This window comes from Microcebus murinus, chromosome 16, assembly GCF_040939455.1.
Source record: "Microcebus murinus isolate Inina chromosome 16, M.murinus_Inina_mat1.0, whole genome shotgun sequence".
In the NCBI taxonomy this organism is placed as follows: Eukaryota; Metazoa; Chordata; class Mammalia; order Primates; family Cheirogaleidae; genus Microcebus; species Microcebus murinus.
Genome location: NC_134119.1, coordinates 22,004,399 through 23,157,831, shown reverse-complemented (window position 1 = coordinate 23,157,831; position 1,153,433 = coordinate 22,004,399). Strand labels below are relative to the sequence as shown.

The following is a 1,153,433-nucleotide window of genomic DNA, read 5'->3' as shown; positions in this document are numbered from 1 at the left end:
TCTTTGCTTTGGAAAGGTTGCTACTGATAAATGAAGTTTAGCCTAAAGCTGACTCCTTTCGTGTTTTAAGTATGACCTAAAGGTTACTCTGTACATAGTGAACTGTAGTGAACCTAACTGGATGTGTAAACAGGTTGTCACCTGCTCTTGCACCAATCACTGAGTTTCGGCCAATCAAAGGTGGCCAACTTTTCAAACCATGTTCAAATAAGCCAAATGCTGAGCTGTGACCGGTTCAGCTGTTTCTGTACTTCATTTCCATGTTCTGTACATTACTTTCCTTTTTCTGTCCATAAATCTTTGACCACATGGCAGTGCTAGAGTCTCTCTGAATCTATTCTGGTTCGGGGGCTCCCCCCATTCACGAATGTTCTTTGCTCAATTAAACTCCATTGCATTTAATTAGCTCTAAGGCTTTTCTTTTTACACTACCAAATTCTTTATGTCTTTCACTTGTCAGATCCTAAGTGATTTGGGGGGATTTTCCCGTCACATACCATGTTTCCCCCAAAATAAGACCTCCCCATAAAATAAGCCCTAGCAGGATTTTTAAGCATTTGTGCAATATAAGCCCTACCCCCAAAATAAGACCTAGTGATCAGCATGGCTATGCAGCAGATCTGCGCACCATGCATTTCATCATGGAGCAGGAAAGAAGATGAGCAACCCTTCTCATCTGCCCCATTGTGACAGCTACTATCCCAGAGGTGACCGGAAAGGTGCGGGCAGCCACACCAACAAGGTCGGCTCCCCCTGTCAGGTCCTGGCCATCCTGTGCATGCTGCAATCTGAGGCTTTGAGGGGAAAATAACACATCCCCTGAAAATAAGTCCTAGGATTTCTTCTTGAGGAAAAATAAATATAAGACCCTGTCTTATTTTCAGGGAAATATGGTATATAGTATGCACTGGACTTCAAACCCACAGAGAGGGATAGATAGCCCTGAGCCCTGCACTTATTTGAGTTTTTATTCCATATAGAGATATTTTTTAGAAAGAAGCTTTTATTTTTCCCTTCTGTGGCCTCATGGGTAAAGTTAGTTTATTTTTCCTTTTACCAAAGAGAAAGCTCTCCAGGGTCTTAGCTTACAGCAATGCTATAAGTTGCAAAGTGCTATGCCTTTTAACAAGTGCAAGAACAAATTACCTGTGCCTAGGGCACTTAAAGAGTCTTGCTTCTGGTTAAAAACCTGTATGTTATTTTTCAGGCCCAGACAGAGGCAATGACACAGGCTTTACTGGGCTGCCTCGGGGGAAGGCTGCTCTCCCCCACAGCAGACTTGGGGCGCACCCAGTGCTACAGAGTCTCCCAGGAAGTTGTAGTCAAGGATTCAGCCCCTCACTAGTTATGCTCTTTCACTTGTTATTTACATTCCTGGCCCTGGAGACTTTATTCCTGGCTGTCCACATCTGAGGCCGTGGGCAGAGGTCTGCAGGTAGCTCTGTGGAGGCCTCTCTGCTGGGAGAGGAGAGCATAACCCTGAAGACACTGTCCCCACTCTGATTCAGTACCCAGGACTTTGCACTCCCAGCTCTTCTTCCTCACCCTCCTCCTGCAACCTCAGGGTCCACAACACTGCTGCAGTCTTTTGTTGGGGGCTCGGTCACCCACTTCTGTGCCAATCCACCAGACCCTCCACCTGTGTGCTGTTCCATGGGAAAAAAAGAACAGGGGGGTCAGCACTTTCTCTGATTTGGGCCTTTTGTTTGTACCATTGCAGAAAGTGATTAAAGGCTTAACACTTTCATTTTTGGCTTATTGCTTTAATTGGCTCCTTTGACACCTGGCAGCTCAACTCTCTCTCCCAGGTCAGCTGAGCTCCTGACAACTCTACAACCCCCTCCCTAATCTTTATATATATATATAACCCCTAACTGCTTCAGGCTACCCAATTATTAGCTCATACCTTGCCATTCTAGTGTGAATTCCCTATGTGTTTTTAGAGCCTTTATTTTCTGCTGTTCAACTCAGATATTACAGTAGCATATTTTATCTAGAATATCTATGCATTTGTAATCAGAAGGAGGTCCAAGTGAGCCTTGTCCCTTTATTAGAGAAATGGGAGCCCTCATGTTATTTTTACCCAAAAAAGAAAGGAAGAAAAAAAATTCTGATCAAAGGAAAGGAAACGTTGCAATTTAGCAATTCCTCAAGTCTACACAGGGCAGATGAGAGAAAGAAAAATTTAAACTGGATGGCAAGCAATTGCATTAAGTTAAAATGAAGAATTTTTAGACTGTAAGAACCATTATTGAAATGAGTTGCTGAGTTAGTGAAAGGCCCAAACTAGCCTAACCAGCTTTTCGCTTCTGTAACTATGCTTGCTCTTAGGTAATTAAGACCCCTACCCCTCCCTTTTTCTTTCTTTTTTTCTTTTTTTCCCGTAAGTGTCGGTTGCAAGTTCTCGGAATTGGGTAGTGGTCGTGCAACTGGTTGTGCAAGATGGAGCTACTGGAATTTCCCCACCCTAAACTTCCCAGCCACCTGTGTGTGGTCTCGCCCCATAAAAGCCCTAAGCTTGAGAGCTTCGGCGCGGCAGCTTCCCCATCTCGGTGATGCTGCTAGCCCCTGCGCTGTGCTGGAAATAAATCCTCTTGCTCTTTTGCATCAAGCCTCTGGACTCTGAGTCTTTTTGGGCGGTCGTCTCTCTCCCAAACGGGCTGTACATTTCTACGGCCCAACATTAGTTATAAATGTTCTTCTCTCAGAATCTGTAGAAAGGAAAAACAACCAATTCTTAGGTATGTCTTGGGGCCTATCTGTAAAGAATCTCTAGGCTTCTTCCATACCATGCTTAACCATAATGCTTATTTTTGAAAGACTTCTGATTTTAAAAATTATTTGTAGCACACAAGGTCTATAAAATAGGTTTCCAGAGATAATATACTACCATAATGGTTAAATATCCAGAGCATTCTCTTCTTTAGAGTACTGGATAAGAAGTAACTTTATTTATCCCTTTGTATATTCAATATAACTTCTTTCTCTTTTCTTATCTGTCTCCGTCTACATGGAGATTTATTCCTCTCCTACTATGATTTCCTGATGGCTCTCAACAAGTATTCGTTTGGGTTAAGTTCCCTAGAAACAGAGCCTGATATATTTGTGTGTGTGTGTGTGTGTGTGTGTGTGTGTGTGTGTGTGTGTACATGAGTGTATGAAAATAATTTACTGAGGGAGTGCTCTTAGTAGAAACCCATAAGAGAATAAGGAAAGCAGAAGAAGAGGCTATGCAGACAGGCATTTCAGCTGAAGTCTAGCCTCAGTCTGATCCCCTGGGGAGCTTTGGAATGTGAATGGCACCATGGGGTTGCTTACAAGGGGCAGAGCTTTTGTACCCTCCCACCATTCAGCCTTTGGCTACCAGCTATCTTCTCCCATAAGAGTGTAACTCCCCAGGCATTGCTCATTGGCCAAAGGTAAGTTTTGAAAAGAGAAGACAGATGTGAGCCATGAGCAGCAAACTCTCAGAACAGCTGGGAGACAGTGTACTGGAAAGTCAATGAAATCTTGGCGAGACACTAGTATCTACTACACTATGATTCTTTTCTGTTTCACTGCAATGTAATAAAAATCAAGATATAATGAAGCCAACGGTTTGGTTCCTTTCTTTGGGCTTTGCTCCAGGTTGGGTACTCAGAAGTACCAATATTTAGATACATTTTTAAAATTGTATTTTAAAGGGCTCCATTTATTTAATCACTCCTGCATCTCTACTTCTCTGGCTTTACCATTTTTGATATTTACTAGAAGTAACTGAGACTGTGGCTATGAAGATAGGATGGGCTTGTGTAGCAACTATAGAAGCAGCAAAACCTGGCCTCCTGCTAGGTCCAGGTAGGACAGACACACTGCAAGGCCCAGAGGCAGCTCAGGAAGGAGTCCCTAAGACTGAGCTGTGACTCAGCTTAGGGAAGAAGTCTGAGTCCTGCTTTCTGAGCTATTTTACATATAGCAAAACTCTTTACTCTGCTTAATGAAGAGATACTGTGACAGAGGTCTGGATGCAGACAGAGTTGGGTATAAGTCATTTCTACTAGATCTCAGCCATATGACTCCAGGCATTAGATGTCAGCTGAACAAGCTGCAAGAAAAGGTTCTGATTGATATTCTATGTTCTTCAAACTTTTTGAAGCTGGTCTTCAAAAGAGGAGTGCATCAGATAAGTGTTTTGAAAACTAGCTTTTCATTAAGAGATTATTAAATTCTAGCAATTCTATATTTTCTTTCAATGAGAAATATCAAATATGAGCATTCTCCCATCTGCCTGGGACTACTAAATAAACAATTTTTAATCACAAAGAAAGCCATGGGAATGATAAAATGCCAAGCCTATAACTTCAAACTCAGAAAAGCAAAAACTATAAAGAAGGGCCACATGATTATTTATTTACTTACTCAACCTATATTTTTCATAGCCTCCTGAAATTCCTAAAACATCATGGTAGGTTTTCTCTGCATGAGCAATGATTTCTAATAGTTTCCACATTCCAAAGACAATGAGGGCAAGAAGCCAATATTCCATGCACAAGTTCTGTGACATGAAATAATGTACGGAAATTGCTACCATTCCTAATTAACACTCATTAAGTGCCAAAAACATGTGACTTTAATTTTCACATTTTTTTCTGGGTTACATTTCATTCACTTTACATTGTAAAACAAAGTTCAAACAAGTCCATTTTAGATTCATAATTTGCATATTGCTAAAAAATCTCCAATGTTCTTAAGTAAAGTATGCATCTAGAAGAAATGGAAAATGATAATAAATATATAAACTATAAATTTTTGTTTTATCTATTCCACATTAACTCATTTGAATTGTCATTTCATATCAAGATTCTTAAATACCAGCTTAATACACTTATGGCTGAATGAACATGGTAAAAGTGTTTTCAGTGCTTCTACCAGGAATCAAACTTGCGATTTTTCTATTTCAAAAAAACTTTAGTTGTAGTAGATATTGAGGCACAATTTCCTGAGGACATAAAGTTGCAGCATAGCATTTATAAGCACAGAATCTAAATCCAAACATCCTAGATTCAAATTCCTACTCTACCACTTACTAGCTGTATGACTTTAGGAAAGTACTTAAGTCTCTTTATGTCTCCATTCCCTAATTTGACAATAGGGTTAATCATAGCAAGTATTAACTCACAGAGCTGTCTTGAGGATTGATAGATGTGAAACACTGACAACAGTGCCTAAACAAAGTAAATGCACAGTAAATGTACCTTCTCTAGCATTACTTTTGTTGGATACATTGCAGGCTCTGACTGGAACAACTAAACTGGTTTTGTGACATTTCCCTTATGATAAGACATCATTAGAACCATTAGAACAGGTTAATATAACTTTATCATTTCTTCCATTTCCTCATTCTTCTCCCAGCTCATAGGCAAAGCCATGCTATGCTATCCTTCTTTTGGTAATTCCTATGTCTATGTTCCTCTTCTATGACATCTGGGACAAAAGAAAAAAAGAGGCAATTACTAAACAAACCCTAAGAATGAATCTGCAAGAAATAGTATCTCTTTTGGTTTCAGCAAGTAATTTTACTATCACCAACTGCACACCAGAAGTGCTAAATAAATATGTAAGGAAATTTTGAAAATACACAAAATAAGTTATTAGGTGTGCTTTCCACACAATGCTGAGTGTTCACTAGCAAATTCTCTAGGGATACTTAGATTTTAAAAGAGTAAGATCCTCTAACCATGTTTATGGACCAAGCTATTTTACAATTATGTAGGAGTAGAAGAGAGCTGGTAGAAAACTAATAAGAAAGCAATTATTCTTAAATGTATCAGTGCAAATGAAGTTTCTCCCCATGTGATTACAATTGTTTTCTGACATTCTATCATGTAATAAAGATAACAACAAAAATCACATTTATTTATTTATCTATAGAAGATTAATCAGTCTTATATGTATTCAAAAATTCACTTTGTCATTCATAATTGCCTATATGATTCTGTGTGTGTGTGTGTGTTCTTCAAGTTCTCCTTTGAGCCCATCTAGTATCTTACTGGTTTCTTCATTAATTAAAGAGCTACATAAAATATTTGATACAAGTTAATTGCATATTTGTATGAGAATCATACATTTAACTTATTTAAATTAACTTTTTACTTTGAGATTAATCTTATATTAATAAGTCACTGTAAGAATATAGAGACCCCATATACTATTTATTTGGTTTTTCTCATTTGCTAAATGTAGATACAATATCACAACCATGATATTGAAATTGATACAGTTCAGAGAGGGAAAAATACCACCACCAGTGGAATCCCTCTTGTTGCCCATTGAGAGTCACCTCCACCTCCCTCTCATCAACACTCCCAACCCTAAACCCTGGTAATCCTTCATTTCTACAATTTTGTCATTCCAAGAATGTTACATAAATGAAATCATATAACATGTTAGCTTTTGAGATTAGCTTTTTTATTCAGCATAATTCACTGGTCATCCATCCACACTATTGTGCATATCAGTAGTTTATTCTTTTTTGTTGTTGGGTAATTTTTCATGCTATGTATGCACCACTGTTTCTTCAACCATTCACTAGGTGAAAAACATATGTGCTATTTCCACTTATTAATAAAGCTGCTGTGAATATTATATACAGGTTTTGGTGTCAACATAGTTTTAATTTCTGCCCAAGAGTGCAAATGCTAGATTATATGGTAGGTGCATGTTCAGTTTTGTAAGCAACTGCCATATGCTTTTGAAGAGTAGCCATACAATTTTACATTGCTGCCAACAATATAAGAGTGATCCAGTTTCTCTGCATTTTCACCAGCTTTTGGTGTTATCACTGTTTTTTATTGTATCCATTCTGATAGATAGGTAGTAATATCTCATTGTGATTTCACTTTGCATTTCTATAATGGGTAACAATGTTGAACATATTTTCATGCGCTTATTTGCCCTCTGTATATTTTCTTTGGTGACATATTCAGGATTGTTTGTTTTTGAAGCAGAGTTTTGAGAGTTCTTTATACAATCTAGATAGTGGTCCTTTGTTGAATACATGGCTTGCAAATATTTTGTAATTTTCAGCATGCAGATTCTACAAATGTTTTGTTATGTGATTGTGAATGGTATTGTTCTCAATTTTGGTTTCCACATGTTCATGCTGTTTATTTTCATATAGAAATGTGATTGAGTTTTGTATGTATGTGCTGATATTGAACCCTGTAACCTTGCTGAACTCATTTATTAGTTATAGATATTTTTGTTTATTTGCTTGTTTGTTTATATCTCTGGGGATTGTTTTAGTAGATGATCATTACATTTGCAAATAGGGGCACTTATTTCTTCCTGTAAAATCCATGCTGTATATATTTCCTTTGTTATTTATTTATTTTCTTTATTTTATTTCATTTTTGCCTAGTTGCAGGAGCTACAATTTCCAGTACATATAGACGGCTCGTGTTTTCTTATCTAATCTGCTAATCTCTACATTTTAATTATTGTATTAAGACCATTTATGTTTAATGCTAAGCTTCAGTCCATAATTTTATTGCTTGTTTTCTGTTTGTTTCCTCTGTTGTTTCTGTTTCTCTTTCCTTATCTTCCTTTGATTTACTTGAACATTTTTTAAAGATTTAAACAACATTTACTTATATTGTTTTTGTGTTTTGTGTGTTTTCTCGGTGATTTTTCTCAGTGTTATTATATTCATATGTGACTTATCAAAGGCTACTGGTATCAGTGTTTTACCACTTCTGTGAAGTGTTGAAACTTACTTCTATGTAGGTCCTGCTACAGTTTGGACATTTGATCCCCAAAGTTGGAGGTATTTGGTTCATGAATGGCTTGGTGCTGTCTTCACAGTAATGCATGAGTTCTCTATAGCTCTTGCAAGAGTTTGCCTGAGTGTTGGTTGTTCAGAAGAGCCTGGAACCTCCTCTTCTTTCTCTCTTGCTCTTCTCTCACGAGGTAATCTGCACACACTGAGTCCCCTTCACCTTCCACCATGAGTGGAAGCTTCCTGAGGCCCTTGTTGGAAGCAGATGCTGGTACCATGCTTCTTATAGTCTGCAAAACTATGAACCAAATAATCTCCACTCTTTGTAAATTACTCAGCCTCAGGTTATAGCAACACATACAGACTAAGACTCACTCTCCACTTTTAAATATAATTGTTTTGAGTATTAGATAATGTTATAATTTGTATTTCATTTGTAACTTAAATATACATACGTTTATTAACATACATAAAGTTCTTATTTGTAGAGATACTATACCTGCATCATAGGGACATTTTAATCCTTAAATGAAAGAATGCATGCATGGGGCCTGGCATATTTTAAGAATTCATGAAATGGTAGTTATTTTATTATAGTCAAGGACCTATGCCACATGACCAGGTGATTAGGAATAAATTTCCTGTTGGCTCACAGCTAAGGAATAAGCCAAGTTGTAAGGGTGCCAAGATAATTTGCCTTCCTTTACAATTTGAGTGCTCTTCCAGAACTGAACTAGCCCTAGAAATTTGCAAGCTGAACTTTCATCTAAGAACATGGCTTGAAGTACTTGTCTAACTGCAATACAGAAGAAAGAAAGAAGATTGAGTAGTAAACATGACAGAAAGTAGATTAATTATAATTCCATTTCTGGTTAACTTGAAAAGATCAAATTAATTATTTTCATTTAGCATAATAGCAATTTTCACTCAGAGTATATGAAAAACAGTCTTACCTAAATCCAAAATGTTACTTTTATTTCTAAATAAACAGGCCAAGAAAATATTTGAGAGTATTATAATTAAAGTTTTTACTCTAATCAAAGAATGAATTTGGAATTAATGACCCCACAGAACGACCTCAATTAAAACATTCACTCTACAAGATAACCAGCAATATAAATTTGCTTAAGGGTTTAAGAGCTTGGACTATTGTTTTAGATTGGGTTCTACAAAAGCAGAGTCTGAGGCAGTGATTCAAATACTCTCAGGAAAAGGGAAACAAGGGAAGTTGATTGGGCAGGAGGTTACTGAGCAAGGACGTGGTTTCAGCTGGAGTTGAGCTTCAACCTGATCCCAAAGAATGCTCTGAAGTACGAAACTGCACTATGGACTTGGTGCCTCCCTGAAGCATTGGGGAAGGCTTCTGGTACTCCATGTCAGTGGTCATTAGTTATGGGCTCTTCCCATTTCTGTGAGCAAGACCTCACAGTTAGATGGAGGCTAACTCTTCAGAGAAGATGGTGGCCCTAAATGAATAGCTACCAATTTAGCTACTCATGACAGATCATGATAGCTACTTATGATAGCTAAGTGTTGGGTACACCTGCCTCTAAAGGAGATCCGTCCCAGCAAGGGAGGTGGGTATTTCTATTTGGAACCACAAAACTCTGTCCATTATTTAGAATATATTGGGTTTGTGGTAAGGCAAATGAAAAGAAAATATAATATCAAAATTTTTTCAAAGAGAATCTATGCTTGTAGTCCTTAAGCTGTGAGTGTTGGGGACAGATGGTATGAACATCTGAAAAGTTGTGATAAATGCTAGAGATCTACTTTCAAGAAAATGCACAAGTGTGTGTATACATATAATATTTGCATGGAATTCCAGGAGTACTTAAGATCCCTTGATGAAACTCACAGATCCATTGGAATAAAAAAATTGCTGTTCTGGCCCACCTGGCCTTGATTTGGCCTTAACACCAGCATTGGAATGGTGATTAGAGTCCAGAAGAAAAAAGAAAACCAGTGAAGAAGCAAGTTATAGTTTTGTATTACCAAGACAATGGAGAGACAATAATTGAAAGACATTACTCACAGCTCATAATGAAAAGTCCACCAGACTAGTTATCTCAAGGGACACATGGGGTGGGTGAAAGGATTTGAGAAGCAGTGAAAAAAGGGCTTCTAGATCTTATCTCCTACAGAATGTTTTTCTACAGCTGTCCACATCCTGTCCACACATAATAGTAGCATCTCCACCCTTCTAGAACAAGAGATAATATCAGTTCTTTACAGCTATGCAAGCAGTGACTGAAGGCAAGCACGATATATAATTGTTTTCATATTTATTACATTTGAATGTGTCTTTTTCATCATTCTCTGGCTCCTCAATATGTAAAAACAATGAAGTCTAACAATGTTCCTATGACCCATCTTCCTTTCTTGACCCATTCCCATTTTACCCAAAAAATCTTGCCAGAATTCTATGAATGGACACTACCCAGAGGACACTCCAAAACTTGATTTTAGGGGAAAGCTACTAAGGGACACAAGTGGGGAGTAGGTGTTGAGTGGGATGTAAAACATCCATTGTTTTAAAAAGTTGTTAGATGACTTCCTGTATTTTTCCCTAATAAATAGGTAGCAGATTTTTGTTTATTTTTATGGATCTATTATAACATTCATACCTAAAATTATGTGTATATGTCATAAATTTGATGAGTTTTCTCTAACTACTCATATCTGCATAACCTCTTTCAGATTGAGAAGCCAAAATTTACCTGTATTTTAAAGGTACTCTGAAGCCAAAATTCATGGTCACAGTTATATCTAATACCTTTTTGGAAGCAAGGCACAGCTGAACTGGAATTAATTCCAGAAGGCATTCCTTTCTCGTAGCTAATTTATTCTAACTCCACTGTATTATCTTTGAGTGCTTTTCCTGGTAGTTATCCTTCAGTTTAAGGGATGTGCCAGTCTTGCAATGATATCCTATGATAAGAAGTTTCTCACCTTCTTTTCCAAATAATTCGCTTTGTTATTTTAGCTTCTCAGCATCTGGACTTCTTACCATTAAAATGCTCTTCATGAGTAACAGCAAGGACACCTTTTCATCCTGACCTCTATTTTAAGGCTCAGTTAAGAGGCTCTTGTCTGGGTAGGAAGCAATATATCTACAAACAGGATGGGAAGTGCTGATCACACACTGATACCCGCACACTTGGACAGGCAAAGTGCAAATCTGGGAATATGACAGTAACTTGGGCAAGCAAACAAGCTGAGACGTTCATTGAATCTTCTTCATTGACTTAGAAACTAAGCGTAGATGTTGTTTCACTGCTGTGAAATGTAATGACAGGCAGGGCTTCAGATAACCATTCCCAAATCCGGATACTTATCTAAACTAAACCTGCCTGCCTGGAATCCTTTTGACTTTCAAAAATAGAGCCTGAATTCATGGGGAGCTCTGCTTTTCGGTCACTATGGGGCTGTTCCTGTGTTTAGTAAGGAATATTTCTTAAGAAGAGGTTTCGGCCGGGCGCTGTGGCTCACGCCTGTAATCCTAGCTCTTGGGAGGCCGAGGCGGGCGGATTGCTCAAGGTCAGGAGTTCAAAACCAGCCTGAGCAAGAGCGAGACCCCGTCTCTACTATAAATAGAAAGAAATTAATTGGCCAACTGATATATATATAAAAAATTAGCCGGGCATGGTGGCGCATGCCTGTAGTCCCAGCTACCCGGGAGGCTGAGGCAGAAGGATCACTCAAGCCCAGGAGTTTGAGGTTGCTGTGAGCTAGGCTGACGCCATGGCACTCACTCTAGCCTGGGCAACAAAGCGAGACTCTGTCTCCAAAAAAAAAAAAAAAAAAAAAAAAAAAAAAAAAAAGAAGAGGTTTCACTTCCTCCCCTTTCCCCCTCCAGGTTAAACTCAGACCATGATGACAAATATAGGTCAAGATTTAACAATCAATAAGGATGATATAAGTAATAGAGGGAAGGGGTGTTGTAAAAAGAGAGAAGTTGCAAATCTAGAGTTTCATTTAGGATTGCTCTATTTTCAAATATAACTACTTCTCCATGTTATACCTATACCAATATTCAATAAACCATTCCCTTTCATTTTGGTTAAATCAATTCATTTATTTCTATTCTTTGGGATACTTCTGATATCTGCTGGATAGAAGGTATTTTCACGTAGCAGGACTGGTCACCAGCAAGTCCCTGACAACATAGGAATTTAAGTTCAGATGTTCTCACTGTCTCTCTCAGGGGCAACTGCTGTTCCCACTAACATCCCCCACCCCCAACTTCCAAATATCCCTTTTAATTTATTCTTATATTCTCTTTATTTGTCCATTTATTCATTCCTTAAATATTAATTGAAAACCTGCTTTTTGTGTCATAACCTGAGTATTTGTATGCCCTTTTAGATATTCTCTTAAGGAATCTGGGGAATATTTTATTAACCTACTTTCTCAAGGCAAAAGATTGTAGTGTTACCTTAATTTTCAGAAAAAGTGAATTCTTAGTGTTGCAAAATGCTTCTTTGTCAGAAAGATATCAAAGCCCAGCACTGCTAAGAATGGGAGCTAAGTTTAGGGTGTCAGCTTCTCAGAATCCCTTAAACGTATCACACTAGGGAATAGAGTCCCTATTTTGCCTTTTTATAGGAGTGATCCTACTTAAGAGATCATTTTAACACACATATATATATTGGGACTGGAAACTTGATTTCAAATCTCTGACCTCCATGTTGCTTTCATCTAATTGAATCTCTACACTGCAACCAAAATGCCATCTACTCATCAATATATATTTTGTAATGAAAATATTATCATGAAAACACTACTTAAAATCTTTTAAGAGAAAGCTCCAATTCTCCAAATGCCCATTAGGAGAATTTAGGTACTGCCTACCTCCTGATTTCTCCTTATCCCCAGTCTCTTTGCTCCTTAATTTTTTAGCTGAGCTTTTGTTGATTTGGAGGGCAAAGTCAAGTGCAGTCCTGAAAAGTCCAGGAGACCAGGAGTCTTCAGGGAGAGGTCATCACATTTTAAAAGATAAAGATAAAGGAGGTTCAAGGTCTTATTACCAGTTTCTCTTTCCAATCAGAATTTGAGGAAATAAAAATATGCATTCCTGATAAATGCCATGTGAGAAGGCTGTATAATTATTTATCATTCCTCCTGCAGTAATAGTGAAACTTTTGTTTCACTATTTATCAATAAAATGTAATAAATATATTTGTAAAAACTTCAAGGATTAACAAAAAGCATACAATAATACTAATTTTCGAGTAGGGAGATTGGAGTAAGATGGCTGACAGGAGACACTGGTTTCTAGATCCTCCCAAAAAGAAAAAAAGATCCAGGTGAAAAAGCGTAGTCCAGGTAAAATACCGAGGGAAAGGTACCAGAACTTACCCTTAGCAGAGGTCCCACAGGAAGAAGTTTCAAAGCAGAACAAGGAGCAAAATTTTGACAGAGACCAACTCCCAAGGGACTTGGAGTCTGGCAGAAAAGGTAGATGGGGGCATTTACTTATCCTCCCCTCACACCTGAGGCAGTTGCCAGGTCTCAATCTGTCAGAGAGCCCTCCTGCCCTTACCAGGCCAAGTGCTGCTGCCATCAGCAGACTGAGAATATCTTAAGAACAAAGCACAAAGCTGCAAACCTGCACTTCCCCTTACCACAGACCAGAGCTGAGGTGGCGGGTGCCATATTTCTTCCTCACTCACTAAGTGCCCTATTCGGCTGGGAAAGTCACAGCCCCTCAGTCCCCTTGTCACTGCATCACACAAACATTCCCCAGCACCCACATGGACTATGGCAACCACAAAGAAACAGGGGGGATACAGGAAAGTAGCCGTATCCCCAGAGTTCTGATCTGTAAGGCAGGCTGCCCCAAGGGAATAAGGTAATACCATGAATACTTTTTAGGACCAAGGAAAGCTGACCACACACTCTCTGCATCTGAGAGCCCCTGGATTCTGATTCAAGCTGTCTGCACCCCTGCCAGTGGAGATGCAGGTGCAGAGCAGAGTCCTTAGGGTAGGAGAGTGTAACCACCCCAGAACAAAAGTAGCACCAGAGCCCAGGGAAGGATATGAAGACAGGGACTTCTCCTCCAACCACCTTCTGCTGCAGACATGGCTGCATCTGCTCCAAAGCATGAGCTTTGGGCACGAGTGTGCCAGAGGCAAGCCAGTTCTGGGCTTGTAGAGTGGGTACAGCCCCAATACTAATGTGCTTACCATGCCTGGTTTTTGCATAGAGTGCAGATCTTTTCCTTCCCTTCATGTCCAGGCAGCATTTTTGCAGCTGTCCCAACAAATAAATCTCAGCCCTTGGTCCTATACGTCTCTGAAGCCATAGCCAATCCTCCCCAGAACCCCCTCGGATCACAGCAGCTTTGGGGACTGGTGGGTCCCTGGGGAACTGTGAGACTTCTGGAGCTTAGGCATACTGTGTAGGCATCTTCCCACTGAGAGGAGAATGCAGCATGCCCAGAGGACCCCTTAGTACAAAAAGACCTCCCTATTTCAAGCCTTCTCCCCTCCCCACCCTCACCCACTACTGCCAAGGCAGCTGCAACTGTTTCCATTCAGGGCAGGGAAGGCTCCATAGGGGATGATCAAGCCACCGCAGGTGGGAGTGGCTGCCCCACCTCTGACAGGGCCCCTATCACATTCAGGCTTCCACAAAGAGTATGGTCACTCCATTTCCCTTTAAAAAGGCCTAGCAAGTGCTTTTGTGTGCCCCAAGGACAAACACTTCCAACCCTGCTGAAGGAGGGCAGGGCAAACAGAACTCCCTGAGCTGCCTGTCTCTTTTAGGAGGAGCCTACCATCCCTGCAGGCAAGTCATATGCACAACCACCCTTCCCCAGCCAGAGTATTCAGCAGCAGCCCCAGCCGTTCTGGGAGCCCAACATACAGGGCGATAAGCTTTCTCTGTGAGCTCTGCTTCAGCCAGGACAGGAAGGGAGCTGGAAATCCAGGCATTTTTGAACATCAAACACAAAAATAACCACCTCTGCCAAGGGAGGGTGAAGTAAGCAACCCTGGCCTCCAGCTGCCAGCCTCTCCCGGAAGAAGCCTGCCCTACCTGGAGACAAATTTGTGACACAATGACCTCCACCCAACCTCATCTTTTAAGCTGCAATTCACTGCGATTCAGGTAGCCCAGCAGTGGGTTAAGCTGCCTCTACCACCACTGCTGCAGCTGGGCCAGGGTGGGAGCTGGGCATCTTGGCATTTTTGTACTCACAAAGGATAGAGAACACTGTCACTGAAAAGAGAGACAGTGTTAGTGGCTTGTGCAGCCTACAGCTGCCTGCCTGCCTCTGCTAATCCTGTCAAGAGGGGCCTGCCCCTCCTGTCCAACAATGCATCCGCCTTTCTCTTGCCTGAACATTCTTCCAAACTGGGAGATCACATTGCCCCTCCCTATGACAGCCAGCACCTGAACTCAGGGAGGCCTGATGGCGAGTTCGCCTAGCCAGTCTTGGTCTGGTCCTCCCAGCGTGCTATCCAGGAACCTGTGGGTTAGTAATTACCTAACCCAGCCCACCTCTGTTAGCACCTGACCACTCTCCCAGGGGTGTGAGTTCCAGCCAACCCAAATTGCCAGCAACACCACAGTGCATACCCCCCTGTACAAACCAAAAGCCAGTGCACCTCTGCCTTTCTGCACTGAGCAGCAGATTTCCTGGCAGAGAAGAACAGGTAAACTGCAAAGCTTTCTGATTTGAGCTGAGGGAAGAGGTTCCAGATGAGAAGGAACCAATACAAGAACTCCCAAAATATGAAAAAAACAGGCTGTTTTCACACCCACAATGGATCTCACTAGATCTCTAGCAATGGACTCCAACCAAAAGGAAATTTTTGAAATATTAAATATGGAATTCAAAATATGGATCACAAGCAAACTCAATGAGATTGATGAGAATGTTGAAAAACAACACAAAGAAACCATAAAGATAATTCAGAATATGAATGAAAAATTCACTAAAAATATAGATTTAAAAAAGTAATAAAACCTGAAAGAGTCATTTAGGGAATTTCAAAATGCAGTGGAAAGTTTTAACAACAGACTAGACAAAGCATAGGAAAGAATTTCAGAGCTTGAAGACAAAGCTTTTGAATTAACCCAGTCAGCCAAAAGTAAAGAGAAAAAGAATCAAAAGAAATGAACAAATATAGAATTATGTAAAATGCCTGAACATAAAAATCACAGATATCTCTGAGGGAGAAGAAAAAGCAAAAAGCATGGAAAATCTATTTGAGGGAGGAATGGAGGAAAACTTCCCTGGTCTTGCTAGAGATTTAGACATCCAGACAGAAGAAACTAAACGAACTCCTGAAAGATTCATTGCAGAAAGGACATTACCAAGGCAAAAAGTCTTCAGACTGGCCAAAGTCAATGAGAAGGAGAAAAGCCTACCAGCTGGGAAATGAAAAGCAACAAGTAACTTACAGAGCAGAACCCATCAGACTAACAGCAGACTTCTCAATGGAAACCTTAGAAACCAAAGGGGATTGGAGTTCTATCTTTAATTTTCTTAATAAGAATAACTGTTAGCCAAGAATTTTTTTATCCTGCAAAATTAAGTTTCATAAAGAAGGAGAAATAAAGTGTTTCCCAGTCAAGCAAATGTTAAGGAAATTTGTCACCACCAGAACAGCAGTACAAGAAATGCTCAAAGGAGTTTTAAACATTGAAACCAAAGGTTGTTACTCACCAATATAAAAGTATCCAAATGTAAAAAAATTCACAGATTTTATAAAACAGTAACACAAAAGAGAACATAAAGCAACTAAGTAACAACCAACATAATGTCTGGAATAGTATCTCACATATCAATATTAATATTAAATGTAAATTGTCCAAAAGCCCCACTTAAGAGATATAGATTGACAGAATGAAGTTACAAAAAAAAAGTCCAAATATCGACTGTCTTCAAGGGACCCACTTAACTTAGAAAGGTTCTCATATATTCAAGGTAAAGGGGTGGAAAATAATATTCCATGCAAATGGAAAACAAAATCAAGCAAAAGTAGCTATTCTAACATCAGATGAAAAAGATATTATATCAATAACAATAAAAAAAAAACACAAAGAAGATCATTATATAATGATGAAAAGATCAATACAATGAGAAGATAATAATACAGCCCACCACCACCACCCCACCAGCCCCTGCTCTAGCAGAGGAAGTTGCCTGGGCTCCTTACTCATTTTTCCATACTATTCTTTTAGAATTACCTAATTACACATTTATTCCTCCTCTGGCCTGTAAAATTCTTAAGAGCAGCAACTTTGTCATTTGATTTTTGTATTTTTATCTCAACTGTGGCATGTACAGTCTGTAGTAGGTAGTGAAGATGGTAACATTAAAGATCATCTTTCATGCAAAAAGCATATACACTGATCCAATTTCATTAGAACACAAGCTCCACCCCTAGAAACCCTCTTTTTGATTAAGCTTTCTTTGCCCAGTGGTTTATTTCAGGAACTTTAGCACAACGAATTCATAAACTTTACCTCTCCGGTTTTCATGTAGTTGACCACATGAAGACATGTCTCTATTAGTTTCCTAGGGCTACTGTTACTAGTTTAACACAAACTCAGTACCTTAAAAACCAATCAAAATTTATTTTCTCACAATTCTGGAGGACAAAAGTTCAAAACCAAGGTATCACCAGGGTTTTACTCCCTCTGGAGGCTTTAAGGGAGATTCTGGTTCTTGCCCCTTCCAGCTACATCACTCCAATCCCCACTCACATGGTCACATTGTCTTCTCCTGATCTATCTGGACTATCTGCTTTATCTTCTGTTTCTTATAAGGACAAGCATCATTGGATTTAGGATGATCTCACCTCAAGAGCATCAACTTCATTACATCTGCAAAGACTCTTTCATAGGAGTCTGTCTTCATAGAAAAAAAAGACTCTTCAAAATAAGGTAATATTCATAGGTTTCAGATTTTGACACGGACTTATGTTTTAGGAGGATCCCCATTCAACTTACCATGATATCCATGTTAAGTCTCTGATCAACTTTTCATTACATTTTTAATGGCAAGTGGGAATTGCTGAGTCTAAATCCATTTTGCCTAATTTAGTTGCAGCCAACCCTCAGACCCTAAACATAAGAAAAAATTGATTTTAATTTGTTTGTCAAAGACTCATATAACCTTATTAAGCACATGTATAAAAAGAGGCCAGGCACGGTGGCTCAGACCTGTAATCCTAGCACTCTGAGAGGCCGAGGCGGGCGGATTGTTCAAGGTCAGGAGTTCAAAACCAGCCTGAGCAAGAGTGAGACCCATCTCTACTATAAATAGAAAGAAATTAATTGACCAACTAATATATATAGAAAAAATTAGCCGGGCATGGTGGTGCATGCCTGCAGTCCCAGCTACTCAGGAGGCTGAGGCAGAAGGATTGCTTGAGCCCAGGAGTTTGAGGTTGTTGTGAGCTAGTCTGACGCCATGGCACTCACTCTAGCCTGGGCAACAAAGCAAGACTCTGTCTCAAAATAAATAAATAAAAATAAATAAAACTATTCACAAAAAATTTCTTAGTTTGGGTTTTTCTCTTCTTCAAAGTTAGACAACTATTAAGAAAAGAGTGATGATTGCTTTTCACATATCTCTGGTGCTGAGGTATTTGTACCAGCCCCTCTTTTGTTCGGGAGCCTCTGTGAAGACTTTCCTGTTTTTAATTATACGTTAGCTATGTGAATTTGAAGGTCAGGTTTAGGGCTAGGGGTTAGGTTTATGGGTAGTGTTAAGGCTAGGAGTAGAATTAGGACTATAATTAGGAGTTGGGGTATGTTTAGAACTAGGATTAGGATTATTGTTCAGGTCAGGATTAGGGTTAGACCTAAGGCTAGAGCTGTGGTTAGGGCTAGGGCGAGAGCTGGCACTATGTTTAGCATTAAGTTTAAAGTTAAAGATAGGATCTGGTTTAAATATAGGGCTAAACCTAGGGTTAGGTGAGGGTGAGTTTTAAGCCTAGTGTTTGATTTGAACTTGGGCTATATTTGGAACAGAAATCCAAATCTTTGATGGTTCAGAGAACACTTCAAGGCCATGGATACACTCATATATTTTTGCTTGCAGTCCACATTTAGATTATACAAACTTTTTAAAATTAGGGTTAGGGCTAGGTTAGAGTATGATCTTAATCAAATCAAATTCTCTGAAACAGAGTTTTCTCTTCTCTAAAATGGTGATAACATTTACCTTATTATAGAGCTTCCATGTGATTAAAAGAAAATGTTCTACATTGTAAGAAAGTTCTTAGCAAACTCCAAATTAGTGGAAACTGATATAATTTTTTTTCAGTATTATTGCATACACAGATTAAAAACTCTATTTGTCTAGAACAAAGCTAAGTTTGAGATGGTTTGGATAATGTGATGTTTTTTATGAATATTAATATTCATATTTATCATCAATCTCAATTCATTCCAAAATAAGCATTAACTGAGTACAGTATGCTGTATATGGTATTATGGTAGTTGTTTTAGAGTTTCTGTGGGGAAATATATTCATATTGCATGGTCCTTTCCCTGAAAGAATTTTCAATCTCTAATTGAGCAGACAAACTCATCTGAAACTACAGCAAGCGTTTGAAAGCAATATGCACGTGTGTAATGTGTTTGACTAAAATTATTATTGGCGAAAAATTTAACACATAATTGAGAGTTGGCATAATCCTAGCAGGCTTTACAGAGCACTGAGTTTTATTTGTGGGCTTTCAAAACCGAATGGGAAACTATGGTGGGGAAAAACTAAGATTCTGGATATAGGTTGGTCATGAGAAGAAGCAAGGTAAGACCACTGACAAGAGATGAGGGACTTAGCTTGAATTCATCATATGTCCTCACCTGGAATCATTGATTTTAAGCTTGCAGCACACAATAGATTAGATTTAGAACTCAAACTACAGGAACAGAAATCCAAATCTTTGATGGTTCAGAGAACATTTCAAGGCCATGGATACACTCATATACTTTTGCTTACAGTCCACATTTAGATTATACAAACTTTTGGAGCAGATTATTTTATCAATTATTGTGTAGTATATATTTCTTCTTTACTCTGCATATGTGATATGGAATAACATATTATTTACCTATGTGTTCACGTGTACCTATAATAGTCACACAATCTTACACCAACTCCTTTGTATCAGTCCATGTGTTGACCATGTGTGCGTGTGCATGTAGCAAAGGGATAAACAAACAGCACACCCTGAGCGGGCTTCTATTTCCTTTGTGTATTAAAATGAATAGTAATTATGAGACATGACCTTTCCTTTATTCTGAGTCCAAATTAAAAGTCATTTGGGCCTTTCTCATCAAACTACCACCAAAAAACCTCACCCTGTCCTGGGTTTTGAGGTGTGGCATGGCCACCATGAATTTAAGCCACCTTCCCTCACTCTTAAGAGCCTCCCCATTCAAGGAAAAATCTTGAGGCTGGAACAATATTGTTCAGTCAACACCCTCTCAAACTCTGGTGAGGATGAAAGGGTCCATTGCTCCCTTTTCATTCTTTGTGACATTAAGCCCTGTTTTGCTTTTCTTTAATACAGATTTATCCTAGGGCCTGTTCTTTTTCAATGTGATCCACTTGGCCGCACCCATTTGGAAGAGCCTATTACTCTGGTCAGGGTTGGTTTGGCTTGCTTCAAGCTCTTGCTGCATTCTTTTTTTAGAGTCTGCCAAATGTGGGACAATGGGTGTGCCTTGTTGACATCCTGTGGTTCATCAGATATGTAGGATCACTCTGCAGTGCAACCTCTTTAGAAGCTTGCAGCTGTGCTGGGAGGCCCAGGTCAGCATGTCTAAGAGGAAGCACGAACTCTGATTCACATGAAGGGTTATTTAACCAAAATGCTTGTGGGAAATGGGAACACGAGCATGCCTTCCTTTATGAAATACATGGGGCCCTCCCCATACCCAGATTGGCGATTTGTTGTTGCAAATGACATTTGCCTATCTCTGCAAACCATAATTTATGCAAAAGAGATGATTATATTACTTAGGCATTTATAAAAAAGGAATCACACACAAAATGGATCTCCTGGGTCACTTATGATTTTCAAAGTCTATGTCCCATTTTTTATATGCCACATGCAGACCACAGAGCCACTTTCAAGAATAACTTAGGGACACAGGAAAAATTAGTGTGCAGTTAATTGTGTGGGAAAGATTCAAAGGACATAATTTTGGACTGGAAGAGGCAAGGATCACCAGAATTTTGTTATTCAGGTATATCTTCTAACATACCCACACCACATCCCCAATGACAAATTTAAGTTGATTAACAACTTCATCTTATTAAGTGCAAATACTCTATCAGGGGGTTAGACTTCATTCACCTTTTAGTATGAAGCACTTCAATGGGATTTATAGTCCTTTCTTTCTGAATATCTGGACTCCCAGGAGAGGGGAGTAAGGAGGGAAGAGGTGAGGGTGCGCTTCATCCCCAAATCGATTGCAGGAAGAATTATCAACATGCATTTGAATGAATAAAAATATAATCACAGTTTATCCATGATTAGGTTCCACCGAATATTTTTAAAATAAAGAAATGGACTGAGAGAGAGAGAGGAAGGTATAAATCAAATGTAAAGGCTTAAAAATTGGTGAGTCTTGGTTCAAGGTATATGGATGCATTTTACCACTTGTGCAACCATTCTGCAGATTTTTAAATTTTCAAAATAAATATTTTAAATAATGAAATCTCATACTTAAAGAATTTATTTTAAAATCATCAATCTTGCCAACTAATGGTTGATACCTTAATGCTCATTTTTCTTAGAGCAGGAAGAATGGCAGCTGTGTTTATGGCAGGGAAGAAGATGGTGACAGAGAACAAGAAAGTAAAATGAGAAGGGTATCTGGGGGCCAAAAATTGAGAGGTGGGAGTTAGGAGAAGAGATTGAAACTGAAAATGAGATTAGAGGAAAAGAGAATGTTTCTATACTATGTCAATTTCACCCAATTGGAATTGAATTTCTCAACTTTCCTGATTTATTTTATCTTTTACATTTAGTTTCTCTGAGATAGATCATTGTTTTCTCCATTCAGTACTTTTCTCCCCATTAAAAAGAGAACATTTGATTTGTCCCTCTTCCTTCCCTTTTTTCATCAATTCTGACCTGCATTTCTGAGATCATCCTATTTTTATATTATTAATGAGGATGATGATGAGAGCTACTTTTATGAGCACTGATTGTAGATAGGTTGCTATGCTAGGCATTTTTCATATAATTACTTTAATTTTTGACAATGAGACAACTGAGGTTCAAAGAAGTCAGGGAGCTCATCCAGATCCAGAGCTGTGATCACAATTCACAGTGACACCGTTCTAAAGCCCATTGTCTTGAAGTTATACCCCATATTTGGCAGGAAGAGCTTAAACTGAATGAATCAAAGGCCTGCAAACATGCATTGCCCACTAATTAAAAAAAAAAAACAACTTAAATTATCTATTAATTTTCATGATAACATTAATGACAATAACTTGACAGAAATCAAAAGGAAATTTTAAAGAGTTCAGTAAAGTAAAGCTTGAGAAGATTTTTACAGCTCACCCATGTTGAATTCTGGACTTAACTTTTTAAGGGTGGCAAAAGGGGTAGAAATCACCCCTCGAGACAGATGACCCAGCTCTGAGCTCTGTCTGATCTTGCTCTGTGACCTAGGAAAACTCTCTTCAACTATCCCAACTTTATCTCCCCTCTTTGTGAATTGGGTTTAGCAAACAGTTCCTGCCTTCCCTTCCTCTGAGGAGATGCCAGTGAGCATCCAGATAATGACTGTAAGACCTGCCCCTCACCTTCCTAAACAAAAGGTAGCAGGCTATCATTGCTGCTGTCATTATTAAATCTGGCAACAGAAATTGGCAACGTTTCCCACCATTTCATGATACTCCAAAGTTTCGTTCTTTCTTTTTTATAGCATAAATATCTCAAAATCATTAGAATTTCTCTCATGATTGTGGTTTCTTCATTCCTCGATTATAAAACCTTAGCTTACCTCTTGTTCAGTTCAACTATTTCCAAAACACAAGCAAAAACAGGAATTATTTATATACCAATCAATTTCCTAAGTGCCAGCTTTCCTTTCCGACTACAGAACATGAAAAATAAAGGAAAAAAAGTCGTCTCTGATATTTTAGCAGACATTATCATTGGGCAAATAGGGCAGGGTCCCCTAGAATTTTGGATTTCATAGACTACTAATTTTATTTATAATAAAATGTGTGTGTGTGTAATATCCTAGTTGGCCAAGCACACACAATCACATGCACAAACTCTCCACCAACCATCAATTATCAAAGCCACTTTCTAAAAGAAAGGTCAATTTAACCCATAAAATATTTTCAGAATCAAGGAGGAAAGTTCTTAAATTGAAGTAAACTTGATGTTATGAAAGATGACAATCTTTTTTTATTCTAATTTCACCATGGTTCCTTGGAAACTTTCCTACAGACACTAGTCATATATGAGTTATTGGAAGCATTGAACTTGTGGACATATTAAGAGTGAACTATCCTCACCCATGGGAGGTATTTGGCCACTACCCACTCAAGGTCCCAGTGCATTTCTTAAACTGCCTCCTCTGTGCCCTCCTTGCTTCCTTAAAGAGACTGTTTTTACCCTTGTGTGACTGTTTCCTTTCAAAGAACATCTTGCTCAACCCCAGCAGGTCCTGTCATGGACTTTATGACCTGTTAGTAAGTAAATGTGTGTCTCAGTTTAGCTGCACTTGTCTAAAATAAAAGAAGGAAACATGCCTTTCAGAGTTTTGTCTTTGTTTTTGCTTTTGTGATGTCTTCCTTTCTATTTAATATAACTGACAGAAGGCAATACTGATTCCTCTAAGGAAAAGACAATTTATCGAAAAAGAAATATCTTTAAAGTCCTGTGTCTTATTTTATTTCTCTCATTTGAAAAGATAAGATTTATTTAAAAGATGAAAATATATCTCATTATTTTGTCTTTTTTTCTTAATATTTACTCATATATTTTGGGAACACATTCTCTGAGAACCATGATGTGAAATATTCTTGAGATAAACACAATGACTCATCTAGCTATGCTATTGAAAACCTAGAAATTCAAAAGAATAAAAAAAAATAGATTAATTGGGAAGAGAATTTAGCTCTCCTTTAGAAAAAGAATTTAAAGAGGAAATCAAGTCTTTTTTGGAAGTTGAATAAATTCATCAGAATGAAAATATTCTTCAGTAAATGTAAGATATTAAAAATATAAGAACTGAGAGAATAGATCTAAAAATACACATAACTCCCCCACTTCACACATTACCTCAACCCACAGAATAGCATTCTTCTGTTTCTCTGAGCATGTTAAGAAGGATTCCACACTTGGACATTTCTTATCACATACATCCAGTCCACAAGGTCATGCCCTGCAGCCATTCTTCTCTGTCTCTAAAGTCATTTGCAGAATTGGGTGTAGTTTAGTGTATTCTAGTTCTTCATTATTCTCTATCCCAAAAGGTCAAGGCATGCTATATAAATTCTTGAACTTGAAAGAGGCACTGACCCAAGATATCCAGCTCTACCAAATGAAAACATTCAAAAATACCGTTTATCCCTCCAATAGCAAGGGCTGATATTAAACCCTGGGGAGTAGGAATATCCTCTAACAAGACTGAAATTGCTCTAATTCAGTCACTCAAAGTTCCCCAGATTTCCATGATTCCTTCGGAACTCAGAGAAAGGCATGTTTTGTTCTACAAATTCAGTGTCTGTAATCAGATAAATCCTTCTGGTCATGTCTAAACTTTCAGAAAGTTTCCTACTACTTAACTAAATAGGCTGGCAGGTCAGAGAACTGGGTTTTGTTCCTTGGCAAATGATCACAAATCTACATCTCCCGGTTTCACCACATTTTACCATTTGATAGCAAGAATATCCTCAATTCCTGTGAGAGTGAGATAAAACATGGGTACACAGAACAATCTGAGAAAAATTAGAAAGCATTGCTAATATTGTATGAATATGAGGAAACTTGTCCATTTTTACAAAAGCCTGCAACTGTTTGGGAAGTGGCATAGACTGTAGTCCAACACACATGATTTAAATACTTCAATAACTATAGCTTAAGGACTCTCACTTCAGATAACAACATGAATGAAGTCCTTCTGAAGTAGGATCTACTTCTATAAAGTTTCTGAATTTAGAATTATAATAAATAAAAATGATAATTTAGAAGTCTGGCAATTTTACTAATGTCTTCCAATGGGATATATAATTTTTGGGTTTCAGGGTAAAATTATAGAAGTTATCTTACATTTTTATCACCCAAGAGACTATTTAAAGTTGATGGACTTTGACACTGGTTTTAAATAAATCTAATCATTTCCCTTCTTTGAACAGGATTTGTTGGTATGAATATAGAAAAAATACCCATCATCAACATGATAAATCCTCATATGTAAGCAGTAGCATGTTAATATAATCCACAAATAACAGACCATAATTCATAGTATCAATAATCATTGGGTACAGGATTTCAATCCTGAGCACACTGCATAAGAACATGAGCCTATCTAAGTTCAGGCACACATCTTATTTAACTCAACCATCAAGCAATATGCCCAGCATATAGCAGAACCTTCATTACTGCTAAACTATAAGTTCTATGAAGATATGGATGTCTATCATATTGCCTATCATAGCAGACAATCCCCTGCAGACAATGGGATTTATTAAATATATGTAATATAAATGGATAATTGCATGAATTAATGGATGGTTTGAGTTAGCTAATCAATAAATAAATGCAAAGGTATTTCAAAGGGAGATAATGTTATGGAGGGAGTTGCTAGTAGGGTAAATATAATGGAAGGTAGGTAAGTTTATTCTTAGAGGCCATAGCAAGCCATTAAATATTCTTGAGGGAAAAGAAGTTGATAGAATTGCTATTTAAGAAATATTGCGGTGTTTTTCATATGATAAATTGAAGCAAGAAGAGAATAAAGGGAAAAAGTCAAATATATTCAGAAGCTTTAACACAAAAGGATGAGATACAGAATGTCACCTTCCAAATGTTTCCCTTTTCTCTACCTCTCAACCTCCTTTGAACCTTCTACAAAACTGTTTGGATAATTATTTAAATATCTTCTTAGATAACTTTCTTTTTCCTCCAGTCTATTCTACACCACTATATTTACATTAAATATTTGTAAATTTCAATTATTTTTTTCTCATGCATATAATCAGAAACCTTCAACTGTTCCCCACTTTCTAATTGATCATGTTGAGACAGGTCTTGAAGGCTACCAATATGGGCAGTAAAAAAAAAAAAAAAAGTTTTGTACGAATATTAGAAAAAGAAAAACATTTAAATCCACCAGCCTTAACCACTTACCAACCAATTTACTCAAACAAGTAGCAAACTAGATGTTCCTAAAGACCTTTCTAACCTCACATTTTATATTTCATTTGACTTTATCTTTGAGGATGTTCTTTATATAGCCTCAACCAGCGCTTCTCTAACCTCACTGTATGCATGAATCACCTGAGTATCTTGTTAAAAGGAAGATTCTGATGTAGTGGAACTAAAATGGGCTAGAGATTCTGCATTTCTAACCAGCTTTCAGCTTACTCTGATCCTTCTGCTCTGTGACCATTACCATGAGCCTCATCCCTAAGCCACAACCATGTCGTAGGACTTCAGGTTGATAAAACAACATCTATTTTTTCCTTTCAAACTATTTCAAATCTATTAGTCAACTTGGAGTGTCCTATTCATATTCATCTGTCAAAAACTGTTTCATCTTTTCCCTAATCTATCTTGTCATCTCAGTAAAGCTCTTCTTAATCCAATCCCTTACCCACAAAGGAAGCCATCTTGCTTTTCCTGACTTCCTGTAGTTTTTTGCATATTTCTTATAGCATCATAGAAACCTCGAGTTATAGTTATTTGTACATGTATATTGCCTCCTGCCCCTCTCTAGGTTGTAAGCTTCCTAAGAATGTAATGATAGCTGCCACTTTTGACTAAAGACTAGGAGGAAGAGCTTTCTAGGGGGAGGAGGGGAGGAGATATGGTCACACTAGTAAGTGTCAAAGAAATTTAAACCTAGTACATCTGATCTCAGCACATTTTCTTTTATCACACTTGGCACACATTGTAATATGCATGGCTGTATCACCAGAACACAACACCTGACACATTGCTGGATTTCCATCCTTGTTTACATTTGGCAATGGAGACATAGTAGAAGAAATGACAGTCCTATTTTTTGCATTCTCAACTTTAAGGTGTTGGAAAACAGCCCAGTGAAGAGGTTCTCCCTACATCTGGAATTTCAGAGGTTAGGAGACAGCCAGAGCAATGGAGCTTGGAGTGGTCCATTTGGGGAATAAGCTGCCTATTCTACCTATGGAGCTGCAAAATTAATTTATTCACCATCATTGTCTCAGGACATTTTTATTTCTTGAGATACAAGTATAGTAATGCAATATATACAAATGTCCTTTTAAATTACTGGGTCCTGGCCCTTTTATATCTGACATATTATATGAAAGCAAGAGGTCATTGCATATATGCTTTAGTATGATACCAGTTACAACTAAAATACTAAAACATTAATCAGGGCAGCATGATGTTTTACAAATCATGAAAAATATATTGCATGTGTAACTTGTCTTTATCCCATGATCTATCTCTTTTGCAGTGCATTTTATTGCTTGGGATTTATAGGGCCATTTCTCTGCATGGCTTATACAACAACACACATCAGTGTGTCTGCCTTCAATCATCAAAGGGCAAAAATTCCAGTCAGACATCAGTCATTTGCCACGCTCATCTGGATTAACAAAGGTCTAGAGCTTGCATTCAGCATACACAGAAAACAATGTAAGGTATGTCTGTAGTAACGTCAATTTACTCCTGAATTTATAATGCCAAGATTTATGTCTGCTGTGCTCTTAATTCAAAGAATTATTGACTGTTGTGATAAAAATATTTTTTCCCACTTGCTGCTGTTGTTCCTATACTTGTAGGGCTTGTATACTTGCCCTATACTTATAGTCCTGCTAGTTTTCACAAAATAAGCAATAAGCCTCTCCATGCTGCTTACTTAGTAATTTCTGATTGGAGTCTGAGGTAGGACTTCCTTGGGCAACTTTGAATGGAGTAAATATGCTCCTAAGTGGAAGATAATCTTGCCATTTCTGTTCGTCCCATCCTGAATACAACATATGGCCTGAGAAAATGAAAGCTATTGAAGACCTGCATAGGAACTCCCCAATGAAGTAAAATCATTGTACTCTCAAGCCCTTTTACTTTTCCCCAAAGCATACAGTTTATAGCATTTAATTCTCACAATCACATTGTGAGCTCTGCAGAGTAGATTGCACTGTCTAATTAGCAGGTATGTTAACTTTGCCTAAGATTCAAAAGATTAGGCACAAGAAAACAGAGGTAATGACAAAGACTGGTGTCTTCTCCCCTGGGGTAAGTCAAATGATAAATAAAGACCCAGAATGATCTCAAAAATTCCAGAAATGATTCAATGCTTGTAGAGGAATAGAGCTTTGTTAGCTGAATAGATAATTGTTAAAATGACTTAGTGAGTAAGCATTTATGAAATATTTATTGAAAACAAAGAGGAAGAAAAAGAAATGGCCAGCATCATTAAATCCCCCTCTGAGTATCTAAAACCTCAATTCACCCCTCAAACATTATTCAATATCTCAGAAGCTTCTAATAAGGGGCTTGAGAGGACAAAATACTCAGAATCTATACTTAATAAAAATACACTCAGATCATATTGCTCTCCAAGTAAATCACTCTTTCAATGTTTCCTCAAGTGATGTCCACATTGGTACTTTAAAAAACACATGCAATAACAAGAGGTAATATATCAAAGAGCTTAAGGACACAGACTTGGAGATTTGTTTATTGGAAAGGTATTTGCACTCAACTCTCTAGGTATACAAATTCTGATATTTAAAAAGGGGCTGGTATTAGTTTTAAACAAGTTAATACATGTCCAAATCTTGCATTTTGCCTGGTAGATAGTCAGTGCTCAATGAATGTTCACCATGCAGTCTTATTTGTACTCCTGGCTTTATTCAATGTGCCTCTGGAACTGAAGCAATGCTATCTATACTGTGACACAATATTGGATGAAGAGAACTAGATTTCAGTGGATTCTTTCCGCCCTGCATCGTCAGAAAATTGTCAGATAAGGAACACTGAAAGTCAGACCAAAAACCCCTGTGTGTGGTTTTTCTCCAAATGAATTGAGAAGTAGAGTCCACTCTAATCACCAAGGTAAATTAAATCTTGAATTGTGCCCAAGGCAGAAAAGGGCATCTGCCATAACTATTCATTGTAAATAATGCTGTCCTGCAGGAATCCTTTTTAATTGTTCATTTCCAGAATAAAGTAATTAAAAAAGAGGGATGGAAGAAAGAAGGAGGGAAAAAGGGAAAAGAAAGACAAGGCAAAGAAAGGAAAGGCAAGGGAAGAGAGAAAGTAAGTTTGGAAAATTGAATAGCATTCCATTAACTCTTCCAGGACAAGATCGGTGACTTTTCCATGAAAAGGAAAGGAATTTAGACAAAGCTAGAAATAAAAACAAAACATAAACAATGTTTTTAGAAGGGAAAGTATTTATAACATGTTAATTTTTCAAACATATTTTGTCATTTATTTTCCACTGCCACTAATAAAGTAAGTGGCAACAGGGGAAGACAACACTTTAGGGCCAACTATATTACTATGAAGTGGTCAAGGTTTTTGAAGTATAGGTAGACCTTGTGTTCTCTGGAGAAGTTAGCAATAGCACTGGCAGATGACATTTGTATCAGTTTGGAGGAAAGGATGGGGAAATGTTTGAGTTCTTTGCTCATGACATGGGATTTCATCCTTGAATGACTGGTTTTGGGACTCGGCTGAAGGCTCTTCTCAGGGTGATGTTCACAGTTTGTTCTTCCTTTAGAGACCTGACTCTTTGACATGTTTTTGAAAACACTTAATGCCATTACAGAGTAGAAAATGGAGAATGGAAATTAGAGCTAGAGCCATGAAGAATTCATCCCAAAACACCAGGAAATTCTGATCATTTGAGATCTTCTTCTTAAGCAAAGGGTGCTCATATTAAAGATATTTGATAAACTTTGCATATTTTTTCTAATGTCCTTTCACTTAGACTTTTATGGGAAGGATGCTGCAGGCAGGCATTAGGTTCTCCTAGCCAAGATATGGGAGCTATTTAATATATAATGTTTTCCCAGGTATGGAAAATTAAAATAATTCCTGTGTGCTCTATAAATCAGGGTCTTTTAGCAGTGGTGGTGAGGATAATGATGATCATGCTGATAATGACGACGATGATGAAGATACAGCATTTGCTAACTGCTTACTTTAAGCCAACTTTCATTTTCAGGGCTTTGCATGTGATATCTCATTTAAACCCATGACATAAAAGCCCCATGACATGGTGTTAACTTTAGCAGGTCTTTGCTAACTAAGATAGAACTATAAAAAGGAGAAACTTAGTCCATTATATATACTCCACAGCTTAACTCTCAGGGCTATTTTGGGTGTAGGGGAACTGAGAATATAGCAACAACTGAAATTGTGATTATCAATGACCCTGGCCATTCTGATCAAAGACATATCTTCCATGACTGAGTGGCTTCTTTACTAGCTGCCAATCACTATAATGACAATAACAAAATTATTCAAGTAATATTTACTGTTACCAGACTGTCTGCAGTTTTCCATTTCCCCTCTTTCCTCTCTCTTATGATGCCTCTTTTTTCCATTTTTCATTGCTAATGATCTATTAACTGTTCTTCCTTATTAGTATATTTGCAAATAGACAATTAATTAAAATTTTATAAGTTCTTTGATATGAGTCCATAGAATTTAAGTATCTTGCACCAGTCACACACACAGTAAGTAAGAGAATATGTATTTGAACCCAGGCAGTTTTATTTGTGCTACATAATCTCCTCCGAAAAAGGTCTGGTTTATGAGCTGACAATTAGGATACAAAAGGAAATTCCAAGTGAGAAAAATGGCAGCAACATTGTCCCTGAAGCCACAAAATCATTCTCCCTCTCTCTCTCTCACAGGCACACACACACACACACACACACACACACACACACACACTCCTCACAAAAAAACCCAGGCATCATGTGACAAACCTTTTGTGATTCCTATTCTATTTCAAAGATTCCTTTTATGTTATTTTTAGCAAGATTTGGCAAAGCCAAATATTTTTATAAAAAAAAGGAATTGTCCTGTAATAGCAGAGGACTGCAATGAGTCTTACAGTGTGTAGGGGTGACCTTGAGGGAGGGAGAGAGAGTGTCTGCAACCAGAGCTGAGGCAGTGTAGGTCGTGTAGATGTCCAACAAATAGAGGTACCAGCAGGCTCATTACGTCCACCCTTTCCCAGTGGTTCATCACATTCTCCCTGGTCACCTCCCAAGGCCTTTATCATTATCATGAAGCTCCTCTGGTGTCTTGCAAAAGCTATACGTTTACAACTACCAAAGTACTCTGCAGCCATCATATCATGAGTGAACTAGGTGCATGCTGCTTCCATATCCCCGCTAGTTTCAGAGCTTCCAGAGTGCAATGTCAGTATCTCATACCATAGCCGCTTTCTCCGCTGAGCCCTACATGTTGCATGTGCTTGATAAATATTTATAGATAATAGAAATCTGAGGCCTATGCCCACTGGTCTTGGAGCTAATTTAGTAACTCTTCCCATATTTCCTTGAACATAAACAAAGACAAGTCAGCAGGAAGCAGCCAGAAGTATGTGACCAAATCTATTTGATGGCAGAAGATGTTCTTTCCAAATGAGAAACTGTCTTGAATTTCTGCTAGTTATCTTTTCCACTTGCTATATGTGGCAATTATTTCTTCTGCTCACATGCATATTCTTAGTGACCTCTGAACAGATGTCAGGTAACATTCCCCAAAATAAAGAATTGCCAAGTTACTTTAAAGTGCCACAGAAGTTAAGAAAGAACATTGTATTAATGCAGAGAAGTTAGTGTAGGGCCTGCCAAAGTCATCTTTATTCACAAGGCTGAATATAGAGATTAAAAATCCTACCCAGGGAATGACTAATGCCTGGGTCAAATCAGAATAAAATTTTTTGCACCTATCCTAGACTTTTGCAATTAAACATACTCTTAGAGAAACCCAGCCCAATTCCATATATAATTCATTTCCAGGGTTATTCTCCAATCACAATAGCAACTCTTTTAAATCTAATTCAGTAATGATCTAAATATGGCAGGGTTCTCGAGATCTTCTAAAATGTGTGATGCAGACTTTTTTTTGCATTTAAAAGTAGAAGTGAATAAGGTAATCCAATGAATTAATTGTAAAGCTAGAAATGGAATTCGTGTTCTCAGAATCTACCACTGTGCATTACTCTTCATAGGGCTCTGTTCATATTTCTCAGCCCCTTGATCACAGCCCTCATGCCCTGATGTTTGTATCAGTCCACATTTTGAGAGCCCTATCTGGTGGGTCCCTCTAGTGCTCAATTCTGTCATTCTATCATTAGCTTGTTGGTATCCTTTTCTGAATTGAGATGTCCCTTTGCTCTGGGTGGCTTAGATAGCTTGATCTCACCCAATGAATCGATAGGAGCTTGTATGACCATATCTTTTTGCGTAGCAAGCATACTTACAATCATCTTCAAGATTAGCACTAATAATTAAAAATTTACTTGTTAAACTGTACCCTGAATTGATTTGTTGCCCAGGCTAGAGTGAGTGCCATGGTATCAGCCTAACTCACAGCAACCTCAAACTCCTGGGCTCAAGCAATCCTTCTGCTTCAGCGTCCCAAGTAGCTGGGACTACAAGCATGGGCCACCATGCCCGGCTAGTTTTTTCTATACATATTAGTTGGCCAATTAATTTTTTTCTATTTATAGTAGAGACGGGATCTTGCTCTTGCTCAGGCTGGTTTTGAACTCCTGACCTCGAGCAATCTGCCATTCTCGGCCTCCCAGAGTGCTAGGATTACAGGCATGAGCCACCGTGCCAGGCCCACTACATTAGACTTTTAATGCACCTTTTGTAGAAAAAATTTAAGGTCTAAGATACCAAGGTTTCAGGAAAATTATTTACAAAAACAAAACAAAACAAAACAAAACCAAAAAAAACCTCTGGGTTTTGAAATGGACAATTATTTTTAAATATCGCTAAAATATATTAGTTTTAAAAAAGGAGTAGTATTTCTCTATAGAAAGATAACCAACTGGGGTTTTACTAAGAAACAAAAAATGCAGCCAAGATATGTTAAGTTTGCTGCAAGTATTAGACTGCTCACTTAACTCTTAATCAATCAGGGGCTTGTGGGGGAGACACAAAGATCATAAAGACTTGTAATACACTCACAGGTATGTGGACTCAATCTGACTGCCCCTGAATCTAATTAAGCAACAAAATTACAGAAAATTACACACATGCACATACATGCACAGAATCAGATTTCTGGTTTCTTCTTTAAAACATCTGGCCACACATGGCTTACAGTTTTACAAAGCAATCAATTTATAGCTGATTAATTTTGGTAATGTGTAGGCTTTTGAGTATGCCACAGACCATACTACTCCCGACTATCTTAAACTCACCTGTTGGTTTAACCTGTCTAACCCAAATAGGCACTTGAACATGGGACCCTATCACTGTTCATATATGTAACATTTTTGTAATTTGAACATATAGCTAATTGTTGCCATTATTAATTTTCATGCCTGGGCAGTATAACTAACTCTCCTTTGTACTCAAAATACTCCACTTTTTCTGCTTTGTCCTAAACCTGAAAACAGCAAAGTAGATGTATAAAAGTAATGACAGCAGAAGGGTCAATTGCCTTTGAAGCAGCCCAGGACTGTTTACGCTGGCATCATTTCACCCTAGAGACTTTTCCTACTATATTTTCTGGAAGCATTCTAACGTAAAGCATTTTCCTGGTTTTCAGATTCAAACACATTCTAGTCTAACCACCTGCGTATGCGATTGATTCGGTTTTAACTTTGAGCTTCATCCCTGAACCAGACCTGGCACCTGCAGAAAAAAAAAAAAAATACCAAGGGCTAAAAAGAGCAGGCAGGGCCACAAAATAGTGTAATATCCTCCCACTGTGGTTCGTAGGGGATGCTGTTTCGGGGTGTGCATTTCATCTCACGAGACTCCAGACAACAGAAGAGCTAGACAAAAGGAAAACATGTGATGGAGCAGTATTTATATTGCAATCTTTCCAACATTTTAGGAGGGAATGGTTTACAGATGTATACCCTCCAATGACATTTACACATCTATTGTTTTCTTAACCTCCTTCCCCATCATATTACAAGATTCTTTTCATGAAAAAAAGGTTTCAAACTGCCCCAGTGCCTTCCTGGGATAAAGAACACATGTCCTCCTGATTACAAGGGAGGACATGTTGAGCTATATGATAGGCCAAGTGTTAATGTAAAATCAGCCTCAGAAAATGGAATACTTTTATGATTACTTAAGCATTTGTATTTTCATGCCATAAATTCTTCCCTGTCTGAAACAGACCACTTAACCCAGTCTTAGAACATCAAGCTGCTAATTTACACAGCATTTTGACAGGAAACCGTCTACAGCAATGAATGCACAGTAGGAGATTTTAACAGAAGCCCATCTGGACTTTCAGCTATTGAAGGCAATTTATTCTTAATCATCTATTAAAGAGAGATGCCATAAAAATGAGTTACCATCCCTTGATTATAAATTTCAAGAGAGGTTTTACCAAGAGCCTCTTATTTTATTTTTTCAACTTTTTCATCTATTTTCAGTGACTTAATTCATCAATGCTTAACTTGGTGTCTTTCTGCCTTATTATGATTCTTAAAGAGTTGAAAAGTGCTGTCAAGGTCACCATCGTTGCTTTGGCAAAAGGATATCTGTCTTGGACACGTGCTTTCTATTAATCTGGGCCTTTGGACTGCTGTAGGATGAACTATGTCTTCTTCAAAGTATTTGTGTTTGTTTTTTTCATTTCAAGATGTTTTTCTCAAAATAATTTTTCTTTGATCAGCCAATATTCAAAATATGAAAATGAAAATCTAATTATTTGCTAAATCTGGAACTTGGGGGTTTGAGAAGAATTATTTTTAAAAACTCAATAATATGAGCATCTGAATACTTTTTTCCTTCCCCTACCCCTTTGTTTCTTCAGTTCCATCAACTCTTTGCTCATATGACACCTTTCAGAAAGGCCTTCCTTGATGTACCCTATTTTATATCACAATCTCACCCCACTCCTGGATCTATCAATACCCCTGCACTACTTTATTTCATTCTGATATGTTATGTATTTATTTCATTCATTGTGTTTTTTCCACCTGTTAGAATGTGAGCTCTATGACAACAGGATTTTTCATTCATTCACCCACTTTTGTGTCCTTAAAACTATGTGGTATACACTAGGTGTTGAGAAAACATTTGTTGAATAAATGCATAGATAGGAGGAGATGACTCATTTGGCAGATACAGAAAAACAAAACAAAATAATGATGACCCACCTAGAATCAAGAACAGCGCATGACAGATAATAGGTGCTCAAATAAATGTTTCCTGAAAGATAAATCAATATGATAATAAGAGAAATTTAGAAAATAAAAACAGAATAACTAAAATAAAGGTAAAAGAGCTGGGATTAGTACATTCACAGTATCTGAAGAGAAGTTATTAGAGATAATTAAAATGTGGTTATGAACACAAAGTTTTATTTTGAAAGCAAACTTGCTAAAGAAGAAGAGAAGGACAATAGGAAATCAAATGGAAGAAATGTTTTAATGTTAAAGTAGTGTTTTCAAGTTTCTTAAAAACATTTTTAAATGTGATTGCTAATAAAGTATACTCATTAAAAATTATTAGGTATATATATATAAAGGACAAAGAAAAAAAATAAAATCACCATAGCCACATCCTTTAAATTCTAGCTCTTTAAATATTTAGATATATTTCTGGCATTTTTCTATGAAATTTAAATATGAATTTCAACAAACAGGCAGCAAATACTACATATGCTTACTAAATTTTTTTCTTACAAGGCAATATATTATTCTCTTTGGACAGTTTTGCATTTATCCTATCAATTAACTTTTGGTATTCCTTTTTACATAGATGCACCACAATTTTTTTTTTTAGGGGGGCCAAACCACGTGGCTTTATTATACACTCGTGGACGAGGTTCTGGGGCCCCAAGAGCGGGGGCCCCGGAAGTCGCCCGCACCACAATTTTTTAAAGCAGTTCTCTCTGGCTATTTTTGACTCTTCTAGATTAAGTTATGACCATTCTGCTTGATAAATCTTCACATATATCCATGATTGTTTTCTTAAGTTCTTAGAAAGGAAGCATAGAAAATTTAAATTTTGATAAAGATTGCTATACTTCTCCCCAATTATTGAACTTATAGCAACTTCCATTAGCAACATTTGAGAATGTCAAGTTCTTTACAACCTTTTAACTATAACTTAAAAAAAAAATCTTTGCCATTTTGATAGGTGAAATATAAAATGGAAATTTTGTTGGGCATGGAGATGGGCATTCAGGGAGAACAAATACCACAATTTGGGATGAAACTCTAAAACAGAACATTCAATTTGAATTATTCATTTGGTTACTTTATATCTTAAATAGACCATCAATGTTAACAACCCTTCCAGAGTGATTTGTAATCATAAACCATGTTAGCGCTACTATCAGTGACTTGTGTGTATACATCCATAGATTTTATGTAATAAATAGTACCCTACTTTTCCAAAAATCATCTAGGCAATTTATAAACATTAATTAAATCACAAGCTTACTTGTTTTTATAAACTCTTTGTAGAAGAACAGAGGGTACTCAAGAGTATGAAGATGCTAGTCAGATCCAAAATATAATACATCTATATTCTGAATTCAACATAATCTTCAATTTCTTACAGAAAACTGAAGCTGAACACAGAGAGTATATATTTTTTAGTGTGATATAATGATGAGCCTTGATATTTAAGGAATATGCCCAGTTCAGGAAGCATAGAAACTTGCAATGCTATATTGATTACTGGTAATGACCAATTTGATGTAGTACAATCTGACTCATGATAATCATTTCATCTGTTGGTGAATTACTTTTCCTTCAAGAGTAAAATTCATCTCTCTTTTAGTTGAATTTCTACTTTTCTTCAAGTTTGGGGTCTTCTAAGCCCACACTCATCAAAGTGGACCTGTAGCATCAGCATAGATATCACCTGGAAATATGAGAAGTACGGACTCTCAGGAACTACCTTAAGCCTACAAATCAGAATCTGTATTTTAACAAGATCCCCGGGCGAAAATATGTATATTGAAGCTTGAAAGCATGAAACATTAGAGTTTCTATTAAGCATGTAAACATGGTCACACCTCCCAACTCTAGAGTATATGTTGTTATGTATGAAACATTAAGCTTAGTTTCATCCTGAGTTCATCTTCAGAAGGCAAAGAAAGATCATCATTTGCATAAAGACCTCATGAGATATTTCATAAGAAAAATGGCCATATAAAGAATGATTTGAAAACTAAAATTTTCCTGGTTTGGAGTGTCTACAAACTTCTCGTTTAAAAAGATTTTCTAAGTTTTAGATAAAAAAATCAATTTGAAACCAAATCCTAAAGTTGCTTCTCTGTGTCAGTGGTAGGAGAAATAATCACTGGCTGTTTTCCTTGGACTTTCCAGAAATTATGAAACTATTGCCTTCAGGTTTTTAGTCACTTATCATTGCTAAGTAAAAGCCACCCCAACACTTAGTGGCTTAAAACTACAATTCATTACTATCTTTAATGATTCTGTGGGTTGACAGGGTTCAGCTGGGAAGTTATTATTTGAGACCTCCCAGGCAGTTACAGTTGGGCTACAGTGGTCGCAGTCACCTGAAGGCTCTACCAGTTAGATGTCCGAGATGACTGGTCCACCTGGCTGAGAGCTGCCATGGGCCGTCAACAGCTGAAAAGGTTGACTAGACCACCTATGTATGGGCTACACATGTGGCTGAGTTTTCTCAAAGTATGACAGCTGTGGTTGGAGAGGGAGTGTCCCAAGAGCAAATGTTCAGAGACCCACATGAAAGCTGCAAAGCTTCCTATGCCTGAGCCTCCAAAGTCCCAAACATTACTTCTGCAATGTTTTATTCGTCTTGCAAGTCACTAATTCCAGCCCAGATTCAAGGGGGTAGGGAAAAATCAATCCCACCTCTCAGTAGGAGAAATAGTAAATAATTTTCTTATACCTTCTTTAATTTACCACAAAGTTTTTAAAAGTTAAAACAACTTTTCTAACTTTTAAAGTTGCCCACCCAGATCTACCCCACAAGCGTTCGACACTGAAAAGTATGGGATAAAGTCAGAGCCTTGGTTCTACAAAGTCTACTTACAAAAATATCAAACCCTCCTTTATCCTATGTCATGCAAAGTGGGGCTCTGCCTGTATATTGATATTCGAGGAGAACTCAGAAGTGCCTTTTACCCTAAGAGACTTTACCTTCTCTGATGGTTTTCCTTGATTTCTCTCTTCCTCAAGACCCATTCCTCACTCCCCTCTGATCAGCTGTATGTCAGTGAGGCTGCAGGGTTTACTCTCTGGGCTCCTTTGCTCTTGGGCTTCCAACTGGGTTTGGCCAGTGGCAAGTACTTACCAGCCATTTCCTCCCCTTTTTCTCCCATTGTTAACAACCCATTTCTAGCAGTAGCTGCAACCTCTACTCCTGCCTGTCTTTCCTCCACAGTTGCTCATCCTAACTGACTTTGTTAATTCTTTTTATTCCCTTCTCTTCAGCTCTAGGAGTGATGATAGCTTTCTTCTGTTGCTAGTTTCTGAATGTTCCACAAATCAGATTTCAAAACATTTTTGATTTCAGTTTTTTTCGCAAAAGGATACATTTCTGGTCTGCTAATAGTCAAATAATAAAAATAAAAGACTAGTGACTTGGTTGACCAGCAATTTTTGGTGCTGGGAAAAGAATAATTTTTAATAATTTTGAGCCAACAAAATGCCACCTGTTATGAGAAGGGGCCAGAAAAATCACGGGAGACTGCATTCACTGTGTGTTTCACAGGCTCTCAGTTTCGTTACAGGACATTTGAAGAGAAGCATTTCCTTTCTGAAAACTTAGAAAGGGCCCATTGGTGGTCCAAAGAGACCAAATGTTGGTGTGACTAAGGAATTGCTGCATGCATCTCTTTAATTAGAAATTTTTTTGGGGGGGAATGGGCATTTATTGAAACCTTAAAATCTGTACCCCCATAATACGCTGAAATAAAAAAAAATAAAAATAAAAAATAAAGGAATTTGTTGCTTGACCATTTGACTATAAGGGAATGTTTAGTGCTACATTTTCTAGACTACCTTGCAACTAGATGTTCATGTAATGAAATGGAATATTTGCTTTCAAACACTCCCTTGCAGCTAGGTATTGATTCAACCTAAATCTGGCCCATGAGACAGGCAAAAAAGGCAGCATGTGGCATTGTGGAGGAGAGTCTGAAGATTTGTTCCACAGTCCATGTGAGAGGACACAAACACAGAAAAATCTTCAGCTGGTTGGAGGAGGGATCATGAGGGTAGCAGACAACACTGGTGTAGAGTTATTTTCCAGTAAGTATACTAATGCGGCCTTTTGCCTTAACAAGTTGGATATAAAAGGAAACTTTAGATTCATTTTGTAGTAATTTGTACACCTCAACTATGTACAGTTTGAGGGGTAGTGTGGTATAACAGTCATGATTGTTAACTCTGAATGAAACATTTTGGGTCTACATAACAATTCTCCCACCTAAGTTCTCTGATTTGTTGGGCTACTTACCAAGAATCTCTGAACTTCAGTCTCATCCACCATAAAATGAGGATAAGATGAATTCATTATAGAATTACAGTAAAGATTAACTAATAGAAGGAACAAGATTAACTAATGAGAAGCAATTAGTTCACTATCTGGCATATATTAACTGCTAATAAAACATTATCTATTTAAAATTATTATTTCATAGATAAAATGATCTAAATGTCTATCAACAGTGAAATAGCTAAATATGGCATAGAATATTTCTAGAACGTAATACTCTACAGCCATGATAAAGAATATTAAATATATTTACATAGTACATATGTATGTGTATATACATATATATCTTTATATATAGACAGAGAAAATGAAAATGATCAACATGTTAAATGATCATCAATTAAATGACAAAGGGAAGCATAGTAGAAAGAGCATATTAGCATACTACTTTTGTTTCAAGAAAAGAAAAATGAATACACACACATACAAATATACATTTTCTTCTAATAAGAATACCTATCGGCCTTATGGACTAGGAAGTCAAGGAAAAAGTAATGCCAGAAATTGGTTAGATGCTCACCAACACTGTTTCAACTTCTTTCATGTACAAAAAGATATTTTCCGCTCTTTCATCACTTAGATATGTGTTACATAGCAAGTTCTAGCCAAGGATGTATGAGCAGAAGCTAAGTGTGTCAGTTTCCAGTTGAAATGATTAAGAGACCAGAATGCCTTTTCCAACTTCTCTATCTTTGCTCATTAATTCAAGTGAAAGCAGGGAATCTGCTTTGGATTCTAAGGAGGCCTAAGAGAGAGCAGAGACACAAGAAAAAAGCCTGGATTGCTGAGCTGGAACTTGAAAAAAAAGCCAACAAGAAAAGCTACTTGTCCTATAGTAGGCCATAATACAGAAAGAAATAACATTTATTGTAATAACCATTGTAATTGGATTGTATGGACTTGTAATAATCATTGTAAGGATTTTTTGTTATAGCAACTAGCACTAATAATTTTTTTCTTTTAATATCATTTTGTATTGTCTAGATTTTTGTCTAATGAAATAGTTAAACTAAAATATGAGTGAACTAAGGTGCACCAACCAAACTGTCTTTATTTAGAAGATTTCATTTTCTAAGCAGCAGTTTATTTACATTGTTCTCTCTGGCAAGAAATAATACATGCAGTATAATACTCTTATATAGTGCACTGCTCTGCACATTTTTAAATGCTTTATCAGCTATCTCACCTGTTTATTTTAAAATATATTTTAACTTTAAAAAATACCTGACAGCTAAAGGCTCAAAGTGTCCAAGATACCTAGCCATGTCCCATTGGTCTGTTATGAATAGCTGTAGTGTAATTTCTAGGTAGAAAGTATTCCTTCTACAAGTTCTCCCTCTCCCTGCCCCAGATTACTTCAAGCACTTCTCGACTTAATCCAGTCAGTGTGTAAATTTAATACTTCGAGCCATAATTTTTTACAAGGCTGATTCATTTTTGATAATTCATATTTGTCATTAATGGGATATGCTAGTAATTACATCATTAAGCCCCTAATATTGTAAGCATAAAATAAGATACTATATAAAGGACATGGCACAGTAAAAGACTGAGCCCATTTTAATATGGAAGTTGAAATGGAAAACCATATATTTCCGACTTATTTTTCTTTGGCAAATTCTGAATTCACAGATGGTACAGATAACTTGGCTTTCTAAACTAAAGCATCTCTATTTATGATCTTGTCTTGGAAGTCTATTTCGTGGTTAGACCACATTTTGTATACTTCCGATGATGGACATATGATCTGAGCTGAGCCAAGGAAAGGGGCTGGCCACATGAAACATCATCAAGCCTGCAAGTAGCTGCTGCCAAAAAGTTGGAAAAGGCAATTTTACAGGTCACAAAGAAAATTGGGACCCAGATCAACCAAAAAGGATTCAGCGACTAGAAAAGTGATGCTCATATCGTGCCCATTTGGCCTCAAAGGAAAGTTATTTATATGGAACAGTGGGATAGGAATGGCATCTTTAACCATTATTTTACCAAGAGAGGAAAAGGCGGTTAGGCAAGAATTAACCTGTCTTTGGAACAAAAAACATCCCTACATTTTAAAAATAAATTTAAAATTTCATTAAGTGGCCATGTATTTGCATAACATTGCCAAAAAATTTATTCTTCTCTTTTAAAAAAATATTCCTCTTACACCAACGATAACCCTCTTGCTAAAACAATGCATAAAATATTATATATTTTCATTTTTCATTTTCAAGTGTTTGAGTTGCAAATTTATAAATGAGCTTACTGAAAATTCTTGAGCCAAAAATTGAAATTCTTCACAAAGATTTTTTTTAAAGGTATAGACATTCTTATAAAATTCACCTTGACTTTGGAAAATAGAAAGAAATATAGAAATTAGAAATAGAAATTAGAAATTAAGAAATAAATTATGACATAATTTGTGAAATTAATTTTGGTTAATCCACATCTTTCTTGAAAGGACCTAAAATAAAAGTCACTAGTTAGAATACAAAAATCTTCACTACTTTCCATGTTAAAGAGTCCAGACTGGATCTGAACTTGCCCTCCCAGTGGAAACAACTAGAAGATTGAACTATATATGTGTGTATACACACACACACACACACACACACACACACACACACACACACATGAGTGGCTTGCAGACATTGGACTACTATCAGTGCATAACTGTGATATATTACAGAAGGTAAAACAAATGACCTGAGCCCTAAAATCTACCGGCTTTTTACCTTGAGACTTACCACAGACTACATATTACACAGCAAGGAAAAGCCCAAAGCAGAGCTACAAGGTCCCATTGAGATAAGAAGACAGAAGTTAGGCTTGGAAAGATGGAGATAGCTTGATTTTGTGGGGCACAGTACCACAGGCAAAGGAGCTACACAGAGAAAGAGTTCCAGAAATCAGGATAGCAATCTCTTGGAGCCAGTTTCTAAGACCTGCATGAAGAGGATGGTATTTCCTGATGCTTGGCAAAGAATTTTCAGAAATATTTAACTTGAATAATTCTAAGAGCTTAGACAGGACTGGAAGATATTAAAGTTCTATCTAGCAGAATGCAGTGATTTCAGTGACGATGTAGAACATTCAGTAGGGAGCCAAGAAAAGTTAACTTTAGTAGTAAGGCTAAAGTAGCCCTATGGTAAAGGATAGTATCTACATGTCCTAACAAAATTTACAGTCATGGAAAGGAGCGACTGACTCAGAATTTACTTAACTGCCTTCCAAAACAAAGTTTGACATTTTTTAAAGGTAAAATAACAAAATTCAGACTTTCAAAAACATTAAATTTATAATACCTGTTGTCTAATAAAAATAATAAGACATAAAGTATCAAGAAATTGTGACAAATAAACAGAGGGAAAAATATCTGCCAATAGAAATAGTGGAAATAAAGATAACAGTATCAAGAGATGAAGATTTTAAAAGAGCCATTATGAATAAACCCAAGGATTTAAAGAAAAACATAAATATCTGATTGAAGACACAATATATAAAAATAAATCAAATAGAATATCTAAAGAAAAAAATTAATATATAAATTTTAAAAGTCATGAGATAAGTTTAATAGATGATTAGGCATTATAAAAGGAAAGATAAGTGAACTTCAAGAAATAGCCGTAGAAGAGCTATCAAACACAAAGCACAGAATTAAAAACACTGCAATAAAATGAAGAGAGTCACAATGACCTATGTCAAGCAGTCTAATATACATATGATTAGAGTCTGTATTAGTTTCCTATTGCTGCTGTAAGAAATTGTAACAAACTTAATGGTTGAAAAACCAAATTCATTATCTTAGCATCCTGGAGATCAGAAGTCTAAGAATGGGTCTTCCGGGCCAAAATTAATGAGCTGGCAGAGCTGCATTCCTTCTGGAGACTCTAGGAAAGAATCTAGTCCTTTGCCTTTCTCATCGTCTGGTAGTCACTGCATTCCTGAGTGTCTGGCCTCTTTTCCATTCTCAAAGCATAGCATTCCAACTTTTGCTTTCATTATCACATTTTCTTTTCATTTTGACCCTCCTGTCCACCCACTCTCTTATAGGGATCCTTGTGATTATACAGGACTTGTCCAGATAATCTAGGATAATTATCCTATTTTAACATTCTCAATGTAATCATATCTGTAAAGTCTATTTTATGATGCAAAGTAACGTACTCTTAGGTTCTGGGGATTAGGTCATGTACATCTTTGGGAAGGGCCACTATTTAGTCTACCAGGGAGCCCTAGAAGAAAAAGAAAGAGGGAAACAGCAGAAAAAAAATTAAAAACTTTGAATAAAAAGCGGCTGATGATTATCTAAATTTGATAAAAATTATAAACTCACAAATCCGATAAGGACAATAAAGTAGGAAGAATAAACTGCATCGAGAAACATCATAATCAAATTTCTGGAAAGTAATGATGAAAAGGAAATCTTAAAAGCAGCCAGAGGGAAGGGAAGAGGTGTGAGGAGGGAAGGTGTATTACTTATAGAGAAACAAAAATTAGAATGTCAGCAGCCTTTTGTCAGAAACAAGGCAAACCATTTTTTTTATATGTTTGCAGGCCATTATTCTGTCTTCTTTGGAGAAGTTTCTGTTCATTTCTGTTGCTCATTTCTTGATGGGGTTGTTTGATTTTTTCTTGTTAATTCTTCTGAGTTCTAGATAGATTCTTGTTATTAGACCTTTATCAGAAGTGTAGAGAGCAAATATTTTCTCTCATTCTGTGAGTTGTCTGTTTGCTTTAACGATAGTTTCCTTGGCTGTGCGGAAACTTTTTAATTTGATCAGATCCCATTTGTTTATTTTTGATGCTGTAGTTATTGCCTTAGGGGTCTTCCTCAAAAACTCTTTGCCTAGGTCAATGTCTGACAGGGTTTTCCCAACATCTTCTTCTAGGATTCTTAAGGTTTCATGCCTTAGGTTTAAATCTGTTATCCATCTCTAGTGAATTTTTGTGAGAGGTGAAAGGTAGAGATCCTGATTAAATTTTCTGCATGTAGCTATCCAGTTTTCCCAGCATCATTTATTGAAGAGAGATTCTTTTCACCATTGTATATTTTTGTCTGCTTTATCAAAGATTAGGTTAGTGTATGCTGATGGTCTCATCTCTGGAATCTCAGATCTATTCCAGATATTGATGCTTCTGTTCTTCCAGATATCGATGCTTCTGTTCTTGTGCCAGTACCAGGATGATTTAAACTATTATTGTTTTATAGTACAACTTGAAGTCAGGAAGACTGATGCCTCCCAATTTGTTATTTTTTCTTAAGATTGCTTTGGCTATATGAGTTTTTTTTCTGGTTTCATACAAAGTGAAGAATTATTTTTTCTAGATCTGTAAAGAAGGATAGTGGTACTTTGATGGGGATTGCATTAATTCTGTAGATCACTTTAGGTAGTATTGACATTTTAACAATACTGACTCTACCAATCCATGAACAAGGTAGATTTTTCCATCTGTTTACATTGTCTGTAATTTAAAATGCTCAACATCTCTAATCATTAGAGAAATGCAAATCAAAACCACGATGAGATACCACCTAACCTCAGTGAGAATGGCCTGTATCAAGAAATCTCAAAACAACAAATGCTGGCAAGGATGTGGAGAGACAGGAACACTCTTACGCTGCTGGTTGGACTGCAAATTAGTGCAACCTTTGTGGAAAAGAATTTGGAGATACCTCAAACAGCCAGAAATAGAAATATAATTTGACCCAGCAATAGCATTGTTAGGCATCTACCCCAAAAAGCATAAGACATTCTATTATAAAGACATCTGCACCTGAATGTTTATGGCAGCACAATTCACTATTGCAAAGACATAGAAACAACCCAAGTGTCCATCAATTCATGAGTGGATAATCAAAATTTGGTATATGTTTGCAATGGAAAATTACTCAATTCTAAGAAATGACAGCGAGCTAGCACTGTTTGTACTATCCTGGATTAAGCTTAAGCCCATTATCCAAAGTGAGGTGACACAAGATCAGGAAAATGGGCTCCACATGTACTTGCCATCAAATTAGTACTGACTGATTAAAACTATGGTGCTCAAAGGGTGGTAGTGTTCACCAGGGATTTGGGGGGGGAGGGTAGACCCACATCTTATGGATATGGTGAGCATTAAAGAGGGGAAGGGCATACCTCTAACCCTTCTTAGGGAGAGGCAATGATATAAAATGTAAACAAAATATAAAAAAAATAACTTTTATTGGATGGCGGGCAGGTGGGATGGGGAGGAAGGGATAGGTGTATACTTACATAATGAGTGTGATGCGCACTACCTGGAGGATGGACACGCTTGAAGTTCTGACTCAATGTGGAGGGAAGGGGTGGCAAGGGCAATATATGTAACCTTAACAATATTTGTACCCCTATAATATGATGAAATTAAAATAAAAAAGAAAAGAAACAAGGCAAACCAAAAATCAAAGGAATCTTTAAAATACGGAAAGAAAAAAATACTATTTTACAACATAAAAATATCTTTACCCCTGAAAATATCTTTTAAAAAACAAAATGAAATAAAATAATTTTAAACATATAAATGCTGAAAAGTTGTTATTTGTTTGCATTCTGAGGGGTTTTGTTTGTTTATTTGATCGTTTTACAGCACAATTGCAGGATAAGAAATATGAAAGAAAATTCTTCTTACAACAGGAAAATTGTATCAAACAGAAACTCAAATCCACTTAAAGAAATGAAAAGAGTCAAAAATGGTAAATATGTTTTGTTTTCTTAATGTTTTAATGTCAAGAAAAAAGAATTGATTGTTTAAGCAGAAATTAGAAGACTATAGAACAAAGGCTGATTATGGCTCCTTGCTTCTTTTTGTAAATAAAGTTTTATTGGAACACTGTTGCACTATTTGTGTATCATCTATGCCTGCTTTCACACTACAATGTCAGAGTTCAGTAGTTTTGATAGAGATAGTATGATCTGTACAGATTCAAATATATAGTATCTGGACCTTTAGGAAAAGAAACTTGCTGACACCTGATTTAAAGAACAATAACAACAATCTATTGTAGAGTTTACTACATATGTAGAAATAATATGTATGACAAGTCATACAAAGAAGAGGAGAAATGGAAGAATGTTATTTATAAGGTTATCACATTACACTTGAAGTAGTACAACATTATTTGAAGGAATTCTGTGCTAATTGTATACCCTATTAAAACCATTACTCAAAACCAGAGAAAAGATGTATAGCAAATAAGCCAATAGTAGAGACAAAATGAAACATGACACTTATTTAGCTAAAATAAGGTAGGACAAAAAGAAAAGAGAAACAAAAATATTATGACAATTAAAAATTAAAAGCAAGAAGCTAGATTTAAGCACATTCATGCCCATAGTTATAGTGAATGTAGATAGCCTAACACTCCATTTAAAAGGCAGAAATTTTCAGATTTGATTAAAAAAAGAAAGACATAATTCCTCTCTATGGCAAACACACTCAAATTAAAAAGACATAAATAGGTTAAAAGAATGAAAAAATATATCACACGAACACCAATCATAAGAAAGCTGGAGTAGCTGTATTACTATAAGACAAAATATACTTCAGGACAGGGAATATTATCAGAGATAAAAAAAAAGGGAACACTTCAAAATGATGAAAGGCTCAGTTCATCAAGAATACACAATAACCCTAAAGTTCATGTCTCTGACGACAATGTGTTGAAACGCATGGAGCAAAAATTAACATTACTAAAAGGAAAATAAAACTAAGCCACAAATATTAGTGATTGTCAGAAACAAGTGAACAGAAAATCAGTAAGAATACTGCAGATATGACCATTTTCAACTAATGTGAACAAATTGGTATTTGAAAAACACTCCCCTTGACAACAAGAAAACACACATTCTTTTCAAGTGTAAAGGGAGTACCAGTGAAGAGAGACCATATTCTGGACCATAAAGCCAGTCTCAAAAAATTGGAAAAATATTAAAATTATACAGAGTATATTCTTCTGCTACCCAGTAAAAGAGCAATTTTCAAACAAATCTAATCAAATAAGCATACATTAAAGTAAGTTCTAGATAATAAATACCCCATTTGGTTTGAAACATTTAGAAAAAAATAATAACCAGACTACTCGCTCTAAAACTTAACCTTAACCAACGACCTACATGCATTTAATTGATAAAAGTTTATGCTATCGGGTGGAAGTATTTACTGCATTTTTAAAAGCCCAGAATTATGTAATTAATGACTTGTGTTTTCCTTTTATTCTGATCAACTGGTAAGCATGTGTCTATGGCACATTGCCTCCTGATGCAACAGAATCTACCCAGTCACCAGCCAGCAGCCTGCGTTTTAGCCAGATGTGATACAGCCCAAATGTATTATTGCAAAGGCAGACAAAACTACCACCCCCAATTTCAGTTCAATTATTTTACAATATACAGACACTGCTGCAAATGCAGTTGGATCTTGAGAACCGTATTATTCTGTCAGGAACTATGTCATACTGAGAAATGAAGCCCATCAACAAATTATTCACATGTGTTTTCTCTCTATTTCTCTGTCTCTCTTTGTGTATAATTTCATGAGAATAAAGATATTGGGGGAAATAGAAAAAAAAATTAGTTCATGAGAGTTTAAATCTAAAGGAATCTAAGGTAGTTTACTTCACATATGCAAACTTTAGGAAAAGATAATAGAACCAAGTCCAGTCCTTTTAAAAAGCAACATCAAAATAGAAACATTTAAGGGAGATATTTAGAGTAATATTTGCAGCCCAAGAGTTTAAGTAGATGCAAATTTTAGGGAAAGAAAGTAGGATCCCAGACCAAAATCCGAACATACCAAGATGGCATCTATTTTAAAGCCCCTAAGGTCAAAATTAATATTGATGAAGCATCTTATCTATCTCCTTCCTCCAGGAATGGTCACATTAAAACTCAATAGAAAAAAAGTTTTACCAGCCTTAATTATGACCCTAATTTCTAGGAAATGCTGACTTGGACTTAACCAAAATTATTCTCAAGGACATTTTGAACATTTCCTCTTGTTATATATATATAATATAATATAATATAATATAATATAATATAATATATATAATATAGTATATATATTATATAGTTATATATTGTTATATATTGTTTATATATTGTTTTGTATATACACATATATGTATATACATATATATGTGTATATATACATATACATATATATGTATATGTATATATGTGTGTGTATATATATATATATATTATAGAAATTAAGTTACCCAACCTCTTCTCTAAATCTGGCACACCCTCATCAATCGATGTACCACTGAGTTGCTCGTCTATTATGAGAACTGTCATTCCCACAGTTGTTCCAATACATTGTCTAGGCATGAAAAATGTGAGCCGCCTGAGTTAAAATCCCAGCTCTTTCGCTTATGACGCGTGCGATCATTTTGAGCAAGCGATTTTATCTCTCTGCTTCAGTTTGCTTATGCTTTAAGTGGAGATGTCATACAGATATTATAAGGATTAAATAACACTGTATTTCTAAAATATCTAAGGCCATGCCTGGCTTGTATATGAGTTCTATACAATGCTCATTAAGTTTTTTTTTTTTTAAATACCTCGTTCAGAAAGATCCTCATTATTAAAATTTACAGAATGATCCTCTGTCATCTTCTCTCCCATGAAAAAAACAACTTATTTAAAATGGATATTAAAATAGAAAAACTCCAGTAACGATATAGGGAGGATTTTACTAAAATTAACTGTTTAAGGCAAGTTGAAGAAAAAAGATAGAAGATAAAAAAAATTTTAAGCAAATGCCCAGGTGGAAGTAAATCATCACATTGACGTCCATGTCAAAACATGTTAACTGGTAATTACGTAAAAAAGAGAGGAATATTTTTAAAATAACTTTTTAGAAATATCTGTACTTTTTGAAAATTTGGGGAATATTTCCTTCCTGTTCTTTAATGAAACACTGATTTTGAAGGTTCATTCTTATGGGATCATGGCAATAATGATTTCTGAGGTTTGTGGAGGGAAAAAATGCACATATTTTAATTTTATCAAGGAAAAGCATGAAGAGTTTCTCTGCCACCTCAACCACGAAGGCAGCTACTATACATTTAACTAAAATACTTGGTGTGAGCTCTAAGGTTAAATAACTATCAATTTATAGCATTTCCTGGCCTAGTTTACAGACATAAATAAAAGCCATCTACCCACATGCTTAAAATATCACCCCATTAGGTTTTTATGTGAGGATTCTGTATCTTCTTGTGTAATTTTTATACAACTTTTGACATTAAAATTGATGAAAGGATATTCCCAGATTAATAGGTATTTTCAGTTTTCCTTAGGTACTAAACTTGCTATAGAGTAATTACCAGTTAACATGTTTTGACATGGACGTCAATGTGATGATTTATTTCCACCTGGGCATTTGCTTAAATTTTTTTTTTTCTATCTTTTTTCTTCAACTTGCCTTAAACAGTTAATTTTAGTAAAATCCATATAGGGATGATTTTAAGCAACATACTGTTGAGGTTAGTGACAATGAGCTGGTGTGAAGTACTTAAAATGCTTGCACGAGAATATCCTTTACCACAATCCATTTCTCACCCACAGACAGAACATTTCGGATCTCATTCAGAAAAACATCACTGAACACTCACAAAGTCTTTATTCCTTCAAATGCTAAGGTCCAGCCATTCTTTTTCCTGTTGGTTCATTCAGATATATCATTTTATATTTTGAATTGTATTGTATTTTCTTTCTGAAAAAAAAATAAACCTGTGAGATGCTTTACAGTATAAATATATAGAGAAAAGTGAATTGGATTTTACATAATATCAAAAGTGATAAAAACACATTAGTATCAGACACCATGCTTTATTTTTAGGAGAATATAAAGTTCTGCATAGCAATGAAAATTTGAAACTGAATGTCTGTCAAAGGGGAAATGGATAAAGATACTGTTTTAAAATTATATAACACAATATTATAAAACACTTAAAGTAAATAAAAATATGCATTTATTAATTTACATATATATGATATATATGCAACTTGAGATCTCAAAAGCAAAATGCTTATTGAAAAAAGTAGTCACAAAACGATACACAACATGTGATAACATGTATGTACATTTAAAAATGCAATTTAATACCATGTCTTTTTATGAATAAATCATGAATCTCTCTAGGAAAAATATAAAAGCATGGACTTAAAGATGCATGCCACATTCATGTTTGCCTGTGAGAAAAGGACTAGGAAGGGAAAAATGAAAGCTTTATTTTTAAAGCCCTAATTATTTTATTTAAAAAACATGAATGAGACTAGTAACATTTGTTAAATCTGGGTATTTTACATGTGTCTTTGTTTCACTATTTTCTGTGGCTTTTTACATTTTCTAAACTTTAGGCATTAAACACAAAACTTATTAATAATTATTTAACAGTTTTCATGAGTTTTTCTTTTTTTTGTTTAAATGCATAAACATAAGGACCCAGAATTGTCACTGCTTAGATGCAACTTTGAAGAACACAAATTTAGTGAGTTCATGGACCACAAGTCACGGGAGCAACAACTTGCTCTTACTGGATGAGATGAGGTCATTGGCTCTCTTATTTCACCAAAAATAACTGTACATTGGAATAAGGATTTGTTAAGTGGCCTCTGTGGAGACTTTTCTTTAAAATAATTTTCTTACTGCCAAGAACATGCAGCAACACTTTCAGATTTCAATGAGAGTAATATTTATTCCTATTAACACCAGACTTAAAATTATAGTAACCTTTATCCTTGTCAGATGAAAATACTACATCTTAGATTCTGGTATGCTCTTGTTATCACCCCATCTGACTTGAACTCTCAGGTAGACATGGCAGTATCTAGCATTTAGCCTCTATTCAGAACTGACACTCCAGCCGCATACGATCAGTTACAGTAAGTCACATGGCCCCAAGACAATGGAGTGAGGAAGTATGTACTACCCACAGAGTGGGATATAAGAAAGAATTATGAAAAATATTATAATGACCACACCAATGTTCATTATATTGGGATGCATCTGTATCAGTTTTGTTATAAAAAAGTGTGGGGTACAAAGGTAGGGGAAATTTTGCAATACAACTTTATTTTCTGTGTTATAAATTACAGATAATAACTTACACCGCCTAACTTTGAACAATGCCCTTATTCTTTGAAAAAGTGTGGTTCAGAGATGTTCAATAACTTTCTTGGGGTTCCACAACTTGTAAAAGGCAAATGCTGGATTTGAACCCAAGTCTGCTACCATTAATAAACTTACCATTGATATGTAATAGGCTTCTAAGCTCTTACACATAAAATGTTGTGGTTTTAGAACATGGTCTCTCAGACCTCTTAAATGCTACACCATCCTTTAGTTTGGGTATAAAGCAGAGTTGCTTCATTGCTATTTCCAGACATGGAGGCTTGCTTTATAGTCTTTCAAAGCCTTTGCCTCAGAGCCCCAAGTTCAGCTGGGACCAGGCTCTTGCCATTGATAAATTTAGCACCAAGAGGCATTTAGCAAAGTTTGAAAATGTGTTTTGATAAAAAACCTTTAGTTAGGTCAGAAGTTTAGCCCCTGCCAGTGTTAGCTGAATAGTATTACAGTATTTTAGCATATTCAAAACACACAAATGATAGTTCAAGAGAAATGTGCTTAAGTATTAAAAGAAAATAAAGACGAAAACATTAGTGTGACACATAACTCCTCATATAGTACCTTTGGCACACACGGTCATAAGAGAACATCTAATAAAATTTTTATTTACGAAAAAGAAATCAAGAAAATAAGAATTTTTTTAGATAGATTAAAAAAATCTCAGGGTTCAAAGATATCAGCATGTTTTTTTCTGGGAATCACAATTTCAAGTCTCATCATTTACCTGGCCATCTTGCTGGAAAAAAATATATGACAGTTTATTTAAATAAATCAAAAAATAAAGTTGAAAAATAAATAAAATTCTGTTGCCAAAATAAATTTCACACAATGGTAACTTTTTGGTCATCACATTCAATTACCCTCTCTTCCTGTCAATATTATGGTAATTTTTGAGGGGAATATGTTTTACTATATATCTTACCCAAAGAAAATATATACTGAGGGAATTTTCTATTAATAGTATCCAGGTAATAAGGGGAAGAAGAAAGCAATGATGACGATCAGATGTCTTTCATGAGCTAGCATCGTGCTAGATGCGTTGTATATCTGTTATATAATACATATGAAAAATTCTAGAATAAAAGTCAAAATAATGTTTGGGAAGCTTAAAAAACTTATCCTGTGGTTGAGTGAAGAAATAAGGACTTAAACCCAACTGGTTGAACTCCAGAACTGAACCTCTGGTCAATGAGGACAGATCCACAAACCTTTTGAAAAAGCCTCCAACCCACTTTTTATGAAGCCTAGAAATATGATATCTAGAAATTATCACTACAAAGCACTCACTCTAAGAATAAAACAGTGACAAATAAAATATTACATACCCACTAGTATTAACTTGAGTCTTCAAACACTCTACAAAACCCATGACTTTGGGGCCACTGTGAAGGCTGTTAATTCAGAGAAAGGTGGGATAGTCACACTAAATCATTTCATGCTTCCAATTTTTCATGGGTATCCTGATGATCAATGGAAGAAATTAGCTTTGATATCTTAGTCTTAGGCATCAGATGGGAGAAATCAATTCATTTCATACATTAACCTACACAGATGTAGCTCTCACTCATACTGCATTTTTCTGTCATAAAAATGCTACAATGAATTTCAATGGAAAAGTCCTGAAACAAACCATGTTCTTTAAAATCAATGTTGTATATATTTGATAGTCCACAAGAAAGACTGGCTGTGATCTATACCTTACATGAGGCTCCAATCCAAACCTGAATTGATGCAGTTAGAGAAATGTCCTGCTCTGCAGGTGTTCTACTCCATCATTCACTGTAACACCAGGTTTAGGTACAGATGACGGTAGGATGCAGCTATTATAAAGCTGCTTGTAATTCAGCATCCTGTATCATGTGGCCTCATCCCTTCATTTATATGAGGAAGCAATGATTTTATGATGATTTTTTTTAAAATGTCAAAGAAAGAAGCTCCCTGGAAAAGAGCATGAAATCAGGTGTTTAGAGGGAATGATTCAGAATGTTCCAGCTGCAATGACATGAGGGGCTAGTCCAGCCCTTCATTGTACACATATGAACTCTGAGACCAAAAAGATTAAGTGGTTCAGGCATGGCGACACAGGAGGTCTACACAGCCATGACTACAGCCCACTACAGCAAACTCAGGACAGGATATAAAAGAGGATATTTGCTCTTGAATCTGTGCTACGACAATGGGTCATTCAAGTTATGCTCATGTATTAGCTAATATGCTGAAGTTAGAAGGAATACATTTATCCATGGATGTCATATGTCTTAACTACAATTTTATGTGATACAAATATAGATGCATGGATACATTTTCTTTTTATAAGATCCAAACCTTTTTTTTTAAGTAAATATACCAATGAGATAAATAAGCCCTGTGGCTCAAGTGGAGCAGTTATGAACCTGTGCTTTGCATTAGCTTCTAACCCATTTCTCATTTTCTGGCCCTTAGAAAAAAATCAAAGGTTAATCTGGAAACACCCTTTAGATAACAGTGGCTCAAATAACCTTCTTCCAAATGAAACAGAGACTCATTAAAACTTTCGTCAATCTACTCCGGCAAAGAAATTGGCCAATTACATAGAAGTTCCCATAAAATCACACCCAAGTGCAAGTTCAAGCTAACATTGGTGATGGTAGACGTTTGGTAGGATTACAGTCAGCCTGATGCTACAAAAGAATATTTAACCCTATCCATGAAGATGAATGTTCTGCAGACTGATCTGTATTTAATCAATCAACTAAAATCAGTTGCATATTTCCTGTGCCCAGTTGAGCATATAAAGAAATATGAGTTGTAGCCTGTATCGTCCAGGGTCTGGTCAAGCAAGTAAGTAGTTTAACAGAAGAAAGTTACTATCAGGAATTGGTTTTTTAAAAAAGGGTTAAAAGGTAAGTCAAGACATAGTCGCCAACTCAGAGATTAACAACAGCAGAAAGCTATGACTGCCCCTAGGATGAGAGTTGAAGGGAAAGGATATTCCCAGAGACCAGGAGCTGGCATCTCCAGGTAGTTTCTGAAACCATTTCAAGGGTAACCTGCCAGGAGCTGGAACCATTAAAAGATACAATTAACTCTCTGTGCCTGATACACAGAAAGAGGGAGAGAAAAAAATGCCTTGGTTTATCATCTCCTCTCACCCTAGAATCTACCACTAATAATTATTATACCTTCAAGCCAATGAGAAATGTAGTTTTTATGAGTTCTTCTCTTTCATTCCAGTTATCGATTGCTGCATAACAAATTACCTAAATACACGGTGCTGTAAAACCACAACCATTGCATATGCTCACAGAGAGATGTAGCAGCTCTGGCTCTTCTCTGCCGTATGATACATGAAGCCTCAGCTAGGATAAGTCTAAAGGCTGATGCTGGAGGACATTCTTCTAATATTCTTCCTTCTAATATTCAGACATTTCTTCCTGCACAGATATGTGCCTGCATTGGGGTAACTAAAGGACAGACCCAGCACAGACTATCAACTGGAATACCCAAATACACCTTTTACAGCATTATAGTTTCAAGTAGGTCAAACTTTGGATATCATATTTCAGGGTACCAAAAATGAATCTGACCAGAAAACAAGCCTGAATCTACATGGTCTTTCATGATATAAGATTGGAAGTAAGTTGTGTTTTTACATACAGCCCTGTGTTGTTTGTAATATGACACTTCTTTTTCTGTACTCCGTGCAGAACTCTGTACAACTCTGTTGATCGAAGCAGTCACAAGCTTACCCAGATTCAATGGAAGGGGGAATGTAGCCTGCCTCTAAGTAAGAACATAAAAGAATGCATAGCCATGCTTTAAAACAGACTCTCCTAGGCACAGAGAAAACCAACATAAATGAAGTAGACCAAAATGCAAATAAGAATGCAAGGACTGAGAAAAAAATACCAGAAAACAGTACAATGATGCATATCTGAATACATCTTGAATAACTGCCAAATAAGTAGCACAGGCAGTGAATGTTTCACAAGATCAATAGGGAGAAATCATGGAAGAGAGGTAATCATAACTTCCAGAACTTTCTGGAAGTGTAACTTCCAGAAACCATTTGCTACTTACCATAAAGATAAAGTAGGAAATTGTAGAAAAACTCTCTTTCCCCAAAACTTTAAAAGAGCGTATATACAAGCTAGGTACAAACCTAGCTGAATTCTGACTTCTTAGAGATCAATCCTTCTGTTTACCTAACATACATGCAATTTTACCTTCAGGAGCAGCAATTTGTACCAATATCTTGACTTTGATTCTTAATATGAAGTGAAGTCACTTTTCTACAGGTGTGCAGAACACAGCTGTTATTCATACATAAAGCTCTCTGGCTTTGTACTGGTCCATCCTCTCTACCCTTGATATTGGTTCTTCTTTTCTCTCCTTCCTCCTCCCTTTCAATCAACTCACACCCTGCCTTGCAGACCTTTTAGTTGTTGGCTTACTTTGTGTTCTTAGCCTCAAATTCCAGTGGAACCTCTCAGCCTAAAGCAGCTATTACAGTTTTTGTAGGATGTGGTGAGTCCAGCAGTCTTCAGTTACCACTTGTAGACCTCCAGACCTCTCTGTGGTGAGGGGAGGAGGACCCTGGCCATTCTCTGCCTGAGACAGATGACTAAAGCAAAGCACATGACCCAAATTAGCAAGGGAAGGAGCAGGGACACATGGAAAGAATTTCCTTCAAACAAATAAAAGTTTTTTTGGACTCTTCTTTTATGATTCAAATCTTCTGTTGTTCAGTTAGAAGCTGGGGTCATGGAAAAGGGAGAAATAGTTAGTGAGTGAATGACAAAAACTTAGAAACTGAAATTGACCATTTCTGTGTGAAGAAGATATAAAATCAATGCATCTTCAAGAGTTATTCACATAGCTTTACCATGTAACGATATATAATTAAACAGTCCCTGTGCTCTCTGTCCCATTTGGCTTTCTATTTTGGTTAGCAGAAAAGCAGTTATGACCACAAGGCTTTTATTTTATGTGTAAACGGAAGGGTCTGGTGAGTGTCCATTCATCCTCTGATTAACAACCACACAGAGATGCAGCAGTAAGCTGTGCTAGGAAGCAGATTTCCACTCCTTTATACCCTGGGCGAAAACTGCATATCTTAAAGCAGCTACTGACTTCCACAGTGAATTAGGAGGGGTGAAGACTGGTGTTAACAGCTTCCTTTAAATTCAATAATATTTGACAGGCCTCCATTGTTGGGAATAACTGTGAATTAAATTCTTGAACAAAAATATAAACAATTTTCAAATGATCATGTGTTTCAAAGAAACAGGACAAAGTCTGGTCAGTCTACACTCAGCTGTTGGAGACACACCCTCCCAGCACAGGATAAAGTGTATACATTCTAATTATTTGCAACTGAAACTCTCTGCTTCTGATCCAAAGGTATTTCAACCCAATTCCTATGCCTTAATGCTCTGCGGCTGGTGTCAGTGTCAGTGGATCCTTGTGGCCCTTACTTCATGAGACCAGGTGAAATTAAAGGGAAACATGTCAATGTCTTCTATTCCTTAGCTTTGGCTTTGAATATATGCTTTTTACTTTTTTATTTTTATGCTTTCTCTTCACATTGACAATCACACTTATTTAAATGTTTGTTCCTTTTGAATGACAGTCTCTTTGAATAGGAGCCTTCTGTTTCATTTAACCTGAGGATGCACATTTTATACCTATGCCTCTTCTCTCGGTAGTGTATCAGAAAGCCCATGTATTGGGCCTTGGCATAGACCACCAATTCCTCTGTGCAGTTATAAGCAAGAACAGCAAATATAGCTAAAGAAATCAAACATGCAACACCTCCCAATCCAGTGAAGCAACAGAGAAGAGCAACAGAGAAGAGATACTACCAGACTCTAACAGATAACCATAAATGTCATGAAGAAAATGATCTCTAGAGGAGTTTTCATAATACATAAATTCAGGCAAGTTTATTACAGCCAAGGACATTTACTCAACTTGACATTGCTGCACTGGCCCCCGAGGACAAATCAGACTCATAGATTCTGAGTGTCCTGAAAGCATTTCGTACACTCCTGCTGCAAGAACGCTTTATTTTTCTCTAAAACCTCACTTTACAGAGCATGGTTTGCGGACTAGCAGCAACAGCAGCAGCAGTAACACCTGATTAGAAATGCCTCATTCTAGACTTAACTGTTCAACAAGGTTTCCAGAAGATTCCGTGATCTCTGTGCACATGAAAGTTGGAGAAGCTCTCACATAAGCGATGCTCACCAAATGTGAAAGGTGAAACGCACAGACGTCCCCCACCTGCTGTTGAGAGAAAGAGTCTGCTCACCTGTTAGAAGGCAAGCTCCAAACCCATCAGCGTTACATAAACCAAGCCCCCCTGTTAGTAGTCACTTTGGAAATTCCCAAACTGTGAGTTGGATTAGTCCAGAAGCTGTGGTTACCAGGCAAGTCAAGGGCCCAAACCACCTCAGAAAGATTCCAAAAACACACTCTGTGTCACCGTTTCAAAACAAAGCTAGTAATATTTTAATCCCCTCACCACAAGGGCATGTCTAATATAGCTTGTCAGGAGGCCAGTGACTTAGAGAAAGGAATCTGGGTTTTCCCAATTCTATCAGCGCTCTGAGACTGAAAAAATAAACTGAAGTGAGTGTGCCTCGGAACTGGTAGCAAATGCGAGCAGTTCGAGCAGACAGCAGGTCTGCTCCAGCACTAATGATGGCTCAAGGTCCTTCCATGGGTTTTTAATGTTAGGCTTTCCAGATTGTTCACTTGATGATATCACCGCATACTTTAAAAATCCTTTTAAAAATTACCATAACATTCATGGAAAAAATAAATAAACAGAGTTGAAAATTCTCCTTTTCCAATGGATTTGAGGATTTTAAAACCCTTATTTCAGGTTCATAGGATACCAATCTTTTTCCGTGTGCCTTAGGGTCAGAAATATCAAAATTCTTCTCCAGAAACATGTCTCATTTTATCTGTAGCAAGAATATATGAAGAAAATATTTGCAGCAAGGCCTGATATAGTGATGATGCTCCAGGTTGACACTTACTAATTCAGTTGCTTCCCCAAAGCAACGGCAGAGATCCGGAAGAAGAGAATTCACAGCCTCGACTGCCCTGTTTGTAGTTGGCCCATGGGGTTGACAAACCAATGGAACAGTGACTTGGGTCTCCACTGTACCTGACTCGAGCCTGATTATCCTGGCACTCTGGTGTACATCTGTTCCTCACACTTAGGTGACAGTGGCTCTTTGGCCACAAGCCGGGGAGAGCTCCCCCTTCCATCTCCACGTCTCTTTTTATGGAAAATGATTTTGGCTTCCATTCTTAAGGGATTTACCATAACTTTTCCTTTTAGTATTAAGAAATGTTTTAATAACCAGTGGTTTGAGTTTCTGGACCCACTCTCCAAAACAGCCAGCTCATTGCCTTCTGATTTAGTTTCATGTTATTGAATTTGGCCCATTGCACTTCCATTCCACATAAGACAACCAACTCGCCTTGCTTACCACTCATTATCCTGCCTCCTGAGAAACCCCTCAGTCCCAGCAAACCAGGACTGTTGGTCACCCTGAGGGTCCTGAAAGCACTTGGTACCCTACTGCTACAAGCACACTTTATTTTTCTCTAAAGCCTTACTTTGCAAAGAGTGGTTTGCGGATGAGCTGCAGCAGCAGCAGCAGCAGCAGCAATATCACCTGATTGGAAATGCCTCGTCCTAGACTCAACTATTCACCTCCCTTTATTACTGCCAACTCGCACCTGCATCCCTAACTTCCACTACAAATATACACACTCTTTCTATTCAGCATCATGCTCATACTGTGTGGGTTCCTCTTCTCTTTCTCTTCCTTCCTCTCTCTCCCTCTCTCTCTCTTTCCACACTTTTCTTCTTTCATTTTCAATTATGTTTGCTAAACCCTTTTCTGTCCCTGGGAAACAGAGGGAAAGCAGTGTAGAGAGAGAGAAAGCATGAAGTCATTTAGGGATTTTATGCAAACTATACTAATTATCTTAATATAGTCAGGAATACGGTAATACCTGTAGTATGATCCAAGTTGTAAAGCAAAAGCTAATATGTATTCTCTCCAATCACAATGGTATATTTTGCACTGAATAAGACATAAAAATTTTAGTGGGGAGAGGGCCGAGGGGGTACAAGGAGGACATTTAAATATGATTTTTTAAATAACTGGACTAGGAGACTTTTATGCATGTTCTCATTTCATCTCCAGAGACATAAGGTAGATATTTATATTAATTTATAATAAAAATGGGGACCTTGAGCTGCAGAAAAGTTAATTTGCTAATTTGCTAATGCCCATCAAGCTAATAGGTGGCAGAATCGGGATTCTGGAACTAGAGCTCTTGAAGAATTACTAGTTTTATTCAGAAGATAGAGGGAAGAAGATATGAACAATTATGCATATGGAAAGTATTTGGTAAATTTTCAGATACATTAAACCGTTCCTTTAGATTAGATGCTGTAGGAGGAACTGGTTTGCAGACCAGTAGGCAGAATGAAGAACTGGCTGTTGTGAGATCCAAGTCTGCAGGGGTAGGCTGGGGTGCAGTGGCATGGAAATGGCACGTTCAGAAGTGTAGACACCTCCTGGACAGGGATATAGCAAGTTCAGTACATCTCTGGAGAAGCATTAAACATTACACTCTATATTTAACTATAATAAGAAATATATTTGTGAAAATGCTACAGATTAGTTGTAGCCACTTGGAACTAGTAAAAAGACCAACTACGATAGCTTGATTGTTCCCCCTCTACAAAACTCAGCTGTTGAAACTTAATGACCAATGTGATGGTATTAAAAGGTGGGGCCTTTAAGAGATGATTAGTTCACAAGGGCTCCTCCTCTCATAAATGGGATTGAGGCCTTTATCAAAGAGGCTTCACTTACCTGACCCCTCTGCTACCCTATGAGGATGCAGCCTTCCTCCCCTGCAGGGGTTGCAGCAACAAAGCACCCTCTTGGAAGCAGAGACCAGCCCTCAACAGACAACTGAACCCGCCAGCAGCTTGATCTTGGGCATCCCGGCCTCCAGAATTGTGAGAAAATAAATTTCTGTTCTTCATAAATTCCTCAGCCTGTGGTATATTCTATTAGAGTAGCACAAACAGACTAAGACACCAAATAATTCCAAAAAATTGATTCAAAATTTGTAAATATATTAAAGTTGTATAGCACAGTTTCTCATTGGCTTGCTTTGAGGAATCTATTTTAAGGGATTTATAACTATCTTGATAATGAATACACATTTGTTGAGTTTCTTTGTTCTCTGGTCTAGAACAAGGTATAGAGCCAGGGGGCTAGGACACAACAGAAGTATTAGATGTGAATTTGACAGCCCAGTTAAGAAATCAGAACACACATAGGAAACCAATAGAGAAAAGAGTAATAGATACTGACAGAATCTAAACATACTACTCAGGAAGTTACAGTCTCAGAAAGAGAAAAGAGAAGATGGATATAGTAGTCTAAAGAATCTTAGTACTTGAAGAAAATCTTATTTTCTTAAATATCATAAGCAAGTCTTCAATAATATTGTTTTAACTATCATAGAATTACAACATAATAATAAAATTTGAGTTCTTATTATCTGCTGAGAACTATGCCAAGGATTTTATGCACATTACTTAATTTACTCTTCCCAACAGTTCTATGAAACGGTGCCATTATATCCCCACTTTTAAAGGAGAAGAAGTTTAAGAATGAATAAAATAATAATTGAGAGATAGGGGCTAACTTGTCCAAGACTGACCCCTGCAGCCTGGCTTCTCAGAAAGGGAACTTTTCTTTGGCAGTGTCCTGTGGGAAACCTGTTGTGGCCATTGTTTAAGCCCATCAATGGTGGGCAACAGCACAGTTTAGACCCCAACTCCATCTCCCCCGACCCTCAATCTTGCCAGAAGAGGGGTTCATGCTTCACTAGCAAAGAACACCAATGTTGCTGCTAGCTCAGTAACCAAGGACACCCTTCTGGTTGCCCATGTAATCCTGCTGCAATTACAGATCATGGAATCCAGATTATACCACAACAGGATCTTGTGCCTCTCTCCACTCCCACTCACAACTACTGAACTGGCAGGACAGGGATGGAGCTCAGTTTCTGTCACCTCATTGTCATTATGCCATCATATCCTGGTCCCTGATCACACCAAGGAAGGCCAGTGCATTCCTAAGCATGGAGTTTCAGAGCTTCATAGCCTAAGAGTCAGAATCCCTCTGGCAAAGTCAGAAGTCAAGACCTGCCAAATTGAAGTCACTGCCCTACATAACGAGGGCTCAAGGACACCTGCTACTGGCCCCGGGGTGGTGAGTTTCTCCAAGTAGCACTGCTCTTGCAGGCCTGTGTGTGAGCACGGCTTCACTATTGTTTGCGCCGCCATTGTTTGCCAAGGGCCCACCTTTAGTAATGTCAGACCTAGAAGACAAACCTTTTAAATGGAGGATGGCTGAATGGATTATTGAATGTAATCCAGATTGGTGTTAATGAATGAGTTGACAATAAATGATGTCATTGAGTCAATATCATTTACATTATTTACATAAACTTCTAAATGTGATTTAAATGTCCAAAAACTATCAACAAACACAGTTTGTTAACAAACACGGTGATGACAAGTACAATTGAGGGCCTATTATACTTTTAAAAACATGATAAGCTGAAAACAGGTTCTATTTAATGCTACAGTTGTATATGAGGAACCTTCTCCTGGGTTTTGATATTGCAGAACGTGAGGACATAAAATAAAGACAGACCTGCCTTCATGAGACTTACGGCCTAGTGAGAGTTCTTAGATGATAAACAGACGGTTCCAATCCAGAGTGATATGCGCTGTAGAAGGAGTGGCTCTGGATGCCATGGAGGCAGAAAAAGAGTTTAGTAGAGGCTTTCAAGTCAGAAAGAGCAAGTGGAAATATCAGGGTTCTTCACCCAGGGTCATGAACTTGGATTAGAAAAAACATTTCATCTTTATTTCCACTAACTCTAACTGAAACTTAGCATTTCCTTCTGTAATGATTGTAGACAACAGACCACAGTAACATTAGTTGTACCTGTGATCACAGAATAGAAACCATAGATATTTTCATACCACATCACAATTATTGGAGATATCTCCAAATATCCTTTCTACTTGTCATCACTTCAAAACTACAAAGGTTGTTGGACTCACCACTACATTTTGTCACTTAAAACATTAATAAAGAAGCATATATATCAAATTCTATTTCCTCTAAGATTTTAATAGGTGTATTTCAATGGAACTCGATCCTTTTGCTTAGATTCTGTATTTTAGGCATTTAATACACTATACTGTGAAGAAGTCAATATCAGACTATATGCCAAATGGATCCATGGTACCAAAAGAGGAAGAACCTTTGAGAGCAGTGGGTAGATGTTTTTGGGGCCAAGGGGACACATGGGTTTGCAAGTGGAAGTGGGGACGAGCGAGGTTACCTGTCTATCAGGAGGAAACGAATGGCGTTCAAGGCAGAGGGACAGAGTGTGCAACACTGGGGCACTAAGCAATAGGACAGACAGACAAATGTTCTGACTCTCTGGATCCAGCATGAGTGGAAGAGCCTGGAGATAGCGGTTAATCAGGACAGGACCCTGCAAGGTCTGGAGGGGCATGCAAAGAAATGCAAATTTCATCTTGAGACACTGAGAGGTAAACAAAAGTTTCCAGCAAAATTTTTCCAAATGATTCATTCCTCAGTTTTTTAAAAAAACGCTCTTCCCAAATAACTTTTCTTTCTCGATCTTACTTCTTCAATATTTGAAATGGTCCTGTGCCAAAAAGTTACAAGTTTCCTTATACTGCATACAGATGGATAGAGACAATGTAGTATTTTAAGTGATTTTTTCCCCTTACAATTGGTCAAATATTTCTTGGATAAAAGTGTCAACTTAAATGTGATATAAAGGGGTATCTACTTCCCCTGTAATTTATAGCTGCTCCTATCTATTCAGCTTTTCTGTGTTCCATCTCCTCTTTTTCTCCTCCTCACAATGGGGAAGATTCTGTGTCCAACAGTGACATGAGGGTATTTGTGTGCTGTGTGTGTGTGTGCATGTGTGTTAGGGGAGGGGTCATGCTGTGTTAGGGGAGGGGATGCTGTCTGGATGTCCACGTGCCACTATGGCAATGGGGTCCTGCACCTGCCTTTTCGTTGCTTGCCTGGTTAGCATCACTGTGATGTTTATGCCTCCTAACCCTGTGCTCTGCCCTCACTAGTCCTTGTCAAAGAACGATGTCCCTTCCTGCTGAGTTAAGTCCCCTTGCCTCTTGCCGGCAATCTGTATCCCTTACTCCAATCTGTCTGGCTGTGGCTCCCACCCGACCCCCAGCCAGGCAGCCAGTGCTGAAACTCTCAGCTACAGAGGTTTCTGTGCCTACACCGCAGCCTTCCTCCTGTGTAACTGTCACTGACAACGATTTCCACTCCACAATAGGGCCAGTTGGGAAACTGCAGATGCTTCCATATCATCCTAGTTGTTCAATCATACACACACACACACACACACACACACACACACACACACACACACAGCCACACACAGCAGGTCACGTGGCTCATTAACCATATGCATCTCTCCATTGTTGGGATTTCCTGAGAGGCAGCATCTTCCCCAAATCCCAAACTGGAAAAGAGGCAGATGCACCTGTTTTCTCTCCCTTCCCTGATTTGAGAAAAGCACCCTGCAAGATTTAAGACAGGAATTTGAAGACATTGCTTGCATCTGACCTGCTTTCCCCTGTCCTCATCTGTTCCCTATGTCTTCCCACAACCCACACAAGGCAGATGTACTTAAGTGGACTCACTATCTACAGCCTGTGGGGCAGAGAACACTGAACTTCTTTTTTTCTCCTCCTGGATGGACATTCCTGCAAAAGCCCTTGTTTTGATGCTCTAATCTGTGAGGAGACAGAATTGAGGTAGGCAGGCAGGTACATTTTTGCCACACTTTGCCAAATCCATAGCCCACTTGTTGGGGATGGGGGGCCTTTCCAGCCAACTTTCCTCTCCTGTCTCTCTTCTTCTCCCTCTATTCCCCTCCCCTCCCCCTCACTCCCCACACTGTGACTTAACCTTCATGTTGTCCCTTAGTTCTTGTCCACACAGAAAACCTGGTTCTAGAAAACAGTATTCAAGCAGCCTCCATGTAAAATTCATTGCATGTGATAATTGAAAGAATTGTTAGAACAATTATGCCTTTTAAAATATGATTCTTACTGAATGCATTGGATTCCCTATCTTTGTGCCCCAGGCTAAATATTACTCAGATTTCTGCAAGGCTGGGTGCTTTCTCACCAATTATCTGGAAATCCCAGAGAATGGTACTTACATCAAAGCCAGACCTAATGACAAAGGACACCTGGCCACAGCAAACACAAGCATCTCTTAGCTCCTCGCTCCATTTGGCAAAAAGCTATTTCCATCTCAGTCACAACATAACAAAAGACTAATTGATGAGAGCATTTTTTTTCCATCTTTCAAAAAATAAATTGAGCCAACCCCACAAGCTCATCTAGGGGAATTAATTAGGGAATAGGAAATCTCCAAAGCCATCCTTAAATTGAGATTGAACAAAGCCCAGGGAACAGATGGCTTTTCATCTGAATTCTTTAAAACCTTTAACACACTGCTAATTCCCCCATAGGAATGAAAAAAAAATTGCTGAGTGAATTGGAGAAAACCATTTCACCAGGTGTTCAGTTCCCCTAAGGTTCCTTTTGCTCTACGAAAAGAAGGAAAAAAACCAACAGGTACCCTCTGCTGAATATTATTGTAATTTAATTTGTACATGTGAGTTTGTTCCCCAGGGCTCATTCTAAAGCTCCCCAGCATTTCTGACTGCCAAGCTAAGGGAGTGATGTGTTCAACTGGTCCAGCTGATCATGGACAACTGCTTAGGCAGCTGTCCCCAAACTTTTGGACACCAGGGACTGGTTTAGTTGAAGACGGTTTTTCCATGGACCAGGGAAGGAGAGGTCGCCGCCTGGGCTCCATCTCAGATCATCAGGCGTTAGATTCTCATGGGGAGTGCACACACAGCCTGGATCCCTCTAATGTCCAGTTTGCAGTGGGGTTTGTGCTACCATGAGGGTCTGATGCTGCAGCTGATCTGACAGGGAGTGGGGCTCCGGCGGTGATGCGAGTGATGGGAAGCGGCTGTGGGTGCAGGTGGGGCTTCACTCACCCACCCGCAGGCCGCTCATCTCCTGTTGTGAGGCCTGGAGGGGGTGGGGGACCACAGGCTTAGAGACAAGGACTATGTCAACACACACAAAATAAAGTCAAGAATGAGGTTATTTATCAAGCAGAATAGAAAAGTAGGAAGCACTTCTGTTATTTTGTTTCAAATATCTGGAGATTTCTGGGGCAAGGACGGGGGAAGAGGATTGTGTTATCCCAATAACTGAGTAGATTTTTTTCCCATACAAATTTGGCATGTACAAACATAAGGAGGGTGAAAGACAACCTCTCATTTGCAAAGTTAACAAGAAGTTTTTCTACTCAGGCCTCCAGAAGGGTCAACCGTTGGAATTTACTCTTTATTCCCAGGGTATCTAAATACTACCTCCCAAGAAAATCTGGTGGAAATTTTAAAAAATTCTGTTTTTAAAATGACAGTTAAAATTGTATATATCTATCATGTACAACAGGACATTTTGAAATTTGCAATATACATTGTGGAATAGCTAAATTAACCTAATTAACCTGTGTATTTCCTCACATAGTTGTCATTTTTGTGGTAAGAATACTTAAAATCTACTCTCTTAGAATTTTTCAAGAATACAATACATTGTTATTAACTCCAGTCACTATGTTGTGCAATAGATCTTTTGACCTTATTCCTCCTATTTAACTGAAGTTTTATAACCTTTGAGCAACATCTCCCCAATTCCCTCTGTGGTTATTGCCCCAGCCCACCATTCTACTTTCTACTTCTATGCAATCAACATTTTAAAACTCCCCATGTAAGTGATAGCAAGTGATATTTGTCCTTCTATGCCTTGCCTATTTTACTTAACATGATGTTTTCTAGGTTCATCCATACTGTTGCAATTGACAGGATTTCCTTCTTTTTTTATTGCTGATAGTATTCCATTGGGTATAAATACCACACTTTATTTGACCAGTCTATCTGTTGATAGACAGGCAGATTCCATATCATTGCTATTGTGAATAATACTGCAATAAAGATGGCAGTGCAGATATCTCTTGAATATATTGATTTCCTTTTCTTTGGATAGATATCCATTAGTGAGGTTGCTAGATATGACAATTCTATTTTAAATTTTTTAGGACTCTCTATATCGTTTTCCATAATGTGTGTATTAATTTACATTCCCAAAAACAGAGTGCAAGAGTTCTCTTTTCTCCATGTCCTTGCCAACACTTATCTTTTGTCTTTTTTATAACAGCCTGTCTAATAGAAGTGAGATGATATCCTATCATTAGAGTAAGAGACAGGGCTCAGACCAGATGCAGGGGCTTGCAGAAGGGGTGCAGGTGTCGAAATGAGCAGCCCTCAAGTGGAAGGTAACTAAACCACTAAGCTAGAAGGTGGATATGGGGGGATTGCATAGTGGGTACAGCTGTTAAAGTCTAACTAAGGGGGCATGATAATCATAGACAAGAACTTACTTCAACCAGCTTATCAGCTATCTAGGTCACCTTACATGAACTTTGGCTAATTACAATATTATTTGCATTGTGGTTTTCAAATTCCTCTGCCCTTAAAATTGCCATGACAGTTCGGAAACAACTATATAAAGTATGAAAATTAGAGGCAACCCAAATCCAGGGCTTATTACCCAAATTCTTAGTAAACATCAACCCCCTAGCCCCTTCCTTGAATATTCCTCCTCTCCATTGGTGAAACTTCATTAGACCAAAAACCCCTTCCTTTTGGTGCAAATGCTCTTTTCCAGCCTGCCATCTCTCTTCTCTTTAGAACATACTTTCACTTTCAGTACTACCTTTCAATTACAAAAACTGTCGCTTTGGCTTATCTGGTGCATCTTGAAATTCTTTCCTCCCAACAATCACCAAGAACCTGGAAAAACCTCCGTTTGGAGGCTGCTAACACCATGTGGTTTTAATTTGCATTTCCCTTATGGTTAGTGATATTGAGCATTTTTTCATATATCTTAAAACAGTATTCATTCAGGATACATTTTAATTCACATTTTAGACTGAATAATTTTATTTGGAATTTTGGTATTCCACTAAAATATTAGAACATTTTCATGTAGGTTCTTATGTGGTTTTAAATTTTTTTATTTTTAATTATTGTGGGTACATAATAGTTGTATATATTAATAGGGTCATGTGATGTTTTGATACAGGTATACAATATATCTTCTTCAAATCAGGATAGTTGGGATATCCATCATATCAAGAAATTATCATTTCTTTGTGTTAGGAACATTCCAATTCAACTCTTGTAGTTACTTAAAATGTATCATAACTTCTTGTTGACTATCAAATCAAATGTTGTTGTGCTATCAAATTTGTGCTGTGCTAATAAATGTCATCCATTCTAACTATCTAACTATATTTTTGCACCCTATCTAACTATCTAACTATACTTTTGAAGGTTATCAACCATCCCCACTTTATCCCCCTCTCCCCCTACCCTTTTCAGTTTCTGATAACCAGCATTCTACTCTCTGTTTCCATGAGATCAATATCCTTTAAACAGTCTATACATACAGACTGAACCATGCAAAGGAAGGGTCTGGTGGACCAAGGAAACTGTAAGATAACACAGTTCTCACATGGTTACATTCTGATACATGAATGAAAACATGTACTGAGTAATTCTAGGGTAATGAAGGGAAACTGATCCTCTAAAGGAAAGCATATGAAGCCACCAGAAAAATGGAAAAAGAGATTTTAGTTTCTAATGCTCAACCCCAACCACAAGCAACTCCACAAGCTGACCCAAAGACTGAATCCTTCACCAGCAACAGGTGTCTATGTCACTTCCTTCTCACCTGCCAGCCACCTGCCGACCATAGCTGCTATAACAGCTCCTGTCTCCAGGGCCCACAACCTACTGAGTCAGCTCTATCCTATACAAAGCTCTGCCCATAAAGAGGTTCATTTTTGTCACAATGCACATATGAGAATTTTAGACCCAAGAGTCTTTTGTTCTAAAAGGAAGGGCTACTAAGTGCAACATCCAGAAGCAGAATGTATGCTAAAATTAAATAAATAAATCAATACAGTGACACACACACACACACACACACACACACACATACATACAATCTATTGCTTATAATACTTATTCCTTCAATAAATAGTCAACAAATACTCTGCCAGGAAATAGGGGAAAATAGTGAGTAGGATAGAAATGATCTTTGTCCTCTTAGAGTTTAATGCTCCTGTTGGGGAGATAGTCAAATATCCCCGTATGCGCATAATTATAAACTATAATTATATTTATGAGAATACAAGGGCAAGACAGTATGTAAAACTGGAAACTCGTATAGGCTGGAATGTCAAGGAAAGGGTCCCTGAAAAATAAATGTGGGGGCCAACATAAGAAAAATGAGCAGCTGTTAACCATTGTGAGAGTGATCCAGGGCAGAACTCAGACCAATGAGGGGAAACAGTGTGTGCAAAGGCCTTGAGAGAGGTTTGGGTTGAATACACTGGGGGAATTGAAAGAAATCTGTGGTACTGAAAAGAAGTGAGCAAAGGCAGAGAGTGACACAGAAGGGTTTAAGCCTCCAGGGCTCGAGGGATAGTGGAAGTCTCTTGTCTTTGGGTGTCTCAAAAGTAGACCCTGAGACAAAGGTTCCACTGGGAGGTGAAAAAAAACACCAGCAGGAGAGATGTGACACAGGGAAGGGAAGACAGCTGATCAAGAAGGCGTTATCCAGCAAGTTACCACTGTGGGCAACTATAGCTTCATCAGCTGCCAGAACCAAGGGATACAGTGTAGAACACACACCTTGGAAGGATCTCACCCAAGGGGGCAACAGCTAATATCTTTATTCATTGATTCTCATTCACCTTTGATTGAGGGGTGCTGGGCAAAGGAGAGAGAAACATTAATGTCCCAGCACCTCATGACTGCTGTGCCTGTATTGGACCAATTGTGCTTGGGGCTCACTGGAGAAAGCCCTAGGGCAGCGGGAAGCTGGGCCACAGAGCACCACAGTGGTGAGACTGACGGAGCCCGGGCAGGTCACTCATGTTATCAGCTACATCACCACAAATCTACTTGTGTGCACCCCTTCCTGCTTACAGAGCAGCATTAGTAACATCACAAAGTAGCAGTATTTACATCTCCATTTTGACTACATTCTTCATATCCTTCTGCATGTAGGTAAGGATGCTGCACCTTACTTGTGTGACTATAAAATCTCAGTCACACCCATCTGATGCTCTTAGAAACACTCTGCAGTAGGTAGTGGTTGTCACTCCCATTTTACACTCTAGAACATTGGGAATTACTAAGACAGAACAAACTGTTCAGGGCCATATATCTAAAGGACAAGCACCTGCCATTCAAGTCCAGAGTATTAGTTGCCACAGTCATTTTTATTCACATCATATTGTGGTGACACAAGTGATGTATGACAAGAGAGTCTACAAATTTGACTAAAACTTCAATCATACAATTGACTGAAGGATCCACAGGAAATAAAAGAGCTTCCCATTATTTAACATCTAATTCTACAATGCATCATACATAATTTTGAATGATAAAAAGCAGCAATAGGATAAAAATAAATGGTCTAATTTTCCTCTCCAGTACATCAATATTTAATAGATTTTAAGTGCTGAGCAAGAAGACTAATTATGGCAAACAATGGAAAATAAGGAGAGGAGTCTGATATGTGGACTTCAACACCATCCGCAAGTGAAGGACAATTGCATAAGCCAACTCTTGTGGCACGAAGATAAAAGTCACAGGGAAGATATTATATTCCTCGAAGATTTAAAATTCTAGTTCTTGAGCTTTATCGGTGAGAATAAATGAAGGTGAACTGTGAGAGAAGCATGGCTTTCTGAAATTCTATCCATATATGAAAAGGTTCACCAATTCTCCTCAGATCAATTTCTGAAACACATGTTTAGGCAGCAGAAAATAATTTCTTATGTGCAAGTATTGCAGGTCAAATGTCAGCTTTGGGGACAGAGGTTGTGTTTTATAGATGCATGCTTTAACGTGATTCTCATACTCTGGATTATGATATTCCTTTTCAAAGTGAATATTTCCACTCCGTTGGCCAGAGAGCTGGTCTTACTGTTGATTATGTGTCGAGTCTTGAACATCATCCCACATTGTCTGAAAAATGAGCCCCGCCGTGGCTTTGCACTATGCAATGAGATGAGAACATAAAGAATAACATGGTCTGAGAATGTCCAGTATGAAAAAGGAAGAGGAGGAAACCTATAAGTAAGAAAGCAGATTTTTCTGAGTGCCTATTTTCTGGGGGAATTTCTGTTGACCTTGTAGCCCAGCTCTGTAGTTCCCAACACACCTAACTCCATTTCCTGCAGTGAACCATTCCTAGATAATTGTTGCCCCAGAAGGATGGGAAAGTATTTATTTATTTTTCTCAATATGGCAAAATATCGCTTTCAAAGGAGACACTGCAGTAATAAGAGTTGTTGCAGGTTCTCACAAGAGAAGTGTTTGGGGTTGGTGGAACATTCTTTACCATGTATTCACTCTAAATTTTGAAGCATAATCTATTTTCAATATTTTCTCCATCTGGCAGCTAAAACTAATGTCACCGTGGTAGGAGAAATCTTGTACCACTGATAAATTTCAAAAGCCTATTTCACTTCCTCAGAAACAACCTACACCTGTGTTAAAAATTCTAATTCTTGTTAAATAGTTTCACTCTAACTTCAAGAAAGCTCATGCACATAATGAAATGCACACTAATAATGGAGTCTAAATTTCTCTATCAAGCTCACATTAAGAATTTTACAATATGTGTATATTGGACCTATTAAAAACTCAGAAGGATGCCATCTTGGAATTTGTAGGCTTCCTAAGCCAAATCCATCAACAGCTTATTTATCTTGTCAAATGTAAAATAGTTCCTACCAGTGGTTCCCTTCCCTACTTTACCTTTGACACATTTCAGCATATTAAGTCAAATGATATTTATTTTAATTCCTCCAACATCAGTGATACATTGTGACTCTATATTTGTTTCCTTCAAAGTTTGTAGAAGACATGTTTGAGGGGAGTTTCATTTGATTCTGAGCACACATCAATTCCATTTTGTTAAATGAAATTAGAGAAGTAAGTGATGTCATATTTGGGGTGATGCCAACCATTTATTTAACAAGTTATCTCCAGAGATGCAGTTTGATGTTATGTTCTTGTCCTACAAAAGGCTAAAAGGTTCTTTAAAGATCTTATGTCCTAAATCCTTGAAATTAGCAGCAATTGAGTGTCTTTTCCATGGTTATAGGTGGTCTATCTTCTCTTCTTCACATTCCTGTCTGTGCCATGTCATAAAAGTGGATATAACAGATAGAACATCCATAATGCTAAAAACCAAAGATGATTAAGGTGCCTGTTTTGAAAATAAATAACAGTACCTGATATTTTTTAAATGTCCTTTTACCTGTTTCATATACAGATCAATTTTCAATGAACAATTACGGTTCCAGACATTCATAGATATTGTGTGGTTTTGCTACTGGCCACAAACCACATTTTAAAAAAATTCTTGAGACTTTCACTGTCACTGATTTGGCGAGACTTTCAGCAAACAAATTGTTTCAGAACATTGACGTCAATAAAGCATGGTGCGCTGGGTGATGCGATATTTCTTTCGTAAAGAGTACCCAACATATTGCTCACTCTTCAGTCATAGTTGATAATCATGTTTAATGTTCTTAGTAACAAAAGAATATATGAGAAAATTTTTTAAATCATGATTTTTAATATGATTATGGGCACTAACATTTTTCATTCATTGAAGATTTTAAGAAGAGGATATAAAATGTGAAATTAGAGGAAATAAAACTCAAACCTGTCTAAATGCTTTCAAATCATTAAAAATATCCATTGAAAGAAAATTAAGTTTGTAGAATTAAACTATTTTTCACTGAGCCCATAATTATATGATATTTAGAAATTTGTATTCACATCCCTCAATCCTGAAATCCACATTTTTGTAAATGTGTTATTACTTTTATTTTGCAAATAAGGAAACTAAATGCTAGATAAGAGTATTATATGTTAGAATAGTAGTTTCCACACTTACCTGCACATTGGAATCACCTGGAGGGCTTCAAAAATACTAATGCCTCTGGCTCAAGTCCAGAAATTATAGTTTATTTGGCTTAAGAATAGCTTAGCACCTGAGCTTTGGAATTTTTGAGAGATCCCTAGGTGGTTCTAATGTGAAGGCAAGTTTGAAACTCTTTGTAACAAATGAAAGCCACCATGCCCGGCTAATTTTTTCTATATATATTTAGTTGGCCAATTGATTTCTTTCTATTTATAGTAGAGACGGGGTCTCGCTCTTGCTCAGGTTGGTTTCAAACCCCTGACCTTGAGCAATCTGCCCGCCTCGGCCTCCTAGAGTGCTAGGATTACAGGCCTGAGCCACCGTGCCCGGCCATAAATTATTGTTAACTATAGTCACATTATTGTGCTACCAACTAGTAGATCTTATTTATTTTATATACCTATATTTTTGTATCCATCAACCATCCCCTCCCTATCCACTCCTTCCCACTGCACTTCCCAGCCTCTGGTAACCATGATACTATGATTCTACTTATTTTGTATTACTTTGAGTATAAAGAGAATATTCTAAAAGCATCTATGCAGAAAAGAATAAAGTGAGAACGATCATCATCATATACCATCAGACTTTTCTTCCTTGGCACTGCCTAAAATGGGGCATTGGAGAAGTGTTTTCAGAGTTTCAGGGGGAAGTTTGTGACCCAAGAATTCTAACCTCAGCCAAGTCAACTTTCATTAGTGAGGAAAAAACAAACTTTTCAGACATGAAATGACTCAGGAAGGAAGTATGCTACCCATTTATCTGTCTTGAAAAAATTACTCAAGGAAGTGCTTCATTCAACTAAGGAATGAATCAATACCAAGAAATTAACTCAATTTGAGGGGATGTGTAGTTCAAAAGAAATGGTAGTGAGTAATTAACTCAACACAGAGCTGGTATCTGAGTAACTGTTATAAACATAGTTATGAAACTTGACAAATATCAAAAAGCAATTCTTGGATGGGAAAGAACATACTGTTTAAAAATAAAGTAATGGAAACAATCAGTTTATTTAAAAAAAAATCGAGGTAACAGTGGGAGTGAGGAGGAGGGAAGAAGTGAAGTTATTCTTAAGCTTCTCTTCTTCTTTAGATACAGTAAATCAACTGTTGTATCAATGATATTTATTGATTTATTCATTAATTTAAGAAATAAATACACAATATTCTCCCCATGCAAAGACCTAGCTCAAAGTTGGCATAGCAGAGATAAAGCTACATCACAGTGTGTACAGTTCAATTAACAACATAGATTATTTTTAACTTGAAAATAATCAAAGAGAGTAAAGACAACACATAAAACTGAAAATCACTATAGGGAGAAAAGAGTTAAGAACATTTAAGCAACATTTCAACAAATAGAAGTTATGGTAAGATGAGAAATAATAACGGAGCAATAAATGCAAAAATCACAAAATGAAATTCACGAGAAAGCTAAGTAAATGTATATAGATTTAACATCAATTAAAAGAAAGTGATTTATAGATTACATTAATTTTTTTTAGATCTGTTTGAGCAAATGATAAAATGTGATGACACAATGTTTTTAAAACAGACGAGCGGGCAAACTGTGACAGGACACTATAGACAAATAAGTAACAAAGGCAGTGAGTGAACATAGGAAAATGTAGCATGCTACACAAAATTATTAAAGTTTTAAAAAGTGGGACATTTTACATTGATAAAGGTGTATTTCACAGTGAAGAAGTAATAATCAAACTGTTAGGCATCGGATAACATTCCAAACATATAAAACTCAAATGCTTAGAGTTAAGTAATATTAAAATACTGATACAAATATAATTGCAAGCCGGGCGCGGTGGCTCACGCCTGTAATCCTAGCTCTCTGGGAGGCTGAGGCGGGCGGATTGCTCAAGGTCAGGAGTTCAAAACCAGCCTGAGCAAGAGCGAGACCCCGTCTCTACTATAAATAGAAAGAAATTAATTGGCCAACTGATATATATATAAAAAATTAGCCGGGCATGGTGGCACATGCCTGTAGTCCCAGCTACTCGGGAGGCTGAGGCAGAAGGATCGCTTGAGCCCAGGAGTTTGAGGTTGCTGTGAGCTAGGCTGACGCCACGGCACTCACTCTAGCCTGGACAACAAAGCGAGACTCTGTCTCAAAAAAAAAAAAATATATATATATAATTGCAATGACTTGACATAGATCTAACTGCATCAATGCTAGATAAGGAAGACAAACATTATATAGAAAAGTCATATAAATTGAATAAGATGAAAAATGAGCTGATTAAATAGCTACATATATAAACATACCCACGTTCATGGAACATATATAATAACCAATTCGACTGCAGTAAAAAAATCATTCCCATATTCTGAAGTGTAAATCTTACTCAGGCCACATATTCTGATCATACTGAAATTAAACTAGAACTGAATAACAAAAGAATGACATTTAAGACTCAAACTACTTGGCAAGTAAAAAAAACATAATGAGTAACTGGGCAAACAAAAAATCAAAGTAAAAACTCTTTTAGAGTATTCAGAAAATAGTGATAATTATAAATGTTAAGGAGTACATTTAAAAAATTATTAAAAATTTTGGCCGGGTGCGGTGGCTCACGCCTGTAATCCTAGCTCTCTGGGAGGCCGAGGCGGGCGGATTACTCAAGGTCAGGAGTTCAAAACCAGCCTGAGCAAGAGCAAGACCCCGTCTCTACTATAAATAGAAAGAAATTAATTGGCCAACTGATATATATATAAAATTAGCCGGGCATGGTGGCTCATGCCTGTAGTCCCAGCTACTCGGGAGGCTGAGGCAGTAGGATCGCTTGAGCCCAGGAGTTTGAGGTTGCTGTGAGCTAGGCTGACGCCACGGCACTCACTCTAGCCTGGACAACAAAGCAAGACTCTGTCTCAAAAAAAAAAAAAAATTTTGTAAATGTATACTCAGTGGAAAATAATATTTTAATGATAACTAATATTAAAATAATCTAACCATTTAATTCAAGAAGCTATAAAAATAAAAGTTTTATATAGTGAAATATAATATTTTATAATCTCTAAAAATAAACGGTATAATGTACTTTAAAATATTATAACTTTAGCCTTTGTAAATTGCTCAAGAAATTGCCAATTTCAAAGGTGGATTTTATAATGCTAAAGAAAAAAATGTAGTTCTTTCTCAGTTCATTTGCAAGAAAATAGTTTTTTTCCCCTCAAATTTGTTGGTTTAGGGTTTTAAAATCAAATTTCTCTTTAAAGTTTGAGTTCAATTTATAGTTTATTTTAGTTTACTTCCCAGTATTTTCAGGTTTATCATCTATTTTGTACTATGTTTAATTTTTAAACCCATCCCAAATACAGTTAGTGGTGTAACAATGCTGTGCTTGTAAATATTTAACAACCAGTTCCCTGTGTGTTGGGAGTGGTAAAGGCTGGGGAGGAGAGGTGATGATTTATACCATTTGCTACTTTCTTGTGTAAATAGTCTCATCATGTCCAATTTCAAGCTACCACATTGGGACCACTGAAGGCAGAAGTGGGAAAAGATGTGCAGAATAAGATTTTGCTATCTAGTGCAAGCGGGCTCTAAGTACACCACTGCAGGCAGGCAGGCAGGCAGGCAGGCAGGCAGGCAGGCAGGCAGGCAGGCAGGCAGGCAGGCAGGCAGGCAGGCAGGAAGGGGTGAGCAGATAAAATTGTTACATGATAGGGATACCAAATCAATTAGCCAACATATTTTATTGATTAGTTTGTTTGTTTGTTTTTTAATTCTTCGGCCCCATTACTAAAAATGGATAGGAAGACAAGATGAGGGGGGTGGAAATATTTGTCTTGTAGTGCCATTGATTATCTAGTATGATATCTTGTTGAAAAACTTTAAACAACTGATGAAGACCATAAAAACATTAGTGTCAAAAATAAACAGAAAAATTTAGTTAAGACCAGATACGGATTTGAGATGGAATTGGAAATTTGTCTTAACTTTTCTGGTCAGTACCCTGCTCTTTTGTTCAATAACCACAATTCACTGTGCGCTCACAATTCTTACTAACACTTATGTGCTTGTGTAACCTTAACTTAGATTAGATGGTTATAGTTGATAGGCTGCCCGAAGTTCTAAAACATTATGGCTCTTTAATTGAAGTAAAACTATGTCTTTCATCAGCTCACTCTCTTCTTTCACTTATTAAAGATAAGGAAGGTAATGATTTGATTCTTAATACAGTTGTTTTTTTTTTAAGGAGTAGCCTATGAAACTTGAACTTTTAGTTAAGTGCTGTATATTTTACATTTTATCCTCTTTATGTTGACCAGAGAAATGAAGGTTTGGGAGAAAAATCTTGCCTAGTGAATAACTGGGTTCCTTGACTCACAATTGTGAGATGCTTAGCTCAGCACACATACTCCATAAATGTGTTTGAACTTATTGCTAAAATAAATTAATTAGTCTATGTTCTAGATTTATGAAAAATGAGTTCATATGTACATAAATATATGTAAATCTTACCACAGCTCAAAGATTATAGGCCACAATATGTATTTTATTTGTCAAGTTTGAAATTTTAAAACAGTAAAATATAATGAAACTCACATATTAATACAACTAAAATCTGTTAAGTTCAACAAGCTAACAAAAGTGCTCTTTGACTATAATACTATTCTTCATGAGAAGCAGAATTACCCATTCAGTGTAATTCCTATTACCTATATTTGCTCTTCTTAGATTTTTTTCCCTCAGATTTCCTCCTACCACTCTTACGATATTATTGTCAAATGTGAAAAGAAGGCAGTTTATGATCCAAAAATCAAGTCCCAAATGTAGTAAATCTCCCTACATCTTAAATATTTTTAAATACACTTCCAGCTATTAAACAGTTGATGATTTGCCTGCTTTACAGGCCATATGCAAATCTTCATGCAGATGGTTTCCAGATGATTTATAGCAGCTGCACTGTATTTTCAAACTCTATTTGCAAAGAAATGGAGGAGATGGTAGAATAGTTGCTTTGTTATCAAGATACACACATAACGTATAGTATGAATAGTACTATGATAAACATAGCAATGCAGATATCTCTTTGAGATCCTGATTTCATTTCTTTTGGATATACACCCAGAAGTGGGATTTCTTGATCATATAATAATTCTATTTTTTTTTTAATTTCAGAATGTTACAGGGGTACAAATGTTTTGGTTCCATGGATTGTTTTTATACTGCTTCAGTGAAAGTTATAAGTGTGTCCATCACTCAGATAATGTGCATTGTACCCGTTAGGTATGAGTTCAGGCATGCCCTCCTCCTCTCTCCCACCTGCTTGATTGCTGTTGAGAACTACTTCTATCTGTGCACATAAGTGCTGTTCAGTGAGCTCCAATTTAATAGTGAATACATGTGGTGTTTGTTTTTCCATTCTTGTAATACTTCACTTATAAGAATGGTTTTCAGTTCCATTCAGTTTGTTGCAAAAGAAATTATATTTTTACGGCTGAGTAGTACTCCATGCTATACATATACCACATTTTATTAATCCACTCTTGAACTGATGGGCACTTGGGTTTATTCTACATCTTTGCGATTGTGATTTGTGCTGCTATAAACATTTGAGGGTAATTGTCTTTTTGATAAAATGAATTTTTTTTCCTTTGGGTAAATACCCAGCAATGGAATTGCTGGATCAAATGGTAGTTCTTACCTTCAGTTCTTTGAGAAATCTCCATACTATTTTCCATAGAGATTGTACTAGTTTGCAGTCCCACCAGCAGTGTATAAATGTTCCTTTCTCTCCACATCCATGCTGACATCTACTGTTTTGGGACTTTCTGATAACAGCCATTGTCACTGGAGTTAGGTGATATCTCATTGTGGTTTTGATTTGCATTTCCCTGATGATTAGAGACATTGAGCATTTTTTCATATGTTTATTAGTTATTAGTCTATCTGCTTTTGAAAAGCTTCTGTTTCTGTCTTTTTGTCCACTTTTTCATGGGGTTCTTTGATATTTTTTCTTGTTGATTTGCTTGTGTTTCTTATAGATTCTGGCTATGAGCTTTATATCAGATGTGTAGCATGCAAATAGTTTCTCCCATTCTGCAGGTTGTTTATTCGCTCTGTTGATTGTTCCCTTGGCTGTGCAGAAGCTTTTTAATTTAATTAAGTCCCATTTATTAATTTTTGTTGTTGCTATTTCTTTAATTGAAGTAAAACCATGTCTTTAAGGTCTTCTTCATAAATTCTTTGCCTAGGCCAATATCTAGAAGAGTTTTTCCAACATTTTCTTCTATAATTCTTATGGTTTCATTTCTTAGGTTTAAGTCTGTTATCCACCATGAGTTGATTTGTGTGAGTGGTCAGAGATTTGAATCCTGTTTCAATCTTCTATATGTGGCTATCCAATTTTCCAGCACAATTTATTGAATAGGGATTTTTTTCTTTTTTGAGACAGAGTTTCACTCTGTTGCTCAGGCTTGAGTGCTGTGGCATCAGCCTAACTCACATCACCCTCAAACTCCTGGGCTTAAACTATCCTCCTGCCTCGGCCTCCCAAGTAGCTGGAAACTATAGGTGTGCTTCACAACACCCTGCTAATTTGTTATATTTTTAGTAGAGACAGGGTCTTGTTCTTGCTCAGGCTCATCTCAAACTCCTGAGCTCAAGCAATTCTCTCACCTCAGCCTCCCAGAGTGCTAGGATTACAGGCGTGAGCCACCATGCACAGCCTGAATAGGGATTCTTTTCACCAGGGTATATTGTTGTCTATTTTGTTAAAGATCAGATGGCTATATGTGGATGGTTTTATATCTGGGTTCTCTGTCCTGTTCTATTGGCCCATGTCTCTATTTTTGTGCCAATACTATGCTGATTTGGTTGCTATAGCCTTGTAGTATAGCTTAATGTCTGCTAAAGTGATGCCTCCAGGTTTGTTCCTTTTGCTTAAGTTTGCTTTGGCTATTTGGACTCTTTTCTGGTCACAAATGAAGTGTAGAATTATTTTTTCTAGATCTGGGAAAAATGACATTGGTATTTTAATGAGGATTGCATTGGCTCTATAAAGCACTTTGGGTAGTATGGACATTTTAGCAATGTTGAATCTGCCAATCCATGAATTTGTTATGTTTCTCCATTTGTTTACATTATCTTCAGTTTCCTTCCTCAGTGATTCATAGTTCTCTTTCTAGAGATCTTTTACATCCTTGGTTAAATATATTCCTAAGTATTTTCTTTTATTTATAGCTATTGTGAAAGGTATTGAGTCTTTGATTTGATTCTCAACTTGACTATTGTTGGTATCTAAGAATGCTACTGATCTGTGTATATTGATTTTGTAACCTCAGACTTTCTTGACTTTATTTATCATTTCCAGAAATCTCTTGGTAAAATCTTTGGGGTTTTCTAGATATAAGATCATATCATTAGCAAAGAGTGATAGTTTGACCTCCTCTTTTCCTGTTTGGATACTCTTAATTTCCTTTTTTCACTTGATTGCTCTGGCTAGGACTTCCAGATATTATGTAATTCTATTTTTAACTTTTTGAGGAAGTCCCATCCTTTCCATAGCTGCTGAATCATTTTACATTCCTGCTATATTGAACAACATGGATGAACCTGGAGGACATTATGCTACGGGAAATAAGCCAGTCAAAGAAGGACAAATACTGCATTATTCCACTTATATAAGGCATTTAAATAGTCAAACTCATAGAAACATAAAGTAAAATGGTACTTGCCTGAGGATGGGGCAACTTTCTGTTCAAAGGATATATAGTTTCAGTTATGTAAGATGAACACCTTCTAAAATCTTCTGTACAGCCTGTGCCTATAGCTTAACAATACTGTATTATGCACTTAAAATTTGTCAAGAGGATAGATCATATGCTAAGTATTTTTACTCCAATAAAAAATTCCAGTTAGAAAATGCTAAATAGAATACTAGCAAATTTTAAAAATAAAGAATTAGAATGTTGTCTGTGTATTTAAAGAGTTTCCAAGACTATAGGATGCATAGATTATTATTTTATGATCATTGTATGTGTGCTCCACTTAAACATGCCCAAGGAAGTTATTGCTTGATGAACATGTTAATAATTAGAATATTATGTTCAAGTTCTGCAAAAGAGGAATATATTTATTTGATAAAAGTCTTACAAATTTCCATGTATATTTAATGAAAATTGATGCCAGCAATGGAATAAAGTGACAGAACATGAAGAAGAAAAAACAAAAGCAAAAATAAATTTTATAGAGGGGAATGAGAATTCAGAATGGTCCAAGTAGGAAGGGGTGGAAAATTTCTGAAAGAACAGCTCTCTGGAAGAATGATAGAATAATTTGATGATTTATAGAAACTATATTGCAAATAATTAAAGAACAAATAGTTTAAAATAGTAAAAAATATAGGAAGAGCCTGAGTATCAGTGTAAGAATTGATTAATAACGTATGGAGTGATCTTTGCCTCTTCTCCACCAACTCCACATCCATCCCAAGCATCAGTATGTCTTAGGGATTCTCTATAATGTAAGAAGACAATTCAAATGCAACCACTTCCACCTTGATAGTGCTAAGAATATTTTATTCAAGATGCAACTCAGATATGAGCTTCCTGAAATCTCCTCAGTGAAAGCTGGGCCACCACTATTCCCTTTGTCAGTATGAATATTACTCCAAAAATGTGAGTGCAAAAAGTGAAACATTTCTTTCTTTTCCTTGTATCTTAGAGTATATACCATGCTGCCTAGCGGGTGAAAAATGTGATCAAGTCTTCTCAGTGCCCACTCTCTCCTCACGCCAATGATATTTGAAGGGCTCAGGGATTGTACATAGTGCAGAGTAGTCACACAGGCTCTCTAGGTCATCCTGTGGTCACCCCAACCATTACTAAATGGCTTACTGTCCAGGTGTTCATCTCTTTTGCAGCCCCCAATTAAGGTCCATGCTTGAGCTACATGCAAGCTCTGTCTCTAGGGATCCTTGGAATGTTTCAAATCAACCACCTGGATGGTTATCCTTCTGTCACTTTCCATGGATTCCCATCACTCATAAAAACCCCAAACTTTGTATGAGTTGTCTTGGGAAGTATCTTCTTGCCTCGCCTGATGATCTCACCTGCCCCTCACTTCATGCTGTCAATGGCCTTGGGCTAATGGGAAAAGAAGGTTGGTTGAGATGTGGAGGGCTGGTGGGAGGATGGACAGAGGGCAGATCCTGAGTGCAGGGGTACATAAAACTTACACTCAAATAAAACCAAGTTACAATTGTGATGTAAGCTAGGAAGAAGCAATTCACAGTGGCATGAGGGACTTTGCCAAGATTTCTTGAGAAATTGCCAGTCAGCAGGGACCTGAAGGAAATGAAGTGTTAAGAAAGTCCAGGAAGATGTAGAGGAGAGCATCCCAGGAAAGGGAAAAAGCCTGTGCAGTGGAACAAAGTGGGAAGAATATGGTACATGTGAACACCTACCATAGAGTAAGCACTCCGGAAATGCACATTATTATAATATAATAATTGTTGTTATCACTGTGCAGAGTGTGTGCTCAAACAAGGCATTTTTCTCAGTTCAGAACAGAGATAATTGGAAAGTTAAACATAAAAAGACCTGAAAACATATGAAAGAACACCCAATACAGGAAGTAGAAAGAGAGGATCAAAGCTGTGGATGTAAACCCGACAGGTGTCACCAGGCAGAGGGCAGCATTTGTGAGCAGCCAGATAAAAGGGGGGAAAATGTGCTTTCCAGGGAAGGCTGGATTTGTAAAGGGACACTAGGGAAAGAGAGGGACATGGGAAACTGCATTCTCACACATTTAAGATACAACCACCCACAAACACACACCAACTTCCCGGAGTTATTTGAAAGGAAACTGTTCTATTTCCTTAATTCCTGAAGTGGGAGTTAAATCAAACAAATCCTGTTTTCTTATTTTTATTTTTAAACTAGGTTAGAAGTTTTGACTGACCTGTTTCCGCCCAGTGATGCACTAAGTAGGGATATTTTAATTTTCTGTAATAAACACTGTCCACTTTTTTTCTTTTCTTTTTTTTTCTCTCTTATCTTCCCAAGCACACCCACAGGACTATGGAAAATTAGAAAGAAAATTTAAAATCACCAATAATGGGTGTGGTGTGCACCACCTGGGGGTTGGACACACTTGAAGCTCTGGCACGGCGGGGGTGGAGGGGTGGCAGGGGCAAAATATGTAACCCTAACAATATCTGAACCCACATAATATAATGAAATAAAAGAGAAAAAAATTAGATAATACAAAATACAAAAAAAAAAAATCCCCAATTAATGGAGCATCAGTCCATCCAATAGAAAACAGTTAAATGCTACAATGTATAGCATGATCTGGTTACTACAACTTTATTTTTCTTCAAGTAGACATTTGATTGCATTCAAGTACTCACTTCTTCTTCCACTTGAAACTTACAGAAGAGTAGGACATGATTTCTCCCTGTTTCCTACCCTCTTTTTCTTTTCTTTTTTTTGAGACAGAGTCTTACTCTGTTGCCCAGGCTGGAGTGCAATGGCATCAGCCTAGCTCACAGCAACCTCAAACTCCTGAGCTCAAGCAATCCTCCTGCCTCAGCCTCCCAAGAAGCTGGGACTACAGGCATGCACCCCCATGCCCAGCTAATTTTATATACATATATTTTTAGTTGGCCAATTAATTTCTTTCTATTTATAGTAGAGACGGGGTTTCACTCTTGCTCAGGCTGGTTTGGAACTCCTGACCTTGAGCAATCCTCCCGCCTCGGCCTCCCAGAGTGCTAGGATTACAGGAGTCCTTCCCTCTTTTCATTCCACTTCTTTTTCCTGCACACATTGATAGCAGTACTGCATGCAAAGGTGGGAAAGACCCATTTTTAAGGGTTGATGGAGACTGTTTCATTGGCAATTTGACTCCTACTTTTTGACCAGTTCCCTTAAAGTCTGTGCTTAATATAACCACAGAATATATGTTTGGTAACTTCTCCAGCAATTGTATTAGGTAACAATCTAAACAGGTAAGTACTTACTTACTTACTTAAGAATACAAGTTTGAAGATTTTCAAGATTCGCTTTGGATTAGATCAATTTGGCTATGAGAATATAGCTTGCCTTCTAGTGACCTCCAAACATCTCAAATGTTGTCCCCAAATAAAACCAGACCCCCAGCCCTAGGAAAAGATCAACATTTAAATAGAACATAGCATGATGTGTGTTTTCTCAAGACTTTTGTCTTCTTAATAAAATATTTTTTAGTCCCTTTCTCAGAAATTGGAAAGCACCATTGAAATAGCACAGGGTATATAATATTCTAAGCTTGCCCATGAAATGGATACTAAGGGCCATAATATTAGGATATTCTTTTGAGAATACAAAAATGCACCAAAAGGCCATAGAATGTTTTAATTTTATTAAACAAAAACGATTGTGTCACATTTTCTAAAAGTGATATTATCATCGTTTACCCCTCTCTGATAATAGTAGATGGGTGGATTATTTTAATATATTTTAAGTAAAAGGGTGGGCAGCCCTTATTTAAAATGGGGTGTATTGACCACCAGGCTGAATCACTCCTATCCTTTGTCTTGCCACCTATATCTGTCCCAAGAATGCTGCCAAAGGAAACAGTACTGGTGACTCCCAGTGTCCTGGAATGTCCCAAAAACATTTTTACAGAACTGTATTTCCAAGAATCTAATTTTTTGGAAAGTGATTGGCATGCTAATAATAGAATTACAACAGAGTCTATCTGCATTACACCTGAAATAAAAAATGGAAGCCTTTATTTATAGGATTTCAGTGAAACCTGAAAGTTGGGTCAAAGGCAGAAAATGTGATTACATTACCCCAAAGATTTTTCTTCCTATAAATACTTTCAGATAGTGATCCTACTAAATGACAAATGATAATTATAAACTCACTTTAATTGCCTTTCTAAAAGATTACAAAAATTTTCCACTATCCCTGAATATTATCAGTTTTATTTTTGACAGTCAGATAGGAAAATCAGTGGAACTTTTTATATAACCCTCTCTATGTGAGCTTCTTTTCATAGATTGAATAGCCATTTTTAACTTTTATCCAAATTATTTGCAATTCTGTTTGTTGTCAGTTAACTTTTTCCTTCCAATTTTTTGGAATTGGGTTATCTCTTTGCCTGATTAACTTATTAATTTATTCATTCTGCAGATATTTACTGAGTACCTACTATATACCAGAAAGTATTCCAGGTGCTGGGGACACACCTGTAAACCAAATAGATCAAAATCTTTGCCCTTATTGAGCTATGTTCATGTGTTAAGATCAACAATAAACTAATAAGTGCAAGCTCTAGAGAAAAGTAGGACAAGAAAGGGATATAGAGTTCTAGGATTTGGGAAGGATTGCAGTTTTAACTATGGTGGCCAGGGTAGGCATTACTGAGAAGGCCATTAGAGCAAAGATCTCAAGGAAGTAATGGAAGGAAGTATTCAGATCATGTCAGAAAGAACATTCCAGACAAAGCAACTATCAGATACAAATAAGATGAGAATTTGGCTGACATGTTTAAGAATAATTAGCAGGCCAGTGGTGCAAATAAGGAAACATGGGGTCAGAGAAGTCAGGAGGGGCAGATGGTTGGGTCGTTGCATGATATTATAAGTCCTTTGACTTTTATTTTGAGTAAGAGAGAAATAAATTGGATATTTTGCAACAGATTTTTACTACCTGACTTGCTTTTTAACAGGATCACTCTGTCTACTATCCTAACCATAGACTACTGAGGCAAGTACATAAGCAAGCAGACCAATTGACAATTATTATAATAATTCAGGCAAGAGATGATGGTGTCTTGGATTATGGTGGTAGCAGTAAAAATGTTAAAATGTAGTATATTATGGATAGGTAGAGAATTCAACAGAATTTATTAATAGACTAGATAGAGGGTATTAGAGAGATATCAAGGATGACTCCAAGGATTTTTGTCTGAACATTTGGAAAGACAGAATTTACATTTATACTGATGATAAATGCCATGGGAGGCATAGATTTTAGAGAGAATATGAGGAATTAAATTTTGAACATGTTAAGTTTAAGATGCTTATCAGATATCCAAACAGAAATACTGGGTGGGAAATTACATAAAACAGCTTGAATCTAGGGCAGAGGCCCAGGCTGGAAATGTGCATGTGAAAGTCAACCCATAGACGGTGCTTAGGCCAAGAGATTGGACTCTAAGGGAAAGGGTTTTATTGGTAGAGAAGAGAGCTTGAGGACAGCAAGCATCAAGCAATCCACTGTTCAAAGTTTAAGGAGAAAAAGTAGGAACAAGCAGAGGCAGTGGAGAAGGAGAAGCCAGTGAGCTAGGAGAAAACCCATGAGGGAGAAGTGACTTAGGAACCAAGTTAAGAACTATTTCAAGAAGAGAATGCCAATGCTGTTTATAGGCCCAGTCAGTTGAGGACTGAGAATCAACACTTGGACTTTTGAGATTAGAAGCCGTAGTGATCTGGATAAGAGAATTTCAGTGGAGTGGTGACAGCAAAGACTTGAATGGAGGGGATACAAGACAGAAGGGGAGAAGAAGAATTGAGACAGTGGGTAGACATCCATTTCCAGAGATTTTGCCCTAGTAGGTAGCAGAGTTATGATACAATAACTGGAGGGGGTATGGAATCAGTAGAAGATTTTTTTTTTAAATGGGAGAACTTAGAGCAGAAGTATTTTTGTGGGGGAAGGATCCAATAGACAGGGAATAACTGATGATGTAGGAGTGGGGTGGAAGAAACACTGGAGTTTTCCTGTTAGAAGTGAAAGATGGCATAATCTACTAAAAAAGTAGAAATGTTTGTTTTGGATGCAAAGAAAGAAAATTACTAGAAATAGAAGAGTAAAAAGGTACTGATGTTGATAGGTGGGTATTTGTGGGAAATTCCACAATTTCCCATCTGATTGCTTCTGTTTTCCCAAGGAAATAGGAAGCAACAGTTGTCAGCTGAGTGTAAAGCTTGAGCATACAGGAAAAGTTGTAAATAGAGAACTGTGTGAGTGGGAGAGTGAATGATCTAGGAAAATACAGAATTATCACTGAACAAATTGAAGACACATCTGAAGTTAGTGGTGATAAATTTGAAATGAAACCCATTATATATATATATATCTTGGTTTTTTTTTTCCCAGTGAATATTTCTTTGCATAGGTGCAGGTATGTAGTATGAGGAGAGATGGACTTAACAGAAAGTGGGGTTTTGAATAATAGAGCAAGAGAGGAGAATGAAGTTATGATTGGCCCCTGAATTTATCCGATAAAGGAGAGGAGTGACAAGATTGATAAATTACAGGTCCTAGTAGTTGTCCAGGGATGATTAATGTTTGGGCATTTTGCAGCTGTGAGATGGAAAGAATTGTGGATATTAGAGAGTAATACATACAAATAGTTCATTAATAGGTAACAAACTTCCCCAACATTTAGTAGTTTGAAATGAGCAGTTGATTATTATATCACATGATTTGTGGGTCAGAGATTTGAAAAAGACTTAGCTAGATGATTCTTCCACTTCATGAAGTGTTGACTGGGATAATTAGGTGGTGTTCATCTGATGGTTGTTCTGGTCTCAATGGTCCAAGGTAGCTCAGCTGACATGCCTGGTGCCTTAGTGGACACAGGTGGAAAGATGGGTTCAGCTAGACACTCTCCTTCCACTCAGTAGTAGATTCTTTGCTGTAGCAACTCCCACAGTTTTTGTACATTTTTCCTGGATATGTAGCTCTTATCTCTGACCATCTTGCCCTTTTGGAAATTTTCTAAGCTACCAAATATCCCACGTTAATAAATATCCTTTCCGTTTAAAACACTCAGAATGGGTTCTGTTTGCCAATAGAATCTCTGACTGATACAGCAAACACTGCTTAATAGTAAAATGTTGAAAGTTCTCTATTTGGGATTGACCCTGAAGCAAGATGACCACTGTGCTTGCAATAATTTTCTTCAACATGTTATATAGAAAACTTAGCCAAGAGGACAGCCAAAAGATAACACACAGGATTTGAAAGAAAGACACAAAATTGTCTTAATTTAAATAATATAATATATATGTGATATATAATATAATTTTAAATGCAGAAAAACAATTGGATCCAAAGATATATCAAGGAACTAATACAAGTGAAGTGAGGCAGAAGGCAGCTGCTTTATTATGAGGGATCTGTATTTCAGACCATGAGCAAAAGACAACAGAAATCCATCATGCCACGTCAATTCCAACACTATGTACTTTGAACTCAGCAAATAATTCAGATCACCATTTCTTATATTATTTTAGTGAAAAACAATTGTCTCTTCTAAAACTGTTACTTCCAGTTTTGCTTAGAGTGCTAAGCAATTATAAATGTGGGCAAGGGAAGGAAAAAAATAAGGCAGTACAGTTATGTGTGGCAGTAAGAGCTGTTGAGTTTAATCAAAGACATTTAAAGATCTTCCAGGAAAAGTTTTCTCAGCCTTAGCACTATTGATATTATTTTGGGTCAGATAATTCTTCATTGTGGGCAGCTGTCCTGTGCATGTGACATGGAGCTGCATCTCTGGACTCTATCCATTGCATGCCAGTAGAATGCTTACCCTAGTTGTGACAACCAAAAACATCTCCAAACATTAGCAACCTGAGAGGAGAGGTGGGGAATTGTTCCCATTGATAATCACTGACATAGGAACAAAGAATGGGAAATGTGTGATAAGAATGCTGCCCACTGCCTTTCCCATGTATATCAGAATTATTGATAGTTTTTCCCAGCACTGTTTTCTCTTGAGTCTAATTTGGCTCAGAATCCTTCTCAGCATAGCACTCTATGTAGCTACCGTTAATTAGAAAGAGTTGGGTTGTAAAACAAAACCCTGTTGTCATCTTCCTTGTGAATGCCTGACTTTCCTAACTCCCAATTCTACACACTGTACTCCTACTAAAACCACAGTTTGTCTTAGACTCAAATTTCTGAGTCAAGCTGGATTTATTGATGCTGCAGTGGTTTTGCCTACATATGTAGGTTTTGCCTACATACGTTTCTCTTACATATTCAGGTAATGAATTGGTCCTTCAGAGAAAACCTGCAACATAGTGGCAAAGGTAAGGACAAGTTAATTTAAGCTATGTAGCAACGGACTCACTGTAACTGAGGGCTGTTTCCTAGGGTGTGTTTGAAGAGTTTGGCAGTGGGGAATGATCAAGAAAGGATAACCAAGAAAGAATAATCAAGAAATGCTTGCAGGAGTAGCACTGGCAATTTTTGTCAACAGAGTGCCAATTCTTGTCATTACCACCTTATGTATTTAACTTTTAATCCATTAGTCAATTCCGTAATAGACATTAGTTAAAATGCATTTTAACATACTATATATGGACATTTTACAGTTTTCTGAAACAAAGACCTTCTTAAAGTGCATCGTCTTCAAATATTTTTTCTAGTATGCCTTTAGAACATCCAAATAGGTATTTTTGAAAGCTTGGAAAAATAGATGATATTTCTACAAGTTTACCTCCTCAAACTTTTAAATCATATGGCAAATTTGCCATTGGTGTGAACTATGAAAGCAGAGACATTTGGGCTACACTTTCATTCTAAGTTAGAATGAGGCTCAAATGTGGTTGTCAAATAAAACATCATACATACTACTTCTGTGGTTTAATTAGCAGAAATCATCATGTCCATTACTATTCTATTTTACAGGAATATTAATTGCTTATCTTAGTGAGACAGTTACATCATATTTCTTGAATAAATGTTTATAAAAATTGAAGTTTCTTTATTTCTTTTACTTACCACTTGGTTTACAGAGGACATTTTACATCTTTGTGCATATAATTCTTTGCTTTCTTTTCATTGTGATCAATGACCCAATATAAACTTCTATTTTTAATATCAACTAACTCAATGATTTGCAGAAATTATCAATGATTTTGCAAGAGCAGGATGGCAGAAACCTGGTCATAACAAGCATCACAAAATGATTATCACTTGTCACTACCTAAAAACTAAGTCAAATGTCCCGCTGCATTGAACAATAACCTGAAGGACCAAAAATTGACCTTGGACCAGGGAGAGAGAAGAGGTGAAGTTTCAATGGGTGATTGGGAAGCCAGCGACCTGCACTGCCTTCTGGTTTCTCACTAAACACTCCAGCCAAGAAGCCCACCTGAGGCTTAAAAGAGGATGAAAAAGAAGAGGAAAATTGACTGAGGATGGGCTTCTTTGGTCGCTGTCCCTGGTGTATCTATGACTGGTGAGGCTTACCCATGGGTGCTGACATTAATATGTTTTAGAAAAGGCCCTCAATAATCCATTCTATGTAAATGTATTGAGTTTTCACTATATGTCCAAAATACACACAAACACATTATATTTGCTGAAAGAGAAAGACATTTATTCCTGCTTTCTTGAAGGTAAAACACTTTGGAATGACCTTTGATTGCATTGATATGCATTGCTATAAATTGATATAAATTGCATTGATATGCATTGATATAAATCCATGAAGGGAAAGATAATTTTTCATATTATTTTATGTATGAAAATTTTTAGGAGAAAAATACAAAGGCTTGGGTGTCCATCGTAAATTCCCAGAAAAGAATAATTTCAAAAGATCCCGTGGACCCATATTCTTCAGTGTGTGCACCATAAGTTTTACTGCCTGAGAAAGTCTTCCAAGTGTGGGGAACAATTCTGGAGCCTTAGGTTTAAGAGAAAAGATGAAGATGAATAAGAATAAATAACTAAATATAATAAATACAATTAAACAAAAAAAAAACAAAATAAAACATGTAGAATCAAAATAGAACACTGAAGACAGTGAGTAGCATAATGCAATGATGTAAGAAGAAAAAAATGAAAGTCTGATTAATCAATAAATTAGACATGAGTCATTACCTATAAAGAATAAGGTGTCTGAATCTTTTGAAGAATAAAGGAAGAATTTCCCACCAATTAGCTATTCAGCGGTGGAACAATAGACCTCCTAAAATAGTGTGCTATAGTCAAGCAAAGTTTGATTAAAATGTGTCGGGGAAAAAGTTTATCATTTACACATTCTAAAATCCTTAACATAAAAATTATATTATTACAAAAAAATTTAAGTAGTCATACAAAATGTGGGGAAATTCACTACTGACCTCATGTCAGCAAAACATTTTCTAGGTTTTACCTTAACGTGAAATACATTTGACTTTTTAATCATTTTTCTCAATAATACCAAATCCATGAAGATGGATGATAAGTATCAGAGGGTTCCCTGAAGACAATTTTCCTAACAACTCATCTAAGTTAAACTCATTCCCTTGTGTAGAAAATGTCAGTATACTGAAAAATACACAAATTTATGTTGTAATTAATATATGAAAAAATAGATGGACAATGATTAAGGCAATAGGCATAACTAGAATATGAGGAGTCTCATTAATCATAGCCCAGCCAGATTTCAACATTAACAAAATGCATCATCTTTAATTTCATAGTTACCTTCCAATCCAAATAGAACAAAACATACAATTAAGCCATTTAAAATAGTTAGATTAGGTCATTGCCTTTTTGGTCAAACCCTTTCCTTTAAAAGACAATGGATTTCTTCATAGGAAACTACTGTTGGCAGGCTTACTTTTGAATACTGCCCATAGGTTTTCGGATCTTCCCTGGGGAAAAGTGCCCAACTGCCCTAAAATAGTCATTTCTCCTTGATATAGAGCTATTAGAATATAAAGCATAATATTTTCCACTGTTTCTGATCTTAGAAGGAAAACTTTCAACCTTTCATCACAGCATGGTTCCTTTTAGATTTGGGGATATTTTGGAGATACACCTTATTAGATTAAAGAGTGTTTTTTTTTTTTTTTTTTTTTTTTTTTTTTTTTTTTTTTGAGGCAGAGTCTCACTCTGTCACCCCAGCTAGATTACAGTGTGATCATAGCTCACTGGAGCCTCAAACTCCTGTGCTCAAGAGATCCTCTTTCTTAACAGCTTCCCCAGTAGCTGGAACTGCAGATGTGTGCACCACCATGCCTATCTGATTTTTTTTGTCTATTTTTAGTAGCGGGGAGTCTGGAAAAGTTGGGGTCTCACTCTTGCTTGGATTGCTCTAGAACTCCTAGCCTCTCTACCTCAGGCTTCCAGAGTGCTAGGATTACAGGCATGAGCCACCACACCCAGCCAGGAGTTTCTTTTGTATATGGATTTGAATTTAATCACACATATTTTCTCATCAAATGTTCATATGATTTTTCTCTTTTATTCTGTTAATGTGATGAATTGCATTTACTGATTTTTAAATCGTCAACCACCTATGCATCATTGGAACGAACCCAATCTGATCATGATATGCCTTTATTTCTATACATCACTGAATATTGTTTTCTAAAAATATTTTAAGATTTGAATCAGAGATGTTGGTCTATAGTTTCCCTATGCACATTATCCTTATCAGGAATTGGTGTCAAGATGATGCTGGCCACAGGAAGAAAGCTGGAAAGTGATGACTCTTTTCTATCCTCTGGAAGTCTATACAAGGTTTCTGTTATATTTTCTCTCCTTTAAATATTTGCTAAAAATTCACTAGTAAGATATCACTATTTGAGAAAGTTTGGCCGATGATATACAGGATTCTATTATTTTTGTTACTTCCTATAAGTCTATAATTAATTCAAAATTTAAAAATATAAATAAATTCACTGGGGAAATCATCTGAGTCCAGAGTTGTCTCCCACCTCTCCAGTAGGTTTGAATCGCAGAATCAGTTTCCTTAATTGATGTGGAAATATTCAAATGTTCTGTCTCTTCTATGTCAATTTTGGAAAATTTTGTTTTCCTATAAATATTTTTATTTTCTGTATATTTATATTTATTAGCATAGAGTTATTCATAATACTATTTTCTTATCTTTCCAATGTCTGTAGTATCCATAATGATGCTCCTCTTCATCCCTGATATTATTTACTTGTTTTTTCAATATCTCTTCTATTTACCTGTCTTGCCAATTGGGCCTCATTTTATTTGTCTTCACTGAGAGCTGTATTTTTGCTTTGTTGATACTTTCTATTATGTTTTTTAATTCCATTGATTTCGGCTCTTTTTTTCCCCCCTGATTTCCTCTATTGTATTTAGTTATTCTTTTCCCATCCTGGGTTTAATTGTTCTTTCTTCTCCAAAATCATGAAATGGGTCTTGGATTCATTTCAAGTGGTTCCTCATATCTAACAAATAAATATAAATTTCCCTTTAACTATGGTTTTATCTGGATCCCACAGGTTTTGTTATGTGATGTGTTCAGTATCAGTGAGTTCAAAATATTTTCTAACTTCCAATGGGATTATTTTTTAACACCTATGTTATTTAAAGAGTATTTCTTAATACTTACTTACTTTCTAGCTTAGTTCCACTACATTAAAAGAATATACTCTGTATGGTTGCATTATTTGAAATTTTTGAGACTTGTTTTATGATCCAGTGTTTGACTTATTTGGTGAATTTTTAATATGTGTAGGAAAACATGTTTATATCAGTTGTTGATACAGTATTCCACCTTTATTAATTTTGGTTGTCAAATTACATAATCAATTGTGTTATTTAGAGCTAATGTGTGCTTACTGATTTTTTTCTCCTTGTGTTACCTTGAGAGAGAGGTGGTAAGATCTCCAACTATCATTATGAATTTTTCTATTTCTCCTAATATTTTGGTTATTTTTTATATTAACTATTTTGATACTATGCTATTTGTATGTATACATTTAAAATTATTATCTCTTCCTGGTGATATCACTATTTTTTCTTAAATACCTTCCTTAATCTTTGCTTCTTGCTTTGTCTGATGCTAGTATGTCTATACTAACTTTATTTTAATGTTTGTATGATATACTTTTTATTAGATATTTTCTTTCACCCCTTCTGCATTCTTATATTTAAGGTTTATCCTCTTGTAAGCAGCATCTTTGTATTTAAACTGGAGTATTTAGAACATTCATATTTAATGCAATGCCTAATATATTTGGATTTAAATTTACCTGCTTACCGTTTGTTTTTAAATTGTGTCCCTTAAATAATATTCATTTTTATTTTCACTTTTAGCTTTTTATTCATTAATTGTTTTTATGCCAATAACTTTGACAATACAAATTAAAAATTAATAGCAAAAATAGAACTTACTAAAGTTGACTCTAAAAGAATATCTAAATAGACCTATAGCCATTACAGTATGTGAATTGTTTGTGTAAAAAAAATCACAAAAATAAACACCAGGCTCAGGGAGTTTATGAACAAATTTAACCCAAATTCATTTAGAAAGCAAAAATGGAAGACTACATCTCATTTGTTTTATGTGGTTTTTCTGCTAAAATCAGAAAATAAATATATGAGGAAGAAAAATACAAGCTAATTTTCACTTATTGGTGCAAATATAAAATCATAATAAAATATTAGCAAAATGTATACTAAATTATATCAATTTTTGTTATTTAAATTAAATGTTAGATGATTAATTAAATTATTTAACTATTTTAAATTAAATACAATATTAATCTATTTTACCAGTTTAACATTAACATATATAATATTATTTATCTCATTCACAGATTATGGAAAAAAAGTTGTTATAATCTCAGTAGATTCACAGAATGCATTTAATATTAATACAATTCAATACCCAGTTGTCTCAGTCCATTTGTGCTGCTATATAAATACCTTAGGCTTTGTAATTTATAAACAATAGAAATTTATTTCTCACAGTTCTGGAGGCTGGAAAGTCCAAGATTAAGGTGCCAGGAGGTTCTGTGTCTGATGAGGGCCCAGTCTCTGCTTCTAAGATGGTGTCTTGAAGGCTGTACTCCCACATGGCAGAGGGAAGAAAGAGCCTACAAGGGCCTAAACTAGTTTCCTATACCCCTCTTACAAGACCCTGATCCATAAGGCTCTGCTCTCATGACTGAATTACTTCCCAAAAGCCCCACCTATCACCACCACCATAATGGGGATTAAATTTCAATGTGAATTTTGGAGAAGAAACATTCAAACCATAGCTCCAGTCTTTATTAAAAAGCAAAAAGGCTTTTAGCAGATAACCTCCTTAACTAGATAACCATAAACTTAATCACAGGTAATGATAAACATTAAAACTATTCCATTGAAAATATAAACAAGATAAGGATATGTACTATCATCATTTCTATCAAGCATTGTCTGAAGATCCAAGGCAGTGAAGTAGGAAAAGAGAAAAAAATGAAAGGTAAGAAGATTGGAAAGAAATAACCAAAACTGTTTATTATTTACCATGTGATTGCTTACATGAAAAGTAAGTTGTCATCAAATTAGAACTAGTGAAAGACATTGACAAAAACCAATGCTCCAACAACAGTTAGAAAATATAACTTTTTAAAAAAATGATATTGTTTTCAATAGCAACAAAACATATAAAAACCTAAGAACCACTATAGCAAGAATTGTGCAATACCCTAAATTAAATCTTTATAAAGTTTTATTGAAAGACATTTGTTGAAACTTACACGAATGGAAACATACTCATAAGCTTGGAGACTTGATATCATAAATAAGGCAATTCTACTTAAATCAATGCAATTTAATTTAAAATCCTCTAAGAATTTTTGGTGAATTTTGTCAGGTATACTCTAATAGTCATGGAAAAATAACAGTCCAAGAATGCATAAGATTAATTTGAAGAAAAATGATTCACCTCAAAAACTCTATTTCAAGATTTACTAAAAATCTGCTTTATCACATTTCCTCATTTTATCATGTTTTAACATCTCTGAAATCAGAATCTATTCTATTATTAATGATAGTTTATGTTTAATTCACAACATTTTTCTTTGTTGCTGATACTTAAAATAATTGATCATTTAAAAAATGATGACACCTTGGAATCAGCAAACATGGACATTAAAAGGATGTCACATAAAAAATAAAAATAGCACAATGGGACATAGGAGAGTCTTGAAACAGACACTTTGGTAGCTTGATATTTGACAGAAATACCTAAAATGGTGTTTTTTAACAAGATCTCAGCAAGCCAAGATGTTTTCTTGCATACATTCTTGGCCTAAAAGAACTTCCAGAGCATGCCAGCCCTTGATGGGGAGGTGGCAGTAGAGAGGAGCTTGGAGAAGTGCTTGATTCTGGAGTGGGTCACAGCCAAGTGTTACTAAGCAAGTGTATTTTTACTTCATTATAGACTCACAAGCCACTTGTATTCTTGAAATTGGTAATCAGATCCAAAGCAACCAAGATCATGTACCCAGGTAGAACAAAATAAAAGGGCTCTCATATAAGCCTATATTCCAGGAAATGGACAGATTCAAGAAATGATGGAAATGATGCAGATTCAAGAGAAACTTTCACAGCCTCCCTCCAACCAACGCACAGGACCACTAGTGCTCTCTTTTCCATGAAGCACACTGACTGACGAACACATGTGGCTCATGAGCTACTCTATAATGCCCATGAACTTCTGCTCTCATCTGTCTTGTAATTTGCTTACCAAGAATCAGTGCTATTTGTTCCCACATTTAATTGGATCAATTGTTCTTATGCTGTGATTAAGTAATTTAATTAAATGTTACATTCAAAATGAAAAAGAATTGTTATAAAAACAAAGTTGAATGTTTTAGAATAATACAATTAAATTGAGACATCAAAAACTTGGTTGAAGTTGAAGCTTGTACAAAGAGCCATAATGATCTAAAAGGATTCTGCAGAGAGATTGCCCTCCAAGTGTTTTAAAAGGCTCATTCCTCTTCAATCAAACTGAAACTGTTAATCATGGATGCCGTATTTTGAGTGTGGTTTATGCTAAAAGATGACGTGAAACTCTAGCAGGAAAATCTATCCTCAAAGAAAGAGTTTAGGCCCTACCATGATAAAGTGACAAATGAGTACTCAAATTTGTATTAAGTTAAGATAAGATGTAGACGGTAGGCATTTTGCAATACCTAATGAAACAATGGATCTTGGTAATGATCATCAGTGGCTGCTATAACCACAAGAAATGTGGCAATTTAACTTTAATTTAAATTATATTAAAAATTCAATTCCTCAGTTTCACTAGCCATATTTTACATGATCAATAGCTACATAGGGCTCAGTGGCTACTGTGTTAGAACATATACAGAGTGTATTTCATAATTTATTTGACTCATAAGAAGTATACCTATGTCTTCTCTCTGAATATAAAGAGTTTAATCTTGGTATAAATCCAACATTTCTATATTCCTTTCTTCTTGGGACTATATAACCATTATAGATTTTAAGTTATACCTGATTAAACTATAAATATCTTGTACAGACTTTATGTGACAATTCAATGACAACTTACATGATCATTCTACTAATAAGAATCTACCATTATTAGCCTGAAGATAAATGGAGTTGTACCCTACTGAATCTTCTAAAATGAACATATCACTTCCACTATGTGAACTTATTATTATTGCCCAATTGAATTTACTTTGGTGCAGATAGTCACTAATATGATGACATTCACAACTATCTCTCTAAGTAAGCTTCAAAATTCTCTATTTTTTAACACCCAGATAGATGACAGCCAAATTCCCAACTTGCTTGCTCACTCAACAATTGTACAACTGGTGTAAACTCAAATATTGGGGAACCTAAATGCCATGATCACTATGGCTGTTTCTGGTATCCTCCGTTCAGAGTTCACATTTGAAAAATTAAGGCACATTTAAGCATTCTGACAATAGTGCATGATCACCACACTTTAGAGGCTATTCTATGTTTCCTTTGTTACATCATATTTTTATGATGATTTTTAAAAGAAAATGAATGTGGCATACGTGTTTACATAAATAGCATTATTTTAGAAAACACCTATAAGAACACACACTATTACTAGAAGAATACAAAGAAACTGGAAACAATGATTGCTTCTTAAGAGGAGCATTGGGTGACAATACTTTTCATCCTATATCATTTTCTACTTTTTGGGTTCTGAAATATAGGCATATTTTAACTATTTAAACACACAAAAATATAGTCTGTTTGTTAAAACTCAAGTTTGACATAAAATAAGATCAATTAGAAAAACGGTTCTAATTAATATTTTTCTTAAAGAAATGAATGAGAATAGTTTTCTAGCAGTGACAACGATAGTACCGCTAGTAATAATATTTGGTATCTGCAAGGGCACACTCAGTTGGGAAAAAAAGAACATGTTCCCAGGGATTTTTATTCTGTTACATTTTGGGAAAGCCAATGTTGTCTTGTCCCAGAGGTGTGGAAGTGGTAATTCTATTTTGTTAGAGAGCACGTTTCTGGTTTTTTTCTAGATTAAAATGTACTATTGGAACTACAATACAGATTTTGGAAAAGCAGGGATCAGCCAGTCTCAGTTTTATCTTCTAGAATTGGGCAGGCACATTGCCTCCCAAGTGGGTTGACTCTGAGCCTGAGTTCAGCATTTCTGTGGGCAGAAAATGTGGTTCATCTCCATGGCCATTTCTGAGAAGGGAGGTGCTGAGTGTTTGAGGAGCTGAAAACACAGGTCACTCTGGTCCCAAAGTAAATACAAATCTTAAAACAATGAGCCTCTGTCTGAGTAGGTCTTCTGGCTCCCAGAGTGACACCTTAGCCAACCCATTTTCTGTGGCTGTCCTGAGTTGCAGGGCTGGAGCAAGGAAATAATACCCATACTCTTAGCTTCAGCAGTATATACTCAGACCAGGTGCCTGAGGCAAAGATACAGACAGATCTCCCTCTTTCTCCTCTCTGCCCTCAACCCCCCTCCAACCAGAATATTCACAAGAAACTGGTATACTTGAAACAGAATCATAACTAGGATTCATGATGTGACCCCTGACCTTGCCCAAATTATACAGGTACTCTGGACTCTGCTGATTTTTGTGTTTTTTTTTTTTATTCTCATACTACAAGATTTCTATTGTCAATGTTTCCATTCCTTTCCCTTATTGAGAGAAATTATCTAAAATATACAAATAGGCAAAAGGACAATTTCATGTTCCTTGCTTCACAGTCCACCCAAAGATCATTTCATTCTCTATGTCAGGAGTCAAGAACTTTTTCTGTGAAGGGTCAGATGGTACACATTTTAGGCTCTGAGGACCACATGTGACTCTGTCATAACTCTTCAGCTCTGTAACCATAGCACAAACGCTATCATAGATAAGAAGTAAATGAATGGGCATAGCTTTCTTCCCCAAAATTTTATTTACAAAAACAAGTATCCAGTGAACAAACAAGTGTCCAGTGAATTTTGGTCTACTGTAATTTGCTGGCCTCTGGGCTAGTCTAGAAGAATAAACCTTGTTTGATTTGCTATTTGCACTTGATTAGGTGCCAGCCTCTGTGAGTTTACCAGGGTTAACTTAGTTAAGATATTGATCCTATAGAGTTGCAAAATGTTTTTTTTTTCTGATAGAAAAGACAACCTCACAATTATATAAAAATAAAACTTGTACTTTGAAAGTTTTGATCTTCAAAGCCTCTTTGAACCAATATAAAGCTCTGATATATTTATTTTCCAACTCTGCCATTCTATAGTAATGGCCTGCTTGTAGCAAAGATGATTTTCTTTCTCATCTACTCTATCCTCATATAAGACACTTCAATGCAATGTAGGAATAGTGGGTCCAATTAAGGAAAGGTACATATGCATGTTGTCTGTGATCCTTCAAGCTCAAGACACAAAATAACATTGTTTTAATGATTGCTTTAAAAACTAGGGGACTCCTCATATAAAAATGAGCTCCCAATTAGCTCTAACTTTTACATGCCACCAGGGATGGATCAGATTAATTTTAGAGAGCATTTCAAAGCTGTATTAGTACACTTTTTACTATTTTTCAACTGAGTAACCAAAATCTCACTCCCTCTGGTCCCTGCCATGTCTTCAAGCATGATTTCTATGCAGATAACTTCTCATGTCTTTTCTAGGATACTTCCTTCTTCTAAGCACCAGTCCCATAGTCACAAAGGCTTTTGACCATCTCCATTCTTCTCCTCTTCCTAACTTGCCAACGATATGGTACCACCGTCAGCTTGCCTTGTTGGCTCAAAACCTTTGAGACTTGTTTGACATTTCCTTCCTTCCTACCACCACCCTTGACACCCACTCAGCTGCTACAGCCCATGAGTTCTCCTCCCCTGTCACCAGCAGCTCTCTAGCACAGGTGTCATCAGCTCCATTGTCTTTCAGCTGCTCCTTTCTCTCAGAGCCCCACTAACCCCATTGACACCCCACATAGCCACAAAGGACTTTTCTTAAACATAAATTTTCTTGTTCTTCCCTTCTTTACCTCTGATGAAAAAGCATTGACTGTTTCCTATTTCTAAGCAAATACAATGCAAACTCAAGACCCCACCTAACTTACATAACCAGCACTTCTGTCATTGATGCATTTGAACTGCCCCTGAGCCCTTGTTCAGTCTTTTTCCCCCCTAAAATACATTTTTACCAAAGGCTTCACTTGGACTACTATTTTTCCCCAGGTCCCAATCTTGCCTGAAGATCTTCCCAGTTTCCCCAAAGAAAGTTTCTTTGACACCTACCGTCTTTCACTAATTCTCTCCCACATTTTTAAACTTCTTAGAAATGAGTAGGTGGAAATGTGTGTGGCAATTGAATCTGAGAGTTTTCAGCTTGCACCCCAGCATTGACATTGTTACTTCAGTGACCTTTGCCAACTGACAAAATGGCTTTGTGCCTTGATTTTTGCATTATCTTGTAAAAACTTAGGACAACAGCATTTACCTCTCCAGGCTTGCATGAGCATAAATGAGTGAAATTCGCCCACAGTAAATATCATTTACGTGGCTCTTATAAGATCACATCTTGTATATTTGTGCCTGCCTTCAAGTTTAAATTATTTAACGAGGACCTGGAGAAGAATTGCTTTTGGCTGTCCAGCATCCTTCTTTTGGTAACAGCCTCCTGGGGGAATTATTTCTCCTCATTAGGTCCAGTTTAGTGAGGCTATAAATCAAGGTGCCCGGCCTCCCTTGCCAATGTTGTGGGTGCATTACTTAAGCTCAACAAATTGAACTTTCTGTCCTGGGACTTTTGTGCCTTGAACTGAGTAATTAAAAGCTAAAAAAAAAAAAAAAAAAAAAATGGAGTATGTTTATTCCAAGACTGGAACCCAAATAAAACAGTTATATAGTTGCTCTTCCTGAGATCCCTGGAATGCCTGATTTCATCCTTTCTGAAATTTCTTCCTTTTCTTCTTTTACTTTCCTTTCATTCCCATACCTTCCCATCCACCCCCTAAGCTCTTTTAATAAATTTATTTTCTGCTTGAGTTACGAAAATTGAATTCTGTTGCTTGCAACCAAAGAAACCTAACACAGGATTATGTCATCTACTTTTGAACCTCAAATAGCCCAAACCTAATGTCTAGCACTTAAAGTTTTTAGTCAATTTTTGTGTTATAAAAGATTTTTTCAACTTCCATTAGCCTTGTCTATATCCACCTTAAGTTTATTCACTTGATTCCATTAGAAATCAGAATTCTTGAATATTTTATTTATTTCTACTCTAAAATTAAGCATTTATGCTCATTTTGTTCTAAAAATAATTTAAGGTGATTTTATTTACATTTACATAGAAAAGTAAAACAATGTAGGAGAAGTTAAAATGAAGTAAGTTTTTTCACCAATAGTTGTATAACAAAGTAAAAAGTATATTATCTTGACCATCAGATTAATTCATTTCAAACAGGTCATTTCTGGTCTGATGTTTCCTACCCTGGTTATCCCTTTGATTCACCTGGGAAGATTTGTTTTCTTTTAAATACATGTAGCTAGCTCTCACCAAAGACCAATTTGATCTGAAGTTCTGGGTGTGGGAATTGGGGTGCAGTAATTTTTAAATGTTCACTGTTAATTTTGATGCAAAATAAGAGTTAAGGGCTTGAGAACCTTGACTCCGATCAATTATGCATGATGCTTAAAATGTAATGTCAATCTTCACATGTCATTGTCAACTGTAGAAAAATTTGTCTAGATTTGAGAACAAAAGTGTGAGTGTGAAGATTCAGTAAAATAAACTCTCTTGAAAAACACTAATACTCTACAATTATTTTCACATCAAAATAAAATTGTGCCAAGTACATGGCCTCTTCCAGGTAACAAATCTTTAAAACCAGAGTGAAATTTTGAAACCACTCCTTCAAATAGCATCCGTCCGGTAGGCAGATGGCATGTTTTAGTTCATTTCCCGTTTCAACTTGGTGGAGTTCACGGGATATTTTGAGAATCAATGGGTAAATTAGGAATTGGGTGCCAATTTAGGTATTTAATTTGGAAATCGAGTCTGTGAAAACCATCAATTCCAAATATAGAGCAAGCCCTACCTATTATGCTATCCCAGAAACTAGTAATAAGAAAACTCTAAAATATTTACAAATACAGGAGCCAGTGTCTCTGGGCTGCAGGTGGAGGATAAACAGATGCCAGGAAAAGTAAGACACCTGCTATGTCCTTGAGTACCCCTGATGGGTAGAGAAAGGAGGACAGTAGAGTATGCTGTAGCATAAATCTATATAGGAGATAGTTATAAATAAAAGTGACTGAAGAGCATTGTTGGGAGTCCTTTCTGAATGAGCATGTACAGTGATCCTTGGTAGTAAGGAACCAAGGCCGGTAGCTCTAAGCAGCTGTTGTTAAACATACAGCACCGCTGGAAAAGTTACACACCTACCATAATCAGTCATTAACACCATAAGAGACACTACTTGAGCAGACGCATAATTAGCTGCTCCTTCTAGGAAGTTTAGCAGATGTCTGTGAAGTCTACCATCTATGTGGCATTGTGCTAGGCTGAGAGGCATCAATCTCAAACCTAGATACGAAAAAGGATCACTTGAAAATTTTGTTAAAAGGCAAATCTCTGAGACTTGATACCAAATATTCTGATGCACAAAAATTATAGAGGAATTGGGAATCTGCATTTTACCAGGCATTTCAGGGGTACATTTGATACAGGTGGTCTGCAGGCAACCCTTGGAGAAACTAATGGTGATTACTATCATGCCTCCATTGAGGGCCACTTAATTTGAGGGATAGGAGTATTTGAGAAACCTGAGTAATGTACGAATTTGGCAGGGGTTTCTGGCTGAAATAAAGAAGCCTCAAAAAGCAGGGAGTGATAGGTAGTCTTGAGTGCAAGATATTCCATAAAGAAAGGGAAGATGAAAAGGAAGTGGAGGCAAGCAGTTGCTAGAAACAAACCTCAGAATTACAAAACTTTATCTAAGACCCATTCTGGGAAGAAGAGTTTTGGAAAGTGTAAGAAAATTTCAAATTAGCAAACATTGACCATTGCACCAGGTGCTTTGGAAACTGCCTTCACTAGGAGGCAGCTGCAGCCTGTTGGTCAGGTGCATGGATTGTAGAACAGTGGTCACCAACCATGGTTAAAGCTGAGATCACCAGGGAGCTCTCATAGATACTGACACCAAGGCTCCGCAGAGAGAGAGAGTGTCTGATGGAATTGTCCTGGCTGTAAACTGTGCCTTTGTGTTTTATCAATTCTCCCTGCAAGAGTCAAGAACTAATGCTCTAGAACAGCACTTCTCAAACTCTGGAGAAGCTCAGAATCATCTGAGAGCTAATACAGCACACAGGGCAACTTTGAAGTAGGACAGAGCCTGGCCTTTTGTGTTTAGTAAGTACCCTAGGTGATTCTGATATCTGCCGACTTTGAGAACCATCGATCTAGAACGAGACTGTATGGGTTTGAATTGGGTTTGAATATGGGTTTGAATTCACCACCATCAACTGGGTACCTTGGTCAAGTTACACACCCATCTGTGTTTCATTTTCCATACCTGTAAAGCCAAGAGGGTAGGACACACATGATGAGGGATGATGACGATGGCTATGAAGACCCTTTTCCTTCTCCCTTTTTCGTCAGCTTAGCAGGGAGCTGACTCAGAAGCTCTTTGTTGGTTCAATAGAAGAACAGGCTAATACCAGCCCCAGCCTCATTCTACCCACTTCTCACATGGCCACGTGGTCATGTACCTAACTGGGAACTTCCATTGTTTCATAATCCCATAAACATTCCCTGCATATTCTCCCCCAAGCTCAACTCCCACCACACTAATGTACACTCATAATTTTTCAAACTCCAATGTGCACTGAACCATTTGGAGGACCTGATAAAGCACAGGTTTCTGGCCCTACCCCCAGATTTTCAGAGTCTGTTAGTCTGCCGTTGGCCAGACCAAATTTGCATTTCCAACAAGTTTTCAAGTAATACTGATGCCAACCTGTGATGTACCTTGGGAACTACTGATGCAGAGAACTTTGGGGACAGGACTCCTCTCGACAGAATCACTGGGTATCATGAGGGCCTGAGGATTATGCATACTTTACTACTTCTCTGACTATATGGGATCTGTCTGGAAAGTATCCAGCCATGTAATATGAAAAATATATACATTTACTTAAGAAGATACAAGATACAAGAAACGTTGTACATACAACAATGATGCCTCAGTTTCCTTCAAAGTAGGCACCTTGGGACCTCACACAGTTCTCCCAGTGTCTCTTAACCTAACCCATACACGTTCACCATTCTCAGATGTTCTGCTTGTTGCAGGCCTTCCAGAACGTGGATCACTTTCAGCAGATTCTCTACCACCTTTGAAGCATTTGTGCTACAGTTTTACTTGTGCTGCACTCATTGCATCATCCCTGAACCCTTCTGAATCATCCCCAATAGTTTTTATGGAAGATTGTTCAAGCGTAATGCAAAATTTGATGCAGATTCATTACTCGCTCAGTCATTTTGAGTGTGGCGGCCACACTGTACATACACTCGCTCAACAGTGTCTAGCGCCCCCCTGACTAGTATAGTAAAGTCATCATTGTTCACTCATGCACATCCCAGTCCACTCTCCTTGGCTGCCAGGATACATTGATGTCACACTAATCATTCTCGTTATATTCACAATGGCCCTCATATGTTTCCCCCCAATAATATGTCTTTTATATCTACACTGCATAATGGTGATGGTGAGCTTATCCATGACTATAGTGGGGGTTTCACATGCTATCACCTGTAAAATTGTTTAGAAATGTACCTAACAAATAGCCTGGGTTCTTACATGGAAGCCAACATTATTTTTCACTTGTCAAACCCATCTTGAGCATCTACTGTATGGAGGACATTTGGATAGATGCTGCAATCACTATGATGAACAAGGCATATTCCTTATATATTAATACCAGGAACAGTCGAGAAGAAAATAGGAGCATGTCCACATATAATCATAATTCTATAATAAACACAAGAATATAAAAGCCTCTGATATGGGCAGCATCCCATTAAGTGAGTTCTCATTAGGGAAAGGCAAAGGCCATGATGATATTTTTCCTACCATCCAACACCCATAGCATGTGTAAAAATCCAATCCCTCACTTCCCTAACTCTTTCTACCCCTGATTTCCAGGGCCACTGCAGATTTTGCTGCACGTGTGGAGGATTAGGCTGGATTAGATTCATCAGAGATAAATGTAGCACAGGAAATAGCTCTTAAGAAATCCCTATCAGATGTGGTTTCATCCTAAATTAATTTTGCCCATACACAGAATGCTTGAAGTTTTTATCATTATTATTATCACCTGGTGTTTACATAGAGCCTGTCTTCAAAGAGCCACCACCACTTCTTCAAGTGTCACCCTCAACTGTTACCTTTCTGAGAGACTGAAAAGAGTCACTGGCCACCTCATTTTGCTGGAGGAGACATGGGATGGAGAGACATTAAATGGTTCATCCAGAGCTGGGGCTGGAAACCAGAAGTTCTAAATGAGGAGAACAGGGCTCCACATTCTGTGTCATAGAGGTAAAAGACATATGCCACCCAGGGGTACGTGTCTCACGCATTAACCCCCTTCCTAAGCAATCTGATAGCACTCTGAGGGACAAAAATTTGGGGCAAAAATAAATAAATAAATGAAACCAGAGAAGAAGTATTATTTATTTTTCAGAAATCATGACATCATCTGAGAGAAACCTCTTGTCCTCTTCACAGGATCATTACAAACAGGCTATTTCAAATGAAGATATAAATATCCATTTTTATTTAAGGGCTATAGCAGCTTCCACTACCTGACTCCTGTTTCTGCCAAGAAGTGTTTATCCGTACTCAATGGCCTTCAGTAATGCTTAACAAATGGTCTGGACTGGACCACCCAGCTCCTGGTAAGAAGAAAGAAACAACCATTCTCAGGCTCCGTGTTTTTCTACACTGACAATGTTGGGAATGAATGAGAACTGTATGGTACAACATCAGGACTCTTCTCATTTAGAATAAAATGCATCCAGAGTCTTCCAACATTAATATGAAGAAGTCCAGAGAAGTTGGACAGACAAATGTTTGGGTTTTTCCTCTCAGATACTTTGATGTAGCAACTATTTACCAGATATACTGCTTAATCAGATGTAAAAAATAAGAGAGCCCAGGGCAGCCACCTTCCTGCTAGAACTTCCAGGGAAATCCAGCTCTCTTTCTCAGTTCCCAGTTCATCACCAAAGCAGCTAAAAATTCAACACTTCAGCCCTGCTGCCTAGGATATTTTCTTTCAAATTTGTTCATTTCCAGAAAATCCTGCAAAGATTTATAATCTGAGGTCACTTTGGAATAACATTTTCTAGATGCTGATGGAAAACACATCTGACTTGATTTGAATCCTATCAAATTCTATAGTGAGTCAGAACACCTTTACTCCAAGAGATTCTTATAAAACTCAAAAGTGAGAATCACTGGAAAGCTTGGACAGGGAGTGAGGAAAAAGCCCCTAATTCCTGGGGAAGTCCAGTGGAGTTTTATATGAATTTAGTTGTAGTAAGCTAAGATTATGGTAAAATTTTTCTAGCTTTGATCATCCCACATTTGAAGGAATTTGACAGAATTATATTAGCATAATTTCTGGATTGCTATAATAACTCCACTAAACATGTGAAGAGTGAGAAATTATATCTCTGAAACTTGGCATAATCACAGGCAGCCAATATCTGCTTATATAAATAATTCCATGACCACCAGTTTTGTAATTATGTAACTTATAAACATTCACAGAATGACTATGAGGCTCTCTGGTCAGAGAAAAACCACTACCCAGGTAAATCATGGCTGAATTTCCAATGGAGAAAACTAATGAAGACAGCTGTCCTGTTTCCTTAGATCCTCATCATTAATATAAGCAAAAAGAGATAATAGAACCCAGAAGAGAGAAATTCTCAAGGTGGTTGTCATTGGATCTTTTTGATCAAGATCCAGACTAGTTCTCTGATAGTTACACAAGACCAAAGTTATCATACACAGAGCAGGGCAATGGCATTCTGTTTCTCTGATTATCTGATATCACCCAGGGACTTAGCAGAGTTAGCTGTGTCCATTGTGAGTGAAGACATGAAGGGAGAGAAAGGAGAACGTGTTAACCCTTCAGAGTCTTAGGAAATCGTGTTGCTGTTGGGACAGAGATGTCAGACTCCTTTGAGTTGCAAAATTGTGGCTTGTAGCTACCTGGGAATGGCAACAATGTCCCAAGATTATCTCAGCAAAATATATATCTGTATAAAGCTCCTGTAAATTAGAGAAAAACTTCTTCCGTTACACTTGTTCACAACCCCTTCTCTTCACCTTAACAGGAGATATTATCAGGTTAAGAATGAACATATCTTTAGTTTGGCAAATTTCTCCCTTACTTCAGATAGGTTGTAGTTGGAGGTCTTCACCACTTTGTAAACTCTCAGCTGTTGTGTGACGTTAATATTAGCTGTGAATGGTTTGATACTAAAGTATCAACATTCCATTTAGCATTATATCAATGGGTTGATACTAAAGTATCAATACCTTCCTGCACATCTTGATTTTTAGAGTATCTATGGCTCCCCACCCCACCATGCTTCACAAATAAATAGCACCTCTAAAGCCAGGGGTTTATGAGAAAGCAAAACAACCAAAAAGAGAGGAATCCCAGGTTGTTATTGCAAGCGTCTTGGTTTAACACATTGCCACACAGGAAAAAAGTTTTTTTTCCCCCTTGGGACCATGGTGTTTTATTACAAAAATAGAATAAAAACTTCAAAAATAAAATGATCCTTTCCAATTTAATGAAAAGTTTGTTATTTTTTATTGTTTTCTGTGCGTGATTTATATGCAATTGTCAATATTAATTGTAACAATACGAATATCAGCAATTAAGATTTTCACAAAACAACTGCAGGTCATAGGCTCAAAACTAGCATGAATTCAACACAACTCATATATCAATTAATATGTTAAATGAAGGATTTGAGGATGAAATAGGCCCATAGCATGGTCTCACCTTGAAGAACAAGATGTAAAATTACAAACCAGAGTAGCACTCCCTCCAGATTCCCTCTACCTAGCAAAATCCAGAATTGATTCTCCTTGATGAAGCTCTTCATTAAGCCAAGAAGCTCATTTTACAATACTCTTTTTATACACACTACTGAATGAGCTACTTCTATTTCCTTAACTGAAGAGTTTTCTACTAAATGGGGATAAGAGAGCCACTTTTAACAATCAGTAGTCCCCTTGCTTTCTGGAGATACCACATTTTCTTAATCAGACTCAGAACTGTATCAAAGACCTATTTCAAAATGCAAAATGACAACTTCCAGCTCTTGTTCAACATGACCAAAAATTTGCAAACCTAAGATGCTATTTTTTTGGATCGGTTAAATGGATGGTTCTCAACCTTGGTTACATGTTAGAATCACCTCGGGTGGTTCCAAAAATCCAAAGGTCCATGCCACCTTAGATTGTTCCCATAGGACCCCTGGGGGTGGGGCTCAGACTCAGCATTTTCTGAGTCCCGCTGGTGACTCTGATGCACAACCAGGATTGAAAAATAATGACATAAGCTGGTGAGTCTCAAATTGTAATGTATATTCAAAACCACCTGGAGGACATGTTAAAATACAGATTTGGGGGCCCTCATCCTGGGGTTTTTGATTCCGTAGGTCTTGGGGGAGCCCCCCACATTGCATGTGTAACAAGCTCCCAGGTGATCCTGGAGCTGCAGCTTTCAGTACTGGGACACTACTTTGAGAACCAATGTCTTACATGACTACATTGATGTGACCATTTCAGGCAGAATAAATAAAGCATTTTACATGTTTACATCTTAGAGCAATTGGTTTAATACAACTAGCCATTTTAACAGCATTATATAATTTTTAATTTGACAAACTAATGGAAATACCAGTGACAGTGCCAAAGAGCAAGTCTTAATGGCTTCACTTCCCTCTCAAATACACATGAAGTCCAACTCATAAAATATAACTGAGATGTTTAAACAAACCACTTATGTGGCACTTAGGTGAAATTATAACCCTTGTAAAATGGTACAGATTATAATCAGTTTCGTGCAGTATCTGGTTCATTTCATACCACTCACTTGAAAATTTGAGCAGGTGGAGCATCAGGGAAAGAGAATTGCATGATCATACCTAGATTAGCAAGTGGGCAGTAATTCAAATTATTTATCAGGTTCATAATATTTTTTCTTCTATTTTTAGGCAATAGCTTTTTTCCAAATCTTTGAAAAGCCCAAACATTTCTGCTCTCCATGCCAGCTGGAAGACATCACACTAATTCCCTCATATGATAATCATATGTCTTAGTATCATTGTATCAAATCAATTTCTCTCTTCATGCTATTTTAATTTTTGTTAACTGGCTATATATATATACCAATGGTCTTATAAATATTTTTTTTAAACTTGCAGATAGATGTTTATGTAAGTTTTATGCATAATGGAAAAAAACTCTGAAAATAGCACATTCATCAACAACAAAATTATAAATTATAGCATATTTATACAAATAAGCATACAGCAATAAAAAATTAATTAGTGCACCACATAACAATATGATGAATCTCATAGATGTAATGTTGAATCAAAGAGGCCATGCACAAGAGTTCATACTATATGGCTTCATGCATATGGAGTCCAAGAAAAGCATAGCTAACATATAGCTATAAAATTTACATACATGTGTTTGAGAGAAGTATTACCTGGTAAGCATGCAGAGCCTTCTGTAATGCTATAAATGAATACATCTTATTCTGGGTAATAGAGTAGATGTCTGTGTATGTAATCATTAATCAGCCACATGATTTGTACACTTCTTATGTTACAACTTAATTGACAATTTTAATTTCAAAATGTCACTAATATAACAAATTACATTTTGTGAAATATTCCTCAACCCCAAATGCAAAAGCCATCTACATGCTGTAATTTAATAATTGTTAACAACAAACCTAATATAGAAAATAGCTCAAAAGTCTTGCTTATGGAGTCAAATATAAAAGACTTCTGTCTAAAAATGTTTTCTTTCCTCTTCTTTTAGAGAGAATCTTCATTAACAGATAAGAGATTTCAAAAAGTTGAAAGGCAGAAAGCAGATGAAGGATGGTAACTGAGTTACCAGATACAGAAAAAATGCAGCTATGTCACCATGAAGGAAATGGGGAAAACAAGAGGGATCATTTTCCCTGAAGAACCCTAGAAAAACATGGCAGTCAGAGATACCAATATGGTGGTTAAATTGAACAGAAGAGTCAAAGTGTGGAATTGAAAACTAAAATGTTTTTTAAAGTAAAAGTCTGTATACAGGATGATGCAGACCAGACTGCCAGGTCCCATGAAAGTGGTAAAAAAAAAGTTTCTTCTCTGAAGGAGCTTAATGTCCCTAGTAAAAAGTATTTCTTGCATACTAGCATGAGTCCCCAAGCTAAACGTTCTGCTCACAACTGAATAATCACTCAAATTCAAAGCCCACCAGCCTAAAAGCAAATAAAGATGGCAATAAATTTTAGCTCCTCACTTTCAATATGAAATAGACAACCAAGGACCACCAGAAATTGAAATACGCTCACAATTTAAAAGAGAGAGAGAGAGACCAAAGTAAGCAGGAGGAAGAAAGAAACTACAGGCAACCTAGCAAACATCAAGCAAAACTTTATAAGAAATGCTCATTGGTTTGCACAACAAAATATAAGAAATTATTATTTCACAAAACAGCAATAGCGTGTTGTTTTCAAAAAATAATGGGGGATAAATAATTTTTAGAAATTAAGTAAACAATCACCAAAATCAACTTTGATAACTTGAGAAGATAATATCAAGGAAATGTCTCAGGAGATGGAAAGACAAAGAAAGGAAACAAAAATGAGATAAATAGAAGGTGATGTGGGAAATTAGTATGAGAAATAGACATTTCAGATGGAGAGAAAAAGGCAAACAAAGGGAAACATTTTAAAAATCATATGAGAAATATTACTGGAGGTAAAGAATATGTGTTTCTAAATTGGAAAAGCCCACGAAATAAAAGGTAATAAAATACAATTTAAAAATCACATCAATGTACCCCAACATGAAGTTTTAAAATTCAGAATTGGATACGTGTAAAGAATGATGAAGTAAGAGGCTGTCTGTGAACCTGCTCCCATACAAAAACAATGAAAATATACTGAAAAAACTATTAATACCAATAATTTCATAACTCTTGAAATTAAAGAAAACCGCCAAACAAACATAATTGCTGTACAAAAGCAAAGGCTAAATCTCAGTAAGACAACAGATTGTGTGGCCTTTAACTTGAGGCTATTTCCCACCACACTCTCTCTCACCAGCTCAGCTGCACTGCAGCCATGAAAAGCCAACAGCCCCACAGCATAGGAGAGGATTGGCATCTTTTGGAGCTATAGTAAAAGTCCCAGCCTCAAAGCACAGTCAATATTTTGTCTTAATGAGTAGCTTCCTGGAAAATCTCCATTTCCAGACTTGTGTAGCTATTTTTTTTTTTTTAATGAAGAGCTCAGCTCAACAAAAAAACAAAAAGTCCTCACTATGGGAATCAGTGAAAAATAGCAATCTGCTAGCAACATTGCAGATGCCTCAGGCAGTGATTTGAATTAGGAAAAGCTAGATCCTATACACAAAAATTTTAAAGAACTCTTGGAGAACTTGAGAACCATAGGGAACTTTGAAAAGCTTCAACATATTCCTGGGGATTTAAAAGGGATTTGGCATGCACAGTCCTGTGTATAGTAAAAACATGGGAAAGTATAAGACCTTAGACATTCACCTCTGGCTGAACTTGAGGACTTGTAGAAGCAGGAAGTAAAACCTGTATCTGTCTTTTAAACCTCCTGAAATTTGAAGGTAGGCTTTCATTCATAGATCCCCTTAACAAAATCTGAAAGACATAAAGGAAGAGCATTTATGAAAATCTTTTGAAAAATCACTGTCTTATTACTAAATTGTACTGAACATATGGTGGTAATCCCTAGGAAGCCAAGCCTTAAAAATAAAAATAAAAATGAAAACTTAAAAAAAATAAAGCTAGCAGAAGATTCAGTGTTCTAACACTGTAGATAAAAAAGAATCAATATACTTAGTTCAGAAAAGTAGCAAAAAGAGAAAAAAAGAAAACAGCAACAATAGCAATAAACCCTGTGGGATATGAGTGATAAAGTATGGGATACCAGAGTTATATCCATATATAATTTTAAATGTTGACTTTTAAACAAATAATTATGAGAGATACAAAACAAATAGAAATGAGTGTTAAATACAAAGGAAAAAATGTAGCCATCAGAAAAAGTCCCCGAGGAAGGCCAGATATTGGGTGAGCAGACAAAAACTTTAAATAAGTTATTTAAAATACATTGACAGAACTAAGTAAGTCATGTATAAAGAATTAAAGGAAAGTTTGACAATAATGTATTACCAAATAGAGAATACTAATAAATAAATAGAAGTTATATTTTAAAAGAACCAAATAAAATTTCTGGAGTTGAAAAGAATAATAACTAAAATAAAATATTTTCTCAGAGGCTCAAAAACTGATTTGAGGTGTCAGAGAAAAAGAATTAATTAACTTGAATATATATCAATAGACATTGTATAGTCTGAGAAATTTAAAAAATAGAATAAAGGAAAAATGAACAGAGCTGCACACACCTGTAGGACAACATCAAGCATACCAACATACATATAACAAGAGACCCAGGAAAAGAGAATGAGAAAAGTGAAGAAAACTGTATTTAAAGAAATAATGGTCAAAACTCTACAAATTTAATGAAAATAATCTAATCATTAAAGAATTTCAATGAACTTCAAGAGATCCACACCCACATACATATTAATAATCGACAACTTGACAAAAGGCAAAAATTAAGAAAGAATCTTGAAAACAGCAAGAAAATGATGACTTATCATCAATAATTTTCAATAAAATTAACAGTTGACTTTTCATTGCAACCATGAAGGACACAAAAGACCAGAGTGGCATCATAAAAGTGCTGAAAGAAAAAAGGTTGTCAACAAAGAATTTTATATTCAGCAAAACTCTCTTTCAACAAAAGAGGGAAATTTAGGATATTCCAAGATGAATAAAAGCTGAGATAATTTGTTAGCAGACCTGCCCTAAATGAGATACTAGAGAGTTGTTCAGATTGAAATAAAAATAAATTAGATGGTAACTCCAATCCACATGAAATTAACTACATAATTACAGAAGTCAGTACTTTTGCTTGAACTCTTTTCTAAAGATACATAGCCAATTAAGAGTTTTTAAGTTAAAAAAAAGATTTCCTTTATTTTTTATTTTGTTTTATAGACAGGGTCTCACTCTGTCACCCAGGCTGTAGTGCAGTGGCCTGACCATAGCTCACTATATCCTTGAATTCCTGGGTTCAATTGATATTCTCACCTCAGCCTCTCAGATAGCTGTGACTACAGAGGTACACCACTATGCCTGGCTAAATTTCCAAAAATTTTTATAGAGACAGGGTCTCACTATGTTGCCCACACTGGTCTGAAACTCCTGGCCTTAAGTAATCCTCTCACCTCAGCTTTCCAAACTTCTGAAATTATAGGGGTGAACAACCATGCTTTGCTCACAGATTGGAAGGATCAATATTGTTAAAATGACCATACTGCCCACAGCAATCTACAGATTTAATATAATTCATATCAAAATACCAATGTCATTTACCACAGTATTAGAAAAAATAATCATAAAATTATATGAAACCAAAAAAGAGCAGGAATAGCCAAAGCAATCCTAAATAAAAAGAACAAAGCTAGAGGCATCACATTACCTAACTTCAAATTACACTACAAGTAACCAAAACAGGATAGTACTGACATAAAAGTACACTCACAGATCAATGAAACAGAATAGAGAACCCAGAAATAAAGCCATATACCTACAACCAGCTGATCTCTGACAAAGCAGATAAAACAGACACTGGGGAAAGAACAACCTATTCAATAAATGGTGCTGGGAAAATTGGATAGCCATATGCAGAAGAATGAAACTGGATCCCTAACTCTCATCATAAAAAGAAATTAACTCAACATGGATTAAAGACTTAAATGTAAGATCTGAAACCATAATAATTCTAGAAGAAAATCTAGGAAAAACTCTTCTGGACACTGGCACAGAATTTGTGACTAAGACCTCAAATGTAAGTGCAACAAAAACAAAAATAGAAAAACAATACTTAATTAAACTAAAACGCTCTGCACAGCAAAAGAAATAAACAAAAAAGTAAATAGACAACGTATGCAATGAAAGAAAGTATTCTTTGCATGGAAAGTATTCTTCCATGCAATGGAAGAAAGATATAAACTATATATCTGACAAAGAACTAATATTCACAATCTACAAGGAACTCAAACAACTCAGTAAGAAAAAAAACAAACAACCCCATTAAAAAGTGAGCAAATGACATGAACAGTAATTTTTCAAAAGAAGATATACAAATGTCCAACAAATATATGAAAAATGCTGATCACTAATCATCAGAGAAATGCAAATTAAATTGCAATCTTACTCCATATAGAATGGCTATTACTAAAAACTAAAAAAAAAATACATGCTGGCATGGATGTGGTAAAAAAGGAACATTTATACAATGTTGCTTATAATGTAAATTAGTACAACCTTTATGGAAATCAGTATGAAGATTTCTCAAAGAACTATTAATAAAAGTAGAGCTATCAATTGATCCTACAATCCCACTATTGGGTATCTATCCAAAGGAAAAGAAATTATTATATTGAAAAGATACCTGTCCTTGTATGTTTACCCCAGGACAATTCACAATTGCAAAGATATGGAATCAGCCTAAGTGCCCATCAACTGATAAGTAGTTTAAAAAACAAACAAACAATCAAACAAACAAAAACATGGAGTGCTATCAGCCATAAGAAAGAATGAAATATTTCCTTTCACAACAACTTAGATGGAACTGGAGGCCATTATCCTAAATAAAATAACTCAGGAACAGAACATTAAATGCCACATATTCTCTCACTTATAAGTGGGAGCTGAGCTATGGCTACACAAGGACACACAGAATAGTATAATGTATACTGGAGATTTAAAAGGGCGCATGATGAGGGGGTGAGGGATGAAAAATTACCTATTTGATACAAGGTACACTATTCAAGTGATGGGTACACTAAAATCCAATATTTCACCACTATACAATATAAACATGTAATGTATTCAATGTGTATTCCCTAAATCTGTTGAAATTTGAATTTAAAAAAGAGAAATTCTAGTTTACTGACTTTGATGTGAATTTCCAAGTGGATCTAAAATCTTAGATAATGTCAGAGCTTAGAAAGATTTCATTAGAGTTTAAGAGCACTTTCAAAATCATCACACTTTTTATGTCCAAAATGTAGTCCATAGGAAATTATTCTAAGGCAAACCAATAGGGGCTTTTATTGTATGAGGGAGATTGGGCAAATATTTCATAATTAAAGAGATCTGGGAAAGGCTATATTAAACACAGTTGAAAAGTTTCTTTTTTTACTGCAATTGTGCTGAGATACTTAAGTATATTGTCCAAAAATGAAATACGAAATGCAGGGATTCTCAAAATTATTTGACTAATAAATGAAACTTCTCAAAAAGCCTCCCATAAGCCATATTGCATGGATCTTCAGAAATGGCAAATCTTTTCAATTTGGTGTTGAGAAAACTGAAGTCCAAAGACATTAAATATCTCATACCAACTGACTTGATTTTCACTTACATGACTGTTTCTAGATTGCACATGAATTACTTCTTTTTCTTTTTCTTACCTTCTGCAGGATAGCACAGAAAGAGTTCAGTATGCTGGAGTGGAAAAGCAAGAGATGCAGCATCCAAAACCACAATTCCAATTCAAGCTTTAAGAAGATGAGCCATAAGACTTTATGTCCCTCAGCTTCACTTGTCCTCAGTTGGCTAAACTGTAAAATTGGGACCGTGAGACATGCTTCGCAGGGTTGTCATGAGTGTAAAAAGAGATAAAATGCATTGTGTGCTTCTCCACCCCTTAAGTTTTTCATGCTCTTTCTAGATTACATGATGCAGAATATTTCTTATACAGCTAATTTTGATTTACGATATCTGTGAAAGTTTTTGTTGTTGTTGTTGTTTTATACATGAGGACAAATTTAAACATCGGGACACTGGGACTCTTCTTATACAAAGGTGGAGTTTATATCCACTTACTTGCATCTGGATAGGCTTGTGAATGCTTCAACCAATAGATTAAGGGGGTAGGTGTGTTGCTGAATGGTAGGAATATGAAAGACCTCATGTCCACTAGAATACTCATGCTTGGAGTCCTAAATTACCCTGTTAGAAAATCAGTCATCCTGTGGCTTCCATACTTGAGGAAGCCAAGCTATGTGGAGAAGCCACTGATAGGCACTCCAATTGGCAGTCCTAGAGCCATCCCAGCCCATATGCCAGACATGTGAATAAAGGTGACTCTGCAAGTTTTCAGCTCCAGGTTGTGTAGTCATCCTCAGATATTAAGGAATGGAAATAAACCTCCCTAGCTGAATCCAGTCTAACTTTCTGACCAACAAAATCATGAGCCATAGACAGTTGTTGTCTTAAGTCACTAAATTTGGGGACAGTTTGTTATACATCCCTAGTAACCAAAAGAGTGCCCATGAAAAGAGGTCTCTACTTGCATTGAACACACTTGTTATAATGGCTTTGCCACTTGTCATTCTCAACTCACTGTTAAATAAACCATTGAGCCATAACATGGCACAATCATAGAGCAGCTACTAAGAGTTGTGCTATTTAGAGTAGAGTTCTAACCAATAATTTCCATCCTGTTCCTCACCTATTCATATCAAAATTACAATAGAATGAGGAGTAATTAAACCAGGGTGATTAAGCATTTAATTTTGAAGAATGTAAGAATGCCATGAAGACTTCTTTGCTTTTCTAGAGCCTAAATACATGTTTAACCTGTTCTCATAACATATAAAGAACTGTTTTATTACAGATTTACTATGTCTTTCTATTTTTATTATTTGTTTTTAGAGATTGAAGAGGCCATTCATGATTACCCATATGAACAAATCAGTTCCCAGCTCCTCTGGCAGATTTCTGAGCACTCTTGCTTGGAAAACACCTGGTAAAACACAGTTTCATTCAACTTCAGGCAATTCAAAAACAGCTGAAAGTCACTTAAGTGGAAACCCAACTATGATGCTGCTTTTCAAATCAAAAGCAAGATGTCGACTCCACAGGATGTGGCAGATTGCCAGGTGTTTCATATTTGAGGGACAAGTATACTGCAGGGAGCTTCTTTACATAATTGACAAACCAAAACCCAAAGCACCAAGGTTAACAATTCACTTCTCTTTGACCACAGAACTGGTATTGTGATATTCCTCCACTGCACATAAATCACTTTCATAGAGCCATTAGAGGGTTGTTTTGAGTCTCTACAAGACTAGCAACAAACCTCCAGGTAGCTGAGCAATGTCAGAACAAGGTATAGGGTAGGTTTAGGGTCACTTTGGAGCCACCATCAGTTTATTTTTTTTCTTGCTTCTGAATCTGCCAAATTATTTTGGCCCAAGGGCAGTGTATTTGAATTCTGTGCAGACGACAGCCCAGACTCATGGTTTCTCCACCAGGTCTTTGATGGATTGGATCAGGACATCAAACATCACCACATCTCCAGATGTCACAGAAAGCTTTGCAGAGGGTCTTCAGACTTTGTTTTGCCAACCACCTGGATTGTGTGACAGACACTTCAGACAGAGGATGTTACATGAGCTGACTACCACTGGCAAAAATTACTGGTGGTCAGAGGTTAAGGTGCCTCATTCTTTTGTGTGTGTGTGCCACAAGATACTCTAGTGATTATTAGAGGAATGATAGAATAGGAAACTAGGTCAGAAGTGAGTCATACTGAGTACATGGGATTTCTAAAGGAAAGATTACATTATAAGTTAATTTATGTTATTTTGCTTTCTTTCCTTTGAAAGAAGAGAAGGAATTGTAAGTTAACATTTCTGAATGCCTGTACTATGTCATTTGCCCTAAAAATTACACACACACATGTTAAAATAATTTATATTATTGTATATATGATTAGATGTCTCATTTAATTCTCACAATAAATATATAAAAAGATGGAAAAAATTACAGCCTTAGAAAGACCATAACCTAAGTTTACACAAATAATGAAGTGAAATTATCCTGATTTGAATGAAAGTTGTTGTATTGACTTCAAAATATATGATATTCCCACCCTTACTCCCAGTGCTATATGGGTTATCATCTAAACCCTAACTAAATATTCCTCTTCTGCAGATTTTCATTTTTAACTCATAAAAGAAATAAAAAAATTTTCAGTCTAGTTCATATTTTTACTACTTATTTCATCAATTGTATACCTCTTAACAAGGCCTTCTATTCATAAAATGAGCAATGCTCTTTTCAAGACTCTATTTGTCCAAAGCGCAATGGGTTATGCTGAGATGAAAGACACACTGATCCTACCTTTGATTTCTTGATTAGTATGCAGCATTGCATGCAAGTAATTATTATACATAGGGAGGGGTTGTACATGCTATTATTTCAACCAGACCTTAAAAGATTAATAGGAAGAGGGGAAAGAACACCCTAAGCAGAGGGAATAGCATGCAAGATTTCTAGGAAAGAGGTTGCCGGCAGTGGATTGTAAAAAAAAGAAAGGAATTGTAACCATATCAAACTGTTTCATAAAAAGTTAAGCAAGAAGTCTGGAGTAGAAGACTATTGAAGATTGAAAGGATTATCTAAATTTTTCACCCCTCTCTGTATCCACACTCTTTGCCATGTAACCTTGCTAGGACCTCCACCTATAGTTGCGGTGACCCATTCTGTCCCTGGACTATGGCTCAGTCCTATGACTTGCTCAGGCCAATGAGATGTTAGCAGGCATAACACAAGCAGAACCTTAAAATGGGCTTGTTCATTGGGTCTTGCTTTATACCACCTCCACCACTGCCATGGGAAAATGCCAGAGGTGGCATGTTGGAGGATAAAGACATGTGAAGTAGAGCCAAGTAGTTCCAGCTACACAGGTGCCTGGGCTAAAAGAGTCTAGATCATGCAACAGCCGGGCAACCCTAGACATGTAAGTACAGTATAGGTCAGCAAAGCCCCCCAAACAGCTCCTAAGTGGCTCCAGACATGTGATCAATAAACTCAAATAGTCATAGAACACTGAAGTTTTGTTGTGGTTTGTTACACAGCAATGGATAGATACAACTAACATAGGAAGTGGTGAGACAGAAGACAGATAAATGATGCAGGGAGTGATAAGAAATAGATAGATAGCCAATACAGGGAGTTTTAAGAATTCACAAGAAAATCCAACATCATCCACACAAGTGGTATAGGATTTTTAAAGGAAACACTTCAACAGCCTGCCCCCTAAATCGATGTAGGGCATTCAAACAACCGAGACTCAGAAGGAATTATCCCCAGTTCCTCCACACCATGACAGCTCTCCAAATCATATCCTGACACCTAGTAGATTTTTACACAGCCTGCAGTCTGATGACACTCTCCCTTTTTACCCTTCTCTCATTTTGCCCATATGACATTTCTATGCATGTCTATTTTTTCCTAAAAGAGAAAAAAAGAGCATCTTTGAAGAAAAGATAAACTTATCAAAAAGAAAAATGAAACTGTCTTCGGTTGCATTTGACCTGATTGTCTATGCAGAAAATTCAAAAAGATCAACAAAATTTCCTGGAACTAGTAAGTAATTATAACAACGTAATTGTTAGGATGCAAGGTTAGTATAAAAATGTAAAATTAAAAACACAATGCCAATTTCACTAGCACACACACAAAAAAGAAATACTTCGGTATAAATCTAAAAATGTGTATAGTTTCTATATGAAATAAATCAAAGAAGATGAAATAAATAAAAGAATAAATAAATGAAGATGTATTCCATGTGCATGGACAGGAAAACTCAAAGTTGTGAAGTTATCAGTTTTTCCCAACTTGATGTATAGAGTCAATTGAATCCAAATAAAAATCTCAGCAAGTTATTTTGTGGTTATTGACAAAATGATTCTAAAGTTTATATAGAAAGGCAAAAGACCCAGAATAGCCAACACATTATTGAAGAAGAACACAGTCAGAAGATTGAAATCGCCCAACTTCAAAACTTACTATAAAGTTATAGGAATCAGGATAGTATGATATTGACAAAAGGTAAACAAATAGATAAGTGGAATAGTATAGAGAACCCAGAAATAGACCCATGTAAATATAGTCTATTAATCTTTGACAAAGAAACAAAGGCAATTACAATGGTGTAAAGATAGCCTTTTCAACAAATGGTGCTAAAACGAACAGACAACCACATCCCGAAAGAAAAAAAAAAAAAAAAAAGAATCTGAACATAGACCGTATATGTGTCAAATAACTAAAATCAAACTAGATTATAGAAACCTAAATGTAAAATGGGAAGCTATAAATCTCCTAGAAAATAACATAGGAGAAAACCTAGAGGATTGTAGGTATGACAATGACTTTTTAGATAGGACATGAAAGACACAATCTATGAAAAAAAATAATTTACAAGTTGGATTTTATTAAAATTAAAAACTTCTGCTTTGTGAAAGACATGTCAAGAGAACAAGAAGACAAATCACAGGCTATGAGAAATTACTGGCAAAAGACATACCAGATAAAAGAAATTTGTCCAAAATATAAAAAGAACTCTTAAAACTCAACAATAAGAAAACTAACAACCTAATTTAAAAATGGACAAGAGACCTGAAGAGAGACCTTACCAAAGAAGACATACAAATGGCAAATAGGAATATGAAAAGATGCTCAAAATCATGTGTTGTTAGAGAATTGTAAATTAAAACATCAATAGGATACCTCTACACACCTATTAGAATGGTCAAAATCCAAATCACTGACAACAAATGCTGGTGAGTATGTAGAGCAACAAGAAGTCTCATTCATTGCTGGTGGGAATGCAAAATGGTACAGCCACTTTGGAAGACAGTTTGACTGGTTCTAACTGCCATAAAACTAAACATATTTTTACCATATGAACCAGCAATTGCACTCCTTGGTATTTACCTAAATGTGTTACACTCCATGCAAAAACTTTCACATAAATTTTTATAGCAGCTTTATTGATAATTGCCAAAAGTTGGAAGCAATCAAGATGCCCTTCAGTAGATGAATGGATAAATAAACCAGTACATCCAGACAATAGAATATTATTCAGTGCTAAAAAGAAATGAGCTATGAAGCCATGAAAAGAACAAGGGGAAAACTTAAATGCATATTATTGAAAGAAGCCAGTATGAGAAGGCTGTAGACCATATGATTCCAACTATACGTCCTGGAAAAGGCAAAACTATGGAGACAGTAAAAGAATCCGTGGTTTCCAGGGTTTGAAGGAAAGGAGGGATTAACAGACAGAGCACAGAAGATTTTTAGGGTGTTGAAACTACTCTGTGTGATACTGCAATAGTTGACATAAGCCATTACACATTTGTCAAAGCCCATATAATAATTTAAAAAACCAATATGAACGCTAATGTAAATGATGGACTATGGGTATTAATGACATGTGAACACAGGTTCATCTGTTATAACATACATATCACTCTGATGCAGGACCTTTGTACGCGGAGAATCTGTGCATGTGTGGGGGCAGACAATCTATGGGAAATCCCTGTGCTTTCTGCTTAATTTTGCTATGAGCCTAACACTCTTCCAAAAAATAAAGTCCATTAAAAAAAGAAACACCAGACAGCTTAGACTAAGATGACCTCTTCAGGAGACAATTCAACCCTTAAAATATTAAATAAATAAAGTTCCACTGGATGAGACAAATGTAGTTAGGTATATATCTCGTGTCCTTTAGTTGGTCCCTCAAATAAAACCCCAATTCCTCCCACTTTCCCTTCATCCAATTTGGGCTTGCAGATGGGGGATGGGAAATGAATTTTAGGTTGACTGTGTTGCTGGATTATGACTTGAAGTCCAGGTTTCCATGAGTTATCATGGATAGGTTTAGTCTGCTGAACTGAATGATTCAGTTAATCCTAAACCTCACATAAAACAGCAATTGCAGCCACCTCGGCCTCCTCCCGAATGTTTAGCCAAAACTAATAACAAATCACAAGGATTCTGCTGCTTTCTTGGGGTGGTACTAAGGAACCTGTGTATCAATTACCATAATTTCTCAAGACCTACTTATGTCCACCTTCTAAGATGAGTGCAATAACAACTAACATTTGTTGAGCAATTCGTATGTGCCAGCCATTGGGCTAAGTACTTTACTCTGTTATATAATGTTCTAGCAACACTGTGAAGTTCACATTAATATTCCTGTTTTACAAATGAAGAAGCTGAAGTTCAGACACGTTATATAATTGTTCCCAGGTCATGCTGCCTGATATTTGTGCTTTCTAATTCCAAAACCTACTTTCTAGATATGATGGACCGAGAGGGACTCAGCATTGATTTTGTGGTATTCCTGCCAGTCTGAATCCAATTATAAGGAAACAGCATGCTTGAATCAAGGGTATTTTGCAAAGCCACCAGCCTGTGCTTTCCAGAGATGTTGGGGTCATGATGGAATAGGAAGGGTCCCAAATGGTTTCAGATGAACTGTCACCAGAAAGCCATGATAGTGTGGGATCCTGAATTGAATCTTGGGCCAAAAAAATAACACTGCAGGCAGTCGGCATGATCTGAAGAGATCTGTAGAGTAGATGATATTACTGTACACATGTTGACTCCAAAGCTTTTGATAATTGTACTGTAGTTATAAGAGAATGTCCTTGTTTTTAGGGAACACACACATCAGTGTTTAGAAGTAAGGGAAAATCTTGTCTACAACTTACTCTCAAATACTGGAGGAAATAAGCATGCTTATAAGTACAAATGTACATGCACACACATGCAATGGCAATACATCTATTTCCCCTGACTTTGAAAGATCCTAAATCAAAGAGCAACACCAATTTAGTCTCCACATGACAGTTTTTAAATGTGTCAAATTGAAAATACAGAGTCAGGAATGTCATTCTAAAAGTAAGGAAAAAGATCCATTTTGTTTAATTTTGCCTAATGTTTATTTAATGCCTGCCCAGTATTAATATATTAGAAGCCTAAAAGGATTCATATTCAGAATTCCTACCCTTGAGTAATATACATATGTAGTGTTTCAATTTAAATTGAACATGACCTAAAACATAGAGGATCTATCTAAGGTTAAATGATTCTACACATCTCAAATAGAATTACCTTGTTGTGAAAGACTAAAATAAAAAATAAATAAATAACAAAGAGTTCTAATTTGGCACCTTATTCATAAGTTGCTGTTTCCTAAGTAATCATTAGACTCATAGCAATTAAGTCTGTACCACTTCACTAATACTTACAGTGTTGTCAATAAAGCCAATTATCTGAAACAACTAACTTAAAGGAGCCACCCTCATATTTAAGCCAAGACCATTGAATGTGTTCACTGTAATAGCCTCAATGCTTAAATTAGGAGGCAGGATATGTGAAACTTGATGGAAAAGTGTTGATTAAATGAAGGGTAAGACAGATGAGATCTTGTCAGGGCATCAAAACAGGCAGGAGTTCTAACGTTTGCGATCGTGAAAAACCAACTTGCATTCATCCCATCCCAGTGCCAGACAATCCTTATTTCCAGCCCCCTGAAGTCATCCTTGGGTAAATGATGTGGGACAATGCATTTCCCAATGTGACTTCATAGGTCAAGCCTAATTAGGCAGAAACAACTTTCCCAAACAGCACCCATCCCCTGACACTCGGCTCCACAGCTGTCTGGTGACAGGATGCTCACACAGCCTTGGTTTAATTGGTTATCCAAGACAATACCACACTCGTTTTGAGCCTAAATGAATGGCTTCCATTCCAGGTGCAAAGGTTGCCTCTACTATCTTACAGGATGGAATATAAAGCAATTCTGTTTTAAATATTTCAACTGTTGCTGAAATCCCTTTTCTCAGCTCAGCAGGCATGTTTGGACTGAGGTTTCATTGATCATCGTTCATCAGAACTCTGAGAATGTGGCTGGGCTGTTTGCAAAGGAACTCATTAAGGAATCACTCCAGCAGGTCTAGTTTCTCTATCTTCATGTAAGTAATATTTGCCATCACCTGGCATTTCAGATTATAAGTGTTATGTGACTCCCTGGTGTTGGAAGGAGGTTTGGAAGCAACTGTGTAGATCCTGTTAGTCATGTGTTTCTATGGTTATTTATAAATATTATGACCAACCTTAGTCAATATATGATGATTACAAATTATTATTTTCTTAATTGCCAGGAGCTGTTTTCTTCCAGAGGTCATTTAGGAGGACTTACAAATTCAGTTGACTCTGATGAATGTAACTTACCAGACAGAAAATATTAACAGGGCCAAGATTTCAGCAATTAGGTTGAGATTCAGACTCCAGCTTGCTGTGAAGAGTGAGAAAAGAATGAATAACAGCAAAAAGGGAGGCTCTTTTGACTATGCCTTGGAGGCGTTACTTATTTACAAGTATGAGCAAAATAACCCTCAAGATAAAAATCATCTATATACTTTGTGAATCCAGGGAAAGTCTATTGTAACATAACTCTCTCCTAGGTCTGAAATTACACAAGATAGAATTAGGAAGTTTCTCGTATCCCTATAAACTTCTACATCATTGGCAAAGACCACTCTACAGGCTAAAATGCAAACATGAAATGGGAAGGACATTCAGCAATGTGTGCTGAGAAATTCAGCCGATGCTTCCTGTAGAATATATAACATTTGCTTTGGACCTTTGGCCAGGCTCAACATAGCTCAAGACTTTAACAAGCAATCCTTGGAGTTTTAAGGATACTAATTGAATGGCTAACTAAGTATTGGAGTAAAAGACTTAGGAGCTAGGCTTGTTTGCACCATAAATATGAGGCAGAGGAAAATTATTTGGTTAAAATTGAACCACAGCAGTGGACAAGACTCTCACGTCTTTTCTGTATCTGTTTTTTTTTTTTTTTAGATCCCTCTTTTTGCTAAATAGAACAGGTGCAACCAAACTAAGTACTAACAACTTTAATAAGCACCTCTTTTAAACAGCCACAATGGCATTGCAATATTTTAAGGTCTTAATTGTTTGCTTTTGCACATGGAACATTTTTGATGAATCTGTTGGGCATTTGTTCAGTGAATGTCTTAACATGCTTTCCTGTAGGTATGGCAGAGTTTTTTTTGTCAGTTTGATTTTCTGCCCCAGACAATAAGCAGGGTTTAAAACACAAGAAGAAAGTGATTAACTCTGTATTCTCCTCTTTTGCCAGTTTAGCCCCTCTGTGGAATCAAGCTATAGCTATATGTATGTCTATATTCATCTATATTCCTATTTTGCTGCTGAAGAAGCTAAAGTTCAAAAATCTCCCAACTTGGATTTGTACCCAAGTCTGTGACTTTTAAAGTATGTTTTTCTATTATATGAGAATTCCAGGATAAAAATTATTATTAAAGCTATAAAAATAATTATTATACTTAGTTTTAACATGTTTTTATATTTTTTTAACTTTACTTTTAATTATGATGATTAATTCTGTTTCTTCATATATATCAGTGATATTGTAAGCAAAACAGAAGTGAGTCAGTTTAAAGAAAGATGTTGATCAGCTATAGATGGCAAGTGTATATGATAAGAAACTAGAGGACATATGTGCTTGAAAAAACTATGCTATACCTTAGTGCCTGCAACTTGTAGGCTAAAGGAAATAAATTTGTTTTCTGAAATCAGGGAACATTAGCATTAAAGGGAAACTGGGGAGAGATATATCCAAATTTCCCTCCCTCCATCATATTAAAGATAAGAAAATTAAAAGTTGGAAAGTCATTGAGTGCTAAAGTCACACAAATATTTTTTGGAAAAACTGAATTTTGAACTGTGTTTTGAATTTCATGCACAGGCTTGGAAGAGGGTCTTTATTTGAAATATAGATTTCAAGAACAGGATGAGGGACCAAGAATTCCTCTGAGAATATGCCAGCAAAGTATGAGCTGTCACTACTGATCTGGAATCCACTCCAATCAGCAGATAATGTACAGAAGGAGGTCTGATAATGGACTAAGATATATATTTTTTCTTCAGCTAAATTCTCTAATAATTATGCATCAAATTGAGAAGAATCTTCCAAGTAGTCAACTTCTGAAGATGTTATTCTCCATCCTGTGATCATGCCATGGTCAAAAATATATTTGAATCTCCTACCGGTTGAGGCCCCAGCTCACATATCTATGCATGCATTTGACAAAAACTTATCAAGTGTCTCTTATGAGCAAGGCACTGTGAAAGGGTTTTACATGCTGCAACGAAGGCAAAGTCCCTGTGTTCTTAGAGTATATATTCAACTGGAAGAGACTGGCCATTCACAGTTAAATAAATCAATAAACAGATAATAACTGATAGGTATTAGTACTATAAGAAAAATTAATGAGGCATTATGGAACAGAATGAGAAAGGTCCAATTTCCAATAGGTTGATCATTGGAAAAAGTGATCACCCTTTTGGATGAAATGAAATTTAAGCTGAATACTGGTAGAAAAGGCAAACCCCAGTAAGCTTTAATCCATGGGGGCAAAAGGGAGATGAAAGAGAGAGAATGGCCTTAAGCCTAAATAAGTGGGTGTGTTTTGAGACTTAAAAAGAAGTCAGACCTTGTAGACATTTCTAAAGAGAGAACGGTAGCTGGAGATGAGGAGAATGAAGCAGATCATAAGAACATTTGTAGGTCATGGGTAGGAGCATAGTTTTAATTCTAAGAACAATGGATTTAGGGTAGAGAAGTGGCCTAACTTGATTTTAAGTTTTTAAAAGATCCTTCTGGCTGTGATGTGGACAATAAATTCTTGAGACAAGCGTGGAAATGAAGAAACCCATCTCGAGACAATTGCAGAAGTCTGAGAGAAAATGGTGATGGTTTAGATAGACTGGGAGTTCTCAAGATTGAGAAAAATAGATGGGCATGAGGTATATTTTGGAGAGAGAATTGACAGGACTTGCTGATGGATTAGATGTGGGAGATGCTGGAAAGGGAGAAGTCAAGAATGACTCTCAGGCTGCTGGCTATGGTAACTGGGTTGACGGTAGTGCTGTTTTCAGAGATGGAAAAGGCTGGGGAGAGCCAGGCTTGAAGGGGAAACTAAGGACTTTATTTTGGCCATACTAAGCTTGAGATGACTATGAGACCTCAGAGTGGAAATGCTAAATGGATAATTGGATGTTTGAATCTCAGTCTTATAGGAAACACATGGCCTAAAGACAGAAAGTTGAACACTCTCAGCCCATAGATGGGTTTATGTTCTGGAAGACAATGTAGATGTATCTTTCTGAAAACATCTCCACACACAGAGCTTTCTATTTTCCTTCAGAGTCTAAGAATTTGGATCATTGACCTCTCAATCTGAGTGCTTTCTACCCACTTTACCTTCTAGCTTTGTCTTCTTCATAAAGTTGTGTCTGTTTGGGTAAATATCCATTTGTCCCTTCAAGCTGTCCAGAAAGCCACCAAACAGGCCCTTCTTGTTTTGGGTGTTTTTAACTATAGCAGAAAAAAAAAAAAACAAACACTAAGGGTAGTTTTTGGTATGAACTGAAAAGTTTTTCTTTTTCTATACTATAGATTTTCTATACTATAGATTTATAATATAAATCTATATTATAAATTTTTCTATACTATACTATAGAAATAGCATACTATTTCTATACTATAAATTGAGCTGCCCTGTGACTCTTTCCTCCTAGGGTGCTTCCTGGGACTTAAATTGAAGGTTCTCATTTACCCTTCATCTTTGAATCCATTATTCCTTGGAATAATGGAATTTGTATCAACTCAGGATCCCAGATATTGAGGTTTAGAGAAGTCTTAAAAGACTAGTCCAAACTTCCTATGTTACATGTAAGAAAACAACAATCTAAATAAAAAGTTTAAGTGACTGCCCAACACTCTTTATACTTGCTTAAAGTTATACAGAGCTGCCTGCAAGTTTACTTACTATGGGAACCAGAATTGTCTCTCATGGAAACTCGCCTTTTCCCTAAATCAAACTGGTATTTACAGAGACTTCAGAGGAAGAGGACTTCTAAAGCAAAACCTTATCTATTTATGAGGGAGTTTTGTGACTCCAATAGGGCAGTGCATGAGATAATGTATATAAAAAGTTTTAAAACATTAAACCGCTTTGCATGCTTGGAATCTACATTACTTTCTCCAACATTTTTCTTGTTCTTTGTAATTATTAAATCCACACATGCTCAACTAAGAAAGTTCTGAAAGGAAACCACAAAGTAAACAAAAATATCTTAATCCCACAAGTCTTTGATAGCACAATTTATATTTTGCTGCATTTCTTTCCAGACCTTATCTTATACATATACAGATATATGTGTTTTTGTGTGTCTATTTAGGTAGTGTTTACATATTTTCATGTATATGTATATTTTTTTATGTTTATATATGCAGTCAGCCCTCCATATCTGTGAGGTCTGTATCCATGGATTCAACCAACTGAAGATCAAAAATATTTGGAAAAAAAAATCACATCTGTATTGAACATGTCTAGGCTCATTTTTATTGTCATTATGTTGTAAACACTATAGTATAACAATTATTTACATAACATTTACATTGTAATTGGTATTATATGTAGCCTAGCAATGATTTAAAGTACATGGGAGGATATGCATAGATTATATGCAAATACTATGTCTTTTTATATCATGGACTTGAGCATTCATGGATTTTGATATTTGTGGGAGGTCCTGGAATGAATCCCTCCTGGATACCAAGGAATAACTGTACATTATATACATATACACATGTATATAATATATACACAGTTATATATTATATATACAGTTATATATTATATACACAGTTGTATATTTTTGTATTATATACCCTTCTTTAATTTTTCTATTATATGCATTTTACATACAAACACATTCTTGTTGCTGATTCTTTCTTCTACCCTAGGCTACATGAAGGCAGCAGGCCTATTTCACCTTGTAAGTAGGTCAAGAAAAGTCTATGATTTTACTTTTTTTCAACTAAATTTCAGGAAAAGCTAAAGGTGCCCTGCCAAGTCCCTTCACTGGACCAATGTGCCCTCCCCTAGATGCTATGAGAGCCAATGGCTCATTGGAGTCCCTCATACGCGCACGCACACACACACACACACACACACACACACACACACACAGGCAATTGCACGGGAGTGTTCCAGCCACCTGCCTCAAAGCAGAACCAGCGCTATAGTGCAATTCATTATCCAGAGCTCCCATAAGATCAGGCCAAAACTAGTATTCAGCTAAGACAACACATTTGCTTAGCTGTCTCCCTCGCCCCATCCTGCTTCCCTTACTTACCTTCCCCTAAAAGTCCTTCCTTAATAAGTTGTTTTAAAAAGTATTTTGGCTAGGTGCAATGGTTCCAGCCTGTAATCTAGGAGGATGAGGTGGAAGGATTGCTTGAGCTCAGGAGTTCGAGACCAGCCTGAGCAAGAATGAGACCCGATCTCTACAAAAATTGAAAAAATAGCTGGGAGTAGTGGTGCCTGCCTATAATCCTAGCTTCTCAGGAGGCTGAGGCAAGAGGATCACTTGAGCCCAGTAGCTTGAAATTGCAATGAGCTATGATGATGCCACTACACTCTAGCCCAGGTGGCAGAGTAAGACTCTATCCACAAAAAAAAAGTATTTCCATCTCAGACTTTGATTTTAAGGAACCAAATTTAACCAAATGTCTTTCGATGTTGGTGGCGGTGGAGAAGTACACATTGTAATTCCAATTTTACAATCAGATTATATTTCTGATTGTACGTAATGACCAAAAATGTCATATTAAGGATGACATTTTTGATATTATCTTAAAATTAGAAGCTAGCTTTATCTAAATCTATGCATAAAAACATTTTTATAAGAAAGAGGAGAGCTGCTCATTCAGTACAATGAGACAAGCAAAATTTGAGTACTTAATGCATGAGCAATGCACAGATACATAAGACAGAGGATTTATCTTCCAGAAATTTACATTCTAGCAAAGAGGATGGAGAAATTATATAAATAATAAAGATCAGAGACCCGTGACATTCAGAATAGATACAATTTGAGGCATTCAAATATTTCCTAATTTGATGAATATGTTCCTTGAGATTCAGATTCCAAAATTTGTACCAGATTTACACTTGGTTATGCAGTTTTGGTTCAATGTGATACTAGGATATTTTACACATATTATTTCAGATAATGCCCCGACAGCATTATAGAAGAATTATAGATATTACAGCATTGTCTGAGGTTTCATTATTTCAGATAGTTGAAATAAATATTAAATCCATGAGTTCCAAGAGTAATCTATAAGTTGCATAAAAAAAACTTATGGTATAAATAACATATTATTAGAGTAAAAGGATGTTAGGTAAAGGATTAAATCTAATTGGAGGGATTGAATGGGAGCTCAGTCATGTGACCCACTGACTTCAAGAATGATGCATCTGTTAACTTGGCTACATAATGAAACTCTCCAAAATACAACAGCCTAAAACAATATGTATTCATTATTGTTCTCTAGTTGTCAGTGGGAAGTTCAGGACTCTGCCAGGCTCATCCATGTACCTATAGTCACATGCAGGTTCATAAGGTTCTACTGGTCTAAGCTGGACCCTTTCACAGGGCTGATGCAGGCTGAGTAAGAACAGTCTTGGATGGGACAGCTGGGCTGTCTTCCACCATGTATCTCATTCTCTAGTGGGCTAATCTGGGCTTGTTCACTTGGCAACTAGGAAGGTCCCTAAGAGAAAGAGCAGAACCATATAAGATCTCTTGAGTTGTGGGCTTAAAACTACTACCCTGTTGACCAAAACCAATCATAAGGCCAGGAGAGTAGGGAAATTAAACCTATCTCTTAATGAAAGAAGCTACAATGTAACTTAGCAAAGGATGCACATACAGAGGTGGGTTAAAAATTGGGACCATTATTTATAATCAATCCATCACAAACAGGAAGAATTTAAATATCAGAAGGAAAGAAAAAGCTAAGGCTTCATGGCTGTGGATAAAACGAACATAGATTCAAAACTCAGCCTTGATAGTTTTTAGATGTTGACCTTGGGAAGGTTACTGAAGTTTCTATGTCTCAATTTTCTTTTCAGTTAAATATATGAAAAAACTAGTACCTACCTGGTAGCATTGTTGAGTGAATTAAATTATGTAATTGATGTAAGATCCTTAGAAAAATACATTACATATTATAAGCTCCCAATAAGTGTTTGTTCTGTTTTTATTATAAATAAAAATACAGAGTAAGTGTTTCAGGAAGCAAGGAGTGTTCTTTGGCCAGGGCTATAGGACACACTCACAGGGTAAGAGCTGAAGCCAGCAGATTTTATGACTCCAGCAATAATGTGCTGGAATCAGCAGTGGAAGGCCATGATGATTAGTGTTAGCATCACCAAAAACCCTGAACCAAGACCAGAAATGACCATAAACTCGATTATGTTTACACTCCTGTTTAGAGAATGATAGGCAGTGTAGAACAGGCTTGAGTCAAAGGCATGGAAAACCCACCATTGTTTTGATTCTCATTCTCAAGTCTTTAAATAATAAATCAATTTTCTTTTCTCCTAACAACTACCATCTTTCCTCAAATAACCGTACTACTCTGAACCCTTACTTTTCTAAATTTTGAGTTCTAGAAATGCTAGGTGTTGTTCTAGAGACCTAAAATGCAGTTTACTGAGGTAAGCAAAAAGAACATTAGCCTGTGAGTCAACAAACCTAAAGGTTAAACTCCTTTCCCAACAGTAAACCTTTGTTTTACAAAAATATAAGAATGTTCAAGATCACTAAGAAAGGATAAAAACAGATATATGTCAATCAAAGAAAGTGAAAGAACCTGAAATTAGTTTGTAAACCACCTGAGACAAAGGTGAAAGGGGCTTAATGGCCATAATTATAAGGTAACTAGATTTTTTCTCATCTCCACTAAGGCATAGTAGTGAACGCAGGCATAGCCTCGGACTCCACAGGCTAAGCACAAGGAAGAATTCCTTAACAAGCGGGAGTCGCTCCGTACAAGAATGAATGACTGCGTTTGCGAAATATTCTCCAGAGAGCTCTCAGAACAGGCATGGTTCTCATCTGTCTTTGGTTGACCAGTTAGATGTGGCTGTGGAAAAAATGGATTCACTAGTTGACACAGGGCTCTCCCAGGTCTCTGGCTCTGTGAAACAGACGTTGGTCCATGGATACTGGAAAAACACAATGATGTCTCCTAAATATGTACCTCCCAGGAACTACATTTGGGGCCAAGATTTTGACAAGCACCTAGCATTGTCCAGACTATGAATATAAGCTCATGGATGTTGATCTTTCTGATGCTACAAGTGAACACTAGACATGCTCACAAATCATCTGGTGGGAATTCTCAAAGTATGAGGTATAGTGCCCCAAAACTCCCTGGAAACCCTTGGCTATTTACACACTTAACTATGTAAAAGCTTTGGATATGAGTCTTTAATTCCTTTCTTTTAGTTGTTTGGGTAAATACACACACACATTTACCCACAATACTATAATCAGACGATTTTGGACTTTCAAATAGTCATGAAACAATTCAAGTGAGGGTAATTGATACCTTAGGACAGTTTTCAGCACATCTGTTGGCATTATTATGATAACCCAAATGTCCTTCAGGCATTGAATGGATTACTAAAATTTGTTATATCTATACAATTGTATACCATATTATTCTGCAATAAAAATAATGAAGTAGTGATATATTCTGTAACATGGATGAACATTGAAAACATACAAAGCAAAAGTGGTCAGGCATAAAAAATACAATAGACATATATATATATATATATATTAGATTATTTAGCTTATATGAAAAGTCCAAAATAGTCAAATCCACAGACACATAAAGTAAAGTAGAATTTGCCTAGATTTGGGATTGGTGGGTGTGGGAAAGAATGGTATCGACTCTTAATAGATACAGAAGTTTCTTTGTGGGGTGATAAAAGTGTTATGAATTTTGATAGTGGTGATGGTTATAAAACTGTGAATATGCTAAAAACTACTGAATTGTATACTTGAGATGGGTGAATTTTATGGTATGTGTATTAAATCTCAATAAAGTGGTTAGAAAAATCAAAAGTTTAAAAATCTGACTTTTCTTTACCCATCAGAGTACAAAACCCCACGAGCATATCCATGATCTTATAGTTCCTAACTCTGCATTTCCTTCCTGCCGCTGTCTAGAGGCTCCCTTTCTCTCCACATGCTTGGCCAGAGGTTGCCTCTTTCTATCTCATAATACCTTTTTTCTGGTTCTTAGAAGCAGGAGGAGCACAAGAATCCAAGCACCATAGACACCCAGCTACTCACATGCCGAGCAAGCCTCTATGTATATCTTGCTTACTCACATCCTATTGGCCAAAGCAAGCCATATGGGAGAGAACATTATACTTCACTCACCAGGAAGATGAAATGTGGTAAGACTAAGCAGAACATCAATATGGTGGGGAAATACCACAGGTAGAAGGCAGGGGTATAGGAATAAATATTTTCTGAATGATAATCTAATCTACCACAGTTCTTAATGTATGTTTAACTTGCACCCTCAAATCATGGTTGGTTGAAGTCAAGAAGCAGAAAGGCATCAATTGAGAGATTATAGAAACTATAGTAATCGTGTAAGCTTTTCTCAATACAATCAGTATCCGATCAGCACATTGAGTTCTTCTAATTATAATGCCTGCAGACCAAATTAGAATAGCTTTAGCTCTTGAAAAATCCATGATAAAAAAGGAAAAAAATAAAGCAGGAATTATATGCAATTTGGTTCTTCATGTAACATGAATGAAGAAGTTCCAGAGGGACCCTCTGTTTGAAAATAGAATACTAAGCCACTCTCTTAACACTTAGAAAAAACATATTACTCTAGAAAAAATAGACCAATTAACTTCTAATTCAAAATTATAATATTGAGAGAGAGAGAGATTTTAGTTTAAGAAACTGGTTCACATAATTGTAGGGATTATGTCTGAAACCTGTAGAATAAGTGGGCAGGCTGAAAATCCAGGTAAAAGTTGATGTTGCAGTCTTGACTCTGAAGACTGAAAACCCAGGCATAATTTCTGTGTTACAGGCTAGAGACAAAATTCCTTCTTCTTTGGGGAACCTCCATCTTTGTTCGTAAGGGCTTCGACTAATAGGAGGAGGCCCGCCTACATTTTAGTGGGTAATCTGCCTTATATAAAGTCAGCTAATTATAAATGTTAATCACATCTATAAAATACCTTTACAACATCTAGACTAGTTTGTGGCCAAACTATTGATTACCGTAGCCTAGCCAAGTTAACACTTAAATTAACAATTACAGATCATGAAAAGAAAAAAAAAATAACAAGTTCGCAGCTGAAGGATGGTGATATTTCAATTAATATTTAATGTGGGAAATCTAAGCATAATTAAAGGGCAAGGAGAAGGATACATGCTAAATATTCAAGGGATAATGGGATAAATAACCCAAGTTAAGCAGATGATTAGAAGAGATAAAATACAAAAGCCAGGTGGAGGGATAGGACTTAATTGGAGGTAATATCATTTGACACTAAGGGAGAGGAGAGGTTAGATATTAGAGAAGAGTGGAGATGGTCTGAAATGGTCCTCCTGGAGAGTAAAAGAGTGAGCTGATCATAAACTATAACACCATGGCCAGGAAAATGGAAGACTTATTGGGACAGATAACCAGGAATATGAAACTCATGAAATAGCATAACACATCTGCCATGCTTGTTTGTTCAAATATAAGCACTAAAAGGTAAATAAACAGGGTGAACAAGGATTAAGATTTAATCACACTTACCACTAGGTAAATGTGAATAAAAGAGCAAGTAGTTTGGCCTCTTGGCAAGAATGTTATTGCAATGATGAACTTGGGAATATAAGCTATAAGTGGAGAGAAATAAAGAATATAATGGATGGATTGAGAGCCAGCATGATGGTTCATGCCTGTAATTCCAGTGACTCAGGAGGCTGAATGAAGTGAGAGGACTGTTTGAGGCCAGGAATTCAAGACCAACCTGGGCAACAAAGTGAGACCCTCATCTCTAAAAAAATAAGAAAAATTAGCCAAGCATGATGGCACATGCCTGTAGTCCCAGCTCCTCCAGAGACTGAGACTGAAGGATCACTTGAACTGAGGAGTTCGAGGCTGCAGTGAGCTATGATCATGCCACTGCACTCCAGCCTGGTGACAGAAAAAGAACCCATCTCTAAAAAAAAAACAATGGATTGAAAGAAAAGATGAATGGATGTAAGTTTTGAAGATAAGAGAATAATGAGAGTGGGCCATGGCTCAGGTTAAACAGAAAATTGGGAAAGAGAGAGTGTTGTGCTTGACTGTATTACTGAGAAATCATGAAGGTTGAGCAGTTCTACATCCTGACAAAGTTCAAGGCATGACTATGGAAAGGGCAGTGAAGGCAACTTGAAAGGGAAAAGTATAAGCAAAGATATGTGGATGTCGAAGAATAATGATGAGGAAGAAATCTACGGGCCAGTTGCCAGAGTCTCTGATAAATGAGGGGAGTGGCCAAGAGTTGGGTAGATGAGAAAGTCAGAAGGTGGAGAAGGTTCCAGCCAGGACAGCATGACTTCCAAGTGGCAATGAGAAGCAACACAGACACCAATACCACTTCCTAACTCGGAGGCACATGGGGATTAGGGAAGAAATGTCTCTGCTTGAGAGTGTTACAGGGAAAGAAGTACACTCTGAGGAATTACAGATTACATTCCAGGCAAGGAGGGAGAAGAAATTCATAGTGAGAATGCCTTTTCCTAACCTAAATAATGTTCTTCTCAAAGTCCTCAGAGTTTATCTTTTCCTATAACCCTACTCATACCTACCTCACTTGGTCCTCAGTCTCCCTCTCTCACTCGCTCACATATCTAACAATCACAAATCAGTCTCGTGGGCTCTTTGTGATTGTTTTGTCCAATTGCATTGGTATTTTCCTATCACCTGCTACCTGAGGACATTGTCTTCTTTCTTTGCCTGAGTAAAGAAATCAGATTTCCCACTAAGCCTTGTATCATGCCCTCAATCCAGTGATTCCACTTGAATTGCTGCTACTGATTTGATTGCCTTCCACTGATTTGATAAAAAAAAAATTAAATAAAATAAGTAAAATAAATTCAGAGTCCAAATAATGGGCAAAAAGAAACCCAGGACCTACTCTGACTTACACAGCTATTAGTGTGTCTCCCAGAAAGGTCTGTTTTAACCAAATACCAAAACCCTGAGTTCCTTTGCACAGCCTGTAAGCGAATGTTAGCATATAAATTAGATTTACATCTCTTTCATTGAGAAAGGGAAAGGGTGAGGCTGAGGAGAAGGCATAACAAAGGTTTGTTTTGTAGCAATGGCATCACCATTGCCTGGTTAGAGATGAACTTGACTGATGGGTTTTCCATGATAGCCTCCCCACACTTAATCTTAGCCAAATACTAATGTGCTGAATTTATTACAGTTGAGTTCTGAAGTTACAAATGACCATCTGTGGCACATGTGTGTGGTATGTAGAACAGTAATATATTGTGGGCCAGCCCAACATGCAGCAAAGGATATAGTGATTGCTACAAGGCAGGCAAAGTCACTCACGCTCCAAGACAACTCAATGAATCCGGTGGACACTGGTGTTGGTCCTCTCTGCAGGTATCTGCTTTCTGAAACGAGGCACAATATATATGAGATATTTATTAATAATTCCTTCAACATACCTCTATAACAGACTGCACTGTCTAAATCTGGAAATGCAGTTTACTTTACTGAAACAGTGCAATCAATTGAACAAACCCAAATTCTTGAAGAGAAAGATCACAAGTGTTAGACAAAAGAAAAACTATTTTTTTTTCCTGGAGAGCAATGTTGCAATGAAGCTCAGCATTGCAGAGGCTGTGTTACATTGGGATTTTGAAGTAGAGGTGTGGGAATACATTTTGAGATTTTAAAAAAATAGCATTTTTACTAGGAAATATAATGCACCTAAAATTAAATTTCACTACAAATCCAAAGAGAACATGATTTATATTACAAGGCTGAAGATGTAAAAGCATAATAAAAAAAACTGATCTTTCTATGACTTTTACAGAGGGTACTCTTGTGGAAAGAAAGAATACAATTTGACAAGGACTGGGAACCACAGAGCATGGATGAAGTCGTTTATTTTGAATGAGTTTATTCATACTATGAATTGTCTAGGTCCAAAGAATACAAAACAATTAGGTTGAAATTAATTCTTGGAACACCATGTCTTAAGTATAATTGCAGAGATTGTGTTCTTATTTTGTGACTTTGGTTTGTACTTACATGACTGAGTTTATTTACTTTAGTTAATTCACAGCTAGACAAGACGTGTTGCATTAGCATTCTAAAGAATTAGTGAGGCCGGGCGCTGTGGCTCACGCCTGTAATCCTAGCTCTTGGGAGGCCGAGGCGGGCGGATTGCTCAAGGTCAGGAGTTCAAAACCAGCCTGAGCAAGAGCGAGACCCCCGTCTCTACTATAAATAGAAAGAAATTAATTGGCCAACTGATATATATATAAAAAATTAGCCAGGCATGGTGGCGCATGCCTGTAGTCCCAGCTACTCGGGAGGCTGAGGCAGAAGGATCACTGGAGCCCAGGAGTTTGAGGTTGCTGTGAGCTAGGCTGACGCCACGGCACTCACTCTAGCCTGGACAACAAAGCGAGACTCTGTCTCAAAAAAAAAAAAAAAAAAAAAAAAAAAAAAAAAAAAAAAAAAAAAAAAAAATAAAGAATTAGTGACTTAATTATGATTTCACAGATATAACCTATAGAACGTCCAGATATTGTCCTGTCAGTCATTTGGATCTCCTCATAGGATTCCTGAAGACACTCTGCAGAAGGAAAATTACTGGAATAGGAATTAAAATATAACCTTATTACTAGCTGCCCAATAGCCATAATGTTGTTAAATTCAGGGATTTGGGCCCTTAGAGAAAGTTCTGGAGAAAGACACAGAGGGCCAGAAGCCCAGAGAGAAGAGAGAATGCAACATCTACAGGGCAGATCAAAGCTGAATTTACCCACGATTTTACATTATTCAGTATCCTTTCAATTATAAGTTATAGAAACCCAATTCACATTGATCAAAGAATATTAATAGGCCATGAGAAATACAAAAATGGCCAGTGAAGCAATGAAAATATCGTATCCTTTTGAAAGAATTAAAACTAAAACAATCAGCAAGGAGATCTTTTTACCTCTAAAATAGGTGAGCTGTTAATAAAGGTTAAGAGAAATGGTTATGAAATGTTATGAAATCTTTCCAGAGATTAATTTGGCTAGAAAATGACAAAATTTAAAACTGTGTCTTGTCATTTATTCATTGATTAAGAAAATAATTTACTGAGTGTCTATTATGTGCCAAGCACTTTATAAAATATCTACCTTTCATAGTGGTTTTGATGCAAAAGTCAGATACATATTACAAAAGATAGGCACACTAATAAAGTAAACAATGTAAAACTGCAATTAAGCACTAAAGGAGATTTATGTGGGCTTATAAGTACCTATAATAAAGGTATATTGAGCAGTCCTAGAATTTTGGCCAAATCACCTAGGATGCACTGAGCTACAAAGAATTGAGTAAGTAAATGTTTACTGGAAAGGAAGGAAGTGTCAGGAAAATGTAGTAACATGTGCAAATAACATAAGGAAGGAAAAAGAATGCAGACTATTAAGGCCAGTGTATCAGTCAGGGTCAGCTACGCTATGCGGCAGTAACAAATAAGCCTCACATCACAGTGGTTTGAACTGTCAGAGTTATTCCTCACCCACATTTCATATTATAAAAATTGTGAATTGACATTGCTCTAATCAATTCTTCCCCTTTTTCTTCTTACTCTGGAACTCAGTCTTTTTTAAAGCAGCCACTCTGTAGAATATTATCAATCTCTATGATAAGGGGAGAAAACTAAAAGGCCAAACTAGTCACATAATCTCAATAAAAGGACCCAGGAAATGCACTCCTACCAGGTGCCCAGAGGGAAAAAAAATGAAATACTTATTGAATACACTAATCATGTGTCCAGTGTGACTAGAGCTAAGTCAGAAATGTATGAGCCAGAGGAAGAAAACTCATCTTTATCCCATAGCCAATGGGGAGTCATTGGATGCTTTATACTTTTAGGAATTTTTGCCAAGGAGAAAAATTATGTAGTTATGTCAAGCTTAACCTGCAAGCTTGTGTACCATAGTGGTGTTTATTAATTTTTTCAAATGCTAAAGAAACCAAAATATACAACTGTTCAAAAGATAGTCGCTGTGTTTTTATAATAAAATGAAATATAACCAATGGAAATAATGTGCTTAGAAAAATGTGGCATGAAAAATATTAACTGAAAAACTATGTACAAGATACAGTACACAATAAGATCTACCTAATATTTAAAAATATCATATATCCAGATACATACATAAAAACTCTTAGAAGTACATATAGTTTATAGATATTTTATCAGTAGTTACTTAATCTAGTATCATGGTTTGCTTGGTTTTTACTTGTATTGTGATTGGTTTCTTTGCTATTGTGTATGCTTTCTTTGTGTGCTTTTTCTGCAAAGAATATGTATTCCTTGTTAGAAGAATTCTTTTTTTTTTACCGGCCAGGAAGTTATTTGTCACTTTTGGAAAATAAATATCTTTTTCTTTTCTTTTCCATTAGTAAATATGACAACACTTCCTATAATCTCTTATAGGGTACATAAAAGTTATTAACATGCTGTTTTTGTTATGGTTGTTTCAATTCATCTGAGCATTCTGACAATTGTGTTTATGTTGCCACTAGTTCAGACGCAGTCTCCAGGAAGAGAAAGTCGAATGTTTGTTCTCTTCTTTTCAAATTACCTCTTGCCATAAGCAGGTCCACCACTCAAGTTCTGGATCCATGACTGCTACTCTGGGGCAATGAAACAGCAAGTTGTTATCTGTCCAAAGTAACCAAATAGTCTTCAGGTAGCAATTCTAGAGACCAGTTGAGGACCCCAAACTTATCAAACAATAATGACCTCACGAGAACCTGCTCTGCATCCTTTTTGCTTACATCCCTTAGGCTATGGTGATACGATGGTCACAGCCACAAGTGAGGAGTCAAGAACAACACAGCGTATGTGACACTGAGTTATAGTAGATCCCTGCAGAACGGGCTGCCTTATTTTACTTCCTTACTCCATCACTGGGCATTTTACAGCAGAAAATTCTCTGATGTTTCAAGAAAACATTAGGTGTAAAAACTCAAACCATACTTCAGCTCTGTTTCAGCTTCCAAAAAAGTGAATAATCTATTTGACTGGACTTTGCAGGCACTGGCCAAATGTTGGCCTCAGGTCTGCGCTTATACCTGGACAGGTTGATACCTCTGACACAATTGGGTTACTGCAAACTGGGCCTTACATGAAAGGCTGGAAAAAGTTTAAAATCAGCAAGGGGCGGAAATACTTCACCAGGAAGAGTGTTGGTGGAAGAGTAGATTTGCATTTCTTGCTGGAATTATTTTGTATCTTTGCTGTAAATAACTTTGTTTCTGTTCTTTAAAGGGAAAAAAGTGGTTAAAGAATGAGATAAGAGTCTCATTGTAATCCCTGGAAACCAGCACGTTATTTATCCAAATTACCATTTATGAGTTCTCATCCATGTGGCCGTTGATATGTCATTTTAGCTCTCATAACTCTTCAAAGCATCTTAGGTACCAAAAGGCAGTTCGACTGAACTAATATTTTATGAAGAAAAAACATTTGTTGTTATTTTTGTTTGCTAATGTCAAGCTATAGCTGGTGCTTCTTTTCACATAAGAGGGCTCCTATTTTGGTCTACTGAATGAAAGTGGGATTTGAAATAAAATAAAGGTCAAAATATGAAAAGTATTTACTAAACAAATGACAGATTACATTTTTGAAACAAGGTCTTTTTTAAAAGTCCTATCTAATCCTCTTTAGAGGTAGAGGTACAAGTAAGTGTTGACTTAGTCCTGCAGCAGTAAAGCAACAGCCAGGAATTCTGCATAATATTCTGCAAATATTTCCAAAAACACACACACACACAAAAAAAAAAAACCCACTAATCAATGTGAAAGGAGATAATGAAAGATTGAGTCTGTAGGAAAAATAAATGTTGAAAAAGGCAAGTCTTCAATTATTGCTTCTATTTTCTTTTCTCATAAGAGAGGAGAAAAAGAACAGGGGGAAACATGAAGAAAAGTTTAAAGTCTGATCAGCTTCATCAGATAATTGGTTGCTCACGGGCTACTCTATGAATACATAGATGTTCTTCCTCAACTGATGAAAAAACTGTAAGAAGGGAAGTCTTTTTACTCAAATTTCAAAAGGGTAATTTAAGGGTATGCACATCAGTCCGCACCTTTTAGGACACCAAGACAAATCCAGATTGGGTCAAGGGTCTGACGTCACTAAGTAGTAGGAAAAAATGCTAAAACCTAGTTATAGTAGCAGAAGTAGAGTTAGAGTATGTCCAGGTTCAGATGTCAGGAGAACCCAAAGGGCACATAAAACTCTAATGGGCAAATGAGAGTGATAGGTAGGTCTAGATCAAGGCCCTTAGGAGATAAAAAAAAAAAAAAAAAAGATGAGTAAGAAGAACCAGCACATGAACACTGTCTTCAGTAGCTATTGGAATCAAGATTCAGCTAAGGGTTAGGTCTACAGCTGGATGAACATAACTCCATATGCCTGTAAGACACAACACTCCAAGTTTATCTATCACCAAACACGGTGACTGAATTCAAACATTTTTATTTCCAGGAGATATTTCTACGTAACAAAGCAAGTGTAGAAGCTCCAAATTGTCTGAGCTCATCAACTGAATGCTTGTCTTATCATGACCTAAACTAGCTGCATGCTCCTCACTTATCATATTACTTTATGGCCTTATTTATTATTTATATTCATAATTTCCAATAAATTACTTGAGCGAACTGACAATTTTAGCTATGCCTTTCTCATAATATCCTGTGTGTGTGTGTGTGTGTGTGTGTGTGTGTGTGTGTGTGTGTGTGTGTAAAATCAAACTAAAAATCTTTTAAGTGATAGTACCAATAAATAATTTCAAAAAAACTCAGATATCAACCCTCAATTTTCATTTTTATTTTATTTAACTATTCATTTGTTTATTTATTTTTGAGACAGAATCTCACTCTGTTGCCCAGGCTACAGTGCAGTGGCGTGATCATACCTCACTGCAACCTCAAACTCCTGGGCTCAAGCAATACTCCCACCTCAGTCTCCTGAGTAGCTGGGACAACAGGCATGCACCACTGTGCCTGACTAATTTTTAAAAGTTTTTATAGAGACAGGGTCTCACTATGTTGCTCAAGCTGGTCTTGAACTACTAGCCTCAAGCTATCTACCCTCCCACTTTGGACTCCTAAAGTGCTAGGATTACAGGCATGAGCCACTGCATCACGCTAACCCCCAATTTTTAGAAGACACTATCAAAATTCCCTTAAAATCTTACCGTCAGCCAGTAAGTTTCATAAAATCAGAGATTTCGAATTGGAAGTTAATTAAGAGGTCATCTATGGCAGTTTTTTTAAATGTCCACAAATTTTGGATTCTTTTTCTACCAAAAGTGGGATCCATGTCCCTCTCTCATGCGTCTATATGCACTTCTGACTCACAAATACTATAATGCAAAAAAAGTAATATCACATGACTTCTGAGGCCACACCATAAGAGGAAATGCAGCTTCTGCCTTGTACACTGGGACATATACTTTATTATTATTATTTCAGGATATTATGAAGGTACAAACATTTTGGTTACATTTTATGTCTTTGCCTCTCCCTAGCGAGGGTTAGAGGCATGCCCTTCCCCTCTACAATGTTCACCACAACCCCCTAATCCCTGGAGAATATTACTACCATGTGAGCACCATAGTGTTGATCAGTCAGTACCAATTTGATGGCGAGTACAAGTGGAGCCTATTCTTCCGATTTTGTGTTACCTCACTTCGGATAATGTCCTCAAGCTCAATCCAGGACAATAGAAGAGGTGCTAGATCACTGTTATTTGCTATAAGTGAGTAATATTCCATTGTATACATGAGCTGCCATGTAAGAAGCACAGTGACCCTGGAGCAACCAAGGACACATAAAGAGGCCACATGTATATGCTCCAGTTGGCAGGCCCAGCAAAACTCTCATCCAGCTGCCAGGAAAACCTGCCAGCCAGGTAAGTGAGCTACCTTGGACGGTTGACCCAGTAAAGGCTTCATATGATCACACGTACAGTTGGTACATAACTGCAACTGCATGAGACACCCAAGTGAGGACTACGTAGGCAAGCCCTTTTGAGTTCCTGATCCATAAAAAATGAGTGAAATGAAATTGTTGTTTTAACCCTATAAATGCTGGGGTAATTTTATACAGGGATACATAACTGATAGACCATCTGATTCAAGTCCTCACTCTGGGATGAATCTTTTGGATTAAATGATTCTAGTAAAAGGAATTCCACCTCACATGTTAGCCATGTTTTAGATAATGCTATTTTATTCCTTGTGTTAGAGCAAAACATTTATCTCTTTAACTTCAAACCAATATTCTGGATTAACCTTCTCTGGCTTCCTAAACATGAAAGTTTGCCATATAAACAAAGGCATTCTAAAAATAACTTCTTGGTCTTTTTTCCTACAGGAAAACAATATCCTGATACTTTCGGCCTTGCCTAAAAAGATATGATTTTCAGAATTCTGTGTGCCTTCTTCTGAACATACTCAAACTGGAGAAGTCTTAAAATGTAATGCAAGGTGTTTGATACTTTATTTCATAAATCATCTTGCTAGAACAGGATTTGGTGAAATTGTCTTTTCTATTGCCTCCGTTGTGCTAGGCACAATATTTCATTAATGCAGCCTAAGATTGTGCTAGTCTATTTTTCTAACAGCAATCTCACACCATTGGCTTATTTTATGGTTGTCATCAAATGGAAATCCCAGAACACTGCCATCTGTACTGTGGCCAAACCAGCTCTCTCTCATACAGCTGATTTTCTGAACCTAAACAGAACTTCAAATTTTGTTTCTGCTTAATCTCATTTCACTGGTTTTGGCCCAGTTGACATCACTTTTATTCTTGAGTCTGTCACTTATAATTCTATCTATGCATCCACACTTCTAAAACTCCATCACAATTATCAATACAAATGTTGAGTTAACAGGGCCAAGAGTATGGCCTAGTCAAACTCCATTGGAAAACTATACAGCTATTTACCAACATATAGCAGGCATATGTTTAAGGCACTAAATATCAACAGCTCTACCATTTGATCCACTATCTAACCATGATATTCTTGCAAAAATATTTTCAGATGCAACAATGTCATTGAAATAATATAAATGTGTTGTATCTGTGGAATTTTCGATTCTCTAGACATTCTAACCAAATGGGAAATCCTGTGAATTTGGCATAATTTGTCTGGAATGAATGTATGTTAGCTCCTAGAGATTATCTATTTTATCTTCCAAAGGTTTATAAATTATATGCATTCTAATTCATTCTGGAATATTTTATTAACCTTAAAAAGAAAAGACAATAATCACCATGATAAGTCATCATTACCATTTCTGAAAGCCAATATATAATTTTCATAATTTAGACTCCTATCAGAAATTTTATTCTCTGATATTTCTTAAAAATTAAAATACAGTTATTTTATACTAGTAGATAATAACTATATATGGAATGAATGAACTAATTAAGAAATAAGTTTTAAAAGATGCATGAATCCATTATCTTGTTTTATTTTCTTATATAACATTTTAGTCTCTGGAGGTCATCTGCTTTTCAATTTATTTGTGGTTCTTCATCTACTCTTTCTCATGATATATAGACTTTGTCCGCCTTTCTCAATACGGTAACCAGAATGCCTAAAATAGAGTCCAAGGCATAATATACTCACTGCTTAGAGACATGTTAAATGAAGGAAAAAGATTTAATCAATCTAGGTTTTAGGTCTCAAACTCACTCAAACACTCTATAATCCCTTACTTTATTCAGTCTACTTTCACTTAGAAAAACCTTTTCCTTAATGAAGAAGACTAATTCACAATAGGAGTTCCATTTTCTTTCTGCCATTTGTGAACATATTTCCAAGAAACCCTTATAATTTGTTCTTATTCTTATGCCAAATATTCTTTCAAAACTGGATGCTTTCATGTAGGTTCCCATACAAGCAGTTTATTTTGGAGGTGACCCCAGACAGAAAACACTGGGAGGGAAGTTGGAGAAGCAAGACAGGCAAGAGAAGTATGAAGAGTTTAACTCTTCCATCCAGAGCATTCAAGAAAGCCTCCTTGAATCTTCAGAATTGCAATAGTCATTCAAATAGACATCAAGAACAGTGGAGTAACAAATGTTTCAGTCTCTTTACGTTTCAAGCATCTTCTCCACTTTTCCAAACAAAAGTTATGTTCTCTACCTCAGCACCCTAAGGAAGACTGATGCTTCAGTAATCAAATGCTCTAAAAAACTTGATAATTATAAATAACTATTTTAGTATTGTGTAAAATAAATATCAGACATTTAATGCCATGAAAATATGATTACTGGTCTTTTATTTAAAATGAAAAATAATTTCAAAGTAATATATAAGAGCCTATTTTCATAAAAATGTGTGTGCGCATGTGTGCCTCTGTGTGTGTGTATAAACATAATTGGTATAGGCGGTAGAATTTGGGTTGATTTTGTTCCTACTTTTACTTATCTATGTGTCTGATTTTTTTCTAAAATAAAATTACATATTATTTTTGTAATAAGCAAAAAAAAGTTGGTAATTGGTATAAAAAGTATCCAAAATAAGAAAAGAGATCAATTATAAAATATTATTTATAGATGCCTATGTGGCAACAAATATTTATAAAACAATAACCTCTTATGATTTTTCCTATTAAAATATCATTAGATAATCATAAACAGCACTATTTCATGTGCATTTTAAATAAAATTTATGTTGTAATATTTGGACTACCTACAATTTACCATGTATAACATCTTTGAAAATATTGAAAAGGTAGAAAACAAAAAAGGTACCAGGAATTTCTATTAACTTGGTTCTGATCCCCTAGTTTTGAGTGTTTGCTTTGCTCCTTTAAAAGAGAGGTGTTTCACTTTATTTCATCACGTCGTTAAACAGAGGAATTCCATGTATCTACCTTCATAGGCTTTTATTTTTTTTTCCTTTCTTTTTAATACTTCATATTATGGGGGTACAGATATTGTTAGGGTTACATATCTTGCCCTAAGATATGGGCACCCCACTCTGCCAGAGCTTCTAGCGTGTCCAGCCTCCGGGTGGCGTGCACCCAACCCACCGTGTAAGTGCATACCCTTCCCCTCCTCCCCCTTTCCCCCTGCCCACTTCCCGATTACAGATTTTTTTTCAGACATTTTGGTTATAATGTATATCTTCACCTCTCCCTAAAAAAGGATAGAGGTAATCCTTGCCCCCCACAATGCTCGCCACTTCCTTAAGATGTGGGTCTCCCTCGCCCAAATCCCTGTTGAACAGTACTGTTTTTTTTTTTTTAAAGCTCTATATTTCAGCAATTCTCAAAATTTAGCACACATATGAATTACCTGGAGATCTTGTTAAAATGTAAATTCTGAATCCGGGGTGGAAACTGAGATTCTGCATTTTGAACAAGCTCCTAGGTGATGTCTATGTTGCCCGTTCAGAGGCCACACTCTGAGTATCAAGGATCTAGATATTTATTGAAAAATTCAAATAATGACTACAAAGCACTTTTCACCTACCCTTTAATCTCACACTTATCTGTAGAAGTAAAATACTTTTATCTTGCCCCTCTTTTTTATTCACATCGTTTTTAATATTCAGAGAATTCTATTACTCTTATACTTTCCATTTAATTTGGATTTGTTGTGTAAACACTTCTTCTGAACTTATTTATGTTATAAGATTACTGATGATCTTATAAAAAATGATAGGAAACAAATTCGTAACATAATAAAATTTATTCTATTTCAAAAAGCATTGTTATATTCACTGCTGCAATTAGCCATATGAAGCCCAAATCCTAAATCCCACAAACTGTACTTAACTCTACTTTACCAACCAGACTAAATATTTCACAGATATGTGTTCTCCTAGAATTGGCATCATAAAGCATGCAGGACATAATACTTACAGTACCCAAATGACTCATGCCCGGTGCCATTGTGGTGACTTGTCAGTCGGTAGTTTACTAAGCTGTATTTCTCTGCTCTATCCTATTAGCCAACCTATTATTCAGGTCTCCAGGACACAAAATATGCTCATTAGAAACATATTATAGTACATCCTAGCTTTGCCTAAGAGGGATTGGGGGGATTTATATGTAGTCTAATTAGCTATAGAGATATAGGAATTATCCTCATTGTTCTATTTCTTTGAAGCATCCTTTGGCATTATGAGTACTTTGCCATTCCAATGTATTATCTACAATGATAAAACCAACTAAAAAATATTCTTGACATCTTCTTTAAAATAATGCCAGTTCAAGGTATTACAAAATTTTTATTTTATTACAAAAATAAAATTGTATTTTATTACAAAAATTACACAAATTACTGAGGTATTACAAATAGTAATTTCTCCAAGTTAATAATAAGGTTAATAACAATATAGTGAATAAAATTATGCCTTTCTTTTGTCTTTATAAGCATAAAGACAAAGTCTATCAAAAAAAAAGCAGAACAAAATATTGAAAACAACTGAAAGGACACAAAATGCATCTTTGTCATCTTGGGTACTCACTATAATCAAGTTAAGCTTTTCAAAATTCAACTTTTATCACAAAATTCTTTTATCTATAAAAAATTCACCAAGCAAATATGACTCAGTATCAAGTGAATTCTATCATTTTTGAAATTGTGAGGTTAGCATTATTCCAAAATGTTTCCATCTAATATTTCTTTAACTGATTCACATTTGGACACAAAGAGAAACATTTACCCCTAAAATGCTATAAAACTAGTTTTGTACACACTGTATTACCCTGAAGGAAAAAATATATGACTGTTTCTTTTGCCTCCAGTGTATCAGTCAGTCTAATCATACAATATTTCCAAACCTCACCCAGCCCAGAATAAATAAATGTATGAAATGACATTGCAACTTGTACGCCCAGTGTTCTCAAAGCTGACTCCTTCCTAGGAGTCACCCTTACCACAATCTTTACCTTGGAAATTACATCTGAAGAGGTTGGATCAATCCCTTCAAGCAGCATATGTTGAAATTTTAGTCTAACTCCATAGTAACTATAGCAATGTTTATTTCATTACTAACTAGTATAATGAACATAAAGAACTTTGGATATAAATATTTGGCAACAATAATGAAACTGTCTAAATCTGGTAGCTGTTGTTCTGTTGGCTCCTGGGAGACCATCGTGAAAATACAAAGATTAAGTAACTACATCCTCGATTAGACTCCGGAATTAAACTATAGTTTAATAGGATGATTTTCATTTGGCTGGAAGATAGAAGATGTGGATTCCGTCCTGCTTTGACACTGACCAATTCTTAAATTTGAATAAGACAATCAACTTGACTGAGCCTTAGTTAATTTACTTATAAAAGAAGATAATTACTTCTTTAGTCAATTTATCTATAAAATAAGTGGTGACTTTTTTCTATATATCTGAAGTCATTTTCATCAAAGATAAAAATATAAGTTGTCTAATTATATTTTATACGTAAGTTCAAAAATGCCTTACCCATTGACCCCTCTCCAACAGTCTCATTCTTGACATAAGGAATTTTGGAAAATTTCAGCCACTAACTCTGAATCACTAATTAAACTCCTGGCTTCCCATTCCAGATGAAGGAATATACAACTCTAACGAATGAGGCAAACTAATTGTTAGCCAGCAAATATTTACTGAAAAGCCACTAGAGACAAAATACTACATCAAACTGATTAGTATTACAGCCTCATTGAAAAGCAACGATGGAGTAAGTGCGTGGTGTTCCTTCCTATAACTGGGAATATTATGAAACAGTGAAGCTCACACAGGTATGGATCAAAGTAGAGATATATAGCATCATCTTAAAGAGGCAGAACCCCCTCCATCTAAGCCTGAAAAATATCTTCCCACATATCCATCTAAGCCTGAATAATACCCAGATGGATAGTGTTAGCTTACTTGAGAAAGAAATGTGTTTGGCTGGAGCAGCATTGGTCAGCCTTGGAAGCTCAGAAATAATGACCTTGAAAACTTGTCTCTAGCATAATTTAGATCCACAAGCACTCCTTGAGAAAGGTCCTCAATGATAGAAGAGATATAACCTTCTGGCTAAATTGTGACCAGAACTTAATTCTTTCAACTAACTACACTTTCAGAGTACCCATGCCCACTAATCCACCTTCTGACTCTAGTTTGACTTCCCAGGTCATGCATGGAAAACATGATCTCCCTCCAGAATGAAGGTAATACATTTTCTGACTGGGATTGACAGCTCTTGGTGCACTGATAAATCTATATTCTGAGCTTCTCCAAATGTTATAGGGAAAAGGGGGCTTCCTATGTTGAACTCCTTTAATAAAGGCCAGACTTTCCCAAGGAATACCACCCATCACAGCTGAGCTTCTTTTCCCTCAAACTTCAGTACTTCTATTCTATCTCTCCATCTACCTCTTGCTTCTAATTCTTATCTCCTCCACCCCCCAATTCCTTTTCCCCAATAAAGATAATGAACTGACATGGGCTTGAGTTTAAAAATGGTTGGGATTAGACAGAGGAAGGCATTTCAAAGAGAGGAGCGATTAAGCTGGGCTGGAGGATTAAGTAGACCAGCCCAGCCAATCTAATGGGGGGTGATGCCAAGGAAGAAGAGACGAGAAGCTTAAGTCGGTCGGATCCTGCTCAGGAAGACTTCCAAAGGGCATAAAGGCATCTGGTCCTATATGGTTGTCTATGAAACTTTTTAGAATGTCTTAAAAGATAATGACATAGATAAAAGTTGAATTTTAGGAAGACTGTATATGCTAAAGACAGCTATGCATGAAGGAGTCACACTATAAACTATATTTAACACAAAAGTATATAGTCTGGTGCTTTGAACTTCAATCAAAGAGATTACACATTCCTCTTCAGTGGATGGAGTTAAGGCACTTAGAGAAAAATGACTAATGTTTACTCACAAAAAGACAACTGGAAGGGGTGGGGGGATGTGGGTATGTCCATGAGTAATGGAAGGAGGAAGGAAAAGGCAGAATAGGGATCTCTCTAATTCATCCTGTACCTTCCCTCAGGGGTAGAGTTTGGCTTTCAAATGACCAGCAAGTCAACATTGGCAGCAACTCAGACACCACAGCAATATCCAGGAAGCTACTGGAATCACAGTGGACTTTGAAACCCATGTGTCTGGGTTTCGCTGTTATTCCCAACAAGTGTCTGTAGTCTTCCCCCAACATCTCTCTCTGGGAGGAATGGAAACTAGGGTGACACAAGGCAAGGAGGGACAAGTGAACACACCAGCTGAATCATAACATCTGGTGGAGACATTTTTGCTATCACAGAAACTGAGACATGTTTAGTAATCATGCCAGCTTCCCAGAGTAGTTTTTCCTACAGCAGGGAGAAACAGCCTCAGGATTTCAGTTCAGGGGGAAATACATCTGTATAAGTATGAGAAAAAGGGAGTTGGTACGTATGCAGACGTGTGTGTGTGCTCCAAGCAGAGGACAAGCACAGCATCACACAGCCTTCTGGTCTGATGGGTTTCCCTGAGTTGAATGTTTCAGTGATGCAGTTTGGCTCTGGAGCCTTCACCCGAGCTGAGGTTCCCTCCCTCTCTTTTTTGCTTCAGTTCAGTGTTTTGCTTGAATCTGAGTCATAAGCTCCTTAAGCTGGCAGGAAGCGGAGAGTCGGCTGGCAGCTCGCTCTGCCCCAAGCAGAGGGAGTGTCTTGGCTGACACCTAAGCAACCTTTTCCATCCCCAGATGCTGTAACAGAACCAATGAGCATTAGCAGAATGGAAGGCTGGGCTCCACTCACAGAGCAGAAGAGGGAAACCATCCTAGAGAAATCCACTAGCTCAAGCCATGGTTTTAAAAAAAATAAAAAAGGCTTATAGAAATACCTTAGCCACTCACCTGGTCCTTAGAATACTTTGAATTTATCCCCCAAAGCTAACCATAGACACTCTTTAGTCAGGCCCTCACCTGGACCCACAGATCTTTTTATTCTTCATCAAGCTTCTGATTGACTCTTCCCTCTAGCAAGCTCCATCCTTCCCTCTACTTCTCCTAAACACAGCTAATTCAAATAGCTAAATTCATACCCTCAGGGTTGGACCTGCTTGGGCTCAAAATGCCATATCACAAAGTATGGCCCCTTGGCCTGCAGAGTGCTTTGAACTGAAGGAGATTTTAAGGTCTCTCCTACCTTCTCCTACTCCCTCTTCTCCCAAAATCATATCATGGAAACCAGAATCCTTCTCTCTGAATGTGGGTCATAGAAAATAGAACTGTTTTCCCCCAAAGAAGCCATAAAACCTAGAGAAGTTGCTCTCTGACCTACCTCCCCTGAAAGTCAATCATAAGACCCTCATTCTAGAGGGTCCTGCACCATACCCAGGGGGGATGGAATGATACACAGAGAAGCCAAGAAGAATCTGAACAAATAGGCTTTGCTAGGCCCTCCCCACTCCCTCAGTCCATTCCCTCATTTTTCCTCAATCATGTTTCTCCACAATTGTCCACTTCTTTCATTAGACTTAGCACAAATGCACACAGCTTTCTCTGGGGCTTCAGATCTTCATTTCTTAAGGCTCTGCTACTATGTAAAACTTCATTCAATACGTTGATTATGCTTTTCTCTTGCTAACCCATCTTTTGTTATAGGAGTGTCAGCCATGACCCTTGTGATGGGTGAGGAAAAGGTAATACCTTTTTTGTCCCCACAGTCCTTACTTATGGGCAAGGTGATAAGATGCAGTCTGCCGGAATCAACAAAAGGCCTCTTTCCTGCCCAGTTCCAATGGAATCCCCTCTTTACTCTATGAAGAGCACAGATGGGCTCAGAAAGGAAGGAAACATTGAGACGTTATCAGTCGCTGTCATCTCATCTCCAATCAGTTGTCAAATTCACTCCAGCAAGGATCAAGGGCACAGTAAAGAGGGAACCAGATTTGGGGGAAGCAGAAAAACTAGAAGGGAAACGTTTGGTGTAGGAAGGGTGTCCAGTGATTACTACAATGTGGGCAACCTTGGAAGCTGCAGTTCAGGGGGAGGAAGGGTGGGGGTCTGAACACCTGGGTGGAGAGAATCTGCCAAAAGAGCTAAAGGGTGTTGAAAAGCAAAGGCAGAATGTTGGCAATAATCCTTACCTCCTTCATAGTTTTTCCTTAAACCAACCTGGTTACTTAAGTTTGGGACAGAGCCTTGGCAGGTTTTCTGCATGCAGACCCCAACAGAAAAAGTCTGTCTTACCCAAGACAGTTCCAAGACTCTGTATATCCCTTTCCCAGCTCCCTCTATACCCCTTGCAACCTCCCACCATCATGCACCTTCCATTGGCTTTCATCCACCTCCTCAAACCCTACCTCTGACATAGAGCAAGACTTCCAATCCCGGGGCCCAGGGCCTGCTCCTCCCTGATGTTTCTCTGTTTCGTCCTGTCTGCACCATTGTCTGATACCTTCTGATTGCTCAGACCAGAGTTCTGCTGTCAATCAAGTTCTTGACCTCCAGAAGGCAGTCTTTGGCCATCCAAGTTAAGGAAAGTAAAAACAAAACAGAACAAAATCTCTAAAATATTTGAAACAGGTCCTGTTTAGAAAGTTAAAACTGGTGAATGCTGAGTGTGTAAAATAACGTCTCCTACTGTCCTAGAGAGAACTTTGCACAGCAGCTATATTTCCTATATTAGGAATATATGCAGTTTTGTTATGAATTGAGCTCTTTCTTTCCACAAACACTAGCTCTTTGTTTATTTCAGATATGAGCAGCCACGCAGCTGCTCCCCAGCTCAATATTTGCAGCATATTCGTTATGAGAGATAACATTGAATTATTAATATAAATAATTTGTTAATACTGCCCACCTGTAACATGTAATGGGTCTTGGAAAAATAGTCTCTATATTTAGTTTTAAATGATATTCAGACACAAATTTTCATAGAGGAGATGAGGACACACTCATAACCACCAGGCTCAAGTAAGTCTGTTCCTCCCTTTTGAACTGGTTGGGATGAGATGTGCCCTCCAATCTTTCCCCATGTGTAGATTCTGAGCATTCAAATGCCATCCTCCCTGCAGACAGATTGATCTTAGAGTAACTCCGGCAAACCAAAGACCTTGTGGCACGGTGTTCGAGCACTGCAGGCCGATTATCTAACAGTCTCGGTTTAGGGATATAAAGGAAGTAATCAGGGAACAAAGAACTTAATAACAAAATCTACTAGGAAATGGAAGTGACTGCAGGAAAACTTCATTAATTCAATGAGTTAAGACTGAGTTGATGAAATGACTTACAGAAGAAAGAGATAAGTGAGAATCCCCTAAGAATCTAAATCCTTATCATAATTCTTTCTCTAATAAGATGTGTCACCTGAAGTAGAATTCAATGCTCTCTAAAAATCTCACAATATGGCATACTATATCCCATGAATTATATGCTCTTCTGAGTCCCTCTCTGATTTCAGCCTCAGAGAAGTGCTGTAATCAAATGGCCACAGTTGATGCAAAAATATGAACCCTTGAGTAACTGAAATTTTCTATTTGTATTTTTTGAACTCCTTTAGAGGACAGAGAATCTCTAGTAATACTTTTGTTTAAAAAATCCCTCTTTTTCTCTCATCCACTGACAAACATACAATCCACTCCCAAGTTATGTTCTTCAAAATAGCAAGAGAATATTCCCCTCTAAGCCTCCTACGCTCCAGACATTGTCCTGGCCCTTTCCCACTTCATGGCTTTGTTATGACAATGGATTGATTACCTTTTGCTAATCCTTTCCCTACTCTCACCTCCCAGGTACCTTCTAGGGTCATGGTCTCATTCTCCAACACAAATGCCAGGAGGACAGGAATCACCCTCCTCAGATGGCAGAACTGAAGGGGTCCAGAGTCCTATTTATGCCGCAGCAGATATGAGAGACTGAAACAGGCATAAAGGGATGCTTCTTAGTCATTACAATGATGGTTCATGCATGGTCTTAAGTAAAAGTGATATGAAAAAATATGTCATAGATTCCAAAGGATTTTTCAAATAGAAATCCCTAAACATTGAAAAATTACTATGAAGTATTGGACATAGAAGTAGACTATAGGACATTCCATGAAAATTAATGCACTGTAGCTACGTGCATGATGTGCATGGTTCTCATGTATGTATTCCTTTCTTCTCCAGCATTCTGTCCTTTTAACACCTTGGTCTCCCCAGACCTTCAGCTCTGTCTCCTCTACTCAAGTTGTCCACCAAGCTCAGCCCATGTTCTCCCTCCCTGACTGACAGCCTGGAAACTCTCATAAGGCAGTAAGCTGGGACAATTACAGGGCTTCCCACAATTGTTTGTCATCTCTCAAGTATCTTTGTTCTGTCATACCTGATGACCGATGTCTTAAAAACTCTTTTTTCCCTTGTATTGTGTCTCTCTTTTGTTGTTGTTGTTGTTGTTATTTCATGTATGCAGGTAAATACAGTTAGTCCTTAATCCATCTTAGCCAGAAGGAAAATTGTCGCCAACTATGGATTTAACAGAAACTCGGGCTGTATTTGGTAAATTAAATTGCTAAAGATTCACAGCTTCAGACACATTATGACCCTTCTACTACCAAAACCAGATCTCAAAGAAGAGCCCATAAACCTCATTATGCTTTGTGCTTTAAAAACAGTGCGTGACCTCTCTTAGGGTGAGCAACCTCTCCCTGGATGTATTAGATTCCAAGACCTGCTATAAAAAATTACCAGAAACATCACGCCTTAAAACAAGAGAAATTTATTCTTTCATAGTTCTGGAGGCCAGAAGTTCAAAATCATGGAGTCAAATCGTAGTTATCTTGAGGCTATTAGAGTATCTTCCTTTTATTCAAAATCATAGCACCCAACATTGTACTTTGCTCCTAAAGTAAGCTTTATAGTGTTTATATAATAATTAATTTAGATGTAATGGCTAAGAAGTTTTCTATGAAGGTAATTTCAGGCTCCAGTTTTTAGTTTGGGAATTCCTAAATACAGTGCCAGGTATGCAATTCTATTAATAACGTTCCTATAAGGGGCACTTGGCTAAGGAACAAACAGTATTTTTCCCACCTGTGCATAAGTTACTGGAATGCCAAACTAGAGAAGTTTCACTATTTTACAAGCCACAGAGAAAGAAAAAAATGGTCTGTGTAAAATCAAATACAAACAATATGAGCATGTGTTTTGCATGTGAGTGAAATGAGATTACTGTCCTGCAAATTACAATTCACCCTATCCAAAAACTTTCTATACTATGAGATTTGCCACCCCCTAAGCCCTTCACCCCCCAGACATCCAGCCACACTATAGTTCACTGGCCCAGTCTAGCTTGGCCAACCATATTTAACATTTAAAACAGAAATACCAGAGGCTGGGGATCTTTATAGCCAAGTCTCATTAATGGCAATTGTCTGACACATGGTGCTAGGATGTCTTGCAACTTTCCTTTAGATTACCCTTTCCAAAGGCTGAGGGGTTTAATCCTGCCTCAATTCCGCCAAACAGCCCAGCATCCTTCCAGTAAATTCTTTTTTGTGGCTTTAAGTCAGCCAGAGTTTATTTTTGTGGCCTGAAACCCAGAGAACCTTAACTAACACAATGCCCTGAAAATATCTTCAGAAAGATAAACAAGAAATTGACCTTAATTACCTCTGAGAAGTGAATGGGACCATGGGTCCTAAAGGTGTAGAAGGCAAATTCCACTATTACCTTATAATGCTCTGCATGATCGAATGTTATATTGTTATCATTTGATTTAGTGTGTCCATTTTTACATGAGCATGGAGTGATTGCATTCTTTTTTCGGCTGGGTTTCATGTGTTTATTTACTTTCATATTTCTAAGGGAGTAATATGATAATACCTTTCTAATACCTTAGAAAGATATTATCATATTACTTTCTAGCCCCCTTATTTTGAGATCCTACAAACTGAGCCTAGAATAGTTATAACGCAGCTAACAATTTCACAGCTACCATGATGTCATTGTTTTAGACTAGCTCAGAATTACTCTTACCTTGTCATAGGGTGATAGCAATCTTTCTCTTTTTTTCTTAATGCAATAGGCACTAAGTGATCATACATCTTCCTGTTAAGTAGCCTTATGTTCTTTCCTGCTATATAATACTCCAAAATTACTCAATTTTAGATTTTTTTCTGGTTAATAATCACTTACGTTGAAAGGAACATCAAACTTATATGGATTTGTTATTGATCATTTCATACTTTGATATGAAATGTCTTAACTGGATTAAATTCATCCAAATACTTGGATAAAATCACTCTCACTGAATGAATCAGGGTTCTTATGGAACTATAGTAAGTGTAGAATATTGGATGTTACATATTAACAGAAATACTCTTCTGACTCTCTCCTCCATCTTTTCCCACCACTTAAAAAGGAAAAGAAAATAATGTGATCAGAAAAATCTCATCTCTTGGAATGAAATTAGCACCAGTCAAGAGAAACAAACCAAGTTAGTCATCTGCAGAAATAATCCATCCTGGGAGATGACCTGTAAATACCTCCTCCATGGAGCAAAGGGTTTCTAGTCCAGAGAGGGTTCAGGAAAACCGGACAGGTGTGTCATAATTACAAAGCAGTAAACTTTGCAGTCATATTTTACCTTCCTTAAGATGATGTCATGGTGCTTTAGAAACTGATTTTAAAATAAGAATCTGAGAGTAGGAATGTATCATTGTTTGTCCAGGACTGTCTTGAGAATCAGAGCACCACCCAGGATCACTCTGATTCTACACGAGGGATCACAGTACTTAAGACATGCAGCAGGTGTTTCCTAGGCCACTGAACTTAGTGGAAATGGGGTCACAAAGAGAGCAAGAGAGAAAGGAAAAAGGGAGAAAAGGTGGAGGGAGGGAAAAGGAAGGGACAAATGAAGAAAGGAGAGGCAAGATAGGGAGAATATTGGGGCAAGGAAATGGGGCAGAAAGGAAGAAAAAGACTACTCTTCAAAAAAATCAATAAACATAATTTGGCCACTCAAAGTGTTAGAATGTTGTGGGCAGGTCTATTCCCCTGGTCTATTGTAATAACATTTTGAAACCACCCTTTATACATTTAATAAAAGACTGTGAAGTGAGAATGGTGGTAGGGGCCTGAACTCTGCAAAGGTACAAGCATAGTTAAAATATATTAATATATAACTAGGCATTGTTCCCTAGCTTGCTTTCCTATAATTGCTTACTACTCAGGAGTCATATCGCTGATGGTCAAGAAGATTCTTAGCTTTCTTCATTGCAACCATAGATAACATCATCCTTGTGAAACCTAAGGCTGGTCTTTGAGATATCGTCCAGACCCTGAAATCCAGTGGACCAACTGACTCAACCAGACCAATGGCCCATACCAAGGAACCAACTCAATTGGTCTTGTGACCTAGGAACTGACTGAGCATAAGGAGACAATTTCTGCTTTCCAGTCCTGTGACTTCATCCCCAGCCAATCAGCAGACCCAGTTCCCTAGCCCTTTACCCACCAAACTGTTCTTTCTCCCAAATTCTCAGGGAGGCAGATTTGAGGAATTCCTTCCATCTCTTCACGTGGTGCTTGCGATATTACACTCTTTCTCCACTGTAACCCCTGCTGTCTCAGCAGTCAATAAACTTGGTTGGGTGGTAACAATTTTAACTAATTTTTCTCATACACATTTACATTGTTTCATCATGTGAATCTGAATATGGAAGTAAATAGTCCACTCCTGCTTAAAATTCAGGACTAGTCCTCGACCTCCTTTAGCATAATGTGGTTTCTTAGTTAAGTCTGCCTTTCCTACCTCAGGACATCTACCTCCCAGCCACACCCCTCCTCAGTGCCCTGTTTTTTTAATGATACTTACAGTTCTCATAAATATGCCTTGCTTTTTCATACCTCTGAGTCTTTTCATATTCTATTCTCACTAGAGAGAATGAAAAGCCTGCCTTTCAACCCCCTAACCATCACCCCTTTTTTCTTGCTGTACCAACTGGTGAGACTTTGCTCAAACAATATTTCTTCTAGAGAAACTTGCATGCTTCTCCATAAGAGACTGATTCATTAAGATTCTATTGGCATGTAACAAATGGACTGTAGTGATCTGACAACATTCCTCCCTCCTACGTAAATACTGAGCTCCAAAACAGCAAGCCACCTTCTCAAGTTCACCTGCATACACTGGTCTTAAATATATGTTCATAATAAACCCTTAAAAATACTTGAATTAATGAAGAAGGCAATAGAAACTATTGTCAGGAAAATTTATCCAAGACATGAAAATGATTAAAAAAATATTTCTTGGCTATTTTAAAATTCTTTAGGGGTGGCTGTTAATTTGTAGGAAATGAATAGCAATGTGAACGATTCCTGTCCATAGCAACGCAAATATAAATCCCTGCAAGTCAAAATCTCATTTGAACCTGTTTTAACACCTTACTGGTTCCCTCATTTACTTATGAGTTATATAAAATCTTTGACATGCATTCATGTTATATTTACAAGGGAGTCATAATTTTATTGTTTTTGAAAATTATGCTTTAACACTATAATAGACCATTTTTATTTAATGTGTCTTTGCATAACTACCAAATAGCATAGGTTTGAGTGTGTGTTAATAGACTATAGAAAAGGATTTCTATTTAACTAAAATTATGGCTGTAAGGCAATATGGAAGTGAAATTAATATATCTGTTAAAATCATAACACTAAATTAAAATACGAACAGAATAATATAATAGAGCCCTTTAAAGCAGATGGTTACCAAGTTAGACACACATATATTGCATATATTAATATAATACATATACACATATGCACACATATGTGTTAAAATGTAACTGACACATTGTAGTCAGTATATTTTCCATACAATAATTTCAAATTTGTAGGTTTCTGTAACACAAGTATGTATCACACTCTATTAAACATGTGGTCATAAGGGCACAATGTTAACTCTGTTGCTTAACTCTTTTAATCATCGTTACTCACCCTTGCCTGTTATTTGCTTTTCCATCATTTTCCCTAACTAAAGCCTATGTATCATCCCCACTGCCAGACATAGTCCTACTCATTCAAGTAAAAATAAGAACCTTTCCCAATAAAGGCAGCTAAACAGACCACATTAAGCAAAAAGGTTCAAAATGTAATGTCCCATTACTCATAGTGAACTGATGATCCACTGAAATGACTGACCAGGTAAGTGGGTCAGCTAGCTCAAGGGAAGGGTTTACTATACAGCTCTCACTTTCCCAAACCCAAGGACCACAGCTTCAGCCTTTATGAACAAAGACAGGATGTGGTCCCAGAAGCCATGTGGCTCATTACCTGTGCAGCATGAGTTTCTCATGGAAACATGCATGCTTCATAGGACCAAGAGTACACTTCATCCCTAAGACTGAAGTTCAGATTCTCTCTAACACTAAGGAAAGGGCATTGGAAGTTCACCAATCTAGCGCTCAGGTTAAAAAAAAAAAAATAAAGCACTGCATCACTTCTTAAGATACCTATTAGATATGATTAAAACTTTATCCTATTCTTCTCCCTCTCTTAGCTGGCATTCCTTGGGAGTGGAAAAAAAAATCAAAGGCATTTCCACACAAAAGTCCACATTGAAGTATGTTTAAGTGTCAGATTAAAACTAACAAAAGACAGGAAATAGGGAGTTAAGACATTAACTCAGTCCTGAACTCACCCTATTGTGCCTAGGTACCAAGAGGTCAGGAAAAAAAAACCCTTAGGTTCAGAATTATCTGCTTCTGTTTCCTTTCATTGCTGAGATATTATACTTCAAAAAATATTAAATAGACAAGTAATCCCCAAGCGCCCATAACCCACAGAGAGTAATAATCTGTGCATATCTCTAGGTTTGAAAGGCATGTTTCCACCTTATACCTTTTCAAATTTATAAAAACATCTGTTACCTTTGGTAAATTCCCTTTCCTATGTATCTGTTTTCCGGCTATCCAGAGTCCTTTTCCTTTCAAAAATAAATGAATAAAAAGAAAAGAAAAGATGCCAGAAGCAGGAAAAAGCAGGAATTTCTAATCAGATACCCACCAGCACTTTTCTAAGGAGACCACTAAACTCATATTCAAACTTAATTTTCTAAGTTTCTAAATTTCTTAATTTTCTAAGGTCTAGGAGGACTTCCAATACCAGGTGTGATTCTGATTCTTCCTGGTCATTGTTCAAACCTGTCCTGGAGTAATAATCGAACATGTCTCCAGCTTGTCTGCATGGGGAGGGTGCACTCCTCTGCAAAAATAGACACAGACCCCCACTTGAGACCTAGATCATCCTCTACATCAGTGCTGGGGTAAACACTACTCAGGGATGCATGTAAGTCCACTGACTGGAACTGGGCGTGCATTTTGTACTTTGTATAATGATAAACCATAGTTAGCCTTCTGTGATTCATAATATTGTTGGGGAAATTGGCAGGGGTTATTAGGACTCCAAGTACTGCATGTAATAAGAGGCGTCCTTGGGGACGCCAGGGTTCCTATAACCTGGGTCCCTGAAACTTTTATCCTTGAATGCCTGTCATGCTCCATGACTTGAGACATATGTTTCAGCAGATTTATCTCTCTCAAGTATGAGAATAAGTGAGAGTTCCTGCTAGCAAAAATCTTCCAGGTGACTTTACAGAACAAGCCTGCACCTGCCACCCAAGAAAACCAGTAAAAAGATTCTCCTTTACCATTGTTTCTATCATGTTGTCTCCTTTTTGAACCTCCCAAAGAATTGAGCAAATAAGCACTCCTCCTTTGACCAAGAAACGTAGAGCCCTTCTTTATATCTAACAGTAGGAGCAACAAGTGGAGTAAAAATGGCAAACAGCAACCCAATCACAGTTTAAATAAGATGTAAGTGAGTGCACTGTCTCCCTCAGCGGGGTAAAAGTTTTAAAATTATTTCCTGCTTGCTGTTTCACGCCTCTCACCCCCTTCTCCCCACAAGCAAACACGCATCTTTCATCTTCACTTAAATCTTACAAGAGTGAAACTCAGGTATTGAGAAGAATATGCCGTATCTTTCAAAGAAATAGCTTGGTACCTTCAGAGAATGATAAAGACTGTGAAAAAGGAAATAGTTAAGGGTGTCATGTAATTTATTCTCTCAACTGGTTGAGCTTAGAGAGTGAAAGGGGTCAGGATCAATGCTACACTGGACAGAGCAACAAAATAAGAGGCTGAAACGAGGACTTTCCCAGGCTAACCTGGATGTGAGGGGGTCTCCCTAAAAGTAAAGTTACATAGGTTCCTGGAAGGACTTTCAGGCATTTGTACTTAGAGAGGCAGTGGAGAGACAGGTGGTTTCAAGCTATACAGTGCCTGGCTGAACTGAGCTTTTGAAGGAGCTACACAGAATTCATATGCAAGCTGGATTTCAGGGGCCCCAAGGAAACAGGCAGATGTTTAGCTTATTGCACTAGATCCTTGAAGGGTAATGGAGGTTTACACTGGTTGACTCCAATGGCATGAATGTGGGAGATTGCTTATGTGAAATGAACAGACTTCTGCAATTTAAGAGATGTAGGAAACCTTGTGTCTATAGACAGGGTGAATCAGAGGTGATTTTTCTGAGTAACTGAGTAATACCTTTAGTAGTATTTTAGGGGAAAAAAACTAAGGCTGAAAGGTTAAGTACTATGCACAAGTTCACCAGCTAATAACATTGTGGCCTTCAGGCACATCTTTTAGGAAAAAGATGACTATATTTCAATGTGATAAAGGTCAAAAAGGGGACATGAACAAGAAACTCTGAAATCCTAGGAATTCCCTCAAGTTTGCAAGGTGTGGCAAGACCCTGAACTACAGATCTAAAGATGTGCCTCTCCGTTCTGCTCATTTAATCTCTAACTTTTATTACCTTTGGCAAATACTTGCCCTTTTATGTGCCTCAGTTATAGATTCTGAATCTCTGAAATAGGTGTTTCTTCATTACTATGTACCTTGGTCTGTGTAGCTCCCCTCCCCTGAGGATGCCCTTCCCATCTTGTCTACCTGAGAAGACGTTTGTCATGCCCAAAGTCACTGCCTCTGTGAGGCTTTTCCTGAAAAATATCTCCCTGGGAACAGCCAATGGATCACCTATCTGTTGAATTCTTGTGCCTGACAGAACTTCTTCCTCCCTAAACACCTTCCAGCCAAGGGATAACCATGTAGCATGATTTAGTCCAATGGCACATAAGCACAAATCTTTTGAAATGGGAATTCAAGTAAACCCTTTACTTCTCCAGCAAATAGAGACAGCTGTCATACTCTTTTGCTCCATTTCCTTCCTTCTTCAAACCACCCTGAACATCATTGTAGTTTTAGAGATAAACTAGCCATTTTGCAACCATGTTGTTATCAACAAGAGAATGAAAGCCAGTAAACTAAGTTGTGGAAGATGTGATAAGTGGATTATTCGTGTCATTTTGACTCACTATACCAGCCCTGTACCTAATTTTATCCTTCCTTTTATATAAGAAAAATAAGTTCTTACTTCCCAAGCCCATATGATCAAGACATTTCTTACAACTAAAATCATGCCTGATCAACACACTATCAGTTAGCTATGGCTGAGTAACAAATGACCCCACAACTATGCAAGTCAGCTGGGCAGTCTTGCTGACCTGGACCAAGCTTATGCTGGGCTCTCCAAGCGTCTGGTGGCATGAGCAGGCTGGCCTTTTTAGGAGGGCCTTAACTGGGACAACTTCTCTCCACTCTATGTTCTCTCTCATTTTCCATCTAGCTAGCTAGCTATAGCTCAGGTTTTTGCACATGGGAGGAGCAGGGTTTTGAGAGAATGCAGAGTATGCAAGTCTCCACTATCACTTCCACCACATTCCATGGGCCAAAACAAGACATTTGTCTGGGCCAGATGCAAGGGAAGCAGTGGAGAATTGGAATCATTACTGCACTAAATCTAGCACACAATTGTACAATAGGAGAGTTTGAGGGCTGGGATTTCACAATCCTATCTAGGAAGCCTTCCCCAACTTTATTTTCAGCCAAATGTTTTCTCTGCTTAATTCATAGTTCTTCTGAAAGAATCCTTTATTTCTGAGTCCACATTAGGCTAAATGGGAGGCTTTTGGAGATGCAAGGAAAGATACTACAGATACTTTACCAAAAGCTAAATTATTGCCAGTATAATTAGATCTTTGGAAGCACACTTGTAGAGCAAGATTTTTACCCATCTCCAGAGACTTTGGAAAGAGTCAAGAGAGGAAAGCAATACATAGAAGAGCTTCAGCTCCCAGTTGATGTTTGAAGTTGAGTTAACACAGAGTAGTGGTCCTTATCCTTGCCATCCAGTAATGGCCACTTACTACCAGTAGACTACATATTGTAGTTAAGTCATCTACTTGGGATGATACTTAATCTTTGCCTGGAAATAAAGCCTCACACCTGATGTACATAGGATCTCCCAAGACCATTTTAACCAAACCACCCTCACCATTCCCCAGAATAAAGGATAAAGAAGCTTAGAAGGCTTGTGAGGTCATGTTTTGTAAAGGAATATTCTTGACCTGAACAAGTTGGAACTAGACAGCAGTGTGTCCACTATCTCAGAAAAAAAAAAAATCAATGAACACTCTACCCCTGATACAGGATACATCAGAGCCTGACTAGACACTCACCAGTTTCCTTGGGAACAGAGCCAAACTACATCCCCCATCATCCTCCATCTAGGTGGGAACCTGACAATGGTTTTTGCCTATAGAATGTGGATGGAAGACATCCTTTTTGGCTTAATGTCGAGGTCCACAAACTATAGCCTGCAGGCCAGATATAGCCAATCACCTGTCTTTGTAAATAAATTTTTCTTAGAACACAGCCACCCCCATTCACTTACATTTTTTTCTGTGGCTCCTTTGGAACTATGACAACAAAACTGAGTAGTTTTAACAGAGACTAGGTGGCTCACAAAGACTAAAATATGTAATGTCTGTTACTTTACAGAAAAAAAATGTGTTGACCCTTGATTTAAGAAATATTATATTTGAATGCCTGTTCCACTCTCTCCTCTTATCTGTTATCTAAAAGATATCAGGCCAATTTTGAAGTCCTGATTGGGTCAAGCAGGGGTCCATCATGAAAAAACTTGGATCTCTGAGTGGATACAGGAAGTAGAGGACCCTCCCCAAACAACAGGCCCATCCCACTCCCTTGGGACCCACACTGGACCATGACATGGACAAAAAATAAAACTTTATTGTGTTAAGGTAGAGATCTGGTGATTGTTTTTCATAGCAGCTAACAAAACTTACCTTGACTAAGATAAATAGGAAAAACACAGTACTCTATACAAATATGATATTAAAAAAATTGAGTAATTGCAGCACAGAAAAAATATAAAGGCAATCAGTTCAAGACCTATATCAAAACTTGGAATAGACAAGAGTGGTTATCATTTCCCCCAATACAGAGATCAACTGGCAGAGAATCATCAGATACCACTTCCAGCACTGACCTTCTGGTTCCCCCCATGTGATGGGACACAAGAAAAATTCTCCAATTTTAACCCAAATTTTTAATTTGGGTTAAATCCCAAAAGAATATCTCCCTGCTGGCTGGTTCACTGGTGCCTGCCTGATTGTTTTTATTATTAAAGCCTGCCTTGTTTTCGTTGAAATGTAAACAACCCAGAAAATCATTAGTTATTCCATATTAGGAAAGACTTTATCATACCCTTTTTTTAAAACAAGAAAACACAGATAAACAAGCCAGAAATATGTTTTTAGTATCTCATGACAGTTAGAATCCTAGACACCTGGAAGAGAGGGTTCTAAAAAGAAAAGTAGGTGCTTATTGGAAAGATGGAAGGCTGCCTAACTTTGCCCCCTTTGTTGGGCATAAGGCATGACCTTGAGACACTCTAAGCAGGTATCAGGAACCTAGCACCTGCCTTGAACTCAGAGGCCAAGATGTGCTCTGTGTCTCCAAGGCCCTCTGTCCCTTACCTGCTATCTCAACTCCTCTTCACCATGAGTCATTTCCTCTGAGAATTCTTTAGATCCATTCCAGATCTATTCTTCTTTTGTCTTCTGCAACCCCTGCAATTAGTAAATGCCTCAGGAAAACATTGATTTTGCTACATTGCAACTGTGATTTTCCACATCTGTCTCTCTGATCAGGCTTCAGTCTCGGGCCATTTCCTGGCATAATTTGTGAAATACAGAAGATGTTCAAAAAATATTCATTGAATTAAAGGTAAGCTGTTCTCCAGGCCCATGGGCCTCCAGATCTGGTTAAGACTAAACATTTCTTAAGGAATACATAAAATTATGGCTTCCTAGACTTATGGAATCAGAATACCCATGGGTGAAACTATTTTTCACAAAGTGACAGTAAAACATTAAGGTTTAAGCTCTAGTTTTTCTAACCAAAAGGTCTTCCATTGCAGGAATTCAGTTGGGCATTAGTCCTTTCCTTTGGTGGCTCTGCCACCAAAAGTACTTGGAGGTACCATGGAAGTAAGGTGGAGAACATCATTCATTCATTGATTTTTGTCCTCATTATTGAGTGCCTGCTATGTGGTGAATACTGCCATAGGCTTTGGAAATAGTGTCATGAATAAAATGGACAAGAAACCCTGCCCTCATGGAATTTATATTCTAGGAAGTTAAGTAAGATAAATGAGTACAAATTATGTTTGTAATAAGTGCTGGAGAAAAAAAATTAAACCAGGAAAGGTTAGGAAGAGTTAGAGAGTGTTAAAAAGGGTCCAATTTTATTAATAAGTACAGTAGCCAGGGAAGGCCACAATGGGAAGGTAACCTTGAGTAAAGATCTGAAGGAAATGAGAGTGAGAGTCATATCTGGGGGAAGAGCATTGAAGAAAAAGAGCAAGGGAATAAATCCTAAGAATGTTCCTGGCAAGTTTGAGAAGCAGGGAGGATATCGGGGTGGCTGAAGTGGAGTGAGGAGATGAGTGACATAAAACAGATTCCCAAACGATAGAAGGTGTCACACAACCCTGTGTGTCGCCTACACACAGGGTTGTGTAGGCCACTGTGAGGTCTTCAGTCTTCCTCTATGTGAGATGGAAAGCCATTAAATGGTTCTGGGCAAAAGATTGGCAAAGTCTAACTTACCTATGAACAGCATCACCATGACTAATATGCTTAAATTAGATCAAAGTGGGGACAAGGGTTGAGGCAGGGAAATCTATTAGAAAATTGTTGTCCTAGTTCATGCAAGAGATTATAGTGTATCAGATCAGGGTGAACCAAGGGAGGTGATGAGAAGTGTTCGGATTCTGAATACTCCGTATTTCAAACACTGAACCACCAGGTTTTGCTTGTAGATCAAGTGTAGAGTAAGAGGGGAGTAAAGGACAACTCCAAAGTTTGTGGGGGCTGCTGGCATTGTCATTTACCTGGATAGAGAAAACAGGAAACTGAGCTAATTGGGGATGAATATGGAAGCTCAATTTTGGATTTGTTAAGTCAAAATACTCAAGCAGAGACCTAAATGAGGATAGAGGCCATTGTTAACTAATGGTGTTTCTTTCTCACTGACCTTCTCCAGCTTTGACCTCAAATGCCCTAATGTGAATCAATCTCCTCTTTCTAAGGAAAGGAACATAGTTACCTATGTTTGTAGAATTACTTTGCAAAACCATAAAGCACTATCAGGTGAGCATTTTTACTATTTATAGGTGGAAGTCTCAGGACAATGCCATCAACTCCAAGATGGGCCTTTCAGTGGGCCTTTAGAAAACCAGGCTATAGGAAACATGAGTCCACAATACCCTCAGGGTTTGGGGGCCAGAGGAATACAGGCTGGATTTCTTTTTATAAGCAAACATAGAGCCCTTTCTGGAAACCTTCGCAGTTTGCTAAACTTAAAAAAGTGAAACATCCACCATTAAATCATAACCTAAGGGGACATGAAGTAACAACTGACCATGTACTCCCTCTTCTCACCCAGGAAGAGCTTTATGTACAGCTAGAAAAACTATGAGCTCAATTGGGAATATCTGAAACCCATAGATTTCCTTTTTAAAGAAACCAGAGTCCACTCTTGCAATCCATCTCCCACTTCCATCCCATCTCTCAACCACCAGCTCTGCCCTCGTTCCCACCCGACAAGTCTTGGTAGAAACAGCTGTCACCACAAAAGTCATACTGAGCCAGGACAGCCAACTGGCTCTGTGATTCACAAACAAATTAACCTTGGGATTTTATTTTGAGCAAAGGGGCTTCCTATTCTATGTTCTTCTCCTTGGCCATCCATATTTTTGCTCTTGGATAAACAAACACCAACTCAAATGTCACACAAGGCTGAACAACATTGTGGGTGTTCAGGGTCACTACCCACCATTGCTGTTTTAAAATTTTTCCTTCTTAATCAAAAGCATTTATCTCTTTTCCAATGAAGGAGTAGACCCAGTTTAAGTAGCCAGACCCATGCCTGGGATTCCACTTCTCAAAGAGGGAGTGGTGTGAACATCATTGTTTCATTAACAATCTAACGATCATTTCTCAAAGTGTAGTCATAAGGTGTAGAATTAACAGATGACATAATATTATATTTAAAAGTTTTAAGAACCTAGTAAATATATGTGTTGCAGCACAGCACCATCTACTGACCAGATAGGGGAAAAATTATGGGGGGAGGGAAGGAGAAAGAAAGGGTGAGAGGGCTGAGAAGGCTTGGGGTAGGGGGAAAGGAAAAAGAAAAAAAAGAGAAAAGAAAAGGAATTGAAATTTCTGTTGATAAAATTCCCCATTCCACAGGTAAAGAAACAGAGCTCAGAATGTTTAGTTGTTCACCAAGGGTGTAAAAGACTCTCAGTTCTCCTAACTATAAGGAAAATCATTTTTGCATTTGAAAAGTTTAAAAAATAACTAGCCTGATGTGAGATCTGAGAACAAATAGACATATAGACCAATGAAATAGAATAGAGAGTCCTCCACACAGACACCCACACATTGAGTCCGTTATATTTCTACAAAGGTACCACGGCAATGCAATAAAGTATAATCTTTTCATCAAATTATGTTGAAACAATTACTAAAAACATGTCGCTTCAACCTATATTTCATACCTGGTGTGATATCTTTATACACTTTGCATAAAGTTAACTAAATATGTATCATAAATCTAAATAAAAACATAAAACTAAAAAATTTCCAGGGGACAACATAGAAAGAAAATCTTTGTGATCATGGCTTAGGCAAAGAAATCTTGGATATGATATCAAAAGCACAATCACTACAGAAAAAAATGATAAATGGACACTAGCAAAAATTAAGAATTTCTGTTCTTTGACAGACATTGTTATGGGAATAACAAAACAAGCTATAAACTGAGAAAAAAATATTTGTAAATCCCATATCTGATAAAGAATTTATATCCAGCATATATACTGAACTTTTAAAATACAGTAATAAGAAAGTAAACAATTGAATTTAGAAATGCTCAAAAGACTTGAATAGAAAAAACACTTAACATTAGTACTCAAAAGGAAAATGGAAATTGAAACCACAATGAGGTACCACTGTACACCTATAAGAGTATTTACAATTTTTAAATTTTGCAAAATGATTGAAAATCATTTACTGGTAGGAATAAAAAATGGCACAATTGCTTTGGAAAACAGTTTGAAAATTTCTTTCTATAGCTAAGTATACACTTATTGTATTACACAGATATCCTACTTCTAGGTATTTAGCCAAGTTAAATGAAAAGTTATGCTTAAAATTAGTATGACTATTGACAGTGCCTTTATTTGTAATCATCACAACGTGTTCTCTCAAAGGGTAAACAGACAAACTCTGGCATATGGAATACTACTCAACACTGAAAATGAAGGAACTACTGATTCACCTAACAACATGAATGAATCTCAAATGCATTATGTTATGTTAAAAATGCCAGTTTCAAAGGGCTACATACTGTATTATTCCCTTTAATGGCATTCTGGAAAAGTAAAGCCTAAAGGGACAGAAAACAGATCAGTGGTTGCTAGGGCTGGCATAGTGGGACAGATTGACTACAAAGAACATAGGAAAATTTGGGGTGGGGAGAGGAAACTGTTTCATATCTTGATGGAGATGGTGATTAAATAGCTATATGAATTTGTCAAAACTCTCAGAACCATACACTAGAAAGAATGAATTTCATTATATGTAAATTATAACAATAAAAAATGTAAAAAGTAATTAGCTTATAATCTAGTATATGATTTATATTTTTAAAAATATGGAATTAAAAGTATTTTGTACACTTACACACTATTTGTTTATATTAATCAATTAATTCTTAAAAGAAAACACCTGCTAGATGAAATGAATACTGGCTCCTGCCTCAAATATCCTACATTTAAAAATAATAGAATCTTAATTGGTAAGTTTTGAGTGCAACCCGAACAGTTACATTAACCATATTTTAAAATATAATATATCCATTTATATTTTATTATAGATGTTGGATTGAGCTTGCATTTAATACAATTTTTGAGTACTTTTTTTTTTTATTTTGGCATATTATGGGGGTACAGATTTTAAGGTTTCAATAAATGCCCATTTCCCCCCTCCCCCCAAAAGTCTGAGTCTCCAGCATGACCATCCCCCAGATGCTGCACATCTCACTCATTATGTATGTATATACCCGCCCCCCTCCCCCCTCCCCCCTCCCACCTGCCCAATACCCTATTACTGTAGCACCTATGTGTCCACTTAGGTGCTACTCAGTTAATACCAGTTTGCTGGAGAATATATCTGGTGCTTGTTTTTCCATTCTTGGGATACTTCACTTAGTAGTATGGGTTCCAGCTCTAACCAGGAAAATATAAGATGTGCTATATCACCATTGTTTCTTAGAGCTGAATAGTACTTTTTGAGTACTTTTAATCTGAATTTTTATCCATGTGAAATGCCTCTAGAAATTATTTATAGTGGCTAACATAGCACAAATAAGTGAATACATGGTTCTGAATGGTTTCTCTATCTTTTCATGCTCTAAATTACATTCTTATCTGCCTTCATATAGCCATACATTTGTTCTTACAACCCAGGTGACATCTCTGCTGTAAAGAGAAGAGTTCAAACGTCGCCGCATATAGGCAAAACATTTATTGAATTGGATTTATGATGCCAGGAGTAAGGGCCAACCAAAGTAAGAGAAGGAAGACAAACTATGAAAACTTTTACAGTATCAAAAGCCCTTTTGCCACACCATTAATAACCTCATCAGGGATCTTACTGTTGCTTCTCTTTAGTGTCTTCATCCACTGGTGAGATTTTGGGCTATTAAAATTCATTTATTTAATAATTATTTTTTGTATGTCTGTTAGGTAAGGTCCTATGCTGGAAACAAACTCATGGTATTGTGGAGGACAGAAGGACAAAGAAACTGTCCTAAAGCAACCATTCTAGGTAGGGTATATACATGCATGAAATCAGAAATTATGGTACAATAGAAGCAGAATTATGATGGGAAGCTTCGGGCACACAAAAGAGAAAGGAAAGGTCACCAAAGCAGGGAAAGCATGGTTAGTAGGGGAAAAAAAATTATGAGGGCATGAGCATTAACCTGGTTGATGCCTATTAACTGTCTATTAACCAGATTTATTGGGGGAAATAAGCAGTAAGAGAAGAAAATATGAGCAAAGCCCTAAAGGTTTAGGAGTCTTTAGCTTTATATAATCTTATAACTAAAGCTTTACCACATGATAAAGATTATGCTTAGAAAATATGAAAACTCAGTAAAACTTTTAACAATTTCAAATCTCTGTTTAATTGATTTGTAGATATCCAATTGAGGTAACCCAAATGGTGCTAATCAAAAACAGAGGGGGCTAATCTTGTCTAGAGAAAATTCTATCCCAAAATGATAGAATTACTTTGTCTCTAACTGGGGATATATTCTAGACAACTTAGTTCTCGCAGAATGTTGTCAATTGAGTAAAAAGCAATGTTAGTCTTCATAAACTTTGTAAGTCCTGACACTAAGCATTTGGAGGTAGAATCTGACCAGACTGATTTCTGATAGATGTCGTTTTAGAAATAGATAGAAATCTCTTACTTTTTTATGAATTTCCGGTAACAGAAGCATCTTTAACATTTAGGCTTGCTATTTCTTTGCACTGAAGTTCATCATTCATAGAAAAACCATTCATTCATTCAACAAATCTAGTGCCCACAATGTGCCATACTCTCAAAATCCTCATTTATGTCATGCACTTGAGTAATTACTCTCATCAGTCATATAAAAGCCTGAAGATATACATAAAATTACTTAACCAGTAGCTTAAATGCTGAGGTAAGCTCTCCCTCAGACCTCAAAACCTATAATAAAACCAGGGCTAAAATGTTGCACACCTAGTCCTATTTTTGATCTGTGACATTTTTAAAAGATAGGGTTTCAATAAATATTATTCCTTTAGCATGCCATGAATTCACTTCTCTCTAACTTTTATAGCTTAGTCATAGTTTTATGGTTCTCAATTTTGGTGAATTTGTTCATCTTTAACCATCAACCATTGCCCTTCCAAAATATTCATGATAAATAACTCAGATATAGCATATTTTATTTGTTCCCTGATATTGTTCTCCTTGTTGCTCTTATTTTTTCCCCTCTTCTTTATTGCAAGTGTCATTCTCCTCTGATTTTCCAAAGACCGTTCTGATGTTTAATGGTGGAACTGACTTAAACAATGGGCTGAGGTACCATTTTTGAAGGAGTGTCCTGACCTTCAAAAATAGTCGTGAACAAAGAGCAACCTGGCTGACATTTAAGAGTTTAAGAATTACCAAAAAGCCAACGTCTTGATTGTTTTCTCAATGAACTAAGCAACAGTGGAAAGAAAATTTCTCTTCTTTGCATGCCCCTATAATATTCTGCCAGATGTTATTTAGTTGGATACTATTTCTTTGGGTCCTCATTTCTCTTAAGCAGTGACGCAGGGTGGGCTGTCTGAGATATTCTTTCATGTGGATAATGTATTGATTCAGGCAGAAGGAAACACTCCTATAATAAATCTTCCAAGTGAGCTTGCTCCATAAGGAGCTTGCAAAACTGAGCAAAACAGTGAAAAAGCCAAACGCGAAACATGAAGCAGTTGTCATTGCCGACATACAATGTTAAAGACACTCATTTACCAAGTATACCTGCCCAAGCTAGTCAATTGATGAGCTTCTCACTCTCTTTTATTTTTATGCACCAAGAAAGAAACCCTAGAAAACGTCTGGACTGTGTGTTTACAAGAACATGGTGAATTTTACAGATTATTCACTATTTACTTTGGGTCATTATTGTTAACTCCTAAAAGTTAAATCGAAAGAAATATGGGATTTCGCCAATCTTGGGCAGTACTAGGGATTGTTAACCCTCAATCTTTTCTACATCTGTGTCATGCACCTTCAAAACTAAACATCATAGCGGCCTGGGAAACATTCGGAAGGGAACTCACTGATGCTCATATGGTATCTATAGAGATTTTGTTCAAGTCCATTCTGTTAACTTCACACTTTTGGGTTGGTACCCAACTTCATCCAAGTGGTAATACCCTCTTCACAAATTTGCTTGTAAGTCTTGATGAGTCCTGAACCTGTACGCCATAGTCCTTAATTTCCCTATGACTAAGAGCTTGACGTGGAGGATGAAATGCATCCCACATCTGCAATTCCTGCCCTCAATCACACGTCAGCAATAGTCTCCATCCACACCAAGCTGTTTCTTAGAAAACCAAGTACAGGATAGTGCCTGCTACCGGAATATGGCTGAGCTCCATGCAGAAGCTCTTGAATTCCCTATGTCATGTCTGAGTGCCTATCCACAAGCTTCAGTGTGCTTTGTTTCATGTGCCCTGCCCCTGTGACTACATTTGGAAGGCTGGCCTTGGGCTACTGGAGAGCCAGAAGTGGCTGGGAATTTATAGTTCTTAAGAGTGACCAACCAGTGTAGTTTGCTTCAGACTGAAGGTTTTCTCGAGAATTGTAGTGCTAAAAGAGTCCCAGGCAATTCGGGATGGTTGGTCACTCAACACCAATAATGGACAACCATTAGCAAATATGAGACTGTGCAGGGTATGAAAAGCCCAGCTCGCTTGCTTCAAGTTGATGCAAACTCACAGGTAAAACTGCCCCAGAGCTCCTTGCAGGATCCAGCCAAGGCTGGAATTTTCCTTGCTTGGCATCTTCCACTCTGTGTCTGTTTTGTCCCTCTCACTGCCCCATGCCTCCTGGAAGTACCTCTTTCGTAAGTCACATGCATCCCATCCTCAACTCAGTGAAACACTCTTAGGGAATCCCCCTGAGGATACCCGCTTCTCCATGAGAATTAGAAAATTGCAGGATATGTTTCTCACTGAAATCCACAGAGGAGTTGTACATTTCATTTTAGCCAAATGTTTGAGCCTCATCTCCTGAACTGAAACTGATAATAGAGATATGGGCAGATAGAAAAATGCTCTGGTCTTGGTGGGTTCCATTTTCTTGTTTCCATAGCTTTAGGTCAACCTGGAGGTGGCACTGATCACAGCAGAGGGTGAAGGTAGCACTGATGGGCAAAGCAGCAGTAAAAGGAGGAGTAAGGAATTTAAATAATAAACCTCAAATGATCAAGATGTGATCATTCCTTCTACAGTGGGGCTCAAAGGGTATTTTTCCTGAAATAAGTCTACAATCTCTAGTACATTTGAAGAAAATAATTGGCTTTACTATAAATAATTGAGTTACATAATTATATTGTTTCTATATATTTTCAAATATTTTTCTAAAACAGTAACTCTATACAATATTAACCTAGACTGGAATTGCCCTGTTTTTAAAATATATGTGTGTGTGTGTATATATATATATATATATATACACACATATATATATGTATCCATACACACACACACACACACACACACACACACATATATATAGAAAGTTCTTTTCCAAGTTGCTCTTTCTTTGAATCACTGAAGTTACTATATCATGAGGAGCAATTTGCAAAAATTTACCAAAATAATAATAATAATAATAATAAGGTAGCTCTACATCCTGTGTGTTTGATTCAAGGAAAAAGATTTCCCTTTCAGGACCCCATGAATGTACAAGGTTCAAACAAAGTGCGGGGCGCTAATGAACAGACTCTGTTTTCCTGTGCCGGGCCCCTGCACAGAATGACTTCATTCAGGGCTACTGCTCGCGCATGGAAAGTGTTGGTAAAAAATCCCACAGAGTTCAGACGACCTTTTCCTAACTTTCGTTTTTTTTTCCCTTGTTTGTCTTTCGGGTCTAAGCCAGGGATAACATAAATATTCATCAGCTGATATTTGCAGTAGCTGTGAAGTTATGAATGAGGCCGTGCGGCTTGCCTCCTTTCCCATCTACGGAATGGCAGCTTCTCCACTCAACTCCCAGCCAAAGGACACTTTCCGAAATCCCCAATGTGTACTAGTAGGCTTTTCAAATTCAGTCTTTTTTTTTTTTTCCCTTTAATGCTCAAAGCAGAAATGCTGTCTGCTTAATGTTTACCCTGGGATTATAAAAGAAGAAAAAGAAAAACATTGCTTTGCCAAGCTTTAAACTTTCAGATGCCTTGACGTAACAGGGAAATTTGCTAGCAGCTCAAAATATTGGTAGTATATGTCAATGGACATGACTGTTGTAGGTTACTTTTTTATTTCCAATACTAGACAGATACCTGAGACATTTGTTGTGTGAAGTAGAGAGAAAATGAGCATAGCTTTTATCTGCTTCTACTGTTTTATTAATTATCTGGGCAGGTGTTAGAGAGAGAGGTTAGAAAACACTTTTGAAAAGAAAACTTCAAATAGGTCCTCAAGGTTGATACATAAAAAAATGAAAATTATGCCTGCCATAGGGTCTGGATGGCGTTGATCTTTCTGTAGTCCAGATTTACCATAAATCAATGGTTTAGAATCTGGAATCTTTTCATATTCCAGGGTCTTTTACTCAAATAAAACTTTAGTCGAAGGTGAGTTGTGAATGGAAGCAAGAAACTGTGTGGTAACAAACAGCCAACAGCTAATCAATCAGTCAATCCCCAGTGGTTTGTGAACAGAAACAAAACACGTTTTCATAGCTATGGGATAAATGTGTCAATGTACAGTATTCTCCTTTTGAGTTTGCTCATCAATGTGCTATATTCAAAGCTCAACATTTGGTCTTTTCTTGTCTCTGTAGAAATGTTATCTACATTATGAGTGAATTGGGTGATTTTAGGACATGAAGATCATTTGTAAGAAATATTACTACACGTGTCATACTTGGAAAAATCTTGTTGGGAATGTTCTCTGTTTCTGAATTTTTAAAATCACTATTGCAGATCATGATCTCTTATAATCACTGTTCTTTATGCTTTCTGGGTTTAGCCATCTTACCTGTACTTGACAGGGGAAATAATTGTCTAAACCACCAAACCAAAGAGATGAAGAGAAGAGTCTCAGGTGTTCAAATAAGGACCTGATCCCGAACTGGCAAGAATCCTGACTGGAACAGATACTCGTGGCTGGATTCTGTCTCTGTCTCTAACACGGAGTCTCGCCTTGCCAGGACCAGAATGGGAGTCAGAGCCAAGTAATGAGCTGCCCTCTTCCTGGCTCCCCAGAATAAAGCCTGATGAGGAGCTGTGGGCAGGAGTCAAAAGCAATGACTCTCTGCAGGAAAAGATAGACAGTCGACAGCAAAGATGGATTGTCATGAGTGACCAGAGACACTTGGGAGGCCAGCAGAGTTAGCAGAGGCAGGAAAACATTTCCTCTCCCTCTAATCCTTGCCCAGTACTGAGCATTCTGACCTAGAAGTAGCAGATAGCAGAATTAATGGTTGATCTTTTTCTATGAAACTCAATTTTTTTCAAATGACCTCAGATAACAATGTCAAAAGTACTCCAATTAGATACTCATTACTCTTACGTTATCAGGGGGCAAAGTAACTTGATTCAACAAAGGCCTGTAAAATCCTGTATACAAATGTCTACTTTTTGCGCTTGGACACGAGGAAGCAAAATGATTTATTTGCTCATTTTTGTTTGTTTTTAAAGGACTATTTACATGTTAAAGATTACTATCTGAAGTCTAGCCTTTGTTTCATCCCTCTGACTTCTCTAGACATACTGAATTTCCCTCTAAGAATACCTCATTGGTTCAAAAACAAAGCTAGAATATTCAACAGTACAAGAGAACTTCAGATCAGTGGATGCATACCACCATGGGTATAGTTCATATTACTTCATCAACGTGGTCCGTGTAATTTATAATTCAAATTGGGAGCTTTTGAGAGTAAACAGGCATTGTTAATTACGTTAAGAGAATGAGTACAAACCTGGGACAATAGTGGGCAAACTGGAGTATATGATCACCCTAACCTGGAGTCTTCTGGCTGATTCTCTCTACTTTTATCTTGGCTGCAGTTTTGTTCTCTAGATAATAATTTGCATTCCTATGAGGAGATTTAATGGCACCTTATTGACTGCTGCTCGTAGTTATACCAAATTATCATCAATATGCTTTACCTAGCCTGCATCTTCCTGAGGTTGTCTGGGAAATGTCATCTTCTTCCTGTCTCCTTGATGAATTTAGTGATTTCTAAAGCATATCACATAAACCACTGTGTGGTCTGCTTATATGCAGGGCCAACACTATCTCAAAAAAGAGAGAAGATTAGATGATTAGATTGTTTATTTCCATTACTTCTGAGATACTACTTGGTGAGTTCTGATTATCCAATGTTGGTTTTCTATACTGAAGCATGCGCAGTTCCTGATTGAATCAGGATGGTTAACAAAGCACAGAAGGGAATACTACTTTCATGTGGTCCATGTCCACAAATACTAGAGAAGAGCACCTTGGTAGAACAACAACTTTAACACATCAGGTATAGATTAGAGGTCCCCGTGATGCTAGCTGATTTCTAACTCCTCTGTGGTGAATTCTTTTCCACTGTTTGCTCACCTTGAAGAGCCATTGTATCTCTACAAAGTTGATAATTTCTTGAAGTAACAATTACCTGAAGTCTACAAATGCTATTTAAACTGATTAGGAGAATTCTCACAGGGATTTACATAAACACATTTTTACATTTCTTAGCATTAAACCTTGATGTATTTTGTTATTAAAATTTTATCAATTATCTCCAGCTCTGCTACTGTTAGTTAACTGACCTTGAGTGAGTCATAATTTTTCTGGGTCAATTCCCTAAACTATAGATGAAAGTGCTAGATTTTTAGTATTTCACATAGAATTCCACAGAACTTTAATTCTTTACTATATTAAGTGTACACATACACAAAGTATTTATGGAAAATACCTGGTTTAACAATGTAATTAGCTTTTTTTTTTACAATTAGACTTAAGATACATTAATAGGCAGATGTGTCTTAACAAATGATAAGACTCAACTTTAAGTTTACATGATTAATTTATGTACTTCAAGAATAAAGCCACCAAGAAGTTAAATTTGTAAGAATGAACTGGCAATGCTCACTTTGGAATAACATGTTAAACTTCCATCAAACATTCTGTGGTCTTAAACTGACAGTCTGGTTTTGGATCACTGATGGGTGGTCCAGCAAACGAAGTAAGATAATACTCACAGGGGGACTCGAGGCAATATCCCCGCCAGCATCTAGTTTCCCAGTTGTCATGTGGTGCTGGACCCATCAGGTGTTATAAGATTAAGGTCAAAGAACTAATGTTTCCCAAGTTCCTTTTTTTTAATGAAAATGAGACCATGAAGCACTAGTTGGTTTCTAAGGAGACCCACAGATAGGGTTGCTTGTTTAGCCACACATGAGAAAAAAAATACAGGGTGCCATGTTAAATATGAATTTCAGATAAGCAATAAGTAGTTTTATTTAAGTCAACTATATCTAAAATATTGCATGGGATATACTTATACTAAAAAATATTTCTTGTTTCCATAGGAGACACCTATTATTTTGTTTCCAATAAAACTTTCTTATTCTGGAAACGACAGTACCCCTTTTCATCCCTCTTGTCCACATTACAATATTTAGGACCCACAGTGGCCCCCATATCCATATTCATATAGTATCCTTTCTTCCTGACCACGTCTGATTGGTTAACGGATGGACAAGTGACCCACTTAGAGTTTTGCTCTCAGATAATCTTGAACTGAAGTTGGAACTAGACAGTGAATTCTTTTTGGGGGTAGAACCAGGAGATGCGACTCTGGGAGCTACAGGCAGTCATATGCCCTACTAAGAGGAGGATGCCAGTCTACACTGAAAAAGCACAAAGCCCATATTTTAGGGATGGTGGGGAGTGGAAAAAAAGTAGGAAGAGTCCTTGTTGCTTTCAAATCTTTTGTGCCAGGTTTCCCAAGGCCCAGTTGCATCCATACTCTTCCTGTGGCATAGTGGTTCAACACTCCCTATGATTCAGTGGGATACTAACAATTCCTCCTTTTCCTTGACCTAGTTCAACTTGTACTTTGTTCTTTCCAACACAGCATCATGAGTTATGAAATCTCAGTTAAACATTATCTGAGATGCTAAAATAAAAAAATAATTTTCTCAGAAGGACTAAAGGGCTATTAATTACTCACCACTTTTTAGGAACTAACTATTACACAATTGAGATGCAGCACAAACTTTCATCCAATGTATATGGCCACAGAATCTGTTTTTCAAAGAGTGGATTATCATATTGGTTCATAAAATACACATGAGTAACATCTGGCCACATGATCTGACATATTCCAAGCAACTTTAAAATTCTATGACTTTGTGACATTTCGATGATTTATGAATTTCAAGTAGATAGTTATTAGCTGTAAAAGTAGGATCGAAGAAATTTGATTCTATGGTGAAATCTACACTGGAGAAAATCATATACCTTTATATTATAATATTTCCTTTTAGTTTCTGTTTTGAAAATCAAACCCATTTTTATAATGGCTATTTATGATCATAAAATACATATAAAATTGATGTTCTTAGAATTTTCCATTAAATATTGTTATTTTGAATTTTTTCTATGGCATACTTTTAAGTGTTTGCTATATTTGATTCTGAAAAAAGTCTCTGTAATATCTGTCACAAATGTTCATCAATTAATTTAACAAATATTTATCGAACAACTACAATTTTTCATACAAGGTGCTAGTAATACAGCAACAAAGCACATTTTCTCCCCTCATGGACATGACAATTCAGCTACTACTATTGTTACATAATTTTTCCATACTGGTGTTTGCTATATTGTTAGGACAACATTGAATAAGTTTACCTGTATGTCTATTTAACAGCATGTAAGAAAATAAAGATCATCACATGTCAACCTCAAGACTGTGGTATATTCTATAAGCATGACTTGATTTCCAGGCATCTTTCCCAGGAACTTCTTCATCCTTGAATGGGCTCACAGTGGCCAGAACTGGAAGTAATGCTACGTGAATAGATAGAACACCAATGAGGGGCACTTGTTCTATTGTTCTGGACACTATGTTTCTTTTAATGCACTAAAGGATTAAGTTCATGGTAACGGAGCTCTGCCATCCCCAAAATAAATACTGAAAGCACCGAAGTACAGAGCAGAAAGCGACGTGCTGTAACAGAAAGAGCTCTCTGTCAGGAACCCAAAGACCTGGATGACCTCTTACTCCAGTACCCACCATGGCATGACCTCAATGCTCACAGAAATATCTAATGGCATCTGGACAACCTCTAGAAAATTAAAGGTTATATCCAAAATTTTCGCCCTCACTATCCCTTTCTCTCACCTTCCACTTGAAACTGTTTAAAAGGTTTTTAAAATACTATGTTTTAGTAACTGATGTGCTATGTGATAGCCAATCACAGACACTGTTATTCATTTTAGTATAATGCTTCAATAGTGTAGACAAAGTCTGGTTATGAACATTTTCTGACAAGGTCCAATATTTCTGAGTTTCATTCCCAACCCTTTGTTTTATGGAAGCAAAAATATAAATGAATCTACATTGAGAAATCAGGCTGGCTCTTACATTCGATAGACTACTAAGAATGCCTAATTTATGTTTTATATCTGAACAAGAGTCCAAAAGTCAGCAAGGTTAGGAGTACACAAAATTAACTGAAATTGATATGAAGTTCCATTCTTGCAGAGTGTGGGTCTTATTTTGTTGACGATGTTGCTATTTTTGCAGCTGTATCATCTCTCATTTCCCTCTATTGGGCAAGGTAAAAAGCATTGTAGGATCATTTGAACCTTCCTCATCAGGAAAGTTTGGATAAGCAATAAAAATGTGAATATTCATGAAAACTATTAGAGACCAAATAATTAAATTAATAAATCATATATCATTTTTAATTGTCATTAAAAAATATTTGATGTTATTTTTTATTTACCTGAAGACTTGAAACACTTTGGAAGTAAGATTGTTAACAAAGATGATGCTTTGTAGAAAGGGAAGAGATTCTTGTCCCTGAATTCTTGGGATAAGAACATCTCCAATGAGGAGACAGTTTGGATACTAACCTACTATGTCCCTTAACTCTGCGGTCCCCAACCCCCTCGGGGCCATGGATCATCAGTACCTGTCTGTGGCCTGGTAGGAGGCCGCACAGCAGGAGCAAGAGAAGTTTCATCTCTCTGTACAGCCACTCCCCATCACTGGCATCAACACATAAGCTCCACCTCCGTCAGATCAACCTCAGTATTAGATTCTACTGTAAACTGCGCATAGGAGGGATCTAGGTTGCCAGCTCCTTATTAGAATCTAATGCCTAGAAGAATCTAAGCTAGAACTGAGGCAGTGATGCTAGCACTGAGGAGCAGCTGCAAACACAGATTATCATTAGCAGAGAGGTTTGACTGCAAAATAATGTAATGAATGCGCTTGAATCATCTTGACACCATCCCCCTGCTCCTGGTCCATGGAAAAATTGTCTTCCATGAAACCAGTCCCTGGTGCCTAAAAGGTTGGGGGACTGCTGCTTTAACCACTCCCTTCCTGAAAAAGGCCCAAAACTGTGAGGAGTGTCTTGCTTTCTAAAAATCTTTCCTTCTGTTTATTTGTTTGCACTTGCATCATTTTATTTATCATTTGCCTGCCCAATAAAAAATGGATGAGAGGTAGCAATAGAGTTGAAAGCCCATCAAATGATTCTAGTTAAATTGTTAGCAGACCTGGAATAAGATTAGCCAAGAAACATTTAGCTAAAATAAGGTTTTGGGAGAATAAGATTAGCCAAGAAACATTTAGCTAAAATAAGGTTTTGGGAGAAATCTGTGGATTTCATTTAGATTGTGTTTACATGACAACAAAGCATTTGGTCAATTCTGTGGAAAGTAGGCAAATTGTTTATGCAGTTGTGTAGACAAAACAGTTGCTTCAATGACTGTCTTTTCAAATTTATGGATCTTGGCTTTTGTATACACTGCTCTGCCCATATTCATGAAATATTTAATAGTTGCATGAATTTTTTTTTCTTTTTATGATAGGTTAACAATTTACAAATGCTTAAGTCTTCAAATATTTTTTTGTTGCCTTGTCCATCTGTTGGTGGTGGTAGTGTTTATTTATTTTTTATCTTATATGTGGTTGGGAATCTGGAAAACAGTGAATTTTAGCTTTATTCAGTCAAATGATTAAAGAACTTTTAAAAAAGAGTTTCTTCCTGATTGCATTTTTATTGCATTAAAGCAGAAAGATCACTAAAACAAATTCACGCCATGATACATATTATTATACATTAAACTACTGTTATTCAGAAATCCTAAAAAAAAGGCTGATAGATATTGCTTTTTAATATTTAAACTAGATAGTATGGCTATAGTATCAACTAATATTCAAACAAAAATTTGAATGAACACTATAATTTTGACCAGAGGAAAGCTATTGCTTACTACAGTTCAGAAATTTTCAAAAAATCAGAGAGGTTTACTCATTAATATTGAAACTAGATTACATAATATCAAAAAATAAAGAAAATTTGGAACCAAAAACGTGCTCTTCATTTGGACAACCCTACTTGTTCATATGGTAAAGAAACCTATGCTCCTAGATCAAGAAGATGCCAAAATTCCTTAGAGAAAGACTCCTTATTGGTGCCTGTTTGCTATTTAGGATAAAGGGCTTTGTTCACTCTTCTGGACACATTTCACTATGTCTAACCAGCTTTGTTCATTCTTTCCAGATTTCCAAGATATAAGTCATCATATTACATTCTAAATATTATTACTATTATTTGTATAATAGCTTACACAAACATCATTTTTTATAGTTTGAAAGCACATCCCTATTTATTATTACATCTTATTGAGTAGTGATATTACTATTTCACCTAAAGAATGAAATCTAATGTTTGAGATTATTTTCTCAAGATGATGTGTCTATTCACTGGCCATTCGTGAATTTACAGTTCAAGAAATCTATACAACCAAAAGGTGATTCAAAGTTAAGAACCAGAGAAAGGGAAAGCTATGAAGATGATAATATGTACTCAACCCATTTAAATGACAGCAAGTATTAAATAATTTTGGAAGTCATTGATACAGAAGATAATATTTTATGCTTTGGTGATATTATAAAAATAATATATATTAACAAAAGTGGGAGAGGAGAGAAACAAAGAAAAGAGAGTAGATGTAAGAGGCTAATTACTTAATTTTCTAAAGCAATGTGTTAACTGATGCTAAAATTGAAACATATATATGCCATAAATCAACAATTACTCCAATTGTTTACATTTTCATAATTTTTAAAATACATTGCCAAGCACTTTTAAGCTATATCTCTTTCTGAAAAGAGGCATTTACCTTAATTTTAAGAATTTCCTCAATTTTATCTTCTCTTCTACTAAATTCAAGTAAAAATAAATTGAATATTTTAATTATATGTAACATTCAGGTAAACATTTATAGAGTCCTATTTTAGTAAAAATATTTCTATCTATCTAACTTCTATTGATCATATTTGTATATAGCAATGTCTGAGATGAAATTCACTTAATATAAATAACAGTTATCTCTATGTGATAAAATATAGGGTGATTTTTATTTTTACTCTGTTAAATTGATTGAAATTTTTAACCATATTTTTCAAAATAATTAACTTTTTCTAAATGAATACTAAAAAATAAAATATATATGGGAATTTGTTATATTATCACTCCTGATAATAATCATTGTTAATAAGATTTCCTTAATAACATTTTCCCTTGAACTCTCAAAATTATAAAATTGCTTAGAAATCAGACAACCTGTTCCTGAATGATCTTTGGGTCAATGATGAAATCAAGACAGAAATTTAAATATTTTTTGAAATGAATGAAAATGGAGACACAACATACCAAAACATCCGAGATATTGCAAAAGCAGTCCTAAAAGGGAAGATTATAGCATTAAATGCCACATCAAAAAGATACAAAGTCACAATTTAACAACCTAATATGGCATCTCAAGGAACTAGAAAAACAAGAACCAAACTCAAAACTATTAGAAGAAAACAAATAATAAAAATCAGAGCAGAACTACAAAGAAAAATTGAAACAAATGAATGAAAAGTTTATTCTTTGAAAAGATAAACAAAACTGATAGACCACTAGGTAGATTAAGCAAGAAGAGGGAAGATGCAAATAAGCACAATCAGAAATGAAAAAGGAGACATTACAACTGGTACCACAGAAATACAAAATATCATCAGAGACTACTAGGAACATCTTTATGCTCACAAACTACAAAACATAGTAGATAAATTTCTGGAAATATACAACCTCCCAAAGGAAGTCAAATTACTTTTGTTTGCTGACTATATGATCTTATACCTAGAAAACCCTAAAGACTTATCCAAAAGACTCCTAGATTTAATAAATGAATTCAATAAAATTTCAGGATACAAAACATACAAAAATGAATAGCATTTCTATACACCAGTAATGAACAAGCTGAGAACCAAATTAAAACTCAATTTCATTTCATATAGCTACAGCAAAAATACTTAGAAATACATTTAACCAAGGAAGTGAAAGATATCTACAAAGAAAACTATAAAACACTGGTGACAGAAATTTTAGCAGACATAAATGAATGTAAAAACATTCCATGCTCATGAACTGCAAGAATCAGTATTTTTTAAATGACAATACTACCCAAAGCAATCTACAGATTCAATGCAATTTTTATGAAAATACCAATGTAATTTTTTATAGAATGAGAAAAAACAATCCTAAAATTCATATTAAGCCAAAAAAAGAACCTGAAAAGTCAAAGTAATTCTTAGCAAAAAGTACATACAAAAATAAATCACATTACCTGACTTCAAACTGTACTACAAGGCTACAATAACCAAAACCTCATGATACTGAGATAAGAATAGACACATAGATCAATGGAACAGAATGGAGAACCCAGAAATAAAGCTACTTACCCACAACAAATTGATCTTCAACAAAGTAGCCAAAAACATATGCTGGTAAAAAGGCACCCTATTCAATAAATGTTGCTGCAAAAATTGGATAGCCATATGCAGAAGGATGAAACTGGAATATATCATTCACCATCTCCAAAAATGAACTCAAGATGAATTAAGGACTTAAATGTAATACTTGCAACTATAAAAAATTCCAGAAATAAAAACTAGGAAAAACTCTTCTGTATATTGTCCTGAGCAAAGAATTTATTACCAAGACCTCAAAAGCAAATGCAACAAAAACAAAAATAAATAAATGGTACTTAATTAAACTAAAAAGCTTCTGTCCAGCAAAAGAAATAATCAACAGAGTATAGACATCCTACAGGGAGAAAATATTTGCAGACTATGCATTAGACAAAGGACTAATATCCAGAATCTACAAGGAACTCAAACTACTCAATACAAAAAAACCAAATGACCCCATTAAAACCTGGACAAAGGACATAAACAGACATTTTTTTCCGAAGAAGACATACAAATGCCCAAAATATATGAAAAAATGCTCAATATCACTAATAATCAGAGAAATGCATATTAAAACCATTATGGGATACCATATTACACCAATCAGAATGGTTATTATTTAAAATAATAGATACTGGCAAGGATGCAGAGTTGGTGGAAATGTAAATTAGTACAATCTCGATGAAAAACAGTATGGAGATTTCTCAAAGAACTGAAAGTAGAACTACTATTTGATCCAGCAATCCCACTACTGAGTGTTACCCAAAGGAAAAGAAATCATTATATGCAAGGATATCAGCATTCAAATGTTTATCATAGCACTAGTCACAATAACAAAGGTATGGAATCAATTTAAGTGTTCATAATGGATAACTGGATAATAAAAATATGGCATATATCCACCATGGAATCCTATTCAGCCATAAAAAGAATGGAATTGCGTCTTTTGTAGCATCATGGTTGGAACTGGAGGCCACCGTCATAAGTGAAATAATTCAGAAACAAAAAGTTAAATACCTCATGTTCTCACTTCTAAGTGAGAGCTACATAATGTGTACACATGGACATAGAGAGTGGAATATTAAGCACTGAGGACTGGAAAGGGTGAGGGATGAGAAATTACCTAATAGGTCCTATGTACACTAGTACAAGTGATGATTACACAGAAAGCCCAGCCTTCACCACTACCCAATATACCCATGTAACAAAACTACTCTTTTACTCCTAAATCTATAAAATAATAATTAAAAAAAGAAAAATGAGTTTTTCCTTTGAATGTTGATTTACAATTCACCAGACATTCTAACGCATCTCACCATGCTATGTAATTCATAATGACGCCGGGAGGTAGGCAGACACTGCTGTGTTTCTTTTCACAGCTGAGAATCTGAGGGTCCTAAAGTTAAATAATGGTTCACAGGGCTAATCACTCAGAACTTCAGGCTCCTAATCCAGTGCTTTCCCACAGGGGTTAGCCTTGATCTTCATTGAGTGAGGTTAGTAAAGAACATCTAACATATAATGTTAAGGATCTTACCATAAATGACTCTATCAATAAGAAGATCCCACAACCAGAACCAGATTTGGGAGTTTGACTGTAATGGAAAACAAATCAGCTTTAAAGATAGATGATCTAACCAGTGAATGTAGGTAGGAAACCAAGCCAGGTTCTTTTCCCAAGTGATGCTGAATCAAAGGGAACCAACAAAATCAAATGCACACTCACTTGAATTCCAGCCTTATTCTGGCATCATTTGGGGTAACACAATTCTTGCTGTTTAGAAGTTCCTGGAAATTTTACAGTTCAACATATGCTCATTATCTACGCTCAGAAAAAATTAATGGAGAAGCAAACAGATAACTGAATTTTTAAAAAATGTATCTTTTTATTTTCCCTCACAAACTATGGGCAACCACATTTAAGGAGGAAAGAAGATGCCTATTGCTCAAGTTAGACTTGAGTAAGGACAGGAAATTGCATCTTTTAAAATAGATAAGATTTCCCATCATATAAACATAATAATAGCCTTCTATCATTTCCGTTAACATTTATATTACCTAAAATAAACTCTCATCCTGATGTTGTTCTATAATTGGCATGTGACAGAGTACACATTGAAGCAAATATAAGTTCAGAAAGCTTCCTCTTTCTTTAAAAGAAATCTTCAGACTTTCCTAAACAGACAAACTTTATTTTGTTGCTATGCAACTGACATGCAACATAGTCCATCAGACAGTAAATAAATTATGGATTTTACAATGAAGAGAAAAGTCTTTTCTCTCTGTTTGAGAACAAGCCACAACTTCCTTTCATGCTATCCTAATCCACCACAGCCTTCTAAAGCTGTTTCACAAACGCCAATGGTTTGGCAAGATAAACAAGCGAATGAATAACACAGCAATGACCCAAATGTAGTTTGCAAACTGCACGCTAAGAAGCATCAATACCATTCAATTTGTTCCTACAAGCCCAGGAACCTGTGCTCCCCAGGCCTGGTAGAGAGAAGAAAGTTTATTTCACATTCACATTCTTCCAGGTAGCAAACTATAAGCAAGCTTAAATACAGGAGATTCTGACAATTTCTGTTGGCAAGCACCCTTCGCTGGTACAGGTCTCGGGCATGATTCTGCATCAGGGCATAAGAGTGATTTTAGACATGAGGGAAACATCTGTGAGGATAAGACATTGCAGAGATTGAAAAGTTATAGCATGTGGCCCACACCCGTGTTTAACATGACCTGTTCAATGTTCAAAACATTAAATATTTGCCACCATTATAAACCTTCACATAAAAATCTAGATGTTGTGCCTTTTATGAAAAGTACTAAAATAACACTGAGTTTGCATTTTCCCCCAAATCAGTTAGAAACCGCTAACAGTAGAAAAACTGGAAACAACCCAAACATCAAACAATAGAAGAGAAAGATAAATTGTATTATATTCCTATAATGGATTACTACATTTATTTATTTTTCTTCAACAACATAAATGGATTTTTCTTCAACAACATAAATGGATTTCACATGTGTTAAGCAAAAGAAACCAAATACCAAAGCATATACTACATTGTTCCACATATATGAAGTTCAAGACCAGTCAAAACCAATCAATGACAATGAAAGTTAGCACAGGTTTACTTCTGGTGGAGGAGGTACTTGGAGGAATGATGGAAAAATGGTTCTATATTTTGATTTTGGTGATAGTCATATGGGTGTATATGTAAAGTTTATCCACCCTATGCACACAGGTTTGAGCACTCTACACACCTCACTGCATGCCTTTTATACTTCAATAAGAAATGAAATTTAACAAAAAGAATCAGCTGGCTAAGGCGCATCTGGCCTTTCAAGGTGAGGCATGGCCTCTGCCCATAGCCCACACCCAACAGCTGGCTCATTCGGCTGGCTGGTTCAGAATCTATGGGGGTGGGGCCCAGCAATCTGTTTCAACAAGCCCTCCAGGTAATTCTGGTACACTCTTACAGTTCGAGAAACACTACTCTAGAGCACTATATACATTAAATAACATACAAGAAAAGCAGACTCAGCCTATATTAAACCATTTGTTCCTATTACTGCTCCTCAACATATTTCAAGAAACTCAGAAACAGAAGAGTCCACTGGCTTCCTCAAAGTACATCTACCAAGTGTAAGTACTCCTGGGGAAGGGCATGTGCAAACAACACACCTTCATTCTGCTTTTAACCATTGAATACCTTTGATTTTAGTATTGTTACAACTACATGCATGCCACTCATTAAAAACAAAAGTAAATACAAACAGTTGTATATCTTTCTGATTGTAGGTAAAACAATCAGACAGAAAGCATTCAGATACATTCCAACTCTGAAGAAATAAATGAAAATCTACCTTGGGGGAGGTATGATGGCTCAGGAGAATCACAAAAATGAAAAATTCATAAATTAAGACCAATAATCCCCATTCTCATTGTAATTTGTATAAAACTTACATAAAACACCATGTATAGATATTTATTTTCTGGGAAGTTATCAACTTTTTTAGCAAGCTACCACCCAGCCACACACTATGATGTAGCCAAAATGGATATGTTGTGCCAACAGCAAAGTCATTTCTGAATCGGTTGGGGGAATCAAAAGGTGCTTATTGTATACCTATTCATTGGTTAATATTAATTAGAAAAGCATAAAACAATCACATGATATGATAATGATATTTCCTCTGTGCATTTGGAGAAAAAGTTAAGGGATAACTATTTTTCTCCTTTATCAGACTTAGATATAATTTCAAAAAGAAAATATATGTTTGTGTCCATGTTAGTATTTAGGAATGCCCTAGAATTTAGAAGGAAAGAGAGAGATCTGAGAATAAAGGAACATAATAATAATAAAATAAACCGTTAAAAAAACACACTTTAAAGTGGTGATTCTCTTAATTGTTTCACTCGGTATTTGAACAACCAGAGAAGTGATGAGAAATCCAACTTCAGAATTATTTTGCCTATGAATTTGACTTCCAATTTTCAAATGTTTGGTTTGGGAATAAATCTGAAAGCCACATATCCAGGGCTTCATGGGCAGTCAACAGGGATCCACACTTAGAAACGGGCCTCAGGCTTGGGGTTTGATGTGCTGTGGTTGTTGGCTTGAAATTCTTAAATAATTTTTATCACTGAGTTTGTGTTTTATAAGTGGAGCTCAATTTGACAATAGAACCTGTGCTGGGGGTTTGGAGCCTAGCATCACACATTGTCCCATCTGCCACCTCCTCACGTCCCCTGAGTGAGCCCTTAGCTACTGGCCCCTGCTCAGTGATGTTGTCTCTCCCCCCCTGGCATGGTTCTGGGCATGGGCACAGGTAGAGTTGAGGCAAGTCGCAGGGCAATACACCAGGCACCTGGGAGGGTACACTCTTGCCCTTTGGATTTCCCCATACCCACAGAAGCGTGACATGAAATAGCAAATAAAAGACATCATAACAGGTTGAGAGAAAAACTATGGAAAGACAGAAAAGGGTGTTGTCCTGCTTTCTGAACAAGGGGCACACATTTTCATTTAGCATAGCCCTCACACATTATGTAGCTGTCCCTTCATGGGCTACCAGCTAGAAAGAAACAAAAAAGAAAAGAAACAAGGAGGTATAGGAGAATTAATGGGATATGCAGAAGGAGAATGGGGAGGCAATTAGGATTTAGACATTAAATGGCTGAATTCCATATTTTTACAAATGGACTAGATATATTCTTTGCAAAACAATCCTTTATTTCTTTCTGATTAAGAAGCAATATATATCATAAAACAGTCAGACATTGAAGATGTGATTGGAAAGCTACATTCAAAGAAGTATCACAAATCACCACCATCCATTCTAGTTCCATCCAGTGATACCTTCTCCATGGTGTGAACCAGGCACTTGCAACACTTTGAACCTGAGCTTACAATTTAAGAACCACTGCCATAAAGAAGTCTAAACACAATGCCGGTTAACACACAGTGAGATCGTTATCTTTTTACCTAAGCATTCACTACCTCCAATTTTACCAAAGGCTATCTTTTGTTTTCCAGCACTTTAGCCTGCCAGGGGATGACGTTGTCTAAACACATTTTCAATGTTTTCTTTTTAACAGTTAATATATTTCCAGGATGCAAGTCCATTTCTTTCTAAAAGGTTCCTAGGACACCCATTGAAAAGTCAAAAGCAATGAACTAAAAGGGATTGCTATTTTGTGGGAGAAGAACGACACCCTTTGTATTGAAGTGGGGAATTACAGCCTGTGGTCACCCTCTGCACAGTGTCTCTTTGTCAAGTAATACATGCTGAAAAAAAAAATAATACAGATGGGAAAATATTGTGCACTGTCAGATCTTGGAAACGGCCAAAGGATTTTTCCTCACCAATGTCTTGTCGATGACTTTCACATTCTGGCACCCTGAAAAAATAATGCATACATTTAATATGAAATGAATGCAATAATAATCAGGCAGGTAATCATTTTCCCAAGGAATGTAAAATTTGACAAATGTAAGGTTTATGATTCAAGGTAGGCTTGCCAAATCTTATGTGGCATGAGACCATTTTTATTACCTAAACAGCCCTTAACACAAAATGACTGGCACATATTTTTATTAACACAAAGAGTATATTCTTTCTGCCACATTTAATAGAGAGTCAGTGGCTGAAAGCTCTCTTTTAGGATATGTCTGTAGCAAATTAAAATGCGTAGTGAGGATTCACAGAATGGCATTCTTCTCACTGAGGCTCTGTTTGCACGGGCCCCGCACAGTAGTGAGTAGACCATTTATCTCGGGAGTTCTATCTACGCAGACAATCCGGATCATAGGGATTACAGAAAAGGAAACCCTCTTTACCTTCAAAAATAGGGTAGCTGATAATTAACTCAATGCCATTCTTTGCAGCTAGAGGTTCATTCTGAGTAAAATTCAAAATATTCACTAGCAATAATGGCACAGCTGATTTATTTATTTTTTTTTGACAAATATTTATTGTTTGTGTGCCAGGCACTGTGTTAGGCACTGGAAATACTGTAGTGAAGGCAACAAAGAAAGGCATCTTACATTTTAAAGCAAAGACAGATAATACATAATGTATATATAATTTAAAAGATAAATTATATGATAGATGATATATAGAAGATGATAGGTGCTATGGACAAAGAATGAAATAAAATAGAGAAAGAAACTGAAAATTGAATAGCTGAGTGGAGGAATGATTGCTATATTAGATAGTCAGTGTGAGCCCCTTTGAGAAAGTACCTACAATACATGCAAAAGCTTGAAGGACATGAGGAAGTTACTCATGTAGCTATGAAGCGTGGGGAAGAGCATCCAGGCTGAGGGAACAGAGAATGCAAAAGCCCCAACGCTGAAACATGTCTGGTATAGTCATGGGAATTCAAGGAGGCACATGTGGCCTGGGGGTCGGGAGTGGGGGGGGAACGGTGACAGTAGCAGGAGTTGCAATCAGAAAAATAACTGGGCTCAAACCACAGATGGCCTTGTAAACCAGTGCAATGACTATGGCATTTACTCCGAGTAACCAAGAGCCATGGGAGGGCTCTGATCAGAAGAGTAACACGATCTGAATTCGTGTTTAAAAGGCTCATTCTGGCTGCCATGATCAGAATAGATCCAGGAGACAGGAGGCAGGCAAGAACAGAGGGGCAGACCCACGATATCCACAGGAAGAGAGCTAATGATGGCTCCAGTGTGGTCAGATTCTGATTATATTTTGAAGACAGAGCCCCTATGGATGTAAGGGTGTGAGAGCAAAGAAGAATCAAGAATGACTCAAGATTTTCCACCTGAGTGACTGAAACTACGGGCTTCACCTGATCAGAGACTGGAGAGCCTACAGGTGGAGCAGGTTGAATGGAGAATATTACCAGCTTACGTTTGAAAAGGTCAAGTTGGAGACACCACTTAGACATCCAAGTGAGGTGTTGATTAGCAGTAAGAGTTATGAGTTCATGTGTTATGAGATGAGAAAGAGCATGATGTACCATCTACCCTTAAGTACTTCTACTCACCAAAATATTCCTAATATGGCTATCAAAGATAGAGGCTAAGTGACTGCTCATAGATGTGCACATTGTAGAGTTTCTTAGTTCAAAAGAGCTCTGCACTGGAGCTATAAATACAGAGTCAACTTCAAATTTAATATGCCCCAAAGGATTCCATCCTCTTCCCTTTTCAATTCACTTTTCTCCAGCAAGGAGCCTAACTTACAGACCACAGAAGAAAAAGAAAGTTGTAAATGAGAATGACGAGCTTACCACTCAGAGCCATGGCCAACCGGAATTCCTCCTTTAGTATCTCAAGGACACCTTGGACACCTTTCTCTCCCTAACCAAGTAAAAGATAAAGAACTATTGGGTAAGTCAGCCGGACTTGTTTCATTCATTTGTTTCACTGTCCAATCATCCTGTTTTATACATTTATCTTTGTCTAATTACCTGGAAAGCCAAGCCCCATATGATCGGTCTCCCCACAAACACAGCCCTGGCACCCAGGGCCAGAGCCTTCAGAACATCAGTGCCTTTCCGCACACCCCCATCCAGGAAGACTTCCACCTTCCCATCCACAGCCTCCACAATTTCTGGCAGAGCATCAATCTGGGGAGAGAAGAGGTCAATACTGTAACACTATTAACATTGAATTGTTACTCAACTCTACCTCCTACACCACTGATGCATCTAACTAGTGCCTGGAGTTGAAGAAATTAAGTGGGTTTGGTGTCTGCAATAGAATTATTTCCTTCTGAAAGAAGAAAAGGTACAAAGGCTAGCACTAAAAAAAAAAAACAAAAACAAAAAAAGAAAAACTAAATTTGGAATTGAGTGGCTTATGTTTCTTTCAAAGTCCAATCCAAGGAATGTTTTTTCTGTTCCTGATATTCAAATTCAAAGATCATAGTAAAAAAAAATTAGAAACATAATTTTAAAACATTCTATCTTTTATAGCAATTTTTATAAAATGCATAAAAATAAATGAAGTATCTTGTTGATATAAATTATTCTTAACATTACTCATTGCAAATCAATTGTTAAGATTCATACTCAGAAAATAGTACAAGCAGTGATGTACAAAAAATGCAAACACAGCTAGTAATAAAAAACTTAGACTCTGACTTCCTCATCCAGTATACTTTGTATCCAGCCATATGTTAGAGAACTCTCTGCAAAAATACTTTTTTTGCTTTATTTTTTGTTTCATTTCAATGTATTAAGGGGGTATAAGTGTTTTTGGTTACACGGATCGCTTTTGTAATGCCTTGAATCACAGCTATAAGTGTACCCATCACTCAAATAGTGTTCATTGTACCAATTAGTTAGGTTTTTGACCCTTTCCTCTTCACCCCTTCCCCCCTTCCCCCCCGCAACCCCGGCTTAATTTCTTCTAAGTTTTACATTCCTCTGTGCACAAGTGGGCTCATCGTTAGTTCCACATGTGGTGTTTGTTTTTCCATTCTTGTGATACTTCACTTAGAATAATGGTCTCTAGTTCCATCCAAACTGTTGTGAAAGGCATTAATCCATCCCTTTTATGGCTGAGTAGTACTCCACGATATGTGTGTGTATGTGTATCAAATTTTGTTAATCCACTCATGAATTGATGGGCACAGGTTGATTCAACATCTTTGCAATTGTGATGTGATAAACCTTTGGATGCATGTGTCTTTTTTTATAAAATGACTTTTTTTTCCTTTGGGTAGATATCCAGTAATGGGTTGATGGACTGAATGGTAGGTCAACTTTTAGTTCTCTGAGGATTCTCCATATTGTTTTCCATAATGATTGTACTAATTTGCAGTCCCACCAACAGTGTGACTACATGCACCTTGAAGATCTTGGTTTTCATTGACAATTGATGATGGGCTCAGGTTAGCACTAGAGAATCAACATCCTCATAGAGGTGGATTTGGTGGATTGCATTATTGTTCCTGATCCTTCACGCATCTCAAAATCCACTCCCTTTCGAAGGCAACCTCACGGTTTCTCCCACTAACAGAAACAGAGCACATTTGCCCATTCCTTGGCTTTAACCTTGACCATGCCACCCACTTTGGCCAATAATATGTGAGCAGAGATGGCAGAATGCCATTTCTGAGCATGGGCCTTAAGCAACCTCATATATTTCTATTTACTCTTTTGCAACTTGCCACTTGCCATGAGAAGAGCATCCTCTAGGTAATGTTTCCTCTCCAGCTTGGGCCCAGGATAAATATTTAGGAAACACAGCTATCAAAGCCAAATGCAGCTGGATCTGAAACTTGGAGCACAGCCACCTAGCTAGCACCAAGCCTAGATCAGTAGACACTAGCTAACACAAACTTTCATGGGCATAAATGATTACTGATTTAAATCACTGAATTTGGGATCGTTTGTTTTATAGCATCATGTAGCAGTTGGTGACACAATTGGCTACTTTGATGTAGATCTTTGCATTTGAGAACAGAAACAATTCACAAGGTAACCTATATAGATCAAAATCTGTAGAAATGATCCACATTCATCCCAAAATGTTAAAATATAAAATTAAGTCTAGTTCTCATTTAAAATGTATACAGAAGAAGCTACCATACAATCGAGTACACTTTTTCCAGAAATAATTATGCTGAAATCACTCAAAGGCTTTCCCACTTCAGCTCTAAAATTTTAGAGGCTAAACTTAAAGAGAGTTTTATGTAAAAGGCTAAAGACCAAACACAAGTACAGATTTAGAGGAAGTGAAGGCAACACTTGGCATGTGCCCCTAAATGTTTGGCAGGTAATATGATTTTCCCCTTTTCCTTTTGGCTTCTCTGCCTTGCCAAACATGCTTTGGATCCATTTACATATGTCCCTTTACCTATACATAGTCCTCCTTTTACATTCAGGCAAGTTACATCAACATATAAATGCTACAATTTCCAAGCGATGATGCAAGCTATAATTAAGCATATTTCCCCATTTGAAACCAGAACCAAAGAAAAATATTAGGTAGCTTCGGTTCAATACACGTTTTCAAAGTCAGGCAAATCAAGTCTGTTTAGGTTATTTCCAATGCCTCACCTGACCTAAAAAGTAAACTAAAAGGATACTTAAAATGTGAATCCTGGATTGAAACACAGAGTTCAGGTTGGTGTTTCATAGGTCCATGGACAAGATCTTTTATCCACTGCTGAACATTTCTATCCTTCCCTTTTTCTTTCAGGGGCTACAGTGTTAGTAGGCATATGTTATGCAAAATAATTCTGATCAGAACAGATTAAATAAATATAGTAGACAAACCCATCACTTTATGGCTCTGTTTCTGTTTCCTTCTTTTCAGTTTGCTACATGTCTGTGAGATCATTCATTTCAGTTGTTATTTCTTTCTTTAGTGCTTCTTGAGAAAACTCATTAAACTCCGATGGAGTTAATCTTCAGAAAATATGGTAAGATCCTTATGTAGTGTGGCTCCTCTGTCGCTCTATTCACAGATTTATCAAACACTTGGTTGAGGGCCTGATATATTCAAGGCACTAATGCCAAGCAGGTTCAGGGACATGAGAAGAATCTCACAGCGATCTGACTCTCAAAGGGAATCCTCTCTCTCCTTCCTGTTGAAGTCACCCTCTTCCAGGATGCATTCCCACCCCCACCCCTAAACAAAATTTATACTCACAGGAAATTCTCACCTTTCCACCATCTCATAGCACCCATTGGTATACTCTTGATTTCTGACATTTTAGGTATGCAAACCTTTGTGCGAATGAAAGCAGTTAAACATAAACCAAAGCAGATAAATAAACAGAGCTGCTTAGCCAAGAATGAAGGAGACAGAGTCCGAACCACTGTTCATAAATCCTCCCCGGACTCTATCCCACCCCACCCATCGCACTTCACTAGGCAGACCTGGGGTGGTTTCTACTAAGCACACTTAGAAAAATCACTGGTTCATATACATTTAGCTGATTGTTTGCAATGGCAATCTTCATTTCCTCATAGCATCACCGGAGAGGGGTGTGTCGTGTAAGGGAGGAGGGTTCTGTTCCTTATTCCTGGAAGCTGAATTTGGCATGTGCCTTGCTTCCACCAATAGAATGTGAGAGAAGTGACAATGTGTCAGTCTCAAGAGGCCTTGCATACTTCTGCTCATGCTCTAGGAAACATGACACCTAAGAGAACAAGCCCACCTAGGTGCCAGGAGACATGTGACAATGCAGAACTGTCCCTGCTGAGCTCATCCAGCCCTAGCCTCTCCCAGTGGACACAGCAGCTGACTACAGACAGGTATGAGTGAGTCCATCCAAGATCAGAAAATCCCCCAGAAGATCTCAGCCCAAATCGCCAGTGCACAAAATCGCACAATGGATAAATGGCTATTGTTTTTTCAGCCAGTAAGTGTCAGAGCAGTATGTTGCACAGCAAAAGACAACTGAAAATTAAATGTTTCTCAAAGATGGAATTGCATTGAACCCTTTTTATGAAGACAAATAAAATCTCTTATAGCTCACAGAACATGCCAAAGGACTCAATTTGAGAAACAGTGACTGACTTAACAACACAAATGCTTATTTTGTGAAAATGTTTTGCAGTTGGAAATATTCACTGGAAAAGAACATCACATTTTTAAGCTTGAGGTAGTTTAGGTCCAGTTAGCATCCAAATAAAAATGTGAAATTGAACAAAAAAAAAATACTGCTGGGATTCAAACACTCCTGATAATGTCTTTAAACTCTAGTTTGAGAATATCTAGAAATCAATTTGATTCTATCTCATTATTCTCTAATTACTTCAAGGCCAATCTAGGTCACATTATTATCATGAGGACAAAGACCATGACATGATCTTATTTTTTAATTCCTTTTGGGTAGAGCAGAGGCCTGGCAGCAGTTTTCAGAAACTATGTATTAAGATGAACTGAAGTTAAATTCCTATTCTATAACTCTTAATGATAAGTATTTCCCCCATACAATGGAACTCGATGATTTATAGAAAAGGAGAAATCATATAATTCACTTTCTTTTTGAAACCAACACAGCACTTTGAAAAGGCTCAAGCTGAAAAGTCTGACTTGCTCACCTAGCTCTTACCCCTTAAGAGCGGTGAGACAAGGGCTCGAACCCAAGACAGTGCTCTTCCCATGACCTCATGCTGCCTCTGTGGCTCTGACTTATGATGTAACAGAATCTGCCGGACAGTGAGTCTTTCTGTGCAGCTACTGAAAAGCTTCACACCACAGGCTCCCTCAAGCCTTTTGCCACCCACTGCAAAACCCACACGCTGGGGGAAAGACACCCTTCACCATAAACCAAATCTGTTCTCACGTTTCTCTCATCATCGCAAGCCTAAAATTTGCTCTTAAGTGGGAGGCAAAATTCAAGCAAGTATCTCCTCCCATGCATACAGCACGCAAAGGGGAGGGTTATTGTTTTTTTAAAAACAGTCTCAGAGACCACAACTCAAAAAGCCCTTTTAGATGTTTCCATATCCCCTCAGCCAGAGGGAAATAAACCACACCATTTAGATATTTTTCCCTTAAAATTTAGTTAGATTTGATTTCAGTAGATTTATATTTTATTTTTAGAAAACAAACTTAATTTGGCCTGCACACTAAGTCTATGTCTTCATACACAAGTGAGGTATAAATTTGAGAAAAAGCCTTGAGCTGTGACCAACTTCTCCACCCTCCTCAGAGGAGGGCTTCACTTTCCACCTCTATTTACCTGCAGGCAACATTTAATATCACCTGAAAAGACGTGTCTCTGGGAGCAAAGCTGAGTTGGAAAGGGCTGACAACTTCCAGGTTCATGATGTTAAATTCTTGACTATATAATCCTACAGTGGACAAAGACTTGGTTGGTTCTTACCTTTAGTGTTTTAGAAAAAAACTGCATATGTAATATGCATACCCAACATTCCCTGCTTTGCCATAAGACCTACAAAACTGGTCTATGAATGTAGCTAAATCAACCTGCTAGTGAGTTCAATGAAATAATAATCCACTACTACTTGGCTAAATTATTTGTTCTACTCTTCTTCCAGTTGTTCAGATAAATTCAACTGGTCATCCCAATTACAGCCATCCATACAGTAACTATGACTGAATGGTTTTGATAAAAGGGGAGAAATATACACGCACACACACACACACACACACACATGATGATCCAGTTCAGAGAGAGGTGGTGGTTTGGGAAGTTCATCCACAGTATTTAGTAAGTATATATATATATATATATATATATATATATATATATATATATATATATTTTAAGTTTTGTTATATGATGCTACTTGACTTTGCCTATGTAAATCAAATTATAAAACATTATAGTTTAAAGCCACCAAAGAAATCATCACATTGTGACTTTAAAAGATGAGCAAACCAAGGTTCAGAGTGGAAATCAATTCCCCCGTCCCTCAGTGGTCCAGGCACTCCTTTTTAGTTTCCTTGATGGCTAAATTATGGTAATCATTAAGGCCCCCTAATTGGTCTTCCTGCCTCTTGTCATGCCAAAATCCAATTTAGGAGACTCATTGCTACTAAACCAAGGCTCTTCTGTTGCATAGCCAACAACTCATAGTATTCAAGAATCTCCTCCCTTATCTCTCCAGACAGATGTATTTCCCAGGACTCACTCCCACCAGATACTGCAAACAAAATGAATTGCTTGGTATTCCCCAAGCACATCTCACTCCTTCCTGTTTCACATTTTCTGTTCACACCCCTAAAGACAGGGGTCACATAGGGACAGAGCAGAGGTGAAAGGTAGCTACGGCATCATTGCCTCCTCTACAAGAATCTCGGCCAAATCTCCACAAGGGGAGAGCATGTAAGGGAACCACTTTTAAAACCCACCTATGCTCCTGGCCCTATCCTGGACCCTGGATGCATAAAACCTGTGTCTGTCTCCATGGGCTTTTGATTCACTTCTGGTCCACCAATTCTTGATCATAAAATCTGCCCCAGCACCTCTGCTGGTTTCCTTGGATTTGGGCCTTTTTAGGAGCTAATTGCTCTCCATCACAGTTCTAACTCAGTCCCACAACATCAGGCCAGTTTAGTTCCCTTTTATATCTAGGTTCTGGACCCTGATTTGCCCAGCACAGTGTATGCAAGTGTATAAAAACCATAGATGCTGTAATCTGAGCATTTCGGGAGGCTGACGCGGTTGGATAGCTCAAGGTCAGGAGTTCGAAACCAGCCTGAGCAAGAGTAAGACCCTGTCTCTACTAAAAATAAAAAGAAATTAATTGGACAGCTAAAAACATAAGTAAAAATTAGCCAGGCATGGTGGCACATGCCTGTGGTCCCAGCTACTCGGGAGGCTCAGGCAGGAGGATTGCTTGAGCCCAGGAGTTTGAGGTTGCTGTGAGCTAGGCTGATGCCACAGCACTCTAGCCCAGGCAAAAGAGTGAGACTCTGACTCAATAAAAAACCATAGATGCATGTTGGAATCCCCTGGATAACTTTATAAAAATATCAGTGTCTGTGTACGCCACTTCCCTGCCAGAGATCCTGATGAATTGATCTGGGACAGAGCCTGAGCATCAGGATTCTTGAAAGTTCCCCAAGGAATTCCAATGCACAGCCCAGATAGTTCACAACTCAACCAGAGTAGCCTAGTGCAGCCCTATTCTTTCCCTATTGCCACTATCCTCTCTCTGCAGCTTTGCAACCCCCAAATGCACAGGAAATTCCAATCTGTCCCTCCTCCTGACTTCTTGTCACAATTGTACCCTGATCCCAAACTTTACCAAAGCCTTTGGTAAGCCCCCAATTCTGTTAGTTCATCTTCTTTGGACTCCCATGGCATAATTTTTTCTTTCATACTCCAGTTTACATTATGTCTATTGGTGCACCTGTGAATACAAGAATAATCCCTGCCCACAGATGACTTATTTTTTAATAGGGACTTTTATATGTTTAAAAACAAATGTACTGGGCTAACTAAACATAAATATACTAGTTAATTTGGGTAGTTATGCCCTGCCAAACTCAAAATCCAAGATCTCCCATATATTGCAGCTTGAGTGATCACACAAAAATAGACACACACACAAGGCAGACACAGAGATAGAACTGCAATTGAAATGGGAACTACAAACAGAAATCCCAGCGTTTGCTGAAACTCACAGTGGCTGGCACCCCATCAAGTTGTCGAGCCCCATGATTTGACACCAAGATCCCATCCAAACCATGTTTAACTGCCTCCCTGGCGTCATCACCTGGAAAGAACAAAATAACAAGACGAACACCTTATAGGAACTGCATGTTAACTGAAGACTTGAGTTCAGAGGCCTCTGCATTCCAGACACAGGTACACCTTTCTCAATACTCTTAAGCATAAAAATATACCCCTGCGTTAGATCTAGAATATTAGTGGTAGTTTATTTGGCCATAAAAGTTAGCACTTGTAACAATTTAATTATGAAATAAAATTATCAGCAAATAGTAAATTGACATGAAGTTTAAACATTTATATTTATCTTTATAAGGTCGCTAAGTATTTTTTTTAATTAATATGATCATACCAATTTATCAGTTAGCAGAATTATTCCTCTGCAATACAGATGGCATGAAAGAATATATGAATGGCAAGTACTTTAAGTGTAACAGGCAAGGAACAAATCTATCTCAAAAACATTCTTTAGGCCGGGCGCGGTGGCTCACGCCTGTAATCCTAGCACTCTGGGAGGCCGAGGCGGGCGGATTGCTCGAGGTCAGGAGTTCGAAACCAGCCTGAGCAAGAGCAAGACCCCGTCTCTACTATAAATAGAAAGAAATTAATTGGCCAACTAATAAATATATATATTTAGCCGGGCATGGTGGCAGATGCCTGCAGTCCCAGCTACTTGGGAGGCTGAGGCAGGAGGATTGCTTGAGCCCAGGAGTTTGAGGTTGCTGTGAGCTAGGCTGACGCCACGGCACTCATTCTAGCCTGGGCAACAAAGTGAGACTCTGTCTCAAAAAAAAAAAAAAAAAAAAAACATTCTTTAATATGAAGTTGTTATAACTTCAGTAACTATTTTAAGTTATATTGTTCTATAATTGTACTTTGCCCACTGAAATATATAAAAATAATATTAAAATTCTACACTACATCTATAACCATGTTCCAAAATATATTGAGTTCCAAAAGTTCAATTTTAAAATAGATTAATAGTCTCTTAAATCAACATCCAAAATCTTAAAAAAAATTTTATATTCTAAAGTATTATTTTCACCATGCTCCCAGTAATAAACCATTTGCTAATAGAATCATGAAAACAACACTAGTTCTCAAGTTTATCACTCAAAATGCAATACTATGTAAAACCAACAGGTTCAAGTTTACAGTAAAAATCAAACTTTGGAAACTTAAGCAAATGCATACAGAATATTGTACATATCTATAAATTCAGCAATGGAGATCAAAGCAGACTTGAGGAAGAATAATTTAGAAATTTACAGAGGAAAACCTGTAATTCTTATTGTTTTTAAAATTTCATGTTAAAATACCATTTTCCAAACTGTGTTTCATGGAATATTGGTTTTGAAATATTCCCATTTAAAAAAATCATGATAATAATAATTTTCTTCTAAAATAATTGCTATATGAAAATGCTAAACCTATGTGTTATGGACTGTCTGTATCCTCCCAAAATTCCTATGTTGAAGCCCTAACCACCAACACGATGGTATCTGGAAATGGGATCTTTGGGAGGTAATTGGAATTAGATGAGTTCATGAGGGTGAGCCTCTCATGGTGGGGTTCATACCCTTATAAGAAGAGATACTATAGAGCACGCTCTTTCTCTCTCTGTGTGTGTTTTCACAAAGAAGAAATTATGTGCGCATACAGAGAGAAAGCAGCAGTCTGCAATCCAGGAGAAGAGCCCTCACCAGACACTGTCTATGCTGGCACCGTGAGCCCAAACTTCCAGGCTTCAGACAGTGAGAAAACACAGTTCTGTTGCTTAAGCCACCCAGTCTATGGTATTTTGTTATGGCAGCCTGAACTAACTAAGACACCATAATCTATTATTATCTGTACTACTATTTGAGAATCCACATTTAAGGAATGCCACAACAAATTCTAAAATGCAATGAAATGGTATGAAAGATTATCTGATAAATGAATTGCCAGCGTGTACCCACTGCTTTGTATTTCATCTATTTGTTTGTAGCCTGGTGTTTTGTTATACATTTTGTTATAGGTTCCATATGTAGTTGGCAATCTATATTTATTTTATATTGAATATAAGGGCTAATGTTCCCATGAGACTGTTTTGGCTGTCTGTTTTAATCCAAGCATGCATTACATTTTGTGAAATCTCATTGGTAACTTTTGAGCCATTCATGGGGAAAAGGCCCAAGCCTCTAGATTGAAAGATGACTTTTTCTCCCACCCCATTAATTGCTTAATACATTATATTTTATTGTTATTTCATATTTTATAACACATGTTTTATAACACGGCTTTCTTTTCCTGGATTTCTAATTGCCTTTTCTTTTCTTTTCTTTTCCATTCATTGTGAGACTTTTGAATATCCTCAAATTCTTCAAATATTTCTATCTTATTCACTCTAACCTATCTAACCTATTTAAGTTATCGTATTTTATTCCTAGGGACAAACCCTTGGAGCCCTCTCCCCTCCTGCTCTGCTCTCTTGCAGCTACTCTCAATACCTACTGTCTACCTTCATCTTATAGGATTGCTCCTGTTCTCTCTGGATTGAATATTTTGTAGCCTGACACATGCCCTCATTTGGTTTCTGTTACCATTCATTTGTAGTACATTCTTTTGTAACTTCCTAGAAAAGAATCCCAAAGAGGTGAACTTATAGAGCACTTGAATAGCTCCTCCTGTGTTTGAACGATAACTGGATTGGATAGAACATTCTGTTTTCCTCCGAACCTTAAAGATGTTACTCCATTGTCTTCTCACACCCACTGAGATTGTGAAGTCTACTGCTGCCAGTTTGACTCACATTCCTTTATAAGTAAAATGTTTTATGTTTATTTTTTCTCTTTATACACATTATGTTTCTGAAATTTCATAAGGAATGTGATAAATTGTAATTCGTTTTCTCAGTCTAATAACCTATATCAGCAGTATTCATATATTTCTAGTCTTTAACAATTGCCTCCCTGTCTCTTTCTTTTGTGTTCTGCCTGAAACCCTATCAGATGGATACTGGACATGTTAAAGTTGTCCTCATGTTCCTCATTCATTTACTCATATTCCCTTTCCATTTATCTTGTTGTTGATGTTTTGCATTTGGGGAAATGTCATTAACTTCACTGTTCAACCATTCAATCATTTCATTTTTAACTTCAGAAATCATGTCTTTAATCTTTGAGAGCTCCTTTTTATCCTCCAATTTTCCTTTTTAAAGAAATCAGAAGTCATATTTTCCCAGTGTCAATCATTGGAATCTCTTTTTTATATTCTAATTTTCTTTTCATGGCAGACTCTTCTTGTTTACATATATTTTCTACATCTTTGAAACAATCATCTGGATTTTTTTTTAAAGTTCTTTTCTCTTTTTTATCTCTTTTTTGGGGGATCAGCTTTTCTATAGATTTGTCTTGGTTTTTTTATGTTTTGGTGTTTCTGATATGACTTATGATGCTAAATTTTCCATTTAATATTTAAGGAAGAAAAGGGTTGAGAAGCTGCAATAAGATTCCTGGGCTGTTTTGTCAATCAGTTTCATGCCTGCCAACTCTTTGCCTGGAGTGGAAATTCCATGTGGGAAAAGGCAGGAAATGTCAACTAAGAGGGGATTGGGCTGTGAGGTACTCAAGTGTTAGAATGAGGACAGCATCATGTCATATTGGAAATACCACCCACCCTCATGTCATCCCAGCCATCCATTCATTTCTTTAGAAAGGATCATGCTGCTTCCTTATTGAGTGCTGACCACCAGGTTGCCCCTTGTTTCCAAAGCAGTGGGATGGGAAAGGATTGCTGGTTGTAGAAAAATTTCCCAAACAGATTTTCTATTAATCCTACTGCTTTCATTCTCCACCCCCCACCCTCTTCCACTTGCAGACTATACCCTGAGCCTCTCAGGTACTGCATTATATAATCTGCCCTTGCCTCCTCTATGGTTCTCCAAGAGCCCATCTTAACATTCAGTTTTCTTTGCATTTTCCTCCTATCAACATACTCCCACGCATTTTGTTTCTTTCATAAATTCTTCAAAACTTCTCTCCTGGTTGTGCCCCTCATTTGCCTTTGCTTTGCTGTCATTGGCTTAAATATATTTGAATTTCTGTGCTTTAATTTTAGTGTGGTCTTCAGTTTGATAAGAGGGTATCCATGAATTCACCCTATCATTTTGAAACAAAAGCTGTATACATTATCATTTACAACATATTTGAAGAATGTCTCTTTAAATGTATGGCCTTAATGCACTGCTGTCCAATAGAAATTTCTGTGATGATAAAATTTTCTAGATCTGTGCAGTTCCATACAGTGCTTACTAGCCATATGTAGCCATTGAGTAATTGAAATGTGGCGGTATTACTAAGAAACTGGAATTTTGCCCTTATTTAATTTTGATTAACTTATATAGCCACATGTGGCTTGTGGCTGCCATATTGTACAGCTCAGCTTCAGTGTTTACATGAGCTTATCTATTCTAATAAAGACATGTAGTATGATATTTTTTTAAAACTAAATACACCCATAAATAACCTTAATAAACAATATAAAATTATATCCTGAATTGGTGTTGTTATCTCTGGTTATCTAGTTGCATGCATGATTCTAAACATCAAGTCAAATGTTAAAAAAAATATCTTTAGTATGGTATTTATGAATCCCATAACTGAGCATGTGTGCAGTCCTCCAATTTATATTTGGATGTCTGCCACTATATAGCTGCAATCTGCATTTTGAGAAATCAAATATTATCAATAAATAAATCCTATACAGTATGAAGTGATTAACTGCTTAGGGTTAAGTCATCAGACTGCCTGGACTTAAATCCCACATTTGCTGTTTGCTTACTGTGCAAGCCACAAGTTACTTAACTTGCGCATCATTGTTCTAAACCATAAAATGAGGATAATATTAATAATACACATAAAATAAGCATGTGGATTAAATAAATTGGATAATTGTTTAGAAAGTGCCTAACACATGTCGAGTACTAAGATAAATATTAACTATTATTATTATTATTTTCCTCTGACAGTGCAGGTGGTATAAATAAGAAGAGGAGTAGGTAGAAGACAATGCATTTGCAGTATGATTTTGGCAAATCTATTTGAGTTCTGTTTGTAACAATAATATTTCAGCCTAGTCAGGATTTCAATTATAAAGGTCCTTCCGTTTGAAGTAATTGCTACTTAAGTAACAATTATCCTCCATCATTTCAAGTGGTTTTTCGTGTTCTCCAGGCAGTGCTGGGAATACAGAAGGAAATAACAGAATGACAGAATGGTCTACTTAGAGGATAGGATCCTGAGTTTCTAGAAAAGCAAAGCAAACACAATAAGAATAATTTGTGAACAGATATAAGTCCCTTTCATTAGCTAATTATGAAACCTTGTCCACAGTTTTTCATTTTATTTCAACCCAGAGAGAAAAGCAATTTTGCATTAATGAGAGAGCCAAAATGTTCTTACTTAGCACAATGTTCATGAATCTTTAATATTTTCATTATTCCCTAGCATTTACTGGTGTGACATTCCACATTGGTTAATTTGCCATTAAACATGTCAACCATTTGAGGAACTTAGTAGTCAACAGGCAATAGCACTGTTTGCTCTCTTATTAACATATTACTTCCATATTTAATGTAAAAGAACAAAGCAAAATCTAAGTACTCATGATTTATCCTCAAGTCCTTGGAGCTTTTGACCTATGACTCTGTTCTGACTTATAGTAGTTTAGTGACTAAATCCAAGATACATGGCAGCAGGTTTTGAACACAACCACTGAGCGAATATTCTACGAGAGTATCCTGAGCAAGTGTATACAGGCATTCCTTGTTTCATTGTGCTTTGCTTTAAAGAACTTCAAAGATATTGTTACTTTTACAAATTGGATGTTTGTGGCAACCAACCTTGAATCAAGCAAGTCTATTGGTGCCATTTTTACAACAGCCTGTGCTCATTTTGTGTCTCTGTCACATTTTGGTAATTCTCACAATATTCCAAACTTTTTCATTGTTATTGTATCTGTTATGTTTGATGTTACTGTTGTGATGGTTTTGGGATGCCACAAACCATGCCCACATGAGATAGTGAAATTAATTGATAAATGTGTATGTTCTCACTGCTCCATTGGCCATTCCCACATCTCTCTTTCTTTCCTCAGGCCTTCCTATTCCCTGAGACACAACAGTATTGAAATCAGGCCAACTAATGACCCCACAATGGCCTCTAAGTGTTCACGTGAAAGGAAGAGTCACACATCTCTCACTTTAAATCAAAAGCTAGACATGATTAAGCTTACTGAGGAAGGCATGTCAAACGCCAAGATAGGCTGAAAGCTAGGCATCTTGTGCCAGACAGCCAAGTGTGAATGCAAAGGAAAAGTTCTTGAAGGAAGTTAAAAGTGCTATTCCAGTAAACACACAAATGATAAGAAAGCAAAACAGCCTTATTGTTGATATGGAAAAAATTTTAGTGGTCTGGATAGATCAAACCAGCCACAACATTCTTTAAGCCAAAGCCTAACCCAGAGCAAGGCCCTAACTCTCTTCAATGAAGGCTGAGAGAGGCAAGGAAGCTGCAAATGAAAAGTTTGAGCTGCAGATGAAGTTGGAAGCCAGCAGATGTGCATTCATAAAGTTTAAGGAAAGAAGCCATCTCATCTCCAAACTAGAAAATGCAAAGTAGAGCAGCAATTACTGCTGGAGAAGCCGTAGCAAGTTATCTAGAAGATCTAGCTAAGATGATTGATGAAGGTGGCTACACTAAACAATAGATTTTTCAGCGTAGCTAAAAGAGCCTTATACTGGAAGAAGATGCCATCTAGGACTTTCATAGCCAGAGAAGATAAGTCAATGCCTGGTTTCAAAGCTTCAAAGGACAGGCTGATTTCACTCTTGTTAAGAGCTAAGACTGCTGGTGATTTTAAGTGGAAGCCAATGTGCATTTACCATTCCAAAAATCCCAGGGGCCTTAAGAATTATCCTAAATCTACTCTGCTTGTGCTCTATAAATGAAACAATAAAACCTGGATGACAGTGCATCTGTTTACAGCATAGTTTACTGACTATGTTAAACCCACTGTTGAGACTTACTGTTCAGAAAAAAAAAAAAAAAAAGATTGCTTTCCAAATATTACTGCTCATTGACAATGCACCTAGTCACCCAAGAGCTCTGATGGAGATATACAAGGAGATTAATGTTGTTTTCATGCTGTGAACACAACCCCTATTGTATAGCCAATGGATCAAAAAATAATTTTGAATTTCAAGTCTTATTATTTAAGAAATACATGTTATAAGGCTATAGCTGCCATAAATAGTAACTCTTCTGATGGTTCTGGGAAAAGTAAATTGAAAACCTTCTAGAAAGGATTTACCATTCTAGATGCCATTTAGGACACTTGTAATTCACGAGAGGAGGTCAAAATATAAACATTTACAGGAGTTCGGAAGACGTTGATTCCAACCCCCATGGATGACATTCAGGGGTTCAAGAATTCAATGGAAGAAAGCACTGCAAACATGGTGGGAATAATGAGAGAACTAGAATTAGAAGTGGAGCCAGGAGATGTGGCTGAATTGCTGCCATCTTACGATAAAACTTTAACATATGAGAAGTTGCTTTTTTTGGATGAGCAAAGAAAATGGTTTCTTGAGAGAGCGAGTCTATTCCTGGTGAAGATCCTGTGAACATTGTTGAAAAGACAGCGAAGAAGTTAATATATTACATTAACTTAGTCGATAAAAAAGTAGCAGAGTTTGAGAAAAGTAAATCATCAATACAGGAAATTTCACTGCTGTCTTACTTCAAGAAATTTCCACAGCCACCCCAACTTTCAGAAACCACCACACTGATCAGTCAGCAGTCATCAACACTGAGGCAAGGTCCTCCACTAGTAAAAAGATGAGGACTCATTGAAGTCTCAGATGATTGTTAACATTTTTTAGCAATGAAATATTATTTTAATTAAGGCATGTACGTTGTTTTTTAGACATAATGCTATTGCACACTTAACAGAGTATAATATAGTACAAACATAACTTTCATATGCACTGGGAAACCAAAACTTTTGTGTGACTTGCTTTATTGAGGCTGTCTGGAACTGAACCCACAATATCTCCAATACTAAAATTCTATATGCCTGTATATGAAAATAGCCAATTAGAGAACAATTTCTCAGAGCCAGAAAGCCACAATACAAGTGAGACAACATAGTTTTAAGATTAAAAAAAAATTAAAAGAAAAAGAAAAAAGAAACTCTAAAAAGCATTATACCTTTGCCCATAAAAGACATTTGTTTGTTAGTGTGAGTTCTGAGGAAGACCAAATCCTGTCTTAAGTACGTGTTTGAAGCTTGTGTCAAAAGCTCTTTGAGGGCAGTTTAACCACAGTGAGAGATTACATCTTGCATTCCAATCTGCATCCATACAAATTCAATTCTTAAAATGGTGATGAGGATGGGATGTTTCATCTAGGTCTTCCCAGGTGCTCATGATTTTATGTTTCTACAAACACAATCTGAACTTTTCTGGTAAAATGAAACTGAGACAGGATGAATGACTCTCAGTCAGAGCATGGGACTTCTTCGTGAAGACCTACGAAATGGTGAAGACTGGGTTTCCTAGAACTGTCCCTGTCACTCCTGCCCCCATATCCACATTGAGCATATGTGTTACTTGATGCAATTGTTGTCATAGAGATCATTCTTGTTTGTTAAATAAATGAAACAAATAGTTACAGAAAACTAGACAATGTAAACTGTACATGTATAAATAAGCTATTTCCTTTCAAATTCCAAATGTCTTTCTTTCTCTTGCTTTTTGCCTTTCCATCTAATTATATAGACTTAACATAGTTTTCACTGAGAATTTTTGTTGGTAAAGAGTTGGGCTATTGGTATATGTATACCATGGAGTACTATTCAGCTCTAAGAAACAACGGTGATATAGCACATCTTATATTTTCCTGGTTAGAGCTGGAACCCATACTACTAAGTGAAGTATCCCAAGAATGGAAAAACAAGAACCACATGTACTCACCAGCAAACTGGTATTAAATGAGCAGCACCTAAGTGGACACATAGGTGCTACAGTAATAGGGTATTGGGCAGGGGAGCGGGGGTGGGTATATACATACATAATGAGTGAGATGTGCACCATCTAGGGGATGGTCATGCTGGAGACTCAGACTTGTGGGGGGAGAGGGGAAAGGGCATTTATTGAAACCTTAAAATCTGTACCCCCATCATATGCCAAAATAAAAAAAATAAAAATAATTTTAAAAAAAGAGTTGGGCTATCTACTACGTGCAAAACATATGAAAACATATAGAAACAAGCCATATATTCCATTTGGATGAAAAGAAAAGGGAGGTGGTGGTGGTGGTGGTCCTAGGTAAGGTGATCACAGAATGAAGTTCTAGAAGCCAAAATATCCATGCCATAACCCATGATAGTAAATCTAATTCAATGGATTTGCTTCATATCCTAGAGGACAAAGTTGCAGAAAATGATATGAATCAGAAATCCTAATTTGAAAAGTTGGTTGAAAATGAAATCACTCCCTTCTTACATGTGTTCCCTATTAACTGACAATTATGGGACCACACTAAAATGTGTCCTTCCTTAGTGTTTCAAGCCAGTCCACCTGGGCCATCTCTGTCATTAACTGTCTTAATGTTCTAATTTAATTAGAATTAGATCTTCTCAGTCCCCTCCCTCCTTACCATTCCTCTAAGGCAGCCTACAATTGGCTCTTTCCTGGGCAGCAGCTCCTAAATGTCCTCCCTGACCACACTTTCTCCCCCTTCATCTTGTATTCTGAAATGAAAAATTTCCTAACCCACCCTTTTTTTTTTTTTTTTTTTTTTTTTTGAGACAGAGTTGCTGTCACCTGGGCTAGAATCCATAGAGTGCAGTGGCATCATCATAGCTCACTGCAACCTCAAACTCCTGGGCTTAAGCAATCCTCCCATCTCAGCCTCCTGAATAGCTGAGACTACAGGCCACGACACCTGGCTACTTTTTCTATTTTTTTGTAGAGATAGTGTCTTGCTCTTGCTCAGGCTGTTCTCAAACTCCTGACCTCAAGGGATCCTCCCATCTCGGCCTTCCAAAGTGCTAGGATTAGAGGTATGAGCCACCACACCAAGCTTAACCCACTCTTATAATTGTCTGCACCCTTTTTCTAAGCCACATCCTTATACAGATTTCTATCTCAGTGCCTTCAACATTGTATTGCACCTAGAATGCTTATTTATATGTCTGTCTCCTACTAGACTCTCCTTTTGGCCAAGGATTTCAAATGATTTTATTTCATAAAACAATTTTAGCATGCAGTGTGATGATTGTTTATGGAATAAATGAATGAGTGAATAAAAAGATGGGTGAATGAATGAATGGCACAGAACCTATAGGTTAATGTTTTTTAGTATATATGGTTGGGTGTGGCCACAAGAAATAGCATGAATAACCATGGGTGGTGACCATATGGATGCAAGGAAGGTAAGTGAAACGGTTGTTTAAAGGTGTCTGTAAACCAAAATGTACTCACCGAAGTTATAATCCACAGAATTTTGAATCACGACAATGATCAATAGGAAACGGTATAACAATGTTTTCTTAAAAGCACAGAATAATATTTGAGATGACGGATATGCTAATTACTCTCATCTGATCACTATACATTATATGTTATCGAAATGTCACTATGTGACCCATAAATGTGTACAATTATTATATGTCAACTAAAACAACTAAATTTAAAAAATCACATAATAAGATAGTTCTGGATTTAAACATATCTCCACTACTTAAAAAGACTGCACTAGGTCCATTCTTTTACTCTTATGACCTCATTTCTGCATATATAAGATTAAATAGTCAAAGTAGGCAGCATGCCTAGAACTATATAAATAGAGGCCACGTGACTCACACATGTTCAAGTAAAACCAAAAAGGTTTGATTCAAAGTTGTTGTTAGACCCTGAAATAAGTTAATAGATTGTCATCCCAGAGTCACTCACTGAAACACTTCAGTTTAAAAAAAAAAAAATGTTTTGGCAGTTATCTATATAACCATACTTATTTTAAAAAAAAGGTTTTTCAAAGGCAAGAAAACATTTTTGTGGGTAAACACTTTCACACTCCAAAATTATTATTGTCATCGGTACGTTCCCTGAGGGATTTGAATATATTTGGATGTTGGGGAAACAGTCAAGTTTCTTATTATCCGTGGCTTGATAATTGAGGATTTTACTATCCTAGTCAGCCATTCTCTACAGAGAGGCAATGTGGGTTTGACCACATTCAAAAATTAGTCCTAGCCATTGGTACTTGGAAGGAGCACAAGATAAAGAGAAAAAGCTCTTAAAACAGGTTGACTATCATAATACCATCCTTGGAACATGTCTTTGATCTGAAAGCATCTGTTGTAGCTTTTAGGTAAAACAAAGAACTCATAACATTCTACCAAGATCTTGCCAAGCTCCAAGATTCAGTAATAGCTATGAAATAAAGCAATGGCATCATAATACTTTGAAAAAGCTAACTTTCTATTTCATGAAAGTTATTCTATTTCAGAATATTGCCTAAGAAAGACGAGGTATTTACTCAATAACATGAAAAGACAGAATTGAGAGTTGGAAAGTCTCCTTTGATTTCCATGTTAAAATTTCCTGATTAGTTATTTTCCCTTAAAAATATCATGACCTTAACCACAAAGGATCATAAAATCAGTATGGATTCAAATAGAAAAATAAACAAACCTCTCAAAATTCCCTTTGCAACAATAGGCAGTGATGTCAGTCTTCTTAGCCATTTGATATCTTCCCAGCTGATAGATGGATCTATTTCTTTAGATACATATGCAGCAAGTCCACTGTTGTCTCCAAAATTTTTCTTAGGAGAAAATGCTAAATCACTGCTTTCGAAATTTTTCATCCTGAAATAAAGAGATGCATAAAATGAAAAATTTCCCAAAGTTAGAGATATGTTTACAATGATTCACTCAATGAAAAAAAGAAGTTACCCTTTTCAAATCAATTGGCTGTTCACTCCTCAATCATTTTTAAGTTGATTGCATGCATATTTTCCACATTTTGATACAGAATTCTAGGCTAAATGTAACAATATAGTGGTCTTAATTGGTCACCCACAGCTTATTTTATAATTCAGGCTGTGTTTATACAAACAAATCAATTCCAAGGAAAAATATGTGGCTAGATACAAATATCTCCTTTTTAAGCCATTTATAGATATAGATAATAGACTTGATGCTATTTTCTGCCATCATTGCAAATTAATCATTATGAAAAACATTTGTATGGCACCTTAAAATTTACAAAGGGCTTTCATATACCAAAATCATTATAACATTTTCTTCAAAAAAACTTGTAAAAAATTAATTTGATGCTCTACAATTCCCATTTTAAATAGAAAATAAAAACAGACTTGCACCACAAGTTGGTGCAATTTTAACAATAAAATTCACAACTGGCAGCATTTGGAAAAACCTCAGGAAACGTCCAATGCCCTTGTAGAAAATCCTAGAGGATGTTGAAACTTCAGTAACGTGTGTTAACATCTTCTGTCTGTTGCTACTGCAGTCGCTTTCCTGTCCTGCTCTTGTGGGGGTGTTGGCGGCCATGTTGCCTTTTCTTGCTCCTGGAGCCTGAGTCAACCCCCACACAGCAGACCGAAAGGGCCAGGGATGTTGAAGTGTAAATGCCCCAGCTCCCTCGCACCTAGGTAGACTGTCTCTAAGATGAATTCTACATAAACACCGGGAATCTTCTAGCAGGATCAAGCTGCAGTTGCCCACAGTTGTAGTTGTCTTGATAACATGCCCTTTGATCAATGCCTTCCCTCCTTTGTTCCATTTTTCGCCTTAAAATGAACTACTTACACTTAAATCACAGGTTCACAGTCTGCTTCTAGGGAAACCCAAACCCAGACACAACACCACTGAGTTGCTGCCTTCCCCTGTGTTTAACTCTGTGGACCCAGCTTAGCCCAGTGTTTCACTAACACACTTCTAAGATTCTGCTGCTGGCTGGCTCACCCTATGCCAGAAGTCTTTTCTCTTGGCCTAATATCCTGACTCAGTTTTGGCAATTCCCCCAACTAGGGCAAAGACTTTCCTGCCTACCCCTCTGACCGCTAGCTGGATGGATGGCTATCTGGACACAGAATGGAATCATCCCTGTGACTTGGCTGCCCTCAGCCCCAAATCCAGTTGGGAACTCTTTTCCTGAAATGGTGTCTTTGAATGATGACAATGACCTGGATTCGTGTTGCTCTTTTGCATGTTATTAATTACCCTGCCAGCCAATCTCTGTTTCGGTAAAAGCAGAGCTGTATACAGATGTCTGACTTAGTCCTAGTTCTACCTTCCCTGGCACCAGCTCTGCCGTTGAATGTTGAAAAGATCTTGGAGCCATAACTATACAAATGTATGCATAAACCTGGAAGTATCCAGGCATGCTATTTTTATTTTTTTATAATAGACGAGAGTCTCCTAATGTTGCCCAGGCTGGCCTCAAACTCATGACCTCAAGTAATCCTCCCACCTCAGCCTCCTGAGTGGCTGGGACTATCTACAGGCATGTGTCACTGCACCTGGTTTAGCCACCTTATTTTTTAAATATTTTTACACAATCATGACTTCCTTTAATAGGACCAAACAAAACTATGTTTGATGTTTTTATATTTTAGTGTATTTTAGCTAATGTAACAGACTGTATAGTTTAGGTGGCATATGTTATCATAAGGACATGAACATCCATATCCCACATTACTCAATTAAAGCTATTGACAAAGTTTTCTTAATGAGGATTGAATAGTTAGTCCTAGAGTTTCATGGACTCAGCTGGCCACTAAACATCATGGAAAGTTCCAGTGAGAGACATATGGATGGATACCCATCTAATTCGGGGGCTATGGTAGGGATTTCAGCTGACATGCTTCGGCATTTTCTTTTTCCAATCAAATCACTTAGGGTTGTACATTTTATCACAGGCTCTGGTCTTCTGTGGTCACTCTAACTTGAAGTGAATTAAGCTAATCTTCTGGTCAATAAATATATTCTTATTATGGAGACCTAGTTCATTACTTACAAATAATATTAGATGACATTAAATTCCAAGTTTTTAAATAATATTCTTAATAAGAAAAAGTCCAATCTGTCTATCTCATAACAAGACCAGAAAAAGAAAAAGAAAAACATCTGTATGTGCGTATACTCTGCATGGCACCCCACCCCCATCCCAAACAAGCTACAGTGTTTCAGCAGGGGTGGGGTGAAAGGGTGAAATGGATAGGAAAAAACAGAAACATGGATAAAATTATATAAATAACTGTTGTTATTCTTGGACGGTGAAATGCAGATCAACACTTGAATGAATGTTGCCTTACAGAAATTTCAGTGCACAATGAAGCCTTGTTGTGACTCTAAAACTTTGTTCAAAGCCAGAAGCCAAGAAAAAGTTTTCAGATATCCTGACAGAGACCCACGACGGAGTGTTTTACCAATGGCTCCGAAAGAAACCTCCATGAATGCTATTTTTATTTGGATTATGACATATATATAAAAAGTATTTAAAGCGGCTTCTGATAACCAAAGTATTCCATTTCGTAAGGAAGGAAAGGGGCGACATCAAAATAACAACATACTTAGGGTTTAATTCCCCGAATCCCGATCTGTTTAATGCTGCAACGGCACAGGACAAGATTTCCCCTCTGTAGGGCACTTATTTAGAACCTGAGTGGCCTTCAGATATGCTTTTTAATCAAATGAAGAAATTGGCTTAGCTTTTAGTAAGTTATCATCAAAAAAATAAAACAATAGTACAACTACTAAATAAAGTTTAACATTAATCAACCAGTAGTAACACTGAGTATTGAGTAATATGCAATATTATTTATTATAAATATTGATAACCTGGCATTAAAGATAAAGCCACACGTCTCTATATTGGGTAACTAAAAAATAAAGCAACCAGTAGAACCCACAATATCAACACATTATGAAAAGAAACAGAGATGTCCATAATCCATATAGGGATCGGTGCCTGGGCCACCAGCCTTTAATTCTGTTGTTAATTCTTGTGTTGAGAACATGGATCTGGTGATTTCTTCCTCAATGTGGCTAGACAGAAGAAAGATTCAGGGCACGAATTTCTTACTGGTCATGTTATATTAGGAAAATCTCACATGTTCCAGTACATTTTTATTGATTGATTCAACAATTACACATTGAACACCTATTCCATGCCAGTATTTCAGATATTTAGGGTATACTAGTAAATAAAAGTCAAAAATCTCCAACCCTAGGAAATATAATAAGTAAATTCTGAAGCATGGTAGAACATAAGTACTATGCCAACCATATTTTTCTTTATACAAGAAAAAAAAAAAAAAGAAATAAGGAATAAACAAAGAAAGAAAAAAATAGGACAGAATAAGAGGAAAGTGAGTTGCCAGAGCCTCAAGTTGAAATTTCAAATACGGTAACCAGGGCTGGGTTTACTGGGAAGCTACTTGGAAGAGGAAATAAGCAGAGTGGTGTTATTATGTTTGTTCCTTATTGCTGCTGTAACAAATGGCCCCAAATGTGGAAGCTTAAAATTACACAAATGTACTATATTACAGTTTTGCAGCTCAGAAATCCAAAATGGGTCTTATTGGACTAAACTCAAAGTGTCAACAGGGCTGCACTCCTTTTAGAGAATTCAGGTGAAGACCTGTTCCCTTGTCTCTTCCAGGTTCTAGAGACCATCTGCTTTTTCTGGCTTCTGGCCATCCCTGCAACCTCCACTTCTATCATTTCATCTCTCTCTGACTCTAACACTCACGCCTCCCTCTTATAAGGACTCTTTTAATTACATTAAGCCTACTTGGATAAAACAGGACAATTAACTCATCTCACGGTCCTTAACTTAATCACATCTGCATAGTCTGTTTTGCCATGTAAAGTAACAGGTTCCAGAGATTAGGAAATGGACATCTTTGTCCTACCGCAATTATCAATGTGAACGTTTTCCTAACCAAGGTGTTTCGAGGCTACTGGGCTACGTAACAAGTCCTCCATCAAGCTCTCTCTTCCAGCTACCAGCCCCTGCCCCACCCCTGATCATATTATGATGTCCCTGTCCTGGTCTGTATCATTGATTTTTATTGTGGTTCCCAACAGAGAGACATGTAGATCCACCTCTAACGTCTAGTCTTAAAGGAATTGAGGACGTTATGCTCACAACGATTTGGGAAAGGAATGTTACAGGCAGAGGGAACAGCCAAGGCTAAGGCCCCGGGGCTCAAGCATGTGGCATGTGGCAAGCACAGCACAGCCAGAGTGAAAGAGTGAGTGAGGATGGGAGTTGTGGGCAATAAGGCAGAGACACAATGGGGCCCACGCACATAGCACCGGGGAGGCCTGTTTTACCCTCAGAGACTTGGGAAGACAGTGACAGCCTGATGTGCTTTAGGGTGATCTATTAATAAATCACCTCTGGCCTTAAGAAAGCATGTCACTGGGCAAATTGTAGAAAGGGTAAGCACCGTAGTTTACCTTGATATTAGTCAATGATCAGAAATTACTTTTCTCCTCTTTAAACTGCCCTGGCACTGAACTAAAGAGCCGAACCTTAACCCTGAGAAGGGAGCCACCCGTCTCCATGGGGAAGGAAGAAAGAAAAGACCCCTGCCTCAAAGCCTCAGGAATCAGTCTGGTCAACTGGCTTCATTCCTTGCTTCTTCCGAGAGCAGATGAGAACTCTCCTCACTCCCTCTCAGTTTCAGGAACCTCCATGTCATTAATAATGTACACACACACATACATGTGTTTTGCATATGGGCCAAGCAGAGACTACTGAAACTCTGAACTCTTGCTGGTCACAGATGCCAAGAGTCGGGCAAGAGGAAGTAGCAAAAGCTGGAAGGAGCCACTGCATTACAGACTCATTCTCCTCTGGATTTCCTGCCTCTCTCGCCTGCCAAACCTCACTTCTGAAAAGCCAGGCTTCACCTTCTATGAGTCAGGTCGGTGGCGGAAAGAAACCAATTTCATATCAGAGTGTAACAGATGAGCTTTTTGGTGTATGTGGCCTCAGGCGGAAGCCTGGACCTCCCATTAGAGCGCTCTGCCTTCTCAAGCTGAATGCGGGCTGCTGGGGAACCGACCAGAAGGTGCTAGCCTGCTCCAGAGTCCACCAGGACAAACAGCGCCAGTGTGCACTCTGGGGGGCTGGGGTGCACCCTGCTGCGGGGTGTTTCCCATGTTCCCTATAACCTGGATATGTTGCTCATGATTTGATCATCTTCAGACCGGACATGTGACAAGCCAGGGAACCGCAGCAAGCCCTGTGCACACCTACAGCTGAAAAGGGTCTTTGTTTTATGGCCCTCCACGTCATCTGGGCAGGAGCCCAGGAGCAAAAGAAAAGGGGAAAAGCAAATCAACCTTCCCGCCACTCACCAGGTGACCTCGGCACTGAAGGGACAGGAGGTACCGGCTGCATTAACAGCGGTGCCATCTCACCCACCTAGGTAGATACCCCTCAAAACATTTTGCTGTCCCAAACAAAAAAGTGCTTCTTAGGTTTCAAAAAAAGCAAACAAACCAAAAAAACCTCCCTGTATTTATTATTGTTAGTAGTAATAGTATTAAGAGGACAAGGAAAAGGAAGAGCAAATTCCTTTTCAAATGGCCAAGGGGAAACAATGAGGAATGTTTCCTGTAAGAAGTCTAGATAGTGGGAAAATAATTATTTTAGAAAGTTGAAAAAAAAAAGTAAGGTAATCAAAATAGAGAAATAATGTAAATATAGATTTCATATAAGGGAAATTTGAAGTCATCAGCTTTCTGATGAATTTGGCAAGGTATAAGACTATGTCAGGGGCTTTCAAAAGCAATTTATGTAACCAAATCATTTTCCCCCCATAATATTCTGAAATAAATTTAAAAAAGAAAGATACCAGCATCAACAAATTAAACTTTTATATACTAAAAAAATAAATAAAATTTTAAAAACTAAAGACAGGGCTTTTGGGTAACCCTGCGTCTGGAATACGTGGGGCTGTGTTGGCACACCTGGCAGGAAAAAAACTTTCCCTTTTTTGTCATTGCCCCACTGCAGGTATATCCATGACAGAACTAATATGGCAATTACATGACATGCATACAAGACTATATACCAACTTCTGTGGCGGTTGAGATAAACCTCAAGCTGAATATAATATATATGAAATTCCTGGCATCCACTACTCTTCTTGCCTTTATGTAGAATGCTGATTTGATTTTGAATCTTTTAGTTTTCGAATCTTTTAGAAGGATACACAGCAGTATGTTTACATGTGGCTTCTTTTATCTTGTCTATCTTTTTTGAATCTTCTTAGCCCCAGTTTTTACAAGTACAATTAAAACACAAAGTATGTAATGGCCTATGGAATGAGGGCTGGGGGCCCAGGAAGGAATCCCTCATGGTTTCTCATACTCTTATGGGTGTTTTGGGGGTTCCAACACAAAAACATCCTTCCTTAAAACTAAGAGTTCAATCACTGTTCAAATACATATAGCCCTGAGGGCTACTGCATATCAAATCTGAATTGATATGAAAACCCCAAAGAGCACACTTGGGAAATGAAGGAAGAAAAAAAGTGATGGGGAAAAGAGTTGAATAGCTTAGGAAGGTTGAGATCTTTTTCAGCAAACTACACTGACTTCCCAGCTTTGACTGAAGATGATTCTAATCATAAAATACTACAAGGAAAGAGACAACAATTTACTGCTGATGGACAAGATGGATGAATGACCTGATAAAACCATCATAGTTCAGTTTTAGATTATTCAATACATTGTTTTTGGTAAGATGAATGAGTGAGTGAATGAATGAATCTTGACCCATGTATCAATGACAATGAAAGAAGAATATTGCTGAAAGAGGAAGTAGAAGACTAGGCATCAAAATTGCGGCTTCTTTCACCTCCACTCTTTTCTCTTTTTTCAATTTCTTTAGCCTTAGCTACTCCAAATGCAATTAAAAATAAAATTCAAAGGTGGATCTTTGATTTCAGCAAAGAAATGAAGTATCAGGATCTCAATAACAAATTGTTGCTTGGGTAAATATCTTCCATCTGCATGTCAACTAATCCTTCCCAAAACACTTAATGCACTCTGGTACAAAAATTTACTTGACTTTTACAAGTATATACACAATTACTATCTTTGCTTTTTAGCTCAAAGAAGTGTCACCCACAAAAGAACTGTAATTTGCCAGAGATTACCTGGATATTTAACAATGATGCCATCTGTAAGAACCAGATAACTCTCATTCCTAGACATGATCCCTTCCAACCCAAACCAGCTCAGGGCCAACGCGATCATGGTTACCTGAGTTGTGGTGGCAGCTTGAATCTGTTACGCACATCGTCAAAGCGGTTGCCCAGGTAAGGAGTGTCCACCGTCACGAATATGGCCTTGTAGCCCATCCGCTCTGCCCGCCGCACTAGCTGCTTGGTGATCTCACGGTCCTTGTAGATGTACAGTTGCAGCCAGCGAAGTGCCTCGGGACCAGCCTCTGCCACTTCTTCAATTGAGGAGGTGGCCCAGGTACTCAGCATCATGCCAATTCCCAGGGACCGACAGGCTGAGAAAGAGAGGACATGATCAAGGTGGATCTGGCATCATTCTCCCTCTTAAGACTTCAAGTTGCAGGTCAAAGGGTGAAGACTATAAGGGCCATTTGGCAGTATGAAGTTAAATCTTTTAAAAGTTAGAAATATGCATTCCTTTCCACACACTATGTATCTCTCCTAAAGGAAAAAAAAAATGAGTCAAATAGGCAAAGATAGGCTATATGCATGTAAAAATTATGAACAACCTGAATGTCCAGTCTTAGGGGATTGATTAAACTACAGCTCATCTATAAAATGGCATATGTATACCCATTAAAGGTAATTTATTGTGATGCTTAGTTTTATGGATCCACTTGGCTAGGTTGTGGTGCCCAGATATTTGGTAAAACACATCTGGATGTTGCTGTGAAGATATTTTTTAGATGAACTTAACATTTAAATCAGTAGACTTTGAGTAAATCAACTTTTCCTCATAATGAAGATGGGCCTCATCCAATCAATTGAAGCCCTTAAGAATAAGACTGGCCTCGTCTTAGGAAGAGAAAGAGGGAATTATGCCAGCAGATTGTGTTTAGATGGGAGCTGCAACATCAACTTTTCCCTGAGACTCTAGCCTGCATACCTAACCTGCAGATTTTGGATTTTCCAGCCTTCACAATTAGGTGAGCCAATTCCTGAAAATAAATATGTTCCTATTTATGGAGATATATATATAAAGATAGATACATACATACATACATACATACATACATAGATGTAGATATGTAATATAGATATAGACATGTGTGTGTATATATATGTGTGTGTTTGTGTGTGTATGTATGTATCTCCAGAGAGAAAGAGAAAGAGAGAGGGGAAGAGAGAGAGAGAGAGAGAGAAAGTGAGAGAGAGATCCTGCTGCTGCTTCTTTTCTGTAAAACTCTATTACAATTATAAAACAATATTTACAGGCATAGAAAGATGTATAAGATATATAGATATATTAAGGAAAGGAAAAATTCCGCAAAATGACAGGTATAACATGATTCCATGTTTATACAAATGTAATTATTAGTATATGAATGTAAACAAACTAAATGCCAATGATGGGTGGGAGAAATATGGCTGAGTTTAATTTTTTCTTCTTTTAATTTTTTTAATTTTATTTCCAAAGTTTTATTGAAGATACAGTCTGCCATTTATGTTGTCTGTCAAAATTTCATAAAATGTGCCTGCTATTAAATATCCCATACAGACTTGCATCCTTTTGAGGAAGGTAGCAGTTATATACTTTTGACGAAGGTAGCAAAAAGTGAGCAAATAAATGAAAAATTAAATGCAGTCATCTAACCAATATAGTTTTCCAGAATATTTGAAAGGACATGGGTGATAGGCTTTTCTCCAAAATTAGATGGTAAAATTGGAGTCGGATTTAGTGGAAGAGAAACCAATACAGTGTTTATGGGCCATATGCAGAATACGCCAAGAGATAAATTATCAGTGTATAAAACTGACCATGTAACTCCAGATCATTTAAAGTATCTGAGAGCTCACCATGTATCAAATGGAAGTAAACACAGTTGTCTAAGTGACACTCATAGAATAATGATGAAAATCAAGTTACTCGCTGTTTATAAAGCTACACTGAGAGGTTAAAAAGCTTCCCTGGTTCACAAATTTTAGAGGACAACCAAGTCCCCTGGAGGGTTTGTGAAATCACAGATGTCTGGGTCCCACCCACAGAGTTTTCTGGTTCAGTAGGTCTGAGATGAGGCCCAAGAATTTGCCTTTCTAACTTGCTTCCACATTTTACTGATACTGCCAGTGTTGGATTACACTCTGAAATTTAAAGAGCATCATAACCATTTGATAGTAAAAGCCTAAGTTCAAATAGTAACAAAATGAATTCAAAAATATATATATATATCACTTTTAAAAAAAAGAAAAAAAACACCTTTCAAGGTGTTTGTCATCCATTTTCTCCAGGTCACTGGTCAGATACTGCAGCTCTGAGCTGGAGAGCATGATGTCTGCAAGTCACTGATCTGTCCTCCCAACCCCAAGAGTTCCTTTGAGAACTTCTGCCATAGAGGCTCAGGACTTGCAAAATACTGTCCAAAAAATATTTTATTAAGTAACGACACATATTAACATCTGGACCATTATCTGATATTCATTGATTTGTAAATATGGACAATAATTCCAGGCCACCCACTGCTGTTTAGAGGGACCACCAGGGGACATTGATTACTTGGGTCACCATCCTCCATCAATTTAGCCAAAAGAAATTATGTCCCAAAAAGGATGTTACCTAACTAAGGTCCCACAGAGATGAGCAGCAAAGTAGGTCAGACAAGAACCCAGCATGTCTTACCACTCCCCCAGGGCAATGGCCTTTCTAGAATTCCCAGAGTCTTAAAAGACTCCCTGGTACCAAACATAGATAAATGTACTCCCTCACTATTTCAGGACCATGACACCCAAGAGAGTAGGTTGCCATGTGTCTAAGAGATACTACCTTGCCATCAGCTCTGGGAAGGCATAGAATCTTAGAATTCAGTGGGAAGGTCTGCCGCATAATGTTAGTGCAGAGTGTGGATGCACAAAAGGGCACCACTCAAAGAGAACCACTCAGATGACAGGGCATCTACTGTAGTTAATACAAAGGCCTTCATGCAAGCCAGCAGCAGCTCTACCAATAGGATATCAAAATCCACAAAAAAAATCTTGACTTCATAAGAAATATCTACAGGCATTCTACACAGATTGCATGAGTGCCACAAAACAATGTGCAAATAATACCTACTTCACCTTAACTGCCTAAGGTTGCAGGAATTGTCAACCATCACAGATATTCTATGCAAATCACTGGGATATGCATGTCCAGAGAGAAGCAAGGTCAATCTATTCCATCTATATCCTGAATCTACTCGTTCTGATATAAATAGCTTCAAGAGTCATTGCTCAGTGTTTATTTTCCAATGATTAAATCACATGTGGCTGCAAATTTGAATAGGTGTCCCCCAAATTCTAAGTTACCATTGTTCCCAGTTATAGGCATCCAATAAATCTTTGGTGATTTAATAAATTATCCCAAGAGAATTCTACTGGATGAAGGAAGAATATCAGAGTCTGTGCTGACATATTATCATTTGAGGCTAGGACAAAACAGAGGAGTAAAACTTAGAAGGCTTCATGCTCCCTGAAACAAATATCAGTGATCATTATGATCTCAATTCACTTGTGATTATTTGCTGTGATAAATGAAAATTATTGATGAATCATATCCACTATTTTCAACACAGTTTTATATTAAAATGAACTAAGGGAGCCTGGGATTTTAAAAATGTTATGAATGAGATAGCATGGTCAGTCTTCGTTTAAAAGTTCTAATTATATAAGAAACACTGGCAAGGTCTCAGGCATTGGTGCACCAAAGAGATAGGTACATAAATGACCTGGTTGATAATATTAATACTTATATCTCAGTACAACAACAAGGCATAATGGATTAAGAATCAAAAGGCCTTGGCTACAGTCCCAGCCTTGCCATCCAGGTAGCAAATTCCATCTGCAAAACAGCCACCTTTCCCACTCCATAGCATGACTAGATAATCCATTGAGGCAATGTTTGTGGATATTTCCTGTGTAAACTCTGAAGCCATGCAATCATAAAGGGTTAGATGAGAGAATGTCTAATTCTATTTGGAAAAAGAAGTCCTATATAGCTTTATACACTTCCACAATTTTGCCAAGGATTTGGGATTTTTAACATCATTGTTCATTAATGTTCTGCACATTCAGCTTTCCTCTGAAATTATTTTTTAGTTAACTTTTATTTACTTTAATTGACAAATAATAGTCGGATATATTTATGCCATACAATGTGATGTTTTGACCCATGTATACATTGTAGAAAGATTTAAACAAGCTAATTAACATATCCATCACTTTACCAACTTATCATTTTTTGTGTGTGTGGTGAGGACATTAAAAATATATTCTTCTAGCAATGTTGAAATATACAATATATTATCATTAACTGTAGTCACCATGAAGTACAATAGATCTCTAAAATTTATTCCTCCAGTCTAACTGAAACTCTGTACCCTTCATCAACATCTCTGTCTCTCCCCTCCCATCCTCTGGTAACCATACCACTCTGTGGTAACGTTTTAGATTCCACATATAAGTGAGATCATATAGTATTTGACTATTATGCCTGGATTATTCCACTAAGCATAATTTTCTCCAGGTTCATCCATGTTGTCACAAAAGACAAGATTTCCCTCTTTTTAAAGGCTGAATAGTATTCCATTGTGCATATATACCATGTTTTCTTTGTCCATTCATCTGTTGACAGACACTTAGTTTTGTTCCTTATCACAGCTATTGTGAATAATGCTGCAGTAAACATGGGTATGAGGTTATCTCTTCAATATACCTATTTCAATTCCTTTGGCTATGTAGCCAGAAGTGTCATTGCTGGATTGTGGATTAGTTCTATTTTTAGCTTTTTGAGGAATTATATCAAACTAAAAAGTTTCTGCACAAGCAAAAAAAAAAAAAAATTAACAAAGTGAAGATACAACCCATGGATTGGTAGAAAATACTTGTAAACCATACACCTAATAAGGGGATTATATCCGAAATATATAAAGAACTCAAACAACTCAATAGCAAGAAAATGGACAATCTGATTTTTTTTTAAATGGGCAAAAGGTCTGAACAAACGTTTCTCAAAAACAGAAATACAAATGATCAACAGATATATGAAAAAAAAATGCTCAACATCAGTAATCATCAAGTAAATCTAAATTAAAACCACAATGAGCTATCACCTCCCACCTATTAGAATGGTTATTACCAAAAAGATGGAATGATAACAAGTATTTGAGAGGATATAGAGAAAAGGTAACCCCAGTATACTGTTGGTGAGAATTGAAATGTAAATGTGCAACCATTTTGGAAAATGATATGAAGTTTCCTCTCCAATGTTTTTCTGTTCAAAAAATTAATTCCTCTTTTCCATTGAAAATATAGCATCAGATGCTCACTACCTATAGGGAGAAGGTTATTAAAGGAGAATGGAACCTTCTCCAGGCCAAGGACCTCCCTGCCAGGATCTATATAGGGAAAAATATATAAAGAGATAATTTCTGAATGCCCAAGGTGTGCCTTCCTTTAGAGATCCAGGAACAAGATAATAGCACATAATCCAGGAAGTACAACAAATATATGCCTTTCCCCACTCCCCACTTTCCCACCTGTTTACAGATTTCTATGAAGGGAAATGCAGAGTGTCAACATTTTCATAGTCCAGCCATCAATCAATAATACTGGCAAAAAATTTCAGAAGTTCTCAGTATATATTTTCTTGTTTCTTTACTCTTCCATTTGTAATACAACTATAAATATAATTATATGGAAATAAATGAAAGTAATATCATTGCTTACTGCCACCCCTACCTCCCCCTCAAAAAATGGGGTATGGGCTAATGGAAAACATGAATTCTTTCTGTATTACAGAATAAAAGTTACACTCAGACCCGTCCATAATAAAGTTCTTATTAGAGTTAAATCACGTGCACTAGGGTGAGGAAATCCTATAAGGGTCTGCAATGACCTAGTATAAATTAAATGTGGTTCTGACTTCTCAAACTGCCGTTCAGTAGAAGGTTAGCTGAATTTCCTATACTAGAGAACCTGTAATCAACTACTGAGGTTTGCATCAACTCATATCAAACATGAATGCAGCTACCCTTGGAATTGACACAAATCCTAGACTCTAACTTGCAGTCATTTATTAATAAATGGGCTAGAACAGGTAAATAGCTTTGCAAAATAGCATGAATTGGTATTGCCTTCCCTGTGGCTGAGAAATACAATTGTGCTTTCAGAGTTTGGCAGAATTTTTTGTTTTGTTTCATTTTTGTTTTGATTTTGGCATTGACCCTTCATGAAAACATTGATTTCTGATCCAGGTAATCTGGATGTGAAAGAGCAAAGAAAGAAAACCTTTTGAGTACTTAAATGTTAGGGACCTGGATAGGTCTGTCCTAGGTTTTTAAATGAAACCTACTCTGAATACATCACTCTCATTTGTCTAGAGTCTTCATATGACTTCCTGTTCATTTCAGGTGGTCAATTCTAAAATTGACAAGGTCTTTAGAAGGGGATTACATTCAGGCTACATCCAATACTGTTTCATGTTTGAGGATTTAAACTATACCTTTTGCTGGGAACCAACAGGCACTTTCATACAATGCTCTGTCCAGGGCTTCTCAAGATTTGGTGTGCACAGGGATCCTGTGGGATGTTAACATATTTCAGGCACTGACCCAGTAGATCTCAGTGGCACGACCTGAGATCTGCATTTCCAACAAGCCCCCTAAGGATGCTGATGCTGTTTGTTGTTCCATGGACCATACTTTGAGAATGAGGACGTAGATATTTTCTTGCACAAAAGCTCATCTGAGTTAATGGGCTACATGTGACAGGACCTCATAGAAAATAGGAGGGAGAGTCTAAGCAGTGGTGGTGGAGAGTGGGTTGTGGTGGTCACATGGCTTGCCACTTGCCACCCATGCCCCACTGATGTCTGTCTTCTCTGTTGGTTCCCCTCCGGAGAGGGCACAGGTACATGTGCCGTGTTTACTCATACATTCATCCCTTATTATTAAGTCAAGGAATTAAACTGTGTTAGAGTGGCAGCCCCTTAGTGCCCTTAACCATCAGCATATGTATTTTATAAGCTTTTATAAGGATTTGTCTAGATTTCAGATTTCAGAATAGAAACAAAAATAAATGAAAAAATAAAAATAAAATGGCAGAAGATACGATTAAGAGAGAGGTCACTCAAAGAAGAGAAGGCACATTTTACCAATTATAAAATAGCTTCCAAATGTTTAATGTGATTTCTAACAATCTTACACAAAGAAATAAGATGTTGAATCGTCAAGCAGAACTAAAATCCATTATACTGGGCTTGACAAGGAAGGGAATTACTACACATTTAAGAATGATGTTCATCTATTGCCACCACCACCTCCATCAAATGACAATAAAGAAAAATATAAAATATTAGTTATCCTTGAGAATAAATATCCATTATCTGGAATATTAATTCATGTGAGACAAATCATATACTCAGATTTGATGGGAACAATTAAGCTGCGTGTTACTTGGGTCCAAATGATTTCTTTGAAAATAATTCTCTTTCATGGAAAAGGAGAGTTGAGTTTCCAAAATTATGGTTTTAAAGGAAAACAGTGAAGGAAGAGAAAAGAGGTAATATGTTCAAAGGGCCTAAAATTGTTGTTGTTCTTTTTAGGTGCATTTGATTAAAAAGCTCCTGCATAACTTAGTCACCAAAACAGCTGCACTGAAAATAATTTTGTTGAGTAAACTCATTTTGTCATCTGCACAGGAAGTCATTACATAAAGGGGAAAATATGCAATGGCCAGTACCAAGCAGTTGTGTGGTTCTAAACTCAGGATCTGACATACTGAAGTGTTTGCATAACTGCACACCATTGCGTGTGTCAGCCTTTCTTCATAGAGGTACTACCTTTATACAGGTTTGTTAAATACGCAATTAATAGTGTTGTGTAAATCTCTGAAATTACAGTTGAGATTCCCCAGAAAAATGAGCTTCTGCAATCAGTGATGTAAGAGAAGAACAAAACTTCCACTATAATTATGGTTGAAATACTTAGAAGTGGTCAAACAAATCTTAATTTACAATTTATGCAAGTTAACCAATTTAAACCTTGCCAAGAAAGGTCGGGAAACCAGACTTAATCTTCCCAGTGTTTTCATGTTGGTCCATTATCTGAATCTGGAGTGGTATAATCTTGAGTTATCACACTGCTATACCTCTAGACATCTTTCCTACTGTATGCAAATATCTGTAGGGAACAATTAGCCCCAGTGATATCTTAGCTCTCTCTTCCTTGCTTCTATTTTATCTCTGGGGAAGAACTCTGCAATGGACTAAAACTTTAGCTCTACTGTAATGATTCTAAGGTTATTATTCTGTCCTCTTTTATGAATCATCAAGTTCTGGCACAATTGGCAGATCACATGAAGACCATACTGCAATGATAGGATTTGTAATGATGGTTTCAAGAAGTATCAAGTTTGCACACAACAACTTCAATCAACCTCTCAGAATTTAGCAGCCTTGGTGTTGGGATACACATATGAACCTCAGACTTTCCACTATCACATTTTAATGTCATCAATTACACTAACAATACAGAGAAGAAACAATCTCATGCTCTCAAGAAAGCCACCCAATAGCTTAACTTTTGGTGCAAAATCCTAGAAATCATACTATTTGATAATAGTCTTTATGTTTTTAGTTATTTATCTTTTTTTTTTTTTTTGAGACAGTCTCACTCTGTCACCCAGGTTAGAGTGCCATGGCTTCAGCCTAGCTCATAGCAACCTCAAACTCTAGGGCTCAAGCAATCCTCCTGCCTCAGCCTCCCAAGTAGCTGAGACTAGAGGCATGCCACCACACCTGGCTAATTTTTTCTATTTTTAGTAGAGATGGGGCTCTTACTCATGCTCAAGCTGGTCTTGAACTCCTAACCTCATGTGATCCTTCCATCTTGGCCTCCCAGCATGTAGGATTACAAGCATGAGCCATTGTACGGGCCCGATAATGATCTTTAATATAGCTAGATTCTAATTTTTAAATAGGTGTTTTTGATCAACAATGTTTGTCACACTGCAAAGGAATTTCACCCCGACGCTACCATTTTAATGAAAATATTTTAGAGATAAATTATATATTTTATAGACATACAATATAGTATATATGCATATATATGCAATATAGTATATATGCATATATATATTTATATGTATATATAAAAAGGAGGTTCATAATCTTTTAATGCAGATATATGTATATGGACTGAATGTTTGTGCATGCACACAGAAAGAGTATGACCACTGACTTTTTATTGTTGGAAAAGCAAGTCCCAAACAAAAAATTGAGCTGAAATTGTTTGGAATAAAGGTGAAACAAGATGTGAACTAATTTTTTTTTTTTTTACTACAATGACACCAAGGACACCTTGCAAATATTTTTCTAATGTAATTTGGACAAAGCTTTAGTGAATCCTTTCTCCTTTAGTTCTCCCTATTTTTGTTTCTTCTTAGTAAAAATGGACAAAATAATGGACAAAGACAAGTAACGTGGTCTCACTGTAGTGTAAAATAGACCTAGGTTCGAATTCATCTCCACCATTGACCGGCACTAGACTTTGGTCAAGGGCTTCCTTCTTCTCCACTGTCAAATGAGAATGAGAATTACCTCACAGGTCTATTGTAAGGATTAATCACAGGGACATAAAGTCTAAGCATTACACCTGGTACATAAAAGGCCCTCCACTTCAGAAAGAGTAAAAAAAAAAAAAAAAATTAAAGCAAGCTTTGCCTAGATTAGGTAAAATTGAGAGAGTAATGGGGATATTTTCCCAGTAGGTAGACTGAAATGTGTATCTACTTGGTCACCTAGCACAACACATAAATATATAAATCAATAAAGCTTTCAAAAGTACATCATTTGAGTTTGGAGCAAAGGACAGGACAATTTTTCCGGTTGAATGGTCTTTCAGTCAATGTTAAGGTTGATCATTTAATCTCGGAAAATCCAGAAAATCCAACAGCTAAATATCTCACCTACACCCTAATTCAGTTCTTTGGGGTCTGTGTGGCTCTTTGTGTTACTCTGCAATCTGTTCCACCTGCACCTTAATAGGTGGTCGAGGCAGAGCCGAGTCCCAAAACTTCACTTTGGAATGTTCTGCCCTTTTAGGCGCAAAAAGAAAGTGTTTAGATTTAATGGTTTTATGGCCCATCAAATCCTGTGTGGTAGCCTCTAATTGCATCCAGGAGCTGGAATTTCTTTTAAACTTTTTTTTTTGACAGTTTAATAAGAATTTGCTAATACGCTGAGCATTCCTGGAACGCATTAGGTAGGTTTTAATTTTTCTCTATATGAGGTCCCAGCACTCCCTCATGTGGTGTTTGTCTACATAACAAGTCAGAAGCCAAAGGATAGATGAATATTTAATCTCTTTTCCTCTTTATTTCTGATTTCTCATGTTTAAAAGGAGGAAAAAGAAGCTCATGTAGATTCATGGAAGATGAAGTAAAATTTTATTATAGTCACTATGCAAAAAACATGAAAGATTTCCAGGATAATGTTCTTAAAGCATCAATTGTCAGAGTAAAGCATTTTATTAATCAGTTCTTTGAGAAGTCAGAGATCCTATACTGGTCTTGCAAGATTGAAATTTAACATAATGACACCATTTATTTATATACTCCTAGTATTTACGTTTATCTTGTCACTTCCTTCAATATGTTATTTGTAGAAATGATTCTGTAGTCTCCCCCTGACGAATATAAAGAACACTCAAAAAAAATAATAATCTATTAGAGTTTCAAATGGGTATGCCATTATAAGTAGAGGCACTTATAAGATTGCATGACAAACTGCCCTTCATCTGGTGTTTTCCAGTTATTTTCCTTCCACTTTAAAAGAGCTTTAGGAATTTTAATTCTTGTTTGTTTGTAACTCAAGACTTTTTTAATGCTCCTAAATTTTCTAAACAGCTCATATTTCCTAATAATTTCATTTTCTGTAACTTATTTCATCTTTTCAAAGTTAAAAGGTTAAAACTATTAAAACATAGATGTTTGCAATTAATATTCTAAGACTATGGTATAGGGATTCCCTTAGGGTTCTTGCTGCAGTTAATGACTTTTGGAAATATCAGTAACTGTCATATTATAGACAGTATTGCCTACATGATTAATAATATGAGCAAGATATTTAACCTCTCCAAGGCTAAGTTTCCACACCCACAAGGCTTAGCGAAAGATCCTCAGGCTCTGGGCTCATTTTAAGTTGGTTGTAAGGGATAGATGAGATGAAAAAGTCAAATTGCCTGATGCACATTAACTACTTAATAAATGTTGATTATCATTATTTTTCACAAGATTTTGAAATATCATTTTCTAAGTTCATGCAGCATTTATTAAACACCTATTTGTGTTTTCAGCAAGATCCAGGGACTTTTCCTTCCTCTTCTATATTCCAAGATTGCAGTATGAGAAATGGAAATCAAATGAACACAAAGGCTGACATAAAGTGTAGTGGAAAGAAGTGGGATTTCAGAAACACAAGAAAGGTCAGCTCAGTGCTTAGAATTATTTGTCTCTCTTTCTGTATTTGACAAAATATTAAATGGGAACAAAACCATTTATTTATATACTAAAAAAATTGTAAAGGTCATCCACTCCTGTTGGGAATTTTCTGATTTTGTTTTTGGAGTTGCTTTCTCATTGTGGAGGGATTTTTTTCTTCTTTGTTTTTTGACTTAGCAGAAAACACTTTCTTTAAAGAGCTCTTCATCTGAAGCCCAACATAAGCAGCCGTATGCACAGTGTCACACCTAAATTCGCTAATATCCCTAGAAACAACCGCAGCCCCCTTGGCACATGGTATGCAAACCAATGATCTTGCTTAAGCAGCTCACTCTATCAATGAGGAAACATAATCCCAGAGAGTGACAATATCCTGCCATAAGAAGTGAAACTAGCTAGCAGTGAATTTCCACATAAATCAGATGTCCCAGCTGGACAGTCCAGGGGACACTTGCAGCCCACAAAAGTGTTTGCTTTGGCCCACATCTTGTTGCCCTAAACAATGTTTTAGGGAATTTTGATTTATTTGCCAACATTTAAAAACCAGAATATTGTACATAAAAATCAGGATGTCTGGCTTCTCTTAAAATTTGTGAAGCTTTAGAAAGCTCACATCCTCACTCCCTTGGGTGAGCAAGAGCTAAGATGTGTCCGTGCCCTTTGGATGGAACACGCCATCTCAGGCTTGCTGTAGTGTCCACCCTGAGCCTCCACTGTTATTTTCTTAACTGCATCCCTCTTTGGACATTCACATTACAAGCCTGGCCTTCAAAGGCATTTTTGAGATTCCTGCATAAAGCTTAAAACAAAAATATTTTTAGCAAAAAAAAACCAAAAAACTTTCATTTCCACTTAGGTAGACATGGAGTGTCCTTTTCTGAAGATGAGTTTTTATGTGAAAAAAAGATTGGGGGACTTTGGGCTCTGAGGGGGAGGGGGCAATAAAAGTGTGTATGTCCTATTTCTGTAAGCTTCGCTAACATTTATTTCATGAATCCTCACAAGAAACCCTGGAGGTAAGAGTTCCTATTCTTCTAGGGTTACCAGATTGAGCAAACATACAGAACACTGAGTTACAAATGATTTGTTGTTTACCTGAAATTCAACTATGACTGGCCCATTGCGTTTTATTTGGCAACCTTATATCCATCACCATTTTGAAAGGAAAATAGTGTAGCTTCATTGGTCTCTCTGCAACCACACAGTAGTGTAAAAGAGCGCAGTTCTGTCCTTTGGCCCAGTTCGTACAGGGCTTGTGCCTCATTATGGTGAAAGGAGAGGCAGAAGTGCCCATGAAGTCAGGCTCTGTGAGGAAATCTGGAGAGTCGACTGGGACTATGTGAGACTGTGTGAGATAAAGTGAGACTATGGTGCCATGGCCACTTTCGGAATTTTCTGGAGGCCCATTCTAATTACTCAGGCCAGACCATTGTCTGTGGACTCAAATGCCTTTCACTTACTCTCACTGACCGTGCTGATGGGGACACTTCTCCAGAGAGATTGCTAACCACCTTCTGTCTTCTGAACTTGGCCCCAACTTCTCTTCCTTTCTAGAGGCTAAGTCCCTAGAAATGGGAAAACACGGATGCCAGATAATTAGGAAGGTAGCAGCAACCACAACAACAAAAATGCTCCAGAACAACTTCCCTAGATTTTCCAAGGATCAGACTTGCTTGAGAGGATTTCCATATGCTTTCTGGGAATGATGCAATCAATCAAAAAATACCTTCATTTTCTGAAAGAAAAGTAATGTTTTCATGCTCTTGCTTAAATTTGCCTGTGGTTACCTCTACAGCCTTCAGTGAGCTATTTATTACCCTGGTTTGCACACCTCCAGAAGCCAACGATGACACAAAGATGTGAGAGCAAGTCCTTTTATTTGGAAATGATCTCAAGATGAGTGGAAGGAATGGAGAAGTGAGAGAGGCAGGAGAAGGCAGCCAATAAAGGAGCGCCTGTCAAGGGGAAGGTAAATCCTGTGGGCAACTGGGGCTCAACCCTTCTAGCAAACACTGGAAAAGGATTCAGTTACCCTGATCAAAGCGAGTTGAGGTATTTATCCTCCAACTACTGCACATCATTGGCTGAGGGACCCACTGCCACTTGCCCACTCCCAACTCACCTATATGTGGGCTCCTGTTGCCAGAGAAACTGTCAGGGGAAAAGTGGCAGGTTCTAACAGAAAGGGGAAGTGGCGAGGGGATATATCCAGGGTACCAATAGCATCTGTTCCAGACATTACTTCTTTCCTTCCACGTGACCCGTTATTCCACAACCAAACCCACCAACCAAGGACTACTCTTTGTTACGAGTTAATGGCCGTTGGCTCACAGGATACATCTAGATATTAAATAGGCAACAACCCATAGATAGTCATTGGAACATAGACAAAAAGCTCAAGAGTGTTGAAATCCTTGAGAGAGGTTCCTAGTACAAATGCGGAATATAAACTGATGTTGCTGCCATGAGCAGAACATGATAGAGGATTTGAGAGGCTTAACAGCAACGTGTGTAACCTTTCATTGCCATCCCCAGTTCCTCTGTCACCTGAATGTCACTACGACCTCCTTGTTCTGCCAGTTCCACGTTATCTATTGTGTATTTCACTTTCTGGGGGCCTATTTTGCTTGGACCTAAAACTATAAGTTAATTATTTCTAGGGGAGTGTCATGAGCTTCTCTTCATGACACTTTACAGGATTTCCTGGAAATTAAAGGCAGCACCAAGTGGTTGGGAGCCCAGATGCTAGAGACAGAATGCCTGGGTCTCTGTCATTTATGAATTGCTGCATGACCCCGGGCAAGCTACTCATCTGGCATGTTGTGCCTAAGTGTCTCATGTGTAAAATAGGCTCAATAATATGGCCTATCCCTTTGAGCCGCTCCGAGGATTCCATGCTTTAATGCTTATAATGAACATAGAATGGGTCCCAGAACACAGTCATTGCTTTGTAAGTGTTTGTTAAATAAATCTAAAGGGATGAGATCCTAATAGGCATTTAATATTCCCCCTTGGTTAGTGCTGGGAAAAACAATGCTGTATAAATGAGTCCTGCCTGGGCTATCACATCATAATTTCTAAGTAAGCGTCCTTCTCCTCTTTCTGCCCAGCCCAACACCACCAAGAATAAGCCGCAGTGGTCTCAAAACCATCAGAAGTGAGTTGGAGAGTAAACCTTGTCATTGACTAGCTAGGAAAACCTGCTTTCTCTGGAATGCTAGCCATTTGCCCACATAATGGGGATCTGTAAAATATAAAATAAACTAATATATGTAGAAATAATTTGCTTGCTGCATGGTGTCTTACCAGGTGAGCTCTGTTTACTGCCTTCTCTGCTTCCTTCCCTCATTTCCATTCAAAGAATAGTTCATAAATATGGACCAAAAATCAGAAGAATATAAAGCCAGGAATAATCTCATCGCACATAAAAAAGTTTGTAAACTGCAGTTAGCATCTTGGTCTTTAAAACTAAGTATATTTTAGGATCTATGAATATATATTATTTGTAATTGCTTTTTAAAAATATTATTGTAAAGTCTTTCTATGCCATTATACTCCTTCTATGATATAGTTTTTAAAATTTTATGCTATATTTAATGTACCCTACTTTTTGTAACCTATCTCCAATAATAGGACATTTGGTTGTTTCGGTTTTATTTCCTAATGTTTCTCCTGTTAAAAATAACAAAGGCATGAAAATCCTTGCAGAAAAGTCTTTCCTCAAAAATCATAATTATTTCTTTGGAAATTTTAGAAGAGATTTACAGCATCACATGAAATTCACAGTTTTAGAGCTTTGGTATAGGGTGCCAAATTATTTTTTAGAAAGATTGTTTCAATTTATACTTTACCCATAAGTGTTTGAAAAATGCACATTTCCCCCAATATAATCATACTATATAATCTTAAAATAATAATTTTATATCCACCAAATAAAATATGTCGTTATAATTTACATTTCTTTGCTTACTAATGAAACTGAATAATTTTCTTGTGTTTATTGGCCATTTTATGTATCCATTTGTGAATTTCCTATTTATATCTTTTTCTCACTTATATGTTTTTATCCCTTTTGGATCATATATTATTTTAATTCAAATATAAAGGCTTTTTACATAAAAAGGATATTAACTCTTTACAGTCTCATATATTTTTCAGTGTTTTTCAGTTTGTCATTTGCTTTCAATTTTTATAGAAATGTGAGAACACTTAAATTTTAGTGTTTTTTTATGTTCATTAGTTTGCTTTTATTTTAATCATTGTTGCCCTATAGCAACATGCCTATAAAGGCCTTTCTTATCCCAACTTTAAATAGATATATACCCACTTAGTATTTTCCTTGTTCTTCTTTTTCTTCTTTTTTTCTTCTCCTGCATATGTTTCAGGATTACCATAGACAGATGGCTGAAGACCCAAAGCTAAGTATCTGTGTATGGTCCTGGAATTAAAGAAGCTACCAGCCTCTGACCTAAGTCTATCCAGCAAAACCTCATTGTACCATTCTGATGTCCCTGGCAAAATTTTGTGTTAGACATTTCAAGAAGGAAGGCAAATTCACAAGATCCTTAATTCTTAAAACTGAAATACTTTAAAATAGTATTTAGTTCATGCTCTTTTGATCTGCATTTCCTGCCCTGCTTAGCATGAAAAGAATTCATTACTAACTGTAATAAGAGTTTCTGAAGCAGAATTCGGGGAGAGTTATTACTATGCATAACCTTTCAAATGCTCATAGTTGCTAGGAAACTGGAAAGTTAATAAATTAGCCCTAATAAGAGATTTCTTTCCATCATATTTGAGTTTCACATCACTCCTTACTAAGGCAGCTGGAAATGCTCTATTGGGAATATAACTCATCCATTAAAAAGAGTCATGATCCAAAACCATGGAAGAAAACAACCAACCAGGTTACTACATTTGCTCTTTCACTGTGGGAACACTTTGGCTTAGTAGAAGCAGAAAGGCTTTGTGATAAGGTGGTCATAAAGTTGAATCTGGTTTCTGTGACTACCTGGCTACCTTGGGTTCGTCCATTTTTCAGATCTCCATTTCTGGAGATGCTGATATTAATATTCATAATAGGACAGTTCCTGAGCCACTATTCTGTTCCAGGCACTTTGTATGTGTGAACTCATTCAATCCTCACAGTAACCCAATGAGGTAGGTACTATTTTTAATCCCCATTTTATAGCTGAGGAAATCAAGGCACAGAAAGAGTAGAAAGTAGAGAAGCAGGACATGAAATAGGCATTTCAATAGTAGAGTTAATGAGCTTAATTTTTCTGAGTGTACAAAGATCCAGGGAAGCATTTGCTTGGTGCGTACAGAGAAGGAAGTTGCTAAATGTTAGCCCCCTTCTGTCGCTTTGGCGAGGACCCTCTTCCTACCTCGCACAGTTGCAACTTCCCCATCCTCATGAGCCATGCACTGCATGGCAGTAGCCCCCACACATATGGGCATGCTGACCCTCTGTCCTAGAACAGAAGTGGACAGGTCTATTTCAGCAACATTCCGGAGCATCCGTGGATACAGCTTCCATCTAGAAGGAAAAAAAAAGTTTTAGAATTTCAAAAACATTATCAGAGCTTTAATATTATATTTTAGTTAAAAAGAAAAAAAGATACTGTTTTTTCCCATCAAGCAAATTATTTTTTAAAGCTAAAGAAAAAAGAGGCAATGTTAATGTTTGTTAGGATAGAAAGTTAAAATAAGATCACAATGATATTCTCAAGCAATTTATTTTATTAAACTACAATTAACATACAGTAGATGTCACTGCTTCTTAGTACCAAAAAAGAGAGAAAAAAAAAAAAAACATACAGTAGAATTCACCCACTTTAGCGTATAGCTTTGTAAGTTTTGACCAATGCATATGATGTTTTAACTGCCACAACAATCAAGATCAAGAAATGTTCAAACATACCCAAAAATGTCTTCATTTTCTTTTGTCGTGAAATTCTCCCCAGTTCAATCCCCTGACAACCACTGATATTTTTATTTATTTATTTTTTTTTTGGCCTGATAACTTTGCTTTGCAAGAATATTATTGAAACAGATACATGCAATATGCAACCTTTTGAGTCTGGCGTCTTTCACTTAGCATAATCCGTTGCATATTGTTGCATTTATCAGTAGTTTGTTTCCTTTGGTTGAGGAATTGTTACCATTGTACAAGGGTACCACCATTTGTTTGTCCATTCCCAGGCTAAAGAACATTTGGAATATTTCCAGTTTGGAGTGATTATAAATAAAGCTACTACAAACATTCACTTGCAGGTTTTTGTGTGGACATAGTTTTCATTTCAGTTCCCACAAGCCATTTTGAAGATGGTACACAAACACCCAGAGGGTAGATTACAGTTGAAGAAGAGAAGATATGTCTACTTTGTCTTCTTTTTATATGATAGGCAGTAGCTTAAGGCAATTACTTTGAAAATTACAATTTGGTTTCTTCAAAATCCTTGCGCTCTATGCTGTATTCATTGAAGTATGATAATAAATGAAGATTTTTTTTTAGTTTGATTGAACATTTTCCTCAAAAATGTTATTTAACAGGAACTGAATTTTTTAAAGAGTTTTTGACTCCTAAAAATTATTCTAAATGACTTTTTCTGTGATTCTTCTGTGGTGGAATGAAAAGTACCAGTAAACCAACAACCAAAAATTCAGTAGTAAAATTTACAGGAGAACTAATTCTCTTTCCTCACAGGAAAATTTATGTCTCCTATTTGTTGGAGTTTATTATTCTCCTCATTAGTGCTGTTTAAAACTGAAGAAAATACAACCTTATTTCTAATATGCATTAGTATAATAAACGTGTTGTATAGACACACATAGCATCCCTAACCAACACTCACCTTTCACCACCTAGATTTAACTCTGTTTCCAGAGAGATCAAAATTTTTTAGTAAATATAGTGATGTATTATTTAGTAATGGAGTAACCCAAAAAAAGTCCTTAATTGAAGCACACTTCCTGGAACAGAAGACGAAATTCTGCCTTCGTGTTGCTTTGTGGAGTAGCTCAGGGTCTGTAATCTAACCCCTCCTCGTATAATAAAGTAAAAACATCCAGTCCCTGAAAAGCATAATAAAGAAGTTTTACTGTGTGATTTCTATGCTATTCCTTTGAACATCATAATTGTCATTATTTTATGTCACACCACATGCTCCGTTGCTGGAAGTCTTTTCTTTTCGACTGACCCTCACAGCATGGTTCTTTGATCTCCATTTTGAAGGGAGAGAAGCAGAAGCCTTGAAGAGAGTTTTTATTACCAATCATCTCTAAGTGTGTTATTAGAACGAGAGAAAACGATTTTAATAGCAGCCATCGGCATGCCAGCCTTGGAAGGCATTAATATTTACTTAGAGCTGGAGGAACAATGAAAGCTTTTATGAAGAGAACACACAAAGCTACAGGGCCCCAGCTGTGTGTGTGTGTGTGTGTGTGCGTGTGTGCGTGTGTGTGTGCGTGTGTGTGTGTGTGTGTGTGTGTGTGTGTGTGTGTGTGTGTGTGTGCGCGCGCGCGCAATAACAGAGACATTTTTAAATCTCAAACTCTCATTTATAAGACAAGGCTGCATCCTTCTATCCCCAGACAGTAGTTTGACGTTTGTCCACGTGGTGGCGCAGTCACTTTACTATAAATTGTGCGCTCTTGCTTTCCCGTAAAACACTATTTTCTGCTCGGAGAATATTACAGAGACTTATCTACCAATGCACAAAATGGAATTCCTAGACAAAATTAGATAAAAAAAAATCAATGGCAGTAGAAAACGTATGTTCTCTAAAGAATCCTCCATGTTTTGATATTTTTCAAATAGCAATTACAATAACCTTATCAGATAATTCAATAGCAGCTTTTTACTCCAAATTTAAGTAACTTTCCCACAATCATACATAAAATAGTAGCTCACTTTAACTTTGGAGTGTGCTATAATGGAGCCTCCACTTTGGAAAAGGGATATGAAGATTGGCAAACACTTGAACCAATTAAATAATACACCTCAAATTTAACTTATCAAAAAATCAGGTGATAGGCACACTCCCTGTGAAGTAGCTACTCTGTTGAAGGAAGACACTCACACATCAGCCAGCTTTAAAACTTTGTGCTGTTTTTTAATCCCACCAACTGAACACAGTGAATTAAAGCTTTGTCAGTTTTTGTCCTGTCCCGAAGTTACTCAGTACACACGTAGGATGGGAATACTCACTCAAGTACCATGTAATTCACATAAGGCATGAGGCACTTTGCAGTTCACAACTTGGAAGTCACCAAGCCTTCTATACCTCAAGAAGTTTCTAGAATTTCTAGGTTTGCAGAGGTGGTCAGTCTGCTTTGCCTCACCCCTTCACTCCAATTTGCTCCAAATTGCATTCCAATATTCTCTACATTAATTTTTTATCCTAAATATTTAAAGCATATAAAACAAAGAGCACCTATTCACCTGTTATGGATACTAGCTGAATGATTTTGTAACATTTATGCCTATGAGAAGAGTACTGAAAATGTCACTAAAAGTTGATATTGCTTCTCAAATATTAAAGTGAGAGAATAATATCCCTTCTATCCATTGGTTGTTTAAAAGAAAACAACAAGGCCGGGCGCGGTGGCTCACGCCTGTAATCCTAGCACTTTGGGAGGCCGAGGCGGGCGGATTGCTCAAGGTCAGGAGTTCGAAACCAGCCTGAGCGAGACCCCGTCTCTACCAAAAATAGAAAGATATTAATTGACCAACTAAAAATATATATACAAAAAATTGGCCGGGCATGGTGGCACATGCCTGTAGTCCCAGCTACTCGGGAGGCTGAGGCAGGAGGATCGCTTGAGCCCAGGAGATTGAGGTTGCTGTGAGCGAGGCTGACGCCATGGCACTCACTCTAGCCTGGGCAACAAAGTGAGACTCTGTCTCAAAAAAAAAAAAATAAATAAAAATAAATAAATAAATAAATAAAAGAAAACAACACAATTTTCAGAGTCAGTGGGTGATGTGGCAGATGAGAGATGAGCTTCATTTTTTGAAATCATGGGGGCTTCTAAATACCTAAATTATAGAATTATTTTTCAGTAATAATTTCAGAAAAAAAAAAAACTCAAAACATGTGCAGACCATAGTTGAAAAGGCTACTTTGAGTTAAGGTGTAAGTAAAACAAAATACTGTTGCTTTTCAAATTAGCCTCAATCAGTTCAGGCCATGCAAAATGTAGCAAGCTGACATTTGCCCTATTTTGTCATATTTGAAACAAGAAATTTTGGTCTTATGGGTGGTTCCATGTTTTTGTCTTTTGGTAATTTTTTTCTTTTGCCACAATAATAATATTAGAGTCTTTAGTTTTATTCAGAAATGTTTCTGAGCAATTTCTGGTTCACATGATTGACTCATATCCCCAGAACTCTGAAATGTGGTTGTCAGAGCTGAGCACAGAGAGATAAAAGCTGTCACTGTGAATGACCTTTTGTTGTACTTGTGGGAAGGAGAGGTGTATACATTTCATTAATGTCTTTGAAAATACCCTGACCTTGTGTCACAATGGGTTAGCTGAGGTTTAGTTGAACTGTTCTTTTCATTTGGATCAGAATGAGAAATTTCAGGTTGATTTCCTTCATGCCAACAACCCAAAGCCAACACAACCCTGGCAGAAAGTCTATTCTTAGTTGCATGTGACCAGCTAGATGATATGGGGTGAGGAATCAAGGGTCAAGTAGCAAGTTACACAGTAAAAGAGGAATTGAGATGTTAGATAAGTAACAGCCCCTAACATTAGTTGCAATAAAATCTCAGGTAGTTGATAAAAACACAAACATACAAAAAAAAAAAAAAAAAAAAATCAGCTGTCTGCCAAAGAAAGTAGATTAATACATTTTTTTTCTTTTAAAGTTAAACAAAAAAGAAAGATCAAAGTTCATGGAAAAGGTAGCATTGCAAACTCATTCTCATTATCTGTGTCCTGTCCCTAAGTTACTCAGTACACACGTAGGATGGGAATACTCACTCTGGTCCCAAATTATTCACATAAGCATGAGGCACTTTGCCAGTTCACAACTTGAAAGTCATCAAGCCTTCTATGTCTCACAAAGCTTCTATTATAGAATTTCTAGGAATGCAGAGGTGGCCCATCTGCTTTGTTGCACCCGTTTGCTCCCTCTCTGAGACCTCCACTGGGCCAAGTGTTTTGAGTCCCTTTCATGCTGTTGGGTCAATCCAACACATTATGGAGGTCAATGTGCATCCAGTGGAATGTCAGCTCCTGTGGATAGGAACTTTGTCTGGTTCATGGTGCTCTCCTCAGCATGTAGTACAGAGTCTAGCCTGTAAGACCCCTAATCAGACTGAGTTAATCAACTAATAGGGAGTGGAGGGGGCACAGGAGTGAGGAAGACTCTATGTAAATGAAATAGGTAGTCACCTGAGCACTGTGACCTGAGCAATGTGGAGACACCAACCTGTAAATCTGTCCAGGGTCTGAAATTTCCTTCTTTCAAATGACCTCTTTGGGTTAAGGAGACCACTCAAAGGCAAACCACATTATTTGGTGAATACAGTTGAAATTGACCCAAGAAAGGGGCATCTCTCAAGAGCAGAAACTTTTAAATGAATCCAAAATATTAACTAATGATCGGAAAAGATCATGCAGAATCTGACACCCCTCTCCTCTTAGCCAACTTTTCCTTCCCATGACTTCCCCAGCATTTGATGAGCTCTTTTGGGTTCCAGGGAAAACCTAAGACAAAGTCAAGGCTCAAAGGGGTTGAGAGAGGTTCTACCCTTCACCCTGTTGCCATTCTCTGATTTGTGGGTGAACCAGTGCTGTCTTTGAGGAGCTGCCTTAGAGCAATTTCATTCCTCCTAATTTACATATAGAAAAGTGATTTGGGATAATTTTATTATAGACTAAAGCAGAAATCAGGAAGGAAAGCCAGTCCTCTCCTGATGCATATTTTCTGCCTTTTTAAAATTGTCCCCCATCAATGAGTACCCACAATAACCATTGCCTTTACTAAGAGCTATAATGTTAGATGGTTAAGGCTGCAAGAGGGTGGTGCAGTGAAGACACTCATCTCCTACTCCAGCAAATAAACCATCTTTATAACTGCTGAAAGACAAACATCTCTTAAAAGTTATTTTATTTCTTGTTTTTATTACAAACAGAAAACATAAACCATGACACCCACCATCTTGTGCTTTGAAGTATGAAAGTCAAGGGAAAACTAATTTAGGAAGAGAAATGAAGCGCTCTGGAGGAGAGATGAAACAGCAAGGTTGAAAGATTAATGCTACATAGACAAATTGAAATCTAAAGTGAAAGTTTAGACAACGGTAATCAAAATGAATGATAACACGCGGAAAGCCAGCAGGATGGGAACATTTGAAGCAACAATCCAATCTGCTTGAACCAGATAAGATGGTTATCTTGCATTTAATGTTGTTTCCTACACCGTGAACATAAACATTCACTGTCATGCTCAGAGAAAAAGAAAATGGAGTCATCAGAATTTATCTCTATGTAGTTAAATTAATTATCATCATATTTCCAAGTGAGGTAACATAGGGTCAGCTATTACAGTCAGTTGTTTAAGATTCCCAGGTTGGAATATTTTTAAACAACTTAAAAGCCAAGATTTCTCACAGCCCCAAGAATTTTTCTACTCTCTACCAAGCACAAAGATAGACAAATAATTCTTCATCAACGTAAAACTAGAATTTATTTTGGTAAATGTCTTTCTGTAATTTTACATCTACAATGTCTTTCTGTAATTTTAAACATAACTTTAAAAAATAGATTTTCTTACCTGGAAAATGCTGCCATATTATCAGCCAAGGTTTCCTGATCATTTGCCCCAGACCTATAATAGTCATAGATAGACTTTTGAAGAGTGGATTTAGCATGTTGCTCATAATCATTGATACAAAGTAGCCGGGGGAGCATTTTCAGTTTGTTGCAACCCCAGATGTTGTTTTGGTTATTTTTCTTCATGCATTGCCTTCTACACTTTGACTGTTCCGTTATTTGTCAATTATTAATAGACTTTTGCCAAAGTTCAGGTTTAGTTCTTTGTTTAGTCAAGTAAGCAAGCATTTTATGCCTAGACTTTTACATTTTATTTGCAGACTATCTGCCAAAGAACAAACAAGTCACAAGAAATTGGGGTTGGGGAGACAGTAGGTGGGGATTAGATGTCTGTCACATTTAAAAAGCAGAGGAATAAGTCAAAAATTAAGGATTTAGAGAAGGACTTGCATGAAACCAATCTTGCCTCAGTTCTGCCTAAGGCTGCTTCTTTCTCATCCTCTTTCCTACCAAGACTTTGATCTGTGCTTGGTACCCAGAAAGGGCTGCCCACTCATTTTCCTTTTATTTTTGGAACATGTACATGTCATGTGAAAAAAAAAACATATAGACTGAATGGGGCATCTAGTAAACACAAGGCTTTTACATCATATGAAATTTAGATGATTATAAACATTTGGCTTTCACAAAGAATATTTAGACCAAATTTTACAACTAATTCTTTTTTAAAAATAAATTGTATGTGTATATTTGAGGTTTACAACATGAAGTTCTGGGATACATATAGATAGTAAAATGATTTCAACAGTAAAGCAAATTAACACATCTGTCATCTCACATAGCTACCTTCTGTGTGACAAGAGCAGCTAAAATCTACTAAAATGATACAATTGTATTAACTATAGTCCTTATGTTGTACATTGGATCTGTAGACTTGTCCATATATATTTACTTTTTGCCTCCTTTGACCTACATCTCCCCATTTCCTCTTCTCCACCCCACCCCTTCCCACTGGTGGTAATCACTGTTTTATTCTCTGTCTCTGTGTACTTGAGCTCTTCTTTAAAAAAAAAATATTCCACCTATAAATGAGATCATGCAATATTTTTCTTACTGTGTCTGGCTTATTTCACTTAGCACAATGTTCTTCACGTTCTCTTGCAAATGGCAGGATCCTCTTCATTTTTAAATTTGGAAAATATTCCATTGCATGTATTTTATATTTTCTTTATGCATTTGTCTGTCCAGGCATTTAGTTTTACTGCTAATTCTTAAAGAGTCTTATCTTGCGCAGGATTGGATATAGAGAGGTGCTCTTCCAAAAGAACTTGTGGTCTCAATCTAAAATTTCACTCAATCATGCAACACTGGAGGAAGATTCATATTAATACGATGTGATTGAGACTTCAATGGCTTTTAGGCTTTTACTGCAGCCAGATTTGGGTTTCAATCCAGGAGCTTCTGCTCAAAACTGCTCGCCAGATTCATTCCAACAGCCTATACCTGTATGGGAACTTTCTTTTGAACTTGGGTCCTGCTTTTCCTTCCACTAGGTATGCTAAGTGTTATGGAATTAATACTTGTATAACAGCCCTCAACTAAGGCCTTAGAGGGGTTGGCACATAAATATCCCAAATCTCTTACTCGCCTGGTAGGATTAGCCCTGGGTTTTATGTTCCACGTTGCAGGCTCTGGTTGCCAACCACGTGAGCTGGTTGATACCCATCCTGTGTTGAGGGCTGCCCCTTTCGATCTCACTTTCCTGCCCCTCATAGGTGCTTCTTTCACCTCCCAAATAACGCCTTGTGCCCCTTGTACTTGAGTGCTTGTCTCACAGTTTTCTTTTGGTGAAACTCAAACAAGACTAAGAGAGATATTACCAACTGCCCTGAGGAGTGACTGTGAGGACCGAAGGATGTATCATCAGTGAAACACTCAGCACGTAGTAGGTAGAGTCGACCCTTGAACCACACAGGTTTGACCTGCATGAGTCCACTTATATGTGGATTTTCATTTGCCTCTGCCACCCCTGAGACAGTGAGACCAACCCCTCCTCTTCCTCCTCCTCCTCAGCCTTCTCAACAGGAAGACTGCAAACATGAAGACCTTTATGATCCACCTCCAGTTAATATATAGTAAATACGTTTTCTCTTCCTTGTGATTTCTTAATATTTTCTTTCTTTGTCTTTTCTTTTTCTTTGCCTCCTCTCCTACCCTTCCTCCTCTTCCTCCTCCTCCTCCTCTTCTCCTTCTTCTTCCTCTTCTTCCCTTTTCTCTTCCTCCTCTTCTTCATTTTCTTATTATTCCTCTGTTTTCTCTCTCTCTATTTCCATGCTGCAATTAGAGCCAAGTCCCAGGCAGGCCAGTTGCCTCTCGCCAGGTGGATTTTCTTTCTCCAGTTCGTCCTCTAAACATGTTGCCCTTTGAGGTCCTAGCTTTGGCCTGGGATGAAGGGTATGCCAGTGATCACAAATTCTTGGGAAGGATTCCTCTTTCATACTTTGCAACAACAACACAATTTGGCAAGCAGTCACCCGGAGATGGAGTGAAAATGGAAATGAGAGTGGGGTGTGTTTCTCCACTCCCTTGAGCATCCACCTTTAAAGTGATGTGCTTTCCCTGTGGTCCCCTCAAGGGCCATAGGCAGTTAAAAGTAGAGTTCCAATGCAGTGGGGGGTTCAGCACATAGCTTTGGGGGGAAAGTAGCCTTAGGATTCTGCTTACTTCTCTTAGATCTTGCTCCCACAGATTTTGGTCTGTTTATTCCCTATTATTTTATGAGCATTTTGATGCCTTTAGAAACATGTTTGTTATACTTGAAATAACTGATAATTATTTTCAGCAGGATAGTTGAACTGGAGTATTTAGATCACTCAGTAGGAATATGGGCAACAAATCATTTGACTACTAATTACTGATCATGAATTATCAGTGTTGTTTTGTTTTTTACCATTATCACGGATCCAGTGTGGAAACAAGTAATTTTTTCTTGGATATCCCCTTGCAGTGAAGGGTTCTTTCTCCCTCACTATTCTTTCACTAGGGACATCAGCCTGTGGGTTCCCATCTTTACATGGGTGTCACCATGACTTAGTCTCCTTGTGCCCATGCAGCTACAAACTCTCGAGAGACAACAGAGTCTTGCTCTGCCACCCCCAGTAGAGTATAGTGGCATCATCATAGCTCACTGTCATCTCAAATTCCTGGGCTCAAGTGATCCTCCTGCCTCAGGCTCCCGAGTAACTAGGACTACAGGCATGTACCATGAATGCCTAGCTTTTTTTTTTAAATTCATTTTTGGTAGAGATGGAGTCTCACTTCTGCTCAGAATGGTCTCACACTCCTGACCTCAAGCGATCCGATCATCCACCTAGGCCTCCCAGAGCGCTAGGATTACAGGTGTGAGCCCCTGCTCCCCGCCTGCATTACTTTCTTGACATTTCAGCAGCATATTGTAAAATACACTTATAATATTCTATCTCACATCTGTAGGTGTTTTATAAAAGACTTTTTAGTAAAGCTAGTCTACATATTTCCAAACGCTTTAATTGTGGTTCTTTAATTATGGGCCTATTATTGTATAGAAATGTAAATGTTTAATTTAGTCAAATGTATCAATAGTGTCACTGATGGTTTGGGCTTTTTAGTCTCATTTAGAAAATCCCTCAAAGAGCTTAAAAAACATTCTCCCATATTTTCTTTCATCTGGAACTAATCTTTGTGCACTGTGGTGGTCACTATTTTGTATCCGTAAGCAAAATGAGCCAAATATTTGGTTCAAAAAATATATCCAGTTCCTCCCTTCAAGGTACATAGTGAAATTGCATATTCTGGTTCCCCTATGCATGGGGCCATGCTGGTTCTGGCCCATATGACCGGTTCTGAATGGATTATTAATGTCTGGTGACCGTCAAATTGGGGTTGGAGCATTTAATTGCCAATGCTAGACCCTCCTATCTCTCCTCTCCTTGGCAGATCAGCAAGCTCTGTCCTCATGGTGGTGCTTTGTCAGCATGGGTGGTGATGAGAAGACCCCAAGGCACCATATGACTGGCACGTCGTGTGATCACACATTATATCTTTGTCATTCTAAGTCACATAATGTATCCCAAACTAACTGATACATACAAGGCCGAAGGTAGAAATTAATTTATTTTTTCCAAATAAATAACCAATTGTCTGACCATCACTGATCGAATAAACCAGATTTCCAAACTCATTAAATGATATTCATTAGAACATAAATATTTCATTCTATGAATGTAATAAATAGATCCTAAACCACATTCTTTTGATTAACAAAAAACTAATTTATGCCACAATATTTCCTATGTAGATGTAGGATATTCCCAAAGTTAATAATGAAAGAAGATAAATAATGGATGCCACAAAATATGTCCTCTGTGAGCAGTGTACAGAAATCTCCAAAGGGGGCTATTCTTAACCCGCAGTTGTGCTTGGAACCAGTGAGCAGGAGTAGATTAGCTAGTAATTGGATGTCATGCTCTCTGATTTTAGAGATTAGAAATCAAAATGAATTGATCTTAAACAGTATAGTTTAGAGTTAAACTATAGTTTTCTGCTAAGAGAATAATCTCTTGATGTTTAAAACAACACAATTTCTTCAGGTAGATCATTTGAATGTAGACAGGAAAGACAGCTCTACCTGAAAGGCGATGCTGAAAGGATATCACTGCACACTGGATGCACATCCCAGAATAGATTCTCATCCTGTAGGCACCTTGTGTTAGAGGGTGAGACACAGACACATGCAGTTTTCTGAAAGGCATTCAACTATTTGATCCTCTTATAAATGTTACAGATGATTATTAATAGTATGTTTCTTGAAAATTAAATCTGAAAGCCAAATATCCATGTCAGATGAAAACTCCTTTTAGCGTATTTGAAAACTAGAAAATTTGGGGGACCATCATATTTTGGAAATTAGTAAAATATGAGACTATTTATGTGAAATATATGTACAAACCATGCAAATTTCTCAAAAGCATATGGACCTAGGAAAAGAAGCAGACTGGATAAATTTCTATCCTTCTCCTCATTTTGTTGCTAAATATAAAAAATAAAAATAAAAGTCAGTCTTTTAAGATATGTAAAAATGCTTTTTTATATTCTGATACTTCAACTCAATTGCTGAGAATATCATTTGTGACAAGCAAAAGTGGCCGCCCATTCATAAGAGATAGCATAAGAGGAAAGAAGTATTTCTCTTCTAACTTATTACCATTGAGGGAACTGTTTGGCAGGAATGGTGTTTCTTTTATCTGCTCTGAGACCATTGGTAGTAAACGTTCCATATGAGATTTCAGACCAACATAAGTCAGTTTTGTGTGGATTGATGTTCAATTTTATAAACTCTTAAGAAAATCATGTAGGCTCTTATAACATGCTGATAGCCTCAATATAATCAGGAAGACGAAGACTTCTTTTCAACCTCTGTGCAGCACCTAAACAAAGTATATCAGTCAGCTAATTATGGGAAATAAAATCAGACCATTTTTCAGGTGTCTCGGGGCTATATACCTCTGTGCAGCCCCAGCACCAGGCAATCCCTTTAGTAAAAAGACAAATCACAGGTTTTCCATGGCCCCCTTTCTTTGGTTAGGTCGAGACAATATTATTATATAATGAAACCTTGTAGCTCTTTTCCTTTCTAAGCCATGCTTTATCCACTGTGGAATAACTCTTGAAAGTTAAGTACACATGTATTTAAGAGTCCTATTTTACTCTTCCTTGTTTAAGAGGAGAGAAGTCACCAAAAAGAGGGTAGGTTGAAATGTTGACAAGAACATGGTAAATTTGCAACAGAAAGACACATGGAAAGAATTTTCATTTTAATGTGCTCTGTATCAAGTGGCTGTCAAATTATTATCTAAGGCAATTGTCTCCTCCCAGCTGTTAGGTCACTTGTGAAAACAAAAACAATACATTAGCCTTGTTTTCGCACACGTACTCAGCACATCGGCTCCTACCCTTTCTGCTCTCTTAGTATCTACATTCATGTCTTCAGTTCGACAGTAGTCACACAACAGTGGTAAGCAGGCCAGTTCACAGCTCTTAGCCCTTTTACCTTAATGGGATTTTCCAGAAATCATGTGGATAGGGATCATACAAATTATTCTTCCCTTTCAACTTGGAGTAACGGGAAAGTGTCTGCTAATGAGATTTCAGCATTGATAGAGATCACTATTTTCCAGAAAGGAGATGGCATCATTTTCAATGTTCAGGAAACAACTTCCTAATGGATAATCAGGTTGAAAAAGCAAAGCAATTAAAAATTATAATCATATGGGCAGGTTTTTATTTTAACCAATTTTTCTAAGCATAAATAAAATGTGTTTTTTTGGTTCTTTCAGTCTGGAGTCAGTACCGACTGCTGCAAAATCAGCATTTAATAATGTTAAATAGTTCCTGCCCATAGAGGATACATAAGTTCTCAAAATGTTTGGATACATATAAAATGAGCAGTACCTAGAATTCAAATTTGACTAGTGAGACACACAATCTTTATATCTTCCTCTTTTCATTTCCCTTGATTGGCACAATTACAGAAAAGCAGCAGTTCCTAAAGTAGTTTCCCAAACTGGGTTCCATGGATAACTAACAAATATTCCTTCACAGAAAGTGTCTATATATAGGAAGAAAATATGTGGTTCAATGGAAAACTATGATTGTTTAGATCACAACCTCCTAGGTTATCTGATGCTAGTTGTCACTGTCCTTGAGCTATTTTACAACTGTATAAGTTATAGATGTCTGATGGAAATGCAAAATAACACATTCAATCCATAACAGCAATTTAACCCAATTAATTTCATCTTTCATAATCATTTATCCCTGGTGCTCAGGCCAAAACCTAGGAAACATTATTAATTCTTTTTCTCTTTTACCATCTACATCTAATCCAAAAACAAGTCCTACTGACTTTGACATTAAATTATATCCCAATTCCTACTACTAAACAAAACATGTATTCCAACCATCCTGGTCCATGCCACCAGCCTCTCTCACTTGAACTGTGGACCACGATGAAACTTAAAAACTTATGTCAACCCATGTTACTTCCTGGCTTTCAAGTCTCCAGTGGCTTTTCATTGCATTTGGAATAAAACCTGTATTCTTACCAGGTGACCTTCAGGGTGTTAAATAATCTGCCCCTCCCATCATACACATTTTTGCTTGAAGACATCAAACCTATTCTAACTCCAGAGCTTTTTATCTCCAAGAAACTCTTATTGTCTAGGCTTTTCTAGGGCTGACTCCTTCTCCTTCCAAAATTCTGGGCAAGTGGCACTTTTTCAGAGAAGCCTTCCTTGATTACCTTATTTAAAATTGCATCCTCCTTCCCTAGCCCTGCTCCTTATCCTGCTTTATTTTCTTCATAGCACATAGAAAAAGTCTGAAATTATATTATTTATCAATTTTTGTGTTTATTTATTACCATCAGTGTTTCCTACAAAAATGTAAGCTCCTCGAAGTCACAGGTTCATTTCTCTTTTTCACAGCTGAATCCCCAGGGTCCAGAACTGAGTGTGGTACACAGGCTGCTATGGCAGGTCGAATAATACCATCCCCCCATCCCTGCCTCCATCTGTTCTCATTCTAATCCCTGGAACCTGTGAATATGGTAGCTTAAATGGCCAAGAGACATTGCAGATGTGATTTAATGAAGGACCTTAAAATGGAGAGATTATCCTGAATTGGGCCCTCAATGTACTCACAAGGTTTTTTGTAAAAAGGAGGCAACAAGGCAGTGATGGGATGATGAAAGCAGAGATTGGTGTGATAAAACAGGAGCCAAAGAATGCTGGCAGGCTCTAGAAGCTGGAAGAGGAAAGGAACAGATTCTCCCCCTGAAGCCTCCAGAAGGAATGCAATCTGCTGACACTTCTGATTTTAGCTTCTTCAGACTCATAACTTCTGGCCTCCAGAAATGGAAGATAATAAATTTGTGTAGTTTTAAGCCACTAACTTTGTGATAATTTGTTACAGTAGTATTATAATTGCAAACTAATATAGATGTATTCCATAGATATTTGCTTAAGGAACCAGTTCCTCAACAGAGGCAATATACAGTCAGGCACTGAATAACAATGTCTTGGTCAACACATGTACGGATAGACTGCATAGTCAATGGTGGTCCCCTGAGATTATATCATCATATTTTTACTGTACCTTTAACATGTTTGGATATATTTAGATGCAAAAATACTTACCACCATGTTACAATTGCCTGCAGTATTGATCATAGTAACATGCAGTCCAGGTTTGCAGCCTAGAAGCAATAGGCCACATATAGCCTAGATGTGTAGCAGATTATCCACCTAGGTTTATGTGAATTCACTTTATGAAGTTCACAGAGGGATGAACTTGCCTAATGATGAATTTCCCAGACTATACGTCTATCATTAAGCAACATATGACTGTAACAATGATGTAGAACACTGTGAACTAAGATTTATTGGCTTCAAATCTTACCTTTTAGATTAACAAAATAGTACCTATAAAGCACTTTATACAATCACTCAATAAATTCCAACTTCATGTTGTGTCTCATAGTTCAAAGAGAAGTTCTATCCCTGTGTTTCTTAACCCTGGCTGCACATTAAAACCACTTGAAGAAGTATAAAATGCTCATGCTTCACCTCACCAAGGCAGGGCCAGCTACATAATTTGTAGGGCTCCGTGCAAAATGAAAATACAGGGCCCTTATTCACAAGCTATTAATAATTTCAAAAGTATAACAACAAGATAGCATTTAAACCCAGCACTAGGCCCTTTCTAGGCATGGGACCCCATGGGACTATACAGGTCATATTCCTGAAGTCCACAATCCTCAAAGGATTGTGAAATAATTTATGAAGAGTAGTGTGTCAGTATCTGTAATGTTTAAAAGCAAAGCTATTCTAGTTTACAACCACAGGTGGAAGTCACTGATGTCATCTAACAGTATCATTTAATAAATCAAAAACACTGATGCCTGTGTTTGATGCTGGCTTCCCACAGTATCTCCAAAACAACCTGTCAAGAAGACAAAGTTGAGCTTATTGTTTACTTGGTAACAGCACTACCTCAACAGAGTCTTAATTGCATCTTACTTGCGGGAATGGCAAAATTGGGATATTTATCAAAAACTGGAAGTCTCTTTTAAAGTACATTTTAGAGAGTGGCAGGAGGGGTTGTTAGGACTAGCTAAGGATCAGAAGGCAATATTACAGGATCAGTGAACATCGTAAAGCAACAAAACTCTGATGCCTTCTAATGAAGAATCTTCTGTTAGAAGGTCTCTAGAAATAACGGACCATAGTTATTTGTAATTTTGATCTTCCTGGGATAGTGTTTTCTGGAATAGTGAAGTTATGTTGATGAAGGCAGTGGAATACCAAAGTCAAGTTAATATAGACAGGAAGCTATGAGGATAGTTTGAATTCTCACTGGAAAAGTTAAAGGATTACACAAGTAGTGGTTGAGTTAGACCATAAAGGTTCTGACTCAGAGGTAATGCTCATACCAGGCTGCTGCTATGGAACACAGGGATATAAAAAACTCTCTCAAATTACGATCAGAATTTTCACAACATACATTTCAAAAGACAGTATCCCCAATAAGTATTGTACTTCCAGGAAAATTGTAAAAAAAGAAAACTTCAATTGGGGATTTATAAAAGAAAAACTAAAAGTGATGATTTTTTAATCATTAAAAAGATAATATTTGATCCAGCAATCCCACTACTGGGCATCTACCCAAAAGAACAAAGGACAACCTAAAAAAAAAGACACCTGCACTCGAATGTTTACAGCAGCACAATTCACAATTGCGAAGCTGTGAAAACAACCCAAGTGCCCATCAATACATGAGTGGATTAATGAAATGTGGTATATGTATACCATGGAGTACTATTCAGCTCTAAGAAACAATGGTGATCTAGCACATCTTGTATTTTCCTGGACAGAGCTGGAACCCATACTACCAAGTGCAGTATCCCAAGATTGGAAAAACAAGCACCACAAATACTCACCAGCAAATTAGTATTAACTGATCAGCACCTAAGTGGACACATAGGAATAACATTTAATGGGTGTTGGGCAGGTGGGAGGGGGGAGGAGGAGGCGGGTATATACATATATAAAGAGTGAGATGTGCACCATTTGGGGATGGTCACACTTGAAGCTCAAACTTGTGGGGAGAGGGCATTATATGCAACCTTAAAATTTGTACCCCCACAATATGCTGAAATAAAAAAAATTAAAGAAAAAAAATAAATAAAAAGATAATATTTTTGAATGTAAAGGTAAATTATGAGAAAGTTTGTAAGGAATTTAAAATTGTTATGCCACATATGTAATAGCATCTCTAAATCTTAAAATTAATTTTGTAGCAGAGAAGACTGAGTCATTTGAGGAATCAGAATTGAGAAGTATTCATAAATTATTATTTCATAGCAGTTACTGTAAGTTAAAACCTATCCCAGTCTTTCAGGATAAGTGTTTTTCTTTTCTTCAGATGATGCAGCTTTTCTTCAGGTGATGCAGCTAAAATTTTTAGAAATTTTTCCAAGAAATCCCTATCTTTGTGTGTTCACTGAGTTATGTCAGGAATAGAAGTCTTTGTTGAATTTTAACTAAACTAGAGAAGTTGTAGCTCCAAAAAATCAGCCCATATTTTTCCGAACTTTCCCAATAAGTTCTCTCTAATTTCCCATTGGTTTTAGCTTTTTATTTTTAAGAATACTAATTAATAATGCTTTATTTGACTGGGAGTAGAGCTCGAGTAGACAAGGGTATAATGCTGATAAGAAAATAGTTCCCTGGAGAGATTTTTACATTTAAATGAAATTGTAGACAGAAAAATAATACTTTAGCCATTGCACACTCCTAGTTGGGACCTTAGGATGGTGATATAGAGGGAAAGAGACAGGCAGAAGGAAAATGCCTTCCCCTGCTAGAGCAGCAAATGTGTAATTTTCTTTTTCTGCACCCTGAAGGCTCACTCACTTCTGGACAGACAGGAAAAACTGAATGGAATTAATAGCACTAATGTGAGAACTCAATATAACATCTTCCACTCACATGTGAAACCTGCTATAAGTAAATGTTGAGGAAGGAAGAACAGTTATTCTATTTCTGGTTTTATGTTGAAGACCCAAAGCACCCAACGCAGAGGAAAAAAGTCCAGAGAGTGGAAAGATGATGAGCAGAAATATACTCCACAGAGGAAACAGGTTATACCAGCTATAATTCATTATTATTCCATTGTAATGTGGCAACAACAATATGTCACTTTATGAGTATTTAATGATTCTCTCCTGCCCCAGCAAGGAATAACATAGTGTTGTCCTATTTCTTCCTTTGCTCTCTACACCCCCTTATACTTTATTATACAAATTCAGAGCAGACAGGTAAGGAGAGGAGAACAAAAGAAGATAAAAAAAAGTTTGTAGCAGAAAAGATTAAGACTTATAAAAAGAGAAAAATTGAGATATGGAAGGAAATGACAAGGATGAAAAAAGCAAGAGCATATGCAAAAATAATGCAAGATAAAGTCTTTGGGGGAAGAGAATGGGGAAGGAGAAAGGGGGTAGAAGTTGAAGGATGGCCCCTGTACCTATAATACAAGAAATGAGTAGAACTTTTAAGAAATGTTAATCTAGATAATGGGTTAATCTCTCTTTCCTATTTTTCTGGAGATAAAATTGTCTATGTTTCTGTCTCCTGACCTAGATTTTGTTGTTTTACAAGACTGAACCATGTAGAGTCACTGAATTTAGATGGGCTACATTCTGGAAGTGAACTTCAGGTCTTTGGATTTGTAATGTGATATTCACCTGCACCTTGAATTAAAGCATTACCTAAGTCAATAGTGCATTTTTAGCATGAAGATCAGACTCTTGGAACAATGGAATAAAGAAATGGGAACCGAAGACTGAGTTCTTGCAATAGCTCCAGAAAGTCAGAGCAATGTGGTTGAGGCTTTGATAAAATGAAAATTGTGATTTGGGGGTTGGGAAGAGATACATGGTTCCAATTTGAAAATCAGACTTATGAAGCAAATATAATGCAATAAAATTGAGATTGTCTTTCAAAGAAAAACTTCCCTTGTGAAATTGGAAAATGTGTGTTAACTTTAAGAAAGCTTCAATGACCATCCAATTTCTCAAGATATTATATTCCATTTTTAACAGAGAAAGGCCATCCATGTTGATTCTGCTTGGAGCAGTAAAAATGGCTGCTCACTCCACTCGTCTGAGCAGATTCATTCCAAAGGGATCTGGCTGCTGTCATGGAAGTCAACTTCAGGCAGACTTTGGAAGAGTGAGAACAAGCTAATAGCACCCAGAAACTTAGGAAATTTGTGGAAAACACCATGCTAAGAAAGGACCGAATCAAAAAACCTTGAGTTGTGATTTGAGCATTCCACTAAAATGATACAAAGATACACAGAAATAAAAATAAAGAGATGTCATATCTTATATCATCCACCAGAGGTGACTTATGGAGTAGAAACTAGAAAAGCCACCATTAATGTTATGAATGGTTTTGAGAGGATGTACTCACAAGAAGTAAGTGGCTGAAAGAATTCCTAAGGCGGACATCTGTCAGGAGTGATGGAATGAAGTTTGGACACTCTCCTGGTTGGAGCAGATAGGGGATCAAGCCATGATTTGCTGGGTTTTAATCCTGAAGCAAGAGCCACATGAACTCTCACTATTGGCAAAACTGACCTAACCCAAGGAGGAAAAAGAATGGATTGTAATGGCCTTCAGGACCACTTAATGACCTAATGGGACTCAGACCAGAGGCCTTGAGCAGATTTAGGGAGCTGGAAGTCAAAGAAAAGACACTCCATCCTATCAAAGTTTTCTTAGGTGAGCAACAACAAGGTCCAAATCCCAATCATGGACCCACAGAGACAGCCCTTCTTGGAGACTAGGCACCAATTTGCTTCCAGTGCAAGCAGGTTTTCTGTGATGAAGTATTTGGAGGAACTCAGCATGGATGAGTCCATATGAGGATCACCCTGGCTTGCCTAGCTAAACTTGGGGGGCTGGACATGGTCAATGTTAAGCATCTAGTGGTAGCTTCCACCCAGAGGGTGTATAACAGCTGGATGGTCTTTCTTCGTATCAGGAATGGGGACTGGAGGAGGGGACTAGAGATTCTCTGAATGGGGAGAGGGGAGAGAGTGTGATTAAATCCTAAATCTGATACGTTAGCTATCAAGGAGCTTTCCCATTCTCCACCTCCTATGTTTATTAGAAAGGACAATGATGAATTCTGGCAGAAGTAGCTGAGCCAGACAGCTCCCGCAGTGGGAGGTGCCCAACAGGAATTTTGATCTACCCAGCATACACTAGAGAAGCGGAGGGCAGCAGATGGAAAGTGCGATAGGCACACAGGCACAGTTCCTTCTGACACACAGATATTCATGGCCTCCCACCCACCTCCTCTCCCCATGAAGGAAAATCCTGGCAATGCCTGGCTTAATTGTGCACTGAGAAGAATCTTTTAAAGCAGTGATGGGTTAACTATATCAGAAAGGACTTGTGGAGAAGGTTCTTTCTATAGAAAGAGTAAAGATGGAGAAGTAGTAGGTAAGAGGAAAGTAGTTAGAGAAAGAGAACAATTGATATTCACACTTTGGGGACACTGTAGATAATTTTCAGGAATAAAGAATAAAAGGGGGGAATCACGCCAGCTTGTAGAGGAGATAGCTTTGGGAACTTAAAGAGGCAGAGAGAGACTGAAACGAATATATGGCATCAAGTTTAACTTTTGATTGCTAGACTATGGCCCTTTGGATGCAATGATACACAAATATGGGGCAGTATGATCCTTGGGATTTATTTAGACCCAGGCATTCTGTCTCATAATAAAATAAAAATGGCAAGAGAACTTCCTCATCCAAGTTAGAACTCAATTGTTACCAATGAACTTCCTCCCAGCACTCACACTTGCTGCCAGGATCACTTCATCCTGATTTCAGTAGTTGGATAGATCAAGGCTGAGCTTCAGTCTCCGTGGGGACCTGCTTACTTCTAGTTCATCCTTATTCGCACTGCGAGTTCTTCCAGAGATCCAACCCAAACAAGGGGGTTTTACAGCCCTGCCCCCATCCTTAGCTAATTCCTGTCCCCTTAGCAGGACCAAGTTCTCAATAGCATCACTCACCCTCTCAACACACCTCTCACACCTACTCCAGGAACAGTAAATGCCCTCAGGAGAAAAGTAGGCCCAAACATTAGAATCAATTTCCTGATCTTTCAATCTCCCCTAGATCTTGGCCTGATAATCATTTATTGTCTTATAAACTCTGATGCCTTCAAGTAATATATGAATATATGTCTAATGTAAAGTATATTAGATATTATACATATGCAATATTTTAAATGCAACTTTTCTAGTTGTCCTCATTAGGATTGGGTAAAATTGTCTAGATCTTCATGAATGGATATGAAAGTCTCATTATCCCCAGTGTAAAGAGGCACAGAGAAGTTAGGTAACTTGCTCAAGTTCATACCACCTGCAGGTAAGTAGAGGACCTGGGATTTAACCACAGGAAGAACATTTCCTCCTCCTCCTCCTCTATTACTATTACTACTACCACCACCACCACCATCACTGAAGGCAGTTTCAGTACCAGATCATATCTATTCCTCACTTTTTTTTTTTTTTTTTTAAAGACAATTCACTCTGTCAGAAGAAGGTAATTCCTACTTTCGCTGTCAGGAGAACAAATGGCTCTGAAGGTCAAATGACTTGAAGCCATATTATAATCATATGGTTTTACCCACTGCTGATTCTCATTTATGGAGTAGTCAAGGACATGAAAAGTCTTAGAATACTCTGTACAATATTATTAGTCAAAATAATTAAAAGTGAATGTTCAACCCATAACCTACTAGTTTTTAATGTTATTTATTAGATTGAGACTAATACTTAGAATTTACCGCACAGAGGGCTAGAGTTTGAAAGGCAATCCCATACAGTGATAGCTCTGTAATTCTGTGAACCTACCAGGACGTCCTGTTAGGGCACACATGTTCTCTGGATCTATCCTATGATCTATACCAAAGTAACTGATTATAATAAATAATTTTAGAAAAGGGTTCCACCAGTGACAACAGAACACAAGAGAATTTTGATGGCATAAAGCTTTTTAAAGAATAATGTGTAAGTTAACATGATTAATCAGATGTCTACTAATCAGAATTCAATTTGGGAAAATTTATGGAATCTACAAATTACTAAATGGATGTCAAAGATACTGAAATAAGAGGAAAAAACTAATGCAAAGATGAATAAAAAAGAAATCATGCCTCCCTCCATTACTCCCTTCATAAAAAATAAAATGAAGGTGAGAATTTACTCTGTTGGCTTAGCAAAGACCCTCTCTTTGAGATAAAACACTGGTCCTATGTTTCCATGTGAGCAGGTTAAAGGTTGCTTGTGTGCACCTGAGTGGTCGCAACACCCTCTGCTGCTGTAACTCCTAATCTTAGCCCCTGGTCACATACATAACATCTAAATCCTCGGGCTAGATCAGGTTTCTTTTTTATAAACTCACATAGCATTTCTTAACTTTTCCATTTGCAACTCTTATCCCACTTTTTAATGCCCATCTTCTCAAATTATCAACTCCAAGAGATCACAACACTCGTAGTTTGGAAACTCTGGTATCTCGAAGACTAATAATGAAGTCCAGAAGGAAGACAACCCACATTGGGCCCATATGTATTCTTTCCTCTCCTGATATACATGCATTCTTACTACCACTTATCAGGAGCTTACTGCATACGGGGCACTAGGGTTACAAAGGTAGGTAAGATAAAGTCAGAGATTGCTTGCTTTCACATTTCCCTTTGTTTTTAAGCACACAGCAAGATTACACATCTTAGCATTCCTTTCAGTTAGGTATGACCCTGTGACTAAGTCTTCTCATAGGAAATGTGACCGTCCATATGTGACACATGTATGCCCCTTAGCAACTTAGCTTTAAAATCTCTCAGAAGTGCTCCTCCATATTCTTACTCCTTCCTACTGGTCTGGGTGGAAATGATCACAGCCACCTTGGAAGCTACATGTTAGACAGCAAAGCAATCCTTGACCCAGACCCCAGGAAAACCTGCAGGAAGCAGAGCCACTACTGCCTGGGATGCCTGACTTGGATTGTGAAACAGCAATAACATTCTTGTTCTTAAAGACCCTAATATTTGGGGGTCTATTAGCACAGCCTAGACTAGCCTAGTATAGTTATCAATCTCAAGAAGTTCACATGTTCTAAGAAAATAATTCTTAATTTTCTAAAATATATTTCTTACAGAGCCTTCCAGGTTAGAGCAAAGTAGACGGTTGAATTTTATAAGTTAGCATTGTTGGCTTCAAAGCTACAGGCTTTGCTCCCACCAAGGATGGATAATCAAGATCATATAGGTGGATACAGCATAACACAAACATTTCTCTGCATAGACAAATAAGAATTCTGAGCTAGCTTCTCTGAGGGAGGAACTTGGTGGTATGCAAGTTTAATAACTGTCTTCTTACTACACATCCTCCAACATCTTTCAAAAGGAAAAATTAAATCTGCATTTTTCCATTCTCTGAGGGTGTTTAAAGAAGTCACCTCACCTCTTTTCTGCTGTTTCACTGTAATAGTGGCCAGGTTAGATGTAGAATGTTTTCTGAAAGCCCTAGGAGACCAGGTCAGCCCACGGTGTCTCGGAGGGTTAGCAGCACCCCTTGCTATCTGCTCCAGTCCTGGCACCCCCTAGAGCTCAGGACAGAGGGAGACTCAAGTGATCAGGACAAAGAGTTTCTACAGGCAACACAATGGGCTGTGATCCTTGAACTTGCCTTCGGTTTAGTGCACTTTCCAGAGCAGCAAAAGGGTACACAGTTTGGGTTTCACCAAGCCAAGCAGGGACAAAGACAGAGAGAGTATGAACAGACTGGAAGGACACAGAGAAAAATTATTTTAACAAATTAATATTTTTTACTGCCCAGGCAAATGGCTTTTGTGAAAATACTTATATGGAAAGCAATATGCCACTTTGTTTTTACTTATTCATCATTTTCATTAAGTTTTGATGCAAATGGGAATTTACAATAAAATGAAAACATTTAGGATCAAGGATAATGTACAATACTGAGATCAAATGAATCATGATTCAGGCAATGTACTTGAAACACAATATCTTGATTTCTCATTCCAGTTGCTGCAGATGCTGTTTGAGGAAGCAAAGAATACACGAAGAGAAAAATAAATATACTGGGCTAAATAATCAAGACTATCACAAAGAATATAAATAACAAATTTATAACATATTGCAGTACAAATAAGCAATATTTTTAGTATAAAAATTCTATTTCCATGAAGCTGCCTAATAAAAAATATGATCAAACTACTTTGGAAACATGTCAAAGTTGTATGAGTCACACATACAGAGTGTCACAGTCCACATAAACCTTTACTGAGAATAAGCCACCTGAAGGCCACATCCTGGGCTGAAGCTATCAAAACCCTCGCAAGTGACCTTCCTGCTTCAGAACAGCTATTCAGAAAGCTGCCCTATCAGGGTTCATCAGACTTGACACCACATTTGGCTTTTTCAAGACAAGCGATAATCTTCTCAAGAGAATCAAAACATAGGACTGAGGTAAAGAGATATTACACAAAAAGCAACTTTTCTGTTGGCACAAAAGATTACATGAATACCTTCCAAAATGTTGGCATATCTGACAGGATGGGTCAACCACACATTTATAATACTGGCAGAAATAACACTGCAACACCGGGATGAAGGATATAGATAACCTTCTGATAGACACTAGCAAAGCACCTGTCTTCCCCTTCTTTCTCACTTCACACTGAAGATTTTATGCTGAAATCTAAAGTTTACCCTATCTTTTCCACTTTTCTATTTTTTTGTAAATTTTTCTTTAGATTCTTCAATGTTTCCATCCTGTAAAACAACATTTTAATATAAGCTCTTCTCTGAGGGACTCGGCAATAAAAAGTCACATGGTAAGTACTTGCTTTAAAAATCATTTTTATCATCTACCCTGAAGGTGTTACAAGATTCAGCTTCTGCAGACTTAAGTATACCCAAATCATGTTGCAAAACTAGCAACAAAGGTTTTTGGCCATTAAAAGTCAAAATTTGGCTTTCTTCACTGTCAAAAGCCAACCCAGTTGAAGCTTATTTACTTTTTACTACAGTCGTTATTTTGAATTTATGCAGTTGAAGAGGCCTGTGGCTAACAGACAGGGCCCCTGTGTGGAAGGTGAGACTGTAAGTATGTGCCCATGCAGTGCAAGACCCTGGGAATTCCAAAGGCCCTCTCTTCCACCCCATCCAATGATTATACCTCAAAGGGAAAGAAAGTTGGATTGCTGGTATACTGATCGATATGAGATCTCTAAGCAAGCTGAATTGGTTTAGCAGGTATAGCAAGAGATGAATGATAAAAAAATAAAAAGGTAATCAGAACTTTCAAACTTTCCTTCTAACTGAAGAAAAGTCACCTGCTCCAGCTACCCAACACATAAAGCACTGCACATCCCCACTCCAAAATCCAGTTACTTTCATTTCATTCTCTTAATTTTAATTCATATAAACTACCATTCTGTAATTGAATATCTGGTATTGCAATAGAGGAAAGCCTGATTTTTATTTTTATTTTTTTAAATCATAAGCATGTTTCCAAGCACTTTTTTGTGCCTCACCCTTCAAGTTTTTTAAAGTATTGCTGAGAAAGAAAATGCATTTTTCTTATTACATAATTAGATACAGGTTGACCATCTCTTAACTGAAATACTTGGAACCAGAGATGTTTCAGATTTTTTTGTATTTTGGAATATGTTTGTACATAATGAGATTCTTGAGCATAGGATCCATGTCTAAATATGAAATTCATTTGTTTCATATATACTTTATACCTATAGCCTGAAGGTAATTTTGTACAAGATTTTAATAATCTTGTACATGAAACAAAATTTTGACTGTGTTTTTACTGCAACTTGTCATATGAGGTCAGATTTGAAATTTTCCACTTGAGCCATCACAGCACTCAAAAAGTTCCATATTTTGGAATATCTGGGACATCAGATTTTCAGATTCGGAATACTCATACTATTTGGAGTCCAGTTGGAAATTGGCCTTGCATTTAGAAAATCCAAGGTAGATTGTATTTCTGCATGCCTTCCCCTCTAGTCAAATACTCCATTAAAAATATATAAAAATATTTCAATTTTGGAGAAAAGAATTATACAGAAAAGCTAACCTATAAAACCTTTCTTACTCTGCACCTCAGAACTTGAACTTACTGTTCTCTGAAAACTTTGTTTCAGATGATTATGAGAGAAAGAAATCCAGGGACAGGAGGGAAGGCCGAGATCAGCTCTGATCCAGCGAAGATTCCTGGCATCAGAGAGATGGAAGTGCCATGACCAGAACTGTGGCACTTTGGGTGAGGATGTGTCAGAGACTGACATGGCAGGAGGGCAGAAATGGGTACCTGTCAAGGTTCTCCTAAGCCATCAGTTCTGTGATGTACTCAACCCTGAGGGCACACTGCTGAACGAACAGCACAGTAACTGGTGACCCTTAACAAACTTCACTGTGCTGGGCAAGGAAACTATTAAGTAACTGAGTTGGCAAGATGAAAAAATAACTGTTTCTAAAAATTGATACTGTCAGAAGAATAACCTCCTTTGTGCAAAGTTTGCAATAGCCTCATTCAACCACAGGAGGGCAGAGAGTTTCAGAACCTCTCCTCACCAGTGAGCCCCATGTTCATGGTTAATACAAGCAAAGGGTTATCTAAACAGCCAAATAGAAATAGACTGCATACTCCGTTTTAAAAATGACAGAAACTTTTAGAATTTCATATACCTGTACTCTTTATTTTTCCTGGACCCAAGGGGCATAGAATCAACTTTAGGCATCTTTCATATGCCTGGAATCTAAGTTCATGAATTTATTCTGAGACATAAATCAGGTAATAGAGAAGTAGGTGGATGGTTTTTTAAAAGAAACTGGGCTCCCTAGATACTTATAGTTGATTGAGTATTGAGAGATTTATAAAGATATAATTCTTCAGATTATGAAAGATGGAAACAAAATCAAATCTTTCATTTCCAGATATTGACTTTCATTAATTCTTTCACCAGAAGCACATCCCTGAAGGAAAACCAGAAATGGTTTTCCAGTTATTATTAAAGTGGTTCAAGAGTCAGGGAACCCCTTGAGATGGAAACAAAACAACACAGTATTCAAGTTTTCTTCACAAGACTACCTTGTACTGGCAAGACTTAGAGGGCTTCTGGCTTCAAAAAGAATATTGCTAAAGAAACTTTTTGGAAAAAAACTCCTACATTTTGGCCAAAAAATATAAAAGATCTGTCCTCTAAAATCCTTACTTCCTTTTGAATCTCTTACGGTTACAACATTTCGTTCTAGATGCTTGGCAGTCACAACTTCTTGGGCTGTGGTTACTGATTATCTAAACCCTTAAGTCAGAATAAACACGGTTGACGTAAACCTGGCTGCTAAGTCCTCTCACCAAGGAACAACTGTGCAGAGTGTGGGGAGCCTGCAGGCCTAGGGTGAAAGAGTTGAAAAACTTAAAGGTAAGGAACAAAATATCACAAAGGAGATTTAGAGGTTTGGGATGATTTCAGAGCTCTTTTCTAAATCCAGGGCCCTGTCAATTTCTAACTCTAGAAGTGTTCATGCACTATGGTGCCTGATGTTTCCCGCAGTCTGACGAAAATAAAAGCACAAGACAAGGAAGCAAGACTTCTGCTGCACAGTGAGGATGCTCAGAGCCAAGGCTCCTTGGATTTCATTTTATGAGGCCTGAGGCCTTGTCTCTAGAAGGGGCTAATGAGGGCTGGGGGTGGCCTCCATTAGTCAAGACTCTCTAGCCCCAAGTAAGTGAATTTATTCCCATGCCAAGTCCATGAACAGATCCTAACGTCACCATCATGTTTGTCTTTCCATATCATGATTGTCATACCTGAAAGATTCTCCTTAGTATGCATGAGGCTTACTGTCATGAGACCACATGACTAGAGATCATCTTTTAAGAGAGAAGCTTGCTTATTTAAAAAAAATTAAGGGTTTGGTTTAAACTGCAGACCAGAGGGAAGCTGACATATTCTTTCAGTCTGTCTTCTTGGAAACAATGTCATTAAACCTACGGTCCCTTATCAGTGTGCTGACTTTTGCGCTGCCTCAGCGAGTCCTCCCCCTGCTCTGTGTCAGCTGAACGGGGCTGCTCAGTGATATCTTCTTCAGTCTCCTCAGGCTCCACTTCCCCCTTGGCCACACTGCCCTCCCTCAGGGGTCCCTGGTCATTGGCATCACTTCTCTCCTCATCCAGCCCGGAAGCCGGGTTGTCTTCTTCCTCTTCTTCCTCTACTTCGTCATCATCACCAAGGTCTTCTTTCTCTTCTTCATCATCTACAAGGCTGTCCTTGTTTTCTTCTTCATTTGAGTCGTCTTTGTCCTCCTCTGCATCCTGCAACTGTTCAGCCCTTTGAGCCTCCTCTGACCTCTGATCCTGCTCTGTGGAGGGAAGAAAGGGGAACATCCTCTGAATAAACAATGGTAATTCACTAATCAGTTGAATGCGTTCAGCTATGAAATGAAAAAATGGAGGCAGTGAAAGTTTGTCCACGTTGGAGCTGTGCTATCACACAGGACAGAGGCTCCAACTGGCATCCTAGCCCCAGCTAGGGCTTCTCCGTCCCTCTCTGGAAATTTCACTGACCACGTGGATTTTGGCACACCATGTAGGCAGGGACAGTAAAAGTTCCTTTATGCTCTGTATTTTGTACCTTATAGAAGGCTCAGTGACCCCCACTGGTCATGGCAATTGGTTTAGAAATGAGACAAGATGAGCCAATCCAAGTGCTCCTCAGGCATTCTAGGCCAGAATAAGGAGGAAAAGCCTCTCTTTCTTCAAGGACAGTTAAACAGAGAAAATATGAGTTGGGACTGTGGACAGCCACTGCATGAGGCACATGGAGCAGAACTCTAACATCACTTGGGCTGTGCTTGAAGCTAGAACATCTCTGGACTTTTCAGGTATGTAAACTAATAAATTTTCATTTTTTTCCTGAAGATGCTGAGTTTCTGTCACTTTTAAGAATTCTAAGGATCATAATATATTTTCTAATAATCTATGGAAATCTCAAAGCCTCAAAAACTTCAAGAACTGAAAAGAAATATGAGAACTCCCACATAAAATTCAATAATTACAAAGTCTCATAAAAGTCCTTATGCAGCCTCAAAAAGAGTCAGGAACAAAAGACACGAGAATCTAGGGCCACTTGGTCCCAGAAACAGTGTCGAACAGTGTGAGGATTTGGGGAAACTGCTTTTAAAGGACTCAGGAGAGGAACTGGCACATGTGAGTTCCCCTCCCTCCTTTCTAGTTCTAGTTTGAATGAAGGAAATGATATCCCTGATGAATAAAGAGCACAAGCCTAAAGGGAAAAAACAATTGCCAGAATGAAATATCCCCTAATTTAAGAGAGGAAAAAAATATTTTTTTTCAAAAACATTTTATGTTGAATAAGGTCACAATCAAGTAAATAAAGTATGTGTTAGTTGTAAAAAAAAAAAAAAAAAAAAAAAGACAATATTTTTGTTCAAATCGACTACCTACAGAACATATTTTAAGGAATTTGGTAGTGGTGATGGTTTGGTCAGCTGGAAAATCCACTATCTATATAAGCACAAAAGGGCACATCACAGAATTCCAAAAATACTCTAAGTAGCATGAGGTTATCATACTTACCAGAACGTTCCGATGAATGCCTTGGAAGTGGCACATAGAAACATTCTGATATTATCACCAGGACCTAAAGGGGAAAAAATGATTTTACAGTGAGTAGATAGGACATTTATTACCAAATGGCCTCAAAATTAGGCCTTGCTTTATAACCAGATATTCTCAGACAAATAATTAGCAGCTGGTCAAAAATCTTCAACAAAGACAATGATATAATTAAGAATTTCCTACTTGTCAGATATGGCATAATGTAGAAAACTATTAATTTGGAATGGGGGTGGGTCACAAAGTCAAAAGTCTACGGAGAGCTCATTATAAATAGATGAATCAATCATGTATAAGAAAATAAACATCATCAGCCACATCTAAAACAAGTCTTTTTCAAAAACACTATTCTGGACAAACACAACTGCTCTGTACAGGAGGTGCTCCTCACCAATGGGTGACCCTCATTGAGTGGAAGGACATTTCAGGAATGTTACAACCAATGGTGGGGTGGGGAAGGATCAGACATGGCAGTTTGTTTGAAGACATTCAAGGCCCTGCTCATAGTCAGGAAAGGATGGGTAGCACCAGCTGCCTGGCTGCTAAAGCTACACCAAGTTGGGTCACCACTGGGGCTTGGATCCAGAAAAAGCCCTAAATGCCAGGCTGAGGAGACCAGGAGGTGGAGCAATGAAATGCAGGGAGCTTTTGTGGGTTGGGGAGAAACAAGCTCTAATTTGAATAGCAAAGAGAAAAACATTTCCATCTGAAAAAGCTGGTTGAAAACCTTACATTTTTAATGTGACAGTCACGCATTTATTAGCTATTCACAGGATATAATGTTTGTTACATTTTTCTTATTTTTTATTTATAATTGACACATAATAACTACATATTTATGTAAGTGTATATATTTATGTGGTGCAACGTGACATTTCAATGTATGTATACACAGTATAACAATCAAATCGGGGTAATTACCATACCCATCACATTAAACTTATTATTATTGTTTTGCTAAATAAAGTTATTGTCCCCACTTCTTATAAAGGAACTTTAAGATAACCTTACTTAAAGTTTGTTCTTTTATATAAATTTGTAGTAATCATCAATTATTCCTATCATATAATGTTTAGGAGCTCTACGGTTAGTACCTTCTTATCCTAATAGTAGTTTAAAATGTATTCAAATGGATCAAGAGGTTAAGAGAAAGACAAAAAATTATTCATAACAAAAAATAAAATATGCTAAAACATTCATAGTTGCCTATATAGTTACATAAATAAATGTATTATTCCAACTCTTATCTAAAACAGCCAGGGATAAAATGGACAGACACATACTAGATACTGATTTTTATGCCCAAAGAAGACATGATGATGTGCTTTGATTCTTAAATGTTTTTTCCACAGTAATGATTATGCTGTTTTATCTACATTATCTTACAAAATCCACCTCAAGTGTTTCCACCAGAGTGTATGTATAAGCAGTTGGTCAGGATTAGAGGTTCAATTGGAGGACATGCACAAGAAAAATATCTTGCATCTACCCAAACGAACAAATTCAAAACTTTGGCTTTGTCACCACAATATTCTAAACAAGTAAGCAAGGTGTGAAATCACAGCTGATTCAGTTGTCTTGGAAACTATCAATTCAAGTAGTGCCTCCATTTATTTTTTTATCACTGCATTCTGGGCAGTACATATCTTCAGAATATGCAAAGACTGTATTAGGGAACAATAATTTAATGAATTTTCCATTATATCTCACATTACAATTGAAAGCAGTATCAAACAAGCAAATGTGATTTAACTGCTTAGATGACACACAAAAGAATATTTGTTCATGTGCTTTTTCTTTCTTGGCTGCCTTTTAGTTTTACGTGAAATCCATTTTGCTTTAAAGACAGGAAAAAAGATTGGTTATCTCTTACCAGACCCATGAAAAGGCCCAAAACCAAGGTGGCTATGACGAAAAACACATAAGAACACCAAGCAGGAATCCCAAGGGTCCCTATGAAATAGTTGTGAAGATGCTGTAATCGGAAGAAAACAAAAATATTTACTTGCAATGAAAATTCCAGTGTAACATTTCAATTTCCTTCTCTAGCTATAACTCAAATCTTCAAATCACCTCTACACATATAAGTTCCCCAAAAGGTTTATATATCTAAAATCAGTCCTAGAGAATAAGTCAAATTTTATTATACTGGGAACTGAGACTAATAATCAAGGTCATATCTAGTAAGAGTTACTTCCTTAGAGATTTGGATAGAAATCTGATAGAACTGTTTTGCTAGTCCTCTTTTCAATTATGATAGATTTTTTTGGTCCCCTTCCGCTAATAATTATATATATTTCAATGTTCACTCATAATATAGCATGCATTAAAAAAAATTAAATTTCTTTGCCCTTTATCAATTTTCAGCTAAAACCAAATTCCTCTTCACAGAACACCACAATTTAGAATGCCTCCTTTTTCTAATCAGATTCTCTTGGCTCTACATCTATCCATCCTTTAAAAAGTTTACTAAATTACCAGAAAACATAAAATGTAACATTAGACAGCAGAACTTTTTTTTCTGGCTAATGTATTATGAGCAAATGAGATTCCATCAGTCTTTGAGGAGAGTGAACATCCCTTCGTGCTTACTGTTCACTGTTCCTCTGGACTCCATTTGATGGCAAACACTTTAAAAATGAGTGAAGAGGAACAAACAGTCTTAGCTAGAAAGTATTCACATACCAAATCAAACAGCAATTATATATATGAACCAGCTAGTTTACCGTCAAAGCCACTTAGATGTAGAGTTGCAGGAGCCATGCTTCCCTATGAGGAAGGATTTAGTGAGCTGTTTTAGACTTATATGGCTTCAAAAAATAGCCATTAACTATAATCCAAACAATTACTGGACACAGGATGAAATGGATCCAAGTTAAATATCATCAGCAAGAAGAGATAATGCTGAATTTCTTGCCTAAAACCAATAAGGCTAATGAAAATGAGTCTAAATTTTTATTTAATTTTCATATTTCTCAAAATCTAAATAATTCTCACTGGTTTCTTAGTTTATGTAATCTATACAGTTAAGTAATATATTTTATTCTGACTTAATTCTTGAGGCAGAGTCTTCCTATATCTCCAGGCTGGTCTCAAACTCCTGGGCTCAATAGATCCTCCGGCCTCAGCCTCTCAAGTAGCTTAGATTACAGGTCTGAGTCACTGCGCCTGGCTATTCTGGCTTAATTTTAAATGATAAATAAATAAGCAAAAAAGCTTGTTAACTGATCTAGAATAATCTGAGATCTCTCTCTACAATTTCTTACTTAGCAGAAGAGATAACTCTAAAGTATTTTCAACACTGACACATGTAATCCAAGTATCAATATTTGTTGAATAAAGAAAAGATGTATCAAATGCATGGACTATTCATAGGAAATACAAACAAACCCTTGATTTGTAAAACTGTCATCTGTTCTCTGTTGATAGCATTAATATTAGTCGTGCTCAGCCAGGAAATTGTTTTTGTTAAGCATAACCTAGTATTTTACAACCCAGTAGGTAAAAAGGGTATTTGAGATATCAAAAAATTGTTTCATTCAAACTCTTTTCAATAGAAGTTGTAAATATATTGCACAATTCCCTACTTTAGAAAACACTGTGAATTAAACACAGTTTATGCTTTTTTTGATAACTCAGTGACATCATCAGGATTAAACCCTGAAATATGCCAAAGAATTAGAAGATGTTGAAACCCAGTCTGCCTCAGTGCATTATGGAACTTGCTTTATAAGGATCTGGTGATTTACCTTATTCAAATGAATAACGTACAATTTGGAGATGAATAATATGCAGTTTTAAGTGTTCTTCTGTACAATGTCTTATGTACTTTCTGTAAAATAATTAAAGCAACCTTCAAGAAACTTTCTATTTTTAAGTTTTCATTAAATTACTTGCTTTTGAATCATTGTATTCTGAGTCAAACACTTCTTAGAAGTTTCATAACATCCTCTTATTTTAATAAACTCTACTTTAATTTTCTTGTATCAACGTACTCTTTAGGGGATTTAATTAAGTTTCTTAAAGAAACCCTGCCATCTTGTGGTCTTTTAGGTAATTATTACTAAAGACCCATTAGTCAAACTCTATTTTCAAAACTGCAAGCATAAATCTTTATCTGTTCACTTTGAGTCCATAATGGTTTTGGAGCCATTTACAATGTTAGTATTTGTGGTACTATGTACTTGAATTATACACACACATACACACACACACACACACACACACACACACACACACACACACACATACATATATATGTTTCCAAAGGAATAATTGATTAAAACAAATCTAATTCAGTTTTAGATTTTTGTGTTTCTCTGATTGGCAGGCAAAGTGACAGTTTTTACTTGTAGAAAATGCCGATCCTTGTTCAGTATTATATGTGTTCATTAAAAGGAATTATCCTACTCTGTTTACTGAAAATGCACTAAAATGTCACCTGATAGGCATGATACCTTAGACCAAACGTAACTCCTAAGTTCAAAGCAATTCAGCTACGTGGATGTCTCATCAATGGAAGATCCAAGAATACTAAGAACCAGCTTTTACCTCCAGAATGCTGGACCTGGCAAGTTGGCTTCACTCCTAAGGCAGAAACTCAAGGACTTTAAGGAATCACTAGTTCAGTAGGCTCTGATCTTCTAGATACTGCTACTGTTTTAATTGTGTCATCACACAAAAAAAATTAGAAATTACAGAAAAAGATAAAAGGTTTTTAAAAATCAGCCATAATTTCAATATCAGAGAAAACTACTGTTAATCTCTCTCTAATCATTTTCCTATATATTAATACATAGGAAAACTCCACACAAACATTAACACTGTATGTACTTGTTTTGTCTTTTCCTGTGGAAATACTTATATGTAACCAGTTACCCATGCAGGGAAAACTATTGCTGAAGAAAAACTGACTTCTATCTGTCTATGTATCCACAAAAACTCAATAGGGTAAAATAGACAGTAGGTAGGTATCAAAAATCCTGCCTCACTGGCATTAGCCATTCTATAAGCCTTTATTCATTTCTTTATATTCTGTCTCTGAGACTTTATAGTCTTTTGGTTCTATCCCCACCCCCACCCCCTGGTATCTATCTGTCTGTCTCTCTCACCATGTGCAGTGTTTCTTCTGTTCATTGTTTATATAGTTATATTGCAGTTTTATATTATCTAGGCATGAGTTAAAAACAGATTATATGCCCCATAGTTATACCATCAATATTGATTTGAGGATCTCAGACTAAAGGAAGAGCCAGCTAAATGAGCGAACTGAGTAAACTGGGTAGTTAGCTGGGAGGATTGGCTCAATAAGTGGCTCCATGAGGGCAACAAAGCAAAGCTGTATCTAGAAGCTGAAGTGGAACCAGAGGCCTGATGGGCAGCCAATGACTGGGTCTCACCAGGCCAGAAATCATAGACTTTATGAATAAGAGGACAAGAGCCAGAATCTAAAAACACACAGGTGGAAAGAGCCCCATCAATATATTTGATACAAGGATGGGGACTTATTTCTAAGAATAAAAGAAATGTCAAGAGGCTTGGGGAGGCTAGATGCTGATACAGAGGGCAATACCAGAATTTCTACTACAGATTATTAAGGTAATATACCTATATACAAGGAGATCAAAATAATCTACAAATCTACCATTTATGTTCTTTTATGTACACCTCTCCTGTGCACCCCTTAACACACATACACATACATAAACAGTATCTTTGAACAGAAAAAATGTACTAGTGGTTCCAATAAATATAAATGGATTAAATTCATCAGTTGAAAGAATTACTTCTTACTACATGCTTTTTACAAAACTCTCTTAAAACATAACAACATCAAGAAGGTTTAACATGGAAAAAAATATTCAAGAAAAATGCTAAACTAAACTAAAAAATATGGTATTCATACTAGACAAAATTGACCTTACAAAATATAAAATATAATTATTTGTGTGTCAAATTTTATAGTTTATCTTATAAAATGATCTATATTTGGTTCCTTTTTGAAATACCTGAAAATAAATTATAATATGTACATACCATATGTATTCTACTTGTCATCATTAAAAAGAACATCTTAATTAGTTATTCAGATATGAATCATATTCTATTCTCTAAATGGCCCTTTCTCTGCAGTTCAATGCATCCACACAGAATCCATATGTGCTACCCATGGCTAGGTGCTGTGTATGCAAAGATAAAACACCCTCTCCTGGCCCTGACACACCCTAAATGTCACACATTGTAATCGTTTGCATAACATAATGAAAAACTATAACTTCTAATTTAAACTCTTATTTATCTAAATCTGGCGTCCTCAAACTATGGCCCACGGGCCACATGCAGCCCGCCGAGGACATTTATCTGGCCTGCCGGGTGTTTTTGCCACTGCTGCCTGTCCTGCTTAGCAGCCCACTTGTCCTGGGTCCATAGTGCACACATGTGGAATGTGCGTCGCACTCTCCAACAGCCCTCCAACGGTCTGAGGGACAGTGAACTGGCCCCCTGTTTAAAAAGTTTGAGGACCCCTGATCCAAATGCTAATGACAAGCTATATGAGGTTAGAACAATGATGCATCTTCCGTAATACTGTCTTTGAAAATAAAACTTCTCTTTAACAATCAATCAAGGCCATGATCAATTTCTATCTAGGCTTTTCTTAACCTGAAGAACAAATTCATCTCTTGATCTGTACTTATTATAGGTCCTGTGCTAAGATCTTGCTGTCAGTGCTGCCTGATATCCCTCTATTATAATCATCCTATTGAAGTAGATATTATAATGTGACAAAGCTCAGACAGCTCTCAGGTTATATGATTTTGTCAACCTTGAATGTCAACATAATGCAGAAGGCAGAATCCCTTACTCTCAATTCCTAGTTTCCAATTCACAATTCTCAGCCCTTGATTACAATTCTCACAAATGTAAGAAAATAGTAGAAGAAAACCACATAAAACTCAAACTATCCTGAAAAAGGGAAAATACTAATTATCATTTAATGTGACAAATGCAAAAAAAATTATATTTTAGCCATAAAAAAGACTGAATCCAAAAATCCCATTAGCCGCTGTTGTAAAAAACAAAACAACCAACCAAAAAAACCTATAGTATATATTCTATATCACAAAGTAGAATATATACTATAACTGAGAAAGTGGGATATAAAAGGTTGTTCTTAAATTTCCCTCCACATGTATCACTGTGCATGAGAAAAACAGTTTTCATGAACTTCCTGATATTAAGTTCCAAACATGACACCATAAGCTACAAAGCATAGCTTAGAAAACATATGTAGGAAAACTTACTTCTAAGATTTTTTTAAAAAAATATTTTGAGCTATATTTAATTCCAGAGCAATTTTGTTAAATCTCATTGTATTTAGCGCCCCCTCCACAGAGAAGGAACAAAAAAATTATGGGATATATTCAACATTATATGATAGCTCAACATTTTTAGCTTAATAATGGTTCAAACCCATTGAAATCACTCAGTGAAATTACACGATCACATATAGTGAGGGTCTACAAACTTCTTCTTAAAGGCTGGGTTGTAAATATTTTAGGCTTGTAGGCCACAGCTCTGTGTCTCTGCCACAACTAATCAATTCTACCATTGTAACACAAAAGCAGTCATAGACAATGGGTAATGAATGAATGTGGCGGTCTTCCAATAAAACCTTATTTACAAAAATAGGTGGCACACCCACAGGCTGGAGTTTGCCAACTCATGATACACAGAACCACTTTCAGGCATAAACAATCTTTGATCTGTGTGGAGATATGCCAATGGGAAAATAAGATAAAGTAAAACCACATAACCCTTTTGCTTTGATGGAAGGACTTCATCATTGGTCTAAGAAAATACGACTTTGACAAAGTAGTTACAGGTCCCTATTCAATTACCACTGAGAAACCCACATGAAAGTAGTTGTGTGGCTTAAGAAGAAAAGGGAATCTATAAAAGTATTTATACAGGTTTATTCTCCAAAGCTTAAAAGCTACATTTTTATTCTTAAAAGCCTCTCTGAAAATACAACTATAAAATTTTATTTAAGATTACTCACCCATATCTTGCCAGAGATGCTAAAAAGGCCAGCCATACCAGACATCCTAAAAAAAGAAAAGAGAGTATCACTGATCATGTATACTAAGAAAAAACAAAACAAAACAAACAAAATTCAGGTCAGAAGGACTGCATCTCCACTGATTCCTCTACTTCTTGCTATATATATTGTCCTCGTTCCTGGATTTCACTTCTGTTCTTATAGAACTTAGCATCCATGGCCATCATTTGAAGCATTCTGCTGCAAATATATTCCAATTCCTTGGCACTTTCTCCCTCCATTGTACCTACCTAGCAAAAACTTCATCCCTAAGCAGCTGAATGTCTCAGGGGGGTGGGGGGAATCACATGACCAGTGACTACTCTCACTGCCCCAAATCCCAAACTAAAGCAAACTGTCAGTACTGCCCAGTCCTACTGCATTTTTTAGGCTCTGAGATAATATAGTAGCTCATATCCTTTTCTTCCAAATTTACACATCCTCTCCTCCTGTACTCTCTCTCACCTAATAAACACTCCTCATATGTCACTGCGAAATTAGAAGCCATTATGTGATCTCACTTATCTTCCCACCCCTAAATCTGAGCGTGGTGTACATCCACCTTCTCTTGTTACCACAGAGAAAGTCTATCTGCCCTACCACAGTCCAATTCCTTCCCCATGTGCCTTTGATCCTATCCCTTTTGTCTTGTTAATGACTTGGTTCTTTCTCCCAGCCCCTCTTCCTCCATGAACAATTGCTCCCTTTCTTCTGGAACAATCTCACTGGCCTGTTTGCTCTTTTCTATCTTTTAAAAAGAGCATCCTTGGATCTCACATGGTCCTCCAGCTTCATAGACAAATTTCTCCAAAGAATAGTCTACACATGCTGTTTCTTCTTCACCATGTCTCCAACTCATTCAATTCTGCCTTCCATCCTCACCACTGCACTAGCACTACTTTTCAAGGCCATGATGACCTCACCTTGCTTCATTCAATGTCCATGTCTTATATTTGATCTTCCTTCACTTCTTGGTAACATGGAACACAAAGGACCACTCCCTCCTTCTTGAACACCTATGGGGCTTCTGGAAAATGGCACATCCCAGGTTTTCATGCTGCCTCACCAGTACTCATTTTCAGTTTCCTCTTGCTGACCCCTTCTTAACCCAACTTCTTAATTTGGGAGTGGCTCGTGGCTCAGTCCCAAGCACTATTCTCTTTTTCCTTCTTTCTAGGTGTTCCCCTTACTTCTAAGGCTTTCGATGCTGCCCATGTTTTGTATTTGTGTTCCTGAATTTTCCATGAAGACCCACCCCCATACATTCAATCTGACAGCATTATAATATCTGCATGTCAAACTCAACATATCCAACACAGAACCCTGGATCTTCTCTTGCCCAAATCAGTAACTGGTACCAAGATGTACCCAATCAGACACCAAGAAGATTTTACTTGTGAATCCTTCCTATCCTTCACCTTGGCCAAGTCAACCTTCAAAATGTATTTTAAATCTACTCAGTCTCTCCTTCTCCACTGCTGCCACCTGATACAAGCTACAGTCCTGAGGTTGGACACTACGGCAGCCTTCTAACTCATCTCACCTTATCCATCCTTGCCCTCTCCAAGCCTTTCTCCTGAGAGTCAACTTTTCCAGGTTATTGATAACCTCCAAGCTCCTCACCATACCAGAGGCCCTACACGATCTGGCTTCGGGCCTGCCTCTCTTATTCAGTTTAGACTACTCCCCCTCCTTTTCACTGTACTCAACCCTGGCCACCACTCTACTCTTCAAACACACAAGCTCTTTTCCAAGTTGGGGCTTATGTGCATGCTATAGCCATTCCTGGGAATATTTTTCTCCCTACTCTTGACCTGGGCTAGTTCCTTATACTCTTTAGATGATACCTAGAGGCCTCTCCTCAGAGCAACCTCTCCTAACCCCTCCATCTAGAGCAGGTCTATGACCCCACAAGACCCCTGTCTTGGTAAAGTATGTTGTTTTGTTAACTGTCCTTCTCCAGACTATGATTCTTTGTATTCTCAAGTTTTTGCTTAATCTGTCTTACTTTAAGTTACCAGAGGAGAATGGAAGGACCATGTCTGTCTTATTCACTGTTGAATACCTAAGATCTAGCATGATATCTGATATAAAATCAGTGCTCAAATATTTTTAGGATGAAATGCCAGAGGTAAGCTGCTTTTAGAGTAAGCCATGAGTTTCCTGGGTATTAACATAGATGCCTAGATGATTTATTCCTAATAAATTGTATAATTTTTCCTCATTTTAGTAGGACAATTTCTTATATTTGTATATAAGAATATAAAATTAATTACAAATATGACAGTTCATTTAAAATTAAGTCTGTGGAAAAAATTATTATGGTTTGGCCTTATCTACCTCACCAAGTGTTAGACAGTTTGCCGTCACGGCCCGGCATCACCCCCAGCAGTATTCTTTTAGGCACCAAAGACACCATAGGTTTTATTTTCTGCATAAGAAGCAACAGCAATTCTGTCATGAACTATATTCAAGAGTTATTACTCCATCTTATCAATAATTATAGGAAGGAGAAAATGGTAAATGATATCCAATGTCACCTTCTGTAAAGAGAAAATAGTCAGCATGGCTTAGCGTAAAAGCTAACGAAGAGAGGTTTTCTATAACCCACCCAAATCTGGCTACTTAATTCCCAGTAAACGAAAAACTAACTGAAACAAATGTTCTGTGTGTCACAAAACTAGAAATACCACATGGTCCAAGAGTGGCCATATGTGGTACAGGTAATTAGAACTGATGTGAAGAAAAATACAGGCTTTCAAGCCCATACGCTATTAACCTGATATCTCCTTTTTATTAATAACACCGTGTTATTAAAAAAATTAACAAGTTACGTTAGAGAAGCTGGGGATTTCCATCCAGTCAGAGGCTCAACTGATTGCCATTTCTTCTCTAAGATATAATTCTGCAGGTCTTCAAAGATTCCTGGGCCACGGTAACGGCGGAATATCCCATCCTTTGCACTATAAATTATAAAAACAAGTAGAAAATAAATAAATTAAAATAACAGGTGTTACAGATAATAAAAGCCAAAATAACTACTGGTCAGATATGTGAACTGCACTTGAATTTTAAATTGGCTCAAATGAAGACAAAAGTATAGTTAGGCATAAATCAGAAAGCATGTATAAGTTTTCATCTATACAAATCAGAAATCCCTAAACTGAAAGCATTGAACAATTTATTTTATCACTGCACAATGTGTGACTAAAAGCACAATGTGTGACTAAAAGTTCTTGGCAGTGTTTACTTTGCTAAGTAACTTTTCATTATTTTTGCTAACAATTATTTTGTTTTTTTCTCTTATGATAACAAAATAGCCATTGTTATCAAGGTAAAAAAATTGTATCCACATTTCCAAATTCATGTTATTCAAGTCCCTCCCCTCAAAATCAACAAAAACCTCTTAGTCTCACATTTGCCTTCAGCCTTCCCTCCCTCTTGTTTTCTTGCCACAATCAAGTTTCTCAGGAGAAACTACACTTGCCGTTTTCTCCTCTGTTACTCATTCACTACTCAGTGCAGTCACAGGTCCTGCCCCAATGACTCCACTGAAACCGCTCATAGTGGAGTCTCTAATGACTATCAGTGCCATAATCCACAGAGCACTCTTATGCCATTTTCCCTTCACCTGTCATTGGCATTATCCACTACTGAATACCACTGTCTTCATCCTTTGAGTTGGCCTTTATGACACAGGCTCTCTGGACTCCCTCCTACTACTCTGATCATTCCAACTCAGGTTCCCTCACTAACTGTCTCCTTAATTTTAGTCAGCCCCAGGTTCAATCCTTGACCTGCTTCTCTTCCTAGGATATGTATTTTCTCTAGATACAATTCAATTGTTATCTTTCTCAATACTGAGGAATTTCCAATAGGTACCGTCAATCTTGATCTTTGTTCTGAGCTTTAGATCCTGACCTCAAACTATCACCTAAACTTCTCCATTTGGAATTAGCATAAGTACTTCATACTTATCTCTTCCATTTTTGCCTCTGTCTTTCAAACTTTATCTTATCCTAATGGCTCCTTATCTTGAAGGCAGGCAAGAGCTTTCACAAGTTACACATGGCCTGTTGGTAGTCATCACAGACTTTTCCTTCCCATGGCTACACCAGTCAGTAAGCCCCAGTGATCCCACCTCCTAAGTATCTCCGGAATCCATCCCTTCCTTTCTCTTTCCCCTGCCACTACCTGAGCCCAACTGTCCCTGTAGACCAGCCAAACAGAATGAGTTATAGTTCTCAAAAAACATCTCATTTTTTGTTGGGTTTTTGTATGTTGTCTCCTTTACCTGGAAAGACCTACTCAATTTGTTGGCTTAACCCATTCCTACTTATCTATTAAGAATCATCCTACCTTTGATATCATCGGAGAAAGTTTCTCTGACCACTCCTTCTCACTACACCCTGCTGAAATCATGTCCTCCTTTTCCATAACACTCCAGGCATCCTTCTCTTATCCTCAGAGCAGATCAGTCTTTTCCTCTCAAACATTAAGCTGAATGAGTGGTGGCCATGGAAAACAACTTAGACACATCTCAGATGTCCTGGCACACATCTACGCATTTCTAACCTTTGCAAGAGCAGAAGATTATTTAAACTTACTGAAAAAATGCTGGGAGAGTGGTGACAAAGAAGCGGCCACTCAAACCTACAAGAAGCATAAAGAAAAAAAAAAGATCACAAGTCAAGCCCAAGCACTTAAGTTCTAAGAAAAAGCATCCTTGAGATTGCTTTCATAATCACATGAAAATCACTGCAATTATTGAGTCAAATACACTATTTATTTTTGTATTAAAGAAAGTTCATTTTTACTCATTTGTACTAACACTTTCCAATCACTGACATAACCTGGTTATCTTCAATGTGTTACTCCAGAATTTCCTGGTTTGTGCATCACTTTGGGAGTGTGTGGAGGGTAAAAGAATAGGATTTAGAGTCATATAATATGGGTTAAATACTAACTTCCTCATTTAATTATTTAACCTTTTTGAGTCTCAGTCAACTCATCTGGAAAATAGGTCTATTAAAGCCTAAATATTCTGAAGTTAGATTAGATCACGTATAATAGAATTTAGCATAGTGCCTGGCACATAGTGAAGGACTCAATAAACTATCAGTATTATTATATCAGTTATCAGTTTCAAAAGAATGAAGAATGCAAAATACTAAAGATCACATACAGTCTTTGGACACTTAAAAAATTTGCAAGTACAATAGATGAAATATATGTACATAAACTATATTTTTTTCAAGTTGTCTTATCAAACTTTTACTGAACACAAAGTACCAAATGCTATGCTACATGCATGTAAAGACAAATAAAACCCTTGGTTACTTAGCATATATTAACTAAGCACCTACTTTGTTCCAGGGACTATGAAAAATGCTCAAAAATCATAGATGAGTAAAAACATGTACAGTCTTTGTTCTCACAGAGCTTATAGTCTAGTGGCAGAGGGAAAGAATTTAATCAAATAATCACAATCACAACTATAAATAGAGAACAATGATATCATGAAAAAGTGGCATGCAACAAAAACCTGAAAGAGACTAGGAGTAAAGAACAGATCCCTGTCCTTTAAATGTTTATAAATAAATAATATTGGCCGGGCGCGGTGGCTCATGCCTGTAATCCTAGCTCTCTGGGAGGCCGAGGCTGGCGGATTGCTCGAGGTCAGGAGTTCGAAACCAGCCTGAGCAAGAGCGAGACCCCGTCTCTACTATAAATAGAAAGAAATTAATTGGCCAACTAATATATATACAAAAAATTAGCCGGGCATGGTGGCGAATGCCTGTAGTCCCAGCTACTTGGGAGGCTGAGGCAGGAGGATTGCTTGAGCCAGGAGTTTGAGGTTGCTGTGAGCTAGGCTGACGCCACGGCACTCACTCTAGCCTGGGCAACAAAGCGAGACTCTGTCTCAAAAAAAAATAAATAAATAAATAAATAATATTTACAAATAAATATATTTATGTAGGTACCAAAAATGAGTAAAGAAAAGGACAGCTATAGGATCCTTCTGGCCAGCATGGAAAAATGACATTTTAACATTTCTCATCACTCTGCCTTTTCCACGGAAGAACAATCTAGACAAATCAAATATGTATTCAATTCAAGTTGCTCAAATTTTACTTTGAACAATTCTTTGGTAACTTGCAATTCAAAACACTGAAGCTGTACTTTTAATGACATGGGAAATTTGCTTTTACCCATTTTAGAAATTAAATCCATATTCAGTATAATAATGTATTAATTAATGATTAAGTCTTCTCAAAAAAGGATTCTCTATTTTATTTCATATCAGACCAAGTGGACTCTAAAAACATCCCTATGATACTTGAAAGGAAACACAGTACTCATGGTTAACTAAAATCAATATTATGAAAAGAAACATTTACTATATAAATTTGTCATTGTACATTGAAAATAACAGTTGCATTGGCAGTAACAAAAACACAAGTGACCTGAAATGAGGTTAACTGAAGATTGTTAACAAGTACCTCTGTCTAAGGACATTTTCACCTCTGACAATGCTTGGAATTCCACTTTAGTGGGGAACAAGGGATCCCACAGTATACTTCCAACTGTAAATTGCCAGGGAAAAATATATTGGTATTCCTAAGTGGTCAAAAATTATTATGTCTTTGGTTTAAAATAATTATTACAAAACAGCTTCCTATCTCCCTTCTTTCCTAGCTATAGATTCTTATAGATTCCAAAATTTTTATTTCAGGAGAGTTATGATTTTAGGGAAGTATTTTATTTCTATTGTCTTTTAAAATGGAATAAACAAAATAAATAACTCATCATTTCTTGAAGTGTTCTACTTAGATTTTATTTTTATTGGAATAAAAGGGTTTTTAATAAATGTTAGATAACACAAAGCATATTTTAAAATTTTCTCTCCAAAATCCTTCATATATTCTTAGTCATCATTGGCTATGGCAATAAATTAAAAAAAGAAAAAAAAAGAGGAAAAGATATTTCATTGCAAGAACTTCAAAAAGTGTGGAAAAACCAAGTATACTCCTACGCTTATAAATAAAAAAGACAAAAGTCTGACCACAAAGCCTCTCAAAATTTGTGCATGCCTTTTTTATTTTAAGGGTAATTTCCACTTTAAAATGAAGAGTGTAATACAACATGGGAAAGGTATAAATCCAGAATGTAAAAAAATTTAATTTCTTATCAGAAAACATAACTTAAACATACGTAGAAAAAGAGAATCAAAAGCTTAAAGAAAGTAAACAAATTATGGTAGGAAATTATATTTTGATATGCAAAAAACACAACAGAAATTATTTAATGACTAAGAAGACGGAGATAGCTAATAGTGTATGTTCTACTATTTATTAGTTGTGTTACTTTGGGCATGTTGCTAAACATCTCTGAGCCTCAGTTTTCTAAAATAGAGATAAACAGTTCTTCATAGGGTTGTTATGAAGCTAAAACACATGTAGGTGTGTAATATAATTATAGGCTGAAGTAAATGTTCACTGAATGTTAGTTATTATCACCAAATAGCAGAAGGAAAACAATGAAAAGAAAGAACTAAATTTATTTTGAGATTGAAATAAACCTGGCAATAGAATACAAAGGAGAGACTATTTTTATAATTATAAAATTAAAAATGTAACACTAACTGAAGTATAGCAAACTAAATTGTATTCTGTATTAAATTGGTGGTTTTAAACAGAATGCTTATTCTTGGCTGTGGCAGGGGTCCAGTTTATCTCTCATCTAGTGAAATAGCCATCACCAACAGGAGGTGATCTATGAGCAGATGCTGTTTTCCTGCCCTTGACCACTAAGCCCTTCTGCAGGGAACAGAAGGTTCAAGTATATACTCATTAAATTTAATTTCCTAAATTCAACTCAACTGAAACATCACCCAATCTATGCAATATTAAACAGGCAATGTAATGTAACCTAATATAAGGCCTGCCCTTTCCTTGGCTTGTACCTCTCAGCTGAAAAAAGCAAAATGCTTATAATTTCTTGATAATTCCGAAATTTTATTTTCTGTTTAAAATACCTAAAAGGATCTCTTAATTTAGACATACTGATGGAAGAGTTAATATACTCTTACTGATAGCTAAAGAGTATGCATGAACACTTCAAAAATTCTTGTATTTTCCTCTTTTTAAATTTTACTTTCAGGAAAAAGAATTCAAATTATTCCTTACTAGCACTCCTGTAGCAAGGCTATAAAGAATATACTTATGGAGATCAGTAATCAAAGGGAAATTTGTATACAGAAATATCAAGTAAAGGACTTAACCATAGAGAAATAATCAATGTCATTTTAATGGTTTTCTATTGCTCATTTAGGACATTAGATTTTGTAAAAATGAAGTAAATACTCAAATGGTTTCCAAGATGGGGCAAGCTGGCCTGGTGGCTCACCAGTGAGTTAGTACAACATAAGATACCTCTCCACCTTGGCTTCCACATGCTCCTACTTCTCCCTGTCCTCCTTCGTCACTGGCTACTCCTGTTCCTTTGCAGCAACTTCTTTTCTTCTTCTGAATAGAGTGCCCAGTTCTCACTTCTCTAGCACACAGCCCCTAGGTAATCTCAATTCTTCCCCTAGCTTCAAGTACCATCTACCCTGAAGACCATCAAATTTATATCACTAGTTCATCTCTACCTGGATGTCTATTTAACATCCCAACCAATCCAGCAAGAAGTCTAGTATCTCAAATCCATCCACTTACCACTACTGCTACAAGTCCAAGCCACCATATCCTCACTCTGGACTAACTGTTTCCATTTCTGACCTCCTGCAATCAATGTTTTCACAGAGTAGCCAATGGAATTATTTTAAAACATAAATCATATCATGTTATTTTCCTTGCTCAAAAACTCCAGTAGTTTCCTTTCAATCATACTTCATATAAAATCTAAACTCCTTGCTATGGCCAGTAAGACCCTACACAGTCTGGTCCCTAGCTACCTCTCCATTCCATTTATCTCGAGTACCCTACTGGTTGTCATATCATTCCTCAAGTACACCAAGGACACTCCCACCTGTACATGGTGTTTGCTCTGCCTGGAATGCTCCTCCCCCGAGACTTGCTAAAGTTCAATTTATCAAGAACTCTAGTTAAACAGTCCTCACCTAGCCATCATATTTTTAAAATTAGCTCCAATCACTTTCTACATTTTATCCTATTTTATTTTTCTTCATAGCTCTTGCCGCAATTTCACATTATCTGCCTATTTATTTCTGTTACTATTTATTTCCTTCACTAGAAAGTAAGCTTAACAAGGAGCCAGGCCTCTGTCTTCCTCATTCACCTCTGTATCACTGGTATCTAAAACAGGGCCTGGTATGTGGTAGGAACTCATATATTTGTTAAATAAACATGTTATTTCTAATTCCTATTAAAAGATTAATTGAAACCATTAGGTTTGTAATTCAAAGTAAAATTATAAACTTAAAACAAATATAATCTGAAGTGAAAAATTCTCTAGGCCATTCCAACAATTATGCACATAGAAGAATTTTGCCACCTAATTATTTTTATGAGTTGCACTTTTTAAGTTTTTATCATTTAAAAGAATTCTAAAGCTTCTGCCTTTCCTACAGAATACCAGATGGAAGTTTTTTCCTTCTTTAACGGGTATTTCAAGTATATATAGTTTAGATTCATTTAAATTATGAGCCAAAACAATGTTTTAAAAATATTTCTTTAATTTCTCTTACTTCATTATCAAAAATCCATTCCCAACAGAAAAAATAGTTATATCTATATTTTTAGATGAAAAGACTATATTTAATTAAACATTAGATTTGTGAACCTATCACAAAGCTGTTTAATCCTTTAAATTCAAATCATGCTGTAAATTCATGGCAGGTATATAAAATGACTGAAATATGAATAGGCCAGCTGCATTTTTAAGACCCCATCATAAAATGTGCCTGGTACCCACTAATTTACAAGTCTTACACCTGATTTTATTGGATTCAAAGGACTAAAAGATGAAAACAAGTTTTTAGCAAAAAGGTAATTGCAATGATTTCGTGTCTAAACAGAATAACTCATCACGATGGCCAAAACCATGAATTAATAACCATAATTGTCCATCTCTAAATAGAGGATGGGCAGAGATCGTTTTGTTTCAAATGCTTACAAATAAGGAGGCTCAAGGACTCATGCCTTTTAATAGATCTCTCCCCAATTTTATTTTTTTGATTTTTTAAAAATTATTTTTGAGCCAGGGTCTTGCTCTGTCACCCAGCCTAGATTACAGTGGTGTAATCATAGCTCACTTCACCCTCAAACTCCTGGCTTAAGTGATCCTCCTGCCTCAGCCTCCTGAGTAGCTGGGACTACAGCTGGGTGCCACCATGCCCGGCTGATTTTTCCTTATTTTTCATAGAGACAAGGTCTCACTATGTTGCCCCGGCTGGTCTCAAACTCCTGACCTCAAGTAATCCTCCTATCTTGGGCTCCCAAAGTGCTGGGATTAAAGGCATGAGCCACCGTGACCAGATGACACATCAATTTTAACATACACCACCCATTTTGTTGTCCAAGTAATTGGTCTTCATTGCTTTGTGATTTTCGGACTCACAGTAATTACAAAAAGGTGAATAATTATATTGGTATGTCTATCTTCTTTTTTTCCCTGATAAAGGATATAGTAGGTAGAAATTGAATGTCAATAAGAAAAGATGACTGTTAAAATTTGAAAATAGCCATATTTTAGACATTTAGATCACGGAAGGCCAACTTTTCTTCTCAATTTATATATAATACACAAAGTTATTTTAAAACTACAGATTGATTGTACATATTTTTTTCAGAATCGAAAACAGTCTCTTCTATCTCTCTCTACTCTTCAAGGTAAAAGCAATTCTTTCTTTCTCCTGAAAAATTACCTCATTGGCAGATGATAATAGTAAATTTAATGACAGAATTAGAAATTCATCATTCTGGAACCCATAATGGAATATCTGCTTCAGGCAAGATCATCGTGGATCTTAAAACCCAGAAGTATCACCTCACAGACTACTTGCTAATCACAAAGTGGGGTTATTTCTTTATAATGGAGATATTTAGTGTCACCATCTTAACCAAGTACTCAAATTAACATCACTAATGTGACTGCAGGTGCCTTCTGCTGAAATGCAATATGAAATTGCAGCATCATCTGTGAAGTAAGTACTCTTGCCATAAATGTTTAGTCTGATTCATGCCTCTAGATTTGAATTTCTAGTTTACATAGAAAATGCAGAAAATATTATATATATTCTTTTAAGCTAAATGTCACTATAAGGAAACACCTAAGAAAATCTTGGCTTGTTCTCTTCAGAATATCAATGTTATTTTAAAAAATGGGGGATAATTCTACATTGAGAGAGGCTAAAAAGATGTAATAACCAAATGCAAATTTATGAACCCTGACTAGATCCTGGTTCAAAAAACTATAAAAAGACACATGGGAAATAATTAGGAAGATTTTAACACGCTAAAGAATTGAAGGATAAATTATCATGATGTCTACAACTTACTTGGCTCAGTAAAATAAATAGCTCAGTAAAATATAAATATAAATATATATGCAGATCTCTATGTGCAAATACACACATAGATCCAGATATACCAAAATGTAATCCATTTACTAAATGTAGTCAGTTGGTAGGTAATCAGTATCCTAGTCTTTCAACTTTTCTATACACTTGAAAAAATTCAAACTAAAAATTTGTTAAACTTTCACATTTAATGTTGAACATTTATAGTACCTGGCTCCTGAATGACATCTATCTTCCCCACACTGATCTGAAGTATTTCACCATTCTTTGCAAAAGTCTCCCATTCTGAATCAGTCTGCTGGCAGGATGGACACCACGGGGCGTAACTATAAGAGAAGAATAGCTAATCAATATGAACATATGAAAAAATATGTAAAATAGAGAAATAGAGTATTTAAATTAAAAAAATAAACTCTTAACTAAAGAGAATTATAAAAGCAAGCTTTTCCAAAGGCATTTGATATAAAAAAAAACAGAAGCACCTTCCCCGCTAGGATTTAATGTATAAATGTAAGTTCCACAGGAAAAATTTAGCCAAAGTTTGAAAATATGTTGAAGGATTATTGTCATACATAAAACAGTTTATTTCAATGTTATTCTTACAATTTTGTCACTCACCAGATACCTTTTGATCTTTGAAGGGTGAGCAGTTTTTATTACTCCACTAAGTGGGACAATTTTTGCAAGGCTATCCCTAAACTAGCCAAACCAGTTTCAGATCTACTCAAACTAGAGATCTGATGGGCAGAGACCAAACATATTGCTTGAGAGTCATCAAGAATGTTTCCAAACATCAGAAGATCTATGGCACTACTGAAACATTGTGAAAAGGAAAGTAGAAACTATAGGCTAACCCAGTTCTACCCAACACTTTCTTAAATAGAAGAGGTGTTAGAAATACCTGGGCCTTCAGGCTAGAAACCTTGTTTTCAGTTATTTTTCATTCAATAAACATTAGCTCAGCATTATGCCAGAAGCTGAGGCTACAATTGTGAATGACACAGACTTGGTGCCTCCTTTCCTTGTGGATCATCAATTCCAGAGATGAATATAGATAAGCACAGGAGTAAACACAATCCAGGTGGCAAATGCTATGACTGAGCATGTGGAACAGATGCTATGGAGACACTGAGGAGCTGGGGTATCTCAGAAGGGCCCAGAGAGAGAGAAACCTCTGTACTAAGATCTCAGGTAGGAGTTAACAGTCAGAGAGGGGCCAAGGAATGCTCTAATCTAAGCACAGAGAAAAGATGTATAAAGGCTCAGAGCACTAAGAGGGCAGGGTGGCGACATCATCCATAGTCTTTAAAAAAGTTGTATAAGGAGTTAGGACCTCATTCGAGTCTCCATGGTAAGAATGATGATCAGATTTACATTTTGGAAAACTTTCTCTTATAGCCCTGTGGATAATCAATCAAGGAAGGACAAGATGGAAGCAAAGAGAACTAGAAGGCTGGACAGGCATCCTGGCAATAAGTCAGTGGCCTCACTTTGCCCTACCATGTCCTGGAAAACATCACAAATATTCAAACCATAAAGCTCTGAAGTTCTCCAGGATTGAATCTATAGTTGTTAAAATGATCCAGAGAAGTCTGCTGCTTAGAAAGTGTTCTGAACTAAATAGTAGTTCCTACAAAGATAAGTCTAAGCCCTGGTAGCTATGAAGGTGACCTTATTTAGAATAAGAGTCGGTACAGGTATAATTAAGTTAAGGATCTCAGGATGAGATCATCCTGGGTTTAAAGTGGGCCCTAAATCCAATAACAGCTGTTCTTATAAGAGAAAGAAGAGGAAGATTTGACAGAGAGACACAAGGAAAGGCCATGTAAAAATGGAGGCTGGGACTGGAGTTATGCAGCTACAAGCCAAGGATTGCCAACAGCCACCAGAAGCTAGGGGAGAGGCATGGAGTGAACGCTTCCATAAAGCCTCCAGAGAGAATCAACCCTGCCAACACCCTGAGTTTGGACTTCTGACCTCCAGAATTGTGAGAGAATAAATTTCAGTTATTTCAAGCCATCAAGTTTATAGTAATTTGTTACAGCAGCTTGAGAAAACTAGTACAGAAAGGAAGATATTATTTGCAATTAGAAGAAATCAAGATCGAATAAGCCTTATAGAGATTTAAACAGCTGGCAAGGGTATGATTAATGTGAAATATCACCAACAAACAACAACATATGCTGGAAATCCATTTTATAACACTAACATGACATAATTAAAAGGAAAATTAACATTTTTAGAACAATGTCACAAAAATACATTTGTACAAGTAGAAAAACATTTTGTTTTGCTTAATAATATCTAGAAGATTAAAACAGTAAATAAAATAAATTGATCAATGCACAAAATAGAACAGAAAAAAATTCAGCAGGCACTTTGAATAGTATTTCGGGATGCCACCGACAATTAAATATATTTTTAAAATCTGTTTAAATTAAAATTTTTAAAAATCCTTTAACTCAAGTCAAAATATTGAGGGAATAAATAAAACAGACATTTAAAAAAGACTTGATATCACTAAATTGTTCATGTACAATGGGTAAATGTTAAAGTGTATAACATAAATTATACCAAGGAAAAGAGGGCAAAAGGTAGAGATGAAACAAGAGTGGCAATATACTGATAACTGTGGAAACTTGATGATGGGTAATGGTGATTCACTATACTTACTCCTATTTTTGTGTCCATTTAACATTTTTTATAATAAGACTTGATTAAATAGAGAAATATACTAACTTGTGGATGAGTAAGGTGAGCAATGTAAAAATAACAATTCCCTATTTGTCACTTTTTCCATTCCTAAATTGTTTTTTACAAAATGTGGCGCCTATTATATCTATATTAAAGGAGGAAAGGGATAGTAGAAAAGATAGAAAAGAATTCCTGCCAATAAAACAACACACACACACACACACACACACACATACACACACACAAAATGCCTTAGCAAAGGAAACACAGTAAGGCAGAAGAGTATGAAACTAATCAAATTCTGTAGCAAGATTTAGGCTTAAAAGTATCTTTTAAGTCATCATTTACAATTTTTTTTATAATAAAATCTTGAACTGTGCAGAAAACAGGTTTATAAGTACCATTCAAATATCGATGCAATGATACACATAAACCAACTTTGCTACATAACAAAACAAATATAAAAAGCTGAAATCAGGCAAGATTTTGATCTTTCACATCATTAAAGGTGATGGGGTGGAGGGAATAAAAAGCCAAGACTCGGGAAAAGAAGGCATTTATTTGAGGACAACTATTGAAAATTAGGCAGAACCCAGAAGAGAAATGGCTGCCCAAAGCCAAAGCATGCATCTCTCTCTCCAGCCTGGCCCCAGAAGCAGCAACACGTAGAAAGCACAGGTGTTCACCCTCTCTAACTGCACCTCTAGAAAAGACTACTATATAGCCAATCTCAAGATCATTCTAAAAGCTCATCATCTTCCCATTACAGCTCACTGCCCAAGACCTGGGATCCAGGAGACACGCACCAGAGAATAATCTGTTGACATTTTTGAACAGAAATTTTTTAAAACATTTATGTCTCTACATTTCAAGGCAAAGTATATTCTTGGTTTACAGTGGGTGCTGTATAAACTTCTGCTAAATAAACAACTACATAAACGTCAATGAAAATTATATTCCTAGTCTGAGAAAATAATTATTTTCTACATATTTTCTAAATATCCAAATGGCAATGAGGTTCTGTCATATAGCTGACAAACTTTAAGAATAAAAAAAAGGGAAATGTTGAATTAAGTACATTTCAAGAGGTATTTTAGAATATGGGATAAGAGTTATGCCAGAGGAATCAGAAAGACCAACCAGGAATTAACCATGTGATTTGGGTTGATTAATAATCTCTCCATGCCTCAGCTTCCTCAACTGTAGCTACCTTAGAAGATTAAATGACACATGCAAAGCAGGCACATATTAGACCAATAGTTAATACTAATTAAATTTGCAACTTCTATTTGGTATCCAAAGCACTTTTAGGATGCATTAGCTCATCTGATTTTGCAACATCACTGCCAAACAGACAAAGGTTTAGAGACTTACTTAAGGTCATCTAAGACCGCTCAGAGAAGGAACCCAGACAAACGTATTTTTGTGATAAAAATCAAGGAAAATAAGACTTCACACCAACAACCAAAGGGAGGGAGAGGGAGGGAGAGAGAGAAAATAAGAGAGAAAGTAACAAAAATAAGGAAGAAATCTTGAAGTATGAAATAATGAACTTTAGATCTTCTTTATTTCCCTAGGACTCTGTTTTACATATAAGTCATGGACACATTTGCTACATCAGTAATTATTAAATCAGGCAAATTTCATAATTTTAAAAACTCCTAGTCCCTAATCTCTAGATAGGCTCTTATATAAATTGGGTTTTTGGTGAAACTGACCTTCAGAGATAAAATTATGATACACCCTCAGATATGCCATTGCGGTAATTTTAGATATGCCATTTTCTATGTAGCTGCTACCTGCTGGTATGCAGCATTGCTGATGCCATTATTTCAGAGATTTAATCAGAGCTGATTGTGTTGGAATGCACCAAGATGTTCTTTCAGTGATGGAGATAAGCCAGCTCTAAGTCTTCGGTGTGGGAGCTGGTCCATTGTTGCTGCAGCTTTTTAAATTATTAGTATTCTTTTGTATCTAAAAGATGGTAATTTAGACAGGAATTTAGAATCTACTGTAAGTAAAATACCTACAGGAGTGAAATAAATGCAGGGATAAATCATGAGACCTTCATGCTCTTCTTTTCTCTCTGTGAGAGTGTAGACATATATATGTATGTATACTTAATTTATGTGTGCATATATAATTTACATAAGCATACATGTATGCATGAATAAAACTCATCAGAAAGAACTGAACATGATCTTCATTTATATTACTTACAACTAATTCACAGTAGCAGTCGTCTCCTGAGAACTGTTTATATAAAAGATCTGACTGCCATAACTTTGTCTCCTATACATAGTCTTTCTTTGATTTAAGAGACTTCGGGGGAATTTAGCTCCATTATCATCCCAGAAACTATAAATCAGTATCTTTTCTATTTAAACTTTTTGGAAGGTCACAGTGGTATATAAAATTAGTACACTTCATAAAGACATTTGAAGTATATTCTAGATAGCCAAAATACTGTTAAATTATACCAACTTAGATATCAGTCCAAGATTTTTAACCATTTCTGAGAAAGAAAATTCAACAGGAAGCTTTTGTTGTCCTTGTTAGTATTCATGCACAAAGTTCACTGAGGCTCTGCTAGATGTAAGGTGGTTAGATGCCCTTGAAGCCTTTATTGTAAGAACTCACTGAATTTGGTAGGCTATTATATAAATCGGTGTATTAAACATTTCATTAGATACACTATACATTTCAAAGGAAGGACTTACTTAAATATATTGGGTAGAAAGAAATATTTACTAAAAATAACTTTTTATTGACCAGTAATGGGCAATTTTTCTTCTTCTGTCTTGGCTGTAATTTTACCAGTGTTTCTCAGGACTTTCTCTTTTCTCAATGCATTGCCCTGACTTCTTATCCTTGCAGAAATGAGATGGTCAATTTTCACTTAGTAAAACTTACTTTGATCAAAGTGCTCAAAATACTCTGTGACAGAGGGAAAAGGTACATTAGGTTCATCTTTCTACAACTTAATAAATAAAGCTAAATCAAAATATCAACAAAAGATGCCTCAACTACATCAAGTGTAATTCTTTCTTCTGGAAAATCTGGAAGGACTCAGGAATTGAAAGCTTTATGCCTAAGGTCCCCAACCTCCAATGACTCCTTAGGAAGCAGGTAGCACAGCAGGAGGTGAACAGCAGGTGAGTGAGCAAAGATTCATCTGTGTTTATAGCCATTCCCTATCACTCTGTCACCCCCTGAGCTCCACCTCCTGTCACATCAGCAGCAGCATTAGATTTCCATAGGAGCGCAAAGCTGACTGTAAACTGTACATACGAGGGATCTAGGTTGCATGCTCTTTATGAGAATCTAATGCCTGATGCTCTGAGGTGGAGCTGAAGTAATGATGCTAGCCCTAGGGAGCGACTGTAAATACAGATCATCATTAGCAGAGAGGTCTCCCTGCACAATAAATGTAATGTGCTTGAATCACCCCCAAACCATCCTCACATGTTACCCCCCATCAGTACAGAAAAATTGTCTTCCATGAAACCAGCCGCTGGTGCCAAAAACGTTGGGGACTGCTGCTTTATGCGAAAATGTACTTCTTTAGAAAATCATTGCTGGACCATGTCATCACAAAAAGTAGAGAAAAAATAAAAATTGAGAGCTCTGTAGAAATCATGACATCTGCTAGACAAAGTGGAATTCACTACTTTCACTAGAATGAACGCTCCATAACAGCAGTAACTACTGCATCCCTTGTACCTAGAGACGGGTCCTACCCCACAATAAATATATTACTGCAATGACCAAATAGGAGATGATAGTGATTATACTTAAAACTTAGGAAAATATATACAGACGTTCCTTCTAGGGATATACTTGTAAAATCTCTTAATTAAAGAAACAATTAAAGTCTATTATTCACTCATTACTTTAGTTAAAAAGTATTTATTGAACACCTACTACTTGTTATTAATAGGTATTAAGACTTTGGAAATAAACAGGGAAGAAGAAAAACTTTGTTCCTCTACTTAAAAGCTTGTAATGGAAGAGTCAAAGAAAAACTTAGCACTAAAGCATATAAATAAATTTATAACTACTAGTGGTAAGGACCATGTTAGACACAACCAGGTGTAGTGAGAAGGAATATTCCTGGGGTGTTGGGATGTAGGGAAGGCAGGGCACCTATCTAAGTGGTGAGCAGTGTCAGGAATAAACATGTAGTAAAAAGGCTCTTCATTTACAGACCTAGAGAGATACTAAAGCATGGATGGGCCTCTGAATCCCACAGGAACAAGGCCTCCTGTCGTGGGTCAGGGTGCTGGCCAGCTGAGACCTAAGCAAGGTCAGCCAGGCCCTGTGCCTTCCTCTAGGCTCCCCTACTACCCTCCCAGGATTGAATCCGGGCCTGCAAAGCTCAGGCCTGCATTCTAGTTCTGGCCTTGCCCACCTCCTACTAAGGATTTGACCTTGGCCAGAGCTTTAACCTTTTCAAGTTTTCATCTCCTCTAGTTGGAATGGGAATGATAATACTGCACCACATTTTTAAGATGAGCAAATAAGATAACATTTGGAATATGTGATGTAAGCAATGTAACTGTTTAATATGATTGTGATGATGATGATGATGATGATGATAGAGGTGATGTGGATGACAAGTTTTAATGAGGCTTTACACCCTCTGTAGAAACTATCTAAAATCAAGTATTGACATGTTTTTTAAATACCCATAACAGTGCCTAGAGAGCAGTGGTTGTCAATTAGATGTATATGGAAGTATGCACAGGGAATGGGGGTTGTGATAATTTTGCTGTCACAATACTACTGGAATGTAATGGGCAGGGATGCTAAAGGTTCTGCAATGTGTGGGCCATCCTCGTACACCAAAAAACCGTCCAACCCAAAATGCCCATAATGCCCTGTTGAGAACCACTGTTGAATGTCAAATACAGAGGAATCATTCAGCAAACGTTTGCTAGGTAAATGAGCATTGACTTATTTTATTTCCTTCAGACCACTCTTGAAATCAAGGCTGCAGCTCATTCACCTTCACCTTGCCAGATCCCCAACCCACATAACCAGCATTTAATGACTATCTCTTAAACATTCAATCAATAAATCAAGACAATCTATTAAACTACAAGAAAGTATAACTATTTGACATGGGAAAGTTAAGGGAATGATGTTCAACACAGTCTCTCCAGGTATAAGAAGGATATAGGAAGACAATACAAAAACTTAGATGTCCTAGGGAAATAAATGGGGCTCTGCTCCATCACCAGGTTTTTAATTTCAATTCTGAAACATAAATATCCTAAGAACAAAGAGAGAAAAAGCATGCTTTACAAAGATCTATATGCTTTACAGAGAGGTAAATTAATTTAACTCAAAGATATAATTTTCCTCTGGATGTCAATTCGAAAGTAGGTGGGTCAAAATTAAGCCACTTGATTTCTACTTATTTCTTTTAGGGGGAAAAGCCAACAGCACAGCACACAGAATGAATCATACTGCGTACTTTTGTGTTTCAAAAGAACAAAAGTAGTATTCTCAAGGAGATATATCAGGAGCCAAGCAAGGGTTTAAAATAGCAAAAGGTTTCAAAGTAACTGAAGCAGTGTATAAATAATGGAAATAGAGACAAATAAGCATCAAAAGGTATTTTAAAGATTAGATCACTTTTCCTAATTCAGATAAAGGGTAAACTTTGCATTCAGAAGTTAACGGAGTAGAAAATCACAGCAAGCCAAATTATAGGGACATGGCAGAAATAGGGCTAAATACTATAAAAACAATGTAAACAGTAAAAGTGAGTATACAATAAGGCCATAACATTAAAAAATGTAAGTAGTAATGGGAGAATTTTTAAGATTTTTAAACATTTCAGAATAGTAATAGAAATGGAGAATTACTGCATACATATTTTAACTGATACTGAACTGACTCCTTAATACACAAGTGCTTTTCTAAAACTGAAAATTCAATTGCAAGAATCCAAAATATTGATCGTTTGAAAGACAAAGAAAATGTAACCAAATAAATCTCCTAATAGGAGCTTTTCATGTCTCAGAGCTGCCAAACACTGCTAGGTCCTTAAAAATAAATTAAATTCTCTATACCAATATAACCAGGAATTACATTACATATTTATATGACATAGGATATAAAAAAAAAAAAAATCCCCAGAAGGTAGCATGTAAGCAAATGAACAAATAAAGAACTGCCATTCAAAGTAAAGTCAATTTTTCAATATCAGAAGCTTCCTAACTTGCTTCTTTGGAGAAAGAAATACATCCTCTGCAGACTCCTAAGTCTCCATTTATTATGAGCAGTTCACCTGAACAAGGTGTTAACATGGAACTAATTTCAACATATTTTGTTTTTCTGTTACATACATCAGGAAAAGAAATCTGTTAACTTTTTTTTTAATTTCAGCATATTATGGGAGTACAAATTTTAAGGTTTCGAATAATGCCCTTGCCCTGCTGCCACAAGTCTGAGCTTCAAGTGTGACCATCCCCCAGAGGGTACATATCTCACGCATTAAGTATGTATATACCCGCCCCCTCCTCCCACCTGCCCAATACCCATTTAATGTAATTTCTATGTATCCACTTAGGGGCTGATCAATTAATACCAATTTGCTGGTGAGTATATGTGGTGCTTGTTTTTCCATTCTTGGGATACTTCACTTAGTAGTATGGGTTCCAGCTCTGTCCAGGAAAATACAAGATGTGCTATTATCACCATTGTCTCTTAGAGCTGAATAGTACTCCATGGTATACATATACCACATTTTAGAAATCTGTCAACTTATTGTCGGTTTAATTAATTCTTAGAGGCTCACAGTAGGCCTACAATGGTACAGAATATAATGAACTTTATATTTTTTAAAGTTTTGGATTTTTTCACAGGGAGGAGAGGTAATAATGCAGAAAAATAGATCACAAATAGATAAGACCTATAATATTTCTTCAGGATGAGCACTTACGTTCTTAGGTACAAAGAAATTACACGTAATGGTTTAAATCATCTTTCCTTTATAGGCTTGCTTCCTATCTACCTATCCTAAAGTATACTTGATGAAAAAAGAACTTCAACTAAAATGACCTCAAGTGTCTACAGAGGTTATTTCCAGATTGTAAGACTCATCTTGCATCACAGCTCAAGTATATTCCATACAATGGGACACATAGCAAGCTTGGAGCAATTGAATACTGTGCCTAGGCCTGTGTATTTATAAAAAAGTAAAATTTGACCCATCAACATAGCCAAACATAGGAGCTGGTGTGGGCACTCATTTATAAACTTATTGCAGCCTTAGTGTTCTTAGTTCTTTTACTTTAGAAAAAAAAGAAAAATAGTGATTCTAAAAGGAGCCATAAAAAAGTTGACTTCATTAAATATAAGGAAAACTTTCTGATTTGATTGTCAGCATGAACATACACAAACTCTGTTTTAATCATAAAATTGACATCTAGAAAAAGTCCACTCTGTAAAAATCTACTGGTAAAAAGAACTTTCTGTAGTATTGGCTGACAAAATGCATAGTTTCTCTAAAACTCTTACAATTACAAACATGGCAGTCCTAACATAAAGCTCCACTTACTTACAAAGTTTCTGTCTTAAATGTAACATGACCTCCTCATTTCCATCCAAAGTATTAAGTTAAATAGGGTATTTTAATAAGTTGTTCATGTCTATACCTCTAATAATTTCATTGATTTATTATGAAAACAAGTGTATCTCATTTCAAGATCTTAAATATCCCCTTTGTGACCAAAAGGTAAATGCACATTTTAAGGGATACTACGCATTAAATTCTGTAAGCAATGTAATCTGCTAAGTGACATAACTTTTGGCCCTGATCTTACATTGAGGTTTTCACTCCATAGGCAACTGCTTGAAATCTAAACTGAAAGAACAGAAAATTGTTCTTGGGTAAATAAAAGAAAGATATAATTTTATGAGTGTATGTGCCCTCAATGCAAAATTAATTATAAAATAGTAGTGATCAAGTAAGTATACATATTGCCTGAGACCACAGGCTAAAGAGATGCTGTCTCAGTGATTATTTTTCCATTCTTCATTTTCCCTGCAAGCTCACTATGATGGTCTCTCAAGGCTATTCAGACACCTGCCCACTGTCAACATCAAGCCTCCTTTCAAATGATCGCTTCCCTACTATAAGAAGTTTAATTTTAAGCTGCAATCAACAAATCCCTGTCCTTCGCCTAACATAAAAATAGTTTCCCATCTCCTTCAAACAAAGACACTATCCACCATCTACCTTCTGTTGTTCAAAAGGGACAATTTTTAATGTCCAGTTTTTATGAAATCTTATTTTAAACTTAAAAAGGCACCGATGTGTATGTTTTATTTTCACAATGACATCTCAAGGTCTTCAAAAGGGAGACTAAGATATTTTACATTATACAAATGGTCTGCCTTCACTGTGCTGTAATTATTCACTGAACTAATAACTTGCCTAGCCTCTGCTACGTATTCATACCGTACATAAATGTCATTGATTGCGCTTTCTCTTCCACATACCTAGAAAAGCACACATTTTCTTGCAGATTTTCTCCCTCCCCCCGCTTCCCCTTGGCAAGCTGCTCCATCCCTAAAACACTTTCCCTCAAAGCAAGGGGCCAGCAAGGCAGGAGACACTTGGCACCCAAAGCTGTCACCAGGGAAGGCTGGGTGCGCATGCGCAGCGCGAGAGGCCCAACCCCGGCGCCGCAGGTCGTTCGCAGGGCGGGTCCGGGGCCCCAGGTCGAGTCAGGCGGCAGCGCGGGAGCCGGAGCTGCCCGCGCGGGTTTGCGGGAGGTGGCGCCCGCGAGGACAGTGTGGCGTGCGGGGCGGGCGGGCACACTCACAATTTTAGCATCCACTCGCCCTCCATCACCAGCGTCCAGTTGGAGGCGGTCATGGGCTGGACCCGGCTCTGCTCCGGCGGCAGCGCGGCCTGCTCGGGGCTCGCCGTAGCCGCCGCCGCCGCGACCCAGGCGGCCAGGAGCGCCGTCAGCAGCGGGCCGCAGCGCCCGCCCGCCATGTTGGGGCGCCGGGCGAGGCTCCTCGGCATGGGCTGTGAGGAACGGGAGCGGCCGGGACCGCAGCCTCGCTCGCCCGCCCGCCGGGGTCTTTCCAGGCTGTCGGAGGCACTCGGGCCGCCCCGCCTCCGCCCAGCCGCGCAGACCGACCCCACTCGCAACGCGACGGCGGGCGCCGCCTCTTATCGGCCCGTGCCGGGCGAGGCCACGCCCCCTCCCGCCTCGACTTGCCGTTGCCCTGGGTGTCGGTTGCCCTGGCAACGGCCACCCTTTCTTCCTGACCGCTAAACCCACAATAAACAGATGACCCAATGTTGCTTAAGTTAGAACATGCACCACTGGCGCTCAGGCTCCAGTCGGCGGAGGGTTGGCGCGTGTGGGCCTCTCTAAAGAGAAACATGGCCAGTAATTTAAAAATCCGTCCCCTCGTCAACGGCAGCACGAGCAACAGCAGCGGACTGCAGGGCAGACTTATGTTTACTGAAAAATGGAGGGACGTGGTGAGCATCTCTTGCTCAAAGGAAGAGGAAAATTTAAGTACTCTTTGCATGTGTATATTGAAGCATCGCTGCCCGATTGGGGATAATGATGAAATTAGGCTATGCAATTGCACTGTTTTGCAAAAAAATAATTTTAATTTCATAGAAACTTTTAGTACATGGGCAGTAACAGATAAAATGAATCAGTTAAGAATATTGCCACTTGCAATAAAATGGACCTCACATTTCTCTCAGCTACAGTTTTGTAAGATCTAAAGTGAGAGTAGCCTTAAATGATTTCCAAATTTCTTTCCAGGTACACATTAGATGAATCCGTACCTTGGGACCAGTGCGCCATTAGTATGCAAGACTGGATTACAATTAGACCGCGGCGAAGCCTTTTGAAAGGATGTTTTACATTCCTTTACTAGGTGTGCAAACCCATGAAACTGGGTAATGTGGTTAATAGACCATGACAACGATGTAATTTCGCTCCTGGACTTAAAACAGAGACAGCAATCTGAGAGTATTTTCAGGGCACATAAGATCAATCTTCCACCAGTACTTGTAGGAGAGGAAGATTAATTTTGCCTGCAGAGAAGATCTTGCCTGAATTAGGTGTTAATTAGCAATAGCTAAAAACTGTGGGCCAGCCCTTATCATCAAAATATAACACTCAAGGTTTTACAGAATATTGTAAATTAGGAAAATGTCTTCGTAATGAATGCTACTAAAATTCACTGTTATTATGTACATACACACAATCCTATAAATTCAATGGAAAACATTTTGCTGTGCCTATAAAAAGAAATGGTTCACAAACTGGAATTCTATCATTCTTTCCAGTACAGCTTTTTTTGTGTGCGTGTAAGATTTGTGATTTTTAAAAAGTTCTTAAAAATAACATGTGATAATAAGTAAGTATGTTAATTTTGTTGACTATGATGTGTGATAACTATATTTTTTAAATTCTTTATTGTTTACAAATAGTGAAATATTTATGGGTGAAATAACACGCTGCCTAAAATTTGCTTTAAAATACTCCAAAGATAAAATGTGGGGACTGGAGGGAAGATGCATGAAACAAGTATGGCACAACATTAGTCAATGTTGAAATCAAGTTCATTTTGCTCTCATATCTACTCTTGTGTGTGTTGGGAAATTTACAAAATGAAAAGTTAAAAAGAAAGAGAGCTTCTGAGGTGCAAAAGGAATTTCTTGCTGAAGAGCTTCCTATCTCTAACACAAATTGTGTGTTTGAGGATTCCATTCTTGGCCCTCAGACTGAGGACAGTAGGTAAGAAATACAGAAAGAATGTGTGGGAGGGTTTGTGGTGAGGAGGCACAGACCAGGATAAGGAAAGGGTTCCTCTCAGACCATGATAGGCATCTCAGCCCTGACATTTCCTAGCCATATGACTTGGGGGATTAAATTAGTTAACACCCAGTTTCTGTTGAAAAGCAGATAATAAACGAACCTGCTCCAAAAACCAGCTGTGAAGATTATAGGAGGCAAGCATAATGCCTAGCACATGGTATGGCTCAAAAGAGCTTATTTATTATTATTTGAAGACAAAAATATGCTATAATGTTCCCAAGCCTATTTTCCTATACTGAAGTCAAATTCACTTAGCATGATACACAGTGTCCTTCACAATCCAGCTTCAGTTTTGCCCACCTTACATTCCACCATTCTAAAATCTCTTGTGCTTCAAAAAGCTACTTGCCATTTCCTAAGCACACTATGAGCTTTTATGCTTCCTTGGCTCTTTGTTCTGCTTAGAACACTAATTGCCTAATGAATCATTATTCAGCCTCTATCACGTAGCTCACATTGTACCTCTTACAGCACGTGTAAAAGGAGCTGCTGTCTCTTCTCAGATCTTCTTTATAACTCTTCTGTATAATTCTAACATAACATAGTGTAATTCAATTACACGTAGTTATCATACTCTCTCTTCACTTCTGCAGCCCTTACTAGGAACTCTTCAAGGTTAAGGGCACTACCTTGTATATCTTTGTGTCTCTTGCTTGGCAGAATACCCATCCCAGAGCAGTACTTGGGGTAAGCAGCTCCAACGTGGTGTTCAGGCCCTCTTTTCTTGAATGTGAGTGGGGCCTAGTGATTCACTTCTAATAGAATATGGCAAAAGTTATGGGTTATTACTTCTGAGATAAGATTACAAAAAGCTGTGACTTCCACCTTTTTGGAACCCTTTTTTCTTCTTGCAGGCTCACTCGGAGACTCTGTATGGAAAGCTTCACATGACAGGGAACTAAGGACATCCTCCAGTCTATATCCTAAGAACCGAGGCCTCAGTCCAACAGCCCTCAAAAAACTGAATCCCGCAAACAACCACATGAATGACCTAGAAGCAGATCTTTCCCCAGTGCTCTTGAGTGAGCCTTACAAATGACACAGAATCAGGGCACACATCTTAGCTGAATCCTCTGCCCATAGAAACTGTGAGATAATCAATTTAGTTATATATTAAGCCACTAAGATTTGGGGCGTTTTGTTATGCAACAATAGGTCGGTGTGCAATAATTTTCATGTTTGAGGCATATATTTACAGTTTTAAGAAGATTGGTACCTGGTACTTAGAAAAAGAGCTTTTGTCCCCAGAGTAATTGGCAATAGTACCACTGTAGAGCAGCTATGGTTACACAGAAATACACAGATCCTAGTATGAAAAGGAATTTCTTGAACTCTGATGAGATAACAACATAGCAGGAGGGAGGGGGGGAGTTTGGTCAATGCATATTTACTTCCCCTCTCTTTCCCTACCGTGCAGAGGAGTGTGCTTCTACATATACACCCCCCTCCTTTTTTTTAAGTGACAGGGTCTAACTGTGTCACCGAGGCTAGAATGTAGTAGAGTGACCATAGCTCACTACAACCTTGAATTCCTGGGCTCAGCCTCCTCAGTAGCTAAAATTACAGGTATGTGCCACCATGTGCAGCTAATTTATTATTATTATGATCATCTGTAGAGTTGGGGCCTCACTGTGTTGCTCAGGCTGGTCTCCAACTCTTGGCCTCAAGCAACCCTTCCACCTTAGCCTGCCATTCCACACCCCTTTGAAGTTAGGTATAGCAATATGAATAGTTCTGGCCAATGGACTACAAACAAAAGCAGAGAGTGTGTATCTCTTCCTTGGTTGAAGCATTTAATCACTGGTGCAAGATGCTCCAGTGTTCCCTTCTCCAGCTGTGGAAATTTTAGAGAAAAGATTATGATCTAGGCATCTACAAGCCCAGAGTTGCCTAAATTGCTGAACTGCTCTATGAAGAACAGTTGCCCTGGGTGGTCCCCTGGAGTCTCAGTGGACTTCACATAGACAAGAGATAAATTTTCATTGGGATAGCCTATTCAGGTCAGCTACTGCTGCATAGACAACTACCCCAAAACACATTATACATGGTTCTGGGATTAACAAACTCAGCTAGTCTGTATTTGCTTGTATGCTTTCATATGGTGGCAGGCACCTGGAGGCTAAGGCTAAAGTTAGTTGAAGTCTTTTGCACTCACATCTGGCATCTGACATAGGCTGGCCAGAACAGAAGGGGACTGACCAGGCATATCTCTTATCTATATGGTCTCTCCATGTAACCAGCTTGGGCTTCCTTACAACATGGCAGTTCCAGGGCTGTCATACTTATTTTGTCTAGAGCAGGAGTTCCCAGAAGCCCAGGTAGAGCCTGCATTGCTTCCAATGTCTGAGAATGTGACTTCTATGGGATTCAGCTGATCAAACAAGGCACTAAAGGCCAGCCTAGACTAAAGGGGAGGGGAATTCTCTTATCCCTTAACAAGAAGCAGCAAAATAAATTGCAGACATATCTAATCTATCAAAAAGGCATTCTGACAGTTTGGAATTGTTTGTCACTGAAACATAATCCAATCTATTCTGACTAACTCACTGTCTTCCTTTGACAACTAATTCAGGAGTAGCCAAAAGGGGTTTTTATTGTTGTTGTTGTTGTTTTTTCTTTAAGGGAGTGATACTTCCAGGGAGCAGAGTAGGAGCTACCATTCCCCTTTTGCCTTCTGTAAGCAGGACCTCTGAGATGCATGTGCGGGCAAAGGTATTGCAGAGAAAGATTTTCCAGCCCTTGGCAGACAGATAGTCTGATCCCTTGGTACTTAAGTACTCATGGGACTTCATGGAATTTTTGTTAAACTTATTAAAAAAGATTCAAAAAAGTGTTTAGATTTGTGTAAACAGTTCTATAAAGATCAGATAACCATCTTTTATTTGAACCCTTTTTAGCCTTGAAGAGTAGATATAAGAAAACAATTTACCAAGAGAGATAAGAACTTATTTTTTAAGGGTAGAAATTTTAATACATAGTTATTAGCAAAGACTTTGATAAAATTGGCAACTCAGGACTTGATATTAAGAAGATAATCAATGAGAGATAAGGAGAGTGTATTCAAATTACAAACTCTATAGTAATAGGGTATAGAAATAATATACAATGATTTTCTTATTAAGGATTGTGAAACTGATATGGAAATATTAAATAACCTAAGCAATGCTGTAAAATTAGTCCATAAAGTAATAATAGTACAGGAATTTAATTACACAAACAGATTTGCTAAATGCCTTACAGGAACAAGAGGTGGAAGAGAAAATTTAAATAGGACACAGTAATATTTCCTAGAACAGATGGCAGAAGAAACCATGAAGAATGGAAATATACTGAATTACACTCAGGCTTGTGACTGGAAATGAATTCAGAAGGAAACTTGAGAAACCTCTAAGAAACAACCCCAGGACCATGTTGTGGTGAAAGAAAATCAACTAATTATTTTCAGAACTAACAAGTGAGTTCAGGAAAAGAGCAACTACCTGCAAGAGAAACATATACACATCAGATCTCTTCCTATACACTAGTTGGAATTAATTTTAAAATCTAATAAAGTTAAAAAGTCTATTCAATAGTAAAAAAAAAAACAAAAAAAAACCAATTTTTTAAAAGTCCTGATAGGAATATGCAAGGCATAGGAAAAAAGCCAGAAGGCTATATATGGCATGGATGTCATTTACTCCAAATTAGTCTGTACATTTATTGCAAAAATCATTGAAATTCCACCAAGGTCTTTTTTATAGAAGTCTAAAACATGTATCCTAAAAAGTTAATGCTTAAGCCTAACAAACAGGATTTCAAAAAGGAGCAATGATGTAGGTCCTCTTAGGACCAAAATCTGCTATAAAGTTACAATAAAAGAGGGAGATACTGGCATAAGAAGCAGCACATAGATAACTGGATCAGAGTAAAGACTGAAGAAATAAAACCATGTACATAGGTATTTATATATGTTAAAGGTGGTCAATTAGTAAGAATGAGGTAGACTTAGACTATAGTAACAAACAACCCCTAAAATCTTAGAGTCTTAATTTACAAAGCTCATTTCTAAGAGACTGTCCAGGGAAGCTGTGCATTGGGCAGTGTCTACACACACGTACTGCTTCTGTCTTACAGTTCTGCTATCTCAACGTGAGACCTCTTCCATGACCATATCAGGAAAAGAAATGTAAAGGGCTGCAAAGAGCTTTTTTGTTTCCTTAGTCCAGAAGTAACACAAAACAATTCAGCTCAGAGTCCATTGCCCAGAATAAAGCATAAGACCTTGCCTAGGTGAAAAGAGAAGGGATCTTCCGTGGTAACTAAATATTGTTGAACATAATAATGTCCACAAATGACATTTCATATCAACAGGGGAAATTGGACTAATACACAGCAGTGTTAGGACAATTTTCTCTTAGGACAATTTTCAGTTTGCCAAAAAGAAAAACTATATCTCTACCTCAAGCTATATCCAAAATAAGTTCTAGATCTATCTACTCAAGCTATATCCAAAATAAGTTCTACATCTACTAATAAAAAAAGCATAGAATTTAGAATGCCCTTAAAAAAGCTTTTGGAGAATAATTTTGTAATCATCTAGTGGGGAAAGCCTTCCTAAGTACCACATGAAATACGGAAGTCACAAAAAAAACTGTGAAATTTTCCACACAATGAGAAAAAAATTTATGCAAAGCCAAACTGGGTGAAATGAACTGAAATGCACACAGCACACAATGGTTTAATATATCTGAAAAATTCAAGAAGTTCTTCAAATAAATAAGAAAAAGACATATAACACAATGGGAAAGTAGAGATTATTATCAATATCTACAGAAGAAGAAATAACAAAAGGCAGATGACTATGAAAAGCAGCTCGTGCATATTGCTAATCAAGAAAATACATTTTGTAGTTACTAATACAGTTTATTTGATGATTGTCTTTGGCTCTACTTAAGGTTAAACCAATTATGATTAGGACTAAGCACCCCAATATTGTAAAACCGTCAGTGGACTCAAATTACAACAGCTTCCCTTTTGTAACTACTTCCCCCTGCCATTACTTTTTATATTATACACTATGATTACATGATATTTGGGAACACAGCTTATGTGTGTAGATTTTAAAGTAAGACTAAATGGAAACTGGGACAAAGGAGCATAACTTTTACTCTATAGCAAGTGTTTGCCTCAAATATGGCAAACTTTACAAAAGGGGGAAAAACTCAACTTCAATGTATAAAGATTACTGACAATGTTTGGTGCTCTGTAATAATCAGTAGGCCCTGTTCCAGGCTCTGTGAGATCAGGAAATATAGGAATCTCCACTCTTAATTAGGCAAGAGAACTGATAACATGTTCAATAATAAAGGTCAAATAATGTTTGGAAAATTGCAACACAAGTGATGTTATGAAAGACATGAAAATTGCTAAACAAATTTATTCTTATACTAGGTGTTTAGTGATTTAGAGCACTTCAGAATAAGAAAACGGATATATCATGGAAGATGTTAAACTTTAGAACTACTCAGTTATGTAAGTAGGAGTAGAACAGATGAAGAAAAGTGGCAGAGAAAATTTCAAGTGGAGAAAATGGCATGATAACAAGAAAGTGTAAAAACCTGAAAAAAAACGAAAACCAAAAAAATCTAAACCATGTTTATTATGAACAAACATCTGTTCTTGTCTTTGGCATTTGAAGGTTAGGAAATCAGGAACTGTATTTATGCTCTTACCACATTTAGTCAAGATTTATTTTTACTGAAGAGAAGAAACTGGAATGGAATAAAGATGTCCATTGAGTTTATTGCTTTGCTCCAAGGCAATAAAACAGGTTAACTAAACCATCAGTTCTTGTATGTCTACCAAGAATTCACTTTACTTTACAGATCTCATTTTAGGAAATATTTCTTGATATTTGAACCAAATATCTTTCAGCATACTTAAATCATGTTAGATCATTTTTTAAACTTTGTTTTGTTTACATTTCAATGAAGGTAGAAAACAACTGTTCACCATTTAGTGAACATAATTTTATAATCCTATCATAATCTTTGCCCTATTTCAGGCTCCTCTCCATTTGTCTTCAAGTAAAATTTTGAAATCCAAAAGTAGAGATAAGCATTAAAATATTAGATAATGCAAGCCATAAATTTGACAATTTGTATTTATCTAATAAAATAATTGGGATCATTGTTAGGCAGTAATTACTATGTTAAGATATATTCTGTAAGAGAAAACATAACTAAAATGTAACTAAAACAAAAGTCTATATTTTATATAAATCGGTAGTACAATTTACTGCCAAAGCATTAACATAATACCTGAAAATGTTCAATGTAGTGGAATAGAGTCTATGTAACACCATTTAGCCTAAACACCAGTGAGTGGAATGCTGGTAAATGTTTAACAACCCATATCCCTGAGGCTGTGCAGCTCTGATTTGTCTAGTTTGCTGATTTCCATGGTGTAAGTACACTCCCACTATGGCTGATTTCAAATGACCCACTCTATAGCCACCGGTATAGCCACCCACTCTATAGTAAATTTCTGAAATTTATCAATTAGTTCTTGCAGTATCCTATAAGGTGACTCCAGAACCACACTGTGGACACTAATCAAGATGTACTATCTCTTAACAAATGCTTACCTTTTACTTATTACACATATTAATGGGATGGATTAAAAACTCTAAAATATGTTCATAAAATATATGAATATAAGTGTGTGTTGCATATTTATGAACTTAAAAAATAGCACACTTGGCTCAATCCCTGTGCTTTCAGGCACTTTCAATTTCGTTTTAAAATATTTTTTAAAACATTACCAAAGAGCACATATGTTGTTAAGCCAATTTTTATGTTGTATATGAATGTTACTGGTGTTGAATTAGTGCTTGTGTCTGTTGCTGCACACACATACACACACACATACATACACATACACATACCCTTGACTTTTTAAATGACTTGATTTAGTACAGGTGGTTGGGCTGTGGCAATGATATTCTTTCCAGCATAACTAAATGACGCTTTTCCTATGTTCCATGGCAGATTTATGGCACTGCCTAAACCCTAATGAATTACAACATTAATTTTTTTCTTCTAAATGCACTTACATAAAAGACAACATGTACTTTAAGACATCTATAAAGTAAAACATGCCCTGTGTTTTCAACTGTTACCTCTTTTTTTACCAATAAAAATGAGACTAAATCTAACTAACTTAAAAATACTTATTTTCCCAGATCAAAGGGCCAGAAATATTAGGCTAATTTTAAGATGTTTAATTTGAAAATAGAAGTATTTTTAATTTCCATCTATCTTATTTTATGCTAGGCAAAAGGGAAATTTTTCATCAACTCATTGAAAGTGACTTAAAATTCTTCTTCTATAAAGTAGTGGCCTCTAAAACTCTCACTGAATAAAGGAACTAGGGAATAAAAGCAACCCCAAACCCAGGATTTGAGTAAGCATCAGAAAATGTTCCTGGGAGAAGGGACACAAATGTCCCATCATTTTTCACTTATGTAAAAGGTGGTAGGTTCAAGTTAAAATTGTGTTGCCTGTTGTGACAATAATTCTTGTAGAAGTGGAGGTTTTCCTAAGAAAACTGCTAATACCAGGTGCTCTCAGGGGATGGTGGGAGGTGACTTTGCTCCCCAGGGACCATTTGGTAATGTGTGGAGACATTTTGGTTGTCAGAACTTGGGGTGGATAGTGTTACTGGCATCTAGTGGGTAGAGACCAAGGATGCTGCCAAATGTCCTGCAATGCACAGGACAGCACTCCACAATAAAAAGCCAAAATGCCAACAGAAACCTTGCACTATACCCAAGCATTTGCACATGTGTAAATTACGCAAGTGAAGATATGGAGCTCCACCAGCACCCCTGAAGCCCCTCACATGGCCCTCTCCAGTTATACCCTCCATCCCCTCTGGAGGTGATCTCTGTCTCGACTTATGTGACAATTAGTTCTCTACCTATCATTACAGTTTTTTCTATTTATCTTTCTAGTATTAATGTCATACTGTTTTAATTAGCATATTTTATGACACATCTTCATATCTGTTAGAGAAACCCCTTTGAACCCCTTTGTCTATCTTTTTCATGAGTTCCTCAGATATTCTTGTTTTTCTATTTTGTCATGTATGTTTTATTACAGAATTATTTGATTTTAACCAATCCTAAAATCAACCAAGCAAACAAACAAAAACTGCTAGGATTTTTTAAATTGAGATTATGTTGGGTCTATGAATTAATTTATAAGAACTGACATTTAAATAATATGGAGTTTTTCAGTCAATCAACAAGGTAGAGTACTTCCTTAAATGCACCTTATGTATTGTCTTTCATTAAAATTTTATGATTTTCTCCATGTAGGCAATGCAATTTTTTTTGTCCTATTTACTACTAATGAATCCATGGTCTCCGTGTACATTTTTTTTCTAACTCTGTTTCTGGTGCATAAAAATACAAATGTCTTTGTATTTTAATTTTGCATATACTTAACTTGCTAAACTCTTGTTAACTAAAAAAAAAAAAAACAAGTCCAAGGTTTTGTGGAAGGAGAAGTTCTTAGATGTCCCCAAGATTTCTGCCCTCTGGTGCACATTCCCTTTGCACGTGGGCAGCGCCATTGAGAAGATGGGATCTTGTTTATTACGTGGCAAAGTTGAAGGGATTTTGCAGATGTCATTAAGTTCTTCGATCAGTCGATTTTGAGCTAACCAAAATGGAGCCTGAAAGATCTTATTCCGGATGGGCCTGAAAGATCTTAAGGAGAGACTAGGCATTTCCAGAAAGAAAAAGACTCTCCTGCTAACCTTGAAGAAGCAAGGCAGCGCCCTATGGACTGCCTATGGAAAGAGGTGCCCTCTAGCAGCTGAGGACCTCGGTTCTACAACCACGAGAAGCTGATTTCTGCCAACAGTTTGTATGAGCTTAAAAAAGAGCCCTGAGTTGCAGATGAGAACACCGAGGTCAACTGAGGAAATGAGCAGAGAACCCCCGCTATACCCTACCTTGGCTCCTGCCCTCGGAAACAATGAGGAAATAAATGTGCATTTTTTTTAACCCAGTAGATTTGTGGTAATTGGTTACACAAGCTTCTTTTGAGCTTTCTGATACACACAAATGTATTCTATTTGGTTTTCTTTTTTTTTTTTGAGACAGAGTCTCCCTTTGTTGCCCAGGCTAGAGTGTGGGCCGTGGCATCAGCCTAGCTCACAGCAACCTCAAACTCCTGGGCTCAAGCAATCCTTCTGCCTCAGCCTCCTGAGTAGCTGGGACTACAGGCATGCGCCACCATGCCCGGCTAATTTTTTCTCTATATATTAGTTGGCCAATTAATTTCTTTCTATTTATAGTAGAGATGGGGTCTCGCTCTTGCTCAGGCTGGTTTCAAACTCCTGATCTTGAGCAATCCACCCGCCTCGGCCTTCCAGAGTGCTAGGATTACAGGCTCGAGCCACCGTGCTTGGCCCACAAATGTATTCTAAATGCATAATGAGAGTTTTATGCCTTCTCTTCCCATCTTTATGCCATTTATGTCTTCCTCTTTTCTTATTGCTTTAAGATTCTAACACAAAGTTGGCTAGAAATGGTAGTGGCATTATTGTCTAGTTCTTTATAACAAAGGGAAAGTTTTAAATGTTTTGATGTTAAGTTTAATATTTACTGTAGGTTTTTTTTGTAGACACTTTTTAACCAGACTGAGCAATTCTTATCTATTTGCAATTTGCTAAGAATTTTTGTCAGGAATGAATATTGACTTCTATCAAACACTTTTTCTGGACCTTCTAAATATACCATATAATTTTTTTTCTTCAAATAGTTAATGTGTTGAATTATATTATCAGACAGTCTAATGTTAAAGCAGACTTTCATTCCAGGGGAAAGGAGGTGGGAGAAGTAGTTTAGTCATAGTGCGATATCCTTTTTATAAATGTCTGCATTCAGCTTACTAATATTTAGTTTACAATTTTTGCATCTATGTTAATGACTCAAAATGATTCTTAGGCTGGGCACGGTGGCTCACGCCTGTAATCCTAGCACTCTGGGAGGCCGAGGTGGGCGGATTGCTTGAGGTCAGGAGTTCGAAACCAGCCTGAGCAAGAGCGAGACCCCGTCTCTACTAAAAATAGAAAGAAATTAATTGGCTAACTAATATATATAGAAAATATTAGTTGGACATGGTGGCGCATGCCTGTAGTCCCAGCTACTCGGGAGGCTGAGGCAGAAGGATTGCTTGAGCCCAGGAGTTTGAGGTTGCTGTGAGCTAGACTGACACCATGGCACTCACTCTAGCCTGGGCAACAAAGCGAGACTCTGTCTAAAAAAAAAAGAAAGAAAGAATGAATGATTCTTAATTTTCTTTTATTTTTCTGTGTTTTTTGTGTTTTGGTATCAAGAATATGCCAGTCTCATGGAATGAATTCTATGGAAGAGTTGTGTAAGATTGCAATATTTTTTTTCTCCCATTTGTTATAGAAATGAGTGGTAAAATATCTAAATCTGGAGGACTCCTGAAGAATTGGATATAGTGTCTTCAGGTTGTAAGAATAGATGTGTTAAATATGCTAACACATAGAAACACCCAAATATAGCAGCTAAAAATGTTTAATCAGTTGATTACCGTTGTAGAAACATATTTGCAGAAATTGAATGAGACTATAAATTAATGCTTCCTGCACATATTTGACTACTTGAACACTTTATCAAGATTAATTTGTGAAATAGAGTTTATTTTGTTAATTTAAAACTTTCTTCTTTCATTCAAAGATCCAAGAGAAAGAACTGGTTTATTATAGTGTTTCATAAACACTAAATCCTGAATGATGTATCAAATACATGCTGAATTTAAATATTGAATTGGCATACATCAGTTAGTTAATAAATACTACTTATGTCATAAAGCTCCAGATTTTGCATTCATGACCATAGAAAAGTATAAGCCATGTGGTTCAGTTATGAAGCAAGAAGAGTACAATGCCATACTTAAAAGTAATGTCAAAATACTTGTATTTTTCAAGTCTTTTTGAAAATGACACTTAAGCCACATAGTGCTTCTTACAAAAGAACATGAAAATAAAATTCTATTTCTTCTCCTATTCAATACCTCCTACATCAAAGCTGTTCTTGAGTCTCTCTCTGGCACACACACACACACACACACACACCTGAAAGAACATAACCACTTTTCTTAGACCTTGGCCTCCTGCTCCTTTGTTCCTTCAACAAGAGCCCCCAAAGTTATAAACTCATTCAAGAATGGGACAGGAGGCCTGGTGACGTGGCTCATGCCTGTAATCCTATCACTTTGGCAGGCCGAGGCAGGAGAATTGCTTGAAGCAAGGAGTTCGAGAATAGCCTGAGAAAAAGCAAAACCCAGTCTCTACAAAACATAGAAAAAATTAGCAATGGTGGCATGCGCCTGTAGTCCCAGCTACTCAGAAGGCTGAGGCAGGTAGACCCCAGGAGTTTGAGATTGTAAAATTAGCAGTGGTGGCATGCGCCTGTAGTCCCAGCTACTCAGAAGGCTGAGGCAGGTAGACCCCAGGAGTTTGAGGTTGTAAAATTAGCAGTGGTGGCATGCGCCTGTAGTCCCAGCTACTCAGAAGGCTGAGGCAGGTAGACCCCAGGAGTTTGAGGTTGTAGTGAGCCATGATCATACCACTGCACTATAGCCCATGCAACAGAGCAAGAGTTGTCTGAAAACAACAACAACAGCAACGGCAACAAAAACCAATGGGAGAGGAGAAGAAACTACTGGAGGAGAGAAGGCTGACGTCACTTCAGCAGCCAAGGAGAAGGCTGGAAACTGATACACATGAGCCTCATGGATTTCCTGTCATACACTGATAGACCACACCATTTATACAGGCAAATGATGACATGCTAACAAGAGCAATTATAGATACATATTTGGTAATTTTAACTTATATTTCTGAAGTTTTGTCTAAGAAAAATGTTTTCATTTGACTGATTTTTTTCTTCAACAGAACATCTATCACTTTTCTATAGAATACTTGGTTTTTGAGAAACACAATTTTCAGAAAATTTAGTGTTTTTTAAAGCAGCATTTCATATTTAGATGCCATTCTTAATGACTTCTTCCAAATCACCATCTTTAAGGTGACTTACAAATGTCCTTGTTGAAAATTTACTAAAACATTAAATCTGTAGGTGGGCATATAGTTCAGTGTCAACCATATAAAAGATATTGGAAAATGTTTTCTGACTTTAGTCATGTGAGTTTAAATGGATAATTTTAGCTTTACATGTATCAAGTCATAGATACCTCACAAGCTCAGATCTGTAAATGATCAGCTGAGGTTTTAGTAAGAAGAGCTTAGTAAAAGAACTTCCAGAGGATTAATTGTCAGAAATTACACCCATAACTGACCCTATATTGCTAATGGAAAATATTTTGCAGTCTCTAAAATATAAAATTTAGAATTGATGTAGAATGCTTCCATTTGTTAATATGGGATTCTATTTCAAAGAGGACTGATTATGGATTCATGAACAAGTCAGGAGAGAGTAGTAGAGGTTGCCACAGGTGCTCTGAAGTGTGTTTGTTTACTTTGTGGTAAGTCATTGAGCTATATCCTTGTGGTTTGTATACTTTTCAGTATTTGTATGTTAACTTTAGAGCATTTCAAATTCATATTGTTGAAGCTTATTAATATGAGATTATTGTTGATCATATTGGAGAATATAATAAATTAAGTTATAAAATAACATGTTTAGTATGATATGATATTTGAAAATATGTGTGTTTGATCACAAAGAAAAAAAATCCTTGAAAGATATACACCAACAAATTCATAATGGTTAATAAAAGTGTTATAGTGTGTGCTGTAGCTAATATAGTTTGTAGATATTACTAAATCAGTACATACAGAGCTTCTTTAATGCTTTATGTATTTATGAATAATTAAATCAATTTTCCATTGATGGCATTTAGGTTATTTCTAAACTTTTACTCTTGTAAACAAGGTTGCAATCAATAACCTTGTACATACAGTGTATTGCTATATATAAGTACATCATCTATAGAATAGTTTTCTAGAAGTAGAATTGCTGACTTAAAGGAAATATGCATTTCTAATTTTGACAGCCTTGACCCTCCATAGCAATGGTCCTCCATAGAGATTGTCTCCATTTATGTTCCCATAAGCAATGTATGAAAGTGCCTGTTTCCACACATCCCTGCCAATACAGGTTGTATTTATTTCATTCCCCCCTCCACAAATCTTTGCTTAATGCAAAAAATGTAAAAACCAGAAAAACAAATATTGGTGGTATTATAAGTGATTCCCTCCCCCTTTGTCTTGTTTTCTTATCTTGGCTTCTTTAGATTTTGAAATTAACAGGAAAAAAATCAAGTTACAGAACAGTGTTCATAATATACATTGGTATAAAAACATTGGAAAAAGAACAAAAGTATGTATTTATGTATAAACATAGATGTCCTTTAGAAGTTGAGATAACACAGACACTGTCATGAATCAGAGAGATATTTCCCAGCATCAAGTGTTATTAAGAATGGCAAAGGCCTACAGGATTAAAATGCTCAGATGATACAGAGAAAGGCCTGCAAAGTCCCCGGTGGCTCCAAAGCTCACATCCTCTAGACAGACAGTCTCTAGGCGAAGTTCACAGGAATGTGAAGTATTTCTGTCTTACACTCAGGTATAGCCCAAGCCTAGCCTACCTGAACAGGCTGCTGAGAGCCCCACCTCAATGATTCAGGACTCTATTTACTACAGGCTATCCTTAGCCAGGGACAGACTCCTAATAGCCTTTCAGAGACAGTTCCTCTTCCTCCTACAGATATTAATGCCTATCTGGAAGTCCACAGGACTTGGAGGTTAGATCAGATCCCCTGAAGGCATATCCCCTATGAAAGAAGTGAGTAGATCTCAGGCAGTTAACTCTTTCCTCATAGAAGGATACTTGACAGTATTCTGGGGAAGCTGAAGAGGTGGGATCAGGGTAAATGTAGATTTTAAACTGAATATCCTTCTGTTCCATATGAGTGGACTAATTCAAAAAAGATTAAATAAATGCAATTAGCAAAAGTAATAAAGTAGAAGCATGCAATTTATAACCAATACAACACGATATTTCTGGATGCTAATTTTGTCCATATTCATGGAAAATGCTTCTATTCTATGCTTAACCATTGCCAATTTAATTTTGGTAATGGAATATTTGGCACAGGGAAGATTGGAACTGAGCAGGAGAATGTGACAAGATTAAAATCCTTTGGCTAAGAACATTACAGATTCTTGTTTGGTTTTGGAGCCTTGCCTAATAAAAGCCTTCCCCCCCCCCACCACCTCCTGAAATATATTAGTGGATTTCATAATTTTATGTGCTTTCTGAATGAATTAATGACATTACCATTTTTAAGTTTGACCATTTGTATTTTATTGTGCTTCCTGAATTAAAGCAGAGGCTTCAGGACAAAACCATCCTGTCTTTGTCACTTTATTGCCTTAAGCAAGACATCACGTTTTTTTGTCTTGGGTGCAGGTACAATATGGCACAGTGAAGAAAGCCAGACAGACCTAGGGTTTGGACTGGATTTGTCCTGCCGTTGCTATTTATGTGACTCAACTTCTCTGATTTTCACTAATGTTATCCTCATCTATAAAATGAGGATAACAGTGCCAATATATTTTAGTCCAGATTCCCCAGAAAACAAAACCTATGGCCAGGTTGAAAGCACTGGTACTAAATTTGAGGCATAGGGGTGAAAATCTGGAGCAGCAAGAGCAAGGGAAAGAGAGGTGAGTGAGGCACAAGACATCTAGAGCCATAACAATCAGCAGATGTGTCCACCTGGCACAAGATTTCCTGGATCACTGAAAAGAGAATCCATGCATCGGATCAGTCCATTAGAAGGAGGAGGAACAGGGAGCACACAGCTGGCTGAGCTTCACATGTCTCCTCTTTCCTGCTGACCCAAGTTTGCCTCAATGGACTTTACCTCCATGCACATCCTAGAGGTATCCTTTGGCTCCTTCCACTGCCTCTTGGAATGCCCTATGCCAAGTCCTGTGATGTGATGTTTCACTGAAGTTCTTAAGTGGCTGGAGGAGGCAGAACTCCAGATGGATCTGCCTGGCTACTTTGTGGTGGTCATGGGGGAGGTTCTAGCACTCGTGGGACAGGTGACCATCAGCCCCAGGACTTGAGCATGAGCCAAAGCAGAATTGGCATGGCATGGGGGGGGGGACTGAGACATGGCAGGTAGCTGAGCTTCTGGAAGGTGGCTCCCAGGGAATTGAGGACATGCCTAATAACATTTGCATCCCATATACTTATATTTGTGTCTGTGATGGCTAAATAAACAATGTTTCATACCTCATACATAGAGGTGCTCAACAGTGCTAGCTCTCACAAAGGGATTTAACAGCTATCCTATTTATCTCTTAGGGATATGATTAAAATTAATAATATATTAGGTATATTTATTCTTTGAATACTTAAAAATCTCCTTCAGTAATCACCTAGCTTTAATAATCAGCAATATTTTATGTATCCCATGTTTATTAGGGACTATTCACAAAATAGCCAAGATACAGAGTTCCCGTAAATGTCCATCAACATATGAATGGGTAAAGAAAATGTGACATATATACCCATTGGAATGTTATATTTAGCCTTAAAAAACAGTAAAATTCTGTCATTTGTGGCAACACAGATAAGTTTAGGGGATAGTATATTAAAGGAAATATTAAGAAGTCAGGCACAGAACGATAAATGCTACTTCTCACTCATATGCAGAAGCTAAAAAACACTGAGGTCATAGAAGTAGAGAGTAGAATTTTTGTTAAGGCTTTAAAGGGTAGAGGAGAGAGGAGATGGGAGAGGTTGGTTCATGGATACAAAATTAACAATATTGTGAATATAATTAATGGCACTGAGTTGCACACTTAAAAACTATTCAAGTGGCAAATTTTCTGTTATACATATTTTGCCACAATTGAAAAAGTGGTTATAAAAAATAAAAAATAGGTTACTGAGATAAATTTCGGTCAACTTTAGGAAGAGAATGAATAGAAAGAATTGTTCATGGACTGTGAGACTGTACTACCAAGACAGAACACAGATGAAAAAGAAGAAGAGGATTATGACAAGAAGTGGGAGATAGGTATGGAGTTTTGATAACATTGAGTTTGAGATGATCACAGGCTATTGGTAATGTGATTCCGAACAATGGAGAAACATATTCGGAAATCATTAGCCTTTAGTGGTAGCTGAAAAATTGGTATAGCGATAATTAAAAATTGAGACAATTTTAGGAAACCCTAAGTTCCTCTTAGGCTAATTTGGTTACATTGTACTAAAAACAGAGATGGAAAACAGCTTACTTATTAACAGTAGTAATAATTCTTCTTGTGACTTCTCTCACAATAGAAAAATTAGAGTGAACATTGTTGTGCCACTTCATAGCAACAATATAATTTAGTTTTCTTTTATTCACTGCCAAAAATTTAATTAGATACATAATCAAGGGTCATTAATGTTGGTCTATTTACTCCAGAGGACAATGGGCTTTTAAAGGCTGGTTCTGAGAATCAACTTACTTATGTGCCCTTTGCCCTCCGTGGGAGAAGGGATTGTTGCTGGGACCCCTAGATACTACAAGAATTTGGATATTACCAGAAAAGATTAATTGGCTTTATCCTGGAATGAACTCACTGTGATGGTGTCCTAAGCCAAGGTTCAAATGAGGTAATACATGAGAAAATCCTGATGTAGTTTAAATATCTATGTAAATGTTATTTACTGTTATTGTTATGATAAAAAAAGGCTGGGTCATTGGATCAGCTTGCATCACCAGGACAAACTTGTTAAAAGGGACCTTAGCAGTGTGTTATTTCTTTTTTCTTTTTGTAATACTAACAGATTTCCCTAAGTTTTAGGGGACTCTGATATAGTTTATTAACAATACCAAAAAACAAAAATCAAAAACAAACAAACAAAAAACTGTGTCATTACTGTATTTGGGAAATCTCAACCTCAGCAGTAATAGCATTTTGGACCTGACATTTCCTTTTGTGAAGGGTTGTCCATGCATTGTAAGATGTTTCTGGCATCCTTGGCCTCTACCCACTGGATGCCAGTTCCACCTCCCCAGTACTGACAGTCAAAAATATCTCCAAATGTTGTCAAATGTTCCTGGAGGAAGGGACAGGGGGCAAAATTGGGTCCTGTTGAAATACTCCTGTAGATATTTACATCCTTACTCTTTTATAACAGAGAGAAAATGTGTTCAAGAGCAATGCTCTAATTGTCACCCAGTTGGACTATTGCCCTCCAGAGATGCTAAGTGAGAGATGCTTAACTCCTGGAGAGCAAGGGAGTTATTCAAAGTGCTGCAGTTGACACCAGAATGCCTAACAGTACAGCAGGTAGTTGGAGCAAACCAAATGGAGCTATTATATGCGGTGATTAGGTAAAGATTTTCCCACCCACTGGAGGCCTCTGTCATCTCTGCATCTGTAGTTTCACTTTCTTAGCCTCAACCCTCTCCCAACAAGATCACCACAGCCCAAAAGGATGGAGTGTGTCCCATTTAGGGTGGGATGTGTAATGTTTTTCATCATATTTTTTATCAGTTTCTCAAAAACTGATAAAACATTAGAGCAACCGTAAAAATTCTAAACTGTAACCTCCTTCTTAGCTTTCTGGTGTGGGCAAGAAAACATGCTGCGTATTTAAAGATAATAGATAAGATATTTAGGAAGTTCCAGGGTTTTGTCGTTGTTGCTGTTGCTCTTGTTTTTAGAGTTCAAATGTGGAGTTCAGCTTAAGGTGCATGCAAAATTAAGCAGCCTTTTCTTTATTGATAAGTAAAGGAAATAAGAGTTCACTCCAGCATAGAGTGTAACTCAGAAAAAAAAAAAGCAATGTTTAATAAATGCACATATGTATAACTTTTATTTTTAAATAATTTTAGACTAAAAAAAATGTAAAAACAATTTATATAGTTTCCATATGGCCCCCCTCCAGGATCCTCTAATGTTAACATTTAACAATTTCCAAAACAAAGATATTAACATTGGTACACTGTTATTAACTAAGCTTTCTCATTTGAAGTTTACCAGTTGTTCCACTACTGTTCATTTTCCCGTTCCAAAATCTAATCCTAGATCCTACATCACAATTAGTTGTCATGTCTGCTTGGTCTTCTCCAATCTGCAAGAGTTCCACAGTCTTTCCTTGTTCCTTATGACCTTGGCAGGTAGACTATCCCTCAATATTGGTTGACGTGATGTTTTCTTGTGATTAGATTGAGGTTCTGCATTTTTGGCAAGAACAACACGGAAGTGATACTGTGTCCTTCTCAGCACATCCTATCAAGTGAAAATGTGTCTTATTACCAATGAATGTTATCCTTGTTCCTTTGGTAAAGGGGGTGCCTGCCAGGTTTTTGCACTGTAAAGTTATTGCTTTTGTACTTTTGTAAATACAAAATACTGTGTTTGTATTTAATTTATCTCTTGAGGAAAGCACTTTGAGACTAGGCACACATTCTGCTTCTCAAACATTTGCCTTCAAAGTTTAGTGTTTATTGGTCTATCTTGTCTGCAACAATTATTTTTCTGCTGCTGGCCTACTGGTGATGTTATATGTCCCTCAGTCCTTCTAATTGTATTAATAAGAATTCTTCTTTTGTGGAGCTTTTCATTCTCGCCCATTTATTAATTTATTCAAATATTCCCACTATATGAGCACATGGATATTTCTTTTATTCTCTGGGTTATAATACAAAACTATCATTTATTTAGTTGCTCAAATTGTCCTAGCTTTGGCTACAGAGAGCCTTTCAAATTGGTGCCTGTGTGCTGGTGACATGCCCACATCCTTCTCTGAGCATGTCCTTACTTCTGGCACCACAGGAGAGTCCAGGCACATCTTGTATTCTTTTAAATTAAAACTTCTCTTTTTTCTCATTTAAAAATGTAGGTTGGAAAGGCTTTTCATGCAGTCAATAAAAAAGAAGTAGGGTTTACAAAAAACAAGTATTGATCATTTAGCTCCCATCCAAGTACTAACCAGGCCCGACCCTGCTTAGCTTCCGAGATCAGACGAGATCAGGCGCATTCAGGGTGGTGTGGCCGTAGACTTGATCATTTAAAAAAAAAAAAACCACACCCAATATTTAATTTCTAAAGAGAAGGGAGGTGGTAGATTTCGGGAGGAAAACAAAAAGAGAGCATAGAGAAAAGCAATGTATATGGCACATTTAGGAAACAGGTGAATTCATGAAGAGGGAAAAGTGAGTGGGATCAGAAAAAAAAAGATTTTTAAAAAATGTAAATGACACTAAAGCACAGTAAATAAAAAAAACAATTTAAAAAGCGAAGTGCAGTGATGATTTAAAACAAGAAGTAATTTAAATCTGAGTTTATATGACATTTAGGCAATTTATAACATTAAAATTAAATACTTCGTGAGCACTATGATAACTTTTATGACCATTTGAGAAAACATCCAAGTTTGCAGTCTTTTATTGCACAGGGTCTTTTGGTGCTATTCCCTTAATAACCATGCATCTGTTGTTTGCACAGAAGCTCTGTTCTAGACAAGTTCTCCCCAGGATAGGAATCTGGGCTCTAGGTAAAATCCAACTTCAGCAGAAATGAAGACATGCTACACAGCCATAGTAATAAAAAATAGTCCTGGAACAAACCCATATACATATGGAAACTTGGTACAGGTTAGTGATGGCTCTTCTAATCAGCTGGGAAATGATGCCTTTTGTACTAGAAGTTATAACATTGCTAAAACTAGGCTGGGCGCGGTGGCTCACACCTGTAATCCTAGCACTCTGGGAGGCCGAGGCGAGCAGATTGCTCGAGGTCAGGAGTTCAAAACCAGCCTGATTAAGATCGAGACCCCGTCTCTATTATAAATAAAAAGAAATTAATTGACCAACATATATATATAGAAAAAAATTAGCCGGGCATGGTGGCGCATGCCTGTAGTCTCAGTTACTCGGGAGGCTGAGGCAGTAGGATTGCTTGAGCCCAAGAGTTTGTGGTTGCTGTGAGCTAGGCTGATGCCATAGCACTCACTCTAGCCTGGGCAACAAAGCGAGACTCTGTCTCAAAAAATAAAATAAAATAAAATAAAACTGGATGAACACATAGAAACAAAACTGGATTCCTTCCTCACAGTGCATGATCAACTGAGTTGGGGTGAGTTAAGGACTTCTTAAGAAATACTCAAAAAAAAAAAAAAGCCACACAAACCAAATTTGCAACAATAAAATTAAGAGTTCTTGTTCAATGTAGGACATGACAAAAGTGGCTAACAAGTTTATGAAGGGATATTTTGCCACACTGGCACTAAGAATAATGAAATGGAACAAGAAGGACCCTATCTTTTTGGCAAAGAAGATTTGCCACAGTCACATAATACTAAATGTTAGCAAGGCCATCGGGGAATAGGAGCTACCTGCACTCCAGGTAGAATTTGGGGCAGTGCAGTATTCTGAAGAGAAATCATTCCTTACTTTATGGAAATATATCTGTAAAATCCCTATGAAATGCCCCTGAAAATATAAATCAGGGAAATTCCTGCATGAGAGCCATAAGCAAAGATGCTTATGTGAGCATTACTCACGTACCAAAAGTAGGAGGCATCCTGGTTTTCTACTGCTAGAAAAAATGGAAACAAAAAAGTGGTAGATACTATGTATGTTGGATACAAATAAGTAGAAATAGAAACAGCAAAGGGAGGATCCTGAAAGGAGTTGGGGTGAAAATAAATAAGAAACAAAATGAAATCTAGAGTGAAGTAAAACAAGAGAGTAGTGTAGTATGAACTAGTGATAGTAGTATCCCAAGAATTGGGGTGTAAGATTATTTTAACTCTTGCGCCCAGCTAAACCAAATCAAACATTTCTGCATTTTTCTCTCAGTGCAGATACGCAATCTGTCTTATTTAACCTGTCCTTTAGCCAGGATCTATGTGATGTATGAGCATTAAGGACAAGTTAAAAATAAGTTGATATCCTATACAGTCTCTGTTTTATACTCAGCAAATTTATTTAAAAAATAATTTTTATTATAATGATCAACACATGTGCTTACATAAATTAGAAAACCTTAATATAAACTCATTTATCCTCTAACACGAAGGGCCTTTTCCACAAGGTCCAGTGAAGGCTTCTATGTCTTCAAAGTTTAACTGGCATGTCTTATGGCTATTATGCCAAAATAACCTTGAAAGAAAGAGTTAATTCTTATTTTATTTTTTCAGATTTCTGATTTTTACTAAATCTAGCTATCATTCTTCTAGTTGCTATCAAAATCAGGAAGACAAAGCTTAGAAAAAATTCTCTATGCCTTCAAATGGTTTAAAGAAAATAATCATAGATAATTTTCATATTTTTACTTAAAAGACAGTATTATAGAAATTATTTCTGAGGCAACAATTACCCTTGATGTGCTAAAAGGAAAGTGAAAATTGTTCCTAAAGTGATGATACATTAGGCTTTTTACCAAATGAAATGATGCATAAACACATTTTATATTCCATTGACATGATTTCCTTCCACATCCTTCTAGAGTTTAAATAAGGAAGTCATAACTAAAAAATTAATATTAACTCCCACACCATCCACTCTACTGTATACTGGCCAAGAACAAAGAGAGAAAATTGCATTCTACTGCATCCAATTCCTGAGAGTAAGATTGATTGCTCCTAGGCAGATGGGGTTCTGAAACTGTTCCTGCTGATTGGTTTTAGCTGGTTTTTAAGACTTTTGCCAGTAGATGGCAATAGAGTTTATAAATAGGCAGTCAATTCTTCCATGCTGTGGGATCTTTTTAGTATTCCATTATTCACACGTTGATTTGTATACTTTTAAATTATCCTTTTATTATGCAAATATAATTGTGAGTCAGATAACTGCAAAGTACTATGAATTCCTAGAAGACAGAAACCTTTTTCTCTATTTTTGTGTAATCTTTAATATCTCTATGTAGATTTAAAGTACTATAAACACACATTAAATGTATGAATTTTAAGTAATATAAAAGGCAAGTGTTAACAACATATATATCTTTGTTCACTGTAGAATATATTCATAATCTTAAGGTCAGCAGGCGTTTTATTTGTTTGCTTTTTATTTCTGTGTTATGTTTATGCTATGTCAAAAACACACTGTCATTTAAGTTCAAGACATTAATTAACAATGCAAACATCCTTCTGAGACAAGATTTCTCCTCCTTCTCTCTAGCTCTGTGCTGCATTTTGTGGGGCCCCAGCCTTTAGGGAAGGGGATTTGGTTGGCTTCTGTTTATTCTTTTATTTCTTCTTATCTCATATCCTTTTCTCAGCTGTGTTTTTTTTTTTTTTTGAGACAATAAAAACCAGACACCTCCCCCCCAAAAAAAAAACAGAGCCCACTCTATTGCCTGGGCTAGAGTGCCATGGCATCAGCCTAGCTCATAGCAACCTCAAACTCCTGGGCTCAAGCAATCCTTCTGCCTCAGCCTCCTGAGTAGCTGAGACTACAGGCATGCGCCACCATGCCTGGCTAATTTTTTCTATATCTTTATAGTTGGCCAATTAATTTCTTTCTATTTTTAGTAGAGATGGGGTCTCACTCTTGCTCAGGCTGGTTTTGAACTCCTGACCTTGAGCGATCAACAGGCCTCGACCTCCCAGAGTGCTAGGATTACAGGCGTGAGCCACCACGACCAGCCCTAGCTGTGGCTTTAAACCAGAGAATAGGGTGGGGAGAAGGAAGGGGAAGTAAAGGGTTAAAGTTGAAAAGTTCCCAGTTAGCTGGGGATGGGCTCTGTCATGTAGCTGATTGCTTGTGTTTTTTGCCTGGCTCAAGTTTAAGGGGACTCTGTCACATGGAAACTTGGTGTGGTCTTTAGAGGTCCCAGTGGTCTCTTCCAACCCTACCCACGGCATCTATGCCTCCCTGGTTCATGCCTCCAGTTCATAGGTAGACCATTCCTTTTACTATTGCTGTTAGAGTCTCCACATCCTCCCAGATGGTTTGGGGCACAGTTGGGAAAGATGCCCACATTCCTGGCCCCACTGTGAGTGGGAAAATTGCTACCTTCCAAATGTAGCCCTTTACACTCTCTCACTAGTCCATCTCTCTCCTTCTAGGCATCTTGAACAAGAGGCAGACAGCAGTCTGCTTTCCCCCAACTGTGACCCCATGGAGAATGTCACTTGTTAGGTATGAAGAGAAGGGAGACACCTTTCCTGTTTGCAATGAGACAGATGCTGGAGCAGGAGAACTCACACTGGGCAGAGCCTCCCTTAAGAAATCTCTTACAAATCCTTGCCCATATTTTCAACTTCTTGTGGATAAGGTTGTTTTTTGTTTGTTTGTTTTAGGTTCAAGTATATTCTTTTTGAAAACACCCATTCACAATATATAATAAAAATGTAATTAATATCCAGAACTTATAAAGAGCTTCTATAAATCAACAAGAAAAGGACAGAGCACAGTAGAGAAATGTATGAATGGTATATGTAGTTACTACAGAGAAGAAAAATACAGAAGAGAATTAAACAAAGAAAAGATGCTCACAGTCATCAATAATCACCAGGATAGAATTAAACTCAATGGGCATGTGGGTTGTCAAAATGAAAGTGATTCAAGGCATCTAGTTTGGCAAAGATGTGGGGAAATAGATATTCTCTTTCACTCAGTGAAAAGAGTGGGAGTGTGAATTGGTAATTTGACAAGATCTATGAAAATGTGGGAAGGTTATTTGGCTGTATAATAAAAAATGTACATCCCTCATATTCTTCAATTCACTAGGTGTGACTATATTAATTTTCCCAATGATTGGTGAAATGGATCATCAGCGAACAGAAAAATATGAACAATTGTAAAATAGAGATTTAATTCTGTGCACATTTGACTTGTGGGCTATTCCTGTATGTCCACAGTATATGTCTTACCTGAGTTTTTACGAGAATATATTCTTGCAATACTTATGCACTTAAATTAATTTTAAGATATCATTCTAGTTTTATTATCATTTTCCAATAACTTAGTTGCACAAATACAACATTTGTTTTATAAAACATAAAATGAGTTCAGCAACACACTCTCCTTTTGCCTTTCCCAAACTACTAGCTTTGGAGGAGATGAGCATCACCATCTTAACGATAATTTTATTGCAGTTTGGGAAGAATTTAAAAAATGGCAGAATTAGAAGGGCAACACATTTCTTTAATCCCTGTTTTCTCAATTTCACTGGGTCATTTCCTATATTCTTTTGAGACTATAAACATCAGATACAACCCCAATTTTCATAATTAAAATAATTTCCTTGGCCATGAAATGAAAATCATTTTATTTCCATAGCCAATCTGTATATTTAAATCATCATCTACTTAACCACTTCGGTACCAGTGTCAACTATAGTCGATAGCCACAGATGGACGCGCACGCCAACTTTAGCCTACAGCCGTGATATGACTTTTCTAATTTTTCATTTATCAAAATAAAATTGTGAACATTTAAAAATAATGTAATGAAAACATATATGTATATGTTACCTATTCTGATTTACATTACGAGTAAAACTGCCTGTAAAGTAAAACAAGCTTTCAGTGCTTTAAAGCTTTCCTCATCACACAAGAGCAAAACGGATTCGTCGTCAATGCACAGCACAAACTATCATGCAGACTATATGAGTGCCAGCTGTGGGCGAGGTTTCGTGGCCAGTGAGCGCTGTACCGAAGTGGTTAAGAAAGTGTCTGCCCGACCCCTCTCCCCTTCCTTAGAGCTGCCTTTCTAAGAGAGCTTGGGTTTCAACCACTGTGTTTCTATTACGGTAAGACCCTGTTCAGCCTGTTTCTAAAACTGATTGGATATGGGTTTTCAGATGACCTAAAATTTATTAATCAAAATCTCTCTCCTTGGTATTTGGGAGTGAGATTGAGAAACACTAAAGAGTCTGGACTGGTTGCCTGAAGAGAAAACACAAAAGTTCATGAGAATCTTGGCAGCAGGGTTAGACATGTGCAGGCAGAAGGAGGTCAAACCATTCTGCAGAGAGAGTGGGACATTAAAAGCAAATACAGAAGTTGGGAGGAAGACAAGGAGTGGCTGCCTGCTCCATAATTCCGTAATGGTTCATTCCATCATGATTCATAGTATTAATAGTTTTCTTTACATTGGAAATAATCATTATTAGTAATGGCATTTGCTGAGAATTTATTGTGTGCTAGGAACTGTTCTAACCACTTTATGTGTAGTATACTATCTCTTTTAATTCCTACAACAGCCTGATGACTAAAGACTCATAGCAATCCTATAAATGGAAGCAGAGTTTATCTACCAGTGACCTCAGAACTAGTAATGCAAAGAGCAACGGTCTGAACCCAGGCCGCATGAGTCCAGAGCGTAGGTTTGCTCTCTCCTTCTCTTCCAACTAACTTTTTAAAAAAAAATTGCTTCCCCCCACACACAAGTTTTTATTTTTAAAATTCCCTTTTTGTCCCCAATATTTTCTTTAGTGTCATCCCCATCTAGGATGAGATCAAGATCATGGTTTGCATCTAGTTTTCAGGTTCCTTTAGTCTCCTTCAATCTAAAATATCCCCTGATTATTTTGTTTTGGTTTGATTTTTGGCTTTTTGTCCTATGTGTGTTCATAGTTACCTACTGTTGCAAAACAAACTGTCCCAAAACTTAGTGACTTAATGCCATTGAACAATAACCACTTTATTATGGTTCTAGATACTGTAGGTCAGAATAAATGGACAGGACACAGTAGAGATGGCTTGTTTTTGCTCCGTGATGCCTGATGCCTCAGCACTTCAGTGCCTGCTGGTGACTTGAATGGCTGGGAGCTGGAATTATCTGGAGCCTTCTTCCTTGACATGTCTGGTGCTTGGACTGGGATGACCTTAGGGCTGGGTTCAGCTGTGATTATTAAGTCATTAAATATGAAATGTCCAATTTTGAATCAAAAGTGTAGTTTATTATATCTCAAACAAGAAGCAGTGCAATTAATCAAAGTATGTGCCTAAACTATCCACACAGTTTTGTCATCTTAATAGTAGCTTGTTTATGCCAGCAGGGAAGAAGCCTGGAGAGCCAGTGGCGATGAAATTACAAAAGGCGTTTTCCACAGCTTTTGGAGAACTGAATATTTTTCTTTGCAAGAAGTGGTCCAAAGCCTGGAAGAAGTGGGAGTCAGTCGGTGCAAGGTCTGGTGAATACAGTGGGTGACAAAGTTTCCAAGTCCAGCCTCTATAGTTTGAGCAGCATTGCATGAAATGTGGTCCTGCATTGTCTTGCAAGGGGATTGGCCTGTCTCTATTGACCAATCTCAGACTCCTTAATCTCAAGCATTCTCATCATTTCATCTAGTTGGTTGCAGTAGACATCCCCTGTAATGGATTGACCAGGTTTTATGAAGCGGTAGTGGATAATACCAGTGCTGGACCACCAAACGGACACCATTAGCTTTTTCTGATGGATATTTGGTTTTGGACGTACTTTGGCACTTCATCTGTATCCAACCATTGTGCCAAATGCTTGCAGTTGTCAAAAAGAATCCATTTCCATCACATGTAACAATATGGTGTAGAAATGGCTTGCCTTTATGTCATGACAACAAAGAAAGGCAAGCTTCCAGACAATTTCTCTTCTGATTCTCATTTAATTCATGCGGTACCCATCTGTACAGCTTTTATACCTTGCCTATTTGTTTCAAATAGTCCAATATTGTTGGAATAATAACATCAAACCATATTACAGGAAGAAAAAAAAGAACAACGTGCTATTCTTTTAACATAAAGAATGGTGTGCTATTCCTACCAATAAAAATTAGTAGGAAGTGTAATTCTCAATGAAAAAAAAATTTAACAAGGTTTATTGATCAATCATGTGTAATTTACATATAGTAAAATTTACCTTTTTTTCCTATCTCACTTTATGAGTTTTGACAAAATATAGTCAATAGTCATAATCACATGAACACTACCACAATTAAGATATAGAACAACTAATTCCTTTTACTTCAAATGATCCCCCATTGTGCTTTTATAGTCAACTCCCTTCACTTAGTCCCAGCCTCTGGCAACTATCAAAGTCTAAAAATTTTCCAGAAGGCCATATCTATGCAATCAAACAATATGCAGCTGTTCATGTTTGGCATCTTTCATTTATCGCAATACGTTTGAGATCCATTCACTTTGCTTCATTCCCTTTTATTCCTGAGTAGTATTCCATTTCATGAAAGCACCAACATTTTATCTGTTCACTCACCAAGGGAAATTTGGGTATATTTCAACAGAGAACATTTTAAAAATAGCAAAATAAGATACAAATGAATCTTGGAATAGAGTCTAATTTCCTAACTTCACATTTTCAGGTCACTCTGAGTTTCTTATAGTAAAATTGAGAAATCATCAATATGAAGGGAATGAGGCAAGTTTTGGGGGGAGCAATGATCTCTTTCTAATCAATCCTTTTCCCACTGAATTCCTCCTGGTCTGATACAATTGCTCTTGTTTCTCAACAAGTATGATTATGGAAAGTGGAGTGTGGAAAGAGAAGTATGTTCCCATCGGTGATAGGTGACTTCATAACAGTTGGATATCCAAAGGATTATCTAAGTGCATAACTTAAAAAAAATTGGGGGCAGGGGCTGGGTCAGAGGATGGAACAAACACCCTCTTTGGGTGACTTTTAAGCTTCAGTTTCTCAAATGATGCTGTTGCTTAGACAATTGTGGACCTGCTGCAGGATGGAGAGTGAGAGGTACCATAAAGAGCCTGGAAATTTCTATTTTTTCCATTATCCATCTCCGTCTGCAATAATCTGAGAAAGACATTGCACATGCTGTGCATGATTTCAAAAGGTTAGAAACTTATTTTAAATCCATTAAAAATGAGCCCATTTCAGCATTGTCTCCATGACCCCTGGCCTTTAAAACAACGGAGAACAATGCTGCCTTGCTGATTTCCTCATGCTATTGTATCATTTGACATAACACAGGTGTGCCACAGACGTTTCATTGTCAACGCAACATAATGTGCCTGCACAATTCCCTAATTTCACTGTCAATGCAGAAATCTTTTCTCCTTTGTTAAAAAGCTCTCAATACCATTGTGAGTAATACCAATGCATACTGAATTTAAGTCAAATAATACATGTGCCTTTCCCACTAACTTCGAGCCCTTAAAAAGCAAGATCTGAAAAATGTGCCCTGCAATGAGTCAATCTATATTAAGTTTTGTGACAGCCAATATTTCTAAAAAGAAAAAAAAATAGAATAGGAAAAGAAAATAATGTTATTTAGTATGCTTGAAGCCTCAAGTTATATGTGTTTTATTTCTAATCCTTTTCATTTTGTAATAGTTCTTTCCTTAAATGAGTTTCCATTGAAAAATGAAATGACTATCCATTTAGATTCATATGCTGAACATCTGCTGTCCTTTTCCTTTCCCACCTAGCTCCCCACTAATGCTGCTTTATTAATAACTCTCATCTGTAGTGTCTTGGTTAGCTATACAATGAGACACAGAGTTACTAATAGTTACCTCAATCGGGATCACAAAATACAAACTTATTTGTTTACACTGATCATTTGTGTGCAATAACTGAGAATGAAAACAGATTCCCTTATTTTCATTACCTGCTAAATTGGTGCATATAAATAAATGCATGTAAATAAAGTAAATACATATCTAGTTTATGAACTATATATCTAATAAATATACACATGAACACAGACATATATACGTGTATATATAATGTGTGTATAACTATTAAAATGCATATAGCTACCTAGAATTCCCATGATTGAACCCTAAGTGGCTTCTATCCCATGGCAGTACCACCTGCCCCAGCTCCTGTACCTGTCTGACTACACCCCTCACCTTCCTTTCTTGCTTCCTTCACTCTGGCTCCTCAAGCCTTCTCTTAGCTTCTCGAACACACTAACATAATTTCTGCATCCTGGTCTTTGCCCCGGAAGTTCTCTTGGCCCCAGAAAGCTCTTCCTCTGATGTGAGCAGTACCAAATGCCTCTTGTCTCGCACATCTCAGTTTAATATTGCACCTTTAAAATGACTTTTGTTGGCCAATTTAACATAGCTACCCAGTCATTCCTATTCTCTTATGTTTTTCACAGTTTTTAGTTTGTTAATCACTGGCGTATCACCTGCCTTCCTGTAGCAGAGTAGTAAGTGCTCTAATTTCTTCTCATTCCACATGGTTGCCTCACTATGTGGAATGAGGCCTGTGAGTTCCCAGGATAAGTAGGCACCTGCTCCTCCCTGCCTGGGGGCTTTCTCTGCCCACAGGGACACAAGATCTGCACAAGGGGCAGGCCAATCACCAGTGAGTTCACGTCCCAGGAGCAGCTTTCAAGCAATGATGGCTAGAAGGTGATGGACCCTGGGGCAGGATGACTCCAAGGTGTCATTTGTGAAATATCCCAGAGATCCACAGCAGCACTGGGCCCCAATTATCGTAGCAGTAACAGCTCTTTAACATACTTTTATTGTCTTCCTTCCCTTCCTTACTTTCCCTTCCCCTCGCCCCATTCCCATCACCTCCTGAATAAACCATTTGTGCCCGTAGACTTATTTCAGGATCTGCTTCTGAAACAATCTGACCTAAGACACTCTCTCCACTAGAATACAAGAAGCTTCTTTAAGAGCAGAAACATCTAACCTACTCATCATTAACCACCCCCTCCCCCAGAGCTGGGCATATGCTGAGCGCAAGATACATATTGAATAGGGAATAAGTGAATAGTAATAAATTGAATAAGTGATCACATGTGTATGCATATATACGTGGTAGGATATAATACAGATATCTTAAGAGGTCCTATCCCTGACTTGTTGCACTTTCTCTGTTGGTCTTAAAACCTGTCTATCTCCCAATATAGAAAAGCTTTTTATTGCTGTGGGTCCCAAGTTGCAAAGAGGAAACAAAAGCATCCAGAGGACATAAAAAAGAAAAAAAAAAACAATTTGAAACTATAGGAATACTAAATTGACCTAAGCTATGTCTGAAATTGAGGATTTGATTTCTGAGAGGGGGATTTTTCGAGCGAGAAAGGTCTGTTTGAACATTCACGTGTGAGAGAGGTCCTGGGTGAAGTTGCAGAGTGAGGAAGACTGGTTGGGGGACCTGATAAGGTCCATGAACTGCATTCACCCAGGAATATGTCTCCACCTACCTTTCTCTGCTTTACCTTAGCAGAAAAGAGGGACACTCAGATTCCTGGAGATTTTCAGTGGCTTTAATAAAGTCCTATGTTAGTATCATTCAATCTAAAATAGTTATCAAACATCCATGATATATTTCCAAGGACTATTTTAGGCATCGGGGTTGTCACTATGAGCTGAATAGCAGAAACTCCCTATCTCTACGGAGTATACAATTGAGTTGTCAGAGGAAATTAAATGAGCAAGTTTTTAAAATGACACAGACAATAATATCACTGGTGAAAATAAGAGAAAGAGGTGGAATGAAATACTATTTTATATAGGGAGGTGAGGGCAGGTCTCTCTGATGAGATGATACTTGAGCAAAGGCCTAAAGGAAATGAAGAAGTGAGCTCTGTAGATATCTCTGGAGGGAGAGCATCTGAAACAGATGAAATAGTCCAGGGAAGAGGCTCTGAGGTTGGTTGGTGCTTGGCGTGTTTGAGTAGCTGCAAGGGGATTCTGAGGCTGAGCTGGGTGACGGAGAGTAAGAATGGTGAAAGAAGGGACCAGAGACACAGCCAGGACATCTTGGCATGGAGTTTAAACTCTCCATTATTTCCAAACCTTCTTTATTTTAATGACAATCATGTGTTAAGTGAAGAGCTACTTTGTGATGAAGTTGCTTCATGGTTGCAAGATGGCTGGTGTGCTCCAGCCTTGGGTCACAATGTTGAGTCAGACAGCAAATATTACTTTTATATATATCATTTCAATTGAAGAACAACATGCATGTTGAAAAGTGCAAAAATCTTAAGTGTGAAGTTTGATAAATGTCTGCAAACTGAACACATCCATGTAACCAATATCCAGATCAAGAATTAAAACACTATTCTGTCTCAGAAGGATACCCACTATTCTAACTTCTACTATCATGCATTAAGTGTATCTCTGTTCAAGCTCTATATAAATGGATGTATTTATATAGCAAGTATTCTTTAGCATCTGACTTCTTTTGCTCAATATTGTGTTTATAAGATCCATCTATGTTATTGCACACAGTTATATTTTGTTCATGCTCTTTGCTGTGTATGAATTATGTTAAATATACCACAATTTATTTATCCATTCTGATATTGGTGGGCATTAGTATTTTTTCTGTTTGGGCTACTACAATAGTGCTGCTATGAATATCCGTGTCCACATTTTTTGGTGAACATATATGCACATTTTTGTGGGTATTTAACTAGGAGTCAAATTGACGAGTTAAAGGATATGGATTTGTTTAGCTTTAGTAGATTCTGCTGAACAGTTTTCCAAAGTTACTTAGCAATTTTTTTTACCTTTATTAGTGTATGAGAATTTCTATTAGTCCCTCTTAGACAACTGGTATTATGTGTTCTATGTAGAGATATAGGATTGTGGTTTAGTTCATAATGTCTTGATGATTAATAAAGGTGGTATCTTATTTTTTTGCCAGCAATTAAATGCTTATACTTGAAAAACAGCTTAAAAATCATTATAAAAGAGGTTATGGTATTACTGATAGTATCCACCTCACATGGTAGGAAATAACTACATAAAATATCCATGTGAGAACACTTCATATGATGCCAATCAGAGAGTAAGAACTTAATTAATATTATATATTATGAATTACTATCCTTATTTTATGAGAAAAAAGAAAGAAGAGCCTCAAAAATATGGTGATAATATTTGGTGCTAAATATTCCATTTGAAGATGAGATTCAGAAGCACTGCTGAGTGAAAACAAAAGTGAGTCACTTCCATAGAACTGATAGGAAAAAAACCAGCACTGGAACAGAAATAAACTGATCAAAATAACTTCAGAGGTTGCACAATTTTTATTTCAAATTATAAATACAGTCTTAAACGTCAAAGTGAGAGTCAAAATAATGACATTAAATAAAGGTTCATCTTTAACAGCTTATGTGCACTTTAAGTTTAATTGTTAATATATCTTATTGAGCTAGATATTTTCATCTTTATCTTGTGAATTCATGTTCTTTGAAGATATGAAATGGATTTGGTTATATTGAGTGCAATTCATCTGAAGTTTCCCATAAAAGGATAAACAAGGTGACCCTGAAATAATGGCATTCTCTGGAGAGTGCAAAGCAAACAATAGGGTGCGTGGGAGGGCACCGGCCCCGTGGGGCCAGGTGGTGAAGTGGGATCAGCCCCACAGGAGAACTCCTTGCTTCCCCATTGACCTCCACACCCACCCAGCCAGAGACCTGTCTGAAACTGGTGTGAAATCGCAGCAGGAGAAGAGGGTGCTAGAGGGTGCAGTTGATGGTGAGAGGCGGCAGCGTGGTTTCCCCTGAGCCCCGTGCTAGGACGGCTCCAAGACGGAAAGAAACTGATCAGCCCGGACCAGGAAGGCGGTTAGAGGTCTCACCTCTGGTAACCTGTGAGACTAAGAGGGGGCTCTAAGCTGGAACTCTCCCAGGCGAATAAAACCACACAGGGCGGGTCAGTAAAAGCCTGGGCTCCGACTGAACAGATGGGTGGGCAGGTGGCGGCGTGGAGGAACCTGTGGGGTATCCTATTGATCCAGGCCCCCAACCTGGCACCGGCTGCATCCTAATCAGTCGCCCCCAGTACTGGTGCCCTACAAGTGGGCTAGTGATCGCCATTGAGGGGGTCACTGCCTAGCTGGCAGTGGCCAAGCCCCCTGTCCTGCCCAGAGGAGAGTCTCTCCTGGCAAATCCCACCCCTACACAATCTGCAATCAGCTCATCAGGCCTGGCTCCATCAAGGATCTACTGAGAAGCCTAGCAACCGAGGGGACTTATAGCCACTGGGGCCTGCAGTGCAGGGCAGACTGGGGAGATACCGCCTCCCCTCAGCCTGCATCTCTCTTGCCCAAAGTGGTAGGCTCCACCCCTGGAGGCCGGGCGAGACAAGAAAACTCACTTTCCCCAAAAGCTACCCCTGTCAGGGGAACCTTCCTAGTGTGGTGGAAGAGCTCCCCCCCAGTGCTTGATCAAGAAACTACAAAAAGTAGTCGACTGAGCTCTAGCAATTGACCCAGGATGGGGAAGACCCAACGCAACTCAAAAAAATCAAGGCGAAAATACACCCCCCAGGAGATACACCAAATGTCATACACTAAAATGACAGAAGAAGAATTCCAAAATTGGATTGTTAAAAAGCTCAATGAAATGCAAGAAAAAATGAATAATTAACACAAAGAAACTACAAAGAAGATACAAGAATTGGAAGAAAGATTTACTAAGGAGATCGACATCTTGAAGAAGAATCAATCAGATATCCTCGATATGAAGAATTTATTCAGGGAAATTCAAAACACAGTGAAAAGCCTCAAAAATAGAGTAGACCAAACAGAAGAAAGAATCTCAGAGCTGGAAGACAACTCATTCAAATGAAATATGTTAATCACAGAGCTAGAGCAGAAAAATAAGAGACATGAGCAAAGCTTACAAGAATTGTGGGATTATACGAAGAAAAATAACCTTGGGGTCCACTGGATTCCCGAGAAGGAGGAAGAAAAAGCCCAAGGGTTAGATAAGCTTTTTGAAGAAATAATTGAGGAAAACTTCCCAGGTCTAACCAGTAACCTAGAATTAGAAATAGAAGAGGCCAAAAGGACTCCTGGGAGATACAATGCAAACAGAAAAACACCACGCCATGTAGTCATCAGACTGACCAAAATATCAACAAAAGAGACCCTCCTACAAGCTGTGAGACACAGGAAGGAAATTACATATAAAGGAAAACCAATCCGAATAACTCCAGATTTCTCAACTGAAACAATACAAGCAAGGAGGGAATGGGGACACACTTTCACTCTTTTAAAACAAAATAATGCCCAGCCTAGAATCTTGTACCCTGAAAAATTAAGCTTCATATATGAAGGAGAAATTAAGACATTCTCAGATAAGCAAAGTCTCAGAGAATTCATCAAGACAAGACCAGCCCTACAAGAAGTACTCGAAACAGTGTTACGCACGGAACACCATAATAAAAACTCACGAATATAAAAACAACCAAAACCCAAAGATTAAAGGCCAGATACTACAATGGCTCAAGAGAGAAATCAAAGCAACAACATCCAACCCAACAGAATGAACAGTAATTTACCTTACCTATCAGTTCTCTCAATAAATGTGAATGGCTTAAACTCTCCACTCAAGAGACATAGGCTGGCTGAATGGATAAGAAAATACAGGCCAAGTATATGCTGTCTTCAGGAAACACATCTAACCTGCAAGGATGCATATAGACTAAAAGTAAAAGGGTGGAGATCAGTATTCCAAGCAAGTGGAAGCCAAAAGAAGGCTGGTGTAGCAGTTCTAATTTCAGACGATTTAGTTTTTAAACCAACAAAAAATAGTGAAAGACAAAGATGGTCATTATATAATGGTGAAGGGCACAGTTCAACTAGAAGAGAGAACAATTTTAAATATATAAGCACCCAACTTAGGTGCACCCAGATTCATAAAGAAAACCTTACTGGATCTAAAAAAATGGATTAATAGCAACTCCATAATCACCGGAGATTTCAACACCCCACTGACGGCACAAGACGGATCCTCCAAACAGAAAACTAATAAAGAAATAATGGATTTAAACAAAACTCTAGAACAATTGCGTCTGACTGACATTTACAGGACATTCTACCCCAAATCCACTGAATATACGTTTTTCTCATCAGCTCATGGGACATTCTCTAAGATTGACCATATCCTAGGACACAAAGTAAACCTCAAGAAATTAAAAAAAATAGAAATCATACCATGTATCTTCTAAGATCACAGTGGAATAAAAGTAGAAATCAACCCTAACAGAAACTCACACTTCTACACAAAAACGTGGAAATTAAACAACCTCCTACTAAATGATTACTTCACAAATGAAGAAATCAAGATGGAAATAAAAAAATTCTATGAACAAAATGACAATGGAGAGACAAGTTATCAAATCCTCTGGGACACAACAAAAGCACTTCTGAGAGGAAGGTTTATTTCCATAAATGCCTATAACCAAAAGTCAAAAAGATCACAAATAGACAATCTAATGAAATGACTCAAAGAGCTGGGAAAAAAAGAACAGACCAACCCCAAACCCAGCAGAAGTGAAATCAACAAGATCAAATCAGAACTAAATGAAATTGAAAACAGGGAAGCTATTCAGGAGATTAATAAAACAAAAAGTTGGTTCTTTGAAAAAATAAACAAAATTGACACGCAATTGGCTACGTTGACAAAAAGCAAAAAAGAGAAATCTCTAATAAGCTCCATCAGGAACAAGAAAGGTGATATCACAACTGATTCCAAGGAAATACAAGATATAATTTATGAATACTACAAAAATATTTATGCACACAAACTGGAAAATGTGGAGGAAATGGACAAATCTCTCGAAACACACAGCCTCCGTAGACTCAACCAGGAAGAAATAGATTTCCTGAACAGACCAATCTCAAGAGCTGAAATAGAAAAAGCAATTAAAAATCTCTGTAAAAAGTCCCAGTCCAGATGGTTTCACACCTGAATTTTACCACACTTACAAAGAAGAACTAATACCTATCTTGCAGAAACTATTCCACAATATCGAGAAGAATGGAAACCTCCCCAACACCTTTTATGAAGCGAATATTACTCTGATACCAAAACCAGGAAAGGATGCAACAAAAAAAGAAAACTACAGACCAATTTCCCTAATGAATATAGATGCAAAAACTTTCAACAAAATCTTAGCTAACCGAATCCAGACACTTATCAAAAAAATAATCCACCACGACCAAGTGGGCTTCATCCCAGGGATGCAGGGATGGTTCAACATACGTAAATCTATAAATGCAATTCACCACATAAACAGAAGCAAAAACAAAGACCACATGATTCTTTCAATAGATGCAGAAAAAGCTTTTGACAAAATTCAACACCCTTTCATGATACGAACACTTAAGAAAATAGGCACAGAAGGGACATATCTAAAAATGATTCAAGCCATATATGACAGACCCATAGCCAACATCATACTGAATGGGGAAAAATTGAAATCATTCCCACTTAGAACTGGAACCAGACAAGGCTGCCCACTATCTCCACTTCTGTTCAACATAGTACTGGAAGTCTTGGCTACAGCAATCAGACAGGAAAATGGAATCAAAGGTATCCAAATAGGGGCAGAAGAGATCAAACTTTCACTGTTTGCTGATGATATGATATTGTATCTAGAAAACCCCAAGGATTCAACCAAGAAACTCCTGGAACTGATCAATGAATTTAGTAAAGTCTCAGGATACAAAATCAATACACAGAAATCAGAGGCATTCATATACGCCAACAACAATCTAATTGAGAACCAAATCAAAGACTCAATTCCCTTCACAATAGCAACAAAGAAATTAAAGTACCTAGGAATATACTTAACCAAGGATGTAAAAGACCTCTACAGGGAGAACTATGAAACACTGAGGAATGAAATAGCAGAGGATGTAAACAGATGGAAATCCATACCATGCTCATGGATCGGCAGACTCAATATCATCAAAATGTCTATACTACTCAAACTGATCTACATATTCAATGCAATACCTATTAAAATCCCATCAGCATTCTTCACAGATATAGAAAAAATAATTTTACGCTTCGTATGGAACCAAAGAAGACCCCGAATATCAAGAGCAATTCTAGGCAACAAAAACAAAATGGGAGGCATTAATATGCCAGATATCAAACTATACTACAAAGCTATAGTAATTAAAACAATATGGTATTGGCACAAAAATAGGAATATTGACCAGTGGAACAGATGTGAGAATCCTGATATAAAACCATCCTCATATAGCCATCTAATCTTTGACAAAGCAGACAAAAACATACGCTGGGGAAAAGAATCCCTCTTCAATAAGTGGTGCTGGGAAAACTGGATAGACACCTGTAGAAGGCTAAAACAGGACCCACACCTTTAACCTATCACAAAAATCAACTCACGCTGGATAACAGACTTAAACCTAAGGTATGAAATTATTAGAATTCTAGAGGAAAATGTTGGAAACACTCTCCTAGACATTGGCCTAGGCAAAGAGTTTATGAAGAAGTCCCCAAAGGCAATCACAGCAGCAACAAAAATAAATAAATGGGACATGATCAAACTGAAAAGCTTCTGCACAGCCAGAGAAATAGTCATGAAAGTAAACAGACAACCTACAGAATGGGAAAATTTTTTTCCATCCTACGCATCTGATAAGGGGCTGATAACTAGAATATACTTAGAACTCATGAAAATCAGCAAGAAAAAAATCAAATAACCCTATTGAAAAGTGGGCAAAGGACTTGAACAGAAACTTTTCTAAAGAAGACAGAAGAATGGCCAATAAACATATGAAAAAATGCTCAACATCTCTAATCATCAGGGAAATGCAAATCAAAACCACAATGAGATATCACTTAACTCCAGTGAGAATGGCCTTTATCAAAAAGTCTCCAAACAATAAATGCTGGTGTGGATGCAGAGAGAGAGGAGCACTCCTACACTGCTGGTGGGACTGCAAACTAGTTCAACCTCTGTGGAAAGCAATATGGAGATACCGTAAAGCGATACAAGTGGATCTACCATTTGATGCAGCAATACCATTACTGGGCATCTACCCAAAAGACCCAATGACACTCTACAAAAAGACACCTGGACCTGAATGTTTATAGCAGCATAATTCATAATTGCAAGGCTGTGGAAACAGCCCAAGTGCCCATCAATCCAAGAGTGGATTAATAAAATGTGGTATATGTATACCGTGGAGTACTATTCAGCTCTAAGAAACAACGGTGATATATCACATCTTATATTTTCCTGGTTAGAGCTGGAACCCATACTACTAAGTGAAGTATCCCAAGAATGGAAAAACAACAAACACCACATATACTCACCAGCAAACTGGTATTAACTGAGCAGCACCTAAGAGGACACATAGGAACTACAGTAATTGGGTATTGAGCAGATGGGAGGGGGGCGGGTACATACATGCATAATGAATGAGATGTGCACCATCTGGAGGATGGTCATGCTGGAAACTCAGACTTGTGGGAGGAGGGGGAGAAAGGGCACTTATTGAAACTTTAAATTTTGTACCCCCATAATATGCAGAAATAAAAAAAAAATTAGAGGAGGGGTCAAAAAGATAAACAGTATCAAGTGATACTGTTTATGAGGCAAATTTATGAGGCAAACATGTTTGGACTATGAAATTATAAATTAACATTATGTAAAGATGACATGATGTATTGTAGAAGATGAAAACATGATTTAATGCATAGGTTTTTCTATGTATACATAGATTCTCCTTCGTGCATCTTCATTTCAACCTAATCAATGGAAAATCATAAACACCATAACAAGAGAGTAATTAAGAGAAAACATAATAATAACTATATGCATATTTTTAATAATGTCAAAATTGAAAAAGAGATCCTCCAAATGAGTTAACTTATTCTTTTGTCAAATTTTTGTATTACTGTTATTCATTCATTAAAAAAAAATTTTTTTAATTTCTTACTATTTTCCAGGAACTATTTTAAGCGCTGGTTATCAGTGCACACAACAGACTACAAAACTCAGTCCTCCTCAAGAATGTTTTGATGGTTATCCAGAAAGTAATTTCTCCAAAATTCACAGCAATTTCTCTATTTGTTTACCTTCTCCCTCCCCTTGTCAAAGGCAACTATGGCTAAAACATATCCATGATTGTAATATACAACCTGCATTAGGCTTGGCAATTACCATGGCCAAGAAACACCTGTCTAATAGAGATAGGTGGGTATTATGATTTCAGCACAACGCTGCTAACTGTAAAATGCTAAATAAACATTTAATGTCCCTCACGTAATTCAGTAAGCAAGGCTTGTATTTTATGAATAGAATTTAATTCACATTCATAACTGTTCTAATTTTTCACATCATGAGAGCTTTTGACATTGCATAGTTCATTTTCCCAGAAAGGACAGTGAGTCCTTAAAATAATTATTTAACTAAACTTGGAGTGAACCAGCTCTTCTGTCCCTGCTAAAATTTAGATGTACTCATCATATTAATAGGTTTTGGCTCATTTCTGCTTCTTTACTTCCATCTTTTAAGAATAGATCTTGTTCTCAGTGGTGTACATTATGAAAAGATAAAAGACGTATTTTAAATAAATCCTACTGTTGCTTTTAACTATTATTTCCTCTTAGAATTTGGTTCTGGAATCTCACACAGTTAAATCATAAAATAGATGGCGTGGAGGATACTTCATCATCATGAGAAACTCTCTTATATAATGTTGGCTTACACTGCTAAAACTGGCTGATATTTTATAATAACTTAGTCACAGAAAAGTTCCCAGGATTAAAAATAAATACAATATGTCCTTTTCCTCAACTGGCCATTAAAACCTGAAATGTTTACTACCAACATATTAGCAAATACTTACTTGAAAATAAAATTTGGACATGTTTTGATTTTATTTGAACTATGATCTCCATGTATAATATTTTAACTCTTGCTTTGAAAATTCATTGTTATTGTTACTTATTTTCTGCTGCTTTAACTCCATTCTTCACTTTAATAAGATAATTCCTTCCAGAATATCGAGATTCACAGATATACAAGTTGTTTTAAATACAAAATTTCATTTCCTCATGTAAGTTGTTCAAAAGAAAAAAAAATAAATAAATACAAAATTTCACTGAAATAAAATAAAGCATTTCAAAATAGGCATCTGGAAGAAGTCCAGAATTTAAAAAAGATATTCTCACCTTAAATGAGCATCATTTCTGTTCAATAAAGTTCTGTTCCACTGTATTTATAGATTTTACAGATGCCTTGAAATATGTACTTTTCCTCTGAGAGAACATGAAGAAAGCTAAATCTCTACAGAAATTCCTGAGAAAGTATTTCTTAAACAAAACTATCTGTGTGGAGATAGGGAAAAAAAAAAAGAAAGAGAATAAATAGATTTTTGTTTTTCTCAACACTGATTAGTTTCTCTTGAAAAGGTTCCAGTAGGGGAAATCATAAAATAAAATTATAAATAAGGTAGCTTGATAAAATTATTATGCATGAAAAACTTCCTCTGCAGTGTGTTCCAGATGAAAGGAATTTATATCCATATTTCAATGTTAGTCATACGTTCACTACATAATCTGTTCCATTTCATTATGCATTCCACAACCTTCAGATTAGATCTTGAATCTTTTTATACACTATTTCTCCAAGATTTTATTCGCAGTATTGGCTTACTTAAAAAAAAAAAAAAGAACATGTGATTAAGATGGTTTGTAGGCACTTTTATTTTTAACTCTACACTGTGTAAATTATAGGTGCACCATGTCTATATTTGATGGTTGCATAGAAACATTGATGGTCATGCTTAAAGAAATGGAGTGCAGAGTTTTTTTTCCTCACTCTACTGAAGGTCAAAGTTTATTTCTCACTCTATTGTAGTTCAAAGTTTATTTCTCACTTTGCCGAAGTTCTAAATTTACTTCTCACTTTACTGAACACTGCGAGATATAAACAACTCTCTTTAAAAATAGACCACCAAGAGTGTAGTGGAGATGAGCTGTGCTGTGATATTTCTTTGAGTGAAAGTCAATCATGTGACTAGAGCTTCCACGGTCTTCAAAAACAACTTGATTGCATGTGTTGTTTAAAATAACTGAAAAATATTGAGGCATGCACATTTTAACCTTGGCTTTGGATTTTAAGAGTGAGCTAAAACCACCCAAATTGTGCAAACAATCACATGCTTCACTGAAGCTATGGGGAAGGTACTCAACAGTTTATGTCTCTTGCTAGGCTACCATATTTCCAGGCTGCAAGGTCTAGGTCAGCAACAATCTAGTTACTTGTTCCCACAGCACCTATTGTTGGAGAAGGTCATAGGCTTTTAGCTGGAGGTGAGAGACAGAGATCTTATATCACTTTCTTCTGAGAGCTACAATGTCACATGTTTAACTGTATCACATGAGACAGAGACATTCAGACTTCTTGTTTTGGAAACCAAAGCAAGAAAACCATCAAATGATACTGTAACTAAGGAGAATGACTTTAAAGAAAATGATTTCCTTTCAATAGGATATAAAATTTTAGAGGCAATAGTAAGATTTAAGTATAAAGACAATTTCTGTTTTTAACTGGCTACATACACAAAAATATTCAGCAAGTAGATTGCAGATGCATTATTTTAGAAGCCTTAAGTAGACAATGCATAGTTCAAAAACATATTTATGCATTCTTAATTTTTGAAAATTATCTTTCTTTTCATAGTAAAATTTATAAAGTTACTTGATGTTCATTTTATATTGGATTCCTTCTTATTTTCTAAAGACCCAAACTATATAAAAATTAAACACAAGTAAATGTGTAATTCTTATATGTTAAAGTTTATAAAACAACTATTTCCTTTATTTACAGTAAGATATGCAAAATGCTTTTCCATATCCACTAAGTGCTAGGCATTAGGTTGTAGAAATCTATATCAAATTTTTTAATTAAAGTAAGAAAATGGATGCCAAATATATAAATAATATTATAAGGTAAGATGTGCTTATTGCAGATAGCTAGAATAGACAGTAAGTACAATGTGAATTTAAAGAGAAGTTTCTTGAGATCAGGGAGGAAGAGAAGGTTTTATGAGAAAGTAAAGAAGGAGATAGTATTCTAAAGTAAAAAACCATTTATTCACTCAACAAACTTTTAATTTTTATTTTTTAATATTTTAATTGTGCAAATTTATGTAGCACATGAGAAATTTTGTTACATGTATATAATGCATAGTGATCAAGTCAGGTATTCAGGGTGTTCATCACCCTAGTACAATACATTTTTGTTAAGTATAGTTGCCCTACTCTGCAAAACTGAATAAAATACTGAATTTATTCCTTTTATCTTACTGTATGTTTGGACTCTTTAACCCACTTTTATTCATCCTTTCCCCTTGCCACCACACAGCCTTCCCAGGCTCCGTTACCTATTTTTCCACTCTGTAACTGCATATCTTCAAATTTTTTAGCTCTCACATATAAGTGAGAATATGCAATAGTTGTCTTTTTGTTCCTGGCTTATTTCACTTAAGATAATGATCTCTAGTTTTATTCTTATTGCTGCAAATGACATGCTTTAATTCTTTTTTTATAGCTAAATAGTATTCTACTGCATACACACACATATATATGTGTGTGTGTGTTTGTGTGTGTGTATATATACACACGACATTTTCTTTATTCATTTGTTGATGGATCTTTAGGTTGATTCCATATCTTTGCTATCGTGAATAGTGCCACAATAAGCATTTAAGTGCAAGTATTCCTTTGATATATTGATTTCTTCCCCTTTGAGTAAATACCCAGCATAGGATTACTAGATAGAATGGCAATTCTATTTTTAGTTTTTTGAGAATCTCCATACTGTTTTCCATAGTGGCTATACTAGTTTATGTTCCCAACAACAGTGTATAAGAGCTCCCTTTTCTCTGCAACCTTTTCAACATCTGTTATTTTTTGTCTTTTTAATGAAAGCTTGACTGGGGTGAGATGATTTCTCATATGGTTTCGATTTGCATTTCTCTGGTGATTAGTCCTGTTGAGTGTTTTTTCATATTCTTGTTGGTCATTTGTGTGTCTTCTTTTGAGAATAGTCTATTCATGTCCTTTGCTCACATTTTAATGAGATCATTTGTTTTTTTCCTGTTGAGTTGTTTAAGCTCCTCGTATATTCTGGATATTAGTCCTGTCAGATGAATAGTTTGCAAATATTTTCACCCAATCAACAGGCTGTCTCTTTACTCTGTTGATTATTTCTTTTGCTGTGCAGAAGCTTTTAAATTAATGAAGTCCCATTTGACTATTTTTACTTTTGTTACCTCTGCTTTTGAGGTCTTAGTTGTAAATTCTTTGCCTACATCAATGTCCAGGAGAGTTTTCTTCTAGCATTTTTATAGTTTCATGTCTTATAGTCAACAAAATTTTTAAAATATCTCATATATACAAGGAAATTCACAAAGTACTGTAGGAATAATAGTAAATGAAGTATGGTTGTGGCATGAAGACACTTAGAATTTGGTAGTTTCACAAATCATTTGTTGCCACAATAATGTTGCATAATAATAATAAAACTTTGGTGGCATACAGTAATAAATATTCATTGAGTTCATGAATTTATGGTTTCAAGTGATCCAGGCTGGGCTCAATTGCTCTCACCTGGGCTTGTTCATGTGTCTGAGGTCATCTATATATTGTTAAGGGTGCTCTGTTGATCTTGGTGGGGCTTGCTCATATTGATTGAGGTAAGGGAGAGCTGGATGTTGACTGATGCCTTCAGTGAATATGATTGGGACATATTTCATTCTTCAGCACACACGTTTCTGCTATGTCACTTCGATTAACATCCCACTGTTCAAAACAAGTCACATGATCAAGCCTGGAGTCAGACTAGGAGGATACAACAAGATTATAAGGCAGAGAGTATGGAAGCCAAAAAGGGCAAAGCTTTGGGGCCATCTATGCAATCCCTCTACTAAAGTGACTGAAATAAGAACTACAAGATTTGAGTGCTTAAGGAAGGGACACAACACATTGCTTTGGGAATTAAGAGCAGAACCAGGATAAATTCAAGCTCTGATGGGCTCATGAAAAATTTTCAAAGTAAATAGTATTTAAGTAGGATCTCAAAGAAAGAGTGAGATGAGGGAGAATTTCAATAAGAGATTTAGTGAAGCAAAGACACAGAGTAAAGGAGCAGTCAGCTGAGCTAGAAGACAAAATGGGCACCCATTTGACTCCAGCCTAGTTTGGGGTAGGGAAGTACTGAGAAGTAAGAGTTCCAAAGTGGGCTCAGTGGGCAGCCTGAACAGTTTGTCACACTTAGCTAAGGAGTCTGGGTTTCATCCTATAGTCAATAGGAGCCTTAAAGTTTGCAAGCAAAGGCACATGTTTTCTCAGGATAGCTGACTTCCAAAGTGGAACATGTATCCTCCAGTATAGATTTGCTACTGCTATGCCCAAACTATTTATTAGACCTAATCAGAGCACCAATACAGCATGGATTTTTAAAATAATGATATGGATGGAGGTAGAAAGAATTAGGATGTTAAAGGAAACTAATGTGTGTAATTCTGAAAATGACTTTTGAAGTACGTTGTGGCTTATTCTTGTTTCAGACACTGATTTCTCAAAGCCTTAACATTTGCTTTAAGGAAAATAGGAAAAATAAAGACTACTCCAGATAAATAGGACTTGTGACTACCAGTTAGAAAGTAGAAACTGGAATAAAATACAAAGGAATTTTAAAATAAGATGTTCTCTCCTACATAATATACAATCTAATGGGAGGGAACTGAAGAGTAAACAAATAGTTGTGATAATTGTATGTCTTAGAGGTATATGTGAGAGTTCTGGGATCACTAATAAGAGAGATCAAAGTCTTATGGGATTAAATTTTTAGTGAACCACATTGTAATTTCATATGTACTTATTCTTGGACAGCATTGGATAGGATTGTTTGGATTACAGAGTAAAAATGCCATCAATACCCTGTCTATAGCCCTCAGGTCCTATCACTTCTGTGCTTGCTGACTGCTTGGCACTGCAAGTACCTGCATCACTTCACTGGAAAGCATTCTCCAAACTGCTGATGTCCTTTCTGCTTCATTGTCCATGCACATGGCTGACTGAAAATGACAAGGCATTAACACCCTTCCGGAGCAGCCTTTAATCAATAACTGAAAGAATTGGTCTTCCTTGCCCCTCAGTTGGGGTAACTATTGGGTGTGTGTTCTCCACTGTCTCTTAGAGTTCCCCAGCAAGACTGAGTTTCAATAAATTCACAGTGGTGACTTGCTTGACAGCACCCTAATTATTGGCATCCTTCTCCTCCTTGTCTCACTTCCCTACTCCCCTACTTCTCTCCTAGATCACCTCCCAGATGAACTTCTTACACTCAAATGCTTGTCTTGGAGTCTGCTCATGCAGGAACCCAAACGAAGGCAGATGGAATATGTGTAATTGATTTAATGTTGGCCAATGAGCCGTGTTTGACTAGGATGTGTGTACATGGAAGTGACAGGAATAACTAGAGAACAGCCGACTGAAATGCAAAAACTCTACCAAGCCACATTTTTACTAATATTATCTCTTATGGTGCTTATGGCCCCCCTTTATCTTCATCAACAAATTCAGAATTGTATGTTTTATGGTCAATGATATTCCTTTCTAGCTCATTCTAATAAAATTGAAGCCTACTGAAAATAATTTTATAATAAAATGTAGAAAAATTTATTCTGAAAAAAACAGAGTTCACTTTGCATTGCTTTTGTTGTCCAGACATTACAAAACTTAAGGAGGAATATGATAACTTAAGGAGCTATGTTCCATAATTGGTAATGAGAGAGAACCATTAGCTTAAGTGAAAGACAATTTTATAGGCATTGGACACATTTTGTAAACTTTCTCTTTCAGCCACTAAATCTCCAGGGAGCATCACAAATTTGATTTTATAGAAATAATCTCAGAGTACACTGTTATTTTTTATACTTTTTTGTGAACTTATTTCTCCAATCTCATGTTAAAATTAACAGATACAGAAATAAAGGCAATAGACATTACAGAGGCATATATATGAGAAAGTGTATTCACTAGTCATAGTTAATTATAACTCGTGGAATCCAGATTACATAACTGGAAGAAAATAGCCTTTTAGTCCAATAATCAAATATGCTTATTTTATTTTATTATTTCAGAATATTATGGGAGTACAAACATTTAGGTTGCATATATTGCCTTTGCATTGCTCGAGTCAGAACTACATATGTGCTCATCCCCCAGACAGTGTGCACCTCACCTATTAGGTATGAATATACCCATCTTCTCTTCCCCCCTCCCACCTGCCTGACACCTGATGAATGTTACTTCCATATGTGCACATAGTGTTGATCAATTAGTACAAATTTGATGGTGAGTATATGTAGTGCTTTTTTTTTCCATTCTTTTGATACTTCACTTTGGAGAATGGGCTCCAGCTCTATCCTGGATAATGCAAGAAGTGTTAGTTTACCATTGTTTTTTTGCGGCTGAGTAGTATTCCATGGTATATATATAGAACATTTTACTAATTCACTCATGTATTGATGGGCACTTGGGTTGTTTCCACATCTTTGCAATTGTGAATTGTGCTGCTATAAACATTCTAGTGCAAATGTCTTTTTGTATATGATGTCTTTCTTTTCTTAGGGTACAAACCCAGTAGTGGGATTGCTGGATCAAATGGTAGTTCTACTTTTAGTTGTTTGAGGTATCTCCATATCACTTTCCATGGAGGTGTTACTAGTTTGCAGTCCCACCAGTAGTGTATGAATGTTCCTATCTCTCTGTATCCATGCCAACATTTGTTGTTTTGAGACTTTTTGATAAAAGCCATTTTCACTGGAATTAAGTGATATCTCATTGTGGTTTTGATTTGCATTTTCGTGATGATTAGAGATGTTGAGCATTGTTTCATATGTTTGTTGGCCATTAGTCTATCTTCATTTGAAAAGTTTCTGCCCACTTCCTTTGTCCACTTTTTAATAGGGTTGTTTGATTTTTTTCTTGCTGATTTTCCTGAGTTCTATATAGATTCTAGTTATCAGCCCTTTATCAGATGTGTAACATGGGAATATTTTCTCCCATTCTATACGTTGTCTATTCATAGTTTCTTTGGCTGTACAGAAGCTTTTTAATTTGGTCAGGTCCCATTTATTTATTTTTGTTGATGTTGTGATTGCTTTTGGAGTCTTCTTCAAATGGTTTTCTCAAAATGAATGACCTTTTAGAAAGAAATAAATGAATTAAAATTTTCCCCTATTTTAACTTATAAAATTACATTTTAAATTATATTTACTTACTAAATAGCTCACACACACTTTTCAAGTCACTTTATTACCAACACATTGCAGCTTCCTTCCCACAAGCACACTGAAGAGTAATAAGTAAAGACCTAGAAAGTACTGGAAAATGGACCTCCACTAAAATGACCAGGACACATAAAAAAGTATGACCCTGTCCTCAAAGGAGGGAGTGGAGATACGACCCATAAAAAGTGCAATGACTTCCTTCCTATCCCGAGAACATCAAGAGTATGCCTGTCAAAAATTAGATTGGTGTCTTCCTTAGCTGTAAAATATAATGGCTACATTAAATCAAGATTTGAAGAAACAATTTTCAAATATTGGTAATTCTTATGTAACATAACCTAATTAAACAAATTCCTTTGAAAAGTGAGCAGTGTCTGTCAGAGGTCCAATTTTCAAAGTTGCTATTATGAGTTGTATTTTACAGATAACAACATTGAGAAGTTAAGAAACTCTCCCAAAGCTGATAATTCTGGATCTAGAAACTGTCCCCTTTACCATTATGCAATAATTAGGGAGAAGCAGGACCCAAGAAGAATGTGGCATACCATCTGTTAATTTGAAAAGGAGATAGAGAGATTGGGAACATAAGGTACTGACTGCCTGGGCTGTGGCAACTCTTCTAAACAGAGAAGAAATCAGTCTTAATTTCATTAGATTAGGTTCAATTATTCATAATTTATGGTCAATTCTCAGATTTATGAAAAGGATAAAAATTCAAAACAGATATTGCCTTTGAAAATATAAGAATTATTTTTACATCATTTGTTATATCTGTGTTCTTTGGCCAATTTTATATATTTAGGAGGAAACACAAACAAGTGAGGGAAATCTCATTTCAGAAACCATTCAGTATTAATACTTTCCAAGCTTTCATTGCTCTAGGTCAATCTTGAAAGCAAAATATCTGATTGCATCAGAGTTTTTATGTTAATGAAATGACTGTGATAATATCTAACTAATCATCAAAAGGGACAGTAATTCATACTTTTATTTAGTTCCATTGTTATTATTCCCATTGTTTATTTGGCTATATCTTTGAAAGATAACTGGGAAAAAAACATAAGCCATGAACATATTGTAAATCCTTTAGTGATATTATTTACTTCCTATAAAAAGCAACATGCTGTCGATGTGCCAAATCTACTGATTAAACAGCATCAAAATTTTAAGAAACTCTGGTAACTTTGTCTAGTGGTAACTATACACTCATCAAAGAATGAAAAACATTAGGAAAAAATTCAGGACTTCTGGTACCATTTTTTTTTTTCCTAGTGACAGGAATACCATAGAGTTATCAAATGATCAAGGACCAACCAACTGGACACCGGAACTGAATCCTATCAGTTAGTGGCTCTTAGCATATATCTTAAATCTTAGATTGTGTTTCCCAGAAGCAAGTCCTGAGACTAGGGTGCATGTGCAAATGATGTATTAAGTGTTCCCAGAGTGAACCCATAAGGAAGGGTTAGAAACCCTATTTGGAAGGGGAGAAAGTTAAGCGAAACTGTAATTTCGACTGAAGTCCCAACCTTGGCCTGATCCAGAGGGGAGCTCTGGAGCATGAGTTCCACCTTAGAGTTGGTATCCCCTCAAGATGAAGGAAGTGAGCTTTCTTTACTCCTGTGACAATCAGTTATTGGCTACAGATTTTCTCTAGGGAAGCATGAAAATCTAAGTACTCCTGACACTTCAAGAACCTGATGAAATAGTCTCCTTGGTGGCCCTTTGATGAAGGTGTCTTGGTTAAATCTAAAACCCAGTGTGGCATCTTATTCCAGAAAGAGGTGAATTTGGTCCATGCTCTGATCTGGCCATAGTTTGATGACCCTTGATCAAGATTCATGGTATAAAATAAACTTTCTCCACAATGCTGCTGCTGTTAATAGTGAACTTCAGGTTTTCCTGCCTATTAGGGTAAAACAAGGCACATCTGCCATTTCACTCCAATGTCAAGGTGTTTCCCATTACACCAAAAATAGAAATTCAATCCATAAAGATCAAAATAATATATTTTTTTTAAGTTTCCTGTCCCCATTAACTCAGTATTTTCCACAGGTTCAACAAGATATTTTGCAGAAGAAAGAACAAGTGTTGGAGTCAAACTGGAAAGGAAAACATAATTAAATACACATATTTCTACTGTAGGACTTTTAAACTATTAATGCACATTCTGAATGCTCAAGAAGGGTGATGCTAAATATAAAATTGTCATACTAAAATGACTGTAAAACTCCTATCATGTGGGACATCTTTTACCATTACTATTTCATTGGCTTACTTTGATGGGTTCTGCTATGGATTATTAATATAGAAAAATTACAGACCCATTTAACTCGTTTTACAGATGCAAATACCCTAAACAACATATATGCAAATAAAATCAGTATATAAAAATAATATGATATAACCATGAAGTGTTTAAGCTATAACAATATATAAACATATTTCATATTAAGACATTAAAAATGAAAAAAACATAATCATTTTAATAGTTGTCACACTTGCAAATTTATATCCATTTATCATTTAAAAATTCATTAACCTAAGAGTAAAAGGAAATTTTAAGTTCTGCCAAAAATTTTTTTAAAACCCTAGATCAAACATAATTCTAAATCAAAAAACATTTCAAAATCTCCTTTTCAAAATTAATCATAATAAGGACTTCCACTATTATTACTTTTACTAATTATATTAGAGGTTTTGGCTAGTACAATAAGAGACAAGAAAGAAATGAGACATACAGGATTCTAAAGTAGGAATTATGGTACATCTCTCACAACTGCATGGATGTTTGTTGACATGGAAAGCATAATGAATTTGCAGACAAATTATTAGATTTAATAGAGTTTATGAAGGTGGCTAGTTATAAGATTAATAAACTAAGGTCATTTGCATATTTATACAACTGTGCAAACACCTAGAAAATATGATAAAAGAAAAAGATACCAAAGTTACTATAATCAATAATTAGTTATGGTATACTTTAAAATAACTAAGAGAGTGGAATTGGAATGTTCATAACACAAAGAAATGATAAATGCTTTAGGTAATGGACACTCCAATTACCCTGATTTGATTAAATACACATTGTTTGCTTGTATCAAAACATCACACATACCCTGTAAAGGTATACAATGATTATGTATTCATAAAAATAAAAATGTGTTTTTACAAAGAAAAAAAACATATACATAACATCAGAGATTATATCTAACAGAATATATACATGACCTCAATTGGGAAAATTATAAAAGTATATTAAGAGATATTAAATGAGACATAAATAAATGGAGAGATTTTCATGTTTAAGAAGAATTAATAGTATAAATATTCTCATTTTCCCCAATTGACCTACAGGGTCCATGAAATTCCAATCAAGAACCCAACAGAGCTTTACTTGGAAATTGATAAGATGGTGCTACAATCCACATAGAAATTTGATAGTCCTGGAATAGTCAGAACCCTTTTGAAGAAGTATGCAAGAGTAGACTTGCCATACCAGTAATCCAGATATATCATTAAACTATGGAATTTAGGACAGACAGGTGATGACATAAAAGGAGAAACATTAAACGAAGGAATTTGACAAAACAGAAAGGGAGCCCAGTAATAATGAACTTGGTCCTTAACAGAAGAGAAATGGATGGACTGTTCTATAGCAGAACTTGGAAAAGTGGTTAGTCATTTTGAAAAAAAATGAAATTGGATTTCATATCCCACACCATATTAAAAAATAACTCCTGGCCTGATTAAAATCTTAAAAGATTTAAAAGTTTAGGAAATATGAATAAACATCTTTCAGATATTGAGTCAGGAAAAGGAAACCAAGGGAAATTACGGACATAGGATTCAGAATGATGGTTATCTACAGTGATGAGTGACGAGGATGGTATGCAAAAGAACCATATTTAGATAGGTCATTATCACAATTTTATTATTTTTTGCAGAATCTATTTAATTGTTTTATTTTTAATTATTATGAGTAAATAATGGTTATATGTTGTTATAGCATACATGTGTTGTTTTAATTTACACATACAATATATATTAATCAAATCAGGGTAATTGGGGTACCCACCACCCCAGGCATTTATTATTCTTTTATAATTTTGGCTTTTGTGTTGGATAGTTGGCTGATGAATATAAACTATTTAAAATAACAAATTAAATAACTAAATAAATAAAGCCATAAAACAGGCTGTGTGTGAGAGTATCACAAACCAAGGGTTCTGATTGATACCTTTCTGTACAACTAAGATCCTAATACAAGAAAATGTACTATTGTTTTTTAACATATTTATGCTTTGCAATTCAGCATCGATGAGCAAAGGAAACAGCTTAACATAAAGGTTATGAGCATGGTCTTTGGGGTCAGGGGAACATGGTTTATATCCCAAATTTGCTGCTTAAAGCCAACTGGCTGTGTGCGAGTTTGTCAACAATTTTAAAGCCTTAATTTTCTCACCTGTGAAAAAAGTAACAACACCCTCACCTTGGAGAGGTTTGAGGTTTTAAAACAAGAACATCAAATCATTGATGCCAGTCACTCTCAGACATGTCACAGAAGTTTTCCAAATAGAAGCGGAGAGTGCCTGGATGTCTCTGGGTAGAAGCAGAAGTGGACTCTGCACTACCATCTCTAAAGTTTCATGCTAATTTTGACTATTTTTATGGCCTCTTTCTAAAATGTTTTAAATCACTTATCATCAGTTGGAATGGGCAAAAATATAGCTAACAGAAGGCACAGCGAGATTTCAATTTTTGAACTGTGTGTGTGTGTGTGTGTGTGTGTGCGTGCATGCGCACACGCATGCGTGTTAGTGCTATAGCAGTTTGCACTCAGCTCTGAGGGTGAGGGGTCACAAGTGGAGTGTGGAAATGTAAATCAACAGGAAGGATTTCACCTTTTGGAAAGGTGGACATGTCCTTGCTGTATCTGCAGGCAAGTTTGTTTACTTGGGCCATCAAATCATGTTTTGAAGTTTGATGGGATGCTAATGAACCGAATAAAGGAGAGCAGTGTCCCTTCTCCATGTCTTCCTGGAATAGATAAGGAAAGATGTTTTGAAATTTGTAAGAGGTGGATATATGCATCTCATCACATCTGTAGTAACAAGGCCTTGGGGAGCAGGGCTGGCTCCGATGGATTGAGTCCTTGGACACCTAAACCAAGAGTTCTTGTATTTAATCTTCAATCTGAGCACAGAGATGGTAGCAGGCCTCTGCAGGGCCAAAAGAATCCCAATCACAGCATGGCTCAGCAGAGAGAATAGAGCAGATCTCAGAAATGAGCACATTTGCATTAGGCGAGTGTCAAATTAAAGCTTAAGATGCCAGATTCCTACCCACAGAGGAGTGGAAGTCTGAGACCAGCTTTACGAATTAGCAAAGTCCCCATAAGCCCTGAATGCTCTGATGTGGGAGGCAGCATCCAGCCACAAGAATTTGATACTGGATCTCCATTAGGACCCAAAACAAATTCTACTTAATTTTAGCAGTAAATTAAAATGATACTCCTTGTACTCAGATTTTTATGGAACAATTCATATGTTCCTATCAAGTTAATATAGGACAAATTATGTTGAATTAAGTCTTGCTGTACCAGAAAATTGGGCAAGACTGAAGGAGGCTGCCAATTACACAGGCAATATCTCTTTTCTATTTTTTGTAACCCAATAGTAAAGAACCCAGCCTTGCCCCAATGGATCATTGGAATCAATTTTATATATAAGGATATAATTCAACATGTTAACAGAAACTACTAGTTACCTAAGAATAAATCTGAAAAAAGCTATGAAAGCCCATTTTTTGGAAAATAAATTATTTGAATAAGTTAGTAAAAGACCAAACTAAAGGCTTGAGTAAATGATGAGGGATATCCTATCTCAGATGAAGGAATTCAATATAAAAAGATGTCATTTCTATCCATTCTATCTATCATTGGGAATATATTCAATTCCAGTAACCAACAGAATTTATCAAAAAACTTCACAAACTCATCCTAAAAACTGTACAGAAGAGAAAAAGTGTAAGAATAACCAAGATGATTTTTAAAAAGTAGAAGAATGAAGGGTGACTTGCCTCCCAGTTAATCAGATTCATGATACAACTAGAACAATTGGGAGACTTTTTAAAAAAGATAGGGGAATAATGGTATCCAAATAGAGAAATAGACCAAAAGGGAAGATAAAGGAAATAAAATCATGCATGGGGTACTGATATATGAAAATGAAGGTACTTCAATTTTGCATGAGCAGGATGGTATTGGGATTTTTTTTTTTTTGTATAAAAAGGTAATTTGTATTTCACAACATAAAATAAAATAAAACCAGATGAAGGCTAGCTTTAAAACAAAACTACTAGATAAAAGCCTAGCCTATTATCTTTACTACTTCGGAATATAGAGTGACTTTTGAACAAAGAGATAAAGGAACATTTAAAACAGTAATCAGAGGTTATTATCATAAGTAAAAGACTAATACATTGAATTGCATGATAATTAAAAGCATCTGTATAAATAAGACACTGCAATGGGCAGGTTCTAGGAGAGTCACCTATTATACCTCTCTGTCTTGATATTCATGACTTTGAATAATCAGTCCCCTCCCCTGGAGTAACTTGCTTCCAACCAACAGAATACCTCCACATTGGGGCCACATCTTTGGGGTGATTAGATTACAAAGGATTCTAACTACCACCTTGCTAGCCCACTCTCTTTCTTGCTTGCTTTGATGAAGCAAGTCACCATATTGACTTGTTAATAGCCAGGTAGGAACTAAAGCCCTCAGTTCAGCACTCAATACTATCCAAAGCACATAAATGAGCTTGGAAACTCCTCTCTCAGTTAATCCTTCGGTGAGCCTCAGTCCTGGGTGGCACCCTGATTGCAGCCTCCTGAGACACCCGGAAGCATGGAACTCAGCGAAGTCATGTCCAGATTCCTGAGCCACAAGAACTGTGAAATAATAAATCTATGTAGTTTTAAGCTGTTTTGTTTGCGGTAATTTGCTTCTCAGCGATGGGTAAACTAATACAGAGACCATGAGCAGTGGAACAAGGCATTGCAACACATATCACACTCAAAGGCTTACTAGTATCAGGATTACATAAGAAATTCTAACAGATTAACATCAAATAACAACTCAACATAAAAATGGGCAAATGAAATGATCAGGCAACCCATAACAGAAACTTACCCTGACAATAAACATGAAATAATGGTTATTCTTCTAGCATTGAGGGGAACAAAACCTAAAGAACAAATAATATAATGTTTTTATTTAATTTAGCTTGATCAGGTTAAATGTGACCTGAGTATGTGAAAATAAGAACTCACATACACTGCTGATACAAATGTAAATTGTCACAACTGCTCTTCAATGCAATTTATCAGCATTTTGTAAATTAAAAGATGCATATTGATTACTCAGCCTTCCATTTCTAGGTATATGCTCAAGAATATATGAGCAAGAATATTTATTTTGATGTTTTTTTTGCAATAGTGAAAAAACCAGAAGCAGCCCGAGTATCTATCAGTATTAGAATGGCATAGTCAGGCTTTCAAGGTGGATATAGCAATTAAAATGAATAAATCGGGTCTGTGGTATTTAAATAGACCTCAAAAAAGAACATTGAAAGGAAGAAGAAAATTAAAGAACATGATTCATTGCATTATATTAAGTAATTAAAAAAACCCTTCAAAATTATTATGAATTAAGTATTAGTTGATAATATATAATAATAAAATTATTATATATAATAATATTATACAATTATAAATTACATAAATTTATAATTATATATTAATAATAATTATATATAATGATAATTTTATTATGATTATTAAAATCAACCAAATTTGTCATGGCTATGGCCTTAGGAAAAGAAAGAAGAGTGGTCCTGGGGGAAATCTAAATGTTAGTATTTTATTTTTATATCTATCTTTATGCTTTCAAATGAATCATAATTATCTATACAAAATGTCAACATGTCTAAATTTTGGTGGTCACAAAGATGTTTGTCATCCTTACCTTTTTGGGGGGGTATTATTTTCCAAAGTAAAATATATATAGATATTTCAAAATTAATATATTAAAGATAAAATGATTGTGTATGGCAATTACTTTCTCATTTTATGAGTGATACCCAAGAGAGCCACTGATAGGAGATTTCTAGAAAACTGCCTAAATTAATACATGACATTTTTAACTGCTGTCAGTGAAAATTGCTATGAGGAAATATCTGACTGAAGGTCTAATCACATACTATCACATGTCAGACTGGAAAGGTGGTATATGAGTATGTGCTTTTAACATTAATACAGTTATTTTCTTCACGCTAACAGATTCAAAGACAAATAATTCTCACTATCAACTCTCTTTAACTCACAATTCACATTTCATTGCTCTAATCTGATCACAAGCTTTATCACATGGCTCTGTTGATCTCGGCCAGGCTCATTCGTATATCTAATGTCAGTTTTGGGGTTGGCTGGGGTCTGGATGATCTAGCATGCTTCAATAGGACCATTTGGATCCAGTACACTTGTTTCTCACCCTCCCCCAGCTTAATCCAAATGTGTTATTATGGCAGTGGCAGGAGTCCAAGAAAGAAAGTGAAAATACCCAAGGGTTTTTCCAAAGCTCACTTGAGTCAGGCCACCTGTCCAAAGCCAGAATCAGTACAGAAGAGCACTACCAAAGTGAGTAAATACCAGGAGGTGTGAAAAATCTAGGACATCAACATAGCCAATTACCATACATACTTTAAAATAGTCATGACTTTTCTTGTAGCTCTTATAATAAGATTTACTAAGTGGCCAACTTTGGAAATAATCACATTGTTATTATTAGATAGGTAACACTATTATTTGTTGTACAAATAACACTCTTCATTCAGTCCCCAGATTACTATATTTTATTTCCCACTTATCAATAATAGAAGTTCTGAAGGTGAGTTTACTCCCCTCCACAATTGCAGTCCACTCCATTAGAGACTAGGAATCCATGAGTGCTCATAAATATAAGCAAAAACAATCCAGTCCATGTTGGCCTTAGAGCATTGTGAGGAGTTCCAGTTGCCAGCAGAGGTTGCCATCTCCTAATTTTGAAGCAAATTGCGGATGGTAGGATGGCACTTTGCCTAGTGCTAGATTTTTCTCAAGGTTAAACTGACCCAATGAGATGGGAGTTGGCATTCTTTTAGCCCCTTATGTAGACATTTTTCAGGTGCTATTGGACTCCAGAATCATGAAGAGAGCCCCAATTTGCTGTCAGTTGCCCTTTAATGGAAATCAAGACCACAGTGGAAGAAAGTTTCCAGGGGCCATGATAGCTTCCGTTGATACTATTCTGCAGAAGTATGTCCTGCAGGCAGGTGAGTTGCTATCCACACTAGTGAAAGGATCCTTGCTGGTCAGAGAAAAACATGGTGAGGGGAAACACAAGCTACCATCAAATCCATAGCTGAAAATATTCTTGGCTTTTTTAGGATCAATTGAGAAGAGACATATATCCTGGCCATTATAATTCTCAGTGTCCATCCCTTTTAGTTCATACACAGTGACTTCTCTGGCTTCAGGCAGACCTCGCTTTACTATTTAAATAATTCTTAGGTTGTCTATTAGCTCTGGTGATTGTTTGCTTGGCTGTGCAAAAGCTTTTTAATTTAATCAAGTCTCATTTATTTATTTTCATTGTTACTGTGATTGCCTTTAAGACCTTCTTCACAAATTCTTTGCCTAGGCCAATATTTAGAAGAGTTTTTCCAACATTTTCTTCTATGGTTTCATGTCTTAGATTTAAGTTCATTATTCATCTTGAGTTAATTTTTGTGAGTGGTGTGAGATACAGATTCTATTTCAATCTTCTACATGTGGCTATCCAATTTACCTAGCACCATTTATTGAATAGGGATTCTCTTCCCCAGTGTATATTGCTGTCTTCTTTGTCAGAGATCAGATGGCAATATGTGTATGCTTTTCTATCTGGGTTCTCTAGTGTGTTCTATTGGTCTATGGCTCTATTTTTGTGCCAGACACATGCTGTTTTGGTTATTATAGCCTTGTATGTAGTATAGCTTTAAGTCTGGTAAAGTGATGCCTCCAGATTTGTTCCTTTTGAGCATTACAAATTTGTCTAAATGATAAGCATTTAAAACACACTTTTAACATTTTTTAAAATTTATTAGTTCAGAATATTATGGGGGTACAAATTTTTTGGTTACATAAATTGCTTTTGTATCGTTTGATACAAATGTATAAGTTTATAAGTGTGCCCATTCCCCAGATAGTGAGCATTGTGCCCTTTAGGTGTGAATTTATCCATCTCCTCCTTCCCGCCTCCTACCTGCTTGATTTCCGACAAATGTTATTTTCATATGTTCACATAGGTGTTGATTGATTAGTTCCAATTTAATGGTGAGTATGTGTGGTGTTTGTTTTTCCATTCTTGTGATATTTCACTTAGAAAAATGGTCTCCAGTTCCATGCAGGTTAATACAAGAGGTATTTACCATTTTCTTTAGGGCTGAGTAGTACTCCATGGTATACATATACCACATTTTATTAATCCACTCATCTATTGATGGGCACTTGGGTTGTTTCCACAACTTTGCAATTGTGAATTGTGCTGTTGTAACATTCAAGTACAGGTGTCTTTTTTATAGAATGTCTTTTTTTCATTGGGTAAATATCTAGTAGTGGAATTGCTAGATCAAATGGTAGTTCTACTTGTGGTTCTTTGAGGTATCTTCATATCACTTTCCATAGAGGTTGTACTAGTTTGCAGCCCCACCAGCAGTGTATGAGTGTTCCTATCTCTCCATATCCACATCAACATTTGTTTTTGGGGGGGACTTTTTGATATAAGCCATTCTCAGCGGAGTTATTTGTTATCTCATTGTGGTTTTTGATTTGCATTTCCCTGATGATTAGATAAGTTGAACATTTTTTCATGTTTGTTGACCATTAGTCTATCTTCTTTTGAAAAGTTTCTGTTCATGTAAAACACTTTCAAGAAACATTTTTATCACACCAGTCATTGGATAGGCAGAGAAAAAATAAGTAGCAGGATCTTTGAGTTTAGCTGTACAACCTTCAGAGGATTCAAAGGGCTTGATTCAGGATCCCAAGTTAGTCTCATCATAGGTTTGGTCCCACATTTTCACACATAAATCTCAGTACATTTACACATGTAAATTCACACATGACAAATAATAACACACCTATATGAATACATATCAATAATATATATTGAGGATTAATCCATCCAGGAATAGTCATTTGCTCAGCACCTACTTTGTGCCAGACACAGTACTAAGGACTGGACACAGGATGACAAATACAACATAATTGATGTTCTTAAGCTCCTGTATGGTTTTTAGACAGGAATAACTATAGGAAAAAATGAGCATCTTGTCGTTGTAATTTTGCAGAAATAGAAACACATATTGTTCATTATCAGAGTTCAGAGTAAGAACATGGATAATTGTGGGCAATGCACAGAGCTAAAGCAATTTTTAGGCCTGAAAAGGTTCTTTAAATGGGAGTATCAGTATGGAATTTATCAGAGGCAGGACATTGCATACTTGGAAGTGATAACTAAGGTTAGTCAGCTTTGGCTTTTTCTTTTGACATAACTCAGATGACTGTGATTTTGCCAAGGTTATAAATGGCCTGCAGGCCCTTTGTGGAAACATATTTTATTTACTATGAAGTGTAAGTTTTGTATCTTCTACTTTGGTAAATTTTATGAATGTCAACTAGAAGAAGCCATTTTGGAGAAGAAGAATGGGTACATGTTGAGCAGCAATAGCCGTCTCTTTGGATCTTCATTGGTGGTGCCTTTTCTAAACTACATTTTTGGAAATTCTCCATATGGATAATTATTAACTGATAGAATATTCTTTCAATTGATGTCTACACTCAGGAATAAAAGGATTATTAAATAATCCTGCATTTTTTGCAATAATAATTTCACTTTGAGTCAGCTTTGCAAACTATGGAGCAGTGAGCATTTGCATATTATTTCACTTTCAATAATTTGAAACATAAGATGATAGCAATTTCAATGATTTATACTGAGACCTAAAGTTAAAGAGACAGGCAGAGATTGAGAGAGAGACAGAGAGAGAGAGAGAGACAAAGAGTCATGGGTGGAAGGAGAAGGAAGGTGGGGGAGAGAGAGAGAAGAAATGAATTTCCTATCTAGATTCTAGAGATATAAAAGGGCTTAATTCTTTAATGATATTAGAAGAAAATAACTTTTCTTCCCACTCACTAGAGTGACCCTTGAAATATGGAAAGAATCTATTATCATTATTTTAAAGGCCTGAAGCACAACATTATATTTAAAAGCATATGCCTGACACTTTTAGAAAGTATGAGACATTACAAAAGAATGCAAGTCATAAAGCAGAATCATTTTTCAACATTTAAGGAATGGATTTCATACACTTAAGGAACTGGGAACTGGTATAAATCAGTCCCCAATAATTAATAATATACTTGGCAAAAGTGATAAAAAAAAAATACCTGAAGACAGCCAACCAGGGGCAATCTTAACATGGTCAAGAAAAGCAATAACCTTTAGGAAGCCAACTGGTAGGTCTGGTATACATTTTTAAGAGGCTTTGTACACATGGTTTAGTATTTCATGTAAAAGTCTTCAAAAGTTAATATGGTCATTTTCCAGGATGAAAATAAAGCTAATCCTCCACTGAGTAAACATTTGTTTTTATATGTTTATTCTGATAAACAATAGGAACATTGGGAGTTGAGTCACTACACAGAATAAATTTTTGCCATTGATTGAAATGACATTTGTTTGTTATGCAAAGTTTTTAAAAATAGACCTTCAATTAAAAGGAGAGCATTCCCAGCCTATTTCTGAAAATGGTCAATTGTCTAGTTAATTACTGGATAAGATGTGTTCTGCTAGAGGACATTGGTCATGAACTCTCTTTGATTCTCAGAGAAGTCAAGCAGCCGCATTCCTCTGTCTGCCTCTCTGCTGGAAATCACCACTGAAGTCTTAAATGCTGGGAGTGAAAAAAATCTAATGTGTTAAGCATTTAAATCTTTCCTGCCTTCTGGAAATGCCTGTCTGATCTTCCATGAGCATGCCTAGGAGGAATATGAGCAATAGGGTTTTTTAAATGTGTTAGGTAGAAGTAATGCTTCCAGTTAATTATTCTTTTATAGTTCCCCCATGGCTTTTAAGTAATTTTTATTTTATTTATTTTAATTTCATGGACTCATCCATGAATTCTATTGTGAAATTTTGTTTCTAAAATAGTAAATAAAGCTAACGTGCTTTTGAATGGTCACCAATCCCAGCCCCTTCACACTGTATGTTTTTATTTATTTATTTATTTTTCTTTTTTTGAGACAGAGTCTCACTCTGTTGCCTGGGCTAGAGTGCCTTGGCATCGGCCTAGCTCACAGCAACCTCAAAATCCTGGGCTCAAGCAATCCTTCTGTCTCAGCCTCCTGAGTAGCTGGGACTACAGGCATGCACCACCATGCCCGGCTAATTTTTCTACATATATTTTTAGTCGGCCAATTAATTTCTTTCTATTTTTAGTAGAGACGGAGTCTTGCTCTTGCTCAGGCTGGTTTTGAACTCCTGACCTTGAGCAATCCGCTTGCCTCAGCCTCCCAGAGTGCTAGGATTATAGGCGTGAGCCACCGCACCCAGCCCATACTGTATGTTTTGAATTCTTTTTGCTGTGTGTATATGTGGGCACATGAGTCTATGTGGATGTGTGTGTATGCATTCACATATTTATAAAAATATAAGTAATAGGTGTAGTTAAAAGATATTTTCCATATAGTTTGGCCATTTGCATTTCTTCTCCATGAATTTATTATCTGTGAAATTAAAATAAAGAACTTATACAGAAATATCAATATATAGGGATTTTTGATATATGAATGGTTTCATATGGTGTATCACTGCATAAGTCACTTAGAAAAATTTTAGAGATCTTTTCTTGTCAGAATTAGAAGAACTACCAATTTGTTTTTAACTGCTGGATATATTCCGTGAAGGAGATTTAACAGGTTTTCTTTCAACGTTCCCTTTTTCTGCCTCTTTGCACATGTGTCAGATTTTTCTAGCATAACCAGAGGTAGAATTGTTAAGTCAAGGGGGATACATTTTTTAATTCTAATTTTAAAGGAATTCTGCCAAATTCCCCTTCAAAATGGCAGTGCCAAATTATTTCCACCAGTCATGCATGAAAGTTAATGTTTCTCCCACCTTTGCCAACACTTGAGGCTGACAAATTTTTAAATTTTTGTCCAACTGATGCAAATTATTGCATCAAATTTGTTAAAATTTTCAGTTCCCTGGGTAACAAGTGCATTCAACATATTTTCCATATAGTTATTTACCGGTTGGATTTCGTAGCTTGAATTTCCTATTTATGAAATTCAAGTGAAAAAATGTAATTACTATGTTGACGGATATTATAATATTAATTTTGTCTGCCTTTTAGCTATATTTTGTGAAAGTATTTTCGTGTCAAATTGAAGAAGACATTTATATACCCTGAATATCATTTAATTTGTGTTACAAATGACTTCCCCTATTTTAAGACTTGTCTTTTAACTTTAACAATAGCATATTTTATAAAATTTTAAAATTATGATATGATTTAAATTTATAAACTTTTTATTTCTAGCATCATCAGTCCTTTTCTAAAATCATACATATACTCTCATTTTTGTTAAAGTTTTTTATATATATATGTTGATTTTAATCCATCTGGAATGAATTTTTGTGAGTGGTGAGTGGGAGACAGGGTTTGAATGTTATTTTTTTCCAGATGGAAAATCTGTTGTCCCAATGTCATTTAGTGAATATTTCATTCCATTGCTGATAGGAGATGCCTCACTTATATAGGAAATTCTCATAGATATGCTTGTATTCGTGATTCTTTAATTTGTCCCATCTAATTTATTAAACTATGCCACTTACAAATATTAGAAATTTAAGTATTTTGGTAGCAATTAATTATGTTCTTCACTCATTTAACAATGTATTGAGTGTTTATTATGTGCCCGTCACACTATGCTAAGCTCTGAGAGAGCAATGAACAAAACTGGCCCAGTCCCTGCACTCATGGCTGTTATGGTCTGTAGGGGCTGGGTAGGGCCAGAGGGTAGCACACAACCAGCGGGTATGAGACAGCTGAACTGCAAAATGTCAAGTGTAAAAAATGTTCACCTTCTCTTACACAGTGTTAAAGAATATATATCCATTTTAATTCCACCAAATCTTTGGAAGGTATTTTTTTGTTTTGTTTTTGTTTGTTTTAACTGACTCATTTCTAAATTTCACATCAAAGACAATCAATATGCAAAACTCTGAAAGCAGAGAAACAGTAATGACAGGTCCTTTTCCCTCAAACAATTTAAAATGGATCTGAGGAAATGAGAGATCCATAATCAAAAAGATATGATATAAATAGACAAATGGAATAATGAATGAGAGACTTTGTGATAGTCTAGCACCAATTTTCAAGTTAATAGAATAAACCATAAAAACCATGCCAATCTGAGGTACCAGGTCATTTTGATGTGGAAAGATTGAGACTCTGACTCCAGTTATGAACATGCAAATAAGTGAACACAAAGGGCATGGCATTCTTCTTGATCAGGGGAATGTCCCAATTCCTTATATTAGTTTTACTAAAATGAAAAAAAGGACATGCATCATCAGAAAATAGGCTTAAAAAAAGTAGTATAGAGAGGGCTATGAGAGGGCCTTCAATAGCCAAAAAGTTTGATTGTATCTTGTATACACCAAGGGAAATCAAATGAAAACTTTACAGCAGGAGGTCATGGTTAATGTGTGGTTTCAATGAACCAGGGGTCCTGGAAACCTTGAAGGCAGGACTGTTCTAGATGAAAATCCGTCTTCTTCACCGTAACTTTCCCTTTATATTTTTCTCTTCTTCCCAAGGTGCTAAGTGACCTTGGGCTGACCTTCTCTGTGGTAGCATCCTTTGGTATTTGGGACACTCCAGAAATACTAAACGTTCTTCTCTACTTCTCAACCTCCATGGAAAAATTAAATAACCTCTGTCAAATGTATAATAAATCTAAAGAAAATCCATGTGCCTGGATTATCATGGCTGCTCTTGAACATGCCTGTTCTGTAAGATAGATTGCCATTTAACATAATTTGCTGAAGAAGGTCAGGAGATGAAGATCCCTTTACTCGAAAGTATGTAAGAATTTCAGTTTCTGGGGTAGTCTGGGAGGAGAGGAGCTTTGGTCTCAGGGAAAGCTTCAGGTCCTGTGGTAGCCTCTATAACAGCTCCCAACGATCCGTACCTCTGGGGTTTCATTTGTTTATGTCATCCCCTGTAGTGTAGGCTAGATTTAGTGGCTTGTCTCCGACAAACAGAATATGGCAAAGGAGATGGGATGTCACTTCCAAGATTAGGCTATAAAAGACTAGTTTCCATCTTACTCGTTCTCTCTGGCTCCCTCTCTTGTGATTTATGCAAGCGCACTGCCATATTGTCAACTGAGCTACAGAGAGGACCAGATGAAAAGGAACTAGAGGAGGATTCAGTCCAACAGCCAACGAGGAAATGACACCTGTCAACCACCATGTGAGTGAATTCTCCCCCAGCAAGCCGACTGCAGAGTTAGTTTGATTATCAGCCTTGTAAGAAACCTTGAGATGACACCCAGCTAAGCCACTCCCAAATTTCTGACCCACAGAATCTGCAAGATAATTTATAATTAGCTGTTTTGAGCCACTAAGTTTTGGGTGATTTTTTAATCCGGCCTACTAACTAATACAGGTTACCTCACAGCAAAACATTCTGTGGGTATTGTAGGAATCATAGAATCTTGGGATAGAAAGAAACTTTAAAATCAACTAGATCCATGGCCCATTAGATGTTTGAGACCCTTATAGTATTTCTGCTCATGAAGGTCAAGTCTCACTTGAGCACTTTCCATGTTGTGAACATTTTAACGCAATTTTCAGTTGGTTTTTCGAATTTCCCCTATAATAGTCACTTGCTAATGATGAACTTTCATGTTTTTAGGATCAGCTATCATTAATGTTGGCTTTTCATTTGGGATACAGAAAATCAAATTATTGGTTCAGACTGATGGGAAAGGAAAAGTGTGGTATTTAGGAGAAAGTCATCATTGGGCTTCGTCTAATGAGTCTATGGTCAAGTTTCCTGTGTAAAACATGTAAGTTCAGGAAATTGAAATGGAAAATGTCAACATAATTGTGCTCTGTGACCATGATAAAGAGTGAAAAATGAATTGTCATTCCAGTTGAATAAATAACCACAAGTATTAAAAAAAAAAAAAAGATAAAACACATCTGACTAATTGCATAGACACATCAGTGATTTGGTTTCTTTTGGAAGAAAACATACACCATGATAATCCAGCTCATAAAATTACATAAAATTATGAATCCAGTTCATAAACTGCTCTTCATTAATAACAAGGCCGAGACAGCTGCAGTGCATCTTGGAATCCCCACAGCATTTCCCAAGTACGTTGCTAACAAATTGAAGTCATACACCCAAATGTGGTGAGGCAATCCATTCAATAAATAGCAGCTGTGAAAGACTGGTCAGCCTAAACAGACTCTAAAGATAATTTAACTGGCAACGACAATTGGAAAACAATACTGCATTCCTGGATGATTTATGTATCTGAGGCTATTGATAGCCTGCTCTTACCCGCTTGGGACGTACCCCTACACTAGGAAGGCTGCTTATTGCAAACACCTGCTACTCTTTGCTTGTGAGCTTTAATTCCGACACATGCTCTGGGCAAATGAAACATGCCAGAGGGAGGATAATGTTCTGGATGCAAGCTTCAACCAATGTTGTAGCAGAAGTTAGAAGACAGATATACCATCTCTCTTGCAGGTCTGTTGGCATAACTCTAATGCATGTTTTACATTTCTCCCAGAGACTCCCCACTTCCCCTCCTACCCTCAAAATTTAAGGAGCAGTTGCCCACAGTGGCAACTGCTTGACAATGTGACCTTTACTGCCTGAATATACTTCCTTTTCTTGTTTTCCTACTCCACTACCAGTGTTTCCAGAGATCACTTGTAATAACTATTGCTGTTCCTGAGATCATCCAAATAAATCATGTGGACTTAAATCCATGTCTTGGGTTCAGCTGCTGAGGGGACTGAACCTAAAACCACTTACTTGGCCATTGCACATTTAAATCAGGTGTTGCATTTTGAAAGAATTTGGGAAGTTTTATACACAGTGAAATGGTCGCTATTAGACCACACAAAATGCAATAAGTTCTCCTGAGTGAGAAACCAAAACCACACTTGGAATGTTACCCTGTGAATTATTGTTACATTTTCTCTTTCCTATCTCAACTGTGAGGTAGTGCCAAAAGTCCTCCTGCTTTTATTGCAACAGAGATTTCCAATATAGTCTTCAAATCTTCATGAACAGGGTAAAATGTAGTATTCTTCAACCCAAGAAGACTGTGGATTTATAAAGAAAGGTTCACATATTAATGGTAATCATAACTTATGAAATACTTATTATGGGACAGGAAATGTGCTATGTGCTTTTTATATACTTATCCATTCTCTGTTCAAAATAACCTTAGGCTTTGTGTACGGTTCTTGCTGCATTTTTTTTTTTTTGTCTATTTGCAACAGCTTTATTGTTGACATAAAATCTTCACATATTTAAAGTACAATTTGGTAAGTCTAGACATATGCATATACCCATGAAACCATTATCACAATCAGAATAGTGAATATATCCATGACTCCCAGAGGTTTCCTTCATGATTTTCCTATGATTTACGGCTTCTTCCCACCTTCCTCAGGCAACAGCCAGTGTAGATTAACTTACATTTTCTAGCATCTAACAAAAATGAAATAATACAGACTGTACCCTTTTATTGCTTGACTTCCTTCATTCATAAGTATTTTGAGATCCATATTATACATATCCATAAGTCATTGATTTTTATTGCTGAATTTATTCTGTTGTATGGGCATACTGCAATTTGTTTATCCATTCATCTGTTAAAAGACTACAATTTATTTATCCATATACCTGTTGACTTATTCTTTCTAGCTTTTGATTACTGCAAATGAGAACATTAGTATATAAGATTTTGTATGTATATATGATTTCATTTGGGGGGTATAAATATTCAAAAGTTAAATGACTGTATTATATGGTAAGTGTATATATAATATTTTAAGAAATTGTCATTGTGCTATCTTATGTTCCCATCAGCAATATATGGCAATTTCCGTTCTTCCACATCCTCACCAACACTTGATATGGTTAGGCCTTTTATTTTTAGCAATTGTTATAGATGTGCAGTATTCTCATTTACTTTAATTTGCATTTCTCTCATGATTGATGTTGAGCATCTTTTCAGGTGTTTATTTGCCCTCTGTATTTTTTCTTGGGTGAAATGCCTGGTCAAATAATTTCCCCATGTTTATTTGGTTGGGTGCTTTTTTAATCATTTGAGAGTAATTTATTTATTCTAGATACAAATCTTTTATCTAATCTATGATTGGCAAATATTTTCTCACCATCTGAGGTTCAGTTTTTTTCATTCTTTTGTCACTGTTTTTTGAAGAGAAGAATTTTTTTAATTTTAATGAAGTCCAATTTGTCAATATTTTATTTTATGGATTATACTTTAGGCATCTTATCTAGGAACTTTTTGCCTAACCAAAGGTCACAAAGATTTTCTCCTAGAAGTTTTAATGTTTTATGTTTAACATTGAGATCTATAATTCATTTTGAGTTAATATGTATATATGGTAAGAGATATAGATCAAAGTTTATTGTTTTATTTAGATATCGTTTATCCAGCACCATTTGTTAGAGACCATCTTTTCTTCACTGAGATGCCTTTGCACCTGTTCCTAAAATCAGTTCTTGATATATGTGTGGGTCTATTTATTGAATGTTTATTCTGATCTATTGATCTCTTTATTTACCTTAACACAAATGTTACACTGCCTTGATCATTATGGCTTTATAAGTATTGAAATCCAGTAGTACTAGTACACTAAATGTGTTCTTTTTTTCCAATTATTTTGGCTATTTTGGGTCCTTAGAATTTTCATATGAATTTTTTAATAATCTTGTCAATTTCTACAAAAAATTCCTACTGAGATTTGATGAGATCTACTCATCAAATTAGAGAGAGTTGCCATCTTAACAATGTTGATTATTTTGATCCACAAGCACAAGGCGTCTTTCTATTTATTTAGGACTTCTTTACTTTATCTCAGGAATATGTTGTAGTAATTAAAACTTTAGCTTTCAGGATTAGGACTTCCACATCAATTTTCAGACTCATCCTTAAGTATTTCACATTTTGGGGGCTATTGTAAATAGTCTTATTTCAATTACTGGAAATTTATTCCTTATATATAGAAATATGATTGATTTTTGTGTATCGATCCTTTATCCTGCAATCTTGATAAACTCACTTATTAGTTCTAGAAGATATTTTTGTAGATTTCTTTGGATTTGCAATACATTTATCTAGTTGTCTTTCATGAAGATAGTTTTGCTTCTTCCTGTCCAATTTGAACAATTTTAATTTCTTTTTCTTGCTTTATTCAGTAGATGAAATCTCCAGCATAAGGGTGAATAGAGTGGTGGTAGTGGACATCCTTATCTTGCTTCTGATCTTAGGAAGAAAACATTTAGTCTTTCACCATTAACTATGATGTTAGCTATTAGTTTATGGTAGTTGTCTTTATCAGGTTAGGGAACTTCCCTTATATTTCTAGTTTGCTGAGAATTCACATTAGATGTTAGATTTTATCAAATCCTTTGTCTGCATCCATAGAAAAGATCATGAGGTTCTTCTTTTTCAGTCTATTAATATGATGGATCACGTTATTTTTATTTATTTATTTATTTTGAGACAGGGTCTCCCTCTGTTACCAGGGACTAGAGTGCAGTGGCATCATCCTAGCTCCCTGCAACCTCAAACTCCTGGGCTCAAGCAATCCTCCTACCTCAACCTCCCCAGTAGCTGGGACTATAAGTGCGTGCCAGGATCAAATCATTTACTAAAAATAGGTAATACATCATGACCAATTAAGGTTTAGCCCATGAATGCAGGCTTTATTTAACATTAAAAAGATCAATCAGGCTGGGCACTTCAAGAGGCAAAGGCAGGAGGATCACTTGAGGCCAGGAGTTTGATACCAGATTGAGCAAGACCCTGTGTCTACAAAAAATAGAAGAATTAGCTGAGGATGGTAGTACGTACCTGTAGTCCCAGCTGCCCAGGAGGCATGATGCCACTGCACTCTACTCAGGGCCAGAGTATGAGACTCTGTCTCAAAAACAAAAATTTCTTGTGGTATAAATCTGTTGGAGATGAATTCTCTCAGCTTCTATATTTCTGAAAAAAATACCATTATTTCAACTTTGTTTTTTTAAGACATTTCTCTGAGTATGGAACTCTGGGTTAATAGGTTTGGGAAGATGGGGCAGATTTCAGTATTTTCAAGACATTGCTCTATTATCTTCTCTCTTGCATTGCTTCTGAAAAGAAATTTGCTGTTATACTCCCCTTTGTTTATCTACATAGATATGTCTTTTCTGCTACTTTTAAGATTTTCTCCTTATTGATTTTGAGCAAGTTGATTATATTATACATGGGTATACTTTCTTCATTTTCCTTGTATTTGGTGTTCATTGAACTTGTGTTTGTGGGTTTTTAGTATTCATCAAATTCAGGAAAATATCAGTTTTATTGTTTTAAAAAACTCTCTCCTTTTTGGTCTCTTTTTCCATGTATAAGTAAGGCACGCGAAGCTGTTCCTTAGCTCTTGGTATTTCCTTTTGGACAGTTTCTATTGCTATGTCTTTAAATTCTCCAACAATTTATTCTGTAATGCTCAATCTACTATTAATCCTATCCAATGTATTTTTCACCTCAGACATTATAGTTTTCATTTCTTGTTGTTTCATTTGACCTTTTAAAAAATTTTCACTTCTCTAGTTATCTTTTTGAATGTATGAGAACTGCCTTAATGTCCTTATCTGCTAATTCTAATGTCTGTGTCAGTTCTGGATTGTTTTCAACTAATTGGTTTTTCTTTTCATTATAATATTATTTACTGTTTCTTTTCATGCCTAGTAATTTTTGGTTGGATGGCAGGCATTGGTTGCAACTTTTACTTTTTTGAGTGTAAATGTTTTTATATTGCTGTAAATATTCTTCACTTTTATTCTGGAAGAGAGATAAATTACTTGGAAACAGTGTAATCCTTTAAAGTCTTGCATTATAATTTGTTAGATGGCTCCTTAGAATATTTGGCCTAGGGTTAATTATTCCCCACTACTTAGGCTCACTATTGAGTACTTTCAAAGTATTGTATCTAATGTTCGGTAAATTGTGATGCTCTGTTTGTCTGGCTACAGCCACTATTCCCAGCCCTGTGTTAGTTACTGATAATGTTCTTTCTAATCCTTTCAGATGAGTCCTTTTCTGTTCTCAGACAATTTCTTTATATGCATGAATGCTGATCTGTGCTCTGCTGGATACTTAAGGGAAGCCTTCTGTGTATCTCTGAAGTTTGCTTTCAATTTAGCTCTCTCCTTTCAACACTATGTCAAGAGAACTCTAGCCAATTTGTTTTCCCTAGACGCTGTTCCCTCTCCTCAACTCATGGAATCCACTGGGCTCTCCCTGGGATTACCCTCCTCTGTGTCCTTGGTTTCATGTCTTCCATTCTTGATTGTCTCAAACCAGTGTCTTAAAAACCATAGTTTATATATTTCACACAATTGTTTTAATATTTCAGTTGGGGAGATAAAGCTGGTACCTATTATTCCATTGTTGCTAGAATCAGAAGTCCCCTGTAATTCCTTATTGCACTTAATAAATAAGTAAACTAAAACACAAGGAGTATCTTGCTTAAGTTCACACACTATTAAGTGGCAGAGTCAGAATTCAAACATAGAGTTTCAGAGCATTCATTCTTGACTGGTACACTCTACAGTTTATGTAAATCATATGCCACTCCTTGCTACTTAGTTAGTAGTCAACAGATATTACTCATTTTAATATTATTGGTAATAACAAGAAAACAAAGTAAAAAAAATTACATGGAACTAAATTTTTTTAAAAGATCAGATTACTTACAGACAGGCAAGGAATTCTAGCTCTCATAAACTAATTACCTAAAGGACAAAAGTAATTCAAGTATAGACATTAAAGAGCTGTTTTCAAATAGCTAAGGTTGAACAAGCAAAAATGGACCTAAATCTTAACAAGGTGTATTCAGATCAGGCTCTGAGAAGTTCTAATTGTGAAACATTTTAGAATCCTTTTCTTGGGTTACCCAAAAGTTGTGAATCAGATAAAAACATGTACATCTATAAAGGTGTTCTCCAATAAGAACTCCCCTGACAGTCACTGACTTAGACTTTATCAAGGCTGATTCATGGAAAATGTAATCAGCTCTCTTTCTGGAGATCATGTGAATGAGAGGCCCAGATGATTATGTAAAAATTGTATCAGAGTTAAGGGGGAGAGGAAATAAGGTAGATACTGCCAATAGTCTATCATCACATTTGTTTAATTTTTTAAAGTGGGCGTCATCATCATTTTGTTTCTGATGAATATATAAAAGTATGTATTAGACTAGTCTATACATATATACAGACTAACACATAAAAACACACACACATATATACACACATATATAAGGCTGAGAAACTCAAGAGTGACACATTTCAATCTCTCTTCTAGTCCTTTGATTCTAATTAATTCTAACCATTTTTCATAGATTGTCTTAGCTGGCAGGTACTTCTCCTCATTTGGCAGCTGAGAAAGTGATGTTTATTGCAAACCTTGATGTCAGAAAAAAATACTAAAATAGTTCCTCTTCTTCCCAATGTGCCTCCATGCAGCTAGAGATTAGGATTAATTTGTGTAAAACATCTAGCACAATGCCTAGCACAGAGTAGGGGCCTAATGACTGGCACCTTACATTCCCATAAATGAAAACTTTAGGGGAATATAAATATTATTGAGAGAGAAAATAAAGTATATTTAGAAAGAAAGAGAACAAAAGAATGGGGGAGGATATTGTAGCATGGCAGTCAGTAATTTTACTTCCACTCAGAAATAGGAAAATGGGTAGAAGGTATAAATCAGACAGTGAAGAACATAAACAATCCATTCTTCTGTTTGATACAACTTAGCCAAAGGCCCTAAAAGTGACAATGTGCTCAATAAACAAATCTAACCACTATCTCAATGGATTTGTGGGGCAATCTTTATTTTCAAGGAGATTGTGAGGCTGCTGAATCAAAAAGTGAAATGTGAAAGGGAAACTTTCAACAGGATTTGGGAAAGGAGGGAAGGAAGAATTAAATGTTAAAGTAGATATTTCTGGATACAGGATGTCAGGCATGGAGGACAAATGCCTTTCTCATTATAATATTTCCCCATGTTGACTGTCAGGGCTTTATTCTAATTTGCTTACTAATGCTTCACATTTAAAACAATGTTTTGTCAAATTAACATCATCACGACAGGACAGGTATTGAGTATATAAAATGTTACAAATATTTAATGGAATACTCACATAATTTTATCAGAAAATTTTATATAGTAAATATAAACTTCCTAATATTTTTTCCTTTAAAGAAATTACCTTCAAATATCTTGTATCGTATCTTGTATCACTATCACCATGCACTTTTTAAACTGAGATTTGCTCTCTTTTTCTGAAATTGATTAGTAGTTTTGTTTCCAAGTCTACACACTGAGTCACTCACATCTGTAGTGTCCTCATGTTTTTTCCTCACCTTTTCAGACAATAGAAATATGATCATTACAGGAGATGGGCTGTTATCTGCAACTCCCAGGAAACACAGTTCCTTCGATATTCTAAATATTTCATCACAGGCCACAGCATTGTACATTTAGGAAAGAATTGGAGAGAACCAAGTGCCCACCTGTGCAAGATATTTCTGTAGCTGCAAAAATTATTCTGGAGAAATTACATTTTTCCTCCTCTTTCTTATCATTTAATAGCATGCTTTGAAGTGCATACACCCACTGGGGAGATATGCTCTCTGCCCAATAGGGTTACTGCTAAGAAAGGGCCCTCGCTGACCCTTTCATCAAACCCACATCAACTACTCCTTTTTAGACCCTGTTTTTAATCATATATGTATTTAGCTCTGAATTGAAAAATAATGGTGTCCGGGACTGAGTGACTTAGCAAACAAATGATGCGTGGAAATTACATAGCCCTGTACTGTCTTGAATTTTCTCACAAAATTGGCTTAATGAGATGGAGATGACAATTAACTTTTTCCAATTATCATTTCTCTAATTCAACATCCAGTTGCTGAGTGTCAAAGAAAGCACTATACATCATGCAGGGGTCAACAAATAAATGCTATGACCAGAGTTTTAATGATCTCACTTTCTCTTTTTAAAATGAATCTTAATATTTCACTAATATGCCTCCTTCCATTTCAAAATATCAATCTGGTGTTCACTGCTTCTCCTTTGCTTCAAAAAATGCAGGGAAAACAGTATCTTTCAGACATCTGAGGACTTCAAAGAATGTCTTTATTTTTATCTAGATGAGAAGAACCACAACAGTCTAAAACCCTGGCATTTGGGGTCAAGGGAACTGTGTCTGATTCTTTACTCTTCTCTTCCTAGCTGAGGGGCACTCAGAAAATTGCACAGTCTCTGGTTCATTTTCTATAAAATGGGAGTCATTTTAGCTGTTTTTTACAGAGCTGTAATGAGGGTCAGATGCATGAACATATGTAAAATGCCTGACAATGAATATTAATTCCTTTTAATTTGATGATTAAGCACAATACTGTGAGTTCAAATCTTATTAACTGCCACAGTTAGAGGAATCAGGGTGGTATTAATATTTACCCGCCAGGATATACAGGTTCCAGTGACATGCAGGTCAATTTACTATTATGAGGAATCTTGTCCTCTCTGAGCAGATTTTCTCCAAGGAACTTTCACAATTCATCTTAATATTTCTCAAGCCATTACAGTCCTGAAGGCATCTAACTGCCATGAGATATATAGAAAAAAACATAGAAATACCTGATGGTTTAGCCAAAGCTTAGCAGATTCTTTGACTCCACTAAACTACCCTGTGGCATGCTCTGATTCAACTCTACTTTTAGTTTCTGGATGCCCTAAAACCATGCCTTATACTCTAAATCTGTGAAATCTAACATTTTAAACTAAATGTACTTCAGTAAAAAATAACTTGTACATACCATCTTTAAAATATATTTATTTATAAATGATGCATATACATTTCTATGCTAATGAAGCTCACCTATTTTAAAACACAGATTTTAAAAACATAGAAATAGAAGTCCTAATATTTTCTTGACATGTTACAATAGGTCATCTTGCACATTCCTTGGTGAGCATTTTCTTTGATACAGAGTGTTTTATCTGTTGAAACGTGTGATGGTGGGGAAGGAATTAGGCAGAGCAGTTTAATGCTAGAGACTAGCATTGCTTTGCTCTAAGTTGTGATAATATCGTTGTGAGGCTATACATTGTCCATATTTGTAGTGTAACAGATTCTCCTATTCTCATTTTATAAACAGCCAAGTCAGGTTTCTTTACTTTGCCAACAAGAACTGGAGGAAACTGGGCTCTTGGCTAAATGCCAGCCAAGGCTCTTTTACTAGCTTTATACTTTCGAAACCAAACATTACATCGTGTCCTTTGAGATTTACAAAATTGGCTTGAATCCCCACACTGAGTCCTGTGCAAATTTTCTTGCCCTCTCTAAGATTTCCACAAGTTCCATGGAGGATTTACATCCCCATGGCTCCCTCTCCCTTCACTTTCTTATTCTTGTGATATTCTCTATCTTATTTACTTCTTGCTACCTTGCAGTTTTCTCCTCTCTCCTTGTACCCACCCAGGGGAGGAAGATGGGGCACCAGTAGAGGAGACAATGATAACAGCTGGGGGAGGGGTGTTACATTACAGCACAGAAGAGCAGACATTTACATATAAATATTACTTACCCTTTGATTTTTATTTTTAGACTTTCTCCCACCCCAACACACACACGTATTTATTTGTCTCTCTAGTGAATTTTCCTGTGTTGAATCTTTTCTTAGATTTCTTTGGTCTTCCACTATGGGGATATGTCAATTTTTCCCAAGACTACCTATCCACCACTCACTATCTTGGGCAGGCTTTTTCAAGGAGGGAAATTCCAAGACAAGGGGCACCAGCATCTAAGTGCACAGCAGTACTTCAAATAACAATTGTTGATCCTGTGTCACTACACACAGATATGTCACAATCAGTTGTGAATTGTGATACAAGTAATTTACTCCTAATAGACTGTGAATAATATTTATTATTACTAAATGAGAATGCATTCAAGGTTACTGCTACAAAAAATGTCCTTTATACTTTTTTGAATTGTAATATACATTTATAGAGTAGGAAAAAAAGGGGTAGAGTTGCAACAAGCATGCCGGAGATTGTGCATGAAATTGGTATCTCTGAGTATGTGTCCGATATGTGAACATCAACCCCCCACCATTAAAGTTCCAGCAGGGATATGTTAAGTCACTTATTGGAACCAATGGTCCATAATCAAGTGAGAGGATTCAATGGGGCAAAAAGAAAATATTACAACTTACATTGATACTTATTTTTGTCTCATGCTTTAAAATCTTTAAAATTTATTTTTGTATGTATGTAATATACATATGCAGAGGTTTTAATATACAGCCATAAATTCTATGCCACTTCTCTCATCAAGAGGTGAATCTATGTCTCCTACCTGTGAATTTAAATTTACTTGCATCAATAGAGCATGGCAGAAGGAAGGCTATGTGATAGCCTTCCCAAGCTAGGTCATAAGAAGCCACACAGGCTTCATTTTGTTTGCTGGAACATTTGCTCTTGTAACCCTGAGCCACTATGTAAGGAGTCCAAGTACCCTGAGATCACCATGCCGTGAGAAAGCACAACCTAGAAGGTAAGTGCTCATGTAGGCATTCTGGTCCATCAAAAATCCCAGGTCCTAACTGATGAACACAGCTAGTACATACAAGAAAGTAAATCTCAATGGAAATCAAGCAGTGGGAAGGGGAAGGAGGGGATGGGCAAAAACCTACCTAATGGGTACAATGAACACTATCTGGGTGATGGGAACAATTTTAACCCTGACTCAAGCATGACAAAAGCAATCCATGTAGCCAAAAACACTTGTACTCCTGTAATACTTTGAAAAAAAATCCGAAGTGAACTCAGCCTAGGCACCAGACATGTGAGTGAAGGAGCCTTCAGATGATTCCAGACCTCAGCATTTTCAGTTACTTCTAGCAGGCAGTACGGAGCCCAGACAAACCATCCCCTGTCCAAACTTCTGACTCACAGACTACATGAGCATAAAAAAAAATCTGTTGTTTTATGCTATTAAGTTTTATGGTGGTTTTTAATGCAACAAAAGATAATCTAAAATCTAAACAATATAATATATTCATATATTAGTATATGTAAATAATGCATAGATATATCTATTTTGTGGTGGTATATAAACAATAATTTTACTGATGAGGTACAGGGTCAAGAGGTTTGGGGAGCACTGAGCTAGACAGTAGATAGTGCACATGGGGCATACAGAAACAAAATGTACGGACAGGAGGGTTATGTAACTGGATGGACTAATATGATGCAAGTATAGGGCCGAACAGCAGAGAGAAAATAGTGTTTTCAAGCCAGTGGTCATAAATCAAACTTGGAAAAATGCAAGAATCAAAGACTCCAGAGCAATCAGGTGAAACAAATCCAATTGCATAAGTGGAGAATTAGGTAAAAGGTCTCTGAGACTTTGAGGTGACCTAGAGACAAAGGCAAATTTTCAGTGCTATCAAGAGCTCTCATGTACTTTCTATTAGAGTAGAAATAAACTTTAGGCCAGTGAAGCAGTGGAAGTAGGTGAGTGAATGCACCAAACTGTGAAGGAAAACAGGAGAGACCTGTCACTTTCTCTTAGGACTTTGCATATTTCCTTCAAGGTGCTGAGACATAATTCACATATCACAAAATGTCACCCATTAAAGTGTACAGTTCCATTGAGTTTTGCTTTTTTTTTAGTGTATTCATAAAGTAATGCAACTTTCACCACTATCTAATTTCAGAATATCTCATCACCCCCAGAAGAAACTTTGTACTCACTAGCAGTCATTCCACATTTCCTCCTCCTCCCAAATACCAGAAATCACTAATTTAATTTGTCTCTAATGTTTTGCCTATTCTGGACATTTCCTGTAAATGGAATCATACAGCATGTGGCCTTTTGTGTCTGTCTTGTTTCACTTAGCATAAAGATTTCAAGGTTTACCCATACAATTGCAGATATTAGTATTTCACTCATTTGTATAGCTGAATAATATTCCATCGCATGTATATACCATATTTTGTTTATCTACTCATTGGTTGATGAACATTTCAATTATTTCCACTTTTTGGAAATAATTGGCTATCATGAATATTTATGGATATCATGAATATTTATGTACAAGTATTTGCATGAACATGTTTTCATTTATCTTGGATATATACCTAAGAGTAGAATCACAGGATATACAGTAACTCTACTTTTAATTTTTTGAGAAACTTTTTGTTTTCCAAAAAGGTTGAAAATTTTACATTCCCACCAGTAATGTATGAAGGTTCTAATTTATACACATTCTCACAAACATTTGTCACTTGTTATTATCTGTCTTTTTTACTATAGTCATTCTAGAGTTTGTGAGGTACTATCTCTTTGTGGTTTTAATTTGCGTTTCTCTGATTGGCTAATGATATTGACCATCTTCTTATGTGCTTATTGGGCATGATTAAGTTAAATTTAATTTATCTTCTTAAATGCATCTCTTCTGCAGTACATGATAAAACTCATGAAGGCAAAGACCATGTCTGTTTTGTTCACCTTTCTACCCTGGTGTGTGATTCACAGAAAGAGAGCTTCGTCTATTCACTGACTGAGCGATTGATTAGGCAAATGAGTGAATGGGCAAGACCTGGATGGCATCCTCTCTGCTACTGCTAAAAGAATTCAAAGTTGCTCAACATTAATGGTATGGGGGAAAAAACAATGGGTTTCATCATTCTGTCTAGATTCACTTTGTCTTGAAATTCTAACTCAGAGTTTCCTTCCAGTACAATGGATACAATCAATAGTAATTTCACAATGCTGTGTCTGTACTTAGGCTGGTCGGTTTTGCCCAACATATTTCAGCAAGGTGCGAGAAATTCATCTCATACATCATCAAATCAGACAGTGCTGTTTGCTGTGGCAAATGACACCCAGATGCAACACTATCATTGTGTGTTCACTCCAGGATCTGCCACACTTGGTCATACAGCCTAGAGATGGTGGTAGTCAAAGACTTCTCTATGTGATGCTGTTCAGCCAACATTGTTCATGCATCTGAAGCTGAATGCTATGCCACAGAAGATGCCTAATGTCACAGGGAGACAGCTGGTTTAAGTTTATGACTGATATGTCTCTATTATAGATCTCTTTCTTTTATTCCATAGCATGGATAATCCACACTATTTGTATTTTCAGCATGCCACTGAATAACTCAGGAATATTGAGGGTGATTCAGCCAAAATGGATGACCCGTTCTTTACCAGATGACCAATTTCCTTCCACTATGACTATTATAATAGATGAAATTCATATACACTCTTGGAGACAGGGGATTAGAAATAAGCTCTTCTTCGTTCCCAAAAGCACCAAGAGTTACCTGCTTGCCTTGCACTAAAACAACAATAGTGGATGAGACCGGAGTGTTCAGTCTTTTACTTTTACAATTTACTGCAGTTCCAAAAGCTTTTTAGTGCCAGTTCTTCCATAGACTCTCTAAATGTGATCATAACAGCTACCTTTGTGATAAAGTTCAGGCCTTGTCTTTCAAGATGTAGACCCAGCAGGATGGTAAAGCTAGATAATGATAGTTCTATTTTTGAAGAATTTAATGGGTGAGTTTGTTTCAATTGAGCAGTTGTGATATAAATCTGCTTTCCTCAGTCAGGAGCACTGGAAATACTGGTTTATTTTTGACTTTTGGGTATTGGGGAAGTTCCAGTTCCCCACAACTTTTAAATTTTCTATATAACAGATTTATAGAAAGTCAAGTTGTTCCATTACCACTCACAATATCATTATCTACAGATTATGAACCTGACTCCTCCAAACATTGCTTTTAAAAAGGATACCAGCACATTTAATTGAGGTGGAACTGGCTGCCTCTTATATTGTTTTCCTCAATAAATACAAGGAAAAGTTGATGCCTGTGCATTTTCCAATACCACCTAGTGAACTGCAAGGTGTCCTTTATATCATCTATCAGCAGTAAAACTTTCTGAAACATATAGTCATCTCTTAGGTCAAAGAATGTAATACACCTTTGACATGCTGAAAGAACCAAAGAAGCATCCTAACATTTTAGCAATACCCCAGTGGAAATACATTTCCACAAACTTCTGTTGAGGCCATATATGAATGGGTTCACCTATTGAGGAGATTGAGTTACATGCCATATATGTGGAGAAAAACATGAAGGTGTTGTGTGCTACTACTGTTACACGAACCTCTAAATCCTTCTCCAGTGGACCGTCACTGGAAAATCTCATGCTCACATTATCTTGTAGGGGAACCTAGCACTGGATTAGATCAATATCCTTAGGGTTAATTGGTTCATTAGCCTAGAGTTTTTGGATCATAAAAAGGCTTGTTCCCAAAGAAGTAGTTTTCTATCATGTGTATTGTGGCTAGGAAATTGCATTTGACTGTGAGAGTTTCTCTTTTTATGTTCTATAAAGTCAGCTGGCACTCAGTAATACTTTGGAACAATTCTCTGATGAAGTACTGGAGTCAGAACATCCTGAAATTCCTTTGTTGTTTGGGATTCATCTTGAAGCTTCATCAATCATTATGTAAAGAAAAAAAACCTGGAAATTCACATTTAGTGCCACACAATAGCTCAATTTCAACTAATTTATACTAGTGTCTGTTGGAATTTTTTAATAGTGTCTTATATCATCTCTCAAGAAGTGCTTATGTCAACAGTATGTTTGAAAAAACTCACACAAACTTGCAAGAGCTAATTGGGTGCATCTCTTCATGACTCGGCATTCAGTTGCTTCACGTTGGTAACTTGCAATCAGTAATGGGTAGAGTATTTCCACCATAGAAACTAGCAAATGAGTACTGGTTGTTAAACACTTAGCAATGCACCACTGGTTATATCATTCCTTTCTAAGAAAAAAGATTGGCAGTGGTGGCTCATGCCTATAATCCTAGCACTCCGGGAGGCTGAGGCGGGCCGATTGCTCGAGGTCAGGAGTTCGAAACCAGCCTGAGCAAGAGCGAGACCCTGTCTCTACTATAAATAGAAATAAATTAATTGGCCAACTAATATGTATAGAAAAAATTAGCCAGGGATGGTGGCGCATGTCTGCAGTCCCAGTTACTCAGTAGGCTGAGATAGCAGGATTGCTTGAACCCAGGAGTTTGAGGTTGCTGTGAGCTAGGCTGATACCACAGCACTCATTCTAGCCTGGGCAACAAAGCAAGACTCTGTCTCAAAAAGGGAAAAAAAGAAAAAAGATTGGCAGATATCCCTATGCATGACAATGTGATTTATGTCTTATGACCTTGCTAATCTACATTCTTAATTTTGATTTTCCTAGACATTAAGGCAAGTATTCAAGTATAAATAATTTTTTGGAAAGTTTAGAGACCAGTGGTTGGGAGTAGGGGTTTAGGGAACAGAAGGCAACCAATACAGGTGCATTATCAAGCCAACTACTAAGGCAGGCAACTCCCAAAACAAATAACTGAAGTCAGCAAAATCACAAGATATACGGTAAACATATGAAAATCAGTTATACTTACATACTAGCGATGAACACATGGATGCATATTAAAAATATAATACTAATTACAATTACTCAAAAAACAAAATTCTTAAGAGTATATCTAACAAAACATGTACAAGAGTTTGTAAGCTGAAACTTCACAATGATAATAAAATAAATCAAAGAAAATCTAAATGAATGAAGACACATACCATGTTAATAGATTATAAGATTCAAAATAGGAAAGGTGTCAATTCTCCCCAAATTTATATATATATATTTAAAAGCATTTCTATCAAAATCCCACTAATTTCTTAATATATGCACAAAACTATTCCAAAATTTATATGGAAAGGCAAAGGAACTTGAAGGAATCAGTCTACTTGATTTCAGGAAATTTTATACCACCACAGCAATCAAGCCTGTGTAGCTCTGACAGCAGAATGGACACATAGATCAATGAAACAGAACAGAGAATCCAGAAATAGATCCACACAAGTATGCCCAACTGATTTTCGACAAATTTGCAAAAGCAGTTCAATGGAGGAAAAATATCTTTGTCAAAAAATGGTAAGTGGTGTTGAAGCAATTAGACATCCATGGGAGATGAAGGGTAGGAAGAAAGAAAGAGAAAAAAGAAGAAAAAGAAAAAGAATCTCAACCTAAACCTCGTACTTTATCCTAAAATTACTCAAAATTGATCACAGATTTAAATATAATACATAAATCTACAAAATTTTCGAAAGAATCATAGGAGAAGATCTTTGGCATAGGAACTAGGTAAAACATTTTTAGACTTGACACCTCAAATAGCATCCAAAAAAGGAAAAAATTTATAAATTGGACTTCAAATATAAAACTTTAGCTCTGTGAAAACCCTGTTAAAAGGATGACAAGACAAGCTACAGAATGAGAAAAAATATTTGCTCACCATATATTGAATAAAGGACTAGTTTCTAGAATATGTATTTAAAAAAAGATCAAAACTCAACAATAGAAGACCAAACAATCCAATTAGAACACGGTCAAAAGACGTGAAGAGACATTTCACCAAAGAAGATATACAAGTGGCAAATAAGTACATAAAAGCTGTTCACCACCATTGGCCATTAGGGTAATACAAAGTAAAACTCTAATGAGGTATCACTACATACCTGTCATAATAGCTAAAATAAAAAAAAGTATTGATAACACCAAATGCTGGCAATGTTGCAGAGAAACCAGATCGCTCATACATTTCTGAATGGAATGCAAAATTGTACATCCACTCTAGAAAACTGTTTGGAAGTTTCTTAAAAAACTAAACATTTAACTGCCATATACTACCCTGAACTGTATTCCTGGCCATTTATTCCATAGAAAAGATTTATGTGTATACAAAAACATGTACATACATGTTCATAACAGCTTTATTTACAATAGCACAAAGCTGGAAACAAACTAGATGTTATTTAATAAGTAAATGGTTAAAGCATGTTATATAGTCATACCATGGAATAATACTCAGCAATAAAAACAAATGATTGATACACAAAACAACCTGGATGGATCTCCACAATATCATGCAGGGGTGGGGAGGAAAGGCCAATCCTAAAAGTTTATATACTAAATGATTCCATTATATAACATTCTTGAATTGACAAAATTAAAGAAATGGGGAACAGATTAGTGGTTGCTAGGGTTAAGGAGCGGATGGGGTAAAGAGGTAAGTGGTATAGCTACAAAAGTACCACAGGAGGGATTCCTGCAGTGAATTAACGATTCTGTATCTTCACTGTATCAATGTCAATATCCTGGTGGTGATATTGCACTGTTTTCCAAGACGTTATCTTTGGATAAATTAGGTAAAATTTACCTAATTTTAAAGGATTTGGTCTTATGGAGTTTGCACAAGCTATTCCCTCTGCCTGCAACACTATTCCTCCTGGAAACTCTCTTGAGCCCACTCCATCCTCTCTCTCAAGTCTTTGCTTATATCTTAATTTCACAATGACACTGACATTATACTCCCATTTAATTCCCAACCCTGCCCCCTCCCCCAGTATTTCCCATGTCCATTTCCCTGCTTTCTTATTTGTTGTCTACCATACTCTGATTTTCACTTGTTTATTCTGTTTGTATTTTTTGTCTATCTCTAACAGCTAGAAGATCAGCTCTGCAAGGATGCCATTCTTTATTTTATTTCTTAAAACTGGATGTGAATGTATTACATTATTAAGTATGAAATGTCTAATTTCCTTACATTACACAGTTGGTGTCTCTAACATTTCACTTCGACACTTCTTGTTTTATTTTTACTGTGAAGGTATCCTCATTCTTTCAAACACATGGTTTGGCTTGTGATTGTCTTTCAAAGTGTTTTAGAGCAATTTTTGTGGAACCATGGATAAGTCAAAAATTTGTGTTATTTTCAAATATGAGTTCCGTTGTGGAACCAATGCTGTGCGGACAGCTTGAAATATCAATGAGGTGTTTGGGAAGGATGTGGCTAATGAACACACAGTAAATAGACGTTTTGAGGAGTTCCATTCTGGTGATTTTAATCTTAAAAATGAGCCATGTGGGCAACCTGACACCACGGTGGATAAAGCTGTAGTGGAAGTGAATCCATCTCAACCTATGCATGAATTAGTACCAAGGTTTGATGTTACTAATTCAACAATATCGGACCATTTGAAACAAATCAGCAAGGTAAAGAAGCTGGATAGATGGGTATGACATAAATTAAATGAGTGTCAGAAGGGAAATCATCTCAAAGCTTGCCTTCCTTTGCTGTCATGACATAAAGGCAAACCATTTCTATACTGTATTGTTACGTGTGATGAACTATAGATTCTTTTTGACAAATTGCAAGCATTTGGTACAATGGCTGGAAAAAGATGAAATGCCAAAACACAGTATAAACCCGAATATTCATCACAAAAAGCTAATGGTGTCTCTTTGGGGGTCCAGCACTGGTATTATCCACCACAGCTTCATGAAACCTGGTCAATCCATTACAGTGGATGTCTACTGCAACCAACTGGATGAAATGATGAAGATGCTTGCGATTAAGCAGCCAAGGTTGGTCAACAGAGACAGGCCAATCCTCTTGCAAGACAACACTCAATCACATGTTGCACAAACAGTGCTGCTCAAACTACAGAGGCTGGACTTGGAAAATTTGTCACCCATTGTATTCACCAGACCTGCACCAACTACCACTTCTTCCAGACTTCGGACCACTTCTTGCAAGGAAAAACATTCAATTCTCAACAAACTGTGGAAAACACCTTTTGCGATTTCATCGCCACTCGCTCTGCAGGCTTCTTTGCTGTTGGCATAAACAAGCTACTGTTAAGATGGCAAAACTCTGTGGATAGTTTAGGTGCATAGTTTGATTAATTGTACTGCTTCTTGTTTGAGATATTACAAACTAAACTTTTGATTCAAAATCATTTTATATTTAATGTACTTATTCTTGGTTATTACAATTTTCTTGTTTCCAACGTCTTCAACATTCATAAATTTCCTCTGTATTCAGCTGAGTTACACTCTCAAGTAGAATTTTTAAAAAATATGGTCAAGTCTTTTCCCATGAGAAAACCTCTTTTTTTATATACTTACTTGATTGATAGTTGGACTGAGTATAGAATTCTTAGTTCAAAATAGTTTGCCCTCCAAACTTGGAAGGCATTGTTATATCATTGTCTGACATCTAATGTTACTGATGAGAAATCTGTTATGATTCTTATTCTAATTTCTTGGGAAATCACTTTATTAGTGTCTTTATTTTGGAAGCTACTAGGTAGCTCCAATGTCGTTTTTTTTGGTATTGATTTCAGATATGAATCTTTTGTTTTATTCAGATCTCAGTGAGCCTTTTGAGCAGAAGACTTGTGTTTTCATTTGGCAATGGGAAAATTTCTTATATGGCAGTGGAAAATTGTTGCAATGATTTCTGTACTTCACCAGCCCTCAATCCTCACTCTCCCCAATTTCTGTTTTCTCTTTCTGGAACTCCTATTATGTGGCTGCTTGCTGTAACTCCTCAACTGAACCTTGATGATTTTCACCATTTTTAAAAACAATTTTCCTCTTTTTTTCTTTATATCTGTGCTATTAGTCTCAGCATTTTATAGTCTGTTCCTAACACAATATCCAGAGTCAATTGAGTTTAACAAAAGTCAGATCATAACCTTCTTCACTTGAACCCTATTTCTCCCCATTTTTCTGAGAACAAAACCGAAAGTCCTTGCAATTGATATAAAAACATACATGATCTGCCTCTGGAACCTCTCTGGCTTCACTTCCCACTACTCTCACCATCACTCATCCCACTGCAGGTACACAGCCTCCTTGCTGGAGTTCCCAAGCTCACTCCTGCCTTATGGATTTTGCACAAGTTATTCCCTCTGCCTGCAACACTGTTCTCTCTCCCTGCAACACTATTCCCCCTGGAAACTCTGTTGAGCCCACTCTGTCATCTCTCTCAAGTCTTTGCTTATATCTTAATTTCACAATGACACTGACATTATACTCCCATTTAATTCCCAACCCTGCCCCCTCCCCCAGTATTTCCCATGTCCATTTCCCTGCTTTCTTATTTGTTGTCTACCATACTCTAATTTTCACTTGTTTATTCTGTTTGTATTTTTTATCAATCTCTAACAGCTAGAAGATCAGCTCTGCAAGGATGCCATTCTGTCTCTGTTTGTTTTTTTTTTGCTAGTATAACCCAAGCATCTAATATATAGTACCAGAACCAGGTACACAGTAGGTATTGAGTTAATATTCCTTGAATGAATGAGTACCTTTATGACCTTGAAAATGAAATGATTTGTTTTTCTTCCAGCTTCTCAATTAAATATTTTATTCAGTAATTCTATTTCAAATTTACATGAACACTTTCTTTTTGCAAATCATTCCTTAATCATAGTTTCTTGTTTTTGTTTTACAGTTGCAAAATCATCTCATACTATTCTGAAAATAGTAATTTGAATATTTCAAAGTTCTTTTTTTGAATTTTCTTAAGAGAAAAGGTGAATGCTAATTTCTAATTTATTAAGTCATTTTCATTTCAAGTTATAAGCAATATACAATAATCAAGACTTGATTGTCAGTGCCAGGTACTTATTAATAAATCAAATTAGCTTCAGCAAAGAAATAATTCTTTCTTTTCCTGCTGATGTGATTGAAAAGCCCCTGGGTATATGTGTCTTCATTCGTGGCTAAATCATGAATCTCACACTCCATTTTTGGATAGGCTCCATCCTCATGGTTGACAAGATGGCTACCAGCAGCCTAAGGTTTTCATGTGTCAGTTTACCAACCCCAATGGTACACAGAGTTTGGTAGTTACAGCAGAATAGTCTCAATGAAGATCCTGATTGGCCTGGTTTGAATCACATGACTAATCTTAAGCCAAACCTTGTGGCCAAGTGTTTGGGATTCTCTGATTTTTCAAACCTGAATCTCATGTTCCCAAGGTAGAAAGAAAGAAATATGAACAACTAAACAACCTCACTTAAACTACATGGATTAAGTTCCCCAAAAAGAAGAGAGACTTTTATTACTATAAGAAAAAACAAGGAAGCAAAAACTGTGTATCAGACATGATCCTTATGCAGTTTGAGAATTGAAAATGATTCTTATTTTTTGATCAGATTATCTTCAGCTGTAATGTTAGATAAAGATATAGAAGATCTTATTTTTAGGGATAGCCACCTGAATACACCCAGTTAACTATTTTATTAATTGCTTTTTGAAGTAGTAGAAGCAGAACATTATCTTTAATCCCCTATCCGGGCCGTTATTTATGATGCAATGGAATCACCGCTATTCCATTGACTCTATGACTAAATTTTTATAGTCTATCATAAATGCTGCTTGCTGAATATGAGATTAAATTCATATGATTAGATGTTCAAGATATTTATTTTTATTTATATAAACCCATGCTAGGCAAAATTTTTCCTGGATAGCAATAATATCTAAGTTTCTGATATTGCCAGAAAAGACCAAGCACTATAATTAATTCATTTTAAAGTAGTGAGGTTTAAAACAAGTAACAAAATAGTAACATTATAGTAACACTTCTACTAATAATAACTTTGCTGTTGAATATTCTTAAGTGTTTCCAAATATTTTCACCTATATTATCTAATCACTTGGTATTTCATCTCATAAAGTTGCCAGGATAGATAGCCCATTATGCTTATTTTAAAAACAGGAAAAGTGAATGTCACTATAGGTAAAAATAATATTTAGGCACACCATCACATAGTTTTTATCATATTGTATTAGAGATCTTTATTTGTTTCTATCTTACCTATTAGGATTAAGAACTACATGAGGGAAGATATCTTGTATTATTTATATTTGTATTTCCAGGTCCTAGCTGGTGCCTGACATATATCAATGACAAAAACCAAAATCTGCTAAGTAGAATTTAGCTGCCTATAGTCACAAAGCTAAGTCACATATGGCAGGGACTAAAAACAAGTTCTTGTACTTTTCAGGACAGCATGTAGGTTGAAAGGCAATCAACACATCACATGTGATTTTAAATCAGTGAACACAAAGCCCTTGAGTCTAGAGAGATGCCATCCAACTGAGTATGAGTCAAGAAGAGTTCTGGCAGGAAGCAGATGACACACTCAAGCAGGGTAATTGATGAAATTGATAAAGGGATTATTACAAAAGTTAGGGAGGAAAACAAGGGATCATGCATGTCCCTGGCCTAGTAATACATCAGGGAGCTTCTACCACTCCTAACCCTGAAGCAGTAAGGAGAAGTGGTTCTCAGAACCCCTGGAGAGAGCTGTGAGGGCAACTTGATAAGAGTTTGACAGTAGGTGGAACCACCAACCTTTCTGAGATCCGGCTGGCAGGAAGCCAGGAGAATAAGTACTTTGACTTCACCCTCCATCCTTCCCCCCATCGAATACTGATGCTCCTTCTATCAGAAGCCAACCAGAATACAGAGAGCAAGGAACGGCTGTTGAGAAACCCATCCAGGTTGGTATCCCAGAGGTCAGGGCAGAGAGCAGGGTAGACAAGGATAGGCATTGGATCTAGACAGGTCAACAGAAGACCATCCACATGGAGAGTTTGCTAACTTTAGCCTTTATTGATAGAAGTGAAAATTCACTTAACAACTTAGCCTATGCTTGATTGGAGACTAAGGAAGATTATTCACTTGGAAGGGCCTGGTGTGCTAACCGTGCTGCTGCCAGTCTTTGGAAGAGTAACTTATTCTTGTTAAGAGGCATAAACAGATGGGGTCCATAGTTTAACCCACCACTTACACTGCATGCAGCTGTCAGTTGTGGCTATAGTCCTGGGTTCCAGAGGGTTTCAAGCTATAATTTGTAACCAAGATCTTCCAGAGAACAACTGGCATTCTATTTGCACAATAAGTACAGGCTCAATCCTTCCACACTGTTAGTATCAAAGCATATTCTTCATTAATTGAATGTGACAGTACATTTACCCCTCCTTTTCCAGAGAACAAAATACTGATTCAAGGATTGTTCTGAGTATGAACTCCAAACAACACACAGAAGCCAATGAATCAATTTGGTCTATTTATTCATGAATAGATTCTTCTGTGCAGTGTATCACAGTGAGTACTAACTTGCAAAGTCTCAACACTTCTCACCCGGGCTAAGACAGGAGTAGTCTTCCCTTTAACGTACTTGGCATGGCTTTTCCTCTTGGGCCATGATGATCTCAGCTTCATCAGTGTGCAACTTGTGCAGACAGAATATTAAGGAAATGACCTGAATAAGTCCCTTTCAAGTAAAGGGTCAAACTCAGGCTTCTGGCATTGGCATCTAAAAACTGGGATGAACCACATCTGGTTCCATCATTGAATGACCCTGTGAACTCATTAATCCTTCTAAACTTTGAGATTTCCATCTATGGAAAAAGATACTTAACTTCCCTTCCTATATCCTCAGGGTTTTGAAATCTCTGATGTGCTACATAATTATGAGATATTATAACCATATAATATATAGTTATCAAACATAAACGTTAATATTAAATATCTGAAAGGGTATACACTTGCCTTTTGTTTTCTGCAGAATAGTTCATGGGGCTCGTGAGGGAGTGTGTCTTAACCAGACTAAAGGGAAGGTATTTTTATTTCAACTTATCATGAAAAGTTACAAATGAAATGAAATGAAAAAGTCCCTTACTGGTATTAAGATTCAGAATTCTTATGTGAGAAATGGAGATGATGAGAATATTTGCCTCCAGAATTTCTCTGGAGCTAAAAGAAAAGAATAAACACTTAAAAAAATCAAGTCACAAAAATGAAAGTTACTTCGGAAGTTAGTGTAAGTGATGAATCATAACATTTGATATGTCAATTTATTTTCATGTTACATAAATAGTGTTTGGTTACTCTTGACTAATATTAGAGTCAGAATTCTAGTCTGTGAAAATGGAATGTTTTAAGATTTCTGAAAGGAACATACAAAAATTATGACATGAATAACTCTGGTAAAGTGCAAGCAAACCCTGGATTTGCAAAAAGAAAGAACACTAAAGAACTGATTAAAAACAAACAAAAAAGCTTCTATAAGTTTAGTAAGATTTCAGTTCAGTAGTTAGGGATATCCATACTCCTATTATTTATGTACTGCCATAACAATGCTGTGTTGTAAACCACACCAAAACTTGGTAGTTTAAAACAACAGACATTTATTTCTGCTAATGAGTATGTAGGTCAGCCGGACAGGTCATTTGGCATTGGCTGGACACACTCATATGTCTGCAGTCTGATGGGGATTGGGAAAGGCAGCTCCATTGACGTTGGCTGGGCTTTCTCATGTTTGGGGGTGGGCTGGCTCTAAGCTGGTCTAGAATGGGCTCAGCTAGAGTGAGCTTTTTTCCATCGATTTCTCACATCCCTCCAGCAGGCTAACCCGGGTTTATCCTCATGGTGCCTGGGCATGGCTGAGGCTTAGGCTCAGAGCTGGCATATTTCACTTTGGCACCATGATTCTGAACTAATCAAGTCACTAGACCAGCCTAGATGAAAGGGGTGGGCAAAGAGACTGCACTCCTGGATGGGAGAAGCTAAAAATTACATGGAAAGGGTATAGATACAGAGAAAGGTGGAGAATTGGGGCCATTTTATATTCAGTCTACCACACCACTTGCATTTCCTTATGAGCAAGACTCAAAGGCTTATAAACATCTGGAAAGCTTCAGAAATTTCAACATTGCTACACCAGCATTGTACTACAACATGCAAACTACATAGAGCAAGCCAAATTTCTACTTAGAGGGATCTATGAGACATGCCAACTATTTTTATGAATGTATGAGTTTAGCTGACATACATTTTCTAGTATCTGAGACATCCCATTTGTGTCACTTGAGCAAACAGATCAGATGCATTTACTGGTGGTATGACCCCCTTCTGGGCCATCCTTGTAACAGAATTAAGTTGCTACTTATTTTACATATTGAATTTAATTTATGGAATAAACTTACGTCAATTTCTGAAAACTTTCATATTACTTGCTTATATTTTTAGAGAGAGGAAAGTTATTTTTACTTACTATGTTTGCACACATGGGCCTAATACAAAGGGAAATTGTATAGCACATTTGCTCGTATCTCTAAACACCAAAAAGTGTCTGCGAGGATGTATTTACAATTCTGTGCTTCTGTAGCTGTAGACATTTTCTTCAGTTAAACATGAAGCTCTAAAGGGGAATTTAGATCAATGACAGTATTATTTTATTGCTTGGCCTTGTTCATAACAAAGATTTTGCTTGCATAAGCTGAATATGGAGAAAATAGAATTAAAGGATATTATTGGGTAAGTAAAATAAGAGCATTACAATGCAATCACTTAAATCACTCCAGAAAATGTAAAACTATATAATTAAGAAAACTATCGCCACCCTCCCCCAATAGTTTTATATATTTCAGAATACAGCTGAGGGGGTTTCTCAGCCAGGGTCACTCCCAAGGCAAGATTTGAAGTTATTAATATAAAAGGTAGCAGTCATGCATTTAGAGGAGGTGACAGTTTTCTAATGGGTCATGAAGTGGGAAAGTGATCTTACATATTATGCTTCAACTTGCAATGTTTTTACTGGTTCTAGTCAGTCTTTAAAAGGTGAGAGTATTGTGTGTGTTCTGTAAACAGTAGGAGTTATGTGGGAAATCTGCTATTACTCCAATAGTTCATTGTCCAAAGTTCTAGATAGAATTCTTGTTTCTCTCAAGTGTTCATTCTCTTTAGACTGATGAACTACTTTTGAACCCAAAGGCCTGTGACAATTTGCATGCTATGTGTGGAGATTAAAATCTTGTGCAGCTTTGGGTTTAAAAGTTCAGTTTTGGCTTTTATTTGCCCAACATTACTGATTGTCTATCTTAACCTCTTGTTTATTGAACTTATTTATTTAAGTGGGATATTTATAACACTTGAAAATAATAATCATTTTTAAATCCCATACTGGAGAAAGCCAAGATTTGAGTTCAAATTCTGGCTCCTATATTACTAATTATATGACATTGGTAAGGGGTTAGTTCACCTCTCTGAGCCTCATTTTTCTCACCTTAATTGGAGATAGTCACTTTATTTATCTCATAAGATGGTTGTAATGATACAGTGAGGCAACGTGCATAAAGCAAACATGCATTAAGAATTTTGTAAATAATGATACTCAGATGGCACAATTGAAGATACACCAATATCCTAATCCATGAGAGAATATTGCTGGGGAAGATGACCAATATAAGAGGAAAAAACTAAAAATGTTGATATTGAAGTTCCCTACCTAATAGCCCAGCCTGATGGCTATACAGTATGAGCCACATTTCATAAGCCCTGTCTGTGCACTTACAACTTTCAATTAGAGTTTTTTTCTTGCCCATTCTTTAAAATACACTGGCAGCCAAAGATCATGAGATATTTGGGAGAAGAGTCTGAAATGAAAAACAGAGACAAGACAAGCAGGAGGAAGCAACCAGGTGGAACAGAAACTGCCACTGGAAGATGTTTAAAATAAAAAAAAGCAGACTAACCTTGTGAAGAGAATTGGAGATGAGACCAAGATGCTATAAAAATGATCATCCAGAGAACAAAAAGAGCTCTTTAAAATGAAAAATGATAGCAGATAGGAAAACTGAAGCAGAAGAGTTGGGAGGTCAATTTAGAAAATTCCATAGAAAGCAGAGCAAAAAGATAAAAACATGGAAGACAGGCAAGAAAAGATAAGGAAATTAGAGGACCAATTGTGGAGGCCCAGCATCCAAAACACAAGACCTTCTGGAAAGAAAGGAAATGGAAGAGAGGAAGGAATCAATGAAATAATTCTAGAAGAACACTAAGACATGATTTTCTAAATTAAAAGAGCCCAATTAAATTAAAAGAGTTAAGCATAGTGAATGAAAATAACTCAAACCACAGTCCAAAAGTCATATATATTCAGAACACCGGGCACAAAGAGGAGTTTCAACAAATGTCCAGAAAGGAAAACAAACAAATAAAAATAGACCAGGTTTTACATGGAAGATCGAGAAAGACAATCAGATTTCTCCAAAGCAACACTGCTAAAAGGCAAGGTGAGAAAGAAGGCCTTCCCAATTCTGAGAGAAGAGGATTTCTAAACTAGAATTTTTCTGTTCAATCTATCAATTAATCAAGAACGGCAGAGTAAAAAAATTTTCGCACATGTCAGCTGTCAATTAATTTACCTCCTTTGCATAATTTCTTAGGAAGCCACATAAAGATACAGTCCTTGAAAACAAGGGGGTTAAGCAAAAACCAGGAAGACAAGAATGAGGAGTTCTGACACAGCAATGAGGCGAGGGGAACTCCCAGCCTGATGGTGAAGGAGACATGCAGAAGATGGTGGCGCAGAGACCCAAAGGACACAGAATCCAGACTGGAGCAGGGCAGAAGTCTCCAGAAAAGATCTCTTCAAGAAGAAGAGATGGAGAGAATATTCAACTTGTTTGCACATATCACAAGGAACTTTCGACAATTGAGGCTATGTCCGTCTTGAAACAGCAGTGAGTACAGAGCAAATTGATCAAATGATAACATGAGACACACAGAACAAAACATTGTACAGGAAATGAAAAGTAATTATGGCAGTTGCATAACTCCGACTCAGCTGTGTATATGTGTATAGGCATTTTTATAATACTATATAATTATTACATTAGTATATAAATAATCATCATAATCATGTATTATGTACTACATATCATGTGCATTCTATATAATAATAACCATGTAAATGTGAAATAATGAGCTAACCAAAATTTAGATAAATCCATATTCATGATGAAACAATGAAAGCAGGGCAAAGGTGGAGAGAGGATGGTGAACAAAAAGCAATTTCCTCATTTTCTGTATTGAGAAGTCAATAAATAGTGAACAGAGTGAATCAGTAAATAGTAATATAAATATATAATTTAATGAGATGGAGCTAAATGCCAAAGACTCAACTGAAATAATTGAAAGTACTTACATGGGAAGAGAAGGAAGTTGGGTGGAGGTAGGACAGTGGACTACTTCTATTTATAAGAGTCTTTGTAGATTTATTTAATCCTTAAAAATCAAGTGTTTATACTATTTAATGAAAATAAAATCTAAGGGTCAAAAACTAGGTGTCTATGGCATTACTTTCATTGGTTCTCATTTTGAAAAATAAAGCCAAATATTTCCCAAAATAAACAGATTTGTAGGAACTTTTAAACATGAACACGTTTACACACACACACACACACACACACACACACACACACACACTTTTCATTATCACCATACTAAGCAACTATTTTCTAGACGTGACACATATTATTTTGTGTGAGTACTGCAATTCTTTGTCTAACCTTTATCTGTAGATTTTATCACACATTCTTGAGAATCCAAACCTGTTAAGCAACCTTACAGCAGAGACTGTAACAAGAAAACAGTGACTAAACTTTTCCTTCTGCAGCCTTCCCCTGAAATAAAAAGCAGAGTTCAAACATAGGATATGCCTTATTACTTAAAAAAAAATGCTTCCAACAATGGACCAAAATAATAATTGGTTTCATCAAAATTTATAAAAGCCTTTGATTAAATAAAGGATCAAAAATTAAATACATACAGAAGAGGCAAATAATTATGTAAATAGTTAATTTCAATATTTAAAAGTTCAACTATCAAGTATTAGCAATTTATAATCGTATAGTTCACTTCTTCTGAGTAGCACAGGTCATTGTACTATGATGATAAACATCAATTTTCTCAATGTTCAGGGACGAAAGAGGGGAAAGCATTAGTACAAATAAATTCTCTGAGTATAGAAATTAATTTGTTAGCATTCTCATGTGGTTAAATCTTGATTTTCTGCCACAGCACATAAAATCATATTCTAACATGAGTAATTAAGTGATCAGTGTGTTTCCCATGGAATATGGTATCAACATGGATTTTTCCCCCCAACTTTAGTAATCCATCAAAACTCAGCATGTTACTCCATTTTACAGAGTTGACCTCAGTTATTCTGTAAAGAATATACACCTCAGGTAATGAGGCTTAAGATAGATGCCTAGAGGGCACTGTGATTATTTTATGTATGATAAAACAGTGAAATTCTCTATGATGCCAAGATATTCCTTGATAAGAAATGAGTTCCTAAGGCAATGGGAACTAGGACTCCAAGACACTAGAGAATCATTTACCTGACTGTGGCACCAATAGATTGCACAGGTGTTTCTCAACTCCAATGTGTACGCCAATCTTCAGGGGCTTCTGGCTAAAATGTACCCTTTTATATAGTAGTTTTGGGGTGGGGTCCAAGATTCTGTACCTCTAAGAAGGTTCCAAACAATGCTCATGCTGCTGGCTTGTCAAGCACATTGAGTAGCAAGGTGCTAAATGGGTACCATAAACTTCACATTTACTAGATTGCTGGGTTTCATATGTTGGCACAAAAGAGAGAGATCTACTTACTGTGTCCAATAAATTGCCTACCTATCGTAGTAACTCAAATAACATATTCTGGGTGACTAAGCTATCCTTGGAAATATATGGGGCAGAAGAGAAATCCCAGAGAACAGGTCTAGGCCATATTTAATGAGAGCTAGACTATTATCTATATATGCTATTATCTATATATTTCATTTATAAAAATAATGCTTATGAGAAGTGCTATTTTTAATAACTGACTTTCTCAAATATTTACAGATAAGATTAATTTGCATAGTTTTAAATCAGACACCCCTAACAATATTTTATCAGGGACATGTATTTTGCAAGGTGAGTTCCTTAGATTTTTCTTTATTGTGGGTTTTGCTGTTGCCAGGCTATTATTGTTGCTATGTGGTTGTTATGGGCCAGAATTTTATATTTACTTATTTTTACCTAGTTCAGTCTGTTGCCTGTCTTCATATTTAAAACATATTCAGCTTCCTGTACTGTATTATGTGCGTTCATTTGTTTATTATATAATAGTGGAATTAATTAAAGCTACATATTACATACCACAGGGAAATAAAGAAACAAACATTCATTATTGTCTTACATTCATAAGGCAATAAATGCAAAATTATTGTAAAGAAGACAGTGAAAGTTTTAAGAAATCTTGAAATTATTTCTTCCTGTAGAACAGGAGTTTTTGAACTACAGCCCATGGGCCAAATCAAGTTTACCGCCTGTTTTTGTAAATAAAGTTTTATTGGAACACAGATACACTCGTTCATTTACATGTCTGTTTTCAGTCTACAATGGTCTAGACTTAAGTAGTTGTGACAGAGATCATATGGCCCACAAAGCCTAAAATATTTACCTCTGAACTTTGCTGAAAGTGTTTACCCATCCCTGCCATACAACTAAAGACTACATTGTAATATATTAATTTGAAAAAGTAATAGGAGACAGCATTATAATCTTCACTCGGTAAGATTAGAATTAGATTAGAGGATGATCACAAATCTTATCGTGTTTTACTCTTTGGAAGATGCAGCGGCAACATAGCTCAAATAACAGAATGTAATTTGTTAGGGAAGGGGGAAGATATTCTTTATTATTTATTTACAATTTAATATTTCTTTTTTTAACTTGCTCCCCCCAAAAGCAACTACTTGCTATTAAAGCATTTTAAATTTTTTTCTCTGTAGTCAAGTAAAAGGGGGTGTTTCATTCATCTTCATATTGATAATTTGAAATTTTACTAAAATTTTAAGTAAACCATTTTCTAAGTTATTTTTCTTTGTCTATTTGTAACATAATCATTGCCATCTGTTGCTTGGCTTAGCTGTTCTTTCCTGCTCTGTGTACATGTTTGCATATGTGCAACCTGATATTTAATATGTTCCAGTGTGGGTAATATATAGTAGGGAAATGCACATACATTTATAAATTATCTGTATTTATCCACCATACAGATATATGTACAAGCTGAATTCAACTTAATCGATTCAACAGTTGAGTGCGTTAAGCTGCTAACCTAGCACTTCTTCGTGTGAACGCAAAATCCCAGTTCAACATTATTCTTTATCTATATGATTCAGTGTGGCATTGCAAAACTGGGTCAACCATGAATGTGGGATTATCTATTTATTTCAGTCTTTAAAATATGAGAAAAACTGGAATATATTTCTTTCTTTTGAGTCATGCTATTGAGTTCAATGAAGAATGAACTTATCCAAAGCCTTGTTCTGTCAATTCCCTAACATGTTAAAATAGCAACATTAATGTAAAAGATGGTATTCAAGTGAGGAAAAAGTAAAAATTTATAATATAGTATCTGTAAATCATCATAAATTGGCATTCATGGTGACATCCACTCTAATTATGCAGCTGCTATAGTAGCATTGGGACCAATTTTTAATAAAACGGGACACTGCGCTAGCTCCCTTATTACCTACTCTCTCAAATACTTTGAGTACAACCCTTCTTCATGAAAACCATGTTTCTATACTGATCCTGGGGATACCAGGGCAAAATTATTTCAAATTTTGGTGGAATGAATGAGAACTAGTAATTTCTTCAGGACCAGAATCCTGCGGAAATACATGAAAAAAATGTGTGTGTGGGGGGCATTTTCCCCAACTTGCTGGTGCAGAGCTTTGAAAGGCAATTAGAGAACTGATGTGGAATGAAGCAATAGCACTGGAAGCTGCCAGTGTTTAGTGTTTGCTTCTACATCAGTGAGGGTAAGGTGTGGCTGCATAGGATTAAAAAAAAAAACCCAAATTATAGGGGCTTAAACAAGATAGAAGCTTATTTTTTCTCTCATTTAAAATCTAGGTGATCCAGGGCAGTGTGGGGGTTGGGAGAGCCAGAGACTTCTTTCTGCTCTGCTAGTCTAGCTCCTGGCTTTCATTCTCAAGGTCATCTCATGGCTGGTGCTTCAAGCTTCAAGTGGGCATTCCAGGCAACAGGAAGGAGGAAGGGGGAAAGTAAGCAAAGCGCATTGCTAGTCCAAGTTAGATTGGAGTCCTGCTACTAACAAACACTAGGAGAATGGACACTAACAGCATCTAGAAATCTCTAACAGAGCCTCTTCAAAAAGTCACTCTCACCCACCTCCTTTGTATGTGTGTTTTAAAGAATAATATGAATAATCTAACCAACAGCTCCACAGAAGGGTTTGTTTTCAGTTACCTAAGGTGGGCCAACTGTAATGGAATGAGATAAAGCCAGAAAGAGAAGTCCTGATCGTGCTGTTGTTTGCAAAGTCATATTGTTTGTTAAATTTCCTGGACAAATGTGATAGGATGGCTATCCATATTTTATAGCTGTCACTGTATCAGTAATGGTGATTGAAATCTTTGCATAAGAAGGAGAGGCATGGAATATAAATTTTAACTTCAGCTTAATTTGGAAGACGATGATTACGTCCAAAGCACCCAAAAGGAAAAATATATTTTTTAAATGAGAATTTTTTCATAGTGCTCAAAATCGTGAAAATATCACTTCTGGGCTTGTTTCTGTTACATATATCTTTGACTTTGTATCCTTCAAACTACATCTCTCCATTTCAAATGAATTTCCTATAGAGTCTGTTGCCTGCAACCATAGATATCACCAGCCCCATTTGTAGTGAGAAAGAATTGGGGGTGTGCTGATGTTTATTTTTATACAGCAGGGAAGATACATATCTGGAAGATAAACTGACTCATGAAGATTATGTTTTGAAACTCGTGTATCTCAGTCACTATGTCTGAGGGTCCAGAGATGGCAGGGAGGGAAATGGGATGAGGGGAATGCTTCTTTCAAGTCCTGAGGGATTATTTTGCAGTGCTCCCTTCTAACATCTGCATTTTCTGCGAAATCCAAATTCTGCTGAGAGTGTCTCTCCTTAACCATTTTTGGATCTGAGATTCCAAATTATTTTTCTTCCAAAATTGCCTTTAAGGCAATCAGCCAGATTTCAATGAAAGCTTTTCGCTTTAAATGAAGAATAACTTACAGCCTAAATGAATATAAGGTCATTTTTCTTGTTTCTCAAGAAGAGAAAAAAAACACTCACCATTTTTGTAACATAACTAAAGCAATCTGAAAGATTTTTTCTTTTGTGTGATAAAATTTAGAGAAATGTATTGTTCTATTAAGAACGGGTTCAAATAAGAGCCTCCAGGAAGGAAAACATGGCTCTTTTCCACATGTGGGTGATAATTTTAAATCATCTTCCTTTGAGTCTCTGCCCATTTCAGCGTTTGTCTTGATAAGAGACCTCCCTGAGTAAGAACTTGGCCGTTTCAGCATGATGCATTTTCATATTTACCATGTAAGATGTGTAAACCTTATGTCTTATATGAATGTGCAATGTAATGATAATAATAATGACAATGACATTTAAATTCTTGGCTCAAATACTCATAAATGTGTTTCTTTTCCCCATAATTGTACTGGGCAGGTGGACAAGTCATCAGAGTGACCTCCTTCCATAGAGTGATTCAGGGCCTCAGGCTAACAGAAGCTCTGCCTTCTTCAACACGTGGCTTCCAAAGTCACTTCTTCCAAGGAGCTTCTTTATCCTAGCCAGCTGGGAAGGGAGAGGGCATGGATCAGCACACATGGGGCGGGGAGGGTATTTGTCGAAGACTATTTACTGTAACCCAGACGTGGTTATTAATATAAAGCTGGTCCTGGGCAGTTTTTCCCCAGTATCTCTGTGTTATTTCAAAAGAGACAAAGTTAAAGGAATCCTGATGCTTAGATGCAATTAGAACTCATTTAGTCATGATGGAAAAGAGCTTTTCAATTCTAGAAGGTTAGAGATGAAAATGAATATGATTAAAGTTTATAGAATCAACGCAGCCACAAAGAATTAGACTAAATCACAGACCACAGAATTAGGATGCTATCTTTGAAGACTAAAAGAGTTACTCTAGGGCACATAAAGGCACTATAGTACAATTCTAGAATAACTGTAAGTGTGTTAACTACTATTAATTAACACTATGTGATAAAGACTTGAATACATGATTTCATTTGAGCTTTATAATAACTCTTTAAGATAGCTTAGTGTTGTGGTTAAATATACATCTCTAAGGCAAATCTAACCTATTTGAATTCTGGTTCTTTTACTTACTAGCTGGAAAATTTGGGACAACAATTTAACCCTTCTCTGACTCAATTTCCCCAACTATAAAATGGAGATAATAATAGTAACCCAGTTAATGTGGGTTACTGTGAGGATTAATGCATTATATGTGTAAAATTCTTAGAACAGAGCCTGGCACATAATAAGCTTTCATCATTTTTATTATCTCTCCATTTATATAGTAAGATATTGTATTCCCAGGGTCACATAGCTAGTAGTCAGTTGAACTGGCTATTAAAAGGTATATCTATTCAAATCAAAATACCTAGTTTTCCCACTGTGGCAGGCCTCAGGTCAGTTATAAACTGATATGAGACTGGACTACATTTAGTTTTTAGGGAGACTGGGACTATTTAAAATTACTTAAGGTGGTTAGAAGTAGAGAGAAACTACTTGGATCTGCCTTGTAAGTTCTAGAAATGCCAAGAGTCAAGGTTCTAAAGTCAGACTTTCTAGGTTTCAATCTCAGTTCCAAGTTGTGTGACCTTGAGGATGTTAATTCATCTCTCCAAGCCTCAGCTTTATAATAAGTAAAACAGGGGACACTAATATTATCTGCAAGATTAGCTGAGAGTAACAATAAGGCTTAAAGAATAAAGACATTTGTTATGTCACTTATCAAAAAGTCTAGAGATAGTACAAAGGGTTAGAAATCTTGGGAAGGACCACAGTTCTTCGTACCTCTCTACTTAGTGTAGAGACACTTTTTACATCACAATATGAGAGAGAGAGAGAGATTGAGAGAGAGAGAGAGAGAGAGAGAGAGAGAGAAAGAGAGAGAGAAATATTTCCCTGAACCTTCCCCCAACCCATTGATCAGAGCTGGGTCCTATATGCATCCCTCAAATCAGTCACAAAGGAGAATGGGATTATTGTAATTGATTTATATGAATCATACTTCATTCCCCAGAAAGAGGGAAGGATCACCTTTCCTAAGCATGGTTGTCACCTAAATTAAATCAGGGGTTTGCTTACAAGAGAAAGAGGGTGGAGAGTGCTATTGATTAGTAAAGATTATGTTATTGAGTGTCTTGGAAGTGCTTAGCTTGGTGCTCTGGCCTCCAGTGCATGCTCAATAAAGGTTAGGTTTGCCAACTCCCCGAGGCTGACATTCCGGAGGGCAACTCTGTACTCTCACAAAACACAGACTTTCCTATTGTTTCAAAAAACAGAACATAACACTGAACTTGATGGATCGCAGGCCTGGCTCACATAATTTGGGATATTCTTATAGGTCCTTTTGCATGGCAGAAATCCCCACCCTTTAAAAACAGTTCTGCCTTGTATCTTTAACAAATGGAGTGGAAAATGAGGGAGTTAAACCAAGCTGCTTCAGGCCTCATCCTTCCTGTTGAAGGGATTTATGCTGTGGTTCTCCTGTATCAAGCTGCATGATTTTGCTGGCAGAAGAAGCTTCTGCCACCCATGTTTGTGTTGAAGAGAAATCATATTCAGAATTCTACAGCTTCACTCTCTTTTTGACATTCATATTCACAGCAACATCTGGGAGGACTCAAAAATGCTAGATGAAATACTCAACCATCCATTGCTACAAAAATAGTGCATAACAAATGACCCCAATGCCAACTCAGTGGCATTCAACAATGAGCTTTTATTGTCATCCTTATGGGTTTGCAAGTTGGCAGGGTCCTGGCACATCTGGGATGGTTTCCATTGGATTTGTCTCCAAACTGGGCTTAGGTCTGTCCTGTATGTCTCCTTGTACCAGAAGTTTCCTGAGGCATATTTATCTCATGGCAATGATATGATACCCAAGAGGGCAAGCCCAACCTCACAAGCATATTTTGAGCATTTGCTCATGTCACATCTTCAAACATTCCATTGACTAAAGCAAGTCACATTATCCAACATTAATGGGGTGGATAAATACACAGGTTGTCTAATTGAAAACTACAAGGTCATAAGGCAAAATGTGTGGACATAGGGAGGGGCAAGAAGCAGAGAACAATAATGCAATAAGTCACCACAAGGAGGTGCAATCTCCCTTCTCATTTTGCTTACAGTCCATTTCTAACCCTCCAAACTCTTCTTTCAGTGGGCACAGCCCTAGTTTGTCTTGCCTTCTGAAGCCACTCGGATACATAAATCCTATTTGCCCAATAATCTTTCTAGTGGATAACAAAGAGATTGAGAGAAAGAAGAAAGGGGAAAAAAAAGGAAAAGAAAGAAGACATTCTGGTAAGATCAGTTGTAAGGACAATTGAGTCCTGCAAGCCAAGTTTTTTCTGCAGTTCTCCAAGTAAGGAAAATCAGTGTGATAATGTGATGTAACTAGCAAGAAGGACTGTGAGTAGCATATTCAGGTTTAGGGACATGTGATCAAAATGAAACAAGTCTGTCTTTCATGAAATTTTTTGTGGCAAATGGCTTCCAAGGATAGGGGAAGGATCCCCAAAGACAGTGAGAATCAATGGTCTTGTTTACTAGGTTATTCATGGTGATATAACAGTGCCTAGAATACAGTTGGTGATACATAAATATCTTTTAAGTGTAACAATTAATAAATATTTAAAAGCAGATTTACTCATTGGAGTTTTGGTAATCTTTGGACCAAATTTTTAAACACTGGGCCTTGGATACCCTAGGGGGCAGAAGACAGGGAGAATACAGACTTAAGAGACAGTCATGTTTATCTCTTTTCCCCCTGCTTCATATTGTTTGTTCTTTTCAAAAATCAACCTTTTTTGAGATACAATTTGGTTACAATAAAATTTACTCATTTTAGGCGTATAGTTCTATGAATTTTGACATATGTTTACACACATGATATAGAACATTTCCAACACCCCCAGAGCTCCCTTATGCCTCTTTCCTATCAATATCTGCCCACTCTTGGCCATAGGCAACCACCGATCTTTCTGTCGACATAGAATACCTTGCTTATTCTAGAATTCCTACAAGTGGAATCATGCAGCATGCAGTCTATTGTGTCTGGCTTCTCTCACTAAGCTTAAAGTCTGTACAATTCATCCATGTCCTAGCATGCCTCTTCCTTTTTATTATGGAATGGTACTCCATTGTTTGGGCACACCACAATTTGTTTATCCATTCACCTGCTGATTGTCATTTGTGATTTCCAGTTTGGGGCTCTTACGAAGAAAGGGATTAACATTGTTGGACAAGCCTGTGTGGAATATGTTTTCATATCTCTTGGGCAAATATCTAGGAGCGAATTTTCTGGGTTGTATGATAAGTAAATGTTTAACTTTATGAGAAGTTCTCCAAAGCGGCTTTTATACTCTCTCCAACAGTGGATGAGAGTTCCAGTTACTCCACATTCTCTCAAACACTTGGTATTAGTCTTTCCAATTTTATCCATTCCGGTCTTGGTCTTCTTTCCTTCCTTCCTTCCCTCCCTTTCTTATTTGAAATGAGAGATGTTTGCTGACTGAGTGAATACAAACATTTCTGGACCTATGTTCTAAATGAGCAAGTTTCTATCAATAAGACAGCGCTCTCTCTCTCTCTCTCTCTCTCTCTCTCTCTCTCTCTCTCTCTCTCTCTCTCTCTCTCTCTCTCTCTCTCTCTCTCACACACACACACACACACACACCACGCACTTAAGGAGAGGATGAGGAGAGAGGACCTTCTCTCTTCCTTAGGAAATAAAACCTTTGCTTCCCTTAGGATCACCTTTCTTTCTCAAAAGCGCAACTTAACCCTTTGCCCCGACTGACTTCAAGATCTGCGCGCTGCAAACTCTCAGGCGCGGCGAGGCTTCTCCAAAGAGCTCTCACTCCAAGTCTCTCAAATAGTAATTGTCTTTTCGCAAAGCTGGTTTGTGGTCGGCGCCGGAGAGCTCCGGCTAGAGCGGAAAGTTGTGGCTTGCCTCTCTGATCCCTCTAGACGACCCCCTCTTCCCACCCGGTTAAGATCCAAAGGCGCTCCCGGGCTGGCGCCCAAGTTCCTTAGAAAAGCCTAAGGAGCGAACGGCTCCCGGGCACCCTGGCACTCCCGCAACCAGGGCACCGGGCATGCTCAGAGGGCGCGCGGGAGGCAGGCGTTGCCTGCAGTGGGGCCGACGAGCCAGGAGGTGCCGCTGCGTCCCCGCTTCCCGGCGCCTGACCCAGCGCGCAAAGTTGGGCTGGGAACCGCGGGGGGAAGGCAGGACCGAGCGAGCGAGGGTGGCGGGGAAGGGGGGCGGGAGGAGGAGGGAGGAGGGGAAGGAGCGGGGGCGGGGGGCCGCCGGGCGTGTGTCACTCGCTCTCTCCCTCTGTGTATAGAGGATGTGCTGAATGGTGCGCTTTGAGGCGGCGGCAGAGGAGGAGCAGGATCCGGCGGCGGCTGGCAGCCTAGGCTGCCGGGCTCGGCTTGTCTTCGCCTTCCGAGGCTCCTCATCCACCGCGGGCTCCCGACCCCGCGTCCCGCCCGGGGCATGGCCCGGCGCTGCGCCCCTGAGCGCCCCGCCTGCTGAGGAGCAGCGCCTGAGGGAGGTGCGGAGGCCGGGAGGCCAGGGAGGCCGGCGAGGGAGCAGACTCGAGCGTCTCCGGAGCAGAGAAAGGAGCCCGCGCCCCGCGCCCTGTCCCTGCCGCACTCGCCCGGGCTGCCCGGAGCCCCGATGAGCCCAGATGGCCGGGGCTCAACCCGGAGTGCACGCCTTGCAACTCAAGCCCGTGTGCGTGTCCGACAGCCTCAAGAAGGGCACCAAATTCGTCAAGTGGGATGATGTAAGTATTGGGGCGGCCCGGCTTGGGGCGCTGGCACGGGCACTGGGCAGGGCAGGCGGCGTGGGGGTGGGGCGAGGGGCGCGTTATGCAATTGTCGCCCTGGGAGCGGGCAGGGGCAGCCTCGGGGCGCGCAGGTTGGCATATGCCAAGGGAGATGGCAAAGGACAGAAGCTTTGCGCGCGCTTCTGTATCCTCGGGGTTTAGTAGTTGACATCCTTTCCGGGGCTGGCAAGCGCCCCCTGAGGGTCTTAAATCTTTTGGGCCAGTGTAGCAAGAGGGCAGGCTTTACCTAGTGATAGGTCCTGAGAGTTTGGAAAGTGAGGAATGTGAAGTTGGGACCAGCCAGAAAGCGCTGGGTGTGAACAAGACGCGCCCTTTCTCCGCCCGCGGACGCACTCCCCGCCGCCCCGTTACTTCTTTTGCCCCTTTTCGGGGAGGAATGGCCTGGAAGTCCGAAACTGCTTAGTGACTGCTAACCCTCTTAGCGCTTTTGTGGGAGCCCACGCGGCAGAGGGCACAGCAGTCCAGCCGACAGGTGGTCGCTGATACCAAACTTCAGCGCCCAGCTCCGGAGCCAGGGGCCTTGAGAAGAGCTGCAGAGGGGGGCACACCTGAGGAGGCTAGTGAGCAGAAGGGGGGGTGGTTCGGAGTGGTCGTAGAGGGCTCAATGGACCTGTAGGCAAATGTAGAAGCTAGTTTTTGAGAACTGAGCTGTCTTTTGCTTGAAAGAGACACCAGATGTTCCCTCAAGATTTACCTTCACCTTTTGCCAGGTAGGTAAGAGCCTAGCCCAGTGCCAGGGTCTCCAGTGAGTGCTTCACGTGCGGTCCAGACCCAAGAACTTCAAATGACTTCTCCTTCTTCCTTACCTCAGTCGCCTTCAAAACACTTAAATTAGTAATCCTCTTGAAAACATTCGACTCTTCAGATGGAGAACATTATGGTGTCAATTTTATATCCTAGGTGTCATTCAAAAGGTTTGATAAGAATACCCCACTGAAATAAACCCGAGCTGCCAGGCTCTAAGGAAATTTAGGTACAAATGACTAATACATCTCTTAATCAGGAGGAATTATAGGAGAATGAGGCGTTCTTCTTGCTGAAAAGATTTTCCACCTAGTAAATTATAGCCTGTTATCCTCTAGGGTATTTTTCTTTAATCTTCTTAAGCCATTTTCCAGTGTCTGAAAACAATTTAAATATTCCAGGTAGCGAATCCAATTACTTAGCTGAGTGCATCTGTGTCTATATTTTGTCCAGCTGGAAGTGCAAACGGAACTTGGAGTATGAACTGCAGCTTCCTTGAAAGCGAATGCCAATTATTAAATGCTGTAGGCAAGGATGTAGACGAGCATCTTTTTACCATGGACTTCAGACTTTTCTTCTTTCAGTCCTAGTCTAATTGGACCGGATGTTTTTGTAAATGGAATACAATCTAAACAATAAATTCAGACACAGATGACATGCTTTGTGTCAAGGCAAAAAAAAAAAAAAGGTGAAACAAATCAACAATAAATATAACAGTCTTACCCATTTTGAGATCCTTGACTAGAGAGAAAATGTGATGACGAATTGACCAAGAAAGAGAATGAAGGGCAGAGGGAAAAGAGAGAAAGAGATTTCACAGGATTTAAAAAGGGAGTTTCAGCATAAGCTTTGGATTTCTATAAAGTGATGATTTTAAACCATGTTTTAAGTAATTCTTCATAATTTCTTGTTTGGGAGAAAATAGCCAATGTCACTTTGAGAGTGAAGGTCTTCTATGAAAACACATTTTGATATATCAAGGTAGATTGTTTTTATTATGTGCATTTATGTAACAAACATTTCTTGCTCACCTATTAGTGCCAGTTCTAGACTAGATCCTGGGATGATGAAGAAAGTAGACAAAATCTTTTTTGCAATGGATCTTACGAGCTAGGTGGAGGAGACAAAAATGATTAAAATACCTAATGAACGGTGCATTGAGAATAATGGGTAGGGCACTGGTCAAACACCACCCAACAAAGAAGGTGAAAAGAACTCCCTGTGAGTACTGCAGCAGTGAGTTTCTGAGGAAGCCCTATGGGAAAGATGTAGGGCAGGCATTAAGGAGAAGGCCAATAGAATCACAGCTCTTTTAAAAAAGAAACCCAGGCTGCACCCAGGAGTCAAGTTATCTGGAATATGATGAGCTGTCCTGCAAGTTCTTTGCCACTCTTGGCCTCCACTGTGATCTGTGGACTGCAGGGTACCCAGACTTTCTCCGAGTTGCCTTTATCCTCCCCAGGCATCACCTCCTTTATTCTTCCCAGCTCATCTGTGCCCTTCCAGAATCAAGCAGTTCAGGTTATCTGCCTATTGACATTGCATAATGATGAGATTGTGACAAAAAGAAGTAGATCTTGAGTCAAAGGGGTTTATCTGCTAGTTCTGTCCCCAGTAAGCTATGTGACTTTAGGTAAATCACTTACCCTCTCTGAAACTAGGCTGCTTCTTGTGCAAAACTGTTAATGTTACATTCCCTGCTTCATCTAATACTTGGTAGGTACCAACAGGATAAGGCAGCACTTCTCACATTGCAGCATGCATCAGAGCCATCTGGAGGGCTTGGTGACAGTTAGATTGCTGGGTCCCACCCTCTGTTTCTGACTGGGAAGGTCTGGGGTAGGGCCTGGGAATCTACATTTCTCATATAACCTAGGTGATGTTTATGCTACTGGTTGTGGGAAGCACACTGTGAAAACCACTGGGATATGACTTATAATCGAACTTGGGAAGATACAACAGACAGCACAATCTCCTTGTCCTGCCTAAATTTTCCCTGGTTTGTAAATTTAATTTTATCTCTCTGTTTGCATTTTGAGAAATTAATCCAATTTACCACCTAAGAGGTAGAATGACCTCAATGACATAATCATGGAGAATCTTTTTAGATCGTCTAGATTGTTTTATGAAGTATCCCTGATACCCAGATTGGCCTAAATCACATTCATACATTTCCTCTGAATTGTTTATATGCAATGAAAAAATTATTATTATTTTTTAAAAATTTTTACCTGCTTTTAGTAGGATTGTTAAAAAGGGAAAGTAAAGAGAGAAGCTTTATGAGAGGCCGCTTAGTCTGACTTTGTGTCTTTGGGCAGGGAGGCTGCTGTGTCCTTCCTCTTGGCACTTGTATTGGGAAATACCTGCTGTCCCTTGCCCCAGGGATACATCCCCATCTGCTTGTGTATAGGAAAAGTAAATGCTACAAACAACCTAAAAATCTCTCAAATATCTAATCTCATTTAAAAATTGTAGAACCTGCTTTCTGATCTGTAAGAGGAAGGCTGGGCAAACTCATAAAACATTCTCCATGTCCCTTTAGAAAGCATAACACATAGCAGGTTATTCAAAATGATGAGTTTGGGGTTACTTAGGATTGTGAAGAGATCATTTCTTATACCTTAATCAATTAAAGCACCATAATCACTGGTCCTGTTGTTCTGACCACTATATGGAATGGAAGATGTCACCCAGACAGTGCAGTGCCATGCATAATTTGCTGGCCACCTACCAACAAGTCACTTTGAGCCTGCAAATACTGCAAGGGTGGTAGTCAAAAGCTTTGACATAGGCACTAACCTATCACAACAGACAGCAGGTGTGTAAGAGAACAGGGCCCTGGAGATACCTTCTTGCACCAGGACCAGGCATTAACCCTTTTGCTGCCTGATCATGGGGATGTCTGGGGGTCCCTATGGTCTGTAGGTGAGTGAGTGGGGGATTTGGAATACTTCAATGTTTTAAAACTAGTGATGGTGTATGTAGTCTGAACATCAAGGCTAAAACTGTCCTTCTGAGCTTGGCAAGGAGATAAAGGACTGACCTATGATAGTTACCTCTTTTACTAATGATATTAAAAATGCCACTTTATATCCTTGCTTTTGTTTTACATTTGTGTATCTATCAGGCTCTGATGATGGGAGGTCGGTGTTATGGGAGAATTCTGGTGAGATAAACAGTAAAAGGAGAGTTACTTTCTACGTCTAAGCTAGGGAGCTTGGGAGATTGTGAGACTGGCCCCTCTCTCTTCTGGACCTTGGCCTTGCTCTATATTAGACAGGACATGGAGGGAGAAAGTGGAAGAACTAAAAACTGTACAGTAGGCCCCCTCACCCCTGAGTTGCCTCTGTTTTCCACACCTAAGGGTTCTGTCTATTTGTTCTACAACTTCTGGGAAATGGAAAGTTTTCATTTTTTGTTCTTTTGTTATTTTACTCTCACCTTCCAAATTCAGATCTTACTTAGGGCAAGTTGCTTAATGCATCTCATCTCAGTTTCTTCAACTGTAACTTACAACCTGTAATGTTTCCTACCTCACAGAACAGCTGTTAAGGTTAAATGAGCAAATGCATATGTATTGCTTTGTATAGTGCCTGACACACAGGCGACCCTCAGTAAAACATTCTTAATAAGTTATTGTCCCCTAATAGTAAAAGGGATGTGAATTTTATCAAGGTGGTTGGTATGTGTTATATGACTCTATTATTCTACAAGTGGAACGGTTCAGAGCTTACTCCCATTCCCTTTATGTGTGTGTTGATTTTATAATTTGGACAGGGAAAACAAATCAGATTTGTTTGCCCTTTTAAAAAATTTTAGGTGTTTCAGAGAAAATGAATCTCTATAATTCAAAGCAGGACCGACTCTCTCTAAAGCAAGTCAGTTTACAAATCATCTCAAAGTTTTATTTCTACTTAAATTCGTGTATATGTACACACACATACAGTCTCATATTGTACATCTTACAGGTATAATCTAACATTCAAAAGTTGTAATAGCTAGGCTAAGTGGTTTGAGAAGAAGTCTGAGGAAGCTCAGAGGTTTGAATTGGCATTAATATCCTGTGGATTTGAAATAAGTAACCCCCTTCTTTACCATCACAAACCCCCATGCCAAAAAATCCCACAGCTAAAACAGATAATTTAAAAAAAAACACACTAGTGTACATTATACATTTCTCAGCATCCTACACAAAAACTTAGAACTTTTGCATTATGTGGAAACTGCAGTTCCAGTTTCCAAAATGATGACAAGATGACACTTTGAAGATGGACGAGGGAGCAGAGGGGAAGGGTTTATGAAGTGGGGATGTAGTAACATTCACTTGGGAAAGGGTATGGGAAGAAACAACCCTGAGTTGGTAGCCATGGGATACAGATTGGGACACCCACAGAGTGCAAGGCAGATTCCAGACTGGAAGGCTAGCAGGTGCCCTCTAAAGTGCCACTTAAATATACCCAGATATGTCCACTTTTCATGTCAAGGGGCTTTGTGAATTTCTCATTGACAGTAATTACTATAATCTAAATGTTAAGACTATAACTTTTTTCGAGTGAGTGAATAAAGCTATTTTGAGGTTTTTCTCTATTAGTGTGTAACATGCATACAGTAAAATATGCAAATTGTATGTCCAGCTGGATAGGTTTTCACAAAGTGAACAGTTCCATGTCACCAGCACCAGATCAGAATAGTATCGCCGGCCCAGGAGTCCTGAGCACAGTCCTCCTGTCCCTACATCTCCTCCCAAGAGTAACCCTTATCCTGACTTTTAACTCTATAGATTGGTTTTGCTTGTTTTTAATCTAATAAAGCTATTTTTATTTTGAATGAAAACTAAACAAAACCTCTTTATCCTAAAGCACTTTTACTATTACTGAATTGACCCTCTAGAATAGTAACAACAAAAGTGACTTGTCTTTAGTTTCCATTGACCCTTAATTAGGTCCTTATCTGTTCCAAGGTGAAGTCTGGCAAGTGTAGCAGGTTTAGAAAATGCCCCCAAGGAGGAAACAGTTAAACAAAGCTCCAGTAATTTAGGGAGGAAATGTAATGCCTACAGGCTGTTATTGACTTAGCAAAGCAGACTAGTATAGTGCTACTGTTGCTAGAACATATTTTTCCCTCACAGGTTTTCTCTCTTATCTTGGCCTGACACTGATATTTCCCACCTATGGTCCATTAGGATAATTTGCTATGGCTATTAGCTTCCCTTGAAAGTTTAGCCTATCAATAAATAGCTTCAAATTATATTTACCTGCAATGATGTTTAAATGGGACAGGAACATTTTGCTTTTTTATGTTGAACTTCATAACCCATAGTTAAATGTTTCCTTATCAGAATTGTTTCATGTTATCATGAACAAGAAGTGCCAGCAAAAAAGAGAATGAGATTGATTGTGTATTGTTGACTACAGCTATGGGTCTCCACTTAAATAACATATCCTTGGTAACTGAAAATGTTAGTGTTCCTGTTAGCCAAGTTAGTAGTAGGTTCATGAAACCTTTCAGATCTTATCATAAATCCTATGTGCTCAGACAACTTTTTCGATCCATTCCATCTAATCCTTTCCCCATCTATTCTATGTCCCATCCCCTCATCAGAGCCATGTACCCTTATGCATCAGTAGCCAAAGGAACTAGAGTCATATTTCTAAGGTCATTTGCATGGACAACCCTAAAAGGAGCCATCAATTTTTGTAAAAATCTAGTAGAAATAGAATATTAAGAGTTCTTAGACTCTCTAAGAGTTTTTTTGGTTCCCCTCTGATATCTTTAAGGTCTGATATCCAATTTTATTATCTTTACTATGTGTTAACTTAAATTTTGGACATTTTTACTTTAATTTTCTGAAAAAAATGTTTCATTATATGTATTATTCACTCACTAAATCTATATATTTATCAGGAAACTAAATTATTATAAATTGGGAAACAGACTGTTATCATTAGGAAAATCTAGGTATTTAGTATTAGCATTAACAGCAGCCTACCTTTGTTTTTTTATTTCAAGAGCTTTGTTAGTTCATATTGTTTGGTTAATTTGTCTCTTTCTTTTTTTCCACTGCATTGACATTTCATGAACAAGTTCAGGGGAAATGGATTACTTAGCAAAGAAAACACCTGAACTAGTCATGGTGGCTATCAATGCATAACATTGGTATCTAAAAGATTAAGAGACTATTTTGCCTTTTTTTAAAAACCCAAATTTTTTGGAACTTGTCTATGAAATAGGTAAAGGAAAGCTAATTTTGATTAATTTTATAGAAGAGGCCATATGAGCTCAAAACTCGGGCAAACCACAGAGCAAATTAGTAATTGGTCTGCTGGATTGAAAAAAAAAAAAAACAACAACAACAATTAAGGAGCCTAATCATGATGCTCCCCAGGTGTGCTTTGCTGGATATAGTTGAATCTCACATAGCATCCATTCCTACATCCTCTTAGTAGGACTTCCTATAATACAAAGTTTGGACATCTAAAGCTACATTTACCAGACTCCTTTGAGGCTAATATTCTGGCTGAAAATTAAGTTCCACCAAATAGGTGCACACACATGAGATTTGGAGGGTGGAAATGTTAAAGAGGCCACCTTACTGCATCTTTTGGGTGGTTTCTACAGATATATGAGATGCTGAAAGAGGTGGCATCTCATGCAGTAGTTCTCCAATGTCTGCAAGAAGCAATGGTGGCAGTGGCCACTCCCTGTTCTCACTTTATGCCTCCTTGTCTTCCTCTTAGCTGGCTTGTTTGGGACCCCTGTAGTTCTTTCTTGATTCCTCACCTTCCTGCATGTGGTGGAAATTATAGCTATCCTCAAGGGTCAGTGCTACAGTGTTGTGGGGTCATTGGTGGCAACGCAGCCTGAAGCCTGCTTCTTCAACCCTTCCAGTGATTTTGTCAAGTGTTTACCTGCATTAAGTCCCTTTATCTTCAAAATTCCAGAGAAGTTTTTGTTTCTTGCACCAAATGCTGCCTGATATGGTCTTTTATGGCTCCGAGATCTGAACATCTTATGTAACTTTCTCCTTCAATGCTACAGTTGAGTAAAATGGAGTTTTGCTATGATATTGCCTGTGGAATTCAATATCAAGAGTGAGACCTAGTAGCATGTGCTTATACTTGGAAAGCACTGTTATGTATTTACATTTGCCCCTATTCAATTATGAAGTCCACCTTGGGTGGTGGGAAAAGAGCAAGTGTTCTTTTCCATTTTACATAGAAGTAAATCGAGGCTAGTTACTTGTGATTTGTCCAAGGACATACAGCTAGTTAGAGCCAGAATCAGAATTTAAAATAAGATCTTCTGGTTCAATCCAGGGTCCTTTCTGATCTACAATGATATCCCCAAACAGGATCCTTTTTCTAACAAAAAAAATTTTAATAAAGTCTAAAATGATTACAAGTTGAAAGAGATTCGTTGACTTTTCCAAATAATCTTTCTGATTCTAGGATTCATACATATGAAGCTTGGATCTCTACAAACTCATCCCTTTTGCCTAGTGTCTTCAAGATAGCTGTTTTTATAGTGTATGTGTAAAATCCATTTTTGTCTACACTATGCAAGATGTGTAAACATGTGAAAATGTCACCTCTGCTTTGAGGTCAGAGGCCAGTGTGTGCTCTAGAATCTTTACAGATGCTCTACTTCAGCAGAACATGTATATGGAAATGTAGAAACATGTATATGGAAAGATAGCTATTTCAGAATGTTGTTAAAACAAAGGTCATTTTTTTTTACACTGCCTAATAAGTGATACTTTTGTATCTAGCAGGACCCATTGCATCTGGTACTCTACCTTTTTTCTCTTCCCCAAATACTTGCAAATGTTGTATTTTGCTGGACTCCTATTAACACTAGTCTAATGGCTTCTCATGGAAATCAACGCATGTCACCTGCAAGATGTAGAATGGCTTGGAATGCAAGTTAGCATCAATTTGAGAGTCCAGATCTAGATTATCTGTGCAGGGAGGTGGATACGTCTTGCCTATATTACAGCTAGACCAAGGCTTCTGGAGGGCTATAGCTTTCTATTTATTATTTGTCTTTTTCCCCTAGGGGAGAGCATAGGCCTGGCACTGTGGCACAGGTAGGTGCCGGTGCTCAGAGAATATTTGTGGGATGAAATGTGTCTGGCTCACAGTGAGTTCACCCGGAGGAGTGTGCAGCCTTGAGGTCGATCTGGAGGGTGGTCATGCTCCCACTAGACCTTGTGACCTTTGCAGTGATGTGTGGTGTTGATGAGAAAACCCTGCTTTGTGTCCTTCCAGTCCATCTGAAATCTCCCAGAGTCCTAGGGGACTCTGTGGCCTTCTTAGATGGGGTTTCTCCAAGTGGGTTTTTGAAGGAAAATGTTATTGGTAATGTAGAGCTGACTGCTATCACAGTATTGATTTCCTTTAAGGTCTAAATATGGCTTAAGGTTGAATGTGTACTCCATAGCAATTCAATATTGGGTGAAAATTAGGATGCTTAATGTGTTGACATGTTGTCTTCTGAATGTTACCATTAGTTCCTGTTTTCTGAGAAACATGGTTATACATACAATGCTTATACATACATACACATATTGCAGTGAGAATGGCCATTAAAGAAATTCAGAAGTGTTTAGAGTGACAGAACAAAAGAATGATCATTGCAAAGATATTCCTTCCAACACAATGATGATTCATAGAAAGAAAAATGGATATATACACTTTATTGCTAAAGTGAGAAATTAGCAAGTAAAAGATATGGTGCTAAAATGTTATTTATAATGAAACTTCCACCCACATTATTCCCTTTGTACAGAGATAATGGAAGTCACTGGGACAGTGTTCTTAACTATCTCCCTTACCCACTCCCAGTTTAATATACTTGGGCCACTTCCATTCTTCCAGATGCCCTCCTGCCCCTGGAAAAGCACCTCTCCATTTATATTCTGAAGCCTGTCCTTCCTGGCCTCTCTGAGTCCTGGCTTCATTATTGTCTACCGCCACCCCTTCTCTTCTATTTGTGTACATTTCCCCTCTGTTGAAGCTCTTCTAAGAACATATCAATATGCCTTTACTCATAAAAATCCCAACATAAACACCAACACAATGCCCCCCAGCCCTCTTTAGTTACTGTACCCACCCTCATCCTCTTCCCTCCACTAGGAAAGTGCAAGTTATACTCATCATCTCCCTGTCCTCGCCTCCCACCCACTCCTTCTCAGCCCAGCGCTCCACAGCCTTTTCCTGCCCTCACCACTCCCCTGGAGATTCTCTTGCCATGCTATTCACAATTTGCCAAGTGCCAGCCTCCACTGGTATTTTTTGTAATCTACCTTTTTTTCCCTGCAGTGTTTTTCCACCCATGTATCCATTCATTCAATATTTATATTTTAAAAATGTGTTGATGCCTCTTCAAATCCAGATTTTGTAATCGTGTTGTGAATGTATGATGATAAATGATTTGGTACCTACCCTCATGGAGCTTGTGTTCCACTGGGAGAGATAAATGCTAAACAAAAAGAGGTATAATTATTTCATTAGAACTGTGGTAAGTGCTACAGGGGGAAAAAAGTATAAGTGAATAGAAGAAACATGGAAGATTCCCTGAAAAATTCTATATATGAAAAGACCCGAGTTGTAAGTAAGACTTAGGCCAACATGAGTAGGGGGAGTGTTTTGAGCAGAGGGACACCAAGTGTGGGCATTACAAAGAGGCAAGGAACATGGGACCTTGAAAGGCAGAAGTGGAATAAACAAGTAGAGAGTGTGGCTCAGATAATGCTGGATGGATGGCAAAGGCCTGCAATATACTGCATGGGTCCCTGCAAGATTTTAGATTTATGAAGTCAACAGGAAACCATTAAAGCCATGTTCTCAACTTGGCAGTATTGACATTTGGGTCTGGTAATTCTTTGTTGTGGGGTCTTGCCTGTGTACTGTAGAATATTTAATAGCATCCCTGGCCTCTACACAGTAGATATCAGTAGAAATCCATGGTTATGATAATGAAAATTGGAAAATTGTCTCCAGACATTTCCACATGTCCCCTGGTATATAAAGTTGCCCCCAGTTGAAAACCACTAGTTAAAATGAAATGCTATGCTCTTAATTGATTTTAAAAGTATAATTCACACACACACATACACACACACACACACACACATACACACACATGCAAAACACGCATGGCCAGTAAGCACATGAAAAGATGTTCAACGTCATTAGCTATCAGGGAAATGCAAATTAAAATCACAAGATGTCACTTCATACTCACCTGAGCTATGTCTTGCTGAAATTATCAGTTTTCTCATCTGATGCCCCCACTAAGCAATGAGTACCTGGTTTGATCGGGGATCTGGGCTTTCATTTTGATTCCTAATAGAGTATCTGAAGTAGCTAGCACGGTATTTGAAGAGCCATGTTTTCTACTTCCTATTTTTCCCTACCTTGTGTTAAAAGGGATTTTTATACTTGTTCATAAAAGGCGAGTGTCTTAATGGTGCTTCTCTTCACTGTTTTGCCTCCTCTATTCTGGACCTTCTTAACCTGCTCTGCTCATCTTTATTTGGAGGAATTTCAGACTGAACACATTCCTGGAGGAAAATTCTTACTAATGCTGATGCATGTGGAAGTTTTACTTCACTGTTCTTAATCTAACACTCTGGATCCAAGACTACCCTTACTGTGTTTTTATTTCATAGTCAGGGCTGCATTGCTCATGTTTGAGGGGCATCACATCTGATTTTCTGTGACCCTTAGAATTCATCTTTCCTCATGCAGCTGTTTTCCCCTGTTGTATATATCTACTGTATTTGGCTCTATGCTTCCTGTTGCAAGTCTTGGGCAATCCCTGTGAAACATCACTTATCATTTTTCCTGGTTGACTCTGTAATATTGATTAGGTTAGAAGTGCATGTCCCTGTTCATGAATGTTCACTTGTAATGGCATAAGAACCTGAGAATCACAGTGCATTCAGAATTGTGGTCAAGCCTTGGCCGATATACTTTCTGACAGTCGTGCTGAGGAATGTGCTGTGGGTCTGTGGACGGGTCCTGGACATTAGCCTTGGGAATTAGGGTTATGCTTTGCTGTGGTTTACTATAGCTGCCAACTAAAGTACTGCAGGTTGGATGCCTTCAACAGCAGAAATGAATTTTCTTACAGTTCTAGAAGCTACAAGTTGCAGATCAAGGTGTTAGCAGGGTGCTTCCTTCTGAGGGCCATGAGGGAAGGGTCTGTTCCAGGCCTCTTCTCTGTGTGTCTTCACATTGTCTTCCTTCTGTGCATGTTCATGTCCAAATGTCCTCTTCTTATACAGACACCAATCATATTGGTTTAGCGTCCATCCTTTTAACTTAATCACATCTTTAATGACCCTGTCTCCACATAAGGTCACATTTTGAGGTATTGGGGATTAAGACTTCAGCATATAAATTGGTGGGGGGACACAATGCAGTCTGTGACATACCTCAACCTGGTAAAGCGTAGCTCAGAAGGTGGCAGCATGATGGCTCTATTTAGCTATTTGAAGAATTGACACTTAGAGAGGCAACTAGATTTATTTTGCACTACCTCCATGCTAAAAATTAGATGGTAGCTGCATACCATAGAGAAAAACTAAAAATATGTAATAGGAATTATCTGACAAAAGAACCAAGATTGCTTTGTGAGAAAGATTTGCCTGTAAGGTGTGTCCAATAAAGGTTTGGAGCTGCACTGCCTAACAGAAATATGCTGTGAGCCACTAGGACACTTTTAAATTTTTCTAGTAGCCACATTAAAACAACTAAAGAAACAGATGGAATTCATTTTAATAATGTATTTTATTTAACCCAGTATATGAATTTTGATGTATAATTAATATAAAAAATTATTAGTGAGCCATTTTATATTCTTGTTTTCATTCTTAATCTTTGAAATCTTGCAGCACATCTCAGTCAGGGTAAGATGTAGCCACATTTCAAGTTCTCAGTAGCCACGGAGAGCTCTTGTGGTGGCTCTTGTATTGGATTTTGCAATTGTAGGATATGCATTCTCGGCGGGGTCATATCACCTCCAAGAAAATGAAAAGCAGTTCTCGGGGGACAAAAATATCTGCTTACTCTATTTTTCTTTTGTATAAGACATAGATATATACAGTGTGTAAACAGATATTTAGGATATCTATAATATTAGGTCATTAAATATGGAATGCCAGATTTCGAATCAAAAGCTTAGTTTATTATATCTCAAACAAAAAGCAGTACAATTAATCAAAGTATGCACCTACATTATCGACACAGTTTTGCCTTCTTAATGGTAGCTTGTTTATACCAGCAGTGAAGAAGCCTGGAGAGCAAGTGGCAATGAAATCATAAAAGGTGTTTTCCACAGCTTGTTAGGGAATTGAATATTTTTCCTTTTAAGAGGTGGTCCAAAGCCCGGAAGGAGTGGTAGTCAGTTGGTGCAAGGTCTGGTGAGTATGATGGATGACAGAGAGTTTCCAAGTTCAGCCTCTGCAATTTGAGCAGCTGTTTGTGCAACATGTGGTCCAGCACTGTCTTGCAGGAGGATTGGCCTGTCTCTATTGACCCATCTCGGCTGCTTAATTGCAAGCATCCTCATCATTTCATCCGGTAAAAATACACTGTAATGGATTGACCAGGTTTCATGAGGCTGTGGTGGATAATACCAGTGCTGGACAACCAAACAGACCCCATTAGCTTTTTTTGATGAATATCCAGGTTTGGACTGTGCTTTAGCACTTCATCTGTATCCAACAATTATGACGAACACTTGCAATTATCAGAATAATTCATTTTTCATCACACATAACAATATGATATAGAAATGGTATGCCTTTATGTCATGACAGCAAAGAAAGGCAAACTTCAAGCTGATTTCTCTTCTGATGCTTGTTTAATTCATGTGGAACCCGTCTATCCAGCTTCTTTACCTTGCCAGTTTGTTTCAAATGGTCCAATATTGTTGGAACAGTAACGTCAAACCTTACTGTTAATTCACACATAGGTTGAGATGGATTCGCTTCCAGTACAGCTTTTAGCTCATCATTATCCACCTTGGTCTCAGATCACCCATGCGGCTTATTTTCAAGATTAAAATCACCAGAACAGAACTTCTCATACCAACAATGTACTGTGTCACATCCTTCCTGAACATTTTGTTGATATTTTGAGCTGTCTGTGTTGCATTGGTTCCACGATGGAACGCATATTCAGAAACAACATGGATTTTTGATGTACCCATGGTTTCACAAAGATTGCTCTAAAAAAATTTGAAAGATAATCCCAAGCCAAGCCATGTGTTCGAAATAATAAGGATATACCTTCACAATAAACATAAAACACGAAGTGTCAAAGTGAAATGTCAAAGATACCAACTGTCAAACTTAGTATTTAAGGAAATCAGACATTTCATACTTAATATTAAAATTTCATGGTGGATAATTAGGAATATAAAGGTCTACAAAGGCTCCTTAGTAGGGCAATAATGGAAAAATATTGAGAATCACTGCTATAGAGCATTTTCTTAAAGGTTTAATTTCCAATGCTTGATTCCTTGGGCAAGTTAGTTAGCTGGGATTCTTTGGGCAAGCTAGTTAGCACAAGCCTTGATCTATTTATCTATAAAATTGGAATAGTTGCAATGTTTACCTCTTACCTTATTATAAGTATTAAAGGAGAAAATACAAGTGAAGTTCCCCACAGTGATCAGCTCAGAGCAAATGTTGAGAATGTATCAGTTATTTTTCTGCCAGGGATTCTGGTATTAGAAGGGAGTTTGGACTACTAGTACATTTGTTATTCCCTCTCAGTTTTTTATATTCATTTATATCAGTGAATTGATAAGAAAATCATTATAGTAAATAGTTATAGGACTTGGTAGTGTTAATGTTGATCCCAGTGACACTTTTTTCTTAATGAAATGTTTCTCATTCTTTTGGATGTTGAGGTTTTATTAAGGCCCTTTACTTTGTGCCTTGACTGTTCTTAATTTGGCCTATAGACTCTTTAGAGATTCATGTAAATTGCAAAACAACAGCTTCTTAATTATTGTATTAGTCTTCACTATTGATGATATAGGGGTGAGAGTAAAATGGTTTCTATCAAATAAAGGGGAATAAATAGAACTTTGCTGTGCATCATCTGCTATTACTAACTCAAAACAGGTATGTTTATTACTGTTCTCTCTTTTTGTAAAGGCAAATGTTCACTGGAAAAAATCTCTTATAACTTTAAGTAAATTAAAGTTGAATTCTTAATTTGAGGCAATGTACTTAGAAGATGCAGGTTTGCCTACACTCTAAGCTTATTGGTGCTTCTTGGAGCTTTACATCATTATTTTCCTCACCCAAAGCCTCATCCAGTGTAGGCAGGCCTGCATCAGTGATTTTCAAAGTGTGGTCCCTGGACCAGTGGCATCAGCATCACTGTGAAATTATTAGAAATGCAGATTCTTAGAGTCTTTCCCAGACCTACTGAATGAGAGACTCCAGGGAAAGGGCCCAGCAATCTGTTTTAGCAAGAACTCTCAGTGAATCTAATGTACCCAAGAGTTTCAAAACAACCATCTTATGGAGCACACATCTTAAAGATATTGTTCGAGATATAAAGAATAAAAAATAGTGTTGTCTTTATCATTCTACAGTAATATGTTCCAAGAGTCACAACCTATCTGCAGTTCCCTTGGAAATGAAGAATGAACATATATATCAAACTTCAAACCTGGGCATATGTTCTGACAATTAAGGATATTTGCGATCTGGGTTGAGTGGCTACTTTGGTGTAGGGAGAATATAGATACTTGCAGCTATGTGGGAGGTGGGAAAAAAAGCAGGTGGAATTGAAAATGGAGATTCATGTATTTCTGGGTCAAATCCTACTTTGCATGGCAAGAATGCCAAGTTCCAGCTGATCTTGGAATGTTTGAGGTGATTATGGAGGAAGCAGGCAGGGAGCCGAGATAAATGATCACTTAACAGAGGAACTGTAGCCGGAAGAGTGAAGTCAAGAAAATATTGAACAAAGGAGCTTTAATTTTGAAGGAGGAGAAGGAGTAAGCTAGAAATTGCAGTATCTGAAACAACTTTGCAGCCTACTACAGTGTTCCAAAATATAAATTTTGAGTAGTTTTGTTCTACTCACTTAAATATTTGATTACCTGGGATCCTTGCAGGGAACTGCCACCAAGATTTCTATTAGAATCTTGTCAGATGCTCTGATAAGAAGAGGAGGAACTAACCTGCAAATAATCAGTTACACCTACAGTTAATTCCAAAATCATCTGGAAGTGGGAATGTGTGCTGTGTGCAGCCTGTCAGAAACTTTTTATTTTGCTCACCTCTAGAAGAGTAGGTAATGAAACAGGATTGAAAATATTGCTATGATATATTGGAAATATTGCTGTGAACTGTTATGCATGTAATCTCATAGAAAAGGCCTGATTTTTTAAAAAAATCTTTGATTATATTATCATCTTGTTTCCAAATGTCTTCTTTTGACATTTAAAAGTAATTTTGAAATTTTAAAAGTCTAGCTGAAGTTCCATGCAACAACACAATTCTTATAAAAGGTATTTTTCAAACTGCATGTTAAGAATGTATGTTAAGAATATCAAGATAAAACAGCATGGCAGTTTCTCAAAAAATTAAACATTGTACTACTGTATGATACAGCACTTCCACTCCTGAGTGTATACTGAAAATAATTGAAAGTAGGGACTTAGAGATATTTGCATCACCTATGTTCATAGGGGTGTTATTCACAAATGCCAAAAGGTGGAAACAGCCCAAATGTCCATCAATAGATGGATGTATAAACAAAACATGGTATACATAAATGGAATATTATTCAGCCTTAAGAAGGAAGGAGGTCTGACACATGTTACAATATGGATGAAGTTTCATAACAATATGCTAAATAAAATAAAGGCAAAAGGACAGATATTGTATACATGACTACCTGGAGTAGTCAAATTCATAGACACAGAAAGTAAGAATGGGGTCTATATGGCTGAATCGAGGAGAGAATGGGGAGTGTTTAATGGGTGTGGAGTTTTACTTTGGGAAGATGAAAAATTTCTGGGAATGGATGGTGATGATGGTAGCATAACATCATGAATGTATTTAATACCACTGAACTGTATGCTTAAAAATGGTAAATTTTATGCTGTGTATACTTTATTACAATAAAAGAAGAATATCAGGATTTAATTTTTGATACGTAATTTTTTGATATAAAATTTAATGTTTTGATACATCTGTTTTTAAATATAATTCACTAGATTAATAATAAACATTTTTGGGTGGCAAAAATTTGTCCAGGTGCTTTACCTAAGTGATCCTATTTAATTCTCACAACAGCCCTTTGAGATAGGTATTATGATTATCACTCCCCCCCCTTTTTTTTTCAGTTATGTAAAATGATGTGGTGAGAAAGGACAGGCAGGAATTTGAACCGAAGAAGGGACAGCCTCCTTAGCCAGGCTACAGTAAAACTTAGCATGTAGATGAAAATCATTAATACAACTCTAGCCAGTAGGAAAATATACCGAATTCCAAAATTTTCTCTGCAAGTTCTAATTTTCATTATAAGTTCTTTTGATGAGATAGGAGATATGACATATGATAGTTATAATGTATATGAAAAAGTTTGAAAAAGCTAGCAATTTGTGTCTCTACAAAATGCAATTCCTGCAAAGGTCCGAGTATTTCAGTATAAAAATCTATATGTAGTGACATGTACTATCTTGTGCTGATGGTATGTCTTTATGAAAATTGCTAAAAGAAAAAAGCACATATTTTAGAAATGCTTAATATAATTACAGTGTATGCAATTTTTGCTTTATGCTATGTATGCTTTAAACTCAGAAGACTATGAAGTTTTATTTTAGCATGTGAAATTTAAATTCGCAACAAGTTTGTGTATATCTTTGTGAGTATGTAGAAGATGGCCTTATTTACTGTTACCTTGGAAACGACGTCCAAATGTTATGCTTACTCTCTTTAGTACAATTAAAAATTATTTTATGGAGCAAATGTAATTTAAAATATTATCCTTATGCATGAATTTTAATTAATATTAATCATATAATGTATGTAATGATATTTAGTGTTAAAATTATTTGGAAAGTTAAATAAAGGTTTTTAATAGAAAACATGTCAATGCCTTTAATAACTTGCCTTAATCAATAAATGCATCACTGACTTTTCCTTTATAAGTTATGTACAAATATTCTGATTATTGGGAAAGTACCTCAGTTAAATAATAATCTGTGAAGTTAAAAATGCCATGTCTAATTTTTTGGAAATCTTTCTTAATAATAGACAACCTTGTAGAATCCCTTAGCAATTATTAATTTTTAAATAACTCCTGGGTAGATTTTTTGACAGTGATATATGTTGATATGTATGTTTTTTCTTCCATTTCTAGGACTCAACTATTGTTACTCCAATTATTTTGAGGACTGACCCTCAGGGATTTTTCTTTTACTGGACAGATCAAAATAAGGTAAGAAATGAAATATATCTTTCTTACATTTTCCAGTTGGTTACTGCTTGGCAAAGTATTTATGTGTCTTATTTGTATGAGTATATCCATTTCACAGATGGCCCTTTGCAATTTAAAGATTCTACTTTAAAAGAATATCTAAGGCCAAATGTCTTGGGACTTTTCAAGGACAATTACTTTGAAATAGTAAATTTTTAAAATCCTAGGACACTTGATATTTTTCAGTTCTGCATATGTTATTTGTTAGGAGAAGAACATGGAAATGTGAATTACATTTGATGTGGAACGTAATTAGCTGGTGTTTGTTACTGACTTAAGTCCTCACCCATAAAGAATGAATAAAAGTGATGAGAAAATGACATTTGATCACAATAACCATACCCTTTGCTTTTCCTTTCTCTCCCTTCTCCCCTGTGTCATTCATTAAGGGCTCTCCCAGCATCAGCAGGAATTTGGCCTTATTAATTTGTTCATGTCAGAAAACCAAGAATAAAATTTCTTTAGTTTATTCCTGCAGTTTTCAGGAATTTCTTTCTAAATTAGCTTTCTGCCCACAATACCATGAATTTGATATCTCATTTATTATGAAACCAATTGATGATTCTGTGTTGAATTATTAAAAAGAAGACTGTCTGCCGATCATAAGATTTATTTGGAGTTTAATGGGCAGTTAGACAAGAATATTCATAGGAAGTGGTTATTATTTCAAGAACCATTGCCACAGTTCTACACTTGAACCTCAGAGGCCACAGAATATAGAATATTTTTATCCCGTAAGTTCTGATCTATGGAGAGATGGGATAGGGTTTATTAAGAATACAAAATACATGTTGAAACCAATAGAATAGCAATAGTAATATACCCTTAGATTACTTGGGACCTCAACAGTTACTAATGAAGGGAGAGCAAATTGTTAAATCTTTCAAAACTCTGCATTAGTCCTTATATCCAAAGTTCCCTTGGCCAGGTGTAGTGGCTCACATCTGTAATCTCTACATTTTGGGAGGACGAGGGGAGAGGATCACTTGAGGCTAGGAGTTCGAGACCAGCCTGGACAACATAGTGAGACCCCGTCTCTACAACTCTGTGTGATGTCACATGACTGTAGTCCCAGCTAATCTGGAGGCTGAGGCAGGAAAATTGCTCAAGCGCAGGAGTTTGAGCCTGCAGTGAGCTAGGATGGCGCGCCACTGCACTCCAGCCTGGGCAGGAGTTTGAGCCTGCAGTGAGCTAGGATGGCGCGCCACTGCACTCCAGCCTGGGCGACAGAATGAGACCCTATGCCTGGAGAGTTCAACCTCTCCTGCTGCTGCCTTTGGGACAACGTCAGCTAGACCTGTGAGGAGTAGTTTGGCACTGGCCTTGTGCAATGGCATGGTGGGGGCAGTGTGGAATCTAGATGTTGGAAAGTAATATCTGGTACCAGGGCTAGTCCTGGGCCTGTTTACAGATCATCCAAAAGGCAAATTTTAGCCTTGTGATACTAGAGTTGCTTTCTGAGTGTGTGTGTCCTGGAACAAGCTGTGGACACGATGTGGGGGGCAAACTATAAACCCTATGCTAATGTCAAAAATTGTCTTCGCGTAAGAGTTCATACTTAATGTTCATATTTATTATTGGGTGTGTTAATCACTTGGCTTAGACATTCTGTTTGGTTTCCTGCTGTTATGTGTAAAACAATGGCTTACAAGAGGTTTTGTTTTTTGTTTTTTTTCCTCCTCCTAAAGGCTAATTTTAGAACTGTTGAAGCTTTATTCATGAAGGATGTATTTATAATGCCTAGAGCATTTCTAAAGGTTGCGTATTTGTACAAGAGACCAAACTGTCAGTTTGATTTTTTAACTTGTAAATCAAGCTTCTATAAAAGCAACAGAAGATATTTTGGGGTTTTTAAATAATTCATGGCAACTCAGTTAAGCTCCCCTCTAAGACCAATCATAAATATTTCTTTGCTTAAGAAAGAGGTGTATGACTGAGGGATGTTTGTCGCATCTCTATTGTGAACCCAATATTTTGACCCATATTTATTTTTAAATCAAGGGTAATGTATTTCAAGTTCTTATGACAACCTTTTTCTCTTAGTTGTAATGCTATTTATGACCAGTTGAAACAGATGATTTGGTGGCAATTCCTTTTATCTCTTTATGACTTTTCTTTTCATGGATATGAATCTTACAGTTCTTGCCAAGAGATGGTGAATTTTATTTTTCACTTTTTAAATACCTAAGTCATCCCTCAGTCATTTATCAGAGTTTGGAGGCTTATTTTTTAGTCAATGATCATATATCTTAGAATCCAAAAGATGAGAAGATTTAAGCAAAAAAAATTAAACTTACTGTGCTTTCAAGTTTGTCATTTTCCTTCTGGCTTTAAGCCTAGTCTTGGAACCTAAATGAGTGATTCATCTGCTTTTAGGAGATGGGCGACTATAAGTGATGTATTAGACTAAGGGTATGCTAGAAGAAATGACTAGAATAAATGGCGCAAGTAAATGGAAGATGGCACTCCAAGCTTTTAGTCACTGTTTTTGCATAAAATCATTTGAAGGTACATGGCTGAATCTACATACAATCATGATGTTATTAAGAGGATTACATTCTTTAAAATGTTTTTTCTGGCCATTAGTCTTAAGAATCTGTCACATGTATAGTAGAGACCGTGTTTCAGAGAAAAATATATGATAACCTTTAAGTTTATCCCTTGATGTTGCACACTGTGTTTTGCAGTGGTGGGGAAGCGTGTGTTGGTATTTATTGTAATATGCCTTTCTTCTCCCTTGAGGCTTCCTCCCAACATGTTCTCCTTTGTTGCATGAAGCTTATACCAAAGCATTTTGATTAGCAGCCACCTGAAACCTAATCTGCTCACAGGCAAGCTGAGTGGCTCTAAGAAGCCCTTTGTAAAGAGCATTATTACAAGAGTTTTTGTTTTGTTTTTAACAGCATTGGAGGAAAATCCTCATGTTTTACAGTGTCTTGCACGTGTCTTTCTCTTGTCATGGCTACATCAGACCTTGTACCAGAGCCGCTAGTTTCAAGCCACTGCCTTTCTCTTCTGTAAACAATGACATGCTGATGTCCCCTCCTTTGATTTGTCACCATAGAAAGGATAGGTGACAAAGAAGACAGACAGCACAGCTGATGGATTTAGGAATTAAAAACTAAAGCTAGCAAGTAATTTTTAGGTAGTAGAAATGTGCTTTAGTGAAACACAGACAGAGTGTTTGGAGTTGGTGGAAGGAGATATATATGAATATCATTTTTAGGGATACGTGTTCATACTTTGTACCAGCTCTGGTCTTATTTTAATAATTCTTTCCTCTTTAGTGTTGGCTCTGTAAATCTTATTGAATATAATTAGCACAAACAAGTTTCTGAATATGACTATTTTAAAGCATGGTGGTTTTTCTTGTCTAAATGTTGATTATGTGAAGAGGATGCGTTTGTAAATCATGAGTGAGAAGGGACTTTAACATGGTCTGTGTATTTGAGAGAGTGCCTGTGTTAGGCTATGACTTTTTGTTGGATCTGTGCCTCGGGCACCAGAAGCCACACAGGAAGTGTTAGCCGTGAAAACCATGTGAACTCTAAGAATCTGAGCACAATTTTGAAAGAAAGGCTAAAGAAGAGAAAGGAGTCAATATTGAAGAGTTAACAAAAACCCATCTTGCTAGAATATGAAACAAAATAGGCCTTTGCCTTGAAACTCGATTCCCGGCTTCTGTGCCAAAGTTGGTGTAAAAATAAAACTAGTTGCTACTAGTTCGGATCCAAGAAATTTAATTTAGTTCAGTAAACCCTTCCTTGTATCCCGAAAACAGGAGCTTGGGGGAAGGGAGGAGGAACACATAATTAAATTTGAAAAGGAACGAGAGGAAAAAACACATTTTAAATGAAGAACTCCTACAACTTTCTTTTTTTTGTTACAATTTTTAAAAAAATTTTGCAGATAATGTACAAATATCTCCTTTTTGTAAAAGAGTAAAATGGTATAAATATCTTTAAACTATACTTTCTCATTAACCCCAGTCTTCCTCCTTTTTCCAGAGTCAACTACTAGTGAGAGCTTTATGGTTTCTTCCTAAGTCTCTTTGTAATGAATTTGTACATGCATAACTATGGAAATATTTCATTTTGTTTTGTTTATATCCATTTTTATCCCAAGTCACATCATATTATTTTTGTTGTTACACAACTACCCTTTCACTTTATGGTATATCTTAGAGAACTTTTCATGTTAGTACCTGTGTATCCATCTCATTCTTTTAAATTGCTCTATCATATCTCAAAGAATTGATTACCAATTTTATTTGAAAATAAAAAAATTCTCAGTGGCAGTTTTCAGCATGAGTCCAGAGTTCAAAAATATTTTTAATAATGCATCATAAACCTCAACAAGAAAATTTAGTAATTTACTATTAAAAAATAGTCGGCCTCTATAACGAACCACTGGGCACCACACATTTCATTGACTGTTTAGCAGTGGGGCTTCCTTTTTGGGACACAATTTTCTAGTGCATCCTAGAAATGTCAACTTTGACCTTTGTTGTATATGGTAAATGGGATCAGGTATCCAAGAGTCCACTTAGTGACTGAGTTCAATGATGTGGTTATAAATTTAGAAGACAGACTCTGTTCATTTGTATTTGGTATCTTCTCCTAATGGCTGAAACCATTACCTTAAAAACAGCAAAATTCATGTGGGGATTGCTTTGTGAGGGTTAAGATTATTGCTTGGCTTGGAGCAGCACACCAGCCAATCCTGACTAACCAGCAGAATTTCTGAAACAAGTCTTTTCCTTCATCTTCCCGGAATTGCCCTCACAGTTACTGATGATATTAATAGCTAGAGTAGACAGTGCTATGTCCCGACCTTCCCCCTCACCACTCTAGGGGACACAAATTAGACTCCGATAGCTGGCCAACACCTATGTTCTTTGGCTTTTTCTGGCCACTCGAGCTCTCTTTGCCACCCATGCGGCTGCCCAGAAGTTCCTAGCAATTAACACACACTCTGACCAGTGGGGTTTGGTGGATAAACACCGCAGCTTCCTCATCTCTTGGAGGGGGGATAACTCAAAAGTGCATGTTTTATATTATTTTCTGGAGCTCTCCAGTGGGATTAAGCCCAGTTAACTGGGTTGAAAACACACCGTTTATGGTCTTCCTTCCCTCTCTGTCTCACTTCTCCACTCATAATGTGTCCTGGAACCACCTCTAAAATAAACTACTTTTATTAGAATCCTCATCTGGGAGCTGCTTAATACAGATGTGTAATGTTTAATGACTTAATATAGATACCCTCTAATGGGGCGTTAAAAGGATTCCTTAGTTAAGAGACACTCACTGGAACATATTAGGTGTGAATACTTTTAATCCAGGGCTGGTTTTCCTAAAACAGTCCTAATTTGGGAAGCCCAAAGCTGGTTAAGAAAACCAGCTTTGAAGTTGTTGTGACAGATGTGGGTTTGAGTTCTGGCTCTGCTGTGTATTTAATGAGTCACTTCTGGTGAATCTCTTCCACAATCTAAGCCTCAGTTTTCTCATCTATAAGATGGGTATTTTTTACTTTCTTAGAGTTATTTTGAATGTTAAATGTGAAAAATGAAGTGCCTAGCATAATACCCAAACTCTCAATCCTTTGTGGTGGCTTTTGTTACTGCTATATTAGAAATAAATAGTTAATCTTTGACCAAACAATTGTCCCTAACTGTTAAGGGACTAGAGATTTGCTGTTTTGAAATCCAAGTGACCATTTATTATTGTGTATATATATATTTTTATGCCTTTCTTCTTTAAGGCAACAGTGACTTGTTTTCTGTTTAGACTCTGCTGTGGTCTTTTGATCTAAAGCATTGAAGCTTAAGTCTGTTTGGGCAAACAAGATGTTTATTTATATATCTGATAATGTTTTGGGAACAGAGCCATAGAAAGCAAAAGAAGGGATCTGTTGTTTAAAAGATTTTTCCTCTGTGGATAATTCACTAATAAATACTCCATCATAGGTGAAAGTTTCTTGGACCATTGGGAATTTGAGGCATCTGATGGAGTAACCTTTAAGATGATTTAAAGGACTTCGATAGGAGAAAATGGTATTCTACACAAGAAGAACTGGATACTACCGTAGTTATCTGTGTCCTTTTTCCTAAAATAATCATTTTAGGGTTATTGCAACTACATTGGCACTAGGCAGCTCCTCTACTCTATACTGACCAGGTCCTTAGAAATTAAACTTTTGTTGTTTTTTTAACATAGTTTAGATAGTCAGAGGTGGGTCAAAGTGCTGAGGAACCAGATTCTCCTCATGAAGTCAACTTTCAGGTTAAGTTCCATTTTTCTCAACGTTATCTTTTTTATCTCAACGTTATGATCCCAAAGGTTTTAATTCAGTGAACTCTGGCTAATATGGGATAGCCAAATGTTATGATTGCTTAGCCTATGTGAACACTTACATAAGAATAAATGTTATTGGAATGGAATCTTTTACAAATTCTTCTAGGAGGATGTGATTCATGATTTTTTTTTGTAGAATGTTTAACTGAAGTGTAGCCTCTTGAAGTGTATTTTAAAATCAGATTAGTCATGATGAGATGGCATCATTGCAGTTTCTTTGGAATCATTTTTAAGGTGTTAGGGCATTAATATTATTTTTATGTTCCCATCATAGCACTTCATCATGTGATGAACAACGACAGTGCTCATTTTAATACATTATAACCAAAGTTGAGAGACATATACTACTACCGTGGCTTCAATTCAAAATGCATTACTCCTAATATAATTTAATTACAAAATTATGCCTCAGTTTTATGAGTTGCTTATATTTAGCTCTTCCCAGTATTGTAGGAGAAATTAGAGTGGATATTTTCCACACTATGAAGCTGTGTATAATTATGATATTGGACTTTTTAATACCAAAAATGGTTTGAGATGTGGATTGAATGAATATGTAGAGGAAATACATTTTGTATATTGTTCATAATTTTATTTCCTGTCATGGAGAAAATCTATTTGCCTTTATTGTGAATACCATTCCCAGATACTTGGTATTGACATAATGCTGTGCTCCTTTGTTTGAATTACAGATGTGTAGACAGAGTGAGTGTTTTGGTTGTTCTCTGATTCATTTTCTTGCCAATTCAAGATAGTTTGGTCCTACTGATGGGGCTCTTGTCAAGCTGTTCCTATATTTAATCAGCAAGACAAGGTTATTTTTGCCTTTAAAATAAATTTAGATTAGTAGTTGAATCATTTAAGCATTTATCACACACGCAAAAAGACTAAAAGAAATAATACAATCAATTATTTTCTTCTATTTTTCATACTTTACCATTGTTTATTTTACTTAAATAATTTTAAAAGGCAAAAATGCAAGCCTTGATCTATTCATTTATTAGGAAGTTGGTACTCACATATTATAAACAAGTTTCCTGTGTAGGGACATATCTAATATTCAGTAATTCAGTTTGCTCATACCTTTTCATTATTGTTATTTTAATCATCAGTAACAAAAACAGCAAACACACATGTTGTGTTTTCTGCATGCCAGGATTATTCTAATACATACATATATACAGTATTAATTTGCATATTTATAGTATACATATATTTACTATATATATTTATATAGTCCAGGGGTCCTCAAACTCTTTAAACAGGGGGCCAGTTCACTGTCCCTCAGACCCTTGGAGAGTGCGCACTGTGGGCCCGAGATGAGTCAGCTGCTAAGCAGAACAGGCAGCTGCAGCAAAAACACCCAGAGGACCAGATAAATGTGCTTGGCAGCCCTCATGTGGTCCACGGGCCGTAGTTTGAGGACACCTGATATAGTCTATACATAGAATATATAGTGTATATGTTTATAGTATATACATAGTATGTATATGTTCAGGTATGTATACATACTACATATATACAGAGTGTTTTATATATGCATATATATGGTTGCATATATACACAAACACACTAATCATTTCCATAGCCTGTGAAGGACAGAGTCGCTATTATCCTCATTTAAAAGTGAGTAACTTGAAGTGGACACAGAGGTTAAGTAATAATACCGCCAGTTATACAGTTGGTTAATGGCAGAGTCAGGGCAGTTCTATATATCCCAGCTCTTAACTTTTTGTTTTTAAATAAACTGTTTAATGTATAAAGTTAAATTTACCTGCAGGATTTTTTTCTTAGATTTGTTTGAGAAAGAAACCTCAATAGACATAGTACATTTGCCAGGAAGAGTCAAACAGCTTGATCAAGCTGCTGCACATTGAAATCAATGGGGAGTTTCAAGAAAATGCTGCTGCCTGGGCCCCAGCCTCAGAGGGTCTGACTTCATTGTTCATTGATCTAGGGTGTAGTTGGGGGCTTGTTGTTGTTGTTTTGAAGCTCCTCATTTGATTCTAATGTGCAGCCAAGGTGAACACAGGGATAGAAAGCAAGCTGACATTGCAAATTAATTCAGTAAACTTCCTGAAAGGATGTGCTCACTCTGCCTTTCCTGTCTGTGGTGTGGCCTACTTTCTACCACGAGTAATACTTTATGTGAGCACCTACAGGCCCTACAAGATTCTGAGTTATTTTACTATGATTGGATCATACTCCCTTTATAGTACTTAGTAAGGCAGGAAATTACTAGCATTTCCTAGAATGATTCTAAATATTGAATATTCAATCACAATAGATTTTTTTGTTATATTCTGTTGATTAAAATTCATTTAAATTCCCATTCCCTGAATGTTTCAGGTATCAGACATTTGTTTTATTCTTACCAAAAGTGTCCTCGGCATTCAAGCCCATTCATTACCTTCTGTATTTTTCTAGATCCTCAATTAGATCAATGTGTCGTTTAAATTCCATACTCAATTAAATTAGCTGCACCCTTGAAAAAGTGAATCTGGTTATAAAAATGACCTTACTTAATTACTGCATTTTATATCAAGATTTCTATTTATGGATACAAAAGCAGATGTTATCTTATTAAATTGCAACATTATATCATTGTTTATCAATTAATAGGACTTTTATTGGCATATACACCCAACAAAGGAAACCAGACAGAGCCAGATAATTTCAGGTGTGACAGGAAGCTTGTCATTTAATCACCTCTACATAATACATTTAAGAGTAGTAAAATTCACATTTTTCCCTTTAGAATGTTCAGTTTTTACATGCTGTCTTCTGTAGGGAAGGACTGTGGTGAGAATGATTTTCTATGAGATTTCTCTCCAACATAGTGCAAAACTCCCCACTTACTTAGAGACTTTAATCTAGAAATTATATTGTGTCCTGGCAAACAATGCACCTGTTTGAAATGAATGCTTCAGTGAAAAGTTTTATGGGGCAGAACTAGTTGTTATGCTAAGAAACTAATGACTGTGCTCGTATACATAATGGAATCTATTTTTAGATGAACATTTGTTTCCTATGGCAGGGCTTCATTATGCAAGAGGACAGCAGTTTCAGCACCATATTATGAATATTGAGATGTTAGCCTACCAGAGTAGGCGTGTCCTTAGATATGTTGTGACTTTTTCATATATTTTAGCCCCGGCACAGCTCGTGACTGGAGGGAAAAAATTAAAGCAAAAACAAAATCAAAATTCCAAAGTGGTCTCAGGTTGTTGGTGTTTGTAGGTTGAGTTCTTCCAGCAGCTGACTGCAAGGCAAGGATTGAAGCTCAAGGGGTTTATTTAGGAGGTGGCCCCAAGAAACATGGACAGGGCAGTGGGGAAGGGTATAAGGGAAGGCAGCCAAGAAAGGGTGAGTTATCACATAAGTTGCCAGCGTGGACGAGTTAGGCTGCATTGCCCTGGGAAGCTCTGGGAGGCAGAGCACAGGGGTGAGGAAGCTGTGGTATTCACCCACCTGTTCCCACAAGTGGGTGATTAAGGGCAACTCTCCCACGAGTTATCTCCTCTGCCCTTCTGCCACCCTCTCCTGTTGGCTAAAGGGCCACCACATGAGCAGGTCCCAAGAGGCTATCAGCAGGCCTGCACAGGAACACAAGCACACCACCAGCAGCAGCCACTCTGGTGGCTTTAATTTCCAGTAAGTCAGACTTTATAAATCTATGTCACGGCATCCAAATTAGAGGCTAAACCCATTTGCAGATAGACCTTGCTTAGCCTGTGCAATACATTAAACACATAAATGTGAATTGCCAGCATTTATAAGTCTAGGGATTTCACGTACACATCTGGATTTCTCAACAAATCCAAGGCATGGCGACACTGGCCAACATACCCCATGGCAACATTTGGCTGGAGCAGAGCAGCAGCTGTCTGCTTTAGACAGGGCATGTGGTGTCCAATCTGCCACAGTCCCCACCAGGCCAGCCTACCCTAATTTGCATGACCTTTAAGGCTCATTTAGACATTTGAGTGTACATTTCGACTCTCAATGATAACATCCTATACCAGAAGCTTCATTGAGCTAATAATGGCAAAGCTTCATGTGGAATGAAGTTAATTCTGTCACAGTGGGCCTCTTGCAGTGTTGGAGCATAGAGCTGAGTTTTACAGTGTTAATGGTGGCTGAAGGTCAGTGTACCCACATCCTGCTCAGAATTGCCATAAGCAAAGTAATGATGCCCCGAACCCGCTTCTTCTTGGTGAAATATGGACCTGACATGTATGAGCCCCAGGGTCCCTCTCTGCTCTAAAAGGCTATTATTCTAAAGTGACTTTCACATGGCATTGTGCTAGGTAAGATTTATACATATGACTCCTCAGCAAAGGATTTCATGTTGAAATGGGCCATTAATCTCAGGGAAATAAGAATGGTGGGTTTGAGGACACCAGGCAGCATGACTTTCTTTTGTGGAATGGATGGGATTAACTTCACCTCCAGCGCAAGGCAGTGAGCACTGACTTGTTTAGCCCACCAGTGTAACCCACCCTTCCCTCACATAGAGCTGTGCTGTCAGACATGGTAGCCTCTACACATGTGTCCCTCTTGACATTTAAGTTTTAATTAATTATAATTAAATTAAATTAAAAAATTCAGTTCCTCAGTACCACTACCCACATTTCAATGGTTTCATAGCCACCTGTGCACAGGTGCAGTTATATAACATTTCCATCCATTTTCTTGTACAAAATTTTATTGTACATCACCGCATAGGGGTCAGATCAGGAATGACTCTTCAGAGTCAAGGCAGTCAAGATTATGAGCTGATACACAGGACAGTCATTTATTTGAAGGAAGGCAGGGGCTCAGATATTAAAGATCCAGCTACATCTGGTCCATAAACATGAAAGAGAAATAAAAGAGGGAATAGAATTTGTGAAATCTTTATATACTCATTGGCTACAGTTCCATGTACATTATTGTTGTTTTGTATATTTTTCTCATTTGGGTGTTAGCTCTCAAGGATAATTTTAGTGGCTTCTAGCCATCATGAGGGAAGAATATGTCTTGAGAAACATGGGGAAAAGTGAAAATTGTACAAAGAATGTGAACGTTTCTGGCAGCTTTGTATATTAACCTAATAGTCTTAATTGTACTAGGATGATTTCTGGGGAAAAAGAGTAGAATTTATTGATAAACTACTGTGTTGTAGACATTGTGCCAAGGTATCTTATATGGACTCTTATATTTAATTTATCATATGATTGATTTTTCCCATTTTGGCACTGAGAAAATTGAGGCTATGGGTAGGGTGGTTCTTTCCCTGGGAAAGTGTCTCTAATTTGCAAGTTCGGAATGAAAACACCTCTTGCACTCCTGGAATACCTCATGCTTCTCTTCACTTTAGCACTTTTAATGCTATGTTCATCCTATGGGACTCCTTTTATTTGCCCAACAGATGATGAAGTAAGTCCTGGAATTCAGGGACTTTACTGCACTTATTTGGCATTTCTAGTACACTGCTAGTATACAGTCATTGCTCAATCAATGTTTGTGAAAAGAATGAGACTTAGAAAGGCTCTGCATCTTCCCTAAGGTTACATACAGGTCACTAAGTGGTGGAAAGCCAGCTCTGGTAGGGTCCAAAGCCAATGCCCTTTCCTACTACCGCTCATTCACTAAAACCCTCTTTGTTTATAGCTCCAGCTGCCTTGCTCTTAGCAGTTTTTGTGAACTTTTCTTCCTGGAGAAGAGAGAAAGCATGGTAGGCTATCTCTGCCCACTTTCTGCTGCCAGCCCCCGAGGCCCAACCTGGTCTTCAGCTGCCCTTTTCTGCTGTCTCCCTCCTCCTTTCCCAGGCCATCCTACTTCTTTGGCCCTGGACCCTGGCTTCTCAGTGATTTTGCACTAACATTTATCCCTTCTCTTTACTGTGTTCTTAATATCTCCCCTGTAACCAGATTTATATTTCAGTATTGAACAAGACATGCCTCTCCTATCTTAGAAGAAAACCTTGTACCCCCTCTCAGCCCTCACTGGCTGCTTCTTTCCTTTCTCCTTTTCATTGAAAGCACATTTTTGGAAGATGTGCCTGTACTCTTTCCACTATTCTCACTTTTCATCCATTCTTCAATCCATATCGACCTCGATTCTGTACCTTTCACTCCTCCAAATTACTCTTTCTAAAGCCACTAATGATCTTCACATTTCAAAACATATGGGCCATTGTTTCTTCTTTTGGTGCTTGATCTTTTATCAGAATATTATATTGTTGATCACCCCGTTTTCTTTGAAATATTTTATCTTCTTGACTTTCTTGCTCTTATAATTTTTTCCACCTCCCTGACCACTCATCCTCATTCTACTTTGCTGGCTCTAAGTTTTGGTCCTTTTCTATTTACTTTTTTAGGGAATCTTACCTGCACCTACAGCTTCAGTTATCATCTGGACACATCGGCTCCTAGTTTTATACCATCATCCAATATCCTGTTCCAAGTGTCTCCAAGATTGGTACCATGATCTTCCCTCCTCTCATCCCTGACCTGGTCCTGCTACCTTATTGAACATACCATTCTTCATAGAGTTGCACAGTCCTGGACCCTAGAAGTCTTCCTTAACACCTTCTTCTCCACTTTCCCCTGAAGCTCTTGGCCCCTTGCCTTTTGTGCTCCAGTCACATCAGCCCATCTTCCATTTCCCTAAATGTGGCATATACCTTTCTGCTTAAAGTCTTCACATTGCTTTCGCTCTGCTTGGAATATATGTTGTCTCAGCAGTGCATTACACCCTCCCCTGCATCACCACATTTCTCACAGTTGCAATAAAATATATTTTACATAGTTATGTAATATTTAGCTCCCCTATTAGGACGTTGACTCAGTGAGAGCAGAGTCCAGTGTTGTCGCGGTCAATGTTTAACAACTGGCTGTCCCAGTGGGAAAAATGATTTGTAGTATTTGCTTATTCCCATGGTGTAAATACTTCCACCATGTCTGATTTCAAGCTGCCAACATATGGTCACTGAACACACATTTGGGAAGCGTTGGGCACTGTTGGCTCTCATAAGCTTACACACCCGCTCCAGCTCAGGGCAGATGCGTGTCGGTCTTTACTGATGTATTCTCAGTACTAAGGGCAGTGCTTGGCGCATTGCAGATGCTCAGTGACTATTAGTAGGAGGGATGAATGGAGTGTTTTTAGTCCAACTAGACATATGATAAAAAATGCTAATGTTTCAGACAAAAGTAACATAAAATCCTTCATTTTAGAATTGGACCAAGCCTTAATGTTTATCACGTTCAGTCCCTTCATTTTTTCTCTGTTAGAATTGGGAGTCAGGAAGCGGGATCGACTACAGTCAAAATAAAAGAGCTGAAGTTAAAATGTACCTCTCTTCCTAGCCAACCAGCACCCCTTCTACTGTACTACAATGTCATTTCTAAAAAGAAAGTAATTCCTTTTTTACTAGTGATTCAGTTCTGGTTGTATTATTAGATAATGATGTATTCATACATATAAATAAATCTGTTTTACAAAACAAATAGCAATATTTGATCCTTTTTAAATTATGAATTATCTGTCAAGATGGATATTTCTCTTTATCTCTCCCTCCTTAATATTCTGATGTAGTTGTTTATAGAACAAAGATATTAGTCAGCTTTCACTATGTGGCAAATCACCCTGAAACTCAATGTCTTAAAACAACAATCATTTATTTAGGTTTTCATTCTATGGGTTTACAATCTGGTATGGGGTCTGGGGGATCATTTTTCTGGTCTCAGCTGGGCTCCTTCTGGCGTTTTCAGTTATCTGTGGGATGAATGGATGGTTCTTCTGTTACGTCTGGCCTCCCCTGTCTGAGGCTTCAGCTGAGATGGCTGGGCTGACTTGTGTCTGGTCCATGTGGTCTCTCATCCTCCAACAGGCTAATCCAACTTTTTCTTGTAGTGTACTGACAGAGTTCTGAGAAAGAGTGGAACTGTAAGGTCCTAGAAACAGAATTGCCATACTGCCCATTGTGCCACATTTTCTATACCAAAGCAGATCATTCAAAGGGTGGGAAATAGAAATCACCTATTGATGACAAGGTCTGTATAGTCACCTTGCAAAGAGGCATGTATACACAGAGGGGAATAATTTTGTGAATGTTTTTGCAATCAATACAAAAAGTTTTTTTTTTTTTCTTCTTCAAATCAGTGGAAGATTCTCTATAATAATGGAGTGTTTCAGTGTGGCAGTACAGATCAATGGCTTTCTCCTCTTTCTGAAATATCGAGGCAATATAAAATACCTCACCCAGGGAATTGTGTTAATTGCGTACATCCAACATTAGAGCCCTTGCATTGCTGTGATGTGGAGGTCTCTCTCCATACACTAGAGTTGGAGGTCCTTGATTGATGTTCTAGTAGGGAAAGATCCCTGTGAGGTTATAGGAAAGTAAAGCCACTTTCCAACTTAGTGGTCAGCAGGCTGCATCCTCCTAGCAATAGTTCTTAAAACAAAATACTGTTTTCAGACATACTGAGGAATGAGGCAGGGTAGAGGCAATTGCAACAAGAGAGGGAAAACTTAAGTCATCTTTGAGGCTACCGGTTCATTGTTATCAATCTCTCACTTTGTTGTGTATCTTTTTTTTCTCTTCCTAAATGATTTTGAGATGAGTTTTCTTTGCCTGATACATTTTTACCCCTGGTATCCAGTTGGGAACATGGAAGTAATTCAAAATCTATAAAAACACTAGGAAATGGAAATTAAACCTCAGGATTCATCACTGTTGAAAAATGATCATGGGCAATTTTCCATGGTAGAGAGGTAGAAATCATTTCAGACCTCTTCTTCTAGCCTGGACCCACAACATGCATTTTTCTGGGATGAGAAACATGAGTGTGACAAGGGAAAGTTTAGTAAGTTTTGTCAATGAAGCATGGCAAGGGATCAGTCCTTACCCTGAGCTCATCTTTTTTTTAAGCTGAGTGTGCTCTGGGAAGATGCGGGCATCAGCATACTTATATCTGACGGAGCCAACAGGGCATGAGGTGAAAGAGAAGGAAGACCATTATCTAGAGAATGTATATTGGATGGGGAGCCACTGGGGTTAAAAAATTCAGTTTATTGCTATCTCTTCACTTCGTGTTTTATAGATGTGGTTCATGACCTCTATAATTGTTCTTTTGTAAGATACTCTGTGTAAGATCGTAGTCTCTGAAATCCAACTCCCTGGGCTCCAAACCTGGATCCAACATTGTATGTATCTCTGAGGAAGACATTTAATCACTCTGAGCTTCAGTTTTCCCTTTTGCAAAACAGTAATGATAAATGGAAATCTTTTATTAAAGGAAGAACACCTCTGAAATACCTGGCACGGCACATAAGTGTTTCACACTTGCTACCTATTTTCAGTAGACATTTTATTAAATTTGAATATATATTGTGTGAATTTGAACTATGACAGGTATTCAGATACTTCTGATTTGTATTCTGAGTCTCTTTGTACCCAATTTTATTGAAAAATTAGGGCCCCCAAGGAATGTCAATTCTCAGGTTGCAGATATACTGACAAGTTACAGATATAGTCCTTGATTAGAGAATGATCTAAGAGTATATCCACTCAGACTCCCAGGAAATCTGGAGTACAGATTTTGGTGCCTGAACTCAGAGAGAACATGGTGCTTGTTACCTATATCTGCAATTACTCTTGGCACATTGAAACTTAGAAATGGAAAGCTACAGGGGAGAAGATAGTTTGTCATCCAAACCAGGGTTCTGGAGAAAGCTGGAGGGCCTGATTGCTGGGCTGGCACTAGAGAATTAAATTCTCCAATGTTTTGAGAAAAGGTGCTATGTCTAATTTCTCTTTGTGGCAGCAAGGTATCTTCTATTAAAAGAGTGGCATTAGGGTCTTCATCAAGATGGCCCGAAGCAATCAATTCAAGGCACACTGATTTGTCCCTCTCCTGGCCAATGTCAAGGTTCTGTTCAGGTTCCCTTTGATTCCTATGCACCCAGCCTGTGCATTTTTGAGTGCCTGTGTTGTGCTCTTCCTTGCTGTATCTGAGAACTTTAGCTGGGGAGATCTGCTCAAGGTAACACATTATTTTATCTATCATAAGGACAAATGGAAAATCTTACTGACTCTGGGAAAAAATGGCATATATTTCTTTTTTGTTAAGCTTTTCTTCAAAGCTTAAAGTAGCTACACTTGGATATTTGCAGAGCACATGCAACAAACTCTGTTTAAAAACAGAGGTAAGAAGAGGGGAGCACATAAAAATGTAACTGGAGTAATCACAGTTTCATTCAAAATTTACGTGGGAGAATTAAAATAGGAAATAATGTCATTTGCAGATTTATTTTAAATCATATCTGAATTTTTAGGTTTGCAAGATCTGGGTAGAATAAAAAAAGCATCATCGCATAGGACTTCTTAGGAAAACAAATCAATAAATCACTAGGAAATAGGCCATGCAGTGAGCATTATTTGGTTTCTGCTGTTTGACCTAGAAGAAGCAGATTATATTAAAAGGGTATGTACTTGGTACATACAATCAAGGTAACCTTTAATCTCTGACTTTATATAAACATAAAAACCATGAATATAAAAGACTGATAAGAAAAGAAGAAAAAAAAAAGAAAAAGAAAGAAGAAAAAAAGGAGGCCTGAATCTATTAGGTTCAGCCATTTGAAATTGCCATAATTATAGGTCAAAAATGGTCCAACATGGGCAATTTCATATAATCCAACAATACAGTCATTCTGAAAGAGCATTAGTATTACTTTTGCTAAAATGACCATCTAATGATGGCAGTTTAGAACCTGACATTGAAGTGGCAAGTGAGTTAACCTCTTCACTTAATGGATATGATTGTATTCTAATACATTAGTATATTATGCAACATTTTATAAATAATGGGAGAGAGTATGCTACTTTCAAGAATATGTATAGGCTTCTCACATTTAATTATATACATTTAAGTGAGTGCAAATATAACTTTTGCTTAAGAGGTCAGTTTTGAATTGGAGTTTTGGGAAAATAACCTTCAAAAATTTCTCATATGTTTATCATTTTATTTGTTCATGATTTATGTTCTTTTATTGTTGTGTGAAAGAGGAACTGATTTAGGTTGCTTCTTTTGCAATATAGGGTGGTAGTTAAAAGGTCAGACTTTGAGCCTAAGTTTAATCCCAGCTCTGTGGCTTATGAGCTGTGTGACTTTGAGCAAGTGACTTAATCTCTCTACACCTTAGTTTTCACATATATAAAAAGAGGATAACAATAGTACTTCCTTGAAAGATTGGGATGGGGATTATGTGAATTAATACAATGTGCTTGGATCAGTGCTTATTATGTTGGCAGCACTATGTAGGTGTTATGGTCATTATTTTTCATTGTAGTCTCCTTTATGAAACTTGTGTACATGGGCTGTCTGGAGGATGACTCTTTGTCTTTTAAAATGAGAAGCTGTACTACTTCTCCTGTAGTACCAGAAATTCATCTGTGGGAGTGTCGCTTTTTCATCAGAAAGGCCACACAAGCCAGGTGAACTGACACTATGGAACTTCCTTAATCAGTTCCCATTTTGTGTGGGTGGTGGGTGGAAATAAACTACCTCTAACTGTTCACTTAGCTGGGAACTATCTCATCTGTTATTGCCTTTTGTATGTTCTAGTGCAGTTTCTTTTCAGGTGTTTTCTTTCTCACAAAGCAGTTTGGTATAACCATTCTAGACCACAGCAAGTGATGATTGGGTCTGTGTATATGAATGTGCACCCTAGGATCCATTAATTTATTCAGCACAGTTTTATTGAGCATATATATAAGTGTCAAGCACTCTTCTGTGTCAGATGTATTATAGGTAATAACCAGCCACCTAAGTGCATAGTGAGTTAGCTGGCCTGCTATTGAGAGTGGTGAGAGTGGTGTTAAGAGTTCAGGGAGGGAGTAGTAGTAAGTATTTCACATAGGTGTTCAAGGAAAGCATCTCTGATCAGCTGATCTTTGAGCAGAGAGTTAAAGGCTCTAGGGGGTCAGCCATGTGGGTATCTGGAGGGAGAATGTTCAAAGCAAAAGATTTAGTAGGTGTGAAGGTGTGTGATTCAGGGATAGTTTGCTGAACAGCAGAGGCCAGTTGGCTGGAACAGAGTAAATGGGGTTTGGTAGCAGTAATAAGAGAGGAAGTCAGAGATCTCCCTGGAAGGCAAGGGCAGATTATGTTGGGTTTTTACAAGGACTTTGGCTTTGCTCTGAATGAAATTTGAAGCTGTTGTAAGATTTCAAACAAAGCTGTGTTGTGAACAGACTTGTGTTTTTTAAAAAAAGGATCACCCAGACTTCTGATCTAGACAAGATGGCATAGACACATTTCTCTTTGTTCTTCTCTGCTAAGTACAACCGTAAATCCTGGAAATAAGTCCAAGAGACAGCCATCAGAGAACTCTGAAAGGTGCTAAGAGGAAGGAAGACTGGTTATGGCATTAGGACTAGAAAGACAGCATAGTGGCTGGGCATCTTATGTTTTCCCCAACTAATAGAAGAAGGTGATTCAAGTCTGGCATTTCACACCTTGACCTAGCAATAGAAGGTGGCCCGGGGAAGCTCCTTTCTGCTATGGATTTCATGGATGTCCTTCTAATGTCACCAGGGGAGCCCCACACCACTGGCGAGGGGATCCATTGGGAGCTCAGCTAACAGTAAGTAGCCAGGATAAATGCTTTCCTTCCTGGCCTCACCTGAAACTTCTTTCTTCATCAAGAGACACAACATGGAGGTGGCTGGCCAGGTTGTGCCAGAAAAGGGGAGGCCACCACAACACACAGCCTGGCCTGGGCCACCTCTTGTCCTCAAGGGCCTGAGATGCCTATATCCTACCCTGAGACACTAGGACTTCTGGATGGCAACAGTAAGAGGGATTTCACTGGAATAAGCACTTGACCCAAAAGCCTACTTGTTTTCATAGATCTGAGACTCCCCTCCCTCACTGAAAATTGCTGGAGGGCCATACTGAAGAAACCCCTCTGTTCCCTCTGCCACAAGGACCTCTAGAAGAACTACCAGTATCATATAAACCAAGCAGACCAAAATAACACAGCACAGACTCTGAAAATTAAGCAGTCATTATAGTGACAACCCACAAAAGTAGACAAGGACTCATTGATGAACTTAACTAGGGTTGATTGCCTGCTAAAATAGAAGATTTAAATGGGATTCAAAGTCTTTTAACATAATAAACAAAATGTCATGGGTACAACTGAAAATTGCCTGTACCAAGAACCAGGAAAACCCTACTTGAATGGGAAAAGTCAGTCAACTGATGCCAACACCAAAATGAATCAGATGGAATTATCTGACAAGGATTTTAAAGCAGCTGGGAAAATCAGCATATTTAAGCAGCTGCATAAAAATGATTCAACAATCAGTTTACAAATTCTTTAGAAACAAATGCAAAAATAGAAAACCTCAGCAAAGAAATAAATGGTTTGAAAAAGCACCAAATGGGAAGGACAAAACTGAAAAATACAATGGTCAAAATAAAAGCTGGACGGGCTCAATAGTAGAGTGGAAATGGCAGAAGATAAGGTCAGTGGTCTAAGGACAAATTAATAGAATTTACCCAATCTGAAGAACAGAAATAAAGTAGAATAAAAAACTGAACAAAAGCCCAAGGACCTGAGGGACAATAACAAAGTATTTAAAATTTCTATCAATGGAGTCTCAAAAGAGTCCCAAGAGAATTGGCCTGAAGAATATTCAAGGAAACAATGGCTGCAAATGTCTCAAATTTGGTGGAAGACATAAATTTGCAGATTCAAGAATCTGAGCAAATCTCAAACAGGATAAACCTAAGGAAATTTATACCAAGATACATAATATTGAAAGTTTTGAAGACAAAATGAAGAAAAAGTCTTGGAAGCAACCTACGAGAAATAATGCATTAACTATAGGGAAACACCAATTCAAATGACAGCAGATTTCTCATCAGAAAACATGGAGGCCAGAAGGCAGTGGCGCATTCTTCAATGGCTTAAAAGAAAAAGATCTGTCAACAGTGACATCTGTGCCTGGTGAAAATATCCTTCTGGAGTGAAGTGGAAATAAAGACACTATGAGATGAAGAAAAACTAGAAGAATTTGTCACTAGCAGACCTACCCCTTAAAGACTGACTAATGAAATTTCAAGAAACAGAAAGGAAATGATCAAGGAAGGAAACTTGTAGAATCAGGAAGAAAAAACAATGCAAATATGAGTGCAGGCAATAGGTCACCCTTTGCTTTGTCAGTTTTGTAAATAGTATTTTATGGTTGAAACAAAATTATATCACCATCTGATACCCAGTATAGTGCTATTTAAAGGCTGAGGAGGAAAAGGGGAACCAAATTGAAAGTGAGATGATTTCCACACTTTAACTGAAGTGGTTAAAATGTTGATATCCATAGCCTGTGGCAAGTCACATATGTACATTGCAAAAGCCAGAGCAAACACCATGAAAATTATAGTAAAAAGTACTTTTAAACACTATAAAGAAATCAAAATAGAATCTTAAAAAATGTTCTAGTAACCCCCAAGAAGGCAAGAAAAGGAAAACGGGAAGAAGAACCAGAATAAACAAACAGAAAACAATTGATAAAAATGCAGAGTTTAACTCTAACATGTCAATACTTATCTTAAAGGTAACAGCAGAGAGAACCCAGAAATAGATTCACTCAAATCTACCCAACTGATTTTTGAAAAATGTGCAAAATCAGTTCAGCCAGGGAAAGGATAGTAATTTGAACAGTTGATGCTAGAGAAATTGGATATGCATTGGCAAAAAATAAGTACAAATAAAAATGAACAAATAAATAAATAAAACAAATCTCTACATAAACCTCACACTTTATGTAAAAATGAATTCAAATGGATTACGGGTATTCAGGTAAAACATAAGACTATAAAACTTTTAGAAAAACGCATAGGAAAATCTTTGGAATATAGGACTAGACATAGTTCTTAGACTTGACATCAAAACCATGATCCATACAAAGAAAAATTGAATCTCATTAGAATTAAATTTTTTTCCTTGTGTAAGACCCTGATAAGAGGATTAAAAGACAAGCTACAGACTGAGAGAAAGTATTTGTAAACCGTGTATCTTGCAAAGGACTTGTGCCTAGAATACATGAAGCACCTTAAACTCAACAGCAAAACAAAACAAAACAAAACAAAACAAACATGCTGAAAACAGAAAGCCTAAACTAAACAATTCATTTAGAAAATAGGCAAAAGGTCTAGGTAGACAATAAGCCACAAAGGATATACAGATGACACGTAAGCATATGAAAAGATGTCAATATCATTAATCATTAGGGCAGGGGTCCTCAAACTTTTTAAACAGGGGACCAGTTCACTGTATCTCAGACTGTTGGAGGGCCGGACTATAGTTTAAAAAAAACTATGAACAAATTCCTATGCACACTGCGCATATCTTATTTTGAAGTAAAAAAACAAATGGGCAAAAACACCCACATGTGGTCCGTGGGTCATAGTTTGAGGACGTCTGCATTAGGGGAATGTAAGTTAAAACACCAATGAGATATCACTATACACCTGTCAGAATGGCTAAAATTAAAATAGTGATGTTACCAAATGCTGGCAAGGATGTGGAATACGCAGAGCACTGGTGCATTGCAGGTGGGGATGTGAAATGGTACAGGATTCTGGAAAAAAGTTTGGAAGTTGCTTATAAAACTAAACTTGCAGTTTCCATATGACACAACAATTGTACTCCTGAGAGTTTATTCCAGAAAAAATAAAAAGTATATTCACACAAAAATATGTACACAAATGTTCAAAGCAGTTGGAATATATTATTTTTTTACAACTGCATATGAATCTATAATTATTTCACTAAAAAATTCAATGAAATAAAAAGAACCCTGAAGGTAGGACCTAGGGGTTCTCATTAATAATATTTTTGACTTCAGAACATCTCTAGACAAAAAAGAGTGTATCACTTTCCTAGGGGTGTTTCACAATGTGATATTATCACTACTCCCTTCTCAATAATTGGTAGATTACATTTATAGGAAAAAATCTTAGGGTATATCAATGTTAGTTGGTGTTATAATGTGCAAATGTTCGGCATAGTTAACTCTTTGGAGGATGCATAAATAGGAATACTTTTAGCACAACTGGAATATATGATGCATGCTAATTTAATTAACATTTTTTAAATTTAACTTTACTTGAAATTTAGCATAGAAAAAGAAGCAGAATTTAATCTAAAGGGCTGAATTCCAGTAACAGTTTCATTGTAGAATAAAGTTGTTTCTAAAGGATCCCACTAAAGTTAAGAAAAAATGATTATGAAGAAATTGAAGTTCAAATCATTACTTAATGTAACTAAAATTTTTCCCTTTAGCCATATCTAATTCTTGCTAAGAAAGATGAAGAAATTAGATCATGCAGGATTCTTTTACACTTTACCCTCTGAGCTCCTAAATTATTAGTTATAATATTATTTTTACATTTTTAAGGCTTCTACCATGCCAAGATGCTCTGTGGTAATAATTCCTGAAATTGTTGAAGATTGATTTTGTCAGAAATATAGCAATTCAATTAAAATGGAAAATGCAAAAAGTCATTAAAATATAAAAAAGAAAACCTAATTCTATGCATAATAGTAGAAATGCAGATTATAACCACACTGATTTTCCATTTCTTACCTATCAGATTGTCAATAATCTAAAAGTTTGACAACGCCTTTTAATGGTAGGACTGTGGGGAAACAGGCCTTATCATGCATTGCTGGGAAAAGTGCAATTAACACTGCTCTTATGGAGAGTAATTTAGTATTATGTACCAGAACTATAAATACATTTAGCTTTGGACCCAGTCATTTTTCTTCTAGATGTCTGTATTTTTATGTATATGTGCACATGTACAAAACTAACACTTGTACAAAGTTAGTCATCTTGGAGTTGCTTATAAAATCTTAATTTAGAAACAACCTACGTGTCCATCAATAGGTGACTGGTTAATAAATTATGGAACATTCATATTTAACTACATATTTTGCAGCCGGGGAAACAGGGGAAAAATGTGGGGAAAGGATAAAGGAGAGATCATTGTATAGATGGAGAAAGTTCTCTAAAGTATATTGATCAATAAAATGTTCATGTCCAAAAAGTGTGACTACAGGAGATAAGAATATATTTGTTTGTGCTTGCATAGATAGGAGGATAGGTATTACATTAAAGAAAAGTGTTTACTTGGTGTGGGAGGGGACAGGACTGAAAGGGCACTGGTAGACTTGTCACTCTACCTCTTTAAATTGTTTTGATTTATTAATCAGTGACCATTACTTATTAAAAAAGAATGCTATTAAAATTTAGATAAGAAAATCAGTAAATGCATAGGACCACTACATATTTTGTCGTGGTGGTGGTGCTATGTGTGCCTTTGTACATATATGTATGTTTAAACTAGATGTGATAAAGCCTTACATAGTTCATTACTGTATGAATCAGTTATTTATGTAACCAACAACCACAGAATCTCTGTAGCACAGAACAGTGATCATTATGTCTAGCACTCTTGTTTGTGGCTTGGCTGGGATTTGGCTGATTTAGACTAGGCTCACATGGCTTCAGATCAAGCTTTGTACTAGGCCTGTTTTGCTCCAGGCTCTGGGAGTGGAGTAGGCTCTCATCTTCCCAACATATGTTTGTGTTGGGGCCCAGGCTTAAGAGCTAGCAGCCAACTGAAGAAGGATCTTCTCATGGATAGCAAAACACAAGAAAACAAGACCAACTGCACAAGTACATTTGAAGTCTTTGCTTGTGTTAATGTACACCTGCCTTTGGCCAAAGCAAGTTACATGGCCATGCCCAACATCAAATGGTCCAGTGGGAGGAACTGCAAAGGAAGTAGACACAAGGAGGGGAACAATAATGTAATCTGACACAATCACAATTGTTGATTTTCATTAAAATAAATATAAAAAAACCTGAGCTCTGTTGTGTGCACGTGCCTTCCATGTTTTATGTTTAATTCTAATTAGGAGGGAAGTTGCATTTTCCTGTTAAAATTAAATTGGAAACAAAAAGAAGGGTAATGTGGATATCTAGACAAAAGGAAATTTATGGCATGGTAATTCTCTGATAAGCGTAGCCACCAACTGATAAACAACTTCTAAAGTTTTTTCTCGAAGCTTCCTGGGAATTGTCCATTCTCATTCACATTTGCAATGTCTGACCTATTAAGAGGGAAGTGTACTTTGATGTTTTTCACTTTCAAAAATAGTCTTAACCAACTATGTTTTAGTGTTATAACATGAGCTAAATAGTCATAACATTAACACAGCAGCGATGAGTATATCAGGAAAAGGAATCTCAGGAAGAAAATATATAATTCTTAAAGTATTGTGTAGGTGACTGCTACAATTAGTATATGATGAATCAGATTATGATTTGATTCATAATTCAAATATTTTGTAAGTGTTTCAGAGGAAAAGAATTATGTAAAGCAAATGATTTAGAAATTAACATGAGAAGTGTCCCAAGAGGTGAGTAGTTGTAACATGTATTTGAAAATAATGTTGCCTATTCTTCTTGGTAACCACTATTTTATTCTCCATCTCTTTACATTTGTATATATTGTTTTAGGATTCCATATGTGAGATCATGTAATATTTTCTCTATGCCTGGCTTATTTCACTTAGCATAATGTCTTCCACATATTTTATTAGGGATTTTTGCTAAATGATTAGATTATAGCTGCTCTTGCCAAAGGGTGAAAAATGGGTAGCTACATGAGATGATGGCTATGCTAATTTGTTTTACTATAGTAACCATTTCACTATATATGTAAGATATAGCCTCTTGTTGTATACCTTAAATATACACAATAAAATTTATTTTAAATGTTGACTAGATGGATGTGATGTAAGATTTCCTTTATTAGTATTAGAAAGGGTTTTAATTGTACATGTAGACACAAGACATTTCCAGTTGAATTTTATGTAGAAGCAAAGATATTACACAAGGAAAATGTGTCTCTTTCCCTTCTACACCCTAGATGTTGGCAGTTACACTTTTATCCAATAATAGGAAACACAATGAGCTTGTGGTTGAACATACTAGAATTTTCTATCAAATTGTAAAATTTGTCAAAACCATAACATGTTTATCATCCATATCTTCTTAAGAAGCATGACTAGGACAATGTCTTTAATTTTCAATCACCAAACTTTTCTACAGTCTTATTATTCATGGTGAGATCCATCCAACAAATATATCTATTTTAAGTTGGAAGAATTTAAGAACTGACAACTTCCCACTTCTTTGGTATTTGTCATACTTAGAATCCCTTAGAAACCTCAACACTTAACCATTTCCCATGCTTCAAGGGAACGTTTTACTAGGAAAAAAAATTCCACAAGTGTGGAAGAGAAGGAAAAAGAAGCGTAGTTTTAATAGAATGTTCAAGATTCAAGGTCACAAAATGTGAAAACTAGGTAGCATGTCCCCAGCATGTTCTGAATTGATAGTGAACATGAGGCTTCACTGATTTTCTTTTTCCTATATTCCCTGATATATATAAATATATGGGAAATATAGATTCTACACTAACTACTAAAGTCAGAGTTCTTATATAAGTTTCGGTCACAGAAAAACAAAATTCAAATGACAGGTGAAACCAATACTACCATGTTATTGAAGTGTGGTCTGTGTTCTCCTGTTTTGTTCATAGTATATTTTCCTAATGCCCTTTTTGTGAACCTGGTTGATCATTAATGAGCCGGTCAGAGTGTATGAACTACCTGAAATTCTCAGATAAGTAGTTTCTTAATATCTCCTTTTGTATTTGCTGTTAAAAGCAGTTAGTGTTATTTTTGCTTGATTACGTGGAAATGTTCAATTATATACTTTCTTTTTAAACTAATTGTTCCTAAATACCCTACTGTGATTTTGAACTTTGAAATGCCTTAACCTTACCCATCTGGGACAAGTAATCTTTTGAAGTTAGTGAGCTTGATACTTGCATATAACTTCATGTTTATGATGGCATAACAAAGCGAAGATTTCAGACAATTATCTTGATGGTTAGGTGTCCAGATGGGCTGGCTGCTCTATTTACAGGCAAAGCAAGCCGGATGTTCGGATGTCTACAGACAACTTGTTAAGTACATAATGGTCCGGACTGCCTTCTATTCTCAACATCCAAGCCACTTGCTGGTGTAAGTTGGCTATTTAAGGGTGAGCATTAACTCTCATAGGTCACCAGGGAACCATTTAATAAGTAACTAGAGGCCTGGAGATGTTCATGTATTCCTCTAAATGCCCTGGTTTTGTTACTGGTGCAGTTCACTCAAGGTCACTTGGTGGTTTCAAATATTTAATGTCCTTCCCAAGTGACCTGGGTCCAGTGGAGAAGCTGGCTGATTTATTTGTAGTCGGCTAGTACATAGTAGGCTAATCGAGTTCATAATAATTATATTCTGGCAAGAAAAAGCTGATCAACAGATGCATTGGGAGTTTAGAGAAGCCAAAATAAATCTGAATTATGATAAAACAACCTCATTAGATAAGCATGTATACATTATATATTCATAAGGATTTTGAGCTGAATACCTTTGTGGGTATTTTTTCTGTAACTTTTATTTTGATATAATTTCAAACTTGCAAAAAATCAGTAATACAAGGAAAAACTATACATCCTTCACACAGATTCACTGATTGTTTTTAATTTTTCCCATCTGTTTTATCATTCTATTTACCAGGATACAATTCTACATAATAGGTTATTTTTCCTGAACCATTTGAGGGGAAGTTATAGACATGATACCTCTTAACCTCTAAATAATTTATTGTTTATATATTCTAAGAGCAAGGACATTTTTTTTTACATAACCTCAATGCATAATAATCAAAATGAGGAAATTTATAATGATACATACAATTAACTAATTTTAGTTATGCTTTTAATAAATTATATTATATGGAGAAAAGACAGGAAGATGAAAGTGAATGACACAATTCCAAAATGTCATAGTGTCAGTTGCTATTATTCTATGTAACGGTGAAATAAAGCTAATTTAATTATTTGACAATCACATGTTAGGCTGACAGAGAACTATTAACAACACACTTAGCTAGAGAGTCTGTGTAATAATGTAAAAATATGTATATGGCATACTATTTGAATTTTGGATTTTAAGAAAATATCATCAATTTTTCAGACTTTCTAATGGTTCACTTTTGTAGCAATAACTAAGAAGGTTAAATCCTTCTTCCCAAAGACTTTAGGGATGTGTGTTCATTAGAATTATCTGTTCTCACCTACCTTCTGTTTGTTTCTATAGTCTGTTTCAAGAGGAGATATTAGGTTTGGTAGAGTTCTCTTGCCCTAGAAGCTAATTCAGAAAACGCATTCACTGGATGAACTGCAGACTATTACATGGTGGGGTTAGCATGAACACTAAAGAACAACATAAAGGACAGATGAACCAGTAGCATCACCCACTACTGAGGATGATTAGAGGTGTGGGAAGAGAGCCCTCCTTTATTTCCACCTCCTGAGTATCTTAACATCAGCATCTCCATAATGGCATTGGGAGTTTTTTTAAAAAAAATGCAATTTCACCTGCACCCTCAAGTCAGTTATAGAGGTAGGATGCGCATCATTCCTAAGGCAATAATGGAGGTAAAACTGCACTCATATAATTTACAAGGTGTAAATGATACATTAGTGGCACCAGTGTATGCCCCTAAGAATTTAGGGGATGGACAGAGTATCTTAAAGACAAATAGAGAAGACTTATGGGAAATCATATTTGTAGAAAGGAAGAAAGAGCACATTCTAAAAAATGGTATAAATAAAAATATATAGTTGCAGGAAGCAGATAACTGCTGAGTGGTGGCCGAATATGATGGGGGGGGGGTAATGTGTATATCATGGATTTTCAGTTTGTTGCCAGTTCTCATGAAAGTAGGATGCCTGTTAAGGAAATCATCTCTAACATCTAATTTGTAGAATAGGATATACCTAAGGGGTGGATGCTTTTCAAATATCTGATTACACCTAAGACTTTGCTAAGACATTTATTCATGCACCTCTTACCATAGTGAAGTCCAGGCCAATAATTTCTGCCTTTGCATGTAAAATTTATGATATATGTAATAGAATATAATATGAGGCTGACAGAGAACATTCAGAACATAGAGGACTGTTAACTGGACACATATTTTGTAGGAGATGTCATGGGAAAACAGGCATGTTCACATATTGCCAGTGGGAGTATAAATCATTACAATACTCATGGAGGCCAACTTGGGGATATTTATCAAGGTTACAAATGCACCTTTTGACCTGGAAGTCCAGCTTCTATAATTTATCTTACAGAGTCACTTTTTCACAGTGCAACAAAAAGCAGAAGATTGAAACCCAAACCAAATATTTGAAAATGGAAACTGGTCAAATAAACCCTTGTAGATCAGCCATGGAATACTATGCAGCTGTAAAAGAAAAATTTAAGGAAGGAGAAGGAGGAGGAGGAAGAGGAAGATGTGCTCTATGTGCTGTTTTAGAAACATCTCCTGGAACAAATACAGGAATAATCTCATTTGCATAGATTTGCATAAAGAAACTAGAAGAAGATATAAAAAACTCAATAAAAGTGTTTTGTGGTGGGTGGAAACTGGCAGATGGGCATAGGGGTGGGTGTGAAAGTCTTCACTGTGGAAACTTTTTTGTACTTTAAAATTTTTGAACTGTGTTTATGTTGTAGTTAATGAAAAAAATTAAAGAGTTCTATTGTGTTCTTATAGGATTGGCAAGGACTACTAGTTTTCCACCCGAACAGCTAATTTCCCAATTATTTTGATTTTAAACCAGAACGTTATCCTCTGGACTTACAATAATATTTTCCTGGCTTCCCTTGCAGCTAGGTGAGGTTTTGAGATATAATGAGAAGTGTGGTGTAGTACATCTCAGTATTTTCTAAATGGATCTATTCAGCCATTAGGTTCTTTCTGTCTTGCTTTCTTCTTCCTAAATATGGATTTGATGTCTAGAATCTCAGCAAACATCTTGGACCATGAGGGGAACTTGATATTGGAGACCATGTGGAAAGAGGGCAGAGAAAGGCCCATGAATCCCTGGTGACACTATGGAACCACCATACTGGCTGCATCCTGGTTTCTCTCATATCAAAGAAGAAAAGCTCCTATCTTGTGTGCACCACTCTTATTTTGATCTTTGTGGTGTTGATTAGACATTGGAATCTAATCCAACATTTGCCCCCTATGTAGGAGAATAAAATTTTTCTTTAAGATCTTTTCTTTCATGAACTTTGCTGGGATCCTCTAACCTTCTGCCTTTACTAGAGATCTAGTTCCTCTTTCAGATAATATTAATTATGGCTTGAGATAAGTGTTTTTGGAGAATTATGAAATATGATTATTATCTGTCCATGTGTTTTGCAGTCCATATAGTCAATGTTGCAAAAACTCCTGTAAGTGCTTCCTGTCATTTTCTTTTTAATGTAGATGTACAGCTGAATTTTTAATATTTCATATGCAGTTAAAATAACCATACTTATGTCAAAGTAAATGTACAGATTCTCAATCATGGATTTAAAGATGTGGAAATACATCCATATTTAGGGATGGTACACAAACAAAAAAAGGGATGTTTTATGTTTTGTTTTTTGTGACAGAGTCTCACTGTGTTCCCTGGGCTAGAATGCAGTGGCATCAGTCTAGCTCACAGCAAACTCAGACTCCTGGGCTCAAGTGATCCTCCTTCCTTAGTCTCCTGAGTAGCTGGGAATACAGGCACATGTCACCATGCCTGGCTATATTTTTCTATTTTTAGTATACATGGAGTCTCACTCTTGCTCAGGCTGGTCTCAAGCTCCTGACCTCAAGAGATCCTCCTGCCTCAGCTGCCCCGAGTGCTGTAGGATTACAGGTGTGAGCCACTGCACCTGGCCTATATGTTTGTTTTATTATCACACCCATTAAGGCAAAAAAGTATGAAGAGTAAGTAATAGGGAAAAATATGGAAACATGGATGAAATTTATTTTGTAGATTTATGGGATGTTTACTTAGGTAGTAGTGGGGAAGACTGGTGTATTTTCAGCCAGACATCTATTAATGTGACTATAATAAATAAACTATAGTTACCAAATAAACATTAACCTTTTTATCAAAAAGATTTGGTAGTAAAACGATATGTCATTGTCTCATTACTGGAAGACTTGTACTTTCTCATATTAGAATGAGAAAGGAATTTCCATCAGTGGTCACACAAGTACCTCTGTCTTACATTAGCTATCTGTCAAACCATCTTTGCTCACTTAAAAGCAATGTATAAATATCATTAAAGTGCAATCTTGATAGTCTAAGGAGGCTAAAAAATTCAACTGGTGTTTCGTAATACCTAATTTATTTTATTTTTATTTTTATTTTTTTTACTGGGTGTTTTGTGTGTGTGTGTGTGTGTTTAATTTCAGCATATTATGGGGGTACAGATTTTAAGGTTTCAATAAATGCCCATTTCCGCTCCTCCCCCCACAAGTCTGAGTCTCCAGCATGACTATCCCCAAGATGGTGCACGTCTCACTCTTTATATATGTATATACCCACCCCCCCCTAATTTATTTTAGACCTGGGATCACTTCTTTGGGGCACCTTATACAAATTCTAAATTGCACACCTGATTCAGCAGGCTCTTTCTCTGCCTCAGTAGAAATAATATTCCAAAATAATTTTTACATGATTATTATACATTAAGGAGATGGGCTTTCTTACATGCTATTAGTAGAAAACATTTTAGGAAAGTAAAGAAGAAACCATGCAAAGGGAAGATGATTTTTTTAAAGAGGCTTAGAAGATATAGCAATAATTTGTCTTTATGTTATTCAAAATAAAGCACTGCCTTAGACTGAATGTTTGTGTCCCCTTTGTCCCCAAATCCATATAATGAAACCTAATCTCTGATGTGAGGGTATTTGGAATTGGGACTTTTGGGAGATGATTAGGTCATGAGGGCAGAGCCCCAGTGAATGAGAAGTACTCTTTGAAAAGAAGCCCCAGAGAACTCTTCAGCCCCCATCATGTGAAGACTTAGCAAAAGGGTGGCCTTATATGAACCAGACAGAAGTCTGTACCAGACACTGAATCTGCTGAGACTGTATTTCCCAGTCTCCATAAGCATGCAAAATAAATTTATGTTGTTTATAAGCTACCCAGTCTATGATATTTTTATTATGGCAGCCTAAACAGACTGAGACTGGCTCATTTTCCTCATCATAGATCTAACTATAATACATTAGTAATTAAATCACTAAGATAGAGATGATATGGCCTATATACTATATATATTCATTATCTATTATGTATTCATCATTCAAAAGATATTGACCATCTATTTTGTGTTAGAACCTTGGAGCTTGACATAATAGAGTTGGTCCCTGATGTCATAGAGCTTTGTAAGGGAGTCTTGTAATGAATGAATTCCTCAACAAATACTGTTAATTGCAAACTGAGATAGGTACTATGGAGGGAGAGCAGGCCATTCTGAGAGTGTGTTACAAAAGAGCCTGATCCAAGCTGTGGGCTCAGAGATCCCTGAGCAAGTGGGAGCTGAGGTCTAGGAAAGTGGGGGTGCACCATGGGTTCTAAGTATATGAGTCTTTTAGTGCTTTGCAACTTGAGGGAGCTTTTCCTTGTCCAACTGTATGTAGAGCTTTACAGTGTGAGGCCAATGAAGGTGGAACTTAGCTAGCAAGAGAAAGGGACAGGTGAGTTAAGAGGCAGGGCTAGGTGGGACAAGACCACTTAAGACCTTAGGGATTTCATTCTTTGTTATTTATCCTTCAGTCATAGGGAAATAATTGAAAAGTTTTGGAGAGACAGTGAGCTGGGGGGAGAGAAGCTTCAAAGCAGTCAGAGTGGATGCCACAGCTAGTAGGGAGAACAGACAGCTCCTTCAGAAGAAACTAGATATTTGACAGTGTTGCTAACACCTTATGCCTCAGCTAATCTACCTCTCCTTTACATCTGAAAAACTGAATGATAGTCTTTGTATTTTCCAAATGTAATTACAAATTATATTAAGTGAAAGTAACAGTGTTTTCTTTTATAATTATATGGTAAACGTGTGTGTGTGTGTGTGTGTGTGTGTGTGTGTGTGAGTGTGTGGAGTATATACTTGTTTTTAATAAGAAAATATTTTCTTGACAATGAATATGGAGCAGTACTATCGTTTTTAAAAATTGAACAATACACCCTTTTGTGGATGTTCTACACTTCATTTAATAGGTCCCATATTGATGAAAATTTTGCCATCGTCAACAATGTAGCAGTGAACATCTTTGTATGTTGATACTGCATTCTTTTTTTTTATTTCAATAGATTTAGGGCATACAAGAAATTGTATAGTGGTGAAATCAGGGCTTTTAGTGTACCCATCACCTAAATGGCGCACATTGTGCTCAATCTGCCCAGATGTTTCTCTTTCGATAAAAGTGTAAAATTGGAATTACTAAATTACGTATATAAACGTTTAAGTCTTTGGTTACATATAGTTAAATTGACATACAGAATAAGACTGCTTTAATTTCAGCTTCCACTCCTAATGCATGAAAATATTCGTTGCCATGAATATTTGCCAAAATAAGAAATTTTTGACAATATGAAAATATACCTTTGCCTCAATTTTATTTCTTTGATTATTTTGAAGTTAAACCTCCTCATATAAGTTGTTTTTCCTTTTATTTCATCATTTTGGTGATTTTTTGGTTATATTTTACTTATTTTTCTATTAGGTTGTATGTCCTATTCTTATTGATCTTATATGTCAAGGATGTTAATGACTTGTCAGGCATATTGCAAATAATTTTTCTAGTTTGTAATTTATCTTTTAACTTTAAAACATTACTTATGAAATAATTAAAAATAAATAACATAATGGAGATCTTTGTACTTACTATTCATATTTAATATAAATAATGAAACAAATACTTGTAAGTGATTAATGTGGTAGGTAATATCCCAAGCATTTACACATATTAATTTATTTGATCCTCATAAATATTATTTATGGTATGTCCTGATATCATCTCTGTTCTGCAAATGAGCATACCCAGGCACAGAGAGGTAGAATATATCACCTGAGCTCATATAACTATTGAATGGAGAAACTGCAATTCAAAGCTAGGCAATTCACTTTAGAATTTATGTTCTTGGCACTGCATTTTATTATAAGTTACAAAAATCTTTTTATTCTGGGTACTAATTATTTGTCAACTCATTTATATTGCAAATATTTTCTCCCTCTTGAAAGTCTCTCTTTTAATTTTGTTTATGTTGTCTTTTGATATATAGAAGTATGTGATAACCATTATATGGCCATAATAATGTGGTCAGTCATCAATTTTCTCCTTTCTGGGTTATGTTTTTTTTTTGCACACTTAAGAAATCCATTCTTACTCTTATGTCATAAAAATTGGCTCCAATATTTTTCCCCCAAATCTTGAATTTTTACTTATAACATCTAGAGCATTAATCTATATATAATTAATTTCTATGTATGATATGAGGTAGGAACTTAATTTTACCTATTTGTTATAGAAAGCTTATAACTTCAGTAATATTTATTAATATAAATTTATTAAGGCTTTGAACTTCTCAGTTTATTTATTTCTAGATGCTTTGAAAATGTCATTGTTACAGAAAATGAAATTGTTTTGTTTATTACCTTTTCAAGATTGGTTATTCTAGTGTGTAGGATTGTTATTGGATCTTAGAATATTGATCTAATAACCAGTATTCTTGCTCAACTATCTTTTGAATTTTAGTAGTTTTCCTGAAGATTCTCTTGGATTTCTTATGTAGAAAAGTAATCTATCTTTAATCTATACACAATCATGTATTTTTTCAAATGTTTTTATCATTTAATTTTTTTCTTGTCTGCTTGAAACATCTTGGGCCTCTGATAAAATTCTGAATAAAAGCAGAGCTAACTGGGCATGTATATTTCCCCTGATCTTAGAGGGTGAGCATATCTTAATATTAAGTATGATCTCAATGTTAGATTTTCAAAATATATTCTTTAACATATTAAAGAATTTTTTTAATACATGATTTGCTAAAGGCTTTGGGAAAATTAAAAATAGGTTATATCTTGTCAAATGACTTCTGTGTATATTGAAAGGAGCTTTTCTCCTCTCATATGTTAGATTAGACCCTACTTGCTCGTTGCTGAAAGCTGCTTGCTAATATTTTCTTTTGCATATATATTCATAAATGAGACAGACCTGGGATTATTCTTCCTTGCACTTTCCTTATTCAATATTAAGATAATATAGCTTCATAAAAGAAGCTGGATAAATTGTTTTGTTTCTTTATTAATTATCTAATATTTTTATGTTCACATTTCTTCTCAATAATTTACATTTAGTTCCTGTTTTTTGTGTTGTACTCATCAAGAAGAGGATCCCCCTCCACCAATATTATAAAAATAATCAACTCTCTTTTTTTATATTTTGGATATTGTGTATTTCTTTAACCTTTAAATCTTAAATTGATAACATAGAGTCGGCTCTTCCACATACATGATCAAGATGGAGTTATACAATTCTTATTTTAAAGCCAGTGGAAAAAAATCCAAAGATCTTTTTAGAAGAAGCCTCAAATGTATTCTTCGTGATACCAGCTGGGGTGCCCAGGAGAATTTCTGTAGGTTTCAGGCTTAAAATAAACCCGAGTCTCTACCTAATTCAACAATATGATTTGGTACTTAATGCAGAAGTGAGCCTTCATCTCAAAATATAACTAGAGAAGAAAAATTTAATTCCAGAAGCTTTCTAACTCATATAGGCTATTACTCAGTCAGAACTAAGGATTTACTTTAGCAAGCAGTTGGAATTCCCAAGCATACCAAAGCAAGGTATAGATAGGTAGCCTGAAAAGCAATATGTGATGTTTAAACAAGCATCCATCTCTGGAGCAAAATTTCTTCTTTCAGGTTTACAATCAATGATGCTATTGATGGCATGCTTTTTAAACAAATGTTGAATAAACTTAAAGAAAAATGCTAATTATTTTTAAATGAACAGAGACACAAAGAATAGTTTACCTACAGTGTGAATGAAGAAGCATAGAGTTTTTGCCTGTGTTGGGTTTTATGGGTCATTATTGATTCCTGCCTTTTTTGAATATATATGCTAGATTACCAACATAGTTAACCTTACTATTAATCTTATTCTCAGCCTGTATATTGAAAAGGAAGTATTTGGGAATGTTGTTCTTTACTTGTTGGCATTTACTTACTTATCTTTTTGTTTCTATTAATGTTGCTATTACACTGTTTGGAACTTTAGCCATTCTATGTGCTGTGTGTGCATGCCTCTGTGTGTACTTTCTGCATGGTCTGTTTCTACAGTGACATCTCTCTGTCTGTGGAGACTTGTAGCAGAAATGCAGACATGCAAATAAATGCAGAAGACATCATGGTATTTGTAGGACTAGTTAATATTGATGACACATAGAAGGTTGCTTATTTGTCTATTTAATTCAATAACATATATTGGGAGTACAGTGTGTACCAGGTAATACACTGTGTTCTGGGATATCACACAGGGATAAAGACCTCATGATAGAGAGAAGGAGATGATTTGTCTACAAAAATCACATCAGACAATATGATGACTAATATTCCAGTATCATAAAGGATGAGTTGAGGGAGCACAGAGAAGGAAACAACTTGTTTTGCAGGTGTTTGGGTGTGAATTCAGGAGCAGAGATGAGGAATAACGCACAGAGAAAGTATAATTTGGTCTAGGCTTTAAGGGGAGGTGCATTTCAGATAGAAGGGGACCAAAGCACTGAATCATGAGAGCCCTTTGCTTCTCTGGGGAATGCAAATAACAGAGGATGTGTGGTGAGCAGTGAGCAGTGATTATGGAGCAGGAAAGGTTAGGCTGGAAGGGCTGGGACCTGGAGAAAGTAAAGATCTCCACAGAGTTGAGGATGCTTTCAGAATCAGAACAATGGCTGTAGTAACAGGAACATGGGAGAGGCACAAGAAAGAGATGGGATCAATGACAAATTAATATGCAATGTAAGGAAGAGGAAGAAGCAAAGAAGAGGTGGAAGGGTCTGGTCTGGGTAACCAGATGGAAAGTGACTCATGAGTGGAATGGAGAATTAGGATGGAGGAAAGCTTGTTTTGTTTGTTTGTTTGTTTTTTAAAATGATTTTGAGTATGGTGATGAAAAGAAAAAGATAGTGAATTGGGTTTTGATCATACTGAGTTTGAGAAGCCTGCAGAACTCTTTAGGTGGAAATGTCATAAACATGGAGAAAATGAGTTAGGGTTTTGACAGAGTGAAAAATAAATGTCCCCAGGACAGGGGTGATGATTGAAGACAAAGGAGAGGAAGAGCTCGTATAGACAGAGATGCACACAAACCAGTTTCCTGACACATAGAAACTTTTAAGGAGTACCATGGGAAGAGTCTAGCCTCTTGCTGATGAATGATCAATGAGAGATGAAAAGAGAAAACTTAGAGAATATACCATAACTTACTGTATCAAAACATTACATGTACCCTATAAATATATAGAACTATTATGTATCCAAAATAATTAAAAATAAAAGATTAAAAAAAACCTTAAAGAATATTTTCTTGAAAATTGAGGGACAAGTGTTCCCATAGGGAATTGCCAATAAAATAGATTGGGATTATTTAATAAGGGCCCTAACCTCCTTGCCCTTCAATTGGCATAGCCCTAGAGCAAGTTCCACACAGTCTCCCAGAATTCCTTGGCAGGATTGAGCCCCATTTGCCCATAGTGGGCCACTTGTGCATTGTAACGTTTGTCATGGTCCTCCCTCCCCTCTGTGTCTCAGTTCTCACCTCCCTTCTGAGTGCTTTCTTGGGTCACCTCAGGATAATCTACCCATAATCAAGTCCTTGCATCAGGGTCTACTTCTGGGGGGAAACAAACCAAAGACAAAATAGAAGGTTTTCTTTTTGTTTTGATGCCTAGGAATGTATGAATGGAATGGGTTAGAAGGAAGATGAACTGTGGAGAGAATTTTTGAAGTGATTGGGTGGAGAAATAATTGGGTAAATAATAAATAGTCAGAAGCTATTGGAGTTGGAGTTAGAGCAGTAGGGGTCCTTCATCCCTGAACCACAAAGGAAGAGATCGGAGTAAATTCACATAATGTTTGAGGCGTGATCATTCTTAACCATTCTATCTATCATTTCTCATAAAAGAAGATAGAATTGATTATTGAGCATACACCTCTTCATAAGCACCCTGGGAATGACCATTCATCCTGAGTCTCCTGTCATTATTATTCATTCAACAACTATTTATAAAGCACATACTATGTGTCATACTTATGATTTTCTGTCTTAGACGATAGGGTCCCCTTCCATAATTTTTTTTCCCTTGCCACTTATTTGACAACACTGGTTGCTTCTACTTTTTTGACGTTGAACTCAGTTAATCTTACTCTGCTTTTGCCTCCTGTGGTAATAAATTATTATCCTACAAATCTGTTTTGAATTTAAACTGAATATCCATCTTGAAATTGCCTTAAATTCTTTATGGTAAAATTCATTGTGCATAATAATCAGGTAAGACAGAGTAAAATAGAAATAAATAAATTAGTCAGCTGAATCATGTTGCTGTGAAATATAGCAGGGCTCTTGAGAAGGTAATTAATGTTCTTATACTTGCTGAAATAGAGCACAATGAGTTCTTTTGTTGTCTTATTTTCTTATCTGCGTTCTAACTTTATTAGCATGCACATATTACATTTACATAATTATAAGTCTTCTTGGTATACATCCTATAAAGTAGTCTTGCCCCCCCCTCCACCAAATCAAACCTGAAATTTATCAAACCTCTAGATTCAGCTACTGATTTATTGGAAATACTGAGAAGAAAAACACATGACTAAATGATGGGGGTGGAAATCAACCTGTACTATACTATTGGAAATAGGAAACTCTACAGGACAATCAACCTGGTTTAGTCAACAACTCACAAGGAAAAAATTAAAAAAAAGAAACATTTGATGAAGGGAGAAATTGTAGTTTGGATTACTTACAGAAGATTTTAATCAATTGCAATGTGTAGCTTTCATTTAGATTGGGATTTTCAAAGAGAACTATGGTACAAATGAGACAGTTTGAATATTGAGTGTTAGATGATACTTAGAAATTACCATCAATTTATTTTAGGTATTTTGGTTATGATAAAAGGAGGGAAACCACATCTTTAGAAATATGTTCTAAATTATTTACAGTTCCAATTATATGATATCTAGGACTTGATTAATATAGAATAGGAGAGTAGGAGACAGGGGTGGGGTAGATATCAGAGGGCCAGGGGTAGATGGTTTTTGAAGCTGGTTTATGGGTTTGGACATTCATTATACTATTCTGTTTATTTTTGTGTATTTTAAAAAATATCTATGATAAAAAAAGAAAAATAATAATATATGTGCTAACAGAACATGGTTTATTTTTCTATTAAAAACTTTTGTTATGTAATAGCATGGTTTGTTAAATTCATCTATTTGATAGAAATAAGGTTAACCAAGTGCAAGAATCAATTAAAATCATCCTACAATAAGCTTCATTGCAAATCCAGTTTTAACTTTTGCTCAAAGAAGAGAATATGAAAAGAACACATTTGTGCATGTTCTTTTCCTCACCTATGAATTGTACAGATGTTAGCCAGTGAATTTGTTTTTAAGGTGGTGATTCTTCTAGCAGTTCTCATCCTTCTCCCATCTTGCTATTATCTTTCTTTATATTTTAATCATTAATGCATATTGCTAACATTTTAAATAAGATATGTAAGTCTTCTATAGTGTTCCTCAATTAAGTTTTCTTAGTTTCAGAACCGCAGGATTCAATAAAATGAGGCAGGAATGATGAGTAACTTAATAATGGAATATAAAAGCATTGTCAGTATTGTTATATTTTTAAAGGAAATGTCCTCAATCTAACTGTGAAATCATTATAGTTTCTCATATAATCATTTGGTAAATTTAATAAAATTCATTTTTGGAGCTGCATCTAGATTTGCTTCTGTCAAACTAATATGAACTATAAAATAAATAATTACTGTGCTTTAGCTAATATACTGAGTTTTTAATTATTTTTATTCCTATTCCAATGAGTGGTAAGTATTAAGAATTATTAGAATTGCTATGCTGAATCATAAAAGGTATTCCAAGAAAATATTTCAAAAAAGGAAAAAAAAGTGAATGTGCACAGAGATATTCACTATAGTATTTTCAGGACTAAAACAATTAGACATGAGTTGACTGCAATATAAAAAGTAAATACATAAATCATGATATTTCAGCAACATGAATTATTGAACTACTGTGAGAAATAAATTTTAAAATTGCTACAATATGGAAATATTTAGAGATGAAATTAGGGGAAAATACAAACAGAATAAAAAATTATGCCTTTACTCTGATAATAAATATGTAAAATATGCTAGTTATAGATAAAAGACTGAAAGAGGATAGTCAAAAATTAAGCCATCTGTTGCATTATAGTGTTGGTATTAAGAGTGATTTATTTTCTCTTTAAAATCCCCTTCTGCTGTTATAATGATATTTATAAAATGTTTTAAAAAAACTGCTGAAAACAAAAAATTCTGCTATGAAAAACTAATTATATTGAAAATACAGTCCTACAGGGAAGAAATTGCAAGATTACTTTTAAGTTAGCCCTAATAAATACAATGAATAATTTGCAATGAACTGCCACATATTTTAAAGTCTAGTTTGTATTATAAGAGACAATATCAGGGCATCTCATGGCTTTGTCCTCCTTAAATGGAAAGGACAAATGGTGCCATAAATCTTCTTTCTTCTTTCTTTTTTGTTTTTTTTGAGGCAGTGCCTCACTCTGACACCCAAGCTAGAGTGCAGTGGTGTCATCATAGCTCACTGCAACCTCAAACTCCTGGGCTGAAGCCATCCTCCTGTCTCAGCCTCCCAAGCAGTTGGGTTTGTGCCACCATACCAGGCTAATTTTTTTACTATTATTATTTTTCATAGAGATGAGATCTTGCCATGTAGCTTAGACTTGTCTTGAACTTGTGGCTTCAAGTGATCCTCTGGACTTGGCCTCCCAAAGTGTTAGGATTATAGGCATGAGCTACTGTACCTGGCCATCCTATATTCTTAATGAGTCATTTCATCACTAAGAAGATGAGCTATACTCAGTGTCCAGTACAGTGCTGGCCTCGGGTGGGCACTTGCAACTCTGAAAGGATGTTGTTGAATCCCTTTTCACGCATTCAGTGCCTCCCAGAAAGCGGCATTTTCTTTTACAGTATTACATTTTATTTCTCTATAATATTAAGTTATTTTTTCAATAACCGTCTCCTTTCTCCACCTGCATTACAACGTTTAAATTATAGGTAAATATTAATATTTAGAGGTGCTAACAGTGAATCTTACTGTTCCTATATTCTTGTGGAGTATTTGCATGCTGAAGGAAAGGGGACGTAGAGAAGGGAGTTGGTTTACTGTTTAGAGTTAGTGCACTGGGCAGCATTTTCAAAACATCTAAATATTTGCTTCCTATTGTCAGTATTTGCTTCCTATTGTCAGGATCCCAAAGAGTAGTCAGGTATTTTAATCAAACTGTAGATAACTGTTTTGTTTTTTTCTTTTTCTCTCATTTTTTAGAGACATTTTAGGTCCTATTAATGGGTCCCAGTGATTTGTTCCATACATAGACTTAATGAAATTCTTGGGATATGGGACCAGAAAGCAAAATCTTGTGACTAGATGGAGTTTTTCTTTAGATTAATCCTTTTCACTCCATAGTTAAGCTAAAATTAGAAACTCTGAAAAGCTGGCTGCTTTTTAAAAGGCGATAAAGGACACAATCTTTGATGAAGGCTGGCAATGAAAGGGGAGGGGAGGATATAGTCATTTTTCTATATATCAATAAACCCTAGACATGTTTGACTCATTCCACTACTAGGATATTGCTGCTGGGAAGCATATGTTACCCTGTCTCTTGTTTATAGAGTGCATTTTTTTCAAGTTAATTAAAGGGTTTATTATCTCACTAAACACACAGAAGTCTTAATAAAATGTAGAGCTATGTTTAGTATCATTACATCTGTTTCATAGATAACATGTGGAGTGCTCTTGGAATATGAAAATACAGTCTTTGCCCCAAGGAGTTTATATACACTTTTTGATGTATATGCACAAATATAAGGAAATTTGCAAATCAGTGATGGATAAGGACCAGAGCAATGTTTTTCACTCATTTCATGAGATTACTAAAAACAATTTAATAAAAATGAGCATTTAACATTTTTTTTTTTTTTTTTGAGACAGAGTCTCGCTTTGTTGTCCAGGCTAGAGTGAGTGCCGTGGCGTCAGCCTAGCTCACAGAAACCTCAAACTCCTGGGCTCAAGCGATCCTGCTGCCTCAGCCTCCTGAGTAGCTGGGACTACAGGCATGCACCACCATGCCCGGCTAATTTTTTATATATATATCAGTTGGCCAATTAATTTCTTTCTATTTATAGTAGAGACGGGGTCTCGCTCTTGCTCAGGCTGGTTTTGAACTCCTGACCTCGAGCAATCCGCCCGCCTCGGCCTCCCAGAGAGCTAGGATTACAGGCGTGAGCCACCGCGCCGGCCTTTATTTAACATTTTTTAACCAGAACAGCAGATCATTTAGTTAAGTAGAGGATGGAAGAAATTTTGATTCTGAATGATATTAAAATTTTGCTCAGTTTTTGTCTGGCTCTCTTAATGAAGATTAGGATAAGATGGTCAAGATAGTATTAATATGTTTGTTTCTAAAAAGGCTTTGCTGGCAGTTATCTTTGAAGAGGATGATTAATAGTGGTAGAGATAACAGTGAAGTAAAACCGGTTCCACAATCTGTACAGATGGTCTTCAACAGGCAGCCTCAGTGACCAAAGGAACTCTGGCTGCTATTTTAATTAAACTTGAAGGCATAAGAAGAGAGACTTTCTTTTCCCCCTGAAATAAGTATTGAGGTTACACAATGTGTTTAACCTTGGGATTTGTCGGCAGTTATAGAATAAAATGAACAGTTTAGAGGAACAAACCAGTATGCAGTTTTTCAGTTCAGTAACCTTATGACTTATTGTAAGCGAAAGTGGGAAACTTTTTTTGGCAAATGTAGAATTTGTTCTCAGAGGAGTTGGTTATTGTTTTCAAACAACGAGCATATGTAAAATGTAATTTAGGAAAAGAAAAGGAGTGTGTAATCTTTTGTTAATTTTATTGTGTTGTGTTATATTGTTTTAAAAAGTTATTTTACATCCCTAAATTTAAATTCTTTTCTTTGTTTCTTTAAATTAAAAAAGCAGTACTTCCTTGTGGAAAGTATTTGGCGATTTTCAATTCCAATGCCATAATCTTTGTTGGGGAAAAAAGAGCTAAATGATACAGAAATGTGTGAAATAGAAAGTATAGTTCTCTCTCCATTCCCTGACCGGCCAGGAAGAAGGTCATCATTATGATCAGTTTGATGTGTTGCCATACAGAGTTTTTATTCTAAGTAGAGGCAAATGTACAGATGTATATACTCATCACGTCTAACATTCAGTAGTGTTTATCTCAGCCCTGCCCCTGTTTAATTGCTTTTATGCACGTTAGCCATTTCAACTTTACAACCCTATAATACAGATGCTATTATCAAACCCCAATGTATGGATGAGGAAACAAGACAAGGAGGAGTTTAAAGTAATTTCTGCAATGTCACACAATTAGTAACTGTTAGCTTGAGTTGACATTTGAACACAGGAGTATAGACTCTAAGCTAACGTTCTTCATGACCACACATACCACTATATACATAAACTGAGTACCTTTATCTGTCTCTATGTATGATTTTGGCTTATTTGTAAAAAATAGGGTCATTCCATGTATCCTCTGCATTTTCCTTCTTTTTATTTAACAAGAAATCAAGCCCATCTTTCCATGTCTGTAGGTATAGTTGTATCTTAGTGTTACTAAAAAACTCTGTCTTATTGTTACTTACGGTTTTTAATAATTCCATAGTTTATATATGCTATCATTTGTTTTAGAGATCTCTTCACTGCAGGCATTTTGCTTGTTTCTCTTTTATTCCTATAAAAACAGTGCTATGATGGTCATTCTTTTGCACACATCTCCATGCTCATGTTGAGTTATTGCTCTAGTGTAGATGCTTAGATATACAGTTGTTGGGTCAAAAACTGTGTTGATTTAAAATTGTGAAAGGTACTGCTAAATACTGTACCAGTTTACATTGGCACCAAAAGGGCAGTTTATAATAAACAAGGCGACACAGGAGAAATAGAATCACTTAATCAATAAGTAATCGAATTATATACTGTGCATTTAGGAATATTATCAAAGATGGACAAAACACAATCTCAACTTCCTTAAGCTTTTAGTTCAGTTATGTAGGCCAGGAATACACAGTCAAAGGGACACAGGCAATTTCCACAAGTTCATAGTTACTGATGTTTTATACTTTCTTAACTTTGACCTTCTTCTTCCAGAATCACATATCTTATGTAGCAGAGGCTTGAATCCCACTTAGCCACATCTTTTAGGTCCAGGAAGTTCAAATGTTTTTTACTAATGTCCCCCCCAAAATAATTTTTTTAAAAATCTATATATCCCTTCACAAATGTTTAAGTTAGCATCTGCTTTTTTAAAAATCTGAAGTATAGATAGCCATGAAAGATGTAAATTCTGGTTATATTATAAGAATGAACATTAAAAAGGTAACTAGTTGATCAATCTTAATATATCTGATGGAATGCAAATAAGTCCTTCAACAACAGGCTTATAATTGTTTTTGCTTTGACTTGAACATTTGTACTACTTCTACCAGAGAATTTTAATCTAACATGATTTATTTTGTGCTTGAAATTCTTGTATTGGTTATTTTATCATAACTTTTCTGAAACAAAAGTATATATGTATGTATGTTTAGTTTATATGTGACTTAAAAAAAATCTATGACCATAAGGGTTTAAAGGTTAACGTTATTCTGGATGGAGTATTTCTATTACTAATTCACAATTGATAAAAACAATCATCTCTTAATAAATAATTATTAAATATTACATAATGTACTTACAAATATTCTAACATAAGACATATGATGTTATTGGAAATATATCTCTTAATGAGATGAATGAGGCTATCCTTTAAAGATTGATTCATGTGTCTGGGGTGAGAATTTTTATTACTGAAATGAAATAAGCTTCAACATCACTATTGTTCTTCTTCCTTTTTATAAATGAACATGCTAAAAAGTATGCTCACATCAGTGGATGGATAGTAATGGAAGTGTATTTTATAGCCATGCCTCTCAAATCATTGAACCTACTAAGTTATATACCAAAAATATCATCATTGCTCTATCACCAGAAACTATTTTATTAATTGATTGGTGGACAACTTATAAATAATTAGGCTTTCCTTCCATTTTGTTAAATCTAAAGAATTGGAAACAACCTGACTTGTAAAAGAATTTGTTTACCAGTATTGAGGTCTTTTACTTTCTTGATTCCTGGGAAAGGCATCAAAATATCATTCTCCACACCCATTGCTCTTTCACATGGAGGCATCCTGTATAACTTATTAAAGTTCAGACAATCAGAATATTGGTTATTTCAGTACAGTTTTGCGTATGTAATATTTTCTTTGAGAAAAGCTTTTATCATAAATTTATGTCTATCCATACTTTGGAGCTATATTTTTTAACTCATTCAATTTATGGGAAATGTTCTTCACATAATCTCATTGGAGAACCCATCCCTCATTGTCAGAAAAAGTCTGATTCCATTTTTCTATTCAAATAAACACGTTAATACATACTGTGTCCCAGGAGATTCTATCCCCTGAGATAATGCCCCTTAACAAGATTCTGGTTGGATGAGAGACATAACTTTCCTCTATAAGGGATGAGAAGGAGAAGGAGCAGCTAGCAGTCTCACAACATCTTCGTCTGGCTAGTCATACTGGAAAGTTGAAAGCCTATTGGAATCCTATTCCCTTAAAACTTTCCATGCCCATGTTTCTCTTGAGAAATCTTGATGTACACTCCTATCTCCCTTTGAATAACACCATTTTAGATCATTTACTTGAAAGATTTTGTTGGCTGACTATGAGAAAAATGCCAGTGATGAGCATTTACAAATTTTACCGAATTTGGGCTTTTAGGTTCTTTTCACATAATTATATTCCAATGAACTTGTAAGGGGTATGGACTGATCTTATAAGAGTCTTCAAGAAAAGGAAAAGATGCAGAACTGTGAGTATTAACAATGAAATAAAATAGGAAAATAGTAACCTTGTTGTTTGTGGTTGCTGAGAGTCTTTAAATTTTACTTGGGTTTGCATTTTAGAGTGGAAGATGTGTTCATTCCAATTCCTGTTGACATCTATCACTATTCTTTTGTGAATTATGGTTGGAACAGATTGTAAAATCTCTTGGTGTATCAGTTTTCCTAAAATAAATCTTTAAAAGCAGTTCATTATCTATAATTCTATCCTGGGTTAAAATAAAAATCTACTTTCTAGGTCATTCTTCATTAAGCTATTAATATCCTTTTCATATTATAAAACTTTTAATTTTCTTTATTAGCAACTGCAAGTAGCTGAAATATGAATGTCATTGTTTTGAGTCTTAATTGATATTTTAATTCTTTTTAGTGATTTAATGATTCTTTGTTCTGATACCAGCAACCTTCACCCTGGCACTCACAGGCTCAAGGAAATCCCCCAACATATCTGTATTCACTGAGCCATATTTATATTTTTGCTTTACTTCTGGTGATGGATGTGCCTGTTTTCTCTGATTTTCATTGCAGCAAAATTCAAGAGTTGTCACAGGGACACTTCACGGTATGTTTAGAAAAGCCTGAATTTTATCCTGCTTTATTTTTTTAAAAAAGAAAACCTCTTCAGCATAAATAAATGAGAACTCAATTTCCTAAGTTCAGAACAGCATCTGAATTTTTGGTTCATTTTATTAATTGATATATAGTACTATCAAAAATATTTAAGCATTTTAGATACATTTTATTCTAGATAAAATTCACATCAAGGAAATAAGATTAGTGGAAAGAGCTCTGGAGTAAGAGTCCTGCAACACTTTTTCTTTGTGCTTTATGCCTTTTGCCAAATAATTATGTTTCTGAGTCACTTTGTTACCATTTATAATATGAAGGGGTTGAATCATGGTGATTATTCTTAATGTTTACTGAGTTTTAGGATTATAAAAGTAATATAAAATTATAGGAAACACAAACTGTGTAGATATACATAACACACAAGGCACATCTCTGTAATTTCAAACCTTGGCCAAAAGCACTGTGCACTGTTTGCTGATGCCCAACTGATATACCCTTGCCTGAGTATACCATTGTTTATTTACCTGTTCAAGGACATTTGGTGTACTTTGAAGTTTCAGTTGCATTCCACCTGCAGAGATTACCAAAGGACATTTTTGTACACATTTTAGAATTTATATATGAAAATGTTACATCAAAGTTTGTGAAAATTTAAATTTTCGCTTTTGCTAAAGCTGTACCAAAAATGAACATTGTAGATTTTAAAATTTCTTTGCAGATCTGTTTGTTGAAAAACAAGGCCTCTCCCTTCTTGAGTCCCTTCCTCCACCATGTCTTTGTGAATAGCTCCTTCATTAAAACCTCTCCAAGTTCCTTTTAGATTGCAGGTCATGTTTCCTGCTGGGACTCTACAACTCTGTGGTCTCCAAGTTTGATGGTGATAAAAGTGTATTCACTAATTTATCCAAGAATTTTGGGGGGCTGGTATTATACCCGAGCCTAAGGCTACAGAGATAAACAAGAGCATTATCTTTCATAGTTGCTTTTATGGAGCATAAGGTTTAATGGCTCAGGGACAAAATGTTAATTAGATAATGGCAGGAATGTGTGTGTACTTCCAAACTGAGGAGAGAGTTTTGTGAATACAGAAGGACCTGACTCAGCCTGATGGGGGTGGCTGGCAGGGACAGGGGCTTCAGGGAACAGCTCACTGGGATGTGATCTTAGCTCTGAAGATGAGTAAGAGCTAAAGGCCCACAGGGATGGGGATAGGAAGTGGGCTGGGAAGCAGAGCTTGGTAATCAGAGGAGACTGAATGTGCAAAGGCCCTGTGGCAAGAGGTAGCAAAGCAGGTCTGATTTGCTGAAATAAGTCCATGTGGGTAAGCCTAGAACACAAGGTGAAGTTTGGTCAAAGGTAAAGCCAGGATGGGAAGTAAAGTCTGACCTGCTGGCCAGATTTGATTACATTTGAAATGCACTACAATGCCAGTGAAGAATTTAAGTAGAGGTGGGAATAAGGGTGGTGACAGTATATGTATGTGGGGGGTGGTGTGCACATGTGTATATATGTGTCCACAGGAGAGTAACATGAGTAAATTTGCATGAACACACCTTGTAATAAAATATGAAAAGAATACTTAGATTTCAAAACATTATGCTCTTGCTTATCTTGTGCCAGTACCCATGTAAGCAGGTAGTTCATAATTCTTTTGGAGATAACACCTCCACTAATCAATAGTGCAGGTATTTCCCAGCATTTAGCTAGGAAACACTAATAAAGTTATTTTCCTACAGGGAAGAGAGTCCCGCTCTAATTTAGCATCCACAACTAACAGTTTCCATATAACTTAATCCTTAACTACTCGACCAAAGCAGGGACATTATTAAATATGTTTTAAAAGTCCTTCTAATTAAGGTGACTAAAAAAAAAAAGAGGTCGAAGTAAAGAGTAATCTTACATGTAAGGTTTTAGCTTTGGAAACAATTTACGAATAATAACTTAGTAGAAATGGGACCAGTATATGCTGATGAAAGTAGCTGTGTCTTCATTCATTAAAAGGCTACTGAAATATGCCTAGTAATGCCTTTTGTACACTTGCTTTTTCTCCATTTGGAAGTAATGTCATTATTTCAAGGACTAAGGGCACCTCATTGCTTTTCCATGTGATAACATCCTCTGATGTGGCCTTTGAATTGTCTATTAAGCAATCATGGGCTTTGGGTTGGTGGTTTTGGGGCGAGTGTGCTATTTCACTTTCTTTTTTGACTCTGAAATATAAAAAGGATCCAGCCTCTACTCTCGAGTTATTTGGGGGACTGTTTGCACTTTCCTGTTTGAAAAGTTGTGTTTGTGGGGCAGGTAAGATAGAGAGAAAGAGAGAAAAAAACAAGCTAAATTGAAAATGGTATAGTTACTGCTGAAAAATGTCTCCCACTATTTAATTCCTTCATGTGCTACTGGCTGAAAAGTCTTTTTCCTTCCCAGTTCCACCCCAGTTTTTTCAGGACTCAGTCCGATTTACATAGCTGGGCAGAATGCAGGAGCTGTGTGTTTACCATGCGAATGTGAGGCCACTGAGAAGATTATTTTGTTTTTCTGATCTCTTGACCTCCTGGAAGCTCCCATCAACCCGTTCTCCTCCCACCTTCCACCACACTATAAATAAAAGCCAACCCATAGGCACTCCCTTGGACGTAGCTGCTTCTTAAATCTCTGAATCAATTTGTTAATCTCAAATGGCCGTAAAAAAAAAATCCTGAAAAGTAGCTAACAGAGAGGGAATAAAAATTGAAACAAATTATTGGATAGCTTTGAAGCTACGGTGGTTGAGGAACATTGTTGTTTGTTGAGGAATTAGAGTCAGCAACATCATGTCCCCCAGCAAGACAGAGGATAGTTTTGAATTATAGCCAGGAAGGAGCCATAGTGTGTTTTTGGAAGGTGGTGAAGGCCAGTTTTTTCCCTTTAAATAGCTGACAGTTCAGGGCCCCACCCCCCTTAGAGTACTACAGCCAGAAATTATGCAATTTATTTGGAATTCTCCCTCAACAGTTCTAGTTTGAGGCTAAAGCTAGGTTGTGGACAGTTAGAGCTTTTTGCATTGTCATTGGGTGTTCTGTGACCATCAACATTGTTTGGGTTATATAGACCAAGTGTTCTGGGCACAGATCCAAAACTTGTATAAGGAGATCAGCCTCAGAAGGCAGTCTGAGGATCTTTGAAGTACTGAAATAGGGCAAAATATTACAGAATCTGCCATATTTTAAATGTTATATGTGTATATATATATATTTACCTATATATTTAATTCACAGAAAGGAATGGTACAGACACCATAAATAAGACAGAAATCTACTTTATGCAGAATTAACTGGATGATACCCTAATTTGATGATACCCATACCACTCAATAATTCAGTCTGGGGCTTTCTCTACTTCTTATTCTTTTCATTTTAAAAATGCTATTTATATGGTTTTGAGGAGTTTGTTAAAATTAGCTGATATTTTAAGATCCTTTTGACATTTTACATGATTATAGGATGTGGGGACATAAGTTCAGAAAAACTGGAAGGCTCTCACAGTTGAAGAACTGCCATATTTGGGAGTGCTTGGCACAGTTTTATGTAAACTGTATGTTTTTTACTTAGGGAGTCTTTATAATAGATTTAAAAGCACCCACTCTACATGGACTTCTTGTACATGGACTTCTATTCACACAGTGAATTTAGCAAAGCTATTGAGCAATATAAAATTTTAGGTTAGAGAAAATATTGAGAGCACGAATATAGACCTAAGGTCATTGTGAACTCAGACTGAGCACGGGGCAGTAGCCTCCACTCGTGAAGCTAGATGCAAACCTGAATCTGGGACCATGCTAGAATCTGAAAATTCTCTTCCAAGGAGCTAAAGCAGAGTTTGTTGTGTTCTGTTTTGGTCTCCACAGTTTGAGAGAGGCTGCTAAAACAGAAACAGAGATGAATTTCAGTTTAAAAATATAATTCTAAGTAAAGATAGATAGTGGGTTTAGTTCAGTGGAAATAGAAATTGGATTGTGCTTCTTGGTGTCCGTTCAGCTAAAGGTAGTTTCTGGAGCCACAGAAGATTCTGGCTCTCAGAAAGGGTAGAGAAAAGGCCCCACAAATGCTCATATTTAAATATACATTATAGAGCCACACAAAAATTATGCAGCATATGAGAGAAATTCAGAGTATTTCCCTCACTACACATGGACACACAAAAAAATATTTGTCACCTGCAGTGGCTACATAGAAACCAAGTACTTAGAGTGCAAAATCTGCTACTTACAGAGCATTCGGAGCCTTGAACAAACTGAAATGTAATGCCAACCCATTTACCTGACAGGACCCAATTAGTAGCAGAGCCCTCCTGTTCTCCCCTTCCCCAAAGACACTCTTGCAAATGTTCCTTCTTGTGCACGGCTCACCAATGAAGTGCCTTGTCACTTTCCTTCTCTGTGTGATTTCAGTCTATCTGAGGGTTAGTGGCTACTATGAAGCCTTCATCCACCTTTCCAAAACCTTGTTTTAAACACACTTTACTGAAGGTGACATTATTCTCAGTTATTCCTTATCCACATCTTCTTTGTAAAACAACTGGAACGTACACAGCAGCCAAAGTGTGTGACAATTTTGAGTAGAGACCCCTTTAAGTATGAAGCGCAGGTTAGTGTCCAGATAGAATGTCCACAACAAGTGTGGCAAAGAGGCAGGGTCAGAGTCTTGGGAGATGGTTAGAGTTGAAGGGAAGATCAGCTGATTGATTAATTGACATGGAAGAAAGCTGAAGAGGAAAGCAAGAGATTAAGTGAAGAAGAAAGAAAAGAGATGAGATGAGGTACCACATCTCTCCCCGAGGATGGATGGAGGGAGGAATGAGGGAGAATGGTACAGAGGAACATCCTGGTGGAGAGAATGGTGGAGATGTACAATAACCTGATGGGAGAGATAGGAAGGAATTTGTGAGAATTTGATATTGATGACCTTAAACATCTTACCAAAGTAATAAATGCTGTGATCTGCCAGTAGAATGGTGCATAGAGCTGAGGATCTTGAGGAGAATTGGAAAGGGATAGTACTATGGGTTGAATATGTCTCCCAAATCTCACATGTTGGAAACTTAAACCCCAATGTAACAGTATTGATCTTTCAGATGTGATTAGGTCAGGAGGGGCTCTACCTTAAGAATGGATTAAAGCCTTCATCACGGGAGTGGGTTAGTTATCACGGGTGTGGCTTCCTGATAACAAGGATAAGTTTGGCCCCTTTCCTTTTTTGCTCTCTCTTCCCCATTTTCTTGACCTTTGGCCTCCTATCATGGGTTGATGCAGCAAGAAGGCCCTTGGCAGTGGACTTCCTAGCCTCCAGAACTATAACAGATAAATCTAAGTTCATTATAAATTATTCACTCTGTGGCATGCTATTATGGCAACACAAAGTGGACTAAGACAGATGGAATAACTATTGAAGTCAATTTTTAGTTAACATTTATTCATCCATCCATCCAATAATATTTATATTGCTCTTCATTATATACCAAAGGCTATATTAGGGACACGTGCAGTGAACATGGTAAATGTGGTCCCCTTTCTCAGCAAGAACGGAGTGTGTGTCTTGCTCTTCTGAGGCAAATTCATAAAGGAGCAGTATTGTGTCCCCTGGGAGAATGTTAGAGATAGTAGCCTTATGGACATTAAAAGCAAGAGGCATTGGTATATGGAAGAGTGCTGATTCTGGAGCCAGACTGCCTGGTTCAAATTCCAGCTTCTACCACTTACCAGCTCTGTGGCTTTGGACAAGTTATTTAATCTCTCAATTTCCTCTTGTGTAAACTGGGAATAATAATACTACCTACTTCAAAGAGCTATTTGAAGATTAGGTAAGCTAATATTTATAAAATGTATTGGCACATAGTAACTATTCAGTAAGTATTGGTAAATAAAAATAGGCACTTAGACAAAATTCAAAATGTAATAGGGAAGAGAGAACATGAACTAGTGGGTCTTAAGGGGGAGTAGTAACATTACGTAGAATATATTTTAGAATTTTGTGGGGTTTTGCTGTTCCATTGATTGGGAAATATGGTAGGAAAGATCTAGTTCATTCCTGCACACATTTCAGATTTTCTTTTTTAATTTTTTTTTATTTTGACATATTATGGGGGTACAGATTTTAAGGTTTCAATAAATGCCCATTTCCCCCCCCTCCCCCCAAAAGTCTGAGTCTCCATCATGACCATCCCCCAGATGGTGCACATCTCACTCATTATGTATGTATATACCCGTCCCCCTCCCCCCTCCCACCTGGCCAATACCCTATTACTGTAGTACCTATGTGTCCACTTAGGTGCAGATTTTCTAACAGACATTTATATAGGTGAAAATAACAAAAATTGATCTGAAGCTACGTATTGCACCATCTTACATGTGATTCGTTGTTTTAGAGTTTTACTGAGTTGTCTGATAAGCTTTTCAGATTTTTATTATACATTGGATTTCCAGACCCACAACTGCCTTGTAAATTGAAGGATGATTATACTTTGTTTTGTTCAAAATGTTACTAAGAATTACTCACCATTTCAGCATGTCACTGATACATTAGTCCTAGCATTCGATGCCTGATGTAGCACACCTCTGTGGGTGTGTGGCATTCACTCTGGTTCTCCTTATTTGTGCAGCCATCCAAAGACTTTGCTGTGTCTTCTAGTGAAGCTATGGCCAAGCACTGATATATTGAGATGCATATGCTGTTAGAATAATTTACTTTCCTTGTATTTCTTTAGATTCCAATGAGGGCATTATATTGATTTTTTTAAGAAGTATCAGTGGCTGGATAGATTACATTATCAATGAATTTTATTTTATTTTATTTTATTTATTTTAATTTGTTAGTGGCAGTATTAGGACTTATGTGAGTGGGATCTACTGGGATAATTAAAGGCCCTGGGGCAGATGTCAGTGAGTCAGAGATGTGGAACTTGGACTGTTGTAGAGGTTGGCTGCTGGCTGTTCTCTATAAGGAAAGTACTTGTTAAGTGGGTGCAAACTGTCACCTGAAGAATTGAATGTAGTCTTAGCTTGTTAAGCTCTGGTTTACAGGTACAAGATATTGACAATTCTCTTTAAACTTTTATATACAAGGTAAAGATAATGTCTTTCTAATAGAGAGCAGTCACTACACCAAAACCAGCAGTTCAGATTTATGTCCAAACCCAGTCACGTACTCACACACATCTGGAGTTAAGCTCACTTGCTAACACAAGAGTGTTTATTCCTTGACCCCTTCCTCTCAGAGATGAGAGAGACATTATTAGAGGGATAGACAAGAATTTGAAGTTAAGTATATATTAGAAACTTCCTGTTTCACGTTGATACATGGACACATTGTTATTCATAATTAGTATCTATGGCCCACAAACAATGTGAGGATTTCGTAAGTGATTTTTCTATTCTAGGTTGCAAACTACTGGCAGACAGAGAGTCAGATTTGAATGTCTTTGTGCCTCTGGTAACTAAAACAGAGTCTGGCATAGAATAAGAATGCAATACATCTTTAATAAATGAATGAACCCTTATTGTGGGGCTGGTGGATTTCAGAAAGTAAGCTGAGTTCTAGGTTCCACTTCCAGATCTGTCACTTAACTGAGTTTTGAACTTGGATAAATGACTCAAAATCCTGGTTTTTGGATCATCCAAAAACTGAGATTAATAGTATATGCTCAGATTATGTATAACATTGTTTTTAAGATCACAAGAGAGAAGACAGATCAAACCATTTGTAATTCACATAGTGCTAGTTAAATGCAAGGTTTAATAATTTCTACAAGAAGTGTAGAATCGGATTTGGGTTTATTCAGAGGAGTATAGAGGGTTGAATATTGTTTCCCCCAAATTCATACCCACCTGGACTCTCACAGTGTAACTTTATTTAGACATATGTTTTTATAGATGTAATTAATTAAGATGGGTCTATTGGATTAGGCTGGATCTGAAATTCAATGACCGGTATCCTCATCAGAAAAGGAAAGGACACGGGGTGGGGTGGGGGGGAGGGCAGAGAAGAAGGCCATATGATGACAGAGGCAGAGATGGCATGATGCAGCTACAGGCCAGGGAATGTCATGAACTGCCAGGAGCCACAAGGAGCTACCTGAAGTTAGGCAGAGGCAAGAAAAGATTCTTCCTTAGAGCCTAGAGAAAGAGCAAAATCCTGCTGACAACTTGATTTTGGACTTCTAGATTCCAAAACTGTGAGAGACTAAATTTCTGTTGTTCAAAGTCACTGAGTTTGTAGCACTTTGTTACAGCAGGCCTGGGAAGCTGATACAAGGGGTCATCATTTTTTCCTCTTATGAAAAAAGGGACAGGATCAGAGGTGAAATAATGTTTTTGGAAATTCACCTGGTTTCCTGGCGTCATTGCTGCTGGCCAGACCTTCTTTATGGAAAGAGAAGCAGCTAACACGAGGTTTAACAGCTGTGGCTTTTGAGACAAACATAGATAGGATCTAGGCTCCACCACTGGCAGCACTCTGAGAGGTTGGGCATACTCTACTTCCTACCTGTAAACTCCAGATGATAATAGCTGTATCTAGCCCATTGATTGACTTGAAGATTCAGTGACATAATATATGTAGCTTTAATATATGGATACATGTAACTTGGAATAATACCTTCTAAAAGTGACCATAAACTAGGTAACTCGAGGCAACCATCGTCCAATTCGCAATAGCTCTACTTCATAAGACTATGAGCCAAGAACTTAAAAAAGAAAAATGAAAAGGAGGAATTTTCCATTTTGATTTAGGATTCTTGATCATCTCTTAGTCAGAGCCTCTGAATTTGCCTTTGTTGCGATGACAATAACCAAAACTGATCAATTAACTTCATTTGGTTGCCTTGCATTCTAATTGTAGATATTTTTTAAAGTTATTGTGATTTTCTGCCACTATTTAGTAAGAACCAAGAAATGGAAAGTTATGAGGAGCTCAAAAACGTCCTTGAGTCCTGCAGTTGTTTTACAGATACTGTGTATGTTTCAGGATAAAGGCAAGGTTTTAAATGTCAGTTATCATGGGAAGATTCCAGATTGGTTCTTTGCCAGTGTGTTTCGTTGAGAGATGAATACACTAGATTGTCCTCATACACTGTCGCTGCTCTCTCTGAGCTCAGGCTGGGCTCTCCTGTACCCAATCAATAAATATTCTTCATTAGGGGTTTAACATCTAAAATAGCCATTAATGAAATAGGTATTATGAGAAATTTTCAGAGAAGAGTTGTTCAAGGTCAAAATTAGAATTTACACAGTTTCAATGTTTAAAAAGATCAGAAAACTTCATTTTCTATAGGCTTATACATTTAACTATACTTCTCAAATGTCTCCTTTCTTGGATTGGATTGAAGCGAAAATATCAAAAATCTCTGGAAATTTAGGTTAACTTTCCATTATTTTTTCAACAATTTATTATGAAAGTTTTCAAAGCAGCATTGATACTGTACCCCATGTAGAAATCATGCAACTGTGTAGGCTCATTTACCTATTCTTGGTTCCATAGTAGTTGTATGTTAATTACATCTATATATTCTGAATCTCACAAGAGTGTTATAATTTCACTTTAAATACTAATGTGTATTTTAAAGAAATTAAGAGGAAAAATAACCTTTAAAAATTATCCCTATATTTTCCACTTTGGGTGCTTGATATTTATTCTTGAAAATCCAAATTTCATTTCCCTTTAGTCTGAATATCTTCCTTTAGCATTTTTAGTACCACAGATCTGCTGGAGAAAATTCTCTTTAAATTTTATTCTGTTTGAAAATATCTCAATTTTACCTTCAGTTCTGACTTATATATTTCCTAGATATAGAATTCCAGAGTGATCTATTTGTTCCCTTTCAACACTTTAAAGATATCTGTCTGCTTCTTGTGCCCATTGTCAATAGTCATTTACATTCATGGTTCACAGGTAGGTAATATCTTATTTTACTTTAGTGGCTTTCAAGAGTTTCTCTTTGTATTTTCTTTTCAGAACTCATACTATGATGAGTCTAGACAACCTTCTTTGTATTTATTCTACTTGGGTTTTGCTGAGCTTCTTCAATCTGTAAATACATGTCTTTTCCCAAATTTTGCAAAATTTTGGCTGTTTCTTCAAATATCTTGCCCCACTCACTTTCTTTTCTTCTTCTGAGACTCCAATTACATGTACATTAGAGTTTTTTATATTGCCTCCCTTTACATTATTTTTAATAAATTTATTCACTATGCATCTTTTTTTTTTTTTTTTTTTGAGACAGAGTCTCGCTTTCTTGCCTAGGCTAGAGTGAGTGCCGTGGCGTCAGCCTAGCTCACAGCAACCTCAAACTCCTGGGCTCAAGCGATCCTCCTGCCTCAGCCTCCCGAGTAGCTGGGACTACAGGCACAAGCCACCATGCCCGGCTGATTTTTATATATATATATATTAGTTGGCCAATTAATTTCTTTCTATTTTTATGGTAGAGACGGGGTCTCGCTCAGGCTGGTTTTGAACTCCTGACCTTGAGTAATCCGCCCGCCTCGGCCTCCCAGAGTGCTAGGATTACAGGCGTGAGCCGCCGCGCCCGGCCAACCACTATGCATCTTTAGTGTTGTAATCAAATGCAAATTTGGCTTTCTCATACTTGATTTCTTTGGCAGTCCCTGTGAAATAAATCCAATCCTTCACTATATTCTTTTCATATAGGTTATTATTTTTATTTTAAAGGATTCTATTCAGCTATCCAACAAGTATATATGTCAGCCTTTATGTAAATCTGCTATGGCTATGTTACTTGATTAGCTAAATTACCATTTTATTTATGAGTGATGTAGTAATTTCCATATATCTATTGACTATCCTAAATCAAACAGCTTTGTCCAGTTACAATGATCAAGCTTCCACTGATAAGTAAATCTTCCAACCTTACTGTAGGCAATGCCTCTTTTAAGTGGAATTCTATTTCTGCCACAGCATCATTAAGCTTTCCTGTTTATGTCCCATATAAAGACTTGATTGCATTTCTATTTAGAAACCATAGTGTAGTGCTAAGGAGTCTTGGCACATTCCTTTCAGGGAATTTGTGCCTCAAAAAATTGCCAAAACCCAGGCCTTTTTGGATGTTTATATTGTCTAATAGCTCTAGTTAGAACAGGCTGTAAGACCTCTCTGTCATAAGCAGGACTTAAAGACTCATTCTTACCATCCCATTGGCAAATATACTGCAGACCAGCCATTTGAAGGAATCAAATTGAACAATCAAGCCTGAAGCCTTGATAGAGTTCCTTTTAGTCTTTCTTTCTTTCTTTCTTTCTTTCTTTCTTTCTTTCTTTCTTTCTTTCTTTCTTTCTTTCTTCCTTCCTTCCTTCCTTCCTTCCTTCCTTCCTTCCTTCCTTCCTTCCTTCCTTCCTTCCTTCCTTCCTTCCTTCCTTCCTTCCTTCCTTCCTTCTTTCTTTCTTTCTTTCTTTCTTTCTTTCTTTGTTTTTTCTTTCTCTTTCTCTCTCTTTCTTTCTTTCTTTCTTTCTTTCTTTCTTTCTTTCTTTCTTTCTTTCTTTCTTTCTTTCTTTCTTTCTTTCTTTCTTTCTTTCTTTCTAATAGAAGAATGGCTGTTTACTATTGATTGTGATGTGTTTCAACTTTTGAAATTCAGCATTAAACTTGTTTTACTGTGCACATTTGCTTTTGTTGAATTAAGTCCAGGTCTTTTCATTTCCCAGGGCATAAAATCTTGGTTAAATTCCATGGGAAAGGATTGTGTTCTGGGTATATAAACATCTAGCCAAATACTTGTAGAATTCAGAAAGAACATGCATTCTTAACAGTGACTCAGTTCATACACATGCATGTAAATTAAACCTCTTCTTCAAGGAGGCATATTGTGTTAATAATTTTGAAAATGAATTTTCCCAACCTAATTCAAATAACTACCATTTTTCCAGAATAAAATATATCTTAAGTTCAAGTGGGAGAATTGGCATCATCCTAAAGTGTTTGCTTGGGGAGAGGAAATTGTGCCCTAGAATACAAAAGGGAATACAATCAGTAAGTGAATTATAGTGAGATTTGGCATGTGTAAGGTTAATGGAATTTTTCAAAGTTGCTTACAGTTTCAAATTGTTTTCATTTTGAGTTATTTTGGTTAAAAACAGAAACCAAAATTTAAGCAAACAGTCTGCTTAATGTAAAATAAACATGTAACTTAATTTGCGCATTTGTTGGATGCTTATTTTGGAAATTATTGTGGTGAAGTAGAACTAGTCACAGAGATTTCTTAGCCAGGTAGGTCTGGATTTGAATCCTGGCTGACTAGCACTGGGGCTTTGGTTAAGTCCCTTAACTCTTCTGAGCCATGATTTCCTTTTCTATAAATCAGAAATGATCGTATCCATCTTTAAGGGTGGGTTTAGAGGATTTAGCAATTCAACCAGCACCCAGTGGGTCTTTGACTTTGTCTTTGATTCTCAAAAGTAAAAAAAAAAAAATACTTTTGACTTTTGAGAGTAGACAAAACCAAATTGTTAATGTATTTTTTTATGACTAAAAACTCTAGGTTATATAGTAAAATATATCTTAAGTTCAAGCGGGAGAATTGGCATCACCCTGTGATGTGTTGAGTTTTGCCTGGTTTTGAACTTTATATACTTGAAATCACATAGTATGTGCTCTCTTATGTCTAACTTCTTCATCTCAGTATGATGTTTGTGATATTCATTTTTTAAAATATGTTTCTTATGGACAATTTCAAGAATGCACAACAAATGAGAAAGTACATGAGGCCATGTCCATCATCCCTTTCAAACCATCCTTAACTCGTACATACTTTGTTCTAAACACTGACCTAATTCTCTGGTGTCCCCAAAGCAATGGATTATTTTTTCTTAAACATCCTATCATTTCATCCATAAATATTTTAGTGTATATCTCAACAAGAAAAGGATTCTTTTTGTCACATCTAAAAACTTAACAGTAATTACATGTTTTCAATATTCTGTCAGGGATCAGCATTTCCCTATTGTCTCATGAGAATTTTTTTTTTCTGTCGGATTGTTTACAACAGAGTCTGAATAAAGTGTGCAGATACCTTTTTTAATTGCCTAATTGTAAAGTTGGGGACTGTGTTCTGCTTATATAAACTGAATATTTGAGTAGGATTGCAGTTCTTCATGGCACATGTGAAGAGAGAAAAATTCTGCATATTTTCCAATTAAATCTGTTGGGGTTTACAATATTTTAGAGTATTAAAATTTGAGATAAACTTTTAGTTTCCGGATAACTTATGTCTTGGCATATTTCAAATCCCTTTTGTGCTTTGGAAATGAACTTTTGGCCTTATCTATTTTTTTTTTTTTTTTGCCTTTGGTATTATGGAGTCCATTTTTTGCTATTTTGCTCCTTTGATTTTGCTCCAAGTAACAAGCCCAATGGGCTATATTAGCTCAGCTTTTCTGCAGAATTCATCACTGAGACCTGAGAAATTTCTTTGAAAGGAACTGTGTAGAGAAAGCCAAAGTGTTTGCACCCTCAAGTTCTCACTCCTGCCAGTGGGGCTGGAGAGAGTGATTTTAAGTATATAACAGTAAAGCTGACACAATCAAGTATTTGTTTAAATGATTTTCCTTGTCAATTTTATCTTACTTTCTAGCTGACCACAGAGAACATTTGATGGTTCTAGTCTGATATCTCTCAGTCTTTTCCGGTTTGCAACTTTTCTAGTCTGAAGTTTCTGCTTCCTTACTTGTCACATGCATGGGAGTTTTTCTCTCTGTCCTCTTTATCACAAGATGGTACCAGGGTTATTAGGGAGGTCATCTTGTCCCTGCAATGTCACCGGTGGATTGAGGGCTCTCACATTGTTTGAAGTCAGGCCATGTCTCCATGGTCATGGAGAATCACATGTTTTTTAGAAGTCATTCTGGCATCTCTGTTGATGGCTTTCACCATGGCTTCTAGTCCTAAGCTCACCTCTCACTGCAGATTCTGCCCCAACACCAGAACACCAATCCTATAACTTCCCTAGGAAGCTTGTGCACTCCTAGCTGCTTTTCCTTCACTCTGTAGGGTGCCAGATTCTGCGAGGCCACCCTCTGCCTGGTCATCTCCCTCACCTTTGACATTCTATGATGCCCAGGCCATACGGTGCCCACTATCATGGGCAAGGTTGAGCTTAGACTACACACTCAGGGAGAAGCAGGGAGCCAGTAGTAATGGTTTTGGAATGCTTGATCCATACTTGGATGTTTTCCCCATATTTTCTGAGTATTCTCTGAAGGGATTACCAGGACCCTTTGTTTGAACTCTATCCTCTTACCTCCTTTATATAATAACCTCCTAGTTCCTTCCTCATGGCTTGTTTTGGTCTTCTAGGATGGATACAATGATTTCCTTTAAATTATTTAGGTAATGTTAAATATTCTAGTTGCCAAATTAAGGAGGAATAAAAAGAAGCAAGTGAAATGAACTTAAAAACCATTTTTATTTAACCAAACAAATCTAAAAGTATTACCATTTCAACATGGAATCAATATAAAAAAATGTGGAGATATTTTACATTACTTTTTCCCTTTCTTTTTTTCGAGGGTGGGTACAGAAGCTTTGAATTCCATTGTGTGTATTTTTCACCAACCACATATCTCAGTTTGGACCAGCCACATTTCAGGCTAGTGGCTGCCTTATTAGACAGCACAGGTGTAAGCAGTCCAAGGTCATAAGTGAGGAAGCCTCTAGATAATTTTAAAAGAACCAAAAACAATAAAAACCTGAATTCTTAGAATTGGTGCAGCTTTGTCTGCCTACCTGAGCATTCATTAATTTCAGGTATCTGATGACCAAGTCACTTGATGTATGTAAAAATTTGCTTCCACTGAAACAGTCAGCTTTTTGACCACAGGAATCAAGTCTCTAGTTTCTTTTCTATCTACCCAAACACCTACCCCAATGATGACCTCACAGCAGGTATTCAGCCAACTAATTTCCTGATTTAAGGAATGACTGCAGGCAGGCTGCATTGGTACCCATGCAACTTCCGTTCTCAGTAAGTCCATTTTAGTTATCTAACAAAAAAACCCGATTCTGTCTTTCCTTTTCCACAACCCACCCACTTTTAAATTGATTTTTAGTTTTAGGTCCATACAACCACACTTTAAAAACATGATTTCATTATGTAAGGTTTGGCAATCAAGAAAGAAAACTGGGAACTGTGTGTTAAAAGTGGGTACTATAGGACACAAATGAAGCTTATCTAAAAATTTAGGAACGAGTCTCAGAAATGGTTACCTGACTTTAATGCGCTCAATAATCCACATAAAATATGTGGAGTTAGCAAAGTTCCTTGAAAAAACCTACTCAAAGAGATGACGTATCAATAATATAGATGAACTAGAATGACTCTCAAATCTTATCTAATAATATATGAAAGTGATCATTCTAATTAAATATATTCTGATTAGTTAAACAGATCTAAGTAAGTCTGCTGTATCTCCCATAAACTCTAATAACAAAACTCTGAAGACTGAAAATATAAAAATTATAGATGAATAACTATTGGCCCACATTTTGCCCCAGAAAGAGGGTGTTTGGTTTAATGACCAGTGTTGATAAAAGCATGCACCTGCCCTCCCACCCACACACCCAGTCACCAAACTTTGTAGATTATATTTCTTAAATTCCTCTCAAAGCTGCACTTTCCTCTCCATCACCACTGTCCCCCTGGATTGCTGGGGTGGCCTCCTAAGCAGGTCTTCTTCCCTTCTCTCTGTAAATCCCCATCCCCATGTTTGTCTTCTAGGCTGGTGATTCAAATTCTCAATGGAAAAGACCAGTTTTTTTTCCAATTTTAAAATTTTTAAATGACACATAATCATTGTATATATTTATGGGGTACATAGTAAGTTTCAGTACACTCAATGTATAGTCATCAAATCAGTAACTACCACATCCATCACCCTAGACATTTATCATTCGCATTGTTGGGAACATTAAAAAATCATTTCTTCTATCTATTTGAAAATAAATAATAAGTTATTGTTGCTTATAGTCACCCTCCAGTGCTATAGAACACTAGAATTTATTCTTCCTATCTAGCTGTAACTTTGTATCTTTTGTATCCTATCCCTTTCTCTCCTCTCTCTCCCTTATCCTTCTCAGCCTCAAGTAACCCCTATTCTACTTTCTACTTCTATGAGAACTTTGTTAGCTTCCATAGATGAATGAGAACATACAATAGTAATTTTTCTGTTTTCCTGCAGAAGACCATTTATTTTCCTCTATCCATCACAGTCCAATATTATTATAATACATAAGACAAATGAATTCCTAGAAAAATTAAATGGGAAAAAAACCTAGACATGCAAAAATAAATCCACTTAAAAATTATTATTAGGTTAAATAGACCTAAGATTGTTCTCCCAGCTTGCTATGAAAGTTCCCAAATATTTACCCTCAGTTTCTGTATTTATCTTCTTGTGAATTGCTTCACAGACCACAATGTAGCAATGATACAGATCCTCAGGGTCCCAATGTGTAGCCAGTACCATATGGGACTTTTTACAATTTCAATTAGTCTAAATTAAATTGATTAATAACTCAATTCCTCAATTTCATTAGCCACATTTCAGGTATTCAGTAGCCACATGTGGCTAGGGGTTACTGTACCGGACACTACAGATATAGAACATTTCCAGCATCACATTTGTTCTGCTGCACAGTGCTGCCCTAAATCCTTGCTACTCACAGTGTTTTCCATAGACCAGGAGCACTTGTTTCACGTGGGAGCTTGTTAGAAATGTTGAGTCTTGAGCCTAAACCTGTTGAAACAGAATGTACATTTTAATAAGTTTCTTAGGTGATTCCTATGTCCTTAAAACTTAGCCCTACTCTAGGATGTTTCTAGGGCAATCTAAAATCCAAATCTTACCATTCTATCCACTAACTGTTTTTATTGACATATAATATTTGTACATTTGTATGGGATACATATAATATTTTGATACATGAATACAGTGTGAAATGGTCAAATAAGGGTATTTAGGATATTCATCACCTTGAACATTTGTCATTTGTGTGTGTTGGAAACATTTCAAGTCTTCTCTTCTAGCTATTTCAAAACATACACTACATTGGTGTTAACTACCGTCACCCTATGTTGTGCTATGGAACACTAGAACTTATTCCTTCCATCTAACTGTGTGTTTATACCCACTGCTAATACCTTCATAGCTATCTAGATCAGCTCTGTCTAAAATGGTAAGCACTAAGCTACATGTTGCTATTGAAATTTAAGTTAATTAAAATTAAATAAAATTGATAATCATTTTCTAGTCCTCTGAACCACAGTTCAAGGACTCTATTGTCACCTGTGGCTAGTGGCTACCATATTGGACAGTGCAGATAGAGAACATTTCCTTCATTGCAGGAATTTGATTGGACATTACTGATCTAGATGCTAGTTTAGCACCCAGAGCTCCGCATCATCTACTCCCTGCTTGCCTCTAAAGCCTGCAGTCCCATGGTGCCCCAGGTTGATCCTTGTCTCCAACATGAATGAGTTATGAAATTTAGCTCCTATGTGACTTCACACACATTGTTCCTTTGACTTGACATTGTTTTTTCCCTTTTCTCCTCCCTGCATATCTCCCTGTATTCTTCAACTAACCTCTATGTCAAAATTTACCCCATGAATCAGCTACTCCAAGAAGCTTTTCTAAAAACCATACCATACATTTCTCTCTCTCTCTCTCTCTCTCTCTCTCTCTCTCACGCACACACAAATACAAACACACTAGTACAATCTCTATGGAAAGTAATATGGAGATACCTCAAATAACTATAAGTAGAACTACCATTTGATCCAGCAATCCCACTACTGGGTATTTACCCAAAGGATAAGAACACATTCTATAAAAAAGACATCTGCATTTGAATGTTTATAGAAGCATAATTCGCAATTGCAAAGATGTGGAAACGACCCAAGTGCCCATCAGTACACGAGTGGATTAATAAAACGTGGTATATGTATACCATGAAGTTCTACTAATCCATAAAAAAAATGATGAGTGAATTCCTCTTGTATTATCCTGGGTGGAACAGGAGCCCATTCTTCTAAGTGAGGTATCACAAGAATGGAAAAACAAACATCACATGTACTCACCATGAAATGGTAGTAGTTGATCAACACTTACGTACGCATATGGAAGTAACATTCATTGGGGATTGGGCAGGCAGGAGGCAGGAGGAGAGAATGGGTAAATTCACACCTAATTGATGTGGTGCCTGCTGTCTGGGGGATGGGCCTGCTTGTAGCTTTGACTCAGGTGGTGCAAAGACGATTTATGTGACCAAAACATTTGTATCCCTGTAATGGTCTGAAATTAATAATAATAATAATATTTGTCCTTCTTGCTGGGCACCATTTCTGCCCAGATGTTCTGGACATGTCTTTCTATGCCTGACTCTAATTGCCATGATATTGCCTCTCTCTTGTTTTGAACTGGAGGGAAGATGGTTAAGTCTTCTTTCCTGTCTTGGTTTAGCACTTGTTCTAATGCTTTTGTAGAGCACAATCCACCTTTGATCCCAGCAGTCATGGTCTGATACCCTTCCAGCAGCTGGTTTTGGCATTTCAGTGTGACACTGCCTTATGCTGCAGGCTGGGTTTTAAGTGGAAGTGGGTATACGTTTCTTCATTACAGAGGGTCAGCTCCCTCTCCTAGTCCAGAGATACCTGCCTCAGCCCTGTCATGCTCTCAGCCCTGGGCAGCTTTTAGCTTCCTTCCTAATTCAACCACATGGTCAGTTAGATGGACTGGGAGAATGACTGTCAGATCATTGGGATCCTACTAATCCCAAAGTCATGAAGCTTTGTTACAGTCATTTATTCAGTCTCGTCTAATATTTATCAAATACCCACTCTGGGATAGCTCCTGTGGATACAAATAAGATGTCATGTTCTTCAAGCTGCCAGTCATCTAATGAGAATGGAAATGAAGCAAAAACATGATGACATTACCGTGGGGAACGAATATACAAAGTGATATGGTAACACAGATAAGGAGAGAGTCAGAGAATGATGATAAGAATAAATCCTCTTTAGTAATGGTGTACTTTATGCCAGGCAAAACCCTGGTCATTTTTAATATGGTTTACATTTCTATTTAAAGTCTCACAACCACTTGGCAAGGTGGATATGTATCCAAGATAGGGGAAGTCTTCTTTAGAAATTGACACTTGGTTGACCTAATTTTTTTCTTTCTTTTACTTTTTATTGAAGTATAGCATACAGTTAGTAAAGTATATAGTTCCAAATAGTACAGCTCAGTACATTTTTACAACCTGAGCACATTCATGTAACTAGCACTCTGGTACTTAGATTGAGAAACAGGACATATCCAGCATCCCAGAAGAACTCACATCCCCCTAAATGCACCCTCTTCCCACCAACCGGCTCCCTTCCAGATGATGCTGCTTCTCTGCCAAAGGCTAGTCTTCTGGCTTTAATAGCATGAATTAACTATGAATGTTTTTGTTCTTTACATGAATGGAAACATACGCATGTACTGTATATGTGTGTGAGTGTATTTTTTCACTCAACATGGTGTAAGTTTCATCCACATTGTTCCATGTAATTATAATTCTTGTTGCTATATAATATTCCACTGTATGAACCTTCCAACAGTTATTTATCCATTCTACTGTTTTGTGCACTTGGGTAGTTTCAATTTGGGGTCATTATTAATAGTGTTGTTATGCATATTCTAGTGCACATCTTTGTTTGCATATATGTAAGCGTTTCTGCTGGACATGTGTGTTTGAATATGGAGTGAGGAAGAGATGCACACAGTCAGCTCATCAGACATTGCAAACTGGCTCAGAACACTGTTGGGTAAAGGGAGTGCATGTGTCCAGCTTTATTAGATGCTGCCAAACAGTTTTCCAAAGTGGTTTGATCGAGTGTTGAGTTTTGAGGATCAGACAGGAGTTAACTAGAAATAAATAATAATAAATAACTAAAAATAAATAATAATGATGATGATGATGATAATAATAATAAAGAAGCCAGGAAAGGCGTTCCACAAGTGTGCAGTGTACGATTGTCAGAATTCGTTGTTACTGGCTTAGTCCGGTGCATGAATTTGAAATCCTGTCCTGTGTTTGCCTTGCTTATTCTTGCCTGAAATTTCCAGCCACTAATGGAATGTAACACTTTACCCTTTTTGAACTTCTTCCGTCTCAACACAGTACCACATTAAAGGTCAACTGTAAAATTTCCACATCCTTTTAAATCCCATACTTCAAAATGCTACTCCTATTCAAAGACATATTCATACTAATCCTGGAAGGATCTAGCGAACATGAAATTCTTTGTTTGAATATTCAGTTTTTTTGTTTTTTACCTCCATTGTCTTTCCTTTGACTTTGTGGATCTGGCACTGGTTGATAAATTGTTTTGGAATAGAGAATCACCAGATTAAAAACAGTATTTTACTAAAAATAGACCTCTTGGCTGATTATCAGTGTCTCAAGAGACAATGTGAGTGAGTGTCTGCTTCTTTTTACCACGATGTTAAATATCACCCAGAACATAAAGCCGATGAACTTAAGTCTTCTTTTATTTTTTTTCATGATACTATGTTTAGAATTCATTTGTCCCTTTGTAAGAAGCTAATTTTGGGGGTTCAGAACGACATAGTGAAGGTGCCTGATGAGTACTGATTTTTTAATGTAATCATTTTCAAAAAGTTATTTCTCCTTAAAGGTAATAACGGAGCACCATTTTACCCAAATTCATGTAACTTCTTTTTGGGATGAGGTGTTGTTTATTGGACATTTCTGAATTTATGCTCTCTATATGTGATTTTCTTGGAGAACATTCTTCTGAGATAATTTTCAGAGCCTTTGTTACAACCATGTAGAAATATATGTGGAGCTTGGAGAGAAGGAAAATGTGATACGTGTTATTTACTAGTAATTCAGATAATGTATTCCATTCCTAAACCATGCTGCAGAATTGTTTTACTGAGGGATTAAAATTGAATATGTCTATAGATAAAATCTATCAGTATAATAAAAATAAAACATAATAAAGCAAAGATTGATCCTGAAATGTAAGACTATTTTAATACCAGGAAACATACCCATATCATCATCACCTCTACAGATGAAAGGAAGAAAACCACGTAATCATACTGATAGTGACAAAAAAAGTGATAAAATTATACCCCTAATAATTTTTAAAATATCTTACAAATTAGAAACAATAGAATCCTGTCTCAAATCAACAACATCATCCATGATAGGAACATTCTGGGGCTAAATTGAGAAGGAGTCAAGGTTATTCACTATCAACCCTATTATTGAATGCTGTTCAATAGAATGAAATAAGCACTGTAAATATTAGAAAAGAGAAGTCATTTTATAATTTGCTTATGACATGATTGTCTACCCAGGAAACATAAGCTCAACTAAAATCCTAATAAAAAGTTTAATAAGATTTTTTCCCAAATATGTTTATGAAATGAGAAGTTTATTTATGTAATCAAAATTTCATGAAGTTGGCATTCAAAACCTCAAGCCCAAATATAAAATACCTACATTTGTTTGTTTGTTTGTTTGTTTTTGAGACAGAGTCTCCCTCTGTCCTTCGGGCTAGCATGCAGTGGTATGATCATAGCTTACTGCAACCTCAAACTTGTAGGCTAAAATGATCATCTCACCTCAGTCTTTCTATAGCTGAGACTACAGGAGAGCACCCTCATATCACACACCCGGTTAATTTTTAAAATTTTTTTGCAGAGGGGGTTCTCACTATGTTGCCCAGACTGGTCTAAAACTCATGACCTCAAATGAACCTCCCACCTCAGTCTCCCAAAGCACTGGGATTATTGGAATGAGCTACCATGCCTGATCATTATCTACATTTTAAAATACCTTAAAGAGTGTATAGTATCCATGTATTTTAAAAATTGAAGCATTCTCAAGGCAATCAAAAATAATTTTAAATAAATAAAAATATCATATTTCTGGAAGGAATAATAATCACATTTTAAAGATACATATTAATTCCAAATTAAATTAATGCAAATTCAGCCACAGTTAGAAATTTATTTTTCAAATTTGGAAAATGATTCAAGTTAATCTTAAATTTTTTGAAGCTACGTGAGGAACACTGAGAGGGATTTATTTATATCAACCAGAATTCAAATATAATGTTAAGACAACTGATATAGTATTTTATTGATATGGAAACCAACTCATCAGTAAAACAGAACAGAAAGTTCACAAATACCTAGAAAAATTAACATTGAAAGGTACTAAATCAGTTCAGTAAAGGTGGATTATTCAATGAGAGGCAGAATGTACAGAAGGAAAGACAAATCTGACAGCAGTATTTAAAAACACTTCTACATAAAACAATTCACAAATTAAAAGACAAAAATGCAACAGCAAAATAAAACAAGCTGGGAATATGTTTAGCAAAATAGATGACATTTAGAAGCTTTTAATCCTTATTCCATAACTAGTCTTTATAAATTAAATATAAGAAAAACAGAAAAATGGAAAAAGGATAACAACAACAACAAAATGAAACAAAGAAAGAGAGAAAAAAAAAGAAATACAAACATAAGTAAATATATTAAAAAAATTAACTCTATAGATAACCAAAGAAATACAAATTACATAATAGCAATAATTATTTTCATTCATAAAATTTCAATTTTTTTTCCCTAACCTAGGAGATCCAGTTGTTGGCAATGGGTAGGTGAGTGGTTGGCAATACCACACTAAGGTGTTTTGTGGAGAATTTAAATTGATTCAGCTTTTTTGTAGCTTTTGTCATATTTATCCAGAACTTAAAAGTCCTTGAGCCCTTTGATTCAACAATTTCATTTTTAATGTATTTTTCTATGGAAATTATTATGTAAGTGGGTAGATTTTACAAGGAAATTCATTGTAATACTGATCAATAATATAACAAATTGGAAAATAAGCTATAAATATTCAGCAATATGAAATAAATAATTAAGATATATGTCTACAGTGGAATCTTAGGCAGACATTAAAAATGCTGTTGCTGAATTAAATAACACATAAATATATATTCATGCAGTACTGCCAAGGGAATTATGAAGATTACAAAGGAAAATAAAAAATAAGATCTGATTTTTTTAAAAAGAGAAAATGCCTAGAAGCTATATGAATAAGCACCAAAATAACAGTGGTTTTCTCTGTCTGGTGGGATTATAAATGATTTTAATTTACTTGTAAGTGCTTGCCTCACATATGCAATTTTTCTACACTGAGCATATATTAATTTCATGACTTATCATGATAAAATCATTTTATTGTATTTTACAACAGATATATTTTGTTTTCTAAAAACAGAAAACAGAATTGAATGACTAGAACCATTTATTACTTCTAAGTTTGAAGGAGGAATCTCTATCCACCGGTTTCTCCATTACTACTTAATTGGAAAATCTAGCTTTTCATTTACCCTGATGTAGACACAAATAGAATCTGCAGTATAATCAGGCACCAACCATGGGATTAATTAGCTAACTAATTACATGAATCAGATCTCAGTTTTAACAACCATACCTCTGCAGAGAATGTCTTTTTCTTTGTAAAAACGACAAAGTACCAATTTTTAAAAATCCATCCTGTCAGTTTGTTGTAAAAAGATGTGTAATGTCCTCAGAAAAGATTTAGAATATACAAGTTAAAGATGGCTTTTAATGATGGACAGATTTAAATTCAATATTTAGCTTTTCTCTAAGCATTCAAAATTATTCTCAAAAAAGAAAATTAGTGGTCCGAAAATTCAACAAAATCTCTTCCATGTGAGTTATGCAGTCTTGGTGGCCCCATAAGGGTTAGAAAAATGAATAAGTTGAATAAGTAATGATTTGTACGCTTGAGGAACTTATCAGAAGGAGAGGTGGCTTGGAGGGTGTTGGTGAGAATGGGCCAGGTTAAGACTGTGATTTTAGGTAAGATAAGTTGAGGAGCTGGCAAGTTACCCAAGTGGAAATATCCAGCAGGCATTTGGGAATACGAAATTGGCCCTTGAATCATACATAAAATGGGGATGATACTGATGTAGGAGTCAGTTACCTAGAAGTGACAGCTTAGGCACTGTGCAGACATGAATTCCAGGTGAGTTCAGAGTCCGCTGGTTGTGCACCTCCAGATCCAGGACATGCTTTTCTCATTCTGTTGTCTGGTATTACATGCCAGGGCATATCACTCTCATAAACTACATCATGAATAGTGCCCTTCTATCCCCCCATTCTGCAAGGTAGCATATACTAGATGAGGTCTTTCAGGAAAGCTAAACAGAAGTACAAGGCTTCATGTTTGTATGCACAAAGTGAGGAGCACGACAGAAGATGTATAAAGACTCACATTAACACGGCCAAGATGAAAGGGGAATAAGGAGTTAACCAACTGGTAAAAAATGGGTGGATGAAATAGGGTAGCCTCAAGGAAAAATGATATGGAGTAAAATTTCAGGAAGTCTTTGGCCCATGGTGTCAAATATTATAGACAAACCTGAGGCAGTGAGCACTGAGACAGGCCACTGAGCCTGAAAGTAGATAGATGTAAATAACCTTGGAGACGGTGGATTCCATTGAGTAAATGCATGGGAAGAAGACATTAAGGCACCCGAAGGCAGAAGCAGGTGCCTGGGAAGGAATGGAGGACCGTGGGCTCACACTGTAGCATCATTGATTGAAGGACTTTTGTTTTTATTTGGGGAAACCTAAGCAAGTGTCTGTGTAGAACAAAAGGAACCAGGGGAAAAGGGAATATTGCAAGTATAGGAAAAAGAAGGGATGGTTGATTAAACAGAGAGAGAGAGAGCCCTAAGGAAAGCAGTATGGGGTTGGAGCAATATTCCAGAGACAGGATTGGTCCTTGAAAAGAGAAGAAACACCCATTTCTCAGATCAAGGATAATGAGGTGGGCAAGGAACTAACTCCTTCCAGAAGAGAAATGGGTGGTCTGAGGAGTCACTGAATCCAACACTATGGTTGGAGTGTGACATAAAGGGACAGACCCAAAGTCATCAATGAGCCTTCTAATGAGCTTACAGAGTCATTAATCTTCCTGTAGATGGAAAGAAATAGTTTTAACCCATCTTAAGCAAGGCAGTACTAATGATATGCTTTATCAAAGTCCCCATCAGATGTAAGGAATACAGGCCAACTTAGAGATGTTTGCAAAAAGGCCAGTGATGTGCTCGGATCAATTGGAGATAGTGCCAAATGCAGTTTACAAAAGTGTTAAGTTTTGTCTCTGGTAAATTTGGTTTAGTTTTGCCAACTAGTGCTTCAGTGTTCTGTGTTTACTCTTTCTGGTGCCTTAAAAAAAAAAACAAAAACAAAAACAAAACCCAAACAAAAACAAAAGGTAAAATCTGTTCATGTATACTTTTGTTATAGATAAATCCTGAGAAAAGAATATTAAGTAGAATACTGAATTTATTGGTTAACACTTCAGACAGATATTATGCTTGATAGAAGATCCTTTTTATTAAACACAAAGAATAGTGTTTTATTCTGAGCCTTAGAATTCTGTGGTAGAATTGGCAACAATTTAGTTCACAAAAAAACCACAGGGCTGAAGCCACTAATGCACTGTAAAACAAGTTCTTTGTTGATGGTGACTTGGAGGCTGTGTTAAATACCCTGCCCACAGCTGTGAGGATTTGGGTACAAGTCTATAAAGCTATTTCATGTTTATGTTACTTCCTTTTGAGATGATAGTTAAATCCCAATGATTTGCTTATAAATGAGATATGGTTTTACAAAATAGTAGACTAATGGGTATTAAGATTTCCAAATAACCAAATCATCCATAGTTTCCAATAAACATAGAGCTGGGAAAGAACTTGAAGATTATCCTGAATATGCCTCTAATTTTTAAAATTAATTATAATTGCAAATGAAATTTATGAATATCTTCTTCATGTAAAAACCAAAAGCAGTGTCAGTGAGGTCAGTATCCCTTTGACACCTCTAAACCTCCTAAAAAACCACATAGGTTAGCTATTAGCAGTTTGCTGTGCAATCTTCCAAACTTTTCATGTATAATTGACATGCAAGTATATATATATATATATATATATATATATATATATATGCTGAAAATAAGCAGTATTATATGGTGTATGTTCAATAAATAGAACCGTGTTTTCCTACAAGTTGCTTTTAATACTTAGTGGTATGTCTTAGAGTTCTTTACATATTAGTAGTCATGGAGCCACTTCACAATTTTTATCTAATGAGAGTATTTCATCATATGGGTGCCCCAGAGTTTGTTTCCCTTCATGTGGATATTTGGCTTATTTCTAAATTTTCCATATTACAAATAATACTGGACCTCCTTGTGCATATGCACTGCCTTTCTTTGGGATATACATAGAGAAATGTATATGCATTTTTTGTTTTAATATGCATTGCCAAATTATCCTCCAAAGTCATTGTACTAATTTTCTCTCCTACTAGCAACTGTTTAACTTTAGGAATCAGGAAGTTAAGGCATGGAGGTTTTATAGTCTGCCAAATATCATAAAAAATCAAGAACTAGAAATCAAGTATCTTGGCTCCCATATAGGTTTCTAGTGCCTACACCACATTTTTTCCAAATTTATAAAAGAGGAAAAGAATATTAAATTGACCCCAGAAAACTTTGCTTTGTACTTTTCCTATCCTTTATCAGCTTTGCAAAACTACTTCTGATTGGTCACCTAAATCAATCAGTCTAAAAATAGCAGAAGTATAGTTGTCAAATTATGGGTTAGGAGAAGCTATTGTGAACACAAGATTCTTTACTTGCCTGTTTTAAGTTATTTTTCCTGGGAACACACATCTGCTAAAGTTTTCATGGGTGAGGTATTTCCTATTATAATTGAAGTTCTCCTGGTTTAGAAATTACATTTTCGTGAGCTTATCAACAAAATCATCTTTATTTTTTCTCTTCATCTATTTCCAAATGTAAGAAAATATGCATAGTGAGCTGATAAAAATACAAGTAATCTACCTGAAAAATTAAGCCTTTACTTTCTAGAAAAATAATTTTAATGGGGTTGGGTTCACGCTCCACGAGTCCTTCCACATCCTGGGGCAAGGTTGGGTCACAGTTGTCTGACGATCCCAGCTAAACATTTGATTAACTTCATTTGGGTTCGGGTGGAAAAACACATCTCTTGGATTCCCTCATGTTTGAAGAGAACTGAGCTGACAGAGTATGTATTTTTGGGTAACTAATGTATTTGTAGCCACTTAATATCAGCTTAAATTCAAAGCAAAGTTCTATAGGAGTTAAAAAACACAAGAAATGCAATAAATATTCTCTGGGTGCCAAGTAGAGGCAAGGGACCAAGGTTGTTGTTATCTAATATATGCTCACCACAAACCCATGTGCTAAATCTTATTTTACTTGATTTCTGTATTGAGAAGTGGAGGCTGAGAGAGGGGAAGATAACACAACTAGTAAATACAGAGGTCCCCTAGTTTTCTCTGATTTTTTCCACCAACCTGCCTCCCATTTTGGCAGAATTAGTGAAAGCTGGATCAAAGAAACCCTCTTGGAAGAAGCGGAGCTTGAGTTAAATCCAAAAAGGTGGCCAAGATTTAGATGAAGACATAAGAGAGGCTCACATTTAAGGAGGAGGAGGAGGAGTTTGTGCAGAGGCACAGATGAAGACTCAAATGAGGTTTACTTGGATTAACTACAAAGAGCAGAGCCCTGACCAACTGGCTTTGGATAGTAAAATTTTGGAGGATAAAGGGCTTTTGCAAGAAACTTATTGGGGTATCGTGGAGAAAAGCAGCCAGTTATTAGGAGTCAAGGGGTAAGGTGACTTCCTGTATCTCTTTAGAGAATTTAGTGTGTCTTCTCTCCTTCTCTTGACCTTCTCACTATAAGCTTGTTTTGTCTCTCTGCAGAAGGGCTTGTTTGTTCTGCCCAGTGCATGGTCACAGCAGCTACAGCAGAGATTCTAGCTACTGGCATCACTGAGCCTCAGTGCCAGATTCCAAAGGCCAGACATCCTTCCCTGGTTCAGCCAGCTGTGATGAGGAGAATGGCCCCAATTGCTCACTTATCTTGATGTGGGGGAAGGTTCTTTGATAGCATGGCACAGGAAGCTCCTCTGAGAAGCAAATTATTGGTATTTGAATCCCAAGGAGCAAGAGAAGTGAGAAGTCAATGTAGTCAGACTTACTGTGGAGTATCTTGAAGGCCAGTGGAAACACAGACACTTGATCTTCTAATTGAGAGGAAAGGTTTGCAAGGGGCAGGGGTTTGGTGCAGGGCAAGTTGAAAGGGTGGAGAGACTGAGGCACAGAACAGAGATGAGCTGAGAGGTAATGGCAATAATATAGTCATAGAGCAGAATGACTAGACTTAGAGAGATGGGAGAGATATGGCAATTGCTGAGGTCACAAGGAGTTACTTTGAAAGAAGGGCAAGCAGGATGTATTGACTGGTTAATAAAGAGAAGGCAGCTTTCAGCCCCAGGGACAGTGACAAGATTGTGTGCCTTTGGAAGAAAAAGAAAGGAGGAGAAAGGACTTGGTTTTCAGGAGACAGAGAATGCATCTGGTTTGGGGACTGTTGTCTCAGGTTCATTTGTAGTATGGAAATACTTGCCACAAGGCTGCAAGTCGGGTGGGCAGAACGAATTGCATAAGATATGAAGCTATGTTCATTGGAAGTTAATGAGATGGAGGAAAACAGGAAGTCAGTGGCCAGTAGTCTTGCATCCAAATTTGCATCATTGCGGGACATTTTATCTAGACGTTCGTGACAGGATTTCACTCAACTTCCAGATGGCTTGGTCAAATGATTAGATGGTAAAACACTTAAACAATAACATAAACTAAGATAAAATTTTTGGATCTGCTGAAAGCATAGTGCTAATATATGAGCTACCTCCAGTAGGGAAAACTCTAGAACCAAGTTCAACACTTACTGTGGATAAGACTGATGCTGGGCTTTACAGCTTGTGCTTTAAAGCTTGTGCTGGGCTGGTGGCCCATGATTCCCCAAGCATGCCTTAGACTACAGATGCAAACAGGAAAATGTTAAATTTTCAAACAAAGGCTAAATATTTCTTCCTCTTGTACTAATAGGACCTAGCCATTCCTGAATGCAGGCAACATTGGTCTGAAAGAATGGTTGTGTTTTGGCCAAACCACGAACTTCTTTTTGAGCCCCTGCCAGTTCCTGGTGGAAGCCAGGAAATATATTTTTAGGCCTCTATAACTCTAGCTAAGGGAACTATGTACCTCCTAATGGTTGTCATCCAATGGATATAAATAGAACCTTTATAGAGACAAGCCATATGCTTTGTGGTGGTTACTTTATTTAACTCCAGATCTGATTTATAAGCACTTTAATTCCTAAAAACCACTCTGTTTTATTCATTAAGAATATGCAATGCACAAAGGAATGCTTTGTAACTTGGCTGTGGAATCACAAATCAAGAATACTTTCCTCTCCAAAACTTGTGATAAGGTCAAATGCTAAAGGCCTATAGTAATTGTTTTTAGATTTTCTCTTACAATTGAAAACAAATGTTTTTTAATACCCCAAAAGAGGTGGGCTATTAGTAATATATTTGCATAGTATGATTTCAGTTTCCTAATCATTTTTATGCAAAATTAAGTGTGATTCTCTAATTTTCAAATAATTAAAATAATTTGTTTTTACTAATTAAGATTTATACTCTTTTGTAGCAAAGAGTGCTACAGTAAAAATTAATAGAACAAGTTTTAATGACATATACATCAGACCAAATACATGCCCACCAGAAAGACAAACATTGAAAACACCAGCAGCACCAAATTTGGCACAGATGTAGATACTGGAACTCTCCTGCATTGCTAGTGGAAGTGTAAATTGGTTACAACCACTTTGCAAGACTGTTTATTAAGGTTTGTTAAAGCTATACACGTCTTCCTTATGAGCCTAAGAGAAAGGGACATATATGTCCATCAGAAGACAATAACAAGAAAGATCATAATAGCTTTCTTTGTAATAGTCCCAAACTATAAACAACACAGTTGTCTATCAATAAGAAAAGGGATAAACAAATTGTTCTATATTCACAAAATGTTATGCAATACTATCAAGCAGTAAAAAAATAAGGTGCTATTGAATGTATATTACACTATGGTTGAAATCTCATAAATGTAATGTTGAATGAAAGAAAGGGAACATAAAAGATAAATATGATTCTCTTTATATGAAATTCAAGAAAGGCAAAACTAATTGATGGTGATGGACATCAGACTAGTAATCAGCTCTCCACCTGGGGAGGATAATACTTGGAAAGGGGTACCTGACAATTTTGGGGTGGTGTGAAAATGATATGCATCTTATTCTAAGTGGTTGTTCCATGAGTGTATATATCTGTATACATATACAGATATATATATATATATATACATATATATACACACACATGGAAAAATTCATCCCAATGTGTACTTGAGGTTAGAGTGCTTCATCATGTGTGTGACATATTTCAGTAAAAGTATGAAATATGTGTTGTATCCCTCAAAATGATTCACAACAAATAATTTCTCCTTTCCAATTCCACAGAGAAGGGAAAGGCTAAATCTAGTACAAAGGGTTGATCCTGGGCCAAACTGTGGAAGAGATGATGTAATTTATGTATCCAAGCAAATACAAAAGGACTTTAACTTCCCTGTATTTATTGCAAAGAAGTAAATTTGGTCTATTTGTGAAAGTAGTAAAATAGTATGGTTTGAGAGAGGTCCTATTTTGGGAGGAAGTCTGTACATCAATTAATAATATTTTTATATTTTCTACTACTTCATATCAGACACATTGAAAATAAAAGAACATTAATTTTAATCTTAAGCAGATTTTTCTTTTACTTTAAAATTTTTATAACCATATAACTGTATAACCACTCATGTAAATGGGATTATATGCATGCTTGTGGGATTTTTTGATGTAGTCTTTTTTTAAAATATTTTTCCTGCTGCTTCTACCCCCTTTGCTTTATCTCTCTATTGTCACAATCTATGTGTGCCTTACATTATTTTTTAAGCTCATATAATAAGGCTTAATTATTATATAAGTATGTATGTGTGTTTGGGTGTCTGTGTGTACACATTCCCACACTCACATCCATAGATAAATACAGCTTTCTTTGTCTTTGTACTATAAAAATGGCATTATATTGTACAAACTGTCCTGAATCTTGCTTTTATTCACCTAGTGAAACTTCATTGAAACCTCTGTAAGTCAACTGGTCTGTTATGGTGGCCCAATGGTCCACAGTGTGGCTATACCATAATTTATTCAGCCAGTCCTTTGTTGATGGGATTTGGTTGGGCAAGGTCTTTAGTGTACTGCAGTGAGAAAGCTTTGGACTCAGGAGCAGCAATCAGGGCTTTTCACTTAAATTGTCTGAGCCCTTGTCTTCCTATCCATCAAATGGGGATATATTTATACCTGCTCACTCCCATTGTAGGGCAGTTATAAGAAGAAAAATGATGACATGTAAGAGTTTATGTGTTTAACACTATGGGAAGAGCTTTGCCATGTTTACAATCAAAGTTTACTTGTGTTTAATGCTTGCTGTGTATGAGGAACTGTTCTAAGGGCTTTTAGTATATTCATTTAATCCTCGCAATAATGAAATGAGTAACTGTGTATTATTATTTTTCCTTTTTCCCACTGAGGGAATTAAGAAAAATTGAAACAACTTGTGTGAATTAAGTAGGCAATCTCAGATTCAGATCCTGGGTTTCCCACTTGAGTGTCTGTGATTTTATCTACCATGCAATATTAACCTCTCAAATATGGTGTTCACTGTATCTTTTATTTTATACATAAGTATTCATTGGTAACATGAAATAGAGTAGTTCTCAGAAAATTAATGTAATTACATTGTCAATCATAAACAATACTGAAATTTAAAAATAAAAGTGGGTATGTGTATCAGATAGTTATTTTTGTATTAGAAACTATCCCAAAATGTAGTGGCTTTAAATGACAAACACATATTTAGGCCTTGATTCTGCAAATCATCAATCTGATCTGGGCTCAGCTGGATGGTTCTTCTGTCTCCTCTGGGCTCACTCAAGCATCTGTGATTAGCTGCTGAGTCAGCTAGGCAGCTCTGCTCTGGAATTAACTGTTGTCTAGGATAATAGGGGCAATGAACCATGAAGCTCTTATTCAGTAGGCTTTTTCAGGCTTAAGCAAATGGTGGTGGTATAATTTCAAGAGGAAGAATAGAAGCATCTAAGAATTTTTGAGGTCTATTGTTAGAATTGACAGAGCATGGTTTCCACCACGTTCTTCAAGTTAAAGCAAGTCACAAGGCTATCTCAGATTCAACCTCTTAATGGAAACTACTGCCAAGACACATGGCATGAGGAAAAAGGTAGAGAGTGATAAATAATTGCAGCTATTTCATTCAGGGTGGGAAGCAAAGATAAACATTTGGTTTTTACTATTTTATTTAATCCATCCCATAGAACCTTGACACTGATTCCTCATTATTACCATTCATGTATGTGTGTGCATGTGTGTATGTTTTGCTGAGAATGCCCCCTATATATTTTTTATCCTTTAGTTTACGAACAGCTGGTTTTCTTAACTTGGGACATGTCTTTCTGAGATAGTGGTTTGCTTTCTCTGAATGTCTAAGATGAATTTAATCCACACTTTTGAGCTACCTTCATGATCTTGAAGTCCCTTTGGAATGATTTTAATATCTATTTCTCAGATAGCCAGAGGACAGAACATTAGGTTTTGGCTTTTCAAAGCAGCAGGTCTTTTTGCCTACATAATCAAAGTATCAAAACCAAATTCTCTAACTCAGATGGCTTACAACATGTGCAAGTTGCACATATTCCAAGGAACACTATCATACTTTTTTTCTAAGTACGCCTCCTATACCTTCAGCCCTTCAGCATCCTCTCTCAGTACTATCAGTTCCCAAAATCCTTGCTCCAACATGCTAAGGGAAATATATTTACCAGATGAATAGACTGGGGCACAGGAAAATACCTATCAGTTCTGCACAGGGTTTATTGACTTAGATGCTTGGGTTTCTCATTTCATGGTCGTTAGCTACATAAATTATCTAATTTGATTTTCAGGTTGTTCAAGGTTTTTCTAGGAACTATCTCTTTTTTTTTCTCTTGAAAGCTTAAAATGATACATTCTTTAACTCATCTCTTCAACATGACTTTTTTTTAGGAAGCCTACCAGCGTAGAAATGATGATGTCTTTGTATAAGGAGCTTTAGGAAACCATGTTAAATTAGGGGCTTAGTGAATCTTACTCTTTTTTGTTTGCTTGTTTTCAGCCACATGGTATAGTAGATGCTTTTAGAAGTTGGCCATCCTGGGACTCAAATTCTAGTTCTCCTGAACATAACATGTATGAACTTAGATGATTTAATACAGTATACACACACACACACACACACACACACAAATAAGCCTACTACCTGTAGTATTGAAGACTGTAGTAAATGCTCAATAAATATTTATTATCATTATTATTGTTATTACTCTTGAAAACAAGGTACAGCATGAGAAATGACCTTAAGTCAGATCAGGAGTGGTGACTACAGGACAGAAGACCACTTGTGCGGATGTTCTGGTGTTTCTCCACCTTAGCTTTAGGGTGATCTTTCAAATGTCAGATGGCACCTGCGTTACCCTTGGGTAAGAGCCCATGAGATAATACATGCAAAGTTCAGGGTCTGGAAAGAGTAAGTGTTCTGTAATTCTTAGCTTTCTTCCTCTTCTACTTTCTCTCTTCCTGGACACTAAACGGCTCATAAACTAGCCCCTTATCTTAGTTGGGTTCTCCCAAAACAGACCCTGAGGTGAAGATTGTATATAGGTGATTTACTAGGGAAGGATCTCAGGAGAGACTGCCAAAGGAGTGATGGGAGCAGGGCAAGGAAGGGGAAGAACCCAGATATAGGTTGCATTTCAGGTAAAGTGCTGGCCATGGCATGACCCTATGGGATGCTCTGGACCATAAATGGCACCTCAGAATATGCCCTGTCTAGAGGCAAGGGAGCTGGCTCTCCACACTCCTGCACCAGTCTCTACTATGAACCATCCTGGGCAGATATAACTTTCCAGGCACTTCAGTTCTCCATAATGTTAGGACAATTGCAATAGCCCAATGGAAATTCCTGGAAAAGACTGCAGATGCAGTCAGTTGAAAACAAAGCATGTAGCGTGCACAGAATCTGCAAAAGGGATGGAAATGGCAGATCTGAGTGGCAACAGTGATGTCTTAGGGTTTATAGGGACTGGGTAAACACAAATATTTCTGATGGAAAGGGCAAGACTACTGCTTAGGTCAGTGTCACACATTATTTTTGTGAACAGCTACTGAAACAATCTCAATCAACAGAAGCAAGTCCATCTTTGAAGGCCATATACCCCCAAAATTTGTTTCAATCTTTATCCTCCCAGTCAATCTTCATCCTAGCAGTTAATCTTCTGCCAGACATGATCTGAATGTGCCTGTGAGTATTTGATTAGAGCATTAGTGAGTGAAGGAAGATGGTGTGCAAAAATCAGCTTTCATATTATCCCTATAGAAGGAAGTAAGTGATGATTAATTTTTAGCTATATGGGATTGTTCCTACTAAATGAATGGATAAACGGAGAGATTTACTTTTGAAATGGGATAGTATTTTCATATTAACTAGACCTTTTAGGAAAGAACAACTTAGAAAGCAAAGAAAGTTTCAGAAAGATCTCAGAACCCAGAGAAAATTCTGAAATTTACCTTTTGGGAAATGAAATACTAATAATTTCATGGGTATTTGTTAAAATCAAAATGAAATATCTTAGTTGCATAGATATTCAATTGTAGTTATAAACTGAGGACATGCAGTGAAACAAAACAACTGAGAATTAGATTTTAAATAAAAAATAGAGTTATTGGAAATAGCAAATTTCCAAAAAGCTGTTAATGTTTTTTGATATATTTAAAAAGGCATTTATATTCATGAAAGGATAATCTATTTTAATGCATAATTATTTCTAATGTGCCTCATCTTAGGATCTCTTGAGAAATTAGAAATTGCTGAAAAGCACTTTTGAATATTTTGGAGGTAAGTCAATAAAACACTTTATCTGTGATTCATGGCTTGTTATTCTTACATTATTCTTGTCTGGGTTAAGGACCTGTCCATCATTGGAAGTAATTGGAAAGAAAACTTTGCCTGAAGCTACATGAGAACTGGAACCAGAAATCTTAAATGGTGAATAGTGGCAAGATTCCAAAATTAATTATGAAGGCTACTGAAATAATATAGCATCTTTTAACCTATTTTGATTGACAGAAAGTATCATAAATGGACAACTCACTCTCCCTTCGCTCTTTACTTCCCTGTGATTTTAGGTCAGGTCTGTTCTGCAATCTGAGCCTCCATCAAAGTCATATCTTCATGTCTGTCTGTTGGAAGCAGCAAAGACAAGACAGCCTGTCTGTGTGTATGACTTCATAGTCAGAAGGCCCGGAGCCTCAATTTGTTTCTTTTGATTATTGGCAGATCGCTGTCTGTGCTGTTTCTCTGATGTGACTGTTTGAGCATATTAGCTGTGCCCTCCCCTAATTATCCATGCTTCCAGTGTTACCCATTTAGAATTTATGACCATAAGGATGGTGGATTAGAAGCCTAAGGAACTGAGGCTTAAGTCTGCTGCCAGAGATTTACTGCCATTGTTTTAGGTGCAAAACATTTACAGGCAGGCCAAGTCACTTCAATTCCTGGCCTCGTACACTGAGTGGAGAATTATCTGAGAATGAGTAGATTTTCTTTGACACAGCTGCAAAGTCAAACACACAAGGAGTTGTTCAAAACTGGGATTTGAGCTTAAACCTATCATTTCCATATCTGATGGGCATGATTCCCTATCTTTGAAAATCTGACACTGGGAATGTGAAATGCAGGCTTAGAAGAATGCTCTCAAAGTGTGTAGCAAAGGCAGTCTTCTTTATTTAATGTATCCCATTTAATACTTTTCAAATTTTAGTCAATTAATGAGAAAATCAACTGAATAATCATGCAGCTTAGATTGCTACTATAAATACCTATATCATCTATTACAATATCTCACTTATTTTACTTTATTATTTGTGGTCTTTTGAGTTTTGTGACCTTGTGCTTCTAAATGATTTTGCTTCTGCCAGGCATTTGGTAGTTAGATACCCTTCATCATATCTTTTGACATCTTTGAGTGGCTTTTTTAACCTTTTCTTTTTTTTTTTTTCTTCTAGATCCTTTAATCTACAGTCTAATAGAGTAAGAATAAAACTATGAATAAAGTATACTTACAAATGATCCATTTAAACTTTTAATGAACCGATGCATTTATTTTTCCTTTCTGTCTGTCAGTCAACAAATATTTATTAAAGCCAACAATATGCCAGGGACATTGCTGGCTGCTGGGTCAGGGGGGCAGGAGCCATGATGCATTTCATCTTAATTTGAAGCTGTCAGTCCACAAATATTTATTGAACCCAACAATAAGTGAGGGACATTGCTAGCTGCTGGGAATTCAGAGGTGGAAGGACATACATAGTTCAATTCATTTACATAATTTCCATAAGTGATACAAATAAAAACAATGTAGGAGACATAAGATATATACTCTGATTGTATTAATCTTTTCAGGTTGCTATTGCAAAAATTCCCTAAACTGGGTAATTTATTAAAAAAAAATAGAAAAACATTGCTCACAGTTCTGGAGGCCGGGTAGTCTGACATCAGGGCACCAGCAGATTCAGTGTCTGGTGAGGACTCATTCTTCAGAGGTGGCACCTTTGAACTATGTCTGTATATGACAGAAGGGCAAAGAGACAAACCAGCCCCCTCAAGCCTTTTCTATAAAGGCACTAATCCCATTCATGAGGAGATACCTTCATGACTTAATCACTTCCCAAAGGCCTCATTTCTTATTACTGTCACATTGGGAACTAAGTTTCAACATAGGGATTTGGGGGGATACAAACATTCAGACCACAGCCCTTCTAGGAGGCATCTGCTACGGTTAAGAAAATAGGAAAGGGACTTTTCCAATAGCACAGATTTCATAGTTGTAAGAGAGACACAAACCCAGGTCCGCTTGCCCCAAAAACCTTCAGAGTTGAGCAGATTTTGTGGTGACAAAGTTTTTGGTGACATCATTTGTTTGCTGCTGCAAAGACAACTGACATTGAGAATGCCCATGGATGAAAGATATTTATTGACATGGACTTAGGAATCTGGATGTGAATATTTTTTCATTGGTGGGGGAATACTGATAACTGCCTTTTTCAAGCTCTTTGAAAGGGTAGGCAATTCTGAATGGCCTGGGTGATGTTATTGTTTAAGGGTTCAAGCAGAACTCCAGATTTGTAACACATGAAAGATAGGTAGTAAGAGATATGAGTGGTGGAGGAGCAAGGTTAGAGTGGTACATCCATCATAGACTGGATAGGAAAGAGAGACACCCTGGGGGAGGGAGGAATCTTGGCAGGTTACAGATCCAGCTGTCCAAACAAACATGGAGGTCCTTTGCCAAGCTTGACTCCCAAAGGGCATTGATTGGCATCAGGCATCTGCTAGTCTCAGTGTCCACTGAGAGTGTGGCTCTTCCATTCTGTAATGAACAACCACCCACATCACTCAGATGGTGTGTAACTGCTGACTTCACTTGGGAAAAGGCAGCCTCAATGTTGGTGAATTGTCAATCCTGTGTTGGGGCCACACAGGGTCACGCAGGAAAACTTGATATTGCGTCTCCTTTCTCTTATCTCTGCAGAGTGTTGGGATGGAATAAGAAGGGATTAGAAGCAGTTATATGAATTGGCAGTGGCTAAGTCTAGTCCAGTGATCTCATCTAACATTAGAATAAATTAGAATAAATTTTGATGAAAACTTCCATTTTGTTAAGTAGCTGTTTTGTGCATAAGCAATGCATCTGGACCACACTGTTCCTAAGATTATTTTCAATAATACCCCATTAGCTCACCAAGGCAAATTGAATTCTCTCTTGCTTAACCCATCAGCCCTTATTCACCTCCTCTGAGAGCACTGAGCATAGAGTTTCACTATACAATCCACTTACTATTGGATGGGGAAGTATGTGGAGGGAATGACCTTTAAAATGTCTTCCTCTCATACCTGTAATTAGCATCACTTTGACAGGCTTGAGATAAAACAGTTTCTATGGAGCCACTATAGTTTTGTTTCACCATACTTATATTTAGGCAGCCACATGTCTTGGGACAGTCCTATTTTATGCCCAATTTCTCTGAATAATTCTTAATATTGCCCCTTTTTTCATTTTCTAAAATATTCCAGTTTGGACAAAAAATTATGTGGTCTTCTATAGCAGAAGCTGTAGTGTTCTACTCATATCCCTCAGACGTAACCATTCCAGAATATTCTTGTTGACAACAGCCTGTTGATATTCTGTGAGGAGTGCTCTACTGAAACAACAGAAACTCTTGGCCTACTCACCTGGCAGGCTGGAATTTTGGGTTATTAACTCCCCTAAGAGCACTCTTCAACCAATAACTAATAGGAAGTGGTGGTCAAGACTTATTTGTTTTTTCCTTAGGGATGTCCAGGTGCTCTAGCACTATTTATTTAGAAAATTTCCCTTTCCTATTACATTCAGTGGCACCTATGTCAAAAATTAAATGACTTTATATGTGTCAGTCTACTTCTGGACTTTCTTCTGATCCATTCATCTACCTGTGTGCCAATATCAGATGGCCATAATTATCCCCAGGTGACTTTAATTTGCCATCAGGGCTGAGACTCAACAGTGTAGACTAATCATGATTCATTGTTTGGAGCTGAATGCATTACTGGTATAACTGATTTGGGGATTTTCTTCACAGAGGAGAGGATGAATATTTAGTTGACAGCTAACAGTGTCTGCCATATATATGTTTAAATCATATATTATATTACTCTTAAGCAATATGTTTGTTATGAATAGTGCTTTATTCTACTCATTTCATAGAACCTTTTTTTTTCCCCAAAAAATCTTCACATGACATTGGATATCTTGTCTTTGTGGCCACTGTAGTATATTTTCAGTCATCTAATAGTTTTCCAGAACAGATATTTTTCACTTCTACTTATGTTGTTTGAAATGCTGCAATTTGAGAATTCATATATGATGCAACCACTGGAAATTTTAGCCCAAAGCCACAGTATCATTTGCATAAATTAGGATAGATTTGGGGTTTTTTTGCCATTAATCCTACATATATTAGGGTGTCTTTGGAAACACTTAACTGTATTGATTTTTAAAGTGATCCTTAAAAGGCCTCTTTAAAGTATATACACTTGAGATTGTTAGGCTATGCCTACCTGGGAATAATTACTCAGTCTATGTTAATTTTTGTTTAACTTTCTGATATACTTGTTCTATTTAAATTAAACCTCTAAAAGCATCCAAACTAGGATTAATGTAGGTAATTTCAGTATAATGTATCTTTCCTAAACATTGTTCTGTTGTTCAGAATAAAGTAATTACAAAGACACTGGTAACATGAGAGACTTTGTTAGGACTTGACTGTAAATCAGACCTTCTCTTTCTTGAGAGATGCTTATCAAGGGAAAAAAAATCTCTACTTCTATACCGGCTTATATAATTGTTTTCTGACTACCAATTTTGGGCTGTGTAACTGCTTTTGACTGGCTCAAAGTGGTAAGTTTTAAATAATTTGAAAACTGAAATCTAATATGGTTGACTTATTTTATATGGCTATGAGCCACTCTTTTGTTCAAATAATGTGTGCCTCTTCCAGAAGATCCTTGCGTATCACACATTCATAACAAACTAAATTACCAGGACATGGGAAAATGGTGTCATATGTCTTAGTTTCTGAAAGTTCACTTTATCTTGAATAATAAAATTACAGATCTGCCTAGAATTGAAGTTAATTGCACAATATTGCATTTCCTTTGCCAATTAACCCAATGGAGGTTTGAGGTAATATATATGAAAAATGCTTTGTAATCTGAAAAGCATTAGGCAGTTGTTAATCGTTGTCATTACTATATTGGAAAAACTACCTGTAGCTACTCATAATGGAGAAAAAATCTCAAGAGTGAGCAAAGAACAGCTCAACCCTTAGGCAAGTACTTTATCATCAAAACATTATCCAATGACTGTGATTCGTAGCAGATGAAGACTAACTCTAGTGTTTTTCAAACTTGAGTTCTTGACCATGAACAGGTGGTGAAATCATCATATAGATTGGAGATCAGCATTTTTAAAAAATGAACAGTAGAATACAACAGAATATACTAGAAAATATTGGAGATAGTAAAGATAAATGTTTTGAGAAGATTTCTACATACAAATATATGCACATATACAAACACTGGATGAAAATATAAAATATTCTAATTGTGACTCACTGCTCAAAATCAAAACAAATTAAATAACAATGTCATTACTCTAATCCTTACTTAAAAATTTTAAGATGTTACAATTGTCCTTCAGATTAGGAGTTATTATAGTATTTAAATTGTGACATAAAATGTTAAAGCTTTTATACATCATATGCATCTCATTCCTGAATCCATATAGAGTTTAAAGATTTTACCATTAATATTCTTCTCATAAAGGATTGAATTATTGAAGACAACCAGCTGTCTAGTTAAACCTAACACATTTATTGAGAATTGAGAATATATAAAAATATATCAAAGAAAATAAATTAAGACTATATAATTACACTTTATGTTAAATGCCAGTTTAGTTTCTTCTATGGGCTCTAAATATTTCATAAATACTTGATTTTTACTAGGTTATTAAATATGAAATATCCAATTTTGAATCAAAAGTTTAGTTTATTATATCTCAAACAAGAAATGGAACAATTAATCAAAGTATGTGCCTAAAATATTAGCACAGTTTTGCCATCATTGCCAGCAGCAAAAAGGCCTGGACAGTGAGTGGTGATCAAATCATGAAAGGCATTTTCCACGGCTTACTGAGAATTGAATATTTTTCCTTTCAAGAAGTGGTCCACAGCCTGGAAGAAGTGGAAGTCAGTTGGTGCAAAGTCTGGTGAATACGGTGGATGACAGAGAGTTTTCAATTCCAGCTGCTGTAGTTTGAGCAGTATTGTTTTTTGCAACATGTGATCTTGCAAGGGGATTATCTTGTCTCTGTTGACCTATCTTGGCTGCTTAATTGCAAGCATCTTCATTAGTTTATCCAACTGGTTGCAGTGGACATTTGCTATAATGGATTGACCAGGTTTCATGAAGCTGTAGTGGATAACACCAGCTCAGGACCACCAGACAGACACCATTAGCTTTTTTTTGATGAATATTTGGTTTTGGACTGTGTTTCAGCACTTCATGTTTATCCAACCATTTGCCTAATGCTTATGATTGTCAAAAAGAATCCATTTTTCATCACACGTAACAATACGGTGTAGAAATGGTTTTCCTTAATGTCGTGACAGCAAAGAAAGGCAAAGCTTCAAGATGATTTCTCTTCTGACACTCTTTTAATGCATGCAGAACCCATCTGTCCAGCTTCTTTAACTTGCCCATTTGTTTCAAATGGTCCAATAAATTGTTGGAATAGTAATGTCAAACCTTGTTGCTAATTTACACATAGGTTGAGATGAGTTCACTTCCACCACAGCTTTCAGCTCATCATTATCCACCTTGGTCTTCTTAGGTCAGCCACATGGCTCATTTTCAAGATTAAAATCACCAGAACGGCACTTTTCATACCATTGAGGTACTATGCATTCATTAGCCACATCCTTCCCAAACACTTTATTGATATTTTGAGCTGTCTGTGCTTCATTGTTTTCAGGACCGAACTCATATTCAAAAATAACACGAATTTTTGACTTATCCATGCTTTCACAAAAATTGCTCTAAAAAATTTTGAAAGATAATCACAAGCCAAAATGCACGTGTGAAAGAATGAGGACACACTTGCATAATAAGAAAAACAAGCGTTAAAGTGAAATGTTAGAAATATCAACTGTCAAACTTAGTACTTAAGAAAATCAGATATTCTACACTTAATAACCTAATAAAATGCAAATATATATTTAAAAATATTTTGGGGTTATTTTTACCTATGTAGTCATGCACCGCATAATGACATTTCAGTCAGTGATGGACCTCATATAAAATAGTGGTCCCATAAGATTATATACTATTTTTAGTGTACCTTTTCTGTTTTTAGATACACAAATACTTACCATTCTTTTACAGTTGCTTACAGTATTTAGTACAGTACCATGCTGTATAGGTTAGGAGCCTAAGAGCAACAGGATAGATCATATAGCCTAGGTGTGTAATAAGCTATACCATCTAGGTTTGTGTAAGTATAATACATTCAATGATGTTCGCACAATGAGGAAATCACCTAAGGACACATTTCTGAGAATATATCCCCTTTGTTAAGCGATGCATGACTGTATTTCCTGTAACAGAGACTATATCTGTTAACTATCGCTGCATAACAAACCACCCCAAATATAGTGACCTAAACAACAACATTTACTTATTGTGGATCAGCAATTTAAGCTGGCCTCTCCTAGGTGGTTCTTCCTGACTCCCTTGTGTGTATGGCCAGCCATTCTGCAAAGCCACTCTGGTTCTGAGAGTTGTGTGACTGCTGACTGGGATACTTCAGCTCTCCTCGCTACTCTGATTATTTCTCGTCACCAACAGACTAGCCCAGACCTCTTCAAAGGGCAGAGTCAGGGCTCCAAGATACAGTGGAAGTATGAACGGGATGTTGAGGCCTAAACTGGAATGGTCTGGTGTCACTTGGGCTGCATCCTGCTGGCTATAGCAAGTCACAGGCCAGTCCAGATTTAAGGGAAGGATAGATTCTACTTCTTGATGGTAGAAATGGCAAAGTCACAAGGCAAATGGTTGACATATAAGGAGGCTCTTAATTGGGGCCATTAATTCAATCAATCTACCAGATGCTCTTCTCCTTCCTGCCCTTTTCATTGGGTAGGAGTATAAAGAAATTCTTTAGTTTGATGTCCACAAAGTCCCTCTTTCCTGCTTCTGACTGAGCTCATAGTAAGAAGAAGATTAATGTGGAAATTAATCTAATTCATGCATTAATAAGTAGAACACTTACTTAAACTGGGCAATTTTTGTCTCAATTTGATTGTAATAAATATTTTGCTTTTAAGAGTCTAATATTACTGACAGAAGGATTGCATTTTCTCTGAGAACACAGTGAATTGCCTTAGTGAACAAATGCTTTCCTAAATGGGTGTGGGTAAATAGAATTGAAAATCAAACCAAGTTTTATATTTTGAGCCCACAATTTAAAGGGATCTTTTTATATGTGGTTCTCTCTCCACAGAGCTCTCTAAAAGTCCTGGTTTTTCAGTGGAGCATTCTCCCAAGCAACCTTTACCTGTAGAACATAGTTCCCATATTTAGCTCAATACTTGGGCCAGAAAGGCTAACAGCATTTAAAGCTTGCAGATAAAAATGAATATAATCTCCTGAGAATAGTTTCATCAACTGAGTCTAGAAATAACCAAGTACTAAAGTAATTTTTCTATTATCATTTGTTTCTTATTGAACAAGTTCAAAAGAAAATTAGAAAGGAAAATGTTAAATATCTACTCACATGATAACAATTTTATGAGGAAAAATTAAGCAAAATATACATCTGTGTATACTGACCTGCCCTGTGAATTTTTTGGTCTAGTATAATTAGGGAGGTAATATTACCAAGTAGTAAGGACGGCTGACTCAAAAAGACAGACTACTTGGGTTTGAATTTAAGCTCCATCATGTGTTACCTGTGTGTAATAAGTTAATCTTTTTACATTTCCTAGTAGAACAGGGATAATGATGGTTCCTACTTCATAAGTTGTTGTGAAGATCCAATAAGTCAGTATGTGTGGAATACACAGGACAGTGACCAGTGAGTGCATGGTAAGCAATGGCTGTTAACTCTCACTATCAATACTATAGTTGGGTTTTATTACAACCTTCATGCAGTTTCACGGATTCATCCCACACTTGTTTTTGTTTTTGTTTTTGACACAGAGCCTCACTTTGTTGCCCAGGCTAGAGTGAGTGCTATGGTGTCAGCCTACCTCACAGCAACCTCAATCTTCCGGGCTCAAGCGATCCTCCTGTCTCAGCCTCCTGAGTAGCTGGGACTATAGGCATGCACTAGTATGCCCGGCTAATTATTATTATTTTTTTGTATATATATTTTTTAGTTGGTCAATTAATTTCTTTCTGTTTTTAGTAGAGACGGGGTCTTGCTGGTTTTGAATTCCTGACCTCAACCAATCCACCCGCCTCAGCCTCCCAGAGTGCTAGGATTACAGGCGTGGGCCACTACGCCCGGCCTCATCCCACACTTGTTTAAACACACATGCTTTGAGCCTGTGACAGGGGTCTGGAAGACACAGGTAAATGACAAAGTCACTGTCCCCAAGTAGCTCCTAGTGTTGGGTGAGTACCCCCAGCACACTCCAATGCACAGGTGGTGATGCCACACATGAGTGGGATATCAGACTTGAAAGTCATTCAGAATGTCCATGAGACTTTTTTTTTTAAGATAGTTTCATGTATACAATTTCCTGAACTAAGGTACCTGCTTTTTAAGCTGTTAACTAAAATGTATTGGACTAGCTGGATTTACTCAAGTTTACATTCAACCTCCATGTTTCTCTAAATACAGAAATTTCCCAATATTATGTAAGGCATGTTTTTTTAAAAAGAAACATTGTGTACAAAGAGTACACAAGCCTAAAAGAAGAGTCATGTTCTTCACTGTTGTAATATCCAAGTATTTTAATCTTATTTTGGTGGTTTTTAATTGTCCTCCTGAAAATGTGCCAACCTTAATATTTATTGACTGAATTCTGCCACAAAGCCAAGAAAGTGATTATAATTCTTTTCATAGATCCTTGGACCCCATAAAAGGCATTGATTGGTTGTAGACCCTGCCTGGAGAACCGGCTGTGTCAGTACCATAAAATCTTTACTATGAACTTGGCTATTCTTGAGTTGGTCCCATCCCTTTTCCTGCCATGGATTTACATTTGCTCCCCAAGTGGTGAACTAGGTCATAGGAAAAAATCTGCTATATGAATTTCATTCATTCATTGAAGAAGTGGGACTTGAGTTTAGCCTTTCCCTACCAAGTGCTAGACTCTGACAATCTCATTGCATAGATTGAAATTAATTATGAAGATAAATGTTTCATAGATTAAAATTAATTACTTTGAAGCAAAAATAACACAAGGATTCTAATACTTATAAGTTAAAATGGCCAAGAATCTCACTGTAATCAATAAATACATTAATTATGTTTTTAAAACTTTAATGTTATTTTTGGCTTAGATTATAATATATTCATTGCTAAGCCATGAATTATTTTTTTCTGTTTTTAAAATGTAGGTATACTTTGCATAAAGTAAAATTTAGCTATATCAGTCTATAGTCCTCAAGTTTTTAACAATTGTATACAGTCATGCAGACATCCCCACACTCAAAACATGCAAGAGTTCTATCACCCCACCCCCAAAATTCCATGTATTACTTTGTGAGATGGAACCTAACAGGGCCATCTGCAGGATGGCCTGAGGCCAGTATCAGGTATCCTTAGATCCTGTCCAAGGGGACACCAGGAGGGACAAGCAAATCCTAGCAGAGATAAACTAGAACTATCTATGTCTAGGGCTAAAGAGGGAATAAGCAATGAGCTAGAGGGAAGTGCATCATCCCCATCAAAAGAGCTGCAGGCAAAAGAGCTCTGGTTGTGGGATTGGTGTTAGCAGATACTGTTAGTGCTCTCTGTGTATCTCCTTTACCCAGGGGAGGTGCATCCGTCCTCAAGCTGCTGTGGGTACCAGCTGCTAGAAACTCAGAGCCGCCCCCACTCTCTGGCAGACTGCCTTTGGGTGACAGTAGTCCCCTTGCCCCAGTTGCCTTGCAGTTTATGCCTTCTACCAATCTGGAGACTGCCCATGGCCAGTGACTGGAAAATGCAGAAGTATTGGTTGCCTCGAGGCCTGACAACCTTTGTGTTATAATTTATGCTCCAGACCTCTCCATGGGATCAGACTGAGACTAAACTTTAGCTGAAACGACATTTTAGCCAAGTTCCTTCTCCTGCAACATCCTGCTTTTCTTTGTTTGTTAGAGGTTTCTCCTGAGAGCTCTTCTTCAAAAATTTGCACAAGAAACCCTGTCTCAGGCACTACATTTAGGGAACCTAACCTGAGATAGGGGTCTCTGAGCAACTCACAAAAGCATGAAAGAAAGGAAGGTGGGATGGAGAGAGAGAGGGAGAGAGAGAGAGAGAGAGAGAGAGAGAGAGAGAGAGAGAGAGAGAGAGAGAGAGAGAGAGAGAGAGAGAGAAACTTCCTACACTTGCCAAGCATAGGGAATGTAATACCATCTTGCTATTATTACTGTATCAATCAGGTAAGAACTTCCCTACCTCCCTTATCTCTTTGCTAAGCTCCTTTAAGTGTTAGCAACCATGTTAGCAAGGTAAGGAAGGAGATGTCTAACCAAGCCATTTAGGGAAAGAAACTAAGAGAATCACATCCTTTTCCTTCTTCTAAGATTCCAGCTTTGTCATTGGCCTTGAACCCTATGGAGAGAAGCCTTTACGTTAACCATGTCATTACTTTCCCATGAGACATTAATTGCTGACCAGGGTACCTGGGAGAGTATAATCAGAATACTCGTGGAGACTTTCTTCTAGGAGCCAGAGAATAACCAAACCACGAGATCCATTTAAGGTGATAGTGTAGGAAAGAAAGTGCCTCATGATGTTATTTCATGAGTGTTACTTGTTTGATTACTTGTTGTTCTAAAATAATTGAAAGGATAAAAATATAATAAAATGCTGGATCATGACAAATGTAGATAGAAAACTAGCTTTTCTTCTTAAACCAAGGGCACCAGCAATAACTGTACTAATTAGAATAGTAATTCTAATTAGTATTGAGATTAATTCTCAATGAGAGATAACCTGTCAGACACACAGTCTCTATGTCACGGTCATTCTAGCAGCCCCACAGACATCCTCCACAGGGCACTCTTAGCTGCTTTATTCTTGATAGCAGCTGGATCTTGTCCTTCCCGTCTTAGTATAAGAAATTCCCAGATACCTGGAGGAAAGGAAGAGTGGGGAATGTATAATCCATGAAGTCCTGGTTTTATGAAAACCTCAATGAAGAAAGAGAAATAGGAGGACACAGCTTATAGCATGGGGCCAAGCAGAAAAGAAATGAACTTAGAATTACCTTTGATCTCTGGAAAGGCCTCAGTGTGACTGGCTCTTTTAAATATAAAAATGCCCAGTTTCATTTTTTTAAATTTCTTAGGTTCCCCCAAATTTGTGGTTTCACGTTTTAGGACTGGCTGCTATAACGAAACACCATACACTGTGCAGTTTAAACAACAGACATGTTTCTCACAGTTCTGGAAGCTGGAAAGTCTAAGATGAAGGTCCCAGCAGATTCACTTCCTGGTGAGCATCTACTTGATGACTTGCAGACAGCTGTCTTCTTGCTGTGTGCTCACCTGATCTTTCTTTTGTTTGTGTATGAGGAGAGAGAGAGAGAGAAAGAGAGAGAGAGAGAGAGAGAGAGAGAGAGAGAGAAAGGTTTTCCTCTTCTTAGAAGGACTCTCATCCCATCATGAGGGCCCCACCCTCATGATCCAGTCTAAACCTAATTACCACCCAAAGGCCTCACCTCCAAATATCATCGCATTGGGGTGTAGGGCGTCAGAGTGTGAATCTTGGGAAGATACTACTATTTGGCCTGTGGTCCTAATGCAGTATGGAGGAGACACAGTCAGCACTGGAAATTCACTAGTGTCCATTTCAGCTCGGCCACTGAGTGCCAGAGTCACCATGGACAAGTTACTTAACTTCCTAAGCCTCAGTTCCCTCATTTGTTAAGTGAGGATGGAATAGTCAACATCCAAAAAATGTGATAAGCACAGAGTCAATGTCCAGTGTTAATCGTGAGCTTGGGCTAGATCTGGAGTAGTTAAGGTATGAGGCGATTTTTCATTATCGGATGAGAAATCAAAATGACCTTATTAAGAAAGAGATACTGAGCATCATATCATCAACAAAGTTTGCAGCTGGTCTAATATTATTTCGAATTGTGATATTAAACAATCATCAGTTTTAAGTGCTGAGGTTATTTTCTCAAATATGACAACATCAGCTGACTCAATTCAATTCAGTAGAAATTTGTGTGCCTTCACTGTGTACATAAAAGTTGCATATTCAATTCTCATTATATGTATAGTCATGCATCACTTAACAGCAGAGATATGTTCTGAGAAATATGCTGTTGGGTGATTTCATTGCTGTGTGAACGGCATAGAGCGCACCTTCACAAACCTGGATGGTACAGCCTCCTACACACCTGGGCTATATGGTCTAGCCTAGTTCTCCTAGGCTACAAACCTGTACAGCATGTTACTGTGCTGAATACTGGAGGTGATTGTAACATAATAGTAAGTATTTTTGTATCTAAACATATCTAAATATAGAAAAGGTACGGTGAAATATGGTATAAAAAAGATAAAAGTAACAGATACAGTAAAAAATAAAAAGTGGGGCACCTGTATAGGGTGTTTACCATGAATGGAGCTTACAGGACTGAAAATTGCTCTGGGTGAGTCAGTGAGTGAGTGGTGAGTGAATGTGAAGGCCTAGGACATTACTGAACACTACTGTAGACTGTATAAACACTGTACACTTAGGCCATACTAAATTTATAAAAAAGACTTTTTTATTTCTTCAATGATAAATTAACGTTAGCTTACAGTAACATTTTTACTTTATAAACTTTCTATTTTTTAACTTTGTGACTCTTTTGTAATAATACTTAGCTTAAAACATAAACCCATTGTGCCACTGTAAAAATATTTTCTTTATTTATATCATTACTCTATGAGCTTTTTTTCTTTTTTAAAATTTTTATTTGTCTATTTTTACTTTTTAAATTTTTGTTAAAAACTAAGATATAAACACATTATTCTAGGCCTATACAGGGTCAGGATTATCAATATCACTGTCTTCCACCTCCCCATCTTGTCCCACTGGAATGTCTTTAAGGATCAGTAACAAACGTGGAGCTGTCATCTCCTATAATAACAGTGACTTCTTCTGGAATACCTCCTGAAGGACCTGCCTGAGACTGTTTTACAGTTAGTTAAAAACATAATAAATAGAAGGAATATACTCTAAAATAATAATAAAAAGTATAGTAAATGAATTAACCAGTAACATAGTTACTTGCCATTTGTTTGTCATTGTACATAATTCTAATGTTTAGGAGCATAGGCTCTGGTGGCAGACTATTGGGTTCAGTTCTAGCTCTACCAGTTATACCAGTCATCAGCTGTGTGAATTTTGAACAATCTCAGTTTTCTCATCCATAAAATGGGAATAACAGTATCTGTTCCTAAGGGCAGTTGTGAGGATTAAACGAGCGAATACATATAAAACATTTGGTCCTGAATCTGGCACATGATAGCACTAGAGTAATTATTATTGTTGGAATTGTCTAATTCAAAGCATTTTCATTACAAAAGGGAATGACGAAAGTATCATTTGAGAATTGCCAAAGGGTGGGAGAGCTATTTAATATCTAAATAATGATATCACTGATAACTTCTAACTAAGTTGAGGTTGCCACTTATTTTTAGCTACAAGGAAACTTTGATAGAATGTAAAAGCCGAACTTTCACAAGCATTTTCATTCTTTCATTTATGCTTTGAAAAAAAATGCTGGAGCCCCTTCTATTATGGGTGCGTATCTCAAATTTATCTTAATGTTGTCTTACACTTAACCTTACTTTGGGTTCTACACTGCATGAACTTCGGTAATTTCTAAAATAGAGAATTGTGCAACATAAATACATGTCTTTAGTTCCAACCAAGTTGGCTAAGTCATAATAATATTATTAACAAAATCATAGCCTTTCTACTGGCGACAGTCACTTGACAATAAAAGCAGGTACCAATATAGTAGGAATAGTATTTAGTGATTTGTGAACCATTGTTTTATTTTCTTTTAATTTTTTTCTACCATCACCCTTAGAAAATTATACAAGTGTCATTATAGAAGTCAGAATTAATTCTTATTATAAAAATAACCATTTTGACCTGGATATTTATTTAGAGTCTAAGTAAGATCGCCTGTGTTCTTAAGTCCCTTACTTTATTTAGCCAATGCTGTGTTAACTTGCTGCAGAGCCTCTGGGGTTTCTTGATCAGTCAATGCCAATGCTGAGAGGCTTTATGTGTTGGCAGCTTTGAACTATGTATCCATTAACCATTGCCACAATAATGCTATGTTAACAAGCCACTCCAAAACTTCAGGCTTAAAACCACTATTTTTTTTTTTTTTTGAGACAGAGTCTCCCTTTGTTGCCCAGGCTAGAGTGAGTGCCGTGGCGTCAGCCTAGCTCACAGCAACCTCAAACTCCTGGGCTCAAGTGATCCTTCTGCCTCAGCCTCCCGGGTAGCTGGGACTACAGGCATGCGCCACCATGCCCGGCTAATTTTTTATATATATATATCAGTTGGCCAATTAATTTCTTTCTATTTATAGTAGAGATGGGGTCTCGCTCTTGCTCAGGCTGGTTTCGAACTCCTGACCTTGAGCAATCCGCCCGCCTCGGCCTCCCAAGAGCTAGGATTACAGGCGTGAGCCACAGCGCCCGGCCTAAAACCACTATTTTTTATTTCTAGCAATACAGTTGCATTGGTTCTGCTAATCTGTGCATGTCTCAGCAGGGCTCATTCACCTCTCTGCAGTCAGCTCTGTCATTGAACTTGGATGGGCCAAGCCAAGAGCCAGAGTAGGAAGGAACCATAATGTTAAAGGGAAAAAAGTGTGGCTATAGGAGGCTATTAATTGGGCTATTCACAAAACCAATCTACTGCAGATGGGATGGATCCACTTCACATGGAAGTCACCACTTTTCAGGGAGATTTCCCCACCTGGACTTCTTTAATAGGCTCTCTCTCCAGATGCCCTGCCTATCTGCCTAAAATATACTATAAAAATGGGTCCACTTGATATGACCTGATAGGTATCCTGTTACTGCTACCTCAAATGAAAGGCATGACTTGTCGCCACTGCCAAAAAGAATCCAGGATACTGATGTTTGAGCCACCTCCCTTTACCCAGAAATGCTTCAGAAATAATTTCTAATGGCTGGGAGAGGTGACCTGTCAGTGCTCAGCAAGCAATAATCATGCCTTAGGGATGATGTTGATGCTCTGCTGTGCCCAGATCCTCTTGGGCTGCTGCTTCCCCATTTGCTGCTAAAGTTGTCTCTTTTTGGCCAAGTACTGACTTGGTCTTTGGAGAATTGTTCTTACTTAGCTCAAGGGTTGCTTCCCAACCCCCACCCCATCTGAGGGGTGCCCTGTCTGACGCAGTGCAGACATCCCAGCTACTTTGCCTCAAGATGGAGCTGTCTCTGTGGTACAGTCCATGCTCCAGAGGTTGGAATCAGCTCAGAGTAGACTCTAGTTGCAACCGCAGCCTGACTTCGCCCCATCCCTTCCCACTTCTGCTTCGTTTACTCCTGTGAGTCACCCTCAATAAATCACATGCATCCAAATCCCTATCTCAGACGTAATATACATGTGATAATGTTATTTTTTGATCATTTTCCTTATGTGTCTTTAAACTTCTCATTGATTAAAAAAAAATAGAGAAGATCTCCTAGATACAAAATAGGATTAAACTCAAAAATTTATGAGATACAGATTTTTAAAGGCCTTTTTACAAAATTGTCAGTGTGTATATGTGTCTTGAGGCCGTCTTGGGGAAAGGGCCATCAACTTAGTTTCAGAGAGAAAAAATTTATACCCTTGTTCTGCCTGGTTCTGGCCACTTACTGGTCCTGAGAACTTAGGAAGATCTTTTCATTTTCATTTTTTAGACAGGGTCTTGCCCTGTCACCTAGGCTGGATTGTGCTGGCATGATCATAGCTAACTGTCACCTCGAATTCTGGAATCAAGCTATCCTTCTACCTCAGCCACGCAAGTAGCTAATACTACAAATTTGTGCCACCATGCCTAGGCAATTTTTGTTTTATTTTCATTTCTTGTAGAGACAGGGTCTTGCTATGTTGCCCAGGCTGGTTTTGAATGCCTGGCCCCATGCGATCCTCCTGCCTGGGCCTCCCCAAATGCTGGGATTATAGACATGGGCCACAATGCCCCGTTTAGGAAGAATATTTTTAACTTTAATTTTCAATAACCTCATATGCAAAATGGGAATAATATTTACAATTGCAAGGTATTATTTTGAGAATGAAATTAAATGAGATAATGCATGTTAAAGGACTGTGTTAAGGGGCTACAGATACGTTAATTTTTTATTTGTAGACTGCATTTTCTTATAACTCAGGGCTTTAGAAAATCAAATGTAACAACCTAATGCTAGTAAAATGGAGTAGTGAAATAATAAAGAAAATTGATTTTCTTGCTTACTACTTTTTTCAAAGACTGATTTTCTAACTTCCTTTCCCCTCTGCCCCCCAACTGGTTTTGTTGCTTGCTGTTTTTATTATTTGGTCAAAATTAAAACATAAGTTTTGTATTTCTATCCAGGAGATAAAAAGACAGATTTTTGGCTTTCATCACATAAGCACAGTAAGATAAAAGAATGTTCACTTTATTTTAACATTATATTTTGACTTCCTCTTCTGAATGCTACTTCAGGCATATGGCAAAACAAAGTTTCAAAATTAGTAAGCTTTGAGAAATAAATAATGATTTAAACATTCTTGATTTGTGAAATGTAGATAATTTTCTTTAAAAAACACTCAGCTAACTTTATTTAATTCTACTGGGCTTTAGCAAATTTTTGATATTGTGATTGGCAGATTGTAGATTCAAGCTGAAAAATAACACTTTTCTTGGTACCCTGTCAATGTCACCTGTATTTTGGGTCAGTTTAGGGTTAAATTGAAAATAATGTTCTTTAGCATTTGTGGACAGAATGATTATAAACAATCTTTGCCCAAACAACCATTTTTTCCTAATGAATATCAAATTCTGGGGATTCTACACAGTACTGTGATCCAGATTCACACATTTGTGTTCTAAGTACCAGTGTGTGCAAAGACTCCTCTTGCAATCACTTTTCTAATTGTATTACATTGACTTTTTTCATTTCTTTGTCCTTCCCTTCTTCCCTGCCCCGCTTCAACTTGCTGGAAAACACACATCGTATTTCCTTCCTTAAAGACATATTTTTGTTGTTCAAATACACTTTCTTCATGAATTTGAAAATATCAAGGGAAGGGAAAAGAATTAGTAGACTTTGATTCAAATGAAGGTTGATACTGATTTATTATGTAATGTAAGCATGTATTAAATGGGAATGAAAATCTGCAAGATTGTTGATACTGGTCAAGGTTTTGGAGAATATTGGGCACAGATGTTCACATATGTGGTGGCACCTTCGTTTAATGAGGAAAAAGTATGTGTTTAGGTTGATAGGTAGCTTTTTTGATCAATCAACAGATTGTTTAATCTAGGAAAAATATAGAAGAGGATGGAGTTCTGCAAATAAAATCCAGTGATGAGAATTCTTAAGATTAAGATTCCTAAATTTCTATTCCTTGACATTTTACCTTCTAGTGTGTGTTGATTTTGATGTCTGCAATTAAAATCTGCTTCTGTTCTTCTTTTTTTTGAAAGTGAAAACTGGCAGTTTTTTGTTCATTTCTATCAATAGTGTTTGAAATAATTGTTCTGACTTTTGATTAAGTGCCTCTGTCCTATAGCAGCATTTAAAAGTTATAGAGCTGCTGTTGTATAATTGGCCTTGTATAATTTCACTTGTACCCCTTTTGCTGATATAGCAAAACAAACCTACGCAAATATGGAAGAAATTAGTTACCAACCCCCGTGCTGCTCAGTAGAATTCATTGTTGTACATAAACTCCAGCTGAAAATACTGAACATTCTTCAACCGGGGTTGTCTTTTAATTGCCATGCCATTGTGTTTTGTTTGCTATTTTTAAACTATTCTTTACAATAGGTTTCACTGAAAGTGGTAGACATCATTCCCTTAGATGCTTTTGGTGTGCGAAGAAATGTACAAATAGAAGGGAGATGACTACACTCTGGTTTCCTCCAGTTTTTCTTCCTGGGGTTTAGTGTAATCTCATCTTCTTTTGTTGTTTTTATGATATGAGAATTTAAACATTCGATAGTAGGTTATATGATTGAAACTGTTGGCTATTTGTCATTTCATGAAGTTTGTGTCCACATTGCTCTTCGGTATTATCTCAAAATCCCATTGTTTCATTTTTCACCCCTGATAGAATTAAGGGTCTATGTTGTAAAACTAAAGGAAACTTTAAAATCAGATTAAATTTATTTTATGCAAGACAATTTATATTACTTTAAATTCATGGTTATTCTTTGTTCCTTTCATTGTTTTTCCTTTCTGATTCTCTTTTGATCTCAAGTGGAAAAAAATCTCTGAATAAGTTCATCCAAGAAGTGCTGGGGCATAAGAGAAGAGAGTTTGACTTTTAAAATGTTTGATTAATAGAGAGAAGAGACAAGGCAAAGAGTCTTGTCTTCAAAAGTAAAGTTGTCCTTAAAAGTATGTAAAATTATAGCCTGAATCTCTTGGAATCAAACAAGACAGAAATAAAATTAATATTTATGTAGGTGTATGGGCTTAAGCATCCTACAATCCAATTACATAACAGAGACAAAATAAGGTAACCCTGGTATAACATCTTGTAAAAGAAGAAGCAAGCTTATATAATTAGACTGCATTTATCAAGTAGCACATTCCACCTACACAGGCTCTGAAGAGAGGAGGAGGAAGTGGGGAGGGAAAGATTTCTAAGGAATAATGACTGAGAACAGTTTGATATGTGCAGTGGTGTGTCCTTCCAAACTTTATTTTTTTTGTACTGTCATGTATAACATCACTCAAGTGCCTAATGCCCTACAGTTTTGTCCTTCAAAGACCTTGATCGAGCCAGCCTTTGGGGCAAAAATAAGAGCTCAGTTATTTGGGAAAAAACCAATACTTGCCTGTTAAGAATTACATCTAAGGAAAGAGGGTCAGAACAGCTAACTGAGATTGTGTTTATTTGGAAAGATTGTTTTCAGTATTGGTAAGTAGAGTTATTAGGTGTATAGAGAGCACGTCTTTTGTGCCTTGAGATATATGAGTGGGAGGATTAGATAAATGTAATATTATCACTGTTACAGGTAATGCAGATAACGCAGTACGTTTGTTCTGTTAGTCCAACAGTGTCGTGGGAAGGTACAAGAAAGAGAAAGAGAAAGCAAAGTGGTAATAAGGACTTTTATTATGGTGCTCAGTGGTTATAGGAAGGGTAATAAGGTAGAATCATTCCAACTACCGCCCTGACAGTGGTTTTGATTTCACTTGTTCAACCACAGTCTTGATAAGGCATTTCTAACTCCTATGCTATTTAAATCTGAAACAACAGCAATTCCTGCTGCAGAAGTGTATTTTGCTAACCGTCCTTCAGTACACCCACATTGGAAAATGAAACTCCAAACCAATTTCCCAGATTGTTTTCTGCTATTTTCTTCAATGTTGGAGTTTGTTGAAATAGCATAGGGAAATGTCCTTATACCAATTCTATCAGACATCAGAAGTATAGTACCTTTTGCTTGTCTCAAATGGCAACTTCTGGCTAAAGAAATAAAAAAAAAAAAATTAAAGTCTCTACTAAATTAAATGTAATGGCTGAAACTGCCAACATTACAATCAACATGTGGCTACGCTGCTACTGTTTGTGTTTATGCTCCCTCCGAGTGCCAGACGTCTGGTGATGGAAATACAGTGTATGTGTGACATCCGTGTTTTCAATGGGAGGATTCGCAAATGATACATAGGAGAGCAGGTGAAAGCAAAGCAGTGACAATAAATGCGTAATAATTCCCCAAACACAGGCTGAACCCAGTTAAAAGCGACAGCAATGAATGGAAAACAAAGATTGTCAAATAGTTGAGAAAAATGGTCTCAAATTCTACTCTTTGGACATAACCATCATTAATGTTGGATAAACTGTATTGTAACACAAGTTGGCAAATAACCAAATACATATTTAAAGAGAGTTGTTGGGAAAAAATAATCGTTTCATAGTATTTAATTCTTATTTTATGACTTGGCTTTTTATTTCATTAATATTAACCAACAATGACTTACTCTTGTCTCTGATGGACTTTAATCAAAATGTCTCAAAATTGAAATTGACAAGAATGAATTGCTATTTAAACTCTGCTCCGGGGTTGTTAATTTTACTTGTTTTAAGACAGAGGCTATATTTTACATATACGTCATTTGGCAACAGTAATTCATTTCTAAACTTTTACCGTGGAAAGCAATCGCCAATTTGGTGATAACGTAGGCAGGCGCTAAATCAGGGAAATGGCGCTGGTTTGCTGCGTCAAATCATCCAGCCTGGGAACTTTCGTAAGCAGGAAACCTAACCCCACGGACTGAGCTGACGTAAAGAAGAGCCTCTCGTGTGCTCCCTTAGATTTGAATTTTTCAAAGCTCCTTCAACATGTTAGATTTTAGGGGCAGTAACAGTTTTCATTTATTTTAAGAAATTGATTCTCAGTAGACTTCAGAGGCATTATTCTTCTGCATGGATTAGTTTTAAAAAACAGCATGCGAAAATAAATTCTTCCTAAAATGTTATGGTGTAACTATCACAGTCACTGACATGAGATGGAGCTATAATATAGATGGAAGTACAGAAAAATAATGTTCATTTTCATATTTTTGATTTTAATAAAAATCATTCTAGAGATATTATTTTATCATAAATCCTTAAAATTGTGTTTTAATATCTATTGCCTCTTTATGAGGCGTGAGAACATTCATTGCCTAGTGTGTGCCCCCTGCTCTGCCTGACTCCATATCTCTATGTTTGTTACTGGTGTCATTATTTTTACATTTTATGTCCTTAAAGCGTTCATGGTGTCCTAGAACCATGATTTCCATATTTGGTTAGTACTAGCACTATGTTCAAATGAGGTCAATGTTCTCCATCCACCATTTACCATGGCTTTGCATTTCTAAATCATTTATTTTGCTCCTCTAAGTTAGCTCTATTTCACTGTCAAGGTTTATGTAAAAAATAATTTTAGGAAGGAATCACAGGTGTGTACATTTTATGAGTTTTCCCATGCTTGTCGATGTCAGTCTCTTGCCTTAAAAATGAATGATACTTTATCTCCATGTAATATTCTTGGGTCACATCTGTAGCCATTGCTCCCTGACCACCGAGCACTAAATATTGCTGTGCAGAAGTCTAAGGAGAAGCTGTTCTTTCCCTGCAATGAGTTATTTGCTTTTTATGCCTTGATGCTTGAAAAATTCTTTCCTTTATTTTCCTCTGGATGAGGATATTTTGCATAGTTGTTTTGCCCTTTTTTTTTTCATCTTGCTCGGATGGCGTTTTTCAAATACTCTCTTTTCTAATAAAGTATTGGTGACTTCTTGACTTTTCGTGCTTCATCTGAGACTGGAGTGTTTTCCTCTCACAGGCTATGGTTTGAGAGCTGGGTATTTCAAGTTCTTTCTGTTTCAATTGAGAAGGGAAGCTGGAGGGGGTACTGATGCCATATACGTTCTTGCTTAGAATGCCAGGTCTATTTTCTCTCCTGACATGTTGATAAATGTCTTGTACCAGGTTTACATTATCCTGTGTGTGGGAGTGGGGGGTGAGGGGTGGGTGCAAGGCAAAGGGGTTTGTCTTCATACTTTATTAGCTTTCCCAGTTCATTCTGAAGCACTGGATGGATTCGTCCTTTACTGCAAACAAATCATTCTCTGCTATTTTCCTCACTCAGGAACATTTTTGCTATTTCTCAGACAAAGGAAACTATTAGAACACCTATTCAACTCGTTTCTCTCTCAATTTGTGGTTACTAACAAGACTTCTCATTAAATTTAGACTCAACCATTGGCTTGGAGGAGGGACAAGTGTTGAGAGTCAAACAGTGACTTCCTCTGCCCCAGAAACTTCTATTATTTTCCTAGCTGTGTCCGAGTTATTGCATTGGGTCAAACTTTGTTTCTTGTTTGTTTTATGTTGTTTACAACTATTTTCCCCTTTTTAAAATGTATGCTGCAAGGTAGTTTTTATCCTCGGTCTTAACCTAAAAATCGGTACAGGATTTTGACCTGAGCCCAGAAAGTTGCTCCTTTGCCTTTGAAAATGTTGTGTTTTCCCTGTAGGGAAGCTGTCTAGAAGGGCATAACTGCCTGTGTGAGCTAGGCTTATCAAAGGGATAGTTAACTGAACACCCACTGGCTTTTTTTGTTTTTTTTTTACTTTATCTCTTGTCAGTGTCAAACATACCATATTCCACTCCCCCTCCACTTTTTTTTTGGTCACCACTGACAAGCTGCATAAGAAAGAACATTCACACCTCACTGACTTTCTTTTTACTGGGAAATTCTTATTTTTCTTCTTGATTTATTTTTCTTTGCTCTGAGGAGGTCTACAAAACTAAAGAGAGCAGGGAATGTCCAGATACAATGCACTATCAAGATTATTTTTAAAATCCAGCATCTTTTAATGTTTTGAAAACAAAATTTCAAAAAACAAAAAAGAGTAACTAGAATCAAATAGTCTTAAAATTTCAAGGTATTTTCATTTCAAAAATGTGTTTCTGCATGAAATCTCACTGATTTGAAAGACAAAACTGTATCAGATCAACCTGCCCAGATAAAGAGTTAGTTTTCCATGTTTGGCTTCCAAATGCTATTAATTGAATAAGATTGAAAATTATTTTCTGTACATACATACTGTTCACATGTGAGGTTAGCAAAGTATTACAGTAGACTTTTCTATTGTATCTTTCACTGCATGTAAAGTGATGCTTGGGAAATGTGCCATGGTGTGGTTGTGAGAATTTAATGGAAAAATATATAGGAAGCACTTGATAAGCACTTAATAAATATGATCTGTGGCTGTTGCTGCTATTGCTGTTATATCATCCAACAGAAATTTCCTCATGTGGGTTTCTTATTGAATGCGCTCTTTGAAGTCATTAATGCCTTAAGTGATATTTTTGCATAATACAAACTTGATTGGTTTTACATTTGAACTTTCCCATCAGAACATGTTGTTTTGTTGGTTAAAATAGGATGTAAGTGAAGCCAATGGGCTATGATGGGGGCAGGTCTCAAATGCGTCTTTTGTACCAGTGTCCAGCAACACTCTTCTCAGCCTGTGTCAGCAGAGTGACAGTAAGGAAACCATACATACAACATCACGTCTATAGCCCCTGCATGAGAAATGCCACTGGAACTGAGGATTTAGATTGTTATATCCTTGATTTCAATCTTGACCACACTCCTGTGTAGCTCATTATTTTTACATTGCATTTCTCTGAGAATCTGATTCCTTTTGTACACACAAAAAATATCTGTGGAGTCATTTTTATTTAAAGACACCATCAAACCAAGCCACCACAAAAAGAAGGTATTTTGAGCATAACATCCTATACCTGGATCATTCTAAATAAATGGTTATTTCACTTGATGATTTGTTTCAAATGTATTCTTTAAGTTGCTGCAGATGTTTCATACCATTGCTTCTATTCAAGTATATTCCTTAGGCTTGCAGCTTTGCCACTCTCTGTGAGTTTGTTAGAAATACAGATTCTCAGGCCCCAGCTCAGACCTACTGAATCAGAATTTGCATTTTACCAAGATCTGATGGAAAGTCATTTGCAGTTAATGTTTAATGTTACAGTATTGATGTAGCTGAGCTCTTCTTTGATAAGGGAAACCATAATGCTCAAGACAAACATGGATTTAAAAGGCCTTTATACATATGAAACAGAAGCTCACCATTCATAAGAAAAAAACTGCAATTTTAAACTACAATCAAATGCCAATTTTCTCCTCATAGATTGGCAAAAATGCAAAGGGATGACAATATGCTGTGGTTTGTTGAGAAATAGGCACCATCATTGCTGGGAGTTGGGGGATGGGTTTTGACATATCTATCCAAAGTCTATGTTTTAATACAACAATTCTACTTCTGGGAATTTATCCGACAGATATGCTTGCAAAATGATATATGTTCAAAGGTATTCATTGCAGCATTATTTATAAATGAGGAGTCACATAAAGTGCAGTTAGCCACTAGTGCAATAAACACAACCATGGGATATTATACAGCTATGCAAAAGAATAAGAAAGTACACCTTGTACTGACTGGGAAAACTCTTCAAAATACATTGGTAAGAGAAAGTGCATGGTACAGACACATGTGTAAAAGACACATGGTACAGACACATGTTTTATTTTTTGTGTAAACAAAAAACAAAACCAAAAATGTTTATTTGAAAATGTCTATATGGGCATTAATTCCGCAAACACACATAAGAAGCAAATTAGGTATTTGCAACACTTGTAACTAACAAAAAGCTCACCAGGACATAAATGGAACTTCTAAAATCCTATAAGAAAATGACAGATAACAGACTAGGAAAAAAAGGAGATAAAGTTTTCCCACTAACCAGTTCATTATTGAACAGGCTGTTCATAAAGGAGGAAATCAAATAGCCAATAAATGTTGAAAAAGTGTTCAATGTCATTAAGAATAATGCAAATTCATAACAAGAAAAGCTATCATTATACACCTACCAGATGGCCAAAATTAACATTCCTTACATTAGCAAGCACATCAGGGACTTAGATACATGCTGGTGGGGTGAAAATTGGTGCAAACACTCTGAAATGTTGTTTGATATTTTCTACTAAAGTTGAACATGCACGTCCCATGACTGAGCAATCCTGATTCGAGATAGGTGTCCATTGGAAGTGTGTTCTCATATACACTAGGAGACAGGCACAAGAGTGTTCTTATTGGCACTATTTGCAATAGCTCCAGACTAGAAAGAATCCATATATCCAACAACAGTAAAATAAACATTCGTATTAAACAAACAAACAAAAAACAAAACTAGCAAGTGTTGACGAGAATGTGGAGAAATTAGCAACTGTGCATTGCTGGTGGGAATGTAAAAATGGTGTAGATGCTATGGAAAAAGAGTTTGGCCATCCCTCAAAAACAAACATAGGGTTACTACATGATCCAGCAATTCCACCCCTGCATATATTTGCGAGATAATTGAAAGCAGAGACTCTAACAAATACTTGTATGCCAGTGTTCCTATTCAAACTATTTACAATAGATAAAATGTGGAAACTCAAGTCTCCATCCACAGATAAATGGATAAGCAAAACGTGATATATATATAATAAAATATTATTCATTTTTAAAAAGGAATGAAGTTCTGATATTTGCTAGAATGTAGATGATCTTTGAAAACATTATAGTAAGTGAAATAAGCCAGCCAAAAAGGACAAATATTGTATGATTCCACTTACATGAGTTACCTAGCATGGGCAAATTTATAGAGACAGAAAGTAGAGGTTATGAGAGACTGGGGGGAAGGAAGATTAGGAAATTATTATTTAACGGGTAGAAAATTTCTGTTTGGGAGATGAAAATGTTCTGGAAATAGATAATGGTGATGGTTATATAACATTTTGAGTCTACTTAATGCCACTGAATTGTACACTTAAAATGGTTAAAATAGTAGATTTTATATTCTTTATACTTTACCATAATAAAAAATCAAATTATTGTGTGTAGAAAAGAATACTATGTAGTGATGGAAATGAATATACTGTAGGTACACACCACAGGATAAATCTCTCAAATATAGTGTTGAGTGAAGGAAACCGTGCACAAAATAATGCATGCTGTTATTAATCGTGTGCAGGTTCACTTATATGAAGGACACAGAGGCAAAACTAAACGAGAGTGTAGGGGGATGCAAGAAAGCAATTAAAGTAAAACAGAAAGCCAGGAAAGATTCGCTCCCGAAAGTAGGCTAATGATCATCTTTAGTGAGGGGCAGGAAAGGACCAAGATGGGACAAGAAGTCTCTTCCGGGATGCTGTTAGTGTTCTGTCACTTGATCTGGGTATTCACTTTACGGCAATTTGTTCAACTATACATTTCTTAATGCATTTGTGTGTGTGTGTGTTATACATCACTATAAAGTATTTTTTTTAATAAATGAAAAAAGTGCTTCTGTGGTGAGGATGGTAATGGGAGAATTGGAGAGGATAGGCTAGAGTCTTTAATCATACCATTTCCTATTTGGATTATAAGGCTTATGACATTTAATTGTTTCAATTTGAATTACTGAATCAGTAAACTATCAAATGACCTGGATTGGATAATTGCAAGAAATTTTGATTTTGCATATTCAACCTATATAACCTTCCAAAAAAATACAAAGCCTTCTTTTATATAAACATAAAAACAAATATATATCTTAAATGTATTAATAAATATTAGACTTCATTTATCTTCAGAATCCAACATATCTATCAGAATAAACATTCTGTATTAGGTACTACTCTGAAACCCCTTTTGACTTAAGTCATTAAATATTAAGCATTTAATTATTACAAATAAAAAAGAACATATAAAGGAAGATGGATTTATGTGTTTCTTTTTTTCTTAGACTGAAAACTGTTTGGCTGAGGCCTGATCAGGGTAGCAGTTCTCCCCAAAGAGGGGCCCACAGAAAGCCAAATTAACTTTCTCATTTGAATCACACATTAAACTTCTGAATAAAGCCATTTTCCCAGGAAGAATAGGGAAGCATTAGTGCACAAGAACATTAAGCTTCCATATTGAGAATATCACCGGTACCATTGGCCCATTGGACAACTAGCTCTTTCCTGGTCTGTGTGTCTTGTTCAGGTGTCTGTTTTCATGGCTACAAAAAAATAAATACCCTTTCTAAAACTAAGAATCCTGTTTGGGGGTAAGATGGCATTGCAAATTGAATAAGAATCAGACTAAACAACTTTAGCATGTCTCTTTCAAAACTATGTGTTTGACACTCAAAGCAATGTCAAGTGGGAAATCTTTAAAACAGCTTATTAAGCATTTGCAGCTTGGGAAAAAGCTACATGTTTTGGGGATGTCATGGTTTATATTTAGGTAGTCTTTTTTTCATGTAAAATCACTTGGAATTTTTATTTGTGAAAAAAATCATGTAAGTAAAGTTATTGCTCTTTTTAAAGTAATTTATCTTATTTTTTTCCTCTTTTGCTGTTGTCTGACTAAGTTATTTTAAAAATCTTTTTAAGATAGACACCATGGACTCTGTTCAGTAAATAATTCAGCAGCAAAGAGCAGAATTTTTTAAGGTGCATACAAAATGAAGGCATTTGTTTACTAGAGCCCTTTAAATTTTCAGACTTATTTTACCAGTAAACCTAGATCTACACGAATAGTTCAATTAGTTAGCCCTTCTCTCTGCTCCGTATTAATTTGTTTCCAGAAAGATTTTGTGACTTTGGCCTCAAAAAATTCTCCAAAGTATAGGTAGAGTTTATATGAAGATGTTATCGAGTATTATTGTATTGATACAGCACTGTTGTCTTTTACCTCTTTCCTAATTTTTCTTTTAAATTAACAAATAATAACTGATATGCTCATCATTCAACAAATATATGTTCCTATTTAGAAATCTATTTTCCTTTTACTCTTTAAGGTTCCTGTATAGTAAGATATAACATATCTACTACAGACAACAGCGACTATGCTAACTACTGTCTACCTCATAACTCAAATTTAGGGATGCAATTTTTTATTTTATTTTTGTACGATCCTAATATATTTTGCAAATACCATTATTTTTATTAAAAGGAAAACTTTAGATAAATTATACAAAAATCTGATCTGGAATTTTTTTTAAAATATTAAGATCGGCCTTGTTGATTTTTATATATACATAAATTTGCCAACATACTTATGTAAATATTTATATGTGAGTATATAATATTGTGTTAAAGTATCCAAGTTATTCATTTCATAGTCCATATTTTGTAACTGTCATATACATTGTAGCCATGCCAAGCTGTTTGCATGTAGTCTGGTTTCTCCAACAGCATGAGTAATACTATGGGGATCAGCTGTATGTCAAAACATTAGTGTTCCACTGCCTGCTGATTTTAGTTTTTAATAAAAAGGAGAAGAGCACAAAGAAGAAATAAAATCAATCCAAAAAGGTATAAATCATCTTCTTTCCCTTATAATCCTAATTGAGACTTTTATTACCTCATTGGGGGACAAAGTTCTACACCTACACTGTTAAAGCTGAGTTAGGTTAGCTGCCCATGTTGAGTAAAAGATAGCTCTTTGGTTCTCAGATCTTAAGTCATCTGACATTTTAAATATAGATTTGGAGACAATGAATGAATATAACCAATATTCTTGGTTCCTTTAGCTCTTGAGAAGAAGTTGATTTAAGTCAACTCCTTTGTTCAGGTTTTTGGTCATATTGCATTATATCCAGCAGACAAAAATGACAGCATCAATATGGAGCCAGGATATAAATAGATTTAGTTGCTTCAAATCCACTTGTATAAAAAAATAAGAATGTGAAACAAGGTAAAATAATCAAAGAGTTGTAGTTTTTTTGGTGGTGGTTGTTTTTAGTAATTTTTTTTTTTTTACCCTGAGCCTCCAAGTTGGATCTTATTCCAGCTGCTTTCAGTACAACCCCTACTTCTTTTTTCTTTTAATGCTATTTTCTTCCATAAAATTAATAAGGGATAATGGTAGAACTTTTGGAAAGTATGAATATTAGTTAGGATATGAGTCTAGCTACCGTAATAAAGATCCACGTGTCTTATGATTTGAGTTTATTTCTATCTCACGTTACTCTGGGACAAGCAATTGAGAGCTAACATAGTGCTCCATGGTGTCCCGGACCCCTAACCTGGACTTCTTCCACGTGATTATGCTGCCATCCTCCAACATTGCTAATGCCTTCTGCTCTAAGATGGCTGCTTGAACTCCAGCCTTCACAGCCACTTTCCAGTAAGAAGGAGGAAAGAGAAAAGGATGCTCTGGACAATCCCAGAAGTTGCACATATCACCCGTATTTAAATTCCATAAGTCTGTGCTCAGTCACACAAAAAGAGACTTGGAAATTTTGTTTTAATTCTAGGTACTCCTGGGCCCATATAAAACTAGCAGTTTTGTTACTAAAGGAAGACTGGATGTTGGGAGACAACTGGTAACCTTTGCCAGAATACAAAAAAAAGTATAAAGAAGAAAATAAGTATTACCCATAAACTCATCACCTAAATATAATAGTTACCTTTAACTTTTGGCATATTTCCTTTTATTACATTAATTCACTAAATATTTTTTTAAAAAAATTATATTATATATTATAATATGCTATTTTTGTTTAATAATATACCCTGAACATTTTCTCCAACATTTAACATCTTTCGAAACATTATTTTAATAGCTGTGAATAGTATTACATATTATGGATGAATCACAATATATTTAACTGAATTCATACTTTTCAGTTTTTAGATTTTTTTCAAATTATGTTCTAAAGACATCAATAATTATAATTATTTTGTTGCTGTGTATGATACTTAGCTTAAAGGTATGGTAAATATTTTAAAGTTTTTATTATATTTTTAATAATTGCCTCTCTGAAATGTGGTACAAAATTATACTGTTAGAGTTAGGTCTAAGAGTATTCATTGCATCACATCTTTCCCACTACTGAGTAGTATAAATGTTAAGATGATTACTAAACTGACAGTTAACAAATAGTGTCTTATTATTATTTTAATATATTTTTCTTTGATTATGAGCAACATAGAACCTTTTAAAAAGATTCTTGGTGATTTGCACATCTGGTTTAAATTTCTTCCATGTAACTTTTATCTTGTTTTCTACTTTTATAATAAATTTACAAAAACTATCCTATAATAAGGGTATAATTTGTCTTCAAATATGTTCAAATACTTTCTCAGCTTGGAGTTAGCCTTTTGTTTCAGTAGGTATTTATATTCTTGGAGATTTGTTCTGTTACCATAGTTAGAACCAATATTTTTTTACGTCTAGTAAGCAATCAATAAACGTTTGTTGAATGAGAGAGTGAACAATTAGTTTTATTAACCACATTTTACTGTTTTTAATACTTACTGCTTGCCTTTTCTTCTTTTATTCAGGTCTCCCCCATTCTGAAGCCTTTAATTTTGGTTTGTATCTTGGTTGACTAGGACATATATTTTAGTAATACTTTTGAGAACGCATTCGTGCATATTATGCATGATGTACTCGTGCATATCAAAATATTCTGGAGTTTAACCAAGGACTTGGGTGATAGTATAGAATTCTTCATTGTAGCACTTTCCCTTCAAAACTTTCCTGTCTTCTGGCATGTGATACAGAGTGTAAGAGTAGCCTGATTTTTATTTCTTTGTAATAAATTGTTACTGTTTGTGTTTTATCTTCCTGGAAGCTCTAAGGACTTTTTTCTTTGCTCTTAAAATATTTTTAAAAAATCAACTCAATATAATATGAGTGGATATTGATAACATTTCATAACTTCCACCCAGGAATTTTGGGAACTATTTTAAATAGATTTGGAAATGTTTTCTTTTACTCTGCCCTTAATTCTTATTTCTCTTGGGTCTGTCTGGCCTCTTCCTCTGGACCATCAGTGTATACTGTTCAGGTTTGCATTTCATATCTATTGTCATCTTTCTCATTTTTAAAAATGTATTTGTCTGTTCTACGTTTTCATACTGGGAGAGTTTAAAAGGCTTGCTCCTGTACCATGGGCTTGCTTCTTCAGCTCTGAAAATTATATGCCTATTTTTAGTAAAGATTTTAATTTGTTACGGTATTTTTTCTTTCTCAACATTGTCTTCTTAGCCTACCCTGCTTTTATTTTGTTTCTGCATGTGTCTTAACTCCTGTTTTCTCTCATTCTCTGGCCTCATCTTTTCACTGTTTATAGAGTTATTTCAAGGAATTTTATTGATTCTATAAAACAGTGCTATAAAGCAGATGTTTCACTTGTGTTTGCTCTATTTCCGCAAATATATGCTTCCTCTTTTTGCTTTGTTTTTCATATATATATATGTACACATACATATATATTACATATACATATATGCACATATGTACACATATACATATATATGCTTTATATATATATTGCTTTTGTGTGTATTTGTGTGTGTATATAAAAGACAGTATCTTCAGAGCTCAAGCTTTTAAAACTTTTTTATTCCTTTTCATATTTGTACATTATACATATTTGAACAAAGAGATATCTATGAAGTAGGCCTGATATTTGACCATAAACATAGAAGAATGGTGATTGGATTCTTGGATCTTTTCACATCTGAATGTTTATTTATTTATTTTTTTCTATTTTTAAAGAATCCTCCTTCATTTCTTAACCTGGACGACTGGATGTTATTGTCATATGTTCATGTTGCTGGTTCATTGATCCAGATGCTTGAAGTGCATGGCCATTTTCTATATTTAACTTTCTGTTTCAACTGGCCTACGTATCAGGTACATGATGTGGTGGTGCATGGCCTTTTTCCTTGAGCAGCTACCTGCTGCATCATTGAAATGAAGCTCCAGGTCAGAAAGATGGTCCAAAGTTTGCTTGGGTAGCTGCATCATATGAACAGGGCATCCTACTTTTGTGGCCTCCTCACTTGTACTTACCAACTGGGGGGTTCCTAGGGTCCTGCAAAGATTGTTTCTAACTGTGCTGTGTTTCTTTCTCAAGGTGGAGACTTGCAAGATAGTTCTTGGTGTTTCTCTTCAAACAATATCTCTTCTCATTAATATTTAGCAGCAGCTTTATGTTTCTGAAATATTGTTGGTATTGTTTCAGGGCCAACATATTATTCCCTGCATGTTGTAGTCCATTGGTCATTTTAAATGAATTTGAGAGGCAAAGTATAAGAGAAAAAGATACATTTGGGCTGCCATCCTATGTGACAGTGCCAAGTTTATATTAAATATTAATGCCATTAACCTAGAATATGTATACTGTTCTGATTCCTGGTTTCTCATAGTATATGATGATGATATTTTCATATTATTTGATATTCTGGTGAAAAATTGTTTAAAACATTTCCTACTATTTCATCATGAAATTATCATAAGTATATTCCTATACCCGCTGCCACCCATGAGCGTTAGTAATTTGCTGAGGTTGGCCCCCAAAGTGGAAGTATAGTTGCCCAGTAGGTTCCCATGAGCTGTTAGCAGCCAATATTCCAGGAAATGGAGGCCAGTTAAAGCTGGTCTGGGCAGGGCACCAGTGACATCTAGTATATTAATCCTCTATGGCTCCTGTGAATTGTGTGTGCTCTTTGCCCATTTCCCCTTTTGTCAATTAATTGTTGATTAATTCAACAAATATTTATTGTCCATTATGTGTTAGAGCCCTTGACTCTTTCTAAGAGATGTCTCTCAGTGAAATCTAGGAATTCCTTTGACAGTTCTTTATAGTAAGGTAAATATTTTTTTATCTGTTGCATTTATAATAAAATACTTTCCTAATTTCCTATTCTCCTTGTATATCATGGTTTTGGCCTAGAATGGATATGAAGTCTCATACTGCTGAAATTATCAGTGGACTTTTTGTACTTCTTCCACTTGTTTTATGTATAAAAAGACCACCCAAGTCTTCATAAAGCTGATAAACAGTCAGATCTGTATTTTTGTCTCTTAATTATTTCAATATTCAACTTTTTAATCTAATAGAAATTTATTTTGAATTTTTGTGATATGTGAGATTCAAATGAATGTATTTTCCTCTGAAAACAGGCCAATTTTTAGTGTTTATTCAATATTCCTTCCCTGTTCATATGTGGGTTTCTTAATACTGTACCCCAAGAGATCACACCTCAATAGTCAATATTAACATTTAATATATATTTATGTTCCTGTACAAATATACATTTGCATATTTAATGTTGTGTTATATAATACATGCGATATTATAACATTATATGATATACTATACAAATATAAATTTATATATTTGTATATACATATTCAGCACTGTGTTTCCAGTGTCAGGGATATTTAATAATATAAAATCTCTGATTAAAATGAAGAAGGAGACAAGATTTCACCAGCTTATTGATGATAACTGCCACCCCCAGTACCTCATTTTGTCCCCAGGAGGCTTGCAGAGGGCTGGAGAGCCAGATGGTGCCTGTGGCTCCATGTCGATGATTCTTACAGGGTTGGAAAGCAATTACTCAGTACCAGTCCCCTGGGAGGCAGCTGACAAGGCAAGCATGTTCCCTGCATTCATCTTTACAAGGTGTAATAATTAAGCCAACAGAATCATAGCATCCACCTGATGGATGTACAAAGAATCAGCATGGACCCTCTTGACTTGTTCATTACCTCAACGTCACTTACACAGACTAGCAATTACTCAAGGCAGTTATGGCATTTACATGTGACAATGATCTTTGCTGCATTAATGCCTCAGACACGTAAGGTATAGTGGGCAGTTAAAAACCCGATTATAACCAGCGAAGTTTAAGCATTGGTTTAAGTAGCTTTTACTGTCATCACCCTTAAGAAAGATTTTAGATGTCTTCTTTGAGAAGAGGAAGGAGGTATGTGCTGGATGTAGACATTTTGATGCTTATAGTTGGCAGCAGCATTTAAATGCCCTAAAAATTGAAGACTTCTCTATTTGAGATGTACCTGTCTATTAATGTTCCCCAGGACATAGGCTAGTCTCAGAGACTAAGCAGCAGATGACCCTTCCAACTAGTACATTGGAAATTCTTGGGTGATGGTGAAGGCTGTGTTTTAGGTCTGTCCTTCTCTAGCTCATGTTCCCATCTGGAGCCCAGTGCAAACTGCAAGGGTGGCTTTTGTTACCCAGATTCCTCTCCTTGAGGGACATAGAGACTACAAAGAAATGAGATCTTAATATCTGTAACTCTTGTGTTCCAATGCTGGCAGACAAAGAGAATTCATGAAAAAAGAGAAGTTACTATCTTATGCTGAGTTCCCTAGAAGCAGAGCTTGAGATGGCTTGCTTATGCAAGTGATTTATTAAGGGAACACTCTCAGGAGAAGGAGAGCAAACAGAGCACAATAGCATAGGGCTAGAAGCTAAGTATAGATGGGGCAGGAGGCTTACCCTCAGCCTGCACCCACAGGGAGCTGTGAAGCATGAATTGTCCTGCAAACAGGCAAGGGGCCTGGGCCACGATACCCCTGTGCCAGTCATTGGTTGTGAGCAAAGCCCCTCCCAGGGTTGGGTACAGAACCTTCCAGGCATTGCCAGCCAAGATGGTATTCCTCAGCCAAGGACAATCCTCTATAGAGGAGCAGAAGTGCCAGCTGTTATCAGCCAGCACCCACATCATCTGTGGGACAGGTGCGACAATCCGTGGAGGGGACCTGAGTGGGGCACTGAAGTACCAACTGCAATAACTGACTGTATCTTCCTTCCCCTTGCCCCTGGCAGTCACTCTTTCTGTTCCTCTGTTTTGTATAGTCATAGCACTTACCACTATCTGGACATAGCTGGAATATTTGTATATTTCCTGCTCATCTGTCTCTCCTGCACTAGACCCCATAAGTGCCATAGCTCATCAGTGCTGCATCACCAGTTTCTGAAACAGTGCCTGGGACACAGTTCCTTGAATGCATGAGTGGATGAATAGAGGGAGGGGCAGGGAGGACCCCTGCACATCTATGAGGGGTCCCATGTCAGTGGACACTATCAGCGTGCACCCATTTCCCCTCAGATCCCAGCTTCTTAGTCGTGGGTCATATTCTCCAGCTTCTTTATGTGTCACTCCTAATAGGCCTTCTCCACTGATCTGTCTGTGTTTTGTTAATTGGCATCGTATTAGTTGAGATAATAATAGCTAAATTGATCAGGCCCTTTCAGCCCGTCAAGCTCTGCTTTACGCACTTGACACGTGTGAAGTCAGTGGTTCTCAGGCTTTGATGGGCACATGAGTCCCCTGGGGATCTTGCTAAAATGCAGTGTCGGTGTCAGTGGGTCTGACGTGGGGCCTGAGGGACTGCATTTGTGCCCAGGCCCCCAGGAAAGAAGATGCTTCTGGGCTCCAGACCACCCTGTGAGTAGTGAGGGGTTCATTCATTAATCCTTGTAACAGGTCTATGAAGACGGTTCTATTAGTATTTCCATTTTACCATTGAGGAAAGTAAAGCACAGAGACATTAAGCAATTTGCTCAAAATTACACAGCTGGCAAGAAGTGGAACCAGACTTTGAACCCCAGGCAGCCTGACTCCCAAATGCATCCTCTGCAATGCTCCAAAAAAAAAAAGGTTTCTATTGAAAGAAGAAGTCATTATAAATGAAGTTGACCAGGCTAATAAGTGATGACAATGTGAGATCTCTGTGATGGATCTAAGGTTAATAAAGCCTAGACATTGCCCTCGGACACTCAGAATGAATCATTGAACGAACATGACTCAAAGAGAGACTGTTCCACTGTCAGTTTCTCTTCCAGCCTCCCATGACTCGAAACCATTAGGCTGCAGTTTTGACAGTGTTTCCCAGTGGCTTAGAAGTAACTAATGAGTGAGTGCCAGTGCCTAAGAAAGGTGAATGACAGCAGTTATAATTTCTCCAAGATCATTTGATTTGTCTTCTGCAATATTTCAACATGGCATGTAAAACAGCAGGGAACTGGAGATTTATAATCTGATTCACTCTAATTGATTTCTTGGCTTCCTTGGGTCTAATTAATTTTTTTCTGTATACCCTAAGATGGTGCAGTAAAGTAGGCTTCCTAAAAGCTGTTAGAAGGCATCTGTATCATAGTTTATGAAAAATTGAGACTTGGCTTTTATTTGGTAGGTAAATAGAAATTGATTTCGCTGTTGAGGTCCAGACATAAAGGAGGGACATTGACTCTAGAACTCAACAGAAGATTCTGGATTACTCTGTCTTGTTCCCCAAGGAGGAGACTCTGAGACAAGGATTTCAGTGCAAGTAGATTTTTGGAAGGTAGTGCTAGGAAACCCTTGTCAGGAATGGGAAAGTGAAACAGAGAGAGGGTGCATTGTAGGTTACCATTGTGGGCGGCTGGTACTCTTTGAAGTTGTCTAGGAGACCAGGCAGGTCTTATGCTTCTGTGTTATTCCAACCAATGAACAAATCTACTGGGGTATTTATTGATCAATCGCATCAGTCATGGGTTGAGGGCTGCTCCTTGAGGCATGTGGCATTAATCCCCAGCACTTCTGGGCATATGCCTGGCAGGCTTTGACAGCCAGAGAAAACTCTCAATCAAAGAGACAGAAACACTTGCATTTGGAGCTATAGGCTTGAACCCACATGGGAATGGTATATGCAATAGGACTGTGGACAGGGGACCTACAGGATCTGTTATAGTGGCCAAATATTAATTATGGTGCTTTGACCTTCTGTTGTACACCAGTGATTTCCCTTCAGTTCCCAGCCTCTTGCTTCCAACCTTGTGTGGAGCCCACAACCTAGACCACCTATGTTACTGACTCGGAGACCCTTAATTAAGGCATTGTCCATCTTACATTTTATAATACAATGCTTACATTTTATAATACAATGTTTCCCAACTTAGAAGAATATAAATAACACTGGAACTATAAATCATATAAATTGTAATTATATATTATAACTATTGATGCGATTATGCAAACTATAAAGTGCTTTGGGACTTTATTCATCAATTTATTCAGAATGCCCCTCATGGTGATTTAGCTTTGAGTGGACCCTTGGTAACTTTTTTTTTCTTTTTGGTGAAAAAAAGAAAAGGAAAAAAGAATGCCGTACTAAACTGAAAATTGAATGGAAACTTCTATGTTGCAGTAGTTTTTAGTGTGCTTAAAATTTAGTCTTGAAAGTGCAACATTTGTGTTTAGCATTGCCAGAAGCGAAGGGGGAATAACAAAGTGCATTCCAGGCCCATGAGAAATAAAGCTGACTCTTTCCCAGGCTCTGCTGCCTGCAGGGTGTCCTTACCTGAGTCTTCTGACTGGCGCTCCACAGGCTGTCTTGCCACCTCCCAACCCGGCACATGTGTGCCTTATTCCTGCCCCCCAAAATGGAGACCAAGCAAGAACAAGTGTAGTCACTGAGACTGAGCCTAAGGATGAAGAAGGGCTTTCTCCTCGGGTTCTGAGTTACTAGTTATTAACCTGTTGCACTCAGCCATTTCCTTGGGAACAATGTGCATTTGTAGACACTGCAGACCGGGAGGAAGATTTCAAGATCAAGCCCTGATTTACTTTTTGTTATTTGGAAATGTACATTTATCTTCCTGTGCTTTGTTATGCAACTTGATGACACATTTTCACTTTTGTTTTATTTAACAAAGTGCCATGCTCACCATGTGCCAGGCCATATCTTAAGCACTTGGCAAATTAAACTCTTCTAGTCTTCGTAACTTCATGGCGAGGTAGGTGCCGTTTTTACTCCTGTTTTACAGATGTGAAAATTGAAGTGCTGAGAAGCTATTATAGTGGTATTATCATGCAAATAACATTGATTGATGAAATATATGTATTAAGTAATTTCAACTCTTAGGCTAAAAGTGACCGTTAATCCTTCTGCCACTCCCTGCTCCTCTCCCCGCTGTCTTTAAAAATATTTTCCAATACATTTTAAAGGGTTTATCTGTGTTCTTTCTGGATTATTATTTTTAAAAAAGGTCATCCAGGCTCTGTTATAGCGGAAGGTAAGTTGTAAAGTCAACACATAAGAGAAAAATGCCAGAGAGTCAGAGAATTAACTTTTGAAAATGCTCTCAAATACCTACATAGTATGGCTATGTGGATTCATATGTATGACCCTTTGTGGAAATTCTATGGATCCTGAAGTTCTAGAACAGCAGATCTTGACTGAAGAAAGGAACGTTCAAATCAGTCAGCTTTTAAGATAACCATCAAATCCTAAGGGGCAAGTGGGGATTGGTGAATAAATCAAATGGTTTGCCTTGCCTACCAAGTTGATTCCTTTCTATTTTCACATTAAGCTTCTATAAACTTAATGCCTGGTAACAGGCTTGTTACCTGGAGAATGTCCACTCAAGCACAGTTGTGTGTTTTTTTTGTTTTTTTTTTTTGAGGAAGTATAGCCGATTGGATAAGAAAAGGGTCTTAAGAAGTAGAGGCTTCTGATGCCTCTACTCAAGAAGTAGAGGCACTCTAGCCCAGAGCCTAGGCAACAGAGCATGACTCTGTCTCAAAAAAAAAAAAAAAAAAGGAAGCAGAGGCCTAAGTTTGACTCCCAGCCTCTTCTTGGATATTTAATATTGATAAATTACATAAAGTATTTAAAGCTCAGTTTTGTCATCTGTAAAATGAGCACATAATCTGTACTACCTTATGGAGTCAGTGTGAAGATTAATTCCCCTGAAGCTCTTTGAAGGGTGCTTGGTACCTAATAAGGATGCTTTAAATATCAGATACTCCTGTTATTCTACAGTTGGGGGGTAATTTAAAGTTTTCGTTATGAGATTCCACTGTATCATATTGTCCTACATAACACTACCATTGTGGACTTAATAAGGGTCTTGTTCCATTACTTACAAGCTTGTGACCTTATTAAGTTACTCAACTTCCTGCGGCTCAATTTCCTCTACTGTAAAATGAGGTTATTAACATTATGTTTTACGTTAACATTGTAAGCATTAAATTAATTCATATATATAATACTCCTAGCACAATGTCTGGGATTTTTATCTGTTCCTTATCATTGCTTTAGCCCAACACTTAGCACATAGTTGGTGCTCAATAAATATTTGTTAAATGAGTGAATGGACTATCAATAGCCGCAATAGGAAAGGATTTTTCACTTTAAAGTATCATTTTTTGGTGGATGCTGTACAGGGTATCATGAATTGATGCCATGTGTAGTCACATTCATCTATGTCACCACTGATCTCATCCGAAAATCTGCAAGTATTGAGAAGCCATCAAGCTGATGGGATTGGATACAAGTTTCCCAAAATTCTAAGTTTTGCTTGGAATCTTGAATTTTATTATTGGCAACAAATACTGTCAGTTATTTACCTTGAAGTGACAGACACATTTTATTCATTTTCAAGAAAATGTCTGTCACATACCCAAGTGTGAATAACCCTAGTTTGCCTGTCAGTTTTTCTTTCAAGTAAAAATGGTGGTACCTGGAAAGATTGGTTCAGTTCAGTACTCAGTCCTGAGTATTTCAATATACTGCAGAATTATTTTATGCATACTTTCCATATAGTCACATAGAATATTAAAAGATCATGTTCTTAAAGAGTCAAGATTTAATAAAATTGATAATTTTTAGCACTTCAAGAAGAACATTCTTAAGTATATGTTTTAAAAACCTTGTTGGCCAGGTGCAGTGGCTCACACCTGTAATCCTAGCACTCTGGAGGACTGAGGCTGGACAATTGCTTGAGCTCAGGAGTTCAAGACCAGCCTAAGCTAGAGTGAGACCCCATCTCTACTAAAAATAGAAAAATTAGCTGGTCCTATGCAGTACTCCTTTTGTCCCACCTACTCAGGAGGCTGAGGAAGGAAGATCACTTGAGCCCAGGAGTTTGAAGTTGCAGTGAGCTACCATGGTGCCACTGCACTCTACCCAGGGTGACAGAGTGAGACTGTGTCTCAAAAAAACAAAAAACAAAAACAAAAAGTGCATGTGTGAGAATGCATAATCCAATGACTTCTGGTACACCGAAAGTCTGGTGCCACTGTCTTGATTTGTGTGAAGTTACCAGCAGTTTTATCCATCATTGCTTTTGTATAAAGTACAAATGTCATCACAGTGAAAAAGGGAGTAACCTGTTGGTATCATTTTGAAATCATTTTGATTTCAGGGACACTCTGAAAGGATCTTGGATTCTTGGATCCTGAGATCTGTGGATCATGCTTAGAGAATCACTCAGCTACAGAAACATTTAATATGTAAAACAGTCCGGGGAAAGGGACAGCAGAGTCAAGGGTGATGCAGTTTCCCATTCTAAGAAAGTGAGTGAGCACAGATGCCATTGCAGAGAAGGGAGCACCAGACAAAAAGTTGGCTTGTGGCAGAAAAGATTAATTCCATGTTGGGACATGAAGCATCTAAATGTTATCCTATTTCAGTTGCTTATCTTAGGGCACCTCGTGCAATTGTTTATTCAAGAAAGATTAATAGGCCTGGCGCAGTGGCTCATGCCTGTAATCCTAGCACTCTGGGAGGCCGAGGCGGATGGATCACTCAAGGTTAGGAGTTCAAAACCAGCCTGAGCAAGAGCAAGACCCCCATCTCTACTAAAAATAGAAAGATATTAATTGGACAACTAGAAGTATATAGAAAAAATTACCCGGGCATGGTGGTGCATGCCTGTAGTCCCAGCTACTCAGGAGGCTGAGGCAGGAGGATCACCTGAGCCCAGGAGTTTGAGGTTGCTGTGAGCTAGGCTGACATCACAGCACTCTGCCAAGGGAAACAGAGGGAGACTTCGTCTCAAAAAAAGAAAAAAAAAAAAAGAGAAAGAAAGAAAGATTGATAGAACATCCACTGTGTACTGAGAACAATAGGAATGTTTTTCATTCCCAGCTTTTTTCATGCAGAAGTCATTTTCTTAGTGAAAGTGTAAGCTTCTTTAAAGGATGACCTAAATTACAAATTTAGAAAAAAATATTTTTATGAACTTAACACGGTACAAGACATTGACAATTTATCCCAGTTTGCAAAAATGGGTATTCTTCTTTCTGCCTTCCCATAATGACATGTAGTTTTTCTTCCATCCTTTAGCCATAGTTAGACTCATAGACACAGTCATTTTAACCTTCATCATTAAGCAGAAAAATGCAAATTAATATCACAGTGAGATGTTTGTATATCCAGTAGACTGGTGAAAATTTAAAAGTGTGTCAATACCAAGGGTTTAAGATAGTGTGGGTTATCAAGAGTGCTTGTACTCTGCTAGGTGGGAGAATAAATTGGTACCACTATTTTGAGAACAATTTCACACTATTCTGTGAAAATAAACATTACATTCCCTAAAATCCAGAAAATCCACTTTTAGGGGTATAACCTACCAAAACTCTAGAACAAGTATACCAAGAGAACTGTACAATAAAGTTGATAGTAGTTATGTTCATAATGGCAAAAAAAAAAAAAAAAAGGGAGGCGTAGGGACCTAAATGACTATCAATAGGAGTATAAATAGTGGTATGGCCCTACACTGGAATACTATATTGCAGTAAAAATGAATGAACTAGTGCTACATGCAGTAATAACCTGAGATCTTGGAAATATAAGCTAAAAATAAAAAAAGAAAACTCCAGAAAGGCTACATATTGTGTGATATAAAGTCTAAAGCAGCCATAATTTTAAATACATTGTTAATGGATAAATACTTGTTTGATAAAACTATATAAGAAATAAAACAAGACAACATTCAACCTAGAATTTTGAGAAGGTGTTTTCTCCTGGTAGGTATGTAGACAAAAAGACATTATATAGGAGGAATATATAGGTCCACACAATGATATTGGCAACCTATGTTTTAAACTGGGGGAGTGCATATATGGGTTTTTATTATATTATAAATGACATAAGATACACAAAAATGTATGGTATACACATGGCTGTGTGTATCATTATATTTATAACAATAATAATAAAATATCATAGAAGGAAAGTTTCTTATTAAGATTTTACCTCAAGATTTTGTAACTTTTATATTTTTAACATATATTGTAAATATGAGTTTATCTGTATGTCTCCTGATAGATAATGAGAGCTTCCAGGGAAAAAGTATTATTTTAGTCATGATTATATCTTGCCTTAAAATAAAAGAATTTCTAGGATTTATTATGCACCAAATCGAGATTTGCTAGCAAAAAAGAATCAAAATGAATAAATAAATAGAATTTGCTTTCTGGATTGATCTGCAACTGAGCTAATTCACTGATTTTTCACTTATGTTTTTGACCTAATGATATCAGCTATCATTTGGCTTTTAGTCTAGATATATATCTATATATAAAATCTTGCATTATAATTCATATGTTGGTTTTTAGGTAAATATTGTGATGATTATATTTTATACAAATACACACAAAACAAAGAGTGATGTCTTTTTGTATTTGGTTTAATGTGTTGATCAACCTAGTTGGATCAAGACAATGAATCCACTTTCCCTTTTCTTTTAATAGGAAAAAAATTACTGAACCAATTTGACTGAGTTTATTGAGCAAGATTGCCTCAACCAAATATTACAAGGGATTGACACCTGTACTAAGGTAGTCACTACAGTAATTTTCATGCTAAGACCAGATATCAGAACAGTATTACACGGTAAAAGCAAGTGTATGGTGTTCTGTCAGTAATTAGCCATTGACTATGTCAATTTAAATACATCATTAAGCCTTGCTGTAGCTTCACATGAAAAATTTGTAAGTCTGGTTAGTACAACGTTGTGTCTTACATACTGTTGTGTGTGGGGTTGTTGGAGGTGAGAGAGAAAGAGGTCCATCCCTCTGACATTATTCGGAGTTATTTCCTGTAGCCCATCAGTGTTCTTTAGGGAATCCCACAGATTAATAGGGTCCTCACTTCCATGCTGTGCCGTGCACCTCTTAAACTTTAACATAGTCATGGAGAGTAGAAACAAGTATGTGCTCACCACAAACTAGCAGCTCTTTCTATTTTGTCTAGATGAAGTAATAACAAGTTTATTGGCCTAGAACACACCTTTGATTTCCCTTTTCCATGAACTTTGTAGTTGTGAGCAGTTGTCTTGAGGCTGGGAGGAAGGAACAGAGGGAGGAAGTAGGTGCATAGTCTTTTTCTTCTGAACTATGTTCACTTGTTTGGCGTTCCTTTCTCTAGGTGTTTTGTTAAGTTGGCTATGGGTGTGCCCAGCCATTATTGATCCCACTGTCCCACTAGCACAGTGTGGTGCAAACACAGAGTTCTGGAGTGACTGGGGGTACTTCATGAAGTGTGGAGCAGGTCTAGAGAAAGGTTGTGAAAATGCATGATAGCTTTTCATGTGTTGTAGCTTCATTCAGACAGTATTGATATGCGATGGGGTGATCATATGCTTGCATAACTGTATATGGAAGATGAAAGGATTTAAAAGTTCATTTTTTTGATGTAAAATAATTTCTACTCAGATGCAGGCTGTGCTATATTAGTATATCATGTTTTCCTTTGCTTTGAAAGTACTTGGGTAACAGTGTGTATGTGTATATACGTATAGATACGTGTGTGTATAGTGTACATGATATATTCACATACATATACATACCTAAATGTGTATATATATATATATATATACACATATGTATATATATATATACATGCATACATGTGTCTATATGTATATGTATATATGTATAAAATTAAGGATAAGAAGGTTCTGGTACACAACTGCACCACTTAATTTTCTTCTTTACATTGAAAACTATCAGTCTTCCTCTTTTCTGCAGGAAAGATGAATTTACATACAAAAAAGGGCAATTAGCCATGTTACTAGTAATAATGTTCAATATCCAGAAATTAGCTGAGTATATTGATGTCCAAAATAGTCAATACAAAGGTAGTATAGGAAAAAGCCACTAAATAACATGGCCTCTTTAATTGTTTATTGATAAAAATCCCCAAAAGGAACTGGAGAAAATGGGGAGAGGCAATTGAATGCCAAGTAATAATCATTACAACCACTGAGGGATGGCTGAGAGTGGCTGGTATTGATTGGCAAAAGAAAGCTTTCTTGGGATTCTGAGGATGTCGGTAACATTAATGCACAACCACCATGAAAGATTTTAAAAGTGAGGCATAGACGCCACTGTTAGAGATAAAAGCAAGACATTTTTCAGGAAGGGTCATGGCAGTTCGGTCCAGAGCTATTCATTTCAGTGAATCCTGCCTGTATAAGAGGTGCAGCCTCCTAGAGCAGCCACCTTCAGTCCCAAACCTGCACATGCACTTGTTGTCTTAACAAGCTGAGTAGCTTTTTTCTCGTTTTTTGTTTTTGTTTGTTTGCTTCTTTTTTGCTGAAGTCTGCACTGCATGATTTTGCAGGCTCGCATGCTCCTTGTTTTCCACTTTAAATCACAGGCCCACCAAATGCCTGCTCTCTTTAATAAGATGAAGCAAGAACTTGAATCAAGATGGTGACGCTGCAAACCCAGAAGAGTCATTGATAGAGTTTACATTGTCCTTTTAAGAGTCCTTGTAACTAACAGGTGCTGCGAGAAAAACCAATACCATTTGCATTCTTATTTCCTCAAGCAACTCACTATTTTAAGAAATATTACCTTGGTCATATTTCTAATATTTATTTTTTAAAATGACATACTTTTAAGTAAATGTACTGAAAAAGGCCTTGTTCATAAACTGAACAAAGTATTCCATTTAGAAGTGTGGAACTAGGTCTTTTTAAAATTTTCTTTACATGGAATGAGCCAGTGTGGAATACTGATTCTTTATTCATTTGAGTACTTAAGTCTTATTTTGGGTTTTGTTTGTGTGTGTTACAATTTTCTTTGCTCTGAAAAATAAATAATTGCATGGAAAAGCCATCTATTCTTTGATTTCAGAAGTATGTATTCAGCACTTCTTGTATTCAGAGCTCTGATGGTATTACGCAGCACATGGGAGTTTAAATGCAGTGGGACATCCAAAACATAACCAAACAGCTGTGTGGGGGCATGTGTTATGCTAATGGGAAAGGCTAGCTGCAGGAGCACTTTGACTATGGACATGTTTCATTACGATACAGAGAGACAGAGAGAGACATAGAGAGAAAAACAGACTAGAATAGCTTTGTTCATTTATTTATTTATTTACTGAAAAAGTAGCAAAAGAGAGACGGCAGAATTTCCTAAAATCCTCTTTAGGCAAAGCCCCACTCATGACAGCAGCTGCTTTGGGCATGCTGCGTCTGCATCCATAACGCCTGCTTTCTGAACCTCTTTCCTCCATGCCTCCATGTCTTTTCTGATCGAATTCAACTTAAGCTCTCAGACTGTTCTCTAGACCTATTACCCCGACCAACTTGTAATGGTTTGCAAGCCAAGCAACCCAACAACTATGCCTTAAAACGGTGTTTTTGAGTTTTTGGTTTGTTTGTGTTTTCAGTGAAGTCCCCCCAAATCCTACATTTTATCATGTGCCTTGGCATACAAGTAAACACCTCTCTCTCTCTCTCTCTCTCTCTCCCCTTTTAGGTTCAGACTCTCTTTCATTCTCAATCAGCATTCTTGTTGAAGGGCATGCCATTCAATCTCATGGGTGGCAATATACGTGCTGTCCACTCCCAAATTTGTGTCACCTTTCCTTCTTTATGCCCGTTTTGAATTTAAGGCTGTCTGTCTGACATCTTCACTTATGTGTCTCTCACGCACCTGATTCCTCATCTGCAACTGAACTTTTTATTTTCATATATCCCCAAAACTATTCCTCCCCCATTTTCCTTTTTAATAAATTCCTTAGCCATCTCCTTAGTTGCTCAAACTGGATGCCTTAGGAGTCCACCTTTGGCTGCCACTTAGACTCTCAACTCCTGTGTAATCTTTCACCATGTCCTGTAGATTGTATATCCAAAATACATCTAGAATCCAGCCATTTCTCTTTGTTTCCATTTCTTTTCTCAAGGCTCAGGGACTTCCCCTTGCTTTTACTTGGCTGGCTCTCAGTTCTCAGCTTTAACATTGCCTTAATTTATCAGTTATCTCTTGTCATAATAATGCAATGTGGCAAACACAATACCTCACTGGCATATAATACAGCGAGCATTTTTTGCTCACACATTTGAGGGGATGGAGTTCACCTTGATGACTGTACCAATCTTGGCTGAGCTTGCTCATATGTCTAGTGGGCAGCAAGCTGCTGGCTGGTTTAGGATGGCTTCGGCTACGAAGACGGGGTGATGTCGTTGTGTTCCATGTGTTTTGTCCTCCTGTGTGCTAGCTAGGGAATGTTCTCATGGGAATGGCACAAGAGCACAAGTAGAGACATCAAGTGTTTGTTCAAGTCTCTGGTATGTTACATTTCCTAATATCCCACTGGCTGAAATGAAGCACATTTCTTAACTCGAGATCAAGGGGCAGAGAATTATACTTTGTTTCCTGGGTATAGATCTTCTAATTCTATGGCAAGGGACATGGATTGTAGGGAGAATGAGGAATTGGGATCATTAAAGCCATCAACCTACCACACTAGGTCAGAAAGGCCTTTCTACTCAAATTACAGTCTCAGCTCTCCCATTAACACCCTCTCACAGGTTCCTGTTTACATATGCAGGTAAAGATAAGGACTTTAGTCAATAAATTGGCCCATCCACCACCAGGGCTTTGGTATCAGCGAGCCTTTTGATAGATGCCCCAGTTGCCAAGCCCGCGGCTGCATTATACCTCTCGCCTTGGACCAGAATTGGGGACAGGAGTCAGTACTACAACACTGTATCTAACTCCCTGTTAGTCTCCTGCCTGGAATTACAGGACCCACTCAAAGGAGCTGAAGAAACCCTATCCCTTCCCTGGAAATTCAGCTCTCCTCCTAGGAATGTAAGCAAAGGCAATGCATACCCTGCTAATGGCATGGTCCGCAGTGTTATCTTCCATGCAAATGGCAGCATTTTTGTTAATAAAACTGCCTTGTAGTTCAAAGAAAGCTGGCCCCTTTCAAAGAGCTGAGCTGGGTACCTCACAAATTAATAATCAAATCATTTGCTTTCTACTGTAAAGATAGATAAGATAAATTATCCAGGATAATTTATTAAGTACTAGGAAGCAATGAAAGATACCTAATGCTTTCTTTTCCTACCAAATAATGAATGTGAACATCATTAGCATGGGTTCAAGGGGAATATATTATCTTTTGAGATAAAAGGCAGCCAGGATGTTGATGAGAGAACCCCATCCTCGGCCCCACCAAGACTTGCCATTGCACATCCCATCCTACTCGCCATGAAACCCCCGCTGCTGCCGGATCAGAATCCCCATTGCCCTTCTGGTCATGCTGTTTCCACCATCTGGAATACCCTCCCCCACCATTCCTGACAGTCCAGGCTCGACTCAACATCTAGGCACTAGGTATAAATTTAAAACGTGCACCCTCTTTGACCCAGTATACTTGTTTTAAAAGATTTATTCTAAGGAAATAATTGAAGCTGTGACACAAGATTGTACGGCATTATGCCCAGAACATTAGCAGTATTTGTGTCATCTCCAAGAGCTGGGATTTGGTGGTCAAGAATGTTGCTTTGGTGTCAGATTGGCTGTATTTAAATCCTGTTTTCACCATTTGCTGGCTGTCTGATCTTGGATATATCACTTAACATTTTTGCCTCAACTGCTTCCTATCTAAAATAGAATTAGTATTAGCAACTACCTCCTGGGCTTGTTGGGTAGATTAAAAGTGTCAGTAAATGTGATATACTTTGAACAGTGACTGCTGCCCAGTAAAAACTCAGCACATGTAAGCGCTTGTTTTACTTTCAGATGAGTTTTCATTATTTGGGGACTTTTCTTCTTTTTCTTGCTGCACTTGCTACCAGTGGAAGGGTTAGACCCTTCTCTTTGTATTCTCTGCAACCTTTAACCTAGTGCTTTAGCTAGATTTGATGTTCAGTGAACAAATATTAACTTGGTAAGAAAAATAATGAAGGTTCTTAAACTAAACTCATTTCCTTTATAGAGGAACACAAGCCAATTTGCTAATTTGGGGAGCTAGTCCTCTTCCATGATAGCATCTGCAGATGTCATGATCGTTATTCAGGACCCTGGCAACTTGATAATATGGCCCAAATATGGGGCCAATTTAACTCAGCTATGAGCTCAATTTAAACAGGCTCGATCAGGTCAAAATTAGACTTTTAATTATACTTTATCTAATGTCAGGAGCCAGTGTTGTGCTATAGCTATTTAAAACTTTGGCTTTCAATTAGAAATTTAATAGCGATGCATTGAGGTCTTCTCATCATGTCTTCAGAATATAAATATCTAGCTTTTTTTCTCCTTTGATTAAAGTGCATTCCAATCACTGATGTTTGTATAAGTTGTAAGTTGTGTCCTCTAATGTTCCCCTCCAATTTTTAACTTTTTTAATTTTATTTTTTTAACATCCCCTTTACAAAATATGTCAGAAGACAAATTATTTCTATCACTTTTTTTTCAAGTTGAAAACTAGGATCCTTTTAGTTTTCCAAGGAATAATTTCATTTACCAAATATTATATATTTTACCATAATATAGCATGTGGACATTGAGATGGAGTTTTGAAAATGGCGAGAGACAGTCTTGATATGATACTATTAATGATAAAAATAGACAAATAGAATTACAACAGATTACATGGGCTGTACCCACTGCTAAGCTGTGAGGTAGGGATCAATAACAAAGCTTTATATACATCAAGAGAGCAGCAGTCTTGGCCAGGCGGACAAATAGAGGTGAGAAGTAGCCTTTCCTTGTAAAGGCAGAATTGATTCCAGCATTGATATTATCTGTGATAGAAGATCTGCTCTCATGAGCAGCTCCTGAAAATAAGAGAAGAGCATCTGGGTTGAAAGGTTTCCTTTTCTCTCTTTGTTACCTTATTCTTTGTATAGGGCTGAGGTTTCAAAGTAAAGGTCATAATTTTATCTCCTTGCTTGTTTTGTCTCTGGGCCCCTTTTGCCTTTACAGCAAGGGTTGTTAACAGTTCTGAAAACTACCAGAAGAGCTATACTTACCCTCCTGAGCAGGTGGAAGCTAAAAGAATGCCACGAAGACAGATACAGATTCTTAAAAGGGGTTTAGGTGAGAAATAAGAGAAATTCATGGGTGATAAATCATGGGCCTCTGTTAAACAGAAAACTCATTAACCAGAACAGTTTATTCTAGTTAAGTGAGTTTACAATTCCTCTTATACACAGTACATTACTTCTTTCATAAAAGGACTAGAGAAGAACAAAATGAAAAGGGTAATTTTAAAATCTGCAAACAGTGAAAAGATTAGTTTTTTTTCCCCCCTTCCAATTGGCCTTTTATGTCCAGTCCTAGCTACACTTTTTTTTTTCCCTTGGTAAAATCAGCAGGAACTTCCAGGTGGCTGAAATCCATCCTGTGCATTGTTGCCGAGAACATTTATAGCACATTGTTCAGAACAGAATAGCTGAGAGCGACAGGGGGCTCTTCAAATGTGCTTCATCGAGCCCCAAATTGGAGACGTGTTTTTGTCATTTCAAAGTTTCAGCAATAGGATCCAGGATTCAAAGCAAATACCAGCTCCTGCCGAACACAAGCCTTAATTAATTTCCAGCAGGAGATGAGCGATTGCCAATAAGCCATGAATTAAAATGGAACAGTGCACCCAAGACCAGGTTCTCATCTCAAATGAATAGCATTTCTTGCTGTTTTCTTGAAAGATCCTCTCAGACTGAGAGGTGAGCAAGCTCCCATGACAGCTGTCTGTCCGTAAGGCAATGGACACTATGGGCAAACACAAAGCACTAAGTCCTGGCCCAGTAGAAGATGGGGACCAAATCTGATGGACTCAAAGGCATTTTGTCAGTGTTCCCGTCATATAGCCTGAAATTTTCATGGAACATCTATTTATCTGTTTTTATTATTTCTCCTATTACCATTAAAACTTAGTCTTGGGAGGGTTCTTATAGGTCAGCTGTTTCCGTCACTCAGTCAATGCTTATAGTGCATTAGGGCTACTCCTGCCAAAGGAGTGTCCAGGTGCTGCTTGAACTCCTCTTGTGACCAGAAACTCCCTCCCTCCAGGCTCAGCCTGTTTCATGTCTGAGCAGCTCAGCCAGTTTCCATTTCTTCTTAAAATTGAGCAAAAATGAATCCCCTGCTGCTTTGATCCATTGAGCCCGGTTTATCCCTGAGGGCCAAACACAATGAATCAAAAACCTTCTTGTGCTTGATAGCTCTTTAATAAAAAAGAGTAGGCAGGTCTCACACTGCCCCGAGGGGCCTCTTCTATGGGCAAAACATCTCTGAGCCTTCCATTACTTCTACATCAGGTACAATTGGTGTGTGTGTCTTCACTTGATCATATGTAAATGATAATTATTATTATAACGGCAAATAGCCAGCACTTACAGAGTGCTGGCAGTGGGCCAGGCAATGCTTTATGTGCTCACATAATCCTCAACAGCCATATGAACTGGTTCTAGGATTTTTCCCATTTTACAGATGAGAAAAAATGAGGCACAGAGAGATTCAGTAACTTGCCCACCAGGATCTGAATCCAGTCTCCATATTCTTAGTTACATACAACCTTCTAATGCTTATCATGTCCTTATTTGTCTATTTCAACTATACATGTCCCAAACACCTGAGCCATTTTTGAGTTCCTGTGAAAATTGACATCTACTTCACCCCAAAGTAGATGCTAGGAATTTTAGATATGTTTTCCTGATTAATTTTCTCAACATTCATCAAACATTATCAACCCTGTTTTCCTGGTGAGAAATGGGCTGGAAGTGGTTAAAGATAGTGGTGAACAGCAGAATCAGGATTTGATGTATTTCTAGATCAAAACCCTGGCGTTTTCATTCTACCAACCAGCCTTGAGGTCTGTAACCACATTAGGTTCCCTGTAGGCACCAACCACCTGCGAAGGAGCAAGGCGCTGCTGTCTAGACTAGTGCCCTCCAGTGGTGTGAGAGAAGGGGTGGGGTGAATTCTGGTTAATGGTTTGACTTCAGGTATCCAGCAGCCAAATATCCACAAAGTTGATTCCCTGAAACCCCACAAACCTTGCTGTGCATATCTAGTCCTCAGTTCTGAGGCCCTCATCCTATACTTGCTGCAATGTAGATTCAGCCTTTAGCGACAGTTAGAATTATGTACTGAAATGCTCATTTCTGTGTTCATGAAGCAATTAGCTTGGATTTTTATAGAGATGCATGCAAAGAAGGTGACATCTGAGAGTAGATAGCTTGAAGTGTGTGGGCTCCTAAAGTAAATTGAGCCCATGGGTGTGGCACCCTCATGATGGGGTGGGCTGGGATGCACCCAGGAATGAGCTCCAGGAGCATAATGGAGGAACTGTTCTTTTCTTTCTAGCTCCCATGGAATGTTTAAAGATTTGTTGGGATTAATGGCATTTCTCCTTTGAAGTTTAAACACTCTCCGAGGGTGTTTAGCTGGTGGACAATTCTCATTATAGAATGAATTGCTTCATTGGGTTGCACTTTCCAAAGTACGGCTGCAGGGAATAAGTGCTTTGTTGAAAAAGAAGGAGCAAAGAAGGGTGGGAAGAGCAAAGGCTGGGTGTCTCGGGAAGATCTTCTCTTCAGCTCTTTCCTCTCCATCTAAACTGAATTCATTATGACCGAGGGGTTCCAGTTGGACTCTTGGAGACATTTAGAAGGGGTATCTCAGAAATGCCGCTACTGATCATGTGAAACTGTGGAATCTTCTACACCAGTCAAATATGAGAAAGGATATTGTTACTTTATGGTCAGATGTACTCAAGTTTTGAATCCTAGCTCTGCTTCTTGATATGGGCAAACCCCTTAACGTCTGCAATCTTCAGTCTTTCATCTGTAACGTGGGGCTTACTGATTCTTACTTTTTGAGACTACCTTAGGGATTAACCGAGATAATGTCTATAGCATGATCAACCTAGTGCTAGACACATAGTATATGCTCAAGAAAATGTGATTATGTTAAAATTACTATTGTTTTAATATTTGATTATGGATTTATTGAAAAGTGAACGAAGAGCTCTCACATACAATTTTCATCAATTTTGTAGGTGAACGGTTTAAGGAATCTTTTAATGGGATTTTTGTAATGCTTGATTTGGAAGCAGTGAATCTTTAAAAGCTGAACTATGAATACCATCAGGGAAGAGCTGCTGCTGCAATTTACAAGCATTAACCAAATCCCCAAGAATTAAACTAGAACAGAGTGCATTTTTAACAAGGCAGTTTGGAGTTCTCAGACACATCTTTATTTCTTCAGCTCATTTGCAAATACTTATCTATGATTTAAGTCATTCAAATGACTTCAGAAACACAATGGAAGCAGAACAGAACTAAGTGTTTCCAACTGTCAGGTCTGGTGAGGGATGATGTAAAATGGGACATTTAGCGGCATCCTGCATGGTCTCTAAATAGAATTAACAAAAGATTCCACATTTCAGTGGCTAAAAATAGTGTTTATTGTAAAGGCAGCATGCCTGGAGACTAAGGGTGGGGGTAGGCACATGTGGGTGCAGGCAGGGTGCTCTGAGGGGTCATTTAAAAGGCTCTTAGTTTTTGGATTCATTTTTAATTGGTTCCATAAATATGAAGCAGAAATGACTTTCCTTCTTTCGCTGGTGTCAGCTTCAAATATATTATGGGCACTGAATCTGCAGAGGTAAAACTGGTTGAAGAATTGAACAATGCATTGATTTACTACAGATTATCAATTGGAATAGTCTGTCAAAGGCCTGACCTCTCCCTTTTTGCATTTAGATAGTATTTCAATGTTAATAAGGTTTTGAATTTTTTGTCTGTTTTTGGTTTGGGGTTTTCTTTACTTTCTTTCTTTCTTTTTTTTTTTTTTTTAGTTCAGCACATCCCCTTTCCTCATCCCCATTAATCTTTAATTATGTTGTTAGTTAAGAACACGTGTATTTGACTCATGGTTTCTTTTCTAGAGATATTTATTGTCTGTATTATAGGGAACTTTAAATATCAAAGTGGTTAATCCAGAAACTTTTTAGTTGGGTTGCACAAGCAAAATGCATTACTGCTTAATGCAGTAACCTTCTTTCTATATGGGAACAGTTTTTTATAGCCAGCAAATAAAAACATTTGAAATGGGTTCACCTTAAATGACTCAAACACTTTCTGAGCAAAATACTTTCTCTTATTTTTTTTTTTTTTTTTGAGACAGAGTCTCGCTTTGTTGCCCAGGCTAGAGTGAGTGCCGTGGTGTCAGCCTAGCTCACAGCAACCTCAAACTCCTGGGCTCAAGCGATCCTTCTGTCTCAGCCTCCCGAGTAGCTGGGACTACAGGCATGAGCCACCATGCCCGGCTAATTTTTTCTATATATATTAGTTGGCCAATTAGTTTCTTTCTATTGATAGTAGAGACGGGGTCTCGCTCTTGCTCAGGCTGGTTTTGAACTCCTGACCTCGAGCAATCCGCCCGCCTCGGCCTCCCAGAGAGCTAGGATTACAGGCGTGAGCCACCACGCCCGGCCCACTTTCTCTTATTATTTAATAAATGCCTATATATCACTTACCATCTGCCAGAGATTTATATTACTTGCAAATATTAACTAATTTAATACTCATAGTGACTTTATGAGTGAAGTGCTATTAATATTTGCATTTTACAGATGGGAAAACTGAAATACAAAGAGGTTACATAACTTGCCCAAGATCACATAGTTTGTAAGTGTCAGGGGTGTGATTTGAACCTAGGTAATCTCCGTGAGTTTAACCAGTGCACTATCAGTACTTTTTTGTCATACCTCTTAATTATTATAATAAAGAAGATGAAGAATAACACCTCCCAACAATAGCATTATACCTCTTTTGCCTTTATAGTGTTGTTCATTTTGAAACTCAGATAGGGACTCATAGGTTCTTTCTTTTTAATATTAAAAATTATCAAATTTAGTGATTTAAAATTGAAGTCTAAATAGAGTATTTTTTTAAAAAAATTTTGGATTTTGAACCAAATATTTTTGGAACCACGTATTATTAGAAAAAAATATTCTGAGTAAGTAAGTGGTGTAGTCCATGGTGTCATCAACTGTCAGAGCTGGAAGTGTAGTGTTTTCTTACACTTTTATTTTGGAGATGAAGAATCTGAGATGAGTCTCTGGTTTTAGGCAACAGTAGGTTGCCCTTGGCTTCCTTTCCGAGTGGACTTGGGGAGGCACTTGGAATAAGAGAAGGACTTTTGTGAACAAGGGGGTATGATTTTCTGAGAACTCTTTGATTAATCCCTGTAGATATCCCTCTATGAGGCATCCCTCTTTGTCCTCAGAAAAATACTCAAGACTTTATGGTCCCCAAGGGTCATGCATATAAAACCAAGGGCAAGAGAATTCCTATGCCCATATAATGGCTGACATAGAAAAGCATTTTTCTTGTTGTTTTACTCACAAAACGTAACATTCTGAAGACTTCTACAAAGATATTCCTTAGAACTGGCAATGGTAACTAAAACAATGTCATCTTTGGACACCTGCATTCTAACTGGCTAATAGTTTTGTTAGTTGGGACTATAAATGAGAAATGGAGGCCCCGTGATGATCTAGTCCATTGAAGTGTCAAGTTTAAGTCCCCTACTTCAGAATTAAAGGGAGCCGTACGGTGAGAGGCAATCTGTGTCCATAATCCCGTTGACAGCAGTTTTCCTCAGGCTTTGATTCATAGCTCATCTGCTCCCTGCCGATTGCCCTGAGCTCAGCAATGCCATGCTGGTTTCCATGGTGCTGATTTGCATACCAAACCGGGACTTGTATTTTTGTGTTTGCCTCACACATTTCCAGTGCTAAGTGTTCTTCTAAGAAAGGGATTAGCATGCTAGCCAATTAAGGCAGTTTGCCAGAAATAAAGCACGTAGGGAATTATTCTGCAGGTTATATTACTGCTGCTGTGCCTAAGAATTGACAACATGGTTGACTGGTTTTCTTATGCCAGCAGTGAGTCTTAGAGATAAAATGTCTACAGTGAAATCTGTAGTGTTTTTGTTTTTCAGTTGTTTCCAATAATTAATACAGAGATGTTTTGTGATTTTGTGATTTTCTTGTGGAGTAGGACTGGATTTCTGGGAGTTTACCTTTTGAAGTTTTGTTTGTTTTTGTTACTCTGGGTCTCTCTAGTGGAAAAAAAATCTCCCCATTAATTTAGGAATATTTTCTTTAAAATAATTTTCTTTTTGTTGTTTAGAAATTATCCAAATTATTTAAATCAGCATTTTAATCAGCTTGAATCATCAGAACAAAAGCTGAAAAATGTGTAGTTCTAAATTTCTCCAATGAATACTTCCTTAGCAATACAAAGGAATGAAGTACTGACAGTTCCAAACTCTTGGATCAATCTCAAAAACATGATGCTGAGTGAAAGAAGCTTTTTATAAAAGATTATGTACTACTGTTTGATTCCATTTAGATGAACTTCTAGAACAAACAAAATTAATGTATGGTGAAAAAAGGAACAGTGGTTGTCTCTGGGTGGTGGGGACAGGGATTGCCTGTGAAGAGGCAGAAGGGGCTGTCTGGGGTGATGAAAATGGTCCATATTTTGTTAGGAGTTTGGGTTACTTGTGGATGCATTCATCAAAGCTCGTGGTGAATGTGGACTTAAGATAAATACATATCACCATATGTAAGTTTCACCTTGAAAGAAAAAAGAACTGCAAAAATAATGTTCTCCCTGGTAAAATCTAGAGCGATTGTATCAAATATTTAGAAAAACAAGAAACTGAGAAAAAGTGGTATGATGTGCGGCAGTTCAATCAGCAGAATTTAGAAATTATGTGTGGGTATGTCTGTCCTTTCAAATATTTATCTGCATCTCTAGAGCCCTGTGAGAAGATGTCTGCTTCCAGAAACTTTTATGAAACTATAGACTTCTTTTATAGTTTTATGTGGTCAGCAAAAGATTCGATGGAGTTGGAAAGCAGGTCCTATGGATTTCACTTTGATCCATCTTTCCTTTTAGAAATGAGAGGAAAGGCCTCTGTGATTTGACTGGTATTCAATAATCCTGTTTCTCAGGGTGAGCTTACGGTTTATCTCTATTGAACTCATGATCCCTTTGGAAAGCCCTTGGGGTAGCACAGAAATTGCACCATGACTCCGGAGTGATCTTCTGCCCTGACCAGTGCTTTGGCTCTTCTAAGTTACCACTTGTACTTGGTTAGGAAGCTGAGGAGGTGGTGGCTGAGGCAGTCAGACTTGTGGAAGGTGGCTGTCAATTCCTGCCCTGACCTGATGGTTGGTTCTTGTTAAACAATTCGCAGAAACATACCTGTACGGATGTGGGCTTACAAACCAAACGATGGAGAAGATCTTAAATAACGTCTACACAGGAAGAGAATGAGTCCTTGAACTCCATACGCCTTGTGAATTATTGACGTCCCCACTCACCTCTCCCCCTCAACCTCTGAGTCCTTGCACCTTGTGTGTACAGATGCAGTGAGTTGTAGAGGACATTGTGGGCAGCCCATCCAGATTGCTTTCACCTGGCCTGTGTGCTTAGAGACCAGGTGCTGTGAGGATAGTTTTTGAAGGCTCACAGTTGGATCCCTTCTCAGAGAATTACCCTTGGCTGATGGAAGTTATCTAGCCAGAAAGGCTATAAATCTGGCCCCTGCCTCTCTGTCCCCACACCTCTTACGCACGTGATTTTCCCCTTACCTCCCCACCCCCAGCCAACAGGCGTGCCCTGACCTGTGGTACGTTTCACACTCCTGAGAGCTCTGTGGGATCAGGCCAGGGACATGAAGATGATAAAGACCCTCAACAGAACTTCATAAGACACCAAGTTGCCCATCTTAAGACAGGATCAATTATTGCCTCTAGGAAGAATGTTCTCGTGAGTATTTGGGTACCTGTAATTAGGTACTGGCTGTTTTCATGTTTTGCCTGTTCTGAAACCACTGCATGATGTGCTTGGGGGGTGCCACTCTTCTTGTATAAGACAGAACCAAGAGTAATTAACCTCCCATATATTAATGGGGGGGTATTTTATTTATTTTTACATTTTACTTCTCTTGAAAGGGTGTAGTTTACATTCATTTCATCTATAGAACTTTCAACAGGAGGGACACATACAGAAGGAATATAAATCCTGACCTTGAGTCATTAGAATATTCCAGAGATTTTATAGCTCCTGGGAGCCAAGAGCTTCTATACTTTCTCTCTCGGAAACAAGCGAAAGCTTCAACCATTGGTTAGTTCTCCTGTGTTTTAAAGAGTCCCTGTTTGGAGAGTAGCTGTTCTTTTCAAAATACTTGGGATTATAGAGTTGCAGAAAGAGTAGCTCTTTACTGTGTGTACTTGCTTATATTGAAAAGATGTTTATGTATATTTGTATTTAATAAAATGTGAAAGGAAGGGAAAATGATTTATTTCTCATTAGAGTAAAATTTTGGTGCCCTCAAGGGCTTTTCAGCCTCCCTGCAGCATGAATTTTATTTAAAGCAAAAATCACCAGAAACTTTTGAAAATAAGTGGATTCAATAGAAGAGAATTGTATCAGTCATCTGTTTGTAAAACGGTACTGTGAAACAAACCACTTCAAATTAAATCAGTTTAATTAGCTTAGGAATCCGTGGTCACCAATAAAACAGTTCTCCACTTGCAGTTCTTCTCATCCCGGCTGGGCTCATTCATGTGCCTGGTGGCTGGCTATTGTTTGGGACAATGGGGACAACTGAGTCACACATGCCTCTCATTCTCCAGCAGGCTCGCCTGAGCATGTTCTCATGGTAGTGGCAGAAAAGCGAAAGTGAAAGCAAGGGAGGTGACTTACACAAACCTTTTCAAGCCTCTACTTGTGTTACGTTTGCTAAGATCTTATTGGCTGAAGAATGTCACATAGTCCAGCATAGGGTCAGCGTAGGAGGTTACTATAAGATTAATGTCAAAGGTGTGAATACTAAAGGAGCAAAGAATTGGAGACATTGAGGCAAGCTGCCTTACTAAAGAATATACATATATATGGAATTGTATCCAGTGAAGTATGAAACTCACTAGCTCAAACCCTAACGCTCCAGTTGTAACTTCATATTTTCTCTGTCTTCTTTCCACACTCTTGCCTCTATTAATTCTCCTTGATTTTTCTCACATAATTTCTCTTTCTTGGAACATCTTTTTGTCTCTCCTATCCAAATCCTAAATAGTTCCCAATGCCCAGCTCAAATTCACACTCTCCTGAAAACCTAATATCTGTGTCATTATTCAACATTTATATCTACTATTTAATACTAATGATTATATTTATCTGTATAACAGTGTTTTGTTCCTTCAATGCAGTATAAGTTCTTAAAGTCAGGGACCATGTCTTATGCTTATTTTTATTTTACTAAGTGGACTTATTATATAGTAAGAGATTAATAGTATGTGGATTGACTGGTGGTTTCTCCATGTTCTATGCTAATCTCCCTTTCCTTGCTGCCAACATTATCTTCACTCTACATGGAGATAATATCATGAATGTCATCTTCAGTCCATTAGTCACAGCTGCCTCAGAGTTGTTTTGGGACCGACACTAACTGTAACTAGCAAGGGTTGGGATGAGTGCTACCACAGATGAGCATTATCTGCCATGGATGCAGGAAGGGGACAGGTCATTTGTATTTGGTACCAAACCAGTTCTTAATTTTTTTTTTTTTTGAGTGGAATCACATCTTCTAAGCTCTGGGGGGAAGTAGTAGTAATATTAATTAAATAGAAACAATACCAATGATGGCAAAATGTTGTAAGAAATGTGAGAAACCATATATTCAGACAAAAATCTCTCCTTTAGAATCAGTATAGTGCTCAGAGTAGGGCCTCAGTCAGGCAACCTGACTTCAAATTCCAGCTTTGCTGATTAAAGCTGTAGATCCTTTGTTTGCCTCAGTTCCCCTAGGTGCTAAAAATGGCACCATACGAGGGTTGTTTTGAGTATTCAATAAATTAATAGACACAAAATGCTTAGAATTGTTCTTGGCACATAGTAAGCACTGAATGAATATGAGCTACTATTTTATTGTTAAGCACTGGTAAACATTACAAATAAGTGAAACATACCTTTATAATTAAAATAAAATGTAACTCATCCATTTGCAAATCTTGGATGAGGGCAGTTGAGACGAATGAGAGAGGTTAGTGACCCTGGGTCTAACAGTGGGGTAGGCCATTCCCAAGATACCAGGAACACCTTTGAGCAATTATTTTTACCAGTTACTGGCCCCTCATGTCAGTCAGTGCCATCAGAGATGCAGAACCACTAGTCAGGATATGTTACAGGGATTGAACCTTCATGCAATTGTGGGAACTGTTGTCTTTGTAAGTCTGTTGCCTTCACATCTGAGGCTGGAGCATAATGTATGCAGGAAAGGGAAATGGATGTAAAGTAGGAGAGATTAAAGACAAGCTGGAACTCATGAGCATGAGTAAGACCCAAAACAAATGGGAACTTGTGTCAGTTCTCACTTCCTCCAGCCTTGGACTAAACAGGTATCCTGCAAGAGAAGTTAGCACCCTTTGTTATGGAGCTGAACATGCATCTGACTTAGGAGGTGAAGAACATGAAGGGGCAGAAAAAGGTGGAGCAATTGCATGCCAAATAAGTGAGCCATCAACTAAGTGACAATGGACACCTGCCCTGACTTTTTGTGAAGAGCAATGTGGCCACCATTTCACTTCCTTCTTCTAACTCTTCTGATACATGTCTCTGTGGCCCACCCTAATCAGAAATTCTGGGAAATCTTGTTCACCCTACCTAACTTGACACACTAAAGAGTCATCACACACCTCTAGTGACCATGTGATACAACAGAAAGTGAAGTGGCCTTCAAGTCAAGAGATCTGGCTGTGTAACCTTGGGTAAATCCACTTACCATTTTCCTCTGGGTTTCAAGTCTTAGTTTTCTTATGGATAAAATGAGGGAGAAGAGTAGACTTTTCTATCCTTAAGGTACATTTCACTTTTTAGTCTATAATTTTGTCACCTTCCTATCTTCATTAACTTTCTTATGTCTACCAGCCTTGCATATTTCCTGCGATTCTGCCCCAAGGCAGCCAGCTAAGCCAAAATGAGCACTAGGCAGGTGAAAGGAGCCCCGAGTGTTTGCCTAAGCTCTCAGAGCTCCGAAGTTAAATGCTGAGGGCAAAGGGCAACCTTAAGTGATGGAATTAAATATTTATCATGTTAACCATGACCACTTGTGGATTTCAGAGAGAGCTGATCATATTGACTGGAGTTTTCACTCCAGTTTTTCTAATGATATGCAATCTTAACTAAATTTGCCAGCTCTCAAGGGGTTGAACACTATTCAGCAACATTAATTTCTTTGCCTACTTCCAGTTACAAGCAATTATAATCTTGGCAGTTTTACTTTCCTTGAATAAGCACTTGTACACTTTATTGATATCTGGCAGAGCTGACTCCCTCCATGCAAAGACTCACTTATGGTTTTGACACTGCTAACTCTACAGAGTGCCGGAACTGCAGATGAACATTTGCTGGGTGTTCTGGGGGAGAATGTATGTCATTACTGAATGCTCTGGGTCAGGGGATTCCATGAAAGCTTAAGGAAGTTGGTTTTGGGGCTTTTACTCACATCTTTTTTAACCCTTCACCCCACCCGTCACCCCTGTAAATCAGTGACTTAATCCTATAAGGTACTAGGTATAGGTTCAACATCCCTTATTGACAGTTCCTTCTCTGGAAATTGACCATGCCTGGGGAAAGATACCTTGCATATAATCATGCCCCCTTCCTACAGTACACATCCAGTGAGTGTTGATTCCAGTATACAGATAAGACCCAGCCTTCTCACCCCAATTCAAGACAACTCTGTAGGACGGTCTCAATGCGGAGCTCATGTGAGGTTGGCTGAGACATCATAAGAAACTGTAACATAGTCTGCCTTCTCCTTTTGCCCCAACTACTCCCTTCCCTTCCCTTCCTTCTTCTCTTCTCTCCCCTCCCCTTCCATAGGTATTGATCTCATAACTAATCAATAAATCCCTGCATACAAATCTCTACCTTAGACTTGACTTTTCCAAGGTATCAAAGCTGTAACTACAGTGACATGGAGAGAGTTTGAAGTTTGGGAGACAAAAAGACCTGGACTGTAAGCTACCTACTTACTCTTAGATGTTGGGAAGTTGAATTTCTTTCCTCATGTATTAAATGGTCTTGTTGGGAGGATTAGAGACAGCTCAGTTAGTACAGGTCCCCAGTCTCTGTTGGGGACATAAGCACTCTCTTTTTATCCCCCATAGCATTTATCATCTTCTCTCCTAATTTGCTTATTATGTTTTTTTTTTTATGTTTTTTACTTACTTTCTGTCAATACCAATGCCCCTGCCCACACATCCAAAAGTAAGAAAGAGATTTTTGTTTTATTCACTCATGCATTTCAGACACATAGTAGGTGTCAGTAAATACTAAATGAATGAATGAATGAGTGAAAGGGCAAAAAGGCAGGCTGTGACAATAATATAGATGAAGAGCATTAGATGCTGAATGACATAAAAGAATAGGAATGAGAAAAAGTGGATAGATTCTAAGGGTTTGGGGAAAGTTGAATGCACATAAGTGCTTTAGAAACACAAAGTTCCCACACTCAAGGGTGCATCAGATTCCCTTGGAGGGCTTATTAAAACAAAGATTCCCAGGCCCCACTCTAATAGTGTCTGATTCTGGAGGTCTGTAATCAAAGTTTCATTTGGGAAATTATTTCTTTTAGCAACATCCACCATCATAGACCGTGAGCTCGATGGTGAGAGAGGGGCTGTGATCACTCTGATCACACAAACTGGCTCCCGTCATTAGCTTGGCACAAGTTAGTACTCAGCAGGGATTTGTTGAGTGAGTAATTTTAACCTCCACCCCCCAAACCCCATGCAAATCTGTGAAATCAGAGAACTTGCAAATTCTTAGTATTAAAAAATGAAAATACACATTTTTAGGCATTCTTGTGTCCCAATTTTGACCAGATCTGAGACATAAAATTGTGCTCAACATGCAACCCAGATTATTGTTAATGCTGTTCAGGGTGAGATGCTCTTCAGCTTCTGTTGTGTGTGCTTTCATTAATCATTATCCACTCTTCCTGTTTCACTTTAATAAGAGTTTTGGTTATTTTGTTCATGGTAGAAATAAAAAATGTTAGCATTCACTTTGTAGCAGTAAAACTTCATGATTTTAAAGATGATAATGAAATAACCCATTCATCTGTCTTTTAGTTTGTTTGAAACTCTCATTATTTTTTGTTATTTCTTCTTGGATAGTATCGGCAATATTTTCCTTCTGTTGAGAATTCATTAAGAGTTCGTTCTTTTTTTTTTTTTTTGAAATGTATCTAACATCTCAACTTCTATATTAGAATGCAGAGACCAACACTGAACTTGGAATTCATAAATAAAATGTCAGTTATAACCAGACATTATTTCTCTAAAGCCTTATCTCTGCGATGCATTTTAGTATTCATACTAGGTCTTTAATCGAAAAACCATTTTATAAATTTTTATATAGTTTGTGGTTCGATATGACTTCCAGGATTTGAGTCCTTTAACCACATCAGAGATATGTATTTTTTTTTCTTTTGATCTCATAATATGTCAAATTCATTAACTCCTACCTTGATTTTCTGTCAGGAAGGGGAGGAATAAAACTTCCTGTTAATATGATGCACCTGAATTAAGACCATTTTGACTAGTCAAATACAGGTATTTGAGTCTGCTGAACCTTTCAGAACATTCTGACTATACTAAACTAAATGCTATTTTATAGAAACTGCCCACTATTTTTTTTTTTTTTTTGAGACAGAGTCTCACTTTGTTGCCCAGGCTAGAGTGAGTGCCGTGACGTCAGCCTGGCTCACAGCAACCTCAATCTCCTGGGCTCAAGCAATCCTGCTGCCTGAGCCTCCCGAGTAGCTGGGACTACAGGCATGCGCCACCATGCCCGGCTAATTTTTTGTATATATATTTTTAGTTGGTCAATTAATTTCTTTCTATTTTTGGTAGAGACGGGGTCTTGCTCAGGCTGGTTTCGAACTCCTGACCTTGAGCGATCCGCCCGCCTCGGCCTCCCAAAGTGCTAGGATTACAGGCGTGAGCCACCGCGCCCGGCCTCCACTATTTTTTTTAATAGCCATCATCCAGGTTATTTCCCAGTTATACAGATAAACCTGAAACCAGGAAAGATCTGAGGCTGTTTTATTCATGTTTGGGTTCCCAGAGATTAGCACAATGTCTTCCACATAGTAGATGCACAGCGGAGCTTGGTGATTCACACCTGCAATCCTAGCTCTTTGAGAAATCAAGGTGGGAAGATTGCTTGAAACCAGGAGTATGAGACTAACCTGAGCAAGACGGAGACCCCATCTCTATGAAAAATAGAAAAATTAGTCAGGCATGGTGGCGTGCACTTGTAGTCCCAGCTACTTGGGGGGCTGAGTCAGGAGGATCACTTGAGCCCAAGAGTTTCAGGCTACATTGAGCTGTGATCATGCCACTGTACTCTCTATCCAGGGCAATAGAGCAAGACCCTGCCTCAGACAAACAAACAAACAAAACCAAAAAACCAAACAGAAACATAGTATTAATAAATACACAGTAAATGTTTGTTGAATAATTGCCATTAACAAAGTTTTATTATTTTTATCAAAGAGTAAATAATACTTCTGTGTTTATTTTTTGTGTCCATGTGGCTATATTATGTTACTTGAAAATTAGATAAGAAAAATTTGGGAAAATAAATGTTTTCATTGGATCAATGAGATGTTGACCATCATGCATCTTTTATGGTCTGATTTTTCAAGTATGAGAGTCAGAATAAAATCCTTAAAAATAATGATTTATATAATCTGTTAAGTGTTAAAAGTGAGAATAGTGTTCCCCCCTTGTTTTTATAAAATCATCACTCTTTTGTTTGATGAAAGTGATACATTTTTACTATCCCTTCCCGCAGCTAATACCTTCCGCTTAGTCTATGTTTAGCTGTATTGCATCTACATTTAGTCAATGTATCTTTTTATAATGTAAATGTTCATTATACAGGCCTACATATATTTGTTTAATTATGCAATGACTGCTTTGTTATAGCTTCAAAACATGGGTCTCGGAGTCACAAAACCTAATGTTGAAATTTTACCTCTATTATTGCATCAGTAATCTATCACCAAATAATATTATATAACTAATGACCCCAAAACTCAGTGGCTTAAGACAATGGGCATTTATTTAGCTCATGTGTCTACAGGTTGGAGAATTGAGCAGGAATGAGCTGGGCAGTTCTTCTGGTCTTCTGGTCTGGCGCATTCCTATGTCTGGCAGTCAGCTGACTTGAGTGAGAGGGGTGACTGGGTCATGTGTCTAGCCAGGCATGTTCACACGGTGATTGGGCAGGGCTCCAAGAGAAAGAGTGAAAGGGCACAAGGCCCTTTGAGGTCTAGGCTCAACATGACACACTGTTGTTTCTGGTACATTCTCTTGGCCAAAAAAAAAAAAAAAAAAAAATCACAAAGCTAGCTAGAATCAAGAGGTGGGGGGATAGACTAATTCTGGAAGGCAAAGAGTATGGGTGCAGAGGGGTGGTTCACGGGGGCCGTCCACACACTCCACCACAACTATTTACAAGCCTACTTTGAGCAGTAACTCAAACCTCAGCTAGATGAGGAAGGAGGGTTAACACTTTTCTTTTCCTTATTGTGACCCCATGGATGGTGCATTACTCTGGTGAAACAAAGATGCTCCTCATTTATCACCAAGGCATGGGAGCAAACCAGCACACATAGTGTCACTATGCTATGCCATGACGCTGGTAGAAGTCTCATTGAAAATGTTAGCACCAGGTTTGGGGTGAAGAAGATGAGACGTGAAGTCCAGAGGTATGGACTTTTTGGCTGCCTGGATATCCTAAAAGCGTAATGCACAGAACTTTTTCAATAAGTATATGATGGATGAATAAGTGTGCTTCTCTATATGTTGCTATTGTATTGTCATTAATTGTGTTTTTCACACTAGGATCTTTCATAACTATGTGGAATTACAGACATATGAAATTGAGGACTGTAGATACAAACTATAAAACGTCTGTGAGTCCTGGTAACAGTAGTTAAAACTTACTATTTGTTACATGCCTACTGTTCTAGGAAATCCCTTCTAATAATACATTTAATTTTTATGGTGTAGGTATTAGGCACTGTAAACTTCCCCATTTTGCAGAGGAAATTATGTTCATAGACATTAATTGTGTGGCTCAAAGTCAACAGAGCTAATAAATGACAAGGGCAAAATTTGCCCTCAGGTAGGACAGCTTCAGGGTCAAAGCCCTAAACCATTTGTCTGTGCTGTGGCTTCACTTAGGGCTTCCATATGTGGTCATCCTTGTAATTCTAGCTCCCTTCCTTTGAGCCAGCGCTCAGGGAAACCAAATCATGACTTGTATGTCCTTCCATAAGTTTTTTTTTTTATCCAATTCTGGCTTTTTCCTGATACCTATCCAGTCTGCATCTAATAGGACTTTCCTTTGCCATTCATTTATGTGTTGTCAAGGAATGCAAAACAGTTTTAATGAAAAATAGTTTTAATATTAGCCAGAAATAAAACAAAGAAAAAAAGGAAAGAACAAAGAAAAGAGAAAGGAAGGAAGGGAAGGAGAAAGAGAAGGAAGAAAGAAAGAGAACGAGAGAGAATGAAGAGGAGGAAAACAGTAATAGATTGCAATATTTTTCTGTCATCCTGCACTTCTGCCTTAGCAAACATAATTGAAAGAAACAGTTTAGGTTGTAAGCTAATTCTGCAGTGTTCAAAAAAAGATGGTACACAATGCTAATAACTCACTAAACTATTCTCCTTGGTGGTTTTTATTTGTATGAGTATGTCTGTGTTCCCTTCTATAGCAAAATGTAAACATGTGTGAGAAAAATTCTGATTCAAAACAGGTTTTAACCCAGGCAGCCCTTTAGGTGGCTTCTAATTGGCATTCATCAAACCCCTTGTCATCATGTTCCAAGCGCTTTGTAAATTTGTTTTCTAGTCCTGTTTACTCCAGTAAACTTCTGTGTTCTGTTGCCTATGTGTTTGGTATACGTTACTGGAAATCAACTTTTAAAATAAGCATTCTTGCTGGTGTGGAGATTAGGAGAAACTTTGAAGAAACTGGAGGGATGATATGGGTCCTGGAACAGGAACAGCAGGCTTCTGATAAGATGCCAAAGAAGACATAGGGTCCTTTAAATATTTATCAGTACTCCATAACTCTCAAAAATCACATATACAACACTTCATGGGTACAGGATCAACAATAAAATTCGACTGGCTTTGATAATAGTACAGGGTCTACAACTGTGTTACCAAATCATCAAAATGTTTCCAAATAAGTAAAAACCTCAAATCAAAGGCCACTGTCACATGCTTGTTCTGTCCTGACCATCCCGTGCAGGAGGACTTTGATCACCATAGCAGACATGTCAGTGTCACTTTGATACTCCTTTGGCATATATGGTGTTAGGTTCTTGTTACAAGTACTTGTGACTTTCTGTCTAAGAGATTTTTCAGGCCCGCGGAATGTTCTTGGCTATTTGCTGGGCAGGCTGAAAGTGTCAGGGAATTAAAGCCTGAGGAAGCAGCCTTTCACCAATTACAATGCGTAGAAAAATACCCCAAGGCCCTCAGCTTTTAGTTGGGGCAGATCTGAGACATGTTCTCCTTGGAGTTCTAGAGCTCCCCAGAAGGAATGAGCCCTCTTTGCCAGCAACAGTGGCCCTTTCATTAACATACCCTCTTCGGCTTCCTTTACTTCCCTGCCTTCCATTCCCACTCACCTGTCACTGCTTCCTGGGATTGTTTTTTTTTTTTTTTTTTCTCTGAGACAGGGTCTCACTCTGTCACCCAGGCTGGAATGCAGTGGTGTGATAATAGCTCACTGCAGCCTCAAACTCCTAGGCTCAAGCAATCCTCCTGCCTCAGCCTCCCAAAGTGTTGGGATTACAGGATTGAGCCACTGCACCGGGCCCTAGGATTACATTTCACAGATAAATTTCTTGTACCCTAGCCCTGCGTTCCCACTCCCTGAGCCACAGACCAGTACAGGTCCATGGCCCGTTACAAACTGGGTGCACAGCAGGAGGTGAGCAGCAGTCAAGTGATCAAAGCCTCCTTTGTATTTACATCGGCTCCCCATCACCTGCATCACCGTAAAATCTCCACCTCCTCTCAGATCAGAGGCATTAGATTCTCATAGGAGGGTGAACCCTACTGTAAACTGTGCATGTGAGGGATCTAGGTTACACACTTCTTATGAGAATCTAATGCCTGGTGATCTGAGGTGGAGCTGCGGTGGTGGTGCTACCACTGGGCAGCAGCTGCAAATACAGATGATCATTGGCAGAGAAGTTTGCACAATAAATGTAATGCACTCTAATCATCCTGAATCCATCTCCCCTATCCCCCACCCCCTATCCATGGAAAAATTGTCTTCCATGTAACCATTCCCTGGTGCCAAAAAGGTTGGAGACCACTGCCATGGCCCTTATCTCAGAGTGTTTTACTTGGGCGACCCTTCCGAAGACATCTACCATAATATGCCAAAAATTAGATTGGTGAAGCTATCCTAATTATTTTATTACATTTTCAATCTATCCTTTTCTTTCTCTGTCAATCCTTCAGTCCTTCTCTGTTTCTCTTTTTCCGTTGCATTCCAAGGTCATTTAGCCCCACCCTAGAAGGTTTTTTGTACATTGGATAAAGAATAATGTATAAAGTAAGAAAAAAGTCAGTAGATACAGTACAACATCAAAATCTTAATGGTTCTTGCTGACGTTGCCCTTAAGAAAAAAAAAAAACTCATTAAATTCCAAGATAGAAGATGGTTATAAAAATAGAATGAAAAGATAGGATTTATTCTACAAGTATTTTTTAAATTAGTTTTTTAAGTAAGAGCCTTAGGTTATCAGACATAAAGTAGAAAAACAGGTATCCAAATCAACAGAAGATATTTCTCAGAAAGTGAAAGAGCCCAAAAATTTACTTCCAAAGTTTTGAATTAAAAATGACAGAGGAAAGTGTAAATTTGGTAAGCTTTTTCAGGACTTTCCTTCACTTGATAGAGTGGGCAGCCTACTTGGTCTGTCAAAGGAAAGCAAACAGCTGCTACTGACCAGACGTGTGGAATTGTTTGGGGCTGTGCTTCATGTCAGGGTTTGACAGAACTGACATAAAAAAATACACCTCACATTGTGTTAGAATTGGAAGGGACAGCTCTTGTTCATTAGAAAGGCGAGACTCTTCAGAGAAGCTGCCTAGTGCAGGCAGATCTCCATCTCACAGAGTGAAAAGAGTTTCCAATCAAACCCCAGTAGCTGATTGTTTTGGAAACACAGTCCCAACAGAGATTTAAAGCCAGTATAAACTTGGTTACATGCACACTTGCAGAATCTGCTCATTCTCTTTCTTCCCGATATGTTTTCTGTCCTTTCTGAAATATAGTCATGGATTCTTTATAATGTATAAGGTATTCCTAGGAAAATGTATTTATAAAGTGCGTAATGTATCAGTTACCAATTTCTGTGTAACATGCCACTCCAAACTTAGTGCCATAAAACAGTAACAATCATTTGTCATTATTATCTATCATGGTTCTGGGGGTCAACAAGGCCCATCTAGGTAGTAATCTCTTGAGGTCCTGCAGGAATCTGCCCTCAGAAGTTTCCTGAGGCTAACATTTAATAATGATTTCCTTTAATCATCACAGGCACTTACCAAAGTTTGTAAGTCCAGCATACTTAGCCTAATACCATGCTCAGTCATTGCTGAAAAAAAAAAAATTTGCCTAATTGAGTGTATTAAAGATCATAAAGCAGCAATACTTTTGCTAATTTTTATGCTCTATCTAAATATCTTTTAAAATGTATTTATCTAGAGGGGAGAGTGAAGTGAGAAAACTGAAGTAAGATGTTGACTTTTAAATCAAGAAAAAAATAATGTACTATTGCTTTTATCATTGAATTCAACTGATTTCTACAAAGTGACTGCTATAAGCATAATACAGCTAGGCTACTGTGATTAGTACAGCTAAATACAAGAGCTTTTAAAATTATGAACAGAACTTAGTCCTAGGTTGCAGTCTCTAAAAAGGGGTATGTGTGTGTGTGTGTGTATGGAATTAATTGACAAAGATTATTCACACACCATTATAGAAATCACCCTAATTAAATATAACTGAAAGAACTGTATTCAGTTTTGATATTTTCTGGAAGAGTCAGGCAACAATCCCTCCCAACATTCTTCTAAATCCATAATCAACCCAAAGGAAATTATAAACAATATACTTTGAATACAGAATGTGCAAAAAGGGTTGATCATATTAGGGAATAATCACATGGTTGATTTTCTTTCTTACTATAAATTATAATTTTTATCATAAATATCATGCAATATCACGGCATCCAGGGCCCCGAGCACCCCAACCCTGGAAAGCCATTCACCCCCAGAGGGTTTCCCCGCCAGTGCTACCTTCCGGACAACACCCAGGGCGGCAAGGTCCTGGAGCTCCTGAAGGTAGCCTGGAAGAGGCGCCTCATCTTCACCATCGGAACGTCCAGCACCACCGGTGAGACCGACACGGTGGTATGGCACGAGATCCACCACAAGACAGAGATGGACCGCAACGTGACAGGCCACGGCTACCCCGACCCCAACTACCTACACAACGTGTGGGCTGAGCTGGCCGCCCAGGGGGTGACTGAGGACTGCTTGGAGCAACAGTGACCTGCTAGCCTCCCACACCTGCCTCCGGTGGCCACCCACCGCCCTTGCTGGCTGGGCTGCCCCTGGGTGGGAGGTGGGAAGGTGCCCGTACTGAGAGGCTAGAATGTTTGTTGGGGCAGAGGGTGGGGTGTGTGCCACCTGTAGCCTGGGCCTGTCCTGCCTGCCTCCTGCCTCCCCTCTGCACAGGAATCAGGCACTGATCCGTGTGGGAATCGGGCAGCCCTGGGGGGTTGTACTCATGGGGGCTTAAGATGCAGCCACCTCAGTGCACAGGGCCCTTCTGTCTTCCAGGGGGCTGCTTTGGGCCCACAGGACCCAGGGCCTGGCGTAGGGTGAGTGGAGACTGCCCCAGCCTGGGCGGGTGTGGGTTCTGGATCAGCTTCTCATACCTCAGATTTTGTTTGCAATAAATAAATATTCTATAGCCAAAGCCAAAAAAAAAAAAAAAAATGGTTGTTGAATGAATGAGGCATTATGAAGTATCACTGAGCAAAACTACGATTGTCAGATCTTCTCTGATATGGGGACTCCAAGGGCAGGAATTTAGGGATTGGACCTTTCTGAATTATTCTGAAGTGGAAGTGTGAGGGTTGTAGTTTAGAGAAAACTAATTTTTTCTCACTTTATTTTATAACAGTGTCATTGATGCCAAGAGGCACTTTTCATTGGCCTTCAGTGCCATTTTGGTCTCATGAATTCATAAACATCAGTGTGACTATGTATTTCAAAAAAACATAAAAAATTACTTATGCTTAAATCCTTGTCACAGCTGCTGTTTCTTGGCAAACACAAACTGACACATTATGATGGGGTGCTGGCTATTTTATAGGTGCTCTTCTGGGCTTTCCATATGGGAAGAATTTCTGAACAATTTTCAAGGAATAAAACTATGACATTAAAGTTTTTGATAACATTAGGTACTGACACAGGAAAGACACAGGCAGGTATTTAGGTACTTTTCCTGTGAAATTGGTGTTTCAGCTGAAGTTTTCTTCTAACAATCATGATACAAGCATTTAGAAGTCTCCAGTGATTTACAGGAATGGGAATAATAGGAGTTAACAGGGGAGGCTGAAAAGAAAGGACATTTGGGAGATGCTCTGTAATAAATAAGTGACTTAAAATTATAGAGGCAGTTTTCTTGGTTAGATAGATTAATGCATATTCTGAAAAGAAGTGTTTTAGATTTTGAGTTCCAGGTCTTCAAAGAAAGGGCTGCTATTCTGGGGTAAGATTGATGTACTTTAGACTATTGTTCTAGAATCATCTCTGGTAAGCCTTCGAGATAATTTTGTGGGGCTGTGACCATCCCAGTATTTCAGTGAAGTTATATTTGTGCTGAAAAAGTTTTGAATATTTTAATAAGTAACACTTATTTGTAAGATTCATACCATCTGTGAACTTGGCCTACTATGGTGTTAATCTACCTTTCCTTTCAAAGAAGGAAAGAAAGGAGTCAGAAAATGACTTGACAACTTATACAGGACTTACTGTGTTCCAGGTCCTGAGCTGAGAAGTTTATCACGTGTTAACTCATTTAATCTTCACAGTCACCCATTTAATCATCTCGCCTATTTTAGAGATAAGGCTCAGGAGGATAAGCTAATATAGCCAAGGTCACATGCATATGATTTGGTGGAGCTTGCATTTGAACTCTGCTTGTCTGTAGTATCCATGCTCTTGTGAGGTTCCATGTCTGACTGTTCTCCAGGAGTTCCTAGTTAAGCAGAAATGAGGGTGGACAAACCAACAGTAGGGTTAGGCCGTGTAGTAGAATGTTCAGGAAGTTGAAGGCTTGACTTTGGGGGATTTAAAAGCTCCACAGAGGAAAAAACACTTGACCTGAATTGGAAAGGGCATAGCCCATTGGAAAAGTTATTTCCAAGGAACAACATATTTTAGAAAATTTTGAAAATCTGAATGAAGCTACAAGTATTTCTACCTACTTTTCCAATCTAGGTAAGAGTAATTAAAAGTGTATTCTTTTAAAAGAGATATGCCCTTCAAGGTTGTCTAAGTAAATATTTTGCTTTCTGTTAAGTGTTCCTACTTGGAAGCATAAATATCTGCTAATGTGTTTATATGGGTCTCTTTAACTTTGGAAGATTCTTAACCTGTTTTCTTCCAGCTCTTCATATGAAGTATTAATTTTCTGGGAAATCATGTAGTGATATATTAACCTCTACAGAGTAAAATTTTAATATAAAGTAACTTATGTGATATTAATTTTGTGTTGTTGCTCATTTGTCTAGCTTGTAATTGTTCACCCATGTACTGAGTGTAAGATTCTGGTGGTAAAATATTTGCATTCCGGCCCAGCTCCTCTTGCACAACAGAATGACGCTGAAGGCCAAAGAATAGGCAATTTGCAATTGTTTTTAAGCTTTCCAGGAACGACAGATTATGATTTCCCTTGGCCTATGATTTACCCAGTCTTAAAAAAATACACTTCTTTTTCATGACTTACAAAATTGTTCTTGGTATAAGTTATATACTTCCTCAGAAAGTTTTGCTAGTGACTTAGTTCAGCTATTTGAAATCTCTAGAGCAACAAAATGTCTATCACTAATCATATCTTCTGTCTGTGTAACCCTCTAATGGCTTTCGCTTTTAAAAAATAATGTATTTTGCTTTTTTTAAGAAGAAAAAGGGGGGGGATGTCTTTTTTTTTTTTAAACCAGAGCCACATTGTATCCTCATTTTTATTTTAATTCTATGACATTCTGGAAGTTTCTCCAAAGTATACCTGCTTATCAAGACTGAAACATAACACTGAAACAGATGCTGATATTTGCCAGAAGTTGATGTGGCTGCTTTTACAGAGCCCACAAAAGTGACCTAAAGGAGATGGAAGGTTGATTTCTTTTGCACATTAAGGTCTGAACTAGTGGGTAGTTTAAGGTGACCTTACCCCATGTGGTTTTCCAGGTATCCAGGTGTGTTTTATGTTGTTATAACATATGCTAAACTATTTATATGGCTGAACATGGGTCACAGTACCATGTCCTCATTCCATTTGTGGGAAGGGAGAAGAATGTGGAGGGAAATAGTTTCCTTTTAAAAATAGAATGCGGAACTTTCATGAGTTACTGATACTTCCATCTCATTGGCCAGAACTGAGTCAGATGCCCATGCTTGGCTGCAAGGGAAGGTGGGAAATGTAGCTTAGTGGCCAAGAGTTCAACCAATACTCAGAGGTTGCTGTTGCCAAAAGGAAGAAAAGAAAGGAAACATGGATGTTGGAGGCCACTTAGCAGTCTTTGCCATGGAAAGCCTGCTCATCATAGTTCAGTTCTGTAAATAGCAGGGTTTTCCTAAGTTTACTTCATGACAAATTCTATATTCTAATTTTCAAACTAACTTGTGGTTCATGTAGGCCCCTGGGTATTTTTCTAAGGCTTTTCTGGCTGGTGATTTATTTCACACATTGTTTAAAATTATATTGTCTTCCAGTTGCCACCTTATAAAACTGATTATCTTTTAGTTCATTTTACTAACTGCAAATGTATACTATATATGTACATATGTATAGTTATAGTGTTATATATACATATATAGCGAGATATACCTATGCAGTAAAACACATGTATATATACATACACAAACACACACACACACGCATACAAATACAAACTGAGTATCCCTTATCCAAATGCTTAGAATCAGAAGTGTTTCTGATATTGGGTTTTTCAGATTCTGGAATATTTGCATTATGCCAGTTGTGTATATCCAAATCCCTAATCTGAAAATCTGAACTGGTCCAATGAGCATCATGTTAGCACTCAAAATGTTTCAGATTTTGGAGCATTTCAGATTTTTGACAGATTAGGGATGATTGAATTGTACATGAAAATATGAGTAGGGGTCATTTTTAAAATATTGTTTACCTAATCTTCTTTTCTTCTCATTTATCTTGCTGAATTCTTTTATAATAGTTTAAATTTGAATTCTGCTGCTTCTGCAGAGTGCTTAAAATGGAAAGAGGAGGCAGATGCAGGAACTGCTAGTGTCCACAGCCAGCTTCACTTGTCACTATGTTGATTTTTCTTATCTTAATTTTTAACCATATGACACATGACTAGTTTTTTGCTTTTTTTAAGTACATGGCCTGAGTGTGGCCTTAATTATTCCATTTTAATTTCAGTTACCTTGCATCATTTATATTGGGGTGTTTTATTTGTTTCTTTATTGGATAACTAATAAATGTATACTTAAAGCATGTATACATATAAGACAATAGCTCACTGTTACTCTAATATACTACTTTTGCCATATCAAAGTGAACTCGGTTTTGAGTTTTTATATACTCTGAGATACATGCCTCGAAATAAAATATCTAAGAGAGTTCTTGCTGCTCTAGGGTTCCTAGAAGACTCCTTGTGATGGGAGATTGCCAAGGAAGGAAACATGGACCATAAGCATGATATTATGTTATGGCCAACTAATCACCGACTTCTTGTCAATTGATTGACCAGATGTTGTGTGACACCACACTAGGTACAGAATCAAGAAGAAGCTATCCATCTCAAACAACCCCAGTGTCTTCAGAATCATTATTTGACTCTGACAGTATCTTCCAATGTCAAATGAGAATGCAAGATTCAAGCAATGATTCTAACTCATTACTGCCACTCAACTGGTTAGCTTTGGGGATCTTAAATGACAAAATGTAATTCTATATTCCTGTATTTATATCCAGTATTCTATAAAGGGAAAAGTTTGATGAAATGATTTTACATGTGTTCTGATAAATGGAAATAAATCTCAGCCTCTTTCACAGAACGCTTTTAAAATCCTTACTTGCTTTTCTAGCAGATGTGCTTGGATAGTGGTTGAACATCTCTCAACTTTGAATACAGGCAACATTTTGTCCTATCAGCCTAAAACTAGGACTTGTTTTGATCCACCACATTTGCAGCCATTGTTTCCTTTTTACTCCTGCATGCAGACAACTGAAATGTTTCCTCCTCTCAGCTGCCAGGAAATTTCAATGATCCAGGTTCCTCTCTGAGGCTACCATATTTAATTCCGTGTGCAATGATAATGGCACTGATAACATGACATCTTCCTCTGCTAGTAGGGGCCCAGAGCCAGGTATACAATGAAGCTTTTCAGCATTGTTCTCTTATTGAAATCATCATTTGACTTGGGCTGTGGTTTACTTTTAGAGTTTGCTTCAGAGGCCACTCTATGCAATCCCCAGAGCTATGCCATACCCTGTTCTGAAATTAGAGTTGGGTCTTTCTAATCTAGAACTTCATGAGGACTCATCTTATGAATTTCATGAAATCTCCTACACAGCAGAAATGTGTATTTCAATAAGAATTGAATATATTTGTGAAGAAGCTATATTTCAGATTTCCCTCTTATAATTAAATGCTGACATATTTTATAATTGAAAATAAGAAAAAATAGGTAGATGTTCAGGAATAATTCTTTCCCAGGGTGAAAACCACTGTAAAGATCCCTTCTCCCTTCTCCTGCTAAAAAATGTAGTATACAACTATGGGGCCTTAAATTAATGGGAATAATGACATTGAATTAATAATAATAGCCATCATTTATTATTTATACTGTGCTGGGCCTGTTCTTAAAATTTACACTGTATGAACTCAATCATTATAGAAAATGTAGGGGGCAGATATTGCTCTCATTTTCCTTTTTATATGGGATGTGGAAACACAGGGAGCTTAAGAAACCTCCATCAAGTTTCATAGCTATACCTGCTAAAGCTGAGATTTGAACCCAGGCAGTCTGATTCCAGGGCCTGCATGCCTAACCATCGTAACAGGACACAGTCCTTCCAAGTGTTGCATATAAACACTTAAGAAGCTGCATTTTATAGCCATAGAGAAGCCATGCTGTGTTAACAAAGTGTGCTCCTTAGAAGGCTCTCAAATCCAATCCACTGGATTGGATTATCTCTCCTCTTTTCAGTGGTTCAGTTGCATCAGACCAGTGCTAATTTCTCATATCCAGCAGGATGTTGGTACTTTGAGACAGGAGTCTGCCAACCTCCTTATTTGCTGGCAAATGAATAAAACTCTTTTGGCTTAGGATTCCTGTTTTCTTGATAGCATTCATGGGATCCTACAAAGGTGGCAGAATGTTCTGCAGTCTACTTGGGGGACAAACTCATTGACATGTAACAGATTCTGAAAGACTGTATCTGGACATTTTGATGACATTTGTTACTGGTTGAGTTGAAGGAATATTATATTATTGGCACCCACACTAACAGCATCTAGGTCCTTTCCTGTGTCATAAATGATGAATGTAAAATAGAATGAGCTATGAAGGAGAGAAATAGGAAGTCACATTTTCTCAGGTCATACGGTAGGTTTTCAGTGCACATTGCACATTTAATATGCATGAGGCACTTCTGGTATATATGAGGTTGCACTATATAAAATATTATAGGTCAAAACTGGTAGACTAGCAGAAATGTTATCCACATACATGCACACACATACACAAACTCATGCGTAAATGCATGTGTAAAAATATTTATGTCGCCACCCCAGTCAATAAAACGGACAAAGTTCAAAATTACTCAGTGCAATTGTACTCAACATCCAGAGAATATTAAAATCTTGTGTAGCTGAAATTAGGAAGTAGCTCTGAGGACCCATTCTATCAGAAAATAATGTTTTCCAGACAAAGACTTGCTTTGGGAACATTATGCTTACCCCACTGTATTCTTAAAGCAAAATTTATACACTGCAAGAATGAGAGTCAATGCATGTGAATTTTTTTCCTACATTAAAATCGGGAGAAGGGGATTATCCAAAGCTGACATTTTGAGGTTGTTGTTTCGTGCTTTTTGTTTTTCTGTTTTTTTTTTTTTTTTTTTACACTAGTCTGCTGAAAGCAAAGACTCTTCTCTTGGCAGGCTGATGACTTTTGCAAGGTTTTGTGGTTAGGGGCATGCCTGTGCCTCAGTGATGTGAGCAGTTTTTCACGCGCCATCTTTTTGACAGAAGTTACTGAAGCGTGGTGTCTGCGTCCACCAAACCATTACAGCTTCAGTTATTAGGCATCTAACTGAAAGAGGGGCTTTGGGATATTTTGATTCTTAACAAAGAGATTGTTGTTGGGGTAAAGCAATGTTGTTTTGTTTTGTTTCACTAAATAAATGAAGCCACATGCTCCTTGAAGGTGGAAACTCACCTTCAGTTTAGGGAAATTTCCCTTAAAGAGGTGTTTGTGTGTGTGTGAAAACTTGGCACCCTACTGAAAGATGGTCTGTAGACATTTTGTGTTTACGTTATGTAGCGTCATATCACTTCACTCTGTAGAATTATGGAATATAAAGTGACACATACAAATGCAGCACACATAAGACAGTTGGTCCAAGAAATTAAGAAATATGAGGTTTTTGGACTCATGCCTCCCATTTAACCACTGACCTTTGTCTCCTCATCTGTAAGACCAGGTGATTCAAGACCATGACCCGGAGTGTGAGGTTGGGTGCTAGGTTTCTGTTCTTAGCCCTAGAATTTCTGGCTGCTGAACTGGCAGAAGAACACACAAGACATTTGACCTTGCTTCCTTCTTTCGTCATGCTCCCTGCTGCCCTTGGTATTTAAATGAACATGATTCCACTGACTTTCTGTCAGTGGGGCTTGGACTCTGGGCTGCTTTCCAGTTGTGGGGAAGGATTTATGCTGATTCATTGACACTTGCTTTCCCAGATGCCTTCTCTCCCACTTTCTACTGTAGAATTAAGCAAATCTGCCAAAGCCAATGTTCTTTGTAAACAGGCTAAGGTGAAAAAAACTAAATGGATGTCAAAACAGAATTTAAGTGTGATATATAGTAGCCAGAAATTTGTGTATATTTATAGATCATGTGTTAGTTATCCCTTGTGACATAATAGCAATGACCAAAATTTAGTGGGTGCTATTTTAAGTGCTTTACATGTAGCTTCTCATTTAAACTTCATGACTATCCTATAGTATGGTAACAACAATTTTTCCTACTTGAGAAAATGAAGGTACTGAGAAACTAAATTACTTGCCTACGTTCACATGAAACAACTCTGGCAAAGCCAAGGTTTGAACTCAGTCAGACTCCAGTGAAAGTGCTTATAACTGCTCCACTGTTCCTCTTTGGGTAATGGTACTCCCTGCCTGTATGGAATATGCATTATCTGCCTTCTGAGGGAGGAAATCTCAACTCAGAGTCAAATTGTGGAGTTCTAGCCCTCGTATATCAACCCCCAAGTCGGAACTATTTATGTCCAAACTGTACCATGTATAAAATGTGGAAATAACACATGTGATTAGAATCATATTTGCCTCACAGAGTTCTTATTTGACTGAAATATTTATGTACTTGCTTTGAAAGATGCATAGCTGGGCACAGATGGCTAGAAAATCACTAAAAATACATATGCCCTTCCATGGCGTAGGGTTATTGCCAGCAAAAGTCTTCTTGGTGAAGGGCTACATGATCATCTCTCATCAGTCCAAAGTGAGAAAAGTGACGTGTGTCACATCCAGGCTGATGTGGTTACAGAGAGGATGTGATTTCATCGCCATCTTTTCCTTACCCCCAACTGAATGGAGGGAATTCCAGTCATGTGTTGAGGGTGGTGGAGCCAAAGACATTGGAGCCCAAGTTCCTGCATGGCCACCTGCAGGAAAGCCATCTGACTAGGAATGCCCACATTGGATTGTAAAATGAGTTAAGGAACAATCTGGCAGTGAATTAAGGCAATGAGATTTTGAGGATTATCTGGGAGAACAGCTAGAGTCACTTAGTCTACCTACCACTAAATGCACAGGACAAAGATGTTCTTGCTTTAATGTAGGTCCAGAGTAGAGAATTGGGGATTCTATTAATGTCCAGGCCTTAATGCTAAGCAAGTCCTTGAACTTAGCAATGTTTTATGTATTGCTTTTCGATGAAGAAAATTTTTATTTCATGGCCTCACAGAAATGTTTCTCAGCTGGGGGCAATTGTGCCCCTCATCCCCAGGGAATATTTGGCAATGACTGGAGACATTTTTCGTTGGCATACCTTGTGGGAGGATGCTACTGGCATCTAGTGGGAGGAGACCAGGGATACTACGATACACAAGATGTCCCCTGTAACAAACGAACAAACAAAACATCTGGCTCAAAATGTTGATAGTACTAAGGTTGAGAAACCCTGTCTTAGAAGCATATTTGGAGCCACAGGTGCAAACACTGTCACTGTGCTCTTTGTGACATGTACTTAAACTGGTAGAGACCCGTCTGGCTCCTGCTCTGTTTCGGGTCCCATTTACCAGATACATCGTTTAGGGCATATACTCTGGACAACAAGACTCTCTTAGTTCTCAGGTAGCATGTTGTGGTGGAATAAATACTGGAGTAGAAAATGAGCTACGTCTTTCTGTTAATAGCTGTATGATTTGGGACAAGTTAATAACCCCCCACCCCGAAGCTTCACTACTTTCACTTGCAAATGGGAATAATATCATCAACCTCATACATTTATAAGCATTAAATAGAATGATATACATAAAACATTTACTATAATCACTGGCATATAACAGGCATTCAGTATAAATATTCTTTTCCTTCCCAGGGCTTCATAAATGTGACAAAAATAACTTGTTAACAAGATTTGGAACTATACAGTGGAATATATTAGAAATAATTTACTGAGTGGTAAACATACTGACCCATATATTTATATATTCTTGGTTTATTGGCTGAATAAATAACTGGTTCCAAAATAAAACACTAAAGTGAATATTCAGCTCTAACTCATATAGTTCCAGTTTTAATTCCAGTCCCTTCTGGACAAAGAATTGGTGAACCCTTTGCCAGCAGTGACTTAGAGAGATGTTACTATCCTGAAACAGGTCCAAGTTCTTCAGTGGTCATTCCAGTTCTATGTGGTCTTTTGTTCCTGTATCACATCCTAGGCTAGTGTGTGGCCCGTACCTACCTCCGCCCCAAGCTTTTCCACGCATGGATGCTTGTGTCCTTGTATCAAGGTTAGCATGCCATTACAGAACAATCTCATGTGCTCTTGGCAAGGGCTCAAAGTTCAGACATTGACTTTCAGAGTCTTCATCAACTTTCCTATAACCATAGCTATTAATATTTCTGTACCAAATGCTATCTGCACGGATTAAGGCAATACTAAGCTATAATGAATCAGGCCATCAATGCTTGCACAATAAATGTTTTTTCCTTTTGCCTGGAGGGTGTTTTCTTTGTTCCACTGCTGTACTATGTGTTTTCAAAGTTATCCTGGAAGTTGATGGAAAAATAATATTTTTTTATACCAGTGCTTATTTTTTTGGGGGGGTGACATAGCATGCATAGGAAAAATATTAATATAATGCATATGCAGACCTGGTGATGCTGGAGGTGACCAGCTGGGACCAGTACTGCTCAGGCCTAACCCAGGCAGATCTGTCGCAGCCATTCATGACATGCTGACTTGCTGGGGAGCTCTGTTCTAGACTGCCTTGGTACTGAACCATAAGAGAGACAATCTTAACACACAATTCTGCCTACCTTACTAAATAGTTCCCTTTAAAGTTTTGCCCTTTATTTTTATTTTCTGGCATGTTATATCATTTGTCACCTTCTCTTTAGAAGCTCGGTGCATATGTCATGATTGCCCCTGTTGGCTACACTTGAGTGTCTCTGCACGTGCACGAGCAGATCTGTTACCCCATCAGTGCTTGTCCTTCTGTCTTGGGGGTTGCTTGGTCCCCCAGCATTATCTTCCTGCAAGCATGATGTACATTATCATTATCCCCTCGGCTTCAGGAATGAATATTGAGTTCTGTGCAATTAGTGCCGTTATAAGGCAGATATGGGGCTCTCGTTCCTGGCATCTCCAGTACATTTGGAAAATTGCAGAAGAAAAGCATTATAGTAATTTATGTGACTTAGGAACTAATTTTTCTCTAAGACTGTTAAAATGACATTTTGAAATGGAGAAATTATTAGCCAAGAAGAAAGGACTCCTGGAGAACAACTGATTGCCTACAGTAATGCTGATCAGGGAGAAGCAGATTCTGGCCCTGCTTGTAAGAGGCCTGTTGATAGCAGGGAGGGTTCATAAGGGTAAGGTAGAGCAGCAGGATCCACTGGGAACATTTGGGGCCTTTAGCCTAGAGGAAAAAAAAGTCCAAAGGGAGGCAGGCAGCTATTTTCATCTCTCTGAGGAAGAATTCTTATAACTGATCTTGAATTCTCCAGTCCACAAAATTAAGACCAAAGGGTAAAAAAGGTAGTCACAGAAAGAAGTGGCAAAAAACACATTTAAAACTTGGTTGCTAGTGTTATTCTGCCAGAAGTTTTCCTATGCAAACTTAAAAAATCTAAACCTATATACATACATACATATTTTATATCATACACATACATTTACTTATGAGGTTATGGCCTATATATTAAACTGGGAGGCAAGTGTGGACTCTATAGAATGAAGACATTCTACAAATTGGGAATATCTAGTGGTGGAACAGACTGCCTCATGAGTAGTGAGCTTGTCATGAGAACAATAACATAGGCCAGCAGTTCTCTAAATTTCATATCCATGCACATCTCCTGGGGATCTTGCTAAAATGCATGTTGTGATGGCAGTAGGTCTGGGGGTGGGGTGGGGTGGGAGATTCTGCATTTCTAACAAGGTACCAGATAATGGGAGTCCTGGGACCACCAAAGTCCTGGGACTTTGAGGAATAGGGTCTAAGTGAACATCCCTAGGGATGCTAAGAATAGAGGTTTGTCTTGGATTGGGATTAAAATACTGAGTAAATGTCCTTATAGCTTTAAAGTTTTATTTTATCTTGATTATATATAAATATCTGTGGAAAAGAATATTGATTATATACAGGTATTTTTATTTGCTGCCTCACCATTACTCATCAGTTCTTTTTTTTTTTTCCTTTTTTCTTTTTGTCTTTTTTCTAACACTATGATGATAACTATAATCATAACCTTTTCTATTTTAATACTTAAATATTATATTCCCTAACTTCTACTGGTTTCATATATCTTTATCTAGAAAAATATGTAACTATCTATTTTAGGATCATTTCGATATGTCTAAGTTCCGCTACTAATATAAGTATTACATTTAAATTATGCAGCTAGTAATTGTAATGGAAGGAACCAGAATAAAAATAATAATAATCATGGCTAAGAACAATTAAATAAAACTTGTATGCTAAGCACTGCTTTAAGGAGTTTATTATACACCTTAAAGTATTTAATTCAAAATATAGACTTATGGAATAGGCATTATTATCACATTTTGTCAATAAGGAAAGTGAAGTGTAGGGAAATTATGTATTTGGCCCAAAGTCACCCAATTAGTAAGTGGTAGAATTGGGTCTTAAACCCAAGTAGTCTAGCTTCCGAGTTGGTGATCTCAACTATTATAACCACATTGGAACAATTCATTGGGATGATGCAAAATAAGATATTGCCTTACACTTATACCAAAATAGTGGGTTTTCAATTTAGTCCCATTAGGTTACCATTTTTGCTTGATAATTTAGTCTTTTAAATAAACACTTCTTAGCCTTTGAGAGCATAAATATACTGCATTTTAATTTCTAACTTATTTGTTGAATTGCCTTAGACAAGGAACCAATTTAAATTTTATTAAACAAGACCTAAAATAGTACTTGTGAGATGCATATGAGACTTTTGTAAGTTCACGCTGATAATTTGCTGACACTTTCTAAAACTAAAGGATGCCTGAGTTTCAATGTTGGTTTGAGTAATTTAAAAATTTTTTTGCAAAATTACACCTAGTGTCCCAAGTAGTCTTTCTCTTAAGAAAGAAATTAATTGGGATAAGTGATTTGTTTTCCAAAGAGACATATTTCTTGGTAATTTAACTATGCTTAAGACTTCATGTTAACTCTTTGAAATGTTTTTCTGTAAGGAAAATGAGAAGGAGATGTGAAATGAGTAAGAGTAAGTCCCAGATCTGTGCATGGCTAGGACATGTGCCGTTTTGGGCACATAGTGACCATTGCTAGATGTTGTAGAGGAGGATCAACAGTGAAAGATGGATGATGCCTAAGAAGGTGACTGTGACCAAAACCGTGGTCCTAAGCCAGGCATCCAAGATTCAGAGATGTAGGGGACAATGATGCTCCTTCTAGAGTGACTCACAGTTCTAATTAGCAGGGGATATATGTTTCTATATTCTGAATACTTGAGTTTATTAAACTTTAACGACAGGTAATACATTGCAATGGTTGAGAAAATATCATAAGATAAAGGGCAGGATTTTAACAAAGAAAGGCATGCTAATTATTCCCAGAGCTCAGCGTATTCATCAGCAAAGTTCAGATACTGTCCTATTTCTCTGTGAGAGTATATTCCACCAGTGGGGCCCTAGCATTATAATTGTTTTGTTACTATTCATGGATGTATGTCTTTTCATCAATATCCTTTTTCAGGAAGAAAGCATTAAAATGATCCAGTATCAGGATAATAACTTTCAGATAGGAAGTGCAGCTCTGGTGAGGGTTCTCTGTTTCTTTGATTCTCTTTGCATTTTATGATGTGTGGTGATAGTCAAGCGTAACTAGCAGAGCTGGGACAAGGATGACAAATTTGAAAGTCATCAATGAAGAGATTCTCTTCACCCAGCTATCAAAACAAGGACATTTTTAAAAAATTGATCTTGCATATTAATGGTTCTTCTTTGAGATATAGTTTATAGACAGTAAAATGCACAAATCTCAAATATATCAGTCAATGAATTTTGACAGATTTATACACCTGTATAACCACAGCATAGATGAATATATAACATTTTTTCATGATCCCAGAAAGTTCTCTTGTGCCCTCTTCCATTCAATACCTCTCATTCTTCTCACACCATACACACAAAATGCCCAGAGATAACTGTTATCCCATCACCCAGCTTAATTGTACATATTCTTGTTCTTCATCTCAGTGGAATTGCATGGTATGTTTTTGTGTGTCTGGCTTTTTTCACGCAACGTACTATTTTTGGGATTCACCCATGTTGTGGCATGTTGCATTGCTCTTTTTTTACTTCTGTCAAGTATTTCTTCGTATGACTTTACCACAGTCTGTGCATCCAGTCTCCAGTTGATAGATGTTTGGGCTGTTTCCAGTTCTGAGCTGTTATGAGTAAAGCTGCCCTGATCCATCTTGTACAGGTCTTTTTGTGGACATAAGTTTTCATTTCTTTTCGGCAATTACCTAGGAAGGGACTGACTTACTGAGTCACAGGGTAGGTGTCTGTTTTACTTTGTTAGAAACTCCCAGTTTTCTGAAGTGTTTGTGTCACTTTACACTCTCACCAGGGGTGTATGAGAACAGGGATGGCCCAGATTAAAAAGGTGTGCTGTCATCTGCACCTCCTGTGGGCACTTCTACAATCGTATATATCACTGCGCTGGAAAGAGTGGGAGACAGTGACAGGCTGGGGATGGGAGGCAGTGGAATGACAGAGTTAGCACGTTGGAGAGGGCTTTGATCCCACCCCTGCCAGCGGGCCAGGCTCATTTACTCCCAGAACCACTCCTCAGCCTGGCAACGCCTGCCAACCTTCCATTAAGAGTTACACCATGCAGACTGGTTGTGTTACAGAATTAATTCCGGGACTGGCTTTCAGCCCACCTGCACCTTGACCTCATCTCTGCTTGTTCTCTCTCACACCCACACTGTATTCATCTAGCTTCACAAAATCTCCTTCTTCTGTTTTTGGTGATTTGCTTGGTTGATCCTCTCATCACTGAAGCTTCGGAGTGTGAGTTCTCTCCCTTAATAGGTGTGTCACTTTGGGCCAGTTACGTAATGTCTCCAAGTTTCTGTTTCCTTGCCTGTAAAATGGGGATGAGAACGCTGTATTAAAAGTTAATGCAATTGCTAATGCCAATAAAGAGCTTGGCGCAGGGGCTGGCACATAGCATATGCTCAGTAAATGCTGACTCCCATCACAACCCCTCCTGTTGTCCTTATGTAGGATTGGCTCTCCCCCTGCCCCAGGGGTGGGAGAGCCCTTAATTAAAAAATTAAGGAATTCCTGCCCAGGCCCCTCCCTTTCCAAGGCTCAGCCATGATCTGTTACTCTGAGACACAGTTGAGATGACAGAGGTATCATTCCTACTGCAGACTTTAAAGTTCCTGCCAGTTTGATCTGGGGTTATTTGGATTTCCTATTTTATATTTCCCAAGATGAGGATTAAAGTTTAAGGATTGTATGGTAAAAATAGATCTCCATTATGCATTTTCAAAGACCTTGATATATTGTTAAACTCTAGTTTTAACACATAAAGACTGTCTCCCCTTTGAAAATGAATTGTTACTGCGTGCCTAGTATCAGAACACTGTAATCCTATGTTCCTGATGTTCCCGTGATCTCATGGATGTCCAGGGAGCCTTTCCCAGTCACGATATAGAGGACTTCATGAGCCCTGGGAACAGAATGGTCTTTGTTTTTATCTTAAAAGATGTCAGCCACCAGCTGCCCACTTTCTTCCAGACTCTTCCTTTGTCTTGTAGTTTTCAGGCATGATGCCCATGAACCAGTCTAGCTCTTCACACTTTTCCCTCTGATTCTGGCTTCAGTATCATCACACTTGAGTATCCCAAGGCTGCATCTAGACCTCTCTCCTTTCCCTTGTCCCACCTTGACCAGGCCCCAGCACACATATCCTGATGCGAATCTTCTCCATGCCTTTACTCATGTCAGCCTTCTCTCTAGTTAGCACTTCCTTTTCACAAGCTTGAAATCACTGTCTACTACTCATTCTCTGACTTTGCTGCTCTCACTCACTGCCAAGCTGTTTAGAGAGTGGTCTTCACCCATAGTCTCTGCTACCTGCCCTCCCATTCTCACCCTAACACACTCCACTATGGCTGTTGTCCCCACCACTATGCCGAAAAAGTTGTCAATGTCCAGCACCTTGTCATTTGTTTTCATCTCACCTGACTCCTTAGCATCACTGGATGTGGCTGGTGGCCCGACCTCTTCATTGAAAGACCCTCTTCTGGCTTCTGGGGCACTGGGCTTGCTGCTTTTTCTGCCTGGACTCTCTTCTTTCAGGTCTTCACAGTTATACTCCTACTTATTCTCATGGAAATAACCTCCTTGCAGAGCCCATCCCAATCTCGGACCATCCTGACCAAATCAGCTTCTTTCAACCCTTGACCTCACTCTCTACCCACTTTTTATTTTTAACAGCATTATCTATATCTGACATTCTCGTTTATTTACATATGTGTTCACCTTCCATGGGGAAGTTGGTAACAATCAAATTGCACATTTGGTGATAACGATAGCTGATGTTTATTAATGACATGCTATGATCCCGGTTACTGCCCTAAGCACTTTTCCTGCATTAGCCCGTTTGATATCCATGGTAATCTTATGAAGCAGGAACTAGTATCTTCATTTTATATATGTAGACACTGAGGGATAGAGGGATTAGACAACTTGCCCTTGGTCCCAAAGCTGTAAGTAGCATAACAGGGATTCAGACCTATCCATTCTTTTTTTCTTCTCTTATTTCCTCATATTATGGTGGTGCAAATATTGTTAGGGTTACATATATTGCCCCTGACCCCCCTCCCCCACCCCGCTATGCCAGAGCTTCAAGCGTGTCCAGCCTATCCATTCTGATGCCAAGATCTGTGACAAAAATCATTGCGAGGAAAACCACTAAATTAAGCTGCTGCTTCATGCTTCCTGAGTGCACAAAGGGATATTTGGTGGGACAGAACATCTTCAGTGACACCAGCTGAGAGAACTAACATTTTGTTTGCTCTGGAGTGTTGAGAGATTAAAGGTCTGGCTTTGTGACGGCTCAGGCAGTCATAGGTCGTGCAGGGAGGTGTCTGTCTCTGCGTGGAGTGTGACAAGCAGTCATAAATGATACAGAAGCACAGTATGGGCCTCGTATAGTTTTAGAGTAAGAATATAAAATTTTAAAATTTGAAGTTTAGAAATAACAAGATGTATGTTAGTTTACTCATTAAGGAATCGATAATCTGGGATGAACTAAAATGAGTTCCTAATTAAAACAAAATAAGGAAGATGAGCTGGTCTGTATTATCTTTCCTTAGTTTCTCCACTTAATCATTAAAGCCATAGCCTTCACAGATTATTGGCAAGGAAAAGCAGGTTGTAAAGCATTTTGCAGCTAAAGAGAGCAGGTGTTTCCCACCTGTTTGGTTCTGCCTCTGGGCTGAACTTTGCCTTCATTACATGAATCCGCAGCACACACTCCAGCTTGTTAGCGCTCCTGTGAACTGTTGATCTGTTGCTGGCAAGCCCCAGCAGCCTTGAGTGAGAGCCAACCTGCCCACACACCCTGAACTGGGTCTAACCTGTTCTCATCAAATTCCATCTCTGCCCGAGTGGTGGGTCCTTGGGGAACCCTCATCACCTGCCTGTTATTTCTCCCGCCCCCCAAAAAGAGACCAAAAACTCATCGGAAGTGTTACACTAATGGCGTTATATATAACCTTTCTTGTTCTGGAAGAGAACAATCAGACAGGCTGATATGTAGCCCCACAGGAGGAAGAGTATTCAGCTATAGTAGATGCTGGGGCGTTTGAATCCTAACAGGCCAGTAAATCCAGCTACATGGATATCCAAGGAGTAGTTTTATACTAGTGTATTATAAATCAAGTATTTGAGTGAGGTGTTCACTAATTGCCCCAAACGTTTCTGCAGTCTGCGCCTGCCTTTCATTCCCACAGCTATTCTTACTTTTTAGGATTTTATTCACTTCGTAGTCAACTTTTCAAACTGAACGCACCTACCAGGCACCTGGGGCTCTGGATAACATACAGATTGTGACTCAGCAGGTGCGGGATGGGGCCTGGGATTCTGCATTTCTAACCTGCTCCCAGGGGATGCTGATGCCACTGGTCAGGGAGCACATACTGCATGGCAAGATCCTAGACCACCACTTTCCAAACCAGACCATGCACCCAAATCCCCAAAGGCCGTGTTAAAACAGATTTCTGGGCCCCATGGCAAGAGATTCTGATTCAGTGGGCCTCAGATGGGGCCCAGGAATTTGCATTTCTAACAAGTTCCCTGGTGATGCTGATGCTACTGGTCTGGGCCCCACACTTTGATAACCACCATTCTAGATTCTGGGAGCAGCCTCTGACTTGTCTTCCTGCCACCTCTACCTCATTATTTCACTATCACCAGACTTGTTATTTAAAATTCTAAAAATCATTATTTCATGCACTTCTTATCTTGTTTATAAAACAGCTAATGATCCTCAGTGGATCATTTAGTACACTTCCAGACCCTTTGGCATGCTTTAAACACAGAAACAGGCATCCCTGGGTTATCTTAATAGAAACTATGAGATACAGCCCACCCAGTTCATATACCTATATTTATAAGTGATTTATTGATACTCTATTTCAGGGACTTGTGCAGACTACAAAAGCAGTTATTGAAAATGAATAAACATATACTATAGAATGACATCTACATTTTAGTAATCTATAGCTAAAACATAATACCAACCACAAAGCCATCACACTTTGTAGGACATCAGGTTTGGCTGACATACTGGTTGACATCAGGATTCCGCTGCCAACCTCCATGTCCAGTGTCTTGAGTCCAGTGCCAGGCAAGAGAAGCTGCTCTGTTCTGCTCTGACCTGACCTTCACATTGCTCTGCCCTATTTTTGTTAATTCTATTCTCTGAGACCCCACACCATTTCTTTTCCGGGCTGCTGCTAGATGCAAGGGTTATTTGTTGTTGGTGATGTTTGTTTTGTTGCAGGGATCTTGGTCCTAATTCCTTTTCTTTGAAGCTGTAAATACTCCAAGTGCAGTCCATAAAGAGGCTTGACTTGCCTCCAGAATGTGCTGCCAGATGCTAGCTTCCAGCATTACTAGCCAACCCGAGAGTTGGATTTTGTGGGTTTGTTTGGTCTCGCAGTTTGCGCCAACTGGGCATCATGTCCTTAGTCCACCTTCTTCTTTGCACACAAGTACAAAAGGGAACATTTTATTCTGCTTCTTTGGGTGGGAACAGTCATTTTATTTATGGGGTCTGAGCTAAAATTTGATTTCTCTATTGTATGATGCTCTGGCTTTATCTGTGTACATCCACATCCTTTATTATCCATCCATTCATGCCCAAATTCTTCTAGGCTTCTGATGGGATTTGAGCCCTATGTGGCTTCAGTCTTCCCTTCTAGCTTCATCTCCTAGTATTGTGACATAGCTACTCCAGCCATCCACCAAAGAAGTCATGTCATCTTCTGTGTATCCCCTCCTAGTGCCCACACCACATGGGTTAAGCCCACACATGGAAGCCTACCCAAATCTTAAACTAAATCTTGTTAAGCCCAATGAAAATCAGGTGGTATGTCCCCAAAAGCAATGGACCCTAACTCATCTCAGTTTTCCTTTTCTTTGGTTTTCCTAAGAATGTGCATGTGAGGGAGAAGGGAGGTATTTGCTGCAGGCAAATATTTGAACATTCATGACAGTTAGGGGAAGAAAGGATATAAGGGTTGGTAAAACTGAGCACAGTTGATGCAGATTTGGCATGCTCAGAGGAATTTTTGCGCCTTAATGATCTCTACTTTCTTCTTGCAAGTGTGACCTAAGACAATTGAAAGCAGAACACTTCTCTAACCAAACTGGCAATTATTTTTTTAGTATACTTGGTACACTGTATACTCATTTTCCATATTTTTGGAGTTTTTAAAAAGTAAATATGCTTCAAAACTGTCGAACTTGGCTCTTCATTCACTCTTCATGATGCCTTCATAGGAATAAAAGGAAAGAGCTGGGCTGTTTGCTCTGGGTTTTTTATGTTCTTACACACATGCATTTGAAAGATTTGAAATGGATTGCACTTTGACACTTGAGTTCTTTTTACTGTTTCTTTCCTTTTGTGTTTTCACCCATTAGTACCCTTGACCGATACTGTTCATGTCAGGAGACAAACCACAGGTTTAGAACGTTGTTATTCTCCATCAATACTACTGAATGACCCTAATCCTAAAAGCGAGCCAAGAATTCATCAGGCCTGATGTTTAAAAATAGTTTAGTTTTGATTATGTCCATGTTAATGAGCCACAGCCCCTCCTCAGGTCTGTGGAATTGGAGGCCTTGGGTAGCAAATTATGTAGTTGCCTGGCCGGACCCCCTTTCTGGTCCAGGCACTGTCCTCCAGCTGTCAGAAGTGTTGCCCTGGGCATAGGAGGTTCAGCAGCACCCCTGCCCTCTAGCCACTAGATGCCAGGGGTAGGTGCCACTAGATGTCACCCCACCAGAGCGACAACCACGATGTCTCCAGATTTTGCCAAATGCCTGAGCTGGGTGTGCAGGGGAGAGGGGGGAAAACCGGCACCAAAACTGAGCCCTGCTGGGGACCATTAGTCTGTAGGGAACCTGAAAGTGCAGTGGGCAAAAGCTGAGTCTCTCCCTAAACTTATGCAAGCACAAGGGAGAGTAGAGGTATTCTGCAAAATGAAGACTCTGTTCTGTTCATGATGTATTTCCTCTCTGCCCAAATTTAGCCAGATTTTTAAAAGGACAACTTTCTCAAGCATCTAAACTGACAGAAGAAAGAAGATGTCGTGGTTTATACTTTGAGGAGTCCGATGAGGTTGAGTTTGGTCCTGGCATAAAGTAGAAAGGTCAAAGATATTCTTGTTTTATGTTAGATCATAGCAAGATACAAAATTATACAGGGGGTTTCATAGTGTCCCAGACTTTTTTTCTATTACATTAAAAAAAAATAACTTATTGAATATAACTGCCTGACATTATAAAGATGGAGGTAGTAAAATTATTCACAATGTCCCCTAAACTATAGCTTTGACTAAACTAATTTCAACTTTTTCCTGCTAACAGATTTTCCCCTTCCATATTCTCCCTTTGTCAGTTTTTTCCTGTCCATACAATTCAATCCTTTGTATTTACCCGTGATGGAAGGCCTGTACATGACAAAGATAGTTCAGCAAACCTGATTTTTTTTTTTTTTTTTTTGAGACAGAGTCTCGCTTTGTTGCCTAGGCTAGAGTGAGTGCCATGGCGTCAGCCTAGCTCACAGCAACCTCAAACTCCTGGGCTCAAGCGATCTTTCTGTCTCAGCCTCCCAAGTAGCTGGGACTACAGGCATGAGCCACCATGCCTGGCTAATTTTTTCTATATATATTAGTTGGCCAATTAGTTTCTTTCTATTTATAGTAGAGACGGGGTCTCGCTCTTGCTCAGGCTGGTTTCGAACTTCCGACCTGGAGCAATCCACCCGCCTCGGCCTCCCAGAGAGCTAGGATTACAGGCGTGAGCCACCTCGCCCAGCAGTAAACCTGATTTTTAAGGCTTGCATAATTAATAACTCTGATTTTGACATTTTTAAGAATGTTATATTGATCTTGTTCTTGATCAGTCATGAGAATTAAAGGTGTAAGAAATGGGCACCAGAGCAAGGCCCCTGGCTTAATAAAGATTTAATTTATACTGTTTCCTAACATTCTCTTCTTTTTAGTTTATACAGCCCACAGTGTACTGTTTCTCAAAGCAATCATGAGTTATAATTTAAACAGTTAAACACACACCACCTTAATCTTGTCATTTGTTGTTACATTATTCAAGGCAGTGACCAGCAAAATTCTGTCCCAGGACTCTTAACCTGGTTTAAAACAAAAGTAATGTTCACTTTTTTCAATGCACCTTTAAATAAATCCATTGAAGTTTTGGGTGAAAAACCTTTCCCTATATGAAGAGTTCAAACTGTGTTCAGCAGTTGCCTTTTGGAATCCCAAAGAAAGCAACAATAGTGGGAGTTGTGTCTCTGAAAGACTTCTTTAGTTCCAAAAGGCAATTGCCTTCCTCTCCAGAAAGAAATCAAAGAGGAAAGACAGGAATCATTTGGAAGAAAGCTCAAGAAGTAAATGCATAGCTTGGTGGAAAGCTAGCTAGCTAGAAAGATAGAAGGAGAATATAGACTTTCGAAATAAATGGGAATTTTAAAGGATTTGGGGAGGTAGAAGAGAGATGACTGTAAACAAAGCCAAGTGCTAAATATAGAAACTGTGGAAATAAATAGCCCATGCTCCCAGGACAGCCTTGGCTTTGATGTAAGCCACAAAACAGCTCCAAAGGGTTCCTGTGTAAATCCACAAACAGGAAAGGATTAAGAATATGCTGATTAAGAGAAACAAACTTGTTTTACCTCAGGAATTACCTCTGGATTTTGCTACTTATGGAATAAAAGACAAGCATGTCAGAGCAAGCACTTTGTATGATTAAAATTCTAGGATTTATAATGGGAAACAGACATATGAATATTTCTATTTCATAATTTGTTGCAAGTGAGTTTTAAAAAAGCAGGTGCCTTCTTCTGATAATACTAGCTAACTAGCAAAGAAACCATGGACATGAACTCTGATGAGCAAAAAATATAATTGGAGCTAGATGATGTGTCTAAAATAAACTTCATGTGTGTCTTTCTTTTATATCTCCTTGGATTGATTTTATTAGAAATTTCCATTAGTTGGGTGACACTGGGTAACTAATGGATAGAGGTATTTAGTTTATTTGCTGGTGAGTTAAGAATGTAGCTATATTGGGGAAATTGGAATCACCAAAAAAATATGAATAGAGTTGCCCATCAAAATATTGCCATAGCCCGTTTCTTTTAGGGCTGCTTACAAAGTTACTATTGAAATGGGTGGATTTAAGCCTTAAAGGTAAGATGAAACAAAAGAATGATGAATTTTGCGAGTTAAATTTCAACTTAATTCTATGAAAAAAAAATCTATGAAATTTTAGGATTGCGTTAGTTTCAAGTGGTTAGAAGACAATCATTTCATAGACTAATAAGACTGGGAGTATTTGGGAGTAGTATTTGGGTTATAAGTATTGGGTTGTAAGCACTTTGCAAGCTTCTGTTGGAGAAGTGGTCTTCCTAGTCATAAGTGAGAGATGATATTCTGGAGCAGAGTAATCTAGAAAGCAAGTCATAGGGCAATCCCAAAGAGAGAAGGAATTATTCAATCAGTGACTCCATTGTCTTTGGCAAGTGCTTATGTAATTATCGTAGAACATGCAAGTTGTGCTGATACAAACACTTGGAGGAAGAAATGTACTTCTTGTTAATAGAGGAAGCCTGCCTGCAATTGACCTAGTAGCTATTCTCCACCTGTATTTCCCAGTGTTCCTTGCGGCTAGGTGTGCCTGTGACACTAAATTCTGCCCACAAAATGTAAACAGAATCCCATGAGAATTTTGGGACCTTTTATTAGAGGAAGAGACATGTCCTTTTTCATCCCTCCCTCCCTGCTGCAGGCTGAAATGTTGCCAATATGAATTGTGTTGAGTAGCCGTCTCCACTATTAGGTAGATGCTACATGCTGGAGATTGAGAGGCTTTCAGACAGAAGAAGCTGATGTAGCCCCACCAGGCCTGGACTCCTACTTTCATGTTTCCTTCATGTGAGAGAGAAATAATCTCTTAATTTTGCTTATTCTTTTAATTTTGCTTATTTCACTTAATTTTTTTATTTTGCCTTTTCTTTTAAAGCTGGATTTAGCTGATACATATTAACCATGATTATAAGTAGGATCAGAAGACACTTAATTCATATGTAGCAGTTCGTTTTATTTCCCCAGTTCATGCTGAAACTAGGGCAATATCTTTGCTTAAAAACAAAAATCAAGCAGTCAAATGTAATTGATTGTGTATGGATTGCAAAGAAGTATGAAATGGCATTTTGACCCTCAAGCGACTTTCTTTAAAGTGAAGAAACAAAGCATTTAAAAGGTATATGCAATATATTAATATATATGTTATATGTGTAGACACATAAGTACATATGCACATCTATATACACACACAACAATATAAAACACTCCATTGTCTAATAGTTCAATTGAATAGAACCAATGGTGCAGGGAACAAAAGATTAGCACAGAAAATAAAATCCTCAGGAGTTCAGACGGAATAGCTGAAAGACAACTGGATTGTGAAGCTTAGACAGGTGACGAAGGGAAAATGGGATATAGTGAGTGAATCCATTGTCAATAAAATAAAAGACTTTTAGGTTGTCATCTTAATACGACATATTTCCAGTCAAAATTCCAGTTAAGGGATCTTTTGCTGGTGTTCATTTCTTTCGGCCGGCCTTGATAGAGTGCATACGTTACCATGGTAGACCTCACAGTTCCACTGGTGGCATTTTCAGGAAAACTGTACAATTAATACCTGAATTTTTTCTGTGAAATGTCCTTACTGTTTGTCTTGCAGTTCTGTGGTCAAGGGAGATAAGTGAGTGATTGCAGTGTAGTGATTGTATCTGGAGAGGACAAAAAGCAACGCAGAACACTCGGGTTATTTGCTGGCATCATTGCTAATGGAGACTGGAAAATGAGGGCATTTAAAAGGGTAGAGTGAAATGGTGGTTGTTAAAGAAAAGCTAAGCAAGATGGAGCAATGTGACCAGCAGGTTTTATAGGATGAGGTGGAAGATCAATATTCTGAGAAGGAGAAATTTGGAGGTCAGAATGGGCTGTGGAAAAAGTACATGGTCCCGTTAAGGAGGAAGAGAATGGGAGCATGAAAAAGACCCAAATGAAAGAAGAAGGAAAGAAAGGAAAGAAAGAAAAAAGAAAATAAAAGAAATAAACTGCCTTTATTTGCAGATGGCATGATTTTCTATGTAGGAAAACCCAAAGAATCTACAAATAAACCTTCTATAATAAATGAGTACAGCAAGATAGCAGAATGCAAGATCAATGTACAAAAGTCAATTTTTTCTAGATTTTAGAAATGAACAATTGGAACCTGACATTTAATAAAAAAAAACACTAATTAAAATAGCACCAAAAAATGAAATACTAGGCATAAATTTAACAAAATATGTTCAAAGATCTGTATGTGGAATACTAAAAAACTCTGACAAAGTCTCTCCAAAGAGATTTGGACATATTTCATGTGCATAGTTGGAAAGATTTAACATTGTGAAGATGTCAATTATTCTGAATTCAACTATAGATTCAAAGCACTTGCAATCAAAATCCCAGTAAACACTTTTTTAGATGTTAACACACTTGTTTTAATAATTATGTATAATACAAAGCACTGAGAATAGCCAACACAATGCTAAAATGGAAGAACTGTTGGAGAATTCACATTATTTGATTTTTAATACTTACTGTAAAGCTACAGGGATCAAGGAAGCATGCTGTTGACAAAAGAATAGACACATAGGTCAATGAAACATAATAGATAGCACTAAAATAGACCCTAATTAGTATAGTAAACTGGTATTTTTACTAAGGCATAAGAACAATTCAATGGAAAAAGGACAGTCTTTGCATAAAATAGTGCTGGAACAATTGGGTGTTTAAGTATAAAAGCATGGATTTATACACAGCTCATACCTAACACAAAAATTATTCTGAGTTCACTATACAATATACACTGCAATTGAGTAATTAGGTGGATGGTAGATGGTGGGAGTAAGAGTTCTCACTGTTGGAGTGGGTGATTATACAGCAAAGGGAGGGGGCTAGAATCATCCATGTATTCATAGTCTAGAGTTGGAGACATCAGGGTGAACTCAGGTTTAGCTTAATATATATTCAGATGGATAAATAAGAGTTATAGATATGTGTATGTATAGGTTTGTACACACACCTATATTTCCAAACTAGAAACAGTCTACTTGAGTATCACTGAGCATAACTAGCCCCTGATCTTGGTTTCTAACACCGTTCTTCCATAAAAGGAACCAGGGTTCCTTGGAGTAATGTCTGATTCTAGAGCTAGGGAAGGGAATTTAAAAGGTGAGCCTGGAGCATCTAACAGTTCCAGGAAGTACGCAAATGCTCAGAAAACACAAGGAGAATATGTCAAAGGAACATAGGGAACCACCTAAAAGAACTCTGAAGGGTCAAAGCTGGAACAATTTAAGCAACAAAATAAAAAAAAATGTAATATTGGATTGTAACCCCAAAGTATAAAATAGAGTCCACGAGGTCATACTATTACAAATCAGTTATTAAATAAATAAATGGGAAGAATAGACAATTCTCTTGTATAGAAGAATCCATACAATTTATATGGATGATGGCTTCTCAAGGAGATGAAACATAGCTGTCTCCCCTTAAGTGATTCACACAGCAACTTCCTCCTACTAAGCACAGTATGGAAAGTTGGGGGAGGAGGAGTAAAGAGTAACTGTTCAGTATGGAAACCTGACCAACACTACCTCACTCAAGTAACCAAGGGTGATCTCATCAAGATTGGGTCATGTTGGTGGTATGTCCCTTCTTTATCTCTGTAGTCTTTCTCCTCAAGCTCGTAACCCTACTCTAATCATGAGAAAAACTTCATACACCAATTTTGAGGGCTATTCTACAAAATGTCTGGCCAGTACTCCTCAAAACTGTCAAAGTAATAAAAACAAGAAAACCCTTTGGGATACTCACAGAATGGAGACCCTAAAAATGCAATGTGGTGTCCTAGATGAGTCCTGATGCAGAATAAGGACAGTTGATCAAAACTAAGGAAATAGGAAAAAAAGTGTGAACTTTAGTTAATATTAAAGTATCAATATTGTTTATTAATTATATGAAAAGTATCATACTGTGGTAAGATGTTAACCATAGGGGGAACTAACTGCATGTGGCATATATGGAAATTCTATATACAACTTTTCTGTAAATCTGAAACCATTTTGGAACAAAAGGTTAATTTGTAAAAGGACCAAGACAAAAAGTAGCTGCCAGGGGGTGGGGTGAAAGTGGGAAATGGAAAGTCATTGCTTAATGTGTGCAGATTTTCTGTTTGAGATGATGTAAAAAGGTTCTGAGATGGATGGTGGTGATGGTTATGCAATGGTGTGAATGTACTTACTGACACTAAGTTGTATACTTCAAAATGATTAAAATGGTGATTTGTGTTATGTATATTTTATTACAATAAAAACAATCTATCAAGGAAAAAAACCAAAGACACAGAAAATTACAGAAGGGAAACATCAGAAGGACTAACAACAAAATTAAAAAATAGACAAAAGAGAAAACAGTAGGGTAGGAAAGAGAAATGGATAAGATTCCCCAGGAGAATATATCCCCATTGCTAGAACACTAGGAAAGAAAATACCAATTTAGGAATCACAGAGTATAAAGTGGTGCTCAGGGTTTTTTCTTGCCTTAATTTTTAAGTTGGACATGCTCTGTCCAGAAAATCCTATGACAGAAGGCAAAGAAAACAACTTTTTGTTTATTAGTAAACTAAATTTGGTACTAAATGTAGATAGAACAAAAAGTGGAGGCTATGATACAGTTTGGAGCTGAATATTGGGTCTCTGGGAGAAGGAGAGTGAGGGTAACCAGGTGTCATATTTATGGACTGTCATCTAGGTGCCAGGCATTATATTATATCTATTTTATATATTGTTGGTAACCCTCACAACAGCACTATATGCTAGTACTATTATTTCCCACCACAGAGTTGGCATTTGAGATCATAGTTTTTGGTTTTGTTTTGTTTTGTCACGGATGTCAGTTAATTAGTAGCAGTAGCAATTCCTATAGACCTAGGAATATAACAGAATGTTTCAGGACAAGTGTAACATTTAAGTGAACTCAGCTGATCTTACTTATATTGGGGCATGCTTGCTGTAAATTCAATGGAATTCCATCTACCAAGTCAGAGAAGTCAGTTAAGCCAGGTGTGTTGGTGTATTTGGGGTATTAGAGTCTACAGTTATGGAATGGAACCCTAGTTGTACAGCCGATTAACTGTGTGGTCTCAAATTACTTGAAATATAGGGGTCTCAGTTTCACCATCTACCACCTACAAAATGGGGATGGAATTGGTTCTTTGCTTATAATGGTCTTTTTCCCTTTTCTAACATTCTTTGTGCCCATGACATTTGATCTGAGATAGTGGTATTTGTCTTTATAGGGGGAAAAAAAAGGTCATATAATCCCTGTATTAACTGGAGTATCCTAGCTACAGTAAAAAATAAAACTCTAGAATTTCAATGGCTTAACACAATTGAAAGTATTTCTCATTCTCTTAGGAGTCCAGTGTGGGTGTTTTTGACATAAAGGTGGCTTTCTTATACCTGTTGATTCAGGAATCTAGGCTCTGTTCAATCTAGTAGTTCCAATATTTCCCTAGGGTCTCCTTGTCCTCTGTGTACAGAAGCAGGGGGGAAAGAAGACCTGAAATGACCCTCATCTCTTCCATTTACATTCCCTTTGTGAGAACTCATCACATGGCCCTCTTTAAACGCAAGTAAGGGGTACTGTAAAATGCAGCTCATGGTTAAGCAGCAGTTTCCCTGCTATTCTCTAAACTATGTAAGGCAAAGTACAAATTTGTGTGAAGAATCAGCCACTTCTGCCTTACGCCCTACATGGGCCCATTAATGCTGACCTATGCAAATCCACTCATCCGTATGGAATGAAGCATGGTGCCATTATAAAAAGCCTCCTTCAATAATCACCAAGTGTAACAGGGACAGTTAACCCTCAGTTTTCTATATCCTTTAAATGGTTGAATGATAATCTCATCGGAAAATATTTATAAAGCATTTGAGAATGCTTGTATATAACTAAAATAACATTGAAGAAATCACTAACTCAAGTCTCAGCACTAAATGACCTTTAATGCAACAAAAATCCTCATCATATTGTATTTTTCTTCTTTAAAAATAGCCTTGCAGAACGAATGTGATATCAAGTGAGACTCCTTAGTGCCTAGAATTTATTTTTATTTGTATTTGAGGTGATATTTTCTCTCTTTCTCTTTCTCTCTTTCTGTCTTCCAGCATAACAGTTTTTACTTACTGACATATTTTGTTAAAAATAGCAACTGATCATCATAAACATTAGGTATTTTATTTAAATAAGATAACATGCTTTTCCTGAGCGTTTAAAAGTAAATATGCGTGTTTATAAGTAAGGGAGTTATTAAGAACGAAAAACCCTGGTATAGCCACGTGATATTTGTTACCAATCTGTGTCCATTCCAGTGGTTCTTGAACTTGAGAGAATGCTGGAATCATCTGCAGGATTTATCATGCCACAGATTTCTGGGCCCCACCCCCTGGAGTTTCCAGTTCTGGACGTCTGGGATGGGTCCCAGGAATTTGTGTTTCTAATGGGTTCCTATCTGATAGTGCTGCTAGTGACCCAGGGACCTTACTTTGCAACCCACTGATCTTTCTACCAAATAATGCCAAAGGCACGGAGAAAGGTAGCCAATCTATGCCATCTCTCTGAGGTTGGACTGCTTGATATGCCCCAGGTTTTGCATTAAAACACACACACACACACACACACACAATGCCGAAAGACATACAGTGCTTAACACTCAGGTTAATTTAATTCCATAATCATAAAGCAGAATAGTACCAATTTTGGTACGTGGAGACTTCTGTACTTAATTTTGACTGACCCACATAGAGAAAATGTGATTCATCTGACTTGAAACTGAAAACTCAAATACCCTAGGTTGTGAAACATAGTAGGTTTTTATAATGGGGCCTGCAAGAAGACAAATGGATTATTAGAGTGATAAGAGTGCTCAGGCCAAAGACGTACAGGGAGTAAGTCACCCAGATATTAAGGAAACTTGCAAGAAAATCATGGAAGACTTTAATGAAAAGCAAAGTGGAATATTTTCGCTAAATATGAGTTCAGGGTCTGAGCTAAATGGATTTAAAAATGTTTTGCCTGGGTATTTACTTTCTTAATTCAGGGGAAGTAATTCTGAGGAAGATTTATTTTTAGGTTTTACTTTCATCCGAGCAAGAAGAAATATATTGTGCAATAATGAAAAAGTAATCTGTCCTCTTGTATGCTCAAAGCCTGTGATAAGAATTCATGAGTTATTTATTTAGAAAAATTATAACTCACGGGCAGTAACCCTGGTCAATATTTAGGCTTCAAAAGGGATTATGAAATTCAGTTGTTCTAAAATCTAGAGGATAAAGTATTTTATCATAACACTATAAATTGTGGAATGAATGAATAAAAGTCACAGCGGGTCCTTTTGTGAAAGTCTGGGGCTGCCTGGAATCGGCATATAGGACTCAGGTTCAAAAGGTGAATGATATTAATCAATAATATGATTATTTGGGGAAATGATCTGGAACAAAAAGATATCTCACAGACCAGGCAGGTAATATTCGAGCAACTAAAAAAGCTAATGACTATTTCTTATGACTATCTTGCCCTTGGTGAAAAATTCTGATATGATTACTATTTTTTCTTAGCTATATTTATAAGGAGGCATTGAAAAGGAGAATGTCTTGATTTGAAGGAAGGAAAGGATGCAAAGAAATTCTGCCCTGCATTCTGCCGATGGCACTTCTATTGGGCATAGTGCCACTGTCAGATGCTTCTTGGTTCATCACCCAATTTAATATTTCAGAAAACTCATCCAAGGGCTGTTTTTTTCTTTCTTCTTTTTTTTTTTTTTTTGTGGTTGTCTTTCTGGCAGCATTCTATGGCTTCTCTGTTCTCAGGGTGCTCTTCTGCTTTGACAAAGTCAAGTTCATGCCTAAGCATGTGTAGAAACCCAAGGTCAAATGCACCTCTCCCTCCGCACCTGGAGAGTGAGTTTTCAGGGGACTGTGTTGCCACAACTGCTGTCCTCATCAAACAGCAAGTCTTCATGAGAGACATGGAAGGGAGGCTTCCCTACTGTCTGGCTGTCTTTTTCCCTTTCCCACCTTACACTATCTTACGTTTCTCTGTTCTGCTCTAACTTTTGTCTAAGAGGGGCCAGCCTGTGGGGCCACCAGCTTGTCTGCTTTGGTTGTACTCCATTGCCATAGGGTTACAAAACAACCAGCACTGGCATACCCCATGGTTTGTTCTTTCCCACCTTGCTCCTTCCTCCTTCCCTTCTTTCCTTCCTTCCTTCCTTTCTTTGCAAAAGTATTTATGATATGTAACAGAAAAGTATATGACATAATAGGAAAAAAACCCTCTTAAATATTTTTGCTTTAATTTTTCACATTATCCCAAGAACCTGTTTCGTTCATGTACTTTGTCTTCAGGGTGCAATTTCATTCAGTGTCTTTGGACTGTCACTTGCATTACCATTCTCTTTCCTTAACACTGTCTCTTCTTATTGTCTCATTTCCAATTTCCTATCCATTAATTTTTTTAAAGATTCTATGCTTCTCACCAATTTATAGAGATAAACTGCACCATGTTGCCACATTTCAACCTTTTTAAGGAAGGGAGTAAATGCAAAAATTCCTCAGGGAATTTCTCATGAAGGTCAAATCAAGTGTGTGTTGGAAGAAGACAAATGACTTTTATTAGTTACTTTTCTTTGTTTTGATTTTACCCTACTCTTCGGAAGGAAGCAGTAATTGTAGTAAACATAAAGCCTTGTAAAAGAGTTTTTACACAATATTATTTCCTTTCTCAGTGTCATGGAGTGCAAACATGAAGCATACAGGCATGTTGCTCCATTGCTTACTGTTCAGAAGCTAACGAATTCCAACAGGATTATTTACTTAAACTTCCTCTTGACAGCTAATCCACTGCCCACCTCTCAAATCTGTCCACATCTTTCTGTGATAGCTTAAATTCCCACACTCTCTCTTTAAAACATTTCAATTTTTCATTAACTTACAGAAAGGTCATAAAAATCCCCTCCCTTCCACATTAGCTGCTAAAGTTTATTCCTATAAATTTGTAAGTCCTGATTTCATCTGTCTCTTCTAAATCTGTGCCATCTCTGAGTTATGCCAAGATTTCTGGTGAGTAACTTTTATGTAGACACTTCCTTTGTCCTTGAATTTTATCCTAGCAGTAAATATTTACTTTGATTTCTTAATGATTATTAGGTCTTTTTTTTTTTTTTTTCTTTTCAATCTTCCTACAGGGTGTCCCCTCAAGAACAGGACCTCTTTAATGTCCCAGTCTTCCCATGCATTTTCTTTGAGATCTGTTCCTATCCCACTCTGGGTCTGACTTTGACTTCTTTTTACTTCCTCCTTCTCTGTCCCCAAAGAGGTGGTAATACTAAATTAATAGAGTTTGTGGAAATGCCTAGAAAAATATTGTTACTGACACAAAACCTTTTTAAAAAATCATCTTTATTTGTTTTTAAAGTAAAAAGTTTTGATGAATCGAATCATTTTTATTTATCGTTGGAGTAAAGTTTTATATGTTCTGTTAAGGATAGGTTTTTTTTTTTTTTTCTTAAGCACAGGAAGGCTGAGTAGGTAGTAGAAAACAGAATAAATTTTTACCAAAAAGTAAAATACAGTGGCTATGACCGTATTTGTTTTTAGCTCTATGACAAAAACGAACTTTGGTTTGGTGATCAGGGAAACCGATGCTTTTTATGCCTTTTAATTTTTTGTTAGCAAGAAATATTCCTCTTTTAAAATCAGGTACTGTCTCAGATTATGATGTGACAAAGCTTTTGGGAAAACTATTTGTGCATTAGCTTAGATGGTATGTACCCATATGTTTTCCCAGGAAATTGTCAATATATTTTAAAATTTGATTAAGGATAATACAAAATAAAATACAATGTACAGTGACTGCAAACTCAGTGTCTCAAAGAAAGCTTGTTTAGTTGGGTATATCATAATGATTGAAACTATTGGTAAAGATATTTTTTTTAATTTCAAAAACATTCAAAAATCTATCAAAAGCCAAAAAAAGTAAGTAATATAAAAATAAATGTAATTTAAAACATAGTTTGTGATTCAGAATAATTTAATATTTGGCATTATTTTCTAAGTTTATTATTTACAGATGATAGCTCTCTTAGATCATGTTCTCTGAACAGACTCACTTGTGAGGGGTTGTGTGCCAGTGATTTCTTAAGGAGGTACTCCCAGGAGGCAACAATGAGAGAGCGGAAGAGGTAGGACAGTGAGGGTGAGGTTTCAGGTGGAGTCCAACCTCAACCTAACCTGTAGAAAGCTCCAAAGCATAAATTAGACCTGGAGGTCATTCTGCCCCAAGGCAAGGTTGCTGGCAAGGCTTTCACATCCCTGCACCTGTCACACTGGGGGTATATAGCCTTCCAGGCACCTCCTGCTCTCAGCACAGCTGGGTGAAGTGGCTCCAGGAAGCCAAAGGTAGTCAAAGACCACAGGTGTCAGTTGATAGGAATAAACCAAGTAGACATTGGGGATGGGTGTCTGATCAGTAAAGGAGCCCAGCAGGGATGAAGGTGAGTTTCCTACAGAAGCTTTATGCAAATTTCCTGGCTAACTGAAAAGTGGCCTTGGATTTAGTTAACTTTTTCAATCGTTAGTAGTACTTGATCTGAACTGCTAGCCTCATTTTGTGTACTTGCATTAGTGTTGAGATTGATCAACAAATGAATGAAAAGGAGAGTTTACTTCTGGTGAATATACAGCACTTGGGCAAAATCTGGGGGCTGATTTATTGGTTGACTCAGTAAATGTTCTTCTCATGAAAATTCAATTAAGCACGATATTCCACATTAGACTTGTCTAGTCCTAACCCCTACAAATTAGCATTAGAAAAGACTCAATTGGATTCCTTCTGTCTTGCCAGAAGATCAAAAGTGAGGAAAACTCAAGAAGCAAGTTTTCTTTGAAAGGGGGTTGGGAAAAGAAATATTATTACACATTTGACAACTTAGAAGATCTCATTTTGGAAAATAGATTAATTCTTTGCATATTCAGGATGCCATCTGAGATGAAAAGGTCATCAAAATGCAAACCTTCGGGTAGAAGAAAAATTTGTGATATATTTTGGAATAAATAGCTTGAGAAAAACCAGACTATCCAGGTAGAGATTAAAAACTGTCTATTAAGGTAAGGAAAGGATAAATGCTATTTTACCTATACTTCAGAAAATAGGGAAATCACCAGACATACCATGACTGTGTAATCAGAGAGAAAAGGAAATACATTGGTTGCCAGCCCACATGTATCTATCTTACACAAGGCTGAATCAGAAGGTGGAAATCAGCCAAGCCTCTTGAGAACCTCTCCTTGACAATGTCTGGCCTCCAAGGCCCAACGTGGAAATTGCGGCTTTAATCTACAGTGATACTGGAGTTACTCATGAACACAGTAGTCTGAAGAAGACTTTTCCCAAATAGATTTATTAGCAGTTCTCTCATTGCTATTAGGACTCTGATGTAGTTATTTTATAAATGGACCTAGATACCCTGTCCAAGTGTCAGAATGTCCTACAAGTTCTAGCCCTAGTTAATATCTAGGGCAATTAATATCAGGTTGCATCTGAATCATGCTGAGATGAATCACCCAACACAGATTGTTAGACCCTCCCGGAGGTTCTGATCTAGTAGAGCTAGGGTTCTCATGTGATATTGATGCAGTTGGTCAAAGGAGCACACTTTGAAAACCACTGGTCTGGAGAAATGAAAGGATTTAAGTCATAGAAACAGATAAATGGTATGTTCAAATATTATATTAAGGTAGGGTTGAGGGAATAGAAGCAGCTTGCATTGGCAGATAAAAAAAAGCTTGGATGTCTGTTCAGCCATAGTAAAATAGGTGTAAACCAGAGATAACATTTTGGATGATTCAAAGGGAAAATCTGGCTACATTTATATCATCTGGACTTTTCAAGTGGAAACAGCTTGTTTGCCTGATGAATCTATATCATTTTCATATTTCTTTTCAAAAGACCTTTTATGAAAATCAGATTCTATGCTCACCCAAAATATTCATGAAGATGGTTTTTAGCACTTACGAAACTATTTGCAAAATGATGGGTGTTTCTGGTTAATCTGATTATCCCAAAATGAGGACTTTTGCTTACCACAGGCAATAATAGAAAATTGTGACAATGGAATCTTTGTCACCACAGTTTTGATTATTTTTCTTTAAAAAGCCTCTGATTATTTACAAATGCACTATTATTATTTGTCTACAAAAATGTGGCGAATCCCTCCAAGAAATGCCTGGTAATAAATAGGTACTAGGAAAATAAACCATATTGACCCAAATATTCATAAAGACCCATAAAGACCCAATATATTCCTGACATTATTTATCTTTAGAATATATATAGATAGATTTTCATGGTGATTATGGAGCTTTTTTATTCTGTTTTTATAATAAGGCTAAAATGAAGCCAGTTACTATCATCTTAAATTTCACCTGTTTTTCATTCATCGTTTGAAAAAAAAATGCAAAAGATATTTCCTAAGGTGTCCTAGAATCTTGGAGGCAAGTGTGGCAGTTTTTTCCTTTGGAGTCACAGATGCATCCAGCTCTACCATAAATGCTGTTAAAATTAAGTTTTATTAATTTTATATCTTAAAAAAGCTTTGGTGCTATCAATGTAATTTTATGTTAAGCTGGATTTAACTTTCAACTTAAGAAATATTTTATTCTTAGGTGGGTATATAAAAGTTTATCAGGTTGCTAAAGAAAGAAGTAAGAGGAGAAAACTTGGCTTTTGCACAACCAGAAGCTAAACTATCTCACTGGATAATCTACAAAGAATAAATTAGCTAGATATCTGCCAATGTATCTCACATTGCTTTATTATAGACATGGCCTCTGAAAATGAGCATTATATTCTATTATGATACTTTTATTATACATGAGCAAAGACTTAAGTTGTTTATTTTTTTATTTAGATTACTCAATACTCCTGTTACTTTATTGATATTGAAAAATAAATCTATAGGATAAAAGGTAGATTTGGATACATATGAATTCTTTTTCTATCCTCTACTCAGTCTCAGTGCTCTTGGGCAATTGACATTTTTTCTGGAGTTAGGTTTTCTCGTTTGAGCTCTTTCAGCTCCAACAGTCTATGATTCTATTATAGTAATTGTTTCTGATTAAGCATATTGAGTAATGGTGACAGCATTGCAGTCACCTTTATGCTGGATAGAGTGCCAAGAGGGCTGGGGGAACCTGTGGCCTTCTAATTTCAAGCTTGTTCCTTTTTTAAGCACCAAAGGGGGAAAGAAAAGCTTCATCTTTCTCTGTTGCACCCCTTTTAATAGAACGATTTGTTCTGTAAAATGTGGATTCAGTAAAAAGGCTGCACTGAAGGACCTAGTAGGCCACAGGTTCCCCACCCATATGAGTGGGCTCTGTTCTTGCCTAGAGCTCAAGTTCCTCTTCTAAGCACATTCATGTTGTTGCCAGAATTCTGTTTCTTGCAGTTGTGGAACTGATGTTGTTACCCAGAGGCCTTCCTTGTCACAGGCAGTACACAACATAGCTGCTCCTTTGTCTCTCACTCCTAGACCATCTTTTGAAACTCTCACCCAGGATCTCTCTCTCTCTCTCTCTCTCTCTCTTTTGGTTATCTTTAAGTCATCTGATTGGGAAACTTCATTACACCTGAAAAATCGCCTCACTTCTGCCATATTGTATAGTAATCATGGGAATGAGAAGCCTGTCACCTTTGCTATATTTTGTTGGTTAGAAGCAAATTTCAAGCCCTTCTCACACTCAGAGGGAAGGGATTATACAAAGGCATGGACACCAGGCCAGAATTATGGTGGCCATCTTAGAATTCTGCCTACCACACGTAAGCAAAAATGTTGACATTTGTGATTAAGTTGTGCGGTTGACCAATAGTAGTCATTTAACTTCTCTGTTGGTTTTCCCATCTGCAAAATGGAGAATGAGAGAACAAACAGTTCTTACTTGACAGCGTGGTTCCAAAGACTAATGAGATAGTACATGTAAATCATCTCTTAAAATTCTTGGTACATTGTTGGTTCTTTATTGTTAGTAGTTATGTTGACTGTTAGAGTTATAAATTATATTACTTGACTTTGCTGTTTTTAGTAGTAGGAACTTTTAATCTCATCTAAATAATTTTTAAGTTTTTATTGTATTTGCACCTCTCTGAGAAGTCCCTTTGGATTACCAAATGTGTTAAGAGAAATTGGCTTTTTGATCTAGTATCTTCCTGTATTCTGACCTTGACTCCTGGAAGAATACATGAACTCCAGACCTTGGTGAATTCCTCATCTCCCTAGGAAAGGCAATGGGACAATGAAAGAAGCAAGGAAAGAAAAAAGTATGAAAAGATATCTTCCCCATTATCTACCATTCATATACCTGCCAATACTATTGAGCCAAAGAATCTGAAAGTAGGGCCAGGGGGATAACATTCATACTCAAGAATAGAAGAGATAACATTCACAGGCATTGGATCCCCTACTTTTTTCACCATTATTTGGTGATATTTAAGGGAATATGAAAGCATGGAAGGTAGTTCACACTACTGTATTAATTGTCTATGTTCCTAGGTTGCTTGTAACAGTTAGGGATCTGATTGGTTTTCTGGGTAAAGGTGAGTCTGACTGATGTTTTATGTACTGTATTCCTGTTAGCGCCGGAGTCTGACAACACCTAAATCTTCAGCAGGGTGTCATTCATTGAGTAAACCAAGATAAAATACAGCCTCTGTGCTGGACTCTATGTCAAGCATAGTACAAAGGGACATATGAAAGAGCAAGGTCTTTTTGTCAAGGGATTCACACCAAGTGGGAAAGCCCCATGTCAATAGATAGTTACAGTACAGCCCATAACACATAAACGATCTCATTGCTTTTTCCCACTTCAAATGTTAATCCTATTTTGCATTTAAATGAGACACATCAAAGTGAAAATAAGTTTTCTCTAGAAGTTGCTTCATTTATTTAGGTTTTAAGTTGTTGTGAAATATCTACAGAGTACTAGGTTTTCAGATCTTTTTTCTTTTGTTTAGTTGCATTCCACATTTTTCTTCTAGATGCTTTATAGCAACTTTTGACTTTTCTCCTAGGATCTTCTTTTCATTTTGAATGGGAAATGTTGCAAGCGTAAGAATTTATATGTATGCAGTACTCCCCACTTGCTAAGTGGAAATCTAAGTTTAATATCTCAGTTGATTTAGCAGCAGGCAGCCCTATGAGGAAGATGTTGCTGGCATCTACATCTGTGTTTGACAGATGAGGATACAAGGCATGCATGAACATCTGTAGTCATTTGCTTGCTATTGCATTGATAATAAGTGATAATTCCAAGGGATAATGTACATTTTCTGCCTCCTAGTTCTATGAAATTTGCACTATATTAAACCTAACCGTGTTTAAATAAAGCAAGCCAGATGCATCGTCTTTCTCTTTTCTCTGCGTTGGTTGTTATTGATGACTTGGGCATCTCGCTTCCATTGGTGTTTCCTACACTGAGTCTCCATTGCAGGCTGTGGAAATAAAGACAAAAGTCATGCCTAGGGAACAAAGAAGACAAGAGACCAGGTGGCAGACAGTGTAGGGATTTCTTTGAGAGGTACATTGCACAGATTTTTCACTCCCTCACAAATGGAATAAAGTTAAAGAACAAAGAGTTGAGTCTAAGTCCATCTGTTTCTCTTTAAATTAAAACCATTCATTAAAGGACTCTAAAATAGATCTTTAAAAAAAAAAAAAGGAAAATATTGTGCATTTTAAGGATGTTTGGCAGTCAATAAAATATTCTAATGTATTCTACTTTTGGTAAATCGAGATTGAACTATTTAATGAATATACCACATGTGGAGGTATACATAATCACACCACACACACCCGGCCATTAATATCTTCTTTGTGAAATGTTTGTGACTGTAATTGCTGCTCTGATTATATATTGTGTGAACTTGAAGCACATTATTATATTGGGTGACTAATGGAATTTGGTAACAATGCACAGAAATTGGTATTCTGGAAAGAGTCGAGTTTTAAATTGTATTCTTTCCTGAGTTTGAAGTGGATTTCATGGCTCATCTACCTCACAGTATGTTTGTGGCTGATGGATTGAAATCTTCCTGCTGAATAGTAAACATCAAAGACAATTTAGTCTTCCCTTAGCTTGCTTGTCTCCATTTTCTCATCACTCATTCAAAATATCAAAACAAACAAACAAAAAACCTACCCCAAACCCTGATTATTGTTAATTCACTTTTATTCTTACTGACAAGAGGAGAAGGCATCTGTCAACACTTCAGTGGGTGTATCAGGTGTCCTGAGAGTGTGGCCTTCAAGCTTTGCCAGGGTATCATTGTGGGTATTGGAAGTAAAGGGGGGTGTTAGTGCATTCCTTTATTGATCCAGGTAGGTTACATAGCTTTGGATACCCTCAATCCCTTTTCATTATTGGATGGGCTTAGGGGTTAGAGAGAACAAATTTCTTCTACTTTTCTAAAGATGTCTCTAATGTTACGGAGAATAATGCAAATGTTATATAGTAGAACATTTTCAGCAAACATAAAACAATTCCAATGATCACTTGGGTTTCTCAACACTTATAAACATCTGCTTGTGTAGGGTAAAATTTAGTACTAAGGAAACTTATTAAAATAGGAGTTGATGGCATTTGTCATTCAATAGTTTTTTTACAATTAAGTCAAATCAAAATCTAGATTATTCACCATTAGGCATTCAGTAGGTATAATATTTTTATTTGACAGTTCCCTATATAAAGAAAGGACAGTTATAGATTTTTCATATAATGTAAGTAATATATAGTTTCATCAATCATGTTCACATAAAAAGCCTTAGAAAAACAACCCCATGAGTAAGTATACATCAGTGGTTCCTAAAGTATGGTCCTTGGACCAGCAGCATCAGCCTCACCTGGAAGTTTATTGGAGTTGCATGTTCAGGCCTGCCTTGGACTCAACTGAATAAGAAGCTCTGATGGGTGGTGCCCAGCTAATCTGTGTTTTATTTAGCCATCTAAGTGACTCTGATGTACAAAGTCTTTGTCAAGTTATTATCATACTCAGCATTTTCTCTTTCTCTCTTTCTTTCTCTCTTTCTGTCTGTCTGTCTGTCTGTCTGTCTTTCTGTCTTTCTGTGTTTCTGTCTCTCTCTCTCTTTTTCTCTCTCTTTCTCTCTCTCTTTCTTTCTTTTTTTATAGAGACAGAGACTTGCTATGTTGCTCAGGCTGATTTTGAATTCCTGCCCTCCAGCGATCCTCCTGCCTCAGCCTCCCAAAGTGCTGGGATTACAGACATGAGCCACCATGGCCGGCCCATAGTTATTAATAGATGATAAAATTGATACTCAGTGTGTTAGAATGATTGAGCAATTGATCAAATACATGACTAATTAATTTTAAGGCTCTTACTCAAACCCAGTTTTTTTGCTGATATATGATGTGACCTCCCTCTCAAAGAAAGGAGCAAAGAGGAATAGGGAATTCCACCAAGCTGGAAAACAGTAACTCTTAAATGAGCTGAGAAAGGGATCATTTCACTGCATTATTATAATGAAAGTGGGTTATGAAATCTATAAACAAGAGAAAATTAGCCTAGAAAAAGTTTTAATGACATGAGCAACACTTTTCTGGTCCTGTGCATTGGGTTCCTCGTTTTCTTCTTAGTGGAGAAGAGAAAAGCATGTAGTTAAACTCCAGAGGGGTGGCTGTGGAATGTTAATAGAATGGGAGAGACTATTTTAATCGTCGCTTTCTAGCCAAACGAATCCATGGGCAGCTTTCCACCCGGGTCTTTCCCATGCCATATTACCCACATTGATAGTGCCCTGTGGTGATTTTCCTGCACACACAATTTTACGCACGGGTGAGAGGAGTTTCTTCGTGCCTGTGGTATCAGAATGAATCCCTAAGGCAGCAGGCGTTAACTACCCCTCCGTGGCTTGGGGAATGAACATTTTCCTCTGGAGCTGAGAGTAGAAAATCGTGTTCATTAAGTGTAATATAAAAGTCTGTAAAATGACGCCTGTTAAGGTCTAGTTCTTTGTGAACTCAATTTGGGCTTTGTGTCTATAATCAAACAAGTAAAGTTTAAGTCTATTATTTGTTCAACTGGGAGGAATTTCCTTGAATAGAAAATGTTGCTATTCAATTATGTAAACAGATTGTGTGTCTGATATTTTTATTATATGTATATATAAAAAGAATCATACAACATATATAGAAAAGTACATCAAACAGAAATGTTAATGTTTTATGAATAATTATAAATAGGACACCCATGTACTGACCACTAAATCCGAAAGTGATTATTGCTAATGCTCCATATACCTCTGCTGCATATCCCAAGTCTAGTAATTCATTGCAGACAAGTCCTCCATGCACTTCACTTGCTGTTTTCGCTCTCTGAAACCACCCCTTCAACACACACACACACACACACACACACACACACAGTTATTAGGCTGGCAAACTCCTCATCTTTGTGTGTATTGGCTGAAAAGATGCCATAGATCACTGTAGCCCATGTCTGCAGGGCACTTTGAAATGTCTCCTTTAGAGGATAATGATTAGTTTGAGAGCTTTTCAAAACTGGGATCTTATCTTTGTATGTTTTGGTTAATGCTCAGTACTGGCCTATACCTGACACATTCAATAAATACTGTTCAAGTAAATTAATGACTGGCATTTCCGCTTGGATAAACTACTCTAACCAATATCTCCCAATCTTGAGGATTTCCATAGGGTCATACACAGAACGGAATGGGCTAAGGAATCCTCTAAAATGGGGAAAAGGAAACTTACAAGATCAGGATGAGCAAGCGAAGAGAAGTACTGTTTCTTGTCATCTGTTTATCCCACAGAGAGGTGTGGTGGGGCCAGGTGTTCTGTTGGACCTGCTGGATGAGTTTTCATTCCAGCAGAGGGGCTCCACCTTCGATTTGACTCTTTTTACACTAGAAATGTACATGCAGGAAAATAAGCAGACCATTATAAACCAGACATTTGGAATGGGTGCCGCTGTTTAAAGAAATTGCCTGAGAACACCAGCTTCTGGTACTTAGGAACCTCGGGGCTATGAGAAGTTATAGTCACTCTCATCCAGAGGATCTCTTGGCAGCTGAATCATGATGCTGTGCCTTCTGCTGGGAGAAGGGGACTAGATTCCCACACCCAACTGACTCATTGTACAGGAAGCCTAGGTTGGACATCTGGAGTCACTTTGAGACAACTCTTCTCACTTTACCACAACCCTATCTGGCTGGTGGTAGAGTCTACTGTGTAACTTGGCAATATGTTCATCCTCAACGTCATGGCTCAGTGTGCTTAGCCTGACTTGCAGGGTTTCCATACTTTGACCCATATCCCTTTCTGGTATCATCTCCCATGACTTCTCGTCATGAGTTCTGTGCTCCACCCAAATGGAATACTGAATGTCCTCTGACATGAATCCCCTTCCACACTGCTTCTGTCCCTGCACTTTTGCTATTCTCTACTCCTAGATGCCTCTCTGTCCTTCTCCTCCCTACCCCTTTCCCTGCAATGTTCTCGGTCTCTAAGTGTCTCAAGGCCATGAATACCTCAAGGTTCAGCCCAAACCTTCGATCCTTTCTTGTCTGGGTATTTGCACATGTAGTCCTTTCCAACTGGGATGAGCCCTCCTCCTCCCTACTTCTGTTCTCCAAGTTTAATGACTGCTCTGTGAATTTTTCTCTGAGCCTGTAGGGGGAAAAAACTGTCTTTTCTCCACTGACCCCCCAGAAACTTTAAATTTGGCATTAACACACTTTCCCTTGTCTTACACATATACATTTCTTTATGTCCCTGCTTGATGTCAAGTCCATCCAAAGAGGCAATCACATCTTTTGTCTTGTAAACCCTAGAGTAACTTGCATATTACAGGTATTCGATAATGGATAATGAATAAATGCAAAGATCAGGGCATGAGGTATGTGTGTAAAAGGGTGGAGGGGGGCATTACAGGAGGCAGATTTGTATCTTTGCCTTGGCCAGACGAACTGAGTGTGTGTGAGCTGATGATGGTATCTCCCTCCACTCTCCTGCCTAATCCTCCACACACCCTCCCCCCCCAAGATACCCTTATACCCTTGCTTACACACAGAGTCACTCCAAGGATTATTTTCAATGGTGAAACACGAAGGCCTGATTCATCAAGATTTAGGAATGTCTTGTAAGATAGACTAGGGACCCATACCACATGCTTTATGCTTTGAAAATGTATTAGAATATATATTAAAGTAAGCGGTTAGCAGTTAGCCATCTTTTTCTTTTCATTCCGATTCAACTGAGAGGTGATATAAGAGGAAAATATATATCCCAACTGCAGAGAAATCTGCAGGCAAGTCTCAAGATAATATTATTATTTTAAAAGTGATGGCAATGACATAAAACAATGAAAAAAAGATCCGTGTGGTTGCTTAACAATTTCATATGTTTTGCCTTCTAGGAGACAGAGCTGTTGGATCTCAGCCTTGTCAAGGATGCCAGATGTGGGAGACACGCCAAAGCTCCCAAGGTAGGAGGCAGAGCATTGTGCATGCACCAGATGCTGTCTGGATTATTTAGCTGTGCCATGATATCAATTCATTGCCTCGATTAAAAGTTTCTCTGTTGTCAATGCTGTGAAACACAACAGCCAGTATGATCTAAATACTTCCACTTTTATTAAAAGATGACAACAATATATGGGCAGTTGGACATAGGGGCTTACTTTATTCTCTCTAATTTTATTTTTGTTTGAAATAAAAAAAATGGCAAGGTTATTGGGTCATTCTAAATGGTTAAAATGTGCTTAAAATTATTTGAAAAAATTTTTTGAACCTCATAAGCATAAGGGAACTAACCTTTAGACATGATGAATGGAGATGTAGCTCAAATGCTTTGCCATTGAAATAATTTTATCCCTGAAGCCAAAAGGTGTATAGTCTTAGTCTGTGAATGTTACTAGTGAAGACCCAAAGGTCAGTTTATGCAGTGTCATTTGTTTTTGTTTGAAAATTTTTGCCGAAGAAATGTTTAAAGAATTAGTTGCAGTTTATTCTTTGAGGATTGTTTCTGAATGTTGGATGAAGAACATACATATTTTCTTTAACTTAGATTATCTGGTAGTGTATAGTAGCAAGACGTGTTGGCTCATCATCAAAGTTGAAAACTATTTTTATTATATTAAAAATTTAAATACTTCATTTCTAGCAGAGAGCTTATTGGAAAATAAAGAGTACATTTAAGAGCTCAATACCTATTTCTGTAATTGAATTAAAAAACTAGTGATTTCCTATTTGAGTGTCTTCCCACAACTTTTATCTTTTAAAAGTCAAAATACTTTCTTCAACATCTAAAATGATTTGTTGCTTTGGAGATGCCAGAAAAAAAAATTACCTGGAATGATTATTCTTCAGAGACATAACAAGACAGTAGGTGCTAACAAATTCTACCATAGAACAAACATACAGCTGTTGCTTTTTTTACTGAAAGGGTTAAAATGAATACAGTGAAATATCAAAAATAAAATTAGTACTGTTTTCAAGAAGGCTTCTATAAGTGTTTCTTATGAAACTGTTGCATTAATTACATTCATCTCCTAGTAATATGGGACTTCAATAGTGTGGTCTTTCAGTGTGGTATCAGGCTTATCATAATTAGTGCTTTGTTAATGATTCAAAATTGTTCACAGTTTTCAGTATGGGAAAGAACTTTTTTTCTTCTCCCAACAGTATTTCAGCCAAGTTTCAAGTCAGCCTATTAGTTCTAAGAACTATGTCGATAACATAGCTATAAAGGTTGCCTTTTAATGCAAGTTTATTGGCCTAATTTAAAATTTCAGTATCAATGTTGGTTAAAGATAGTCGCCTATAGTGTATCAGATCCTGCTTTGTCTCCACACATTGGGAGTCAAGGTCAATTCTTCTGCCTCATGGAGAGTTTCTTACAGGCTTGAATCTGTCTCTTGTTTTGTAGAACACAGCTTGCTTATCAGTTAAGTGTTTCATTTATGGATGCGGTTGGATAAATGTCTACTGAATGTTGACAAATGAACAGAAGTAGGATCTGTACTGTGCTCAGCTGATAAACCACTATTAGATCCTGAAATACTTGAGGATGGGCTTTTAACACTCAGAATACTCTTGGCTTTGACTGTTTTTTCCCTTACTATTCCTTGCTGGTGTTTAAGAACTTTGCTCTACTTTAATACAGTATTTCCAAAGCCTAGTTCTGTTGAATATTACCTGTGTGGCCTTCTTGAAACACATATTTCTTCCTCATTTGCTAAAAGGTGATAATAACAATAATTATGTCAAACGATTGCTGTAAGGGTTAAATGAAATAATTAATTAGCAAACCTTTAGCACAGAAGTTCTCAAATTTAACTGTTGATGGGCTGGAAAACTTTAAAAAAATTTTGGTACCTGTTTTCCACTCCCAAATACTCTGTAGTGCCACAAGAATCAAATCGTTACAGGTGTGATGTGGGCCTCCTGGTTTTGAGAAACAAATTTGTAGCGAAATTTCAGCACTGCTGCCTTAACTTACTGCTGGTATAATGAGCACTCACTAAATATTAGCCACTATTGTTGGTATTATCATCATTATTTTTTGTTGCCTTTACCATTAAAAATTTCAAGTCAGATTTTCAGGAAGCCACTTCTCATTTCACTGAATTTAGAAAAGTTTATGTTAGGAAGAGGGATCGGAGGGGAGGGGTTTGGCTGAAAGGGGTTTTGTGGATTGACAGGCAGGAAAGAAGTTGACATTAAGATTTGGCAAGCTTTAAGTTGCCAAAGAAAACCCTGGCTCAAACTGGAGAAATCAAAAGATAGTTTATTTAAAATGACTGGAGTGTATTGAAAATTTCAATACAAATGCTCAGTTCAGGTGAAGTCTCATGCAGCTGCTCAATTAATGTCACCAAGGACGAGGTGGCCCGTTTTCTCACAGATCTGGTTTCCAAGGTGCTGGCAGGAGTCCTTTTTCCATTTTAGGGATCCCTATGGTGGCTGTCCTCTGCATGCCACTCTTGGCAGCTTCTGGCTTTCCTACATGACAATAGTTCTGTATAATGTAGGCCAGGAGAGAGACTAGCTGTTCATTAGAGTATTCCAGAATGATTACAGTATAATTACCTTGTAGAAGAAGGTGTATGGCCCGGAGGAGGAAAACTAAATAGACCATTGAGTTGTTCAGGACAAAAGCAGCAGCAGGACTTACAGTAAAGATTACAAGTGTAAAGATCAGTACAAAGTGAGGAAAGCTTCAAAACTTGGGACAAAAAGGCAATGTAATGTGAAGACAGATTGAGTGCGAGACTTTCTGCGGGGGCTTATAGACCATAAAAGATGGAAGAACATTTGTGGAGCAGATATTTATCTAAATACCCAGGCACCCCACAAATATTTATCTTATATTCAAATTATTTTTTGTGTTTCACAGCAACTCATTATATAAAAAAATCAAGATCAAGTTGAAAATGAACTGTTTTCTGTGCCTGCTGTGATTTGAAATAACATTTATAGGAAATGGAAAAGTGTCCATGTGTTGGCCTGTTTATGAATTTAAATGTCAACTCACAACATAATTCATACAATTCCAGATCTACTTTTCTGTATATAATCTTTGTTCAAGTTACCAGTTTTGAAATTTCTCATCAGAAGGAAATTAGGAGATTTTTATCCACATGTAAAAACCAAAAGAAACAATCTTTGAGATCTATAATGTATTTATTTTTTCCTTTCTTGCTCCCAGGTTTATGAAGCACATATAAGGGCCAAGTGCTTTGGTATATACATCTTGTACTTTCTGGGTGGTCATTTCAAAAGGATCTTTGCTTTTAAAGGATGTTTATCACTGCGGCTTCTGATCTATTAGTAGTTCCTGACCCAGAAGATCAGTTTAGTGGCTTATGTGCAGCATTCATAAAATGAAATAGACTTGACTAGAAAATATCAGTGTCTTGTGCAGAGCAAGTTGTTTTGTGAAGCTTTTTTCATTCGTGTGTTTATATGTTCTTGGTCACAACATAAAGTGTAATTTTTACTGTGGGTGTGTATATATATATATAAAAGAAAGATTTTTAAAATGATACTGAAAAGATCATTTCTTCATCCTCAGGGTTCATAGGAAGTATTAAGTCCTTAGGTATATCAAAAAGTAGCGGAAACTAGGAAAGTAGATGTGTGGGTTCAGGTGCCAGCTCTGCTATTAACGAGCTTTGAGGAAGTTGCTCCTTCTGCCTGTACCTCCACTTCCTCATCTGTGAAATGGAGACATGGAGTACATGGTTATAGGTGTGTAAGTTCTGTTAGCCCTTGATTCTGCCTTTTAAATTGGGAAGTTAATCAAACCAAGGCTCTCCATCTTACAGATCTAAAACTGATGTTGAACAAATTTACATAACCTCAAACTCCTTTCCTTAGGCAAGCAAATCAGGTGAACTTTAAAGAAAACAATCATGTCACTAGACAAAGTAAGGTTTTATGCAAGCAAAAAGGATTTAAGACTTATGTCAAACTTCACACATGGCTTCTTGAAAGCAATTCTAGTATTGCTTTGGGACTCCATGAGGATCGACCTCATGATTACAGAGGCCCCTCCAACTTTAGTACATGAAAACTGCATCCTGCTGACAGTCACTTCTCAATGTTGCACATGACAGCATCACTGAAAACTATTTCATAGTTTTATTTTCAAACTGTTTCATGCAAAGGAAACTGCTTCACATGTTTATCTGACAACTGGTTCATTCTATTGGTAAAGGGAAGTTATTTCAGATATGTAATGTTAATTGTAATATGGATTCTTTGTAGATACCTAGGTCACAGTTTAATTCTAGGTGGTACATAGTATCATCATCTTTCTCAGTAGTCATAGCATTGAAGAGAGATAGGGCCTAGCTTAGGATTAGGGTTTAGCTTAAGTGAATGTTGTGGCCAGTTTGATCTTCTGTCCAGACCGCTCAAACTTTCTCCATATCAGCAATTAGGCTGGTTTCCTTTCTTATGATTCGTGTGTTCAGTATGATAACACTTTTAATTAACTTCTAGAACTTTTCCTTTGCATTCACAACTTGGCTGACTGTTTGGCACAGAGGACTAGCTTTTGAACTGTCTCAGCTTTTGACATTCCTTCCTTAACTAAGCTTAATATTTTCTAGCTTTTGGTTTAAAGTGAGAGATGTGTGACTCTTCCTTTCACTTGAACACGTAGAGGCTATTTTAAGGTTATTGGCCTATTGTTGTGTCTCATGGAAAAAGGAGGCCCCAAAAGAGGAAGAGAAATATGGGAACAGCCAGTCAGTGGAGCAGTCAGGGCACACACAACATTTATCAAGTTCACTGTCTTATATGGGCATGGTTCATGGTATCCCAAAGCAATTCCAGGGGTTAACATAAAAGATCACTGATCACAGATCATCATAACAAATTTAATAATAATGAAAAAGTTTGAAATACTGATAGAATTACCAAAATGTGACACAGAGCCAAGAAGCGAACACATACATGCTGTTGGAAAAATGATGCCAATAGCTTGCTCCACTTGGGGTTTCTACAACTTTTTCATTTGTAAAAAACGCAGTATCTGCAAAGCGCAATAATGCAAATTGCAATCGAATGAGGTGTGCCTATATCTGTAGAAGTCAAATTCATAGAGATAGAAAGTAGAATGGTGTTGCTAGGTGCCAGGGGAGGGGAAAATGGGGAGTTATTGTCTAATAGGTACAGAGTTTCAGTTAGAGAAGATGAAAAAGTTGAAGAAATGGGTGGTGGTGAAGGTTGCACAACAAGGTGAATCTATTTAATGTGGTTGAACTATGCAGTTCACAATGGTAAATCTTATGTATATTTTATCACAATAATAAAAAACAAATGGAAGAGACTGAGAAGGAGCAGCCAATGAGGAAGGTGAAGAGTCAGAAGAGAGCATATCCTAGATGACTAAAAAAAAGTACTTCAAGTATTTCAAGAAAGAGAGAGTTAAATGGTGAATTTGAATCAAATGAATTTTCTTCAAGTAGAATTTTTTTTCTACTGAGACTTTACTTTTGCAGACTTAAAATTTTTCTAAAGATACCATTTTGCATATGCTTTACACTTTTTACCTTTATTATGAGCATTTCATACTAATATTCCAACATAGGCTATTTAGGGGTTGTTGAATCTCAAATAGCTCATCATAGAATCTGGATGCCAATATATAAATCTCATAATGAGCTGATATTTGGATGTTATACAACAGTGGTTTCAATGAATCATCCATGAGGCCTGGAGTTAAAATGAATGCTTTATTTATTGTCTCCCTTTGCTGATTATATGCTATTTCCCTGACTTTGTACCAATTTTACCATTGTGTGAAACTGCAATCATAAAATTGGATATAGATGTTTGAGGGTTAGGATAGAAGAAAACTCTTTGTACAACCAAATAAAGATTTCTGCCTTTTTCACTCAGTTGCTAAGAAGATCAATCTTTGATGCTTATTCTTGGCTCCAGCTGTTTCTTAATTTACCTAACATGTTCCAATAGTTTGTTTGTTTTGTCATTCTGTTTCTGTAAATGTGTGTTTATTTACATCTTATTTATTTACATCTTTAATAAATGGGCAAAATAGGGCTAAAAATTTACAAAATGATTGTGTGTGTGTGTGTGTGTGATGGTTTTGACAACTATTCACATTTATCTTTAGATGTAAATTATATGGCATAGTTCCTTTTTTATGTTCATTAAATTCCATAGATGTCAGTGGTTTCCTTGGAAACAAAAACCTTTATATAACTAGTCAGAGATTTGGTAGCAGAAATATCAGGATGCTGGCGGGGGTGCAGGGGGTGGTTAAGGAATTGTTCCCTTGGTAGATATTTGCATTTAAAACTCTTCTGGCCTTTATACCTGCTCTTTACCCTCATGGCCATTAGATAGTGAACAAGAGATTTTTAAAGCTACCATTAAAGTATAGGATGTCTTCTCTAATGGTTAAATGCTTTTTACTTTTTTTTTTTTTCCTAAAAGCAATCACAGATATGCTATGTCTTTTCTGGAATATTAGTATAATTTATCAAATTTTAGAAGAAATTGGTTTGTCTCTTATCAACAGGTAAACTTGTATATTTGACCAAATGCCTGCATTACTCAGTATGTGTGTATGTCTACTTGTAAAATACAGTAAAGTGAATATGTGTGCGGTTGAATCAAGATTCCATATTATTTATAACAAGTAGGACTGGTCTTAGGACCCTACTACCAAAGAGTTCGAAAAGACCTTAAAGGTTTGTAGAGAGGGTATGGGGGAGGCCACAGTTATGACCAGAGTTAATTGTAGGTAAAAGTCATGCCAGCCAAGAGCATTCTCATCATGGTCCAGAGGGGACACCTTGTTGAAGATAGGATTAGTAACATGAGTTAAGTAAACCCCAGGTCTTTTCAGAAGTTTGCAACTCATTTTATCATTGCTTTTATCTGGTGTAATTTCAATCTAAATCCAATTTGCTCTACGTGCAATGGTACAGAATTGCATTTTGAAAACATTTCTCAATTTTAATTCTTTCAAATGCATCAATACGCCATCTTGTGGATATATCTGATATTCATTTCTTAATACTACAGAGTGAACCGCTTTCTAAGCCAGAGTTTTTAATCTTGGGTTCACATATAGAGATATGAGAAGCACTTAGGGACTTTTTATTAATAAAATCTTGATGTGAAGGCTACACCCAGATCAATTAGATTAAAATGTCTGATGTGGGGCTCAAACACTGATGTTTTCTTTAAAGTTCCCCAGAGATTACAATGTTCAGCTAAGTTTCAGAACCATCACTCTATGTAAAAAGAGTACCAACTTCAATGGATGGTTTCTTTTTTAAAAAAAGGATTTTATGTAGAAAAGCATTGAGAATTTTCCTGCAAAATTTCTGGTAAAAAGGACCGCTTTTAAATCTAGTCTTTCTTAAACTTGAATGCTATACTTAATTTGGAGAAATGAACCATAGTACTTGTACTAGTCCCCTCTGACTGCCATAGCAAAGTACCACAGTACGATTCAACCCAAAACAGTATTCCCTGATTACATTACAAAGCCAAGTTTTTTATTTACTTATTTATAAGGAATAGCACTGTAAGATTATTTCGCTATTGGTTTAATATAGAAAGTAGATTTTTTTTCTTTGTAATCAATACAATTGCCGAATTAGATAGAACTTTGTAGTCAGATTGCATTTGCAGAGTGCCTTTATTGAAGGATATGTTGCTTTCATATCATCAGCACTTGTTTTTATATGACCTGGAGCATCTAGCATGTGTTATTGTGCATTATAAGTGCCTGCGAGACTGTAGTCATTGAGTGTACAAGCTCTTAGGTCAGATAGCCAAGCCTCCAAGCCAGTTGCAAGCTCTATAGCCTGGCAAGTTGTGTCACATCTCTGAGATTTAGTTTCACCATCTAAATTATAGTAATAATCTCCTTGTTTATCTAATCTGGGTGTAGTCATTGAGTCCTATTGAGGACTCAGTGGCCAGTAGTCAATGAAAAAGTGCATGTGAAGCACTTAATACAATGGTCACTTCCATTGTATGTGCCATATCCATTTTAGCTATCATTATTAATGAACTTTATTAAGTAAATATAAAGTATAACTGATGTTCATGTGATGTAGCAGGTAAAAGCAAGTCCAAATTGCATAATTTACCTATTTATAATTGAATTCCATGTACTACTATGGATTGGTTCACACTGATTTGTACTTTTGTAGCTCTGGTGTTTAAACCTACCTATGAAAACCTAATTTTTATATGTTAACTATAGAAAAATGAACTTCAGGCATATTTATCTTTGAAGCCAAGCACCTATCCTGAGAGAACTAGCACAGCAGTGCTGTTGTACCAAGACTTACAGTTCTTATTTAGAAAACTGTCTAGATTTGCCAACAGTTAAATGGATTTTCTCAACAATCAAAATAATTTTAGGGCAATTGACTATCAGTTAAGAACATGTTGGTATCTTTTTCTGCATGATGAAACCACTGAAGCAAAATCTGAAGCACTGTTTTAAAATGGAATAACGACTGGGCGCAGTGGCTCACGCCTGTAATCCTAGCACTCTGGGAGGCCGAGGCGGGTAGATTGCTCGAGGTCAGGAGTTCAAAACCAGCCTGAGCAAGAGCGAGACCCCGTCTCTACTATAAATAGAAAGAAATTAATTGGCCAACTAATATATATAGAAAAAATTAGCCGAGTATGGTGGCACGTGCCTGTAGTCCCAGCTACTCATGAGGCTGAGGCAGGAGGATTGCTTGAGCCCAGGAGTTTGAGGTTGCTGTGAGCTAGGCTGATGCCACGGCACTCACTCTAGCCTGGGCAACAAAGTGAGACTCTGTCTCAAAAAAAAAAAAAAAAAAAAAAAAAAAAAACCTTTAAAATGGAATGACAAGGTTTGGGGTCAAAGAGACCCAGATTCAAATCCCAATGCACATATTAGCTGAGAGATGCCAGTAAATTTTCTTGGTTCCTCTGACTTAGTTCCTCTGCTGTATTGAGTTGTCTGGTTACTTGTATTATAACTGACCACAAGATGCAAATCATGTTTGACACACTGTAGGAGCTCACTCATTGCTACTTAACCTGCCTATCTGCCTTAAGTTCACTAAGTGGTTTTTTCTTCTTAGTGTTCAGTGAGACTGATAGATAATTATGCATATATATTATTTGAACTGCATCCATTTGGGATATTAGGTTCTAACGTAATTTGACATGTAATATGACACATGATCCAACAGAGGGAAATACCGGTATATAATTTGACACATGATTGAACAGAGGAAAGAGTTTACAAAGAGAATATTTTCTGAAAATATGGGGCATATCATTATAATTCCTTTTCAGGCTTAGCACTTGCAGTAGACTGGGCGCTATTGGAGTCTTCAGATGACCTGAGTGCTATGGTTTGAATGTTCGTGTCCTCTCCAAAATTTATGTTGAAACTTAATCTCCAGTGCAATAGTATTAAAAATTAGGGCATTTAGGGGGTGATTAGGTCATGAGAGCTCCTCCCTTGTGAATGGGATTAAGGCCCTTATAAAAGAAGCTTCACACAGTGCTCGGCCCTTTTTGCCCTTCCTCCTTCACCAGATGAGGACACAGGATTCAAGAAGCTACCTGGAACAGAAATGCAGCCCTCACCAGACACCAAACCTGCCTGCACCTTGATTTAGAACTTCCTACCCTCCAGGACTGTGACCAATAAATTTCTATTGTTTACAAATGGCTCAGTCTCAGGTATTTTGTTGTAACAGCACAGACAAAGTAAGAGCACTGGGTTTTAATTTGGGCTCTGTAGCTGGCAGAACGACCTTGGTAGAGTCATATCATCTTTTAGGAACCTCACTTTCTTCTTCATAACATGAAGGAAATGAGCAAGATAATCCCTGGGGACTAAAGATAATATTCATAAGCACCGTAGAAATATTGTGAGAATTAAATGACGTACATACCTCAAATGGATTTGCCAGACTTAGTGTATGATATGTTAATTTTTGAGGCAGCTGGATAGAGTGGAAGGAACTTAAGAGCATATACCAATATATTCTGAGAAATTCTTTATCAAATTTGAATGGGAAATGGCTAAAAAGTTCTTGAATTCTGTCTATTTACCATAAAAATGTGAAATCCTACATCACAGCAAAATGTGACACATAGTAGGTATTTTCATGGATGAAAGAATTCTTTATAGTTTTTCTTTCCTGAATATCAATGTAGTCAACATTGTTAGCTGTCTAAACTGAAATTTCACATACCTGAAGAATAAGCATTTGTCTTATGTAAAAGTGGCAATTCAGAGTCAAAATAAAGTAGTAGAATACTTGCCACTTGACAGATCTTTGTTAATAGCAGAAATAAAGTTTCCAAAGACTACTGAAATTGATGTCTATAGAGGTTTTGAGGAGACAGAATAACCTAATTAAACAGTTTGCTTTTTGATGGGTGTGAAACAGGATCATTGGGACTAACAGATCAGAAAATTCTTCTCACTCACCTCACACATTTTATTCATGCCTTTTGGTACTTCTGTAGGCAGATGCTTCTTGATTTTTTAAATTTATACCCAAACATTACCTATTTCAGTTAAGACCAGTAGGGTTGTAAGAAGAATTTGCTCATCACGATTGGCCATACATGGGCATAACTCTGTGAACAGTCACTGCCTCTTTTTCAGGGATGGAGAATACTGTTTAAAAACCAGAACTCAATATTTGTCCAAGTAAGTTCCTTGGAATGCTAATAGGTGTTATAAGATAAAAGTGTTGTCTGCTCAAATAAGTTTGGGAAATGCTGGAGGTTCCTTTATTGAAAAAATTCTCATAGCCTTTGATGTGTTGGGCATGGATTGGGGTCTAGTTTTTTTTTTTTTTTAAACTGTGAATCACTTTTTTTATAAGCATCTCATAGGATTAACATTCTGCTACAATCACATTAGTAAGTGCCCTGATAGCTGGAGATTATGAAGTTAATCACATGCTGTATGGGGATCGGAACACCAGTGTAGGAGTAGCCTGTCCTCACAATGGTGCAGATACCTAATTAAAGAAGTTTGAAGATCAAGTTCTTAGGTGATCTCTTGATAATACACAGTTGAATTTTGTCTTTTATTATATCATGGGTTGTTTTTAATTTTAACATTATTAGAATTAGTCCTACCTATATATATATATATATATATATTTTTTTTTTTTTCAAATTGAGACCTTGGCTTATGACAGAAAGCCATCAGCATTGCCCACATATTATTCAAAACACAAATATTTTCACAGTACATGGAAACTAGTTTGGCATTTAGATCAGCCTATAGCCCGATATACCACTAGTGCGAAATTCAGTGTCTACTGATTATTATTTCTGGAGATCAATTTTCTATGACTTCACATCTCATCACTTATCTAAAACTGTTACCACATGGCCTTCTTGGAAGATCTTAAATTAACTTAAAGCTTGAAATGAGTTTAGATTAAAAGTGGGTAGAAGTTACTTGGGGAGCAATAATTTCTAAAAGCCATAGCTTTTCCCCAGTTCCGGGTGTGGGTGGGTGGGTGCGTGCGTGCGTGCGTGCGTGCGCGTGCGTGTGTGTGTGTGTGTGTGTGTGTGTTTGGTGTGTGTGTGTGTGTGTGTGTGTGAACTTTCATGATTCTCTGGCTCAGGTGAATTGATTTTAATGCCTTGAAAGTGAGACTTTGGTTCTGTTTCCCCACACTGCAGGGACAGCTGTGGTTAAAAGACCCTACCAGTATTACCCATGTGGCTATGATTAAGTTGCTTAACTTCTTGTCTTGATTTCCTCATCCATAAAATAAAGCTAATACTATTTCTCAAGGTTGTTGTGAGGTTTAAAGGCCATCTCACATGTTTTATAGTAGGGGCTCCCTAAGTAGTAGCTATTATTATCCTTAAATCTATAGATCAAAGTATATGTGTTTAATAGACTTGAAGTTTGTTATCATTATTTGACAAATTAGACTCTTTCCTGCCGCAGCCATATTATCAATTTTTTTTCTTTAGATATTTGCATCTGCCATCCATATTATGTAGACTTCTTAGTATCTGGCAAAATTTTCACTTTAATGATATATTTAACAACATTTTTTTTAAAAAGCTTTTCTCATTATTCATATATAGTAGGGTAATGTTTAAATTTTCACATTAAACACTTCCTTCCTATTTCAAGATTTGTAATATCTGCTTAAAAATTGTTTCTTGAGCATAATTTTTCTTTTTACAGAATCTTAATTAAAAATTAAATTTTACTATCTTTAGTTGAAATGAAATAAGTAAATCATTTTGTATCTCTGAATGAATTGCAATTTCTTTCATTCTTACAGTACCTTAGGGTAAATTTAACAAGAGTTAAAAAAGAATTTTCATGAATTGAAACACATACAAATGATTTGGGAAATTAAACAACTATCAACGTTATTATTTTTGTCATAGGTAAATCTCTACTGTCTAAAACAGGAGTTAATGAGAGATTTATTTTATTTTATGGGACTCTGAAACACATGTCTGTTATTATTCAATTTCCTTGCAATTTTGTTTGAAGATTAAAGATTATTTAGAAGGCATTGTCTACATATTATTACTTACAAATATGAATATTAGATAAAAAATCTAAATAAAATTAATTTTAAGTCCTAATATTAGTTCTAACCCACACATATACCAAAGAGTGTGGAATGGCTGAATAAGGAAAACTGAATTTTATTACACAATTTTAATGTCAATAATGCTTTCAAATAAGTTATCTATTCATAATCTTGAAAAGAAATATATTTTAGAATATATAAAATAAAAATAGATGATTAAGTGGGATATTTCACATGAGTTAGTGGTTGACAGAGCCTTTGGAAAGTCTATTAAAAAATAAATCATGTATATAATAACAAACTAGACTCGATATTTAATTTTATGGTTAGCTGCTCAAAATTTCATGGTTTGAGCTGGTAGTCCTTAAGTCAAATAATGTATTTGAAGGATATGAGCATTTGAAATACTGTGCAAGTGTGACTAGAAAACTATTTTTTCCCATTTTTAAAACAAAAAATAAATTTTTATTCTAGGGTATAAAATATGGAAAGTCATAGTAGATCAATTCTCTGCTCTGTAAATCGTTTCCCCATGATACTTAACTGTGCCACATTATTCTAAATTCTTTCAGGTAAATTCATAGAAATTGTTCCAAGTGTCTAGAAGTTCATCAAGCTTCTTTTAATCATGTCCCCGAAATGTTCTTCTTTTAATTTACCAATATTCATGGCCAATGCAAGGTTGTAAATTGAGAAACTACCTAGTTGTAACAAAAATAATATATTGAGCTGAACCATGCTTCGCTTTTGTAAGTTGAGCTTGTTTCTCTGGCAACAAGATGTTAGACAATAAATTATGTATCTAAAACCAGATAGCTACGGAGGAAGTAGGGAGCATAAAGTTCAGGAATGTCACCTTGACTCTTATGATGGCATCTTTGCCCCCATTAGTAAGGTGTGGCATTGTTGACACAAAATTCAGGCTGTGATGAATCCAAGTCCATTCAACATGTTTCTAACAAAACATATTGCTTTAATAGCATTAGTTGGTATTAGTTGCACGTGGCAAAAATTTCATGCACTGTTAATTCTAGCACTACATTGGAACACTGAAATTATGTATCCTTGGAACTAAGTAAATTCTTTTGGCTGTATGACTTAGAAGAGAAAAACTAATTATTTTAGGAACCAGTCCTGAATTATTGCCTTAATAAAGGTCAGTATCCAAAATGGGAAGTTGTATAAAGCTGCAGTCCCAACCCCCAGGCCACAGACTGGTACTCATCAGTAACATCACCGGATAGGCTCCTCCTCCTGTCTGATAAGCATTGGCATTAGATTCTTATAGGAGCAGGAACCCTACTGTAAACTGCACTCTTTGTGAAAATCTAGGGATCTAGGTTGCGCACTCTTTGTGAAAATCTAATGCCTGATGATCTGAGATGGAGCTGAGGCAGTGATGCTAGCGCTGAGGAGTAGCTGCAAATACAGATTGTCATTAGCAAATATCTATCTTCATTTAGCATTTTTATTCTTTAGTGTTATCTCCTGAAATTATAATTCCAGCAGTAGGATTATAGATCCAAATAGATCCAATTTAATCCATTATCATAGGGGTCTTCCTCATTTTCTCTCCTTCCATGTATGTATTGTACAAGAAATATAATGCTCTTGAATCATCCTAAAACCATGCTCTCCATCTGGTGCTTGGAAAAATGATCTTGCATGAAACCACTCCCTGATGTCAAAAAGGTTGGGGACCACTAGTATAAAGGACAGTTGAAGCACAAGGTGAGGAGAAAAATGGAAAGGGATATCTCTTTAATTTTCTCAACATCTAAAGCTACTACAACAAATTTATCGGAAAAAATATATAAACTAAATAAATTTCCTTAGAATTTGAAGAATTCCAGCTATAGCCAGTCATCTTTTATTTCCAAAAAGATCAAACTGTATTCATCAAAGCCTTTTCATCTAACAAGACATTGTAGACATGGCCATTAGTTTAAGTTTTATCTTTTTTTTTTTTATATTTGTCAGTTTTATGGCTGAATAACAATCCATTGATTTAAAATTATATTAACTATTTGCCCTCCATTTACTATTGACTATTTTGATAATTTTCATTTTATTTTTACTATTATAACTAAGTGTGAAGCAAATATTTATCTTCATTTAGCATTTTTATTCTTTAGTGTTATCTCCTGAAATTATAATTCTAGCAGTAGGATTATAGATCCAAATAGATCCAATTTAATCCATTATCATAGGGGTCTTCCTCATTTTCTCTCCTTCCATGTATGTACTTGTCTCTTCTCATAGTGGCAATTCTGGTTCCTTACTGCACTAATATATTTACTTCTTTATTATAGTTTCCACAAAATAATTCTAGAATAAAAATACTGGTGTCACTAAGAACAAGTCCACTAGAGAAAACTCCAACATTTCTTTGCAGTTTTCTTTATTCACTAGACTATTTCTTACTAAGAATATATGTTCTAAGATTAATTATTTGATTATTAATAATTTGATTATTAAAATCATTGTCTGTAGAGTTATTAATTTGCCATCCAGTTTTATTCATTTATTTATAGTTATATTAAATTTCATAGATTCCAATTCTCTATTTTTATTAATTTCACATTTTGAAAGTATGAAATATTCACATGGTTCAAAACTCAAATTTATATAAATAAGCATACTCAAAGAAGTCTCATTCTCATCCATATTCTTTTTGTCAGGTTTTAGTCTGAAATGTCAGTTCTTGGCGCCCTCATGACTGAAGAGTGACCAGATGCACCAGAATTATGAAAGCAAGAAAATGAAGTTTATTGAGGAGAGAAAGATAGAATTATAGAGCAAGATACAGGTTTACAGAGCCTGGTACATATGCCACAGATAACTACCAGACTCCTTGTAGTAACAAAGGGAGAGCAGAAGGAAGGGGCCAAAAAGGGGCTTAGTTATGGTCTGGGTCTTGTTTTATGGTGCCTGCATTAGGACCTCCATAGTGGCTTAGCGTTTGCCATGGAACTACTTTGATTGGACAGTTGGGAGTTGCATGACTGTCTTACTGAGCATGCGGGTTGTTCTAGGTCAATTTCCAGACTCAGTGGTGTCTCTGTTCCTTGGCCCATGGGGTGGGCTACAGAGTCCTCTGCGTTCTTTTGCAGCTGGCATGCTAAGTGATGACTAGTAGATTCATAGGGTTTTGCCTCCTCCCCTGGTATGGCAGTTGCTTGGGAGATTAGAGTGGGGCAGGACAAAGATGGGGGCCTCCTTCCCAGATGGGACAACTACACCAAAGCAACAGCACCCACTTTCATCCCGAGGTGACAGGAATCCCTCACTATCTACCTAACACTTTCACCCATTCCTATTCACTTTGTGGTTTTTCTTTACCTTCTGGTTTCTGTTTATAAAAATAAAGAAACACACACACACAGTCCTCTCATATCATTTAATAAAAAGCCTGTATTTTCTCAGTGATTTGAGATGCCAGCTTTTTCAAAATATATATAAAATGTCCCTGCCTTTCTTATACAAAGTATAGGATTCTGTGCATATCCTTTTATAGGTTTGCCTATTTCACTTAATATAACCTAGGTACCACTCCAGATGTATCATGGGGATCTTTCTCATTCTTTTGTACAGCTGCATCTTTCTCTACAACATGGAGATACTGTAATTTTTTTCAATCAGTCTCCTATGGATGAGCATTTAGGTTGTTTCCAATACTTTGTTATGATGTATAAAGCTGCAATTAGAATAAAACTGTGTTTTCCTTAACATATGCAGAGGTCTGGTTTCAGGGTAAATTCCTAGAATTGTTTTGCCAACATCTCCTTCACAGAATTTTTTGCTTTGCTTTGTTTTGTTTTTACCATTTTCTACTCCCCCTGCAATATATGAGAGAATCTTTATCTCTTCACTCCCAGCCTCACCACAAATATTATGGTCAAGTTTTTATTTTATTTTTGCCAATTTGGTAGGAAATGTTATTAATATAGCTTTAACTTTCAGTTCGCTTACTATGAGTGAAACTTAGCATCCTTTCATATGTTTAAAAGCTGTGTGTGGGTATGTGCATGTGTGTGTATGCGTTTTTATGAATGTGTTTTAGTTTGTGCTGCTATAACAAATTACAAAAATATTTCGCATAGTTTTGAAGGTTGGGGAGTCCATTGTCAAGACGCTGGCAGATCTAGTGTCTGGTGAGAGCTTGCTTCCTGGTGTGCAGATGGTTGCCTTCTCTTTGAATTTTCACATAGTGGAGAATAATGAGAGGGAGATTTAGCTCTATAGCCTCTTCTTCTGAGGGCGCTGATCCCATCATGAGGTGAGGGCCCCACCCTCATGACCTAAGTACTTCCCAAAGGCTCCACCTCCACATACTATCACACTGGGGATTAGCCTTCAACATGTGAGTTTTGAGGGGACACATTCAGCCCATCGCAGAGTGTTTGTGTATTTTGCACATTTTCCCATCCAGAATGTGTTTTTATTCTTGATTTTTTAGAGCTCTTTATATATTAAGAGAATAAGTTCTTTATCATAGAGGTAAAAAATATGTTTTCCCAGTTTGCTTTTTGCCATTTGATTTTGCTTATGCTTTTTTGCCATGGAATTTTTTATTTTTATGGAGTCAATTTATCTATATTTTCTTTCATTGCTTTTGGATTTTGAGTCACAGGTGATGTCTTTTTCCATAGCTGGTTTATAAAGAAATTCACCCAGAGATTTTTTTCTAGGCGAGTTTTGTGTTTTTCTATTTAGATCTTGCAAATCTTGAAGGTTTTTTCTGTTGTTTTTCAAGGTATGAACCCAGTTTTACATTTCTAACTTGCCATTCTTTTGTCCCAACACTATTTAAGTCCACCTTTTCCCCTAACACAGTATTTAGTTGTTCCAATGTCATTATTAATTTATCTCAGCATATTATAGGGATACAAATGTTTAGGTTACATATATTGCCTTTGCCCCAATATTATTTATTTAAAAACCCAATTGTATCTATTTTTATATACTATTCTGTTGTGCCAACACCATTTATTGAAAAATCTGTCTTTTACACTACTTATTAAAAAGTCCAACTTCTGTACAGGTGGGTTAAGATACCCCCTTTTACTATATTATGTTCTCATACATACATGAGTCTATTTCTGAACTGTTCTATTTCATTGTTCAGTCTGTCTATTAATGCCTACTGTAATAATTTAAATTCAGATTGTATAAAAAAGTGAATTCTTATTTTGCAATAACAAAAAATAATCAGAAGTTATGATTTTTTTTATCAACCCATTATATCTATTAAATTTTACTCTCAAGACTATTCTCTTCTTTCCTTGTAACAATCATTTCCCATGGAAAAACCTGTTGTTTGTTCATTTGATGTATTTTATGTAGCTGCAGAAGGCCATTTTCAAGTTTAAAAAAATTAATTTTTTCATTTTATTTTTTCAAATCCTTAGGAAATTACAAACCAAATCATTACTAATTAAATAATTGACATGATCTCATAGATTTGATCACAAAGTTCAGGAAATAAAAATAAGAACACTTGTGGTTACTGTGTCTTGTAAATTGCACTTTTGGAAATCTGTGCCATCATAAAGTTGTTCATTCTAAAATTTTGGAGTGCATTTTATGTAAAAATAACTCCTGTGCATTATTCATGTTGACAGGCCCTTTAAATAGCCATAAAGCATGTGGGAGCAGATTAATGCTGCATCTGCCCTGTGCTTTTTAAATCTATCAATTTTATGTAATGGCAATCTTGCGTAATGTCAGAAGTTTTCTGACATTCTCAGCTGTCTGTGGTGGCATAGGGAAATACCTTAGCTGCATTATGTGGGTGAAAATGTCACATTTCCTGATTGAATTTTTATCTGAGAAGGGTGAGAGCTGTCAGTTTCACTTCCTAACTGTTAGAAGGATGTTCTAAGTTGAGTAAGTTTTCCCTTTAAATGAATGTCATGAGCAGCAACTGTCTGCGACCTGTGTATGTGCCAGAATTTTTCTTAGCATTAATTAGGAGGTACATAACTGGTCTCACCATTTAGTTGAGCAACAATGTTTTTTTGCTGCACCAGACAATGCTTCCGTGTATATTTATTAAATGTCTCTTTGGGAATAATGGGTATATTTGAATTTCTTGTAAGTGAAATTGCTGGATCCAAATGTATGCACCTTTCAAATTATGAAATATGTTGCCAAATTACTCAACAAATTAGGTTGTATCAATTACACCTCAACAAACAGCATTGGAGATTACCTGTTTCTTCACAGTCTTACCAACACCATGCTTGAATTTAAATGGGATGGGAGAAAAATTGGTAGATCTCTATTAAATTTGCATTTCTTCCAATATGAGTGGAGAAGAACCTTTTCTTATGTTATATTTGTATTCCTAGTCATATCTTTTGCCTGTTTTCCAACACATTGTTCTTTTCTTGATTTAGATATTTTGATATATTGAGCTGTCTATCATGTGTTAGAAACATTTCTAGATTTTAATTTTAATTTGACCTTGGATTTTTTTTTTTTTTTTTTTGAGACAGAGTCTCACTTTGTTGCCTAGGCTAGAGTGAGTGCCGTGGCGTCAGCCTAGCTCACAGCAACCTCAGACTCCTGGGCTCAAGCGATCCTTCTGTCTCAGCCTCCCAAGTAGCTGGGACTACAGGCATGCGCCACCATGCCCGGCTAATTTTTTCTATATATATTAGTTGGCCAATTAGTTTCTTTCTATTTATAGTAGAGACGGGGTCTCGCTCTTGCTCAGGCTGGTTTTGAACTCCCGACCTCGAGCAATCCGCCCGCCTCGGCCTCCCAGAGAGCTAGGATTACAGGCGTGAGCCACCGCGCCCGGCCTGACCTTGGATTTTTTTATTTTCATAATTATGTTTTGTAGCCAAATTTTTTAACCCTTTTCTTTATCTGTTTCCAATTCCTAGTGCTACTTAGAAGACCTATTTATTCTAAAATAATAAAAAAAAAAACATTTTGAGATTTCTTCCAGTATTTTCATGGTTTTAGTTTTTCTGGTTATATCTTTGAGCCACCTGGATCTTATTTTATGATAGTGACAAAGGAATCTTTATTAGTCAGGATAGGCTAAGGTAGTCCATGATAAAAAACAAACAAACAAAAAACCCTTCAAGTGTCAATGTAATAACACATCAAAAATATATCTCTTGCTTAAACAATCTATGAAGAGCTGAAAAATATTACAAGGTAGCAATGAGTAAAAATTCCTCAGTGATGTAGGCTGTTTCTTTCTTGGGCTCTGCCATCTCAGCAAGAGGACTTTGCATTTGGTAGATGACAGGAGATAAGAAGTAGCTGGAGATTCAAAAGGGGCTTGTCAGTGTCCCAGCGTGGAAGTGACACACATCCCTTCTGCTCATGTCTCATTGGTCATATCTAGTTTCATGGCCCAACCCAATTGCAAGAGGGCTGGGAAACATAGACTCCAGTATGCCCAGGGAAGAAAAGAGAACCAATGATTAATGAGCTAGTAATGTCTACCACAGTATTAATTTTATTTAACTCTAGATGGCTGCCTGGTTGTCCAACATTAATTATTGCATAATCCATGTTTCTCACTGATTTGAAATGCTCTCTTGGTTATGTCCTGAAAGCAACTATGTCTTTCCATGCTTCTCCCTTGGTGTCATTGACTTTTCAATATATTTTGGACTAGTAATAAAGTGTTTTAATTATTATAGCCTTACAATATATATTATTTGGTAGGGATAGTCCTCCTTCCTTAGTTTTTATTTACATTTATTTTAATTTTCAAATGAATTTCAGAATCAATTTATATTGTTCTCCTAAAAACTCTGTTGATTTTTTTTTACCAGTATTCCATTAAATGATGAGATTGATGTAGTAGCAGTTTATGTTTTTAGCATACTAACTATTTTTATCAAGTAGAAAGTATATCTTCATTTATATTCAGGTTGTCTTTTATGTCTCTTATTAATGTTTTAAGGCCTTTATCATAAAGATCTTACACAGTTAATGTTAATTTTTTACTGAGTATTCCATCACATTAATGTTCTAAGTAAAGCTTTCATTTATATTTCTAACTGCCTTTTATTAAATAAAGGAAAACTAATTTTAAACATATCGTTGTGTATCTAGGTACTTCACTGAATTTCTTTTTAATATTTTTCATTTGATTATTCTCATTCTAACAGATATATAGCCATACTCTCTGTAGCAAAGATAATGTTCCCATCTCATTTCCAAATTTTATATTTATTTTTTCTTTGTCTATGAACTTAATATATTTTGATGATTTGGTAAAATTCTCATCCCTTTGCACTTAGGCAAACAGTCAATATTGCATATGATATCATTTTATTAGATTCTTAACTCTTTGTGAATTAGAACTATTTAATTTAATAAAAGTATTAAACATCTCCCATAGGAAAATCCCTGCGTTAGGTCTCAAATGATATAAAAAGAGAAAAAAAACGGCCTTTGTTGTCATGGTTGTTACACTTAAAACTGGGAAACAACAAAGTATACAGAGGGTTGCAATACAAAGTCAAATGTGGTAAATGATATAGCTGGGATGCAAAAGAATCCTGCTATTTTGGGATAACAGGATTTTAATTGTCAATAGTGGGCTTGGAGTTAGGATGGGGGGAATGGGGAAAGATGAACAAGGCTTCACCGAGAAGGTAGCACTTAAATGAAATCTTGATGTTCAGAAACAAGACAGCATGTGGACTGCAGAAATGGCCACTACAGACCTCAGGGTACAAGCGGGATTCCTTTTGGAAGCTTAATTTTATTCAGCACCTAGAATAGATATATTCATGGAATTCAGTGTCTTTGGGAGACTATACATATGTGGAAATGGTCCACTGGTAATTCATTCATATGTAGCTTTGAAATTTGAGTGTCCATTCTATTCAAAACTAGGACTATTTCTTTCTCACAGATTGAGAATCATGGGTTGTCTATAATTTCCTTTATTCAGAATTTATATTGGACTTTGCGTTAAATCAGGCTTGTTTTATGGCTAATAAATTTTTATATATGGATAGAAATTATCTGCTTTTGAATTTTATTAAGTAAAATTCAGACATTAATTTTGTAGTAAAATAAAATAGGTTTTTCTTTGCAGACAAGTTTTAATTTAAGGACTATTGGCCGTCAACATTGAAATCAGTGGGTTTTGTGATTTCATGTAATGGATATTCTATACTAAAGAGTTAACTGAGCTAAGTTTTTGTTTCTGGGTTTCAGCCAAATAGCTGCATGTATGTGGCACAAAATCAGTTTTCTATCATGTACAATTGACATATGGGATCACAAAATTCCTAGGTTTCTTCCATTCTGAAACTTTTTCTAACCAATCCCAATTTTGCCTTGAATGTCCAATGATTTGCATTTCTCTGAGTAAAACACAACTCCTGGCACTGAACAGAAAATGAGAGATAAAAAAGCACCTAGCACAGGGGATGAAAGGTATAATTCCTAAGCTTAGTTTGCATTCCCTTCATTCCTTCCTTTTTCCCTTACTTTCATGAGAAGCAGGATATCAAACTCCTCAGAAAACTAATATTGCAAGGGAAATATCAGTTTGCTATTGAAGGATGGAATCAGATGGCTTCATTGTCTCAAAATGCTGTGATGGCCAGGGTGACATTTTGTGATTTGAGGAGTCTAAATTTAAAAATATGAAGATTCTTTTAATAATTCTTCTTCAGAAATATTAGTATTTATTAGTAGTACTTTTCAAAAAGCAAGTGTTAATTCTTTGAAAGGTATGTTCAGTATGGAATCCCCAAAAACATAGTAAGAATATTTTGGAAATATGATTTAAACACTTCAAATGGCAGAATTATTGCTGATTATGACTAGAGTTTTGGATTTGAATAATGTGCCAAAACCACCATTCTTGATTTGCATGTCTCCAGGTTAGTAAAGAGAGCAGTATTTCTTTCTCAACCCCTAAATCCTACCTGACAACTCTATTTCCTCTGATATTTGCAGGAATTCTCTTTGTTCCCAGTGAATATTCAAATGGTGGTTCTTTTAGTTCTTCATACAGAAGGCAGAAATCAGTCTTACTCTCAAACTCTAACAAACCTCTGCAAAGCTCGGTGGCATATGTTATTACTAGTGACTCTGTAGAACAGGGCTGAGCAGTTCTGGCTTAGGCTGGGTTCACTTATGTGTCTCTGTTCAGTGTGGGTTGATGAAGTGACTCTGCTTATTTTCACGGGGCTCTCTCACATGTTTGGTGGTTGCCTGGCTCTAGACTATTCCCAGGTGGTGTCTACTTACCTCCCTGTGCTTTGCATACCACTCCCTGGAAACTAGCACTCTTCTGGTGTCACCAACCTGGGGGTGTCTTCATGGTGAAAGCAGAGGAGTAAGAGACAGTGTGTAAGCATACAGGCCTCTTGAGGCCTAGACTCAAACAGCACTCTTTCAAATTATGCCATGTTCTTTAACCCAAAGCGGGTTAAAAGGTCAACCCAGATTTAAGGGTAGGGAAATAGCCTGCTAGCCCTTAATAGAAGGAGCTGCAGTCATGTTGCAAAAGGGTATGGATACAGGGAAAGTGGAGAATTCGGACCATTTTTGCAATCAATCTACCCCAGTTTCCTTCTGAGAGGTGGTTGCTTCCACTGAAATCAAAGCCATCTGGATAATCCAGTAAACAAGCACCTTCCCTGTAGGCTTTAGTGAATTGGATTTGGCTTGTACCAGTTTACAGTCAGTTGTTAAACACAGTTATAAAACTACATAAACTTTCACCTAAATACATTATGTTTAAAAATGTAATACTAAAACTCATCCCTTCCTCGTTATTTTTTATTATTATCTATGCTCTCAGGGTTATTTATAACTGTTATATCCAAGTGGTGGGAATGCTGTGTAATGATGCTACTGACATCTCTGCCCACATCTGTGCTCAGTGACATCATGTTGATAGCTTGAAATTGGCCCTGGGGGTATTTATATCACACAAATTGACAAACACTACTAATCAGGGCTCTTTTTATTCTTTTTTTGATAGATGCTCATTAACACTTACCAGCACATCACTGCCTGTATATGTGATGAAGGACTTACAGGCCCAAGTCAAGTCATGCTGCATTTTGTAGCATGAATTGCAGATTCACCTTACATACTCTTCTATGTACGATTGCTTTGATTTAAGAAGGAAAAGATGTGGATATAGAGTAATCGAAGAAACTAAATTGCCTAGATCTCCATTTTTAAATCAATGAAAACCGTAGTGGTAAAAGCTATTTGTTTCTTTCTTTAGTAAACTCTTCTGCTTGCAATGAAAACATGAATTTATTCAACTCACTGGTGTCAATGTATAAGCCCAACCTTAAGGAAAAATGAAGGAACAAGTAGGCAATGTTTTAAATTTTAACCTCAGTTATCAACAAAGGGTGTATGCATTTGCGAGAAAATTGTCTTATGTGAAGTGTTTTCAACACAATAATTTCAGGATGAGTTTTATGTATTGAAAAGCAACAAAAGACATATGGGGTACACTATGCTTTCTCTCTTTGCTAATGGAGACCTGAGCTGCTTTTTTTTCCCCGAGTCAAATGGTTTGAGGTTTACCTTACAGTATTGCAGTGCATCAAAAGGTCATTCCATCTGCACAATAGCCTGTCAAGCAGAGAGCCCTTTCAGAAAGAAAACTCACTGAAGAAGCAGTAGAAAATAGACAAAATACAAAAAAAGAAAAAGGCTCTGTTCAAATTCTGTCCTTTAGTTTTACCAACTTCACAATGAATTCCAAGAAAAAGTGAGAATTGTAGTAATTCCATTTGAGGGATTCACTTAGCAAGGCTATTTCTGGTTTTTAGAGTCCATTTTTTAGGGATGTTTTAATGCATGGTTAGGATGTGGTATTGTTTCAGAGTAGGAAAACTTAGACTTTTCTTAGACTAAGAAAAGAATCAGGACTCTATTTCTAAGCCCCTGAAAACACTAAGAAAATTGTTTTAACTTTCAGTCTAACTTCTGAAACTATGAAATCAGCTGCCTCCTGATATTTTAATTATTACAGGCAACCTAGGTGGGGGAGGCTAGAATGAATTATGTGATACTAGAATGAGACGTCAGTATGAACCCATGTTTAATTAAACACAGATACAGATAGATAAATTAGAAATAAAAATATTTTTTTAAAAAAATGAGAGAGATAGACAAATCTCTCATACACAAGGTTCCCAAATAATTTATGTAGCTAATATCCCTCAACAGGGTGGAAGAAAAGACTTCCCAGTGCTTAAGTGAGGGCTTTGGATACTGGCTACCTTACAAACAGTATGGAAAGGAGGAAAAAAGTAACTGTCTTGGTGGAGGAATCTGACAAACACTACCTCAGCCAGATGAACAAGGTCAGCATTTTCAGTATCAAGTCATGCTGATGGTATGTAACCTTGATATGACCGAAGGCCGACACTATTGTGTGGTCTTCTTCCCCAAAGCTGACAATTCCATAATCATGATAAAAAACATCAGACAAGTCCAAATTAAGGGATATTTTTACAAAATAACCTTGAACAGGACTCCTTAAAACTATCAAGGTCTTCAAAAACAAGGCACGTCTGAGAAATACTCATGGAATACATGACCCAAAGAAGACATGACAGCTAAACACAATGTGGTGGCCTAAAATGGGTTCTGGGACATAAAAGGCCATTCAGTCAAAACTAAGGAAATATGAATAAAGTATAGATTTTAGTAAAAAACAAACAAACAAATGTATCAATTGGTTCATTAGTTGTGACAAATTTATCATACTGATATAAGATATTGCCAACAAGGGAAACTGGATATGAGGTATAGGAGAATTGTCTTTATTGTTTTTGCAACTTTTCTGTAAATCTGTTTATAGAAATCTAACATAATTGCTGTAGCCAGGCATGGTGGTTGCCTGTGTTCCCAGCTACTTGGGAGGCTGAGGTGGGAGGATCACTTGAGCCCAAGAGTTTGAGGCTGCAGTGCATGAAGATCGCTCATGTGACCTGCAGTCCAGCCTGGGCAACATAGAAATACCCCCATGTCTAAAATAAATAAATAAATAGAAGAAAAGTTAAAACAGTTACTGTAAAACTATTCTGAATTGGAATTTTATTTTTTAAAAAGAGATACATTAATTTTATAACCTGAGACTTTGCTGAATTTATTTATTATTTCCAATAGTCTTAGGGTAGAATCTTTGGGGTTTTCTAGATATAAGATAATATCATCAGCAAAAAGTGATAAGAACTCTTCTGCCCCCATTTGGATGCCTGTGATTTCCTTCTCTTGTCTGATTGCTCTGGCAAGGACTTCCAGCACTATGTTGAATAGAAGTAGTGATAGAGGGCAACCTTGTCTGGTTCCGGTTCTAAGTAGGAATGGCTTCAATTTTTCCCCATTCAGTATGATGTTGGCTGTGGTTTGTCACATATGGCTTGTATCATTTTTAGCTAAGTACCATCCATGCCTATTTTCTTAAGCATTCTTATCATAGTAGGGTGTTGAATTTTGTCAAATGCAATGACATAAATATTAGACTTCAGATATTTTAAATCAGATGCTTGGATGCGTTATGGTGTTTGGTTTCAAAGTTAAGTGTCTATAGTGGAAAGCAGTAGGTAGTTGAATATAACACATGTTTAATACAATGATTCTTTTACATTGTATTCTAGAGAATACAATGATTCTTTAGATAGCTCTAATCTTTGATTCTTAACTCTAGATAGCTTTACATCTTTAATCATATTAGCATTTTTGTCTAAGTAGCTGAAATCACACTGTAAAAAAAAGTTTGGGTTTATTTCTAGTTGTGCCACTATGCAGCTGTGGCATCTAAGACAAACTACTTCATATCAGATTCTTCAGCCTTTCTGCTCATGCCGCGAATATATTGCTTTCTGTTTGGGACACTTAAAGTCATGCATATCTAGTAATAATTATTATTGTTCTATTGCTAATAACATTACTAATATTAATCATTCAGGTTCCATTTGAATAAGGGCTTAGATTTCAAAGTATAGTTGATTTACCATCTAATACATCTAATTTTTAGTATTTCATATAGTGTTGAACATGAAAATTTAAATTTTTTGTAGAAACAAGTAGCATTTTAACGGGTTATAGATTGATAGGGAGAGATCAACCCACATTCACCCACCATATGGTCCCAACTAAATTAGCTGAGGATGCAAGAAACTGAAGTCAAAGCTAGAAAAAAGGCAGTGCGTATGGGGTGGGGTCGGAGTCTTTTCCCTACGGTAGTAGGGAAAGGACTCTGCTGGGATGGCATGCAGCTGCTTATGACCCTGTTCCCACAAGTAGGCTGTAGCAGAATGAAGATCGTAACCAGAACTTGCTATGCTATGGAACTTTTATATGGGGGACTTATTCCATTCCACATAAACTCATTAGCAATCAGAGAGGTCTACAAATATTATATTCTTGAGCTAAATTTGACATCTGCAAGGATAGACAAGGACTACTCATGTGGAACTTCTGTTAAGAGTAGGGGTTGGTAATGAAAGACAATGAACAAACAAATAAGGACATTTAAAAGAGTGATATGAACTATGAAGAACAATAAAGCAAAATAATGGAAAAAAGGGGATAGAGTCCACTCCTTGATCCGATTTAACATATTTTTATTTGGGTGGTACTGATAATGAGTTAGGTCTGAGGAAAATGATCCTGAATCCATTACCATGATAGCTAACCAAAATTAGAATTAATAAAAACTGGAATTTCATATAAATAAATCCATACTGTGTGTACTTTTTCGTCTGTCTTTGTTCACTCAACATTATATTTATGAGATTCAGCCATATTGTTGTGTGTAATGGTAGATTGCTCACTCTCTTTGCTGTAGAGAACATTTAATTGTATGAATAGACAACAGTTTATTTATGTGTCATACAGTTGACAGTCATTTGTGTAGTTTCCAGTTTGATGCTATGATAAATAATGTTGCTTTCAACATCCTAACATACGAGTCTTGGTGGACACAAACACCCAAGGGTGGAATTGCTGAGTCATAGGGTACAGGTTTGTTCACCTGGGCCAAGGATTTTTCTCAAGTGGTCGCCCTAATCTACATTCCCACTAAGAGCTTAAGAGGGATTTTCTTCTCCACATCCTCAGCAAAAGTTGATAATGTTCCTTTTTTCATTCACACCCTTCTGGTTGTTGTGCCATGGAAATACATAATATACTGTTTATCCTTTTATTGTCATTTATTTGTTTAAATATTTTACTTATTCTATTTTTATTGAGTTTGATGCTCATGTTATGAACAGTTATAAGTCTTGGTTCATGACTCACACTCCCCATTAGCCCGTGAAGTCTGCCTTTATTTCTTAGCTAATTTGTTATTTTTAATTGTAGTGGGTTGAATGGTAGTTCCAAAAAAGATGTATCTATATCCTAATTCCAAGAATCAGTCAATGTTACCTTATTCGAAACCAGGTCTTTACAGATGTAATTAGGTATCTTGAGATGAAAATATCATCCTGGATCTTCCAGGTGGACCCTAAATCCAATGACAAGTGTCCTTGTAAGAGACACACAAGTGAGATTTGACACAGAAAACGAGGAGGCAGTCTGGAGATGGAGGCCGAGATTAGAGTGATCAGCCACAAGCCAAGGAATGCCTGACCTGCCAAAGGCTGGAATAGGCAAGGAATAAATCTCCCCTAGATCCTGCAGAGGAAGGATGACGCTGCTGGTACTTTAATTTTGGATGACTGATCCCTAAAATTATGAGAATAGATTTCTGTTGTTTTAAGCCACCGAATGTGTGGCAATCTGTTACAGCAGCCACAGGAAACTAATACATTGAAATAGATAATTTATCACATCATCTAATACTTCACTGTCCATTATGGAAAACACCAACCAAATTTTAAATGTGGCTGGTCCAAATTCAATGTACTGTAAATTTAAAATACACACTGAATTTTGAAGTCTTAATAGGAAAAGAGGAATGAAAAATATATCATTAATATCTTCATGTGTTAATAACAGGTTCAAATAATATTTTGGAAATATTAGGTTAAATAAAATATAGTATTAAAAATAATGTCACCAATGCATTTTTACCTTTTTTTTTTTTTACAATGTGCCTACTAGAAAATTCAAGAGTATATATATGGTTCACATTATAGTTCTATTGGCTAGTGCTACTCTAAAACAACAGTGAAACATTTAGAGGTCTGTCCGTAAGACTTACAGCCTGTTGTCAGCTTATCATAAATTCAGCCTTTTAGTCTTTATTGACCTAATAAAAGAATAAAGACTTCTACTGTGCTGCTGTTTTTAAGTCCTATTATGCAGGTTATTTGGGGTACAATTCAGAGATTCTGTTTTCCATTTCTAGAGTTAAACTGTCTGAGTCTATAACAAAAGAGCATGTGGATTTGCTACCTGAAAATCCAAAGGCATTTTCCTTCATGACCTTGTCAAGTAGAATGATGACAATTTCTTCATTAAAGAAATTGACAAATATAAATAAGAAAATTATAGGTCAAATTACCCTAGTTATTGCATAGTAATGAATACATTGCAAGGTATATTAGTCAGTTATTGCTGTAATAAAGCTACATAACAAAACTCCTCAAACTCAGTAGTTTACAACATGCATGTATTTTCTTGTTCGGGTATGTATGGTGTGCTTTGTTATGTCAACTATGTTATGCTGAGTTATGCTGTGTGCTAGCTGAGTTTGACTCCATATTTCAAAATATGTTCAGATTTTCTCTTATGGTTTCCATAATCTTGAGCCACTACCTACTTGAGGCTGTTCTTCCCATGGCAATGCCAGGAAGTGCAAAAGGTGTACGAAATCCTCCCTGCCTGTTAAGGCCCTGGATAAGAGCTGGCACACTCCTCCTTCCACCATATCCTGCTGGCTAAAATGATATGGTCAGACACAAAGTGAGTGGGGTAGAGATGTACACACCACGTATCTGACCCCACTGTGGGGTTCCAGATTTAAAGATTGAATAATTGAAAACAATAATCCCATCCACCACTCAAGAAGACACTGCTTTCTTCTTCTAAATGGCTTTTATTTCAATAACAGGTTCATTGTTATTATAATGTTATTGTATACAATAACAGGTTCATTGTTATTGTTCATTGATTATCTAAGATGTGATCAAATTATACAGTAAGAGAAGTGGGAAGTTAGAGATGAATAACCATCCAGGCCCTGCTCTATAGGAGTTTATAGTCTCATAGAGGACACAGGCCCACTATTTAACCTCCTGTGCTTCCTCATCTGTAAAACAGATATAACACTACTGACGGTTTTACACGTTTATCATGAAGATTCATGAGGTAGCACATATGAAGGGCAATGCATAAAGATGATAAGATTATAAAGATTATAGCTGCTGTCTGTATGTGTCTATCGGGTTGTCCCTGTTGCTGTTCAGTTTGACCTTGATTTTTTAAAACCACATCTATATTTGCATGTACATTGCAAAAAAAAAATGGAGGAAACACATTAGCTTGTTATATTTGGGTTTTGGTAAAATGAGGGATTTTTTTTCTTCTGATGCATTTCAGTGTTTTCTAACATTTTTACAGTGATCATCTGTGACCAAAAAAAAAGAAGAAAAAATCAATATACATTTTAAAGGGTAATTTACTTAGTGAATTGGATTAAATTGGGCAATTCCAGTTCCAATATTTATTTTATTTGCTAGAGACTTTGACCAAGTTCTGTAGATAATTATGGAAACATTAAAGTTTATTTTGTGTCATAGGTACCAAAATGGTACCTATGAAATAAAACATTTCTATAAAATGTTTGATGTTTATTATATATTTATGAATTTGATTTCTAATAATTTGCATAATTTTAATATTATATCTGTTTAAATTGTAAATAATAAATCATACAATAAAGTCTTACCTTATCATATTGTTATCCTATTGTTGTTTAAAGTAGTCAAGTACTACTTAATTTCCTCCCATTTACAAAGATAGAGGAGTGTACTGCCACAATAAACCCTCGATAAATAGAGGGTCTTCCAGATTTATTTTAATTGTACAAACTTAAAAATAAAAACATAGAGCACTGAGCTGTCCGGATTTTTCTTTTTCAAGTTGTCAGTGTAAGGAAGGAAAGGAACTTTAAAATCTGAAGATCTTCTTCCGCTAGCAGTTTTGATAATTAATGTGCACAACATTTATCCAACATTTGAAATAGGCCAAGTATTCTGTTGAATTTGTTACAGATCTTGGAGTTGAATCCCTCAGTAAATGCTACTTTTCAGAGACCCTTTCAAGGTACCCTAATTATATAGGAAAGGACTAACATCAGAAGGCTTCTATCACTGCAGTTTACCACAGAGGTGAAGAACACCCAACAGACAGTTCAATTCTAGATTCTTCTCTCTCTGCGGAATCAGAAACGTTTTCACATATGAATCTTATATGTTTTTTGCAACTTTCCCTGTCTCAAATTAGATTTAAAAACTCAACAGCTAGAGTGATTGAACTAGTGCCATCACTATTCCCTTCCACTGAAGTGTTGCCTGCAGTGTATTCTGTCAATTGTAGTTTTCTAAATTAAATTGTATTTAATTATAATCAATTCATGCTGTATTTGATCTTTGGGTATATCTTTATTTTCCATAAAGATTGTTATCATATAGCCAGCCCTGATTTCCTGAGACTCTAACAGATTAATTGAGAAGAAAACAAATATTATATTTCTAAGGCATTTTCATCTATTGGAAAGATAAATGATTGTGTGAGTCAATAAAAAGTATCATTTTCATGAAAAGGTAGGTTGGAAGAGCACTATCAGGAAAACAAAAACCCCAAAAATCTGTTTTCCATTATAAAGAAGAGCCCTGTTTTCTCAATGTTGATGTTAAGATTATACATATTTTTATTTTAGTTAATAAAATTGAGAAAAATTATTGCTAAAGTTAGTACACTAAGCAAAGAGGACATTCAAGCTGTATCAAATTTAATGTATTTGCCCCTACTATATTACTGAATATTTCTTATTTACCAAATCTACAAAAACCAGATAAGAAATAAGGAGAGTTGGGAAGGGCACAGTTTTGATGACCCATGGAACTTCAACTATTTTAGAAGTGTATCCACACGATGTCTTAGAGTACCCCCCCCATTTCAGAATCCTATATGGATGTATCAGAGAAGAAAAAACTCCATAAACATAGTATCAGGTATTAAGAGGGGGGCAGGGAATAAGGAAAGTAGAAAGGAAGGATTAAAATAACCAAAAATCAGGGAAAAGTAAAATACTATCTGAGAACATTTCCCTGATGTTTAAAATAATTCTATCCAATATAACTTTAGGCACTGCTAGAAATATCCTATATCGATCGATATTGTCCATTATGATAGCCACTAGCCACATGTGGCTACTGAGCACTTGAAACATGATTAGTGTGGCTGCAGAACTGAATTTCTAATTTTATTTAATTTTAGATTTATATAGTCATATGTGGATAGTGGCTGCCTTATGGGACAGCATGTGTTCACAGCTTTACATCTTTCAAAGTGTGTTCCTTGCACTAGTATCATTGGCATTATCTTAGAGTTTATTAGAAATGTGGAATCTTCTAAGGTGGAATCAGGGATCCTGTCCCTGAGACCTACTGACTCAGAATATGCATTTTAAGGAGATTCCCAGGCAAGTGGTATGTTCCTTGAAAGTACCATAGGAATTGTTTTAGATCAATTTTCACTTGCTAATTAATCACCCATTCAGAAAAACTGGGACTTCTCTATTTTTATTATGGACTAATGAACATTAGCAGTGTATTCATTTTATCCACTGAAGAGTATCTAATGCAATAAGAGTAAGTTGTAATAATGCTTTAACTTCTTTCTTTAAATCTTTTCCAGAAGTGCACAAACGGTACCCCATTGATTGATCTATTGATTCCTCCATTCATGAAACAAACACAAAGTCCTTATGCTGTAGGTGCTTGTCTGAGGTTTACGGAGCATCTGTAGTTGAATTCTGGTAGGTGCTTTATTTCTCTGTGATGAGGGGAAAGGAAGGAAATTAACAGATTATTGGGTCCTATCTTGTCCTGAATTAAAAAAAAAAACATTAAAAATTTTTAGAGGAAAGAAGTGCTGTAAGAGGAGAATGCCATTGATAGACAGTTGATTGCATTTGGCCCCTTTCCGTAGGTCTTGATTTGGAATCCTGCTAAAGCTGATTCTGAGAAAAGGACTTGCATACAAGAGCTTTATTTGGAAGTGATTCCAAGAACCATAGTGAGTAGTATAGGAAGAGTGAGGCAGAGATGGGATGAAGGTCAATAAAGGGAGTATTGGTGAGTGGGCTCCTTATGTGGGCAACAGGAGCTCGATCCCCCTTGGGGCCATCTGAGATACTGTGGCTGTTTAAGGGAAAAAGACATCAGCATGTGTGGGAGCTGTCCAGCTAAGCAGCAGAAGCCCTCTTAGGTGGCGGACATGGTATGTGGCACCAACAGGGTATTCTGTACCATAACAGAAATCTCTTATGTACTGGAACACTACCCTTAGTGTGGGGCAGAATGATATCAAGGGCCGTTCAAGAGAGAGAACTAAGAACCAGGGCACTGAGAATCTTGTCAAGGTCTCCCATTGGTCAACTGTTTGGCTTAGGGAGATTGTTCTGGGCCACAGAGTACCATAGGGGCATTGAACTTTGTAATCACAGACGTTATTCCCTGTTCTAAATGCCAGTATCCTTCTGCACCTTCGTCACCAGCATCTATATCTCTGTCTCTTTGTTTTGAAACTTGTGTGTGCTAGCTCTGTCTCTCTCTCTTTCCTACCCTTTCCTCTAAAGAATACTTAAAGAATACTAAAAATAGTATGTAGGTTAAAGAACCTCCAAAACACAGTTATGAGTTGTTTGAAATTCCATTTGACTCGTGTGTTTAGCTGCTTCTAAATTCAAGGTATTGTGAGTACTTGGGTGGTAGTTTTACAAACAAAATAATGAGAACAGGTGGTGTGACAAGGGGGATTTTTGATCTTTGTATGCATTTATTTCAAACATGATTTAAAACAACTTACATACATGCATAGTACAGTGAGTTCTGGATGGAGAGAAAATAAGGCTAAGCATTTATTTGTAGAGAAAGTCTTTTGGATGTAAAAATATCAGTAAATTAGATTTGGTTCTATATGATCAAGTTGCCTTTCTTAAACAAAACAAAATTCTAAAGACTCTACTACAAAATCCAAAAGATGTGATCACACTAACTATGGAGTATACAAAGGTACACTCACTATCCTTAAGCAACTTAGTGTTCCTTTGGGAGGCAACATATATTCCCCAAAACAGGTGAAATAAGTTTACAAGGGAGCATGGTTTACACATAGCCACATGAGTGGGACTTGGAGGAGACAGATATTTAGGTATTCAGGAGAATGTATATGTGAGACACAAAGCATAGGTTTAACATGGTTAGTAATGACTTGCTCAGAGATGGACGCATTTGAGCTGAGCTTTAAAGTATGAGGGCTTTGTGTAGAGACTCTTCCATGGGGAGTTTTGCATCATGTGTAGATAGCCTAACTGGAGATTATATTTAGCAAATAAGAGAAGATGCAGTTGCAAATGCCAGGGAAGAAGATGAATGCTATTCATGGGACTTTAGGAAAATAGTACTTAATATCTCTTTTACAACTGAACAGATTGGAATATATATAATCAAACCAGAGTTGATTTTAATACTAGGACTCCGTTGCCTCAATAGTTCATTTTCTTTTTAGTTCCCTATTAAAACAGTGTCACTAATTCATTAATAAATTCTTACATTTAGTTATATTTGCTGAGTGCCTTGCACTAAAACCACAATAGTGACCAGAACATGTTCTTTCTTTTTGAGGAGCACATCCTAGAGGTAAACAAATGGTCACACTTCAAAGCCGTAATGTCATAATCAAAAGTGCTCATGAAATTATATACAGTCTAATTCTAATCATATTCTCTAAGTGATGTGCAATTTAAATCCTATTCTCAGTGGAGTCCCGTATACTTTGTAAGGAGACAGAATGTCTGAGCAGAAAATCTTAGGAGAGAAAACCCAGTGTATCAAATACTAGAATTGTATCTTTTATTCCTGCATAATATTTCAGTCTAGCAGGATATGCCAGTGTAAACTGAAATGGGCCTGCAGATCCCTCTGTAGGAAAACCAGACCCCTCCTAGGCATTATACACAGGGTGTCAGATCTGGGGTCACCTTGCTGGCACCGGGCACTCCTCCACCTCTGGCTGGATCTCCTTCTTCAGTGTGTAGGAATCCAAGGCCTGAGGACAGTTCCCCAGTGAAGGGCACCAGCATCTTCTGCAGGTCAACCGAATTGCTGAGGTTAGAGGTGGTGAGGGCCAGACTTAGAGTCATTTGTCCTCCCTCTTGCCCCATTTGTATCCAGCTTTCTTTCCCAACTGTTGGCCCTAAACTGCAGTTATTTGAGTGCCACAAGTACCTGCAATGGCAACAATGTTCCATAGACTTCTGCACCAGTTCCCACAGTTTTATAAGATGGAATCACTCTAATAAATCCTGATTCCATGTCACTCTGAGTGGCTCTGCTTCCCTGATCATGTGCCAGCTGCTCTGGAGCCTGTCACCCACCCACCCGTCAGCCCACCTCCCAGCATCAATCACTAGGTGACATGCACTGTGCTTGAATGTCTTCAGAAGGTGCAGATCTGTCCTAAATAGGCCATAGAAATGAACATACAATTATATGTGAATTCTTGTTTTATCGAAATTTGCTTTGAGTAAAATGGCAGTCCCTTACCTACTGATAGAATACCTTCTAAAAGCTTTCTTTGTTCTTTCTTTTTCTTTATTAAATTATTTATTCAACATAAATTATATCTTTTTATTTTTCAAAGGTGATCATGTGGGTTTTGAAAATTATATTATAATGAAAAATATCAAAATCTTTACTTTTTAAAATGCTTACGCTTCAACTTCTATTGGGGCAATAATTTCCTTTTTTTTATTTCAGAATATTACTGGGGTACAAACAGTTTGGTTACATGAATTGTTTTTGTATGAGAACAACTACTTTGTGAATTTCTTAACTAATGATAGTCTAATTTTCATAACATGGGTTGGCTTGAACACACTGGTGATTTTGTTTACTGTCACTCAACTATTCTGGGGAGGGACTGGCCCTTGTAAATGAAATGATACCCCTTCTCCAATGTCTCTGGTGCCCCATTTTATCACCTGCCTACACAGAGAGGAAAAGGCAACAACTGAGATTTCTTAGAGTCCCAAGAGATGTTTTTTAAACTCCATGTATATAAAATATTCTTTGTATGTTTCCATCATTAATATCATTAATATAATTTCCACATGATTATTGCAGCTAATGATTGTGCAAGCATCCTTGATCATGTGGAAAATTAAATATGCTAAATTAAAATATTGACACTGATGTTAGTAAGTAATGATCGTTTATAAGATGTCTACATTTTAGAAGTCTTTGTTTACTTAATCTTTTAAAAATTGAACTTTACATATCTTTACTGTGTAAAATGAAGCATGTGACAGTGACTTTGAACTTTGTACAGTGCTTAATAGCTTTCATTATATAATACTTTTATGAGGCAAATACATTGGTCATGGGAGCAGTCTTCATACTTAATCTGCTTATATTTTCAGAAACACACCTTTAGTCAGAGGCCTGGGACAGTGCCTGACCAATAAAAAGCATCCCAAAATGTTAACAATTACAGATGGCCCTCAACTTACGAAGGTTAAACTTAACAAACGATTTAGGTTTACAATGGTGCAAAAGTGATACACATACAATAGAAACTGTACTGTCAGTACCCATACAACCATTCTGTTTTTCACTTTAAGCACATCATTCAATAAAATTACATGGGATAATCAACATTTTATTATAAAATAAGCCTTGTGTTAGATGCCCAACTATAGGCTAATGTAAGTGTTCTGAGCACATTTAAAGTAGGCCAGGCTAAGCCATGATGTGCAGTAGGTTAGGTGTATTAAATGCATTTTTGACTCATTATATTTCCAACTTAGGGTGGGACATAACCCGATCGTAAGCAGAGGAGCATCTTTATTATGTTGATCTTACACGGAGGCAATGCTAGGAAATGGAACCAGCTGTTCAAAAGTATAGTTTGTTTGTAACTTAAATGTTTATGAGCCCAATCTGCTTGTAAAATTTTAAATTTTTAGAATAACTACATTAGTTGTCTTAATGTTGGCAGTAGGTTTGTCCTTGATTCGTAGCCCTCAGCTATCTAGAGGAGCAGCAGTTTGTACCCGGAATTATTATAAAGGAATTTGCATATTAGAAACATGCCTGTCAAGGTTCCATTATTCAATAAGGTCACAGTAGCAATTCTGATTAATGGAAGCCGATTCTTGACAGCTCTGAGGATACTTCCAAGATATATCATTGTAACAGTTTTACAACAAAGAGAACCCTTAATTTTCTTACTTGTAAAACATGGGTAAAAATCTCTGCCCTGTGGATTGTAATGAAGATGAGAGAAGCTCCTGACTTACCTGGATGAGAAGGACCAGATAGAGATAAGATCGAGATGCCAGGAGGTCAGCTAGCCACTGTCACTATTCTAAGCAACCTGCTCCTGCCTGCAATCCTTACAACAGACAGGACTCACACTTGCCATTTTTATACATTCTGAGAGTCACAGGCTCATTCAGGGTTATTTGAAACCATAAATATTAAGTCTAAGACTAATAATAATCTATTGAATAGCTACAGTGGCATTTTCTAAATGTTATCTTTTAAAAAATAAATACAATTTTGAAAGCTTCAGCCCTCTACATCAGATCAGTACACTTAAGTGGCTAAACGAGAATGGCAGAACATAATGCAAGGTTGTAGTTCAGAAATTCCAAGAGTATCTGTGAGAGTAACAAAGTTCCAAATCAGAAAGAAAAAAAATTTGCCATCACCATTCAGAATTTCTAAAGCTTATTGGAAGCGCATAGGTTTCAAGTCTATTTTTGTTTTGAATACCCTGATCAAATAGACCAGTTTGGCAGTCTGAAAAAGAAATTTAAGAACTCAGCTGTCAGACAAATATGTCCCTAGGAAGAGACATACTGAGGGAAGGATGTAACTGAGAGAAATAAGACACTGAGAAAGACACAAGAGAAATGAGGCTTCAGTTTTCGCTTTTGGACTACTGAGAAGAATGAACAGCACTGTTACATGGAGAAAATGAATCACAGAACCGTATAGTTATTTGTGAGGCTCATTGATATAATGAATTCACTTACACAATTTGTTTGTATGTTACAATATTTTATATGTGCCCACCTCTCCTTGTCCTTAGGCTATAAATTCCCAAGATTGTACAAACTTGGCCTTCTTGTTCAGAAAGTTTGTAGAATTTGTCATTTCAGAAAAACAGAAGCAAGAATGAGTACAAACCCTTGGGCATTTAACACACTGACTGCCACACTAGAAAGAAAAAGAGTTTCCTTGGGGCCATGGTGTTCTATTAGGAAAATAGAATAAACACTTTGAAAACAAAATGATCCTTTCTAATTTAATGAAAAATGCATTATTTTTTATTGTTTTCTGTGCATGAGTTATATGCAACTTGCAAAATAGTTCTTTTGGCTCCCAAGGTGAAGAGATGTGTGAGTTACATATGCTTTACGAGGCCCCAGGCTCAAAACTAGCATGAGTTAGATATAACTCACATGGCAGTTATTGACGTGTTAAGCAATCTGACAACTGAGGCAAGTTGTATCTGCAAAGTGTATCTGCACGTGGCGCTTCTCTCATTTCTGTGATGCTGGGAGATGTCTTTCAAAGGCCTGAGTGAGTCTTTACAACCTGTTCCATTTGTTTAGTGAGTTGTGAGTGATGAAATTGTAGATTACAAATAGCAGACAAAGGAGCCTGTGCCTCTTCCCAGGCACAGTGTCAGCTGGTGAAGTTTAGAGAATCGGATGTATTGAGCAGAAATCAGAGCAAGAATAACACTTCAAGAAGATTTGCATCTGCACGAAAAGGGCAAGGGAGTCCAGAATTGCAGCTTGCTTTTCAAATATGATTATTGGTTTGTTCTGACAGGTGAGACATTTATGATGAATCAAAACGCTACCCACTATGCAAAATGCCTGTAGAAATAACTCTAGCAGAAACAACCAAAATGTATGCAATTGACCCAGAACAGGTACAAGGGCCCTTTCTTAGATACTGGAAATGATCTGTATCTTGATAGAGGTTACACAGGTTATATGCATTTGTCAAACTCAGCAAATTATTCACGTGAGGTCTGTATACTATTTCATTGTATAATAATTATACCTCAATAAAAAAGTAAAGCATTTGTCTTATGAAATTTGAGTACAGCTAATATTAGATGCAGCAATATGGGCTGTCAAGGATACTTTGATGCATTTGGAAATAAATACCCTTCACTTGGTATATGGACAGTTTTTTATTGGCGAGAATAACCATTTTGTAGACTGCTTGACGTTGACCTCATGGGCGTGTCAATCAGCATTGCCAGCTCTCCAGAGAAGCCACACTCATGGCACACAGGTTGTAGCATAGGAGAAAGGCAGTCTGAGTTCACATCTAGTGCCAATACCTACTGATCTAGGGCATGTGACTTGACCTTTTTGTGCCTTAGTTTCTTATATGTAAAGTAGCAATGATAAAAATATTTCCTTCACAAGGATGTTCTGAAGACTAAATGATTTAATATTTGTGAAGACTCTAGAATAGTCCTGCATGCAGCAAACACTATATACCTGCCTATTCAATAAATGCAATCACTCCAATAAACTAGCTACAACCACCGTTATTGTCATCTGAAATGTACTTATCACTATTTTAGATGATCCTATTTTGTACCATTTCTTTGCATTTTATTGTCAGTTACCCACCCACCTACTTCATGAGCCCCAAGACACAAGGAATTGATCTGTTTTGTTCATCATTGTACTCCTGCGGCCCTACACCAGTGTCTCCCACACAGTAGATGAATAGTAACAGATTGAATGAATGAATAAATGAAATAAGGTTTAAACAAAACCAGTTCTTAAATGAGTCCCATGATGTAATCTTATTTCCTTAAATACTGATTAAATTACTGTGTACTGTGCACTGAATGACAAGTAAACACCTTACTGGGGCTGAGGATTAAGGATGTCTCCTGAATAAATGAGGAGGCTCCAATAACTGGAAAACCCGAGACACGAGCCTTACAGCTAGAGGGAACTGCCAGTGCACAGCTTTGAGACCCAAGTGCTTATAGTATGTCCCAGGATCTGAAGAAAAATCATATATCAATATTTAGACTAAGGTTTTATTTGTTCCCAGAGACACAAAAATGTCTACTTTTAAGAATACTCAAAAGTTTAGCAAAGACTTTAATTATACCATCGAATCAGGTAAAATGTATCATTTTTCCCTTTAGGGTGGTAGATCAGTTAAGATCAAGCAATTTATACTATGATTGGTAGGAAAGTCAAATTAACAACAGAAGAGTTTTGACCTTGAAACTTTGTAACTGCTGCATTTCCATTAACCCTTGCACCTGGCTTCAAATTCCATGAGGTAGGGTCTTTATCATACTTATCTATGCATCATTCAGCCCCTACCCCCAGTGTCTTGCACTTAATAAGTATAATATAGGTATAGCCAAGCTAAATGAATTGAATGTGAAAGTGTAAATGCACGCACAAGAGTTTGAGACCCAGGATTTAAAGTAAGGCTTAGACTTTTACCAAGGCTCTGCCTGCTGGAAGGACAAAGGGGTCTCCCACACAATCTGAAATTCAGCTCACTCCTTATATCTCACAATTCCTTATTGGCCTTGCTAGACCTGCAGTTGATCTTTACAAAACTAACACTCACTCACTCACTCTCTCTCTCTCTCTCTCTCTCTCTCTCTCTCTCTCTCTCTCTCTCTCTCTCTCTCTCTCTCTCTCTCTCTCTCTCTCCCTCTCTCTCCCTCTCTCTCCCTCTCTCTCCCTCTCTCTCCCTCTCCCCTCTCCTCCCTCTCCCCCTCCCCCTCCCACACACACACTGTAGTCACGAACAGTGGGGTAGACTTTGAGTACCATTAGTTATAAAATAAGCTCCTCAGGGCAAGAGTGTACAACATTGCAAAATGTATATTGGTGAAGATTCAGGATTGAATCATATTCAGGAATTCAAATGTTTATTTCTAATGGAGCTCAGATAACACACATTTAGTTTTGAAAGGCAACAAGGTATTTGTTCAGTAATACACTAAGTATTTATTATTTTGTTGAGACTAAATTACTTTTTTCGATTTCCATCGTGCAGCTTCTGTTTTAGTGTAGAGGGGCTCTATGTTAGCTTTCGCTAGATTTTGAGTGGAAAAAAAGTTTAATACAAGACCCAATGAGTGTCTCTTTCTTTTCACTATCTCCTGTGACCTGCGTTGAGTTGTTTTTCTTACTTAAGATACATTAGTTCTCTGGCCTGTCTTCTGCCTTCCCCAACATCATTTCCATAGACTGAATTGAGCAAAGACGGTATAGTATTAGTATGTAGCAAGCGTGTTCCACCAAAATACTTATCTATGTTTAGAGAGATCTAATCAAGTCATGTACAGCAGTGCTTCTCAAACTATAAAGTGTATCCATATCCCCTGGGGAGCCTTTTAAAAAAGCCAGTGTGGATTCAGCAGGTCTGGGCCTGGGCAGGGCCTGAGATTCTGTGTCTCTAAGTAGGCCCCAGGTATTGCCTCAGACTACACTCTGAGTAGCAAAAGTCTAAAGTGAATTTATCACTCTTCAGAAAACTAATTCCACTTTTTTAAAAAAGAAATCTTTTTTGTGTCCTTAGAATATAATTGCATATCCTTTGCCTCAGAAATGGTTGAATCTAAACCCCCTAGGCCATGAGGAGATTTCCCAGCTATGCTGTTCTAAGCGCAGAGCAAACTATTATTACATGCTGTCAGCATTGATGTCCATGATCACTAAGGCTTTAATTCCTAGATATGCCTTTGCAGTGGGCTGGAGTGTTAGGTCTCTACTGCATTCAATTTTAGAAAGAAAAAAAATGTTGAGAAAAGTTATCTGGGAGAGAGCATTTCTGTGCTGTTTTTAAAACTTCCTTCTCATTTTTCTGGTATCTTCCAGCAGGCAGTGGGAAAACCTGCTTAAGCTCACCCTTCTTTCACTCTGAGTTATGGTGACACTTTTCTGGCACAGACATCAGCAGAATCTGCTTTTATGCCGAGTTGAAAGGAGCAGGGGAAGCACTGCTTCATTTCTGCCTGGAAAAGATGGGACATGATGAAATGTGATTTCTTTCCCCCAAAACATGGAAGGATGATTGGTGAAAAATGAAACAGCACTGGGCTCGCTCTTCACTGAGGGCCAGCATCTTGAGCAATGTGCTACTTACTTTAATTCTCAGTAGTTTCCGGACAAGGCCTAAAATAAATCATGATCCTCAAGGAAGAAAAACTTCTGTTTCTTTGCAGTGGTGTTTGAGAAAATAGGAAATCCACTGCAATTTGATTTTTACTCTATCCGTGGAAAACCAAACAAGCTAACTAGTTTTGCTTATTTGTTTGTTTACATACATATGTGCATGCACATGCATAGCCCACAAATCTGAAGCTTAGTATGGAAAATCTGTGAGCAAAGTGGCATTTAAATTTAAATACTTCTTTTGCAGTCTGAGCTCCAGTCCTTCAAAAAGTGGGAGGATGTAGGTCAAAGTATACAAAGAAGCAGATAAGGAGGATGAACAAGTCTAGAGATCTGATGGAAAATAGGAATATGGTTAATAAAAATGGTATAATATTTGGGATTTTTGTTAGGTAAATAGATTTTAGGCTGCTGTTGTCACACAAAAAATAACCATGTGAGATGACAGATATGTTAATTTGCTTTAAAATAGTAACCATTTTATTATCTATGTCTATTCCATAACATCATGTTGTAAACCTCAAATATATCCAATAAAACATTATATATACATATTGGCTGAGAACTTCAGAGGACAGAGGAAAAATAAATGAACTGAATGAGGATGAGAACTGCCAAAGAGTGGAAGAAGATTATTATAAAAAGATGGCTTTATAATAATTAAGAATAGATATCTGGACATACCCAGGTATGTAGCTTAGACTCATGGAAGATGAAAGTCCAAATTACTCTCCCAACCAGAAAGTCTCAAAGGAAACCTGGCATCAGAAGATTTGAAGCTTTAAACCTTGAAATCTTATTTTCTAATCACAAGTGGCCTTAGATGAGTTAGAAAATATAGCTGAAGCTTGAATGGAGGGTAGGACTGGGTACACAGGGAGCTGTCTGCTAAGGGAGATGTTTTAAGAAGACTGTCTGAATAAAGCTAAGGAAGAAAGATAAAGCTGGGATGGATCCAAATAATTCAGGATATCCTCAGCACAACCCTCCATGACCTGAGTCAAAAAAAAAAAAAATCTGAGGACAATTGTAAGGCTTTTTATAGCTATGTTTAAGTAAAATAGCACAGGAAAAAAAAATATGTAATATCAATAGCTTAGGCAGGATTTTCACTCCGGTTTGAATTCTCCATCCCCAGAGGAACAACCATTAAACTGCAAAGGCATATCAGGAACCGTGAAGGAGGAATTGTGGCAGATTGAATAGGAAACCCTGTTGTTTTGAGTTTAGATATTGCAGGGAAGCAGGTGACTGTGGACTCAGGTAGTCCAGTTTGCCTTTGGCAAATGTTTTAGAACAAAAGTGGTGTCAAAAGTGAGGAGCTTCTGTGGCCTCCATCTTGATGTTTGCTTGGCATCTCTGACAAATACTTCTCAGAAACATGGGAAGGTAGAGGGGAAAACAGAGGTTGAATTTTATCTCATGGCAGTTAATATGGAACATGTTGTGGGTTGTGGATTAGTTGTGTTATTCAGGTGCCATTGGGAGTTCCTGGAAGAGATAGTCTTCTTAAAAGCCTCTGGGAGACTAATATTTCCCTACAAAGAATAGAGAAGGTTTCCTGCATCTGCCCAAGCAATGTCTATAGATCCTTTCCCTCACCTGCACCTTACTCTAGGAACATGCTCTAGGTACACATGACCTGGCCCCACCTTCCTGCCAGTCTTGGGCATTTTAGGTATTAGCCATCAAAGTGGCTGACACAAGTGCCTACTCATTCGATTTTAATTTATAGAGTAGGAACAACTGGCTTGCATTTTGTTTTTAACTTCTCTAACTCTTTAGTAGCTAAATGAAATAACTCCTGGTGGGAAGGCAAGAGAATTTCTTTTGGAACGAGAGCTCATAGATTTCAGTGTCATTGATGGCTAAGGTAATACAGTGATATTGTTAGCTATTATTCTTTTCAGGTTGTGACCCATTTGTGGGTTTTGAATTCAATTTTTTAGATTGACACTTACAATTAAAAAAAATAGAATATAATAGAGTCAAGTACCATAGAGTAGAAAATGTCAGAACATATCACAGTTAATAGATTAAATGCTGGTATGTAAAACTTCAGTTATATATGTATGAGTGATGATGTAAATTTCATTTCTTATTGAAGGGCATGATCAGAAAAATGTCAAACCTCTGATCAAGATTAGGGTGTTTATGTGGGAAGATTTTTTAATGAAGCTTTTTTTTTTTTTTTTTTTGAGACAGAGTCTCGCTTTGTTGCCCAGGCTAGAGTGAGTGCTGTGGCGTCAGCCTAGCTCACAGCAACCTCAAACTCCTGGGCTCAAGTGATCCTCCTGCCTCAGCCTCCCGAGTAGCTGGGACTACAGGCATGCGCCACCATGCCCAGCTAGTTTTTTCTATATATATTAGTTGGCCAATTAATTTCTTTCTATTTTTAGTAGAGACAGGGTCTCGCTCATGCTCAGGCTGGTTTCGAACTCCTGACCTCGAGCAATCCGCCCGCCTCGGCCTCCCAGAGTGCTAGGATTACAGGCGTGAGCCACCGTGCCCGGCCCGAAGCTTTTTATGATAAAAGGAAGAGCACTAAAATATTTGAGGATCTACTCTGCACAGGCATTTTAATCCTTTCAACCTTCAACTGAGATAGGCATTATGTTTTGCCATGTATAAGGATGAACCCTCAATGGCCTAAAAAGGTGAATTAATTCTTGGTGGCTTTAAAGGATAAAAGCCTTGACATTGACTTAAACCTGCCCAGTTGTTTGTGTCAGAGGCTGAGTTCAAACATTGATCTGCTTTAATCACAGTAAGTACATGTGTTTGTCAGAGTTCAGGGTTAGGTAACAGAAGGGCAGGTCAGATTGGAGAAAGCTGAAAGTGTACTCCAGGTAGATACATGCTTCATGATGAAAGCTGAAGGTCTGAGAACTGGAGCAAAGCCAGGGATTATTTATGTTGTGGCTGAAGGTCAATCTGTAGGTAGATCTGAAACTAGAAGATAAGACCATGTGGGAAATGGGAAAATGTGCCATGAATTTGAGTTACATTTGCAAAACAATGGAAGCCCAGTCCAAGATGGAAGAATGTGTGAGGGTAGAGTTGATCACAAAGAGTTAGGGGTCAGGGAAAGAACTAGGTTCTTCCGGTTTTAAGGCTGAGATGTTTCAGGAAAACTGGGTACAAGACGGTTGAAAACAGCAGGCTGAGCTGTATCAGGAGACTACTGATCTTAGCATCACCTCCCCCGGGAACAGGATGGGCTGAGAATGCGAGCCTCACAGGTGCATGTTTAATGCATCTCGTTGAGAGGATGTTAGGACTCATACTGGTTCTGATGCGAAAGTTTCCTTTCAACGAATAGGCCAATAGAACTACAGTAGTGTTGATTATGATGGAAATTTCCTATTTCTATTTTTTATCAAAAGAGAAAATGGAATTAAAGAGAAAAATCTTTTCTTACTGTTTATCTTTATTGGTCTGACATATAAAAAGAGTTTATATTATTATGTATTATGTATTGACATATAATTATATATAAATAAATATGCATTGTTATGTTATACATTAATAAACATATTGCCATCTCCTTCAATTAATTCTGAGCTCCAAATGACATGGGAAACAAAACCAAACAATCAAAAATTTACTCAGCTTCAGGCATTATTCCAAATGTTGAAATTCTCTATGTAAATTAACAAAACCTCTAAAATTAACACCAAGAGGCTATTTTCACTGTCGCCTGCTGGACACAGACTTAATTATGGCAGTGATCTGAACAGCCAGGCTGGCTATACTGTAAGGATGGTTCCCTGAATGGAAACATCGCCCTTTTTGCTTTTTTGAAACAGCAGCAGAAACAGAAATAGAGGGAGAAGGATAAGGAGAATTCTTTCCAGCAAAATGCACCAAAGGTTTCAGGGTTTCTGAATTGTGGGTAAGGGATTGTAGATCGTATCTGGAATGTATGATATTTAGGGACTTGAATATTCAGTCTGATAGGCCACATCTATGGATTACTGCTTGTGTGGACACTCTGCACAATGGTACAGAGTTGTCTAGGTAATGTAGAGTGTTGACAAAAATTACTTTGGAGTCTAAGTTTTCATGTGGGGGTCTTATGAAAAACAAAATATTAGCTGAAATTTAATTTATAAATTCAAGTTGAAAGGGTTCGGATATTATATCAGTCTACCTGGGCAAAATACCATAGATTAAGTGGCTTAAACAATAAAAATGTCAGTTTTAGAGGCTGGTAATTCCAAGATCAGGGTGCTGGCAAGGTAGGTTTCATTCTGAAGTCCTGTCTCTTGGCTTGCAGGCAGCCACCATCTTTCTGTGTGCTCACCTCACCTCTTATTTTTTATGACGCTGGGCTGGGGTAGCGAGGGGGAAGTACTCTCTGGTACTTATTCTTATAAGGACACTAATCCTATCATATCAGAGCCCCACGCTTATGACCTTAATTACCTCTTTATAGACCATATGTACAAGGGCTTCAACATATGAATTTGGCAGATGACATAATGGAGTCCTTAGCAGATGATAAAATTCAGATCTTTCATGGCTTTACCAAATGACCGTGTACTATGGTGTGTAGCAGTTTTTTTTTTTTTTAACCACTTTCTTTCAATTCCATGTTTGTTTCTTTTCTAAGAAAGTCTTTCCTTCATGATCAAAGTGACAGAAACTTAGAAGTGGCCATTGAGCTTGCCAACATTAAACCTTTGATGGATCCAGCCCAGTTGCTAGCCAAAGGAGGAGAGATATCACTGCTCATCTGTCTAAATGCAAAACTCGGAAGTCCGGAAATCCAGTGGGAGGGGAAAATATTTCCTGTCCTGAGTTAAATTTAACACTGAACTCAACACACCTAGACGACTTCTCCCGGGGGGCGTCCATGATGGCAGGACAGTGTGACCCCCCCTGGCTTCATTGTCTGTAGGTTTCCTGATCACATGTGGGAGCCATTCATCAGCCCTGGCTGAAACCAATTTCCCAAAATGAACAGAATCTGTGTGTTGGGCATAATAGGCAGAGGTTAAGCAGAGTTCCAATTAGAGCCAGGAAGGCGTATTAATACAGTTAGCTTTAGAGAGGATAGTTACAACAGGAAATGAATTCCTTGCCGCATCCGGTCCTTCCCTGGCCATGTTAGTTGTTGAAGAGGAAAACCTCAGAATCAGGGGCATAATAGCAAACATCTGGGAATTTAACTTTCTAATAATTGTAGAGCAAGAAAGGAGTCTAGAAAAAAAAAGTCTCAGGGAAATTATTAATGATGTACTGAAGGTTTGAAGTTTGGGGAGAATTTGGCTATTTTGATTTGCAATGTGGAAGCTGCCTTTGTCCATGCTTTCTGAAAGTCTTCCATCAGGAGGGGAACTGTGAATTGATTGCAAAGTGAAGCACAGGCTGTGAGTGAGATTGCTGGTGTCATATTCTATCTTTGTGACCTTTGGTGAGTTCTCCAATCTCCTGTGCCTATTTCCTCCACTGTGGTTGTAAGTAATAAAAATAACTGCCTCACAGGGTTGTTGCAAGGATTAAATGAGAAAACATTAATATATAAAGAAAATAAAAAGGGAGCTGGCACAGAGTGAGTATTCAGTAAATGATGGCTATGTCATCATTATCATCATCATCATCATCATGGGCAATTGGTTTTATCCATCTGAACCACTGTGAATTGCCCCCAGGAGTGGTGTAAATGAAGTCTGTTAGTACGTAGATCCTCAGAGCTCAAAAGTGTTTTGTTTTGTAACTCAGTCCACAACAATAAGAGTATCAAATCCTAACCACTAGACCACCAGGGGTCAAAAGTGTTTAATTCTATCAGTATGACATCTAGAATCATTGTGCGTAGCACCAGGGGATAACCTCTTCCTCTGGTACATGCTTTCTATTACATTAAAAAACATGAATTAGTCAACCCATCATATTTTGCTTTTTCCCTTATTACCAGAAAATTACAAGATGATTTTCAACCACAATGACTATTACTTTCTATGACTAACATGTTTATTTCTTTCCTATTCTTATGAATTTGATTTTCTATCTTAAGCTAAAAACACAATAGGTGTGATTTTGTGTACCATTTTTTCCAATGAGGCAGGAAGTGGGTTGGCAGTTGTTTCATTCATGAATTAATTCTAGTTATAATAGTTTCATATCTGTACTTCCTTCTAGAATTTAAACATTTCTGAAGGTATGATCTCTATTTTGTTATTCTTCACTTTTTCATCCATATAAAACCTTACTAGTTGTCTATAGATGTCCAACACACCAAGCACTAAAGTTTCACAGATAAATAACAGATTCTGCCCTTCCAGGATTGGCAGAATCTATATCTTACCTCTAACCAATAGAATATGACAAAAGTGAAAGGATTTTTGCAGATATAATTAAAAGCCCCACATCAGTTGATTTTGAGTTTATCAAAATGGAGGTGATCCTGGATGTACCTGACTTAATCAGGTAAATACTCTTAAAAAAAGGGACTGGGCCCTTCTGGAGGTGACAGACTGTCCTTGCAGAATTGATAAAGTTAGAGACCCTGTTGGAGAAACCCACATAACAAGGAAATACAGTAACCTCTAGTTAGTGTAGGTAGCCTCTTGTATCTAATGCCCTAACAAAGAGCCAGGGTCCTAGTCATACAGCTTAAGAATTTTACCAACAACTTTAATGAGCTTGGAAGTGGATTGTTCCCCAGTCGAGCCTCCTGATGTTAACACAGTCTGGCTGACACTTAATTATAGCCATAGGAGACACTGACAAAAGACTCAGCTAGGTGTGCTGAGACATCCAAACCACAGAAACAGTGGGGTAAGGTGTGCTGTTTTAAGCTGTTGAATTTGTGGTAATTTATTACACAGCAGTAGAAATCTAACATGCATACTGGAGTGACACACTAGTGGTAATCTCCACAGGTCAGCAGGCCTCAGGATGCAGTAGTCATTGTTCTTGTTCTTGTGGCCCCATTCCTCACACATAAACTTTTGGATTCTTTCAAAAGTCAATACTCCATTTCCTAACATCAGATATACTGGAAAGACAAAGGTTGTCTTTTCAAGGAAGTTGTGACTAGTTTAAGCACCTTTTCAAATATCATTATTGTGGTTAAATGACCCCAGATGGAAAGATGAGCACTAATTAGATTTCGAGTATCTTTAAGAATAGTTTAGAATGATTCTAAGTGATTCCTAGATGAGATACACTAAAATTCCTCCCCACACAAGGAAAATAATGGTGTATTCTCTACTTCTTTTTGAAATTCCATCTTTAAGAATATTGAATACGATGTACATTTATGTACATTCATTTTTTTGAACAGTGACTATTTCTGCTTCATTAAATCTGGAATTCTCACTTTGTGTTAAAAAAAAACACTTCAAGTTAGTGCTTTTACATTGTGAATATATGGAAAGAGATTTTCAATTAAAAAAAAATCTGTTAACAACAAACAACTATCCTTTCTCCCTCTGTGCCCCACCTCTCCTCCCTCCCCCTCTTCCCCTCTCCCCCTCTTTCCCACTCCCTCTCTCTCCCTCTCTCCCCCCCTCTCTCCCTCTCCCTCTCTTCTCCCCCCTCTCTCATCATTTCCTGTGTTTGGTAACTCTTGATTTTTCTCCATGTGCTGCCTTGTGTTCCAGGCTCCAAATCCAATAAAGATCCCCAGTTCCATTTGTTGCAGTGAAAACCCTGGTATACTTTTTGTTGGACTAACTCAGTGTATGTACCAACACTGGACATACTCACTGTAGCCAGGGACTTTGATGGTATGTTAGGCCAGGCCTGGAATGCATTTCTTTCGCTGTAGTTAGGAGTAAAGTCAGCCTATCTGAGCCATGTGGACTGCAGTTCTATTTTCAAAAGGGGAAAATGGATAAAAGTTTTCCATTTCTAAGACCTCAGTAAAAGGAAGCTTTCCTGGCAGTGGAAGTCAGGAAAGAAACTTAGAATCATTCTAAGATTAGGGGAACTTTGGGATAGAAAAGAAAACATTCTAAAGCCACTGTATACTAAAATATCACCTAGTAGTACAGAACTAGACAATTAGTTCAATGGAATAAAAGAGATTAGAAACTGTTCAAAAGACAGGCAAAACTCATTTAGAATGGCTGCAATAAATGCTATTTTATTTTATTATGGTACTGTTGTTTGTGTATAGTTTAAGGAAAACATTTCTAAAACACATGAACATAAATCCATTGTAGTACCAAATAGTGCAGATAATACGTATTTCTCTAATAGCCAGCCATTCCTTATATTAACAGTAGACTGATATCTCACTGATTTTACCAACTATTTGTTCTCTCTAGTGTGGTATACATTTCTACCAGCATTTTTTATTAGAATGAACATTTTGGGGCCAAAATGACTATAAAAAATGTGCATAGGTAAGCTCTGGCAGTGTCCACAGGAATGGCAAAGAAAAATTTCCTATTTGATGTTAAACACTACTTTTACTGGGTCTCTGTGAACTTTCAAGATAGTACTAAAGGAAATATCAGGTAAAATTTCCAATTATGTAGCTAATTAGGTATTGGGGGAAATCTTTGAAAACTTAGTGGGCCATATACGCATCATTGTAGAAGATAAAGATCGACAAGTGGAGGAAAAGAAATTGTCAGTAAATGATACTGAGAATATATCATCATACAAACTATGTCATTATGAGGCAATCACTCCCTCAAAAAATATATGAATATATCATAAATTATATATACTTATAAATATGTTTTATGTAATTATATCTTTATGTTATAAATTTTATTTTTATTTTGTACTATTTTATATATTTATACATAATTTCATATATGTTTATTTTTTGGTAATTATGCATCTAATATAAGTGACATTTCCAATTAATAGTGAAATAGTCTTTTCTATAAAGATGTTGAGACAATGACTAGCCACACGTAAATGTAATTTCGGCACCCCTACCTCACACCATATAAGCAAATAAATTACACATGGGATAAATATCTAAACATTGAAGGACATCCAAAATTACTAGAACATGCAGAAAATACTTTTTATAACTGTGGAACAGGAGAAGACATTTTTTGACATGACACAAAACCCAGAAACCATAAAGGAAAACACTGACAGGTTGTTTATTTAATACTGTTAAACTTCTGATTGGCAAAAGATATAGTCGACAAAGGTAAAAGACAAGTTACAGGTTGGAAGAAAGCATTTATAAGATATATCAGAAAAAAGGAAATAGATGTTACCTCTAACATACAAATGGCTCTTACAAACCAATGAGAACACAAGGTTCTCAGGCTTCAGGGATGTGAGCCACAGCTGTGTCTGAGCCACAATGCCCAAGGTGCTTCAGGAATCAAATGGCCGCAGTCCCCAGCCAGATCTCCCAGCCCTGCTGGATGCGGTCCCTTGCTAGGGTTATGGACAACAATCATGGGGTCCAGCCTATTGCCCTTCTTCATAACACAGGTAGCCAGAAAATCCTCAGTCCTCACCCCAGGACACAAGAAGTGCATCAGCTTAGAAACTGGCCACTGGCTATCTCACCTGGCCGTGGGATGAAGGAAACCATCCACTCTGCTCTTCCATGGTGATTGGGAACACAGGTGACCTCCAAGTACTGCCTATTTGCTCTTTGGTTGCTGACGTTACTCCAGAGAGGAAATGGGGAGGGAAAAGAGACTCAAGGACATGATCTCATAAGGCCATCTTCTCAGAATACCACTCTCTCCAGTTATTTTAATCATCGTTTTAGAGCCTTCTGCACTGTAAGGTTCTCTTAGTCTACCTTTGCATCCCTAGTGCTTTGTGCAGAGTGGGAATTCAGTAAATATTTTTGCAAGAGTGAGTGAATGATTTAACAGTCAACACAAGGCAAATTGCCTACTTTATCTTTTCCATCCACAGAGTTCAGGGTCAATGGCTAAAGTAGTTGAAGTAAAGATGCCAAACTTTAAGGCATCTAGGGGGTGTTAGCACACTGAAGCATTTAAGACTGAAGAATATTTTCTTTTATTAGCCCATTTTAGACAATACCTAAAAAAGAAACAACTTCTTTTAAAGGCATCAAAAGATGGCAGGATGTATTTTTTTCCAGTGGCCTGTAAAAACAAGTAGCATAAACTGTTATTGTTTCATAAGAAAAACTTAGGTACAGAAATATGTAGACATTTAACCAAGGGAGCTGGAATTTATGTCAAAAATTTTAAAGGAATTTTATGGCTCATAATACTCATATCACATCCTAAACAGGTATTTATCAATCTTTAAAGCTGTGTGATATTTAGATATTTAGATTTATAATATTTAGATAGATGATATCTGAATATTTACATGATATGTGGATAGCAGATCTATAAATAAAACTTGGATCTTTTCTAATATTATGCTTTTCCTACTACATTTTCTGAAGTGTACCTTATATTTGATTTAAATCTTTTTCCCCCCTTCTTTTGACTGGTTAGATTTTTCTTTTTTTCATTGCTTTCATTCATCCCCCCCCCCAGATTATTGGCCTTTTTACAGGCACAGAAAATTCTTCTTACCATGCATCAAAGTTCTTACATTTTCAAAAGCTGCCTTTACCTAAGTCATCTCTTGTCCTCTTTTGGAACTATTATGACCTCTACTTTCTGTTTTATTTTAATTCACAATATCTTAGGATTTGCAGGCTTATTTGTGGATATATATGTATTATCTTGTTAAAGGTACAGAAGGAGTCATATGAAAGATTATATTAGTTTCAAAGAGTGTTAACCTACAGGAATAAGAAGATTCCTAAATAATGGAATTTTTATTTATCTGGAGCTTCTGTCTTAAGGGCATTTGAAATGTAAATTGATCACATAAAGATCACCATGAAATAAGATGATTTAAACTAGTTGTGTTTGGGCGGAAACACCTTGGAGCTTGAAAGCCAGCAGCCAACGCCTGGTAAATATATCTCTAAGGCTAGAAAATCATCTTAATAATAGCCAATATTCTGATGACAAAAAAATTTTTAAACATTTGTGAATCATAAAATTAATATAGATATGGATGATGGGAAATAAGGATATATTCTTTTTATTGTTTTGTTTTCATTCTTTAAAAACCTTTGGACTTTATTCATTTTTTTATTGTCTAAGAAAACTACTTAACTGTTACAGCTGGCACATTGAAAGGAGAAGATAAACAGATCAAATGGGTCCCTGGCGAATCCCTCTGGTACCTGGACTTTCTGTAGAAATTGATTGTTACATATTATTCCATCACACACTTTTTAACCAATAAAATCTTGTCCATGTATCCATACAATTTAGTCTCTTCAGGGCTTAGGCATGTTTCCATATATCTGGAAAGTTTGTATATTATGACTGGAACCCATGTAAGAAATTAACCAAACCATGAAGAGTAGGGAGAAGGGAGGGATAGAAGAGAATTTGACAAAACTATAGTTAGATAGAAGGAATAAGTGCTAGTGTTCTATAGCACTGTAGGATGACTAAAATTAACAATCATATATTATGTAGTTTCAAATAGCTAGAAGGATAATGAATTTTCCCAACACAAAGATATGATAAATGTTTAAGATGAAGGATATGCTAATTACCCTGGTATAATCAACATAGGATATATGTATGGGAACATCACTGTGTACCACATTAATATTTACAATTATTATGCATAAATTTTACACATGTAATTTAATTTAAAAAAGAAAAAGAAACTAACTCCTCCTTACCATTTTATAGTAGAGGGTCTTAAGGTGGAACAAATTCAAGAGACTTTGCTCCTGTCTTATAATGGAGTAATCTTTTGCAGTAAGTATTATCACAAGAAATCTGATATATACTTGCAAATAAGTGGCCACATTTCTTGACAGTGTTCCAGTTTTTATTGTTGTAGACAATTAAAGTTAAATCATTGTTTCTAACTGGTAACATTACAAATCAAGGTAGTATCATCATTTATTCATTGACATTAAGCATCTGTGCTTAGCTCTACAGAATTTGAGTGAGGATTTTACCTATGTGATTCTCTTTAATTAAAAAAAAATCAAGAATTGTGTGGTTGTAGTGAAATCTATATGAAAGTATCAGTTTTCAAACATATAGACTATAATAGGACAATTACAGTAAAGACTGATAACAAAGACCCCATCAGCCAAGACTTCCTAAATATGATCTAAATTTGTGAAAGGTAGGGAGATTGGCTACAATAGAAAATTGCTGAGTGTATTTTTCCATCCAAAAGCTTTGACGCTTTACAATGTGCTAGTTGAAATGTACTCATCACGAAGTAAGAAATTTTATCATTGTCCAACTTTATGTTCATAAAGTTGTCAATATATACTCTTTATTCTGGAGATTTCCTGAGTGACTTAATATTTATAGATACAGATGGTTTTGCATGAACACTAGGGACTGAATGAAACATTGTTTGCGCTTACTAATGAACCAGGCAGATATGAAACATGAGCAATGACTGACCACAACAGAAGATATGTTTGATATTATTCACCCTTTCAGTAGAAGAATTCTTATAGGGAGATAGAGGAGGGGGAGGGAGCAGGATTCTCTTGAGATTATCTTTGGGAAGATCAACCATCCGGCCTGGCTTGTGCAACTATGAAACTCTTTGTATGTGAAAAAAAATTTAAACCCTCTTAAATATCAATCCAGGAGGATTAACTAAGCAGAAACAATAAGGTACCTTATCATAGAACTGTTATATAATTAATATAAAGAAGCATTGTATCAAGATAAATGAATACACAAAACAAGGACTCTATTTTCAAGAAATATGCTTTGTTCTAGTTCTGACTTCAGATAAAATAAGGCAGGAGGAAGCACAGTGAATATAATTCAATCTAGAATATCTGGAGAAATGAAATAATTGAATGCATCCACTTTATTCCTGTATATATATAGAAGATATGGTCTATAATTCTATAGGGTTTTTTCTTATTTTTATTTTGAGAATTCTTTTAGGAAAAAAACTATATATGTTTTAAATAGTTAATTTTTACCTCTTGATCTGTTCTGGTCCATTTGTACTACTATAACAGAATACTTGGGACTGGGTAATTCAAGAAGAAAAGAAATTTATTTTCTCAGAATTCTGGAAGCTGAGAAATCCAAGATCAAGGGGTCAGCAGGTTTGGTTTTCTGCTGAGGGCTGCTCTCTGCTTCCAAGGTGCTTCCTCCAGAGGAGAGAAACATTGTGTCCTCCACTGGTAGAATGCAAGCTCAAACCCTGTGTGAAGCCTCTTTTATAAAGCATTAACTCCATTTTTTTTAGGGCAGAGACTCAAGGCTTAATCACTTCTTAAAGGTCCCACTTCGAAATAGTGTCACATTGGCCATTAAGTTTCAACATCCAAATTTTGGAGAAGACAGATATCAAGCCATAGCATTATCTTTTAAATAACTGCCCAACTTTTTGAAATTTAAAGCTCAGTTCAATGAATGTCTGCACTAAAACTTTAGTGAAACCCGCAAACCAAAATTATCTTCTTTTGAAAGTAATTCAGATGGCCCTTTCTTGAATTATCAAGATTTGCAATATTATCTATTCCAATATTTTGTATTTTATTGATAAAACCCAGGAGTCTAAAGTACCTTATCATGCCATAGAACCAGTAAAACAGCCAAACATGAGAACCAAGCATGCTGGGAAAATACTAATAATTACGAAATAGCTACTGAGTCATCTTTATTCTCTTGGATAGTAGTACAACTGGGGAAGACTTAGCAATGCTTAGTTTTCTGTAAGGTAGAAAACTTGCATGAATGTTTTGATTCTAAAAGTATCTTAAGAGGTTTAATGCATGTGGCACTTGACTGTGAGTCCTGACCTTGGTCTCTGTTTTTCTCAAATGTAAAATTATTGGCTGCTGTGAAAGATGCCAATTCCTCCATGTGGATAGGATGAGACCTCTGATTTTCATAAGGAAATGGAAGGGTATGTTGTTCAATATCAATTTAAAAATAACTTTTTACTAATGTGGAAAAGAAGTTGTCAGGGAAATTGACCACTAGCCAAACTAGAGAAGTAATATATGCTTATTTTCTGTTTGCTCCCACCCCTACCTCACTCCTACTCTATCCAGTCTCCATTGTTTTCTCACCTGCCCCTTGCCCTAGACAGCTACATTATGCAGACTCCCTGACTAGCTGACTTGAGTTTGGGTTTAGCCAATGGGAGGTACTGTCAGCTGCTGGAGAGCAGGAGAGGAAAGTCATTTGGTGTTTATTCCCTATTCCCCTCTGCTTCAGCAGCACATTTCTGGGATGTCAGAGTATCTCCTCACTATATCTCCCATCAGGCAACCTGTCTTCCATGACTTCAACTCTCACCATTTATAGTAACTCCATTTCTATCACACTTCTTCCTCTTCCTACCCCAACCCATCTTCTCAGGTCCAGGGCTCATGATAGCTTCTCATAGTGAGTAATTCTTGGGTGCACCAACTTCTCTTGTTGGTTCTCCTAACCTGCCTATGCCTCAAATATTTTCCTTCATTAAAGTCTCTTCACTTAATTATCTGAATTGAATTATTTTTGGGCAGGGATCTTGACTGATACATGATTTTTAAGCCCCTGGTTTGGGAGTTTTAGGAACAAACAAGGTGAGCATTGGGAATCAGCAGGAATAGACCATTTAGTCCAGCAAATCAGTAGCTCTTTCTCCTGCTATCCCCAATGAACAGGTGCTTATGATGGATGCTATCTCAGTGTTATATCCTTCCTCTCCTTGGAATCAATTGTTTTCATTAAGAAATTCTATGAAGCCATCATGGAAGATGTTATTTTCTAATTTCACTTGATGCACAATTTGGAGTTATAATTAATTCATTGAATAATATTATCAATGTTCAAAGAGATCTCAATGATCTGGACTCTGGGATATATAGAACTAGAGTTTCTGAAATTTCACACAAATCATATATATGCATGCATAAATGTACATATAAGTGACTGGCTTTGGTCATAAATTCATTATAAGGCAGTATAAAGACTTGGCTCTTTAGAACTATTACTAACATTTTGGGCATCATTCAAAGAACTCAAAGGCCAGTTACACCCAGTACTCATCAGACTGTATATGGAGACATGCTTTCATTTGGGGGCACCTCCCTGAGTAGATAAACAACCAGGAGGGCTGCGTGGCAACTGGTTTCAAGCTCAATTCTTTATTTCAACATGCTGGATTTAGGCGCCTGGGTTTTACTATCCTCTCCCTCCCTTGCTAGTTGTGAAATTTGAGCAAGCAGCCATACTTCATGTTCCCCATCTCTGAAATGGGAAACCTTGGGAGTATTCATTGAGAGAATGTACATAAGGTGATGCCTGGTACATTCCAGAAACCCTCAAAACAATATCTAGAATACTACTAATAATTACTAGGATGGGACGGGTCTGGAAACCACATTATGTGAGTAACAGCCCAGGGAACTGGGGACAATTTAGCTTGTGGGAAAATGTGCTGAGAGATAGAAAAGTCTTCTTTAGGAGTGTGAAAGATTGTCTAGAAGGAGAGAGAATTGTTCAAGGAAGTCAGAATGAGACACTCAGTGGAAGTTATAGGGAAATATAATTTGGTCCAATATCAGAAATACCTTTGTCCTTTCTAGAGCTGTCCAACAAGGAAACAGGCTGATGAGCAATGCCTTTTTGAGCTGTTTGTCAACAAAGGCTGGATAATTACTGTGTAGAATAGGATTTTAGCAGGAACTCCTGCAACAAGGGTTGGAGTAGGGGAATAGAAGGACAAGGGAAAAGCTGACAAAATGACCTTTAAATTCCCTTTGGACTTTACGATTAAAAATTCTATGTGTATGTTGGACAGAATATCAGGAAAATGGCTGCAGCCTTTGTTTGTATTCATGTTGCCCTCTTTTAAATCAGCCCTTTGGCAAAAGTCCTGAGACATACTGTCCAGACTTGTATTGACAATACCACATATATTTTCCTTTTCAGATGGTTTTGCCAGCCAGAGACTTGTTGGGTGGCATACAATGGCTTCTATGTTGCCAGCTTTGCAGATTTCTTCAAGAAACTGTTTGTTGGGTAGGAGCTTACTAACTGGAACAAATCCCTTTGAAGAAGTGTACCTTCCTTTTCTGGATAGGAATGAAAAATGTGTTGAGCAGGGGGAAAAAACCTCATAGTGGTCGTGTTTTTCTTTTGGCCCCGCCAGGTATTTTTACCCTAATTGAACAAGCTCTGGAAGCCTTGAACACACATCAGTCTTGTGCCTTTTCTGCTCCTTTCACTAGTAGTTGATAATTATAGTTTTCAAAGATACTCAGCACATGCCACATTTTTGGTGGAAGCAAAGCCTTTGTATGGCAAAGTGGCTGATGTACTTCTGACTAAATCTGTAGATGTGTTATGTTTAGAAGGCAGCGGAAGAAGTCTGGGCTGGCAGAATAATTGCTATGTTAGGGTGCCGCCAAAGACAAATAGTGTGCCCAAGATTGTGAAAACCCTGTCGAATAAAAACTTTTTTCAACCCTGATGTTTTTTCAACATCAGGGTTGCTACTGGGACAGAAATAATGATGTGTACTATTTCTGAGCAAATTTGGAGAGAATGTCAGTGTAATGTCTCAGGGATAATTCATTTTGAATAAGGAAAATCCCTTCTACTGAACACTTTTTTTCGAAGGGATGTTTTTACCTTTTCAAACTGTGTTTCCTCCCCTGTCTGGACTTTCACTGTTTGTCTAAGTGGTGATGACAAAAAGTAAAGAAATGGTCCCACACAAATTGGTCTCGATTGTTTAAGGTCACCCAGATGGCTTCAAGATAGAAAAGGAAATTACATCTGCTGAAAGGCAATGCGCACACTATTGAATAGGATGCACTTGGAGGTCCTTTTTTAGTCCTGAGGTTCTGTGATTCCAAGAACACAGAAACTACCAGTGAATGTGACACTTCATAACTCATCCACTGGCTATTTCAAATGCCAGGTAAAGTAAAAAAAGAAATGGGATATTCTTCAAGGCAAATTCAGGCTAACAGAAACCAGCTATATTTCTTTAGGTTGATGAGCATTGTTGGTGGTAAAGGAGGCATTAAAAATAAAATAAAAAACAATTTAGACTTACTGAATGCTTACTACGTGCCAGGTCCTGTATCAAGCATTTTATATGTGATATGGATTTCATTATTGTCTCCATTTTATGGAGAAGGAGACTGAGGATTATAGATACTCTGAAGTAGTGTCATGAAGCTGGCACTAAACAGACACTCTCTCGGCTACCATAACATCCTGCTTCTCTATAGCACACACTAGTGATTCATCACATCACATTCCTTCAGCGTCCCCCCCTCCCCACCCCACCCTTAGATTTCAGTGCAGCTGTCATGGAGAGTTAGTTGCATATTGCAAGTGCCTCCCTTCAAGTGCAGGTGGGAGAGGGAAGAGAAGCTGGAAGACTGCTCAGCAGGTTGGTGCAACTTACAGTGAAGGGGCGGGGGTTAACATACTCCATCTAAGGACAGACCTCAACCAGTGCAATGAGAAGGAGTAGTTTCTGAGTAAATTACCAGTTTCTCTGTCCCCTCGGAGAATAGTTCTTAGGCACATATTACATGGTTTCTCAGAGTATTCCCTGTAGGACTGAGCCCCCTATTCAATACAAAGTGGTAAGGAATTCATTCCTGCAACCTTTATTAATATATCTTCCTTCCCTATCTCAGTGTCTCTACTCCTCATTTCTACTTCCTAGGACCACCTCCTAGATAAACTTCCTACACTCAGGTCTTTTATTAAGATGTCATTTTGGGGGGAGTCAAATTAAGACATTCCCTAAGAATACACATATAATTGCTATGTTTGTTATAGGCATAATCTCACTAATGGACTACGACACCCATCATACCATGCCGTTGACTGTCACAAAACCTAGGTTTATGTGAGAATATTTCAAATCTTTAATTATATAATGTAAGTTAATAGTTATATATTGAAACTTGCTCTTTGGAATTCAATTATTCAATAAAATAAAAGAGAATCTCCACCACACATGAACATGACCCCTTTGAAGTCTTCAAAAAGCCTAATGATTTAGCAGGAATATTTTAAGATCATTTTTCCTAGCCTTCCTCCCAGCCAACTCCCGGAAGTTCTCTGCTATTAATTTCCTTTGTGGTCTTAGATGAGTCAGAGATTGTAGGTGGAATAATTATGTTCTCATTCCTTTTGAAAAATTTAACACCAGATCTCTTTCTATCTATTCCAATACCTGATATTTAACTTGAATGGATTGTGATGACTACATTGATTTGGGGAAGAGTTTTATTGAATGTATTGAGCAAAGTCATCACATAAAATTTTTCTTTCAATTTTTTGTCCATCTCTGAAATTAATGGATGTATAGAGACATCCATCAGTTGGGCCATTTTGGGTGGTATTTTACATGTGAGAATAGTACAGCTCTACAGTGTAGACTCTGGAGTATGGGCTCATGTAAGAATTTTACAGTGTGCTGCTGTTTTCTTCTTGTCTCTGATTTATTCAATCTCTGCTTCTCAGACATCTGGGTGGTGCCTTCTTAAGGACTCTGTGTTTAGTGGTGCATCTACCTGTGATTGCTTACTTCAGAGATTTTATTTGAGAGATTCTACCATCCTCTATTCATGACATATGACCAACTCAATAAAATCAGGCTGCAAATAAGAACAGGTTTCTAAAAGCTAATGGTAGCCTGGACAGTTACCAACATTTTTGTGAAAGGATTGTGGCATCAGAACACACACCAAATAGTTCAATTCTCCACACTAGACCTCATCACTTTACTGTGAAGTTGTCAAGAGTGGGCTGGTACCTGATGAAAACATTTGTCAATTATATGTGGGTGGCAAAGGGAGATACGCACCAACTAGCAAAATAAGACACGATTCTAACTGATGCTGTGTTCAAGAACTATAACAGTGGTAGGAAGAATGCTAAATCTTTACATCAATATAGAAACTGTACATGTGTCTTCAATTGATTATAATACATTTTTTCATTTTTGACCATGTGATGTTCATTCATCATTCAGCTATGCCGAAATATGTCCATATCACAGTTATTTTCCTAATAAAAATTCATTCTGTTCTTGTGATAAGAAATATACAAGAGTTAATTCAAAGGAAAAATTCACAATTTGCATTTGGATAGAAATTGTAAATGAATTTGTTTATTTTCTTACTCATCTTGTGAATCCCTTTTTAAAATCTGTATTTTAAATTACTCCTTATGAGCAGTTTTTTTCTTCCTTCATTCCCTTTCTATCCCTTTTCCTCCCTTTCATTTCCCTCTATTTATTTTTCTCCTGTTTTCTTCCTTCCTTCCTTCTTTCCTCTTTCCCTCCTTTCCTGCTCCCATGCCTTTCTTCCTCCCGTCTTCCTTCTTCCCTTCCTCCTTCTCTCTCTCCTTCTTCCTTTGTTCACCTTCCTTCCTTTCCTTCTTTCTTTAACTCATCTAAAAAACCTGTAATACAGATGTTTGAGGGAATTATTTTCATTTTGCTATTCATTGCAAGGTTCCCTACAACCCAGTCCTGGACTTTTGTGCTATTTTTAAAATTGAAAACAACTAAGAGGTTTACTGGGAAAATTTGAAATGATTTTCATTATGAATATTTTGTTAAATTGCTAATACTTATGAAATAACTATAGCTCCGATGATTCTCAATTTGCAAAGCATCATTCTATTTTCAATTTTAACTCTCTATTCTAATGCTTCTGTTAAGAAATAAACTTTTTCCTGGCAGGAAGAAATTATTCCTGTTTTCCTTTTCTTTCTATTAATATTTTACTTCATCTCTCAGCCTTTTTGCTAAAACCAAAAATTCAAGAGAAGGCTGATCAGAGCACCCCCAGGTATTTGTTAGCCAACTGAAGCCGTATGGTAAAATGACTTAAGGAGAGGCAACATGGTCTACTGGAAAAACACTGAGATTTTGAGGATAAAACTTATATTTATATCTCATCTCTGCCATTAGTTAATTGCCTTGGACAAGCATCAAGATCCTCCCTTGAAAATTGAAGATCAATTTCCAAACATTTATCCTGTTCCTCCAAATTGCTAGGCATGTGCTGATAAGATGGAGATGAAAGATGAGTAACATATACGTGGTGTCTTTGACAAACATCATAGAAGACAGGAGAAACTAAAACAAACTTTGATTTGTGTGTGAAAATAGAGCGAAAGGTACAGTGGGAGGTTCTATTGATAGAGTTCGGTGATCCCTGGAAAAGCATTTATTTCTATCCAAACAGACGGGAACACAAAGAGCCAAAGAGAAGAAATGATATTTGAATTGTATTTTAGAGGATACATAGGATTTTACCAGATGAATATGTTGGAGGAAAGATACCTTGTAGGAACAGCATGAGTAAATAACTGTAGGACTTAGGGAGGGCTTGTGAGTAGAGAGTCTGAGATGGAAAGGATGTTGGCATAATGACGATCCATGATCAACATCATGTTCGCTTGCCTGGTTAGGTGTCCATGAGTATACCAGCTGTCATGGATGCTAGAATTCCAGTTAGAAGGATTTCTCCTCTATTCATGTCAAACTTGGTACAAATCAGCTTTCCTTGAACCCTGACTTTGCATCATGGTTTCTTCTCCTTATCTATTCCTTTGCGAGTGAGAGAACTCAACTTTGGAATCTCAACTTTGTTTCTGACATTGCATCCTTCCTAGGGTGCTCATTCCTGAAACTACTTTTTAGCTCCAATACTTGGGTAGGAAGTCCCTGGCCATAAGCCTCAAAGTTCCCCTCTGCCAGCCAGCACAGTGCCTGTGGGTGCCAATAACTTACAGGCTCCTGTAGCCAACTCACAGGGCTGTTGTGAAGAATTTGGTGATAATAGATGGAACATGTGTTCACTTTTGAGGTGAAAAGACTTGGATTTAAATCCTTGTTATGACTGAATAAGCCAAGTCAACTTATTTAACTTCTCTGGGACTCAGTTTCCTAAATTTCCTGTGATGGGGTTAATACTATCTACTTAGTAGAATTGCTGTGAGAATCTTCATTCACTAAATGTGGATTAAACCATGGTATACACAGGTTACTATTCTAGGGCCTAGAGATATAACAAAGAACAAAGTCCCTGCCTCCTAGGATTCAGACAGGAAACAGACGATTAACTGCAAGATAGAATAGCAGGTAGGGATTGGTGGCTGGAAAAATGAAAAAGGGTAAAGGGAGAGAGAAAAAGAGAAACAGAATGAGGGTAGTGATAATATTGCAGAGGTCTGTCAAGGAAGCCATCACATCTGCATGAAATAAGAGCAAACACTGTAGAAATCTGGAAGAAGAGTGTTTCAGGCAGAAGGAAGAGTGCATACAAAGGCTCTGTTATGGACTGAATTGTTGAAGCTCCGGCCCCCAGTGTGACTGTATTTGGAAGTAGGGCCTCTAAGAAGATAATTAAGGTTAAATCAGGTCATCAGGGTGGATCCTAATCTGATGGGCTGGTGTCCTTATAATGAAAGGAAGAGACACCGGAGCTCCCACTCACAGAGGAAAGGCCGTGTGAGGACACAGGGAGAAGGTGGCCCTCTACAAGCCGGGAAGAGAGGCCTCACCAGAAACCATCCCTGAAGCCGACTTGATCTTAGACTTCTAGCTTCCAGAATTGTAAGAAAATAAATTCCTGTTGTTTAAGCCCCCCAGTGTCTGGTGCTTTGATGTGGTAGCCTGAACTGATGAACACAGGCTCTGAGGTTGCAGCAACCTTGACATTTGGCTGTTTGGAATAAGTGATGGGAGAGAGTGCTGGAAAATTCAGTGGAGAAGTAGCCAGGATCCAGGACACCTTTGCCATGAGGAGGAGCCAGGATTTTATGCAAGGGGAATGATGGATATCTTTTGGAGGTTGTGCTTCACGGGAGCGAAATGCTAAGATATGTGTTTTCCAAATATCAATCTGGCTGCTGTGTGGAGAATGGACTCTGGGCCAGAAAGCGTGGCCTTGGGAGCCGCGAGGTAGACCCGGGCATGAGCCTAGAATGGAGATGGCAAGGAGGGCTTGGGGTACATTTTGGAGATGGAGCTGACAGACTTTGGTGATGGATTAGACGTGAAGTGGGAACAAAACCAGTCAGGATGACTCACAGGTTATTGGACTGAGCAACCGAGTGAATGATGGCGCTTGTGAGGGAACTGCTGTTCTGACGTCCGTCTGCAGTGCTATTCTCCAGACACCAGCGCGGCGCACTCTCTCCCCCCCCCTGCATGTCTGTACTTAAATGTCACCCTTGGATCCGGCCCTTCTCTGAGCAGCCTATTAAAAGTCACATTGTTTCTCTGTTTTCCTTTCATACTTTTCTCTGTAGCATTTATTCCCATCTAACACCTGATATATTTTATGTACTAGTTTTGCTTATTATATTCTAGAACGCACACTTTGTGAGAGCATGTATTTTTGTCTGTTTTGTTCACTGCTTTGGGGTTCATCATGCCTAGAATACTGTCTGGCACGTAATAGGTGATCAGTGAAATTTGTTGAATATAGAGATGAATGAATGAATGAATGAATGGGTAAAACCTGGGGAAGGGAAATCAAGAACTTTGTCAAGATGCCTGCCAGACAGTCAAATGGAAATCTCTAGTAGGTCATTTGCTCTATTATTAAATAAAGTAAGGCACATACAATGACTAGAATCTTGCCTCTTAGTAACAATTATTATTACAAGTATTATTATCCCATTTCTAAGCCTGCTGCACCCCAACTCTTAACTACATTTTGGTTGAAATTATCTGAGCCCTGTAATTCTTGGCTCTGTCGCTGTATGAGTATGTGGTTGGGAGAATGTGAGGAGGGAAGTGGCTGCAGCCCCACTTTCTCCCTTTGTGGCCACTCACTCCCCACTGTCACACAAATGGAAGCTTGTGCAGATTTTCCATTTCCTTCATAGGCCCCTGTCTTTGTGCGGAGTATTAATTCCCATCTGTGTTCAAGGACTGTAATCAAGCAGGGGCAGTAATCAAAATGATGTGTACAGCAAAATCAGAGCTTTTTACATCATAATCAAACCATGCAGTAAATTATAAGAATACGTGTTATGGTTTAATCAATGACTCTGATCTTTCTTGGATGCTGGATGGAGAGAGAATTAAAGATTTGGTTTAAAAGTGGTCAGGGGAACATATGGCAAATTGATTTCATATAAACTTAGCATGCTATTGATGCACTTGTTTTTTTAAATAATAAGATTTTGCTGTATTTCTCGCCATACTACTCTTTTAGCACGAGAACCAAAAAAAAAAAAAAAAAGAAATCTCTTTTAGTATTTGTCTTTATATAGTGTCTCAAAGAATGATGTGCCCTCCAAAAAGTTCTTTACAGGTGAGATGAAGTAAGCATGAGCAAAAATGGCTAATGTGCTTGTACCCAGTAGTGTTAAGTAGATTCCTGTATTTGCTGTGAATTGTGAGTAAAAGGTCTGGGTAATTTTTTTGTTTCTCACTGAGAAATGAAATAATTGTTAGTTTGTTTAGGGGGATTGGTTTTGTGGGTTTTCTGTTTTTCTTTTTTTTATCTTAACATATTACAGAGCAGAAGTAAAGGAGTAGGTTGTTAGGTTGGTCTTTTAAGGCAGGCAGCAGTCCCCAACATTTTTGGCACCAGGGAATGGTTTCATGGAAGACAGTTTTCCCCAGACAAGAGTCGGGGAGGGTGGAGCTCAGGCAGTGATGCCAGTGATTGGGAGCAACTATAAATAGAGATGAAGCTTCCTTCTCTCCCCACTGCTCACTCACCTCCTGCTGGGCACCCCCCACCTTTTCCCTTTTCCTATTTCATGGAAGACAGTTTTTGCACAGGGGGAAGAGCAGTGGAACTCTGCAGACCAGTACCAATCCACGGCCTGGGGGTTGGGGACCACTGTTTTAAGGAATGCATTTTCTACTTTTAATAAACACACAAGTTTCATGAGGAAATGTAAATAAATTTAAATGTAAAGTTAACATATATAGAATATAGATTTAGGTATAGAAGTGGACAAAATCCTTTTACCTTTCTTTACCTTAGTCTGGGCAGCTATGACAAAATAACATAAACTAGGTAGTTTGTAAACACAGGAATTTTTTCTCACAGTTCTGGAGGCTGAGAAGTCCAAGATCAAGGCACTGGCAGGTTTGGTATTTGGTAAAGTCCTGCTTCCTCATAGACAGTTGTCTTCTCTCTTTAACCTCACATGGGGTGAGGCACAAGGGATCTCCCTGGGGTCTCTTTTATGAGGATACTAATCCCATTCATGGGGACTCTACCCTCATGACCTAATCACCTCCCAAAGGCCCCCACCTCCACATACCATCGCATTGGGAGTTAGCACTTCAACAGATGAATTTTGGAGGGGCATAAACATTCACTTAATTGCAACTTTCTTTATGCCAGGCACATTTTACCCAAAATTATCATCTTTGATCTTTTGTGGAGGCAGTTATATTTGTTAACCAATCACTCTTTTATACAATAGCATCATGTATGTGCATATAATCACCACCTGCAAAAGGGCCTTCCAATGAAGCCATATCTTTGCAAGCATAAGAGGCCCAGCTGAGAGAAACTTCTAGTGTGAAGAAGTACTGCCCACTGCCCTACAGTGTCCATGTCTGCCTGGGAAGTGGCATATGCAGTGGGAGTAACATGAGCTTTGCAGGCATTAGGCCTCCTGCCCCGTCTCCACCTCTTACCAGTTGTTGTTATTTACTCCCTAACCTGTTCTCCATGAACAATGCCACCCAGAGATCTGGAGAGATTCTCAGTTTTTCTCTTGCCTTCACCATATGCCATGTCTGTTGTGTGTCCTTAACATCATTTTCATCTCACTAGCTGTTGCGTCTTCATATCCTTCCCCTCTGCTGATGTTTAGGTCTTCAACATTTTTCACCTGTTCCACAGGATTGATTTCATTAAATTTCCTCTCTTCCAAACAGCTTCCATCATGCTGCTAAAGTAACATTCCAAAAATCCGAGTCCAGTCCTTTTAGTCTCCTATTTAAGTCTCCTTTACTATGGCCCATTACTGGAGTATAAACTTACGGACTTGCAAGTTTGTCCTTTAATGCCCTTTATGATATTCCCAGTCTCTTTATTTAATATCATCTCATGCTTACACCCCTAACATGCACACACATGCCCCACATGCTATATTCCAGGCACCCCCAGCCACCTGCACTACTCTTGTCATGCTGTCTCATGCATAACTCTCAGTGCTTTTGCTCTTTGTGAAATATCCATCTATATCCTCCTAGTGGATCACTTTATCAACTTCGTAATATGTGCTTGTGAAAACACATGAAGACCACACAGAAGAGAATAAACACAGGTTATTTATTTAGAGTTTGCAAGGGGGTCAGCCACCATCACTTGCTTTTGGCAGAGACTCAAGGCAGGCAGAGACATAGGAAAGCTACACAGTAAAATGAAGGGTAGACTTCAGATGTACTATGATGGAAGGTTGCTGGAAGGTGGAGCTAAGCTAACTAGATGTGAGTATCTGATGTGGTTGGGTTGGGCAGCAGATATGGCTTTCTCTGGTTGATGCTGAGTTGAACGGAAGGGGTCAAAAATAGGGAAGCTGGCAGTGATCTACCAAATCATGACTGTTTGGGCTGATTATGGCAGAGGTTGTGGTTTGGCTTCCAGATGGCTACTATAGAGGTTGTGGTCAGAGATCCGTTGTCAGACATTGTCTAGCTGTTGTCCATTTACGTATTCAGTCTCCCATGCTCAATCAATATTTGTTGAATGAGATGAATATTTCACTTTAGACAGTGTTCATTCCCTCTCCTTCCATCTTAATAAAATTCTCATGTCCCAATTTCTTTATCTTTCAACAAATTACATTTCTCTCGTAATGTATATAGAAAAGGGAGCTTTTACATAGGTCTAAATGAATAGACTTCAAGAAAAAGCTATTTTCTTGCTCCGAGAAGTTTCCTGAGCCTTCACCCCTAACCACTCTGCTACACTACCATCTTTAGAGGAAACAAACTTGGGGGCATATATTTCCTCATTCTCCACAGTCCATGTCTATTGCATATCCAATCTGGCCTGCTTACCTTACTTACAGTTACCTGCCTGGGATGATAGGCATTTGAGGTTGTCATTCCAGACGCCTATGTAAGTTCTTCCTTAACAGGCAAAAAAGCTGACCTTCACAGCTAACTTTTCCCACTTAACAACAGTCATAATAACACACCACCCACTCCAGAAGGGAAATCATGCAGCTGAATTAAATAATGTTTGTACAGAGCTTGACACTCCACAAAATATTCTAATAACATGGTGTCTACTTTTGAAATGTTCAGATATTATTTCAATAGAATCAAAAGCCAATGTAAAATAAAATGTGAATTGCTTGTCATACTTTATATGGAGGCATAGGGTGATATTGGTGCTCTTAGACAATTTAAAAGCTGGATTTTGGCAAAGTTTCTGAGGAATCTGATTGGGTTGGAGGAGAAGAGATGATGGTGCTATTTATTCATATCTATTTTTTGTAGAAAAACAATGCACTACAACATGAACCAAAAACACTTATGCAGCTAAATTCACAGAAATCTGTCTACTCATCTCTGAGGAAAAGATTTGGCTAAGCAAGTTAATTTTATCGTTAGACATTTGCATAGTAATTGTTTTGGGTCTGAATGTGCATCTGCATAGAAATCATTCTTTTTTTTTTTTCCCCAAACCTATTCTTTGGACAGGGATTAATATAGATCCTGGCGAGTCCTTAAATAATAAATTATTGATGTTGAATGCTTAATTACTTTATGTTTGGGTCTTTTATCACTTGATGCTTGCTGCTGCCTATGTTGTTTCTACTAGGTAATAGTCACTTGAGTTTTATGTATGGGTTTGTTTTAGGGGTTTCTGAACTAAAAAATGCCTGCATATAGTATAGTGTTTCAAATATTATTAGAAAATGATAATTAAATATACTTGATGCCTAAGAGGCATGTGATGTTGTTGAAACTAACACTTTTATTGTGACTGCTGTGATGGTCATGAAAAATGTGATTATGTGAATTATCTAATGGGATTGATTGTTCCAGAAAAACCTCAAGTGACCTCAGGTCATTGAAACCATTGTATGAGGTGGTCAGCCATGGAGGAAGCCACAACATTCTTCATTTGCCCAATGATGTCCAAGGTCATTTCACAAATCACCACTTTGCATGACACAACCATCAGGGTTTCCAGAAATTGCCTGGGGTAATAAATAAAAATATTTTCACCAATAGGATTTCCTATAATTAGTTTGGTCTCTGTGGATGGAAAAGGCTTATTTGTGCAGATGTGAGAAATAGTAAAAATGATTCTACTAAACTTTGGATGGGAATGAGGTGGTGATAGACAAATTAACAAGGTGAGTTCTGGTTTCCTTTTGGTGCTTTCTTGAATCTTTCTTAGTAATTCATAGCATTTTTCTAAACTGCTTGGCTACAGTTACATATTGACATCATCCAGTATCACTCTAAATGGACAAAAGGGCTACTTTCCCGGCATTCACCTAAGAGCCGGGAAGCCATCTGCTTACCCATGGCTTAGAATATCATTTTCAGATACATGACCCTAGGCCTGCCAACACTCAAGTGCATACCTTAGTGCATCCCACTCAGGGCTTTGTGAGCTGTTTTTATAAAATCTTCTTCCTATTCAAGGTTCACTGGAAATACTCCCTCTTCCCAAACATTTATAAAAATACAAGGTGAATGCATTGTCAACATTAATCACTGTTCAAAAATTTCTTTCCAAAAGAAGTTTTATTTTAAAAATGCTAAGTTGCTGCATGATGCCCGCCATATGACCATCTATAGATGATGACCATAAGCATTACTGTGCACTTTTTAGTATTTATTTTGAATGTAAAGTTCTCTATATTCTCCCAAATGTTCCTCATTCTTTCCCTCACCCACCCACCAGCCTGCATATTTATCTTGGTTGTGAGAGTTTGGAGAAAGCCCTTGAAGCTTTTCTCTAGAGCACCCCATTTAAGATTTTAAAGGACCCATGAATGACTGGGGACTCTTGTTTGTCATTGTTCTGATTCAGTAGGTCCAGGTTAGGGCCTGAGATTCTTCATTTCTAACTAGCTCCTAGGTGGTGATGATGATGCTAAGAGCACGCTTTGATTGGAAAGGCTCTAGAGCAATGCTTTCTAATATAACTTTCTGTAACAATGGAAATGTCCACACATCTGCACTGTCAGAACCCATGGGCACTTGCCACGTGTGGCTGTTGAGTACTTGAAATGTGGCAAATGCAACTGAGGAACTGAAATTCAACTTCGTTTAATTAATTTAAATTTAATAGCTTCCTATCATATTTGACCATCCTAGAGGACTTAAAGTCTTTAATACTCATTAGCTTTCCCCAGTCTCAAGAAGGGGAATCTCTAGGTCAAGGGCTTCTTCTTACTTATCTCTGAATATCCAGAATCTTGCACAAGGCTAAGAACATTATGTGCTCATAGTAAATGTCATTTCTATTAAGAGATCTAGTCTACAGTTATGGGGGCAGAGTTACAGACCTGTCAGATGATAAAAAGATTTGACTTTGAAGCTGTAAGATATGGCGGGTAGGTAGTTCTGCTTCCACCAATTACAGGTTAATTTCTGACAAGTCACTTAATCCCTCTCAGCATCAATTTCCTCATCTCAAAATAGCAATCATGATTATGGTAATGTAATACCTATCTCACAGGGTTGCTGTATTGTTCATGTGCAATTTTTGGCAAACCATTTCCTCAAATGATACTTACTCTACGAGTGCTAGTTTTTGTCATTATATTGTCGTGTGTTCCTTACCTTCCCTAATTATTTATATTTCTGGTGAAAAAGTATAGAAAGATGTGTTATAGGGACACAATTGTAGTCCAATTAGGAGGTTAAATAACAACACAAAACTATATGCAGTTTTGTAACTTTCCTCATGTAAAGAAAGCACTTCTGACGGTCAAAAAGGAAGACTTTAACAAATTTCTTTGATATCCTTGCATTTTATTTTATGTATAAATAAATATAATATTTTTGGTCTTGGATTTTTGTATTGTTTGATTTAATTCCCTCATAAATGCCTTGCTAAGCATGATTGAAATTTTATAACTTCATCTCATCTTAAAAATACCCCATTCCAACCTGCCAAATATCTAATTTTACCCTTGTTTATAGTAGTGAAACAAACCGTATTTTCTTTTCATTTTTCTTCAGATTTTCTTTGGGACAGGCTTTTTTGTGTTCATATCCTCTGTTTATGTATATAAACACACACACATATACATATAAATCAAAAGAATTGTTCACTTTATGAAAATAAGAAAAATCACAACAGTTAACATTTAGCAAGTGTGCAAAGCATTATTCTAAACAGTTTACATGTATAGACTCACTGAGTTGTCATTCAGGGTGAATAAACCTTTAAGCTCTTTTACTGTTTGCAGTGGTGTTAAGTTCTGGAAATATTGACAGTGTTCTTATTACTATAATGGCATGAAGCCACCATCCAATGGCCTTTGTACAATCATGATTTATGTATAGGTTGAACTGGGAGCTTCTCCATTTAAAAATGATTGATTAAGATGAATCAAGACATTTCTGAAAGAGAACAGATTGATTTTATGTTTCTTAAAGTATTTATAGCTTATAATGCAGCTTTCTTCTTTTATATATTCTTAAACAAGCACCACAGACCTCATTAAATAATTTAAATGTTTTAAGATTTAATTTTGCAATGAACTGAACTTCCTATTTGCATTTCATCGGTAAGTTTTCTTTATAGACATTTTACCTTCGTTTTAGATTACATTGTAAAGTAAATCAACAAATCTGGATAAATGTAAAAGCCAACATGATATGTCAACAATCTCCCAAGACTGAATTAGTGCAGTGTGAATTCTCAGTTTCTAAGGCAAGAACTATTCAGAGTTCAGGTTGATTCTCTCACCACCCGAGTTCCATACCTTCTCCCTTGCCTCCCTCCACGGTAAGGATTGCATGCAAAACTGGATTTTCCTAATCACTTCTCCGGCATGAACGACCAGGTGACCTATGTCTGACCAATAAGAGAAAAACAACTAGGGAGGACCTCCTTACAGGAATAAAATAGCAGAGAATTGTGAAGCGAGTACCTTTCTAAGTTATTCCAATCTTGAGTAAGTAAGAATTTATTTTTTATTCCATTTTGTTAATTTCTTGTCATTTTGTTTTCTGAGACACAGCCTCCTTCTGTCATCCTGGCTAGAGTGCAGTGGTGTCATCATAGCTCATTACAACCTCAAACTCCTGGGCTCAAGCAATCCTCTTGCCTCAGCCTCCTGAGTAGCTGGGACTACAGGCATGTGCCACTGTACCCAACTAATTTTTCTATTTTTAGTAGAGACAGGGGTCTTTCTCTTGCTCAGGCTGTGTCGAACTCCTGACCTCAAGCCATCCTCCAACATCAGCTTCCCAGAGTGCTAGGGTTACAGGCATGAGCCACCACACCCAGTCTGTTCATTTATTTCTTATGCACTCTGCTTCCTAGGCATATCGTTATGCTGACTTTTTTTTTTTCAAATCCATGTTCATTTTTCTTCTTAAAGTGGATTTCCACAAATTAATGCAGTTCTTCAAAAGTAATCTGACCTTGCACAGAGCAGTATATTAGTGTGCGTGCATGTGGGTGTGCATACTCATGCATGCTTTTAATTGTGTATTGAAGATATTTGTAATGCCCATAAAGATATAAAGAATAACAATAAAATGAGCATGTGTATAACTACCATCAGTTTCTCCTACTTTAGAAACCTTCTGTGTTTCTCCCTGATCTCTTCATTCTGTTCCCCACCAACATAACCACTGTTGTGAATTTTGTGTTTACTTTTCTCATTCTTCTCTTTTTAGTCAAACTATATACCAAACAGTTCTAAAAATACATTGTTCAATTTTACATATTTTGGACCTCTTGAAAAATGAGTCATACTGAATATAAATGGAATCATATTGTATGTATTCTTATGAAACTTGATTTTTCATTCAATTATGCTGCTTGAAATTTAGTTATGTTGATGCAATTAGCTACAGTAATTCAGTTTTCACTGCTTTATATTTGTCTCAATTCTGCAAGATTTAATTTTTCCACTTTTTCCTTTGAACTAGTTTGAAATTATAGACTTTACTTTTCTTCTAACCTCTTGGTTAACCCAGAGATTTTGACACGTATGATTAACTTCAGTTTAATCAAATCTTTATGCTTCTCTTGAATGGTAAAATGTTGAGCATTTTAGCTTCAGCGACAGTTGTCTAGTATTTAATTATATCTTCCTTAAGTACACATATTAGATCTTTTTAATATAATCAATACTTAATTAAATTCACTCACATATTTATCAGTTTTTTTGGTTTACCTCTCCATCTTCTATTCCTGACTTTGCATTTGGGATTATTTTCCTTCTGGCTGCAGTTCATTCTGTAAGGATTTCTCTAGTGAGGATTATTAAACATTTTCAATTTTTTTGTTTGAATGAAAATGGCCTTATTTTGTCTTTTATATTAAGAGTTAGATTCCCTGGGGGTTTAGTTCCAGGTTGACACTTGTTCTTTCTTGGCAAATTGGCAACAGTATCACACAGTCTGGTGCCCATTGTTGCTGTTGACCTGTCAGAACAATTGTTATGCCTTTCAAGTTATTTTTTCCTCCAGTTGCCTTTAATATTGTCATGTTGTATTGGGTGTTTCTATAATGTGTCCAGGTGTGGGTTTCTTTTTAGGTATCCTCCTCGAGATTTGTTGTGCTTCCTAAATCTGAGGATTGAGGTAATCAGCTCTCAATCATTTGCAGTTCATTGCTTCGTTCCTCTCTCCCATTTGTTCGTTTTTCCCCCTTTCTCAGTACATCTTCCCTTTCTGTCTTCCACCTCCACGTCTCCCAACAACCTCCTAATGATTCCCACCTACTTGTCTCAGTGTGCTGCCTTCTAAATCATTTTTTCATAACTTTTTCTAGTTCAGTAATCCTCCCTTAAGCTGGGTCAAATCTGCTGATAAAAACATCCTTGGACTTTTCAATTTAATTATTGTATTTTTAATTTCTGGAAGGTCTGTTTGGTTTATTTCCAAATTGGTTTGGTTATTTTTTACTGTTTCTTCTTCCACAATCATATTTTCATCTTCTCATTTATTCCCTTAAGTAAGTTAAACATTCTTGGATAATTCTTACATCTAATAGATTTACAGGTTAAAGTCGCCATTCATTTTTTCTGCTAGTTCTTGTTTATGTTGACTTGTTACGTTAAATGTTATGTTTTCCTAGGACTTTCTTGTAAGTATTCTCTAAGGCCTGGGTCCACACCAAAAATATTTTTGTTTGCTTCAACTAGGTGTCCAAGGAGACAAAGATGGGCAACCGACTAGTGACTGATAAATTCATACCTCTTGAGGTTGTTGTCCAACACTCCACAAAAGCAGTATTGACTGCAAGCCATAAATACAAATGCAGACCACTATGCGGTTATGAAATCTCAAGGGAGGTGTTTTTTCCCTTCCCTTAGTGCTAATGTCAAGGCAAGCAGCTTTCCTTGTCTTCTGAAAGGATTTATTTCCAGTCCAGCTTGCACTGTTGTGCCAATTGTATAAGGGATCTCCAGTTGGACTGCCCACACTGAAAAGTTCCTATACATTGTGTCTTAATTGTTCTGACCCCCACATCTAAACTCATACAAATAGAAGCTCAGGGTCATCAAGATTCAGCAGATATCCTCAGGAAAAAACCTGGTCTCAATGTAAATGTCTCTTAAAATGTGTTAGTTTGCTTTCATCTTCCTCCAGCAAAAGAGCTACACAGGGAATCTAGGAGGTCATACTGTGAGAAACAGAAATCACGTGGCAGCTCTTTTTGCCATGCACAACAAAACATTAATTCTTCAATTTATAATCAGCTAATCCCAAAGCCAATGTAATGTTTCTTTGCTGTCTTTTACTTGTGCCATTGTATTTTGGATCCAGAGTAGAGACTTTGAATTTAGTGATACTAAATTTCTTATTTGTAGAGTTGCTTTGCTTAGTAAACCTTTTTGGATCATAATTCTATCACTTAGTCACAGTTTCCTTCAATTTATTGTCATGTGTACATTTGATTGTTACAACTTGAATGTTTTTTATCTACTTCATTGTAAAAATGTTGAGTAGGATCATATTAAAGACAGAGCCTTGCTTTCCTCCCTAGATAGAGACTCATATACAATATGGCATTGATCAGATCTGCTGGCTACGATTATTCCAGCTGTTATGAATACTCCTGATTGTGTTATCATCCAGCTCATATTTCTTTATTATATCTTCAAGAACATATTCTGCCAAATGCCTTCCTGAAGTCAGCACACATAATACTCATGATTCTAAATCAGTAACATGAATTTGACTTATAAATGCAATTCTGAACTAATCAAAGGGTTCCATGGAGAGCCACACCAGGTCATGATTTGCCATCACCCTGTATTCCTCACTGGGGTCATTTGAAGACTGATTCTGACTCAGAATTACAGCGTTGATGTCGTCCTAACAGTTAAGTTAGCCTCCTTTCCTAAAGCCTGTATTAATGACCTCTATAGACTGTCATGAACTCCATGGACAGTAGATGTATAGTGTTAGGATTACTTTCCTACTCTTTTCCCCACATGTCTAGGTAATCTATACTTTACTCCCATAATCATGTAGCATCCACCCTTTTCTCCCTTTATCTTTTGAGTGTTTGCCAGGCTGCTTTCATCATCTCAGTATTGGATTTTTATTAGGACATATGTCCTTGAACTTGCACACAAGAAAGACTTTCAGTGATTGACACATCCAAGGCTTCTTATTTAGGTTTTCTTTGACTCAACCACAGTGCCTAATGGAAACCACCCAAGCTCTGCTATGTGCACCATTAGGATGATTACAAAAAGAATTTGAATACTAGAGATTCAACTATTTGTTTCAGATATATAGGCTTCTACTGGTAATATGAAATAATAAACTTCTGCTACATGCAAAATGGGAAAATCTCACAGGGATCACACAGAACAAATGAAGTCATGCACGAAAGATTGTCTACTCTGTGGTTCTATTTATAGGAAGTTCAAGAACAGACAAAAGTAATAAATGGTTCTAGAAGTCAGAATAGAGTTTACCTTTGGGGTTGGAAGATACTGACCAGAAATAAGCATGAGAGAGCCTTTGTGGAGTAATCTTCTGTATCTTGATCTAAGTGGTAGTTACATGGCTGTATACATATATAAAAATTCATAAAGTTGTACATTTGATATTTGTGTGCTTGACTATATGCATATTATACCTTCATAAAGAAGAAAAACTCACTAAGGTTACAAGTGGGAATCAGTTTTAATGTGGTGTTTATGAGTGTGGACTCTTGAGTGTTGGCTGTGTAATCAGGTGATACCACTAACTGGTGGATGATTTTGGGGAAACTAAGTTTTCTCATCTGTATGGATTATTTTATGTAATTAGTATACATTTTTACTTCTTACATGAGGCTTAAGTCAAGTTATATGTATAATACATTCAGCATCATGCCTGATACAACACATGTAAATTTTAGTATAATTTCCTCCTGACTCAAAACATTTCCTCCTTCTAAAACCTCTTGCTCTTTAGACATGTGGCTGCCATCATTCAATACATCAAATAGTATGTTTTTACTTCTTACCTATTGGTGAATTGTTTAGTAATTGTAAGGACAATGATATTTCTCTAGCTCTTTATATTTAAAATCTCTGTTCATATATATCATCTAATGTAATTATCCATAACAATGCTATGAAATTGATATTCATTTTATCCTCATCTTACCTACAGAGAGCCTGAGATGCACAGACCTAAGGTAACTTGCCTACTTGACTTAGTCAGGAAATAGCAGGTGGAGCCACAACTCAGCCAGTTGTCTTCCCCTCCTCACATTGAAGGGTACATAAGAATCACCCGGAAAGCTGGTTAAACATCCCAATCCACAGTGGCAAATTCAGCAGGTTGGAGATGGGACCTGAGATCACAGCATTTCTCAGGTGACACTGATAACTGTTTTCCTGTGGACCACATTTTGAGTAGCAAAGCTCTGCAGATGAATAAAACACAAGTGTCAGACATGAGTTCTGCCTTTGAGAACTAAAGGCATTTTTTTCCTAATGTGGTCTTCTGTGACTGACTTCTTTCACTCAGCATAAAGTTTTTGTGGTTCATTCATGTTAGAAAATATATCAGTTATTTTATGGTTAGATAAAAAAATAGGACTTAAGTATGAAATAAAAGAAACCTCCTTAAAGTGGTTGATATTCTGAAGACACACTCCTGGCTGGAAAGAAAGTTTCATAGAGGAATAGAACTTAAGGACACTCAAATTATATGCAGGAGAAAAATGTATGCTTTAATATGCTCATTTTAATGGTGCTCGATGATTTCTTATATGTCAAAATGGTGGGAGGACCCTAAATTAAGATTCTAATTCAAGAATCTTAGTCTTGTTATTTCCACAAATTGTCATTTCATTATGTCAGGTGATATTTTTAAGTGTTTTAGCCATTATTATTTAGGTCTTTGATTGATGTGAAAATTAGTCTCAGTGCTGTAACCCGGGGTTTTCGTCAGTATAACTTTACTTAGTTCCAGCTTCTTCTTTTTAAAGTATATATATATGTATCCATGAGCACTGTTAGCAATTGAAAGTGCTTGAAGGAAATAGAGGGCGAGAAAGAGAGAGAGAGAGAGATACAGAGAGAGAGAGAGAGAGAAAAAAAAACACTAACCAAAATCCAAAACAAAGAGTTTTCAACATTTCTCCAGCCTCCCTTTGTCTGAGACCAGCTCTTTACCAGAGTGGTAAGAAGTAGAAAGTCATCTATTTGGTAAAAACAATATTATTAAGATATAATTCACATGCCAAGCAATTCGCTCATGTAAAGTGTGCCATTCAGTGGATTTCAGTGTATTCATGGAATTGTGTTATTATTGTGTTATCACTACAATGTAATTTTAGAACATTGCTGTTATCTCTCAAAGTAACCCTGTAACCATTAATAAGTCATTCCTTATTTCTATTATTCTAGGCATTTCACATGAATGAAATCACAAAATATGTGGTCTTATGTGACTGACTTCTTTCACTCAGCATAAAGTTTTTGTGGTTCTTTCATGTTAGAAAATATATCAGTTATTTTATGGTTAGATAATATTCCATTGTATGTATATGCCACATTTTATCTATCTATTCATCAGTTGATAGAAGTTTAAGCTGTTTCTGCTTTTTGGCTAATATGAATAATATACTCATGTATAAGCTTTTATGTGGACATATGTTTTCATTTGCTTTGGGTATATACCTAGGAGTGGAATTCCTGGGTCATATGGAAACTCTATGTTGAAACCTGAAGGAACTAACAGACTGCCTCATCATTTCACACTCCCATCAGCAGTGTATGATGGTTCCAGTTTCTGCACATCCCCAACAGCTCTGGCTATTATTTATCTTTTTGTTAGTAGTCATTCCTGTGAGTGTAAAGTGGAATCTCACTGTAGTTTTACTTGCATTTGCCTAATTCTGGTGATGCTGAACATCTTTCCATGTGCTTATTGGCCATTTGTTTATCTCTTTTGGAGAAGTGTTTGTTCAGATCCTTTGCCATTTTTTAAATTGGGATTTTTGTCATTTTAAAAATTTAATTGTAAAATGTGAGTCACATTTTTGTTAGCTTTGTTTGTTTCGGTCTTCTTTTGTTTTATTAACCTATTGGTTACTAGTGGGTGGCTATTGGTTGAAAGTGGGTGATTACTGAAAAAAACTACAATGTGGAAAAAATGGGGAATTAGATGGGAGGAAGGAGAGAGAGAGAGAGAGAGAGAAACAGACAGACAGAATCAAATAGTGTGGAACACTTGCAAACAGAACTAAGTTTCAACAATTATGAACAGGTTAACATTTGGTTTGCTAGTTAGAAAGTTATGTACAACCTACATATTGGTATTAATAGAGTATTTAATTTGTATCTTCTATGTCATATTTAATATCACCATTTCCCATATTGTTCCATCGAATGTTAATAGGTTTTATATCAAAGAATAGCCTGTGGCTTAATAGGTCTGGAGACTCTTGGGCTCAATAAATAGAATGCAGTGTCTTCACCGAAGGGCTTTTTTGAGGCTTTAATATGTAAACAGTCATTATAAGTATTCAAAAAATGAGCTGGGCATGAATATAAAACCCTTTTTCTTTCCCTAATAATCCTCTTTTGGGACTTGTGTTTTGTAGAACACACTCAGGGAAGCATTGCTTTGAAGATGTTAATTTCCCTAAAAGAAAGCGTGTTGACATAGAGAACTCAGATGGGGACACCAGGACAAGTATGAGGCTGGAGGAAGAAGTAGCAATTGTTATAAAGTCAGAATTTATATAGGAAAGAGCTTGACATTTTTACCACATGAAAATTAATATTAGTTAAACAGAAAGAGGAAAAAACCTGGGAAGACTTGCAACAGTTTGTGATTCCTCTCAGCTAGCTGGCATGTTTATTTTTCATTAGCGTGCATAATTGACCCCCTACTAGGTGACTTGGATTTTGCAGGCTTGCTTTGTTATGTATTTCAAAGAGCTCTAAATTTAACACATGCTGCTCCTCAAGGTGCAAGCTTTGAATAGCCCTCCTTTTATGGACTGTGTTTTAGCTGAGTAAGTTTGCCTCTATTAAAAAACAGTAACTTCTTCCATGCAGCCAATTTAGTTCTGGAGATCTCATTTATGCAGTATTTTGGCAAATCTCCTATTTTCTCATAAATTTAGGGAGAATGGAGCTATTTCTGGAAATAGGAATCAATAGTTTAGTTGTTACTAACTCTTTTATTGCCCTCTCCAGAACCACAAAAAACAGGCTTTGCCAGTTCTCATTGCTTTGGGTTGAAGGTATAAAATATTTAAAAATCGTTAATATGTTCATGTTAAATGCAAAAATAATAATTTTTACTTTTCCCCATAAGGTCCTAGTAATGTGTCCATTAGGAAATTGAGCTCTTATTTTTAGGAAAGTAGCAGAACTTTTGTTTCATCAAGGCAAATTAAGCAGAGATAACTGCAAAGATATTATTGTTTGCAAACTTTGTGGAATGTTTTTGGGCCAAATTATACCACTAACTCAAAAGAATGGTCCTCTTCTTTCATTGTTACTTACTTTCATTTTACTTATTTTATATATTTTATTATTTTATGATTCGTTTTATATTTTTTGCTTATAGTGGCTGTTCCGGTGGTCATGATATTTTACTGTCAAGTAGATGTCAGCTGAATGGGCAAGCCAAGCCCCAAAATAATACTTAAAGCCATTTCAACTAGCTAAACTGATGCAATAAAACTTAGGTCTGACCCCAGATATACCATCACATTACAGAATGACTCTCTCTGAAATAAAAAGTTCAAGCCAGGCATGCTGGCACATGCCTGTATTCCCAGCTTCCAAGGAGGCTGAGGCAGGAGCATCCTCTGAGCAGAGGAATTTGAGGCCAGCCTGGGGCAACAGGACAACATAGCAAGACACTGCCTCTAAATAGAAAAGTTTCTTCATCATTGAGATATCTTGTATTGACCACTCATGTATTTTGGAGAATTGAAGAACAGCAAATTAAAGTGTTTGATGATCAAGACATGATATAAGGTAGGAACTAGAAAGGTCACCATAGTCCTCTCTGGTGCTATCAATAGATCCTATAAAACATAAACCCCAAATCTCAGTAGCTTTACACTACAGAAGTTTTTGTTGTTTACAAAATCATTTTTCTGGTGGACTATTTCCCTTCAAGCCATGATTCACAGAGCTAGGATCCTTCCATTTTGTATGCCTACCATCTGTAAATAGAGACTTCCAACTTGGGGAAAGAGCACAGAGAATCACCAATGGAGAATATCTGTGAGCACCCACTTTCACTCTTACCCCATGGACCAGAAGTTAGTCACATGACTCAAGTCAGTCACATGACCCCACCTTGGCACAAGAGACACTGGGGTATGCGTTCCAACCTTACAACCAAGAAGAAGAAATGGGTTTTGGTGAACATGCAGCTATCTGTGACACATACAGCTGGATATTTGCTTTTTTATGTTTATGATGTTGAAATTAATCTGAGTAATGAAATGGAGTTATCTCTAAAGGAAAAAGATTACACATGAACACACACATTAATTATACATTTAAGTCTTAGCCTAATAATTAATATATCAACATATTAAGTGATTTCTTTAATAGGTTCTCTTCAAATTAGTTCAAAGGTGTCTTTGGCATTCCTGGAAGGCACATTTGATTGAGCAAAGGATCTGATCTCAATTTACAAAACAAATAACTGGCTCATATTTATATATCCCGAATCCCCTTTGAACATCAGACTTAGGAGCTCAGCATCACACATAGCTAGAAAATGGATTTTGACAGCCCAGTCTTGTTAGTTATCATTTCAACAGGTACCATTAGTGTGAAGATCGAGCTGCCTGCCATAACTCCAGTACAATAATGGGAAGTAAATAACTATCCAAGCACCCTGGCCTCCTTTCCAAAATAGAAAATGACATCATGTAATTGGTTTTATCTGAACTGCTCAGTGGGCGAAAATGTGATTCAGAAGAGTTAAGGCATGATGTCATTATTCCCGAAGTGAATTCTTGCAAAGACTGGGCACTCAACAGCGGTACGCAGATCTGGTACAGAACTTTAATCTCATTGGTACAATGTAATGAATTTTTTCTCAAATGGAAACATGGTAGGTTATCTTTAAAAACAAAAAAATTATCATGTGCTCGGAACACCACTGATGCCTCTAAGAAAACTTAAGACAATCAATTCGTTGTCTGCTATGGTTTTGACTCTGATCAGTCTCTCACCTAAGCATGCATTGTAAATTAGGCAGGTGTATCATTGAGGCCTTCAGCTCATCCCCAAGCCCCAGTGGTAAAGAGAGGTGGGACATGGAGATGATTTTTATTTATTCATTTAACAAATTCTGACCACCCGTGTTGTGCCTGGTAATGAATGATCTTGGTGCTGGAGATCTCACCATGAATAAAATAAAATTCCTCCTCTTACAGATAATAATCAAATAAAAATACTGTTCAATGCCAGGCAGAGCTATGTGCAAGGAAGACAGATAAAGCAGGGTGCTGGAAAGGGAGGTATGAGAATATGACATCTGACCACAGGCCTGAATCAACTGAGCCCTCACTAGCTCCTAGGGCTATTTGGAGGAAAGGATGATAGGTGTGAGGAACAGTAGTGGCAAAGTCCCTGGGTCAGGAGTGTGCTCAGTAAGATTAAAGATGAGCCAACATGAATGAGAGGGCAGTGAATGAGATGGAGAGTGGAGATGAACAGGGTGACAGAGTAGGGGACAGAAGCAGACACTGCTATCCACCTCCATAAGGGACTGTCTATAGAGCTATAATGCGCCCTGTTGGGGGCTTCCCATTCATGCTTGAGCACCAAGAAGATGTGATGCTGTGTAGTCTGTGGGCTCTGCATTTAGACCGGGAACTAAGCTTTGCCATTTCTGAGCCTTGGGTGATTGGTCAAGGTTGGGAAAGGTGAACGGTCCATAACAAATTTTAAAATAGTTACTAGAGTGACCAAAACTGGGCTGTTTTTTCTTATCACCATGTTTTAACAATTCGGGACAATTTCAGTGATAAAATATTTTCTCTTGTCTCATCCTTCAATATGCTCCTGTACACACCTGAAGTTCACCTGGCACAATTAAACACTGACTAATTCAAACAAAGCTTCCAAGTATCTAGTAACAATATACAGTTGTCAAAACAGATCATAACATGATGTACATACACACATGCACATACACACATTCTTTAGTATATTTAGTAAGGAGAAATCATAGAGTATATGGATTTAAAATGGGACAGTATATTGGCAATCATAGGTCCTACATGAAAAATGTTAAATCACTAAGATAAAAGAAGGGAAAAATTAATATTACTAAGTACCCATGATATGCAAGGAAGATTTTTTTCATTTTATTCATTTGTTCAAAAATCATTCATATATTCATTCATTGTGTGGACCTTAGCCTGTGCTACTGAAGATATAATAAAGATCAAGAGATAGCCTTGCAACAAACCACAAAGTGAGGCAGGATTAGTCCAATTTTATAACAAGAAAACTGAGGTATGGAAGCATTTAGTCTATGTGCAAAGTCACACAGCTGGTAGCAAGAAGCTGGAATGTAATTTTTTTCCTACACTTTGTCTCTTTTTTTGGAAAAAATAAGTAAAACCAAAAACAGCATTTAGACACTCGCACAATTCTTTTTCAGATAATCGGCATATATAAAGTATTCTACTTCACATGAGCTATTTAGATGAGCAGATAGCATTTAAGATATAATTAATATCATGTGCAGAGCAATGTTTGTATGCATAATAGAAAACAATAGGCTAATCCAATGCAAGTTAGAACGTGGGAACACAGGAGTATTCATATTGGGATAACTGGTGGACAATATATCATCTTTTCTTTATGAACAAGTCTTCATCCCATCTGTAGCCCCTGTATTAATGATTCTGTGACTTCTAATCATGCACATGGCTGTTTCTCCACACCTCTGCAAGGACAATACCTAACACGGTGTCATACACCACTGCTTCTCATCTTGTTAAAGCACAGATTCTGACTCACAGGTCTGGCACGGGACCTGAGATTCTGATTTGCTAACAGACTCCCAGGGATGCGGATGCTGATGGTCTGTGGGCCACACTTTGAGTTTAAGGTTATCACAGTCCTTTCTGGCACCAACCATGAAGCTGTACCTTGGGCTCCAACCTTACTGTTGTTGCTTTTGCAAGAGTGTTTCCTGAGCAGACCTTCTAGTAGAGCAGTTTACAGCATTTGAAGAAGGTATGGAGTTGATAGCAGAAGGGATAAAAGGAGAAAAGTAAAAGTGTTAACGATGGATTCGGTACCTCGTCCCTGAAAAAAACCACAGACCAATCAGTCCTTGTGTAAGCACATTAGCCTGATTCAGCACCATGGACTTGATGAAGCATGATCTCACGCGGCAAAGCTGTTGATCACCTTGAAGAATGCATATTTTGCCCCTTGGTGTCACCTCAGCTTTACCTTGCTAAAACAAAACAAAAACAATCCAATATTCTACTCTCAAATATTATTCATGCTGGCTGGGTGCTAACATTAATTTTCTTAAGTGCTTTGGACACTATATTAAAATGATCACTTTTATGAAAAGTTTTAATGCAAAGCTTTTCAAACAGGCAAGAGAATTTCTTCATTAGAGCAGTGCTTCTCAAATTTTAATGACTGCACAAACCACCTTAGAATCTTATTAAAAATATAAATTTTGACTCAGTGAGTCTGGGTGAGGATTGAAAATTTGCATTTCTTAAAAGATCCTAGGTAAGGTAGATACCGAGAACCCTTGGAGCACTCTGAATAGACAGACCTCAGAATATCTGGTTTTGCCTTGAGGTCAGATGGTTATTTTGTGTGTTATGTTCAAAGCGATGAGGAAGTTAGATATTTACATACCACAAAAAGCTTAAAATGATGGAAAAGAGGTACCCACCCCAACGTATAGGCCAGTGATCAAAGATTTTGCAATCATATTATTTCCTTACCATGACAGATTATTCAAACACCAGCTGTAGAGAAAGGACTTTTGTCAGAAAGATGAGGGTCTATTCTAGTTTTTCTGAAATTAGGCTCTACTTGAGGATTACTCAGCAGGTTCTAAAGAGTACAGATGCTCAAGATCCACCCAGACCAACTAAATTCTTCGGGCATGGGCCTAATGAGTAGTTTCTATACAAGCAGCATCAGCAGCACCTGCAAGCTTATGAGACATCTAGAATCTCAGGCCCCATCTGGATCTACTGAATTAGAATTACAATATCAAAAGATCCCCAAACAATTCCAACGCGTGTTCAACTTTGAGAGACACTGCTAAGTGGGAAGTAAACCTGGAAGGTTGTCACAGCAACTTAATTATAATGTATTAAAAGTCTCCTTTCCTGTCTAGGAGTTTGGGTCTCTGCCTGATATTAGGACCCAGAAGAAGACAGACAGATATAATGGGCCCATCGAAAGCCTGGTACATTGATTGAACCATAGGCATCTGGAATGATATAAAATAACAGGGAGAAAACACAGAAAATGTATACAGTTCCATGTAACTAGGTCAGCTGTTCCATCTATCTTTAGCTCCTCTTTGTCATGGTTTTTCCTCAACTTTCTCCCAGAAAGACTCATCACTTGCTTTCATCTTTAAATCTTTTGAGTAAAAGTTCATCTAAAGGGAACTGAATCAATAATTCAAGTCAGGAATAGCTTCCCCACAGAGATGGCTGTGCTCATGTTTTTGTTAATTTTGCAGTGCTAGCATTCCGCATCACTGGGCTATAATTCAAGTGAAGGAGTGAAAGATCAAGCATTTATTGGGGAACTATTTTGTGCCTAGTATCATACTAAGGTTTAATGGTGACAAATGCAAAAGTTGCTTGGCACTTGTTGAAGATGCATGTATTTAACTTCTAAATAATATACACAAATAGTGTGTTATTAAGTTCTGAAGTCACAGAAAAGCATAAAATAAGGGCTTAACAATAGAGCAGTCTGAGAAAAAAAATATTAGTGAAATGAGATGTCAGTTTGAGTTGAGGCTTCACAGAGCCAATGGAACCTGAGTTGTGTAGATTCAAGATATGGGACATTTCGTTTAGAGTCAACAGAGCGATAGATAGATAGATAGATAGATAGATAGATAGATAGATAGATAGATAGATAGATAGATAGATAGATGATATAAAAGACACAAGGATGACAGGAAACATAATGTGAGAACTTATTCTTAAACATGATGTTATTTTATAGCTTGTATTTTTACTTTTGGGCAAAAAATTTTACATATGTTAGAGAAATTATAGAAATTCTTATAATTCTTATTAAGGAAACATTAGTTCTGAAAATAAGTGTATGTTATAATAGTTATAATTTTCATTATTTTTTCCTCAAGGATAAATATTGTGAAGTTTCCTTGTAATTTTTGCTAACTTCAAAATGTAAAGCATTAATGTTTTATGAAATACTAATTTTGAAAAAAATTTTTCCGTAACTTATGATCTAAAAACTGATAATTTGAACAAGTTCTTTCTATAAATTAAAAATGCTCAAGGTTACTTGGGTCATATTTACTGGCATTTCATAAACTTAATTCTATTATACTTGTAAAAAGCTTTACTATGTGGTTTATAAGCCAATTTTACAGTCTGGCAGTTACACCTAATTCTTTAGAAAATTACTATTTGGAATTTCTGTTGTCATTAATTCTTTGATGTGAAAATTGGATTTATAATTCCAATCAAAATAAGAATTCTCTATTTTGGAGTAATAATATGTTCATAAGAAGTGCATGTATGCAATATAGTGCAGGATGATTTGCCTGATAAATTTACATGTTTATTTGATATTTTTACTTTTTATTAACTTTACTTGTTTATTTTATTTTATCTGCTTTAGACTACTAATTGTTAACAAATTACATCGTAATAGAATAGATAAAGACTATCAAATTATACATTTTTATATAAACATTTATATTCTAGAAAGAGTAACCTAAAATAAATGTAGTACATTTTCAGCAATAAGAGAGTGTTGAAATGTACTTCAGAAGATACAATATTTCTAAAACTCACAAGAGTTTGTAAAATATTAGCTTACATAAAATAATCTTCATGCTATATAAGCTATAATTTTGCAAAATCTATGGCTATTAACTGACCCTGCAAAGTTGTATGAGGAAAATGGCTGGATGCTATACCTTTGATTCCACTAACAGGAAACATTATGGAATATATAATTCTTAACAGACCGCAGGATCCTTCACAACATAGCTATGTAATGTTCACTTTTATATCCCTAGCATCTGTGATAGATAATATTTATTCACACTTCTTCTTTTGCTCTCCATCTTTGCCATGCATGTGGGTGGAATTGGCAATCTACCCCATTGACCTGGACTTGTGACTTGCTTTGGCCAGCCAAATGTTAGCAGAGGTAATGTCACGAAGACTTCACATGTGCTTGAGTTGTATGACTTGCTCTCTTGCATTTCTCCCATCCACCATGAGAAAAACAGATGTCCCTTGAGCTGAGCTCTAGCATAAAATGGCGGTGGTGACATATGTAGACATTGGTTTCTAGAAGTTTTCTAAGTAGTGGGGTAAGTGTCAAGAAATATAGGTGAAATTGTCTAGGCTAGGAACCTTCTCCATCTCTGGGGTTTCCAAATATTTAGCATAGTTCAGAGAATCAAAGGTGCAACATTAGGACATGGGTTCCCAGGTCAGCAGGCTCAAACAATTACCAAAAGATTACATAAGCATGACTTGGTGCCTAAGTGGGTGGCAAGCCAGGGGACCCTGTCCAATACCCAAGCTGGGCAGAGGGTAAAATCAGGGTATGATTAAGCTCATATCCACCACTACAAAATGAACAAAGAAACCCACCGATACAAGTTTGACTAACAACCAGTAATTCAAGGAATGAAAAAAGGGATAGGAAACAAACTTGAAGCACTGGAAAAACATGTCAGGTCCTGAAACGGGGGGTGGGAGGGGTGGGAAGGAGCTGTTCTAAAGGATGTCACTGTGAAAGGCATATTTATCCTTGAATAGGTGCTCTCTAATCTGCCTGTAATTTTTAGATAGTTTTCCTAATGTGGGAAGATTACAGCCTTTGGGTGTTACTTGTGTCAAAAAGAGGGGGAGTTCCATAGCTGTCGATAGCTGCCATAGAAGGGAGGGTTTTCTATGGTTTCTTCCATGTTCTAACCAAATGCTCCTGAGGAATCTGCCAGAGGCTGGATTGACAGAGCCTTCTGAAGAATAGAGTAGTGCATAGATTGAGAACCACAATGTAAACTGAGCTTGAAGTTGGCTTTAACAAAAGTAGTAATAGACACATAAAACTACCTCTCCCGCTGTAATTCTAGCACTCTGGGAGGCTGAGGTGGGAAGATCGCTTGAGGTCAGGAGTTTGAGACCAGCCTCAGCAAGAGCGCGACCCCGTCTCTATTAAAAATACAAAGAAATTATCTGGGCAAATAAAAAGAGAAAAAAAATTAGCCAAGTGTGGTGGTGCACACCTGTAGCCCCAGCTACTCAGGAAGCTGAGGCAGGAGGATTGCTTGAGCCCTGAAGTTTGAGGTTGCTGTGAGCTAGACTGATGCCACAGCACTCTAGTCGGGGCAATAGAGCAAGACTCTTGTCTCAAAAAAAAAAAAAAAAAAACTACCTCTTAGTTTGGTGAACTGAAACCAAAGTTTCAGTATAGAAACTTATCACATATAGAAAATTTTTGGATGCGTTTTATTGAAAAAAATTAAACTATGTTGTAGTATCTTTTTGTAATAATCCTTTTATAATACATTATCATAATACCAGGGAGACGCCAAAGTCTTCAGTTACTTACTTTCAAAGTGTCTTGAGGTGTCTTCTTATATGATTGCTAACAAGCAAGGTTAGTGCTAATTAAATAGCAGGAATTTGATAAGAGTAATTATTGTGAGTTGTTTGGATAACTTCTGATACATGTATTTTATTTTGAATACTGTTTTTTCCCTAGGAATACTAATAACTAATATCCATTGTATCTGTTATTTATCGACAATTATTAAGTGTGCTATTTGTTCTGTATTTGTAAGGTAGGACATTAAAAATTCCAGTTGCTATCAGTTGATGGTTGCATTTAGTTTTACAAAACTGAATGCTAATAAACATTTTATGTTTGTTCTTGCTTGGCTGTAAATTTAATTTAGTTAATTTTTTCAAAATTAATTATAGGCTAGTTTATCTATAATAACCTTTAATTACCATTTTGAAGGGGAATTGTTTTATATACTAGTTGTTTTCTCCCCACTAGATTATACATGCCTTCTCTGCTCTCTGTCCCTCACCTGAATAATATAACACTGAACATCATGGAGTAAGCACTAAACAAATAAATAATGTGAATTTGATGCTTTGATCTGAAATTCACAAGTAATGAATGCAATTGAAAGTCAATGCTTTCTATGAATAATGATTTTTTAGTTTTTTTACCAAGTTGGAGTTGGTGTCTACTTGCATATCCCTCCCCTGTGAAAGAGGAAAAATTAAATATCAAGATAAATTTCAGGCTTAGAATCAAAATACACTTAAAAGTGATGTAACTCTTCATGCATATCCACAGCTTAAAGAATTATTTTAGTGTGTCATTTATTCATAGTTTAATAAAACCCATGTTTCTCTGTAACTCAATTTGTTAATATTTTATGCTTAAAGGAAATTATTTTAAAACTATGGTTCTGTAATCCAGTATAAAATGTGTGCCTTTTGTCCAGTTTCACAAGTTGGTATGTCCATTTATATGTAGCAATGAATAAAAAGGATATTTCTCTAAAAATATATTTGTATAAAATCCTGTAGTATCCCCCTTATTGACAGTAATAATAGCAATATTTTCAAAATTATTTAATTCTGAGATTAAGTGCCAAACAGTCCCAATTATAGGAAAATGTGTTCCATTTTTGAAAATGATACTTGCAGTTCTCATTTTCACTCAGAAAAAATAAAAGGTAATTTAATTACAAAGGGTGCAATTTTATAGATTGGAAAAAAATGTAGAAACGCAGACTGCTTGCCAAGTGGGACTATGTATAATAAAGTGAGTTTGGAAAACTTATACTGAAAACATAATGAGAAAGTCACACAGCAAAGAGATGTCTGGCTAATGTAATTAGGGCAGGCAGGTCTTCATTCTTTTTTACCTCTTCTTCTACATGCCCTCTACTAAATGAAGGGTAGTTATTTAGAGTTGGAGAAGTGGGGAAAATGTGGGAGAGATTTTGCTCTCCACTTACCTGACACTTTTAACATCTCTCTCCATGTATGGAAACAATAAGAAATGACACAGGCCAGAGCCTTTGTTGATTGACCAGGCCAGTATTACTTGAGATTCTATGGTAAGCACATGGAGACAAAACCCCAGGCTTCTATTTTGTCCTCCTAATGAACAACTGGTATAATGTACTATCCGACCCTCCATAAATGTTTCTGATGAGTTTGGCCAATCTAACTCTTACCAAATGTGGCACTCACATATACCTTATACATGGATGTATACCATATAAATACACATATATTTCCATAGCTCCATGAATCACAAGCTAACATGTCAGTTTCAGGTTTTTTTAATGAAACCATTACAGTTAACATTAGTTATACGAAGTTGTTTCTCAAAAGTCAATGTATAGAAAACAATTTAACAGTGACTTATATTGTTCCAGAAGGTCCTTCTAAATATTGGCCAAGTGATTTGCCTGATTAGACCTTCTCTGACTGAAATCGTACATTCCGGAACAAAGAATTCTTTTCTGGGGTCCTTCTAATTAAAAATATTGAGTTCACATTTTGCACGCTGTAAATATGTACAACTATTATGTGTACATAATAATTAAAAATTGAAAAAATAAAACCCCGAAAAATTTTTTTAAAAAATTGAGTTAATACCTTAAATTTATGAGTGACTTTATAACATTTGATTTGAGTTTGGGCTAGAACAATGCTGCTCCATAGAAATGTAATTCTGGCCACATATATAATTTAAAAATTTCTAGGTAAAAAATGTTGCAGAATGCTGTCACACTGCAAATGAAGAACAGTCTCCTGTTAAAACCATTTAATTCTTTCCATTATATTGCTTTATTTTGTAATGGACCAAAGACAGCAGAGACAAAGAATAAGCAATAAAATCATGATAAAATAAGAGTTGCAACCTAAAAATAAAATAGGAAACCAAGAGCAAGGAAAATAAAACACAAATGCACAGATTTCACAGTTAAGCTGGCTCATATCTTTGGGGCCTTTGTTCTTCCCTGTTGGACTAGTCACTTTCCCAAATCTTTTGATAGCTTCTTCTTTCTCATTGTGTGTCTCCCTTGATGTCCTATGTTTTAGAGATGCTCTCACCACCTTGCTGAACTAGCTTTCTAGTCACCTTCTGTCACCTCTCTGTTTTCTTCAGCTCATTTAACAAAATCAAGTAGTTTCTTATTCCCTTACATGTTTGAGTGTTGTCTGTCTTCCCCAATTCAAATACCAACTCTAGGAGAGCTTGCTGACTGCTCTATCACCCAGTTTTGAATGTGGGTACAAGGGGGCACTTTATAAATAGTTTGAAATGAATAAATGTTCTTAGAAAGTTGTTATGTGGCCCTAAACTTTCTAGTAGTCAAAATGAAGAGAGGGGACTTCGAAAGGAGGATGCTTCCCAGGGAAGAACAAGCTGAAAACCAACATTTAATTATAATAGACTTACAGTACACGACACCCCCTGCAGTGGGCCCTGAACTGATGGAGTGAGCAAAGATCCCAATATTCTACAGCCAACAGAAGCCTCCTAGCTGCTCCTAAAGTTTTCTTCAATTAAAAAAAAAAAAAAAAAGTAAAACACAGAATTGTCAAACAGAACTATGTCAAAGTTCTGTCCAAATCTGAAGGTTCCTATTAGACAGGTTACATCCAAACATAGAACTTGGAATAAAGGAGTACATATTTGTATATTCCTCAGTCAATCCTCCACAAATCTCATTTCTCACCATTTGGGTTTTTTTTTTTATTTTTTTTTTTTTTTTTTTGAGACAGAGTCTCACTTTGTTGTCCAGGCTGGAATGAGTGCCGTGGCATCAGCCTAGCTCACAGCAACCTCAAACTCCTGGGCTCGAGTGATCCTTCTGCCTCAGCCTCCCGAGTAGCTGGGACTACAGGCATGCGCCACTATGCCCGGCTAATTTTTTATATATATATATCAGTTGGCCAATTAATTTCTTTCTGTTTATAGTAGAGACGGGGTCTCGCTCTTGTTCAGGCTGGTTTTGAACTCCTGACCTTAAGCAATCCGCCCGCCTCGGCCTCCCAAGAGCTAGGATTACAGGCGTGAGCCACAGCGCCCGGCCTACCATTTGGGTTTTTTATAGGAGCTGGAAAACAAACAAAAAAGAGTTATTTAATGAACTACTTAATTTTTTTAAGTTCCCTTTGTTCTTGTGATGATGATTACTTTTAAGTCTTCAAAACAATTGTAAGCTGCAAAAACTGTAGGCTGTAAAGGCAAACTATAACATATTTAAACCTTTCTTCTTATTCTTAGCACATAACAAGGTCCCTATACATGGCAGAGGTGTATTGAGAATCAGAGTTTAGTGATGATAATGCTATATCATATGGATTCATTAGTCACATAGAAGTTCTTTATATGCCGGACCCTTTTAAGAAAGTTCTGAAAAACAACATTAGACAGAATGGGCACAGAACATCAGACTAGAGGGCCTCACTTGGTGAATTTGGGCCCAAATAAGCACAGCTAATTGGCGGCACAGCCTAGGGCTCATTCCACTAACACAATTGATTCCAATGTTGGTGTTCAACCACATGGGGCAACGTGATATAGATGTCAATAAGATAAGGAAAGCATTAGGCCCATTGCTTGGGCTTTACTCCAAACTCACAGATTCTGGGTCTACCTAGAGGTGTTATTGAAACCCTCTCTAGATGTGGGAGGAATAGACTGAAATTCAGGGAGTTTACTTGACCTATCTAGGAGAAGTCGAGAAACCAGGATGGAGGAATCCAGTTATCTATTGCACATGATAAACTTCTCCTAAACTTATAATAAGAGGTTTAAAACAACCACTTCATTATTGTTATTGCCATGACTCTGGACAGAGCATGATGGGCAACACTAGCCTCAGCTCCACAGTCTGTTCCATACTGAGCCAGGGACTGGGAGAACTGGGGGTGGTCAAGTAACTCTGTCCCTTTGTCCTGTAGCCTCAGACTTCTCCAGGGAGGATCTCTCAGATAACCTTTCCAACATGGCGACCTCAGGGTAGTTGAACTTCTAGCAGTTCAGAGTGTTCTGGGAGCCCTGAAATGGAAGCTGTCAATTTCCTAAAGCCTGGGCCCATAAACTAAGGGAGAATCTCTTCCTCTGCATTCTATCGGTCAAGCACTCTTAGAGCCCACCCGGAATCAAGAAGAGGAGACATAAATCCCTCCTCTCGGAGGGAAGTGTGCTAAGGAGCTCGTGACCATGCTTTAACACACTACAGCAAACCAAAGTAGTTTTATGAAATGTCTGACTTCATAACTTCAGCAACATTTTTTTCCCCAGCTTACAAAATCAAGAGCAAGAGTTGGAAAGTCTTCTAAAAATTGATTCTATGCCATAAACCCTAGACAATGTGAAATGGTTTAGAAGTGTTTCTAAAATTAGTGTTAGAAAAGTTTGTCCAACTTTTTTTATTTGTAAATGTATTTAAAATAGGATTGGTAGGATAATTAACCCTATGCTAATTTATTCTTGATTTATTTTTATTTGCATTTGCAAGAGGGAGAGAAAATGGCGAATAAAATGTCTCAGTGTTGTGTAAGTAAATGGAGATGTTCTGTAAAGAATCTATTTTAGGAGGCTGTTGTTAAAGCCAAAAAAAATGTTATATTGTTATCAGGAAAGAAAATATAAAATTAAACTTTACTGAATTGAATGCAAATGTCAACAGACTCAATGTTTATAAGTGTCAAGTGGAAAAATAAACTGGGCGGAGTTAGAAAAATTAATTTCAGTGTCGACATAAAAATCTCTGGAGCATTTTATGCTGAAAATAAAATGCCTGAAGCATTTCCAGGCCAATGGAAATGCCATTGTTGCTGGCATTTGTTTTCAGTTCTACCTAATTCCATAACTGCCCCTTAAAACTGTGCTCTCGGAGTTTTCACAGGCTTGAAATGATCACCTATTGTTGTTGTAAACTTCTAAGATATTTTTAACTCAACACAGCATTCTATCGGGGATGGCTTCCCCTATGCCATTGCATTTTAGCTGGTTGAAGATTCTTCTCTTTTTCACACACTTTGATCTGTTATCAGATTCATCATCAATAATGGAGAGGTTTCATTTTGATTTTTGTTGTTGCTATTTCAGTTCCTTTGTTAAGCACATAATTTAGAGCACTCTTGAATTCCCAGTTAACTGCCTGAGTCATCCATTTAGTCATCTTTAGGTGACTTAGGTAGTGTATTGTTGTTCGGTTTTATATTGAATAATAATAGTTTTGTAACTGGCAGCAACTCACTGTGTTGTTTTGAGATTCAAAACCAGATAGGAAGCAATGAAGTGGGTAAGACCAAAACAATCATTGTTTCCACTGGAAATCCAATTAGGTGTAGACTTTTATAAGAAGTTTCCACGTGCTGTTATTTATTTCTTAAACGTGGCTATTATAAGCACTGTTTTCAAATGTGTACCAGGTAGGTTAAAATGATTGTAAACTATTTTTTTGATGCAGATGGCTTTTTAAATGAGAACGTATGGCTTGATTTAATAAACATCAATGTGAACCCACTCACTGTGGAATAGGTACCAAATGTGAGATTTTCATTGTTCAGACTCAAATTATTACTGTGATCTATACAAATCCCTCTTCTCTAACTCATTTCCTCATACTACTCAAAACCTTTTATGTGACCCATTAGTCCATCAGCTGCTATGTAATAAGCAAGTAAACTAATTTATTCCTCACTTTAATAGGATAAACTAAAAGTGTTCTTGATAGGTATACCTTTCTCTTCCAAGCAAATGGTAACAGACTGGGATCACAGTTAATTGGCTGATCATATCCAGTGCCAAGAGCACTTGAAAGGCAATCAGATTATGCTTATTATAGTCCTATCAATGACCTTCTATCTGAAATATTAAAGGAACTACAGGCTTTTAGTCTAGAAGTTTTTTAATATGGGGATATTTAGAAGGACCCTTCTTCTGATGAATAATAAAAGTAAAACTTCTGTTTTCCATAGGAATGAATAAAAGGGAATAGCCTGAGAGTGTCTATATAGGCATTATTTAGAGGTCCCGAATGGTTTTCTAGGAGCACAGAAAGTTCGTTATGAAATTAAACAATATGTCTGCTATGGTTTGAATGTTTGTCCTTTCCAAAACTCACCTTGTAAATTAATCCCCAACATGGCAATATTGAAAGGTAGGGCTTCTAACAGGTGATTGGATCATGAAGGCTCTGCCCTCATGAATGGATTAATTCATTCATGGATTAATGGATTAATGGGTTATCAAAGGAGTAGGACTGGTGGCTTTGTCAGAGGGGAATAGGGACTTGAGCACATTAACATGCTCAGCCCCCTTGTCATGTGATTCTCTCACTAGATGCACTCCTTTGACCTTGGAGTTCTCAGCCTCCATAACAATAAGAAATAAATTCATTTTATTTATAAATTACCTAGTTGCAGATATTGCATTATAAGCTACAGAAAATAGACTAAGATAATTTCCTAACCTGTTTTGAACAAACTACCATAATGTCCACTCTATAAAAGCAGGATCCTTGTTTTGTTCACTGTGATATTGCCAGGACCTAAGCCAATGCCTGGCACCTCAGTGCTGGGTATTTGATGGATAAATGAATGAAACTCAATGCTATAATGGTAGCAAAATCCACACATTAATATTCTAACTATGTAATTTTGCCACTACATGATGAAGCATGATAAACTGATCAAGCTGTCCTGGGCCACTAAGTAAAAAAACTCTTAATCCATATAAGACAGATAACGCAGACACAAAGGCAAACTCCAATCAATGGAGTTTCTCATACATCGTTTATTCTAACCCAGTCAGATGTATAAATTTGTCAAATGCCACAGTTAACTTTTCCCATTTTCTGCTTTCAAGTTATCTTTCTGATATTCAGAAAGGTAAAATATCAGCCATGTATTAAACGCATTTAAATTTTTTTCTCTCAAATGCTTTTATTATAAAACATTTTCTTAAGCATTGCTCACACTCCTGTAGGAATGTAAAAGATAAACTATATTTGTTTATTGGCATTCTCTATCAGTAGACTCTAAGCACTTTTGTTATATCTAAAAGAAATATATTATTGAATGCTAATCAAGACTGGATGCAGGTGACTTAGGCTTACAATTTCATTAGGCTCTAGACCTTCAGAACTCCACTGTGGAAAGGAAATATGAATATTTCAACTGCCTTATGTTCACCAACCATTCATTATATTTCCCTCTTTTTCTTATTACAGAGCATGAGCCATGTGGATTTGTGTGTACATATGAGTGTGTGTGTCTGTGTGTGTGAATTCAAAGGCTTATTTAGTTACAAGATAGAATCAGAAGATGGAGTCCTTGCTATTCCCAGGTTATTTTTTATTCGCATTTTGTTTTTTACACTTGAATGAAATACTTCTGCAAACATGTTGAAGGAATTCTGTAAATAAATCCTAGAATTTGCAGATAGATGATGCACAATATATTATTTTTTTCCTTTGGGTACTAGTTTGGCCACATTTTGTTGGTTGGCTTTCTGCAAGTATGGAGTGATGATATGCCAGCAATACCTGTAATGAGTGCTTCTTGGGGAAAAGAAATGACACCAAATTCTCTTATACTGGGCTTCATCTTGGAGACCTGCATTGCTTTGCAATAAGCATCTGTGGTGATTGCTGCATATAGAAAGGATTTCAAAAACTTTTTTTTTTTTTTAATGTGGAATTAGTTGTCCTGTACTCATCCCAGAATGGCTGGGATTCTTCAACAACAGGAGAGACACCAAGTCTTTCTTAATTGTCTTGAGTCAGAGAGGAAGGAAATGTGTGAAGCTTCCAGTCCAATTTGTTCTTCAGTTCCTCAGAGAACTTCTGCAGCTACTCTAGGTCTGTTTAGATAAAAGAGATGCTTTGATGAAATTATACTCATAACATAGCCTGCTTCAGAAGTCTTCCTGAAGAAGGTGGAGTATTTTCAATAGCAGATGTGTGGGTGCCCCACCCATATCCCTTTTACTAGGATGGTGCACCCAGCCCTCAGCTGCTATGTGTGTTGGCTGCCAGTGATTCATCCTTGAGATGCCTGGTAGGTTATGTCACATTTCTCCCAGGGGTGGCACAAACAGGCAATAAGTGGCTTACATAGGGTGTAAATGTGCAGCTTCCTTGCCTTTAGGTGGGACTTTAGCTCCAGAGCTCCCCAGGGATTAAGCTGATCTCAATTCCAAATCTTTGCTGGCTTCCTCCCTTGTTCTACCCTGCTCCTCTCACTCCCTTTCAGGTTTCTCCTAAGTGCCCTCCCTCAATAAATCACAAGCCCAAGAATCTCCATCTCAGCCTCTGATTCTAGGAAACCCGACTAAAATAAAATAACTAATATGAATGCAACAGACCTCTGAATACAACCAGGGCTTCCTCTTGCTTTAAGGGTCATGCTTGAAATAACTTGAAATGCTTAGATTAATCTACCTTACTTTTTTCGACTAATGGTAGTTTCTCTAAAGAAGCTTTCATTCACTGCAGCAATGATTAGGATTTGCATTTCTAGACTCTCTTAGATCATTTAAAACTTAATTTTTCTGTAATTGACAAATGGGCATTTTTAGAATTTTTGTGATTTCTTATAACGTGTATCAAAAATTATTGAACTGCATTTAGTGACTATTTTTTTGGAAGGGGGTTAAATATGGTAAAACTCCAGATAGAGGAATTCAGTGAATTTATATAAATTTTCTAGATTTAATGACTTTATCCAGGGCGGTACTGAAATAGAGATCACCATTTAATTGCTAGCTTTTATTATGAAAAATATAACATGGCAAAGGTTTACAGGCCTGTTTAATCTCAGCAGTGGCATGTTGAGAAGACAAATGGAGATTAGGAAACATTTTCCTAAATAAAATACCTCATTTTATGTGGTACTGATAAGCAGTGTTTATGACATCAAATAATTTATATCTAGTACATTTATTGAATACCTTAAAAGTATGTGCAGCTCTGCTAGGGACTGGGAACACAGAGGAGTAGACTATAGATCCTGCTCCCAAGAGGATACCATGGTCTATTGTGAGAAGGTGAGAGGGGGTTGAGGGTGCATGCAGACCTGTAAGTAGCACATGAGTAAACATCTGTACACCAGACTTGTCTATAGCATGGCAGAATATTGGATATGGCTTTAGCAATGGAATGAACAAAGTACTAAGAGAACTCAGAAAAAAGCTCCACTGAGAGCTGAATATTATTATTTTCATTAAAGGTGAGTATTACATAACTAAAATAGTTCAGCTGAATTACCTTCAGAAATAAACAGTCATAGTAGAAGAAAATGCCTTTATGTAACTGCTCGTTTTGTAAAATGAATAACTTAGCTACACACCTTTTCTTTTTTTTCCCCTTCTCTCCACTAAATGCTTGGGAGTCTGAAAGGTATCTATGATTTAGTAGATTTTTCAAAATGTTTATATTGTAGCAAGTTCTGGTTTGGGTCAAGGAGGTGATGAAAATCATAACTGCCTCCAGGAATCAGGTGGGCCCAAGCCATGGAAGCAGCACAAGACTTGGCAGGGTCCTGGTGGCCTAAGGTCGGCCAGAGTGCAGATGCATGGTAGCCAACCATAGTGCCAGGGATGGCTCTCAAAAGTTCTTATTATTATGAAGTATCGATGTGAAAGAGAACTTTTTAATCTGATCATTTTCACCTTGCAGCCTTCTATATCTGTGTCTGAAGAGCAACTGTATTCTTCTTGCAAATTTGGGATTCTCTAGGAAGCTCTGGGGCCCCAGTGGTTCTATTGGGTTAGACCTTTCATTTATTTAATGAAGAGCCTTTCCTCCTTGTTGATAACTCTGACGGCCTGTTCACAGTGATCCAGTCATTTCTGGGGGCAAGATAGAAGGAATCCAGGTGGAAGATAATATAAAAATGTTTTGAACCAGGCGAGGGAAGACTCTAGTACTGTGGTAGGTTGTATTACTGTCAAAATATTTGCTGCTCCTCTCTACCTGGCCTTCCTTCAAAAAGAATATCCTCCCTATCCCATCTCTGTGAGGCTTGAACATGTGTTTTGCTTTGTGCAATTAAATGTAAGGGAAGCAATGTGCTCATTTCTGAGCAAAAAAATTTAACAGCCATTGAGTGGTTCTGCCAGACAATCTTCTAGGTCATTCAGCCAGAGTCTAGAGCTGAATATCATGTAAGCAAGAAATAAACACTTGTTCCTAAGCTACTGGTATGTGGAGGTTGTTTGTTACTGCAGCATTGACCTATTGATGGAAACAACTCAGTTTTCAGTTTATGGGATATGATTTTATCTCATAAACTGAAATGGGCTATTATTTTGTCCCATGAATGCTATGAACATTTATGTAAGTATTTGTGTACAGACATATGCTTTCATTTCTTGTACATAAATAATACCAGGCAGTGGTAAAGCTGGATTGTATGGCAGGTGCTTTTTTTAACTTTTTAAGAAACTGAAAAAAAAAACAACTGTTTTACAAAGCAGTTGTTTGAATTTACAGTCCCACCAGCAGTTCCAGCTACTCTGCATCCTTACCAACACTTGATATGATATGATCTTTTTAATGTTAGCCATTCTAATATGTGGGTAGTGGCATTTCAGTATGGTTTTAATTTGCATTTTTCTAATGACTAATGATATGAAGCATCTTTCCTAGTGCTTATTTACCATACAAATTTTTTGTTTGGTAAAGTGTTTAAATCTTCTGCCAATTTTAGGAAGATGGTGTGTTTTCTTATTTTCAAATTTTGAGAGTTCCTTATATATATATCACTGGATACAAATCCTTTTTAAGATATATGATTGACAAATATTTTCTCCAAGTGTGTGACTTATCTTTTCATTCTTGTGACACTGTGTTTCAAAGAGCAGAAATATTTAGCTTTTATGAAGTCTAGTTATCAATTTATTCTTTTATAGATTATGCTTTTGGTGTCATATATAAAAATTCTTTGCCTAAATAAAATATTGTAAGCTTTATTTTCTTTAATAATTTACTTTTTAGTTTAGGTTTTATGCTTAGGTCTACAATTTATTGTGAAATAGTGTTGTATATGGTGTGAGGTATGGATTGGACTGAAGATCTTTTTTTTCTTTTTTGCCTGTGTATATCTAATTGTTCCTGTACCATTTGTTAGAAAGACTAGCCTTTCTCTACTGAATTTTCTCTTTTTCTCTGTTGAATATCAGTTGCTCATACAGGTATGAGTCTATTTATGGATTATCTCTTCTGTTCCATTGATCTATTTGTCTTTATGCCAATCCTTCACTGTCTTGATTATTGTGACTTTATAAAAATTCTTAAAATCACATCATCTTAATTCCAAATTTGTCTGATTTTTCAAAGCTCTGTGGAGCCTAGATTCAAACCATATCCATATGAGTTTTAGAATAAATTTGTCAATATTTACAAAGAATTTGGGATTTTGATTGGAATTGCATTGAATATATAGATGAATTTGCAGAAAAATTATTTTTTAAAAATATTGATCTATTCAATCCATGAACATTCTCACTCTCCATCTATTTATTTCTTTCAGCATTGTTTTTTAATTTTCAATCTGTAAGTCTTTCACATCTCTTTTCATATTTATTCCTAAATAATTCATATTTTATGCTATTGTTTTTAATTTCAATTCCCAGTTATTTTTGCCAGTATATAGAAATAAAATTGATTTTTATATATTGATCTTGAATTCTATAATTTGCTAAAAATGTTTATTTGTAATAGATTTTTATGAATTCCACTGGATTTTCTATAAGATCATCATGTTATTCTTCCTTTCTCATCTAGTTCCCTTGCCTTATTGCACTGGCTAGAACTTCCAGTGCAATGTTGAATAATAGTGACAAGATTGGACATATTTTTCTTGTTCTTGATCTTAAGCATAAAACATTCATTCTTTCATCATTAAATATGATACTAGCTGTAGGCTTTTCATAGATGTCTTTTATCAGATTGAGAAAATTCCTAGTTTCCTGAGAGTTTTTTTCAGGAATATGTATTGGATTTCCTTAAATGTATTTTCTTCCTCCATTGAGATGACCATATGATTTTTCACTTTAGTTTTTCATTATGGTGAATTACATTGATTAATTTTTAAATGATAAAACTACCCTGGCCTTCCTGGGTTCATACCATCACTTGGTTATGTTGTAATAATCTTTGCATACATTACTGGATTCAGTTTGTAAAATTTTGTTTCCAATTTGGCATTTATGTTGATGAAGGATATTGATTTGTAGTTTTCTTTTCTCATGATTTTGTCTGTTTTGGGTATTGAGGAGTTTGGTGCTGGGGTAAAATGCATTGGGCATATTTCCTCCTTTCCAATTTTCTAGAAGAGTTTGTGGAGACTGGAGGTAGAATTTACCAGTGATGCCATCTGGGTTTGGAGTGTTCTTTATGAGATTTTTAACTACCAAATTAAATTTTTTCAGAGATACGATGCTCTTCAAGTTACCTATTTTTTCTTAAGTGAGCTTTATATGTCTGTGTCTTTCAAGGAATTTCCCCATTTCTTAAGGTTTCTTTTTCTCTGGTTTAAGATTTTCCCTTTATCACTGGTTTCAACAATCTTATTATGATACCCCTTGATATAGTTTCCTTCGTGTTTCTTGCATTTGGGATGCATTGAGTTCCTTGGATCTATTATATTTTCTAAGATAGATATTCTTAGTTCCTGATGTATGTTTACATTATCATTTGGGCACAGAACAAATGCATCTGCAGGGCTTAAATTTATTCTCATCAAATTTGAAAATTTTTCAGACCTTATTTTCACAAATGTTTTTCTGCCCCTCCATCTGTTTCAGGGACTCCAGTGACTTTTATATTAGACTACTTTTCCTGTCCGGCTGGTGGCAGGGAGGTACTTAACTTGCTGACCCTTGACACCTCTCATTCTTGTGGGTAGTTTTTCCTTAGCCTTGGGTAGTCGATACTCAGGTGAACATTCAGTGAGCCCTGTCGAGATGTCCAGTTCTTTCTCTCTGAAGCTCTCTCTTTTCTAGTACTCTTTATTTGTAGACTCAAATGCCTTAGTCTTCCTGGAGAACCAGCTGTATTTCTCCAACTCAGGGATCCCTGGGGTCTGCCTGGGTTCTTCCTCCCTGTTCCATAGGCTGCCAACTCTCTCAAGACAGCAAGTTGGATTATGCAAAGGACTCATCTCATTCGTTTACCTTCACCCAGGGATCACTGTCCTTTGTTATCTGGTGTTCTGTGTCTTAAAACTTGTTTCATATTTTGGCTATTTGTTGTTGTTGTTTCAGGTGTGAGGGTAATTCTGGGACCTGTTACTCCATTTCGGCTGAAAGTGGAAATAACTAAATTGATTTAGAAATCAATACATATTCTTGATTCAAGGTGTGATGTGCTAAAGTAATTGTCTCCAAATTGTGTTATTTGTCTTGGCCACATCATTTACAAGCAGACCTATTCATTTTTAATAAAAGGTTGCTTTGCTAACCATCTTTTTCCAATCAGCGCTTCTCTGTTAAAAAAAGGAAAAAAAGAAAATTAAGCTACCCACGTCCTGTTTACTTGCATAGAGTTCCATTATTTAAGCTTTTGAAAATAACTCTTTTGACTTGTAAAGAAGTTCTTTGACTGCATGTGTGAGTCACTCACTTTTATGTAGTTTGCATTGTTAGCTGCATCTTCCACATGGAGTTCTGGTGATGCTGATAAACAGTTCTTTTGTAAATTTGCATCAAAGAAAATTTTAAGGAAATGTTTGACATAATTGCTGTTCTTGTTTGTTTGCTTTTTAGATATCATGGGGGGCATAATAAATAATTTAAGCGGGAAATACTTGTTTTTGTTGGGTCCTGAGTTCCTCCTGTGCCTATGTTGGGGAGGTAATTTAGTGAGTTACAGTTTCAGTGTGATAAACTGGGAAAAAGTGAGGCATTTCCTCTGTGTCCAAATGATAATGTAAACATATGTCAGAAACTAAGAATATCTGTCTTAGAAGAGGTAGTAGAATCAAACGTAAGCACAGATAGAATCAAACATAAGCATATTCCCAGAGGTAGACTTCTTATAATGACTTTGTCTTGAATTTGGAAATTTGTTTTCATGTATCAATTTATATAAAGCAAAGATTTATATATATATATACACACACATATGATACAAAAATATAATATATAAAAATATGTTTATTTTTATATATGTTCATTTTTCTATTTTAGAAATTATTTTTAATGATATAAGTCCATAAAAAATACATTCCCATTGTAAAGATGTCAAACAATTCAGATAAAATAAAATTCCTTCTTATCTCTAATCTCTTATCTCTAATCTCTTTCTCTCCCATAAGGTAATCACTGAAATGAGTTTGGTGTGAGTACCTCCTAAAGGTGACACCAAGATCCACTTCTGCACCGTATACCTGCCATCTTTGAGGTTTGAATACTCATGGGTAGCTGTGCTCTTCGGTGAAAAGTTTACCCCTGCACTATGAGTTTCTGTTTCAATCAATCCTTATATGTCAGCCATCTTTCATTGATTTCTGAATGTTCTGGTAGTCAAGAGCATCCCTTCTTGTTTTATTATTTGGATGAGAAAGTAGAAAAAATGAACACTGACACTGACTTAAAAAACTTATTCTAAAAACACTTTGTGTTTAGAACAAAAGCAAATATGTCGATGGTTCAATTTTCTTGTTTAGGTTGTATAATGAATTTAATTTTCCTCTAATTCCAAGGCTGTTATTATACATCAGTTGATTTTAGCTAGTGGCTTACTTTTATGGCACGTTCCAAAGATAGTACTATTTAAGGAAGATAAAAGGATTTGGTTTGCTTTGTGTCTCTGGAAAATTTATCAAATCTCCATAGTTCTCAGGAAGTAGCAAATGGTAAGATTATGCTACTTTGTTTCCCATGATATTTTCAGAGTGCTGTGTGCCTTAGCATGATTGGAACTGGTAGTCCGTTCCTCAGAGTATGAGTCTGCATTTTCATTTTAGAAGATTCTGAAAAGGAATTAAAATGTGGTATCTTGAGTATTTGATAAACAAGAAGATCATAAGAAAACATTCTGGAACATTGTTTCCTTTTGCTTTTTAAGTTTTCTGTTTCTTTTTCTCTAGATTGTTCTGCAGATGTTCTGGGGTATTTTAGGTTGAATTATTATGTGTTTAAAGAATTCTAAGACAATAATTACCAGGAAATTAACTGAAATTACATAAGAGTGTATTCTAGACAAGATAGGTCTTGTATTGTTGTGGTAGGGAAAATGCCATGATCCATCACAGTATTTTAAAATTAGTAATATATGATAACTACTTGAACATTCTTTTTCATTTCAGAAGCCAGTTAGTGCTTAAGTCTAAAACAAAAACCAGCTGCCAGAGTGAATGAAATCCTTCAAGAACTGAAAGAGGAGAGAAAAATAAGCTTTTTCTCAGTCTGTAATTCTGGATGTTCTTTAAATGTGTCACAATATTCTCTTAGTTTTCTGGATAAATTTTGACTTTTTCTTATTGCTCAAAAAGTTCTATAACTCTCTTCCCTCCAACACATTTAAGTCACTTACTCCTCCCTTTCTCCCTTCCTTCCTCCCTCTCTCCCTCCCTCCCTTCTTTCCTTCCTTCCTTCTCTGCCACCTCTCATTTACATAATAGCTCTAGCACAGGATTCTTTGGGACCTTGGGTGGTAACTTAATCATTAACCTTCAGTTTCATGTTCTGTAAAATGCAGATGATACTTACCTATTTCACAGAGTTGTTAATGATGATGATTGAGCCACATTATGTGAGAAGACCAAATATCAGACCCACAATACTCAATACCTGTTCTTTTTCCATTTTCTTTCCTCTTTGTTGTATTACTCTGAGATTTCTTTCCTCCCACTCTGACATTTAGTTTAGAAATCTTCTTTCTAAAAGTGTTCTTATGGAGAAGAGGAAATGAATCCACGAGTAGGAGGAGAATAACAACAATGAACTGAGAGCATCAACATTTATGTATTCAGTGCTCACCATGGCTAGTCACCACCTTAATCCCTTCACTTGCATAAATTCATGTAATTCATTTTATTACAATCCTTTGAAATAATGTCTATCATTATATCTATTTTACAATTAAGGAAGCAAAATCTTATAGACAGTAAGGCAAGATAGCATAGTCAGTAAGAAACAGAGTCAAAATGGAGACCTCAACATTTTGGCTTCAGACCCTGCACTCTGAGCTTAGCTGGTGTTTGAAACAGGACTAATATCCACAAAATGAGAATCTGACTCTCCTGGACTCGGCCTCACCTGCTTTTCTTACCCAATCATTCCACTGACCTGGATCAGCCTCAATATCCAACCTTTTCCCTGCCTCAGGGCCTTTGTCTTTGCTATTTCATCCTCTCTGCCTTTTTTCCAGATCTTCCCAGCTCACCAAAATTAACACCTCCTCATAGTACCTGCTTCACCCTATTCAAAGTAATGCAGGGTCCTTCCCCCAAAGGACTTTGCACTTTTACGGTAACATGGTTTGCTCTCTTCAAAAGACTTATCACAATAGGATGTTATCTTCTATATTTGTTAGGTTTTCTTCCTTGTTTTCTGGCTGCCCCATGAAGGGATGAAAGCCATAAGGAGAGAGTGGACATTGCTTTCATGTTTGCAGCTTTATCCTCAGTGTCTAGTATGGTCCCCAGCACATAATAAGTGCTCAGTGTCAACTGAATGAGAAGACTAAATGACAGGTTTGTGTTTTATATAGCACATATATATCCCCAACTTACAACATTTAAAGAGAACTTACTCGCTAAAATTGTGGGATAATTCATTTGTATCCCTACATTGAAATGATTAATAATTAGAGATTTTCTCAGTTTTTTTCTCTTTCTTGTGGTCCTCTTAAAGAAATGGTGATGGACAGGATCAACAGGCCACATCTTAAAGCCACTGATGGTAATAGGTTTTCTTCCCAGAGTACTTTTTGGCATGAGATTGGCTGAAGATGTTCTTAAATGCCATCTTCCATGGGTGTAACACAGAAATCAGGCCAGGGAAATACTGTAGCTGAGCAGACAGTAAGTCAATACATGTATTAAGTTGACCTGTATCCCACAAACTATTCAGTAGCAAATCTAGTACCATACCTTCATATTCCTAAAATTAGCATTCACACTCATTTTCAAAATTCTAAAATTCGGGCAAGGGAAATTATCCTTATTTTATAAGCAGAGTCAAAGAAATTAAGGGCTTGCATAAATAAAAGCTAGCTTACATGCTATCTGTGTATGCTGGGTCTGAACTACTTTGACGATATTAGAAGCTTATGTGACATAAAATTTTAAAAGACTGTCATAATTACAGTGAACGTCATTTATAATATATGCATCTGAGGAATTTAATAAGTAATCATATATTAGATGTGCTAACGAATTGAATCACTTGGAAACAAAAAAATATACAAAATTTTAATTTAGGCTTATGCTTTTTATGTAGAAAGAACATTGAAGTTTAGAAGTAAAAAGCATCTTATTGGGGGTATAATTGCTGCCCATATGTATTAATAGCAATATGTTTAACTTTTAATTTATTAAATGCATTGTTGAATATTTGAAATACCCATCTGATATTTGTTATTGAACTTAAAAATCATATATGAGGATTTAGGTAAATTCCATCTGTCTAAAATTAATTTTGGAAAGTAATTCAGAAGATAATATTTTGGATACAATTCTGCCAGCAATTATTAAATATGTTTTGAGGAGAAAATTGCTATCCAAATTACCCATCTCATCTTTGGCACTTTTGGAAAAACAAGACAAATATTTTTTTTAGTTTTTGAAGGCTGCTCACAACAGTTACAAGCCAATTAATTATAAAAGATTTAACCATGCATTTGACCATAAAGTAGATTGGTTGTGGCTGCTGAATTATAGTTTTAGTTGATTTTCTGTAGATCCAAAATTGCTGTGACTTATTGATGATCTCAGTTATTAACTGTGGAAATCATTTAAAAAAAAACAGTAAGATTAATGAAATTGCTTTTTGGTTAAAAATATAGAATATTTTGAATAAATAAAGTATGGAAAAGTATCTGAATTCTTATGCATTTTAAAAATCAGTTAATAAATAGTAAAGATACAAGAAGCTCATTAACTACAGAAATTTAGCCTTCTTTATAAGGAGTGTTTATTTTTAATCACTGTATCCATTTGCTGGTTTAGTGCATAATATTTTCACTTCAGATCCTCATTTCTTTTTAAATGATAATGACTTTCCAAATATCTTTTCACTTCTTGGTCATTATCTATCTTTTAGGAAGATAATAAGTAAACAATAAAAATCTATTCCTATAGTTAACTAAATAGCTAAGAAATTGAAATATGAAAAATATGTTATTTTATTTAACCTTCAAAATAGTTCTATGAAATAGATTTACTTATTTACTCAACAAATACTTGTTGGGCACCTAATAACTATGAAGTCTTCTTAGAGCTTGAGATACAGTAGTGAAATAACTTGTCAAAGAAATATCCCTGTCCTTGTAGAGATTGCATTGTCAAGGGGAAGAACATCCAATAAAGAAGATAGTCACAGTTTGTGATTCATTCTCAGAGACATGTGATGCTATAATAGTGCTCAACCCATGGCCAATGGATTAGCTTTTGCTGTATAACAAGCTCCCCCAAAATTTAGTGACTTAGGAAACCCTTTATTTAGGCTCATGTTTCTGCTATTTGAAATTTGGACTAGGCTCAGCTGGGCGGTTCTGCTGATATAGGTCATGCTAAGCTGATCTCGGTTGGAATGACTAATGAGAATGCTATCAACTTCCAGATGAGTTGAAGTCAGGCTGAGGGTGTCCTTACTGAGATGTCTTGTTTCTGTATCATATGGTCTCTCATGTTCTAGCAATTGAGCCCAGATTTTTCACATGGTGGTAGTGGTAGGGGTCCTAAATGCTGCAGGGGTCATTGGAAATGCAGACATTCTGGCCTTTGTTTAGTTATTTTGTGTGTATGCCATATAAAAATTGATTAAATTATCCACAAATCTTCCTGTATCACATATCAGGGTTGGAAACTCAAGGGGAAAAAAAAAAACTCATTCTATTATTGAAATGATATTACTGAGCTTCTCAGAATCTGCCCTCATCCCAAGATATTTAGCTAAGTCTGAACCAGTATGTAATTTTCATTCAAAATAAGTATTCTGTGATGACCTCCCTAGTGAGTAATAATTACAATACCTTATGTATTTATGGGATATTTCAGGTATGAATGAAAAAAATAAAAATTTGGAGAAAAGTGTAAGTATTGCTTTTTTCATAGCACTCCTCTGTTTTCTTCTTTTGTTTATTTCATGTAGAAATGCCTTTTCATATATTCCTCTGGCCTACTGAACACCAGTACAATATTAAATAACACAAAACACCATGCAGGAGTAACATTGGAGAAAATCAAACAACTGTATAATTGTTCCTGTCATTAAGAAGCCAGAAAGACATACAGAATCAGTTCTAAATACTTTGTATCACATGTTCAATGAAGAGAAGATAAAGAGTTCATACAGCAGATAACCATATTTATGTACTCTGATATATAAAATGTAGGGTACTTTTGGTTGTTATTTAAGCTCACATAAGCTTATTGTATTCTTGGTTTGAGTGTCAATATCTACCCTTCAAAATTTATTGCACTGAAGTATTTCAAAGGATGTACTCAACGCTCTCACACTTGCAATAAGAGAATAGATTTAGTAATTTGCTAATTTGAATAAAAATAAAGGACACAAAAATTTAAATATTTGTGGATATTTGGATTTGATTCATAAAGTGTTTAGTGTTATTTTTTATTATTTCAATTAACAAATGTATATTAAGTGCTTAGTACTTGGTAGGCACTGTTTCACTGCTCTCTTTAAGCTTTTAGTCTATTAGATCGTAGGTGAACAAGTTGATCTTTCTACTTTTTAAATAATAACCCACTGATATTTTTTTTAAAAAATCACAATGTAAGAAATTTACTAAAGGAATTCAGAAAAGATTACTTTTTAGATTACATAATGTAAGGAATTTACTAAAAGATTACAGAAAAGATTATGACTGAGCTGGATGCAATATTTCAGTGATTTTTTTAAAGCAGATTATTAATTTAGGAAAAGGTCATTTTGATTAAAACCATTTATAAAATCCATTCATGGGGTACAAAGAAGCTAAAGAAAGCAGTCTAACAAAGTCAAAAGGACATACTAAATACCTTTAAATTCTCTTTTGTACCATACATATTGTTTGCATTGTTTGAGGAGGCAAATATTTTACAGCCAATGCAACAAATGGTTGATTTGGGTTCTATAGACTCTTCTAGTCTCTAGGGATGTACAGGTACTTAAAACATAGAAGAAACCAGTCCTGCCTTAAACGCTAGCATCTTTGCTGGCAGTAGAGCTTGGTGTGATCCACTATGATATGGGCAACGATGGTAGTGTACCTGAGGGTTCACTATGTGTGCAAATGGTTCACACTGTCTCCAAGTCTTGTTTTTTTCTGCAAGTAGGAAAGTAAACTTTTTTCAGATCTTTCTTCCTCATCTATACTATACATCCTTTATTAGTGATTGTGAGCCCATGCTCAAATGTCAGCTTGACTGGATCCAAATCCTGGAGTTACTCTTAACTATTTTTATGATCGTGGGCAACTGTCTTCACCTCCCTAAGACTTAGTTTCCTCCTCTGCATCATGGGAGTCATGAGGTGGGTCCTAACTTGGTGGTAGAGGAGTCATGAGGCTTACATGAGGTCATGGCTAAAACAGTTAACAATAGTTGCCTGGAGCCACTCATAACACTCTGGCAGTCTTCGCTATTGGCATTTGTCTTCATATTTGTGTTCCTGATACAAATTTCTGAGATACTCCAATAGTTCACATGTAGGCACACCAATTGGTACACCTGAGACTGATACCTGGTCATCATTCTCCCTCCTTCTCACACTGCCAGCTGCGCTAGAGAAACCCACTGTGGTAGCCAGAGCAACCAGACTACATGTTTCTTTCAAGGCCTGGGACCACTGATCCCTTCTCCATAACAAAAACCAATCTCTGCCAAACCAAATCACTTGGTACAATTTCTAACTCCAGATTCATCTATTCACCCATTTGCTCAGTAACTCCCTACATCTTCAGTTGTCAGGACAGGCTGGGAACGACCCTGTTGCACAGGCAGTAGATTGCTATTCTAGGTTGTGCCTAGCACAGTGCCTGATGCACAATGATTCTCAGTGTGTGCTTGTTGAAGAAACAAAGACCCAGACATTCCCTTTGCCTTAAAAGCAGTGGCTCAGGGCAGTGGGTACTATCCAGGTCATCTCCATTGTGCCTTCACATAAGGGCTTGCTGAACTATGTCCTACCTACCTCCCTCCTGAGGCTAAGTAGGTAAAAAAGCCTCTGCCAGCTTGTTGCACTGTCTACCCTGGACTACTGGATGGCAACTCTGGCCCTTCTGAGTTTTCACAATTGGGAAGCAAAATGTCAATCTATGATAAATTCCATGCGATAGGTGGTAGGAAACATTCCCGTGCCATAATCCTGTCCTGGGGCATAATTCTTCTGTGGACTAGAGATTCTCCTAAATTAGTGTCGTTTGCTTGTTAGTGTGCAGTCTTAAGGTCTTAACATATATTTATAAATAGTCTTCTTTTTAAAAGATACTAAAAAGTGCAGGATCAGTGTATATGATGTACCACCATTTTAAAAATATATATGTATGTGTATATATGATTATTTTTTCTTGCTTATATTATTCCTCTGTTTTTATTTCTCTAAGATTAATATTTTCTTCTAAGGCATGTAATTCCCCCCCCCACCAAATAATCAAACTAATAAAGAAATAAAATTTATGGTTAGCAGATTCACTTCATTTATTAAATATGTTTAACATATATCTTTTTATTACTAAGATTATTTACCATTTTAATATATCATGACTACTGTATCATATTTCATTTAAAATGTTATTAAATAAACTGAAAACTAAAATTAGCAGTGTCCTGGGGATTGGCTCTAAAGATAGCATAATTTTTAAAAATATATATTCTTAAAGCATGCTAGGAAGGAAAAATATTTGACATGAACTATTCTGACATTTAAATCTTCTCATTCTTATCGCACTGTGACAGTAAATGATAAGTGTGGTATTGCATATACCATACAATTTTCTGCAAATAAATTGTTTAACATTGACAAAGAAGATGGACATGTTTACAGTTTGAAATCTTCTGTTGTATTATTTGCAGATATAGTAATATACACATGTCCTTTTTTGAAGGAAATAAAATGCATAATTATTTTCTGGCACATTGACTTGCATTTAATTAAATGCAATTTTTCCTGCCTAAATGCATTTATTCATTGAACATTTTCATGTTCCAGTTATTCTTGGAACAACTGCATTCTCAAAGATAAGAAAAATTTTTAAGTTGTGCTAGTTGGTAAATTGGTAATTACTACTCCATTTTTGGTTCTAAGTAGTTTTCTAATTGGTAGTCTCCAACTCTTGAAGAAAATATTTTGTTCTGCATGCATTTTTGCAGAGTTCTTAGAAAATTTGCTGGTAGAATAATTGTACAAGATCCCAATTTCAGATAATGTTTTTGCCATTTTGCTGATAATTCCTAGAGAGGAATAAACTTGCACAAGTAGTTTAATTTCATTTTATTCCTGTGCCTCATGTTTTCTTATTTCCTTTCCCCAAGTTACAGAAAATACATAAGCCTGGGACAGATTCAATACTCTCTTCTACTCTCTTCTAGCTAGTCAGCTCTTTTCATCAATCCTGGGCATAACTGATGGCAAGAGGGAGTATGTGATGCTTCACTGAACAGCTGTGTGCTGTGACATTTTGGCACCTGAGTTGACCATTTTCTGGACAATGATACAATGAGACCCACCTCAGAGGTTAATGCAAAGATCTAATTAGTTAACAGAGGGGAAGACTCTTTGGAAAGTGAACCACAAAGTCCACCAATAGTAGCAGAATACTAGGAAGTGATCTTTCTAGACACCAATCTGATCATGTGTTTCCTCCACCACATCCAACAGTATAAATTATCCAAACTCCTTAGAATGGCATTCAGATCTCTAACTATGGCTGATGGCTGCTTGGACCTGCCATTTCTCCTGTTCCTTAGAGACACTTTACCTATTTTTTTCCCTTTCCCTGTAATTCCTGGCAACATGTCTGTTCTCTCTTAGACTTTACTACCTGCACCTACCCTGCAAGCCCCTGCATCTGGACTCAGCCCTGTCTCCTAATCTCCTACTCCTACATTTCCATTTCTTTCTTACCTGCAGGGTTAGGAGGCAGCCTCCTCTCTGCTAAGTGAATGTACATGAACCATACCCCACAAAGATGTCTCAAAAAATACCAGCTTTCATCCCTTATCCTTTCCTTCCCATTGAACCTTATATAGTCACATGTGCAATGTATTGAATTAATATGATGAGAAAAGAAAATGGTATATTTGTATTCTTATATAGTCATCTAAAAATCTCTGAAAGCAAACATGACTGGGATTAAAAAAAAAAAAAAGTTTAGTTTTGGGGGTTAGGTCCTGGGCTGGCAGGTTCAAGGTTAAGATGGAGACTTTTCATTGTATACATAGATTTTGCCTTTTAAATTTTAAATCATGGAAGTATATTTCTCATTTAAATATTAAAGAACTTCAATAAAAATTTAATATAAAATTTTAAGTGTAGGAAAGTTGAATGTAAAATTTTCATTCACTCACATATTATTTAGATTACCTGACTCATAAGCTTACAGGGGAGAAAAGAATGTGGCCAGTGTGATCACTCTTTCCCCTGTGTCCTTCTGTTCCTCCTCCATCACTCAGTGTGATTTTTCTGACATCTCTAGGGTTCAGGCAGGGATGGGGAGAAGAGTCAAGGGGCATAAAGACTTTACTTGAAAGGCATTCTTTTAATCATATTTTGACAGAGGAGCTAGACAGAGAAAAGTATATTTGTCCGTCTGGCTACAGTACCTTTCTAGATTGGCAGGTCTGTGTGCTGTGTCACTTCCATTCTGAGGCCCCTTGATGGAGCAGCCACTATTTATTACATCACCAATTGCTGCAGCAGAAGGACAGAGCAAGTAAGGAACCGTGTCCTGGCTCTACAAATGTATACCCAGAAGTGGCACAGACCCCTTCAGCTAAGATGCCCTTGATGAAACAAGCCACATGGCCAGGGCTAATTCAAAGTGAGCAGAGACATGCAATACCTCATGTGTCCAGAAATACTAAAAAAAAATAATGGTAAATAGCACTGAAAAATATTTTCTGAGACATATAAGTCAAGAGTGGAATCCTTTTACTGTTTCATTTAGTTATAATCCGGGTCTCAAGGTATTTGGGTTACATGTAAAATTCACATAATTAAAAAACAATAGGTGAGTGTGCTCCAACCCCCTTCTTTCAACTTCCTCCTCTTTTTTGTTCCTTTTTCTTCCTTCTCTCTTTCTCTCCTGTTTTCCTCTGACCAACCCTAAAAACACTGTTTAAACTACAAGTCACCAGAAAACCAATCAAACCAAAATAAACTAACAAACAAAAAAACCCAGATGGTGATCTTTGAAATATTTGATTCCTAAAAAATACTGAAATGCACGGGCATCACTGAGTGGTCTAATATTACCAATGTGGCATTAAGAAATGGTCAGTTGTGTTCTTTTGTAGCTCTTTTTTCTCCAGAAGGAAGACATTGGATAGTTCTTACTGTGACAAAGAAATAATAAGCCTTTTCACAAGGAGGACCAAGGGCAATTCTTTTTACCCCACACTGCTGACAGTGGTTCTACCAGGGCCATTTCCGTTTCTTCAGTCTGTTGCCTCTTCTCTGATTGAGCAGGAAGCACACTTGGGACTCAGCAGTTGGCCCCATCTCAATCAACTGTGACTACTAGGGAAACATGGGCTAGGATATAGGGAATGGATAATGGATATTGCTTTTAGTTACTCAACCAGAGACATTTTGAATTAATGCAATTGGTGAATAAAGCAACAATCCAACAATTGAATGTTTATGGTTCTCCTCCCACCAAGGGAGGCAAGGAGTAGAAAGAATAGCCTACTATTCAGTTTGGTGTTTGTTTAAAAAATAAAAAAAAATCCTAAAATCTTTGTAGTGACAAATTTCTCATTACTGTACTATCAAGTGAAATGCTCCATAAAATACATCTTATTTTGCTAGATGTGTTGTGGGCAATTTTCTGAAATTGTTAAATTGCTCAGTGATATTAACTCTTCTCCAAGAGACCAGTGGAAATTTTAGCATTTAATAGAGAGAGGAGGAAAATACAGTTGGCTCAGTTGAGAAGCAATCTCTTGGAGCTGGTAATTATGTCACATCTGTTTGGAGAAACAAGTTAGCCTTTAAGAGAGTGAATGAGGTAACAATTTAATTAAAGGCAGGTTAGATTGCATGCAAATTACTTGCTATTATTATTGGAGGAATCTGTCAAAATGGACCGCTGGGAAAGCACTGTTTTCCATGTTTCTTGAGGGAATAGCTCTTGGCATAGCTGGAGAATTTAACTTCCTTTTCTGGATGTAAGTTTTAGCCCTGGTGTGTGGAGTGAGATCACTGCATAGGGTCTGTGCATTTCCCCAGTTTAATTTTCTTGTTCCTTTCTTACTCAGGTGCTGCTCGTTTATAACTTGGTTTAACATAACAGTCCAGCCAGCACACTATTATTTCATGGGGAGTGGTTTTCTTTAGTTTGCAAGAATTTTATAAACAATTATTTGCCTTAAAAAAAGCTTGATTTAAACAAAATTGCTTGTTTATTAGCATCTGACCAATAATTAATTCTAACCTAGTATTCTTAGTTCTGTGGACTTGACCCTAACTCAACTGAACTTTCTTATCTTATAATAAATCTATCCCCTCCTTCAATATTATCTATGGGATAGTAGAGATTTTATAAGCAACTCATTCTTTCTCAATGTGAAATTATCTGTATCAGTTTTTTTGATGGTGTACCCTATACTGAACTTGGAAATTCCACATTTTAACATGCTAAACAGCTAGCAAAGAAGTTACTTCATGGATACTGAAATTGAAAATTACACATTTTAATAAGCCAAAATACATCTCAGGAAAAATTAGAGCTTTAATGAAGCTACAATTGTATACATTTAAAAGGACACCAGGTCCATTGTAAATGAGTTTCCGTTTGTTGGTTGGCTATTTATAGGGTGAATTGCCAAAAAAGACAAGATTTCAAATAACAATCTAATTGATCGTAACTAATCTAAAAATACTTTCTGTAAGCCCAGGGAAGTTATGAAAAGAGTGGCCCTGTACCCCAGTTTCTCTGCTATAATCTCAGATGATATTGTTGGTTAGTTCATTATTTGTCCCAGGTTTTTAATTTTTAATAGGATATTATTATTGGAATTTTATTTTTAAAAGTAGTTTTAATAGATATGTAGGTCTAGTTTTATCTTTAAAGTACAGTAGGCCCTTGAATAATGCAAAGGTTAGGGGTGCTGGCCACCCCCCCATGCAGTTAAAAATCTAAATACAACTTTTCAATCTCCAAAAACTTAACTACTGATAGCCTACTGTGGACTGGAAGGCTTACCAATAACATAATTAGTCAATTAACACATATTTTGTATGTTATATGTATTATGGTACTATATTCTTACAATAAAGTAAAGTAAGTTAGGGGACAGAAAATGTTATAAAGAAAATCATGAGGCAGAGAAAGTATATTTACTATTCACCAAGTGGAAAGGGACCTTCATAAAGGTCTTCATCCTCATCATCTTTATGTTGAGTAGACAGAAGAAGAGGAGAGGTTGGCCTTGCTGTCTCAGGGTTGGCAGAGGTGGAAGAAAATCCATGTATAAATGAATCTCACAGTCAAACCCATGGTTTTCAAGGGTCAACTGTATATTTTTAGTCAAAAACCTTTCAGTTTCACAAATAGCATGCTTGATTTGAAAAATAAATTGTATGGTCACGTTGGTCACCTTAGGTAGAAATTTGTTGATTTTAATAAATTAGAGATTACTACATGGCTGTCAGGATCTGAGGAAGCAACTGAAATATAACAGTTGCCAAAAACCTGAGTAAGCAAAAAGTTACAAACCCTTTAGAATAGTGAAAATTTTAAGGAATATGTTTTCCCATGTGCCACAATCAACAGTAAGCAAAGATCAAAATCAAAGTAGAATAGGAATAACCGAGGTCAGTAGCAATCAATGGGACCAGAAATTACCAATTTAAGATTCAAGCCAAGAAGCAGAACTTACTGTAAATGATTTGATATTTTCATCCTGGAGCTATTAATATTTTGCAAATCTCTCCATCCATCAGTGAGGCTTGAATAGATTTATAAGGACTATCTTACCAAACAACAGGATAATTTTGACAGTGTTACAAGCAAAACAGTATGTGGATTTGAGTTTAAATAGTAAAATGAAGTGCAATAAATATATTCATATATGAATTAAAAGTTTGCTATCCAAAGAAAAATATAACACCTTGAAGTTCATACTTCGTTTTACTGTTTCAGATTTTAAACATAAGTAAAATACCAAGTGGTCGTATCAAATGACAGACATGAAGTGATTCAAGTTCTGGTTGTTCATTTTTACCATCATTGTAGTATCCTTGCTTATAACCAATCTACTGTTTAAACTCTGGCATATGTAATACCATAGAGGCTGCACATATGACCTTTGACCAGAGTGACTGAATTCAAACCAAACCTTTGCTTACCTGCTCTGGAAACAAACGTGGTGTTTTTTGTCTGTATATGTCAGCTATACATTAGGGGATAACTATAAGTAGGAATTCTTAAAAGAACTTCCTTGTAGAATACAATAGTTATTTTAAAAATAAAAGTATGCTAATTTATAAAATGTATATGCTTTAAATTTTATACATATAAAATTATATTTCATTATATATATAATGAAAACTCAGTGGTTTCCCCAGCAATTATTTAAAGTGAGGAGGATTATTTTACTGCTGATACTAAGAATTGCCAAGGAAGGATGATACTCAACAATCAACTTTTAGTTGTAACTTTTAAAAAAATTATTTCAAGTAATGCATTTCCTTACTACCTGTACCCAGGGCCAACCAGTCCCTCCACTCCACCCTCAGTACACCTCACTACCTAAACCATCTTACTGTTTTAATTATATTTTCTCTTTTAATATCAGTGTAAAAACTATAATCCAATACCCATCAAAATCCAGCCGTTTTGAAGTAGTAACAATTCGACATTAAACCTTGACTGGTGCCCAATGATATGCTGGATCTTTGCACTGTGTACTGAAGAGTGATCACCCAAGTCCCCTGCCTGTGTCTGGCTAGACAATAGAAATGATGACTTGCTTCAAAATACTCCCTGAACACATTCTACACAAGAAAGCATCAGAGCATCAATTTTTGAAGACAACTGGGAAATGAAGTCATAATTTTGAGCTGCAGCAGGGAAGATTATTGAACATATTTCCCATGTGCTTTGAAAATATAGGTAAATTCACATGAAAAACCCTTTCAATGAGACCAATGAATCTGGCCTAGAAAGCAAAGGCAGTTGATGTTTGCCAATTGGTTTGTATTCTCAAAGAAAGCTAGCTAGTTAAGGTTATTCATCAAGCTATATTCTTCTCAGGCTTATGAAATACAATGAAGGAAAATAAAGAGAGAATGAATTTACAAAGGTGTTTTAGTATTTAGACTATGGCACCCTCTAGTACAGACATTGGCATGAGAAAAACCATTAAAAATAAGAGGTCAGTAAAAAAAATATTTTGGCAGCATGAAAATTGTTAAGGTGACTACAACCTAGGTTTCTTTCGGAAGACTCGAGAATAATTGTCTATTTTCCAAGTGACTGCTCATTACAGCATTGCTCCATTGGGCCATTTAAGGACTAGTGTAGGTATTACAAAGAAACATTGCCATCTGCTTTGTTTCTTGTGGGCTTGCTTATATTGTTGCTTTCTTTTCGGTGGCTGCATTATGGAACACTTACTCCCCATCATTTCTGGCAGTGATTATAATTTATGTATGGCACACTGTATATGTCTTGATTCATTGACTGATTAATGTAGATTTGGTAGATAACAAGGGACCAAGAGCCTGAGATTTTCTGGAAATGTAAAAGTAATCATATTGTCTACTATGTATGAGACCCAAAGATCACTATATTGATAATTTTAGAGTGAATTACTGTAAACTATAATGAGGGGCTTGTTTATTCTATCAACCAAATGATTTCAGAACTGAAGATACCTTGCTTCCACCTTTGAAATTTTACACTAGTCAAATCTAATCCTCTATATTCATAACAAAATTAATTGTCTGAGTGATGTTTTTTAGGATAACTAATCTTTTTAAAACTGCAATTTAAAATTTACTGATCTCACAGAAGAAGCGAATTGATTTTTAATTACCATTCTGAGGAAATAATTAAACTTCAGCTGGGCTACTTCTGAAAGAGAGGGTTTTTACCATAACTATTTCAAAGAAGACAACCATTATTTCATTTTATTTTTTTAAGAAATGTTTATTTCTAATTGAAAAATAATAATTGTATATGTTTATGGGGTGCAATGTGATGTTAGGATATATGTATACATTGTGAAATGATTATATCAAGCTAGTTATATCTGTCACCTCACAAACTAATCATTTGTCTGTAGTGAAAACACTTAAAATCTACGCTTTTAGCAATTTTGAAATATACAACGCATTATTAACTATGGTCATCATGCTGTCCAATAGATCTCAAATTTTATTCTTTCTGTCTGACTGAAACTTTGTACCTTTTGATCAATATCTCCGCCCCAGCCTCTGGTAACCACCGCTCTGCTCTTTATTTCTGTAAGTTTGACTTTTTTATATTCTACATATAAATGAGATCATGTAATATTTGTCTTTTTGTGTCCAGCTTATTTCACTTAGCAGAATGTCCTCCAGGTTCATCCATGTTGTCAAAAATTACAGAATTTCTTTCTTTCCTTAAGGCTGAGTAACATTTCATTGTATGTATCTACCATCTTTCTTTATCCATTCATCCATTAATGGATAGTTTGGTTCCATATCATGGCTATTGTGAATAATGCTGCAATGAACATAGGAGGGAAGATACTTCTTTAACATTTGATTTCAATTCCTTTGGATATAAACCCAGAAGTGAGATTGGTGGATATATGATAATTCTATTTTTAGTTTTTTAAGGCACCACCATCTTGTTGTTCATAATGGCTCTACTTTATATTCCCACCAACAGTGTGCACATACAAGGGTTCCCTTTTCTCCACATCCTTGCCAACATTTGTAACATTTCATCTTTTTGATAATAGTCATTCTAACAAGTGTGAGGTGATATCTTATTGTGGTTTTAATTTGCATTTCTCTGATGATTAATGATATCAATCATTATTTCATAAACTGGCGATTTGTATGTCTTTTTTTCAGGAGATATCTAAATCCTTTGCCCATTTTAGAAATTCAATTATTTGTTTTCTTGCTATAGAGTTGTTTGCATTCCTTATATACTTTCAATATTAACCCCTTATCAGATGTATAGTTTGGAAATATTTTCTCTCTGTGGGTTGTCTCTTTAGTGCAGAAATGCACAGTTTCAGGTTACCTCCTGGGAGACCATTTTAAATAGAAGCAGGAAAAAGATTTGTGTTTCAAAATTTCAGTCCATATAACTGAAAAACTGCCTAACTGGAATTGAAACATTTATTGGATTTGGTGTTAAGTGATAAGTTTTTTTGGCATTAAAACAAGGATGTAGTTTTAATCAGAAATCGATAATGTTAAGTCCACAATCGTCACTTTTAATACATTCTTGATTCATTGAGAACCTGTGAGAATTTATGGGAAAACCTATGTAAATAAGGCAATATTCCAATATCAAAAATACAGATTTAGGCATATGTGTTATATTTATAATTCTTAAGTTTTTTTCATATATTTTATATACTTTTAAAACTAGTGTTACAGAATAGTTTAATTCTCTTTTCTCTGTGTGTGAGAGAAAAATTGAAACTTTGTAATATAAACCTCTCAAGATCGCCAAAATATTTTTTAAATGAACTGTTTTAGATTCTTAGAGAACTTATATAATGTCAATTTTTCTCTCTTTAAAAAAAGGTGTGGCTTTATATTTTAAATTTTCTTTTATTGACAAATAACAATTATATATATTTATTGGTACAGTGTGACATTTTGATACATCTATATACATTGTGGAATGAGCAAATCAGGCTAATTAACATATTCGTCATCTCACATACTTATTTATTTGGGGTAAGAACATTTCAAATCCTCTTTTTTAGCAATTTTGAAATATACAGGATATTATCATTAACTATAGTCCCCTTGTTGTGCAATAGATCACCAGAACCTATTTCTCCTATCTAACTGAAACTTTCTACCCCTTGAAGCATTTTCCCTTTCTCCTTCTAACCTCTCAATCTCTGGTAACTACCATTCTACTTTCTACTTCTATGAAATTTGAATTTTTAGACTTCATATATAAGTGAGATCATGCAGTATTTATCTTTCTTTGCCTGGCTTATTTCACTAAGCATAATGGCTTCATTTTTTAAAATGTTTAAACCAAAGGGTTCAACATATAATCTAGACACACACGAGTATGTATCATGTGGTTCCATTTATATGAATATCAACAGGCAAAATTAAAGAGAAGAGAAAGAAGAAACCTTCAATGGTGTTGGATATACTCTTTTATCTGGGTGGAGGTCACACAGGGATATAGGTGCGAAGAAATTCATTCATCTATAGAGTTAGTATTACAGCACCTAGCCACACATGTGTTATGCAATAATGAAGGGCGTACACACACACTCACACATACACACACTTACACACATGAAAAGTAATCTATGAAGTGATAACATGGCACACAGTGAACACTATTTTCATAATAAGTTGTAATGAGACAAATTAAATGTGCCAAGTGTGTTGGAATATATTGTATACTTCAGAACGAAGACCTACACCATAGTTGCTGAAACCAAGAGAGTAACATTCCCTTAAAAGTATTGTAGGGATTCTATTGTCCTTCTGCTGGTTGCTATGATGAAATACCATTGAAATATGATAGTTTTTCCTAAAATCTACTGGGTGAGGATAGGACCAAAATATTAATACTTTCAAATGAAATAATCAAGGGCTACCAGAGCTGAAGAAACAAAAGCATTTTAAACCTATCATTAAGAAGAAGAAAGATTTTCTATTATAACAAAGCAAGAAACTCTATCTCTAGACAATATTGTAGCCCATAGAGTAAAGCCCTATTTATTCTCTTATAGTGTTGTTCCTACCCTAACAAAGACAATTATGGCTAAAAGTTAAAACCATATGTTTTAGCTAGTTTCATGATCTCTTATATACTATGCATGAGTGAATATTATTATATTATTATTTTTGCTTCATATGTAAAGTATTAAATAATTCCACAAAATGAATATCTAAGAGCAGTGATTCTCAAACTTTAATATTCATGTAAATCACCTTAGGATCTTGCTAAAACTAATATTATTCTGCAGTTGTTCAGGGATTGGGCTGAGATTCTGAGTTTCTCCTAAGTGCCTAGGTGATGCTGATGCTACCTTCCTACAGATCACACTTTGAGTAACAAGGTCTTAGATTGAAAGATATTTGGGCTCGCTAACATTGATTAGCTTATTAAAAGCAGAAAGGGAAAAAAACATGGAAGGCAAAATGTTAAAGCCAAGGCACAAAGTATTTCTGTGTAGAAAGTGTTAGAATTTTCAGTATATTCATCCCTGGAGGGAGAGCTTCCTACATTTAAAAATAATACCACCACTTATTTACTGTTTCTGTTCAAAAGTGACTACAACAGCCCTTCAATTATAGAGCAGTTTCAGTAATGGTGTCTGATTTTTTATAGCAGCAGTTTTATTAAACTAATAACTGTTTGCATGAAGATACTATTACTGTAAATTACATTTATAATTATGGCACTAAGTATACTCGGTTGCATACAATTATTAAAAATCTGTGCCCTAATCATTTACATTTCCCATAGCTTTCCTCCTGTCACACAGACTCTCTGAATTTATGTTAGTGTATGCAAGCTTTTATATGTAGCTGTTTTCCTGTATCCCATATGATTTCTGAAACTGATGCATGGTTTGGGTCTGTCTAGAGACTTATGTTACTAGCTCAGAGAGTAGTTAATTAGAACTTCCTTCCCAATCTCTACTTCCCACAGTCTGGGCTGATTCAATGTTTAGTGTTTCAATCAGAAATAATGTATTGTCAGGTTGTGCATGGCTTTGAGGCAGGCATGGTATAAAGAAAAGTTAATGTGTAAGAAAGGCACACATTAAACATCGATGCGTAATGAACACCCCAAAGTGCAGTGGCTTAAACCAAAAGCATTTATTATCACTCTAGTTGCTTCAGCTGGTGGTGCTTAGCCAGACCCAGCTCAGCTGGATGGATTAGTTGAGAGAGCTCTGCTATACCATATCTCACGTGCCTCTTCTGAGCCCATGTCCTCCTGCCAGTCGTCCAAGCACATGAGTGCACTTTCAACTATGACAGTACCCTTCAAGCCTCCGCTTAAATTGGTCAAAGCCAGTCACATAGTTGAGGCCAAACTCTATCCCCTCTGCTCATCACAAGGCCAAAGCAAGTCACATAGTTGAGGGCAACCTCTATCCACTCTGCTCATCACAAGGCCGAAGCAAGTCACATGGCCAAGACCAGCATAAATGGAGCAGAAAAGTGTCTTCCCATGGAAGTGAAAGGGAATGAATGATTATTTTGGAAGAACGATCTAATCTACCAGAGACGGTTTCTCTTTTATTTGGGTAAGTATGTCTACAGTCTGTGAGTCAGCTGTTTTTGCAACATGCTAAATAGCCACAGCTATATTTAACCAAATTAGAAACATTGGGATTGCTTTGTGTCTTTTAGAATATTAGGTTTTTATAGAAAGTGAGAAAGTATGGTGCTAAATTCCAATTATGTTACTGTTTCTTTTTTTTTTTTTTTTTTTTTTCATTTTAGTGCTGTATGGTACTAGTCACATGTAAGGGTCTTAAATCCTAAAACATATGGTGGCTAAAGCCATAGGCAAGATAGGTATAGTTTAGTCTTTGTCAAGGTGACAAGGGTATTCATTCAACTCAATAACCTTTCATCAAAGATTTTCCATATGCCCTTCGTTGTACCTTTACAATTCTTAGAATATTTACAGACAAATGAATAAGACCTTCACTACATGGCGTTATCCCATATACCAGTTCTCACAGCGAGTGAGTTTAACCATGTGACAGAAGAAGGGATACCAGAACTAAATCATGAAGGATGAGAAAAAATTTACCAGAACAGAGGAGTTAGGCATCTGCACAGAGAGGTGACATCACACTGCATTCAGGGAGCCACAAGTAATGGTGTAGAAGTGTTGTTTGTGACTGACACCTTCTGCCTGACATCCCACAACGGAGGATACTAGACCCTGAGGAGGGCTATGTAGCAAGCCTAGAGCCTAGTCAAGATGCAGGAACAAGACAGAATTTATTGCAACATGGAAAGATTTGAAACAAAAGTAGTTGCTCAGAGAAGCATTGTCTACATTTGAAATTGCCAGGCTGGTGATACAGCAGGATCATCAATCACAGCCGCTCAAGCCTCAGAGCCATTGAAAGTTTATCTCCCTAGTAGTGGTGTTAGTCTGTTTTACGGCAGAGGCAAATGGAGAAAAAGGGTCCAACAACCCCTGTATAGCAGAAACAGCTGTGCGAACATCCATGTTCTCGCCTCTTCTTCTTGAGCATACAATAAGCTGTATCACCTAGCCTCCCTTATAATTAGGGGGACATATGACTAAGACCAGGTCAATGTAATGTGAGTGGGAGTAGTGTATCCCACGTCTAATCCCAGCCCAACTGTTGAGCGAATGCAGAGCAGTCCAGACCTAGAGGAGACCAGACAGACAAGATAGAAAGAATCTGAGTCCTTGGCTGACTGTGTGGGAAAGAAAACCACCTTCTTCTCATCTCATTGGACCATAATGTGAAATTTACTTTTATTGTGCTGCTAAGATTTGAGGGTTATTTCTTGGCATCATTAGCCTATATGGACTAATAAATCCAGAAGCACTGAGTTTAGGTATCACCTTATTCTCTCTCCCAGCTTCGAAAATATTATATGAGTACATGTGGTGTTTGTTTTTCCATGCTTATGATACCTCACTTAGGAGGATGGTCTCCAGTTCTATCCAGGTTGTTACAGAAAAGTAGTAGTTCACCGTTTTTTATGGCTGAGTAGTATTCCATGGTTTACATATACCACATTTTATTAATCCACTCATGTATTGATGGGCATTTGGATTGTTTCTACATTTTTTTTTTCCTTTGGGCAAGCTCAGTAGTGAGACTGCTGGATCAACTGATAGGTCTGCTTTTAGTTCTTTGAGGTATCTCCATACTATTTTCCATAGAGGTTGAAATAGTTTGCAGTCCCACTATTAGTGTATAAGTGTTCCTTTCTCTCTACATCCATGCCAACATTTGTTGTTTGGGACTTTTGGATAAAAGCAACTCTCACAGGAGTTAGATGACATCTCATTGGGGTTTCGATTTGCGTTTCCCTGATGACTAGAGATGTTGAGCATTTTTTCATACGTTTATCAACCATTAGTCTATCTTCTTTGGAAAAGCTTCTGTTCACGTGTTTTGCCCACTTTTTAATGGGGTTGTTTGATGTTTTCTTGTTGATTTGCTTGAATTCTTTTTAGGTTCTTTGTTGAATTCTTTGTAGCCTTTATCGTATGTGTAGCATGTAAATATTTTCTCCCATTCTGTAGGTTGTCTATTTGCTCTATTGATTGTTTCCTTGGCTGTGCAGATGATTTTTAATTTAAACAGGTCCCATTTATTTATTTTTGTTGGTGATTTGATTGCCTTTGGGGTCTTCTTCATAAATTCTTTACCTAGGCCAATATCTGTAAGAGTTTTTTCCAAATATAGTTTCATGCCTTAGGTTTAAGTCTATTATCATGAATTAATTGTGTGAGTAGTGAGAGGTGCTGGTCTTGTTTCAGTCTTCTACATGTGGCTGTCCAATTTTCCCAGCACCATTTATTGAATAGAGTTTCTTTTCCCCAGTGTATATTGTTGTCTGCTTTGTCAAAGATCAGATGGCCATATGAGGATGGTTTTATTAATATATCTGGGTTCTCTATTCTGATCCATTGGTCCATGCCTCTGTTCTTATGCCAGTATCATGTTGTTTGGTTACTGTGGCTGTGTAGTATAGCTTGAAGTCTGGTAAATTGATGCCACCATATTTATTCTTTTATCTTAAGGTTGCTTTGGCTATCTGGGGGTCTTTTCTGGTTCCATATGAAGCATAGGATTATTTTTTCTAGATCTGCAAAAAATTACATTGATATTTTAATGGGGATTGCATTGAATCTGTAAATCACTTTGGATAGTATAGACATTTTAACAATGGTGATTCTGGCAATCCATGAGCATGATATGTTTTTCCATTTGTTTACATCCTCTGCAAATTCCTTCCTCAGTGTTTCATAGTTCTCCCTTAGAGGTCTTTCCCCTCCTTGGTTAAACATATTTCTAGGTATTTTATTTTCTTTGTGGCTATTATGAAAGGTATTGAGTCTTTGATTTAATTCTCAGCTTGACTATTATTGGTGCATAGGAATGCTTCTGATTTGTGTACATTGATTTTGTAAACCGAAACTTTACTGAATTTATTTATCAATTTCAGGAGTCTCTTAGCAGAATATTTGGAATTTTCTAGATACGACAACAGCAATAAAAAATCTAAACACATAAACATCTTGAAAATAAGTTAATATTATAAGGAAATCCCTAGAATACAATTAAGATGTTAGATCAGAAAGGATAATATAAACAAAATAACATTTAATCTGTCAGCACTGTCCAATAGAAATATAATGCAAGCTATGAATGCAAGGCACATAGATAATTTTAAATATTTTAGTATCCACATTACAAAATGTGGAAATAGGTAAAATTAATCGTAATATTTTATTTGACCCAACATATGCAAAATATGATCATTTCAATAAGAAATCAATATGAAATAAAATTATTAATAAAATATTTTATGTCTATGGATAAAGAACTTTCTCACAACTCCCAAAGGAGCTTTTCAAAGAGGTGAGATATAAAAGAATGTATATGGATATAGGTACAACTGAAGAAAGAAAACCCAACGGGGGAGAAAATGGCAAGTAGAGACTGAGTATCACTAGATGGCATTTGCACTCTTTGCTAAGGGAGCAGTTAATGTTCTCTTCACAGTTCATGTTCAGAACCTTGTCAGTTTCAGAGGGAGGTTTCCTTAATTAATTTTTCCATACATTTATTCACCCAGTGCTTATTGGGCGTCTACTACAACATCCAGCCAATATACTTTCTGAGTCTGTAAAGTGAGCAAAAAATAGATGCAATCCTCATCTTATTGGTAGCTTATAGTTTGGGGAGTAAGAAAGATATTACAACTGTGGTAAATACTACAAAAGAGAAATAGATGATGTGTGAGTGCACTGACTGGAGTGGGGAGAAAACTATGGCAGGAAAAGATAAGGAAAAGCTTCTCTGATGAAGGGACTGATCTGACATCTTAAAGAAGAGTAATAGTAAACTAGATAAACCAGGATGAGGATGAGGGAGTAGGAGGTACAAAATACAAACAAAACAAAATACAAAATAGCATCATGAATTCCTCTTGATCCTTTGTAATCTCTCCACCATCATGACTGAAAATTTAAGGAAGGGGGTTATGTTAGGGATCTGAATATTTTTGTATAACTGCTTCCATTTTGTATAATTGTCTAGTTTTATCAAGGTAAATAAAGGCAGTAGAAAACTAGGGGTCACATACAGAACTCTACAACCCCACCGCAGAAATACCCACCAAACTGATATGCAAATCTTATTATATAGTTTTTATATCTTGATTTTTTCCACAAAATTCCCATATGAAAATAAATTTTCTGTGTCCATACTTTCATTTAGCTTAATAATTTTAAAACAATATTAGGACATAATTTATTAAATCCTGGAGAATTCTTAGCTTTCGGATTTCTTGTTGGATATTTCCTGGTCCATAATGTGTAAGAGGATGTGATATTTGACCAGAACCATCTCTGTTTGTTGCATCTCTGTATCATAAGACAGGCTGACTCAGACTATTTAATATAGGTTCCCTTTTATAGAATGAATGCTTTAGAATTTATGTTTTAGTCAAGAAAGAATTGCATTTTCTCAAACCTGGCAGGCACATGAGAAATGCTACCTAGAAAATCACACATAGGTGACAGAGTGATAAGACAAGTCCCTTTAGGGGCCATTAGTGCTTTGCCTGAAGAAAAACTGTTAGTGGTTCTTTTTAACTTTTTAATTTACAGAGGTAACACTGTTGAAAAGTGCTTGGGTAAAACTAAAATAGGTGAATTTATTTTGGAATCTCATTTTAGGAATTTCAGGATATCCCATTGGTTAATTTAAAGTTAGCAGCCTTATTATTTCAATTTCCACGATAATTGTTATCTAAAGTATGTACTAGGTCACGGGACTAAGACTGGAGTTTGGATAAATCATATAAATCTATGTACTAAATTTTTATCCAACTATTGTGCCAGTTACCCATACCCAACTTGGTTTTTCTGTGTTAACCTTCTCCATCTAAAGTTGGATCCAAGATCACAGTAACACCTATGTATCATTTCCTAATGGTAGTCTATTAAAGTACAATTTACCTTAGGTAAAATGCAGAAATGTTAAATGTAGATCGCACAGGACTTTGCCAAACATGCAAACTCATTTAACAATCAAACAGGTCAAGATATGAAATATCATCCAAAAAGTTTCATCTCACCCTATTTTAGCTAACCACCCCATCACCGAAGACAACTATTATCCAATTTCTATGGCTATAAATAACTTGTTATATCTTCTTGAACTTCATATCCCTAAGACTATATGGTATTCAGTTTTCCAGATCTGGCTTCTTTTACTCAAATCTGTGCATTTTGAAGATTTCTGAAGTCTTAAGGGTTGCCTAGGGATTCTGCAGATATTAGGTGGATGCACAACTTTATTTATATAAACACTGTCAGAATATGTATACAATGGAATATTACTCAATTATAAAAAACAACAGTGATCTAGTACCTCTTATATTTTCCTGGATTGAGCTTGAGCCCATTATCTGAAGTGAAGTATCACAAGATCAGAAGAATAGGCTCCACTTGTACTTGCCATCAAAGCCGTACTGACTGATTAACGCTATGTTGCTCACATGGTAGTAATATTCTCCAGGGATTGGTTGGGGGGGAGACAAATTCACAACTAAAGGACACAGTGAGCATTGTAGAGGGGAGGGGCATGCCTCTAACCCTCGCTTGGGTGAGGCAAAGACATAAAATGTGACCAAAATGTTCGTACCCTCATAATACCCTGAAATAAAAAAAAAAAAAAGAAGCTAATACTTATTAATCTGAAAGTTTCTGATTACCTTGAAGTGTTACTCTAGGCAGGGACTGTATTAAGTAGCTACATAATATCTAATAAAACTATCCTGACACAAATTAAAAATAGAAATAAAATTGCAGGCAATAGCAGATATGTCTAACCTTCTTTATAGATAAGCTCATCCTAAGTACTTTTCAAGTGCAAAAAGAAAAGGCTAATTATAAATTATTCTTATCCATTTATTAAGGCTGCTCCCTTAAGGGCCAATTCTAGGTAATGCTTCATTAACCTTGTGTCAGTTACTTGTTCTTGAATTTCAAAAATTCATTTTTTTCATAATTTTTATTAATTCAGTCAGGCCTTCCTTCTCATTTGTACAAATTAGTAAGTGTCAGCCTATACGTAGAGTTCTGTAGATTCCCCTAAAGACTTATGAAAAGGGAAGAAAGAGAAAAAGAAACAGTAAAGGTACTGAAAGCCTACTATGTGCTGATGTTCTAAGGTACATTCTCCTACATTTATAAATTAAATCCCTTCAACCTTTCAATAAATTGTGATACACAGAATCCAACACATCCAGCAGAGTACTAGTTCAAATACATTAGAACTTAAGCATGGACTGCATTCTGAAAGTTCGCCTCTAAATCAGTGATTTTATCACCAAAATACAGATGTCTAACTAAACACTACTTTTAAGAATAATTCATGTAACCCTGTTATGTGTATAAGGTGCCATATTCCATCAAATCTAAAAAAGCCATTGATTATAAGAGGCTTATGTATCTATGTAACCAATAGTAAAGGAGAAAAAAAAATGACAATTATTATGGCATATGGCAATCCAGGTTCTGAGATGTTAAAATAAGAAAAAAATATGTCTTAGAATCAATGAAATACAGTACATGTTTAGTACTGGAAATCTGGCCATCAAGACTATAGCCAAGAATCAATAATCGGGGAGAGGAGGAGAAGCAAGGGCTCAGAACAACTGAAATATTTATTCAAAACTATTTGCAGCAGATTTTGGAAAATAAAAAGATGCTCAGAGACTCAAATACCATGGACCATTACCAACAACCCAAAGGAAAACCCAGCCCCCTTGCCTCAAGACTAGAAAGATATTGAGATGCCATATAAGTTCCAGAGCTCCCCGTGGGACCCACGTCTTGCTTCTCTTCCTCCCATAAAGGTGTCTTCTGAGAGCCCTTCCTCAATAAATTACTTTTTAAGGATCCCATTTCAGGCTTTGCTTCCAGGGAATTTAGCCTAATTCACCATTTTATGTATGATACCATCGTCATGCAGGCCTGAGAGGCTGCGCTCTACCAGAGTCCCGCTGAGGAGGACAAAAACTGTTCGGCATGGAGAGAGAAAATCCAAAGCCTATTCTTATTCCAACATCTCATGCTCCATACTTCCTCTTCCACTGGACACACATGATCAAAGCAGGATTCAATGCCCTTTTCTTAGGACCCAGAAAAGCAAAATTAAGGAAATTGATTTTGCAATGATAAAACAGTCTCCTATGCACAGAAAGCAGACAATGCCATTTTAAGTATGAATAATTGAAAAGCAAGGCATTAAATATTCTTAACCACAATAAATATAATATGTTTTAAAAAATAAGTGTCCTAACCTACAAAAAAGTAAAAAGAAAAAGTCCTTGCTTGTACATTAATCCAAACTTAGGAGGATAATTAAGATAAGAATATGAAATGAAGGCTTATCTTTATTTGAGGGTAATTTACTAAGGCAATAAAGTTGGGGGGGTACTGCCTCTGCATATCAAATAAGGAAATCTCTAATTAAATCAACGTCAATCAATCATGCTGGCATTTTAGTCAAACTGGGTAAAATGTTCAAGCCAGTCTATCAAATAAAAGGTTGGTGATAGAGCGTGGTTCATGGTCCTCCATGGGATGGGCAAGTGAGATTACAATGGATTGTCATTATCTTCTACCAAGTATGATATACTGACAGCTTATATATTTGAAAGAATCATATGAACCTTGGACAAAGAGGGAAGTCCTGGTTATCTCTGTTGTTTCATTCATCCACCTGTCTAAGCAGCCCTCCACTTGATGTTTATTGAATGCCTACTCTGTGCCAGGCACTAGTGTAGACACTAGGGATATGTCAGGAAGAAGATGACTTAGGCTCTGGAAGCTTGTGATTTAGTGAGGATTCAGAAGAAAGATAATCGAGTCTGTGGAATGCAAATTAGATTCAAGAGGAAGTTTTATAAATGATTCTGATCATACTGAAATATATATATATATATATATTTATTCAAATATTTATTCAAAACTATTTGTAGTAGATTTTGGAAAATAAAAAGATGCTCAGAGACTCAACTACTATGGACCATTACCAACTCTCTCTATATAGAGAGAGGGGGGGAGGGAGAGAGAGAGACCACTTCCAAACAAAGAGGACAGGCAAAGCACATGATCATGAACAAATAGAATAAAATAGTATGAGGATTTCATTGACAGTCTCAGGAGCACCTGTGATACAGCATATGGTTAGCTACAGAGATGGTATCAGTGGAGATCATGTGGGTTATTAAACTACAGTTTTAAATCCACTGAAAGAGGACAAATGGAATTTGCTCAAAGCCTAGTGGATGAAGATGGCTTTTGGATCGATATGCAGTGGAAGGGAAGGAGATGCTTGTGCATTATGAGAGTTTGTGGTGAGACCTAGATACTGAGTGCCTGAGAGATGCCCAGTGAGAGACAGAGGAAGCAATTCAGCGGGGATCTGAAAACCATGTCTCTCAGAGGCCCCATGCAGAGCCTGCATTGTGTGGAATCCATAGGGCAGTGTCAGAACTCCAGATCTCACAATAATTAATTAATTACTTGGTTAATAAGTTAATTCATTTTAAAAGTACCAAAAAACTTCCAACATACCTTTCAAAGTTTGGTATAAAATTTGAAAAATAAAAGTAACAGCAACAAAATGAAAGCATGAAATAAAAATCCCCATTCATTTCAATGCTACGTATTAAAAGCCTTCCTATCCAAAAAGTGGAAAGATTGTTATATTCATATACTCTAGTCACAGCTATAATAGTCTATAAACTAACATTAGAGAAGACAAAGAAAAGTAAATATGTAAATACATCTATATGGCTTTAGCAGTGCAGAAAATTCAATACATCATGAGAAAAATGGATTCCCGGGGTTTTTCTTGGGAGGGAGGGAGTGGACACCACTGGATTTTTTGTTTGTTTTGACTTCGTTTTGCTAAACTGTTATGGCACTTGTTTCCCTCCATTAAGTACAAATTAGGATGAGAGTAACATTGTAAATGTGCCTTTGTTTTTCCAAGGTCATGTTTGGCCAAGAGTGTCAGTCAGGGTTTCTTTTTCCATTTTTAAGCAGGCAGCCATGATCTGATTAAATATTTATAATTCTGGTTGGGTAAAGTTAAACGGAGCAGAAGATGCAATTAAGAAGTAAAAACCAAGTGTCAAACTGCAGGGTCTCCTCAAAGGATGCAACACGTTGGACTCTTACAACTTGTCTTTGACACTCTTTATAAGCCAGAGTTGGTTTGTTTGGTGTGAGAAGTGACAGGGCTTTCTAAGATTTACTGATCGATGTTCAGAAGTCATCTAAAAATACTACCAGAGTAATTCATGGCCTCTCCATTTTCTCTAGAAATAGTATTACTTATGGGGGTGAGATGTGAGAGAGGGAGTTAGTGACTGGGTGAAGTTTTACTGCTCTAGCTGTGAGCATTGCAGCACCTGCTTCTAGAGTGCCATCATGGGCACCTTTGGGGCTTGCTAAGTACATTTGGAGAGGTGTGTGCAGAGGTTAAATGTTCAGCCATTTACTTTCAGAAAAAATAAAGAGTAAACATTAAAAAAAATTACCATTAACAACCTACGTCCCTTCCATTGCTTTACAAAACCTTCCAATGTCTGGAAGGACACTGTTGTCAATGACATTAATGTAAAGGAAAAAAATAAAAGTAAATTTTTAGTCTCGGAGTAAAGGGTGGTAGATGGGGAGGGGAACATAAATTCATTATAAAATATCCTTTTAACCCATATATAGATAGGAAAAAGGGAGCTAATTGCAGAGCAATTATGGGAAAAGCTTAACCTTGGCAGAAAAGGGTGATATTCATTTATAATTGGTATTAAGGATTTATAAGCACTTTCAAGGGTTATATTTATCGGGGGTTGAAATGCCATAAGTATTTGTCTGTATGGGAATATTCTAGTTAATTTGATTTGGGGTTGATAAGGCCAAGTTCAGATAATCAATCTCAATTAGTCTGGTTTGTTTCACACTAAAAAACTGTACTTAGGAGACACAATTTACTCCAGCCCTTATTGACCATGTTGTGCCTTTGGGCGTAGAGAGATCTTAAAAAGCAGGGAAATCACTCTACAGAGACACTGAAGAAACTAACTCAATTCTCACGTCTTTACCAACAACCACTTGTGTTGCTGTCAAGTGGATAAAGTAAGACTTTAAAGAAAAATCAATTCTGTGCTATCCATTAATAATACCTAGATTAAATGAAGTGAAACTCAGAAAACTCTATCAAAAAATGAGAAAGAATGAGCTTTTCTTTTTGCTTGGGGACTAGAGGATGATATTTTGTTTTCTTTCAGTAGCTCTATCTTGTTAAATTGTTATGACACTTTTTCAACTCCTCAAATACAAATTGGGATTGGACATTCATGTTTATTATTTTTTTCCTAAAGCATCAGTATGTTTACTTGAAGCCTTGCATTACTGTGAATGGTTATCCTTAAAATGAAAGTCAGAATAGTGGTTACTTTTGGAGTGGGCAAGTAACCAGGATAGAGCATGTGAGTGGCTTATAAGACATAGTAAATGTTCTATATTGTGATCTGAGTAGAGATACCCAGGTGTGTTAACTTTGGGAAACTTCATTGACTCTTTCACTTACGAATTCTGCACATACAGTTCTGCTTTTATACCTTAATTTTTAAATGTTTTACAAAGGAATTTATTTTTAAAATCTGTTGGAGCCCTATATTCATTCCTATAAATAAAGTTGTCACACAGACCTGAAATTTTATTTGAGCACTAGCTCTATCATTTTCTTTGTTGCATGCACTTGTATCAACTATATCTAATTTGATGTTTGTTTGATACACTTTTACATTCCTTTTTACTGGGACCTTGTTTCTGTAGTATAAAAATCTACAGGGTGTCTCAAAAGTCTCCATACAAAGGAAAAATTTTGTAATGATTTTGTAATGAATATTTTGTAAATAAAGGTACATTTAGCTACAATTTCCCATTTTCCCTTTGTATGGAAACTTTTGAGACATCTGTATTTGCAATTTCCAATACCTTCTTCATAGTTGGGATTAGAAAATCTTTGGGTTAAGTGGTGTCCTGTGCTTCCAGCTGCCTTCAGCTATAAGCCCCAGCTTTGATTTACCTTTCCATTGGCCTTCCCTGGGCAACAAATATCCTTATTGTCCTCCGGATATGGCAAAATGTTCAGTGTAAGAGGCACTTTGACTCACAGTATACTTTTTGAATCCATGCTGTTCTTCAGGCATTGACTGCTCCATTCATTACATTCTATGCAATTTTTTTATACTGATGTCTTGGGGTTTTAATTGCATTTTAATGAAAAAAAATGGTCTTGATTAGCTGTAATATGGCCAGCTGTGGGCTCCAATGTTAATATGCACCTACTGTTTCAATTTGCTGGTAAAGCTGATAATGACTGAAGAGCACAATTGATTCAGAAAACTATGCCTGGAAATTGCATTTGTCATCATGGCAGCTTTTGACCACTCACCTCTAGCTGCTTGCTTTCAGCTTTCATTAAAGAGCAAAGGAAAAACAGGGTGAGTACAAGCATCCTCTGATGTTTGTTTAGACATTTTTTATCTGGTGATTGAGCATTTTCAGTTTTAAAGGACTAGTCTGCAGCATAGTTATGGGCAGTAGTGACACCCATCTGGATTGTGTTAGGCACACCTGAACGATGATACACACCTGAGTATGCATTTGTGTTCAGCCATACGTATAGCCTTGTGAGGTTAGGCAAGGTGATTTTGTCTCTCTTAGCCTCAGATTTCTTATACAGAAAACAGGTATCATTTTATCTTTCTCATTAGGTTATTAAAAAGATTAAATGAAATTATATGTGTGTGTGTGTGTGTGTGTGTGTGTGTGAATTCCTTACAACTTGGTGTGCATTCCTGAGCTCAACAAATGGTAGACATTATTTTTATTAAATATACTCCAGCTTTTCCCGTCGATATCAGAAATTAAGATTGGACTTGGAATAAAAGTTCTATTTTGTCTTTTAAAACTTACATATGAAAACAAATAAGTAAACTACATGATAAGTATAAACTGTTAGTATAAACTTATGAAGGTTAAACACAAGTACAACCATTTCATGCTATCAACATCAAAATAGTGGTTCCCTCTGTGAAGCATGGTGTGGTCTGGAGGAGATATGAGGCTTTCTAAAATGCTGAAAATGTTATATTTCTTGATCTAGGCCATAGCTGTTGAATTTTATATGTAAAAATGAATCAAGCTGTACACTTAAGATCTATGTACATTATTATAATTATGTCATAACTCAATAAAAAAGAAAGAAAGGGCCTAACAGCAATAACATGTTTCAAATTTAGTGAGGAAATAGGAACTAGTACGTATCTTTGGGAAATTAAAAAGTCATGACAAAACCCAATAATCCCATCCAAGTTTATTAATTAAGTATTTCAGTAGCAGAAATATTCTAGTAACAGAGAAAAATTATTTGCTTGAAGGTGTTCATTACAGCATTTCCTGTTTTTTTTTAAAAAAAGCAATATAGAAAACAATATAAATTAAATGTCCAATAATCCATAAACAATGACATAACTGGTGATGCATCAATTCCAGGATTATGGATTTATCAAAAATAATTACATTTTATAAAGTAGTCATTTTAGAGGACTCTTTGGCAGTATTTTAGAAAGCTATATATATATATCAGCCCTATGACTCCCCAATTCCACTTCTGAGTTTCTGTCAATACAAATGAAGATGGATGAGTCGACACAAAGACATGTACATCAGTGTTCACAGCAGCCTTATTCACAGCCAAAAAACAATTCAAATATCTGTCAATAGGAGAATGAATAAAGAAATGGTGGCATATACATATAATGCAGTACTACTCAGCCATTACCACAACATGGATAAATCTCAAAAAAACCTATTGAATGAAAGAAGCCAGACACAAAAGATTATATATTGGGTCAACCATTCATATGAGAAGAGGCAAAATTAGTCTATGGTGCTAGATAATAGAACAATGGTTACCTCTAGTGGGAAGGTGGAAAATTGGTCAGGGAAATAGTATTTATCTTGTTTGGCAAGATCTATAGCAGCCATATTGTGACCTTGGGGGTCTACTCAGTAGAAATGTAAAAATAACAGTCCTAAAATTATTGAGCTGGGGAACCAATGTCATGACCCATCTAACTTCCATAGTTTTTATGTAAAAGAAAGTAAAGCCCTATTTGTACAACCCACTATACCTGAAAACTTCCTATAAAAGATAATTCAAAGAAAGGCTGATATAATTTGTATATGTAGAGAAGAATTATTAAGGAGAGCTAAAGGAATTCTAGAAACCTTCTGGCCCTCACTGTGACATTACAGCATGATAGGCCTGGAAGTGACATTAGCATTTATAGGAAATGACACTAAGCCCGGAGATGTTATATGTCTAACCCAAGGACACACATGGCCAATTCTCAGTCTTTTTTATGAGAAAAAAAGAGGCCGAAAGAGCTATGACAATTCTTGGAGGAATTGAAGTGTCTATTTTCTATGCAATGCTAAAAGAGCATAAAATATGAGTTAAGAAGATGTGAGATATGAGAAAAAGCTGGTAGCACTATGATGCTTCCACAGTGAAAAAAAACAGTTCTACACAATAGCCTCCTAATGATTTCTTGTGACGATATGTCAGTGGTTTGCACTTCTAGTCTCTTCAATGTCAAATATTTATCATATCTCAAAATTACTCAATGTTTTTCTTTCTTACTGAATTTTCTTATTATTGTTCTATTTCAAGAAATATCAATGAAGCATTTTGAATCGTGCTCTCATTAAGAAATGATGTAAATCTATAGCAGTGCCATGACTATATTTAATTATATAGCAATTTATCATTTTACAAAAGATTAAAACATGTACAAAAATGCCCCTCTGTGTTCTTTATGGCTTTCATATATCTATGAGATATCATTATTTAAAGTTTCATATATCTATGAGAAAAAGACAATTTTAATTTTCTCTTGTGTTATTTTAGATGTATTTTATTTCTCCTCCTCAAAGAGGGTATGAAGAGCAACAACACCTTCCCCACCAGCTCCAGCATATGCCCAAGGAACATTTGTCAGGATTTAATATAGCCCTGTCGCCTCTTGGGATATGCTTTTACAAATAAGGAAAAGTTCCATCTTTTAATGAAGTGTTGTTTCTATGGCATTCAACTAGTTATTGACAGAATTTTGGTTTAGCCTCTTAACAGCGTCTGAATGAATGAGAACTGAGTGAGTGTGTTGTTGGTTGTTTCAACATTATTTTATTAATAGTTAATAGAAGCCTTGTATTGCAGTCACAAAATTCAGAAAGAACAAACAACAAATAAGCTAGTCTCCCTCATTCCCCAGCCATTTTAATCCCTTCCCCAGAAGAAATATTTTAAGGAGTTCAACATATTTTTGTGCTGCTTTTTTTTTTTTTTTTTTGCTATTTTAACACTATTACTATGAACATTCTTGTCAATGTGTCCCAATGCACATGATTTTAACAGTTCTGTAACTCTTGCAGTATAACAGAGAGTAGAATCTCTGCACTGTTTGTTGTGGTTATTTTCAGGCTAGCTATGTTAAAATGATTAACTTTTTTCCAAATAGTACTAATTTATCTTCCCATGAGGAGTGGATGAGAGTTTTGCTGCTCTACATCCTTGCTAATAACTGACAGTGTCAAGCTTTTCAATCCAGTGAATATGAAATCACATCTCACTGTGCTTAGAATGTGCATGTTCTGGATTACTAATAAAGTTGAGCATCTTTTCAGATGTTTATTCAGGTTTTCACTTCTATGAATTATCTGTTCAAGTGTCTCGCCCATTTTTTCTTTGTTGGGTTTTTGGATTTTTTTGTTACTGACTCATACAGCATCCCTTATATACTTTGGCATTACATATTTGTCAGTTGTATTTTTTAAAATGCCTAAATTAGATGCAGCGCTCCCTAATTTCAAGCCTGTCTTATTCTCTAATGTAAATATTTAAGACCATTCTTCTTATGTCTTGTTTTAACTTCATCTTACAAATGTTGATATATAATACGTTTGCCGTAATACATTTTTAATATAGTTTGTTTTCCATTATTTATTTTTTGATCCAGGAATTATGTAGAAATGTGTCTTTGTATATCTAAAAGAATAGAGTATTTGTTATAATTTTTTTTTTTGCTTAAATCTTATTTAATGTTGCCATATATTGGCTAATAGCCTATAAAAATAACTAATATCAGACATCAATTCAGAACACAAATTCAATGAGGTACATTTAGAGAGTGAGAAAAGCTTATTGAGGTGACCCTATTCCATTATAAAAGAATATTGATAATAACAGTAATAAATAATAAAATAATTAACTTCTTTTGAATGCTTATCATGCTATAGGAACTGCCTAACCTCATTATAGGTATTTGGTTCATTTAAGTATCCTAACCATGCTATTAACTAGGTACTATTTTACAGATTAGGACACTGAAATGCACTAAAGCTAAATAATTTTCGCAGTAACAGGAATTCACATATAGGAAGTCTGAGTCCAGAACCTATATGTTATAATTTTTTGATTATTTATTTAAATTAAATTGTATTGTCTTCAGAGAATGTATTCAGTATGATATCAGTACTTTGAAATTTGATAAGATTAGCTTTATTGCAAAGATGTGGTCAGCTTTTACAAATGCCCACATGTACTTGAACATGATTTATATTCTCCACTAAATCAAAATTGCAAATTGTACCTTTCATCTATTCTATGTCTTTACCATTGGACCAATCAATTACAAAAGAATCTGATTTGTCTATTAATATAATGAACACTTTTAGTTTTTATATTTAAATATTTGATTTGTTCTGGGGTCATTTTGATATAATGTGTAAAGTTGAGATTCAACTTTTTTCCCCCCCAAATCCCAGGTATAACAACAGCTTTTATTGAGTAAATATCTTTTTCACTACCAATTTTTTAATTTTTTATGTCTACTTTATACCAAATTATTTTGGTTTTGGTTTGCTTGTAGATTTCTATTCTGTTCCATTAATCTGTGTATTCATATAAGGATGGGACTTTTTTGTTAGGTGACAATCAGTAATGAAAATTAGAACTGGGACCTGACGTAATCACATATATACTGATAGGCCCAAATCAGAAAATTAAAGCAAATCTACAGAGAAAGATTTTAGAAAAATGGATAGGGTGATGGTCTTTTTGCAAAAATGAATGCAAAACAAATCTCAAAGAGGGAAGTACATATTATTAGCAATTATTTAAACCCATGTAACAAAAAACTGTAATTCTTTGTGCTGTAAAAGACATATTAAAAAAAATAAACATCACACTAAATTACACTTGCAGTACTTACCCATATCTCCAGAGAAAAGGGTGAATATAATGAACACATGTGTTACAGTGTTTTGACTGTAGTGCAAACCAACTAGATTAAAGAAATTTACTTATGGAACAAAAATTGTGAGACGTAATAGTTGCAATCAGAACGTGATAGTAAAGTACGTGCATATATTCCTTGTGCCTATAACACTCCCTGCTAGTAAATTAGGCCGATCTTCTATTTATACTTATAATCTATTCTCCAAGATGTGTGGAGTTCATACAAATTAATGCTCACCTATAAAATGACAGCAATACTTTTCCCACCTCTCTACCTCCTCTCTTTATGTGTTTGAAAAATTAATCCTGACTACCTTTGGAGGCAGAAAGAAAAGAGTGGTAAAATAAATAATTCACTGAGATTTTACAAATTCTTCCAGATTAAAGTATATATCTTGAAAATAGTGTGATGATATTATATCAGAAACAAAATTATTTCAACTCATCCAAGAGTTTAGGACCCGTGAATTTAAAAAAAAACATTTATTTTATAACTTTTGGTTTAATTATCCTTGATTGTACAGTAAACTAGAAATGGAAATTGATATACACAGTAATGTAAAAATAAAATTATATAGTGAGTTTACTGCTGAAATCTGATCTCCTAGACTTTGCTTAACCTAATACCCAATGCCCACATAATAGGTAACTTGGGGCATAAAGAGGCCTATTATCTTCTTCAGGACATTAATATTTCGTACCTTAGCCCGAAATTAGTGTCTTATTTGCCAATCTAATATGTTTTATGCATCAATTCTATGTTGTTGGCATTTTGAAAGTATTTTTGTATAAATAAAACAAAATGAACATTTAAGTTGGGAACCTATTGAATTTTTCTGCACTATTGATAATATTAGATCCTTCAGCAAGAAAGCTGTTTTATCAGTTACTAAGTACAGAGGCACTGCATAATCTTGCCCATTAAAAGCAAGGTCAGGTTCACATTTTGGTTGCCAGGCAGCCTCTGGGGAAGCAATCCCTTCTAGACCTGTGGTTTATGCCACCTGCATTTCACACCAACCTTCCCAAAATTCCCAGGGAGTTGCTAGAGAGGTTCTCATGTTCCATTCTTTGCTTTTCATTTCCCCGTCATAAGCACTGCATTTGTTTTTATCAGGGACATTTCTGGGAGCTAAACAGGATAGATTTGTATTAACTGATTCTGAAGATTCACATTAAACAGAAATTGAGCAAAGCCATAAAACCATCTATAAAATTTGAGAGTGTGGATGAGAATATGTATAAATTAAAAAAAAATCCCTGTAACACTTCCATTTCCATGAAATTTGGTAAAAACATTTTGGAGGAAGTAGAAGAAATGGGACAGTGAGAGGGAGAGAAGAAAGAGATGAAGAGAATTATCTAGGGAGGAAGGGAGAGAGAGAGGGAGAGAGAGAAAAGAAGGGAGAGAGTGAGCGAGAGAGAGGAAAGAAGGGAGAGAGAGAGGGAGGGAGATGGAAAGAGGGATGGATGGAAGTAGGAAATGTACTTTTTTATTATCTCTGAGAAATACTATATGTGGATGTGAACTATCATGGAATATTCCTGGTGTGACAGACGTTTTATACCATTATATTTTTACCTTTTTATCTGTCTGTATTATGTCAACTCCTCCAGCAGCTACAAAGCCTGCCCTAGAAGTGACTTAGTGGTTTAGAGCTTTGGCCATCACACCCTGGAGAGGAAGTGGAATGAAGGAGGCAGTCCTGTAGGAGGGGCTTGTGGACCCCTTAAGGGCAAAGCCTGTGGGAGTCTCTGCTGAGGGACTTCTGCCCTGCTGCCCTAAGCTTTGTGGAACTGGAGCAAAACAACAGGAGGCAATGTTTTCAACCCTGTGGGAGAGAGGGTCCAGAGCCTTCCCTCAAAGAGCTAGGACACTCCCTGACAGCAGGCATTAGAGAGATTACAAAGGCAATTTTTCTCAATTCTATTCCTGACACAAAACAAGATCTTTGTTTTCTCTTTGGAAGGGAGGAGGGGACAATAATGGAGTTTCTGTGGTGATGGTAAGGGGAAAAGTGGGTTACTGTTAATCATCCATCCTGACAGGTGTAGACACAGGCTGGGAAGCCTGGTGTGTTTTGTTTCCTACTCATAAACCACCACCAAGAACAGGAAGCCTACAATCTCCTTACACCAGCAAGGTGACTATGTTGAAATTGTTTTACCACTTACTTTCTGAATTCAAATATAGACTTTTTCCTGCGAAGGGCTGAACTGTGTAGATGGTAAGAAAAACAACAGTCTAGAAAGATATGTTCAAGTCCCTCCTCCTGGCTGGTGGAAATAGAGCAATTCTTTTCTAAAATTTAATTTTTAGAATTGTAAAGTAAAAAATACTAAAGGATGGGATCAACCCAGAATTTCTTTGCTGACCATTCATTTTATAGGAAGGCAGAGTCTCAGACAATAGAGTTTATGAGCAAAAAAAAAAAAGAAATTGCTTTAATGATAACAACTTAAGTTATAAATATATAGTTAAAATATGCTGTTTTGTTATAATTAATTATAATGTTTAATTATATTACCTATATCTATATCTGTAGTAAAACATGTTGCCCTATATTTCAGATAACTATAACCATTTTGGGAAGGGAAATTTAGCAGTATACATAAAAAGCCATGTGAATGCCATTCCCTTTAACATAGTAATTCCATTTCTAAGGGGAAAAAATTAAAAATTGAAATAAAATAATATGCATGAAAATGTGTTTTAATTATAATTATGACAAAAGGAAATAATATAAGTCACCAGGGTAGAGGATTGATTAGGGTAGTTGCTCTCAAGTGGAGAGACAATTTTCCCCCCAGGGGACATTTGGCAAAGGACAGTGCCCTATGACAAAGAATTACCCAGCTTAAAGTAGTTCTAAGGTTCAAAAACTGTACATTAGGATAATTAAAGTGTACTGGCTCAAAGGGAAAATTTGCAGTCTTGAGAGCTCATATTATAAAGGCTAGGCTTCAACATGGAAAATTATTTTGATATAATAAAAGAAAATAACAGGATACAATTTTATAATATATTATGGTCAATCTCAGATTTACCATGAAGCTAGTGAAACTTAAGTTGCAGTATCTCTTACTTACACAAGCCCATTCAAAAGCTCTTACAGAGGCTTTAGCAATGTGTTTCATATAGTTACAGACTTTTGTAAAAGTTTCTAAATCAAGATTCTTTTGATTTTTTCTTGATGTAAGATCTTTTTCCTTTTCCCCCCTGAAGTTATACAAGGTTCAGGCATTGCTAAATGTGATCTGCCTCTGATTATGATTTTAATGAAGTGAAACATAATGCAAAATTAAATGCAATAATGGAATAAAAAATGTGACGGAAAATTGCCAAATGGTGAACAGCAGTAATGGAAAGCTACTGGGGTCGCCGGGAATCTTTTCCTCATCTACAGTTTACAGCCGTTTTGCAGAGCTGTTATATTAGTTTATAATGGAAGAAATCATTTTTTAGAGAAAGAAAGCTCATTGATTTACAAGAAGGAAAAAATGTGGAGAAAAACCATTGCATTAGATACCTTATGAATTTGTCGTAGTTTAAGTTTTGATCTTCTCATGCTGATCTTTCTAACTTTGTAGTTTACCCTCCTCTCATAGCTGTCTGTGACTCATACTTATGTTCAACTACAGTATTTTACTGAGAGAGCATGTGTTCTAGTGCCCTAGTGCTGAATTTCAAACCACTCCCAAAACCTAGTTGGGTTGCCTGGCCTCTGCTCGGTGGTTCTCATTTGGAACCTCTCACATGGTTGCAGTAAGATGGTGGTTGGAACTGAGGTCACCTTAAGGGTCCACAGGGCTAGACATTCCAGATGATCATCATTCACATGCCTGGTGTCTCAGTGCTCCTACCTTTGGGCCTCTCTTGACAGCAGAATACTCTAGACTCCCTACATAGCAAATTGGTACTCCAAGAGTCAAGAAGCAGAAAGTGCCAGTCCTCTTAACACTAGATCTGCACCTGGAAGATCATTCTTTTTACCATATTCAATGGTTCAGCCCACTCCTAAGCCAGCCCAGATTGAAGAGGATGGAGGAATAGACTCCTTCTCTCCATTGGGGAGGGAAGGAAGGGCTTGTTGATGGGCATTGAACACAAGCTACCACAGCAAGGGCCATTTGATTGCCATAAGGTAGGGAGGGGTCTGCAGCACAGCAGGGACCTTTCACAGAAATAACGGATGTGATGTAAATGCCTCCCTATAGGGACATGGTTATGTACAGAAACAACCATATGCTCATGAACTTCAAACTTCTCTTTGTAAGTGCAAGCAAAGTTTCTTAAGAAAGGCACTTAAGATTGGGAATAACCTCAACAAATATCAGACTTCCATTTCTATTTCTGGATAAGTTGAAATGGTCTGCATTCTGAAAATATCCTTTGTCAAGCAATCCGAAGCACACCCATTTCACCTTTCTGAAATTAAGGCCCTGATCACTAGTAAACGACTTCCATACCTCGGTATAATTTACTCCTCTACTCTTGTCTGTTGTATCAATTCTGTTTCTAAGCTTGTGTTATATTTTCAAATGAGAAAATTTTTTTTAAGTTGTTGGGTCTTTAAAAAGAAGGATAGGAGAGCCTTCAACAAGAATCCACTATGCTCCTTTCCCCCAGGTGTTTGGTAATGCAACAGTGTGAAGAATTTTGACTAATGAGCATTGTGGACTCACCTGGGCATGCAGAGTAAATATTTATATGTGGGATTGAATTGCATTCCCAAAAAGCAGTATTAAAACGTATCTGTATCTATGACACTTAGAACATCTGGCTACCAAATGAATATTTCTGACAATTAGCTGTAGAATGTAAAAAATGCTCAAGTGGCACTTTGCCAATTGGAATGCTCTAAAAATGGATACTCCTAAAATTCTCCAGTATAATTTTCTGTGGACATCTATCAGAACAGAACAGTGACACTCAGATGAAATTTTGAAATATTTACTGTAATAATATAATATATTCATATATATTTTTTAAATAGACAATAACTAATGTTTGGATTGGAATTTTCTTTCAAAGAAAAGACACAAACTACTTTCTGCTAAAGGAAGGTGTCCCAAGCTAAGAAGACTACTTTTTCATGATCATGGAATGCTTGGTAAAGCAACTTAGAAAGTAAATAAAGCAGAACTCACTAGAGGCCACCTAAATCATCATCACGTTAACTAGAATTGTTGACTCTAGTGCCTTCTTTGCTGGATAACAAAATTCTTATTCTGTTTCTAAATGTAAGAGTAAATGCCCTGGGCTGTTATTTGCATTGGGGGATTAATATTATATGTATTCAGTTGATCTTACTTTTGATTAATGAGCAAATAGTCAAGGTAATTTAAAATATGCACATATATTAATACGATAAAGAGACATTTGCAAATATAAACAGAGAAGGACATTCTCAAAAAATTCACTTACTAGAAGCATGCCAGTAGGCCACAGACTAACTAATCGTTAGTATCATTTTACTTTTTTTGCACCACGTTTCTCAGACACAGTGTAATGCTCCAATTCTGTGACCAGAAATGAGACAATAAATCAAAACTATCTAAAACTTTCCATGCCCCATTTCATTTTCATTGCTAACTTCTTAACCACCCTCTCCTAGAAAAAAGTCTTCAGATATTTTCACCATACCATTAATTCTCATTTTTAGTTTATCACAGCTATAGTAGAAATAGAATTTAGGATTAATAAAGTAACTTCAGTTATTTACTATATAGGGTAAATGGAGCCATTTAAAAGAATGCTAGGACTTGATATCTTTAATACTCTAAAGACATGCTCTGGGGAAAATAATTTAAAATTATTTGTCTTTGATTTTAGACATAGTTCAAATAAATTTGTGCCATACATTTTCCCAGCCTGAACATATTCATTCATTCAAGGACCGAATCAGTCACCCAGTTGGACATATAATGCTGACACTGGAAACATAGAATTGAAGATGATTAATAAGTTAAAATCCCTCCCTTAGAGAGAGGGAAAATCTCACTTGATTTGTTTGCTGTTATACTATTATATCCCTCTGTGACTAAGATTAAGCTTAGCACATAGTAACAACTTCTCTCTCTCCCTCTCTTTCTCACTCTTTTTCTCTTTTTCCTTCTTTCCTTGCCTTCTTCTTTTCTTCTTTCCATCTGTTGTTCTCTTTTTGTTGTTTAAATGAATTACATTAATAAAACATAAAAATTGTTGGAAATAAACAGAAGCGAGAATATAAACAGCTTAGCTGAGTTGGGTATGAGCACATGGCTTTCCACATCTTGGCAACCCTCATGGGGCTGGAGGTTATGTAAGTCTAGATCTCCACTGAACTTTCAGCATTAGACCAGTGGCTGGACCAAAGTAGCACTCAATTAATAATTGATATCAAAATAAATGATTCAGTATAAGACAACACAGTCATTGAAGCTCATAAGAATGATATCAATTTTTCAAGAAAGTGTTAAATGATGCACACTATACTGAAAAAGGAAAAAAGAAAACAGTAAGAATGGATTGGGCATAGTGGCTTATGCCTATAATCCCAGTACTTTGGAATACCGAGGATCACTTGAGGCTAGGAGTTCAAAACAGCTGAGCAGCATAGCGAGACTCTATCTCTACCAAAAAACAAAACTAAAAAAAAAAAAAAAGTAAGAAAGTTTGCAGCTCCTTTTTTTTATATTTATCTGGAAAATTTATTCATATAGAAGTCCTCATTTAGTTTTGGTGCCTGATGAATAAGCTATTACTGTATATTCTGTTGCTTTCTCAATAACCATCTCATCTAGAAAGCAGTATGGGACCTCCCATTTCTCTAGCTCTTTTGACATGGTGAAGCTTCTATCAAAACATCTTGCCTCTCATTGGTAACTCATTCTGCAGTTTGCAGAAGATTACAGGTGGATGAAACTCAACCCAGGCGTAAATGACAACATGGGCACTTCCTGTGTATTTAAGAAGCCAGAAAAGAAAACACCTTGTCAGCCAGCAATCAGAGGCACATTGTATCTCAGGAAGTCTGCCCCTGTACCTGACATCCTGAACAGGTCCTTTCACACAAACCTTCCTGCCAGTTCGTTTAGAGCAGCCAGACCTCTCCCTCCTCCCCGTCTTTCAAACGACAGCATATGTCTTAGTTTTCCTTTGAAATGTTTTCAAACCACTGGAGCACACCTCATCATAAACCCCCCTGGATGAAAGGGAGGATTGAGGTCGTGTCAGATATAACTAATGATTAGAGTCATTCCCACCTTCCCCATGTTGTTGACAGACAGTGAATAAAGGCAACGTTGTTATACCTACAATTGATCTATTGAAGTCAGGGCTTGTTTTTGACTCGTGAAAATATAACCTTCTTCCAGGGCTATTCTAAGCCAATGATTGAGAGCCCAGATGCCCTATATTTATTTTTTTTTTACTAATTCTTCCATTGCTCATGCAACAAGGCATATTATTATTATTATTAGAACTGCCTGCCTCCTCACAGTGCATGCAGCATATGCACAAACACATGGAAAGAAAAGGCGAACAGAATCCTCCACTCAAGTTCAAAGGGAAAGATATCATAATTGTTTTCCACTGCCCCTTCTACTTTAAGTAGTGATGATTTTTACCTTGGTTAAGCATTTCTGGATTATGCATAGATTGTATAAGTAGCTGCATAAATAGAAATTAAGAATTTAGTCTTCAGAGCCAAGCCCATCTGCGTTGATATTTGGGCTCCACCATTTAGTAATTCTGTGAATGCTGGCAAGCACCTAAGCTTCTCCAAATGGCTTTGAATGCCATTCCGAGATGTGTAGGCTTTCTTCCACAGGCAGAAAAAGGCCAATGTCTTGGAGGAGAGTAGTAAGATGGTAGGAGAGATACTTCAGGATAACTAGCAAAGGGGAGATGTCAATGGCAAGAACTGGCTCAGCTACATTCTCCTTGCAGGCACTTAAATGTGCTGTGTGTCTGGCACCACCTCAATTCTCGTCGTCTTAATAAACACTGCTGCAAATGACTGTGGTGACTGAATGATTAACCAAAAAACCCAGGTAAAGAAAGATGATGAAATGAAGGCATGTTGATCCACAGATGAGACTTCCTCAGGGTGCATATTTACTTTTGAATAATTTGTATTTATTTTTTGAATATTAGCTGAGCAAAATACAGAACTTGCTCCATGCCTCATTTAATGGTATAATAATCAACATGGATTGAATTAACACTGACCTTGAAGCAATGTCTCCAATCCAGAAGCTACCAAGAGGTCTGAGATGCCCCTTTCTTTTGAACTTCCCTCCTTTTTGTATTTGCATAAGATTCTGAAATAGCAGTACAATTTGGATCAGATAAAGAGGAACGTGGTGGTTTGGGCTAGCTGAAGAACACAGATGCAACTTTATTACCCAGCTGTGAGTAATTTTCCTCCCAATCGGAGGTAGAATTTTGAATCAACTGAAAGCATGTTCTGTGCAGGAGCCAAGGGACCTCTGTCTATTCAGATGCTCATTTATTAATTCATGCAATGGCCTCAGATAGATATCCTTCCTCTCTCACTACAATGCTATGCTCTCTCTGCATGGCCAGGTAAATGGCCCACAAGAAAATTGTTCCTGGGCTCCCAGGATTCCATGACCTCTTTTTTCATAATGTGAACTTGGCCATGCAACAATCTCCTAGTGCCGCAGGCATTTCCATGGCCTTTGCCTAAGCAGAAAGGGCATAATTTCCAGAATCCCAACATGTGAAAAGAAAAAGCAGGGGTCAGTTGGGAGACTGGCAATGGACTGGCGAAACCACAGCCACTATTGATCATTTTAAACAGTACATGTGTTGCCCCCACATTCTCCGCATCAACTGCCCACTCTTGTCAAAAGTCTCACTGAGTATTATGTCGACTTGCTGAGGGTTCCTTGTGGCTGTGAATAGGCTCTAAGAGCTTTCTTTCCTTTTTATAAGCATCAGCACACAAGTGTTCTGAAATCACATGTTGGAAGCTCTTGACTAGAAATTGTTGAAAGCAGGGGGAGAAAACAATAGCCCTTAAGGAAAAAAATAGAAGGGCTTCAGTGACATTTGCAAAAATTACCTTCCCTTATAATTTCATTGGGAAAATTAATTTTCAGATTCTAGAAAACTGTTTCTCACACACTTCATAGAATAATATCCTTTGAGCCAAAAAGGACCTCAGAGGTGACAATCAGTGTCCTTTGTACAGATAAAAAAACTGAGGTCCAGAGAAGTTACTTGACTTGCCTAATTTGTGGCTGCTAAGTCAACCAGTGAAAACAAAAATTTTCTAGCAAGCCATGCTTTGTTTCCTTATATTTGTGCCTTCATTGGGCCACCAACTGTTTACTGAACACCTACTGTGTGGCAGACATTATGAAAGGCACCGAGAATACAGTGGTAAACAGAACAGATCAAGTCTCTGCACTTATGTTGGTGATAGATGCTCTAGCCTCTTCCAAAATACATCAGTATCAGCACTTTGATAAAAATGCAGAATTTGCCCTGGGGTTTCTTATGCATTCAAGTTGCGAAGACAAAGAGAAAATAAATTTAAGAAGGGAAATAGGAAGTGTTGGCAAAGTGTGGCAGGACGATATAATAGAGAGATGTGGAGGCCCAGTGGGCAGTGTTCTGTGGGACATTGAAGGATGTGGACTTTTGCTGGAAGTGGGAAGAGAAAACTGGAGAGGGCGTTGAGAAGAGGCATGCCATGATCTGAATTAAATATAAATTAGATGTAGTACACAGCTGTAAACATTAGGGAGACAGAAAACAGATCTGTGGTAGCCTAGCAACAAGGGGTAGGCCACAAAGGGGTACAAGGAGCTTTGGGGGATGATAGAAATATTCCATATCTTTGTTGTGGTGGGATTATGCCAATGTATACATTTGTCCAAACTGATCTATTAGTGCACTTAGAATGAGTGCATTCTATTATAGGCTAATTACTTCAAAAAGTTAGGGGAAAAAATGTTGAGCACATTATAACCAGGATATAACTTAAATTGTGTAAAAGAAAAAAGCAGTAAAGAGAACAGCTGTTGAAAAGTGTAACCATTGAAACCAAACTTCTCTCCAAACTAGGGGAGAAATGGGGAAAGTGGGCAGGTACAAGATTGTGCACTGCAAAGGATCATTCCAGGACCCCACAACACCTGAGGGTTTTCATGATAAGAGTGGAGAATTCAAAGTAGTATGGAAATGAAAAGCACACTTGGTCAGGAGCTGGAGGACAGATTCTATTTTTGCCTCTACTTCTACTACTATCCAGTTTTGTGCCCTTGGACAAGTCACATATCCTTCCCTGGAAGGCAGTTTTTCTCTCTTTCGGGTAGCAATCAGAGCAAGCACCTGTTCCCACAAACTGAAGTGTTTCCCAAACAGGTCCAGCACCTGCAAGTCTAATATTTCCCTTAGGTAGAGCCTTTCTTCCCAATAGTAAACAAAATGGTGAAAGACAAAAAATGTCCATTTTGTAAAGAGAGAATATACATAACAAAATCAAAAGTCACAAAATAGATTCAATGCGTACTTTTACATTCCTGTACCCAAATGACATTTTATGTTGCATTTGGCAGACACGGAAGGGTATACAAAGATGAATAAAACACAGTCTTGGTGGTCAGGGAGATGACAATCTAGAAGGATGTTGGTGAGATGTGTCTAAAAATAACTTGAATGCAAAGCCATATGTGGAAAATATTATAGGAAAAAAATTAGTGGAATGGAGCTGGAAAGGGGAAAAAATATACATTTGTCTCTTGGCAACTTTCCTGAGAGAAGTGGGATTTGAAGTGAGCATTAAGGAATGAGTAGGAATGTGCTGAGAACAAGAGGGCATGTCAGAGGGAAGAATAGATTAAGCCATGCTATAGAATCAGGAAAATAGAAGGCATTTCTGGAATGATGTGCTGGCCAGTTTGGCTGGGGGAGAGCTTATATTTGGGGTACTAGTGTGACATGGGAGACCAAGCTGAAGAAGGTGAATTGAGGACAAGATCATGGGAGGCTTTCCCCAGCAGCCTTTCTTGGTTGGGAATGGAAAACCACTAGAGGTTTCTGAGTGAGAGTGGAGTATGACTCAAAGTGTGTCAATGGAAGAAGACTGGCAGCTCTGTTGAGAAGGCACTCATGTCATGGCAGACCAATGTGAAGGAGGCTAACTGGAAAACAAATACAATTGGGCGAAAATGAGGAACTATGCATATGGTAGGTGTAGGGTTGGGCAGGTCTGCACAAATACAAGTGACATTGATATTGTAACATTGGCTGGACCTTAAAACCAGTTGGATGTGGGTGGTGTGAAAGAAGAAAGTGTCAAAGATGACTCTCAGATTTCCAGCCAACATGCAAAGCCTCGGAAGAATACATCGGGTGAAAGAGAGTGGATTTATTTTTAAGCCATGCCAAGTTAGGGGTACCAGCAAGACAGCCAACATTATTGAATATTTCTTCTATACTGCACACATTTACATATATTATCCTATTTATTCTTCAAAACAAGTTTGCAAGAAGAGTACAACCATACTAGTTCTACAGATAGAGAGCTTGAGGCTGAAGAGGTAAAGTAACCTGCCTTAGGTAGCAGAATCACCATTCAAGAAGAAATTTTTATGCCATAATAAATGAGTTCCTTTGAATTCAGCTGTGTTTTTCTGAATATTATCTTCTGGCTATGGCTTTGCCTTATCTCTACTGTGCTGTTTTCAGATAGCATATTTTGCTACACATGTCTGAAGATCAATTATATAATTGCACTTCCCTGTTAGAAATCAAGGCTTGGCATTAATTAACAGTTAGTGGAGAAATGGCCCACTGATAAAACAGGTGCATACATTTCTAGAATAATAACTTTAATACTTTTCTGAAGAATCCAAAGTGGCAGACTGTCACTTCACAGAACTTTCTCATTCCCCCAAATTTGTAATAAAGGCAGCTCATTGTTTCTTTGGGCTACTAACGTCAAGCAGTTTGTTTTCTGTGCTCATTCTGTCTGCTTATGGCTTGCTCTTGAGTTCACTGAAGCCCTATGGCAGACTCTAGGACCATTTGTGAAAAATAAACAATTATAGCACTTACAAATATGGATGCTATCATAGAAATGATCTAATTGTCCATCACAAAATTGGACTGAGCACTTATTTCTCATCATACCTCAGACTGAGACTCAGGAAATTAATCCTGCATGGGGACATATGCTAAATGCTTTATAAAAGCATCGCCTCCTTGGTTTAAATGGTGTCACCTCCATCCATCCAGTTATGCAGCCTGGGAACTTAGGAGTCATCCTTTATACCTCCCTCTTCTTCTTTGCCCTTATCCACCCATTTTATGTCCTTTAAATATTACTTCTGGGTTCATTCTGTCCTGTTGTCCATTTTGCTCTTTTTCATCTGCACCCTCTTGCTGGTCTACCTTGACCTTTTCTTTTGCGGTAGTCTACTAACTGGGAGGAAGAGATCATCTCCCTTGAGACTTCTTCTCCTCTCCCATCTCATCCCCTGGTTAATCCTTTTCCTCTGCCTTCACTTCTCAACCAAAGTGCCTGTTCCTCAGAGAAACTTTCCTGACCTCCCCACATTCCTACCCCCGGGATCTTCCTTCCTTCCCTCCTTCATTCTTTTTTTCCTCTTTCTCTTCTCTTCTCTTCTCTTCTCTTCTCTTCTCTTCTCTTCTCTTCTCTTCTCTTTCTTCCTTCTTTCTATTACCTCCTATCTATCTTTTTCTCTATTTTTCCTCCTACCATCTATCTCTCTATATAGCTTTATAGATATATTCAATAGGACTGAATCTTGGTACTTCAGACCACTTATTTCTGTTTGTCATCTTATATTTATTTGTGTTCACAGTCTCTACCACTAGGCTGTAAACACATGAGAGCAGTGGTCGTTTCTGATATTGCTTACTTTTATATGCTCCACACCTGAATTAGTGTCTGGCACACATGAGCTTTCAATAAATATTAATAGGATAAATTAAAGAGTTTTGCCGAGCTCTGGATGTTGATCAAGAAGAAATAACCACTGGCAAAATATTAGATGCCAAGAAAATGAGACATTTTAACATTTCCCAGCAAACAGTTTTCAGTAAAGCAGGGAGAAAAGGGAAGGCATAATTCCTGAAGACTAAAAGAAATTAAAAAAAGAAAATGGGAAGGCAAATGAAAAGCACAAAAAACAAACATCTTCCATCAGCTACTGTTATCTTGTAACTGAAACAGATTAAGTGAAATCTATGAAAAAAGTCTAATCCCAAGTTGCTAATGCTTGCTTTTGATGATTTTATTTTTTATTTTTTTAGCCAATTACTGTAAGTATCAGAGGACCAATACTGGGCCCCTTGGAATGTCCAGATGGCTAAGTGGCTATCAATACTGCTTTTGATTACTAAAAGAAGCCATAGCTCATGCGCTTCCCTAAGCCCCATTTTCACTGTTGGGCCATCACAGTGCCTTGAACACATTCTTAAAAGAAAGCTTTAAACCAGTTATTTGTGTTTCAGTTTTTTCTATGGTTTCTTGTGTACCTTACATCAAATTCATCATGTATGATGCCATAAAAGAACAACTCCCAGAAGTTAAGAGGCTGGAGAATTCCAGGTGATGATCACACATTGTCTCTCTCTCCCTCTCTCTCTCATTCTTTCACTCTCCTCTCTTTCTCTCCCTGTCTCTGAGTAATGACAATTTCTGCCAGGAACAGATTAAAAGATATACCTATCAGTGTGGCAATTTAGATTTCATAACGGAATGACAGACATTAAGACATTGTATCAAATAAGGTCGGGAGCTAATTCTCCTTTGTTCCCATGTCCCTTTCCACTGATTATTAGGAATAACTGAATTGAATGTAATTTCATAAAATATTAGTGACTGCATTTCATCACAAATCACTCATAATTTCCTCTTGCTAAATTGTGGGTTTTAAATTTAGCATAACTGAAGGGTAGGAATCAAAAATATGAGAAAAAATTTTACATGGGAAGATCAGAGCAATACAGACTGGTTTGGAAAAAGTAAATATTCTCATGCTTTTATTCTGATTTATAAGAAATTGTTTGTATGCACTTTGTGTTCATTGCTACTTATTCTCCTTCTTGGCTTCAGACAGAATATACATTCAGCTTTCCTCTCAGTCATCATGGCCATCATTTCTTCTAAAGGCATAGCAGAGAAATGTTCTTTGGAAAGTGTGGCCTTCACCATCCTGTGCACATCATCTGTCTCCCAGCCCCTGTACCTCGGTCCCTTTTCCTGAGGGCTTTCTCTGGTGGACCATCCTTTTGAGTACTGGGGACTGAGCACTTCCAGAGGCAGCTCCAAAGCTGTGATCTATAGGAGCTGGTAGAGCCTCAGCTCTGCCATCCCCTAAGTGACTGACTACACCATCCCTCCAGAGTGCCCTGAATGGTGAAACCCTATTGCCCACAGTGTTAGGCTGCTGGACCATGCAGCTTTTAGAGGCTTCCTTCCAGTTCTTTCCTTGCCCTTTCTCACTTCCCCACTGTTTCACCAGTGTTTTCTGTGATCGCCTCCCAAATAAACTACTTTCTCTAAAATCCTTGTTTCAGGCTTTAGATTTTTCTGTAAAAAGGAATGACTTTGGATTTCTCTCTAAAGGTCTTCTTCGGGGGGAAGCCAACCTAAGACAGAGGGCCTTGGTATTTGTGGAAGGCTGTAGTAAAAAAAAAAAAAAAAAAAAAAATGAGATTTCAGGATTGTAAGACTGTTATGTGTTACCAGTTATTAAAACATAGAATGTTTTTAGGCCAGATGTTTAGTAGCTGTTTCCTCAGACGTAGCAGAGGCCATGGCCACTTCCCTAGTCACTTGCCCTTCCCATGATTCAGCAACTACAGGTAAATACTTGCTGTAATTATTAGTATTATTATTATTTTTTTTAGAGAAGGGGATTTCTCTCTGTTGCCCAGGCTACGGTGCAATGGTGTAATCATAGCTCACTGCAGCCTTGAACTTCTGAGCTCATGCAATCCTGCCACCTTAGACTGCCAAGTATCTGGGACTATAAGTGCATGCCATTATGCTCGGCTGATTTTTTCTTTATTTTTCGTAGAGACGGGGATCTCACTATGCTGCCCAAGCTGGTCTCAAACTCCTGGCCTCAATAGATCCTCCCACCTCAGCCTCCCAGAGTGCTAGGATTACAGGCTTGAGCCACTGTGCCCAGCCTACTTTTAATATTTGGTACCCTCTAGACTCAGATTTAGAGTAGAGCTTTTCTTTTGATTATTGTGTAGAGAAGAGCTTGAAGTTATTAATATATTCTTTATTTTAACTTGGTCTTTATAACTTCTTTGTGCAGACATCCTTCAGCTCTAGGTGTCCAACTACTCTGTGGTAGATTTTTAGGGAAGTGGATGGATGAAAGAGCTAGAAGAAGGAAGCGTGGAAAGAATAATCAATACTTGATGATGAACTTCTGGGAAATGGTGTGAGCATTTCAGTCTGAGCAGAGTGCTTCCTATATGGTAGCCCCACTGCACTTAAAAACAATGGAATGCCTGCTAGTACACAATAGATTGGACTTCCCTGGTATTATATTCCTGTCTCTGCTTTTCTTCTGGATTCAAAATATTAATGAGGAGTAAAATATAGGACCAGAAGTCATACGTATATACATACGGACACATTTCATACTGCATATTTGCTGTTTGGCTCAGATATAGATAGTAGATTAAATTCCCAGGCCCAGTGCCAGGTGCCAGAGCCACTGCCCACATTTAGAGCCCTGGACATCAGACATTTAGCATCTGGTCCTGTACTCCCAGCTCCCCATCCAGGCTGTAAGTTTTATAGCTTGGAAAGCTTTTTCAGGCTGATTTCATGGTAATTGCATGTTAATCACCTGAGGGAGTTCTTCAGAATATACTTGGGTAGGTGAGTAAGGAGCATGTTGCTAAATGATAGCTCTTCCTGAGCTGTATCTTTGATATATTTGACAGTGCCTAAAAACAGTCTACTAGATATAACTGCATCATAAACAAGAGGGCTAAAGCATCATAAGTTGAGTTTTGTTGCAAATGCCCAAATGTTGTCCACAGATAAATCAGTTACCAGAATCAGGGTGAATTCATAACCTGCATGCATTTTATAGTTTCAATAAAATAAGCATATAATAAGCACAAAATTCAAAAGGCACACTCTTGCAAGTGTGAAAAAGGCAATTTTAAGCTTGCTTTTGGTTTCTGCTATTCCTAGGTAGGATTCAGAAACAGTTTCTCACTATTTAGATTTGCTATTGAAGTTTTAGTGAAATGCCAAAGATTTCAGTTAGCAAGTGTCAGTAAATGATGTCAACACAGCTCCAAGTTCAAAGTGGAATATTTTCTTGAAATAAAGCAAGCATTGGTGCCCAGAAATCTTGTTTTAAGATCCACCAACTTCACAGCCCTTAAAGACTCTTTATTCTTTAAAACACAGATTCTTGGATTCTTGTTATGTAAGCAGACAACTCTTCTGTGTTTCTGTTTCTGAGATATTTGTATATGTACACAGTGAAACATTCTTTTTAAATCCTTTATTCTTATCTATCGCTACTGACAGCATTTGGGGTGTGGAAATTTTTAAGGTAGAAATATCAAGTAAAGAAAAATTCAAGCAAATGAATCCAGAAAAATATTACTATTAGCAGCCTTAACAAAATTATTTCTTAACCCCAGGAAAAGCTGTTATATCACCATGCACTTACTAAAATGGCTAAAATTTTTTAAAAAATACTAACAAGACAAAATGTTGTCAAGAACATAGTATAGTATAGTTGAAACTCTCATACAGTGGTAATGTAAATGGTACAACTACTTTGGAAACTCTTTAGCAGTTTTTAATAAAGTTAAATATAACCTATCTATCCTATGTTCCAGCACTTCCACTCCTAGGTATTTACTCAAAAGAGACAAAACATATATTTACATGGCAACCTGCAAAAACATGTTCAAAGCACTTTTATTCATAAAAATCCCAAAATGGAAACAACCCCAAAGTCCACCAACCGGTAAATGAATAAACAAATCATGGTATAGTTATATAACGGAGTCTCACTCAGCTATAAATAGGAATTAATTATTGATAAATTCAGCCTAAAAGATGGATCTCAAAATCATAGTTTTTGAAGACAGTTGAAGAGACATGAGAGAGAACATACTCTACAATTCCATTTACAATAAATTTAAGAACAAGCAAAATACTTTATACAGATAGAAACCAAAATAGTAGCTGACTTTGGAGTACAAGAGGATTGATCAGAAAGGGGTATAGGCAGACTTTCTGGGGAGGTGAAATGTTTTAGATCTTGGCCTGGGTGATGATTACATGGTCATATACAATTGTCAAATTGCATTGTTCTGTATGCTTAATATTTGCATTATTCATATAAATTATACCTCAATAAAGTGCTGTTAACATAAAAGCCATCGCCCAGCTTCTGAGTTTCTGCTTGGTGATATTAATATCATCTGTTGTTCTTTTTAAATTAGCTCAGAAGCTAAATTCAAATCCAACATATGACAGGATCTTATTCATGTGAAATTAGTGAGACATGTACTTTTCCATTTAAGAAAAAATGGTCCAGAAATATTGAAGCTTCCGCCTTCAAGTGCCAAACAAACAAAAAAGGTTATCCAATTTTGTAAAAAAAATCTTTGTTTTGGCAAGGTCTCATTTAGTAGTGTTCTTTCCGGGTAGCCAGACAAGTATATTTTAAACAATAAGACATTTAATACTTTAGAAAGATTTTCACTATGTGGCATATCCCACAATTACTCTTTTTTGTTTCTTTCTCTAGCCTTGTTGCTTAATGTCAACTAACAGGTAGAACTCTTTGGGGAGTAGAGAACAGCAAAATGATCAAACTGCAGCAAGAAGACATGGCTATGATGGATGTGATCGCAGGGTCAGGTTGCAGCAAGCTGAGGGACACCCAAGTGATCAGACCTGTTAACTCTGAAAGAATCTAAATCCTGGGATTAACCTAGATGTTTTGATTATTACTGAATAAATCTTTGACCCAGCAAAGATGGGCTGCCCAGCACATCAACAGACATTCATTCGCAATCACTTATTAAATTTCTCTTCATGTAAAAATCATTTCTGTGGCTCAGTGTCTCTCTCATGTAATTGCAGTCAGGTCTAAAATGATTTAAAAATTTCTTTCTGAAAATAATCTACTTGTTTTTATGGAATAGAGAAAATTGGCTCCATCTTTATTGATAAGAATTTTCTAAGTTGTCAGTGACTGATTATTTGGGGCAGACAGGAAAATTATAGTCTATTCCCCTTCAACTCAAGCAATTTTCAAATGCTTTGATGAAGCCCTGACAACCAAATAGCTCCTGTAACATTTATGATAAGAGCACATGCCATATTCTACCCTGGCATACACAGTGGCCTCCACTTTATCATTAAAACAAAATATTTCCATTTGCTTTTTATTTTGTCATTTGAATGAAACCCTTAATGAGATTTAGAGAGAGCCAGAGATTTATAGAAAATAGATGGAGATGCATGACCTTTACAGAGAAGACTTAAGACCAACCAGGAAGGAGAAAGTGTGCCTTCAGAGGTGCTTGAATCATAAAATTCTAAGCCTTTTCTATGTTGAGTGAGATGCAGCATTCTTTGTAGTGGATGGCCTTAGTCTGTAAATTGGTGTTTTCCTCATGCTTCTGTATTATATAATACAAGGTGGGGAGAGGGGCAGAGGGGCAGAGGGAGGGAATGTGTGTCTAGATTGTGTCAGAACTTCCTTTTTCACTTCAGAGTTCCTAGGATTGGCTTGGCATCATGATCCTTTGCCTGCCCTGGACTTTGAGACCCATTCAGCCCTAGTAAGGGACATTTGAAGTCCATTCAACCCTATTAAGTATATAGGGTTGGTAGTCAAGTCAGCAAAAATGGCAGAGTAGGGAGATCCAAGGACCCATTCCTCCACAGAAACACTGATAAAACAAGCAAAAACTGTCCAAGTCAACACTGTTGCAACTCTGAAAACTAGGCTGTTTTAAGGCACCCAAACACATGCCAAATCAAGAAAAAGGTGACTTTACTATGTTAGGAGAGCTTTGTGGCATTTTACTTTAGCCTTGCCACACACCCTCCACAGCATGGCAGCAGTCTTAAAGATGGCAGCCCACATTCTCAGTGTGAGTACCTGGTTCTAGAAGGAGCAGAGCAGACTTCATTAGCAAGGAATTATGCTTGTCTGTTTTTTCCTGAGGGTTTCCTGAAGGAATGACAAAAAGTACTCTACTTTGTCTAATTTGGTACTCTCTCAGGCAGAAAAGCAGCTATGCAGAGGACCTTTTTTGGGGGATAATTGCTTAAAAAAAAAAACAAACAAAAAAAACCTCCCATATAATGGGGAACCTGGAAAGTCATGCATATGCCCATGATAGGATTCATGCTCAGAAAAGATTTAAGAAGACTCTAAACTTTCAACTCCAGCTTGAGATATTAAGGCTTCATTCCAACAGGAAGTAAAGGCTAAGGCAGAGTTGTAAACACCCAGGCTAAGCATGGTAAGAGCGTATCTATACAGAGCCAGTATACAAAGATTAGGAAAGGTGTGTGTGTGTGTGTATGTGTGTGTGCGCGCGTGCGTGTGTGTGTGTGTGCCATGTGTGTTAACTCTAGGCATTTAGAAAGATCTCTGTTAAACCACTAGCTAACCACGAACTAACAGAATAGAGACTTCAGAGACCAAACAACAAAAACTTCAGCCTTAAAAATAGTATAGAAAAATGGGAACTTGAATAGACATTTCTTCCAAGAATATTTATAAATGGACAATAAACACATGAAAAGATGCTCAACACTAGTAGTCATTAGGAAAATGCAAATCAAAACCCTAATGAGATACTGCTTTGCACCTATTAGGGTGGTTATTTTTGAAAAAAAAATAGCAGAAAATACAAGTTTGGTGAGGATGTGAAGAAATTGAAAACCATGTGCATTTCTGGTGACAACGTGAAATGGTACAGCCACTGTGGAAAATAGCATTGTGATTTTTCAAAAATTATACCTAGAATTACTGTATAATCCAGCAAGTCCAATTCTGGGTATATACCCCAAACAATTAAAATGAGCGACTCAAACAGACATTTGTACATTTAGGTTCGTAACAGAATTATTCACAATAGCCAAAAAGTGGAAACAATGTCCACCAATCATTGGATGGATGAATGGATAAACAAAATGTGGTATACACATACAATGAATATTATTTGGCCTTAGAAAGGAAAGAAATTCTGACACTGTTAGACATTATGCTAAGTGAAATAAGCCAGAAACAAAAGGACAAATATTTGTATGATTTCACTTATATGAGATTCCTAGAGGAGTCACATCCATAAAGACAGAAAGAAAAATGGCAGTTTTCAAGGGCTAGTTGGGAAAGAGAATAGGGTGTTACTGTTTATGAGTACAGAGTTTCCATTCAGGAAGACAAGGAAAAATCTGGAGATGGATGGTGGTGATGGTTGTGCAACACAACATTGCCAATTTACTTAACATCACTTAACTATACACTTAAAATATTTACAATGGTAAATTTTTTATGTACATTTTATCACAATAAAAAAATAGCCTATAAAAGTTACTAAACAAAGAAAACAATTCCAACCCACAGTAAGCGGTAACAACAAATTCTGAGGAGTGGAAAGAATCTGATTTCTAGAGTTACTACATAATAATATTCAAAATGTCTTGTTTTCAACAAAAAATTATGAGTTATTAAAAGAAACAAGTATGACTCATTCACAGGAAAAAAGAAATTAGCAGAAACTCTCCTTGGGGAAGACAGACATTGTGTGTATTAGACTCAGATTTTAAATCAACTCTTAAATATGCTCAGGGAGATAAGAAAACCATAGACAAAACACTGAAGGAAACCAGGAGGATGATGTCTCAACAAATATGGAAGACTATCAATGAAGATACATAAATTATAAAAATGAACCAAATTATAAAAATTCTGGAGCTGAAAAATATATTAACTGATATTAAAAATTAATCAGAGGGATTCAACAGCAGATTTGAGCAGGCAGAAGAAAGAATTGGTGAACTTGAAAATAAGTCTGTTGAAATTATCTTGTCTGAGGCAGAGGCAAAAAAAGGATAAAGAAAAATGAACAGGACCTAGGAGACCAATGGGACACCATCAAGCATACCAACATAATGGGAGTCACAGAAAGAAAAGAAAGAAAAGGAGACAGAAAGAATATTTGAAGAAATAATGGTTGAAAAACCCTCCAATTTGATAAAAGGTACGAATCTACACATTTAAGAAGTTTGATAAACTCCAGGTAGGATTAATACAAAGAGATCCACAATGAGACAAATTATAATCAAACTGTTGAAAGCTAAAGACAAAGAAAGAATTCTGAAAGCAGCAAAAGATAAATGATTTATCACATACAGAGGTCCTCAATGAGATTAACAACTAATTTGTCATCAGAAACTCTGGAGGCCAGATGGCAAGAGGATGGCATATTTAAAGTACTAAAAGAGAAAAAACTGTCAACCAAAAATTTTATATCTGGCAAAATCATTCTTCAAAAATAAGTAGAATTTAAATATTCCCAGATAAGCAAAAGTTGACTCAGTTCATCACTAGTAAAGCTGTCTTACAAGAAATGATAAGGGGACTCCTTCAGGATGAAATGCAAGGACACTAGATAGTAACTTGAAGGTACACAAAGACATAAAGAACACTAGTAAAGGTAACTACATGGGTAAATATAAAAGCCAGTTTTATTGTGTTGTTGGCTTGTAACTCCTCTTTTTTCCTATAAGATTTAAAAGATGAATGCATATATCAACAATTACAAATCTGTGTTAATTGACACACAGTGTATAAAGATATAATCTGTGATGCAAACAATATAAAGGCAAAGGGATGGAGAATATAGGAGCAAAGTAATTGTATATTCTTGAAGTTAAGTTAGTATTAAATCAAGCAATGTTATTATAAGTTTAAGATTTTTAATTGTAATCCCCAGGATAACCACTAAAAAAAAATTTTAAAAAACTTAAAAATATACAGAAGAAGAAATGAAAAGGGAATTAAAAAGATATGCTACAAAAACCAATTAAACACAAAAGAAGGCAGTAATGGAGAAACTGAGGAACAAAAATGATATAAGACAGAAAACAAATAGCAAAATGGCAAAAGTAAGTCCTTTCTCATCTGTAACTACTTTAAATCTAAATGAACTAAACTTTCCAATTAAAAGCAGAGATTGGCAGAATAGATTTAAAAAATAAAAAAACAAGGTTCAACTATAGGCTGTCTAAAAACACACTCTTATTAGCTACAAAGGTACAAATAGGTTGAAAGTTAAAGAATGGAAAATGATATATTCTATTTAAATTCTAAAATACAGCTGGGGTAGCTATACTAATATCAGACAAAATAGATTTTGGAGCAAAAATTTTTATAAGAGACTAAGGACATTTTATATTGAACAATTGCAAACATACATACATGCACGTAAGAACTTAAGATTTGATGTAGAAAAAGGAATGAGCCTAGGTTGCTCTTGTAACTAATGGAATTTACTTTACTTCCCTGAGTTGAGTTTCAATGTATATAACCCTGTAAATGCTCTGTTTTATAAAAGAGGAATTCCTTATTTTCTGTTAGCAGGCAAGTTTTGAGTGCCTACTTTTTGCAACATCCTGTGCTGGGTTCTGGAGATATATATATATTTTTTTTTTTTTCACAACTCCTATAAATTGCAGAGTTTATAGTCCATGTCAGTGGTTCTCAAATATTAGTCCATGTCAGAATCCCATAGAGGGTTGGTAAAAATAGATTTCTAGGCTTCACCCCTGTGTGTCTGATTCAGTAGGCTTTGAGTGAGGCCCTAGGATCTGCATTTCTAACAGGCTTTCAGATGATGCTTATACTGCTGGCTTGTGGACCAAATTTTGGGACCTATCAGTCTAAGTCATGGGTTCTTCACTTTGCACATTTGTGTCACCTGTGAGCTTTAGTAATACTGATACCTGGGTCTCATCCTCAGATATCTTAATTTAAATTGTCTGGATGTTGCCTGGAATCTTTAAAAGCTTTTTAAAGCTTTTCTGATGTTTCTAATGTAGAACTAAAACTGTGAACCACTGTTTTAAGTCACCATTTCTCATCCCTGGCTACCTATTATAACCACCTGGGTAGGGTTATTTTTGTGTGTGTGTGTTTTTTTTTTTTTTTTTTTTGTAAATAGTCATGTCCATGCAGCATTATGGACTAGTATAATTAGAATCTCTGAGGATGGAGTTTGAGCATTAGTATTTTTTAAAAGCCTCTCAAATGATTTGAATGTTTAACCAGAGTTGGTTGAAAAATACTAATCTAAGCAAAAGTAGCATACAAAGTGTGAAGGAGAGAGATACTTTAAAATATTATCTTTTTCCTTCTTTTAAACTATTAAAAAAACATATAGAAACATAAATGGAAAAACAAATCTCCCATAACCTACCACTATGCTCTGCCTATTATAATCATACATTTTTCTATCCAGTCTTTGACCATATGTGTACACTAGATCATATATGTGCATTTGAGATTCTGCCCAAAATTTTCTTTAATCCAAAGAATGATCTTCTAAAAACAATAATAACTATAAAACAGTGGCATAGTGAGATTTTTCTCTCTGTTCACTGAGGAAAGACAAGAAGAAGAAACTTGTATCTCAGCAGGATAATTTAGGCTTGTCACTGAAAGGAACTTCCTGGCGAGTAGACTTAGACTGTTGAAGGAGAGAATATGGTGATAAATCAGTGTATGGAAGAAGTAAGCAAAGTCCTGGCTAGAAACCAGATAAAGGGAAAATGGCCATGGAGAGATGACCTAGGATTTAGCAAGGACTGTTCCAGATAGAATGCTGAAGACCATTAGAAAAGAAGTTTACCTACTCATTTATCTTTCACTTCAAGTCTCTTGTCCATGATTGACCATTTTGTTGTGGTTTGTGGATTTATCTTCTAGCTTAAGAGAATGGGAACTAGATTGATATTTCTCATCATAAAATTTGACACCTTCAACTTAGAACATAATATAATTATGAATCATGTAAAAAAAATCTGCTACATGTTCAGGGGAATGATATGTAACCCTAGGGCCTTCATTTTCTGTTCTAGGACAGTAGGGACGCGAGCAGCTTGAAAACACTTCTCTTAGTTAACACAAGTGGGTGCTAGGGCTCAAGCATTGGAGACCTAAAATACAGTGGATTTGATGTGGCAAGCAGAAGTTCAAGACCACCTTTCTATTCTGTCTTGATATATTACATTGAAATGTGATAGGGTTCAATTCTATCAATAAAAGTAAAGGTTTTGTTGTTTTTGGTTTTTTCTGTAGTTGTTCCCTTCTACATTACCTTTCCTCATTTGTGTTCAGTAAATTTGCTTCAACTGCTCAATTTGCATAAGGATTAAATTTCATTAGCAGATGCAATTAGAAAGTGCAGTTTATAGAATAAAACTGCTTTATACCCTTACCAAATTGACGTAACGATCATCAATGTAATTGATTAGAAATCCCTTAAAGAAAGTCAAGCCTTAGGTCATTTCGAAGGGAGCATGTGGGGCTGTGAAACGCAGAGCTCCTAACACCATGACCAGATATTGATGTTCTCTATAAGGCACCATAGTCACTCAATAGTGCTGTGTTTTCCTGAGGAGGTATAAGACTTAGCCATTCCTAATCCTGATGCAATAATTCATGAATGGTGATGTGGGAAAGTAAATGAATGTCTCAAAGTTGAAAGCAAAAAGAAAGTCAAGCCTATAGTTAAATCAGCATGTATGAGCTAATAAGTCTAGTCCCTCTCCACCCTGTCACCTGAAATGATAGAGCTATGCTAATTTGATCTTCTTGTAGCAAGAAATTCTCCATGGCCTGGGACAGAACAAAGCCTTGTTAAGCCTGCTTGTCTTTTTTCCTTTTAGCAGATCTTCCTTTGGGTGAAGAAAGATAGAGGAGAACAAAGGGTCTTTGCTATGTTCACTCTTGGCTTAGTCATAATCTTTCAGAGCTAAGTACAGAGGGGCTGCCTTGGTGGGAAGCAGAAATTAAGAGCAGCTCCATCATGCATCCTACTTACATGCTGAACCTTGTCTCTTTACCGCAGTAGTTCTCAACCTTGCCTGCACAGGGAAATCACCCTGGGGTGCCTTAAAATTTCTGATGGCCAGGCCCCGCTGTAGGATTGTGATATACTTGGGCTAAGATGCAGTCTGGGCCCTGACATTGTGAAAAGCTCCCCAGTGACCCTAATGTCTGGCCACAGTTGAGAGCTGCTTTACAGTGCTTTCCCTGTGGCCAGGCAAATCAAGGCTGTGCCTGGGGAATTGGGGAAAGCAAAGGAGGTTCTCTCAGTAAGAGCCACACTCTGGCAAAAAGCAGGTTAAGTGTCTCTTGTTGCCTATTTAAGTCACAACTGTGCCAAGGCAATCTTGTTCACTCTGACCAAATGCTAATTAATAATTAATATTTGTATGAAGCCAGCCTGCCTAACAGAATGATGTGCAGTCTTTCGGCCAGACAGTACACTAACTCCTCTGTGGACTTAAAATTGCCTTTTAAAAAAGAGAATGTCAGTTTTAATAAGCAAAACCCCAATATAAATATAACCAACTGAAATTCTAAGTAATTTGGCAACATCACTTCACATGGGGGTAATCTTAACATTAAAAATACCTGAAATGAAATAATTTCTAAAATATTTCTAATCTCAAATTACTACGTTTGGTAACATTTTGGGTGATACACTATTTTTACAAACTAGAATAAATTCTAAACCAGGAAATTATGTAATTTAGGTCTGGCTTTTTGAAGTAAACAGTCTCTCATCCTTTATGAAATACATGTTGCTGACCAATCTGTAGGCCATTAATGTCATTCCCTCTATCACTTATATGAAATTGCTCCTTTTTGGTGGCTTACAGTGTGTAAACCTATGAGACTTATAGGCTGACAGCCAAGAAAAAAAGTATACATATTATGTTAAATCACAGGGTAGGAAGATGACCAATTTGTAAATAATTCTCAGTTGGAAAAATTCTTTTGTGAATTGGCAAATAAGATTTGCATTCAAATGAACTAAAAAGTTTGCCTAAGAATTAGGAGCAAGTAATGGACTTTTTTTTAAATAATATGCTTCAGGGTGGGAGTTGTATAGCTCAACAAAGTGGAAAGAAACAAATCAATTACATTAAAAGATCTCATTTGAAAAGTAACTTAGTCCCCATCTACAAGTGCTCTGGCTTTAACTAGAGCAGGAGAAATCAAGGCTGCATCACTTCCTTCCTCCCACCTCTCAGTCTCCTCTTGATGTGCTTCATTTTCCAAACTCAACACAGAGGGTGAAGGCTGGATAATGCAGTTCATAGAGTTGTCTCCTAGGCCCAGCATAGGTAGAGAAGGCTGGAAAGTAGGTCTTAAAGGGAAAACAAAAAATATACAGTATATTTGCTCAATATTGCTCAATATTTGTTTTTGTCTCCTTTTTCCAGCAATGTAACCAGCTAAAAGACTGGGGCTAGCCACATGTCCAATTTTTTACCAGTGTGATGTAAGCACAATTGGTAAGGTGGAAACTTAAGGAAGATATTTTTTTCCAAGAGGATATAGGCAGATAGGACTTGCATTTCTGCCTCCCACCCTTCTTCCTTCCTAATACTCTAAAACGCAGGTGGAGATTGAAGCTCTAACTGCTGTTTTGGACCATAAAGCAACTTGGCAGTTGGAAGTCATTGCTAAAATGGAAGAGCAGAAATTTACAAGGAGTTTGGGTCCCTAGTGACTGAAGCCACCACACCAGCCCTGGATTGCTGATCTGGGCTTGTTCCTTATGAAGGAAAATTAATCCTTATGTATTTAAAACAAAAACAAAAATATAGTTCAAAAATTTCATCTCGTTATTTATTTGCTAGCAATTACATAAGTATGATGTAGGTAGTTTTAAATCATTACTTTTAGATTTTTAAAATTAATTTTAAGCCCTCAACCTATTTGTAATTTGGGGATGTTATATGACTGCTTTATAATAGGCCATTATCTACTCATGAAGTATACTTATTCGAGTTGAGGTTTGTGCCTTATCAATACATGGAAAACAGTTTTGTCTGCTTAATGTATCAAGTGAATGAATGGACAAAACATCCCGATTTATATTGGTCTTTCAGCATGTGAACCAAGTGCATAGTTCATCAAAAGGTTGATTGTTTCTAATGGACATAACAACAGATACTCTAACAATGTGGTACCAGTCTGTGGCCTGCTAGAACCTGGCAACACAGCAGGAGGTGTGCAGTGGGAGAGCTAGCAAAGCCTCATCTGTATTTACAACTGCTCCCCATCTCTCACATCACCACATAAGCTCTGCCTCCTGTCAGATGAGTGATGTCATTAAATTCTCATAGAAGTGTGAATTCTACTGTAAACTGCATATGCGAGGGACCCAGTGAGGGGTCTAGGTTGCAAGCTCCTTGTGAGAACCTGTGCTGGATGATCCAAGGTGGAGCTGAGACAGTGATGGTAGCACTGGGGAGCAGCTGCAAATACAGGTTGTCATTAGCAGAGAGGTTTATATAATGACTTCATTATATATCACAATGTAATAATAATAGAAATAAGGTGCACAATAAATGTGCTTGAATCATCCTGAAACCATCCGCCCTACCCCCCCACACCCCCAGCTCCATGGAAAAATTGTCTTCCATGAAACCGGTCCCTGGTGCCAAAAAGGTTGGGAACTGCTGCTCTAACACATTCAAAATTAAACAAAGCCGTGAAATGATGTGTGACTTATCCTTGAGAATATGAAAGACTCCAATTCTTGGGAAGCATGTGAATATGAATGAGGTGGTGATCGTTACTTAAATATCACCAAGTAAACATAACATTCTGTTGGGCACCTTTCAAGTAGTTAGATTTTCCATGGAATATATTTCAGGTTTGTTTTGCTTGGTTGGTAATCATAGCACTGAATTTAATAAATAGACTTTATTGAATTTCCTTGGAATGTTCCTGGTGATGTAACATAAATTTAGTGCACAATTGGCCGTGATGTATGGCTACTTATCTATAGTACCTACAGGTGGTGAAGTCTGTTTTAGATTTTCTGGACATTGATTACCTGGCTTGAGCTATCTCGAGAATATAAATCACTTCTGTTTTTTGAAACTATATGTTCACAACATATAGCATCACTATAAAAAGATTCCTTCTGTGATCCTACCAGCACAAGAGTATGTTGATAGTACAGTTTTGCTAGGATCATTTTTACTTGGGGGTTTCTTGGATTGGTATGTAATAGACAGTTAATTCATAATTTCAAGATGGAAAGAAAATGTCACAGAACTTTCATTCTGATCCTGAGCCAATTTGCTAGATAATTTGATCAGACCACCTCTAGTTTTTCTCGGTGAGGGCACTATTGGTATTTGGGGCCATTGTGTGTTATTAACCTGGACGTTGGTCTCATAAACAGTGGAAAGGAGTAGGACTTGCAGTCAGGTAAAGCAGCAGCGACTTCCAGAGCAGCCTCTTTATGTGTGTTTTTGACCTTGAGTTCCAGGGAAGATGGGCCATGTCTGGAAGCAAATACTCGAGTTTGGGAAAGAAATTGCAGTTAAAGCTAAAAGGGCAGAGGTATTAAATGGTGACCCTGATATAGTTCTATATTGACTTAATTCCATTTCTCCATCTGACTTGAACCATTTTTACTCAATTACATTAACTATTTTAGCCTACATTATCCAGACACCTAAGATTCTACTACATTTTTCCCCTGTAGACAGCCTGATGCCTAAGGGCATGATGTTCTTAAGTAAATTCAGTATGCTACAATAACATAAAGATCTCAATGGAAGATCTCTCTAAATTGTGATGGAAAAATCTTTTCTCCAGATTCCAAATATTTTGAGTGAACATCATGATGCCCATAAAACCAACTTTGCAGGCATATGTCAGAAACTACTTTTATGGTACTTTAATTTAAAATAGGTTAGCAATAATCATTAGAAGGTGGTATATTTCTACTCTGCTTGAAAGCGACCAGTGTTGAAATGTTCATTTGAAGTTGTTAAAAAATTTTAAAGATGTGATTTAGAAGTTATGACTTAGCAACTAAAGCTGTAATTTTGAAGTAAATTTATACTATAAAGGGAATATATGGCCAGCTGAGTTTTTAGATCTCATACTCAAATTGGAAATCTGAAGAAGTTCTAAAATGCAATGTTTTGAAAGGGCACGGAGGTATGGTTGTGATATTGTCTTAGCAACAAACTTTCTTTTAAAAGAAGAATTTCTTCTTATATTGTCAATCCTTAAAACAGGTCATGTATACTTGGAAAACAGGGTGTTCGTGCAATAGATCTATAAAATACCATCTCAACTCCAAGTGAACTTCAAACAGCCCAAACCAAATATATCCTGGATAAAGCATAGTGTGGTTGTTGGAAAACTTTAAAATATGAAACATTCCCATTACTCGTGGTATTTTACCTCTGAGAATTTTCTAGCCAAAGTTCTATTTGAACTGAGGTCAAAAATCAGTTACTGCGTGGGCTTTTCTTAAGGGACGAATTTAATGAAAGGGCCTAGTTATTGCAACATATGCTGCCTTCCTTTCAAAAGATTTCCTTAAAGCATGATGATTAAAGCCTAGGGAGAAAGAAATTTGTACTTTTCAAAAGCTCTATGATGTACCCCACAGGGGGAAAAAAAACACCAAAGTTCTGAAGCCACACATATAATGAATAAATACTCCTTTTAGCTTAAAAATCATAAAATCATTAGTTATTTTCATTCCTTTTGCTTGGAAGGGTTTTAAGAATTTTAAAAGGCCAGTATACATTGTACAAAATATTCCTGCTTATTTCCAAAGAAAAGCAAACTGCTTTATTTTGACTTTTCTTTTTACATACAGTAAGGAAGATTTCAAATGTTCAATAAAAGCTTATGCCACTACACTATAACAAATCTCATTTGGTGGGTGTCTTAAATTGGATTCTCTAGAGGCAGAGCCTAAGAGGAGGTTTGGGGTACAGAGAGTTTATCTGGAAGGGGGTGTCAACAAGGCCTAGTATATGAGTGGGGAGAGTTAAAGGGAAGGAAAGGCAGTCAATATAGTGTGAGTTAACAAGCAAGTTACTACTATGGACAACTAGACCATAATCCCACTGGGATACTCCAGATAAGAGCATAAAACACAGACCTTTGTGTTATTCCACGTGAGGGACAAGAAGCTGGGGTATTTGTCTGCCAACTCCTATCAGTCTTTGAGGGATACATCTGGTTTGTAAGGGAGGGCATTTCATTCAACCACTTGCTGCTCATCTCATACTTAGGCTTCCTGGACACTAGCACAAATGCCCTTAGACAGAGATACTCAGTTCTTTGCTTTGAAAGGTCTGAGTTCATAGGAATGCTGAGAACTCAGAAAATACCACCAGGACACTGACTACATCTGCCACAATGAAAAGCTACCTACAAAGTGAAAAATATTTCCCCAAAGGATAAATATCAATAGTAAAATACATATTAGAAATTATCCAAACCCTCTAGTAATCAGAGAGATGCAAATTAAAACATAAGATGAAACCAATTTTGGAGGTATTGAATTACCAAAGATTTATAAGAAGTTAAATGGAGATAAAGCCTGACATGGCAAGATGCTGTTGGTATTAAAAACATTTAGAATCATTTTTAAAAGTCATTTGGCATTGTGTTACAAGAGGTAAAGCAATTTTCACACACCTTGACCTAATACTTAAATTTCTAGGAAATAAATAGAAAGGAAAACGAAACAAAACACGAGGAGAATGATAATACACTATGTGTCCACAAAATATGGAAATGTTTAAGTAAATTATAGTATGTGTAATCACTAGATATTTATATAATCATCAAGTATTACGGTTGTGAGGATAAGAATTACCAGGAAAATAAATGCTTATAACAATAAGTAGGAGAATGATACACAAAAATATACTGTATTCTAGTTGCAACTATGTTGTTTTTTAACAGCATTAAAAACTGCAAGAAGGAGATACACCCAAAGGTGGCTAACAATGATTAAAAATTTATTACCAGTATCAATTACAATGTTTTATTTGTAAGTATCAGAAAATCCAGCTCCTACTGGCTTAAACAATGAAATGTGTTGCCTTGTTTAACTGGAAAGTCCGGCAGTCAGGCTTCAGGTTTGATCCTGGACAGCAGCTCAGCTAGGTAATTATGGGTCTAGTTGTTTTCATGCTCTTCACTCTTCCTTCCATAATATTTGCTTCTGCTAAAGCAGGCTTTCCTCTCAGTTGTCATTCTGATAACAGCAGAAACTAAAACTAGATTCTTCGTTGGTCACACCGAGAGTCAGAAGGAGGGCTTCTCTCCCCCAATCATTGAACAAAATCTCAAAGTTCATTTTTATCATCTAGGTTACATGCCCATCACTGAACCCAAAACTTTGGCTGGGGGATAAGATTGGGTTTGGCACCCCTCTGCAATAATGGTGGTGTCAGTTTCACACTAAATTTGTGGCTGTTATGCAGTGAGAGAGGCACAGAATGAATGTTGAGGAAGCAATGGCAAAATCTATAGTGTATACACACACATGTATACATATATACATATGTATGTATGTATGTGTTTTTGCATGTAGGTGCATATATGTACAGATATATGTGTACATAAACACCCATCAACAGAGAAAACACAACTGCACTTACAGAGCTGATTCATTTGTTCATTTACACGTTCAGTCCACAGCTACCTTGTTGCAGACACTATCCTAGGCACTCCAGACACACTAAATAAGACAGATATGATCCCTGATCTCATGGAGCTGACATCCCAGTGGAGGAATACAGGCAATAAACAAATAAATTAATAAGCAAGAAAAATGATACAAAGGAACTAAAGCAAAATGCCAGTTGGAGTAACCAGATGGATTTTTTTTTCGTGAGTGGTTAGTTAGGACTCTATAAGGAGGAGACATTTATGCCAAGATCTGAATGGAAAGAAGAGCCTCCCAGGCAAATATCAGGGTCCAGGGCATGCCAAGAAGAAAGCTCATTAGTACAAAAGGGCTCTAAAGGTAAAAGCAATTCTGAGATTTTGGAGAAACTACAAGAAGTCCTGTGATGCAGAGCTATGATGCATGAAAAGAAAAGTGAGAGTAGAAGAGTTCAGAATGGAATATGGATGCCAGATTATGTAGAAATTTGGAAACTGTGGTTAGAGATTTGGGTTTCATGAAAAGAACAAGGAGGCTCACTGGAGTAAATTTATTAGGGAAGGGAAAATGTTTATTTATGTGTTTAAAAGATCTGTTTAGGGGCTGTTTATAAAATGGATTATGAAAGTCAGAATAAAAACTATCAGGTTTTTTTTTTTTTTTACTTGAGCAACTGCTGGATTTATGGGCTGTGATTAAGATAAGAAAAACATGGGAAGGAGATTTGCAAAGGAAGGGAAGGAAAATTAAGAATACTTTATGAACATTTGAGGTTTGAGATGTCTATCAGTCATCCACACTCGTTTCTCTCTACCACTTGTCATACTTTTTTTAAAATTTGCTATTTAATGCCATCCTAAGTAAAGAAAAATTAAACTTTTATATTATTAGCATGAGTTTTACTGTTCATCTTTATCTTGTGCAATGCCATCTTTAGAGAAAATTATAAAGGCATCTACTTTGTATGCAGAATTACCAAAGTTATAACATTTCTATTTTGTTGTTTGTACATGCCTTTGTATTTTGTTCACTACACAAAACTAACACTGTTGTTTATATTTCACTTCTTGATACACACACATTCTACCAACTCTCTCTACCTTCAGCTTGCTGATGAGTAAGGAAATATTGAAAAGAAAAGGAACTTTGGTTTTCTCCATCTTTCCCATATTTTTTCTATGTCACCATTTTCAGTGTAACAGTTGTCTAATATAGGGAAATGACACAAACAAGATGGGCTTATTGGTGGTTTGTGTTTTTAGAATGTTATTGCTTTCTTTCTGCATTTGCAGCAGGTTCTGATTGTAAAGGAAAGTGTGGCTTCTCACAGCGCCAGAGCCTTGAGGTGTGGCACTGTTACCTCATGCTACCTTTGAGTATCACTGAACTCTCAAGCATTGTGGATCCATAGAAATTTTATGCTTGTGAGTATTGCAAATCCTATATGCAAATGGGGCAGCAAGGAACAATAGGCATGCATCTTGCATATATCTCCCCTTTTTGTGTGCATTCTCCATTGTCCCTTTGTACTTTAGTTACAAAACACAAGTTCAAAGATGAAATGATTAAGAATTTCAGGACAGTGACTGCAGAACATTAAACCAAGCATGGGCCCTTCTGAGCGTGGGGCCCTGTGTGACTGCACAAGACTCACACTCATGATGCTGACCCTGCATTCATGTGGAAATATGTAGGAAGCAGACATTTGAGTCTGGAGTTCTGGGGAGAAGACATTATTGGAGACACGGGCTTTGAAATTATTAGTATTCATGTATTAAATATTTTAGGATGAGACCACCTGGAGGAAATGTGCAAGATGAAGGAAATGGCTCATAAAAGAACCCTAGACACCCCAGTAACATGAAAGGGCATGGACCAGCAAAGTATACCAAGAGGGAATGGCCAGTAAAGTAGGAGTAAAACAGGAGAGCACAAAATCCTTAAAACCATCAGAAGGCAATATGTAAAGTAGAGGGACGTGATTACTTATGTTGAAAGCAGCTGAGCAGTCAAGCAAGATGAGAACAGAAATGTCATCTTTGAATTTGGCAATGTGGAAGTCATTGGTGACCTTGATGGATGCAATCTCTCTAGGGAAGTTGGGCATGCTGACACTGTTTTGAAGAACGTTTGATAGGAAATGGAACAGAGAAATGGGGTTATGTTTGCAGAAGAGTGGGGTATCAAGAGAGTGATATTGATACATTTGGCAGCAATTCATTTTAGTGCTATATAGTATTCCATTCTCTGAACCTATTGTAAGTTTTATGTATCCTTTCTAAATTTTTGGACATTTGGACTGTTTCTAAAGACTTTATTCATATTTTATAAAAGTGGTTTTATAAATGTTCATATGTACATACAGCTCAGTGGTCCAACGTGGTTTGTCGTTTTACTCCCATCAACAGCGATGAGGGTTCCCAGTTACTCACATCCCAGTTTCTAATGTGAGACTCTGACCAAATGATCCTTCTGACCCTTCTGTAAAAAGCCCAAGTTCTAAATGGTTTTGGGTTTCACTTTGATCTCTGCTAATCAAAATTTATACTAAAATCTCAAAGGCATACAAAGCTTTTTTTCTTTTTGTTTGTTGTTTCTCTCTGAGCAGGACTCTGGAGTATCAACGGGTGATTACAGTGATAGTTTCTTTCATGGCTTTCAGGCCATGATCAAATGAAAACAAACCAAAAAGCCAAGAATTTCCATGCCTCTTTAAGCCTGTTATTTCAGGGTAATTAAGCTTTTACATTTTTGCAGTTAGGGGCTGATGGACATCGTTTCATGGACAAAAGGGAATGAGATAAATGTAGATCTTTTTAGAGTTTCCTCTAAGACTTTGTTTTTAAAGACTGATTCATGTTTGAAGCGTATATAGATTAGATCTCGAAAGTTTCCAGAAATCAGTTTGCACAGCAAAGGAGAAGGAATCAAGACCAGGGAACAGTCTTATTTAAAATGCTAAGTTTAAAATAAAATAAAATGCTTAGTTTAAGAATAGGCTATTCTAGGATCATAGAATTTTAGAATCATTAGAAAAAGACAGAAATAATAAGTGTTTATGATTCTTTTTACTATATTATTTTAAAATTTCTTCCTTTATTTGTTTTAATTTCAAAATATTAAGGAGGTACAAATGTTTTTGTTACATGGACATCAGGGCTTTTGTGTGTTCATCACCAAAAGAGCATTCATGTACCCAATAAATAAGTTTTTATCACACACCTCCCCTTCCACTCTCCCCCCTTCTTGGTTTCCATTGTCCTTTATATATTTTTGTGCCCATGTGTACCTATTATTTAGCTCCCACTTATTAGTGAGAACATATGGTGTTTAGTTTTCCATTCCTAAGATATGTCACTTAGGATAATGTTCTCCAGTTCGATCCAAGTTGCTACAAACAACATTATTTCATTCCTTTTTATGGCTGAGTAGTACTCCATAATATATATATCAAGGTTTCACATCTTTGCAACTGTGAATTGTGCTGTGATAAACATTTGTGTACGGGTGTCTTTTTTATAAAATGACTTCCATTCTTTTAAGTAGATACCCAGCAGTGGGATTACTGGTTTGGATGGTAGGTTTACATTTATTTCTTTAAGGAATTTCCATACTATTTTCCATAGAGGTTGTACTAATTTGCAATCCCACCAACAGTGTATAAGTGTTCCTTTCTCTCTGCATGCAAACCAGCATCTATTGGTTTTTGACTTTTTGGTAATGGCCATTCTCATAAAGGTAGTTTTAATATTCATTTCCCTGATGATTAGTAATGTTGCACATCTTTTCATATGTTTATAGACCATTTCTCTATATCCTTTTGAAAAACTTATGTTCATGTCTTTTGTCCAATTTTTGATGGGGTTGTTTGCTTTCTTCTTGCTGATTTGTTTGAGTTCTTTGCAGATTCTGATTATTAGTTCTTTGTTGAATGCAGAGTTTGCTCATGCTTCATGGAGTTCAGCCAGCCTTAGATTATTTGCAAATTAATTAAGTCATAAGTACTATAGATTAATTTATAAAATAGAATAAAAATATCCCAGTTAAAATCGCACATACTTACATTTATGCAAATAAAGTACAATAGGCTATTTAAAAAATTGCCTAGGAATTTAATTTCTCCATTAACTTTGTAAATTACTTCCCAGTTGATAAAATTAATAATTGAAAAATACCTTTAGATAATTGGTGGAAATTTATGCCTACTTTTCAATAAAAAGTAGTTGTTTAGCCTGTCTTCCTGAAGCACTTACCCTGATTTTGTATTTTAATAAAGCAATGCTATAGGAGTTCAGGGACTGTGCTATGCTGGTAAAGGCATTCCTAAAAGCCTATTTTTGATATTGATGAAATTTCTCCAATCTGGGATGAATAAACTATAGCGAAACAAATAAGAGACCAAGGAGAAGAAAAGAACTCTGGCCAGATATTCCTAATTCTTAAAATAGTTCATAAATCTCTCTTGCTTTAGCAAAAGCTTTGAAGATGACACCTCATACTAACATACTTCCCAACAATATTTTAGATAACAATTTAAATTTATGATTCCCAGTTTGTAATGTAAGTATACATATGCATATACTCTCTCTAAATATAATTACTAGAAGTTACAAGCTCATTTTAGAAATATTAGAGAAGTATATATCTTACAAAGCAGCAGAATATAATTCATTACTCTTCTCTTCTCCCAAAGGAAACCCAAATTAACTTTCTGGCATCTCTTCTTCTATTAATAGTATAGTAGCATTTTAAAATATTTTTAATAGTATAATAGTAATTTGTTTGCTTTTTATTTTATTTAGCTGAAATAAAGTTAAATATGGGATTGCGTTTTATGCTATTAATTTTTGTTTTAATATTTTTAAAATTGTAGTGATCAATTTAATGATTAATGGCACAATAATGTATACATCACCTAAATTTCTATGAGTTTTTCAAGGCTATGTGATGGTGAATGAGACCTGCAGTTGAGATAAAGAGCAAACCAAGTGTAATGTAGGTAGTACAGAAGAAATGTTGGAGAACTGACCTTAATTCTGTAGAACCCAGGTCATGGAAAGGGAGTAGAGAACCCCAAAAGAGGAGCTGGGGGTGAAAGAACAAGAGTGTGATGATAAATGATATTAATGAAAAAACGACAATCACATCATTTATTGTTTGCACACACACAAGAGATAGATATTAATACTTTTTAAAGTCTTAGAAAATAAAGATGTTGAGTCATAGACCACTTCACATTTTCCTTGGTGACCTTCTAACTTAGGCAATCTTAACTGGCAAAAATAAAAAATAAAAATATTAAACATTTCCCCATGATGTGTGTCCTAGTTTAGTTTATAAGTCTTCATACCTAAGGGGTGTGAAGAGAAATGACATTTAAAAACTTTTAAAAATAAATTTAAAAGGCTAAAGCTAAATGCATGGGCAATAAACCATGCTAATTTTCTTCTCTTAGCTAATTATTGAATTGTCAATTACTTTGAGTTTTGTTCCCTCTCTGTCTTCCTTGTTTGATTGTTTTCAGTGTTAAAATGTCAAGGAGCTCATTACTGTTTCTCGTACTTGGTTGTCTTGTGAAAACCATTTGTATTTTTATATATACCAGATTCTCATTAAACTGGGTCCATGCGTGTGAGCTGTGGAGCCCCTGCCTTTGTTAACATGCCTTAAAAAATTGCCCCAGAAACTAATAAGCCTGACCTCTTCAGCCCATGGGGATCTCTTTCATCTCTGTTCTAATAAAACTTACTAACAATTAAATCTTAATGCTAACCTTTGTATGCTTTTGTCATTTATTTTTGGTATACTCATTTCTTTGTCTTCACTGCAATAGTTTAGTAAGGGCAATGGCAATGCAAACTTTTATGTGTGTGTGTTCCAGGCACCAACCCAGTGTTTGGCACATATTATATCTGCCATCCATATTTTTGTTGAATGAGCCAACTTCCTCTGGATGGGCATGAGATAGCCACTTATGCATAATAAATTAATAAATTCTCTCCAGGGCAATTAAAGCAATATTTCAGCATGAGAAGGTCATAAATGATCAGATCTCAACAGTCCTTGATTTGTGAAAGCACAGTGAGCGAAGGGAACACAGCTGTTGACCCACAAAAATGAATTAATACAAAATAGCATCTCCTAAATATGAAATGGAATATGAAGGATAAGTGTTGATTGGCCACAAGGATCATAATTAAAAGTTATAGGCTGGGTGCAGTGGGTCCTGTCTATAATCCCAGCACTTTGCGTGGCTGAGCCAGGAGGATCGCTTAAGGCCAGGAGTTCGAGACCAGCCTGAGCAACATAGTGAGACTTTGTCTCTGCAAAAAATAAAAACATTAGCCTGGCATGGTGGCGCCTGCCTGTAGTCCCAGCTACTCATGAGGCAGAGGTGATAGGATCACTTGAGCCCAGGAGTTTCAGGGTGCAGTGAGGGATAATGATGCCATTGCACTCCAGCCTGGGCAATAGAGTAAGACCCTGTCTCCAAAAATACAAAAACAACAACAACAACAAAAACTTATGATAGAGAACACATGTAAGTTATTTGGAAGAGTAAATATATTAAAAATAAAAAAGTTCTATGCAAAGAATAGTTTCTAACCAATATAGTTGGACTCTGACTACCCTTAGTACAGAAATTGGATGAAGTTCTTAGGGGAAACTGCCTTTGTTCTCCCCGTTGTTTCTCTGGGCTTTTTAAACAATTAGTCCTTGTCCATTACCACTCAGGGTCATTCAAAAAGAAATCAACTAAGACCTGGGTTCCTGAGGAATAAATCACATTCTTTCTTAGTACCTTCCAGTACAACTTGAAGCAATAATTCAAGCTCTTCTTTAAACCTATCATATATAATCCCAAGTATGTAGATCAATAATAAGATGGATATTCATTTACAGACCTGGGAAAATTTCTGATGGCAGTCACATTTTGATAGGAATAAATATTGGTTCAATAGAATTCAGTTAATGAATGTTCATCTGGATTCCCAAGCATTATGACAAATCATAGGATATTAATCTTGTTTGGTTTCAAAGTACCTCTTTTCCTTTATGTACACTTGCTGGTATTTACTTTGCTGGAAGATTGATGGCATTATTGGACCCAATTCTTCATCATCACCACCTCCCTGTATCCAGGCCCTTAAACATGTAACTTTATAATTGCTTTCTACTCTAGCTCAGTAATGTGACACATTGCAAATGAGATGTTGGCAAATGTGACATGCACAGAGAAATAGAAAGCACTTTTGCCATTGTGCTTGCCCTTAGGATTGTCCTCTGACACCACCATGAGAAAGATATGCCCAGGCCAGCCTGAGGAGGAAACACATGGAGCAGAGCTGAGTACCTACAGTGGTCTCAGCCAACCCACCCTGAAGGGCCAACAGCAAGTCCCCCTCCCCATGTGTGAGCAGGCTTGGTTGAGACCAGAAAAACCATGTATCCAACCCACAGAAATGTCAAACCTACTGTTTTAAGCCACTATGCATTGGGGCAATTAGTTACATGCATTAATATGGCAATACCTGTCTGATACAACCTTGATTTTTCAATATTCAAATATTATTTCTTGTTAATTGTACATATAGAAGCATATATGACCAATGAATAGCAAGTCCTGGAATATGTCCATGATTCTATTCTTAGAATGTGGTGTCAAATTAAATTAAAAATACAATGGATTTTTTCCACAAAAACGCTGAGAAAGTTTGAACTAGTATCTTTTTTCCCACAACAAAGAACTAAGCAAACATAGAAGAGTCCGGCCAGCCTATATATTGAGTTTTCTAGGATTATGTATGAGTTTTCCAACCAAGAATATGGCAGTGGGCCTTAGGGAATTTCTAGAAGGTGGTCTCCTTAGCTGCACAGAACAGAATGAAACAATAAAAGTGTGTTCTTTCTCACTATTCTATGGCTTGACTAGGCAGATCTGGTCTGGGGTGGCTTAGCAGTGGCTGGAGGGTCTAGGACAGCCTCGATCACATGCCTGGGGCCCAACTGGGTTAGCTGAGGTCTCTCTCCAAGAGGTCCTTTGTCTTCCAAGTGGGCAGGCCTGAGCTTGTTCACATGGTGGCAAAAGGGTTCCCAGCAGCAAGAGAGGAGAAGGCCCCCAGTGAGCAAACATTTTTCAAACCTCTGCTTCCATCACATTTGCTGTTGTCCCATTGGCCAAACGAAGTCATAGGGCCAAGCCTAACCCATGTATGTGTGTCAGAGAGCAAGCAGAAGGAGGAGAACCATGCAAGGCTTTTGTTCCAAAGAGCAGAATTTGGGTGGCCATTTTGTGAACACTCTATCTCGTATGTCATGCTTTTATCTTCTTGGTGGGACACCAGAATCCTTCCATGCCTATTTCTCCAAGCTATTTAATAAGCCCTACAGCCTGACCCATGGAAGACAACTCCACTCTGGTTTTTAAGTATAGGTTTTCTTAGTATTAAGGTATGGTGCGGCTGAAAGATCAAGATATCACTACCATTGCACATTGATGTGGGGAGATGGTGGGCAGGAGGTGGGAGATGGTAGGGAGGAGGTGGGACATGGTAGGGAGGAAGTGGGACATGGTAGGGAGGAGGTGGGACATGGTAGGGAGGAGGTATAGATGGTGGGCAGGAGGTGGGAGATGGTTACTCACAGTTCTCAATAGGAGAGAGCTTGCCATGCCACAGGGGGCCACATAGGGAAGCACCATGGTCAGGAGGCAGAGGGAACAACGGAAAAATGTGTGCAAGGTCTTTTACTGTGGTTTCCACAGGAAGTAATGGGCAAGGCAGTGTAAGCAGGCTTAGCATTGGTTTGTTTGAATAATTTCAGCAGGTTCTGGGGTGCAGGAGCCTCTAATTTTCTGGTATCTGACTCTGTGTAATAGGGTAGGAGACTATTGGCCTTGAATATGAGAGCCTGACGAGCAGGTGGTGGGTATGTGGGCTCTGGATTGGTTAGTTTGTACATGAAAGGTGCCTTATTGTTCACCATCTCTAGGAATTAGCCAGCCCTCAATGGGGCAATCCCTCCACAGTCAGCAAAATTTGGTCTGGGGTGTCCCTACATGTCAAAGAATCAGAAATACAGAAAATAAAAAGGCATGATTAACACAACCCCCCCTTCAAGAATATATTCCTAAAGCAATAATGTATCATTGTCCTGTGAGAGAAGTTTGGAGAGTCTGAACATTGCATTATAATATCATGTAGATAGGCCCGGATAATGATATAATGACTTCAACATTCTCAAAATGTTTTTTAAAGGATTTCTCAGTCTTATATAAGGTTTGCAACATTAACTTCTTGCTATACTGTCCTCTTTCTAGGATTTTCTTTCCAATGATCAATGTTAATATAGGACCTTTTTAGCATTCTGCTAAGTACTCGCTCTAAATACGTGTGAAAAATATATGGCATGTTCCCTGAATTCATGGAATTTTTTTCAGGGGAAGCAATCAGAGAGAAATAGCAGGCAATGTGAACTTAATGTGCTTTAATAGTGATTTATTGAGCACTACTATATGCTAGATACTACGATAGGTACTGGGGGATTTTAGCCAAATGCTGTTTATACTCTCCAGGGGCTCACTGTTTAACCTGAGCAAAAATTATAGGAAAACAAATGGGTGAGCTACAGAGAGAAGTCATCTCTGTTGGTTTAAGTCACAGATAGCTTCAGAGAAGAGACTGTCAAGGCAGGACTTCAAGGATGAATTTGACACATGGCTTTAGGTAGCACTTCAGGCATAGGGAACTGTATGTACAAAGGCACAGAGGGAGGAATTAAAGTGTCATGAAGAACTAAAAGCTGAATAATCAGAACCTAGTGTGCATGTAGAAAAGTGGTGAGAAATCAGGCTATACAGGAAGTAGGTCATGATTAAGGAGGATCTTAAATGCCATGCTAAGGGGCTTTACCCCATCAACAGTGAGGAACAATTTACCAGTTTCAAGCAGGGAAATAGTATGAACAACCTGCATGCTTACAAGGTTATTCAGCCTCTGCTGTCGAGGAATGTAAGCTCTCTGAGGATAGAAATCCTATCAGTGTTTTTCACAGTTTATATCCCAGTACCTGCTAAAGGGCCTGGCACATAGGATGTATTCATACTGCTGATACCGTTGTGCTAATTAAATGTCCCATACGCTCCCCTGCACTTCCCAGTTCTCTTGCAGTTAGATTTGAGTGACTAGTTCTGGCCAGTGGCTATAACCAGAAATGACTTGGTGACCATTTGGATATGGGAGGTGAAGAAGAGAGATGAACCTAGGGTGACTCTCTAAATCTTGCCTGGGTGGTTCAGAAATGGTTATAAGGAACAAGGTAATGGTTATAAGGAACAATGGTTATGAGAAGCAAGATAATTGACTCAAAGCAAGGTAACTGACTCAATTATGGATATCCTGAGTTCAAGATGACTATGAGATGAAGTTTTCATTGTATTACAATTAAATACTACAAGGTGACATAGGAAGAAATCACTACGGGCAATGAGGAAGAAAAAGTATTAGGACAATGCAGCACTTCATAGGGTCTGCTAGAGTTACCCACCATCCAGTTTTGCCCAGGACTGAGGAGTTTCCTGGGGTGCAGGAGGGACCAACAGCACCAATACCAAGATGGTTGCAGGCAAACCACGATGGTTGGGCAGCCTAGGTCTACTACATCATACCAGTTGCAAAGAATAGCTATTGAGTATTTCTCCTCTAAACTCAGAAATTTGGCTTAGAGAGATCTGGACTCCTCCAAACTTCTGTATTTTGACTAAAACTCAGTTATATTGACAGTGAATCCTGACTAGCCAGAGCAGGCAAGAAAGTGTGACTCCTGTAAACCAGTATCATATTTTGCTCATTTCTTCACAACTTTACACTTACTGAATCACACCAATAGATTAAATATGGTGGGAGAATTTACACAATGGAAACCAGCAAATTCTATAAATCAGGGCTTCTCTTGCCCATTCCCAACCCCAGGACTGGTGGTTGTTAGACACTTACCAGCACACCATTGACATAAGCTAAGTTGGAAAGGTTGGGAGACATTGGAGATGCTAATAGTACCCTGCTCCACCCCTTTATCTAGGCAGCACACCTGTCTCCAGGTGCTGGGAGTGTTGGCTGCTAACAACTCACGGCCACCCCCTTCTTGTGAGAACTGTCCTCACCCAACAGGAGCTGCCTTGGCTGGAAATACCCAGGAAGTAATTCCTCCACCCAGTGGTGACCTGTAGCCAGTGACTGACTCATAGAGTGGTATCAGAAGTCATTTCCTTTACCCCAAATTGGGCCACCATGAGGGTATCATTCATACTCTATAACTCTTCCTAGAGTAAGACTGAGACTAGTCTCCAGCAGAAACTACATCCTTGCTTAGCTTTTTCTGCTTTCCTATCTTGCTTCTCTCATTCCCTTATATGTTTCCCCTGAGAGCCTCCTTCAATAAATCACCACTTCAGGGATCTTTGTCTTAGGCTTTGCTTCTGGGAAACATAACTTACCCAGCCCAGGAGAATCTCTATGGAATGAACATATAATCTCTAGTATATATCTCACATACTAACAGGCAAACTCGTGAGAGAACTTTATGATCTGTGTGCTTACATTGAGCAAGGAACATCCCTTTGATTCCTGAGCTTACTGGAATGTCATGATGTAGATTCTCCCCCGTTTTCTTCTGCATACCTAGTAGTAACCTCAAAAATGCTTTCAAGGAGGGATTTCAATTTTGCATTTTGAACTTTGGATCCACTTTTATTTACTTAAGTGAGAGAAGGAGAAACGAAATTCCAGTGTATTAGTATGACATTTAAGGTGGAGAAATTTAGCAGCAGTAGGCAATCATGTGGAGCGGCCGTTTAGGGCTGAATTATACTATTTGTAGCTACTTAACATGCTGAACCATTCCTCTCTGTCTGGAAAAATCATAAAAAGGGGTCCGTCAGCACTCTGAGTCACTGCTAAGAAGCTTATGCGTCCTCACACCTGCATTTAAATGAGTGTTTCCGGGGCAAAAATGAAGGACCTTAGAGAAATGAAATGAAGCACTCTAGCAGAGAAAAACAATACTGATTTCAGTCTGCATTTGTAAAATAACTGCAGGAAGAACACTTCTAGAATTTGTTTAATTGTTAATAGCAATCATTTTGAACAATTATTTTTTACTTTGTGTTTTTTTTTTTAAATGGGGAAAGATCATAGAGGAAGGATTATAATCATCTGGCAAAATTTGACAATACCTGACATGTATCCAAGGAACAGCAATGGATATCATCAGGGTATGGTGCTTGCCTTGCACCATGTATGAAGTCAGTAAGTATATGGCAAATGCATAAATCATGTTAAACATAGGATTCAGAACCAGGACTGTGAATACCTCATCTTCAGTTCCTTCTTTCTTAAAATTTACTTCTTGATAAGGTATAACTTGGAGTACAATGAGTAGATCTTAGGTGTACTTCTTGATGAATTTACACACACACACACACACACACAATCATTACTCATACTGAAATAGAGAATTTTTAATATCTCAGCCAGTCTCCTCAATTATGTCCCCACCAAAATGTAGCCACCTTCCACCATAGATCTTCCTGAATTTTCATGTTTCTATGGAATAATTGTTCCTATGAAGGGTAGCAGGAGTAACCTAGTCAGAGCATCCCTTGCTTCTTATTTCAAGACTGTCCTTATTTCACCATTGATCCCAAAAATCATTAGTCTTTTCTACTTACACTCAAAAGGACTCACCTTTGCATTGCCCCCATTGGGTACTCTTACCCATGCCAGGGCCAGGTTCTCAATTTGATAGTTGTACCTCCTGCTCACTTTCTGGGACCAAAATGCTTCCAAGACTCTCAGTACTGTGGTCCTAGGTGCATATCTAGATGCATATTCTAGAACTAATGCTAGGTCTTTTCAGATATCCCTGCACTTCCAGAGGTATGGCGCTCTCTGCATGTCCTGGAGCCAGTGCTGCCAGCCATACTGTCCCAGGAGCTAGGACCCTATGGCAGAGTCAGACTCCATTGCCAAGTCACTGGTTTATTGACCCTTAATTATGCACAGCTCAGAAGATGTCACAGTTTGGCTCATCCTTCTAGAACAGCATCTTGCAAGAATTGTTTGAGATGAGATGGGTCTGGGAAGAACTACAACCTCTTCTTTTTCCATGATATGTTCTATACACATTTTACTCCAATAATACTAAACAGCTTCTAGTTCCTGGTAAAACCATGTTTATTCATGCCCCCCCACCCCTCTTTTATCAAATCATCAGTTCTTTTTAGGACTATCAAGTTTTTACTTTTCTTGATCTGGATGCTTTTTTTTTGAAGTGTCATATTCCAGAATCTCAAGTTCAACTGAGTCCCACTCCTCTGGGTCCTCATGCTAACATGCATTTTTAGCATTGCCTTGACTAGTTCCTAAATTTGAGGTGCTCTCTGTCCCTTGTCAGCTCCAAGTGTCCAAACACTATTCATTTTTAAAATTTAAATTTAGATACTATCTCCATGAAATTTTTCCACCTCTTCTCTAATGAAGCTCATTGCTTCCTTTCTACATAAATTTGACAGTTTGTTAATATCTCCCAGTGGGTTTCTCATTTTTATATTTCCTGCTAGATTGTAAAAACTCTTTTCAGAAGAGGAACCCTGTCTTATTCAACATTGCATTCCATTCTACTCCAATGTCTGGCTCAGTACCCTAGATTCAATAAATGCTTGCTGAATGCATGCCTGCAGACCTAATAGATAAGCGAGTTCTGTTGATTAATCATGTCAATTAAACTGGGTCAAAGATGTTTTGTTATATTGGTTTCATTATCTGACTTTTGGAAAAGCAATGTGACCTATAGAGTTGACATGCCCTCGATATCACAAGGAGGAGTCTCATCCTCAAATATCCCATTAGCATTTCATTTTCTCTGCTTAGAGTATATGGCTGACTTATTCCTGTCACAGAGCTAAGACACTGCCAACTTGGAGATATTCTCTGTAATTCTTCTGAAACTTCTTTTTTTTTTTTTTTTTTTTTTTTTTTTTTTTTTTTACTGCCTAAAAAAGCATCATCTTTCTGGATCACATCACCAACTCTAGCCTTTGGCTTCCTTTCCAGGGACATTTTTCACAAAGAAAAATATTGTGCAGTGATGGTAGTGGAGTTATTACCAACATGATAAGTAGAGAAAAACAAATCTGCATTTAAAAGCAGATCCTAGGCCCTCAGCAGAACCAGGCTTGCTAATTGCCTCACTCCCTTGCATTGATAGCTTCACAAAGGTCTGATATTCCCAGTGACAAGTAACAACCTGCTATAGACCTTAGTGGTCACTCACAAACAGAAAATGTGTCTTGGAATATTAAATTTGCAACAATTTCTGCAAATTCCATTTTGATGTAAACTTGATTACAGAGAATTTAATATTCCCATAAACGTAAACCATGTTAATAAAAATGCAGTACTACCCTCATCCTCTCCACATCTTTGCATTTGAGCTCAGAAGTTCAATTCCAAAATCTAGAACTACAAAATTAACTCCAAAGTTGAAGCTACAAAAGCTGGGGCCCTCATATAAGCACACTACAGAATCTTTGAGATACAGATTGCTGGCCTCATGATATGTGTTAGTTTGAGAGTGTAGAGGGTGAGTCTGTGGTGTAAATTATATAACAATGATTTTTATTACATTTGCAGGCCTAAAATTATCTTTTAGTGGATGAAAGTACTTTTACCTACCAGAAAGGTTATTAAGTTTGTACAATTGTGCCAAAATTTTAAGAACAAATATATATATATATACAATATATATATATATATTTGCTATTGTATAGGACTAATGCCAGAGCTATCAAATATAAAAACCATATAAGAACTCAAAAAGGGAGATGATGTAGGAATCTACTTAGCTTTGAGCAGTACCAACAGAGAATTCTCCTAGGACTCATACTAAATGAGTTGGATTATTCTTAATTAGTAAAAATTAAAACAATTACCAAATCATGCACGGCAATGTTCTTAATGTAGTCTGCCTAGGGACCCTCTTAGGAGGGTGTGTGGCCATTCGACTCTTGGCTATCTTATATAATATCATAACAGTCTAAGTGAGGGGGATTCCAACAAGAATATGTACCAGCCTATCCAAAAGGGACTTCCGTGGCATTCCATAAAGTGAAAGAAAAAATGGAAAGCAGTAGTGAGAGCAGAGCCATTCCTTATTAAAGACATCGTGAGTCTTTCTTTTACTTTTCTATTTTCATTTTTTTTTCTATTTCTAAGAGTACTTACATTCATCTCTGCAAGTTTGCATGGGAAAGAAATATCAGAGCTGGACATTTGTTGCCATTGTGTGTCCCTGTCTTAGTCCATTTGGGCTGCTATAACAAAATGCCATAGACCAAGTGGCTTTATAAACAATAGAAATTTATTTCTTACAGTTCTGGGGGCTGGAAAGTCTAAGATCAAGGCACCAGCAGATTCAGTATTTGATGAGGGCCACTTCCATGTTCATAGATGGAAGGCCATCTTCTTACTGTGGGCTCACATGGTGGAAGGGGTAAGGGATCTCTCTGGGGTCTCTTTTATAAGGGAACTAACTAATCCCATTCATGAGGGCTCTGCCTTTATGACCTAAAGTTCTAAAGAGCTCCACTTTCTAATACTGTCACTTTGGGGGTCAGGATTTCAACACATGAATTTTGGATGGGGACATAGCATTCAGTTCATTGTGGTCCTACTTAAACTGATTTCAATAAAATAATAAGTGTAGAGAAAGGGAAGCCTGATCAAGAAACTTTAGGAAGTCCTAGTAGGAGCCTAGAGCTGACTGAATGGAGACATCCTTGAAGAATTCCTTTTTTCTATCCAGAGAGTACCAAAGAAAACCCCACCCCAGGGTGCTCATCACAAATTCTGATATGGTGTCTTCTGAATTAACTCAGCTTTGTTTTCAATCCATTATATAACAGTAAAATACACAAGAAATATCAGCTAGGATAATTTTGGCTCCTTTAGTTATACAATAACTAAATTTAATTCATTAAAAGATAAAATTCATAATAACATCTTTCTTCACTCTTTGGTATTTTTTTTTCTTATTTCTGTTTCTATTGCTGCTGTGACAAATTACCGTGAACTTAGTGGCTTAAAACAACACAAACTTATTATTTTACAGTTCCATAGGCCAGAAGTCTGACATGGATGTTACTGGGCTCAGATCAAGGTGCCAGCAGGGTGCAGTCCATCCTGAAGGACCCAGGGGGAAATCTGTTACCTTGCCTTTTCCAGCTGGTCCTTGGACCATGAATCCCTTCCTCCACCTTCCAAACCAGCACCATTGGGCTGGGTCCTTCTCATACTGACATCTCTCTGGTTCTTTCTTCTGATTCCCTGTCCACTCTTAAAGAGCCTCTCAATTACTTGGGGCCTATCTGAATAAACCAGGCTAATCACCCTATTTTAAGATCAGCTGACTAGCATCATTAATTCCATCCACAACCTTAATACCCCTTTGCCACATAATCTAACATACCTACAGGTTCTAATGAGTAAGACAGAGACACCTTTGGGGAACTATTATTCTACCTACCATGCTTATTTCTTTAATATGTTCTGATGTGGGGAGTAAATGTAAGCATAAAATAAGCCAACTAAAAGAAGACAAGTTTTGTCTGTCCTGCAACACTAAAGAACATGGAGACTCAACGAGCTTTATTTTTCATCTTACTCATTTTGACAAGATACCAATTTAGAAGGTGAAGTAAAGGAAAACTGACTTTTGAAGGTACAATTTAAATTGAGTGAATTTTCAGATATGGGTATGGAGGGAAGGTGTCAGTGGGTTGTACTTATACCCAGGGGCACCCAGTGAGACATTACATTTTGAGACTTGCAACAGATATACACTGCACCATAGAGGCCACGTGGGAATTCCCACCTGAGAAGTATTTTTTTAAGCACATTGTTGCCTGTCTTTGCCTCAGATTGTGCACCCGTCAGGGACAGGCATTGTTATTATGCACAGCTCTTTATATGTGTTTTTTTTGGGGGAGTGGTAACTGAGAGACACACTTCATTATATGTAACTTGCTTGCAACCCCAAATACTGTGGTAACAATGACTGCTGCAGGGTTATTGCCCCTTATTGAAGATGCTTGAGATCAAATTTCAGGTTCTTTCAGATTTTTGGATATTTGCATATACATAATGAGATATCTTGGGGATGGTAACCACAAGTCTAAACAGGAAATTCATTTGTGTTTCATATACACCTTATAACATAGGCTGAAGGTAATTTTATACATTTTTAGTAATTTTGTGCATAAAACAAAGGTTGTGTGCACTGAACCATCAGAAAGCAAAGGTATTACTATCTCAGCCACCCATGTGGACCACCTGTAGTTGTTTGGCATCACTGTCATTACTGACTCTGAATTTATATGCTGCTGATATGCAATCATTTCTTACCCTTATTCACATATAAATACTTAGTAAAATATAAGACGTGCCATTAATACAAGGAAAAAATAATGTGTTCAGAGTAACTAAATAGCACAGTAGCATCACCAGAATGCCTGTATCTTATCACTGTTACCCACAGGGGTATCTGCAGACCTTTTTGACGTTTTCAACAATGTCTTTATACAGTAGAGCAGAGAATAAGCAAAAAGTGATGCTAATTAGTCTTGGCACCCTGAGGACCATTGTGGGAAATGTACCATTGGTGCATCGGGCCTGCACACGTGCCATCTTCTCACCCTTTGTGTACGTGCCTATTGGGGGGCATCTGAGTGTGTGTGTGGAAAAGATATATCACAGCCAAAGTGGGCTGAGATGGTCTTTTTTCCTTTGGGGAGGCTGAACAAACTGTGTGTTGTGCACCTGCATGTTGACTGCAACTCATCACATGAGGGTCAGGTGTGGAATTCTCCACTTGTGCCATGAGTTGATGCTCAAAAGTTTCGGATTTTGGAACATGTTGGATTTTCAGATTAGGGATGCTCAACCTGTATTTTTTCACTGAGCAGTTGCTGAGGGCCCAGTCTCAGTGCTAAGTTTTGGCCATATATTATCTCATTTAAAGACCACAGCAACACTGCAAGGAAGACACTGCAGTGACCATTCTCAACTTTGACTGCACATGGGAACCGCCTGAGCAGGCTGTAAGCCTCCCAAAGCCCAGGCTGCACCCAGGCCAACTAATCAGAATCCCTGAGGGTGGGATGCAGGCATCTTATTTTTTAAAGCTTCCAGGAGATTCCAACATGCAGCCAAGGTTGAGCCTAGATCTATCCAATCCTAAGCCCAAATATTTTTGTCTGCCGAGTAAGCAAGATTGCCCAGGCCTTTCCCTATCTCCTGCCTCTACCTCCCCACTCACTCACCCCAATCAATCTCTTCCATGTATCCTTTCACTCCCGGTTAGACTTTTGCCCACTAAATGAAAACAAAAAATTCTTGAAGTCGTTAGTGTTCTCCCATTGATCATCTGGCATTGTTTCTACCAAAATGAACTTTATTGTTATTAGTGTTTTGTTTGGGTTTTGTTTCGTTTTTGGGTTTTCTTTGGGGCGCAGGGAGGAAGAGAGGTATATTTAGTTAACAGTTCTAGTAATTTTGCCACATTAATTGTGATAGCTAAGAATGTATCACGTTATTTTATATACCAGGAATTTTGATGGACTTTATATGCTTTGTGGCAATCTTTCTGGGAAGTTTCTATTATTATGAGGAAATAGAGGCTTATTACCTCCAGAGGGGCAGCCCTGACTTTCAAGCCATGATCCATGTTATTTTAGAACATCAGCTTATACCCACCCTCCATTGGTGTTTTTTGAAAATGACTGAAAATAAAACTCCCTTGAGCAACTCCTTGGCCTCCTAAAAATTCTAATGAGTCTGGAATGGGACTCAGGAATCCAGGTTTTTAAGTTTGGTCCCTGGTATTCCTGGGCTACTCTACCACACTACAATATATGGCCTTAGATCAGGGCTTTTCAAACATTCATGTGCATACAAGTCACCTGCGATCTTGCTAAAATGCAGAACGTGATGTAGGTCGAGGGTGGGCCTGAGATTCTGTGTGCTTACCTAGCTCCTAGGAGACACGATGCTGTTGGTTCATAAACCACATTTTGAGGAGCAACTTGGTGCCTGCTAACCTAAAGTCTTCAGAGAGCATATTTCTGAGAGCACTGCCAATTCTTCACTCATCGTAATGTCCTTTTCCTACATTGATCTGCATGAATCCCTTAGTGTGTCTTTGAGGAAACAAACAAAAAAAAATAGCACTTTTAAGACAATGACATCAGTATGAACTTAGTGCTTTAAATGCATCTTATAAAGAGTACAGCAGATAAAATTGCCTCTTCTAGAAATAAAACATTTCTCCAACTGTATCTTGTCTCCATTAGACATTACGCACATATCTAATTCATTCTTAGATAACAGAGTTCCTGGCCCAAATTAGGTAGGTACTTAAAAAGACATTTGTTAAAGAAATAAATTATTATATTAATGTTTGAGTCATTTTTAAAGTAGGTTTTAAATTTTATATTCCATATCCTAGCACCTACATACCTTTTCAAAGATGTGTCTGTGAATTTACATTCAAAAGTATATATAGGGCCAGGCCCAGTGGATCACACCTATAATCCTAGCACTCTGGGAGGCTGAGGCAGGAGAATCACTGAAGCCAGGAGTTGAAGACCAGCCTGAGCAAGAATGCCCCCCTCCGTCTCTACATAAAAAAATAGAAAAATTAGCCCCATGTGGTGGCTTATTCCTATAGTCCCAACTACTTAGGAGGCTGAGGCAGGAAGATTGCTCAAGACCAGGAGTTTGACGTTACAGTGAGCTATGATGACACCACTGCACTCTGTCTCAAAAAAAGAAAAAAAAAGTATATATAGACTACATAATATATATATATACCTCTTAGATGTAAAATAAAGACACATATTTTTAAAAAGGCAAATAATATGCCTATACATAAAATACAAGGAGAAAAAGAAGAATTTTAATGAGGCTAAAACTAACCTAAACATAGCAAAGGTGCAAAAAGAAAACAGAGAAAACTGGATTGGCTTTTAATTCATTTCCCAAAGTTGTGATGCCCAGTGTGAAAATGTATATTACAGATTTAAAAATAATAATGGTAATAACAGCAGCATTGAAAGCTGACATTTATGGAGTAATTCCTAGGTATTAGTTTGTACTGATCATTGTGCTAAGCAATTACCCTCTTTGTGTGGATGAGGAAATGCTGAAATTCAGTGACTGCCCACACTTAACATGGCTGGTATGTATAAAACCAGGACTCACCCTGGTTGTTCATCCCTAAACTAGAATACCTCTGAGCAAGTTTTCTTTGTACCGGAGTAGAGCGGAAGCATTAATATCTGTTGGAAAGCTTTTAGACATTGATAGCCATGTTTGAAATGCAAAAGTTATCTCAACCTGCTAGTGTTAACTGATCCAAGCTCCCCTCGCTTTGAGACAAGGCTTGTTTTGGAAGCCTAGCGGCTGTTTCCACCCATAGTTCCGTCTGTCAGTCCCAACACTACCTCTCCACCATCACTATTTCATCTCCTAGGTCTGTATGACTCCAGCCAACACATTTTCCATGGGGCACCACCTTTTCTAGCCTCAGATAAGAATTACAATTCCCCACTGAGGCTAATTTGAAAAGCTGATCATATGAGACAAAGTATAATTTTCCAATACCCATAAGGATATTCTAAAGAAAGGAGAGTATGTGACACCAAGTTTTTTTGGTCTTTTTTCTTTTTCTTTTTAATCAAAGGCAAGATTGACTCTTGGTATTCTCAGAATAGAGGCTTTTATGACAGACCTTAAACTGCCTTAATTTAAAGCAGGTGTATAAAATATAAAATGGTATTTAAAGAGGTGTAGAGATATTAATTAAAATGGGCTTGCTGAAATGCCAGGGATATCATCACTTCTGAAAATTGAATTAAGCCCTGAATGTCAACGGTGAATTAACGTGAATAGACTTATCTATCCCTGTCCAAATGTATTTTATCCATAAACTGTGTAATACATGGTGATTAACTAGAGGTTATGAATCCTAGCAGAAGCCCAATCAAATTCTTCAGAATTCTAATTCAGGAATACATTCAGGTCAAAGAATATTAACAGAAAAGTTTCTGTCACTTAAAGGGCAAGTAGAGTGAGTGTTTAAAAAACTGTTTGAAATTGTGCTTAATTGTTCTCTTCTGGATCTATTGTTCTTGATGATTCGGAGAACCTGTGTGCTGCAAGTTAAACTGCTTTAATTACAGTCATGTCAAATACATAAGCTCTTCTTTTAAAAGAGAGTTTAACTTCTCTGGCTTATGAAAGTTAGAGAAACTAGAAGCACAGTAAAAAGCCAATATCATAGTTGAGAACATTCCTGAACATTCTAAGAATAGAATTTTCTTAAATGCATGCTTGAAGAAGAGCTGGAGTCCAGAGGCATGAAGCAGTGGAAGCTCTTCTGTTAGGAGCCTAGCATTTTGGGTTGTTTTGGGGTTTGTTTTGTTTTGTTTTGTTTTTTGTCCTCAGCATGCCTTGCTTTTTAAAAGTCCCAGGTATTTAAAACTCATTGTTAAAAGTTATGATATTGTACATATAGCATGACAATTTGCACTATATTAAGGACACTGAAACTACAGAAAATGAAATCTATTGTGTATGAAAAACAGGACAAATGCTCTAACAAAAATCAATTTGATTTTTCTCACCAATTTACTGCACTTGTTATTTAAAGAAGCGCTCCAGAATGTTATTTTTCTTTTTCTTTTTTCTTTTTCCTCATGGGCTTTAACTCCCTATGAATGGAACCTGTCACTAAAAATACATTTCAGGAATCAAGTGCCCCTCTTTTGTATACATCCCTCTAAATCTATGGCTAAGCCCAATGTTTAAGGTTGTCAAAGTGGCTCCAGTCCAAACTCGGGTTAACATTTGCACTTTCCCTGAAGTAGGACTCCGGAGATGCAATTCAAACAACCTTTTGGGTAATCCCAGTTGGTGGGTGTTAGCATTACCAGCTGGTTCTGAATGGCCCACTGCTCTCCCTACAAAGAGGAGGGAGCCTTAAAAACAGAGTTGATGCTTGTCAATTCAGCTGTGTCTAAATTCATAGATCAGTGGTTCTCAAATTGACTAAGCCAGCAACATTAGCATCCTTTTCCTCTGGGAAACTTCCTAGTAATGCAGATTCTCAGGCCTCAACTCAGTGAATCAGCTCCTCTGGGGTTGGGCCCAGCGATGTGTTTTAACAAACCTTTCAGGTGATTCTGATGCACAATTAAGTTTGCTAACCACTTCCATAAATTATTGTTTCAACCCGATGCTAAACAGTAATTCCACCACTTAAATTAGCAGCTTTCAAGGCCGGGCGCCATGGCTCACGCCTGTAATCCTAGCACTCTGGGAGGCCGAGGTGGGCGGATTGCTCAAGGTCAGGAGTTCAAAACCAGCCTGAGCGAGACCCAGTCTCTACCATAAAAATAGAAAGAAATTAATTGGCCAACTAATATATATAATATAAAAATCAGCCGGGCATGGTGTCTCGTGCCTGTAGTCCCAGCTACTCGGGAGGCTGAGGCAGGAGGATCGCTTGAGCCCAGGAGTTTGAGGTTGCTGTGAGCTAGGCTGACACCACGGCACTCACTCTAGCCTGGGCAAGAAAGCGAGACTCTGTCTCAAAATTAGCAGCTTTCATTTTTGTGATCCTTTGTTTTGGACAGGTAAAAGTGGATGATTTCAACTGCTTAATGGGTACACAGTTTTATTTGGAGTATTACTAATATTTTGGAACTAGATAGAAGTTATGACTGTACAATGTTATGAATGTACTAAATGCCACTGGATTCTTCACTTTAAAAATGGTTACTTTTATATTATATAAATTTCACTTAGTTTTAAAAAAGATATAAATTAAAGCACTTTAATTAAAAATTAATTATAAAGACACTCAAGTGCTTTAGACATGCCAATCTAAACAATAAACATGCAAATTAAAAATTATCTAATTCTTAATCATTGTTATTTTGAGTACATTCTAACTTTTTTGATATATATGATGATATGATATATTTTAATTATACAATTACTAAAGTTTTCCAAGTATGCATGAAAAATGGAGTATACATAAAACTGTGATTTGAATGATATTCATGAAAAGTTTCTCATTAGAATTTCTTGATGAGTCAAACAATAATTTTCAAATACATATAAAACAAGGAAAATTATTATTTGAATGCTTATCATTGTTAGGGTGAGGATTATAAAAGAGGCAGAAAGAGTAAAATCCAGGCTTTTAAAATTAAATTTCAAGCAATACCTTAAAATACCTCCACCCTCATATTGCACAATTCAAGAGGATCTAGTCAATTCATATAGTACTGTATGAGTAGAATTTCATTTTTTATGAAATATCATATAGCGTATTTTATGTTATAATATGATCTGAGGGTGTCCCCTGGAATTGTACAATAGGTTTTGACCTTCCTGACTAGAGGATTCGTTAGCTACTAAACACAAATCTCATTGGGGAACATTTTTTAAGTAAATTTACCAGAAAAAAAATTCTACTAAGTTTCATTACATGTGGAACATATAAATCAAGGCTTAAAGTAATATTATATTTCATTATAAAACCCTACAAACCCCTCCAGATTTTAGATATAATATATTACAATATAGAACATTGGAAAATACAAGAAAATACACAAAAGGTAACAATTTCCCCACACTGGCAGAACTGAGAAATGAAATCTGTTGTATCTTGAGAGTATGTGTATGTATGTGTGAACATATATCACACATGCATAAACCGTAGTCAGTAACATAACAGTACATTCCATTTTGAAACAGATTTTCCCTTTATCATATCGTATTTTCCCTTGACAGGAAGTGTTCTTCTGCAATATCAATACCATTTTAAGGGCTGCATAGTATGCCAACCTATGTACTTATTTCGCTTGATTAATTCCTCATAATGGAATAAACTGATTGCTTTCAGGTTTTCATTAAGGTATACATCATTACAACTAAAATCCTTACACCTATATTTTTATACCTTTGCTGATTATTTGTCCAATGTATTAATTTGTAACATCTGTTTATACTAAAAATCAACATTTCTCTTTCTCTGTCAAATTTTTCCAGTTTATTGTATTATTTTTAATTTCGGTTTTAACATCTATTGTATGTTCATTGTTTTCATTCACAGTATTACCTTTCTATGCCAGTATTATGTATAAAATTTCCTACAGTTCCATCATCATGTTTTTGTTATTTGTATTTAACTCTTTGTTTGAACATTATTATGATTTGGAGATGGCACAAAGATCTACATTAATTTTTTCAAATATTTAAAAAATTATTTCCTCATCATTTATTGAACAATACAATTTTTCTTCACAGATTTGAAAAATAAGGGTATCAGACTAAGCATGTAAAACAGAGCAAGTTATTTAACCTCTCTGTGTCATTTCTTGCTCTGACAAAAGAAATACAGTAATAGCAGTGCCCTCAAAAAACTAATATACGGAAAGCATTTACAAGGTGCCTGACACACAATAAACACTTGATTGACATTAGATTACTACTACTCATAAAATAAAAAAGTTCTACCTCTTTTTATTTCTATATTATTAAATGTAGAATTTATCCTTGTTAAGATAGATTGACAGAATTCTTCCCAAAGATTTAACATAAGACTTTGAAAATCATTTCAAGGTCTATCTTGACTTTTGATCTATCAAAAATTTCCCTTTCTTTTGGATCAGTTCTGGTAATTGATATTATTCTGAAATGAATTGTTGGGGAATGTGCCTGACGGTGGATATCAATAAGGAAGTTGTTCTAACAGTGTAGGCAGGCAATCGTTCCCTGTCCTGAATCCATCACTTTTTCAGTGATCTCTGGCTCAGTAAATAGCAATACCATTTCCCCCATTTGTAAAGCGGAAACCTGGGAGTCCTTAATTCTTCCCTTTCCCTCAACATCACCTGCCACTGTCCCCAAGTACCCTTCCTCAGCAAGGCCTGTTGCCTCTGTATCCAAATTACATCCGAATGCGTTCATTTCTCTCCACCTCTGTAGATCCCACGTTATTCAACCACCAGGAAGTAGACTTTGAAATAGTCTCTTAATTGACCTCCATGTCTCCAATTTTGTTCATGGCAGACAAAGTGATCTTCCAAAAATAGAAATTAAACTATATCACTCCCCTGCATTAAACCTAACAGATTTCCATTAGAAATTTAAGCTCTATCCCTGCAAGAGCCCACATGACTTGGCATAGAATTTGCCCTCTGCCCCAACCACCTCATCACAGATCACTGTCCCCCTTTCTAGCTGTGTTCCAGCCTCACTGGTTACGTTCCTGGGGCAAGCCACTCCATTCCCACCCCAGGGCATTAGCACTGCCTGGAATATTCTCCAGACTTCTACGTGGCTCCTTCTGTTACATGTGTTTGGCTACACGAGTCCCTCCTTCACCACCCCATCTAAAGTTGTCCCTACGCCCAGTCCACTCACTGTTTCACCTTATCCCATTTTATTCTCTTCATAGCCTTATTCTCTGAAATGTTCTTATTCATTATAGTTGTTTGTTTATTGCTCTTCTGCATGTGCCTGGCACATGTTTTGCCTTCATTAAAAATGCATTGAATGAATGAAGGGATGATTTTAAAAAGTGGATACATTTGAGAGATGTAAGGCTGAGAATTTTTTAAAGTTAGATATTAAAAATGACCCAAAAAAGTAGTATGTGAAGTAATTCGTGCATTAAATAGCTTTAGCCATTCAACAATGTTTACAAATATCAAAACATCATATAGTATATCATAAATGTATATAATTTTTACTTGTAAAATAAATAATTTTAAAATGACTAGAATATAAGGGGAGATGGGAATATCCTAACCTGGGTATGTTACAGGTTGTGTACAATGTAAAGGACATTAGCTGTACACTTAAAATTAATGCATTCTGTGCTCTTTAATTACATGTATATTATCCCTTAAAAATAAATACATAAATGCATTTCTAAAATATCTGGAGAGCACCAAACTGAAATTATATGCCTGACTCAAAAGCTTCCCTTTTCAGATAGTCTAGGAACTAATATCACATGCAAATTTAAAATTTCTTTGAGAATGAGCTTTGGGATTCTGTAAAGATTTGGGGCTCTATGGCTTGGTTGATAAACAAAATTGTTCTCTTTACTCAAGGTACTAAATGGACTTTAAAATGAGCTGGTAATGAACTCAGGCTTAAAGGAAAAGGGTATGCCCACAGGGCAAACTTGTTTCAGCTCAAAAAACACTGTATCGTGTGATATTCCATTGCTCACCCAAATTAGATAGCTTTACATTACCATGTGACATTTGTTAAATAATCTGAGTAAGAAAATATTTCCCGATGTTTAGATAATGATAGTTAGATTTATATGGTGGTTTCTTGCATCAGACACTAATGACTTTTATAAAATATTTCATAAATGCATTTTATGAAAGCACAAATGTGAGTCATTTGGCATTGCGACATGCACAGTGTAGCAACTCAAATATTTTCTGAATAAATAAATGAATGACAGAGGATAAAAAATAAAAATATTAGAAGTTATTATTTGGGTTCCAAACGAAGCTTTATTTTAATTACAGTTTCTAATACTTGCATGAATTCACTATTTATTTTACTATAATCAGTAAATTGCAACAATTATCACTTGTACAACAGTCACAGCCTCTAATTCATTACTATTAGCTCCTGAAAAGTTTTGAGTTGTACGAATATAAACACTTTAATCTTTGAAGTGTACCCTAGAAAACTGGCCCTACCATTCCTGCGACTTTTTGAGCTAAGGGAAAGTTAAATGCCCTTCTCTTATTGCCTGCTGAAATAAGAAAAACTTTATTGATTTAAAAGTGTTATTTTCCTCCAACTTTTTCCTCACTCACCTTCACTCATTTATGCAGCAGGCAGGTCAATTGAGCAAAAACAGTGTTGGTTATTGAAGATTAACCTACTGATTTTAGATATACTTATGTTGTACCTATACATTTCCTGAAGATGCTACGACCGATTGAAACGTTTATATTCGTGACTTAGAGCATCAGAATGAAGGGATTAAAAGTGTGGAATCTACCCAGCATTTGGATGAAGCAGGAATAATGTTGTACAGCTCAAGAGAGTTAAGCATTAAAAGTCATTATGCCAAACCAAATGTATCCTTCTAAAGCTGTGCATATTATTAATGCTGACTCCAAGGCATCTATCTAATCAGCTCTGTTATTTAACCATCTTCTTTCCCTTCAACTCACCACCTATCACTAGGCCAAAAAAACTTGATCATCTACCAAGAGGAAAAATATTTTAAAGTTATCTTCATACACATTGAATTCCAAGATCCACATGTTTTCTGAAGCAACTTTTTTCAAAGCATGGTGTGAACGTCAGAAAGGGTAAACAGGTACTTTAGGATGAACATATGTGTTTACACACCAATACGTAACCCTTCTAAAGTGAACAATTCAGTGGTTTCTAGTATATTCAATATATTTATTATATTCGGAGTTGTACAACCACCACCAATATATAATTTTAGAATATTTTCATCACTCTAAAAAGAAACCTCATACTCATTAACAAACACTATTCCTTCCTCCCTCCCCCAAGACCCCGGCAACCATTAATCTTTCTGTCTCCATATATTTGACTATTCTAAGAATTTCATATAAATGGAATCATGCAATACATGGTCTTTAGTGACTGGCATCTTTCACTTAGCATAGTATTTTCAAGATCCATACATGTTGTAGTATGTAGCAGTACTTCATTGCTTTTAATTGATGAGTAACATTCAATTGCATGGATATACCACATTCTGACTATCCATTCATTAGTTGATAGACATTTGGGTGGTTTCTACTTTTTGGCTATTATGACATATGCTGCTATGAGCTTTCATGTACAAGTTTTTATGTGGACACATTTTCATTTTTCTTTTAGGTATAGAATTAGGAGTGGAATTACTGGGACATATGATGACTATGTTTAACATCGTAACAAATTGCAAAGTGTTTTCCAAAGTGGCTGTACCATTTTACATTCCCATGAGCAGTGTACTTGATAAATTCCTTATCAATTAGAATTTGCAAATATTTTCTTCCATTTTGTTGGTTGTCTTTTTTACTTTCTTGATAGTGTATCCTTTGTGGCACAAAGTTTTTTTATTTTTGATGAAGTTTAACTTATCCATATTTTCTTTTGTTACTCATGCTCTAACCATTGCCTAATGTAAAGTCTCAAAGATTTGTACCTATGTTTTCTTCTTAGATTTTTTTATAGTTTTAGCTCTTACGTTTAGGTCTATGAAACATTTCAAGTTAATTTTTTTATGTAGTACAAGGTAAGGGTCCAACTTCATTGTGATAGTGATGAGAAGTTTTATTTTAACCAACTGTATTTTAATTTTTTAAAAAATTGCCAATTTAAAGAAAGCTTTAAATAAATAGTAAACTATAAGTGTCTAAGAAATGTATCACTCTTCAGGATTCCTGGAAAAATTAATCTAGGATCCATATTACTAAGGAAATTTATACTTAAGTTCTTACTTGTGTTTATTTTAATTTTTACTTATAGAAGTTATGAATAAAACACAGGAGTGGGATAGAAGTTGGCACCTATAGGCATATTATATGCTAAGCTCTATGGAATGTATAATTTTATTTTAAAGTAAAAACCCTCATATTTTAAAGGCAAAGAAAACATGTATGCAAGAAACTAAAATGGTGCCATTCAGCTAATGTTCTTGAATTCTTAGTTATGAAATATAGGGAAATAGTTTGGTTTTGATAAGTTTAAGCCTCAGTGATAAAAATTGTTATATAAGGTTAAAATTAAAAATACATCAGTATCTTTTAACAAAGGGATCACCATGAAAGGTTTCCACTATAGTCAGTTCATTCACACATCACATTATCTAGATTGGTTACCTGGATTGGTTACCTTAAAATGGTAGAAGCCTCTATTACAACTTTATTTTAATAATAAAAAATTATTTATGACTTCATTAATCCCTAAAAACATGAGTTATGCATGTTTTTCACTTTTTAAAACTATAAAAGCAACTTGTTCTTGAGAGCTAAGATTACCAGGAGAGCTAGTAACATTAGCTAGAAAAGATTTTATTAGCCAAATATAGTTTATGGGGTTTTATTGACTGAATGTGTAAGAAATAGTCAGTGACTCTTTGATCAACTCTCAGTATTTCCAATGGCATTTTGAGGACATTCCTTTAGCCCTATTCATATATCTGCAAACTCTTAAGAGTTGTATTCACCTCAAGTTTTCTCTGTTAAAAAACCAACCAGTATTAACTTCCTTACTCTTTTTAACTTCCTTAAACTCAGTTAGGTGCCTGCCTTCTGTGCTCCAAAAGCACTTATCCCATTATACTAAAAGGATCTATGTATTGTTTTCCTTTATCAGATCATTAGAAGCTTGAGAGCAAAGACACCAACACATTTGTAAACATAACCCTAGTACAGAGAATGGAAACAAAGGCATAAAGTTTGTTGAATGAATGGGGGAAAAAAAGCACAAGTGTGAGAACAGATGAAAGAAATGTGTTTGTTGTATTTGTAGAGCTCCTGGGACATTTAGATGAGTCAATTCTTGTAGGAAAGTTCACTCAAGTAAACATTCAGAGTTTTCCTTGGATTCTTTGATATAAAGATCCAAAAGGTAGTTTTGAAGAAGGCAGTTCTCAAGTTCTCATCTTTACTGGTCATTGGATGGGCAAGGTGGGGAAAGGGTGGTACAACAATGATGCTTCCTGTAGCATTTCAGGTCTCTTCTTCTCATGGCCTTATTTCCCACCCTATACCCTACAGTCCTGTCCCCTACCATGACCCTAGTAGAATTCCAGAGATTTCACCAGGAAGTCCAGTTATCCTCTGGTTTACATATCCCAGAGGCATTAAATACCCTGTGTTCCATAGGTGCATTGGGTTACTGTGGATCCACTAAAACCCATAGATCTGTAGGTTAGCCAAGACCCTTCTGCCCCAATCACCGGCTGAGCCATATGTACCAGGTGATTTAGGTTCCCATGGCCTTCCCTGTGCCCTAGAGGGCTTAAACCCATTTCCCCAACAGAGCTTCATTACACAAAAATGGAACTACCAACCTAATTAATGAAACAGCCATGCTTTTTTCTGTACCAAGAGCATTTTCTGAGGCAATCTAGAGAAAGTCACTGTCTTTTTAATGACTCTTGAGAAATAATTTTAGGTTCTCACTGGATAGACACATTTAATGTTGCCCAGCTAAGCACTTAAATGAAGCATGGGTGGGGCTGGATGTGACACGTATGGGGCAAGGCTGTTCTGATTGCTTTATTTTTAACCCTGAAGCAATAGCACTAGGAATTGTGGGTATTGGTCCTATTGCATACATTAAATGTCTAAATATGTGTCTCTATTTCTCTAAAAGCAAAAGGAAGATGTTGAAAGGCTCTACAAGAAGTATCCAATACTGTCCAATACTATACTGAATTTGTAAATTTCTTCATGCATAAGGAGCTGTGTACCACACACTTAGCTAAAACAACAATCATATAAAATGACACCAATGACCACCATCAGTCATAGCATTTTTATTCAGGTGTTCAGGTATTAGAGCATGACAATTGCAGGACCATTTCAAGGTCTTCTTGGAGTGATGAGTTCAACAACAAAGATTTGGGTGCTGAACTTCAGGGACATTAGCTATGCCCGTGAAGCATACCTGTGAGTGTTGTAATAACCTCATAAAGAGAAATTCAGAATATGATCTAGTTGCTGGCTCTGCTGATAGGTATCTTTCAGTCAATATCATATGATTCTTATAAAAAGTCTAGCATCTGTAAATCCTCATGTAGATATTTAAAAGAAACTATTAGCACAAGTTCTCATTTAAAAGAAAGTTTGATTCTTCATTGCTTTGAAAAATTATTTCCTCTTTATATTTTTCTTGATATTATAGTTATGCATTGAGTGCATGGTTTTTGTAAACATTTGTAAAGTACATCAAAAGATGAAAAGCAAATAAATGTCTACAAACTAAATATTTTTGAAATGTCAAGATAAGGAAGGCCTCTCCTCACATGACAATAAATCTGAAAACAGTAAAAAAATAATGGATTTAAATTAAATTAAATCAAATTAAAAATTTCACTAGCCACATTTCAAGTATTCAGTAGCCACATGTGGTTAGTGACTACCATATTGGATAGTACAAACATGGAACAGTTCTATCCTCACCAAAATCTTTATTAGATAGCACTGGTGTAAAAAAATGTTCTTCACCATGTTTTCAGTGGCTGCTTCTGGCTGGTGGGTTTGAGTTTATTTCATTTCATTTTATTTTTCTATTAATAAATTGCTTGAATTTTTATGAGTATAAAATATATTCATATTTGGAAGCTTCTTTCATCGGAGAAAAAATCACCTATGATCCCTCTATGTAGAAATAAGCCTTGTTAATATTACGTTGTATTTTTTTGCAGTCTTTGCTCTATATACTCACAGTTGCACAGAATTAACATCATATGTACAAGTTCTTAATGTTGCTTTTACATCTAATATATCATAACCGGTGTACCTTATTCTTTAAAATTCTTCATAAATATCACTTTAAAAATCTACATACTATTCCATCCTATGTGCTTAAATGATTTTTGATATATATGTTGCCTTGACTATCCTACTGAAATACTTAAGAATCTTGCAAATCACTTGGATTGGGAGAAATCAAATTCATAAGGAAGACAGTAATTTATAGTCCATTTGTTATATAGAAAGAAACATCTAATACATTACACTTCAAAGATGTTTTTCTTATTATAAATCACTATTCAAAATGACCCCCCAAAACATAATGCCCTTAGAAACCAGTGTTTTGATAAAATGGCTTTATTATTCAAGTGTCCCCTTTCTACTATTGAATGCAACAATGCACAGAAATATTTATTACATCTATCTTCTGGGGAGATTTATTCAAAATGTGTCACCTTCCTTTGAGTCCCTTTATAAATTGTTTTTTAGTTAGACATCCTTTATTTGGCTTTCCTGGGCTATGTTTTGATAAATATAACATGACATTAATGTTGGAATCAAAGGAAAAAAATATTTGCAGGATTAAAGAACAATGACCTGATGCCCATGGAAGAGAAGAAAGAAATCTACTTACATCTCATTCTACAAGTTGCTTTAACCTTATTTAGATTCCTATCTGGAATAAACATAAAATCAAGGGCTTTGTTTCCTGTAGCCATTCTTGTATCTACTAGAGAAACCCTTTCCAGTGAGATTTATGTTCTGCTAGTAGGAATGGCCTCAAAGAGATATCTCAGACTGAACATACCAAAAATCAAATTTATGATCATACCTTCTACTCTCCCCAAACCTGGTCCTTCCCTAGGCATCCCTGTCTCTCTTGACTATAACATTTAGTCTCTCAGTTATGCAGTTCAGAAACTGGGAGTTACTGCTGACAATCTCTTCAACCCCAATACCCAATCCAACATGAGTCGGACTCATTTTTTACCTCTTACATATCTCTCAAATCTGTTCAACTATACCAGTATGCCCTTGGTCCAAGCCACTAGCCTCTCTGATCTGAACTGTTGCAAGTGTCTCCCTTCCAATCTGTCTGCCACATTCTAGCAAGTCACATTCTATCTTTACCCTGCTTGAAACCATTTGATGGCTTCCCCTTGCTTCAGGGCTTAGAATGCCCTGAAGAAGAATAGACCATAACAAGAATAACATAGATAGACAGGAATAGACCATACCTGGGGATATCTACTGGTTTTTTGCAAAATTTTTGTAAAATTAAGAGGATTTCACACTCCTTAAATTCCCTTTTTTTTTCTCTTTTATTTTGTTATATTATGGGGGTACAGATATTATTAGGGTTATATATATTGCCCCTACCACCCCTCCCCCTACCCCCACCCCACCGTGCCAGAGCTTCAAACATGTCCAACCCCCAGGTGGTGCGCACCACACCCATTATGTAAGTATATACCTTTCCCCTCCTCCCCCCCACCTGCCCACCACCCAATAAAAGATTTTTTCCTTTTTTTTTTTTTTTTTTGGCATTTTGGTTACGTTGTATATCTTTGCCTCTCCCCTAAGAAGGTTTAGGGGCATTCCCTTCCCCCCCCACCCCCCCCGGCACAATGCTCACCACATCCCTAGGATATGGGCTCCCCCCCAATCCCTGGTGAGTACTACCACCATTTGAGAACCATAGTTTTAATCGGTCAGTACCAATTTGATGGCGAGTAGATGTGGAGCCCATTTTCCTGGGCTTGTGTTGCCTCACTTTGGATAACAGGCTTAAGCTTAATCCAGGATAGCATAAACGGTGCTAGCTCACTAGCAAGTCTAATGAGAGCTTTATGGCATGGAGATTTTGTTAAGCTGCCTCATTTTACTGAATAGATACAATCACATAATTCTCAAGGTGATTTTTTTCTCATTGAAAGTTGAGGTTTTAGAGGTGACAATTTTGGTCTTCATGCATAATGTGTTTTGATGGATCAAAAGTAAGTTATTTTAGAAGAAATTTTCTTACATTCAAAGAGAAGTGCACGCACAAAAAGGCATATTTAAGATAGGGCTTATTCAGATGCAACTAGTTATTCCTTATAAAAGTAGACATGAAACCTTGTCAAGACTTTCAGTTGTTAAGAGCTTTATATCCTTGTGTTTCTGAAGGTGTAATATATTATTCATCTTTATGTGTTATGGACCATGGTTAACTCATGTATATCTAGAGTAATAGAAAAGAAAAGCGAGATAAACAAAACAGGAAATAAATCTGAAAATCAAATAATATATAATCTTGAAATATCTTTCGAGAGCCTTCAACAAACACATGTTCACATCTATATTTAGACACTTATAGATAATTTTTCTACTTACTTCAGACTCCTTCAGTTACCAATAGTGAACTGATGGGAAAATTTCTCTCCTTTTCACTCCTACAAATATATATTATTTTAATAAGAAAAAGAGAAGTAATAGTTAACATTCACTGCTGTTTTTCAAGGCATACTTAAAATAGATAATCATAGCAGTCACCACAAAAATCTATTCTTTCTGTACATGTGGTAGGTTACAGTGTACAGATTTTAATCTTGATCACTATATGAATGCGTTAAGGCGAGCGGCATTGTTAATAATCATCCACCTTGTATGGAAACTAAGCTGAAGCTCAGAATAAACACGTTGCCTAATTTTCAAAGCTGGTTACATGGAGGAGCCAGAAACTGAAAAGTTCTAGAGCTAACTTGTCCTTTGGCACTCTTTAAATTAAGCTTCCCTTGGAAGAGTGAATTAAGAGAAAAATAAAATTAAAAATGCATGTGTTTAGAATACAGTCGGTCAAATATACACAAACCATAAACATACATGTAAATGCAAATATATGTGTCCTGATTAACAAGTCTCAAAGTAAGTAAATGTATATAAATATATATAGTAAAATGTTCTGGTTTCTATAAGAGGTTAAATTTGTTCAGTATGTGTCCCATATTGTCTTTCATTTTCAAGCTATAGCTTTATTGTTTAAGTTTCACAGTTTGTTATATGCTGCTGTGAGCACTTAATGTATGATGATTTATTTATTTTCCATAACAACTGTTTTAAGGATATACTACTATTATCAACATCCCACAGATGAGAAAACTGAGGCATAGAATGGTTAACAAAACGTTTCAAGGTCACATTGCTCTGCATAGCAGAACCCAAACTCAAACACAGGCAGAATGCAGGCTCTCTGCTGTCTACTTCCATATGTCCAAAGCTCTTAACACAGACATGTGGATTTCCCAAACAAAGGGAGCATTATTTGTGTTTGTCATTATTAAGTAAATGTCTGGGCTCCTTTTATGGTATGTTTGATTTTAAATTATGTTCTGAGGTTCTATAAGCCCCTCTGGTAACATGTAACCAGTGCAAAGTACCATGGAAAGAAGCAGGTATCACTACAAAATTAGAAAAAAAAAAAAAATAAAAATATATATATATATATATATATATATATATATACATATATATATATATATCTCATCAGTGAAGAACTCACCAACCAGGGAGATGAGGCGAACTCACTGAAAGTATCTGTGCCTTCTTTTAACAAATCATTATTCTAAAACTTGGGTACATCAACACCTAGAAGCACTGCCCTCCTCGGAGAGTTGAAAAAGATTGTAAAGCTTTTCACAGTCTTTGTTGGGGTTTAAACAGGAAGGCACCTAAGTTGCCTAATTGCTTTGCACACACCATTACCCCTGGTGGCATGGGGATTTTCTGCACTGCAGTGGTAACATATGTGCACAGAAATTTTGCTGAAAGTTAGATGGTTGCATATGTCAAAAAAGGCTGGGGGTGTAGTTTGAAACATGAGTGATAAGCTATCTATACCTAAGAATATTTAAATTTAACAAATGCTGATTAAATGAGGAGGAAGCTAACTACTTTTTCCATGTACTGTTTTTTAAATTGCGACATAGTTCATGCACTTTTATTTTCAGTAAGGATGAGTGTACAAATGATTACACTTGACCATTTGCCTTCCATTCTTTCCTATTTTGACTTCATATGTGCATTATGTTATATTTTTAACAAACTGCCTACAATATCACTACAGGAGATGACTTGGGTGACTGCTGATTTATTCAAGTTTATTCTGCCAATTGTACTATTTTTATGTAAATCCCATCAAATTGGATATGCTTTGTAACACGATGCAATGTGGAGAGGGCTTAGAGTTTACAATCAGAAGTACTTGGATTCAAATCTCCCTTTGCCCCATTTTATAAAACTGAACAAATCACTTCACCTCATAGGAAATTGGGAATAAGAGTAGTTATCTCCCTGTGTGTTAGTTTGCAGATTAAGTGGGAGGGAAAGAAAAGCATACAGAAGAGTTAGTGTGATGCTTGACACATAGTTACTAATTAGAAGGACTTATTGTAGTTATATTTATTATTTCTACAGAGAACTGAACAGATTAGGGATCTAGTAGCCTATCGGATGAAATTCCTTCAACTGTGGATCCCATAAAATGGTGGTCCCCCACCTTGTTGGCACCAGGGACCAGTTTCCTGGAAGTTAGTTTTACACAGTGGGATGGGGCAGTAGGAGGGCAGGAAGGAGGGAGGAGCTCTTCAGCCTGGGCCTTGGGGACCACAGCCTTAGAATACAGGAGCATTAATATCAGTGCAAAAATTTTTCTCGTCACTCCTTCAACATTGTAACAGACGTTTTCAAGCCACTCATATTCCATTGGCCCTCCCCCAGAGGTTACCTGAAGAGGGTTCTCCTATAGTCCTGAGAATGTTTTCTGGCTATGGAAATACGAGGGAGTTAGCGCCTTAGAAATGACTATCCACCAATGATGGACCAGAGTGGGCAGATAAATATTCCAGTTTCCAGGCTGCTTCGGGACATCCTAAGGTGTGTTCTTCACACTGTCTCCAAGTGGATTGAGCCTCAGTCGCCTAAACTGATAAACTGCTAATTAACACATTCTTCTTCTCTCCATGACTTAACTTCCCCACCCTTTACGGTGCCTCCTGTAACCACCTCCAAAATAAACACTTGTCCCCAGATCTTTGACTTGCGTCTGCTTCTGAGGCACCCAAACAAACATCCTGAATGCCAAGCTTGTGTCTTGCAACATGGGAACCTAGTTCAGACACTCAAACTTCTTCAAACACATAGTCACAACATTTCCCCAGCTCTGAAGTTGTCTTTCCTTTGGACCTCTCCAACATTACGGGCCTAATTTACTTGGTCCAAGGGATGTAGGCACTTTATTTCACCCTATCTTTCTGCTTTTTCTATGGTCAGCCTGCCTGAATGCCTCCAGCATCCTCTTCCTGTTTCCTTCCTAGCTGTTAAATCTGCATGAAACCAGACCCTGGGTTTGTTCACGGAGATGAGGAAAACCTAGAATGCTACTTCTTGGGGATTCTCCTTTAATTTTATCTCTTCTCTGTGGCCACTGCCAAGGATAACTGAATTTTTAGCTCCATAGAGATGCCTGTGACCAAGAGGAATATTTTTCTGGATGGTTGCTCTCACATTTCTTCCAAATTATTATTTTTTTTTCTTTCTTTTAGATTTGAATAGTGTGTTCGTTTTAGCTTAATCAACTCATGCCTGACAGCCTCAATTTTGGATGAAGATATATGGCCAGGATAGCTAGTTTCTCTTCTCCACTAACAGATTTCTATACTTATACATGGAGGCTCTGCATGAATGGAGTGGAGGCTGCCTTTACAAATTCATCACCACTCCATCTCAAAGCAAATATGAATGATCTTATTATGATAATGCCACTGTGAGATGAGAAGGGTAATATTCTACCAGCTGTTTTTCTTTCTAGTACTTACCCATAGTTGCTTTTCTTTGCCATGGTCAGTTTTCCCTCTACTCCCTCTAGCTAAAGAAATAGCTGGAAAATATTTAAGGATGCCCCACCCCACATCTGTCACTTACAGAAAACACACACACACAAGCAAAGTTCTCCAAGTCTTTGGCTTTATATAGGAAAATGTTCACAGAATCATATTTCAGTCAACATCAATGTAAGTGGATAGTGTTTTATCTATAAAGGCTTTCTGGCTATGTGAGCTGCCTAAGCCACTGGTACACCTTGGTGAGCAGAATGACATCCCTCATCACATCTATATAAAAAAGAGAGAAACCTTGAAAATGAGAGGTGTGAGGATAAGCACTGATTCAAAGGGAATTTGTTCATCTGTTTTAGAGATGCAAACGTTGAATTCAAGGGCTAGCGATGGAGAAGCAGCTTGGACATAAATTTATATCTTTCCTTTACAATGTAATTTGAAGAAAATACAGCAAGAGTCTACTCTGCCTTCAAAGAAAAGGTAGCTTTATTGCTGTGAAGCTCAACCGTATGAATCACACTTAAGTACAACGTGGAATCCATCTCTTTAATTTCCAACTGTTGTACGGAAATGGAAAGACTTTCATATGGATGATGGATTAGAGTTACATCTATATAACTGTGATTCAAATTGAGAATATTGCATTAAAATCTGGAAAGAAAATTAACCTAATATACAAATTGTTGAATAAGCCTATAATCCAATAAAGATATATTCCATGAGGATGAAAAATGAGCAAGCTATATTTTTCCGCACCAAAAATGCTACTTGGTGTCAAAATTGAACTCTAAAGATCTTGAAAAGATATCTTATTTTGTGTATATCTGACATACAAATAAAATAGCTTTTCTTTAAAAGTCATATTAAGGAGTAAGGGTTCAAACTGGCATTTAACTCTTTAAAAAATCGTCCTTTAGCTTGTGTTCATTCCTTCCATTACTTTCTAATATTTTAAATGATATAATTACAGTAACATGCTGTAATTGAGTCCTTGTTTCTCAGGTGTAGAAAAGTCTTTTTTCAGTGGCCAATTAGCTGGAAATTGGAATCATTAACTTGAGCTTTAACAAGAGCAAAACTCAACTTTTTTGCAACAGACATGAAGTAGTTTAATCACAAATCCTGATGACTGAAAGAAAATGAATTTACTTAGACAGTCTCTATTTTGTAACTCTTATGGGAACAGAGCTGATCTAGGACTTAACTTTAAAAGTGGAATTAAATTATAGCTGCCAGGATTCTGAATTGATCTGGTTAATTCCAGCTATGGACACACATCTAGGATATTCTCTGCCAAAAGCAGGCCTTCAGTAACAGCTTAGCAAAAGTATGAAATTCCAAGTTCACCTCACCTCTCACTTTTTTCTGAACTGTATTCTTTAGTGTTCTCCAACAGAGAAATTGAACAGTTTTACAGAGTTGTGGAAATAGCTTATTTTTTTTTTTTTGCAAAAAAAAAAAAATATGTTCAAGGAAATTATATCAATTGCAGCGATGGAGAAATGTGTTTGAGTCTGGTAGTTAACCCAGGTAGGTAAACCCTTCTCAGGAAACTTCCCAGCAGGTTCAGTTAATGAGCAACACTAAGACATAAAAGTCCTTGGTAGAACAGGTTTTGAGGGAGGGGGTAGTTTGCATGCAAACTGTCTATAGGTTTTTGTTATTGTTGCTATTTGGATTTTATTTGTTTGTTTTTGAAATGCAGGCACTCATTTCCCCAGACCTGAGAGTGCCATACCCCAGAAACAATCATTTTTAGACATCTGTTTCCGTTAAATTCCTTCCACCTATAAGGTCCTCTGAAAACTTGGTGCCTTTGCAGTTTGTCTTTCCAGATAATCCCTGCCTTGTGTGTTCTCTGAAAGTCTGAAAACTACTGAGGGTGACTTTTGGTACTTGAAGGGACATACATCTTTCTCAGTATATCCATCACATATCAATATGCTCAGTAATGACTTGTGTTCAAAAAAGGAGAAAAGTTAGATTATAGGGTAAAAGAAAAGTGCAATTGTTTTTAAAAGGAAAACTCTGACATAACCAAGTTTGGTCTCAATCAAAATGAAATAGATGAAGAATAGATACAATTTTAGAGGATAAATAAAATGATCAGTGGTGGAAAAGAGAGTAAAATATAGTTTAAATCACTGTTTTCTTCACCCCAAAAAAAGGACATTAGTAAGAAACTTGCTCATTATATACTTGAAATTATTTCTCCATTTACATACAGGACTACATGGTTTCAAAAAACTATGGTTTCTTTTGAGTAAATATTTCTCAAAACTATCTCTTTGGTTCATGCTCAATAACCTTTTTAATTTTTTTTTGTTGAAATGTTAACCATCCCAGATGTAGAGACATACCGTGTTTCCCCAAAAATAAGACAGGGTCTTATATTCAGTTTTCCTCAAGAAGACACCCTAGGGCTTATTTTCAGGGGATGTATTATTTTTTTTAAGCATGGTACAACAATCTACATTTATTCAAATATAGTTAAGTCATCTTCTTCTGGAATAGCATCATAACTCTCCAAACCCCGAATTCCATCCTAAATTTCTTGCGACTCTATTTCCTTTAAAACCATTGGGCCCAATCTCTCATGTCAAGCAATAGCGCTTTCATGGGGCAGATGAGAAGGCCTGCTCTTCTTTATCACTCCGTGACGAAATGCATCGGTTGTGCAGATACGCTGTGTAGCCATGCCCATCACTAGGTCTTATTTTCAGGGTAGGGCTTATATTATGCAAATGCTTAGAAATCCTGCTATGGCTTATTTTATGGGTAGGTCTTATTTTCGGGGAAACACGGTAATAAATCCTCAAATACCTACTCCTCAGATTCAATCATCATCCTTATTTTACCAGCCTGCTTCATCCACCCAATCCCAGACATCACCCCAAATATTCATTGTAAATTTCTAATTAGATAAAGGCCAGTATTTTTAAATATATATAAAAACAATGATTAGTGGGAAAACTTTTCAAAGATGCCACAAAGAGTTGATAATCTTTCTTATAAATTCTTCTTAACTGTCCCTAACTGTATTGTGGGAATCCAAGAAGCTCTTTTCCAGAATTATTTGCTATTCTGAGCACCTCCTCTGGGTGGTCTCTACTTGCTTTGAGTTCCTATATCTTAAGGAAAATTCCAGTGAATCCCTGACCCCAACACTTTGTCCCTGTAATTCTGAAAGGTGGCACTCTTTAACCAATCAACTATTTAATAAGTAAGCAAAAGTGTTTTGAAAGGATATGAGAATTAGGCAGTAAAGTGCTATAGACTGAACAGAAAATGCTTGGGAGAGAAAAAAGCCAGAAGATGAGTTTGTGCCTATCACTAGGAGGAAAGAGAGGGCCTAAAGTGTAGAGTCAATTCATTCTCAAATATTTTCCCATTCATTGTTGTAGACGTAAAAAATATTGAAGGACTTTGCAATCGCTGATTGAAAACTTGTGATTAATAATTACAAGTTCCATGTGGTTTCTGAGAATTCTTTTTCTCTTCAGTATTCAAAACACAAAATGGCAAGTCACTGATCAAATATATTTTCTCTTTTAACCTTGTCTCAATGGTGTTCAAAACCTTCCATGCAATTAATCATTTCACAGAACAGCTGGTAATCATTGTTTAATTAGGCTTCACAAAACATTCATTCTTCCTGAATGGTCTCCTTTAATCTTTCATTAATGCTAGAATGCTAAGTGTTTTCCTTTTGTCCTATTATTGTTTATTTTATAAAATTTTTACTATGTGTCTTGCCTTTTCTGGGTCATGCAAATTGATGCTTTTGTGATAGCATTTGCTCTTTCTAGGAATCTTGATGTATTTAATAAGCTCTCAACTTGTTAGTGAAGTTGAACTTTCACTTATATTAGGCAAAGCTTTGAAAGGGGATTTTTCTCTCTTCATAATTTACCTGGAAAACATTTCTCTTCATGCAGCCAAACAGAGGAGAAAGTTTTATTAATGAAAAAGAGAATTAATGGCACTAAATAAAGTAACTCATCTGGAAAGGTTTTGTTTGTTTTCTTTCTCGTTTTTTTTTTTATATATATATATCCACTATTTTCTTTATAAGGCTGGAATATATAAAAACTTCACAAGAGAGGTCAAAATAACCAGCCTAAGTAATCATGACCTACTGGCCCAGCATTTAGCTAAATAAATAAGAACGTAAGTTTATTTTTTTGCACAGAAGCTGGCTGCAAGTTTGCTAAGTGATTGATTTGATGCTAATTTTCCACATGGAATTCTCATTTCCTTTGGGGCCTGTCCTATGGGAGGAAAATAAATGCAGCCAAGCTGACTGAGCCCTGTTTCAGGTTTTGAGTTCTGAAGGTTTGGAAAACTCCTTTTCCCAGGAGCACTATATCTCCAAAGGATTCCCATTTATTGATGCCCCAAAGAACGTAATTTGCTCTGAAAAGACTTAAGGTCTTCAGTCAATTGCTCTTTCTGTCACTCTGTCACACATTTTTATGTGCCACAGTTCTCCCTGTATTTTCTCCAATCGTCCCATGAATTGCACATGGAAATGAAAAATCGCCATCCCTCTCCTTAATTCCCTGTGTCCAAATCCCAGTACATTCTAGGATAGAAATGAAATCAACATGTGCATGGCCAGCATCGCCTTTTGCTCACTCTAACATCCTACCTCTTTACGCCTGTCCTCTTTATGTCAGTGTTGGACATGGTCCATGTTGACAGCCCTGGGTGACACTGTCATATTTTGATTCCACAACAACCACCTTCTTTGTTTTAATGTATTCATGACTTAAGAAGAGGGGTAGAGATTTTTCATTTCCATATGCAATTCAGGGGACAGTTAATTGTTGCACATAAGAATGTGTGACAGGATGACAGAAAGAGTATACTTGACTGACAGCCTTAAGTCTCGAGCCAGAAATTCTCTCTCCACACAGCCTTTGGGAAAGATGCTTCACCTCTCTAGGCCGTTGTTGGGTAGGAAGCTACAATTCATATAATTTTCTAGTAAGACTAAGAGGCAACTTTGTTTTGAAGTCATTCTAACTCTAGTTATTTTGAAGCTATGATATGATGTTAGCATCTCTGGCGATAGGCTCATTGTTTCAACATTTTATTTTCCAGGACCCCAAATTGCGTGAACTTTTGGATGTGGGGAACATCGGGAGGCTAGAGCACCGCATGATCACCGTGGTGTACGGGCCTGACCTCGTCAACATCTCCCATCTAAATCTCGTGGCTTTCCAGGAAGAAGTGGCCAAGGTATGATGGATGGAAACTTCTAAAGGTTGTTGTCTCAATCTGAATCCTTGTGATAGCATTGTACTGAGAACTGTGAGACACTTTTAATTTTCGTCAAATTTAGCATGTGTTAAAATTTCATCTAAAAATATTTCAGCTGCCAAGTGTAAGTATAATTCAAACACTTCCAAATAATGGCATATACTTAGAATTATGGTGGTTTTCTTTTTTCATTAGGAATAAGGCATTTGATATAATTCCTTTGCAAAACAAAATATAGATAAAACCATATTCCGGCTCATCTACCTTACTCCACGTCATTCTTTCTAATCCTCATCCCTATGCCACTTCCAACCTCATTGTCTTCCCAACTCTCTCCTAGAGACACACATCTTCAGCACTTTCTTAACTCCTTTTTCCCTGCAGAGCACCTAGCCCACCGCATGCATGGAGTAGTTGCTCAATTAATATATAAATGATTGAAAAAAAATAAAAATTTAAATAAAACCATAACATAACAAAAATAATAAGTAAAAATAATAAATAATGTTTATTAAACATTGGACTAGTCAGATGTGGCACCTTCATTAAGGAGCTCCTATTCCACTGAGTGACCCTGTCAGATACATACAGGAATAACTAGAATATAGATATAGTAAGCAAGAAGTTATGAACATCTAGGACCCCTGAGCTCAATCAAGTGTGGCACTTTCTCTGGAAATATCCAATTGCCATTACAAGAATACTGAAAGGAACATATTTAAAGAAGAGCTTTCTTTTTCCATGTTTATGGTTTATAGAATACTAGTGATGATTCTTATCCTTCATATAATTTATTTAAAGAGTTAATATGCATCTAAGAATAACTTGAAGTCTAGATATCATATATGTTCCCTTATAGAGCATCTCATGTCACAAATCACAACTCCAGGGTCACTTCAGGTCAGTGTGTATTGTCTGAGCATTGTGATCTATATTTTTTAATCTTTAGTGTTCTGACAATTTTCTAAGCTACGCTTGATATACTGGCCTCGTTTCTAACTCATTACTGATTATTGGCAGGGGTTTATTTCTAACATTTACATAACATTGACTTCAATTCTTATAAAGAAATGAATTAAATGCCAACCAGTTTTAATACCCTAAGGTCTTTAGAAACTTCTGTCCCTAAGTGTGTTACAAACCTAATCTATTTCTCTCTTTACAAACCAAGCTACCCATTTATTTCTGTAGAATAATTTGTAAAGAGATTTCAGTTCAATGAAACATTGTTTAGGTGACAGCATTGTACCTACCCTGAAATGTTATTCTTTATCCTGCTTGTAAACTTCTGAATTGTATATACTTCATTTCTTAGTATGTGGTTAGGTGGTTGGATAGATGGATAAATACAGAAAAACAAACCCTAAATTATTTGCAAAATATTTTTTAAATATCTTTCCCCAAATGTAACTTTATTCCCTTTCTAAAAATAACCAATTTGTGATATTCACTAAATCTCTATTAAAAACATACAATACATTACAATGACTTTCAGGGAGGTTTCACTAAGAGTAAATATAGATTTTACATTACATACCCATCTGCATATTTTAAATTGCATTAAACTTTTGAGCAGTCATATTTAAAATATATTCAATTTCCTCCTCTCTGTAGGTTCCTACCCAATAATTCTCCTTAGGGGTTTTGATTTCTGAACCCTGTAATATTCCCCATCAGGAGTGCATCTATAGAGATTTTTCCAGCAGCTACTTGATGTTCCCGGTATAATTAATGAAGTTATGGAGAATATTTTTGCCTTCCCTGGTGGTGATGTTCTGTAGATTATTACCCCCCTCCACAGAAATTTCTCAGCAAGAAAGTTATGACTTCCAAATACCATTTTACTCAGAAAACTTACTTTTCATACTTCTAATTGTCGGTATTGTCTCATAACATCACACCCTCTATTCAATCTCTGCGACTAATGTGTGTAATACCTCATGTTAGTGCCAGCACCCAAGGAAACAGCTTCCTTTATTATGCAGCATGCCTGGCAGAAACCAGAGCTTCTTTGAAAGTCAAATGTCTCCAGAAGAAATTGTTTACCAAAAAAAATCATTTACAAATGGATTCCAGCTCATTCATTCATTCAACACTCATTTTTTGGATGCCTCCTTTGTGCCAGCCACAATTCCAATGCTAGTGATATGGCAGTGAACAAAGGCCTTCCCTCTGAGAGGTAGCATTCTAGAAGAAATAACCAGATAAATTGTGATTAAATGGTAAACATATCTGTGTCAGATGGAGATCTATGTGGAAGAAGAAAACATGAGGAGACAGGGAATGTGTGGGTGAGAGAAGGCAATTACCTTCTAATGGGCTGGTCATAACACAGGAAAGTAACTCCCAATGCTGGGAGCCACTTGAAGTCCAAGGGGGTCCTTGGCTTCGCCCAAGAAAGAATTCAGAAGTGAGCAGATAGTAGAAAGTGAAAGGGAATTTCATCAGAAATTATAGAAATTCTACTCCACATACAGAGCAGAGGCGCTAGTTTTCCCTGCAGTAGAGAACTGGCTCCCTGGTTCCCCCTGCCTTTCTATAGAGAGGAATATTCATGGCAGGGGCAGTGTTTCACCATCTTTATTCTAAGGGATTGGAACTTGTCCTGCCCCCATCCTGTTTTGATCAGGGTGATTTGAAACTTTGTTTTGAGCCTTCCTGATTCAGTTAGGCCATACTGCAGCACTGCCCAAGGCAATATCTGCAGTAATGCCCAAAGCAGTACCTGCCAGTTCCTTGTCTCAGTCAGAAAAGACAAAAATTTTGAAGGAAGTTGCCCAGCTACAATAATATCATAGATTTCTGAGAAATCTCTTGGATCAATTAGAAATTTAAAATTGGAACTAGGACTTAAACTTCCCTAAAGATACTATTCCAGATTTGCATGCTTTTTAAAATTCTTACCTAAATCACTTGAAATGGAGTTTGTAATTTTTTCCTTAAGACAAGTGGATCTTTTAGGAGGTGGACATGGGGAGAAAACTGTGTCTTTCAACATCTTCCTCTGTAGTTGGACTAAAAATGCACCTGTGTGCCCCAACGATCAGCAGATCAGCACCCCTCTTCCCTCGAAGGGTGCCTCTCTTGATGACTCTGGGAAACAGGTGGTTTGTTTCACACTTGCTCTGAGTTGCACAATTCACCCAGCACCTCCTGCTCCCCTGAACACCAATGGACATATCCATGTTTGCTACTGCTTGGAACTCCCAGACCACAGTCCCAGGGAGGGCCTGGCCTCTCTGTAGAGCTGCGGGGAGATGGTGAATGTCACCATCCTTCCCATTACTTTCCTGCCCTTAAACCCCAACAGTACTCCACTCATGACTTATGGTAAGGCTGGAGGTATCAGCAGAGGAAATGAAAACAGAGGAAGAGAGAAAGAACAACCAGGATGATAAATATGGCTGCCTCATGGCCCAGAGAGAGAGAATAGAAGTAAAACCCGGAGAAGATGTCCATGCAGGGATCCACTTCACTTGCTAGACTGTTTCTCCATTCTCTCCATGACTGAATCTTCCTTGATAATCTCCACCTTGCCAACCTCTAGCCATGTTCAGGGAGTGTCTCTCTACCCACCTGGTCACTTTCATCTTCGCTCCAGCCCCTTTCATCCCTACTATAGACCCTGGAGCTGAATGCCCACTTGAGCACAACTCTCACACCTCACTTGTTCAGTCTTCAGCATCAGGAAAACTGAACACTGACTCTGTCCCTAATATATCTTCAAACAGTCTGGAAAAGTCTTTAGCTCTGCAGGTCTTGGTCTAGTCTCTCCTGAGATCGCCTATAATGATGGGTGCTGATGTACTCTTCACTCTCCCCTGCTGTCCATCCAGTAGTTAACTCTTGAAACAGACATGAACACAAGAACAATTGCCCATTTTGAGAGACAGCATAGACCGGTTTAAGGGCTATACGCATAAGGCTTGTTGAAACACGGATTGTTGGGCCCCCGCCCCAGCAGGTCTGCTAAGTGTGCTGGTCCAGGCACCACACTTTGAAGATCTCTTTCTGAGAGAGGTTTGGGCTCAGTGTTGCTAGATCTTTGAGTTTTCTTCCAAAAGGCCCTGGAGAATCCATGTAAGATGTTATACTGGCAAGAGTTGTTTTAAAACATAATGTGAGCCAACAAAACACTACTACAGGCTGAATAAGACTTGGGGGCTTCCATTTGGCAGCTTTTTGGTCTACATTCACATTAAGTAAGAAAAACATTGTGCTAAATAAAACCTCAGGTCCTGACCACTGAGCACGATGGGGAAAGCACACAATATTATTTTGCAGAGCAGAATCATTGCTCCCCATCACAGTTGTTCATTCTCTAACTTCTGAACCATTCCTAGGGCCCTCTGGCGGGGGTGGGGGAGCTAAGAAATGCAACCTCTCAGCATGACATTTTTTTAAGACACAGAGAGCCTTAATGACCATTGTGGGAATTTTTCAAAAGTTTTATGATAGCTACTTTTCTGTGCCTTAGATTAGATCATATTCTTAACCAGAGCATCTCCATGCCCTAAAAGGGGAAAGGAGACAGAAGAACGTGAAAGAAAATCTTTTGGACGTCTCTAGTTTCCACTTTTAAACATGTAACTTGAAAATTAAAGAATAAGGGAGACAAATCATGATTTAGGCAGGTCAAATTAAAAAGTCGAGAAGAGCATAAACACTACACAGTGTTCTGTGAGCTCACCTTATCACATTCAACCCATTAATTAAATGAATGCAAACCAAGCAATTGAGAATTTACTGCTGGAGGAGACAAATATGGGCTATTTGCTTGCTGCAGAAAATAAGACTCTACTGCAAATGAAATATGTCACCCTGCAAGGTCACAGTTTTGACTTTTTGTGGGAAGGAACTAAGCAGTAGCAGAACTGATTCTCACATGAGTCCTGAGATTGGGCTCTAGGAAGGAGCACAGTGAAGGGGAGAGAGCACTGAAGGAGTTTGTAAGTCAGAAATCTCAGCTTCACTCTTCTGCCAAGTGGATTGTGGGCCTTCAAGCCTCTCGACAATTTGGGTGTATTCTTCATCCATAAAACGAAGACCTTGGATTCATTCATTCCTTTATTTTTTCAACAAAATTTGCTAAGCCCTTTGATGTATGCCGAGTTCTGTTATAGATACTGGGGATAAAGCAGTAAAGAAACCAGATGAAGACCTTTGCCTTGCCCATGGGAAGCATACCTTCTGGTGAGGGAGAGAAGTGTATTAGAAAGTATTAGAAAGAGACAGTGATATTGATAAAAATGAAGTAGAGATAGGGAGTGCTGGAGAAGAGGACATTAAATAGGATGGCCAATTCAGGCATCTCTGAGAAGGTGACACTTGGGCAAAGACTTGAAGATGGTGAGGGAGAAAGCCATAGGGATATCTGGGAAGACAGCATTTCACATAAAGAGAACAGCAAAGTCCCTGAGATAAGACATTGTCTGACAAGGCTGGCAGGAGGAGGTTGAGCAAGATTGAGAGAAGGTAGTAGTAGCAGAGGGAATTGAGGAGGCAACTGCAGTTGATTTGGTTTTAGGGTGGTGCAGGCTTTTGAAGGACTTGGGCTGTTACTATGAGTCTGATGGAGGCCATGAGAGGGTTTTCAACTGAAAGCAGACAAAGTGATCTTATGTAACATCTAGCCAGTAATGGACTGCAGGTGGAGGGACAATAATGGAAGCAAGCAGATCAAGTAGGAAACTATTGAAATATTTTAGGTGAGTTTCTAGTTATTTAGACTAAGATGGATCTGTAGAGAAGATGACAAGGAATCTATATACACACACAGGCACACACACATTTAGAGGAGGAATTGACAGAATATGCTATGAATTTTATGTTGCATGTGAGAGAAAGAAGAATCAAGGATGACATTAAGTTTTGGCTCAAGAGACAGGAACAATGGAAATATCACTTACTGATACAGGGAAAATTTAAGCTAGTATGTCAATTATTACTTGGGGGCATATAGCAGGACTTCAGGTTTAGTCATGTTCAGTTTGACTTATTATTCAATACCCAAGTGGAAATGTTGAGTAGGCAGTTGGATATACAAGCCTGGAGTTGAGTGTTAATGGCGTTAAAAAGTTATCATAGTATTTAATGAAACCGTATGAGATGAGCCAGGAAATGACTGTAGATAGAGAACATGTCCAAGGCCTGAGTCATTAACACCCCAACATGAAGAGATAAGAAAGAACCAGAAAAAAAGGAAGCCAAAAAGGAGAATCCAGTAAGGCAGCCACCAGGCAAATATGTGTCATTGGAAGCCAGGAAAAGAAAGTGTTTCAAGGAAAGGAGAAGAGAATGATCAGTTGGGTCAAATATTGTTCATAGTTCAATTAAGAAGAAGACCAAGAATTGACAAGTGGATTTAACAGTGCAGAGATCATCATTAGCCTTGATTAGAGCAACTTCAGTGGAGTGGTGAGGTCAAAAGCCTAACTGGAATGAGTTCTGGGAAATATTGGGGGAAACAAATTAAGAAGTCAAAATAGATTACTCCTTTGAAAAGTTTTAATGTAAAGGGCAGCAGAGAAGTGGGAAACCTGCTGGAAAGGGAAGTGAGGCCAACAGATGGTTTTATAAGATGGGAGAAACAACATGTTTGTGTATTGAGGAGAATGATTCTGTGGAGGGAAACCAAGTACTAGTGTAAGAGAGTAGACTTTCTAGAGCTTGTTATTGAGTAGGCAAGAACAGTAGGATTTATTTAGTGCAGGGCTTGGAAAAATATAGCCTGGGGGCCAACTGTGGTCCACCACCTGTTTCTATAAATAAAGTTTTATTGGAACACAGCAGCACCCATTTGTTCACTTGTCTATGGCTGCTTTTACATGACAGAGTAGTTATGACATAGACCACATGGCCCACAAAGCCTAAAATATTTACCATCTGATCCTTAATGAAAAACATTTGACTCTGTTATAGTGCACAAATAGAAGGGGTGAGCTTAGACAGGAGCAAGGGCATTTCATCCAAAAGAAGAGGAAAAGTGGATTATGTAGATAGAAATGCCTGTAAGTGGTTCATGTGGTGGAGGGCAGTCATAGTTGTTCTCTTCTAATCACCTCTGTTTCCCCCAGAGACAGATGAGAAAGAAGCTAAGAGTAAGGACTATTGGATTTTTCAAGATCTTTTCAGGACTAGTTGGTGAATTTCTTTAAAGATCTGACTGATAAGGTTAAAATGGACTGCAGAAGACAGATCATTTGCATCTGCCCACAACAATAGTGTTATTTTTAGCAAGTTAATTGATTCATCGGATCAACTTTTCAGTCGGTCAATAAATTTGAAGGTAAAATAGTTTGCCCAATTTTAGTCTTTTCCACAATATTCTGTTTTTCCTATGGTGGGGGACCTCCATAGAAATAAATTTCTGGGAGTGTATAGTACTCCTTTAAGTCCTGCAGTCTAAACAACATTTTGTAGGTTGCAAAGGCAGAATGCTTTGAGCCAGAGGCAAGAGTTCAGAGGATTGCCACATGTTGGCATTTCCCTTTGGGTCTCAGAGATCCAGTGTGCAGCTGTTGGGAAACCACTCCTCAGCTAAAGAATGTCAACAGGTAGTGAAATCTGCCCCATGAATTAGCACAGAGGAAAGTGCTAACTTTCCAGCATGCAAAGGAAGCACAGGTGAAGCTTTCTCTGTTTTGGATTTAGAAAACCAAAATTATTTTCACCATATCTTTCCTCTGGGTTATGGTCCCTTTTCCAATCATTCATGATGGAAATTGAACAGCATGCGTTTTCAGAAGGCTGGAGTTGGTATTCTGGGAAAGATGATTCCCTGTGTGTGATGAGACTGGAAACAGTCCCCTCTGGCTGGTCCCCTAGAAGTTCATCCTCTCAACCCATCCCTGCTCCTTGTTTAACGCAATCCATTAGTAAGGCAGCCTATCACCCTGAGAGACAGGATTTGAGATTCAGGCTTTGATAGTAAGTCCTAAATAGTTTGATAATCTGATAAGACCCCTGGTGGACACATTGTTGAACCACTGCCCAGTTTGGCAAATTTCAGCCCAAATGTTGCTCCAGTCTATTGAGAAGCAGTGGATAAGACAAGCAAAGATCTGATTGATGAGTTGAGATGGAGATGCCTAAAGGCAGGGTCATGCGGGGATATTTTGTGTTACTTATCTACGCAAGGATTGGCAGACACCATTACTTTCAAAGCTCTTTTCTTTCTTCCTTTCCTTTCCTTTCCTTTCCTTTCCTTTCCTTTCCTTTCCTTTCCTTTCCTTTTCCCTTTCCCTTTCCCTTTCCCTTTCCCTTTCCCTTTCCCTTTTCCTTTTCCTTTTTTTTTTTTTTTTTTGACAAAGTCATACTCTGTTGCCCTGGGTAGAGTGTAGTGGCATCATCCATCATCCTAGCTCACTGCAACCTCAAACTTCTGGGCTCAAGGGATCCTCCTGCCTCAGCCTCCCAAGTAGCTAGGACCATAGGCGCATACCACAACACCCAGCTAATTTATATTTTTAGTAGAGATAGGGTCTCACTCTTGCTCAGGCTGGTCTCAAACTCCTGAGCTCAAGTGATCTTCTTGCCTTGGCCTCCTAGAGTGCTAGGATTACAGGTGTGAGCCACCACGCCCGGCCTGAAAGCTCACTTCTTTAAACACTAAATTCTCCTAAGCATTTATACACAGGAAAAACATAACAAATTCATGTTTCCTGTTTAGCCATACTAATGGGAACTGAGCCAGATTTTTACATTTTTTATTGAAATAGAACACATACAGAAAAGTTCACAGATCCTAACTGTATACCTTCATGGATTTCTGCAATGGGAATGTAACCATGTAATCAACACCCAGACCAAGAAACAGAGCATCACCAGCAACCCAGGAATTTACCCTGCTAAACCACAACTCTATTTTGGCTTCTAACATTATTGATTAGTTTTACCTGTTTTTAGAATGTCTATGAATGGAATCATACAATATAGTCTTTATGGTCTGACTTCTATTATTCAACATTATATAATGAGATTTATGAAAGTCTTCTATATTTAATGTATGGTTGTAGTTTGTTCATTTTCCTTGCTAAATAGTATTCTGTAATTTATTTACAGAATGGGCATTCAGGCAGTTTTCAGTTTTCAGTTTAGGGCTATTACAAATAGTGATGCTACAAACATATGCCTTTCTGTTGGTTAATACACCTGCGAGTGTAATTGTTGGTCATAGATCTTCAGATGCTCTTCTTTAATAGTGCAGATTTCCTCAAGTTGTTGAGCCAGTTAAATTTTTAAATGTTATTTCACACATGCAAAAATAATATTTGATGTAAGATATCTGTATATAAAATTATTACATTTTGAAGTAGCTGTCATAGAATAATTGAGCTCTCCAAAAATATGTCCTATAAACTGAACATTAGTCTTTAGTGTCTGTGAGTTTATATTTTCTACCTCTGTAGCTATGAGTGTCTTAGAGAATCTAATTCACTTATTTCAAGGGGGGCATGATGTGGGATTTTCTACAAGTTTTTCTTCATCCATACCAGTTGCTTGCCCACCACCCAGATAACATCTAAGCTCTCTGAATTTCCTAACTCATGCTTACATCTCTAGCATGGTTCCCCTTCACCCTGCCCTCTGGTTCAAGCCCTTGGCAGGCCTCATCTAAAATCATCTCCTACCTCCTTTCCTGGAAACCCCTCTTTGCTGTCCAGCTCTGCTCACCCATCTGCAGAAGAAAGGTCTTTAAAAAACAAACTCAAACCTGATCATATTTAAAATCCTTACCATCCTCTATTACCTACCTAATGGGTACAATGCACACTATCTGGGGGATGGGCACACTTACAACTTTGACTCAGATGGTACAAGAACAATTTATGTAACCAAAACATTTGGACCCTTGTAATACTCTGAAATTAAAAAAAAAAAAAAAAAGTAACTATAGTCTATGAAATGAAGTTGGAAAATAGGAAAGAAAGAGAGAAAATTGAAGGAGACTGCCATAGCCACCTCTGGGCCATTCCTGTCATAGAAACTGATACATCAAAAACTTTGGGAATTTTATTAAACATTCCTCCAAATTCATAGTTTTAGATATTTAAAAGTGACTTCCAGAGACATGAGGTTCTTATATTTCTTTTTTTTTCTGGGAACGTATACATGGAGGTAAGAATTTTCAGACACTGGTGCATATACTGTGCAAAATGTGCAGTTTCTGTCATTTACTTTTTGAATTGACCAATTTGTGGTGAGTAAACTCTGGCTGTAAGTTTGATATTTCTTTAAATTAAAAATGATTAAGAAAAATGCAAAAGAGCACTATAAATTATGTTCAGCATCATATTAGTGGACATAACAGAAAATGATACATGATTTCCTTGGGGATAGAATATATATACCAAAAAAGTTGCTATTTACAAATGTAAAAAGTTAGGCCTCTAGTTCTTGTGTTTTGTGAGATCTTCATTCTCTGCTATTCCTGACATTCTCATATTAAAAACCATGCCTACATCATTGTAGGCTATTCCCCTACTGAATCCTAAATAAGGACTGAGTCTTTACTATGTCAATACATTGTGCTGTTAGTCTTGGGATTTTATATTTGTGGGTATCCTTTGTTGGAAAATGAGATTCGCCCCACATTCTGCACTTGAGCTTTGAATGTGTGTCAGGCAAATGGAGGATGCACATCTTAAACTTTTACATTGTGAAAATGGCATCCATCTGGAACATTCGTATAAAAGTTCAAAAGTCAAAAGAGAGAGATTCATAATGAAAAGAGAAAAACAAGGGCAATTTGGACTTCAATCTCTTCCTTACACACAGATAAGAAACAGCACTTGCTATTCTGGTGATTATGAAAAAGACACACCCCTGTCATCTGTGTCCTGGATGTCTTTTCTGCATTCCTTAAACAAGAACAGTGTTCAAGGGTGCCACGTAAAAAAATTAATGCCAAACTGAAAGGAAACTATAAACCCTGAAATGATTGTGATTTCAGACTGTGGGCTCCTGTTAGTATAAGCCCACTTCTCCCCAGAAAGAGAAGACAAAACTGCTTCAGCTATAGCATCTGTCCTTTCCTCCCATCATAGTCTAACTCACATAGAGCGCTGCAGTCAAGGAAGTCCCCAGCTCAGAAGCAATTCAGCCAGCCTCTAGGCATAAGTCTGAGTTAGAATTGGGCCCAACGGGATATGGAGTAAGAATTAGGAGTGAAAACAAGGGTGAGGAATTAAAGGCATAGGAACAAATCTCTCAGCCCCTCTACCTCCTCCTCTGGCTCCTCACACAAAATAATTTATAACCCGTTACTTCTGTTAGAGCTGGTTTCCTTCGGCCCCAGGAACAGAGAGGCAGAATCGCTGAGGCTGCAAAGCACAAAGGAGTTTATTGGCTAGCTCGAGCTAGGGTCCAGGTCCCAGAGCACCAATGCAGTGGCCTCCCTAGGAACCAGCACCCCGCCCTGGGGTATAAGTCAAGCTTTTATACTTTTCTGCAAGTTATACACGCTGGGTACACCTTCCCCCCTCAGTCCATTGGTTCCTTTAAAAGTGGCTGGTCCTGTCAGCTCCTGATTGGCTCCTTCAAAAGCTGCGCACGTCATTTGGGGAAGGGTGTTGTCGGAGTCACTTCAGGGAAGGGTGTAGTAGGGGAAGTTTTGGGGAAACCGAAACTTAGGCCTACTCCAGGAAGTGCAGCCTGTCATTGAGTCACTCCTGCTCTCATTCCTGTTTTACACTTCCCAGGTCAAAAAGCTGAAGGTCTGTCTGTTATGGAATTGAGCAAACTATTTGAAAAGAATTATATTGGCTAGCAGTGATTGGAGTTAGGGATCCGGAGTAAAGCTCTTCTCATTCTAGCATTTAGCGCTATCACACCATAATGCCTGCAAGCCGGAAATTCCATTTGCATACTCAGAGCTCTCAGTCAGCCCTTTGATTGCCCCAGCCTAACCCGTGAACCAACAACAAAATGTCCTCAGCCTTTTTAAAGAAGGCTACAAGATTGAATGAGAAAGGAGGCCAAGATGAACAAAAAGAGAAGTGATGATGGAAGACGCAGGGAAATTCAAGAAACAAATGATTTTAAAAACCCATAAAGTATCTTCAGAGAAAATTGGAGATTGATTCTATCCTTAAGATTATGAGTACAATTTGCTATGGAAGAAAAGCAAAAAAAAAAAGCAGTTTTCTTAGAAATCAAAAATATGATAATGGAATAAAAATTAAAATTCTATAGAATAAGTAAATGGAGATGAAGGAAATGAGATGAAAGTTCCCAGAATGTGGAACCAAACAATAATGAAGGTAGCAAACAAACAAACAAACAAAGAGTAAAAGACAAAAAGATGGCAGTAGAGAGAAAAGATGTGAGATACAGGCATCGTTAGTCTAAAGAGTGCAATAAGCAATGAAAAAGAGAAAACAAAAGAGGGGAAATAAAGACAAAATACAAGAAAGCATCTGAACATAAAAGAAAGATATTGGTCTTAAAGTTTAAATAGCAAGTATAGGAATGGAGTAGATTCAGGAAACATGAGTAGGAAGCTGGAAAATAATAGATAAATGAAAAAAGCTCCCCAAAAGAAATTTAAAGTAGTGGGAGGGGATAAAGGTATAAGAAATATATCATCTAAATATAAACCATACTAAAGCATGCAGGATTTTCAACAACTGGAGAAGCAGTGAAAAAAGATCCATATTAACTTGACGTTAGGAATATTTCCTTTTCGAGAGCCGTGTGGGTCATGGTGTTGGAACTATAGCAAGATGATCATAATCTAATATATGGCAGAGCAGAAAATTATAGTTTCATTTTCATAATCATGTAAATTTTTGTCTGTTTTAAACTTTCAGAATCAATTTATATGTAAGTAATTGAGGTCATAATTATAGATACTGGACAAGATAAAACTTTAATTATTTAAAAGTAAGTTTATGCTAACAAGAGTGAGAAATAAAAGGATTGGCAGGTAAATGTCCTCTGCTCACAAACAGAGAAGCCAAGCAATACTACTTTAATGGACAGATAAAAAAAAAAAAGTTTAAGTATGTTGCTGGAGATTACAGAGGTGGAGGTGGAGGGGAGGAAAGAACATTAATGATAGAATTCTATTAGGAGGAAGAAGAAAGGGCACATGAAAGATACAGTCATAGATTTAAAACCTATTCAATCAGAGCAGGATATCATAGTCAAATTCTAAAATTGATCAATCAAGAAAAAAGATTATATATATATTTAAAAATATGAAAGTAACCCCCAGAAATTTAAAACCAAATTCTGAAAATCGTTGTCAAGAAACAGAACTAGGACACAGAAATGATCAATGCCTTTCATAATAACCCCTCTGAACAATGTTTTAAAGCTATGTCTCTGTTTCATTAATTTTTTAGATTACTGCCACTTAATGAGCATTTATTGTTGGACCTGTCACTGGTCTAAGCATTTAACATGGATTATCTCAATTCTCACAAGAGTCCTTGGAAATAAGTTCTATTATTAATATTACCTCCATTTTATAAGATAAATGAATATTGGACAGGTTAAAAAAAAACAAAACAAAAAACCTTGCTCAGGATGATTATAGTAGTCAGGAGTTGCATTTGGCCTTGCTCAACAGAAAACCAAACCAGACAATAGCTTATACAAATGAAGGGTTTTTTTATTTGTTTTTGCTTTGTTCAGTTTTGCTTTTTTTCCCCCCTTATGTATTAATAACAGGAAGCCTAAAAGTAAGGTGGTTTCTGGCATTGATTTTTGTAGCTCATTAATAACCAGGCTGAAGTCTGTGTGATTCTCATAGCCCTTCCTTGTAGATAAAGATGTCTCTGCAGCTCTGGCCATTCCATTTGTTCCTAACAGCACAAAGAAAGGAGCACCTGTATCCAGGAAACCAAATTTTCCCAGAATTCCCACAGACTTCTGCTTCCATGTAATTGGCCATGTGCCCTAAAGGGGCCATGCTAGCTGCTGAGGACGTTGGAAAATGTTGATTTTTCAGTTGGGCATTTAGCTGGCCTGAATGATGTTGAGTTTTGGTTAGGCAAGAAGGAAAAAATTGGATGCTAAACAGCACTTAGCAATGGGTCCTACAGCTAGAAAGTGGTAGAATGGGATTCTGAAATCCAATAAATTGGATTTATAAATAAACTAGGAAAAGGATCAATAATATGAGAGTCAGGAAGAACCATTAAATAAAGGTATACCAATATTTTAATTTTAAATTAGAAGATTAAAAAAAAAAAAAAAACCTGTGTTTAAGAGTCACTCTTCCATGACCTCCACAGGCAGTGAGGAATGATAGAAGATGAAAAAGTCAAGACCAAGGGCAAAGAGTAGTTCTCACAGTAGAGGAAAGACTAATATGATCAATTTACTTACCAAGGGTCAAATACTCATTCATCCAAGGAGAAGGATCTAGCTTGCAAAATGTTTTAAAATAAAGTTGGGAGGTATAATTAAAGTAATTTAATACAAATCGATTTCCAAATGAGAAAATTATATTTTAGCAAAATTCTATCATTAAGTTATAAGTTTAATGAAGAAGTACCTGTGCATAATTCACTCAGCAATTTTCAAGGAATGCAGTTTTAATTTTGTCAAGCAGATTTTGTTTGGGAGGTAAGCAACACTGCTTAACTCCCAAGAAACTATGATTGGTCCATTTTTTCTGCTTGGCTCACATCTTACTAAGGACCTTAGCCATGTTGCTTTTTCCTTTTAAAATCTTTTTTATTTGATCTCTTCAAATAGAATTAGTTTTAAAAATGAACAATGATATCAATTTTCATTACAGACCCTGCTTACATACATTTATTATCTATAGTACCCAGCACTCAGGCAAATGCAACCAAAGTAATAATTAACATTGAGACTGCTGGGATTAAAAGACATAATAAATAGCAAGTGTTTTGATAAAAGTGACATAAGACTGTTGGCGGAACCATTTGAAGAATGTGGTGGATTGACATGAAATCCATAGAAAGGAAGCTTTGAGGGGGAACATCCCTATATGAACACTCAGTTAGCATTTTCTCACTTGTACAAATGAGCAAGGACTTCAGGAAACCAGCTGGAGGCAGAGGAGCTCTCCTCCCTGGCTGGTGCTAAAAATAAACTTGGGACTCACAATGATATATAGCTGCAAACCTCTCATTGTGAAAACTTCGACCAAACCAAATCTACTCTGTGCCATAGATGTTGATCTTTGGGGGAAGTTTTATTTTTTCCCCCTTTGAAGAATTCTCTTAAAGTTCATCTGAGTTGGATTTTACCACAATAAACTTTTCCTATTTGGCAAAAGAATGTTTAGGGGACTAGAATGTACTGGACCTGACACCTCTCAAAATAGCCCATCCTCTGCACTGCATTTTCAGTAAGTGTGAACGCTTCCTTAGATCATCATGGTACCATTTAGCACAAACTACTTCACTTATCTAGGGGAAGACACATGGGCAAGGATTCTTTAAAATGCAGCCCCAAAACTTAAATCAACATAAATTATGTCTATGTAGCCAACATGGATGCCATAAACTGTAACACTAAAGCTCCTGTGCTTTAATTAGTTGGAGAGCTCCCTCAGCCCCGTGTTACCTTCAGTACTCCTAGTTTTTATAACCTATTCCAGCATAGTTCACTTTATAATGAATTGCTTTCCAAAGACTTAAGTTATAAAGCATGGAACTAGGTCTCTGTCATTTTACGCATTCATTTATACAGTCAGCTCAATGAGTATAAATTTAGTGCCTATTTTATAAAAATAATAAGATTCCATGCCTATTGTGGAATGACACACATCCTATCCTTCTATCTGCTTTCCCACAAGGCTCCAGGGTAATGGGCGTATGTGGTGTGGCATGTCTTCTACACTTTCTGTACTCTTCCACCCTTCTGCTCACTACTGCTTCCCCTAGCTCCAAAGATTGAGTTGTCATGGATACGCTGAGGTTCTTACCTCAGTTGATTGTTCTAGGTCTAATCAGACCTTTCCCAGGCTGCTTCATACCGAAAGTGAGGGAATTAATCAGACTCTCTGGTGGTGGGAGTTGCTGTATATGACAACTCCTGGTGCAGCTGGAGTGATTTCTTCCATGGGGAAGAATCACTCAGTAGGGAAAAGAATAATGCCCTCAGGAAGAGAGAGCAGGGCAAAAGCAATGAAGAAAACCCTCTTGGCATTCAGTCTCCAGATTCCTGATAATCTTACACTCTAAATACATTCTTTGGTTGAAGTTTATCCATTTTTCCTTCAATTATGGGAAGTAACCCAATAATTCTTGGTAAATTCTCCTGTTTCCTAAGTTAGAGTTCTGTGTTTGTCAGCTGTAGTCTAAAGACATTTAAATCACATAATCTGAAAATAATTATGCACCTTTCCTTGATTTGAGTAATGTGACATGCTTAATGTCCCAATACTGATAGTATTGGATCCTAATATGTTTTCTTGTTTTTTTTTTATTTGTTTTTGTAACTATGTGTGGTTATCAATCATTTCTATTTGAGAATGGGAATAAAATGAGAACATTTTGAGTATAAAATATAAAATCTTCACTACCACCTAATACAGAGAATCTGTACCAGAAATTTATCCAAAATCCTAGCTTTTCTATACAGAATCATAAATGCAGTGACCTGTCAGACAGTCCTTTCTGATTTTAACAAAAGGCTTCACAGCTCATATACCACCTTTCACCATGAAAAGATTCTTCTCTGCATCAGGACAAATGCTCAGCATGATGGGTGCTGATGCATGCCAGGAGGTGAGAGAAATGTGCTCAGCCAGGTGAGGCGACTCTGAATGAGGCTCACAGTGTTCCCTCTTACATCCTAAACTGCTATCCACTTATGAGAAGGGGTAATCAGGACACAACCATTTTCACCGACGGCAACAGTTTTCCAACAAATAAATATAAAGCAATATAAGAATTAAGACTTCTATGTTTCCCAAATATCAAAATATCTTGTTTTAAATTATTGCATACCTGGGAACCTTTTAAAAATTAATTAAATAGGAGAAGGGATAAATAGTGGAACACAGAGAACTTTTAGAAAGTGAAACTACTCTCTATGGCACAATAATTATGGATACATGTCATTATAAATGTGTCCAGACCCAGAGAATGTACAATACCAAAAGTGTATGTTAATATAACCAGTGGATTTGGGGTGATTAATGATGTCAGTGTAGGTTCATCAGTTGTAACAAAATACTACTCTCATGGGGGATGTTGATAATGGAGGAAGCTATGCATGTTGGGGGGGGTGATAAATAGGAAATCTCTGTAGATGCCACTCAATTTTGCTGTGAATCTAAAACTACTCTAAAAAAACTTAAGTCTATTTAAAAATTAAGTACAACAATTAGTGGTTTCCAAATCAGGCACTTTGAAAACACATTAGCCCCCTTCCCTCCTTATCTGAGGTTTCACTTTCCTTGGTTTCAGTTACCCATGGTCAACCTTAGTCCAAAAATATTAAATGGAAAATTACAGACATAAATGATTGGTCAGTTTTCAGTTGCACACTTCTCTGAGTATCATGATGTGATTTCATGCCAGCCTTCTTTATCCCGCCCAGGTGTGACGCATCCCTTTGTCCAGAGTATCCACGCTGCATATGCTACCCACCCACTAGGCACTTAGTAGCCCTCTCCACTATCAGATGGACTGTCATGGTATTGCAGTGCTTCTATTCAATTCACCTTTATTTTGCTTAATAACAGCCCCAAGTAAAAGAGCAGTGATGCTGGCATATTGTTATAATTGTTCTATTTTATGATTATTGTTAAGTTATTTTGAAACTCTTACTGTGCCTAGTTTACAAATTAAATTTTATCATAGGTTTGTATGTATAGAAAAAACTTAGTACATAGGGTTTGGTACCATCAGCAGTTTCAGGCATCAACTGTTGGAGGGGTCTTGGACTGTATCCCCCACAGATAACGGGGAACTACTGTACTTGCTTTCAGTGTATTATCATTTGTCATTACTTTTCCTTCATTAGAGTAACCATTGGCTAACAATCACATAAATATATGAAAAAATATCTGTGTGTATGTGTTTGTGTGTGTGTGTGTGTGTATATATATATATACATATATATATATAGAGAGAGAGAGAGAGAGAGAGAGCGCTATATATATTGATTCAGTATTCCTTTTAGAATGTGTTCATTTCCCCCAAAGAACTCTTTAAATGAATATATGTTTTTGTAAGAAGAAGATACACTCTGCCTTTTTTTGTGACTCCAGCTGGTTGGTTTCAGGTCACAGCCATGGCCTGGGGGTCTTGCATGCCCCAATGCCATGGATAACATGCACCCATTGTGTGGCACTTTGTTTCCACCAACAGCACCAGTACTGACATTGGCCTCTGTTTGAGCTCAAACCTTAAACAAACAAAACCCTTCTCCTCTTTTTAAAGACAATGACACAAATACCCTAAAAGAAAATTGATTTAAGGATGTGAACAGGAATTTGTAGAAAAAGTAGACCAGCCCCCCAAAATATAAAATGATGCTTAACTATGCTGGTCAGTCAGGATGCTAACTGAGACCATTGCAGTATCCCACATTGCATGCATCAGATTTGCAAATATGTTCGGAATGCCTAATAATAGCAACTATTTTGAGAATGCGGCAAAATCCTCTCATACATTGCACATGGAGTGTCCTTACCCCTGATATCCAGGACCACCAAAGCTGATGGTGCTTTGGTGAGTACTATGAAAATGCATGCATTCTAAGAATTCTGCATGGTATTCACCCTAGAGCTGTGGTCCCCAACCCCTGGGCCATAGACTGGCACCAGTCTGTGGCCTGTTAGGAACCAAGCCACAGAGCTCCACTTCCCCATCCCATCAGCTCCACCTCCCCGCTTTCCTCCATCCATGAAAAAATTCTCTTCCATGAAAATGGTCCCTGGCACCAAAAAAATTGGGGACCACTGACCTAGAAAATTTCTCGATGTGGCCTAAGGCAACATGAAGCATATTTGTCAAAGAAATATTTTAGGGGAAAAAATGTCCATCAATAAAGAATGGATTAATAAATTATATATTCTGACAGTGGAGTAGTAAGTATAGTAGTTAAAAAGGAATGAACTTGATCTACATGCAGCAGCAGGATTCATTTTAAAGACATATTGATTGCAAATATCCAGTGGCCAAAAATATGTACCATACGATACAATTTATCTAATATTTTAAACATACAGGGGTCCATACCAGGGACAAGCAAACTTTTTTCTGTAAAGGGCCAAATAGTAAGTTTTTTGCCTTTTTTGAACCTTTGTTGCAAAGTAAACAAAGGAAAGAATACATTAAAATAATAAAGATCACATGAATCAGAACAATGGCAAACACAACCATCTGCAAGAGTGATATTTCTTCCAGAAGATGTTGTCCTTGTCTGTATACCCCTTTCAGGCGTAAGTGGAATTGCCAATGGGAGAAATTTTCCTCTGTCCTGAGAATTAGGAACAGTTGTTGAACTACTGCAAGACTGGTATTTGGGTCTAGGGCAACTGGGAACCATGTTATGATCGAATCTCTCTCTTTACCCTGGGTAAAGCAAATTTGAGTTGGATCAGTGACCTACCTCCATCAGAACTTCAGTGCTCTAGACCCGCATTTTGTTGCTTATCTCAAAACCTCTCTCCATCTTATCCATTTTCCTCTCATTTCTCCACTTGTTTTACTTCATCATCATAACACAGTAAGGTGTTTTGACTCTAGAAGCAATGTTTCCAAGTTCAAATCCCAGCTGTGCCTGTTACAAACTGTGAGGCCCCAGGCCAGTTATTGAATGTCTCTGTGCCTCCACACTCTCATTCTGTAAAATGGGATGATAATAATAGAATATATTTCATAGGGTGGTTGTGAAGATTAAATGAGTTAATTATTTGCAAAATGCTTAAAACAGCACCTGGTTTATAATATGTGCTAAATCAGCGTTTGATACAGAATACAATTAAGTAGATTTATTTGTCCTTTTTTATCTTATTTAATTATATGCATCAATCAACCCAAAATTTTCTAGAACAAAGTGACAGAGGGCACAGTTTCTAAGATTACAGGTTTAGAAGTCCAAGAGCCAGTCATCTAATCCCAAACTGAATTCTATTAGCTCTGAAGACATAAATAAGTTTTATAAGTGCTTTTAAACTTTGAATCCTCACATGTAAAATGAGGATAGTAATCATACAAACCTCCTGGAGAAAGGTCATGAGAATTAGCTAGGTTATTGGGTATGAAAAACTTAATTCAGCATAGCAAGTTACAGCTATAGCTGTAAGAGTAATTGACCATTGTGAAACAATTGTTAGTAGTATTGGGCAAACACAGAAAGCCCTATGTAAGAATTATGAACTTAAATAGCTTTTAGAAACAAAAGTACATTAACTTTGCGGCATGGTAGGGAAACTTGGTATCTCTGATGGTGCCATGACTGGCATTTCAGCAACTGCAAGGGAACTTGTGGGGTGAGGGAATTGCAGAAATAATCTCACAGATGTAATGTACGAAAAGTACATTTTGAACTCCAGCAGACTCCATAGAAGTTGATCTTTAGAGCTATTTTCTCTAGCTAGTGTGTCCATTGTCCCCTTCATGGGAAGATATTGATCATAGGCAGAAAATGTCACTTAAGAAGCTTCAGGGTTTAAATATCAGGGGTGGAACCAAGTTGAGAGGCAATCATCAGAACTTTGTCTGAAAAGTAGAAAAGCAAATCTTCTAGGTTAAATAAGAAGTTATCCTTACCAATGCTATATTAGCCAAGGATCAGCACTGGAATTGTGAAAATACTTCCAGGCTAGGATCTGTCTAGCCTACAGCAAAGCATATTTCAGAATGAGTGGAGAATTTCATGATGAGTGGAGCCTGCTTTAAGTCTCTCTTGCCATATCTCTTTGACTGTGTTTAAACTATGCTGTGCTTAAACTTTAAATAGGCATGGCAAATGATGGGGTTTCCTGAAAAAATATAGAATCTGAATCAAAGGATGTTGTGTGGAGGCTAAAATCCTACATTTCTAATAGGAGGCTTTTGGTCAACATTGCAAGTCCACTCTAGAACATTGCTATTCCTGGCAGTGTGCATCATAGACCTCACTTGGTAGCTCCCAGGGAATGCAGAACCTCTCTTGCCTCTCTAGACTACTGAGTGGGCATCTACGTTTCAGCAGGACCCCCAGTGATTCAAATGCACTTGAAAGTTTGAGAAGTACTTCTCTAAAATATATGTGGACCAGTTTTCCCTAGGCTTTGATTGCATAGCCCTTACTTGCATAGGGAAGCAAGTTTTGGTACCCAGAAGTCCTGAGCTGTAAATTATCTTGCTGCAGCAGACTCTAGTGATGCTCTGTCTGTATCGCCTCTGATCCCTTTGCCATTTTCATGCACAAGACCTCTGTGAGCTTTCACTCCCAATAGCCAAAACCGGCGTCTCTTTGTTAGCTCTTCCCTCTAGATGCTAGAACCCACTTTGCCTGGCAGCAAGGAGAGCAGAAAGTCCCTGTGAATCTCTACTCCCTTCAGCAGTCCTTAACCAAGACTAGGCACAGGATTTCTACACTCCAGCTCCCTTGTCACTGATCAGAAAACTCAATTTGGAGGTGATGTCTACAAAGGGAGGGATTAAGCCAAAGTTACCACCTATGGGATTTTGCTTGGTATCATCCTTCTCCTTTCCCTGTCCTGCTCCCTCCTCTATAATGTTGCCAGGGAACACTTTGTAATAAACCCATTACTCACAAATCCTCATCTAACTGGGGAACTCAAAGTCAGACACATGCTGTTTTAGCTCAGTGCGATATAGCCCGAGACCAGCACCAAACCAAGAGTTTTGGTCGTTTCTAAATTCCTTTGGTCACTACTGTAGTTCTGGAATCTTTGATTCAGACTAGGTCAGGTCTTCTGAGTATCACAAAAGACTGCAGGAAGCCATTGGATTCTAGGAATTCCACACTTGGGAATTCAGATGCTCACGTTCTGAGAATGTGATGAAAAAAATTCTGATGGCTGTGAGGTGAGGGTGATGATGAAGCTGTCCTTCAGCTGGCTTTATGAAGGACTCTTGGAAAGAGTGAAGGATCTGGAAGACCTGCACTGACCAACGCAGCAGCCACAGCCATGTGTGGCTACTGAGCACTTGAAACACGGTTAGTGCAAGTTGAGATGTTCTGTAAAGTGTAAAATCCACACTTCATTTCAAAGATTTAGCATGTCAGAAGTAGGTAAAAGATGTCATTAATAATGTTTATATTGATTACATGATTAATAATATTCTGAAATTTGGGGTTAATTAAAATATACTATTAAAATTAATTTCACCTGCTTCTTCTTACTTTTGTTAATGTGGCTATTATAAAATTTTAAATTGCATGTGGCTTTCCACATTTTATTTCTATTGGATTGTATATAATGAAAGCCTTAGCTTTCAACCTAAAAGATCAGACCAAGTTAAATCTCCCCTACTCTTTTTAGTGCCTTTACTATACCTATTTCTGGTGTGAAATTGCCCCCAGTAAACATACAAAACTGTGCCTTGCCCTCAATTATGAATACTTTTATCAATGCATAAAGTTGCCATGGAGCTAGAAATGTCTAAAGTTTGACCCTTAGCTCAGACAAATATTATACCAGAAACATATTTTAAAAACCAGTGCCAGTAGCTATTACTCTTAGCTTAAAATTATGTACTCTGAGGAAAGCTGACTTTCAAGCTATTAAAAAATTATTCTGATGCTTTTCTCTGTCTGTGTACATCATTTTTGGTGGTCAATAATTTTGCTTGCATCTCACAGCTTGTCTGTGCTCTTTTCTAAGTCCTCTGTCAAAATATAGAGGTCAAGGCCTCAGTATTTCTCATCTGGACAATTGCAGCTTCCTAATTGAGTCCCTCCTCTTTGGATTCTCAGCCTCAAATCCATCGACTTGGCTGCCAGAGTATCTTATCACCCCCCATTATTAAGAAAAAACGCCTATGGTAGTATCACATATTTTTGCTAACTTATCTCCATACACATAAACACTCTCCCTACTCTGACCCCAACTCTACTTTTTTGTTGCAACTCCCTCTCTGTTTTCTAATTCCTATTACTCTACTTTTTGTTCCCTCTGAGTTCTGGCATGTTTACTCCCCTCTGGTTCTTTCCCCAGACAGTGTTCTCCACTTAGAACCTCCCCTTCCCTTTCCTATCACTCTATGCCCCTCTGTTCCTGCAAATGTCACTGTGTCACATGACTGTGTATTATCAGTGCCTTAGGTCAGGAAACAAAAAACAAAACACCAACCAAACAGCAGTAGAAATAACAAAAAACTAGGTGGCAAAGTTGTTGAACTAAAAGACATTATTTCATTAAAGAGGGAGACAAGTCAGCTGTAGCACTATCAGATGGATTAGTACTTAGCTCTCATGTCATCTTCTCTTGGAGAATTTTAAAGGTTCGGGGCCCAGAATGTTTACTGTGTGTTCAAAATCATCACCCAGAGCAAAGCTTCAACTTTATATGTAGACCTTTCCTATTTTCTTAGAAAACAAGTGACATCCCTACTGACTGGTGTGAGGCAGAGATTAGGAGAGTAGGGAGGGAAAGGCAGAGTTGGGGGTAGGGAGAATGCTGTAAATTGTGTGACATTGTGACTGGAACTAGTTTAGAGAACTTCTGCAACTGTAATTAACATTTAAAGATCCCCGATATACCTTCTTTGGCATGAGTATCAAAGCAGGAAGATTATGTGTGCAGTTCGGTTGTAAATTTGTTTGACCATATTTTAAACTTTTCTATAACTCTTAATCCGTTTATAATTCAAGGAAAATAGTAAAAAAGCACTCAGATATTAAAAGGCAAGATATCAATTGCCTCCCTTTTTAAATAGGGATTTTAAAGAGCAGAAAAAATGTTATTTATTTATAAAGAATATTTCCTTAAGAAAAGAGTAGTCACTCAGGGATTTGTATTTAATTATGTCATTTTTAGCCCTCACCACCCCCCCCAAAAAAAAAAACTGGGGGAAAAAAAAAACCTTGGTATACAAATTGGACTAATTTGTCTTCCTGGAAGCTGAACGAAAAGCATGTATCTAATGACAGTGCAGTGTTTAAGCTAATGCAAATGTGATTTACATTTTTCAGGAATGGACAAATGAGGTTTTCAGTCTGGCAACAAACCTGTTGGCCCAAAACATGTCCAGGGATGCATTTCTGGAAAAAGCGTAAGTTGCTCTAATTTTATTGCTAAGGGTGTTGCTGCTTCTCTGAGTCAGTTTCCTTTCTCCTTGGTGAGTCTTTTGTTTGTGCTGCACTGACTTCTCACATTGGTAAACATAAATTTCCCTTTGAGATTTGTTGGGAACTGATACCTGCCCTGTCCAGAATTGGAAGACTTCCAGGAAAGATGCTCTAAGCTGCACATCCGTGTTTCACCTGGGCTGAGCTCACCTGAATGTCAACGCCTTTGACACACAATAAGGAGACATTTCCAAATCCTGGCAGCTGTACTCAGAACTAAAAATTACTAATTTCAAAGATTCCTCTGCTTCTACATCTGCCTGTATCTTCTCAATTATTAATCTGAGGAATAGCATATGTTCCTTATTTCTCTGGAGTCATAGATCTCTGATAGATGCTTCAATAACTCCCCTGCCAACTTAACTCAATAGACTGATGTCCTAATTCCAGCCCATGTAGTCCATCCCAGGAAATGTTAGTAAGAAAAGAGATGAAAAAAATGTAAAAGAAAGAGCACAGGGAAAAGAAGAAAAGCAAAGCAAAACAGATTACCAGGTCACTCTGGAATTGCAGCAGTCTTTTGAAAAATTGTTTGACCAAGGAAAATAATGACTTATGCCAGATGAGCAGAAAGGAAAGCTGGTTGTGATCATTTTGGAAGCTGTGGCCATTCAGGAGGTTGAGAAGCCTTTAAATCAAAACCACAAGTGGAAACATTAATAGGTGGTCCTCCATTTTATTTAATAGCATTTCTCTCTTCCCTCTTCTTACGTAAGACCCATAATTCCAGACCTAATATTTAAGCCACATTTCTTTTTTACTCTTTTGTGAATTATTTTTACTTGTAGTGAATACCTCACAGGTCTTCATTTAAATGCTTTTTTGATGGAGTCACATCCTCTGCTGAGTGTGCTACCCTTCCACATACCTCCACCTTCTCTCTTCCTCTGTTACTCCTTTTTTTTATTATTACCCTGCCTTTTATTTTATCATCCTTCTTTTAACAAACATTTCTAGAACATCTGCTATTCCAGGTAATGTTAGTGGAAGGGATATAGAGATATATAAGATGTTTTACCCAAAACCATGTTATACCTAGTTGTCTAATCATTATCTATTGCAAATGGACATTCTAGAACCATTCTCCTATGGACATTCTAGAACCGGTCTTTTGGTGACCATATTGTAAACATTTTTGTTGCATACACACCTAGATATGGAGTTTCTGGGTCACAGCGTGTGCAGATTCCTGAAGCAGTATTCCCAATTTACATGCCCGTCAGCAGTGTTGGAGAGTTCTGTTGCTCCGTCTCTTACCTATATGTCCATAAGCAGTTGAAGAGATAAATGCAGTTGTTATATTCATACAGTGAAATACCATGCAGTAATGAGAATGAGCAATCTACAACTATGAGCAAAATATGAATGGCTCTCAAAAACATATTATTCAAAGAAGTGAAAACACAAAAGAATGTGATGACTTTATATAAGGTACAAAACCAGGCACAAATAATATATGTTACTTAAAGTCAGGATAACAGCTCCCTTTGGGGGATAGACTCTGGCAGGGAATGTGGGAGGGGCTTCTGAAATGCTTCCCAAGTGACAATATTCTATTTCTTGATCTGAGTGCCAATTGTGGAGGCTTGGGCAGATTAAGAAAATTCAGCAAACTCTACACAGGCACGGGCTTTTTTCTTTGTATTTTATTTTAAAATAAAAAGCTTTTTTTTTAAAAATGAAACTCTTGTTTTTCTGCTTCTCCAACAGCTACACTAAACTGAAGCTGCAAGTCACTCCAGAAGGGCGTATTCCTCTCAAAAAGTAAGCTTCGTGAGCGTTTCCCATTATTCATTTTCTTTTTCTCAAGGATTTGAGTCTGTGCCATGGCTCTGTTTTGTTTCTCCACCGGCCTAAGTGGGAGCATGCCTGTGTCACCTCCTGCGTGTCTCACGTCAGTGCAGCTGGTTTCCTCATAGACATTTCCCTGGAGCCCCCTTTTCCTGTGGCATCATTTTCAAGAAACACCAAAGCAGGAAGTGGGTGGAGGGAGTGGGGAGGGGGAACCTTGCTACTAAATCCAAATGACTGTCTGAGATTTAGATCCATTGTAGGGGTGGAAACTGGGTACCTTAGTACCTCTTTCTAGCAAAATGGCTCTAGCCCTAAAGTGGGGGTTGCAAACTCAGATGCTAACAGGAGCCAGGAAGGGAACTGAAATGATGAAGCAGGAAGTAGGAAGGAAAATGAAAGAGTGAAACCTGTCTAAAGGAGACAGCAACTCCCCTCCACCCACCATATACCCTGTGGGATTGGTAAGCGCCAGACACCAGATCTTCTAATGTCTCAATAGAACCCATAAATCCAAAGTAGTATATTAAGTTGTCCAGTACTTAAGTTCTGTTTTTCAAAACCAAATTAGTAGGTGAGGGATAAAATTTACCTGTCAGGCACAATGTACCCTGTTCTGGTGACAGGCACACTAAAAGCCCTGAATACAGTATTACAAGAATCATCCATGTAACAAAACCACATGTACCCCCTTAATATTTTGAAATTAAAAAATAAATAAATAAATAAATAAAAAGCAAAATCAAATTAGTGACCAAAGAAAATACATCTCTAGACCATATTTAGCCAAAAGTCTTTAACCTTTGTCTTATAAGCTCCCAGTAAGCTTCTGTTAATAAATTACTAATAATGCAACATATATTTTGGGGGTCATAGGTAGTAGTAGTAAGGTGACAGAGTTGGTATAGATGTCTATTTTATTGATTAATATTAGAAGTTATTTAATGCAATATTTTTAATGACGTTGTTACCATTGTCTCAAACTATTGACTTTATATCAGACACTCTAATTTTAAAAAGAACACACATCAATCTTTCAGAATACAAGTACAGATCTTTTCATTCTTTACAGATGAATCATAAATAGGTTTGATTCAATGGAATATTTTGAGTTGACGTCCTCTATTAGCCTTGTGATCCATATACTTTTTAAAACTCTCTCCTTTGTTGTGTTTTCAATTTGCAGCATATATCGCTTGTTTTCAGCAGACCGAAAGCGAGTTGAAACTGCTTTGGAGGCTTGTAGTCTTCCATCTTCAAGGGTGAGCATGTTGCCTTATAGTACTATAATTTGAACGTTTCCTCCAAAACTCCTGTTGAAACTTAATCCCCAGTGTGTCAATATTGAGAGATGGGGCCTTTAAGAGGTATTGGGTCGTGAGGGCTCGTCCCTCATGAATGGATTAATGCATTAATAGATTAATGGATTAATGTGCTAATGGCTTATGGGAGGGGAACTAGTAGCTTTATAAGAAGAGGAAGAGAGACCAGAGTTAGCATGTTAGCATGTTTAGCCCTTTACCATGTGATGCCCTATACCCCCTGAAGTTGTAGCATTGAGTCCCCACCAGCAAGAAGGTCCTCATCAGATGTGTCCTGTTGACCTTGGACTTTCCAGCATCCATAACTATAAGAAATAAAAGTGGCTTTGGAACTGGGTAATGGACAGAGGCTGAAAGAATTTGGAGGAACAGGCTAGAAAAAGCCTAGATTCTGGTGAAGGCTTAGAAAATAAAAGACTAGGGAAAGCTTGGAACTCCTTAGAGATTGGCTAAAATAGCTCTTAATAACTCTTACTAAATATATATTGCCCCAATGTTACCTAAACATAATTTTTAATTATGAAGCCCATAACTTATTTGTTAATATTTGCAATGTGTGAATCCATTGTTACTATATTCGTTCACCTCCATAACCCCAATAATTCAATTTAGAATGACCCTTGTTTTTTGTAGATTAAAAAAAAAGTAATCATCTAATCAGGTAATATAAAAAAAGTTAGTCAAAAAGGTCAATGTTATCAAAAAGATCACTTGAAATGTGGATTCAAACTTATTAATAATTAAATCCTTTCTTGATATCTCTTGAGATATTAATGGTAGTATGAAGCCATTATGTTTAGGAAAATACTTGAAATGTTAATTTTATTGTATCTCATTCTTCTAAAAATTCATAGTTTTAAGATTTATAAGTTACAGAAGCAATTAGTATGGTGGCACAGATTTATAAATAAATAAATATATTTATGTACTCTGCATGGCCTGTGCTCAGAAGGTTTTTACTGAAAAGGATGCAGGATCAAAACAGCCTACAGAATGCCTACTTTGCTCGTATTGTGGGAAAGTAGTTGAGAGGACAAGCATATAACATGCTTTTTGTTTTATGCCTGACATGTACAGGGTGCTTCATATAGATTAACCACCTGGAATAAAGTAATTTGCCTTCATTTCATTTCATTTCTACATAACTGGCTCTCAAAGGGTTTGTTACCATTGTTTCTGGAAGTCTAGTGCATAAAACTCTTTTCTCATGCTGTATGCAGAACTCTCCTTTCTATTACAAATAGTTTTTACCTTAGTATCTAAGCAACAAGTAAACACTTAAGGATAACACTGACTTTATTGGAAGAAACTTTGAGCCTCTTGAAATATGCTTGCAGTGTTCAAGTTGCACTGAATGAAGTTGCAGAGCCATTCTTAAACTTATGATTGCATTTTTTAAAAAAGTATTGAGTAGGCTATTATTAAATTCATCAGCCAATTCTTGTTGTGAATACTTCTCAGAAAGTGAAGTTTTGTTTTGTTGTTGTTTTTTTTAACAACTTCAGTAAGGTCACAGGAAAAAAAGAGTGCCTCTCCACAATCACTTTTCTTCTATAGGTGGAAACAGCTAATGATGCTGCAGGACTGAGCAGAGCTGTGGAAAGGCTCCCAAAACAGTTTACTTCACTACCCGTCATTAAGCAAAATAAGATGCTTGAGACACTTGCTAGAGGGTGGATTAAAAGGAAAAAAAAAAAAAAAAAAAAAAAGACTGATGCCTGAACTTGCTTACTGTTGCTTTTTGTTAGATGCTTTGGATTAGGAAAGATATAACAAGATCCAGTCCTTGACTCAACAAATATTTCTTGAGCTCTTACCATGTGCCCATGGGCCCTGATAATATGATGGTGAACAAAATGAAGCCCAGAGTTTCAAGGACTATAGAGTCTTCTGGGAGAATTAGGCAATAAACACATCAACAAATGCATTTGTAAATTGAGAGAAGTGCTATAAAAAAATTTTAAAAATTTAAAAAAAGGAGAGGTGCCATTGAGAATAAAGGAAAGCTCATTCTAGTAAAAGAAAATAGTGTGTGTAAATCCCTGAGGCTGGGAAGAAGTTACTGGATTGGAACAACTAGGAAAAAACCACTGCATTCAAACATAAAGAGAAAGTATGAGAGATGGATTTGCACAGACGTGCAAAGAATTTTTTTTTCTTTGTAATCATTTCTGGTTTTACCTTTCCTGGATAACATCTTGTGAAATATAATGTTCAAAATCTTTAACTTAGTGGTACAGATCTGGCTAAGGGAAAGAAGGAATAGAAAATGAAGCTGAATAGAAAATAAAATTCCATCAACCAATCTGTAAATTGCAATTTTCTTAACAATTGGATTCTGAAAATTCAGTCAATAAACATAAATTGAGTCTTTATAATCTACTGTGTCTATTATAGGTTCAAACTTTCAGACTAATATCAACTGGAGACAGTTTAAAAGGAAAATGTGATTCAATAGCAGGAGTTACGTTTAAATTGGAAAAAGTATATTTCTTTTTAGCAAATTAATTGTAATGACAATTTTCTGAAAACAAACTGGGGATAATTTAAAATATATATAATCAACATCTCCATCACAAAGTTTTGAAAGATCATTAGTCATAGTAAAGTATAATTTATTTGGAGGGCTTGTAGAATTAAAATGCTTTTTAAAAAAATCTAAAAACCGAAGACATTTTCAGTGCTAAGAAATAAATGTTCCTGTGAAGTGACTGTGACACATCACAACTATATTTTAAATCTTGTGGTAATTTCATATCTGTAGAACAGTGGCTCTAGCAAATATCCACTCATTAGCAAAAAGATTCTGGATATATTAACAAGAGGTATTTTAAACACACCACTGAAGAAAAGAGTTCTAGAAATGGTAGATCACCCTGCAAAATTGGGAGCTTATTCTTAGCTAGCAGTCATTCAAACTCAATTTAATTGTGTTCTGTAAATAGATACATTACCAGAAATGCAGTGGATATCCTGTTGAGATTTTTTAAACATTATCTTTGTGCACATTGTTAGGGATAATTAATGCAGTTGAACTTGTATCCTGCCTGACATGAACCATTGGAATAACACATTCCTTTAGAGGGTACTCCATTAGAGATTATAGTTGCTAGCGTAAAGTTACCCTAATTGTGAAAAAGTAGTACTATATCCAAAAAGAGAGACAAGGCAATTACTGTCCTTCTATTAATAAACCAAACATACTTTCCAGTGAGACCTTTGAAAACCTTTTTATATTAAGAAAATTACTTTACCCACAAACTTTCTGATAACTGAAAATCATTTATTTGTGCTAAATTCTCTTGATTTAAGGCTTATTAACTTGAAGAGAGCTCAGTGATATTTGGAATTGTGTTTTAGTCTTGTCATACCATTGGCATATGGAGTTGTATTTTAATGAAATAGATATGGAATAAATTTGTGTATTTGTTTTAAATAATAATTTTTACTATAGTTGATGGACACAAATGTAGTACAAAGGGAAAATAATTCTTTTGGATTTTTTTTAGTTTTACTAAAGAATACTATGAATAAAATTTATAAAAGCATTTCTCTGTATATTGCCTTCCTCCTATTCCTTACATCCAAATATAAATCACAAACATAATCATTTTTACAGTTGTGATTCTTAAAATCACTAATATCAAAATTCTGTTTTAAAACCACATGAAATAATTAAGATTATGAATAATTTACTTGTAATTATTTCATGTATTCTATGGCTAATGTAAGTTTTGATTTACAGCTTTAGAACAAAAATATTGAGGATAGCTTTACTTGTCTGAATTTCCTGGAACAAAATCAAGAAAAAATTGTATGTGAACTCTATTCATTAGAGTCCACCTCAATAAATTAACATATTTTAAAATGACATTTTACTGAATGTTAGGTACCTGTCATCACAGAATTATTTTTAAAATCTAGAAATATATAAATAAAAAATACAAACCACCATTTCAAAACTAATATGACTATTTAGTTTACTGGTTTATAGCATGAATTATAGAGTCAGGCAACCCAGATGCAAAATGTAGCTGCTGCCACTACTGTCACCATCCTATTTGCTTACCAAGGACCTTAGAAAAGTTTTGTAACCTGCCAGCCCCTGAATGTTCCTATCTGTAAAAACGGGACACTAGCGATGCCAACTTCATAGAGGTGACAGGGGATTAAATGAAAATATCTGAGTTAAACTTATAGAACTATACACATGGCATATAGTAAGTACTCAATAAATATTCATTCTTATTATCCTTTTGAGTATTTTCTCATATGTGTGTGTGTGTGTGTGTATATATATATATATATATATATATATATATATATGGGAATTTGTCTTTCTTTTTTTAATTTTTAATTTTTCATGTGGATGTGACATTACCAGGTCTGATTTTCCCTTTTGAGATTCCTTGTATACAAGCATGGAATTGAACCAATTTCATATTTCAAGTTTGCCAGCACTTTGCATTTTCTGAAATAAATGGGCTTCATTCAGTTAACACTGATTTAGGTTACACTGGCCTTCTTAATTCACCCTTTAAAAAGTTCAGATAACAGCAGCAACAAATAATCATTGACAATCGGTTTTGTACTGGGTGCCTAATGGGATGGACCAAGTCCTGGATAACAAAACAAGACCTAAGACCTGATACTATCTCCTGGGTTCATCCAGCAAACATCGTTTCGGTATCTGTTGTACACCGGGCACATGCTGAGAACACACAAGAATTCAATAAGAAATTACCACTTCACTGAAAAACTCACAGTCAAGTAGAAAATCAGAAATATAAAAAAATGAACAGCTGTATGATGGATGCAATAATAAAGGCATTTAAAGGGGGATTGCATACACAAAGAACAAATGTGTCATCTTTAGCCAGTGTGGTTGGGAAGTATTCACAGATGAACAGTTGAATGTTGGGCATGATCATTAGAGTATTGGACCTTGGATTTCCTCCTAGTCAAAAAGGAAAAATGACTCTGTGCCATTCACTTCACCAAATTGTGAGATCCAGAAAGAGAAAGTATGTGAAGTCCTACTTCACAGATGATAAACAGTAATTAGATTTTAGTAAAGCATATTGTTCTATAATATGTAAATGATTTTAGTTAAATCTGATATTCCACAGGAGATATAACACAGGAGTCCTCCTGATCAGTTTCCACCTTTCTCATAAATTATATTCATGCATTTAGCAAATGTTCATTGTACACCTACTATATGTTACACACTGGAAATAGAGATGTTAACAAGCAACACACATGTTCTAGCTTGTGTACATGTGCAGGTTAGCAATTGTACACTAAAATGAGTGTTGAAGTATGAGACAAGCAAGATGTGATGGGTGCACAAATGGAAGACAGCCCAGTTCAGGGAGAAGCCAAGGTTTTCCAGAGGATGAGATTCTAAACTAAGACAAGAAAGAAGAAAAGGAGAGGTCAGTAAGAAGAGGAAGACAATTATTGATATCCTTAGATAAAATCCATTTATCTGTGTGCTGGGTAAGGTTGGGGAAGGAGGAATTGGAGTGAACTCTATTTAATAAGGAGAGAATGGTAGAACACACTTGGGCTTCATAAAATCTAAAACCACTGGATGCACTTGAGTTGGCCAGCAGCACCATTGAGCATTTTCTTGCAATTGATTTTAAATCTTCCTTTTCACTGTGTCTCTCAACCAAGGATTGAGGTAGGCAGGGTCATTTTCAGCCGTTAACAAAACTATTTAAAGAGCTGTAGGTGTCTGACTCAGAGGGAGAGCAGCAATGAAAAATATGCATCTTCCAGACAAAGGGATTTCTCTCTTTTTGTAAATCAAGTGGACTTTTAGAAACCTGTTTACAGGTTGTACTTGTCTCTATTTTATGAATGGCAGAATACCAATAAAACAAGCCATGAGAGTTTCCCATTGTTCTTGGATTTGACCACTTGTGCTCATGATTTCAAAGTCTGGGTCCAAGGAGACCTAAGTCTAATCATGCATCTCTCTATGTATAATGATTCACGTGTTGTCTGCTTGTCTCGAAATTCTATTTTGCAAAATAGATTTTTTCCCATTTCATTTTATAAATGGATTTAGTAAAGAATATTACTTCATTCATTCCACAAATATGGACATCCTGCTATCTGCCAAGTGATGAGCTAAGTTACCTGTTTGCAAGCAGTGAGCAATTCAGACAATAATTTTTAGACATTTCTATAAAAGTACATTTCCAAACATATGAATATGGTAAAAAAAAAGGGGGGGGTGTTTTCTTTGGTTTAAGGACTTGAAAATAAAAATAGTCATATAAACACATACCTGAAATAGTAAAACAGCATGAAAAATGTCCTTCCTGTTAACAAAGGATTGAATACATGCTTCCGGTTTCCATGGCAGCACAACAAAACAGAAAAATAAGTCGTAGAAGTGGTCTTTTGTATCAGTGTCTTGCCTCCCAAATAATAGAACCAGGAGCAATCAGTAAAAAAATGACTGGCGCTATCCTACTTATGAAAACTGTTTTACAACTTACCAGATTATTTAAACCAGAGGGAACATTATTTGAAAAAATAACATAAAATTGGAATTTATGTTTTCATTTTGACTATGTCTGTTTCTAGGGTCATTACTTTTAAAAAAAATTCCTTCAAAAATCTGATACATACCACAACAATGTACATGTACTTCATGCCACTGATCTGTACACTTAAAAATGGCAAATTTTATGTTGTGTATATTTTACCACAATAATAATAAAAAAAAACAGACTCAACCCAAACAAAACAAAACAATCTGCTAAACAGACCCTATCTTTCCTAGGACTAACTTATTGTGGTAAATGCACATAGGAAATTGCCTTAATGTCCTTTTAGCAGGAGAAAGTTCTTAAGCTTAAATTGAAATGAAAAAGCAATAGAAAATAAGGATTTTGACACCCTAAAGCCAGTGTCCAAATGAGCTGTACAGTTCACCTCCTAGATGTGTTCTGAACATTTTCCCTGATCACCTAGAAGAAAGGGAAGGGGAGAGGAAGGAGGGAGGGAGGGGAAAGAGAAAGGGAAGAGAAAAAAGAAGAAAATAGGAGACAGCAAACTAGGGAAAGAAAAAGACCATTTGTTGATCCTGTCATTTTATTTCCCAGAATGATTCGATACCTCAAGAAGATTTCACTCCAGATGTGTACAGAGTTTTCCTGAACAACCTTTGCCCTCGACCTGAAATTGATAACATCTTTTCGGAATTGTAAGAGGACACATTTTAACCCACTCTTTTTTCAGCTTGCATTGATACTCAGGGTGGCTGGGGCAGGATGTTGAGTAGCGATTGGAGATGGAAGAATACATCATATATCATACCTTTTAGAAACTATACACCATTTCTAAAACCAGTGTGCCTGTGTAATCTGTTGGGCAGGATCATATGTTCTTTTCCCTGAGGTGCAACCACTGCTTTTCATGGGTAGAGGTTTGCTGTGCTGTAAGGTGGCTCTGTGTGGTTCAAGGATTATGGGTAGAGCAGGGAGGCATCTTGGCTTAGCGGACAGACTAGTGTAGCAGAAAGAACTCTGGACTGGGAACAAGACATTTTACCTCTCTGAGCCTCATTAGTGAAATGAGAACTTTGCATTACTAAGCACCCACCCAGCTAAAAAATTATTTGCTTTTACATGAAAAAATATAAATTTATATAGGCATCTCCTTTTTTAAGACACTGAAAAAAGCAATTAAAAAAAAGCAAATATGGGAAAGTAGCAATTTACCTTTCTTAATACACTGAAATCTACATGATAGAAAATCTATCTAAAATGTGGTAAAACAAAATAAGGATTTCTTCATTATAGAAGATATGAAAACAGTACTGCTGAGAATGACACTGGGTATTCTTGTTTTGTGATGTTCATTGCCATCAAATATTTATTTGTACCATTGAATTTGTCTTTGGGTTGTCAACAGGAATGAAATGGGAAGTCTGAATCATACTACATTGAGAAATTATAGGCTCTTGTTGAAGTGTAACTTTAATGGGGAAAAATGTCCAAATGGGTTGCTTACTTTTTTAAAGATGTAATAGTAAATAAGTACATCTTTAAATGATTATGTGGGATATGGGAGTTTGATGACTAAACCAAAAGTCTAATGTCATAATCAAAAAATGATCTCTACCTCTGTGTTCAATTTAGAGTGGTACATCCCTATGCACACAATGCAGGGTTTTTTCCTACTGTGGGTTTTCTTACACAGCTGGTATTTTTCAAGAACAAAGGGGTGTAGAGATGGTGACTGCATTAGATATTTGTAGCCCACAGAAGTACAGAAATTGTGGTGGAGCAGCACAGTGTTTTTAGGGCGAAACAGGAATTTTAATATAGCATGCTCTTATCAGGTATAGCACGATTTTATTAAATATTTCCCTATAGTTAAATGTAAATATCTGAATGAAATTTGGTAGAAAAATATTCTTATTTCTTGGTTTCTAATTGTTTTTAGTGGTGCCAAAAGCAAACCATACCTTACCGTTGATCAGATGATGGATTTTATCAACCTTAAGCAGCGTGATCCCCGGCTAAATGAAATACTTTACCCACCTCTAAAACAAGAGCAAGTCCAAGTATTGATTGAGAAGTATGAACCCAATGATAGCCTCGCCAAAAAAGGTCAGTACTTTGTTTCATACCGTAGGAAAGCTCTGGCTTCCAATTTTAAGTGTTCACACCCTGGTAATTTAGGGACTTTAAGGATTGGTTAGCTTTGTTTCCCCCAAGTGTATACCTGCTTTCCTTTCTGTCTGAAGTCATTGGTGGTTCAGCCTGAAGTTGATTTTTTAAAAACTTTAGTGTGTGCTTTTTTGTTATTGTTATTATTATTAGGTCATTAAATACAAAATGTCCGATTTTGAATCAAAAGTTTAGTTTATTATATCTCAAACAAGAAGCAGTACAATTCATCCAAGTATGTGCCTAAACTGGTGACACAGTTTTTCCATCTTAAGAGTAACTTGTTTATGCCAGTAGTGAAGAAGCCTGCAGAGCGAGTGGCGATGAAATAGCAAAAGGTGTTTTTCACAGCTTGTTGAGAATTCAATATTTTTCCTTGCAAGAAGTGGTCCAAAGCCTGGAAGAAGTGGTCATCACTTGGTGCAAGATATGGTGAATATGGTGGATGACAGAGAGTTTCCAAGTCCAGCTTTAGTAGTTTGAGCAGCATTGTCTTTTGGGACTGTGGTCTTGCAAGATGATTAGCTCCTCTATGTTGACCAATCTCAGCTGCTTAATTGTAAGCATCCTCATCATTTCCTCCCACTGGTTGCCATAGACATCCACTGTGATCCATTGAACAGGTTTCATGAGGCAGTAGTGGATAGTACCAGCACTAGACCACCAAAGAGACACCATTAGCTTTTTTTTTTTTGATGAACATTTGGTTCTGGATGTGTTTTGGCATTTCATCTTTATCCAACCATTGTGTTGAATGCTTGCAATTTGTCAAAAAAAATCTATTTTTCATCACACGTAACAATACAGCATAGAAATGGTTTGCCTTTATGTCATGACAGCAAAGAAAGCTTTGAAATGATTTCTCTTCTGACACTTGTTTAATTCATGTGGTACCCATCTGTCCAGCTTCTTTATCTTGCCAATTCATTTCAAATGGTCCAATTATTATTGGAATAGTAACATCAAACCTTGCTGCTAATTCTTGCATAGGTTGAGATGGATTTGTTCCAATGCAGCTTTCAGCACATCATTATCCACCTTGGTCTCAGGTCACCCACATGGCTCACTTTCAAAATTAAAATCACCAGAGTAGAACTTCTCAAACCATCAGTGTACTGTGCATTCATTAGCCACATCCTTCCCAAACACTTTAATGACATTTTGAGCTGTCTGCATTGCATTGCTTCCGTGATGGAACTCATATTAAAAAATAACACGAATTTTTGATATAGCCATGGTTTCACAAAAACTTCTCTAAAAAATATGAAAGATAATCACAAGCCAAATGTGTGTTTGAAAGACTGAGGATGTACCTTCACAATAGGAAAAATAAAATAAGTGTCAAAGTGAAATGTCAGAGATATCAACTGTCAAACTTATTACTTAAGGAAATCGGACATTTCATGTGTGATGACCTCCCTCTCTCTCTCTCTCTCTAAATATATGTGTGTGTATATATATATATATATATATGTGTGTGTGTGTGTGTGTGTGTGTGTGTGTGTATATATATGCATCTAACATTTTTTTAATGTCTGATCATTTGTTTTGGCAATTCATTTTTCCAAAATCAAAAATATAAATTTCTTAATAACTTCCAGGCAACTTAGAGGTGGTATCAATTTTGGGACTAATTAATTTTTTTATATCCATAACACTATTTTTTTTACATAGTAGTCCAAATTTTAGAATATTTCTCCAATTAGAGAAATTCATCAGATAGAACATTCTAGAAAAAACCCAAAAGGATAACTCTTAAGGTAGTGAATTTCCTATATGAGAAAGATGTATGAAGTTACTGATCTTTTCTAGAATGTTCAGTGAAGTGGCCCATAGATTTTTCTAAATCTCTAAAACTGAAGAAAATAATCAGTCTACACTATCTGATGAATTTTTCCAGTTGGAGAAATATTCTAAAATTTGGACTACTATGTAAAAAAAAGTTGGTGTTATGGATAGAAAAAAATTAATTAGTGTCAAAATTGATACCAGCTCTAAGTTGCCTGGAAGTTATTAAGAAATTTATGGTTTTGATTTTGGAAAAATGAATTGCCAAAATAAGATCATGATGATTTAACTGCTGTAAGTTTTCAATTATGTGTGGCAACATTGTCCCTGAATAAGATTTTCTACTGCTAAGACTGAGTCTCATCTGGATTGAAATATCTTCACTGAGAAAATTGGTGTGTCATCACTGATGTTATTGCAGATTGCCTAGATATTCCATAGGGAGGAAAATAAAGTACAATTAACCAAGTATTAAGAAGAAATAAATTGCATGATAATATCCAGGCGATTTGTAAAGTAACAGAAATAGCTCTAGCAAGCTTATTGTTATTAATAAGAATGCTTATCATAAAAGTAGATTAAAAAAGTCCTTTAAACCATTGTGTTTATTCTGAAAATGGTCCTCTAAACAGAAAATAAAAGTATTAATTAAGTATAGAAGTAAAATCTTATTAATTTTATTCTACATATTATGAGTTGGGCATTTTTAGATGCAATTTTTCATTTTTATTTATTTTCTTGGTCAAGCCTTTGTTCTTTGCTGCCATGAAGGTGAGATGTCAAAGAAAACAACAAACCCAACAGCATGTCTTGGTATGGCCAGGCCTGCCCCTCCAAACCTACTCACATATGATGCCTTTTCTTCCCTAATGTCACACAAAATGGGATTTCTCCTTGTCATTAAGCAGGGAGCACTTCTTGGAGATTTTGCCCACATGGGTTGGCAGTTCCCTTATGAAATCCAAAGTTCTCCAAAAATAACTAACATACTGTTACAATAAATCTAGAGACTTCTAGGAACTGGTTAACTTATGACACTAAGAAAACAAAAAGCTTTTGTGAAACCAGTGAAGCATTCCAAGGCGTAAACTTTGTCCTTTTCTCCTTTCTTCACACCACATTGCTGATGGGCCATGCCTCACCTGGTAGGTGATGCCTCCATACATCATCCTCTGATGACTTGGACTAAGGAGAGAGGATACAAAGAGGACAAATTGTGATAGGTTACTGTAAACCCCTATAATCTGGGAAGAACCAACTTTGATTCTAATGGAAATTAAGATGATGTCTCCTATCATTTGCAAGATTATTTAGTAACACTTGCTTATTTTTATTAGTGCACTAGGTATGAATTCTGTAATCACAACAGGCATACAAAACTCAGGTATATTTTTAAGAGCAACTTTATTTACTTTTCTTTGCTTGAATATGATATTGATCATAAAGCCTCTGTAATTAGCCTTAATAGCAGTATAGAGAAGCAACGTAGAATAGTGGTTCCACTCATAGTTTTAAAGCTGACAGCCACTTCACTAGTTATATGGTCTTGGTACTTAACCTCTCTGTGCTTTAGTTACTTCAAAGTTGAGGAGAGAAGAGTTCTTGATTGGCTTGTAAATTTGAATTAAATAGTACCTGCAAAGAATTTAGAAAGAAGAGTGTATGGTTCATTTGATAGTATGGATAAGTGTTAACTTTCTCCCCAATGTATTGAAGTGTTGTGTGTTGTTTTTAATTCCTTGTGTGTTTTCATCTATTTTTCTAGGCAATGACAAGATATCTGGGCCTTTAGACTTTTTTTTATTCCCCCACCCTGCACCTAGATGTTGAACCTGCTCATAGTGAAATATTTAATGTAGATTGTATGTGTGATCTAATCATTGGCATAAACATTTATGCCCCAACTTAACACTTTAGAATGTCCCCAGGTGGTCCCTGTATGGAGAAATTTAGACTGATGCCATCCTCCACCAAAAGCCTCGTCTAGCACACAGGAAGGACAAGGGCTTTGGGGTCCAACAGCTGAAATGTGGCTAGAGGGCCAACCACCTACATACAAGATGCACACTCTGTCACTCCAGGGGACCCCGGTGCCAATTCAACAGGTCTTGCTGGCTAGATTTATGGCTCTTTCCCCTCCACACTCCAAAAGGAGAAATCCAACTCTTCGAGGAGTCAATAATAAAATTACAAAGAACTCAGTAGTGTCACTCCAACTCTAAAGCCATGTACACAAAAAGTGATAACAGCCTTGTATTAACGATAAAGTAAAATCGTGCACATTAATGTTCAGCACATGATAGTTATTCAATCAATGGCGTATATTATTACTATTATCGCTATTTAAAGCAGGACAACTATTACTAGAAGATGCACACAATCTCTGGTGTTCTAACCTTGCAAACTTAAACTTACTTAATACAAGCAAACTTGTGTTCATTCATTCATAATTTTGGCATTCAATAAATCTTCAGTGAAAAGCAAGAGGCTATGGACTGTGATAGATCCAAAGATAAAACTGATGGCTCTAGGGGCTTACACTCATTTTTAAAAAATGAGATATGAATATAAATAACTAAGTGGCACTTCTCAAATTCTAATGTGCACGTGAATCACCTGGAGACTTGTGAAAATGCAGATTCTAGATTTCACTTTTCTGACAAGTCACTGGATACTTAACCTCTCTGCTGGTTAAGACCATAAGTTATGCTGATACTGCTGGTTATGCTGATACTGTGCAAGGACCACACTGAGTATCAAGGCCATAAGAAGTACAGAAAAAGTACAGTAAGCATGAAGAGGGAGGGATTTCTTCCTGTAGGGAAGAATGTGGTAGAGATAACATTTGGGCTGAATCTATTTTAACAGCAATGAACTAGAGGCTTTTTAGGGACGAAATTTTTGCTCAACAAAAATTTCTTGAGCACTCATATATTAAGCATCAAGAAAACTTGAGACAGAACCTTGAAGACCTCATAAGCCACATTTGAAGAGGTCTAAGGACAGGCAACTACATTTGAATGATATAGGGACAAGACAATTATTTTTCTAAGTTTCCCATTAGCTACCCAGAGTAAATCTTATTTTTCCATCACAGCATCCATTTCTTAACCCCAAAACTCCAGATGTTTGAATTTGAAAATGATGTTGAACTTGAGCTATTTCATAGCAAGTCATTTTATTTGCTGCTTTTGCTCTATTTGTGTGAACAAACAAAACTAGAGAAGATTTTATTTTGTTATCTGTTATTTTATTGTCAAAAGTATAATGATTTTGAAATCTTTGTAGAAATAAGAAATAAGTAGGGTAGACCTCAATTCTTTAGTAACTAAGAGGTTCTTCTAAAGTTGAAAATTGATTTTTTAATTTGATGTTGCAGTTCATAACATTTTATGTTTGACCTTGGGATTTTTTTTTAGAAACTCCTTTTTGTGTCTTCCTGATTTATTAGGTAATTACAAGTAAACTCCAACACAATACAATTTCAGAAAGTATTATTTGACTTCATTGTGACAACTGGTATGCACCTGCAAGAAAATTAGCTTTCCTTTATAATTTGTGACTTCCAAAACACATATTAACATTTGCAGAAAAGCAAACCAAAGCTTTGAGATCAAGTATCTCACCTAAGATTTCAGACCAATATGCTTGCTCTTTGAGAAAGCAGACTGTTAAACTTTTAGTCAAGTAGTTAACACATTTTTATCAGTAAACACACAAGAAAATAAGTAGGGAAATTTAATATTACATTTTTTTCTTCTGTTGCTTTCATATTGACTGTTCCTCAAAGGTTCTCAAAGCAGTAGTTAAATTCGTGTTGATCTCAGTGCTGATCCACTAACTCAGTCTTGTTTATCTGAGAAAGACACTTCCATATTGTCTGTATTTGTTATAAAATGCTAGGCATCAGATACACACTCAATATGCATAACATAACATAAAGATTTATACTCCATGATATCAAGAAACTTATAAAGTCAATGTTAAATAAATAATACACAAACCTGACAAGCTACTGTTTAGCTTTGATGTGTGTTTTGTATAATTTTTACATAAAAGATAAACTAAAATTAAATTAAAAATTTTCAATGTAACCAAAAGTCTAAATACCAAAGCTGACTAGAGGATAGCTGACTGTAAAGCCCAACACATGGAAGTGTGAAATGAAAATCCAGAAGAGACAATGTACTTTGGTGCTTTGTAGGTCTGCTGTCATTAGCATGTCAGCCATGTTCTCAGACTGGAATTTCTGTTTCAGGAGATGGCTATATTGGTTATAAACAATCAAAGAGTGTCTGTGTAGTCTGAAGCTAAATGGTTATATGTTTGGCTTCCACACAGAGAGAGTTTGAATCCTGTTACAGAGGGTATTATTCTTAAGACAGTTTGGTTTTTTTTTATAGTTTAAAATCACACATCAAAAAATGCTATGTGGCCGGGTGTGGTGGCTCACACCTGTAATCCTAGCACTTTGGGAGGCCGAGGCGGGCGGATTGCTCAAGGTCAGGAGTTCGAAACCAGCCTGAGCGAGACCCCATCTCTACCAAAAATAGAAATAAAATAATTGACCAACTAAAAATATATATACAAAAAATTAGCCGGGCATGGTGGCGCATGCCTGTAGTCCCAGCTACTTGGGAGGCTGAGGCAGTAGGATCGCTGAGCCCCGGAGATTGAGGTTGCTGTGAGCCAGGCTGACGCCACGGCACTCACTCTAGCCTGGGCAACAAAGTGAGACTCTGTCTCAAAAAAAAAAAAAAAAAAATACTATGGCTCCTGGTCAGCCATGTTTCTTCCTTGCCATGTTGTTTGCACTGTAGACCTAAATATGCTTGGCACAGGAATGCACAATGACTCCGCCTCTTCCAAATAAAAGGGACATGAATATCATTGTTTCAAGACTAACATCTCATGAACAGAGTTATTTTTTTAATCACTCAAACTCTTCAGAAGAAAAAAGGAAAATTAGCATAAAAGATAAAATAGCTATATTGGTGCCTTTGATAACAGAATGCAGATCTCTAGACTCAACTGACAAGTCTGTAAATGAAGGCCAAATTTTGTGTAAATAAACTGCAACAATTGAATGAGTTCATTCATGCTTTTGTTCTTCTGTGAAGAGCAGATGTTTATGAGTATTTGCTAAATAACTGAATTCATGTAGCAGATTATAATATTATTAGCTGATGTTTCAAGCTATATTCCTTTTATCAGTTCTTCCTCTTAAATTTTTATAAGGTATACTATACAAAAGCCTCCCCACTTTGTTGTAATTAAATCATAAAAATGAAGTCATATAATCCTTTTTTGGTATTGGATCACCACACGTTGAGTTAATAGGTTAATAGTTTAAAGGAACTCAAAATTACAGTGGCAGAACAATTTGGTTTTAAGTAAACCAGTAGAAGCTCAGGGATTGCAAGCATTTTTGCTTCAAGTAGACCTAAGCTAATAACAATTGTATCAGTAGAAATAACATTATTATATTTTCAATATTTTTTTAAATGCTGATACAGTTGAACTATGTTGTCTCATTATTGTCAACATCAAGAAGCAGGCAGAGTATGACAGAAAGAGCACTGGACGTGGGAATCTTGAACCTGCAATACTAGGCAGGACTCCTTCAAATGAAAAATGACAGACACTGAACTCAAACCGAAGCACAGGAAGGAATTTGCTGGTGCATATAAGCAGAAAGTCAAGATGTTAATGACTTCAGGCATAACTATATCCAGGAGCTCAAGTGATGTCATCAAGAATTGTCTCTCTGTCTCTCATCATTTTCCCTGTGCTGGTTATAGTTCTCAGGCAGATTCTCCTGAGTGACAAGACAGCCACCAGCATATGCAGAAATTCTTTTTACTACTTTCCAATAAAAGTTCCAGAATCTCGAGCATAGCTGAAGTCACCCAAGGCCACTCCTGGGCTAAAATCACTGTGACCAGGAGGATGAAATAAAAATAAATGGAAAGGCTTAGGTCACATGACTCTCCCAGAGCCAATAAGGGGTCAACTACCTAAACCACAGAGCACATGAAGTAATAATGGGAGAGAGGTAGTTCCCCAAGATTCAGTTGGGATGTACTTCCTAGAAGAAAGAGGAACGGTCGCTGGGCAGATAAAAACAGTAAATCTCACTAAAATTAGGTTAGAAATCAACAATTCCTCATGACTCTTTGTCTTACCTTAGGAAGCCATTTAACTTAGCCCTGGCCCTGAGTCTTCCCATTTTGAAACAATTCCCTGAGAGAATTGCTGGGAGAATTAAATTAGATGCTCTTGGTAAGAAAGTTGCATACATTAATTATTACCCACCAAACTTTTGTTGACCTGAACTAATGAAAAGTGATAACTGGTATTTAATACCAAATTATTTGGAACTATTTATGGGTCTAGAAGTGAGACTCAGAGCACTGGGCTGAGGCATTCCTGAACATTGTTGTCTCTCAGCTAACAGCCTTATTTAATGTACTACAATTAAGGATAAGTTATAGTCATTAGTTAATGAAACCAGAAAATATGGCATGTCATCTCTGTGCACAAATGTTCCTTTCTGACTCAACCATTCTTTTTTATATATTTATACTATGATAGAATTATGATCATAGTTATAAATGTAAACATTTTCACTTAAGTCTTATTATTTATTTTATTATCACTTCATTTTCATAGTAGATTTTTTAAATCATATTTTGCCAATACCATTTTTCTTCATTAGGTTGAGATTATAAAAACTAATGATGATGATTATTATAATCTCTATTATACAACCTTGAGAGATCAAACATACCAAAAGTAGAAAAAAAGATTGGCATAGTGTCATAAGTAAGCCAGTAAACCTTAGGCAAGAGACTTTACTCACTTGAACTTTAGGTTCTTCATCTGTAAAGTGGGTGAGACCAGTGCCGTAGCAGACATTGGTGGTCTTCCCATGTCCCTTGGCAATCACTGTTCAAATCCAGCCAGCAACATCCTCAGCAACCCTCCAGGACTTTGTTTCAGTCCAACCACAAACAGCCTACAGTTCCCCAGGATTTCACGACTCCATGCATAGTTGGAGGACAAATCTTCATCTTCCTTGTCTCTTGTGTAGCCCGGTTCTGATGCACACTCTCCACTTTCTCCCAGATTTCCTCAGTGGAGCAGAGGCCTGGTTCCCTACAGCTATAACTTGCTTGATAACCTTCTCTTTACAAACTGCCTTTTCTTCCCTCCTCACTTGTCTTCTCTGCTGTTGTTTCCTGGGGTCAACTCCCAAATAAGCGACTGGCACCCAAATTGCTTTCAGAAGAACCCAAACTAAGACAAGCACTTATAGCAAATAAATGGCCATACTGGAATCAAACATGAAAAATGGGTAAGGTCAGAGTAGCTGAGCATTGAGAGAAAAAAAAATGGAAAAGGGCTATGCCTGTGGCTCATTCCTTCCAACCTGTCACATAATTAATCGTCTTAATTGTTATCATTCATGAAGCCCTGGCCAGTGGCCTCAAATCATGGGATTTTTCTGTCTACAGGGACTTACCCATTTAGCCCTAACTCTCAAATCATTAGAAGAGGCAACTACAGAAGTTGCAATGTTAGGAACAGGACCCTATTTTCTTTGTCCCATTGCAGAATCTTTCCCACTATTTCAGACTTCCACTTGGATCCTCCACCAGGACTTGCTTAGAAAAAAGATGCAACATGAACTAATTAGAAGTTAGTGACTAACATCTATAGCAGTAGTTTTCAAATGTGTCCTGAACACAGCATCCTTTTATTTGTATTTGTTTCTCCTCATGAAGTCTTATAAGAAAGGTCAATATAAAGGAAAAACCTTTAAAAGCCCTTTTGGTTGAAGGGAGGGGAGCCTGGACTCTAGTTGACGATGGCTGCCTGACCACTGGTTCCCATCTGCAGGCACTTCTGCCTAAACCCCAGGACATCCTGGATGCTCAGTTTAAAAAGCACTCCTCCGAAGGAAATATCGACTGCTTTAAAGATCTGCTGCACAATTAAGGTGGCATCCATTGAAGTAATTTTATATAGATTACCTACATAGTCATCGAGGAAATAAAAGAACCAAAATGAATCCACAAAGTCAACTCAAATGAGATAGATTTTCTTCCCAAAAGACAAAGACAGATGAAAACTATATGATGTAGCCAATTCTTTTCATGCCTTAATTAAATTACTACACTGAAAAGGCTGCTGAAAAGCCACTCTACTACTTTATTGATTGAGATCCCATTTAAATTCCACCTATTGACTTTCTAGCCCCTGTGGAAGGTTACAGAAAAGTGGCATTGTCATCCCTATGTACATTCCAAGCTCTTCTTAACTCCACATTTGGTATGTTCATAGACTTCTCTGGAGTAAGTCATATTGGTTAAGAATGAAAAAAAGAATTATTTTCAAGGTAGCCATTATGGGCTCGTTGTTCATTGGTTGACTTGGCAACTTGCTTCCTTTTCATTTCCTTGATTTCCTTTCATCCGTCCCCAGGAGGTAGGGACTGGGCATCAGGAGGGGCAAATGCCTGGCCTAGGAATCCTGGTTTTATTCTCCTCTAGCCTTTTTTATAGTGATCTCAACATCTGCTCAGCAGTATAGCTCTGGCCAAAAAGTCACAGCCATGTCCACTCACAGCTGAGATGTCCTTTGTTCAGGAAATAACCAGACAGGAAAAACATGAACAGTAAAAGGCAAAGGCAATGCCAGTCCCAATGGGTAAAGAAGTGAGCTCGGTAGCCTAACCTACCTCACAGTCTGCTGAGCTTTGTTAAAACCTCTGTACCTCATCAGACCTTCCTGTGGTGCTTTGCCATGTCATGTCCCATTTGCTGTTGGGACAAAGCAGGCAATGGCTGCTTTTTCCCTAAATGAGACCTCACAGCAGAACATAGCATTAACAAATGCTGATTAATACACCTTTACCCTGTTTAGCAACAGTCAGGAAAGACTCTGGCTCAGTCAAAACAGCTGGGCAGGTGGAACTGTGCCCAGAGGAAGAGAGGCCACAGGGCCACAGACATTTGACCTCCAACATCTGCTTTGTCCAGAGTCTTGTTTTGTTAATACTCAACTTTACAACAAATATGTGGGAGAGAAACAGGTCAAATGTAGAGAGAAAATAAACCATGACCACAAGGAAACCAGATTAAGTGAGGTGTGGACTATCCACCCTAACGCTTAACAGAAAAGCTGAAAAGGCCAGGCGTGGTGGCTCACGCCTGTAATCCTAGCACTCTGGGAGGCCGAGGTAGGAGGATTGCCTGAACTCAGGAGTTCGAGACCATCCTGAGCAAGAGCAAGACCCCATCTCTACTAAAAATAGAAAAATTAGCCAGGCACAGTAGCACACGCCTGTAGTCCCAGCTACTTGGGAGGCTAAAGCAGGAGATTGCTTGAGCCCAGGAGTTTGAGTTTGCAGTGAGCTATAATGATGCCACGGCACTCTACCCAGTGCAACAGAGCGAGACTCTGTCTCAAAAAAAAAAAAAAAAGCTGAAAAATGTACTATGGCACCATGGACATACTGTCAGGAAGCTGATTAAGGATGTCACTAATCTGTCATGGAGAGTCTGGGAGGTCTGTCATAACTGAGTCACTACAGTCTCTCAGACACCAGTAATAAGAGTAAAGATTATCGTGAGGCTAGGGAAAGCATTATTTTAAGAGAAGACTTAAGTGAGAATGATGAGCAAAATTCAACTTCTTACCTAAACACTCTACCTTACATGTAAAAAATGAGCCCAATATGCTTCTCATTAATGTGGCTCTATGTCTTTGTTGGGGTTCCCCCAGAAGCCAACTCTGAAAGAAGAATTCAAGTACACAGAGTTTGAGAGGTGATCACAGAAAGCACTAGTAGGGTAGCAGGAAGTGAGAATGAGGAAGAGAAGGCAGCCAGTAAAGTTGGTGTGGTCAAGCCAGTTATTCCCAACCACAGCCATTGTGTGGGGATGGTCTTAGAAAGTGTTAATGCTCAGGTACTTCCAGCCTGCTCCACATAAAGTAAGCATCAGATAAAGAGATGCAGGTGGAAGTCCAGCCCAACCATATCTCCTGGAGCACCAATAGAGTCTGGTCCAATGTCATTTCCAACAAAACAATATTCATCATGATCACAGTTGTATAAGAAGGATTTTTCTATCCAACTCTACAACTCCAACAAGAATCTGCAGCATGTCAAAAGAGAGATGATCCAAAGTACCCGGTGTTTATCGAACTCTTTTCTTTATTCTAACACAGACCTGAAGCACTTGCATGGACATTTTAATCTAACAATCGTGTATTGCCCACCTAACTTAAGAACTATTAGGAAGTGGAAAAAAAATGAAGATAAAGTCTTTGCTCTCAAGGAGGCTGCAATTCCAAGGGTAGATAATATTATAAATAAGTATAATACAAGATATAATGTGATAGAACTTCATTCATCTATAATAGCAAATATCTCTTGAGTATCCTTTATGTGCTAGGGAAGCTTAGAGGAAAAGGGAAGTTTTATTTATTGAGGTTTTAGGGAGTTTAAGGAATTTCTTCAAGCTCTTTGCCTGCTAATAATCCTGTATAAACCTCAGAACAAGGCTTCAAGTCCATATTATTATCCCCATTTTATGATGAGGAAACTGAGTCTTTGGATGAGCAAGTAACTTGACTTAGTGATATTGTTTAAGAAGAAATTAGTCAGAAGTAAGTCAAAGAGTAGCATTTTTGACCTGAATAAAAGCCTTCCTGCTACTCCTGACTCATTCATCTCATTCATTCATTTATTATATTATATTATATTCATTTATTATATTTACTCAACATAGTGTTTTTGAGTCTTGCTACCTGTGCCAAGCCTTGGGCTAGGCAATGGAAAGGCACCATTTCTAACCTAATTGGACTGTCAATGCCATAGAACCTCCTCTGTGGTCAGTACAGTGGGAAAGGATGTGCTGAAGGATGCTGAAGAGGACAGTGGCACTTCAGGAGTGCTTTAGAGCAGAAGGTCAGACCAATATCTGGTGGCATTTAAGACGCTGAAAGATAGAATGTTCTAAGTAGTTCAATATAAAGCATTAATGAGCACATAATATTCTGGGCCTGCCTTTATCCTAGATAATGGAAGAGCTGTAAACAAAGTGAAGATCATGGTCCTTGCCCTTAGAAAGCCAATGTCCAGTTTGACCAAGGAACATGACCTCTTGGTTAAGGATCTAGAACATTTTTGCCTCCTCTGCATTATGATCAGGAACCATTGTGGAAGGTCTTGTCTCACAAAGCAATGTGACAGTGCACTACTAAAATGCAATGGAACTTGGCTTCTACCCTCTGAGAACCTCTAACTCTTAGTGCTGAAACAGTACTTATAAACATACACTACACACTGCAAATGCAGCTCTAAGGCTATATTTCAGAGAGAAGGGCATAAATTTAGATTCTGTCCTTATCTCTTCATGTCAATTTAAGTGGACAATTTAATCTGTCCTGGAACAAAGTTTATCTGTCATGTTAAATAATAAAACTCTGTTCTACCTACTAAACAGAACAGTGAGGTGTAAATAGACTCACAGATGTAAGAATATTTTGAAAAAGAGAAAGTGCTAAATCAAAGGTGGTGTTAACTTTCACACAAAACTACATCAAATAGTACAGCCTAATACAGGGAAAAACTGTAGGGACACAAAAAGCCGTGAGCTCTGGCTGAGGGGCTAATCTGAAAAAGCTTTTGAGAAGAGCACATAGCCATTTAGGGGACATTATCATACCATATCTTAGAGTCGTATTTGTAAATAGCTATGGTAATAGAACAGTTTTTACAATCCAGATGGAGTAAGAATATATGACACTTTTCAACCTAAGATAATAAGGCAAGAGAACAAGTATAGAACATACTGACTCGAGGATTTGGGGGAAAAAATGATAAAATGTATAAAGAAACCAGCGAAGTCTATATACTACACAAAAACACATTTGACAAATGCGATAGGAAAGTTTGTGCCCACACAAAGATAATTGATAAAGGAGCATTTAATAGATTATTTCTGAAAGCAAGCAAATAGATTTTGGTGAGCCATGAGAAATTAATGCCATCTGCATTTACTTTCTCTGAGCTGGTCTAGCAGAATTCACAAGGGTCACAGCACCAGGAATAAACGTGAGCCAAGAAAAAGCTTCTCAGTGCTGTGCTTAAAAGTGATTTAAGGAGGTGCAAAACCATGGGGCTGGTAGCATTCCAGTATGCTCTGGTATTATTACATTGAGTGAGGATTGAGCAATGATGAATGGATTCTCAACCACTTAATCCCAGTGACATCCAAACATATGAGTGCCAGATCCTGCCTAATTGGCATTTGGCTCAATAAAAGGAGGCTGGTGGCCATGCTAGCTGGCAGACACATGGCCTGGTTTGCCCATCTCAACTGTGTGATGATTCTATGTAGATTTATAGGCCATCTGTCTTCCAGAACAAAATTTGTAGAAATTTATCTGGGCCTTGAAGATGTTATTTGCATGTGTTTTGCTGTGTAACTTTTTAAAAAGCTAACCTACAAATTTTTTTTTTTTTACAAAATCCACAAAACAATGTCACCTCTTCTGTTTAGCATTTCTTTTGTCCTCATGTTGGCATGACAAGTTTTCTATTGTGTTTTATTTTTCTTTCTGGGAAGAGAAATAAAACACCACAGAAAGGGTTGGAGCATCAAAAAAAAAATGCTAGAGGACACCTTTAAATGACTTGCGGAGATTAGAGTGTAAATTAAGTCTGGAAAAGAATTTTGGATCCTGATAGACAAATTCAAATCAAAGAGCTAATCCTCACGCCTCTGCCAGATGGGTCATTTGTCCGCAGGATCTCAGCTTCTTTAAACAGGAAGATTAAAGTAACACATTTTAGAGAGATAAGTAAATCATGAGGAAACTCGTCCTTGGTTCTATTCAGGGCTATTTTTACGACTAATGCCCGGATTATAGCCAAGTGCCCAGGAGGCGAGGCCCTCTCCTCCCCAGGGTCCGTGCCCCCACCCAGGCCAGTGCTGGGAGTCATGCGGACAGACGTCACCCGTCACAGCCACCACCATCTGTCTTCCCGTCACCCCGGTATGGGCTCCAGACAAAGCTTTCACACTGTGGACCCTTGTGTCCTCAGGCAGCACTTACCTCCCTAAGCTTACGCTTCTTCAACTGAAAATGGGAATTAAAAAGTCCCCTCTCACAGGATTCCTCTGCCTGGCACATAGTCAGTGCTCAGTAATGGGAGTTTCTATTATTATTATTATTATTGTTGCATTTATTATTACTATAATTCACCTTCTCCTGTCATTACATGATGTGTGGTGTCTTCTACAGCAGCATCCCACAGGGGTTAAAAGCTTGGGACACAAAGCCTAACTTCCCAGGCTCAAACCCGAATTTATTCACTTACAAGCTGTTGCAACCTGGAGCAAGCCACTTGCCTCGGGTTCCTGATCTATAAAATAGCCATAAAAGTCCCCACCGAGAGACTTACTGAAAGGAGTAAATGAGTTAATATTTGCGTGCAGTCAGCAGCACATCCATAAAGATTCGTTCTGGAAACAGAGCAAATTCATGAAACTCTTCAAAGGCTCTCTGTCTCCTTTTCCTCCTTGGGCTTTCCTTTCAAGTCAGAATCTTTTTTTTTTTTTTTCCTTAAATACTGTGTACATAACCATGGCCCACCACAATTTCTTTCCTTGAACTTCCGGAGCATTTTTTTCTTTAGCACTTTGCTGCCGCTGCCTCACATCTGCTCTCAGGACTAGCACAGGAGCAGCTCCACGTGCTGTGATGGGGTCATTTCCTAGGTAACCATCCCAGTAAAAAAAAAAAAAAAAAAAAAAACACATACAGAGCAAGAAAGAGCCTGACTGCAGGCCTTTCCAGGTACCTTAGTAATGTGCCATGACATCTATTTAGGGATTAATTTTCGACCACGCCTTTTGTGCTTTTCCCCTCCCATGTGTCATGGAACTTGTAGGTAGTATAATGAGAGACTATGGTGCTGAGGACCCATCCCTGGGCTCAGAAATTTTTGTATAAATACCTACAAGCCAGGTACTGTCCTGAGTTCTGAAGATCAGCAGTAAACTGCAGAAACTTCCCACTGGCTGGGCTTCCCACGGAGTGAGTGCCTGTATCTCTTTGCTAAAGGCTTTCTTTGGCTGCCAGAACCCCCCTACCAAGGGTGCAGTGGTGGCATCAGCTTGTGTTACCTGACCTTATTGAAAGTCATGTGCATGAACTTCTGGGTAGAAGGTGAAGAATTAGGGATTATTTTTTTTCTTAGATATACTTTTTACTCATGATTGTGGTAGGAAATTCTGCCAGGGCTGAGCAAAGGAAGCCAAGAAGAGAGGATATTGATGGAGCAGGTAGCTTGCCATGTGCAATGGAATAAAGTTCAATCAACTCTGCTATCATTTAAGGATTGATTCGCCCTATTCTGACTTACCCTAGTCCTATTCTTCTTGTGTACTTTGATGGCTTTTGACATTTAATGCTTTTTGATTAGCACTTCTGCCAGGGGCTAGGCAGAGGTAGGGAATAAAGATAAAACTTTCAATGTCTCTAAGACTCTTGGTTGGGACTCAGCTCCCTAAGTCCTCCCTGTTTTGTAAGAACATTTGTTGAGGTTCAAGGCGCCATTAGTCACTGCCAGCCAGGCTTCTTGGATCTGACGTATAATCTGTCATTGTACTTGTTTGATGTTCTTTTCTTAGTCCATCCTTTGCAGTGCCATTAACAGCTGAACTCCCAATTGCCACTTTGAGTTCTCTATGATACAATTTAGTTTGAGAGATTTAGTTGCCAAGATGAAACACAAAATGACTCATAATATGAATCAATGTATATAAAGGTGAATATTTATGGAGTCAAACAATCATTCTTTCAACTAATGTTTATTGAATACTTACAAACCAGACACTGTTCTGAGTGCTGAAGATCAGCAGTAAACTGAGGAAACCCTACCTGTTGGCTGGACTTCCAATTAAGTGCTTGCATCTTTTTGCTAAAAACTTTCTTTGGCTGCCAGAACCCCCTTTGCCAAGGGTGCTGTGGGCCAAAGGTACTAGGAATTATTCTTTCTCATTTTCTAGTGGTTCCCCAATAGATTAAACTCCAGTTACCTACGGTGGTGATTTGCCTGCTAACTCATTCATTATTGGCTGCCTTCCTCAAACCCCCATCAGTGTTTCTAAGAGCTCACCTCCCAAATACACTAGTACCCAACTCCTAGTCTCAGAGTCTGATTCAAGGGAAACCCAAACTAAAACATTCTGTCCTCAGGAAACTTACAGTCTTATAGGAGGAGACCAAAACTAACAAACCAGTAAACATCTAGAATAACAGATGGTGATAAATGCTGTGGAGAAATATTAAGCAGTCATAGGACCTAGGAGAACAGAAGTGATTTCTATTTGCATGGGGTGATCGGGGAAGGCCAGATGTTAGGGTGACATTTGAGGAGACTCTCAATGCGCTCAAAATAAATCTCTCTATCTCCATCTCTATCTTAAAATAACATAGAATGATATCTGTGTACTAAGAGCTTACCTAGGACCTGGGCATCAGAGGGGAATCTGGCATTTGGTTTAAGCTGGCAGTCCTGAGATATCTCATTCCTTTCTGGTATTGGTAGTTGATCATCCTTTTCACAACCACAGGTTCAGCCAAATCATTGTCAGTCTTGGGTGGACCGAGGAGGACCCCCAAAGGCTCAGACTCAGGTTCATCTTCTGAGACCATGTCCACACTTCTGCTTACATTGGTTTTGGTTGCTTAGGAATCCCAAGGCTGGTGACTGTCTGGAGTACCTCTGGGAAGGGAGCTTTGCTGCTGCCTGTTTTGGAGAAGAATAAGAGGAACTTGAGAAGGATGAGGGAGGAAATAGCTCATCTGTTAAATACTCCTAACTATGACAGTATTGAACATGCAATTTATTTCACGCCTTTAGAATTTAGTTCTAGAAGTCTCCATTTATTATTTAATCAATCAATGCCTCTAGCAGTGTTTTGAACTCAGATTGCAACTTTATGTGAGAGACTTAGGAAACAGAGTTATAAATATGGATGTAATTTTCTGCCTATTGAATCAAGTCATGAAGAATGCATCCTATGAACACCATGAGGGGAGTTGGACAAGTCGTCAGCACTCAAAAAAATCAAAGGTCGGCTTGGCTCGGCAATAACTCAAAGGAGTTATTGCTCCTTTAGAAACCCAGGGAGTTGACGGCTTCTCACACACACTACTGTACCTGTTCCATGCAAGCAGGCTTGTTAGGTTGGCAAGAGAAGCCAAGGAGTCTAAGCATCTTCCTACCTGATAAGGACCCTGAGAGCTCAGGCTGCCTCTGTGACTCTGCTTACACTCTACTTAGGAAAAGATATAGCAAGGAAAACCTGACTGACAAATTATCCATACAGTGCCATCTGTGGCAAGATATTTGTCACATCATACTTTATTAGTAAGATGTAAATAACAGAAGGCCAGGGCACCCCACAATAAGTCTAGGCAAAGCAAAAGACCTCATATTCCTCCCATATGATTCAATTTTACCTACAAATACTGGGATCAAAGATAAATAATGTGGAATTTGACTTTTTAAAGTCAGACTTTAAAAAAATCTGACTTTTAAAAAAATAATTTGCAGTATGGTATAGTAGAAAAATCATGGAACTTCAGGATTAATATGGTACATTGAACATATTCATCTCATTGAACTTTCTTGAAATCACACTGAAGCCACATTTAAAAAGATTTATTTATTTATTTTTATTTATTTATTTATTTTTCAACAGAGTCTCACTCTGTTGCCTGGGCTAGAGTGCCATGGCGTCAGCCAAGCTCACAGCAACCTCAAACTCCTGGGCTCAGGCAATCCTTCTGCCTCAGCCTCTTGAGGAGCTGGGACTACAGGCATGTGCCACCATGCCCAACTAATTTTTTCTATGTATTTTTAGTTGGCCAATTAATTTATTTCTATTTTTAGTAGAGACGGGGTCTCGCTCTTGCTCAGGCTGGTTTTGAACTCCTTACCTTGAGCAATCCGCCCGCCTCGGCCTCCCAAAGTGCTAGAATTACAGGCATGAGCCACCAGGCCTGGCCTAAACTAGATTTTTGAAGGCATAATCTGGCAAGCATAGTAAGATAAGAGACAACAATTGCATAATTTAAGCAGCTGGCTATATGTTTACACATGTTAACATATCTGAGAAACTGTAGATCAGCCATGTGAAAACATGGGAACCAAACTGAGTTATTCCATAAAACCCTTAAAAGCCTCAGGAATTGATGGGGCTAGGTTCCCCGGAAGTGGGATTGGAGGTACACCATAAAATGAAGGGGATCGTATGATAGTTGCTTGAGTAATAGTAAGAATTCCCACCAGGGAGACTAAAGGTTTACTCTCTGGAGACAGGAAAACAGAGGGTCAGAGGATGACACAAGGCCCAGGTAAAGGCAAGGCTACCATTTTGAAAGTAAGGAGATAAAGTGATCATAAGTATACTAAATGCTCAGACCTCCAGCCTTCTTTCCCCAGTTGGCTCTACAGTGCTGGCATCCAGACCTTTATTCTCCTGGCAAGAGATGAGGCAGAACTTCTCTCAGGACTCTGATCAGCCCAAGGAAAAAAGACCTAAAGATATTGATTACTCTGAAAGAGATGAAGACAGATTCCTTTTCAATGTCACCTTATCAACTCTCATATTTTTCAAGGCCACCAAATGGATTGAAAAAGCCAATCAGTTTTTTAGTCTGCCAGTTTGAAATACTAACAGATAATTAAAAGTTATCAGACATATGCAAAAAAGTTATTTTTAAAAAGTCAAAATAAGAAGAAAAAAAAGTAACTTTGTAGGAAACAATGACTATGTAGTGAGAAGAATTCTTTAAATTTGCGTATACCATGTATGCCCATAGAAAAATAACTAAATATATTGCATCCATGAAAAACAAGCACAATGCTAATTTTTAAAAGAAATGGCAGAGAACATAAACTGGTTGTGGACATGAAAAAGAGAGAGCAGGAAAAAAGCATTCAAAGAAGACTTGGAAATAAAGTTGAGGAAATGTTTTAGAGATGAGAACAAAAAGATTACATGAAAAATTAGAGATAAATATATAAAAAATTAAAGTCTGGCCAAATAATATTTCAGAAAGAAAAAACAGAGGAAGTTACTATAGTAGCAATTCGTAAAAATTTTTCCAAACAAGACAATAGCTTTCAGACTGAAGTGCATGCACTTGTAAGCATGAATTGTATCCACCTGTCACTAGATAAAATGCATAGTTTTAAAGGATGATTTTTAAAGCATCCCTGGAAGGAATCATTGAGTCACAACAGAATTTGAATTACTGTCTTCCTGACATCTATTGAAGCAGTGATTTTGTTCTATTCTTTGAGAGATGCAACAACTATATATTCTTATATATATTGTTAAAGACCTTCCTTTAGGTGCCATTATATGAGGAGTGCCCAATTGGAAGCATACCAATCTTTCATTAAGGAAATATGTAAGTGAATTTATTTTTAGCCTTTGTCAGCTGGCCTTATCCTTCTGAACTTAACTCTGCTTCCTGTGGATTTTATTTCGGAAAATTATAACATTGCTTTTCATTGTGGTTTGTTTTCATTTAACTAGTAATAATCCCTAATCATTAACTCACTTGAATTCATAGACGTTTAGAGCTAGAGGAGACTTTTAAGTGTCCATATAACTGACTCATTCTATGGTCAAGGAATTTGTCCCTGACCAGTTACCACTGGCAGGAGTGGAGCGGGATTTCTTGTGCTGTTACTAATTTGTTTAGAAAAGCAATGTATTTCCTATCTTAATTCTCAAGCTTTTTCAATTTATTTAGAAAAGCTATGTGTTTTGCTATCTTAATTCTGAAGCTTGTTTATTCTTCTATGCGCCTCAGTGAACCAGAAAAAAAATTGTAAGCAATTTTTCACAAACAGTGCAAGATTGATAGAAAGGGACTCGTGGGTTTAGGTCAACAGTCACAGCAGTATTCCAGCTGTAGATTATATGGAGCAGAAGAAAATCCTCTGAGAGTCTGTTCACTATCCTTAAGATTTTTACTAGTCAGAACTATTTTTAGGCTAATTCATTATGCAGAAACATATTCATTTTTGCAAATGAACTTCTGACCCCTTAGCTGATGCCCAAATTACTCACTACTCTTCATGTTTACTTTTTCATTGGCTTTTCTTGACTTTGACCTACCTCTGCCTTGTCATTTGACACTTCAGAAATCTTGAGCATTTGCTCCTTTTGTTAGCAAGGCAAGCTTTGGGGTTGAAAAGTTGATCCTCTGTCTACTCACCTGTAGTCTGCTATGGTATTCTCTCTGAACTTCCCTTCAAACTCATTTTGTTCTAATTCAAAGTTAGGGAAACTCCTTCATTAGGATCTTTTAGTTATTTAATATAATTATAAATAATCCCATAAATAGTGATTCCATCTATTATTTTTTACTGATTTTAATCTGAGCTAAAAGTTGTTAAAATCTTTGATTTCTATGAAATAATAAAGGCAGAGAAGATAACACAAAAGGTTATAGTTCAGTGGACCTGTAGGACATTAACTAGCTTTATATTCATTTTAGCAATATCTGTATAGGTTATGGTTTTTGATGTGTCTGTTTTTTGCTGACCAAAACAATACATACATATACACATAACGTGTATATATCAGTGTCTCATTGCCATTTTTGAACTGGCATTGCCATCTTCCTGGCTTCCTCATTAATAAATTAAATAAAACTGGCACATTCAATTATACCTTGACCTTAATCGTAATATCCTGACATAATATCCAACTTTGTCATTTGAGGATGACAAATACATGGTGTGTATACCCTCATTTTTCTGTCCTACACTTAGGAGAGTCATCAAATTTAATCACAAGCATGGTTCAGAATCTTTCTCAACACAAGCACCCAGAAGGCACCAACAATGGGAATTGGAACTAAAATAAAAATTAATTTGTCACCCCTGCCCTATTGACATATTTCTTTTATTGTTTTAAAAGTTACTGATCAGACTAAAGGATATTTATTCCTGCAGGATAACAGTTACAGACTTACAGCCTCAGGACCAAATTTAGCACCATTGTGTTGGGTCACACAGTATTTTGTTGCTGTGATGTGCATGCCTTTAGAAGTACCGCACACTTGCCAGTTTTCCACACCAGTATGCACATTCATCCAGCTGTCATGTTACTTTCCTTTCCAGGCCCCTGAAGACACTTAACATGGACTGCCTGTCCTCTAAGGAACAGCTGTAGTTAGAGACTGAGTCGTATGAAATTGCCATTTGCATAGGTTAGAAACATCAAATCTTAGCAATTTCATATGATTTGACCTAATCAGAACACAAGAATCAAACAAGATGATTCTGCCTTTGGTGATATTCTAGCTTCAAAACAATTTATTTTCTATTTTGAATCACACTAGTCATCCAAAAGAAGTGGTGATTTAGCACCTACTGTTCACAAAGCATCGTAGTAGACTCCAGGGAGGCCACCCTGTTTGGAGTTGCTTATGCCTAGTTTTCAAGAGGTGAATGGTTTTATTTTTCTGTTAGATTATAAGCCCTTTGAAGGCGGAAACTGAGTTTTATGCAGGCCTTATTTTTCTTTATATTTAGCATATGTAGGTGCTTGATAAATCTTTGTGAAAAGAATGGAAAGTAAAGAGAGAGGGAAGAAGGAAAGGAAAAAAGGAGGGAGTGAGGAATAGAGAGTCTAGTTTGAGAAGTACTTGACAAGCTGGACTTGTCACAGAAATAAGGAAGACTCCAAAGAAATTAGATTTTTTAAAAATAAGATTTTACCTCTAAATGAGTTTTATACTCCAAAATGTTTCTTAAACCATCTATTGAAAAAAAAATCTATTGAAATAGCCTTGGCTCTAAGTTGACTTTGATTTGTTTCCAAAAATTGAAATCAGTTTAAAGGGATATATACATTCAACCATAGATGAATTTTAAAAAGAATTCTGCAATGGTAGTAACCAAAGTGTTATTATCAATGGCAGCATGATCAGAAAGATCATTTTGTTAAGTAATGGTTATTTAGAGGCATAAACTATGGAATCTATTAAAAATTGGTCTCATACAAATATACCAATAAAAAGACCTTTATGTCATATTTCTCATTTCTAATGCAAGAGAACTTCTTAGCACTTTCTTATATCATTATTGAAATTATCAAAGTATATGTTAGAGTTAATTTGTAAGCAGTTCATATTACAAATATTGTTTCCACTCAAATGTTTGTTTAGAAAGATTTTTCTTTTATAAAATAGCTTCTTTCTTCAAAAGAGCAAACACCGAATTTCTTTTTATTTATTTATTATTGGATAAAAATAGTAAAGGTGATTTAGCTATACTGTTTCCAAAATTTGGAAAAGGTAGTCATCAGTCACCTTGAGAAATTTATTGGATGTGAAAAGAGCTTTACTGTGGTCAATAGTCAGTGCTAGCTTTGCCTTTTAGATGACACACCTCATACCATTCAAGGGTAAGTGATGCTCAAATCAATAAAAATTAGAATTGTTAGATATCACATTTTTACCTGTAAGTTTGGTAGAAAGGGTGAAAAGAAGAAAAGCAGGTACTTTTATATTGGTGAAAGTTAATTGCTAAAATTTTAACAGCAAGGAAATTGGTTATGTTTATTAAAATCCTTAAAAATATTTATAGTATTTGAATCAGCAATTCTATTTCTGGGAATTCATTCTAAAGAAATAATTAAGGATTTGTACAAAGATTTAACTATTAGAATATTCAATGCAATGTCATTTATACTAGTGAAAAAATGAGAAACAACTTTAACGACAAATGATAATAAAATATTACTTCATGTTATAGTGTTTTATTTTCCAATATATAAAATGTAAATAGTATATATTTCATATGTTGTAGTTAAATATTTATATGCATAGAATTTATTCTCACATGAAAATATTCTTAATATATTTTTCAATTATAAACAAAGGAGGTTATTATATATATATAATTATATATATATGTATATATGATTGCAGCTTCATAAAAGAATAACACACACATACTTTTTTTTCTGGAAGCTTACATACCAAGATTGTTAAAGGTAGTTACCTATGAAATAAGAGTCTTCAGCAAAGGTTTTGTTTTTCTTCTGTTTATCTCATTTCTGAAATTTTTTCAATGAATATACCACTTTTATAGTAACAAAGAAAATTTCAAAAATAAAAAAAGAAATACTATCCACCAACATTTATTGGCAACATTTTTACTCCCCACAGATGTGCTGTTTGATTGTTAAGGTTGAAGAAACAAACTGTGGTGATGGAACAAAATAGTTAAGATGATTCTATGTATCTCTAAAGCTTACTGGAATAAAGAATTGTCTCAAAACATGTATCAAAGCATTAAGTTGTACACCTTAAATACATACAGTTTTGTCAATTATAGCTTAATAAAGTTGAAAAAATAAGAATTATCTCAATAGTTAGCATTAGTAAACTCAAAAAGATTTCAACAAAAGAAAAATTTCTAAATAGAATCTGAGTAAACTAAAATATAAGTCATATTTTTTCTATTTGAAGTAAAATTCTAAATGTGAAATTTAAATACTTCCTTTTTATGAGCATTCAGCTTTTTATTCCTAGGAATGACTCATTTGTGGTCATTTTTATTTTCTGTTTCAGAAAAAAAGACCATTATTTGAAGACACTTTCATTTCATCTTAAATAATAAAACCACATGTGCATAACTTTACTGATTATAACATGTATTTATAATAGAAAATTTGGAAATTCACCCCAAAATCTATTACCCAGAGAAAGCACTGACAACATTTTGGTGTCCATCCTTAAAGTTGATGTATAGTCTTATATTTGCAAACAGGAAGTTGGTGTTTGACTATTTAAATTCTCTGAAAGGTCAGTGAGGATCATATATTAATAACTATATTTTTTCTCTATTATCTGTAACATTTGGAGATAACTGTAACAAAATGGCATAATCCTACACTCTTGTTTATCCATACTATTAATAAAATGCAACTGTGGCCACTGTCTTCGGCCTTAGACACCACCAGGATTTTTTGCCCGCCCCCCCCCTCAAAATTAAAGCAACTTGATATTAGCACCCCCTAAAAAAGAATACATTCACATTCTTCTTAACTCTTCGTTTCCTCCAGGACAGATATCCGTGGATGGATTTATGCGCTATCTGAGTGGAGAAGAAAACGGAGTTGTTTCACCTGAGAAACTGGATTTGAATGAAGACATGTCTCAGCCCCTTTCTCACTATTTCATTAATTCCTCGCACAACACCTACCTCACAGGTACGAGTTTATAGTTCTCTGTTACATTAGCCAGTCTTACCGAATTTTTCTAGTCTCTACTTTCCATCGTTCCCAAGTTAAGGTGAATTTGTAAAGCAGTATCATCCTTTCTCCATATCCTAAGTTTTCAAATCTTCTACAATGTATCCATATCTGACATCTTCAAACCAGTGAAATTTTTGTGTAACTGAACTGATTCTTCAGCGAAGTTCAAGCCATGTACAATCCTACCTAGTTCTCAGGCCTGTGTTCATCTACAGGAGGGCTCTGAAGTCCTAAATAACTTTTGCTGAAGGTGAATTGCTTTTTGCTCAAGGTGGAATAGGGCTTTAGACAAGAATAAATTGACCTGTGAACAACAAGTTATACTTCATTGTACATGTTATAATAAAGTAGGAAAAAACAATGTGTTTCCTAAGTTAAGCATTGCCATGGTTTTGGTAGATTATTAAATAGAAAAATATTAAAACATATACATATCCACATGCATATATATTACATACTTATGCATATATAAACTATAGTTTAGAATTAAAATTTTAATAAATATGTATTTTAAGAAGCTGAAAATGTTTTTATAATCAAAATGCATTTCTTCCAGAATATTTTCTGTATGGCAGATCCCTTATCCCAAACCTTAAAAAGTCTTGTAGAAAATCTGCTGCTAGTTAACAAAAAAATATGAGCTTTTTAGAAACCATATCACTCTCTTGCTTCACACAGTTCATCATCCAAACATAAATAAAGTAGCCAGGCTTAACACCCACAGCACAACCCTAGTCTGGGGTCTTACTTGTTATTTATGTGCTGTAGATACTCTTTATGCCTTGTGGGTGGTTTTGATGTACTTGTGACTCATTGTCCCAGGGCGTATGGTTTCTGTTGCACAGTAGACCAACAATGACATGCACATAAAGACTAGGGAGATCCAAGCACTGGATAACCATGGTGGTGTCCAGTAAAATTTCACAGGGTTCTGTCATCTGACAACTAAGCAGTTATTTCTTTAGAATTCCTTAGGGAATTCCTTCATGACTCAGATGCATGTTGTGTTGGTATCTAGTACAGCATTGGCCTGGTATCTCACACTAGGTGAAAAAGAGCTTAGAATAGAAATGAGTTTGGGAAAGAAATCCCAATGTAGCCTTCAGACAGCCAGGATGGGCTGTCTCAAGAGGATTCTATAGTATCTGAAACCAACTTATCAGAATCATAATATTCCGAGTTCTATCATCAGTTGAACTACAACTTACATTGTTCTTTATGAACAATTGCAAGGCTCTCAGGACATTTGTAGCCTGTTTTGTTTCAACTCATATTATGTACTAAGAAAGAGTCATGCCTCAGAACTAGCTATGTTCTTGTCTGGATCATCCTAAACTCTATTCTAATCATCTATTGCTGCATAATAAATCACTACAACACTCTATGGCATAAAACAGCCACCATTTTCTATTTATCCATAGTCTGTGGGTCAGGACATCAGACAATGAATAAAGAGAATGGCTTGTCTGAGTTTCATGGTGTCTTACACCTCAGCTGGGAAGTGAATGTGGGGAGACGGTAACCCTAAGAGCTTGGGTGCTAGAATCATTTGGCGACTTCTCCAACATGTCTGTCACCTAGGCTGGGATGACCCTACAGCTGTGCTCAGTTAATGCTATTGAGCTAATTGCCTACAAAAGGCCTCACCATATAGCTCGGGCTTCCTCATAGTATGGCAGCCCCAACTTCTTGCATGGCAGCTCAGGACTACAAGAACAAGTGTCCCAGAGAGCAAGGAGGAAGCTTAATTGCTTTTTGGTACCTAATTTCTGAAGCTCTGTAGTGACACTTCTTTATTTATCAAAGCAGTCACAAGTTTACCCAGATTCACAGAAAGGGGACATGAACCACAGCTCTTGATAGGAGAGTGTCAAAGAATTTTCTGTTTTAAAACCCCTGTACAGGTTCTGTGAGTTCAGGGGGAGAGTGTCCACTTAACCCACTTTCTTGGATTCAGTTCCTTAGGCCTATGACAAAAATTTTCCAGCTTCCAACCAAGTTCATAAGCCTTTATAAAGGATTATTTTTCCTCCTTAATGGTTCTTAATCTTATTTGGTACCATTGACCCTTTTGTCAGTCTGGTGAAGCCTATGGACCTTTCTCAGAATTTTAAATGCATAAAATAAAGTACGTGGGACTAAAGAGAAAATAAATTCCATTGAAATATTGCTATCAAATATTATAATATATATCTCTTAGCACCATTAAAAGTGAATATAAGCAATATGTTATATGTGAAAAAAATGGAATATGATATGAAAATATTTGTGATTTCCATCGGTGACAAAGTCATAGATCTTGCTAGTATTAGTGTGACTTTGACCTGCATTCATAAACTAAAGAGAATGTTAAATTTTGTGTAGATGTTAAAATTAAAGCTGCAACCATTTTTCTCATTCAAGTTCAAGGTCTGTGGTAGGTTGAGTTTAAATCTTTAACTTGATAAGATTCAAAGAAGTATAACTTTAAAAACCTGAAAACATTGTAGAATCTTTTTCATTTATCATATACTTAGGACCAGAAGACTTGTAAAAATATGTAAATGTATGTCCAGTTGGATTTTGTATACTACATGTGATTTTTTTTCTACTTGGAAGTCACAATATAGAGTAATTTTAGCAATAATCTTTTTCAGTCCAACATGCCTTTCAACTGATATATTTATGTTCATTACTTTCATATTATTTATCATATAATAAATGAGTCAGCAATACTAAAATGATTTGATGGCAAGACTGATGGGATATACATTTCACTCTTTTCACCTTCTTTCAGAATATATTAATTTTTCTCTTTCTATGTAAAATTATTGACTTATCATTTTTAGATTTTATGTATGTTCATTCAACCACAGCCACTATTCTCTTTTGGATGCTCAAATTGTCTCAACTACTGTGAGTGGGAGCCCTTTTTAGGCTGTCATCTGTTTCCTTTTGACATGACCCATTGATTTTTGAAAACGTCTTTGGTTTCTGGGACATAATGATCTTTCAGGCTCACCTTGGTCCTTTCTGCTCCAGACACGAAATCAGACTTTTCCTCAGCCCTGTAACAGCAATTTGGACCCTGTGCTTTGGAACATTGTTTCTGGACCACTTCAGTGAACAAAGCAAGAAAAGATAATTTTTTTTCTTTTTAAGACATGAATTCACATATTTACATTCCTATCTACCAACTAAATGCTTGATTCTACAGCCATGCTTCCTTTAGTAATTTTGATACTTAAAAAATTATACATACTTACTCATTTGCTTTACTGGTGACAAAAAATAGTTTTAATAAAATTGCTCAATGGTATTAATAATATGCATAATAAAACTACAGAATATAGTTCAAATTTTTATCTGCAGTTTTTTTTAATTGCATTTCACTAGGGATTTTCAGTCAGATCAATTTCTTCTAGAGTCACTCATAGGCACACCCTCTGTACAACTTGCTAAGCACAGGTGTGGTAGAGAATTTGGCTCCATTGTGTCAGGTTGGTTTAAATGTGAGGGTGTTAGCATATTAACAGCTGATAGTCATTGGAAGGTGGAGCTTTTAGCCATTAGGGAAAGAAAAGGATTCACATTATTTTGTGATGAAGAAAGCACTGAAATTGCTCTGTCCAGATTTCTGTACAGTGGTTTCATATCACTACCAAATGATTCGTATACGTGATTTCTGATCAATTCTCTCTACAATTATTTAATTTCTAGGACTATTGGAATCCACACATTTTTAAATATCCAGTTCTTAAAACTGTGTATGTTAAATCCTATTCTAATCTAAAGGGTTTTTTTGTTGTTATTTTTTTTTTATCTTGCTCTCTTTTCTGAGCTATGTATAATTATACCAAGATTTACATTAGATAAATCCACATTCTCTCAATATTACCTTGTCCCAGTATCAAAGTTTTATTTTCCTGCAGTGGAATTAAGGAGAATTCCATATAATTAACACAAAAGAAGACCTCCATAAAAATATTAACACAGGTTCTTGAGGTGTTGTCTGAAATCCTCTTTTGACTTATGGGTCAAAATTTGGTTTTACTTCATATGTTAATTATAGTATTATTGTTTTAATTATATAGAAAAAACTAATGTAGAACTCCTATTTCTCAGAGGCCTTTGGATAACTCAAACATCTATGTTATAAAAATTCAAATTCCCCTAAATCAATTAAGAATGTCATAAAATAGTCTGGATGTGGTGGCTCATGCCTGTAATCCTATCACTTTGGGAGGCCAAGGCGGGATGATTGCTTGAGGCCAGGAGTTCAAGACCAGCCTGAACAACATAATAAGACCCCATCTCTACAAAAAACAGAGAAATTAGCCAGGCATGGTGGTACATACCTATAGTTTCAGCTTCTAAGGAGGCTGAGGCAGGAGAATCACTAGAGTCCAAGAGTTTGAAGTTGCAGTGAGCTTTAATGACACCACTGCAATCCAGGCTGGGCAACAGAGTAAGACCTTGTATGAAAAAAAATGTTATAAAATAAAAATACAGCCAATGCCTAACCCAATACAGTCCAATTAAATTTTTAAATTAATGCCTAAAATAAGTATATTTTATACTTTTATGCCATTTCCAGAACAAGTAGAAACATTATTTCATATAAGGGGTGTTTGGTCCAAAAAAAGAAAGGTTTCCTATTAAATGAGTTTAATAAATGCTGGGTGCAAACAAATATTAACACCTATTGGGGTGTGTGTTGAATATAGGAAAAACATATCAGAGATTCTCAATCATTAAGGTAATGATCAACCCTTCATTCTCTTTTGTCACCATCCCACTTATTTCCTGGGAACATTTTAAGAATTAGTATTCCTGAAAACTTTCAATATTTGGAATGTTTTCTTTTGAACACTCAAAGAGACTGTAAAATTAAATATACAGTATGAAAACAAATTAATTTAGCAATGCATTATTATTATGTCTATTTCTCTACTCATTATTGCCCCTTTGTTGACTATGAAGATGCCCAGAAGGAAAAATAAATTGGATCATTGAAAGAAATACATGCACAGAATGAGTTGTTTTTAATTACAACGGTCATTTTCTAGGATTTTGGTGTTGGCAGTATACCCAATAGTGATTATTGTTTAAATTATTGTTTTTCCTTGAGGAATCCATCATTATGACTCAGGAAAAAAAACCCTCCAAGACAGAAAAGCATGCGATCTATTCAATCTATACTTTTGCAGCTCTTCATAAACCTTCCTATACTCCAAACCATTGGGAGATAATGGCTCCATATACACAGACAAGGCAAAGCAGTATCTCTCAGGATAATTAACGTCCTTATTCAGCTTTACTGCATTAAAAAAAAAAATTAGATTTGAGAGTTTAGTTGCCCAATAATCTGGTGAATTAGATTATCTGACTGAATATACCCAAGAATTTTTCAACTCCTCTCCTCATGTATATGTTCTTGGCTACAGAAAAGTTCTAAAAATGATCCAAGGCCTAGTTGTACCCTTGCCAGTCATCCACCATGAACCAAGACTTTTTGGGTGTCACTCCCATCTCACACATCTCTCCTGCTCGCTTAGCCCTTAGTATGTGCCATCTTTTATCATTTATTTCTGGTTTAAAGGACACACAGACCTAAAAGAGTTGGGTAGTAGAATGGAAAGAAGATGAATTTATGAAATAAATAGGCCCAGTGTAAATTGACCTCTAAGTAAATTACATGCTTAACTCTTCAGAGCCTTGGTTTCTTCATTTGTAAAATGTAAAAATATTAAAATATCGAGGGATCTTGTGGTTGAAGGTAATATGCTATTACTTAATGGCTTGAAGATTAAGGAATTTATTACCTCACACAGCAAGATATCTAAAGGCAGAGTGGTTGAGAGTTGGTTAATTTGGAAATTAATTGATGTCATTGGAGACTCAGATGCTTTCTATCTTTTTGGTCCCCTTATGGTTTCAAGATGACTTGAAACCAGACTTAGGTGCACCATCAGCATCACCTCCCTAGGAACCAAGATCTACATATGTATGGCATGAGGAAAGTCCTTGTCTCATGATCCTTTTTTAACACTTTCTAAGAGTAAAGAAAATGTTCCTAGAGCTTTCCTGACACCCCCTTGAACCCCTGCCACAACCTGTAGGCTTCTTTCCTTTATGCTCTGTTATATATAGCCCACAGTTATACCACACAGAAATGCCCATATTAACCATAAATATGCACCATGGAACTACCATGACTTGCTGAAAAGAATAAAAATTTACCCCAGGGCTAAGAAGGAGACCCTGAAGCATATCAGAACCTAAATAAAATATTCTCCTGGCAAGGAAAAAGAGCAAAAAGAGAAAGAAAGAGAGACCAGAAGTATATGAATGAGGTAAGATTTATAGTTTTCCCCTTTCTTAGATAGGAAAGGTAAGAAATATGTCTCATGTCGTGACGTTACCTTCTCTATATATTGGGTGGTTTCGTCAGCTACAGCTATGAGATTATATGCCCTGAATGATTTTCACAGCCTTGACAGCAAGGAAAAATAGTCCTTGTCTCCATTTATTGAAGGAGACAGGGTTTATTGAAGAAGGCCACTGAGTTAAGAAATGCATCACATTCTGGAGACTTCTTACCCTGGAGTTTGAAGGGAAGACACTAAATAATGATAAACACAAAAGTAGGAAATTCATTCTCAGCCTTTGCATGATGAGAAATGCTTCAGAAGCCTGTGTTAATAGAAGGGTTACTATTTTCCAATGTTCTGGTCTCGTCTATCTTTGGATGCCTTGGGTAGTCTGAGACAAAGCTCAAGTGAATGTAATCAGCCACCCGAAATGAATGCTGTTCAAGTGAGAAGTTCCAGAACTATGACTTGAGGCAGTATTATGAATTAATCTGAGAAGGAGCTTCAGCTCCCAAGTTCAATCATGGGCTTGGAATGTAATCCAGAGGGTGTTCACAGCCAGGCAGAGATGATGTCAATTACTAGTTTCAGAAATACCAAGGGTTGAATGACTCATGACATATCAGCAGTCACAACCTCCAGTGATCCCCTAGCCCCAGAAGCCAAATTTATTGGATCTAATCAAATGGAAAGATAATGGGTGGATGGGATGTAATAATGATGAGTTAAAAGTTTTAGGGAAGAAAAATAAATCAGCTTTAAGGCTTTAGGCAGAAAAGGAGAGAATAACAGAGAATATGTTAATACATGTGTTTGAAAATATCTCCATAAATGAAGTAAAATACACAAGGAATCTAATATGCATTCCAAGAAATAAAACAATTATCAATTATAGATAAATGTTTGGTTTTTTTTCAAATTATGCTTTTTTAGGAGTCTTTCATTTCTAATAAAAATTATTCATTTTAAGAATGAACAGTGAATTTACCTTAGAGACATTCTTTTGGTCTTAGATGCTACACAATAAACACATATGCTCTCTCACTTTTGCTCTTTCTCGTTCTCTCTCTTTCTCTCTTTAGTTTTTTTCAGATTCCTTTGCATCTCACAAACCCAACCCCATGCCTTATGCATTTCAAAACATTAACTCATCAACATTCAAAAAGTACATCAAATTTCTTCTAATTGTTCTTTGAATTATAAATTTGCAAAAAAAAAAAAATCCAAAGAAATGTTTCTTGAAACTCTAAAACTATGTTCTATGACAGAAAACTCTAGTATCCATTAGGTGTTTATCTACTTTGCTATACCATTAAACCTGATTAAACCCATGACAACATACCTACCAAAGTTTAGTTAATACTCAACAAAGTATTAAGAAAAAAGACTCAGAAATTGCACAATATGTAAATTTATTGATATAGTTAATAATGGGACTTAAATAATTCCCTAAACAGTAACATACAAAAAAAAATCTTCTCTATTCTTTAATACCAGTGCAATTTTCTGTAGGAGCAAGCATTTTTAATTAATTAACATGATTATTGTTTGATTTCTTCATTTACTTTAGCTAAAGTAACCCTCCCTTAAGTTTGGGAATAACATATACAAGTTTATCTACTGTCTTCTTGTCCTTTAGCAAGCAAAGACCTTTGTAAATCTTAGTCATGACAATGAACTTTGAGGCAGTTATAAATGGTAATTTATTATCCAGCATAAGGAACTTTCTAGATTGTTTTGTTAGCATTTCTGCTTTTTCAAATACATCTATATGTTTAGAAAAACAATCTATTTTTCCAGTAGAGAAAAGTGATCATGCAAACCTACTTAATCAACATTTCAGTGCATTTTACCAAGGTTTTGTAGAATTCAAGGATATCATCTTTTTGTTATGCTGACATTTGGGTGTTATGACTTGCATATGAAAATAAAATTAAGCCTGTAGGGTTAATCCTATTTTATTTGTCCTGAGTGTCTCCACAGAGTAGATCTTGTTCATCTCAAAGTCATTTTGACAGTTTTCATCAACATGCCATCTTTTAACTGGCTATAAAAAACATGATGGAGGCTTATAGAGAATAAATCAAAGGAAATCTTTAATTTTCTTTAACTTTCCAAAGACTTCAATTTGTATGTTAATAATGGGCTTGTCTTAAAAGTTATTTTTTAATCTTTTAAAAATAATTTATCAAGAAATAAGTGACTTGCATTGACTTCTTAAGTATAATAGAAGTAATTTGGCTTCTATGCCAAATTACTGTATTGCTGCCCTCAGACCTCTCAGCTGCCTTGATGATTAAAATTCTCATCACTCCACTAAGATATTTTAGTTCTGTTCATAAAAGTTTCTAAATTTTTGTGAAGTTTAAGTGTTTCCTCTTTTGTTGCCTGTGCTTTTGATGCCATAGCTACAAAACCATTATCTAATCCAAGTCACAAAGATTTGCCTGTATGTTTTCTCCTAAAAGTTTTTGTAGTTTTAACTTTTATATTTAGGAGCTTGGTCCATTTTGAGTTAATTTTTTGTATATGGCGTGAGGTAGGGATCCAAATTCATTTTTTTGCATGTGGTTATCAAGTTGTCCCAACATCCTTTATTAAAAAGACTATTCTTTCTGCACTGAATTGTCTTAGCAATTGTTGAAAGTCAGTTGAACATAAATTGAGGGTTTATTTTTGAAATCTCAATTATATTCCATTCATCTATATGTCTATCCTTATGGCAATACCATATTGTTTTAATTACTGTAGCTTTATTGTAAGTTTTGAAATTGGAAAGTGTAATTCTTCCAAATCTGTGCTTAATTTTTTAAGATAGTTTTGGCTATTTAGGGTACCTTACATTTCCATATGAAGTTTGGATCAGCTTGTCAATTGCTGCAGAAAAAAACAAAACAAAACTACAACAACAACAACAAAAAAAAAACAAGGTGGAATTTGAAAAGAATTAAATCTGTAGCTCAAGAAGATACTATTTGAAGAATGGTATCCTCTTAACAATATCAAGTCTTCTGCTCTATGAACATGATATATCTTTCCATTTATTTATGTCTCCTTTAATTTCTTCCAACAATGTTTTATAATTATTAAAGAATAAGTTTTGTACTTCTTTTGTTAAATTAACTTTTTTAAAAAGAGAAACAGAGCACTTTTGAAAGAAAAAATGTTTAGCCTTTTCAATGTGCCTTAAGCAAACATGACAGAGGGGCTAACTAACTTACATAATAGGACAGTCTTTCAACAATATTCTCCCATCAGAATGCAGTCAGAATTAAGACTCAGTTTTGATGTTATAATCCTGGATCTTCTACTTCATAGTTTTGGAAACTTGGGCAACTGAACTGCTTTGTGCCATTTTCATTATCTGAAATGGGTATTTTAAAAAGGAAAATAGTTACATCAGAGACATTTTTGTGAAGATTAAATGTTTAATACATGTAAAGTTTAAAGACCTGTATTTGGCATCTGCTAAACAGTCAATAAACATACATCATTGTTATTGTTACAGTGCCCTGTCTTCTCCCAAACCAATGCATATTTGCATTATATCATTATCTTCTAGTATGTTGAGGCAGAAGAAAGGCTGAAAATGACTACTCCAGCTCTTAGAGACTTTGTTTTTCCATTGTTGAAGAGTCTTTCTAAGAAAATACCACTGTCTTCCTTGCTTCATGGGATTCTGGAGTTTGTTTTGTTGGTGTTTTGTAGCTGGCCAGCTGGCTGGAAACTCCTCTGTTGAGATGTATCGCCAAGTGCTCCTGTCTGGGTGTCGCTGTGTGGAGCTAGACTGCTGGAAAGGACGGACTGCAGAAGAGGAACCTGTTATCACCCATGGATTCACCATGACGACTGAAATATCCTTCAAGGTAGAGTGGATGAATGTTGCTAAGAGAGGCAGCTGGGGGGACCTGACCCCTTTTGAGTAAAGCCTCCTAAGGTAGAAAGTCCCAACAGTCCCAATTAATTGCAAAGACTATTAATCATCTTTGCAATTCCAGAGGCTAAAATTTAGCAGTTTATCCATGGATAATTGGCATCAGGTGAATTAATTCATGATAAACAAATTGTAAGGAAACTGTCTTGTGAGAGGAAATATTAATTATTTGTCTCATCCTGTTTAGCACTCTTATTCTTGTTTTCTTATATTTAATCATTGTGAGCTATAACATAAAGAATATATACAACTTATTTGTACAGTTTAATTAATGTATATAAAGTATATACCCCCGTAACTACCACCTAAATCAAGAAATAGAAATTTATTGGCACCCCAAAAATACTCTCATGTACCCATTCCCAGCAGAATGATCCCTAACCCTCAGAGATAGCCACCATCTCTACTAATAGTGACCCTTACTTTGCACCTCTAAAAGCACAGAGCACAAATTCATGTGCAGCCCTAAACAATGTAGCTTCACTGCTTTCTTAACTTGCTATAAATTTATTCACACTTTAGCATGCATTATTTTGTGGCTTGCTTTTTTGACTCCATACTGTTTGGCACATTCAACAATATTGTTACACCTATCTTTAACTTGTTTTCTTTACCATGATGATGATGATGATTGATGATGATATTAATTATTACTGCTAATTATTATATAAGATTCCATTCTGTGATGCTAGCCTTTGGCACATTGATACCTATCAGTCAAAGACCCCTGGGAATACACCTATAGTCAACATCAGATTTATTTGCTCTTACAATGAAGAATACATGCTAGGGAGAACTGGGGTGTCTCAGTAAAAGTGTGTTAGCTAGGACTTGCAGGATTTGGGCTTATATTAGGTGATTTGAAAGGTGGTTCAGGAAAGCAGGGTTTTGCTATGGATTGGGTGCTGTCAGGAAGCAGACACAATCCTATAATCGCATATCTTAATAAATCCTATCTAGGAGACAGGACTAAAGCTGTTATTGATAAGATATATCTGTCATTCTTATTAGCCAGGAATGTGGGGTGTGTTTGCTCTCCCTTTTATTTCCACCTGTGGCTCCATCTTACACCATGAAGAGCTTCACATTCATGTGCGTGGACACCCAAGCCCAACTATCCATGTTCTGTACACATCCCCTGCAAAGAGTCATCCCCAGGGGATTGGGACCATTGGGGTGGGGAAATCTGGCATCCTAGGTACTTGGAGAGTGACTGGAAGAGGAATGTGAAGGCTTCAGCGGGCATGTTCTCTTGGCTGACTCGGGCTTCTCACCCCTTTGGAAGGGAATTAGAAGAGAAGGGCTAGAGGACAACCTCTAGAACTAGGTCCCATGGCATGAGCCCCATTACCTGGGATGCTTGAGTCTCAGGGAAAAATTCAGGTTTTCCAAGCAACCAAGAAAATAAAGTCCAAGTATATGGGTAATGAAGGTGCATACTGAGAGACCAGAATATTGGATAAATTAGATATTATTCTTACCAAGATTGGTGACAAAGCTTTAGATGAAGATGACCATGAGCCACTTGCCAAATCTTTGCTGAACAAAGGAGAGCTCAGTAGATATCAAAAGTGAGGAATGAGTTTGGCTGTCTCACTGGAACTAGATTTAAAGAAAAAAAAGATTGAGAGGTAGTATTTCAGAAGTAGCATTGGGAGCTAAAAGATCTCAAAACCCAGCTTTTAACCCTGGGGCACTTGGAATATGAGAAAATAAACAGCAATCACTGGAGAGAACAGCAAAAGAGAAGCAAGATTTTCAAGGGACAGACAAGTTTCAGTTTAGACAAAAGGATTTTTCTGATCAAAGATTACTATATTCAGCAATTATAAAAATGTGTTCAGAAGTAATATCATTAGCACCTTAAAATATGTTTACCATGTTGTGTCTAAGGAATTTGACTTTTCGTGATTTCTTAAACTTAGGCTACAATGCAGTAATTAAAGAAAAATAACACCCTTCAATTAAATCTTACAACAAAGTTTAATGTGGGGTTGACATTAATTCTGATCAAAATCTTTAAAAGTTATATCTCCTCCTGAAATTGAGCACTTTTAAGGTCCTTGGATTTTTTCAGTTGGAAAATCAATGGGTTTTCACTTTAGTTTCATAGTTTCTCTCCCTCCCTTCCAGACCTTGGTATTGCCCTTTGCCAACTACAGTAGTCCCCGACCTTTTTGGCACCAGGGACTGGTTTTATGGAAAATAATTTTTCCACAGACAGGGAATGGGAGGGGGAGACAGAGTTCAGGCAGTGATGTGAGGGATGGGGAGTGGCTGTAAATGCAGATAGTTTCCCTCTTTGGCCTGTCACTCATCTCCTGCTGTGCGACTCCCTGATTCCTGAATTTCATGGGAGACAGTTTTTCCACAGGTGAGACAGAGCTGAGGCAGTGATGTGCAGCCTGGTTCCTAACAGGCCATGGACCAATACTGGGCCACCGCCCAGGGGTTGGGGACTGCAGATCTAAGATGCCAGTCTAAACTGGTTAGGCTCCTTGAAAAAGTGGGGACAGATGACCTTGGTATGGGGCCAGTGAAGTTTGAGCACATCTGTCTATTGATGGATGGAGACAGTCCTGGAAAGGCCGACAGCGCCCCCTGATGGAGCTGAGGGCTGACGGCACTGGGCACTGACCCATTGCCAGGAAGACCACCCCACCCACCGGCCTACTACCCGGTCACCCCTCAGAGTCCTTGTGAGGAGTAATTATAATTTTCTTAAAAACTTAAAATCCTCCAAGTTTTTTGAGTTCCTTGTAGGAGAATAAACATGAAGCACATCCAAAGGCATATTTATTTTTTGTGGAGCTTTTGCTTCTTGGCCTCTGCCTGTCATCAAGTCAGCTTGGAGTGACTCTCCTTATGCACTCGACCATGCAAGTGGTTCTTCAGTCACATCCATAATCCCAGAGCTACGGGCTGATGGAGCGTCTCCTCCTGGGCTCTGGAGCACGGCTTCTCAACCACGTCCACACACTTGCTAGCAAGGACAGAGGCTTAAAGACTGCAGCCAGCCCAGAACGTTGCTTCCTCTCTCTGCCTGCTGCAGTTGGTTGGAAGCCAGGAGGTGACCAGGGTGGTGTGGCTGGTGTGTCCAGCCATTCCTCTAGCTAATGTGCATTAGTAGGATAGATAGATCTGGATGAGCTGCCGGTGGGTGGTGGTGGGTGGGGATGGAAGTGGGGAGTAGAAATCCCAACCTGTTTGTGGACAGATATTTAGTAGCAGGGATTCTTTGTATCAGGACTGAGACTAGGGTAAGGCAAGGGAGGTACCTAGGATGCAAAATTTAAGGAGGCCTTTGCTGTCAGGGTCACGTAAGACCAGAATTGGTGCCTGAAAGTGATTGTCTCTTAAAATTTTGCACTAAGACACTTTTGATGCCTCACTGTAGCCCCAGCCCTGCTTGTGTGATTATTAGCATGCGGTCTGCTCTCCCCAAACTCGGTGTGTGTGACGGGTACACTAATAAGCCAGACTTCACCACTATACAATATGCATATGTAATAGAATTCAACCTGTACCCCTAAATCTATTTTTAAAAAAACACAGTGCATAAGGTGACTTTGTAAGAAGGATAAGAAAAGGAACAGGCCCTTCGTGATCTACACCTTGCCCATGATCTCATTTCTTATTAGCTTTCCCCTACCCACTGTGCTACAGCTACACTGGTCTCCTTGCTGTCCCTTGGATAGTGCCAGGCAGTTCCCTACTTGGAACCTTTGCACAGGCTGTTCCCTCTGCCTGGAATGCAATTCCCCTGGGTATCTGCATGGCTCTCCCTTTTCCTCCTTGAAGCCTTTCTCAAATATCACCTTCTCAGTGATGCCTCCTGGAACCTCACTATTTTATACTCTCACCAGCCATCGCTGCCGCTCCCCACATCACTCCCACTCATCACTCCCTCACCCCACATTTTTTATTAATAATTATCCATAAGCCAGTCACTTTATAATATTCTGCTTAACTTGTTTAATTCCTATGTTCCTCGTTTATTGTCTCTCCTTCTACTAGCATGTAAGCTCCACAAAGACAGGGGTCTTTATTTTGTCCTATGATCAGTCCTGAGCACTTTGAACAGAACCTAGCATAAAGTAGGTGCTCGGTAAATGCTTTTTGGAATGAATTTTCCCTTCTCAAATACGCAAATTACAGCATAGCCTTCATTTTTAGTTCTTCTTGCCTCTGTTCATTAGACAAGTGAATTTTGTCTGTTTGTGTGTGTGGAATTCCATGTACAATATATTAGTAGGCAGTGAAAACATACTCCCAACGTTTACCAGTTTGGGGAAACATCCTGTACATTTGGGCCTGACCTTCACAGTATAATTAGACTCTAGGCTACAGCTATAGCATGTATTGCTGCAGCAAAAGAAACTGATCGCAAAGTTCATCATTTTTATATCACACAGTTTATCTGCTTTCAGCATATATGATCCGGAGAGCTTCTGTGTGATATATCCCCAAAAGCAAGAGTTCCTATTGTCATTTACTGCTTATTTATTGTATGGACCAAAATAAAAGGTTATGGTCTAGGAAAGGGGACATGCTATCATTCGGCCTCTTTATAGAGGGCATTTTGTTTTACAGCCTGGCTTTATTTATTATACTATTTCTCCCTGTATCTGCTCTGTTTCTATGCCTCATTGCCTTAGCCTTTCTGATACCCATGACATAGTATTTCTCCATTTAGTCTTCATTCTCTCTGCTCCCCTTCAGTCCCCCTCCTCCCCACACTAGACACCACCCACCCCCTCCATTCCCAGGCTGGTCCTTCTTCTCCCTTCAGGAAGCTTCCTTTTAATCAGCAACCATACAGGATGGAAAACTAGGTAATATGATAAAATATATAATGAAAATGCATAAAATTTGAGTATGTTGTTAAATAGAGCATTTTCAAAAATAAAGCGTCCTTCCCTGAGAGAAATAATCATAATTTAGGATGCAATTTCACTGCTACATAAAGGCACACATAAAATGGATATCCAAATACACCCGACTGTTTGTCAAGGAAAAAAGGATTTTCAGGGCAGTTTTTCCCACTGGAGTTTAGTCATTGAACCATATGGTTTATAGATTATTGAATCCAACATTAGAAGTCTCTGAAAAACAGTTTGGGCTTGAGGAGGAGCAATTTAGCAGGAAGGTACTTTCACATCCAATGTCAACCAATTACAGCGTTTATGAAAGACTGAAACTTACAAGCTATAACTAGTTTTCTCATTCTGAATGATCACACGTACCATGCAAAATATTTCAAAGGCACAAAAGAACAGAAGTCTAGTAGAGATGGACTGAGAGATGGACAGAGGGGGAGGGAGGAGGGTGGGCAGAGCAGAGAGAAAGGAGAATATAGAAGTTACAGATGATGCTACTCTGTGGAGTGGATGAGCTCACTGCCAGGGTTACAGCACCTGCTCTTCCAATTAGTAGCTCTGATACCTTAGAGAAGTTTTCTTCCCAGTCTAAGCCTCCTTTGTTATCAGCAAAGTGGAGATGATAATAATGCTTACCTCCTGAGATTATTATAGGTAAATATTCAATAACCCTATTTAATATACTAACATAACTTAGAACAATACATTGCATGCAGGGAGTACTCTATAAATGTTAGCTACTGACATTATCATTGAAACATTGAAATACATAAAAACCAAATGTTGGTTTTCTTTCTATAAATCCAAATGGCTACGGTATTACATATGCAAGGAGTTCTTACTAAGCCAGATTAGGGGTAGGAAGAAGTTGAATTAAGTCATTTGTGAGGCTGCCATGTTACAGGCTGTGGGTGATTTATGTGTCCAACCCATGGCATCCACTTCACCTCTAGGAAGATGCCAGAAGTTCAAACTATGTGGTAAATTAAACACAGCCCAGGCCTTTGTCAGGGTCCCAGTGAGAGCCGAGAAGGGAGTGACAGGCGAGCTTGGAGGCTCCTTTGCAAACATGAGTCCTGAGTCAAGTACACAAAATCAGAAATGCATGATTCCAGAGGCAGGAAAAGGGGAGAAGTAGGAGAAGCAAGATGGGAAAGACTAGGAGCCCCAGTGGCCCAGCTGTAGTTCAGACCACACCAGCCTCCCTGCTGTGGGAAGAGAGAAGCAGACCCAGGGGCATGAACTCCCTACAAGTCTGAGAGCAGGCCAGAGAGAAGCAGGCATAGTTCATTGGCCAAAGACAAACAGAGATAGACCTTTGGCCTAGAGCCAAACACCCACTTTCTAAGGGAGAGGCCTGACTCCCGTTGGCCCAAACACCAATAAAGCAAGTCTATAATCAACTCTCAATATTAAACATAGCTGGAGAAGTTCTCAAACGACAAGGAAGACAGCCATCATCAAAAAGTTAGCAGAGACCAATCACACTTTTATTTACATACACATGTGAAAGACTTTCTTTTTACTGTAAGATTTATTCTCGATTGGAAATTTCAGCCATGAAGGTTTTAAAGTGAACCTGACTATTAAGTATGGAATCAATATTCAAACTTCGGTAATACAAAATTACATTCACCTTTAATTACAGCCAAGTTTTAAGATTTGCTTAAGCCAATGATCAGACTAGTCTAGGGGTCAACAAACTCTTCTACAGGCCACATTTATCCTGCCGTCTGTTTTTGTGAATTCAGTTATGTTGGAACATAGCCACACCTATTTGTTTACATATTATCTGGGCTGCTTTGGGGCTATGTATTAGCCTGGACTCTCCAGACTAATTTGCTCACATTGCCCCACATGGCTGTGGAGGCTGAGAAATCCCAAGATCTGCATTTGTCAAGCTGGAGACCCAAGAGAATGATGGTGTAACACCATTCCCTGCCTGAAGGCCTGAAACAAGGGGAGCCAATGGTGTAAGCTCCAGCCCACCTCTAAGTTCGAAGGCAGGAGAAGACCAATGTCCCAGCTCAAAGACAGTCAGGCAGAAACAGCAAATTCTTTTTAACTCTGCATTTTTGTTCTATTCAGGCTTCCAATTGATTGGATGAGGCCACACACATTGAGAAGGCCAATCTGCTTAACTCGGTCTGCTGATTCAAATGTTAATCTCATCCAGAAACTCCCTCACAGAGACACTCAGAATAATGTTTAGCCAAACATCTGGGCACCCCATGGCCCAGTCAGGTTGACACATCCAGTTAACCATCACAGCCTACAAAGGCAGAGGTGAATAGTTGCTATAAGAAACCAAGTGGTCTGCAAAGCCTGAAATACTATCTGGCCCGTTATGAGAAAAAGTATGCTGCCCTCTGAACCAGTTAATAGAAGAATGAATGAGACCACAACTAGATAAATTGGGTCTCTCTTCTACATAGCATTTTAGGAGTTTATTCATTCATTTGAAAATATTTAGTGAGCATCTAGAAGGTGCTTTAGCAGAATGATGAAGAAAACAAGTACTTACTCCCAAGAATCTTACACTCTACTGGGGAAAGATAGACCAAAATAAACACACTAATATGGTACATAGAGACATGCCCTTTTAAAAAACCCTAAAAAAATGGATGAGGGCTAAAGTTATCCTGTTTTCAACTAGATGATGGGGAAGGGCCTATGGTACTATGACATTTGAAGACAGACCCTGCTTTCCCAAATTAAGGAAATCAATCATGTTTCCAGATAAGAGTATTTCTGACCAAAGGAACAAAGTTCAAAGATGGTGCGATAAAAGCATGCTTGGTATATTCCAGAAAAATCAATAAGGTCGATGGCCCGTATCCAGGTGCTTGAGGGGAGAGGAAAAGGAGATGAATTTAGAGAAATAGCAGGTGCCAGTTAGGCGGTATAGATGATGATAATGAACTTGGAATTTACTCTGTGTGAAATGGGAGGTCATTGAAAAGTGTATAGCAAAGGAGTGAAACTATCTACTTATGTTTAGGAGCAATCACTCTGGCTATGATGTGGAATATAGGGGGCAAGTGATAGAAGCCAGGAAAGCACTTAAAGGCTCTATCAGTCAGCTTCTGCCAGACTTTGCTGCAATAACAAGAAACCCCAGTATCACAGTGATTTATTTCTCACTCAGGTTAGATGTTGACTGTTGCTCTGACCAATATTGTCTAGAATTCATATTGAAAGAACAGCCCCTTATCTGTGATATCACTGGGCTCCAGGCAGAGGGGAAAGAAAAATGACAGAACCATGTCACATGTCTTGAAGACTCTGCGAAGCAGCAGCACATGTCATTTTCACACACATGCCATTGGCCAACATAAAACATGCGGCAAAGACTACAGTCAGCAGAGTGTGGATGTCCTCTCACTGGAAAGGGTGGTGAATGTGTGCTTAACAACGGTAAAACCTACCATGGCAGTGGTTATTGCAGTGGTTTTTGGATGAAGACAATAGCAGTGGAGGTGCTGACATGTGGTTGTGTTCTGGATATATTTTGGACAAGGTTGCTGATGAATTGAAAGGTATGAGAAATAAAGAGGAGATAGAATGGCTGTAATGTATTTGGCCTTTACCTAACACACTAGGGCCAAATTTATGAAATCAACAAAATCTAGCCCTTTTTTCACACTTAACATCTACTTCCTTGATGACATCTATTCTCAGTTCTTTTGAGGGCTTTGCTCTTAGCTGCCTACGGTTATTAGCTAAATGGGAGTTACCGCAAGAGTTGAGAGCATACACTCTGGAATGATACAAATCTTCCTGGGCCTCAATCTTGGATTCTCTTCCCTGTGACTTAGGCTAAGTCAGTTAATATCTCTGTGCCTCAATTTTATAATCTGTAAAATGATGGATAATGCTTTCCTTATGGATTGTTTGTAGCATGAGATAACTGTCTGGAATATAATAAATGGTCATTTAATAGTAGCTCTTGATTTTATTAGTTAAGATTCTAAAAGGGAAAGTTTAGGGTGAGTGGGGAAGGAAGCCCCAGCAAGGTAAGCATCCTTAGTTGATTTGAGAATATATGCTCAACGCGAGCTGAGTCCTTCTCAGCTCTACCTACTCTCACTGCATCTTCACAACAGATTCGTGAAATGAGGTTTATCACCCCCACATTACACACCAGCAAACCAACACACAGAGACATGGAGTGATTTTTCCCAAAGTCACACAGCTTATAAAATCTGAGAAGTAGGATTCAAATGTAAGTCTGTTTGAATCCAGAGCCTATTCTCAAATAAATCAAATAAAGCCTTTAAAATCTTGATGTTGCTTGCTTTTTATAGTGCTTACTTTTTTTTCTTTTGATGGACTCAACAATCATAAAAGTTAAACCGATTATGTATGAAAGGCAATCTGTGAATTCACTTCTAAGAAACAGTAAGAGTGATTCTTCTTGCTCTGTGCAGGCAAATCCTTCTTAGAGGATATATGCAAATGTGGTCCAGAATTAGAAGCCTTATTTATACTCTGGGGCCAGGGAAATAGCTTTTAGGGAATGGATATAAAGAAAGCTATGCATTGAATCAGGAAGGTGGAGTAGGTACAGAAGATAGTGGAAAGAGCTTAGGCATAAAGAATGGGAGTGGAAATCCCTACTTAGAAGGAGAGTGTGAAAAGAATAAATTTAACTAAAAACACAAATGCGTGGGAATGTGAAACGCAGTAGTATTGACAGTGATATAATTAAACAATAAATGAGATTGTACTTTAATACCAGTTAAATAAGAAAACCATTTAGAAAAATTAATGCCCAAAGATGGTAAATATGCATTGAAATCTGGTCTTTTATGCATTACACTGTGCAGTCTACAATGAAAAGTAATTTGGAGATATATGATAAAAAATAAAAGTATTCATATTCTTTAATTCAATAATTCCCCTTCTGAGGATCCATTCCTAAAAATCATTCAAATGTTATGAAAAAATGAAGATGTTCTTTGTATTAATAGAATTATTTGAATGACAATTCTTAAAATATACCTTTCCAACATTTAGGGAATGGTTAAATCAACTATGATACCTTTACTTTCTACAATTTTACACAGGTATTCAAGCTTATAATATATGCATTTTCTAAAAATGCAGATGGAGGATTGAAGTACTGATACATATTGCAACATGGATAAACATTGAAAGCATGCTAAATGAAAGGTGGCAGGCACAAAAAGCCATCTATTGTATGCTTCCATTTATAAGAAATGTTTGGAACAGGCACATCTATAGAGACGTAAAGTAGGTTAGTGCCTGCGCGAGACTAGGTGTGGGGAGTTAGGGTGCAGGAATGATGAGTGACTGCTAGTGGGTACATGGTTACTTTGTGGGGTGACCAAAATTTCCAACTTAGATTGGGATGCAGTTGCAGAACTCTGTGACCATATTAAAAACCATTAAATTATACACTTGAAGTGGGCAAATTATATCTCAATGAAGTTACATCTCCATAACAATTTTTTAAAAAATACAAATTGAATATATACTGTACTTAAAACTCAGTTACATAAATACATGAAAAACAGATTAGAAATGAATACAACCAAACGCTAACAGTGGTTTGGTTCAGAAAGTGAATTTATGAGTGAAAATTTTTGCCTTCTCTTATTGTCCAAAATTTTTGTACTGTGATTAAATTTCTTCCTTACTTAAAAAAAATAGGCATAATTAACAGATAGAAGAATCATTCTTCTTCACAGTTCTGTTTCACTCCATTCTTTCTTTTTACCTTATAGAATCAAGAGTCAGAAATGTCACAACCCAGTAGCTATCACAACCCCATCTAGCCATTTCAGGCCATTTGGTACAGTTCTCTGAATGAAAAAGGAAACCATAGTGATGGGTTTAACATGCCCCTCCCAAAAATATACACATTAACAATTCTGGCATATTGAATATAAATGTGTTCTCATTTTTAGGAAGTGATAGAAGCGATCGCAGAGTGTGCATTTAAGACTTCACCTTTTCCGATTCTCCTTTCATTTGAGAACCATGTGGATTCGTAAGTATTCAACATATTAGCAAGGAGTCTTTTTCCCAAATAAGGCATTATCTAATAATTGTTTATTATATTTAAGATTATTTGATATTATTAATGATGTTCTCCAATCATGTTATTAAGTGGCATGTTTTCATCTATATGTGACGGAACTCATTCATTTAAGTCTCATGAATATTAAAATAATCCATTGGACTTGTGGAATCTATTTTCATGCCATAGTATGGTTTTTAAATTAAGGACTCTTCTTTCTACATTGCAGTAGAACACATTTTCTTACATAGTACATGTCTTTATTACAGATTTGGGGTGCATTAGGCCACTTTTATAAACCCCCTTCACTAGCTCCTTCCATTTCATGCAAATTTACAATCAGTTTTGCAACCTCAAAATTGCCAATTCCTTTCAGTTCCTTGTGGCCAGCAGAGGGAAAGTTGTAAATTCTATTCTGCCACTTTGCACCTACACAGAAGTCTGTCCAGGAAATGATCTGTCTTTCCCCTTCTCATTGGTTTCCCTTGTTTGCTAATATTTGCAAATATTGTCCTATTTCATAATATCCTCCACTTATTGCTGAGCTACATAAAGAAAAGGTAATTTTGATTTAACTGTTTTAGATTCATTTGATCACAAAGCACCAAAGAGAGACACGTCTAAATCTAATACATATATTTAGTTTATCATAGAGTTACTCACTTGAAAGAGCTTCAGAATGAAAGATTATTTTCTATATTGAATCAAACTTCATGGAACTAATATTCTAGTCCATGGAATCAATGTCTGGAGAATTTATACAGCCACAAGTCATTTTCTACCCCTTTTCCTATGTAGAGTCTTTCCTAGGTCACTAATCCTCTTTGTCCACGTAATTTGCAACACATGCTTCAATTCCCTAATTCTTAAAGAATATGCTAAATCTTAAAGAAGCAGTATGGTTGTGATCAAACTTCAGCTTGAAGAGTCTTTAAGTAGTTGAATGTGATAATTTGTTAATATATACGTGGAGAGACGTTATTTCAAAGTAATCAATTTTATAATTATCCGTATTTCTAGTTTGCCCTCCGGAAATCCATATTACATTTTCTGGCTTTTGGTTCTGTTTCATTATGAAACAATCATCCAGTGAATGATGTAATCATTTGGCACACAGTTTGCCCAACACTCCTGAGGGTCAAGTGAAGAAAAATGAATTTATTCTGCCCCATGGCTATTTCTGTTCTTACTAAAAGGGGTGCCTCTTTAGTGGCTGTATTTAATACCTCCTTTGCCATGACAGCTCTGATTTGCAAGTGACTTTGTTGAGAGCACCTTCTCATCTCTGTCCATCTGTTTGTAATTGGGCTCTAATACCACTTTAGCACTTTTCTTTCAGGCACTGTAGTGTGCAGACTTGTTGATGTGCTGTTTTCTTTTTGGAAGAAAAGGCAGCTGGCTTACTTATTTTCTTAAAACAAATGTTTCTATTGAAATTAGACAAAACAAAAGGCTATGGTTTTATTCGGGATTGTCCCACCTGCTACAATGAACTCTCCTTTGAGGTAGCAACAATCACAAACACAGCAGCAAACACTTAACGAACAAGGATTTTGTGCCACACAGCTTTTCCAAATATTTCACGCGCCTCAGCTCATGTAAGCCTCACCACAAACCTAGGTGCTTCTAAGAGTAAATATTAAATATTGTCTCTATTCTACAGATCATAAAACTGAGTCCCGAAGAGGGTACCCTGCCCAAGTCTATGCAGCTAAAATGTGACAGAGACGGGACTCAAATCCAGCTAGTGTGGCTTCGGAACTCACACGTTTAGTCCACGCCATCCCCTACACCTAAATACAAGCATCATGAGCCTTCAGCTGAGACAACAGAGCATCTGCAAGGCAACTGCCTGCAAATGTTCACTTATGGGGCTTGTAGCCCTCAACCAAAAGATGTTTTTTTGCAGTCTTCCACACCAATAATACAGAGATCCCAAACTGAGCATGAAAATGAATTCCCATATTATGCACAAAAGCAAAGAGGCTAGTGCCATAATACTGTCCTTTCTGGTTTAAAATGGTAAATTTAGCTATTAAAGGTTCATTAAAAATTCATATATGACAAAAGAAAACAGGAAAACAACCTTCCTAGGATGCCGTGATCATATCCCAAACCACTGAGATAATGTAATGGCAGTGAAATATTAAGAGACTTAATTCTATCGTGGAGGAAGTGGGAGGAAGATTTTTTGCTTTGTATTTCCCTTGTCCTTCACCTCCAGATATCAGAACTGCTTAGCCACAATTCTTTCCTGGGAGGGCTGTCACACACGCAAAGGAAACTGGTAAGCTTTCCTGTTGCTGGACAAACCCTATACTTGATTTGTGGGCCACCTTGCCTAGTTCCTGAACTCATGCCGTACAGTCAGAACACTCTTTCCCATTAAGCCTAGATCTAACCTCCGAATCCTTCTCAATACAACAACTCAGGAACACATCACCAAAATATCTGAAACTTACCCCTGACGAACTACTCTATTCTCCTGCATGCTGCATATACAAAATGTCAGATTCAGAACTCTAGTCCCACCTGCTTTGAGCCATACCTCCAAAACAAACTCACATTGGGGAAGAGGAAGAAAGCCACTGAATTTTCTGGCTTTCTCTCCCAATATCTGAAATCACCTATCCACGAACAACAAAGAGGAATCTGCCATTACCTGCTTTCAATTTATCCACTTGCTTACATCAGATTTTCATAGAATGCTTTTCAAAATGTGGATTCCTGAGCTGCACCTCTCCCTCTGAATTAGAATTTCTAGAAATAAGACTTGAAAATCCTTTTTAAAAAAAAAAACACACAAAAAAGCCCTAGTGTTGATCCTAATGTTCCACTTACCTTGTGAACTAGCACTTTCATAAAAAGACTTCTACACTCAATTCAAGTGAAGTAACCTCTATTCCTGTTTGGCCACAGACAACTGTGAGATTTTGGACAAGGTCCCTAATTTCCATAGTTCGCAGATTCTTTCTCTATAGAGAAGAAGGTTGATTTATTAATAGTTCCACTTGTAGGATTTACTCCATGAAATGAGATGAGTTCCTTGCTCAGAAAACTGACCGCTTTGCCAGATGCCTACACTTTTGGAGTATTGAACATGTTCAGAAATACCTGCTATGGCCCGAAGCTCAAAATGCATTTGTGAATTTTTTCCTCTCACTTCATCTTCATGGTAGCTGATATTGATGCTCTAAACACTTTAGGATTTGGTTTTTTGGTGTTTTTTTTTTTTTTTGGTGCTAATTGCAATTTTAATGCCTTTTATTTCTGCAGTTCTGACATGCAATTAAAGTCATTTTGTTTTCCTCTGACTTTTTCTATTCAATTTGCTCTCTGCTCTCATTTAGTCCCCTGGTTAGGTGGGCATGTGCATTTATTGAGAACATGAATAGCTTGATTACGTAAATAGTTCGTTTTAGTTTTTTCTTAGACACCTACGTCTTGTTCTCTCCATCTCAGTTGGTTTTGAGGCAGGTCTTTAAAAGTCCAAGTTAGACATAGATTCTTGTTCTTCAAAGTGTAGTCCTCAGACCAGAAGCGTCTGCATTCACAGTAGAGCTGTTAGAGATGTGCAGAGTTGTGTCCCCACCCCGGATTCTGTGTCAGAATCTCCATTTTTATAATACCCCCAGGTGAATGATTTGAATGAAGTGATAGAGCTAAGCTCTAAACACTGTGGCTCATTAACCATCTGCATCAGAATTACCTGCACGCCTGTTTAAAATGCATGTTTCAGGGTTTCAGTCCTCGCTACATGAATCAAAAGGGAGTTGGCCCTGTCACCTGCAGCCTTAACAGCTCAGGTGATTCTATCCTGTAATTGATTAAAAATCAGTGGCTCCAGCAAAATTCCCAGGGCCTGATTTGGGAACCACCTGAAAGAGGACATCTCCTTGGGGTACTTGGAACATCTACCCCAAATCTTTCCACTGGTGAGAATATGGTTCCCTGAGAAATCCTAAAAGCAGGGCATTAGGGTAAATTCTTCCCTTTCACTCCAGGTCTCTAAAAGAGAATCTGGGGCTCCTGAGTTCCAACTCTCAAGGAAAATATCATCTATTTCAGCATTTGTTGGTTTATTTTAATCTATCTCAGCGGTTTTCAAACTTGAACCTTCATCAGCATCATCAAAAGGACTTCTTGGACCCACTGGCCCAGATTCTCTGGTTCAGAATCTTCATTTTCAATAAGCTACAAGTGATATTGATGCTGCTGCTCCAGGGACCACACGTGGAGTAGTCAAGCTCTGTGATATTTAACAGTCATTCTGTGAAAGTAAAGTGGAGGGTTTGGACAATTTCTTTAGTGCAACCTGGAACAGGTAGGCCCAGCACCAATGGGCTTGTTCTCAGCTGCAGCCAGACAGTGGGCTGACTTGATTGAACCCTGGTACAAGTTATCCTTGGAGGCGGAGTACCTGAATTTGAGGATGCCAGGGGCTGCCAGTTCTCTGCCTGCTCCCAAAGGTCTCATCAACACAGTTTCTAATGAGTTATCCTTAAACGACCACCTCCAGTGTTTCTCAGGGTCAATTCTCTGATGAGCAGTTGTTCTTTCTCCCTGATACTACAGAGGAAGGTTGCAGTCTATTCTGACGGCTGCATAAGCCATGTAGTAAACTCTCACACAAGCCAAGAAAGAATGGTGAGAAGGTGCAAGATTGGAGGGCTTTGCAAGCTCTTTGAATCTTGCTGTCTTCTCCCTGCAGTTCCAAGAAAGCAGTGACTTGGGGGATTCATATTTGAACCCCAGAGAATTCATTTGACCCCCTAAAGCACATAGTTTTATTGTTTCTGAAGGGATATAAAGAGTGTTTCTCCCTGTGAATCATTGTAATATGATTTGAACTCCGAATACTCCCACTCCCAGGGAAAAAAAAAAAACAGCCCATGATCCAGGCTTCATATTCATAGAAGAGGGAATGAAAATAAGAATCACATTTTACAATCAATTTCAATTGTGGTAAAAAAGGCTTTTCACCACTGTTACTTATTCTTAGTACAGTTGCAGTTCTACTAAAACGTATTCTCCTTGCAGCATGTAAAGAAAACTATTGGGAAATCAAGTTCAACAGCCTGTAGATCAAAATCAGAGTCCATAAAACCCAGTGGAATTGGATACCTTTATAATGATATTTTAACATTCCACAAAATGAGAAAAAAAACATTTTATTGCTTTTTAAAAGGTTGAGGAAAGCAGGAGCATCGAAAGAATGTGAATGTTCCCCTCTATCAGCTATGTTTACAAGTTGTTGGGTGCACGATTTGTCTAGTCTAGCTGGCGGACGCTGCCTCATAACAGTGGAATCATCTTACATTTGCCCGCTCTTTTAACGTCTCAGAGACGTTGGCATCCATTACTTCATTTCGTCTTCTCCGCATCCTCCGTCCCTTTCCAAGAACAGTTATTATCCTCTGCGTTTTATAGACCCAGAGTGCTTCACGGCCTGGAGCTCAGCTCAGCAAACCCTGCAGCCCCAGCCTTTCCCATCTGACCAGGTTCCTGCTGGCAACACGCTCAGGCTGATGCCACCTTTGCTTCCCTGTTGTGCGCCTAAGAGTCACACACACCTATGCCCGGGGTGCCTGCTGCTCCTGTCTTTCTTCCAGGGCCCCCTCCCCCAGTGGACACATTGTCTGCCTGCTGGCCCTTGTCCACATTTTGAGATTCTGTGTGTGTGTGTGTGTGTGTGTGTGTGTGTGTGTGTGTGTGTGTGGGTATGTGTATCTTCCTTCTTCCTCCCTTTCTATTCATCTCCCTTCCTGCCTTCCTCCCTCTTCTCTCCTCCCCCACCTCCTCATTAACACTCCTTATGCAGCTCTGTCCGTCTGACAAATGTCGCCCAAGAATTCACATGCAGTCATGAAACGGTCCCCCTCCAAGTGTCTATTGACTGAGAAACAAGGAATTAAATAAAAGGGACTGAGTCTCTTAACTCTGAGAATTTCAGGAATCCAGTGACAGGCAAATGACCTGCATCTTCTCCACCTGTGCCTGTGCAGGTCAGCCTTAGAAATAGCCTCACCCCACTGGTGCCTCCACCAGCCACTTGTGTGTGTTATTCTAGTTCATATAAGTCAGGATAAAGATATAGAATAATAAAAGCTGATCCAGAATGGTGGAATTAGGGAATTACCTCTTTTTGTAGTTAATAACACAACGTAATCCTGTTCAGCTCTCCGAATAAACCTCCCTGCTTTCCTCCTCCTTGTTCCCCCGCAGCCCAAAGCAGCAGGCCAAGATGGCGGAGTACTGCCGACTGATCTTTGGGGATGCTCTTCTCATGGAGCCACTGGAAAAATACCCAGTAAGCAGTTTTGATGTTTGTCCCTGCAGGAGCACGTGTATTATTTAGGAATGGGGTTGGGAGGAGACTTACTCACTTCCTTTCCATGTTTACGTGTCTTGGTAAGATCAATGCACTTGATAACAAACTCTTTGGCCAGGAAGACACCAGCCCTGGGCTCCGCTGAGGGTGGAAGATGGAAGACGTGCATCTGTTCTTTTCCTCTTCCCATGGTCTCTTCCCTCCCTTGCTGCCTGACTGCAGAATTCCCCACAGTTGCAGTCAGCTCACAGGGACGGTCCAAGAGGACAGGCCTCTGATCCCTCCTAGTGAAGCTCTTCACACCCCTTTGGGATGAGACGGTTGGCAAAAGAAGACACAATGAGTGGCACAGTGGCTTCTTGGCCTCTTCTTGCTGGCAGCTACCCACTTCTGTGCATGCACCTTTTGTTGTGGCACAACTCAGGCATCCTATTGCCGTGGTAACAGCACTGCTTTTGAAAGAAAAGCAGCAGAAATATCCTGAAGTAGCCTCTTCCCTCTGGAACCCTTTTGCCCAATCTCCTCATACCCTTAAGTGGGTTCATACCCAGACTCATTGCAAGCAAACAGCAGAGGACTATCTGAGGAGTTCAATAGACTTGCTAAAAATAACCCATCTTGTGGCTTGCATACATGCTCTCTGATACAATATCTAATAACCCTCTCATGGGAAATTGATTTTCCCATTAAACTCCCAAGCTTGAAACACTAGAAATAAGGCTTGCAAATGTGCTACCTTCAATCTCAGGGCTGGGAGGAAATCTGAAGTCACCTAGTTCACCTCTACTGAGAGGTGCAGCTAAACTGCCTCATACAAGCATGAGGGGATTTTCTGTTTTAAGCTGTATCTAAAAAGTGGATTCTAGAGCATCACCTGGAAGCTTCTGCCCATCCTCACTGACTTCTCCAGGCAGGTACCTGGATCCTCGCCTTGGAAAACTCAGGCCGTAGCTTTCATATCTGTCCTAAATAAAGGTGGTTGGATTTATATGGTCTGTTGGAAAAATGCATTAAAGTTCAGATTTAGTACATCAAATCTACCAGTGCTATGGTCATATTCATGTAGATTTTGTTGTGAAAAAATAAAAATACAGTAATTAAAATATATCTTTAAGGGAAAAAAAGCTATGAACCAGCCTCCATGCAGGACTCCCTTAGAGCACTTTAATGAGCGGTGTTGGGCATGGGAAAGAATAGTCTAGACACTCTTCTATCCAAAGCTCTGCTGGGGGTCTGGGGACGGGCTCTGAAAGGAAGGGGGAGTATTTTTAAAGAAGGTGCTTTTCTCTTAGCTGGAATCTGGAGTTCCCCTTCCAAGCCCTATGGATTTAATGTATAAGATTTTGGTGAAAAATAAGAAGAAATCACACAAGTCTTCAGAAGGAAGTGGCAAAAAGAAGCTCTCGGAACAAGCTTCCAACACGTACAGCGACTCTTCCAGCGTGTTCGAGCCTTCGTCCCCAGGAGCTGGTGAGGGGCTGGCGGGCTCTCCTCCTCTGTGGTGTGTGGGTTTAAGAGCTGCTGCTCTGGGATTAGCTTAGACGGGCTTTTAACGTTCCTATTTCAGCAGTTTTCAGCTCTATTGTTGGTTGTCTATTGCTGCTACAAACTTGGCGGCTTAGAAGTGCACAAATATATTGTCTTCCAGTTCTGTAGGTCAGAAGGCCCACGAGATCTCACGGGGCTAAGCTCCAGGTGGCGGGAGGGCTGCACTTCTTTCTGGAGGCTCTAAGGGAAAAGCCATTTCCTTGCTTTTGCAGCTTTTTGAGGCCACCCACATTCATTGGCTTCAAAGCCAGCGATGTTAGATTTCACTAACCCTTCTCCTTTAGTTACATCTCCCTCTGACCACAGGCGAGAAATATCCTCTTGATATTTGAGTATGCCATGAGTCCTGCTTTTAAGGACTCAGGTGATGACATTGGACCCACCTAGATAATCTGGGGTTATCTCCCCAATCGCAAGGTCCTTAATGTCATCTGCAATGCCCTGTTTGTCATGTAAGGTAACATATTCGCTGTGCATAGACCACGTGTTGGCCATTATTCTGGATACCACATAAACCAAATAATCTTTGGAGTGACCACATGATTTTAAGCTTCATATGTGAAACATTAACCATAGGACTGGGCACTGAGTGCAGTCGCATTGAGGATATGCTGAAGAGTTCCGGGCATTTCGATGTATCCATATTTTATAGAGCTTTTTAAAAAAGTGCCATAGCAAAATTACTTGAATTCTCTAACAAAGCTACTAGGAAAGGCTTAATATCATTCCTTTTCTTTTCAAATTTAGATTGAAATAGATTTTTGTGATTGATGAGAAAGGAATTCAAAGTGATCACTCATTTCCTTTGGATTATTTGTCCTTTAGTCTAATTCATTTTCCATGTTCAGTCGGAATCTTGGGAATCTGAAATCTACATCACAAAGATTTCCTGATTGGAGGGTGATTATATGGAAGAAACTTTAGCTTGACTTTAGGAAATTCTTCAATTCAAAATTTAACTAACATGGGAACAATGGCTTCGGAAAGTTATTTAGCAGTAGCTACAAAAGCTGAATGAATATAGGCACCTCCTGGACTCCAGGAATTCCATTCCTAGGTATATACCCAACAGAAACGCATATTTAGGTTTACCCAGAGACACATACAAGAATTGCTTAAAGTAGCACTATTCAGAATAGGCAAACACTGGAAACCAAGAAAATGCCCATCAACAGATAAATAAATCATGGCATATTCACACAAAGGAATAATATGCAGCAATGAGAACGATCTACAACTACACTTTAAATTATGCATGAATCTTTATAAATAAACATAATGTTAAGCAAAAGAAGTCAAATACAAAGAAATATATGCTATGTGATTCCATCTATATAAAGTACAAAAACAGGCAAAACTAATCGATGCTGTTATAAGTCAGGCTAATCGTTACCCTTCGAAAAGAAGTAACTGGAAGCAAACCCCCAGGGGGCTTCTAGAGACGGGTTATATTTTGTTTCTATATCTGGATACTGGTTACGCAGACACGTTCATTTTGGCAAAAATTCATTTCACTGAGCACTTATGTACTTTTCTGTATATAGAAAAGTTATACATTAATTAAATATTTTAAAATAATTAAAATAAAATAATTAAAAATTTAAAATACAAACTCTAGGTCAATTTAAAAACAGCTTGTCTGAGACTCTGATTTATCTTTTCTTCTATTTTTCTGTCTCAATTGCCAATTCCTTTTATTGGTGAGACTAAAATCCTTATCCACAGACATTATATAATTCTTTGGAAGGGTATTTGTTTTGTAGCTTTTGAATGTGTACTTTAAACATTATTATACAATTCTTTCAAAATTTTTTAAAAAATAACTTTTGTTTTCAGTGTGAATGTTCTTTTTGAAGTTTTGGAGTGAATATGATTAAGAGGCCTATCATTAACACCTATTTCTTAACACAACTCTGTCCTTTGAATACTAGCAAGCAAACCTGTCTTCCTTTGCAAGTGGGTGCTTGTTGTTGTTGGTTTTTTTACCATCTGCCTTTCTCACTACCAGATCTCTCCCTCTTATTAACTGGATGCATAACACTAATGACGATTTTTACAGGCAGTGAACATGATTGCTTAATACAGAGAAAGAGCAGCAATCTGTTAGTTATTCGGTAGCTTTCCTAAGCTAGCCCCATAGTCTGTTGTGCAATCATTATTTATTTCGATGGAAATTTTTGGACATTTTAATATGTAGGTAGTCCCTGAATAAAGAGCACTGCTAATTTACCGTTTGGTTTGTAGATGTTCACAGTACTGGGAACTCAAGTAACTTGAAAACCATGAAATGGATCTCATTTCAAAGCTAATGTACTTATCATGGCCCCTGCAGGGCAGAAACCTTTTCCAGGATTTAGCCCTTCGCTGGGACACTGGCCCCAAAGAAGTTAGGGACAGTAAGATTTTTTTTATAGCTCAATAAGATTCCCCCACATCCCTCCAAGGACTTAGAGGAAAATCAGGTCTCTGCTTTTGTTGTAAAGAAAGAGAAATTGTTTCTTTCCCACATAAACCAAAGAATGACCTGACTGGCAGTTGAAATGACTGGTGTATTAGTTTGTCCCATGAAGCATTTTGTAGAAGGCTCTGCTAAACAACTTTTTTTTAAAAATTGCTTGATTAAAAGAATCTTCTCTCTGATTTAAAAAAAAAAAAAGTAGTAATAACTTGGCACAAAAATATGGTTATAACAAATATTTCAGTGGCAACATCCTAAAATAACATGTCTCTAATATAATAATAAAATATGTTTTTATCCAAAGTATAATTGACTCACTTTATTAACCAACACAATGTCAGCATCATAGAATGGTTGTCTGTGGCTTTGTTTAATAAAGAAGCCGTAAATAATAACCCTTAGTGGCCTCAGAAATCTTTTCTCTCTGAAGATATTTCTCATTGCTGTCATTCAGTAATTGATTGAACTTTGTTAGCCAAATGGAAAACATTTATAGGCTTCTTGGAGGACAGTACTCTGGGCACTGTGTCATTTATATAGATGGGGTAGGACAGCTAACTTTCGGAGGGCAGGGGACACTTGCCAACTCAAGTTGCTTCATTGTTGGGCCAATATTGCCATCTACTGGCATGAAAGTGCTATTGCAGTGTGTGAACCCCAAAAAGATTAAATAATTGAGCAGTATGACTTCTTTACTTTTAACTTAAAAATCTTTTTCCATAACTGATATTACTGGGTCTGACTGAAGCCCAGATCTGCGTAAGAATGTAATGCTTCATACTGGTGTGAATATTTAACCTATCAGAAATGTCCACAAAATCTTCAAGGGTGGAGGAGAAAGTTCATTGAAACGATTGTATTACTATAGGGTAAATATGACGCTGAATTATTGCTGATAGAGTTAGATTTTCGTAATGATTTTTAAGAATTCATCCATTTTATCTCTGCCTTTTCAACATAATGTCACCATTTTATAAGATATGTGCATTGTTTAGATATTAATGAATCCATCCAATAAAGCTTGCAGACAAATCGTAGGATATGGTTGTCACTTTACAAGTTTCGTGTAGTCCGTTGTGCTATCAAAAGCCCACAGGTCCTGCCCCAGCTCCTAAGTTCATCTTGGACTTCTGTGAGGTCCTCGTGGCCTTGGGAAAGATTGACACAAGGTCACTGAGCTATTTGCTGGCCAAGCGTTGAGTAGGAGAGTCAGGGCTTAGAAAAGGATGAAAAGATGAAAGACAGATAGTTTATCTTTTCTAGGCTCATAGAAACCCCAAGAGAGAATGTATACATCAAAATAAGATACATGAACCATAGAAAGCGAACTGTATATCATGCCATGTTTTTAAAAACATATGGAGAAAAAAGAAAAAAATGTTAAGTAATTTTTATAGAATTTGGAAATTTTAAATGGTATTTATTATAATAATCAAATTTAGAAAAAAATATATTCAAAATGTCAGTATGATTTTTCTATAACTGATCCTAGTGCACTGGGACATACCTATAGTCCCAGCTACTCAGGAGGCTGAGGCAGGAATATAACTTGAGTCCAGGAGTTCAAGACTAAGTTTGGGCACCATGCTAAGACCCCATTCTCAGTATAAAATAAAATAGATTTATCAGATTAAATTATTCTAAGGCTCAAATGAAGCAATGACTTAGAAAATACTTTACAAATTTTTTTCCTATCACAAATAAAATTTAAATCTTTGAAAAATAATTTTAAAATAAACAAAGAGCCCAATTTCCAAGGAATGGTCTAATCGAGCTTTGGTAAGACGTGTATTACAAGTGCTTTATTAAAGCTGTAAATGTTGACATCACCATTTGTTATTAATTTGACAGGGGAAGCGGATACAGAGAGTGATGATGATGACGATGATGATGACTGTAAAAAATCTTCAATGGATGAGGTGGGTACTTGAGCTTCCAGTGTCAGGTGCATTCTACCAACTTGCCAGGCTCCATAAAACCGCCTGGGTCTATCCACGGTCACCTTCCGCCATCTAGTGGCAAAAAGAGTAAATGCGTGGCATCCAACTGCCAACTTCAAGTTTTGAGGCAATTAAATAGATTGTCAAATGGTCCATAGTCTGGAGAAGATATGGGATTTGGAGAAATGTTCAACACTATGAAATTCATAGAATTATTGTAGTTTTGGAATAACTAGAGCCACTTATTAATAAAATCTCAAGCATTCCAAGTAATTTGATGAGCTCAGAAATATTAATAGCACAGAGCCTAGAAGCAAATCAGGGGAAGGTCAATTGGAATTTTAGAATTTTGTCCTAGCAGCAGTCCTCATCAAAAAGTCTATACTTAATCTGCTTTCAACTATGTTGGAGATTCTTTTTCTCATTACTTTCAGCTTTATCATTTAGTTAAAAATGAAACAGTAAATTATTCTTACTTGATGTTCTTCCTCTTATAATTTCTTTTAATGTCTAAAATTTTGCTTCGTTATGATCCCCCACTAAATTTCCACTTAATTTCCAGAAATAAAAGTGCTTACAATGCCTGGAAAAGTATATGTGCCTGAGAATGATTTCAATTGTGTCTAATCAATCAAAAGTGATTCTTGATCATTCTAAAACTATCTTACTAATTGGTGGTCCATTTGCAAATGAATATTTCCCAATTGACATTTAAGCAAAATATTGCTACCAGAGTTTAAGAAACCTTGTCTCTGTGCATTCTCCCTTCTAAAACTGGGAGAAATATAGATCAGTCCATAGAGGCCTGTCTTGTGCCAATGGTACAGTATTGTTTTTCTTCTTTAATAAAAACGTATCAAGGTAATGTGTAATAGCCAATAATAGCTAAAGTAGCATGAGGTTTTATTGTTCTAAAGTACTGTTCTAAGCCCTTTCACATAAATTGATTCATTTCATACTCACAAAAACCCTATATATACTGTAGTGACAATTTTACCCTCATTCTAGAGATGACTAAATAGAGGTACAGAGCACTTAAGTAACTTGTCGTAAGTTGCACCGCTTCTCACTAGTATGTTTGGAATGTAAAATCAGGCAATCTGGCTCTAGAACCTGAGCTATTGATCTTTACACTATACTATATTACTTGTCTAATAGACACACAGGAACCAAGAAGGGAGGGAGGGAAGGAAAGTTATGAAGAAAAGCAAGGGAAGTTTTTTTGACTACCCCAACCCATTTCTTCCATGGCAACTTATTATTATTATTATTATTAAAGATTTTTAGTACATTCAGGCGTCACCTACATCATTTTCTTATTGGACAGTGAGTTCTTGATTTATTAACCTCAGACATCATCCATGGACTCTCTGCTATGGAAGATGAGCCATACGTAAGTGCCTCTCAAACTGTAGTGTACATCCCTGCATTCGAATCACCTTATTAAGAAGCAGATTCTGACTCAGGCCTGTGGTGGGGCTGGGACCCTGCATTTCTGTAATACCTGGGGGCTCTCTTCACAGGGGGTGCCTTTGTGATCACACTGCCAGCCACCACTCAACCTCTCTCCTCCCACCTCTCACTTTTGTAAAATGACATATCCCTTTTGTTTACTCATATGAGGAATTTTCTATTGGCAATAATCATTTTCAGAAGAGGAGGGATGATGTTCTGCTCGCCTGAGCCAGATGATAATTTTCCTGGGAAAATAACCCTTGATAATATAATGCTAACTCTGGAAATACTTTTTTGTTTGTTTGCTTTTTATTCCTGCTTCCAGGGGACCGCTGGGAGTGAGGCCATGGCCACAGAAGAGATGTCCAACCTGGTGAACTATATTCAGCCGGTCAAGTTTGAGTCATTTGAAATTTCAAAAAGTAAGTTTTCCCTGGAGAAAAACCCCTAATGTAGCATATCAGGAATATGTTTTACATACAGGATAATTAGACCTATAAATGTTACACTTCACAGAGCCATTCTATGCTGGTGAAGTCTTGAATAAATGTACAAGTTCACTATCTTGTTATCTTTACACACATATACACATATATATACACATACACACATGTATTTTGATATATTAATATTAAAGATAATCATATGAGAAAGTATTCTATGATATTCCCCCAAAATATTTAATGGGTCTATAGTCTATACAGGGTTATTTGAAAGACACATGACCAGAGTACAGCTAATTGAGAATTTGACAGTTGGTTTTTCTTTGCAATAACACAGTGGGATCCATCCATTATATACATGATAGTGTTGAAATAAACTATCCATTTTCCAAAATGGAAGGAAGTGGAAACTTGGCCAACCCTAATAACTATAGCTAGGACCAATTCACTCACATTCCATTTGTCCAGCAAATTTTATATATTTAGGAGAATAAATCAACTTCCCATCACTTTGTGCTTTCCCTTTATCCAACTATACATCTGCATTGGATGCACAGAAAAATAATACCTTTACCTAGAGAAGAGAGCCCTTTTATGAAAGTGCCCCTTGTATTTCCGTGAAGCGTAAGAGGCTATCAGATTAAGAGAATCCTTGAAACTTATTAGCTGCTCATAAACATGTGCTCTTAAAAACTGAAAGTTTGCTTAAACACAGCAGCCTCGTATAAAGGATAGCTTTATAGATGTATTAAAATTCAAGACTCTACATAACATGCATTTATTTATATTTGTATCATTTTGCCCAAAGAGTCTGAACTTAATGGCCTATGGTATCTAAATCTCTACAATAAAGAATTCAACTTCCAAATACTGTTTATATATGAAGACTCCAACATTTTCTTTGTTATAATTACTGATGTTTCCGATCACAAGTTGTTCAATGTGAAGCATCCTAAAGTAGTTATTTTTAGATTACTGTGACTTTCATTGGCTGCAAAATGACTTTTCCTAATTCATTAGCTAAAAGCTCTTAGACAAGTAGCCAAGTCTGAGAAAAAGCTGATGCATCTAAGTTCTTCAGAACCTGCCAAAGACAGCACCAGCCAAACTAACAAACAAGTGCTTTTCTCCTTGTGCTTTATATCATATTATCACCTTCTTATAAAAAGGATACCAAACATGTTTTACAAAGTACCCATTAATGTTGACTTAACTTTAATTAACAGTCATGCTTAAAATAATAAGCCATATGAAAGTAGATTTAGGACGGACCAAAATAAGAAAAGTCAGGGTTTACCTTAGAATAAATTGGAGAGGATGAGGAGGTAGAGAAAGAAGAGGTCTGGAGATATTTAGGAAGAAGAATGGGGTTTTCATTTTGGAAGAGGGAGGGGCAAAAGATGGCAAAAATGTCTGAAAGGTAACTCAGTTTTAAAAACTTAGAGCTATCTAACCACTGTTTATGACACTTGTCTAAATACCATACACAACAGCTGATGTTTAGTTAGGTAGAGAGTAGAGACATTATTTTACTCTCTGTCTTCTTAAACTAAGATAACTTTGTTTTGTTTGTCTCACTCTAATTGAAGGCATGAATTCACTTTCAAAATGTTTCTCACGTGTTCAAGAATATTGAGACCTTTAGCACATTCACCTCTCCGACCTCTATTTTATTTCTCATCCAGTATGAAAATGAGGCCGTCAGAGTGGAAAATTTTCAAGGATCCTTCTGTTTTGAAATACCGTAATTCTAAAGTCTCATTAGTTGTTTGAACTAAACGGGCATACACAAACTGAGAAGGTGACAACGTAGGCATGAAAGAGATTGTCAGCATCTAGCACAAACATTCCCATGGCCTCTTTTTGTTAATCCCCAACAATAGCCCCCAATAAACCAATCTGGATGGATTTAGAACAAAAGATTCCCACAGCGTTCCTGCTCTTTTGACAAAAATGCTTTCATTTCCACACTATGCTGGTCTAAAATACATTGTGTCCCTAAATTGCACAACCATAAGTAGATCTGACCCAAGTAGTGAAGTTTACAAGAGACAACTAACAAGACTTAATTTTTATTACCGGAAAATAATTCACTGAAAGTTATGTGGAAGATTAATTGCCCTCAACTTTACTGAACATTTGCCTACTTCTTTTGTAATTTTATACTATATAGCATTGAATTTTATTTCTCACTTTCCTTTTTTTGTTGTTGTTGTTTTCTAACTCAGAAAGAAATAAAAGTTTTGAAATGTCTTCCTTCGTGGAAACCAAAGGACTTGAACAGCTTACGAAATCTCCGGTGGAATTTGTAGAGTATCCTTGATTTGACGGGTGATTACTGAATTAACGCAACTGAAGTCATGTGCTCTTTGTTTGGCTTTTAAGGAAGAAGGAAGATGCATAAAATGGCTTAAGTCTATAACCTGGGAGTGACAAATAGTTCTAGGGGTCATATACAATGTTGAGTGGGATAGCATTGCTTGTGGAAAAGAGAACTGGCCTTGGAGTATAGGAAGCCCAGATTTTAAGGTTGCTGTTGCACCATCAAGCTGTGTCCTTTGGCAATTTGCTTAATTCTGACATTCCTCTGTGTAAAACAGAAATAATGATACTAGCTTTGTGGTTTGCTCTTTGGATTAGGTACAGTATATATCACATAAGTGTGTACTTTATACATATGTAAGTTTTAATAAGTATCATGTCTGTACATGCCCATGCATATGTATACACACCTGGCTTGGCACCTCACATACTTACATGTAATATATGTTCAATTAAAAATAGTTGGGATAAGGATGATGAGAATGTAAATATATATTACTAATAGTGGCTTTGCCAATACTACTGACAATAAAAACTTACCCATGAACTGGTATAAAATGAAACAGGCCTCTAAATTTTTTTCATAAAATTAATATTAAATATCCCAAAGTGCTCAATTTCATGAAGTAAGTTTTAGAATAACACTCACCTTTAAAATTCAGCAACAAGAGAGGAAACAAATGTAGACTCCAAGAAAAAAATCATGCTAAAAAAATTATCATTAGTATTCATTATTAACTATGTGATGCATCTTTTGCTATATGTCTTATGTAATTTAATCCTCATAATAGTCCTGTGATACAGGATTCGTTGAATCTCTTTATATAGATGAGGAAACTGCAGCACAGAAAGGTAGAATAACTTGCCCAAGATCATACAGCTAGTAAGTTCCAGAGTTAACATTCAACTCCATTTTACCTAGCTCAGAACCTTAGCTAACCTCTACTTAACTTGGTAATAGGAACTAGACAATCTTGTTTTAAAGATATAGCATTTTCCAATAACTACAAGGTTCTTAGGATGGAAGACTGATGATGGTAAGAACAAAAATGTGAAACAGGGATCAGAAACTTGTATGCTATATTGACCTTGTTATCAATCAAGAAGAGCACCACACTCTTGGCAAATAGCATTCCCAGAGGTCAACAAAATGAGCAGAGAACATTTCAAAAACAACTGTACAGTTCATATTATCTACTTCTGCCAAACACAGTACCATCTTCTCACATGACTTAACACACTCCAGCCTCCTTGTGTGTCCTTAGTCATTAAGTCTGTCCTTAGTACTCTCTACAAAATCACATTGAATTTGACTCATTCGTGTTTGCTACCTCATTGGTTTTACCCACAAAGCTCTGCAAAGGTGGTGCTATGTTTATAGGGTGAGAACACATTTCTTCTGTTTGCTTAGGAAGCTCTTTTCATACTTCACCCCCTAGCTCAATGAGATCAACCATATTTATTTCATTTCCCCTATAGAGAAAAGTAGAAGGTAGCCCCTCAGTTAATACTATTGACTAGTTAGTTTTATAATTGTATTCACTACTTAACATGATGGTCCAGATATAACAAAATGCAGCTCAGCAGGATATATCCAAAAGGAACTCGTGTGGATTCATCCAACTATATGCCTCAGCTCTTCTGGAATGCAGGCTGTCAGATGGTGGCCCTTAATTTCCAGACAATGGGTAAGTAGCACAGTCATGTTCCTGCCCATTCTGTTACAAAGTCATACTGCCAAGTGTCCCAAAACCGTTCCCATGTTATTGGAGGAGAAAAAAAGTTGTCAGACTTGATTGAAAAAGTAAATAAAAGCAGATTTCAGTAAAGGAAATATCAATAAGAAAAAAGCAAATTTTGAAAATTGAGACATTTTCTTTAATAACTTATAAACGAGTCTCTATTCCTACTGCTTTTGCAGTATTTTTCAAACAAAAATTTTTATGCTTTTTAAAGTAATATGTGTTTATTTTGAAAAAAATGTGAAAATTCAAAAAAGGATAAGGAGAAAATGAAACTGCAAGGAATGCTACTACTCAGAGATCCGATAGTGTTGACTTTTGGCTTTCTAATCTGTCGTTTTTGCCTCTATAGACATACTTTTTCATGTACTCCTAGCTTAAAACAAATATATATATTTATGTACAAATATAAACACACACTTAAGTGCTATTCATGAATAGTTCTATATTAACCATATTTCACAATTCACTAAAAACCTATTTCTTGTCACTAGACAGTAAGGATTTTTTTTCTACTAGAATACACTGAGAACAGTCCTGAATATAAATTATCAAGTCTGACTTCTAAACTTCTTTTAGAAAAGTGCCTTAAAAACAGAATGACTATGTTAAAAGACATGAGAATTTTAAGCGCCTCTGTGAATATTGCCAGATTGTCCTTTAAAAACATCACACTGGGTCAGTCCTCCAATACTGATGTATGATATGAGGTGGCCTCTGTCATTTGAGATCTTAGCTAAGTATTATCATTAAATAACAATTAAATTTCAGACAGAATGTGTTGTCTCACTGTTGTTTTAATTCATGTCTTTATTTATTATTGAGATTGAACATTATAAAACGTGCTTCTTGGTTTTTATATTCCTGCTTTTATGAATCGCCTATTCAGGACTGATGTCAGTTTTCCTATTTATTTATAATAGCACTTTTTTATATAAAGGGCACAGTGTCTTTTGTTTTATAAAACAGAGGAAAATCCATTTTATGAGGTCAGCTTGATTAATGTTTTACTTTATAGCTCTTGGTTTACTTTTATGAGTACAACCTTCCCACCCCAGGATCAGCTCCCTGCACTCCTATCTCTCACTTCTCTTTTAATTTGTAATTTAACCCTTTCATCGATCCGAAATTTAATTTTGTTATATACTCTCAGTGAGATCAATCCATTTTTGCCTAAAGAATCATCCCACGGAAGTGGAATTACAGCTTAATAGATGTAACCTTTTTTGTTGTTAATTTAGATCCATTTTTTCACTTTATGTCTTTTCCATTAATAAATTTGTCTGCCTTCCTGGATGCAATAACTCACTGTTTTTATTATGTTTTATAATATAGCTTAATACCTGGAAGTGGTATAATAAATAAATTCTCCTTCATGGCCTTAATTTTCAGGGTTGTTTTTTTTGTTTGTTTGTTTTTTTTTGTCATTCCAGTGGAATTCCTGTTCCAAATGAATTTAGTTTAATTGTATTATATTTACCTCTTGTCTACTAAAAATTTGTATATTAAAAGCCCACTAAATTTATAAACTTCTCTAAAGAAAACTGATACCTTTTTTAATTTTTAGTTTTTCAATGACAGAAAAAATGCTTTTTTCTCTTCACTTTAAAAATTCTTATACTAAGTCCCTCAGCAAAATCATTCATCTTCCTTTCATTAGAGATCTAGTTTTCTAGTTTTCTTAGATTAAAATCTCTCTTTTCTTTTATATTATATTTTAAATGATTATTTTTATTTTATAAATGTGTGTATTTCATAAATTATCATCTTCCCAAGCCTTTTTGTTTCTTTGAGAAAGAGTCTCATTCTGTTGCCCCTGCTAGAGTGCCATGGCATTAGCCTAGCTCACAGCAACCTCAAACTCCTGGGCTCAAGCAATCCTACTGCCTCAGCATCCTGAGTAGCTGGGGACTGTAGGTGGCGCTACAATGCCCGGGTAATTTTTCTATTTTTAGTACAGATGGGGTCTTGCTCTTTCTCAGACTGGTATCCAACTCCTGATCTCAAGCAATACTCCTGCCTCGGCCACTCAGAGAGTTAGGATCACAGGCATAAGCCATTGCACCCAGTACCTAAGCTCTTATAATAGCCCATTTGGGGCAGTAGATTCTATTGGATTTTTCAGACACATAGATAGTAATTTTATCATATCTAATTTTCTCCCATCTTATCTATTGCTTTGGACTGATAATATTAAATAATAGTGTTATGAGTGGGCATCTTTCTTTTTTTTTAATTCGAGAGGTTCAATGTTATGCTTTTTATTAAGTATGTGTCCAGCTCTAAGCAATATGCAAGATATAAATAGCAATTATACAAGATACAGCTTTTGTTTTTTAGTAAATTAATTTATTTTTCATACATAATGGTAGGAGTTATTTTCAAGGTACATGTGATAATTTGATACATTTATAAAATCAAATCAGGGTAATTAATATATCTGTCACCTTAAATATTTATCTTTTCTTTATACTAGGAACATACAAATTATTCTCTTCCAGCTATTTTGAAATGTACAATTGATTAACATTAACTATAGTCTCCCTACTTATCTATAGAACACGAGATCTATTTCGTCTAAGCGAAGAGTGGGTATCTTTTTCTTTATCTTGACACTAGTATGCATTTCCTTGTTGTGATGCCACCAAGTGGGATATTGGCTGTGACTTTGAGACAGATATCCTTTAACATACTACAGGAGTTTACACATGTCCCAGTTGGCTAACAGAATTTTAGTCAATGTTATCAAATGTCTTTTGGACATCTATTGGGATGAGCATATTTTCATTTCATCTTACATGCATAAATGTGATAAATTATATTAATAGATCTCCTAATATGTAATTATCCTTTTTCCCAAGATAAATTTTATTTGCTTGCTATATATTATTTTTTAGAACATATGACTTGCTAAGGTAATTTTTTAGGCTTTGAAGTCGATTTTTTTCAAGTACGATAGATCTATCATTTTCTTTTCTTTTTATGGTACTTTGTTCAATTTTGGTATCATAGTTAAAATAGTTGAATAAAATCAGAGAGAAAAGTTCACTTATTTTCCATGCTCTAAAAATTATTTGTTACAGGGAGATTTGAAATAATTTTGTCATCACTTCTTTATTATCTACATAAATAAAGATGAGAAGTGACATAGCCAATCTGGAACAGCTGACAGTTTCTCAGATTCCTTACAACTTTAAAATGTATTTTTTAACTCTAGCAATTGCAATATTACAATAAGTATGAACATTCATTTGATATACTGAGACTTAGACCTGTAACCTTTGTCCATTGGAAAAGAGTCAATATATAATTAGATATTGGTTGTATTAATAAGTAATTATAGAAATGCAAATTTTAAAAGGAAATTTGCCCCTATAAATTAAAAAACAAGAAAAGGAATTATGGCAACTGCTATTACACAGGTATGGGGAAGTCCATCCTCAAAAACATGGCTTAGGGAGCATGAATTGGTTTAAGCTTTCTGAAGGATATTTTAGCAAAACTTACCAAAACAGCTTTTCCAATATGCACATTTTTTGGCCCAGAAATTTCACTCCTAGAAAAATCACTGATAATATCTTCAAAGATTTCACCACAATGACTTTCATCAAAACATTACATATCATGGCAAAAAATTAGAAGAGCATAAATATGCCCAAAAAGGAGACTAGTTAAATACATTTATTCAAATATATCTATTGAAACGAACTTTATACTGCTGTTATAATTAAGGCAGAGAAATATTTAATGAAATGGACATACTGTATGTCATAAATGTATTTGAAGTGGAAAAACAGACTACACAATAACCTGTTGGCAGTGGTTATCTCTGGATTTGGAGTTTGCAGGTAATTTTGTTTTCCTTATCTGTGTTTCCTACATTTCTACAACGAATAGCCATTTCCTTTGTAAAGCAGAGCAGTCACAGAAGTCAACTGTAATATAGTCTTACTTTATAGTCTTACTTTCTTGGTCCAAGCATAAATACTCTCATAAAAGGTTCCTATTTTTTACATTCAGACATTTCTACAACAAATAGCCATTTCCTTTGTAAACCAGAGCAGTCACAAAAGTGGACTGTAATATAGTCTTACTTTCTTGCTCCAAGCATGAATACACTCATAAAAGGTTTGTGTTTTTACATTCAGACCTGGCTATGCAAATAAACATGGGGATGTATGAATACAACGGGAAAAGTGGCTACAGATTAAAGCCAGAGTTTATGCGGAGGCCTGACAAGCATTTTGATCCATTTACTGAAGGCATTGTAGACGGGATAGTGGCCAACACTTTGTCTGTTAAGGTATGTACACCTCTATCACAAAACTGTTTCTAACAGAAGTCTTCAATATTATCTACTTTGCATAAATAAATAGCTTAGTCATTAAAAATTTAGTAGCTAGCAAAAGTTCTACTTCCCTCATACATTTTTTTCCTTTAAGGGTCAAATCTGCATTAAAAGTTTTCACAGGTCACATGGATGAGATAAAGAGGCTGAACCACATGCTTAATATGTAAAAATCAGACTCTAAATTAACAAGCTGAGTTGGTGGGACTCCCCATAGCCAGTCCTCTCTTTTGTTGTAAATATCCCACCATGAAAGTTACATGAAAATTAGTGACACATATTGGAGAGACCTTCTAGATCTTTTCCCCCATTAGTTCTGAGCAAAATTATAGAAAAAAATTCTCTCAATAAGTTATTAATATTGAATGAAAGCTTTCAAATGACCATAGCATGGTTTTTGAAAATCTACCAGCATATTCAGGAATTTTAAAACATGTATTAATGATCTTAAATAAAAGAGTTGCTTTATTAAATATATATAACCCTAAAAAAATAATTCTAAATCATTTTTCCAGTCCTTGAAATTGATGTTACAGAACATATAAATTTTTTTAGCTGTCAGAAAATAGTTTTAATCCTATGAATGGGAAGTTCATTTTTATAAAGAGTTTTTGCATAGATTTTGTAAGCCCTTCACTGTTAAAGCTTTTGTAAAGTATCATTTCTATTCTATTTAACTGAATAACTATAGAACTAAGAAACTTTTTCACTGGTTTAAATGCAATTTTCAGATTGATTTTAAACAAAGGCATTTGAAAAACTATATAAAATATTTTCTGTAGTAGTTTCACTAATTTCTATCTACCTAAGCAATTGAGCCCATTTTTTACTTTAAACTTATGTGACTTTATAGCAAAGATTTAAAAATAAAATTTCAATAATGTGTCTCATAATTATATATTTTGAAATTATTTTAAGCTACATCTATAAAGAGTGAAGTTGGCAGAATTAGATCTTCATGGTTATATTTATTTTAGGAAATATTTTTCGGGAAAGGATATTTAATTCCTGTCAAGTGTGATTAAGATAAACTCATAATCATCATGTGCTGATAGGAAGCTATTTTCAGAGTCTTTGCCCATTGTTGTTATAGTTGGACCAAATTAATAATAATTTTGCCTTGTTTGCAGATTCATCTTGTTTTGAACATATTGCTTGCTTATTTATTTTGTCTAGAAAATTCTGTGACAGTGTAAGCCATTACAAAACAATGGCATAGAGGCAGGAAAGTAAGTTGAGTTGTGAAGGGGGAATGGCTGAACCCCAGACAAGTGTAACCTGCTGCTTCCTTCCAGTCTAGAGAGGCTGTTCTAGAGCTATCAGTCTCCCCTGAATGAACAGGCCACGACACAGCAGAATCCTGCCTTTAACATTACAACTAGAGCCAAGATACAGCTTATATCTGTCCATTTGTACCTTTATCTTGATCTTCTGGCATAGACATACTAGTGCCAGAATGGACTTACGAGCGCACACGATGCTCTGTCATCTTGTTTTGCTGATGAGAACTTTGCTGTTTAGTGCCATTAATTTAGTATAGGACTCTACTTTGATCAAGCGTCTTAAGCATACAAAATCTATGGTGAATCTGAATTCCCAGTGGGACTCAAACAACTGGTATGTTTCAAACATGCCGTGAAATGCCTGCTACGTAGTTCTGAAGTTAAACGAAGAGATCATTTCTGACAGATCCCATGCACCAAGCCAAATAGAACACCCAGAACAAACAGAAATGGGTTGTCCCAGGACAAATTCAGAGAGGCTTCCTGATGACTTTCTCTCTGACTTTGTTCAGAATTTCTAATGACATCAACATGTAGCTGCCTTTGACTTCACTGGGCCTCTGATAGGTGTTCTCATGCCACCACGGTGTCTGATTTCTGGTCCAGCCATAATCTTGGAAATTCTGTCCACTTTCATGGACTTGAGCTCAGAAAGCTCTTGACCAGCAGGTAACTTTGTTCTGACTACACAATTCAGATTCATTCACCAGGTTTGCTGTCTCAGCACTTGCTCTCTGGTGTTCCTCTCTCTGCTGTTAAAGCACAGCAGGAGATCTGTTTGCCTCCATTCACCTTTATGATGGCTGATGGATCCCTCAGATTGTGAAAATAGGGCTCGAAAAAGAGAAAGACGTGGAAGACAGTTTGCAAATACGTAATTTTAACGTCTCTTTTATCTCCACAATATCCATTAGTTCTGTAGCTACACAAAGGATTCATGCAATTGTGGAGAGAGCTAACCAGCTGAGGTTATTGGTAACGGTAAACAGGTGCAGATGGCTTCAACTACTGTTTTATTAATTAATTCTTTCTAACCTCACTATTTTCAATATTCCTCTACCAACTCAAGTCAAAGAGAAATCATATTTGTCCTCTCACTTCCATTTCATTTTGCTTATAATTCAACATTCACCACCAGCATTTTTACCTCTTTAAAGTATTCTCTTATGTCTGTTTTCCTCATATATCAAGACTTCCTTCATTTATTTATTTATTTTCTAGATTATTTCAGGTCAGTTTCTTTCTGATAAGAAAGTGGGGACTTATGTGGAGGTGGATATGTTTGGTTTGCCCGTGGACACAAGGAGGAAGGCATTTAAGACCAAAACATCCCAAGGAAATGCTGTAAATCCTATCTGGGAAGAAGAACCTATTGTGTTCAAAAAGGTTGGTCTCATGTTCTTGACATAAGATGTAACTGCATTTTCCAGATGTTTTACACTGAGAAAATAATGAAATGAGGAATTATTTGTTGTTTAATTTGGAAATTTACACATTTATAAAGCAGGAACATTTTGAAAGCCATCCTGAAAATTCTTCAAGATCTCAAACACTTGTTTGGATTTTCAGAATTGTATTATAAATCAATTTATTCTAGCATGCCTCATTTGGGAGTCCAACAAAACATATAAATTTAATTCATAGTATCTCATTGTACAAGTGAGAAATGATACATTTTCATTAGAACTAAAATGAAGTAGAGAGGGCAGAAGGGAATAACATGACAGCTGAGTGAAAGGAAGTCCATACTTCCTTTAAAAAGAATAGTAATAAAACTCCCTTGAATCTTCAACTACTGGCAGCTGGTCATTCTATCCTGTCTGGTTTCTGTCTGATAGAGTTAAAACCATTCATGCTCAACTGAACCTCTCTCTGTCTTCACCAAAAAGCAAATCTTCACACATTGTTTATCACATAAAGGAAGAACATAAGGCCAGGAGAAAGTAGAGTAGACATTCTTATCATACCCTTTGCTTTTATCTGACCAAAATGTCTACAAAGACAGTCTTCTGCAAAGAGCAATTGCTTTGAACACCTAAATCTAAGTGTGTACATGATGATAAGCCCACTAACTCTTTGTGCTTAAACATAGAACTTTTGTTATTTCCACATTGAAAATGTTCCTGTACAAATAAAATGGCCTACATTTTGAACAATGACCTCATTGGGGCAAGGTGATAAAATATAGATGAAGCCCTAACTCTGGTAACCCATGTCTTCTCCTGAAAATTTAACTTACAGAGTAACAGCTTAACTTTTTGTCTAAATTGGCTAAATAGAAACTTCTACTTGGATTTGGAAAAGGAGAGCCTGATTGCATAATAACTTTCTAATTTTTTCTTAGAATTGCTCATTCTTGTAACCAGGTGTGTCCTTTAATGTCCCCATAGGTGGTTCTTCCTTCGCTGGCCTGCTTGAGGATAGCAGTTTATGAAGAAGGAGGTAAATTTATCGGCCACCGGATCTTGCCAGTGCAAGCCATTCGGCCAGGTATGGATAGTGTGGTGAGCAACTTTATATCAAAGTTGCAAAGAAAATCATTGCTACCATACATGATTATTAAAGACTGATTTAGACAGCCAGGTACAGTGGCACACACCTGTAGTCCCAGCTACTTGAGAGGCTGAGGCAGGAAGATTATTTGAGCCCAGGAGTTCAAGGCTATAGTGTGCTATGCTCACACTTGTGAATAGCCACTGCACTCTAACCTGGAAAACATAGTGAGACTCTGTCGAAAGAAAGAAAGAAAGAAAGAAAGAAAGAAAGAAAGAAAGAAAGAAAGAAAGAAAGAAAGAAAGAAAGAAAGAAAGAAAGAAAGAAAGAAAGAAAGAAAGAAAGAAAGAAGGGAGGGAGGGAGGGAGGGAGGGAGGGAGGGAGGGAGAAAGAAAGAAAGAAAGAAAGAAAGAAAGAAAGAAAGAAAGAAAGAAAGAAAGAAAGAAAGAAAGAAAGAAAGAAAGAAAGAAAGAAAGAAAGAAGAAAGAAAGAGAATGATTTAGGAAACTATTTGCTACTTTGTTAATTTCATTATGTAAAAAAGGCTATGGCATCATTTAAATGACAGTTATGTGTTTTTGTGACATGCTATGGCATAATAGTCAACTCTTGCCTTAATAACTATGTGTAACAATCTGAAAACTTATATACAAGTATTTATCTTCATGCTCACAGATCTCTGGGTGGGCAGGGCTTGGCTGATCTAGCCTGAGCTCAGCAGCACAGCTGTGCTTCAAGCTGCAGGTTGGGTTTAGGTCTGTTCCACATGTGCTCATTCTGCGGCACAGGCTGAAGGGATAGCGGCACTCACAACATGGCCTTCTCTTGGCAGAGCACTGGAATGTGAAGGGCAAGCTTAACTCTGCACCTGCATTTTAAGCTTCTGCTTGTGCCATTATCACTAATGTCCCATTGGCCAAAGCAAAGGATATGCTAAGTCCAAGTCAAGAAATTATATCAAGTATAATTCTATTATAGGGGGTGAATTTGGGCCAATAATTCAATCTATGGCATATGATTTTGAATTCTCTTTTGGGACGAAGATATGGTTGCAAAGGAAAAAAATCAGAATCAAGAATGTTTTCCTGTCTGATGAGAAAAATAAAACCTCATCACTCAAAACCATGTGATTAAAATGAAAAAGAAGAGGGCTGTTTGTCATCCAAAATCACCTAAAATAAATACTTCCATCACATACATGTTCATGGTTATAATAACATTGTGAAGAAAGCACGTGATATACAATATTATTGTCACCCTCTAGGCTATCACTATATCTGTCTGAGGAATGAAAGAAACCAGCCTCTAACGCTGCCAGCTGTGTTTGTCTACATAGAAGTGAAGGACTACGTGCCAGATACATATGCAGGTAAACAGCCTAACGCAAGAGGTATTTCCATCTGGGTCATCCATATATTTGTGGCTTAGTGGAAGGAAAACTGGACCAGACAAAAGCAGGAGATTCCGGTCTCAGAATCACCTCTATTTTTGTATGTATGTTTAGAGATAAATTGCTGAAAACTTTGTGAATAAATTTTAATTTATTTTATTTTAATGTATATCCTAATACCTCAGTTTTGAACATGTCTATTTACAGGTAGTCTTACTCTCATGGGTCCAGCATTGCCTAACCCATGCTACCTGGTACCACAGTTGTCTAGATCTGTAAATAAATTTGCCTTCAGCCAGTTTTAGAACTCTGATCCTTTTCATGGGCGGAGTCCTAAGGTTAGAAAAATTAACTTATCATGATGTCATCCTGGAATCATACATGTAAATGCTTATAGTGCCAAGTGGCCTCGGTGTGAGACACTGAAGAGTGGTGGGGACTATGACAAACTTGGAGCACATGCCCCACCCAAAGATGGCAGCCATAATGTACTCTGGCCAGCCACAGCCACATGAGTGAACCCATATTGCCAAATCTTTGGGTTGTTCTTACGGGCTTTTTATGAAAAATATCTCCATTCATGAAACATCATTTGAGCCAAATAAGACACATGCATGGGCCATTGCTGTAATGGATGGAACTCTGAAAAAGAAGCTAAAGAATCAAGAATGTTGATGGACTGGAGTTGGAGCCTTTCCAGTTTGGCTTTCAGGGCTGAACTCTTCTGATTTCTCTCTTCCTGAGGTTTCAGCAGAGTTCTGACTCTTATCTATTTCCAAAATGTTGGATAGATGAGTAGATACTTACGTGGGTATGTGGAAGTATGAAAGATGGATGATGAATGGGCATATGGATGGGTGGATAGATGGATAATGAATGAATGCGTGATGGAGGGCTGGATGGATGGACAGATGATAGAGTGATCATCAGTAACTCCAGGACCTTTGACCTAAAATGTCTCTTCCCTATTTAGATGTGATTGAAGCTTTATCAAACCCAATCCGATATGTGAATCTGATGGAGCAGAGAGCTAAGCAACTGGCTGCTTTGACCCTGGAAGATGAAGAAGAAATAAAGAAAGAGGTGAGAGAGTGGTCTAATGGCATGCATGTCGTGAAGCATGATTTCCACAGCTACTTGCTGGCTTTGCCTAACTAACATCACACCTCAGGAGAAGAAATAGCACATTGGAACACACAGAGTTCAGCATCATGTTACAAAACATCTGCATGATGAACTAAATTCTTCATATTTCACTCTCTTTCATCATTCTGTGGAGACCAACATCTTATATTGTGATCACATTAAACACCATATATCATGCCGTTTCAGGTGAAAGTTTCTATATGATTTCATGCTAATGAAAGGCAATTAAGGCAATTAAAGAAGATAATCATCAAGTCATTTAGTGTTTCCCTTTTTCATCAAATAGGATAATAATCACAATCTGTGTTTTAACCTTCTATTTTTACTAGATACAAATATTTTCCCTATCATTAAGTATTCTCCTACTACATGACTTTTAATGACCCAATCCCCAATTATTGGATATTTGCAATGCATCACTATTTTGAACAGATCTTCAATGAACATCATGTAAATACATATTTTAGCATTACCTATGATTATTTCCTTATTTTTCTGTATAGAATTTCAGAAATTTTTGAAAAATTTTTATAAATGAAACAATGAAAAGCACTTAGGGCCCCTGCTTGAATTTAATGAAGGATTAGTCTAAGCAATCACTGATTGCACGGAATCCGCAGAAGGAGGGGTGTTTATGTGCTTGAAGCAGACGCTGTTGGTGCCCTGCTCAGATTTCTTCTGGGGGCTGCTGCACCCACTGCCGCAGGGCTGCTGCAGGAGTTAACTAAAACCACTCCCTGAGGTCTGGCCTGGGCTGATGGGAACCACTTGCCTGGAGATGCCTGGAATGTTACTCCTTAGAGGGGGTGGACCATGCCCAGTGACTGACAGATCTAGGAGAGTAATAGCTCAGATCCCTTGCTTCTGGGTGGGCAACTTCTGTGTTGCAGTTCATGCTCCAGAGCTCCCCAGGGGATCAGGCTGAGGCTAGAATTCTCCTGAGACCACATTTCCCCTTTATCTTTTTCCTGTCTCTTAACTTGCTTCCTCATTCCCCTACAGTTTTTTCTTGAGAACATTCTCTCAATAAATCATATGCCCAAGAATCCGCAGGTCCAGCATTGCTTCTAGGGAAACCAACAATGCCAAATAGCTTGCTGTTTTATAATTAAGTTCAAGAATGAGTGCCCTTTCTGAATTTTTTGCCTTGCCAACTAGAATTTAAAGATTTGACAGTAGTTACATCTTTAATTCTGGTATTTCTTCAGTGCTAATAATGCTTTTTTTCTTTCTCATGGCCTTTAAAAAGATTAAGTAAGACTAGAGAATTCTATGAATTTCTCACTTTGCTCATATGGACATCAGTGTGATATTAGAACCTCTCCTTAGAAATCCAGAAAGCTCTGCCACTCTTCCCTCATTTTCCTGCTTTACTAATAGCATATTTAATAAAATATAATTTAAGGTCAAGATAATTTATGTAGATATAAATAAATCACTATTAATAGCATTCTCTTCTAGCTAGAAAATAGGAATCTCTCTTTTTTAATTATTATCATTATTATTATTATTTTACCACTGGGTCTCACTATGATACCCAGGCAACCCTTGAGCTCCTGGGCTCAAGTGATCCTCCTGCCTCAGTCTCCCTAGTAGCTGGGATTAGAGACAAGCACCACTGTACCTGGTTTAGAAAACAAGAATCTCCTTTTAATCAACTGGATATACTTTATTTTCTAAGAAATAGAAGTTAAAAGAAAGCATTGTTAAGTAAAATTACATGTATTTTCACTATTTAGAAATGATACTTCTTATATTATCAACTTCTGTTAGTCTTCGTCTCTAAGGAGTAAGCACCCCTTCAAGAGAATATTTTGACACTACCATATTTTGGCTTATATACTACAGCAATTGAGCTAAACATCTCATAATGGAATATTTTGATGATGGTGCTTCAGAGAGACCATTTCTCCAATGAGTGGGGGGAAAAGTCACTCTAAGAAATGGGTAACCTAGGGCCTTTGAGATTGCAGGGATCTTTTCTCAGATTGGTGTCCTTTGAAAGCCTTATTTTTGTACCAGACATCACTTATCAAGATGCTATTTGGGGAGAATAGAACATTAAAGGGTATAGAAATACAGAAGTAGAGTTTTAGGTCAATCTTATTTTTGTTACTCCTTTAGAAAAGGCGATCAGAAAGGATTTTCAGAAATCTATAATGTTGGCTAAACTTAGAGAATATTTGGACATTTTTAGATTTAGAAATAATTTTAGAAGCATTGAATCACATAGACTCTGTTTTGGTCTAATAGAGAAAATATGGGGTTCTTTTTCCTTTGAAATATCTAAATCCTTAACTGGCCTCATTTTTGAAACTCAAGAGAAAAAAAAAAATCATTTTTCCTTACCATATAATGCTAGGAAAGCAAAGTCACTTCACACCTTTGAACACTAGTATGCCTTTTATCTTGCCTTGGAATAATGTAAGTTTGTTTGAATGAGGCCACTGAAAATAAGTACCTGTGGTTTTCTCACAAGAAAATTCTATCTAGGACATGGCAGGCACTGGAGACGCTATTTTAGCATCACAGACTTTTTTAGTATAATCCTTTTAATGTGATGCTTCTAAAGGTCATTTCTATTTGAAAATTAAAGACTTCATTGGACTGCAAAATTATGACCAGATTTTAATAGTCTTAATAAGTTACCTTCATAGAATAATTTGCAGAGCAAATAAAGAAGAAAGTTGAATTTTTCCCCCATGATTTGAACAATAGACACTTATTTCACATAAAGTAAAAGGAGATTATTCAGATTATATATATAATATTTAGATTGTATGTATATGATCTGAATATAGTATATATTTAGATTATACATAATTCAGGATATATATTTAGGTTATGTATATATAATCTGTATAATGGTTGGAAGTGGGAATGGTAGAGATTTAAATTGCTGAATTTATTTTATCTCTTTTTAAAGTCATAATTCAGGATAGTGGGTTAGTAAAGGTATTGAATAAGAGTCTAATTGTAAATTCTAAAAAAGTATAGCATTTATAGTTATTCCTCTAAATAAAAAAGCATTTAGAAAAATTTAAAAACATAGTAAAGAAACAAACAAACAAAAAATCCTTAGTAATCCCGCAAATACTGTGAATATTTTTGGTATATGACCTTCTATTATGTTTTCTATGTACATATTTTTTGTATAAGTTTTTAAAAAATATTTCACAGGCTGAATAATGTAATTACAGAAATTCCTAATGAAATATCAGTAACACATTTTTTTTCTATTTTTAAAATACACCTGTAAAAGGGAAAAGTAAATATCCAATATATTGATTAGAAAATATTATGTGATAACATTAATGAAAAAATACAATATCTGAACATGATTTCTTTCAGCATGTCAGAGGAATGGGGAAAAAATAAAAACATTTATTAAGTGCTTGCTGTGGACTTGGCACTATATTGAACCCTTTACTGTATTAACTCACTTAAGTCTTAAAACATCCACATGTCCTAATGACTATTATTTCCATTTAACAAATGAGAAAACTGAGGCACTAAGGGGTGAAATTCCTTGCCCAGTGCCATACAATTAGTAAGGCACAGAGTTGGGATTGAAACCCAGGCAGTCTGACTTCACAATTTGTGTTCTTCATTAGCACTTCTTGAAGTTCAGTCTGCAGACCAAGGTATCATGCCAAAATGCTGATCTTGATTCAGTGGGTCTTGGGTGGGGCCTGAGACTCTAGTAAGCCCCCTGGTGATCGGGTACTGCTGGTCTTTGGAGCAAACTTTGCATAACAAGGATCTACAGCACACCATATATACTACCTCTGAAACAAAACTAATTTTCTGGTAGCCTTTAGCAAGGGCTGGCCCTTCATTCATCTTTCTGTCCTCTGTTACCTGGGAGTGAGCACAGAATATAAGATTTTAACCTTAAATAGTAACATCCTTTGAATTGAATTTTTAGTTGAATAGAATGTCAAGAATTTTTTTTCCTTTTTTTTTTGTCTTGTTTGAAAAATCACTGGATATTGTCAGAACTTGTTTTTCAATAAGATAGGTTTTTCTTTGTGGATACTATTTGATTAGTTTGTGCATTACCTGGCCAACTTCCAAGTTACAAAAGTGTATTCATTTGCCAAGCATTCATTTCCAGACTTAGAAAAGTTGTAATCTAAGACATAGTAACTGATGCTCCAAACATCACTTAGCCCTCAAGGCCAAAATTTCTGTTCACAAGAATTCTGTTCATAGTCATCTATGTCTGCATAGTACAAATGAAGGTGTGTGAGTGGTCTTTGCATAATGTTGATGTTGAAAAAGGAGAGCTTCTGTAACACTAAAATTTCATTTATTGCAAGAGACCTACTCTTTACATTGTCTGACTCATGTTCTTATTATGAGTGAGCTGAAGTTTACCTTAAAAGCTTGAAAATATTTCCTAATTCAGTGTATGGCCCCATGGCTTCTTCAATGGAATTTGATTATTTGAATTAATGATGTGAATTTCACCAATAAAATAACCCAACAGCAAAACAAGCCAAGGTGGTACTCTTATAAAGAGTCTAGTGTTTCATTCAATAAGGTCTTGGGTACTATTTAATTTCTCCAAGATAAAGCTTGATACTTCATCCACAGTTTAAGAACTTGGTACTAAATTCAACGATGAGGTTTACTGCTCTTATTGGATTCTCTTTAAATGAAAACCATCCTCCTTAAATCTTCTTCCTCAAATAAAAAATTAGGAAAATATCAACTTATAGAAACAATAGTTTATCTAAATCCCTGAACTTTAAGATATTTGAAAAGTAGGAAGAAAAAGTTTGCCTTTTAGGAAATAGCCTTTAAATAATTACACCATTTCTTTCATTTCTATACTACACAGCTTTGAAGCTGACAAAGCACTTCTATAGGACGCCCTGGATAAAATATAGTAATCCCCATTTTCAGAAGAGAGAATCATTACTCATAATGGTAGAGCGCTTTGCCACATATCAATGGCCAATAAATTGGAAAACTAAGGTCTTTTTAAATAAAGTATCAAGAGAAGACCATAGATTCACCTGAGTTGAAACTCATCAAACATTGGCTCAATTCACCTGCTTTTACAAATCTCCTCCATAAAAATATTTAAAATTTCAGTGGATTTTAATGAGGGCCTTTGAATTCATCTATCTAAAATAGGGATGGAATCCAGAAATTTGAATATTGTAATGCATGCCCATGCCCAATGCCATAGGGATTATAAAATATGACTCTCAATTAATGATGAAGTTTTTCATTCTGCTTTACAGCAGGCTTCCCAAATTTGAATGTGTGTACAGGGAAGGAAATGGGGAGATGGAGGTCAAAGAATACAAAGTAGCAAATATGTAGGATGAACAAGTCAAAGGTTCTAATGTACAACAGAGGACTCCAGTTAACAATAGTGTATTGTATTTATCATTTTTGCTAAATTAATAGATTATAGCTGCTCTTGGCACAGGAGGACAATATGGGTAACTATGTGAGAGGATGGATATGTTCATTTGTTCTGCTATGGTAACCATTTTGCTACATGTAGTATCTTATAACATCATATTGTATGCCTTAAATATACCCAATAAAATATATTTTTTTAATGTGCATACAGATCACCTGGGGATCTTATTACAATACAGATTTGGGTTCAATAAGTCTGGCATAGGTCACAGAATTTTTCAATTCTGACAAGCTTCCAGGTGATTATGATGCTGCTGGCCCATGGACCATGGTTTGAGTAGGAAGGCTCTGAAACTTCAGCAAGTATCACATTCACCTGGATAGCTTCTTAAACCACAAATTGATGGGCCCCATCCCTAGAGTTTCTGATTAAGTAGGACTGGGGTAGACCCAAGAATTTACATCTCTAACAATTTGCAGTGATACCAATGCTGGTCCAGGGACTACACGTTAAGAGGATGGGTCTCGTGCAAGTGCATGGTTCTCCCCAGATGAAATCCATTAATTCCATCCACTCCAAAATGTCAGCTTAATCACAGACATCTGGGAAAGGCTCCAGGAGACACTCATTTCTGGGATTTGTCCAGATTTTTTTCAGTGAGTGATTGGCCATAGTCTTTGCCAAATGATTTGGCTTAATTAATTTCAAAGATAATTCCCACAGGGTAAATGTAAAGGGTGGCTGGTCTGTATTCTCTGGGAATTTATGATTTCTCCCTAACTGCAAAGAATGTATTCTTCCTGATTTCTTTGGAAACTGTATCAAAACATTTCTAATAAAGATGTTAGGAACTTTAATATAAATAACATACATATACAATACTATGTTCTTTCATCCTTTAGTAGCTTTCTAAATAACCTGCTGCAATTATGAGTTAAATGCAGATTTTCTAACTATAGACAACAGAAAGAACAGCATCTTCATTCTTTTTATTCAGTGATTATCCATTCATTAAAAATATTTTCTTGTTTTAGCATAACATGTAGGTAGTTGTTTAGTTTCAGGACTTTGCCAGTAATGTCTATTGATTGTTCATAACCAGAAACTAAATATGGATTCATTCATTCATTCAGTAAACTTTTTAACACAACTATGTGTCAGTCCCTGTGCTGGGCATTATATATGTAATGTTGAGAAAAGTCAGATGCTCTCATAGACCTTACAACCTGGAAGAAGAGACTGACAGTAATAAAAATTCATACATCTACATATAAACTTGCAGCTGTCACTAATTTTTCAACAAAGGGATACCACATAAATGTATATGATGGCACAGTCATGCTGTGTCAGAAATCAGTTAGTTGCATGTTCCAATGACTGCTGGAAGAACTTGCTGGACATTAATTGCAAAAGACACCAAAATCACTTTACTTGGTAAGTGTTACTTAAGAAGCCGAAAAACCTGAAGTCCAGCTGTCTTTTGCTTCTAACTCACCCAGGTAGACTCTTCCAAATAGAGGAGTTTTGCCATATTTTAATTAGAAAATTTTCAAACATACATAAATGTTAGAATTGTACAATGAACACCAATATATCAATCACCTAAATTCTACAATTAAATTTTTGATGCATTCACTTGATTGTTTATAAATCTCTCTTTCCATGTATTAATCCATCTTTTTGGTGCATTTTAAAGTAGGTTGCAAATAGCAGTGTATTTCTCTCCTGAACAATTGAGAAAGCATACTTCAAAACACAGTTTTTAGGAATGATTCTGAATTTCTTAGAAATAGGAGGCAGGTACATTATCTAATTTCATTCAGGTACAAATTGTACACATGTTTGAGGAAGTTCTTTCTTGTTATTAGTAGGCTGGCTCTAACAAAGCCACGCTCATTGCCCATGTTTGTCCTGAGTGCACTGGATTTCTGCATCATGAAATTATGAGTCTTGCCTGTAATATTCTGGAAAAACTGATGACCTTGCCCCTTAGCCATCTTGTGTCCCCATCAAGGTGCTGTCATTCTAACCAGCTGCACAAAAGGGACTACACTCTTTAGATGGCTCAGGCAAGGAGGGCATGATCAAAAACATCTAATAGCACAGTCACACACCTGATATTAGAAAGATCCTTTATTTAGCATGTTAGCCACTCAACTAAGTTCTCTAAGTCCTAATTCTCTACTGCTTGATTGTCAGATCCAAATTTTCAATACCCAGGAAGAAAATATTTTCAACCAGCATAACATACAGCTTTTCCTCCTTCTATAAAACTTATAAAAATGGACTTTTCAATTACCCTTTTACTGATAAATATGTATTATACTTTCTAGGTACTTCTGTTCATTTGGAACTAGGAAGGGTATCAATTCTTTTTGTAGAATCCTAATTTTTAAAAGTCAATTTTTGCATGTTTTGAAGGAAAAACATTGCAATGATTTCATTTGGCCACGAGAGGGCATATATTTACTTCTGTGGTTCATTCTGTGCTTCCCCTCACCCTGTACCAGCTAAGCAGCAAGCAGCATCTAGTTAGTGCAACTGAAGTATTACTATCATCTGAAACTTTTTAATTGGAAATTTGTTTGATTGGATACCAAGAGTCTCTCAATTAAATTAAGAAAATTGACATTTTTAGTTCTTTTGTTTCTATCCTAATTTCCAGTACCATGCAAAAGGATCCTATGCTTATCCTATTCAAACTAATAAAAAATGAATATTTGGGGAAAGCCAAGGGAGAAATAAAGTCAGAAGTGTTGGCTTCTGCTAGTTCTCTTGAATGGGACAAGAATTTGGTTTTGGCATTTGGGCTCCAATATCCATAGTGTGAGAATTATTCAATCTTTCGATCATGAGATCAAAAAGTTAAATTTTAGTATTGCACTCCTGTAGGTGGTTTTTTTGTTTTTCAGCTCTTGTATTTAACTTACCTAACTTTATATATATGGATACCATTTTAGTGTAACAGAGTACATTCTTTGAGAATTAAGTTTACATTTATACATCTCTGTGTCTCAGCAGCCAATTAAGTTACTATTGCAGTTCCTTAAGCAGCTATTCTCATAGAATACAGAGAACTACTGAGGTAGAAAAATGTAGTCCTCAGGACACCTATTCAAATATCGATTTTGCTGTTACCTGTCTAGCCTCAGGCAAGTTACATGACTTTTAATAAGGTTTTTAGTAAAGACTTTCAATAGCTCCTCCAATTTCTGTGCCTTATAATGGTGCTGAGAGTGTCACCTACTCAGCCTGGTTGTAATAAAACTGTTGCATATAACAATGTCTAGCATACTGTGACCTACAGCTGCTTCTATTAAGAATCTTCATTAGGTAGATGTAGCCAATTAAAATTTGTACATATAGCTCTTAGCAAAAAAAATTTTAAACATCAGTTTGATAACATTTGCTACTATAGACTCTCACTAAAGTGATATATAACATTTGTCTCCAGAAAACCATAAGAGGCTCCTGACAAGGGTCAGACTACACAAGGACCCCCTCCTTAGCCCATCATTTAATGTCCTCCTTACTGGCCCCTGGCCCACCGTGCTCCCAGCATGCCCCTGTCCCTTCAGTGATGCAAAGCATGCATTGCTCTCCTTGACAAATTCTCTCAGAATTCCAGGCAAACTCTGGTCCTCCAAGCAGGTACAAATGGGCAGCTTCTGGGCCAAATGTGGTCTGAAGCTGTGCTTTGTTTGGTCTCTTGGTGATTTGAAATTGGGAGAAGTCACACAAAAATTCAATTTTTCAGCTTTTCTTGAAACCTGGGCAGCAATAGGCTGAAACTGAGCATCAATTGCTCCATGTACAGGAGCTCTCTCTCCAGCTCTGGACCTGGCCTGACTTTGCTTTATTCCATTAAATCTAGTCCACTCCCTACTGGCTTCTATCATTTCCATTAGCCACTATTAATGGGCACGGTGAATGGTGTCCCCTGGGGTTTGATGCAGCCCGCCCTGCCTGGAGGCATCTCCAGGTCTGACCCCTGGACTAAGCATTTCTCCAAAGCCCACTTCAAAGTCCACCAACTCTAGGTGACCCCTTCATTTCAGTTGCTACCATTAAGGATTTGCCAGATGCATCACTCAACATTTATCGGCATTTTAAAAAAATATCTTTGAATGTACACATTATGTCAGTTTGAGGAAGATAAAGACTTTGTCTCCCTTGTCCTTGGTAAGCAGAGATTTATTTTTTCCTTCCACTTGACTCAAATTGACAATTGAACTTGGTTTCCCAAGGGCATACAACCACATGGAATATATGCAAACCCAATATAAGGCTAAAATAAGCTTGCTGTATCCATTTTAAATACACCTCCAGCCTGATGCCTCAAGACACTAGTTCTAGTTACCACACATTATCACTTTCACAGAAGCTGGTTTTCCATCACTTCTGTTCTTTCCTCCATCAAAATTTTGTTTTCTCTATCCTTTTCCAGAAAGTTAATTTCAGCCAATTGTCACATTGGGAAGAATCTGGTTCATTCCCCACGGGGTTCCAGAACCCACCTGGATGTAAAGGGGGAAGGTCTGATGCCCATGGAACAGGGACACATTCCTTCCCTGTTTCCAAAGCAGCTGAGTTTGGTAACCATGGCATCCCCTTCAGCTAGGAGGCCAGGAAGCTTTATCTCTACTATATTCAAGGCAGAGGACCACCCAGTGTGGTGTACAGGCCCCGTCTTGCCAAATCTAGCTTTTTAAAAGAAGCTAGAAATCCATTTTTCTATGTAAAATCATCGTACTTTAAAAATTCGGCAACATTGAGTGAGCCAAAGAAAATGCACCCATGCGCTCTGTTTGCACCATGAGCCTTCAGTTTGCAATGTCTTGAACAAAAAATACACAATCCCTCCCCTTTACATGTGATTCCAGGGAGAATTTTCCTGATGGGTGTAACTAAACAGCACAACCATATCAGAACTTACTCATTGGAAGTTGACATTTTTCAAAAGATGGAGTTCTACATAGTGAGCTGCAGGGGCTGCCTAGGTTACTTTTTCATGCTCCTGTCTCCTGCACTTGATGTCCAGCCATTCGTTCCAGGGCTCATCTGGCACTGGACAGGCCATGGAAAATGAGCAGGGATTATTTGTTGGGTTAAAATAAATTCTGCCATCACTTAAAGCAGTTTAGGACGATGTTTTAAAGATGATTTTGGGGGACAGATTAAAAACCACTTGTAACAATCAGTGTTACTATTTTCACTCTTATTTTACTTTTTATAAAAATGCTACCATAGCACAATCTGCAATCTGTAATTACATGCCAAAATGTCACAATGTTGGGCTCCAGATGACTTCTGTAAAATATATTGCCTAATGTATTTTTTCATTGTGCTACAAAATAGAACGTTGGGATAACCTCACTATCGGTAAAACCTTGCATGGACTTGGAAGACAATTCCTGTAAACACATACAGAGCATTTAGAGCATTGTAGAGCAACCATTGAGGCAATTGTTCTATAAGGATAAGCATTTATTTGACAACCTTTATTAAGTGTTTACTCCACGTAGGGTACAGTGGACTAGCTGCTGGAGATGGGAACTGAAGATTTCATAAATTTCAAAGCATTTATTATTGTTGTTGTTCATTGGTAGTATTGCACAAGCTTAACTGTTTTACTGGATTTGATTTATTTTACGTCATCCTAAATAACAGAGAGATGCTCTCTAAAAGAAAATAATATTTACTCAGGAATAGGGTATTGCAATGGGAAGACATGAACCATAGTAAAACTATATGCATATTCAGGGAGGTAAAGGAAAGTAAAGGTTTATAAAAGAAAAATGGGGAGTATTGCATATTTTTGAGAGAATTATCCTTGACTATCAGGATCAATAACAAAGGTGACGCCATTGTGAGGTTGGACAGGTTGTGCAGTTGCAGGCAAATATCCTCACAGTAGTATTTTTGTGTGTCAGGTTGCAATAGCTGTTGTGCAAGATTGTGGTTTTGGCACAGTCTTTTGTGATAGTTTTTGTTATTGGGCATGTATACATGAGACCCTCTCTCTATGGCCTTCCCTTGCTCTATTTGTCAAGTCTTTCTTTTGTTAAAAACACAAGTGACTCCCTATTCTGACAACTTGCACATTATTTAACACCCAGTAATTTACTCTGTGCCAGGAACAATTCTAAGCGTTTTATAAATATTAACTTATTTGATCTTCTAAACAATCTAGCAAGATAGATAATATTATGGTCCCTAGCACATACATATCCTCATCTGTAAAGATGAGGAAACTGAGGCACAGGGGTTAAGTAACCTGCCCAACATTATACTGCTAGTTAAGTGGCAGGGCCAGAATTTGAACCCAGGCAGGTCTGGCTCCAATACCTGTGCTCTTATCCACCACATCGATTAGTTCTTTCTGTAAAACAACCCCCAAATTTAGTGACATATAACATCAACTAATTATTTTTCATGAGTTATCTGCTCAGCTGGGCAGTTTTAGACTAGGCTCAGCTTATCTTAGCTGGGATCACTCGTGTATATGTGCTCTCTGGGGCTGGCTGGTCTAGGATGTCCTTGGCCAAGTGACTCAGCTCTCCTCCACAAGGTCTCTCATCCTCCATTGCTAGAGCAAGGGTCTAGAAAGAATAGAAAAATCCCCAAGTGCATTTTGCATCAAGTTTGCTACTCTCTTATTTGATCAAAGCAAATCACAGGGTCAGGTCCAGAGTCCGTGTGGGAGGATACTACCAGAGGGCAGAGACATAGGTTGGCGTAAAAATTTGAGTCTTTAATACAACAATCCATCGCAATCATGATTCAACACTCTGCTGTTTTTACCCCACTCTCCAGACAATTTCAAATTTGAGATTTCAAACGACAAATGAGTTGTGAAAATGCTATAAAACCTAGCCTTGTTGGTTTAGGAAGACAGTAACAGAACAATAAGAAATGTGGAACATGAAAGGATATTTATGATTTTAGGCTGATCCTGGGGAAACACCATCTGAGGCTCCAAGTGAAGCCAGGACGACTCCAGCAGAAAACGGGGTGAATCACACTACATCCCTGGCACCCAAACCACCCTCCCAGGCTCTCCACAGCCAGCCAGCTCCAGGTAAACTGTCTGAACAGAGAGCCGTACAACATGAGTAAGAACCTTCAGTTTTTTTCATGCCACTGATGCAGGTGGTATGATTCAGGTAGCTAAAGCATCAAGTGAGAAAAGATGCATGGACTTGGGAGGTGCTGCATGACTGTGTGATGAATGAATGAAAGAATGAATGCATGCATGCCAAGAGAAAATAGTAAGTGCTCATCTGGTTCTGCTAATAACTCATGAAGTCACAGCAAAAAAAAAAAAATCACTGAGGATTCCTGTGTCTTTATGTAGTCCATCTGCTGGCAGGGTTTGTGAAGAGTTCTTCAAGCAACTTATGAAGAACGATGCTTTCAAAGTGTGGCCTTAGTCTTCATTATGTCTCTGCTAGGAGTTCCTTCTTTCTCCAACTTTCTTTTCAATAACCTTGAGTGTTGGCCATGTGCACGACACTCTGCTAAGCCCTTCACATGAATAATTTCATTCCACCCTCAGACCAGGCCCATGAGGGTACATTCTATTATTGTCCCCACGTGCAGATGAATGAGCTACAATTTTGAGTTGCTAAAGTACTTCCTGAAGGCCACATCGCCAGTGAAGAGTGAAGTCAGACCCAACACATTTCCCTATGATATTAGCATTCTTGCTTTCGGCTTCTGCACTTCAACCAAAGCCACACTTAGTGTCTCATTTCTCAGAAAAATCTTCAATTTCTATGCAACTAACGTTGACATTTAATTTTATGCTGTTTTATGTAATTATCGCTTGTGTGTATGTTGTTTCCCCAAGAGATGATAGACTTCCTAGCAGAGGTTTTAGTTGATGCTTCCTTTGTACATCATGCAGTGCTGAAGATTAGCATGCACTTGATAACTTTTTGTAGAATTGGTTAGTAATGTAACTAAAGGGGAAAAGAATTTTCTTCCACAAAGGTGTGTTTTCATGTTCCCTCCCTTCCTTATCACACTAGGTCAGGGCAGCCATAAGATCCAGATCTTGATTTGGGGTGGAAGGGTATTTCTCATGGGGCAGAGTGAGATTTTAAAAAGAACAAACCCTATTTAATTTATATCAGACGTGTATGAACTGAGAGGACTATGCTTTTAAAAAGGTTGCTGAAATCAATAACAGTAGGAAAAGTTGAGTTAATCATAAACAAGGATATTTTCAAATAGAGTTTTATATACCAAATATTTTGAGTGCTTCTGAAATATAAATAAGTCATTTAAATATGTGAGTAAATATTGTCTTGTGTTTCTGAGAGTAAAAGAGAATTTAGCATTTTAGCATTTGAGTTTTTTTAAACTTGCCATTCTGGAGTGATTTGGCTTACAGAAAACATGTTCTTAAATGGGACAGAATGCACTGCAAAAATGGCCTCCTCTTCCCCTAAACCAGGAAATTGACACTGACACCCTACTCTGAACTAACCGAAGACTTTGCACTTCACCTGTTTTCCACTGATGTCCTCTTACTGTTCCAGATTCCAACTCACCATCCCACATTGTATTTCATTGTCATGAATTACATGTCTCCTTAATCTCCTTTAATCTGTGACAGTCCCTCAGTTTCTCCTGTCTTTCGTAACCTTGATACTTTTGAAGAATTCTGGTCAGTTATTTTGTATTAGTAGAATGTCCTGCAGTGTGGGTTGGCCAGATGTTTTCTCATGACTAGACTGAGGTTGTGCATTTTTGGCAAGAACACTACAGAAGTGACACTGTGCCCTTCTCAGAGCATTCTAGCAGAAGTATATGATGTCTATGGTGGTGTTGATGACTTGGTTAAGATGGTTTCTCCACTGAAAGTTGTTATTTTCCCCTCTTAGATATACTGGGGGAGATACTTTGAGACTATACAAATATCCTGTTGCTCCTTGAACGTTTTTGCTCCCTTGTTTTAACATCTCGGATGGATCATGCCTACAACAATAACTACTGCCTAGTGGTCAGCATTTGATTTTGAAATGACCGCTTGTCATTCCTGATTTTGCCAGAAGGTGGCAATAGCATTGCCTGAACAGAATTTCTTGTTTGGTTCCAAGTGGAGAGATGTCTTTTTTCTTCCTGTAAATGAAGTGTATAATTTCACATTTAATTAGGTCTGTCCCAAAATTACAAAATAAAGACTTTCTTTAGAATGATATTTATAAGAATTTTTCTCCCACGATTTGTAATTTCTCTGTAAAGAGACTTAGATTCAAGGGTCAAACATGGTTTTTTGATTGTTTGGGGTTTGTGTTTTTATAGAAGAATAAAAACTTAAAAGTTAAAGAAGGCTATTTATTCTTTTTTGCAGGTTCTGTAAAGGCACCTGCCAAAACAGAAGACCTTATTCAGAGTGTCTTAACAGGTAAATACCACCCTTTACCCCCATGGAATTGGGCAGATGAATATTATACGATGTAAGTACATAGAGGAAAGGAGATTTCCATTCACATGTGAACAATGACATCATTAATATTTCTTCCTTAAGACATCTGCAGATATACAGACCTAGTTTAGGCTACATTACATGATATAATCACAGAGAAGTAACCATACTTGAAAGACAGGACTCTACTGGCATCAAAATAATATAATTTCACAAGATAGCTATTTCTGAGTCAAAGGAGTTTTATGCTGGGAAGGTGATCCAGGAATGCATGTTTTCTTGAAATCTTAACAATAAACCATATTTTAGATATGCAGAAATATGATCCATTTGTGATATAATTTGGAAGTATTTTATATTTGGTTAGTTACATAAACTAGTGGAACTAAAATTGGTACAAGCTTTCTGCAGTACAGTTAACAGTATGTAGTAGAGTCCTGGAAGTGTTTATAATACTTGGCCCAATGCATAACAGAAATATGTACACATGTTCACCAAAAGCAGCACCATTGGTAAGAGCCAAAATCTGTAAGCAAACCAAGTGTCTATCAGCAGTAGGGCAGATAGGTATTTAATAAATTGTGATATATTCATAGAACAGAATAGGATACAGCTGCAGGAATAAAGTACAATCACATGACAACATGGATAAAACTCACAAACATAATGTTGAGAAAAAGAAGGCAGACACAGAAAAAGAGCACATTCTGTAGGATTCCATCTACATAAAGTTCAAAGACAGGCAAAATGAATTCATGCTAGTAGAAACCAGATTTGGATTATACTTGGTGGGCAGCATAAACCCCAAAAGGAAGGCTTCTGGGGTGCTGACAGTGTTCTGATTTTGACCTGGGTGATTGTTACTGAAGCATGTTAACTTTGTGAAAATGTACAGGGTTGTACATTTATGATTGATGTACTTTTATGTGTACATTTATATTTCGCCAAAAAGCACATAAAAATATGCATAGAAAAATTACTTGAGGAATGTATTAAAATAAACTGAAACATGTTTCAAAAGATTTAGTTCCATGGGAAACAAGACTACATTAATGCATAAAACAAGAGACAGAAGTGTTCATAGAACACGATTCCAATGTTATTTAAAAGTATGTAAATGAATAGACAAAAATCAATGGTCCATACCAATGTATTAGCTGTGATTATCTCTGGGTGGCTTATTTATAAGTGATATTTGTATCTTTATGTAAATGGACATTCTTTTAATACTTAGGAGCATATTCTAAGTAACAGCCTTTCACCTATAGATTTTTTAAAAGCATTGCTTTATGTGAAATTATTTTTATCATGGATTAGAACACCCAGAACTCTATTTCTAAACTGCCCATAGCTAATATACTGTAAACCATTTTTAAAGAAGTAGGATTGAATCCATCACCAAGAATGCAGCAATTCCTTGGGATTATAAATTTTTAATGTAGTAACTTATTATGCAACCATAATGAGTCAATTTGGGCCTGAGGGAAACCATTAAATAAATGTACCTGGTTCTCTCCATGGCCTCATTCTCCAAAGAAATAGGAATGTCAGGAGAATAGACACAAAAGGAAACATATTTCGATTGCTTAAAGACTTAAGCATTTAAGAACATAAGTTATTATTCTGATTTCAATGGTTATTCAATAGACATCTCATTTTCTATTCAAGTCTGTTATTATTCATGGCGTAAATTATTTCTGAATCGCTTGACAGTTCTAAATATTTATGGTAACATCTTTTTGTTCCCAGAAGCAGAAAGTTCAAATAAAAGGATGGAAACATTTGAACTATAACTTAATCTAGGTCCCCAAAAGTGATAATTCATGGACATTAAGACACCATCATTGTAAGGCACCTCAAAATTCATGTATTGCTAAGAAAGAAAAGCACTGACTAACTGTGACACCCATCAACTATAAGATACATCTTAATTTCAGAAATGTTAACATATTTTTAAAGTACATATTCTAAAATTCATGAAATATGTCAGTAAAATGGTTTAAGGTCAGGCTCTGTCCCATTAGAAGTTTTATCAACATTGGATAAAATACTATATAGTAATGTAGGCTGCCACTAACCCTTTTGGTGCCTTTGCACAAATTAGACTAAGGGATCTTCTCTCAAGACAGACTTTACTGCTATATAGTGTGATAAACTACAAACTTACACTATCTATAATGACAGTGGAACCCCTTAGAGAAGTGCTATAGAACCTGCATAGTCATTTGCTAAGCCACTATAGGCATATTGCCAGAAACTATGTTAAATACTTTCCATGCATTCTTTTATTTCATCATCATAACAACCCTATAAAGTTGTAGAAGTGTTATAACCCTCATAGTGAGTGCTGTTGGTGCCCTGCCCAAATTTTCTGTATATCTGGTGCACCCTCGCCCCACTGTGGTGAGAGTTGCCTACTACCAGCTCATAGCTTCCCATTCTTTGCAAAATTGCCCCCAGCCAAGGAAGCCCCTGATTGTCCCAAATATGCTTCTTGCCTCAAGATGAGACCAATTCATTGGTACAATTCACACTCCAGAGCTCCACACAAGATCAGGCAGAAGCCAGATTCCACTTTTCTGAGACCACATCCTTGTTCAGCTCCTTCCCCAGCCCGTCTGTTTCCCTCACTCCCCTACTCTGAGGGGCCCTCAGTAAATCACATGCACCTGAATCCCTCCCTTGGGGTCTGCATCTCGGGAACCCAGACTTTAACAAAAAACAACAACAAAAAAAATACAAGTGAAGAAATCGGGTCTTTGAGAAGTTTGGTAACATAGTTGCAAAGTTAGCAGGTGATAGAGCCAAACTGGCTCCCACGTATGTCTGACATCAAAGCTATGCTCCTAAGCTGCAGTTGGCCAAGATCAGACAGATGTCACTCAATAAACAGGTGGCTTTGAGACAGGGAAATGGCAGACCCTGCTTAATAAACAGTTATAAGACTCAAACCAGCCAAAATCAGTTATAATAGAACCCAGATGGCCTAGAAAAAATGACCTCAGGTTGTCCTCACTGTTCATTACACCCTGCTTATAATGTATTTGCATACTAGAAGAAACTCCCAACAGCACCATGACAGTTCACAAATGCTGTGACCACTCCTGGAAGTTGTCCTATTTAGTTTAAAAGAGGAGGGACCCTTGCCTCTGAGAACTCCTCACCCCTTTCCCAGAAATCTTATGAATAACCCTCCCTCCATTTAACATAAAACTAAATAGAAGGTATAGAATAAGACCCTGGAAACTCACAAAGTGCTACTCTGTTGCTCTGAGAGATAGCTGCTGCTGTGTCTATGGGGTAGCCTCTTTTTTCTCTTTTCTTCAACAAACTGGCTTTTGCCTTAACTCTGTCGGCTAGCTCTTGAACTCTTTCCTGTGCAAAGCCAAGAACTCACTTGGCCCTCAGGACCCCAAAACTGGGGTCCACTTTCCTGTGTCATCTTCTCCTCTTTGCACCTGGACTTTCAGCCTTTCCATTCTCTCGTGCTCATTTGTTGCAGAAGTGGAGGCGCAGACCATCGAAGAGCTGAAGCAACAGAAATCGTTTGTGAAACTTCAAAAGAAGCACTACAAAGAAATGAAAGACTTGGTTAAGAGACACCACAAGAAAACCACTGACCTTATCAAAGAACACACTACAAAATACAATGAAATTCAGAACGACTACCTGAGAAGGAGAGCGGCTTTGGAAAAGACTGCCAAAAAAGACAGTAAGAAAAAGTAAGTTCAATGAGTATTTTGGGTTTCTGTCACAGTACAAAGCAAGAGTCATTAACATGAGTTTTTGATGTCTGGACCTCTACCTCTGCAAGAGGGAAAGCCACCTAACCTCCTCTATTTCCTATAGCTCTTGAGTCACCTCAGCTCAGTTTTGCTTATGGATCTAATTTGACCAAATTCTGAGAATAGATATGCAGGAAAACCCTCCCTGAATTCTAGCCTGTGGCCCCAATATCAATTGGCAGAATTCCCATATTACAGCTGCCAACCTAGCAGGTATGAGATTCTGCCTTGTGTACCTAGAACCTAGTAGAAGAAGCAACTGATGTTATAGAAGAGAAAAATCTCAAGGTGGGAGAATTCCTGGATCCCAGGAGTTCAAGAGCAACCTGGGCAACTGTTTCCACAAAAATTTTAAAAATTAGCCAGGTGTGGTGGTACATGCCTGTAGTCCCAGCTACTCAGGGGGCTGGGGCAGGAGGATCTCTTGAGCCCAGGAGTTCAAGGTTGCAGTTAGTGCAGCACTGCACTCCAGACTGGGCAACAGAGTGAGACTCTGTACCTCCCCACCGCAAAAAAAGAGAAGTCTCAACTATTCTTTGCTGCCCTGTTTAAAACCTAAAATGCATAGGTGACCCCTGTGTTGAGGCCTGGGGTCCCAGTAACCCCATGTACCCAGACCTTGATGGTGAGAAGCATCTCTCACACACTCATTCAACTAATGTTTATTGAGTGCCTACTTTGCCCTGGAAACACAGCCATGAACATGACCTACACAATTATCACTCTCAAATAGACAACGTGGTAATGCAGAGAAGATGAACACTAGATAACAAGCAAATACACATCATAATTTCAGATTGTGATGGGGACTATCAAGGAAAGAAATAAGCAGGATGCCCTGATAGAGAATGATTAGGGATGGGAGAGCCCTGCTGACAAGTCAATCTGGAATGAGGTGACACATAAAGAATAAAGCATAGTCGGTCATGCAAAGAACTAAAGAGATTTATTTCAGACTGAAGGAACAGCAAGTGCAAAGGGCCTGGGGCAGGAAAGACTGGACTTGTTCCAGGAACAGTAAAGTTAGCAAAGTGAATGAGATATAGTAAATTGTGGGTGGAGTGAAACAAGATGAGGTCAGAGAAATAGAAGGGAGTATCATATCGGTAGGTTCTCTAGAGCTGGAACAAGTGACAAACAGTTCAGAATTTATTGTTAAGTGCAATAGGAATCCACTGAAGAAAGAAATTTAAGTGGAATTGACATGGTCCAGTTAATATTCGCAGAAAATAATTCTAGCTGCTGGTTGGAAAAGGAAAACCTAGCAAGGTGTCAGCAGGGCCATGCTCTCTCTCTCTCTGAAAAGTCTAGGGGAGGAATTTTTCTTTCTCTGTTCTTGCTTCAGGTGGTTGCCAGCAATCCTTGGCATTCCTTGGTTTGTAGACACATCACTCCAGTCTCTGTCTCCATCATCACATGGCATTCCTCCTGCATAGGTCGGTCCATGTCCAAATTGTCCCCTTCTTATAAGGACACTAGTAGTTAGATTAGGGCCCACCCTAATTCACTGTGATTTCATCTTAACTATTGTATTTGCAACAATCCTATTTCCAAATAATGTCACGGGCTGAGGTTTCAGGAAGGACATGAAAGTTGGGAGGACGCTATTCAACCCAGTGCGTGTGTGCTAAGCACTTATATGCACTATTCTATGTATTTCCTGAAGCGGCAATGTGAAGGAGTTATAGGCGTCACCTGCATTGGACAAGTGAAGACCCAAAAGTTCAGTGAGGCCATGTAACCTGGCCAGGGGCACATGCAACACATGAGGCTGTAGTTACAGTGGAGTCACAGTAGGGTGCCCCCCTCCCCCAGACCCCATCTGTGTCCTATGACGTAGCAGGTCTGGAACCTGTATCTCTGTAGATGTCTGACTGCTTCCTGGATGTGGTGCCTGTTGACCCACAAAGGACTTAAAATCTTTTAACTGCCTCTTTGAGTGTCTCTACACAGTGAATGGATGCATAAAATAGCAATGCCCAGAGAGATCTACTCATCACCTTTGTCAGATGTTATGAGATTCTTCTTCCAAGTGTAGATTTCTGGAATTTCTTCAAATACCCTTTGTAGGTTTATACTGTGAACTTGCTGACAATGAAAAATATTTTGTAACATGAAGCTCTCTAATCAGCAGTGGTAATTTTTATATAAAGTATCTTCTTCAAAGTTTAACAATTCAGTAAATGGAAGTAAAATGCAATACAAGTAGATCTACCATTTGATCCAGCAATCCCATTACTAGGCATCTACCCAAAAGAACAAAAGTCACTCTATGAAAAAGACACTTGCACCCAAATATTTATAGCAGCACAATTCACAATTGCACAGATGTGGAGATAACCAAAGTGCCCACCAATACATGAGTGGATTAACCAAATGTGGTATATGTATATCATAGAGTACTATTCAGCTATAAAAAACAACGGTGATATAGCACCTCTTATATATTCCTGGTTAGAGCTGGAATTCATTCTATTAAGTGAAGTATCCCAAGAATGTAAGAATAAGCACCACATGTACTCACCAGCAAATTGGTATTAACTGATCAACACCTAAGTGGACATATAGGAATAACATCTATCGGGTGTTGGGTGTGGGGGGGAGGGAATGGGTATGTATATACATAATGAGTGTGATGCACATCAACTGGGGGATGGACATGCTTGAAGGGGGGAGAAGGGGCAAGGGAAATATATATAACCTTAACATTTGTACCCCCATAATATGCTAGAAAAAAGAAATTAAAAAAATTTCCTTCAAAGTTTAATAATTCAGGAAATGGAAGTAAAATGCAGTTACTTTCAATTTTGTTACACAGACAATTTTGTCTTCCTTGGGGCTTAGCTAGCTGTCAAAAATATTATTAATTTTTAATTTTAGTTATTTAGTGAGCACCATTGTTCTAAAATCTTTATAAACATCAACTCACACCATTTTAAAAAGAAAATGTTATTTATCTGTGCTATTAAAAATGTATAGTTTAGGATATTTGTAATTTTCAAAACCAAAAATATCCTTTAGTTCTATTTCAGTGTGTGTACAATATTTTAATGAATTGCACTGTAAGAGAAATGAGAAAAGCCTTTTAAATCATTCATTTAAAATCATCACTCCACTTAATTTCCCATAGCTATAATAACAAAATACTCTTATCAGATATCTTCCCATATGTTGTCTAACCAATGGACAAAGTATGGTCAAAGATCATCCAATGATCTTCACAGATCTAGGAAATCATATGTGAAGTTAATTGTGCAGTTACTCAAAACTTTTTTGGAAACATTGTCATAAGTTTTCTCATTAAGGAGTCTCTCAAAAACTTGACTTATAATAATTGCCACTGAGAAATAAAGTTGCCTTCTCTAACTGAAAATTTTATAAACCTCTGAAATGATGTGACCATATGAGCGACCTGTCAGTGAGCTAAGAATAAGACAGGCTGTATTATGTCCTTCTTTTACTGAATAATATTATTTTGATGCCAGGTTATAGAGAGAGGTAAGGTACAGTGTCTAGATTCGTATGGTGACATACGATTTAACATGCGCTTAACTTAAAAGCACAATCTAAACCTAATACTTGAGTTTTAAGAAGCAATAAAATCATCATTTCTTAGAGCTGGAGCAGTCTTACAAGCCATCTAGGTGATATTTGTCACTTCCTCAAGGAGACAGCAGAGTCTAAAGGCATTGCCATTTCTATGTAGTCACACAGCCAGTTCAGGCAAAGGTTGGCCTAAAACTTCTGCTAAATTCCTGCTTTGGTGTTATGTATGTATTTATTTGTTTATTTCTTTATTTATTTGCTTATAAGTCATATCTTGCAAATTTCCAATAGAGTTGAAGTAACATCATAGAAGCCATGTACATAAAAATCCTATGAAAATAGGAAAAGAAAAACAACACACGCATATAGACACATTCACAGACTGAGCTGCGGACCAGTTATCCAAACCTGCTGCCCAACATGGGGACCACTAGCCACATGTGACTACCGAGCCCTTGAAATGTGCTTGTCCACATTGAGATGTGCTGTAACTCTAAAATGCACACTAGATTCCAAGACTTCTTTTAAAAGAGAAAAGAATGTAAAATAGCTGTTATATATCTATTGTTTTTATTTTAATTACCTGTTGAAATGATAATGTTTTATCTATATTAGGTTACATAAAGTATTAATATATTATTAAAATTAATTCCACTCATTCCTTTTCACTTTTTAAAGTGGCTACTAAAAGTTTTGAATTCCATATGTGGGGATAAAAAACCACATATGTAGCTCACATTGTATTTCTACTCGACAGCGCCAACCGTATCATGTCATTTCTGTCCTTGAATACTGCATTTAGTTTGTAGCTTCTGAGAAAAAAAAAATATGGGTTTGATAATTCTCCTTATCTGATTAAAGGAAACTTGCTTGCTCTTCCAGGAGAGATGAAGATTTTCTTGGTATTAAATTACCAAAGATTTTATTTTGAATCTCGTACAAGCAGCATTATACTGTGAAGGGATAAAGCCTTCAACCCTGTTTTCACAGACGACACAGAAACATTATTCACTTGGTTATTTTTTATACTGTCCCTAAAAACAATATGAAACAAAAAAATCTCTAAGCACCTAGTATCTAAAGATACACCAAAGGGAGCTTTTCCTCAAGTGTCAAAGCCACTGTAGTCTGGTTATACCCATCTGTCATCCATCCATCTTCCTTGATATACAGTCAAATTCTGAAAATACTTCAGAGTAATCAATGGATAGGTGTCAAATCCATTAGATTCTTTTCTAACTCAACTTCACTTTCCACATAATATGAAGAACCATTTATTCAAAAATAATCTCTGTCCAGACATGGTGTGCAATGATGTTATATTGCTCTTAAGAGCACAGGTTTTGCCCTTCTAGATCCCAGGGATCTCTGTCCTTGGGCAGGTTGTACTTCTATGCCCTTATGCTGTGTCCTTGGGCAAATTGTCTCTCTGGGCCCAGGTTCCTCAAATGTAAACTAGAGATGGTCACATCTATGTGTTGTGAGTGTGCCTGGCCCACATGCAGTCGTCAGTAAATGAGAGTTGCCTCTGCTGGGGTGGTTGTAGCTGATTGGAGAAATGCCTTGATGTTCTGGCTACACTGACTTTCTGCCATAACAGATGATGCATGTAACTTGTATTCATGCCAAAGAAGGGTCACCTCAACACTGCAGTGACGAGCCTTGTAGAATGTCCGTTCTCATTTGGCATTGCGAATAAAATTGCAAAAGGAAACTTTTGAGAGAATTCTGCATCCCTTCTTTGACAAAATAAGATCCTAACACCAATTTCAACTCCCTTCCCCACGAGTTGCCATTCATGCTGGCCTAATTCGAAGAAAAAGCAACCAGAATTAGTGACAGCTGATTCTAAGAAACTTCCTCTACCTGGTCTGTTGACTGCAAATGCAGTCTATGGAGCAGAGTCTGATGTGCTGCGTGACTTAGGTGGTGGCTTAGTCTTCTTTCTGGAAAAGGTTCTGTGCAAATGAAAAGAGCCTACCTGCTCTTTGCACCCTGTTCCCAGTAGTCTGTCTCCCTTTCTGTTGTTTCCTATAGGTGATAATACAAAATTTGACGGAATCACACCAAAAGTTAGTGAGACCTGCTTTAATTTATTTCAACATCACTTCTGACCTTCTAAATATCTGAAAAATGCAGAGAAAGCCATTCTGCTCAGAGGAAACACTCTAAATATTTTAAAATGGACTAATGCCATCTCTTTTTCCTTGTTAAGCTTTTTGAGGAAAGTGCCATTTGGTTAAAGATGTCGATGAAGTTGGTACAGCCCCCACAGAGCCTTATTTTCATTATGTGTCTTTGCTATTAAAGGTCTTAAGGAACTAGAACTCAGATGTCAGGTGGGAGGGTTATCGGCACGTGGCATCTACATGTGCTCTCTGTTTTTAATCCACATCGCTCCGGATGCAAAAATGTAGCACATCTTCAATTTCTCCTGACAGAATCCACTCAATGCAGAATCCTTGGGCTAAGAGTTTTCATAAGGGAAATGTAGCTGGCGATGACATTATGCAGGCCACATTTAAAAATAATAAAAAGATAAAAACCTTTAATTTTTTTATTAGACATCGTTTTCCCAAAGGGGAGTTTCATTCTCACCACCATGATGAGGACCCCCCTAGCTTCCTGGCTTGTCTTTTTGCCCCTGCCTCTCTCTAGAGCAGCAAAAATTTCATTCGCTCTCTGTGATTGGAGACCCCCGTTGCTAAGCTTGTCTTTCAGATCTCACCCTTCTCTCCAAGTGGCTTATCAAAATATTTCCAAACACAGTATTCTCTCTAGGCAGAACTACAGTGAGTAATCTTCCTTCTACCTTGCTATCACCTGCATGTTTTGTGAGTCAAGCTCTGTGTCTTTGCAGATCAGAGCCCAGTAGCCCTGACCATGGCTCATCAACGATTGAACAAGACCTTGCAGCTTTGGATGCGGAAATGACCCAAAAGCTAATAGACCTGAAGGACAAACAACAGCAGCAGCTGCTTAATCTTCGTCAAGAACAGTATTATAGTGAAAAATACCAGAAGCGGGAACATATTAAACTGGTAAGCCCAAGAAACATGATTTATGTTTGTACCACTCAAACCCTCTTTCCTATAGAAATGTTGATACTCTTGGATAACTTAAAAGAGATAAGAGCAGGTGTGACTGGCACCAACTTTGAGATTGTCCCGGCCACACAGTGTCCACCACACTGATATTTTATAAGCCCCGCTGTTCTAGCATCTTTACCAAACTCCTCTCTCTTTCTACAATGAGGCTATGTTGTTTTTTTTTTATTTTTATTAACTTATTTGGGGGTTATAATCATTTTAGGGAATCTTTGAAATCTCACAAGGAAGAGGAAGACATTTATCTGTGTTTAAGTAAATTAAGAATTGTTACAACTAAATTTTCACTTTTTTGTTTTGGTATTACTGGGCTTTGCAAGAACTGAAAAAAATTATGCAGTCCACTCACTTGTAGTTAGAAAAGTCGAAATCTAAATGGCCAGGATGGAATGTTCCTGAGGCTCCCTATAAAAGGAAATGCCATACTTTCCATTAATGATCAGTTTTTTCCTCCAAGATGTTTTCTCATGAATTGTGACATTCTCTGCATTGTCTTTGATGCCTGACACATAGTAGTGGCACAATAAATATTTGGTAACTGATAGATTAAATGAATTTAGCAATAAAGTAGTGTTGAAAACAAGCTTAGGCCAAAACAAAATAAGTGAGTAAGCTTGATAGAAATTAAAGTGGTGGATTCTAAAAGGTATTTGTATGCCCTGTCTATGTCTTTGCTGAGGTCTGTGCAAATAAGAGAATTCTGAGACTGTTTCTGCTTGTGGGGCTGGAAATCTGTAGATGATGTAGCCATCACTCTGTGATGGGTGATTCAGTGATGCTGTTGTTCTAGCACTGGTTCTTCAATGACAATATGCAATGTCGATCAAAATCACATGAATTACTTATCAAAAATCAGATTCTCCCTGGTTAAGTTCTTCTCAACTTGAGCATGCATCAGAATCACCTGGAGAGTTTGTTGAACTATGGATGGGTAGGCTCTTCCCTAAATTTCCAACAGGTGTCTTGTAGAGCTGGTGTTAATAATGCTTCTGATCCCAGGAGCACACTTGGAGAACCACTGCCCAGCACCTCAATGTGAGGCTCAGGATTTGTTTTTAATAAGCTCCACATGATTTGGATTACTTTGTTTATGAACGACTGACATAAGATTGAAGCAGTAGAAAAACAGTTAGGCATGGGTTGGGTGTAAGGAAGGGTTGCCTTGGTAGTGAAAATAAATTTTAATGGGTCACAATGGCTTTGAGACCCAGCTATAACCACTGCCTTGTGACTTTCTCTAATAACCCACCCCCTAGTACTCCAGGATATAATAATAATAATAATTAAAATACCAACTGTGTATTGAACACTCACCATGGAGCCATACACTGGGCTAAGCCTAATCCTCTCAACGACCAATGGAGTCTAGTGCTATTGTCAGGCCCATTTTGCAGGTATAGGAATTTATAGAGAAAGTTGGTGGCTTTCCCAAGGTTCCACAACTAGGAAGTGGTGCCTCTCGGATTTGAACCTTGGCCCTCGGACTCTAGAGCCCCGGCTTTATCACCGCTGTGTAGATGCCTCTGCAAATTTTGATTTCAAGCCAGTGCCATGAGAAGGAAGGCGATTGTTCTGCATGTCCTACCCATGCAGAGCACCAACAGTGACCTCCTTAATTATGACAACTGGGGTACTATGCCTCTTTCTCTTTTCAACAGCTTTTTTCACATACCATATAATTCATTCATTTAAAATGTACAGTTCAATTTTTTAGCCTATTCACAGAGATGTATAATCATCACCATACTCAATTTCAGAACATTTTCATCACCTCAAAAAGAAACCCTCATTCATTTATTTATTCAACAAATACTTATTAGACACATGCTCAGTAAATATTTTTAAACAGTGGTAGATAAAAATGACTTTTTTCTCCCTAGTCTTTAGGGAGCTTACTTTCTAGAAGGGGGAATCAGACCATAAATACAATAAGTTGGTAAAATAGGTAGTATGTTAGCTAGTAATGAGAGCTTAAAAGAAAAATAACACTGGAATGAGGAAATAGGGAGTAGGGATTTGGGGGAAGGAGGCTGAACTTGCTTGGCAATTTTAAATAGAATAGGCAAGGAAGGACTTTCTGAGAAGGCAACATCTGAGTTAGAAGATGAAGAACTGACTTGTGCAAACATATGGAGGAAGATTTTTCTGGGCAGAAGGATTGACATGCAAAGACTCTGGGCTGAGAATAGGCCTAGGTGTTGGAGGAACAGCCGGGGAAGCTCTGTCTAGAGAGGATTATACTGTATCAGGTCAGAGAGATGGAACTTTTCGGGTGGGAGACACATCTTTTAGGGTTTTCAGGCCTCTGTAAAGCCTCTTGGTTTCACTGGGAGTGAGGTGGGAGCTGTTGGAAGGTTCTGAGCAGAGGACTGACATGATCTGTAAAAACTTTCCATGAGGACCACTCTGGAGATATGTTGCCCAGAAGTGTGCCCCAGAAAAGGGCATTCCTAAAGCACGATTCAGACCAGCGGTGGCTCAAGGGGCAAAGAAGTCCTGGGATCTCCAACAGATGATGCAAGCTTGACTAACAGGGTGAATATTACTTAGAAGTCTAGACATCCCAGCCATAATCATCTGGAGTTTCCCCAGGGCCCCAACTCCTAAACAAGACCACATTCCCCAAGGAAAGAGACGTGGCAATTCAGAAGAGACGTAGCAGAATAATAAGGAAACCCACTACTCACGGGAGATTCCTGAAACAATTCAGAGGACGGATGAAAACAGAAGCCCAGAGATGCCAGGAAGGCCTCTTGGAAAGAAAGAGATTTGAGCTGAAGAAATAGGTACAGACATCATAAGAAAGAGCTGCAAAATCTCAGCATCCTAGGAACAATACCCAAGCAAGAGGCTCCATATGAAATCCGATGGATGAAAGTGTGGAAAGCAGTTCAGTAGCTTTTCTCCTGGAGGAAGGAAAACCCAGCTAAGCTTGTAGGTGGGAACATCCCAGTTGAGGAGCTGGGGAAGGGGGAAAATCCTACTGGAGGTGGCAACTCCACCATATGCCCTTCTAATTCCTCCCTAAGAAGGAGTGTGAGTGTATGTTGTAAAAGTTTAGAAGAGTTTTCAGAAAAAACATAAGCACACGTCCAAGCCAGCCTGGCCCTTTCGGACCAAATGTGAGCAACCTCCTTAAAGTGTTCACCCCTTTACCACTGTGTCTGTGGATTTGGGTTTCAGGTAAAGCCCCAGTGCCTGTACAGGACTTTATTAAGAAGGCTACTGCCCAAACACCTTTGATTTAGAACCATACAAAGTTTATTTTATATCCATTTGGGGCATTTACAATTTATGCTGCGTGCTTTTTGCTGTGACACGTGTACCAGAGCTTCCCATCAGCTCTGTTTGTAATAACCAGAAATTGTTCTGCCAGGAAATCTTTTGACTGAAAGGCACCCAGAAGAGTTAGTTCTGTCTTTGGTGGCAGTTCTGAATGAGGAACAGGCCTCCCAGGCTAAATTAGACAAACAGAAGTGTAATTAAAAAATGAGTAAGCCCCAGGTTAAAAGGAGTATTTGGTTGATGAGGAAAATTAAGCAGAAGATATTTCATCTCCCAAAATTGCTTTGGGGATTAAATACCAACGTGCTTTGGTTAAGGATCATACATTTCAAATCCACACCCGCAGTTCAAGGTTGGAGAGAGAACCCACGGCATCAATTGGACCCCTGTCCAATGTTTATTGGAAACTTAATATTTGCACAACATTCTCATGAACACTGGAATTAAAAATGAATAAAACATGGTCATCACACACACTCAGGGAGTGTGTATAATAAACAGTTCTAATAGTGTGTGATAAATGAAATAATGAAGGCATCAGCAAGTTGACATGAAAGCACAGATGTGGGAATAATTTACCTAACTCTATAAATTGATTAGTCTAAAAATCCTTTGGGTTGAAATGGGAAATACAGTGTACTCTTCAGAGGTTGATCATCAAGCTGGATGGATATCTATTGGTGACAAAGTCATTGTTCCAGTGGAAATTGCTCCCATGGTTCCCTGCCTATACTTATAACAGAAGATTATTACTTAAGTTAGAAATGAATGAAAATAAACTGGTAGTTCCCCCATCCATGGTGTTCTTGCACCCCCTGAAATCTCTCCATGAGTAGCCTGGGTGTTTGTGGACTCCAGTTGAGTATCCCTGCTCCAGGGAGGAACTGCAGGATTGAGGAGTCTGTTCTAACTTGTTTATCTATTGTTCATCAGCTGCCATAGGTTGACCCTGTGTTTTATCTGTACCATTAGGATTAGGCTTTAATTTTAGAAGTGACTTTGGTAAGTGGTAGAAATTCTTAAGGGTCCACCTGAGGGTTTGCTGAGCCCTGGCACTGCATCAAGACTGGATACCCATGGCCGAGCAAGAAGGGGTTTAATGGTGGTGTTCACAGGTTTGCTTCTCAGTCACAGGAGTGCTTATCCCACCATTTTGTCTTCTTCCTTCTTGCTCCTTTTAGTGGCTTCACGAAGAGATTTGCTCATGTCCTCTGAGTCACCATACGCTTTATCCTCTGCAGAGCCTTGCTTTTGCTTTGCTTCCTACCTTTTCTCTTCTTCCTCATGTTTGAAGTCTGCATCTATTTCTACCTTCCTTCACATTGACCTTAATGGCTCACGTTCTTCTTAACACACCCTCCTGTCTGTCCCACCAGCAATCACTTTGGGATCCAAACCAACACTAGTACCCGTCAACCTGAGTTCAGTCCCAGGGCATTGAAAGTTGCATTTCAGACCAAAAGCTCTGGATGGATATTGATCTGCTATAAATGGACTGGCCCATCAGGATGGGGGTGTTTGGGGAGCTTGGATCAAATGTCCTCATTTTGAGCCTCTGCTCCCTTCACTGAGTAACTGTGTGACCACTCTGAACTTCAGTTTTCTCATCTGTCCAATGGAGATGAGTAATTCTCATCTCATTGAATTATAAGGTAGGGTGACAAGACAATGGATGTAAAACATTGTTTTTACTGAAAGTCTTTTTTTGTGCCCTACATTAATTGACTAGGAAATCTATACATACTTCAAATATAAATGTCTGTTACAGTTTTTGATATCCTGCCACAGCTTGAGGGAACTCATCATCTTCTTCTGGATGACTTCTGTCAGTGCCATGTGCTATTCCAACTGTTTGGGAGCCAAGCTTGAATTTCCTCCCCTCTGTGGTCGCCCTGCTGAAGGGTATGCACTTCTTGCAGAGTCAGAAAGTATCTAGTTACAGTGTCAGAAAGTATCTCTACTGTTGGTGGCCGTAACGTTATCTGTCTTCCTCCAATATTCTGACTTTAACATAGGATCATTTTTCTCAAGAAGCAAATGAGTTAGCTTTCCCCAAAATTTTGTGTTTTCTTTTTTTTTTTTCCGTGAAATCTTTGAGACACATGCATTTTCCACTAAACAGAAAATGGCAAGTAAGAAAGATTTTAGTAGTGAAATAAGGAATGAAATCATTGACAAAATGGAAGGTGTTTTTGTCAATTTTCCTGATTATTACTGTAATGGAGTTGGTTATACACACACAACATGTTCATACATACATATACATACACATATATACAAATAAGATCCAAATCTATAAACTGTCTTTTTTTTTTTTTTTTTTTTGAGACAAAGTCTCACTCCATCACCTGGGCTAAAGTGCAGTGGTGTTGTCACAGCTCACAGCAACCTCAAACTCCTGGAATCAAGGGATCCTCCTGCCTCAGCTTCCCAAGTAGCTAGGACTACAGGCATGCACCACCATGCCTATTTAATTTTTCTATATTTTGTAGAGATGGGGTCTCTCTCTTTCTCAGGCTGGTCTTGAACTCCTGACCTCTAGCAGTCCTCCCGCCTCAGCCTCCCAGTGCTTGGATTATATGTGTGAGCCATCATGCCTAGTCCTATTTACTACCTTAAATTTTCTTTTTTCACTTATCATTATGTCATGGACAGTTTTTCACAAAAGGTTATTAGTGGCTTTTTAATGGCTTCATATTATTTCATTGTACAAATGTAGCTTAATTTATTTATCCCATTCCCTGTTGATGCATGATGTTTTCAGTTTCTTTTACTGTCGACGCTATTACAATAATGCTGTGGAGAACATTGTTCAAGAATTGCTGACAAATTGCCCTCCACAGAGGTTATGCCAAGATGTGCTACCACCAACAGTGTCTGACATCCACACTCTTTCCACTGTGGGGTTTTATCTATTTTTTTTTTTAATAATTTCTGCCAGAGAAAATGGTTAGAAATATTGATCTTAAATCCCATGACTTTAATTATAAGCTAGGATGAGCATATTTCTCTATGTGTACTGGCCATTTGTGTTCCTTTTTGCCTGTTCACATCCATTCCCTATTTTCTATATTCTCCTCTCATTTTGACCCACAGAATTCATGTTGTACTTTTCATTTATTATTATTAGGAGGTTGAGAAAATTAGACAGTATTAAGTATGCTTATATAATCATTCACCAAAAGGTTTTGAAGACTTGTTGTGTTCTATGTACCAGTAGAGATATTCGGTATGGATGAGACCTAATCATTGTTCCTGCCCTTAGGGGTTTGAAGTGGTTAAGAGCACAGGTTGTGAGCATATTAATAACTATTAATAGTATGCCCATTTTTATCAGTTAGTTTGGTTACATACAAACACCCCAAAATGTATTGGCTTAAAACAACAACCATAAATTTAGCTCATGATTCTGTGTATCGGCAATTTGGACTTGACTCAACTAGATGGTTTGTCTAGTCTTGACTGGGCTCACTCATGCATCTTCGGTTCAGCTGCCAGTCACTTAGGAGCTCTGCTCCTGGAGGTCAGCTGACTATAGCTGGGTCAATGCAGGTGACTGACCTACTGTGTCTCCCCATCAAGCAGGCTGGTCTGGGCTTCTTCAAGGGGAAGTTGGAAAGGATTCCAACTAGAGCAAATGGAACTGTGCAAGGTCTCTTGAGAAGTCCTGCAACTTCCTTATCATTCTGTTAGCCAAAGCGAGTCGTAAGATTCACACAGAGTTAAGGGCTAGGGAAATAGACTTTATCTCTCATTTAGAGCAGCTGCAAGTCGCAATACAAAGAGTATGGATACAGAGAGAGAATTAAAGCCATTTTTGTAAAAAATCTATGCACAGCCCTCATAATTTGGATGTGAGATTCAACAAAATAATTCACGAAAACTTAGCACGGTACCTAGAATATATATAGTCATCATTCTTTACCAAAGGACAATTTGCACATAATTTAAAGTGAGGAGACCTGACTTAACATTTTTAGTTATGTAAATTAGCTAAATTATTTCACCTCTTTATCTGTATTATCACTTCTAAAACAAAAAGTTGTATAAGTACACTTATAAAGTCTCCCTCTGACTGTCATGCTCATTTCCCTGAAATTATAGAATGTAGACATGATCCAACTCAGACATATTAAAATAATAATTAGAGGTTTTAGTTTAAAGCAAAAGACTTCTCAACTTTGGTTTTTCTCCCTTCCTGTGTACATGATATATGTCATAATATATTTTATGGTGCCAATTGTTGACTATTTAGGAAAGATTAAGGAAGAAAAGCCAGTCAACAGAACCATACCTAAACGTAAAGCAAAGAATAGCTTTGACTTTTGTAGACTTAAGGAAACTTAGGGAACAGAAGAGTCCTGCCATAAGGAACATTCCAAAATAGAATCCTTAAATCTGATCATTTAGTTTGTGCCCTCTGGAATTATAGGACTTATGCATTCCATCTGGCAAGTGAGGTGTGCTGAAATGATATATTTTGCATTAAGAAAAAAAGTAGCTGATGTGCTCTGGTGTTTATCTTCATGGGCAGCTCTTCTAGGCCTGGCTTCCAAACTGTGTAGAGCTCATGAGTTATTGCCCCAGATTAGTTAAAAACCACAAGACAAATTTTGTCTCTTTTAGTCGGGTCTCCTTTGCTAAGTATTCAAAAACATTAATTTGCTACATTATTGCTTCCTTCCCACATCTGAGGGATAATATTTATTTTATTTATTCTAAATTAAGTGGCCTTGACATCTTAGAATTATGATGCCTTATCCTAAAATTTTAGTGGTTTGATTGTTTTTTTACTGGTATTAGATATAATAATTAGATATAATTAGATATAGTAATTAGATATAACAATCTAATTATATCTAGATATAATAATCTCATGTAATTTAATCAGATGCAAATGTTTTTTTATTCTCTTTTATTTTAATTAAGAATTCCAAAATTGTATTGTTGGTGATTCCACACTACTTTTCAATAACTCTTCATTAGCATTTATAATTACAAAGGACTAATTCCTTGGTCTATTATAAATTCTTACTTGAAGCTATGGACCATTTTAAGTGAAACTTCTTTTGTCACAAAAATAAATATTTCATGACCATAAATCTCTACTTTTTATTATTTTCGGAATATTTTTAGACCGTTGTTGAATTCTAAAAACACACTTGTAACCATAATTTTATAATTTATCAAAGAAACTTTTGAGATAATTTAGTTCTATACTTTACCAATGAGGAAACAAGACCCAAATAATTGAGATGGCACAACCCAGGCATCACCTAGGCTGATGAAATACCTAAGCTATGGCTCTCTTTATCAAATTTCTTAATTTTCCAAGAGTTTTTAAATATTTCCAGTTGATAGCTTCATAAAAGAATATCAGAAATATCATTCAAGGAAGTATATTACATTGACCCATGTACATCTCCCAGAAAGCTAAAAGGCTGGCATTTTACTTTAGCATAACTTGAAAGAAAAATAATTTTAAATGTTATGGGTTCATTAGATGAACTTATTTACATTGAATAGCAATGTGGTCCAGACTTTTATTTATTTCTTTGTCCAGCAAGGAAAAAATTACAAAGATCACTTAAATATTTAGATTCAAATAAGCAACTGTAATTTCTATTTAGCTATGGAAATTTTAAAAAATAATAATTTCATAGGCATGAAAGAATATCTCATGGAATGATCAAGATGGTTGCCCTTTTGTTGAGACTTTCTCTTCCTTCTGAAAAGAAAAGGGAGCAAATGAAGATTATCCTCTCCAAATGAACAGGGCCCTCTGTGCTCACAGTTGGGCCATCAATACTAGCAGAACATTGTAGTTGCTCAGTAAATACTCAGTGAATGAATGAATATTTCTCAATTTGAATGGCCAGTACACATCCCGGTGTCAATACCTACCTTATATTTTAGTAGTCAGTAATGTCTCTGTAGATCATTACTCAGTATAGATGCATCATAAGTCAGTTCTTTGTAGAAGAAAAACAAATGATGTACAATGAAAAAGAGTGGATGCTTTGACTAGCAGAGAAGAAGGAGATATCTTCTCTAGATGTTAGTGGAAGAAGAAGGAAAACGTGCTATGCCTGAAGTGTGAACACTCCATACTTGGCTTTGTGCCCATTTTCCAAAATTATCTTTCCTAGAAGAGACTCCAAATATACCAATTTCTGTCCACATATTTTTTTTCATCCCTTTTGAGTTAGAGTCAAGGAATTATTCTCTCCCATGGAAACCATTTTCTCGCCATCAAATGACCAAACTAAGTGAAATTTAGCATGGAGTTGAGAATAAGCATGAAATTATGTTCCCTAGGGCTTGTCTTTTAACTCCTTAAAAGGTTTGGAACATTTAACTCAAAGTGTTGTCATGAGTGGTAAACAAAGTAATTGAGATGCGTCTATTCCTTTGGGGCAGAAAAATCATATTAAAAGTTAAAATTAAATGTTTGCTGCATTTCAGTTTGCCACGTACCCTCTTGGTTTATTTCCTAAGAATTCTAAATTAATTTTCACTTCTTTTCTACTTTTAATAGACAGTTTACTTTCAGTGAGTTTTGTGACTGATAAATTATTGAATGGTTCTTTGAGTAGAGCCTGCCTGCTAATAAATACACCAAAAGTTAGTATGCTTTGCCCTTAGGTTATTCAAAAGGTACTTCGATTACTGTATAAAAAATCACTCTTCTGGGTCCTGTTTTCATATCTGATGCAATAAAAATTCAGAACCCAAAACTCAAGAGGTTTCTCCATCTTATTTGGGGAGTAAGCAGAGAAATTTTTCATTTCTATTTTTTTTTGGTCAGGATTCTCTTGACTGCAAGCAACAGAATCACATGTTGAATTTAGGCAAAAAGAGTGTATACTAGAAAAAAGACAGATCACATAAGAAAGGATTGACTGTCCAACACCACCCCTGCTTCTGCTTTTTGCTGCATATTAGTATTATTCTTCCCAAAACAGCAAACAGACTTCCCCTTGTCAGGACGTAGAGGCACCAACCCCTTCTGAGTTTTCTTTTTCCATTGACATGTAAGAAATAAGTTTTTCCCGAACCTCACAAGGTTTTCCCCAAGATGATTGGGGAAGTTTGCATATGTTTTTGGTTAAGCTTGCAACCAGAAATTTAACCAAATGATTGGTCAAGCTTACAACCAGAAGTCAGAGCATAACTAACCCAACTTGGATCAAAGCCTTTCCTGGACCAATTACCTTGGCCAAAGGATGGGAGTTAAAGAATGCAACAGCTCCCACCAGGAATCGGCAGTAGAGTCAGTTCTCAAGAAAGCACTCGAAGTTCATCCCAGAGCAGTAGTACTGAGTAGAGAAAACCACAAGCGACCCTCAAGCCCTCTCTTTGTAGAGTAGGGAAGAGATAAGTGTGTGTGTGTGTGTGTGTGTGTGTGTGTGTGTGTGTGTGTGTATGTATATATACATATATATCGAGAGAGAGAGATGTGTGTGCATATATATGTGCACATATATGTGCACATATGCGTATATGCATATATATATGCACATATATAATCCCATTTCCAGTTTAATGTGAGTTTAACAATAGCAGCATTCTATAAACAAAATCACACTATTAATCATTCTGCCTCCTGTAACTTAAGTAGACTAAGTTTAAATGAAAATAATAAATGATGTATGGGCAGAATAACACTAAAAATGATGGTCTTAAAAAAAAAGAAAAACAATAGCTGGGAAGGGCAGAATGTTACAGAAAGGGCTCTGTAGTAAGAGAGTGTTGGGACTGAGCATAGTAGAAGGACATTTACATATTTGTCATATTAAACACAGTTGTTCTTTTAAAACACATTCTTTGGAATTCTAAGGAACACTATATTCATTACTTCCATGCAAAAGCCACATTAAAAAAAATACACCTAAAACAACAATTCAAAGTACTGTTAAAATTTAAAAAAGCAAAATCACATAGCTGAATTTCACATTAAGGCATCTGTTCCTAAAGGCACAAACTTTAGCTTGTTAAACACTGCAACTGTATAGTTTTAAAAGTATTTCCAATAAGGCAACTCATGGCTTGGATGTTAAATTCCATAGGTATTACTAAGGTTGGGGTCAGTGTAGTTTTGAAACTTATAAGATTTCATTCACAATCATTTTTTAGTACCTATTTTGTGTAGAGCCTGGGATTCCGAAAAATTATTATTAAGAAAAAGATTAAAACTATGGTGCTCAAATGGTGGTAGTGCTCACCAGGGATTCGGAAGTGGGGGGAGACCCACGTCTTAGGGATATGGCGAGCACCGTGGAGGGGGAGGGCTTACCTCTAACCCGTCTAAATGAGAGTCAAAGATGTAAATGTAACCAAAATGTCAAAAAAAAAAAACCAAAAAACATAACAAAACAAACAAACAGAAAAAATGTTTATCGGGTGGTGGACAGGTGGGAGAGGGGAGGAGGGGACAGGTGTATACTTACATAATGAGTGCAATGCGCACCACCTGAAGGATGGACATGCTTAAAGCTCTGACACAGCGGGGGGTGGGGGTTATTGCAAAGGTGATATGTGTAACCTTAACAATATTTGTACCCCCATAATATGATGAAATAAAAAGAGGCAAAAAAAAGAAAGAGAGATTGCAATGGTGACATCCTTTGGGGGAGCAATAATAAAGTATTTATATACAAAAGGTAAATATCTGTTAATGATATCTTATAGAAAAAGCCAACTTCAGGGAGCAAGACCTGGAGTTATCTGGGCAATGAAAGGGTAGAGTCACCGGAGGCTGGTTTAGAAAAGAAAAGGGCTGGTATCCACAACCTTATCAGAAGCAGTTAGAGCAGCACAGTTCAAGGTAACTTTCCCCAATCATGGGAATGGTCTATATCTGTGCTGTCTCCCCTTCACGTGGGAACATCATTGAGATAGAAGAACAACATGAAAAAAAGTATAAAAGCATGTGTGTGCATGGATGGTTCTGAGAGCGAAATACTGCCTAGTTTATTGGGTATGATTAATGCTAATCCAGGAAAGGAAGCTTAGAGCTGGAACATACATAACATATTTGGGGGCAGAGGGTCATTTAAGTGTCTTTGGGACATATAAAAAGGAAGAATATCTGGAATTTAGTGGAAGGGATGAGGAGAGGCTGAGATCAGGGAAGGAATTCTTGCCTAGTCTAGACTGAAGTTAATAAGAATCTGCACTGGAGTGCTGTTAACACAAAGCCATGAGATCCGTGGTAACAGGGAGAAATTAACAAATCTCCATGACTAACTAAATGTGGAAAATACCCAAGAGGGAAGTCAAAGGTAATACACATTTTTGAGCTGAATGATGGTACATGATAAAAATGGGAAAATGCAATGGTTGTCTTCCGTGAGAGACTAATTCTAAACTTGCTTGTAGAAATGTTGACGTAGACATGGTGGCAGGCCATCCTGCACTGGAGTTGGCCAACAGGTAGTTGAAGATGCTGAACTGAACTGAAGCCCCTAAGAGAGTAGAAAACAGAGTGACTGTGGTAATTCCTGTTGACACTGAAAATTAGGAAAGAGAGTTTTGTATGGGAGTGGTTGGCAACTGGCACCCTACCAAGACAACAAAATCATTATTCCCAAACTGTGTGCCAGGGCACCCTCAGGTACCACATAGAACTCACAGAGGCATAGTGGATATTTTACATTTTTGAAGGAAATAAAGCAACATCTGTTGGATATGGTGTGAACTATTGATATCAAGTTATTTGGAACTATTATTTAATAAATAGAATTGTTGTTTTATTTATTTTAGCCTAAGGGCACCATAAAAAATGACCGAGATCCTAAGGGCTCTATGAACCAGGAAAATTTAGGAATCTCTGGAATAATAAAAGTTAAGTCCTGAGAAATAGCCAATAGGTTTAGTAACAAGAAAGTTCTTATAATCTTAAAGCAAAATCAGGCGAATGCCAGTGGTTGGAGCAGAAGCAAGCTGGCGACGTTGAAGAATGTGGGGTTGGGGTGCAGAAACTTTGGAGGCACCAATTTTTCTCCCATTTTAGGGATAGAAGTGAAGGAAAGTTCAAAGGTGGAACAAGAGTTCAAGATTCTGGGACCATAAGGAACATGAAGATGTGTTTTTATGTAGAGGGAGTTTATCCAGTGCAGACAGGAAGTGTGAGAGGGGAAAATGAAATGGTATTGGGTCCTACCGCAGGGGGGACAAGGGTGGAAGGCAAAGGCAAGAACCTTTCTCTTGGCAGGAAGGGAAAGTAAACCAAGCTAAGCACATACTACAAGGTGTGTTAGGAATTGCATGTGTGTTTTCCCTTGAAGTTTTCACAACTAGCCCAAGAGAGAAACGTTATCCATGTTACAGAGATGAGGAAGCTGAGTTCGGGGTAATGAAGAAAATGCAGATAAAGTTCTAAAGTTCTTCTGAGACAGAGAAGAGAGAAGTTGAGATGGTTTCTTCTAGATTCTCTCCATCTACCTCAATCATCTAGACAGTGTTTCCCAAACTCTAATGTGCATGTGCATCTCCTGGGAATCTTGTTGAAATGCAGATTCAGATCTAGTTGATCTGAGGTAGGGCCTGAGAATTTGCATTTCTAATGCTGCTGTCCATGGACCGCACTTTGAGTTGCAAGATCTGGAAACCCAGGACATCAGCTCAGAGTCTCTAGAACAGTGCCAGGTCTCAGTAGGTGCTTGATAAATATTCACTGGATTGTGGCTGAACTGAATAGTTTGGACAGCATGTGTGCTGAAAACAAAGGAGGAGGGAACTAGTTCTGCAAAGGGTAAGAATAAGTGCAGCAGCAGGTCTGAGGGAGGGCAGAGAACTTCTGGAGAACCTGGAGGGAGTGTGGTGCTGACACTTATGTGTGGGCTGACACCAAATCAAAAAATTCAGAACTGAGTGGGCAGAAGGACTAAATTCAAATTTAGTCTCTTCACTGCCTGGATGTCGATGTTGCCAAGGATGAGGGCAGTAGGTGGAAGGGAAGCAGTAAATGTGAACAGATGCTGGCATAGTCGAGAAAATATGAAAATATTCTGGAGTCGGGTGAATGATGGAGATGAGAACATGGAAACAGAAGCATGAGTGTCATTGAATTCAAAAGAGTTGCTGGGAGCCTTAAAAGTGGCCTGTAGAGTGACAGAGGGTTCACCAAGGAACCCTCCCTGCCAATGCCAAGTGCAAAGCACCCAAATGCCCAGGAGAGATTTTGAGGATGCTGATTCCCAGGCTTTGCCCTTAGACATTTGGAGTCCACAAGCCCTGGATTCTGTATCTTTAAGAAGTTCCTCCAAGTGGCTGAGGATTCCTCCAAGGTGAAGGATTTCTGGATCACCTTCTGTAGCTCCCTGGGGTGCATGAAAGAGGAGAATGGCCCTCTAGGGAAGGGAGGGAGCTGGCGAGAGGACACTTTCTGCTAGAGTGGAGGCTTTGTATTATAGGACTCCCCTGAGGAAATGGCCAGAGTCTTTGCATACTGAAATTTTACATCTAGACTATTTGATAAATGGCATTACTACAAAGTAATATCTTATGATTTCCTTAATTGTTATGGTCATGATCAGGCAATCTCTTTTGAATGATCAAATAGGCTTTCTGCTGGCCCAAGCCCCAGTTAATATTTGTTCAGATTTAATCCACTTCACAGATGAATGCCCCAAATTTCATGTTAATTTTAAATGAATGTGTATTCTTTATTATAAATCTCTCATGAGCTGTGGAGCCTGACTTGTCTGGGTTTGTGCCCAGCTCTGCCACTTACCGTCTCTATGGCCCCGGAGCCTGGAACTTGAGCCACGTGTGTCAGTGTGTCCATATGTAAAACAAAGATAACAGCACTGACCTCATAGGGCAACTCTTAGAATTAAATATGTGAATATTAATACTTATGAAACTCTTTAAACTGTGCCCAACATGTATAAATTATCAATGAAATTTTGCTGAATTCTTGTGATATTGCCTTGTCACGAAAGCTACCACTTAATTGCATAAGACTAGTCAATTCACTCTGCTTTGTATGTTTTTGGGAAAGACACTCTCCATCTATAGGAACCAGAAGTGGGGCCTTTCAAAGAAGTCCACATGATCTATTTGGTGCTTTGGTAGGAAGGGTTCAGTCTAGTTGCTACAGTGCCCTGAGCAACTACAGAATGTCCTGTTCCTCATGTGGTATAAAGAAAGAAGAAGTTGGCAGGCAAAATTACCTTCATGTAATTAACAAGTATTTATTGAGTATCTATTGAATGTTAGGAATGGTCTGGAGTGCCAAGGATATGAAAACACAGTAGATGCTCTCTGGAGGCTTGGTTTGATAAGAAAATAGATGCAAGGCAATGAATAACTGTGTTCACAGTGAGGTAATCAAAGTTCAATGGCAAGGCTGGGCACAGTGGCTCACCTCTGTAATCCCAGTACTTTGGGAAGCCAAGGCAGGAGGATCGTTTGAGGCCAGGAGTTTGAGACTAACCTGGGCAACAAGCAAAACCCCATCTCTACAAAATTAAAAAAATAAAATAAAACCTATCTGGGCATGGTGGCACATGCCTGTAGTCCCAACAACTCAGGAGGCTGAGGTAGGAGGATCACTTGAATACAGGACTTTGAGCTTGCAGAAACCTGTAATGACACCACTGCACTCTAGCCTGGGCAACAGAGCAAGATCCTGTCTCCAAAAAAAAGAAAAAGAAAAAGAGTTCAAGGGCAGCACAAAAGAAAATTCCTCATATTCTTTATATTAGCTAGAAGTTATTCACACAGGACATAAACATCAGTTCCTAAGATGGGTAACTCATGGCATCTTTGAAGCAATTCAACAATGAAGAATTGTCACTCACTGTTGATTATAACTTGTATTTTTATTTTAAGCTTCATGGTACCTCAAAGAGATAAAGGCAGTGATAATTCCATTTACAACTGAGAAAACATAGGTTCAGAAAATACAGGTCCTTGCCCCAAATCACACTTGTATTTCTTTTATTTTTTTCTTTTCTATTTTTTTTATTTTAGTGTATTATGGGGGTACAAGTGTTAAGGTTACTTATATTGCCCATGCCCCCCAAATCACACTTTTAATAAGACATAGAGTAGAGACTGGAACCTGGTCCACACTGTTAGTTGTCTTCGCACTGAGCCAAGTTGTAGTAACTGCCCCAACAGACTATGAATTCTGTTTAACTCAAAAGAGATAATAAGAAGAATTTCATATTAAAACATATAAACCTAGAAGATGTCATGGTTCAAATTATGTCCTCATTGTTAGTATTAGAGGTCTGACAATTTTAACCATTGCTAAACACCATCATACATTTTCTAACTGTAGAGACAATTGTTTGGGGGTGGGTATGGGAGGGAGGAGGCTCTGTTTGTGACCATGTAAAACAGCAATCTGGCATTTTCTTTCCCCAGCTTATTCAAAAGTTGACAGACGTTGCTGAAGAGTGTCAGAACAATCAGCTAAAGAAGCTCAAAGAAATCTGTGAGAAGTAAGCTTTCATTCCCTACAATCCACACGTGTATCTAAATTTATTAAACAAGAATTCCCATTTAATTTTCCTTTTTTTCCCCCACCTTTTACTTCCATTTTGACTTCAGAGAGAAGAAGGAATTAAAGAAGAAAATGGATAAAAAGAGGCAGGAGAAGATTACAGAAGCTAAATCCAAAGACAAAAGTCAGATGGAAGAGTAAGTAGAAAGCACCCCCTCTCCCTGACATTTTACCTGGAAATTATTTTATTCTGTGTATGAGAGCAACAGGTTTTTAACACTGCAAAGACCCCTCTGAAGTTTCTCCTGTAATTAGCCTTTCAAAATATCCCTTTCATAAGGTTTTTATAGTGAACTATCAAATAAAGGGCAGTTCAATAAAGGTTTGAGGTGCATCCAGGGTCTTCTGAATGAAGAGTAAGCAAAGAGCTTCCCTCGGGGAAAGGCCAAATCCTCACTTCCCACTCTGTCAGACAACCTTCCTGGCATTTAGTGAAAACAGAGCTTGTGCCTTGGGAGGAACCTGACCTTTGTCCAGAGGCTGGAGGATTGTTTCTTCCTTCTAATGGTATTAAGAAGAAGAATGTTGAGAGTCGTGTAAACATCTAGAAGATTAAGATTCCCATGTTTTTCGATTCCAGATGAGATGGTATAATGATCTCTTGGTCATTTTTTTTTAGGGAGAAGACAGAAATGATCCGGTCATATATCCAGGAGGTGGTGCAGTACATCAAGAGGGTATGTGGGTTCACCACTCTCTCTCCTTTGCAAACCATGTGTGAATGTTTGGGGAGCGGGTTGTGAGCTTCTGGAAGGAAATGCCATTTTGCCTTGTTGTATTTCTTTATCTCTAGTACCCAGCAGAGCTGCTTCACAAAATGGGCACCCCATTGTCAATGTTTCTGCAAGTTGAATTGCAAACCATTATATAAAAGGGTTCATCTAAAGGCAGAATCATTTCCAAAGTCAGGAGCGTAGAAACGTGGTGTGAAGGGGAGTTTTCCCCCCAAAAAAACTTCAGTTGTCATCCATGATAAAGAAGACAGCAACCTCCAGGGCTGTCTTTCTTATTTTTTTTTTTTTTTGAATTTGATGTTATGGCAATGTTCAAACATTTACAAAAATGTAATAATAGTGCAATCCACTGAGCACCACCCCCTACCTCTGTGTTCCCAGTACCCAGCTTCAATAGTCCCCTCTGCTTACGAGGGCAGTTTTTGACCAGAATATCAAACCAAATGTAAGCCATAGGTCTGAAAAGCTTTCAATACTTTCTGAAAACGTGCACTTGAACATTTAGATGAAAATGACTCTCCCTATAACTTTTCTTATAGTTAGAAGAGGCGCAAAGTAAACGGCAAGAAAAACTCGTAGAGAAACACAAGGAGATACGTCAGCAGATCCTGGATGAAAATCCCAAGGTAAGCGGAATTAAATAATAATGCTCAATTATTTTGTTTTATTTCCACTCAATAAAAATAAAAACCTTCATGTAAGTACCTCCCAAACAGTCTCAGAGCAATTCTCACATGTGAAACTCACATATCTTTCTCAATGAAGGTAAAAATGCAACAATATTCAGTAAGCATTTATCATCCACTGGTGAGCTTTTAAAAACTGCAAATGCACAGAACCCACCTCCAGAGACCTGGCTTAGACTGGTCTGGAGGGTGGCTCAGGCACTGGTATTTTTAAAGCCACCACTCCCTCCCCAAGCTGATTCTAGTGTACAAGATGGAACATCAGAGACTAAGTGCCTCCTTCAGTTCTAAATACCTGATGCAATGTTGCAATGCCAGATTCTGTCCAGCAGAGGATGCTCTGCACCAAAATCACCCTGATTTTCCTCCAACAAAATATTCTCATAAATCAGGGGGGGAAAAAGCAGATCTTCCCCCCTCCTCCCAGTAACAGCTTATTGGGGCTTCATTTTAAAATTATCTTGTGCTCATTGTTTGGTTAAAATTAATTGTCTCATGAATGTTAACTTTGAATCAACTGAATATAAATCAGATACTTTCAGGTTAGCAAATAATAATAATAGCATCTCAGTTTTAGAACATTGCATCCGTTTTGATTCACCACTGAATATTTTTCTGTTTGTGAAAAATGCATCTTTCCATTTTCCTACTCTTTTATCTGCTGTTTAAAATATCTACTCTAAAAAATACTGCCTTTCCACAAAAGTATTTTTTGAGTCCTCACAGCTCAAAAGTATTAGTTTTATTTCATAGTATATTCCATTGCCAATTTAGTTCTGACACATTTCTTGTGGCTAATTCTAAATATATTTTCATGGTTATTTCTGTTCTTCTGCTTTCATATATTTATTGTACAGGACATTTATTATTTTTGATTTCTAAAGTTTTTAGGCTTGGCAATATGGATTCTCAAGTAAGAATTAATAATCACTTAGATATGTTGCTAATTCTTATGCTTCTTGTCTAAATATACAATTCCAATATTCTTAGCCACCCTAGCGGTGAGATGTTTAATTCAGTCCTTAAGTGTATGCAGTTTATAGTTTTGTTTGAGATACATCTTTTTATGAAAACCATAGCTGTGGAATTATTAAGACAGACACAGTAAACACTGGCCAGTCTTCTGATTGTATGATATAATTGGATTCCTTGGGATTTCCATACCTAGATTTATAAGAACCAATAGGAAAAAGTTTATGTGTACAAAAGGTGTTAGAAACAACTCAAGAACCCAACTGCCAGTGCAGAGAAACCACACCTTTGTGGTCCTGCTCTACTCTGAATTGATCCATTATAAAAATGGATCTTCTGTCTATTTCCTGGACACTTCAACGAGATTTATTTTAACATGGTAAAACATTGCTAATCATGATCTGCCTTGACTCTACTGCAAACATCCCAATGAATATTGATCACTTTGTAGCCGCTGACTCATTACAAGAAGAATCATCTTTCGGGGGGACTTTTTAATGAACTGTCTCCAGAACCTCATAAAACAGTTGATAAATGTGTAATTCACTTTTTCTCTGATACTTAATTTGTCTTTGTTGCTTCTTAGAACACAAGGTTTCTGTTTTAATTTCGCTCATCATCAAGAGAGAATTCCAGGAAGCTTTAGGGCGTTTTAATTCAGTCCCAAAGAACATTTCACCATGTAGCTACTGGCTCTTTTTTTTTTCCTCCACCAGGGAAATATAGACTGATTTTCCTCATTTCCCCTCTGACATCTTTGTAACAGGGTGAGTGACTCATCTCCCTGCATGAAGTTAGTCTTGTCAGACCTACCACTGGGCTCTGAGACAGACTCCTGAATGCGGCTGGTGTTTCCCCCAGTGTTCAGGAGAGAAAAGACTAACTTGGGGATTGAAAGTAAATTTTTTTTTCTTAAATGATTTATTTGTGTCTATACCTTGGGCTACTGATGGGGAAATGTGGATTCTCCCTGCCAGCACCTACTGGGTCTCCTAGAAGCCAGACCACAGAGTGGGGACTGGCTTCTTGTAGACTGTGTTTTGCTCATTGTCAAGTCTTGATTGACTCACACAGTCATTTGTGTATGTTGGTTCTATGGAAGAAATCTATTTTTAATCTTTCTCAATTTAAAGAATTGCCATTTTAGAAAACATAGCTTCCATTATTGAATATGAAATGTATACTGTATTTTCCTTCTGGGCAGGACCAGGACATGGGAACCATTTTAATTCCCTTTGTCCATTCTCCACTTATTTTTGAAATTTGCTTTAATCCTACAGACTTTTAAACACATAACACATTTTTATTCTATTTTATACAATCAGTGTTCATTTAGATTCGTCTGTATATTCACAACCTTCTTTGCTAAACATTCTTCCTTGTTTCTCAGACATTCCATTTGGGTTCACCCTCTTGTACTCCCTCTGGAAGTTCCTTGCATGTAGTCTACTGGTGATAAACTCTTTGGGGTTTTTATTTTTGTTTTTGTCTAAAATGTCTTTATTTCTTTAAAGTGGATGAGAATCTACATTTCCTTCATTCTGGAATGATATTTTCACTGGGTATAGAATCTCATGTTGGCAATTATTTTCTTTTCGCACGTTGATGATAAAATTCCTCTAGATTCTATTATTGTTGATGAGGAGTTAACTGTTAGTCTTTTAATGTAGTTCTTTTGATAATAATTTGTGTTTTCCCCCATTTAACTTAATTTAGGTTTTTTTCTTGTATTTTTATGCAGTTTTTAAAGAACGTATCTAAATGTGTGTTTGAGGTGGCTGAATAGATAACTCTCATCAGTTCTGTAAAACCTCTCAATCACCATGTAAGCAAATACAACTTCTGTTGACTTTTTTCCTCTCCTTCTAGGATTCCATATATATATTTGCATATAAAATAAAATGGAACTTCTCACTCCGTCTTCTCTGTCTCAACTCTTTTTAGTATTTTCTACCTTTGTGTCTATCCCTGCTGCCTTGTGGACAATTTTTTTCTGACCCTTTTCCTGATGCACTAATTCTTTGTTTAACCTGCTATTCTATTCATCCACCGAGTTTTTAATTTCAGGTTTTGTATTTCATTTTATTTCTATTTGGTTAATTTTCAAATGTACAATCTGTATGTCCCAGCTTATATCAGGGAAGCTTCCTGTGAGATTCCTCCCTCTGGGCAGGGCTCAGGTTTTAAGCGTAGGCTTCTCACCATTCAAGGCTGTCAAAAGACGAACTTAAAAATGCCAGCACTGGCAAAAAAGCATCAGGGCAAAAGCAGCTTCCAAGCTTATTACCTGTCTAGGTTCAATGTCCCCTTTAGTTTGGGCCTGATCATTCTTTAAGTTTTTGTGGTTCTTAGCTTAATATCATACGCAGCTTTTTTAGTTGTTTTCAGTGGGAAGCATGGTTCAAATAACCTAACCAGCCATTACCAGAAATAGAAAGTCCCCACATAGTGTTTCTAAACTTTTTGAATTTGTTAACATCTGTACCAGTCTGGATTCAACCGGAGAAGCAGAGCCAGTAGGAGATTGCATGTGTGAGTTACAGGGAATCGGCTTATGCGATCCTGGTGGCTGGCTATGGGCAGTCATCACAAGGCTGCCCCTACTTTTGATACTGACCCCTGACTGCCAGCCAGTCCAGGAGGGAAGATTATCAGCAGGGCTGGCTAGAGTAACAGAAGCTGAAACTTTTTGTCACAGAGTTGAGCGCACACACACACACATACCTGGCTCAGGAGTCAGATAACCGGAAGGAGACCCAGGGCGAAAGGGAAGTGATTGCAGACCCAGCTGCTGCCTCATACCAGCCAGCTGAATCAACAGGTCAGCAACAATGCCTACATGTTACAAAACATCTGCTGCCTCCTCCTCCTCCTCCTCAGCCCTCCAGCTCTTGGGAGAATCCCCCACATCACCCCCCATAACAGAAAGGGAACTCTGGGAAATGTCGGTCATCTGAGCCAAGTGGGCACATTAAAAACCATCACTATTGTGTAGAAATTGGAAAATTTCTTATTTTAAAAAACATTTCACTTATTTTGAAAAATAGGTCATAGGATTATAATATAAACATACAAACAAATCTCTAGAGCTGAGAAGAGGCTGCCCCTGTTGCCTGCACAGTACTCGATAAGATTTCTGTTCTCTGTTGGCCCCACAAGGCAAATGAGTTTGAAACTTAAACAAGATCATAACTTAGATTTACTTGGATGCCGTTTATTCCTCCCCCTTTTCTTTGCCACATCAACTTTCTTTCTCCTTCGTTTGTCCATATTTTTCTTTCCTAAGGGTGAGAGAACATGGGAGTATGGCGATGGATGTACTGGATAGAGGGAAGGATCAGAAGAGAATTCTCACCACCTGCCAGAGTAGAGGATTATGTGTTGGTTCGGTTCACAGTTGCCCCAGCAAACACTCAATTGAACATTATGAAAAGAATGAGGCCAGGCACGGTGGCTCACACCTGTAATCCTAGCACTCTGGGAGGCCGGGGCAGGAGGATTGCTCGAGGTCAGGAGTTCGAAACCAGCCTAAGCAAGAGTGAGACCCATCTCTACTATAAATAGAAATAAATTAATTGGCCAACTAATATATGTAGAAAAAATTAGCCGGGCATGGTGGCACATGCCTGTAGTCCCAGCTATTCGGGAGGCTGAGGCAGCAGGATTGCTTGAGCCCAGGAGTTTGAGGTTGCTGTGAGCTAGGCTGATGCCAAGGCACTCACTCTAGCCTGGGCAACAAAGTGAGACTCTGTCTCAAAAAAAAAAAAAAGAATGAGATGGGGTTTCATTCCATTGGCTTTTACCTGCCCACCTGCCATACAAACAACAACAACAAAAAAATCCACACAATCATAAATGGAAAAACTTTGGGGTTTACTTCCACTTCTCCTTCTGTGTACCTGTCATCATGCATGATTTGTATGAATTTTTCTAATACTAATTAGATTTTTTATTCCCAATGTGTGTCTAGTTTTTGTTGTTGTTGTTTTAAGTCCACCTTTGCTATAACTAGGTATCCATGAAAATAGTCCAACATATGCATACCCCAAACGCTTTTTAAAGCAAAGAACGTAAAAATTTAATTGATTTCCAGAAACCCTTACCAGATTTACCTGTGGCTGTCGACCTTTTGAGGGAAAGGATGGCCAACCTCAAACCAACAGAAATATAGTCGTCCCTCGGGTATCTGTGAGGGATCAGTTCCAGAATCCTCCACGGATAGCAAAATCCACAGATGCTCAGGTCCTTAACATAAAATGGCATAATATCTGCATATAACCTACGCATGCCCTCCTGTATATTTTAAATCATTTCTAGATTATTTATAATACCTAATACAATGTAAATATAGTTGTTATACTGTATTGTTTAAGGCATAATGACAAAGAGCAAAAGTCTGTACATGTTCATCACAGACACAACATCTATTTTTTTTTTTTTCTGAACGTTTTGATCCAAGTCTGGTTAAATCCATGGATGTGGGTTTAGAGGACCGACTGTATTTACCTACAGAAAATCCAAAGAGGAACTCTATTAGGTGCTCTGAAATATTTGATGGAGCAGTAGGTGGAGACCAGAGACAAGGCTGTTGTCTTGGGGACATGGGGAAATGTAGGACCACTGAGCTGAAAAAACACTGAAGACAGTTTCAGTTCCAAACAGGAAAGCAGTTGCTAAGAGCAAGAATTATATTCTCTAGTTTCTATGTTTGACCCCTTAGGCCATATTAGTGTAGCATATTGACCCCTTTGAGTCCTATTTATACATTTTCTATCAACAAAAATCAATTGACTTGTGTCTACATTTATTATAATCATTAATTTAGGTTAATCTTTGAATTAAACAAGGAAGTCTTTGAATTTAAACCTGAAACCAAACCTCAAATAATATTTCCATATTTCAAAGAGTTACACACACATATACACACTAATACACACATTTATACCCCCCACACACACACACACACCCACAAACACATTATGCAATTGGGAGGAAGCTTAGCAGGTTTAACCATGGGGCATCAAAATGGATTATGCCCTAGCTAATGATGCTAGTAGTATATAGAACCTCGTTTCAAAGAGAGTAGCCAGCAGCATGTACATGTTTTTAGTACATGTAAAAAAATAGGAAATAAGTTTTCTTCTATCTTTGGTTGGAAAGGATTTGTTTCCTTTTCCTTTGTACCTTACATATTATCAAAAAAAAATTAGCTCTTAGATTTGGGGAAATACATAATAAGTTGTTACAATTCTTAAGTTTCTTATTGGGTCCTTGTTTTAGAAGTAACCAAAAAACCCTAAGACTTGAAAAATATTATAAAGCAGATAAGACATCTGTATCATTATTAAGATACCAACTGCAGCACAACCACCTTCACCAAGGCCACCTGTATCTCTCACCTGGATGTCTAAATAGCCTCCTAACTGGTATTTCTTGCTGCTGCTCATATCCACTCACAATCTATTCCTAACATGACAGCCAGAGTCATCCTTTTAGAACAGAAATGAAATCAGGTCATTCCTCTGTTCAAGACCCTCCAATGGCTCCCATCTCTCTTAGAAAAAAGCTTAGGAAGCTTAGGAAGTCCCACATGCTCTCATGTCACTTTGCTGCATCCCTTCCTTTCCTCGCTGACCTACTTACTCTCTGCTCAGGCCATACTGGGCTCTTTGTAGGGTCCCAACAAGCCGGTCCATTCCCACCTTGGGCTGTTGTAGGGACTGTTTTCTCATGCCCCAAGTGTCTGCTTGGGCAACTCCCTCCTGTCTTTCAAGTCTTTGCCCACATCCGTCTTCTCCAAGAGGCTTTCTAGGAACGATTTATTTAAATTTGCAACCCCCCTCCACCGCTTTCCCATCCCCACCATCCTCTCTCCTTTTTATTCGGCTCTACTTTCTGTTTTTCATGGCATCTATCACCTTCTTTCATTAGGTCATATACTTCTTTCCTAAGTGTGTCATTCAGTGTTGGTCCCTCCCCATTATAATGGAAGCTCCAAAGGGCAGGGGCTTTGTCTGTTTTGTTCACTGCTGCTTGCTGATGCTCCTGAGTTCCAGACACTCCTGAACAATGCCTAGCATGGGGTTGGCATACAATAAATATTTTTTGAATGAGTGATTTATGTAGAGGGTTAACAAAATTAACATTGTATATTAAAAAATAATTCTGTCTCTTTGGGGGAGATAAGTAGAGCCATTAAGCCCAGATTGATGGGGCTGCACTGTTCAACTGAACAAACAGCTGTCAATAATTCAACACCTGTTGAGGGTGATGGCGCGTGCCTACAATCGTAGCATTCTGGGCAGCCAAGACAGGAGGATTTGCTTAAGCTCGAGAGTTCAAGACCAACCTGAGCAAAACCAAGACCCCGATCTCTACAAAAAATAGAAAAGTTAGCCAGGCGTGGTGGTGTGTACCCATAGTCCCAGCTATTTGGGAGGCTGAGGCAGGAGGATCCCTTGAGGCCAGGAGTTTGAGGTTGCATTGAGCTACGATGATGCCACTGCCCTCTACCTGGGGTGACAGAGCAAGACTCTGTCTCCAAAAAATAAAAATTATTCCACACCACCTTTGCTCAAGTTTCTTGATAGTAGTGAGATTTTGTAGAGAATTTTTCAAAAGTAACAGCTGTGATCATGTTTAACATCTAATCCTTACAGAGAGTGGGGAAGAGTCAAGGCGGACGCAAGGCCAGTTCCATTGCATTTGTGGTAGGCCAGGTACCTCACCACTCGGGCGCTGTCGGGGTAGACAAAAGCAGTTGGAGGTGCTAAATCTCTATTCTAGAAGGCACTCTGAGAGCCCTCCCAGACAAATAATTGGAAACACTGGGTGACTTAGAAATCAATTTCATTGCCACCAAAATGACAGCCTCCCTTTTTTTCCCACACAGGGGGACGGTTCCTCCTCATTCTTGTCGGAAACTTGCCATGAGGATCCCTCTGTTTCCCCCAACTTTACTCCCCCCAACCCTCAAGCTCTCAAGTGGTGACCACCGTCCCTCTGGCCAGGTAGGACTGGATGGGAGGGCTCGCTTTTGAGAGAAGGGTGGTGTGTGACCATCCGGTTTTCAGGCATCAGGGACTTGCTCCTTCTTTCTTCATCCTTCTTCTCTCTACATTCCCATTTTTGTTCCTGCTAGAATTCCCAGCCCCACCCATGATGCCTTCCTCATCCTTTCCTGGCTTCCTCTGGTATTTCTTTCTTTATCATCTTCATCATCGTGTTCCCTCTTCCTAGTATAAATTTCATTCTTTCTTCCATATCGTCTTCTTTCCCTTTCTTCTTTTTGTTCCTCTATCTGCAAAATTGGCTTTTTAAATCTTGATCTTTTTCTCTTGTACTCAAACTATTATTCTCACTTTCAAAACTTTTTTTTTTCCATTCTTACTTCTCACTACACTATTTATCCATGGTCCTATTATCTTAAAATCCAATGAGATCACAAATTAAATTCTCAGGGTGTCTTCTCAACTCGCTCCTTATAATGCCCCTCTCTTTGAAAGTTTAGCAAAACTCATTTTATTCCCACGTGGTATTTTGAGTTAAGAGAACAGCCCAGGATTTCCTGATTCTGTAGAAGCAAGAGCTCTTGGAAATACTTCACTAATAAGGATAATTGGGACAGGGGCTATTGGTTGCTGAGCAAACTTCAGCTTGAAAATTAGAGAGGACTTCAACTTGTCAAAGGAGATGCATCATGAAAACTATTGTATTCCTTTCACTAATAATTAGCGTATGCCATCCCAAAGGATGTGCATTTCTTGGAGAAAAGAGGCATTCTTATGATTATAGAGAAAGCAAACTTCTATTCTGATGTAATGAACTAGAGTTTTACAATGGCACTTATAATGTTTTTGTCTTCAAACTTCGTTGATCTGTGAAGCAATATGATTTAGAAACACATCAAAGAATTACTGAAAATAACTCTTTACTGAGAAAGAGCTCTAAGTTCTTCTTCTTCCTCTGCATCAATTACTCTAGCTCAGTGCCTTGCAAACCATAATGGGTATATGAATTACTTGGACATCCTGTATAATTGCAGATACTGATGCAGAGGTCTGAGTGGGGTGGGAGATTCCACATTCTAACTATCTCCCAGGAGATACCAATGCTATCTCATTTCCAATGGACTGCATTTCAACTGGTGAGGATCTAGTACATTCCCACCTCCTGGCTTAAGTACCTGGAAGAAACTTTAAGCTGCTTTCATGGTGTTTTATTGTATTTGAACTTCTTGACTCAATCACAAGCCCAGCCCTTTGACATCTTTTTATTTTCTACTGACTGTAACGTTAGAAAGAGAGACATAGGGAATGCCATTAGAGAATATAGCCAGAGTTTGACTCTGAATTCTGGGCATATCCTCTCAATGGTGACAATTTGGTTTCTGTGTGACCTTGTTGTATTACATATTGGAAGGTGGGGCAGAGGAGGGGCATGTAATATTGATTTCCAGCTTCTATAGTAAGACATCAGGGAGACCTTCAAAATGCCTTTCTCATTTGGATATAAATGTTAAGACTCTTTTTGAAATTAATTATGAGCATCATTGGATTTTGTTGTTGTTGTTGTACTCGTTACTGGCCTGGTAGTTTTGAGAGCCGTTGTGAAACATTTAATAGCATGAGTAGATCATAAGATTTTCTCAGAGAATGCAAATGACAGCAGAGCTAAAAGCACATGACTTGGGTGGTGTTTTTCAAAATAAATGCAATGGAGACACAAATGTTACATTTTTGTTGATGTGCTCTATCAGGCTTGTGATAGCCTGTTTATAACTTGTATTTTCTCCAGAATGTCAGCTGAGCTTCCCACTGAGCAAAAATATTTATTTTTTTAAAAGATACAAGTATGCCCACAATACCTGGAATTTTTTAAAAAATTGTAATCATATTGTTCGTTTTTTGGTTCTGTTAGCTTTCCACATGTAAGAGGTTACCTAGGTTACATAAAAATAAACTAGTTTCCCACTTTTCATGGTTAGGTCTCATGGCTAAAACAGGAAAAAAAAATCCCATTATACTATTTTATATTAGGAAAAAAGAACAAAAAGTTCTTTTATAGAAGTGTATATAAAATAATTTCTGTACCAGTTTCAACATTTCCCCAAATGTTTTTTGTGTACTTCCTCTTTCCTTAAACATTTTCATTTATATACTATAGCTTAAAACAAAATAAATGAATAAAAAGTAATAGTACGTAAAGCTGTCATGCATTTGCCAAAAAAATATTTTTTATTATGATAAAAGATTGATCCCAAGAGTACCCATCACATATATAGTTGGAATTTCACATTTTTTTATTTGTGAGTGCAAACCTTCATTGATGAAAAAAATATATTCCTTGTTATCAGCTAGCCACTAATATGTGAAGTTGAATATGTGAGTTATACTCTATTTGGTAACTTATGTTTTTCAGTATTTACAAATCACTGTAGAATAGGGTTTAAAATAAACAACAACAGCAAAAAGGATATTTGCTCATTCTGTGTGTATATGATCCTTTAGAGAAGATCTATAGAATGACCAATTTCAAAAAATACCAAAGACATAGTATTGGAAAATTATAAATGTATGCCAAGTATTTATTAAGTGCCTGCTTTATTCAAGGACATGCCAGTTTCAATAGGGAATGCTGAAGAACAAAAAACATGGTTTCTTCATGCCTTAAAATAATAACAAATCAGTTTCAGGCCAAAGAAGGACATTAAAATTTTTTTTTTCGGAAAAATGACAAAAACAATAATAGTTAACATTTATTGAGCACTTCCTGCATTATCAAGCATCTTTAAAGACATCACCTATATTTTGTTCTTATTCCCGCCGTTGTACACTTGAGGAAACTAAGGTTCAGAAGGTTCGTGAACTTTACAAACGTCGTACAAGAAGTGCCAAACCTAGGACACACCACGCGTATTGTGTCCTTCCACTTTTTTAGTAAATATCTGAAGCTATGATTTTTTAGGATCTAGAGTCAATGTGTGTGACATCTCTCTCTCGTGTTGACGTGGATAGGGAAACAGTAAGGGCATATGTGACGTGTGCCCCAGTATACTCACCTGTATGTAGAATGGGGAGACCACCAGCCTCTTTGCTAAAGGATGCATGTCTCTGTGAGTGGCCAGAAGGAATAGTAACCAGACAAATATCCCAAACGCTGCTTCCTATGCCGATGGCATCCCCCAGCCTCCACAAGATCTCAGCCAAACCCTGCCAGGGATTTAGCCCCCAAAGTGATCACAGCAGCAAGCGCAGTTAAACACCATGGGCCGCGTGTCCGCATCGCTCAAAATCACTTGCTTTTAACAACTGTCTTGGAGAAGAACATCTCTGAGCACTAGATTTTAGGAAACCTCCAGCCTTGTGAAAATAGGACTCACCCCCAGGAAACCACAGTTGGCCTCTGTCACGCGGAGGCAGGCGCTGTTTTCTGCATTTATCACATCCGGTGGGGATGCAATGCCCAGCTGAGTGTAAGGGGACTCCCTGGAAGGCTTTGGCATAACCTTCCCTGTCCATTGTTGCTGAAGAGTCGCAGCCCTCCTCTCTACAGCAGCGGGATCGAGGAAGGGCCCACCCTCCCTCACCTCCTCCCAAACTTGGCTTTCCACCCTCCTCCTCTGCTAACGTGCCATTTCATTTATATATGTCAGTGCATAGTTCAAACCCAGGAATCCAGTGGCTTTGCATCCCTTGAGATCCTCTTGTCCTCTCTTCTCTCCCCACTCTCCCTCTTATGTCCTTCTTTCTGCCCCCAGACCTAGAACAGCACTCTTTTCCACTAAACTTATTTCTGAATTATGCAAGAAAGGGATTAGGGTAGGCATTGGGTTTGCAACGAACCTATTTTTATTTGCTAAGCAATTGTTTTCCATTTGAATTGCATCGATTCATTCAAATAATATTTACTAGGCCCTAGTGTGTAGCCCAGAGGATACTAGAAAATTTAAAGGAACATTCTAGAGAAACATCTGCTTTTAGATTGTATTTAAGTCTCAACCATAGTGCAGGAAGGGGCTTCTCCGGAGCATGTGACAAATGATCCTGTTCTCCTTTATCTCTGGAGTTAGAGTCATGGGGACGGCTTTGGGCTAAATTATGAAAGATTTAAATGAGGCATGAAGAAAGTTTTCTGAGAGTAAGGATATCTAAATTCCTAAATAGATTCCCGAGGGTTGTCGTATGTGTCTCTCTGAAGATCTTTATACGTGGAGACAAAGAAACCATTTACCAGCAGAGGGTTGTATACGACCGAGTGACCTTTTTATGATCTCCTTGGAGTCCGTGAAGGATACGATTAATTAAAGTCAGAAATTTGTCACTAAAATAATAGTTATGAGATCCAGAGAATTCAAGGTGTTGAAGGACTCATTAAATAGGGTTGCATAAATATCATGCTGAAAGATTTAATGAGTCCATAGGGTCACTTATAGAACAATGGAGCAGAGATGGCCTAGAAAAAATAAATTAAAATCGATATTGTGCTTCCGAATTAACAACTATAGATTGCTATATTAACACCTGAGAGATGAATTCTATAATTATACTTTAATGATGCATGTTGGTGTTCTCATCATGAGGAAAATGAAAATTGCTCACTTTCAGTTTTTTACTTGTCCATAACAAAAATAAATTTACATGGGTGTGTTTATTTCTGTGGCCACTGAGAACCATGAATGCTTTAAGTGGCTGCAATTGAGTAGTGGGTTTTTTGCCTTTATTAATTCAACCAATAATTATTGAATGCCTACTACATAGTAGGTGCTAAAAAAAGAAAAATATGCACTCCCCCACCTTCAGTTCATTACAATCTAGTATAGTGCTGTCCAATAGAACTTTCTCCAAGGATGGAAATTTTCCATGTCTGAGTGTCCAATACAGTAGCCACTAGCCACAGGTGGTTATTAGCCATCTGAAATGTGGCTAATGCAACTGAGGAATTGAACCTTCAATTTTATTTTAATTTTATTTAAATGTAATTATAAATAGCCACATGCCTAATCTTAATTTCTAATGTGTAATCCATCATTCTGTAAAGGAATACACTGGGACCAAACAGCTGTGATCGTCATTGTAATAGAACTGTTTACCTGGAAGGAAGGGCTGACACAGGCTTGGGGAAACCAAGGAAGGCTTCCCAGAGGTGGCAACCCTTAACTGAGACCTACAGGAGCAGACAGGAAGGAATTCCTCATGACATTATGAAAAAGTCAGAGATGCAAATATCCTATTACTCTTGTGGAACTGTCTGTCATTTCCTTATTTACATGTTGTGTTAGTCTGCTTGGTTTCCGTAACAAAATATCACAGCCTGGTCAGCATAAACAATAGAATTTTTTTTTTTTTCCTCACAGACCAGGAGTCTGGAAGGTTAAGAGTTAGGTGCCTATGAGATTGATTTCTGGTGAGGCCTTTGTGCCAGACTTGCAGTCGGTGCCTTTTTGCTCTGTCCTCACATGGCCTTCCTTCTGTGTACACGGAGAGAGAGAGAGGTCTGGTGTCTCTTCCTTTTCTTATAAGGACACCAGTCCTATCAGATCAGGGGTCCACTCTTATGACCTCATTTAACCTTTTTTTTTTTTCTTTGAGACAGAGTCTCACTTTGTTGCCCAGGCTAGAGTGAGTGCCATGGAGGCAGCCTACCTCACAGCAACCTCAAACTCCTGGGTTCAAGCAATCCTTCTCCCTCAGCCTCCCAAGTAGCTGGGACTACAGGAATGCACCACCAGGCCCGGATAATTTTTTCTATATATATTAGTTTGCCAATTAATTTCTTTCTATTTATAGTAGAGACAGGGTCTTGCTCTTGCTCAGGCTGGTTTCGAACTCCTGACCTTGAGCAATCCTCCCGCCTCGGTCTTCCAGAGTGCTAGGATTACAGGTGTGAGCCACCGTGCCCAGCCTCATTTAACCTTAATAACCTCCTTCAAGGCCCTATCTCCAAATACAGTCACACTGGGGGTGTTAAAGCTCCAACATATGAATTTTGGGGCAACACAATTTAGTCCATAACACACACCATTCAATAAGCAAATCTCTTTTCTTAGGTTGTTTTTCTGAGAACAGGAAATACACATTTCACACACAACTCACACAAATTATATAGAAAACTATCATCTATTTATCTAGGAACAGATGATTTTAATCACCACTTTTGACTTAGGTATTGGTAGATGACAACATAGGATTCTAGTAATAGAATATTAACAAGTATAAAAAACACCTAGACCAAAGTGTTCACCTCACAGAACTCAAATGTAATTAAATATTGCTTAAGCAAATATTAATTTTTCTTTATTCTTTGAGGACAAACATGTGATGAACTGGAGCTGGCTATATTAGCTCACGAGAGCCCATTTTTAAATTTTTCAGGGATTTCACGAGCTGGTGGTTAAACAGCCATTATTAAAAATTAAATTATATAAACTTGCACTTAAATAAATTATATTGAAAACAAAGGTAAGAAATACTCACAATTCATCCCTTACTAATAGTTTAATACCTTTCACTATTGTCTGTGCTCTCGAGGTACTTTGCATCTCTGTAGTTTCTATGCACCAACTGTAGTGGTGACTTTACCAGTCTGTTTTTGTGCACCTCTTCCCAACTCCTTGTTCAAGACCATCCATTTGGTAGTTTGAAATTGGCCCTGGTGCAAATATTTACACTGTGAAAATTAGCTAACTCTAAAGTTGAGCCTTTTTTTGTTTGTTTTTTTCTAGGAGAGCCAAGTTTTAACCATTTACCCTCATACCAATGGCATAAACCTTACCCTGTTTCATGGCATAAGGTTTTCCCAGGATTTATACAGAGTTTCTGTTGCAGCTTGCCATGGTTGAAACACTATTACCCATCCTTTAAAAACAAAACAGACTTTCTGCCAAAATATATTACTCTTTTTAAGCCGTTTTTCTATTTCCTATACCAGAGAGAGGCTGCACTGCCTTGTTGATCAATGAACTCTTGGGCCCCCAGTATAAAGTATCTGAGGGGCAACAGAAAAGTCCTCTAAAACATAAACTTAGCATTGACAACATTTTTCTAACCTCCTCAGCATTGTCTTCTACCTGAAAATTGCCTCAGCTGTAACATAATATCCCTCCTACTACTACTATCTGCTTTGACCTAACACTAAGCTAACACTTGCCTTATTCATTCTGCAAGGGCTGCATTTTTTTCCCTCTAAAAGTTTTAAGTAGCAATAAATAAAATAGAATAGATTCCGGGGTAAACAGCAGTTTTTGGATTAAATTTTGTTATCTGGAGGAAACATTTCTCTCCAATGTTGCCCTTTCATACTATCTCCAAACAAGTAAGGAGTTTCGCAGGCTTTGAAAATGTAACACCATTTACCAGAATTCACATTCAACCTTTTATTAAAACTATAATTAAGCCACACCTGTGGGCTCTAAAATTTTGAGGCCCAGGAAGTTAAAGCAGATTGTCCAATCAAAGTCATATGGAGAATAAGAGACAGCATTTCATTTCCCACCCTGGCCTTTCAGATTTATACCACAGTACATGTGTTTTCTGGTAAACACCTATTCATTTATGATTTCTTTTATCGTGATAACATTTTACAAGGCTGTTATGTAGATGAATATAGAAGAAGGAATTCAAGTAGAAAAGATTAAGTGGTTTAAAGTTTCTACCCTTTCTCCAGGTGAAATGCATATGCACAAAAATTTGAGAATCATGAATCTAGAGTGAATTTAAGCATAAGAATAAATGAAATCCTTGGCATATCTACAGAATAGGTCCCAGGAGGTAGTTCTGAATAACTGTCAATTTTGTGAGGTCTGGTAGAGGAGAAAAAGCAAGTGAGAGACAGAAAAGGGGCAACCTATGCCATGGAAGGAAAACCAGGAGTGTTTAGGAAAGCCCAGGGGAAATTCCATGCATTGATAAGGGAATGATCCACATTGTCTAAAGCCAGTGAGTGGTACAGGAAAGTGTTCTTATCGGCCTTAGTGAGGCCAATAGTTCTTATTGGTATTAGTGAGGGGTCAGTGGAAAAGTGAAAGTGGGAAGCAGATAAGAGTGGGATAAACAGGAGGCAGGGAATAGGAAACAGCTTGTCTGATACCCATATGCAAGTTTAGCCTTGAGGGGAAGCAGAAATCTAGAAGAGCAATAGAGGGAAATCAGGGAAAACCCAGTGAAGAGATTAATGAGTCCTTCTAATTTCTGGTTCAGTCTAGTTTATCATGACATGCTAAATTAAATGATTGTCAGGGAAGAATAAGGAAAAAGATATTTCACCTAGCCTGATGGGTTGGCATGGTGGTTTTTCCCTCTGATGAGTGAATATTCAGTGGAAGAATAATATTTTCATGAGTGTGTGCAATCTAAATTATTAAGAACAATAACAATAAAAGATTTCTGTAGATGCTATTTAAATGTCGTTTCCTTGTGCTATTGAACTCATGAATGATAATACTTACACAACTTACGTTGTGATCTTCAGAGCTGACAGAGAAGACCACTGGCTTGCGTGGCTGCTACCCTGAGAAACATCTACTGATTTTCATGTTTACCTTCCTGTAATTACAACTTGCTCAGCCTCCTGTAGCAGGGGAAATATTTTGCATATAATGAACTCCTGTATTTTCTTTACTCCTTAAGCACATATTGCTGTAGGGTTTTTACCCCCAAGGCTGAGTCGCAGCTCCAGGAAAGGAAAAAAAAGGATGGAGCTTCCTAAAAGAGAAAATCCAAAATGGTAAGACAGAAATCTTAAAAAAAAAAAAAAAAAAAAAAAAAAGAATTGCAAGAGAAAGGATTTCCCCAAATTCCTCTAGCTTCTTTTAACACAGAAACCAGGCCTGAGGGGCTAGAGTCTTACTATATATCCAAAGATGATAGAACTCAGGATAAGACAGCCATGAAATTATTGGAAGAAGAAGGGGAGAAAGGGAGTAGAGCAGGAGGTGAGACTTTGTATGCACCTTTCTGAATCCTACTTTCTGTGCCAAAACCTGGGAGATTCTGGACCTGGCTCAAGGCTCTCCATATCCTGTGTGTCTTAGAAAGAACAGGAAAGTCCCTACATGTCCCAGTGATGGGGAATGGCAGATGGGTGTCACGGAGGCTGGTGAGAGCCCAGGAACAAGACAAAGAGGCTGCTTCTGCTGATGACTTCCCATCTGAAGTCAACTGAACTCAAGCAGTGAGTAGACTCTGCAGACTCTACTAGAGCATCAATCACCGCAAGTGCCCAGCAGTCATTAGTCCATGGAAAAATCTAGAACAGTTATTTAACAACAGAGACTTGCAAGGATACAGAGGGTAGGTAGCATTGCAGGTCTGAGCCTGCCCCCCTTCTCCCCCTTGGAAGACACACTGAGTTCGTAAATAGATTTATCCACCATTTGGTGAAGCTGAAAATGGGAAGGATAGCTTTAAAAGCCTGAACTATTCATGCAAGGAACTTGAAACACCAACCCTATGGGGAGTGGAATTTTGAAGAAACTATAAAGGAAATTGTTTATTTCCTCTAACAGTTGGAAAGGCTAGGGCAGCTTCCCTTCCTGTCACTGGGAGTGTGCCTTCTGTGCCTTCAGGGAGAGTGGTTTGGGAGGCATTTCCGCTCTGACTTAAATTACAGCCATTTCACGGGCAGGCAGCTCAGGGGCTGCGGTAGGCAGTGCCAGCCACACGGAGTCAATTGAAAGGGAGTTGGTCGCCTGGGAGTTTTCTAACCTGATTTCAGGTTTCCTGGACACCGTGTCCTCTCCCGACCCGACACCTGCTGTGACAGATAGATGTTTGTAACGAGGTGAATAACAAACAGCTTCATGAACATTAGGTCACACAGGCACAAAAGGCTCACTTGCTCAGGTGGAGCCAGCGTGTTCCTGTTTCCTCGTATAATTTTCTCTACCAAATTTACACACTCGTAGAAAGGATTGACGAGATTTTTAGACAAAGCCTTTTAAACTCATGCTTTTAGAAGAAGAAATGTGTGCTGTTTCGCCACTGAAAGAGAGGCTCGGTTGTCCTGAGTTACAGACAGAAATTTGGTTTTTCTAAATGTCTGTTTCATACTTAAGAGCTAATAACACGAGCTCTAAAATAAAATATTCCACCACATATACAGAAACCCCCAATCATAATAATAAAAGAGGCAAGAGGAAACATTGGGAAGTGATGGATATGTTTTAAAAATTAAGAAATAAAATGAAATGTTCCTAACAGGAGAATTAGACTGGCGTTTGACTCTTCTGGAGGTATTGCAATAGATTTCTCCTACGGAGGTATAAATAGGTGAAATAAATGCATGCTTGTGTGAGGGCCCAGCGTCCTAAAGCTTTCCCTGTGATCTGTAGGTTTTCCCTCTGCCCTGGGATGACCGCCAGAACTGGGGCTCAGCTGGGAGTTTTAGAAATGACTTTTGATCTTTCTTTATACTTTGTGCCTAAATATATTGCTTGGTGTGTTGGTTAGAACTTTATCTTGATCATGTATCTTGCTGCAGTTCCTCAGTATTTAAGTCTTACTGGCAAAAGTGAAATTTGAAAAAATTATTGTGTGAGATTTTGCAAGAGCCCAAGCTGAAGAGTTAAGGTATAAGGTGTCCACTGACTGCATTGCACTGCTGTCATCGTTCTGACCAGGATGTGGCCTTTTAGAAGGCTCTAAGAATTAAAACTAATTTCGTTGGAAAACCTGAAGCCTGCATTTCCAGAACAATTTTAACACCTAGATTTCCAATCTTGAAATTATTGTTCTCACTCACTTATTAAACAGTAGGAAATAGGTCTTTCCTTTCGACATATTTTATCTCTTGAAATTGGAGGACAGTGGGTTTAAAAGTAACACTCCATCCATCCATGATATGTACTCAAGCGCATGCGCACGTATGTGTGTGTGTGTGTATAAACATATTTAAAAGTCAGGTTTACTTTATGGTTGGTACTAATCTTTAAAGAAGCCTGTATTAGTACTTGGAAGTTTATTGTCAATAAAATTGTATTATATCAAGGCAGGAAGATCACTTGAGGACAGAAGTTCAAGACCAGCCTGAATAAGAGCATGACCCCATCTCAACAAAAAATAGAAAAATGAGCCGGGTGAGGTGGCACATACCTATTGTCCCAGCTACTCAGGAGACTGAAGCAGGAGGATTGCTTGAGCCCAGAAGTGTGAGGTTGCAGTGAGCTGTGATGTTGCCACTGCACTCTAGCTGTGGTGACAGAGTGAGACTCTGTCCCCCCCAAAAAAGTTGTAATATAATACGATTATAGGGAGGGGGGATGGGTGTCCCTAAATATCCTCTTGTTCTCTTTGAATTTTGTACCGTATATATTACCTAACTCTTAAATTTTTAATCCATTACTCGGACACTAGCAAGCAGATTCCCAAATGAGCATACCACACTGTGCCTTGCTGCACAGCAATCTCCACACTAGCTATCCAAGTATAATGTCCATTATTTTAAAAATCTAGTCCCCTTCAATTTCAGATCATGTGCTTCCCTTCTTTATTGTGCAGATGTCAGGTAAATGGGTGATTTCTGTTCTGTTGCAGTGTTTGTTCCAGTCTGCTTTCCTCTGTGTTGCTTCCCTTATTCATTTTAAGCTGCTATGTATTTATACACAATTAAAGAGGGAAGGAAGCTTATTAATTGACTGCATAACCTTGAAGGCTTTGCTTTAATTACCTTGTGTCCAGGAATGGCATTTCCCCAGATGTATCCTCTCTTCCTTAGTAGAGGATTTTTTTCCACTGGATTTCTGGCAACATCTGGTGTTCAGACTATAGTGCCATGCTCTGCTATTTTTATTTTTCACACAAAAATGTGTTGATGGGCCATGGGCAGGTAGATTTACAATTATCCAGCAGTGGGGTAAAAGAGCCATTGCTAACCTTGGCAAGCCTAAGGTAGAGAATTCCAGAAAATGACATAGATAATAAGAGATGCAAAAGATTTTGACATAAGTTGGGCTGACACCTTCATTTAGCAGATATGAAAAGAGGCCCCGAGAGGTCCACTGACAAGCAGTGATAGGGCCAGGCCAGAAATCTGGTCTCCAGCCTCCCTGCTTTGCCCCCAGCCTCAGCCCAACCACTCTCTTCCCCCCACCATATTCCATCTTAGTAAATTCCAATGCAACACAAGGGAAGAAATAAGATCCTGAAATATTTAACTATTCAAAAATTATATGCTAATCAGAAAATAATTGAAAATATATAATAAAATAGAATTCAGTTTCTGTGTGCAATCTAAATTTTGAAAGTCGACAGTTTTTCTCTATAGCAGTGATATCAATCTCTCTGTATATTAATATATATACATGTGTGCATGTATATATCTATATCTAGATCTATAAATAGATCTATAAAATATAACGACAGAAACTAGAAAATATAGAACACATATTGTATAACCAAGGTGTGTGTGTGTGTGTGCGTGCATGTGTATGTATATTCCTAAGGAGTCTTGCATATTTCTGTCGGACACATTTCTGGAAGTGACATTTAATGATTTCTTATAAAATGATAGTGGAAAAAAAATAAGAGGCAGAATACAAAAGAGGAGACAATCGTGTACAAAGGATCAGTACATAATTAGAAAATAGAAAGCAAATGAATGGAAAGTAACTGACTTTTTCAGAAAAAAGAAGGGATACAGCTAAATGCCCAGAGCACAGGATCCCAGCTGAGAGGGGGGCCAGAAAGAGAAAACTCAGCGGAGCAAGTTATCAAAGAAATATGGTAAGAAGCATGTTCACAACTGAAGAACTTTGATTACCAGACTGAGGTCAAACTGAGTGCCCAGCAACAAGAAAGAAAAGAAAAAACAACCCACACTAAGGCTTCAAAATGGGAAATTTTAGGATTCTCAAAACAAAGAGAAATTTTCAAACATTTCTAGGGGGAAAAAAAAACACCATAGGTCACAAATTGAAAATCAGAATGGGATCAGGCTTCTCTGTAGAAAATCTGAAAGTCTGAAGAGCGAAGCAAAGCCTTCAAAATTTGCAAATGATTTAATGGAGAATTCTGTAGCCAGACTATTAAGCCAGAGAGTAGAACAAAAACATATTCAGATGTATAAAATACCATATCACCTATATATTAATACTTTTCTAAAATGCAAAACAAACTCTAGGTTTCTTTGTCTGAGCATTTATGAATCTCAATATGAATAAATAGAGAAGCCGTGGACATTTACACACCAAACTTAAACCACGGCTAACCCAGGGAGGGGACTAAAATTGGGGACATGGTCAAAAGGTGCTTCACAGCAATCGTATTTGTTGGCATGTGTTTCCTGGAACAATGTATTTATGTATTATCTGGGTGATTGAAAATATTCTTAATTTTAATATAAAAGAATTCATTACTGGTAAAAACTAGTTTTAAATGGAGATTAAAATTCTAAGCTTTTCTCTAACTGTTCATCTGGATCCACTTCTTTCAAGTGCCCTCTTTCTTTCTATTTCTAGCTTTTAGGAAAAAAATCCAATTCAGACTAAAAGGAGTCATTATGGTTCCTTTATATCATCACATTTCTATTAATGAGCCCTTCAAACTTGATTGGTTTTTAGTAGAATGGCAGTGATTCTGAAGCAATCCTGTAAGTCACCTGTTTCCTTCTACCAGAAAAATTCCCACATCTGTTGCTCATATGATCTAAGATATTAAAAATATAAAAAAAGCAAAGTAGAGACCTGAATTTTCAATAAAAACCTTGTATAATTTTAAAAGTATGTTTAAATGCATCAATGAATAGGAAAGAAGTAAGGAATGTTCAGAGGACAGGGTCCAAGTGAAAGCAGGTATGCAGAGAGGTAGGCAAGGCAGTAAAGATGTTTTTCACCTTGAAGGTGTCTACCAAGTTGACATGAGCTTAGATTTTTTTTCATGGTGTATGGGCAGTGGGAGAACAGGAAATGAAGCCAAAATGATATGTCTAATAAAAGGCCCCAAAAGGGCAAACATATCCTCAGAGTGTGAATGAATAAAAACTGAACCTGCTATCACATAAAATTGTAACAAAAGTGTTAGTCTCAAAACCTGGTATTGAATAGAGGAGGAAAAATTCTCCCTGAGAATTCATGGTTTGATTATAAGCTGGCCATCATAAGGGTTTGAATCCTGAATTCCCATCACCTGATAAACTCAGGATTTATTTCAAATCTATCTCATCCTCTGGGCTCCTGGCATAATTAATCAGTTTGTTTATAAAGGAGCCTACCTTTAAACCAAGCCTTAAACAGATAGTGTTCCAAGAAGTTCATCAAAACAATCACAATGAATACAAAGAAAATTCATGAATGAGAACCAGCAAAAACAATAGAGAGCAGAATGAGCCCTAAAAAACTTGAGATTTTGGAATTATGAGGAAGAGAACATTAAGTGAGTGGTTTTAAGATTGACAATACAAGTAAAGAGCAATTGAATAAAAAAAGTGATGATACATATTTGAAAAGAAATTGGTTGTCTACAAATGAACTATACATTTATATTTAAAATGGAATGTATACTATAGCAACAGAGAGAAAATCAGTAAATTTTTAAAAAGATTTATATAATTACCTAGAATATAGCAGAGTGTCAAAAAGATGGAAAATATGACAGAGAGAGAAGAGGCATGAAGGATGGAATGAGAAGAGGCGAAAGCAATGAAGACATTTTCAGCACAGCCCAGGGTGACATGAGGTTGGGGACGGATGTGCAGTGGGAACGACCAAGGGTTTACCACCAGCAGACTTTCACTAAAGGAAATCATAAATCTATATGCTAGTCAGAGGAAAAATGATCCCACACCGGAAGTCTGAACAAAGACCAAAGAAAATTGTAAATGAGTAGGTAAATCTAAATGAGCATCAACTCTATAAAATGATTATTAATATTTTATGGGGCTAAATAAAAATAGAACTAAAGTATCAAACAATACCATATCATTCAAAAAGAGATCATTGGTATTAAAGTATTCCAAGTCTTTATGTTATTTGGGAAGACAGTAGACATATTGACTATTAACTGTAGACTGTGATAAATATTGAAATGTCCGATTCTGCTCAAAGAATAAAAAGAATCTATAACTTCATAAATTGCAGAGAGAAAAACACATAAGATTAAAAAACACAATTCGAAAGAAAGAAAGAAAGAAAAAGAGGAAATAAACATAGAAAGGAAAGTAAAAGAAAGCATAAAAGGAGATGATAAAAATGAATCTATTAGTAATTACAACATAAGCAAAAGTGTTCCATTTTCAGATATCGAAGATTGTCACTTTTTTAAAATTAAGCAATATGCTGCTTTAAAAGGACATTTCTGGAGCATAAGGGTTTAAGAAAGTTGCATGTACAAAGAAAAGAAAAAATATGCCAGGCAAATACTAACCAAAAGAAACTTACTTTAGCTTTCTTTATATAAAGTAAAATAAATTTTAAGGCACAAAGTAAGCTATTATGTACTGACAAAATGTTCAGGTTTCCAAGAGGATATAACAGTTTTAAACTTATGTGCACATAATAATGTACTGTCACAATATATAAAGCAAAAATATTGACAATACTGAATCTATATAGTAGAAAATGTTCAACACACTTCTCTCAGTGGTTAATATATCAAACAGACTGAAAAAAAATACTGCCACAGTATAGAAGATTTGACTAAGACAACTCAATTAGAAACTTTACGTGTGTGTGTGTAATAAAACAAAAGCAAATCCAAGGAAAACGTTATAATTAAAATATTCCTATCAGACAAAGATGCCCACTACTAGCCCTATCTCTCCAATGTAGTAAGACAATAAATTGCAAATAACCCATCCATACTTTAATGGTAGAGTGAAACAATGTTAATATATGCCTACAAAAGAATATTACACAGCAACTAAATAAATATGACTTACAGCTACTTATACTGACTTGGATAATTTCAGCAACAGAATTATTTAGTGAAAAACAAGTAGCAGGAAAATACAGTATGATTTCAATTTGGTTAATTTAAATGCATACAAAATGGATCAATATATTGTTTCGGTATACAAACATGGTAAAACTAATTTTTTTCAAAGCGTGGGAATGAGAAACCAAAAAAATGCAAGACTGCTGTTATCTCTGCGGACCCAAGGAAGGAGACAGGATTTTATAAACTGGTTGGAGGATGTTTATTGCTTTCATGTTCTTTATATCTTAAGACTATTTAACCTTCTTTTATATCTACTCAATATTTAAGAAACGTAGTTTTTAAAAAGAGAACAGAGAAATCAATCACGATATATCGGTGTGCTGTTAAGTATAATTTTAACAAATGGAATATTTTCCTCTGTTAGCATCATTTGCATTTTCCATTAGGTTAAACTGATTCCCTGTAATCATATATGGAAATTAGACAACTCATGCAGATCAAGCCACTCCCTTGCTTAAACCTTCTGCGGGTTTATGAGAAGGTGTCAAGTCATACCTCCTCAGCAGGCGTCTTCATGGCCTGACCCTATGTCTCTCTCCACCTGTCCCAGCCCACACTACGCTCCTGCTGTACCAGCGCTCTCTCTCTCCCTCTTTCCCTGATAGACTGATGCATTTGTTGTTTCTGCTGCAAGACCACAATTCCTCCAGGTTTCCCCACGCTGGTACCTTTTTCTTCAGTCCTCAGTTCAAATGTCACCTTCACAAGGAGACTTTCTCGAATGGCAGAATAGGCTCTATCTTCTTCCCTTGGTTTTTGTTTTTGTTTTTAATTGGTGGCACCTATTGCTCTGGAAATATCTTATTTGTGTCATTCCTTGTTTATTACCTGTCTCACCTCCACAGAGGGGTCACATCTCTTTGTTTCTTTGTTTTGTTTGTTTCTTCTTTTCCCAAACACCTAGCATAGAGTAGATACTCAACAAATTTTATGTAGTGAGTTACTATTTTTTAGCCTAAATATTTGGGCAATAGAAGTTACGTATGTATTTTAATAGATTTTTTTAATTGGGGAAGCAATAAAATTCAGAGAACCATTCGCTTTAAATATTCATTCAAAGGATATTTATTAAGTGTCTACTATGTATCAGGCACTGTACTAGATATTGAGGATACAGAGTGAGCAGGAAGGTAACCAGGAACCCTGTGCTGAGAATAAACAGGCCTCCAGGGTCCCTAGAAGGTCAGAGTAGAATCAAGAACCAACCAATCTGGAGGTCAAGTTACCAAAGTGCTAGGGGTAGGATTCTGGACCTGTTTCTTCACTAATTCTAGAGTGGTGCATAAAGCCAATGTGGAATTAAAGGATAAGAACATCAGAGATAAAGATAAAGGAGAGCAGAGCTTTAGGACACAAAGCCAATCATTGCACCATTGCCAGAGTTTTCACCAGAAAGAAAAGGAAAAACAAAAAAAAAGGCAGCAAGACATGAGTCCCTGGATCCGTTGGTTAAATGATAATTGTTCATCTTCCTAAACTCTTCTTCAGAAATGTCATTGAAAAACCCATTTAGGAAAGCCCTTCTGAATTCCAAGAATGATTGATGAAATGATGTTTCTGCCATTGATCTGTTGCAATAAAATTAAGATGTGAACTGGGGAGAACAGAGATGTCTCTGTAAGAGTCTCTGATACGGTTGAGTCTGCCCTCCATACCTGTGGGTTCTGCAGCAGTAGATTCAACCCACTGCAGATCAAAAATGTTTGGGGAAAAAAAAAAACTGTCTTGTACTGAACATGCACAGACTTATTTTCTTGTCATTATTCCCTAAAATAATGCAGTACAACAACTATTTATATAGCATTTATATTTTATTACATATTATAAGTCATCTAGAGATAATTTAAAGTACACAGGAGTATGTGTGGAGGTTATTTGCAAGTCCTACACCATTTTATTTGAAGGACTTGAGCACCCAGGAATTTTTGGTACCCAAGGGGATGGGCATCCTAGAGCCAATTTCCCATGGACATCTATGGACAACTGTATGACATTAGCTTACTAATCAATTCATATATACTTTACCTAGTTTTATGCCATGTTGAAATATTGATACTTGATTTGACATATCTGGGGTCATTTTTAAACAAGGCTATTCTGAACCAATTATGTCTTGATGTGAGGGCATATTTCCTAATTGCATCTTTGTTTCTATGGGATGCACATATTCAATTTAAATCTCTTTGATTTACACCCTGTTTCCATCAGGGAACAAGCTCTATCCACAAAGGCCTTCTACACAGGAATGCCTCTTAGATTGTTCAGAAGGCCCTTGAGGATTCTGTACATTCCAAATATGCTAGGACATTTCCCACCATGTCATAAGGTCATCACAGTTGTCTGCCAGTGACCATTTTTGTTCCTTAGGTTCCTAAACAGGCACTCTTGGTTCTCAATGGCTTTGTCAGCATCTCACCCGGCTGACAATGACACCCACCACGCATCTTTCTATCCAGCCTTGGGGAATTGGTTTAGCATCTTAGCTCTTTGCTTGTTGGAACTGATGTATCCGGCATTCAGACTGTCTGTGCCACATGTGAGATTAACCGACAAACAAAATTGCATTTTTCTAACTCTAAGGCTCAATACTTTTATTTAGTATTAAAGCACAGATTGTTGGGTCTGTAAGTAGGTCACACATTGTGTTGAGTGATCCAGCTCCGTCCTTTGCCATCTGGCTACATGAATCAATGTCAGACGGATACAAATATATCTCTGGAAAGGGGACCTTGGGAAAAAAGTGTTGACACACCAAGCACAGACCCCACGACCTGCTCCCAGAAGAATATTTTCACAGTACATTCAAAGCTATCGTGGCATGGGTTTAAATGCTGGCTATATGATTTCTCTGTCTTTCATTTTCATTGAATGCTAGAATCTGAATGGGTTCTGTCTCTGCTTCATTAATCTGTATCTTACTGCATGCCAAGAAATTCAGGGGAACTCAGGGATGGCAGGAAGTGGATGAGGAAGAGGCAAGACTGTATCATAGAAACAGCAAGTAGCCTTAAGGGCAAAAAAATAATAATAATGCTAAGACAATGAGGCTTGTGTATCCAGCCAACTTGTCACATAGTTGCCAGAATTGGTTCTCACCTTGAACTTTGGAACTTTAGCAGTACAATAAGGATTGGGATTCATAATTATAATTATAAGTGTTATTTATTTAAAGGTAACTTTGTTCCCCCAAAGAAGGAACACAGATGATAAGGCATGTAGCCTAGAAAGACAAAAATCCATAAAATATAAGTAGGAAATATGAGACATGGGGAAAATTAAGAATAAGAATAGAAAACTTACTTGGAGAAAGGGAAGAATAAGTCAGTATACCACTCATAACACATATCCTTGGACTATTTTGGGCTTGCAAGTAAGGGTGGCATTATATCCTTTCTTATCCCCAGATGCCACCATATCTCACCCACACTGTCCCCCAGATGCTCATTGTACTCATTTATTCATTTACACATTTCTTGAATGTATTCACTGTGCTAGGGACCAGTGTACCAGGTTCTGGGAAGATCATGGTTTATTAAAGTAGACATGGTACCTGATCTAGGGTACCTGATCTAGTGGAGCTTACAGAGAAGTGAGAAGAGGAAGCAATAAACAAATGATCACATGAAGTAATGCATAGCTGCAAACTGAGACAAGTTCTCTGAAGGAATGAACATGGTGCCAGGAAATTACAGAAAGCCCAGACTGCTCTGAGTGAGGAGGATAAAGGGGATTTAAGATGAGGCAGGGCATTTTGGAGCAAATGATGCTTGAACTGAGAGATAAAGGCTAAATAGGAATTAACTAGGTAAATCATGTGGGCTGCATTGGAGCAAGAAGGAGTCATGTGACTGAAGGGAAGCCCTTCCAGATAGACAGAAAGATGCATGCAAAGGCCCTGTGGTAGGGTAGGAGGGGACCCCAGTGTGTTCAGGAACTGAAAGGCTATGGTTGATAGGGCACAGAAATTAAGAAAGAGAGCATAAAATCGGGCCAGAAAGGTGGACAGAAATGATGGCTGCTGCATTAACAATTTTGACTTTTATCCTAACAAAATTTAAGCTTTGGTAGACATAGTGATCTGATCAGATTTAGACTTTGCAAAGATTTCTATTGATTGATGTGGAGAGCAAATTGAAGGGTAGAAGGCTCAGACAGGATGCAAACGATTGCTCAGGGCTATGATACTAGTGCAGGCAAGAAACATTGACAGTGTGGACTCAGTTTATGACCATGGTGACAGAGAGATGTAGGAGGATGTGAGAGTAGAAGGACTTGGAGCTGGGCTGGCTGTAGGGTTTAGAGAAAGGGAGGAGTCAAGAAATTGTCTGGATCTGTGGTTTGTGCACCTGAGCGAATGTCGGCACCCATCACTGGGCTACAGAATCCCAGAAGATAGCCAGACTGGGAGTGATGGGAGGAAAACATGAGAGCAATGTGGAACATGGTGTGATTGAGATGCTTTTCAGGCATCTAAATAGACAAATCGCGTAGATAGTGAGATATACCAGTTTGGAATTGAGAAAAGTCTCAGCAGGAGATAAAAGATTTGTGAATCATATATATAAAGATGGAAGGAAGGTACGAATGTGCGTGGTGTTCCCAAGGGAAAGAATATAGCAAGAGAAAGAAAAGAAGGCCTCAGATGGAGCCCTGAAGAGCTTTCAAGCAGCAACTTGGCCTGGGGTTATTCTGAACACAGCACTAAGATTGTAAGGGCAAGTCTCTATTTTCTCACCATGAACAATGTAAACTTCTTCCCTATTGTTTTGTTTTACCCATGACAGACAACTGTCACCCATCTCTCACTGTAGAATTTCCTTAATTCACCCCAAATCATCATTGCCAATGATGATAAAGTTTCACAATAAAAGGATTAAATCAAGGTGAAGAATATAATTGTGTCAGTTTTTATTGAATAAAACCTCATAGGTATACTAAATGATGCTTATTACCAAAACCATTTAAATGGTAGTGATTTCATGCTTTTGTGTTTCTAAAGCTTTGACCTGTGAGCTCAGCATGAGGTGCTGAGATTTGATCTGAGATGACCTGGAGTTTGTGTACTGTCATTTACTTGGAAATGATCCCTTTGCATATATCAGAAGATGACATCTCTTAGGTCAATTTTGCAAATTCATTATTGCAAGCTGTCTAACAGAGGTATACAATTTTATAACAAATAGTTGAGGTAACCAACAGAAAAGTCGAAATTTATACTATTCAATAGTTTTCATTTTCCAGTATTGTATTTTTATAGGTGACATTGAATAGAAGGGGAAAATACTTATTAGTTAATTGATAGACACTTTTCCCCAGTGATTACTTGTTCTCTGAATTTGGTACTGATGGTATTCTGACAAAGAGCTGCTTTGCGATCATGTGTGGGTGTGCACATATGTCCTATGGATATTGCCATGTGCTGTGTGTGTTTACCTGTGTTTGCTATGATATAGGAAACAAAAACATCAACTGTTCCATAGGGAGCCCTAACAATATAACATAAGCAGCAAAGGGAAGGATTTTTTTTTGTTAATTTTAGTGTAGGCAAGAGATAAGAATGTTTTTCCAAGTTAATAGGAAAGATGATTATGGAGCTGCACTGCCCAATGCAGTAAGTACTAATCATACATAGCTATTAAAATTTAAAGAAAATTAAAGAAAATTAAAAATTCAGTTTCTCTGCCACACTAGCCACCTTTCACGAGCTTAATATTCCCATGTAGCCCATGGCTACAGGGTTGGACAGTGCCAATATTCAACTTTTCCACCATCAAAGAAAGTTCTATTGAACAGTGGTAACCAAAACAGGGATCAAATCCAGGCTGCTCCCTTTTTTTTTTTTGCACAGCCTGTGCACCAAGAATAAATTTGACATCTTGGAATGATCCAAAGAAAAAGAATATTTCAGAACACATGAAAATCATTTGAAATTCACATTTTAGTGTCCTTAAAGTTTTGTGGAATGCAGCCATGCCCTTTCATTCATGCATTGTTTACATTTTCACACTACAACAGCTGAATCGAGTAGCTGTGACAAAGACTGCATAGTCTACAAAGTCTAAATTCTCTGGCTCTTTATAGGAAACTTTGCCAACCCTTGAGACAAAGGAAGGAAAAAGAGCAGTATCATAAATCACTTTAATAAAGAATACTCTGCATAGTTTTGGAAAATGAAATCAATACAGAAAAGGGAAAGTGTTTCCAGAGCTCATACTCTGATTTCATTGCTGTAGGATACCCTGCATTTTAGGATTTGATGGTTGATTGAGGTGAAGGCCCCAGACACATTAGAGGTGGCATTTAATGTATATCCAAAGGGCTTCATTGAACCCTCAGTTTTCTCAATGTCTTTGTAATTTTTTTAGAATACTCTGAAAAGCTCACTTGTCTCTATAATCCACCATCTTCCCCATTGTCAAAAGGAAGATTAAGTTTTCTCAAAGGTTTGACAATATGAAACAAGGAAATTCACTTACCCTCTTGACAGAAATGCCAATTATCTTTTTAACATTCTCTTAGGCGAATGTCTGAGACAATGAAAGATTATTTTGCAGTGGGACCTGAGCCAACCCAGCATCAATCTGCTCTCATTACTACCATCTTTTCCCATCTCTTGAGGATGAGCCTGCTAATAAGAGTATGTTGTCTCATATTGGGCAAGGCTTAAATACATGCAAGAACTTCATTAAGTCATTCCCCATCAGAAAAGGCACAAAGCTATTGAGAATTTCCAAAGGACTAGGAATGCGTGTTCAATTCTACTATGAATTGACAAAGCACCCTAGGGAACACAACCAACCCATTTGATAATGTTGATGGATAAGATTGTATGAAGAGTAGGGAGGAGAACACCTTTTTTTCCTTTCTCTGGTATACTTATAAATAGTTCTTTAGGAAAAGAGGAAATGCATGGCTTTGTCCTAATAGATTATCACTTTAGGGACACCCAGGGAATTTCTAGGCCCAGGGGAATTAGTGTTTAAGAAGGAGAATCATGTTTCTCTTGCAGAGATCCCTTCTTAACACTCATGACTCTTAGTTTAATAACTCATATGCTGAAATGTTTTTATTAATGTCTGCAAATTCCTTTGAAATGCATCCAAAAAATAAATGAGGTAGACACATGATAAAGCAAGTACGTTAAAGTGTTAATGGGAGAATCTATGTGTGGGTATACTGGTATCCACTATAAACTTCTTTCAACTGTTCTATATGTTTAGAGATTTTCATAAAATAATGTGGCAGAAGAAATCCTCCAGGAATACATTTTGTTTAAGCCTTTAATTCCTCAGTATTAGTCTTAAGCATAACTGACTTCAAAGGCGTAAGTCATCAGGAAAAGTCTGTGACCCAAAGGATTGCTGTCCAAATTTTCTCGGGCATAGCTGAGGTTCAGGCACAAATGCAAATCCCCACTGACCTCACTGTGGGGTCATTCAGATTGGACACTAAGGGGTAATTCAGATTAACACCATGGTGCAATTTACACTCATAGTCTTTAAAACGATTTCTGAGCCTGATCCTTATATACCTACTTTAGCTTGTACTGTCTTTTTGTACATCCTCGGTTAAAAGATGCTTTCAGGAGTGTTCTGTGGATTTGAGGATTTCTAATTAGTTCAGTACAGAGTGCCCTGCTGATACTTGCCTGGAAGGAGTCCATGGACTGATACTTACATAGCCAAGGGAGCTAAAAATCAGCCATTTTGACATTTCGATTTCTTACTGATGTGTCTTATTTATTTAATTCAGTTTAATATTAAAGAATGGGAAAGATAAAACAAACTGTTCGTCAGTGTATACACCATTAGGTTTTTAAAAGAAACAAAACTAAAAGGTACCTAGAGTAAAAATGTGCATTAATTTTGAAATTATTCTTAAAGTCCCTGAAGCACACAGGGGCAGCTTTGGATGTGCTAGATATTTTGTCACCACGCAGAGTATCCAATGCCAAGTAGAGGGTTCTGTCAGAAAATATCATGAAGCCAACATATTATTGATAATTGCTTTACTTGTCTACATATATAATCCTAAATCTCTTTTTTAAATGCTTATACCACCAGTGGTCTCCAATTTATAGCTGCTGGGCCAGGAAATGGCCCATTAATAAAACAGAGTCCTAGCTTCACTTTGTTTCACATCTGGAGGATGTGAAATGTAAGGCAGTAACAGACATGTGAGTAGGAGTGAGAATTCTAGAAGTCCTGGGAGAGGGTTCCAGTCAGAGGGAAGAACAGGTGCAGCTGCCTCGAAGCAAAAGGAGCATTGGAAGATCTGAAAAAAGTCAATTACAAGAAAAAGAGATGGGACTGGGGGAGAGAATGGGGCCAGAGCATGCAAGACCATTGCAAGAAGCATAAAAAACTTAGAGCTATTCAGAAGACAATGGCAGGCGTTGAAGGGCATGATCCAATTTCCGTTTTAGCAGAATCTCTTTTAAGTGTGACGTGGAGAATGAATTGGAGAGGGAAACCAGGAAAACAGTTAGGAGGCTACTCCTATAATCCATAAAATGGTGATATTCTGCTTTATGTCCCTGAGAAGAAAGCATAAGTAAGGTCCACCCAATTCACTTTTGGTATGATAAGAATATTCCCAGCCAAGGATTAAGGAAGATAAAAGAATGAGGACCATAAACTCATTACTTCATTTTCTTTTATGTTTCAAATCAAGTACCATTTCTGAAGAAAGCTAAACTTTATAGTTGTTTTAAAAATAAGATGAGTCCATGAGAACCTACTGAATATGAGTGTCCATGTATTAATTGCAGTAAAATCTGTCCAAAGGTTGGCATCAGTATATCTAGGCAGGAGATATATTCTAGCCCAGATTTTGTATGGATGATACAGGGAGTCCCAGAATCCCCCACGTGTCAGATATTAGAACCCTTAGAAGCAGCTCATCTTCACAGGTAGAGGCCTCCACTGCTATCAGAGCCTCTTACAGCTGCTCCCAGCATCCGGGGCAAGAGAAGAAGGCAGCCCTGCTGTTTCTATGTCCCACACATCTTTTTGCTACATGATGGACAGCCACATCGGGTTTCAATTAGCATCTTGACCACAGGTTAAACAGGGACCCTTTTTTTATCTCATTTACTTATTTAAAAATTTTTCTAAACTTTCTGCTTTTAGGTCTAATTGCATCATGTGGCCTTGGCTTACGGTGTCTTAGGGTCATGAATATGAAGGTCCAGGCATTATAAAAGATTAAGGTCTGAGTCTGTGAATATTCTCCAAGAGGTCACTCTCCCCGGACTCTGTGCAAGTGGCACAGGGGGGGCACAGGGCTCTGCCCCACAATGTTCAGTCTCTTTCTACAACATGGGAGATGAAGCCGGACTTCATGTCTGTGCCTGCATATTCCTGAAACTTCTCAGGGTCTTGTTGACTGAGGAGACAAGCATGGAGGAAAAGGCCCTCTAGAGCACCCAATCTGGATTGAAATTTGTCTTGTGTTTTTAAGAGAAATTTGCTTTTATATGATTTTACTGCATTGATAAAGTTTTTAAAAAGAGTGGAGTCCATCACACACCTTAGATATTGACATGTTGCATAAATCCCACCTATTTCCTTTATCGTAATGTGCCTCCTTTTACTGAAAGCTAATCCCCCAAATAAAAAAAAGTTCAAATGGTCATTTTTTTTTGATAAATTAATTTTTTGAAATAAATGTTACAAATACTTCCCCATTTTTTTCAGTTAATGTTTAATTTTCAAGAGGTTTTTAAAGGCAGGATCAGACTTATGGACTCACTCAGTAGATATTACTTGCCACTGGTATATGACCATTTAATAGAAATTTTATTGGCGTAGGGATGTTAAAGACTGAGACTTAAGTGGTTCCACTTCTAAAAGCAAAAAAGAAACTATTACTGGAGGTAATAAAATTTAGTGGTCTTAAAATTTAAGTAGAACACTTGTTTATACTTAGGCAGGGAGATGGAGAGTTACATAGGATAAATTGCAGAACACTTGGTCCTGAATCCTGCCCATTATAATACTTTAAACAAATTAAATTTAATTTAAAAGTTTTAGGCCTCGTGAATGTCAGGGGAAGGTGAAAATGCAGTCATGGAATACAGAGACTAGCATGAGAAAAAAAAGAGCCAGAAATTCTGAACTCGGATCTTTTCTCATATCCTTGTGCTGCGTCATTGCTTGAAAGATGACCCTGATGACCGCTGCTGTTTTTAAAAACTTGAGTGCCAAGTGCAGGGTATTTCCTTTCCATGGCTTAGAGCACATGATAGCTCCTGAGCCAGATTATAAGAATCCCTGGGATAAGATTATGACAAATGAGACGAAAGAATCAGAATCGAAAGCCTGACCCGCAGATGACTCTACTGTCTAAAGAACACATTTGATCTTACTTTCAGCACGTGGCCTCCTGAGAAAAGATTCTGAGTATAATAAGTAACTGTTTTAGACTTTACCAGGCGGATCCATTCCAGTCCTTAGGGAACCCCAAGCAGGTTTAGTTATCTTGATGACAAAGGCCCACATTCCTCAGACAGTACCCCATGGTGGCAGCTGCATGACACTATCAAGGGCTGTCATTGTGGAATCATAGAAAACTCCAACTTTTTAACATAACTATAATGGATTGAGTGGTGGTCCCCCCAAAATTATGTCCTCATCCTAATTCCCGGAACCTGTCAATGTTACCTTATTTGGAAAACAAAAAAAAAATGCCTTTAAAGATGTAACTAAGGTAAGGATTTTGCAATGAGGGGATCATCCTGGTTTATTCAGGTGGGCTTAACCCAATGCCGTGTCCTTACACGAGAGAGGCAGTGAGGCCATTTCACACAGACAGAAAAGGAGACACTGTGACCACAGAGGCACAGATTGGAGTGGTGCCAGCCCAGGTCGGGGAATGCCAGCAGCTACTAGGAGCTGGAAGAAGAAAGGAACCAATTCTCCCAAGGGAGTGTGTCCTGCTGCCACCTTGATTTCAGACTTCTGGCCTGAAGAACTGTGAGAAAATAAATTTTCTATTGTTTTAAGCAATCCAATTTTCAGTAAGTTGTTCTAGCAACCACAAGAAACTAATACGCTAACAGTGGATTCTGTTTCCTACATTTATGGATTGATCAAAGGACTTTTTCCTTTCCATGCTCTTGCACATCCTTCCAGAATGGTCTCTGTGGCAGTTAGTACAGACTATTGCAACCACATTTCCTGTGGTCTGTGTGTGTGAAATCTGTGGAGCTCAGAAGAAAATATCTGATTAAAAGCAACTCTTGAACTAGCACATTTCTTTCTTCTCAAGTTCATCCATTTGAAAAGTATTTATTGAGCATCTAGTATGTGCCAGGTATCGTTCTGCATGTTGGGGATATGGTAGGGGGGAGGAATGGACAAAAATCCATACTCCCATGGAGTTTTCATAGGCAAACAATAAGTTAAATAAAGAAGTAAAATTATAGCATGTTGGATGGTAGCAAAAACTACAGAGAAAATTAAAGGAAGAAGAAGGAATAGGGAGTAGAAGTTTTCTACTCTTAATTGGATGGTTAGGGAAGGCTTTACTGAGAAGGTGATCTTCAGGAGGAAGGCATGAAGCCAGTACATAGACTTAATCATCACAGGAGAGCAGTTGAGCAACCTGTGAGATATCTATGGAGAGAGCTTCCTAGACGGAGTGAGTTTTAAGAGCCAAAGTTGGATGACAAGGCAGCCTGTGCAGGAGGGACAGAGACCCAGCAGAGAAGAGTAGCAGATAAGTTCAGAGAAGTCTTAGGGGGAAGCTGGTGGCAGACCTGGCTGTCCATGGCAATGGCTTTTGTGGGCTTTTTGATACTTTGTTGGATTTATTTCAGAGCGTCTGTATTTGTCATCTTCTTTTCTTTTCATGGGTATTTCTTCCAAGTATACCCATGAAGTCCTTATTTTAAGTCCCTAACCACAGGCTTTAGGGATCTATACTATACAAAAAGTGCTTCATCAAATTCTATTATGACTTATTTATGGAGATCTGCTCACTCACACACACAGAGAATTCCGTGCATGTCTTGTGTGACTAGCCTGTCCTGAGTATTCATGGGGTGAATTCATTCATGGACTTCGAGTTGGTCTGTCTGCAGTGGCCCTGCACCTGCATACAGGCTGGCTGTGGAACCAGCTTACGACTGTTTATGTTTTATAAACTGCATAATAGGTTTAATACCCTCTCTGTAAATGTTTAATGATTTCCGTCTCAGAGGGCGCAGGAAATAGTCCGGAGCACACACTCTGCCTTAAAATGACTGACAAGGCACTGGGTCAGTTAGCTTTCACTGTACAACAAACCACCTCAAAACTTAGTGACCCGAAACAATAACCATATGTTCTTACTGACAAGTCTGTGGGTCAGCTGGGCCTGTGGATTTGGGATGGGCTCAGTAATCTCAGCTGGTCTTAGTCAGACGTCTGTGTACAGCTGCCAGATCAGCTGAAGTCTGGCTGGTTGAGGATGGCCTCACCCACCTGTCTGGCAGCTGGCTGGCTGGCAGTTGGGACAGTGGGAGTGACTGGACCCTGTGTCCCTCGTCTTCCATCAGGCTAGTCCAGGCTTGCCCAAAAGCAGAAGCATACAGACATCTTGAGGTCCAAGCTCAATCCTGGCATATTGTCACTTCTACCACATTCTACTGTCCAAAGCAAATCCCAAGGCCAGCCCACATTCAAGAGGCAGGAAATAGATTCTAAGTCTTCATGGGAGGAGCTGAAAATCAACTGTAGCCATCTTTTCAATCTCTACATAGTATGATCATTAATTTTATGTATCAACTTGACTGAGACACAAGGTGCCCAGACATTTGGTCTGAGACTGAAGGCCTGAGAACCAGGAGAACCAATGAAGTAAGTACACACACAGACACACACACACACACACACACACACACACACACACACCCCTAATCATCTCTGTCTCTCTGGAAAACCATGACTAATCCAGATTTTTGTACCAAAGTGATTCTAGAGAAACAGAATTTTAAGGATATGTTTTCTGAATTGATTCTGAGGTTCCCAGCATTGGCTTTCTCATCTGATTAGATTTAAAGATACTAATGACTTTATTTCTATTAGTAAAGAGAGCACTGACAGTCCATGGTGCTCCAGCAATAGAGATACACAAAATGTCACCATTGGATGGACCTAACCAGCCACTTACAAGAAGAAAAGATCTGGATGAGTATGTATATGATGATTTTTGAACACGTAGGTGAAATAACAAGTTCAGTGTGACTGGCCCAGTAGATCCTATTGTCATTGAACAAAGTGGAGAAAGAAAAGGATGAGCTCAGCTCAGGGATTTGAATTCCCAGGCCAAACACCACATCAGTGATCTGAGAGATGGCATTGGGACATGTGCCCTCAGGGAGACCCTTATCTCCCATAGCCTCAGGGCTGAGGTCTCTGAAAATCCAATGCAGAGTCTCACCCTGCAACTGGCTAAAACACAACACAAATTGAGCTCTCAAACTCGCACAGTGTCTACCGAAGTGAGGGCGTTGATTATGAAGGACTAGGATCCTGAAAGTTGGAATGGGGATGTGTGGGAAGACCCTGATGAAGCTGGGGACATTGAGCCCCAAATTATCATAACGGTTCATTGTCAGTGGAAGAGGCCTCTCCACTCCTTTCAAAGGTGATTAACCCCGCATCAGCTGAGGAGACTCTAAGGGCCTCCCTGCAGGCAGCTGCCTTGCAAAATGGCATGGAGTCTCCTCAGGACCCACTCATACCACCCTTCTTTAATTCTAGACCCATTACATTCCAGTCCCAGCAAGCCCCTGAAGGTGGGCTATAAAGTTTATAACCCATGAGGAGGTATGCTGCACTACAAAAGAACTACTTAAGTTTTCTAATTTATACAGAGAGAAATCTGGGAGATATGGGAGAGAATGGATATTAAGAGTATGAGATAATGGTAGATGGAACATTAAGTTGAATCAGGCTGAATTTATTGATATAGGCTCATTAAGCAGAGAGCCTACCTTTTATTTTGCAGCTCAGGGATTTAGAAAGGGCTGTAATAATTTGTCAGTTGGATGAAACATGGACCAAAACGTGGCCCACAGTGGACAAGCTGGAAATGCCAGACCTGCCTTCGTTTAATGTAGAGGAAGGGATTAAATGACTTAGGGAGATTGGAATGTTAGGGTGGATTTGTCATTTAAGACTGACTCACCCACACTGGGATGGTCTAGAAGACATAACTTTCACCTCAACTGTGAGACATAAATAGATGAGGGATTCGTGGTGTCTTTGTAGAGCTCTGTATCACTCTTCTCTGTAGGCAAGACCTTACAGTGGGAACTGTAGTCACTGCTTGGGAAACCTGAATGCAGTGGGAACAATTGGATCTTAGTGTGGCAGGGGCCAAGTGGCAACACGCAACCACCAAGGCAAGGTGGGCGTGGGTACCGTGATGAACAGCAGAGTCATGCAGCTATCAAAATAGCTGATTCCTGCAGAATCATGGCATGGGCTAGTTGATCCTTGTGTTCCTAGAAGTGAAATAGATAGGAAACCTACTCAATTCTTATTTGATCTGTATAAGAAGAAAAATTAAGTTAAATTTTGAAAATGTCTTACCTGAATCATAAAAACAGAATAACATCCCCTCAAACAATTCTCACTCTTGAGCCAGTTTGCACACCTAGAACCTCTTCAGTGAAGGGGAGGCTGAGTTTCTTTGAGGAGAAAGTCATGTGCACTACTGAAAATCTATACTATTAATCTTTCTATCTTACTCCCAGCCTTCTCCACATGGACCTATGGCCTTTTCCCAGGGTAACTGTGCTTTGAGGAAAGGGAAATAATCAGATTTGTGGGGGCTTATTGAACACTGGCTCTGAACTTACGCCAATTCCAGAAGACTCAAAACATCTATGTGGTCCACCAGTCAGAGTAGGGGCTTATAGAGGTCAGGTGAACAACAGAGTTTTAGCACAGATTCATCTCACAATTGACCGAGTGGGTCCCGAATCCTGTGGTTATGGATGAGTTTGGGGACCCAGTTCTAGAATGTATACTTCGAATAGATCTACTCTGTAGCTGGCAGAATCCCCACATGGCTTCCCTGACTTGTGGGGTGAGGGCTATTATGGTGGGAAAGGCCAAGTGGAAACCACTAGACCTACTTCTTCCTAGGAAAACTATAAACCAAAAGCAATACACATTCCTGCAGGATGGCAGAGATTAGGCTAAGAACTTGAAAGATGCAGGGGGTGGTGATTACCACCATATTACCATTCAACTTGTGTGCCCCGTGTGGAAGACAGAAGGATCTTCGAGAGTAACAGTGGAAAGTTTAACCAGGTGATGAGTCCCATTGCAGCTGCTGTACTAGATGTGGTTTCATTGCTCGAGTAAATTAGCACATCTCTGGTACCTGGTATGCAGCTATTGATCTGGCAAATGCCTTTCTCTCCACGCTTGTCAGTAAGTCCCCCAGAAACAGTTTGCTTTCAGCTGGCAGGGCCAGCAATACACCTCAGGGGCATATCAGCTCTCCAGCGCTATGTTACAATTTAGTTCATAGGGGTCTTGACATCAATGACATCATTACATCAATGACAGTACCTGATTAGATCTAGTGAGCAAGAAGAAGAAACTATTCTGGACTTAGTGGTAAGATATTTGCATGTCAGAGGGTGGGAAATAAATCTGACAAAAGTTCAGGGACCTTCTACCTCAGCGAAATTTCTAGGAGTTCAGTGGTATGGGACAAGTAGAGACATCCCTTCTAAGGTGAAGGGTAAATTGTTGCATCTGGCCCCTCCTACAACCAAAGAAGAGGTATCATGCCTAGAGGTCTTTCTGGATTTTTGAGGCACCATGATCCTCATTTGGGTGTATTACTCTTGTCTATTTACTGAGTACCCCAAAAGCTGCTAGTTCTGAGTGGAGCCCAGAACAAGTGAAGGGTCTATAACGGGTCCAGGCTACTGTACAAACTGCTCTGCCACTTGGGCCATATGACCCAGAAGATCCAGTGGTGTCTAGGTTTAATATTATGTGTCATGTACCAATAAACCCGGGAAGTAGATATTAACATAACCACCATCATCCCCCCACATACACCCCTGCAAATGAAGAAATGAAGACTTCAAAGCAGTTAAGTGACTGGTCACACAATACACAGGTAATAGAACCAGGCATCAAACATAATAACAACAGACTCCAAAGCCTACATATCTGCTTTTAATCTTTCAATTAGATTTCTTTAGTATTCTTAAGATAAATGCTTGTGGCATTGACTGCAAAATATTCAGGGCTGATTTATGTGTTGTTGGGTTTTTTGGGTTTTTTTTTTTTTTTACATATCTTCCCCCATGTTCTATTCACATGTCATAGAACCACTGAAAATTCTTCTCTGGCATTTGCTGTGGGGCTGACAGGGCCCCTGAGTCCTGTCTCACAGACTATACTGAAGCAGCACTAATGGGTGTCCTCCTGGATAAGCCAAGCCTTAGCACCGTCCTGCACTTTGGTCACCCAACCTGGAAATATAATAGGGCGAGCTTCTAAAGACAGAAGGGCATAGTCCCTACTTTTAGTTCACTTGTAATCTCAGTAGGGTGATATAACCAAGTGGAATGAAGAGATGAGATGAGATAAGGCCTAGCCCATGTGGGATGGGCCATAGGTAGACAAACTCTAGGGAAAGAGTGATTGCTCTAAGGAAGTTACACAAGGGAGAGGACAGTGTGAGTTGGGTGGAAAAGGATGAGTTAGGTCTTGCAAGAGGCCTGGAAAAGGTGGAATGTCTGTAGAGGGACTGGCTTGAGCAAATTGTCCCAGACAAGCCATGAACTCTCTTTCTTTGAATGTTCTAAGCTTTCATAACTTCACCAAAACTTTGACCAGCATGCCTTTTTTGGAGGCAATGACTTCACAAATTCTATAAGAGTAAATTCAACACAGAACCCTACATTGATTCCATTTTCTCTTTTAATTTGGTAGAGACCCCTTTCAGACTGAATTTCATCCACAATAATGTGACCTGAGCCACCCATCGTACTGAACAATCAACCCCCTCTTTTTAAGTTTGAAATCAGCTTTTATTTTAGAGGCAGGCATAGCATCATGCCACATTTAAAAGTGAAAAAAAAAATTAATAAAACATACTCCATCAGCATTTTCTATGATTGCAACCTACATGTAGAAGTAGCCCGCTGTTATCTCACAAGGCAGTTTCTTTAAAGTGTGTGAGTAGTGGCTATTAAGTCATTTTATGGAGTCATTTCTAAAACCAGATGCTTTGTCACTGTTACCTTAATTACCTTTAGCTATGGCTGTATCTTAAAGAACAGAACCCTTTATGGTGACTATTATAAATACAGACAGATTATTTTTTTCCCTTGTGGGAATGATGAGGCTAATTTGTTTGCCTTTTTCCTTCTAAAACAGATCTTGATGAAAAGGAAACCAGTACAATCATAGTAATTGAGATCAACAGTTCTCTTAATTCCAGGTTCAGTTGGATCTCAAGTTTTTTGTGCCTTTCTGCCTCTATCCTTCCATAAGCAAATCCTTTTGCTGGCAACGGGTAAATATGTGCATGCAACTCCTGACTTATAATCTCTACTCTTACACTTGTGATAATTGATATTAAAATTATAATTCCAGGGTAAATGCCAATGAAGGACGTAAACTCTGAACCATGCAGGCCACGATTTCTGTCAGTTGTGTTTGGGGGCAGGGGGCTTGTCAGACTCTGTAGTTCTAAATTCCAGTTCTCAAGTGACTCTGATCTCATGGCCTTGCTGTATGGGTCACATTTGTGGTAACATCTTGGAGTCATTTCATAGAAATGCTGAACTTTTTTGGAGGGGCCTTACCTTAATTCTTTAACTTTGTGTAAAGAAGCTAGATATTTGATGTGTTCTCTGTTTGGAGGTAATAAGGAAGTAAATGGAAATAAAACATTAACATTGTCTAACTTCTATCATCGTATTGATACCCTTTGTCTATAGTTTTGAAAGCATCTTGGCTTATGTGGCCACTATTACAAATGGCAACAAAAAAAAATTGGGGTAAAACAAGGAAATGATGTCATCATCATAAAATAGAAAGAGATTTAACTACAGCAAATGCCATGTTTTGCATTATTATAAAAGCCTGGCAGAATGGTCAGGACCAGTTTACTCAAGCACAGGGATAAGCAGTCAGTAAAAATGCTTACATAGAAAGTGCATGAATATATCTTTAATATGAATTTTTAATATTTGATCAAGTTTGGTGGCTTTTGTCAACCTTATATCAAACAGTCAGAATTATTTATTGTTATTGTTTCCTGCTAATGATTACTAATCTTGATGTTTTATAAGTCCAGCCTTACAATTTATTCAGAAGTGTGGTTTTGGACTACATAAAGTGTTTCATGGCAATGCAAAGTCTTTTCCTGAATTGTTTTGTTTTATTTCATTTTGAACTGAAGAGTTTATGTGGATTCAGTATTTAACAGGTTTTTATTCATGGACTTGATAGTTAAATGATGTGAGGATAACAACAGGCCAAAATATAAATGAGAAGAAATTGTGTATTTTGAATATATATTCTTTAGTTAATGTTAACACCTTGAGTTTAAAAGCTATCAGGAAACATACAAAATCTTCTGAAATGAAACTGAGTATTTGAACTTAGAGAATGACAATATTTCACCTATTTGTGTTTTACCAAGTTTTGAATAATCATGACTTTGTGGCATCATCTAGACAGAAATTTTGAGGAACTGCTACACTCTAAGTATACAGAACGCCTGTAAGGTAGTATGTAGCATTGCCTGGCTTTGGCAGATTTCATTTTTGTGAAAATTAAAGTTATGCATTGGTAACCCAATGGCTTTTACTTTCATGCTAGAACAAAATTAAATATAAGGCCAGTAGGTTAGGGCAGTGGCATGTAAACTTTTCAATTTTATGCTCCTAAAAAATTTAGCACCACCCCCTCATGATAGGCAAATTCATTTATTCACTCATTTGTACATTATAGGTATTAAACTAACAGATACATTCATTATAAGTGAATGTATAATATATAAATATATTTTTAAATTATGATGAAATAAAGGTAACAAAAAGGATAAAGATGAAAATAATGTTTTATGCTATTTGTTAATGATTCAAACAATCCTTTGCTCTCAAATGAGAGCACATGTGTTTGAATAAACTTCATTTTTCAAAATTCTTGGTTTAACACTTTGATATAGAAATCTAAAAATCTGATCCTAAGTTTAAAATTTTTTTTTTTTAATGCTTGGTTTTAATGACTTTCCCTGCTAGGGAAAAAAAAGGTTCCTCACGGAGATTTGATAGTTGAAATGAAAGAAGTTCATCCTTTGTGGTGGTTACTGTGTCATTATGCTCCTTTTATTCAATCCCATCTATCAATTACAAAGGTTTGGCTTTTTGATGGATGCTTAATTTTTAAGTGTTCTGCAAATTACAATGATTTTCCACTTTCATTAACATGATATACACTTAAGGCAAGGTTCATTGTTAGCTGTAAAGGAAGGTAAATCCACACTTCAAATAGTCTTCTTAATGATATTACTTTTTAAACCGATTCTCCTGTGATATCTGATTATTCATTCACCTCAACATGTAGGAAAAGAGGAAATGTCAACTCTGCCAGTCTCCTTTTGTTTACCGCTGGTGTAATTGTTGATATGGCTGGTTTCCATGTCTTTGCAGAAATTTAGTCCATAGGTGAGGTTTTGTTTGGCTAACGTTTGTTTGGCTATGCTATAAGTATACAGAACTCCTGTAAGGTAGTATTTAGGATCCCCTGGCTTTGGCAGATTTCATTTTTGTGAAAATTAAAGTTATGCATTGGTAACCCAATGGCTTTTACTTTCATGCTAGAACAAAATTAAATATAAGGCCAGTAGATTAGGGCAGTGACATGTAAACTTTTCAATTTTATGCTCCTAAAAAATTGAGCACCACCCCCCCATGATAGGCAAATTCATTTATTCACTCATTTTGTACATTATAGATATTAAACTAACACATACATTAATTTATCTACATAAAGTAGCCTCTAAATTCACTTAACCTGGGCTTATATGAACTGAATGTGTTGCAGCAAGCTGAAAGTCACCATATAAACAAAACCATCACTGTCCCACCCCCTCAAGGTGTTTCACTCATGTCTTTCCTCCAAGGCCTGGAGCACTATAAGGCACTCATAACCATCTAACACAATAATGTGGCACCAGTGTCAAAATTTATAATAGGTGTGAGTGAAGCTAATTGCTCTTACAAGTGGAAATTCTAGTATTCTTTTCCTATATTCCCATACTGGATCACCTTTCCAGTTATCCCCTGATCATATACTGCCTCTTTGGAGACTATAGGTTTAAGGAACTAGATCACTTTTTTTCTCCCTAATTAAACAGATTGTGAGTACTTTGGGTAACTAGTGAGTTCCCGTATTTTGGAGGCAGGAAAGATACTGAGAGTCCCCATGTTGTAAGCATTATCTCTTCAAACATATTTCAGCATATTAGATCTGTCAATTTTTGTTTCATATAGTTTGAAGGTATAATTATTAGGTGCATATATGTTTAGTATTGTTATGTTTCTCAGTTAAATTGATCTTTTTATCATTATGAAATGTCCTTCCTTTATCTTCTTGCCTTAAATTAATGCTGTCTGATCCAGTAGTCACTAGCCATGTACCGATTGAAATTAAATTAATTAAAGAAAAATTAAACAATTCAGTCCCTCCTTTGTACTGGTCACATTTCAATTGCTTAACAGCTGCATGTGGCTAGTGGCTAATCATGGCATCGCACAGAGAACATTTACATCATCACAGAAAGTTCTGTTGGGCAGGGCTGCCTTCAAACTACTTTATCTGATATTAAAACGACCACATCAGGGCTGTTTTTTTTTTGAGGGAGGTGTTGACAATTGTATGGAGAATTAAATAAATCCATAGTCAAAGATTTTTAACACAACCCTTTCTGTTACTAAAAGAATAATCAAGAGGAAAAAAAGAAAAGTGATCACTAAGAACACAGAGGATTTGAATAACCAATATAAAACAATTCATGAACTTAATATATTACATTTAATAATTATACAATACATATTCATGTAAGTATGCATTGAAAATTTACCAACATAGACTATGTGGTAGGTCATAAAGCAAGTCTTAAGACTTCAAATTACTGAAATTATGCAGAGTATGTTCTTTGGTCATACTGGAATTAAGTTAGTATCAGTAACAGGAAAATAACTAGAAAACCCCCAAATATTTATAAATAAACACTAGGCTTCTAAATAACTAATGGGTAAAAAAAAAAAAAGGTTAAAACAAGAACATATTTTGAAGTGAACAAAAATGAAAATACAACATACTAAAACAACATATAATGGGCAAAACTTACACAGTGTTTGAAGGAAAGTGCATAGCTTTAAATGAATGTATCAAAAAAGAAGGATGAATATCAATGCTCTAAGCTTTCATCTCAAGAAACTAGAAAAGAAACCACATATTAAACTCAGAAAAATTAGAAAGAAGGAAATAATGAAAAATGAGAGCAGAAATCAGCAAAATAGAAAGCAGACAACAATAGAGAAAATCCACAAGGCTAAAAGTTTGGTTTATTCACCTGAAAAGATTAATAAAATTGATAACCCCCCTTACAAGACTGATTCCTGTCTCATGAATTTAATTGCATGTGTTGTCCAGATAAAAGTTTACTTTGGCCGGGCGTGGTGGCTCACGCCTGTAATCCTAGCACTTTGGGAGGCCAAGGCAGGCGGATTGCTCAAGGTCAGGAGTTCGAAACCAGCCTGAGCGAGACCCCGTCTCTACCAAAAATAGAAATAAATTAATTGACCAACTAAAAATATATATACAAAAAATTAGCCGGGCATGGTGGCGCATGCCTGTAGTCCCAGCTACTCGGGAGGCTGAGGCAGTAGGATCGCTGAGCCCTGGAGACTGAGGTTGCTGTGAGCCAGGCTGACGCCACGGCACTCACTCTAGCCTGGGCAACAGAGTGAGACTCTGTCTCAAAAAAAAAAAAAAAAAAGTTTACTTTGGAACTATAATTTGCTAAATTTCCATCCAAGTCAATTCTCTTTCCATTATACCAAGGTTTTTAAAGTCTGCTTTTCATCAGTTTAATTGAATTTCAACGACAAGAGCATAATCAAGATAACAAAAGTGCCGAGGAAAAGCAAATCTGAGAATATGTAGAGCACCGGGGACATTACATTTAAAATAAGTTTTTTTAAGGGCCTCAGTGGACAATGTGGGGAGACAAAAACATTTTAATAATTTTTTTTAAAAAATGAAAAATAGCTTCTCTTTTATTTCATCTTTCAAAAAGATAGAATATGACTGACAGAGCAGAAGGCACACCTGGCTGCCAAGTCTCCCTACAGGGGAAGCATAGATTGTTGAAGACACACAGCAGGGAATATGCAACTCCATAATCATGAAACTCAGCAAAACTGGGCATACACAGAGGAATCACATCTATGGTTTGGATTTTGTTAGTACCATACTGGTGCAACCTCCTACTCAGTGAGTTTGAAACTTTAATGTGCATGCAAATGAGCTGGAGGTCCTATGAAAATGCACATACTAATTCAGTAGATCTGTGTGCACTTTATAACAAGTCCACCTTTAGAGTCTGACTTTATAACAAGCTCCCAGGTGACACTGATATTGCTGGTCCCTGGGTCACACTTTGGGTAGGAACATTCTAACTCAGAAGCCCAAACTAGCAGTCTAAACACCAGATCATGACAGTACTTGTTTCACCTGGCTTATGTCATGTTAATGAGCACTATGAAGAATTAGTTGCTAACATTTACAAAGTGTAAAATTTCACATAAGCATCTGAAAATTCTCTTGAAAACTGGGAAGATCTGGCCAGGGCAGGTCTGCTTCCATACCTGGCAACAGTCAGCTAGAGCAGGGTGGAGACTGTCAGCTTTAGGAAATCCACACTTTATCCTTTGCTGTAAGCCCCACCTCCATGACAAGGACACCATGCCATGACCCATCTCACTTGTTTATTTGTCTTCCTAATCTCCTTAGGCCAAAGCTCTCAACCTTAGCTAAATATTGGAGTCCGAGGAGCTTTGAGAAATACTGATGTCTGGGTTCCACTCCCAGAGATCCTGATCTAATCAGTTTGAGTGTCTGGGGTGCCCGAGCATTTGAAAAGCTCCAGATAATTCTAATATGCAGCCTAGGTTGAGGTCTTCTGTTTAAATCAATTTACTGGCACCAGCAAGATTCTCAGCCACCATCCTCAGAGATTCTGATTCAGAAGGTTAGGATCACCCACTTCCTATTATTTGTAGGATCTGAAGAAAAAGGAAATTCTCAGCCCAGGGCCTTCCAGTTTTTCTTCTCACCCCACATCCCAATCCTGTTCTTTATTGCACCATGAAGAATCTTCTGTGTATAGGCATGAACACACATCCAAGATTTGACCTTTCTACCCTTCAAACACCTACCCATAAGTCACCCTTATGTGACTTAGCCCTATGTGAAAAGACTGCAAGGTCTTCTCTCAGGAGGACTGCCCAGGGGAAGAAGACTGAGAGGGCCCAGAAAGGTACCTTAGGACTAGCTGGTTGGAAAGGGGATTTTTGGTGTCCTTGTAGTGTTTTCTGACACCAATCACTTTAACATCAGCTGGCTGTCCAATTATTTAATTCAATTTTGATACTACCTGAAGTTGGCACAGACCCCACAGCTTAAGGGTGCAGTCCCACAAGACTGCCCCCACTTCAGATGCTAGTTGCAAGTCTTGGACTGCTTGTATTTCTGACCAACCAGCTATAAGTTGAGGGTTTCCACAACACTCTCTTCAGCTTGGATAATTGCTAGAACAGCTCACAGGACTCTGGAAGGTACTTCGCTTACATTTGCATTTACAGTTTATTATGAAAGATACAATTGAATAGCCAGATGAAGAGATTCATAGGGTCTCTTAGTCTAGTTTGTGCTGCTATAACAAAATAAGTGAGGCCAGACAATTTATAAAGAACAGAAATTTATTTTCTCATAGTTCTGGAGGCTGGAAAGTCCAAGAGCAAGGCACTGGCAGGTTTGATTCTCTTCCAGGAAGAAATAATGCTGTGCCTTTACATGACAGAAGACAGAAAGGCAAGAGAGCTAAATGCTGCATGAAGCCTCTTTCTCAAGAGCCTTAATCTCATTCATAAGAAGAGCCCTCATGGCCTAATCATTTCTTAAAGGCCCACCTCTTAATATCATTACTTGGCCATTAAGTTTCAACATCCAAATTTTGGCAGGGATATATTCAGATCAGAGATAAGACAAGGTCTAGAAAAGTCACCAGAGCATGAACTCTATAGTGTTGGGGTGTGCTACCTTCCTGGCTCATGGATGTGTTCACCAGCCTGGAAGCTCTACATGATGATGTAAACTCTTGTTTAAGATTTTTTTATAGCCCAATCTCTAGCTCCCACACTGGGTCAATGAGTGGGGTTTTAGTTCCAATCCTTTAACCACTAGATCTTTATGGTGACCAGCCCCCTCCTGAGGCTATCTTGGGGCCCTATCCTAAGTCACCTTACTAGTATAAACTCACAGACGATTGAAAGGGGCTCACCATGGATAACAAAAGACACTCTTGTCACTCTGGAAATTCCAAAGGTTTTAAGAGCTCTATGCTAAGAACTGGGACAGAGACTAAATATATTTCTTATTATATCACAGCTGGGACCCCACCACTGGGGAGGCCAAGTCTCTAGATGTGCAGGAGTCATAGTCTTGTGGACTAGCCTTCCTGCCCCATTAGGAGTATGTGGGTGAAGGAAGGCCAAGGGATGGGCCCTCATTTGGACGTTTGGGATGGGACCTGGAAGTCTCATTCTAAGAGTTCCCCCCGCCTCAGTGATTCTGATACAGATTGTGTACAGGGTACACTTAGAATGACAAACTCTGCAAGAGAATGTGATTAAAAGAATAGCTTCCCCTCTTTTCTGTCTTCTGCCTAACAGTTCTAAGTACTAATCAGAGCCTAGAAGCCACAGTTGGAATGTCAAACCAGGAATTTGTCATGCTTTTGCAGATGGATCATGGTTTAGGGACTTGGAAGCCAAGCACTTAGAATCTGCAAACAGTTTGTCCCAAGAGAGGATGGCTGCAGGCTTTGAGAAAATGAGAGAGAAACTCAGCCTGGCTGTACCCTCTGCTCTCGAAGCTCTTCCTGCTGGAATGCTGTTGTCATATGTGATCTTAGAAATAGAAGAGAAGCCAAACACTCAAGTGGGCACCGCCTCAATCTGGATTTACCCCCTGAAAGTAAATCCTGCCTTAGTATTGGGATTTTGAAATAATGAAACATTTCATTGTTGAGCCCTTACTATCTGCCCAAGCCCTGAACTGTCTCCTGTAATCTCCCTCAGTACCTATGAGTCCAATTCCACCATCCTCCTTTTATGCAAAGAAACTGGGATACAGAGACTGGCCACTGACCCAAACTCATACAACTATCCGCTGGCAGAGTTAAGACATGAACCAGACAGCCTGGCCCTAGAACTCATATTCTCTAAGCCATACCTTAAACTGCCTCTTCAAAACCCGTAGGTATAAATGTGCCTAAGATTTCAAATAATTGCTGTGTGACACCCAGCAGATTTTCTTTCCCTTGACCAAAGGAGATGACGCTATGAATGTTAACGTTTGTCACAGCCAGAGCAGACCTCCTTAAGCTTCTGGGCAAACCAAGATGCTCGAAAATACACACAGGGGTAACATTTTCTATTTGTGCTTACAGATCCAGGATGTGTGCTCAGGCATTTAAGAAACTGTGTAATGTCTCTAGTTGCACCACTACTGCTCATGAATTATGGATGTACAGGAACTCCCAGAGGCAAACATTCCTGAGAAACCAGACCAGACTCCTTTTACTTGGTCAGGAAAAGATAAAAGACTAAACATCCCAGGGAAGTCGACCAGTGACTTCTTATCCTAAACATCTGAGAAAATAGGAATAAAAATTCCCCAGTTGCTATGATTTGAATGTTTGTGTCCCTCCAAAATTCATGTTGAAACATAATCCACAGTACAATAGTATTAGGAGATGGGGGCTTTAGGAGGTGATTAGGTCATGAGGGGTTTGCTCTCATGAATGGGATTAGTGCCCTTATAAGAGGTCTGTTTAGCCTTTGTTGCCCATGCACAGCATTTATACCTTCTGCCACATGAAGACACAATAAGAGGGAGCTATCTTGGGAGCAGAGAGTCAGCCCTCACTAGACACCAAATTTTCTGGCACCTTGATCTTGGACTTCCCAGCCTCCAGAACTGTGAGAAACAAGTTTCTATTATTTATAAATTATCAAGTCTAAGGTATTTTGTTACAGCAGCAGGAACAAACTGAGGCAGCAGCCTATTCCAGGAGCCTGTCTCTGATGTTCCTATTCCAACCCAAATCCATAAGCCAGAGATTGCAAACTGGTAACCTAGCTGAAATAATCAGAAGACACAATTTATTTGGCTCATATGCTGTTATAGTGCTTTTTCTCTATTATTATTTTATTTTATTTTTAAATTGGTTGCCAACTTTAAAAATCAGGAGATTTCTCCTTTAAAAAATGTTTTCTTCCTTCTTTGGAAACATTGGAAGAACTAACTACACTGGGTCTATGTTCCAGTGGACTTGGCAGCAATGAGCTGGACCTGAGGAGCGAGTTGCCCCTTTAGATGGGTTTATATGCTCCATTTAGCCACAATCACCATCATTCATTGTTGCCTTATAGCCACATACACTTCCACCAATGCTTTTTACTCTTATTCTTTACTTCTCTTCCTCCTATAGGCATTTGCATTTAATAACTGCTGTTGTTCTAGGTTCCTTGTAATTTATAATGTATGCCTTTTTTATATAAACCTTGTTCAACAGACCACACTAGTCTAGGAGATAGTCTTTGATTGAAGATCTGTATTGGGCTGCAAAATAAGTCTGAGTGCCCACCCAACCTTCAGTCCATGAGTGCCTTATTCTGGATGGAGACAAGTTGATTTTTGTATGCCAACCCTACCATATGGTGGTCGATGCCTGGAACGTTACGTTGATAAGGATTCCAAGGCCATGTAGGCTCACTCGAAGTACTGCCACACTCTGTTTACTATTTGATGCCTACCCCAATGCTGCTATCCGTCGGAAGTCATCAGCCCTGCGCTTCCATCTCCACTTCCCTTTTTCTCTGTTTGGGGCTTCCTCTCCACCTCCTCATTAGTCTGACAAAATCTGGGGTTGCTAAGTGTCATTTCTAAACTGTAGTTACTGACACTAGTGACTATCACCTCGTTAGGTCTCCCAAAAGAAAGTCCAATCATTTTTTCTAACCCCTAATTGATGAACTTGCGGAAATCACCCTGTTACAAGATGTTCCTCTTCATCAACAAGAGAGCAATCCTTCAGGACAGAGTCGAGGAAACCCAGTTCCCTGTAACTCAGCCTGAGTCTAATGATGGCCTTGGGCTTTCCCCCTGGGAGTGAGAGCAGCTGCTCTGCCCACCTTGCTCAGTTACCTTAGCCTGCCACTCTGGGACTGACATCAGGCCCCCAGTCCCAAGAAGTGGAGGAGATCCTCACATGTGCAGAACTGCCACCGGCCAAACCCTAGCATGCCCAGGATGGGCCTGTGGTCCTAGGGACACCGCTCTCCTTACCTTTCCCTTGTCCACAGAAGTCACATCAGCAGAGGGTCAGTCACAGACAAAGAGCAAGCAGTGAGTAAGGAGGCACGCTCTTCTTCTTGGATTCATTGGTTAAGTATGAGAAGGCTCACTTTGACATTCTAAAATTGGAAAGTGCCAGAGGTTACCACAAACCTCCCAAAGCATTGTTTGCTCTCTGATTTGTTCATCTCTTTTCCCTCTCTATAATGTTTATTATTTTCTTATAATATTCACCAGCCATTTTCCTCCCCAGAGCTAGATGGTATAGGCAATGGAAGCACAGAACAATAAGAATGATCATATCCAACAGCCCCTGGCCTGCCCCAGGTATCACAGAAGTGACCTCCGATTTTGTCACTGCTGCTGGGAGGTGGCTAGAAGTTACATTGTTTCAGTTTACAGTGTGACAGTCACTATGAGCAGTGGGGAGGCAAGAGCCAGGCAGGCAAGGTGAGCTTTACCCTGCTGATGAGTGACAGTGTCATAAACTGCATGAGTTTACAGACCATATGAAAACACATATGCATATTGAATTTTCTGAAAAATTGCTTATCCTGAAAAAGCATTTATTAAAGGAACAATGGGCACACAAGGACATAAATCCAATTGTCCACTTATAACAATTAGTTATAAATAAAGTAGGTTACTAGTACATATGTAATAGCCTGGGAAAAACAATTAAATGCCCAAATCATAAGTGTGCAGCTTGATAAAAGTTTTACAAAATTTATGAAATTGCCACTTGCATCAAGTTCCAGAATATTATCAACACCCAGAAGCTCCCCTCATGCTGCAGTTCAATCGGTACCACCTTCGGCCTGAAGTAGCAACTGTCCTGACTTCAGTCAATATAGAGATTCACTTTTCTATTTTGAAACTTTATATATTAACAGAGTCATACAGTCTGTAGCCTTTTGCATCTGGCTTCATTTCTTTGTTGTAGTTGGTGTTTTGTTTTTCTCTTTCTTTTTTGCATTGATATAGAATATTTGAATACATCGCAATTTATTTACCCATTCTGCTGTTGATGGGCATTTGGGTTGTTTCTGGCTTTTGACTATTACAAGGAGTGCTGCTATAAACACTTATAATGGGGAGAAAAATGTCAGGGTTAAGGTCACTGCCGCAAGTAACTGCCTCTGAATTGTAACTTCCATACAAGCAAGGAGAACAGAACATTTCCCTAGAAAGATTCTCTTACTTCTATATGAATCTCCTAAATGATGACACTCAAAATGAGATGCTTTGCGTCCCTTCAACAAAATCCTGTGCTGAGGCATTTTGTATGATTGTGTGGGCACTGGTCAAAGCATTGTTCTACAAAGAAGTGTTTTTCTCCCAAGCTCTGCAAGGCAGAAAGCATTCTTAGAGCTGTTCTTTAATGTACTCTTTCACCACTAGGGGGCAAGAACGACCCCACAATGCTTGGCTTTGCCAGATCTGCAGTCAAAATGATTTATCGTCAGGCAAAAACAAGAAGCCGGAGAGAAAAAAAGGAAGAACATGCAGAGGCCAAATAAACATCCATAAACTTAAACTTTCCCTGGTAGGGAGGATATGAAAAATGTCACCCACGAGTCACTTTCTAACACTCTTTCCGTCTTTCTCTTTCCAGTTTTTTTTTTGTTTTTTGTTTTTTTTTTTAAATCAATGCCACAGTCCTCAGTTGCTGAAACTATCACCTAGTAGGGTGGGACTAGGTCAGAAAGATCTTAGAGGGCATTTTTCAGCACAGCCTAGAGCCTTGGTTATTAAGAAGACAAAACAATTTTGCAAAGCCCCAAAGCCCCAGGGACTCTGACCAAGCAACAGGGAGTTCTGTGACTACCGGAAGTAATGTATCTTCCAGCAAAACCAGGGTGTTTACTCAGATCAAGGCACTGATGGGCAAGGCTGCCAGCTGCAACACCTCTGCTCTCTCCTCCTCCTCCATGGTCCAGCCCTTCCACCTCCCAAAAACTCATCCAAGACTACAGAATGGACATGTGTTGTTGTTTCTTTCTCTTTCTTTCTTTCTTTTCTTTCTTCTGCAGGAGGGAGAGAGGTAGGGAAATTAAATATAAAGCCAAGTTGCCCTTAAACTATTTATAATAAATTTCTACTAGAAAAGGACCTTTGGCTGACAATCGTTCTCTGCCTCGGCATGACCAAATACAGTAAGAATTCAAAAGGAAAACTGGAAAGCGAGGAAGAAGAGCCTACAGCTGGAGCAGTTCTGTTTTCACGTCTCCAGCTGGCAAATGACGAACCAGGAAAGGAGCCTCCTGGGTATTCCTTGTCCTCGTTATCTCATCGCTGCTCTGAAGGGCTAAGAAGCCTTCGCTGTTAGCCAAGACTCTTCCGTGCTTCAGCTTAATTTTCCTTGCATAATTTTAAATACAGATCATGTCTACAGTGCAGCAATTAATGGATAGCCTAAAGACTTATTATTTCAAACTAATTGATATGTAGGAAAAGTTTAAATAACATAACAGAGATAGGGGAAATTTTAAATGATGTGTGCACAGTGAATTTAAAATTTCTCTCTGTAGCGGATGGTAGCAAAAAAACATCTGATTAATAAGAGCATGTGATCAAAATGCAGAATCGATCTGGGAATCTTTCCCCTTTGATATTCTTGAGCATATGGATGGAAGGAAGAAAAATTCAGACATTTCAGAAATAGGGGGAAGGGGTGGAAGGGGGAGCAGGTTCTCCCGTTCCCCACGCCTGCCAATTCTAGGGGATGAACTCACAAGAGAAAGGAAAGCCTGTGTATATTTTGAGCTGGGCTCTTAAGTAAGCGGTAAAAAATGGGAAAACTATGCCAGTATTTTCATTCTAACTCCCTGGCCAAATTCTCCTCTTGACATAAACTTGACAGAGAAGTCAATAAAGACCAAGTTCACCCAACTGCAACAGAACCTATTCTGAATCACCAGCATTTCACAACTGAGGATTTCCTCTGACTTCCAAGAAATGTGATGGGATTAATCACATTACCAGCAAAAAATAAATAGATCTTTCTAATTTCTCCATTTCACATTCCAACAAGTTTAATAGGAAAGTTCAGAAAACTTACCTGAAAAAAAGGATACTCTTTCAACAGAAGAACACAGGAACATTTTAAGAAGCAACTGAGACCTATGATTCTGACAGTGTTTTAAATATCAGAACACAGCATTTGTAAAGGAATAGAATTAAATCCAAGCATAAACCAGAGGGGGTAGAAAACTACCCTTAAAATGTATTTTTTCTGCTGGGTGCAGTGACTCACGCCTATTATGCCAGCATTTGGGGAGGCTGAGGCAGGAGGATCACTTGAGGCAAGGAGTTTGAGACCAGCCTGGGCAACACAGGGAGACCCTATCTCTACAAATACTTTTTTAAGAAAATTAGCCAGACACAGTGGTGCACACCTGTAGTCCCAGCTGCTGGGGAGGCTGAGGCAGGAGGATCTCTTGAGCTCAGGGTTTAGAGGCTGCAGTGAGCTATGATTGTGCCACTGCACTCCAGCTTGGGCAACAGAGCAAGACCCTGTCTCTATTTTTACAAACAAACAAATAGATATGTAAATACAAAGTACTTTTTCATACCAAGCTCGTGTCATAAGAATATCTGAAAGACTTCTAGCCAAGTCACTTTAACTTCATGCTCTTCAGTCTTCTCAAATGTAAAATATGCCACGTGGACTGGTGATTTCTCAGAGCCCTTCCTTCAGTTCTCATCTCCTGCTTTATTTAGGTAGCCCTCACACATTTTAAAAATTGGAAAGATAATAATCCTTAGTTCATGACTCATCCTTCTCATTGGTCCATGAAAGATATTAGTGCATTTATAATATAATACATAATCATGAAATAATTACACCATACAAAATCTAGGATACTGCTTTCTACCCTTCTGGTACTCTTGCCTTTCTTTCCTTTCCCACCTTCTGCCCTCCTGGGTAATAACAAACCAGAATCTTACATGTATAATTCTTGTATTTTATATTTACATAGGCATAGATGTACATATGCATATATATCATATGCATGTGTATTCCTGTAACGTTTTATTTTTTGGTTTTAGTTGTTTTTAACTTTATAAAAATGGTATCACATATAGTTAAAAGTATCATAGGGAAGTATGACAATGTATGTAAAAGTATCATACTGAAGCACCATACCATATATAATCTTTTGGGACCTATATTTTTTTCTTAAATATAGATTGCTAAACCCAACAGAAATGTACACATATATTCACCAAAAGACACATACTGGGATGCTCATAGTTGCACTGTCTATAATAGCCCCAAAGTGGAGCTAGCCCATGTCCATCAACTTATACATGAATAAATAAATTATAATCTATTTACACAATTGAATCTAGTGCGTCAATGATAATGAATGACCCACAGTGGCACAAAACAAAATGGATGATTTTCACAAATGAAATATTAGTGAAAGGAGCCAGACACAAAAAAGAGTATAAGCAATATCGTTCTATTTACATGAATTTGAAAGGATAGCTATCATGGCTGGGAGACAGTGGCTAGTGATTGACAGGTGGCAAAAGGAGGACTTCTGGAGTGCCGGCAATATTCTCTTTCTTGATCTGGGTGCCAGTTAAATGTGTGTGTTCACTTTGTGGAAAAAAAATCATTAAGCCCATGAATTTGTTGTGTTAGTTAGCTACTGCTGTATAACAAATACCACCTCAAAACTCAGTGGCTTAAAACAATAAGCATTCTTTATTACTCCCAGGTTGGTGAGCTAGGAAGCTCTTCTGGTCTTAGTTGGTCTCACTCATGTGTCTACAGTCAGCTGAGGGTTGGGGGACGACTGTGCTGATGATATTGACTGGACCCTCTTTCATTATTTGGGAGTCAGTTGGCTATAGACTGGTCTAAGTTGGCCTCAGCTAGAACAACTGGATCTCTCCATATTGTCTCTCCTCTGCCAATAGGCAAGTCCAGGCTTGTTCACGTGCTAACGGCAGGGTTCTGAGATCAAGAGTAGAAGCATATGAAGCCTTTTGAGAAACAAACTCAGAACTGGAACAGTGCCACTCTTGTCATATTCTATTGACAAAAAAGATTACAAATGAGGAGTAAAGAATTGTCTTTTTAAAATTAATCTAGAATACTCATGATATATGCACTTTTCTCTATGTACACTAATGAAAACAATTTAAATAACATTGAATATGTCTTTGTATGATTTAATCTATATTGTTAAATGTGGCTCTAGTTTGTTTCAACTTTTATAGAACAGTTTGTTCCATGAATATATTACAATTTATCCATTCTGTCAGTGGGCATTTTAGTGATTTGCAGTTTATTGCTGTTACAAACAGAACTGCTATGAACATTCCTGCACATATCTCCTACTATGCAAACTCTATGCAAGAGTTTTTCTTGGCTGTAAATCAAAGTGTGGAGTTACTGTGCCACAGGGAAGATGAATCTTCAGTTTTATAAGATGATGCTAAGTTGTCTTCCAAAGTCACTATACCCTTTTCCACTTCCTCCAAGGTATGAAATATATTTATTTATATTGTCTTCTAAAAGTACCAAAATTTTGGTTTTGACTTTTAAATCTTTACTCTACCTGGAGTTTATCTTTGTGCATGATGTGGTGTGGATCTAATTTCATATATGCCTATAAAAATAACCATCTTTTTAAGCTTCACCTATTAAATCATTCTTCTTTTCACACCAATCTGGTATGTCACCATGTTCGTATATCAAAGTTCTATAAGTGAAAAGACCAGTTTTTGGGCTCCTTGTTCTGTTCCATTGGTTAACGTGTCTATCCTTGTATCTGCACCAATCTCTTGATTACTATGACTCTATAACACAACCTATATCCAGTAGGATATGCCTCCCTATTCTCCTTTGGAAATGTCTTGGCTATTCTTGGGCTCCTTATTCTTTCATAGGAATTTCTGAATTCTTTTTCCCATGTAAGAAAAATTTCAAGCCCTTAATACTCTGCTTTCTGCAAATTTCTATTTAAACAGCCTTAAGGTATCATTTTTAGTTTTTCCCGTTTTGGGACTGTCCATTGACCCTTTTTGCAAATTCAGTACAGCTACACCTATAATTTTCATTTCTGAAGTGCACATGCATGCACACAACACACACACACGGCCTGCTCTTGCATACAAGAAGTTTTAGTAATGCTGCTCGTGTGTTCATTATGAAATATTTAGGTGTAGACTTGTCCTCAGAAATAGTGTCTCAGAATAACAGACTTAGGGAATCTAAATCATTCTGACAATTATAATTCCAAAGAACATTTGCTTTTGGTACCAGACCCTGGTGTTGTGCAGTAATGAAAATGAGGGCCCTAGCTAGAATGCAAGAATCATTCAAATCTGAATAGTATAAGGATGCAGAAGCTCAGGTGAGACACCCTCCCCCCCCACCCAGGGATTTTGGATCTTTTTCATGATTTAGGCTGTCTTCAGTGTGAGTGTCCAAAGATCTCATGATTCTCTGTGATCACTTCCATCTGATGGGCTCAATGGACTATAGCTTTAACCTTCAAAGGGCTTCTTTTCATGGCTTAGAGTCCTAAAGTGGGATCAGGTCATAGGAATATTTCAATAGTATAAACGAGGTGACCAGATGAATTAAAGATGGGGTTTAAAATAGAATCTTGTTTAAAAAACAGGTTCAGTAGACAAAGATGGCTCTTTTCCTTTTGCCCAATACTTGGTCTCAGAGTAGTGTGCTCTGGCAGTTTGAGTGTCCAGAAAAGATCAGTGTAGCTGGTAGTGGAAGTAGGGTGAATAATTCTTCTTCTGCCTCCTGGTAATGTCTCAATCTGTGACATGGGCAAGGCAACTGGGCAAAGCACTGCTAACTCAGGAGCCCTGATGATGGTGGCCTGTAACTTGTTTACTGGTTCATCTTCCCCAAGGTTTCAGCTTTGGAAGTGAGGACTGATTCTTAATCGGTTCATCCACTTCCAAGGCTAGCATGCAGGAAGAGTGAGCTTGTTCTCAATTGGCTCAATAACTTTAGTTCCTCTCAAAGCATCATCAAATCTGGAATAATCTTATAAGTAACATGTGCTGGCAAATAGAAAATAGTTCAAAATTGTACAGCCTAAATCTTTTCAGCTTAATCCATCATTCATATTATGATTTCCACATTAAGAAAGTCATAATAATTATCTTTAAATTCATGCTTCTAAAACCTTAATGTGTATATTCATTACCTGGGGATCCTGTTAAAATTTAAATTCTGATTCAGTAGATCCGAGGTAGGCCTAAGGTGATACTGTGGGTCCCAAGACCACACTTTGAGTAGCAAGACTTTATGAAGTTCTCTTCCCCCACACAGCTGAATTGAAGAACTTTTCCTTATAGAGATGGCATCTGGCTATCTTTTGAAACTCTTTTGCATTTTTTTACCTGTCTTCTATTAATTCAAAAACCCTTTTTTTTCTTTTTTTCGATCTCTCTGGATATTTTAAGAATCTCTTCCTAATTCTGTGGTGGTGTTCAGGTATTTCTTATTGAAGTCTGTCCACAGTGTTGTAGACTCTAGCTTGGGGTCTATTAGAGCAAGTTAAATATCTTCAAAGGTGATGGATTATTCAACTAACTAAATGCCCACTAGAATGTGGTAAACCCTGGAAAACACAGTGGGAATAGGAGAGGAAAGGAAAAAGAAAAGATACAATATCTTTTTCTCCATTCTGACTACCATGATATAATAATATATCGATTTTGCTTTCATGCTTCATTTATTGTGTATAAAAACTTCTGTTAACCTTCCATTCCAGTGAGTCATTGAAGGAATACAAATATGTGGGCTTCTTGCTAAAGCTTGGTAGGAGAGGAAGTTATTGTATATAATTGAAGACTGTGGAGTTGGAATAACTGAGTTTTGAATTCTGACTTCATTATTTATCAGCTGTGTTACTTAACCATAAAATGCTAATACTATTTACCCCAGAGAATAATGTGCAAATTCAAAAAGGTAATTCATGCAGATGATCCATGCCAATCGCTTAACCTAGTTCCCAGCATGTAGTAAATGCTCAATATATATTCATAGTAGTGGTCATTGTTATTTGATAACCATTACAGGATAGCACCTCAGGGCCTGGTGGAAGAAAACCTTTGTGCTTAGAACACTGGCAATAAGCTCGTTTTCATGTGTGGTAACTGGAGGCTTTGGTTTTGTGGATTCACTCAGAGGCAAGTCTCACCACAGGGATTCACGGTTTCTGAATTCATATACTGTATATATCACTGATTCGGCAATTCATCTTATATGACTAGTTCATGTTATTAACTTTGCTTTGGATCACCAATTATATTTTAAGTTTCTAACCTTTAAGCGAGAACATTTTTATACCATTCAGTATTCCCCAAACCAAATACCACAGAGACATTTATTTACATCAGTAGGTACTCAGTCAATATCCACTAGTCATTCAATGATTAATAGAAATAATCCATAAATCTCTGCAGGGACTCAGGCTGTCTGAATCAGGAGAGGCATCTTAAGACCTATTCCTCTTTCAAGAAATTAGTGTCTTATCAGTGCATTCTCATTTGTTCTTGAATTATGCTCTCCCTGATGTCTGAAGAAGACTCAAAGGGAAGAGTTCATATATTGATAGAACATCATTAATTAGTTTTCAAACTAGTTTTTAATTCAAAACTAAGTAATTGCAGTTCCTTGGATTTCAACTCATTGTTTTTACCATTTGGTAGACACGACTTTCTTGAAAGAATCAATATCATCATGCCCGTGTTTAACCTCACAAAGAAATATTGCGATTTTATTCTGTGGAGTATTTCCCAAAGAAGTTGGTTACTGATCTAATAAATAAATACATAAACATATTTTAGGGTGGTAGAAGAAAAAGGTGAATAGAAATTATGGGTGAGTAAAGGGGAGGGAAAGCCAAATCACCAATTCTCCTTCTGATTATATTTTAATCCAAAAGGCCACATTTTAAATCAGGCTATATATGTCTTGATTTGTGGCATTTTTACTTGAAAATACTGGTTGCATTTGGCTCCCAAATAGGAAATGCAAACATACTTGTATGAAGCAAACAAGCTTAATTTGTGTTATTTGTATTAATGACATGTTATCAAGGCACAGGAAATGTTAGTAAAGAATCATATTATGTTTATTTGAGATAGAAACAAAGGATAATTCATTAGTTGGCGAGTTGGGTCACTTTTTTAAAAGGCAAAACATTTGGTTAAAAGGCAGGCAAAAGAGAAAAAATGTTAATGGACTTTTGATTTACTGATTTATTAGAAAAATGTTGAAAATATACATTGTGACAATTGGATTGTCACAATGATTATATGATTAAATGATTATAATACAGAAAATTTTTGCTTTAAAAATACATTGTATCTCTTACATTATGACTTATTTCCATGCAAAAGCTATTTTCTTAAAGAAATTATATCTCCACTTGAATACACTGAAGTCACATATTTCCTCTTACAGAACACATTTGGTCCTATTTTGATGGGATAAACTGCTTTTGCATATATTCACTATGCCGTGCATGATTTATTTTTTTAAAATGTTTGGCATAATTTTTCTTGACAGCCTTTTCTTTTGCTTGAAATGTTATGTAACAAAAACACCAGGACCAATTGGTATTTTAGTTTATCCATCTATTCCATATGCTGCCGGATGAAGTGGAAAAATGTGTGTCATCACTATGCTGGGCACATTTCTGTCCCAGCCTCTCTTTTCTCCTGTACATCAATTTTTTTTTTCCTCATGGAAATAATTTCACAGCAGGTTACATTCCTGTTACATTATATGTGACCAATGATGTTAAGGTCTATATGATACAGGCCACAAGATTTCCAAATTCAAATTTACTTGCACTGCTGCTTGAATTTAATCTGCTTTGAGGCCAGTTAGATCTGTGTAGATTCAAAAAAGGAATGGATGTTTTTCCATCTAAATTTGGTCACTGGACAATTTATAGATAGATCTCCAACACAAGTACTTTATGAGCAAGTCAAATGCTATCACCCTGCATCAGAGACTAGGGGGCACTGACACAAAAACTATAGGAAAACTTGGCAAATTTCTTACCCACTATCTGGGAGCCAATAAGTTCAAACTAAGTCCTAAGTTAATGTCTTAGTTTGGATTGCTCCAGAAGCAGACCGTGAAACACAGATTTGAATACAATGAGTGTTTCTGAGCAGTGATCCCAGGGAACCAGTAGGGCAGTAGAGACGCAAGGTAGAAAAGAGAAGACAACCACTAAAAGATGTGGTTTTTCTCAAATAAGTTACAAAAAGTTTTCAATCCCATGAAGGAATTCTGGGGAAATGTGTAAAATATGCATCTTAGAATTATTCCATGCAAAGGATAAGGGAGCTATGGTCGATATACACCAACTTCTGGGTGGCACTTTCAGCCAGTTATGCACTCTGCAAGAAAACGCAGGCAGTTGGAATTAGGGCAGTCTGCATGACAATGGTTTAAGGCCAAAGGGCTATAAACCGAGCATTGACAGTCCCCACCATGGTTAGCTTCAGAATTGGATGAAAAGCCCCCCATGATTATAATGCCTTAGCCTTAATAATTCAAATTCCATTGGCATTCAACTCAGTACCTTGTATCTGACAATAATCAAGTGTGTTTGGGTTTAGAAAAATATTTTCCAAATGTGTGACACTACTCTTTTGGCAAGTCTTAATAATTAAATACATGAGTGGTTCTCAACAATTCATGTAAATGAGAATCACCAGCAAGGCTTCTTCAAGTTCTAAATTAGTGGTTCTCACACTTTGAGACTCATCCGAATCAGCCAGAGGGCTTAATAAAACACAGATGACTGGGCTCCCACCCCCAGAGTTTCTGATTTAGTAAGTGTGGGTGGGCCTGAGAACTTGCATTTATAACAAGATCCCAAGTGATGCCAATGCTGCTGTTTTGGGGACCACAGTTCGAGAGCCTCTGCTCTGCACAGTCTCACATACTTTGCGTGCCCCCGCCCTAGTCATTTTCTACCGTTATTACCAAAAGAAGTACATTATATTCTTCAAATAAAGGAAATGTTAAGAGGCCTTGGTTTTCAACATACTTCTAACTAGACGAGTTAAGCAAAGGAAGTTTTTTCTGCCTCCGATGAAGGCAGACTGCTCAAGGTTGGAATTGTCTTATCTACAGTTGAAAACTCTATCATATTTATAATAATTTTTTATTAATATATATTGAAAGATGGTCATTCCTAGCAAGAATTCATAGGTAGGGATTAGGTTAATGAGTTTTCTCAGTGGCCCTTTATTAATGTAAAGCACTGTGAAGAATTATGCATGTCATGATGTTTTTGTTCTTGATAGCCCATTGATCTCTGATGTGTCAACTCATATTTCCAACTTTGAAGATGTTTTATTCTCCTTACCATACAATTAGACAAAATATTCAGGTTTAAGAAAACAATTCAGCGTTCTTGTTATTTTTCCTCTGTTAGTCCTTTTAAAACTTCATTGGATGTGCTACAAAAAGAAAGGGGGAAGTAATATGGGGTGTGCCCTGGATGAAGTTAAGGGGCAGTCACCTGGACAAGTGTGCAAAAGGACTGGCATTTAATGATGTCCAGCAGCACTTTGGGTCTCAGGTAATTCCTGTTCTTGTCGTGCCAGTGACTTCCTTTGTGCTCACATTTTATGATTTTACCATGGTACTTATCTCAGCATATCTCATTATTGTTTCACATTCTCCCATTAGTCCAGGGACTTCTTGAAGCTAGGGCTGTGTCTCACTCATGTCTCTATGCCTAGCACCTGTCACAGTGCCAGGTACACAAAAGTGTACTCGATAAATGGACAAATAATGAATGTGTAGGGAGTGAAGTCCAACAACAAAGTAAATGTAAGTAGAGAATGAGCCATGAATCAGTGGCATTTGCCATCTAATCCAGTATTCCAAGTACAGGAATATGTTCCTAGATTTGAGATTAGGATGGCTCTCTGGCTGACATGGTCAACTGAGCACCAGAGCAGGCTTGGTAGAACCTAGTAGATTTTCCTATCACAGGTACGGTCAGTTGTAGCTTTCCCTAAAGCTATTTATTCTTGTGTAAGTAAGAATGACCACAATTCACCAGAAAGTCTTCTAATCCCTCAGATTGGGTAATTTGAAGGAATCCCCCAAATTTTTGGAAGCAGCCCCAGGATTAAATAAGCCAGGATATTTTTGCATGATGGGAAGCTGGGAGCAGAAAATAAGATTTAGTTGACCATCTCTGTCTTGTTATCCAAAGAAATAATGTTTTAAAATTGATTTACAGCAGTATCGAATTGAAGTATCCCATTCCTGCCCTAACTAGTTTAGCTTCACTATAGCCGTGCACTACAGATTCCGTACGTACTTTAACCCAGTGATAACGATGGAATAAAAGGTTTTATTTTTATCTTTGCATTTTTCTTGTAGAAGAGAAAGATATAAAGATTGATGGAAAGTAAAAATGCCCCTGGGTTTTATACTAGCTCTTTCTCTCTTATGGCTATAAAGTAGCTATAAAGTACTCAAGATTGATCATTAGGATTTATTCTCTAATTTTAGTTTAAATGCAGAATAGCCAAAAAAGTCCCCCACAACCTTAAGAGGCCATCCTTATGGTATAAAAAATGGCTAATAAAGATGAATCATAAATAAGAGAAACACTCACATCTAGATGTATACTCATCACTCCCCTAACCTCAAGGTAAATCATGCAACACAAATTCTATATGTAAGAATGTTTTTGTTAGCATGACACTAGCTGTTGTGACAAACAGAACCAAAATGTCAGTGGCTTCAAACAATAGAATTTTATTTCTCTTTCATACAACAGTCCAACATAGATGTTCCTGGTTGATGGACAGCTTATTTCCACATGGTGATTCAGAGAACTAGGTTCCCTCCTTAATCCCCTACGACCTGGCTGGAGACAGGAAAAAGACAGTAGAGATGTCCCATATGTTTCTAAAAGCCCTGCCCTGATATTCCATTGGCAAGAACTAGTCAAATGGCCATCCGTGGATACAAAGATAGTGGAGAAGGCTTGTAAATGTCATTCCTGGCTTAGGCAGCTGCACCTAGGTGCAGTAGACACTATGAAAAGGTGAATGCAAATTTTGAGGATAACTAGTTATTTTCTGCAATGTAGACCAAGATAATAGAATTCACATCTGCCAAATGTAGAATTACTCTAAATTAACTGCCATTCACATAAGACTCTAATGCCAGTAAAGTGACCACTTTGTACTCCAAATCACCTTTGTAGACCTCTTGAAGCAATGGATCCATCAACAGAAGGATGTGGGCTACAGGACTTAGAAAAGAGCATTTCTATAGACACACCTTGCAATTCAGTTTATCAGATTTCCAATCCCAAACCCTCTGGGTTTAGCACAGTAACCTCACCACACTTACCTGACAAATGAAGAAAGCTGGAAAAAGAGGAAGATGTCCCAAATTCTTTAGCAAATGCCTTTTATTCTAGAAGTGGATCAAAAGCTTACCCATGGATAAGGAATGTGTTTTCCTCTTCCCAGTAATAGTCGCCTTGTTAAGGTCTCAGGACACCAGCAGAACGTGGTTACGTCTTCAGTGGTGTAATACAGGATGGAAGCCAGCCCCTGAGTGGGGAGGCCCCAGCTGGCTTTAGGGTAGTTATCCATCAAGTCCAAAGACAAACACATGGAACACATTCATTCAGATACTCCAGAAATTATAATCTGAGCTGTGTGGTGTTTTGTAAATTTCAAATTTAAATGCTAACACTGACCCATCAAGGAGATTTAATATGAAATCCAGATTTCTGGCTTCTTTTGAAAAATCAGATGTGGCAACCTGGGTGTACACTTCCACGTGGCGGTAACCCAGTTGGCAAGACAGGGAGGCCGCTGTGTGTAACCATGCACACCCTCGTTCTGTATTCACCACAGTGCCACCTGGCCCTTGTCATTCATTTGCCTTTTGACTCAGCTCTCGTTCAGGCTGCTCTCCCTGAGAAATCCCATCATAGTTTTCAGCTTCACCTTGGGTGGAGAATTCAGCCAGGACAAACAGGCTTCTCAAAACAACTATGAGGCCAGGAAATAAATGTCTAGTTTCTTTCCAGATCGAGTTGTAAATGGTCAACCTAAAACCACAGCAATTTAAGCAGGGGACATAAACATCATGTTTAGAAGGAGTGACTATATAATTAGGACACACTCACTCCCTAAGCATCAAAATCAATTACCCTGATAAAACCCTAGGACAGCTAACCACTCTTGAAATATACATTTATAAAAAGAAAACGAAAAACCAAAACTAATTTTAGGTGATCAGGAGAAGGGTGTTCTCCAGGGACATGGCTGAGTTCATTCTAGGACATTTGACACAGCTTGTCTCTTGTTTTTTAAATGCCAGGCGCAGGCTTTGAGTTGAGAGAGGAGTTATAGCTAGGGCTCAAGTTGGGTAATTACTAATCTTTGGTAAGTCTCAAAAGGAGTTAGCATAAAGGTGTGCACAGATGAGGAAACACAAGGGCAGGATCTTCATGGGGAAATGCCTTTGGAGACCAGAGACTTCCAGAGGAAGATGTTTCACCAGACTCTAGCTTATCTGAGATGGTTGCATTTGCTTCTATGCAGTGTAAGAGTTGAATTCATAATGTAAGTTCATTTCTACCCTGTTGGTAACATTCCACCTGATTGAAAAGAAATACATACTTCATCTAAAAAACAATTAGCTTTTGAATGGCCTTTTATTTCAGTTGACTTGAGGCCTTTTATTTTTGCAGAGTTTATGTGGCTGAAGGAATGGATTCTTCCGGTGCTTTCTTACTTAGCCTCTCTAAAGCAGGCCATCATGACTTTGCTCCTGCTGGTGCAGCTAAACTGGAAGCCACAAACTAGTGACTTGCAGACTTGATTGAGCCTATCATTTGACTCATGGTGCATGTTAAAATTTCTGAATTTAAGTGCTTCATACAAGAAAAAACATTCTAATTGGCCACAGGTCCTGCTACTTCTCTATTGCCTCATAACAGATCTAACTCACAGATTTACATTGTTTCTTGAATCCCATAGATGCTTGAGTTCAGAGGTTCTGAAATTAATATACATGTATTAAGTTGGCTAATACATGTAAGATCTTAAGAACAGTACCTGCCATGCAATAAATACTTAGTATCTTGTAATTATTGCTATCATTCTATTGCCATCATTATTTTTATGGTTCTCTGTTTCCCTGTTTATCAGCAATGTTTACTGGATTGGTTATAGCCCAAGAGACTTTCCTTTTTTTCTTTTAATTTATGATTTTTTTCTTTATTCCAGTTTTCCATTTGCTTGTCCTTTCTTATAACATCAGACTCTTTACAGAAATACTCTAATTAAATTAGACTGCACTTAATAACAAACAGAAAAACAGCCAGCTGACCAAATAAACATCCTCAACTGAAGAATTACGTAGGAGGAGTAAAAGCCAGTCTCTTCCAAGTATGACAGACACAAACAGAAAAGCCTGTGAGGGTTTAGAAACAGTTGGGCTAATCACAGCTGGTTGAGAGTCCATATTGTTTCTATAAAACCATACTTTATTATTAAGAAGACAGCATTTCCATAAGCCCCTGTGCCATGGGACCCCTCCGCAACATCACTTTTCAGTCAAAGGCATTTCTCAATTATTTTGTGAAAGCAACTTCGAAATCCTAGATGTGCAAGGAAAATACATTGGAATTATTTGTTATTCTTACCTTCACACACAAAATATCAGCTCACTGAGATCCTCACACATCCTGTTTTTATATAGTGAGGGGTTAGCCTAGAATGGTGGGATGGAGCCCTGGGCTAGGAGGTGAGAGTTTGGTGTTCCGACCTTGATTCTGCCCTAAGCCACTTGGGTGGAGGCTTTTATTTCCTCGCTTCATGAATAATGGGATTTGATAAATAATGTGATGAGTGTATATTCCCTCAAAATTATAAAACACGTCTCTTAAGCTTCCTTAGCCCAGAGCATAGGTTTTCAAAGATTTCTTTTGGTATTTCAAGTACCATAGTAATTTTCTTCTGAAAAGGTTATCTCTTGACTATTATCTAGATTATTAATCATTTTAGTAAAATAAAAATCATTTTCCTCATTCACAGTCATTTTTATTCCCAGCTATAATAGATCCCAGTTGAGTCTCCCCACAGACAGCACCTAACTAGAAATAGGAAACTCCTAGGCCTTAATAGCAGGCCCCATTAGGGGAAAGTACTCCAGTGCTGACACAAAACTTTCAAGGCCTGGAACCCACACATTAGCTAGGGTGAAATGGCTTGCTGAGTAGCTTAATTATTGCTTTAAATTGTAATGTAAGTTGCTGTTAGGTGCTGAGTGTCATCTAGGATATGTATGTGTATACAAGGCAATGAGAAACTCACTCCTAGAACATGGTACACAATTCAATCCATGTCAAAGCCACAGAATTTAATGAACATTTTTAAGAGAAATAATGAGCACCATGGGAACATGCTATAGTAATGCTGCACAGTAAACATAAAATTTCACTGCCATGCAATAATAAACATTTATTTAGCTCACAGGATTGTGGGGTTCAGCTGACCTTGGCTGAGCGTGGCTGAGCTTAGCTGGGCTCGTTCATGCATCTATGGTCCGTTACAGGTCAGGTAGGTGATTCCACTGATCTTGGCTGGACTTGCTCACATCTCTGGATGCTGAGTGATCTAGAATGATTTTGGCCGTGTAGCTGGGATGATTGGGATGACTCAGCTCTGTTCCATGTGTCTCATCCTCTACCAGACTAGTCCAAGCATGTTCCCATGGCAGATGAACAGGAGTGAAAGCTAGACAGTTGCTTTTTCAGGCCTCCATTTAGGCCCTGTTTGCTAATATCCTATTGGTCAAAGTCAGTCACATGACCAGATCATATTCAAGGGATGGAGAAATAGAGTCATAAGGCAAAGGCTGTGGATCCAGGAAGGGGGCATTAATCTAGTCCATCTACCATAGAGAAGACTTGACGAGCTTCTGGTCCTAGTTTTGCTATTAGGGAATCATATCCTTCTATGGGCCATAGGTTTGTATTAAGTAAAAGGAAAAGATTTGACTATATAATTGCTAAAGTTCCTTTCCAAAATGTCTAAGTCTGGGAGGGTTTGACTGTATAATTGCTAACTGTCCTTTCCAAGGTTTCTGCAGTAATCTCTAGATGCCTATGAGATGATTACAAAAGAAATTTTAAAGTACATTTCAAGATTCAGAAGAGGTATAAAGTATGGACTCTGCTAAGAATTGTAACATTTCAGGAGAGGTATATTAGGAAAGACACAGAAAAAAAGGAATGGGGATGGAGCCAGGGGAAAAGTCACAAAAATTTGATTATGTACTTCACTGTTTTAAGAGCAAATTTCCTCAGCGGCAGTTTAATGGAATATATAGATATATGGGGAGGGGGGGGTTACACAGAAGAACTGTGTCAGAATGCATTTGGCTTTTGACTTGAAATAAAATTTGAAAAGAAAATGCATGTTAGAAACTGTGCTTGGTAAATTACATGATCTCTAGCTTCTGTATTTCTTCTTTTATTGATTCAATGTTTGAATCTACTTAGTATTTTGCCTACCTTGCTCTTGAATCCTCCGTCCTCCTCTTCCCACTCACTTAGCCACCCCCATTCTGCCCTTCACCCAATATTCTCCCGGGAACACTTTGAATCCAAACCTGAACATCAGCAGCTCTGGAGGTCTGGATAGACAAAATCTGCAAAAAGAGTCCTTTAAAGTGTATCTAGACACTAAAATAATACTGTTAAAGAGAAAAGAGGATGCACAAAAGGAGCAAATTGTTGGAAGACCTTTGTCTAATGGGGTGCTTTCAATGTTCCTTAGACCAGCAACATCAGCATCACCTGGGAGCTTGTTACAGATGCAGACTCTCTTGCTTTGCCACAGATCTACTGATTCAGACTCTGCATCCTAACAAAATCCCCAGGTGCTTTATACATTAACTATTGAGAACCACTGATCTAAAGCTTGTTCATCTTGCCACTTTCAATGTGCATCCAATCTTTTAAAGGAGTGTGCCCAAACACAGAGTGAGTCCCCATTGTAATCTGTGGCTAATTATAATGAAATGTGATAATGATATAATTTCTGTATATTAGAGAAGATTCAAATTTGAGATTCATGTTCTAATCATTTGTACATATGTGTAGTATATATCTTTAGATTGAGCAAAGAAGAGGGAAGTTACAGCTGGAAAACTCTGTCTCCTAGTCAGTGTCATGTGTTATATGTCCTATGGGGGAAAGGTTGAGAGCTTCTTCCTAGAATAAAGATAATATGAAGGGTATTGGCTGATCCTACAAGAGCCAACTTCTTAAGTTTAATCTCCTCCATAAAATATATCCATATCACTTTAAGGCTACTAACAGTCTTCATTTTTAATATCCACATTCCATCTTGTCTGTAGCGCTCATTCATCCCAACATGTTATTTTCCCCATACACGTTTCTTGTCACCTTGGAAAAAATTCCAAGTTCTTCAGTCCCTGCAACACCAAACACAGGGCCTTGCACCAGTCAGGGTGTTCAAAAATATTATTAAAATCAACAACAAACCAGAATGTAGTCCAAAAGAGAGATCTAACAAGTACCATGATTGTGTTGCATTGACCAAATAATGACTCAAATGATATAACTGGAAAGGGCAAGGACTAGTTAATGGACAGGGTTCAGATGTTTTTGGCTGCAATGCAAATCCTTTTTTCTCTCTCTCTTTAGAAATAAGATCATACAATGTTAATTAATAATCAATCACAATATGCTAAGCATTTAACATGCATGGTCTCTTTTAAACCTTTTAACGCCTGGGGAAATTGGTATTATCTCTATTTTATAAAAGAGACCATTGAAATTCAAAAAGATTAAATAAGTTGCCCAAGGACATATTGAGGAAAATGCAGGCATTCTGGACCCTATATGGAGAAAGAATCGTATCTATCCCTACATGAATTATCCACTTTGTGTTGATCTATGGCAACAGTTTAATTTATGGTTGCCTTCTTAACCCTTTGCAAGAGGTCCTATTGCTAATTGGTATTTGTTCACAAGATAAAAATTATATTTACTTGAAAATAATATTAAAATTATTTAGGAAAAATCTGCCAAAAATATAGGCATCCAACTGTACTGCAGCACCTGATAAAAAGCAACAGGAATTTATACCTATTGCGAATTGACTATATTCTTCCACAATGGCATTAACTAACCAATTTATTTCTGTTTAGGTCTGGAGTATTTTCTACTGTGACCTAGAAATACATTGATCACCATTTTACTCCTTTTCTTTATATTTCAGTTGCCAATGGCAACCTTGAATTACAAGGATGAACAAATGCTGCATTTTTCTTGAGTGGTTTATAACTTTGAACTAGAGTTCGTGTTTACTGGGAATTGTTTGTCTATAGGTGTCACTCCTCCTTATGGAGGAATTCAGTTTGAATTTCCTGGGCCTCTTCTGGGACTCAATAAATCTTATCAATTTTTGAAGAGTTTGTGCTTTAATTTGTGGGGATGGGGTACTCCATTCACAGGAATAACTTGAGTTTGGAAATTGTACTCGCTCATGGCGCTGGTTTGGTTTTCTGATTCCCTTTTCCTCTAAAGGGCCCTATGATTCATCACTTCCTTGCCTCATCCGCAAGATTATGGACTGAGTTTTCCCTAGTTTTCCCTGCAGACTTCAGTTTCAGCACTCCAACACCCAACATTCTCAGGCCTTCTCTCCCATCCTCTTAGAACGTTAAAACTCCAGCCCTCCGAGATGAACAACTACTCTGCTACCCCATGCGCCTTTTAACTTTGAGTTCCTTTGCTATTTCTATAACTCAGGGATTTCCTTTTCTTGCATTCAGACTCATCTCTAGAGTTGAATCAATGTGTATGTTTTGTTTTATTCAGCATTTCCCTGTATTTGAAATAGAAAAGGAATTTCTCACTCAATCAGCCATGCTGACCCAAAGTCCCATTGCAGTTTATTCTAAGGAAACTTAAGGAAAACAAACAAACAAAAACTGAAATGGTTAGGATATATAATGTAGTCCCATTTGCCTAGATGCCACTTTCCAACAATCCTTGGGTAACTTGACTGACCTTACTCTGTAATTTTTATATGATCCTGTTACTTCTATTTTGAGTAAAATTCTTGGGATTACTCTAAAAATAAGATGATGCCTTGCAAGGTTGTTCAGGCTATGAAACCACCCTTGCTATGAATTTATTTATTTTATGCTTTACTCGTTGTTTTTAGTATCCTCAGCTAATTGATGATGATGTTGAGGTTAAAATACTATAAATTTTCCTGGTCACTGTATCCCACATTCAGAGTTCTGTATTTCTTTTTTACATTTAAAAATATATTAGATTATGATTTTATTTTAGAATGCCATTTTCATTCTAAAAATAAAATAATCACATCACCATAAAAATAGAAAAAAAATACTCACAATCCAAACACCATTTATATCTTAGTGTTTCCTTTCAAAGTAGTTTTATATTTTAAAAAGATATTCTCATAGTTATAATCACAGTATATATACAACTATAGGTAGGGAGAAATAATTTTGTTATTGTGGTAAATGAAAAAAAACTATTTTCAAAGCCATTGATTAGTTTATATTTGTTTTGCTGTATCATATTTCTTTAAGAGGGAGCATTATGATTTATTTTACAAAAATGCTTAAGTTTTATTGATGTTTTTGTTATTTCTCTGCTTGTTTGGTAGTTTTACTATTTTCCCTAATCTTTAGCAATAAATTTCAAAATATTTTGAGCAAGATAATTACAGTATCAGATTATCATACCTACATCCCAAAGGCAGAAGATATATTTTAAAAGATTGCAAGGGGCTGAGGGGTCAGGGGACAGGTAAAGACAAATAAATAAAAGACTGTAAGAAATTAAATTTTAAATACTACACAGCCTGTATTATACATCTCAAAAGTTCTGAGAGTTAATTTAGAATGTTATCATCACAAAAAATGGTAAATATTTGAGGTGATGGATATGGATACTTAGCTTGATTTAATTATTCCACATTATATTATGAATCATAATATCACTTTGTACCCCATAAATATATACAATTTTAAATTGTTAATTTACAATAAAAATATATGCACAATACATGCTCCTGGAGAAGGAAAAAAAAGTAATCTAAATTGTCTAATGAGAAATGAGACTGAAACAAAATGACCCTATGTGCATATCAAAAGTAACATAACCAACCCAAAGAATATAATTATGTCAAATCAATTTTAGCAGAGTAATATAATTGTGTGCCTTTAGTGGGATATGTTCTGTGAATAAACAGAACCTCAAAAAAGTCTTAGATTCACTTGATTATTTTATTGCTTGGTCATATTATTGAAACTATTTAATATTTCTGTATATTCTAATGTAAAGCAAATAAGTAAATATGCTAATGTTATCAGAAAGCAAACTTTTCTTGTTGTATGAAAAAATATATACAAATATAAAATCAAATAATATAAGAAATAACTCTGTATGAGAATTTTTCACAATGTGTTTCATAACTGTCCACTAAGATGACCTAGAAGCAATGATACTCCAGTAGCAATGAGCACTCTTAGTAAAAGGCAAAAAAGTTATACTATCTGAAGAGAAACCAGCAATGAGCACTCTTAGGATCCAAAGTTTGATTTATGAATATCTTCTCCAAGGAACTGGAGATCCTTGAGAAAGTGGCTAGCTGATTTCAGCTGCAGGGAATACAAGAGTGTTTGGGAAATTTTGTTGTACCTAGAAAAGCAAAGAAATGCTCACAAACCAATGAGGTTATGTCAAAAGGACCCAGGATCTGGCCTGAAAGTGCTACCACTGGTCAAACATGAGATAATTTGAGTATCAAAAAGAGTAATAATTGCAACTAACCTAAATCCAATGAATAAATTTAAAAAAATATTGTGTAGTTATTTTCAGAGAGAGAAAGATAAAGAAAACTCATTTGTTGTCTTTCAAAATGATAATTATCCCAATTCTTTACTCAGAAAATGTATTATTAAAGGAAAATAATGAAACACTAACCCTTCCTTTTTATGAGGAACTCTAGTTCATCTCCATCAATAAAGGCAGATGCTTCCTTCTTCTGTAGAAGAACACCAGATAAATAAAAAAGAATTAGAATATTACCAGTTACCTCCAATGAGACAGCCAAGAGTAATCAATTACATGAAAGGGCACTAAGGAAATTTTACATGGATCCAGAGTTTGACCCCACAGAATAAGTGCCAATTACAAGAAGAAAAACATGCCTTCACAAAATTGAGGTCTGGTGTTTACCACTTTGATGATCAAAGAGCAGGTGATCAAAGAGCATCACTGATAATGGGACAAGTTGATACTATGCACCCACTGATATGTTGCAATATGAGTTATAATGGAATACCTATTGAAACATTCTTGCAAAAACAAATGTTTAACCTCCATCTAATCAAGCCTAGAGACTTGGCCTCTATTTACAGGAAATGCAAGGTTTCAAGGACCAACTTAAATGACAACACAAGGAAACAATCAGAGAAGTTCAAAATGTGGGCATCCAAAAGAAAATAGGACAAGACTCTTCAACAAATTCAAGTTATAAAAATTTTTAAAGCAATAAATAATTCAAGGGGAAAATGAGAAAGACATAACAGTCAAATTGAATGTATGAACTTTGAATTCTGATTTAAAAAAAATAAGCTACAAGAGATTTGGGAGGAGTAATATTAGGAAAATTTGAAGAAGGATAATAGGTATTAGATAACATTAAGGAATTATTATTAATTTCCTTAAAATGGTATAGATACTGCCATTGTGTAGGAAACTATCCTTATTTTTAGGAGATGTGTGCTACAATATTTATGGATGAAATGTCATGATGTCTGCAACATTTTCAAATGATTCAGCAAAAAATAGAGATAAAAAATAAAGTATATGTGACAAAAACTTGAAATTAAGGTTGTTTCATAGGTTGCTTTTGTTTTGTTTTATTTTGTTTGTTTGTTTTGCCTGTACAAACAATGCTGAAGTGAATACCCTACTGCATCAATTCTTATATGTTGGTGCTTTTATTTCTAGAGGCCAGATTCCCAAAAATGGAGTTGCTGGATCAAAAGCTTGCATATTTTCTTCTTATAGATACTGTTAGATAATTGCCCAATGTTTGAAAGTGTCAGTTTCTCACCATATATTATTGCATCTTTAAAGGATTTTTTTACCAATATAATGTTCCTTGAAAAGGTGTTGTGCACAAAAAAGAAAACTATATCTGATGAATATAGATGCAAAATATCCTGATGAATACCTCTGCTGAATACAGATGCAAAAATCCTCAACAAAATACTAGCAAATCAAATTCAACAACACATTAAAAAGATTATTCATCATGATCAAGTGGGATCCATCCCAGGGATACAAGGATATTCACCATATGCAAATACATCAATGTGATACATCGTATCAACAGAATGAAGGACAAAATCCATATGATAATTTCAACTGATGCTGAAAAAGTATTTAACAAAATTCAACACGTCTTCATGATAAAAACTCTCAAAATGCTGGGTATAGAAAGAATATACCTCAACACAATAAAAGCTATATATGACAGACCCATAGCTAGTATCATACTGAATAGGGAAAAACTGAATGCCTCTCCTCTAAGATCTGGAACAAGATAAGGATGCCCACTTTCACCACTATTATTCAACATAGTACTGGAAGTTCTAGCTAGAGCAATCAGACAAGAGAAAGAATCTACAGATTCATTGCAATCCCCATCAAAATACCAATGACATCCTTCACAGAAATAGAAAAAAATAATCCTAAAATTTATACAGAACCACAAAAGACCAAGTATGGCCAACGCCATCTTGAGCAAAATGAACAAAAGTGGAGGAATCACATTACCTGACTTCAAATTATACTACAGAGCTGTGGTATCCAAAACAGACTGGTACTGGTATAAAAACAGATGCATAGATCAATGGAACAGAATAGAGAACCCAGAAATAAATCCATACACGTATAATGAACTTATCTTTGACAAAGATGCCAAGAACATACAGTAGGGAAAGGACAGTCTCTTCAATAAATAGTGCTGGGAAAACTGGCTATCCATATGCAGAGGAATGAACCTCGACCCTTATCTCTTATCATATACAGAAATCAAATCAAAATGGATTAAAAACTTAAATCTAAGATGTGAAACTATGAAACTACTAAAAGAAAACATTGAGGAAACACTTCAGGATATTGGTCTGGGCAATGATGTCTTGAGTAATACCCCCAAAGTACAGGCAACCAAAGCAAAATTGAACAAATGGGATCACATCAAGCAAGTTGAAACTTCAACAAGATATCATCTCACCCCAGTTAAAATGGCTTTTACCAAAAAGATGGGCACTAATTAATGCTAGTGAGGATGTGGAGAAAGCGGAAGCCTCATACACTGTTGGTGGTAATGTACATTAGTGAAACCACTATGGAGAACAGTATGGAGATTCCTCAAAAAACTAAAAATAGAACTACCATATGACTCAGCAATCCTACTGCTACATACATATCCAAAAGAAAGGAAATCAGTATGTCAAAAAGATATCTGCACTCCCATGTTTATTGCAGTACTGTTCACAATAGCCAAGATTTGGAATCAATGTAAGTATCCATCAGTGGAGGAATGGATAAAAAAAATGTGTTACATATACACAATGGAATATTATTCAGCCATAAAAAAGAAATGCTGCCATTTGCAACAATAGGGATGGAGCATTATGTTAAGTGAAATAAGCCAAGCACAGAAAGAACAGATCTCACATGATCTCACTCAGATGTGGGAGCTAAACATTAAAATAATTGATCTCATGGAGAAAGAGAGTAGAATGATGGTTACCAGAGGCTGGAAGGGTAGAGGGGAGGTGACAGTTAGATAGTAATAGAATTAACAATATTTCATAGCACAATAAAGTGTCTATAGTTAACAATAAGTTTTGGTATACTGTAAAATAACTAAGAAAGTAGAATTGGAATGTTCCTAACACAAATAAATGATACATTCTTGTGGTGATGGGTTCCCCAATTATCCTGATTTGATTAATACACATTGTATGCCTGTATCAAACATCACATATACCTTATTAATATATTTAATACAACTATTATGTATACATAATAATTTTTAAGTGCTATGCTATTACATTTCTCTGACTGCTAATGAGGTTCACATATGCATGCATATATATATACACTTATATACATATATACAATGTATATATTTTATATTTGTATTTCTTTCCCTATGAATTACTTAGTTGGTGCTCATTTTGCACAAAAATAATTTTCATTAGATAAATATACCTCTATTTTTCTCTTTATGATTTGTTTTTTGTCTTGTTTATGAAAGTCTGTGTACCCCATGATTATATAATTCATCAGTAAGATTTTCTCCCAAGATTTTTATTGCTTTGCATTTTATATTAAATATTTAATATGCTTCATTGGGCAAAATGGCCTGAGTTGGACCCGAGTTCCAAATTGTGAAAACCTTGCAAATATTTGTGCATTCTCCAGTCACATTTTCTAAAAGTTTTATCCATTCTTGTTATTCCACTATAGCTTATTGTTCTCTGGTTTCAATTTGTCTCCTTAGGAAATTAGTTTTGATTGTCTCTGGCTAATAACTCAGTAACCTGGCTTATTTTATATTTCTGCCACATTTGTGTTGTACTGGGTTTTGTGTGTTTGTGTGTTTTCTGTTTTTAAGCTAACTTTTATGAGTAATTTTTCTTGCTCCTTGGTCTTTACCTACATTTTTGCCTGTAAAAACTTTCCCTAACTCGATCAAATCCCTGCTTTCATTCTTTAGACAAATGAAAAGAATTTCAGAGGCAGAATAGTATCCCATGTGCTAAAATCTTTGACAACATAGTCAGACAGGACTGAGCTCATTTAAGTTATTAATAACTGTATTGGCTTTTCCTACTTAACTACCCAGAGTTCACAGAAGTGATGAGTGGGCAATGTCTTTTGAAAATTAGGTTAGCTAAGAAATTTAAAAAATGAGTCTGGCTAATCGAATTGGAGAACTCGGTATATAATTTTTTAAAAAAATCCCTGACAATGGGCTTACTTATTAATTTCTGAGTATAATAGCTCATCTTAAAATTAGAGGTTAAATTCAACCATGTTCTTTCCTCTTTTTTGCACATTTCCCAAACACAGATTTTATAAACTTAGATCAAGCAAATTCCTGTTTGCTAATGTTGTACTAGAAAATCTACAAGGCATAGCCTACAAAATCATATTCTCTTTAAAATCTATCTGTCCTATAGTGATTTTCCCCCCAAGAATGTGTTTTGAGGCCACAGCTATGAACATATGGACCCAGCTGAATTTAATTAATTAAACTATGAGTGTTTCATGAGACTCCTTTGTATTCCCCATATTCAGGGTTATTGCCATAATATTGCTGCCTAACAACCAACCACAAACTCAGTGGCATAAAACAGTAAGCATTTACTAAGTTCACAAGTTTATGAGCTGACCAGGCCATTCTGGTCTGGACCAGGCTAAGCTGATCTCAGGAGGCTCGCTCATACCTATGCTTAGCTGGTGGATCGGCTAGGGACTAGCTGCCTTAGAACAGCTTCTCTTTCATGTCTGAGAGTCAATGGAAGTGATGGGAGGTGGTATAACTGGGCCATGTGTCTTCTCCTCCAGCAGGCTAGGCTGAGCTTGTCCACATGATGGCTGAATAAGCCTCCAACGGTGTGAGAGCAGAAGCACACAAGGCCTTTTGGGGGGTAGGCCCAGAACTGCAAACACTTCTGGCACATTCTCCTGGTCAGAACAATCCACAAGGCCTCCCCAGATTCAAGGAGTTGGGATGAGCTGCAAAGTCACACTGCAAAGCCTGTCCCTGCCAGGAGGGGTGAAAAATTACTGCCATTTGTGCAATCCATGTACCATTGTCGCTTAACATACAGTTTGAGTTGCACAGAGTAGAAACTCAACACATGTTAGAGTACAAGAACCAGCAATTAGATAGGATAACAGAGAACCCCAGAGCAGGAGCAATCAAGAGAAAACCCTAGTGATCTCTTGAGAACCATTTAAGCTCAGGATTATAGGGAGGGAAAATGAAAGGCGATCCAAACTATAATTCCACAGTTGGACCAAGGCCTCTGGTCTGAGCCCTATTTAAATCTGCTAGGACAGAGATTATAAACTCCCCACAAGCTCAGTGGAGCTCTCACATGTGATTTGAACTGATTGCCAAAAATAAAAAATCAGGAATGCTCAACATGAAGATTTGAATTTCTGCCATCTATTGAAAAAAGAATCTGACAAGTATCAGGTAGAACTGAGTTGTTGGCACCCCCATTAGATGGGGCCTGTCCTCTCCAGCTCCTCAGAGTCTCCACTACTTTCATGCACACAGCCTGCTGCTTGCATTTTCATGACTTGCCTGGGCCCTGTAAACATCCGAGTTTGCAACCCTTGGGCAAGAATAGCTCTAGGCCACTGATGGATGGGGGGCTTAGTGGGAATGGAGGCAGACATTGCCCTCCACACAGTTCATATTGTCTTACAATGATCAAGTACTTAAGTTTATAAGAAGAAAAAGAAAAACCTCTAACTTGAAATTTAATAATAAATACAATTTTGAAAATAATTCATGAATAATTGTATGACTTTTCAAAAAGAGTGAAATATAGGGTATTTAATATAAGTAATGAGGCAGTGACTTAGTTTAGAATGCAATCAAATCTACTACTATTCCATAATAAAAGGAAGAGTCCCCTAAAGTTATAACTTAGCCACAATTGGGTCAATGATTATAAATTATTAAAAATCATTATTAAAATTGAATTACTAAAATTAAGTTCTTGTTAGAATTAAATAATTTAAACTGTTAAAAAGTGTTGGTTTAAGTATTTGGCATTTTCTCACATTTCTTTTCTTTTTTAATAATTAAGAAAAGAAACAGATCTACGGCCATACCACCTTAAATGTGCCCGATCTCATCTGATCTTGGAAGCTAAGCAGGGTCAGGCCTGGTTAGTACTTGGATGGTCTCTCACACTTACCAAGTGTGATAGGTTAATTGTCATTGGTGGACAAGACCCTAAGAGAAATTGTCTGCTAGGTCAGATACAATAATATAACCACAGTGGAAGGTCCTCAGTCACACTCAAATGAAAATAGCAATCTGCTGTTTCCTTAAAACAGGGTCATTTACTTTTCTCCCTTCCCCTACCTTCCTTGGAAATGAAACTTTAATCGCATATATCACTGAATCAAAATTGAGTTGAATTGATGATGAAGCCTGAGTGATAGTAAATGGAACCTGTTGAACACCAAGCTAAGATTTTACTCATGCAAAACAGTTTGACATTGTAAAAGCCCCACTTGCTTCTAAATTGTTGGTACAACAGAAAAAGAATTGGCAATTGTCTTCTTCACTTTTTTTGGAATGAATGTAGGAGGTACAAGTGTAGTTTGATGACGTAGATACATTGCATAGTGGTGAAGTCTGGGCTTGCAACCATCACCTGAATAGTGTACGTTGTACCCAATAGGTCATTTCTCACCCCTCACCCCTTTCTATTCCCCCCATGCTTCTGAGTCTCTCATGTCTATTATTACACACTCTATGTCCATGTGTACACATTGTTTAGCTCCCACTTAAAAGTGGTCCTCTTTTCTTTGATGCTCCAGTGATTTCCCTGCCCTGATGCTGGGGGCGGGGGGCAGGGTTCAAGGTGCTCCATCACATCCATGCTAATCTCAGGACCCTGAGTGCCCCTCTCACAGCATTTCCATTGTGACTTATTAGAATTTGTATGCTAGCACAACAGACTCATAAATGCCCCACATTTTATATTTGGGGAGAAGAGTTGACTTCTAACACCCAGCCTAAGACATTTTTATCAGACACCTTTTGATGTAAAAAAAAAAAAAAAGTTATTCAAACAAGATCTACAATCCACTGTCTGAATGTCTTAAGGCCTGTTGTTTTTCAGAATAACTTTCCTGATTTTAGAAAGGTAATATGATGCATAATACTCCAGAGAAACCTGGGTAATTCTCATGATCTAACAAATTAATATGTCTGCAGTCAAGTGCAGGGATAGTCACATGAAGAGAAGTAAATAAAATTATAAATGGCCCAGTATCATTTAATGATGATGTGTTTGCCACAAATTTACAAAAAAAACCAACTTCTGCATTTCAAAACTTTGGGGATTTTAGAACTATTATACAAATAAGCGATTATTTGATATAGGTTAAATAACTAAGCATTGATAAGACATATATGATGTAGAAGCAAGAGTGAAAGGAGTTAAACTAAAGATGATTTTGTCAAGCGAGTGACACTGTCCAAAAGGAGGTCACAGGAGACAAAGAGGAAGATGCTTTGGGGACTGATGCTTCACCCTGCAGAGCCCAGGGTTTGGGCAAACCCCAGAGGCTGCGCTGAAAGCTGCAGATGGGGGAAGAACAGTCGGCAGTCAGACAAAAAGTAGAATCAGAAACTCAGAGTAGACCCCAGGCAGGGGGCTATCAGAGTGGCCACGGTCGACCAGCCTCATTGCAATTTGGAATCACCCCCGAGTTACTGAGAAAGACAGGATCTCAGGTCCCACCCAGACCTCCTGAATTGGAAATAAGATCAAGATTCCAGATGATTTGTGTGTCCCTTAAAGCAGCAGTCCCCAACCTATGGTGAGTTGTATAATGATATATATATTAGAATCTAATAATAATAGAAATAAAGAGCATAATAAATATAATACACTTGAATCATCCCCAAACCAGCCCCTCCCCCTCCCCAGTCCATGGAAAAATTGTCTTCCATGAAAATGGTCCCTGCCTTAAAGTTTGAAAAGCACAAAAAGAAATTACAGGTTTGAAAGACATATCTTAAGAAAAGTTGCCTCAAGGCTAATAAGAGAGGTAAGAAGCATTTAATCTGGCCTGGCGTTTCAAAGATCATGCTTCCTCCTTCCCATTCAATAAGCTGAGAGATTTTTATTTAAAATTCTGGGTTTTCAGCTGGGCTCAGCACTGCAGAGCTTCCCAGCAGACAACTCTCCCTGCCCTTCCCACCTTCTCCCTTCTTCTACTGGGGACTCCTGGCGTTTACAACTATTTTATGACCAGGGCCCCCATGTAAGCCTTCATTTAAAGTAAGTTTTCCATGACTTTAAAAAGTCTGAAAATTCTCCAGGGCATAAAATAGGCACATTAAAAGACAGTTTTAAAGGTAGCTAAAACAGTTTACAAGGCAAATAAAAATGGGAATGAAAAAGGAATCAAATAAAGAGGCGATAAAAGAAGTCAAAATACAAGTTAGAGTTGGTTACATGAGTGAGTTTACTTTGTAAAAATGCACCCAGCATCGGCTTCCTGGGCTCTGGCTCGAGCTTCAGGGTATGAAGCCACTCCACATGCCTCTGTCTACTCCAGTTGGCTTCTTTTCTTTTTTAAAGTACCGATAAGTCTTTATTTATTCATCGTGTTTTCCCAGGGAAAGTAGAAGGGAAGGGAAAAGAGGCAGCACGTGTGCTACAAAATGATTAGAAAATGGGAAAGGAAGTGCCCAGTACAGCAAAATCAACCATCAGACAAACACACCCCAAGATGGGGTCACCAAAGCCCAAGAGGGCTCAGTGTCCTGCAGTTCAGGAATGAGGGGAAGGGATCAGGAACAGAACAGACAGGTACAGGCTTTCCTACCCTCCCTCCCTCCCCATAAATTCAAGATTTTACACAAAGCTTTGGTTTCCAGCAGTAAACATGGAGTTATATTCGTCTGCCTCCTATTAAACAATCTTTTGGCTACTTTGACATAAGTTTCTTGCACCTGTATAAAAGTTCCTGAGTGACTTGGATATACATTCATGATCCCTTTCTTGGTCTCCTGCTCCCACTTTCTGCATGGAAGGACCCCAGTTGCTTCTCTCTACTTGAGGATTACAGATTAAGTGTGTTTGATCCATCCAGAATACAGCAGTGTTTCAGGTGTTTGTCATGAATCACCATCCAGAAATGGTCTTAACTTAGGAGGTTTGGACCAATGGATGGAGGGTTCCTAGCTTCTTCAGGAGTTTTACATAAATCATTCAAGAGCTGTGGAGACACCCCAGGAATTATATGCATATGTGTGTGAGTGTGTTGGTTTTCTTTTGGAGTATGGGGGGAATGGAAAAGAGGGTAGGGTAGGAGACAAGTTTTTAGGACAGAAGATCTGGTCAAAGATAGGAAAGAGGGAAGGGGAACATAAAAGATTGGGGTTCAAGATCCCCACTTCAAGAAGAGGGCCTCCCCAAATTAATATTTCATATCCTTTTGCCTGGTGCAGAAGCTTCTGTCAAAGATGCATTGGCCATTTTTCTTTCCATAAAACCCCAAAAGCACATGAAAACCAACCCATCATCTTTACACAAACTAAGCCACCTAGCAATCACCTACTTAGTAAAGTCCTACACAGCCCAGACAAATACAGTAATAGAGCAGAGGAAGCATTTAGGAAAGACAAGAGCCCAGAATCAGACACACACCAACCAATGCATTCTTTGCATTTGTCTTGTTTCAACACAGTGAGGTAGGTTTGTGGTGATCTCACAGCATGTAAACGAAACCTCTTTTTTCTTCTTTGGCTACCATGACACTCTTAATCACGATTGCAGCAGAACAGGACACTGGGGTCTGAGCATCACAAAAGGCCCTTGCTTATGGGTCTCCCTGGAACCTAAGAACTTTGAAAGGTCAAGGATTTTAGTCCTCAATTCATAAGTCCATCTCTCGACAGCACAGAATGCCAATCCGGCTTCTTACCTCCCCCAGCCCAACTCGTGGCTGGCCTTGGCATGTTCAGCTATGAATAGCTTTCAACCGCTAAATACAAGAACTTCAGATCATTGTTTATGACTTCTGTAAACATTTTCAAAAGACCCATCTGTGTGTGTGTGTGTGTTGTTTTTAGATATATTTATTCATCTTATTCCAAGTCTATAGTGCTATTATGCCATACATAACCTGAACTTGACTTTCAGCTATGGATAAAGGATGTGTCTAACTTAACCATTTTACATCTTCTCTACAGGTGACCAGTGGATCATATTTTAAATTAATGTATTCACCTTCCCCTCCTGTGTACATCTCTTTCAAAGAGTTTCTCTACGTGGGTGGGTATGGAAACCTAAATGACTTCAAATCATTCTCCTCTCTTGATGTCTCCCAGCTGCAGGTGGAGCTGGAGCAAGAATACCAAGACAAGTTCAAAAGACTGCCCCTAGAGATTTTGGAGTTTGTGCAGGAAGCCATGAAAGGGAAGATCAGTGAAGACAGCAATCACGGTTCTGCCCCTCTCTCTCTGTCCTCAGACCCTGGAAAAGTGAACCACAAGCCTCCTTCCAGTGAGGAGTTGGGAGGAGACATCCCAGGAAAAGAGTTTGATACTCCTCTGTGATTATTCCTGCCAGGCCTTCAGAATATGCATGGCCACTCAGGCACCATTGGACTCCCTCTTATTACAAAGATCACTGCCCAAGACCATCTTCCTGAGAAGCATCCCTTAGCCTAAAATCCACACCAAAGGGAGAGTTTCGGAAGATTCCATGCAGGAGTCCCCTGCCCAGGCTCCATGTGTCATGTGGAAGCTACTGCAGGTCTACTAGTGAAGAGTGCATGTTATGTGAGATTTTTTGTTTTTTCCAATAATAAATTCAAAGCAAGCAACTTGCAGGCTCCATGGAACATTTAATGAAGGACATGTCTTCTTTGAAGAAAATCGAGCTCATGTTTTTTATTTGAAGCTCTGGTGTAAAGTATTTCAAAGTAATAGAAATAGTTTGAGAAATGCATAGCATTATTTAACACTATTGAACAGCCAACTTTGAGCATTTTTTTTCTAACTGCCCCTCAACTACCATATCTTCAAGATAACGTGCATCTTAAATGGTTTCATCCTTTGCTTTGCAAGCACTGATGGCTTGCAGTCTGCTAATTTATTTATTGAAGAGGCATCAGTGTATTTGTTGTTGACATGGTTTTATTAAATACCTTAGTGATTCAAATAAGCTGGCTTTCTTTTTGGAAAAAAAAAATTGATTGTATTCTTGCTCAGTGAAGCCATCCCAAGACTTAGCAATATGGATTGTACATTCGGCTGCATGAGCAAGTTGGTGGCACACCTCCAGGCAGCGTGGCAATCTGAATTGACTATTTGCACTCAAAGGCTGGGTATTCATTGGTTGTCGGCCTGAAATGATCAAATAACTACAGAGGGTCTGTTCTGTTGAATAAAAATAGTTGAGCTGATATATGTTAAGCAGAAATTCAATCAGAGTAAACAGGTTCCAATGGTTATTTTGCTGTCTGACATTTTTTATGGTTCATTTATTTTTAATATAGAGAGGAAGATTGAATATTTATCTAGAGAATACAAAGACCCACATATAAATTATATATATTATCTCCCTGTGTATATATATGTATGCACTCAGCTGTATAAGTGCACACACACACACATACGTGCAAGTGTAGATGTGTGTTTATTAATTGGCAATGACCCAAATCTCTTCCACAAGACTTAAAACCAAATTCAGGGGTAAATGGATAGAGAAGAAAAGGGTCAAACATGTAGATTATATGGATATTCAATTACATGGAAATACTAAGAGATAATTGATGGAGCCATTGATGCAAGTTGACATAGATTTAGAATTTAGAATATAAATTTGATTTATATTTTGCAAGATCAAAACTTGGATTTTAATATCAGATTTTTAAGCTTGTCTTAATGGTCAGAATATTAGGACAGTAATATGAAAATTTATTGATATCTTCCATAATTTTTAAATCTGACAGATTTCAATTTTATCCTAACATTAAAAAAACTTTCATTATATATTTAATAAGTACATTTAATTCACTTTAATGTGTCTTTATAAGTTCTTATTTTAGGTGGCATAAGAGAAAAATTCTACCATGGGGAAACTGATCAAAAATATTGAAAGATCTTAAATAAGAAAGAATAATTAGAGAAAAATATAATTTAGAGAAAGTAACACAAAGAGCATTGAAGTTAAAGCCCAGAGGCAAGATGCTCACAGCTTTATTTTACTTTAAAATAAACCTGTCTGATTGTAGCTTAGCAAAATATTTTAAAATGCAAAAGCCAGTTGTGTCCTGAATATTGTTTCAAGAATTTAATATTTTTATGGAAATTATTTTATTTAACTTTAAGCAATAACTAGGAATAACAATTAAATTTTAATCAAAATGAAGGCTTAGTTCAAACATTAGGAAAGAGTGATTAAAAAAACACATCTAGGGAGACACGAGGGGAAAATCACATCCTCTTTGAGATGATTATATTTTGATCTGAAGGATTTGGGGTGTTAATTAGACACTTAATAAAACTTAACTTCCACTGAAAGAGACATCTTTTGTAAATTATTCTACTTTTGCACTTTGAAAGAAAGGCATTAATCATAAAGAAGCAAGAATGGTCAAAATCGAATGCTGCATTTTTATAAATAAAATTACAGACTGTCTAAAAATTGCAGAATGAACTAATAATAGCATTCATAACCAAACACAATGGTGATTATTACAGAACATTGTATCACATTTTAGTCCAGAGATAGACTAAGGCTAAATAACCTTAACTTACACAAAACTGTTTTGGTAGTTGGATTTCGTTATCTTAGTGACCCTAGTCATTTTACAATATGTTTGTATTTGGCCATTTACTGTAATCACATTTTTATATCTGTACAATGACACTTTTTGCAGTTGTGGGGTAGTATGTAACAATGTCCATCTTGCATCATTGAAACTACTACAGTGATATTATCATTTAATAATATTAATATTACTTGAAATAGACTAAGATAAAGAAAAGGGTCTATATGATGTGCAGTTTTGTGCCTTTATGTATCTGCCTTGTTCTTTGTTGAATGTGTGAGATTCTGTACTGTGGTTTTTCCTATAATAGAGAGTAGAACCGTGTATTAAATTAGACTGTGTCCCTCTGATACACTACTGAGAATAGCGTGGTTTTGGCCATGTAAACCAATTTTCAAAGTTCTAATGACATGCCATGTGGTTTTGGTTTTTAACATTTCATTTTAACATTTGAGTACCACCATACATTAATTAATGCTCCTTTAATAGATAAGCAGTTAAATAATTCTGAAAGAAAGGGCCATTGCTTGCATTACTTTGAATTTAATGTTGCGCTTGTGCACTGTATTAATATTGTTCGTGACGGATTGAACATTGTGACTTTTGCCTTTTAAGAAGAAAAGATAGGACAAAGTATTTGAAGCTCTTAAAATGTACATATTTTGGTTCTTCTATCTCAAATTATTTAAAATGCATAATTCACATTTTTGTAATAATTCTATGCAATTTTGTGGCATGATGTTTCTTCCACTTGTAATTTTATGTGCTTTCATCACAAATCCAAAGGAAACAATAAAAATTTCTTAACACAACCCAGCTGTTGTTTCTTGGTGTCAGACCCAAACTTCTTTTGACAGGGAGGATGGTGGGGGCGGGCATCATGCCAGCCTCCAGGGCCATCGTGCCCACCCTGACAGAGCACATCTGTGCCTATGCAAGAAATCTGGATGCTGCCAAATGTGTGCCAAAGGGTACAGTTGTCATTGCTGTCATCCCACCACCCTCCATTCAAGAGTGGCACTGCACTTGCCATTGCTTCCTTAAGGGAGACCCTCCCTTCCCTCCTCCCTTCCTTCCTTTCTCTCTTTCTTCCTTGACCAAAGATATGGAAGGCAAAACACTCAAGGGTGTTTGACAAATAGTGGAAATGGCAAGAACTGACAGATCACTTGATGTAAATTTTCTTATAAAACAGATTTTAAAAAACAGTCTGCAATTTCGACGGGAAAAGAAATACACATGTGAGTTCTATGTGACTGTCCCAGAGGCATCCCAAATGCAGTGTGTTCGTTATTTTTTGCTATGTTATGAATGAATCCAAAATCTTGGGGCTTACTGTGATAAGAACGATCTCTTATCTGGCATAGCTTTCTTGCATCAGGAATCCCAACAGAGCAGAGCAGAGATGGCTTGCCTGTACGCTGCAATGTCTGAGGCCTCAGCTGAAAGATGAGAAGGCTCGGGACTGGAGCCCACTCTCCCACATTGAGTGCTTGGTGATGTATCAGGTGGGAGACTATCTGGGGTGCTGGGTTGGGACGCCCCCCCAGTTCCCTCTCTGTGAGCCCTGGAGCTCTTCACAGTATCATAGCTGGATTCCAAGGGTGAGTCTCCGGAAAGAGCCACACTGAAACTGTCAACATTTTTATAACTAAGCCTTGAAGTTACATACATCATTTATGCCAGACTCTATTCACTGGTGCTATCACGTGCCCCTACCCAGATTAAAGGTGAGGGAACAAGCACAGACCCCATCCCACCTTGGGAGTAGTGTTGGTCACACTGAAGAAGAACGGGAAGGATGGAATAAATAGATAAGTATAGCCAGTGGAAAATACAATCTGCCACATCACACCACGCAGCAAACTGAATTTGTTTTACCCTCAAAGCAGCTCCATCTCCTTTGTTTTCTACATCAGTGAACAAAACCAATATCACACTTCACACTCCAGCCTTATGGACCATCTCACTTGGTGGGCTTTTCAAATGATGCTTCCTGTCTGTTTCTCTTTCTCTTAACCCCTTTCCAATGCATGCATGCGCATGGACACACACAGACACACAGAGATTACCTTGGTTACCTCCTTTCCCTGGCTCCTATTCATCTTCTGGTTGATAATATAAATATCACTTCCTCTAAGAGCTTCAGTGGATCAAAGAATGATCCATCAGGCTCCTCCTTCTGTGCTCCCATTGTATCCTGCATCCACTATCTACTGCTGCACAACGAACAACACTAAAACTTAGTGTTTGAAAAAGCTACCACTTCCCCTGGGTGGCGGGTCTATGGTGGATAGATGGTTCTGCTGGTCTGCGTGGGGTGTGGCTTATCTGCCTGTCTGCTGTGTGTTGGTGGGTGCCTGTGCTTGCTCACGTGTCTGGGATCTTGACTGGAACAACTGGGCTGATTTGACTCTGTTCCATATGATTTCGCATCCTCCAGGAGGCTAACTATGGCTTTTTCACATGTCAGAGGCAAGATCTAAAGAACCCATGAAAGTGTTCAAGGCCTCTTGAAGTCCACACTCAGAAGCATTACTTCTGCCACATTCTATCGTTGAAAGTAAGCCAAGAGGCCAGCCCAGATAAAGGATAAAAGGAGCTTCCAGTGTCATCAGAAAGAAGATGTAGGCACAGGGTGGTTTTTAATGGTGGCCATCGAGACAGTCAATCCACCAAACTCCAAGCTTTTTTCCGCATATAAAGTCCATGCCAACTCCAATGTCATGGAACATCTTGCTACAACACATCCTCCACCTCCACTGATAGCTTCAATGACAGATGTCGTGTTTTATTATGATTGAATCCCCAATATTACCCTAATGTAACTACTTGATAAATACTGCATTTACGGTGAATAAATTCATTTGCTCATCTAGCTATTAATGCTAAGGTACATTAAAAATAAACACTTGATATCAAAATAATAAATGTCATTACCTCAAAGCTATGCTATGGTTTAGGTAATTCCTGTGTTAGCAACACTACAATAGTAAGGCTGGACCACAGAGGAGCCACACTCTTTGCCTTTGACTTTGGTACCATCCCCCAAACACAAAACAGTTAGTGACTGAAGAAAGGAAGTCACTCAACAAATATTAGGTTCTGAGAAATAAGGCTCACCTTTGATCTCAGGGGTACAAACCAACCAACCAACCAACCAGCCTTTTTTTTTTTTTTTTGCCCACAAGGGAAACTCAGGAATTATTCTTGTCCCTGGCATCCATGTACTGTCTAGTTGTGTCTTGGAACACTCTGGATATTTATTTTTCCTAATAACAGCTTTATTGAGCTATAATTTATGTACTATAAAGAATACTGTTTTAAAAGGAGAGACCCAGTTTTGTTTCTTTTCTAAGTGGCTAATCAATTGTCCTTACATCATTCAATGAATAATACTTTCTTTGCCTGCGGCTTTGAAATGCTGCCTTTATCATATACTAAATTACAAAGTCATAGTTTACTATCATTTCTGGAGGACTGCATTCCATATGTGGAAGACGTTCCTTAAGGTGCAGTTATGATGACCTCACTTACAGGTTGATATGAAGAAAGGTAAGTAGGTTTCAGCATGGTGTTATGAGAATTTTCCTTTCCAGATTATTTTTTTCCCTTAAAATAATAAAGGCCAAGGATTTAGTTGATCATAAAAAAAATACAGTTTAAAAGCACAGACTTCAGTGATTTTGAGTATAATCAGAGTTACTTATCATCACTCTCTAATTCCAAAATGTTCTCATCACCCCAAAGAGAAACCGCACACCCCCCAGCAGACACTTCTCATTCCATCCCTTCAGCATCCTCTCCCCTAGCCCGTGGGAACCACTAATCCTTTTTCCGTCTCTGGATTTTTCTATTCTGGACATTTCATACAATTTGGTTTTCCAATATGTGGTCTTTATATTCAGCTTCTTTCACTTAGTATAAAGTTTTCAAGGTTCATCCATGTTTTAGCATGTGTCCATACTTAATTATTTTTAATAGTTGAAGAATATTTCATCACATGTACGTATTATTTATTCATTCACACTTGATAGACATTTGGGTTGCTTCCACTTTTTGGTTATTACGAATAATGCTGCTATGAATATTTGTATATAAGTTTTTCTGTGGAACTATGTTTTCATGTTCTCTTGGGGTTTATACCTAGGGGTGAAATTTTAGGTCAGATGGTAACTCTACATTTAACTTTTGAGGGGAACTGCCAAACTGCTCTCCAAAGTGGCTGTACCACTTTGCATTCCCAGCAGTGCGTGAAGCTTTCTCTCTCTCCACATCCTTGCTCACACTTGTCATTTTCTGTTTTTTTGATTATTGACATCTTATTGGGTGTGAAGCAGTATCTCATTGTGGTTTTGATTTGTTTTTTCCTAGTGACTACTGATGTTGTTTATCTGACCATATGTCTTCTTTGGAGAAAGGTCTATTCAAATCCTTTGCCCATTTTTTATTGGCTTGATATTTATTTTAAAATATGGGTCTCCTGTCTTGATTTTTGGCCTCTGGTGCATTTTGTGCCTACCCATCCCAAAACCCTGTCTTAGGAAGACTCCCTCAATTACCATTTTTCCTGAGGCTACTGAATAGCTGCAGGTTGCTTAGGAAATGGTCCCAGTTATTTTCAATGTGAATCCAGAAAGTCATTTGTCTGCTTATTTTTCACTAAATGTCAAATATTTGTTTATTTCTCCAGATTTTTCTCTTCTTCCTAAAAACAGGGTACACAATAAGTCTGATAAACGTTGAGTTGAATTCACTGGGATCTGGCAAACTTACTAGGGATAAAAATTTATTAAGGACAAATGAAAATTTGAATATCGTAATGGAAATATTTGCCACACAGCTTCTAAAATTTGAAGTGAATTACATAACATGTTATCTAACTTATATTGTTAAGAATGTTTTCTTTTTTTGAGATAGGCTCTTACTCTGTCACCAACCCAGAGTGCAGTGGTGGGAATCATAGCTCACTGTAGCCTCAAACTCCAGGGTTCAAGCAATCCTTCCAGCTTGGCCTCCCCAGTAGCTAGAACTACACGAATGCACCATCACACCTGGCTAATTTTTTTTATTTTCATTTTTTGTAGAGTCAAGATCTCACTATGTTGCCCAGGCTGGTCTCAAACTCCTGGCCTCAAGGAAGCCTCCCACCTCAGCTCCTCAAAGTGCAGGGATTACAGATGTGAGCCACCATGCCCAACCAAGAAATTGAATGTGTCAATAAGAAACATACCAAAAACAATGGAAAAAAAATATCTTGCTGATTAAACTATGACTCCTCATCAAACATAAAGGCATCCAATACAATTTCAGAAAGTTTAAAAGCAAAAGCATATCTTAGAATCAATGGAATATCATATTTTTTCTTTCCAAGAACTACCTGCTCTGTAAGAACCTATGATTGTACATTAATTTATTTAAAATCAATAGAAAGCCCAATCTCCAGGCAGCCTTGTATTCAAAGTAAAAATAGTCCAACACCAGAAAAATAGTTGAAAAGCAGAGATAAATTTGTACTGAAACTCATAAAAAGTATCAAAGTAGGATTTGACTCATGACATACCACAAAGTCTCTTAAAACTGTTTTTCCTTCTCGTTCTCCCTCTGCCTGTGATAGTGCTACCCAAACCTCCCTCAAAACACAGTCTATGCAGCTGCTGTCCTTTTTCCACTCATCTCTGGATTTACTCTATTTTCTTTACCCTTTTTTAACCTTTTCAGTAATCCTTTTACTTCCAATGTGAATCATTTTATTCTTCCAGAACAGTTTGGTGTAGCCTAATTCAGCCCCTCGAAGGCTCACAAACTAAGCAGGCAAAACTAGATTTATCCTTCCACTGGGAGAGGCTATAAATAACACCTATATTAACATTTTTCCACTAATACATTCAGTCAACATATATTTAATAAACATCTGCCATATTCCAGGCACTGATTCTGCCATGGGCTCGGTCAGGTTAAAAGCGCAGGTTTCTTGGTGATAACCATGCCCAGACAAGTTTCTCTTTAAGGCTACCCACTCAGAATGAGTCGTACTGTGTGTCCCCACCCCAACGCAGAAAGAGAAGGAAGGGTCTACTTGCCTTTTATCACGGCAATGCTAATGCTAGGAGAGCGCGCACATGCGTCTGCACATGCGCGCATGCGCACACACACAAACTCCAGACTGGAGCAAAATGTTTTCAGCATCAAATGGCATTTGCCATCTTTATACTCGCTCCCAACTTACGTGCAGCAAAGGGCAACCCCAAGTTTTTGGACCTAGGATATAGCCAATATCTGACTGAGAGGCAGTTTATGAGTCCAAGTGGTTTATTTGGGAGATAAATTTGTACTAAAATTTCTATATAAAATGCCAAGCTAACACTGATTCACAATGCACTACAAAGTCTCTCAGAACCACTTCCCCTATCTTTTTATCTCCCTGTATATGATTATCACAAATTAAAAATCTGCCCCTAAAATATCTCTCAACTCCCAGTTGATTTATTCTATTTTCCTCCTTTCTTCCCTTGTTTCTTTTTTTCTATTTTTTTTTCCAAAGGAGGCAAGGATGTGAAGAAAGCCACAGAAAGTTATTTTGATAAACAGATTATCACTATGAGCAATAGAGCTCAGTCCCACTGGACATCCTCAAAAAGACTCGTGGTGTATCCCTCACGATAAACCTACCAAGACCTAGAGAATTCGGGATATTTACTCAGCAATCCCATTGCTCATTGGCTGAGGCTTTCTTCTGGGGCATTAGCCCCCTAACATTTCTGAGCTGTCTCATTCGTTGGCTGGGCATATTCCCAAATTTGCCCTTATCTTGCTTCTAAGAGCTAGGCATACCTGAATTTTCGCCTGAATATGCTTAATGCCATATACTACCCTTTCTATTCTAATGCCCCATGGTGGCCTGTGGCCCAGTATATTCAATTAATCTATGTTATCATGTGCTGAATTCCAATTCTGGGGAAAGAGGGCCATTGTCTATGCTATTTATCTTATTTACTACTTGCCTAAGCCCCAAATAACCCAAGGGAGATCAGATAACCACATTTGTTAAGTTAGCTATTACAACCTTCCCATGGCCTCTGAAATCCTCTCTGTTCTTCCCAAGTTCCTTCTTGTCCCATTCAACACATTGACTTTATAATGGCCTCTGAGTAAACTATCATTTTCAGCTCTCTTCCTATTAATAGTTCCCAGTCCTTCTGACCTATCTTCTAATTTATTGATTCTCTTCTCAGCTGTGTCTAATTTGTTGTTAAATTCATCTATTGAGTTGTTTGGGTTTTTTATTTTAGCTCTTGCATATTTTTATTTCTAGATGTTTTATTTAGTATTCTCCTAAAATTATTAGGTCACTTTTTATAGTTTTCTGTTTGCAGACAATTACTTCTACTTGTCTTTTTTTTAAATTTATGTATGGTAAGTTGTTTTATATATGTCAGTCAGCCTTACAGGTTGGTTTCTGCTGGTTCTTGCTTACAGTGCTTTGTGTCCTTCTGTGCATAACTTTTACTGTATAATACTTATTTTCCTTGAAAAAATTATTTATGACCATTATCTGAGATGTAGGATGGAAGTATTATATTTTCTGACAGAATGAATTGGTGTTTTGTTCTATATGGTGCCTAGAGGAGTATCCAACTGTGATCCCTTTAGTATTTATTTTTTTAAGGTCTCTAGACTACTAATGTTTGTGATAGTCCATTCTACAGATGACAAATCTTGTGAGGCCAGTTTATAGATATAGCCTCTTTGGGAAAACTTTTCCCCCAGCTGAGAATCAAAGGAACTTTCTTTGCAAGCCCTATAACAAAGATAGTGTTAGGATTACTTACGGTTTTTCTTTATTCAAATTTTGAACACTGTTCTGTAACAGCTTAATGGTCAAAGGGACTTTTGTTAGACTTTCTGATTTAAAGGGACTCTTAGACTTTCATTTTTATTGGTCACAAGAGGCCATCAAAATTGAAGTTCAAATTTGTCTGGATAGGTAAACAATCTCAGGACAAATTGTCTTCATTGTTCTATTTACCTCTCACTTTCTCTTTTTGGATTCTTGCTTACTCTTAGATTTTTGGCCTGAAAGTTACTTGCTATCTTTTTATCTCATCATTATCTTTAAGAAAATGTTTTGTTTTGTTTTCTATTTTATCTAGCATTTTGGCTGTTCTCTCAGAAGAGTTACTCAGTTTCTATTTGGTATATTTTGAAAAATGTTAACTATTTTCCTGAAGAACACAGTTGATGTTACCCAGACCCAGGCCTTGCATCTGGATAATATGAAGATTTTACTGTCAGTCTCCTGGTGAAAGTAGCCAATCAAAGTCTAGAAATGAAGTGGCTCATTTGATTGTTTGGAGACACTCTATAGCCTCACTCTCATAGCAATTAGATAGAAAAATATCAGGTAGAAATGGCAAAAACTCCCTCTATAATATAAAGACCTTCAAGTTGTCAAATGTATGTATGATATCCTTGTAAGCTAAATTTAGCACTCAGAGCTCCAATTTCTCTCTAAGACGTGTAAAAACTCATCTAGCCTGACAGTTCCCTGTTGGCCGCACCTCTGAGAAGTCAATTATTCTCACCAAAGCCAATTTTAATTTATGCATCCTAAATTACTCCTGAATTTCTATGTGATTTTTTTTAATAGAAGGTATAATATCAAATTTAAGGACTAATGGCTTTCTGGACCATGATATAAAAATATGACCCTTAGTCACCAAATTGCCTAAGGAAACAGATGTTTTGATTACATATTTTTTACTGAGAAGTAAGTGTAAGATCAATTATTATTCTCTAGTTTATCCCCAGGTCTTATAGTAGCACTGGGCTAGGTATAATGCACAACAATTAATAAAGGTTGAATGAATTAATTAACCTGTAGTAGACTGATTGCAAAAATGGCACTAATTCTTCATAGCCTCCCTGTATTTTTGTAATGTGACTTTGCAGATCCTGCCACCGAGAGGTGATGTCTCTTCCCTAACCCTGAATCTGGGTGGCCTTAAGACAGGCTTTGGCTAATTGAGTGAGATTGCTACATTATTCCAGTTCCCAGACTAGGACTCTATCTTTGGGAATCTTGATACCACCATTAGAAAAGACCTCCGATAGGCTGCCAGAGAATGAGAAACCTCATGAAATAGAGTTGACCTCATTTTCCCAGTTGAAGCGCCAGATATATGCTAGAGCCTAACCAGAAGTAGCTAAGCCACTTAGCCACCAGCGACTGAATAGATGCAGGAGTGAGCCCAGCTAAGGTAGCAGAGCTGACCCAAAGCTGCAGAACTACCTAGCCAATCTGCAAATTTATAAGCATTAATACATGGTTTTGTTTTTCGACACAAAATTTTGGGGTGGTTTGTTACATAGCAGTAACTAACTGGTACAAAGTCTTTGTTACAAGCCTTCCTGAGGGTGTTTAGATGAAAGGACAACCGTGGGAATCAGAAGTTCTCAATTCCAGCTCATTCACTGCTATGAGTTTGCTGTTCTTGCACAAAAGACTCCCTCTGTGCCTTAGATTTGAGATTCCTTTAAGTTCTATTCCTATATGATGTGTGGAATTTCCCAAAATGCTTTACTTTACATTCCTGCCATCCCTCATGACATAGTGAGAAAAGCTGATTTTTTTTTTTTGTATAGTCAAGCATTTATTGAGTCTCCAAGGAATTTGCTTCTATATCAACTCTTAGAAACTTTAGAAAGTTAGCTGATGTGTTCTTACTCTAAGCCACCCCTAAAATTTTTTAGAACATTTTCATATTTTTAGACCAAATCCTTATTGGAAACTTTCTATGACTTTTGTTATTTTATTCTCTGAGCATAAGTCAAACAAACAAAAGCTATTAAAATCAATATCCTTGTTAATCAAGGCTTTAGTGAACTATGTCCTTTGCCATTATCCCAAAGAGGAACACAAAACAGAGATTTAATAATGGAACAAAAATACCACTCAAAAAAAAAAACACAAAAAAACCCCAGTCCACTCCAATATTCATCTGGTTTTTACTAATTGGTTATATTAGGATAGAGATAATTGGACCTCACATTTCTCGATTCTGAAAAGTAGATTTATATAAACAAATGGACTCAAACACACAGATGTGTGTGTATACAAGGGGAGTCCATGTGATAGTAATTCTCAGTATGTGGGTATTTGAGACCTCTTTGATATTCTGATGAAAACTGGAAGCCCATGATACAGAAAATCACGCACGTGTACACATTCACATAGTGGACTTCTTCATGCTTTTTGCCTTCTAGCACCTTATAAACACTGTTCTTATGTTTGAGGATTTTTCCACTTTATTGATCTGCATATCCCCCAAGTAGACTCTAGAAATTCACTTCCCAGAGTTGCAGCTAGGGATGGTTAGAATCAACTATTGAGGTATATATACATAAGACATCTGTTTGGAAGCAAATGACATTCAGAAGCAGGCACTTCCCAGATCTACCCTGGCTAGGTTGGAGGCAAAGACACTGATAATTTCGGAGACAGCAGTGGGCAGAGGTTCTGGCACATCATCCTGTGTGGCAGCTAGATGAGGAACAGTGACTCTGTCCAGAAGTTGGGACACTAGGGTCTTCCCCAAAACACTTTTCAGTGTAACCTTGGAGTTGCTCCTAGCTGTGCAGCTTCCAAGACTGATATTTAGGCCCTTTCAGAGATGCTGTGAGCTATCTAATGCCATTTAATAAATGTTTAAACTATGTCTGCAACAGAGAACTCTTACTAGTACACACACACACACACACACACACACACACACACACAGATTTTGCACATAATTCCAAGATTTTACAAGACCTTCTGAAGACCATGCATGGCTTAGCTCTCTTAGAATACATAGATTCTCACAGATTATATTGTCAAGTGGAGAGGTGACGGGAAACGGAGTCACACAGGTCTTCTTTGTATGGAAGAATTATTAATAACATTGGATAGAGTAAGCAGTCTTGACTCTAGTCTTAGCTTTGCCACCCCCTACCTAGTCATTGAGCACTGGGTGGTGTCTATGTACCCTCCTGAGTCTGGGCAGGATTATGACCAATAGAAGGAGCCAGTAGTGATGCTGTGTGACTTCCAAGGCTAAATAGAACAAGGCTATAGATACAGCTTCTGCCTTGCATCCTGGGACCCTCTGAGCCCCCATATAAGAATTCTCACTACTCAGAAGCCACCACACTGTGAGCAAGCCCAGACCACACAGGGAAACCATGAGAGGTGGCCCAATTTACAGACCCAGCTGAAAGGTGGCCCAGAGGTGGCCCAGTTGACAGACCCAGCTGAAAGCCAGTGTCAACTGCCACATGCAACTCTATAATTTATATATTAGCCTAGGACAACAGGCATCAACCAGGACTATCCTGGGCAAAACTGATGACTGGTCACCCTTTTGAGCCTCCACTCTGAGCTAAGCACTTGAGCCTTTCTCTACCTCTGTGAGTTTCCTTAAAATGGGATAAGGGATGTTGGGTCAGTAGATGTCACAAATATCAGTGCTTGAAAGCATAAGGCAAGTAACAAAAACCCAAAGACAGCTGAATATGAATACAACAGGGACTTCAACAAACTGAAAAGCAAACAGTGTGGAGGGAACAAATACTTAGTTCCCGTATTTATTATCAGAGAGCAATGCGGATGCAATATTTCCTGATATTCTGATTTTTTTTTCAAAAGTAGTTGAAAGTCTAAATTTTTTAATTTAAGTTTAAAACTATTTAGACAATGTTTAAGGTAGTCTTTATGGGCTGGAAGATTTCAACGGACTCTCCAGGCTTATGAGCCAGAATCAATTAATTTAAATACCCTACTGCGAACCTGTAGGTGTCTGTTGATTCTGGCTCTCCAGCAGGTTCACTTTGGGGACAGCTGTCATTTTTGTTAGAGGGTGGCCCACCGTATCACAAGCCACTCTTTTCTTTAGTCTCAGAGTTCCAGATTAAAGCTGATTAAAATTCCTTCTATCCCTTGTATAAAGGAGTTTTAAACTATCATGTTAATTTACATAAATCTCCACCTAGGTGCAGGAAAAAAAATAACATGTGAATTATGAACTCCATGTGTCAGTCAGCATTTGCTACAATAATGCTATGTAACAAATATCCGAATAACTTCCAACAATGAGCATTAAAATTGCAATCACAGATCTGGGGACTGGCTAACCTAGGCTGTGCTCAGCTGGATGGATCTGCTGTAGGCTGTGAGACAGCTAAACTGTGGACTGGATTCAGGTCTTCTCACCCTGCTTTTCTGAACTTAAGCAGAAGGAATAGCATCTACCCAGCAGCACTTGTCATGGCAGACCCCCAGAGTGCAGGAGCCAGGCCTAACTGCACAAGTTCAATTCAGGCCTCTGTTCGCTTCACACCTACTAACATATCATTGGCCAAAGCAAGTCACTCACGCAGCCCAGCAAGCCCAAACTCAGAAGGTCAGGAAGGACATTCCACTGACAACAGAAAGGGGAAAGAAGTGAATACTTACTGAAATTAATCTAAACAGATGTCTTTTTTAAAGGCTGAGATCCTTTCTAAATTATGCCCCAAACAACCTCTCTCCCAGGCCTTGCTGGCTCCCCACCGAGCTGCCGGGCTCTGGGACCTTCAGCACAAGTGGATTTTGGCCTGCTGTGAGCGAAACACGTGGTGGGTGGCAGCAGATGCCGAAGACTTGGAACTCTCAGGACAAGTGCTCTAAATTAGGAACAAAGCATTCCATGGGCTACGTCAAAACTTTAAAAATAAGCCTTTGCTCCCTACTCAGCTAATGACCTTGCTGAAGACATTCAAAATGCCTCATTTGAGATGGTTAAGTAATTACTCGGGAGCAGTGACCATATGGTTTTTCCATCCCATCTGTGCCCTGCCTCTGAGGCCTCTCTTTCCCCTTGTTGTCTTGGGTCCTGGTTCCCATGCGGGCTGCTCCGCACGGGACACCGTCCTTGAGCCGGTTCTGCAGTTGTAACATGCGCAGGCAAATTTTCGGGCACAAGAACAGGTCAGCTAAGGTAAGAAATCTGTAAGTGGATGATGCCTTTGAATGGTTCCTTTGCTATGTGTATTGTGTGTTTACTCAGCTCTTTGGATGCCTTCTAAGGGAGAGAGAAGTCAACGGCTGTCACACTGAGTATTTCATTAAGGCTGAGTCATAGGGGAGGGTGAGTGGGATAGGGAATATCCTAACATGCTCTCTGACCACAAACTCCTCTTAAATATCCTTTTCTGAAGGAACCGTGAAGCTTGTTGCCAATACAAGCCTGAGTGAAAAAATAGCCCCACATATTCCCTAATGTTCTGTAGGAGCTCCAAGAACCAGGGTGCATGAAAAACATGGGAAGTAGATACTAGTCAGAAGTGGACTGCACTAGGATGGATCCCATTCAGGCTCTCTGATTCCTTATTTATTGTGTAAACTCAAGATAACTGGGCTACCTCACGGTCAGACTTGGTACTGGGCTCCCTCACGGTCAGACTTGGTACATGGTTACATTCCAAAGACATACAAGTGCCTCATCAAACAAGGAAACAAAAATTAATTAAGATCTTCCAAGAAGACTCAAAGAGATGTCCAAGATAGAAGAAAATTTTATCCCATAACATGACACACTCCTTTTCCATATCTTCCTGAAGTCCTACATATCACAGCAACTATTCAACCAAATTGGTTTCTTCCGACTCTTCCCATTTGTTTCTCCAAAATGACATTTAAAAGAAAAAAAAAGACCTGGGACCTGAACAGATAAACAAGGGATGCCCTGAAAGGTAGAGAGTCAGTGAGTATGTATCAGTAGAATGTATGCCGTGGTCACACTTGTTGGGTCGGGTTCCACACCGTAGACAGGCATTGGTTCTTACATTGGTCCCCAAGCTTCCCTAGGCAAGCATTGTATTCAGAGCCACACTCTATGGTTAAGAAAATAGATCTGAAGCCTAAAGGACGTTGCTTCAAATTTCAGTCCCATGACTTACTTAGCTGTTTGAATTTAGACAAGTTACTTTGTTTTTATGAACCTATTTCCTCAACTGTAAAACACAGATTTTAAAAAATCCTACTTCAAAGTATTATTGTCAGGATTAAATGATATAATGGAAATGAAATCTGGATACAAGTGGGTACTCAAACATGCCTGTGCCAATTCTGAAAAATAGCATCGGAAAGGGCTTAGATCACGATCAAGGTAGGCCATTTTTCAAATTTGTTTCCTCATTTATCTCCTGTCCCCCAGAAATATATTGAAGCTTCCTGACTGCTATAGACTAAGTGTTTACCCTCCTCCCCCAAATTCATACATTGAAAATGTTAATCCCCAATGTGATATTATTTGGAGGTGGGGCATTTGGGAGGTCACCAGGGTGGAGCCCCCATGATAGGATTAGGGTCCTTATGAGAAGAAACAAGAGAGAGATGATCTCTCTCAGCCATGTGAGGGTACAGCAAGAAGGTGGCCATCTGCAAACGAGGAAGAGAGCTCTCACTAGACATCATATCTGTTGGCACCTTGATCTTAAACTCCCAGCCTCCAGAACTGTGAGAAATAAATGTTTGTTGTTTAAGCCCCTCAGTCTATGATATTTTGTTATAAAATCTGGAGCTGACTAAGACACTGACTCATACTGTGTCAGTCCACTGAAGTGTCTTTGGGAAATTATGTAATTTCTGTAGGCAGGATTATCCAGTGTTGTAGATCTTTCTCATACACGATAAGGACAAGTTAGCTAAAAAGGTGATGGAGGTTGAGTTGGACTACCCTAGACTACCCAAATCCCAAGAAACCAGGTACCTGCTCTCTGGGACACATCCTTCACCCCTCATTCCCATTCACAGGTTTGCCCTGTTGGTAGCATTTTTATAAATTTAATTGAGCTTCAGTTTGTCTCTGCTTACTTTTATTGACTATCTAAATAGTGCCTGAAATGTCTGGTCCCCTGAGAGCCTTCACCAAGCCATCTGGAGTACACATTAGGTTGGCATTTATCCAACTTGGTGTCACATCTAGAGGTAGGTCTTCTAAACTGAGGGGATTTGGGATGACTACATGGGCTTGTCCAGTCTGTTTGGAGGATAAAATCAAGCCCTGACACCATGCAGATTGGCAGAAGGTATGTCTTCCTTGTAACTCAACTGCCTGGAGGAAATTTTTGTATGTGGGGGTAGGGGTAATTCTTACAAAGGTTCTGTAGGTGCTGGAAGCAGTCCTGAGGAGTTTGATAAACCTTCTGGTTATTGATCTAAGAAAATTAGAGAGAGATTGAAACTTATCAGAACTCCTTAGAGGAAACATGCTATTATGTGGACACGATCTACAATTGCTTTCAAGACTTTTCACAAAAGCTATTGCTTAACCCAAGAGAGAAAAAAACTAATGTCCACAGTTCAAACTAACATATAGAATAAAGGGCCTCAGAAAAACAAAAAGAAATATATGACGTTTAAAAACAACCAAAGTTACTTTTCACAGGAGATTCAATCTGGTAGGTTGTCAAGAATTGGTGGCTTTGTTAAGCGATTGAACAAAGCAGGAGTTCTGGCTGCTTCTCACTGTCAGATATTCCCCTCTATTAAGATGACAACCATCTGTTGGAATCATATGCTTACTAGGACAAGAATTCTCTCTCATTGTGTACCTGTATTGTGTACCTGCATAAACACATTTCAAAATGTGTTTATAAATCAAAATGTCTTCTCAGGCTTGATAATGGGTCAAGACTCTTGTTCAATGTGGAAAGAGAACTTCAGTAAAGGTATCTGTTATCAAAGTTTCCATCCTGCTAGAAATTTATGACTGTTTCTTGTTTCTAGACTCTGAATCCTCATCCCCTACCCCAGGGTAGGGACAGTATCTTGTTTCTCTTCTAATACCTGAGATATAATGGACACTGAATAAATGCTTGTTGATTTAATGAATAAATGAATGAACTAAAGTTATGTGATTACATTGTCTTTTTTTCCAAACCTCGATGTGAAATTTGTTCTACATTAGTCTAGCAGGAAAGTTTTTTTTAATGGTGGAATTCTCACATAATATGTTATAGTGTATTCTATATATATGTAATATTATATACTATATATAATTATGCTATATAATAATATAGTATTATAGTATAATATAAGAAAGAACATATTCTTGCTGGATGAAAATTATTTTTATATAAATATATACAAATATGTTATGTGCATTATACTCTGTATATATTATACACTTGATAACACGCGCACACACATAAGATTTTCTGTTACTCTACCACCATCCATAACAAATAGCCTTGTCTAGCCACTGTTAAGAACTGTGAGATCAAATTTGTCATAGCTTCCAGTGGATGAGACAGATGTCCTCAAGTATCGTCCAGGTAGACATAGCCTGGTAAATACACACCTTCGGTCACGGTAAGGATGTTTCTCTAGACCCTTTCTTCTCAAAGTGTGGTCCAAGGACATTACCTGATGGTTGTTAGAAATGTAGATTATTCCTACCCTATACCTAATGAATCAGAATCTGCCTTTTAATGACATTCTAGGCTAGAAAATCATCGTTAACCCAAAGTTTGTAGGCCTCACTGATGGCCCAGCTATCCCTGGAGAGGTAACCAATGCTTAAAACAAGGAAGTCTCCCCCAGCACCTACCAGCTCCTGCATCTTTCTCCTTGACTTTGTCATAGATGGGAGCCCAGCCATTCCTAACCCCATGCCCTTCTCTTAGAACTGTAGACCTGGGCAAAGTAAGTGCTTTAGATAGAATGGATTTTTTTTAAAAATGACCCCTCATGAATTTGTGAGATTATTTTCATCCTGTGTGTGTTTTCTGTGCCTTGTCAGCCTGGGCTCTCTTAGAATGAAGTGACTGTTTATCTTATTCTATGCTTAACTTTGGACAGAGTGCTTATGAACATTTAGTTTTTAGTGTTTTCTTTAGATGATGATGATAATGATAATGACAGTGATGGTAATGATATGCTGAGAGTGCTTGATATGCCTCCTCCTGATCATTCTCCACAATCTTCTCAGAATTCTAAGTAACCAGTGATTTTCAAACCAGGATCTGCAGAACCCTAGGTCTTGGGGCAATGTAGAGGGAGAGGAAGGCAAGAGGGGTAGACAGTTGAGTGCCATGGTAGACCCACAGGGGTTGAGGTTAAGATCCAGAGAATGGGAGACACAAACTTGAGCATCTTTGCTTTGATCTGCTTTTACATACTAAAGACTGATAAAGTCAATTTTTTAAACATAAATTTTCTTTGAACATAAGATTCTCTTGTTAAAGCAGCCTAGATTATTACTGCGGTCCTACAATTATTACATCCTGGAATATTTACTATTATGATTTTTCTGGGAAGAAAAGAGAAACATTTAAGACAATAAAAAACAATATTTTGGCTGAAAGCATAGTTTTCAGTCCATGGAGGTGAGTAAAATTCGCTTGCATATTTCACATTCAGACCTAGGTTTTAGCAATACTGTGAGATGTTATGATGAGGGAAATATCAATACTGATAACACTGAAAAAGTTTTAAAGGTCCTGAATTCTTTGGAAGAACGTGGAACACACAAGTGAGAAATAACATAAGAGTCTCCTTGTATGGGTACATTCTGGGCAGGGGGATGAAAAAAAAATCTCCTTGGAATGTGTTAAATTCAGTTTTGTCTGGAGTTAAAGGAATGTGGTAGATACTCCCTAGTGACTTGATCCATTGCAATAATTCTACAAATCTGAGTCTACTTTTTTATTTTTAAGGTAGAAAGCCATGTCAGTTCAGAATCACAAAGCTGGCAAGTTAAACTGTATTGATAACAGGCCAAATTTCCAATCCTTCCCACAATCCATTCCTTTTGTTCTCACACAGGTTCATGATCTTGTCAATCCTTAGAACCAGAATGAAAGAAACAGGAATTATATTCATTTTTAATTGGTCCTAGGATATATGTGGAGCAGATTATATTTTCCAAAGATGACCAGCAAATCCCATTTCATATGCTCTTCTTTTCTTTTCTATTTATTTTTTTGTTGGATGCAGGATCTTGCTTTGTCACCAGGTATAGAGTGCAGTGGCATAATCATAGCTCACTGCAACCTCAACTCCTGGGCAGATCCTCCTGCCTCAGCCTCCCAAGTAGCTAGGACTACGGGCACACTCCACCACACCCACCCACCTAAGTTTTCTATTCTTTATAGAGATGGAGTCTCACTGTGTTGCATAGGCTGCTCTTGAACTTCTGGCCTCAAGTAATCCTCCCCCCTTGGCCTTCCAAAGTGCTAGGGTTTCAGGCATGAGTTCCCACACCCAGCCCCATATGCTCTTCTTACAGTGTGTTGGTGACACAATTCCTATCAAGTGGGGGACCTATGTCCTTTCCCCTTGAATCTGGGCAGACCTTTTGTGACTGCCTGGATCAACAGAGTACAGAGGATGTGACTCTATGAGACTTTCAAAACCAGGTGAAAAAAATGGCATTCACTTCTGCCTTGGTCTCTCGGGACATTTGCTCTTGGAACACAGCTGCCATATTGTGAGGAAGCCCAAGCCATACATAAGGGTAGACCACAGGTAGGTGTTCAAGCTGACAACCCCAGTGGAGCTTCCAGCCAACAACCAGTACCAACCACCAGTCACATGCCTTGGGAAGCCTTCACACTACTCTAGTCTCAGCCACTGTTTGACTGCAACCTATTTATTTATTTATTTATTTAGATAAAGTCTCACTCTGTTGCCCAGGCTAGAATGCCGTGGTGTCAGCCTAGCTAGCTCACAGCAACCTCAAACTCCTGGGCTCAAGCAATCCTGCTGCCTCAGCCTCCCAAGTAGCTGGGACTACAGGCATGCGCCACCATGCCTGGCTAAATTTTTTCTATATATTTTTAGTTGTCCAATTAATTTATTTCTATTTTCAGTAGAAATGGGGTCTCACTCTTGCTCAGACTGGTTTCGAACTCCTGACCTTGAGCGATCCTCCCACCTCAGCCTTCCAGAGTGCTAGGATTACAGACGTGAGCCACCACACCTGGCCTGCAACCTATAGAGTGGGGAAAATATCACTTCCTTCTGTCTTAAGCTCATCAGCTGAAGCTCCTGTAACAAAAGACAGATTAACAAGAGAAATGCATGCAATTTTGTGTACTATACGTTTTACATAACACTAGAGCCTTCCTTAGGAAAGGAAGACTAGAGGGAGTGGTTAAACCTGGGTGTTTGCATAGTAGGTTTGCTGAAGAATGGAAAGATGTAGAGAAACATGATAGAGCAAAAAGATGAGTTTGATGTAAGGGTAATAAAATGGGGAACATTTGACAAGACCTGTTTGTTCTGTTCTTCTCAGCATCCTTTGTCTTGGCGATACTGATGTTTCTTTCCCCTGGGTATAGGAAAGGCACTTCTCCAATGAGAGTCTTACGACCTGCTTCAGGGGAAAAGGGCAGGGAAAAGTCAGAGAGACCTTCCTGCATATGCTGCTTCTCAAATTCGTTCAGCTTAAAAATGTTCAATATGCCAAGGTGCCATATTTTTGGGTAGCATGTCCTGAACTCAATCAGGCCCTAGAAGATACCCCACTGAGCTGAGCCTAGTCAACACTCAGAACATGAGAGATATAATAACAACAAAATGCTTATAGTTGTTTTAAGCCACTAATTTTGGAGTTATCTATTACATAGCAACGGATAAGACACTCAATACTTTGTGTTAACTAGGGTGGGAGACATTGTGATCCTGAGTGATCAGCTATATTTTCTGCCCTGAATAATTAACTCATTATTAGAAGGAGATGCTATTAATTTTAAGTTATACAGTAATAGCCTTCATTTCCTAACTGTGCCTTTGGCCTTAGTTTATAAACCAAACACATCATTTTACTCTCAAAACTAGATTCTCTTTCCAACTTTCCAGTTTTCTGTGAATGATGTCAATTTTCCAGCCACTTCAGGATCTCTAATTTCTCCATTAGGCATCTCTAATTTCTCCATTTTCATCATAACTGACCATCCAGTTATCAAGATCTTCTGATACTTTATATTTGCAATGTCTTCTAAATTCGCTCATGCCAAAATTTCTCTAGCAACTTTCAGCCTCTTAGCCTCCTGCCTCCATATCCCCAGTCTATACTCTACCACCAAAGTAGCCTTTTTAGAATTACATTCATCATGTCATTCTATTGTCACAAAATGTGCATCCCCTCAAAAAAAAATATATTCCCACTCTTTAAACTAGAGTTGCAAAGTAATACATTGATAGGGGCCAGTCAGGTAATGTAAATGAGCGAATTTGGACAGGTATGAGACAATAGGGAGTGGTAGGAATTGTAGCAAATTAGATTACACAGTTCTCATCTAAGAGAAGTAGATCCACCCAGGTCACAATTGTTGCCAAGCAGAAATGCAGGCCCAATATTTTCATATCAAATGACTTTTTTCAAGAAAAGATGTTCCAAATTTTTATGAGAAATCACTCATTTTCAAGGTTGGCATCTGAGTCAAGTTATTTTTACTGTGTAATACACTCTTCCAAAACTTGGTATCTTAAAGCAACAATCTTTTACTTAGTTGATGACTCTGCAGAACAACAAATTGTGCTGGTCTCAAATGGGTAGTTTTTCTAATCTTAGCAGGGCTCCCTTTTGGATCTGTGGCCTGCTGCCAGGTTGGATTGTGGGGGAGGGTGATGGGCAGTTAGCTCCAGAAATGGACCAGCTGTGAGGGCTCATCTTTGCTCCCTGTGTGTCTCATGTCCCAGCATGGCTAGTCTGGCTTGTTCATCCAGTGGAGTCAGGGTTCCAAAAGTAAGTGGAAACATGGAAGGCCCTTTGAAGTCTAAGCTTGAAACTGGCACACCATCATTTTCTCTGCATTCTATAATGTAAAGCAAATCACAAGGCTAACTGTGATTCACCAGTGAGGAAACTGACTACATCCTACATCTATGGATGGGAAGAGATAAAAAATTACAGTGTAGAGGGAATAGATATAGAAAGGATAAAAGGATTAGGGCCCTTTCTACATCCTGCCAAAATACATATATTTTTAATTTTAAAATCTCCATGCTAAAAAGAATATGAGTCAAAATTATACATCTCCACTTGGCTTCTTGTGCTTCCCTCTTCTGCCCTTACTCAGAGAGCCACACTTTTCTCCTGAAATTTCCCTCTCTTTCTTCCTGCTGTTAACCCATTGGTTCCATGGACAGTGACATGCAAGTCTCTTATTTGTCTCCATACCTGGCCTGCTGATTTCCCTATTTGAACATGAATTCTTTGCTTGTTCATCAGGAATGGTTTTCATTACTGCTGTTGTACTTCATGGTCTCATTTCCTCAAAGCCTTCTTCAAATCATTGTCACTCCATGAGCTTTCTTTGAGCACATATTTAATCTCATCACACTCATTATATTCACTATACTCTTTATTGCACTTTATTTATATTTTGATTGACACTACATTGTTTTTAATATTTTCAGTTGTGCACACCTTATTTTCTCATTAAAATTATAATTTTGTGGGGTAAAAATATCATGCTATTTTCTTGCATAGTAATCACAAATTACGGTATGTGTATTATTATAGTTAGCTATTGCTATGTAACAAACAGTCTCAAAATTTCGTGACTTAACAATAACCATATATTAACTCACAGTTCTGTGGGCTTGCAATCTAGGCTAGAGCTTTGCTGGATAATTCTCCTTGTCTTGGCCAAGTTCCTTCGCATGAGTTGACTTTACTGATCGTAACTATACTTTTTCACATATCTGAAGCCTCAGCTGGGACAGATGGACACACTTGTCTATGTCCCACATGATCTGTCTTCCTCCAGCCTGGGAGCTCATGTTGCAGCTGGGAAGAGTGGCAAAAGAATGAGTAAAAGCCCACAAGTCTTCTTGAGCCTAGGCTCATAATTGGCCCATTGTTACTTCTTCAAATTCTATTGATTAAAGGAAGTCAAAAGGCTAGCCAAGACTTCAAGGACTGAGAATATAGACTCTATCCCTTAAGAGGAAGAGCTACAATGGCACATTGCAAAGAGGTGTTAATACAAGGAGAAGAATAGTTACAGCCATCTTTACAAACAATCTACCAAATAATGCTGGCCTGGCTCCTAAGGATTCTTTGAGAAACTACATTTGTTTATCCTTCTCATTATATGGAATTCTCCTTCTTTAATTCCAGTGACATCATCAGAATAGGAGTTGTATCTTCCTCCATAATCAATGTTTCCCTGGACAAAATAATCAGATAAAGGCTGGGTTCTTGTCTCCAATGTGTCAATCACAGTAACATATCTGCCATCTACCCTCCTAATTTCTCCAACAATAACCTCCATGAGTGGTCCCAGAGATGGGCACACAACCCAAGGTTTTCTACCGGGAATATTTCTCCATGGCTTTTATCATTAGAACTGATTATAAGGAGCTACTTTTCTCCTTCCTTGTTCTTAGATGAAGAGCCCAGTTCTACTGTCACCCATATGCCCAGCCATGTGGAGAAGGCTACCTTCAGTAGGAAAATTAAAACTGAGAGATAGCAGAGATGAAAGACCAAGAGAGTCTTAATGGTGTTCGGGTTCCTGCCTCAGCTTCCTTTCTACAGCTTAGTTATATGGACAGTAAATCTCTCTGTCTTTGCTTATGTCAGTCCTCATTGAGTTTCTCTTGCCTGCAAGCAGAGAGACCTGACAAATACATTAAGGACATCCTTCAGAATCTAGCCCCCCAAAATGACTAAATTTTTAAAGGAGACAATACCAATGTTGGCAAAGATATTACAGAGCAATTGGGACTCTCATATAGTGTTGGTAAGAATGAAAATTAACACAACCATTTTGGAATCATCTTTGGCAGCATCTAGTAAAGCCGAATATATATGTATACCCTGGGACTCAGCAATTCTAACTCTAGATATATATGCAACAGAAATATAAATATATGTTCAATAAAACATGCATAAGAAAACACTATTCATAGTAGCCCCAATGTAGAAACAACCCAAATGTCCATCAAAATGTAGAATGGATACATAAATTGAAGTGCATTCATACAATGAAATATGATATAGCAATCAGAATGAATGAACCATAGTTAATGTAACAAACATAGCTGAATCTCAAAAACAATGTAGAGCAAAAGAAATTAAATACAAAGAGTACATACTGTATGGTTTTATTTATAAAGTGCAAAACCAGAGAAACTCATTTTCACTGCTAGAAATTAGAAGAGTCATAATCCTTGTGGGTGAGTTGTTACTGGAAGGGGAATGAGGACCTTCTAGAATGGCTCCATGGGTGTGTCAACTTGTGATTTTTGTGCACTTTTATATATGTATGTTAAACTTTAATAAAAAGTTTACTTAAAGAAATTGAAGTAGCAATGGTTTTGTGGTTCTTTGGACAGTTGTATGCTGGCCAATTTCTTCCTTTCCCTTTGAGTGCTGTGCCTGACGCCTCCTTTCTCTGTAGTAGAGGGGAGAGGAGGTGAGAACTGCAAGAAGCACAGCTCTCCCCATAAAAGAGCAAAGCCATCAAGAGAAAACACTTCTGTGACAAGGGAAAAACATGTTCCTCGACTTTCCCCATCTGTCACACCATATGCCGTAGCATCTATCAACACCCAATTTGCTGTATGTAGTTGAGGACATTCCTTCCACGTAGGAGAATAACTTACCCCAATTAGATCTTAAGATTAAAATTGTTTTGAATCTTGATGCTCTGTGACTCAAGTCATTATCATTTCAGGCAGCTTTAAGTGAACAGAATTGGATGCTGGATTTGTCAAAAACCCAGAACTCCTCACCCAAAATCTTAAATTCCAAAAATCCCATCACAGGCCACAATCTTTCAACTTTCATATCTTTCTTCTGATTTTTCTACACCTGTACTTCATTCAGATCTTGACTCCATAGGCCATTCTACTTTCAGGCATTATCGGAGCACCTTTTAAATGCCGTAATTTCCCTAACTCATCCTTGGGGATCTATTAGTTCAAATTAGTCTAATCACTAACTTGAATTCCTTTGCTCCTTTAATTTTCAATCACAGTTGCCTAGAAAAACCTTGTATTTACCATCCCAACTGTTTTAAGCTCTCTTATTTAGTCTCTTGAGAGCCAATGGTGAAAAATCACAATTATATTACTACAAATTCATGCCCTCTGACCCATCCCTGGCTTTCCTTCTTGCCTAGTTAGAATTTTCTTTCAAGTCCACAGTCAGTTCTTTCTCCAATTCTCCTCAAGGACGGTTCCAAATTTCTCTCATTTCTCATTCTTTCATTGTAGCTGCTCCAGTACCTCCTCTCACTTCTTATTTCCATAGGAAAACCCATCTGGTGAGATCTCCCTCCTGCAGGGCCAGTTCGTGGCTGTGCAAAACCTGTACAGTGACACTAGGCCCCACACTTAGAAGAGCCCAGTGCTTGGTTTAACACTCTATTGTCACTATCTTGAAACTCTTAATAATTGTGAACAAAATACCCTCCGTCTGCATTTTTCTCAGAGCCCTACATATCATGTGGCTAGTCCTGCCTCCTGCCAATAGAAACCTGCCATTTACACTCCTCTTGGGCTTCCCGGCTCAGAGATTAAGAGGTTTCTTCTCCAACTAAGTTGAATCCTTTTAAGTTTTTTTTAATTAAGATAAAATTCCCACACCATAATATTCATCCATTTAAAGTGTATGATTCAGTGATTTTTATTATAGTCACAAAGTTGTGCAACCATCCTCACTACCTAATTCCCCAAAACAAAAACCCTGTACAATGCAGTCACTCCCGGTTCTCCCCTCCCACCAGGTCCCGACAACCACTAATCTACTTTCTGCCCCTTTGGATTTGTTCATCATAAATATTTTATATAAATAGAATCGTACAATATGTGGCCTTTTGTTCCTGGCTTCTTACACTCAGCATAATGCTTTCAAGGCCAAAGTGAAATCTTGTACCCCTTCTTTAGACTCTAGTTCCTCCTACCTCCACAGAGCCTTTGTCCCAGAGTTGTTCCCACTCTCTGTCATTTCTTCTACAGAGCCTGTCGGTGAGTCAGTGTCCTTAAATCCCTTCCAGTATTTACAACGAAATCCTTTCCTTCAAACCCACCATCTCGCCCACTAGCCCATGCTCTCTCCTTCCCTTCCAAGCCAAGCTTCTTAGCTCTCTGCTTTCTCATCTCTCCAACCTTCTCCAGTGTGGCTTCTGCTTCCACCAGACCAAAAAAAAAAAAAAAAAAAAAAGCTTTTGCTAAGCGACAAGTGGATTAGCTACCTAACCAATGACGTTTTTCTGCCCTTGGCTCTCTTGACTTCACTGCAAGGGTTGACATGGCTGGCCTCTCCCTTGTGGATATCCTTGTTCCCACTGGTCTCTTGGTCTCGCCCTTCATCTCTCTGGCTTTCCTTCTCACTATTCCTCCCTCCCAGAATCTTCATGTTTCTCTCAGTCCCTAAATTCCAGCACTCCTCAGAACTCTCTATTTGGTTACTTCTTATTCTCCTTCCATAGATTTTCATTATGCCCTTCATCAAAACTGAACTATCACATATATGTTAAAAATTCTAAAATGTGTGTCTAGATCTGCTTTCTTTCCTGGGTTTCAGACCTATATACAGAGGTTTATTGACTATCTTTCCACCAGCTCCTCAACTTTCTTAAACATGTTTATAATTAAACTCACAATGTTTATTTAAGTGAATGAGATCTTTGTCTGTCATCCAAACTATTCTAAGTAGAAACTGGGACTCACCCTGGACTAACAACTTCCTCCTACCCACACATGTTAATCTCCTAGTCCATTCCTCCTCTATCAATATCTCACAAGCACCGTGTCCCTTTTCCAGTCTCTTCCTCTCTACCCCCACATCACCACTGGTAAAGACCTCAGCCCCACCCTACTCCAACTAATCCTTCCAACAGTCCTCACAGAATGAGTTTTATGAAATACGTATCTTATTATTCCTTCCTCTGCTAAACTCTAAGCTTTGTAAATAAGGTTCAAACTACCTCTATGATGGTATTGCCCACTGCTCTAGTCAGAACATGTCTCATCCTTTCACAGTTCTATCTTTAAATATTTTTAAATATACATATTTTTTTCTCTATCAGAATTACCTTTGTTCTTTACCCTCATTTTTCAGACTAAATAATGTTCTGTAACTCTGTAAAAGATTTCCCATGAGTTTGTTCTGTCTGGAAGTCTTCTCTGATGACTTGGTATAAGTTAGTCTCCTTTTTGCACCCAACATGCTCGTCTCTCTAATTTCAACACATATTAATTCACTCGTCTTTCTCCCTTACCTGAGTGCAAGTCCCTGATCTATCATACCATTTTGGCTTTCATACCCCAGTGCCTAGTAATGTGGATGGCATATATTAATAGTAGGAGCTTGATTAATACCTAACAAATGAAATGAGTTACTTCTAGGGATTGTGTGTGATTCTTTGGTTCTTACTTTATCTGATTCTTAAAGAATATTTTATATAACAGGCAGTACCATATACCCAATGGTTTGGAGACTACCTGGAAAGGAACAGAATCCTGTAAATTTAACTGGTTTGTGGTAATTGACCCTTTTAAGAATCTGATTAAATCTGGACTCTGTCCTTAAAAAAATGCTCTCGCAAATCAGTGTTTGCATACAATTTTCTTAAATTTCTAAAACTTATTCATAGGCTTTGCTTGAGATTTTTAAACCTGAGTTCTACTTTCTCCTGTGCACTTCTGGGCAGACATAGCTCCCAGGGGGAAATTCCTTCTTACTATCTGAAGTGAAATGAATAGACTAGCTTGAGGGCATGAGGACTTGATTAAATATATTAACATAACAAAAGGATGATGTGCAAACCAGAAGGAAGTAACTTAGCCCAGGAAACACACAAAAAAATAGCCTTTAAGGACAAAACTTAGCAGTGCTTATGTTAGCACCATTGAATCAAAGTGATGATAGACACCAGGTTGAGGACCATAGAGAGTGTATCCAACCTCCTGGGACAAGAGCATCCGAGTGAGAGATAGAGGTTTTGGGCTCTTCCAGACTTGGGCAATTAATTCTAATCTTCCTTGATCATTCAGTTACATTGAAACCATCTATATTAAAATAATGTAGAGCCATATGGTATAAATAGTAATCAAAGTTTGATTTTTATAAAAGTATAGATTTAGCCAGAAGTTAATCAGCCATTCTTCCCTAACTTCCCTACTGTTGTAACTGGTTACTGCTTAATGACACTATCCTCCCTGTTTGGATTTCTATACCTCTTAAATTAACAAACTCTGCTAAATGAAGCCCACCCCTGGGTGATAGGATCCATCTTCACTGGTGTTTGAGCTTCCGAGCCCAGGGCCATTTTGCACTCTGCAAACTAAGCAACTCCTCACATATAAGACCCCTGGGGATGGCCTGATTTTCTTGCTTGCTGGTAGTATAGCATTGCCAGAACTATTCGTTTGTCTTGTGTCGGCAGTGCTTCTGGTATAGTATGAGGAGAGAGAATGAGAGATTGGACTCAGGTGAAATGGTTCCAAATCTCAACGTAGTCTCTAATTTTGATAACCATTTTTCCCCATCTTAACTCCATCACCTTCTGTCAGGGATTCCAGCATAAGGCCCTGGTAACTCACAGAGCATCGCAAAGCTCTCATAAGAGCATGGGAGAAAATGCTCTGCAATAAGGATTTTGATTTTTTTTTTTTTTTTTTTTTTTTGAGACAGAGTCTCGCTTTCTTGCCTAGGTTAGAATGAGTGCCATGGTGTCAGCCTGTCTCACAGCAACCTCAAACTCCTGGGCTCAAGCGATCCTCCTGCCTCAGCCTCCCGAGTAGCTGGGACTACAGGCATGAGCCACCATGCCCGGCTGATTTTTATATTATATATATTAGTTGGCCAATTAATTTCTTTCTATTTTTATGGTAGAGACGGGGTCTCGCTCAGGCTGGTTTCGAACTCCTGACCTTGAGCAATCCGCCCGCCTTGGCCTCCCAGAGTGCTAGGATTACAGGTGTGAGCCACCGCGCCCGGCCAGGATTTTGATTCTTATATCAAATTATTTAGGATGTGCTATACTTTCAGCTTTCACATCTTTAAAATAGATATAGAGTGTCTAAGCATCCAACAGACAAGGTTACTACTCATGCCTTTGCTCTTTCTGTTGTTTTAGAAGAGTTCTCTATCTCACCCTATTTTAGCACAATCATAAAAAGGTCTGGGGGTTGTAGGCCAAGTTACACTTAGTCTGAGGCCAAGACTAGTTTACGGCCAGTAGCCATGACCAGTAACCAGCTGCTGAGCCTACTCTGAATGAAAAAACCACAGCCCACCAGAGAGTTCACTGGATCAGTTGACTTAGAAAAGCAGAACATCATTTGCTTTGTTTATTCATCTGTCCTTGATATAAACAATTATTTACTATTGCCTGCTATTTGTCAGGTGTCAAGAGTATCTTCTAAAATTTCTTTTGTTTTGTGCTATGGAGGGTCTAGGCATAAAGAAATTAATTTTTTTAAAAAAGAAAGAAGAACTGCCATTTCCAGATTATCTTAATTTTCACCTCAATACTTGGGTATGTCCTCCTTCATTCCTTCATTCATTCAACAAGTTTTAAGTGAGCTCTTACTATATGCAGAACCATTCAGAGGAGTCAATAGAACTTACATTCCAGTGTGGCTAAGAGCTATGAAATGAAAATGTAAGGATATAGTATTCAGATGGTGATGAGTGCTATGGAACAAAAGTGAGCAGGAGAATGGGAATGCTGGAGATGGGGGAAGGCTTGCTCTTTCATAAAAGATGGCCAAAGAAGACTGCACAGTTATTCAAGCCAAGATACGAGGGAAATGACAGAGCAAGCCACACAGATGTGTACAAGAAATGCAGAGAGGAGGCTTCAACATGGTTTGCAAAATCAGGAGAGATCCAGGAAGCTAGGTAGCTGGCACAGAGCAAGACTGGGGTGGAGGAAGTGATGTTGGGGTCATACAGGTGAGGGTACATGAGACCTTCATGTGGCATCTCAGAGTTTCATGCTGAGTAGACTGGTAACCCACAAGACAGTTTGAGAGAAGAGGAGCATCCTCTCTTACTGGCTGGCTGCTGTCGGGAAGATAAACAGTAGAGAGATAAGGGTGGACATAGGAGTCTCTTGACAGACCCAGGGAGAAGAAATTGAGCTTTAGAATAAGGGATCAGTGGATATGGTGAGAGTTGGTAGATTCTAAATAGCTTTTAAAGAACAGTTGCCAGAATTTTCTGACTGGATTTTGATGGAGCCAATCCAATTTGATGGATTGGATGCCAGGTATGACAAAGAAAGAGGAGTCATGACTCCAAGGTCATGCAAACATAAGGTGAACAGGTACACATTGCTCCAGAACAGCACTTCTCCAATATCAATATGCTCACAAACTACCTAGGAATCTTGTGAAAATGCAGATTCTGATTCAGCAGGCCTGGGAGGGGCCTGAAAGTCTACATTTCTAACAAGCTCCTGGTGCTACTAGTTAAATTGGTCCACAGACCACACTTTGAGAACCACTGTTAGAGGAATGCAGTACATCTTAGTAGTTAACAAACTAGACTTTGATCCCAATCAAAAAGAATTCTTCATAATGGCAGATAAAGAATCCCAAATATTGATTCTAAAGAAACTCAATGAGATAAAGGAGAAATCTGAAAACCAACACAAAGAAATCAGAAAACTAATTCAGGATCCGAAAGAGAAATTTACCCAGGAGACAGCTATCATTAAAAAAAAAAAAAAAAAAAAAATTCTGGAGCTGAAAATTCATTGAAGGAAATATAAAACACATTCAAAGGCCGGGCGCTGTGGCTCACGCCTGTAATCCTAGCTCTTGGGAGGCCGAGGCGGGCGGATTGCTCAAGGTCAGGAGTTCAAAACCAGCCTGAGCAAGAGCGAGACCCCGTCTCTACTATAAATCGAAAGAAATTAATTGGCCAACTGATATATATATATAAAAAATTAGCCGGGCATGGTGGCGCATGCCTGTAGTCCCAGCTACTCGGGAGGCTGAGGCAGAAGGATCACTCGAGCCCAGGAGTTTGAGGTTGCTGTGAGCTAGGCTGACGCCATGGCACTCACTCTGGCCTGGACAACAAAGCGAGACTCTGTCTCAAAAAAAAAAAAAACAAAAACAAAAAAAAAAAAAACACATTCAAAATCTTCAAGAATATACTAGATCAAACAGAAGAAAGAATTTCAGAACTTGAAGACAAGTCTTTCAAAATAATGAAATAGTTACACAAATAATGAAAAAAGAATAGAAAAGAATGAGCAAACTCTGAGACATTTGGAACTACATAAAGTGACTGAATTAAAAAATCATCAGTATTCCTGAAGGGGAAGAGAAGTCAAAAAGTTTCCAAAACCTATTTAAGAAACTAATCAATGAAAACTTCCCAGGATTACCAAGAGAGTTAGACACTCAGCTATAGGAGGCCCAGTGATCCCCAGGGAAATATATTACAAAAATGACTTCACCATAGCATATTATAATCAGAATGATTAAAGTCAAAGTCAAGCAATCCTCCTGCCTTAGCCTCCCAGAGTGCTAGGATTACAGGAGTGATCCACCCTGCCTGGCCCTATATCCCTATTTCTCACTGTAAATAAAAATTAACTCAAGATAGATTAAAGATTTAAATCTAAGACCTGAAACCATAAAAATCCTAGGAGAAAACCTAGGAAAAACTCTTCTGGTTATTGGCCTAGGCCAAGAATTTATGGCTAAGACCCCAAAAGCAAATGCAATGAAAACAAAAATAGAGAAATGGGACCTAATTAAACCAAAAAGCTTCTGCACAGCAAAAGAAATGATCAAAAGAGTAAACAGACAACCTACAGAATGGGACAAAATATTTGCAAACTATGTGTCTGACAAAGGACTAATATCCAGAATCTACAAGGAACTCAAACAACTCGACAAGAAACAAACAACCCCACTAAAAAGTAGGCAAATGACATGAACAGGCATTTTTCAAAGAAGATATACAAACAGCCAATTAGCAGATGAAAAATTCTCAACATCACTAATCATCAGGGAAATGCAAATTAAAAACACTATGAGATACCACCTTACCTCTGTCAGAATGGCCACTAATAAAGAGTCAAAAAGCAATAAATGTGTATGTGGTGAAAAGGGAATACTTATACACTGTTGGTAGAAATGTAAATTAGTACAACCTCTTTGGAGATCAGCATGGAGATTTCTCAAAGAACTAAAAGTAGATCTACCATTTAATCCTGCAATCCCACTACTGGATATCTACCCAAAGGAAAAGAAATCAGTATGTCAAAAAGATACCTGCACTCATATATTTATTGCAGCACAATTCACAATCACAAAGTACTACTCAGCCATAAGAAAGAATGAAATAGTATCTCTTGCAGCAACTTGGATGGAACTGGAGGCCATTATCCTGGGAGAAGTAACTCAGGAACAGAAAAATAAAAATGCCACGTATTCTCACTTATATGTGGGAGCTAAACTATGGCTACACAAGGACACACAGAGTGGTATAATGGACATTGAAAACTCAAAAGTGGCGAGTATAGGAAAGGGTGAAGGATGAAATGTTACCCATAAAGTACAATGTACACTATTCAAGTGATGGGTGCACTAAAAGCCCAGATTTCACCACTATACAATATATACATGCAACAGAATTCAACTGTAAGCTCTGTGAGGGCAAAACCACATCTGTTATGCTCTTTATTCTCAGGGTCTGGCCCATAGGAGGAAGCCAAAGTGAGTTTATAAGCAAACCATGCTCAATATAAAATTTGAGTAGTATTTTATCACCCTTATATGTCCAAATAAATCATCATTGATTTTAAAAATCACAGAATTAAAATTTTACTAAGATTCCCTGACTGGCTTCAGGTGGTAATGTTTTCTGGTTAAAGTTAAAAACAACAACCACAAAGTAGTTTCTAACTACAGAGGCATCGGAGCACAAAAATACATGTAAGAGCCAAATGTGGCTAATTCACAAAAATAGAAACTATGCTATCTTAGCAAATCCACTGATTAGAGTCAGGTTTACACTTCTGCTTTCAGCTATACTCACTCATTTGTTTATTTGGACAACAGATACCCCTTTATGCAGATTAAGGTCAACAATGTCAATGTGTAAATCCTCACATCTCACACTGGGGAGCACACACACATACACACATACAATTAAAATCGGAGTCAACACTTACAAAGATGCCTTACAAAGAGGCAGTTGCAAAATGAAACACATTGACAAATAACACAATTAGAAGGGCAGGGGCCACTTAAAGGGACCAAGGGCTGATGTTTCTACATGCAAAGAATGGGCTAGTGAACCCCAAGGGCCAAGGACTTGGTTCTGAGGTTACTGGCAGCTCAGACAAGAAAACAAAGCATGTCAATTTTAGGGTCTGGTGTCAGTTTTGTCTCTTCAGGCAAACTCTTTCCAGGGAGTAAACTTTGATATTGATTGTCTGGGTATTTGCAAAGTAGACAATGTCTCCAGCCACAGCTTTGGACAAGACATAGAAATATATGTCAATTTAGAACTGCAGTCCCCAACCCCCTGGGCTGCAGACCTGTACTGTCCATGGCCTGTTAGGAAGCGGGCAGCACAACAAGAGGTGAGCAGTGGGCAGGCAAGTGAGTGAAGCTTCATCTGTATTTGCAGCCGCTCCCCATCACGCACATCACCGCCTGAGCTCTGCCTCCTGTCAGATCAGCAGGGCATTAGATTCTCACAGGAGCACGAACCCTACTGTAAACTGTGCATGTGAGGGATCTAGGTTGCACACTCCTTATAAGAATCTAATGCCTGATGATCTGAGATGGAGCTGAGGCAGTGATGCTAGCTCTGTGGAGCAGGTGCAAATACTGATTATCATTAGCAGAGAGGTTTGATCATAAAAACCAATTGCTTGTTGACTCATATAAAAACCCTATTAGTGAGTGGCAAGTGATGATGTATTATAATAATAATAGAAATAAAGTGTGCAATGAATGTATTGCACTTCAATTATCCCATACCCAACTCTCCTGCACCTCCAGCCCCCATCTGTGGAAAAACTGTCTTCCATGAAACCAGTCCCTGGTGCCAAAAAATGTTGGGGACTGCTGTTACAGGAAAGAAGATCGAGAATGCAAACGGGCCTGGCCCAAATCTTTTAAAATATAATACCTGTCTCTTAGGTTAATTTAATTTGCAAAGAGAATTATCAATAAGTCAATCTGTCCCCCCCCCCTCCCCGCCAACTTTATTCTCCCAAGTATCTATTCATCTACCCTACTAAGCATGTATTGCCTCTAAACAGAATTACCTATATTCCTCATCTCTCGCTCCCCTCTAAAATGAGAGTATATAAATTTCTGGATCTCATTGGGATATTGGGTAATTAATCTGTGATTCTCCTAGTGTGGATAGTAAATAAATATCTTTCTCTTAATAATCTACCTTATTGTGAGTTGATCTTTCAGTGAACCTTTCAGGGTGAAGTGGAAGTATTTCCTCAGCCCCAAATATCCAATAGTTTCTGTAGAAGAGACAGCTAGCTCTCCACCAAAATGTGTGCTCTCTATTGCATAATATGATACTGAGCTAGAAAGCAGCTGCCCGGCAAAAGATCACATTTCCCAGAACCCTTTGCATCTAGGCAGGGCCATGGAATTAATTTCCACCAATAGACTGTGCTTAGAAGTGATATGTGTCCTTTCAAGACCGAGTTGTCTTCTGTATTATCTCTTTCCTCATTGTTATCTACATTACAGAGGACTCTGAGGCTCTGGGGAGGCAGAAACACAAAATGGAAGGAAATTCAGCTGGAGAAGTTTCCTAGAAGGCCCATTCCTCTGACTAGGAATACCAGCATTGCACTGTTATGTAAGTGAGAAACAAATGTCTCTTGTGTTGAATCACTGATATTTGGAGGCTTATTTGTAACAGCAGTTGACATTACCCCAATTAACACAAAATCACCCCCGCAAATCACAAAATGACCCAAGCAGGAAAGGATGTCTAGGTTTTAAGACATTAACTCCTGAAAGAATTGATTCACCTTGGGGCAATGTGTAGAGTTGATGCTTGATTAATTAGAGATAGCTGGAATAAAATTCTTTCCGAAGTAGCACTGCATAAAGGTGTGTGTTAAGGACTCTAGGTAAATAATCATTTAGAGAGGATCTTCAGGTTTAACACAAAGGCTCCAAGTTTTAAACAAACCGTGGGTAAACTAGTCAGATGGGGATCTAAGCTGTAGCCAGATGTCACAGCCTGCTCCTGTCCCAAATTCTTATTGCTACCTGAAGACTTCCTTTGTTTATTACAGTCCTTGCTGCTGTTGAAAAGTGTTAACAAGCTTGCTTTTTTTTCAAGCAGGTGTGAATTGCATGGATTCTATTTCCTAATATGAGTCTAGTGTCACTTGATATTTTCACATGAGAGCTGCCTCGTGGCATGGCTTCTGAAGCTACCATGAGCTTATCCTTCACGAGCCCACAGAAACTGCAAACTATAATTCAGAAATTTGATCTGGTTGCTCTGTGAAACCTCATGAGCTTAATGTTTTCCACAGCTCCATGTTTTCCTTGCCATAAATTTACCCTCAACAGGAAACACTGACATTTTTATAGCTGGATCCCAATGGAGGCTGAGGCCCAAAGGACTTTAGTGACTCACCCAAGGTTGTTCACGTGGTAGAGGTAGCACCAAGTCTTCATTTGTTGGCCATTAAAAAAAAATCCATCAAACACAGTGTTTGCCAATCAGAGATTCTCCACAGAGAGAGGCCAATAATGAGATCACAGTTAGCCCATATTCCAATCTAAAGCTACCACACTGGATGCTCAAGGTTTTCAACGGGACTGATTCCAATGATAGCTTCAAATTCTTCCTTAAGCTTTATGAAGCATTATAAAGCTCATTAAAGGAAATCAAAATATTTTACCTCAAAATATATTTCTTTGCCATAGTTAGAGATGGCTGTCAGAGAGCCAGCAAACAGGAGTAGCCCTGCAAAGCTGTCTTTTGTGGGGGAAATTTGCATCTGCAAAGAATCTGCACTGATGTAGCCAGTACTTCCCTTGTCTGGATCTAGGAAATATTAACTGAGAGTCTGACACCTTCAAAGGTCTGAAAGAAACATTTACTATCTATTCTCTCTCAGAGCTGCTACCTGGGAGCTTTCATCTACATATTAATAATAAGACCACCTTTGCTAGCCAAGGCTCCTCTTCTCTCCCTCCCATAACCTAGTTTGCCACCATATCTTGTTTTGCTGTGACCCAAGCCTTTATATTTTCTGTAACCTCTAGCTCAGGGGTCCTCAAACTTTTTCAACAGGGGGCCAGTTCACTGTACCTCAGACCATTGGAGAGTGCGCACTGTGGGCCCGGGACGAGTAGGCTGCTAAGCAGGACAGGCAGTGGCGGCAAAAACACCCGGAGGGCCGGATAAATGTGCTAGGCGGCCGTATGTGGCCCACGGGCCTCATAGTTTGAGGATGCCTCCTCTATATGGTATATAAGCTTCTGCACCCCATTGTGGGGTGGGGTAATCACTCTATGATGCTCCTCATGTACATGTTAATAAATTTTGTGTGCCTTTTCTCTAATTAACATTCCATTTGTGAGTTGACATTTCAACAAACCTTCAGCAGGTGAAGATTTTCCCCTTGGCACCTACACCGTCAATAGAAGAATAGATACATAAATTGTGGTAGCTCGGTGCAATGGAATACTATACCGCAATGAGGATGAGCAAACAGTTGCATCTGACCACATGTATGAATTTCACAAACATAATTTTGAGCAAAAGAAGATAAGAGAATATATGATATGAGTCTCTTTATATATAAAGATCAAAAACAGGCCAAATTAATCTACTGTGTTAGAAGTCAGAACAATGATTACCTTTGAAGATCGTGTAGTAAGTGGAGGAAGGCATAAAGCAGCTCCTGGAGAACTGTTGATGTTCTGTTTTCAGATGGGCTCTGGTTCCTCACCTCATATACTTTGGGGGAAAAAGAAACTTCCATCTTGGATTTTGTCAGATGTTGTCAATTAAAGTCAATCATGTTAAAACAGTTTTACAAAAGTGGGGTTTGGACAGATATATTTGATTATACTCCTCTCTGCCTTCTTTTCCTACCACTTTTAACAATTTTTATTATAAGCAAATATACACATTTCAAAGTGAGGGCTAAACTTCAGCTGTGGCCTGTGCTCCTACCAAGAGACAAAATTTTAACAAATTTAGTTTAAAGATCTAATTGGCTTGCATTAATGATTCATGAATTTGGGAGCATCTCATCTAAAGATTTAGAAAAGGTACTCCAGTGACCTGAGCAGAAGAGTTTGGCTTTACAGGCAGAAAAGGGCTAAAGAAAACAGAAGCAGAGGACAAAAAGATTTGTTAGTGTCAGGTTAGTCTCCCTGTACGGGTTAAAGCAGAGAGGACTTCTTCAGCATGCAGGCTAAAACTAGCCTGTCTGGGGCTTTGGCTATTATCTCTCCCTGTCCTGATTTCTTAGAACATCAGATAAACAGCTTAGTTTGGGCTCGATGGTGTAGAACTTTAGCGTGAGTGACTCCCTTTTGGCTTGATCTGCTAGAGCCAACTGCGGGAACTCAGTGCAAATCAATGGCCTTTTATAAATGTTATTTAACACCCCATAGATAAGGCATGGAAGTAAAACCAGACCTTGCCTGACAGTTACGCAGTCATGGCTATTAGATGTTTCAAAGAGTCCATGTCATACTTAAAAATTTATCTCCAACACTCCAATGGGAATGAAATGTGGCAAAGGCTTGTACTTCAACTCATTGCTTTATTATGCTTCTTTTTTTGATTTCTGTCCTAGTGACACAAAGAAGTCACAAACGATATGTATACATCTAACATTATTAAGCTGTGTTGTTTCACCACAACCACCAGCATCTCCACCATCACCCCGATACGGTTAGAGTAATATTCACTTGCTGCTGTAACTGTAGGTTCTGGTCATTATTGCTGGCATTATTGTTACATAATAAATTACCCCCAAACTTAGCAGCTTTGATTATTTTATTTTGCTCTTGGTTTTGTGGGTCATGTAGTTGCAATCAGACGTTGTCTAGGCTGCAGTCATATGAAGGCTCAACTAGGCTGGACATCAAAGACGGTTCATTCAGATGGCTAACAGGGCATGCGGGCTGTCAGCTGGGCTCAGCTGGGGCTGATGACTAGAGCGTCTACAGGTGAGTCCCTAGCATGGTACTCTCAGGGTAGTCAATTTTTCTTATGTGGTGCCTAACTTCTAGCTTCATACTGCAAGTGTTCCCTGAGAACCCAGGAAAACTGACTTTGCCTTAGTCGTCACACAGCATTGCTTCCATTGCACTCTGTTGATTATAAGCAAGTCACAAGCCCAAACAAATTCAAGTGGAGAGGATTAGACACCCACATATGAATGGGAAGAATATCAAAGGATTTTCAGCCTTTTTAGAAACTGCCACATGCACATGACCAGTGCAATAACCAAATTAAATTTAATTGATTGCCTTCCTTATGCTGCAGTTCTCTGGGGTCTTCGCCCAGAATGTTACATGTAGTCATGGAAATGCACATCGATTAATCCAATTACTCCACTGGATCTACTATCAAAGAAGCCACAAGATACTTTCATCAAATGAAAACAGATTTCTGTACACCTTGCTCCTCTAATTCTGTGGGAAGAGGCCTTGTTATCCACCTGTTCCATTTGAAGAAACTGAAACCTAGAAGGGCTCGTAGTCACCTATCTGTTAAGTTGCAGGCCCAAAATATAAACTTATATTTTCTGATTCTAAAGTCCGCTATTTACAAATATGTCTCTGGGAGTTTAGAGTTTAAATGAGTTTCAGTGTCACTTTCAGTGACATATTCTGCACCAAGTACCTGGATGCTCTGGAACAGGTGTATCTTACAGCCCAGCACTGTAGCCTGGGATAGTCTGACCCATTTGTTTAAGCTGGGGATTGTGCTAACACCAACGGAGTGAAGTATTTGCCGCTCTTATGAGCAAAGAAAATGGAATAAACAACCTTTAGAACTTTAACAGAACCGTGCACTCAGGAGGGAAGGAAATTTTATTCTGGGTGCAGAATATCTTTATCAATTGCCTGGCTGAAAGAACTGAGGATTAATAAGGATTAGAATGGCAAGCGAAATGAAGCTAGATGGAGTTGCTCTGGGCTCAAGGGACCGGACTAGAATTCAATATGATCCTGGACAAATTAAAAAGACAGCTTGTTAGAAATGAGATAAAATTCAGTGGGAACAAGTGCAAGACGGCTCATCTCAATGAAAACCCACAAAGCTGCAAATGGGGGCAAGACTGGCAAGAAACAACCGCAGTAGAGCACCAAGTGATAGGTGGAAGTTAGCAATATTAATTTCAGGTGTGGGAGCCCATGGAAGGAACTATTGGAAAACATTAGCTCAATGCATGGGGAATTTCTCTGACCTTACCCTCAGACTAGATCAATTCTTCTTGCAATACATACTCAAAGCTCCTTTATCTTTTCTTTCATGGACTTTATTACTGTTGTGATTTTTAAAGTTTTGGTGTGATTATGGGATTACTATCCTCTTCTCTTTAGATGGTCAGTTCCATGAAAGCAGGGTCTGGATATGAATCCATCATATTCACAGTGCCTGCCATCTACCTAATTTATAGCTAGTATCTTCTCAATATTTACTGAAGGAGAATATTAATATTAGGGTGAAAATAATGTATATCATAGGTTTGTAAACTGTAGCCCACTGACCAAATTCAGCCCAAAACCTGTTTTTGTGTGGCCTATAAACTAAGAATGGTTTTACATGTTTAAATGGTTGGAAAAAAATCAAAAGGAAAAAAATATTTCATGGTGTGAAAATTACATGAAATACAAGTTTCAGTGTCCATAAATAAAATTTTATTGGAGCACAGTGCATTGGTGTACCTATTAGCTATGGCTGCTTTTGTGCTAAAATGACAGTGTTGAGTAGTTGCAATGGAGACCATCTAGCCCACAAAGTCTAGAATATTTACTCTCTGGCCTGTTACAGAAACAGTTTGCTGTCCCCTGATGTAGACAATCTGGATCCCATCATCCTGGGGTCCCATCAGCTCATGGGGGGGGAAGACGGGGCACATATTCCTAAGCTTTTATCTGCACCTAGTGGTTAAAGTGATTTTTGTGCCTTCCACCCCTATCCCCCCTGACACACACACACTAGAACATAGAAATAGCCACTTTCTATTTTCTAAAAGTATGAAAGTTATTTAAAAAAAGAAACTGGTCAGGTCTTCATAATGCAGGCAGCAATTAGTGAATGCACAAATTAATATTAAAATGAGAATAATGTAGACTGGTGATTGGCAAGAGTATGGGCTTTGGAGTCACGTGCAACTGGATTCAAATTCTGGTTCTGCCATTCAGGTGTGTAATCCTAAGCAAAATAATCGTCTAAGCCTCAACTAACCTTTCTGTAAAATGGGAATAAAATTATCTTACTCGTAGGATGCTGTGATTGCTAAATTAGGTATGACAGACACCTTTTACGTGTGCTTGCCCATCCAAAAGTTCTTTCTCTGAGAACTGTTTGCCCAAGTCCATGGGCATCCTGTACAGCCCTTCCTACCTTCTCTCCCCTGGCCACAATTAATGGGACAAAGCATGAACAACTGATGCAAAATCCATCCTACGCCAATTACACTGTTTTCCCCTGGAATTTTGAAAATGAAACATAGAAACTCTCGTTAATCCATTTGAGGCACCTGGACTGGAGCCACTTGTTTGGGCCACAAGCAAGGGTAGAAGAAACTGGTTTGCAGTCAGAGAGGCACCAACACATCGCAAAGTATTTGTGTAGAGAGAAGGAAACTGGTCCCTCCCTGTGGGGATGGGAGTCCTCCTGCACCTGTTCTGCGTGGTAGCAGGTATTGCATTTCCAGCCCATGGGTGCATGTCATAGTCCTGCAGACGCAGCCTGGCCCACCTCCATCTTCAAGCTGCCTACATACAGTCCCTCAAGCATCCACATCCGCTTATGCATAAGCTATAGAAACAGGGGAGATCAAAGGTACCTTGTGTTCCACTATTTGTGCCCAATATTTGCCGTGGATCCCTTTATTCTGAACCCCCAGGATCAGAGGGATGTGACTGAGAAAGTAAACAATTCCATGCAGAGGTGAGTCACCCTATCTCATAAAAGCAGAACTTTGGAACTTGAGAATCAAGTCTGTCAACTCTCAGATATAACCATGACGTTGCTAACAACATATTGTGAAAAATTGAGCTTCAGATCCAAATTGACATAGCAACTCCCTGACTGCCTTCCCTCAGAAGTCTGAGCTCCCCCTGCAGCTGCATCCAAACTGGATACATGCAGGGATTTAGAAGAGAACAGCAGCCAAAGGGCCAGAGATTTCCTTGCTACAGACTTGTCAAGGAAACACCCCAGCAGCCAGGGAATGCTCCTAATGCTAGTGACTTCCCATTTCCCAGGTTCATTCTCTTGGGTGCAACCTGGCTACCTTTTGTCCCTGGTTCAGAGAAATGATCATGCAGAAATGTCACTTTTAAAAAACTAGCTCAAATGGACTGCAGTTTCTTCTCACAAACATGCTGACTGAAATAACACAGAAAGTTCATGGTACACATTTGTTGTTCAGCAATGTAACGGTTGTTATTATTTTTAAAATATTAATTGGCATGATTACTATAGAATAATGGATTATTGTTACGAAATATCCTATGGAAGGCAATAACTATAGTTTTTATAGTTGAATACTTCAGCATGCAGGCATAAGGTTACATGGGATTTGCATCTGGGATTTGCTTCAGAACAATTCCACAATAAAATTTTCAAAAACAGAAAAAGAAAATGAGGAAAAAAAGAAATAAATAAGGCAATTTTGGCAAACTCTTGGCTATTATTGAGTCTGGATGATGGGTTTATGGGAGTTCATTGTACCATTCATTCTACTTTGTATATATTAGAACATTTTCATAAGAAAAAAAATTAGATTAAAATAATTTTTTAGAGTTAAAATAATTAGATTTTAAATTTATTAAGTTGCTTAGATAAAGGTCTAAAAAGCCAGTTCGTCATGCAAGCTGTAAAGAAAGCTTTAGAACTATTTATCCCTTGAAAAAAAAAAGATACCTATCTTGGAAAATGTGGAGTGGCCCTGAGACAGGGAAATGCACCAAGTGCTGTTTTTAGACACCCCCCTCAAGACACATTTCTTTTTTTTTTTTTTTTACTCAGTTCAAGAACAATTTATTCTCAAGTTTTGCCAACACAGAAATACTTTCCTTGAAGTACATTAAATCTTTCAATTCACTTTAACATCTCTTGTTTAAAATATTCCTAAGGTTAATTCTTATCCTATATTTTATTTTATTTTATTACATAGACAAGTTTTCGCTCTGTTGCCCAGGCTAGAGTAGAATGGGCATCATCACAGCTCACTGCAACCTAAAACTCCTGGGCTCAAGTGATCCTCCTGCCTTAGCCTCTCTAGTAGCTAGGACTACAGGTGCACACCACCATACCTGGCTAATTGTTTTTATTTTTTATTTTTGTAGAGATGAGGTCTCACTATGTTGCTCAGGCTGGTCTTGAACTCCTGGCCTCAAGTGATCATCAAGGTGGGGTTTTAAAAGAGGCGATGAAAGTAAAATGAAGTCTGACACACATACTTTTTAACCTCTACTCTTCCATATTAGAAATTGAAGCATTTTTTTGAGACCAGCCTGTACAACATAGAGAGACCCCATCTCTACAAAAATAAAAATAAAAAATTAGCCTGGCTGTGGTGGCACATTCCTGTAGTCCCAGCTACTCAGGAGGCTGAGGCAGGAGAATCACTGGAGCCCAGGAGTTTGAGGCAGCAGTGAGCTATGATCATGCCACTGCATTCCAGCTTGAGTGACAGAGTGAGACCCCACCTCTAGAAGGAAGGAAAGAAGGAAGGAAGGAAGGAAGGAAGGAAGGAAGGAAGGAAGGAAGGAAGGAAGGAAGGAAGGAAGGAAGGAAGGAAGGGAGGGAGGGAGGGAGGGAGGGAGGGAGGGAGGGAGGGAGGGAGGGAGGGAGGGAGGGAGGGAGGGAGGAAGGAAGGAAGGAAGGAAAGAAGGAAGGAAGGAAGGAAGGAAACTAAATTGAAGTATTTCTTTCTAAACAAAGGGCAAAATATTCTCCTTCCCAAGAATATTTAGAAAGCCATCAACAATCCAGAATGTGTCAAAGAATTGCAAAATTTCCTTAAATCTTGGAGGAGACAAAAAGCAAATTATAAATTTCTTTTTTCCCCCATACTTCATGGCAATGGCAATGAGTTATTTGGTGCTCTCTATTCTCACGAGACAAATGTTCTTCTGTGGCCAATAAATCAGCCCTTGGAAACTGTTTCCCTGGCCACTTCCTTCGTAAGTACATACAACAAACTGGCAACTAGTGCTGGGTAAATAAAGTCCAATTACTCAATAAGCTGGGGTTTATCCAGTTTGTATAAGTAGGAGAAATAAAGACTAGATATAGCCTGGGCTAAGTCAGACATATCATTTTGCAGCACAGATTTGAGCCAAGAAAGGGAAACACAAGAAGGAAGAGGCAGACAACAAAGGGTGCAGCAAACCCAGCACAGACCTTGGAAAAGTCTAAGTTGTAAGTGCTCTCTGCAGAGGAGGAGCTGCTCACTCCATCCCTGAGAGGAAGAGGTGGCCCAGGTTTGGCTGCAAGGGCATGCAAGGGACAGGAGGAAAGACCTAGGTGCCTCACAGGTCCCTTTATTCCTCCACCTCATGGCCATAGCCTGAAACTCCAAACTCCAGCACATTCAGGTTGGAGAATTGAGAACAACTCCTACTTGAAGAAAAGGTGATTCCTGGAGGCAAGTCACAGAACTGGATGACTGGAAACCATCATAAAGAAAGGAGCAAGGCAGCACCTAGCACAGAACTTGGCACATGGGAGATTCTCCATAAATTCATTCATTGCTTAAAAAAAAAAATGCCAAGTGGTGCCTGCTATGTGCTCTTTGTTAGGAAATTCAGCCCTGAAGGAAATAGGCATAAGGTCCTTGATCTCTTGGAGCATAGAGCCTGTTGGGAGGACTGGTAGTTGCACAGATAAACATACAGTTGCTCAGTGTGATAATCAGAAAAACACTGAACACTAGCAGGGCTCTAGGAGTCTCTAAGTGTTTTGTGCCCAGAGGCACCCAATGGCAGGACAGCATGATAAGTAGGAGTCAAGGTTCTAGAAAGAGGATCCCTGGGTTCAAATCCCAGTTCTATCACTTCCTTTCTGGGTGACCCTCGGCTGGTTAGAAGCCTCTCTGTTTCTCTGTAAAACAGTGATGATAACAATAAAGAGAATATGAGATTTAGCTTCAGCCGAGAAGAGGAAGCTAGTCTCTAATGGCTCTACCACCTGGCTTCCTTGCCCACTAGCTTCCGGTTGGATTTGACCAACAGGAAGCACATCCATGAGATTGCAAGGCCATAGTTTGGCACTTGTCAAATTCTCCTGTCTGGTGGCCCTCTCCTAGAACTTTCATTACCTTTGAAACCCACCCCGTCCCAGGCCAGTGACTGGTAAAGGGAAAAGCTCTCTGCGATTGCTAGCACAGCAGCATCCCCTTTTGGTTTCCTAAAACAATTCCTTTACTAAACAGCCTTCGACCACTCCTTTTGAATGTATCATGAAGCACATGATACATTCAAAAGGAGTGGGGAAAGCCATCTGACCAGGGCACCTGTAAATAGTGCATGACCCTTGATAAGAATTTGATAAACAAAATTATATCATCCAAGTAAAACATTGTTTTGGAGTTGTGCTCTTTCAGAGACAGGGTCTGTAACCCCCACATTGAACATATATTGAGAAGAAGTAACCAAATTTTCCCCAAACTCTCTAGGAGCCCATTGAAAGAGGATAAGAAAAGTAGGACCCAGCAAAACACTAACCTAAAGTGGCTGTAATGTAATGTGTGTAGCACTAATAATTTTGATCACTAGCAACCTTTGCCTTGTGCACAAAGGTCATAATGTCATTGTAAGAAATAAAAACCCTGTAAACCCTTCGACAATAATGAAGAAGGGGAGATTTTCCAGCGAGAGAACCTCAGCCAAATTTGAGGCTGTTATTTACCCGCTTAAGACAGAAACTATCCTCTCTGGGCTCCTTGTGATCTAATCCTTTAAGCCTCCTGCTGGCACTGGAAACAATGTTAAGCTTTGGGATCAGGCCCTTTGATTTTTATAATCCATGGGAATTTGAAGATGATAAATTTGAAGAGAGCCTGAAAGTTCATAACATGTAATGGAGCCCAAGGGGAAAATAATTAGGATACAGTCATGTAACTCCGTCAGCTCTTCTGGAAGGCTCTGAATTATATAAGTCTCTTGCTGCAGCCTCTCTTCTCTGCATGTCCCATTTTGCCTTGGGAAAAGAAAAAAGGTAGAGGCCATGAAAGAAAGGGAAAAAGAAAGATCTGTCCAATATGACTATTTATTAGCACTTTCTGTGACAGGTCTGGTGGGAAAAGAATTCAAACTGATGATACAAGCATGGGACAGGAATCAGCATTAGACTGAACTTATTTGGCCTATCCTGGCCACATGCACACAACTCCCACCCCCACCCCCAGCCCATCCTTGCTAAGGATGACTGACAGCTATACACAACAAAAAGCACATCTGATCTGTTCTTATTAATAAGATTAGTGGGGGCAAGATAATCCTGATTTTTGGTGGCATAGGCTTTGCTATTGAAAGTAAGAGGATGAATAAGAAGTCTCTTTTGTTTCAGCTATAACTGTCACTATGAATAGGGCTTCTATTAAGAGGATGGACATTTGGGGGTTGTTCGAGCAATGGCTGTGAAATGTTTTAACAAAACCTCTAAAAGTCAATTCTTATTTCTGTAGTTGTCAGAGGGAGTAACCTAAATTTGCCATCACACTCATGCCAAAAAGAGAACCTGCAGAGACCCAAGTGGGAACTGATGTATGTGCATGGGCACCACCAAGGGGCCGGTGGCAGGGAATATTGGGTCGTCAGAAAAAAGGAACACCTCTGACACTTGGTCTATACCATGTTCTGCTTTGTCTCTTCTTGTTCCTATGGTCTTATAAGACATTATCTGACTCATGTTTATTCCAACTGATTTGGTAGAAGCCTAACTGGAGCCATAAAGGAAGGATCATTGAGAGTGACCCCTAACTTTCAATCCCAAATAGCTCTAAACAATAACTGGCACACAGTGAATGCTTAGTAAGTGTTTGTCAGACTCAAATGAAGTTGGCATGCAAGATATTGTTGTGGAGCAGACCAACACATGCTGATGTGGCTGAGGGGTTGCCATACCTTAAGATACTCAGCATCCAAGTAAGCTTTTAAACCATGAGGATAACAGACCCAGCCATAAGCAAAGGTAGAACAGGTAAATTCGGGTATATGGTACAACCAGAAGAATTGTTGGGAATGCCCTATTTCCAGGCTCTTGTAATTCCACTATTAGTGAATCACTTTTGGGAGAAAACGTTGACTTCCCAAAAGGACTCCTTTGAAGAGCAACTTCCATAAGATCTCATACTTTTACAGCACTTTGGACCTTTCTGTTTATTTTCACATCCTTCATTCTGCTTAATTCTCGAATTGATTTTTTTTTTTTTTAATTTAGGTGGGATCTTCACTGGTAACCACTGTACAAGTGAGGAAATTTCCATCTTCATTTTGAGGGAAGTGCTTTTTAGAAACTTGACTCAGGCAATCCAGGACAGGTAGCATGCCAAGTACAGACTTATTTTGTAGAACAATTTCTTTCACTGGAGAGATTGAGGCATAGGAGGTCTCAGAGGGTTGGGAACTGGAAGCAAAATCCATCCAAAAGCTCAAAAAGAACTTTGCACTCTGCATATAGTACATTCCGAGTAAGTTAGTACATTATTCTTAAATTTGAAACAGAGCCTAGACCCTGAAATAATGAATGGATTTTAAGAACACCTAAAGTGGGCAATGCCTGTGCACTTTGGCAGAAATGCTTCAAATGCAGCTTTTTTTTTTTTTCCAATCTGTTGACAGCAGATGTCTGAGCCTACAGTCTCATCAGGGAGGCTAACGCTTGTGCTTCCTGCTGATCCAGCCACTGTGCAGACACACTTCATCGACAGGCTTGATTGAACGATCTGATTGGGAAGTTTCCTGGAAAGGTCCTGTGCAGAACATGGGGATACTGGCTTGCTTTCAAAACATCTATCTACACACAGGCAGAAACCAGTGGGCTTAGAAGAAAGAATTGAAAGAATTATTGCCAAGGCTAAGTTCTTGAAACAAGGCAGCACTGTTGCAGGAGACAGCAGCTAAGTATGCTAAGGAGGCATCCCTTGGGCAACATCTGCTCAGCAAGAATTCATCTTTTGATCTGTGCCTTCAAGGGCCCTTCACTATATCTCACCTCTTGGCTTGACCTGGGCTCCCAGTTTCCTGTTGACATCACATCTTCAGCTTCCCCCACCTGGACCCGATTTCCTATTTCCCTCTTCCTAATACTCAAACTACCCCAGCTGTGGCATTTTAGGGAAATTCTGTACACCATTCTGGCCCAGATTCATCACACTGCTTTCTTCACCTGAGAGTCCAGAAAGAGTTCTCAGAGTCTCTCTGAATCCTCCTGAGGGAGAACACTATACTCTATTTTAAAAAGCAGCACACAGAGGGAAAATACTGCTCAGAAGACTTTAGATTCCTGACTACATCAGATAGCTATTATGCAAAACACCATTTTAGCCTCCGATTTTATGAGTTGACAATTGGGCTTAGCTCAGCTGGGTGGTTCTTCTGGTCTATGCTGGGTTGGCTCAGGGATCTATGGACTGGTGCTGATCAACTGGCAAGTCCTGTCTAAGGGGGGCTGGCTGGTCTAAGATGGTCTCACTAAAATATCTCATGGTTGGCTCACTGTTAGCTGGGGTGATGGGGATGAATGAACCATGTGTACCTTATCCTTCAACATAATAACCTGGACTTGTTCATATGGCAGCTCTATACGATTCTGAAAGAGTAGAAGCATGTAAGACCTCCTCTTGAAGGTTTGTTCTGAATTAGCATGTCACCTCCATTCTATAGGCCAAAGAAAGTCAAGAGGCCAGCCCAGAATCAAGAGTTGGGGAAGTAGATATCTTGATGGGAGTTGCTACAAAGGAAGGTGGATACAGGGAAGAGTGAAGAATTGAGAACATTTTTTTGTGACTCAGAGGTGAAGTGCACTGGCTACAGAACAGAGCCTACTGATCTAAATACAGTCCTTTTTCTCTGGACCCACGAGCCTCACACTTTGCCCTTTGAACTTCCAGGAGAAGTTCAGAGAAGTCAGGGCACTTAAAACAATTCCATCTGCATAGATCAGCAAAATTGGGGTCAGAGATAACTGATTTTTTTCAAAAGGTGAAGTTTCTCATTAATAATCTCACAGGGCACAGAGAGCCGTAAACCACACCATGCCCTACAAGAATAAGCAAAACCCCTGATTCAGCCAGCACAATGCCTTGGTGGGTAAAAACTTTTTCACTGCAATCACAAAACCTACTTTATTCAGCACTTTCCCTTACTGAATAAACCATTCAGTGCTGTAGCCTCTTTCTTTCTCTTTCTTTCACTCTTTCTTTCTTCCTTCCTTCCTTTTTGAGATGGGATCTTGCTATGTTGCCCAGGCTGATCCTAAACTTCTGGGTTCAAGTGATTCTCCTGCCTCAGCCTTCCAAGTAGCTGGAACTAGATCCTTTTTTATCAGATTTCTATGCTATGTTCTTTTTTTTTTTTTTTTTTTTTGAGACAGGTCTCATTCTTTTGCCCAGGCTAGAGTACAGTAGCATCATCATCATAACTCATTGCAACCTCAAACTCTTGGGCTTAAGAGATCCTTCTGTCACAGCCTCCTGAGTATCTGAGACTACTACAGGCACATACCACCACACCTGGCTGATTTTTTTTTTTTTTTTAAGAGAAACGAGGTCTCAGTGTGTTACTCAGACTGGTCTTTAACTCCTGGTCTCAAGTAATCCTCCTGCCTTAGCCTCCCATAGTTCTGGGATTACAGGTGTGAACCACTGCATCTTGATCCCTTCCCTTCAGGGTCAGTTCTGGGATGCCCAGATATTTAACCAAATTGGATATATTAGGCCTATCATCCAATATGAATAGAGAGGTTGATGGAACAAAGGCAGACTTGCAGGCCTGTTGAGGCTTGAGCTGTTTTCTGTGCTCCAGGATACAAACAGTTGTGTTCTCAATACTGATGAAGGATATTTTCCACAGTATTCTAGATTGAAGAAGCTGGGGGAGAGTGTAATCAATGTCTATAACATCCTCATGTATATTCCAGAGACTCTGCTTCTTGAATGCACTGGTTCAGATGGGCCTTGCCCCTTCCTCAGGATCAGAGCTCTGTACATACCATCTCTAAAACAGCATCCTTCACCCCACGGCTGGCTCTCCCTATCCTGACAGTTCTGTGACTATTTACTGCATTGCTACTTGGTTTGCCTGGCTGTACAAGCCACTGGACCAAATAATATTAGATTGAGGCCCCCAGTTTGGTTTTCATTATGAACAGTGCTACATCTAACTCTTCTCCGCATACTGTCTCCTGTCACATGAAAGGAATCATCAGGCACTAGAACATTCCTCACAATTACAGGATATAAACCTCTGTGACTTAAAATTTCTGTGAAATAACTATAATCTCACCTCCACACAGAACACCCCCTCATGCTATCTGGAGCTTTACCCCTAATCACCTCATCCTACAGATTTTTCCTGAAGGCAGCCTCAATTTCTACCCTTTTTGTTGACAGGTATTGAGCTGAGCTTTGTTACAAAATGTCGTTTTTGTTATTATTCAGATATGGTAAGACCAAGTTCAAGGCTGCATCAGAAGATGAGGACCTGTGGTTTGGGGAGAAGGAAAGGGGTTTATTAATTTGCCGGCAAATGAGTAGGATGGAGAATCATGTCTGAAATGCCATCATCCTAATAATAAGCAGAAATACAGAGCTTTTAAAGGGAGGCCATGCAGCTTTAGGCAATTGCTATAAGTCCAGTGGGGCCAACATCTCCTATAGCACAAAGAACAAAAGACATTCCCTGCCCCTCCCAATCCCTGGCCTGAGACAGGGATGCAGGTTTCAATTCCTAAAAAGAGTGAGTGAGGTTTTAAAGAGACAGAAAACATCTTTGTCGCTTTGTTTTGTTTTGTTTTGTTTCAGGACATTCCCTCTGTAACAAGATCAGGACACAACCGCCATTGAAAAGACAGTTTGTTCTTCACAATTCTTGAATGGAGGGAGCACAACACACCCTGCAGGGCCACACGGGGAAGTCTCAGCCAGCAGGCAGAGGGAGCGGGGGACAGTGGGGGTGAGAGCCTTGTCTGTGGCTTCCATGGGAAGGACAGGCAAGTGAGGGAAAGCAGGTTTAGGATTTGCTAGTGTGTACAATTTTCAGTGGGCTCTGAAGAGTCTGGGATGTCCTGTGTTGTCTGGTACGCAGCGCTGGAAAGATCAGGACTGAAGCATATTGGCCAGGAGAGTAAGTGCTAAAGGAGATACTTGGAGGTATGGCTTTGGATTGGTTGATTTGCGTGTGGCAGGCATGCTCACAGACACGTGGTAGCTAACCCTGGGAGGGGAAGTCTCTTCCTGGTCAGGAAAACCTCAGCTAATATTCAGGCTCCTGTGACCATCAGCCCAAGACTGACTTGTAGGAAATATGACAGTCCAGCTCCTTTCCCTCTAGAGGGGACAAACTCTGAGGTGTGTTTAGTTTTTGACCCCAAGCTCCCCTGAAGGGTCAGGCTGCAGCTGAGCCTCGCCTGAAATCATAGCCTTAGTTGGCTTACTCTCCTTCTCTGCCATGCCTGCCTGTCCCAGCAACCTTTCTGGTTTATCCTAGGCACACTTCCTTTTGGAAAAAAAAAATCACTACACACAATTCCCTCTCTCAGGATCTGCTTCTGAGAACCATCCTGAGATAGAGAGGAAACCGTCCAAAGATAGAGAGGAACCAGATGAATCTATTTGGGCTATAGTAGAATCTGATAGAATTATAATAACCATCTGCAGTCCCTTGTACATAGAGTGGGCTAAGTGTCCCAAGATGCCGACTCCAATACCAGTTGTTAGGAATCAGCTTTCTATACCATCTCCCCAGCAAAACCAGTTTCCTAAATGAATCTTGCTGTGTTTGACTTCTTGGGGAAAGATCCGTGCCCTCCTTGACCCTGTTCCCCCAAACCATAGCTTGTTACACCCATCCTGACCCAAAGTGACCCATCAGTTGGCATTTCAGCAGCCAGTGTGGCCCAGCCCAATAACGGAGGAGACTAATGAGATGCGTTTTTTGGGAATCTGAATTTGTAAACAGAGGGACTAAAGCAGTGAGCAGCAAGGGTAGGAAGTGAGCCAATAAGACCATATTTCACAGATGAACAGATTTAGGGATGTCATCACGGGTGCCCAGTGAGCCCATTTCATTGACGATACATCACATAATGCTTTTGACTCCATCCTTCCTGAGTCTATGACATATAGAAGAAATGCAATGAAATTATTCATATCTTTTTGCCATTTTCTCACAAGACAATCTAGACAACCCTCTGCCCTTTCCTGTTTTCCTGGCTACATTATCTTTTACTATGAGAAAGACTTTGAACATTGCCTTAGGGAACACTAACATGTTCAGATGCTCTGTTTCAAGGAAATGTTAGGGCAGCTTGACAGAAGCTGAGAGCCATGAAACGGAGAGAGGACAAGATTAAACTTCCAGATGCTTAATTGTAAGATGACATAAACTTGGCTCCACCTTTGGTGAAAGGGGACTGCAGACTGAGGTCAGAAGATGCTCCCAGGCATGAGCCTCTTGCACAGACCTGTCTTTTGTTTCTTTGCTCCTGCAGGGCAGAGGGAAGACCCTGGGAAGGAGAACAGGGCAAGGTGGATGAATGCTCTCATTTTGCATTTTGACCTTTCAGTCTTCTTCCCTTTTCCTCAGGGCTTGAAATAGGCTTTGTGGGTGGTAGAATATTAAGTGTAAGCATGCACTTATTTGAAACACAAGGTACAAGAATATTTTCCCTAGTTTCCTAATCCATGCAGGCTTCTATATCACAACACCATAGACTAGGTGACTTATAAACAGCAGAAATTTTCTTCTCATCATTCTGGAGGTGAGGAAGTTCAAGATCAAGGGACTGGAAGATTTGGTGTCTGGTAAGGGTCTGCTTTCTGGTACATGGACAACCCTCTTTTTGCTATGACCTCACATGGCAGGAGGGGCAAGGAATCTCTCTGGAGTCTCTTTTATAAGGGCTCTAATCCTATTCATGAGGGCTTTGTCCTCATGATCTAATCACCTCCCAAAAGCCCTACCTTCTAATACCATCAATTTATGGGGTTAGGATTTCAACATAAGAATTTGGGGGGGGACATATACGTTCAGACCATTGCACCTAGTTACACCCATTCTGGGTTTGAATAAATAACTTGTTATCACAGCAGCTGTCTAGAGTCAATCTACCCCTGACTCCTCTACAGCTGTTGAGATGAGTTCCCCAAAGCACCTGATTATATATATTTTTATGGCTTGAGGAATTTTTCCAGAGCCTTGGAAGTTTGCTCAGCCTACTTGCGATGCAGCCAGAAAGTAGAGGATTTAATACCCCAGGAGCGGCTCTCAGCCAATGAGAAATGGGAGGCAGTAGATAAAGACCTCAGCTTCTTCATTTCCCAGGGAACAAATCCAAAGTGTGTTCTAGGCAATACCACAGAGTCCCCAGTGAAGTGAGCAGCAGTTGCCCACAGCAGTAACCTGCTCATCTACAAATCCTGTGTTGGCTTCTCTCCTTTTCCTGCTTCCCTTACTTGTGCTTTCCCGGAGTCACCTTCCAAATAAACGACTTGTACCTGAGTCCTTTTCCCAGGGTCTGCCTTTGAGGGAATCCTAATTAAGACATAATATGGTTAAGTGGAAAAATATGACCCTTCTCTCAAATGACTTTGTCCTAAGACAATGCACCAAGTACAAGTTGAAATTAGGAGAGAACAAAAATTCTAGGCTGGGTGCAGTGGCTCCTGCCTGTAATCCCAGCACTTTGGGAGACCAAGGCAGGAGGATCACTTGATGCTGGTAGTTCAAGACCAGCCTGGGAAACATAGTGAGACCCCATCTGTACAAAAAAATGGAAAATTAGTTCAGTGTAGTAGGGCACACATGTAGTCCCTGTTACTTGGGAGGCTGAGCCCAGGAGTTTGAGGCTGCAGTGAGCTGTGAACACCGTACTCAGCCTTTCAGCCTGGGAGACAGAGCAAGACCCTGTCTAAAAAAAATACAAAAAAAACCACCAACAATAAAAAAATTCTGAATAACCTGGGAAAGCTAGTTGACAGAGAGATAGAGAGAGAAGTCAAGTTGCCACAACCACTACAAGCTTATCTGATACCTTTTACAAATTTCGAAAAGTTTTCACTTCCTCAAGACACTTTATTTTCACCTACTGAAAAAGTTTGTAATATGGGACAAGGCACTTTATTGTCATCTGCCAGAAAATTGTTATAGTAGCTATAAAAATGTATAATATCTAAGATGTGCAAGGCTAACCGTAGGTCTCTGGCTTTCACAACTCTATGTGGTAACTCTGCCTTTACTTTGGTACCAGCTACAGTTCTTGCTCCCCTGTGGACCAGCAGAACCATGGCTCCTGCCCTTGGATCCTGGTGAGAATCCCCATTGCATTCTTCCTTGCTTCTCCCTAAGTGGGTCCCTAGCCTTTAAAACAACATCAGGAAAGTCCTAAGTCACCTCCTCTCAATTACTACGGATAAGTCAGGACTCTAGGGGTCAGTGGTACAATCAGACACTAGCCCTAAATTTGTTAAATAGGTATTGATGAACTCTAGTTAGGAAGCCAGTTCAAAAACTTAGATCAAGGTTGATGATCCCAACTAATTATGTAGCACACAATTGTTAATGTAGAATACATTTTTAAGGGTGTTTTCTTTATTTTAAAAAAGCTATTTAGGTGTATTAGTTAGGTTTCTCTGGGGATGCTCCATAACAAACAATCTCAAAATCTCAGTAGCTTAAGGCAACATTTATTTTACTAACACAGGTATACAAGTTGGCTGGTTTGGCATTTTCAGTAGGCTGGGCTGGGCTGGGCTAGACCCCAAGTTGTGAGTCCAGTTCAGCTCTACATTTCTCATTCCAGGATGCAGGAACAATATCTATCCAGACCCTACTCTTCTCATAGCAGAGGGTGGCATGCAAAAGGCCAAGGCAAGCTTGATTTGGTCATTCCACAATGCATACATATTTCAAAGCATCACGTTGTACACCAAAAATACATATAATTTTTTTATTTATCAATTACAAATAAATAAAAATGATATATGAAAAAAGTCCCTGCTTAGACATTGCCCATGTCGAGTCTACTCGAATTTCACTGGCCAAAGAATATGCGTGGACTCAGTCCCACATTGGACAAGAAGGGAGGTATCAGTGCCTAGCAAGGCAGGAGGCACTGCGCAAACAGCAGAGGGTGTGCATATGTAATTCTATTACTTTGGAAAGTGAAGAATTGGAAATTGGCCACAATACGAAAAATTTTAAATATACCCTAAAGCAGACAGAATGTTATAATGAACTTGAACGTACCCATCACACAGCCATGACAATCACCTTACTGGTAATCTTGTTTCACTCCTCCGTATTCCCAGATTATTTGGAAGCAAATCCTGGCTATTACGGGTGTCTTTTAAGGAAAGTAAATCAATCTATATTTTTGTAGCAAATGGGAGATGATTTAGACCTCAAAGAGTTTACAAAAGAACAAAAGGGATTTACTGGTAAATTACCTTGATGTGAAATAAAACACAAGTAGATATTCCACAACCTTGAGAAACACTCAATTCCAAGATGCTGCACAGGAGTGTTTTACATGGATGAGTTTTATATTTAATGCTCGGTCTAGCTGGAGTAATGAACGCCACCAAAAAATAAAAGTAAATACACACTCTTTATCTAGTTCTTTAACATTAGTGACAGAAGAAGAGGAAACAGAAAATTTGTCACGACAGAATTTTAAGATGCAAACCAAAGTTACTATATCTGTGGGCTATTGTATTGTTTTTGGCCAAAACCTGGCTTCCTTGAGATACTTTACTGGATGTACAGAAACATACTATTAGGACAATTACAAAAATAAACTTCAAATGAGTTACAAATGCCAAAGAAGAACAAAACTATAAAAAGTACAAAAATAAGAAATATTTCAGTGTTTTTAATAAAAGGAATCATCAGATCAATTTAGTATAATATCATCACTCACTTTTAACTCATATTTAAAATAACATCTCAATTTCTAAATTGGCCAATAGAAATATATTTCCTTCCTTCCTTCCTTCCTTCCTTCCTTCCTTCCTTCCTTCCTTCCTTCCTTCCTTCCTTCCTTCCTTCCTTCCTTCCTTCCTTCCTTTCTTTCTTTCTTTCTTTCTTTCTTTCTTTCTTTCTTTCTTTCTTTCTTTCTTTCTTTCTTTCTTTCTTTCTTTCTTTCTTTCTTTTTTCCGAGACAGAGTCTCACTCTGTTACCCATGCTACAGTGTAATGGCATGATCAAAGCTCACTACAGCCTCAAACTCTTGGGCTCAAGTGATCCTCCAACCTCAGCCACCTAAGTAGCTAGGACTATAGGTATGTACCACCAAGCCTGGCTAATTTTTTTTACTTTTGTAGAGACAAGGTCTCACTATATCGCCAAGGCTAGCCCCGAACTCCTGGCCTTCAAAAGTGATCCTCCTGCTTTGGCCTCCCAAAGTGCTGGGACTATAGGCAAGAGCCACTACACCCAGCCAGAAATACATTTTTAAAGTCTTATGTGTGCTTACTGTATTAAGTTGCTAGGGTTGCCACAACAAAATACCACAGAATGTGTGGCTTAAACAACAGAAATTCATTTTCTCACAGTTCTGTAGGCTAAAAGTGGAAATCAAGGTGGGAGCAGGTTTGGTTTCTCTTAAGACCTCTTTCCTTGGCTTGCAGATGACTGCCTTCTTGTGTATTCACGTGGCTTTTTCTCAGTTCTCATGCATCCCTCATGTCTCTCTTTTCTTAAAAGGACACAGGTCATATTGGATTAGGGCCCCACCCTTACATACTCATTTAACCTTAATTATTTCTTTATAGTCACATTGAGGGTTAGGACATCAACATATAAGTTTAAGGGACACAATTCAGTCCCTAACAATTACATTAGTCAGTAAGTATTATTACAACCACTCACACTACTACTACTACTGCTAATTAGCTAACAACTTAATTAATAATAGCTAATAGGTAGTAATATAGCACTCACTATGTGCCAGGATCCCTTCTACTTGCCTTACAAATATTAACCTCTTTAAAACTTGAAACAATTCTCTTAGATAGGCACTTTTATTTCCCTTATTTTACAGATGAGAAAGTTGAGGCAGGGAGAAGCTAAATAAGGAAGTTGAGGTAGGGTAGCCAGTCAAATGTTAGATACCTACTTAAATTTGAATTTCAGATCAATAATGAGTAAGTTTTTAATAAACATATGTTCCAAATATTGCATATGACATGTTTATAATACTAAAAAAGTTCAAGTTGCTAATCTGAAATTCAAATTTAACTGAGCATCTTGTATTTTTATTTGCTAAATCTTGTAATCTTAATTAGAGGCAAGGTATGTTTTCTACTGTACCAGAGGAGTGGATTTTAAATTGCTCAAGAGACCCTGGAATTTTCCTGACAGACATTAGGAGGTTGCCAAGACAGCAAAGGAAAAGATGAACAACGAAGTTCCCCCTTTAAATACATTATCTCCTTTATAATCTCTTTTATGTACTGAGATCTCCTGTAAGTGTGCACTTGAAAAAAAATAAATATATTTCCTTGACTTAAAAAAAAAAAGTTTTCAAAATCATTGTTTTTCAAGTAAAATTAACATAACTTCTGGGTTTTTTTTTTTTCCTCAAAAGATTTTGCCTTTGTCTTTTCCAAATTTGATATTTTCTAACTCTCCTTCTCTCCCTAAAAAAATCCCCCAAGACTGGCTCACTTACTTGGAAAACTCTAAAAGAAGAGTCTATGAACTCTGGCCAGTGGCCTATAGGCTACCCCAGTTTTTGTAAATAAAGCTGTATTGGAGCATAGCATCCCCATTAATTTATATATTAGCTACAGCTGTTTACGCCATTCACCCTACAAAGGCAGAATTAGTAGGTGCAACAGAGACCATAGGGCCCAGAAAGCCAAAAATATTTACTATATTATTTACAAAAACTATTACTGACTCTGTCTTTAAGAATCTGCTTCTGATGACTGATGGCATGGCTTAGGAACAAATTGTCATGAAGATTTTTTTGAGTTGAGAAGAGGGGAAATTAACTGGGCAGATCGATTTTCTGTGATAACTTTTAATTACTTTATGTCACTCGGAAAAATTGCCTCATAAAATAGGCAAGCTATCAGACAAAGTGTTTCTATTGAAGACTCAGCCACACGGATTGTTGCTGGTAATGACCTTTAATTCTGGAAAGATGAAAAAGAGATAAAGCTTTTACTGAGGCAAAGTCTATCAATATTTTCTGCATTGCTTACAGCTCTTTTCAAAAGTGAATTATGAAGCAGAAACCTGACAATTTCTCCCCTGATTCCAGATCATTCTCTGAGTCAGTTCTCTAACAAGTTACGATGATATGCAATGTTAGAATTCCAGATAAGGCATTTAAGGCCATCAGACTCTTACAATAATCTAAAAGGGTTTAGGTTGATAATCCCAGGATCATCCCTGGAAATTTTAATACAGCTACCATGTCTTTGAAGTCAAATCTAGTGACACGTTAGTCTTCCTTCATGAAAAGTTGTCTGCAAATACATTATCCACCTCTTGGCCCTGGAGAATTGGTTCATCATTGCTGTCTCATTTTGCATTTTAAGCAGTCATTTTCTTTCTGAATCCTCAATAGCCATAATTCCTCCAGGACCATGAAAAACTCGGGAGGAGTAAAGCCACTTAGAAAAATGTTTCTTTCTAAAAGTTGAACTCTCTATACTTTTTTTTTTTTTTTTTTTTTTTTTTTGAGACAGAGTCTCGCTTTGTTGTCCAGGCTAGAGTGAGTGCCGTGGCGTCAGCCTAGCTCACAGCAACCTCAAACTCCTGGGCTCGAGTGATCCTTCTGCCTCAGCCTCCCGAGTAGCTGGGACTACAGGCATGCGCCACCATGCCCGGCTAATTTTTTATATATATATATCAGTTGGCCAATTGATTTCTTTCTATTTATAGTAGAGACGGGGTCTCGCTCTTGCTCAGGCTGGTTTTGAACTCCTGACCTTGAGCAATCCGCCCGCCTCGGCCTCCCAAGAGCTAGGATTACAGGCGTGAGCCACAGCGCCCGGCCTAAACTCTCTATACTTAATACCATAAAAACCAGGCTGGTGATCTAGCTGGTACATATATCCATAATATTACTTTTTCTTGCCTTTTTCTTATTTGAACTTTCTTGTGATAAGGATTATTTGTGATTTTTAAAAATTGAGTGTCCAAAAAATTAAGAAAATATTTTTTTAAATGTTATGATATAATTTAAAGAACTGCATGAAAAGACAGACATACAGTCATATTCATTGAAACATCAACTTTTGCACTGTTATCACGGTTCAGATTTCCCTTCCTTTGAAGCCTTAAAAAGAGCCACATTAACAGTATGTTTCAAAAACATAGTTAGTATAAATGAGAAGACAAGACAATCCCTTTATATCATTTATAATGTCTATGTCATTTATGAGGTCTATTTATGACAATAGAAACATGTTAGAAACCACCTACCTAGGAATGAGACATCCCTTTGGTTCAAACAAGGATCAGGCATTTTAGAGACTTTTTGAAAGTGTGAAAAATGTTTTCAACAGTTGCAGTGGTTGGGGAGGCCAGTGTGCACCATCTGATTTAATTGGCATTATCTATATTAACCCCGGCAGTGTCTGGTGTTTGGTGATTCATTGGGGATTGGGGTTGGTCCAGAGACACTTCCTTAAAATGAGGCAATTGATCTATGTCTAAGGCTTAACAAATAACTTCCCCTAAGGACCATGATAGGATGCACATGAATTTCCAGGTACAAGTTGAGAGGAAGTCACTCCAGGAGATTTTAGGAGGCTGAGTATTTTCCAGACAGAATGAATCTTCATTTTCTTCCTCTAATAGACAGGGCAAGAAATAATAGGCTTGTGAGAATCGACGCTGAAAGTGGAAAGATGAGGGCATCCAAACAACCAGACCGAGCCCTCGTCAAGCCAATAATACACGAAAGACAGAAAAGAAAGGCTGAAATTTGCCCTAAGATGTGAGTGCCAACGGCTGCTGCACACAGTTGTGTGGTTCGTGTACTGCACAGTGGCACCCGGCCAAGAAAGTGGGTGTGGCCTGGGCTCTATCTAACATGAGCTGCTGTCTGCCCAGAAGGACAGCCTTTTCCTAATTTTACATATTATTACAGGAGTTCTCCAACCTCTCAAATCCATCCAGAAACCCCTCGATTAAAAATCCTTCATTTGAATGACAGTATTATAACTATTTATGCCACAGCTTTTTTGTTTGTTAATATTAATTGGGTTTTTTATCTTTTATTCTTTGTAAAAGAATAATTCCTTCATTCATTAAGTAAATTGTGGACTTAATGCCTTCTATGTAGCAAGGACTGGGTATACCATATTCTGGTAGATTGATTACATTACTGGCCTCAATACTACACCCTCTCCTGTGTCCATGTCTTTGGCTGTGTAACTTCCTAGTGTCCAACTGCTCTCAGGCCTAGCCAGTGGGATATTAGCAACCATGACATAAGCAGAGGCTTGTAAAGTGCCTGCTCAGGGGGTTTGTACCCCCTTACCACTGCCTTGTGGGCAAACCCAAACTACCCCAGTCATCTGCATGACCCCAGATGACAGCAAGCCAGCTGCCAGATGTGGGAGCCCAACCACGATCAAAAACCGTACCATGAAGCATAGTCTAAATTGCTAACATGGAAATGCATGATAAATAAATGCTATTTGTTTATGACAATGAGGTTTCTTTGGTTATTTGTTACACAGCTTTATTGTAGCAATAGATAAATGATATACACAGTTAGCATGACAGATAAGGTCTCTGTTCTCCCAGACTTACATTTTAGTGGGGGAACAAGATAATGAATGAATAAAGAAAGGAAGGAGCCGGGCGCGGTGGCTCACGCCTGTAATCCTAGCTCTCTGGGAGGCCGAGGTGGGCGGATTGCTCAAGGTCAGGAGTTCAAAACCAGCCTGAGCAAGAGCGAGACCCCATCTCTACTATAAATAGAAAGAAATTAATTGGCCAACTGATATGTATATAAAAAATTAGCCGGGCATGGTGGCGCATGCTTGTAGTCCCAGCTACTCGGGAGGCTGAGGCAGAAGGATCGCTGGAGCCCAGGAGTGTGAGCTTGCTGTGAGCTAGGCTGACGCCACGGCACTCACTCTAGCCTGGACAACAAAGCGAGACTCTGTCTCAAAAAAACAAAAAAAAGAAAGGAAGGAACAAATGGACTAGAGAGACATAGCTAGTGGTAAGTGATATCGGAGAATTATAGCAGAAGGGGAGAGGAGTGGTGAAATTAATTAGGCCCTACACAGTGGCTTAACTTTGGTGAAGGTTGATGGTGAAGGATGATCTTGCTCTCTAGGTGACATTCAGGTTAAGATCTGAATGAAAAGAGTCAGCCAGGCAAAGAACAGCGGAAATAGGAATGGAGACAAAAGGACTAGCTACTGCAGACACCCTAAACTGGGAATTAACTTGGAAAATTCAAGGAACAGAGAAAAAGCCAATAGGCTTGAAGTTTGGGGAGTGAGCAAAAGAGAAGCACAAGATCAGATCAGAGAGACAGGCCAATTCGCATGAGGCTTTGTAAACCAGACAAGGAGATTAGAGTGGCCAGCAGAGATGGCCCGTGCGTGTCCAGCAGAGATGGCCTGTGTATTCCTTTGTCTCAGTCTTAGCTAGGCTGTGCCATAAGGAAGTTGCTGGAAGAAAATGATCCCATTCCTGGCTTTTGTAAAAGGAAAGAGAGGGGACAGAGGGTCAGGTTCCTGGGGTTAGGAGAATGGGAAGGAGGAGGAGAGGGAGGAGATTCCCCTAGACAGGGCAGCAAATGGATGGTGGTCTGGAGGCCCAGGTCTGAGGAGCCAGGCAGAGCCCTCAAGAGGGGCAGGCAATCCAGGGCAGCCACAAGCACACCTAAGAAGCCTTCTCTGGGCACTGCAGCCCTGGCCTGAGCAGAGGTACCTCGCCTAGGAACTGCAGACATTCCCCAGGGTTGCAGTTTCCAAGCACTGTGCAGGCTCAGACGACGGGCCTAGTAGGGCCGACCAGTGTGGAATGGGTCAAGGAGAGGCCTCGCCAAGTGTTACTATGCCTGAGATCGCCCCTCCTCCACGCCCAGCTTTGCCCTGACCTTGCAGCTGAGGTTGGGGTGGGAGCCCTAATGCTGACTCAGAAGGATATCCGGCAGCCCAGGGCCACAGGGGCTCAAGGGCAGGTCATTTGATTTTTAAGAAAATCAAGAAAGGTGCCATCTGGATCTCAAAAACACGATGCTGTGCGACAGGAGTCAGACACAGGAAATCCAAGAACAGGAAAAACTAATCTATGGTGATAAAAATCATAACAGTGGTTTCCTCTGAGGGCTGGGGTCATGGGGGCAAGTGACTGATATCGGCATGGAGGAACTTTCAGGGGGTAGAAATGTCACGCTCCTGGTCAGCGTGATGGTTAAGTCACCACCAAAGTGTACACGTAAGATCTGTCCATTTCGCTGGGTGTGAATTGTGCCTCCATGAAGTATTGACTCGGGGCTCCCGTGGCATCCCAGGAAAGAAGGAAGGAAGAGAGGAAAGGAGAACGAAGGAGGAATGGGGAAGAAGAGGATAGAGGTGCCGCCCCCTGTCATGGATCCCAGGCTGTCATGGCTGACGCGTGCCCATTGCACATTTTCCATGCGTTTGTTCCACAAAATGAGCACCTAGTTTGTGACAGGTCTGTGGCCAAGCACTTAGTCTATGCCAAGTAGCTAGAGAGAAAAAAATGAAAGCAAATAGGTAAGCACAGAGAGCTCAGACCTGGGCAGGATTAGTTCTGCCCGAGGGTACGGGAGCCGAACTCTCTGGAAAGATTTGAAGAGAAAGCAAAAAAATAAAAAATAAAAAAACAGGGATTCTCTGAGATCTGCATCCACCTGTGCTTGTGTTTCTCCTTCTCCTGAGGAACCTGAGCACGGCCGGCCATCTTACAGCCCAGGACTGACCTGCCACTGTCTCTGTGAAAGGTGCTTATGACTAACGGTGATGTAACCACAAAGCCCAGGAAGTGATTTACGGGGAAGTGGGCTGTCCTGAGCCCCCACGGCAGTGCCCCAGCAGGTCATTTGGACAGATTTCTGCAGGTCCTGGGCACAGGTCTCTGAGTGTCCCAGTTGTCGCTGGTGACCTGGAGCAGAGGGAGAAGGAAACCCTCTCGGACACAGTGCTCCCTTCAGGAAACCAGGGACAAAGGGCTGCCCCCCCCCCCAGGGGACTTGGGAAAGTGACATTTCCTCGGGCCCAGGAACATCAGAAGGTGACTTTCCAAAACACTGGGTTAAATTGGCCTGATTGTTTGTCTTCTTCAGCTCTCTTTAGAAAAAAAATAAAAATGTCCATCCGGCTCTTGATATCAATAAAGAGAGCACTTGAGGCTATTATAAATACTGACGGTCGTTTGTTTGGGATAACAGAAAAGGGCACCACCGTGGAAAACGGCAGCACGCACAGCCCTCTCCCTGCCTAAGTACCTGCAGGCTGAACAACTTGGCAACTCCACTTTGCTCTCAGAGGAAAAACTCAGGAACTATCCAAGGCTATGTGTTTAAATGAAAACTTCCCAAGGTGCCATTCATCATGAGTCCGGAAGCAAAATTTAAACGTGTTTTGAAAGGCAGCATTTTGTTGACGCCTTATGATCTAGGTGATGACACTGTTTTGTCCAGAGGCAAAGGTTACTTCTCCCCTTTCCAAATGAATCGGAGGTGTTCTGAGTCAGCGGCCCTTGAAACGTGCTCACTTAACCAGCAGTGTCTGCATCCCCTGGGAGCTTGTCAGAAGCACAAATTCTCCAACTCCACCCCAGGCCTACCTGCTAATAGTAAGAAACTCTGAGGATACAGTCAGTAATTTGTGTTTTGTTTATTTGTTTGAAACAGAGTCTCACTCTATTGCCTGCGCTAGAGTGCAGTGGCATCATCACAGCTCACTGCAACCTCAAACTCCTGGGCTCAAGCAATCCTCCTGCCTCAGCCTCCCAAGTAGCTGGGACTACAGGCATGTGCCACTATGCCTGGACAATTTTTTTTTATTATTATTTTTTGTATAGACAGGGATTTCACTATGTTGCTCAGGCTCGTCTCAAACTCCTGGCCTCAAGCAATCCTCCAGCCTTGCCTCCCAAAATGCTAAGATTGCAGGAGTGAACCACCATGCCCCCAGCCAGTAATCTGTATTTTTTAACAAGCTCTCTGATGCTTGCTGAAGTTTGAGAAAAGCTGTTTTAAGGAAACCGGAAGCTAAGCTCTCTTTGATATCAGTTAGGAATTGAATTCAGCTTCTATTAAATATTTTCAAAATAACGGTGACTTAATGTAGAAGTTCATTTCTCTAACACATAAAAAAAGTTCATCTGTAGATGTTCGGGGCTAATATGAAGTCTCTGTGATGTCAGATGAAGCCTAATTTTTTTTTTTTTCTGCTCTGCCATGGTTAATGTATGGTTTTCAGTCTCAAATGGCTCCATGACTATCACACAACCCACTAGTCTCACTACTGGGTATTTATCCAAAGGAAAATAAATCAAAGGGATACCTGCACCCTCATGTTTATTGTGGCACTATTCACAATAGCAAAAATATGGAATCACCCAAAGTGTCCATCAACGGATGAATGGGTAAAGAAAAGGTAGTTTTATATACACAATGGAATACTATTTGGCCATAAAAAGGAGTGAAATCCCATCATTGGCAGCAACATGGATAGAACTGAAGGTCGTTAAGTGAAATAAACCAGTCACAGAAAGACAAATAGTGCATGTTCTCACTTATAAGTGAGAGCTAAAAACGTTAATCTTAGGAGTTGTATTTTAGGAGCATCGAATTCCTGTAGAAGGATACAAACTAGAGTGGACACTATTTTCTTTCTCCCCTCTTCCTCCTTCCTTCTCCCTGAAACAGAGATGTAATTTTTGGAAAATACATTCCTAAAATGTATTCTGAAGCAGCAATCTCAAGAGAGACTCCGTGGAAAAAGAACTCCACGTCAAGTGTTACCAGTCAACACTACAAAGAACCTGGAATCCATGATGACTTAAAAAAAAAAAAGGCTATTCTTGATACTTAACACACATACTCTTTATCACATAGAGTGAATCCTTAGGACAATAATAAAAAAAAAAAAACTAGTTGCATTGGGATTAAATTTTATTGCTAATTCTCAGAACTTATTTTGGAACTGCTGAGGCCTGCTTAAACTATTTCAGGTTCCACTCGTCAAACATGGGCAACCAGTCACGGTGCCTGCATTCTCCATCTGAGGGGGATAGAAAAGGTACGGGAGGAAAACAGGGTGAGAAGGATGAAAAAGTGGCGAATAAAAGCAAATGTGCCCACCTCCAGGTAACTTTGACTTAAGAACCCTGATTAACTTTTGCAGTAAGTACACCATTTCCAGATTTTATACAGTCTGCAAGTAGGCCCCCTTCCCCAACACCAGGTTGCTCAAGGTGAATACAAGAAGATTGGAATCTCCACATCTAAAAGCCACTTGACGCTGAAGGCTGTTTCCCTGCCTGGGCACTGCAGGGACTGTGCTCGTCAGATGTTGGTTCACTCCCTTCCTCGCTGTGGAATTTTGCCAAGGCAGCTGCAGCTCTTGGCAGCTGTTTAAATAATCAGCTAGAACGATAAGACCAGGGCTGCCCTTTTATTGTTTCCGGAAGACTCTGTACTCAGGAAAAAGCCCCCCTGAACCGATGGGTGTGGCCAGGGTAGGACCACAATGGAAATCAAAAGTGGGAAGGAAGGGAGCCCCCTCAGGAACGTCACCTGAAGGGGGTGCCAAGTTAGCGAGTCACTGGGCGGGAATCGCCAGGGTCCTCTGGGAATTGTGTTTCCAAGAGCAGAAACCAGTGGTCACGTCCAGCAACAGTTTAAAAAAGAAAATGACATCATTACAGATTGAAAGGATTATCAATGTCGAAGTGGAATGGGGTATCATGGGAATGTCAAAGTCAGACACTCTCACAGAGGCTGTTGTTCCCTGCCCAGGTCTCCTTGCCAGGCTGCTATGAGGATTTGGTGCTAATGAGAATAGGTCCCTTTCTCCACAAAATTGCCCCGGGATGAACGCCCTGCCCAGATTCGCCATCTTTTCTGCCAGGGGTCCATAGTGAATGACTCTCTGACAGCAATACATGAAGCTGGTCCTTTTGCCTCAAGGTGAGACAGCTGGAGGGGATGATTCAAGCTCCAGAGCTCTCTGTAAATCAGGCCACGTCTAGACTTTACCTAAGGCCACAACCTTGCCTAGCTGCCAGCTCCGTCCTGCTTCCTTCCCTTGCCTTCTCTTGAGAGGCCTCCTCAATAAATCACACCCACCCAAATCTTTGTCTTAGGCTCTGCTTCTAGAGGACTCAACCTAAGACAGTCATTGACTCCAGAAATCTTTTCTATAGCTTCTCTAAGTCCCTCCTGCTTTAGTCGAAGACCCGGCTTGAATTTTTGCTCCTTTCTGTGGCTGGTTCTCAGTATCAATAATTCATAGAAAGGCCTTCTATTCTGATAGTATTTCTGCCTCCTTGTGTTTACCCTAATCACTGGAGCCTGAATTGGCCAGTGGTTTCCCTGTTGCATCACTAACTTCCTGAGTCACTTTGTCGCTTTGTATCTGCTTTTGTGTGTGCAGAGCCCTGGGGGCTTGGGGAGAGGGATAAAAGTCTCAATTTATTTCAAAGATTTTGGAGGTAAAAAGCAAACTATTTTATACTAAGGTAAACATCAATATACCATGGAATTGAGAGCAAAATGCACATGAATTTCTAAGATGAAACAAACAAGGGACTTTAAAGAAATCATGGGCTGTCTATCAGCTGCTTTTGGTTCTACCCAGAAAAGCCCTGGACAGCAAAAAGATCTAAGTTCTTTCTGAATCCTGGCAATAAGCCACTGCAAGGGAGGGAGACATAAGCCTATGCTTTGGAGACAAAATAGTAAGAGGCCCTAAGGCATTGTTCTCCAAAGCTGAACTTCTGAAATTATGCATAGACATTCCCCAGGGATCATGATTCATCAGCGCCGGGGTGAGTTCCAGATTTCTGCATTTCTGACAAGTTCCTGGGTGATAACCCAGGCTGCTGGTCCCAGATCACCCTTGAATAGCAAGGCTGTAGAGCCCAGCCTCCCACCGGTGCTTCCATTGGGTTTCAACATACGGATTTCTGTAGGCTTTAGGGTGAGGATGAGGAAGGGAGGTACAAACCTCCTGCTCCAGAGTATCTGTGCTTATGGCATCAGGCCCTAGTGGCAGCCAGGTGAGTCACCGGTGGGATCCCTGGCCCAAGCCCTGCCCCTCTCCAGGCACAGCCAGGCTATACCCGTACCCTTGTTTTGAACCATGGGGCTGGGAGGAGGAATGATTCTTGGACAAAGACCCCACTGAGCAAACACAGAGGTCAGTCCCTAACTGTCCCTTTTGGGCAGAACTGCTGTTTAGCCAGAAAGACTGTCCACTTGTTAAGATCTTGAAATACTTCCCTTCCTCTTTCCCCACCCAACCCTACTCCCACTCCCCCTTCAAGGATCCAACTGTCCGACTTACGCCCCTCTGGCCCAGTGATAAAAGACCTGCCACTCTGGGCCACCTCCAGGGCCTCCCTCCAGCACCATGGCCCATCCACGTAAGGTTGCTAAACAGTTTGAGTATCATTCCTGCCTGCAGAAAAACAAGAAAAAGTCCCATCTGGGTGACACATCGTTTCTGGGGTTTTTTACACTTTTTAACTGAGGTAGTTAATGTAACATAAAATTAACCATTGACCATTTTAAAGTATACAATTCAGTGCCATTCGGTACATTCACAACATTATACAACCATCACCCTTATCTAATTCCAAGGCATTTTCATTCATCCCCAAAGCGAACCCTGTGAGCAATCATTCCCCATTCCCCGTCTACCCACTCCCTCGCAACCACTAATCTGCTTTCTTTCTCTGCAGACTTACCTCTTTGAGTGGTTTCAGATAAATGGAACCATATAATACATGACCTTTTATGTCTGGCTTTTTAAATTTAACATGTTTTTGATGTTCATTCATACCGCAGCATGTATCAGTACTTTCTTCTTTTTTATGGCTGAATAACCTTCCACTATGTGGATATTCCACATTTGTTTACCCACTCATCACTTGAGGGGCATTTGGATTGTTTCCACCTTCTGGATCTTATGAAGTGGGTGACACTTTCTTGTCTCAGACCCATTTTTGATCCACAGGAGGAAAATGAGTTCTGTCACCTACCCGAATCAACCTTGATTTTTAGTCTTGGCCCAAACTAAATTTTGGCAATCTAAAACAATTCACTTAATGCTCAGCAAATGAAAATTTTATACCACTGGAGATCTCAATCCAATATTATGGGTAGTGAAGGCAGTTTGAAAAGAGATGCTCCCCAAATGTTCAAGCGATGGCAGAGTTAGTGCAATAAGAAGCCGGCATCCCAGCAGAGCTTATTTGGCCCTGGGCTTGTGCTGCACAAGTTCCTCTGCTATCCATCATACTTAAAGACCTGCCCTACTTATTTCCCGTGCATGCTCACCTAAATTGGGGTCTCCCTAAATTGAGCCCTGAGACAAGAACTTGGGCGCAAGTAGTTTATTTGGGAGATGACCTCAACAAGCACAAGTGAGGAGCAGTGAAGCGACATCAGGGGTGAAGAAAAGGTGATGGAGACTGTGTTTATGAGCAGATTACCACTTGGACACCTGGGGACATGCAGCAGAATGAATCTTCTTGGGGACATGCAGCAGAATGAATCTTCCAAAGAGTGAAGGCCCTGGAGTGTTTATCCACTAAGTCTTGTCCTTCGTTCGTTGCCAGTTGCTCCTGGGATCATTAAATCCCTGGCTAGTCCTATTTAGGCACAGCCTTGCTGTGCCCCCTTCTCTGGCCAAGGAAACCCTCAGGCTGGTAGAGAGGCAGGTGCTTGACAGAGGAAGCTATCAGCACGTGTAGGAACTGCCCCGCAAAGCTGTAGCACACCTGAGGCAGGGCACCAGCAGGGTCTGTTGCTACGGTAAACTACAAAGCACAGCAGGACTGAGATAGAGACAGGAGCTGAGGGAGGAGAGGATGACATCATTGATTCCATGGCAGGCTGAACTGGCTCATCAGAGCAGTCTTTTTGTAGAAAATGAGGCTCCTGCTGGACCTGCCAGGGTGTGGAGGAGCGAGGAAGAGTCTTCCAGGGGGAGCTGCCTGAAGCAAAGGCACCTGGACAGCAACCAATTCTTTTCCATTCAGGGCTCTTCACCAACCATCCTAAGGGATAAACCTCAAAAGTGAACATTTTGCCGGCAAAGGTGATGCCTCCATGAAGGGGCAGAAGAAGACTTGCTCTGCACTCAGCACAGAGGCATTTTTGGGAGGTGAGGGTGGAGTAAAAGGAAAGTCAGTCCCTGTTTCCTGGCCCGGGGGCTTCCTAAGGAGCAGCGGGCTTCATTGAAACCGGGGAAGGAAATCTGATATATCAGCAAAGGAGCAATGGATTCAACAGACTCCAAGCTCTTATTTTGTTACTTTATCTTCTTAAGGGGCTTCAGGAAATTTTTCCTGATATTCACATTCCATCCTGTCAGTTCTATCATCTTGGTTTATTTCATGATATAAATTCAGTTCCTTAAACCCACAGTAGTTAGCAGTTGTAGTACTTTCCTTAAAAAAATTAAATCAGAACTTCTCCAGGTATTTACCAAGCACGGCCATAGGCAGGGGTTCTAAACCTTGTGTCCACGTCCTTGGAGCCCAGTAGCAGTCTGGGGAAGCCTAGGAACCCCTTCTCAGAATAATGTTGTCATGGTTGCTTTTAACAGTTTTATTGAGATATAATTTTCATGCCATAAAGTTCACCCAGTTAAAGCATACAATTCAATGGGTTTTAGGGTATTTACAGTTATAGAACAATCACCAGCATCTAATTTGAGAATATTCTTTTCACTCCACCCTCCCAAAAAACCCATACCCATTAGCGGTCACTTCCCAACTCCTTTCCCCAGCCCCTGGCAACCACTAATCTCTATGGATTTGGCTGTTCTAGAGGCTGCATATAAATGGGATCCTGCAATACGTGGCCCTTTGAGACAGGCATCTTTTATTTAACATAGTATTTTTAAGGTTTATCCATGTTGTAGAATGTATCAGTGCTTCATTCAGAATAATGTTTCAGATGCATAAAAGAAAAAGCATGAGACCTCAAACAAAAACAACTTATGGAAATACAGTTAAAATATATTTTAAAACAAATTTATAATATGTAATTTATTAATGCTTTAAACAACAACATGTAGTGGCGGGCATAGTAACTGCTATAATTACTACATCGTAAAGAACATAAACAATATTTTGAAAGAGCAGCCACAACTGTCATGTGATAAGAAAATATCTGTGATATTTACTTGTGGCAAAGTCATAGTTTCTGCAGGAAATGCTACAGTTCAGCTAAAAATTGCTAAAAGATGAAAATGTTTGCATCCCTATATAAGGGCCCCGCTAACTTCCATCCATGGACTCCTTGGGGATTGGTGGATGCAAGGTGAGGAAGCCTGATAAGATTAAGGACTAGACTTGGAAGCCACACCCGATCTTCTGCCTTGTTTGAAACCTGCCTTAGCCGTTTCCTCACTGTGTAAACTCAGGCAAGTTACTTAAGCTCCCTGTGCATTATTCCTCATTTGCAAAATAGGTATCGTAAAGTGTTTGGGAAGGTTAAACCAGTTAGTATAAAGTTCTTGGAACAGTATGCAATCTGTAGTAAGTATTCAACAAATATTATCTGTTATCATTATTATTTGAGTTTCTACACTCTACACTGATCTTCGCCCCACAGAAGCTCCTCGCATATTTATAGGGTGAGACACATAGCAAAGAAAAACTCCTGGAGATATCACTGAGTATGGTATGTTCATCTAGCAGAGTTGAGGACATTTCTCAGAATGGATACTATTTGCACAGGGTGAGTAAGAGTTCACAATACAAAAAAGAATAGGAAAGGAACTCCCAGCAGCAGAATGCATGTCCAAAGACACTGCCATTTATACAGAACACTGAAGATGCTACCAAAAAAATAAAATAAAATAACAACAATAAAACAAAAAACAAAAACACTGCCATTTGGAAGAACGCATGTTGATAAAAATCCTAAGTTCAGCATGCAATTTTAAAACGCTAAATCAAAAAGGTTATACTTGTACAGTACTTGTATATTCTTATATACTTTGGGTCTATATTTTGCAAAATTCTTACTGGCTATCACCAGTGGGGATTGCAGGTGAGAGAGGGTGCTGTGGGCCCAGGCATAGATTGTGATCTGTATAGAACTATAGAGCCCCTACCATACAAGCTCTGGTCCTTCCCTTTGGAAGCCGTTATTTCAATTGTAATTTTAAAAATAATTTTGTGATTTTTAAACTAAGATAATCTTTGCCCCAACAGACTGTAACTTTGACAGAGTTCAAGGCCAGGCTGGGTTCACAGCTATGTCATCGGTACTGAGCAGAATGATACATCCGGAAGGTGCTCAGTAAATTTTTCTGGGAAATGGCAGAGAAGATGGAGTGGATCCCTTGCTGGCCTGCTTAGATGTCAGGGAGGGACTGGTTTTCAGAACATATTTGAGAGAATTAGAGCCCACCGAGGCAGGATAATAGCAGGATAATAGAAGCCCCTTGGATGGAGCCTCTTGGCCTCGAAGTGTGAAACCCACTAATTGCCAAATCATTTCCAGCTTTGCTGTGGTGAAACTGCCCATTACACGAGCAAACAGGACCCCCCTTCCCAGCTCTGCGCTCACTCTTCTGAAAGCCACCTTTCTTTGGTGGCAGTGGCTGAGATGTTGCCATAAGAATGGTGAAGGGGTCATCTAACAGGTATCCCCCACTTCACATGCTCCCCACCCCACTGTACCCTAAAAATTTCACAAAATGAGTGCTTGTTCACCATGAAGATTATCGTGGCCACAGAGACAGCAAGACTACTGGGAAGCAAGGAGGACTTGGGGTTTGGAAGGTGAAGTGTCTTAGTCTTTCCTGAGACATGGATTCAGGAGCCTGTGATCCTAGAGTGGTCTTAGAGGGTCACCACACAGGGTAGAGGAGAGAGCTGGGCCCAGGCTATGACTCAGCTGGAGTTCAGCATCAGCCTGGCCCCCAGGAGCTCTGGAGCAGGAATGGCATCACAGAGCTGATCTACTCTTGTCTCCCTGTGACGGTTGGTCACTGGGTGCAGACTGCAGGGGGTGGGTGGGGTGGAAGGAGTGAGGCCACTCCCGTGAGTTCCAGAGCAAATCTCTAGAGAAGTGACAGGTATGAGTCACTGCCAGTGGAGGAGGGTGCACAGCCCAATAAAAGAGGTACAGGCAGAGCACCAACAGTATCCAGGACTGGCTCCTCCAGCTTTGCTGAAGTGAAACTGCCAATCAGATGAGCTAATATGACCACCCCTCCTCATTTCTCATCTCTACTCTTCTTTACATATAATATAGAGAAACAGACATAAATACAGTACTGAACAAAGCAGTAGACTCATATGTGTCAGAGATCTTTGGTTATAAGCACATAAATAACTCTCTGTGACTTACTAAAATAGTGAAATGAGGCAGCTCGTAGAGTAGTCTGGACTCTGGAAAATCAGGCTGTGAAACAGGACAGCAATATTAGGCATCTGAGCAGCAAAAAACTACTCAATTACCTGGTATCGGTACTAACAGTGGAATAAATGTGGGGTTTTGCTGTAGTAGTTGTTGTTGTAACTGTTGTGCTTTTATTCAGGGTTTTAGAATCTTACTTTTGTCCATCAATTAGATCTGTGTTGTGAGCCACATAAGTTCTGAGAATATGTTTTAGGACCTTCCATTGGTCAGCCTTTGCCATGATAAAGCTGTGTAACAAATATCCTCCAAATCTCAATGGCAATTAAAAGCAAATCTTTGTTTCTCATTCATGGGTTTTCATGTTGGTCAAGCTAAGAGTAAAATATACATATTTTTTACCTATCTTTCCTTCTAGGCTGAAGGAGCAATTGACTGACTGGGACATACTTTTGTCACAACAGAGATCAGGAATGCAAGATGCCAAGCCATCTTGATTATTCAAACTCATTTTGAACATGAAGAATGTCATGTCTGCTTCTATTCCACTGGCCAAAGCAAGCAAGCCCAATATCAATAGGTGGTAGAGTACACTCTCCCCTAGAAGGGGTGTGCAGTGAGGGAGAATTGCTGAATAATAACGCAAGATAGCACAACATTCCTCTGGGATGAGAGCGAGATCAGAGCTCTGGCTCCCACCTAGACTTCAACCAAAGCAATGTGACTTTAATATGTTTTCTATCTTGGGCTTCAGTAACATTCTATTTATTTATTTTTATTTATTTATTTTATTGAAAGATGGATTCTCACTATGTCACTCAGGCTGGAGTGCAGTTACCTGGTCATAGCTCACTGAGACCTTGAACTCCTGAGTCAAGCGATCCTCCTGCCTCAGCTTCCCAAAGTGCTGTGATTATAGGCATAAGCCACCACACCTGGCCTTGACATTTTATTTGAAAGAAGTGTTCCATTGCTTTTTTTTTTTTTTCAAAGAGCTTTAAAACCACTGTTTTCAAGTCTTTTATCTTGCCAGTGAAAAATCTGGGGTCAGAGGGCAAATGCTTTGCAGATTTGTATCTGTGCTAGGACAAGGGTTATGAGATTTGAAGTCAACCAGATCTGGATTTTTAATTCCGGCACACCATTTCCTAGCAGAGACACCTTGGACATGTTTACAGTCCTCCCATCCTCATAGGCAAGGGTCTGTCCAGTGCCCTAAGTCCTAAGGCTCTTCAGTTGCTGACCACGTTGAAGGGATGAATTATATGAGTGGGATCTCCACTGGGAAATCTATTACCTACTCAGACTGGGAAGGGCTCTCTGTGCTCAGCTATGCCCATGGAATAAGTTGTAAAAGTGCACTTATCCTGGTACTAATGTTCCTATTTGAAATACTGCTAAACTATTGGGTTTCCCTCCTTGCCCTTCTCCCCCACTCCCCTTTCTTTGGCAAAGTCCTATGCATGACTTAGGTATATACCTGTCTCCCCTAGTGGAGCACAGGCTATTTGGAGAGTAAGGGTCCCTCTTTCCCTGTTTATTTCTCCCTACACCTGCACCTCACACCTTATCCCCACTCCATAACACAAAAACTGTCCTTCTTCACAGCAGCAGAGAGTCTGTAAATGGTTCTAAATTAAATAATGCCTTTTCTTCTCCATGACCCTACACAGGTTTTTGGAGAAGACACAACTTCAGGAATGATTTCTCCAAAATTCCGAAGGTTCTTAAAACTAAAGAAAGTCCTGTGCTATCTGCAAAGGCTTATTTGCAGAAACTGGCCCAGCCCAAGTTGTACAGAAACAAAAGAACACTTCAAGCCAGTCAAAACCATTAGGCTCATTGGCTCTGATTTCAAATCAGCAGAATAAACAAACTCCAGTCCAAGTAAGAGCTGGTTCTGTTGTCTTCTTCTTTTAAGCTTTCCAAAGCCAAGTTACAATGTTTTCATGTTTTAGAAGTTTCCTTCTAATAGGTTTCCTTTTATTGTGTGTTCCAGATGGCCAAAGGATCCTAGGATAGTAAAAATCAACATGTCCATTTTAAACTTTGACTTTGTTTAATACTTTTCTGGCATCACTTTTGCAATATTAGAGGAAGAAAGGTGTGGCTATTACATTGTTCTCTAATAAATCCAGCTGTGTTTCACTCGTATTGCTACTGCAAACATTGTGACTTCTGGTTATATGCAGGTTGACAATGAGGATGTGGCAGGTTAGATTTTTCTCCACAAGGACAGGATGTATACAGACACACGCCCACTCCACCCAGCTCTCCTGGTAAGTAACCAAATCCATCCTCCACCCTGAAATCCAACAACCTAGTGGTTGAGATGGATGCTTTGAGGCACAGGGAAAGACTCATGTCAACCACTCTGGTTCTTAGAATTCATGAACTCAGGCTCATTTTCCTTTTCTACACCCAACACTCATGTTATATCTGCTTTTCTAAAACCAGGAAACTTGATAAAACTACCTAGTTATGAAAGAGCTCTTTTTACTCTGTACATTTAAATTTCACCGTGTAAACAAGAGAGGGGTCAAATTGCCAGTGGGTGCTGCCACTGCGGAGTGTGGAGTTGCTCATCTGGCCTGCTCACAACGGCCCGAGGTTGGACAGCACAGCGATGCCATCCAAGAGCGCCTCAAGAGTGCCTCATGGCCAAACAAGCAGTATTTGTAAGTCATTAAGGAAAAAGCCTAATCCACAGGTGTGAATTTTAAATACTTCAGGCATCAGAAAAGCAGGACACATATAAAGACCCACAACTTAATCCTAGGCAGCTAAGAAGGAAGAAAACAGGAGGGCCCTGATTAAGTGAGCCCTCTGCTCCCCACAGGAGGGTTACCTAGTAGCTCTTCTTACAGATTCGTGATGGTGGACTGAGGGTTGATCCTGCAAGAAGAGTCATCTTAGAATCTTTCACCTCCAACATTGGCTTTCCAATTCCAGCCCAGATGTCCCCTTCTTTCTGAAGACTTTCTCCTCCTACCTCCCTAGACATAGCTCATCATTTCCTCCTATGTTGGGCCTATGCACTCTGCACATGGCCCCATTGCAGCACCGGTCAAATGGCATTATCATTTTTCATATGTATATCTGTCTCTTCTACTAGGTTCTAATCTCCGTAAGAGTAAGGGTAATGCCAGCCTACCCAAGGAGCATGCTTGCTCCTTAATATAAAATCCTGGGGCATTCAAGTAACTCAGATCACCTAGTGTCAGTAGATTATTTTTGCCCTCTGCAGCAGTGAAAACCAGGAATCGGCAATTGTAACCTCTTACGAGGGTTTAGAATCAAGAACATAGAGTGCATTGATCATGGCATGTAAGTTCTTTTTTTTTGAACATTCTGATATTTTTGGTGGGGAAGGATTGATAATTTAGATGAAATATATTTTAAGTGGTAGCCACATGTTATTCTGGGAAATATACATATACAAAAAAAAAAAAAAGAACATATGGACAAAATTCATCAATGATTGATTCTGTGGAACTGAGATAGTAGTTTACCTGCTTCTTCTTAGCTTAGCCTGACCCCGCTGTCCCCCCACCCACCCTATAGCCATAGGTAACAGGTAGGCTCCTGTTACTAGGGGTACCATATGTTCCAACCTCTCAGTGGTCACAGCTCAGTGGACTAGCACGTCATTTAACCCACAAGATAGGGGAAATTGGATTATATGATTCATGATTTTGAATGAAGAAGCCTAGAAGTTGAAAATCACCCTGTACCTGAGGTCATGTAGCTTCAAGAAGCAGCAGCCATTACTATTTCATGGTCGCATAGGACGAAGACTGGTTACAGACAGAAGCAGGATAGCAGAGCAGACACACAGAAAGCAGCACAAAATCATCTGCTTCATGAGTCTCCAGAGAGAGACAGACAGGTAAACAGAGAGACATATATAGAGAGAAATGCCTGGAGTTTTCTTTTTCTCAATTATTGTCCAATGGGAAGCCTGCTATTTTGCCAACTTTCAATTTCCTATCCAACCCCTCCACCATATATTCCATATTTATTTTAGCTAACTTGTGTAGGTTTTAGTTTCTCATACAAACTATGAATACATTATTCCTAACCAAGGCATCATGCAAGACAGAATTCAACCTTGACCTAATATATTAATGATTGGTATGTACCTATAAATTGGGACTTGGTTTATTGTGTTCAGAGCAATAAAAAAACTCTACAGGGCCCACCCATAAATACAACCTTAACGACTAAAGATTATTTATTTTGCACCATACTCTTTGTAATATAAAGGTCACTAATATTTTTAGCCAAATTCATCTGGATTCTAATTCTAGCTCTGCTCACTTACTAAGTCCATTTAAAGAAGTTATATACAACCTCACCTTATTTTTAAAAAATAATTTTACTTGTACTATGGAAATTTTCAAACATACCCAAAAGTACAGGGTATCCCAAAATTGCCATACATTGGGAAAATGGGAAATTGTAGCTAAATGTACCTTTATTTATAAAATATTCATTACCAAATTTTACAGAATTTTTCCTTTGTATGGAGACTTTTGGGACACCCTGTAGAAAGAATAATATCATGAAAACCTAGATATACATCACTGAGTCATAATAATTATCAACATAGCCTCAATCTAATTACGAGAAAACGTCAAGCAAGCCTCAATTGAAAGACATTCTACAAAATGAGTATTGTGCAAAAGTGTCAAGGGCACAGAAGTCAGGAAAGATCTAGAAACTGTCACAGACCAGACTAGACTAAGGAGACATGACAAGTAAATGCAGCATGGGACCCTGGGTTGGATTCTTGAAAACAAAAATGACATTAGTAAGAAAAAAAGATGAAATTAGAATAAAATCTCTAGATCAGTTAATAGTGCTATATCATTATTAATTTCCTGGTTTTGATCCTTGCACCATGTTTACATAAGATATTACATTAGGGGAAACCAGGCAATAATTGTATTTGGGCACTCTATTCCAAAAAAAAAGAGAAAGAAATGCACAATTTTTCTGTAATTCTAAAATTGTTTCAAAATTTTGAAATAAAAACTTTTAAAAATAATATTTACCAACATTCTGCCATTCTTGTTTCATCTACTCCTTCCCACTTCCACCTCCTCCCTTTTTTTTTCCTCAAGTATTTTAAAGCAAATCCAGACAGGATATAATTTCACCATTTGGTCTCTTAGTGATAAGAACTCTGTTTTATAGCATAATAACATGACCACATACAACAAAATTCGCAATGATTCCTTAATACCTAATTCCCAGTTTATATTTCACTTTACAAAATGTTTCAAAAATGTCTATTTATGGGGTTTTTTGGTCACTTCAGGTTTGAAACAAGATACTGATATTGCAGTGTTTGATATGTCCCTTATGTCTCTTCATCTATAATGGTTCCTGTTCCTCCTCTTTTCACACCATTTATTTTTGAAGAAACTGGGTCATTTGTCCTGTAGAATTTCCCACATTTTGTTTTGGATGGTTGTAAGCTTGTGGTTCAGTGTTTTATTATATAAAATGGGGATAATAACTCTCACCTAAGAGAGCTATCACGAGGCTTAAATGAAAAATATATGGGAAAAAAAGCACCCAGAGTTTAGTAAATGTTCATTGCCAAATCTAATTCAGCACTTCCTCCTCCAAGCCATTCTGGAGGAATGCAAGACAGAATTCAACCATTCAGCCATTCTAGGGGCTTATAATGTATTTGATTTTGAGTGGCCACCATTTATTTAATGTTAAATCATAGACTCCTTTGTAGAAAGCACTCACGAGGGGTAACAGATGGGTTTTTGCAAAGTGTATAATAAAGACCTGACTCTAGAAAGAGACAGATAAAATTCTATCCCACTTCTGAAACTGACCTCACTACTTGAAGTGTGGTCTAAGCACAACCTCTGGAAGCTTCTTAGAAATCCAGAATCTCAGGCCCCAGCCCAGAACTGCTTAATCAGATTATAAATTGGAAGGAGATCCCAGGATATCTGTGTACACACAATAGATTGAAAAGCGCTGGTCTTTAGAGCACTAAAATGTGGGGTTTGTGCAGAAATTGGAGATTCCCTTTCTTCACTCTGACAGAGAAGGTTCTGGTCTCCCCTCCCCTTAGAAGGTCTTGTCTCTCTGCCCTCAGCTTCTGTCTCTCTCTCTCTCTCTCTAAATTCCAACCAGAAGCTGGCCAGCTATTCTTCTGCGGGCAGAGGAAGTGAACCACTTCTTTCCTTCCTTTCTCCTCTGACTCCTCAGAAGGAGTTTGAAGAAAGAGATAGGATTTCTTAAGGTCTGTACGCAACATTGGGTAAATGAGCCATGATTCTTCATATACCTCAGCTATATACACAAGGAAGGTCTTTCCAAAATCCCTGAAAATAGCTGTCATTTTTGTCTATAGGGTTTACTGACTTCAGAGCTTCTGTCCACTCTGTAGAATGGAGCTGTCCTTGTTTTGGTTTGAAGAGATACTTCCAAATGGGACATCTAGATAATGTTGGAGGGTTTGCAGTGAGCATGGGCCACCCTGACCCCACCAGGACAGTTACCTTCTAGGGCAGAAGTGCAGTGTGTCTGCTATACATGAGCTTATCACATTTTTTTTTTTAGCACACATTTTTTTTTTTTAGAGAAATTTAATTTTGTTTTAACATCCAGTCATATTAAACATATATGAGGAATTTTTATCTTGCCTCAGACTCCAGGGTACAATTGATGTATGAACTTCAAGCCAAACAAAATTAATGGCTTTGAGCACTATGGCTGAAAAAAATATTATAAAATCCTTTTAATTGCACAACGAGAAGATGAATACATTGGAGTATTTTTAGGTAAATCCCAGACATCACATCTTGCCACCCATCATTGCTTAAATATGTATCTCTAACATGTAAGAATTCTTAAAACATAACCAAAATATTAATAGTTTCAAACCGAAAGGAATTCATAACACTCCTTAATGTCATCTAAGCACAGTTCATGTTCAATTTCTCCAGTTTTCTCAAATTTCTTTCTTTTTATAGTTGGCTCATAAATCAGGATCCAAGGTCCATATGTTTCATCTGGTTAATATGTCTCTTAAGTTACCTATTACATAATAGTCCCTATCCGTTTTTTAATGCCACTTACATGTCCAAAAAACAGGGCCATTTGCCCTTTAGGATTTCCTCAATTCCGGATATGGCTGATGCTTTCCTTGTGATATCATGTAACATATTTACTTATCTGTGTATTTCTTGTAAATGGTTAGTTAGATATTATATAATTATTACTATTACTACTTAGGGGCTGTTATGAACTGAATGTCTGTGTTCCCCCCACTCAAAATCCATGTGTTGAAATCCTAACCCCCAGTGAGTTGGTATTAGATGGTGGGCCCTTTAGGACATGTTCGGGTCATGAGAGTAGAAGCCTTATGAATGGGATTAGGGTCCTGATGAAAGAGACACCAGAGACCTCCCTCTTTCTGCCAGGTGAAGACACAAGGAGAAGCCAGCAGTCCGCTGGCCGGAAGAAGGCTCTCTCTAGAACCTGACAACCCTGGCACCCTGATCTCAGACTTCCAGCCTCCGGAACTGTGAGAAATACGTTTGTGTTGCTTTTAAGCCACCTAGTCTGTGGTACCTCGTTCCAGCAGCCCAAACTGACTAAGACGGGGCTGCCTGGGCAGGGTGGGAGGGAGTGAGCATGGCTTTGTGTGGGCAGTTTGTAGAGGAGATATAGTTACTTTTTTTCCATGAAAAGTCGGGTCTCTTAGATAGATGTTGTTGCAGAGGACAAGAAAATAATAGGAAATAGAGAGAATAATGGAAATAAAAGACTATACAGAGACGAAGGTGTAGTTTTATAGATTTATATAAAGAAATTAGGTAAAGTGAGGGTATATAGGGGGTTCCCACAACATTCCCGTCAGTTGTGAAGCCTGGAGTGGAGTTGCACATAGGTTTTTATAACTACGGATATCAGTTATCGCTTGTCAGGGGTAATATGTTTATATAATAACAGGTAGTTTAGTTGTCAGGGGTAACAGATTTACATAATAACAGGAAGTTTGCTTTGCGTCAAAAGTTTTTTTAAAGGGCTTTTGAAAACTTCTTAATTTATTGGATCTATGTGAACAAATGTTTACAAAATCTTTTAGGACTAATTTTTAAGTTTTAAGAGATAGTTATCACTTAACAGAGGGATAACACAAAAAATATAGTGGCTCCATATGTCTTTATCTAGTTATTGTAAATTGAGACAGTCAAAAATAAATAGGAGCTCAACTCTTTTACTAATTATTTTTAGCCACAGGTGTTTTTCTCTCAGACTAAACCCTTATTGTTTGGCTCCCATCTTGTGGTGCCATGTATACCTGCCTTGTCTTTCAAAAACAGACAGACATCACAGGTTTGAGATATTGGCGTTTCATAAAATACAGTCAAACAGACCTTTGAGATGCCCTCCCCAGGTGAGGCAGCCTTCGATATACAAACTAACAAATTCACATATTCTTTCAGGACAAAGCCCTACAAAACTCCTAAAATCATTTCTGTCTTTAATATAATAATACTAAACAATACAATAAAATAATAATTTTATAAGCCACATTTCAACATTCCTCGACAGCTTTGAAGCTCCACAGAACCAGCTCTCAGGCTCTGTAAACTTGACCCTGTCCGTTGAAATCTCTCATCCATGATTTCTCACATTATGCTTCTGCCTCTGAATAACGAGTACGCAAGAGGTTGCCATGAATTTAGATATTTGCAAAGCACTGATCTAGCATACAGTTGGTATTGTATAAATGCTTATTTCTCTTTTTCTCTCTTAACCTCACACTTCTTGACAGTCAACTAAGATGACCAGACTGTATGGCCTGAGTTTCCTCTCCAGCTATGAAATTCCATGACATCTATTACGTTTTAGTATCAGAGATGGAATCCATTAAATTGGCATGAAACAGAATCCACTGTGTATTTACACTTTCTTTCTGCTATGAGGGGCTTACAAGTCATTTGTAATCATTCTTTCATTTGACAAATATTCATTTGTCCCTGACTGTGTGCAGAGACATTACTCTGGGGGAATATAACAGTTCTTCCACCCAGGCAGCTCACAGCCTGGGAGCAGGGGAGGAAATGAACACACAAGGTGAAGAAGCAACACTGGAGGTTTCTGAGGGAGGTTTGTTTCTCTAGAATGGCAGTTTTAGAAACAAAAAAGGCATCAACCTTTGGCGTGTGTTTGAGAAACTCGTGTCAGTGGGGGTGGGTTTGGGCTGGTCTCACTGTCTCTTTCTCTCTCTGGCTGTTCACTTTCTTCCCTCATTGTGACTAAGGACAAACTGATGATGATTTAACAAAGAATAGTCAATAGATAGAAATAAGGGTAGGACCAAGATACATTGTGTTTGTGAATTCTCTCTTCTCCAACTAGGAGCAGTCATCATAATGTTGCCTCCACGGCTAGCATTGGAGGAGATGCCATTGAAAACATTGGGAAGGAATGATTGGGATTGGGGGCAATGAATAATACTTTGGGGAGTTAGTCAAAGTGAAAAGTCAAAAATAAAATGCAAAAGAAAGGAAGAAATCCATCTCTGAAAGTTAAAAGCAGACAGAGTCATGAAGAATGTTTCATTGAACACAATCAGCATTTTTTAAACTCCACAAAGATAGCAGAGTCAGTATAACCAAGTTCAGATACATCAAGAAAGAAACATCTGACCCTGACAAGCAGTTTCCTACTTTGAGGTCTTAACCTCAACTTCATTTGTAGATTATTACTTTTCACACATTGTGCAACAGACACATACCTTCACATATCTATAAGCACATAGATCTTATACACATTCACACACATACACACATATATACTAGGACTATTTATTATATTACATACTATAATATTAATAGTGTGATATATAGAATATTAAGTACACTAGCACCGTACGACTATGATACATAAGTACTATATAATATATATTTTTAAGTAGACTGGGGCCCTAAGATTTTTTAAAATTCTTATGTGTTCTCTATAGTTCTTAAATCCTCTCAAGCACAGTATTCACAAACTGTTATGGATGACTTGAGACAAACATAAATGCACAGTGGCATCGTAATAGAATTCTATCACCAACGTTCCCTGAATCCGAGAAGAAAAATCGGAATTTAAAAATGTCATAAAATAACAGGATAATCACCTCAGAGACAAAACAAATGGTGGCCTCAAATCAACCACCTGCCCTTCTTCCACATGAGCACACCAAAGAACCCATCAGAAAGTATTTCTTGGTATTAAGCTGAAACTATGAGCAATGTGCAAATATCAAGAGCTTTAAAGGGAAAATGAGAAAGAGAATTGCATATTCCAAAGTCCATTTCAATGCTTGATATGTTTTTTTTTTCCCAGCATATTATAGGGGTACATATTTTAAGGTTTCAAATATGTTTTTTAACACATCATTTAAGGAGGTATAATTGGATGTGAGATAATTTTATCAGACTGCAACGATATATTTAATCAAGATCCCCCTGTGACAACCATCTAGGACACAAAGAACCTAGATTCATCCATTGAGAAATACAACATCCTACTCCTCAACCAATGGGTCAGTGCTTAAACAAGTAGCTGAAACAAAATCAGATCACTCACATTATGGCATTTCCTGAAAATTATCAAACATCATTACAACCCTCGTGGACATGAAATGATGACTTGAGTGTACAGTTGTTAAAGGGGTCTGAGGCGTGATGTAATCTAAGCATGAACTTAAATATTTGGAAGCCCTCTGACGTAACACTCTACTCTCTGAATTTCCTGTATCAGGGGTCAAAAATATTTCAAGTAAAGGGCAAATAGCAAATATTTCCATCTTTGTGAGTCATACCGTCTCAGTTGATCACAACTACTCATCTGTCGTTATACTATGAAAGTAAGCATAGATAATATGTAAATGAATGTGCATAACTGTGTTCCAACAAAAATTTATCTACAAAGCAGGGGGCTGGCTGGATTTGGCCCATGGACCATAGGTTGGACCACTGTTGTCCTATGTAATTGTCTATATATTTTGCTGCCTAATTGAAATGAAATTTCTTCTTTAATATGGACTGTCACACACAAAAAAAGCAAAAAAAGACAAGAAAAACTCAGTAATATAAATTTGATTAGTTTGGAGTAGGCAGGTGCCTTGTTAATCATTTTTATATTATTTTATTTGGGGGATTATAAAAACATGATTTCAAGACTCTAGTCTCTAGAAGTTATCTATGTGTTGAAATTGGGCTTGAATATAACATTGATTACTCTTGATATTAATATATTTTGGTGGAGAGCATTTCTATTCTGAATATTTGCATTCCATTTGCAATTTTTGATTTATAACACCAAATAGATTCTCTTCTGAGTTAAAGGAATCAAAGTCTGTGGTTTCATTGTATGCATTTGTTAGAATCAGTGTATGAGATGACAATTTGTCTTGGATGTTTGGTTCTGAGATAGCAGTCACTTGTGTGATGAATTTGGCCCTAATATCAGACTGATGAAATCTGAGGGCACAGATTTCTGACATTACTTTCCATTGTGATTGTGAACCAACTCTCACAAGGCTAGTAACCACTGTTATGCCCAGTGATGATACAAGATATCATATAAAGGGGCTGCCTCACTTTGCATTTTGTTCTTATTTTAAAAGCCCAGTGGAGGAGGATCCAGTTCTGAGTCAACAAGTGAAACTGACACATGGTGGGACCAAGTGCATCCAGCATAGACCTGTGGGTCTCAACCTGGGCAGTGTTGCCTCCCAGGGGACAGTTGGCCATG

The 1,153,433-nt window shown here is 37.3% G+C and overlaps 3 protein-coding genes and 2 non-coding genes across 7 annotated transcripts; 3 read left to right on the top strand and 2 right to left on the bottom strand.

Annotated features, from left to right (window-relative positions):
• Positions 1 to 190,289: 190,289 nt before the first annotated feature.
• On the bottom strand, positions 190,290 to 243,511 carry HAO1 (hydroxyacid oxidase 1). Its single transcript, XM_012755220.3, has 8 exons — positions 243,319 to 243,511; positions 236,915 to 237,066; positions 220,075 to 220,330; positions 212,456 to 212,631; positions 200,673 to 200,764; positions 193,022 to 193,180; positions 192,842 to 192,911; positions 190,290 to 190,978 (listed from the first exon to the last, which is right to left on the bottom strand). The coding sequence occupies exons 1-8, from the start codon at positions 243,501 to 243,503 to the stop codon at positions 190,908 to 190,910; spliced, it is 1,161 nt and encodes a 386-aa protein (XP_012610674.1). The 5' UTR covers positions 243,504 to 243,511; the 3' UTR covers positions 190,290 to 190,907.
• A 14,723-nt stretch (positions 243,512 to 258,234) lies between these two features.
• TMX4 (thioredoxin related transmembrane protein 4) lies at positions 258,235 to 297,716 on the bottom strand. 2 transcript variants are annotated; one of them, XR_012923703.1, is made up of 9 exons: positions 297,357 to 297,716; positions 286,033 to 286,148; positions 278,885 to 278,930; positions 277,112 to 277,240; positions 274,239 to 274,284; positions 268,053 to 268,154; positions 266,141 to 266,204; positions 264,353 to 264,903; positions 258,235 to 260,556 (listed from the first exon to the last, which is right to left on the bottom strand). XR_012923703.1 is itself a non-coding variant. In XM_012755122.3 (8 exons), the coding sequence occupies exons 1-8, from the start codon at positions 297,560 to 297,562 to the stop codon at positions 264,533 to 264,535; spliced, it is 1,080 nt and encodes a 359-aa protein (XP_012610576.2). In that variant the 5' UTR covers positions 297,563 to 297,716; the 3' UTR covers positions 263,217 to 264,532. The 2 variants fall into 2 exon arrangements, 1 of the variants encoding a protein (XP_012610576.2); XM_012755122.3 differs by lacking the exon at positions 258,235 to 260,556 and having other exon boundaries at positions 263,217 to 264,903.
• A 104,463-nt stretch (positions 297,717 to 402,179) lies between these two features.
• Positions 402,180 to 1,071,439, top strand: PLCB1 (phospholipase C beta 1). 2 transcript variants are annotated; one of them, XM_076010933.1, is made up of 33 exons: positions 402,180 to 402,669; positions 420,879 to 420,956; positions 615,784 to 615,852; positions 829,348 to 829,485; positions 853,597 to 853,676; positions 855,463 to 855,516; positions 856,730 to 856,805; positions 863,990 to 864,090; positions 865,335 to 865,501; positions 890,536 to 890,682; positions 900,789 to 900,946; positions 911,828 to 911,910; positions 918,166 to 918,250; positions 919,564 to 919,741; positions 924,129 to 924,196; positions 925,998 to 926,094; positions 928,344 to 928,428; positions 930,001 to 930,125; positions 934,328 to 934,482; positions 937,032 to 937,196; positions 938,201 to 938,300; positions 939,568 to 939,672; positions 940,667 to 940,776; positions 953,171 to 953,303; positions 955,584 to 955,637; positions 959,161 to 959,380; positions 965,850 to 966,030; positions 982,762 to 982,838; positions 982,948 to 983,037; positions 983,520 to 983,577; positions 984,174 to 984,260; positions 992,185 to 992,302; positions 1,068,178 to 1,071,439. In XM_076010933.1, the coding sequence occupies exons 1-32, from the start codon at positions 402,571 to 402,573 to the stop codon at positions 992,281 to 992,283; spliced, it is 3,522 nt and encodes a 1,173-aa protein (XP_075867048.1). In that variant the 5' UTR covers positions 402,180 to 402,570; the 3' UTR covers positions 992,284 to 992,302; positions 1,068,178 to 1,071,439. The 2 variants fall into 2 exon arrangements, with proteins under 2 accessions (XP_075867048.1, XP_020137503.1); XM_020281914.2 differs by lacking the exon at positions 992,185 to 992,302.
• LOC142861504 (small nucleolar RNA SNORA25) lies at positions 779,569 to 779,697 on the top strand. Its single transcript, XR_012912729.1, has one exon. It is a non-coding gene; the product is annotated as a small nucleolar RNA SNORA25 (small nucleolar RNA).
• On the top strand, positions 1,017,439 to 1,017,636 carry LOC142861470 (small nucleolar RNA SNORA73 family). The gene has a single exon (XR_012912695.1). It is a non-coding gene; the product is annotated as a small nucleolar RNA SNORA73 family (small nucleolar RNA).
• Positions 1,071,440 to 1,153,433: the final 81,994 nt, after the last annotated feature.

What these genes read in the sequence shown, in the direction of transcription:
- HAO1 (XM_012755220.3), bottom strand. Translation starts at nt 243,503, where the DNA reads ATGAAGAAAAATAACCAAAACAACATCTGGGGTTGCAACAAACTGAAA. An exon ending in AATATGGCAGCATTTTCCAG is followed by an intron (nt 237,067 to 243,318) that starts GTAAGAAAATCT and finishes TTTTCCTTCTAG; the next exon opens with ATGGAAGCTGTATCCACGGA. An exon ending in AAGCTGCCACCACAACTCAG is followed by an intron (nt 212,632 to 220,074) that starts GTAACCATGATC and finishes TCTTTATTTCAG; the next exon opens with GATGAAAAATTTCGAAAGCA.
- TMX4 (XM_012755122.3), bottom strand. Translation starts at nt 297,562, where the DNA reads ATGCCGAGGAGCCTCGCCCGGCGCCCCAACATGGCGGGCGGGCGCTGC. An exon ending in ACTCTCCCAGCATTTTTTCA is followed by an intron (nt 277,241 to 278,884) that starts GTAAGTTTAAAT and finishes TATAATTTATAG; the next exon opens with TGCAAAGGATGGGATATTCC. An exon ending in TGGGCCTTTTCATGGGTCTG is followed by an intron (nt 266,205 to 268,052) that starts GTAAGAGATAAC and finishes TTTCCCCTTTAG; the next exon opens with GTCCTGGTGATAATATCAGA.
- PLCB1 (XM_020281914.2), top strand. Translation starts at nt 402,571, where the DNA reads ATGGCCGGGGCTCAACCCGGAGTGCACGCCTTGCAACTCAAGCCCGTG. An exon ending in AATTCGTCAAGTGGGATGAT is followed by an intron (nt 402,670 to 420,878) that starts GTAAGTATTGGG and finishes TTCCATTTCTAG; the next exon opens with GACTCAACTATTGTTACTCC. An exon ending in TGGTGCAGTACATCAAGAGG is followed by an intron (nt 983,578 to 984,173) that starts GTATGTGGGTTC and finishes CTTTTCTTATAG; the next exon opens with TTAGAAGAGGCGCAAAGTAA.